General features: G+C 45.6%; 4 protein-coding genes and 2 long non-coding RNA genes across 7 annotated transcripts; 5 read left to right on the forward strand and 1 right to left on the reverse strand.

Annotated features, from left to right (window-relative positions):
• The first annotated feature begins 57,689 nt into the window (after nucleotides 1-57,689).
• GOLPH3L (golgi phosphoprotein 3 like) lies at nucleotides 57,690-212,095 on the forward strand. Its single transcript, XM_069218540.1, has 5 exons — nucleotides 57,690-58,009; nucleotides 59,777-59,942; nucleotides 113,005-113,136; nucleotides 186,823-186,937; nucleotides 208,181-212,095. The coding sequence occupies exons 2-5, from the start codon at nucleotides 59,778-59,780 to the stop codon at nucleotides 208,606-208,608; spliced, it is 840 nt and encodes a 279-aa protein (XP_069074641.1). The 5' UTR covers nucleotides 57,690-58,009; nucleotide 59,777; the 3' UTR covers nucleotides 208,609-212,095.
• LOC138268668 (uncharacterized) lies at nucleotides 168,686-724,510 on the reverse strand. Its single transcript, XR_011200054.1, has 4 exons — nucleotides 724,357-724,510; nucleotides 673,609-673,723; nucleotides 410,963-411,015; nucleotides 168,686-168,943 (listed from the first exon to the last, which is right to left on the reverse strand). It is a non-coding gene; the product is annotated as an uncharacterized lncRNA (long non-coding RNA).
• LOC138268665 (hepatocyte nuclear factor 6-like) lies at nucleotides 463,835-608,624 on the forward strand. The gene is made up of 2 exons (XM_069218539.1): nucleotides 463,835-467,154; nucleotides 599,583-608,624. The coding sequence occupies exons 1-2, from the start codon at nucleotides 466,272-466,274 to the stop codon at nucleotides 599,888-599,890; spliced, it is 1,191 nt and encodes a 396-aa protein (XP_069074640.1). The 5' UTR covers nucleotides 463,835-466,271; the 3' UTR covers nucleotides 599,891-608,624.
• A 179-nt stretch (nucleotides 724,511-724,689) lies between the features above and the next one.
• ENSA (endosulfine alpha) lies at nucleotides 724,690-753,521 on the forward strand. 2 transcript variants are annotated; one of them, XM_069218541.1, is made up of 3 exons: nucleotides 724,690-724,854; nucleotides 744,640-744,765; nucleotides 745,581-753,521. In XM_069218541.1, exons 1-3 carry the CDS (start codon nucleotides 724,786-724,788, stop codon nucleotides 745,749-745,751), a joined length of 366 nt encoding a protein of 121 aa, XP_069074642.1. In that variant the 5' UTR covers nucleotides 724,690-724,785; the 3' UTR covers nucleotides 745,752-753,521. The 2 variants fall into 2 exon arrangements, with proteins under 2 accessions (XP_069074642.1, XP_069074643.1); XM_069218542.1 differs by having other exon boundaries at nucleotides 724,694-724,854; nucleotides 745,584-753,521.
• Nucleotides 753,522-838,089: 84,568 nt separating this feature from the next.
• On the forward strand, nucleotides 838,090-848,284 carry MCL1 (MCL1 apoptosis regulator, BCL2 family member). Its single transcript, XM_069218543.1, has 3 exons — nucleotides 838,090-838,527; nucleotides 844,477-844,724; nucleotides 846,075-848,284. The coding sequence occupies exons 1-3, from the start codon at nucleotides 838,164-838,166 to the stop codon at nucleotides 846,189-846,191; spliced, it is 729 nt and encodes a 242-aa protein (XP_069074644.1). The 5' UTR covers nucleotides 838,090-838,163; the 3' UTR covers nucleotides 846,192-848,284.
• Nucleotides 848,285-862,489: 14,205 nt separating this feature from the next.
• Nucleotides 862,490-1,050,639, forward strand: LOC138267753 (uncharacterized). Its single transcript, XR_011199861.1, has 3 exons — nucleotides 862,490-862,571; nucleotides 935,777-935,820; nucleotides 1,050,141-1,050,639. It is a non-coding gene; the product is annotated as an uncharacterized lncRNA (long non-coding RNA).
• The last annotated feature ends 78,814 nt before the right edge of the window (nucleotides 1,050,640-1,129,453 follow it).

Below are 1,129,453 nucleotides of genomic sequence, written 5' to 3' on the forward strand. Positions count from 1 at the left end.
TAGCAAGAAAAATCTAGTTAGGAGTTTACCACGCTAAAAGCTGTAACTCGAGGAAATGCGAGACCCATTGCATTGCAAATGCTTGTGCTCTTATGCATTGTCACTGGTAGACAAAGATAGAGATGTGTTTTCTTTATTTTAGGTTGTTATTGATTTTCAAGCCTGTTGGTACTTTACTCATATTCTGTTGTTTCTCATTTCAGTTTTCTGACAGAAGCAATATGTTTTCCTGACTTCGTGCTCCATATGAATTTGTTGTTAATTTCCGATAGCTATCCACGTTATTAGGTGCACCCCAAATTGACATAATTCCGTAATTGCTGTCCCTGTTAGACGCACATCATACAAAGTTCAATAAGAACTTTAGATCATTCACGAAGTAGTAACACTTTTAGCTGCTAATTTTGTCATGTCCAAGACAATTCTTAGGTTTCAGGAATCCATTTGACTTCTGCATTCCTCTTCAATACAATAATGAATCAATTTTATACCGGCAATAAATAGTATAGTTTAGCTCTGACCCATAGTGTCTAAAGGAGTCTAAAAGGTGTGCGCGCATTTCCCCTCCAATCCCTGAGGTCAGCTGCAAGGTTCTCATCACTCCTAGTTTTATATTTGTGCATGTCTTCGACACCAGAGTTTAATCATGTCTGACCATAGGGCAGAACTGCAAAGTTGATGCTATCAGCTTTAACCAACTTTTAGCCACTCGTATTTTTGCCTTTAATAACCAACTTGTGACTAATTGTTCCTCCTTTAACCTGATTCACAATAAAACTGAACATATATTTTTAAGTGATAAGTGACACAAATAGTCCAACCATTTGTTTCGATCAATGTACTTGGAACCATGGCCCAAAACTGCCTTACTTTTGGGCATTCCCAAATAGTTATATTAGCACAAGCACCAATACTTACTCCAGTATTGGAACTTTCATAGATTCACATACTTGAATCATTCCCCGTCGTCGAGATGGGAGCCCCCGGTACATCAAAACAGCAATATAGAAGCTACTGCAATGAGAAAAAGCCCAAAGGCTTTCACTTTAGTAGCCTATCCTTGTCTCTATGAGTAAAAAGGACCAAAGCAAGTCCCAGCCAATCAGGCTTCCCCTCCCTCTAGAACCCTCCTGAGAGAATCTCTAATCCCTCAGATTTTCTACTGCACTTCGTGCTAGGGAGTCTCCATTGAGCTCTGCTCAGTCAAATCTCCAGAGAAGTCTATCTCTACTGTTTTTTCTTCAAAGAAAGTGGATTTCTTCAGCAAGTAAGGTGTCATCTTCTTACTTAGCCTAAAGGAATTGTATTTTGTCAAAATTCAACATGTCAGATAAGGAAAATAAAAGTATTTTTAGAGCCTGCAAAACCTGTGGGAAGAAAAGACTTCACTTTGAAGACCCACACAAGGACTGCATTTATAGCCGCTATCCTGACCATGTAGCCAAAGACTACAAGGTATGCAGAACCTTTTCTAACAAAACCCTCAAGGACAGAGAGGGTAGGCTACTGATTTGGCTCCAGAAGTTGAAATCCAGATCAAACCCAGTGTCTGGTTCTGACAGTGAGGAGTCCTCCTCCTCATCAAGAAAGTTATAAAAGAAAAGAGGCAGATCTCCTCAAGCTCACCATTCTGAGGATCCACCTAGAAAAGCTCATAAAAAGACGAAACAGGTGTCTTCTAAAGCTAGCAGTCCTTCCAGTTCTCCACACAGGAGTTCTGTTTCATCCAAAAGTCTCCTCAGAACACAGCAAAAGAGCCTTTTCCGAGCCTCCAACGCCACCTCCTGTGGTACAAAATGTCTTTGAAAAGCCATCTGGAAAACCTGCAACGACGACACCGCCGACGATGGCATCGTCGACGACAGCATCGTTGACGGCATCGTCGAAAGGTGTGTTTACACCCTTGTCGTTGACTACGACAGTGTCTACTGTCTCTACAGCTGCTTCCTCTTTAATGATGCTCATATCGATGACGTCCCCGTTGACGGCGTCTGCGGTCACTTCGTCGACGATGCTGCAGGTGAAACCGTCGACGATCGTGCTACCGTTGTCGGCCTCCTCGTCAACAAGACTTTCTTCGTTGTCAGTGCTGTCTTCGTCGGCGCTGCCGTCGATTATGTCGTTGGCGATGCCGTCGACGATGGTTAAAAGACATAAGAAGTCTGATTTACTCTTGCCACTGGTTACATCTCCAACTAGGGTATCAGCGTTGGTACCTACACATCTCTTGGAACAGGAAGATTCTGAGCACGAGGGCCCCTTTGGGATTGCGCATACCCCATCAGAACTGCATGTGAAGTGCCAGGATCTAGAGGAGGAATTCAGCATGATATGCACTCATTTTATTCCCAACCACAGCAGTATCCCTATCAGGAGCAGATGGTTTCTTTGCCAGGATCATTCATAGCTGACTCACAGCTGATGTTGGATGACTACAGAAGGCGGTTTCTGCCAGCCGGCTCGGAAGTGCAGCATCCATCTATGCCACCCTCTGTGCCTCTTCCTTCTACCCCGGTTCATTTGGGGGACCACCCGTTGCATGTACCATCACAGACGCCAGTTTCAATCCCAACACAAGATCTATCTTCATCTGATGATGACCGAGAGGAGGGGGAATTGCCAGATGCCATAACAGAGTGGGATGATTATCAGATACCTACCCCGTCCTCACCCTCCCCGGTACCAGTATATTCACCTCCTGGTGACATAGGGGGTTTTCACAATGTGTTGGAAAGGACTGCAAAGAGGTTTGAGCTGCCCATGCCCATGAAGCAGATGGACTGTTTCCTGTATGATTTCAAAGAGCCATTTCAAAAAAGTGTAAAGTCTATGCCAATTGTGGACTATATATGGGATAAGGACATTAAGGTAATGAAGAACCTGGCGACCGTCACCCCGGTTTTTCCTTGACAAGAAATATAAGGCCCCGGAAGGCTCTCCGGCCTGCATCACGGGCCATCCCACACGGACTCAATCATTGCCCAAGCGGCACAATGTAGATCCAGAAACCCTTCAGCGCCAATATCTACTCCACCGGACAAGGAGGATAGAAGGCTTGATAATATTGGGAAGCGTTTCTCTTTGATGGCTTTGCTTATGATAAGAGCTTCTAATTCTTTGGCTATCATAGGCAGATATGATAGACAGCTATGGGCGGACATTGCTCCCTACCTAGATCAGCTGCCTGAGGACTCTAAGTTGGAAGCCAAGAAAGTCTTGCAAGAGGTTGAGAGGTCTTCTGCTGAAGTGATAGACTGTGCGATGGATATCTCCACCACAGCTTTCCGGCAGATGGCAGGAGCTGCGTTTCTAAGATGGCAGAGTTGGCTCAGGGCAACTTCATTTAGGCCTGAGGTTCAAAACAAAATTCTGGACCTTCCTATTGATGGTGAAGCCCAATTCGGGAAGCACACTGATGATGCACTTCAATCATTAAAAACTGATACTGATACAGCCAGGTCCATTGGCACGCTGCAGTTTAAAAGACAGCCCTTTCGGGGAGCTAGAGGTCAGGGGTATTCATCATATAGAGGAGGCTTCCATTAATATAGGTACCCCTCTGTCTCCGCAGCTTCTCAATCCTTTCGTTCCCAGTTCCAACAGAGACTGCCTCCACAAGCGGCTTGTTCAAGACCTTCGCAGAGAGGAAAAGCAGGAAGGCAAGCGAAGGACACAGGACGCAGACAATGACTTTCTGGTGTCTCCGGCTGTGAACCTTCCCTTGGATACAAAACTAGGGGGAAGGATTTCTCTTTGCTTTCACAATTGGCAAAAGATAACATCAGACCCATGGGTCTTAAATCTCATTCAATTAGGCCATATTTTGGAATTCTTACTGTACCCTCCTACAAGACCTCCCCTCCCTCGAAGGATGAAGCACTTGCACTTACTCAAGCAGGAAGTGGAGTCGATGCTCCTCAAGGGAGCTATAGAGAGAGTTCCACATTAGGACAAAAGAAAGGGGTTCTACTTTCGGTTCTTCCTGGTTCGCAAGAAGTGGAAGAGTTGGCACCCAATCCTAGACCTCTGGGATCTCAATACTTATCTCAAGAAACAATTGTTCCATATGATCACCCTAACAGACATCCTGTCCCTTCTCAACCCAGGAAATTACATGTCCACCCTCGATTTGCAGGATGCATATTTCCATATCCCTATACACCCTTCCCACATGAAATATCGCAGATTTGTAGTAGCCGGAGACCATTTCCAGTTCAAAGTGCTACCCTTCGGTCTGAAATCAACTCCTAGGTTCTTTACCAAATGCTTGGCTCCAGTAGCAGCTTTCCTCAGAAGGCAGAACCATCAAGGATTCCCATATCTGGACGATTGGCTGGTCAAGGCCAAGTCCAGGTCTCTGGCACTGATGTCCACATGCGCCTGCATCGAGCTGTACACGAGCCTAGGCTTAACAGTCGACCGCGACTAGTCAGCCTTCCAGCCTTTAAGAAGGAGAACATTTCTAGGGGCGATATTGGACACTTTCAACAACAATGCAATTCCTACAGAGAAGAGACAGAAAAAGCTCATATCCCTTGCTAGCCGCCTACGAAAAAGAAAGTATATTTCAGTTCACCTTTTCAAGTCCCTGTTGGGGATGATGTCCTCCTGCATTCCACTGGTACCATTCTGTCGTCTCAGAATGAGGCCCCTACAGGAGCAGCTAGACCTTCAGTGGACGCAATCCAGGGGGTCTTTCGACAATGTCATCAGAATAACGTATCCCATGATATCACCTCCAGCTTGGTGGACTCAGGAGTCTCACTTAGCGAGGGGACTTTCTTTTCTTCCCCAACAAGTTCCTTGGGTGATAACTACAGACGCTTCTCTTGAGGGATGGGGTGCCTTCCTCCAGCACCTACGAGTCGGGGGCAAATGGAAACCTCATCAGAAGGTCTTTCACATCAATTACCTCGAATTGAAAGCTGTTCCACTGGCGCTTTGCGCTTTTCTTCCAAAAATAAAAGGTTCATCAGTACTCATTCGGACGGACAACACCACAACAATGAGAATCCCAGCACATTTGGGAATGGTCTATCAGCCAGCAGATAAACCTTCGAGCGGAACATGTCCCAGGCGTACAGAACATCATAACGGATTCTCTGAGCAGGTCTCGATCGTCCAACCACGAATGGGAGCTGGATCAAGGAGTGTTGGATCAAGTCTTCTCCCTATAGGGGAAAACCAAACCTGGATCTCTTTGCCACCCCACAGAATGCAGAATGCTGATTCTTTGCAAGTATGGATCACCATCGGGACTCTTGGGGAAATTGTTTTCCATGGCAGGGTCAGGAATTTATGCTTACGCTTTTCCTCCCATTTTCCTAATACTGAGGGTTTTGGCAAAGATCAAGGACAAACGCTGCAAGCTTCTGATTGCTTCGGCATGGCCTCGCCAGTTTTGTTATACAGAGCTCCTTCTCCTCTCACAGAACCACAGCAGCCCTCTACCAGTGATGCAATCCCTGCAAACAATTTCTCCACCCGGATCCGGCATCACTTCACTTGACAGCCTGGCTTCTGAACACCATGAGTTTGCGCATCTATATATACCTTCGGATTGTAGAATCATCCTTGTCAGGGCTGCAGCTGAGAGTACCAGCAAATGTTATTGTATGCGATTTCCCGCTATAGGCGTGCAGAAAACGTGCCTCTTTTGTGGCCTGCAAGGGTCATAAAGCTGTTTCTTAAGGGACTGTTCAGGTCTTTCTCTCCAGTCAGGCCTCCTCCTCCATCGTGGCAGCTTAATTTGGTCTTGTCTCAATTAATGAAAACACCATTTGAGACAATTCACAAGGCAGATTTGAAATTTCTGTCCTGGAAGGTCTCTCTCCTTCTCGCTCTTACCGCAGCCAGAAGAGTGAGCGAGATTCAAGCATTCACTGTCCAAGACCCTTTCTTGAAGTTCAAAAGAGACAAGGTAATTTAATGGACGAACCCAAAGTTTATACCTAAAGTCCCTTTGGATTTCCATATTAACCAGCCGGTGGTACTGAAGTCATATTTCCCAAATCCATCGCTGCCAGCGGAGCAAGCTCTGCATTCATTGGACGTTCAGAGGTGCCTGATGTTTTATCTCAATAGAGCTAAGCAATTTAGACAATCAAACCAACTTTTTGTGGCATTTAGTGCTCTGCGTAAAGGCCGCGCATTGTCCAAGCAGGGGAATACAAGGTGGACAGCCTCTGCGATTAACTATTGTCATACAGCAGCAGGAAAACCTTTGCAGAATCCAGCGCGTGCACATTCAACAAGGGAAATGGCTGCATCCACAGCACTTTTTGCAGGAGTGCCCATCCAGGACATCTGCAGGGCAGCCACTTGGAAGTCAATGCATACTTTTGCAAAACATTACTGTTTAGAAGAAACTCAGCAGGGTGATGTGGCAGTAGGACAAGCGGTTTTACATCTATTCCAGTAACGGTGAGCTGTTGTATTTCTTTATTCCTTTTTCCCGCCAGCCCAGTATACTTTGCGCACATCGTATAGCATTGCATCTTCCTTTGAGGTTGTGATATTCCTTATTTTTCTGGTCAAGGTGCTGTTCTTTTATCATGTTTATTGCTTATCTAGTATTGTATCTCTACTGCATGATCTTTTTTTTTCCGTGATTCTGGTAATATATGTATGTACATGTATATGTGTGGATATATACTATACAATGTGCTTCATTACTGCTTGCTATTCTGATTCAAGCATGTGAATCTATGAAAGTTCCAATACTGGAGTAATAAAATTAATCACCTACCTGTAACTGTAGTTCTCCAGTATTGTAATCTTTCATAGATTCACATGCGACCCTCCCTCCTCCCCTGGGAAGCTCACCGTTACCTGTTTTATTCAGATACTCTGGCACTGGTGCTTGGGAAACTCTGAGGGAATGGAGCTTCTCTCAGGAGGGTTCTAGAGGGAGGGGAAGCCTGATTGGCTGGGGCTTGCTTTGGTCCTTTTTACTCATAGAGACAAGGGCCCTCATCCTGACCTTGGCGGGCGGCGGAGGCCGCCCGCCAAAGTCCCGCCGTCAGGTTACCGTTCCGCGGTCGAAAGACCGCAGCGGTAATTCTGACATTCCCGCTGGGCTGGCGGGCGGCCGCCTTCAGGCCGCCCGCCAGCCCAGCGGGAAAGAGGCTTCCACGATGAAGCCGGCTCGGAATCGAGCCGGCGGAGTGGAAGCTGTGCGACGGGTGCAGTTGCACCCGTCGCGTATTTCACTGTCTGCGCAGCAGACAGTGAAATACATTTAGGGGCCCTCTTACGGGGGCCCCTGCAGTGCCCATGCCAGTGGCATGGGCACTGCAGGGGCCCCGCGACCCCCCCTACCGCCATCCGGTTCCCGGCGGGCGGACCGCCGGGAACTGGATGGCGGTAGGGGGGGTCGGAATCCCCTCGGCGGCGCAGCAAGCTGCGCCGCCTTGGAGGATTCCAAGGGGCAGCGGAAAACCGGCGGAGACCGCCGGTTTTCTTGCACTGACCGCGGCCAAAGCGGCGCGGTCAGAATGCCCTGCGGGGCACCGCCGGTCTGGGTTAGAATCACCCCCAAGGATAGGCTACTAAAGTGAAAGCCTCTGGGCTTTTTCTCATTGCAGTAGCTACTGTATTGCTGTTTTGATGTACCGGGGGCTCCCTTCTCGACAACTGGGAAGGATTCAAGCATGTGAATCTACGAAAGATTCCAATACTGGAGAACTACAGTTACAGGTAAGTAACTAATTTTCATAGATAACATCCATCCATTCTTTCAAGGATCATTGTATGCAATAAGATGAGGGTCAGTTTGGTGCAGTGTACACTGTTGAATTTCACTTACTTAAATTGGGAGTTGCTTCAGACCTTCCTACTGGGTATATAATCCACGTTCAGTTCAACTTCTGGCAAGTTTAGCCCACAATCAACACCCCAGTGCTCTTTAACATTATGTCGCGCTGCGACGTACGACACGAGCCGAACACTTGGCTCGGGCCGCGGCACGCGGCGGTGGGACCCGCCGCGCCCCCAGCCTCTCCTGTACAACTCGAGGCCCCAAATTAGGCATGGGGCCTCGCTTCTCTTCTGGCGTGGTGCGCCCCCATTGAATATTAGTGTTTCCCCCACTTACCTTCTATTGTGTTCCTTGCTCTTGCTGTCGCCCTCGTTTTTTCTCCCTTTTTTATGTTTTCCCTTTTTCCCATAATTCTCCTTTCTTCCCAGCATACCTTGGTTCCCTACTCACTATGGTGCCTTGTCTATTGCCTTCTGTGTATTGTTCACTATCCAATATGGTGTCCTTTTACTTCCTGCTGGTCGTTTCCTGTTCTATGGGTATTTAAGGGCTGTGATTCTTTTTCTTCTCTCGTAGGGGATTTCCATGTATAGTTATAAGCACTGAATAGTTCTGCACGCCTGCGGGGACCCCGGAGCACTGTTCTGAAGTATATTCTTAAGTGTAGATGCTCGCCTTTCTTGAGGAAGGCCTGAAAAGTCACTTAAGAATGTCAATGTGCAGCCTAGAAGAAAGGCTACAAAGGCCAAATTGTTCATTCTTTTGGTTGAAAAAAGGATACTGTAATAAAGATATACATTTAAAAACATGTTTATTCTAGAGATGAAGTAGAAAACATCTTTAACAAAGATTTTTACAACTTTAAAATAAGGATGAAACAATGCAGTGTAGCCCATAGGCTGCCATTATACAGAATGTAAATAGAGCTGTGCCTTTAAGAAGAGAAAGACTTCCTGTATCTCATCATGCATAGCAAAAGACAGTTGCCTCAGTTCTATTTTCCAGCTCCTTCTGACAGGACCCTGAAGCATTGAGCTCCACCTATTTATAGGTTTTTTGACTAAATTTCAACTCAAATCCTTTGGATTTCATTTTCACTCAACATTTTTCAACCAGAGTGATTGTTTTCTGTCTTCTTTTGTCAAATTCTGACAGAAATGTAAGGCTTTTTTCCACCAACATGCCTTCACTTTTTGATAAGTGCCCTAGCTGTGGCAGGAAGAAGGCCAAAACAGATCCACATCAAGTCTGTATTATTTGCCTGCCGTCATCTCATAAACCTGATGCCTGTGACATTTGTAAAACCTTCTCCAGGCGCACCCTTCGTGACAGGGAGAAAATTTGTCTTCAAGCCAAGGAGGACAGTAGATGGAGGGCACAATCCACCATAGAGTGAGGGGAAGGTCAGTCTTCCACCAGGGCTCTGACTTTGTCCTCTGGAGCAGCTTCCAGATCTGCTAAAAAATGTCACAGGTCCCCGACGACATCGAGAGCATCGACGTTGAGACAAGGAACAGCACCGACATGCTCGCCGTCGAGAACCAGCTCGCCGTCGAGGAAGAGGCATTGCTCGCCGTCGAGAGCGTTATCACCGACGAGACGGCGCAGACATTCCCTGTCGAGGAGTCCCCTGTCGAGGTCACCGTTGACGCGAAGGGGAAGATCGACGTCGAGAGACAGTGCTCGCCGTCGGAGACGATCGACGTAATCCCACCGACGTCGAGGCAGATCGCCGTCGAGGGGCTCTCAACGGCGAGAGGACTCAACGTCGAGAGGTACACGTCAGCGTTGTACTTTGACATCGAGAAGCTTGTCTGCTTCGAGAAGGCCTTCAAAGAGACCAAGGAGAGTGTACCACCTCGGAATCCTCGGCTTCTCTGATTCTCTTGCCACCTTCTCCTCAGCCATCTACTTTACCACCGACACCTCTGGCACCTACAGCTCCTCCGCCGGTACCTCTTTCTGAGGCCGCCCCGGTGACTCCTGCAGAATCCAGAATACAATCGTGTCATTCCTCGAGACGTTCCTTTGCTTCTAGACACCGTCATCGGCATGACTCGGATCACAGGTCTCCTCGCTCCCACCATAGGCACTCCTCTTCATCCACAAGAGATTACTCTCCGACGTTATCGGACTCCCCGTCTCCGAGAGTTTCGCCCATAGATGATGTGAATACTTTTCAGGAGGTTTTAATTCACGGTGCTACCAAGCTGAACATCCCCCTGGCAGTACCCACTCCAACAACTTCTGTCATATTTGAGACATTACACCAGCAATCTTCAGCTAGACCATTACTACCGCTGGTCCCAGGGTTACTTGAACCGGCAATGGACATTTTCCTTACACCGTCCACAACCAAGACTGCTCCTTCCAGACTCATAAAGAAATACCGTCCTCCTGAGCAGGACCCTTTATTTCTGAGAGCGGATCCAGTGCCCGATTCGGTGGTAATCGTGTCTGCTAAAAAGTTACATTCAACATCTCCGTCGTCCTCTTCTCCACCAGACAAGGAGAGTAGAAAGATTGATGCCGCAGGCCACAAAGTTTGCTCAACATCAGCCATCACCATGAAAGCGGCTAGTGCCACTGCCCTTCTGGGCAGGTATGATCGCGCCCTTTGGGATTCTATGCTACAATTTGCCGATTACCTTCCCAAAGACAAAAAGGAGGATTTTTGGGAAATTGTAAACGAAGGCGCCATAGTCTCCAACCAAGTGATTAGCTCAGCTGCGGACTCCTCCATATTATCTGCTCATAGTTATTGTCATGGCATATCCTTAAGAAGACATTCCTGGCTATGCCTTACTTCACTCAAGCCAGAAGCGCAACAGAGGATACAGAACCTTCCTTTTTCAGGTTCCACTTTGTTTGGGTCTCATGCTGACGATGAGGTGTCTAGGATGAAGACGGAATTAGACACTCTTAAGGCAGTGGGCATCGAGAAGCCAAGAGAACAGCGGAAAACTTTCCGTCCCTACCACCGTAGATTTTTCGCTCAAAGGCTTCAAACGCCACAGTGGGTGCCGCCTAGATCCCAGCACCAGCAACACCAGAGACCTTTTCCGACCCAGCAAAAACAAACAAGGGGTCGCTCCACACCACAAACCGCCCAAACAGGATGTCAAACATCAGCGTCTAAACCCTGAATCCTTACTTCCCCCTCTTCCGTTACCCACTCCGGTAGGGGGAAGTATTTCGCATCATCTGGAAGAGTGGCAACGCATAACTTCAGACACCTGGGTTTTGAATATTGTACAGAATGGCTATTGTCTCAGGTTCATAAACCCTCCGCCTTCTATTCCACCCAAACCGGTGAAATACCACCTCGACGATCTCAAAGTAGACGTTTTCCAAATGCATGGTGGTGGTGGCAGCCCACTTAAGGAAACATCGGATCTTCGTCTATCCCTACCTAGACGATTGGCTCATAAAAGCATCCACATACCAAGAGGCACAACAGCATTTCAATTGGACCTACCAACTACCAACTACTCCAGAGACTGGGCCTTCAGGTCAATCTCTCCAAGTCCACGACATCACCTGTACAGAGGTTGCACTACTTAGGCACCATCATCGACACCACTCAAGCAAAGTTGTTTCCTTCGGAGGAACGACGTTTATCAATCCTACAGAAGTGCCAGCTACTCGAGAAAATCCCTCAGACCACTGCAAGGACGATATCCTCTCTCCGGGGGTCTATGGCGTCTTGTATCTATCTCACTCAACGCTCGCCTCCATATGAGACCTTTACAGGAGTGCCTAGAAGACAAATGGAATCAACTAGTAGACGATTGGGAGTACAGAATCCTTCTTTCTCCCCATGCCATTCAGTCCCTCAAGTGGTGGTGTTCTCCGAGCAATCTCCTGAAAGGGATGCCATTCCACCAACAGCCTCCCACTCAGACGATAGTCACGGATGCATCGCTCGCACGGATGGGGAGCACAAATGGATCACCTTCAGATTCAAGGCTCTTGGTCGCAGAGGGAAAGACTATATCACATCAATCTCCTAGAGTTACTTGCAGTCCATCTTGCGCTCAAGGCCTTCCTCCCCGCATTGACTACGAGCACTCTGCTTCTCTAAACAGACAGCATTGCCACCATACCATGTATTACTTGAACAAACGAGGGGGCACCAGATCCAGAACTCTGTCTATGGTGGCCCAAACAATTTGGCACTGGCTTCTAGCCAGGAACTTAACAATAGTAGCAACTCACCTTCCAGGCATACAGAATGTCCAAGCGGATGCCCTCAGCCGATCAATGGACGAAAACCACGAGTGGGTTTTACACGACGACGTCGTCCACACCATCTTTTCCATGTAGGGTACCCCTTCTATTGATCTATTCGCAACCCCAGAAAACACAAAGGCCCTCATCCTGACCTTGGCGGGCGGCGGAGGCCGCCCGCCAAAGTCCCGCCGTCAGGTTACCGTTCCGCGGTCGAAAGACCGCGGCGGTAATTCTGACATTCCCGCTGGGCTGGCGGGCGGCCGCCTTCAGGCCGCCCGCCAGCCCAGCGGGAAAGAGGCTTCCACGATGAAGCCGGCTCGGAATCGAGCCGGCGGAGTGGAAGCTGTGCGACGGGTGCAGTTGCACCCGTCGCGTATTTCACTGTCTGCGCAGCAGACAGTGAAATACATTTAGGGGCCCTCTTACGGGGGCCCCTGCAGTGCCCATGCCAGTGGCATGGGCACTGCAGGGGCCCCCAGGGGCCCCGCGACCCCCCCTACTGCCATCCGGTTCCCGGCGGTAGGGGGGGTCGGAATCCCCTCGGCGGCGCAGCAAGCTGCGCCGCCTTGGAGGATTCCAAGGGGCAGCGGAAAACCGGCGGGAGACCGCCGGTTTTCCTGCACTGACCGCGGCCAAAGCGCCGCGGTCAGAATGCCCTGCGGGGCACCGCCGGTCTGTCGGCGGTGCTCCCGCCGACCCTGGCCCCGGCGGTCTAAGACCGCCGGGGTTAGAATCACCCCCAAAATGCCAAGACTTCGCCTCCAGGTACTACCATCCAGGAACATTGGGGAATGCCCTGTGGATAGACTGGTCAGGAAAATTTATTTACGCCTTTCCACCGCTTCCCCTGATACCGACAGTCCTCCTCAAGCTGTCCTACTCCAACACCAAGATGATTCTCATCGCTCCGGAGTGGCCACGCCAGTGGTGGTTTCCGGACCTTCTTCATCGGTCACTCCGTCGACATATCAGATTGCCATGCGGCCCCGACCTTCTCACGAAGTTTCGAGGCCAGATGAGACATCCCAACCTCTCGTCTTTGAATTTGGCAGCATGGCTGCTGACAGTATGGACACCTTAATCTTCCTCAGGACTGCATGGAGATTCTAAGGGAGGCAAAACGCCCTTCCTTATGCCTTCAAATGGAAAAGTTTCTGCATATGGTGTTCGGACAAGAACTTTGACCCAACGACATGCGGAGAAGAAGAGATTCTTCCATATCTATTATACCTGGCGAAGTCTGGCTTACAGTTTTCATCAATCAGAGTACACCTTGCAGCTCTAACAGCATATAGGAAAAGTCCTTCCCAAACCTTTTTCTTTAAAATCCCAGTCATTAAAGATTTCCTAGAATGTTTAAAAAAAGGTTTTTCCTCCTACTAGACGTCCATCTCCTCCATGGGAGCTTAATATAGTCCTTTCGCGTCTGATGCTACACCCCTTTGAACCCATACACAAGGCATCCCTCCAACATCTTACCTGGAAAACTGCCTTTCTTGTAGCAATCACTTCAGCTCGCAGGGTTAGTGAGATCCAGGCCCTTTGCGCTCAAGAACCTTATACTGTTTTCCATTCCTCAAAAGTGGTAATGAGAACACATCCTAAATTCCTGCCTAACGTCATTTCAGACTTTCACGTAAACCAGACCATCTCCTTACCGACTTTCTTCCAAAATCCATCTACTCCTGCTGAGAGAACACTACATTCTCTCGATGTAAAGAGAGTTTTAAAATTTTATTTAGATAGAACAAAATCATTGCGCAAGTCACAACAGCTGTTTATTAACCGTGGCCCAGTTCGAACTAGCCTGGCCACCTCCAAACAATCCTTATCCAGGTGGATTGTCTCATGTATCTTATTCTGTTACCAGTTAGCAAATAAATCCCTCGATGGCAGACCGAAGGCCCATTCCACTAGGGGCAAAGCAGCAACTGCTGCTTTGATGAGAAACATTCCGTTAGCAGAAATCTGCAAAGCGGCAACATGGAGATCTGTCCACACCTTTACTAAGCATTACTGTCTTGATTCGGATGCTAGAACAGATACTCAAGTTGGACAGGCCTCTCTTAAGAATCACTTTGTGTGATTTATTATTTCTTTATTGTTCTGTCTACTCCACCGCTGTTATTGGGATGGGCTTGCTAATCTATTCAGTGCTTATGACCATACTTGGAAATCCTCTACGAGAGAAGGAATAGTTCCTTACCTGTAACTCCAGTTCTCTCATAGGGGTATTTCCATGATAGTCATAAGCAACCCTCCCTCCTCCCCGGTGGAGTTGACATGATAATAATTATAATAATAATATTAATAATGAAAGATATTTTCAGACTTCTTCACGCCACATTACAAGCCTACAAAAAGAAATGAGGCAACTGCCTTTTGCTAATCATGATGGGATACAGGAAGTCTTTCTCTTCTTAAAGGCACAGCTCTATTTACATTCTGTATAATGGCAGCCTATGGGCTACACTGCCCTGCATTGTTTCATCCTTATTTTAAAGTTGTAAAAAGCTTTGTTAAAGATTTTTTCTATTTCATCTCTAGAATAGACATGTTTTTAAATGTATATCTTTATTACAGTATCCTTTTTTCAACCAAAAGAATGAACAATTTGGCCTTTGTAGCCTTTCTTCTAGGTTGCACATTGACATTCTTAAGTGACTTTGCAGGCCTTCCTCAAGAAAGGCGAACATCTACACTTAAGAATATACTTCAGAACAGTGCTCCGGGGTCCCCGCAGGCGTGCAGAACTATACAGTGTTTATGACTATCATGGAAATACCCCTACAAGAGAACTGGAGTTACAGGTAAGAAACTATTCCTTCTTGCGCTGCAACACTTCCTTTTGGATGGTGGTCTTCTCTCCTTCTCCTTTGCATCCGATACTGGTTCTGCTTTTTGTTCCAGTGTTTCCTGTTCATTTTTAGTCTCGTGTTCTTAAATTATTGATCTTTTTGCTCTTATTTCAGGAGGTCCATTTTTGAGGTTTTTTCCCCTTTTTAGGTTTTTTTTTTCCCCTCTGGCACTCCTTCTGAAGTACACGGACTGCCCTTGGCGTTCCCATTGCCTACAGCACAGTGGCTACCAGAAAGAGTCGCCTATATCTGGGCCAAGGCAGAACCTACAAGAACAAGAACCTCGTCACTCGTTCAGCGGACTCCAGGCACAAGCAACGAGTAAGTCGTGACAGATTGCAGCGCCAAATAAACCCGACTTTGTCGAGCAGAATGGATGATACAGTAGCGGCAGCTGCAGACCCTGACCAGTCCCTTCTGGTAACCATTCAGCAACAGGCCCAGGAACTGCTACAATTACGAAACGAGAATGCTGCCTTACGACAAGCTTTGGCCTTCCGCAGTACGGATGTTCCTACCGTTTCCACCTCAACTACTCAGTTTTCTGGTGAACCAACTAAGTTGCGATAGTTTTTTAATGCGTTTACTGTTTACTTTGCTTTTAGACCCACACAATTTTCTCACAACAAGACAAAAGTGGGTTATCTCACTAGTGCCCTATCCGGTCGTGCCTTGGCCTGGGCGACTCCGATTGTAGGCTCCAATGACCCGGTGTTGTCTGATTATCCAGCCTTTGTGAATCGTTTCAAACAAATGTTTGGCCGCCCAGGATTAGAGGCCTCCACTGAAGAAGCACTCTGTGACATTCAACAAGGCACTCAAGATGTCTTCCAATACATAACACGCTTTAGACAACTGGCTGCCCAAACAACATGGGTGGAGCGTACTTTGGTTACCCTTTTTCGTAGAGGGCTACGAGAGGAGATTAAAGACGAATTAGTGCACTCTACCTGAGTAGAAGATCTTTGCGGTCTGATGGATTTAGCTCTTTCCATCGAATATCGTCTCGAAGAACGACGATTGGAGAAAAGAAGAAGTAGAGGACCTTCCTAATCAAACACCTCACTTGTCTTTGTGCACCGTCTGGAGGAACCTTGACCTCCTTTAAGAGAAACCGAAGGTGAACCTATGCAGGTGGAAACTACTTGTGGCCCACTTTCCTTCAGTGAACGTGAAGAAAGACGGAAAAAAGGATTGTGCCTGTATTGTGGTGCTGCTGGTCATATGCTCCGTACATGCCCAGTGCGTCCTCTAAAGCCATCGGAAAACACTACTTTCCGTACTTGGTAATAAGGGAGGGGACGGGATCACCTGCAATACCTTCCATCAGTTCCTTCAAGGACAATGCCACCAATTTGTTCATGTTACCTGTGACCCTGCAGTTACCTGATGGTCGTGAAGAAAGGACACTGGCCCTACTGGATTGTGGAGCTAGTGGCATTTATATGGATATGTCCTGGGCTACAACACAACGAATACCTACACAGCCTAAGGATGTCCCGGAACAGGTACACACTGTAAATGGGTCCTTAATATCCTCTGGTCCAGTTGATACTACTACCCCGATTCTAAGTCTACAATTTGGGAACCACCAAGAACAAGTCTCCTTTGACTTAATATCTTCTCCCAATCATTCTATAATTCTAGGGATTCCTTGGTTCATAAGACATAATCCTTATGTAAATTGGGAAACCAGGACTATTTCTTTGTCCTCTCAGTTTTGTCACGATCATAATTATGCCTCAGACACTTACTGTCAACCAAGAAAATGATACTCTCTGAACCTACTTCAGGTTGTTCCATTAATAGAGTCCAGGGAGTCCCTGACCACTATTCGGACTTTCAAGATGTATTCCAAAAACCATCCAGGCCTGTTTTGCCCCCACATCGAGATTATGATTGTGCAATCCCTCTGGAACCCGGGACGATCGTTCCCTTTGGGAGAATGTATTCTGTCACGGAACCTGAAAGGGAAGTTCTCAAAGACTACCTACAAGAAAATGTTCACAGTGATCTTATTGTACCATCTTCATCTCCGGCGTGGGCTCCCCTTTTTTTTGTACCCCAGAAAACTAAAGATCTTCGCCCCTGTTTGGACTTTCGTGGTTTAAATAAAATCACTATAAAGGATCATTATCCATTACCTCTATCAAAGATATTCTGGAAGCGGTCAGAGGGGCACAACGGTTTACCAAATTAGATCTTCGTGGAGCCTACCACCTTTTGCGCATCAAGAAAGGAGATGAGCGGAAGACTTCTTTTCGAACTCCATTTGGGCATTATGAATACAGGGTTATGCCTTTTGGCCTAACTAATGCCCCCTCAATATTCCAAAGATTTATGGACTCTGTGTTCTCTGATTTGTTGAACCATACAGTTGTGATACACTTAGACAATATTCTTATATATTCTAGACGTCCTGAACTTCATTCTACACACGTTAAACAAGTTCTACAAAGACTCAGGCAACATCAACTCTGCTGTAAACCAGAGAAATGTGAGTTTGATAAAACTGAAGTCAAATATCTAGGCTATCATATCAGTCCTACTGGAATATCAATGGATCCGGAAAAGGTTCAAGCCATCCTAGACTGGCCTTCCCCTTCATTTATCAAGGAAACCCAATGTTTTCTAGGGCTGGCAAACTTCTATCATCAATTTATCTTGGACTTTGCGGAACAGACCAGTCAAATTACTCGAACACTAAAAAAGGAGAATCTACTACATGGATTTATCTGGACAGAAGCGGCTGAAGCAGCTTTCTAAAACCTAAAGAAGGCTTTCACTCAAGTACCGATACTGAGACATCCGGACACCAACAAACAATTTGTTGTGGTTACTGGCACGTCCGAAAGAGCCATTGGAGCAGTATTACTACAACAACAAGATGATGATGGTTTAGAACATCCCGTTTTTTATCTGTCCCATGTACTCTCTGTGTCTGAACAACATTATTCGGTACTGGAAAGGGAAATTTTAGCCCTTAAAACTGCCTGACAGGAGTGGAGACAATTCCTTACGATTTCCAAAGAACCTTTTGAAGTGAGAACGGACCATCGGAATCTGCAATGTTTACGTAACTTTCAATGCCAGAACAGTCGTCAGGCTCGTTGGGCCTTTTTCTTTAGTCAGTATGACTTCTATGTCACCTATATTCCCGGATCCCGAAATATTATGTAGCATTGTCATCTGGATTCCATCCCCAAACCAATGGGCAGGCCGAACGTCTCAACCAAGGACTAGAGCAGTATCTTCGTTGCTTCTGTAATTCTACTCAGAGTAACTGGAACACTTACCTTCCTATCGCAGAATTCTCATACAACAACTCCGTCCATAGTGCCTCCAAGGTTACCCCCTTTTTCTGTTCCTACGGCTATCATCCTACCTCTTTTCTGACTACTCCTTAATCTATCTCTTCTTTTCCTGCTATCACCTCATTTTCCAAACGACTTCAGAAAATCCATAGACAGATTCGATTTAATCTGCTGGACACAAAGAGATACATGAAAAGAGTGGCAGATAAGAAACGCAGTGAGACTCCAGTGTATCACATCCAGGTTAAAGTCTGGCTTCCTTCAAAATTTCTTCCTCTGCGACTCTCTCAGAATAAGTTTACACCTCGTTACTACGGTCCTTTCCATATTCTTCAGTTAATTAATCCTGTCACTGTCCGTCTCCGCTTACCTCGAACCTGGAAGATCCATCCGGTCTTTCATGTTTCTCAGTTGAAACCGTATATGCCTGATCCTTTCTCCCGGCAGTTCCCATGTCCTCCTCCCTTGTTGGTGAATGATGAACCAGAATATGAGGTCCAGGAAATTTGTGACTCTCGTTTCTTTCGAAACCGTCTTCAGTATCTGATTCATTGGAAGGGTTACCCTCTTAGCGAATGCTCTTGGGATGATGCTTCTTATGTTCACGCCCCTCTTCTGATTCGTCAATTTTACTGCTTGTTTTCACACAAACCTGGGGCTCCGGGGGTGGAGGGGGGGGGGGGTGACCTACTGTCGCGCTGCGACGCATGGCACAAGCCGAACACTTCTGTACAACTCGAGACCCCAAATTAGGCATGGGGCCTCGTTTCTCTTCTGGCGCGGCGTGCCCCGTTGAATATTAGTGTTTCCCCCACTTGCCCTCTATTGTGTTCCTTGCTCTTGCTGTCGCCCTAGTTTTTTCTCCCTTTTTAATGTTTTCCCTTTTTCCCCATCATTCTTCTTTCTTCCCAGCATACCTTGGTTCCCTACTCACTATGGTGCCTTGTCTGTTGCCTTCTGTGTATTGTTCCCTATCCAATATGGTGTCCTTTTACTTCCTGCCGGTCGTTTCCTGTTCTATGGGTATTTAAGGGCTGTGATTCTTTTTCTTCTTAATCTGCAACACTTCCTTTTGGATGGTGGTCTTCGCTCCTTCTCCTTTGCATCATATACTGGTTCCACTTTTTGTTCCAGTGCTTCCTGTTCATTTTTGGTCTTGTGTTCTGAAATTCTTGATTTTTTTGCTCTATTTTCAGGAGGCCCTTTTTTGAGGTTTTTCCCCTTTTTAGGGTTTTTTTTCCCTCTGGCACTCCTTCTGAAGGACACGGACTGCCCTTGGCGTTCCCACCGCCTGCAGCACCGTGGCTACCAGAAAGAGTCGCCAAGGCAGAACCTACAAGAACGAGAACCTCGTCACTCGTTCAGCGGACTCCAGGCACAAGCAAAGAGTAAGTCGTAACACATTAAGGTAGGGAGCTGCCTGGTGCACCCCCAGTCTGTTGTATATAGATGTGCTTTTTCCAAATCCAACTAAACAAAAATTTATTTTACAGTACAGGCATGTCTTGCAAGGCATGATGTGGAAAGCTCCTAACTCTCTCTAGCCACCCTAGTCTTCTGTATTGTAGGAATTGACCTACAATAATATCATACCTGGGCTTTTAAATATGCCAGTGGAATACAGGGTATCCACCTCAACCCATTTTAATTTATCGTGCCATTATCATGCCTTTCTAAATCTTTTGGAAGACCAGTACACCACCAGTGAAGACTTTTATTGTTTTATGAGAGGTGTAGCTCTGTCTGTCACAATTGAGTTTCGTAGGAGACCATGTTCCCAGGTGCCGTTCAGCTAATGTCATCTACTCCCTGACATAGTGCAACTCTTCTCCAGTCAATACACACCATGCTTGTGTTTTGCTAGATAGCATAGTTCAGAATTGAGGAGTTCCGCACCATCACTGAAATGACGGACCTGATCTACTTCTTTAAATATAATTTTAGCTAAAAGAGACATGCAACAAAGGAAAGCATGTAGGTGGTGTTGCTAGACCAATCCCCTGCTTTTGACTTGACTGATCTCAGCAGGTTTCCCATAACACTGGAGCACTGCGTAGCCTGCTGTGGTAAAGATTTGAGTTGGTTGAAATCCATCCTCGCCCAGAGACACTGAATGGCAAAATCTGGAGATCATAGCTCAACAACAGCGATAGTGGAATGCCATGTCCACTAGGTCTCAGTCCTACCTTTCCCTAGGTATGATTATGAAAGGCTCATCCATCAGTGTGCACCAATATGCCGATGACTCCCAGTTGTGCCATTTAACATCACCAGTAGAAGACATTACCATAATAAGAAGTGTTTATCTCAAAAGCAAACTTAGATGATGGAGAACTTGCTCGTCCCACAACCCCAGAAAACTCTGTTCTCTTCCAGGTGATCCTCATCAATAGTCATAAACATAAAATATTCTCGCCCCCGTGCGGGGACCCCGGAGCATCCATAAAATACAAACATGTAAAAGTATGAAATATGCACGAAAAATATATAGCATTTTTAGTAGACAGTTTTCATACCAAACTCATATATACGTGTGTACAACAGCAATGCAGACTATATTCATAAACAGGCTAAAATGCTTTATTTCTATGAGTTTTTTTTTTTTTTTTTTTTTTTTAAATAGTCCCTTTCAAAATTACAATAAGAGAAAAACTTTCCAAAGCCCCAAAGCTGGGCCCAGGGAAAGAAGCAGTAGCAACATCAGTGAAATAAGAGAAAAAAACTACATTGAAAACAATGGAGCATTATTAGCCAATAGGCTGCATGCAGGTTAACACAGGAGAACCATAACATTCTGGCACCCTGCCTTTAAGACCCTGAGCACCTCCAGTATCCCACCATGCCTCAGGGGTGAAGGAGAGGTGACAGTTGGTTCACAGTTAGGTCAGTTCTTTTTTACGTGACAAAGTATCTAACAGATTAGAGAGATAGTCTGTCCTGCACTTCCAGGAGACTTGCGTCCGGGGAGGAGGGTGGGTTGTTTATGACTTTGATGAGGATACCCCTGGAAGAGAACTAGGATTTACAGGTAAGTAACTTATCCTTCTCTTCCAGGGGATCCTCATCAATAGTCATAAACATTGAATAGATTAGCAAGCCCATCCCCTATCTCTGCAGACTGTCCAATAGAAGTGCAGGAAAAGATATACACTATGCAAAAAAATTCTCAGAGACGCTTGCCCAACTTGAGCATCCGCTCTGGCATCTGAGTCCAAACAGTAATGTGTAGTAAATGTATGCACAGACTTCCATGTAGCAGCCTTACAGATTTCAGAGATTGGAACATTATTAAGGAGGGCAGCCGTGGCCGCCTTTCCTCTTGTCGAATGAGCCTTAGGCCTAGCTAATAACTGTTTGTTAGCCAAATGATATGCAGTAACCATACATGAAACTATCCATCTAGATTGTTAGGTTATTATGTCGTTCCATGCGTGTCGGACTGTGGGGAAGTCCCATGTCATATGGAAGAAAGTGGCCTCTGTGGTTCCGCATCTGGGGCACATCTGTGGTGATTGGGGGAACATACGCGCTATGCGGTGGGGTGATAGATATGTTTGGTGCACATAATTGAACTGGGTGTAGCGGAAACGAGGGTTACGTGATACTTCATGAATCATTTTCATAGCTTGGTTCCATACGTGTTGTGAGAGTGGTTCTGATAGCACTTGATCCTATCTTTTTGCTTGTTCTTGCCTGCGTTCGATGTGAGTGGTTAGGATTTTATATGTTCTCAATACATTTATTGGGACAACTATGTTTTCTAACAAGTCATGGAGTGTGGGGGTCACATTTGGTTCTGAGTTTCCGCATTTCCAACGTGATCGTACTACTTGTCGTACTGCTCCAAAAGCTATAAAACTACCTTGTCCCAGGTTATATTTGTCAGCCAGTGCCTCATATGTTAGGAGCTGTCCTTCGCTATATATGTCGCTAACTGTTTGTATGCCCTTATCATGCCATGCGCTCAGGCCTACCTTGGTTGCTATTTCAGCAAGTTTCGGAATGGCCAGTAGTGGGATCTTGGGGGAATACTGCTGATTTTTATCACCAGTTAGTGCAAATCGGCCCCAGACCCAGTACGCAGTGTTCAATAAAATGTTCTGTGAATGTTTAGGGCAATCGCGGTTCATGAGGAAGTGTAATACATCAGTATTACCTAGATCCGAAAGTTTCGTCTGTGTTCATGGGGTTTCTGAGCCAATTAGATATCCATTGCAATTGGGCGGATGCATAATATAAGCTCCTAGTCCACCTAGTGTAAGTGGTTGATATATTTTGGATAACGCCACGCGGTGCCGACCACTGCGTTATATTAGGGCTGTTAGTAAGCTATTCCGGGGTTTGAAGAAGGAGGCGGGTAGTGCCAATGGAAGGGCCATAAACAAGTACAAAAGGCGCGCTAATATTATCATCTTTGCTATGGCTACTAGGCCCATGGGCAAGAGTGGGAGCGAGCACCAAAAAGGCAAGGAGCCCCTAATGGATCTGATCACTTGACCGAGGTTGCCGTCCCTGAGGTCCCAGGCATCGTGATATACATTTATTCCCAAGTATTTAAAAGTGGTGTAACACCACTTCAGGTCGTCCGGTTTGGAAGTCAACCGGTGTGTTTCAGGAACCGGACGCATAGGGAATATGCATGATTTTGACCAGTTCACCCCCAACCCGGCCACCAAGCCAAATCGATGCAACAGCCTCAGCAAGTTGGGCAAGGGACTCTGTGTGATTACGAAGGAAAATTAGTGCATCGTCTGCGTACAGAGACACTACCCGGTGCGCGCGACCGTCACGGACGCCCCACGTCGGGGCTAGTGTGTGGAGTCGAGCAGCTATTGGTTTAATGGCTAGGGCAAATAAGAGTGGGGATAATGGACATCCCTGCCTGGTTCCTCTTTCTATGTTAAACTTCTCGGATATCATGTCGCCTGTCTTGACCCTTGCCGTTGGGCTAGAATAAAGCACCTTTACCCAGTCAATATATGTCTGTCCGAAGCCCATGCGGAGCAGAGTTTCTATCAGGAAAGGCCAACCAATGGTGTCAAACGCTTTTTCTATATCTAGTGACACTGCTACCTGATGGTGGTCGCCCTCTGGGGAGTTTGTCATAAGGCATAATAAATTCTGTATGTTACTGAAGGTGTTGCGGCCAGGTATGAAGACGGACTGGTCTTGATGGCCCAGTTCCGATAACCATGGGAACAAGCGGTTGGCTAAGATTTTACCGAGTAATTTGCAGTCTGTATTCAGCAACGATAATGGCCTATAGGTGTGAACATCTAATGGATCACAGCCAGTTTTAGGCAGTACCGCTATCAGCGCCTCGCGGCAAGTATCAGGTAGTTGACCACGTTTTAGAGCCTCCGTTAACATTGCCAGATATGGGGTTAATATGTGAGCGGGAATGTGCTGTAATATTCAATGGGTATGCCATCACTACCGAGTGCTTTGCCGTGTGTTAATTGTTGTAGGGCCCGTTGTATTTCTGCGAGGTCTATCGGTCTATCTAGGTCCGCCACCTGTGTGGCAGTTAGGCGATTTAAACTGATACCGTTAAAGAACTCGCTTAGTTGTTCTGTAGAGGGAGGGGGTGGGGCCTTGTATAATGTGCAGTAATACTCTCTGAAGGCCGTATTTATTTCTACTTCGGTATTTACTATTATTCCTGTGTCAAGGCGGATGGCTCCTATGGGAGAATTCCGGCGTTCGTTCCTTAATAGCCATGCCAGGAGTTTACCTGATCTATCCCCTTCCGCATGTGTACGGGCCATGTAATGGTGATAATTGAAGTGCCTAAGCCGACTATCTACCTCGTTCCATTGAGTACGTATACTAGAGAGCTCCGCATGTGTAATTGTGCCCTCTGCAAAATTGCACTCTGAGGTGCGAACCTCTTGTTCTAACTTGAGGAGCTCTCGCGTCAGTGTTTGGCGTACTCCCACTTTCATTGATATGCATGCCCCCCTTATGACTACCTTGTGTGCATCCCACTCATTTGCTCTGGAGCTCGTTGTCCCATCATTTTGGGTAAAGTAAGAGGAGATGTGTGTGGCTATTTCTTTTCTGAACGGGGGGGGGTCTTGTAACAACCGGGTTTGGAGACCAAGGTTGGGATACAAGCCCGCGGTCTACCCCATCTAATATGAACAATGAGTGGACAATGATCCGAGATTATCCTGGCTGTGTATTCCGCGCCCGTGATTCTATGCGTTAAGTCTTACGAAGTGAGAATTAGGTCTATCCGGGTATGCAGTAGATGCACTGGGGAATGATAGGAGTATTCCCTGTCGTGTGGGTGTAAGTGTCTCCATGTATCTATCAGGCGGCGGTCTGTCATCCATGATTGTAGCATCTGAATTTTTCGTTACTGGGGCGGCCACCATGGGGGATGTGATCTGTCCATATTTATTTGCGGGACGCAGTTCATGTCCTCGCCCCAAATGCTGTGAGATCGTTTTTTGTAGGAATTTGCCCTGTTTAACATTCGGGACGTATAGCCCATTAATCACTTACGTTTCCCCATCCAGCAAACCCATTAGTTGTATAAACCTGCCATCTTTATCTGCTGTGCTGCGTTGTACTGTGTAGGGGACCCCTGGTGGTACCCAGATCAATACCCCTCTGGCGAAAGACGAAATTCCAGAGCCATAAACAAGTCCCGCCCATCTCCTTTCTAACCATGTAATATCTTCTGGTGTGATGTGTGTTTCTTGTAGAATGGCTATGTGAATGTGATGGCGTTTTAGATACGCATATATCCTATTGCGTTTAGTTATTCCCGCCATACCCTTCACATTCCAGGTTATTATATTGTATATTGGTTCCTTATGCATTGTATTGAGAGGTATTGTGGAGATCCATGTGACTTGACTTAAAGATCCCAACTCCAATTTCGACTACCACACCCAGCCACCCGCCGCGCACGAGCCCCACCCGTCCCACCCGCTCACCCGAGCCCACCCGCAAAGCAATATCGACCCTGAGGAAGGGGGATAGACCTCAAGATAGAAAAGGAAGAAAAAAAGAATCAACAAAAAAGGTTATTTCGGGCAGAGCCCGATTTTAAACAAAGTGGCACAACCAGTGCCTAAACTACAGTCCGAGCTGTTCAGTTCCATTCGGGTACCGTTCAGGTGGTGGGGGACGTGGATTAATTGAGGTCGGGCACCTAGTTGGCCCACCTCCAGGATGCTTCTTTTCCTGCGTAGTCTTGTGTGTGGCCGTGCTATCCAGCACCAGTCAACTGAGGCCCACCGGAACGACGACTGGCCGGTCCCCATTGCGGATCACCTGCGATCTGCCGTGTGCAACTACGGAGAGGGGGAAGCTCGACACCAATTATTGCAGCATCTGGGGGCTCGTCAGGGGCGCCCACACCGGGCGCCCAGAGTTCGTCTGCCAGACACGGAGTGAGGTCGGGGCGAACCAACAGGGGGGAGAGGGATGAGCTGGACTCACTTCCTGGTGAGCCGACGTCATTAATCTCTGCTTCTCTCCTAGAGTCCGTTAATGATCGGGCAAATGTGCTGGTTTCCTTTAGGATTTGCGCTTCATCCGCTGCCATCTGTGACTTTGTTGGTTGCGTCGCTGCGTTTGACTTTTTCTTCCTTCTGGAGCTGGGGGTAATCCATTCTTCATTTGCTGCAGCTTCTTTGGATGAATCGACCAGGCCCTTGGCATGAATCCATGTCCATGCATCCTCGGGTGTGGGGAACATAAGAGTTTTTTCATCTATAATTATTTGGAGGCTAGCTGGGAACATGAGTGAATAGGTGATTTTGTGTTCACGCAATAGTTGTTTGATTTTGACATATGATGCTCTTTTACGCTGCACCTCCATCGTGTAGTCTGGATAGGCTGTTACGTTGCTGTTTTCCAGACTGATTGAGTTTGAGGTTCTGAAGTGTTGGAGGACTGAGTCTCTGTCTCTATAGTTTAGGAACCGCGCTATCAGAGGCCGAGGTGATGCTCCGGGCCGCGGGGGTCTGCCAGGGATTCTGTGAGCTCTCTCTATCACTGGAGCTTTGGTGGCGTCCTGTATTTTCATTATGTCTTTCAGCCAGTTCTCTATGAATTCCTCGGCTTTGGGTGACTCTGTGCGTCCTGGGATGCAGAGAAATCTGATGTTGTAACGTCTTGAGCAAACCTCCGCGTCCTCGTCTCTGCGTTGCAATTGCGCTAGTTCCATTTCCATTTGTTGCATTTTAGTTCTCATGCCTGCCACCTCGGGTTGATCAGTTTTTAGCGCTGATTCTGTGTTGTGTACCCTGTCTGTTAGTTTGCGATGGTCAGCGCGGAGTAATGAGACTTCCAGGACTGCAGCGTTGATTTTCCCTTCTTATGAAGATTTGGTATCCATTATTGCTTGCATGATTTTGTCAACCTGTAGAGAATGTGTGCGCAGTGTTTCGCTCACCTGGAGAAGTGTTGCTGTTTGTGTATCGGGGTGACTTGCAGGTGGGGGGATCTCGCCATCCATATGGGTCCCCGGTTTGGGGTGTTTTGGCTTGACCATAGCGTCCCCAGGCGGTGGCCCCTCCCGGGCTGCGCACCGAGATTGATTTGGGTGAGGTTGCCAGAGGACACAGGCTGGCTGACTGAAGTTGCCCACGTCCAAGTGGCGCGCAGTTGTGTGTTGCCAGGGGGCTGGAGTGTGCTTCGGTGAATGTACCCACTTAGGGGCAATCAGGATCTTGTTGATTGCGGTTACAGAAATCTTACTTAGCGAGTGTCCTGGGGAGAGTCTTATTCCGCTGTTGGGTTTTGGTGTGCGCTAAGCTTGGCGTGAAGGGATGGGATAACCTTCGGCCAGTTTCACCAAGAGCCCAGGGGGTTATTACTATGAAGCGCACCGAATGGACGTCTACAACTGTTGGGAGGATAATTTATCCAAGTGAAATTGTGAAGGGGTCTGGTGGAGACCGATTGAGCTACATATCCGTTGGTTCGGCTTTGTACTGATTTCCTCTACAGCTTGTCGCCACTTTCCGGCGAGTGGGGAATGTTCAGGTAGTCTCTGGTGTAGCCCAGAGTCTCCGGTGTAGCCCCCAACCGGGGGGGGGGACCCTTCTTACAAGGTAGTCGTCGGCAGTAGACTCGGCAGGGAACAGGATTATTGCTATTTTGGTGGGCCGTGAGCGGAGCTCCTTATTCAAGCGTCCGCTCCGGCAGCCATCTTAGCCACGTTCCCATATGTCCTTTCATCCTATGAGTGACCAGAAATACCAAGAGGGTATCCTACGGACTCCTTCCACTTGGCAATTGCCATGACCTTCAATACAGAGAAAGGAACCAGATGGATCAACATAATTTGAGACCTCTCAATTTATTGGCTTTTCAGAGCTTATCCACCAGTATTGCCTCCTGCAGCCAAGCAGGAATTTGACACAGTTCGCAGTCAACTAATGAAAGCACCCTTTCAGCTAATGCGCTCAGCAACCATAAAGCATTCTTCTGGAAAGCTCCACTGTGGCTTGCCTTAAAGAGTTTACTATTATATGTCAATCAAACCGAAAAATTGAGAAAGATTGAATATGTATGCATTGCCTTTAGCCGTGCATAAAAAGGTTGTCCACTTTTTAACCAAGCCATACTCAGGATTATTGCATTGGCATTTGCTCTATAGCATTTTTAAGCTAGTCGTTTCAGTGAATATCATTGTTATCCAGTATTGGATCCTTCATAAATACACATGCTTGAGTCATCCCCGTCATCGTAGTGGGAGTCCCACAGTACATGAAAAGCAATAAGCACCCAAAAAAATTCCTATAGGCTATAATGCTAATCAAATGACTCATATAGCCTAGCTTTGCCTTTTGTGAAAGGATCCAAACTTGGCTCCTGGCCAAGCAGGCACCAGCACCCTCTAGAATACTCTCCAGAGAAGCTCTTTCCCTCAGATTTTCTACCACACATCGTGTGAAGGGAGTCTCCTTGAGCTCTGCTCAGTTTTCTACTTCTGACAGGAAGATTCTTTCTCAGAAAACTCTGAAAATGTCGGATTCTTCCAGGAAAGGCCTTTTCCGCCCTTTTAAGACCTGTGTCAAGAAAAGGCTGCATGTGGATGATCCACATAAAGACTGTTTATACTGCTTATATCCAGTACACCAGGTGAAAGACTGCAAGATATGCCGCACTTTCTCTGTGAAGACTCTGAGACAGAGAGGGTAGGCTGTTGACATGGTTACAGGCAAAATCCTGTACTTCAGGTGAGGAGAATGAGTCAGAAAGGCTGCATAAAAGGTCTAGATCTGAGGACCTGGGACAGGCTGAGAGATCCAGGAAATGTAAAGAAATGCATCATAAAGAAGGTGCTAAGGGTGTACAAGGCTCAATTTTATCTGAGCCATCCTCTCCTCGTCGAAAGAAGGAGTCATTACACTGTTCTCCTTCATCAGAGCCTTCCACCTCTAAAAAGGTATCTCTCAAACTTAAGTCAACGACGATGGTTTTCACATCTACCGTCTCCACCGCCTCATCGTCGACTGTGGTAAAAGCTCCTATTCCTTCAGTTAGACCACCGTCGACGAAGGCTCATCCAGGAAAGACTTCGCCTCTGAAGGTAACGTCAACACCATCGTCGTTGATGACATCGTCGACGAGAATACCGTCGACGAGAGTACCGTCGGTGACAACAGCGTCTACGAAATTACAGTTGACGAAGACACCGTCGGCGAGACCGTCGTTGATGGAGAAATCGTCCACGACATCAGTTCCATCGACGGGACCATCGACGATGCCAATGGTCGCTGTAAGCCAGGATGTTATTCCTATTTCTTCTGGGTCTCCTGATCTTCATGCAAGAGTTAAGATTACAGCGATGTCTAGGTCTACAGTATATCCACAGGATACTTCACCAAGTAAGGTAACAACCTTGCTGCCCAGTCATCTTCTGGACTGGGAAGAGTCAGATGAGGGCCCATTTGGTGATGCACACAGCCCATCCCATTTGCATGTTAAGTATCAGGAGGATGAGGATGAGGATGATGATGAGTACGATCAATACCAACCTTATTATTCTCATCAAAGACGCTATTACGAACCTCCGCATCAGCCAAGAGACACTGTGCAGATGCCTGCCTCCTTGATTCAGGACTTGCAGTCAGTGTTGCAGGGTTACAAGAGGAGGTTCCCAACTGCAGCGGAGGAAAAACCGCCTCTTCCAACCTCTCCTGTTACACCAAGGAGTATACCTCCACCTCCAGAAACTCCCAGACTGACTCCGCAGTCTACATTAGCCGCTTCCCCCAGAGATGATGTTTCTACGTCTGGGGATGAAGAAGGAGGAGAGATTTCAACACCACAACATCCTAGTGATGAATGGGACGATTATTTAGTCCCTGCTCCTTCTTCACCACCTCCTCGTCCTTAAGATTCTCCACCGGAGGATATAGGTGGGTTTCACAACTTGATGGATAGGGCGGCCATAAGATTTCATACGATTTCACTTGCCAACATCGGTCTCACAGTCGGAATGCTTCCTCCATGACTTCAAGGAACAAGCAAGGAAGTCTGTGAGGGCTATTTCTATTATAGACTTCATTTGGAGTGAGGGTATCAAGATCATGCAGAACCCAGCAATTGTTCCACCAGTCCCATAGAAGCTTGACAAGAAGTATAAGGCGACACAGGACTCTCAGCGTGTTTGACAGGGCAACCAAGACCAGATTCCGTCATCTCCCAAGCTGCCCAAAGGCGTTCTAAGAACCCGTCAACGCCTATATCTACCCCTCCTGATAGGGAAGGAAGACGACTGGATAATGTGGGCAAGAGATTTTTGTCCATGTCGGCTATAACTGTTCAGGCAGCCAACTCCCTGGCGATTTTGGGTCGCTGTGATCGCCAGATGTGATCTGATAAGAATGCCTTCATAGATCTCATTCATGACAACAAGCAGTCGGAGGCACGGAAAATCCTTCAGGAAGGAGAGCATACGTCTGAGGAGATAATTGACTGTGCCCTGGATATAGCTTCCATGGGTTTTTGTCAGCTGGCGGGAGCGGCTGTGTTACGCTGCCAAAGTTGGTTAAAAGCGACCTCTTTCAGACCAGAGGTACAGTCCAGAATTCTAGACATGCCGTACGACGGAGAGTCTCTCTTCGGCAAACATGTAGATGACGTATTACAGGCCATCAGGGCTGACACAGACACTGCTCGGTCCCTGGGTACTTTGCAGTACCGAAAGCAGCCTTTTCGGGGAGCAAGAGGTAGGGGTTTTTAAACATTTCGAGGCTCCTACCATAGGCAGTATCAACAGCCTCAATATAGACCGGCCTATCAGAAGCATTATAGGCAGTCATCCACAGCTTCCTACGTTAGACACGGTGGGAGTAGAAAACAGAGTTCCCAAGCCCGGGATCAACCTCGCAAGCAATGATTCTTGTCTGGCACCGGCTACGCTTCCACAGTATTCGCAGGGCCATCTGGTGGGAGCGAACATCTCCAATTACCTTCAGAATTGGAAAAGCATAACATCGGACAAATGGGTGCTGGATATAGTGGCTTGAGGTTATACGCTGGAATTTATACAAAAACCACCACACCATCCGCCAGGAAAATCCAATCCACTTCATCTTCACTTGCTTCAGCAGGAGGTTTTCCTAATGCTCGCCAAGGGAGCGATAGAAGAGGTTCCGGTGCAACACAGAGGGCTTGGATTCTGTTCCCCGTTCTTTCTAATAAGGAAGAGGTCAGGGAAATGGAGGCCAATCCTAGACCTCAGGAAGTTGAGCAACTTTCTAAGGAAGCAATCCTTTTGTATGATCACACTGTCGGATATCCTACACCTTTTGAACCCTGGAGATTACATTACATGACAACAATGGATCTCCAGGATGCTTATTTCCACATACCGATACATGTAGAGCATCGCAAATATCTCCACTTGACTGTGGCCGGTGCCCATTATCAATTCAAGGTCCTCCCATTTGGCTTGAAGTCAGCGCCATGAATTTTCACTAAATGTTGTTTTCTCGCAACACGGGTTTTCAGGTCTTCCCATACCTGGATGACTGGCTGATAGAAGCCCCTTCATCACATCTGGCGTCCAAGGCTACCAACGTCTGCCTAGAACTATTCCACAACTTAGGTCTAACGGTAAACTTCCAGAAATCAGTCACTCTTCCTACATGCAGGATAGTCTTTTTGAGTGCAGAACTAAACACCATTGAGAGCAAAGCTTATCTCACAAAAGCACTGCAGCAGAAACTAACCAACTTGGCTATCAGGATCTCAAGAAGAACGTCCATTTCAGTACGAGTGTTCAAGTCGCTTCTAGGCATGATATCCTCATCTATTGTCCTAGTTCACCTGGCAAGGCCTAAAATTAGACCATTGCAAGAAGAGTTACAGCTGCAATGGACCCAATCCCAAGGATCCTTCGAGGGTTTAATAAATGTTACACCAAGGACAGTAGAGACTTTGCGATGGTGGTCTCAGACCAACCATCTTTCTCAGGGGTTGACCTTTCTCACTCCAATGACGGACTCCATTATCACAACGGACGCTTCATTGGAGGGTTGGGGAAGTCATCTATAGGACATGCGCATTCAAGGGAGATGGTCGGATGCGCAAAGAAGAATGCACATAAATCTGTTGGAGTTAAAAGCAATTTTTCTCAAGCTCAAGGCGTTCCTTCCACGGATTGCAGGTTCGTCCGTGTTGGTCCGTACAGACAACACAACAAGCATGTTCTAGATCAACAAGCAGGGAGGAACAAGATCTCTGTCCCTCTCAAGAGAAGCTCAATCTCTCTGGGACTGGCTCACCCTGCACAAGATTTGCCTGAGAGTGGAGCACCTGGCAGGTGTCAACAACATCCTAGCGGACTCTCTCAGCAGGACAGACGACAACTGCCACGAATGGGAACTCGACCAGAAGGAACTGGACCCGCCATCCACTGCGGGCCTAACGTTTATTAGGAGTACTGCTGGCTATTCAGATTCAACCATGTGAATTTATGAAAGATCCAATACTGGATAAGAAAACAAGTTACATACTTGTAACTACAGTTATCCGGTATTGGTATCTTTCATAAATTTACATGCGACCCACCCTCCTCCCCTTAGAGGCTCGCATTTCCTTCTCAGGACATAGTCTTCACTCTTGTGCTGGAAAATCTCAGGGAAAGAGCCTCTCTGGAGAGTATTCTAGAGGGTACTGGTGCCTGATTGGCCAGGAGCCAAGTTTGGGTCCTTTCACAAAAGGACAAAGATAGGCTATATGAGTCATTTGATTAGCATTATAGCCTATGGGAAATTTTTTGGTGCTTATTGCTTTTCATGTACCGTGGGACTCCCACTTCGACGATGGGGATGATTCAAGCATGTGAATTTATGAAAGATACAGATACTGGATACCTTTAGTTACAGGTAAGTAACTTGTTTTCCTACTCACTTCACCAGTAGTATGGCTGCCATTGCGTGTTATAAGCTGGTGTTTTCCTAGTAGACATCTGCTGGGCAGCAACCTGAAAGCACAGGCACAGATATGTGAAACACTAATGTCTGAATACAAGAATGTCCATTGATTCTGCACTCGGTGCTTCCACATCTTTTCTGGTAAATTGTGAGGTTTTTCCTGCTAATTATATGTTACTTTAGTTTATCAAGGTACAATGCAACTTTATTGCATATAATTACAAGATGGTTACAGTTTGTTGTTACAGTGCAGTACTTATTACTACTCAGCTTAGGCATGTGAAAGTATTGAAGGTCCAGTTTTGGAGAACCGAAACGTACATGCCTGAAATTACAGTTGCTTTATTGTTGGTATCTTTTAAATATTCACTTGAGACACCCTCCTCCAAAGACAAATGTTTCACATTTGTTTCATTTCATACTGTGCTATGGAAAACATCAAAGTATGGTGGCCTCTGGGGCTGTGAAGTTGTGTTCTCTCACCTAATTGGTTGGACTTCAGATCTCTTCAAGTGAGGCATACGAACTACTTAAACACGTTTAAGCAGGCTCCAGGGTTTTTGTAAGAATTTTGACTGTACAGCCAATATGTGATCACTGTGGAGACTCAGCTCAAAAACTGGGAATGAATGAAGTTTGTGAATCTATGAGCGATGCAACACTGGAAAAATATAGTCACAGTCATTTTTTTTTAATCCAAGAGGGGCAAGAGGATCCAGTAAGAAGTCTGTTTTTTGGAGGACTTTATCCACAATTTTTAGAAGCATGTCACTCGGTTGTGGCACATCTGGAAGTATAAGTGACTAAAATAGTCACCTATTAGTGTGAATATATCTCCAGGTACCAAAGAAGTTCCAATTTGTTTTGTCAGTGCTTCACATGTGACAGGAGAGCTGGATAATATCAGTAGTTGCGTTGGCGCAACCAGAAGTGATGTAAGGAGACCTTTATATGTTGCCTATGTGCCTCTAAACCATTGCTGCAAGTTTGTTTTTTGACTTACTTCACCAGATGCAGGATCTGAAGCCTAACAGGATTTCCCCAATTCCTTTATCAAATTTCATCAACAATTAAATTGTTTCCATGACTTTTCCACTCGGATAGCTCTCTTGCCTTAAGCCCTTTAGACATTTTTCAAGATGTCACTAAAGGATCCTGCCATAGTCAATATGTGGGGCCCAGGGTTATACTACATCTTTGTGCCCTTAAGTGGTTTCTCTTTCAAGCATCCCAAGACACTGTGTAAGATGTAGGCTAAGATGGCTCTAGAATCTTTGAAAAGAACAGACACCCATCAGATCAAGAGCTTCTACGAGAAAATTTCTCCTGAAAAGCTCCACAGAGGTCAAAAGAAACATAAATGCTTCTCCTCGCAGCAGGCAGTACGGAACTGATTTCTCTGTAACCATTCCAGTTTTTTAGCACATACAACTGGTCAATTTGCTTGTTAACTCTGCTGCTCCTGTTACATTAATCAGGAACAAGATTTTTCCAGTCTCTTCTTCAACGCCAGTCAACTGAAGAGAAACAAGAACTGTGCCTTCCACATGCTTCCTAACTCACAAATAGAAGTGCTGTTTTCAGTCCTGTTTCGAAAAGCAAGATCTGCTCTTTCTGTTTCAATCTATTTATTGAGAGACAATAAACACATGGGGCATACTTGAAAAGGTAGGGAATAGGATGCTAGGACAAGTTTTGTGTATCTTCTCTCTTACAGCTGACAGACTCTGCTTTTGCCCTACCAGACCTCTGCCACTGTGTTCATTGTGGGTAAAATGGATTTTAGTGTTTGATGTGGGATGATATTATGATTACCATAGTACACTCCCCACACAGCTGCCCACCGCTCAATGCTCAAGTTTAGAGTGGCTGAAGACATTCCCCATGGTGCAAATGTATAATCTAGTTATGATTGGGCCCTGGAACTTTTACCACACTGGTTAGGGGGTTCCTGAGTCATTCCCACGCTCTAACTAGGCCACTTCCGAGTATTTCTTGGACCTGGGGAAGATCAGAAAAGGAATGCTCTTGCTGTCTGTGGCATGAGAGGAGCTTGAAGGATTGGACCTGCTCCATCTTGTACCCAAGACAAATAGGTGGTTTCCACGGGCAATTAGGCTGACCTCCTGCTCAAGCTATACTGACTCAACAAGCTATGAGATGCCTTTCCCTGGAAGCACCTAGCTGACCAGAGTCAACGGGACATAGACTGGACTCTGCTGTTGGTCTGGTACTCATTTCCTGTGAATCTTTAAAGGCCTACCCTGACGTCCTGTGGTGCTTTAGAAGTATACATTTGTGGTGGACTGTGACTTCCAGTGGACTTGTGCGATGAGCTGCAAGTCGAATTATTAATGAAGTTCTATCAGCTGTGTGTACAATGTCAACTTGAGTCTAAATCTGTTTAGGAATATTATTCTTCAAGACCTCCTCATTGTCCATAGAGATCCCAGTTGTTTCACTATACACCATTATCGTTACCGGAATAGGCAGTGACTCATTTGCCTTTAACTTTAGCAGTAGTAGAAATAGACACTCTTTCTCAGAACTGTTGATTAGAGAAGAAGACACTGCCTGAGGAAGAGACAAACTACCCGGTCCTTTGTTTCTCACTAACAAATACTTTGGTTATTTCCTGCTTGTTTACTAGGCCTGACAGGACATTGTCGTATTAGATGGCCACTCGCTCCACAGTGTAAACAAAGATCCTTGGCTTTATGTCTACATTTCCCTTTCACAGTCAAAGGTCCACCTGTGCAACCTTTTTGAATAGGTTCTTCTGGGTTACTACTCGGACCTTGAAATCTAAAAGATCTCACAGATGCTTAATGGCAAGAAGGACATCCACCACTTCTCTTCTTTTCTTCACTCATTTTACTTGTATTCAGTATACAAAATGGTCTTAATTGATTCAGTCAAATAAACTGGACGAGGCACATTCAACTTTTATCTCTTCATTCAAGTGATTTCTGCAGCCACTCATTTAAAATGGGTGGCCTAAGACAATACATTAAATAAACCCTTTGAATCTCAAAAGTTCTTCTTCTGCTGTGCTTTTTAAGTCGGGCCTTTCAAACATTCCGCAAAATGCAGAAACAAAGGTGGTGTAATAATTTTAACTGGGGTCAGCTGAAGTAACCAAGCGATGGCCCATTGCAAAGTTGCCGGCACAAATCATATACTCAGTCTTTGTTCTTTCTAGGGAAAACTAAATCGATGAGAAAGTGAACTGCATCATGAGAAAGTCTTAAGAACTGGTTCTGTTTATTTAGGTCTCCGTCAAAACATTTAGCTTTAGTTGGAATAGATGGTAACCCTGAGGAGGTAACTATTGTTTGCTGTTGGGCAGCATTTTCAGCACACAGAGATTCCAGTTTGCCACTTTATTGCTGAGTAGTATTTTCCAGTTCCACTGTAGAATCCTTTCAGATTTCAAAATTCGTTGTTGTCGCAACCTCTCAAGTGCCAGTCGTGGAGCTTGTTCCAGAAATGTGTTATTGTTGGTTCTGAAGATAGGATACTCTTTCTTGGAAGCCACCTGACCATCCTATGACGGTTAATACAAAATATTGTATTATCCTTGAAACAGGCACAGCCAGTAATAGTTCAGACCTTCTGGTCAAACAATTTTTTCTACTTAGCCTGGTGGTGGATAGAGGTCCCTTGGCTTGGGGCTGCAGGAAACAGTAAGAATAACTCACCAAGGACCTTGATAAGTTAATCACCACATCCTGGCCTGCTTACATGCCTGACTAAGTTAACCCTTTTTTTCACTTTTCAGTTAACCATTCTTGATTAATTTCCTTGGTTTCGGTATCTAAATGTAGTAAATTATATATTCATTTCTCTATGTTGTGCGCATATCATCAAAAGTGCAAATCCGCCATACCCCATAACATGCCACTGATGGTTTTTGCCAAATAAGATTTAAACGGACCTTTGCTAGACAATTTACAGACAATTACTAAAATGGGGTCAGAAGAGTCAGATGTTATAGTGACTCTTGGCAGCTGGGGAAATATCTAAAAAAAAATGACAGACAGGTTGAAATACATGTGTGCAGTGTGATCCTGCCACTGTTTATTTCCAGCATTTTTTAAAAATCTTCACCTCCAACTGGAGGGTACATACTAATGAGGTGCGAGTTTTTGCTATTAGAGGGCATAGCATACACATCAACAATATTGATGTTTAAGGAAAATTTATATTATTTAGCTTTCAACTGCTTTTTTTTTTTTTTTTAAACATTTTTATTAACAATTTGCTTTAATACAACTTCTTGACAATTAATGACAATCACAGTCTCAGAGTAGCTCCACGCATATCAATCAGATTAAAATTTAAGGACATTAATTTATTCTGCATACACAATATTGTGTTCTGGGTCGAAAGTGACTTCTGTATTTTTCGAGGTCCGTACGGATCTAAGTACTCTAAGCGAGTTTCCTTATATCAAAACCCATGATGCCATTAGATTGTTGCATAGCAGTTCACCTCTGACAAAGCTTTCACCTGCTTAACCCTTTTGCTGCCAGGCCTTTTCCCCTCAGGTGCCAGGCCTTTTTTTGGCTATTTGGGGTAGGTTGCGCTTGGGCCCTAATAACCTTTTGTCCACATAAGCTACTCACACCAAATTTGCGTCCCTTTTTTCCAACATCCTAGGGATTCTAGAGGTACCCAGACTTTGTGGGTTCCCCCGAAGGAGACCAAGAAAGTAGCCAAAATACAGTGAAAAATGTTTTTTTTTTTTTTTTAATGGGAAAAAATGGCTGCAGAAGAAGGCTTGTGGTTTTTTCTCTGAAATTGGCATCAACAAAGGGTTTGCAGTGAGAGAATCACCAGCTTCCCAACTTTCAGGAACAGGCACACTTGAATCAGAAAACCCATTTTTTCCAGCACAATTTTGGCATTTTACTGGGACATACCCTATTTTTACAATTTTTTTAGCTTTCAGCCTCCTTCCAGTCAGTGACAAAAATGGGTGTGAAACCAATACTGGATCCCAGAAACCTAAACATTTCTGAAAAGTAGACAACATTTTAAATTTGCAATGGGTAAATTGTGTAGATCCTACAGGGGTTCTCTACGTTTTACACAGTAACTTTTTTCTGCAATGTCAGAATTTTGAAAGCAATATACCGTTACGTCTGTTGGACTCTTCTGGTTGCGGGGATATATCGTGCTTGTAGGTTCATCAAGAACCCTAGGTACCCAGAGCCAATAAATGAGCCGCACCTTGCAGTGGGTTTTCATTCTACACCAGGTATACAGCTAGTCATTTGCTGAAATATAAAGATTGAAAAATAGTTATCAAGAAAACCTTTGTATTTCCACTATAGGCACAAAATAAGGTGTTGAGGAGCAGTGGTTATTTGCACATTTCTGAATTCCTGGGTGCCCATACTAGCATGTGAATTATAGGGCATTTCTCAAATTGACGTCTTTTTTTGGAAGGAAAAAATGTAGTGAAAGACAAGGGGCAATAACACTTGTTTGGCTATTCTATGTTCCCCCAAGTCTCCCGATAAAAATGATACCTCACTTGTGTGGGTAGGCCTAGCGCCCGCAACAGGAAATACCCCAAAACACAACATGGACACATCACATTTTCCCAAAGAAAACAGAGGTGTTTTTTGCAAAGTGCCTAACTGTGGGTTTTGGCCTTTAGCTCAGCCGGCACCTAGTGAAACATACCAAATCTGTGCATTTTTGAAAACTAGAGACCTAGGGGAATCTAAGACTTGTGGGGCTCTCACCAGGTTCTGTTACCCAGAATCCTTGGCAAACCTCAAAATCTGGCTAAAAAAACACTTTTTCCTCACATTTCGGTGACAGAAAGTCCTGGAATCTGAGAGGAGCAACAAATTTCCTTCCACCCAGCGTTCCCCCAAGTCTCCCGATAACAATGATACCTCACTTGTGTGGGTAGGCCTAGTGCCCGCGACAGGAAATGCCCCAAAACAGAACATGGACATATCACATTTTTCCAAAGAAAACAGAGGTGTTTTTTGCAAAGTTCCTACCTGTGGATTCTGACCTCTAGCTCAGCCGTCTCTTAGGGAAACCTACCAAACCTGTGCATTTTTGAAAACTAGAGACTTAGGGGAATCCAAGATGGGGTGACTTATGGGGCTCTCAACAGGTTCTGTTACCCAGAATCCTTTGCAAACCTCACAATTTTGCTAAAAAACACTTTTTCCTCACATTTTGGTGACAGAAAGTTCTAAAATCTGAGAGGAGCCACAAATTTCCTTCCACGCAGAGTTCCCCCAAGCCTCCCGATAAAAATGGTACCTCGCTTGTGTGGGTAGGCCTAGTGCTCGCAATGGGAAATGCCCCAAAACACTATCTGGACACATCAAAATTATCAAATAGAAAACTACCTGTTTTTGCTGGAGGGGGCACCTGCGATTTTGGTCCTGGGCTCAGTAGCCATCTAGGGAAACCTACCAAACCCAGAAATTTCTGAAAACCAGATAACCGAGGCAGTCAAGGGAGGTGTGACTTGCGTGGATCCCCCAATGTTTTCTTACCCAGAATCCTCAGCAAACCTCAAATTTAGCTAAATAAATCTCATTTTTCCCACATTTCTGTGATCCAGTTTCCTACCACCCAACGTTCCCCTCAGTCTCCTGGTAAAAATGATACCTCACTTGTGTAGGTGGGCCAAGTGTTTGTGACAGGGAAGAGCCAAAAACACGTCGAAATTTAGGGGAAACCAAAGTGGGTCCATAAGGGCAGTTTGAAAAAAATACATTTTAAGGCTGACAAGTGCAGCAGAAATTTTATCGGTATAGATGAGACAATGCTGGGTGGTAGGAATTTTGTGGATTCCTGCAGATTCTGGAACGTTCCATCACAAAAAAGTGGAAAAAATGTATGCTTCTCAACAAAGTTGCAGGTTTGCAGGGCATTGTGGGTAAGGAAATGGTGCGGGGTGCATGTGAAGCACACCACCCTGGAATCAACTAGATGTTTAGTTTTCAGATGTGTCTAGGTCTTGTGGATTTTTCTACATGGCAGCGTCCCAAAAAAAAAAAGTGCAGCCCTCACCATTCCAAGTGGGACGATTTTGAGAGTTACCAAGTCTCATGGCCCAAATGTAAAACAAAAACCAAAAATAATCAAATGTCCTCTTGCTGGTCATGGGATAAGATGTTTTAGTGTGCAGGGGAGAGTTGTTAGCCCCTTCAGTTCGGGTTGGGGCATAATCAGGCCCATACTGGTTGGTAGCCACCACCCCACTATTTTCTTTAATTTTTTTATTCCCTGGCATCTAGTAGACTTTCTGTCCCCCACTGGTGGGCAGAACAACTTTGGCCCCATTTATTTGGGGTGGAGGTATGGCCATTCCCCCAAACTCGTATTTTGAAAAAGAAAATCTGCCCTGGTCTCTGGTGGGCCTTCTGCCCCCGTTGGGGCAGATGGGCCTTCCAAAAATAGGCCAATCTGCCCCCAAGGGGGGCAGTTATGGCCAACAGTAATGTGCCTCCATGGGGAGCGACCCTTGCCCAAGGGGCTGCACCCCCAAACAAAACACACACATACACACACACACACCAATCCATGATGTCTAGAGGTTTCTGCCCCCTTTGGGGGCAGATTGGCCTAACAAAAATAGGCCGATCTGCCCCCAAGGGGGCACAAAAGGCCTAAATACAATTTGGCCCCCATGGGGAGCGACCCTTGCCCAAGGGACTGCCCCCCCCAAACAAAACACACACATACACAAACACCAATCCATGGTGTCTAGAGTTTTGGCCTAACAAAAATATTCTGATCTGCCCCCAAGGGGGGCAGAAATGGCCTAAATACAATTTGCACCCCAGGGGAGCGACCCTTGTCTAAGGGGTCGCTCTCCATACATAAAAACATAAAGTGAATAAAAAAATATATGTATCCCTGGTATCTAGAGGTTTCTGGCCCCCCTGGGGGCAGATCCACCTAATTATATTAGGCCAATCTGCCTCCAGCGGGGGCACAAAAGGCCTAAAAATATTTTGACATCCCCTGGGGAGTGGCGCTTGCCAAAGGGACCGCTCCCCTTATGCGTTAGCATTAAAAAAAAAAAAAACTGGTGTCTTGTGGCCTAAAAATAATTTGCCCCCTTGGGAGCGACCCTTACCTAAAGGGTCGTCCCCAAACATAAAAAAATAAAAGTAAACCAAAAAAAGATATCCCTGGTGTCTAGTGGATTTCTACCCCCCCCCCTAATATCAATATTAGGCCGATCTGCCCCAGGGGGGGGGGGGGGCAGAAATGGCCTTGAAATAATTTAATAATTTGCCCAGAGGAGCGGCCCTTGCCAAAGGGGCCACTCCCCTTATGCGTTAGTATGAACAAATAAAAAAATCCCTGGTGTCTCGGGGGCAGATTGGCCAAATAATATTAAGCTGGGCTTCCAGCGCGCTGACGTCATCAGACGCCACAGGGGAGTCGGGGGCGGGGTGGAAGGGGAAGCGATTCCCCTTCCATCTATGCCCAGGGGAGGGGGGTGCTTGGCCATCTGGGGGAGCGCTAGCCAGATGCCGAGGGCGTGACCAGCTCGTCCGGGGCACCAAAGCGGCTAAGACCTACTCCACTGTAATACATGTTAATAGGTAAATTAATGTCCTGCTATTTTTATTTGGAATCTCACTACTGGAACAGACTGAGATGCCTCAAGAGAGCCAGCACCATGCAGCCTCTTTGATTGGGAATGGGACACCTGCCATTATTACCATAAAGGTCCCGGTGGTGTGCTGACCATGGGAAGCGTGCCTATAGTGTGTTAAAGGAGACCGGGTGGAACAAATATTCTATGTTCTGGGTACTGCTTCCACTTGAATACACACTAGACGCACATACACAGCTCACCATGACAGAACATACTGCAGCTGCATTAGAGATCGCCGTCTTTGTGAAGCAAGATCCCTTTTATTTTCCTCAGCAGCCATTCCTGGCTGTAGAGGCCTATACTAGCTTCCAGCCAGCACACCACATTTTCTATTAGCTGAAAAAAAAAAAAAAATAGTGAAAACAACGATTTAGAACCTGATTTAGGTTTTGTCTGACTCCATTACAAACAAACATGTCAGATATGATGTCCTATTTATTAGATGCGCAATAGGGTATAATACATACCTAATACAACCATACAAACAACAAGATGTCTGTCACGTTCATGAGGGAGCAACCCATTCACCAAACTCTAAATCAGGACGGACGGGAGGGGCAAATACATTGTTAATTTTAATTGGTAATTGCAGTCTTTAAAACGGGCATAGGGGGAAGGCAGAAATTGTATCTTCCGTGGATTCATCACACAGCTGGCGTTCTCCTTTGCCTGATGAGTGTTGCTGATCTTTGAGAATGATAACCCTATGTTATCTGCTAAGCTAAACTCAATTGGAGTTTGAGGTCCAATAGAAGGAACCTCAAGATGGCGGCTACCAGGTGTTCTACGTGCTCGTTCTAGTTGCTCGTTTTTTTCCCTCTCCTCAGAATGTTCAGCATGCCTTAGAAAAAAATCTTAAGCATGCGCTGAGTTCATAGGTGCACTTCGCTAAAGTTTCTTCACCTGAATGCCTACCTCAAAATCGCTGTGTGTTTCCCTCAGTGGTTTTTAGTCAGGAAGTGGTGTTTGGGCTCCGGTAGTTACAGCGTTTCGTGCTACGTCGGATTAGTGTTCGGAAAAGTGACTCAGAGGTGTAGAGGCTCAAAACTCTTGAGACAACTATGTTTCTGGGACACTTCAATCTGTTCTGGTGAACAGGGTCTCACAGACACATAGGCAGAACCTATGTTGCACCGTCGCATCAACTCTTCTCTTTGAAGTAGTGTCTCGGACCTTTGAGACTGCCAGAAATAGTAGCGGTTTGAGACTCTTAAGTTCTCTTGGCTGAAGAGAGAGTAAATAAGAAGAAAAAGCAACACAAAAACCAACAACATCAAGAAATACCAAGTCTACTTAGAGAACAAATAGTTATCCAGTATTGGATCTTTCATAAATTTACATGCTTGAATCATCCCCATCGTTGAAGTGGGAGTCCCACGGTATCCTAAAAAAGCAGTAAGTAAGAATATCCATGGGCTATAATGCTAGCAAACTTAAACATATAGCCTATCTGTGTACTTTTGAAAAAATAACCAAACTTGACCTATGACCAATGACGTGCCAGCACCCTCTAGAATATTCCCAAAAGAGGCTCTTTCCCTCAGATTTTCTACCTCACGTTGTGTGACAGGACTCTCCCAGAGCTCTGCTCAGTGTTTTCCTGTCAGAACAACTTTCTTTCTCAGGAAATGTCTGATACTTTCTAGAAAGGCCTTTTTCGCCCTTGTAAGACCTGTGCCAAGAAAAAGTTCCATGTGGATGATCCACCTAAAGATTGTCTGTACTGCCTGCATTACAAACATCATGTGAAAGACTGCAAAATATGCCGCACCTTCTCTGCTAAAACTTTGAGAGACAGAGAAGGAAGACTTCTAATATGGTAACAGGCAAAATCCTGTACTTCAGGTGAGGAGAGTGACTTAGATCCAAAGCCTTATAAAAGGCCCAGATCTTCTGATCCAGGGCAAGCTGAGGAAAGCAGTAAACACCACAAAGCACACCATAAAGACCCTTTCAAAACCTTATCAGGGCCAGCCTCCTCCTAGCCTTCCTCTCCACGTCGCAAGAAGGAGCTCCGTCACCGTTCTCCTTCCTCTGGGCCATTGACGTCTAAAAAGGTATCACTTAAATGGAAGTCAATGACGACGCTACCTTCGACGATCGCGATGACGACGATTATCACAGTTACTGTCGACAACTTCTCGTTGACGACACCCTTGTTGACTATGACAACGTCGACGTTGGTTCTAAAAACTCCAATCTCATCAGCATGGGAGAGTGAGAAAAAACATTCATCAATGGAGCCATCTGTGAGATCTCCTGCACCGCCAATGACTCATTCGTCGACTAAGACAACTTCAGAATAGCCTTCATTGGCGGGGGCTTAGTTGACGAGCACATCGTCGAATGTTAGCAGTTAAATCGACGAAGACACCGTCAACGACATAACCATTGAGGAGACAGTCGACGGCGAAACCATCAAAGAGACCGACAACGGCAAAACTATCGACGAGACCGTCAACGGTAGCCCCACTGGCGAGACCTTTGTCGTCTACGCCATCAACAACACCGTTGTCGACAATACTATCATCGATGGCGGCACTAGTTCCTACCATTCAAGACAATGTGGTCCCCATCTCTGTTGGATCTCCTGACCTTCAAGCAGCAGTCGAGATCAGGACACTTTCCAGGTCTTCCTTACATCTGGCTGATACATCCCACAGTAAAATAACAACATTACTCCCTAGCCACTTACTGGACTGGAAAGAGTCTGAGAACGAAGGGCCTTTTGGGGGACGCAGACAGCCCATCACAGTTACATGTAAAATACCAAGAGGAGGAGGAGGATGATGAGTACGAACAACAATATAAATCCTGTTATCCGCATCAAAGGCGTTACTACGAGCCATTGCAGCATTAGCCGAGAGACAGTACAAATGCCTGCTTCTTTAATTCAGGACTTACAGTCCATGCTCCAAGAGGATAAAAAGATATTTCCAGCTCCAGCCGCAATAACCGTCCTTCCCGGCTACACCGTGGAATATGCCTCCACCTCCGGCTACACCCAGGATCACACCTGCATCAGCAATAGATGTTCCCCCCAGACAGGACATCTCCTCTTCGGAAGATGAAAGGGAAGAAGGAGAGATTCTTACTCCTCAACATCCTAAAGATGAATGGGATGACTATTTAGCCCCTACACCATCACCGCCACCTCCTCATCCATCAGATTCTCCTCTGGTGGATATAGGAGGTTTTCACAATCTAATGGATAGAGCCGCTACACGTTTCCACTGTGTCTCACATTAAGAATATTTCATCCATGATTTTAAAGAGCAGGCAGGAAAATCTGTGAGGGTAATCCCTATCATAGATTTCATCTGGGGTGAAGGTCTAAAGATAATGAAAAATCCAGCCACAGCCGCACCAGTGCCACCTAAACTGGTCAAAAAGTATAAGGCTACAGACGACTCTCCAGCCTGTTTAACAGGCCCCCAAAACCAGATTCTGTCATATCTCAGGCTGCCCAAAGACGTTCTAAAAATCCATCTATGCCCATTTCTGCCCCACAGGAGAAGGAGGGTAGACGTCTGGACAACGTGGGCAAGAGGTTTTCGTTGATGTCAGCCACTACTGTGCTGCGTGCTGCCAACATCCTGGCTATTTTTGGTCACTATGAGCGTCAGATGTGGTCTGACATGAATGCTTTCATCTATCTCATCCCAGAGGACAAACAACCTGAGGCCCGAAAGATACTACAGGAAGGGGAGCACACATCTGCAGAAATAATCAGCTGTGCCCTGGACATAGCCTCCACGGGCTTCTAGCGGATAGTGGGAGCAGCGGTTTTGCGCCACCAACGATGGTTAAAGTCTACCTTTTCAGTCCGGAGGTCCAATCCAGAATATTAGACATGGCCTATGATGGCAAAACCCTTTTTGGGAAACACATAGCTGATGTCTTACTAGCCATCAAGACGGATACAGAGACTGCTCATTCTCTGGGTACTCTACAGTACAAGATGCAGCCTTTTTGGGGAGTCCGAGGTAGAGGTTTCTCGTCATTTCGGGGTACCTACCATAGACAATACCAACAGTCATAGTACAGACCAGCTTATCTACAGCAGCCTACATCAGACAAGGCGGAAGAAGAAAACAGACCCCACAAGCTTGGGATCAAAGCTGTAAACAATGATCCTCATTGGGTGCCGACTGCAGTTCAGTGCTTTCCACAAATCAATCCAGTGGGCACAAACATTTCAAATTATCAGCAGAATTGGTAAAAGATAACATCAGACAAATGGGTGTTCGATATAGTGACTCACGATCGTCCACTAGAATTTGTACAGAAACCACCAAACCACCATCCAGTGAAATCACATTCACTTCATCTTCACTCACTAAAGCAAGAAGTGTTCCAAATGCTCAATAGGGACCGCTCCAAGGCTGCGATAGAAGAGGTCCCTATTCACCAGAGAGGCATGAGATTTTATTCTTGGTGCTTTCTCATAAGAAAGAAGTCAGGAGAGTGTAGGCCAACCCTAGACCTCAAACAGCTAAACAAATTTCTAAGGAAACAATCCTTCTGTATGATCACCCTGTTGGATATCCTTCACCTTCTCAACACCGGAGATTACATGACATTGTTAGATCTCCAAGATGCCTGTTTCCACATCCCCATACACTCTAGGCATCGCAAATACCTCCGCTTCACCGTAGCCAGTATCCAATATCAATTCAAGGTTCTCCCATTTGGATTAAAGTCAGCAACAAGAATTTTCACAAAGTGTCTTGTGCCTGTGGCGGTTAGGTTACCCTCTGCATCGAAGGATTTCAAATTTTCCAGCATTTGGACGATTGGTTGAGGCACAAACTCAGCAGCAGGCCTCCAAGGCCACCAATGACTGTCTAGCCTTGTTTCACAGTCTAGATTTGATGGTAAATCACAAAAAATAATCTACTCTTCCGACACTCAAGATGGTCTTTTTGGGTGCAAAACTCAACACGGACGAAAACAAGTTTAATCTTTCAATAGGAAGACAACAAAAGCTGTCCAACATGGCTTTCACGATCTCAAAAGAAAGTCAGTTTCAGTGAGAACATTCAAGTCGCTTCTAGGAATAATTTCATCATCAATCAACTTGGTCCATCTGTTGAGACTGAAAATTAGATCATTACAAGAGGAATTGCAACTCCAATGGATCCAATGGCAAGGGTCCTACAAGGACTTAATCAGTATCACACAAAGATGGTGGAGACCCTGCGGTGGTGGTCTCAAACCAGTCATATCTCTCAGGGGTTGAGCTTCCTAACTCCAATGCCAGATTTCATAATAACAACGGACGCTTCTCTGGAAGGCTGATGAGGTCATTTGCAAGACATGTGCATCCAAGGGAAATGTTCAGACTCTCAGAAGAAGATGCACATAAATTTGTTAGAATTAAATGCAATATCTCTTAATCTGAAAGCGTTCATCCCTCGCATGTCAGGATCCTCGGTGTTGATCCATACAGACAACACAACAAGCATGTATTACGTCAACAAAAAGGGAGGAACACGATCTCTGTCTCTCTCAAGAGAAGTACAAGCTGTCTGGGAATGGATCACTCTCCACAAAATGTCTCTGAGAGTGGAACACGTTCCAAGTATTAACAACGCGCTGATGGACTCTCTCAGCAGGTCGGGCGACAATTGCCATGAATGGGAGCTCCATCAGAAGGAAGTAGACAAGATCTTTCAATGCTGGGGACAGCCAACCTGAGATCTCTTTGCCACCAACGAGAACACAAAATGCCAATTTTACGCCAGTCGATTCCCACTCCTGGGGCCGTGTGGGAATGCTCTTTCGATGCAATGGTACGGGATCTTTGCATACGCTTACCCCTTCCCATAGATCCCCAGACTTCTCAAGAAGATGAAATCAGAACGTTGCATGCTCATACTCATAGCACCCAGGTGGCCCACACAGTATTGGTACACAGAGCTCATTCTCCTTTCGGTGGCCAATCCGATACGGCTTCCTAGCAAGCACAACCTACTAACGAAGAGACAAGGGCAGATATTTAATCCAGAAGCCAGCGTCTCTCCAATTGCACAAATGGCTCCTGAGTTCCATGAGTTCCAGGGCATGAACATTGATGAAGAATGCAAAGTAATTATTTCTAGAGCGTGAGCAGAGAGTACAAACAGGGCTGATAGGCTCAAGTGGCCAAGATTTTGTATCTGGTTCCAACAAAAGAATATGCAGAATTATATCATACCTCCTTGCTCTATCCAAGACTGGGCTCGGAGATGCCTCAGTTAAGGTTCACCTGGCAGCAATATCCTCATACAGACGCTCTGCAAATGCACCCTCCCTGGGTTCATCCCTGCTCATAAAACAATTTATGAAAGGTTTGTTTTGCACTTTTCCTCTGGTGCGACCACTCTCTCCTCAATGGCATCTAAACATTGTACTTTTGCAATTAATGAAAGCACCGTTTGACCCCATACACAGAGGGGATCTGAAGTATCTCACATGGAAAGTTGCAACCCTCCTTGCACTTACTTCCACTAGGAAAGTCAGTGACATGCAGGCAAATACCACCAAGGAACACTTTTCTCAGATGGCTTTGTTCTTCTTAGAACAAACCCAAGATACATTCCGAAAGTGCCTTCATCTTTTCACCTAAACAAACCAGTGATATTGAGGACTTTCTTCCCAAATCCATTGACTGTGGCTGAAAGAACTATTCACACACTGGATATCAAACAATGTTTGAAATTCTACCTTCAGCATACTAAACAATTCCGTAAGACAGGCCAACTACTAGTCTCCTACGGCCAAGGTCGTCAGGGTACAGGAGTTATTAAAGCAACGATAGCCCGATTGATTGCATCCTGTCAGGATACTTCAATTCGATTTCCTCAGAAGCAGAAGATGACTCCTCAGTCCCGACCCGAGCTACTCACAACGAATATTAATCCTTCGGGCTGAGTACCCCGGAGGGGGAAAGGGGAATGGGATGGTAGAGAGACTGCCACAGAGATGATGAACGCCAGTACTCAGTCTGCCTCTTCACATCTAAGATTGGATACAGCACCTGCAAGAGTCACAGTCGCAATTACTAGGGACATACAACATCAGTTTTTCACTTTCTACTCTCACCACTTAATTCTCTTTAGTTCTATTATTTCTTCACTCACCCTGAGTTCTCTGTAGCCTTGCTTCTCTCTATAAATGATAGCTCTTCTTAAAAAAATTCTTATTACTGATTCTGGAAGAACTTCTCAACCTTTGTTAGAGATTGGTTTTATGTTGCTATATATATATATATAGTTGGTGATAATGCGTTCTTCAAATCAGCTGATGTTATTTAATTTCTCCTGTCTTATTGTGACTTCTGTCAATACTTGTATTTGTAAATGCTTGTTTATTAAAGTTTGTTTCTCCTTTCTTACTTCGACATTTGTTGATAACTTGTTTTTGTAAATGCTTGTTTATTACAGTTAGTTTCTCCTTCCTTACTTCGACATCTGTCGATAACTTGTAGTTGTAAATGCTTGTTTATTTAAGTTCGTTTCTCTTTTAAACTCTATTTTGGTTTATTACCATTGAATTTGTAAATGCTTATTTGTTAACAGTTTGTTTCTCCTTTAAACTTGGCCTTTGTTTATAACCTTGACATTTGTAGATACTTGCTCTTTTAAAGTTCGTTTTTTCTTTGACTTTAATATCTTAAACAAGAACCTTGTAAACATAAGGTTAATTCATACATTAACTCTGTAGCCTTGCCGACTTCCACAGGAACGGTCTACTATCAAACTCTTCGAATAAACCTTGACAATATTTATCAGTTTTCTGTAATATAATCTTCAAATGTAATTTTACCTCACAGGAGTTTCTGTTCTGAAGCGCGCTCTCTCTCCACACAGCTGATTCCTGTCAGACCTCAGTTGAAGAGCAAGGCTTCCAGCTGGAGAGCTCGTAACCTAGCAACCAACCGATTGCAAGACTAGAACTGTAACTAACCTTCAGGACTCACAGCGGCCATCTTGGATCTTCTCTTCTTGATTCTTCCTTTGAAATAAGCGCAAGATTACTCTGCAAACCTTCTTCCAGTTTGGGCTTTGCTGTCTCCACTGAGGATATCTCTTTGCTTTTTTCATGCACTTCTTTGATTTGACTTGGCAAGTTTGTGTGGTCATGACACATCCACTATTCAGTTTTGTGATACAAAGAATGGGAAACCACTAACCAGCTGACCTAAAGCACACTCAACAAAAGCAGTCTCAACATTAGTTCTTCTGTTTCAAGGCATCGCCGTAGACTAGATTTGCCAAGCTGCAACGTGGAAGATTACACATTCTTACACGCAGCATTACTGTTTATAATCAACACAAAGCAATTCAGTCGGTTGACATGTGGTTCTACAACATCTATTTCATTAGGGTGAGCCTCTTTTGAATGTATGTGTTTAATTTAATATACAGTTGCTTCGAAATCCTGCGCAATTATTGTCTGACCAAGTGTTAAAAAATATATACATAAGTATTTATATATATATATATACATATGTTCGATGATATGTGTAGCTGCAGATACACATGCTGTGCACTGTTCCTGCCATCTAGTGTTGGGCTCCGAGTGTTACAAGTTGTTTTTCTTTGAAGAAGTCTTTTCAAGTCACGGGACCGAGTGACTCCCCCCCTTCGGCTCCATTGCGAATCGGCATCGACTCCATCTTAGATTGTTTTCTTTCCGCCATCGGGTTCGGATGTGTTCCTCTTCGCTCCGTAATTCGAATCGGGAAAGTATAAAAATCCTTGAAAAGCGTTGGTATTGTTTGCGATCGGGAAACATCTTCCATCGACACCGACGAGACAACCGTTTCGGTGGCCCTTCGGGGGTACCGCGCCCAGCCGACCACAGACGTCGTCAAAGCCTCATGGACCAGACCCCCTTCCGTTTCTGTCCGAAGTGCCATGTGAAGTATCCATATACAGACCAGCATCTGGTCTGTAATCTGTGTCTGTCACTGGAGCACAGAGAAGATACTTGCGAGGCCTGCAAGTCCTTTCGGTCAAAAAGGACCTTGAGGGATCGGAGGGCGAGGCGGATGCAGATGGTGTCAAAATCTTCAGAACACCTCGACGTCGAAGAGGAGGAGATGGCTATCTCCATCCAGGGATCGGACTCGGACAAGTGAGTACGCCTGCCCTGACCCAACCCCACAGTCAACCGAAGAAACATAAGGCCTCGGGGACGCCACTGCCTGAAGGCCATGGCTCGACCCATAAAAAACAAAGCGGTGACCAAGCAACACCTTTTGCACTGAAAAAGGGCAAAATCGTGCTGAAGTCTTCCGACACGAGCCGAGAACCCGGAGTCGAAAAATCTCGACATTGCCTTGTCGAATCCACTAAGCCTCGAAAGAACCTTTCGGAGCCGAGGCCATCGATCACCATCGCCATCGATCACCATGAGCATTTGGGTGCCAAGGAAACCGGCTTCGGAGCCGAAAAAGAGCTCTTACACAGAGGCTCTCTAAACAGCTAAAAGAGAGGCACAGATTTGAAGAGGAGCTTCACGTTGAAGAGTTTGACCAAACGCAGGCACGGATACAGATCCATAAGGATACTGGAAAGATCCAAACTGCCCCTCCTCTCAAATTCAAGAGAAAGCTGGCTCTTCAACCACAATCAGAGACTGAGACTGATCAGCCAAGAGCTAAAGTGGCTAGGGAGAAATCACCAGCTCGCCATTTTTCGCCAGAACTTTCTCCCCCACATTCGCCACAAAGGACAGGGTCACCAATTGGCACACCCACTGCACAGTCACCCACACATACTGTGCAATTGTAAGATGATGTAGACCCCTGGGACCTCTACGATCCCCCTGTCTTGGACAATAACCCTGAGTGTTACCCCTCAAAACTATCTCCACCGGAGGATAGCACCTCATACACCAAAGTCTTGGCCAGGGCTGCTGCATTCCATAATGTTAGTATCATTCTGAGCCATTCGAGGATGACTTCCTCTTCAATACCCTGGCCTCCACGCATGCATCATACCAGAGCCTGCCTATGCTACCAGGCATGCTTAAACATGCTCAGCAAGTTTTTCAAGAGCCGGTAAAAGGAAGAGCCATCACACCGCGGGGGGAAAAAGTACAAACCACCCCGTCGGACCCAGTGTTCATTACGCAACAGCTGCCACCGGACTCTGTAGTGGTTGGTGCTGCAAGGAAAAGAGCCAACTCACAATCATCGGGAGATGCACCACCTCCGCTGCCAGGTTTTACCATCCAGAAGTGCTGGGGAATGCTCTGTGGATAGACTGGTCCAACAAATTTCTGTATGCCTTTCCACCAATTCCACTGATCCCAGCAGTCCTTCTCAAACTCTCAATGACTTCAGCCAGAATTATCCTCATTGGACCAGAGTGGCCGAGGCAGTGGTGGTTCCCGGACCATCTTGACCGGTCACTCCGTCCACATCTCAGGCTGCCATGCAGGCTGGACCTCCTGACAAAGTTCGGAGAGCAGATGAGACACCCCAATCTCTCCTCCTTGAATTTGGCAACATGTCTCCTGAGTTAGTAGAGTATGGGCACCTGAAATGTCCATAGGATTGTATGGAAATCCTAAAAGAGGTGAAGCGGTCGTCTACCCATACGGCATATTCCTTCAAATGGAAGAGATTCTGTATCTGGTGTTCCTCTAAGAGGATAGACCCTACATCTTGCCAGGAAGATGTCATTCTTCTATATTTGTTACATTTGGCTGAACCTGGTCTGCAACTTTCTTCAATAAAGGTCCATCTGGCAGCTCTGACTGCATACAGAAAAGGTCCTTCGCAAACTTCTTTCTTTAGGATTCCAGTCATCAAAGATTTCCTAGAAGGGTTAAAGAAGGTATTTCCTTCAATTAGGCACCCTTCTCCACCATGGGAACTTAAGGTGGTCCTTTCGCAACTCATGCAAAATCCATTCAATTCCTAACTTAGAAAACTGCTTTCCTTCTGGCAATCACATCAACACGAAGGGTTAGCGAGATTCAGGCTCTCTGTGCCCACGAGCCTTCCACAGTTTTCCACTCCTCCAAGGTAGTGCTGCGAACACATCCTAAATTCCTTCCCAAGGTTATATCTGACTTTCATGTCATCCTGTTGATTTCCTTGCTAACTTTCTTTCAAAACCCATCTACTCCAGCAGAGAGGGCTCTCCATTCTTTAGACGTTAAAAGGGTGTTACAATTCTACTTGGATAAGACCAGTTCTCTTCGAAAGTCCGACAATTGTTTGTTAATTATGGTCTGGCCACCTCCAAACAATCAGTATCGAGATGGATTGTCTTCTGTATCCTATTTTGCTACCAACTAGCTAACAAAACACTAGCTGGCAGACCGAAAGCACATTCTATCAGAGGCAACTCGGCAACGACTGCCTTAATGAGGAATGATCCCTTAGTAGACATCTGTAGAGCTGCGACCTGGAGGTCTATTCACACCTTTACTAAGCATTATTGTCTTGACTCCGATGCCAGGGCAGATGCTCAAGTAGGACAGGCTTCTCTCAGGAACCTCTTTGCTTGAAAGGCTATTTCATTATTGTTCTGTCTACTCCTCCGCGGTTTAGGGGATGGGCTGCTATTCTATTCAACGCTTATGACTATACATGGAAATCCCCTACGAGAGAAGGGATAGTTTCTTACCTGTAATTCCAGTTCTCTCGTAGGGGTATTTCTATGATAGTCATAAGCAACCCTCCCTCCTCCCTGGTGGAGTAGACAGATTACTAGCTCAGGTTTATCATTACTCTCAGATAGGACTGCCTACAAAAAGAACTGAGGTGACTGCCTCTCTAGGCATGATGGGATACTGGAGGTCTGGCTACTCTTAAAGGCACAGTCTCCTTTTTCTTCATTAATAATGGCAGCCTATGGGCTACACTGTCCTGCACTCCTTCGTCATTGTTTTTCAATATAAAAAGGTTTGTGAAGGACTTGTTGTCCCTTTTTAAAGCAAGCTGGATGAAGAATTTTGGACACAGTAGCCTTTTCCTCTAGGCTGCATATTGACATTCTTAAGTGACTTGGCAGGCCTTCCTGAAGTAAGGCAAACATGGACACTTAAGAAGAGAGGAGTCATGTACATGTTGAAAAGTATGGGGCTGGGTAATGATCCCTGTAGGACGCCGCAGATAAAATTGAGTTCTGATGTGAACTGTGTGAGCCTGACTCGAGTTCTTCTGGAGAGGAAGGACGCTATCCATTTCAGTGCTGGTCCTTGCTTTTCCGCTGTGTGTAGTCTGGCAATCAGTGTGTTGTGAGAGACAGTGTTGGAAGCGAGGGAGAGGTCAAGCAGGATAAGGGCGGCAGTCTGTCCACAGTTGAGGATGGTGCGTATGTCGTATGTAGCAGCGATTATAGCTGTTTCAATGCTGTGGTTGTTTCAGAATCCTGATAGCAAGACATCCGGGAGTCTGTGGCATTATAGTTGGTCAGAGTTGTCTGTTGATGGTCTTCTCAATTACTTTGGCAGAGAAGGGGAGCAGAGAGCTGGGTCAGTAGTTGCTGAGTACTCTGAGGGTTTTTTGAGGAGGGCAGAGACTTTGGAGGGTTTCCAGCTATCTTGGAAGGTGGTTGTCTTGGTGGATGTGTTAGCGTGGGGGGTGAGTGCAGCACAGATCATGGCTCTTCCCAGGTTGTAGCTATGGTAGGGGCACAGGGCTGCATAGACTGTCTTCATTATTGCTGCAGTGGTCTCGATGGATAAAGAGTTCCATACATGTCTAATCCTTTTACTGCTGTGGTTTCAATGGCAGTATTCAAAAGTAGTGTAGCAGTTTTGCCTTTTGATTGGTCTTCTCAGATTTGTTTCTCCATTTTTATACTACTTTTGCTGGTATTTGAATACTGTCAACCATAATCACTTTGACAGTTTCACTTTTTCCCCCTGATCAATCGGACACATTTGGCAAAATGTTCTAGTGTGAGGCAAATAACATGGGTGATGGGACAAACCAGATTTGTTCTCCTATTTAAGACAATGTTTTGAGGTACCAATTTGTCAGCTCTTGTGTGCCCCACAGGGCCGTGGTTTTTAACCGATGGTATGAGGTCTGCAAGGCTCACTTAGGGTGTCTGAGACTGTTTAACAAAATGAAATAATATTAAAATTAATAAATTATATACAAATAAAGAAGCGAAATTGAAAATGGAAACTTCATATTTTATTGTGAATTAAACAAAAGATTTAAATATTTGAGAATTTGTTTGGTGTATTTGTATTTTGTGTAGTTTTGATTCTCAAATCATAGATATTGCTTAGGACAGGACTCCCTGGCTTTCAATAAAGATTCAGTATGGATCCCCGTATTTCGTGAATGATTCAGTGAGGGTCCACATAAGTTCAAAGATTAAGAACCACTGACCTGGGATTGTGGTAACGAGCTAGAAGCAACGAAATAAAAGTGTCTGAAAACTTTGGGAATCTTTTACCAAGGCCAACATATATGCTCACTTAAGGGGTCATTATGACCTCGGTGGTATAGTGGAGGTATTACTGCCAACATGCTGGCGGTGCCTGGCTCCACTGTTATGACATTGGCGGTTTGGCCAAAGCCAAACCGTCAATGTACCACACCGACCGCCACGGCGGTAATGACCGCCGGGCTGGAGACTACAGTCTCCACCCCGGTGGCCGTCACTAGGCCGCCCATGGCATTATGACCCCGCCCACCGCCATGGTTTCAGTGGTTTCTGTACCGCCACTGAAACCATAGCGATAGGCACCATCAGTGCCAGGGAATTCCTTCCCTGGCACTGATAGGGGTCTCCCCGCTCCCCTCCCCCTCCCCAGAGTCCTACCCTACCACACCCTACCGATTCCCCCCCGCACATTTACACACATACACGCACATACATACACACCCATACACACATGCATACACACATGTATACACACATTCACCCACGCATTCATACATTCATACATTCATATACACTCATGAACATACAGCGAGACGCACACAAGCACATGACACAACATGCACGTACACTCACACCCACTCATGCACGCATTGTCACCCACACACAACACCCCCCTGTCCTGTCGGAGAACCCGACTTACCTGCTTGCAGGGTTCCTCTGGCAGGAGACGGGACACGGCGCCGCTGCTAGCAGCTGCATCCGCCAGGCTTTATCATGGAACATGATACGGTATGCGGTGTTTTGGGGCTCCTTCCCATCGTCCGCCGCCATGACAGTAGACAGAATTCCGTCTACGGTCATAATGCCATGGACAGTTGGTAGCCACGGCGATGGTATGTTGGTGGCCGTCGCCGTGGCGGTAGGCGGCATTTGCCGCCTATATCATAATGAGGGACTTAATTCTGTCTAATGCTTTTATCACATACTGCGGAAGGACTGGAGTGTTTCAATTCTTGTGGGTACATTCTTCAGTATATGAAAAATGTTCTCCGTATCTTCTCTACACTGCCTCCCTAGAACAATGCCAGACGGATTGGGCGGCAATAATTATGTCATGAGTGCGCCCATTCTCCCTGCAGGTACCCCAATAAATCGTATAATGTCTAGATTCAAGAGAGTATGAGTGTATACAAACCACATTGTACGATCTTAATTCCGGTTTTGGGGTTATCAGAACAGCTGCATCCAGCATTGAGTCTGCTATGGTACATGATTTGCTGTAGGAAGTGAAAAGCTACACTTGAAGCGGATACAAGACTGTGAAAAGTATTTAAAAAGTTGATCTGTGAAAATATGAGAATCTGGTGACGTGCCAGTTTAATTTATTGATACACACAAAAACTTCCTTAAAAGTAATTGGGCGGTCTAGTGTTCGGGCTGAGTGTCTGTAATTCGTTGCCTTGTGTGTGGTTAGTTATAACGTTTCTCAGCGGTTGAAGGAGATCGGGGGCTCTGCTACAAGGAGAAAGTACCAAGAAACCTTTGCGCATCAGTCAGTGCTTTTCTCAACAGTTGCTCTTAGTTATTCCTGCTACCCTCACTTTCACTGAGAGTATTTTGGGTGACTGTACTCCATATTCACTATACTGATCCATACCAAAATGGGTTATCAGAGTCCTTAATAGAATTTAAAGCTTTTAGACATGAAAGTTAGAACTTTTGTATTTATCACTACTTACGGACCCATTTCGAGCGGCCTGGAGCGAAAAGCCCGGGGTGCCATTCTTAGTTTACCTGGGTCTCCACGCCCGGAATTATGAGGTCCACAAACTTTTGCTTGGAGGCTTTGTGTACTACTTTAGTGCCGAGCAACACGGGATGCTGCACCCAGTCCCTGCGGCAAAAACGTTAGGCGTGACAGCTCTGCCATTCCCCAACCCGGAAATCAGGCCCCGCACATATTTTCCACCTGCTCCAAACAGGAAGTAAATATGTGCAGTTTTCGTTCTGTAGTTATTCCATGAAGGGTAAAAACACATCGATTTGGAGCGGTATTCCAGGGTCCGCCTGCTATTCAGGGGGAAATAACTAATTTTTCCTGGACATAGGAGGCGGGGTGATGCCACTGGGCCAACATTCAATCTGGACCTATTGTATCAGTTCACTGCAAGTGTAGGCGTTTGGTATACTGTATTTCTTTCTTCCCGTATTTGCATTCCTACCTAATATTGTGAGAACCAGCTGCTCGTGATGTACCATTTTATGGCAAATAGCCCTCACTCAGACATTTCCAAAAACGTGAGCGTTTCGTTTGGGAAAGACACTGTTTTTCAACAAAATGTGTTGTGTTTCAGCTTTCTATCACATACATTTGGTGACAGCATTGCAATTACGCAGGAAAACGTATTTTTGAGCGGTTACCAGACACCGACGATCGGCGGGTGAGTTTACACGTATCATTCACACCCCTTCTGGAACCGGATTTTCCTGTTTTGACGTCAATTATATGTAAGCGAATGAGTGTCAATTTCACGGGCCAATTTGCTAGGAGCGCAATGATGTCAAATACGCGGCTTTCTTGGAAGCCAAGGGAAACCCACATAAACATAGAGGTAGGACTAAATGTCAGGTGAAGCTGAGGTTTTTGAAAACCCTGTCACCTCGTTAACCATCTTGGAATCGTTGGTTTTCTGACGGGCGTGTGTGTAAGGAAACCTGCGTACAAACAGAACCCGGGGTGGGCCATATTGTACATAAAACGTACTGAAAACAAGACTTAGGAATCTTCAATTGGAACTCCCATATAACAAGCACGACGCAGGGATCAAGTGCCGCTGGAGAAATGTTGAATGGGCAAAGTGCTATAATGTGTTGAGTAAGGCGGCATCGTAGAGTTTGGATTCCAGTTAATGCAATTGGGCTTTGTTAGCGGCAGGCTTAGAGGGACCAGTGGCCCAACCTGGATTCCAACCCTGTACAGTCCGGTTGTGACCGTCTAAGATGGCCGCCGCTCTTGACAGGGCTGGAAGCGCCGTTGCCGTCACGTCCCCTCTCTATGCAGCTGACTCTTTTGTACTCTTTCTATTTCAGTGTAGCAGGATGAATGTGTACCTCCCTCTTCACTCCAGGAAGTAAAGTTTGCAGTAGCTGAAGTTTGTGAGCTGTAGATCTGAGGCCCTGCGGCTGAAGATCCCCGCGAGAGTATCCACTGAGGAGCAGGAGGGCTCCCCTTCCATTCAGGAGTATCCCTTGAGGTATAGGATGATGAGGCGCCTGAGCAAGAGCAGTCCCTAAGGAGGAGGACCTCCCTGAGAAAGACTGACTGAAAGGAACCCCAGAGGAGAATACCCCCTCCCCAAGGAGAAGATTCCGAGCGATTCCCCGAAGTGCAGTCATCTCTTCAGTATTTTAGGATTCTCCCACCAGGTACGTTCCCGCTTCTCATCATAGGCTGAGGTGGCCATCCCGGATTATGGATTTAGCCTCTGGTAACTCCTTTCTCCTCTCCTCTTCTCTCTTCTTGGATGTTGCTCCCGATAATGAGATGGTGCCTGCTCCTCCTAGCCCCGTGATTTGATAATAATAATGCCCCCCACCTCGTTGGTGGATCCCCCTTTCCCATTGTTTCTCCAGACCCCACTTAATCAGGGGCTGCAGTATGTGCTGCACCGTGCCTTGTGATGATGTGTACTCAGCCCCGCTGGGCTCTGGCAGGTGTCCACTTTGCTGGGGCTGTTGTTTTTAACCCGCTGGGCTGTAGTTGTCGGTCCCGCTCCTTAGCTCGCGCATTATCTTTTGACCTCATTGGTTCTTATGCCTCTGCTTAGGTCTTGCCTACAGTCGTCCAAAAAACTCTTGTGGACTGCTTTTTTTCCTTTTAGCTCTACAGGAGAGTGCGAGCTTTCTTGCTCTCTCCCTTACGTGGAGCTTCCCCCTCAAATAACTCCTTTGCGTTCAATGTTTGCTCCCTTTTATAGTGTGTCTTTTTATTTATGTGTATTCCCCTCCGCTCCTGCGTGGCTCATCGTCTCAGCCCCTGTTGCTCCTAGCCTCCCTCCCTCCCTCCCACCCACCCACCCACCCACCTCGGTTCAGTGCTCCCCTCCTCGGTATATATTTATATTTAGAGGGCCAGGTAGCTGCCCGAACACCCCGCTTAAGCAACATGCTCTTGTGGACTTCTTTTCAGTTTATCTGTCAAAATGAACTCCAAATGCAGTGATGACCGCCTCTTGTCACAAGCGCGGGCATGCATCGTCACGCTGCATCTCCACGCTGCATCTCCATGGTGTCCCTTTCAGAGGAATTGACCCCCCCCCCCCCACACACGCACCAATCCAAATATTTGAGGTACTGGTGTGTCCTTTTCCATTACAGGTATTGGTCACCCCTCTCCTATTAGTATATAGGTCACTTCCCCCGGAGGTTGTGGTGGCTTTCATGGAGATATTGGTGTTACTTTGGTACTGGTGATCCTCCCTCCTCCAAGAAGTATGGGTTACTCGCCATTCACCTGGAGGTATTGGTGTCCTGCCTCCTCGAAGTATTGGTTTCACTGCCACCGGTGTATAGCTCTCCCCTAACCTCCTCCTCTTAGGAATTGGTGTCCCTCTGGCTCCGACATAGGTATTGGTGTCCTTCTGCATTCCAGCCCCCTGAGGTATTGGTGTTCCTCCGAGGAGGTATCAGTTAGAGGGCCAGGTATTCTCTTTCTCCAGAGATATTGATAACCATCCTCTTGAGGTAATAGTGTCCCTCCTGCCCCCCACATTGAGTATTGGTCTCTTCTCTTTCCTGTTGGTGTCTCTCAGCCGCCTTGTAGATATTGGCATCCATCTGCTCTTGTAGCCGTCGATGTCCCTCCACCTTCACATCCTAGAGGTTCTACCCACACAGTGTTATTGATCTTCCTCCTGTGCCTCCCCGGAAATACTGGTGTCCCATCGCACCACTGGGAGATATTGGTGTCCCTCTGCCCCTCCCTCCTCCTGCAGGAGGTTTTGGTGAACAACAACCTTTCCTTTATGGTGTATGCAGTGGTACTAATAAGCCTTGTTTTATTGAAATCTTGTTTTCTCAGTTTTGTGAAGTGTTTTCTTTCTATCGGGGTATGTTTTGTCAATTTCATTAGGTTCCTTGTATCGAAAACATGTTTCTTACTTCCCCTTCTTTTGATTTTCTTGGTGCTTTTAGGATGACCACACTGATCCGTCGTGGCCGGCGCACAGATGATGCCTCGGACCGGAAAGAAGATGAGGACTCGGGCCGGGACCGAGAGGATGAGGACCCCGGAGACTGTAAGGACATGCGTCTCACACTGATGGAGGAGGTGCTGCTCTTGGGCCTGAAGGATAAGGAGGTAAATGGTCGTCATTGTTGAGCTTGGGACAGTGCCATGTCATCTGCTCAGTGTTCCGGGATAGGTCCTGTTCTGCTTAGAGTATCTGCCCAGTCTCACTATGGTAGAGAACCTTTAACATAAGCTTAACCATTTTTGGAGGTGTTGTGTGTGGACAGCGTTTGTGATGCTTGCTTGGAAATGAGATGAGATATTGCCAACCATCTCTCATTCTCCTCACCGGGGTTGCTCTAATATTCCGTACTCTTTAAAACCTCATTTTAACTAGATTTTTTTTTTGCTTTGTTGTGCAGTACCAAGTTGCATGCTTATGATCTAAAAATATGTTATTTTTAAATGCAAACCTTAATAAAAAAATAACTACTTATAGAACTTGCTACAATAAATGTTCGTTTTCATAGCATTTTGATTGTGGTTAAGTTATCTGCACAGGGGATTAGACCTTAAGATAAGACGGTCATTATCCCTCAGAACTGTATTCATATGAGTGAAACCTGTTACTATCACATTATACACAGATATGTTTGCTGCAACCGCATAACCTGCTGTTCAATCTGTAGGCTTTCTATATTACAAAGAAATGGTATTTTGAATACTTAAGCCCTCATTAGAAGGCTGCTGTTGTGCTTCACTATAGTAAAAATCACTAAAACCACATTACCGGATGTTTTAACACGCTGTTGCATTTATTCATTAATGGTAATTATCATGTTGTAGAACTAGAATGAACAGCACTGATTACTGACATCTGAAGGTTGCCAGAAAACTACTTGGTGAACATGTGGGATCTATCACTGGTAACCTATCTTCCCCTATTGATTTCCAATAATTTCTTGGCTTTGCAGGTTCCATGATTGAGAGAACATCGCCTGTAAAATAATACATTTGAAAAATTTGCTCAGATTGCTGCTCTGACTGTTTTATAAAGTATTTTATAGTATGAACTGGTTATAACACTACATGGAAGGAACTTGCGCGTTCCTGTTTAAGAGCCTAAAATCAAATAGCATCCAATGGACATGGAAAAATACCAATTGACGTTTTTAGCCTTTCCTCGTCTGTGCAGGAAACTTAACTAGATAAGATGCTTGGTCGACCTTTATTTGTACCCTAATTTCATTTCTTTTACGTGCAGATAACATAATCACTTTTGCTTTTTATGCATCTTTTTATCTTGTGTCATTTAGCATCTATAAGATGGTTACACTGGTACTACAAAGTGAGAATATGTCAGGATTTGAGTCTGCTTCAGAGTTTGTCTTGTTGTAAAGAATGTATTTTTTTAATGTGTATCATGACACAGTTGTTATTTGGTTCCTTACAGTGGTGTAAGCACCAGTTTTCACTCAAATTGATGTTCCATTAACTATCCTACAACAGGATCCGCGTTTTCTGTAAACTCTGATCCAGTTTTTCCCATTCTAGTCTGTTTCCTATTTCCCACCAGTGAGTGGTCGAAGCAGATAGTGACATGCAGTCTGGTGGAGCCAGGCAGCAAATCTTCCTTTTATTAATCTGACAGACCTGTTACCTTCCTTGCTATATTCTTCCACAAGCTTGTTTCAGCTTTGGAAGAGGGTGTCCAGGACGGTTGAGTGGGTTGCAGAGAGGTGGTAGACTTTGACTGTGCGCCTTAATCCCATCTTCTGGCAGTGGGCATCTGTTTGCTTGCCCAACTTCTTTGGCCTCTTTGAGCATCTCCACTCACATTAGGGGACCTGTGTTACGTCTTAAACCTCTGTGCACAAGGAGTCCATGCTCTTGTCTCATGCCTTCTGCACAGGTAGATGCCTCCAGCCTCAGGCCCTTTGCATTGAAGAGTGCCAACAGATGATGCATATAAATAACCAAGGTCAACTTGCTACTGCTCAACTGAGGGAGAATGTTTGTGACCGCAGACTGAGTGGGGGTCAAGTAACCTGGATGTAAGGATAAGTAACCTGGATGTATGGGTTTTTCAGGAGGTATATGGCTCCCCCTAAAGCCGGGGAAGCTTCAGGTATACATAGCTTGTTAAGGGGGACATTTAACCTTCCATCGACATGGTGTATTAGGAGAAATTTGAAGTGTTGCTGTCTTATTTTGTCTGTAAGAGAAACCTGCAGTGCTTTTGTCTAAAATGTACAGGTTCTGGGTCTTTTATAGTGGCATCCACTGTTTCTGCTGTACCTCATATATGTGGAAGGGGTGTTTGTTGCCTATGCTGCACTTGTTTTGTGTTTGATTGACTCTTTCCTTATTGCTACCCATGCTGTCGTCGTGCTGTGTGTGAGATGAGCACAACCTGCTTCTCTTCGTGCTACGTGTTCTGTATGCAATAGGAGATATTACCGCACCAGCCCATGTTCTCCTTTGTTTGGTGTGAGACGGGAAAGCATGTGTTGTACTTGCTTAGTAATACCAGTACTGGATAACTGCTTTTACAGGTAAGTAACTTATTTTCTTATCCAGTATTGGATCTTTAAAGGATTCACATGCTTGAATCGGAATAGCACGCAGTATTGTAGGTAATTGAGGTACCCTTAGAGAATGGTGGGTAAAAGCAATACTCTTTCATAGTAAACCATACAACATAGTTTTGTTTTCTATATTATGTGTATTGATATAGACTGAAATAGTAAGTATTCATATCTGAAATGTTTAGGTAAATGTTAATAGGACTATCAGTCAGGAATATACAGCATTCTGAAAAACATTTGAATTTAATGTGAATAAAATACCTCTATTGAAACAGGATCATCTTATCAAAATGGATGGCGTAACACCGCCTGTCCCACGGCTGCATCACTGCGCTGTGTTGATTCAAGGCAGTAGTGCTGCGTGAACAAATGGGTGCTCTCCACATCACAGCACGGCATATCTTCTCCAGAGGAATGCCTGCAAACAGAGCAGCTGAAGTGGCTCCTGCTCTTGTAGAATGCACTTTAGCTTTTATTGTTAGGGGTTTGCCCGCCTAGGAATGGTAAAAATGAATTGTTGCCGAAAACCATTGTGCTGTTGTTGCTTTCATCACTGCAGTACCATGACGCTGTCCATAAGAGACTAGCTGTTCCTGTTTTGCAAACATGTTTAGTAATGTGGACGTAAAACTTGAGACATCGTTTAATGTCCACAGCATGGAGAGCCCTTTCTGCCGATGTGGATGGATTGGGAAAAAATGTTCAAACAGTGATAGGTTCATTTAGATGAAATTGAGAAGGGACCTTTACAATAAATTTTGGTTTTGTTCTGAGCAGTACAAACTCGTCTGTGAAACGTAGAAAAGGCTCTTGGGATATGAAAGGCTGTATCTCACTAACCCTTCTTGTAAAAGGGAGCGAGTAATAGAGCAAGTCTCCACAAGAGAAACATTGTCAGCCTCGTGAATGGGTTTGAAAGGAGGTTACATTGCTTGTGACCTGTGTCTCGACTCTGATATGGTGGTTTTCGGCATGGTCCTTGTTTTGCTGTAGATAGTTGGTGATATGTTTGCTGTTGGTATGTGGACTGATACTGGAATGAGGTGAATGATGGAACTGATATCTGATCACATCTGCCGGTCATAGTGGCCTAGAATAGCCACTGAAGGGAATTATTTAGGAAAGACATAGAAAGGCCATTAAATAATAGCTTAGTGCCATTATGGCCTATGATAGTTTTACATTCTGCTTTACCATGATATCGCAGGACTTCCCCTTCAACAATGGGGAATTATTCAAGCACGTGAATCTATGAAAGATCCAATACTGGCTAATAGTCATTTTGTATGTATATGGAATTATTAAACAACTGTGGTTGTATTCATCACAAAATTGGACAAATGGTGCCAATGTGTGGCTGGCTATCATAAGTCACGGTGTTGACAATTGAGTGTGGGTGCCGAGCACCATAAACCGCTGGCTCAAATTAAGCACTGCTGGCTTGCCTCATTCTTGCTATATCCTGTTCTAGTGTGTGTAAGCAAATGTTTTAACTGCTTATGCTTGTGCTGTACCTGACTTGTCAATGTAAACGTGTGTATTACAGCTCCCTGTAATGCACATGGAAGTATGGATTCCAGTTTCAGATGTTATACTAGCTGTATGTGTGAAGACCCCCAGCTGCCCCGTATCCCAATTACTTCTAATTTATTACAAAATGGGAGTGCTATTCAAATTTGAGCTCCTTTGGAATCCATACAAAACAAGAGTGTATTAACAGTGGTTTTTCTTAGCTATTTAATGATAAATATCCAGATTAGAATGACTGTATTTTATGTTAACATGTATTTAGCACTTACTACCCATTTTTTGGGTACTGAAGCACTTCCCTATATGGATAGCACACTACACTGTGCAGCTTGCTTGTTTGGAAGTGTGCTGTCTTTGTTTTGATCCTATGTGGGAAGTGTTTGCATGTTGTGCATGAGAACCAGCGAGGTGTGGTTATCATGTTACGGGATGCATCACTTACCAGTGTGATGGCTGAATAAGTGTGAGAGACAGACATGCGGCTTTGGTGTTAAGTAACAGACAGCTTTGAGTACCTCAGTAGGTCCCTTTTTGGTATTCATGTGCCTAGTCCACCTAGTTGGTACCTGCGCTGGGTTTTCCAGTTTGAGAAATTTTGTTTTGTGGTTTATGGTTCTGAACACAAGTCGGTTAAAGGGAGAAGTGATGTCTTTTCTACTTGGATGGACTTTATTATCATCTCATATCTGATAGTTATTGTGAGAGGTCAAGGAGTGGCCTTAGGATGTAGCTAGTGGGGACCTGTCGTGGTGGACTAGATTAGAGACTGATCTCATCAGTTATTCCACACCTGATCAGATAATCTTGGAAGGTTTATTGGTGTTGACTCTTACAGTACTTGATGATGGATATCACCCTTAGCACTTTTGTCTTTATGTGAGTGTAAGAGTATCAAGCAGGAAATGGGAACTATTGAGCAGTATGTATGAACTAGAATTGGGGCCACTGGGATTGTGTAATTCTGCGGCTACTTGTTATTTTGCATAATTATGGATTTTCCACACGAGCCATCACCTGCTGTATAATTTGAAGATTTTAACAAAAAATTGTTCTTAACTCAAATGGATCAAAAGTTACTAAAACATGGCAACACATGTTCCAGCGCAGAGGAAGGCCCTTCACAAAAGGTAATTGTCTTTCTTTCAGTTGCTTGTTTCTGTATTTAGTGGTAAAATAGTTTTTCACCTACTTCCTGCGAGACTCATGTCAGGTCAAGATAGGTGTAAGTCATGAATCGCAGTGGGATGTTGGTATTATTTTTAACATTTGCCTGTGACGATCCACAAAGTTAGGGTGAGTGTGTGTGACTGTTTGGCATATTTGCCATGAAATCCCCTGGGGAAACCCTCTGGGGTCAGAGCTTCGGGGGAAGCTGCATATGGTTAGGAGAGTTTCCAGCCCCTTGCACTTACATCTTCTTAAGCTGAAATATAGAGCCAGCCTTTGTGCTTCAAGATCAGATTTTGCGTGCCGATCGGTCCGCTTTTCATACACATATGCACAGGATATCCTTTGTGTTCAAAATGGAGGACTGGTTAGCCCAGATGGGGAACAAGACAGATTCTTCCCTCTTCTTCGTGGAGGCTGTAACACACAAGGGTTTTATATGCAACTCAGCTTGGCGGTTTAGCCTGCTTCTAAGCAGCCCTGGATTGTGTGGAGAGGGGAACTGAGACACAAACTGCACTTCTAGCTGGGGCTGGGGCCAAACTATCATCCTGCCTCTGTGTTGAGGTGCCAATGCCCAATGATTAGAGAATACTCTGCAACAGCACTCGTAACTTTCTCTATGATGGTAGCAGGACTTCAGCACCTTCCATCCTTCAGTTTCCCTGTTATTACAGCTTGCAGTTGCTTTGGTCTCTTACCTTCACCATTTCCAGATTACAGTTTGCAGTTACTGTGGTCTCTCAAAGTCACTCTTTCCAGGTTATAGTTTGCAGTTGCTGTGGTGCCTCAGCTTCACTCTCTCCACGTTACAGTTTGGAGTTGCCTTGGTGTTTCAGACTCTCACCTGCCAGGTTATAGTTTGCACATTCTTTGGTCTCTTAGCTTCGCTCTTTTCCAGTTATGGTTTGCAGTTGTTGTGGCCTCTCACCTTTGCTCTTTCCAGGTTATAGTTTGCTGTTGTTGTGGTCTCTCACCTTCACTATTTCGATGTTACAGTTTGCAGTTGCTGTGGTCTTTCACTCTCACTCTTTCCAGGTTACACTTTCCATTTTCTGTGGTCTCTCAGCTTCACTATTTCGAGGTTACTGTTTGCAGTTTCTGTGGTCTCTCAGCTTCTCGCTTTCCAGGTTATAGTTTGCAGTTGCTGTGGCCTCTCACCCTCACTCTTTCCAGGTTATAGTTTGCAGTTGTTGCGGTCTCTCACCTTCACTTTTCCCAGGCTATAGTTTGCAGTTGCTGTGGTCACTCACCTTCACTCCTACAGTTTACTTTTGCTTTGCCTCACCAGGTTAAGTCCATTTATATCCTGCACACATCTCTGATCACGTTTGGATGCATGAAGCCATAGGCTTAGTGTTGCCTTAGCCCTCTGTACAAAGGTGTCTTAGACCTACCATTGAGTTTGAGGTGTGAGAAAATGTAGTCTATAGTCGGTATCATCATAGGAGGTTGTTTTCATTAAGCAAAGTAGTGTGTAAGTTATAATAAATAGCTGAAGGTTTTGAGAAGACCTTAGTCACCTCATGCTTTCTTGTTCTTATGTGCACCTAAGACTGGTAAGGACATTGTATTCTGTTGTATTGGAGCAGTGAAGTCTCTAAGAGTGGGATCAGCTGTCCTGTAGAAGAAATTCTTTAATTGTCTTAAAGTGTATCCACGGGCCTTGGCTAGCTCTTCAAGCACAAGGGAAAGACAATCAGGGATGGCAATCCTATTGGGTCTTCTCTAGAAGTCCACCATTGCATTGACTGTTACACAGCGGAATTGTGTTGCATAAGTCCGCAACGGTGGAGCTGTGAGGTGAAGATTGCACCTCACACCTCTTCGTAACTCAGTTGTCTGTAGACACATACACTGTCAACTGCACTGTCTCCAAATGAAGATTTGAAAGGGTGATGAAAGCTAAATCAGTGTGATGTGGAAGAGAAAACTGTGGGCTAAAATTTTGATAGTGGCTGTGAAGTTTCGACCTCCTGGTCAGTTATGTGACTGGAGGTGGAAGCAGTTGGATGGTGGCATTGGATTGGACACATCAGCAGAAGCTGCTGTGCACGTTCCACTCCCACAATAGTTAACCCAGGCTTCCAAAAGTTTTTGCCTCGGGGGGCCAGCAGAGTGCTCATATAACCTCATGGAAATGACAGTACGAAGACCAGCTTATACAGTGTTGGGTCTTTCATAAATTTACATGCTTGTATTGTCCTCGAAGTGGGAGTCCCACAGTATCCTAAAAAGCAGTAAGTAAAAATGTCCATAGGCTATAAAGCTTACAAACTCTAACATATAGCCTATCCATGTCCTTTTGTAAAAGAAAATAACCAAACTTGACAAATGGTCAATCAGGCTCCCAAAGATGCTCATTCCCTCAGATTTTCTACCACATGTTGTGTGACGGGAGTCTCCCTGAGCTCTGCTCAGTTATTTTTTTTTTCTCTAAAAACAACTTTTTTACTTCAGAAGATGTCTGATACTTCCAAGAAAGGCCTTTTTCGCCCTTGTAAGACCTGTGGCAAGAAAAGGCTGCATGTGTATGATCCAAATAAGGACTGTTTATACTGCCTGCATCCTAAACATCAGGTTAAAGACTGCAAGAAATGCCGCGCCTTCTCTGCTAAGACCCTGAGAGACAGAGCAGGAAGACTGTTAATATGGTTACAGGTGAAATCCTGTTCTTCAGGTGAGGAGAGTGATCCAGAAAGGCCTCATAAAAGGTCTAGATCTGCTGACCTGAGGCAGGCCGAGGAAGGCAGAAAACACCACATGATGTACCATAAAGACTGTGCCAAAACCTTACAAGGCTCAACTTCCTCCCAGCCATCCTCTCCTTGTCGCAGGAAGAAATCCCACAACCGTTCTCCTTCCTCAGAACCATCGACTTCAAAAAAGGTTCCACTTAAATTCAGGTTGACGACAATACTACAGTTGACGATAGTAACGACGATGACAGTTACCACAGCTACTATCTCCACCATCTCGTCAAGACCGTCGTTGACTACGCCGATGTCTGTTTTAAAAGCTCCAATTCCATCAGTACAAGTCAATGAGAAGCGACAACCATTGTTGGAGCCGTCAACAAAATCTCCTCCAGAAAAGTCTTTGTCGGTAAAATGCTTGTCGACGAGGGCATAGTCGACCGAATCACTTCTCTCTATGAGAGCACCGACGAATAGGGCAGCATCGTCGATGAGAGCACCGTAGACGACAAGACCGTTGATGACACTATCGAAGAGACCAGCGACAACACCGTCGATGAGACCATTGTGGTCGATGCCATCAATAACAACACCATCGTCGACAATACTACTGTCGACGATATCACTAGTTCCTACCAGCCAAGACAGTGTGATCCCCATTTCTTCTGGATCTCCTGACCTTCAAGCCACGGTAAAGATTACAACACTATCTAGATCTACAGTATATCCCGCAAATACATCACCTAGTAAGGTAACAATCTTGCTGCATAGTCACCTGCTAGACTGGGAGGAGTCGGAGGATGAAGGGCCTTTTGGTGACGCACACAGCCTATCCCAGTTACATGTCAAATATCAAGAGGATGATGAGTACGATCAACAGTACCAGTCTTATTATCCGCATCAAAGACGTTACTATGAGCCAGTGTATTAGCGGAGAGACGCTGTACAAATGCCTGCCTCCTTAATTCGGGACTTGCAATCCATGTTTTAAGACTATAAGAGGAGATTTCCGACTGCAGCTGAGACACAGCCGCCTCTACCCTCCTATCCAGCTACACCAAGGAATATACCTCCTTCTCCAGCAACGCCCAGGCTCACACCTACGTCTGCAATGGCTGCCCCCCTCCACCAGAGAGGGCGTTTCCTCCTCAGAGGATGAAAGGGCAAGAGAGATTTTTACTCCCCAACGTCCTAACGATGAATGGGATGACTGTTTAGCTCCTACACCATCGCCGGCACCTCCTCATCCATCAGATTCTCAACCGGAGGGTATAGGAGATTTTCATAATTTAATGGATAGAGCTGCTACACGTTTTCATTTGCCAACATCTCTCTCGCACTCAGAATGCTTCCTCCATGGTTTTAAAGAACAGGCAAAAACATTGGTGAGGGCAATCCCCATCATAGACTTTATTGGGAGTGAAGGTTAAAAAAATTATGGAGAATCCAGCTACAGTTCCACCAGTCCCACTGAAACTAAATAAGAAATACAAGGTTACACAGGACTTTCCAGCCTGTTTAACAGGGCACCAAAAACCTGTTTGTCATATCTCAGGCTACCCAAAGACGTTCTAAGAATCCATTGACGCCTATTTCTACCCCACCAAACAAGGAAGGCAGATGCCTGGACAATGTAGGCAAGAGATTCTCATCCATGTCAGCTATTACCATGTGTGCTGCCAACACCCTGGCTATTTTAGGTCGCAATGACCGTCAAGTGTGGTCTCACATGAACGCTTTCATTGAGCTCATTCCGGAAGACAAACAACCTGAGGCACGTAAAATACTGCAGGAGGGAGAGCGTACTTCGGTAGAGATTATCGACTGCACCCTAGACATAGCCTCCACGGGATTCCGACCGCTAGTGGGAGCAGCGGTTTTGCGCTGCAGGGATGGTTAAAAGCAACCTCTTTCAGGCCCTAGGTCCAGTTTAGAATATTAGACATGGCCTATGATGGCGAAACTCTTTTCGGCAAAGACATAGAAGACGCCCTACAAGTCATCAAGATGGATACAGAAACTGCTCGTTCTCTGGGTATCCTACAGTACAAGAAGCAGCCCTTTTGGGGAGCCAGATGTAGAGGTTTCTCATCGTTTTGTGCTTCCTACCATAAGCACTACCAACAGCTACAGCTTATCAACAGTCTTATAGCCAGCCATCTACAGCCACCTACATCAGACAAGGTGGAAGAAGAAAACATACCTCACAAACCCAGGATCAACCTCGTAAACAATGATCCCCATCAGGCACCGGCTGCAGTTCCATGTTTCCCACAATTCCATCCAGTGGGGTCGAACATCTCCAATCATTGACAGAATTGGGAAAATATAACATCAGACAAATGGGTGCTGATATAGTGGTTCACGTTCATACGCTAGAATGTGTACAGAAACCACTAGACCGCCCTCCTGCGAAATCACATCCACTCCATATTCACGTGCTACTACAAGAAGCATTCCTAATGCTCTCCAAGGGTGCAATAGAAGAGGTCCCTGTACACCAGAAGCAACTAAGGTTCTATTCTTGTTTTTTTTCTTTCTCATAAGAAAGATGTCGGGGTAATGGAGACCGATCCTAGACCTCAGACAATTAAACAAATTTCTAAGGAAACAATCCTTCTGTATGATCACACTGTTGGATATCCTGCACCTTCTCAACAACAGAGATTACATGACATTGTTGGATCTCCAGGAATCCTATTTCCACATCCCCATATATGCAAAGCATTGCAAATACCTCCGGTTCACCGTGGCAGGTGCCCATTACCAATTCAAAGTTCTCCTGTTCGGATTAAAGTCAGCGCCAAAAATCTTCACAAAATGTCTTGCGCCGATCGCAGCTTCCCTCCGCAATGAGGGCTTTCAAACCTTCCAGTATTTGGACGACTGGCTGATAAAGGCACCAACTGCCCACTGGCGTCCAAGGCCACCATCGCCTGCCTAGCATTATTTCACAACCTAGGTCTAACAGTAAACTTCCACAAATCATCTACTCTTCGGACATGCAAAATAGTCTTTTTGGGTGCGGAACTCAACACTGTCAAAAGCAATGCTTATCTTTCAATGATACAGCAACAGAAGCTGGCCAACATAGCTACCACGATCTCAAAAAGAAAGTCAGTTTCAGTACCAAAATTCAAGTCGCTTCCAGGAATGATTTCCTCATCAATCACCTTGGTCCACTTAGCAAGGTTAAAAATGAGACCATAACAGGAGGAATTGCAACTGCAATGGACCCAATCTCAAGGATCCTTCGAGGACTTAATCAGTATTACACCAGGGATGGCAGAGACCCTGCAATGGTGGTCCCATACCAGCCATATCTCTCAGGTATTGACCTTCCTAACTCCAATGCCAGATTTTATTATCACAACAGACGCTTCTCTGGAAGACTGGGGAGGTCATTTGCAAGACGTGCATTCAGGGAAAATGGTCAGACTCGCAGAAGAACATGCACATAAGTCTGTTAGAGTTAAAGACCATATTTCTTACTCTGAAAGCGTTCCTCCCGCGGATTTCAGGATCCTCAGTGTTGGCCCGTACAGACAACACAACAAGCATGTACTAAGTCAACAAACAGGGAGGAACACGATCTCGGTCTCTCCCAAAAGAAGCACAATCTCTAGGAATGGCTCATTTTTCACAAGATTTCCCTGAGAACGAAACACGTTCCAGGTATCAACAATGCTCTGGCAGACTCTCTCAGCAGGACGGATGACAGTTGCCACGTATGGGAGCTCAATCAGAAGGAAGTAGACAAGATCTTTCAATACTGGGGAGGGCCAACCTTAGATCTCTTTGCCACCAACGAGAACACCAAATGCTAATTTTACACCAGTCGATACCCACTCCTAGGGTCATGGGGTATGCTCTTTCGATGCAATGGTCGGGGATCTTTGCATACGCTTTTCCCCCCTTCCTGTTGATCCCAAGACTTCCCAGGAAGATGAAGTCAGCGGGTTGCAAGCTCATACTCGTAGCACCCAAGTGGCCCAGACAGTATTGGCACACGGAGCTCATTCTCCTGTCGGTGGCCAATCCCTTACGAATTTCCAGCAAGTACAGCCTTCTAACGAAGAGACAATGTCAGATATTTGATCCAGAACCAGCCTCTATCCAATTGCACGCATGACTCTCGAGTTCCAGGGCATGAATATTGACAAAAATGCAAAGTAATTCTGTCCAGAGCGCGAGCTGACAGTACAAACAGGACTTACAGGCTCAAGTGGCGAAGGTTTGGTTCCTGGTGCCAACAAAACAATATACATCCGTTAAAGGTTCTACCAGAGCAAGTTATATCATACCTTCTGGCTCTATCCAAAACTGGGCTAGGACATGCCTCAGTTAAGGTTCACCTGGCAGCTATATCCTCATACAGATGCTCTACAAGTGCTCCCTCCCTTCGGTCATCCAGGCTCATAAAACAATTTATGAAAGGTCTGTTTTGCACTTTTCCTCCTGTGCGACCACCACCTCCTCCTCCTCCTCCATGGCATCTAAACATTTTCCTTTCGCAGTTAATGAAAGCTCCGTTCGAGCCCATACACAGAGCGGATCTAAAATATCTCACATGGAAGGTGGCAACTCTCCTTGCACTTACTTCCATTAGGAGAGTCAGTGACATACAGGCCTTTCCCACCAAGGAAACATACCTCACTTTCTCAGATGACTTTGTTCTTCTCAGAACAAACCAAAGATACATTCCTGAGGTGCCTTCATCTTTTCATCTAAACGAACCAATGATATTGAGAACTTTCTTCCCAAATCCATCGACTGTGGCCGAAAGGACTCCACACACTGTATATCAAACGATGCTTGAAGTTCTACCTTCAGCATACTAAACAACTCCGTAAGACAGACCAACTACTAGTCTCCTATGGCCAAGGTTGTCAGGGTACAGGATTTCCTAAAGCAACGATAGCTCGATGGATTGCATCCACCATTCAGTTTTGCATTATGAAGGCTGGAAAACCACTAACCAGCCAGCCTAAGGCACACTCTACAAGAGCAATTTCAACATCAGTTGCTCTGTTTCAGGGCATTGCATTGCCTTAGACCAGATATGTCAAGCTGCAACACGGAAGTCTACACATTCTTTCGCGCAGTATTATTGTTTGGAATCGACACAAAGAACCGATTCTGTCATAGGACAGGCGGTCCTGCGTCCTCTATTTACTTAAGGTGAGCCTTTTTTAATGTATGTTTAATTCGATATACAATTGCTTCTAACTCCTGCACAATTATTGCTTGCTAAGTATTAATGTGTGTGTGTGTATATATTATAAATGCTCGCACCCACCATCCACTGCGGGCATAACAATTATTATGAGTACTGTTGGCTGTTCAGATTCAGGCATGTGAATTTATGAAAGATCCAATACTGGATGAGAAACAAGTTAGTTACCTGTAACTACAGTTATCCTGTATTTGTTCATTTCATAAATTGATATGTGACCCACCCTCCTCCCGTTTGAGGCACTGCTTTCCTTTCCAGTACATACTCTTCACTATAGTGCTAGAAAATCTGAGGGAATGAACCTCTTTAGGGGAATATTCTAGAGGGTGCTGGCGCCTGATTGGTCATATGTTAAGTTTGGTTCTTTTTACAAAAGGACATGGATAGGCTATATGTCTGAGTTTGCTAGCATTCTAGCCTATGGAAACGTTTACTTACTGCTTTTTAGGATAGTGTGGGACTCCTACTTCGATAGTTATGATTCAATAAGTGAATTTATTAAAGATACCAATACTGGATAACTGTAGTTACAGGTAAGTAACTTGTTTTCTTAGTCAGTATGCATCATCGCAAGAAGCTTCTTTTAAAGCCTCTGATGGCAGGAAGGGTAGCCAACCTGTCGCTTCTGCCCACTGTACAACCTGCTGCTATATCCTAGCTTTCATGTGGAGTCTGAATTCTCCACTCGCCTTTTGGTTTTATTTAGACTCTGGGTATGCGCTCGTCTTTCCTCCCAGCAGCCCATGATATGTGGGTTCTCCATATTTCTTACGTTCTGTTATTGTTTTGTTCAAACTCAATGGCTGCTGTTTCCTCTCTGCATACATGCCGGTCTCTACTAGTGCCATCTGCATCTTTAGCTTTCCAGTGCAATCTGTAGTTTATTTTTTGTGTTTTTTTGTGCTGAAGTTCCCAGTTCTCCCTCATCCAGGGGTGACGACAGCTGCTTTCCTTCTCGGGACAGCAGCCCCTTTGTACCTGTCTGAGTGTTGACCTTCTCATCTATACTTTAGCTTGATACTGATACAAAGGCTACTTTCACCAGCAGAAGGCTGGTATTAAGTTGCCGGCTGGCACTGGGCCTTTGTTCTTTATTGATACAGATTAGACTTTCGTGTGCCTATTGTTTAAAAAACATGTTTTCGTTGAAGCCACAAAATACAGTGTGGAGGGTAAGTGCACAGTAGCAAATCCAGAGATGGACGTGGGGTGTGATTTTTTTTAAATAATCTCCTCAATACCTCCCTTTTGCGCATCGTTTAGCTGTTGAAGAAGCTTCAAGTCATTTAGACAAGCCACATTTTTGGTGCACGGGGGAGCCAGTTGGAAGCCTTTTGTCGTCTTCTTTTTACAACACTTTAGACCTCCCCAGCTCAGGCCATCAGTTGCTCTGACTAAGACCGATTGACTAAACCTGAGTTTTTTTTTTTTCTCACCTTAGCTGTCTCTTCCTCTTTCTCCAACCTCAAACCGTTCTTCATTCGGAATCTCTCAACCATTGTGTATGTATCATGATCATTTCTTCATCCTAATACTTAATAGGGTGATGTCCTTTGAGCAGTCCTGAAGCGAGTTTCCATGAGCACAGCTGTCTCCATACCTCCTTGATCATCATCTTCATATCTTTGTACCCAGGCTAATGCAGATCACGGATAGTCTGGTCCCTTGTACTCCTACTGTACCTCAACTTGTGTCCTCATACGGATCAGTTAGCACACTCACTTGCATTACCGACTGTACCTCAACTTGTGTCCTAATACAGATCAGCTTTAGTACAATCGCTTGCTACACCTAGTGTACCTCAACTTGTGTCCTAATACAGATCACCGTTAGTAAAGTCACTTGCTACGTACGCTCCCTGTGCCGCAGCTTGCATTCTAATACAAATCACAGTTAGTACAGACTTTTCCAACACATCTTATGCCGCATATTGCTTTCTAATACAAATCACTAATAGTACAGTCACTAGCTATGCCTCCTATACTACAGTTTGCATTCTAATGCATATCACTGATTGTAGTAATTTGCTACGTCTCCTGTACTGCCGCTTTCATCGTAATACAGATTACCAATAGTGCAGTCACTCGCTACACAAGCTGTGGTACAGAAGGCGTAGCAAGGGACTGTAGTATCAGTAGCTGCAGGACAGGAGGCGTAGCAAGTGACTGTTATAGCGATAATCCATATTAGGACACAAGTTGAGGTTCAGTAGGCGTTCATTGTAATACAGATCACCAACAATACATTCACTTGCTGCACATCCTGTGCTGCAGCTTGCATTCTAATACAGATCACGGACAGTACACTCACTTGCTACACATCCTGTGCTGACGCTTGCATAGTATTGTTACCTGATTGACACAGGCAGACCGCAGCCTGTGCTCTCACTGGAACCTCATTGCGTGCCCTGTCTCATTTGGCTAAGCGGTGCTATGTCCTGTGTTTGATTTTCATGGCCAGCACCACCATTGTTTGTTTGAGGCCGAATTTGAAGTTCATTCCCTCCGATCATGTGACCTAGGATTATAACACGCCTACATAATCTGCCACTCCAGTTATCTTTAACACTGGTTGAATCTCAGGGTGACACAATTTTCTCAGGATTGTCTCCTTCAAATGCAATTATTGTTATTTATTTCTGTCCTAAAGGAATCTCATGACATTTAGACCATCTGATATTACCCAACTGAATAATACTGTTATTATTCCTGTTAGAAATGGGGTCTTTGGTTGACAGTCAGGTTACCCCCTGTTCAAACAAGGACCCTCACTCTAGTCAGGGTAAAAGAGAATCCCCCGCAGCTAACCCCTGCTTACCCCCTTGGTAGCTTGGCAGAGCAGTAGGCTTAACTTCAGAGCGCTAGGTGTAAAGTATTTGTACCAACACACACAGTAACTTAATGAAAACACTACAAAATGACACAACACCGGTTAAGGAAAATAGGAAATATTTATCTAAACAAAACAAGACCAAAACGACAAAAATCCGACATACACAAGTCAAGTTATGAATTTTTAGAGATTAAGCTCAAAAATAGCACTTAGAAACAAAAATGCTTTGAGGAGATTTTAACACGGCGTCGTGACGGAGTCGATCCCAACAAGCCGACACCAGCGGCGCCGGACATGGAGTCGTGTAGACCCCCAAGTACAGTACCTTTGGTGAAGAGTGAAAACAAGCCGATGCGTGAAGTCGGGGATCGCGGCGTCTGTGCGAAACGTTGAATCCGTGCACTTCGAGCGGCGTCAGTCACGACGTGGTGCGGCGACTTCCAGAGTCGCGGACTTCAGCGGGGCTGCTGCGGCGTCGGGCCTGCGAAGAGCGTCGAGTTCCAGCGAAGGTCACGGCGTCAGGTGCAGGCGGCGTTTCCGGATTCAGCAGTGGCGGCGGTCCGGAGTCGTCCGAAGTCGATTTCCTTGGATTTCCACCAGCTTTCCTTTCAAGGGCCCAGGGACTGGATAGGGCACCACTTGTCAGAGCAGGAGTCTCTCCAGAGACTCCAGGTGCTGGCAGAGAGAAGTCTTTGCTGTCCCTGAGACTTCAAACAACAGGAGGCAAGCTCTAACTCAAGCCCTTGGAGATTTCTTCACAAGATGGAAGGCACACAAAGTCCAGTCTTTGCCCTCTTACTCTGGCAGAAGCAGCACTGCAGGAAACCTCCACAAAGCACAGTCACAGGCAGGGCAGCACTTCTTCCTCAGCTATCAGCTCTTCTCCAGGCAGAGGTTCCTCTTGGTTCCAGAAGTGTTTCTAAAGTCTGTAGATTTGGTGCCCTTCTTATACCCATTTTAGTCTTTGAAGTCACCTTTCTTCAAAGGGGACTCACACCTACTTGTGAAATCCTGCCTTGCCCAGGCAAGGCCTCCGACACACACCAGGGGGTTGGAGCCGGCATTGTCAGAGGCAGGCACAGTCCTTTCAGATTAGAGTGACCACTCCACCCCTCCCTCCTAGCAGAGATGGCTGATCAGGAAATGCAGGTTACACCCCAGCCCCCTTTGTGTCACTATCTAGTGCGAGGTGAAAAACAACCCAACTGTCAAACTGACCCAGACAGGGAATCCACAAACAAGGCAGAGTCACAGAATGGTTTAAGCAAGAAAATGCTCACTTTCTAAAAGTGGCATTTTCAAACGCACAATCTTAAAATCAACTTTACTAAAAGATGTATTTTTTAATTGTGAGTTCAGGGACCCCAAACTCCACATGTCCATCTACTCTCTAGGGGAATCTACACTTTAATTATATTTAAAGGTAGCCCCCATATTATCCTATGAGAGAGACAGGCCTTGCAACAGTGAAAAACGAAATTGGGGCTACCTAGGGCCTACCTTAGGGGTGCCTTACATGTAAGAAAAGGGAAGGTTTAGGCCTGGCAAGTGGGTACACTTGCCAAGTCGAATTTACAGTGTAAAAATACACTTACAGACACTGCAGTGGCAGGTCTGAGACATGATTACAGGGTTACTTGTGTGGGTGGCACAATCAGTGCTGCGGGCCCACTAGTAACATTTGATTTACACGCCCTGGGCACCTCTAGTGCACTTTACTAGGGACTTAACAGTAAAACAAATATGCCAATCATGGAGGACCAATTACGTACACATTCTAAATAGGAGCACTTGCACTTTAGCACTGGTTAGCAGTGGTAAAGTGCCCAGAGTAACAAAAACAGTAAAATCAGAGTCCAGCACACATCAACAACCTGGGGAACAGAGGCAAAAGGTTAAGGGAGACCACGCTAAGGATGAAAAGTCTAACAATACCCTTAGAATTTCCTGCTAGCTTGGGACTTTAGTGGGCTAATTAATTCACTCCTGTGATCGTGTTCAGTACCTTGGTCACAGGTTCCCATTACAGCAGGTCCACTCACCCTTCCGAGATCGATACAGCACCACCGACTTGTATAACTGTAACCGACTGCTGTCTTTCAGTAGTGGCGACAGACTTTGCAGAGATTAATATGCTTTCAACAAATATAGCTGTTATGTTATCATGATGACAAATCAAGTTTGTTCTGACCAAATTCGAGTTAAAATTCTGCTCCTTTCTTCTCCTTTGCTCCGGGGATTCTTGTTTGCAGTTTGTTAAAATCTTTTTTGTTTAATGTGACACATAAATGTTTAATCAGATCCAGGAAAAAGGCCTGCCCAGTGACATCTTTAGGCATTTGCAGTACAATCAGATCTTCAAAGTGTTAGTCTACGGGATCTCCCCACCCTCTCTGCTTTGTTTGAATCCCAGGCAGTACCTATAGATGTCTGGAAAGGTGCGGCAGCCCTGCCCTGGTAGTGAATGTATGAGCAAACACACTGCACCCCCTGCCTCTCTGCCCGAGCACCTCCTGTCTCTCTCCCAGAGCAAACTTCTGTGTAATGTTTAACCTGAGGTCTTTTCTCTTTCCTAGAGAAAGAACAGACTGCTTTGAGCAGAGTGGTGTCAGCGTAACATCTGCCAGAGTATCACGTTAAGGAGGTGTCTCTCTTGAATCCTCCTGTTAGGAGATGTCACACTAGATCCAGGCAGAGGCTCTTGCTAAATATGACGCAGTGAGATCACCCTCCAACTTGGAATGAAGCCATCTATCAAAGGGAAAAATGTTTGAGACTTAGTTTAATTGGATGAAATAGTGTGTTGTTTTTTTTTTTTTTTATTATTAGCAAGATGTCCTAGGGTGATACATATATTACTGACGAAAGAGGTGTCACTCTTTGATCAGTCAAACACAGTGGCTAAGACATGTAGTGAGATATGTAAGCTGGAGGCAGCACCATCTTTCGCAGTGAGAAGTGTTTATGACTCAATCAATCAACCACTTGTAAAGTGCCCCTTATCTGTGGGGTCTCAAGGTGCTATTGCGGGCATGCTGCTCACTTGAAAAGCCAGGTCTTGAGTTCCTTCCTGAACTGCTTCAGTGAGGTGGCCTGTCTAAGGTTGAGTGGGAGCGTGTTCCATGTCCGGGCTGCGAGATAAGAGAAGGATCTGTCTCCAGCTGTGCTGATTATGGGGTTGGCGGCGAGAGCAAGTTAGGAGTATTGTATTGAGTTGCTCCTATCCCTTTGGTTAACGAGGACAGTGAGATCAGTCTGCTCAGATAGTGAAGGCAACATCACAAAACAAAATAAAAGGATGGACGGAGTGTTGAAACTTTTTAAACACCCACCCCCAGTCACAGATCTGGGTTTAATCCATTGTTATTTTGCTCACCAAGTCACCCCAGTTTGGACCAGTTTGGGAGTGAGTGTTTGGAAAAGTTTCAACACTCCGTCCATCATCTTTTTGTGTTGCTAAGGTTCCCCTAAGGGAGAAGGGTATGCTCAGACGTGGGCCCCTTGCTCACTGTGCCACTGGATTCAAGCTAGCCTGGGTGATGAAGAGTGATGTCCTGAAACTGGTCCCAGAATGCTTGTTTCCGGTCCAGGGAGGACCTGGCCTGGGAGTTCGGGCTGGACTGTTCCTATGGGGAACAGGGTCAAGACTGATTTGCATATGGCTGGGTCCAAACTGAGGTGGCAAGATGAGCAAAAGAATGATGGATGAACCCAGATCTGTGACTGGGGGTGAGTGTTTGAAACGTTTCAACACTCCATCCATCATCCTTTTGTTTTGCATATAGTGAAGGACATGTTGACATAAGATGTTCCTGAGGTGTGGGATAATGTTGTAGATCACGGAGAGAAATGTCTGTGACTTTGTGATGTAACAGTGAGATGAGCATGAGCCTCATATTAAAAAGCTGTGACAGTGATAAGTGTCAAGCACTCGGGTTACAGAGGTGCGTACTGCAAGAGCAATCCGAGGCTCATATAGAAGGGAGATGGCACTGATGTCTGAGCATTTGGTTAAAGAAGTGCCTTTGCAAGGCTTGGGTTGGAGCTGTCCCAATGACAGCAGTGTGCAGCTCAGGTTAAATAGTAGCTGAAGTGAGATCACATCTGTCAGAGAGAGAGAGAGATATGTCCTTCCTATCCTGAGTCCATGCTGACTTGTGTCCTCTTTTTCATTCTTTTTCCAGGTGTTGTGAACTTCAGTTGTACAGGAGTTCTTCTCCAGCTTTCTAGAAATCTCCCTCAGCCTCTTACGTACATTATCCTTTTTGACATTCTTATGATTAGTGTGCCTGGTGCTTCCTCCTTTATGTTTTGGTTTCTGTATTTTCACGAAACTTCTACTATTGACTTGAGACTTTGTCAGTCCCATTTTATCTTAGTCCACAGGTGCATTTCACTCTTGCCAGTATTCTGTTAAATGGTGGATCCTTCTGCTTCCATTGATGAGGACCAACGACTAGGTTATGGGCAGCAACCAACCTGGTAGTGCTAGGCAGTCAGTGTTTTCAAGAGCATGTTGTAGGAAGTTGGCCCTGTATATACTATCTCAGAGTGAGAGATAGTGTGCACAGAGTCCAAGGGTTCCCCTTAGAGGTTGATAGTGGCAAAATTTAGATAATATCAGTGCTCTATTCTATGGTAGTGTGGTCGAGCAGTAGGCTTATCAGAGAGTAGTTTTAAGCATTTGTTGTACACACACAGGCAATAAATGAGGAACACACACTCAAAGACAATTCCAGGTCAATAGTTTTTATATAGAAAAATATATTTTCTTAATTTATTCTAGAACCACAAGATTCAAGATCTGAGATAAGTACATAAAATGCAAGGTACTTCACATAGGTAAGTATAGAACTTTGATTCAAGGCAGTAGTGCACATAGTTCTAGTTAAAATGAGAAATGCTATTTTAAAAGTGGACACTGCAAAAATCAACAGTTCCTGGGGTAGGTAAGTTTGGTTAGCTTTCTCAGGTAAGTAAAGCTCTTACACAGTCAGTCTCCTGGGCATAGGCAGCCCACCTTTGGGGGTTCAAGGCAACACTGAAGTCACTGCACCAGCAACACAGGGCCAGTCAGGTGCAGAGGTCAAAGGAGGGCCCAAAACACATAGGTGCCTATGGAGAACCGGGGTGCTCCGGTTCCGGTCTGCTGGCAGGTAAGTACCTGCATCCTCGGGGAGCAGACCAGGGGGGTTGTGTAGAGCACTGGGGGGGGACAAACAGGCACACAAAACACACCCTCAGTGGCACAGGGGCGGCCGGGTGCTGTGTGCAAAGTAGGCGTCAGGTTTGCTATTGAAAGCAGTGGAGGGACCCAGGGGTCACTTAGGAGATGCAGGCAGGGCACAGGGGGTCTTCTTGTGCCAGCCACCGACTGGGCTAGGGTGAGGGCCGTCTGCTGGTCACTCCTGCACTGGAAGGCGGTTCCTATAGGTCTTTGGGGCTGCGGGTGCAGTGCTTGGTCCAGGCGTCTGATTCCTTGTTACCAGGCAGTCGCGGTCGGGGTAGCCTCTGGATCCTCTCTGCAGGTGTCGCTGTGGGGTGCAGGGGGGTCGACTCAGGGTACTCATGTCGTCGTAGTCGCCTGGGAGTTCTCTCTGCGGTGTTGGTTCTCTAGGGCTCGAGCCAGGGGCGTTGGGTGCGGAGTGTGGAGTCTCACGCTTCCGGCGGGAAGAGAGAGTGCTTTGAAAGTTGCATTAAAGTAGCAAAGTTGTTGCAGTTTTTGAACAGTGCCGTTGTTCTCTGGAGTTTCTTGGTCCTTCGGGTTCAGGGCAATCCTCTGAGTCCTCAGAGGTCGCTGGTCCATGTTGGAATGCGTCGCTGTACATGTTCTTTGAGTCTGGAGACAGGCTGGTAGGCCTGGGGCCAAGTCAGTTGTTGTCTTCGTCGTCTGCTGGGTTTTCAGGTCAGCAGTTTCTTCTTCTTGTAGGTTGCAGGAATCTGATTTCCTGGATTCAGGGTCGCCCCTAAATAATAAATTTAGGGGTGTGTTTAGGTCTGGGGGGCATTAGCCAATGGCTACTGTCCTGGAGGGTGGCTACACCCTCTTTGTGCCTCCTCCCTGAGGGGAGGGGGGGGGGGCACATCACTATTCCTATTGGGGGAATCCTCCAATCTCAAGATGGAAGATTTCTCAAGGCAGGGGTCACCTCAGCTCAGGGCACCTTAGGGGCTGTCCTGACTGGTGGGTGACTCCTCCTTGTTTTTCTCATTATCTCCTCCAGTCTTGCTGCCTAAAGTAGGGGCAGTGGCTGGAGGGGCGGGTATCTCCACTAGCTGGGATGCCCTGGGGTGCTCTAACAAAAGACATGAGCCTTTGAGGCTCACCGCAGGTGTTACAGTTCCTGCAGGAAGAGGTGAGAAGCACCTCCACCCAGTACAGGCTTTGTTCCTGGCCACAGAGTGACAAAGGCACTCACCCAATGTGGCCAGAAACTCGTCTGGTTGTGGCAGGCTGGCAGAAACTGGTCAGCCTAGCACTAGGAGTCGAACCGGGTTCAGGGGGCAACTCTAAGTTGCCCTCTGGGTGTATCTTACAATAAATCCCACACTGGCATCAGTGTGCATTTATTGTGCTGAGAAGTTTGATACCAAACTTCCCAGATTTCAGTGTAGCCATTATGGAAATGTGGAGTTCATGTTTGACAAACTCCCAGACCATATACTCTTTATGGCTACCCTGCACTTACAATGTCTAAGGTTTTGCTTAGACACTGTAGGGGCATAGTGCTCATGCACTTATGCCCTCACCAGTGGTATAGTGCACCCTGCCGTAGGGCTGGAAGGCCTGCTAGAGGGGTGACTTATCTATGCCTATAGGCAGTGTGAGGTGGACATGGCACCCTGAGGGGAGTGCCATGTCGACTTAGTCATTTTCTCCCCACCAGCACACACAAGCTGTGAGGCAGTGTGCATGTGCTGAGTGAGGGGTCCCCAGGGTGGCATAAGACATGCTGCAGCCCTTAGAGACCTTCCCTGGCAATGGGGCCCTTGGTTCCAGGGGTTCCATTTACAAGGGACTTATCTTTGTGCCAGGGCTGTGCCAATTGTGGGAACAAAGGTACCGTTTAGGGAAAGAACACTAGTGCTAGGGCCTGGTTAGCAGGGTCCCAGCACACTTTCAATCATAACTGGCATCAACAAAAGGCAAAAGGTCAGGGGGTAACCATGCCAAGGAAGGCATTTCCTTGCACATGTGCATAATGGATGCAAAAGAAAAGCAGGCAATCCATTATTTTGAGTAATATTCATTTTATAAATGCTTTTGTCCGCGCTCGCCCCTTAGAAGACAAGCAAGCATTGTTGAAGGCAACAGCTTGCAGTATGAATGTCAAACCAGTTACTTTCATAGTGGTCGTTCCCTTTTGCTTTTCTTTGATACAGCCTATAACTAGGTTTCTAAAATACAAGATACAGGCATTTACCGTTCACAAACATATTTTATAAAAACTTCTATCTAGAAGTGGGTCCGTGATAGACTCCATGTTGTGCAGTGGGTAAGCTCCATCTTGTGCGACGTGCCTTTTTCACGCTTTCTCTAACAACTCACGCTAATGCACAGTAATGTTTGCCATTATATCGGTGGAGCACATTTTTCACCTCGCACACCTCATGAAACCCCTCATGTATAGTCCAGAGTAGACAATACAAGGTTGGGCTTCAACTGACGATGTATGTACCTGCCCACTCGTGGTATGAGTGCCCAGAGTCTTATGACCGTGAGGCAGTAGTAAGTCATTGAACGCTACTTCTGTGATGGGGAACCTTCCACTGCCACCGTCTAGCACTTGCTTTCCGCCAGATCAAAAAATGAACATTTGATGAAAGTGACGGTCTCCTAAGGATCCTCATGGCTCCAGTGGAAGTGCATAGGCTATATTCCTCCGAAGATATATTAACACAGACCTTGGCTCGTGCCAGCAGCAGGATGGTAAAGCAAAGGATTTCGTAAAAGATTGTACTTGAAAGAGAATAGGAGAGATCATATGCACGGCAGCAGCAGCTGTTGATTACTAACTAAATGAAAACCAGATGTTGACGATCTGTAGGGAGGGAAATGGCTGTGAGTTGGAGCAACAAACCTCTTTTTACGTTCGGGCACTTATTTGTGCTTTGCTGGAGTCCAGCCTCCCCGTTACACTACCTCACGGGGGAGACGTAGTTGCCTAACGCTTAACCCTACTAAGACTGGGATCAAGTCATTTCCTTCTTTGTTACCAGACACCATTTTATTTCCCACCTCTTCCCAGCTTCGTGCTGCTTATATTTTAATAGTGAAATAAGGTTCTCTCGCTTCATACGAATAATGATCACAAAATGGAATGCCGATTCCTTCTAACATTCTTTGTAGAAATGAAAACCTGTAAGAACTTTAAATCGATAGTTTGCAAATTTACTCAGGCTAAAAATCTCTACCAGATTGAGGTGTACTATTTAATGTGTTTCTCCCCTCATAAGCATGTTAAATTCTCATTGCCCCGATGTTCGAATGTAACCGGTCAGTGAACCAGAAGTGCAGTAGTTACTGCTGCCTGATTTTGTAAGACTAGCACATGGAACCGTTTTCCCTAAATATTGTGTGGACATTACGAACTGTTCCACTGCCAGACTTGGTGGGAAAGCCCTGGCGTTTTCTTGGGCTGCCTCAAGATAGCTTTGCTCCCACCACCTTGTTGTAGAGCTATTGTAGTGCACATGGTAATTGTTCAACATTCAGGTCCTGGAGAAGAAAAGTTACTTCCTGTTAATTCTCCTTCCCAGCTTTTTTTCACTACACACTTCCTGCTTTCATTGGGTCATTGCCTTCATAACAAAATCCTGACTTTAACTGGAAAAACTAAGGCGTAAGCAAAATCGGGTTCATTAGTTTGGGATATGAAGCGCTTCGCTGCAGCCTAAAATGGGTTCTTTTGTGCTTTGTTTATCCAGGCGCTCCCATGATTACATTGAGAGTTCAACTCACAACATCAAGCTTAGAGCTGAAGACTGCCAGATAATTATTTTAGCCTTTTGAGACAAACCATAACACAATAATACATTTGTGATCATTGTAAACATACTGTGGCAGTCCTAAAACTCCTAACTGCGTCTATTGGAGCACTGCTAGCTGATTAATCTGTCTACTGTTTGATTCATTTGTCCTTCCTGTAACTGACTAGAGTCTCTGCATTCCCATATTTCCCTGTAAAATTAACCCACTTTTTGCTTATTATCTGCATTTATATACTAATTCCCTTATATTTACGATTTTATCTGAGGCATTTTTTTTGTCAGTTTTGTTTATTTAGCTTTGTTATGTAGCATATCTGGCCCTCTAGTGTTAGAGCACATCTCATAAAACTATTTGTTTTGGAGACAGTGGGCCAGAGTGAGGGAAGTGCTAACTAGAGTGAACAATAAGCATGAGAAAGCAATCCGTTACAACAACGATATATTGCTGTTGTGCCTAAATGTTTCATTTAATGTTTGGAAGGACTTTGTTTTAGAATTGACAGAAGAAGTGGATTTTCAGATGCTTATTGAAGGTAGGAAAGGTGGATTTCTTCCTAGCGTTGAGATGTTGTGAGTTTCTGAGTTGTAGCAGCTGCAATGGTGAATGATCGGTTTGGACAAGTTGTCCTGAATTTGGATACCTCACATCGGAGGTTTCTGTTTTGATCTCTAAGGTCATTCAGACCACCAAATATAGATAGTGATCATGCTACTTGAATTGGATGGCCTTTTCCTACTACAGAAAGATATAAATTATCCATTCTATGCAGTTCTCTACTTGCTTTCTCAAAGACTGGGGCTAGGTTGGTTTCGACCAATAAATTCAGCTCGGGCACCATAGTAACCCCTAGATACGCAGCCTTCTCGTCTACTCTTTCATCCTCGTTCTGAGCATACCTATTAAGAACTACTTGGGTTTTACTTTGATTTAGTGGGAACCCAGAAAAGCTCTTGAAGAACCTGGCCTCCTTTTTCAATTTCCAGATGTTAGTTGGATGGCTTTGTAACATAGCAGCAGACTTTGAATTGATGTTTGTCATGATGGTGGGAAGCCAGTGGCGATCGTGCAGTATGGTGGGATGCAGTCATATCTGCCTGAGGTTGTGGCAGTCTTGGTCACATACTGAAGTAGTGCCATAAGATGAGCAGTAGGAGGCTGGTAGCGTTGGGGGCAGCACCACAACTAATCCATTCTGTCTAGAGGTAACTAGGACATGTGACAACAGTTTCCAGTTTTACTGGCTGCAATTAAATGCCGGTTGTGTTTTGTTTTTAGGAGGGCTTGAAGATAGAAACTAGGTGACTACACCACCTAGTTAATGTGTTGGAAGAGAGGCAAGAATTTGGAAAAGATCGAGTGTGAACCATCAGGATTTTACCGTGGTTGATAGTGTGAGTGAAGCCATTGGATTCCAGGGTCAGAAGAAAAAAAAGTCAGGTTAGCTCAGTGAGTGTGTGTCATAGGAATTTTACATGTGAAGTTCTGTGGCGCCCATTCTTTCGAGGTAGGTGCCTCGTAGTAATAACATAGGTTTTTGGAGCTTTTAAATATATTAAGTGCGAGCCACATTTTGTATTCACTGAAGAGTTTGTGTGACGTGCTATTTATTCACTGTTTGGATGCACAGATTGGACAGTTATGCTGGGATTTATACACTGAATGCTTTTAGTGTTGTTTCGACCTGTTACTGTCTTTCAATAGTTTTTTTGTTCTTAAAGCAGGAAGTACTTTATGGGTAGCCTTCTCAACTATCGGTTCGTTATTAATAAAGCAGCGTTTTAATTGGTGCTTCTAACTTGCTTTTATTTAGAAAAAAAAATCAATATATCTTGATGATTCCAGGAGTAACTTTTATTGCATTAATCAGAACACCTTTGTTGGAGCCAAACATTTCTCTAGTAACACAGAGACATTTTTGAAGCAAAATTAAATGAACCCAAATAGATTCTGCACAACCCCAATAGGGAATTTGCAGGGCAAACTGTGGAGGGCATAGTGGGCACAGATGGCATAGGCAAGCCCCACGGTACTGCCAAGCTCACATACCCTGGTCTGTTGCCAGGACTAGGCGTGGGATAATGACGCTTAATGCAGGGAACCAACAGTCCTTATCATAGAGTGGCGGTGCCCAGAGAACTGCTGTAGTCCCCAGAGCATCAATAACATTCACCAGCATTTGTCTTTCTTCCCTTTTTAGAGGACTGCGTCAAGCAGAGTGACCTTGTATTAGTCACTTCCCAGTAGGTAATTGTCAAATCATTCTTCTTCCAGCTTCGGTTTCTAAAACTCATTCTACGTTCGTCATTCTTCGCTCAGTTAATATTTTATAGACTGTAACTGCAGTGCGTGCATACAGGTTATTGAGACCTTTCCAGGGCTCGCGAGGCAGGATCCCTGTAGAGCTGCATCCTGTCCTTGGCACCTGCTTTGCAGACCTGTTGGATAAGTTTACAGAGTTCCCTCTTTTCTGCCCGCCGCATATGAAAAAGCTGCCACCAGCAATAGGCCCTACTAAGACACCTTTTGTTAATGATTCAGAAGCATTCCCCCACAGGTTCAAGTGTGTATTTCATTTTTCATCATGGCTGTGCCTTTGTTGACAGTGTAATAGGACTGGCTTTCAGCTGTTTTGTACTTCCGGCCTGCTGTTTTGTGCTAGCAGGTTTGAGCTGGCTAACTTCTGCTGGCCGTTTGTGCCAGCTGCTTCCTGCTGTGTGTGGGCTGGCGCTAGTTGATGTGGTGGGCTATATGTCCGTGTTGACAGGTGGGGTGTACAGCTGATTCCCAGGCGTCATCTGGTATGTTACTTAGTGCTGTGCTGTCTTCTGTTGGAAGACTGCTGGTTAGTTTTAGCTGTTGGCTCACTACTGACTTGGAAGTGTTGGCCGTTGTGTAGTAGCCATCAGTTAGTGTGTGTTTGACCTGACTTGAAATACACCTGTGTTAATTGGCCAAGGTGCACATATTAGTGCCACCAGTAATTTAAAAAGGGAGGGGGGGAGCAGTATTGCTCTAATTAACTCTGTGCCGATGATGCTTGAGACCAGTGAAGAAGAAAGTTATAGTGGCCAACAGTATATTGAAATGTGGAACGTAGAGTCCAGTGTGGTGAGGAGTTTGTAAGCACAGTTGGGGCCGAAGGTTGTTACGGAAAGATCAAGAGGGCTTTGGAAAGAGTCCTTCATTTAATGGAGCTTGATTGGGTCTTCTAGCGGCACACAGTTGCATCATTATGATGACTAGTTTTTATGTGAAGTGGAAGGAGAACAGGTTTGACACTCATCGGTCATGGTTGAGAGGTAAAGAGGCTGTAGACCTTTTGGGTAGGATCTACAGCGAAGTGTTGTTTGAATGCCTAACGGATGCATCTGTACTATTTAGCATTGGTGTCCTATGCATGAGTATCAGCGCAGTACTTGCAAGGCAAACTTCACCCGTGAAAGGTGAGGCCTGCTAGTAATTTTTTGCAGTGAGTAAGCTACAGAGGTTAAAGTGCGTTGAACAAAATCTACTGGCAGTGCCAATGGTGATATGCTGGTTGGGACATCTTGACTGCTTTATGTATCTAGTGCCAGCTGTTATCTAGTGTGATCATACTCATGAATGATGCGCCAGATGCCTGCTATTGTGGATGGGCTAGTCTGTGCTGGCTGCTGACTGTGTTGGTTGCCATGTAGTTGCTTTTGTTTTGGGTGTTTTGCCATTGCTCATTGATTTGTCCTTGGTGTAATAGGAGTGTGCTACCTGCCGCCTGGTGTGAGTTTGCTGCCGACGGGTGCACAGCAGTTTTGTGAGCTTCATCAGATTGCAGAGTTCCCTATGACCATACCATGCTTTGAGCGAACAGAACAGTAGGCTGAACAAGCAAAACATCCTCACATACATTTTGAGAGTGAAGTGAGAATGAGCTGATGGCGGTGATGCAGGATATCGGCTGGGCCGCTCGTTTCGTTGAGATACAAGGTGTACAGTCTGTGAGCATCAGGTCAGCTGGTGACCTGTTCTCAACCATTTTATTCTTTAGTTGTTTTGAGCCTGGCCAACGGGATTCTTACCTCCTTATGAATTTGAATGCTGGTGAAGACGACATGCGTTAGAAATACCTTGATATCATTAAGAACAACTTACTGCATGGATTGCATTCCTACCATGCCTCGGAAGGTGTGACATCCTTTAAATGTGAGTGACTTTGTGGCTCAGTATGTGAGAAAGAAAACCCGCAGTGCTCTTGGCTGCCTGGTCCAGCCTGTGTACACGCCAAACAAGCATCGGCGAAGCCAATTGGTTTGGTGCTGCCAGCCTTTTGACTTTGTCAATGCCTTTTGCTTTTGTCATTTTTTAAAAACGGCGTTAGTGCTGGTGGAGTTGCTGGGCTATGTCCGCTTAGAATCTTAGGTGGTGTGAAGAGGGTGTTGGGCGGAGAGCCTGGTTTTCGACCAGGCTGTATTTCCTGTCTTCCAAGATAGCTTGATTCTGTGAGTCACTCAGAGGCAAATTGAGTCTGACACAAAATAATCATTGATTCCACCTCCTAAAATATCTCGGCTCGACTCAACTCAGATTTGCAAGTCATGTGTTCAAAACAGAGGTTTTCTAAGGGTTTCTGTGGATTTTCCATGCCTCTTGATATCCTTGACCACTGCCCAGGGGTCTGCCACCTTTGGGGTTGGCTGCTTATGGCTCTGTAAAATGTGTTTTCTAGTGCAAAACTTGCAAGTCAGCTGACTCACAAGTGTCAATATGGCAGTTTAAAATAAAATAAAAAAGTCGAGCAAGTCACATTGTGTTAAAATTCTATTGACTCCGAAGTTTAAATGCCAGAGATGAAAAAAAGGTGTTAATTCATTAGAGTCCTTAAACCACTTTTTTAAATGCTACAATCTCAAAAGCTACTGAGTGGAGTTACACCAAGCGATAAAAAGCACGATAGGTAACATTATACTTTGATGCCAAGTATTGTGTGAATCCATTCACTCCTTCAGGCTGTGGACAAAAGCAAATATCCCTGTTGGAGCTCAAATGGGAAATCCTTTATTTTTCACTGCCCTTTAACTTTTTTCCCCGTGGAGGGGTCTTCACGAAACATGGCCTGGTGAACCTTAGCTGACTGAGTTTTGTGGACTGCAAAGTTTCGTTCAGATTCGTACATGAGGTCAACATTTATAGGTGACTCAAAAAAAACTCCAATTTCAATTGAAATAGTGACTCAAACATAACTACCCGATGTGGCTACTGCCACTGTGCTATCTGTAATTTTAGTATAATCAAAAGGTCTTGGGTTATGCCATACCTGAAAAGACTCAATTGATAGTGAGCAGTGTGCCCATGGTAACACTTTACATCCCTTTCTCCTACAGCGCATTCCCTGATAGAATACTTTGATGGTATTAGCTGAAGATACCCAAACAGCACTAATGTAAAGGAATGTTCTGATAGCCAGAAGAGCAGTAAGTTGCGCGTCAGGGGGTTGATATAGAATGACCTGAGCTGCTAGAGGAAAAGGAAGATTCTAGTCCTAGCCATGACTCCTCCAACCTTCCACAAGGTTATGGGTTACTTGGGTGTTGCAAATGAATATTGGAGTATTTTCACAACTCTGCTCCCTCATCTACTCATTCCATCTCTGTCTTCACCTCTGTCTCCTTATCCTCTTTCCTGTTCTCGCTCTTTCAGGTGAATTCGCAAACTCTTCTTGTTCTCAAAGTGCCACAGTTACTTTCCTGCTCATTTGCCTTAAAATGTTATTCTCTGAAAGTATCTTGAGCTAAGTTTTTGACCATGCTTCCACAAAGGAGGAGTCTGGTGTGTAATCAGAATTTTTTATTGACAAACCACATAAGAGCTGTAATCCTTGTTAAACTTCTATCAGCTGTAATTCTTCCTTCCGTAATGGAGACTTCTGGTGTTAGACATGAGTTCAATCCTTCTAGAGAACATTGATTCACCTTCTTGAATCAAACATAAAGCAGAATATTTTGTATTGTTTGCAGAAGTTATTTCATTTTGTGAATCTGTAGAACCACAATTTTCGGTTTTTGTGAAGCCTGCTTTTGCTTGGTTCCAGATAGGCAGCTGCCACACTGTGTCTAGTTTGGGCACAGAGCAGCCCCTTACCAGTCCCATATTGTATGCAGAAATCTCTCTATCAGCTCAGCAGTCTGCCAACAACCCTTCACAATGAGAGTGTTTTATTTCCACTTACATGTTAATTTGCTTGAGGTGGCAGGATCAATAATTCATATTTAGGTTCTACTTCATACATATCAAGATGTTACGTATAACTTGTATGTTGTCTTGTGATTTGTTTTTTTTATTGCTTTTGCAAGGTTAGAGTGAATATAGAAAATTTCTAAGGATTGTACTCCTCATTTGCATACTTAAACCCTCATTAATTTCTAGACCAAAATAACAATTGATAGATGAATAGCCAACTTCCAGAAAATGTAAGCTCTTCCTTGACACCTTCCTAAATTCAAGAGTAGAAACCTGTTCTATTCTGGTGGTGAAACACTTTTAACATGATGGCGGTCATACAAAAACTGTTGCAAAATGTTTTGCCCTCGATAAAGCCTCACCACTGATTTGGGCCTGAGCTCAAGTTTGGGTCAGTTGCACAACTAACTTTGAGCTGGTTGTAACAGCAAGCACAAAATGGTAAAAAAAATAAAATAATAAAGTGGCAAGGATACGCACAACTGAGAACTGCGTTTTTGATAAGTTCAGCGCCTGCGCACTATTGTAATTTTTGCATGCCACTTTGTAAATTGGGATCAATTACCTGTCACAAATGTTGATGTTTTTCCTGTCAGGCAGAGGCAATTTCAAATGTGCCACTGAAACAGCCCAAAAGTTACAAAAATCACTTGGAGCTATACTTTACCATCAGAAACGTAGCACGTATAAAGTAGATTATGTAAGCAGGAATTGTGCTTCAAGTCCTCTTGATAGTAAAAGTTTTGAAAACATTGTTAGTGACAGTAATCATTTACTATGCTTGATTTAGTTTATTTTTATTTTCTGGAGATGCGCACATTTGGAAACATGCCTCCAGTTTTCCACATTTTCGTTTGGAACCTGCCTTTTATAGTACTGAAAAATGGCACTTAACTAGAGTGTGCTATTGAGGAGACTGTGCTTTCACATAGTTACATTGTGCATACCTTCTTGGTGCATGGATAAGCCAGTGTCAGATGTCTGGGGAAAATGTGTGGCATCTTTGTTGCCCTTCAAAAAGGCAACGTGAAGGTCAATTTTATTACCTTTGCCAGTTATGAAGAAATGTTTTTTTTAAAGTAAAACTCTGTGTGGCTAACCTTTACACAAGTAGGAGTTCCAAACAAATATTGACCAGTTACTACAAAATCAAAGTGGACCATTTTGTTATAGTACGGCTGTCGTGAAACCCCTGGCTGTATTTTTACTGTCCATAACACACAAATTAACCACAATCATTAAAATTATACGCAGTAACCACATAATATTTACAATGTTTTCAATGGATGCTTAGCCTTGACAGAGTACGCTAATACATCCAAATTCCTAACACTGAGTAAAACAGTTCGTTCCTGCCTACCCAAAAGTTCGTGGTTGTGGATGAGATCATGACTGTTTGGCTAGTACCCCTAGTCCCTGCCACTCTTCCCGCTATGAGTCCGAGAGGTAGGATTTCCATAAGGGGATTTGTATCCCTTCCCAAACTGTCTTATGGCTACACAGTGAAGGGGGCCTGCCTGCCCACCAGCATACCTACCTCAGGCCCAATTAGCTTGCCATCCTTTTCCTGTAAGAAAAAGGTACATATTTGTATTCCCAGTCATGATATCACCCCACCACAGGCCCTCATAGATGACCGACTATGTGCTCTCTCCCCCCCCCCCCCCCTCACCTCCCAACCTGGCGAGTCCCACCTACCTAGTACGATAATGCAACTAAGCAAGCAAATTCTTCACAAATATTTCATAGCTAACTTGACAAAGATGTACTCCATCCTGCAGAAAAACACCTTCTCCATGAATGCAGCCATATGAGACAACAGCTAACCTTGGAGTCCGAAACAAGTTGGCCAGTTTTTTATTGATTCTTTTCACAGAGTTGTTGAGGGCCTTAACTGAGAGCCTACCCCTCCACAGCCTACGAGGAATCCTGTTCGACCAAGCCAGGACCGCCTGTGGAAATTTTTAGGACAACCAACCAAACTCAGATAGCACCAGCTCAAAGAGCCGCCTGCGCCCCAATGAGACCAAATCGTTGCCCCCAAGATGCAAAATCATGACATCCGGGGATGAGCACCCTGAGGGAAGTATTGAGTCCAGAACTGTCCATAATTGAGTGAGTCGCAGCCTGCATCAGCCAAAGGAAGAAATACGGAAACCAGCCTTCAATGCGCGTAATGCAAAGGCACTCCTTACATATAGTTCACTTGCCCGTCGGACATGAGAGTACCGGATTTGGACAGGAGAGTGGCTGATTACCCAAACATTAGTGACCCCGGCAGCTCCTGCGTGCACCGGAACCTTCGGGACCATCAACCAGTTGTCATGGGCACCTACAAAGAGTATGGAGAAACAAAGTGTAAAGGATATGAACTCACAGCATATGCAATCTCACATACCTTTTGTAACAGTCAAAGGACCACCTGCCAATTCTTCTAACCGCCGCTCCAGAAAACCCCGTTGCCACCGCCACCTTGGCTGCCCCTATCTTAAAGGAGTGATTCCCAAACTCAGAGGCGTCAAAACCTGCTGTTGACAGGGAGCGCTTGAGCACCTGTGAGAATTGGTATCTGGTGAGTGGTGTGCTGTCAGCATGCACCAAAACCGCACCTATGGACCCCGGATGGCGCTGTGCTAAGAAGACTTCCAGGTTATGTATAAGACAACACGCGCTACCCAGGGCTCTTTGCAGTAAAATGTGATTCCCCTGGTTAATTTCACTCCACAACCGAAATGTCATCTGTCCTGAAAATCCTAGACCGGTTGTGAAATCCCTCTGGCCAGATTGATAATGCAACCAGAATTGGAAATAGCTCCAGGAAACAGATATTATCTACAGGGCCATCGCTGAGCACACCAGGCCGTACCAAATATAGCCCCAAAACCTTCACTGCCTGCCGCATCTGTAAAAAGTTCCAGTTCCTCGTTAGATCTAGATGGAGTCGGCCACACTACCTTCCCATTAAAGTCACATAGAAAGGTGTCCCAAATCTCTTCTCCTGCTTGACTTCATTGGAAAGCCTGGTACGGTGGTGCTTGACCCTCACTCCTGACATGGCCTACGCAATAGACCCAGAGAATGGGTGCCCCTATGGGGATGATTCGCAGAGCAAAGTTGAGCTGCCCCACCAACAATGTAGCTGATGGAGTGTGACCTTCTGCGCCCTCAAGCATTCCTGCAACATTTGAGAGAAAGAAACGACTTTCCCCCAAGGTGGCTTAGACACTGAATCCAACTCAATCCCTAAGAATTCAGTCATAGTGCAGGGCCCCACTGTCTTGCCCTCTGCTAGCGTGACTCTGAACTCAACCATGAGCTTTCGAAAGACCTCCAATGCACCAGCACACTGATTAGGCCAAGAGGGACCAAGAATGAGGAAAAGATCCAAGTATGCAGTACCCATTGGTGTTGTGCCCTGCCCCTAAAGACACACTCCAAGAAAGTACTGCATTTCTCAAAATAAGAACATGACACAGAGCAGCCCATTGGCATACACCTATCAAAATAGTACTTCCCTCCCCACTGGAAACTCAAGAGATGGAAATCCTCAGAATGGACCAGTAACAATCGAAATGCGGAGTCAATGTCTGACTTTGCCATCAGAGCTCCAGGCCCCAGATCCAGTAGCATCCGAATTTGCATGATCTAGCGAAGCGTACCTGACAGAACATAGTGCCCCGTCAATAGCCTTGTTTATTGATTGGCCCTTTGGTGCAGACAAGTTGTGTATTAGTCTAAATTCGACAGGTTCTTTCTTAGGGACCACCCCTAACGGAGAACAGACAAAACCCTGCATGGGAACTTCCTCAAAAGGTCACCACTGCTGGCGCATTACCTGACTGTTTGGTGGATGCCCCTGTCAAAGAAGTAACCTGCTGCGCAGAGGATGTTGTAGCAGAAGTTAAGGACGGGTAGCTTGCTTTCTGCGCCCCTTCACTATTGCCCGACCCCAGTCCTTTTCCCCTGGGACCCATGGTTCCCTTTCCCGGTACCTAGATGTGAAACCAGACATCGAGCCTGCTCCATAACGTTGCATTCACTAGTACCCGCCACTGAGCCCCCTCCATCAGAGGTGCTGTTGGGTTTACAAATGTTTAATAGGTCACACCTGTATATTCTTATGTAAAAATTTAACACCCCTACTATTTTTTTTTTTCCAATGTGATAGGGTCAAAAGTCGTTACCTTGCATAAAATGCTCTATCATCCTGTTAATCTTCGTCTTTCTTCTCCCTGACCTATTTGTCATCCCAAAAATAATGGAGTAAACTTATGTTTTTTGTTTTTGTTAACAATGTTTTTTTAATGTTCATATATCGGAGCATAATGGCCTGCTGGCAGGGTGGGTACAAACATAATTTTCCATCACACCCAGTGGAGTGTGGCACAGGCTTTCTTTACTTGCGTCCCCGGTGGTGAGAAGGTTTCCAAGCCCTTCTTGTAAAATCTGTTTATTTGCTGTCAAGGTGATCACTTCCCTCTAGGTGTGAGATGTGTGTTGTTGCATAGCTGCAGTTTACACCTAGGTACTGTTACTGAAAGTGCACTCACAGTGTGAATGTTGAGCTCTAGAAGACTTGATGAAAGCTGCAGAAAATGGAGAATCGCCCTCACAATGTTTTGTGCTGTGCTAAACCTACATACTGCAAGGCTCAAAAAGTAGATGTCACACTACACATTAAAGATACATTGCCTGGGAGAGCATTCATGAGAGACCCCTGGGAGGTAGGAGGCAAACTCTTCACCCTGTTGACTGTGCTTGCAGCTCGACCTCTGTCTAGTGGATTAATTTACCTTTGTACTCAGTGTGAAGATAAGAGTTTGGGGTGAAGAACTGTTGCTACCTATTTCCTGGGTGCATCAACTGCTGGTTGCTGAAGGATGCCTCTGCTCTAGCAGTCAGCTAGTCATGTGTGGCATAGACTGAGTATTACTCCCTCAAGACCTCTTCTTTGAGTGCTTAACTGGCTACTTTGGTGTAACGTTGTGATTTTAGCCCAGCAAATGTTGGAGCTTGCTTTTATAATGCATGGGGGAAGCTGCTACAGAACCGTGCATGTTATGCTTCAGAAGACAGAATTGCAGCCTTACTGGGACTAACAATTTGCCCATTACTAAACACCCATCAATCTAGAGAAAGCACTCAAAACAAAGAATAAGTCTAGACCACTGCCCTAAAATTCTGTAAGGCCCTCAGGAAAATGGTTCATATCTGGAAACAATAGGAGGTATGATAGACCTGTAACCTTGAATCGGTGTCAGGAGTTGAAGGCCTTAAGCAAATGGAAACATTTTGGAACATGATAGGGTCTTGGCAGGCCAGTAGGGCTACTGCAATGTCCGACACTTGTAGATTTATGGGTAAAATATGTGATTTATTGCCAGGATGAACCTTGAAGTTCTGGGAAGTCAGGCACAGAATTGTACTTTGCTGTATTACATGGTTGTTTGTATGACCATTTATGGTCCAGAGATCATCTCGAAGTGCTGAGAGGGAGACTGGAGATCGATGAGAAAGAATAAGAAGGAATAAGGAGTTTTCCTTGTGGATGATTTAGTAATCGTGAAAACTAGAGTTCTCTTACCCAATAGAACAATAGTGCGTGTTTGCTATGCTATTGTGGTAGGAAGCTAGCCTTTTTGTACCACACAGTTGGAGCTAGAGATGTGAGGACGACAAATTGGGACTTCTGTTTTGTGGTAAGCTGAATCCAACCTGGATGGCCAGGAGTCCAGAGCACTCAGGAAACTGGTGACACATACTTCTTTGTGAAGGTGACATAGAACAAAATAATTAATTGATCTATCCGCTGGTAGTTATTTGGGTGGAAAGTCCAATCCATTGTTTGTTATCCACTGTTGTTTTTATCCACTGTGCCTTTCTAGTCAGTGACAAGCCATTTGCAAATCAGCATTGATCCTGCATCAGTAGGAATAGTCTACCTAAGCTGCTAGGCCTGGTTCCCCTAGGGTGGGCACACACGGAACCCCTCATTAGTTCTGCCCTATTTAGCCCACATCAATGGTGGATGGCTTGATTCTACTAGCACAGTGAGCACAGAACTATGCCTGGGTATAGTGGTCGTAGTTAGGGAGTGACACTGAGGAAAAGGAGTAGGGAATAGATTGAATGCTTGGTTTAATCTCAGTCATTGTTAATTACACAGCCTGGTTTTCCAGTTTTTCGTTTCCATCCTTCGTGATCTGCTCCAAAAGGGCAGTGCAGACTTCTGAAGGGTTCCTGGCCTGGCATCACATTTGGGCAATTTCTGGACCAAAATTGATTGGCATATAGCTGGACTCTGTCTACAGTGGCACATGAACGTGCCTGTTCAGCAACAGCAGGGAGAGCAATGGCTGGGTGCCAGTTTGGATTTTTTTTGCCAATTTGGAATTCCTTTGCACCTGTTTCTTGGTAATTCTTTAAAAGAAGCATGAGATAGAAGTAGGTACTCTGCTAGTGCAGAGACGAATGAGAGTAGAATGTTTTGCTAATACCCAGTTGACTGGAGATCATAAAACGTGTTTGAACTGATGGCCAAGAGATTTTTTTGATCATTTAGCCCAGGGATTGTTAGAGAAGTTGCATTTCTCTCTAGAGGATCTGAACTGTAGGATGTTCTGCCTTTAAATTCAGTGCAATCTGTGGGGAAACCATCAATCTCCTCATGTTTGTAGGGAACACTCACGCACAAACCCCAGCAGTGTTGAGACTTTTTGGGTTGCAGCCTACCAGACAGCACAGCAGTCTCATTTGCTAAAGACATCTTAGAGACACTCAGAAATATGACCTAGGATTGCATTCTGCCCATTGTTTGCAAATGGTTTTGCGGTTTGTAACTCACATTTTCTTGCTTTCCATTTGCTGTCTTCATTTGGTTTAGGCTTCATGTCCAGCTCCTTCCTTCCCTCGTCAAAATCGTATTTACAGTATCCTTCTGAGTGCTCCATTTATGTCAACCGCCCTGTAAATCTTGTTCTCATCTCTTCATATTTGCTGTGCATTCAAAGACCGAGGTTCTGAGGGCCCTTGTTTACTTTTCTTTCTCTGATTTTAAAGTGAGAGGATCGAGTTGACAATCTTGCTCAGTACTGGGAAGTAGGAAAGAGGTTTTTCTAGCACACAACATTTAAATGAACTGTGTAAGAAGTATCAGAATTAGGAACACCATTTGGCACATTTTTTTTTTTATTATTTCTTGAAGTGTGTTGGAAAGAAATACTTTAATATGATAAAAATAAATCATTAGACTAGGTGATGCAATTTCCATAATTTTTTTTTCTGTGCACCTTTTAGTTTTAGTAGTAAAACTGTTTGTGCAAATGTAATGGTCATTTCATTTGGAAATGTTTTGTCCATAATGGCAATATGCTACCACACCATGAATACTGACTCTGCACCACTGCACTCTACTTTGCACCACTCAACGCTTCTGCACTACTTCCCTCTACACCACTTCACCCTACGCCTTTCTACTCTACCCTGCACCACTGCACTCTGCACCACTCCAGTGTAGGCCACACCAATCTATTCAGCACAACTCCACCCTACGCTACTCGCCGACGCTGCACTCTACACCAGTGCACTTTACTTTGTAACACTCCATTCTATGCCCCTGCACTCTACGCCAATCCACTGTACTCTGCACAAATCTACTCTCACTACAGGCTACTGTACGCAAGTGTACTCCACCCTGCACCACTCCACTGTGTCCCACTTCACTCTACTCTGAAACAATCTACTCTATGCCACTGTACTCTGCCACTCTACTCTGCCACTCTACTCTGCCACTCTACTCTGCCACTCTACTTTTAACCACTGCACTTTTAACCACTGCACTCTACGCAACTGCAGTCTACCACTGCACTCTACTCTGCGCCACTGCTCTCTACGCACTCTACTCCAATCTACACCACTACACTCTGGCACTCTGCTCTGCAGAACTGCACTCTCTGCCATTGGATTCTCTTCGACCTGATGTTATGCGACTCTGCTCTATTTGACTCCGCTCTAGGGCACTACACTCTACTTGGCACCACTTTGTTACTCTACTCTGCATCACTGTACACCAGTGCACTCTATGCCACTCGAATCTACGCCACTGCTCCTAGGCCGCTGCTTTGTGCCCCACCTGCATTGTGCGCAGCTGCACTCAAAGCCACTGCGCTGTATACCATCATACTCTGTAACACTCTACACCAGTCCACTCCACTGTATGCCCCTCTAGGAGACTCCACACTTGGCCACTCCAGTACACAACACTCTTTGCCATTCCACTCTACGATCCTCGCCACTCCTCTGCGCCGCTATTTTTTAGCCACTCTGGTGTACAACCTGGCTAAAACACATTGGCAAGGCCGATAATTCTCTCCAAGATGGCCCAGTCTTGTCACATTCTTCCATGTAAGCGTAGTGTTTTATCGCCAGGCCGCATTTAAATGTGCAAATTTGCAAAGCCGTGTTGAGGGGAGGGGGCACCAGACAGGCTTCCCCAGCCTTCCTGAAATACTTCTACCTGCGACAGAGGTGTGTTCGGGTGACCTGTGCCGCGTGACTCGGCTGCCACTTCCGCATTCGCCCCACCTGCAGAGGCAAATCTCTCCTCCCTGGAGTTCAAACGATGTAAGACGATACCTGGGGACTGCGCTCTAACAGGTTTTCTTAAAATGACGCTACGTAGGATTTAACTCTTTTCTTGGTCTTCAGGTCTCTTAACAAATCTAAGAGACGACTGTCAGTTATTGACTTGGCAATGCTGCTTAATTCTCCTCGTGTCTTTAAAAGCTTTACCTTGATTCATTGGCCTGTAATTTTTTTTAAGTGCATATTCTATTTTACTTAAACAAAAAAGATGCGTTTCATCTTACAAACGCTTACATACATAATTTGCAGGTGTAAACAAAAAAAGAAAAGTCACACGTTGAATAAACAGCTTTGTGGTTCGTGTAATGTGTAAGCAGTCGATCCAGAGTAACATGATCACATCAACAGCGGAGTTAAAGCCGTTACTTATATATAACAGGATAATCACTGAATGACACACCGTGCCCTCATCACCGCTAGATTTTCCCAAACGGAAGCAGGGATCCGGGATCACGATGCTCACGTTGTTTCAAAGCACACTCCTTCCAGTGCTGTAAATAATTAATTCCAAAACACTAATGTTTATGAAAACGTAGCTTTTCGGTAAAAAATATTTCGTAGTTTTGAATATCGCCTTGCTGTTTTTGTAATACTAAAAACCTGCCCTGTAGGTGACAGGAGGTTGTCGCGTTCTCTCGAGCTCAGCACGACAGGGTGGAGGGGGATGGCTGGTCCAGGTGGGTAGGAAAGTGCAACTCCACGCCGGACCCACCTACACACGAAGTACATCACCGAAATGAATATTTTGGCTGTAGTTGTGCTTCTGGCCTTGTGAATTGAGTCAGTTGTGCGCTTCGTGTTATTAAAGGCCTGTCCTTCACTTACCAAACCTGCTCGGTCAGTTGCTGTTGGGTAGGGTTGCAGAGCTTCCAGGCTTGAAGCGGACCTCTTTCTATGCATTGTGTTACCTGCGCCGGCTCTAGGGCTCTATAAACACCCTGTTGAAGGAAAAGGGACATTGTTGCCACATCATAGATACCTTTACTCCTTCGTGCACAGAAAAGTTACACAATTTTATGTGTGGTTATTCAGATCAGGGGGCAATTTCATGTTGTGCACTCATCGCACCCCACCTGACCCTAAAGCCATCGATTTCTTCAAGTTTTGGATTGGAGCCTGGAATTCTTCCTGGAATATAGCTGCTTGCATTTCCTCCTGCTCACTGTCTCGAATTTTGTAGCAATGGTCATGATCACTTCCAGCTATCAAAGCCTTGTCTGACAGTGGAATACTCCCAAAGTCTTGGTCTTCAGACACATCGGATATCCCTATGTTATAGAATATGTAGCCAGTTGCAGTATAAACTGTATGCACATGTGTAGACTAAAATTAATTTATTTTCCAGTTGGTGTTCTGTCGTGGGCAAATAGCAATGTGTATTTAAACACTACTTGAGAGCTGTTGATGCAACTCTTTCTGCCAGCGGATCTTTCTGGTTTCACACATATTCTGACATTGTGATCTGTACTTACTGTTACCTCCCACTACCCAACTTTTTATGCTTTACAGGAAAGTCTGATAGATCTTTGCTTGATCTTCCTGTGTGCTTGCAAACCATTGTCGCAGAAATGTGATGTATGGTACTCTAGATCCTTACATAATAGTTAGTTTTTAATCCTATATTAAGGAGAGGGTACAGTTATGAAGTATGATCACCATACAACCTACTTTTTTTTTTACTTGTAGCAAAATATTTTTGGTGAACCTTCTCGCTTCCTCAATAGGCAGAACAGAAGAGGCTAAATCTCCTCAGCAGTTGGATAGAAAACCTTTTGCTTCTTTTTATCTGCATTTGGACCTTTTTTTTTTAGTAGAGATAACCATTGATAAGTAGATATCTTCACACCTACCTTTTGGATCTCCCTTTCTCCAACCCACCCTTACATGCGTTCTCAACATTCCCTCCCCTCCCACAAACATTTGTGAACTTAACATCACTGAGTAAACAAACCCCACAGCTCGCAAACTAGGCGCCACATGGGATTTTTCCCCACCTAGGACAACAATCTTTGATTCTACAGCTTTTCACATAAAGTGAATCCCTGTACCCCGCTCCTATCCATCCTTCAAACCCCCTCTTACTTTGTGTGCCTGGAAGAAGCTCCTTAGCGTACCGGTTTTAAGCTGCGTTCTTTAGGTTTTGCCTTGATTTTCCCCTTTTTTTTCCCCCCTTTTTTTAAGACCTCCTCCTTTTATCCAGGGTGGGTTTTAAGTAATACTTTTTGTGTTTTTTGTACTGTTTCCCCACTTGCCTTTTGTCCCCAAATGGCAGTTCTTCTTTGCTGACCTAGGCCCTTGTTGAAGTTTTTAAGTTTTATTTCAAACTGATTTTTCCCTGAACTATGAACGATTCATCACTTCAATGCATAATAAAACAAACAGAATAATAATAAAAAGGCCCATATAAAACAAAAAACATGTCAGTCTATTATGAATTGTATTCTCGTCAGAACATTGGTAAGAAACTCCTAGCACCTTAAAACAAACGTGTTAATTATGAGGACCCATTAGTAAATTGATCAATTCATGGTGTGGCAATATTACAATTAACAGTGAATGTGTTTACAAATCCTAGTTTAGATTTCCTTTAATGCAAGGCCATGTATATCACAGGGAACACAATCCGAGATTACAGATGTAGTAATCATGATAATTGCTCCTCGATCTCTCAGTGAGGGAATTAAGTGTGAGGTTCCCCTATACATAAGAATCATAATTAAACTCCATACCTTATGGGAAATTTGAAAATAAAATGTATTTTTTTAAACCAGTATCATGCCTTCTAATTAAATTTCTTTCTTATACCATCTGCTAACTCTCCCTGCTTTGAAAACATAAAAGGCGCCTCCCACTGTTACAGTCACCCTCTCTGAAACCCAGGACATGCGCTAAATTTCCCGAAATCTGCCAGGACAGCTGGTGAAAAACCGGGACTGACCCGGCAAATCCTGGATGCCTGGTCACCCCACTACAGTGCCAGCTACTTGATTCTTTCTGCAGAAGCGTGTCTGCTCTTTTCCGGAGCATTGCTGACAACAGGAGCGAGCAGCTCTTGGTTTCAAAAAGTGAGGAAAAAGCTCTTATTCGTGGTGTTTGTTTGTTACATGCTTTAGAAACAATGTAGAGGAAGGCTCAACCGCATCTGGTTTTCCGTATGTGTAGAATGTGTGTATGCAATTATAAGTCAGTATGAGCGAAGGTGTCTGGAAGATTCATGAAAGCAGTCACAATTGTTGAAGTATACTGGGCCAGTGTTATGTAGTGCCTTGAAAGTGTGGGTGAGGAGTTAGAATTGTTCTCGTTTTTTGGAAGTCGGAGATGGTGGGGGAAGATTGAGATAATGTTTTCTGGCTGCTGAGTTCTGAATGGTCTGCAGCTTTCTGGTGATTTATTATTTTTTTTTTTTTTTATATATTTTTTTTTAGATTCTAGCCTCTACTTGCTTCTGACAAGAATGTGCATGACTATTTTCGGGGTGCTGACTGTGAGCCATTTCAGTGTCTCCCACTTGGGTGTCTGCATTGTAGTGCCCATGATTAGACGCTCCTGTCCCTGCACCTTGCCCAGCTCAAATTCTGTGATTTCCCTTCCCAATGCTTGCATCAGTACCAGGTCTCTCTTACGTCTCCTCTCTCCTTGCACGAGGGCCTCTGCTCTCCCGTAACCTCACAGATGCATCGTAACCCTTTTTGTCTGCCCCGTGACATGCACCACTTTTTTCCTCTCACTTCAGACCTGTCCTCTAATTCTATCAGCTGTCAGAGCCAGGAGAGCAAGTAGCTTTCATGATCACTGGACCAGACTGCACTGTAGGACTTTGGGGGGGGGGGGGGAAATCTTCCAGCTCTGGCCATGCTCTTAACTTCTTTATAAACATTTGACCCACTTGGGGAAAATAAATAATTTTCAAAAGTGACATTTTAAAGCTGTCCAGATATAGGGTGGATGAAAATGCATCTGTATTGAATACATCACGTGGTAGTAAAGCAGTTAAAATAATGGTGACAGTATTCCAAAAGGTCCTGTTAAATCATTTCTGGGATATTTTGAAGATTCTGGAGGACAGGCAAGTGTAATCCTGCTCCACAGTGGTGGTCTCAGGAGTTCGGTCGCTAATTGTACGACAGTTTGGTGTGGAAATAGAATCACTTAAAAAATGTTGAATAATTGAAACAAGTGGCTTATAATGTCCATGGGAGCATGTTTTCCAAAAGTAGATGCCTTACAAAGCCTAGCTATTCACTCCATCAGAGGCCTATTTAAGAGCCCCTAGCGCCATTGTAGCTCCACATTAGGTTCATTTTTTTGTCACTAATGTGGCATTAGAAGGCCAAAAACCCTGCGCCATATTTACAAAGTAGCGTAATGCATGCACTGTGCCACTTTGTAACCCTTTGCGCTACAATATGCCTGTGCCAGGCATAATGTATGCAGAGGGGGTGTGAAAAAAAAATGGCGCTATTGCCCCCTACCCTGCGCCATGGTTCACCGTACTTTAAATACGGCACACATATAGTGGCAATGGGGAGGGGCGCAAAAGGTCGCAAGAAAAGTGGCGCTACATTCTGTGCAGTGCCACTTTTCTTAAATATGCCCCTGAGTTCCTTGGCAGATTAAATAACAGTCAAAGTGAGGGAATGTGACCTACTTGGACATTAAGAACACTTTGGCTCACACTTCAAAACCAACAGCACCATGGAACTGTATGCCCCTGAGTGTTGCATATTCTGATGGATACAACTACCTGTGGATTCCTCACCTAATGAATACTCCCATGGCGCCAGCATTCGACGGAAATCTTCTTACTAGTCTCTGCACGTCGACGAGGACGTCACTCTTGCCCACGCGACGCCGTCTGACGTCATACAGGCAATAAGAGGTCCTCGCCGACGTGCCGATGACAGTTCCCTTTTTTCCGTGCATTCGAAACGGTTATCTTCGAGGGAGCTACTGTTACCTTCGTGGTTACAGTGTATTGTCTGCTGCGTAGTCTTCTCTGCGGTAATAATGTCTCAGAGGAAGTCGGGTTTCAAGCCCTGTCGAGAGTGTGGGGGCAAGATGTCAGTTACAGATCCTCACTCCGACTGTCTATGGTGTTTGAGCTCCGACCACGACGTCTCGACTTGCGATTCATGTCAACACATGAATCCGAAGGCCCTCAAAGAGCGTGAGGCCAAGTTATTCATGGCAAAGTCAAAGAAGAAGGAGAAACATCATAAGAAGTCTTCTTCGCCAAGGTCTCACCGACGTCATCGAGACTCCCGGCGCCGTAGAGACTCACGACGTCATTCCAGCAAGGAGTCTCGTTCGAGGTCACCTTCGGCTCGGCGTCGGAAGACTTGGGAGGTCAGCCCCACGGTCACGCCGCATCCTTCGACGCCGTTGCCCTCTCCGGCGTCACCGACTTCGCCTGGTCAGGCGTCGGTGATTGAGGTGGTGCAGCCTCTTGTGTTTTCTCCGGCGTCGCAGACGTCGAGGCCGGCGTCGGGGTCGCCCCCGATCCAGGCACCCCAGTATCCGGCTTTTCCCACTCCTGGAGCCGATAGTACCGCGTTTCTTAATGCGATGTATACCATCTTTCAGCAGATGGCTCCAGGAGCTGCTCCGGCTGGTCCTTCGGGGCCCTTGACCTTTTCGTTGGGTGATCCTGCGCCTCTTCGGCCGGCACCCTTTATGCCCTTTCTCCCTTTTGGGAATGTGGGCTCGGTGCCGGTGGCCGCTCTGGTGGCTTCGGATGTTTCGGCCCCGGAGGTTGCCCTTCCGTCGAAGTCAGGATTTTGCCCTGTGACTCCGGTTGGTCCATCGGCTCCAAGTCCTCGTCCTCCGGCTCCTGCCTCGGCGCCGAAGCTGCCTGTGGTGCCGGACGCGGCGTCAGATGCTTCTGGCGATCGGCGCCGTTCTTCGACGTCGGCGGAGGCCATGTCGACTCCGCGTATCGAGGAGAGACTTCATTCGAGGAGGCGTGCTCTACGTCTTTTAGAAGAGCAGGAGTACCAGCGAGTCCTAGAGGAGGGAGAGATTGAGGACTCTGGAGAAGGACTGCATGGTCTGGATACAGCCAGTGGGCTGGACACTTCCCCTGAGTGGGACCTTTCATCTCCAGGGGAATATACGGAGGAGGCTGCTTCCTTTCATGCTGTGGTGAGGAAGGCAGCGAGCTTTTTGGACCTGCCTTTGCCGGTGGCAGAGGCGAAGCAGAATTTGCTGACAGAGGTATTGCATCCGGCCTCTGCTGCAGCTGAGCCTCTCTTGCCATTTAATGAGGCTTTGCTGGATCCGGTGTTGGAGGTGTGGAAGAAGCCGGTGTCTTCCTCGGCCGTTCATAGGGCTGTGGCCAGGAGGTATCGAGCTGCACCATCTGACCCTGGCTTTCTCTCTAGACACCCTTCGCCGGAGAGCTTGGTGGTGCAAGCCTCCTGTTCCTCAAAGTCAGCGCCTGGTTCCTTCCCGACGGTGCCTGGAGACAGAGACTCCAAGAAACTGGATGCGCAGTCCAAGAAAATATTTTCGTCATGCAGTTTGGCGTTGAAGGCCACCAACGCAACGTGCATTCTGGGGAGGTACATCCATGCTCTGATGGATGATATTTCGTCTTCATTTACGGAGCTCCCCCAGGGTCTCTTGGATGTGGTCTCGGACGCCCAGGCTGCCGCGACCCAGATTATCCAGTCTGGGCTGGACACGACCGACTCGGTGGCCAGGGCGATGGGCACGGCTGTGGTGGCAAGAAGACAGGCCTGGCTCCGAAACTCAGGGTTCTCTGCGGATGTGCAGTCGACCCTGCTGGACCTCCCGTTTGATGGGGACAGACTGTTTGGAGCCAAGGCAGATTCGGCCTTGGAACGATTTAAGGAGAGCAGAGCCACAGCCAAATCGTTAGGACTGCAAGCTCCTTCTTCCTCTGCCTCTTCTAGATTTTTCAGGAGGTTTCGGGGATTTGGGCGTGGCTCTTATTCCTCTTCCTTTCGGGGGAGGTTCCAGCAACCCGCCTCTTCCCTCCCCTATAGGTCATTTAGAGGGAGGGGGAGGGGTGGGGTCCGTACCAGAGGAGCCTCTCAACAGCACTCTGCCTCTTCCTCGTCCTCTGGAAGGGTGCAGCAGGGGAAGCAGCCTTAGGCTTCCACCGTTTCCCACTCACTCCTCTCCTGTAGGGGGAAGATTACAGCATTTTCTCCACAAGTGGAAGTCTATCACAACGGACACTTGGGTTCTCGGCATTGTGGGAAAAGGCTACGCCCTTCCCTTTCGGGAGTTCCCGCCCCTCATCCCGCCCCGCCCATCTTATTGTTCAGAAGAACACCTCCTGTTGCTAGAACAGGAGGTTCAAGTCCTCCTTTCAAAGGGCGCGGTAGAGTTGGTCCCAGAGCAGGAAAGGGGTCGAGGTTGTTACTCAAGATACTTCCTGATTCCCAAAAAGGATGGTCAATTGAGACCAATCCTGGATCTGAGGATCTTGAATTGGTTCCTCAAACAGGAAAAGTTCAAGATGCTGACCCTAGCACAGGTGCTTTTGGCGCTGAATAAGGAAGATTGGATGGTGTCTGTCGACTTGCAGGATGCTTACTTTCATATCCCGATACTCAAGTCGCACAGGAAGTATCTCCGGTTTGTGGTAGGGTCGCAGCACTATCAGTTTGCGGTCCTCCCGTTTGGTCTTACTTCAGCACCTCGAGTCTTCACAAAGGTGATGTCAGTGGTTGCGGCGGAGCTCAGAAGGAAGGGGATAGCAGTATTCCCTTACTTGGACGACTGGTTGATCAAAGCCAAGTCCCCGGAGCTTGTGTTGCATCATCTGCAGTCAACAACCCAGTTGTTGTTCGACCTGGGCTTTTCGGTGAACGTGCCCAAATCTCACCTGGAGCCCTCTCAGCGCCTCCTGTTCATAGGGGCAGTACTGGATACAACATTGAGTCGAGCCTTTCCTCCGCCTCAGCGGATTCAAGATATTCAGGAATTGGTTCCAATGTTTCGAAATGGAGCGGTAGTTCCAGTCCTCAAGGTCCTTCGTCTGCTCGGTCTGTTCGCCTCCTGCATTCTGTTGGTCACGCATGCTCGCTGGCACATGAGGGCTCTTCAGTGGTGCCTCCGAAGGCAGTGGTCTCAACACAAGGGAGATTTAGAAGGTACTGTCAAGATCTCCAGAGATGCTGCTGTGGAATTGAAGTGGTGGATTGCGGGCAACAATCTTTCACAGGGAAAGCCGTTCGCGCAGTCGCCACCAGTGGCCACGGTAATAACGGATGCTTCCACCCTAGGATGGGGAGCTCATCTGGGGGATCTGGAGATCAAAGGGCTTTGGTCTCCAGAGGAACAGGTGTTTCATATCAATCTGTTGGAGTTACGGGCTGTACGTCTGGCTCTCAAGGCCTTCCTCCCATCCCTTCGTGGTCAGTCGGTACAGGTCCTGACGGACAATACTACCACGATGTGGTACATAAACAAACAGGGAGGAGTAGGGTCGTACCTTCTCTGCAGAGAAGCTCTTCGGCTATGGTCCTGGGCAAAGGACCATCAGATTTGCTTGGTGGCAAATCATCTGGCCGGGGTCTTGAATGTACGTGCGGACAGTCTCAGTCGCCAATTCTCGGCAGACCACGAGTGGCGTCTCCATCCAGATCAAGTCTGTTTAATCTTCCAGATGTGGGGGTTTCCTCGGATAGATCTGTTTGCCACTCGGGAGAACGCGCATTGCCCGTTATTCTGCAGCCTCCAGTATCCGATGCAGGGAGCGTTTGGGGACGCGTTTCAGATAACCTGGTGCGACCAGTTGCTTTACGCGTTTCCCCCCCATACCCTTGATTCCTCGAGTGTTGAGGAAAATTCGCCAAGACCGGGCCCAAGTCATCTTAATAGCTCCGGATTGGCCAAGGAGGGTATGGTACTCCGACCTTCTCCAACTCTCACTGTGCCCTCCGCTCCGTCTCCCTCTCAGGGCAGACCTCCTCTCGCAGTCGCAGGGGCAGGTTTTACACCCCAACCTCCAGAGTCTGCTTGGAGATTGAACGGGGCAACCTGAGTTCCTTCTCTCTCCCGCCTGATGTAGTGGATGTTATCTTAGCGGCCAGGCGACACTCCACTAAATCTATCTACGCTAATAGGTGGTCTAAATTTGTTATGTGGTGTGGAGAGAGACAGATTGATCCCTTACATGCTCATCTGTCACATGTTTTGTCTTTTGCACTGTCTCTAGCGCAGAAAGGTTGTGCAGTGGCTACCATTAAGGGTTATTTGTCGGCCTTGTCAGCCTTCATTTGTCTTCCAGACCAACCGTCGTTATTTAAATCCCCTATTGTTCTCAGATTCTTGAAAGGTCTTCTGAATCAATATCCTCCGAAACCATTCGTTATGCCTCAATGGGATTTATCCTTGGTCCTGACTTTCCTTATGGGGTCCCCTTTTGAGCCTATGCATTCTTGCCCTTTAAGGTATTTGGTTATTAAAACAGTATTCCTGGTAGCTATAACATCTGCAAGGAGAGTGAGTGAGTTGCAGGCCTTATCGGTTAAACCCCCTTATATAACGTTTTATGGGGATAAGGTGGTGTTGAGGACCAAGGCTGCTTTCCTTCCGAAGGTTGTTTCACCCTTCCATTTGGCTCAGACAATCACTTTGTCCACGTTTTATCCTCCGCCTCATCCTTCAAAGGAGGAAGAAAGACTACATCGCCTGGACCCAAAAAGGGCGTTGAGCTTCTATATTGACAGAATGAAGGATATCAGGCTGGAGGATCAGCTGTTTGTCGGATACGTGGGCAAGAGGAGAGGAAAGGCAGTCCACAAGAGAACACTCTCCAGGTGGGTTGTTCTTTGCATTAAAATCTGTTACTCTTTGGCAAAGAAAGATCCGCCTGAGGGCATTAGAGCTCATTCCACCAGAGCTAAGTCGGCCTCTTCGGCCTTGGCCAGGGGTGTTCCTGTGGTCGACATCTGCAAGGCCGCAACTTGGTCGTCCCTTCACACTTTTGTGAAACATTACTGTTTGGACTCTGAGGTCAGAAGGGACGGTCATTTTGCACGGTCAGTGCTGCAGGATTTCTTGGTTTGACCATTTAGGCACCCACCGCCGGGCGTGGTACTGCTTTGGGACTCTATTCATTAGGTGAGGAATCCACAGGTAGTTGTATCCATCAGAAGAACGAGTTTCTTACCTTCAGTAACGACTTTTCTGGTGGATACATTAGCTACCTGTGGATTCCTCACGGTCCCACCCGCCTCCCCGTTGCCTTTTTGGTCTCTCCAAGCAATCCTTGAGTGTGCTCCTTTTGGTCTTCAAAGTTGCAATACATTTTGCATATATGATATTTGTATATATGTGTATATTTATATATAAATCTATATATATTGTGTATATACATGATTCGTATGTATAAATATATTTATTTGTTTAAAAAAAAAAAAAAAAAGGTTATATTAAATCTACAGCTATTTTATTGCAATGTTGTGTGATTTACAATATTAAGAGATGTTGCTTTGCTCTTTCATTGCATTGGGTTATTATTATTCTCATGCACGTAAAAAATGTTGGTACTGTCATCGGCACGTCGGCGAGGACCTCTTATTGCCTGTATGACGTCAGACGGCGTCGCGTGGGCAAGAGTGACGTCCTCGTCGACGTGCAGAGACTAGTAAGAAGATTTCCGTCGAATGCTGGCGCCATGGGAGTATTCATTAGGTGAGGAATCCACAGGTAGCTAATGTATCCACCAGAAAAGTCGTTACCGAAGGTAAGTAACTCGTTCTTCAGGTTGATGCTGGTGCTTGGTCCTCCGCTGGACTAATGTGCATTCGTAGTTTTTGATTTGTGGAGGTCTGGGGTTGCTGGTGCTGCAGCACAGTGGGCGGGGCTTGCCTGGTCGGAGGTGTTTTGAAGTGAAAGGCCCCTAGAGTTTGGTTGATTTGATTTGCTCTAGATGGGCCTGTTAATCCGATTCGAAAATAGTTGTTATGCTTTGCTGACAGCTACTGTCCAGATGTACCTGGCTGTGATGTTGGCCTGGGGGCTCGGTGATCTGTACTCAGGCGTTCGCTGGGAAGCGGGGGGTGGTTGTTGTTGGTATGCAGGATGGTAAATCCCAGCAGTCTGAGGCAGAGCCGAGTCTTTGTGGCATTGATTAGTAAAGCCCCCCTGGCTCGTTGGCATTGTGGGTCTCTCGTATGGGGGCTGCGGGGAGAAGGGTCGTGACTGAAAGTTGAGGTCATTATGAAGTACCCTAAGAGAATAAACCCGCGTGGACAGAGGTCTTTACGTAGGGTGTCTGTGGGTTTCGGTGTGATATGGATCACGTTCAAAAACTGAGACACACAAGCCTTACCACCGAGAATAGAAACGAGACCACCTGTGAGCAGGCAGGATCTCTTTTGGGTGCGCTCAGATGGTAAATATATCCCTAAACCTTTAACAAGGCAGCGTGCAGGAAGTGGAGGGCGTTGCGAGTACAATGAAAACACCGCAAACAAACTCCCGGGAGTGTCCGGGTTCCTTGTGTGTTGGTTAAATATTACATGTATCGGATTCACATTGCGACAGGCTTGGAAAACGCGTGTGCTCGTGCTGAGGGGAGTGTGGCTCGTGTATGACTTCCTTGTTTGCTGTTCCCCAGTGTGTGGTGCGCGGTGCGATGCGGTGGGGAAGGGCGGGTGCACTTTGATTTGCTTTTCACTGGGGCGGGTTAGTTGAACAGTACGCGCACAGTTTAGATGGGGAAGGGACGTTGCCACTGTTGAAGGTTGGGAGCTGGGACCCTCCGCCCCATTTCACGGCACCTGTGGCGGTCCTAAAGGCTGTGTGCCTCGCGCTCCTTCGTGGTTTCTGGTCTTGCCTTTCGGTTCTCTTATTTCTTCACAGCTGTCGGTTTGCATGCTTTTTGTGGCTAATATTATCAGTCTCCGAAAGCCCTCTTTTGTCTGTGTATGTCTTGGTCTGACTGTTTCTGTTCCAGGCCTCTGTTTCATTCTCTTCGAATCCACTGCTCCAGTGCTTGAAACGGAAGAGTAGAAGTGCATGTACTCTCCAATTGGAAGTATTACGTTTTTCTTGAGAAGTGCAGGTACTCTCCCTCTAAAAACAAAAAATTGCCAGTACTCTGTACCGGACCGGCCCGGCCCATTTAAAGCACACTGCTCCCTCTCTCGCCCACAGTGGCTGTCGGTGCTGCTTGTACTCCTACGTGTCACTATTGCTCTATCTGTCCTTAACTATTCCTCGTGCTCCCCGGACGGTGACAGAAAAAAAGTCTGGGCACTAAAACTAACATAGGCCACACAGTAACTGAAAAAAACGTGGCCAACATTTTTAAATGGGGGAAGTTGTGAATTTCTATAGATGTGACGTTGGTGTTTTTACAGGGTATAGGAGACCGCAGGGATGTGTGTGTGCTCCAGTCAGTGTTTGTGACAATGTAATGGAACTAAGTAGGAGAAACCGGCCCAACAGACAAAACGCCCACAAACAACCAAAAAATCTGCCTACACACTGGCCAGTCAGACCAGCTTTTCTGGCACTGCCAGGTTAACCCTCTACGTCAGTCCGACCCTCCTGTTCCGTCATTTATTTGTTCTTTATGTGTTCTTTATTTTATTCCATGTCTGGCACTGAGCTTTCGCAGTAGGTTTCATCAGACTTTCAAATTGTATGGCTGCTTGTTTACGTCTTTCTTTTACACTTCCTGTTCGAGTGAATACATCTGGGCTGTTCGCCTCTCTCGAGCTTGATGATCAGATATGAGCCTCTGTCAATTATCCACCCTACTTTCTCTCTCGGCTTTGTTTGTGACAAACGGCGTTATTGCTTTCTCTTTGTGTTTTCTCTCTCCGTCTGTGTGTCAGTACCTGTAGCTCTGTCTTTCTGTTGGTTTTTACATACTCTAGTACCCCTGATTGTGTGCTGGGAGTGAAGTGGGCAGCTGTGCCCACAACCGCCGTGCATTGAACGATAGGTTGCTGCTCACCTGTATGTCTGGGCGAGGCCGCATCCGGCTGTTTTCTTGATATTGCGGAATGTGGCCGTGGACCAGTCCACCCCCTTTGCCCGTCTTTTTGTCTTCTCATCTATTAAGGACAAAAAAGTAAACTGGCCACTTTCAGATGTTGAAACTCAACTACATAAAGGAGAAGCAGGGTAAATACCTAAAGAGGATGTGTTAAAATTTACATAGACCTAGACCAGCCTTCATATACCTCATTTGACAGTGGTTTCAGTGGTTCGTTGTCTCGGTGTGGCTGCATTTCTCGTACCTCTGGAGTAAGGTTTGCCATATTTGCTGATTTCATTCTGATTTTTTTCGTGTCGCTTTTAGGGCTATACTTCTTTCTGGAATGACTGCATCTCCTCTGGGCTGCGTGGAGGCATCCTCATCGAGCTGGCGATGCGGGGGCGAGTGCAGCTGGAACCTGCCACCCTGAGGAAGAAGCGGTTACTGGACAGAAAGGTACAAATCTGTAAATATGTGCACAGTGGGGCCAAGTGGCAGTGATCCCAACAGAACAAAACTCAGACACACCGTGCCAGAGGCTGCCCTCTGAATTTCCTGGTCATCGGTAGCCTTTCCAAGCCCCACTGGCTTCCCCTTCCCAATACTTTCCACATCCGGCCCTCACTTAAGTTCTAACTTTCACATGCTCTGTGTGGCTGTGAACAGCTATCGAGCCCTCTGAATAGACACAACCTCATTTGAACCCCTCTGGTATCTATAGAATGCTACAAGAAGTATGCGGCACAGAAAGATGAAAATATGTGGCATGGTTCACTAACATAAGAGACAGAAATGGCACATTATGTCGCATAAGGTGCGGCTTATTATGTCAAACTATTTCGGTAGTTGCCATTTTAACAGACACACAGTAGGCATCTGTTTACCTCATTATCACTGTTTAACACTTGAATACTGAACTGTTTACAGATGCTTGCCTGTTTAGAAACACATATCGTCTTGTGAGCTGATTCTGCACTCTGTAGTTACTGTATTTGTTCCACTGTAATCCCCACATTCATAGAACTTGTTTTGTAATTTTTAAAGATCCACCTTGTGGTTGGCCTTATGGGGTGGAAGGACGTTTTAGATTACACTTAGGTAATGGTATCTTGCATTGCTCAGGTAGCTGCCAGCGGAAGAGTGGACCTATAGGGTAAACAAGGGCGAGCTTTCTGTTTCTCCAAATGTTCCCATTCTGATTCTGGCCAGAAGTTTTTGAACCAGGATCAGACCTTTATGAGGACCTGGAACTCACATCTAATCCTTTAACTGCCATAAGAGTGTTTGTTATCTACCGAGTTTGTTGTGGGCCATGGATAGTTGGAGCAAGATAATGACGACTGGTTCATCTCAGCCACAGCTTCTAGGATGGCTTTCCTCGTCCTTCTGGGCAGACCTAACTCTGATGCAAAAACGTATGGTTTTATGCATAATTTAGAAAATGTTTATTTTAACATATGATTTTGTTTGAGCTTAGCAGGTTGAAGAGATAATGATAATTGGCCAGGTTGTTGGGGTGTCAGCCGTGCGCTGTTTTTAATGCTTACAGTGTCTGACCTGGTTCCCTGTGCTGTTTGTCTATCCATGCCAGGGATATCAGACAAGCCCCCAAAGTACCATGCCATAGTTATCAGTCCTGTATCGTGTCAGGGATATCAGACGTGCTATATCTCAAGGGTATTGGACCTGCTCCTTGCACCTCATGCCCATCACACATTCTCCTTGTACTGCGTTGTAGGCCTCAGATGCCCCCATGTTACCTCTAGATGTCAGACTTGCTCCCTGGACCATGTCATAGAGTTGGCAATGCTCTATATAAATCTCATGAGTGTCAGATATGCTCTGTCTGCTCGGCCATAGTTCTCAGCCCTGATCCTGTATTGTGCCATTGGAACCGGACCTTCTTTTGGTTTCTATCATGGGTATAGGATTTATTACCTGCATGGCGTTGTGGGTATTTACTATGCCCCTCTATAGTGCCAGTGGCATAGGATTTGCTCCCTGTATGATGGTATGACACCTGCTCCTTATATGGAGTCCTGACTCTCTGATCTGCTCCCTCTTCCGTGGGGGTGTCAGACTCATGCTGTGTTGGTGACATTAGACCAGCTCTCTGTACAATAATGTGTGTTTTGGGCCCCGTCCTTGTGCCCAGGAGTTCTGTGCAGTAGGTATCATGTCTGCTCTTTTTACCAAGTAATGTGAATAAAACCGTCTCTCTGTATTTTGCTAAGGCTCTGTGACCATGTGAAAGGCATCGTATCCCCTCTCTGTACCATTTCACATGTATGAGGCTTGCTGTCTCTACTATGCCTCTGGGTATCGGCCAGGCCAGAGTAGCATGCTGTGGTTGTAATGTCAGCTCTCTCTGCCGTAAGACCTGTTCTGTGACCGGTGTATGAGATGGGCACAGAGTAGCATGTCACGGGCGCCTGACCTGTACTATGTGAGACGTATCAGGCTGGCTGCCAGTATCGTGTTATGGTTCTCTGATCTGTTCTTTGTGCATTTCACGGGTGGAAAGCGTGCTGTCTGTAATCTTGTGACTATAAGGCCGTATCTCTGTGCTGTGATCTCTATATCGAGCCTTCTCTTTGACTATTTCTAGGTCCGACAGGTGAAGGTAGGGCCTCTTTTCTTTTTGCCCTATCTGTGTCTGGGCCCTGTCCAGAGCAGAGATTGCAGGAGAAGTCTGCTCTCCTCACTACGTTCCTGCACTTGGCCTCCATGTGCTGGGGTGATGAGCTCTGCTAGAAACCTGCTCCTTCCTGGCACATTATAACCAATAAAGGCTTTGTTTCTAAAAATTTGAATAGTTTGTGCTCGACCCCGACAGTAATACTGTGTTATAAATACTGTGCTCTGTGTGTAAAGTGATCAGTACAGTGTTGCACTAGAGGCTGTGTTTGTGCCTCCAGTTACTGTGTTTGGACCAGATTGTTTTTTCTCCACGGCACGCCTGTGCCCCCATGCCCCCTTCAAAGCCCTCCCGTGCAGTGCAGCTCTTTCTACCACGAGGGCACTAGCTGGACACTATAATCACCACACAACGAACCAGGCTGGCGCGTCCGCACCTAGGCAGACGTTTGCTGTTCAAGTTGGATTTTCCTGGTTGCCTCACCCGAACTTGAGGGTGTAGGAACTAGACACAAAAGAAATGCTTATCCCCTTGCGAGAGAAACCAGTCTTCTACAATGCTGAAAATCCAGTTCAGCAGAAGAGAAGTGGCGAGAAACGCCCAGCCATTAAAACGCTAGAAGGTTACCTGTGTAGAGGCAGAAACAGCAGTGCGTAACAAAGGCGTTCTGCTATCCAGGTTAACCATTTGCAACCTGCAGTACCAAGAGGCCTTCGAATTCCATAGGTATTAATCAAAGGAAATACTTAAACCAAGGGATAGTCCATCCCAGACTCCTGCTACCCTGTCCAGAGGCCTGCATTGATGACCCACACGGCCAGGACCTCACCACCCGTAGCATGACTCTAGGCTGACTGATACCAGAAGAGCAGGGCAGGTGCATGACCGCTTCAGTGAGGCCTAAAAGTCCACTGCCATACTACGCGCTAGTGTGGCGGGCGAGGCAATGTTCAGAGTAGGCTTGATACCCATGGCCCAACACAAGAAGCAGGTCCGTTACCCGTGACCTGGTACAAGAAGCAGGTCCAGTACGTACCCATGATACTGTACCAGGACCAGCTCAGTTATACAAGAATAATAGTATGTTACCCATGTAACATTACAAGGAACAGAATCGTTACCGATGACCTTATACTAGGTCCATTACTCCAGTAACATAACTGAAATAGATCCACTACCTGGACACAGTGTAAGAAGTGGCTTGTCACAGTACAAGGAGCAGATCAGTTACCCATGACCAGGTACAGCAATAGGTAGATTTATTACTCGTGTACCTTTACAAGGAGCAGATGTTAGCCATGTCATGGTAAAAGGAGTAGGCCAGTTATCCATGACCCGGTGTAAGAACCATGTCAATTACCCATGAGCTCATATAAAGAATGGGTCAATTTCTCAGATCTGTACAAGAAACGAGTCCATTAACCATGTTGCAGCACAAGGAGCAGGTGAGTTATCTGTGACCTAGTACAAGAGGCAGGTCCAGTATCCATGACTAGGAGCACGCCCTCTACCCATAACATAGTAATAAGAGCAAATCTGTTACCTATGACAGTAGAGTGAGCAGGTCCACTACCTACCAAGTGGTATAACAAGAAGGACACAGTTGATGGAGCAGATGTAATACTTGTGACATGGCACAGTGGTACTGTTACCAATCAAATGTTACGAGGGGAGTTGTGTGATACCAACACAACACAGTACAAGAATGAGGCCTTATGTCCAGAACACTGTACAGGGAACTTGTTCGATATCCATGACCAGGTATATAAAACAAGTTCAATGCTTACGCACGTTAAACATAACAGGTCTGATATTCAGAAACAGTCATGAGATCAACCTTATACTCTCCAGTGTAAGAGTGAGCAGGTTGAATATATATAATCACTAAAGGTGTGGGGTAGTAGGGAACCGAAAGTAAGACTGGGTCAGTCTTAAATCGGTGTTGGTTAGGTGGCTTTGGATCCTAACGCGGGGGAATCATTGTTGTAGAATATCCAGACAGGGGGGGGTGCTGTGTAGTCCCACAGGGGAAGGGGGAGTCTCCCTTACGGACTAGGTGGTCTCACACACATAATAGTGTCATGCTTCATCATATGACCACCTAGCCCCACCCAAGCAAGATGATACTGCTTGGGCGGACTCAACCTCTTGGTTAAAAGAACCGGAGGGAGTACTGAAATTAAACTTACTGGATAGTTACTTAGATCCAGCTGAGGTGAGTAATAAAATTACCAAGCATGTCACTGATAGTTGCTGCTAGTTTTAATATAGGTGCATGCTGGTAAGACTAAAAGCAAGGGGAAAAGGCTCGTTGGAGAGTAATGTCTCCTGGAGTCTAAAATAAAAAATGGATGACCAACATGTTTCTGCCCTCACTAGGTGCTGGTAGGTCAGGGGCATTCGTCAGGGTCGGAGCACACGCAATAAGTGGGGTGCTCAAAGTGGATAATGAATGGCCTACCTGAACGGGTAGTTCACGGTGGGGTAGGTCAAGGGGTAGGGGGCGATTTGCCTCTGGTCTGGCTAATGCCGGGGAGGGGTGTTCCCTTTTAGTCACACTCACTCCAAAGGGAATACCATGGGGGGTACCTACATGCCGGAGCCAGGCCGCTCTGGTTAAATACCCATAATACAGTTCAGAAAGAGATCTGATATTTGTAACCCAGTCCAAGAAGCAAGTCGCATCACCACAACACAGTATAGGTAAGCAGTATATACCCAGACATAGTAAAGGGAGAAGGTTTAATGCCTACAGCAACAATTCTGAGCAGATATGATGGCCACAAATAAAGGGACAGGCCTTAAACTTATAAAACTGTGGAGAGCACTGGCCCTTTATCACCGACCCTGTACAGCGGGCAGGTTGAATAACCACAAACATTAGAAGAGCTGGTTTGGCACACCAAACGCAGTACGAGGAACAGCTGCTGTATCTAGAAGCTGTATAGGAAGCAGATTGGTTGACCAAAATACTCTACTGGAAACATGTTCAGTACATGCAGAAAGTACACAAAGCTCTTGGAATATCAACTGCACTGTTCTCTGAATGATCTGACAGCTGTTTCAAAGCACAGGAAATGGGTACACTACCCATCAGAGTCAGGGAGCACGTCTGATACCCACACCACAGTGCAGGGAACATGTCAAGAATCCACAACACAGTTTAGCGAGCAGGTCTTATACCCACATACAACACGGGGAGCAGTCCAATATCCACATCACAGTACAGGGTGCAGGTCTGGTAACCATAACAAGCTACTGGGGCCAGGTTGAATACCCATGATGTAGTACGGGCAGCATGTTTTATCCCTTTGAGGTACAAAGAACATGTTTAATACTAACGGCACAGTGCAATAAGCACATCCCCTACTTGCAATCTAGTACAAAATACTGGTCCAGTACCAGTGACACAATGGATGGAGCAAGCATGATACCTGGTAAGCGGTACAAGATGCAGAACATGGAGCAAGTCTTTTAAACATGCGGTGGAGGTCTGATATCTTTGAAGTACAGCATTAGGTGCAATGCCAATGAGGAACGAGGAGCGTGTGCAATAGCAGTAAGGTACTGGGCTTAAGTTGGGTCTCAGATACTACTCGGGCACTGGTTAGATGATGATGAGATACAGGAGGAGTACTGACAAAAACCTGATCCAGTTAAGAAGCAGGGAAAAGTGCAACACACTAAAAGGAGTTCAGCAATACACATGTTACATATAGCATATTTCATATCCATGACGCAGTACTGGTGACCTCTCTGGGTACCCAACGCATCATACAGGTCTGACACCAATGAGGTACAGGGACGGGTAGTCTGCAGGCATAGTGAAGTGACAGGTCTGAAATGCACAGTGGCAAACCACAGGGAGCAGTTCTTAAATGCTTGGCTCAATGATGAACTGACTTGTCCAGTAGGCCTTACTGGTATGGCATCTGCCCTCTGTAACTCACTGGTATTTTACTACTTCCTGTCACCTCATAGGTATTGCAAATGCTCACTACACAATACTGTTATAAGATAAGCACCTGCTTTAGTATATCACCTGCTCCATTTGGTGACATAGCTATCACACATTCTTCTTGTTCTGGTAACTGAGCATCTTTCTGCCTCTTCCATGAAAAGTAAAACAGACCTACTCCTTGAACCGTGCAATGGAGGTCAGATTTGCATATCTCTGTATCGAGCACCGGGCATAAGACCTTCTCCCCTGTACTGTTCCATTAGTAACAATCCTGTTTTCCGAGTCAAGACATGGTTGCCAGATCACCTTTATGTACTACTCCCTGTATCATTGACTTCACCGCTCTGATGTGTCATGCATGCCAAACCTCTTTCCTGAATGGTGTCCTAGCAATTAGAGCTGCCCCATATACAGTATTGCGAGTAGTAGATCTGCTACTGAACCACTTATGTCCCACAAACCCATCTTGTGTTTAATCTGGATCAGCAGAACCTCCTCGTTTAAGCACTGTTGTGTCTGCTGGTGTATAGAAAAACGGATTTCTCTAACCTGGCTGGAAAACGGTAAGTGGTGTCTTGCTAATCATTCGATGCAAATTCATTATTCATGGCAAATTGATTTTTTTTCCCCTTTTTTTGCATTGTTTGGGACAGGTTCCTCTCCCAAGGAGCAGGGCACTTTTTGTGCTAGTTCCTGAACAGGGTAAATATAATTGTCCAGTACAGAGGGTAAAGGCCTCCATTATTGTGTGAATCCCACTTGGTTGGAGGTGGGGTGTTGGTGTGACTGGCACTTGCCATTGTGGTATAAAGTAGTGCACTGCTATCATACCAGATCATTGGGGTGGGGCGTGGTCATACGGTTGCACAATCAGTGCCCTAGAGAGAGGGCATACAAGATCAGATACCGACTTGAGATAGTGGGGGTTGATTATTTATTGTTAATGTAGCACAAGTCTGCCACAGGAGTAACCGAGTGCTGTGTTTTCACCAGTGGAGTCTGGCACAGTAATCAGGTTGGTGACATCGCTAGAAAGAGATTAGTTTCCTGTAACTCAATTTCTCCAGTGTTGCTATCTTCCATAGACTCACAAGCTTGAATCAATCTCTGTTGTGATGCTGGACGTTCCTGGTAACTTTAAACAGTGGTAAAGTGTTAAAATGTCAAAATGCCTAACAATCATGTTTGTTTGAATGACATGGATATGCTACTAAACAATCAAAACATCAACCAGTGAAGTGTCAGTGCTCATCTCTGTACTCTACATAGAGACCACCATAGCTCAGATTTCATAGACACAAGTGAGAAGGGTAGGCACAATAGGTACACTTCTGACCTGGGAAGAAGAAGGATTGCAAGTCAATCTAAGAAAGATACCAACACTGGAGAATTGGAGTGCCCGGTAACAAACTTATTTCCGTAGATTCACATACCTAAATCCAAATAGCAAACAATACATCAAATGCGAATTAAGTAGACGGCAGGCTCACTTTTATTGAAACAGGATGCTTAGGACTTCTTGACCCACTCTTGCATTGGGTGCCGCATTTATGTCCAGGCAGTAGTGCTTAGTGAAGGTATCCCTGCTTTTCCACTTAGCTGCATGGCAAATATCCGGAAGTGGTACTGTTGCATAGATAATAGTTATAGTTGCCGGTATTCTCCTGGAATGTGCCCTCACTCTGCCTGGAACTGGGTACTTTGCTTTACTGTGACACACATTAAAATAGGCTGAAAGCCATTGGGCAAATTCTGATGGATGCTTCTAACTGCTGATGCCACATCTTGTAAATATTTCTGAGGTGTAAAAAGGGATCTGGAAACTTTAAAGCCTCATGCATGCCGGGAAGCACTGTCTTGCGGCGCCTTGCCATTGTTGTTCCAGTCCAGAAATGACTAGCAGAGCCTCATATAAGCACCACCCATTCCAGCTGATGCCAATTCCTTTCTTTCTACGCCTTCAGAAATGGATATAGTGCAACTCATTGGTCTTTTCAAGGCCATTTTGGAAAATTTTACCAGTTTGCAAGAGAAAATGTCACCTCGAAAAACAACTGGGATCAAGCCATGTAGGGACTGTCGCATACAAATGTCTGCGACAGAAAAGGACTGTCACAAAGTATGTCTATGGTGCCTGGAGTGGAAGCATGGTTCTATGGCCTGTGACAACTGCACCCAGAAGAAGCTGAAGGCCATACAGACCACCAGTTGAAGCTGTATGTCGCCACGCATCAGAAGACTTCAGGCCATGACTGGTTGAAGCTGAAAAAATTGTCAATTTCCTGTGACCAATAATTTATTTTTCGACATCTTCAGATGAGTCCAAGAAAAAGGACTAGCAAAACAGGGTAGCCTCTCTGGTCCACAGCCACCCTTCAGTAGACTGGATCCATTAATTCCTTCAAGGGTGGCAGGCCATCACTTAAGACATGTGGGTCTTCCAAACTGTACGTCAGGACTGTGCCCTCATATTTCTTCCATCACTTTCCACCACAAGAGGGCAGGTGACGAAGGACCACCTGTTGTCTTGCATCTGGAAGTGTATGCAGTTTTGGGCAAATGGGCCATAGAAATAGTTCTGGCATCAGAAGAAGGAACTTTGTGTTACTCTTGCTACGTCCTGGTACTGGAGAAGGACGAAGGTCTTGGTCCTATTTTGAACCTCCATCCTCTCAATGCCTTCCTATGGAAGGACAAATTCAATATGCTCTTACTAGTCCAGGTCCTCTCTGGCCTAGACCCTGGATACTGGATGGTGGTGCTAGACCATATCATCGTCTTGTATGTTCATGGTTGCTACATGCGGTTCACTCTTGGCCAGGAGCATTTTCAGTTCACGGTGCTACCTTTCAACCTCGTTAATGACCCCAAAATGTTGCCAAAAATGATGGTGATGATTGCAGCATTCCTTCTGAAGTTGTGGGTGGCAGTCTTCCCCTACTGCAACAACTGGCTGTTCTTGGCAGGCTCAACCCAGGCAATTGTCAGCCACCTCCAGAGGACTGCAAACCTCTGCATAGCATCAGAGTTCACTACCAATTTGCCAAACTCACACCGGACTCTGAAATGCTCCCTTTCATCTGAGCCATTCTGGATATGTTGCAGGTTTGTACCTTTCCTCTGGATTGGATAGTCAATGACATTCTGCTATGAGCCCAAGGTTTCAGTCGCTGTCCTGCGGCTCCGTGCTGACGACTCTGAGACTGCTGGAATTTTTGACCTTCCTCATCTTGCTGGTGAAACATGGTGGTATATGCTGGCTTTACTGTGTAGCCAGAAGTCCCTATGGGAACAGAATTGTTGGCAGTCTTATCAGATTGTTAACCGATTTTTGGGGAAGACTGCAAAAAATCTTCTGTGGCTGTTGGGTCTCGATTGGGACTGTGGCAGACCCCTCTTCTTAACCCATGGAGACTTGACAGTGGTCACAGATGCATCGCTTCTGGGTTGGGGGGAGACCATCAGAGAAAGGTTGAGGTCAGAGGTCTCCAGCGGAAACTCGACTCCACATCAATTCGAGGGTTATTTGCGTGGCATTGGAAGCCTTCCTGCCCAACAACAGGGAAAGGCTGATACATGTGCTCATGGACAACAACTACCACCACTGTGTGGTACTGCAATAAGCAGGACTGGGTGGAGGGTCTTGGATCCAGTCCTGTGCCAGGAAGTACTACGCCTCTAGAAGTGTCTTGAATGCTAGGGAGTTTCCTTAGTGGTGGACCACCTGGCAAGATCTCTAAACATTAGTGTGAACAACTCAGCTGGTGAAGCTTAGCAGAGCATGAATGGCAGTTAAACCTGCAGTTTGAGCAGGGCATCTTCCATGTATGGGGAGAACCCAGGCTCGATCTTTGCCACTGTCTAGAACACACACTGCCAGCACTTCTGCTCATTTAAGTTCCCAATAAGGCTCTTGCTTGGAGATTATTCAGTCTAGAGTGGAGCACTAGACTCTGGTACGTCTTCCACGGTTTCCACTCCTGCCCAGACTTCTGAAGAAGATCAGGAACGGCCAGAGCAAAGTCACCCTAGAGGCACCAGATTGGACCAGGAGAGTGTTACCCAGAAGGAGCACCTGTCCTCAGAAGAGACCCGAGCTTTCTTTCTGCTAAAACTGGCCACTCCATTTAATGTTGGACAGGCTATTATCCTTCTGGCATTGTATTGCGCCATCTCATCCCTCCAATAAGGAAGAGATGCTCCATCGTTTGTGAGGGCCTAGATTAGGATTGGAATCTTAGTTGGTCTTGTCTATATAGAACCTGATTTATCTGCACACATTCAGTGAATGCAAGGATCTTTCTGCTCAAGTATATAGGTTTGGAAAAAAGGAGAGAAGAATGTCATGTTTGTTTAGGCAAAACAGTTGCCCTTAGGCATGAACCTAGGGTCCTGCTGAGGAGAGAGCTAGCAGTAATAGTTTTCCCTGGGAGGGACTTGAGATCTCCCATGATTTCAGGTCGAGGGGAAGCATCATCATCATACTGTATTCAACCCCCATGGTACTGGATGGTGTCTAACTGGTGAAAAAGCCAGAAAAATGTGCTTAATTAATTATTTAAGAATCCTCTGGGAGAATAATGACTTCATCTTTTGTCCTAGATAGTCATATTGCGGCCATGTGAACTCTGATCGAGGAGTGTTTGAGACCTTCTAGGGCTGGTTGTAAAAACTAGGATAGTATTTGATGGAGCTGCACCAAGTTGGACTTAATCCCTCTATCCATAACCTAGGCGCTTCCACTTAGTATTGTAGTTTGGTCTTGTAGAAGGTGTCTGTGCTTGTGCCAGTATTTCATGGCAGTCTGAAGGATTGTCGACTTGGGCGAGTTGAAAGTGGTCTGTGACCAAGCTGTCAGGTTTAGTGACTTCCAGTCATGGTGCAGTACTTTTCCGTTATGGCTGGAGAAGAGTGTGGAATGGTCTCAGTAGAAACAGTGACACTTAAAAAAAGGTTGCTATATCAAAACAGGTGCAACCATGCTGATGCAATCCATACTAGTGAGCAGTGATTCACTTAGACCTTTTGGCAATATCCTTGGAATGTGGGGAAACAGAAAATACATTTAAGTGAAAATGGCGCCATTGAATAGGCATTTCTATTGGAAGCTGGTTTCCTGCGCCTACTGCGGAAGTACAGCAGTGCTTAATTTGAGCCAGTGGTTTCCGGTGCCGGACACCAGCACTTATTTTCCTGCCTCAAGCATTTACTGCAAGGAAAAGACACGTGGGAAAGGAGGAGGAAGAGAAAAGCCGAAAAGCATCACAAAGGGAGAAAGCTGCAAGAGTGAGCGACAGGGAATAGCTGTAAAAGGATTAAAGAGGCCCGAAATGGCTTCTGTATTATGCTGACTCAGTATTCCGTGCTCGCACGTTTAATTGCAGCAGTCGTGTGTTTCAGAGGAGAGCTTTTGTAGGAAAGTCACTTTTTGCCATGGTTACTCCCACTTTTTGCCTGATTATCAGTGTTCTTAGGCTGTTTTCACTGAAATCCTGCTAACTAGGACCCCAGCAATTATGTTCTCTCCTCTAAATTTAGTCACTTTTGGTACCCTTTACACCCCACAATTGGCATATTGGTGTAACCCTATAATTCCCTAGTATATGGTACTTAGGGACCCAGCACATTGGTACACCAGGGGTTTTCCATGGGCTGCAGCATGTATTATTCCACCCATGGGAGCCCATGCAAACTCTGTCTGCAGGCCTGCCATTGCAGCCGGCGTGAAAAGGTGCATGCACTCTTTCACTTCTGGTCACTACACCAGGTCACTAAGTCACCCCTATGGTTGGCCCTTTCAGTCCAAAGGGTAGGGTGCAGGTTCCTGTGTGTGAGGGCACCACTGCATGAGCAGAGGTGCCCCTATGAACTCAAGTTTCAATGCACTGGACTTAGTAAGTAAGGGCTATTTAGGGACTCCCTTGCTGGTGGGTCCCCAGATTCGGCGTGCAAGACTCTACCAGGACTCCTCTGCATCAGCCTCTTCTGCTCCTGGCCATTGGGACCGCTGCTGGACGTCATAGGAACCAAACTGCTACTGCTTGAACAGCCAGGTCTTGAGAAGTCTCCTGAAGGTAAGGAGGTCCTTGGTCTGACACAGGTGGGTGGGAAGAGTGTTCCAGATCTTGGCGGCGAGGTGCGAGAATAATCTGCCACCGGTTGTAGGTCTGCGAATGCGTGGGACGGTTGCAAGGTTGGCAGAGTGGAGCTGTTGGGTCGGGGTGTAGAAGGAGAGCCGTCTGTTGAGGTATTCTGGTCCGGTGTTGTGCAGTGCTTTGTGAGTGTGGGTGAGGAGTTTGAAGGTGATTCTCTTGTTGACGGGGAGCCAGTGTTTGGTTCCACTGGACTGGTCCTGTTCTTACATAGTTACTTTTCCAAGTCCCCTTGTTAGTCTTTGGGAAGATCAGGTAACTTACCTCTGCTCTCCTGGTCACTGGGGGTCATCTGGGTACTCACCCCCCGGGGTCCCGAGTTCTCCCAGCTCCATTCTAACTATTCCACTTTCTTCGGTGGTGAACCTAACTTCGCATTCCACTATTTTAGTATATGGTTTGCTCCCCACCCCCAAATAGGGCCCTACCTGTTTTCTGCTATTTCTTGCCAAAGCTTGTTGTTTTTCTATGCTAATTCCTAATACTTATCGTGTATATATGGTGTGTACTTGCCTCCAGTTGGGGGACTGCCTATAAGTAATCTAGTTCAGTGTACCAATATAAAGAACCTTTATTTTTGCCAAACTGTGTGGTTCCTTTCATGTGAGGTAAGTTACTGTGGTACTGCAACCGCTTTACACTCCTACTAGATAAATCTTGGCTGCTCATCACAACTACCGCTAGAGAGCCCTGGCTTCCAAGACACTGCCTCACTAACTAATAGGGGTTGTCTGGACCTGGTATAAGGTGCAAACACCATAGGTGTTCAACACACACCAGGCCAACTTCCTACATTGGTGTTGCAGCGGAGGGCTAAGACACATGCAATTGCCTTGCCACTGTCACTGGTAACCTCCCCACAGGAAAGTCCACCACTAGTCTATAGGGCACACTACACTTGGTAATTAGGATCACTAGGCTTCTTGTTTAGGTAAGTTGGGGGTCTGGCATAGCCCTTTCTCTAAACTCTCAAGAAAGTCTAGTTACTTAGAGTAGGTAGGTGCACTCACACTACTCTAGGGAAATGTCTTCAGTAGAAAACACAACTCAGGCCCCAGACTGTCTGTCAGTATGAGAGCCTTACTTTTCAAGAATTGAGGGAGATGTGTGCTTCTAGGAAGCTGAAGATAGGGAGAAATTCCAACAAATCTCTCCTTCTAGGATAGGACCGCTCCTCCAGGCTGATAGCCAGAGCACTGCAAGCCAGGAAGAGCAGGAGAGAGAGACTGACCCTCCAGTCCTACATAGTAGACTTAGATTTCACTGGAGAGGGTCAAGAAGAAACTGGGGAACACACTAGTCCTGCAGGAAGCACTCATGGCAGTGAAAAGGGGAGACACACCACTAGTCCTGCTTTTTCGCCCAGGGAGTTAGTGCGAAGGGTATCCATGAGGAGGGGTAGGTCCCCCTCATCTCCTCATACTCATATCTCAGCAGTATCTGATGATACTAACCACTCTAGCTCAGAAAGGGAGTCCCTAGATGGGGAATTTAGCAAACAGAGGCTAGAGGAGTCCAAACTGAGGCTGCAACAGCAACAGTTAGGTCTAGATAAGGAGGCTTTGGCAGGGGAAAGGCAGGATTTGAGGCTAACACCCCATGGTGGCAGCAACAACTTTAGGGACACCAGTGTCAAAGTCTCCTATGACTCCAGGAACCTAAGTAAAATTGTCCCATCTTCAAGGTTGGGGGGTAACATTCACAAGTGGTTCAAAGCCTTGGAGAGGGCCTGTAAAGTACAGAGGGTCCCTCAGAGACAGTGGGCAGTCATCTTGTGGCTTTCCTTTTATGACGAAGGCAGGGACAAACTCCTCATTGTCAGGAAGGAAGATGCAGATAACTATCAAGAACTTAAAATTCACTCCTTGATGGATTTGACTTAACCACAGAGGAATGTAGAATCAAATTCATGTAGACTAGGAACAAGTCTTACCAGGATTGGGTAGATTTTGTGGACAGCCCTGTCGAGTACCGTAAGTACCTGGAAGGCTGGTTATATGGCAGCAATGTGCATGGTTTCAGGGCTTGTACAATCTTCTGTTTTGTGAGAGAGTACGTTCTTAATAATTGTACATCTGATAGACTGCATCAGTTCCTGCTGGAATCCGATCTGAGCACTCCCCAAGAATTGGGTAGGATGGAAGACAAACTTCCACATGGGGGTGACCACAAGACAAAGGATTCTTCCAAGAATTGGGACAAAGGTGAAGACAAACAAAGTCCTCATCAGGCCCTCAAAACTCTTCTGGGGTGGGTCAAAGTCCTCTTCCCTTTCCCACAAGAAACCTTGGTGGTACATCTGTAGGCAAAAAGGACACAGGGCAGGTGACAGCCTGTACCATTGTTCCACACCCCTGGCACACAGCTGGCAATGCAGCTTGTGTGGGTTGGTGTGGAGACAGAGGTAAAGTTGACATGGCATCCTCCTTAGGGTGCCATGGCCTCCAACCACTGCCTGTGGCATAGGTAAGTCACCCCTCTAGCAGGCCTTACAGCTCTAAGGCACGGTGCACTACACTACACTACTGGTGCGGGCATAGCTGCATAAGCAATATGCCCCTACAGTGTCTAAGTCCATTCTTAGACATTGTAAATGCTGTGTGGCCATATTAAGTACATGGGCTGGGGGTTTGTCATCAGAAACTCCACAGCTCCATGATGGCTACCCTAAAGTCTGGGAAGTTTGGTATCAAACTTCTCAACACATAAACCCACACGGATGCCAGTGTTGGATTTATTGAAAAATGCACACAGAGGGCTTCTTAGAGATGTATTTTACCCAATCCTTTAGTGCAGGCCTGACCAGTCTGTGCTTGTCTGCCACTATGAGACAAGGTTCTGCCACCATGGGGCGAGAGCCTTTGTTCTCTCTGATGCCAGAAACAAAGCCTGCCACTGGATGGAGGTACTTCTCCCCCCCACCCCCTCCCCCACCCAATCCACACACCCCTCTGCAAGAACTGTAACAGTTGGCAGTGAGCTGTTACGGTGCCCCAGGGCACTCCAGCTAGTGTAGATGCCTGCCCACCAGACAAAGCCTGACTTTTGGCCGCAAGCTCAGCGGGAAACTAGGAAAATCAAGGAGGGGTGACCACTTCAGTTAGGACCAATCCTACGGTGTCCAAGCTGAAATGACCCCCTCCCTGCAGAATCCTCCATCTTGGTTTGGAGGATAGGGACCAATAGAGTTAGGTCTGTGTCCCCCTCCCCAAAGGGAGTGGACACCAGAAGGTTTTAGTCACCCTTATGGACAGTAGCCATTGGCTACTGCCCTCTGACCCCTGTAATGCCTCCTAAATTCAGGATTTAAGGGCCTCCCTGAAACAAGCTCACCAGATTCCTGGCGACCTCAAGGAGAAAGAAAGACTGCTAAGCTGCCCTCAGCAGAGAAGACTGAAGATACCAACTGAAGTGGCCTCAGCCTTACAGGCCTGCCTCCAGCTTGTGAAGCCCTGCTACAAGCAGGCGACGCATCCTGCAGGACCAGAGACTTCTTAAAAGCCTGAAGAGGACTGCCTGCACCCCAGAAGACCAAGATCTCCAGTGGACAGCGGCCAGTCCAAAAAGTAACTCTAACAAAGGTCTTCAGAACCACCCCGGATCCATGAGTCTTGCACCCCCTGCACCTGACGCTTACGGCCAGCGTCCAGGTGGCCCAACAGACTAGAGCAGGTCCCCAGGTGATTCTGACCTAGTATCCACCCTGGGTTGGCCCCTCCTGTCCAACATAACGACGCCTGCAGCCTAAATCCGAAGGACCCCCCCTGACTGTGAGAGAACCAGATGAAGATCCCTGACGCCAAAAGGTACCCCTGCACCTGCAGTCTGCTGGCCTTGGGAAATCTAACCACCGATCCAGCAAAGTCCAGCAGGCGGCCCTCCTCCTTGTCCAGACTGTGGTCTTCCAGAACCAACCCCTAGACTTAGCCTACAGCAGCTTTGTGACCCCTGGGGTCCCCCTGTTGAAAAGCATTGGGAGCCCCTGCGCTGCTATGGGTGTGTGTTTTGTACCAAAGAAAGTTGTGGTTTCCACTGCCCTACCTGTAGAGTGCCTGATAGGTAATGATTTCGAAACTTGAGCTTGGGCTGAAGTGGAGTTGGATGCCCATGCAGCAATGCTGGGTATCCCTGGGTTCATCTTTGCCTTAACCAGAGCACAGGCCAAAAAGCAGGGAGAACAAAGAGCACTGGAGCCTGGAAAAATGGTCCTGGAAGCTCTAAAAAAAAAAAAAAAGAGATGCAGGTAGGGTAAGAAGTTACCCCCTGTTCAGACGTCAAAGAGGACCTCACTCTTGAGGTAGAGGAACCTGCCCATTGCGTGGAACCTGTACCAGAGGAGCTGAAAGCTGATACAGCTGAGCTCTTAGCTGCAGGATGGCCCACAAGGGAAGAACTTAGTCTAGAGCAGAAGTCCTGCCCTACTCTAGAAAATCTGAGGCTGCAAGCTGCAGCTTGGGAATTCTGAGGAAAGGGACCTCAAACCTGGTGCCACCAGGAGGTGGGTCATTCCTCAAAAGTTTAGGGAGTTTTTGTTGACCCTAGCACATGACATCCCCCTTGCAAGCAATTTGGGGCATAGCAAGACTTGGGACAGATTTTTCCCTCACTTTCACTGGCCCCACACGTCTGAGGATACAGAGGAGTTTTGTTGCTCCTGTGTAACCCGTCAAGCCAGTGGCAAGACAGGTGGCACTCCAGAGGCCCACTAATTACACTACCAGTGGCTGGGGTACTCTTTGAGAGGGTAAGGGTGGATCTTGTTGGCTCCCTAGATCCTCCAGCTGCCTCTGGGAAAAGGTTTATACTGGTGGTGGTGGACCTTGCCACCAGTTACCTAAAAGCAATTCCCCTTTAGACCACTGCAGCTCCTGCAGTGGCCAAGGTCCTCCTGAGAATCTTTTCCAGAGTGTGGTTTCCTAAGGATGTGGTGTCAGACAGAGGTGCCAACTTAATGTCTGCATACCTTCAAGCCATGTGGAAGGAGTGTGGTGTAACATAAAAAATCTGATAGAGACTTCTAGTTGCAGATTCCTTACCTTAGATTTTCCCAGAGGCGTCAGACTGGATCTGGAATTTTTCTTCGAGGAGGTGTCAGTCGACTCCACGGACGTCATTGGTGTTGTGGTCACCGTGATGACTTCACAATCGTATAGAGGCGCCATCCCAGCATGCTAACATCAGCTCTTTTCTTTCCACGCCAACCTACGTGCAGATCGGAAAGAAGAGCTACCCCTAGTCTTATGTTGAATACTTTTTGAGTTTTGGATGCGTCAAGAGATGTCCCAGAAGACCAGTTTTAAACCTTGCGAATCGTGTCACCGAAAGATGTTGGTGATGGAACTGCATCTCGTTTGCCTTTGGTGTCTGGATCCAGACCATGACCTGAAGTCGTGCTCAGAGTGTCTTGCCATGAACCCGAAATGCTTTGAGGGAGTGGTCCCTGAAGCTCATGGCAGCCCGGCATTCGAGTCCGTGTCTCTGCTGGTCTTGTTCGGGAGGAAGGTCATGATACTGCTTGCAGAGTCATCACCATTCCTCCTCGTCCCATTCCAATTCCTTGGGACGATCAGGTCACAAGAAGAGTAAGTCGAAGAAAGCCAAACGTTTTTCAACTTCACTCTGTCGCTCGGATGACGTGACGTGGAAAGAGCTTCAACGCTCTGGGCCTCCGCCTTTGGAGCCTGCGTTTGGGTCTGCTCCGCGCCTCCCCGACTTTCCTGGAGCTAGTGCCACCCCTTCCATGGTGAAAGAGTTCACTGAGGCCATGCACCACATCTTTGGTCAGACCAGCCCATCCTCGGTGGCTTCAGGCACAGGAGAGTCGGTGAGGGCCCCCTAGGGTTCCACGCAGGCGGCTTCGGCCTTGTCTCTGGAGGGGCACCTCCAGATCTGCTCTTGGATCTGTACCGACACCAGTCATGGCAATGTGATCTTCCCCAGTGTCTGGACAGATGTCGCCGCTCCTGACGTCAGTTGGGCCCGCAATTGGTGTTGATCCTATACTTATCTCCGATGACCCAGAGCCGGACCGTTTTCTATGGGCTCTCTTGGTCCCAGGGTGGCTCCTGACCCTCCTTTCTATGGGTATGGTTATGGGGATAGTGTAGAGTGGTCGCTTGACCCTTTAAAATACCAGCTTGACCCTGACATGGACAGGGTTCAGGATTTGGCTGACGTTAGCGGACTAGATACCTCTCCTGATGCTGTCATGCTTTCTCCCCCCTACTGTGGCTACGGAGGAGGGAGCGTCATACTCCATGGTGATAAGAAGGGCTGCTGAGGTTTTGGACCTCGAGCTTCCTTCTGTGGAGGTCAGGACTAACCTCCTGACTGAGGTGCTTCAGCCTGGGGCTTCCAGTTGGGAATTCCTCCTTCCCTTTAATAAACCCCTTATGGACATCTTACTGAGTACCTGGTCTAAATCCAGCACAGGGGTTCCTGTGAGTAGGACGGTTGCCCGCTGCCATCAGCCTGCGGCGACCGACCTAAAATTCCTGACCCAACATCCTATGCCTGAGAGCCTTGTGATCCAGGCTTCCTCTTCTTTGTGCGCATTCCCTTCCACTCCCCCGGGTAGGGAAATAAGACTGAATAACCTTGGGAAGAAAATGTTTTCTTCTGCCAGTCTAGCTCTGCTGTCTGTGAACACTGCATTGCTTTTGGGCTGATGCTTCCATACTCTGGGATACGGTCACGCAAGTGCCGCCTCGAGTCCTGGAGGAGATGCGGGCGGTTCTCTTCCAAGTTGCATTGACAGTGGCCCTGAGGTACCATGCCCGGTTGACTCCTGGCTTTTCAGGGGATGTCCAGTAATCTCTAATTGACCTGCCTTTGATGGCACCTGTCTCTTTGGAGGCAAAGTGGACGCAGCGCTCGAGTGCTTTAAGGATTCCTGGGCTACGGGTCGGGCACTTGGTTTCGTAGCTGCTTCTCGCCCTGCACTGCCTGATAAATATATATATATATATATATATATATATGATTTATTTTATTTTTTGCCCCATTCGAGGCTTCGGAAGGGGCACCCAGCCGCGTTCATTCCCGCATGGCCACCAACCCGCACGTGCTTCACAGCCTGTGTGTGGCCGTGGATGCAGGATCCTACATGCTTGTGGATCAGGGAGCCATCGGTCACCTCAGTCCACCCCTGTCTCCAAGCAGTTGGAAAGTCCTGGACCAGTTGGCGGCAGGGTTCGCCATCACCTGCCACACTGGGAATCCATCACCACGGACAGGTGGGTGTTGCAAATTGTACAAAGGGGCTACACCTCCCCTTTGAGACTTCCCTCCCAACCATGCTACATGTAGGAAAGTACTCTATTTGGCATGCTTACCCCCCACTTCTTGCCTGCTGTCAGTGTGTTTTGACTGTTCACTGGGATCCTGCAAACCAGGACCCCAGTGACTGTGCTCTCTACCTCTGAATTTGGTTGCTTATGACTTAGCACACCCCACAATTGGCATAATAGTGTCCCTATATGAGTCTCTAGTATATGGTACTTGGATACCCAGGGCATTGGGGCACCAGGGGTTCCCCATGAGCTGCAGCATGTATTGTGCCACCCATGGGAGCCCATGTCAAATGCGTCTGCAGGCCTGCCATTGCAGCCTGTGTGAAAAGGTGCATTGACCCTTTCACTACAGGTCACTAAATCATCCCTATGGTAGGCCCTCCTAGCCCAGAGGGCAGGGTGCAAGTACCCGTGAGGGCAATCCTGCATGAGCAGAGGTGCACCTACGAACTCCAGCTCCATTTCACTGGACTTCGTAAGTGCGGGGAAGCCGTTTTACCTGTGTGCTGGACACAGGTGCCTTTCTACATAATGGTAACTCCGAACCTGGGCATGTTTGGTATCCAGCATGTCGGAATCATACCCCAATACTGTTGACAGTATTGGTTGTTTTATTCCATGCACTCTGGGGGCTCCTTAGAAGAATGCCAGCATTGCTCCTACTAGTCTTCTGGGGTTTTCTGGGCAACCAGTACTGCTGACACCCCTCAGACAGGTGTCTGCCCTCCTGCTGCTTGACTGGCTCAGGTAGGGAACAAAGGATTTACTGTGGGAGAGGGAGGTAACTCACTCTCCCTTGGAAATAGGTGGTTCGATGGCATCTGTCGCTGTAGATACGCATGTTCTGCAATAGCTCGCCATCTGGTGTTGGGCCGGAGTGTTGCAAGTTGTTTTTCTTCGAAGAAGTCTTTCGAGTCACGGGACCGAGTGACTCCTCCTTTTGTCTCCATTGCGCATGGGCGTCGACTCCATCTTCGATTGTTTTTTTTCCGCCATCGGGTTCGGACGTGTTCCTGTCGCTCCGAGTTTCGGAACGGAAAATTAGCTAATTTCTGAAGATTTTCGTCGGTATTGTTGCGTTCGGGATCGGCGTACTTAGATTCCACACCGCATCGAAGATCGAAGAGCTCCGGTGCCCTTCGGGGTAGTTTTTCGATCCTCCGTCGGGGCCTGGTCGGCCCGACCGCGTGCTGAAGAACGCCGATGGAACGGACCCCGTTCCGTTTCTGCCCCAAATGCCACAATAAATACCCCTACACAGACCAACACTTGGTCTGCAACCTGTGCCTGTCACCTGAGCACAGCGAAGACACCTGCGAGGCCTGTCGTGCGTTCCGGTCCCGAAAAACACTCCGAGACCGTCGAGCCAGAAGACTTCAGATGGCGTCCGCACCGACAGCCCAACGAGAGTTCGAGGAACAGGAAGAGGAAGGTACCTTCTCGATCCAAGACTCAGACTCCGAAGGATTCGACGATACACAAACCGCGAGTAAGACGTCGAAATCCACTCAGAAGAACATTTACAAGGCCCAGGGGACGCCACTGCCACCAGGCCATGGCTCGACCCATAAATTCGGTGACCGACCGTCGGCACCGAAAAAGGCCCAAACAGTGCCGAGATCGTCCGACTCCGGTTGAGACACCGGCACGCAGCCTTCTCGGGACCGAGAAAGTGCTGCAGACAAGCCTCGACACCGAGATGCCGGTGTCGACACGGCTCGACGCCGAGACAGCGGCACCGAAACAGATCGACGCCGAGAGGTTTCGGCCCCGAAAAAGAAAAGAGTCACCTCGGAGCCGAAAAAACACGCAGACAGGGTTTCGATGCCGAAACAAACTGCAAGCGACCCAGCTTCAGGCTCTTATACAGAAGAGCACTCGCTAACCTCCCAAATGCAGAAGCATAGGTTTGAGGAAGAGCTGCAAGCAACTGATGTGGACCATACGCAAAAGCGTATCTTCATACAGCAGGGGACAGGAAAAATAAGCACCCTTCCCCCCATTAGGAGAAAGAGAAGGTTGGAGTTCCAGACGGAACAGACACCACAACCAAAAGTGGTGAAAAGAGTTACCCCACCACCCTCTCCTCCGCCCGTGATTAACGTCTAACAAGCACAAACTCCATCACACTCCCCAGCTCACACCACCATGAGCCAGGGTGACCAAGATCAGGACGCATGGGACCTATACAACGCCCCAGTGTCAGATAACAGTCCGGAGGCATACCCTACAAAGCCATCTCCACCAGAAGACAGCACCGCGTATTCTCAAGTGGTGGCTAGAGCAGCACAATTTCACAACGTAAGCCTCCACTCAGAACAGGTCGAGGATGATTTCTTATTCAACACTCTCTCCTCCACCCACAGCTCCTACCAAAGCCTGCCTATGCTCCCTGGTATGCTCCGGCACGCAAAAGACATCTTTAAGGAGCCGGTCAAAAGTAGGGCAATCACACCAAGGGTGGAAAAAAAGTATAAGGCGCCTCCTACAGACCCGGCTTTCATCACTACACAGCTGCCACCAGACTCTGTCGTTGTAGGAGCAGCTAGGAAAAGGGCCAACTCTCACACATCTGGAGATGCTCCACCCCCAGATAAAGAAAGCCGCAAGTTCGATGCAGCTGGTAAAAGAGTCGCAGCACAAGCTGCAAACCAGTGGCGCATCGCGAACTCACAGGCACTACTTGCGCGCTATGACAGAGCCCACTGGGACGAGATGCAACATCTCATTGAACATCTGCCCAAGGACTTACAAAATAGGGCAAAACAAGTGGTTGAGGAGGGACAGACCATTTCCAACAACCAGATCCGCTCCTCCATGGACGCTGCAGATACAGCTGCACGGACAATTAATACATCTGTAACTATCAGAAGGCATGCATGGCTCCGAACGTCTGGATTTAAACCAGAGATTCAACAAGCAGTTCTCAATATGCCTTTTAATGAAAAAGAACTGTTCGGTCCAGAAGTGGACACAGCGATTGAGAAACTCAAAAAAGATACGGACACTGCCAAAGCCATGGGCGCACTCTACTCCCCGCAGAGCAGAGGGAATTACAGCACATTCCGTAAAACGCCCTTTCGAGGGGGGTTTCGAGGTCAAAGCACACAAGCCAGCACCTCACAAGCCACACCGTCCAGTTACCAGGGACAGTATAGAGGAGGTTTTCGGGGACAATATAGAGGAGGGCAATTCCCTAGAAATAGAGGAAGATTTCAAAGCCCCAAAGCCCCTACTACTAAACAGTGACTCACAGGTCACTCACCCCCTCCACACAACACCAGTGGGGGGAAGAATAGGTCATTATTACAAAGCATGGGAGGAAATCACTACAGACACTTGGGTTCTAGCAATTATCCAACATGGTTATTGCATAGAATTTCTACAATTCCCTCCAAACATACCACCAAAAGCACAAAATTTAACAACACACCATTCCAATCTCCTGGAGATAGAAGTGCAGGCACTATTGCAAAAGAATGCAATCGAATTAGTGCCAAACACACAAATAAACACAGGAGTTTACTCACTGTACTTTCTGATACCAAAGAAGGACAAAACACTGAGACCAATCCTAGACCTCAGAGTAGTGAACACTTTCATCAAATCAGACCACTTCCACATGGTCACACTACAAGAAGTATTGCCATTGCTAAAACTACACGACTACATGGCAACTTTAGACCTCAAGGATGCTTATTTCCATATACCAATACACCCATCGCACAGGAAATACCTAAGGTTTGTATTCAAAGGAATACATTACCAATTCAAGGTACTGCCTTTCGGATTAACAACCGCACCAAGAGTCTTTACCAAATGTCTAGCGGTAGTCGCTGCACACATAAGAAGGCAGCAAATACATGTGTTCCCATATTTGGACGACTGGCTAATCAAGGCCCATTCGTTCATACAGTGCTCAAATCACACAAATCAGATCATACAAACCCTCTTCAAACTCGGGTTCACCGTCAACTTTACAAAATCCAACATTCTGCCGCGCAAGGTACAACAATACCTAGGAGCCATAATAGACACATCAAAGGGAGTAGCCACTCCAAGTCCACAAAGAATTCTAAATTTCAACACCATCATACAACGCATGTATCCAACACAAAAGATACAGGCAAAGATGGTATTACAACTCCTAGGCATGATGTCATCATGCATAGCCATTGTCCCAAACGCAAGACTGCACATGAGGCCCTTACAACAATGCCTAGCATCACAGTGGTCTCAAGCACAGGGTCACCTTCTAGATCTGGTGTTAATAGACCGCCAAACTTACCTCTCGCTTCTGTGGTGGAACAACATAAATTTAAACAAGGGGCGGCCTTTCCAAGACCCAGTGCCACAATACGTAATAACAACAGATGCTTCCATGACAGGGTGGGGAGCACACCTCGATCAACACAGCATACAAGGACAATGGAACGTACATCAAACAAAACTGCATATCAATCACCTAGAACTTCTAGCAGTTTTTCAAGCACTAAAAGCTTTCCAACCAATAATAGTTCACAAATACATTCTCGTCAAAACAGACAACATGACAACAATGTATTATCTAAACAAGCAGGGGGGGACGCACTCCACGCAGTTAAGCCTGCTAGCACAAAAAATTTGGCATTGGGCAATTCACAACCAAATTCGCCTAATTGCACAGTTTATACCAGGGATACAAAATCAACTCGCAGACAATCTCTCTCGAGATCACCAACAGGTCCACGAATGGGAAATTCACCCCCAAATTCTGAACACTTATTTCAAACTCTGGGGAACACCTCAGATAGACTTGTTTGCGACAAGGGAGAACGCAAAATGCCAAAACTTCGCATCCAGATACCCACACAAACAATCCCAAGGCAATGCCCTATGGATGAACTGGTCAGGGATATTTGCTTACGCTTTTCCTCCTCTCCCTCTCCTTCCTTACCTGGTAAACAAACTCAGTCAAAGCAAACTCAAACTCATATTGATAGCACCAACTTGGGCAAGGCAACCCTGGTACACAACGCTGCTAGACCTATCAGTGGTACCCTGCATCAAATTGCCCAACAGGCCAGATCTGTTGACACAGCACAACCAAAAGATCAGACACCCAGATCCAGCATCGCTGAATCTAGCAATCTGGCTCCTGAAATCCTAGAATTCGGGCACTTACAACTTACCCAATAATGTATGGAAGTCATAAAACAAGCCAGAAGGCCATCCACCAGGCACTGCTATGCAAGTAAATGGAAGAGGTTTGTTTGCTACTGCCATATTAATCAAATACAACCATTACACACAACTCCAGAACATGTAGTGGGTTACTTGCTTCACTTACAAAAATCTAACCTAGCTTTCTCTTCCATTAAGATTCACCTTGCAGCAATATCTGCATACCTGCAGACTACCTATTCAACTTCCCTATATAAAATACCAGTCATTAAAGCATTCATGGAGGGCCTTAGGAGAATTATACCACCAAGAACACTACCTGTTCCTTCATGGAACCTAAATGTTGTCCTAACTAGACTTATGGGTCCACCTTTTGAACCCATGCACTCCTGCGACATACAGTTCCTAACCTGGAAGGTGGCATTTCTCATCGCCATTACTTCCCTAAGAAGAGTAAGCGAGATTCAGGCGTTTACTATACAGGAACCTTTTATACAACTACACAAAAATAAAGTCGTCCTAAGGACCAATCCTACATTTTTGCCAAAGGTTATTTCACCGTTCCATCTAAATCAAACAGTGGAACTTCCAGTGTTCTTTCCACAGCCAGATACCGTAGCTGAAAGGGCACTACATACATTAGATGTCAAAAGAGCATTGATGTATTACATTGACAGAACAAAAAACATCAGAAAGACTAAACAACTCTTTATTGCATTTCAAAAACCTCATGCAGGAAACCCAATTTCAAAACAAGGTATAGCCAGATGGATAGTTAAATGCATCCAAATCTGCTACCTTAAAGCTAAACGACAGCTGCCCATTACACCAAGGGCACACTCAACCAGAAAGAAAGGTGCTACCATGGCCTTTCTAGGAAACATCCCAATGCAAGAAATATGTAAGGCAGCCACATGGTCTACGCCTCACACATTCACCAAGCACTACTGTGTAGACGTGTTATCCGCACAACAAGCCACAGTAGGTCAAGCCGTATTAAGGACATTATTTCAGACTACTTCCACTCCTACAGGCTGATCCACCGCTTTTGGGGAAATAACTGCTTTCTAGTCTATGCAGAACATGCGTATCTACAGCGACAGATGCCATCGAACTGAAAATGTCACTTACCCAGTGTACATCTGTTCGTGGCATCAGTCGCAGTAGATTCGCATGTGCCCACCCGCCTCCCCGGGAGCCTGTAGCAGTTTGGAAGTTACCTTCAATTATTTATATATGTATCATCTCAACCTTAAATAGGTGCATACTTAGTCACTCCATTGCATGGGCACTATTACTACAATTCAACTCCTACCTCACCCTCTGCGGGGAAAAACAATCGAAGATGGAGTCGACGCCCATGCGCAATGGAGACAAAAGGAGGAGTCACTCGGTCCCGTGACTCGAAAGACTTCTTCGAAGAAAAACAACTTGTAACACTCCGGCCCAACACCAGATGGCGAGCTATTGCAGAACATGCGAATCTACTGCGACTGATGCCACGAACAGATGTACACTGGGTAAGTGACATTTTCATTACATGGCTTGGGAGGGGTAGCTTCCCCAAGCTATGGGTATGCTTTGAAGGTCACATTTTGTGCTCTCTTTGCATAAACCGGTTTGCAGCAGTCCATTGACCCCCGGTCCATGCTCTGGCGCAAAACTGAACAAGGGAAAGGGGAGTGAATACTCCCCTCTTAATTCACCACCCCAGGGGTGGTGCCCAGAGCACCTCCAGGTGGCCACTTGATTCTGCCATCTTGAATCCAAGGCCCCTGGGAGTATCTGAGTTGCAAGGTCAGGCAGGTGACGTTGCAGCCCCCTCCTGATAAGTGGTTATCCTGCTAGGTGACCAATTCCCCCCTCCGGGGCCTTTAGGGTCTCCCTCTTCGGTGGGTCCTACGATTCGACGAGCAAGATTCTAGCAGGACTCCTCTGCATAGTTTACTTCATCTTCTGGCCACCAGGATTGCAACTAGACCCTCCCGGAACCTACAATCTGCAACTCCAGCAACAACTCCGCTTTGCAACATTGTTTCTCCAGCTCCTTGCAGCAACTGCAACATTTCCCTGGCTATGCATCCTCTGAGGGCAACAAGTCTTCAGCCTGCCCAAGAAGTAAGAAGGAATCTCCCTTGGAGTGAAGAAGTCACTCCCCTGCATCCGCAGGCACCAACTGCAACTACAACCGGCTGCGTGGATCCTCTCTCTTCCAGAACTAAGTGGATGCTGCATCACTGGTGGTGGTCTGTAGTGGTCCACTTGGTCTTCTCTAAAAGCTGTCCAACTTGGGATACGGTAAGCCCTTGCCTCCTTGTAGGACAGTACTCTGGTGCACTTTGACTCTTGCAGCTACCAAGGCTTGTTTGTTCCTCCTCCAAGGGATCATCAGGCTTCGTGTAGCCCCAACCCCCAGCACTCCTTTCTGCAAAGCACAGTCTCCTGCCTGCTGCTCCAGCGATGTGGGCCTCAGCATGCCTGCTGCCCATGGGTCGCCTCTGGGGGCTGCCTCCTCTTCTTGTGACTCTCTCAGGTGCTGAGGGTCACTCGGGACTCCCCTCCTTGGGTCGAGTCACCTGGACCTTGCTGCCTTGCAAAATCTTCCTCTCAGACTCGTGCATTTGCCAAGGCTTGTTGGTGGTTTTCCAGCACCACAGACCAACTGCATCTCGACTGCCTACATGGGACATCACTTACATCACTTCCGGAACTCCTTTTCTGCTCCTGTGTTGCAGTGCTGACTTTCTCCATCCACCTTCGACCTGGTCCTGCATTCACAGATGGGTCGGTAGTGGCTCCTGCCAAAACCGGACATGCCATCACGAACTGGACTTGGTCCCCTTCCTTTGCAGGTCCTCCTCTGTAAAACCTCCTCTTGGGGAAAACCATGTACTTACCTCTTCTCTCCTGGTCGCTGGGGGGCGCCCTGGTACTTACCTCTGGGGTTCCTAGTTCCTTCAGCTCCCCTCTACCGATACTACTTTGGTGGGGGACTGCCTTTCACATTCCACTTTTTTTAGTATATGGTTTGGCTCTTCCCTAGGCCTGCACTGTTTGCTATTGCTTTTGCCAATGCCTATTGCTTCCTATGCTATTAACTGATTACTAATATGTACATAATAGTGTGTTTACTTACCTTCAGTTAGGGTATTTCCTATACAGTATTTTAGTATTTGTGTTACCATAATAAAGTACCTTTATTTTTGTAACACTGTGTAGTTCTTTCATGCGTGTGAGTGATGTGTGACTATAGTGGTATTGCATAAGCTTTGCATGTCTCCTAAATAAGTCTTGGCTGCTCATCCACAGCCACCTCTATAGAGTCCTGGCTTCCTAGACACTGCCTACACATCACTAATGGGGATACCTGGGCCTGGTATAAGGTGATAACACCAAAGGTGCCTACCACACACCAGGCCAGCTTCCTACACCACCATCATTCTATCATCTGTCAGATGATCATTTGGCACTTCTCCCTGAGGAAGTCCAGGCTCTCTTGGCCAAGGGAGCCATAGAGAGGGTCCATGCACCAGAAGTAGGTTGTTGTTTTTCCCCGCTACTTTGTGGTTCCAGAGAAGGATAAGTTCAAATGCTAACTCTTGCTCAGGTCCTGTCTGCCCTGGACCCCAGAGACTGGATGGTAGCGTTGGACTTGCAGGGCGACTATTCCCATATTCATGTCCTGACGGCCTACAGACGTTACCTACGATTCGTGGTAGGTTACGAGCACTTTTAGTTCACCATGCTCCCCTTAGGCCTTACCATTGCCCTTTGGGTGTTCACAAAAGTAATGGTAGTGGTTGCAGCTCATCTGCGCAGGTTAGGGGTTTCAGTCTTCCACCACCTCGTCAACTGGCTGTTAAAGCGAACCCTCCCTAGGCTGTTGTCCCCTACTTCCAGACTACAGTGAGACTCCTGCATTTGTTTGGGTTCTCTATAAACGTGCCAAAGTCACACCTTATTCCCTCTCAGACACTCCCTTCCATCTGAGCTATTCTGGACATAGTGCAGTTTTGGGCTTATCCTTCCGAAAGCGAGGCCAGAATATTTGGGCTATGATCCCGATGTTTCAGCCTCTGTCCTGGATTTTGGTTAGAATGTCTGAGGCTGCTGAGCCTCATGCCCTCTTGCATCCTGCTGGTTCAACATGCAGGGTGGCACAGGCATAGGTGCATTTAGACTTGAGGTTTTAGTGGGCACAGTGTCAGGGGAATATCTCCAACATGGTCCAGATCTTGGAGGGGACTACAATAGATCTGCAGTGGTGGCTATCGAATCCAGATTGGGTCAGCAGCAGATCTCTCTCCCTTCCCCAACCAGATCTCACAATAGTGACAGATGCGTCACTCCTGGGATAGGGCGGCCACATGGGAGAGGGGGAGATCAGAGGCCTCTGGTCTCAGGGGAAGTCCGGGCTCCACATCAACCTTTTGAAGCTCCGGGCAATCCGACTTGCTTTGAAAGCATTCCTTCCCTCTCTCAAAGGGAAAGTGGTGCAGGTGTTCACCGACAACACCACTGCCATGTGGTACTGCAACAAGCAGGGTGGAGTGGGGTTGTGGACCCTCTGTCAAGAGGCTCTTCGCCTCTGGGCATGGCTGGAACGCCAGGGCATTTCACTGGCAGTTCAACATCGGGCGGGCTCTCTAAACACCAGAGCAGACAAACTCAGCCATCGATGCATGGTCAATCACGAATGGTTTCTCCATCCAGAGGTGGCACAAGGTCTCTTTCAGCAGTGGGGAGAGCCTTGGTTAGATCTGTTCGCCTCTGCAGAGAATGTGCAATGTCAGCTGTTTTGCAGGTCGGAGTTTCCAATGAGGCACTTGTCCGGTGACGCTTTTCGTTACAAGTAGAGCTCAGGCATTTGTAGGAGGCTGGCCTGGTTTGTAGTGTTCACCAAAGGTACTAACACCTTATGCCAGGTCTAGTTATCCCTTATTAGTGAAATGTAGTCAGTGTCTTGAAGCCAGGCTGTCTAGAGGTAGCTGTATGCAGAGCAGCCAAGGCTGAACTAGGAGGCATGGACATGCAAAGCTCTTGCATATCCATACAGTACTCACACACATGAAAGTCATGTTACCAAAAAAAGGAAGGTAATTTATTTTAGTGACACAAAGCCAAAAATACTTCAGAGACTATACTCCCTTAGAACGTAAGTAAATCACACAATATATACAATAGTAACAAAAAACAGGTAAGTACACAGTAAGAAAATAGTGCAAATTGTGAAAATCACGGTAGGTTCCAATGGGCCTGGGGGGGACATAAACCATATACTAAAATAGTAGAATGTGAAAGTGTGGTTTCCCACCTAGGCAAATGTAGTGTGTGGAGGGGTGCTGGGATTGTAAGAAAATACCAAAGGTAAGTAATAGACCCACCCCAGAGGCCAGGAAAGCAGGAGTAAAACACAGCAAGTTTCCTAAAACACACTAGAAGTTGTGATAGAAGAAAAAGCAAGAAACAGAAGAGACTGCAAGACATCAACAATGGATTCCCGGGCCTGAAGATCTTTGGAAGAAGGGGACCAAGTCCAAGAAGCACTGAAGAGTCCAGGGAGAACAGGAGCCCCTGCTAACCCGGATGAAGGTGCAAAAGAAGAACCACCCGTGAGAAGTCAGTCAGTGTTGCAGCAAAGAAGTTCGATGCGGGTTCCTGGTTGGTTCAGATGATGTCCCACGTCGGATGGATGAATGCAGTCTGGTTTGCGTTACTGGACTCTGTCAACAAGCCTTGGCACACGGAAAGCTTGCGGTTAGCAGAAAATGTCACTGCCAGGGACCAGGAGGGGCCTGCTGGCCTCTACCCAGGAGGGGGAAATAGAGCGGGCTTTCAGCAACTCAGGTAGCCCTCAGAAGACCAGGCAGCGCACACAGGAATCCCACAGCACGGGGACAAAGAAGGCGCAAATGGAGGCCCACGCAGCACAAGACAAAGGATTCCTATGCTTCTGGAGAGCCACTCGGGGAGCTGTGCGTCGCAGGATGGAGTGCTGGGGGCCTAAGCTGTGCTGTGCACGAAGAACTTCTTGGAAAGTCAGATACGAGCCTTGGCAGCTGCAAGTCACGCAGTGCACGGGGGTACTGTCTTGTGTGGGGAGGCAAGCTCTTACCTCCACCAGAGTTGGACAGATGGACGGTGGTACTGCTGGAGTCACTTTAGTCCGCCATCCGTGTTGCAGAGAGGTGCCTGCTGAAGCAGTGAAGTGACTCCGTCACTCCACGAGCGATTCCTTCAGTCCTTATGGTGCAGGCTGAAGACAGGCAGACCTCGGAGGTTGCACGACCTGGAAATTGTTGCAGTTGCTGGCAAGAGCTGAAGATACAGTGTTGCAGAAGTCATCTTAGCTTCTTTGTTGCAGTTTTGTAGAGTTCCCAGAGCAGTTAGTAGTTGATCCGTCAGTAAAAGATGAAGTAAAGGATGCAAAGGATTCATGCTGGAGTCTTGCAATCCGAATCTGAAGAAACACGCAGAGGAGAGACCCTAAATAGCCCTGAGATGGGAATGGTCACCTAACCAGGTAAGCACCTATCAGGAGAAGTTTCTGACATCATCTGCTGGCACTGGCCACTCAGATGCTCCCAGAGTGCCCTGCCAACTTGGAATCCAAGATGGCAAAACCCAGGGACACTCTGGTGGAGCTCTGAGCACCACCCTTGGGGTGCTGATGGACAGGGGAGTGGTCACTCCCCTTTCCTTTGTCCAGTTTGCACGAGACCAGGGACTGGAGGTCCCTGAACCGTGTAGACTGGATTATGCAAGGATGCACCATCTGTGCCCTTCAAAGCATTTCCAGAGGTTCTGGGAGAAGACCCCTCCCATGCCTATAACACCTATTTCCAAAGGGAGAGGGTGGAACACCCCGTTCCCAAAGGAAATGCTTTGTTCTGCCTTACTGGGATTGAGTTGCTCAAGCCCTAGGAGGGCCGAAGCCTGTCTGAGGTGGCAGCAGACGGGGCTGCCTGGAAAACCCCAGAAGGCTGGTATGGCAGTACCGGGGGTCCACTGTGGAGCCCCCAGAGTGCATGGGATTGTAAAACCAATACTGGAATCAGAATCGGGTACAATTCCTAGTTGTTAACTCTGAATATGGCCATGTAAGCTGGACATAGGTATTGACCGATGTCCAGTGCACTCTTAAAATGGCGTCCCCGCACTAACAAAATCCGGAAATATGGGTCTGGACGACGTGGGGGCACCCTGCACCTTTGCCAGTGCAGGTGTGCTCTCACACACAGGTAATTTGCACCCAACCTTCGGGGTTGGAAGACCTGATATATAGGTGACTTATACCTGACCTGGTGCAGTGAAAATGGCTGTGAAATAGTGCATGCACTATTTCACACAGGCTGCAATGGCAGTCCTGTAGAAGCCTTTGCATGGGCTCCCTATGGGGTGCAAAAGAAATGCTGCAGCCCATAGGGATCCCCTGGAACCCCAATGCCCTTGGTACCTAGGTACCCTATACTAGAGACTTATAAGGGGGGGCCAGTATGCCAATTTGGAGTGAAGTACTGAGTTACCAGTATGTAGTGACAAATTTAGAAACAGAGAGAGCATGAGCACTGGGGCCCTGATTAGCAGGACTCCAGTGACGATTTAGAAAACAGTGAAACACACTGACAAACAGGCCATAAACCATAAGCACTGGGGTCCTGACTAGCAGGATCTCAGTGACACAGTAAAAAACACACTGACATCAGGCAGAAATTGGGGGTAAAATGCCAAAAAGAGGTTACTTTCCCCCAGCTTCCTTTACGCCTTCCCACCAGTACCACTTCTGCCCAGAGTTCTGAAGATGATGAGGCACAACCGGGCCAGGTAATCCTGGTGGCTGCGGACTGGGGACGAAGAGTCTGGTATCCTGAGTTATTGAGCATGGCCATCGATCCTCCGGCTGGACTGCCCCATCAGGAGGATCTTCTGTTGCAGCAGCAGAGGAAGGTCCTTCACCCAAACCTGCCCAGTCTTGGCCTCTTTGTGTGTTATTCTGGCAGCCAAGTGTTCCTCCACCAAAATGGTATATGCCTGTTGTTGGAACAAATTTGTGGCATGGACTATCAACAAGTCTGTTGATCCCCTTTCAGCACCTCTCACCGAGGTTCTCCTCTTCATTCTTTCTCTTGCCCAGCAGGGCTCTGCTCTAGGCACCCTCAAGGGTTATTTATCTGCCATGTCTGCCTTTTTAAGGCTGCTAGACCAACCTTCTCTATTTAAATCTCCTATTGTTGGGAGGTTTCTTAAAGGACTCACCCACATGTTCCCTCCTATCCCGTTCATAATGCGCCAGTGGGATTTTAACTTGGTCCTCACATCTCATGTGTGCTCCTTTTGGGCCGCTGCACAACTGTCCCATGCGGCTCTTGACTCTTAAAACTGCCTTCTTGATTGCCATCGCCTCTGCTTGCAGAGGAGTGAGTGAGCTCCAGCCTCTCTCTTCAAAGCCACCATTTCTAGCTGTCCATCCTGACAAAGTGGTGCTTCGTACCAGGGCGTCCTTCCTTCTCAAACTGGTGACACCTTTTCATGTAGGCCAATCGATAACCCTGCCTACTTTGTACGCAACCCACATCCCTCTCACGAGGAGGAGAGACTTCACCGCCTGGATCCAAAAAGAGCATTGGCGTTCTGCCAAAATCGTACCAAAGATTTTCAGGTGGACGATCAACTCTGTGTGGTATGTGGGTACGAAGATAGGAAGGGCAGTGCAGAAGAGGACCATCTCACGATGGGAAGTTTTTTGCTTCAAGATGTGCTACGCTTTGACAAAAAAGCAACACCCCCCCTCCTCTTGTGGGTTTGCATGGTCATTCCACCGGAGCAACTGCTGCTACCACAGCGTTAGCATGCAGAGTTCTAGTCCTGGATATCTGCTAGGCAACTATGTTAGGCATCCCTGCACACGTTCACTAAACATTACTGCCTGGATAGTCAGGTCCGCAGAGATGGCTACTTCGGACCTTCGGTCCTGCACGACTTTTTGGTGTAATCTTAGTTTGCAGCCCAACACCAGGGATGGTATTGCCCGAATATGTACCCTATGACAACTAGAAGTCTCTATCAGATGAATAAGTTACTTACCTTTGGTAGCAATAAATCTGGTAGAAGCAGATTCCTTACCGACCCACCCATCTCCCCCGCTCTGCGACCTGATTTCTAGGGACAGGGACTTCCCTTTAAGGGTCCTATTATGGTCCACCATTCTCAGTGCTCTTCATGGCTCTGCACTACTGGAGTGGGAAGTCGTGACAAACGCGCCAGTGCAACAGGGTGGTGCCTATATACGACCGCTGTATCATCACGGCGACTGCAACGCCCGCAGAGTCGGCTAACACCACCTGACGGGTGCAGGGGTAGTGCTAGAAGAAAAATCTCCGGATACAGTCTGACGCCTGGGGGAAATTCTAAGGTAAGGAATCAGCTACTAGAATATGTCTCTACCAGATATATTGTTACCGAAGGTAAGTAACTTGTTCTTCGCCACCCCTTGTCGCCCACAAACAAATGGGTTAGTTGAGAGATTCTACAAAACCCTCAAAGGCATGATCATGGTACTGTCTAAGAAACTCTGGAGGAGATGTGATGTCTTATTGCCTTGCCTCCTCTTCGCCTACAGGGAAGTTCCACAGAAAATAGTGGGCTGTAGCCCTATGAGCTTCTGTTTGGACATACTGTTAGGGATCCACTTGCCCTTGTGAGGGAGGGTTGGGAGCAACCTCTCACCCCCCACAAACATGACATAGTAGATTATGTGCTAGGTCTAAGATCCAGAATGGCTAAGTACAAGAAGAACCTTGAGGCCAGCCAAGAACTGCAAAAGCAGTGGCATGACCAAAAGGCTGTGCTGACTGTTTACCAGCCAGGACAAAAGGTGTGGGTCCTGGAGCCTGTGGCTCGCAGGGCACTCCAAGATAAATGGAGTGGTCCTCACACTATTGTGGAGAAGAAAGATGAGGTCTACTTGGTGGGCCTAGGCACTTCCAGAAGCCACTTCAGGTGCTTCATTCGAATTGCCTGAAGCCTTACTACAACAGGGGTGACATAACTTTGCTCATGGCCACTGATGAAGGTCAGAAAGAAGAGTAAAAAAAACTTTGCACTTGTATAGCGCACTACTCACCCGTTAGGGTCTCAAGGCGCTGTACACATACCGCTGTGGAACCCCTCCTGGCTTTTCCCTGTGAGGCACCCACTCCTGGACAGCCCCAGGGTGAAGCCAGGCATCCAAGCGCTGTGAGGGCCGTTGTGGAGATTAAGCAAGCTATTGCCCAGAGTTACAAAGTGGGACCCATTAATTAGTTTAGGCACCGAGGCGTGAATTATCTGGTCCAAGGGAATTGAGCCCAAGACCCGCTGAGGTGGGAATTGAACCCTGGTCCCGGGCCAGAGCTCTGCATCAGGGTCTGCCGCTCTAACCATTGTGCCACACTTCTCCACTTCTCCCTCTCCCTGACTGCTTCTCCCACATCCCAGTAGATGGCTCAGTGAAGGGAGTATTTCTTGCTGACTGCCTCTTTGACTGGCAAAAGGATACCTGTAGAAATAGTCTGGGTCAGTTCTCTGAACTGTTTTCCCTGACCTCCGGCAAACCACCTCGTGTGAACACACCATTGACACAGGTGTCAGTCTGCCTGTAAAAAGCAAAATATATAGGCAGCCTGATCATGTCAGAGAATGCATCAAAGCAGAAATGCAAAAGATGCTTGACTTTAGAGGTCTTTGAGCCTTCAGGCAGTCCTTGGGCTAGTACTTTGGTCTTGGCACCCAAGCCTCACTCTCAAAATGGTAAGAGAGATGAGGTTTTGTGTTGACTACAAAGGCCTCAATACGTTCACCAGGACTGATGCTCATCTAATCCCTAGGGAAGATGATCTGATAGATACTCTGGCTGCTGCCAAGTATTTCTCTACATTTGATTTGACTGCTGGATACTGGCAGATCACATTATCAGGAGGCCAAACCTAAACGGTATTCTCAACGCGTAGTGGGCATCATCACTTTACAGTGGTACCCTTTGGTTTGAGGAATGCCCCTGCAGCATTTCAAAAGTTGGTGGACAAAGTTCTCCAAGGCCTGAAAAACTTTAATGCAGCATATCTAGATGATATTGCTGTCTTTAGCTCCACCTGGGAGGATCACCTGGTCCACCTTGGAAATGTACTTGAGGCCCAGAAAAAAGCAGGCCTCACTATCAAGGCATCAACATGCCAGAAAGGGCAGGGCAAAGTGGTTTATTTGGGCCACCTGGTAGGTGGAGGCCAAATTCAGCCGCTCAAGGGCAAAATCCAGACAGTCATGGATTGGGTTGCCCCTACTACTCAGACCCAAGTCGGAGCCTTCTTAGGTCTAACTGGGTACTACAGGAGGGTCATTAAAGGGAATGGCTCTATTGTGGCACCCTTAAATAACCTCACATCAAAAAAGATGCCAAAGAAAATCTTGTGGTCAGCTAGGTGCCAGAAAGCCTTTAATGACCTGAAACAGGTCCTGTGCTTTGCTCCCATTCTAAGAAGCTATGACTGCTCCAAACCATTTATTGTCCAGAAGAATGCTTCTGAGTTGTGGGTAGGTGCAGTCCTTTCACAAGTAAATGAAGAGGGCCAGGAACAACTTGTTGCTTATATAAGTAGGTTGACTCCCCAAAGAGAAGCGTTGGTCAGCCATTGAGAGGGAGGCCTTTTCTCTGGTCTGGGTCTTGAAAAAGCTGAGGCCATGCCTGTTTGGCACACACTTCCTTGTTTAGACAGACCACAAGCCCCTCCTATGGCTTAAACAGATGATAGGTTCAAAATCCTGAGTAAAGCACTGGCTAATAGGTTGTTGCAGCATATCCCCCACCTCATCCATGAGGACCAGAATGGTTTTGTACCCGAAGGCAGCACCTCCTTGGACCTAAGACGTCTGTTCACGCTACTACATCGGCCACTTGGGGAGCGGTGCATGGAGGCTTTGCTCCTATCTGTATACCTAGAAAAGCCATTTGACTTAGTGAGGTGGACTATCTCTGTGTAGTGATGACCAGAATGGGTCTGGGAGAGAATTGGATACAATGGGTTGAGTTCCTGTACCATTGCTCAGTGGCTTGGGTGCCTGCAGGGCGAATGGTGTCGGACTCCTACCCGATACTTAATGGCACCAGACAGGGCTGCCCCCTCTCACCCTTACTGTTCGCGATTGCTATTGAGCCCCTGGCAGCACAGTTCCGGATGGAAGGGCGGGGTAAGGGGGTGTTGTTGGGTCAGGAGAAACACATCATCTTGCTCTATGCAGATGACCTGCTGATCTATTTACGGAATGGTGAGTCCGGAATTCCCTGGGCGCTGGCGATACTTGAGGGATTCGGTGTCCGGTCGGGTCTCAGGGTTAACAGGGAAAAGACGTATGCGTTCCCGCTAACCGAGGGCGCTGGATGCCCGCATCATGCCTGGCCGATCTCCCCTGGTTGCCCCGCTCCTTCAAGTATTTGGGTATTCAGATCTACCACGAACTCAGTGACTTACGAGGCGGGAACCTTGGAGCAGCTCTCCGTTCTCTAGATCCTCCGTGAGGTTCTGGTGCTCGCTGAGACTTTCAGTGATGGCCCGGGTGGCCCTGTCTAAAATGGTCATGTTACCACGGCTCCTATATTACTTCACCAACCTACCTGTGACTATATCGAAGAGGTGGTTCAGGGAATTGAACGTGCTCCTTAGGGGGTTGCTTTGGGATGGAGGACGTCAGCGGACGTCTCTCTCGACTCTGTGCTGACCTGCTCTAGAGGGGGGGCTGGCGGTCCCAGATTTTGAATACTAGTTGTCATGCCAACTCCAGTGGGTGGCTCGATGGCTATCAGGGAAGCACCAAACGGGATTGAGTGTAACTGGTGACAAAATAAAGCCAGATCGCCTCATAGCAGGTTTGATGGGCGTGGGGAACCTCCTGTATGGGCAGTCTGGATTACTGACAGTGGCCCTCTCTTGGTGGAAAAAATGTCTGAAGCACACTGGAGTGGCAGTAGCCTACTCCCCTGAGCTACCATTGACTGGTATACCACTAGGAGTACCGGGCCGCATCTTGTCTGGAAACCAGATGGGGGCTTTGACCCAGGCTGGTGTGTTGATGTTGGGAGGCCTTTTTCAAGAGGGGTTCTACGCACTTTTGCGGGACTGACGGAAGAGGATGGGGTTTCAGGGGGACAGTTTCTGACATAACAGACACTGGTACTAGCTGTGCGACGATTATGGCCCACAGTGAATGCACAGCCAGAGACACATGCTATACTACACTTACTACTAATGGGGGGAGGGGACAACCACCTGGTCACCAAGCTCTACAAGGCCTTCACCGATACTACATTAAAGTCCCTACATATTCTGAGGTCGAAATTAGAGGAGACAGGGGGCAGAGAATTAACAGAAGCAGAGTGGCAGAGTGTGTTAGCATACCCCGAATGGTGTCCAGAAATACGCGGTTCAGATATATCCAATACAACTATGTCCACAGAACATACCTCACTACACATCGACTTAGGGTGATATACGGGGGAGAGCCCAGGGATTGCCCCAGGTGTCAGACAGCAGATCCGGACTTTGGCCATATGGTCTGGGACCGCCCCAACATACAGAGAGGCTGGATGGGAGTGTTGGAGGACTTTGGGGGGGGGGGGGATGACTTTGGGGCCACGGCTGGACCTAGACCCCCTCTTGTGCTTGGTGGGTTTGCATAAGAGACCAGCATCCAAGAGAGTGGGCAGCAGGTTTTTGGATCTTGCTCTGGTCTTGTTCAGGCGCTGCATCGCAATGGCCTGGAAGTCTCAGACGGGCCAGCGACTGGAGGATTGTAGGAAGGAGGTGTTGATATGGGCTCAGGCCTAACAGCAGGTGCTGCAGGGAGAGGAGGTGCGGGGGATACGGGCAACACCTATAGCCCCACTGTGGATAGTAATAATGGAGGCTTGGGAAGACCGGAAGCGGGGGGAGGAGGGGGAATCGGAATGTGTGGGAGAAGTGACGCCAGTGGAAGAGGTCCGAAGAGATAGATGATGGGGCGGGAGGAGAACGGGAGAGTAGGTTGAGCATCAGACATGCGCTAAAGGAGCTTCTCTACCCTGTGGTTATGGACGGACCTTGGGGCAGGAGGAGTGATGCTAATATTCACGGATAAGAGGTTTGACCATATTTGATGGGTGGAGTGACCCTAGTAGAATGGGATAGATCATACAAACGAAAAGGAGATGGGAAGACATGTAGGATGACCCTACCGGTAGAGCGACCAAGATATACTGGCAGGACCTAATCTCAGATTGCCACAATTTATTAACCTGCGCATAGTTTGTTTTGAGTAATTTCCTTATTATCATTTTGTTGTTAAATCAGTTCTAAGTTTATTTGGGGACACAGAGCGCACAGATAGAAGTTGAAAACTAGAGTAGGTGAGACATGTCAATGTTATGCACATGTGGACAGCCTAAACAGTGATTAGCAGAATAACGCAATGAAGCACTCTTTACTTGTGGTCTGTATAAAATAAGTTTGAGTGCATGGCATGTAAAGAAGAGCATACACATGTATTAATGATTACTAAATTATATAAAAAAATCAATAAACAAAGTAAAAAAAAAACAGATGAAAGGTGAAAATCCCAATTTTTTCGAGGTGGTCCATCTCCGTACAGGGACTGGACTATACCGTGGAACATAGACCTGGAAGTTACCACTCCAGTGCTGATGGACTTTCCAGATATTTACACTTAGACAATGAAGACTCAACTGGGCAAGGTTAGTCTTATTGTCCTTTGTTTGCGGGGGTGTAGGAAAGTCACTCTTTTTGTCCAGGTTAGCCCCACTTTTTCCCTGTTTATCAGTTTGCTTAAACTGTTGTCACTGGGATCCTGCTAACCAGGACCCCAGTGATTGTGCTCTGACCTCTAAATGTGGTCGCTTTTGGTACCCTTTACACTCCACAGTTGGCATACCCTTGTAAGTCCCTAGTATTGGGACTTGGGTACCCAGAGCATTAGTACACCAGGCGTCTTCCATGGGCTGCAGCAATGATTATGCCACCCATGGGAGCCCATGCAAACTGTGTTCTTGATTTGCATTGCTTTAAGACCCAGAACTGTAGATAAAAACTGCAGCAACAAACGAGATTTCAGAGGGCTTATCAGTTTTTGGATGTGTTCTAGCCAATCATATCTCTACCCTACCATTGGGACGCAACGGAAGTGGTCCCTACCCAAGTGGATGTGGCAGTGACTCCTCCGGTGCCCCCTTAACTCATTCCACTCTACCGGTATCTCTCTACCCCCGCCTCCTGGCTCGGCTGTGCTACAAATCAAGACCATCTTTTTTCGGCATTCCTTTTTTTCCCCTCACTACAATGAATCGCATGACATGAGATACAGGGTCTAAATCATGGACAATGGGAAATTTGCAAAAGGATCTAAGACCCTGACCCCACCTTCAGGAAGGCTCCGGCAAAGCTCTAGCCAACAGGACTCAATAACCCTCTCAAGGGTATCTCCTCAGACCCAGGATCTTTTATCATTCATCTCAGGTCCCACTTCCATGTCTGAGCTCAATATCCTGGAACTCGTGGGACTGCCTGACGAGTGTTCATTACGATCTATGGAGCAATTACTTCAGCTACACTCTGTCTTCCTCTACCTTCCCGGTAGGTGCAGTCATTGAATCCCCCTCAGCATCACCCAACTCAGCAACACCAGGCAATCTCCCTCCAGACCGTCTTCCAGTTCCCTCCCAACGTAATGCGAAACAATCATCGAAACCTGCATATCCCTTGTTTTCAAAATCTTAATAGCAACCTTAAAGAAGCTCTTATATCAAGTATGAGGGGTGCAAAAGAAGGAGGGATGGAGAGGAGAATTCTCTCAAGCAAAGCAATTATGTCAACCACTGGCAAATCATTTGCTTTGGCCTTCAATTCTGGGACGGAAGGACCATGTGTAGAAGTTCTCGCTTCATCTGGAGTCAATTCCAATGCAAATACCGGGTCACCCCCTGGCTCTTCTAACCTCCAGAATTCAGCTTACGTAATAAGCGGGACACAGAGTTAGTCAGCGGTAGAGGAGTTGATGGGACAGTTTCTGGTGGAACTTCGAGCCATAAAACTCTCCCAGGAAGAGACACGTAGAGAGACAAAAGACCAGTTTACTCAATTGAACACTAATTTAACTCTTCTCTCCTCTTGAGTCTCACAGGTGGAACAGAGGTTCTCCGACCTAGAAGATCGAATAGAATCAACAACGTCTTGGATCCCATCTGAATTGGAAGACCTCCAGTTAAAACTGGATGAAGCAGAGAACAGGTCCCAGCGTTCCAATCTCAGATTTGTAGGGGTCCCAGAGGGGATTGAAGCAGCCTCATTGGTGGCTGACATTGTCTCGGAGCTCATCTATAAAGTCGTCCTCCCAGATAGGGAGGAAACGGGAGGGGACCTCACTATCATGAGGGCTCATAGGGTACCCTTCACCCGTCCTGTTCACTCTTAATATCCATGCACTATTCTGGTTAACTTTGGAGATTTTCGAATTAAGGAGCAAATTCTCTCTCAAGCTAGAAAAAAGAGGGAGTTTAAGACTGATGACCAGTTTACTTTTCGAATTTTTTCAGACATGTCAGTTGCAGCTGCACATCGGCGCCATGAGTTTGTTGGTCTAATAGACAGTTTTAAAAGACTGGGGGTGCCGGTTGGTATCGTGCAACTTGCTAAACCTAAAGTTTTACATAAAGGCCAGGCAAATGTTTTCCAGAATGTTCAGGAGGCAACTAACTTTTTGGAACTCTTAAAGGTTCAGGAGGACAGTGCAGAGAAGAATGCAGCCACAACATAATCAGCCATGGAAGGGATGGGGGGGGAATAATCAGAAATGATCGGGTCCAGGTTTAGAGTAGCCTCATGTAATCTTAATGGGGCCAACAATAATACTAAATTCCAAGCAGTTCTTAATTGGTTGGCAATATCCAATGGGACACTTCTCGGCGGAATAAAACACAGAACAAACCAAGAGCTTGTCAAATGCTCCAGAGAATGTGCACTGATTTAGCACTAGTGGATGTGTGGTGGGCTGATTATCCCCAGGCAAAAGAATATACATGCTATTCTAAAAGGCATAATACTGCTTCAAGAATCGGTTACATTCTAATTTCATTTGCACTGGAGTGGCAGGGGTCAGGAATACTTAAAAATCCTTTCTCTGATCATTCGGTACCATGGGCTGATATTAATGAATTAGGAAGTCAGCAGCGCCGTCCACAATGGCGCTTTGATCTCTTTTGACAGACAAGGGTTGGGTAGCAAAGCTCAAAACATCAGTTTCTGAATTCTTGGAAGTAAATGAGATGTCAGCCTTTTTTTTCAATATTTGGGGGGGGTCACCAAAGCTCATATTTGCAGAGAGGCAATCTCTTTTAAGGCCCATCGAGGGAAAGCAGCTCGTGAAAGAAGCAACCTACTCCAAAGGGAGCTAGAACAGGCTCTAAAAAAGAAGCAAGTAATACCCAGTCCGGAGACGGAGTCTGCATTGGGTAGGGCTCAGACTAAATTAAGAGATTTTGGCATGGTCAGTTAAGAGAAGATCCAATTCCAATTTAATAAAAGCTGTTTTTGATGAGGAACGGGGTGGGGGGGGGGGGGGTAATGACTAGTCATCCTGAAGAAATAGAAAAAGCATTTCTCTTGCATTACCGCAAGCTGTATACTGAGACGAAGCAAGCAAATATCTTTCAAATCAAACAGTATTTAGCCGCAGTGACTGCCAGGTTTAGACACGGGCGTCTAGAATGTATTAGCGTCACCTATTACTTTCAATGAAGTGGTAGCGGCAATTAGGGGAGCTCCTAATGGGAAAGCACCAGGGGGAGATGGCCTCCCTGGGGAGGTTTGCAAAATATTAGAGGGTCAAATCGCCAAAATACTAGTAGAACAATTCAACAAAATATTAGAAGGAGATGCGATCCCTTTAGAATTTTCAAGAGCGGGAGTTGTTAGATTTATTAAAAAGGACAAATCACCGGAATACCCAGGCTCATATCGTCCGATTAGCCTATTAAATCAGGACTATACATTGTTTACCAAAATACTAGCGGTCTGCACAGCTCTGGTGGTGCAACGGTTGGTACACGAGGATCAATGTGGATCCTAGGCAAGTTTGGCTTCGAGATGAAGTTTATTCAAGTATTACGTAGGCTGTACGCCGGGGTTCAAGCCAAGAGTTCGGTAAATACACAAATAGCAGGCCAGGTACAGATATCATGGGGCACGCGGCAGGGCTGTCCTCTGTCCCTCGTACTGTTTGCACTTTTTATCGAGCCACTGGCTGCAGCAATTCGACAGGATCAACATATACGGGCTCCGCTCCCTCTAGCACCTAAGGTGAAGTTATTCGCCAATGATATGATTTTGTACCTTCAGGCGGACACACAACATTGATAGAGCTTTTTTCTAAGATCAAGGCTTTTTCCGATTTGGGGAAGTACAGAGTCAATAAGTCTAAATCAGAGGCTCTCTTGTACAATGCAGAAATATAATTCCTGCCTAAAGATATTCGGTAGTATCCTCGTCCCACAGTCCCATTAGATATTTAGGTATATATGTGTCCAGAGACTCGGCAGATCTGTTCCAGCTGAACTACATGAGGGTTTACAAAAAGGTTCAAGGACTACTATCGCAATGGCAGGAACTTACTATGATAATTATAGGAAGGACCACACTAATCAAAATGATGATCCTTCCATTGCTAATTTTTGTTTTCTCCAGTGTAATTATGAGAGTCCCCAAGAAGTTTTTTTCCACAAATTGGATTTACTAACCCAACAGTTTATATGGAACCACAAGCGGCCCCAGCTGCAGTTAGAAAAACTAGCCTTTTCAGTGGAAGAAAGGGGCCTGGCACTCCCCCAACTTTCTAACCTACTGTGAGGCTTCTATATTGGATTGGGTGTCAAGGGCTGCGCAAAACCCAAATCTTAATTTCTATCTTGATTAGATGATGAGAGAATCAAGCATCCAGCTTACTTGATTCCTTAAGATTCCCCGTTCACCCAAACGGGTAAGATATAAACTGCCAGTAGTGTTGCAGCTCAGTATTCTCCAAATACAGACAAAGTACTAAATCTACAAGATCCATCTGATTATCCGAGTCAGGGCTATATGGATGATAGGTTTGGAACTCAATTCACGCAGTGTCCAGGCATGGGAGGAAGTAGGTATCAAAACCCTAGCAGATTTCTACATAGGGGACCATATCAAAACATGGGTACAATGTATAAAGGGACAAAGGGATATTCCAGCTAATTTGAAATTCTCTTACTGTCAAATCCAACACTTCTTACAATCAGTGGAAAAAGCACGCAACAGCCCCATTGAAGTTATTGGTCAGGCTTTCTATAAAAAAATCAAGCAGGTATTGGCAGTTGGTATGAGACGCTGCAGGATGGGCGTTAAAACAAGGCAATTTCTCAACTTCTGGCTAGCATAGAAAGTATCACGGGGTGTAAAGTAGGGGTACAACAATGGCGCAAGCACAACGAGGTATCTCAAGAAACACTTAGAGGAGCAAATTTTTTTTAAATCGCCCTGTACTCTAAATAGCTGCTATACTACACCCCCCCAGATTCAAGGAAATGTACCCGGAGGCATTAGGTCTGTGCCCTTGTTGTCAAGAGACTCGGGTGGATTGGCTCCATATGTGCTTTGCATGTATTTACCTGGTAGGCTATTGGGGGTAAATTTTCCAAAAGATCAGTACCATGATGGATATCGTACGAGACAGCCCCTAACCCCTTAGTGGTACAATGGGGGTATTACGCAAAACACGAATTTGCCCATCGCATCGGGACAAAAAACATAGGTGTGCACTTTTATCGCCAAATCATTGATTCTGCAGGCGTGGAAATCATCAGTGCCCCCCACATATGCAGCATGGGAGGCAAAGATGGAGGCAACACGGGTGAAAGAAAAATTGTACGCTCAGCGGACCGGAGCATTACGTAGATATCAGGATATATGGAGGAAGATGAATAATTCAGTGGTGGAGTAGGTTGGTTGGTTGGGTGGGGGGTAAGGGGGGGGGAGTGAAGGGGGGGGGGGGGGGGGAAGGGGAGTTGTGGGCCAAGGTACGAGATCCTGTTTTGGGAGGGAGTGGTTTGGAATTTTTTGTGCCAAGGGTACTGGCAAGTACACAAGCTTTCAAAATAGATTTACGGATAATGTTATAAGGACAAGTGCAGCTCTACATTTCAAAATTATGCTTGTTGGATTTATGTAATATGATTACACCTGCGCAAAAATAAAAAAGTCCACTGTAAGTCACCCCTATGGTATGCCCTTTCAGCCCAAAGGGTAGGGTGCAGGTTCCTGTGCGTGAGGTCACCCCTCAGTGAGCAGAGGTGCCCCTACAAACTCAAGTTCCAATACACTGGACTTCTTAAGGGCAGGAAAGCCATTTTACCCGTGTACTGGCCCCAACTACCCGTGGTCCAGCTACATAATGGTAACTCCGAAACTAGGCATGTTTGGTATCAAACATATCTGAATCTTACCCCAATACTAATGCCAGTATTGGTGGCATAATTCCATGCACTCTGGGGGCTCCTTAGAGGACTCCCCAGTATTGCTCCTACCAGTCTTCCAGGGTTTAAGGGCAGCCCACGCTGCTGAAGCCCCTCCTACAAGTTTCTGCCCTCCAGCTGCTTGACCACCTCAAGCAGGGGAACGTAGAAAAAAGGATTTCCTGTGGGAGAGTGTAAGCAACACCCTCTCCCTTGAAAATAGGTATTACAAGGTTGGGGGGCAAGGTATCCTCCCCATGCCACCGGCTTGCTTTGAAGGGCACATTTGGTGCCCTCCTTGCATAATCTGGTTTGCACCAGTCCAGGGACCCCTGGTCCTTTCTCTGGTGCTAAACCACACAAAGGAAAGGGGAGTGACCACTCCCCTCTCCCATCAGCTCCCAACAGGTTGTACCAGAGGCTCTTCCAGGTGGCCACTTGATTCTTGAATACAAGGTTGGCAGAGGCCTCTGGGAGCATCTGATTGGTCAGAAGAGGGGACTGATGTCTGTGACCCCTTATGATAGGTGGTCACTCTGCAGAGAGACCAAGCCCCCTGTTAGGGATATTTAGGGACTCCCTTGCGGATGGGTCCCCAGATTCGGAATGCAGGACTTCTCTAAATCGACCTCTTCTGCTGCTGGACACTGAAACCGTTGCTGGGTTTCACAGGAACCAAACAAGCCTGCAACTCCTGAGACGACCTTGTCTTGCAACATTATTTCCCTGGCTCCTTCCAGCATTTCCACGTCTGTGCATCCTTTGGGGTCGGCAGACTTCAGCTGCACCAAAGAAGGAAGAAGGAATCTCCATTGAAGTGAAGGAGTCACTCCCCTGCATCCACAGGCACCTAAGGCAACATTGTCCGGCTGCTGGGATCTGCTCTCCACAGGAACTGCTTGGATCTTCCAACACTGGTGGTGGTTCTGAGTGGTTCTCTCTGCCTTCTGACTGACTTGGGAGATGGTGAGCCCTTGCCTTTCCTTGCAGGACAGAACCTCTGTGTACCGCAGCTCTTGCAGTAGCCAAGGGTTATTGACTCCTGCTCCGAGAGATCTTCAAGCTCCAAGTAGCCCGGGTCTTCAGCATATCTTGATTGCAAGGACAGTCTCTCCTCTGCTGCTCCAGCAACGTGGGGCTTTTCTCCAGATGTGCTGACTGGACGTCACTGCAACTTACTGTGCCTGCTGCCAGTGGGTTGCCTGTGGGGGTTACGACTGCTTCTGCTGGCTCTCCCGACTGCTGAGGGTTAGCCCGGACTGCCCGCCAAGGGTAGAGTCCCCTGGGCCTTGCTGGTCCCCTTCTGCTCTGCAAACCCTCTTCTGCCGAGATTTGCATTTGCCAAGGCTTGTTTGTGGTCCTCCTGACCACTGACCCAAATGAGACCCAGTGACTGGCATGGGACAGCTTCTGCATGACTTCAGGGACTCCTCTTCAGCTCCTGGGCTCCACAGCTGACCTTCATCATCCACCGTCAACCCGGATCTTCATCCACAGAAGAGTGGGTAGTGACTCCTGCCCCACCTGGACACTCCTGCGTGGACGGGACTCTGTCCCTTTGTTTTTTTAGGTCCTCTTCTACCAGCATCCACAGTTGGGTTCAATTAGACTTGTCTTTTTATTGCAAAGTTCCTTTTCCAAGTCCCCTTGTTAGTCTTTGGGAAGACCAGACAACTTACCTCTGCTCTCCTGGTTGCTGGGGATCATCTAGGTTCTCACCTCTAGGAGTCCTGAGCTCTCCCAGCTCCCTTCTAACTATTCCACGTCCTTGGGTGGGGGGGGACCTACCGTCGTATTCCACCATTTCAGTATATGGTTTGGCTTCCCTGTAGGGCCTAGCTATTTTCTGCTATTCCTTGCCAATGCTAGTTGGTTTTCTATGCTAATTCCTAATATTTAGTGTATATATAGTGTATACTTACCTCCAGTTGGAAGGCTGCCTATAAGTAATCTAGTTCAGTGTTACTATAATAAAGTACCTTCATTTTCTAGCAACACTAGGTGGTTCCTTTCATGTGAGATAAGTTACTGTGTGAGTACTGTGGTACTGCAATTACTTTACACTCCTCCTAGATACGTCTTGGCTGCTCACCACAGCTACCACTAGAGAGCCCTGGCTTCCTAGACAGTGTCTCACTAATTGGGGTTGTCTGGACCTGGTATAAGGTGCAAACACCATAGGTGTCCACCAGGCCAGCTTCCTACAATGGTTGTGCAGCAGTGGGATAAGACACTTGCAACTGCCTTACCACTCTGTCACTGGTTAGTTTCCACAAGAAAGACCATTACTAGCTGCTAGTTACACACTACACTTAGTTGTTAGGATTTCTAGTCTCCTAAATTTGGGTACGATAGGTGTCTAGTATAGCCCTTGCACTAACCTTCTCTGGGAGCCTCGTTGTTAGAATAGGTAGGTACACCTACACCACTCTAGCAAGAAATTGTCTTCAGTAGATCAAAACTGTCAGGCCCCACACTCTTAATATGAGAGTCTCACCTTCCATGAGGGAGATGTGTGCCAGTAGAAAACTGAGGACAGGGAGAAATCCCAATAAAAGTCTGCTTCTTGGATTACTTCTCCAAGCTGACTAGGACAATGCTGGCAGCCACGATTAAACACTGAAGTAGAGGCCTATAATATTCAGCAAAGTAACAGATAGAGCAGGATGAACCAATTTGCAGAAGACCTAGTCCATTTAGTACTGGTGAAGCTTCCATCCATGACAAAATAACAGTATGTGACTGTTCGTTCTATAACCTGGAAGGATGTTCTATGGACATATCCACTCTGTTCACTATAGCCCAGTCCCACAGCATCTGCAAGGACTGAGGCCTTATGCTTCCCTACTTGACGATGAGATACATATAGGTGGTTTTGTCTACTCTGACAAATACCGCTTGGCCCGCCAATGCCAGTATCTGCTGTTAAGCTTCGAGACCTAAGTTAAGGCCATCAGCTTCAGGATGCTTACTTTCTTTGTCCGCCCAGGGGGTGCTTGTGGGGCCGTTCGTGTATATAAACCTTGTTCAGCCTTCTGTTGAAGTATCTGCTGTCCTAATAAAGCTGTCCTTGGGGTTGGAAATGTAAGGCTCGCCTTAAGGTTGTCTGGGAACGTCTACAATTATGCCCTGCAGGCACGCCTTTGAAAGTGAATAAAGTTGACCTGAACCAGCCTCGCTTCCTATGCTCCACTGCCTGCAAGCTGACAATGGCCAGTAGTTTATATATCCATTGCAGCATCTATGATGAAAGCTGAAACATTAGCCCCTTTCCTCATTAAGGCCATATCCTTGTCTCTCCTGTCTTCCAAGATTGTTTTAAATCTAAAAGAGTCAAGATTTTATGCTACATTTGGATTTGGTAGTCATATCAGGCCAGGATAACTTGTGTTCACTGTTTTTTTTTGTTTTTTTTTTTAAGAACACTCCTCGCCACATAGCTCACTCGGTGGCCGAAGTACACCATCCACCTTCCATCTCCATGAGGAGAGGCCACTGTTATCGGATTTTTATTTCAAACTCCTCTGAGCACCTGCCACATTAATTCTGGCTTAGGACTCCCAAGTTTAAGATGCTTGTGTGCAGATGGAAACCCTGTATTTCTTTTCAAAGCGCTTCACTACTTCCTGTACCACGGCTGATGCCTTCATACTTTGAACCATTTTTTTCCAGATTTGCAAAAGGATCAGATGGATTTAGTGTACATTGTGGATTGCTTCTAAAGTCCAAAAGAAACACTGCTGCTTCACCGAAGACAGTGAAAGTTCAGACGTCTTCATTGCTGGTTCCAAGAGGGCATGCAACTTTACGATGTCTCCCAATGGAGAATTGTTTTTGGGGTGGAGTTTTGTCGCCTTCCTTGGAGAAGGGGAAGGCTCAATTTTTCGACGTTCTGCTGATTCCCCCTGTTAGAAATGGGGTCTCTAATTGGCAGAAGTACGCACCCTGTCCAAGTAGCAACCACCACTGTAGCCAAGGGAAAGTCAGATACACACCTTAAATTAATCTGTGCTCACACTCTAGTAGCTAGGCCCAGAGCAGTAGGGCTTAATTTAAAAGGCAATGTGTAAAGTATTTGTGCAACACTTAATACAGTAAATCCATTGAAAACACCACACAAAAATAATCCACACCAAATTAGAAAAGCAGATCGATCTTAAATTAATAAACAAAACAAGACCAAAAGGACAAAAGTCCAATAAGTAGAAGTCGAGATATGAATTTTTAAAACAATTCGGCAAATGTAGTGATAATCAATCAGTCATCATTTTTAGAACGCAACACCATCACCCCTACTGATATCTGGGCTCTGAGCTTTCTGCTTCTGCATTGAAGAGCCAGGTCTTGCGTTGCTTTCTGAAGTCTGCCAGGTAGGATGCCTTTCTGAGGTGGAGGGGGAGCTCATTCCATGCTTTGGCAGCGATGTAGGAGAATGCTAGTGAGGAGGAGCACAGGTGTCTCAAGGGAAGACTGAAGTTCAGCCGGTGGTTGATGTAGGACAGTCCCAGTTTGTGATGGGCTTTGTAGGCGTGTGCGAGCTTCTTGAACTGTCATCTTTTCTGCACAGGGAGCCAGTGGAGTTTCCTAAGGCGAGGAGTGATGTGGGTACACTTGGGGAGGTCCAGGATGAGTCTGGCTGCTGTATTGTCTGGAGTCTTCTGATGAGCTGGGAGAGAATACCAGTGTAGAGTGCATTGCCGTAGTTGAGGCAGCAGGTAATGAGAACTTGTGCGACGATCTTTCTGGTGCTTACTGGGATCCATTTGAAGATCTTGCGGAGCATGTAGTGTGTGGAAACAGGAGGAAACGACTGGGTTGACTTGTTGTTTCATGGTCAGTAGGTTGGCCAAGATTATGTTAAGGTGGCGAGAGTGGTCAGTCAGTGTGGGAGTGGGTCAGAGTTCTTCCGCCCACCAGCTGTGGTCACAAGCAGAGGTGTTCTCTTCAAAGATCAGTGCCTCGGTCTTGTGGAGTTCAATTTGAGGCAGCTGTCTCATCCAGTTGGCTACGTCTGACATGGTGTTGCAGAAGTTGGTTTTGGTGTTAGAGGGGTCTTTGGTGAGCAAGTGTATGAGCTGGGTGTCATTGGCGTGGGAGATGATGTTGAGTCTGTGAGCTCTGACTATGTCCACAAGGAGGGTCATTTAGATGTTGAACAACTTGGGGTTGAGCGTTGATCCCTGGGGCATGCTGCATATGATGTGGATGAGGGTGTGGTGGGGGACTGTGTAGAATGTTGCAGACAGGTTGAGGAGAATCCGAGCCACTGTTTCTCCTTGGTTGAGGAGGGTTCTTATGTTGTCTGTTGCGGCGATGAGCGCAGTCTCGATGCTATGGTTGGCCCCGAAACCTGATTGTGATGCGTCAAGTATGTGGTTCTGTTCTAGGTAGTTGGTGAACTCTTCGTTGATGGTCTTCTCCAGTACTTTGGCTGGGTATGCAAGCAGGGAGATTGGCCATTAGTTCTCGAGATTGCTGGGGTCGGCAGAGGGCATCTTTGGCAGGGGTCCGATGTCTGCATGCTTCCATCTATCGGGGAAAGATGCTGTGGAGAAGAAAATGTTGAAGAGGTTGGTTAGTTCAGTGCTGATTATGTTGTATCCATGGTTGAAGAGATGGTGGTGGCAGGGGTCGTGGATGCCCCGGAATGGATTGAGGACATGATGGTAGCAGTGGTCTGGACGTCGGGTGAGGACCAGATGGTTATGGCTGGGCTGGGGTTCGCTGATTGCATGGTCTGAATGAAGTGGGTTAAGGGTTGAAGTTGTTGTAGCTATTGGCAATCTTGCTGTGGAAATAGTCGGACATTGAGTCGCAGAATTGTTGAGAGGGGTGTACTGTGTTTTCGGTGGCAGTCGGATTGGAGAATTCCCGGATGATCTTGAAGAGTTCTATGGTGTGGTTAGTTGCAGCGTTGATGCGGTCAGTGATGGCTGTTCTTTTGGCCTCCTTGATGCGCGCTGGTGGTAGTCGCTGAGTGCTGTTTTGTGTGCAGCTCTGTCGGAGGGGTCTCTGGAGATGCGCCATTGCTTCTCAAGTGGAAAACCGTTACGCTTGGTGGGTCTGAGCTCATGGGTATACCAGCTGGCTTGTCTTGACATTTAGTTGACTTCTCCCAGTGTCAGAGGGGAGACTTTGTCGACGCATTTGCTGATCCAGTCGGAGAAGTTGTGGATGGCCTGGTCAAGGGTGGTTGACGTATCTGGTCGTGTGGTGCTGAGAGCCTGCATTCATGGCTCTGTTACTTTTCCCCAGCTGCGGTGGGTGGTGCTTGGTGATGGTGTGCTGGGTCTTTGAAGTGGTGAAGTGTACGATTGTGTGGTCTGTCTAGGAGAGTTCCATGGCGTGGGTGAATTTGATTCTGTTGCTAAAGGAGAAGATGGTGTTAAGGATGTGTCCAGGTCTGTGGGTGGGTTTGGATACTAGTTGGTTGGGTGAGTGTGAAGTTGTTGAAGTTCACCAGTAGGGATGTGGAGTTGGCATCCTTAGGGTCCTCAGTGTGGAATTTGAGGTCGCTGAGCAGCATATAGTGGAGGGAGTCTATAGCTAGGTGGCCAAAGATGTTGCTGATGGTGTCACAGAAAGCTGTCCGGTGTCCTGTTGGTCTGTATGCAAGGGTACTCCTTCTGGTGGTCTTCGTGCTCCATAACAGAGTCGTCATTCATGGCGGAGTATTGGATGGCTTCCTTGAAAATGATGGCGATTCCTCTGCCGTGCTTGTTGGGGCAGTCCCGGTGTATCGTCTTGTATCTGTTGGGGATGGCGGTGCTGAGGTTGGAAGAGGAGTTGATCAATGTTTCGGTGATGAAGGTGACGTCTGGGGTGAGGGTTGTGATGGTGTCCCACATTTCTGTGACATGTTTGTTGAGGGAGCGGGCATTGAGCAGGATGCAGTGTAGCGGCTCTGTGTTGGCGGTTCTGTTTGGGTAGGTGGTCCTGTGAGGCAGGAGAAGTCGCGGGCAAATGGTCCTTCGGTGAGCGCGGGGAGGCTGTGCAACAGCAGGAGTCCTGGCATCCGGTGTTTAGGAGCAGGAGCCAGTCTGCAGAGTAGTGGTGGAAGAACTGGGGGTCCTGGTGCTGGGCGCGGTCCAGGTGCAGACAGGCTTGCCTTTGGCGCACCCGCTACGCAGTCGCGCAGCGACCGCCATTAAGTAGGTCCCCAAGTGGGAGAGGTACGGGTGGGGCAGGAGGGGGGAGCAGAGCCGGAAAAAGAAAAATGTCGGGACGCGGGGGGCCTGAAGCAGCCGTTGGGTGGGGGTTGCCAAAAAAGAGCAGGAAGAACAAAGGGGAGGCGGCAGGGACCTAAAAAAATGCTAGACTGGTATAAAGCCAAAGTTCAGGCCGATCGCGATGGAGTGCAGGCTGGCTACAAGGACTAAACTTGTCCTGCCGAAAGAGTACCTTGTATGGTGGGCTGCATCGACAGCGAAGATCCAATGCGAAAGTGATGGGTTTGTTTCTTGTGCTGTCATCAAGCTATGTAGTCATCTATCCTCGAGTAGTGGTGCAGCATCTCACCCCTTCGCGATGAAAGGGATGAGTCGTCATTGAGCCACACAGACAACGATACAAATGTGATCTACCATGGCCAATGATGATGCATTGATTCCGAGCTGTGCATTCTGCAATAAGAAGTATGCAGCAGCGATTCGTGGAGGAAAGATGCAATGGTTTGAATCAACAGCAATGTGTGGATTTCCGAAGAACCAACTTCAAAGGGCCAAATACTTGATTGGCACCACTTTGCAGGATAGAAATCACAGTTGTCAGAGTCCAGAAGCTGTAGCAGAGGTGAGTGAAGTCTTTGTCCCAGCCAGCCCTTGGAGTCACTTTGGTTCTGAGGATGGAGAGATAAAGATCCGGTCCTTCTCACTACCAGGCAAGGAGGGCAGCAGGGCTAAACTCCTTAGCAATGGGGGTCCTGGGCGTAGTGGCATTGGTGGGCATTCTGCAAGTGCTTGAGGAAGTCCTTGTGGTTGATGTTACAGTGGGGCTGTAGGGAGCACCATCAGTTGACTTGGTTGTGACAAAGGTTTTTCTGGAGTAACCTGCAGAGGCTACCGTTGCCGTGGAGAAATTATTTTCAAACCGTGTTCAAGATATGGATTGTTAATTGATCACAGATCTTCAATGGTGAGTGTGAATAGAGACTGGTGGTGGCCATACGGATGGCAAGAGGTAAGGCTGCCATTGTCGACTGGGTCATCAGTGGTACTGTTAACATCAGTGGTATGGGCAGTGTCGAGGTAAGGATTGAAGAGGAGCCCTGTGTTGCGTTTGATGGGCCAATCATCAATGGGCTTCTTGCTATTGTCAGTAAGGCATGGCTTTGCTTGTAAGATGTTGTCAACAGTGATGGTACCATGAGTGATGGTTTAAGCAGGCCTACTGCTAGGATGTCAATGGGGCTAGATCTTCGCACCGTTTTCTGGGCAGGATGGCTCGGTTCTTTTTTTTTTTTTGTTGCTTCTGATAAAGGCTTAGTCTTGCTTTTTGTGAGGCACCATGTAGGCCCTTCAGTGTTTAAGAGCTGAAGGAGTTCAAGATGTCAAGAAGTCATGCAGATGTCACAGCGGGGGGTGGCTTGTGAAGTGCACAATGAGAAATGTGCAGACTGTGTGGATCATAAGTATAATCTGCCTGCTTCTAGACTTCTGACTTGGTATTCCAGTAAAATGCAGCTTACCTAAAATGTGGTGGCAACTACTGGAAAACATTCTTTTCAACAAAAAAGAAGGAAATGTACATTTTTGGTTTAAAAATAAATATATGAACGACAATTGGTTGAAGTCTGTTGTTTAAATCTAACTGCGATGTGAATAATGGAAAGGAGCAGGAAAAACATTTGCAGCTTTGAGTTGATATGTTTACGAAAACAAGAATTGTAGAAAGCAAGTCTAAGCATTCATATGGGCTAAGAGGATGCTGTAATCAAAGTAGGAATTATCAAAAGACTACAGTGCCCACTCGGGAACACATATCAATCAAGCCTTCTTGGTAAATTTATGTTTCTATTGGATGGACTTTTTTGTCCTTTTCTCCTAGAATCACGTGCACTTCATTTCTGAGCACATTTTTCTGTCCTCTGGATTTTTAAGTTTTTGATAGGGGGGTTGTGCAATTTTGTATGTGATTAATACTTTTTGTATAATAATAAAGGATGTGTTTTCTAAATTGTCTTTATCATGCTGCATAATTACAATAAGATATGTGTTCCCGAGTGGGCATTGTAGTCTTTTGATAATTCTTACCCAGCACCTCTGGGTGTTACAGGGTACCCTCTGTGGTTTTGTAATGTAATCAAAGTAGGAGCAGTAATGTTCGAGCCTTAAAAATGAAGTTGACATATAGAGATGAAGCACGTATGGTGAGGGGTAGAAGTCCTACTTCAAAATTAGATTTAAAACGGTAGAGTGAAAGCAAAGAGAAGCAAGGGGGATTGAAACTAAATTAGAACGCGTGAGGGGAGACTGAAAGATTGAAGGGCATACAATAGCACCAATAGACTTGCACTCACACTGGTAGGTTATAAGAAGAGTAAAGGAGGAAGTGACTAAGTAAAGAGAAGTTGAGGTAAGAGTAGGTCTAGGAGGATGGGTTGGTATGACGGTAGGTCAGTGTCTAGATGTTGAGGTAATGACATACGTGTCCAAACATGCATAGTATATTTTTTATGGTCAGGATGGACTTTCAAGATATCACCCTAAGATCTAGCTTTAGCGCGGGGACATGAGTTCTGCACTGACTGATGTGAATAAGGCTTCCAGTTTTCTGTTTTGACGGATTTGTACAGATAAATACTGACAGAACAACATTTTTAGTCTGTATTTATTTTTAAATATGGATGAATACGGAAAATGTTTTCTTTTAGATGATACTCCGTACTGTCAGTCAAGAGTGAGAAGCCAGTAGCTGTGTAGATTGACAGCCAGAGGAGTTAAAACATTAATAAGCATCATACTGAAGCTTAAATAACTGCAATAATACAGCTATTTAAGCTACAATAGAAATTATTTCTGATAACTGTATTGTACTTTAAATTGCTAAAACTAATTGATCATTCAAACATGAGCAATCATTTGTTGGTTAAATAAATGTGGAAATACACCTATTGCAGCTTCATTTTTTACACTAAGCACAAAATAAATGTGGAAACAGATAAAATGAGCGAAATATAAATAAATACAGGCGGAAATGTAAAAAAATAAAATACCATAAAATCGGAGCCTTAGATAAGAAACACCAATATTCTTCCTAATTTTTCCTTTAATACTGAAATTTTTTTTTCAAGTTGAACATTTTCCCTTACGCGTATTGAATTTTATATGAAAGTAAGTTCTAGAACCCCACAAAAAGACCATCGATAGTAAATAATTCGTTCATATTCTTTCTTTTTATATTCTGTACAGCAGCTTTCCATTTGCAGTATTGGCGGCTGTGTTCTTAGGCATTTCAAGCAGATAATGTGCCATTCCACAGGAGAGTATACACCATTTCATTGTGTAACTGAAAAAAAAAACAGAGAAGGAAATTATGACTCAGTTTCTAAACTCTAAAGGTTTGTAAGCATTCAACAATCCAGTATAATTATATCCCCTCTGGTAAACCTAAAGATCTTATTAGCAATATTTGTAAATAGCCAGAATGTTACCATAAGTAACTACCATCACTCAGTTGCCTTCTGCACATGAATCTCCACTCTGATAAATGCTTTAAAGTGTGTTTAAGATACACCTTAGCCTTTCGTTCCTGTTTGCAGTTTTGATAAATGTTTTTCCATTGATATTAAACAAAGAAATCCGGATCCCATCTTTCGTTTAATCTAAGTGGGTGCAATGCAAGTAAGGGATCAATCCAATATTTGTATCTTCCTAATTAAGGCATACTTAGCTCTCCACTTCTCATTTTTAATGCTCTCAATAAGTAGATATTGCAATTGGCTTAGGTTGTGACCCCCTAAAGTGGTAAGGGTACTAATAAAAACAAGCATTAGCAATGCAAATATGTCTTGGACATACGAGAGCTATTAGCTTGGCCAATGCCTTTTATGCTTTTTTTATACAGCACAGTGGCTATGCAGAATGGCTAAAAGTAAAGTTTGAGAAAAAAGCGATTTGACGCTGACTGCTACTGGAACACTTAAGTACAGCCTGCTTCATATTTTGATATATTCATTGCGAGTGACAAACTCTGGATTAAGGAAGAAATCCTAAATTGTATTATTGTGCTCTCTTCTCCTTTCTCCTAAAGGACAGGGCAACTGAATCCGTGCACAAGGGCACGCATGTTGTATACAACTGAACTGTGTTAAATTCACTGCATTTACTGTAGCTAGCAAGCAACTTATTCTGAGAGCCCCATTCTTTAGCATTGTGTAATGTAACTTGTGTGCATGTAAAGCTCTTCAGTACCTTTTGAGTCCAGTTTGCACTCCCTAAAACTATAAACCCTCCCTCCCCCCCCCCACCAAAAAAAATGCAAAAAGAATGTAAAATACGGGAATGATGATGTAGCTGTATGTGTGTGTGTGTGTGTGTATATATATATATATTTCTCTCGTAGGGGATTTCCATGATAGTCATAAGCATAGAATAATTCCCCACCCGCCTGCGGGGACCGCGGAGCACTTTTTCCAATATCACTTCTTAAGTGTCCCTGTTCGCCTTACTTTAGGAAGACTTGTCAAGACACTTAAGAATGTTCCCAAGCAGCCTATAGGAAGGGCTACAGTGTTCAAGCTTCTACATTCAGAATGTCCTTAAAATAAAAACATTAAATGCTTGACCAATAAAGCCATTTTCCAGACCAACTACTTCCAAAAACTTATTTTATTTCACAAAACTTCTAAAAAGGAGTGCAGAACAGTGTAGTCCATAGGCTGCCATTAAAGAAAAAGGATACTGTCCCTTTGAAAGCAACCAGTCCTCCAGTATCCCATCATGCCTAGAGAGAGGCTGTTACCTCAGTTCTTTTTTCCGGCACCTGCTGACAGAACCCTGGAGAATTTAACTCTACCTTTTTATGTTTTTTCCTTAAAAAATTCAGAGAAACGTTCTGAAAAAAGGTTTATTTCGACGTCTTTTGTCTTTCTTGACTACATTTTGAAGTTTTCTGACAGAAGTTTAAGGCTTTTTTCAATCAAAATGCCTTCCTTGTTTGACAAGTGCCCTAAATGTGGCAAAAAAAAGGCTAAAACAGACCCTCATGAGCTCTGTATTATTTGTCTACCCTCATCTTACATTCCTGCCTCCTGCAACATCTGCAAGACGTTCTCCAGGCGCACTTTACGTGACAGAGAGAAAATCCGTCTTCAAGGGAGAGCAAAGAGAAGATGCCAAGGAACAAGTGGGACCTCTGAGCGAGGGGAAGGTCAGTCTTCCACCAGGGCTCATACCTCAGCCTCCAGTGGTCATGGGAGGTCTGAGAGACGCTCTTCAGGGTGAAAACGACATCTGTCCCGGTCGTCGTCGAGAGGAGGTACGGCGCAGACATGTTCGCCGCCCAAGTCCGGTTCGACGTAGTACAGAAGTCACCAGTCCGGGTCGAGACCCCAAGGCGCATGACGTTGAGGAGCAGATCGGCGTCGTCTGAGTCGACTTCGAGAGGTTGACCTAGACGTCATGGCTCATCGCCTCGCACAGCGTCGGCGTCGAGACGGAAAGAGCGGTTAACATCGAGGACTCCATAGATGTTGAGAAGGCCGTTGAAGTCGAGGAGCCACAAGAGGCAGAGAATTTCTTCCTCATGGGAGCGCTCTTCCTCGGTAGTGCTGCTGCCTTACCCTCCTTCTTCCCGTCCGTCTCCGCCTAGGTCTCCTCCTCCAGAGCTTCCGGCTACGCCGCCTCAGCCAACGGGCCAAGAGGTGCCACAACCAACGCCACTCCCGGCACCTCAAGTACCGGTTAGTTTACCGCCTAGACCACGCTCTGCATCGCGCCACCGTTCACCCCATGGCCATGACTCTTCCAGATCAAGATCGCACCGCCGATCGAGGCGCAGATCAAGTTCAAGGGAGCGTGACAGAGACACTTGGACCTCCACCAGAGCCTATTCACCTACATTGTCGGACTCTCCTCCTCGGTCCTCACCGGTGGATGACATCAACACCTCCCGTGAGGTTGTAGTCCGAGGTGCGTTGAAACTCAGTATACCGATGGTTGCTCCTACGCCATCGACATTGGTAATTTTTTTAACACTTTAACAGCGGTTAACTGCCAGACCCTTGCTACCCCTAGTGCCGGGCCTCCTGGAGCCCGCTATGGAGGTCTTCCTTACACCGGCAGTAACGAGACCTGCACCATCCAGGCTGCAAAAGAAGTATCACCCTCCGGAGCAAGATCCGCTCTTCTTGCGCTCTGATCCGCCACCGGACTCAGTAGTTATTTTGGCGGCACGCAAGGCTCACGCAACTTCTTCATCCTCCACCTCTCCTCCAGATAAGGAGAGTAAGCGATTGGACTCGAGAGGTCGTAAAGTCTGTGGTTCGGCGGCGTCCTCTATGAAAACGGCGAGCACCACAGCCCATTTGGGCAGGTACGATTGATCTTTGTGGGACTCCATCTTGCAGTTCGCAGAACATCTCCCAAGAGACCACAGAGAGGACTTTGTAGAAGTAGCTAAGGAGGGCGCTATAGTCTCCAACCAAATAATAAGTGCGGCAGCGGATGAGTTGCTGCTTTCTGCTCATGTGTACTGCCATGGTGTGACGCTAAGGAGACACTCCTGGCTGCAGTTCACGTCATTAAAACCGGATGCGCAGCAAAGACTTTTGACTCTGCCATTTTCAGGATCCACGTTATTCGGATCGCACGCAGATGACAAAATGGTACGAATGAAAGAGGAGGTGGACACATTAAAGGCAGTAGGATTGGACAAACCTAAAGAGCAATGCAGGCCCTTCCGTCCTTTTCATCGCCGCTACACCACGCAGAGGGTTCAAGCCCCTCAATGGGCCACTACGAGGCCTCACCAGCAGTACCAGCGGCCCTACCAGCACCACCGTAAGGCGCAGAGGGGACGATCAGCCCATCAGTCCACTCAGAGCACCCGACAGCCTACCGCCTCAAAGTCCTGAGAATTTCCTCCCCCCAACTTTGTTAACCACTCCGGTGGGGGGAAGCGTCACCAATTGCCTGGTAGAGTGGCAAAAGATTACAACAGACGCTTGGGTCTTAGGCATGGTACAGAATGGATATGGTCTCAGATTTTCATCACCACCTCCGGCCATCCCGACAAAGCAGACAACTGCACACCTCGATCTCCTAAAGGCGGAAGTTTCCATCCTCCTTGAAAAGAAAGCAGTATAGTCGGTTCCCCTCAGCCAACAGGGGAAGGGTATCTACTCAAGATACTTTCTCATCCCAACAAAGGACAAAAACGAATTCAGACCCATTCTACAGGGAGTGCAGAATTATTAGGCAAATGAGTATTTTGACCACATCATCCTCTTTATGCATGTTGTCTTACTCCAAGCTGTATAGGCTCGAAAGCCTACTACCAATTAAGCATATTAGGTGATGTGCATCTCTGTAATGAGAAGGGGTGTGGTCTAATGACATCAACACCCTATATCAGGTGTGCATAATTATTAGGCAACTTCCTTTCCTTTGGCAAAATGGGTCAAAAGAAGGACTTGACAGGCTCAGAAAAGTCAAAAATAGAGAGATATCTTGCAGAGGGATGCAGCACTCTTAAAATTGCAAAGCTTCTGAAGCGTGATCATCGAACAATCAAGCGTTTCATTCAAAATAGTCAACAGGGTCGCAAGAAGCGTGTGGAAAAACCAAGGCGCAAAATAACTGCCCATGAACTGAGAAAAGTCAAGCGTGCAGCTGCCACGATGCCACTTGCCACCAGTTTGGCCATATTTCAGAGCTGCAACATCACTGGAGTGCCCAAAAGCACAAGGTGTGCAATACTCAGAGACATGGCCAAGGTAAGAAAGGCTGAAAGACGACCACCACTGAACAAGACACACAAGCTGAAACGTCAAGACTGGGCCAAGAAATATCTCAAGACTGATTTTTCTAAGGTTTTATGGACTGATGAAATGAGAGTGAGTCTTGATGGGCCAGATGGATGGGCCCGTGGCTGGATTGGTAAAGGGCAGAGAGCTCCAGTCCGACTCAGACGCCAGCAAGGTGGAGGTGGAGTACTGGTTTGGGCTGGTATCATCAAAGATGAGCTTGTGGGGCCTTTTCGGGTTGAGGATGGAGTCAAGCTCAACTCCCAGTCCTACTGCCAGTTCCTGGAAGACACCTTCTTCAAGCAGTGGTACAGGAAGAAGTCTGCATCCTTCAAGAAAAACATGATTCTCATGCAGGACAATGCTCCATCACACGCGTCCAAGTACTCCACAGCGTGGCTGGCAAGAAAGGGTATAAAAGAAGGAAATCTAATGACATGGCCTCCTTGTTCACCTGATCTGAACCCCATTGAGAACCTGTGGTCCATCATCAAATGTGAGATTTACAAGGAGGGAAAACAGTACACCTCTCTGAACAGTGTCTGGGAGGCTGTGGTTGCTGCTGCACGCAATGTTGATGGTGAACAGATCAAAACACTGACAGAATCCATGGATGGCAGGCTTTTGAGTGTCCTTGCAAAGAAAGGTGGCTATATTGGTCACTGATTTGTTTTTGTTTTGTTTTTGAATGTCAGAAATGTATATTTGTGAATGTTGAGATGTTATATTGGTTTCACTGGTAATAATAAATAATTGAAATGGGTATATATTTTTTTGTTGTTAAGTTGCCTAATAATTATGCACAGTAATAGTCACCTGCACACACAGATATCCCCCTAACATAGCTAAAACTAAAAACAAACTAAAAACTACTTCCAAAAATATTCAGCTTTGATATTAATGAGTTTTTTGGGTTCATTGAGAACATGGTTGTTGTTCAATAATAAAATTAATCCTCAAAAATACAACTTGCCTAATAATTCTGCACTCCCTGTAGACCTCAAAACGGCCAACAAATGGAGCCGAAAGGAGAAGTTCACGGTGCTATCCTTGCACCAGATATATCCTCAGATTCGGCAAGGAGACTGGCTTTGCTCCGTGGATCTACACAATGCGTATTTCCACATCCCCATCGCAAAGAAGCATCGGAAATTCCTGAGATTTCTGGTAGGCCAAGATCACTTCCAATACACAGTCCTACCATTTGGTCTCAAGTCTGCTTCCAGGACCTTTTCCAAGTGCATGGCGGTGGTGGCAGCAGTATCTCGACGACTGGTTAATCAAAGCGTCCTCTTATGCAGAAGCAAAAAGGCATTTCCAGATGACTTGCAACTTTCTGTACCAATTAGGTCTTCATATCAACTTTCAAAAGTCAACGTCAGTACCAGTCCAGAGGTTACATTACTTAGGAGCTACCATAGACACACTGCAGGTAAAAGTGTGTCCTTCGGAAGAACAATGCTTATCTATTCTCCGGAAGTGTTGGGATCTTCGATTAATGCGTCACCCAAAAGTGCAGACAGTCTCCTCACTTCTCGGATCCATGGCATCCTGCATTTACCTGACACCCAACGCTCGCCTCCACATGCGTCCGCTTCAGGAATGCCTGGAGGACCAGTGGTCGGGGAGCTGGGAAGATCGGATTCGCCTCTCCACTCCTGCAATCAGGTCTCTAACTTGGTGGTGCTCTCCAACCAATCTCTTAAAGGGGATGCCATTCCGGGCACAGTCTCCGACACAGACTATTGTGACAGATGCCTCTCTCCTCGGATGGGGAGCGCATATAGATCACCTGCAAATACAAGGCTGATGGACACAGAAAGAATCGTTATACCACATCAATCTCCTAGAACTACGAGCGGTGCACCTAGCGCTCAAGGCGTTCCTACCCTCAATCACAGCAGACAACTTGCTGGTGCACACAGACAATACCACCACTATGTTCTATCTGAACAAGCAGGGGGGCACCAGATCCAGAATCCTGTCTCAGGAATACCAGACAATATGGCACTGGCTCCTAGCCAGGAAATTGAACATAGTGGCTGCCCATCTGCCAGGAGTTCAGAACAGTCAAGCGGATGCCTTCAGCAGAGTTCTAGAAGAGAACCACGAGTGGGTGCTCAATGAAGACGCCACTCAAGACATTTTCCGCTTGTGGGGCACCCCTTCTATCGACCTATTCGCCACAGAAGAAAACAGGAAATGCCGCGACTTCGCCGCCAGGTTTTACCACCCACAGTCGCAGGGCAATGCTCTGTGGATAGACTGGTCCACCAAATTTCTGTACGCCTTGCCTCCGATTCCGCTGATCCCAGTGGTTTCCGGGTCTTCTTCAGCGATCACTCCAGCCCCATCTCAGGCTACCCTGCAGACCGGACCTCCTGACGAAGTTCGGTGGTCGAATGAGGCATCCCAATCTCTCATCATTGAATTTGGCGGCATGGCTTCTGAGCTAGTCCAGTATGGTCACCTCAACCTGCCACAGGATTGTATGGATATTTTAAAGGAGGCGAAGAGGCAGTCTACTCGTTCGGCCTACTCCTTCAAGTGGAAAAGATTCTGCATCTGGTGTTCCTCTTAAGGGATAGATCCTACATCTTGCAAAGAAGATGTCATTCTCCCTTACTTGTTACAATTGGCACAGTCGGGCCTGCAGCTTTCTTCCATAAAAGTGCATTTGGCAGCCTTAACTACTTATAGGAAGACTCCTTCGCAGACCTCTTTCTTTAGAATCCCAGTGATAAAAGATTTTCTAGAGGGGTGAAAGAAGGTCTTTACCCCCAATTAGACGCCCATCGCCACCTTGGGAACTTAATGTTGTCCTTTCACGTTTAATGCAGTACCCATTTGAACCCATACACAAGGCATCCCTCCAACACCTCACTTGGAAGGCAGCCTTTCTGGTAGTGATCACTTCAGCACTAAGGGTCAGCGAAATCCAGGCCCTCTGTGGTCACGAGCCTTAAACAATATTTCATTCTTCCAAAGTAGTCTTACGGACACATCCGAAGTTTCTACCTAAGGTCATATCCGACTTCCACATTAACCAGTCGATTTCCTTGCCCACGTTCTTTCTAAACCCTTCCACCCCAGCTGGGAGGGCTCTTCATTCTCTAGATGTTAAGAGAGTATTGAAATTTTACCTAGATCAGACCAATCCTCTACAGAGAACTACATAACTGTTTGTTAATTATGGATCAGTACGTACTGGTTTAGCCACCTCCAAGCAATCAATAGCGAGGTGGATAGTTTCTTGTATTATCAACTAGCTAAGAAAACCTTACCGGGTAAGCCTAGAGCCCATTCCACCAGAGGAAAAGCAGCTACCACTGCTCTATTGCGCAATGTTCCTTTAGCAGGAATTTGTAAAGCTGCGACTTGGAGATCAGTTCACACCTTTACTAATATTGTCTAGATTCGGACTCTAGAGCAGATGCTCAAGTAGGCCAGGATTCTCTTAGAAACCTTTTTGCTTGAGAACATATACACAGATTACTCTAACTGCTCCTCCACGGGTTTTGGGATGGGCTTGGTATTCTATTCTATGCTTATGACTATACATGGAAATCCCCTACGAGAGAAGGTATGGTTTCATACCTGTAACTCCAGTTCTTTCGTAGGGGTATTTCCATGATAGTCATAAGCAACCCTCCCTCCTCCCCGGGGGAGCAGTTAGATGTCATGATTACGTTTATTCTGATGGTCAGCCAGTGACTACCTGCAAAAAGAACTGAGGCAACAGCCTCTCTATAGGCATGATGGGATACTGGAGGACTGGTTGCTCTTAAAGGCACAGTATCCTTTTTCTTCATTACTAATGGCAGCCTATGGACTACACTGTTCTGCACTCCTTTTTAGAGGTTTTGTGAAATAAAATGTTTTTGGAAGTAGTTGGTCTGGAAAATGGCTTTATTGGTCAAGCATTTAATGTTTTTATTTCAAGGACATTCTGAATGTAGAAGCTTGAACACTGTAGCCCTTCCTATAGGCTGCTTGGGAACATTCTTAAGTGTCTTGACAAGTCTTCCTGAAGTAAGACGAACAGGGACACTTAAGAAGTGATATTGGAAAAAGTGCTCCGGGGTCCCCGCAGGCGGTCGGGGAATTATTCTATGCTTATGACTATCATGGAAATCCCCCTACGAGAGAACTGCTGGGTAGTTATAGTTAGGTCAGCAGTTCCACAGGAAAATCGTTTTTTCTGTCGCTAATGACTTTGGCATCGTTGGATGAATCTACATGAAACTTTCTGAAAAGATGCTACTGTTTTACTAGTTGGTGGATGGAGAGTTTTGAACTTATCCATTAACCAGAGGCTGACAAAACAGTGGGATTCCAACAAACGCTAAATCCCACGCTTTTTCCATAGACTTCTTTAAAGAAGCGCTACCGCAAGAACTGCTGAACGGAAATCCACAAAGTTTGAGAGGAAGCAAAATCTTGGTCCGCTTATTGTGCTATTTTGTTATTTGGTGTAAATCTGTTCAGTAGTTTTTGAGAAATTAAGGTTAAAATATATTTGTATATCTGGACAGCTGGATCCACAAAAGGCTTGAGACTCTTGTTAGGGAGTGCCAGTTAAAAAATAGAGCATTCTGATTGAACCAGGGAGAATTTCCCTTGGGCCAATTTGCTCCCACCAGAGTGAGACTCGTGCAAGTGCTTTAATTGGCTGCAAGCAATATCAGTGTTGCTGGCATCCGTTACAGGACTCGTAGACTGAGTCCCCTGTCCTGAAGTTTGAAAAGGGAAAACAAAGATAGAAGGGGGCTGGGTGAGGACACTGTCCCCAGTTGGGGGAACCTCTAGGGACCCCAGCCCACAGGGCCAAAACAGAAAAAAACTGTAATTTTTGCTGCAATTCTGATGCATTGTTAGAAAAAAAAAAGTCTGCCCAGGGCTGAATGGTTTAATTAAGGGGAGGGGCGAGTGTGGCTACATCCTTCAGGGCTGATTTATTTATTTCGAGGGGAGAGCCCCCCCCCCCCCCCCCCCCACACACACCCCCTTCCAGACCTATTATAGGACTTATGGAGTCCACCCTCAAGGTCGAAACTTAGAGAAAGGTGGAGGGGGGCATGCGACAGCCATTAATGGCCTCAGGGACCCTATCTCCCAGGGTCGTCTCACATGCTGTCTTCCTACTAACCCACCCCTGGGACACAGCATTTTCCCTACTGGCACGGGCAAAGAAGAACAAGTTACTTACCTTTCGGTAACGCCTTTTCTGGTGGATACACTAGCTACCTGTGGATTCCTCACTCATTGAATTTTCCCCATGCGCCAACAATTTTTCTCCTAGCTTCTGCACGTCGTCGAGGACATCATAATTGCCCGGCTCCCACGCGACGCCGTCTGACGTCATACGGGCAATAAAAGGTCCTCGCCGGCGTGCTGACGTCAGTACCAAAAAAATGTACGTGCCTTTGAGGCAAACAGGGAAATACCAACAAAATATATCTGAAACAAACACATCAAATAAAATCTTATACCATAATATTTAATTAAATTAAATAGAAAAAACATTCGTATAAATATGCAAAAATATATACATATAAATAATATACAAATATACCATAACAAAAATATATACATATATAGAATTATATATATATATATATATAAATAAACAGTGACTGTCGACGAAGAAGCTCAGTGCTCTTCTCGGGTCCAAACGATGCAGTCTTTCTTCCTCTTTCGAAGGATGAGGTGGAGGATAAAAAAGCGGAGAGTGTAATAGACTGACCCATATGGAAGGGTGAATCAACCTTCGGCCTGAAAGCAGCCTTGGTCCTCATCACCACCTTATCCCCATAAAAAGATGTGTACGGGGGGCTTAACAGAAAGAGACTGTAGCTCACTCACCCTTCTAGCTGTAGTAATGGCAACAAGGAAAACAGTCTTTAGTACCAATAGCCTTAAGGGGCAGGAATGCATCGGCTCAAACGGTGAGCCCATAAGAAATGTTAAAACTAAGTTCAAATCCCACTGAGGCATAATGAAAGGAGTGGGAGGATATCTATTAGTCAGGCCCTTTATTAACCTCAAAACTAATGGAGATTTAAATAAAGAAGGTTGGTAAGGCAGACACAGAAAGGCTGATAGAGCCGACAAGTAGCCCTTAACTGTCGCCACTGCACAACCCCTCTGTGCCAAGGACCACGCAAAAGACAAGATATCCGATAAGTGGGCTCGTAAGGGATCAATTTGCTTCTCTCCACACCAATTCACAAATTTAGCCCACCTGCTAGCGTAGATAGATTTAGTGGAGTGTCACCTGGCCGATAAAATAACATCCACCACTTCGGGTGGGAGAGAAAAGGAACTCAGGTTGCCCCGTTCAATCTCCAGGCATGAAGGTGCAGGCTCTGGAGGTGGGGGGTGTAAAACCTGTCCCTGTGATTGCGAGAGGAGGTCTGCCCGGTGAGGAAGACTGAGCGGGGGGCACAGAGAGAGTTGGAGAAGATCCGAATACCACACCCTCCTTGGCCAATCCGGAGCTATTAAGATGACTTGGGCCCAGTCTTGGTGAATTTTCCTCAGAACCCGAGGAATCAAGGGTATGGGGGGAAACGCGTAAAGCAACTGGTCGCACCAGGACATCTTAAACGCGTCCCCCAACGTTCCTTGCACTGGATACTGGAGGCTGCAGAATAACGGGCAGTGCGTCTTCTCCAGAGTGGCAAAAAGATCTACCCGAGGGAACCCCCACATCTGGAAGATGAACAGGACTAGATCTGGATGAAGACGCCACTCGTGATCGGTCGAGAAGTGCCGACTGAGACTGTCCGCATGCACGTTCAAGACTCCGGCCAGATGGTTTGCTACCAAGCAAATCCGATGGTCCCTTGCCCAGGACCATAGCTGAAGAGCTTCTCTGCAGAGAAGGTACGACCCTACTCCTCCCTGCTTGTTGATGTACCACATTGCGGTAGTGTTGTCCGTCAGGACCTGAACTGACTGACCGCGAAGGGAAGGGAGGAAGGCCTTGAGAGCCAGAAGTATCGCCCACAATTCCAACAGATTTATGTGAAACATCTGTTCCACTGGAGACCAATGACCTTTGACCTCCAGGTCCCCCAGATGAGCTCCCCACTCTAGAGAGGAAGCATCCGTTATCACTTGGCCACTGTAGGAGGCAGCGAAGAACGGCCTTTCTTGGGAAAGGTTGCCATCCTCAGCCCACCATCGAAGATCCACTGCAGCGTCTCTGGAAATCTTTACTGATCCCTCGAGATCCCCTTTGTGCTGAGACCACTGCTTTCGGAGGCACCACTGAAGAGCCCTCCTGTGCCAGCGTGCATGAGTGACCAACAGAATGCAAGAAGCAAAGGACCTTGAGGACTGGAATGACCGCTCCACTCTGAAACATTGGAACCAACGCCTGAATGTCCTGAATCCACTGGGGCGGAGGAAAGGCACAATTCAATGTTGTGTCCAGTACTGCCCCTATGAACAGGAGGTGCTGAGAGGGCTCCAGGTGAGATTTGGGCACATTCACCGAAGAGCCCAGATCAAACACAACTGGGTTGTTGACTGCAGGTGACGCAGCACGAGCTCCGGAGACTTGGCTCTGATCAACCAATCGTCTAGGTAAGGAAATACCGCTATCCCCTTCCTTCTGAGCTCTGCTGCAACCACCGCCATCACCTTCGTGAAGACTCGAGGTGCTGAGGTAAGACCAAACGGAAGGACCACAAACTGATAGTGTTGCGATCCCACCACAAACCGGAGATACTTCCTGTGCGACTTGAGTATCAGGATATGAAAGTAAGCATCCTGCAAGTCGACAGACACCATCCAATCTCCTTCGTTCAACGCCAAAAGCACCTGAGCTAGGGTCAGCATCTTGAACTTTTCCTGTTTGAGGAACCAATTCAAAATCCTCAGGTCCAGGATTGGTCTCAACCGACCATCCTTCTTGGGGATCAGGAAATTTCTTGTATAACAACCCTGACCCCTCTCCTGCTCTGGAACCAACTCCACTGCACCCTTTGAAAGGAGGACCAGAACCTCCTGTTCTAGTAACATGAGATGTTCTTCCGAACAGAAGGATGGACGGGGCGGGATGGGGTGCGGAAACTCCTGAAAGGGAAGAGCATAGCCTTTCCCCACAATACTGGTGACCCAGGAGTCCGATGTTCTTGCCTCCCACATGTGGAGAAAGTACGTTAACCTCCCCCGTACAGGAGTGGTATGCAAAGGAATTGGTGGATGACTAAGGCTGCTTCCCATGCTGCACCCCTCCAGAGGAAGAGGCAGAGTGCTGCTGGGTTGCCCCTCTGGTTCGAACCCTACCCCTCCCACTGTATGATCTATAGGGGATGGCAGTGGTGGCTTGCTGATGAAACCTGCCCTGAAAGGAGGAGCCATGACCAAACCCCCTAAATCTTCTGAACAATTGTTAAGAAACAGAAGAGGAGGCCTGCAAGCCTAAAGACTTTGCTGTGGTTCTACTTTCTTTAAATCTTTCAAGGGCAGAGTCTGCCTTTGACCCAAAAAGTTTATCCCCATCAAAGGGTAGATCCAGCAGGGCTGATTGAACATCTGATGAAAACCCTGAAGAACGAAGCCAGGCCTGTCTCCTCATAGCGACAGTGGTGCCCATAGCCCTGGCCACAGAATCAGTTGTGTCCAGCCCTGACTGGATTACTTTGGTCGCCGCAGCCTGAGCATCCGACACAAGGCCCAACACCTCCTGAGGCAATTCAGAATGAGATGACTTAATCTCCTCCATAAGTGCGTAGATGTATCTGCCCAAGATACATGTGGCATTCGTGGACTTAAGGGCCATACTACAAGAAAATGTCTTTTTTGAAGACTGGTCCCTCTTTTTTTGAGTCTCTGTCTGAAGGCACTCCCGGAAAAGAAACTGGAGCAGTACGTGATGAACATGAAGCTTGCACAACCAAGATTTCTGGAGTCGGGTGCCTCGACAAAAAGCACGGATCCGCAGGAGCCACACGATATCTGCGCGCTACTGTTCCTCAAGGAGCCAAAGAGCTAGCCTCCTAAAATGAAGCCTGGCCTTGATCCTTGGCGTCGACAAGGCGTCCGCCGACGTCGATGACCTCTCCTGACTCTGATCCATCCGACACCGGATCCATCGGCGCCGTGGGCTTTTTCGGCGCTGACCGAGGCAGAGGATGAGATGGTGAAGAACTCTCTGGCGCCGGTACAGCAGTTCTCATCGGAGTCGCAGGTCTTGTAGGCGACGCCAAAGGAACCGGCTCCGAGCCAGCACCTCCCATTGGAAGGAAGGACATGAAAGGTGTGGGTCGTAGAGGAGCCAGAGCACCCACCTTAAAGGCCAATGGCCCCGAAGGACCAGCCGGACCACCACCTGGAGCCATCTGTTGAAAAATGGCAAACATCGCATTAAGAAATGCAGAACTATCAGCACCTGGCGCTGGGAATGACGGATATTGCGGAGCCTGTGCTCGAGGTGATAACAGCGCCGGCCCCAGCATCTCTGAAGCCGGTGAAAACTCTGGTTCCTGTTGAGGTACGACATCGAAGACAGATGGCGGAGTCGTCGGAGAAGTCGGGGAAACAGTAGGCGACTGTGGCTGAGGAGTGATGGTGGGACTAACGCTCTCTACTCAAACGGCATTGAGAATCATGACGGCGCCGGGAGTCACTGTGGCGCGATGAGATTTGGGCGATGACGATCTGCGCCGATGCCGCTTCTTTTTCTTTTTGGACTTTGCCAAAAACAGCTTAGCCTCCCGTTCCTTTAACGCCTTAGGATTCATGCTTTGACAGGATTCACATTTCTCCACTTCGTGGTCGTAGCTCAGACACCACAAGCAATCCACACGTGGGTCTGTCACCGACATCTTGCCTCCGCACTCTCTACAAGGCTTAAAGCCTGACTTTTGCTGTGACATCTTGAAAGAAACAGTAACTGTAACTACGCAGCAGAAACAGTTGCTCCCTCGAAGAATAACCATCGCTTGAAGGCACGGAAAAAAGGGAACTGACCTCAGCACGCCGGCAAGGACCTCTTATTGCCTGTATGACGTCAGACGGCGTCGCGTGGGAGCCGGGCAATTATGACGTCCTCGTCGACGTGCAGAAGCTAGGAGAAAATTTCTGTTGGATGCTGGCGCATGGGGAAAATTCAATGAGTGAGGAATCCACAGGTAGTTGTATCCATCAGAAACCTGTGTTTGCTCTCACCTGGTGGGACCATTTTCAAAAACTCCTGCCAAATGGGTGCAAACACGAAGTCTGCTCCTTGTAGGCGGGAGCCTAAAAATGCTCCCCACCTGCTGGGAGCAGACGAGATCGGTTTCCCTGCCTGCCCTGTTGCAGGCAAAGCAACAGATCAAGATATTACCCCTTCTCAAAGACAGTAGCGGGTGGGAGCTGCCTGGCGGTAAAGGACTGAGTTCCCATGGCCTAAGGAGGCTCGGGATGAGGAGCCCTGTGACCCCACTCGCTTGTTAAAAAAAAAAAAAAAAAAACACTCCATGATTCGCCTTTTTAATTGCTGCTGAGCATGCAAAGGCAACAAATCGCCTACAATCTCTGCCCTTTCGCCCCACCTCTTCCAGTTAGTAGTATGCAACGGTGTTCCGGTTGTATTCAGGCTAATGTACAGTTTGTTTTTCTTTACAACTGCATGTTGTCCAAGACTAATGTGTTTTTTCTTGACGTCTCCTGGTCTGAGAGTAGAGTTCATGGCTCCCCTTTTTAATTGCTGCTTAGCATGCAAAGGTGCCAAATCACCTACAAGCTATGCCTGTTTTGGCTCCACCCCTTCCACATTAGTAGTAAGCAACGGGGCTGGCTCTGCGTTCGTTGGCTTAAGTCCGTGTGCAGTGAGGGGTTGGCTGCTTGTGGGGAGTTTGCCACAGGGCCTGGCTTCAAGCCAAGCCCTGTGGGCAACCCTCCAATGCGCACACCACCCTTTGGAGGGTTCGCTTTGCGTATAGTAATACAATATTACTTTACATAAAAAAAAAAAAAAACTAGAAATGTACTGAAAAAACGAAAGGTTAAAGTAATGTTATAGATAGGTGACTGTCAGTGACAACATTTAACGTTTTGAACTAAAAAAAAAAAAAAACACACAGAAAGTCACCAGTTATAGTTAGCAGAGTCAACAATAACTTGCTTCCCTGCCATGCACTGCTTTTGACCTTACATATTACATCTCTCATTAAATGTTGTGTGACATTATTTATGACATCAGAAACAACATCAATGGCATCACTGATGATATCATCCAATCAGTGTGCTAGTTTATATTATAGGTTACATAGTGATGGATAACAGAATAAACACTGTTTACAGTACCCACTTTTCGACTCCTGTCCACTTCATTTCTCGCTGTAGGTTCGGTGACTATGAAGGGTTTGATAAATATAAACGCTGTCCGTAGTAGGGCATTAGTTATAAAACAGAAGTTGAATATCTGAAGGAACTTGGTTTTCTCTGAACATTTGTTTACAAAATAAACACGTGCAGTAGAGATCTATTTATAGTTGATTGTTAGTGTGAACTAAGCTACCTGTTAAGTGTATGATATAGGGCCAGTGTTGTATATAACACATACTTGCTACATCTAAGGGACCTGTATCTCTGATGGCATTAATGATGCTTCGTCATATTCTGAGCAAACAGTAGCCATGGTGGGACAAGGTAACTTAATTCTGTTGTGCTACTGCACCGCGGTCTGAAAGTGTGATTGGTGCGAAACCTGGACAAAGAAATGAGTGCGGCCTTACGTTGCCTAAGGATTGATAGAAATCTATCCTGTGAATATTGGAGGAATTGGTCTTAATGCACCCATTTAAAACTTGTTGTTAAAATGGAAGAATCTCAGACATTTAGAGCAAGTGAAAAGTACATCTGGACAGTCCTTTCGGAATGCTCACTATGTTATTTGGAGACGTTATAAGCCTTGGACCTTAATGGGTGAGCAAAACTGCTCTTCCACCACTGCATTCCTTTCCTAATGGGGGAAAAAAACGAGGGGCCACTTTTTAATTTGAAATCTTACTCTTGTGAAGCATAAACAAGAAACAAAGACCATCAAAATACCCCCTTAACCTCACCTCTTCTCTCTTCCAAACGTAAGTTACCCCTCCTCTGACCAGAGATTTTCCTCATGTATACTTGAGCCAAAGTCTTCATGCTAACACCCCATGCCTGCTCGACACATAGTTGGCTGTTGGAATCCTTGACCGCAGAGATGTACAGATGTGCTCCTTGCTTAGGAATAGATCCCACACACCTCGCTTATCACATCATTGACTGTCCCTTTCGCTATTAATTGCTAGACAATAATTGCTCGCCCAGGATGTGCGCTATCCACGCTTTCACAGGAAAGTGGACACAGCAAGAGTACTAAGAAAATATTATTTCTTTCATACTGTATAGTTGTGCAGACTTTAACACCCTGGCTACTGCCTTGGTGTCAGTCATAGTTAAACACTAAATTTTCCATATATTTTCAGTTGTAAAGATTTAATTCCATTGTGCTGTAGTTTTCCACATATGACTTAATAATCCTTTCCGTCTTCAAACGTGACCTCTTATGGGGCGTGACATCCTCGACCCCAGCATTATCCCAACAAGTATAACCAAGGCATCTCCCTTCATCCCCCCCTAACAGCTGCATCTCCACCTCCGTCAAACGAGTGCCTTATTGGATCATTCATGCCTATAGTCATGGGCTGCATCTGTAACGCAGAACCATTTGCTCCTCCCGCTGCCCAGTTCGGAAGGGCATAAATCACCAGCTATATGCAGTGGCACAAGCCACCAGGCCCTTTCTACCCATCTCTCATATCTAATTAAACTGCTGTGAAGCTAAAAGCTTTCTGTAAGGCCCACACTAAGCAGCTGAATTTGTGATGTATGAAGAGTATTTTTGTTTGACATAATCGCTTTTTTGTTTATCCATGCAAAATCAGGGGTACGTTTTATAACCCTTGCTAATGCAGTTGCTATACGGACTGTAACTATGCAAGGGTGTTAAAAAGATATAGTGATCAGTCTGAACTATGTGAGGTAGCAACAGTAGAATTACTGACTTCATGTCTTTAATGCTTAAGTGAATTGCCTTAGCTTTACTTCAACCGTGTACTCAGTTAGGACAAGGGAGGTTTTGCTGAAATTTATGAAAATATTGTAGCTGACAGTGAAGTATTAGATACTGAACCACAGCTCTTATCCAAAATCAGTAGCCTCTTGTAATTTCTAATCTTATTATAGCCCTCAAATCTTTTTGCAGGACTCTTGCTGCTTCCTCTGTGTTTGTGATTATTTTTTTGATTTAGTCCAGCACCTGGCCTGTGAACTTCTAAATATTTCCTTCACTCCTAAGTTCTTGATGCATGATATTTTTGCTCAAGTACAGTCACTGTTGCACAGTATCTTTCTTACCATAATTGTGGTCTTTATGCAGGTGCTGGTGAAGTCTGACACTCCAACTGGTGATGTTTTGTTGGACGAGACCCTAAAACACATGAAGGCCACGGATCCTGCAGAGACTGTGCAGAGCTGGATAGAGCTGCTAACTGGTAAGAGAACCACAACCACTTGATCACAGCAATGGTTGCAACTAAAAAGATTGCATCTGCTAAAGACTTGTAGCCACGTATTCCTTACGGTAGAATATTCCCCAGGCATCAGACTGGATCTGGGAATTTTCAAGTAGTCCTGTGCATACCGGTAGGTGTTGTTCTGCTAAGTCCGTGGCCTCCGTGCCAGATGTAATGTGCATGGTGTTCTATAGGCACCACCCCAGCATGCTGACATCCGTTCTTTTTTCTCGGTGGCAGTCAGCGCAGATCCAGAGAGAGCTACTCAGAGTTTTTAGACTTATTTTTTTTCTCAACTTATTGCTCAAGACCTTTTATCAAGATTTCATCTCCTGGTGTGGTTGGGATGTCTCCCAAGAAGACTACAGGCTTCAAACCATGTGGTGCCTGTCACATACAGATGTGTGTGAGAGGTTTGCCTCTGGTGTTTGGTGCTGGGCCACGACTCCAAGACCAGTGAGGATTGCGATACCATAAACCGCAAGTCACTGAGTGAATGATCCCTTAAGCTCCTCGCCGCCTGATGACTCCACAACTTCATCAATCTTGGTCACAGAAAAGTTCCCGGGACTGCTCGCGAAGCCGCTCCTGACTGTCGTCATCTGATCCCGGTCATCGGGTAAGTCACATAAGAAGAAGAAGTTAAAGCGATCTTCGACTTCTACACATAGATCCAAGTCATTGGTCAGGGGCAGCAGCATCAGCACTCTAGACCTCACTCTGTGGTGTAGCCTGTACCAGGGCTGACTTTACTCCCCCCAGAGGAGTCAATCCCTTCCAACTCAAGGAGTTTTAGGAGGCTATGTACATTATATTTGGCCGGCTAAACCCCTCTGGATTGCTTTCATGCGCCACGGATTCGGGAGAGGCCCCTATTTGGTTCTCCACTAGCAGGTTCGCACTCAGTGCCAGTCGGGCCCCTTAGATCTGGTGATGGATCTGGAATGACACAGCCCTGCAAGACTGTGACCTTCCTCAGCGCCCACTCCAGTACTGTTGCTCCTGACACCCTGCGGTGGTGCAGGCCCCATTGTGATACCTGACACAGAGCAGGATGCACATTGCCCATTGCACATTCTGCGCCAACCAGTACCATGCCTTCCCAGTGGGAGCCAGAACTTTGTTCTTTTGAAAGGCCTGGAGAGAGTGATGATTGGGAGGAGTCAGATGCCCTTTTGGTTACTTTCACCCCCTGGATGATAAAGAGGGCAGCAGGTACGAGGAAATGGCGGATGCCAGTGTTCGGGCACTTCACCACACACTAGCGTTGTCTCTCCCTCTTTTGTGGCTATGGGGAGGGCGCTTCATTCACATTGGTGGTGCGGAGCGCAGCTGATGGTCCAGGACCTTCAGCTGCCCACAGTGTAATTCCAGACTATCATCCTGACAGAGGTGCTTCAGCCAGGAGTCGCCCCCTCAGAACCCTTACTCCCATTCAATGAAGCCCCTACAAATGTCCTGCTTGGGGCCTGGTCCAAGCCCTGCACAGAGACACCTGTGCACAGGAAACATTGCCTACCACCATCGCACCGCTCCTCAGGATTCCAGTTTACTTATCCAGCACCCCACCCCGGAGAGCTTGGTGGTCCAAGCCTCCACTTGTAGGATCAGTCCTGGCACATTCCCTATAACTTCACCGGCTAGGGACTCCAAAAGGCTGGATACCTTCAGTAAGAGGATTTTATCTTCTGCCAGCTTAACAGTGCAGTCGGTGAACACCTCATGCCTTCTGGGCTTATACCAACATGCAGTGGGATTCGGTTGTGCAAGTGCTTCCCCTCGTTTTGGAGGAGGCCTGTGCCAAACTCTCACAAGTAATTGCTGATGGGTAAGATGCAGCAAAGTTTACCATCGGATGCAGGCTTGACAGGACCGACTCGCTGGGCAGATCGTTTCATCGTCACTGGCACCGATACAGTATGCTTGGCTGAGGACCATTGGCTTCTCGTGGGATGTCCATGCTTTGCTCATGGACGTTCCTTTTGATGGCCTCTTTGGTGAGAAGGCAGATTCAGCACTGGAGGGTTTTAAGATAACAAAGTTATAGCCACGTTCTTATGCCTATCCTGAGCCTTTCACCATCTCCAGTATGTCTTTTTGCCCTTCCGTGACTGCAGTAGGGGTACCAACCGTATCCCTTCCTGCCCAAGACAATAGTGTTTCCAGCCCTTGTGTGGCAATGGACGTGGTTCCCCTCTGTTCATGTGGGACCACCAACCAGAGGTCCTGTCGTGAAAAAAAGGAGAAGTTCAGAATGCTCACGTTAGCTCAGGTCCTGTCTGTGGTAGACCCTGGAGCCTGGATGGTAGCATTGTACTTGCAAGACACACATTGCCACATCCCGTCCTGCCATCCTGCAGGTGGTACCTGCAGGGCACTGTGGGCCAAGAGCATTTTCAGTTTGCAGTGCTCCACCTGGGCCTTACTAAGGCCCCTCACATGTTATGAAAATCATTGCAGTGGATGCAACACATCTGAGAAGCTCTGGCGTACCATGAGGATTGGCAGTCCTCGGGCAGTCGCCTCCCACCTCTAGACTATGGCGGACCCCCTGCATTTGCTGGGGTTAACTATAAACGTGCCAAATCACTTCTGACTCCCTTTCAGATGCTCCCTTTCATTGAAGCCGTTCTGGATACAGTGCAATTTCTGGCTTATCCTCCAGAATGGTGAATCCAGGATATTCGGGCTATGATCCTGATTTCACTTTCTATCCAGGATTGTTTTGAGACTGACCATGAGACTGTCGGACCTCATGGCCTCTGGCATCCTCCTTGTGACACATGCCCATTGGCACATGAGGGCTCTGCAGTGGGACCTGAAGTTCCAGTGGGCAGAGCATCTGAGGAATCTCTCTGACCTGGTCCAGATATCGGAGGGAACTGCAAAAGTCCTGCAGTGACGGCTGAAGAACTTCAATTGGTTTAGTGGCAGACACCCCTCTCCCTTCTCCAACTACAGCGAGTGCAGAATTATTAGGCAAGTTGTATTTTTGAGGATTAATTTTATTATTGAACAACAACCATGTTCTCAATGAACCCAAAAAACTCATTAATATCAAAGCTGAATATTTTTGGAAGTAGTTTTTAGTTTGTTTTTAGTTTTAGCTATGTTAGGGGGGATATCTGTGTGTGCAGGTGACTATTACTGTGCATAATTATTAGGCAACTTAACAAAAAAAAATATATACCCATTTCAATTATTTATAATTACCAGTGAAACCAATATAACATCTCAACATTCACAAATATACATTTCTGACATTCAAAAACAAAACAAAAACAAATCAGTGACCAATATAGCCACCTTTCTTTGCAAGGACACTCAAAAGCCTGCCATCCATGGATTCTGTCAGTGTTTTGATCTGTTCACCATCAACATTGCGTGCAGCAGCAACCACAGCCTCCCAGACACTGTTCAGAGAGGTGTACTGTTTTCCCTCCTTGTAAATCTCACATTTGATGATGGACCACAGGTTCTCAATGGGGTTCAGATCAGGTGAACAAGGAGGCCATGTCATTAGATTTCCTTCTTTTATACCCTTTCTTGCCAGCCATGCTGTGGAGTACTTGGACGCGTGTGATGGAGCATTGTCCTGCATGAAAATCATGTTTTTCTTGAAGGATGCAGACTTCTTCCTGTACCACTGCTTGAAGAAGGTGTCTTCCAGGAACTGGCAGTAGGACTGGGAGTTGAGCTTGACCCCATCCTCAACCCGAAAAGGCCCCACAAGCTCATCTTTGATGATACCAGCCCAAACCAGTACTCCACCTCCACCTTGCTGGCGTCTGAGTCGGACTGGAGCTCTCTGCCCTTTACCAATCCAGCCACGGGCCCATCCATCTGGCCCATCAAGACTCACTCTCATTGCATCAGTCCATAAAACATTAGAAAAATCAGTCTTGAGATATTTCTTGGCCCAGTCTTGACGTTTCAGCTTGTGTGTCTTGTTCAGTGGTGGTCGTCTTTCAGCCTTTCTTACCTTGGCCATGTCTCTGAGTATTGCACACCTTGTGCTTTTGGGCACTCCAGTGATGTTGCAGCTCTGAAATATGGCCAAACTGGTGGCAAGTGGCATCGTGGCAGCTGCACGCTTGACTTTTCTCAGTTCATGGGCAGTTATTTTGCGCCTTGGTTTTTCCACACGCTTCTTGCGACCCTGTTGACTATTTTGAATGAAACGCTTGATTGTTCGATGATCACGCTTCAGAAGCTTTGCAATTTTAAGAGTGCTGCATCCCTCTGCAAGATATCTCACTATTTTTGACTTTTCTGAGCCTGTCAAGTCCTTCTTTTGACCCATTTTGCCAAAGGAAAGGAAGTTGCCTAATAATTATGCACACCTGATATAGGGTGTTGATGTCATTAGACCACACCCCTTCTCATTACAGAGATGCACATCACCTAATATGCTTAATTGGTAGTAGGCTTTCGAGCCTATACAGCTTGGAGGAAGACAACATGCATAAAGAGGATGATGTGGTCAAAATACTCATTTGCCTAATAATTCTGCACTCCCTGTAGAGTTGTCTGTAGTAAGACTCGTCAGTCCTAGGTTGTGGCAGCCATTTGGAAAAGGTGGAGATCCGAGGACTCTAGTCTCCGGCACAGTCCAGGTTTAACATTAACTCACTGGAGTTCCAGGCAGTCCAGTTGGCATTAAAAGCCTTTCCTCCTTTGATCAAGAGAAGGCTAGTGCAGGTGTTCGCAGACAACACCACCGCCTTATAGTACTGCAACAAACTGGGTGGGGTTGTGGGCTCTTTGTCAAGTGGCAGTGCTCCTCTCGATGTTGCTAGAGCGTCAGCATTTCCCTGGTGGTTGCACACCTGGCAGGCTCCCTGAAAGTCAGAGCAGACAAACTTGTCTATCAATGCCTAGTGGATCATTAATTGTGCATCCGCTATCCAGAGGTGGTGCAAAGTCCTTTTCACTAGTAGGGATAGACTTGCTTACATCTGTTCGCCACCGATGAGCACTCTCATTGTTAGCAGTTTTGCATGCAAGAGTTTCCAAGGCGGCTCTCGCTCAGAGAAGCTTTTCATCCTGAGTGGAACTCAGGCCTCCTGTATGCATTTCCGCCTATACCACTTGTTCCCAGAGTACTCAAGAAGATCAGGAATGAATGGACCTCTCATTCTTGTGGCTCTAGATTCGGCACGGAGAGTTTGGTATTGTATCTTGAGCTTCTGAGTATGAGCATCGGTCCTCGGATCAGGCTGCCCCTTTGATAGGCTCTTCTCTCTCTGCAACAGTAGAGGTTTCTGCACCTCAACCTGCGCACCCTCCACCTTCATGCATGGAGATAGAGCTACAACAGTTGATGGCTATCTACCATCCTAATGAGGTTTAACTTATTCTGACAGCCAGGCATCCTTGTAGGAAAACGGTAAATGCCTGCTGATAGGACAGATTTGTGGCATAGTGTGAATCCAAAAATGTTGATCCCCTTTTTGCACCCTTATCACAGGTTCTTCTCTGTGGCCCAATGGGGCGCTGTTGTGGGCACTGTTAAAGGTCATTTGGCTGCCATTTCGGCATCCTTGCAGTTGCCAGACCAACTTTTGTTTGAGTCAGCCATTGTGACTAGGTTTCTTCCCAGCCTATTGATCATTCTCCAGTCAGACTTAAACATGGTCCTTACATTCCTCATTTGAACACCCTTTGAGCATCACATAACTGCCCACTTCGCTTGCAGACTATTAAAACAGCCTTTCTAATGGCCATAACATTGGCCAGGCGAGTCAACAATCTGTAGGGCATCTCTGTAACACCTCCTTATATCCCGACAGGCCGGGTCTGAGGATCCTTCCCTCCTTCAAAGGTTATAACACCCTTTAATGCAGTGAAAACCATCACTTTGCCTACCTTGTTTGAGGTGCTTCACCCTTCTAAAGAAGAGGAGAGACTTTACCGTCTGGTCCCAAAAAAGAGCATTGTCAATCTACATTGATCGTACAAGAGTTTTTTTTTTTTGGGTGGGCAATCAAGTATTTGTCGGCTATGTTGGAGCTAACTAAGTGAAAGCAGAGCAGAAACTGACCATCTCACGATGGATAGTGATCTGCATAAAGATCTGCTTTGCACTGGCCGAAAAGCAATCCCTGAGGGCTTGCATGCTCATTCTACCAGAGGTAAGGCTGCGACCACTGCATTAGCTTGCAGAGTTCCTGTCTTGGACATCTGCTAGGCAGCAACATGGGTGTCCTTGCACACATTCACCAAGCACTACTGCCTTGATGGTCTGGTTCGTCATGAGGGGCACTTTGCCTGTTTGGTCTGCAGGACTTTTTGGTCTAACCTGTTCACAGACCCACCTGTGTAAAGGTACTGCTTGGGTATCTGTTTTAAGGTAAGGAATCTGTGGCTACAAGTCTCTATCAGATGAAGTTACTTACCTTAGATAACACCTTATCTGTTACTGTATCTAGCTACAGATTCCTCACAGACCATCCGACCCTCCCTGCTCTGCAAACTGAGCCATTAGGTCACCCTTCTGAGGACCTTAGTAATACCCACCAGTATGTTGGGGTTCTTCGTGGCTTGACACTTTTGGCTTGGAAAGCCATGAAGAGAAACTGACATCAGCGTGCTTGGGTGGTGCCTATATAGGCCTGCACACGTCCAACCCTGCATGAAGCCGAATGATGCTACCTACCGGCGGCACGCCAGGGCACTGCTCAAAACTTTTTAGATCCATTCTGAAACCTGGGAACATTCTAAGGCAAACCATATATTAAGAAAGTGATCTAAAAATGGAGGTGCCGACCAAGTTAATTGTGTTAGGATCCCAGGGACTAGGTGAGTAGGAAATTACCAGATTTAAGTACTAGAAATCCCACACGTGCCCGAGTGCAGAGTTGTTATCGAGCCGGCATCGTCGCGGTTTGATTTTTTTTTTTATGGATTCAGGACCCTTCCCAGTGGACCCTGAGGAAACCAGTTGGCACAAAGAAGGTGGGAGAGTAACTCCACCCGTGGATACCTAGAAGACCAGAGTACCTACACCAGGGAGTTTAGGTGCATAGGGGTGAAGTGGCATTGGAAACCCTCATTGAAGTCATTGAAAGCCTCGATTGTCCAGCTGCTGTCATGACTCTTGGACCAGGTCAGTGAAATCCAAGGGTGGATTCCGGACGTGAAGAACCTGAAAAAGAAGGGAACAGCGTAGAAACAACTCAGATGTCCAGGCGGTGCAGGTAGGCAATGCCCAACCTATTGGAGGTTAAGGAAGAAGTCCGGCTGCAGAGTCCAAGAGGATGCAAAAGATCAAGCATGTCCTACGTCGGTCACCGGATTGCAGGAGGGTCAGTGGCCAGCAGGAGCACCAAGCTTTGGCAAATGCAAATAGCTGAGGCAAGGAAGATTGCAGGTTTTGGAGGACCAGTAAGGTCCTAGTGACTCGACCCTTGGAGCGGAGTCAGGGCAGGTGTTCAGCAGGAAGGAAAGCCAGCCGGAGTTTGAGCCTCCACAAGTGACCCAGTGGCAGCAGACACAGGTAGACACTGAGAGGCCTCGACAGCACAACATAACAGGAGTCCCACGTCGCAAGAGCTGCAGATTGGAAGCTGATCTGAGTGGCAGAGTGCTGGAGGCTGGGGCCTCTTGGAGCTCGAAGATCTCTTGGAGTAAAAGCCAACAAGCATTGGCAAGAACAAGTGTCTCGGTGTGCAGGGTTTCCATTCCAGTGGTTGCAGCAGGCGTCCACTGTTTACCAAGTTGGTCAGAAGACATGTTGGACCTAGAGAGGACCACAGAACCACCACCTGTGAGCAGAGCCTTTTCTTTGTCTGTGGGACAGGAGGATCCACCAGTCGGTCGCTGTTGTCTCAAGGGGCCTGTGGAAGCAGCGGAGTGACTCCTTCACTCCAAGGGAGATGCCTTCATGCTTCTTGGATGCAGCTAGAGTCCTTGTGACCCTGGAGGATGTACAGCCACAGATGTTGCAGAAATCTGGCAGGAGCTGGAGAAACAATGTTGCAGAGGGAGCCCCCCAACTGGATACAGTCTTGTTTCAGTTCCTGAAGCAGACCAGCAGTCGTACACGAGGCCAGGAGCAGAAGATGTCTTGCAGAGAGTGTCTTGTAGAGTTTTAATCAACAAATCTGAGGACGCACCCTCGGGGGAGCCCTTAAGTAAACCTAAAACAGGTGTGGTCACTCTGTAGTGATCCACCTATCTAAGGGGGTCATGGACATCATATATCTGGCCTAACCAGGTGCCTCTGCCCACCTTGATTTCAAGATGGAAGAATCAACCAGTCAAGAGGTGGCAAGAGGGGTGGTCACTCCCCTGTCCTCTGTGTAGTTTTGTGCCAACTGTGTCCTTTAAAGCAGTCAGTCTGGTTGCGCTCAGAGGCCACCCCACCCTAACCCAGAGCTACCTAGTTCAAAGGTAGAGGTAGTCACACCTCTCCCTTGCAGGGAATGCTTTGCCTTCCCCTGCTTGAGTTCTGCTCATCAGCAGGAGGGCAGAACAGTGTCTGGGATCAGCAACAGCGTGGGCTGGCAGCCAGACCCCATAAGGCTGCACAGGCAGAACTGGGGAAATCGTCTAATGAACCCCCAGAGTACATGGGATCACACAACTAGCAATGAAATCGGTGTAGTTACATGATTCCAACATGTTTGATACCAAACATGCCTAAGTTCAGAGAAGCCATTATGTAGTTGGACCACTCGTGTTGACCAGTGTACACTGCATATCTTAACATGGCTTATGTAGGAAGTTGGCTCTGTATATACTATCTCAAAGTGAGAGATAGTGTGCACAGAGTCCAAGGGTTCCCCTTAGAGGTAAGATAGTGGCAAAAATTTGATAATTCTAATGCTCTATTTTGTGGTAGTGTGGTCGAGCAGTAAGTAGGCTTATCAGAGGGTAGTGTTAAGCATTTGTTGTACACCCACAGGCAATAAATGAGGAACACACACTCGAAGACTTAACTCCAGGCCAATAGTTTTTATATAGAAAAGTATTTTTTCTTAATTTTTTTTAGAACCACAAGTTTAAGGATTGAAGTAGATACATAAAATGCAAGGTACCCCACACAGGTAAGTTATGAACTTTGAATTAGAGCAATAACATACAGTTTTTGTTAAAATGGCAATAAGCTATTTTAAAAGTAGACACTGCAAAAATCAACAGTTCCTGGGGGAGGTAAGTATTGGTTAGATTGTGAGATAAGTAATACACAAGTCTCAGTTCCTGGGCATAGGTAGCCCACCGTTGGGGTTTCAAGACAATGCCAAAGTTACCACACCAGCAGCTCAGGGCCGGTCAGGTGCAGAGGTCAAAGAGGTGCCCAAAACACATAGGCACCTATGGAGAACAGGGGTGCTCCGGTTCCAGTCTGCCAGCAGCTAAGTACCTGCGTCCTCAGGGGGCAGACCAGAGGGGGTTTGTAGAGCACTGGGTAGGACACAAGTAGGCACACAAAACACACCCTCAGCGGCACGGGCGGCCGGGTGCAGTGTGCCAAGAAGGTGTTTGGTTTTGCATAGGAAACAATGGAGGGACCCGGGGCTCACTCTAGCAGTGCAGTGCAGGCAGGGTACAGGGGGGCTTCTAGGGCCAGCCACCACCTGGGCTAGGCAGAGTGTCGCCTGGGGGGTCACTCCTGCACTGAAGTTCGGTTCCATCTGGTCCTGGGGGCTGCGGGTGCAGTGCTTGGTCCAGGTGCTGTGTCCCTTGTTGCAGGCATTCGCGTCAGGGGGGAGCCTCCAGGTTCTCTCTGCAGGTGTCGCGCTGGTGGGTCCAGGGGGGTCGTTTGGCTACTCACGGGGTCGCAGTCACCGGGTAGTCCTCCCTGTGGTGTTGGTTCTCTGGATCTCAAGCCGGGGGCATCGGGTGCAGAGTGTGAAGTCTCACGCATCCAGCGGGAAGAGTGAGGTCTTTGAAGTTGTAGAAAAGTTGCAAGTTTGTTGCTGGTTGTTGAGCAAAGCCGCTGTTCAAGGGAGTTTCCTGGTCCTGGGATTCAGGGCAGTCCTCTGAGGCTTCTGAGGTCGCTGGTCCCTGTTTGATGCGTCACTGGTTGCAGGTTTTCGAGTCAGGAGACAGGCTGGTAGGGCAGGGGTCAAAGCAGTTGTCGTCGTCCGTCGTCTCTGCAGGCTTGGAGGTCAGCAGTCCTTCTTGTTTCTTCAGGTTGCAGGAATCTAGTTTCCTAGGTTCTGGGGTGCCCCTAAATACTAAATTTAGGGGTGTATTTAGGTCTGGGAGGGCAGTAGCCAATGGCTGCTGTCCTGGAGGGTGGCTACACCCTTTGTGCCTCCTCCCTGTGGAGCGGGGGCACATCCCTAATCCTATTGGGGGAATACTCCAAAACTAAGATGAAGGATTTCTAAAGGCAGGGGTCGCCTCAGCTCAGGGCACCTTAGGGGCTGTCCTGACTGGTGCGTGACTCCTCCTTGTTTTTCTAATTATCTCTTCCAGCCTTGCCGCCAAAAGTGGGGGCAGTGGCCGTAGGGGCGGGCATCTCCATTAGCTGGGATGCCCTGTGGTGCTGTAACAAAGCAGGTGAGCCTTTGAGGCTCACCGCCAGGTGTTACAGTTCCTGCAGGGGGTGGGTTGAGAAGCACCTCCACCCAGTGCAGGCTTTGTTCCTGGACACAGAGTGACAAAGGCACTCTCCCCATGTGGCCAGCAACTTGTCTGGTTGTGGCAGGCTGGCAGAAAGTGGTCAGCCTAGCACTAGGAGTCGGATTGGTATTCAGGGGTCATCTCTAAGATGCCCTCTGGGTGCATTTTACAATACATTCCACACTGGCATCAGTGTGCATTTATTGTGCTGAGACGTTTGATACCAAACTTCCCAGTTTTCAGTGTAGCCATTATGGAACTGTGGAGTTCGTGTTTGACAAACTCCCAGACCATACACTGTTATGGCTAACCTGCACTTACAATGTCTAAGGTTTTGCTTAAACACTGTAGAGGCATAGTGCTCATGCACATATGCCCTCACCTGTGGCATAGTGCACCCTGCCTTAGGGCTATGAGGCCTGCTAGAGGGGTGACTTACCTATGCCACAGGCAGAATCTGCAGTGGGACTTGATGTTTCAGTGGGCACAGCATCAGGAAAATCTGTCCGACATGGTCCAGATCTCGGAGGGAACTGGGAAAGATCTGCAGTGGTGGCTAACAAACTGCGATTGAGTCAGAGGCAGATTCCTCTCCCTTTCTTAACCAGGTCTGACAGTAGTGACAGAAGCATCACTTCTGGGATTGGGCAGCCATCTGGGAGAGGAGGAGATCAGTGGACTCTCGTCTCCGGAGGAATCTGCACTCCACTTCAATATGCTGGAGTTGCGGGCGATCCGACTAGCATCGAAGGCCTTCCTACCTTCCATCAAGGGGGGGATGATTGCAGGTGTTCACGGACAACAACACCGCCACGTGATACAGCAACAAACTGGGTGGAGTGGGGTCATGGACTCTGTCAATAGACCCTGCGTCTCTGGAAACGGCTGGAAGATCAGGTGACTAGAGGAATTCCTACATGCTATCAAAATGCCAACAGACCAGTTCGTTGCCTAGCCACTGGCTCATCAGTAGTCACTACTGCTCCCATGAGGAACGTCCTATCAAGGAGATTCAACATCAGTCCGTTCATGGTCCCGCCATGAGATCAAGCAATACATTTGTCAGACACTGGTATATATAAATAAGATAATGACTTCAGAACATATTCTCAATTGGGTTAAGCCTCTCTGTGTAACTTGTTTATCTGATTTTTTTTTTTTTCATTTTTAGGGTCGAGCCTGCGTCGCTTGCGCATGCGTTTTGCTAAGCGAGACGCGTCAGTAATTAAAAAAGGGCTCGGAGCCCTGTCCACGTCACGTCAGTGTCTGTAATTGGCTTGTGGGCTTGCCTGTTAGAATGTGCTTGATTTCATTAGATTTCCGTTGGATAGCCCTCCTCGAGCGCATCGACCAAGTACAGAAAACATGCAAGGCTCGCTGTTTTCTGTCCGGCTCGTGGACTACTTTTTCTCTATTTTACCAGCGCGATCTCGCTTGGCAGAAGTCGAGCGCTTTACATATTATCGACCCTGTTACAAGTTAATTGCACTTTTTCGGGTTACGTACATAAATGCACTTTTGCCGAAGGTTTCATTACCAGTGAAAAGTCGGGTTAGGAGTTTGCAACGCTATCAGCTCTAACACGAGCAAACGCGAGACCTGTTGCATTGCAAATGCTTGTTTTTGTTGCGTCCTGGCTTAGCATAGCTCTGTCTAGAGTATAATCTTTCTAAACTATTGCAATGTTGAATCCATGATGCAGAAGGAAATGTTACTTATATACAATATTAATCCTTGGTCTCAAGTGTCTTAGTTAAATTTATAAACAACTCATCAGAAGCCCAGTAATGGTCATGACACTAAACTTTATAGAAGTATTGGCTGCTCTGAAAGGGTCATCACGTTGAGCCTAAATCCCCTGTAAACTCCGTAAGGATCACAATGAGCTGTTCCTTATATCTACTGCTGTTTTGGGGATGTGTTCTGTCAGGGGGCGGGAGGGGGTTGTTGAAATTTGTTTTTAATTAACTAATGCTGCTTCTACCGGTCCCGTTGCCGGCCACTCCCTCTCCTCCCAGCAGTCACTGGGGCACAGGCTCCCAATCCAGATGCTGCTCTCATGTTAAAGCAAACACAGGAGTAGCGCTGGCATTAGCCTGAGCGGGCTGGTTTGACACTTACTCAGACACAGGGAGCCTGTGCCATTTCTCCAACCCAGCTGTATAACACAACTGGTCGGAGAAATGTAAGTGTGCATGTCACTGGCTTGCACGCTTTACAGTGCCCACTACTCCTCCTCCCAATGGCCCAGCCTTTCCCCGCCCCACCTCACCCCAGACTTATATGGCTCAATCAGGCAGTGACCAATAATATTGGTCACTGCCTGACCGATCAGGGGTGTGATGCTCCTCTGCCATTACAAAGGAGCTGCCTCTGTCTAGCCTAAATCCTGGCTGGACAAGGTTGCCTGCCCGCTGAGATTTCAGTAAGAGCTGGACAGTTACCAGAAGGGTGAGCATAGATTTGGCGCCTCAGCCTGATAGAATGTCTAGAAGACAGATACTATTTCATGTCAAGTTCTATTCCACGCTGCCCGATTTTTACACTATGATGATCAGGTAGTAAGGGATGCACAAAGAAGTAGGAAGCAACATTCAGTTACTGCACTAGTGTTATTTTCCACTGCGCTCCTCAACCTGTGCAGCCACTGTAAGTTTGAGTCGAACACCTTGCATCTCTCCAGCCCTGGTAAGTGTTTACAAGGGTGCCCGATCCACAGCGGGAATTGCATCACCTCAGGATCCATACAAGTATATGTTTGGGTCTCTCAAGCATGTGTGAAAGGCTCGGAGAGAAAGAGAGAGTTGTGAAATGCCCACCCAGCTAGCTGGATAATATGGAGTGATCAGGATTGTGAAATTCCTATAGCCCAACTTCTAGGACATATTGTTTGGTGGTCAAGGACAGCGAGTTTTGATGTTTATTTTGTCCTTGGGACAGGTAGGCCCAACCCCCTGCAGCACAAACACTTTGGTTTGCAGTTTACAGTACCTTATTATGGATCAGGGAAGGGCATTGTCTGCAGTAAAGGCAATATTTGTGTCCATATATTTAAGCTGTTTGAACTTGTATTTATGGTTCAGTATGTTCGATGGCATGTGTAGCTGCAGATACACATGCTATGCATATCGATTCCAACATCTAGTGTTGGAGTGTTACAAGTTGTTTTTCTTCGAAGAAGTGTTTTAGAGTCACGGGATCGAGTGACTCCTCCTCTCTGTTCCATTACGCATGGTCATCGACTCCATTGTTAGATTGTTTTCTTTCTGCCGTCGGGTTCGGACGTGTTTCCTCTCGCTCTGAAATTTCAAATCGGAAAACTTTTGAAAACCTTCTTTTGCGTCGGTATTGTATCGATCGCGTTCTTCATCTGGCATCGAAGCAGTAGTACTGTCGGAAAATCACTCTTTTCGCCCTTCAGGGCGTGCGCCCTCAACTCAGGCCGGACTCCATTCCGATTCTACACTCGGTGCCACGCTAAGTACCCATACAAAGACCTACATCTGGTTTGCAACCTCTGCCTTTCTCCAGACCATCGGGAGGAAAACTGTGAGGCCTCTCGTTCGTTCCGATTGAAAAAGACTCTTAGAGACCGGAGAGCAAAAAGGCTGGAAATGGCGTTGAAGAGCGGGGAACATTTTGACGTTACCGAAGAGGAACAGACCCAAACAGCAATCTCTATCTGAGACAGAGTCGGAGCAGAAATCCGAAGACGACAGACCCATCACAGCCAGCCAGCATTTAAGTACGTCTGCCCCTGCACCCCCACACAAAAAAACAAAAGAAGGCCTTGGGTACACCACTGCTGGAAGGCCATGGTTTGGACCAGAAAAAGACTGTCGGTGACCGATCCTCGGGTTCTGCACCGAAAAAGGCCAACCCTTCGACGACTTCGGAGTCGACAAAAAATAAATAAGGCTCCATTTCAGACTCCAGCAAAAAAAAAAAACTATTTTCGGAGTTGAAAATTAGAAAGACTGTTTAGGAGCCGAGACCTTCCTCATCATTTTCAATACCGAAAAAACATCAAACTTCGGAACCGAAAAAGACAAGTTATACAGAGGAACAAGGACTTTGCAAATGACTTTGAGAAAGCCATAAAACCTCTGAGGAAGAGTCCGAAATTGAACCAATCCTGCAAATTATGGATGAGAAACAATCTAGGATACACATCTATAAAGAAACGGGGAGAATCATTACAGCACCACCACTAAAGGCAAAGAGAAAGCTGGCATTCCAAGAGGAACTGGACACTGCACAGCCCCCAGCTAAAGTGCCAAAACAAAATGAGAAGCCAGCACCTCCTCAGTCTTCTCCTCCTCATTCTCCGCACCTACCTACCTCTCCGCACACCAGCCCTACACCAATGCATTCTGCAACACATTATTTTGATTCTCAACAAGACACTGTTGATCCATGGGATCTTTCTGACCCTGATCTCATCCCAAGCAACGACCCAGACACCTAACCCTCTAAACCATCTCCACCTGAAGATACTACAGTGTACAATCCGGTTATAGCTAGGGCTGCAGCCTATCATGGGGTAACAATGCACACAGAACCACTAGAGGAAGTCTTTTTGTTTAATACGTTATCCTCAACGCATTCTAGGTACAAATGCCTCCCAGTGATACCAGGCATTGTAAAGCACGCAGACCAAATTTTTAATGAGCCTGTGAAAGCAAGGATAATTACGCCTAGAATAGAAAAAAAGTATAAGCCTGCACCCTCTGACCCTGATTACATCACTCATCAGGTGCCTCCCGATTCAGTAGTGGTTAGTGCTGCCCGAAAGAGGGCAAATAGCCAGTCCTCAGGAGATGCACCCCCTCCTGATAAGGAGCGCAGGAAATTTGACGCTGCCGGAAAGAGTTGCGTCCCAGGTAGCAAACAATGGAGGATAGCTAATTTCCAGGCACTACTAGCCCGTTACGATAGAGCCCATTGGGATGAGATGCAGGATATCACATAGCATCTCCTAAAAGAGCACCAGAAGAGGGCACAACAGGTAGTAGAGGAAGGGCATACTATCAGTAACAACCAAATAAGGTCTTCCCTTGATGTGGTTGATACAGCTGCAAGGAGTGTGAACACAGCAGTTACGATTCGTAGACATGCATGGCTGTGCTCCTCTGGTTTTAAATCAGAAATACAACAGGCTGTGTTAAACATGCCTTTTGATAAGAAAAATCTTTTTGGACCAGAGGTAGACACAATAGAAAAATTACTAAAGGACTCGGATACAGCCAAAGCAATGGGTGCTCTCTATTCTACACCATATAGGGGGTCATTTCGTAAGTCACAATTTTGAGGAGGTTTTACACCACAATCCTTCGAGGCATCAACCTCACAGGCAAAACCAATTTATCAAACCCATTACCAGCGGGTGGGTTTAGAGGCACATATAGAGGACAATACTCTAGAAATAAAGGTAAATTCCAAACCTCTAAACAACCAGCAACACAACCAAAACAGTGACTTTCCACACTCCCTTCCACTCCACACATCTGTTGGGGGAAGACTACAACAGTTCCACGCACATTGGAAAAATATCACAACAGACAACTGGGTGATATCAATTATCTGCAATGGCTTTTGCCTAGAATTGATAAACACTCCTCCAACTATTCCACCAAGGTATTACAAATTAACCCCAGAACATACAGTTCTGTTACAACAAGAGGTTCAATCTCTACTATTCAAACAACCAATAGACTTAGTTCCACAGTCTCAACTAGGAACAGGAGTTTACTCACTGTACTTCCTAATTCCCCAAAAAGATTATACCCTCAGGCCAATATTAGACCTCAGGCCACTAAATCTCTATATCCTATCAGAACATTTCCACATGGTAACTCTGCAAGATGTTATCCCACTGCTACAAAAAAACAGACTTTATGACAGCATTAGATCTCATACCCATCCATCCAGCCCACAGAAAATACTCCAGGTTTGTTAAACAAGGAAAACACTACCAATTCAAAGTGTTACCTTTCGGCATTAACAACAGCTCCAAGGGTATTCACAAAGTGCTTAGCAGTAGTAGCAGCCTACCGAAGGAGACAACATATCCATGTATTTCCATATCTAGACGATTGGTTAATAAAATCAAGCAATCGTACACAATGCCAAAATCATATACAGTACGTGATAGAAACTCTGCACACCCTAGGATTTTCTATAAACTACCAAAAGTCACACCTTCAGCTAGCACAAATACAACTGTATTTAGGTGTTATCCTAAGTACTCAACTAGCTCTAGCGTATCCAAATACACAAAGGATACAAGCTTTTCAAAAACTAATTCCACTTATACAACCAAATCAAAAATACACTGTAGGATTTGTCATGAAAATACTAGGAATGATGGTGTCTTCCATTGCAATAGTCCCACATGCAAGATTAAACATGAGGCCCTTACAACAGTGCCTTGCACAACAATGGTCACAAGCACACAGTCAACTTCAAGATCTAGTGTTGGTAGACCGCCAAACACATATGTCCCTTCAGTGATGGAATCACAGCAACTTAATCAAGGGGCGGTCATTTCAAGACCCTGTGCCTCAGACCATAATTACAACAGATGCATCAATGATTGGTTGGGGAGCTCACCTAAACAATCACAACATTCAAGGGCAATGGGATGTCAAACAGAAACAGCTACAGATAAACCATTTAGAGTTAATAGCTGTGTTCCTTGCCCTCAAAGCTTTTCAACCTCTTCTCAAACAGAAGAATGTTCTTATAAAAACAGACAACATGACAACCATGTAATATCTCAACAAGCAGGGAGGGACACATTCATCTCAACTGTCCCTTCTAGCCCAAACAATTTGGCAATGGGCAATTCACAATCAAAATCATCTATTAGTACAGTACATTCCAGGGATAGATAATCAGTTGGCAGATTTCCTCAGCAGAAATCACCAACAAACACACAAATGGGAGATTCACCCTCAAGTACTTCAAAAGTGGGGCACATCAAACATAGATCTATTCGCAACAAGCAAAAATACAAAATGCCAACACTTTGCATCCAGATACCCACATCCACTGTCCAAGGACAATGCTCTATGGATCAATTGGTCAGGGATATTTGCTTACGCTTTTTCCCCTCTCCTGCTCCTTCCATTTCTGGTCAACAAGTTGCATCAGACTTGACTCAACGTGATACTCATAGCACCAACATGGGCACGTCAGCCATGGTGCACAACACTACTAGATTTATCTGTGGCACCTCACTCCAAACTCCCATGCAGACCAGATTTGTTAACACAAAACAAAGGTCAAATCAGACATCCAGACCCCAAGGCTCTCAATCTGGCAATTTGGCTCCTGAAGTCATAGAATTTGGATATTTAAAACTCCCATCAGTGTGCATGGAAGTTATTAAACAAGCACGTAAACCCACTACTAGGCAGTGCTACGCAAACAAATGGAAAAGGTTTCTTTATTATTGGCAATCTAAAACCATAGATCCTCTCTCAGCATCAATACAAGGCATTGTATGTTATTTACTTCATTTGCAGAAATCAAATTTAGCTTTCTCCTCAATAAAAATACACCTTACTGCAATATCTGCATATTAACAAACTATTCAACATAGCTCTTTATTTAGAGTTCCTGTTATTAAAGCTTTCATGGAAGGATTAAAACGCATCATTCCTCCAAGAACACTACCATTTCCAACATGGAATCTAAATATAGTACTTACCAGTCTTATGGGACCACCTTTTGAACCATGCACTCTTGCCAAATTCAATTTCTAACATGGAAGGTTGCCTTTCTTGTGGCAATTACTTCTTTACAAAGAGTAAGTGAAATACAAGCTTTTACTCTTGAAGAACCTTTTTTCCAAGTACACAAACACAGGGTTGTACTAAGAAGCAAATCCTAAATTTCTACCAAAAGTAGTCTCACAATTTCACATCAGTCAAGCAGTGGAAGCCAGTCTTCTTCCTCCAGCCAGATTCTGTGGCAGAAAGAGCTCTACATACCTTAGATCTCAAAAGGGCTTTAATGTACTACATAGACCGAACTAAACAATTTAGGAAAACAAAACAACTTTTTGTAGCTTTCCAACAACCACATATAGGCAAAATAACATATCAAAACAAGGTTTAGCTAGATGGATTGTTAGGTATATACAAACATGCTATATCAAAGCAAAAAGACAACCTGTAATCACTCCTAAAGCACATTCTATGAGAAAGAAAGGTGAAACAATGGCTTTTTTAGGGAACATACTAATAGCTGATATATGTAAAGCAGCTACATGGTCAACACCTCATACATTTACTAAACACTACTGTGAGGATGTGTTCTCACAACAAGAAGCCACAGTAGGACAAGTTGTCCTAAAGACATTATTTCAAACAACTTCAACAGGCTAGCCACCTCTATTTTGGGAGGACAAACTGCTTTGTAGTCTATGCATAGCATGTGTATCTGCAGATACACATGCCATTGAATGGAAAATGTCACTTACCCAGTGTACATCTGTTCGTGGCATGTTGTGCTGCAGATTCACATGAACCCTCCCTCTTCCCTGGAAGCCTGTAGTCGTTTAAGTTAATACATTTGTACATATGTATATATATTTACATTTGCATGGACATCTCTTTTCTCTTATATGCTTTATTACTCCTTTCTGCACCCTTTGCGGGGAAAACAATCTAACAATGAAGTCGATGACCATGCACAATTGAACCGAGAGGAGGAGTTACTCGATCCTGTGACTCCAAAAGACTTCTTTGAAGAAAAACAACTTGTTACAGTCCGAGCCCAACACTAGATGTCGGAATCGATATGCTGCATAGCATGTGAATCTGCAGCACAACATGCCACAAACAGATGTACACTGGCTAAGTGACATTTTCCGTATGGTTCAATAATGCAAAGTGTTTATTAATAGTGTGAGCATTCTAAGGAAATGTTTTAAGCTTGGACTGCACTGCTGACAGTGCTCCCAGCATAAAAATGCGTCCTCAAGTTTGCAAAGTTTAACAACCTGAGACTATATATAATGCTCCCAAAATATTGTCTGTTTAGATGCAAATACTTGCAGTAGCTTGAAAGCAAGATTAACAAGTCTGCTTTCAAATGAAATGTTCAGAGAAAAATGCAGCTAGGAATAAACGTTTTGCTAAACTACTGTGAAGCTTTTAAGCATCATCTACGAAAATGAGTTGATGCGTGCTAGTATTCACAAAGATATTCATAATGGAAAATCAGTGCAATCAGTTTCAACAAGATTATGAGAAACATGAACATAAATGATCACTGGCAAAGCCAATAGGTCTGACATTGGTGGTGAGCCTTTTGATTTTGTCAATGTGTGTCTTGATTTGACATGTTTTTTGTAAAATGTTATTGTGGGAGCTGCCAGGCCCTCATCATAATAACAAACATTGGCAAAAGCAATAATATTTTTTGGTCTCAAAAAGCACACAGTGCCACAGTAGTCGCTAACACTGAACAAAACTTTGTCTGCCTAAATGCTCCTTGTGAAAGAGCAGAGTGCTGTGTCTCACAGTGAAGTTACTCTACAGATAGATAGACAGAATTTAAATAAACACAAAAGGTCATGGTTAGCTCGAAACCTAATTAGTGGCACAATTCTTAAATAAAGTCACACAAGTAGATCAGGAATTGTACGCCTAGAAAATATTTGTGAACTTCATTTTAGCCCAAACACACAGGCATGTGTGAATATGTTCAGGCAAACATCTGTTTAGTGTTTAAAAGTTCACTTTCCATTCAACCATATTTTTTCCCCTCAATTGCGGAAGAAGTTTTATTTTTGTCATTTTTGGGAGTAAATTTCCAACCTCTCTCAGTATGGGAAAAGATTAGATAAGAGCAGGTGAAAACCCTAAAACATGCAAGTTAGGAAGTTTGCACAGACTCCACAGCACGTTCCAAACCCTGAAACTATTACCTAGCGCTACCTATAGCCCCAGAACTCTGTGGAAAGGTGGCAAAACACAGGAATTGCTAGAATTCAAACCCTACTATGATTCCTGGTGTAATCGGAGAGGCTATTATCAGAGCTCTTGTATGAAATTTTTACCATAATTTATCACCACACTGTGCACCAAAGGGACGAGTGGATATTTTTAAAGGACCAGAACATTTATGAAGGAATCTCTATCATGGACAAGTAGATATTTTATTAAATTAAACACCCCTGCATGATTAATGGCTAAAATACCCCATGCGTCAGACATCAGCACGATAATACTGCATGCTGTTTTCTGACTTGTCTGTCACAACCTTTAAATATGGAGTAGCGTTGTCACAAGGCATGATGAATAAACCTGAGTGGAACTTTAAAAGATGCACTAATGCCACTCAAATTTAAATGAGTCTCTAAGGCACATGTCTGCTGTTAGTAAGATTGAATTTTCAGTCTTCCTCAGTAACAGCAGACATGTGCCTTAGAAATTAGATTTAAAGATATAACTCTGGTATTTACTTGTTTTACTTGTTACTTGGTTTACGAATACATGGTGTAAAGTATAACTTTTTTTTTTTAATATAGCCAGTGTTTGGTGGAAAGTACGCTGACACTGTCGTTTGGTAGTATTGAGGACTTTATGTGCACAGATGTATCTGGTCTAAAGCAATGTCTCTTATATCCCACAGGTGAGACGTGGAACCCCTTCAAGCTTCAGTACCAGCTCCGCAATGTGCGGGAACGGATTGCCAAGAACCTAGTGGAGAAGGGGATACTCACAACTGAGAAGCAGAACTTCCTGCTCTTTGATATGACTACCCATCCAGTCACCAACACTACAGAAAAGCAACGGCTGGTCAAAAAGCTGCAAGAGAGTGTCTTGGATAAATGGGTCAATGACCCGCATCGCATGGACCGCCGGACTCTGGCACTGTTGATCCTGGCTCACTCGTCTGATGTCCTCGAGAACGTCTTCAGCTCACTTTCTGATGAGAAGTATGACATCGCCATGAACAGGTCCAAAGACCTCCTGGACCTCGACCCGGATGTGGAAGGGAGCAAAGCCAATGCTTTGGAGATGATCTGGGCTGTGCTGGCAGCATTCAATAAATCCTAGAGACATTATGTGAGTGTTACGATTGATGGGTGACAAATGGTAGAGCCATATATTATATGTGTAGGAACTGGCTGTACTCTGCTGCTTTACTTACCTCACCCATGTAGAGGTGCTGCATGTCCAGTGCACAGCCCAAGGCAGCAACCTTTAATGACAGGGGTCTGTCTATCTTGATCGTCTCCTTCTCAAGTCCTGTATTCCTCCAAAAAGGTAATTTACAGGCCTCAGTGTATAATCAGAAATTGGATTCCCTTCAAGCCATTTCTGGTGAAGTGCTAATGAAGGGGGTCTTGCTTAAGACATTGTTTTGAAGACCCCGGTTATCACACAATATGTTCTCCTATTTCTTCTATTTCAAGGAACCTGGAGGGAGTAATTGAATCCTTTTCCTAACCACGCCACAGAATCTGTATTCTCATTTTCTGCAACCTACGTTTTTGTGTATTTTTGCTTTGAGTTTTCCCAACCGTGCTGTTTTCTGTCTCTTTACAGCAAGTTTCTACACGTGAAGTCATGGGTCAGAATTTAGTGTCACATCATGCTTGCTGTAAGAGGTGGATATTTTTTGTTTTCAGGAGAATCTTCTGTAGCAAGTTCCAACAGTTCGTCTTTAGAAGGCAGTTAATGGGGAATCTTCCATAGTGCCCTCTCCTGTAGTGTTTTAGTAGTGTTATCCAGCCAGGGCCCCAGGTTTTTATGTATTATTATTTTGTATAATGCAGCATTCTTGATATTTGTTGGTGCACTTCACAGCTTGGTGGAGGACAGTAGTAAGACAGATCTCTTATATTTCAGCTCTGTTGTAGTAGAGGCTATTGCATATTTCCACAGATGTGGATAGCTTTGTAGGGGAGGTGAACACCTAGTGTGGTAGAATTGGAGCACATGGAATTTAATCAAGTTATCATAAGTGTGTTCATAATTGTGGACCGGATGTGTCCATACTGAAGCTGTGCACAGGTTGATGCCAAGAAATAAAAATATTGGTTATATTCTCGTCGTTTTAAAAGATATATTTTTATAACATTGCAACCATTGCCCCGCCCCAAGTTTGATTCCATTGGCTGTTGAGTGTTCCATTGCATGAATCTTCTCATGAAGGAGAGGATGGTAGCCGTGTCCACTTGATGATGGCTAATCCTCCTCCAGTCATTCCCCAGCTAGCCTCCCCCTGTTTGGTGTTTGCAGCAGTAACTGCGTAGAAGGGCAGGATGGAGAGTACAGGGCTACTTGATGCCTGGATTCGCTGGAGGATGCTGTTTCTGGTACTCACGGCAAGCTGTGGAGGGACTGGTTGTGTGGAGCTGGGTAGAGGTGGCCAATATACTTCATGCCTGGAGTTCACTGGATGAGGACATGAGTAAGGCCGAGCGGTAGAAAGCAGGGGACCCAATGTCGGGAATACACCGCAGGGCGCAAAGATACAGGATACATAGGGACTCGCAGAGAGGTAAAGGCTGAATGGCTGGAACTCACTGCAGGCTACAGAGCTACTCGAAGCCTGAGGCTCAGTGCAGGTTAAAGAGGGACGAGTTGTATAGCGACAACGGCTGCGTGCATAGCTCCTGATGTCCGGACCTCAGTGCACTGGATAGTGATAGGCTACCTGGAACTTGGTTGCGAAGCAGTGCTGGAGAAGATGGCGAGAGTAACATTCTGTAGGACATGAACCATACAGTCTGAAATGACACTTTCTCAACGATTTCTAGAACACTCATACAGTTATTTCCAAAACAAATTTGCACATTTGAAACTGTGCATGGCGCAGAATGACAAGATGTTTGCAGCCATTCCGTGTTCACATGATAAGCAAGTCAGATTGTCTCCAGTGCACAGTGACTAAATGTCTTGTCAGTTCAGTGATCTGTAACCCCCTAGCTTGCTTTGGATGTTTCTGCGACCCCAAAGCATCCCTGCTCGGCGATGGTCCTTAAATTGCATACATCCATTTTGAAAATGCTGTCCTGTTTGCTGTTTTGTCTTCAGACACCTCGAGTGGCTGCCGACCATATTCTGGCTCAGAAGGGGTGAGGTGGTAGTATTCCTGGACGGCAAGTAATTTGTGCCTAAAATAATCCTCTGCTAACTGTCATAGGGACCAGGCTAGATTGTGAAACCCATCACACTTTTTCCCCTCAGAAAGGCAAGTCCTAAACTTGGCCAACTATAGTAGGAAATAGGCAGCATCAGAATTCGGTGATGCATTGCGGCGGCCTCGGACAACAGCGCTGGGTTTACAGGGCTGTCATCTGTTCATGCAGCCTCGTGGCCCTCGGTCCCAAGCAGTTATCTGGGTTTTCCTGCATGCGGATTTCCTTTTTCTGTTCCTCAAGTACTTTGACTGTTTGGGTCTGTGCCCTTCCGTCTTGGTCAATGTATGCCTGTCTAGGCTGGCAGCAGTTTATTGGTTCCATACATTAGATTGAGGGCTAGGATGGCATGGAAAAGATTAGGTACAGCCAAAGCACAGAGTTGTGACACTAACTCCTTTTGTCAGGAACTTTTCTGGGCATTAAATGCTTAGCAGATGCTCCACTTAAGTGTTAGATAGTGCTTGGCAACGTCCAGGGCAATGCATGCTTAAAGGCCCCATGGAAGCACTCCCCTCAGTCAGGCAAAGCTCATGGCATGAACTGCTTCGAAGTGGCCCAACAGTGTCCCTGGTCAGAGGAGTTCCTTTTCCTCCTTTGTTCGCAGACCTCTGTGACCTGACGTTTGGGGAATCTTGAGGCTTTGATTTTTCACATATGTATGACATAGCTCTCCTGACACTGTGACCAGTGCTGTGTGGCTTCACATGGATGCCTGTGCGTTGCGTCGTAGTCCTGTATGTTGGAGTGTGCTTATGGCCTGAACACAAGGCGGCCTTTTAACTCGTGAGCAGGGTGGAATGTGATTGGGAGAGTCTACTTATTGCATGGAAAGGGGAGAAATGAGAATGGAGGAGCATGTAAAAGGTATACCATACAGAGGTGGGCAGGTAAAAAGTTAACCATGCAGAAGAGACATCTGAAGGACAAGCCACAAAGAAAGGACTCCTCAAAGGCAGACTGCACAGAGTTTGAGCACTTTATAACCCTTAAGAAGATCTTATTTTTCACCCGAGTGCCTGGCGAGGTTCCACTTTAGTAGATCTTTGAGATGGTGGTGCACATTCTCTGACACAGTGCCCCCGTATTTTAGCATGGTATACGAGGCGAGTGTTACTGTGTGCATAGTGGGACTATTATACCAACCCGACACCTGCCCCAACGTTGCTGATCCCCCCACTTACCCCCATAGTTCACAAAATTCAGTTTTGTAAAGATGTTTCATGTTTAATAGCTATTTTCTGTTGGACTTGGATGAAACATGTTGTTTTAAAATGTTACCTGAACATAAATTCTCAGACTGTTGAATGATTGGGTTATTATGTTGATCGTTCTTTAAATATTAAAATGCATAATTTTAGTATTGGTTATTAAAGAATCATATGACTCATACAAAATTATTTTGCGGTGTATTATTTTGCGCTCACGGGATAAATGGGAGTTTAAATGCCCTCGGCTTGATGCCTATAGACCATGTTCGGTGGTCACACCTCCCCATTACTTACATGCTGCTTGATAGCTACACTTGCCTTGTTACTGCGACAAACGCTTGTCCTTCTAAGTAACCTTACCCATCCCAGTACTGTGTGTTAATTCTTTTGTTTCCTTCTTGATATTTGGACTCATCCTAGTGATCATAGAGTCTGGCAAATGAATCCTTCTCAGGGATGTCGCACACAAGCACTACCCAGTCTTCTACATATTTGTCAGTGATTTACTCCACCAAAGCACTCATGAATAACTGCCAGGCCCAGCATTTTCACTGCTAATACTTGTATTTCCAGTTAAGTGACACTCCCGCTATAAGAAACTCACGCAAGTGCTGGTTTATGCTGCTGATTAACCGGTTACAGCTCAACTCACATGACCTTATTGGCTCACTGCTCCCAGACCGATCTTAGTATATACTGCTCAGTGACCTTAACATCTGCAGTACTCGCAGGTTTACCCTCAGTTACAGCTGTGTGACGTCGCCAGCCCAGGGCGTCCTGATTAAAGCAGACATTGTGTGCGGTGAACTTCCCATCCTGGACACACTGACCAAGGTTCTCTGCCGTACCCATCCCCGTACTACAGGTGTTGATGCTGGAAGATCCTACATTATCCCATCTCCCTCTCCAGTACTCATGCTATACTTATGTTAGTGAATCCTCTTTGTGCTAACACTCTCCTCAGTAATCAGTCCATGCAGCACAATGATGTTTGCTGATCCCACCACTCACAAACAGGATACTGTCCAGTCTTGCTCTGTGCCCTTACTTAACTGTGGATTAGCAGGCTAATGCCTGTGAAGCCTGTCTTTTTCATGTCTCCTGCCTCAGTACACGCATGCTTGAGAGCCTAGCTCAGTGACCCCGTCCATCCTCAACTAGTGCTGGACAGTTTATTGTTGTAGATCCTTCTCTCCGTGGTCTCATTTTGTACAATATTTATAGGGCTAGAAGATTTTGCTTTGTACCTGCATCCAAACCAGTACTCGCTGGCTGGTGGAATCAGGGGTGGTTCCTCTACAGGGACTCCAGGGCGTAGTAGCCCAAGGAGCCTCTGCTAAATTAAATAATTAGACTTAAAATAATTTAATCTAACAGTGTTCATGCAAACACGACTTTCTTGTCTACATGAACTCTGAAGGGTGTAGGTCAGGCCTCCCTACCAGGTCATTGATGATAAGAGGAGATGGTGGGGTTTGAGCGTCAATCCAGCTACAGAATATTTAAAAACACAACACTCCCTAGAGTGGGTTCCTGTATTGAACGTCTGAGGTATGTAGTTCAACCACGATGCCCTCATACAAGCACAATTCACTTCATTTAGAAGACATACTGCACATGACCCAGGCAGCACAGTATATCTGCTAAATTATGGATGTCAGGTCGCACATTAGTGCATCCTGGGGCCAATGAGGAGCCACACGAGCTTTGAGTCCTATCAAGAAGCTGGGAGAGGGCTTGAGGTGATGCTTGCTCTGAAACCTGGCCCTGCTGCTCTCTAGCTCTTCGTTGGAAATCATCGCCTGCTGGTTCCTACGCCCAGCACCCGATTCTTGCTCTGGTGCTGCCATAGAGCCTCTAATTTGGCATAAAAGTAAAAAGGCAAGTTAAAAAAATCACACTGTTTCTCTGTGTATGTGGGAGTTAAAGTGTGTTTGTAAGTGACAGAGAGAATAAGATTGAGTGGGTTAGTTTAATGTGTTTGAGAGTGTCAATGAGAATGAAAGTGAGAAACGGTGAGTATGAATAAGGGAAAGCAAGGGAGTGAGTAAACCTGAGTGAGGTGAAGGGGAGATTATAAGAGGGAGTGACAGTGAGTCAGGGGTGCCTGTCAATGGTGCAACAGGTACATTTGCACTAGGGCATAGAGGCAACTGCCGAATTATTCAACCAAAACACCTTACCCCAGGAGTTCAAATCAGAACCCCTGTACACCAGTAGTTGTGTGAGTGGGTCTCAGTGATTAGGAATGTGTGTGTGTGTGTGTGCGTGCGTGCGTGCGTGCGTGCAAGTGCGTTTGAGGGGAGAGAAAGAGTGAGTACATGGGTAAATTTTTGAGGGAGAGCACCCCAGGCGAATTTTGAAAACAATGAGGTGAACTGTGGCAAGTATTACACGCCACAATTTTTAAGGATTACCAGTCGCCACTGCTGATGGTTCCTGGTTGACACATTTTTGTGATTTAATACTCCAAGGCCAATTGAAGCAGACGCTGCTCTGTTTGTTGTAGATTCCTCGACGCCCAGTGAGGCAAGCTAATATCCTGACTCTTTAGAATTAAAAATTAAAGCCTGTGTAAGTGTCATTAAATGATGTAGACTATTTGAATTGTAGGGAAAATGGGAAGGCATGATAAGTTAACCCAATGGCTGTCTTAAGTGAGGAAATAAAAAATTATTAACTTGGCAATCATTGTGGACGTGGGAACAGTGCTGGCTAGAAGAAGTATTGTAAGTGGAACAGCAACATTACTGTAGTTGCTGTTATGATGGAAAAGGCGTAGATGGTATTTGGAGTCTTTGGCATGGGAGTTTGTCTGATATGCATAAACATAGGTCAGGACTATAAACTTTTTACAGTACAATTTTATCACATGAAAATGAACTTAAAAAAATCTTTCCAAATAGCAAAACGTGTCCAATACATTTGGCTCAAAATGTCATTGTTCGTCTCTCATAAAAAGGATAATGTAAATGTAGCCGCTACATAGACAATACACAACTCCTCTGCACATATTGTTAAACTGACACTGCATCTTTAGGGATTCTGGAGGGTGGGCTGGCTTCCTCCACTCTATGCTCCATCCAACACAGGCACGCATATTTAACTTCCCTGTCATATCATCCGCTACCCTTAAACAGTACAATAAAACAAGCCAAATAAAGACCCTGCCATGCATGTGGGATTCACATGCATTGAACGGTTTTGGGGGCTAGATTAGGCAATAGATGGAGATCGATGTTTTCAGTTTCTATTTGTCGTGAATTCCAGTGGGTTTTTCCAGTGTACGCAGAACTTGTAAAAATTAGTGGCAATCAGTGTTTACATTATCTGATAGAGACTTCTAGTTGCAGATTCCTTACCTTAGAATTTTTCCCCAGGCATCAGACTGGATCCGGAGATTTTTCTTCAAGCAATACCCTTGTGCGTCAGCAGGTGGCGTCAGTCGACTCCGCGGATGTCGTCGTCACCGCGATGACGTCGGGAGTAGTATATAGATGCCACCCTTGCGCAGTGACGTCAGTTCTTTTCTTTCCGCGCCAAGCGTTGATCCGGAGAAAAGCTACCCTGGCTATTTTTGGCCGCATTCAACCGTTTGGTCGATTTTTTTTCTGTGCAACTTTGATGCATCAAGGATGTCCCAGAAGACCGGGTTCAAGCCATGCGAGGACTGTCATCGGACGATGTTGGTGAAGGATCCTCATCGGGTGTGCCTGTGGTTTTGAGCGCGACCACAACCCGAAGTCGTGCTCCGAGTGCCGGGCCATGCACCCAAAGGCTTTGAGGGAGCGGTCCCTAAAGCTAATGGCGGCCCATCACTCGACTCTGCGTAGGTCCCGGAGGAAGGTCTCAAGATTGGCCGCGGAGTCATCACCACTCGTCTTCTTCAAAATCCTCTGGTCAAGGTAAGAAGAAGTCGAAGAAATCCCATTGCTCTCTGACTTCGCCCCGCCGCTTGCCGACGCGACGCAGGAAGAGCGTCCACGCACTAGACCTCTGTCCTCAGAGCCTGCATCTGGGTCGGCTCCGTGCTTCCCCGAATTTCCCAGAGCCGTAGCGACCCCCGCCCAACTTAGTTTTAAAAGGCCATGCGCCTCATATTTAGGCGGGCCGACCCCGATACGGTGCCTTCGGGCCCAGGGGGTTCGGCTGAGGGGCCTTCGGGTTCCGTGCCGGTAGCTTCGGCCCCGGCCACTGAGGTCACTTCTGGATCCCTGCGCGGATCTGCACCGGTGCCGTTCGCACCCTTGAGACCTTCTCCGACGTCGGTGGTGCCCACTATCGACGTCAACCCAATTCTTATCCCTGATGACTCAGAGTGGCGTTGACCGACGCTGCCTTCAGCTTCGATGGGGCTTACTTGCCCCACGTCGGATTCGGACCCTTTTTCTTATGGGTATGAATATGGGGAGGAATTGAAGGGGTCACTGGACCCTTATGAATACCAGGATGACCCTACTATGACCTGGGCTCAGGAAATGGGCAAAGCCAGTGGTCTGGATACTTCTCCTAACGCTGGCATGCTGTCTCCTCCTACTGTGGCTACAGCAGAGGGAGCAACTTATGGTATGGTGGTCAGTAGGGCAGCTGAGGTCCTTGGTCTCGAGCTTCCCACTGTTGAGGTCAGGTCTAATCTCCTGACGGAGGTGCTTCAGCCTGGGGCTTCTACTTCACAACCCCTTTTGCCCTTTAATGAAGTCCTCACTGATGTCCTTTTGGGTACATGGGCCAAACCCATCACAGGTGCTCCTGTGAATAGGACTATTGCATGCCGCCATCGGCCTGCTCCGGACGACCCTAAATTCCTGTCCCAACACCCCACACCTCAGAGTCTTGCTATCCAGGCTTCCTCTTCAGGCGCATTACCTTCCGCACCCCCGGATAGGGAATCCAAAAGGCCGGAACAGTTTGGCAATAAGTAGTTTTCTTCCTCCAGTCTCGCGCTGCGGTCTGTGAACACCGCATGCCTTTTGGGCTGTTATACCCACTCTTTGTGGGATACGGTTGCACAAGTCCTGCCGCAGATACCGGAGGAGGCCCGTGTTATCGTCTCCCAAGCTGTGAAGGATGGGATATGTAGGAAGTTGGCTCTGTATATACTATCTCAAAGTGAGAGATAGTGTGCACAGAGTCCAAGGGTTCGCCTTTGAGGTTAGATAGTGGCAAAATTACATAATTTGAATGCTCTATTTTGTGGTCGAGCAGTAGGCTTATCAGAGGGTAGTGTTAGGCATTTGTGGTACACACACCGGCAATAAATGAGGAACACACATTCAAAGACTTAACTCCAGGCCAATAGGTTTCATATAGACAAATATATTTTCTTAATTTATTTTAGAACCACAAGATTCAAGATTTGAAGTAAATACATAAAATGGGGAGGGGGAGGGCACAAACAGGCACACAAAACACCCTCAGCGGCACAGGGGTGGCCGGGTGCAGTGTGCTTAGTAAGAGTCGGGTTTTTCTTTAGAAATCAATGGAGGGACCTGTGGTCACTCTAGCGATGCAGGCAGGGCACAGGGGGGCCTCTCGGGCCAGCCACCACCTGGGCTAGGCAGAGGGTCACCTGATGGTCACTCCTGCACTGGGGTTCGGTTCCTTTCGGTCCTGGGAGCTGCAGGTGCAGTGCTTAGTCCAGGCGTCGAGTTCTTTGTTCCAGGCAGTCGCGATCAGGAGGAGCCTCTGGATCCTCTCTGCAGATGTCGATGTGGGAGTGCAGGGGGCTCCTCTCAGGTTACTCACGAGGTCGCAGTCACCTGGAAGTCTTCTCTGCAGTGTTGGTTCTCTGGCACTTGAGACTGGGGCTTCGGGTGCAGAGGGTGAAGTCTCACACTCCGGCGGGAAGAGTGAGTTCCTTAGAAGTTGTTTCAAAGTTCAAAAATGTTGCTATTGGTGAACAGTGCTGCTGTTCTCGGGAGTTTCTTGGTCCTTCGGTTCAGGGCAGTCCTCTGAGTCCTCAGAGGTCGCTGGTCCCTGTCAGATGCGCTGCTGTGCAAGTTCTTTGAGTCTGGAGACAGGCCGGTAGGGCTGGGGCCAAGTCAGTTGTCGTCTCCGTCGGCAGTCCTTCTTCTTTGTCTAGGTTGCAGGAATCTGATTTCCTGGGTTGAGGGTCGCCTCTAAATACTAAATATGGGGGTGTGTTTAGGTGAGGAGGGCAGTAGCCAATGGCTAGTGTCCTGCAGGGTGGCTACACCCTCTTTGTGCCTCCTCCCTGAGGGGAGGGGGACACATCCATAATCCTATTGGGGGGAATCACCCAATCTTAGGATAGAAGAATTCTCAAGGCAGGGGTCACCTCAGCTCAGGGCACTTTAGGGACAGTCCTGACTGGTGGGTGGCTCCTCTTTTTTTTTCCTCATTATCTCCTCCAGCCTTGCCGCCAAAAGTGGGGGCAGTGGCCGGAGGGGTGGGCATCTCCACAAGCTGGGATGCCCTGAGGTGCTGTAACAAAAGGCATGAGTCTTTGAGGCTCACCACCAGGTGTTACAGTTCCTGCAGGGGGAGGTGAGGCCAGCAGCATGTCTGGTGTGTGTCAGGCTGGCAGAAACTGGTCATCCTACACTAGAAGTCGGGTAGGTATTCAGGGGGCATCTCTAAGATGCCCTCTGGGTGCATTTTACAATCAATTCCACACAGGCATCAGTGTGCATTTATTGTGCTGAGACGTTTGATGCCAAACTTCCCAGATTTCAGTGTAGCCATTATGGAACTGTAGAGTTTGTGTTTGACAAACTCCCAGACCATGGCTACTCTGCACTTACAATGTCTAAGGTTTTGCTTAGACACTGTAGGAGCATAGTGCTCATGCACATATGCCCTTACCTGTGGTATAGTGCACCCTGCCTTAGGGCTGTAAGGCCTGCTAGAGGGGTGACTTACCTATGCCACAGGCAGTGTGAGGTGGGCATGGCCCTCTGAGCGGAGTGCCATGTCGACTTAGTCCTTTTCTCCCCACAAGCACACACAAGCTGTGAGGCAGTGTGCATGTGCTGATTGAGGGGTCCCCAGGGTGGCATAAGACATCCTTAGAGACCTTCCCAGGCATCAGGGCCCTTGGTACCAGGGGTACCATTTACAAGGGACTTATCTGGGTGCCAGGGCTGTGCCAATTGCGGGAACAAAGTTACAGTTTAGGGAAAGAACACTGGTGCTGGGGCCTGGTTAGCTGGGCCCCAGCACACTTTCAATCATAACTGGCATCAACAAAAGGCAAAATGCTAGGGGGTAACCATGCCAAGGAGGCATTTTATTACAGGAGAGATGCGGCAAAGTTCACAATCCGTTGTGGGCTGGACACGACCGACTCTCTGGGTGCCACGCCTGGTTACGTACTTCTGGTTTTTCGGGGGATGTCCAACAGTCACTCACGGACATGCCCTTCGAAGAGACGGGTGCCATCAGAGACAAAGCAGACTCCGCCTTGGAGAGATCCAAGGATTCCCAGGCTAAGGCTCGGTCTTTCCTCTGCTCCTCGCCCACCACAGTCCGCTTTTCGCCTCTTTCCTGGCCACAGAAGGGGCTCCCTGTCGCATCCTACACACAGCCACTGTGCCTGGCACGCTGGTCAGCCTATGCATTGCAGAGGACGCGGAATCCCACATGGCAGTGGGACAGGGAACCAAAGGTCCGTCCAGTCCACCTCTGCCCCTGCTGCAGCCTCCAAACCCTCCGAGTTCGTCCCCTAACTCTCGCCCAGTTGGTGGCAGGATTCGCCATCACCAGCCCCACTGGGAACATATCACCATGGACAGGTGGGTTTTGCAGATCGTTCGAAAGGGATACTCCCTCCCTTTCGAATCTGCTCCACCACCAATGCCACCATCCTTCAATCACCTTCCAGAGGAACATTTGGCACTTCTCCGGCAGGAAGTCGCAGCTCTCGTGGCCAAGGGAGCTATAGAAAAGGTCTCTGTGCCAGAAGTAGGTCGTGGTTGTTATTCCCGCTACTTTCTGATACCAAAGAACGACAAGGGCTTACGTCGTATCCTAGCCCTTAGGGACCTGAACTACTTCCCCAAGAAGGAAAGGTTCAAAATGCTCACCCTGACCCAGGTTCTGACAGCCTTGGACCCAGGAGACTGGATGGTAGCGTTGGACTTGCAGGACTCTTGTTTCCACATCCCAATCCTGCCTGCCCACAGACGTTACCTCCGATTCGTGGTAGGTCACGAGCACTTTCAGTGCTCCCATTCGGCCTTACCAGCGCCCCTCGGGTGTTCACGAAAGTGATGGCGGTGGTTGCAGCTCATCTGTGCAGGTTAGGGGTTTCAGTCTTCCCTTAACTCCACGACTGGCTGTTGAAGGCGGACTCGCCCCAGAAATTCGTCTCCCACCTTCAGACTACGACGAACCTCCTGCACATGCTGGGGTTCACTATCAACGTGCCGAAGTGACACCTGACACCCTCTCAGTCGCTCCCTTTTATTGGAGCAGTTGCGGACACAGTGCAGTTTCGGGCTTATCCTCCCGAAAAACGAGCCCAAGACATTCACGCTTATGATTCCAATTTTTTGGCCTCTGTCTTGGGTTTCGGTGAGATTGACTCTGAGGCTGCTGGGCCTCATGGCCTCCTACATCCTGCTAGTAACACATGCCAGATGGCATATGTAAGGAAATGCCTCCTTGGCATGGTTGCCCCCTGACTTTTTGCCTTTGCTGATGCTATGTTTACAATTGAAAGTGTGCTGAGGCCTGCTAACCAGGCCCCAGCACCAGTGTTCTTTCCCTAACCTGTACTTTTGTATCCACAATTGGCAGACCCTGGCATCCAGATAAGTCCCTTGTAACTGGTACTTCTAGTACCAAGGGCCCTGATGCCAAGGAAGGTCTCTAAGGGCTGCAGCATGTCTTATGCCACCCTGGAGACCTCTCACTCAGCACAGACACACTGCTTGCCAGCTTGTGTGTGCTAGTGAGGACAAAACGAGTAAGTCGACATGGCACTCCCCTCAGGGTGCCATGCCAGTCTCTCACTGCCTATGCAGTATAGGTTAGACACCCCTCTAGCAGGCCTTACAGCCCTAAGGCAGGGTGCACTATACCATAGGTGAGGGTACCAGTGCATGAGCATGGTACCCCTACAGTGTCTAAACAAAACCTTAGACATTGTAAGTGCAGGGTAGCCATAAGAGTATATGGTCTGGGAGTCTGTCAAACACGAACTCCACAGCACCATAATGGCTACACTGAAAACTGGGAAGTTTGGTATCAAACTTCTCAGCACAATAAATGCACACTGATGCCAGTGTACATTTTATTGCAAAATACACCCCAGAGGGCACCTTAGAGGTGCCCCCTGAAACTTAACCGACTATCTGTGTAGGCTGACTAGTTCCAGCAGCCTGCCACACTAGAGACATGTTGCTGGCCCCATGGGGAGAGTGCCTTTGTCACTCTGAGGCCAGTAACAAAGCCTGCACTGGGTGGAGATGCTAACACCTCCCCCAGGCAGGAGCTGTAACACCTGGCGGTGAGCCTCAAAGGCTCACCCCTTTGTCACAGCACCGCAGGACACTCCAGCTAGTGGAGTTGCCCGCCCCCTCCGGCCCGGCCCCCACTTTTGGCGGCAAGGCCGGAGAAAATAATGAGAATAACAAGGAGGAGTCACTGGCCAGTCAGGACAGCCCCTAAGGTGTCCTGAGCTGAGGTGACTCTAACTTTTAGAAATCCTCCATCTTGCAGATGGAGGATTCCCCCAATAGGGTTAGGATTGTGACCCCCTCCCCTTGGGAGGAGACACAAAGAGGGTGGACCCACCCTCAGGGCTAGTAGCCATTGGCTACTAATCCCCCAGACCTAAACACGCCCTTAAATTTAGTATTTAAGGGCTACCCTGAACCCTAGAAAATTAGATTCCTGCGACAACAAGAAGGACTGCCCAGCTGAAAACCCCTGCAGAGGAAGACCAGAAGACGACAACTGCCTTGGCTCCAGAAACTCACCGGCCTGTCTCCTGCCTTCCAAAGAACTCTGCCAAAGCGACGCCTTCCAAAGGGACCAGCGACCTCCGAATCCTCTGAGGACTGCCCTGCTTCGACGACGACAAGAAACTCCCGAGGACAGCGGACCTGCTCCAAAAAGACTGCAACTTTGTTTCAAGAAGCAGCTTTAAAGAACCCTGCAACTCCCCGCAAGAAGCGCGAGACTTGCAACACTGCACCCGGCGACCCCGACTCGGCTGGTGGAGAACCAACACCTCAGGGAGGACCCCCGGACTACTCTCCGACTGTGAGTACCAAAACCTGTCCCCCCTGAGCCCCCACAGCGCCGCCTGCAGAGGGAATCCCGAGGCTTCCCCTGACCGCGACTCTCTGAAACCTAAGTCCCGACGCCTGGAAAAGACCCTGCACCCGCAGCCCCCAGGACCTGAAGGACCGGACTTTCACTGGAGAAGTGACCCCCAGGAGTCCCTCTCCCTTGCCCAAGTGGAGGTTTCCCCGAGGAAGCCCCCCCTTGCCTGCCTGCAGCGCTGAAGAGATCCGTTGAGCTCTCATAGACTAACATTGCAAACCCGACGCTTGTTTCTACACTGCACCCGGCCGCCCCCGCGCTGCTGAGGGTGAAATTTCTGTGTGGGCTTGTGTCCCCCCCCGGTGCCCTACAAAACCCCCCTGGTCTGCCCTCCGAAGACGCGGGTACTTACCTGGAAGCAGACCGGAACCGGGGCACCCCCTTCTCTCCATTCTAGCCTATGCGTTTTGGGCACCACTTTGAACTCTGCACCTGACCGGCCCTGAGCTGCTGGTGTGGTGACTTTGGGGTTGCTCTGAACCCCCAACGGTGGGCTACCTTGGACCAAGAACTGAACCCTGTAAGTGTCTTACTTACCTGGTAAAACTAACAAAAACTTACCTCCCGCAGGAACTGTGAAAATTGCACTGTGTCCACTTTTGAAATAGCTATTTGTGAATAACTTGAAAAGTATACATGCAATTGAAATGATTCAAAGTTCCTAATGTACTTACCTGCAATACCTTTCAAACAAGATATTACATGTTAAATTTGAACCTGTGGTTCTTAAAATAAACTAAGAAAAGATATTTTTCTATAACAAAACCTATTGGCTGGATTTGTCTCTGAGTGTGTGTACCTCATTTATTGTCTATGTGTATGTACAACAAATGCTTAACACTACTCCTTGGATAAGCCTACTGCTCGACCACTCTACCACAAAATAGAGCATTAGTATTATCTATTTTTACCACTATTTTACCTCTAAGGGGAACCCTTGGACTCTGTGCATGCTATTCCTTACTTTGAAATAGCACATACAGAGCCAACTTCCTACAGCATATGCCCGCTCTGCAGTGGGACCTGCAGTTCCAGTGGGCAGAGCATCAGGGGAATCTTTCCGATCTGGTCCAGATCTCGGAAGGAACTGCAAAAGACCTGCTGTGGTGGCTTTCGAATCCAAATTGGGCTCACGGCAGATCCCTCTCCCTTTCCCAACCAGATCTCTCTATAGAGACAGATGTGTCACTTCTGGGTTGGGGTGGCCACATCGGAGAGGCAGAGATCCGAGGCCTCTGGTCTCCGGCGGAGTCAGAGCTCCATATACATCTGCTGGAGCTCCGGGCGATCAGGCTTGCGTTGAAAGCATTCCTTCCCTCTGTCAAAGGGAAAGTAGTGCAGGTGTTCACAGACAATACTACGGCCATGTGGTACTCCAACAAACAGGGTGGAGTAGGGCCCTAGACCCTTTGTCAGGAGGCACTATGCCTCTGTACATGGCTGGAACATTAGGGCAATACCCTGATGGTTCAACATCTGGCGTGCTCCCTCCACGCCAGAGCGGACAAACTCAGCCGTCGATGCACAGCCAATCACGATTGGCGCCTCCATCCGGAGGTGGCACAAGGTCTCTTTCAGCAGTGGGGAGAGCCATGGTTAGATCTTTTCGTGTCTGCAGAGAACACGCAGTGTCAGCTGTTTTGCACGTTGAAATTTCCAAGGCGAAACTCGCTCAGAGACGCTTTTCGTCTCGAGTGGAACTCCGGCCTCCTTTACGCCTTCCCGCCTATCCCGCTTCTGCCCAGAGTTCTCAAAAAAATCAGTAACGACCGGGCCCAAGTCATCTTGGTGGCTCCGGACTGGGCACACAGAGTATGGTATCCAGAGCTACTGAGCATGTCCATCGATCCTTCACTCAGAGTGCCTCTTCGGGCGGCTCTTGTGTCGCTGCAACAGGGGACGGTTCTCCACTCGAACCTGTCCGACCTCCGCCTTCATGCATGGAGATTGAGCGGCGCAAGTTGACGGATTTTGCCCTTCCACCCGAGGTCTGCAATGTTATCTTAGCAGCTAGGCGTCCATCCACCAAAACAATATACAACTATCGTTGGAATAAATTTGTTGCATGGTGTACCAGCAAATCTGTTGATGCCCTTTCCACCCCTCTATCCAAGCTTATTCTGTTAATTCTTTTTTTCAACCCAGCAGGGCTCTGCTTTGGGCACACTTAAAGGGTATTTATCTGCCATTTCAGCCTTTCTTAGGCTACCTGATCAGCCCTCACTCTTTAAATCTCCTATTGTGAGTAAATTCCTCAAAGGGCTCACCCATTTATTTTGTCCCACTCCATTGATCGTGCCTCAGTGGGACTTTAATCTTGTACTTACCTCCTTGATGTGTACCCCCTTTGTGCCAATGCATAATTGTCCCTTGCAGCTCCTCACCTTCAAAACTGTCTTTCTAGTTGCTATCACCTCTGCTCGCAGGGTGAGTGAGCTTCAGGCCCTTTCCTCAAAACCTCCATACTTGTCTGTGCACACTGACAAAGTCATGTTTCGTACTAGGGCTTCCTTCCTTCCTAAGGTGGTTACACCCTTTCATGCAGGCCAGTCCATCACTTTGCCTACTTTCTACGCATCCCTACATCCTTCCCATGAGGAGGAGAGACTCCACCGTCTGGACCCATAAAGAGCATTGGCGTTCTACCTCAATCGTACTAAAGTTTTCCGGGTGGATGTTCAACTCTTCTTCGGGTATGTGGGTGCCAAAAAAGGGAAGGCGGTGCAAAAGCGTACCATCTCTTGATGGGTGCTTCTTTGCATCAAAATGTGTTACGTTTTGGCCAAAAAGCAACATCATGAAGGCTTGCGTGCTCATTCCACCAGAGCAACTGCTGCTTCCACTGCGTTAGCACGCGGAGTTCCTGTCCTGGATATCTGCCAGGCAGCTACATGGGCATCCCTGCCCACGTTTGCTAAGCACTACTGCCTGGACAGTCGGGTCCATCGGGACCGCTATTTTGGTTGTTCAGTCCTGCAGGACTTCCTAGTATGATCTTGGTTTGCAGCCCACCACTGAGGACGCATTGCTTGTGAATCTATTCTAAGGTAAGGACTCTGCAACTAGAAGTCTCTATCAGATGTACAAGTTAATTACCGTAGGTAACAAAATATCTGGTAGAGGCATATTCTAATTGCAGATTCCTTACCGCCCACCCATCCTCCCTGCTTGCGAACTGACCTCTAGGGACAGGGATTCCCCCTTTCAGGTCTTTAGCTCTGGCGTACCAATATCAGTGTTCTTGGCGGCTCTGCGCTTTGGCGTGGAAAGTTGTTAAAAGAAACTGACGTCACTACGCGAGGGTGGCGTCTATGTACTAGTCCCGACATCATCACGGCGACCACGGCGCCCGTGGAGTCGACCAACGCCACCTGCCGACACGCATGGGTAATGATCGAAGAAAAATCTCCAGATCCAGTCTGACGCCTGGAGGAAAATTCTAAGGTTAGGAATCTGCAACTAGAACATGTCTCTACAAGATATTTCGTTACAGAAGGTAACTTGTACTTTTGTGCCGTAAAAACTGCAGGGTGATTACAGAAATTTGCTTTTGTTACCGTTTTCTTTCTGCTTCATTTTTTGAATAATATAAATGTATTCATAGGTTCGATAGCATGTGTAGCTGCAGATAGACATGCTATGCATATATTCCGCCATCTAGTGTTGGGCCCGGAGTGTTACAAGATGTTTTTCTTCGAAGAAGTCTTTTCTTGGTCACGGGATCAAGTGACTCCTCCTCTCGGTAATAGTGTGCATGGACATCAACTCTTTTGTTAGATTGTTTTCTTTCCGCTGTTGGGTTCGGATGTGTTTCCTCTCGCTCCAAGACTTTTGATTTGGAAACTTTATATTAACTTTATTCTACTATCGGAAAAAAGACACTGCGTGACCGGAGAGCAAACATACCCGAGATGGGGTCGAAGTATGAAGAGTCCACCGACACCTTAGAGGAAGAGCAGGCACAGACAGCTGTTTCAATTCAGGACACCGACTCCGAAGCAGATTCGGGTGAAGACAGCCAACTGATCACTGCGGTTCAGCTTGTGAGTACACTTGCCCTTATGCCCACTACCAAAAGACCTATTAAGTCCTTGGGTGCACCACTGCCAGAAAGCGTTGGTTCCACTCAAAATAAAATTGTTGGCGACCGACCCTCGGGTTCGGCGTCTAAAAAGGCCAAGTCACCCCATCAACAGGCCATGCCTGTGTCAGTGCCAGAGTTGAGCCGACGTCCGCACTCTTCGGAGTTGAAAATTCAACATCCAGCTTCGGAGCCAAAATCACAGATGGTATCTTCGGGTCTGAATAAAATTAGGTACCATTTCAGAGCTGATAAAATCCTTCTATACAGAAGAAACAGGACTTTTGAGCCGTTTAAAACACAGTTCAAAGAGAACCTCTGAACAATCCTCCAAATGCATAGAAACATCTGAATATCATTCTGAGGACTCTGATATCCAGCCAGTTTTAGAGGGTATGGACACTAGACAAAAAAGGACACATATCCATAGGGAGACGGGGAGAATTATTGCTTCACCTCCTCTACAGACCAAGAGGAAGCTGGCGTTTCAAGAGCATCTTGACACTGCTCCACCACCAGCAAAAATATTTAAAAGAAAGGAGAAGCCATCACATTTACAGATTTCTCCACCACATTCGCCACAGCTTTCTTTCTCTCCATCACCTACTTCCCCACCACCATTGCCCTCACCAACACATTCTCACACCTACTCACATGGAGATACAGTGGAACCCTGGGACTTATAGGACCCAGATCCTATACCATTAAATGATCCATATCTCTATCCGTTCAAACCTTCACCACCAGAGGATAGTACGGTTTACACTCAGGTCATTTCTAGGGCAGCTGCATACTATGGAGTTCAGATGCATGCTCAACCACTGGAGGAGGATTTTCTTTTTAACACATTGTCCTCCACTTACTCACGCTACCAGTGTGTGTTTACCAATGCTACCTGGTATGCTTAGACATGCTGAAGACATATTTAAGGAACCTGTCAAGGCTGTGGTTTTAACCCCAAGAATAGATTAAAAAAAATATATAAGCCTGCGCCAACTGATTCAGTTTACATCACACAACAGGTACCACCAGACTCTATTGTAGTTAGTGCTGCAAGGAAAAGGGCCAATAGCCAGTCTTCAGGGGATACTCCTCCCCCTGACAAGGAAAGTAAAAAGTTTGATGCTGCTGGTAAAAGGGTAGCTACACAAGCAGCTAACCAATTGGGTATTGCCAATTCCCAAGCCCTGTTAGCAAGGTATGACAGGGCACACTGGGATGAAATGCAAGAATTCTTGCAATATTTACCAAAAGAACATCAGAAAAGAGCACAACAAATTGTTGAAGAGGGACAAGCAATCACTAATAATCAAATTAGATCTCACCTCGATGTAGCTGACACTGCAGCTAGAAGTATCAACACTAGCATAACAATTCATAGACATGTATGGCTAAGATCCTCCGGGTTTAAACCCGAAATACAGCAGGCAGTGCTTAGCATGCCTTTTGATAAGGAACATCTATTCCGACCTGAAGTTGACACAAATATAGAAAAACTCAGAAAGGACTTGGACACTGCAGAAAGCCATGGGAGCCCTATATAACACACCTTATCGGGGTTCCTTTCGAATACCGCAGTTTAGGGGAGGTTTCAAACGCCAAACTAAAGAGGCTTCCACTTCACAGCCTAAACAAACCGAGCAGTATTATCCAAGAGGATCATTTAGAGGCTCTTACAGAGGCCAACACTTTAGAGCCCGAGTAAACTTCAATAGGCCAAAGAGTGTCACCACTCTCCCAAAACAATGACTTCCTCAACATCCCACAATCCTACACATCTCCTGTGGGAGGAAGACTGCAACAATTCCACTCTCACTGGCAAAATATATCCACAGCTCAGTGGGTACTTTCAATTATTCGCAATGGTTACTGCCTAGAACTCATTTCTACCCCACCAAACATTACCCCTCACTCTCACAGCCTCTCCCCAGAGCACAATGCTCTGCTAAAACAAGAGGTACAATCTCTATTACTAAAAGGAGCAATAGAAACCGTTCCAATATCACAACAGGGAACAGGAGTATATTCACTATATTTCCTGATAGGATGGTACTCTCAGACCCATTCTAGATTTCATACCTCTAAATCTATATATCCTGTCAGAACATTTTCACATGGTCACTCTACAGGACTTAATTCCCCTACTACAAAAACAAACTACCTGACTGCCTTGGATCTCAAAGATGCTTACTTTCATATTCCCATACATCCAGCTCTTCGCAAATACCTAAAATTTGTATTAGATGGCAAACATTACCAATTCAAGGTACTTCCCTTCGGCATAACAACAGCTCCAAGGGTTTACACAAAATGTCTAGCTCTAGTAGCAGCTCACCTCAGAAGACAACACATACATGTCTTTCCTTATCTAGATGATTGGCTAATAAAATCAAGCAATATTATACAGTGCCAACAACACACTCAATGCACAATAGATACCCTACACATATTAGGGTTCACAATCAATTACCAGAAATCTCACCTTCAACCAACACAGGTTCAACCTTACCTTTGTGCGATACTCAATACTCAAAAAGCGTTAGCCTCCCAAATCCACAAAGGATACAGGCTTTTCAAAACATCATGTCACAGATACAACCCAATCAAACTTACACAGTAAGATTTATCATGAAACTGTTGGGAATGATGGCATCATGCATAGCAGTAGTACCACGTGCACGACTAAACATGAGACCACTGCAACAGTGTCTCTCACAACAATGGTCTCAAGTACAGGGTCAATTACAGGATCTAGTGTTGTTAGACCGCCAAGCTCACAAATCTCTACAATGGTGGATCCACAACGACTTAATAAAAGGGCGGTCATTTCAAGACCCTGTGCCTCAGACCATAATAACAACCGATGCGTCAAAGACAGGTTGAAAAGCTCATCTCAACAACCTAACCATACAAGGGGAATGGAATTCAACGCAATTAACTTACCACATAAATCATTTAGAATTATTAGCTGTGTTTTTCTCCCTAAAAGCTTTTCAACCTCTCCTCAGGCACACAACAGTCTTTAATAAAGGCAGACAATATGACAACAATGTATTATCTGAAGAAACAGGGATGAACACATTCATCTCAATTGTCCCTTCTCCCCCAAACAATATGGAAATGGGCGATTCACAATCAAATTTTCCTGCTAGCGGAATACATCCCAGGGATACTCAACCAGCTAGCAGACCTACTAAGCAGGACGCAGCAACAAATACACGAATAGGAAACACCAGACATAGACCTTTTCGCAACAAGCGAAGATGCGAAATGCCAAAACTTCGCATCCAGACATCCACACCCTCTGTCCAAGAGCAATGCTCTATGGTTCAACTGGTCAGGGATATTTGCTTACGCTTTTCCCCCTCTCCCGTTAATTCCATTTCTGGTCAACAAACTGCGTCACACCTCTCTCACCATGATACTCATAGCTCCCACGTGGGCACGACAACACTGGTGCACAACACTCCTAGATCTGTCAGTAGTACCCCATCGCAAACTTCCAAACAGACCAGACCTGTTAAGACAGAACAAGGGTCAAATCAGGCATCCCAATCCCAGTGTTCTCAACTTAGCGATTTGGCTCCTGAAGTCATAGAATTTGGATATTTACACCTTCCATTAGAATATGTGGAAGTTCTAAAACAAACATGCAAACCTACAACTAGACCATGCTATGCTAACAAGTGGAAACGGTTTGTTTACTACTGTCAGCCCAAAAAATAGAGACCCCCTTAAAGCATCAATACAGGATATTGTATTCTACCTGCTTCATTTACAAAAAGCAAATTTAGCTTTTTCCTCTGTTAAACTTCATCTTACTGCTATATCAGCATACTTACAAACCATACAACATACTTCTCTCTCCAGAGTCCCTGTTATAAAAGCCTTTATGGAAGGACATAAGCGTATTATTCCACCAAGAACCCCACCAATTCTTGCTTGGAATCTCAATATTGTACTCACAGGATTAATGGGACCACCATTTGAGCACATGCATTCATGTGATATTAAATTTCTCACTTGGAAAGTTGCTTTCTTAGTAGCGATTACTTCATTAAGAAGAGTGAGTGAAATCCAAGCATTCACTCTTGAGGAACCATTTTTCCAAGTATACAAACATAAAGTTGTACTTAGGACAAATCCAAAATTCTTGCCAAAAGTAGTTTCTCCTTTTCATATTAACCAATCAGTAGAATTGCCAGTCTTCTTCCAACAGCCAGACTCAACTGCTGAAAGAGCTCTTCATACTCTTGACCTTAAAAGATCTCTAATGTACTTTGTTGATTGAACAAGAGTTTAGAAAAACAAAACAGCTTTTTGTGGCTTTCCAACAGCCACATAAAGGAAATCCTATCTCTAAACAAGGATTAGCTAGATGGATTGTACGATGTATTCAAACATGTTACATTAAAGCATAAAGACAACTTTTGATAACTCCTAAAGCACATTCCACTAGGAAAAAAGGTGCTTCCATGGCATTTTTAGGAAACATACCAATGGCAGACATATGCAAAGCTGTTACATGGCCCACGCCACATACATTCGCAAAACATTACTGTGTGGATGTATTCTCAAAGCAACAGGCTAATGTTGGTCAAGCTGTACATAAAACACTATTTCAAACTACTTCAACCCCTACAGGCATGCCACCGCATTATTGGGAGAAGGACTGCTTTTTAGTCTATGCACAGCATGTGTATCTGCAGCTACACATGCCATCGAACGGAAAATGTCACTTACCCAGTGTACATCTGTTCGTGGCATGTAGTGCTGCAGATTAAAATGCACCCTCCCTCCTCCCCGGGAGCCTGTAGTCGTTGCAGTATTTATTTGTACATACATATATATATATACATATATATATATATATATATATATATATATATACATATATATATATATATGTTCGATGGCATGTGTAGGTGCAGATACACATGCTGTGCATTATCCTGCCATCTAGTGTTGGGCTCGGAGTGTTACAAGTTGTTTTTCTTCGAAGAAGTCTTTTCGAGTCTCAAGACCGGGGGACTCCTCCCTTTCGGCTCCATTGCGCATGGGCGTCGACTCCATATTAGATTGTTTTCTTTCTGCCATCGGGTTCGGACGTGTTCCTCTTCGCTCCGTATTTCGATTTGGAAAAGTTAGTTAGTTATCAGAAAATTCAACGGTATTGTTCGCACTCGGTACCGGTTTAGTGTTAGCACATCGAGACCGAAGAAAGAAGCGCTCCGGCGGAACTTCTGGGCTTCCAATCTCCAGCGGGGCCTGGTCGGCCTGACCACGTCCATCTTCAAACCTCATGGACCGGACCCCCTTCCGCAGAAGACGCAGCAACAAACTGTGAGTAAACCAGCCCCGGCAAAGACTCACTCAAAAATAATAAAGGCCAAGGGGATGCCACTGCCAACAGGCCATGGCTTAACCCGAAAATACGATGACAAAACATCGGCACCGAACAAGGCCTCCCAGCAGCCGAAAACATCCGACTCCGATCGAGATACCGGCTCCGAACAATCTTGGCACCGAGAGTTCGGCACCCCAAAAGTCAAGAAGGTTTCCTCGGAGCCGAAAAAGACTGTACAAAAAGCTTCAGTGCCGAAACATGCAGCCTCGGAGCCGAAACAAGGCTCCTATACAGAAGAGCAAGGCCTATCAAGTAAGTTGCAAGAGCACAGATTTGAACAAGAACTGGGCATGGGAGAGCCAGACCATACCCACAGGAGGCTGCACATACAAAAGGACACGGGGAAAATCCAAACTCTTCCCCCAGTAAAGATCAAACGAAAGCTAGCTTTCCAGGAGACTGAAATGCAGCCAAAAGCGAAAGTGGCTAAAGACAAAACACCACCAAGGTTCTCGCCACAGCAATCTCCATTGCATTTGCCACACCTGTCCCCAGTAGCGACACCCCCATGATGCAATCGCCGACACACACGGGGATGACACAAGATGACCCGGATGCATGGGACTTGCATGATGCACCGGTCTCAGACAATAGTCCCGATTGCTACCCGGCAAAGCCGTCACCACCTGAGGACAGCACTGCATATATGCAGGTGGTTTCAAGGGCAGCTACATTTCATAATGTAGCAATGCATGCAGAGCCCATAGACGACGACTTTTTGTTTAACACATTGGCATCCACTCACAGCTCATACCAAAGTTTGCCAATGCTACCAGGCATGTTAAAACACGCCAAACATGTGTTCCACGACCCGGTAAAAGGCAGAGCGATCACGCCTAGGGTGGAGAAGAAATATAAACCTCCCCCAACGGACCCTGTGTTTATCACACAGCAATTAACTCCTGATTCGGTGGTAGTGGGAGCAGCCCGGAAGAGGGTGAACTCACAATCCTCAGGGGACGCACCACCGACCGGCAAGGAAAGTCGGAAATTCGATGCAGCAGGCAAGAGAGTGGCAGCACAGGCAGCCAATCAATGGTGGATCGCCAATTCCCAGGCTCTACTGGCTCGATACAACAGGGCACATTGGGATGAAATGCAACATCTTGTTCAGCACCTTCCCAAGGAGTACCAAAAACGTGCCCAACAGGTTGTTGAGGAAGGACAAACTATCTCAAACAACGAAATAAGGTCGGCTATGGACTCGGCAGACACGGCGGCAAGGACAGTGAACACTGCAGTACCATTCGTAGGCACGCATGGTTACGGAGCTCCGGTTTTAAGCCTGAAATCCAGCAGGTTGTGCTAAATATGCCGTTCAACCAAGAACAATTGTTTGGGCCGGAGGTGGACACAGCAATAGAAAAACTTAAAAAAGACACGGACACGGCCAAAGCCATGGGCGCGCTCTACTCCCCACAGAGCAGAGGCACTTTCAGAAAGCTGCACTTTAGGGGGGGTTTCGTTCCCAAACCACAGAGCCTTCCACATCACAAGCCAGACCCACATATCAGGGCCAGTATCAGAGAGGAGGTTTTAGAGGAACATATAGGGGTGGACAGTTCCCAAAGACAAGAGGGAAATTCCAGAGCCCAAAAACCCCACAAACCAAACAGTGACTTCAATGTCACAAACCTCCACCACTCAACACCAGTGGGGGGGAGACTTACCGCATATTACCACAACTGGGAAAACATAACTACGGACGCATGGGTCCTAGCCATTATCCAACATGGTTATTGCATAGAATTCCTACAACTGCCACCAGATATGCCTCCAAAAGCACACAATATGTCCAAACAACACTCAGACCTGCTACAACTAGAAGTCCAAGCATTGTTACAAAAACAAGCAATAGAACTAGTACCCAATCATCAAAAAGCAACAGGTGTCTACTCCCTGTATTTCCTAATTCCAAAGAAAGACAAAACGCTAAGACCTATATTAGACCTCAGAACACTGAATCTTTACATCAAATCAGATCACTTTCACATGGTAACACTTCAAGACATGATTCCCTTGCTCAAAAAACAGGACTATATGTCAACATTAGATCTCAAGGAAGCATATTTCCACATACCCATACATCCTTCCCACAGGAAATACTTAAGATTTGTAATCCAAGGCGTGCATTACCAATTCAAAGTGTTACCATTCGGGATAACAACAGCCCCAAGGGTATTCACAAAATGCCTTGCAGTAGTAGCCGCTCACATCAGGAGACAGCACATGCACGTATTCCCTTACTTGGACGATTGGTTAATAAAAACCAGCACTCAACAACAGTGTCTTCTACACACACAATACGTCATAGAAACTCTACACAAACTAGGGTTCTCTTTAAACTACCAAAAATCACATCTACAACCGTGTCAAATACAACAATACTTGGGAGCAACACTCGACACACAAAAAGCGATTGCCATTCCAAGTCCACAAAGAGTACAAGCATTCAAAAATGTAATATTAAACACGTACCCAAACCACCACTACCAAGTGAGGTTTGTAATGAAACTTCTAGGCATGATGTCTTCATGCATAGCCATTGTCCCAAACGCAAGATTACACATGCGGCCCTTACAACAGTGACTAGCAACACAATGGACACAAGCACAGGGTCAACTTCAGGATCTAGTGTTGATAGACCGCCAGACACACCTCTCGCTTCAATGGTGGAATCCTATAAATTTAAACCAAGGGCGGCCATTCCAAGTCCCAGTGCCTCAATACATAATCACAACAGATGCTTCCATGATGGGGTGGGGAGCACACCTCAACCAGCACAGTATACAGGGACCATGGGATGTTCAGCAAAAACAACTGCATATAAATCATTTAGAACTGTTAGCAGTGTTTCTAGCATTGAAAGCATTTCAACCACTAATAGCCCACAAACACATTCTTGTCAAAACAGACATGACAACAATGTATTACCTAAACAAACAAGGAGGGACACGCTCATCGCAACTGTGTCTCTTAGCACAAAAGATTTGGCATTGGGTGATTCACAATCACATTCGCCTAATAGCACAATACATCCCAGGGATTCAAAACCAGTTAGCCGACAATCTCAGCCGAGCTCACCAACAAACACACGAATGGGAAATTCATCCCCAGATACTACAAACTTACTTTCTACGCTGGGGAACACCAGAAATAGACCTATTCGCAACAAAAGAAAACGCAAAATGCCAAGACTTCGCATCCAAGTATCCACACCCTCAGTCCAAGGGCAATGCGTTATGGATGAGTTGGTCAGGGATATTTGCTTACGCTTTTCCCCCTCTCCCACTCCTTCCTTATCTGGTAAACAAATTAAGTCAAAACAGAATCAAACTAATACTAATAGCACCAACCTGGGCTCGCCAACCATGGTACACAACACTACTAGACCTGTCAGTAGTACCTCATATCAAACTACCAAACAGACCAGATCTGTTAACTCAGCACAAACAACAGATCAGACACCCGAATGCAGTATCGCTCAATCTAGCAATCTGGCTCCTGAAGTCTTAGAATTTGGACATTTAGACCTTACAGAAGAATGTATGGCGGTCATTAAACAAGCTAGAAAACCTACTACAAGACATTGTTACGCAAACAAATGGAAAAGATTTGTTTATTACTGCCATAATAATCAAATTCAACCACTACATGCTTCCGCAAAAAACATTGTAAGCTACTTACTACACTTACAAAAATCTAAACTAGCATTTTCTTCTATTAAAATACATCTCACAGCAATATCTTCCTATCTGCAGATTACACATTCAACATCACTTTTTAGAATCCCAGTCATCAAAGCATTTATGGAGGGTTTAAAAAGAATCATACCCCGAGAACACCACCAGTCCCCTCGTGGAACCTCAATATTGTATTAACACGACTCATGGGCCCACCATTTGAACCCATGCACTCTTGTGAGATGCAATACTTAACTTTGAAAGTAGCCTTCCTAATAGCTATCACATCTCTTAGACGAGTAAGTGAAATACAAGCATTTACTATACAAGAACCCTTTATACAATACATAAACATAAAGTGGTTCTCCGTACAAATCCCAAATTCTTACCAAAAGTTATATCACCGTTCCACCGAAACCAAACAGTGGAACTCCCAGTCTTTTTTCCACAACCAGACTCAGTAGCCGAAAGAGCCTTACATATGTTAGACATTAAAAGAGCACTGATGTATTACATTGATAGAACAAAACAGTTTCGCAAAACAAAACAATTGTTTGTAGCCTTCCAAAAATGTCACGCAGGAAATCCAATATCCAAACGAGGCATTGCCAGATAGATAGTGAAATGTATTCAGACCTGCTATATCAAAGCAAAAAGAGATCTTCCTATTACGCCAAAGGCGCACTCCACTAGGAAGGAAGGTGCCACAATGGCTTTTCTAGGAAATATACCTATTACAGAAATCTGTAAGGCAGCCACATGGTCTACGCCTCATACATTCACAAAACATTACTGTGTAGATGTGTTAACAACACAACAAGCCACAGCAGGACAAGCTGTATTACGAACATTATTTCAAACAACTTCAACTCCTACAGGCTAAGCCACCGCTTTTGGGGAGATAACTGCTTACTATTCTATGCACAGCATGTGTATCTGCAGCTACACATGCCATCGAACAGAAAATGTCACTTACCCAGTGTACACCTGTTTGTGGCATGAGACGCTGCAGATTCACATGCGCCCTCCCGCCTCCCCAGGAGCCTGTAGCCGTTTAAGTTGAATAAAACCTGTAAATTTGTAAATTTTGTGAATACTTACTAGTTTTATACACATTATGTACATACATACTGTACTTACTCCATTGCATGGGCACCTTTACTATATACACAACTCCTACCTCACCCTCTGCGGGGAAAACAATCTAAGATGGAGTCGACGCCCATGCGCAATGGAGCCGAAAGGGAGGAGTCCCTCGGACTCGTGACTCGAAAAGACTTCTTCGAAGAAAAACAACTTGTAACACTCCGAGCCCAACACTAGATGGCAGGATAATGCACAGCATGTGAATCTGCAGCGTCTCATGCCACGAACAGATGTACACTGGGTAAGTGACATTTTCTATATATATATATTTGTTATATTTGCATGGACATCTTATTTACTTATTACATTTAGTTGGACATTTACTTTATTCCACGCTATCACTCCTTCCTATACATTTCTGCGGGAAAACAATCTAACAAAGGAGTAGATGTCCATGTGCACCATTACCGAGAGGAAGAGTCACTCGATCCCGTGACTCGAGAAAAGACTTCTTCGAAGAAAAACAACTCGTAACACTCCGGGCCCAACACTAGATGGCGGAATATGCACAGCATGTGAATCTGCAGCACTACATACCACGAACAGATGTACACTGGATAAGTGACATAATCCTTATGATGTGTGCATGTTAGGCACGGAAATGTTTCAGCGATAGGATTGTTTTGGAGCATCCTGGTGTGGAGTACTTGTGTGAGCACTGGGATATCTAACTGCATGGTATATCTGTGATGTGGTAGATGCATGTCCAATGTATTGGATGTGTACTGCACTGTTGGAAGTGGTATTCTCTTTTTGTGGCTACAATGATACCCAAATCCACTGCATGTCTAAACTGTTGGATGTGACTGTAATGCTGCACAGTCCAAGGCAGTCAGAGAAGCATATTTGTGCTCTAACTCTGCCCCAAATGAATTTAGAAACAAGCATTTGCAATGCAACAGGTCTCGCATTTGCTTGAGTTAGAGCTTTTAGCGTTGTAAACTCCTAACTGGACTTTTCTTGCCGCATAAATTGAAAGAAACAAAACTGTGCGCTCAACCCTAAACAAAGAGGCAGGTTATTGAAGGTATTGCATTGCCCTTGCATCAGGCATGGTGTTGCAAGGGCAATGAATACGTCAGTTTAATTTAGCATGCAACACAATGCAACCTTGTGTGGCTGTGCATTACATGGTAAATCTGGAGTAATGTACTGCAGCGCACAACACTGCCTTGCATTACTCTGCCCTGGGAAGGCATTACATGGATGGAGCATGGGTGTGTCCACGTATGCACTCATGGAGTTTGGCGCATTCCACATATTTACCAAAACCAGTAAACCTGGGAATGCATCAAAATGCTACCCATTCTCAGGAGGCACAACAAGGAAAAATATCTTTATTTCTCTTTGTTGTTTCCTCTTTCTAAGTGTTCTGCATTCTTAATAAATATGGCACATTTCTGCCTTCTCCCTTTTGTGTTGTCTTGCTGCGAGGTGTGAAAGAACAATAAATCTGCCCCCAAGAGTATTGTAATATTTAAGCCATACTTGCTCATTTAATTGGTTATCTAATGTAATACATTTGAAGACAGCTTCTGTGAGATGCTGCCTTCATCAGACATCTGATAGAGACTTTTAGTTGCAGATTCTTTACCTGAAAAGTTCCCCCCAGGTGTCAGTCTGGATCCGGAGATTTTTCTCAAGCAGTACCCCTGCGCCCAATCAGGTGGCGTTGATCGGTTCTGTGTCTGTTGTTGGCGTAGTGCGGGCCGGACATGACATTGCGGGTCCTATATAGGCGTCACCCCGGTGCGTTTACGTCAGTTTTCTTCTTTCTGCACCAGCCAGCACTGATCCGAAGAACTCCCCCTCAGTGACTTTTTGGCTGGTCTTTTTCAAATTTTTGTGGCAGATTTTTGAGTGTCTACACTTCTGGTATGTAGAGGATGCTGTCACGAAAGACTGGATTCAAACCCTGTGGATCTTGTCATCATGCGATGTCCATGACGGATCCGCACCTCGCGTGCTTGTGGTGTTTGGCGCGTGACCACGACTCGAAGTTTTGCTCCGAGTGATGACCATAAATCTGAAAGCTTTGAGGGAGCAGTCCCTAAAGCTACTTGCGGCCCGGCACTTGGCTCCACGTTGCTCCCGATCGAGAGTAAGGTTGTGGAGCCCCCATTCTTTGTTGTCCCACTCCAAGACCTCAAGACAATCTGGTAAGAGGCATAAGAAGAAGTTGAAGAACACGCATTCTTCGACTTCACCCTGTCCACCAGCCAACGAGACGAGTGAAAGGGAATGCTATCGCCGAAGGCCTCCGTTCTTGGAGCCTGCGTCTGGGTCAGCTCCGCACGTTCCAGAGTTTTCGGGAACCGGAGCGACCCCTTCCTAACTTAGAGTTTTATGAGGGCATGCACTTCATCTTTGGGCAGCCTGACTCTGTTGGAGTGCCTTCAGGCCCCACGCAGGCGGCTTCAGCTCTAGGGGGTACCCAGGGAGCCGTTCCCAGATCCGAACTGGCATCTGTAGTACCACCTCGACCTTCCACAAGGCTGGTTCTGATGTCGCCTGTACCCCCGGGTGGCATCGAGCCCATACGTATTGCGAACAGTGAGCCGGATCGGCGACACCAACACTGACTTTGGCAGGGGCCTTGCCTCCTATGTCGGATCCTGTCCCTTCTTCCTATGAGTTTGGGTACAGTGAGGGATTGGAGGGTTTGCTGGACCCTTTTGAATCCCAGTTCCAAGACCCTTGGACTGGCGGATGGACCTGGGTGAGGACAGTGGTCTAGATAATCCCCCTGACACTGGCATGCTTCTCCCACTACTATCGCTATGGAGTAGAGGAGCATCCTCTTCAACAGTGGTGCAAGGAGCAGCCGAGGTCCTTGACCTCAAGCTACCTTCGGTGGCAGTTAAAACTAACCTGAGAGAGGTACTTCAGCCTGGGGCTTCATCCTCTGAACCCCTTTTGCCCTTCAATGAAGCCTTTACAGATGTCCTGCTGGGTACCTGGTCCAAACCCAGCACAGGTACTCCTGTGAACAGGACAATTGCCTGCCACCATAGACCTGCTCCAAATGACCCGGCAGTCCTAAAGCAACAGCCCATCCCTGAGAGCTTGGTTATCCAAGCCTCTACATCCTAGGGTAAATTCCCTTCCACACATAGGGAATCCAAGAGGCTGGACCAGATTGGGAAGAAAATGCTCTCTTCTTCCAGCCTCGCATTGCGGTCTGTAAACAGCACATGTGTTTTGGGCTGTTATACCCATAATCTATGGGACACGGTAGCGCAAGTGCTGCCACAGGTTCCGGAGGGGGCCCGGGCCATTCCCTTCCTTTTTGCTGATGGGAGAGACACAGCGAAGTCCACAATCAGATGTGGGCTGGACATGACCAACTCACTGGGCAGAGCAGTTGTATTGACGGTGGCCTTGAGGCCTCACGCATGGCTGAGGACGTCTGGCTTTGTGGGGGATGTCCAATCTACCCTTTTGGATATGCCCTTTGATGGCACGTATCTCTTTGGAGAGAAAGCAGACTCGGCGCTTGTGCGTTTCCAGGATTCTTGTGCTACATCCAGGTTCTTGGGCCTTGCAGCTGCCCCTCACCGCCTTCAGACTGCTTTTTACCCCTTTGAAGGGGCATCCCATATCGTCTATTCCCCTCCAGCCACCATGCTGTGCATGCTACCCAGCCTCTGCGTGGGCAAGGACGTGAGGTCCCCGTGGAGCCAGCTGTCCGGACAGCCCACTATTCCCCCCTCCTCCCCAACTGCCTCCAAATCTTCCTAGTCTGACGCTTACCCACCAGGGACCAGATCGAGGCAGGATTTGCCATCACCTGCTCTGCTGACAGTCCATCACATCAGACAGGTGGGTTTTGCAAATAGTCCGAAGTGGCTACTCCCCCCCCTCTCTTTAAGGGTACTCCTCCATCCATGCCACCATCCTACGATTGGATGATGAAGGATCACTTGGCACTTCTCTGCAAGGAGGTTACGGCTCTCTTGGCCAAGGTAGCCATAGAGAGGGTCCCTGTTCCAGAAGTAGGTCATAGTTGTTATTCCCACTACTTTCTGGTACTCAAAAAGGACAAGGCCCTGAGTCCTATCCTAGCCCTTCAGTCCCTCAATCTCTTCCTCAGAAAGGAGAAGTTCAAAATGCTCACTTTGGCTCAGGGTCTATCTGCCCTGGAACCAGAAAACTGGGTGGTAGAGTTGGACTTGAAGGATGCTTATTTTCCCATCCCATCCTGCCTGCCCACAGATGTTATGCGCAGTTTACGGTTGGCCACGAGCACTTTCAGTTCACTGTGCTCCCCTTTGGTCTTACCAGTGCCACTCAGGTGTTCACCAAGGTGATGGGGGTGGTAGCAGCTCACCTGTGCAGGTCAGGGGTTTGTCTTCCCCTACCTCGTTGACTGGCTGTTGAAGGCAGGCTCGTCCCAGGTTGTCATCTCCCAACTTTAGACTATGGCCAAATCCTGCATTCGCTGGGCTTCACTATAAACATGCCCAAGTCACACCTGACTCCCTTTCAGGTGCACCCTTTCATTGAAGCTATTATGGACACAGTTCAGTTTCGGGCTTCTCCTGAGCGGCGAGTCCATGATATTCAGGCAATGATACCGATGTTTCAGCCTCTATCCTGGATTTTGGTTAGAATGACTTTGAGGCTGCTTGGCCTCATGGCCTACTGCATCCTGTTGGTGAAACATGCCAGATGGCATATGCTGGCTCTGCAGTGGGATCTGAAGTTCCAGTGGGATCTGAAGTTCCAGTGGGCGCAGCATCAGGGGAATCTCTCGGAAGTGGTCCAGATCTCAGAGGGAACTGCACAAGTTCTTCAGTGGTGGCTAACGATCTGCGATTGGGACAGAGGCAGATGACTTTTCCCTTCCCCAACCAGATCCGAAACTAGTAGCAGATGCATCACTCCTGGGCTGCGCTGACCACCGGGGGAGGCGGAGATCAGAGGTGTCTGATCTCTGCCAGGAGTCCAGACTCTGCATCAACCTTTTGGATCTCTAGGTGATCAGACTAGCATTGAAAGTATTTCTTTCCTCTCTCAAAGGGAAAGTAGTGCAGTTGCTCATGGACAGCACCACAGCCATGTGGTACTGCAACAAGCAGGGCGGGGTGGGGTCATGGACCCTTTGTTAGGAGGCTCTGCACCTCTCGACATGGCTGAAACATCAGGGCATTTCCCTAGTGGTTCAACACCTGGCGGGCTCTCTGAACGCCAGTGCAGACAAACTCAGCAAACAATGCCTAGTCAATCACGAATAGGGTCTCCATCCAGAGGTGGTGCAAGGTCTCTCTCAGCAGTGTGAAGAGCCTTGGTTAGATCTCTTTGCCTCTGCAGAGAATAGGCAATGCCAGCAGTTTTGCGCATTGGAACTTTCAAGGCAGCACTCGCTCTGCAACGCTTTTCATCGTGAGTGGAGCTCAGGCCTCCTGTGCACCTTTCCGCCCATACCACTTCTGCCCAGAGTTCTCAAGAAGATCAAGAATGACCGGGCCCAAGTAATTCTTGTGGCTCTGAACTGGGCACAAAAAGTCTGGTATCGTGAGCGGGTGAGCATGGCCATCGATTCTCCAGTCTTCGTGATGGATTCCCAGCAGGGTAGGTGATGGCAGATACTGCCTCCCACTGGTCTGAGATGGGGAAGCACCAGACTAGGAAGGTTTAGAGGCTGCAGCACGGGGGCAGTAGACTGGACCAACTGCTGGATCCCTGAACCACACGGCCATTGGAACCCATGTCCCTAGTCATGCAGTGGCTGGGCAGCATACTTGGTGTGGTGGCTGAAGAGAAAGGGACGTGATTGGGCACCCCTTAGGTAGCCACAAAAGGGGCGAAATGAAGACTGAGGAGGGTGAGGGGCAGCTGCGAGGCCCAGGGACCCAGCCATAGCCCGGGACTCCTTAAAGCGCTCAAGCACCAAGTCTGCTTTGTCTCAGAAGAGATGGGTGCTATCGAAGGGCATATCCATAAGTGTAGCTAGGACATCCCCCAAAAAACCAGATGTCCTCAACCAGGCTTGGCACCTCAAGCCCACCATCGACGCCACTGATCTGTCCAGTGAGTCGGTCCTATCCTGCCCACATCATATCATAAATTTAACTTAATCCCTCCGATCAGCAACAGCTTTGGAGAGAATAGCCTGGTCTCCTCCAGGATCTGTGGCAGCACCTGCGCAACCATGTCACATAAGGCATGGGAGTAATGGCCCAAAAGGCAGGCAGTGTTCACAGACCGCAAAGCCAGATTGGTGGAAGAATACGTTTTCTTTTCAGGCTGGTCCAGTATTGTGGTTTCCCTATCCGGAGGGGCAGAAGGGAATGCGCCTAAGGGTGTAGATGCTTGGATTACTGAGCTCTTAGGGGTGGGGTGTTGGGTCAGGGCTTTTGAACCATTAGGCACAGGCCTATGACAGTGGGCAATTGTCCTATTTACAGGAGCCCCTGTGCTGAGTTTGGACCAAGTCCCCAGCAGGACATCAGTGAGGGTCTCATTGAAGCGCAGTAGGGGTTCTGAAGAAGCCGCCCCAGGCTGAAGCACCTCTGTCAGAAGGGTTGGTCCCGACATCCACAGAAGGCAGCTTGAGGCCCAGGACTTCAGATGCTCTTCTCACCCCCATTGAGCAGGACGCCCCCTCCTCTCCAGCCACGGTAAGGGGAGGGGGCATGCCAGCGTCAGGGGACATATCAAGACCACTGGCTTAGCCCAAATCCTGAGCCATGGGATCCTCATGCTGGTTCTCTAAAGGGTCCAGCTACCCCTCCATACTCTCACCGTACCCATAAGAATAAGGGTCAGGGTCCAACCAGGGGAGCAAGGTCCCTGTCCTTGTCGGAATCGGCGTTGAACAACTCCAGTCCATCTCGGTGTCAGAGTAAGCTATCAGTATGGGATCAAAGCCAACCATGGGCCCAGGCGGAGTCGGGAGCGCTGATGTCTGCACTGGTGTTGGGGAAGGTTGTAGTGGCACGACTGACGCAGGTGTGGATCCAGAAGCGTATCCATGCGTGCCCCCTGGGGCTGAAGGCACAGAACCCAAGAGGGCCCCTACCAACTCCACGGGGCCCAAAGGCGCTCCAGCACGGTTGAACTGCCCAAATATGAGGCATATGGCATCCTAGAACTCACAAAGTTGGGCAGGGGTGGCTTTAGCTCCCAGAAGCCTGGGGGGCACAGAGGAGACCCAGACGTAGGCTCAAAGGACAGATGCCTAGAGTAACAGTGCTCTTTTTCCTATGTTGCGTCATCCAACCGACTGGGTGAAGTTGAAGAACGTTTGCTCTGTTCGATTTATTCTTATGCTTACCTGAACGTCCCAACAATTTTGAATAGGCCCAGGAAGAGTTTGGGGCTCCGTGAATGGTCACGTGACCTTCCTCTCAAACGAAACATGGAAGTTGAAGAACGTTTGCTCTGTTCGATTTATTCTTATGCTTACCTGAACGTCCCAACAATTTTGAATAGGCCCAGGAAGAGTTTGGGGCTCCATGAATGGTCACGTGACCTTCCTCTCAAACGAAACATGGAGCGATGCACAGCCGAGCTCCGGGCTGCAAGAAGCTTTAGGGACTGCTCCCTCAAAGCCTTTGGGTTCAGGGTACGGCACTCTGAGCACAACTTCAGGTCGTGCTCCAAGCACCTAAGACACAAGAGGTGCAGATCCGTCTCAGACATAATCCGGTGACAGGAATCGCAGGGCTTGAAGCCGGTCTTCTGTGACAATATATTTGGCATACCAGGAGATCAAAAAGCTTTGACAAAGTTGAAAAAGCTAGCCCTTCTTCGGATCTGTGTGTAGGCTGGAGCAGAAAGAAAAGAACTGATGTCAGCTCCTGGGGTGGCTCTTATATATGACCCACAACGTCATATCTGGCGAACACGACACCAGAGCAGGGTCGAAAGACGCCACTTGATGGCACAAAGGGGTACTGCTCGAGAAAAATCTCCAGAGCCAGACCTTTCTAAAGTAAGGAATCTGCAACCAGAAGTCTCTATCAGATAGAAAGGGCTAAAGTAAAAAGTGTAGGATGGTGGCATGAAGAGGACTGCTGGCATTCGAAAACACCCAGCCAGTTTGCTTGGTTAAAAAAAAAAAAAAAAAAACTTTGGGCCTCTGCACTTATAAATAAAGCATTCACTCTTATGCTCTTTAATGCTTTGTACCACTGCTATAAAATATTGCCTCATTTTTTAGTTTTTATCCTTTTGATGAGTCGTTAGCTGGCAACAAATGCCCTCTCATGTGAAATGCGGATGCATATGAAACTTCCGATGGACTGTTAATGTGAATTTAAATCCAAGCACAGTATCCTATTCTCATATTTAAGAATGGGTTTCACAAGTGGAAACCCTTCATTTTGAAGAGATAATACAATAGCCACCTACTTATGTCTCACAAATGTGCTACAAGTCTCAATCCAGTCTTCACCTGTGCTCTCATTTTTTGCCTACACAAGAATTTCTCCTGACATCTAATGGCATAATGATGAGGTTCACAATAAATGTGCCGAAATCACACTGACTCCTTCTCAGACGCTCCCTTTCATCGGAGCTGTTCTGGACACACTGCAGTTTCTGGCTTATCCTCCCAAGTGGTGAGTCCAGGATATTCAGGCTATGACACCAATGTTCCAGCCTCTATCCTGGATTTCGGTGAGGATGACTCTGAAGCTGCATCCTGCTGGTGACACATGCCAGATGGCATATGCAGGCTCTGCAGTGGGCCCTGAAGTTCCAGTGGGACCTGCTTCAGGGAATCTCTCCAACATGGTCCAAATCTCAGAGGGGACTGCACAAGATCTGCAATGGTGGCTTTTGAACTGCAATTGGGTTACTGGCAGATCCCTTTCCCTTACCCAATCCGATCTGACAGTAGTGACAGATCTGTCACTCCTGGGATGGGGTGGCACCTTCAGAGAGGTGGAGATCGAGGCGTCTGGGCTCCATATCAATCTTTTTGGATCTCAGGGCAATAAGGCTAGCAGTGAAGGCATTCCTTCCCTTTTTCAAAAGGGAAAGTGGTGCAAGTGTTCACAGACAACACCACCGCCATGTGGTACGGCAACAAGCAGGTTGGGGTTGTGGACTCTTTGTCGGGAGGCTCTGCACCTCTGGACATGGCTGGAACATCAGGGCATTTCCCTGGTGGTTCAACATCTGGCGGGCTCTCAACGCCAAAGTAGACTAACCTAGCCGTCAATGCCTGGTCGATCACCAAAGGGATCTCCATTCGGAGGTGGCGCAAGGTCTCTTTCAGCTGTGGGGAGAGCCTTGGTTAGATGTGTTTGCCTCCACAGAGAACACACAATGTCAGCTGTTTTGTGTGTTGGATTTTCCAAGGCAGCACTCACCTGGCGACGATTTTCATCTCAAGTGGAACTCAGAACTCCTATACGCCTTTCCGCCAATACCAATTCTGCCAAGACTTCTCAAGAAGATCAAAAAAGAGCAAGCAAAGTCATTCTTATGGCTCCGGACTGGGCACAAAAGTTTGGTATCCCGAGCTCTTGAACATGCCCATCAATCCTCCAATCAGACTGACCCTTCAGGAGGATCTTCTGTGACAGGGGATGGTTCTCCACCAAACCTTTCCAGACCCACCTTCTTGCGTGGAGATTTAGTGGGCACAGTTGACAGCTTTTGACCTTCTGCCTGTAGTCTACAATGTTATCTACGCAGCCAGGCATCCCTCCATCAAAACCATATATGCCTGTAGATGGAACAAATTTGTGGCTTGGTGCACAGACAAGACTGTTGGTCCCCTCTCTGCTCCTCTATCTGAGGTCCTTCTGTTTAAAATTTATTTTGCCCAGCAGGGCTCTGCTTTGGGCACCCTCAAAGGTTATCTTGATCATACCAAAGAGTTCTGGGTGGATGATCAATTCTTTGTGGGTTATATGGGGGCGTGAAAAGATCGGGCAGTGCACAAGACGATCATCTCTAGATGGGTCATTCTCTGCAATATAATGTCACGCATTGGCAAAGATGAAACCCCTGGAGGGTTTGTGTGCTCACTCCACCAGAGCAACAGTTGCAAATATTGCATTAGCATGCGGAGTTCCAGTCCTGGACATCTGTCAGGCAGCAATGTGGGCGGCTCTTCACACGTTCACCAAACACTAGTGCCTGGACAGTCAGGTCAGTGAGGAGGGGTACTTTGCCCATTCAGTCCTGCAGGACTGCCTAGTATGATCTTGGTTCGCAGACCCACGTCTGGGGATGGTATTGCTTGGGTATCTATTCTAAGATAAGGAATCTGCAACTCAAAGTCTCTATCAGATGAACAAGTTACTTGCCTTCTGTAATAAATAATCTGGTAGAGACGTATTCTAGTTGCAGATTCCTTACCGACTCACCCATCCTCCCTGCTCTGCGAACTGATTTCTAGGGACAGGGACTTCCCAGTCAGGGCCTTGGGTTTGACGCATCAGTGGGTCCGTGCTTCTGGTGTGGAAAGTTGTGACAAGAAACTGACATCAGCGTGCTGCAGCGACGCCTATATATGACCAGCGGCCCATATACCGCTAATACGACATCAACGACTGATGCGGAGTCGACAGATTCCACCTGACGGCATGCTGGGGTACTGCTCGAGAAAGCTCCAGATCCAGACTGACGCCTGGGAGAAATTCTGAGGTAAGAATATGCAACTAGAATATGTCTCTTCCATATAATTTGTTACCAAAGGTAAGTAACTTGTTCTACAATCAATCAATCAGAGATTTGTAGAGCGTGGCTAATCACCCATAGGGTCTCAAGGCGCAAACTAGTTTATTTACGATGACGACTTTGGATACGTTCCAATAGATAAATCACTTAAGACCAGACCAAAGTAAGGTTTTCGAGGTGAACATTTTGCTATAAAAAAATACTGGATTTTTTTTTATTTTCCCTCACTGTTATTATTAAAATTGTGTATTACATGTGCATCAGTGTAGAACAAAAAATCGCACATCATACCACTGCCTGTAATTATACTTGTTGAGACGCTTGCTGTAAGAATTATTTTCGTATCCAATTCATAATGTGACATTCCTCAACTATCTTTATCTAACGAAGGCCAACACATATATAACCAGAATGTGTAATGCACTGGGTCTCGCGTTTGCTCACGTTAGAGCTATTAGCTTTGTAAATTACTAACCGGACTTTTCTTGCCACACAAACTGAAAATAAAAAATAAAACAGTTGATATAAGCGAGCCCATTCAAGGCGCCGCTGTGAGTGCAAAGAGAGAGACAAAAGGAAAAAGAAGTTTGCTCGCGGCCAAGGCGGTAACAAAACCGCCCCAAGGAGGGACAAACGTAAAGCAGTTAACAACGAAAACAAATATTTTTTTAAAGGGAAGCCCATGAACAAGTGATAATGAACGTGCGCTGGGCGTGGTTACAGATACATACCTACACGTCGGAAAAGCAGCGCTAGCGCTGCTATCCTAGACTAATAAAAAAAAACAAAAAAAAAAACAGGTCTATCGCTAAGAAAAAAATACCATTTAACTGTCTGCAGACTTTGGCCACATGAGGGCGCTCGTGTCCTACTACAGCTTCAAGAGTGCGAACACAGCGTGGTACTTGAACCGTATCAGTGCCATAAACGCTTTGGCTTTTGTGGATGGTAAGAATGCGCACCAGACGTCTTTAATACACAGTGCGGGTGCAGAATGGGTAGCGACAGTGTTATTTTCCCGAATGCTAATTTAAGATACGGTAGAGGAGCCAGAAACTTGAGCAGCAGTGTAAATTTATTTCAGCTGCATGAAGAAATATAAATGAAGTAGAAATAAGCAACACCTCAGGCTTAATGTTTCCTAATTTGAGGCCACATCTGGAATTTTGAGCCCAGTTATGGTGTGCTTGATGCCCAGCTTGAGCATTACGTCCATATGTTGTTTCGGCTCCTTAAATAATACTCAAGTCTCCGAGGACATATGTGGTACATGGTGACCTACTCTGAAGTCCACCTCTTATACTGTGTCTCGTGTTGAGGCCTCAACCGGGGACTTTTGTCCACTTCTAAGGCCGCATCTGACTTCTTACATATCAGGTCTTGGGTCAGATCGGGGTCTCGAGTTACTCACTTTTCAGAGTTACTCACCTTTCAGTCAACCCAGCATCTAAATTTGCTGCAGTGTGTTGTACAAAGAGGAGAACACGGTGCAAAGTCATATCTGCTAAGATTGGTCTGCTGCTGCCATCTTTTCGTTGCGTTCAAACAAGAGTGCCTCGTGTGATGCAGAGCCTTGCACCATTGTTCATAATAAATGGCCACATTTCCTGTTGCACAGTACTCAACTTGGCAGAAGAATTTGATGCAAAGCCTAGTGAGTCTATCTTAGTATAACATCAAAACCTGTGGGTATTTGCAATGACCTGCCACACTAACACCCTTTTAACATAAAGAGACTCAAAGTATTTCTGATAGATACTTCTAATGGCAGATTCTTCACATTTTAGAATGTCCCAGCTGCCAGGCCAGACCGGATCCGCTAGACTTTTCAGCATAGCTCCTTTGTCGGTCGGTGGCTCTGTGCAGGTCCACGTCAACACGTTCCACCACAGAAGTGACGGCTTGAGCCGCATATAAGCGACATCCAAGCGCACAGATGTTGGTTTCTTTCTTTCCTCACGTTTCCTACATGAATCCGGGGCTAGCTTCTAACTTTATTTCATCAGTAGATGAGATTTTTTTTAGATTTGTTTTTCCAGCATGCAAGGGAATATGTCCCCTTCTTCAACTAACAAGTTTAAACCTTGTAGGAGCTGTCTCAAGCAAATGCCTTTGACAGATCCTCACAATGTGCATCTCTAGTGTGTGGGTTGGGGATCACAAAGCCAAGCAGTACATCGCCAAATACCACAGAAAGTCCTGGTTGAAGTAGAGCAGAAGGCCACGTTTCCTCTCTCGAGGACGCTCTTGCAATATGTCTCCATCATGGTTCAAGTCTTCGGGTACGTTAAAGTCAGAGAAGAACCACAAGAAGGCCAAGTGGGACTTCCACTAGTCTCACTATTATCCCTCTGAGAAGTTACAAGGACATAAAGGTGTTCTAGTCAAGGTGGCCATCGACAACGTCCCAACTGAATGAGGTTTTCACAGAGGACATCTTACTGCCTTCCACTAGAGCACCTTTAGGCCCCACAGTTTTGTGAAAGCCCCTGGCTGGGTTACCGTTAATAGCTCTGTTATCAGTGCCACCTCTGCCTCCTGAACCTGTTTCAAATTCAGCTCTAATTCTGGGGCAATTCTTCTCCTGGCACCACAGTCTACGCTGGTTCCAGGCATGTCAACACCAGCCCTGACACCAGAGGACGTCGATCTTATTGTTCTGTCCAACTCCAAACTAAAACTATCTCGATCTTATTCAAGGTTGTCTCCTGGAACAGTTCTGATGGAACTAGCACCAGTTCACTCTCATTCAGACAAACCGGCACCTTTGGCTAGCAGCCACCATCTAGTGCTTTAACAGTTTTTTTGGAATGGACTCTGACCAAAGCTAACCATGATGAGGGGAATGAAAACCTCCTGTAAATATGATAATTTCTATTTGGACCCATAAGAGGCCAGTGAATTGGACACCTTCCCTGAGTTCTCCCCCTAATCCTTCAAAGGAAGTGGCAGGCTAATTTGCTGTAGTCCTCAGACATTCAGCTAAGTCCTGGACTTAAAGTTACCATCTGTTCAGGCGAATACATCTTTACTGAAGTTTAGAATGATGAGCAGACCTTGTCCGAGCCCTTGCTGCCATTCAACTTATCCCTGACTGACACTCTCGAGGGTACCTGGGCTAAATCTTGTTCAAGCCCACCCATAAATACACAGGTGGCCTGCTGCAACAGACTCGTCCCTGGTGACCCTGCTTTTTTGACACAGTACGCTGCTCCTGAAAGCTCAGCAGTTCAGACTTCTACGTGCAGGAAAAATCCCAAATCATTTGCTAGGACTGCCCTAGATAGTCAAAGAGGATCGACGCATTCTGAAAACAGAAGTTCTCCTTGACTAATCTCACCCTTGTGTTAGTAGTCAACACCGGCGGCTTGCTGTGGAGATAATCTCAAGCGTTCTGGGACACGGTTGCAGAGATCTTGCCTGAAGTCTAGGAGGAATTCCGTGCCAACCTGGCAACTATTCAAGATGGACAGAATGTGGCCAAATATGTCAAAGTCAGGAATGAACACTACCAACTGCTTAGGGTGAGCAGTCCAGACTAGGATAATGCTCTAGTGCTGCGCATGAATGAAATACATGTGCTTTTTTGGGGATGTTCACATGACACTAATTGATATGCTGTTTGACGGGTCTTGCCTATTTGGTGAGAAGGCTATTCCCCCATTACAGCGCCTCACAGGAGTGCCAAAGTGCACTCCTTCACTCTCTACAAGCATCCTTTACAGTTTTACCCCTTTAAAGATACTGCTAGTCACACAATGTTGTTTTACTGTTGCGTTTCTCAACTTAATTTAGACCAATTATGGCTACTTCTAGTGATTGTCGCGTAGGCTCTCATTATTCTAATGAGACTACTGGATTTCGAGCAGCAAGATCGTCCACAGTGTGGGAGGCTTTGCTCCTGCTAACTAGCAGTGCCTCATCTCTCTCAAACGGTAGAGACGATTGGGAAGCCGAGCGCATGACAAACGAGTACTTCTCAGGGAAGTCGTGGTCACTCAGGTCACAACCGGTTATCTCATTCACAGTGCGGTCTCATATATATATATATATATATATATATATATATATATATATATATATATATATATAACAATAGAAGCAGTATAAGTTTTAAAGATTGGTTTAATAAAACAACTGCATTTTGGATAGCAAAGCGGGAGCCTCAATAACCAGAACTACACAACACATCAATATTAAAATAGTGACGATGAGAGTGAAGCATAAGAATAATGCTATCATAGTGCCACAAGGTTAAATGGACTATTCCCTATCTAAATCATATTGTGAGCACAGCATGTTAAGTCTAATCCTGCCTTTCAGGTTCCCCGGGTGGACATCAACCCTCATACCTGAGCAAAGGCCTGTAATCTGCATCAGCATCTGCAATGGAGCATTCAGCATACAGTTGTGGTTCTCTGGTTGGAATCTCCCTCTTGACGTGTACTAAGACTAGAAAGTGTTTTTATAACTAATACAGCAGATGTTCTAAGAAAATGTCCCTACGCAAGGATGTGTATTTTCTACAAATGTTAGAGACTAAACTTCCACCACGTTTACTGGCAATGTACCAGACTGTAGCTTTGACTGAAGCACAGGGCGATCAAGAATGCATTGTTTGAGAACACAGTGCTGAACTAAGCTAAACAGTTTGATAGAAGAAATTAAAACAAGACCGTAAAACTGGTTATTGTAAAAACAACAGTGCAAAGCTGAATAAAATATATCTCGGTCAAGGTGCACAGCGGCCTAGTGTATTAAACTAACGTGCATGGAGCTATTCAAGCTTTAAAGCACTTAATGGACTAAGTTAGAAAGGGGGTCTCTGGTTGGCAACTGTCCAAGTAGAGACTCTCACTCTAGTCAGGGTAAGGGAGTCACACAGCTAAGATAACCGCTGCTCACCCCCTAAGTAGCGTGGCACGAGAGGTCCGGCTAATCTCAGAGGCAATGTGTAAAGTATTTGTATACACACTCAGTAACACAGTGAATACACCACAAAAATACTCCACACCAGTTTAGAAAAATATCCAATATTTATGGGTAAAACAAGAACAAAACAACAAAAACCCAACACAGACAAGTAAAGATACAAATTTTCAAAGATTAAATCTTAGTAAACTACTTAAAAACCCAATAGCTCCAACTGTAACACGGCATCTTGATGGAATCATTCCCAACACTCTGACGCCATTCACGAGGGAGGGAGTCGCATGGACCCCAGATACAATACTTCAGAAAACAATGCATTTGCAATGCAATGGGTTTCGCATTTGCTCAAGTTAGAGCTATTAACTTTGTAAATTCCTAACTGGACCTTTCTTGCCACATAAATTAAAAATTAAAAGTAAAACAGTTGACATAAGTGAGCCAATTCAAACCACCATAGCCGCAAGGTACATGAGTACGAAGGAGAGACACAAAAGGAAAAAGAAGTTTGCTCGCATTCAAACGTATCAGCAAAAGTGCAATTATCCTTGTAACAGGGTCGATGACTAAGTCGGTAACAAAACTGCCCCAAGGAGGGACAAATGTAAAGCATTTACCAATGATAACAAAGGATGTTTGAAAGGCAAGCCCATGAATGAGTGATAGTAATGGGTACGCAGTGGGTGTGGTTAAAACCCCACAGATAGATTACAACACGTCAGAGTGCTTGTGCGCTCAACCTAAAAAGTGGAATGGGTCCCCCACCACAGGATATGAAATGGTTAGGCAAGGGCTGGGAGAGAGTGGAACCCCAAGGAGGTAAGTATCTAGAATACCACCATCAACCAGGACAGCTGAGTTAAGTTACCTGGTCGTCCCATAGTCTAACAAGGGGATTCGCAAATGGAATATTGCAAGTGCAAGACCAGCCTAGTGGAACCCAACAGTGGATTCTTGATGAAGGGGATCTGCAAAAGAAGGGGATAGAGTCCAGTCCACGTAGGAGTATCCAGGTGGGACAGGAGGCAATGCTCACCCTTCTGTGGTTGAAGATCCGGGTCGACAGTCAATCAATCAATCAATATTTGTAAAGCGCTGCTACTCACCTGTGAGTGTCTCAAGGGGCTAGTAGTGGATGAAATCCAGCTACGGAGTCCAGGAGCTACAGAGGAGTTCCAGAAGTCACTAAGGAGCTGACCCTTGACGGTTGCCAGATTGCAGATAGGTCAGCGGTTAGGAGGACCACCAACAAGCACAAGCAAATGCAACTGGAGCTGTTGAAGATCTGCAAAGCAAATTCCTGGGGACTCGACCCTTGGAGGGGAGTTCAGGCTGACCCTCAGAAGACAGGAGAGCCAGCAGAAGCAGTCAGAGCCCCCACAAGCAACCCCCTGGCAGCAGGCACATTAAGTCGCAGGCACAGACAGCACACCTGAAGAAGAGCCCGTCGCTGGAGCAGCAGTGAGGAGACTGTCCTTGCAGAGGTGGAGTGCTGGGGGCCAGGGCTATTTGGAGCCTGAAGATCCCTCAGACCAGGAGTCAAGTCTTGGTTGTTGCAACAGTCACGGTGCACAGGGGATCTGTCTTGGAAGAAGAGGCAAAGGCTCACCATCTCCCACGTTGAACAGAAGGCAGAGAAGACCCAAAGGACCCCAGAGAACCACCAACTGTGTTGGAGAATCTTCGCTAGTTCAGAAGACAGCAGATCCCAGCAGTCAGACATTGTTGCCTTAGGTGCTTGCGGGTGCAGGGGATTGACTCCTTCACTCCAAGGGAGATTCCATCTTGCTTCTTTGGTGCAGCTGAAACCTTGCCAACCCCAGAGGATGCACAGCTGTGGAAATGTTGCAAGCTGCTGACATGAACCGCAGAAACAATGATGCAAGGAGAGTTCATCTCTGTGTTGCAGTCTTGTTCGGTTCCTATGAAGTCCAGCAGCGATTTCGGTGGCCAGGAGGAGAAGAGGTTTTTGCAGAGGAGTCCTGGTGGAATCGTGCCTGACGAATCTGGGGACCTGCCTGCAAAGGAGTCTCTAAATAGCCCAAAAATTGGCTTGGTCACTCTGCAAGCTGACCATCTATGAGAGGGGTCACCGACCTCAGCTACCTAACCTTGCCAGTCAGATGCTCCTAAGGACCTCTGCGCATCTTGATTTCAAGATGGCAGAACCAAGTGGCCACCTGGTGGAGCTTTGGGCACCACCCCTGTGGTGGTGATGGACAGGGGAGTGGTGACTGTCCTTTCCTTTGTCCAGTTTTGCGCCAGAGCACGGACCAGGTGTCCCTGGACTGGTGCAGACCGGATTATGCAAGGAGAGCACCAAATGTGCCCTTCAAAGCAAACAGGTGGCGTGAGGAGGCTACCCCTTGCCGAGGCCCAGCCAGTAACACCTATTCCAAGGGAGAGAAGGTTGCATCCCCTATCTCACAGGAAATCCTTTGTTCTGCCTTACCCTACTTGAGCTGTCAAGCAGCAGGCGGGCAGAATCCTGTCTGAGGGGCTGCAGCAGCGTGGGCTGCCCCGAGACCCTGAAAGACTGGTAGGAGCAATACTGTAGGGGGAGGGTCCCCTAAGAAGCCCCCAGAGTGCATGGAATCATGCCACCAATACTGGCATCAGTCTTGGGGTATGATTCCGACATGTTTGATGCCAAACATGCCTAGGTTCAAAGTTACCATTATGTAGCTGAACCATAGCTAGTGACCTATGGCAAGTACATAGCTAAAATGGCTTCCTTGCACTTACAAAGTCCAGTGGATTTGAACTGGAGTTCGTAGGGGCACCTCTGCTCCTGAAGGGGTGCCCACACACACATAGAACCTGCACCCTGCCCTTAGGGCTGGAAGGGCCTACCATAGGGGTGACTTACAGTGAAACGGTGTAGTGACCAGCAGTGAAGGGTGCATGCAACTTTTCACACAGGCAGAAAATGGCACAGCTGAAGACACAGTTTGCATAGGCTCCCATGGGTGGCATAATACATGCTGCAGCCCATTGGGGACCCATGGTGTACCAATGCCCTGGGTACCCAAGTACCATATAATAGGGAACTACAGGGGTACACACCAGTATGTCAATTGTGGGGTATAAAGTGTACCAAGACAACCACATTTAGAAGAAAGAGCACAATCACTGGGGTCCTGGTTAGCAGGATCCCAGTGAAAACAGTCTAAGCATACTGACAACAGGCAAAACAGTCGGAATAACCATGCCAGAAAGAGGGACTTTCCCATACACTGGCACTGCACTGGCAGGCCTGAGAGATGTTTGCAGGGCTACTCATGTGTGTGGCACAATCAGGGCTGGGTTGTATGACAAAACCACACATGGCTTAATGCTGTCGGAACCACGACTGCGTCTTTACCACGGATACCTTTACCACCAATTTCATTGTAAAAACATGCTTACTAAAGGTATATGTGGCAACGCCATGCATGGTTGTTTGATACAACGCCCCCTCGCTTCCGACCTAAATACTAAAACCCACCCTGTCCTAAAAACTACCATGAACCCTCACCCTAAACCCTAAAAGCTACCCTCCCCTGTCCTAAAAACTACCCACCCTGTCCTAAAAACTACCCGCACCCCTGCCCCAGCCCTAAATCCGATAACAAACCGTGTCCTAAAAATTACCCCAACCACCCCACCCTAAAACCTAAACTGCCCTAAAAACTTCTCCCGCCCCAAACCCTAAAACCCACACTGTCCTAAAAACTACCCCACCCTCTCCTAAAAATAACCCGACCCCTTGTCCCCACCCTAAACCCCATAAACTACCCTGTCCTAAAACCTACCCGACCCTGTCCTAAAAACAACCCCACTCTAAAACCTACCCTGTCCTAAAAACGACCCAGGCCCTCTGCCCTAAACCCAACCCTTTCCTCAAAATTATCTCACCCTGTCCTAAAAACTACCACGTCCTGCATTCTAAAACCTACCTTGTCCTAAAAACTACCCCGACCCCCCACCCTGCATCCTAAAACCTATCCTGCCCTGTACCCCAACCCCCGCTTTAAACTCTAAAACCTACCACCCCTGTCCTAAAAACTATCCCGACCCCGCCCTGAATCCTAAAAACTACTGGCTCTGTCCTAAAATCGAAACCATCCTCAACCCTAAAACCTTCCCCGCTCTGTCCTAAAAACAACCTTGACCCTGCCTTTAACCCTATAGCCTACCCCACCCTCTTAAAATCTATCCCAACACCCCATCCCCGCCCTAAGCCTCATAACCTACCCTGTCCTAAAAACTACCCAACCCTGTCCTAAAAACTACCTAGCCCTAAAACCCACCCTGTCCTAAAAACTACCCGACCCTCTGCCCCCAACCCAACCCTGTCCTAAATATTACACCACCCTGTCCTAAAAACTACCCGACCCACCCTGAATCCTAAAAACTACCCCTCCCTCAACCATTAAAACCTACCCAGACCCAGCCCTGGACCCTATAACCTACCCAACCCTGTCCTAAAAACGACCCTACCCACAACCCTAAAACCTACCCAGCCCTCAAACTTAAAACCTACCCCGACCTAAACCCTAAATCCTACCCCGCCCTAAAAACTACCCGACCCTGTCCTATAAACTACCCGACCCTGCCCTAAACCCTACCCTGTCGTAAAAACGACCCCAAACCTCTGCCCTAAACCTAACCCTGTCCTAAAAATTACTCACCGTCCGAAAAATGACCCCAACCCCCGCCCTGCACCCTAAAACCTACGCCACCCTGTCCCCTAAAACCAACCCTGCCCTTAAAAACTACCCCAACACTCCGCCCTGAACCCTAAAACCTACCCTGTCCTACAAACTACCCCAACCCACCACCTTAAACCCTGCCCTGTCCTAAAAATTACCCCATCCTGTCCTAAAAACTACCCTGACCACCTGCACTCAACCCTAAAACTTACCCTGTTCTACCCCACCCTGTCCTAAAAAAGTACCCAGAACACCTACCCTGCCCTAAAAAATACCCCGACCCCGCTCTAAAGCCCCAAAACTTACCCCACCCTGTCCTAAAAACTACCCGACCCTGCCCTGTCCTAAAAACTACCCGACCCCCCTCCCTGAACCCTAAAACCTACACTGTCCTAAAAACGACCCCACCCTGTCCTAAAAACTACTCAACCCTCAACCCTAAAACCGACCCCACCCTGTCCTAAAAACTTCCCCGACCCACCAACCTAAACCTATACCTACCCTGACCTAAAAACTACCCCGCCCGGTCCTTAAAACTACCCTGACCCCCTGAACCCTAAAACCTTCCCCACCCTGTCCAAAAAATTACCCTGACCCCCCCGGGCACGAACCCCTAAAACCCACCCTGGCCTAAAATTACACTGACCCTACCCTAAACCTTACCCCACCCTGACCTAAAAACTACCCAACCCAATCCTTAAAACTACCTTGATCCCTCAAACCCTAAACCTACCCCACCCTGTCCAAAAAACGACACGACCCCAGCATCCACCCTAAAACCCACCCTGTCCTAAAAATTCCCTCAACCCCCACCCTAAAACCCATCCTGTCCTAAAATTAACCTGACCCCGCCAGAACCTTACCCTGTCCTATAACCTACCCCGACTGCCCCACCCTGAACTCTAAAACCTATCCTGTCCTAAAAACTACCCCACCCTGTCCTAAAAACTACCATGTACTGTCCTAAATACTGCCACACCCTTAACCCTGAAACCTACCCCACCCTGCCCTAAAAACGACCTTCACCCCTGCCATAAAACCTACCCTGTCCTAAAAACTACCCCAACGCTCCTGCCCTTAAACCTATCCTGTCCTAAAAACTACCAGAACCTGTTCTAAAAACTACTCCGACTCTCTGCCCTAAACCCAACCCAGTTCTAAAAATTACCCCACCCTGTCTTAAAACTATCCCGATCTCCCACCCTGCACCCTAAAACCTATGCTGCCCTGTCCTAAAAAGTACCCGACCCCCCACTCTATACCTTAAAACCAACCCCACCCTGTCCTAAAACCTCCCCAACCCCACCCTGAACCCTATATCCAACCCCACGCTGTCCTAAAAACTACCCCGACCTCCTGTCCCCTCTTTAAACCCCATAACCTACTCTCTCCTAAAAACTACCCAACCTTGTCCTAAAAACTACCCCGCCCTAAAACCTACCCTGTCCCAAAAACTGCCCCGACCCTCTGCCCTAAACCCAACCCTGTCCTAAAAATTACCATACCCTGTCCTAAAAACGAACCCAACCCCCACCCACCCTGCATCCTTAAACCTATCCTGCCTTATCCTAAAAAGTACCCCAACCCCCGCTCTAAACCCTAAAACCTACCACCTGCTGTCCTAAAAAATACCCCGACCCCTCCCTGAATCCTAAAAACTACCTGGCTCTGTCCTAAAAACTATCCTGCCCTCAATCCTAAAACCTACCCAGCCCTGCCCTAAAAACAACATCGACCATGCCTTGATTCTTACATCCTACCCCACCCTTTCCTAAAGTCTACCCCAACTTCCTGTCCCTGTCCTAAGCCCCATAACCTACCTTGTCCTAAAAAATACCCTGCCCTAAAACCCACCCTGTCCTAAAAACTACCCGACCCTCTGCCCTAAACCCAACCCTGTCCTAGAAATTACCCCACCCTGTCCTAAAAACTACCCTGACCCTCCACCCTGCACCCTAAAACCTATCCTGCCCGAAAAAGTTCCTCGACCCCCAACCCGCTCTAAACCCTAAAACCTACCCCACTCTGTCCTAAAAACGACCCAGACCCCGCCCTGAATCCTAAAAACAACCTTGTCCTAGAAACTACGCCGCCCTCAACCCTTGACACCTACCCCGACCCCACCCTGCACCCTCTAACCTACACTGTTCTAAAAACTACCCGACCCTGTCCTAAAAACTACCCTGCCCTTAACCCTAAAACCTACCCCTCCCTCAAACCTAAACCTTACCCCGCCCTGTCCTAAAAACTACCCCGTCCCTGCCCTAAACCCTGTAACCTACCCTGTCCTAAAAACTACTCGACCCTGTCCTAAACCCTACCCTGTCCTAAAAATGACCCCAAACCTGTGCCCTAAACCCAGCCTTGTCCTAAAAATTACTCACCTTCCTAAAAACGAACCGGACCCCTGCCCTGCGCCCTAAAACCTACTCCACCATGTTTTAAAACCTACCCCGCCCTGAACCCTAAAAACTACCCGTTCCTAAAAACTACCCCACCCTGTCCTAAAAACTATCCCACCCTCAACTCTAAAGCTGACCCTGCCCTGTCCTACATACTACCCCAACCCACCACCCTAAATCCTGAACTGTCCTAAAAACTACCCGACCCTCTGCCCTAAACCCTTCCCTTTCCTAAAAACTACTGACCCTCTGCCCAACCCTGCCCTAAAAATTACCCCACCCTGTCCTAAAAACTACCCTGACCACCTGCCCTCAACCCTAAAACCTACGCTGTCCTACCCAACCCTGTCCAAAAAAACTACCCTGACCACCCGCCCTGCACCCTAAAACCTATCCTACCCTAAAAAATACCCCGACCCCAAGCTCTAAACACTAAAACGTACCCCACCCTGTCCTAAAGACTACCCTGACCCCATCCCGAATCCTAAAAACTACCCTGCCCTTTCCTAAAAACTATCCATACACCCCCACCCTAAACCCTACCCTGTCTTAAAAACTACCCCACCCTGTCCTAAAAACTACCCCACCCTCAACCCTAAACCTAAAACCTACCCTGACCCAAAGACTACCCACGCTGTCCTTAAAACTACCCGACCCCCAAACCCTAAAACGTACCCCACCCTGTCCAAAAAACTACCCTGACCCTCGCTGTAACCCCTAAAACCCACCCTGACCTAAAATGACCCTGACCCCGCCCTAAACCTTACCACACCTGTCCTAGAAACTACCCCAACCCCTCGTTTGAACCCTAAAACTTACCCCACCCTGTCCTAAAAACTACCCCCACCCCGCCCTAAACCCTAAAACCTACCCTGTCCTAAAAACTACCCCAAACCCTAAAACCTACCCCACCCTTTCCTAAAAACTACCCTAACATTGCCCTGAACCCTAAAACTTACCCAGCCCTGTCCTAAAAACTACCCCGCCCTAAACCCAAAAACCTACCTTCCTAAAAACGATCCCACCCTGTCCTAAAAACTACCCGACCCTCTACCCCACCCTAAACCCTACCCTGTCCTAAAAACGACCCCACCCTGTCCTATAAACTACCCCAACATTGCCCTGAACCCTAAAAGTTACCCATCCCTGTCCTAAAAACTACCCCGCACTACACCCAAAAACCTACCATCCTAAAAACTACCCCACCCTGTCCTAAAAACTACCTGACACTCTACCCCATCCTAGACCCTACACTGTCCTAAAAACGACCCCACCCTGTCCTAAAAACTACCCCAACCCCGGTTCTAAACTCTAAAACTACCCTGATCTACCCCACCCTGTCCTAAAAACTACTCCGACCCCCGCCCCTGCTCTGAACCCTAAAACCTACCCCGCCCTGTCCTAAAAGCTACCCCAAACCCCCTACCCAGAACCCTAAAACCTACCCCACCCTGTCCTATAATCTACCTTGACCCCCCTGCCCTGAACCCTAAAAACTACACTGTCCTAAAAACTCCCCGCCCTGTCCTATAAACTACCCGACCCCCTGCCCTAAACCCTTAAACCTACCCCACTCCTGTCCTAAAAACTACCCCCACCCGTGCCCTAAAACCTACCTTGTCCTAAAAACTAGCATAACCCTCGCCCCATGCTAAAATCTACCCGGTCCTAAAAACGACCCCGACCCCACCCTAAAACCTACCCTGCCCTGTCCTAAAACCTACCGCAATCCCATCCCATACCCTAAAACCTACCCTGTCGTAAAAACTAACCCCAACCGCTCCCTGAACCCTAAAACCTACCCCACCCTGTCCTAAAAACTACCCCAACCCCTCCCTGAACCCTAAAACCTACCCTACCGTGTCCTCAAAACTACCCCACCCTGTCCTCAAAACTACCCGACCCCACCGCCCAAAACTCTAAAACCTACCCTGTCCTAAAAATGACCCCGACCCCCCAACACGCATCCTAAAACCTACCCTGTCCTAAAAAAAATACTCCGGCCCCCCCACCCCGCATCCTAAAACCTGCCCTGTCCTAAAAAAAAAGTACCCTGACTCTCACACCCCTGCTCTACACCCTAAAACCTACCCTGACCCCCCTCGCCATGATCCTAAAACCTACTCCGCCCTGTCCTAAAAACTACCCTGACCCCACGCCCAGAGGCCTAAAACCTACCCTGACCTAAAAACTACCCCGCCCTGTACAAAAAACTACTGCACTCCATCCTGAACCCTAAAACCTACCTGTCCTGTCCCAAACACTACTACGACCCTCTGCCGTAAAACCTACCCAGTCATAAAACTACCCCACCCTGTCCTAAAAGCTACCCTGACTCGCCACCATCATCCTGAACCCTAAAACCTACCCCGACTTGTCCTAAAAACTACCCAGACCCCCGACTTTAACCCAACCCTGTCCTAAAAGCTACCCCACCCTGTCCTTTAAACTTCCCGACCCCCACTCAGAACCCTAAATCCTACCCCACCCGGTCCTAAAAACAACCCCAACCCCCGCCATAAAACCAATCCTGTCCTAAAAACCACCCCACTCTGTCCTAAAAATTATCCCGCCACCCATCAATAAACCCTAAAACCTACTCTGTCCTAAAAACTACCCTGAACCCCGCCACTACCCGTCCTAAAAACAACCCGGTCTGTCCTAAAACCTACCCCGACCCCACGCCCTCAACCCTAATACCTACTCCACTCTGTCCTAAAAACTACCTCGACCCCCCCCACCTTGAACCCTAAAACCTTCCCCACCTTGTCCTAAAAACCAACCTGAACCCCCGCTCCAAACTCTAAAACCTACCCCGCCCTGTCATTAAAAATACCCCCCACCCACCCCAGCCCCACTTACCCGGCCACCACGTTTCTTTCCCGGCTGGTCCTGCTGTGTACCTGAACCACTTATATGTATGGTGCCTTAACCACGCAGTTGTGTGATTGAGGCGAGCATGGTAACGCTTGCGTGGATACGCTATGCGTTGCTCCGGTCGCGTAAAAAAGGCAGTTTTCCTGGTACACTATACTAGGGATTTGCTAGTATATCAAATATTCCAATTATGGATAAACCAATCACCAATACATTTTAGACAGAGAACATATGCACTGGTTAGCAGTGGTAAAATACCCAGAGTTCTACAGCCAACCAAAACACATCAGAAAAAATAGGAGGAAGAAGGCAAAAAGGGCAAGGTCCAACAGACTGCTTGTCTGACATGTGGGGTACATTGATCTCTACGAAGCCAGCAGTCGAAGTGCATTAAAAAAGTATGGGAACTGTGATGCTGTACACTAAATATTCTGTAACATTGTTTGTTCTATCACCCTCACATAACTATATATAAAATAATGCACAGCTTAAATGAAAAATAAATGCAAGTTAATCAGTGGGAAATGCACTATGGTACCCTATGAAACTTCTATTAGTTAATGCACTTGCAGGTCTGTGTAATCAGAGAGCCACAGAATTGAAACCTAGTTGGTGCAGTAGAGAATGACTTGTGTATGTTTAGTCTATGACAGAAAGCACTGTGAATATGCAAGTCATTATTTTAAACTTGCATTACATGCAGTAGAAGAAAGGCTCCTACAATTTGTGCAAAAAGTTTTAAGATAAAAAAAGGCTTCAGATCTTGGTGATAATAAATGTAGTTTAGAGGCACACGCTTCACAGCTCGGCAGGTAACTCCCTTGCAATGCCACTCAAAAAGAATAAATATGTGTTACCAGGAAGCTTCAAGTGAACCCACCAATTAACGCCAGTACCGACTTCCAAGTACCCATCACATTTGCAGATTAACCAGTTGCACATATTTACATTGCTTTCAGGGAGTCAGTCAGGCACCCAGGCAAGAAGGCTTGTTTAGTTGTCTGTTCTTTTTTCAGTTTCACAGCACAGGCGACTCCCTGCCTTACACTTCAGTTGAAGCCTTTCAACTGTTGGAATTAACAGTCCTGGGAGGGACGGTTGCTTTTTCACAAAACAAGTAATGGCAAAGCCAATAGGTCTCTCCTATCCAGAGAGCTGTTGGCTTTGGCAATGTGTTTTAGCAATGATGTACACCTGTGGGGATGCTGTTCAGCATGGCTAAACATTAGTGGTGATTAGTGGTGTGAGGTTGGATGGGGTAGATTGGAGTGGGGTAAAGTGGGGAGGTGATATAATGGTGTAAAATTGAGTTGGGTGGATTGGGGTAGATTGGAGTGGAGGAGATGTGTAGATTAAAACAGATCTGAGTGGGGTAGGTTGAATTGGGGTGTAGTAGGATAGATTTCAAGTGGAGTAAATAAGGGCAGATTAGAGTGGGGTAGTTTGGAGAAGGGTAGATAGGAGTAGGGTAGACCGGGGTAGAGTGAAGTGGAATATATTAAGATAGAGTTAAGTGGGGTAGACTGGGGAAGAGTGAAGTGGGGTAGACTGGGGAAGAGTGAAGTGGGGTGGACTGGAGTAGATTAGGGTGGAGTGTGGTAGACTGGAGTGGAGGCTGGTAAATTGGAGTGGGAGTACAGTGGGGTAGATGGGGTGGATTTTAGTACACAAGAATTGGATAATGTGGGGCTAGATTGGGGTAGGTTGGAGTGAGGAAGATTGGTGTGGAGTGCAGTAATGTAGATTGGAGTGGTGTAAGGATAGGATCAGGTGTGGTAGCTGGGAGGGGGGTGTAGTGGAGTAGATTGGGATGGACTGAAGTGTGTGAGTTGGGTAAATTGAATCGGGGTAGACTGGGGTGAAGAGTACACTGGATTGGAGTGGGGTAAATTGGGGTAGAGTGGAATCAAATATATTGGGGTAGATTGGACCGGGGTAGATTCTGGAAGAGTGGGTACAGTGGTTTGTGGTAGACTGGAGTAGATTGAGGTATATTGGAGTTGGGTAGATTGGAGTGGAGAGGAGTAGATTGGTGTAGATTATGGTGGAGTGGGATGGAGTTGAGTGGGGTAGACTGGAGTGGGATAAACTGGTTGGATTATTGTAGGGTGGACTGGAGTGAGGTGGGGTAGATTGGAGTTTTGTAGATCAGGGTGGAGAGGGTAGATTGGGTTGATTAGAGTAGGGAGATTGGAGTGAGGTAGTTTGGAGTGGGGCAGATGGGAGTGTGGTAGATTGAGTGAGTATGTTGGGTAGAGAGGAGCAGATGGGTTTGACTGGAGAGAGATAGGTTGAGGGGTAGAGTGGAGTGGGGTGGATTGGGTTAGATTGGAGTGCAGAGGGGTAGATTGGGGTGACGTGAGGTAGATTTGGGTGGAGTATGGTAGAGTGGAATGTGGTAGATTGGATTCAAGTGGAGTGGGGACGATTGTGGTAAACTGGAGTAGGGTAGATTGTGGTAGATTAGAGTGTGGTGGATTGGAGCGGGTAGATAGTGGTAGATTGGGGTGGGGTGGGGTAGAGTAAAGTGGAGAGAAGCTGAATAGCTTGCAGTGGAACATGTATTGGATTGGGTAAACTGGAATGGAGGGGGTAAACTGTACCGGCGTAGATTGGAGTGGTTTGGGGTAGAGTGGAGTTGGGTTGGACTGGGATGCACTGGAGTGGGGTAGATTGTAGCAGGGTGGGGTACATTTGAATTGAGTGCTGTAGAATGGGGTAAAGTTGGGTAGATTGTAGTGGGGTTGACTGGGTTAGATTGATGGAGTGGGGTAGATTAAAGTGGATGGGGTAGATTGGATTGTAGTGGGTGGATGGAGGTAGGGTGGGGTTGACTGGGGTAGAGTGGGATAGACTGGTGTGTTAAACTGGGGTAGAGTGGAATAGATTGGGAGAAGTGTAGTGGGGTAGACTGGAGGGGAGTAGATTGAAGTGCAGTGGGGTAGATTAGGGTACACTGGAGTTGAGTGGAATGGAGGAGTGGAGTGGTAAGTTGTGTCATGGAGTAAGTGGCATAGATTGGAGTGGCATTGAGTGGTGTCTTATGTCAGACTGTCAAAGTGGAGGGGCATAGAGTAGAATCACATGTCATAGAGATACCCCATTCTCTCACTTTGAAGTCAGAGAAAGAAAAGTAAACACAAAGTTCCCTCAGAAGACAGAGCCTGAACTTTGATATCAGTCTTTGAATCCACAGCAAATGTGACATGATAACAAGATTGAATGGCCTGTTTACAGAAAGCGAGTTTGTGTAACAATACAGTAAACATGGTATGAACAACAGAAGGGACAAAATCAAGCTGGCCAGCCTACAGCAAATAAAGTCAGCTAATTGAATGCTAGAAAATGTGAGTTACAAGCCACAAAACCAATGGTAAGCAAGGGCCAGAATGCACTCCTAGATCAGTTTTCTGAATATCCCCAAGATGTATTTAGCAAATTAGCTTCAACCTAACAAAGTAGAGGAACTATATTTCATAAATTAAAAAGTATGGGCACTTTGTGTCCCTCAGATCATGCCCACTTCGACCACTGTACGAAGCAACATTGTTAGCGTAATGTATGGGTAATTTGCACCAGAAATCAGAGGTTTATGTAATATCTTTACTGGAAAAAGCAATAAAAGATATTTTAAAAAAGAAATGTTCTCTTTGACATGACACTCCCATTAGACTACAAGGGATGGACGAGGGCAACAAAAAGGAGTGAAAGAAGCACTAAAGCTCGTAACTTACACCAGTGTCTTTAACTGTGGTACACGTGTTAACTGATTAACTTGAGGCTTTGCATTTTTATTTGTTCTAATTGTATGTGTTGATTTGCTGGGTTGCATTAACTGAGCATATGTGTTCTGTTCTCTAATTGGGAATACTGTGCTAAATTGTTCTAAATACTGGTGTCAAGTGCTGAGTTAGTCTTAAAAAGCGTTTATGCGTTAGAGCCTCTAAAGCTGAGTTTGGTGTTGAGTTCTTGCAAAAGGGGCAGGAGCCCTGTGCTCTGCAAAGGAGGGTATGTGTGCTGAATTGTTTTAATTCCGGGGACTTGTCTAATGAGAAATCATGGAGTTGCATGTGGGTTAAGTTTCCCTCATGTCGTGCTGCTGTGACGTAGGGTGATCTTTTGATTGTGTCTAAATAAGGGATATTTTATGTGAGTTCACTTGCTGTATCTGTGGATATTGTATGGTTGTTCTGTTGCTGTTTATGTCGTCTAGGACAATGGGTTTACATTAGTAATTCGATTGTAGCTCCATTGGTCCACTCTGGATAGCAGTCAGACGATCTAACACTGACTTCTGAGCCCTTGTGAGTCTGAGTACCTCCTCCAGCAAGGCTTTTTCCTGTGAACACCGATATGCACTTAAGGCTCCATTACAAACCTCTAACATTACCAGGGGACATCTGTGTGACTATCTCCATTAAGGGGCATTACAGCATTTAATGATCGTCTCTCAATAAAATGCAATTTGTTATGATCCCGGAAATGACTTGAAAACGTTTAAGGAATGAAAACCGTGCTTGTGACTTCGAGTCACCCATAAAGAGGCCTGAAGGCACGTTTGGGCCTGTTAGAACTGTTTTTTTTACGATTCCTTAAACTGCTTCCATGCAGTCTGTCCAATGAATTGAAAGGAGGGTCTTTCTATGTTGCCCCAACTAATGAGTGCTCTCTAAGGCCTCATGCCAAGTGCTGCAGAAAATTTAGGAGCAAAAACCTTCCACAGAAATACAGTTGGCGCAAAACATTGGTTCGGGTTTTGCATCAGATTCGGACTTTTTTTGTTGTATCCAGCCCTAGGCCTGCATTTTCTTCCAGGCACGCTGTAAAACCTACAACACCACTGGAAAGGACAAACCGAATGAACCTGAACCAAAAACGAATCAAGTAAGGCTGGTAACGCCATATCGGGAACTAGGACCTCAGCAGACAGGAGGCAAAAATGTGCAATAAAGAAGGAATCCGAAGGAAGCTTTTTCAGTCTAGGTGCTTAAGGTATCATCCACCATCCCCACCGACTCATGAAATTTGGCAATGCTACTGTAATTCAAAAACAAGCATTTGCGCAATGCAATAGGTCTAGCATCTGTGAGAGTTAGAGCTATTGGCGTTGTAAATGACAATGTCTTTTACTTATGTTTTTGGTTTGGAGTGTAGTTGCTGTATGCCATGCGCCACAGCAACCCTCTCAGACCTGTCGCTGCAGGAAAGAGGACACAACAAGGCCACCATCTTCTGAGTGTTTTTGCCTCATTCCTACCGACGCTGTGATAACCTGGCGATGCAACCCTTTATAGTGTGGTTACTTAAACTTTTATAGCATCAAACATTCCGTTAAACCTTTAAAGGAATTATTCCTCTACACTAGCAATACCAGCCTAACATTTAAAAACATTGACTTTATATAAAGTGCAGAACGGTAGAGGCAGCTTACCTGTAAATGAATTATAGAGATTTTGTTAAGTATGGCACCTGCTGTAGGAAGGTTGCTTGGTGTGTGGCGAGTACCTATGGTATTATCACCTTATAACAGGTCCAGGTATCCCCTTATTAGTGAAGTACAGGCAGCGTCTAGAAGCCATGCTCTCTAGAGGGTAGCTGATGATGAGCAGCCAAGGCTTATATAGGAGACACGCAAAGCTCATGCAATACCACTAAAGTCAAACAGCACTTACATACATGAAATAACCACACAGTGTTACAAAATTAAAGGTACTTTATTTGAGTGACACAAGTACTAAAATACTAGATAGGAAACTCTCCAATAAGAGGTAAGTAAACTATATATATATATATATATATATATATATATATATATATATATATATATATATATATATATATATAAAATCTTCCCCTGCAGTGGTTGAATCTGACCTTCACCTACCAGGTGGCCCAGATATACAACCTTTCCCTGCCCTAGCTGCCACTTGGAGGCCTTGGTAGTGAGGACTGCTTTCTGCAGGGCATCCAAAACATTCTACAGGGGGTCCTCCCACATGGAGCTAAAGACAGCTATATCATCAAGATGAGCTTCACTATAGTCCTCCAATCCTTGGAGAACTGTATTCACCAGCCTCTGAAATGTGGCAGATGCATTTTTCAGTCCAAAGGGCATCACAGTAAAGTGATAGTGCCCTCCAATGGGTGAAAACGCTGTCTTTGGTTTTGAATCCTTTCATACTTTAATCTGCCAATATCCAGCAGTAAAGTCAAAGGTGCTTAGATACTTGGATGGTGCCAGTGTATCTATTTAGCTCATCTGCCCTAGTAATATGATGAGCATCTGTTTTAGTAACAGTGTTGAGCCCTCTATAGTCAACACAAAACCTAATTTCTCTTTTGCCATTTTGTGAGTGAGGTTTTGGGACAATAACCACAGGACTAGCCCAAGGGTTGTCTGAGTGCTGAATTACTCCCAGATCTAGCATCTTCTGAACTTCAGACTTGATGCAGTCTCTGATATGGTCAGGTTGGCTGTAAATGTTACTTTTGATTGTCAAACTGTCCCCTGTGTCAATGATGTGCTCACACCAAGTGGTTTGACCAGGTGTCAATAAGAACAGTTCTGAGAAGTGTCCCAGGAGATTCCTACAATCTTCCTTTTGTGACTCAGAGAGGCAGTCAGCAAGGACTACCCCATCAAGTGACCCATCAGCTGCAGTGAGGGAGAAGAGGCCAGGGAGAGAGTCACTTTACTCTTTCTGTCCCTCATCAGTGGCCATAAGCAGAGTCATATCAGACCTGTCATAGAAGGGTTTTAGGCAGTTCACATGAAGCACCCTGATAGGGCTTCTGGTAGTGCCCAGGTCTACCAGGTAGGTAACCTCACCCTTTTTCTCCACTATTGTGTGGGCTCCACTCCACTTGTCCTGGAGTTCCCTCAGAGTCACAGGCTCCAGGACCCACACGTTCTGTCCTGGCTGGTATGCAGTCATTACAGACTTCTGGTCATGCCATTGCTTTTGCAGCTCCTGGCTGGCCTGAAGGTTTTTAGTGGCCTTTTTCATATCCTCAGCCATCCTTGATCTGAGGCCAAGTACATAGTCTACTATGTCTTGCTTGAGAGGTTGCTTCCAGCCTTCTCTTACAAAACCAAGAGGACGCCTAAAAGTGTGCCCGAATCAGAAGCTCAATTGGGCTGTATCCCACATCCTTCTGAAGGAGGTCCCTATAGGCGAAGATGAGGCATGGCAATAAGACATCCCATCTCCTCCTAAGTTTTTCAAAGAGTCCCATGATCATGTCTTTGAGAGTTTTATTAAACCTCTCTACCAAACCATTGGTTTGGGGGTGGTGGATTTATAAGTAACACCATATTCCTTCCACATTGCTTTTTGGTATGCAGACATGAAGTGTGTGCACTTCCTTGGGAAAACCCACTCTTGAAAAGATGAAAAGAAGGGCTTTGGCCACTGCACGAGCTGTAGTGATCCTAAGAGGAATAGCTTCTGGGTACCTGGTGGCATGGTCCACCACCAGTATGAATCTGTTCCCAGAAGCTGTGGGAGGGTCCAGGGGGCCAACAATATCCACACCAACCCTTTCAACGGGTACCCCAACCACTGGAAGTGTGATTAAGGGGGACTTTCTTTGGGTACCAATTGTCTTGCCAATGGCTTGACAGGTGACCCAGGAGTGACAAAACTCCTTTGTGTCTTCTGACATATGGAGCCAGTGAAAGTGAGGGACACGTCTATCCCAAGTTTTGCTTTGTCCCAGGTGACCTGCCAGGGCAATGTCCTGTGCTAGAGTTAAAAAACATTTCTTTGTACTGCAGAAGGGCACCAGGTTTGGGGTCCCTTGGCTATGAGTACAAGAGGTTGTCTACCAAATACACCTTCAGGGTGCCACTGGCATCCCCTGCCTCTTGAGTGACAGCTTGCTGCCTCAAGCCCTCCAGTGTGGGACAAGTCTTTTTTGCTCTACTGAACTCCTCCCTAGCAGACGCCCCCCCACCCAAGAGTTCAGCTGTGTCAGCTTGTAGCTCCTCTGGGGTAGGTTCTGCCATGGGAGTGGATTCTTCCTTTTCTGGGGTTAAATCCTCACTGGAGGATGGCAAGGGGGCAGTTTCTAGCTCTTCCTATTCTTGGGTTTGGGAAGTTTGTGGGCCATTGTTCCAGGCTCCAAGTTTCCCTGATCTTTCTTTTGTTTGGCCTGTGCTCTAGTAAGGGCAAGAATATGCCCTGGGATGCTTAGCATTGCTGCATGAGCCTCCAACTCCGCTTCTGCCCAAGCTGAAGTCTCCAAGTCATTTCCTAGTAGACTTTTTTAGGACCATTAACCTCCCCCCTCCCCATCTGAAATCAATAACTGCCATGGGGTGGCTCACATTGTTGTTATGAGCATCAGTCACTTGGTGCTGGTGACCAAGTAGGTGTTGCTCAGGAGACCAGTTTTTCAGTCACCATAGTGATACTGGCACCTGTGTCCCTGTGGGCCTCAGTCTCAACATCATTTATCAGTGGATGCTGCCTCTACTTACGCATGTGTAAGGGGACAGGCAGCAAGTCAATGACCCCATCAGAGACTAACACTGTTTCAGTGGCCTTTCTAATCAACCCTGACCCCACTACAGTCCCTAAAGTGAGCCCAGCTACACCCTTAGACTGACTACTGTTAGGAGTCCCACCACTATTGCTATTGCTAGGGGCACTAGAAGTAGAAATAAGTAGGATTGGTAGTGGTGGTTGGCTTGGTGCCTTCTTAGGGCAGGAGCTGTCTCCTGGCCCATGGCCTTTGTGCTTACAGACATAACAGCAAGGCTTTTTGAAGCTGGAGAAAGAGGATTTGCCCCTACCCCCAGAGGAATTATGTGGGCCTGATGAAGACTCTTTGTATTTGTCCCCACCCTTCTCCTGGTGCTTACCTGTATCTTTCTTCTTGTGGTCACCCCCTGTGTGAGTTTTTCTACTTACCCTGGTGCGGACCCATTTGTCTGCCTTCTTTCCCAATTCTTGGGGAGAGGTCAGATCACAGTCCACCAGGTACTGATTCAACAAATCAGACACACAGTTATTCAAAATGTTCTCTCTCAAGATTAGGTTGTACACGCCCAGATAATCACTGACTTTGCTTCAATGCAACCTTCCAGAGCCTTCACAGAACAGTCTATAAAATCTACCCAATCCTGGGTGGCCTCTTTCTTGGTCTCCATGAACTTTGTCCTGTATTGTTCAGTGGTTAGACCAAGGCCATCTAACAGAGCTGTTTTGAGAACTGAGTAATTGTCTGCACCCTCTTTTCTGATGGGAGTCTGTCCTTCCCCTAGGTTGGAGAAGGAGAGACACAAAATAGCTGCCCACTGCTTTTGGGGGACCGTCTGTACCTTACAGGCCCTCTCCAAAGCTGTCATCCACCACTCTGTAAGGGGGGGGGGGGGGGGTGTCTTGTTGAAGTTCCTGGAGTCACAAGAGTCCTCCCTGACCCTAGGCACTCTGAAACTAAAACTGCTGCCACCATGGAGTGCTAAACCCATACCCTGCCCCTCTCGCTCTCTCTCTCTCTCTCTCCACTGCCGAGGTCACCCTATCTAGGGCTAGCTGTTGCACTCTCAGCCTGGCCTCCCCCAGTCTCAGTTGCCTGAGTTCCCTATCTAGGGAGTGCTCACCTGAAGTTGATACCGAGGAGACGAGAGAGTGGGAAGAGGAGGATCTGCCCCTATACATGGCCACCCTCTCAACTAACCCCATGGGCACAAAGGGGGGCCTACTCGTATGGCTTCCCCTCCCACTATCAGAATTGCTCCCAGCAGGACTGGAGGGTTTCCTAGGTGCTACCTGATCCTCCCCGGGACCCTCAACCCACCTCAGTGTCTAGATCTACTCTCTAACACTTGGGGGTTAGATTCTGGATCTCCCCCCTCTTCCTGGCTACCAGCACGTTTTGGTCATTCTGGAGGAGCAGGCTCAGAAGCAGATTCTTATTAGGGTTCCTACCTGCCTTCAGTTTTCTGTCTGAACACAATATCCTCAACTCCTGGAAAGTCAGACCCACATATGGTGAGTCCAGAGCCCGAGATGTGTTTTCTACTGAAGATATGGTGTGTGGTTAGAATGGTGTAGGTATTCCTAACTACTCTAACTTAGTCTCTGTACCCAAGATTGGAGTAAGGGCTATGCCAAACCCCTAGCTCACCCAAACATAAGAGACTAAGGCCCTCATTACGACTTCTGCGGTCTTGCAAGAAGACCGCCGAAGCCGCGGGCACCACAATACCGCCAGTGCTGGCGGTATTGTTGGCTCCCTATTTTGACATTTCTGCTAGGCCAGCGGACGGAAACAGCGTTTGTGTCCGCTGGACCAGCAGAAAAGTCACATTAACATTGCAGCTGGCTCATAATAGAGCCGGCGACAATGTTGATGTGCAGCGGGTGCAGCAGCACCCGTTGCGCATTTCACTGCCCCAATTGCACGATGGAGCTGTGCCTGGGGGCCCCTGCACTGCCCGTGCCAAGTGCATGGGCAGTGCAGCCCCCCCGACTCCCCCCTTACTGGCAGCCTTTCCATGGCGGTGTTTACCACCATGGACAGGCTGGCGGTTGGGGATTATGACCGCCTGGCGGATGCCTGGCGGTCAAGTGGAGGGGCCGGCGGCATGGCAGTGGCTAATACGCCATGGTCATAATTCACAGGCGGAACACCACCAGTGTACAGCCGGCCATCAGGGTCGAAATGACCCCCTAAATCCCTTATACTAAGTACAGTGCGTAACCCTAGGTTAGTAAATTGTCTTTCCTGTGGAAAGTAGCAAGTGACAGTGGTAAGGCAATTGCAAGTGCTTATCCCATCGCTACACCACCAAGGTAGGAAGCTGGCCTGGTGAGTAACTATGCTATTCTAACCTTATACCAGGTCCAGGTATCCCCTTATTAATGAAAGGTAGGCAGCGTCTAGAACCCAGGCTCTCTAGAGGTAAGTGTGGATGAGCAGATGCACTTTGCATGGGCTCCTCATTGGTGGCATAAAACATATTGCAGCCCATGGGGAACCCCTGGTGCCCCAATGCCCTGGGTACCATATACTAGGGACTTACACGGGGCACCAGTATGCCAATTGTGGGGTGCTTGTGGTCCAAGCATTCCAAAGCTTTCGTATCGAGTTTGCGATACATAAAACTGCAAAGAAAATAAATAAAAAAGCCCCCGCAGACATCGCAAAGAAACAGCAAGATGCGCGAGGCCAAGGAAGACGAAGAAACAACATTCCGCTATGAGTGAAGTGGCGAGGCAAAGAAAAAATAGTGCGTTGACACTAAGGTTCCTTCCCGACCGTGCAATAATTCAAGTAACAATATCTGCAAGGCAGTAACAAAACAGCCCCAAAGTGGGACAAACAAAGCATTTACCAATGACATCAAGAGATTTTTAAAAATTAGGCCCAGGAACAAAAGAAAGTGATAGGCGTGGATAAAACCCACATAATAGATTACATGTCGAGAACACAGCACTTGCGCGCTGCTATGCTCAACCTAATGAACAAGTTACTTACCTTAGGTAGCGATTTATCTGGCATACGCATTTTCTAGTTGCAGATTCCTTACCTTAGAACTTCCCCCAGGCGTCAGACTGGATCCAGAGATTTTTCTTTGAGCAGTACCCTTGCACGCCATCAGGTGGCGTCGGTCGACTCCACATTTGCCGTGGGCGTCGTGGTTGCCGTGATGATGTCTGTGTCGTATATAGGTGCCTCCTTGGCGCGGTCACATCAGTTTTTTTTCATGACTTTCTACATCAAAGCGCAAAGCCATGAAGAACACTGAAAATGGTGCACCAGAGCTAAGACTCTAAAAAGGGAATCCCTGTCCCAAGAAATCAGTTTGCAAGCAAGGAGGATGGGTGGGTCGGTAAAGAATCTGCAACTAGAATATATCTCTACCAGATAAATTATTACTGGAGGTAAGTAACCTGTTCATCTGATACAGACTTCTAGTTGCAGACTCTTTACCATTGTCAGTGGTGGGCTGCGAGCCAAGATCACACTAAAGTCCTGCAGGACTGAACAACCAAAGTAGCCATCTCTGCAGACTTGACTGTCCAGGCAGTATTGTTTTTTGAACCTGTGCAGGGATGTCCACGTTACTGCCTGGCAGATGTCCAGGACAGGAACTCCGCGTGCTAACGCTGTGGAAGTAGCAGCTGCTCTTACTGAGTGAGCGCTCTAGCCCTCTGGGGGTTGCTTCTTTGCTAAAGTGTAGATGGTACGCTTATGCACCGCCTTTCCTTTCTTCGCACCTACATACCCAACAAAGAGTTGATCATTTACCTAGAAATCTTTAGTAAGATTGAGGTAAAAAGCCAACCCTCTTTTTGGCTCCAAACGGTGTAGTCTCTCCTCCTCATGAGAAGGACGTGGGGGCGCATAAAAAGTCGGTAAAGTGATGGATTGGCCTATATGAAAAAGCGTAACAACCTTGGGAAGGAAAGAGGCCCTTGTAAGAAGAACCACTTTGTCAGGGTGAACAGAAGAAGAAAGAGCTTGAAGCTCATTCACTCTGCGAGCAAACGTGATGGCAACAAATAATACAGTTTTGAAGGTAAGAAGCCGCAAGCGGCAATGGTGTAATGGCTCAAAAGGGCACACATTTTGTAAGCGAGGACCAGATTGAGGTCCCACTGAGGCATAATAAACGGAGTGGGAGTAAACAAATGGGTGGGTCCCTTAAGAAATCTACCAACAATAGGAAATTTGAAAAAGGAAGGGTGGTCTGGCAATCTAAGAAAGGCTGAGATAGCCGATAAGTAACCATAAAGGGTGCCAAAACCGGAGCCCTGCTGGTCTAAAGAAAGGGTGAACAAAAGAACGACAGAGAGAGGAGCAGAAAGGATAACAACAGACTTGTTGGTACACCATGCCACAAATTTATGCCAATGACAGGCATATACTGTTTGGATGGAGGGACGCCTGGCTGCCAAGATAACGTCCCAGACTTTGGGCCGAAGGTCAGAAGCTGTCAATTGCTGCCACTCAATCTCCACGTATGAAGGCGAAGATTGGAAAGTTCGGTGGAAGACCATCCCCTGTTGCTGCAACAGAAGCTCCTTCTTGAGGCGCAGTCTGACTGGAGGTTCTGTGGCCATGCTCAGTAGCTCTGAATACCATGCTCTCTGTGCCCAGCTGGAGCAACAAGGATTAGTTGGGCCCGGTCGTTCTTGATCTCCTACAGAACTCTGGACAGAAGTGGTATAGGCGGCAAGGTGTAAAGGAAGACTAAGCTCCACTTGAGACAAAAAGCACCGCCAAGCGAGTTCTGCCTTGCAAACTCTAACACACAAAATAGCTGACATTGCGTGTTCTCTGCAGAGGCAAACAGATCTAACCAATGCTCTTCCCACTGCTGAAAGAGACCTTGCGCCACCTCCAGATGGAGACGCCATTTGTGACTGACTATGTATCAACAGCTGAGTTTGTCTGCTCTGGTGTTCAGAGAGCCTGCCACATGTTGAACCATCAGGTTAATGCCCTGATGCGCCAGCCACGTCCAGAGACGCAGAGCCTCTTGACAAAGGGTCCAGGACCCCATTCTGCACTGTTTGATGCAGTACCACATGGCGGTAGTGTTGTCTGTGAACACCTGTACCCCTTTCTCTTTGAGAGAGGGAAGGAATCTTTTCAACGCAAGCCTGTTTGTTCGGAGATCCAGAAGATTGATGTGGAGTTCAGACTCTGCTGGAGACCAAACACCTCTGATCTCTGCCTCTCTCATAAGGCCGCCCTTCCCAGGAGTGAGGCACCTGTCACTACTGTAAGATCTGGTTGGGGAAGGGGGAGGGATCTGCCGTTGACCCAATCCTGATTCGAAAGCCTCCACTGCAGATCTTTTGCAATCCCCTCCGAGATCTGGACCCGTCAGAGAGATTCCCCTGATCCTGCACCCACTGGACCTTCAAGTCCACTGCAGAGCCTGCATTTGCCATCTGGCATGTTTCACTCAGCAGCCTCAGGGTCATTCTCATCCAAACACAGGATAGAGGCAGAAACATCAGAATCATAGCCTGGATATCATGGAGTTACTTTTCAGGAGGATAGGCCCCAAACTGCACTATGTTCAGAACAGGCTTTGATTGAAGGGAGCGTCTGAGAGGCAGTCAGGTGTGACTTTGGCATGTTTATAGTGAACACCAGTGTGTGCAGAAGGTTTGCTATAGTCTGAAGGTGGGAGATGACTCTCTGGGGCGTGTCTGCCTTCAACAGCCAGTCCTCGAGGTAGGGAAGGACTGATCCCCTAACCTGCACAGATGAGCTGCAACCACCACCATCATTTTCGTGAACACCCGAGGGGTGTTGTTAAGGCCTAAGGGGGAAAACTGTAAACTGAAAGTGCTTGTGACCTACCATGAATCGCAAGTAGCGTCTGTGAGCAGGCAAGATGGGTATGTGGAAGTAAGAGTCCTGGAAGTCCAATGCTACCATCCAGTCTCATGGGTCCAAGACAGGCAGGACCTGAGCCAGAGTGAGCATTTTGAACCCCTTCTTCTTGAGGAAGAGATTGAGGGCCTGAAGGTCTAGGATAGGATGTAAGCCCCTGTCCCTTTTGGGCACCAGAAAGTAGTGGGAATAACAACCACACCCTACTTATGGCACAGGGACCCTCTCTATGGCTCCCTTGGCCAAGAGAACTGCGACTTCCTCATGGAGAAGGGCCAGATGATCCTTCGGTAAGCGGCCGTAGGATGGAGGCATGGCCGGAGGGGCAGTCTCGAAGGGGAGGGAGTAGCCCCTTCAAACGATCTGCAAAACCCACCTGTCCATTGTGATGGATTCCCAGTGGGGCAGATGATGGCAAATCCTGCCTCCAACTAGTCTGAGATGGGGGACTTGACTAGGGTGGCCTGGAGGCTACAAGAGGGGCAGGGGTGGACTGGGTAGACCTCTGGTTCCCTGTCCCATGAGCCCATGGGATTCAACATCTCTGGCCACACAGGGGCTGAGTAGCATGGGTGCACAGTGGGTAGGAAAGAGATGCGACAGGGAGCCCCTTCCATGGACATGAAAGGGATGAAAGGTAGAAGGGCAGTTGAAAGGTCAGAGGACCGAGCCGTAGTCCGGGACCCCTTGAAACTCTCAAGCGCCAAGTCTGCCTTGTCTCTGAAGAGACGGGTGCCATCAAAGGGCATGTCCATAAGGGTTTGTTGGACATCACCTCAAAATAAGAGATGTCCTCAACCAGGTGTGGCGCCTAAAGGCCACTGTCGACACAACCGATCTACCCAGAGAGTCGGTCATGTCCAGCCCACAGTGCAAAGTGAACCTTGCCTTGTCTCTCCCATCAGGAGAAGCTTGAGAGATGATAGCCCGGGCCTCCTCCGGAATCTGCGGCAAGATGTGCGCAACCACATCCCACAATAAGTAGGTATAGCAGCCCAAAAGGCATGCGGTGTTCACTGACTGCAAACTGGAGGAAGAAAACATCTTCTTCCCAAGTTGGTCTAGTCTCTTTGATTCTCTATCTGGGGGAGTGGATGGGAATGCGCCGGAAGAAGAGGAAGCCTGAATCACAAGACTTTCAGGTTTGGGACAGGAATTTAGGGTCGTTCGGAGCGGGACGATGGGGGTGGGTGATTGTCCTGTTCACAAGATCCCCTGTGCTGGGTCTGGACCAAGTACCTAGAAGGACATCAGTGAGGGCTTTAATGAATGGTAGTACAGGCTCCGAAGTGGAAGCCTCAGGCTGAAGCACCTCCGTCAGGAGATTAGTCCTGACCGCTACAGTGGGCAGTTCAAGGGCCTCAGCTGCCCTACCGACCAGCACTGAATAGGAGGTTCCCTCTTCCACAGCAAGGGTAGGAGGAGAAAGCATGCCAGCATCTGGAGAAGTATCTAGACCACTGGCCTCACCCAGTTCCTGTGCCCAGTCCATGTTAGGGTCATCTAGCTGGTATTCCAGTGACTCCTCCAATACCTCCTCATATTCGTACCCATAGGGAAAAAGTGTCCGAATCTGACCTGGGGTGAGTAGGCCCCATCAAAGTCGAAAGAGGCGTTGGCCGATGACGTTCCAGCTCTGGGTCATCGAGAATTAATCGCGAATTAGGATTGTGTTGCCGTTGATCGTGGGCCCAACAGGTGTTGAGAGCGATGACGACTTAGCTGGTGCCAAGGATGGTCCCAATGGCACGACCGCCGTTGGCACGGATCTGTGTGGATACGGAGGGGCCCTCAGAGGCCGAAGCCGTTGGCGCGGAACCTGAAGGGCCCCCAGCTAAACCCCCAGGCCCAGAAGGTGCCACAGTGGGTAGGACTGCTGAAATATGAGACGCATGGCCTCACAGAACTCCTTTAGTTGGGTAGGGGTTGCTGGAAACTCAGGGAGGCGCGGAGTGGACCTAGAAGTAGGCTCCGCGGACAGAGGCCTGGAGCATCAATGCGCCTCCTGCATCGCAACAGCCTTCTTCTTCTCATCCGAGTGACCAGAATACTTGGAAGAAGATGAGTGGTGGTGACTCTGCGGCGGTCTCTAGACTTTCCTCTCGAACGAGACCATGAGCGATGCAGAGTCAAGCATCAGGCCACCATGAGCTTTAAGGACCGCTTCCTCAAAGCCTTCGGATGCATGGCCCAGCACTATCAGCACAACTTTGGGTCGCAGTCGCGCTCCATACACCATAATGAGACCTGGTGCGCATCCGTCACAGACAATATACGGTGACAGTCCTTGCATGGTACACACATACAGTCAACACAGTCCAGGTGCAGGGACAGTGAACTTAGAAAACCATGAGGTACTACAGTAAGCTACTAGGCCTAATCATCAATGCTTTTATTTTGAGAGGTAATGCCAAATCCAGAAAATACTTAGACAGTTCAGTGCAGTATTTACTGTGCAATTTTACCCTCACATTTCGGGTCTGTCATCACTGAATCTGGTTTATGTGGTAATACTGCTTGTGTTCCCTCTTTCTAAATTGCAAAATTCCCAGCCTCTTTTGTTCTGTTTGCATCTGAACTGAGAATGCACTATTTTGAATCCAAATTACCGTCCCATTTCAAATGAGGACCTAATTCTCTCCAGAAGCACTTTGCACGAGGCATGCATAGCTGAGAGCAGTAGAACGTGCATTGCTGTCTGAAGATTAACTCATTTAGAGAAGGAGCTGGGACAGCTCTACAGTTCAATTGTGTTTACCCTAGAGAGCTGCCTCTTAAAAATGTATGGTATAAGTATTGTTGGAAAGTACTCTCTTTTTTGGCATGGTTACCCCCACTTTTTTGCCTGCTGTCAGTGTGTTTTTGTCTGTGTTCACTGGGATCCTGCTAACTAGGACCCCAGTGACTGTGCGCTCTCCCTTAAAATTTGGTTGCTTAGGACTTAGCACACCCAACAATTGGCATAATGGTGTCCCCATGTAAGTCCCTAGTATTTGGTACTTAGGTACTCATGGCACTGGGGTAGCAGGGGTTCCCCATGGGCTACAGCATGTATTGTGCCACCCATGGGAGCCCATGCAAAATGTGTCTGCAGGGCTGCCATTGCACCCTGTGTGAAAAGGTGCATGCACCCTTTCACTACAGGTCACTGTAAGTTACCTTATGGCAGGCCCTCCTAGCCCGGAGGGCAGGGTGCATGTACCTGTGTGTGAGGGCACCCTAGCATGGGCAGAAGTGCCCTTACAAACTCCAGCTCCATTTACCTGGACTTCATAAGTGCAGGGAAGCCATTTTACCCGTGTACTGGACACATGTTGGAATCATACCCCACAACTGTAATCAGTATTGGTGGTAGGATTCCATGCACTCTGTGTGCTCCTTAGAGGACCCCAGCATTGCTCCTACCAGTCTTCTGGGGTTTTCCGGGCAGCCCGCGCTGCTCCACCCCAAGACAGGGTTCTGCCCTCTTGCTGCTTGACAAGCTCAGGCATAGGAAGGCAGAAACAAGGATTTCCTCTGGGAGAGGGGATGCAACACCCTCGCTCTTTCGAAGTAGGTATTACATGGCTTGGGAGGGGGTAGCCTCCCAAAGCCACTAGTATGCTTTGAAGTACACATTTAGTGCCCTCCTTGCATAAACCGGTTTGCACCAATCCAGGGACCCCCGGTCCCTGCTGTGAAGCAAAACTGCACAAGGGGTGGTTCTCCAGGTGGCCATTTAATTCTGCCATCTTGAATCCAAGGTGGGCAGAGGCCCCTGGGAGCATCTGAGTGGCGAGGTCAGGCAGGTGACATCACAGCCCCCTCCTGATAGGTGGTCACCCTGCTAGGTGACCAATCCCCCTTCCTGGGCTATTTAGGGTCTCCATCCCGAGTGGGTCTTCAGATTCAACATGCAGGATTCCAGCAGGACTCCTCTGCATCGTTTACTTCACCTTCTAGCCACCGAGACTGCAACTGGACCCTCCAGAACCAACAATCTGCACCTCCAGCAATGACTCCACTCTGCAACATTGTTTCCCTGGCTATTTGAAGCAACTGCATTACTTCCCTGGCTGTGCATCCTCTGAGGGCGACAAGTCTTCAGCCTGCACAGGAAGCAAGAAGGAATCTCCCTATAGTGAAGGAGTCACTCCCCTGCATCCGCAGACACCAACTGCAACGACGACCCGCTGCGTGGATTTTCCCTCCTCCGGAGCTGTGTGGATCCTGCATCACACGTTGTGATCTAGAGCGGTACCCTTGGTCTTCTCTACCAGCTGTCCAACTTGGGAAACAGTGAGCCCTTGCCTCTCCTTGCAGGACACGACCTATGTGTATCGCAACTCTTGTAGCTATCAAGGCTTGTTTGTTCCTCCTCCAAGGGATCTTCAGGCTCTGTGTAGCCGCTGCCTCCAGCGCTCTTCAATGCAAAGCACAGTCTTCGCCTTGCTGCTCCAGAGGCGTGGGACTCCTCTTCAGGTGTGCTGTGTGGGCATCACTGAGACTCCTGTTCCTGCTGCCATGTGGGTCGCCTGTGATGGCTGCCTCCTCTTCTTGTGACCCTTGCAGCTCCTAAGGGGCACCTCGGACTCCCCTCCTTGGGTTGAGTCCCCTGGGCCTTACTGGTCCTCTTCAGCCTTGCAAAACCTTCTTCACTGACTCTTGAAATTTCCAAAGCTTGGTGGTTTTCCAGCACCAATGACGGACTGCATCACGAATGCCGATGTGGGACATCACTTGCATCACTTCTGGAACTCCTCTTCTGCTTCGGTGCTGCACTGCTGACTTTCTTCATCCACCGTCAACCTAGTCCTGCATCCACAGAAGGGTGGATAGTGGCTCCTGCCACAGACGGACACCCCAACTCAAACTGGATTTGGTCCCCCTTTGTTTGCAGGCCGTCTTCTGTCAGGATCCATCTTTGGTTCCTTCCAGTCTTGTCTGGGCCTTGCACAGTCCTTTTCCAAAGTTCCCCTGTGGGTTTGGGGAAAAAACAGGTACTTACATCTTCTCTCCTGGTTGCTGGGGGGCACCCTGGTATTTACCGTAAGGGGTTTCTAGTTCCTCCAGCTTCCCTCTACTGATTCCACTTCCTTGGATGGGGGACTACCTTTTACATTCCACTTACTTAGCATATGGTTTGGTCTCCTCCTAGGGTTTTCTCTATTTTTATCTTATTTTACTATTTGCTATTGCTTTGTATGCTAATCACTGACTTCTAACGTGTACATAATAGTGTTTACTCACCTCCTAGTGGAGTACTGCCTATACAGTATTTTAGTATATGTGTTACTATAATAAAGTACCTTCATTTTTTTTAACACTGTGTGGTTCTTTCACCTGTTTAAGTGCTGTATGACTGTAGCGGTATTTCATAAGCTTTGCATATCTCCTAGAAAAGTCTTGGCTGCTCATGCACAGCTACCTCTAGAGAGTCCTGGCTTCCTAGACACTTCTACACCTCATTAATAGGCAATACCTGAACCTGGAATAAGGTGATAACACCTTAGGTGCTCACCACACACCAGGCCAGCTTCCTACAAGTATATGCAAGACTGGCATAAGTTCCTAGTACAATGACAGTATAATTTTTTTGTTCTATGTGGTATTTCTAGAGCACAACGGTGGTTGTGTTCCTTCAAGCTGAGTGGAAACAACTGGAAAGGAACATAGCTATGCTAGGAAAAAGGTTTTTTTAAGGCCCAATTAAATTATAGTGTGGGTTTTACTTTATAGCTGACGCTGTAAAACACAACCCTAGCTCGACTGGGCAGTGAAGTTCTGTACATAGCAACAAGGGTTGTAGGCAACATACAAGGATACAAAGAAATATAATATGTTTACAAAGAGAAAAGAGGATATCATAAAAATATGGAAGAGATCAGAAGCAAGAATGGAAGGGATCAGAATCACAGGCTCACAGTGGAGTGACGGAGGGCAGGATACAGGCTGGGATGGAGGAAGATTATGAAAACGTACTGAATTCAATCTACAGTACGGAGCTAGACCTCAGTGGAAAGGGAAGTAATTCCAGGGTCTCTGTCAATAGATACAGAAAGGTGTGAGTATGGAAAATTCCCATCTTCTAGCTTAGCATTGACTGAGCTCCTGGTATGGTACGCACCACCGGTTCTGCTGAATTTAGAGGCAAGGTTATTTTACCAAAGTTCAGGTACTTATAGAGCACTGAACAAACTTTGTAGTTGACACTCCAGCAGTCCCAATCTTTGGTGGACAAAGAGCATTATTTTAATTTGAAATGATGAGCAACGTTGAACCCACAATGAAACTTATTGAACTAGTACTCTTAGTAAAATGATTCTTGTGTGAATTAAAACTAAAAGGAACATATTATATAGACAACCTTTATAATTGTTCCCTTGAAGATAAGGATGCACATTGAAAAATATTTATTACACAAACATAGAACCAAAACGTTTTTTAAAATACAGTACATGTCAGTACCACATATAGAAAATTGATTTAAAGGTCAACTAATAAGGGGGTTAAATGTTATTCCTAAGGTTGTGATTGTCATTTTTTTTCAATCTGTAAATTTTAAGATGCATAAGCAGCAAGAATTGTGCACAATTTGGTGGGTTTGCAGAAATAAGCCACCTCTACAGTAATGCTGGGGAAGAAAATAAGTTACTTACCTGTAACTGTGGTTCTCCAGTATTGGTATCTTTCATAGATTCACATGCTTGAATCATTCCCCGTCGTCGAAGTGGGAGTCCCACGGTACATAGAAAGCAATAAATAGAGAATATATATATTATTTTTTTGATTGAAGTCAATAGGAAAAAACACATTCAATTGTACAACTATCAGCCTCATTAGAAAAAGCCCAAACTTCAGCCAATCAGGCAAGACCACCCCTTTAGAATCCTCAGCACAGAGGCTCAGTCTCTCATATTTCTCCGCACTAGTGATTACAGGAAAGCAAAAGAGGTGAGCCCCTCTGGGGAGGAGGGTGGGTCGCATGTGAATCTATGAAAGATACCAATACTGGAGAACCACAGTTACAGGTAAGTAACTTATTTTCTTCTCCAGTATTGGGGTATCTTTCATAGATTCACATGCTTGAATCAGAGTAGTCAGCAGTAGGAAAGATGGTTGAGTTCTGAAACACCAGAAGCATGCCTGTGCATAATTCATCCTATATGGACTCATATAGGTAATTAACATTTGCAAATTAACCTTCTAAAAGATTATATACATGAATATATACATCTACACATAGATATATTTACATGAAAATATCATTCTGGCAATACGTAGAGGATGGAGGGTAAAAGGTTATTGGCTCACCTTATGCAAATAAATTACGTAACACTGCTTGTCCTACCGCGGCATCCATTCTGTCCTAAGCTTCCAGGCAGTAGTGCTGGGTAAAGGTGTGAGCACGTGTCCACGTTGCCGCTCTGCAGATCTGGCTCAGAGGGACTCCTGCGAATAGAGCTGCCGAAGTGGACACCGCTCTAGTGGAGTGCGCTCTGACACTGGATGATAACGGTTTCCCTGCCAACTGGTGGCATAGCTGTATGGCAGAAGAGATCCAGCGCGCTATGGTCTGCTTAGTAACGGCTTTGCCTTTATTGATCTGTCCATAACTAATAAATAGTTGCTCAGATTTACGGAAATTGCTAGTCCTTTGTATATAAAATTTTAAACATCGTTTAATGTCCAGAGAATGTAATGCGCGCTCCGCTGCAGTTTGCGGATTTGGAAAAAATGTTTTCAGAACCACCGGCTCATTTAGATGAAAAGACGATGGAACCTTAGGTATAAATTTTGGATTAGTTCTCAGAATGACCACCTCTGATTTGAATTGGAGGAAAGGTGGAGAGATTGTGAAAGCTTGGATATCGCTAACCCTCTTCGCTGATGTCAAGGCCAGAAGGAGGGCTGTTTTAAAAGAAATGAATTTGAGGTCTACCTTATGAATGGGTTCAAACGGATGCTTCATTAACTGGGAGAGCACAATATTCAAATGCCACTGAGGTGAAGGACGGTGAATCGGCGGAAACATCCTGAACAAACCCTTAAGAAATTGTTTTATTATTCTGGATGACCATAAAGAAGGTGACTGAGACGTTCGTCGGAAACAGGATATGGCAGCCAGGTGCACTCTAATAGACGAATGCGAAAGGCCGGATTTAGCTAAATGCAATAGATATGGCAGAATCTGTTCAGGAGAGGACTTTAGAGGATGAACATTGGAAGTTGAACACCATATGAAAAATCTCTTCCACTTGAACTTATATGTCCTGTTTGTAGACTGAGCCCTGGCACAGGCAAGTACCTCCCTGCAATCTGGAGGAATATCTAGGCCGTCGAATTCATAGAATTCAGGAGCCAGGCAGATAAACGAAGAGACGTCGGGTTGGGATGACGGACCTGACCCTGATTCGTTGTTAACAAATCCGGTAGTGTCTTCAGTCGAACGTGAGGCTGCTCCGAAAGTAATAGAAGTTCTGTGAACCAAAACTGGCGTGGCCATTTGGGAGCAATTAATAGAAGTCTGCATGGTTCCCTCTTCATTTTCTGCAGAAGTCTCGGGATGAGTGGAAGCGGGGGAAAAGCGTATGCATAAATCCCTGACCATCTGATCAAAAACACATTCCCCTTTGATCCCTTCTGCGGTCGCCAGCTTGCGAAGTGTTGGCATTTCTTGTTGTCTCTGGTCGTGAACAGATCCAGACTGGGTTTGCCCCAACGACGAAAGAGACGGTCGAGGACTGACTGATTGAGTTCCCACTCATGGCAGCTGGTTCGAGTCCTGCTTAAGGCATCTGCCCAGGTGTTGGTGATCCCCGGGAGATGTTCTGCTCTGATGGATATCCGATGTTGAATTACCCAATGCCACAGCTTCTGCGTTTCTAGCGATAATGCTTGCGATCTTGTGTCCCCCTGTTTGTTGAGGTAATGCATGACTGTGGTATTGTCTGTTCTTATCAAGACTGAAGAACCCTTGATGTTTGTGAGGAAGGACTTGAGTGCCAAGGAAACCGCCCTTAACTCCAATACGTTTATGTGAAGAGTCGACTCTTGAGTGGACCATTTCCCTCTCACTGAAAGATCCTGCAAATGTGCACCCCATCCCTCTAGGGATGCATCTGTTGTTATAATGTGCACTGGCTTGTCCTTCAGGAATGAAAGACCTTCTGAGATGAGGGGCGTATCCTTCCACCATTTGAGAGCTTGTTTTGCTGACGGGGTTATCCGAATTACATTGTCAAAAGAACCTTCTATTTGTTTCCATTGATTGTCTAACTGCTGTTGAAGTGTTCTCATGTGCAGACGACAGTTTTCTATCAATGGAATGCAAGAAGAAAGCATCCCCAGAAAAGACTTGTAAGTCCGCACAGAAGCGGACCTTCTTTTGATGAGACGTGCTGCTAAATCTCGAAGTTTCTTTCGTCTGTCATGTGAAGCAAAGGCTTTTGACTGGACTGTGTCCAAGACGGCTCCTAGAAAAGTGATGTTCTGGGAAGGATCTAGATGAGACTTGGGGTAATTGACTGTCAAGCCTAGTGTTCCGAAAAGAGATAGACATGTCTTCGTGTCCCTGGCAGCCTTTGACGTTGTCCGTGTCTTTATTAGCCAGTCGTCTAAATACGGGAACACTTGTATCCCTAGTTGCCTAAGGTGGGCTGCAACCGATCTCTATTGCTCCCTTCTTCATTAAGATAGTAATCTGTTCCAGAAGTTCGTTGAGATGGGCTGGCGGGGGACCTCTTGGTGGCACATGGGGGGAGCGGCTGGTTGAATTCTAGTGTATGTCCTCGGTTGACAATATCGAGTACCCATTTGTCTGAAGTAATTTTGGACCACTGGTGGAGGAACTTGGAAATTCTGCCCCCTATTAGAGTGTTGATATAGGGGCTGGTTGCAGGCATCCGATGAAGGTCAGTGCTTTCTTGCCGTCTCCTTGGCCTTGTAAGTCGACTTTCCTCTCGCTTGTTGCCTAAAATGCGTGGATGACTGTTGTCGAAAGGAATGTGGTTGTTGCTGGCCAAAGGTGGAATGAAACTGTCCCTGGTAAGAGGAGTATTGGAGATACTGATGTGCGCCTCCTCTATAAGAAAAGGTTCCTCTCCCTCTCGCTCCCCGAAAGGGCTGTCTCTTGTATTGCAATGTTGCCAGAGATCTGGCTGTCTCAGTGTCTGCTTTAATGGATTGTAACACATCATCCACATGCTTGCCAAACAAGAGGTCGCCATCATACGGCATGTCCAGGATCTTTAATTGTACTTCCTAAAAGAAGTAGCTTTCACCGACCCTTGACGCCTGAGTACGGCTGCTCCGGCTAACTGGCGAAAACCTGTAGACGGGACGTCTATGGCGCAGTCTATGATTTCAGCCGAGATCTTTTTACCCTCCTGTAGAACGTTGCACGCTTCTGCTCTACTATCTTCAGGTAACATGTCTATAAACTGCGACATATCAGACCACATCTGGCGGTCGTACCTTCCTTGGATTGCTAGGGAATTTGCTGCTCTAACTGTAGTGGCCGCCATCATTGAGAACTTTTTCCCAATCAAATCCAATCGACGTCCTTCCTTGTCTGGGGGGGCAGTCAGAGATGCAGATGGATTTCTGGACCTTCTCTGAGCTGCCTGTGATATGACCGAGTCTGGTTTAGGGTGACTAACCAGACATGCTGGAGAATTGTCTGGTGCTTTATATTTCTTCTCAAGTCCTCCCAAATGAAGTCAGCAATAGGTATAGCCCTTACAGACTTCCTAGTATCCTCTTTGAAGTCATAAAGAAAACAGTCTGACTGCTTTGATGTTATTGGCAGTTGGAATCGTTTTGCAGCTCTTTCCATCACACTATGAAAGCCACCAATATCCTGCGGTGGAGAGTCTACTGGTGGAGGCGTAGAAGGAGATGGTGTTTGAATTTGATATTCATCCCATTCTGGAATGAGTGAGTCAGTGTCCTGAATTTCAACTTCTTCCTGCTCGTCCTCAGATGAAGATTGAGCAATATCCTGTCCAGATGAAGGAGCTGTAGTAGGATCAGGAAATTCAGATGGTCTAGCAGGGGTGGACACTGGTGTATGCGGAGGTTGCACCGGGGTAGAAAAGCCAGGTGGAGGAAATCTAGAATAATAATCCTGCATCATCTGCTGTAGGTTAGCTATCAACGAGATAGGCATCTGAACTGTCTGCTCCTGCTGCTCTTGAAGTTGCAAGTGACTCTGATTCTGCTGATCCGAATAAGGCTGGATATCTTCTTCTTCATCTTCCTCCTGACACCTAATCCGTAGTTCAGATGGGCTACGTGCCACCGGGAAGAAACCATCATCAGAATATACATCATCGTCATCCTCCTCGTCAGCAAAGAGATGTTGCGGAGGTACTGGTGTGACTTTACTGGGTGATGTATGTGATGGAAGTAGGAGAGAAGACTTGCTCTTTATTGGTAGAATTCTCTGTGGCAGGTAAGGAGATGCTCCAAAATGTTTGGGTATCGGATCAGGGTATTGAGCCGTGGACGGAGCCGTCGTCAACGGATCATTCGTCGATGGTGTTCTCGTCGACGGAGCCGTAATCGGTGCTGTGAGCGTCGACGAAGTTGCCGTCGACGGTGCCAACGTCGACAAGGTTTCCGTCGACGGGGTTGCCGTCCACGGGTGTGTCGCCGTCGCTGCTTTCGTCAGTGAGATCGTCGATGAAGAACTTCTGAATTTACTCGTCGATGAGTGCGTCGACGGAAGAGATTTCATCTTCTTACCCGTCTACGGTTTCTTTGTAATCTTTAAGGTGTGAGCCGACGATGGACCGTATTTCAAGCTCACCGACGTTATAGTCGTAGATGACAGTGGAGACGAGGTAACGATCATTGGCGACGATGGAGCCGTAAACGTGGGTGTCGCTGTTGTCGTCGATGAAGGAAGGCCTGCCGTCGACGATGCGCTCGTCGACGGTGTCGTCGACGGTGTGGATCTCCTGGATGTCGACGGTGGCAGTGAACTTGAAGGTCTTTTGAGCTTCTTTGATGAGGAAGCAGGTGTAGATGGCTCTGAGCGAACCTTACCACCCATTTCTCTGGATGTTGAAGCTTGTTCCTCCGGCCTGTCCTTTAATGCATGCAGCTTCTTGGCTGACCTACTGATGTTGGGGGAGAAGCTCTCCACAGACCTCTTCCTCTTCTTTGAGGCCACTGATGTGTCACTGTCCTCCTCCTCAGAAAGAGCTTCTCTGGCCTTTCTTTTCTGAAGCCAAAGTAAGAGCCTGGCTTCTCTGTCTCTCAGAGTCTTGTTGGGAAAGGTCCTGCAGATCTTAGTCTTTGATCTTATGCTCTGGATGGAGACAGTATATGCATTCCTTGTGAGGGTCCTCACAGTGAAGTCTTAACTTTCCACAGGTCCCACAAGGTCTAAACAAACCTTTTCTTGCTGTAGACATAATGGAATAATACTACAGTAAGAACAAAGTGAAAATTGAAGATTATCTCTTAAAGAGAAAGAAAAACTGAGCAGAGCTCAGGGAGACTCCCTTACACACGACGTGCGGTAGAAAATCTGAGAGACTGAGCCTCTGTGCTGAGGATTCTAAAGGGGTGGTCTCGCCTGATTGGCTGAAGTTTGGGCTTTTTCTAATGAGGCTGATAGTTGTACAATTGAATGTGTTTTTTCCTATTGACTTCAATAAAAATAGAAAAAAAAATCTCTATTTATTGCTTTCTATGTACCGTGGGACTCCCACTTCGACGACGGGGAATGATTCAAGCATGTGAATCTATGAAAGATACCCCAATACTGGAGAAATGTAGGGCAACACTGTGCTTTTCAAGCACATCCGATCAGTAACTTAGAAAAATAGAAAGGATTTAATGACCACTTAGCAAAGGGAGATGGTGGCATCCACCAATGCTTTCTTTATAAACTTTAGTGACATATGATGATTTTCTAATTGAATTTTGTTATTAACATTGGTAAAATATGACAAAAATTCAATACTCGTATACAAGGAATGTTTGGAATTTCTCTCCCAATAATGTTTAGAAACTTTAGTGGCAAATGCTACACTTTTAGAGCAAACTTGTGGAAACTCGGTATGATTTACATGAACATACGTACTGCAGTGCAAACCTAGCTGGCTAAAAAAGAGTGCCTTTGAAATTCATCATATTACATCTTGTACTGTTACACCTAATTACATTTCATATATACTCGAAATTGTAGGCACAGGGATTTGAACTAAATTTTCCTGATTCCAAATTGTAGGAAGTTGGCTGCCACCATTGTTGGGACCTAAGCCCATCTCTTGTCTTTCCCTTTCTATGGCTAGGATCTGTCTTTCCAAAGCCAATCTTTTGGCCATTCTGGCCAACAGGAGGTCATCTTCATTGAGGCTGCCCTCAATGCGTCCAGAGTTGCTAGACTCCTGTGAGAGAAGCAGCATCTCTGACTATCACTTGTGGAGTCAGGGTTGGAGAAACCCTGGTCTCCTTATTTAGGACTGGAGGTGGGAGTTCCTCCAAATCACTAGTGTCCCCCTCTGTGAGGCCATCATCAGAGGGGTTGTTTTTAGCAAACTCTGCCAAGAGCGCCTGGAGCTGTACTTTGGTAGGGTTTGAACCAGTTTTTATCTTTTTGATTCCGCAGAGAGACCTTAACTCTGACATCCTAAGATGCAGGTAAGGGGTGAGGTTGAGTTCCATCACTATCTCTTCTGTAGTAGACATTTTGTTTCTAAAAGTTGGAATACCTTTTAAGAATCTATCTCTAGAACTTAATTCAAACTTTTACAAAACTTTTAAACTCTAAAAGAAATTCTAACAGGCACTAACACAAGGCCCTAGCATGACTTTAAAAAATTTAGAAAAATAGCTCAAATTTCAAAAATCAGTTTGTAATGACAATTTTTGGAATTTAGTCGTGTGATCAGGTATTGGCTGAGTAGTCAAGCAAATGCAGTCTTGTACCCCACTGCTGATCCACCAATATAGGAAGTTGGCTCTGTAGGTACTATTTCAAAGTAAGAAATAGCATGCACAGAGTCCAAGGATTCCCCTTAGAGGTAAGATAGTGGCAAAAAGAGATAATTCTAATGCTCTATTTTGTGGTAGTGTGGTCGAGCAGTAGGCTTATCAGAGGGTAGTGTTAAGCATTTGTTGTACACACACAGGCAATAAATGAGGAACACACACTCAAAAGACAATTCCAGGCCAATAGGTTTTTATATAGAAAAATATTTTTTCTTAGTTTATTTTAAGATCCACAGGTTCAAGATTTACAAACAATACTTTAAATGAAAGGTATTTCACTCAGGTATCTTAGGAACTTTGAATCATCACAATAGCATGTACAGTTTTAGCAAAAATGGCAAAAAGCTATTTTAAAATTGGACACAGTGCAAAATTCAACAGTGCCTGGGGGAGGTAAGTATTTGTTAGTTTTTCAGGTAAGTAAAGCACTTACAGGGTTCAAAGTTGGGTCCAAGGTAGCCCAACGTTGGGGGTTCAGGACAACCCCAAAGTTACCACACCAGCAGCTCAGGGCCGGTCAGGTGCAGAAGTCAAAGTGGTGCCCAAAACGCATAGGCTCCAATGGAGATAGGGGTGCCCCGGTTCTACTCTGCCAGCAGGTAGGTACCCGCGACTTCGGAGGGCAGACCAAGGGGGTTTTGTAGGGCACCGGGGGGGACACAAGTCAGCACAAAAAGTACAACCTCAGCGGCACAGGGGCGGCCGGGTGCAGAGTGCAAACAGGCGACGGGTTTGCAATAGATTTCAATGGGAGACCCAGGGGTCTCTTCAGCGATGCAGGCAAGGGGGAGGGGGGGGGGGGTGCTCCTCGGGGTAGCCACCACCTGGGCAAGGGAGAGGGCCACCTGGGGGTCACCTGGGGGTCGCTTCTGCACTGGAGGTCGGATCCTTCAGGCCCTGGGGGCTGCAGGTGCAGTGTGTTTCCCAGGCATAGGGTTCTTTGAAGCAGGCAGTCGCGGGTCAGGGGGAGCCTCTGGATTCCCTCTGCAGGCGTCGCTGGGGGGAGTCAGGGGGGTCAACTCTGGCTACTCACAGGCTCGCAGTCGCCGAGGAGTCCTCCCTGTAGTGTTGGTTTTCTGCAGTTCGAGCCAGGGGCGTTGGGTGCAGAATGGAAAGTCTCACGCATCCGGCGGGAAATGTGTGGTCTTTAAAAGTTGCTTCTTTGTTGCAAAGTTGCAGTCTTTGTGGAACAGGGCCGCTGTCCTCGGGAGTTCTTGGTCCTTTTAGATGCAGGGTAGTCTTCTGAGGCTTCAGAGGTCGCTGGACCCTGGGGGACGCGTCGCTGTTGCAGTTTTTCTTGAAGTGGGGAGACAGGCCGGTAGGGCTGGGGCCAAAGCAGTTGGTGTCTCCGTCGTCTCTGCAGGGCTTCAGGTCAGCAGTCCTTCTATGTCTTCAGGTTGCAGGAATCTATCTTGCTTGGTTCTGGGGGGCCCTAAATACTGAATTTAGGGGTGTGTTTAGGTTTGGGAGGTTAGTAGCCAATGGCTACTAGCCCTGAGGGTGGTTAAACCCTCTTTGTGCCTCCTCCCTAAGGGGAGGGGGGCACATCCCTAATCCTATTGGGGGAATCCTCTATCTGCAATATGGTGGATTTCTAAAAGTCAGAGTCACCTCAGCTCAGGACACCTTAGGGGTTTGTCCTGACTGGCCAGTGACTTCTCATTATCTCCTCCGGCCTTGCCGCCAAAAGTGGGGCCATGGCCGGAGAGGGCGGGCATCTCCACTATCTGGGATGCCCTGTGGCGCTGTAACAAAGGGGGTGAGCCTTTGAGGCTCACCGCCAGGTGTTACAGTTCCTGCAGGGGGAGGTGAGAAGCACCTCCACCCAGTACAGGCTTTGTTACTAGCCACAGAGTGACAAAGGCACTCTCCCCATGTGGCCAGCAACATCTCTCGAGTGTGGCAGGCTGGCAAAACTAGTCAGCCCACACTGGAAGTCAGGTATGTTTTCAGGGGGCATCTCTAAGATGCCCTCTGGATGTATTTTACAATAAAATGTACACTGGCATCAGTGTGCATTTATTGTGCTGAGAAGTTTGATACCAAACTTCCCAGTTTTCAGTGTAGCCATTATGGTGCTGTGGAGTTTGCGCATGACAGACTCCCAGACCATATACTCTTATGGCTACCCTGCACTTACAATGTCTAAGGTTTTGCTTAGACACTGTAGGGGCATAGTGCTCATGCACCTATGCCCTCATCTGAGGTATAGTGCACCCTGCCTTAGGGTTGTAAGGCTTGCTAGAGGGGTGACTTATCTATTCCATAGGCAGTGTGAGGTTGGCATGGCACCCTGAGGGGAGTGCCATGTCGACTTAGTCATTTTCTCCCCACCAGCACACACAAGCTGGCAAGCAGTGTGTCTGTGCTGAGTGAGGGGTCCCCGGGTTGGCATAAGACATGCTGCAGCGCTTAGAGACCTTCCCTGGCATCAGGGCCCTTGCTACAAGGGGCTTACCTGGATGCCAGGGTGTACCAACTGTGGAGACAAAGGTACAGTTTTAGGGAAAGAACACTGGTGCTGGGGCCTGGTTAGCAGGCCTCAGCACACTTTCAAATCATAACTTGGCATCAGCAAAGGCAAAAAGTCAGGGGGTAACCATGCCAAGGAGGCATTTCCTTATCAACCCCCCCCCCCACCAAATGAAAGAGGATGAGACTAACCTTTCCCAAGAGAGTCTTCATTTTCTAAGTGGAAGAACCTGGAAAGGCCATCTGCATTGGCAGTCCCAGGTCTGTATTCCACTATAAAGTCCATTCCCTGTAGGGAGATGGACCACCTCAACCGTTTTGGATTTTCACCTTTCATTTTCATTAGCCATCTGAGAGGTCTGTGGTCAGTTTGAACTACAAAGTGAGTACCAAAGAGGTATGGTATCAGCTTCTTCAGGGACCAAACCACAGCAAAGGCCTCCCTCTCAATGGCACTCCAACGCTGCTCCCTGGGGAGTAACCTCCTGCTAATGAAAGCAACAGGCTGGTCAAGGCCATCATCATTTGTTTGGGACAAAACTGCCCCTATCCCATGTTCAGAGGCATCAGTCTTCACAATGAACTGCTTGGAGTATTCTGGAGCTTTTAGAACTGGTGCTGTGCACATAGCTTGTTTCAGGGTGTCAAAGGCCTGTTGGCATTCTATAGTCCAGTTTACCTTCTTAGGCATTTTCTTGGAGGTAAGTTCTGTGAGGGGTGTCACTATTGATCCATATCCCTTCACAAACCTCCTGTAGTAGCCAGTCAAGCCAAGGAATGCCCTGACTTGAGCTACCCAGTCCATAATAGTCTGGATCTTGGGTTGGAGTGGCTGAACTTGGCCTCCACCTACAAGGTGTCGCAAGTAAACCACAGTTCCCTGCCCTATCTGACATTTGGATGCCTTGCTAGAGAGGCCTGCTGCTTGCAGGGCCTGCAAAACCTTATTCAGGTGATCCTGCCAGCTGGAGCTAAAGACAGCAATATCGTGAAGATAAGCTGCACTAAAGGACTCCAAGCCAGCAAGGACTTGATTCACCAACCTTTGGAAGGTGGCAGGGACATTCTTTAAGCCAAAGGGCATAACAGTAAACTGATTATGCCCATCAGGTGTTGAGAATGCTGTCTTTTCTTTTGCTCCTGGTGCCATTTTGATTTGCCAGTACCCTGCTTTCAAGTCAAAGGTACTTAAGTATCTGGCAGCACCTAGTTTGTCTATTAATTCATCTGCCCTTGGAATGGGATGGGCATCTGTCTTGGTGACAGAATTAAGTCCTCTGTAGTCCACACAAAACCTCATCTCACTCTTACCATCCTTGGTGTGAGGTTTGGGGACTAAGACCACTGGGCTAGCCCAGGGGCTGTCAAGAGTGCTCAGTGACTCCCAATTCCAGCATCTTGTGGACTTCCACTTTGATGCTCTCCTTAACTTGGTCAGACTGTCTGAATATTTTGTTTTTGACAGGCATGCTGTCTCCTGTGTCCACATCATGGGTACACAGGTGTGTCTCACCAGGGGTTAGGGAAAAGAACTCGGCAAACTGTTGTAAGACTTTCCTACAGTCAGATTGCTGTTGGCCAGAGAGGGTGTCTGAATAGATCACTCCATCTACTGAGCCATCTTTAGGGTCAGTGGAGAGGAGATCAGGGAGAGGTTCACTCTCAGCTTCCTGGTCCTCATCTGTCACCATCAACAGATTCACATCTGCCCTGTCATGAAAGAGTTTGAGGCGGTTCACATGGATCACCCTTTTGGGGGTCCTGCTAGTGCCTAGGTCTACCAGGTAGGTGACCTGACTCTTTCTCTCTAGCACTGGGTAAGGGCCACTCCATCTGTCCTGAAGTGCCCTGGGAGCCACAGGCTCCAGAACCCAGACTTTCTTCCCTGGCTGAAATTCATACATAGCAGCCTTTTGGTCATACCACATCTTCTGGAGCTGTTGGCTGGCCTCAAGGTGTTTACTTGCCTTTTCCATGTACTCTGCCATCCTGGAACGAAGGCCTAGTACATAGTCCACTATATCTTGTTTAAGCTCATGAAGAAGTCTCTCCCAGCCTTCTTTTACAAGAGCTAGTGGTCCCCTGACAGGATGGCCAAACAGAAGTTCAAAGGGGGAAAACCCTACTCCCTTCTGAGGCACCTCCCTGTAGGCGAAAAGCATACATGGCAAGATGACATCCCATCTCCTTTTGAGCTTTTCAGGGAGCCCCATGATTATGCCTTTCAATGTCTTGTTAAATCTTTCTACAAGACCATTGGTTTGTGGATGGTATGGTGTGGTGAATTTGTAAGTCACCCCACACTCATTCCACATGTGTTTCAGGTATGCTGACATGAAGTTGGTACCCCTGTCAGACACCACCTCCTTAGGAAATCCCACTCTGGTAAATATACCTATGAGTGCTTTAGCTACTCCAGGGGCAGTAGTGGACCTAAGGGGAATTGCTTCAGGGTACCTAGTGGCATGATCCACTACCACTAGGATATACCTGTTCCCTGAGGCTGTGGGAGGTTCAAGTGGACCCACTATGTCCACACCCACTCTTTCAAAGGGGACCCCCACCACTGGAAGTGGAATGAGGGGGGCCTTTGGGTGTCCACCTGTCTTACCACTGGCTTGACAGGTAGCACAGGAGAGTCAAAACTCCTTTACTTTCTGGGACATGTTGGGCCAATAGAAATGGTTGACTAACCTCTCCCAAGTCTTGGTTTGTCCCAAATGCCCAGCAAGTGGAATATCATGAGCTAAGGTCAGAGTGAACTTCCTAAACTCCTGAGGCTATACCACTCTCCTAGTGGCACCAGGTTTGGGATCTCTTGCCTCAGTGTAGAGGAGTCCATCTTCCCAATAGACTATGTGTTCCAGGGATTTTTCCTTTGGTCTCTTAAGCAGCTTGCTGCCTAAGGCCTTTAAGAGAGGGACATGTGTCTTGCCCCTTACACAACTGTTCCCTTGTGGGTCCCCCTGGGCCTAAGAGTTCAACCTGATAAGGTTCCAACTCCATGGGCTCAGTTCCCTCAGAGGGCAGAACTTCTTCCTGGGAAGAGAGGTTCCCTTTCTTTTGTTGTGTTGAAGCTGGTTCCCCAGTCTTCTTTCCTTTCCTCTTGGAGGGTTGGGCCATTATTCCAGGCTCCAACACCACTTTTTCACCCTGAGCCTTGCACTGTGCCCTTGTCTTGACACACACCAGTTCAGGGATACCCAGCATGGTTGCATGGGTTTTGAGTTCTACCTCAGCCCATGCTGAGGACTCCAGGTCATTTCCCAGCAAACAGTCTACTGGGATATTTGAGGAGACTACTACCTGTTTCAGGCCATTGACCCCTCCCCATTCTAAAGTTACCAAAGCCATGGGTTGTACTTTAGTCTGATTGTCAGCATTGGTGATTGGATACGTTTGTCCAGTCAGGTATTGTCCTGGGGAAACCAGTTTCTCTGTCACCATGGTGACACTGGCACCTGTATCCCTCAGGCCTTCTACACTAGTCCCATTAATTAAGCGTTGCTGCCTGTATTTTTGCATATTAGGGGGCCAGGCAGCCAGTGTGGCTAAGTCCACCCCACCCTCAGAAACTAATGTAGCTTCAGTGTGAACCCTGATTTGCTCTGGGCACACTGTTGATCCCACCTGGAGACTGGCTATTCCAGTGCTAACTGGAGTAGTAGTAGAAGTGGAACCTTTCTTGGGACAGGCCTTGTCTCCCGTTTGGTGTCCTTGCTGATTACAGCTACGACACCAGGCCTTTTTGGGATCAAAGTTTTTACCCTTGTACCCAAAATTGGATTGTGAAGAGGCTTTGGACCCTCCCTCCTGAGCAGGTTTTTGGGGCCCTGTAGAAGACTCTTTACTTTTACCCTTGGATGTCTCAACACTCTTCCCATGGGGAGTCTTTGTGACCCCTTTCTTTTGGTCACCCTGTGAGAAAGTAGCCTGTTTCTAGCCTTGTTACCCCCACTTTTGGCCTGTTTGTGAGTGTATGTCAGGGTGTTTTCACTGTCTCACTGGGATCCTGCCAGCCAGGGCCCAGTGCTCATAGTGAAAACCCTATGTTTTCAGTATGTTTGTTATGTGTCACTGGGACCCTGCTAGTCAGGACCCCAGTGCTCATAAGGTTGTGGCCTATATGTATGTGTTCCCTGTGTGGTGCCTAACTGTCTCACTGAGGCTCTGCTAACCAGAACCTCAGTGGTTATGCTCTCTCATTTATTTCAAATTGTCACTGACAGGCTAGTGACCAATTTTACCAATTTACATTGGCTTACTGGAACACCCTTATAATTCCCTAGTATATGGTACTGAGGTACCCAGGGTATTGGGGTTCCAGGAGATCCCTATGGGCTGCAGCATTTCTTTTGCCACCCATAGGGAGCTCTGACAATTCTTACACAGGCCTGCCACTGCAGCCTGAGTGAAATAACGTCCACGTTATTTCACAGCCATTTTACACTGCACTTAAGTAACTTATAAGTCACCTATATGTCTAACCTTTACCTGGTAAAGGTTAGGTGCAAAGTTACTTAGTGTGAGGGCACCCTGGCACTAGCCAAGGTGCCCCCACATTGTTCAGAGCCAATTCCCTGAACTTTGTGAGTGCGGGGACACCATTACACGCGTGCACTACATATAGGTCACTACCTATATGTAGCTTCACAATGGTAACTCCGAATATGGCCATGTAACATGTCTATGATCATGGAATTGCCCCATCTATGCCATCCTTGCATTGTTGGTACAATTCCATGATCCCAGTGGTCTGTAGCACAGACCCTGGTACTGCCAAACTGCCCTTCCTGGGGTTTCACTGCAGCTGCTGCTGCTGCCAACCCCTCAGACAGGCATCTGCCCTCCTGGGGTCCAGCCAGGCCTGGCCCAGGATGGCAGAACAAAGAACTTCCTCTGAGAGAGGGTGTGACACCCTCTCCCTTTGGAAAATGGTGTGAAGGCAGGGGAGGAGTAGCCTCCCCCAGCCTCTGGAAATGCTTTGTTGGGCACAGAGGTGCCCAATTCTGCATAAGCCAGTCTACACCGGTTCAGGGACCCCTTAGCCCCTGCCCTGGCGCGAAACTGGACAAAGGAAAGGGGAGGGACCACTCCCCTGACCTGCACCTCCCCTGGGAGGTGTCCAGAGCTCCTCCAGTGTGCTCCAGACCTCTGCCATCTTGGAAACAGAGGTGCTGCTGGCACACTGGACTGCTCTGAGTGGCCAGTGCCATCAGGTGACGTCAGAGACTCCTGCTGATAGGCTCCTTCAGGTGTTAGTAGCCTATCCTCTCTCCTAGGTAGCCAAACCCTCTTTTCTGGCTATTTAGGGTCTCTGTCTCTGGGGAAACTTCAGATAACGAATGCAAGAGCTCATCCGAGTTCCTCTGCATCTCTCTCTTCACCTTCTGATAAGGAATCGACTGCTGACCGCGCTGGAAGCCTGCAAACCTGCAACATAGTAGCAAAGACGACTACTGCAACTCTGTAACGCTGATCCTGCCGCCTTCTCGACTGTTTTCCTGCTTGTGCATGCTGTGGGGGTAGTCTGCCTCCTCTCTGCACCAGAAGCTCCGAAGAAATCTCCCGTGGGTCGACGGAATCTTCCCCCTGCAACCGCAGGCACCAAAAAGCTGCATTACCGGTCCCTTGGGTCTCCTCTCAGCACGACGAGCGAGGTCCCTCGAATCCAGCGACTCTGTCCAAGTGACCCCCACAGTCCAGTGACTCTTCAGTCCAAGTTTGGTGGAGGTAAGTCCTTGCCTCACCTCGCTGGGCTGCATTGCTGGGAACCGCGACTTTGCAGCTACTCCGGCCCCTGTGCACTTCCGGCGGAAATCCTTTGTGCACAGCCAAGCCTGGGTCCACGGCACTCTAACCTGCATTGCACGACTTTCTAAGTTGGTCTCCGGCGACGTGGGACTCCTTTGTGCAACTTCGGCGAGCACCGTTTCACGCATCCTCGTAGTGCCTGTTTCTGGCACTTCTCCGGGTGCTACCTGCTTCAGTGAGGGCTCTTTGTCTTGCTCGACGTCCCCTCTCTCTTCAGGTCCAATTTGCGACCTCCTGGTCCCTCCTGGGCCCCAGCAGCGTCCAAAAACGCCAAACGCACGATTTGCGACTAGCAAGGCTTGTTGGCGTCCTTTCGGCAGGAAAACACTTCTGCACGACTCTCCAAGGCGAGAGGGATCCGTCCACCAAAGGGGAAGTCTCTAGCCCTTTTCGTTCCTGCAGAAACCTCAGCTTCTTCTGTCCAGTAGAAGCTTCTTTGCACCCGCAGCTGGCATTTCCTGGGCATCTGCCCATCTCCGACTTGCTTGTGACTTTTGGACTTGGTCCCCTTGTTCCACAGGTACCCTAGATTGGAAATCCACAGTTGTTGCATTGCTGGTTTGTGTCTTTCCTGCATTATTCCTCTAACACCACTACTTTGTCCTTAGGGGAACTTTAGTGCACTTTGCACTCACTTTTCAGGGTCTTGGGGAGGGTTATTTTTCTAACTCTCACTATTTTCTAATAGTCCAGCGACCCTCTACAAGGTCACATAGGTTTGGGGTCCATTCGTGGTTCGCATTCCACTTTTGGAGTATATGGTTTGTGTTGCCCCTATCCCTATGTTTCCCCATTGCATCCTATTGTAACTATACATTGTTTGCACTGTTTTCTAAGACTATACTGCATACTTTTGCTATTGTGTATATATATCTTGTGTATATTTCCTATCCTCTCACTGAGGGTACACTCTAAGATACTTTGGCATATTGTCATAAAAAATAAAGTACCTTTATTTTTAGTATAACTGTGTATTGTGTTTTCTTATGATATTGTGCATATGACACTAGGTGGCACTGTAGTAGCTTCACACATCTCCTAGTTCAGCCTAAGCTGCTCTGCTAAGCTACCATTATCTATCAGCCTAAGCTGCTAGACACCCTATACACTAATAAGGGATAACTGGGCCTGGTGCAGGGTGCAAGTACCCCTTGGTACTCACTACAAGCCAGTCCAGCCTCCTACACACCCCCTGTGGAAGTCTTGGTCACCCTAGTCTTGACCCAATGGTCTGCCTTCTTTCCCAATTCTTGGGGAGAAATTGGTCCTAGGTCTACCAGATGCTGATGCAGTTTATCATTGAAACAATTATTTAACAGGTGTTTTTTCATAAGCAGATTGTACAGCCCATCATAATCATTTACACCACTGCCATTAATCCATTCATCCAGTGTTTTGACTGAGAAGTCAACAAAATCAACCCAGGTCTGGCTCAAGGATTTTTAAGCCCCCCTGAACCTAATCCTGTACTCCTCAGTTGAGAATCTAAAGCCCTCAATCAGGGTAGCCTTCACGAGGTCATAGGATTCTGCATCTTTTCCAGAGAGTGTGAGGAGTCTATCCCTACACTTTCCAATGAACATTTCCCAAAGGAGAGCACCCCAGTGAGATCTGTTTACTTTTCTGGTTGCACAAGCCCTCTCAAAAGCTGTGAACCATTTGGTGATGTCATCACCATCTTCATATTTAGTTACAATCCCTTTGGGGATTTTTAGCATGTCAGGAGAATCTCTGACCCTATTAAAATTGCTGCCACCATTGTTGGGACCTAAGCCCATCTCTTGTCTTTCCCTTTCTATGGCTAGGATCTGTCTTTCCAAAGCCAATCTTTTGGCCATTCTGGCCAACAGGAGGTCATCTTCATTGAGGCTGCCCTCAATGCGTCCAGAGTTGCTAGACTCCTGTGAGAGAAGCAGCATCTCTGACTATCACTTGTGGAGTCAGGGTTGGAGAAACCCTGGTCTCCTTATTTAGGAATGGAGGTGGGAGTTCCTCCAAATCACTAGTGTCCCCCTCTGTGAGGCCATCATCAGAGGGGTTGTTTTTAGCAAACTCTGCCAAGAGCGCCTGGAGCTGTACTTTGGTAGGGTTTGAACCAGTTTTTATCTTTTTGATTCTGCAGAGAGACCTTAACTCTGACATCCTAAGATGCAGGTAAGGGGTGAGGTTGAGTTCCATCACTATCTCTTCTGTAGTAGACATTTTGTTTCTAAAAGTTGGAATACCTTTTAAGAATCTATCTCTAGAACTTAATTCAAACTTTTACAAAACTTTTAAACTCTAAAATAAATGCTAACAGGGACTAACACAAGGCCCTAGCATGACTTTTAAAAATTTAGAAAAATAGCTCAAATTTCAAAAATCAGTTTCTAATGACAATTTTTGGAATTTAGTCGTGTGATCAGGTATTGGCTGAGTAGTCCAGCAAATGCAAAGTCTTGTACCCCACCGCTGATCCACCAATATAGGAAGTTGGCTCTGTAGGTACTATTTCAAAGTAAGAAATAGCATGCACAGAGTCCAAGGATTCCCCTTAGAGGTAAGATAGTGGCAAAAAGAGATAATTCGAATGCTCTATTTTGTGGTAGTGTGGTCGAGCAGTAGGCTTATCAGAGGGTAGTGTTAAGCATTTGTTGTACACACACAGGCAATAAATGAGCAACACACACTCAAAAGACAATTCCAGGCCAATAGGTTTTTACATAGAAAAATATTTTTTCTTAGTTTATTTTAAGAACCACAGGTTCAAGATTTACAAACAATACTTTAAATGAAAGGTATTTCACTCAGGTATCTGAGACAAGTCAGCACAAAAAGTACACCCTCAGCAGCACAGGGGCGGCCAGGTGCAGAGTGCAAACAGACATCAGGTTCGCAATAGATTTCAATGGGAGACCCAGGGGTCTCTTCAGCGATGCAGGCAGGCAAGGGGGGAGCTCCTCTGGGTAGCCACCACCTGGGCAAGGTAGAGGGCCACCTGGGGGTCGCTTCTGCACTGGAGGTCGGATCCTTCAGGCCCTGGGGCCTGCGGGTGCAGTGGGTTTCCCAGGCGCCGGGTTCTTTGAAGCAGGCAGTCGCGGTCAGGGGGAGCCTCTGGATTCCCTCTGCAGGCGTCGCTGGGGGGGCTCAGGGGGGTCAACTCTGGCTACTCACGGGCTCGCAGTCGCCGGGGAGTCCTCCCTGTAGTGTTGGTTTTCTGCAGCTCGAGCCAGGGGCGTCGGGTGCAGAATGGAAAGTCTCACGCTTCCGGCGGGAAACGTGTGGTCTTTAAAAGTTGCTTCTTTGTTGCAAAGTTGCAGTCTTTGTGGAACAGGGCCGCTGTCCTCGGGAGTTCTTGGTCCTTTTAGATGCAGGGTAGTCCTCTGAGGCTTCAGAGGTCGCTGGACCCTGGGGGACGCGTCGCTGTTGCAGGCAGTTTTTCTTGAAGTGGGGAGACAGGCCGGTAGGGCTGGGGCCAAAGCAGTTGGTGTCTCCGTCTTCTCTGCAGGGCTTCAGGTCAGCAGTCCTTTTTCGTCTTCAGGTTGCAGGAATCTATCTTGCTTGGTTCTGGGGGGCCCTAAATACTCAATTTAGGGGGGTGTTTAGATCTGGGAGGTTAGTAGCCAATGGCTACTAGCCCTGAGGGTGGCTACACCCTCTTTGTGCCTCCTCCCTGAGGGGAGGGGGGAAAATCCCTAATCCTATTGGGGGAATCCTCCATCTGCAAGATGGAGGATTTCTAAAAGTCAGAGTCACCTCAGCTCAGGACACCTTAGGGGTTGTCCTGACTGGCCAGTGACTCCTCCTTGTTTTTCTCATTATCTCCTCCGGCATTGCTGCCAAAAGTGGGGCCGTGGCCGGAGGGGGCGGGCATCTCCACTAGCTGGGATGCCCTGTTGTGCTGTAACAAAGGGGGTGAGCCTTTGAGGCTCAGTGCCAGGTGTTACAGTTCCTGCAGGGGGAGGTGAGAAGCACCTCCACCCAGTACAGGCTTTGTTACTAGCCACAGAGGGACAAAGGCACTCTCCCCACGTGGCCAGCAACATGTCTGGTGTGTGGCAGGCTGGCAAAACTAGTCAGCCCACACTGGAAGTCTGGTATGTTTTCAGGGGGCATCTCTAAGATGCCCTCTGTGGTGTATTTTACAATAAAATGTACACTGGCATCAGTATGCATTTATTGTGCTGAGAAGTTTGATACCAAACTTCCCAGTTTTCAGTGTAACCATTATGGTGCTGTGGAGTTCGTGTATGACAGACTCCCAGACCATATACTCTTATGGCTACCCTGCACTTACAATGTCTAACGTTTTGCTTAGACACTGTAGGGGCATAGTGCTCAAGCAGTGTGTCTGTGCTGAGTGAGGGGTCTCCAGGGTGGCATAGGACATGCTGCAGCCCTTAGAGACCTTCCCTGGCATCAGGGCCCTTGGTACCAGGGGTACCAGTTACAAGGGGCTTACCTGGATGCCAGGGTGTGCCAATTGTGGAGACAAAGGTACAGTTTTAGGGAAAGAACACTGGTGCTGGGGCCTGGTTTGCAGTCCTCAGCACACTTTCAAATCATAACTTGGCATCAGCAAAGGCAAAAAGTCAGGAGGTAACCATGCCAAAGAGGCATTTCCTTACACAATTTAACAGCAACGCTTGAAACCACGAGGGACTACTGATGGAGCACGGCTGTCACAAACTAATGTTGTTCAGTAAGTTCATAAGACGTCCAAGAAGTATAAACAATAAAAAGGTCATCGCAATGTCAGAAGTAGATCAACAGCGTCAAAGCTTTGGCAACAGGTCACTAAGTGTAACAATAGTATTGTATTCCCTATATGGAGTGAGTGCATTTTTAAGGTTCAAGCACAGACACCCTATTGTTTTGCAAATAGGCCAAGAACTTTCAAACGGTTAGTAGCCTGCAGTCTTAAACTATGGTTGGTACAAAGTTTTATAAAGCATATGTTAACATATTCTCCTTTGCAAGCTTCCATATTGCACCTTGTATGTACTGTTACAAAACCCCCTAGTATCCAGAGTAGTGCAAATAATACATTCTAATTTTATTTGCCACAGTAGCACTTCATGATTCAAAGGGCTCCTAGTAGCACATGTTATTTTCCAGAACCACTAGACTTGACTTCATATTTAAAAGCAGCAAACACATTTTGAAATCTTGAAGTTTCACAGTGTGTTAGCTATTATAGGTCACTGTTTTCAATAAAGTTGGAGGTGGGCTTGAGTAGCCTGCATTTCGTAGACATATGGAGGGAACTACACTCTGCTTCATCAGTGTACTCCTGTTACACGCCTACGCATGGGGCATACAGCAGACTGGATAGTGTTTTGCTGGCTAACATGGGTACACTATATGTTTGTCGTGTTGCCTATCAGGTGCGGTTTCTGTCAGATAACGCCCCCTTTTTTTTTTATTAGAGTGTGAGACCCAAACACCCAGACCGCCGATCCCCACGTGGAGGTTGCGGCCCGAGTAATCAGGGGAGCAAGGATATAAAGGTGACATGCGGATGGCCCTAGATGGATATTTTAGTGTGAACTGGTCTACATCTCAAACACGAGGCATAGAACCGGAGGCTCTAAAGGTAGTTATGCGGGGTGAGATCATTGGCAAATCCTGTGGCATTAGGAAAAAGCTAGAACGGGAACTTACACAACAGGCGTAAGTCCTGACTGCTCTTTAGTCCCGAGTGACCTGTGGAGATATCTCTGAGGCAGATTGTCATGTGACGCGCGCTGAAATAGGAGATATTTGGATCAGGCTAGATAGTTATGTACGTCAGGATTACAGGCAGAGGTTGTATCAGGAGGGTGACCGTTCAGGGCGCATGATGGCCTGGCTTCTTAAGCATGAAGGGCCGGTGCCAGTAATCCGATCATTGCAAGGTCCGACCGGGGAGAGGTATTTGGGACAAGTGAGTGCGTGAACCTCCTTTTGCGGGATCATCTGAAATACATATCCACTTCCCCGAAGACCAAAGACGTAGGCCAGATGCTGAGGTATTTGGACAGACTCACATTCCCCGGCTCACTGAAGATTAGACGGGGGAGCTAGATGGGAAGGTGCTGTTAGAGAGGCTACAGGAAGCTTTGGGTGCCGTGGCACGGTAGGACGCCAGGTCCAGATGGGCTCCCAACTGAGTTTTACCACGTGTATTCTGCAACGCTCCTCCCCTGATTATTAGAAACGTTCTGCAAAATCTGTGATGTAGGCACGCTCCCAACACACATGAGGGAAGCTCTGATAGTTACGATTCCGAAACTAGGGAAGGATCCACTGGATCCTGGCTCCTACAGACCATTATCTATGCTCAATGCCAATGTGAAGTTACTTGCTAAAGTACTGGCAACCCGACTGCAATGAATAGTGGCCTATTTGGTTAGAGATGATCAATGCAGATTTATCCTGGGGAGGGGAACACATATGAATCTACAGAGGCTATCGCATGTAATACATGAGATGTTCGACTCTGCAGCTCATGGCGCATTAGTGGCCCTAGACATAGAAAAGGTGTTTGATACCTTGTCCTGGGATTACCTATGGGAGGTGATACGGAGAATGGGCATTGGACCAAACTTCCTGGCATGGGTATGCCTGCTGTATACAGCAACGCAAGCAAGGGTGCGAACGGGGATGATGGTGTCGGACCTTTTTGATATTGATCAAGGTACACAGCAGGGCTGCCTGTTGTCGCCACTGCTATTCGCGTTGGCTATGGAGCCTCTAGCTATAGAACTGAGGGCAGGCTTAGAAGGGTGGGGTATCATAGTGGGGATGAGAACGCATGTCGTATCGCTGTACGCTGATGACACTCTGGTGTATGTCACTGATGCAGAGAGATCGATCCCGCTGTTGTTGCAAATGATGGCGGAATTTCGAGGGATATCTGGCCTCCAGGTCAATCGCTGAAAGACGGTATTGTTCCCCATGTCAGGGCTGGCGACAGTTGAGGCAGCGGCGTTGCCGCAGGTGGGGTTAACATGGGAGACCAAGTCTTTTCAGTACTTGGGCATGCAAATAGCCCACTCCCCTCACCTTCAATACGAATTAAACATGGGAAGAATACTGGATGGTCTCCATGCTTCTCTTCGGTCTTGGATTACCCTACCATTATCAGTAATGGCTAGAATAGCCCTCAGCAAAATGGTATTACTCCAGCGGTGTCTATATGTTATGCAAAATTCCTTCTGTGAATTGCCTTCTTTGTTGTTACAGCAGTTTGATAAACTACAGTGATCTTTAATTTGGGCAGGCAAGAGCTGCAGAGTCCGCATAGAGGTTTTGAAGTTATACTTAGTTGCCGGGGGATTGGGACTGCAAGACCTCCATTTATATTGTATGGCGAGTCTATTACAATATGCGGCCATGTGGTGTAGTGATACCCCCAATTGGGAAAAACAGTTACTACTAGGTTCTATATGTATATCCAGATTGCCAGGTCTACTCATGAGGGGAGCTGGGCTACCGCGGGATAGCCCCTTTTTGGTGCTACAGTTAGCGGAGATGTGGGAGAGAGCTGTCTCACAGGTATTGCAGAGAGCACCATATGCGCCTTCTCCCGCTCTGGTGGATTTGCCCTTTTGTAAGGGACTCCGAGTTACTGGATTTCTCTAGATAGGGAGCAGGCGGATATAACATTGCAGCGGATTTAAATCAAAATAGCACATTTGTCAGGCGAGAAGAGGCTGAGAACCTCTTTGGCATAGACTAGGGCCAATTCCTGCAATATGCCAGCTTACTACAGAGAGCTTGGGAGATCTGGACCTCTTTCCCTGCGTAACCCACTGAATCTCACCTCGCGGCAGCTATTAAAGACCCGGGATGTGATCGTGGGCTTCTTTCTGGCACCTATAAGGCCCTAAAGAGAGATAGGCAGATCAATATTACTGGGATAAGGGATAAGTGGGATGCAGACCTGGGATCTCCACTTACGGACGGGAAGGGGAATAGGGCCTGTGCATTAATGCGTGAGGGGACTAGCAATGCCAGGTTTAAACTGACACATTTTTACTATTTGCATAGAGTATATCTGACACTGCAACGCCTGCATAGGCAGTTCCCGTTGTGCTCCGATGGCTGCGCATCCACCAATTTCGAGCATGTCACATGGGCATGCAATTCTATTATACCTTTTTGAAGCTAAATAGTGCAAACGTTAAGAGGGGCAACAGCTATGAAACTGCAGGTAGCGATGAAACATTGTTTACTGTGCCTCCTCCCACTCCCTAAAAAAGGGCACAAAATGTTGTTCAAATTCATGCAGCTGGGGCTTGTTTTAGCTAAACGGCACATTGCGATCCGATGGGCGAGTCCGGCCCCTCCAGCACAGGAGACGTTGCTGAATGACCTCATTTAGTGGGCCACTGCAGAGGAGGGTCGCCTTCGTAAGACACGAACGGACGAGCATGCAGAACACGATCTTGAATTCTGGCGTGGCATGCTTGAAAGTGCACGGGGAATCTATGGGTGAGGACAGAGACCACTCAGCGGATGATCACTAAATAGTGGGATTTGGGCACTGTCATACCCTATTGGGCGGAGGTGTGGTAGTGTGTGATAAATGGTTGTGTCTGGGAGGTGATGCGCCTCCCCTCCTCCTGCCTCCCCGTCGGCTTCATTGCATATTCTGGGTCTCCTTCTTTCATTGTTCGCTCAGCTTGTGTAGTCACAATCTGGGGTTAGCTACCCATTTGGGGACTGTGGCCTGGGTGGTGTGGACTGGTCTGGTAGTGCGCGACAGCGGTTCTTTCTCCCAGTTTGTATCCAGAAAAATATATTACAGTATTGCAATTTAGTTGATATAAGTTGAATATGCTATGCAATGTATTGATGTGAGCTGGATAGCCCACCACTAAAATATGCCACTGTTATGTAGAAACGCTGGAAAACTGTATAAGTATTATTGTACTACCTGACTATATACATCATAGATGATACTCCGAACAAGTCCGAAAATGATGAACCTGCTTAGGCTAATGTTATAAGGCTTGGAACATGATATGGTGTTGGGTTGTAGTTTAAAGCTCTACATATGGCACAAATGAATGTACACTGTGATACTTGCATAAGTAAAAATGGAGAAAAAAAAATGTTAGAGGTGGGCGCACACTGCAATTGCATAATGTTGCAATTAGGGAAATGCATGGCGTGTCCATAGTTGCAAGGTGGCTCACCAGATGCTCTAATTGACCATACCCAGCGGTTAAATCAATAAGTTGTAACAAAAGGAAATAGGAAAACTAAGTCATACACCTTGAAATTTACAATCAATGTTACTCTATTGACTGCATCATTGCATAGTCTCATTCTTCTGACACAGAAACATGTTTGGGAGGTGTGTTGTTTCCTACCTAATGGATCTTCCTGACTCCATTGGAGACTTCTGCAGAAAGCTTGTGGTTGCCTTTGCGCAATCACAATGCTCCTCTACAGAGCTTGTAGCCACACTTATCCGGAGCCCACAAACCCTGGAAAAATGGTGTTACTGCCTTAATGTGTTCCACAGGAACAGTTATTAGAAAAGCTTCTGGACAGAAGAAATCTGAAAGGCTCTATATGCTTTCCTTGAGCAAAACATATTCGTGCTGTCTGATACTAGCACATTAAAACTAAGTTATGGAATCACTGTAAATAAATATTTTAGAGTGAAAAGAACGGCATGTTGTTCACGACCCACCTATTGGAGACCACTGGGATACTGCAATGGGAATGATTCTATACATTTCTTTTACTGGAGAGATGTATTTGCACTTTCTTCTGTGGGTGATCAGTAACGGTGAGCCAAATTTACATTTACAACATTTTGTTTCATTTTGGGAAAATTATGTAAAATACAAAACTGGCATTTGGTGCTACAGTTTAGTTAAGAATAAGTCCCCGTGCCTATTTTGTGCTAAAATATATTGCAACTAACACCGGCTTTGCAAATATCAGCTGCTCGTTTTTTAATGCACTTGTGCTAATTTTTTCACCTCATTGCACATAATTACCCGACGTTGCTTAGCAGCATAACTTCAGGAGTTTTGCACAGCAACCACAATGTTAAATTAATGAAAACACAAAAGATTAAGCCAACATTTTGAAAACCCGGGTCTAGTGATTAGATGAGCCACTGTGTGACGAACACCTTTCAATGGTCTCATGAGAAAAAGATTATATACTCCTTTAAAATATGTCATAAGTAAGCTCTTCATTGTATGCATATCAAACGAAAAGGATCTCCCTCCTTTTAAATGCTGCTGATAATGAGGCACACTGTCAGAATGAGTCCACTGCAACAGGGCAGATTGAAGAACAATTAACAAATTACTTACCTTTGGGAAGAAAGGCCTTCAATGCCAACTGGATCCCTTGGAGCTCCAACAGGTTGATGTCGAGTTCAGATTCCACCAGAAACAAGAGTCCTCCGATTTAGATCTCTCACAGATGGCCGCCCCATACTAGAAGTAAGACATCTGTCACTATAGTCAGCTCTGTTTGAGAAAGGGAGAGGTTTTTGCCACTGACCCATTTGTTAGCCACTATTGCAGATCTTTTGCAGTTCCTTCCGAGATCTAGACCATGTCTGAGAGATTCCTCTGATGCAGTGCCCACTGAAACTTCAGGTCCCACTGCAGAGCCGTCATATGCCAACGGGCATGTGCCAGAAGGCTGCAGAAGGCCATTCGGCCCCATTTGGTCCAACAGCCTCAGTCTCACCGAAATCCAGGACAGAGGCTGAAACATCAGTATCATAGCCTAAATATCATAGAATTGCCATTCGGGAGGATAGCCACGAAACTGCACTGGGCCCAGAACTGCTCCAATGAAAGAAAGCATCTTAGAAGGAGTTCGGTGTGACTTTGGCATGTTGATAGTGAACCCTAGCGAGTGGAGAAGGTTTGCCATAGTCTGAAGGTGAGGGTCGACTGCCTGGGAGGAGCTGGCCTTCAAAAGTCAACTGTCAAGGTAGGGAAAGACTGGAATCCCTGACCTTCTCTGATGAGCTGCAACTATCGCCATCACTTTGGTGAACACGCGAGGGGCACTGGTAAGGCCGAAGGGGAGCACAACAAACTGAAAGTGCTCTTGGCCAACCATGAACTGCAAGTAACACCTGTGGGCAGGCGGACAGGGATGTGAAAATAAGTGTCCTGTAAGTCCAGTGATAACATCCAGTCTCCTGGGTCCAGGGCAGACAGGACTTGCGCAAGCATGAGCATTTTGAATTCCTCCTTTATCAGCAAGAGATTGAGAAGGTGTAGGTCTGAAATAGGACAAAGGCCTCCATCCACCTTGGACACCAGAAAATACCTAGAATAGCAACCACCACCTACTTCCTATGCCAGCACCTTCTCTATAGTTCCCTTGGCCAGGGGATCTAACACCTCCTGATGAAGCAAGGAGAGGTGGTCCTTAGTAAGTTTGTTGCAAGTAGGTGGTATATGTGGTTAGGTGGTCGCAAAGGGGAGGTAGTAGCCCCTTTGGATTAAATAAACAACCCAACAGTTGGATATTATTGACCTCCAGTGAAGCACGTAATGGCGTATCCTGCCCCCAACTGTATGCTCATGATGGTCACAGGGCATACTAGAGGGGTTTGGAGGCTGTGGCTGTCAGGGATGGTGGACTGGCTCGACCTCTGGCTGCCTGACCCATGTGGTCTGTGAAAACTGCATCCTCAGTGTACAGACGCAGTTGGAAGCCCCTCCTGTGGCCTTGGAGGTGGAGGCCTGGACCACCAAGCTCAATGGGGTGGGGGTGTTTGGTGAAAAAATCGGAGTCCCCTTGGGTGGTGCAATGACAGCAGGCAATTGTTTTAAGTACAGGGGCCCCTGTGTAGGGCTTGGACCAGGCCCGAAGTAGGACAATGGGAGTAATGATTCTGTGTGGGCAACTCTTAATTGAAGCACCTCAATCAAGACGTTTGTCCTGACTGCCACGGAGTGTAGCATACTGTCCAGGATCTCAGCCACCCTCTGCACCACCACTGCGAAAGGGGAACTCTCCATGGTAGCCACGTTGAAGTCTAGGGATGTGTCCAGTCCAATGGCCTCTGGTAGATCCTCATACCAGTTGTCATCTCTCTCTTCTAACTGATATCCGTAAGGATCTGCAGACCCCTACCTTTCATCCCCCAATCCAGGCCTGTCATATGAATAAGGCAGTGGTTCTGTTATGGGGAGTTTTGCCCCTTGGCGCAGGACAATGCCCATCCGGCTTCATCTCAAAAGTCGGGGATGACGACGGGCATGGTGCTGCCGTGGGGCGCAGGTGAAGCCAAGCGTATCGGCACTAAAGCAGGCGCTGGGTAAGGTTGAAGTGGCTCGACTGGTGCTGCTCCTGGTCCAACATCATATCCAAGGGGCCTGACTGGCACAAGAAGTGAACCTTCCGGCAGGAGACCAGTAGAACCCCTCCTGAGCCCACAGGGCTCGAAGGAATCTAGCAGGAATGTATCGCCTAACTATGAGGTGCAAGGCCTTATAAAATTTGCGTAACTGGGTGGGGGTCGCTCTGGCTCCCGCAAACACTGGACGGTGTGGAGACGACACAGGCGCAGGCTCCACCACAGAGCTAGGCCTCGGGTGCCAAAGCTGACTTATCTTGTCAGATGACTGTAACGGACATGGTGAAGTTGAAGATCTCTTCAATTTCTTGCTCTTCTTGCACCGGTAGGAGTTAGCAATTTTCCCAACAACCTTGACTGTCACGATGAGCTGCTCCACATCTTATCTGTGGGTCTTCCTCTCGATAGAGATCATGTACGTTGCGCATCGAGGTGCGTGAGGGACCACTCCCTCAAGGCCTTGGGGTGCATGGTGTGGCAATCACTGCAGGTCTTAGTGTCGTGGTCACACTCTAGACACCAGGCACACCAAATGTGGGTCAGTCACTGACATCTGTTGGTGACAGGTGCCACAGGCTTGAAACCAGCATCCCTAGCTGACATCCTGAAGCAGCAGAAGACAAAAGCATTTGCAATGCAATAGGTATAGCATTTGCTTGAGTTAGAGTTACTGCCATTGTAACTGCATAACTGGACTATTCTTGCCACATAAACTAGCCAACCCTACCTCATAATTTCGTCTTTTCCTACAATGTAATTCCAGTGGCCCTGCATATAACTAAAGCACTTCCATTTACCTTCTTCCTCTATCTGCAGCCAAAAAGTTAATTGTTGCTGTTTAGCATCCTAATTTAGATCTGCCATGCTAATTCCAATACAATACCACTTTTTCCCATCCCACCATCAGAGTTGCTGGCTGGCTAACACAATTACCCCAAAAAAAGACACAAGACAGCCACAGAGGAGAAATAAACTAGACAGTTCATCCAAACATATCCAGAGTGTTTAAACAGTCATAGTGTAATGAGGATGTTAAAATGGCTTGAATTATGGTCATAATTGTAATAAGGAGATATTGGCCCTCATTATGAACACGGCGGTAAAAACCACTGTGTTCATGCTGGTGGTCAAAACACTGACCGACAGCGTCCCCGGATCCCCGCCGGCCGTATTAGGAACATTCCTGTGGACGGCAGGCGGAAACATTGTTTCCACCCGCCGGCCCACAGGAAGGCCTGGCCGGGAAATGCCTCTGTGCGGCGGGTGCAGCTGCACCCGTCGCGCAGATCACGGCCCGAAAATCGGGCAGTGACCTGCGTGATGGGGCACTGCACCGGGGCCCCTGCACTGCCCATGCCAAGTGCATGGACAGTGCAGGGGTCCCCAGGGGTGCCCCGGTGCACCCCTTCCGCCAGCCTTTCTCTGGCAAGGAAACCCGCCAGGGAAAGGCTGGTGGCTGAGGAAACATTATCTGAGGACCAGCACCGCTGCCCTGTCGGATAATGTTTCTGACTGTCGCCAGGCTGCCTGACGGAGGCAGCCTGGCGGTGAGTAAGGGCTGCCGATGGCGGTCCTCATGGTGCACATTATGTGGCGGTGTGGCCCACCATGCCGGCTGGCGGTTTTACCCGCCACCGCTGGCATGGCGGGCCACACCGCATTGTTCATAATGACCGCCATTATTAAAACATATACAATTATAATATAAACCTTTTTCAGCAATTAACTTTTGGCATTTGACTGTAATGCTCAAAACAGCCCCTAGAGGGCACCATAACAAAAATATCATTTGTTAGAAACATAGGCCCTCATTATAACCCTCGCGGTCGGTGTTAAAGCAGCAGTAACACCACCAACAGGCCGGCGGTAAAAAAAAAATTAGATCATAACCACGGCGGAAACCGCCAACAAAGACAGCCACTTTAACACACCGACCACCACAGCAGTAGCAACAAACACCGCGACGGTCACCGCCAACAGACAGGTGGAAGACAATGTACTGCCCAAACTATTATGAGAGGCCAATCCGCCAGCTTTTCCGGGGCCGTACCAACGACATCAAAAGCACGGCGGAAACAGTACATCGAAGGGGAACCACTCACCTTTCGACACTCCACGAAGAACCAGGACGCCATGGAGCCCTAATTGCAGATCCTCCCCATGTTGGTGTATCTTCTCATACACCAGGAAGTAGAAAGAAGGCGGCGGCGATGACGGTGAGTACTGCACCTAGCACACAGGGGAGGGGAGGAGGGAAAAGAGAGTGACACACACGGCACGCAACACCCCCACCCTCACCCACAACAGCATACACACAAACACATCCAAATACATTCCTGATACACCATGTCACCCCCCCGGAAGAATGCAATGACAATACGAAATGAGTCTAACCAGTGTTATATTGGAACATTCAGATATAGCAAGAGAAAATAATCAGTATTTACAAAAGTTCACATTATATACACAAGGCCGTACACTGTACCTTGTAAATGTCCGTGGACCAGTGGTCCCAAAAAGCATGGGCGAAGCCCACAAATGACACCAGCCTCAAAACGGACAGAACACTGCAGGGGCATCAGGTCGAAAAAAACACAGGCACCTCAGGGGGAAGGGGAGGGGGCGCACCTCACCCGGAAGATGGTACAACGCCACTGCCCCTCAAGGGGCCTCATGCCACAGCCATGTCCAGGGGAGTGCAAAGCCACAGTTTCTCAAGTGGGTGGTTTTCCCACAGCGATGTCCTAAGGAGTGCAAAGCCAAAGTCTCTCAAGTGGGTGGTTTGCCCACTGCTTGGTCATTGGGAGGTCAAAGCCACAGTCTCTCAAGTCGGTGACAGGTTCCACTGGTTCTGGAGGGGGCATTGTGCCCAGAGTGCTTGATTCTGCCAAGGATAGGGGGAGTGGATACATCTCTCCAATGGTTCTGGAGGGGGCATTGTGCCCAGAGTGCTTGATCCTGCCAAGGACAGGGGGAGTGGATGTATCTCTCCACTGGTTCTGGAGGTGGCATTGTGCCCAGAGTGCTTGATCCTGCCAAGGACAGAGGGAGTGGATGCATCTCTCCACTGGCTATGGAGGGGGCATCGTGCCCTGAGTGCTTGATCCTGCCAAGGATAGGGGGAGTGGATGCATCTCTCCACTGGTTCTGGAGGGGGCATTGTGCCCAGAGTGCTTCATCCTGCCAAGGATAGGGGGAGTGGATGCATCTCTCCACTGGTTCGGGGGGGGGCATTGTGCCCAGTGATGCTGTACCTGGTGTGTGGCAGTTAGCCTCCTGTTACCTGGGTATCTGAGCCACCAGATGTACATGAAACAGGCAGCATGATACTCCATGGAGGCAGAGCCACACTCTGTCATGCGGCGACTTAGGCTGCCAACTGCTGGTCGTGCCAGTGCTGGTGGTGGTGCCTCAAGTGACATGTCCAGGACGCCACCTGCAGCCTCAGATGGCTGCCCACTGGTGATGCTGCTGGCGTCCGATATAGTGGTACCGGCTGGGCACGTGGCAGTGCAGATGGTGGTGGCTGCAGTGGAGATGCTGCCGGTGCTGGCCGTGGTGCAGGTGTCTGTTTTGGTGTAGGGAGACACCATACCGTCTCAGGCAGCCTCGGATCGCTGATTCTTGGGGAGGATACTGCAGACTGACGTTGTGGCAGCGGTGGTGCAGGTGGCAGTCGTTGCGGCAGTGGTGACTGTGGTATAGGTCACTGGCATCCCTGAGGAAATGGTGGTCACCAGCCCCTCACCAGGAGACATCGTGCCCGGATGTGACTAGCCCTTTGTCTTGTGTCCCTTCCCCACCTTGGCAGTCGCTGCTGGGACAATGGCATTGTCCTCTCTGTGTTTGGGTGAGGCCTTGCTGGGTGGGTGGTGCAACTTTCCCCTGCTGGAAGCCGGCCCCTTTTTGACTTTGCAGGTGGGGGAATCGGGTGGTCCTTCACATTTGTAGGTGGCACACTAGCAGCTCTGACAGGTGCCCCCTTCGATCCACCCGGACTTGCACGGATCACAGCAGATGCAGATGTGGTAGCTGAGGTGCTGGGCCGGGATCTAGACATCTTGGCCCTAGGGGACAGACGTTGAGGGGAGGGGGGGGGGAAGGTGTAGGGAAGAGGTTAAAGTTAGCTAGGAAATGTTTTTTAGACACACTGGGACGGGAAAGATGGAGGGGGTGTGGGAATGGAGGAAGAGGTAGTGGTTGTAGGAGGTCTACGTCTGCCGAGTTTGGGTGAAGGTGCATGGGCTGGAGGCTGTTGTGAGGTAGATGGCTGTTGAGTGGGTGTGTGCCTGCGTTTGTGTACTTTGGGAGGAAGGCTCACAGACACACTGGGAGAGGACACAAGGGACGTGTGAATGGTAGTGGGGGTTGTGACTGCACGTGAGCGGTGTGTTGTGATGGGCGTACTGGTGATGGAGGCAGTGGCTGATGATGTAGTGCATGCAGGTGTGAGTGGAGACGAGACTGGGAGGGACTTGGAGGAGGGGGCACAGTGGAGGAAGTGGATGTTGGTATGTGTGCATGGGTATGGCACTTGTGTGAGTGCCTGTGTGATGTGTGGTGCTTATGTTTTCCTGAGCCACTTTTGTCTGTTGATGTGTGTGCATGCTGGTCTGGGGGTGTGCTTGGGATAGGCTGAGGTAGAGGGGATTGGGTCAGAGTAGTGGAAGTTGGAGGGGGAGGCTCAACACAGGGACAATGGCTGCCATCAGTGCTGAGGCCAGAGCCTGAAATGCTATCTGTTGGGCCGCCACGCGAGAATGAATGCCCTCCAGCTATGCATTTGTTTGCTGCAAATGCCTCTCGACACCCTGGATGGCATTTAGAATGGTTGACTGCTAAACAGTGAGGGATCTCAGGAGGTCAATAGCCTCCTCACTGAGGGCAGCAGGGCTGACTGGGGCAGGGCCTGATGTGCCTGGGGCGAAGGAGATGCCCACCCTCCTGGGTGAGCGGGCACGGAAACAGGCTGAGGGGCTGCTGGGAGGGCGGTGCTGGTAGGGGGACTGGCGGATGAACCTGTTGTTCGGGTGGGCACTGAGGTGTCTGCCAGGGGGTTTCCATCAGAGGAGGAGTCGCTGGTATCCCCTCCTGTCCCCGTCGTGGAGCTCCCCTCGCCCTCCCTCCCACTGGTGTCTTCACCCTTCGTGGATTCACCCTCATGGGCCATGTGGGATGCAGCTTCCTCCGTCGCCGGTGCCTCTGCTCCTCCGCCAGATGATGCTAATGCACACAAGGACAGGGTGACAAAACAAGAAGAGGGGGGAGACAGAGGACACACATGGTCAATGCCAGCAGCACCACTACCGTTGGTGGACATAACACACACTGAGCTGCCCTATGCACTAGGCCTTGCCCAACCAGTCACTATGGTAGTCACCAGCGCATGGGGTACAATGTCTAACACCAGCACATGCTCATCTGACACCCACAGGACCCTGCACACTAGTTGCTGCCCAATTGTACCATTGGAGTAGGGGTACTTCTGAGCCTGCAAACAAGGGTCATACCCTGACATGACTACCCTGGCCTAGGGGCACCCACAGCCCACACCCCCCACCCAGCTAGTTCCTAAACCGCGCAGAGTCAGCTTTATGACACTGTACTCACCCCATTGTGGCTGCTCTGATGCCCTCAAGCGCCAATCCAACTCCGGATAAGCCCACGCCAGGATGCGGAACATCAGGTGGGTCATGGTGTGACGGGCACTCCTTCCACGTTGGGAGGCCAGCCCCAACTGGGCCTCCGCCGTCTTCTTGCTCCAACGGCGCAGGTCCTCCCATCTCTTGCGGAACGGGTGCTCCGTCTGTGATAGACCCACAGGGTCCGCACTTCCTTGGCGATGATACGCCAAATACCCTTCTTCTGGTGGGTGCTGACCTAGAGGGAAAGTACAGGAGGAAATTAAAATTACTCACCCGTCCGGACTGTCATACTCACTGCCCACCAGTTCCCACCCATGCCCTGATGACCATACACTGACCATCCTCACATGCAGCACTCATCCCACCCCCCAACATGTGCCTTACAGCCACACCACTCCAAGCAGGCATTGCCCACGCATCATGCTCACAGTGTACTCACCTGTTTGTCTGGAGGACCATAGAGTAGCGTGTACTGGGGAAAGGACCCCATCCACCAGTTTGTCCAACTCCTCCGCAGTGAGGGCAGGGGCCCTTTCCCCAGACACCGTAGGCATTGTCGCTTCCAGACTCAGGTCACAGCAGCACTTGCAGTGTAGGTCCTCTCCTGTTGATGGTCAGGTATCAAGTGAGTGAACAGATAGAAAATGGTGGTCACGTCCGCAGCGGTGCGTACTGTCACTGCCGGTGTACATCGCCATTGGCTCCTGGAACCCATAGGGCCCAATGATAACCAATGCGGAGTTGCGCGGCGGTCTTCGATCGCCTACCGCGACGCTGCACAACGCCAGCGCAGTTACCTCATTTCCCCTTGTCCCTCCTCACAAGTCAGGCAGCCGCCATTTCAGGAGCGCACATGGCATGGCACCTAACTGCGTCACAGCACATATTGGAACATATACGGGCTCACGATTTCACACATGGATTCTCTAACATTACTTCAGACACAGTTGTGCTACCTATATGGTAAATGACCCTCTGCTCATCGTTCTCCTCCATAGGCTACAACCGCTGGGGCAGATAAGGAGATGGCGGCATCCTCCGGTGTACAGACCCCTGGTGGACCTGTCGACAACGGAAGACAGACACATCATAATCACATACAGACTTGATCGTGCCACAATCCAAGAACTGTGTGCCCAACTGGAGCCAGACCTGATGTTAGCTATCCGCGGGCCCACAGGTATACCCCCTCTAGTGCAAGTCCTGTCAGTGCTCCATTTCCTGGTAAGTGGCTCCTTTCAAACTACAGTGGCCATGGCATCTGGGATGTCTCAGTCAATGTTTTCTAACGTGTTGAGCAGGGTGTTGTCTGCCCTGCTGAAACACATGCGTAGCTACATTGTGTTCCCCCAGGTGGATGATTTAGCCACAGTGAAAGCTGACTTCTATGCCCTGGGACATATCCCCACTTGATGGTACACATGTGGCGTTTGTGCCCCCCCATCCACCCCCCCAGAAATGAACAAGTGTACAGAAATAGAAAAAGCTACCATTCGATGGATGTGCAAATGGTGTGTTTGGCGGACAAGTACATCTCCCATGTGAATGCCAAGTATCCTGGCTCTGTGCATGATGCCTATATCTTGAGGAATAGCAGTATCCCTTATGTGATGGGCCAACTCCAGAGGCACCGGGTGTGGCTAATAGGTGAGCCCAAGGTCCCCATACTGTATGAGTAGGGGTCTGGGTATGGGGTAGTCCCTAAGGGTTAGTGTGTGTCTAACAAGTATCCCTCGAACTTTGCAGGTGACTCTGGTTACCCCAACCTCACATGGCTACTGACCCCAGTGAGGAATGCCAGGACAAGGGCAGAGGAATGCTACAATTAGGCACATGGACGAATTAGGCGTATTATTGAGAGGACGTTCGGCCTCCTGAAGGCCATATTCCGGTGCCTCCATCTAACAGGTGGGCTCCCTGTACTACTCACCGAAGGTGTGCCAGATAATTGTGGCATGCTGTATGTTGCACAACCTGGCATTGAGACGCCAGGTGCCTTTTCTGCTGGAGGATGAGCCTGGTGATGGTCTTGTGGCAGCGGTGGAGCCTGTGGACAGTGAGGAAGTGGAGGTAGAGGAAGAAGATATTGACAACGGAACGAACATCATGATGCAGTGTTCCAGTGACACACAGGTAAGAGACTGTAACTCCTCTTCACATTTCAGTATACTTTAGGACATTGTACATGGCAGCCTCTTAACCTCTGTCTATGGACACTGACTGTTCCCTTTGGATTTCCTTTTTGCAGATCTGGGTACCCCATTCTGCCTTCTGCTGTGTGTACTGCTGCCCAACACCTGTCATACATTGGTATGAGTAAATGAACATTGACATTGCAATTTGTTGCTTATGTTGTGATAATACAGTTGTGAAAGATCAGACTGACTCCAGGTTGGTTTTTGATTAAGGGGTGTTTATTTAGTTGATAATGGGTATAGGGGTATGTGCAAGGGGCTGGGGTGATGGTGGAGGAAGGTCCATGGTAGAGTCCAGTCTGTTGGTATCACAGGTGCATTGTCAAATGTGGCATAGGAAAGGGAGCAATGGCAGTTCAAGGTGGACATGTTGACATAGTGGGACAGAAGGGTGACAATCAGGAGAGTCCTATTTCCTGGCGGGGGTCTTAGCAATGATCTCTGTCTTCTGCCTGGATCGCAGGGACCATTTGCGGGGTGGTTCTCCTTCTGCAGGAGGTGGGGTGCTGGTGGCCTGTTGGTCCTGTGGCGGGGCCTCCTGTCGACTAGGGCCGGTGGAGGTGGAAGGCTGTTCCTCTGTTTGGCTAGTGTCAAGGGCCCTTTGTTGAGCCACTGCCTCCCTCATGGTCTTGCCCATATCAGCCAGCACCCCTGCTATGGTGACCAGGATGGAGTATATTTTGGTGAGGTTCTCCCTGATCTCCATGTACTGTCCCTCCTGCAGCCGCTGGGTCTCCTGAAATTTGGCCAGTACCATGCCCATGGACTCCTGGGAATGGTGGTATGCTCCCATGATGCTGGAGAGTGCCTCGTGTAGAGTGGGTTCCCTGGGCCTGTCCTCCCCCTGTCGCACACCAGTCCTCCCAGCTTCCCTGTTGTCCTGTGCCTCTGTCCCCTGAACCGTGTGCCCACTGCCACTAACCCCAGGTCCCTGATCGTCCTGTGTTTGTTGGGTTGCCTGGGGTCCCTGTAGTGGTGGACACACTGCTGATTGACGTGTCCTGGGGACCGTGGCATGGGCCCGCTGGGTGGGTGCTGTGTTGGTGTTTCCTGAGGGGGGAGGTTATGTGGCGGTTTGGGACTGTGGCTGGAGAACTGACTGTCCAGAGGTCCCAGATGGGCCAGGCTGTTCATCGTGATCCAGGTGTGCAGAGCTGCTGTCATCACTGTAGGCCTCTTCTGTGGGGGGGACTGGATATAACTCGCACTTCCTGTCCGGTGACGTTGGGTAGGGGTCCTGTTGGGATACATATGCTGTGTGTGACATCTTGTGCAGTGGGTGTGTTTCCCTGTATAAATGTGCTTGCACTGTCTCCTTAGCCTTGTGAGATTGCTGATTAGGTGGGCTGGGTGAGTCTATCTAGTGCATGCTGTGGTGATGGGTGTCCATGCAGGTCTGTGATGGGTGTCCATGCATTGGTGTTGCAAGCAGGGCTTGGTATTGGGATGTGTGGGTTGTGATAGTGGGGTATATGTGAGGTGTTGGAGTGATGGGTGTGAGGTTAGGGGTAGGAGTTTGTAAAGATTTGACATACCAGAGTCCAGACCTCCTGCTACTCCTGTAAGGCCCTCAGGATGCATGATTGCCAAGACTTGCTCCTCCCATGTTGTTAGTTGTGGAGGAGGAGGTGGGGGCCCACCGCCAGTTCTCTGTACAGCAATCTGGTGTCTTGAAACCACGGAACGTTACTTCCCCCGTAACCCGTTACACCTCTTCCTGATGTCATCCCTGGTTCTTGGATGCTGTCCCACGGCGTTGACCCTGTCGACGATTCTCCGCCATAGCTCCATCTTCCTTGCAATGGAGGTCTTCTGCACCTGTGATCCGAATAGCTGTGGCTCTACCCGGATGATTTCCTCCACCATGAACCTTAGCTCCTCCTCAGAAAACCTGGGGTGTCTTTGAGGTGCCATGATGTGGTGTGAGGGATGTGTGAGGGGATGTGTGGGGTGCTGTGTTGAGATGTATTATGTGATGTGCGTGGATGGTGTATGTGTGATGGTGTCCTGTGCCTCTGGGTGAAGGTGTGGTCTTTGCTTTTCGCTCTCTGCTTGTTCTAATTTGTTCGCTGGAAGGGTTGTGGGTATTGTGGGTGTGTGTTTTATAGTGTTGAGGGTGTGGTGTGTGTATATGTGTCAGGTGTGTGCAGTTTGAATTATCCAATGTGGTTCTGTTTTGTATATTTATGTGTATTTTGAGCGCGGCGGTGTGTACCGCCAATGGTTTACCGTGATTGCAAGACTGCTGCAGTGATTCGTGGGTCGTGATACTGTGGGCATATTCCTGTTGGCGTGACGGTGTGGGTTTTGCTATCACCAGTATATCACTGACCTTTGGTGTGGCGGACTTGTGTGGGTGTCTGTATAGTGGCGGATTTCTCTGTGTGGGTCATAATACCCGTAGCGGAATACCGCCGCGGTCACGGCATGTTGGCGGCCGTCGGCACAGCAGTAAGCGGGATTTACCGCCAGGGTTGTAATGAGGGCCATAGTCATGTAACCATATTGTTAGCCCGTGGAGGGGAATAACTCCATGGAAAAACACAGGGGCAAGTAATACAGTGTAACCATATACTTAAGCCCTAGAGGGCGTTTTTAGGGCTAGCGGGCCTACTGCAATGATATTAGAAACAAGGCATTTAAAACAAAACTTCTCCCAGCTGTAAAACAAAAGCTCTAGCCATAAGAAAGCTTAAAAGACACTGAATGGTGGGATGTGTTGTAGGAAGCTGGCCTGGTGTGTGTTAGACAACTATGGTATTTGCACCTTATACAAGGTCCAGGCAACCCCTATTAGTGAGACAGTGTCTAGGAAGCCAGGGCTCTGTAGTGGTAGCTATGGGGAGGAGCCAAGTCTTATCTAGGAGGTGTGTAATGCACTTGCAATACCACAGTAGTCACACAGTAACATATCTCACGTGAAAGGAACCACACAGTGTGGCAAAAATAAAGGTACTTATTATATTAACACTGAACTAGGGGCCAGATGTAGCAAAGGATTTGCGCCTCGCAAACGGCGAAAATCGCCGTTTGCGAGGCGCAAATGCCTCTTTGCTATGCAGAAATGCATATTGCGAGTCGGGACCGACTCGCAATATGCATTTCAGAATCGCAAATAGGAAGGGGTGTTCCCTTCCTATTTGCGATTCTGAGTGGTATGCAATACCATTTGCGACCGCCTACGCGGTCGCAAATAGTGTCGCAGTTACCATCCACTTCAAGTGGATGGTAACCCACTCGCAAATTGGAAGGGGTCCCCATGGGACCCCTTCCACTTTGTGAATGGACCCAAAACAATTTTTTCAGGGTAGGTAGTGGTCCAAGGGACCACTACCTGCCCTGAAAAAAAAACGAAACTAAAGGTTTCTTTTTTTTTACAAGTGCAGCTCGTTTTCCTTTAAGGAAAACGGGCTACACTTTAAAAAAAAAACTGCTTTATTGAAAGCAGTCACGAACATGGAGGTCTGCTGACGACAGCAGGCCTCCATGTTTGCGAGTGCCTATACTCGCTATGGGGCCGCAATTTGCGACCCACCTCATGAATATTGATGAGGTGGGTCATTGCGACCCCATAGCGAGTCGCAGTCGGTGTCTGAGACACCGTACTGCATACCAATTTGCGAGTTGCAAATTGCGAGTCGCATGGACTCGCACTTTGCAACTCGCAAATTTTTTATTTGCTACATCTGGCCCTACATTACTTATAGGCAGTGCCCCAACTGGAGGTAAGTACACACTATAGATACAGGGTAAGTATCAGGATTAGCATAGAAAAACCAGAATTGGTATGAAATAGCAGAAATAGCTAGGGCCCTTTAGGGGGGCCAAGCCATATACTAAAATAGTAGAATCCGAAGTGAGGTCCCCACCCATGGATGTGGAATAGTTAGGACGGATCTGGGAGAACTTGGGAGCCCCGAAGGTGAGTACCTAGATGACCCCCCCGCAAACAGGAGAGCAGAGGTAAGTTATCTGGTCTTCCCAAAGGATAACAAGGGGACTTGGAAAAGGAAGATTGCAAGACCAGGACCAGTTCAGTGGAACCCAACAGTGGATTCCAGTAGAAGAGGACCTGAAAAAGAAGGGACAGAGTCCAGTCCACACATGAGTGTCCAGGTGGGGCAAGAGCCACTGCTCACCCTTCTGTGGATGAAGATCCGGGTTGATGGTGGATGATGAAGGCCAGCTGTGGAGCCTAGAAGGTGAAAAGGAGTCCCTGAAGTCATGCAGAAGATGTCCCACGCCGGTCGCTGGGTCACCATCAGTTCAGTGTTCAGGAGGATTACCAACAAGCCTTGGCAAAAGCAAATCTGGGCAGAAGAGGGTTTGCAAAGAAGAGAACCAGCAAGGTCCACAGGACTCGACCTTTGGAGAGAATCTGGGCTGACCCTGAGCAGTCAGGAAAGCCAGCAGAAGCAGTTGTAACCCCCAAAGGCAACCCACTGGCAGCAAGCACAGTAAGTTGCAGTGAGGCCCAGTCAGCACATCTGGAGAAGAGCCCCACGTCGCTGGAGCAGCAGAGGGGAGAAAGTCCTTGCAAGGATCAAGTGCTGGAGGCTGAGCTACTCTGAGCCTGAAGATCCCTTTAAGCAGGAGTCAACAAGCCTTGGTTGCTGCAAGAGTCACAGTACACAGGGATTCTGTCCTGCAAGGATAGGCGAGGGCTTACCGTCTCCCAAGAGGGACAGAAGGCAGAGAGGACCACTCAGAACCACCACCTGTGTTGGGGGATCCACGCAGTTCCTGTGGAAAGCAGATCCCAGCAACCGGACATCATTGCATTAGGTGCCTGCGGATGCAGGGGAGTGACTTCTTCACTCCAAGGGAGATTCCTTCTTGCTTCTTTGGTGCAGCTGAAGTCTTGGAGACTCCAGGGGATGCACAGCTGTGGAAATGTTGCAACTGTTGGAAGAAGCCGGAGAAACAAGGTTGCAAGGCAAGGTCTTCTCGGGAGTTGCAGACTTGTTTGGTTCCTGTGAAGTCCAGCAGCAGTTCCAGTGGCAAGGAGCAGAAGAGGTCAATGCAGAGACGTCCTGGTGGAGTCTTGCATGCTGAATCTGGGGACCCACCCACAAGGGAGTCCCTAAATAGCCCTAACAGGGGCTTGGTCACTCTGCAGGATGACCACCTATCAGAGGGGGTCATTGACGTCAGTCATCTGTCCTGACCAACCAGATGCTCCCAGGGGCCTCTGGCCATCTAGTTTTCAAGATGGCAGAATCAAGTGGCCACCTGGAGGAGCTCTGGGCACCACCGCTGTGGTGGTGATGGATAGGGGAGTGGTCACTCCCCTTTCCTTTGTGTGGTTTTGTGCCAGAGCAGGGGACAGGGGGTCCCTGGACTGGTGCAAACTGGATTATGCAAGGAGATCTCCGAAGATGCCCTTCAAAACAAGCCAGTGGCATGGAGAGGCAACCCCTCCCCAGCCTTGTAAAACCTATTTCCAAGGGAGAGGGTGTTACATCCAATCTCCCACAGGAAATTATTTGTTCTGTCTTCCCCTGCTTGAGCTGGTCAAGCAGCAGGAGGGCTGAAATCTGTCTGAAGAGCTTCAGCAGCTGGGAGACTGGGAGACTGGGAAGGGTAATCCTGGGGGGGAATGGGGGGGTTGGGGAGGGGGGGTACTCTAAAAAGCCCTCAGAATCCATGGACCTGTTGTAAGTATTGTGAGCTTTTAACCATGCCCATGTCACACCCATCACCTTCACTCATTAGTGGGCTTGCCTTTCGAAAATCACTTGATGTAAATGGTAAATGCTTTACATTTTTCCTGCCTTGAGACTGTTTTTGTTACGCCTTGCAAACTGCCCCTGTTACATGGATTATTGCACGTTTGCCGATATACTTCAGCATGGGGGAACTATTTTTTTTTTTGTCTCTCCCCTTCGTGCTGAATGGAAGCCATGGCGCTCACAGCGTGAACAGGCACAACAGCGGGAATCCGATCAGTGGTATTGGAGCGCTGGTCACATTGTTCACAGTTACCTAATCAGAGTAATTTCTTGTGACTCTCCCCTTAAAACACTTAAAATTGGTAAATCTGACACCTTGTGATTATTCTAAAATAAGGAATCTGCGACTAAAATTCTCTATCAGGATGGTTAGCAGTCCATTGAAGATCTAGACACCTTTCGAAAATGGTGCAGCAAACTTTTATTCAAATGTCACACATTGTTTGATTAGCATTGTAAAGCTCTTATGCGGTGGGGCACGTTTTAATATGAGAAAAGCCTGCCATAGCTTTCTGCATGATACACAGATGAAGCATTTATAGGAAGGTATGCAGGAAGGTATGTTCGGGTACAAAGAATGGTTATGTCATCATGAATTCGCCAAGGCATTTGTGGCTGTTTTCCATTACCCTGAAGGGAACAGGATTTTCAGTGCTACATTGTTTCTCACCACCATGACGCGTGCCTTTGAGACCTGCATTCTCCATAGAGCCTGATGAGTATACAACCTTGCTCGAAACCAAACTGGACCATCGAACGGTCAGACAAGCCTCATCCCGGAAAATATAGGACACAAGTGGCAATACAGTGGTCCAAGCAAGTAGTCTATTCGCGAGGATGTGCCACGGGCGTTAAAGAGGTATGTGAAATCCATTCTCAGACTCAGCAGTTGCCAGGCGTCAATCAGGCCATGGTCCATCATGACATCTCGCATTACTGCTTAGCTGTCCTGTTGTGCTTGTCTATTGAGCCTGTTTTAACTGGGGTGATCCAAAACTTGAAACCAGTTCCTGCGCACTTAAAGGTTTTTCGGTACCCAATTTTGCGAAGGTTCTAGAAAGCTGGATGAGGAAGGTTTCTTCTGTGTGTTGGGAGCACAGACAGAGCCCACGATCAGACTTGTGCCCGAGAGCTTTAGTTTGGCAAATACGTGTCTTATGGGTAAGTCCATGATTTAAGAACCGTTTGTATAGGGAGTTATAAGGACAACAATCTCCACCACACATTTCCAGGAGCTGCAAGATCAGCTGTGGTTGAAGTGCTTTGGGGGTGTGGGGGTTACGCCGGTGACAAGGCAAAAAAGAACAAATTATTTTGCAAATATATCGCTGGGCTTTTACATAAAGTTGACCGTGGCTTCATGATTTTCACTGGGGCAAAGATGAAATGAAAATTGTATTCATGATTTTGTTTGGATTCATGACATCACCTAGAATGAATCAAAGGATATGGATAACACTTGTCAAGTATTTACACAAATATATATATATATAAAGGACAAACAAGCATTCTGGTACCACATTGCCACAGGCTGTGCTGCGGGTGACAGTAGTTCTTGTGCATTCGCTATTTTGTAGTGGGGAGATAGTGACAGGCTGTGTCTTTGCGCTACTATAAATAAATCTGTGACTGAAAGAACTGAATATACAAATAATTGGTTTAAACTGTATTACACACATTAAAAAAATAACCTGCTGCAAAATGAGCAACTAGATTTAGGGGGTCATTACGACCCCAGCGGTCGGCGTTAATATGACGGTAAGTACCGCCAACAAGCTGGCGGTACCTACCGTCATATTATGACCAATGTACCACTCCGACCACCACAGCGGTAACAGCCATCAGTCTGGAGATATCCATCTCCAGCCTGGCGGCCATAATTGTTCCGCCTGCAGGATTATAACCCCACCTACGCCCGAAAATCATGGCGGTAGGCCATATCAGTGACAGGGAATTCCTTCCCTGTCACTGATAGGGGTCCCAGCCCTTCCATTCCAGGTAACCCCCTGACCTCCACACCTCTCCAGATCCCCCCCCCCCCACATTCACGCCCCCTTCACACACACACATCCATTCCAACATGCTTCCACGCATGCATACGTCCATTCACAACACAAAAGGATAATGGACGGAGTGCTGAACAATGCAAACACTAACCCCCAGTCACAGATCTGGGTTTAATCCATCGTTCTTTTGCTCACCATGCCACCCCAGTTTGCACATGGCTGGGTCCAAACTGGGGTGGCATGGTGAGCAAAAGAACGATGGATTAAACTCAGATCTGTGACTGGGGGTGAGTGTTTGCATTGTTCGGCACTCCGTCCATCATCCTTTGGTGTTGCTAAAGTTGCCCTATGTGGGAAGGGTATGCCCAGACGTGGGTCCCTTGCTCACTGTGCCACTGGATTCAAGCTAGCCTGGCTGATGAACGGTGATATTCTGAAACCGGTCCCAGGATCTGGCTTGGCACTTCGGGCTGGACTGTTCCCATGAGGAACAGGGTCAAGACTGATTTGCATATGGCTGGGTCCAAACCGGGATGGCATGGTGATCAAAAGAACGATGGATTAAACCCAGATCTGTGACTGAGGGTCAGTGTTTGCATTGTTCAGCACTCCGTTCATCATCCTTTTGTGTTACATCCATTCACCCGCATCCAAACAAACTTTCACACATACACGCATTCACATAACACAACATACACGCACTCCCACCTCCATACATGCACACACGCATTCAACATGAAACACACACCCGCATCCACGCACACACAAACATCCACACACACCCACACACAACCCCCCCCAACCCCCTCGGAGACCCGACTTACCTGTAGTCAGGGGGTGCTCAGGCAGAAGACGGGACGGGGCGCTGCTACCGCCAGCAGCGCCTGTTACCACCATCCGCTGGCATGGCCACAGCCGGATTTCCGCCCTTCTTGTGGCGGAAATCCGACTGTGATCATAATACGGCAGGTGGCTAGTAGCTGCGGCGACGGTCTTTTGGTGACCCCCCCTCGGCGGTAGGCGGTTTTTTAAGGCCAATGTCAAAATGAGGGCCTTCGTGTTTAAGATAAAGCAACAGTTTTGAAAATATATATTTTAAGTAATTTGCCATAAACTGTACCTAATTTAAACCTTTTTATAAGTTCCATTTCAACGCACCCCAGTACTTGTACATTGTTTCTAAAAAAGAATAACTCTGTCACCATGAAGCTTAAAATGACTAATCAATTGAAGCCAGATACTAGCTCCCAGCACCATTTAGATTTGCTGATTAACTAACTGCACACATTTCTTTCAGGCAGCAAGCATGCTGGCATGGATACTTGTTTATTTTCGCGGTCTGATCCACCCTTGGCTTCACAATACAGGACTTCCAATTCAGCCAGAGGTCGTCGTTAACCATTCAGGAATGGTTGTTTAACAAAAAGTATGGGGGCTGTTTTTGTCAAATGAAAGAAATTGTAACGTAGTTTCCAATGGATCATGCCCACTTATACATCTGGCACCACCCTGTGGAGAGAGCAATGGTTATAAGACTACTACTGACACTTCCCACTCTCTCAGTCTAAGTTTAGCCAAAATAATCGTCAACAGGTGGGTTTCTTGGATTAAAGTTATATTATTATGCTTGGCATTTCAGCAAGTCAGAAACGTATTATGTTTAATGTGGTGGGTATAATTTTTCAATATCTCATTCAAAGGATGATGTATAAGAGGCTTTGGTCATGAAAAAACAGTGGGGTTGGAAAAAGGGTTCTGAGGTATCACCTAGCTTTAGATCAATAGTATGGTAAGCAGTAGATCGGAGTGCGGCAGGGTAGAAAGAAATTAAACCCCAGCCAACATTGTTTAGAGCGAGTAACAAAAAGATATGAGGGAAAAGAGAAAAGGAAGGGAATAGAATAGAAGGATGATCTCCTCCAATGGTCGGAGATGTACTCTAACGGTGGTATTAGGGGCTGAGTCCTCATTCCTCTGGCCAGGTGTATTGGGGGCCTATAAGCGAGAGACAGGGTAAATAAATAGGGGATCTGGAGGGTTTTTGGTGTTTTAAGACAGTTCCACTTTTGTTGCGCAACAGTTGAGGATCATTTCATAAACTAGGGTGAAGCAAGTAGATAAGGGGTTAGAAGCGTTTTGAGAGGGCCGTGTGTAAATAAATAATCATCTGCGAAGGCAGGTAGGGAATAATGTCCCACCCACCATCAGTCTTTTGGGGATTTGCAGGACCACGAAGGTACATATGAAAAAGGGAAAGCTCTCAGCTATTTTGGATCAAAGCGCAACTAGCACATGAGGGCAACAAAGGACGTACAATAGATTATAGAGACAGTAAATCTAGCCTGCATAGCAACAGTGTTGTGAAAACAATAACAGTTCATATGGATACAGCCATGCTCAAAGAATGTGTGGATTTGCTCTTGGATGACTGACATGACAGCCCTATGGATGGCAGCAGCAAAAGGACAGTCCATCTCAAAGCTGACAGCCTCAGCCAGAAATACAGGAACATAGCTCAGGATGCTTTGCTCCTCAGGGCGATCTGGACTTATCTGTGTCCTTTGTTGTCAGAGTCCACTAGCTTTTGCAGACCTTCGCTATCTGAGAAGCGGCAACATTGTTCCATGTTGTTCAGTTGGGGATGAAAGATCATTAGGCGGGTGAAGATGGGTGACTGTCACATGGGTGTTAGGTGAAACGTCCATAAAAGTGAACTCAACAGCATCCAGAAATCTCCCAAGTTCTTTCAAGTCACCATATGCGATTGTGCTACCTTTCCTGGTGATGTTTAAAGTAGCAGGGTCACGAAATACATATTTTATGTGGCAGCGTTTCAGTCATGGACGCAGCACCAGAATCTGTCTTCCTCTGGTGTTGGTATCCAATGACTAATCTACTAAGATATGAAACTTGACAACCACCTAAGAGAAAAGAGTTGATCTTCTTACCTGCCTTCTGAAAGGTGGTTCTCAGTGGCAGCCCAGAAGCTAGATAATTAGAGGACATAGTACTTTGGCTCTGTTTGAGTTACTGGAATGAATATGATGGGCTGTCTAGATTACCAGGAGTTCTGGAATGTGATGTCTTGTACTTGAGAGAAGATGGCCATCACGAAGAACACCATGGTCTTCTTCAGCTTTTCAGAAATGCTGTAAAATCAAATGTTGTTAAGCCCAGATCAGTCCTCAGTGTCCATCTGTAAATGGTGATGGAGGGAGAGAGATTTTTAAAAAAATCCTGACTGAACCTTCATTATTGTGATGTGGGCTAAGAGGCTCCAAAGTCTTAATCGAGAAATCAATAATTTTCAAGATCTCAAAGCTATGCTAGAGCTTAGACTATGACTTCGAAGGAGGCTATAGGATGGTAAGGACAGTTTGGAACAGCCAAGCACACTTTGGACATGGGTTGAGGCAATCTCAGTGGAGTCCCTTGATTTGAATCGTCAAACAAAATGTGACTGAACAATATGGTAGAGCCATCCTTTGTTTTTACAGGGTGAGAATCAAACGAGTAGCCCTGTCCTTCCTCTTGGGGATAGGTTTACTCTGAACTTTACTGGGTATTATGGATTTTTTTTAAATAATACAACAGTGTTGTTTTGTCGTCCAAACTGTCTTTTTTCCTGTCCACCTTCATCCTCAGTCTCTCCTCAAGTTACATAAAGCAAAATGATTACCAGCATGAAAAAGTTGTTGAGAGGCCTGTACAGAGTAACTGTACAGCATACCCTTGCCATCCACTCCACAAAAGACCTCAACTTGGACAGTGTCAGTAATATTCAAGCTTTAGCCCAGGGTTTCTTGTCCTTCAGGTCTGATGACTTGCTGCTGATGCCTGGTGACCCAGGTTGGGGCATAGAGTAACCCATCACAAGTAGTGACTCTCGTGCAGTGCAGGGGCTGCAGTGCTGTGTCACACTACACCTTCTCTCTTGTCGCTTCATTGTTTCCATTCTTTTATCTTTCCACAACCTCTCGTCGTTTCATACTCTGTGTTTGTCTCTCCTCATCTGCCTTTTCTCTCCTCACTATCCCTCTATCCTATTTCCTTCCCCATTCTCCTTTCCACCCTCTCCTTGCCCTCCTCGTTTTCTTTTTTCTTTCCAATTCATACCTCGACTATCGCCTCCCTTTTTAGGTCGAGCCTAAGTGAGCACGCATGCGCTGCATTTGACATGTTTTAATCTACTTCTGTGGGCTTTCACCACACCCATCTCATGCCCCTCACTTTGATTCATTCCTTGGCATGCCTTTCAAAAATTCCCTTGATTTCGTAGGTAAATGCTTTATGTTTGTCCCTCTTTGAGGTGCATGAATACTGACCCTGTTACATGGATCATTGGCCATATCCCTTATCATCGGCACACTACTTTTTTTCATTTGCCTTCTCCCCTTCGCACTTCATGTCCATATGTTGTTTCTTCCTCTTCCTTATTTTTGGGCATGTCGCTGTTTCTTTGTGGTATCTGCGCCTAAAGGCTCCAAGCTGGAGTTTTTTTTATTTTTTAGTTATTTATGTATTTTTCGGAAGTTCCTATATAGTGCAAACTATATCGGAGGAGTGCTTTACATGAGTACCACTTACAAACGTGAACTCAAGTGGAGGAGCACTTTACATGAGTACCACTCCCATCCAAGTCTAGCAGTTGAAAAATATAGAACCTGGCACATTTTAAACAGAAAAAACACACAAATCCTCAACGTGGCTCTTCTGGCACAGCTGGAGAGCCGATACTACAATACTCACTGCACTCGGAAAACTCACCCAATATTGCTTTGCGAAGCATTTCTTTTACAAAACATTTTTGCCCATAACTCACAGTGTGGTGGTCCTAGGACACTGGAATCACCATCAAACCGTCCAGCACGACGTGCTCTTCCTGTCTAGGTCATCTCTGGGTCTCCACACTAGTTTGGTGGCGAACCAAAAATAAAATACCTTCCCACCATTCATTGTCTTTTTAAGCTATCTCATGGCTGGAACTTTTGTATTCATAGCTGGGAGAAGTTTGTGTTTTAAGGGTCTTGTTTGTAATATTATTCTAGTAGGCCTGAAAATGTGTAATGCATTATGTTCTGCCATTCTGTTTTTATGTGGTTATGCTCTCTAGGGGCACACTATATGGCTACATAACCATGTTTCTTACAAATGCTATTTTTATTGTGGTGCCCTCTAGGAGCTGTTCTGACCATTACAGTCAAGATACTACAATATTTGCTGCACTTGGAAACTCGCCCCACAATAATTTGGGGGGCATTCCATTTACAAAACATTTTTGCCCATAGCTCACCGTGTGGTGGCCCTAGCACAATGGGGCGTGCTCTTTCTATATAGGTCATCTCTGTGTCCCCACAGTAGGCTGGGGGGACACCAAAATAATAATATAAATAAACATAAATAATATCAATATTTTAATTTTTTGCTGCAGATAGAGGAAGAAAAGTAGATGGAAGTGCTTAGTTATATGCAGGGCCACTGGAATTTTGTGGCAGAGAGGACCAAATTATGCAACAGGGTTGACCAGTTCTGGCAACAAAAATCCAGTTATGCATTTCCAATACCAATGGCTCTAACTCAAGCAAATGCAAGTCCTAGTGCATTGCAAATGCTTGTTTCTTTGCCCTCCGAGGTTTCTTCCTACCACCAGTGCCTCCTCCCTCCATGCTCTGCACCATTCCTCTATTTCCCAAGTACCGCACCACCCCCCACTTTCTCAAATCACCTATCCGGGTGTGTAAAACATTTTAATTTTCTAAACTTATTTAGGAATGACAATCTCGAAATGCTTCTGTGCGGGAGAGAAATCCAAAGCAAAGATAGGACCTTGTTTCCTTATAATTTGCATAAATGACAAACGTTGGAAAGCGAGGAAGGCAAGTAAATGAAATAAGAAATAAAATATAACTAGAAAGAAAAACGTCCGAAATGTTATGGTTTTATTGGTGGGCGGCAGGGTATGCAGTGAAGTATCGATCGGTGTCTGTCAGGTTCCAGAGAACAATGGCGCTGCCCATGTCTGAGCCACAGCCGAGAGGATCAATAAGGACATCAATAGAAGAGGAGGTGGGGGATGGGAGGGGATGGGGAGGTGGGACACGGAGGAGGTGAGTGGACCAGTCAGACCAATTGTACAGGGATCACAGTACATTCAACTCGTTCGGTGTGCCAGAATAGAGGAAGGGCTATCTGTAGTTTGACGGGGTAGTGTGCATTAGAGCGGAATAGTTTGGGGGTAAAGGTGGGAGAATGTGCACCACGGAAGGGAGATAAAGGAGAGAAAGAAAGCATTTGTAATGAAGTGTCTAACCGTGTAAAGGGTAAACACAGCGCAATAAACTGTCTGACAAAGTGAGCAGGTCCCTGCCAGATTTCTTGCAATCTATCTTTTTGTTTGCTTTGGTAATGTTTGGCATTTTTTGAATTATCAAGCTAACAAACTATCTTTTGTTCTGTCTGAATTATAATGCTCAGTATTTTCTTATAGTGGAAAGTAGGAGAGTGGTAAAGATGGAGAGAGAGGATGTGGAAAGTGTTGAGCTAGAGTGAAGAGTGAGACCAGCGAGACTGAGTGTGTGCTGGCAGGTGGGAGACAGTGGGGATTAAAGCCATGGTACAGAACTCTGTCTATGCAGGAAGCATCCTGAGGGAGACCCTCTAGCTTCCAAGAGGCCACTGATTTTAAAACAACTGATTTTCCCAGCATTCACGAGAGACCCTGCCCACTGTTGGACTGGCACAAATGGGGAAGGGATAACCTGGAGAGGGAAGTGCACATAGAAATAACGTGATTTTCAGGAACTGTGTTGTAATAGCATTTATTGCATCTATTTAGTGCCTACTACCCCTGGCGAGGCTTTGAGGTTTTCTGTGGTAAGTAGCACACTACTTTGGAACCCAAGTTAGTGGTTAATCTAGTGATTACTGGTGTTTGTTGGTTATTGGCATTAGCCAAATGCTCTCAAGGAAACCATTCAATTCATTTTTTGATGTGGTTTAAATTACCAGGATTTAGTCATCATCATTAGTGTGGCGGTATGTGTGTGTGCATCCAGACGGTTGGTGCGATTAATAGATGGACTAGAGGAGATTACGTAATGTTAGATTGCATTGAAATGGTTTCAAGAAAGGAGGACTTCTGATCTATGACATGAGATGTGGGCAATTTCCAGAAATAGGGACTAAGGCATACAGTCTAGCAGGCCATACCCAGAAATTGAGGGCAGGCAGAGATTGGAAGGTAGGAGACAGTAGATCAAAAAATATATGAGAGGTAAACAATCTATAGTTTTAAGTAAAAGCCAATTTGATTTAGCCTTTAGCTGGCTGTTGTCAGAAGACTCACTAAACACACAACGCCCCTTTTATCTTGCAGAACTGGGGAGCAGGAAAGAGGTATTCAGTGCAGCGGTTTGTGCTCTCCCAAACTAGTACTAGCACACAAAGAACAAACGTGCCCTCACAGTCAAGAAGTCCTATTTTTGACTCCAGCACACAATTACTTGAGAAATGTGTCTACTGTAGGTGGATTTCTAACTCCTGGTGTCCCACCATTGAAAAATGCAGGGCTTTTGCTAAAAAAAAAAGTTTGGGATGGCGGCCCCCCCCACCCCCCCTTCCCCCCTTGTGTCATACTTCATCATTGGCCATTCCACACTCGCCAAGCATGCTCTAATGGCGGGCAGGCCCTCGATGTCCGACTGAGGGGAACTAGCCAGGGAAAATCAAGGAAAAGGGGGGTATCCAGATAAAAATCCCTACCACCTACCAAAGGTACACTCCAAACCAGGGGTTTCCAACCTTTTCTTTGGTAAGAGCTACTTTTGTTCAATGAAAATCATTGTGAGCTACTGTTATTAGTTTTTTTACTAGTGACAACATCAGGCAAGATTACCTTAATGGCCATCATATGCAAGATTACTAGCAGTGATTGCATGCATGCATCAGGAGGACTGCCAGTAGTAATGAGAAGAAAAAAAACGTTGTTATGTCGGAATGCCTTTACATGGGTAATATATAACACCATAGCAGCAATGCCAGAGCATCAAGGTCACTGTTAATAATAAGACTCTTGATCGCCATGTGATTTATCACTCAAATATCTGCTTTCAATATTTTTTGGAAACTCAACAGTTTTTCTTCAAATATCAGCTCATCTGTTCTGAAAATAAGCATAGTTTCCTCTCAAATATACTCTTTTTAATTTTGGTTTCCATATATTAATCCAACCAAGCACAAGCTTCACATTTAGTAGGCAGGGCTGCACTTAGGAAAGCTACTTACACATAGCTGGAGAGCTACCAGTAAGTAGCTCATGAACTAAACTTTATTCATGGTCAGAGGAGGGATGATTAAAACAAACAGCGGGGCAAAGGAAATGCAGTTATGACGACCCTGTCCCCCTTAGGTCTAGGTCGACATTTTTCAGCCCTTGAATGTTCCACCATGGAATCCAGGGCTTTCATCACGACCAAACAGAATCTATGAGACCCTATATTGTTTCCCTATTCACAATACACACACACACACATATACACCCTTTTTGTGCACATGCAGCCAATACAAGATCTCTAATCTCTGGTTATTCTTTTCAGTCAAATATTCCTTGAACGGAAGTCCTATAAAGAGAACATGAATTTACATTTATATGTCACAAGGTAACAAAAATGAGAAATAAATCAAAATTACAAAAAAAAGTATAAAACAAGACAAACGTAACACGTGGTTGCTAAGGATCAACACACATAGGGGGTCATTATGAACACGGCGGGAAACCCTGCCATGTTCATGCTGGCAGTCTTATCACAGACCGCCAGCCCCCTTGAGACCCTGCTGGCCGAAAAATATACATTTTCTGGCCCGGTGGGTGGAAACACTGTTTCCGCCCGCCGGCCCAACAGAATGCAGGGCCAGGACATTGCCGACGGCTCCACATGGAGCTGTCGTCAATGCTGCTGTGCCGCGGGTGCAGCAGCACTTGTCGCACAGATTACTGGCCGTAAATCGGGCAGTGATCTGCGCGACGGGGCACTGCACAGGGGCCCCTGCACTGCCCATGCCAAGTGCAGGGGCAGTGCAGGGGCCCCCAGAGCACCCCTTCTGCCAGCCTTTCCCTAGAGTGGGGACCCGCCAGGGAAAGGCTGGAGGAACAAGAGTTGTTTATCCGGAGGGCAGCGCTGCCCTGTCAGATAAAGTAATCCGCCATCGTCAGGCTGCCTGTCAGCGGTAGCCTGGCAGTGGCGGAGGGCCGCCTGTGGCGGCCCTCCCTTTTTCATAACATGGCAGTTCAGACCGCCATGCCGGTGGCAGTATTTTCCACCATCGGCGGCATGGCGTTCTGAACTGCCATGTTCGTAATGAGGGCCATAGTGGTTAAGTGGGGGAATCACATTGGAATCCTCCTATGTAGAGAACATATCTCTTGACCATGTACACTACACACTAAAAACGAGCTCATGCTTTTTTCATACTACTGTTTCTCACCCTAACTCAGAGATATCTACACTTCATGGAGGAGTGAAGTAGGGGAGCCTTGTAGTCACACATTTGTCAAAGGTTGCCCCCGACGGAACACCTATTTCTTATTCCTTTAGGCTGCTATGGGGCCAACCCCAAGTAGTAGGACATTTTCCATGCAGTAACTGCTCGACATGCCCCTTTACCAAACATCTGAAAGAGGTAGATATTGGGACTGATCATCCCTGGGTTCTCAAACATCATAGCAACTGCAACACTGAGAATGTGTTATGTATGATTATATGCCTCTGCAATATGAGGTATATAGGGATGACTACTCGTAAGATCCAACTGAGGATAAGTGAACATAGTAGCACGATTCAATGTAAAAAAAAAAAAAAAAAAAAAGCGACCTGTATGACTAAGCACTATCTGGAGAATTATCATTCTGATAGGGACCTCTTGTGGGTCACCTTGGAGGTCATCACACTCTACCCTGGTGCTAACACAGGCCAGATACTACTTGAAAGAGAACAACAGTGGGTTTACCACTTCAAGACTCATCTATCTGGCCTGAATGTTGACATCCCCTAGTTACAGATGTGTCTTTGAGACAACATTTAACTATGGACCATTCTGTTGTTCTCATAAGGGCTTGAGCAAATTTGGTATCTTTGTAACCACATAATTACGCTCCTTTTTCATTTACTCCTCTCATATAGCCACCTTATATATGTGTCCTGGAGTTTCAGACAGAGTTACATAATTCTGGTGAATCAGGCAGAGGAACGTAACCTGGTGATTAGACCTGACATTACCACCCCCGCATTTCCCCTTTCCCCAATCATGAATAAACCACATCCCTGCAGATCATGACTCCCACACTTGCTACACTATGATGACAGAATTTATTTCCCTGGGGCTGTACCAGATCTAGCTTCCCCAGACCAACTGATGATGCTTTGATAAGGGTATATATAGCACTCACCTACAGGTTTTGTATATTTATACCCCACAATGCACTACTAATCTGCACTTTTCACCCAGACCTTGGCGGGTGACGGAGCTTTGGAAATGTGACTCACAACCAGGAGGGGGCTCTTTTCAGGGATAAAAAATAAAATTCTGAATGTTTTAGTGTACAGGTTTATCATTAAATGCGTAGATCAGCTTAGCTCAGGTGGTCTGTGCCCAAGGCAGTGTGAATACAGCACACAGACAGGTGACTGTTCTATTTATACACTACATTACCCATGAGGCAAAGGACACCGTTTCTGCCTACGGCTTATGTACAGCGGGGTCTTTCATTGCCTTTTGACCCATATACATAATAATTTGGCACAGTAGGCCACTACCATGCAAGAGATGAAAATCCAGGTAGCCTCTACAAGGGATTGACAGTTTCTAATGCGAATGCGGCTGTGTTCAAACTACATTTACCATATGGCCATGGGGCAAAGGGCGTTACACCACCTGTCATCTAGTTTGACTGCGACCTGTGTACAAAGGGGCCTCTTAATTACTTGTTCACCCAGATGTAAGTGTAAGTGTCTGTTAGATTTGGCCAGTAGTATGCATACACAGAAATTCAGATTACCTCTGCAAGTGATTGATAGTTAATATACGAAAGTGGCTATGTTGTGACTACATTTCCCATGTGGCATAAGTGTGGCACCTCCGCTGACATCACACGCTAAGCCGACGCCTGAACTCATAATCCTGTGCTACCACCAGCAGGAGCAGAAAGGAATAACTAATAAGTGTTCCGGTCGGGTGACCTTTGACAAATGTGTGACTATAAGGCTCCCCCTGCTCCACTCCTCTATTAAGTGTGGTGGATTTCCCTGAGTTAGGGTGAGAGACAGGATGCTTCACAGCTTTCTAGCATGTTATAGGTGTCTGGGTTCAAACAAGCATGAGCCCATTTTTCGTGGGCAGTGTACACATTCAAGAGATATGTTCTCTACACAGGAAAATGTCCAATGTGATCCCCCCACTAAGCCTCTATGGGTATCGATTATGGGCAACCACATGTTACATTTATGTCTTGTATACTTTGTGTTATACAATTTTGACTTAAGTCTAATTTTTGTTACCTCATGACATATAAATGTATATTTATGTTCTCTTTATAGGACCTCTTCCCAAAAAGGAATATTCATCTGAAAAGAATAACCAGAGATTAGAGATTTGGTACTGGCTGCATGTGCACAAAAACGGTCTACAGGTGTGTGTAGTATGTTTAGGGAGACAACATAGGGTAGCATAGGGTTTGTTTGGTCGTGATGAAAGCCCTGGGTCTTGTGGTGGCCATTTAAAGGCTGAAACATGTCGACCTAGGGGGGTACAAGGACATCATATTTGCATTTCCTTTGCCCTTCTCTTTGTTTTAATCATTCCTGACTAAAGTTTAGAGTGTACTTTTGGTAGGTGGTAGCAATTTTTATCAGGATACCCCCCTACCCTTTTCTTGATTTTCCCTAACTAGTTCCCCTCAGTTGGACGACAATGGTCCCCCCACCATTAGAGTATGTTTTAGCAAGCGTGGGATTGCCGGTGATGAAGCATGACACCAGGGTGTGTTGATGCCAGCCCAAACTTTTTTAGTAAATGCCCTGCATTTTTTCAGTAGGTGGGTGTTGGACCTGGTCCTTTTTGTGGGTCATCCCCAAACCTTTTGCCTCCTTCCTCCTATTTTTTCTGACCCGTTTTTGTTGGCTTTAAGACTCTGGGCACTTTACCATTGCTAACCAGTGCTAAAGTGCATATGCTCTCTGTGTAAATTGTATGTATAATTGTCTTTTCCATGATTGGCATACTTGATTTACTAGTAAGTCCCTAGTAGAGTGCAGTAGAAATGACCAGGACCTGTAAATCAAATGCTACTAGTGGGCCTGCAGCACTGATTGTGCCACCCACAAGTACCCAGTAAACAGGACTCAGATTTGGCATGGCAGTGTCTCTGTATGCAGTTTTAAACTGCCAATTCGACCTGGCAAGTGTACCCACTTGCAAGGCCCAAAACTTCCATTATAATACATGTAATGCACCCCTAAGGTAGGCCCTAGGTTGCCCCATGGGCAGGGTGCAGTGTATGCTAAAGGTAGGACATGTGTTTTACGTGTTCTGACAGTGAAATACTGCCAAATTCGATTTTCAATGTTGCGAGGTCTATCTCTCTCATAGGTTAACATGGGGGCTTGCTTTTAAATATCTTTGAAGTGCATTTTCCCTTTGGGATCAGATGAAGATTTGAAGTTTGGGGTCTCTGAACTCACAATTTAAAAATACATCTTTTGGTAAAGTTGTTTTTTAAATATTCAGTTTGAAAATGGCACTTTAAGAAAGTGTGCATTTTCTTGCTTGAACTATTCTGCGACTCTGCCTGCTTGTGTATTTTCCTGTTTGGGACAGGCTGACAGTTGGGCTGTTTTTGAATCGCCACTAGACAGTGACACAAAGGGAGCTGGGGTGTAGTCTGCATATTCTGATGGGTCATCTGGGCTAGAGTGGAGGAAGGAGATGACACTTACACCTGAATGGGCTGTGCCTGCCCACACACACTGCAATCTCCAACCCCCCTAGTGTGTGTCTGGGCCAGGCTTGGGCAAGGCAGGATCCTGTTAACAAGAGAGACTTTTCTTTGAAGCTTGCCTACTTCAAAGGCAGAACTGGGTATAAGTAGTGGACCCAAAACCCCAAGGAGAAGAGCTGGAGGAGGAATACTGCCTCTATGCCTTTGCCGGTGACTGTGGTTCGCTGAGTTCACCTACAGTTACTGCTTCTGCCTGAAAAAGAACAAAGACTGGACTTTGTGGTATATTCCTGCTTGTGAAGTGTCTCCAATGGCTTGGACTGAGTTTGTCTCCTGTTTTGAGGTCTCAGGGCCATCAAAGACTTCCTCTGCCAGCACCCGGACTTTCTGCTAAGACTCCTACCATGGCAAGTGGTACCCTATCCAGTCCCTGGGCCCTTGAAAGGCAAAGCTGGTAGAACCAAGGTGGAAATCCATGCACATGAGCCGTGTGGGGAAAATGTTGACGCACCACCTGCAAAGCGGTTGTAAAAATGATGCACCACCAGCATCGCAGCTGAAATGGAAGCATTACTTGCATCGCAGCTGGGGAATCGATGTATCACCTGCATCACGGCTGGAGAAACGACGCAACATTCGCTTACAGCTGCTAAAATCAACGCAAGCCCCGTGCAGAGCGGATTCTCGCCCCCGTGCAGCCGGATTTCGTATGCAACATCGCTAGGCATCAAAATCAACGTGAATCTGCCTGGCCCCCAGGTGCCCATCCGGAAATCGATGCATCGCTCTCTTGCGGTAGAGAAAAACGACGCAACGTCTACACGACTGGTGAAGAACCGACGCACGGACTCACTTGTGATTAAGGAATCAACGCATCGCTGACTTTCGATGCATCGCTCACCTGTGCGGCATTATTTTTTATGCAAACATTTTTTATGTCTTTGTGCAACAAGGTTTCTATTGTTTTCTATGGAGTAAGTTTCTATTATTTTAAAAACTCATAACTTTACTTGTGTATGTTGTATTTTTGTTGTTTTGGCCTTGTTTGATTTAGATACATATTGACAATTTTTCTAAAATGGTTTGGTGTCCATTTTGTATTGTTTTCACTGTGTTACTGTGTGTTTTGGTACACATACTTTCCACATTGCCTCTGAGATAAGCCTGGCTGCTTTTGCCAAGTTACCAAGGGGGTGAGCAGGGGTTATCCTAGGTGTGCATCTCCATTGCCCTGACTAAAATGAGGGTCCCTACTTGGACAGAGTGCAAACTGACTGCCAACCATACATTTCTAACAGTGGAACACCAAGAGTTAGAAATCCACCCACAATAGACACATTTCTCAAGTAACTGGGTGCTGGAGCCAAAAACAGGGTTTCTTGGCTGTGAGAGCACGGTTGTTCTTTGTGTGTTTGTGTTGTCAAAAGACCCCTTGTGAGCCATACCAAAAATGTCTAGTGAGCTATGGGTCATCCAACTGAATAGCACTAGTCTGCTTTCTTTTCACTCTCATTTGCTTGCTTCTTATTTTTTTCTCCTTTCTCTTCTTGTGTTTGTCCTTCCCTTGGAGCAGGGTTTATTTACCATTATTTTCTTTGGTATACTTCCACCGCTTACATTAATGGAACTATTTTCTTCTTTGCATTTCAGCACTCCATATGAGTGCATGTGTTTTCTTGCTCTCTCATTTATGTGCTACTTCCCCCTGGCGAATCCTTCCTTACTTTCCATACTGCTCCCACCCCCAACTCCTCCTCATCCCTAATTTTTTTAATCTACACCTCAAAGTTTCTCGTTGCTCTCCTGAACCTTTGTGCAATTGCTCCACCACCATCCCTTATACCACCCACTGCCGTAGCTCTTCAGTGTTCACTTTTTAACCCGGCCTCTCTCCACTGTTGTTCCGGAACCCGTATTCTGCTGCTCTTCTACCCTTCCCCTCGGCTTCAGGTTTCTCTTTTTTTTTAATAGCTTTATTTCTTTTTTTCCTTCTTAGAAGTGCCTAGCAGTCGCAATCTGCAGATCAAAAAGCACTTTGCTCACATATATCCTACTTTCTTAATACTCTATCTTCAAACAGTACATTTAAACAAAATCACAGCATGATATGGTGCATGTGTGTCATTGCGTCTTTTTTCTGCTGATCCTACGTGTATAGGCAAAAACGTATTGTTCTCTCTATTTTCCAGTGCAGAACATCACTGAGAAAAGGTACCGACAAAGCCAATAGGTCTACGTTTCCAGCCAAACAAGAAGGCCTATTGGCTTTGCCAGTGCTTGCTATAGACTGGGATATGCTTGCAGCAGTGATTATCTTGCCTGTCCCTTTATTGTGTTGATATTTTTTCTTTATATTACTAATCCCATTCCTCAATACTGGTCATGACAGGTGGTCCTCCACTCTGTGATCATATCGATTTGTGGGCAGTGAACGGTGTGCAGAAGGAGTGAGGGTGTATCAGAGATCTGCCCAATAAGACTGGATTATAGTTTTCATTTATATTATTGCATTTAATCGATGTCAATTAATATTTACCAAGATGCATGCGTTTTCAATATATGGATGTTGTTTTTTACAGCATGTTCCTATTTGGAACCTGCACTGTGGACTATGTTTGAGGCCTCAGATGGCCAGCATTGTATGGCAGATCTCTCCAGTCTTCACAGACAAGTCTAGTTTTACTGAGTGGTTAGTTAGGGTGGCTGGTATACCCTGTATCTGTGTTCCCCAGTTCCAGCAAGACTGCAGAGGACCTTTCGTACTTTATATGTCTGTCCCTTTGAAGATGAGGAATCAAGTCGTGAGGTGGAATATGGTATCATATGGCGATACAGATTAAGTTGAATTGAGATGCGAAAAAAACACCAGAAATGCTAGTGTTTCTGTTCTGTCCTCTATCTTGTGAGTTCAGGTAGAGTAAATTTATAATAGTACTGCTGATGTCCCCGAGGTGACTGTCTTCTCTGTTGAGAACTAGGAATGTTTTTTCAACTGGGGCAGCTTTATGCCTAGTTTATTAATTGGTGGCTTGTACACAGGGCAATAGGCTGCTAGAACCAAATAGGTTGGCTTTAGCCAGGAATGATAATCGCTTGATCACAGTCGATGGGCTGTACTCAGGAACAATAGTCCCCCAGCGCCCAGTACTTGCAATCCTCGTCTTGTGGTTATATATGTTAATTTGTACTCAGGTGTGCAAACCACACTCAGTCCATGGCGTCTCTGTGGAGGGAAGAAATGGGGGTCTGATGGGCCTAATAGACATCCCCTGGCGGGTGCAACCAGGCCCTTCGCCGCCTTCAGGGGATCGGTCTCCCAGTGGAAGCTCAGCCGGTGCCGCACGCACAGTGAAGGACGGAGCAGCTGCTTCAAGCCGCCGGTCTGCCTTTCAATAACGGGCTGCCCTCAGGGCAAAATCACATCTGCACCTGCTCTGGGTGCAGCCTATTGATCGTAGTATGGAGTAATGTCCTGTTTGCGCACGGCGCACTCATTTAAAGGTGCATAGTGGTGTAAAAGGGAGCGTGCCCGTTATATAATAAGGGTCCTGGTGGTCTGAAGGTAGAGATACGGGGCTTCGGGCCTTAGACCCTTTCGACGCCCAAACAGACAGCGCCTTCAACAGTACCCTTTACCTTGATTCCCAGGGTGGATGCCTTATAGGATCTGGGTAAGTAGGCAGGAAAGCCCTAGTTGTCACATACCTCTTGCAGAAAGGGTATCTACCTTTGGTGTAGACAATGGTCCCAGAAAGGGCAAGTTTCAAAGGCATTCGGGTTAGGGTTTTGCAAACATGCATACGTCATACAAGTCACAGCCCAAGTACTTGTGATTTTGTGAGTTCCACTGTTAAAAAAAAGCCGTACGTTTTATGTATTTGTCAGATACCTGAAGGGTTGGTGGGAGGTTTGATTATGAAAAATAGCCTACTTCCGGAAAATAGCCTACTTCCGAAGAATAAGAAAGCAACCCTAAAGATACCTTTATCATAAAATGCTACACGCACTGGTAATTTAGTGGCACTAAAGTCCCACTCGTCACAACAATAGTGCCCTTTATTATACAGCACCTAATGGCACGACATTATTTTCACACCACACAACAAACAACGCCACATTCTACTGCCGTACATATCAACCACCCTTTATACCTGAATACCCCACTTCACGCCACACTTCATCACATTGAATTGCATCATTTTACACTTATATCACATATATCACACCGCAACACGTCAATCCAATATTTACCGCACTATAAGATCATCACACCATACTAGAGCACAGCACCTTGGTGCACAGCTCATCCAACACACCTTACTGCACCACTTCACACTAAGCCCACTGTAATATATCCCTTGTCTTATCACATTAAGGCAAGACATTTCCTTCTGCCAGCCTAACAATCATGCAAGCACATTGTGGGCATCCCTGTTTTACAAATAAGACCCCCCAATAGTGTCCTGAGGTCAAGTTGGGCACCCAAAATAAAACACTCTTTGACAGAGTGACTACTAACCACTGTCAGTCGTATAAAGCCTCGACAGACAGTGGTGGTAGTAGTGTCATTTTCTGTAAAGGGATATCCCTTCAGATGGAGTTTACTATTGGCCTTCCTCGTCTAAAATATTATGCCAGTCTCCCATAACTGAGCTATTTCAGGTCCATTATTGTGCATTAGGAGTGAAAAGTGTATGCACACTGTGCATATTGTGGATAAGCGTGGAGCCACAGTGGATGTCTGGAATAGCACAGGATCTTCCCTGTGCGTATAAGGCAATTTACAATGGTAGATTGATTTGTGAAAGTCTCCAAAGGTCTCTGTTGACCTATACACCTACCTTAAGACATTCTTTACTCTCCCAAAGTGACCTGCTGTCGAGGATTACTGTGTTCAGTGGGTGAGTGTGTTAGACTTCCAGGTCGCATTAGAGTTTTTTCAGACCCACCATGTCGTCCTGCCTGATCTGCAAGTATGCTCTGATCCAAACCTGGGCTATGCCCATTGGACAAGCCATGACCCGATTATGAAGTGGCCACGCAATAGTTAATCGGAGAGCTCCCCAAAATGTGGCTGTATGCAATAAAGCTGATTGTTCAGTTTGTGGGATAAATACTGGTCATACTGGTTACAAGAGTCCTCGTCCAATCAAGGCTGAGCTGCATATTAGTATAGCACGACACCGTGAGCAGGAGCAACACTCTAATCTTGGCTAGCTACTCTTCTTAAAGAGCTGGGCACAAGCTTGGAACCAAGAATCCTGCTGAATGTACTGCCGGACTACCTTACAGGGAGGGGTGCCCTGCCCGCTGTGAGAGAAGTTACCGAACAGAGGAGAGTCTGCCTCCAGAAGGAGTTGAGTCCAATGTACAAGCCTGAATAGCTAAGCATTAGAGAGCTGTAATCAGGTATATGTTGAGCAAGGACAAGAGGTTTCATGTATGCAGCTCAGCATGAACCACTGGCAACAAGTGTCTGCATTGGATGATAGCAAGGGGGGGTTATCACCTGCATCTTGTCAGGTGACCACCCCCTTTCTCCCTCACCCCATCAGTGCCACAGGGCAATCTGTCTGTGCCCCTTGTTTCCTTCATGAAAGCTCAGGGACACCCTTGGTTCCATCTCGAATCTGTAGCTCCAGACTACGATTGAATCCATCGAGGAGATGTAACGATACCCGTCCTGGAAGCCCTAGCCTCTATACTGAAATAGTCCCTCATCACGAAGTCCATGTCTCATGCTCAGAGAGCACATCTGGTGCAGTAATATTCAAACATGGCCAGAGATTTTCTGATATACAGTACTTGTTTTAATTATCAAAAACGCTGCATTTAGGACAGGTGACAGAATTATCTTGGCGCCCAGTAGCAAGGACTCCTGTAAACTGCCACCCAAGGCACCAGGCACTAGGCACTGGACGCTGCACACTTCACCTCCCATCTTTTTTTCGTATGATGAGCAACTTCTTCAAGTCTGGGTGAGTGCTTCTGGGCATTCTGAGATACGGCCATATGTGCCGCTTCTGTGTGAATGTACAGAAACATTGTATTACCTTCCCATCCCTTGCCAAGGTGCACAATCTCCGAGTTCAGTGAAAAACACTAGTAAAAGGCCCTAAATGAAGGAGTGAATGAAGCAGGTGCCGCCTGAACTATATCTAATGACAACTGACCTTCAACCTAGCACCTTTGACTGTCGATCCAAATAATATATTTGGAATTGGAGACACACCATTAGTGAACATTGTTGAAAACAATTGCCAAAAGACTTAAGGGGTTCTAGTTCTTAGCGCCTAAAAGCTGCAACCGCGTTTGATTCTGACCTCTGTCTCAGAAACAGCTAGAAAGTTCGGTTTTTCATTACTGATGTTCATTTTATGTACATAAAATGCACGTGCTGAAGTATTGCAAAGCAAAGCACTGACTGGACATTCACTTATAATGGGTTACTGATGGTATTTTACTCTTTTCTGAGTTTTCAGACAACATCATCTCCTTGATAAAAACCTTGATATGCTCTTCCTCTTTACTTCCGAAAATCAAATGCTAAAGGAAGTATTTGCTATTCAGTTTGATGTCAGGTATCCTGTCCCAATGATGCAGGAGTTAAACCACTCAACATTGCAAATCACCGAAGTCAAAACCACAAAAAGCAGTAAAGTATCAAACTGCTTTAGGTTACATAAAACCGAAACACACCATATATCAGCAAAAAGACAACTAATAGCTGTAGTAAAATAAAACAAACACACTACCATGTGCACAACGGCCTAAAAGACCTAAGACATGGTCAACTTGTCCACTATACATTAGCAACCATCCATAAACAATACACCTAAGAACCATTGCTTTCCTTAACCAAACACAACTACAGAATAACAACACTGTGGTCAACAAGATTCCCAAATCTAAATCCCACTAGTGGTAGTGTCTGAGCCAAGACCAAACTACAATTCAATTGCCTGGTGCTCATCCGCTTTTGGTCTTGTGGTGTGTATCCCTGGTCGAGCTTTTGGCTTCCTTCAGCCCAGCAAGAATGGGTGACATCTGGGCTTTTTGAAAATTGTGTTGTTGCTACTCACGTTGTTAGCCTTGGTTGCCCCTGCACTTCATTTTCTGCATCATGGAGAGTACTTATTCAGGAGAAAGAAGGTTTAAGAAAGTAATAAAATAATTTTGGTTGCATTTCTGACAGACATGCTCCTATATAGATTACTAGGCCTTCATAGATTATCCACCTATTTTGGAGTACATACACACAGCATCCCAGAGCTCCTACGGTCAGGCTGGTATTGTGTTGCTGCCTATAGGCTTTAGTTCTTATTACAGTGACAATCAGGGCATCTCTCACATCCCCTCACCTATCACATCATTAGGTGCTGTGTCCCAGAACATGACAACTCCAACTCAGAGGTCATCAGGCATGACAACAAATAGAACACTGTTCCAATCAACAACCCTACAAGGTGTAGCTTATTATCATAATTGATAAGCCCTTCCGAAGTCCACACGGGCGTAGTAAGCCCTATACAAAGGCTGCAATACAATACAATACTACAATTCACATCACACAACTGAACACTACACATGAGCCCACAATACTACAAGCACAGCACAACAGCAAACACTTCTTTACACCTAACACCCCTCCCTTCATCATTCCACTTCGTAGCACCTCATCATGCAATACACCACAGCACAATGTAGAAAACCGTTTCACATCACACATTTGTACCGCCACCATGCTACGCTGCATCTACTCACAAGTCTTAACACCTCATACTACACCGGTAATTTAATTCCATATCAACCAATATAAAGCCAGATCACACCGAACAATATCACATTATTCCATCCTACAACATGTCACATTAACTCAGGACCACCGAAGTCAACATGGATGCACACCGGACATCAGACATGGAAACAAACCAAACTATACCAGAAGAAACCAGATGATTGAGAGTCACATCTTCGATATCACCACACAACATCCCAGCAAATCACTTCTCACCACATCAAACTCCACGATACACACCACTGTTCAGCATTCATCACTCAACAGCACACTGCCTCAACACGCCTCACTATATCTTATAAAAACCCAATTACACCACGTCGCTCTGTATCAGCACTCGGCAGTTTGCATCACATCAATACATATCACATCACAGTGACCTACACCCCACTGAAACACCCATGTCAGCACCAAAGTAACAGCACTTCGCTACATCATAAAACGTCATTTTAACCACACCTCTGCTAATCACACTTCCACTACGCCACACTATACAATGTCAGAACTCACATTACATCACACCCACTGACAACACGAAAAAACGTGGTTTGTGCCCTACAGCAGAGGTGGGTGTGATGAATTAGGGGTTCCGGTAGAGTAGCAGCAAAGGTGAGAAGAAGGAAGGTGGAGGAACAGAGAATTGGAAAAATGAGGACAAAGGGCGAGAGCATATTAAAAGAGGAAGAGACGCGTGGTGGGGTGGTGTGTGTGTGGGGAGGGGAGGAGTGGTGTCTCCCCTGGAGCTCCCAGGCTGTATTGATCTGGGTCCACGGTTAAAGATGCTCCCAGCAGCCGGCTGGATGCAGGCCTCTTACTCTTTGATCAATAGGCCAATACATCAGGTGTTCCCATGGAAACCTAGCCATCCAAATCAGATGTTGTTTTCGAAATCCCCACACCGCGAGTCGTTGGGAGGAGCGTGTTCGCTTATAGCATCGGACCAGGAGGGTCCGGGCTCCACCTGCGGCCAGGACGGGGAGCCTCGACCCTGTAGAGCAGGAGAGTGAGAGCGCGAGTGCAAGGAGGTGGCGAGGGCGTGTGTGTAGGTGTATGGCCGCGCGTAGAAGTCACTGTGCCTGAAGAGAGGGTGGGCATGAGTGCAAATGCGCACACGCACTGGCACAGCCAGTTGTAAATAGATTATTTTTTGCGGATGATTGCAAAGAAAAGTCAAATATGTGTGTGGAAGCTTACATATTTGAGTAATGATGTGCGGGCAACTGCGTGCAAAGAAGGATATGTCTGTGTACGCAAACAGGGTGCCTATGTGCGTCTACAAAGACAGGGTGAATGTGCATACAATGTGGTGGCGGGGAATGTCAGCGTGCAAAGAGATGGTGGGTGTACGCGCAGAGAGGCGAAAACGCTCTTATAGGCAACAAGGGGATTAGTGCGTGAAAAGAGCAGATCTGGTGTAGGCATAAAAAGAAGGTGTGTGCGAGAAAAGAGAGGGTTATTACGTGTGGGTACAAAAATGCTTGCTCTTGCAACATATGGGATATATGAAAGCATGCAATTAATGTGTGCCCACACAGAAAGGGCGAGAAGCTGTATGCAAAGAGAGAATGCGGCCATTCTTTCAATAAGCGGACCGACTAGCCGTACGTCTATGGTGCGTGAGCTTGCGGGCCCAAAAAGAATGCGTCTCAGCGTTTAAGGAAAGCGTGCAAATGGTTTATTTCTTTAAGCGGTGCGTGAGTATGAACGTGCAGAGAGCGTGTGTTGAGCACTGACCGAGGGGGCCACTGTGTGTGTGATTTAAAGACTTATGCACGTGCGAAGAAGAGCGCGCGAGAGAACGCGTGAAAACCAAGAGTGAAGTGTGTACGTGCAGAAGCGATATTGGGCGTGTCCGAGTGGGCAGCACGCGCGAGAGGACTTAAGGGGCAGTATGGTTGGCAGTATAATGAATGCCCCCGTGCCGCAAAAGGAACATTGAAGCTGACCTCAATTTTAAGGTCATGCAAACATGATTTCATGATCGGACCTCTTGACCTTGGAGGCAGGTCATGCATTAGTCTCTCAATGAGGTGGGGGCCAAGAAAGGGCATTAATGACAAGAGGCTCAAGAAAAGCATAGGGGGTGGGGTGCACCCAGCTTCTGCTCCAACTACCTTTTGGGGTAAATATCAATTAAGAATTTACAAAAGTAGCCTTCCAGTACCTCGGCCATGGGAGAGGGTGTATGGGGTCTTTTTAACACAACAGGGGGCCACGAATCTCTCACACCGAGAAGCCCCAACCTGGGCAAACTACAGCTAATATATGCAACCGTGCAGCACCGAGAGAGTGGTGAAGAAGGGGTACGTTTCTGTTTTAGCGTCCCCAGGATACTTTATGCGGGCAGGACTGCAGTTTTCAGTCTCAGGCTTCCAAGTAACCAGCATTTGTTCCACTACCAGGCGTTCAAGTAGCCAATCAGTGCATTCTGTGGGTTAATGTTTTGGTTCTATTTCAGCCACATGGCCAACACTCCTGAAATAGTGTTTGTCCAGTTCCATGCCTGAGTAGCTCACTCAGTCCACACATTTTTCTTTGCATCATGGGATGTGTCGTCCCTGTTGAATTAGTTAATTATAAAATGACGAGAAGTCGGCCAGCTTCGGTGTACGTGACAACCTTCTGTTCTTTCACAAGCTGCACATCCACACACAAAGTGTATCCCTTCAGTGCCAGGAATACTTTACAAATATGAGGTTTTAGAAACGACAAATATTTTTTATTTTAGCCATGTCTTTGTATTGGCAAGGGTCAATCACGTTCCCCAAAAATAAAGCTTCACAAAAACCATGACAAAAAGAGTTACTGCAAAACTCAAAAGCTGGCAGTTGACCCCGGGCCTACGGGCTTTGTCAAGTCTTGTTTTATTCTCTCGCCATATCTCCTTTTTATCTTTATTTTGCTCTTTTTAAAACTTCCGTCCTTTTTCCCCACACTACTACCTCTTTTTTTTATCCATTATTTTTCTTTCTTTTGTTCTTTTAATCTTTCTACTCTCCCTCTCCTGTATTTTGTACCCTTCCCCTTTCTTTTGATCTTAATTTCTTTCCTTCCTCCTCGGTCCATCTTTCTCCTCTTATCACATCATGTCTATCTGTTGGCGTAAACTTCCTCCACTCAGTCTCTCGGTTTTTGTTTAAACACACACTTTAATATTAATATTCTCATCATACTTTCTAATTTCGGATCAGAGGCAATCAATAGTGCTACAGAATCAGACACATGGGTTTGGAGCTAATGAGCATCACCATCAGAGCAGAGCTACATTAGCGATGGGTCCGCCTAGAGGGGGGTGTCCGGCAGAGGAAGGACATGGCTCACTTTCTCCCCCCCTGGGAGATGGCGGGGGCGAGGTCTCCGGCTGGAAGGTCAACGTGAAAGCAGCAATTACTGTCCAACGCGAGCAGAGAATTAAACTGTGGGGGTCTCACACGGGCCAGCCTGAAATGCAGAGACCGCGTGAGAAATACATAATATGTTGTATATGAATGCGCCTATATATCTTAACTCATGTTATGCGCATTTAAGAGAGCACAAGCACATATACAGAGTACTATTTGGTGTATAGAACATTTATACTAATGAGAGAACGTGACTTCCAGTAAAGACCACGCATGCACGCTATAGCCACAGCATATATTCACCTCACAATGAGATCGTATTGACTAAAGACCACAGCTGCCTGGAAAAAACTGTCCAACCGAGGAAGGTATCGATTTTTTTTGCTCTTGCAGTTGAGTGTTTCGGTGCTTCCTGGTGCCCCTTCTTCAATGAGCCTCTTGGGCATCAGCTCCAGTGCTGTCCCAGATGAACCCTAAGCAGTTGCTTTGAGAACTTGACCCAAAAAGTAAAACCCTGAAACGTTCTTTTGGGGAATAGTCCATAAGGCACAGGTTCATGGACGCTGCGGTTGGTGACAGTGAGGAGTATAGTTTGGACCTACAGTGTTAAAGCACCACAGCTGCGAGGCCTTAACTCCCCATTTCTAGGAGAACACATAAAATTTCCCACCCAGGCAGCCCTAAACACTTGAAAGGGAAGAGACCCTGAAGGGGCTCAGAGAGAAGGCGAAAGGATTTTTTTAAAAATAGGAGTTGTCAGGTCTGTTTTGCAGTTCCTATTATAGTAATAAGACTGCATGTTTAGGGCAGCAGCACCACAGACAGTGTGAGACTGAGTCAGCCCCACACCACTTTGGATATTGTCGGCCTAACTCCTGGCTATCCCATAGTGCTTCACATGCTTGAATCTTTCCCTTGCATCCAAGTGGGAGTCCCATGATAACTTATTAAAGCAGTATATCCATCACTATCATAGGCTATCGTGATAATGAAAAGGTCAGTTTAATAGCCTATCCATGTCCTTTTTAAAAAACAAACAAACTTGAACTATAACCAATCAGGCAACAGCACCCTCTAAAACACTTCCAACAGAGGTTGAGTCCCTCAGATTTTCAAGCACAAGTGGGAATAGATAATCCCGAACTATAAGGGGAGCAGGGTGAGTCGCATGTGAATCTATGAAAGATACCAATACTGGAGAACTGCAGTTACAGGTAAGTAACTTATTTTCTTCTCCAGTATTGGATCTTTCACATAGATTCACACGCTTGAATCAGCATAGCAAGCAGTTACTGTAGTTGTAGATCTCATATTATTAGCGCAAATTGTGGATGGTGGGTAGAAAATATATACATAACATTCATATGCAATATAATAAAATGTTATTAATATATATACACACACACACACCCATATATACACATCCTACATTAAAATTTGCATAAACACATGGAACCAAAAGAGGCTCCCCTTTATTAAATAAGTGGCATAGTAAAACCAATCCAACTGCTGTATGCCTTCGCTGTGACCAATTCCAGGTAATAATGCTGCATGAATAATATGCACACTATTCCAAGTCGCATCACAACATATCCTCTCCAGAGGTACTTACGCAAACAAAGTAGTTGAAATGGAACTGCCCCAGTTGAATGCACCCTACGTTTCACAGTGAGGGGATTGCTAGTCTTTGAGTGGCAGAACTGGATTGCAGCTGAAATTCATTTAACAATGGTTGCCATTGTGACTGGAGCACCCTTACAAGTGTGATTATCTGAGTCCAACAGTTGGTCAGTTCACATGAGTTGTTTAGTGCGACGTAAGTAGAAATCTTAGATATCACTTGATACCTAGAGTATGAATAGACCTCTCAGCTGGTGATGTTGAATTCAGAAGAAAAGTCCGAAATATTAAAGGTTCATTGAGGCAAAATCTGAAAGAACCATGGGACTAAATCTGTAAATTGGTTCAGAAAATTACTAAATTGCCTGTGGGACGCAAGAAGGCTCTTGAGTTGAAAAACCTGCATCTTCTTCTCTACCCTACTTTTTGGGGTGAGCGCTAGTAACAAAACGACCGTCCATCCGAGACATATGAGGTGTGCTCTGAGAATGGGCTTGAATTAGCTCTTCATGAGTTGAAAGAGAAGTATGTTCAGGTGCCAGTCCGAGGAAGCAGCCCTTTCTGTAGGAAAACACTGAATAAATCTTTTATTTTTATGAACTGTTTGATGATTCAGCAAGAGCAGAAAGAAAAAATGTGATGAACAGCTATATCTTGATTTTGCTGTAAGCCGTACCTTAACAGACGCATGTACCAAGTGTGACTGAGCTAGTGAGAGGAGATAGGATAGTTATTTGCCATATTATGATAGTAGAGGATGTAGGTTTGATTTTCGGGTGCCACAGGCAGAAATGTTTCCATTAACTTTTACTTGTCCTCATCGTGACCTCCTCCTTGACTTGGAAAGAATACACCTGCAGTCCTGAGGAATATTGAGATCTTTGGATTGATGGAATTTAGGAGCTGTGCGCCGAAGAGGAGATAAGTCAGGTCAGGGTGAAGGGCCTGGCAGTAGTTTATCGTCAAAGGTTTACAGAATGTTGGTAGGTGAATGTGGTTGTACTCTGATAGCAGGAGAAGCTTGGTGAACCAATGCTGTGATAGCCACCTGGGGGCTATCAGGAAAAGAGAACACTGTTTTGCTTTCCTCTTGGTGAGAATCTTTGGTATTAAAGGTATGGGGGATGGGGGAGGTAGGTATAGACCTGGAGCATCAGTCGAAAGGCATTCTACCAAGAACCTGGATGTGGATGCCAACTTGCATAGAAGTGGCCTTTGCAGGTTTCGTTTGTTGCAAAGGGATGGAGAGCCGGTTTACCCAGAACGAGAAGATAATAATTAGAGCCGAATGATCACATTCCCCTTCTTGGAGGCTGCTTCCAGTTTTGTTTAGCATGTCTGCTATGAAATTTCTAATCCAGGGAATATGTTCAGACCGAAGAATTATCCTGTGTGTCATTAGCTGACTCCAAATTTCCTGGTGCTCCTTAAACAGCACCAAAGATTTTGTGCCGCTTCGTTTATTCACGTATTGCATGGTGGTGGTATTGTCCTTGCAAACTAACACCAAAGACTCTGCTACATTGGCAGGAAAAGTTGGAGACCGAACAGATGGCTCTGAGATGTAGGTGAGTGATATGTATGCTCTTTTGGAGCAGAGAACACTTTCCTCAAACTAGAGGTTCTGTAGATGACTGCACCAGCTTTCCAGGGAAGTAATTGTAGTCTGAGACTACCAGACTAGAGCTTCCATCATATCTATGTGAAAATGCACCAGGCCCTGAAATGATTTGTTTGATTGAATCTATTGGTTTTGTGGCTGCTCCTGTAAGGCATTCATTTTCAGGCATGCAAGAGGGATCATATTGATCTTTGAGGACCTGATGCCCAAAAGGTAATTGGACAGAAAGTATCTTCTTTGATGGAGGAGTTGATTATCTCTGATAATTCACAAGGAGACAGCCTGTGAAACAAATTTAGGCAAGCATCTGTGGCCTTGGACCCTTGAAATGCAGTTGGTGCTTTTATCAACGAGTTGTCGAAGTTGGGAAAACCCTTCCTGAAAAAGCTGATCTGAAGCCAAATGGAATAACTCTGATGAGCGGGAATGCAAAAATATATGAATCATGTGCTGAAGGAGATCACATAAAAGGATTGTTTCCGGAAATACTTGTTAATTTCTGGAGGTGGTTTATGAGGCAAAACCAAGAATAGAAGCCTATTCCTTGCTGTGAATGTGGGCCTTTCTCTATGGAACCTTTGGTCAACGTAGCTAGCACTTCCTTCCCAAGGAGATGGCAGAATCTGGGTGAACTGCAACATATATGTGATGAGATCCAGGACTTATTTGTCCGATGCTATTTTCTGCCATAGATGACAACATTTTTGGAACTGTTTTTCCCACTGGATGGTTTAATTAGCACCAGAATATTGTCACCGTAGGTAAAATAGCCTAAGGGCTACTGAGAGGGTTGTTAAGTCAGATACTTATCAATGGATGTGTCTTTTTTGGGTCCATCTAAAGATTGTGTCACTCAAAATTGTGATGCCCCAAAAGATCATGCAGTGTCAAGAGTCAGCCTTGACTGTTTGCAAGGAGTCGTCAACGTGCTTGGCAAACAGAGCGTCTGCATAGTACTATAAAAATATTAGATATATTTGTACCTCAAATTTTAAAGGTTGTGGCCTTGATCCATAATATCCAAGGACCACTGACCTTGCCAGTTCTGGAAATCCTTTTGAAGCTTTATCTATACCACAATCTATGCTGACATATGATGACATCTCACCCCACTAAAGAAGCATGTCCTCCCCTGTCTTCCGACAAACATTTTATTTATGTGGCCATGTCTGACCATATCGCGTGGCTATCCCTGCCCCGTATTGGCAGCCCATACAGTAGTCTGGACCTAGATGAGAACGTGTCCTTGCTGGTTGGGCGGATTTATGAGTGACAGGGTTTTCCATGATTGTAATTCCTCCTGGATATATGAGCAACTGGAATAGATTTGATAGCTTTCCTATCTAAAATCATAAAGAAAAAACAAACTAATTTCCTGCTTGCTATAGGAAGCTAGAAGTGTTTGGTCGCTCGCTCCGAAGGGTATGGAAACCACCAAAATAAATCTGGTGAGGGAGTCCACCAGTTGCAGGTGTAATATGCTCTGAAGCTCTAGTATGAGAGATACATGGACCTGACCCATGCTCTGCAGTTGGAGGCACAGTGGTGTAATTTCTCCATATATTGCCCTCAATATATTGACTGTTGAAGACATGCTCGTATTGATACCTTAATGCTTGACACTAAATTATCCCGGATTATGTGTGTTTTGTTCTTGTTGACAATTACGTGTTTTCGTCTTAATTTGTATTGTGATCAAGTTTGACGATGTAAACAACTAGGCTGATGAAGACAATAATTGTTGTTGACTAGACCTTCGCCGCAGACGAGGCCTTCGTAGAGGATGCAGTCCTAGGCATGGCTGTCATGGACAAAGCATACGGAGCCAAGGCCATCGCAGATGTGGTTCCATAGACTAGGTCATTGTAGGCAAGGCCATCGTAATAGACAACCATCAGAAGAGGCTGTTGCAGACAAACATCGTAGATGAGACTGTCACAGGTGACTATCATAGAAGAGGCTGTCGTATATGACCATTGTGGACGATCATCGTATATGAGGCTGTCGTAGACGACCATCGTAGATGAGGTTGTCATAGATGAGGTCGCCGTAGACAACCATCGTAGATGATACTGCCATCATATATGAACCTGTCGTAGACGGCCATCATAGATGAGGCTGTTGTAGACGGCCATCATAGACGTGGCTGTTGTAGACAATCATCATAGATGAGGATGTCATAGAAAACCATCATAAATGAGGCTGTTGTGAATGACTGTTGTAGATGAGCATCGTAGATGATGCCGTTGCAGCCAAACATCGTAGATGAGGCCATCGCAGATGACCATCATAGATGAGGCCTTCGTCGATGATCACCGTAGACTACCGTCGTTGATGACAACCACTGTAAATGACCGTCGTCGATGACCACTGTAGATGACCATCATCGATGACCACTGTAGATGACCGTCGTCGATGACCACTGTAGATGACCGTCGTTGATGACCACTGTAGATGACCGTCGTCGTCGACGAACACTGTAGATGACCGTCGTCGACGACCACTGTAGATGACCGTCGTCGACAACCACTGTAGATGACCGTCGTCGACAACCACTGTAGATGACCGTCGTCGACAACCACTGTAGATGACCGTCGTCGACAACCACTGTAGATGACCGTCGACCACTGTAGATGACGTTGACAACGACCACTGTAGATGACCACAGTAAACGACCACAGTAGATGACCACAGTAGACTACCACTGTAGCTGACCATCATAGACAACCACTGTAGATGACTGTCATAGATGAGGCCGTAGTAGATGACCATCGTAGATGAGGCCATTCGTAGATGAGGCCATCATAGACCACTGTAGATGACTGTTGTAGATGATCACTGTAGATGACCGTCGTAGACAACCACTGTAGATTACTGTCATGGACGACCGTTATAGATGAGGCCGTCATAGATGACCATCGTAGATGAGGCCATCATAGACATGGTCATCAACTACCTCATTGTAATTCCTATTAATGATGATTTTACAGGCAGTTTTCAGATCCCCATTGTAAGGTTATGAGGATATTTCTGATGTATTGTCGGAGTTGAAGAGAGAGTTGAGGGTCTTTTTCCATCTCTGTGAGAAGTGCCCTATGAAGACTCATGGTAAGTCTTTTTATGGCTTTTCTGCATACCTTCTGGGAAGCCTGTAACAACGTCCCCCTCTGACTTCTCCTATGAGGTGAAGGAAGCCTCACTGTCCTCAATATTAGTAACATATTTAAGACTTTGTAATCCCAATAATGTGAGAGTTTTTTAGGAAAAGATTAGACATATTTATGTAGTCTTTTACCTTGTTTTCTGCTAAACTGACATATTAGTGTCAGGGTTAGAGAAATGAAACAGGAAATATAATCTTGGATGATCCAAAAAGAAGTAAAAGCTGAAGAACTGAGCAGAGCTCAGGGAGACTCCCTTCGCATGACGTGCAGTAGAAAATCTGAGGGACTCAGCCTCTGTTGGGAGTGTTCTACAGGGTGCTGTCACCTGATTCTTTACAATTCAAGTTTGGTCCTTTTTTTAAAAAGGACATGGATAGGCTATTAAACTGAACTTTTCATTGCCATTATAGCCTATGATAGTGATATATATACTGCTTTATTAAGTTACCGTGGGACTCTCACTTCGACGACGGGGAATTATTCAAGCATGTGAATCTATGAAAGATTCAATATTGGAGAACCTCCATTTCATTTTCCTCCATCTGACATGGAAGGAAAATAGCTAATCAGGGATAGGGAAGTGACCCCGTCCCACATGAAGTGGTCACTATAGCGGGTGTAGCCACCCAAAGGTAAGTGTCCCATTGGACACTACCAGGTTCCCCCTAAAACCCCCACTAAATTCAGTATTTAGTGGGCACCCCTAGACCAGATAATCAGATTGAAGGATACAAAGAAGACCAGCACAAAGAAGATCCAACTGTGGACCTGCTGCATAAAGAAAAGCGCCAAGCCCTGCCTGCTGCACCCAGGACCTGACAATCGCCACTGAGGAGCTGCTGTACAACTGGACTTACCTCAAGAAACTCTGAGGACTTCCAGGCTTCGCCAGTTGCCCAAGAACTCCCTCCAGAGTGGAGGTACCACTCTGCAACAAAGAAGAAACCAGCAACCCAGTGAGGATCACTTCACTGACCAGCCGCTAACTCCCGAACCAGAAGTCGCAGCCAGAACCCACAACACATCAATGACCACAAGGGCAAACCCTGCAAGTGTGGCAAGTTCGGTGGCACCACTCCCTCCAGTGGCTGAACCGTACCAATACCCTGGGTACTGGTCAGCTGACGTCAGACACCAAGAAAACTAGACCTCCTGGGGCTGAAAAAGGATTAGAAGGAAGCCCCAGTTGGAGGACTTACTTCCAGATCGCAAGGGCATCTTTGCACACAGCTCCTGGCTCACCAATTAGCTCTGCGCCCGCGTGCCCTATAACAAAGAACTTGCTGTTCCCTAAGGGTCCCTCACCACTTGCGACCTCGGCACTCCAAGAGGACCCCAAGGAACCACATTTAAACTTACCTGCACAGACCTTGTCCAAGAGGTCCCCCGCAGTGGCCCTGCACCAGCTCCAGAGACATTTTACCACAGCTCCTGCCGGAACCGGGAGCCACCCGAACTCCTCCAGCTGGCACAGTATGCCCACCCACGACCTTAACCAACCTGCAAAAGAAGAACTTGGTAAAGCAATTGTGTGATTTTATATATATATCTTTAAAGGTGACCTTCCATTGATTCCTATAGTGCATAATTCTGCACAAGGACTATTTTTATTAAACTTCAAAAATCCATACCTCCAAAAGTACTTAACCAATATTGATAATCTTGGTTTTAAAAATTATATAAATATCTTAAGTATTTTTATAAATTGGTCTTGCATTATTCCTGCGAATGTGTGAGTTGCATGATTGATACTGTGGGTACAAAAAATGCTTTGCACTTCTCCAAGGATGGCCTAACTGCTCGACCAAGCTACCTAAAAAAATTAGAGCATTAGGGGATCTAGTTTTCACCCCTGCAAACCAACTTGTGGTTGCCTGGACCCCCTGCACAGTATGCCTAGCTGTGAACACTACATAGAGGGCCAGCCTTTTACAGACGCATCTGGACCTTACACTGAGACAATATGCCTCTTACAGTGAGGGCAAATATTTACCTTATAGTGAGGCTACAAGTGCACATTATATTGGGAGAAGATGTAAATCTTACATCCAGAGTGCTACGTAAATGACAACGTACACATACATTGTAAGAAAAAATACTTTTTGCAGGTTTCCCCCACTTTCAGCCCCCATTTTGACTGCTACTCCTGGTTTTCGACTCAGATAGTGGATTGGGGCCTGCTAACCAGACCTCAGTGTTCTAACCCTTTAGAAAGTTCTGTCGAACTGGCTATCCCAAATTGACAAGTACCAACTTACTTATAAGTCCTTAGTATGTGGTACCCAGGGTACCAAGGGCATGTATAGCAGAGTGTCCACCCAGGGCTGCAGCACTGATTTTGCCATCTTGTGTGTGACAAATTAGAAAATGGCTCCTAGCCTACTGCTGAATAGAAGAGAAGTGTTCATACTGCTAGGCTCACTTTGCCATTCAAACTAATAACAGAGCCACCACTTCCCTTAACCATATATGTAAGTCTGCCCTAAGACAGGCCTATGGAGCTCTAAGGCAGGGAGCTATATATTGTTAAGTAGGACATGTATTATATATATATATATATATATATATATATATATATATATATATATATATATATATATATATATATATATATATAGGTATTGTTGTTTTGCTCTGGAAGAGTTAGTAGCCCCACTGGCTAACAGAGGGTTACCAGCTGGCTACCTAACTGGGTACTGTAAGGTATCAATTAATCATGGCAGTCAACCCAATCTAATACCCAGGTCGAATTTAATGTTACTATTAAAGTGATGCAACTTTTAGAAGGTTGCCATTCTGCGACCTAGCTGGTCCAGTAGCCTCACGTGGACACTGGTCAAGGACAGCTTTCTGCCTGCCTGAGGAGTTGTGTAAATGACTCCCAGGCTTAGAACAATAGCAGCCTGCTGCTGAGCAATGTGTTATCTTCCCTTCACAGGAAGACACTTACGGTGCTAACCCAAAAGGTGAGCTTCAAAGGGGAAGCCGCCTTCGGTGGGCAAACAGCTGTCACACTCCTGAAGCGCTGCCCTTTGTTAAGGTAGATGGGCTGGTGACAGGAACAGAGAGAGGAAACTAGTGCTCAAACCAGTTTTCCTATGAGCATATAGCCCACAGGTTGCCACACCTCTAAGATGGGCTACCAGGCTCTTTAAGGGTGCCAACATCTTGGTAATGAGCAGAATAGTGCCCTCTGTGATTTGTAGGTGCCACACATTGCCAGAAAGTCGTCGCCAAGATTGAGGGGACCTGGTAGCCCAATGACTGGTGAGCGTGTTGTCCCCTCAGGTCACTTTCCTGGGATAAATATGGCACCACTGGCACTCTGAACCTCATGTCGGAACTCAAACAAGGACCAAAGAAGGACTGCCCTGCTGTCCCCTAGACCACACAAAGATGGTTGCACTGTCTGCTGGACTGCACCTGTTGCACCCGGGATGCTAAGTTGGGACTGTGCCTGTGGCTCCTGCTTCAGGGATAAGTTGAGCCCAAACTCCTGACCAAAACAGTGACTCTAAGGGTCAGCTGGCTGACCCCCACGAACCAGCTCCAGGGACAAGAGAACTGAAGTAGCCCAAACCAGCAAGTCAGTATCCACTTCAGAAGAATCACAACTGACTGCCACTGAGCGCCCCAAGAAAGTGATCCTCAAAGGCCAAAAGCTGCACTTGTCAGCCGGACCCGGGAGTATCATTAGAGTCCAGACTGGTATCCCAAGAGGGACACTAGCCTGCAACAAAGGATTTTACTGTGACCTCTGTGTTCGGAGACCGGTTGCCTAGCAGCAGCAGCTAGCTTTCTACTGTCTCAAAGAGGACTTTATGGGACCCAGACTTCTGTGGTCGCCCGTGGACCAAGAATCACCACAATGGCACCCTCGTCACATACACAGCAACCAGAGCATCATTGAGCATCTTCTCAGCCTGTATCCCCAGCATCAGGACCACTCAATTAAAGTCTATGGTGATTGTGCTTTAACGTTTGGAACTGGACTGGAAAATGTCCTAGTGGCCAGGTAACTGTCCATATCTATCCCATTACCCCCCCTCACCATTCCCCCCAGACCTCCAATCTGTCGGATTTGGTCCCCCAACCTGCGCCGCAGTAGCCAAACTAACTCTTTACAAACATTTGTTAACTTTAAATTGACCAATACTTGTTAAACGTTTGATAAAAAAGGACCAAATCTTTAAAAATCAGTATTTCCGGAACCCTCTAGCAGACCTTGATCTTGCTTTGCTCATCTTGGACACTAAAATTCTTAAAAATCGATTCTATTTTTACAAATTTGTGTTATGTTTCTTTAGCATTGTTTGGCTTTCTTATTTCATTGTTTGGTGCTGTTGAATGCTTAACACTATGGGGGCCATTATGACCCCGGCGGTCGGTGTAATAGTGGAGGTATTACCGCCAACAGGCTGGCGGTACATACCTCCACTATTATGACATTGGCGTTTTGGCCAAAGCCAAACCGCCAAGTTAACACACCGACCGCCACGGCGGTAGCAGCCGCAAGGCTGGAGACTACAATCTCCAGCCCGGCAGCCGTCACTAGGCCGCCCATGGCATTTTGACCCCGCCCACCGCCATGGTTTCTGTACCGCCACGTAAACCATGGCGGTAGGCACTATCAGTGCCAGGGAACTCATTCCCTGGCACTGATAGGGGTCTCCCCTCCTCCTCCCCCTCCCGACCCCCCCTCCCCACATATACACCCATACACACATACACACATTCACCCACGCATGCATACACACATACACACTCACAGCAAAACTCATAAACACATCCAGGCACACACGCAAGCACACGACACAACATGCACTTACACACACACACACACACTCAGGCACACCCGCATGCAAACACAGTCACACGCACACACCTCCCACCCCCCTCTCCTGTCGGAGAACCCAACTTACCTGCTTGCAGGGGATCCTCCGGCAAGAGACGAGACGCGGCGCTGCTGCCAGCAGCAGCATCCGCCAGCAAAACACCGCCAGGCCGTATTATGGAACATGATACGGTAGGTGGTGTTTTGCTGGCGTGGCACTGCTGCTGGCAGCAGCGCCACCATGACCGTCGCCGGAATTCCGGCTACGGTCATAACGGCATGGATGGTCGGTAGCCACGGCGATGGTATATTGGCGGCAGTCGCCATGGCGGTAGGCGTCATTTGCCACCAATCTCATAATGAGGGCCTAAGTTCCTTTGTGCAAGCCTTTCTGCTCAAAGCCATAGCTACCAAGAGTTGAGCTTACAGTGGTTCAAACAAGCCTGGCTGGAACAAAGACAGTTTTTGCGAGTGTATTCCATAGTAAGGCAGCACAGACATACCATATAAAATACACTCAAATCCTCACCAACATCTTATGGAAAAGGATTACAAACCCTTTACAGCAAGAGCAAATATAAGCCTCAATCCAGGACCATCTAAATACGACTAAGTGAGACAGCATACACTGTGATCGACTTTGTCCACCTCCTAGTGACAAGGTATACTGTACATACTCTGCAAAAGCATACTGTGATCTTATAACGCCTCCGCCTACACAACTTATAATAAGCGAACATATACACCTTATAGCGTGAAGGTATGAATACTTTATAATAAGAACACATGTACCTTATAGCCAGACTGTCAGCACAACTTAGTGAGAGAATATATACTTTGAGAGGACAAATGTATCTTATAAGGACATCACCTAGACACCTTATGGCCAGAGAACATGAACATCCTAAATTCCATATATGACATAGTGAGCACGCATATGCTTGTCACAATGAGATCGCACATACCTTATATTTCACATGTAAACTTAGTTATTAAAGAGCACACCTATATCTTTCGTTGACAGCATGTACACATCTTAATGTGAGGGCATGTATACTCCTCAAAGAGGAAGCCGCTTAGTGTTGGGAATGTGGGCTCATATACAGCTTTTATCCCTTCCCCACTGGCCCCACTTGAACGACGGATCATGTGGCACTTTCACAGAAATCAAAGGCCCAGGGCCCCAATTATTTGTTACTGGCCTGAGTGCTGCAGGAAGGCAGACGCGGCTGATGACCTTCGACCCCTGTGGTTTCAGCAGAGGTCACATAGTCACCCCGTCCACAAGATCAATATTTTCTTCTGACCCAGGCAGGCGGTCTTAAAGGGACAGGCGCTCTTTGTTCTTTCACAGAAGGGGTCTGGTATTGGGAATAACTGCAGCAGCCCTCCATGATCATACTGGGGTCCACTGGTACACCTTGTCAAGTCACACGCACACCCAGGCTTACTCTCTGGGTACTTGGGCACACTGCGCCCAAACTTATAATACTTGCAGTGTTCGTACAACCCTGCTACACACTTCGATCCACACTGAACAATATAACGCACAATCTGGCACAGCAAAGCACACTTTGGAAGAGGCTGGGACACAGGCGTGTATGGGAGGGGACATGTTGAGGCACTCAGTTGCCTGGCTACATGCAACAGTACCACGCAACATCGGCCACTCCAATCCCCTTTCCAAAAGGGCATTATATGACATGCTGAGCCCGCAGAACTTCTTGTTAGGAGCGAGCACAAAGTGCTCTGTCCCCTGTTGTAATCTCTCTTTGGGCTTCTAACCACGCCCACGTCACGTTAGTCACTTTCATTGGTTCGTGGGCTTACCTTTTAAAATTCGCTTGCTTTCATTTGTGAAAGGCATGCATATGTCATGCCTTTTCCGTTGTTTAGCCCTCCTCGAGCGCACCGGTAAACTACTGAAAACGTACGAGGCTCCAGGTTTTCACCATGGTTTCCGGACTACTTTATCTTTTTATTATCCACGCAGCGCGATCACGCTGGGGTTTACATAGCGTAATCGCGCTTGGTTTTTCCATTTTCAATTTCAGTGCGATCGCGCTGCATTTTACATAGCGCGATGGCGTGGCGTTTTTTTCTTTTTAATTTGTGTGGCAAGAAAAGTCCGGTTAGGAGTTTACAACGCTAATAGCTCTAACTCGAGCAAGCGCGAGACCCGTTGCATTGCAAATGCTTGTTTTTTTAATCAGCAATCTTACAATCTCAAGCTGTATTTTATTTACTAAACACCCAGATTAAGGACTGAATTCCTTCTGCATTATGGAGACATTACACCTCAAAATATTTACATGATTTTTACACAGATCCCTTGTGTTTAACATAGCTAGACATCCTGCCACCTACAGCCACTGCTTCCCAGTGCAGAACAATTATCTGGGATCATGGTTGGCCTGCAACCAGGTCATGCCTGGCACCTCTGCATCTTTAGGCAAGGAGCACTCTGAAGGGCCCACCCCACCCTAGTGCAAACTGGTTTATCGCCCTTACATAAAAGTCCTTGTGCTCCTATCTCTACCAGTGGGCAATCACCCTCAAGCAAAGTAATTTATCTAAAAAATCATGCAAAATGCCTGCTCACCCCACAACAACTCACCAGGGGCACTCTCATCATCGAAGAGCGAGTCTGGGCAACCAGGCCATGCCTTGGTCTTTTGGCGCAGACCACAACCTCTAACCCCAACAGGGCTAATTTTCCAAAAGCACCTATGCACAGTTGTAGAGATGGGTAAAGGGCCTTGAAGAGTGACTGTCCCAACTCCCGCAAATTGCAGCTTCTATAACTAATGCTGCAAGCATTCTCTTGGAGGTCCCCATGACACTGTTATTGTATTTGTAGTAGTTCTGCTAAATGCCAACAGTGATTTGAAGTGTCCCTGCCAACCATGCACTCACCCCACCCCAATACGACCAGACAGATCCTACAAGACAGAATGCACTAGGCTCCCCTACATCAGGGGAGCTTCACATATGGCGGCTCGCGCCAGGTTGGGTGCTTGGGGGACAGGAACGGGGGTGCAATACGCCACCGCCCCCTCAGTAAGGGATACAGCAATTGGTCCTTGTGCCAGCATGACACCTTGGCCCGCCCATAAATGTTGCTGTGGGGCAGTGAGCAGGCCTCTTATTCCGGCTCGCCACCTCACATACAATGCTGCCATCCCTCGAAGCACCTCCAAGGAATTTTGTCCCTTCTTTTGGCTTTTGCTCCCTTACAGATATCACTTTGCGCTCTGCATCCAGGATTGAGATCTTGGGACAACAAAGCATCAGCATCCCAGCTATCTCCTACCTGAGGGATGCACGAGTTAGAGCATTCTGCTCACCTGACCAGAGTTTTACTCAGTTGCGGCTCCGGTGGGGGACCCTGGTGCTGCAGGTTAGGGTGGCATTGTTGGGGGTAATTGTTTGAGCTGGTAGTTTTTCTCTGCTTTCCCTGTTTAAGCAGTGGGCTGATTTAGAGGCAGGGTGTTATTGTATAGCCATTTTAGTTACAGCTCCATACACGTTATTTTAGCACACCAGGCCTGTCGCTGTGCACTTTAACCTAGATATATTTTATTCAGCTCCGTTTATTATTTTAACAATAGCCACATTTGCGATCTTGTTTATTTCTCTCCATCTAGCTGTTCTTTGCCTAGGTCAGCACTGCGTTCTTAAACAAGACATTTCTTTCACTCTGTGCTTTTCTCAAGGCTGCAGTAAGATAGGTTGTCGGTAAATGTGGTAACGCTTTGTCTCTAGTGTTCGTAGAAACATACACATCCTTACGTAGGGACATTTTCTCAGAACATCAGCTGTTTTATAATAAAACACTTCTCTGTACCATACACATTAGAGGGAGATTCCAACCAGATGACCACAACTGTAAGCTGATTGCTGAACGCTTCGCTACAGCTGCTTATGCAGACTACAGGTCTCTTGCTCAGGTATGAGGGATGATGTCTTCCCAGGGGAATCTGAAGGGCAGAAACAGAGCTTAACATGCTGTGCTCTAACATAACCTAGGTAGGAACTATTTAAAATGACTAGTGACAGTATGGTAGCGTTATTTTTATGCTTTACTCTCCTTGTCACAATTTTAATCCGGTCATGCTTCGTCGTCCTGGTTATTGTAGTACATGCTTTATCTAAGATGCAGTTGCTTCATTAAAACCTTATTGAAACATATACTGCCTCTGATTGTCCTTGCATATGTGAGACTAATGTAAATGAAAGAAACGGATGCGATCTGAGTGATCACGAATTCCCTGAGGAGTCAATTGTGTTGTGCGCTCGGCTGCCCAATCATCCCTGCTCTTAGGTGGAGATGAGGCACTGCTAGTTAGCCGGAGCAAAACCCGGATAAGGCCGACAGGTGTCACCTTTAGTGGATTAGACTCAGTTCCCCACAGTACAGTTGGTTCTGCTGCTCAAATCCAGTAGTCTCATTAGAAGAATGAGAGCCTACGCAACAGTGTGTTTTGGAGGCATTTAAAGCTGGCCGCAAAGTTATTGGGCTAACATTCGGGGGCTGAATTTCAAACCCTCCTACCTCAGAGCATTGTAGAGGTTTTGGATGGCAATCAGTATTGTGCATTTTGCGGGGCGGAACCGGTCAGGGGCTTTGATGCCTGGCATTTATTGGTATCACTTGGACCGATTAGTGGGCAGCTTGCATTGTGGTTCCTTTATGGGAGAGTATTCCTACCACATTTTTTGATCTGTTTAGTTGGGCTGTATTGTATTGTTGGACAACATGCGTGAGGGTGTACGGAAGAATGGCAAGCGCTCGCAAACTGAAGCACTTCTGGAGGCCTTGGTGCTTAAGATGGATGCCATGGACCAGGCGATTGTGTCATGTCGCAGTCATGTGGGGTGCCTAGGAGGGCGGGAGTGCCTCCCAAGGAGGCATTTTCTCCGGTTCTGAAGAGGGCCTGTGCGCAGGGTAGGCGTAAGGAGGGTTTGCATGGGGAGGCAGCAGTTGACCCAGGTACTTCAGGGGGTTCAGGGCACAAGACCTTTGGTAGTGGTGCTGGTGGATCTGACCCCGGCTCTGGATAATTCGGGCCAGGCTGCAGTACAGCACAATGCCATAGCAGTAATGGGGTTGGCAGCATTGTGCAGAATGTTTGTGGGGGTTTGCCCATCGGGGTGACCTCCATGGGGAAGGGAGGTGGGGGTGGGGGGACGCCCAGTCAGATTTGGTAGCTTATTTGGCGACTGTGCTGCCTTGGCTCTCAGAGGTGGGGATGCTGCCTGCCCCCCTAGTGGGGAGTGCCTCAGTGTGGAATAATGAAGGTGATGTCTTGGAAAGGTCGAGGCGCTTAGTTGCTGTTGGAGGCAGTGTATTCTGGTTGGCTGAGGCTGGGCCCTAGCCAGGCAGAACTCACCGCTCCCGTCAGGGGTGGGTGATTACACGCACTGTCTAACCCACGCTCACCCTTGGGTAGCTTGGCACAGAGCAGTCAGGCTTATCATAGGGGCAACACAGAGCAGTCAGGCTTATCACAGGGGAAATGTGTAAAGCAATTTCAGAGCACTACCACACAAAAATTAGGCTGAGCATCACAAAAGAGACTTCACACAAGGTGTTTGTATAGGAAAGTGCCCCTTTTGGCATGATTACCCCCCCACCAACCACCACGTTTTCCCTGATATTGATGCTGAATTGACTGAGTGTGTGCTGGGATCCTGCTAACCAGGCCACAGCACCAGTGCTGTTTCCTTAAACTATGCCATTGTTTCCACAATTGGCACCCCATGCACACAAATAAGTCGCCCGTAAAAGGTACCCAGGGTACCAAGGTCTCTGTGGCCAGGGAAGGTCCCTAAGGGCTGCAGCATGTATTATGCCATCCTAGGGGACCCATCATCAAATACATGCACACTGCAATTGCAGCTTGTGTGTGCTGGTGGGGAGAAAGAGAAACATTTGACATGGCACCCCTCTCAGGGTGCCATGCCCACAAACCACTGCCTGTGGCATTGATAAGTCACCCCTCTAGTGGGCCTTACAGTCCTAAGGCAGGGTGCACTATACCACAGGTGAGGGCATAGCTTCATGAGTAATATGCCCCCTAAAGCGTCTATGTCCATTCTTACACATTGTAAGTGCAGTGTGGCTTTGTTGTGTACATGGGCTGGGAGTTTGTCATTACAAGCTATACAGCTTCATGATGGCTTCACTGAAGTCTGGGAAGTTTGGTATAAAACTTCTCAGCACAATAAACCCACACTGATGCCAGTGTTGGATTTATTGAAAAATGCACCCAGAGGGCATCTTAGAGATGCCGCCTGTATTTTAGCCAAACTCCTAGTGCAGGTCTGTCCAGCCTACTACTTCCAGACAAGTTTATGACCTCATGTGGTGAGGGCCATTGTGCTCTGCTTCACACTTACCCCCTCAAGAACTGTAACACCTGGTGGTGAGCCTCAAAGTGTCAGGCTTCCTGTTACAGTGCCCCAGGGCACTCCAGCTAGTGGAGATGCCCGCCCACTGGACAAAGTCCCACTTTTGGCATCAAGTCCAGAGGGAAAATTAGGAAAAACAAGGAGGAGTGATCACTTCAGCTACAACCACCCTTAAAGTGTCCAGAGCTGAAGTGACCCCCCACCCTGCAGAATCCTCCTTCTTGGTTTGGAGGACAAAGACCAATAGGATTAGTTCTGTCTCTCCCTCCCCAAAGGTAGTAGACAACGAAAGGGTGTAGTTACCCTCAGGGACAGTAGCTATTGGCTACTTCCCCCTGGCCTCTATAACAACCCTAAATCCAGGATTTAAGGGCTCCGCTGAACCTAGCTCACCAGATTTCCCGGCGACCTCAAGAAAGGAAGACACCAAAGCAAGAAGAAAAAAGAAGGACTGCTAAGCCGAACCCTCAGCAGAGGAGACTCCAGACACCAAATGACTTTTCCCCAGCCCTACCGGCCTCTCTGCAATTCTAAAGACTCCTGCTCCCAAAAGGTGACGCATCCTGAAGGACCAGCGACCTCTCAAAACCCCCCAGAGGACTGCCTGCCCACCAAAGGACCAAGATCTCCCGAGGCCAGCGGCCCTGTCCTAAAGAAGCACACCCCCGGCCCGAGTACAGGTGGCCCACCAGTCGAAAGCAGATCCCTGGGCCATTCTGACCTTGTGTACTCCCTGGGTTGACTCCTCCTGGCCAACACGACGATGCCTGCAGCCTAAATCTGGAGGAACCCCCTTGACCAGGAGAGAACTGGATAAAGATTCCCGAAACCTAAAGGTACCCCTGCAACCACACCCCCCTGGCCTTAAGGAATCCGACCACCGGTCCAGCAACGTTTAGCAAGTGGGCCAGCCTGTGGTTTCCCAGAACCGACCCTCTGGACCCAGCCTGCAGCATCTTCGTGACCCCGGGGTCCCCCATCTTGGAAAGCATTGGGAGCCGAACGCTGTGTTTGCTCCCTGCACCTGGCCACCCCTGTGCCGTTGAGGGTGTGTTTGGTGCTGACGTGTGGCCCCCCCATGTGCTCACCTAAACCCCCAGGTCTGCCCTCCAGAGTCACGGGTGCTTACCTGCCTGCAGATCTGTTTCTGAGTGCCCCCAGTCTCCACAGAATCCCATTCTAAATCTAACTTCAACTTTGACATCTGTACCCGGCAGGCCCTGTGTTGCTGGTGGTGTAAGTTTGGGGTCATCCTGAACCACGACCTGTGGATATCCTAACCCCCGGAGACTGGAACTGTAAATCGAATACTTACCTCAAATTTGCACTAACTCCCCCCCTCCCCAAGGACTGTTCTGAAAATTGCACTGTCAACTTTTGACATTGAAAAGTGTTACTTGCCTGTAAACCTTTTTTATTTTCCAAATCCAAACAAAGTGCTATAGATACATGTTTGAAACTTACTTGCAAATGTACTTAGCTGGTTCTAAAAATAAAGTAGCAAAATATATTTTTCCAATACAAATACATTGGCCTGGAGTTAGTCATTGATATTTATTGACTGTGTGTGTACAACAAATGCTTTGCACTATCCTCTGATAAGCCAAACTGCTCAACCATGCTACCATAAAAGAGAGCGTTAGAAATATCTACTTTAGCCTCTGTCAAGCCTCTGGGGAACCCCTGGACTCTATGCACACTACATCTCATTTTGATGTAGTTGATACAGTGCCAGCTTCCTACAGTATGTAAATACGTTTTGTAATCAACACACATTAATTAGCACAGCATGAATACCATGTAGTACTGGGTAAGAATCACAATTTGAAACAACACTAGCAGTACTAGGCCCAACTGTGTTAAAACGATATTTGCAGTATGCACACATGAGAAAAATAATACAATCTGTCCCAGCACTCACAGGAGGTGGCAAATGTTGTCAGCACGAGATCCACCCCAGCCATTACCCCAATTTAGTTATACACAGTCCTAGGGTGCATCCAGGTTCACAACAAAAGTAGCAATATGTACATATAGATCAATTCAGCACCTTAAATTAGCTCCACGGCCTGGGCCACACAGGTAAAATCTACTGTCAACCGTGTAAGTTCTCTGGCAAGAATTAACGTGTCGGGCAGCACCATGGTACGATATAACAATCTCTAGCAATCACTCCTACACACTAACTCCGCACCGCTAAGCGATGCCATGGATATCAGGAAGCTCATAAATTACGCACTCTAATACACTTGCTCTCAGCACCCTAATGCAGTGCACTGACATCCGGCAGGTTAGCTGTCACTGCGCTCCCAGACCCAACTTGGGCCCCAACCCTTCCTCCACCCTCCAACTGGCCCTACTACCCCACCTCCCACTACCCAAAGATGCAAACAGCCTTTCCCTGTTCAGGCACTCAGGGCAACATGGGGGGAGGGGAGCAGTTAACAGCCAACAAAGGAGGTTTGGCCACCAATTAGGAAGTTCACTGAGAGGTCTCAGCACAGTGCCTTTCAGCACTGGCCCAGCACATGGGGAGGGTGATGGGGGGGAGGGAGGGGGGGCACATGCTGGTCACAGTGGGGCCCAGCCGAGCCATGTACTATAATACACAATAGTTACCTTAGGAGGAGGTGCAGCGCTTAGCATGTGATGACTTTAGAAGCCCCAGATGGTCTTAGTTGCACTTGAAGAGATACCAATCCACACCACCCTAGATGGAGGCGCTACGTAGGGTGCGCGATGGCTTGAATCGCACAGACAACTTCGATCACAACCACAAAGTGCCCAGTGCCTTAACTCCCTGAAATGAGACACGTCTGGTGCGCGATGACGTGAGTCGCACCAGACAGGTTCCAATTGCACACATAAAGTGCACAATGCTGAACCTCCCTGGAATGAGGCACAACATCTGGTGCACGATGACTTGTCCGATCAAACACAATGGCCCTCATTATGACTCCGGCGGGCGGCGGAGGCCGCCAGCCAGAATTCCGCCCTCCGTAATACCGCTCCGCGGTCAGAAGACCGCGGAGGGTATTATGAGTTTTTCCCTGGGCTGGCGGGCGGTCTCCAAAAGACCGCCCGCCAGCCCAGGGAAAAACTCCCTTCCCACGAGGATGCCGGCTCGTAATAGAGCCGGCGGAGTGGGAAGGTGCGACGGGTGCTGTTGCACCCGTCGCGTATTTCACTGTCTGCAAGGCAGACAGTGAAATACATTTTGGTGTCCTCTTACGGGGGCCCCGCGACTCCCCCTCCCGCCATCCGGTTCCCGGCGGGAGAACCGCCAGGAACTGGATGGCGGGAGGGGGAGTCGGAATCCCCAAGCCGGCACAGCAAGCTGCGCCGGCTTGGAGGATTCCTTGGGGGCAGCGGGAAACCGGCGGGAGACCGCCGGTTTCCCTTCTCTGACCGCGGCTAAGCCGCCGCGGTCAGAATGCCCCGCGGGGCACCGCCGGCCTGTCGGCGGTGCATCCGCGTCCAGCGGCCCTGGCGGTTACAAACCGCCAGGGTCGTAATGAGGGCCAATGTGTTCAATGTCGTGCCTCCCTGGAATGAGACACAAAGGGCCTGATTACAACTTTGGAGGAGATGTTAATCCATCCCAAATGTGACGGATTTACCACCAGCCGTATTACGAGTTCCATAGGATATAATGGACTCGTAATACGGCTAGTGGTATATCCGTCACATTTGGGACGGATTAACACCTTCCTCCAAAGTTGTAATCAGGCCCAAAGTCTGGTCCGCGATGATTTGAGACACGCCAGACAATATCGAGCGCCAACACCAAATGTTCACTGTCGTACCTCCCTGGAATGAGGCACAACGCCTGGTACACGGTGACTTAAGCTGCACCAGACAATCCTTGAGCACGCACATAAAGGATTCCAATTCCATGCCTCCCTGGAATGAGGTAGAACATCTGGTGCGCGATGACTTGAGTTGCACCAGACGATTCGGCTACACACACAAAAGACGCAAGTTCAGCAGGGCTGCACAAGGTAGGATACAACACTCTTCGTGGGACGCCCACACATCTCAGGGTCATCACCTCTGACACAGACACCACACACGGTGAGCATGCAGTCGGGAGTTGCATGAGAGAAAAGCAACACACTCAACAAAGGCGGGCCACGGTGTCCCGCACAGATGAATCCACTTACAACAAACCATGCGGTTTGTGGCCCCATGAAGAAAGGCCACACTCCATGAAATGCGAGCAATACTTTGAAGCCACCACACCAGGCAAAAACGGGTCTCCAGACAGTGTACTTGCTTCAGCCCTCGCACCACTGCTGCCTGATGAAGTCCAGCCAACGATGCAAGTACTTACGAGGGCATCACTCTCCAGATGACACCAGTAGAAGTTGAAGGTTCCTCACGGGAGGCCTTTGATGTCCTTGAGACTGCCACAAGAGAACACGGTGCACACCATCATACCCTTCTACAGCACACTTCAGAGTGTCACACTGCAGCGATCAGTTTGTCCAGGCCAACCACAATGTTTGAAGGGTGCGCAGTCCCTTCCTGGGGGCAGTAAATACTCCTTGTGCACAACAGAGTATTCTGGCAGTGTGCATCATGTGGTCCAATGTCTCCGTCCCACGTTCCTCCAAGTGTAGCTCTGTGTTGCTGAAGTGTGGTACCAGTAGCTATACTGAAGTGTGCCTTTCCTTTGAAGTTGGGGGGCGGGTGGGTGGTTCAAAAGGTTCCACTTTGAACCACAGATGTCTCCCCTAAATGTCCGTCCTGTCTGTCATGGGGCCATCGATTATTATCTTTAGTGGGTCCATGATCTGGCTCCAGGAAGCCTAGTGCCAAAACCTCTCCCTCCAGTCTATCCAGCCAGGCCCTCAGCTGGCAGAGGCCTGTCGTTCCAGGTGCCCAAGTTTTATAGCTGTCGCTGGGGAATGCAGAGATGTGCTTTCCCCCAGCTTCCAGTGAAATGGCACTAAAAGAGAGTTTTCAGTACATAGAAATGATCACTTCTTAGAGGTGGCATTTCTAGAGCATTACTGACAAAATAACCTTTACCATGGGAAGGGGTTTGTCCTTGTGAATCCAATGACAGTAAACACCATGAGGCTGCTCCACTGCAACCCACTGTTGCAGTTCAGGATCAATTGCAACCTACCCCCATGTTAACCTATGGGCAGAGCAGCCCTCATGTGTAGTGTAAACACACATGGGTATTCTTTCACTACATGGGCACATGTGCCCTGGCGCATGCACAGACCTGCAGAGGCAGGCTGGACGCAAGTTAAAGGTGTCCCCATTCTGGCCTGCTGTGACAGGCCACATACATAGGGGCAAACCAGTGTGCATACGTGCACATACTGGTCAGCACCACTTTTCTGGCATAGGTAGGAAGGCGCACATGCTTTCATACTGTATTGACAGTGGGAAAGCACCAAGGGCCCCAGAGGCACTTTAAACCTCATTGAGCAAGTGCACACCCACTGGCCTGCTGTGTCAGGCTTAGTGTGCATTCAAACACCATTGTGCTAGTGTGAACAGACTGGTAAGCAATGGCAGACCCAGTCCCTTATTGGAAACCATGGGGTCAGTGCACACATTCTGACCCGCCGGGCCAGGTTCAGCACATGTCAGAATACCATTGCAAGTGTGCTCACTCTGGCCCACAGTGGCAGGTCCAGTACACACTGGTTTGTGGTACTTACCACCATGCATAGGAAGGGCACTGGAACTTCCACACTGCACTCACAGTGGGACAGTGCACCAGAACCTAATGCCACTACCAGGGAATCAGCGCAGTCTATGAGAAGGGCCAACACCCAGGTGAGCACTTCTGACCTGCTGGTGAATAAGTCTGAGCTGGAGGAGGCCAAGCGTTGCAATAATGTTCACACTCTAGGGACTGTGACCATTGGACATACAAGAAAAAAGGAATGGTTTCTTACTTGTAACTCCAGTTCTCTCGTAGGGGTATTTCCATGATAGTCATAAGCACTGAATAGTTCCGTGCGCCTGCAGGGACCCCGGAGCACTGTTGTGAAGTATATTCTTAAGTGCAATCATCAGCCCCTTGACAAAAAAGGTCTGTGAAAAACACTTAAGAATAACAATGTGCAGCCTATGTGAACAGCTACACAGGCCAAATTGTTAGAAGAAAAAACAGTTGTAGTGTAAATTCACGTTTAAACCTCTATTTATTCTATAAATACATAAATAAATACATTCTCATATTTTATTTACACCTATCATGAGAATAAAACAATGTAGGGCAGTGTAGCCCATAGGCTGCCATTATACAGAATGAAAATAGAGCTGTGCCTTTAAGAAAGTAAAGTCTTCCTGTTTCCCATCATGCACAGCAAAAGGCAGTTGCCTCAGTTCTTTTTTGGAGGCTAGTAACCTGACATGAAGAAACAAAAAAACATTTGTTGGAGTACCAGCCTCAATAATACTCATGTTCTATGTCAACTCCACCGGGGAGGAGGGAGGGTTGCTTATGACTATCATGGAAATACCCCTACGAGAGAACTGGAGTTACAGGTAAGAAACCATTCCTTCTCTCGTAGGGGATTTCCATGTATAGTCATAAGCACTGAATAGAGTAGCAAGCCCATCCCCATAACCGCGGTGGAGTAGACAGAAGAGTACTGAGAAAACATGAATCATGCAAATAAATTCTTGAGCAAGGCCTGTCCAACCTGCGCGTCTGCCCTAGCGTCTGTATCAAGGCAGTAATGCTTAGTAAAGGTATGGACCGACTTCCAAGTGGCAGCCTTGCATATTTCTGCCAAAGGGACATTTCTCATCAAGGCTGCAGTAGCTGCCTTCCCTCTGGTAGAGTGGGCATTTGGCCTACCACCAAGGGATTTGTTTGCTAACTGATAACATAACATTATACATGAAACAATCCACCTGGATAAAGATTGTTTAGACGTGCCCAATCCTGTTCTGATTGGGCCATAGTTAATAAAAAGCTGTTGTGATTTTCGTAAGCTTTTTGTCCTGTCCAAGTAAAATTTCAAGACTCTCTTTACATCCAGAGAGTGCAGAGTTCTCTCAGCAGGAGTAGCCGGATTCTGAAAGAAAGTCAGTAATGAAATTGTTTGGTTCACTTGGAAGTCGGAGACTACCTTAGGTAAAAATTTTGGTTGAGTTCTCATTACCACTTTCGCAGAATGAAAAACCGTGTAGGGTTCCTGAGCGCAAAGGGCCTGGATTTCGCTGACCCTACGCGCTGAAGTGATTGCCACCAGAAAAGCAGTTTTCCATGTGAGATGCTGCAGCGATGCCTTATGTATCGGCTCGAATGGAGGCAGCATCAGACGTGATAAGACAACGTTCAGTTCCCATGGAGGAGAAGGCTTTCTAATGGGGGAAAAACCTTTTTTAAACCTTCAAGGAAGTCCTTAATAATCGGAATCCGAAAAAAAGAAGTTTGTGAAGGACTCTTTCTGTATGCCGTTACGGCCGCCAAGTGAACTTTTATTGAAGACAGTTGTAAGCCCGATTTTGCCAAACTTAACAAGTATGGCAGGATCGATTGTTCTCCACAGGAAACCGGGTCAATGTTGTTGTGTAGACACCAAATGCAGAATCTCTTCCACTTGCTTGCATAGGCTGATCGTGTGGAAGGGCGCTTTGCTTCTTTCAGAATTTCCATACAGTCCTGAGGTAGGTTCAAGTGTCCATATTGCACTATCTCAGGAGCCATGCTGCCAAACTCAACGATGAGGGGTTGGGATGAGATATCTGCCCTCTGAACTTCGTGAGCAGGTCCGGACGATATGGTAGCCTGATGTGTGGTTTGAGTGACCGGTGAAGAAGGTCTGGGAACCACCACTGGCGTGGCCACTCCGGAGCAATTAGGATCATTTTGGTCTGAGCATTGGACAGCTTCTGGAGGACCGCCGGAATCAGGGGAAGCGGTGGAAAGGCGTAAAGAAATGCTCCTGACTAGCTTATCCACAGGGCATTCCCCAGTGTCCCTGGATGGTAATATCTGGAGGCGAAGTTTTGGCATTTTTTGTTTTCTGGGGTTGCGAATAGGTCTGTAGAGGGGGTACCCCAGAGTGCGAAAATGGAATGAACGACGTCGTTGTGTAGTACCCATTCGTGGTTCTCGTCCATTACCCGACTGAGGGCATCCGCTTGAACATTCTGGATGCCGGGCAGGTGTGTTGCCACTAGCAAAAGGTTCCTGGCTAGAAGCCAATGCCAGATTGTCTGAGCCTCTCTGGATAAAATTCTGGACCTGGTGCCTCCTTGTTTGTTCACATAGTACATAGTGGCCACGTTGTCTGTCAGAAGAAGGAGAGTTTCTGTTCTCAGAGAGGGAAGGAAGGCTTTGAGCGCAAGGTGGATTGCGCGAAGTTCCAGCAGGTTGATGTGATAGAGACTCTCTCTCTGTGACCACTCGCCTTGGACTCGAAGGTGTTCCATGTGCGCCCCCCATCCGAGCAGTGACGCATGTGTTACGATGGTTTGAGATGGAGGCAGTTGTTGGAACCGGACCCCCACCAAGAGATTGGTGGGTAAACACCACCACTTGAGGGATTGTAGGGTGTGAGGGGAAAGAAGGACTTTGTTCTCCCAATCGTCCCGTAGTTGACACCACTGATCCTCCAGATTTTCCTGCAATGGTCTCATATGGAGGCGAGCATTGGGAACAAGATGGATACAAGACGCCATCGAGCCCAGTAGAGAAGCTATTAGTCTTGCAGTGGCGTGAGGTCTTTCCTGCAGTTGTTTGCACTTTTGGAGAATCGATAATCGTCGTTCCTCCGAAGGAAACACCTTTCCTAGCTTGGTATCTACAATGGCCCCTAAGTAATGCAACCTCTGAACAGGTGTTGCTGTAGATTTCAGGAGATTGACTTGAAGACCAAGTTTCTGCAACAGTTGTAGAGTCCATTTGAAATGCTGTTGCGCCTCGAGATAACTGGAGGCCTTTATGAGCCAATCGTCTAGATAGGGGTAGACGAATATTCGCTGTTTCCTCAAGTGGGCGGCTACTACCGCCATGCATTTGGAAAAGGTTCTCGGCGCTGATTTTAGGCCGAAAGGTAGAACTGCAAATTGGAAATGACGTTTTCCGACGGTGAACCTTAGGAATTTTCGATGTTTCTTGGTCACCGGGATATGAAAGTAAGCGTCGCAAAGGTCTATTGCACAGAGCCAGTCGCCCTGACATAGATGTGGGTAAATTTGGTGTAAGGCTAACATCCTGAATTTTTCTTTGCGAATCCATTTGTTTGCTGTCCTCAGATCTAAAATAGGACGAAACTCTTGTTTGTCTTTTTTCGGTACAAGGAAATATCTCGAATAAATCCCCTTCCCTTGCTGGCTGATTGGAACGGGTTCTATGGCTCTTTTTTGCAATAGGATATTGACCTCTAACTGAAGAGCTTCGAGATGGCGGTTGGCTGTTTTGGGTGGGGCCGATGGTGGAGAACTGGTGAATCTGAGAGCGTAACCATGTCTCACAATATTCAATACCCAGGCGTCTGATGTGATGCGTAGCCACTCGTCCAGATGATTTGAGATACTTCCCCCTACCGGAGTGGGTAACGGAGGAGGGGGAAGCAAAGATTCAGGGCTTAGACGTGGGAGCCTGTCGAGTTGTCTGAGTTTGGGGTGTTGAACGACCCCTTGTCGATCTTCGCTGGGTGGAGAAACCCCTTTGATGTTGCTGTTGTTGCTGCTGCTGGGGGCGCGAAGACATCCAGTGTGGCGACTGATACCGGTGGGTGAAAAGTCGTCGTTGATATGGCCGGAATACCTTTCTTTGTTCTTTCGGCCTTTCCATGCCTACCGCTTTCAGGGTATCTAGTTCAGTCTTCATTCTAGCCATCTCGTCATCGGCATGAGAACCGAACAAGGTGGAGCCCGAGAAAGGTAAATTTTGTATTCTCTGCTGTGCTTCAGGTTTGAGTGATGTAAGTCTCAACCATGCATGCCTTCTGAGCGCTATCCCGTGAGCATAATTGTGTGCTGATAGCACCGAAGAGTCAGCTGCAGCACTTATAACTTGGTTAGAAACCATGGCTCCCTCACCCACGACCTCCAGGAAATCTTCCCTTTTGTCCTTAGGAAGATGTTCCGCAAACTGCATTAAAGAGTCCCAGAGGGCCCGGTCGTATCGCCCTAATAACGCAGTAGCGCTGGCTGCCTTCATCGTGACGGCTGCAGTAGAACATACTTTTCGTCCTGCAGCATCTATCTTCCTGCTCTCTTTATCTGGAGGCGAAGAAGAAGACGGTGAAGTTGAATGCAGTTTCTTTGCCGCTACTATGACCACCGAATCCGGTGCTGGGTCCGACCTCAAGAATAGAGGATCTTGTTCAGGTGGACGATATTTTTTAATAAGTCTGGAGGGAGCAGACTTCGTTGCGGCCGGTGCAAGGAAAATATCCATTGCTGGTTCAAGGAGACCTGGAACCAGTGGAAGCAAAGGTCTGGAAGATGTCCTGTGATGTAAAGTCTCGAAGATCACTGACGTCGATGGGGCAGGTACCGCCAGCGGGATGTTCAGCTTGGTCGCCCCTCGTACTAAGACCTCCTGGAACGTATTCACATCATCTATGGGGGACACTCTCGGGGACGGTGAGTCCGATAGGGTTGGAGAGTAGTCCCGTGTAGACGAAGAAGAACGCCTGTAATGTGAACGCTGAGATCTCTGCGATTCATGACGGTGGTGCCGAGAGGAAGATGAGTGTCTAGAGGAATGTCCAGAACGTCTTACAGACCGCGTTGGAGTCCTCAAAACAGACTCTGAAGGAGGAGCCGGAAGAGGCGCCGTAGGTGTTACCTGCGTCTGTGGCAATGGCGACTGTCGAGGAGAAAGTTGTGGAGACGCTGGAAGTAGAATGAGTGAGGCCGAGGATTCTGACGTTGTATAAACCCTTCTAGGCCTTTTTGATTGTCGTCTCGACGTCGACACACTCCTCGACGTCGAAGTACGGTGACGGCGAGTGCCCTTCGACGTCGATTCTTCTCGCCGTTGAGAATCTCTCGACGACGACCCTCGACGTCGCCGTGGTGACGGTGAACATCTACGACGTCGAGCACTCCCCCTCGACGTTGATCGCCCTCGCCGTGTCGACGGCGAGCCGGACTCAGATCTCCTCGACGTGGAACGTCCTCGCCGTATCGACGGCGACCCAGATCTCGACGGCGAGAGTCCACGTCTTCTCGACGGCGAAATAGTTGTCGACGGCAAGCGATGTCGCTTTCTCGCCGGCGAACCACTCCTCGACGGCGAGCATGTTGGCGCCGTTCCTTTTCTCGACGTCGACGCCCTCGATGTCGTCGGAGACCTGTGTCGTTTTTGAACAGGTCTGGTCGGAGTTATAGAGGAAACAGGGTGAGCCCTGGTAGAAGACTGACCTTCTCCTCGCTCTGTGGTAGAATGACAACTTTTCCTCCTGTCCTCTTTCGCCTGGAGTCAGATTTTCTCCCTGTCACGAAGGGTCCTTCTGGAAAAAGTTTTGCAGATGTCACACGACTCCGGTTTGTGGCTGGATGGAAGACAAATTATACAGACCCGATGTGGATCTGTTTTGGCCTTTTTTCTGCCACAAGAAGGGCATTTGTCAAACAGTGAAGGCATTTCTGAAGTAGAAAAACCTCAAAATTCTGTCAGAATCTAACAGAAAAAAGTAGAAAGTGATCACTCAATGTTAAAAACGTCGAGTGAAATTGAAATTCAAAAGATTTTAAATGAATTTCTGTCACAAAAGGATTTTGTGAGGTAGAGCTCAATGCTTCAGGGTCCTGTCAGAAAGGAGCCGGAAAAAAGAACTGAGGCAACTGCCTTTTGCTGTGCATGATGGGAAACAGGAAGACTTTACTTTCTTAAAGGCACAGCTCTATTTTCATTCTGTATAATGGCAGCCTATGGGCTACACTGCCCTACATTGTTTTATTCTCATGATAGGTGTAAATAAAATATGAGAATGTATTTATTTATGTATTTATAGAATAAATAGAGGTTTAAACGTGAATTTACACTACAACTGTTTTTTCTTCTAACAATTTGGCCTGTGTAGCTGTTCACATAGGCTGCACATTGTTATTCTTAAGTGTTTTTCACAGACCGTTTTTGTCAAGGGGCTGATGATTGCACTTAAGAATATACTTCACAACAGTGCTCCGGGGTCCCCGCAGGCGCGCAGAACTATTCAGTGCTTATGACTATACATGGAAATCCCCTACGAGAGAAGTAGAGGAAACTCTGGTGAACTGGGTTAGAAGCTTCTCAACTTATCAGGCCATTATGGCAAAGAGCTTCAATAATCTGTGAGCTTAGCCGGCATGTTATCAAAATAGGAGTGTTAATGCTCATGACGAGTATGGTGGGTCAGCCTGGAAAGACTAGGATAAGGAGTTCAGGAGGATTAAGGCCAATTGGCCCACCCTAGGATGGGACCAGATAGTTATCATCTTTTGGATGTGTTATATGAAGAGGGCTGAGGACACCAATAATCAGCCCTCTCATGCAGAGACAGGGTCCACTAGTGGTCAGACGGGGGGACAAATAAGGGGGCCTGTTGGGACTTCAACAAGCGTACCTGTACCCAACCTGCAAGAAGCTGCAGATTCAAACACTGGTGTTTGTTCTGTGGATTGGCATTCCACCTAGAATTCAAGTGGTATAAAAAGTCCAAGGAAAAGGGCACCAAAAAGCAGGATGACCAGCTTGAATTTTGCAAGGCTCCCTCACCAGTTAACTTGACGGCAATGGTTCCCCAACTCAATACTTACACAAATCATTAAGTTGCAGACACTGCATGATGGTTTTAGGGAAGGTTTCAGGATTTCAGCAGATGGTTATGTGGGCTCTCCTTACTGTAGAAATTGGCAATCTCTCAGGTCCAACCTGGGGGTGGCAAGGACAAAGATTCAAAACGAGCTGAGTCTTGGTTGGAGGGGTGGGTCTCTTCGACTTAGTCCTAGTTGATGACTTTGCTGGATCGCCTCCGGGGTGGTTCCTAAAAAAGAACCAGGAGAGTTCAGATTGATACATAACCTATCGGCTCCCAAGGTAAACTCGGCGAATTAGACTATTGATGGGGCTTTATGCTCAGTTAAGTATGCCTCCCTTGATCAGATGATCCAGATGCAATGGGAGCTGGGACCTGCGGCCCTGTTGGCCAAGTCTGATATTGAGTCTGCTTTTGGTTTTCTTCCAGTCCACCCTTAGGATTTTCACCTGCCAGGTTTCCAATCTGAGGCTGCCTTTTACTTTGATAAGTGTAGACCTAGGAGCTGCTCCATGTCTTCCTACTTTGAGACGTATAGCATAATCCTCAAATGGGTTTTCAGGTTAAAGTCAGGACACCAGTGGGTGCTGCACTACCTAGATGATTTTCTCTCCCTGGCCTGCCTGGTGCTTAGTGATGAGCTAAGGATATAGGTTTTTTTCAAGACTTAATGGGGGAAACTGGTGTCCCGCTCGGGCAGGGCAAGACACTAGGGTCTGCAACCATGATTAAGTTCTTGGGAACTGAGTTGAATTCTGTGGCAGGGGTGTCCAGACTTTCACTGGAGAAGATCAACACCTGTTCCCTAGCCCTGCAGGCATGCCTGGGAGCTAAGAAGGTAAAATTACACCAGTTGCAGATTTTGGATTGCACAGCTCAATTTCGAGTTGTGAATCATTTTCATGGAGACACCCCTTCTCACGACCCATTGACCAAGCCATGTCGGGGCTAAAGGTAAAGCATCAACACACTAGGTTGTTCAGTGAGGTCAGGCAGGATATGAGAATCTGGGAGTCATTCCTGTGTGACTTAAACTATACAGTGGTGTGGCCCGGGCATCCCAGTACCAATGAGGAACTGGGCCTCTTCACAGATGCAGTGGGTAGCAAAAGGGTTGGCACCATTTGGGGGGCAGCATGGTGTGCCAGCAGTGGCCCAAGGAATGGGTGCGCAGTCTGGGTTGGTTACTAACATTGGTTTTCTCAAGCTGTTTTCAATTCTTGTGGCATTGTCTATTTGGCCAGAGCAGTTCTGCAATCAGCCTGTAGTGTTCTGGTCTGATAATATGAGGAGGTGGACTTCATTAATCAGTAAGCTGCGAAATGGAAGATGATTCTGAGGGTTCTGAAAGAAACTAATGCTGTGTTTGAAACTGAATGTACTTTTCAAAGACAAGCATGTGCCTGGTATGTTAAACAATGCTGCTGGTGCCTGGTCTTGTTTCAAGATGCAGGTTTTCTAGTTCCATCATCCAGGAGCAGATGAGTTTCCCACTCCTTTACCGGACCATCTGTCGTGGCTTGGTGCCCAAGATCACCAGACCCTGTGGCAACCAGTTTAGCACCCAGGACTAGGCAGGCCTCGGAGGGGGCGTTCAGAGCTTAGTGCGAATTCTTGGGGCGCACAGGGACCGCAGATTTGTTTTCTTTATCTTCAGTCATGGCATTCCTAGAGACGCTTAGGTACGAGAGCTGGTCGGTTGCTTGCTCCAGGCACCACACCGCAGCCATCTCCTTTGTCGTGCAAATGCTGGGGCACACTGATGGAACCAAGTCCTTTTTGGTAAAAAGGGCCTTAAGAGGTTGGCAGCGGCTAGAAGGGACTAGACTGGATTCTAAGCGCCCCACTGATAGGGCCAAATTGGCAGCAACTCTGGAAGCTTTTAGAGACATCTGTAGGTCCCCGGGGGAGGTCAACCTATTTAGGGCAGCATTTATCGTTGCCTTTTATGGAGCACAAAGGTTGAGTGAATAGGTAACTAAGAACAACAAGAACACTGGCGGGGAGGCTCCGGTTGGTGGATTTTCAAGAGCTGAATGAGGCTAGGACTCTGGCGATTAACGTCCCCCATTCCAAGGTGGAACAGGTCGGTAGGGGTGAATACAATCTATTGCATAGGGCCCGTGTAACGTGTGCTGCTCCTTCCATAGTTATTCATGGCTTACTGGGCTCAGGGTTTTGGGGCCTCATGTGTGTCCACATTGACAGCACTCCTCTGACCAGGTACCAAGTTCTTCAGAATAATGAAGGGGGCTCTGCAGGCGTCGAGGTTTGACTCTCAAAGTTTGGAACTCACTCCTGTAGAATTGGTGTGGCCACTTCGGTGGTGGCAATGGGGTTTTCAGGTACAGCAGTTCAAAAGACTGTCAGGTGGTCCTCTGGCTGCTACAAGCGGTATGTGAGATTGTATATGTTATAAGTGTTGCGCCTGATCTATGTTTTCTCTTCTATTCCCCCCTTCTCTTTCTCCTAATGCAGGCATTATGTGCAGAGCTGAGTGAATGACTTGAAGACCTGGCGGCCCTGGAACATGCAGGGATGAGTAAGATCACAGATGTGTGGATCATCGGCCAATCTTATGTGCGGCGAGCAGGGGAACTGTATTCTACAGGAGTATTTGTGTCTAGGGCAGAGCAGGAGGGGTACTGCCCCACCTTCTATGGTTGTGGAGGCCTACAATGCTGCTAGGGAGTGCATGCCCCCTGGCATCATCTTATTGCATCTAGGCGGTAATGACTTGGCTCATACTGGTCCACTTGAATTTGTGATCTCTGAGATCGGTCGGCTAGCTAAGAGATTTCTTGAGGCAGTGCTATAGCTTGGTCAAACATCATCCCTAGGTTGCAGCAGAGGGGTGGCAAATAAGTCAGAGCCCTGAACAAGTCGGTGAAGCAAATAAACAAGATTTGTAAGCTGTTCAGACTGCCCAGGCTGTCGACTATATCCCACAGGTACATAAAGGGTGAGCACATTTTCGGGATGGGGTGCACCTGTTCAGGATGGGTACTGAGATGTTCCTGGAGAACTTGTTGGCCTGGCTGAGCACTGCCCCCAATAGGATGACAGTTTTTTGTGTGTGTGTGTGTGTGTCTGTGTGTTGCAGATAGTAGGGGAACTATGCTGCCCTGTGGCAGGTTGAACTCATGATTGGTGGGGCGATTCAGCACACCTTTCCTTACTCAAGCATAACAGCGATGTCATGGAGCCCTCCAAAGGGTGCTGGCAGGGAACCAAATCGAACATCCAGGGGCATGCAAGGTTGCAAACGATCGCTGGCATCTGGTGCTAATGGCCAACCACCAGCACATGCACAGTGGGCGCAAAGTCAGCACGGGCCCTTGGGTGAGAACTGCGGGTGCCTGAGGTAGGCATGCTGGCAGGCAGGTGGGCCCCCTATGCAAACTGTGTCCCAGGAGGGGCTGCGGGGGTAGAGTCCTCCCATAGGGAAGGACCCACGGGACCCACCCCGGTTCACATAGAAGTAAGCAATGGATGCAGGACCAGGAGCCACCACTGGGACCAATATTGATCTCTTTCGTGGTCACTGAATTGTGATACACAGGAACATGTTTACATAGAGTTAGGTAACCAGATGTATTAGTATCTCTGTTAAGGCTACACATGTAAATAGAGCTGTAACTACTAAGGGTCACTGCGTATAATATTGGAATGATGTGTGGATTTATGGGAAATGTCTTTGTCTGAAAATAAAATACGGCCGGGGTTTACGACCCCTAGCCCAAAGATGTGTGTATTATTGCCTTTTGTGAAATGGGATGTTGGAGGGGTGATGATTGTGGTATTGGGGAAAGAGGCCTTGGCGGTCCCGGACCATAAGAAAGGTAACACAAAGGAATATACAAAACACTACGTACTTCAGAGAATAGAGCAACCATATTATCCTAAAAAGAAAATACACTGCATCCAGCCCTGCCAAGTACCACACATCAGGGGTAAGACTATCACATTTTAGTGCTGATGTACGCATCACCACACTGAAATGCATTCATCACGCATCTTAGTGCTCCTGGGGCCAACGTGTGCACTCCAGTACTCCTGTAAACAGTGTGCTCCGAATTGCTCCAAAACGTCATTGTGAGCTGGAAAACCAGAAAGGGAGCACCCTGCCTCACACTCCAGCATGCAGTCAGCCCCAGTGCATCATGGTAAATGCAGTACAAGTTCGTTTTTTATCCATAAAGTAAACTAAAGTTTTTCACTTTAGAAGGTGCAGCAAGTGCTGTAGATCTCTGACACGTGTTTCTGGGTAAGCCCTTCATCAGCATTGTGAGCTGGTCAGGGTGAGTGTTGCAGGGCTACTAATAGTCAGCTTTGGCCATGTTAGTTCTTATTGAGTGAATAAACAAATTGTTCTGGCCTCCCTGTGCCCCGTGGATAATACGTTGCAGTGTGTCGTGGTTCAATGTTTAACATGGCACCTTTTTGTTCTCCACAATGTTCAGATGCTTAATGATTGTTCCAGGCAGGCAGTCTGTGTCTTTTCCTGCTCCACTGTATGCACCGCGCCCAGGCACAGTGCTGGGCAACCATGTAGTTTGTAAGGCACTGGCCTGCAGCTGGTGGTGCCTCAGTCTTGGCAGCGGGTTCAGGATGTTTTTTTGTCAATAGCCAGACATGAACACCATCCAAGGCCACCAAGAGCAGCATCCTGACAGGTGTTTCAGTCGGCAGTCAGTCTGGCACAAGTCAGTTTGCATCCCAGTGGCCAAGCACGGCCGCAAATAATTCTCTGGCTAAATGGCCTGGATAAGGGCAGGCTCTCATTGCACATCATTAACTCCCCTGTGTGAGATAATATTTATTGCACACTGCTCCGTTACATCTGGAATGGTGCACAACTGGAGGGATCTAGTCTGACCCACCACTGCGGTGAGGGAACGTTCACATTTTCAGACCTTAGAATTTACCAGCTCGCTGTCATCTTGATTTTTATTAATGCACTCTTTTACGTTATGACACCTGCAAACCGTCCCAGGGTGAATGTGTGTGTAACCAGAGAGAAACAGAATAGAACGCTGGTTGGTGCGACTTGTGTATTTATAGTGCTATGAGGTCCCAGCCAGCAACCGAAAGCACTATGAGCTTGCAACTCATTACTATAAAAATAGGGCAGTAGGTTAGGGTTTTCCAGCTGTTTTAAAATTTTTTTAGATCTCACTGCCCAAAAGAGAGCAATTTCTCATACTTATCTTTTGCCGTGGACTTCATTGCTTGGTTTTACTCATGAGAAAGTGTTATGCTAAGTGTCACATATTTGGCAGTTGGATGTCACTCATAAGTACATTGAAACCATGCAACTGGCACACATAACTAATCTGAAAATTTCCAGCTACACACATCTAAAAAAAGGGTTGGCTGAGTGAGATAAAGCCAGCAATCTCGTCCGCAGCAACTCCTGTCCTGCACTGCGAGTCTCTGGCAGCACTGGGTGGCAACACCATCTTGGAGCAAGGAGGCAAGCAAAACAAGCATATGCAATGCAATAGGTCTCGCATTTTCTTGAGCATTGTAAATTCAGAACTGGACTTTTCTTGCCACATAAATTGGTCAACCCTGTCTCGTAATTTTGTTTTTTCCTGCCATGTTTTGGTGGTCACTGGCAGCTACTGACAACAGAAATGTCTGAAAAGAAATTGGAAAATAAGGCTGGAAAAGTATTTTCTTTTTATTTTAACAGGATGAAAAGTCTTGCAAGAGTTCTTGTCTCGCATTTCAACAAAGCTCTAATGAAGTTAACAATAGCAGAGCAGCCTGAGAACATTTGTGGCCCCAATAAAGGAGATAAGTAGTGCCCTGTGAATGTCCTGGGTGCTGGCAGGGAGGGGCCCTGGAGGGGGAGACTCTGCCAGGCAAGGCAAGTTTCACATCATTGCTTCTAGGTTTGTTTAGCTACTGTAGGAAAGTACCATCTTGCCTGGCATGTTACCCCCATATTTCACTGTATATATGTTGTTTTAGTGTATGTGTCACTGGGACACTGCCAGCCAGGGCCCCAGTGCTCATAAGTGTGCCCTGTATGTGTTCCCTGTGTGATGACTAACTGTCTCACGGAGGCTCTGCTAACCAGAACCTCAATGGTTATGCTCTCTCTGCTTTCCACATTGTCACTAACAGGCTAGTGACCAATTTCACCAATTCACATTGGCATATTGGAACACCCTTATAATTCCCTAGTATATGGTACTGAGGTACCCAGGGTATTGGGGTTCCAGGAGATCCCTATGGGCTGCAGCATTTCTTTTGCCACCCATAGGGTGTTCTGACAATTCTTACACATGCCTGCCAGTGCAGCCTGAGTGAAATAATGTCCACGTTATTTCACAGCCATTTACCACTGCACTTAAGTAACTTATAAGTCACCTATATGTCTAACCTTCACCTGGTGAAGGTTGGGTGCAAAGTTACTTAGTGTGTGGGCACCCCGGCCCTAGCCAAGGTGCCCCCACATTGTTCAGGGCAAATTCCCCGGACTTTGTGAGTGCGGGGACACCATTTCGCGCGTGCACTATACATAGGTCACTACCTATATATAGCGTCACAATGGTAACTCCGAACATGGCCATGTAACATGTCTAAGATCATGGAATTGTCACCCCAATGCCATTCTGGCATTGGGGAGACAATTCCATGATCCCCCGGGTCTCTAGCACAGAACCCGGGTACTGCCAAACTGCCTTTCCGGGGTTTCCACTGCAGCTGCTGCCAACCCCTCAGACAGGTTTCTGCCCTCCTGGGGTCCAGGCAGCCCTGGCCCAGGAAGGCAGAACAAAGGATTTCCTCTGGGAGAGGGTGTAACACCCTCTCCCTTTGGAAATAGGTGTGAAGGCTGGGGAGGAGTAGCCTCCCCCAGCCTCTGGAAATGCTTTGATGGGCACAGATGCTGCCCATCTCTGCATAAGCCAGTCTACTACACCGGTTTAGGGATCCCCCACCCCTGCTCTGGCGCGAAACTGGACAAAGGAAAGGGGAGTGACCACTCCCCTGACCTGCACCTCCCAGGAGAGGTGCCCAGACCTCCTCCAGTATGCCACAGACCTCTGCCATCTTGGAAACAGAGGCGTTGCTGGCACACTGGACTGCTCTGAGTGGCCAGTGCCATCAGGTGACGTCAGAGACTCCTTCTGATAGGCTCTTACCTTTCTTACTAGCCTATCCTCCTTCCTAGGTAGCCAAACCTCCTTTTCTGGCTATTTAGGGTCTCTGCTTTGGGGAATTCTTCAGATACCGAATGCAAGAGCTCACCAGAGTTCCTCTGCATCTCCCTCTTTACCTTCTGCCAAAGGATCGACCGCTGACTGCTCAGGACGCCTGCAAAACCGCAACAAAGTAGCAAAGACGACTACTACAACCTTGAATCGCTTCATCCTGCCGGCTTTCTCGACTGTTTCCTGGTGGTGCATGCTCTGGGGGTAGCCTGCCTCCTTCTTGCGCCAGGAGCTCTGAAGAAATCTCCTGTGGGTCGACGGAATCTTCCCCCTGCAACCGCAGGCAACAAAAGACTGCATCACCGGTCCTCTGGGTCCCCTCTCAGCACGACGAGCGTGGTCCCTGGAACTCAGCAACTCTGTCCAAGTGACTCCCACAGTCCAGTGACTCTTCAGTCCAAGTTTGGTGGAGGTAAGTCCTTGCCTCCCCACGCTAGACTGCATTGCTGGGTACCGCGTGATTTGCAGCTGCTCCGGCTCCTGTGCACTCTTCCAGGATTTCCTTCGTGCACAGCCAAGCCTGGGTCCCGACACTCTAACCTGCAGTGCACAACCTTCTGAGTTGTCCTCCGGCGTCGTGGGACTCCCTTTTGTGACTTCGCGTGGACTCCGAATCACTCCTCTTCTAAGGGCCGGTTCTGGTACTTCTGCGGGTGCTACCTGCTTCTGTGAGGGCTCCCTGACTTGCTGGGCGCCCCCCTATGTCTCCTCATCCAAGTGGCGACATCCTGGTCCCTCCTGTGCCACAGCAGCATCCAAAAACCCTAACCGCGACCCTTGCAGCTAGCAAGGCTTGTTTGCGGTCTTTCTGCGTGGGAACACCTCTGCAAGCTTCTTCACGACGTGGGACATCCATCCTCCAAAGGGGAAGTTCCTAGTCCTCTTCGTTCTTGCAAAACACCAAGCTTCTTCCATCCGGTGGCAGCTTCCTTGCACCCTCAGCTGGCATTTCCTGGGCTCCTGCCCACTCTCGACACTGTCGCGACTCTTGGACTTGGTCCCCTTGTCTTACAGGTACTCAGGTCCGGAAATCCACTGTTGTTGCATTGCTGGTGTTGGTTTTCCTTGCAGAATCCTCCTATCACGACTTCTGTGTTCTCTCTGGGGGTTGTAGGTGCACTTTACACCTACCTTACAGGGTCTTGGGGTGGGCTATTTTTCTAACCCTCAATGTTTTCTTACAGTTCCAGCGACCCTCTACAAGCTCACGTAGGTTTGGGGTCCATTCGTGTCATGCCGCGACGCTCACCGCGGCGCTCGCCGCGGCCGCGGGCTCAGTTTAACTAGCCAACTTCTACCGACAGTTCATAGCAGACTTTGCCCAGAGAACCAGCTTCATAACTCAAACCCTCAAAAAGGAACACCTAAAGAAAGGTTTTTGTTGGACACCAGGCGCAGAGTCAGCTTTTCAGGACTTAAAGAAAGCTTTTATTCAAGCCCCTATTCTTCGACACCCAGACACCAGCAAACAATTCATTGTTGTCACAGACGCCTCAGAAAGAGCCATTGGGGCTGCCTTGTTACAAAAACAAGACGATGATGACCTAGAACACCCTGTATTTTATCTATCACACATTCTATCTGATTCTGAGTGAAACTATTCCGTGCTAGAACGCGAACTACTCGCCTTAAAGTTCGCGTGCACCAAATGGAGACACTTTTTGATGGGATCAAAGGAGCCTTTTGAAGCCCGAACCGATCACAGAAATCTACAGTGCTTAAGAAATTTCCAGTGCCAAAATAGCCGGCAGGCTCGATGGGCCTTCTTCTTCAGCCAATATGATTTCTATATCACCTACATCCCTGGTTCTCAGAACATCCTGGCGGATGCCCTGTCCCGACGTTATCCTGGGTGCGGTGATTCCGCGGTTCAAAACTTATTTGACAACAATAAAATCATAGGGGTAGCACAGACCTTTTTAGATCAAGTCAAGTCCGAATATGCCCGTCTACACGAAACAGAACTAAAAAAGTTACATCCTCAGCTGCACATCGATCATGACTATTATTATCGTGATAAGGCCCTGTTTTTACCCACTAAAACAGTGCAAATCGAAGCTTTACGCATGTGCCATGATTCCCCTATTGCAGGTCATCGAGGAATGAAAGCGACTCAAGATCTCTTGCTTCGCTCTTTCTGGTGGCCAACTCTCAAGACTGACACTGAGGCATATGTGTTATCCTGTCCTACATGTGCCCAAGCCAAGACACCCCGAACCAGACCTGTGGGGTTACTCCGCCCATTACCTGTTCCTCCAGGCCCATGGCATACCATATTCACCGATTTTATGTGCGCATTACCTTCCTCAATGGGAAACCGCGTCATAATGGTAACTGTGGACTCTTTCACCAAGATGGCCCACTTCACGGCCTTGAGAAAGTTACCAACGGCAAAGGAGTTAAGTCAGATCTTTACTCAAGAAATCTTCAGGCTACATGGGTTACCCCAAGTTATTATATCAGACAGGGGTCCTCAATATATCTCCCGTTTCTGGAATCAATTCTGCAAGACCTTGGGGATCCAGGTGGCCTTATCATCCGGGTTCCACCCTCAAACCAATGGACAAACGGAACGTCTCAATCAGGGTCTCGAACAGTACTTACGTAGCTTCTGTAACGCTACACAAAGTAATTGGGCTCCCTACTTACCACTTGCAGAATTCTCCTATAATAACTCGCTACACAGTGCCTCTAAAGTCTCTCCTTTCTATGGCTCTTATGGTTTCCATCCCAGGGCCTTCCCAACTCCCCTGAGAGACAACTCCAATCTTCCCGCCATCTCCTCCTTCGTTCGACAGCTACGGGGTATACAACGAATTATCCATTCCAACCTTGTGTCCACCAAGTCCCGCATGAAGAAGATAGCAGATAGAAGACGCTGTGCAGCTCCTCTATATCAGGTCCATGATAAGGTCTGGCTCTCCTCTAGATTCCTACCTCTCCGACTCACCCAAAACAAATTCAAACCCCGCTTTTATGGTCCCTTTCTAATTCTCAAAAAAATCAACCCAGTGTCTATGTGTCTTCGCCTACCTCGGACATGGAAGATCCACCCACTATTCCATGTCTCGCAACTGAAACCTTACCGTCCTGATCTTTTTCATAGGCAGTTGCCCTGTCCCCCTCCTTTGTTGGTTGACAATGTGCCTGAGTACAAAGTACAGGAGGTCTGTGACTCTCGGTTTTTCCATGGGCGCCTCCAATATCTTATTCATTGGAAGGGATACCCTATGAGTGAGTGTTCCTGGGAGGATGCCTCTTCAGTTCATGCTCCTCTCTTGATCTGCCGCTTTTTTCGGCTGTTCCCTTACAAACCCGGGGCCTCGGGGGGGGGGGGAGGATACTGTCATGCCGCGACGCTCACCGCGGCGCTCGCCGCGGCCTCAGTTTGCCGCGGTGCGGCACGCCAATCTCGCCGCGGCCGACGCCCCGGTCACGAGGAGCGCCGCGGCCGGCGCTCGTGTTGCGGCAACCACCGCGGTTGACGCTTGGGTCGCGGGGGATACCGCGGCTCAGGCGTAAACCAGGGAGGCTCCAAGGAGCCGGTTTAAGGGTCGCGGCGCTCGCCGCCTCCCTTATTATAAATTATACCATAAAGACAGACGCGGCATGGCCGCTTACAGCGCGTAATGCGCTCTTACCGCTTTCTTGCTTGTTATATACCACTTACCTATATCCTGAGAACGAAACAGAACCCTTACACATGGTGCACTTTATACTTGTTCCTTTTTCTTCCCAGCATGCTGACCACTTCCTCTCTGCCCAGCATGCATTGTTTAACGCACATACTGATTCACCATTGTTTTCTTTTCCCCAATCCAAGATGGTGATCTTCTACTTCCTGTTTTCTACTTCCTGTCTAAGGGTATATAAAGAGATCTCAACCACTTGTCCATTGCGTTGCAACACTCCTTGGTGATAGTCACGCTCCTATTTGAATTCCTTCTGCGAACCTTGCCTGTTCCTGACCTGCCTTGTTTTTCCTGCCTTCCTGATCTACGGTTCTAATATCCTGGTGTCCTCCTTTTCGTTTCAGGGAGTTCCTGTGGAGGTTTTTTACCCTACTGGGGTTTTTCCTCTGGGTCTCCTTCTGGAGGGCACGGACTGTAGTGGTTCACTCATACCAAACAGCACCGTGGCTACCGGAAGGGGTCGCCCCTACCTCGGCCAGAGCAGAACCCATCGGAACAAGGACCGTTCCCCTATACCTCTCAGCTGCGAGGGTAAGAACATTGAAAACCGCGACAGATTGCAACGCCCAAAAATCCAGTTGCCGTCCGGAACTATGGATAACCCAGTGGCAGACACGGAACCTACTAACCAGGACCTACTGGCGACGATACAACAACAGGCTCAAGAACTCTAGCAATTACGTACTGAGAATACTGTTTATCGACAAGCCTTTGCCTCCAGGACCACAGATGTCCCTGCAGTAGCCGCCTCTACACCTCGATTTTCCAGGGATCCCACCACATTAAAAGAATTCCTGGATGCCTTGACGGTGTACTTTGCCTTTCGCCCCTCGCAATTTGTACAAGATAAGACCAAGGTGGGGTATTTGATTAGTGCCTTATCAGGACCAGCCTTGGCCTGGGCCACACCTCTAGTAACCAGAAACGATCCCTGTCTATCTAATTATTCCACTTTTATCGCTACTTTTAAACAGATGTTTGAACGCCCTGGACTCGAGGCGTCAGCAGAAGAGGCTCTTTGCGAAGTCCACCAAGGGAGTCGAGATGTATTACAATACATCACCCGTTTCAGACAATTAGCTGCAGAAACAACCTGGGTGGAACGCACCTTGGTGACACTCTTCCGTAGAGGTCTCAGAGAAGACATTAAAGATGAACTAGTACATTCTGCCAGGATAGAAAACCTCAAAGGGTTGATGGACCAGGCACTAACCATAGAGTATCGGTTGAATGAACGAAGAATGGAGAAAAGGAAGAGTCGTTTGCCTTCTCACTCAGTACCATCTCGTCCCTTCGCCCATCGTTCCGAGGAAGTCCGCCCTGAATCCAAAGGTAATACCGAGGAAGAGCCCATGCAGATTGACACAGCTCGCGGACCTCTATCCGCCAGTGAAAGGGAACATAGACGAAGGAAGGGGCTTTGCCTATATTGTGGTGCAGCTGGTCACCTAATTCGCGCCTGCCCCATTCGTCCAACCAAGCCCTTGGGAAACGCCAACTCCCGTCCCCAGTAAGAAGGGTGAGGACGGGATATCGTGATATACCTTCTATTTGCTCTTCCAGGGAGGAAGGAACTGCTCTTTTTCTCTTACCAGTTACCCTCCATTTAACTGATGGCCGCGAAGTAAGAACTTTGGCTTTATTGGATTGCGGAGCCAGTGGCCTATATTTAGATGAAACCTGGGCCAAAGAACAACAGATAACACAAATACCCAAAGAAATACCAGAACAGGTACATACTGTTGATGGGTCGCTCTTGGCCTCTGGACCTGTACAATACACCACCCCTACCTTCTGTTTACAGTTCGGTAAACATCAGGAAATTCTCTTGTTTGACTTAATCTCATCACCACACCATGTCATGATCCTGGGAATTCCATGGCTTACACGGCACAATCCTTACATCAACTGGGAAACAAAAACCATTTAGTTATCCTCCCATTTTTGTCAACACCACTGCTATCCGGCCGGGGATTATTGGTCCCCAAAAAGTCTCTCAACAGCACCTTCTCAGGTGGGAGGATCCATTAATGTCCTACAGGGAGTTCCCAGACAGTATCAGGACTATATCGATGTATTCCAGAAGCCAGAAAGACCTGAATTGCCACCCCACAGAGAATACGACTGTGCCATTTCTTTAGAGCCAGACACTGTAGTTCCTTTTGGGTGGATGTACTCCCTCACTGAACCAGAGAAACAAATTTTGAAGGAGTACCTAGATGAGAATCTACAAAGTGGTTAATAACTCCCTCCTCTTCACCCGCCGGGGCTCCTCTTTTCTTCGTACCAAAGAAAACCAAAGATCTGCGTCCCTGTATCGATTTCAGAGGGTTAAACAGGATCACTATCAAAGACCGGTATCCGTTACCCCTCATCAAGGACATTTTAGAAGCAGTCAGAGGAGCCAAGAGATTCACCAAGCTGGATCTCCGAGGAGCCTATCATCTACTAAGAATCAGAGAAGGTGATGAGTGGAAGACTGCCTTTAGAACACCTTTTGGTCACTACGAATATAGAGTAATGCCCTTCGGACTCACTAATGCCCCGTCCATCTTTCAAAGATTCATGGATTCTATCTTTTCTGATCTTTTGCAACAAACAGTGGTGGTGTATCTTGACGATATCCTAATTTATTCAGTTCATCCAGAGGAACATTCCAAGCACGTTCGCCAAGTCTTAGAGAGACTCCGACAACATCATTTGTTCTGTAAGCCTGAGAAATGCGAGTTTGATCAGATAGAAGTAAAATACTTGGGATACTGTATAGACCAAACCGGAGTTGCCATGGACCCAGACAAGGTACAGGCTATATTGAATTGGCCATCTCCTTCTTCTATCAAGGAGACTCAATGCTTTCTGGGACTAGCCAACTTCTACCGACAGTTCATAGCAGACTTTGCCCAGAGAACCAGCTTCATAACTCAAACCCTCAAAAAGGAACACCTAAAGAAAGGTTTTTGTTGGACACCAGGCGCAGAGTCAGCTTTTCAGGACTTAAAGAAAGCTTTTATTCAAGCCCCTATTCTTCGACACCCAGACACCAGCAAACAATTCATTGTTGTCACAGACGCCTCAGAAAGAGCCGTTGGGGCTGCCTTGTTACAAAAACAAGACGATGATGACCTAGAACACCCTGTATTTTATCTATCACACATTCTATCTGATTCTGAGCGAAACTATTCCGTGCTAGAACGCGAACTACTCGCCTTAAAGGTCGTGTGCACCGAATGGAGACACTTTTTGATGGGATCAAAGGAGCCTTTTGAAGCCCGAACCGATCACAGAAATCTACAGTGCTTAAGAAATTTCCAGTGCCAAAATAGCCGGCAGGCTCGATGGGCCTTCTTCTTCAGCCAATATGATTTCTATATCACCTACATCCCTGGTTCTCAGAACATCCTGGCGGATGCCCTGTCCCGACGTTATCCTGGGTGCGGTGATTCCGCGGTTCAAAACTTATTTGACAACAATAAAATCATAGGGGTAGCACAGACCTTTTTAGATCAAGTCAAGTCCGAATATGCCCGTCTACACGAAACAGAACTAAAAAAGTTACATCCTCAGCTGCACATCGATCATGACTATTATTATCGTGATAAGGCCCTGTTTTTACCCACTAAAACAGTGCAAATCGAACTTTACGCATGTGCCATGATTCCCCTATTGCAGGTCATCGAGGAATGAAAGCGACTCAAGATCTCTTGCTTCGCTCTTTCTGGTGGCCAACTCTCAAGACTGACACTGAGGCATATGTGTTATCCTGTCCTACATGTGCCCAAGCCAAGACACCCCGAACCAGACCTGTGGGGTTACTCCGCCCATTACCTGTTCCTCCAGGCCCATGGCATACCATATCCACCGATTTTATGTGCGCATTACCTTCCTAAATGGGAAACCGCGTCATAATGGTAACTGTGGACTCTTTCACCAAGATGGCCCACTTCACGGCCTTGAGAAAGTTACCAACGGCAAAGGAGTTAAGTCAGATCTTTACTCAAGAAATCTTCAGGCTACATGGGTTACCCCAAGTTATTATATCAGACAGGGGTCCTCAATATATCTCCCGTTTCTGGAATCAATTCTGCAAGACCTTGGGGATCCAGGTGGCCTTATCATCCGGGTTCCACCCTCAAACCAATGGACAAACGGAACGTCTCAATCAGGGTCTCGAACAGTACTTACGTAGCTTCTGTAACGCTACACAAAGTAATTGGGCTCCCTACTTACCACTTGCAGAATTCTCCTATAATAACTCGCTACACAGTGCCTCTAAAGTCTCTCCTTTCTATGGCTCTTATGGTTTCCATCCCAGGGCCTTCCCAACTCCCCTGAGAGACAACTCCAATCTTCCCGCCATCTCCTCCTTCGTTCGACAGCTACGGGGTATACAACGAATTATCCATTCCAACCTTGTGTCCACCAAGTCCAGCATGAAGAAGATAGCAGATAGAAGACGCTGTGCAGCTCCTCTATATCAGGTCCATGATAAGGTCTGGCTCTCCTCTAGATTCCTACCTCTCCGACTCACCCAAAACAAATTCAAACCCCGCTTTTATGGTCCCTTTCTAATTCTCAAAAAAATCAACCCAGTGTCTATGTGTCTTCGCCTACCTCGGACATGGAAGATCCACCCAGTATTCCATGTCTCGCAACTGAAACCTTACCGTCCTGATCTTTTTCATAGGCAGTTGCCCTGTCCCCCTCCTTTGTTGGTTGACAATGTGCCTGAGTACGAAGTACAGGAGGTCTGTGACTCTCGGTTTTTCCATGGGCGCCTCCAATATCTTATTCATTGGAAGGGATACCCTATGAGTGAGTGTTCCTGGGAGGATGCCTCTTCAGTCCATGCTCCTCTCTTGATCTGCCGCTTTTTTCGGCTCTTCCCTCACAAACCCGGGGCCTCGGGGGGGGGGGGAGGGGGATACTGTCATGCCGCGGCTGCGGGCTCAGTTTGCCGCGGTGCGGCACGCCAATCTTGCCGCGGCCGACGCCCCGGTCACGAGGAGCGCCGCGGCCGGCGCTCGTGTTGCGGCAACCACCGCGGTTGACGCTTGGGTCGCGGGGGATACCGCGGCTCAGGCGAAAACCAGGGAGGCTCCAAGGAGCCGGTTTAAGGGTCGCGGCGCTCGCCGCCTCCCTTATTATAAATTATACCATAAAGACAGACGCGGCATGGCCGCTTACAGCGCGTAATGCGCTCTTACCGCTTTCTTGCTTGTTATATACCACTTACCTATATCCTGAGAACGAAACTGAACCCTTACACATGGTGCACTTTATACTTGTTCCTTTTTCTTCCCAGCATGCTGACCACTTCCTCTCTGCCCAGCATGCATTGTTTAACGCACATACTGATTCACCATTGTTTTCTTTTCCCCAATCCAAGATGGTGATATTCTACTTCCTGTTTTCTACTTCCTGTCTAAGGGTATATAAAGAGATCTCAACCAGTTGTCCATTGCGTTGCAACACTCCTTGGTGATAGTCACGCTCCTATTTGAATTCCTTCTGCGAACCTTGCCTGTTCCTGACCTGCCTTGTTTTTCCTGCCTTCCTGATCTACGGTTCTAATATCCTGGTGTCCTCCTTTTCATTTCAGGGAGTTCCTGTGGAGGTTTTTTACCCTACTGGGGTTTTTCCTCTGGGACTCCTTCTGGAGGGCACGGACTGCAGTGGTTCACTCATACCAAACAGCACCGTGGCTACCGGAAGGGGTCGCCCCTACCTCGGCCAGAGCAGAACCCGTCGGAACAAGGACCGTTCCCCTATACCTCTCAGCTGCGAGGGTAAGACCATTGAAAACCGCGACAATTCGTGGTTCGCATTCCCCTTTTGGAGTATATGGTTTGTGTTGCCCCTATTCCTATGTGCTCCTATTGCAATCTATTGTAACTTTACACTGCTTGCATTACTTCCTTTTGCTATTACTGCATAATTTTGGTATTGTGTACATATATCTTGTGTATATTTGTCATCCTCATACTGAGGGTACTCACTGAGATACTTTTGGCATATTGTCATAAAAATAAAGTACCTTTATTTTTAGTATATCTGTGTATTGTGTTTTCTTATGATATTGTGCATATGACACCAGTGGTATAGTAGGAGCTTTGCATGTCTGCTAGTTCAGCCTAAGCTGCTCTGCTATAGCTACCTTCTATGAGCCTAAGCTGCTAGAAACACCTCTTCTACACTAATAAGGGATAACTGGACCTGGTACAGAGTGTAAGTACCCCTTGGTACCCACTACAAGCCAGGCCAGCCTCCTACAGCTACATTCTACCAAAAAGGGCATATTGTGGCTTTTGTGAGGTGTGAGCTAAACGACCATGTTTATCTTTTGTAAAATAAGCTTATTTTAGGAGCCAGAGGTAAATGAGGAGAGCACCGGAATAAAGCCAAAACAAATGTCAGCAACATGGGAGGAGGTGGGATGAACGGAATGCTGCAATAAAACAGGCAGCTACCAGCCTAAAACACCCACATTGAAAAGGCAGTGACTAAGAAGTAACAAAAAAGATCTGTCACAGCAACAGATAAAGAAACCAAAGTAGAATAATACAGTAGTTGGTCACTGTTCTGAAACAGAAAAAGGAGGGAGAAAAAAGGCAGAACTGACCAATTGCGAGCAAGAATTTTTAAAGGACACTGCAACCAACGAATGAAATTCCTTTAAGCCATAAGAAGTATACTAAAAGTATACACGAGGTCGAACACTTATGCTCAACCTAAATACCGAGCTGCAGTCTTGCCCACCTTTTGTTAAGTCACACCTGCGTCCACTCGCATTGACACCCCACACCGTCGCAAGAATACCACATGACTAGGTGGGGGCAGGGCTTTGCAAGAGGGTGAACCACACCTCCCAAATAGGGGATGTTTAGTCAAGTGGCCTACCATCTTGCAAGATGGGCCACTGTGGCCCTCCCAGAAATGTAGGCTCCCTCAAATTGGGGGCGAGCCTCGGGACACTCACTCACTACATGACACACTCTGGCACAGGCTAACACTCTGATGCAGACTGTACATTTCCTTATATAATTCCAACTGTCTAAACACATATTATCCTGCCACTCTGGAGCACCCTGGAATTCTCCTGCCCAATACGGTAGGAAATCATTAAGAGCGCTAGGGTCAATTCCTATTTTGGTGATTTCTATAGCGCTCCTTGCCACCCTAGTTCTCCCCAGCCATTGACACGGGGAGAGAGAGATCATGAGAACGAGGCCCTATGAAAATAAAGGATGGAAAAAGACACAGGCCCTCATTATGACAGTGGCGGTAAAAACCACCTATGCCATGGCGACGGCCGCCAAAAGACCCTCGCCGAGGCTACCAGCCGACCGCCATATTATGACCGTAGCCGGAATTCCGCCAGAAGGAAGGTGGAATTCCAGCTACAGTCATGGTGGCGGACGGCGGTAACGTGGCACTACTGCCAGCAGCAGCGCCATGCTAGTAGACCGCCGCAGACTGTATCATGACCCATGATACGGCCTGGCGGTGTTCTGCTGCTATGTTTGTGGGTGTACATTGCGTGTGGTATGTGTGTGCATGTGTGGATGTGTGAGTGCGTGTTGCATGAATGCGTGTGTGCTTGTATGTATGTCAGTGTGTGTGGATATGTGTGTGAATGGATGTATGCATGCGTGGGTGAATGTGGGTATGAGTGTGTGTATGCATGTGTATGGTGGTGCGTGAATGTGCGTGTATGTCGGGGGGGGGGTCTGGAGTGGGAGGGAGAGGGTGGGGAAGGGCTATGGGGAAAATGAGGGGGGCAGGGAAGACCCCTATCAGTGACAGGGAAGGGATTCCCTGTCACTGATAGTGCCTACCACCATGGTTTTTGTAGTGGTAAGGAAGCCACGAAAACCATGGCGGTAGGCGGGGTCATAATCCAGCGGGTGGGACGGTGACGGCCGCCTGGCTAGAGACTGTAGTCTCCAGTCCGGCGGCTGTTACCGCCCTGGCAGACGGACTGGTACACTGGCGGTTTGGCTCATCATATTTTGGGGAAAGGTACCGCCAGCCTGTTGGCAGTACTTTTCTCCAAAATATCGCCCTCAGCCAGGGTCATAATGAGGGCCATGGTGTAAGAAACCAGCAATGCGCTTGAGGTAAGAAACCAGCGTTACGTTTGAGGTAAGAAACCAGCGTTGCGCCTGAGGTAAGAACCCAGCATTGTGCTTGGAGTGGTCTGCAGCAAAACACTACTATTAACATAGAAGGTAGAAAGATTAGGCTTTGGGTGTGGGGCTCATAAGACAAAAGAAGGAGTCTGGAAAACATCGGGGAAGATTTGAGAGAGCGAGCTGTGCGATTGAAAGAGAATATGGCACAACAGAATTTAAAATCATGATACGCAGTTTGAGATACGCCTGGACAGAGGGAGCATGCTCACTACACAACCTGAAAAAACACTTTCCTGTGCCACCCTTCCAGTGCAGGTCCTCCACCTGGGTGTGTGCTTAGAAGCAGCCTCTGACATCCCATTTGTGCAATGAGGGCACACTGCAGTGGGTTATACACATTATTTTTGATCTATACAATGGACTGACAAGAACTGGAATTGGTACCAGATTTATAAGTGTTCGACATGGCCAGGTCCCAACGGAAGACTCCCTCCTTCCCTACAGCCCCCGACCTCCACAGAGGAAGTCTAAGGCACCAGCCCTACGAGCAGAATCCAACCAGGTCTGCTCAGAACCAAGCTATGGGTTCCGTGTTGACTGAAGCACAAGCATGCAATGGCCGGCCAGAAAATCATGCCCATGACCAGAGGGGACCAAAGCAAGAACCTGTTTTCTAGTCCCTCCAACAGTAAAAAGCAGGTGTCTCATGGTCTGGAAGCATCAGAAAATCTAACTAACTAATGCATCCACTTCAAGGATCGTTCACCACATGCACTAGGAGGCTTGTGTTAATGGGTATTACATGGAGTTAACAGGGGTTAACTCACCTCCTTCCAGTGATAACGTCAAAAGGCTGTACCAATGACATGCATGTCCAATAAACAGTGTTGACCAAACGCTAGGTTAGGGTGAGTACTCCCTTTGGATAAAAGAAAGAGCCCCCACCAGGCAGAGGCTAGCATTCTGCTATGTAGTACTACTATAAGAGCTGGTATCTGTTTAGAACTAAATCATGAAATCGTTCAGGAGAAAGAATAAAAAAAAATTTAAAAAAGAGTCACGGGGAGTCACCAGCGATAGAGTGAAATGCACCACTGTCCACATATCCTGGAATATAGCTGGCAAAGTAGAACCCCCATTGGCACACTCGTGCTTACTCTCCACACCAAGCCACCACAAGTTACCATTCTCTTGCAAGCATCCGGAGGAGCGCGGCCACTCTTGTGGCACCCTTGGCACACTCTGCTATACTGTGACTCAGTCTCGCTCTCTTGAACTTGAAATCACGGGCGAATTACAGAACAATATAGCACACTGTCACACCAATCAACACGCTGGCAATTCCACTCTCCTTCTCCCAGTCAGAGACACTGCTGGTCCTTGTTATCCCTGGCAAAAATGAACACACTCGAACATCCATGCCTCAGATTGAATGTCTGAGTGAAGATGTAATACACTTTACTTCTAACAGGTACCTAACCCATCTAAGTATTTAACTCTGCCATCACAGTCATCCATTGTAGTTGCAGGAGGGGCCAGCGCTACAGGGGACTGGTGGTGAAACTCAAATCAAACAATTAATTGTTATAATGACACAGTGGAATTACCCTGATATTGCAAGGCCAACACATATGCACATTGCCGGAGTGATGACTGGCTGATATCACCAGTGAGGCTCTTGAAAGGCCCCAGCCCCACTGGGGTTGAGTTAGTCAATGCCATCCGGACACCTGTCTGACTCTACCACAGTCAGACTGGCGTTTCAGAAACGCCAGTCTGTAGGAAACTTCCCCCTGTAGCTCCAACATTCAATTCAACCTCTGTGACCAGGGCTAGCGTCAGCTCACCCATCTCTGTGCCTCGCCTTTTTATGGCACGACACTGTTAGGAAGTTCAAAGCGTCTCAGTATCTCGATGTCGGAAGAAGGTCCCACATTAGCGACTCTCTTAAAGGCCATCTTGAGCGGAGATGCTTTCAGAGGCTGCATTATGCCTGGTGCTTGTTAGTGGGTCTCAAGCAGCTCAAAGCACTTCCCTTGCCTTCACGCGCTGCTTCAGACTTCTAGAAGGAAAGAACACGCGGCTGGGCCTGTTCAGACAAAGGAACGACATCGCCACTGAATCTACTGCGACTCTTATTCAGGTCTCTGGGCTATTAGCGCCATCAAAAACGAAGGCCCAGCTACCTTGGAAAAACTACTACTTGAGAACCAGTGACTCGAGTGCTGTCAAAAGAAACACTGGCTCGAGCACAAACGTAACGGCAACTGACTCATTACATCACTAATGTATCGATGATTTTCACTGAGGCTAGACAGCTCTTGGAACCATTGAAGTTCACAGGGACTCGCTCAGAGCTCAATCCTTGTGACTCCATTAAAAGTCCAACGACTCTGGTTCAGGCCCAGATGCTATTGGCGTCATTAAAAGTCTCAGCCACACCGGTCTTATAGATGCTTGCATTAAATATTTCAAGACCACTTGTTCGGCCATAAATGTTCTCAGCACCATTAAGTTCCAGCGACTCCTGTACAGGCTTAGATGCTCTGGGCATCATTAAGGGTCCAAGCGATTCTCGCTTGGGCCTACATAAGCACTTACAATGCATGATCTAAGGCTCCCTTCAAGGCGCAGCAGAACACCTTAATGAAGAGGATGCTCTTTCTGCCTTGGTGGCAGCTCCTTGCCACTGAAGGGCCGATGAATAGCTCTTCAAGCTTGCTAAGAGGCAGATCCATGGCATGTTATGTCCTTCCATCACGCCTCCTGCGACTCTTGCATCCTGGAGTGGCTTTTAGCGGAGAAGCCCATTATTTCCTTTGATCTGAGGCTGGATTGCTTGGGAGAAGCCATTAATGGTCTAATGATGCCTTCCACATCTTCATTCCCAGGTAAGTGGCAAGTATTGAAGTCCTCAGTCACCAGCCCACCATGCTTTAAGAGTACCAGCTGCAAAAAGAACAGATGAGGGACGGAATGCTGAACAATGTCAAACATTCACCCCCAGTCACCGATCTGGGCCTAAATCCATTGTTTTTTTTGCTTGCTGTGCCATTCCAGTTTGGAGCCTCATCCCCATGGGTCAAAACCGGGGTAGCATAGTTGGCAAAAAAAACAATGGATTGGAATGCGGCCCTGAGCAATTGCCAGTGGCTGAGATGAATTCAAGCATTCCATCCATCACCTTGCTGTTAAGTGGGCAGGGTATGCTGAGACATGGGTCCTGGGTTCACTGTGCCACTGGATTCAAGCTAGCCTGGCTGATGAGGGGTGATACCCCGAAACCGGTCCTAGGACGCTTGTTTCTGGTCCAGGGAGGAACTGGCCTGACAGTTCGAGCTGGACTGTTCCCATGGGAAGCAGGATCAAGAATGATTTGCATATGGCTCGGTCCAAAATGCGGTAGCACGGTTGGCAAAAAAATGGTGGTTTGGGATGCGGCCCAAGCGATTGCCAGAGATTAATTCACGCATTATATCCATCTCCATGCTATCTTTGTATTGAAAGTACCAGCGACAGCAGTCACAGAGATTCTTTTCAATGTCGCAGGACTTTCTCCTCTGAGTGATTCAGAGGATCTCTGGCTTTCCAAGTGCTATAGGCTGGATTTTATATTTGGACTCAAAAGGTTAAGTGACAGACTTCCACCCTGACAGTTGGGTGTGATTAGTCTCCCTCTATTTTCTTGTAATGCATGGAAAAGGCCAACACTTGGTCCCTTGAGCAGTATTGTTGTTTCTCCCTCCTTTGACTGCTCTTCTCTATGTCCTGTAGGTGAGGTCATCACTTCTTGGCAGCTGCAGAGGCCTCCTCAGTAGCCTCGGTTTACTATGGGGTGAAAGAGATGCATGCCCTGATGGTTAAGGGTTCACCTGTAAGATTGGCGACATCCGGTGCCTATGACATACTGCATCCCTCACAGAACCTCTCTACAGAGGACAGCAGGGGCCTCGGGCATGTGTACAGAGGCACTGTGGGCCACAACACAAGGCACACTCTCCTTAAATGTGCCACGCTGCTTCCAGTATTTAGTGCGCAGTTTAGCTAGTTACCCCCATCTGGGCCTTACGTAAAAAGAAGGTTTAAAAGGGTGGGATTTTGCACCCAAACCTGCTTCATCCACAGGTCCATAATGTTGCAGCACTGCTGTTCTCTCTTATCCCTCGAGGTAACCACAGTTCTCTATAGCACATCAGAAGTGCCAAACTGCAGCCTATAGTTCTGAAGCTTTGGCCACCCAGCATGAGCATCTCACTCCTGGTTGGCGAGTTCAACCCACAGCCAGCTGGAGCAGAGGGTCTGAATCACTCATTTCCAGCTCTAACTCCTCGGGACAGTGAGGGCTCTGCGTAGGTTACCCCTTTGTTCTGGATATCGGCGCACTGACGAGTGACCAATAACAGGCGTTCACCAAAAGATGATGCTCTCTGGCCCGCAGAAAAGTGATAAAAAGCAGATCAACTGTTTCCTAAGGGCACCCGGTGCTGAAAAGTCACATCGTTTACTTCATGCAAATCTGCATCCACGCTGAGTGCTTCGAAAGCTGCCGTTCTTCCTTTTCCCAGTTCTAAAGTGGACAAGACACACGGTACAACGCAGCAGTAAATCTGCTTTCAGGAAATGCTCCAGTCCGTAATGCTGTCTAGTCTTGGGATGAGATAAAAACTAGCAAAATACTACCCAGAGGACGACGATGTTTTACTATCTAAAAATTCTCCCTGAGTGCTCTAAGGTGCGCGCTAATACTCCACAGCCTCTGCCTGTACAATGCATCTCATCTTGGTCTCAACATTCTGATCTAGGCCATTTCATTCGTATGATCTGAGCGAGTAACTATTAACCTCCATGGTCTCTTTGTACAGCCCACCTTTTTGACCCTTGCAATCAATATATCGATATAGTTCATTTCTTTTGTATGTTCACTATTAAATCTCTATGGTCTCCTTCTTGTGCAAATCACCCCTTTCACCTTGATCTCAATGTACTGACGTAGCAACTAAGACTTAAGTTCTGGGTATGTGCTAAGTCTCCATGGCCTTCTCTATGTGCGGCACATCTCTTGGCCCCTGGTTCCTATGAACTGACATAACAAATTTCCCTATGGTCTGAGTAAGTTGTTAAACTTCTATGGTCTCCTCTCGGCACCATACAAATGCTTGATCTCAGTGTACTGATGTGGCCCATTCCAAAGCGATGATGTGAGTAAGTGTTAAGTCTCTATGGCATCTTCTCTGTACAATACATCTCTCTGACCTCGCTCTCAAGGTACCGATGAGGGCTATTTAAATGGTGAGTTCTGAGTAAGTTTAAAGTCTCTGTGGTTTTCTCTCCCGCCATATATCTTGTTGACCACTGTCTCAATGATGAAGCCCATTTCACTGCTGCGATCTGAGTAGGTGTTGAGTCTCTAAGGTCTCTGACTGTAAAATACTTCTCTATGACAGCGTTTTCCATTTATTGAAGTAGCCTGTTTCACTGGTATAGTCTGAGACGGTGTTAACCCTCTAAGGTCTCCTCTCCGAACAATACAACTCTTTGCCCTTGGTCTCTATGTACTGGTGTAGCTCATTTCACTGGTGTGGTCTAATTAGGTGTTAAGCCTCCTTTCTGTAGAACAGATGGTTGTCGCCTATGCCTCTGTGCATTGAGTCTCCAATATTGTCTGTGTACACGTTCATTCTTGATAGTCTTGTCTCTGTATAATACATCTCCATTGTCTCAGCCTCTGCGAAAGGAGCCTCTGGTGTTGGCTTTCGATGCACTCAATTTATATGGTAACTGTTCTCTTTGGAACTCACATCTCCTCACCTAGATATTTATGTTTAGTCTATGGTGTTAATTATGTAGGTCAATATATTTCGATGCACTTTATTTGTATATGTAATAAGTCTCTGTAGTTTCATCTCTGTACAATATATTTCTGTTACCTATGTGTCATCGGTGTAGGTGTTAAGTCTCTATGTAATGACCTCCCTGTAGAATACATGTCTGTCCGTTAGGTCTTTATTCAGTGTCTCTCTGCGCTCGTCTGTGTGTCCCGTCTCAATAGTCTTGCCTAGCTATACAATACAATTCCCTGACTGTAGTCTATATGCATTAAGCCTTAGATGTTCTCTGTGTATGTTACAGGTCTGTGTGGGATTCTCCTACAAACCACCACTCATTATTAAATATTGTAAATGTTTTATGAATTTTGTATTGAAATGCGTGGGAATTGTCTGTTCATTGCATTCTGGGTAATACATGTTTTCTATGTAAATTATATGTATGAAATGTATTTATTTGTTGGTCTGCAAGGAGGCCAATTTCAAATCTTCAAGAAAGAAATATTTCTACTTGTTCACGTGCTCTCTGTGTATTAATCTTTGGTGTATTCTGTGAATGTTCCAGTATAAGGATTCTGCACATGGCGATTAAAATGAAAAGGAATTTATACACAAAAGACATAAAGCAGCTGTAGGAAAGGGACACCAGGGAGCAAAAGTGGTCCACGTAACCTTTATATGAATTGTAATTACATGAAACATTAAAACAGAATGGAATGCTTTACCTTGCTCTGAGCCAACAAGTACAAATATTCAATTCATTTAATAATGAGGCATCCACCTCATAATTATTCTAATTATTTTAGTGATTCTCTTGCCAGGTGTTCCAATAGCTCATCTGTTAGGGATTCAACATTTGTTAAACCCTCATGTGAATTTCCATACTTGTCATCTAGCAACACAACTTGTACTGGAACTACCATAGGCGTGTTCTTGATATTCCGATTAGACAACCTCAAGCTACTCTTCCCACCTGAAAAGTACATGGTGGATTGGAAAACTTGGGCAACCCATTCCCTACCCAACCAGGTTCTTAACTAGTACCCAATCTCCAGCCTCAAAAGTAAATTTGCTCATGACTTCCCACATCACAATGTTTTTCTCCTTAACATTTTTCCAACATGCCTCTTTACCTTAGTTTAGAGTACTATTCACACCCTTTCATCAGCGTGTACAGTGTCTCTCTTATTGTGGCATTAGGAGTTATCCTAGATAGTCAGAATTACTTCATGACTGCAAACTTCCAATTCCATCTTTCACTTAATTCCAACACAATGACATCTTTCAAAACCCAACTCCGCCTTTCCATTGCCTTTGGAGTTCTACACTCAGCCTTTGGCATAGCATCCCTTTAAAAGAGCCTTGCAATGGATTACTATTGTTATTTTCGAATTTATCAATATGCATGGGGGTGGGCAGTTAATAAAAAGGGGAGAAGACCTCTCCTGTAGGTGAGGTCATCACTTCCTGACTGATGCTAACAAGTTTGCCAAATGTGTGATGAATCAAAGGTGTGAAATGTGGCAGAAGTTAGGATGGATTAATTTTCTATTGGTATTACAAGGAAGTGGTATAGAAAGACAGTTAGTGATGTATCTAGTTTGTATAGCTGCACAACTGGAATAGTTACATAACATAAATTCTATAGGCATGCTGTTGCGCTTCGCAGGATACACAGTATACCCAGAACACACAAGTGCAAAAAATAGGTACATAATTTGTCCAATCACATAGTATAGTTAAAGAGGTGTATAGTAATACAATTGGTGATAAAGAGGGGTGGGGGTACTCTTTCCGGAAAGGGGACTAGATTCTATATGTATGTGGAAGGCGTGGTACATGTAATGTGGTTTGAATAGTTACATTGTATAGGCACAGTCTGCATACTTGGGAGCTGTGCCTGTGAGTATAGTTATGCAGTAATCGCAGGTAGGAAACTTGCATAGTTCCACAGCATAGGTAGAGAGCACTGATAAACAGTTACTGTAATTGGTCGGTAAGTACAGTTATAGAGAGGCTATCTAATCCTGTTATGTCGCCACAGTTACACACATTTAAGACGCCTCCCTTGGTCTGGAGCTCCGTCAAGGTCCGTGTGCAGTCAGTGCAGCTTCTAACCTCAAAGGGGGTCACTGTTACATCCCTGAGGTTTCCCTTAACTAGGATGTGTTTGTCAAATATGCCTTCAGAAACAATTTACTGAGAGGGAAACACTTTGAAAACGTATCGCGGTCCATTTGCAATGCATTAATAAGGCCGGCAAGAGAGAATTATCCCTAATGTAACTCCGTTAATCTGCATACGGATGAACGTGAGTCATATATAATTTTATCAGCGTGATTAACGGGCTGTGGGCACTGACAGGAGCCCAGGGAGCAGGAAGCGAGAGATGTAAGCAGCAAGATGGAATCAGAGCTTCTTGTACCTAAACACCTCTCTCTCTCTCTCGCTTAGGGCAAATCAAAGGACCTTCTGTGCTACAGAAAAAATTTCCTCCATGCTTAAAAGTCCGCAGACCGCCTTCACCCCGAACCACTTTAACCCTAGCTAAAGACTGTTATGAAGCAAAGTTTACAAATAGGGTGAGCATGCAGTGAAGTCGGGTGCCCTGGTATACGACCCCCTACTGTGCAGTGAATTCCAGTGCTAGATTACATGGCCGAACAGTGTTCTGAATAGTGCATTGACTTTCAGAGTCAGGGTATTCGGGGAGCCATAAATGTGTACAGTGCAGTGAATTACATCTTAAGTGTAAATGTCGAGCCGTTGTCACCTATGAGTAGACAGACTCATCACTGTCTTCAGGCCACCCTACTACATATCATCACCTTCTCAGCCCTTGTCATTCTCTATCAGAGTGTTCCTACTGGGTTCCTCTAGTCCCTTGCTGTTAGGGGTGTAATGGAGTAAGCATTCTTTAAGTCACCATGTTTTGATGGGGTCGTACAGCTGCAGGTCTTCTGCGTCAAAATTATTGATGAACATCATACTGGGCTATGTGACTAATTTTGGTGTCAGTCATTCTTGACATTAAAGAGAACCCTACCAACAAATGGTCCAATCTAGTATAAAATGGATGTACCGTGGAAAACAACGTAAAGTCCAGTTCAGTGGGATGAAGAACTCACCAGGCATCCATCAGATCCACGGAGGAGAATCAATGTTTGCTGTCTTCGCTGAGAGATCCTGAGATGGTCATCAGAAACATAAATCTATCTTTTACATTATCAATAAAAGTATCTGCAATGCCCCACCACCACATCTATCATGTCTTCGATCGCAATGGCTAGGATATCCAAAATTGTGGTACAAACTAACTTCTCCAGGCCTGAGTTGGGGGCATAGATGCATCATAGTGGTCCATTTCTTCTTTGTCTTCCCCACAGTTTCTCTTCTTTCAAAAACCTCAAAATGTGCTGTCTTCACATTACACTCTCACTTCTTTCCTCGGTATCCCCCAGCTTTCCCTGGCATCTTATATTTCTGCACTGGTAAGTCCAACCCTTCCCCTTCCCTCCTTTTTGCCTACCGCTGGTTCTTATCATCCAGTTCTTGCATGGTGAGTTTCTTGCCACTTTTCTACTCTTGCTTCCCACCCCTTTTTATCACCAGTGTTTTTAATCACTGTCTTTCCTTCCTCTTTTGAGAATCTGTTTCACCAACCCTCAGCTTTTCCTCCTAATGACTCCAACTACCTTGACTCATAGGCTTCCTATATCTCTGCCCTTTTTCTCTTGGTGTCTGCACTCCTGAGACTCCACTGCTGCAAGTATCTTGGCATTATCCAACCAAGAGAGGAACGTCTGACACGTTGACCCCAACCCTTAATCAGCTACCTGTCTCGGTTGACAGGTATGCAGGTCTTTTCCAGATTGTACCTCCTTCTCACCTAGTAAGCATGCACCTTCTCAGAAAGAAGATGCTTCCTTGCACAAGTGTTCCTATTTCCAATTGTGACCCACCTCAAACCCTTGTCATTGTAATTTAGGGAATTAGATGACATTGCATGCTGCTGGAAACCAACTATGAAGGTGTTGTGCCATGTAGCAGTACATACGGCCTGAAGCCTTCAATTGTACTTATTGCTCATTTTAAAAGAACTTACAATGTTGTTTTTAGTTGTATATTGCAGATGAGGCTGGCCCTCTAGGAACATTGGACTGCCGTCTTTTACCCCGGCACCACCACAGAGTTTACAACAGAGTAAAGTTGGTAGTTGAGTGCGGTTCCTAATTTAGTCTTGAAGTCTGCTCGTCATGTGATCTTGAGAGCAGTGCTACACTTACCTCAAACGAAACCACAGACCCAACCCTCCTAGGATAACCAACACTGCTTCTACTTATTGGACGAAAGCCACTGCATGGGCCCATCCCATCAGTTGTAGTCAATGTTAGAGGATCCATATGCGCTAATCCTAATCTGAAAGTGCCTTTAGAGCGAATTGCGTCCATAATCTAATTCAAATGTATCCATTGAAGGAATTAATGAAAACAATGTTAGTTTCACTTTTCTGTACATTAGAGTGTTCCATATGAAACACTCCAGAAAATTAATTGGCTAACGTGAAAGACTTGGCTACTTGAATTACTCTGCATTGACTCATTTGCTCCAAAGTTCACATTTCTTTGCATTAAATAATATTTCACTAAAATCTTGGTCTTGTTTCTTTCCAAACCATCACCTTGTTGGACTGAGCTTGAAGAGTGAAATGGTAAACAGGCCTTTGGGGATCCATTGACTGGAGGCAAAAACTGACCAGGTAAACAGATTGGCGGTTTTGTCAACCAATAGTGATTATCTTTACATATACCACGATTAATGGATAATTCAGTCAATCATATACATTTTATGAGCTAACTTACAAAACGAAAATAACAATAACAATACATTTCATTGTTAGTAACAAAACACAATGTTAAAATCCAGTAAGGTATTACAATTATAACATGTAGTTATTCAAAGGAGCACTTACCCAATGAGTAAGTCATGCGATGCACTGGCTGAAAGCAAAGTCCAGTGAAGGCCCTAAAAACGAAGAAAGACAAAGTCAGCAAAGAAAGGAAAGGGAGGAAAAACTAGAAAACAGAAGTAAGAATAAAAAAGGGGAAAGAAAGGCAGAGGATGGACTAATGAGGAGGGATTTTTGCGAGGCAGGCTGGGAGACGCCACGGAGAGCAGAAGAGAAGGAGGAGAGAATCTGGGGACAAGGATAGCAAGCAAGAAGAGAGAAGCCCTGAAAAAACACCCAAGCAGTGCAGAGGAGCGGGACGCTACAGACAATGAGAAGTTGGAAACTCTGGAGGGCTAAGATCCGCCACAGTCAAGGAACACTGTGGCTTTGCTGGGTAGGTGTCTAGGTCATACAGCAATCCATGGCTTTGGAAAGTATCATGAGAGGAGTGAGGATCTGGCAGCCTGTAATCCAAAAAGCATTGAAAGGAAGGCATGGCTGCCAGTCTTGACAGCCTAGAGGCGGGGTGGTTGAATGAAAATCTAGGTTATCGAGATCAATGCCCTAATACAACCACAAGTTTAGAGGAAGAAACCAAAGAGTGACAAGTGTTGGTAAAGGAATAATTGAACTAACAAGAACGAGAGACTTCATTTAAATTCGTTTATTTTGTGGGTGTGCGTATAACTTTAGTTCCTTTTTTACCTTTTTGGGATCTTTGCCCCTTTTTTAGGGGTCAACGACCCAGAGGATGAGGGAGAGCCATACATACAAGGAAAGACAAATAAGTGTCATTAGATTTCAAAACAATATGGTCCTATAAGATTGAAATACAAGTGGTGTTCAGAATCTGCCGATAATATCTAGAACTGGCCAATTTTGTTTATCAAACCTTACAGTCATCAAAAGTTATTATGCTAAAATCATAGGCCTCAAAAAAGAGTATAAATCATGTCAAGTCCTTCTTACAGGCATAAAAAAACAAGGCACCCAACAAAGCCTACTGAAGTTCAGTTGACTGAAGAATCTAACTCACCATATTAAGATTATTTTAAATAAATAACCGGTTTTAATTTTAATATCAGGACAGGGTAGCACCATTTGTATAAGTATGCTGGGTCTGCAATGGAAAACTGTGGCACTTAGACAACAAGTGTGCCCCAGCCTTTGAGCACTCAATAGGACCAAAATGAGCTCTCAAGGTAAATTAAGGCTTTGGGCCATTGTTAAATATATTGACATTTGCAGAATATATTTGGGTTTGTTAAAGTGTTGCAGATATATATTGTTTCTAATATATATATGATGCCTGCTTCAAATAACAGTACTCTTGCACTCTGCTTAAACAATCCACTGGTATTGATAGTGGCAGTCTATTGACAATCTGATTGTTAGAAATGGGGTTCCTGGTTGGCAGTCGGTTTACACCCTGTCCAGGTAGGGACCCTCACTCTAGTCAGGATAAGGGAGTTACCACTCAGATAGCCCCTGCTAACCCCCTTGGTAGCTTGGCACGAGCAGTCAGGCTTATCTCAGAAGCAATGTGTAAAGCATTTGCACATGACACACAGTAATAAATGAAAACACTACAAAAGGACACCACACCAGTTTTAGAAAAATAGCCAATATTTATCTATATAAAACCAGACCAAATATGATAAAATTCCAACATAAGTAATAAAAAATATGAATTCTGCAAGATTCACTAAAAAATACAGTTCCTTGAAGTCGATAGCTCCACCTGGGGCTATCACGGCATTGTGATCAACAAATCCAACTGTTCAGGCCGGCCACTGTGTCGCGGGCCAGCTACGGTGTCGGGAACACCTGCAAACTTTACCTTTGGAATTGCAGGGCCTCGTATCCTTGCGGTGAGCTCCGGAGAGTGGCGTCACTAGCGTTGCGGTGTTGGTTCCGGAGTCGGTGTGGGAGTTGTTGGGCACTTGAAGTCACACGTGTTGCAGATCGAACTCTGGGCTGATGAAGTCAGGAGCGCTGGCATGGATGGCGTCGGGCTGCGGTGTGAAGCGGGACGATGCGACGTGCGGTGCCCAAAGGTCACGGTGCAGGTAGCAGCTCGGTGATGGCATCCAGCGGCGTCGGTGAGACCAGGGCTATGGTGTGAAGCGGGGCGGGGTGATGTGCAGTGTCACCAGGTCACGGTGCAGGCAGCGCCGTTGTTGTTGCTGAAGTGCTGTAGTCGGTAGGCCCAAGCCAGCGGTGCAGGACGGTGCTTCCTGACCCTCACAAGTAGTGTCCACAGGCCACAGTGCAGGAGGGTATGCCTGGTGACGACACTGGAGTAGATGGTGCTGGCGTCGGTGAACCGGGGCTGCGGTGCGGGACGATGCTTCGTGTACCTCATGAGCGGTGTCCACAGGCCACGGTGCAGGCAGCGGTTATGGCGTCAGCAGTAGCGGTGTTGTCGGGGATGCCCAGGCTGCAGTGTGAGCAGGCGATGCCAGAGTGCAGGGCGGGGCTCACAGGTCGCAGTGGCTCGGTGAAGTCGTCCGATGACAGTTTGGGTGAGACCAGGGTCACGGTGCAGAGCGGGTTAGTGCAGCTCCGTGCGGAATTAGCAGGTCACGGTGCAGGCCAGCAGTGGTGGTTTTTCTACTTGAACAGCACAAAACACACAGTTCCCAGTGCTGGTGGAAGAGGAAACTGAAGTCTCTGATATCCCTGAGACTTCCAACAGGAAGAAAACTCTACTCCAAGCCCTTGAAGAACATTCTCAAGCAGGACACACAGCAAAGTTCACCCTTTGCACTCGTTTCAGAGAGAAGCAGCAACTGCAGGCCAGTCCAGCAAAGCAACACAGCAAATGGACAGTACTCCTTCTTCAGCTCTTCTCCTGGGCAGAGGTTCCTCTACATTCCAGAAAGATTCTAAAAGTCTGGGGCTTTGGATCTACTACTTATACTCCTTTCTGCCTTTGAAGTAGGCAAACTTCAAAGCAAGGTCTCACCTGTTTGCAAGATCCCTCCTTGTCCAGGCCAGGCCCCAGATACAAACCAGGGGGTTTGAGAGTGCACTGTGTGAGGGCAGGCAAATCGCCTCTCAATGTCGACATAAGTACAGCTACCAATTAGGACACCGATCCATGTCATCCGCCTGAGTGTCGTAAATCAAAATCACAAAAAACTGAAAAACTGAACCATATTCTGAAGAGGCCAATGCCAACCCAAATACTTTTTTTAATTGATTCAGATTAAATAATTCATCTGAGATCATCGGACTGTACCTCGTCTCCACTGCGGTAAAAGAGTACATTCACTCCTGCTTGCAGAAAGGATTAGACAAGGCAGTTTGGAGTTGCTTACTAGCAGAATGACTGAGACTTGATCTGCTGTGGAAAGTGATTGGAATACTGACCAGAACATGCAGGCATTCCTTTAAAAATATGCATGGGACCCAAAATGAGCATTGGTGTATCTTGGCAAGCATGCTAAGATAAATTATTGGACATCTCAGACACATTCACGGAAATCTTTGAATTAGCCCTTCACGCAAAAGAGATGTGCACAGTAATAGACCCTGATATTCTCGCTGGATGGACCCAACATTCTGCTAGTTGGGGAATGCTAATTGCACCCACTGCAGCGGAGTCGTGTTGTCCAGTACTAATGGGTCCTGATCCTAAAATAGATCTGGTGGCAGCAGAGCAGGCCTCATTGCAGGGGGAATCCTATTTGGGGTGGTTTTGTGAAGGGCTTGAACAAGTATGTGAACACATTTACGACCCTACAAAGGCCCAGATATCCCTAAAGTAAGTTTTCATCCTGGCCTTTTTCAGGGCAGGGCAGGGCAAAGCAGGATATGTTTGCCAGGCCGACAATATTATCAAGGTCTCCAGAGAAGCTACGGCTCCAGAAGAAGAGGTGGTGGCCAAAATGGGTCAAGAGGGGGAGCTTTCTTCCCCACCAGATTGAGAGGTTGCCATGGTAGATATCACAGAGGAGGTACCGGGGAAACTTTAAACTCAATACAGGAGCTGCAGTTACAGGTAAATATCATTACCATATCAAAGATGTTTTGGGGTGCACAGTAATATGTTTTCTGCAAACCTTGATGAAGTGAACTTAAGATGCATAGTTTACAGACAATGTTCAGTGGTTCAAATTGGAAATCTATCAAACCCCATATCAGAGGTGGATACCCAGACAGCTGTATTTTCCTCAACAAAAGACATATTTTGTAGTTTTTTAAGATTTGGAAACTGTTCCACAAATAAGCTGTAAGCTTTTCTATCCCAGACCCCAGAGGCTTTTAATGCAACATATTTCTGGTGGAAAAGAAAGTGGAGGTTACAATGTATTACTTAAAATCAAAGATTTCAACCTCTATGTACTCTACAGACATTTGAAGCTGGAGGGTAGGCATCTTTTGAAAAACTGAGACTGGACTGTCCATTTAGAACACAAAGACGTCTACATAACAATACCTTTTTTAGGGCCCCACAGGTGTTTCCAACAGTTTCAACGGATACATTGATGGAACAGATTTTTAGTACTACCTTCCGGCCTCACTTCAGCACCCAGGTGTTTCACCAAGACAATAAGGCCACTAGTAGAGAGAGCAAGGCTTTTACCTAATAGTGTACCTAAATGACCTGATTTTAATGGCAAAAGAGCAGTCACAAATGCTGCTTCATCATACATTGATGATTCCTCTGTTGTAAGAGCTTGAGTTTGTCATAAACGAGAAAAAGTCTGAGTCCAACTCAGTCTATGTAGTATCTGAGGTTTCAGATGGATTCCCATGAAGCTCAACTGAAACTAACAATACGGAAGATTAAACAACTCAGGAGAGAATTAGGGTCAGCTTTGAACAAACAGACTGTGTCTTTGAGATTAATAGCATGCATAGTGGAACTTTTGGAGTCCTCCAATCTCGGTCCTCCATCTAATATTCCCAGGTCTGCTTCATTTCAGAATTCTGCAGCAGCTAAAAATTCAACACCCAAGGAAAGGTTTAGAACACACACTTCAGATCTCGAACAAGGCCAAAGCCGACTGGTAGGGTAGATGGGAAGCATGGACACCTTGAATGACAAAGCCATCTTTGGCTCCCAATCGGAGGTAGTGATAAAATGAGACGCGAGCAGATGAGTTGGGGAGCCAGATACATCAATATATACACAAGAGGTTGATTATCTCAAACAGAGTTAGAGCTCCACATCATTTGGAACTATTTGAAAGCCATTTTGCCATAAAACTGTCACCTCAGAAGAACAATTGCTGTAAGCTGCTATGGATGGACAGTAGTTTCAGAAGTAAAATATATCAACAAGTTAAGTGGAACATGATCGCAAATGTTGGCAGAGATAGCCAAAGATTTTGCCACTTTTGTCTGTAATACAGGCTCTCAGTAGTGATAGAATACATTCCAGGACATAGAAATATAGGAGCAGATTTGAACTCCAGGTTCCTGATTGATTTCAGCTACCACAAGTTGCACTCACAAGTGTATCAAGGTACACAACAGAAACTGGGTCCAGGCAGAATAGATCTACCTGTATGAGGGTTGAACAGACAGGTGGAAAGTTTTACAGATGGAGACTGGATCCGTTGGCAAAGACAACGTATGTGTTCCTGCAAGGCTGGACTACGAGTATTCATTATGCATTTCCCCTGTTCGCCATTATGCCTTGGGTAGCAGCTCAAATAAGTAGACAAAAGAGGATCTAGTTGTAGTGACTCTACTTTGGAGAGCACAGCCATGGTTACCAGTACTACTGGAAATGTCTTGGGATTTTCCAATTACATTGCTGTGTTCCCACAAATCTTGAGGGACCCAGAGGCAACTGCATCCCTTGGTAATGAAGATCAGATGGCACTCTGGCATGGAAAATTTCAAACAACAATAGCAAGTGCCAGATATTTCAAGCAAAGCAAAATTTTACACTGAACAAGTTTGGGGATCCTCCACCCATAATAAATATTCTGCTTCATGCATACAGTGAATATGTTGGTGCTATGAACTGTATGTGGATCCAGTGAGGGAAGATTTGCTTTTGATAATCAACTTTTTATCACAGTTGGCTTTGGACGGACTGGCTAACAGGTTGGTACACAATTTTCAATCAGCCATTTCTGTAGGAGATAAGCGGATAGAAGGCAAACCAGCAGGAGGGCATCCATTAATATGGAATATAATGAGGGACAGGTTAATCAACCTGTCCAAACCAAGATCCACAATTTTGTGGGATTTAAAGATTGAGATTTTTTAGAAACATGATTGGATAATTCAGATTGATCGAGAAAATAGTTGCAGCCAAGCTATGTTATTTTGTTTGGTATTCTGTAGACAAGTTTCAAATGCCTGAAAGCAGAATATAGCAGGTATAGTATACTCTCATGAAGGAGTCTCTTTTCACATTTTAAAGTGTACAAAGGCATTTTTCAAATGTATCGCTTACCTGGCTTTCGCAGAAAATTCTAGGTTGTGTGTAGTGAAAGGTTTGAAAGCATATGAGGATCGTTCATGGGAATTTCTAAAAGACCCTAAGGGTTAATTGCTCATTGCTTTACAGAACTGATTTAAACCAGTCACTTCAGCCACAGTTTTCCGGTAGATTAAATGGATCATTTCAGAAACTGGCATAAATGTTGTTGAAGCAGATATGCTAATTAAAAAAATTATTAATGATGTTTATGTGCTTGAATAACGAAAAGTGTGCAGAGAAATTAATCGTAGAGAAAATAATGTGCATGTTTGAAAATGTGCCTTTGAGGCATGTCAGCCATGTGTACTGGATTGTATTAATATAACTGGAACTGTATGAAATAATGAAAATATGTGAAAAATGTAGTAATATGTCATATTGAAATGTATAACCTATGTTTTATTTTAAATTGTAGTGTTAACTTAGCTGAATTTAAGGCCTAGTCTCCCTAGGCCACGCACACTGAAAGCAGAAATTATAACCGCATTTGCAGAAGCTACGACCCGTCCTTGACTAACCCGATGTTAAAGTTGTTTAGCTAGAATTTTCTGCAATATACCGGCAGACAGGAGTTGATGAAGACAATTCAATACAATTATGTGTAGAGTAGGCTAAATGTACTTTCCGAGAACTTGAACAATGAAGGTACTGACTGAAGAGGAACATGCAACAATTTTGAAACCTGAAGAGTCGGATGATGAGGACACCGTATAGCTGACCAATCCGTATCTTGTGAACGGACTGTTATTGAAATTGGTTGATTTGGTAAACAAATACTATAGGTTAAAGTCATATCTGCTGACTGACTGACCAATTAGGAATTAGGGGGACGGACTGGGAGACCCTAATAAAAAGTAATGACAAGGGACTAAAACTAGAGATGCTGGAGAATTTAGGCAGATGCGAGAGAAGAATTGATGACGTCAGGAGACGCTGTCCGAGGTTCTGTCGTTGGGCTTATACTCTGTGGGCCTGATGCGTAGCTGACTAAGTGATGACCTGAAGACGAAGACTGACATGTTGCTGATCCATCTTGGATAGGTAGCTATGAAAATGTGACTGACAAATTTGTTTCTTTTCTTCCAGGTACCAACTGCGCTGATTATAGAATTCTCGCTTATATAGATCTTTTCCAAATTAATGTTTTCCTGTAAAATGTTTTTGCATGAAGGTCCACATGCTGATGCTAATCTTGGTTAGGTAGGCTGTTAAGGGTGACGTTGACAGTGACAATTGACTGACAAGCTATTTGCTGAACTCTGCTAATAATTTTTGTATTCTTGGCATATGTAGGTGCATTTAGGCGTATGGTTTTCTTCAAATTATGTTATGATGTTTTTCATGAACAAATTAATAATTGAGAGGTTTGAATAAAGATTGAGCTAACGGATGATTTTAGAACTGTAATCAATAGGGAAATAAAAATTGTTTAACTATTTACCGAGTTGTGGTTATTCATAAGAAAGATGTTTTATTAATGGTAGTTTATGCTGATTGTTGTTGTCACCAATAGTCACTGCATGACTGGGATACTCCATGCAATTCAAAAGGTTCATCGACCTATAAGCATCCCCTTGTAAGTTTACTTACTAAGGACCAGCCGCGCTTGCAATGTCAATAGGTTTGGAGCACACTCCAAGCCATTGCTTCCAAGTCCGAAACTAGAGGATATCATGAATTATGTGGCTTAGCGTTCGGACTCCACATTTAAAAAATGTTATTATAAACCAATTGTTAATGTTGCAACTGTGACCGTGGAACGCCTTTAAACAAGTATAATCAAAGGTTCTGGTCCTGCCAGTGAATAAAAAAAATAAATCAAGCTATTACATCAACAATGCTATTTCCTGTTAATGTCACACAGGCAAGGATTATCCCACCCGATAAGTCATTACTACTGTTGATAAGTTTGTCAATTTCATAAGTTGACTAGTATTTATATAAGTGCTCATAAAAGAAGCTCCTGCCCCTTTGATTGATGTAAATAGAGATGTAGCATAGAAAGAATTTCTGTTTTTTCTCTTACAAGATCTGAACAGAAGCATGATTGAGATAAAAGAAAACAGATAGTAGCTCCAAGAGGCACCTAAAGAAGTTCAGGAATCGCAGGCGAGCCAGAAAAAGTTATAAATTGTGAAAAGTTGGAGAGTTACTGAACAAGAAAATTGACTTTGTAGACCGAATTTCGTGTTACAATGAAAGACACAGCAAGATGGTGTCTTCCAGTTTTGGGGGTACTGGTACACAGGGATTGGTGGGCGGACTGGTGATGGGATATTGGTGATCATGGGACATGTAGTTTGTGCTTAGTTACTTTGCTATGGTCTACTGTTTTGAAGTCAGTTAAGAAAAATAAGTTTAATCCTCACATCTGTGTCTCATTGAATTGAAAATACTTGACAAGATAGCCTGATTTTTTTATTTGGCAGTGATATTGCTCACACTTAAGACTGGTAAATAGATGCATTAAAACACAAAAATGAGAAAGTGAAAAGGATGTTTATATTAACACACTACAAATGCAGTAAATTGAAACATCGACACTGATCTCGGTGCGTGAAATGATCAGAAGCCAGACAGGCTGAGATGCTCTCCTATCTAGTTTACAAATAATTGCACGGATTGACAAATTACCCCTTTGCATTAGTGGTTATCATTTATTTTCATTAGCTGAAGGATGATGGGGGAAGGGGAGAAAGGAGACCTTTTTTCTCTTCTGATTGAATCTATTGATTAGTATCTGTTCTCATTAACATGTTGATTAACCAGCGAGAGAGAAAACAGAGGGCTGCAGAGGACTGGGCGCACAGAGGATGGCGGGGGGGAGAGTCCCGCAGTCGCAGAGAATCCAACCGCGGAGCATTCGTCGAGGTGAGGGGAACAGATCGAGCTGGGGGAGCCCGCAGAGTCAACATCGCAGCGTTATGGATAAACAGCACATAGCGCATCGATGTAGTGGATAAACTCCGCACGAGGCGCGTCTGGAGGAGAGGAAATCCAAGCCCTTCAGATATCCAGCTGGTGGAGGAGCTGAGGGCACACAGAGGCCTGGTTGCACTCTTGGAGGACACAGGAGAGGAGACAGGCACAACTTGGCCTAAGCACAAAACACCGGAAAGTCCACAGAGAGGGGATGGGCTGCAAAGACCACAACGGCCCTGAAGACAGGAAAGACCTGCGCACGGACAGGAAGATATCCTTGGTAACGAGAGGGACAAGGCCCGGCAAAACAGCATAAGAGGGCCCTTGAACAGAGAAGAACAGAGGCCAGCAGTGGCCCGCGGCCGAGAATGAGGTTACACAGACCAGCAGGGCCCCTCAGATTCCAAGGACTGAGTCCAGAAGGGCCGTGGTACAGAAAGGAACAACACAGTCCAAAAACAGAGCTCATCACGGCGAGGAACCAAGCCAATGTTAGGAAGGCTACTGCGGCCCTGAGCACCAGACTAGAGGACACAGATTCACAGCACTGCCCAGAACAGTCTACCTGCGTCACGTGACTCAATGGAACTGGCAGGGCCCAGGACCAAAGCCCAGCACAACCCATGGATGCACAGGAAGTGTTCCGCAGGGATGCACAGGAAGTGTTCCGAAGAGTCCAGCGATAGGTGGAATGAAGTCTAGCTGGGCCTAAGTAACATTAATGAATGGAGTCGATGAACAGATAAGCAGGCACCAGGGATTTCCACAATAGAGCGCACCCCACAACCTAAGGAGAGAAGGGTCTTGGAACTGGAACAGAACACTGCAGAGCCCAGGAACAGAGCACAGCTGGGCCGGCAACAGAGCACAAGATGACACAATAACAGAGCCCAGCAGGGCATACAAACAGAGCCTGACCTGAATAGCCAAGCTAGGCAGAGCCCATGAAAAAGTCTAGCAGGGCCAAAGAACGGAGCACATCAGGATACAGAAACAGAGCACGGCATGGGCTCAGGGATAAGAGCCCAGTACGGCCCAGGGATAAGAGCCCAGTACGGACCAGGGATAAAAAAAAAAAAAACAGCCGGCCCCAGGAACAGAGCACATCAAGGGCCCTTGAATTGAGTCCAGCCGGCCCCAGGAACAGAGCACAGGGACAGAGCTCAGCAGTGTCCAGAAACACAGCCTAGCAGAGCCAAGGAGCACAGCCCAACATGGGCCCAGAAAGAGACCCCAGCATGGACCCAGAAAGAGACCCCAGCATGGTCCCAGGGATAAGAGCCCAGCATGGGCCCAGGGATAAGAGCTCAGCAATACCCAGGGATAAAACCCCAGCAGGGCCGAGGAGCAGAGTACAGGAGAACAAAGGAATAGAGCCCAGCAGGGCCCAGGAACAGAGCCCAGCAGGACTGGAGTACACAGCTTGCCAGAGCCCAGGAACACAATACAGCAGAACACTGGAAAGGAGCACAGCAGAGCCCAGGCATAAATAACAGCAGGTCCCAGAGACATGGCAAAGCAAGGTCCAGGAAAAGAGCACAGCAGAACACAGCAACAGAAAACCAAAGAGTAAGGACACTGGTGAGGCGCGGGGCTCAAAGGGCCCAGGAACAGAGGACGCCAGGGCCCAAGAGCAGAGGCGTGCGGGCCCCAGACTTTACTTTGAAAATAAATGTCCCAAAGTTGTCTGAGGTGAGTGAGTGAGGAAAGGGGGTTGCTAGTGTGATTAGGCAGCCCATGTGGGCAACGCAGTCACGCGCTGGGTGCACGAGATGTGCTGCATCAGCAGCAGAGATGAGGCGTCTTTAAGTAGGAAATATAATTAAGGAGGTGATGTGGTGTGGGCTTCGCTGTTGTCGGCTTATGCGGTGGGTTTCGGCAATGTTGGGGTGGTGGATGTGAGGTGTCTGCTTTATGTATTAGACGTTCCTTGGGAGTACAGTTTTTGTAGGTTGTCGGGAGTCAGTGTCTGAGGTGTGCTTCAGAAGCAGAATGGTGGGGAATTGAGAACGTCCGTGTGTATGAAGTGTACTTTAGGGTAAAGCGTGGTGAATGATGTAAGGCGTGCCATTATTTGTGATTTATAAGTGTTAATGTGAATTTGATTTTGTACCCCGGGTAGTCTTTGTGTATGGGAAGTGCGTTAGGGTACAGAGGTGGTGAAGGCCATAAGGGTACGTATGTTTGTGATTTGTTATGAGTGCTAATGTTAATCCGAGTTTGTACTCCTGGTACTACAGGGCAGGGGTGTGGCATGGGAACAGAATGGTGAAGTGTGTGTGATGTGCTTTCTCTGTAGAAGGGTGAATGTTTCAGCTCTGAATGCAGAATAGTAATTTACTAGGGTACTTTGAAGAGAGTGTGAGAAAGGCTGGTTGAGAGTATGAGAGCTGGTTGTGTATAAGCTATGCTTTGAGGCAGGGGATTGAAGGAAGTCGAGTGTCTGTGCGTATGCTGTCAGTGCAGAGGGTGAAGGGGTTGTGGTGGTATGCACTGGAAGCATCAAGAAAGAGTTGGTAGTGGCTGTGAAACAGCTTGGGACAAGGGTGCCATGAGTGAGCGTGTTGAAGGGTGAGAATCGTCGATGTGCATTCGGCTGTCTTTAAGAAGATGTGGGGGGAGTCTGCATGTGGGAGGCGTGGCTTGGAACAGCAACAGATGTGTTAGTAGGGATTGAGATGTTGCAGAGCTCTCAGGATTCCCAGATCCACGCAAAAGTTTTTTATCCAGATTAGGTTTTTGCTTTGCGTTCTGGGACTCGTAATTATTTATTCTGCATTGTGAAATCCGAACTAGGAGGCCCAGAGGCTGAGCTAAAATGCTGCTCTGGATGTGCTATGTCAGTGCATGACTCGGGGATCTGGAGAGCTCTGATGCTGGCTGTTTTTGAGGTTGCTTTGATTGCAGAGCGATGTAGGACATGGATGGCCCAAGTGCATGGTGCTTTACTGCTTGGGGAGCTCAGCTGTGATAGCTGTGAGGTCACTGTGAATGTAAACTAGCAGGAGCAGTGGCTTTGTGGTGCACTTTTGGAGCAGATGGTAGGGTATTTAAAATGCCTCAAAAGACTGGGCTTAATAACCTGTATCGTAATAAGAGTTATGTTAAATGGAAATCATTCAGAGCTACTATAATTATTGCTGTAATAGTTACTGTGCCAGACAAGACACCATGAGAGGCCCGTTGCAAGATTACCAGCACTAACCACCTCAGTGGACCAGTCAAGGTTGCCAGCAGTAATACAAATAATAATCAATTTGCAGTGCCTCTTAATGGGTAATACACAAAAGCCATAGCTGTAATGCCCCTGGCACCAGGGTATATAATTAGTAATATGACTATCCAATCACACTGTGTGTCTGTGTATGAGGTGTGCTATTGGGGAAGAAGGGTATCAGTTGTGGATTGTCTGTACAGGGTGCACTTTTAGAGTATAGGGCGGGCACAGGTATTGTACTGAGTTATTTAAATATTTGAAGTACAGGACTGTGTGTACTCCCCTCTCACCACCAACTCCCGCATCCTCTGTCACTAGCCAACTTTCCTTTCACTGCCTCTTCTCATTCCCTGCCCCCATCCTATTACTGACCACCTCGCCTGCTACTGTGGACCTCTTCTATCATTAACCATTTAACCTGTGACTGTCCACCTTGCAGGTCACTGCTGACCTACCCTGTCACTGCCCAGTGCCACCAATCCACTTTTCCTGTCATTCAACAAATACCTTATCGCTGTCCATCTCCTATCAGTTGCCACCATTGGGGTTCAGGTCAACTTTCTTTCTCAAGCCACCTTTTCACTGTGCACTTTTCTTTTACAGTCCATCTTGTATCAGTAGCTACTTTCTTCTAATTTCACTAGTCACCTCTCCAGCCATTGCCCCTCACATGACATTAGCCACATATCCAGTTGATGCATATATCCATTAGGTTGTAAAGCACACAATGTTCATGGAGGAATCATTTGCATACAAATATTTCAGCGATATTAAATACTATTAATGCTGTAATTAACCACAGATTAAATTCCATAAATGAATAAATCTTCAAACAGCGTGTGAATTTTTATATATTCACTAATAATATATACATCAACATAGCAAAGCAACAAATAGATTTTTTGTGTTTTTATACAAATGCACTGGTGACCCCTCTTGTCCACAATCCCTTTACATCAAAGGGACAGAAGGAGAACACCAACCCTCCTGACTCTCCAACTACAAAAGGTTTGAGTCTTATATGCAGTCTTTCAAACAATCAGAAAATCACTCTTAAAGGACTCCAGCAGCTCATGTGAAGAATTGCGTCATGGAGAGTATAAGGTCGACGTTTCGGTCTCCCAAGGCTCAAACCGTCCATGAGACCATCCTCAGGACAATGTGTCAAAGTGGATTAAATCATTAGGCAGCACCTTTCTTGCCAGTGCAAAAATCTCCAGGCACTGCCCAACTCCTATCACTAACCAGCTCTCCTGTCAGGCCACAATGTTCCTGTCACTGGCCATCGTCTATCACCTGCCATCCTCTATCTCACTGCCCACTCCTTTTGCCACCTCTCTATTCATTGGACACTGCTTGTTACTACCTACCTCCTCCGACTTCCCCTCCTGTCACTGTACGCCACATCTATAAGAGTTCTATAATAATATTGAAGATAAATATCAGCCTACACTTATATCAAAACCATAATATTGACTACCAACATATTGTAACCGTTAAGCATAACTGGAGTTGAGAATAGTACATTTAAATTTCCCAACATGTATATGTGTACATCGATGACATGCTGGTAGTCAATATTCTGAAGACAATATGTGCACATGCCAATATTCTGATCTCCATATTATGACATACCCCTTGCATCACTGCCGCCAACTGTCAATAGCATCTCCTTTTAACTGCTTGCCTCCTATCAACAGCCACCTCCCCATTTGTTACTATTCAACTTCTATCACTAGCCACCTTTTTGCTAGCTATGTTTTCTATCACTGTCCACCTACAATCGTTCTGTCAGGGTGCACTTTTCCTACACACCTACTGTCACTTGCTCTCATTGACAGCACATCACTCCTGTCCTTGTGCATGGCCAATTGGTAGCCACGTCTCTTGGCTCTAAAAATACATCTTCTACCACTCAAGAGCTCTCCTGTAACACATCTCTTGTGACTGCACACTCCTCCTGTCACTGCACAGCTCGACCACTACTGAACACCTTCCCCCACCGTCCTTGTTGCACACCTCTTCGGTGTAGGAGCTGGAATGAGATTTTCCAGCAATACCAGAGCAGGTTCCTCCTTATAAACCGCTAAACAAAATACACAAATGAGCAATCTGAGCATTTGGGAACAGGTATTGGTGCTTCCAAAAATTCAGTCTTTCTTAAACACTCCACAAGCCAAACACATATGCACATTTAAAGTTGTGCATTAAAACTGCATCAGTAATATCACATCCGGGATAACCACTATCACAGGGTACTTACTGACTGCGGTATTACAGCACCATTTCAACTTTTATATACAGGAAAGGGGAATAACAGTGGAAATCTGTGTTTTGGCACAGTTTCATGCCTTTTTTATGATCTCTTTCCATGGCTTTTTCATGCATACATTTTGTTTGCCTTTACCAGGTGGAAGTGTGGGTTTTCCAATAAAGCTTGTAATTTGGATAGTAACTGCCGTTACGACCGAACAACAGTAGAAGGGTCTCAAAATTAACACCCCTTTATCAAGTCTGCCATGAACCTCATCCAAGTCTGTATGTTGAGTTCTTACCTCAAACTAAACGCTACACATACAGACTCATCACTAATGGTACCAAATATGCAAAGGTTTGGGACTAGATTTCCAACATGAAGTTGGACAGAATCTCTGCTGAATTTTGTGTACATTCAAAATACCATGGATTCATTAGCAGCCCACATTAGCAAGATAACTTAGACAGCCTTGTACAACAGACCAAAACCATGCCTTCCTTGTGCAGACTTTGAGACCCCTGTTCAAGCGACATCAGTTCCCACCTTATTGATGACAGTACCCAAATCTCTGGTGCCTTGCAATTATCCCCGACTACACCAAAGAGTTGAAGAACTATGGGGGTTATTCTAACTTTGGAGGAGTGTTAATCCGTCCCAAAAGTGACGGTAAAGTGACGGATATACCGCCAGCCGTATTACGAGTTCCATAGGATATAATGGACTCGTAATACGGCTGGTGGTAAATCCGCCACTTTTCCGTCACTTTTGGGACGGATTAACACCTCCTCCAAAGTTAGAATAACCCCCTATGTCCTAATTACTCAAATCCCAATGCAGACCCTGCCCATGTAAACCGGCATCATCTTAACTACTAGCTTCATCACCAACAATGCAGTAACAGCTAAAACACTACCATGTCAGGTGGTGGAAAAAACACCTATTTCTGAAGGCCAGTGCAACATACCAAGCATGACACTAAGAAACTTGAAATAAAGTCCACAACACTGGCAAAGCTAATAGGTTTTACCTTTGTCTTTTTTTCTATGCAACTGGCTTACAAATATCACAGAAATGGTACAATAATGTTTGTTTTATTAAAAACAAACATTTTATAACATTTTTCTAATATTTGTAAGCCAGTTACAAAGGGAAAAAAGAAAAAAGGCAAAACGTACTGGCATATGTGTTACAAGAAAGAAGACCGAAGGCTGAGGAAGACAGAAGGCGGAGGAAGACAGAAGGCGGAAGAAGACCGAAGGCGGAAGAAGACCGAAGGCAGAAGACGTCCGAAGGCAGAAGACGTCCGAAGGCAGAAGACGTCCGAAGGCAGAAGACGTCCGAAGGCAGAAGACGTCCGAAGGCAGAAGACGTCCGAAGGCAGAAGACGTCCGAAGGCAGAAGACGTCCGAAGGCAGAAGACGACCGAAGGCAGAAGACGACCAAAGGCAGAAGACGACCAAAGGCAGAAGACGACCAAAGGCAGAAGACGACCAAAGGCAGAAGACGACCAAAGGCAGAAGACGACCAAAGGCGGAAATAAAGAGAAGACAAAAGAAGACGTGAGAAGAGTGCAGACATGAAAAGACAGAAGATGGCATGCGGTAAAGAAGACAGAAGACGGTATGCAGAAAGAAAAAAAACAGACGGACGGCAATGAAGAAAGAAGGCATTGAAGAAAGAAGACATCAGCGAAGAAACAAGGGGCCAGATGTAGCAAGCAGTTTTGCCCATTCTGTGTCTATGGGAAAACGTGTTTGTACATATGGCCCAAGATGGCATGCTGGGTGAAAAAAAAAGAAGACACCAACGAAGAAAGAGGACAGTGAAGATGGCAGCGAAGAAAGATGACGTCAGTGAAGAAAGAAGACGGCATGCAAGAAGAAACAAGCATTTGCAATGCAACGGGTATCGCATTTGCTCTAGTTAGAGCTATTAGCATTGTAAACTCCTAACCGGACTTTTCTTGACACATAAATAGAAAGAAAAAAAACAAGCGCTATGTAAAACCCAGCATGATCGCGCTGCGTGGACAATAAAAAGATAAAGTAGTACAGAAACCAGGCTGAAAACATGGAGCCTCGTATGTTTTCAGTAGTTGCCCGGTGCACTGCAGGAGGGCTAAACACCAGAAAATGCATGACATATGCATGTCTTTCACTAATGAAATCAAGCGGATTTTAAAAGGAAAGCCCACGAATCAATGAAAGTGACAGGTGTGACATGGGCATGGTTAAAAGCCCAATGAGAGATTATAACAGGGATGAAGAGTTTGTGCGCTCGACCCTAAAAAGAAGTACCTTAAGCGTTGCAGCCAGAGGATGGACACTCGCCAGTGTCCAATAGGAAGTGACCGGAAGGAGTATTTGGTCCACAAGCAAGTCGTCGGCAAGAAAGGCGACGAAGACAGGAAGTGACATGAAGACGATGTGCTGGCCAATCCAAAGCAGGTAAATCAGAGCGATGATGGAGTAAGCCAATGGTAAGTTCAAGTAAGTAAGGCAATGGTTCCAAGCCCCTTTTATTTTGCAAGCATGCGTGCAAGCAAAACCTAAAAAGAAGAAAGGATTAGTCTTGTCAAGTTACACACCAAGATCTAGAAAATAGCCCAATACAGATCAAGTGCCCTCCCATTCAGAGGATAAATCGAAACTCTCCTCTTTGTGGAACACCTCACCTGCCACTAGCAGCTCTGCTGCAAAGAGGACTCCCTAGTCACTCCTTCTTGGTCCTCTTTCTAACCCTTACGTCTGTAAATGGTCTTGAAACATATTCTATTGCATTCTAATGCACTTTCATATCTCTTGTGAAAGACCCAAAGCTTTGCAGACCAGAGGTCAATGGTTCTGATTCTGCGGTGCATGGGTGAAAGGAAGGTGTTGGTAGTAGTGTCATCTATTGCAGTAATATGTCTAGCGGGATGCCCAGATAGCGTGTTCCATACTTGACGCAACAGCACATGATTTTATTTTACGTGTGTGCAGAGCAGCAAAGGAGTTTGAGGATAGATGCGCAAGCAGCCTTAACGAACCAGTCGGGGATGTAGCCTTACACATACTAGCATTTTAGATTACATAAAGAGCTAGAAGTTTATGGCACCTATGAACTGCCAATGATTGCTGATGGATCTAATTTACTTTGCCATCACACGTGCAACACTCCGCTCCTTCCTCAGTACGAGTTCAAGGACATTATTGTTCAGCGTGCTGCTGCTGGGGCACTGTGAACTACCTGAACTCTAATGCTATGCTATTTTTCTCAGGCCCATATCTGGGTCGTGAGGCAGACGTGTGTGCCTGGCAGCAGTAACTCATTCTATTTTTCTCTCTTAGAAGCAATTAGCCTGCGTGTGATTAAGGCCGCTCCCTAAGAGACTCATTTTCTACCTTTGATAAAGACAAAGACAAGGAATCCAAGCGGATTTATCGGCTTTGACGCCTCTACCAGAGGGATGGAGGTAGATGGGCAGAGCAGGGGTAAGCAAAGGCCGCTGAGGGACCTGGGCCGTCTGTGGTAATAGTGTAGTGAAACGCCCCACGCTGAATCACTACCTGCACCGTCAGGGAAAACTGCCAAGAAATGTGAACGGTGAAGAAGCATCACCTCATGCAGGGATGGCATTTCCATGAGCTGAGTTAGGGCAGCAGCCAATGGTGTCAGAGAAGAAAGGCAGAAGTTAGGTACGCTGGAAGATAGTACATGCAGGAATTTGAAAAGTGTTTGTTTGGGTCTCCTTGTTTCAAGAGGCTTTCAAGTTTCAGTGTTCAAAGTCTTGGAAATGTTCATGTGTCGAAAGACCAAACTGTTAGCATATTTTCACCATTACTGTCTTCTTTACAGCACATACATGTTGTGCATTTCAGGGCACTTTTACACCACGGAAAGGGTCGTTTGCTGGATGCAACATTCACAGTGGTCAAACAGGAAGGCACATTGGAGGTGAATCCAGGAAGAGAGGAAATGGAATAGTTCACCCATGATTTGGTAAATCATTTTTTTTTTGTGTAGAGGGCATTACTCGGTTCCATCTTGAACAGTGGTGGTGCTCTTGGCAATTGGCTAAGACTACTAGAGAGGAAAGATGCATGGCACCATAGTGATTGGTATTATGGTTGTTACCTCTAAACTGGCTTGACAGTTTAGAAGGGGTGATTTGGCCTCAAATACCTGGTAGGTTTGGAGTGACGAGTCAGCTTATATTCGTATCCTGTTCCTTACACACAGTAGGCCTTATCCCTGAAGCACTGTGTTTTGTGAGCTGGGACTGTCTTTCTGAAAAGGTTATACGACTTGATCCAAATAACGAATAGTGAGTTGTAATGACATGTAGGTTTGTGACCTGCAGTTGTGGTCACAAACCACTGATCAGGTACAGGCCCTCAAGTAGGAATGGGATCTCGTTTGCAACTTGGGAGCTGTCCCAGCGAATTCTTTCTGGAAGACAGCCTTGTGGGGTGCAATTGGTTCCCTGGGCAACAACATGCTACCCCCAAAGTCTTCCCAAAAGGAAACCATCTTTGATAAAGGAAGTGCCTGTATCTTTAAGATAAACAGGCTTTTTTTAAGTTTTCTCTTTGGGAGTGCCAATATCTCTGTATTTGTCACCAGTCCCAGAAGTTACAAATATTAACTTGCCAAATTAATATTCTTCTGACAAACTGCGAAGCTACCTCTTTGTACACAGGCCACATCACCAGTTGCATCATTGTTCGCAAACTAGTCGGTGTGCAATTTGAACATCTTGGTTTGCGAACATTGATTAGTACATCAGGATTTTCTCCTGAGCCCCTCCTGAGCATAATGGAATCTGTAAGATGTAGAAGTTGTTTCTGCTCAGATGGTATTACTGCCCAGAAGGCCACAATCCTTTGACTTGTAGATTGGGCATAAGGAGGAGGTTTTGGAAGTGCTTTGGTAGAGCAGCAAATTTCACAGCTGGAGAGGACCTGAAACCGCTACCCACAGGAACACTGTTATTTCACTGTTATTTCAAAGGAGGAACTGGGTAGCGGAAGGAATGCCCAAAAGGTGCAGAGCGGTGTGATCTTGACAGCCTGACCCAGAACCCTTCTTTATCCAGGGCAGCGATACAAGATGCAATCCCAAAATAGATTCCAACCCACCCTGCATTCAAACAGATGTGTGCACAGTCACCTTCCATACACAAAGTAGATGCACTTGCAATTCCACACACAACTCAGGGTTCAGGGAATCTGATGGGCTGTTCTGAAAGAGGAGGTTGGTAGCCATTTGAAGATGACAGATAAAAGTATTCTTAAGGGATATTGCACAATTGGATAGTTTGGACAGGGCAAATAGGATGTGCTGCAAAAAGGGTGTAGGTTTGCCTTTGGGATGTTTTTTCTCATTGATTAGGAAGTGTGCAGAAGCCACCGCCCTCCCACTGAGTAGTAGATCCTTCACAAGTGGCACCTCGTACCCTGCTCATCAGAACATATTTGGACCTGTGGATGAACAGAAGAGGACTGGGCCAATACAACCTTATATGAGACCTAATGGGCTTAAATGACACCAAAATTGTATCCAGGCCTGAGAAGTGGATCCTAAGATCAGTTGTCGGACCTCATTTGTGGCTACAGTGTAACAAAAAGCTGCAAGACGCATTTTTCATGGTGCGATCAGCTGACAGGTATGGATTGGACCCTGCTGGTGGCTTCTGTTGAAGTAAGACCTGGCCACTAAATACGGTCTCCAAGGTCTTAAGAGCCTCAGAAGAGAACAAGAAGAACTGCTCCAGAAAACCAAAAAAGTTGGGACATTGTTGGACTTCTATGACCTCTGGAGCTTCAACGTGAAGCTCTCAGAAAAGGTGTCGATTTTGACAGCACTTTGTCCAATATAGCATTGAGGCTTGCCCAGCTGAAGGATTTTGAGCTCCAAAAAAGGAGACTAAGAGGGTCATTCTGACCCTGGCGGCCACCGACCACGGGAGCACCGCCAACAGGCTGGCGGTGCTCCAACGAGCATTCTGACCGCGGCGGTTCAGCCACGGTCAGAAGCGGAAAGTCAGCGGTCTCCCGCCGACTTTCCGCTGCTCGTGTGAATCCTCCATGGCTGCGGAGCGCGCTCCGCAGCCATGAGGATTCCGACCCCCCCTACCGCCATCCTGTTCATGGCGGGAAAGCCGCCATGAACAGGATGGCGGTAGGGCGGGTCGCGGGGCCCCCATAAGAGGGCCCCGCAAAGTATTTCAGTGTCTGCCTTGCAGACACTGAAATACGCGACGGGTGCCACTGCACCCGTCGCACCTTCCCACTCCGCCGGCTCGATTACGAGCCGGCATCCTCGTGGGAAGGTCGTTTTCCCCCTGGGCTGGCGGGCGGTTTTTCAGCAACCGCCCGCCAGCCCAGGGGAGAACTTGTAATACCCGCCGCGGTCTTTTGACCGCGGCGCGGTATTTCGGAGGGGGGATTTGTGGCGGGCGGCCTCCGCCGCCCGCCAACATTGGAATGACCCCCTGAGTCTGAAGGTAGGAAGCTTGACCAGGCGAAGGGATGAAAAGTATCTGATGGATGAGAAGCCTTCTGTGGGTAGGAAATTAGAATTATCTTGCTCATAGTTTTCCCTGCTAAATACAACAGCTTCAGTGGGACTTTGTCCAAAAGCTATCTGATTCTGAGAGAACGTCACCAGATACAGCCTGCAAACTTACCATGATTAAATATTTTTACTTGTATAAATGAAGAATGAGGAGGAAGATAAAATCTTTCCCGGGATGACCAGCGTGAGGTCTCTGACCATAGCTTTATTGCAGTTGGCCTGAAATTATACCCAGTCAGATTTTAAAAAAGAGAGAGAGTTCCTGACACCACTACCCACATCAACAGTGTATTATCTTAAAGTAGGAACTGGTGAAAAGAGGGAACATACAAGGAGTGTAGAACAGCAGTGACCTGGGCAGCCTGACTCAGAGGCCTCCTCCATCTAGTGTAGCAATATAAACATGCAATCTCAAAATCGATTCCACCCTACACTCAAACAGATGTGTATACAGTCACCAACAACGCAAAACTATATGTACTTGTGCTTCCCCACATAACCCATTTGTGTGGAAACACGGTTCAGGGAGTCTAATAAACCTTCAACAAAGAAGAGGCAGGTAGCCATTTCAATAAAACAGATAAATGTGTCCTTTCATTGTAATCTGTGCTTCCAATCTCTTTAAGCCTGGCCATGGAGGACAGTAGACTCTCTCTTAAGGAGGGGAACACTAATTTTGGGCCCACCCTTGACATTAACGCTAGGCTGCGGGTCTCAATCTATTTAATACGGAAGTCTCCCAGTGAAGTTGTATGCTTGTCAGGCTCAGTGGAAGTAAAAATCTTAAACCTGCTGCTACTTTTCTTGGGAAGAAGACTTTTCTTGGCAAGGGTGCACCCTCTACACTCTGATGGTGTACTGGCTACAGTTGTACCAAGAGAGATGTGTGTCATTGGCGTTTGGTGCTGATATCAGAAGAGAAGCCCCAGTGGCCCCATGTAAAGGTTGAAGATTACGGGTGGGTAAAAGTAAAGACCTGGGGTGGCTCTGCAGGTGTCAGAGAGCTTCTGGGACATGGAGATTTACATATTAATGAACTGGTGTCTGCTACTGTATCAGTGGCGCAGTTTCAGGAGCGGGGTATGGGGTGTTACAATGTATTCTCTAATAAATAGTTCGGTACATGCATTGTGAGGTGTCCGTCAGATTTCACCTGGGATTTTTGCATACACACACTCTTGTCTCTGTTTTGAAGGTCTTAAAACATATTGGCTATTTTACAAAATGATGGGTTTTACGAACCCTTAACCATCTGCAATGCTCCCCCTTTCCAGTGCATCTTAAGCTCCCCTCATGCGTGCTTCTCTTGCCATGTATTTTAACATTATATGCCAAGGTGATTGATTGTAAATCTAAAGCTAGATTGCCCCTGCCCTCTCCTCCCCCGAAACACCACCCCCCCTCCAAATCTTACTGACCAAGCTAAGCCCCTGGGCCCGCACTGCGACTGCTGCCCCACGATGCATGCTGCTGCATGTCTAACAAACCATGCCTTGTGCGCCGAGGATGCTATTCCGGGCTATAAATGGCTGCCGTACTGTCTGCTGCTCCAGCCTGCAGTACCAGGCCCGCAGGGCTGTACCGTGCTTGACATATTATTGGATACAGGGGAAACTGGCTTCGCCTTGTTTTCTCCCCACCCCCAGCAAAAATAGCAGCCATGCCAATTATTTTTTAAAAAGCGCTGCTCTCCTTGCGGTTAGTGAGGGTGGATGTTGGCGGGTTCTCCTGTTTTGGATTTTCATTTAATTGTTCTTCGTGTCTGGGGCCGGGCGGCTTCAGCTGAGGCGGGATCGGCTCTGAGCCTCGACAGACGTGGCTTGTGGGTTTGCCTCTTGCTCATAACAGGCCGTTGTAAAATGCAGCTTGCGCCGGGGCCGCATGTGTTGATCTCTGCTTGGAAATCGATACCTGGGCAGCCGATCGATAAGGAGCCAGAGGGGGCTCGGGGACAGAGGCAGCAGGGTGAGGCCATCCGGGGCTGGGATTCCAGACAGGCACCAGCCGCGGGCCCTCATTACAGGACCGAGGGCCCCTCCAAGCCTCTTCAGATAGAGCAGGGCTGGGCTTCCGGGAAGGCCTCACCGTGAGGCCCTGCTGTTATCCCCCCCAAAGCAGCTGCAGAGACATGGGATGAGCCCAGCCACAGCTCGGATCCAATGCAGACCACAGTCCTCATTATGAGGGATTGTGGACACCAGGAGCCCCTCAAAGCAGCTGCGGATAAAAACAGCTCGAGGAGAACCTCCCGAGCCGGGTTTCCAGGCCGTCCCGAGCCCACAGACCTCATTATGAGTTATTTCTCGTGGCAGCTGCCGAGAGAGGGGCTCCGGGTACCACACTTTATGGTCTTGGGGCCCTCAAAGCAGCTGCACACAGAAGGAGCGTGAGGAATCCTTTCAGAACTGAGGTTCCTGTCGGGTTGGAGCCCCCAGCCTTCATTGCAGTTTGGGGGACCTCAAAGCAGCTGCAGAGAGAGGAAGCCTGGGGAGAACCTCGGGAGCTGGGGTTCCAGGCAGGGGTGAACCCCAGCCCTTTCTGTACAGTATTGGGGTCCTCAAACAGCTGAAGGCAAAAGCAGCATGGGGAGACTCTCCAGAGCAGGCGTTCCAGGAAGGTGCGACCTCCAAGTCCTTATTATACGGCTACTGCACCGGCAAAGCAGTGGAGAGACCTTCTGAAGCGGGGGTCCCCATCATTTCCGAGCGCCCGCCCTCATTGTACAGTCTTTGGACCTCAAAACAGCTGCAGATAAAGGCAATATGAGGTGACCCGGGGGGGGGGGGGGGGCGGGGGGGGGGGGGAATCTTGGCTCCAGGCAGCTCCGGGACACCTCATTGTACGGTCTGGGAACACTCAAAGCAGCTGCAGAGAGAGGCAGCCTAAGGAGACCCTCTGGAACGAAGGGATCCGCGCAGGGGCGACCCTGTGACCTCATGTTCTTTTTTGTTTACCGTAAATCGCGAACACTTAAAAGGAGCCTACAACATATGCCCAAATCAGACGGCCACGTTATCACCAGGCCCCTGTCGCTGGCTGCTAGCCTCGGCCTGAATCCTTTGGTTCGAAAGACTAAACTTCATGATTATACCGGAGAGTTTGTTTAAATGTTCACTTCTTTTATTTTGTATCTGTTGCCGCGTGTAATCCATGCACAATAAATTACTGGGGTTGATGTAACGCACAATAGGCTTTTATTTCCCTAAACAAACTTGGCGCAGAAAATAGGTCCGCGCCACAGAGGGCACTACATCGCACTAGATTTTGGAAACTAACGCAGCTCAGAATGTTCTTTCTCGACCACGAAACATATGTTCGGGCAGCCGGCCTACCAAGCAGCCTTTTATTGTCATTTCTGAGGCACATATCAGCCCAGGCCACCTCCACGCTGCCAACCAGTAACACGGAACCCGGACCTATACATTATCAATGCCTTGCACGTATAGTGCTGGGCGTCCAGTTCTGTGCTGTACGTACCGCTGTGTAAGACATATTGTGTTGTTTTGTGTCAATCGTGCTCGGCTGTGTGTGCACACTGAATGTGTATTATCTGCATTTATTGTATGCACCGTAACATGTCACGCGGTGATGAATGTGTACTACGTATAAAGCATTGTAAGTGACGTTTTGCACGGTGTTAACGAGTGTACGTGGTGTGTTTCCTGGATTGCATGCGTGCATTGTATTTTAAATAATATCGGGCCAGATGTACCAAAGGATTTTACCCATTCTGTGTCTATGGGAAAAAGCTTTCGTACATATGGCCCATCATATTGTGTTGCATTGCGGTGCACTGTCTGCTCGGTGCACATTGTGTTTGTCTGCATTGCCTAACCGTGCAATGAACACCGAACTTTCAGCTGCAATACAATAAAAAACGTTGACCGTTTGCGCTGCCTTCCGTCGCCCCCACGCTTGTACCAGGTTTTTACATTTCAAGCCCCCTTCTGCCCCTTCAATACAAGGTTAAGCCCTATGAGCTTCATAGCCCCCTACATTCGAGAGTTTGGTTGTTTGCCAGACTCTGGGATAACAGCAGCATCGGGTCCCGAGATCCCCTCCTCCAATACCTGCCCACAGAGTGAGATTTCGGAAAATTGCAAAATACATAATTTTCTTTTGTTGTATACAAATAAATAATACTGATGAAAAAGCTACCCTTCCAGCTCGCATTAGGAGTTCTGCGGACGTGACCTTGTTTTCATAATCATCCATTTATTGTGGCGAGCCCCCGAGTAGATAAAAGCACGAGTGTTTGTATCTCTGCGTGGCCCCCGCTCGTGCCCTCACATTTCACTGCGGTATAAGAGTCTCGCGCAGTTCACTTAATTCACCCCACTGCAATGAGGGGGCGCACGCCCCACAGGCTGCCTTTCAACCCTCCGAGCTCGGGTGCTACCGAACAAGGCGTAAACTACCCACCGTATTCACAACATGATTTAAGACACAAGGCTGAGTCATCAAGCGCTATGTTATACACAACGAGCTGTATTAACTACGCGTCTAGTTCTATAACAAGTGGCAAATCGAGTCTTCAGAATCGTTTTTTTTTCCGCGGGATCTGAATTGTAGAGACATTTTACAGACCTTAGCCAGCCCCGCCCCCCAAAACGCCACGAATCCCCATGAAGGGGCACGAAATTAACATACCAAAAAAGCAACTTCACAACACATTATCCACAGAATAAGGACACCCAAAAAACACACTAATGTAGAGCATTCCACAGCCCAGATTCTGAAAAAATGGAGTGCGCGAAAAAGGACGATCTCTAAAACCAGACCCAGAACCCCCTGGATAACCAATTCATCTTAACCCGCAGGATGCCGTACCCGGGATGAAATAACACGGAGTCACCATCCAAACAAAAACACCCAAATACCCTCCAAGTAGAAGATCCTTTAATAAAGCACTGCACAAAGAACATCATGGCAAAATAATTTCTCCGAAAAAACTAATCCCAATTATGGGTCATACCCTGAACAGCACAGTGCAAAAAGAACTGTCCTAAATTGGTTCACCCCACACCCAGCCCCAAGGAGGTTGCCCTAAGGAAACGTTTGAGAAAGGGACATCAAACAAAGCAGTCCCAAAGACGAACCGCCAAAAAAGAAAGAAGAACAGATCACACGGAAACATAAGAATAGAAAAAACAGAACACTCTCCCTAAAAATGAAGAAAAGCCCAAAAAGGAACCTCCTAGGCAAGAAAACCCATAAACAAGACTTACTAAGAAACAGCATCAGTAAAAACAACTCACACAAACAGAAACTCAAACTGGATCATCACCAACAAAACACCTCTTAAAAGCGCATGCTAAGAAACAAATAGCAAGCGCTATATCGAGACCGCCGCCCCCCCCCACCCCCCCACTAAAAATAACTGCTAAAAACAATAATAGCTTAATAGAAATCCCTGAAAGTAATAACACCCAAAAGGAAACTGCGAAAAAAAACAGAACCCAAAAAGCGCCGTCCAAAACTCAGCCGCTCCCCAAGAAATAAATTAAATGCCCCTAAAACAGTCACCCAAAATCAAAGCATATATAGGAAACCTGGGTCCCCCTAAAACCTGGCAGAATAGGCGCCACCCCCAACAGGGATGGTGAGGTGTTCGGCCTGCACAATATTATCTGTGACTTTATTACAATATTCTGTTTATCCCATCATAGAAAATTGAAAAGCTCTGTGCCCAAACCTAATCTGGACCAATTTGGAGCGGGATAATGCAGGTTGTATTTATTAAGGAGGATAAAGGACTGGAAAGAGACGCCGCTCTCGCTTCCTCTGTCAGGAACCCGCTCCTGCGCCGGTAAATATAGGCTTTAATTCGATTTTCCCGCTGCCATTTCCTTGATGTGCGAGGTAAAGCAGTGCGGGGGTTCGACTTAAATAATGTTTATTGCGCCAAATCGGGTTAGCGTGGGCCTCAGTCGGAGCCCCTCCCAGGAAGGGCACTTTATCATATCCGTGAGATATCTCACCAGCTCGGGCTAATTCACTGGGCTTTTCATTACTGCTGATCGAGCCCCGAGCTGCACTGAGGGGAGTGACGAGCTGTGATCGGAAGAGGCAGACATGTCTGCTGCCGCACACATAAGTGGCATGCTTGGTCTATATGCATGCGATCAGGCCGCCGGTGCACACTTAAGTGGCATGCTTGGTCTGTAAGCTTGCGACCAGGCAGTGCCTGCGGCCGCCGGCTCACACGTAAGTGGCATGCTTGGTGTGTGTGCATGCGATCAGGCCGGCAGTTCACACGTAAGTGGCATGCTTGGTGAGTATGCATGCGATCAGGGAGTGCCTGCTGCCGCCGGTACACACATATATGTTATGCCGGGCTGGGGTGTAACTTGGTAACCAAGCATTTTGCAGGGGGGGTCGAGTGTGTGTGTGTACGGAAAAATGTCTTGTGAAATCTGAAAGGCAACTCACCATACCAACTTAAGCACCTGTTCCCACTATTTACCAGACAATACATTTATGAAGGGGGTGTAACACTCAACACCCCTCTGAAGCTACGCCCCTGATGCCGGGGTGTGCGTGTGAGTGATACAAGGGAAGTAGGCGGTGCCTGATGCTGCAGTACAAATATGACATTCTGGAGTGTGTGTGTGCATGTGATCAGAAGTAACAGGCACTGTCGGTGCACAAATACATGGCACGATATGGAGTGCATACTTGTGGTAAGAATCTTCTGCTGCAGTACACTAGTGACAGTCTGTGGTGTTCATGAAGTCTGCTGCAGTACACAAGTGACATTCTGTGATAAGCATGAAGTCTGCTGCTGTAATACACAAGTGACATTCTGTGGAGTGCATGAAGTCTGCAGTACACAAGTGACATCCTGTAGTGTTCTTGAAGTCTGCTGCTGCAGCAGCCTACAAGTCACATTCTGTGGTGTGCCTGAAGTCTGCTGGTGCAGTACACAAGTGACATTCTGGAGTGTGCATGAAGTCTGCTGCTGTTGTACACAAACATTCTGGGGTATGAATGAAGTCTGCTGCTGCAGTACACAAGCAACATTCTGCGGGCTGCGTGAAGTCTGCTGGTGCAGTACACAAGTGAGATTCCGGGGTGTGCATGTAGTCTGCTGGTGCAGTACACAAGTGACATTCTGTGATGTTCATGAAGTCTGCTGCTGCAGTACACAAGTGACATCCGTTGTGTGCATGAAGTCTGCTGCTGTAGTATACAAGTGACATTCTGTGGTGTGCATGAAGTCTGCTGCAGTACACCAGAGACATTCTGTGGTGTGCATGAGGTCTGCTGTGGCAGTACACAAGTGACATTCTGGAGTGTGCGTGAATTCTGCTGCAGTACACAAGTGACATTCTGCGGTGGGCATGAAGTCTGCTGCTGAACTACACCAGTGACATTCCTGGGTGTGTATGAAGTCTGCTGTTTCAGTATAGTAGTGAAATTCTTATGTGTTCATGAAGTCTGCTGATGAACTACACAAGTGACATTCTGGGGTGTGCGTGAAGCCTGCTGCTGCAGTATACAAGTGATATTCTGTAGTGTTCATTAATTCTGCTACTTTAGTACACAAGTGACATCCTAGGGTGTGCGTGAAGTCTGCGGCTGCAGTACACAAGTGACAGTCTGCGGTGTGCATGAAGTCTACTAGTACAGTACACAAGTAACATCCTCAGCGTACATGAAGTCTGCTGCTGCAGTACACAAGTGACATTCAGAGGTGTTCATCTAGTCTGCTGCTGAAGCACACAAGTGACATTATGGGGTGTGCAAGAAATCTCCTGCTGTAGTATACAAGTGACATTCCGGGCGTGCATGAAGTCTGCTACTGTAGTACACAAGAGAGATTCTGCAGTGTTAATGAAGTCTGCTGCTACAGTACACAAGTGACATTCTGTGGTGGGCATGAAATCTGCTGCTGCAGTACACCACTAACATTCTGCGGTGTGCGTGAAGTCTGCTGCTGCAGTACAGAAGTGACATTCTGTGGTGTACATGAAGTCTGCTGCTGTAGTACACAAGTGACATTCTGAGTGCATGAAGTCTGCCGCTGCAATACACGAGTGACATTCGGCAGTATTAAGTTTGCTGCTGCAGTACAGAAGTGACATTCTGTAGTGTGCGTGAAGTGTAATGCTGCAGTATACAACTGACATTCTGTGGTGTGCGTGAAGTCTGCTGCTGTAGTACACAAGTGACATTCTGAGTGCATGAAATCTGCCGCTGCAATACACAAGTGACATTCTGCAGTGATAATGAAGTCTGCTTCTGCATTACAGAAGTGACATTCTGAAGTGTGCTGCTGCAGTACACAACTGACATTCTGCGGTGTGCATGAAGTCTGCTGCTGCAGTACACAAGTGACATTCTGCAGAGTGCATGAAGCCTGCTGCTATAGTACACAAGTGACATTCTGCAGTGTTCGTGAAGACTGCTGCTGTAGTACACAAGTGATATTCTGTGTAGTTAATGACGTCTGCTGCTACAGTACAACTTTGATATTCTCTGGTGTACGTGAAGTTTGCTGCTGCAGTAAACCAGTGACATTCTGCGGTGTGGCTGAAGTCTGCTGGTGTAGTATATAAGTGACATCCTCAGTGTTCATGAAGTGTGCTGCTGCAGTACACAAGTGACATTCTGTGGTTTGCATGAAGACTGGTGGTGCAGTACATAAGTGACATCCTGTGGTGTGCATGAAGTCAGCTGCTGCACTACACAAGTGACATTTGGTGGTGTGCATGAAGACTGCTGGTTCAGTACACAAGTGACATTCTGCCATGTGCATGAAGTCTGCTGCTGTTGTACACAAACATTCTGGGGTATAAATGAAGTCTGCTGCTGCAGTACACAAGCGACATTCTGCGGGCTGCGTGAAGTCTGCTGCTGCAGTACACAAGTGACATTCTGTAGTGTGCATGTAGTCTGCTGGTGCAGTACACAAGTGACATTCTGTGATGTTCATGAAGTCTGCTGCTGCAGTACACAAGTGACATTCCGTGGTGTGCATGAAGTCTGCTGCTGTAGTATACAAGTGACATTCTGTGGTGTGCGTGAAGTCTGCTGCTGCAGTACACCACTAACATTCTGCGGTGTGCGTGAAGTCTGCTGCTGCAGTACAGAAGTGACATTCTGTGGTGTACATGAAGTCTGCTGTTGTAGTACACAAGTGACATTCTGAGTGCATGAAGTCTGCCGCTGCAATACACGAGTGACATTCAGCAGTGTTTAGTTTGCTGCTGCAGTACAGAAGTGACATTCTGAAGTGTGCTGCTGCAGTACACAACTGACATTCTACGGTGTGCATGAAGTCTGCTGCTGCAGTACACAAGTGACATTCTGCAGAGTGCATGAAGCCTGCTGCTGTAGTACACAAGTGACATTCTGTGGAGTGCATGAAGTCTGCCGCTGCAATACACAAGTGACATTCTGCAGTGTTAAGTTTGCTGCTGCAGTACAGAAGTGACGTTCTGTAGTGTGCGTGAAGTGTGATGCTGCAGTACATAACTGACATTCTGTTGTGTGCGTGAAGTCTGCTGCAGCAGTACACAAGTGACATTCTGAGTGCATGAAGTCTGCCGCTGCAATACACGAGTGACATTCTGCAGTGTTAATGAAGTCTGCTGCTGCATTACACAGCTGACATTCTGTGGTGTGCATCAAGTCTGTTGCTGACATTCTGCGGTGTGTGTGAAGTCTGCTGCTACAGTACACAAGTGACATTCTGCAGTGTTCGTGAAGTTTGCTGCTGCACTACACAAGTGATATTCCGTGGTGTGCATGAAGTCTGCTGCTGTGGTACACAAGTGACATTCTGTAGTGTTCATGAAGTCTGCTGCTGCAGTACAGCAGTGACATTCTGTGGTGTGCATGAAGTCTGCTGCTGCAGTACACAAGTGACATTCTGGGATGTGCATGAAGTCTGCTGCTGCAGTACACAAGTGACATTCTGTGGTGTTCATGAAGTCTGCTACTGTAGTACACAAGTGACATTCTGGGATGTGCATGGAGTCTGCTGCTGCAGCACGCAAGTGACATTATGGGTGTGCAAGAAATCTGCTGCTGCAGTACACAAGTGACATCCTGTAGTGTTCATGAAGTCTGCTGCTGCAGCAGCCTGCAACTCACATTCAGTGGTGTGCATGAAGTCTGCTGGTGCAGTACACAAGCGCCATTCTGTGGTGTTCATGAAGTCTGCTGCTGCAGTACACAAGTGAGACTCCGGGGTGTGCATGAAGTCTGCTGCTGTAGTATACAAGTGACATCCTGTGGTGTGCGTAAAGTCCGCTGCCATGGTACACAAATTACCTTATGAGGTGTTCATGAAGTCTGCTGCTGCAGTATACAAGTGACATTCCGGTGTGTGCATGACGTCTGCTGGTGCAGTACACAAGTGACATTCTGTGATGTTCATGAAGTCTGCTGCTGCAGTACACAAGTGACATTCCGTGGTGTGCATGAAGTCTGCTGCTGTAGTATACAAGTGACATTCTGTGGTGTGCGTGAAGTCTGCTGCTGCAGTACACCACTAACATTCTGCGGTGAACGTGAAGTCTGCTGCTGCAGTACAGAAGTGACATTCTGTGGTGTACATGAAGTCTGCTGTTGTAGTACACAAGTGACATTCTGAGTGCATGAAGTCTGCCGCTGCAATACACGAGTGACATTCAGCAGTGTTTAGTTTGCTGCTGCAGTACAGAAGTTACATTCTGAAGTGTGCTGCTGCAGTACACAACTGACATTCTACGGTGTGCATGAAGTCTGCTGCTGCAGTACACAAGTGACATTCTGCAGAGTGCATGAAGCCTGCTGCTGTAGTACACAAGTGACATTCTGTGGAGTGCATGAAGTCTGCCGCTGCAATACACAAGTGACATTCTGCAGTGTTAAGTTTGCTGCTGCAGTACAGAAGTGACGTTCTGTAGTGTGCGTGAAGTGTGATGCTGCAGTACATAACTGACATTCTGTGGTGTGCGTGAAGTCTGCTGCAGCAGTACACAAGTGACATTCTGAGTGCATGAAGTCTGCTGCTGCAATACACGAGTGACATTCTGCAGTGTTAATGAAGTCTGCTGCTGCATTACACAGCTGACATTCTGTGGTGTGCATCAAGTCTGTTGCTGACATTCTGCGGTGTGTGTGAAGTCTGCTGCTACAGTACACAAGTGACATTCTGCAGTGTTCGTGAAGTTTGCTGCTGCACTACACAAGTGATATTCCGTGGTGTGCATGAAGTCTGCTGCTGTGGTACACAAGTGACATTCTGTAGTGTTCATGAAGTCTGCTGCTGCAGTACAGCAGTGACATTCTGTGGTGTGCATGAAGTCTGCTGCTGCAGTACACAAGTGACATTCTGGGATGTGCATGAAGTCTGCTGCTGCAGTATACAAGTGACATTCTGTGGTGTTCATGAAGTCTGCTACTGTAGTACACAAGTGACATTCTGGGATGTGCATGGAGTCTGCTGCTGCAGCACGCAAGTGACATTATGGGTGTGCAAGAAATCTGCTGCTGCAGTACACAAGTGACATCCTGTAGTGTTCATGAAGTCTGCTGCTGCAGCAGCCTGCAACTCACATTCAGTGGTGTGCATGAAGTCTGCTGGTGCAGTACACAAGCGCCATTCTGTGGTGTTCATGAAGTCTGCTGCTGCAGTACACAAGTGAGACTCCGGGGTGTGCATGAAGTCTGCTGCTGTAGTATACAAGTGACATCCTGTGGTGTGCGTAAAGTCCGCTGCCATGGTACACAAATTACATTATGAGGTGTTCATGAAGTCTGCTGCTGCAGTATACAAGTGACATTCCGGTGTGTGCATGACGTCTGCTGCAGTACACCGGAGACATTCTGCGGTGTGCACGAGGTCTGCTGTGGCAGTACCCAAGTGACATTCTGCGGTGGGCATAAAGTCTGCTACTGAACTACACCAGTGACATTCCGGGGTGTGTATGAAGTCTGCTGCTTCAGTATACAAGTGAAATTCTGAGGTGATCATGAAGTCTGCTGCTGAACTACACAAGTGACACTACAGGGTGTGCGTAAAGGCTGCTGCTGAGGTACACAAGTGACATTCTGGAGTGTGCGTGAAGGCTGCGGCTGCAGTGCACAAGTGACATTCTGCGATGTGCATGAAGTCTACTGGTGCAGTACACAAGTGACATCCTCAGTGTTCTCGAAGTCTGCTGCTGTACACAAGTGACATTCAGAGGTGTTCATCTAGTCTGCTGCTGTAGCACAAAATTTACATTATGGGGTGTGAAAGAAATCTGCTGCTGCACTACACAAGTGAGATTCCAGGTGTGCATGTAGTCTGCTACTGTAGTACACAAGTGACATTCCGGGTGTGCATGAAGTCTGCTGCTTTACTACACAAGTCACATTCTGGGGTGTGCAATAAGTGTGCTGCTGCAGTACACAAGTGACATTCTGTGGTGTGCGTGAATTCTGCTGCTGTAGTACACATGTGACACGAGTGACAATCTGCAGTGTTAATGGAGTCTGCTGCTGCACTACAGCAGTGACATTCTGGGGTGTGTGTAAAGTCTGCTGGTCCAGTACACAAGTGACATAGAACTCGGAGACCACCAGCAGGCCCTCACCCCAACACCGGCTATACGCAGACCAACAAACTTATTTGTTGGAAGAAGTTTTATTTTAACTTTTAACTTGTTCATTTCATAACACATGTTTTAGCCATAAATCACTTCTAAGAAACTTCAAAACATATTTACAATAACATGACCATATTTTGTAATCATAAATCATTGTGACAGGATCCCTTCCTGTCCTGAACCTCCCTTGGACCACACAGGTGAACCGTACCTCACCTGTATCCCTGGGGGGGGCCTGACTTCACCGTTCCTTGCCCACACGCTCAGGGTTCCACCCCCTCTCCAAACACCAATCTGCCAAGGGGTGTAACTGGGCGGCCAGGAGCGGGAGCCCCATGGCCACCCCAACGATCTGATCCCTAATCTGGTGTGTACATCCGCAGGTTGGATCAGGACTTCAGGATCCTATCTCTGGTGTTATCCCGGGCCCCAACCTTGGAGACCCTTCTGTTGTTTCTGGTTACTTTAGTACTTCTTCTGCAACCTAAATTAAGGGAGAGGGTGGGGGGACAACGCCGAACCATCCGATCCGAAGCTGTGCCAACAAGAAGGCCGAGCCTTTCTGGGGGGTGGGGGGTGTGCTTAAGTAGCCCCCCACTGGACCATGGTGGCTGGAACCGGATCGGCGGTCATAGCCGCAAAGTTCTCCTCCTATGATTACTTCGGCCCCCACACCTCGCGAGGTGTGTTGGCGAAGTACCTGGCCAGCCCGACACACAACTAGTGCAAAGGGTTCGGGCCACGGCAGCCCCGATTCCTAAGGGGCCATGCTTACCCCATATTGGGGGGGCGCTTTTCCCTTCCAGGACGTGCATCAAGTCTGCTACTGTAGTACACAAGTGACATTCTGGGGTGTGCACAATGGCTTCTCATGCAGTACACAAGGGACATTGCAGGGTGTGCATGAAGTCTGCTGCTGTAGTACACGTGATATTTCGGGGTGGGCATGATGTCTACTCCTTTAGTACACAAGGTACATTCCGGAGTGTGCATGAAGTCTGTTGCAGTATGCAAATGACATTCCGGGGTGTGCGTGAAGGCTACTGCTGCAGTGCACAAGTGGCATTCCGAAGTGTGCATGAAGTCTGCTGCTAGCGTACACAAGTGACATGCTGGGGTGTGCATGTTGTCTGTTGCTGCAGTACACCAGGGACATTGTGGGGTGTGCGTGCATGAGATCAGAAGTAACAGGCAGTGTCTCCTACCGTCAGTGCACAAATAAGTGGCACGGTGTGGAGTGCATGCTTGGGATAAGAAAGAGAGTGTTTCCTGCCGTCACTGCACAGGTTTATGACAGGGTGGGGGTTCTGTGTTTGTGCTCAAAGGGAAATGGGCGTTTCTGCTGCTGTTAGTACGCAAGTAAGTGACGTGCCGGTGTGTGCACGCTTGAGACCAGAGGAAAACGGCAGCTGTCAGTACACACGTAAGTGAAACGCTCGGGTGTGCACGCTGTGTTCTCTAAATTCTGATCTCAGGCACGCACACCCCAGAATGTCATAGGTGCATCAGACCCCGCCTTTTTCCCTCTTATCGCACATATATACACGCCAAGCATGTCACTTGGCTGCGTATGCTATCAATAGAGGACACGTGATCCGCTGAGGTGTGCACATTTACCAACGGGAAACGACTGCTGTCAGTACACACACAGGTGGCACGCTAGGGTGTGCACGCCTGTGATAAAAGGGAGATGGGAAGTGCCTGCTGCAGATCCTGTCGGTAGCGAACACGTGATCAGTCGCACGTTACCAGCAGGAAACCAGCAGCGTCTGATGCCACTTTATAGAAATGAGTGACATGCTACTGCGTGCCCGCTTGTGACCAAAGGAAAACGGGCAGCGTCGGCTGCTGCATTACACACAAGTGACCTCCCGGAGTGTGCATGAGCACCGCACACCTCGGTGTGCTTTATTACCCGTGTAGCGAAAGTCACTGTGTGCTACTGTGGTGAGTACACAAAGGGTGACCGGCCTGATCGTGTGTGCTTGAAGCAAGCGGAAAACTGACGTATTCTATAAGCAGCACACTATCAGGTCAGGCCGTCGTGTGAGCACTAGTGAGTACAAACATCAGCAGCAAACTAACTTACGTCTCCGCTGCTGCTGTCGGTACAGAAATAAATAACTGCGCCTCCGTTGCTGATGTCAGTACTGAAAAAAGATACGAAGATTCGACTGATGCTGTCAGCACAGAAAAAGAGACTAAGTATTGGCTGTTGGTGTCAGCACAGAAAGAGTATCTGAGTCTCTGCAGCTTCTGTCAGCACAGAAAAAAGTAAGAGTCTCTGCTGCTCCTCTCGGCTGAGAAATAAGTAACTGAAGTCCCTGCTGCTGCTGTCAGTACAGAAAAAAGTTACTGAGCTTCGGCAAATGCTGTCAGCACAGAATAGTAACTGAGACTCTATTGCTGTCAGTTTAAAAATAAATGACTGACGGTCTGTACTGCTGCTGTCATTAGCGAAATAAGTAACCGAGTCCCGGCTGCTGCTAGTACAGAAAAAACATCACTGAGCCTCGGCTGCTGCTGTTAACACAGAACAAGTAACTGAACTCCGCTGCTTCTGTCAGTACAGAACAAAAGTAACAGCCTTGGCTGCTTCTATCAGTACAGAAGAAAGTAACTGAGTCTCTGCTTCTGCTGCTGCCAGTATAAAAAAACGTAACTAAGTCCTCGCTACTGGTCTCGGTGAAGAAACAAGTAACCGACTCTACTGCTGTCATTACAGTAACGGGGTCACTGCTGCTGCCAGTACAGAGAGCATTAACTGACAGTCTCTGTTCCTGCTGTCAATACGTAAATAAGTAACTGACATTCTGTGCTGATGCCCCTAGTCTATAGTTAGCCTGATATCAATACAAAAATAAGAAGTTAACATTCTGTACTGCTGAAGCATAAATACATGATATTCTCTGCTGCTGCTTCAGAAATAAGACCCTCTCTGCTTCTGCCAGTAGATTAAGTAATTGTCAGTCTGCTGCTGCTAGTATAGAACCAAGTAACTGACAGTCGCTGCTTCTAGTAACGAAATTAGTAACTTCCAGTCTATACTGTTGCTGTCAGTGCAGAAATAATTAACTGACAGTCTCCACCGCTGCCAGTACACACATAAGGAACTCACAGGCTCTGGTGGGGTCATTACAGAAATAAGTGGTGCGGCGGTGAGAGTATGCTTGTAGTCATTATGGCGGCGAGAGTATGCTTGTAGTCATTATGGCGGCGAGAGTATGCTTGTAGTCATTATGGTGGTGAGAGTATGCTTGTAGTCAGATAGAAAGCGATTCGAAGCGGCTGCCAGTACGCCAATAAGTTGCATGCTGCCTCACGCCCAAATGTATATGAAATGTAATGATAGCCACGTGACAATGTAAACGCAATAGGAAAAATAAACAGCCATCTCTAGTATTCTATCAGTTAATCGATTCAGCAATCCTCCATAGATGTTTCTTACCTAAATATTCATTTAAAGAACTACACAAGTGTGAATGTTTATTGATGTGCTGTAGCCAGCTATACACCAAGATAGATCGAATATTAAGGCGCTAACAGTATATTCGGTGACGAATTATGACTACTGCTCGGTTACCTAGTAATGTACACACACATGTGTACATGTGTGCATCTGCCCATACGCCGATCATAAATAGCTATCGACCTGCAGCACATAGGCACTTGCCTAGGCAAACCACGTAACATGCAGGGCCTGCTAATCGATCACATTGATCGGGTATTTCCATTGAGTTACTCAGTTTCCTCCACGCCTACTAGGGCATTGGTGGGTGCTTGTGACGCGCTGATTTGTGTCTCTGTGACCCGCATTATCGATCACGTGTGTGCGGGATATGAAGACGCGTGCATGCAGACACGCTACAGTGGAAAAAAGAGTACGTGCTAGGGAAAGACCAACAAGCGGGGGGGACAGAAACGAGCCAGACAGGTAGCGCTCGGAGAAGGAAGGGGTGGGCAGAAAGAGAAAGGGCGCGTGGCGCAGAGAGAGAGAGAAAGGGCGAGGGAGTCACAGGGAAGGACATGAACAGGCAGTACCAAAGAAGACATAGAAAAGGGGAGAGGTGGACAGGGGACATCTATAATATAGAAAGAGCGAGCCAGGGAGGCAGAGAATGGGGAGGAGGGAGAGACAGAAGGTGCGGAGGGAGGAGAAGGGGCATGGGTCGAAAGAGGGTATGTGAAGAAAGGGTGAGACAGGTGCCTGATGGGAGGAAGGACAGCGAGAAGAAAGGGCGAGAGTGAAAAGGAGAGAGTGGTCAGGGAGCGAGGCTGGGTCGATGGAGAAGGACTAGGCCTGGCGGAGTGGGTAGGAGGGAGACGTGGAGAGAAAGAGAAAACGAGAGAGAGCATAAGGCCAGCACTTGCTGTGTATGCAACGGCTGTCTTCCCCAATAGGTGCACTTGAACCCTGGCAGTGCCATCAGAATGTGGGGATGGGTTGCGGAGCAAGCTGTGCGTCGTAGTCCTCAGCGTGACAGCCTAAGGGACACTATTATACCGTGCTTATTTTGGGTCCGGTATTGTTTCCCCATGCAGTCTAGGACGCCGTCTTTAAAGGCGGTATACTCGGCAGGGTTGTATTTTTCTGCTCGGTGTTTTGCTTTACATATTACATCTCGTGTGCATACTACTGCCTTCAGTTCTTAGTTTGGTGTCGTCGATGTATCTTATTGCACTCTGTATTCTGTTGTATCCTCTGTGTGGCCCTCCACGGCACAGTGCTCTGTTCCATGTGTTGTATCTTCTATACGGCCCTCCGCGGCACAGTGCTCTGTTCCATGTGTTGTATCTTCTATACGGCCCTCCACGGCACAGTGCTCTGTTCCATGTGCTCTGTTGTATCTTCTGTACAGCCTTCCACGGCACAGTGTTCACTTACATGTGCTCCATGTGTAGTGTTGTATCCTCTGTACGGCCCTCAACGGCACAGTGTTCTGTTCCATGTGCTCTGTGCGTTCTGTTTCTGGACAGCACTCCACACCACAGTGTTCTATTCCATGTGCTCTGTGCACTGTTGCATCTTCTGTGTGGCCCTTCACGGCACAGTGTTCTGTTCCATGTGCTCTATGTGTACTGTTGTATCCTCTGTACGGCCCTCCACGGCACAGCATTCTGTTCTATGTGTACTGTTGTATCTTCTGAGGGGCCCTCCACAGCACAGTGTTCTGTTCCATGCGCTCCATGTGCACTGTTGTATCCTCTGTACGGCCCTCAACGGCACAGTGTTCTCTTCCATGTGCTCTATATATTCTGTTGTATACTCAGTATGGCCCTCCATAGCACAGTATTCTGTTCCATGCCTTCAATATGCACTGTTGTATCTTCTGTACGGCCCTCCGCGGCACAGTGTGTTGTTCTATGTGTACTGTTGTATCTTCTATACGGCCCCCGTGGCCCAGTGTTCTGTTCCACGTGCCCTATGTATTCTGTTGTATCTTCTGTGTGGCCCTCCACGGCACAGTGTGCTGCTCCATGTGCTCTGTGCATTCTGCTGTATCTTCTATGTGGCCCTCCACAGCACAGTGTTCTGCTCCACGTGCCCTATGTATTCTGTTGTATCTTCTGTGTGGCCCTCCAGGGCACAGTGTTCTGTTTCATGTGCTCTGTGCGTTCTGTTGTATCTTCTGTGTGGCCCTCCACGGCACAGTGTGCTCCTCCATGTACTCTGTGTACTCTGTAGTATCTTCTGTTCGCCCCTCCACGGTACAGTGTGCTGCTCCATGAGCACTGTTACACTCCCGTGCAGTTTGTGCCCAGTTCCGCATGTTCTGTGTTACTGCAATTTTTGCGATTCTAATGCATCCTACTTCGTGCTTTTGTAGGTATTTTATACTATTCCGCTGAACTCTAGGTTGTTGTGTCTTCAGGGGTTCCTGTTCTCAAACACGGCTTTTTTTTTGGGGGGGAGGGGCTTTTGTGTGGGTTGAGGATGCAACGAAGAGTCTGGGCATTATGCTGGCGTGTTACTATCTGCTCTATTCCTTTTGTACAAATCTTTGAATCCAACACGAGACACAAGTGTCTCGTGAAAGACTCAGAAGCCTCGCCTGTCTCGGGGGTCGCCATATGACGTCATGTCAAGCGCCTAGGGCCTGTTTCAAGCACTTTTCGCTGAGCACATCGCAAAGGCACCTTTAAAAGCTCTGTATTGACAAGTACGCATGTATGTGAAGTTTAACCGGAGCCACGGGAGAGCTGGTTGTGAGTTTGTGTGTGTTTTTGTCTCTCAGTCGATGGCAAAGTCTTCCCACCAAGATATTCTCTGGAGGCGAAAGGAAGGGATAGACAGCCATGGACATGTTCAAGGGGATTGGGGTGCGGGATTAGAGGAGCACCAAGCCTCCCCAAATCACCTTAAATTTGACCTCACGATATACAAAAAACAATACTTTTGACCCCTTCTGTTTGTAGAGGAAATTGATTGTAAGCGGGAGATCTTCACAGGCAGGCATTTCCTTATATTAGAAAACGCCATTTTATTCACATTTAAGCTGCTTTACAGTGCTGATCTGGGCGTTTTGTAAAATATGTGGCGTTCTTTTCGGAGTGTTGGGAGAGGCTGGCGGTACAGAAGGAAAGACAGATTTTGAGTGCGATTTAAATATGAGATTACATCGCGGTGCATTCTACTTTCCAAAACGAGCGTGTAAATCAGGCCGACTGGAAAAACATCGTTTCTTACAAAAAAAAAAATATGTATTAGAACAGGTTTTTACAGGTGCGTGCTCGCTTCTCTCGGCACTATGAAATTATTTTGCAATTGGCATTGATTTGTTGAAATTATGAATTGTATCCCATAGGAAAACAGTAATACATTCGATGTATATTTTTTAAACAATGAAATGTTATATAATTATAGGCCCTGAAAAGCCAACAGAAAAAAGTTCCTGCTTTTGTTGGAGAGTTTGGGGAAAAAATATTTGTTTGTTTTTTTAATCTGAGAGGGGACCCGCCCTCCCCATTTATTTTCCATTAAAAAAAAAAGTTCCCAGCAGAGGCATCAATGCAATAAATGGTATTTCAGAGAAAGCTGCGTAAAGTCCAATTACTTTAACGCAATTGCCACTTTAAATGAAATTAAAAGCTAATGTCCCATTTCCCATTCGCCTCCCATAAGATATTGGTCACACCGGATACCCCCGCCCTCCCCACGGGCACCTACAAACCCAAGGCGCCACGGTGTACTGTTTCTTTTAATGGCAGAGAAATGTATTTAAATGTATTCAGCGGAGGGACCCGTGTCGCTGCCAAACAGCAAATGAATCAATATAAAGCGATTAATCAACTAAGGGGTGTTTTAAACTCTACTCAGAAGGGGCTAAAAAGCAAATTAATGAGGGGAAATGCGTTAAGTATATTAATATGCTCATATACAGTGTCCCAATAAGCGCGGGGGGGGGGGGGGGGGGGGGGGGTTACACGAGGCAGCTTCCTTCTCTTTCCGCCTCGTGACATTTACAAATACATACATACGCATTTATTAATGGTGCATTTCTCCTAATCTTTCCCAGACATTGCAATTGGATTTTATCTTCTGGTCCCGAGGAGGAATTATGATGAATAATCAGAATACGTCCATTTCTGTCTTGCGTCCTTTTGAGGCATCTTTCATTATTATAATGTTACCGTGTCCGGGGCGGATGGGATTTGAATCGATTTCTTTTAAGCATGCGCCAAGACGCCGAACGCCTTTATGTTTCGGAATATGTCTGGGCATAGGGAACGACGTTAGCAAAGTTCGGCCGCATTTTGTGGTGTAGACAGATGCCCCCGTTCTTCCTCGGCGGCATCGGATCGCTGCACCGACGGGGAAGAGGCCCCAACAAATTGTAAAAAATAGATAAAGAAATATATATTAAAAACAGAAAGTTGACGAACCTAACCTTTTCTGCCGAGAGACTCGGGGAAATGGGACGTTCCGGCGATCTAATAAATATAAACACATTAAAACAAGATTTTTGAGCGCTTGCCAAAACAAACGCAAATTAAATAATTTATTTTGGACCTCTCCAGCGGTTGATGAGTTCACCTGTCAGTAGAAATTATTATCCTCGCTCGGAACAACTAGGACATTTTGTTTATTATTGTACCGCCCTATTAGTACTTACATACCCCGTTTTTGTGTTTTTTTTTTTTTTCTCAAGAGGAAGGTATTGTAGGGGAAAACAGTTTAATTTGGGCATGAAAATGTTTGAAGATCTTTTCAGTTCTTTTCTCTTGATGATTCTCCAAAAGTACTGTCTCTTCTGGTCAGATTTGGAGCGAAGACAACTCGTTTCACGCCGAACGACCTGTTTTTGTTCCTCTGTGCCGGTTATTTTTTAAGTCTGACATTTGAATGCACTTTTCAGCCCCTCGGCTGCGTCCTCCGCCAGCATTAGAGACTTCTGCTGAGGGCCTGGGAGTGTTTACCCGAATTGGCGGCACAAGGAAGCGCGTAAAAAAAAAAAAAAAAAAAATCATACATAGTCCTTCAGCACCATCACTGAGCGGACAGCGCCTTGCAGAGCCACGACCGACGCAGCCTCAGACATGTACAAGTGATGTTTATGACGAGAGCATAGGATGTGTTTGTTGCCCGGCATCAGTGGCGAAGCCAAGAGAAGTAAAAAAAAAAAAAAAAAAAACAGATCCCTCTTGACACCTAGGATTATAAACAGAAGCAAACCGGACAGACTGCCCTAGCATTCACTGCAATAAAAAAGGACCTGCGCCACCAGAAACTACAAGACAAACAAACGCCACCCGCCTCGGCTACATGACGAGAAACCGAGGCCAAACCCAAGACGTTATCAACCACAGCCTCGTCTCATATCCCCTGCTTACTCACTTGCTTACGTGACCTACACAACTGGTGTATTCCTGTGAAGTAGATGTGGTCCTGTGGTGGAGATGCGCTCTTGAGTTAGAGCTGTGACCTAGAGGATGAAATGCGGTCTAGCAGAGTAGATGTGATTTTGTCCTGGAGATTTGTCCTGGAGATCTGGCCTAGAGGGAGAGATGTGATCGAGGTGTTGTTTACTGGAGGAGATGTGGTTTAGCGGTGGAGGTGAGTTTGTGTAAGGGCACACCTTGGTGAGCATGTGATTTAGTGGGAAAGGGGTGGGTTAGTGGTGATGTAGACTGGTGGAGGGAGAATTCACAGGTGTAGGAAATAGGGAAAAGTGAATGAAGTGTAGTTTAGTGATGGAGATGCGGTCTGGAGAATAAGACATGATCTGGTTTTGTATGGTAAAATGTGTATAGCACTTACATTCTCTGACAGAACCCCCAAAATGAGTACATAGCGACTCTGCTGGTTATGCATTGCTGGTAGAATGTTGGTTGAGGTATAGCCAATCAGTAGTATGTTTTGGTGCCATGTTTGACGTTCATGGGATTGCTTCAGTCCTTTTGTTGCAATTGTAGAACAGCACTGTATACATGACGTGAGTGTAAGGGACAGATACACTTTGCAGATATACCACCACCTGCTGGAACCTAAACCAAGAAAATAGTGTTTTACAGAATCCCAAGGTCTTTGTTGTGTCTGGTTATGGGTGACTTCTGATTATCCCTATTCTCAGCTTCATGGAGACACACGCTTATGGTAGGAGCATTATTTATTGAAGGGGCATGGACTAATGGAATGGATATGGCGTAGGGGCGAAGACAGGGTTTAGTCATCAACGTATGGGCTAGAGGAAATGTGGTCTTGTTCCGTTCTGTCTACTGTTGAAGACGTGATCTTGTTAACGTGGTTTGACCCGTAGGTCTTTGTTGTCTTATTTACTAGGCAGGCCCTGTCCGTTTCTGTTTATGGTGCTGGACATGTCTTCTTTGAGTTCATGGTCCTAGATGTTGGGGAAAGCCTGTTTGTTTCAGTTCGTGTTACTAGGTACTGGGATGGTCCTGTTTCTTTCCCACTATGGTCCTAGCTGAACAGCTCTAGTTTGTTTCAGTTTATGGTACTAGGGGTCAGTCTTTAGTCTTTGGTGAGGGCAGGTATTTGCTTCAGTTTACTGTCCCAGGTGCCAGGACAGTCCTGTTTGTTTAATTTGTGGTCCTATGTCCTTGGCATGTCGTTTGTTTTGGTTCTGGTGGCTAAGCAGGTCTTGATTTTTGCCAACACTGGTCTTATGTGCTACAGAGCTCCTGCGTGTTGTCCAGGTTTGACCTAATTGCTGGACTGGTCCTGCTTATGCCAAGGTTGGGTCTCAATGCTGATCAGGACCAGTTTGTTACTGTTAGTCCAAGATGGTAGGAAGCTGCTGCTTGTTGCTAGTGTTGGTTCTGGGCACTCAGCAGGCCCTGTTTCCTTTGCCTGTGTTTCAGTTTGTGGCTACTGGTGCAGGGTATATCTTGTTTGTTTCACTCTATGATCCTGAGTGTTGGGCAGGTCCTCTTTGTCCCGGTTTATGGTCCTATGTGTTGTAGTCCTGTTAGTTTCAATTCATAACCCTAGGCACAGGGCCTAAGTTTGGCCAGATCCTGTTTGTTGCAGTTTATGATCCTGCATGCTGGGCAAGTCATATTTGTTTTCCACATTTGTTACTTAATGGTTTGCAGGTCCGGTTTGTTGCCCACATTGTTCCAGCTGCTGGACGTGGCATGCTTCTTCTTGTCATTGGATCGGGATGCTGGGCAGGTCTGGTTTGTTGCACACATTGGTCATAGGTGAGCAGGTCCTGCTCCTTGGCCAAGTTGGTTTTAGGAGCTGGGCAGGTTCTGATTGTTGTCCAGGTTTGTTGAAGATGCTGGGCAAGCCCTGTTTCTTTAACAGGCTGGTCCGAGGAGCTGGAACGTGTCCAACTTCTTTTAGAAGTTTGTGGTCGGTCGGGGGAAGATCCACCCGTTTCCCACCTTGATCTTAGGTAAATAGCTTGTCATGCTTGTTTGTTGGCCCTCTCTGTTTGTTTGCAATGATGGGCGTTGGTGCCTCGGCGGTGCTCTTTATTTCAGTCTATGATCTGAGGTTCTGGGGCAGCCCAAGCTTGTTTCAGAATTTGAGTAGCTTATCAATCTGAAGGTTAGCTTGCTAATGTATATCCGACAGGTGACAGAGAAGAATAGTCACACCGACAACACTGGATTCATATAGAATATACACAATACAATTATTAACCGCAAAAAAACAGAAAAATACACACACAGTCACAAATCTATAAACATCTATAAGAGCGATATAAAAATAAATGGCCAGACAGAGGCATTCGTGGCAGATGTCAAGAGAAAAAAATAGAGAAGCAGAAACATAAACATAGAAGTATTTCTAGGGCAATAGATTTGGCCTTGGCGAACTAGTGCAATTTTTAACGCAAGCGTATGCCATAACAAGAAGAAAAAAAACTAAACATGTAATTGCCTACAACTGAAGGACATACGCTTGCAAAAAGGAAAAATGTAACAGTAAACTGACCATTGATTGTAATTTTGATAGTTTGCTCAAAATATGTACAGAAACCATTTTTAGTTTTAATAAAAATTAAAAGAAATGTTATTGCAGTGGCACTAGAAAGGGTACGATTGGCTTTGAATCGCAGTAACTGGAAGGCATAGTTTAAACAGACGCGAAGGACTAAACAAAAAAAAAAAAAAGGATAAAGGATGTGCATACGTGGTTAAGAAAATGCTATCACTTTCAGCGCATGTAAGCCATTGCAGAAGAGCTGACCCATAGCCCCACGGTGTATATGGTGGAAGGAAGCAAAATGTGTGTGATAGCTGAATAGACCACCGATGAACAGGTATGTGCCAAAGCCCCTCTATGTGTTTGTAAATGTATGTATAGGGGTATGGATGCATTTTTTTTATTACTTAAGGCTAGCAAGACAGGTGTCTCTGTGCCACACCTAATAAAATACCAGCAGATGGGCATGCAGAGACAGGCTCATTGTTTGGCTATGGGAATACTGCATGGTTGGTAGCAGTTCATTAGTCTTGAGGGACAGTTTAATGCTTGAAATCCAATTAGGCCTCTATAAAAGGATCCTCCCATTTGCCCCCAATCTTCAAAAAGTATGACGAGCTGAATGGATAACTGTGTGGGGTGATGCCACTTGCGGGAATTGATATGACCTACCAAGGAGCTGTTCTTGAGATGGCTGGCATTGGGCTGGCAAACAAATCCTGCTCGTTCAAACTGTTGAAAGATAGGGTGAAAGCCTCAGAAATCTTGACTGCTATGAGAGGTGAGTGGCCATAAATTTAAACACATCACCTTGGCAGGAGGGGTTGACTCTTGTTCAATTCCTCTGGATTGAAAAAGTACTGGTCCTTTGAAGCCAGTACTTTCAAGATCCATACCATGAAGTACTGCGTTGATCCGAGGAGTAAAACTTGGACTGTTGGCGCTGCATGCTGTCAACTCCTCTACAACTGGTACAAAGTTTTGACTGCCAGAAATACTTAAATTGGAAACGGAGGCACCCATCAGCAAGAAAAGGACATCTACCCTAGTCCAGGACCAGCCTGCTTTCACAGCACATTGTGTGGCACTGCCCCAGTGAGAAACACTACTGCCACAAGAGCGGTAGGGGATATGATAGATGCTGCACAAGGCAACCATACAGGTGGTGTCAATTGTGCCGAATTCAATTTACTGGAAAATCCCATTTGCTAATCTGACATTGCTACACATTTTAAACGAACTGTGGTCTTGCTCGTGTCATATTTTCACATGACTGCATGAAACCACACACCACTCTTATGGTATCACAGGCTCATTGACTGTGCTCCTAGTAGTAATAATAGTGACTTTCTTGAAGACCTAAAGACTATCTGTGTCTAAAATGCGTAGAACTAGAGTGTTTCCAGGGCTGGACACTGCCTTTCACTGGAATAACATTGTCACAATCTACTAGCCAGAAGCCAACATCTTTGTTTGCATTATGCTATGTAAAGTATAATTTGAGTGGGGTATGTCTCATGATGAACCAATGAGATAGAGAACTCTAGTTTCCACAAGAAATTATTGTTTTTACTGGTCTATCATCTATGCATAGAACGAAGGCGCATAGTTTGTGAAAGTAATATCTCTGTGTGGAAATGACTTTTATACGCTTTTACAGTTTTGTTTAATATTGTAGTTGGCACCAACCTTCCAATCACTCCCAGTGAATTTTGTATGAATGCTCAAGCACAGCCGTCACTGGAGAGTTAAAGGAAATATTGAGTATTTTCTAACGTAACGTCTAGTAAGAGGTAGAATCTAGAGAAAAAGCTTGACTGATGGAGCCTGCTGTAAAAGGTAAGATGCACAATCATTACCAGCAACTCACAGGGCAAAAACATGGGAAAACAGGATCCATCTTTATAGTGATACAGATATACATACATGTACACAGAAACACATTTTGGGCGTATATACAAAGGCCAGTACACACACGTGCATAGACATCTGTAAAAACAGACACACAAACAGGCAAATACAATACAAATTAACACATACTTAAAAATGTATATATATATATATATATATATATATATATATATATATATATATACACACACACACTAGCTCACTTACATATAAACAGATACACAAATATGCTTAAAGAAATATACAAACACGTACACAAACATTGCAATAAATACGATAAAGTATACACAAATACAAATGTGTGCAATACCACACAATTACACATATTTAGGAATATGTAGATTAGAATCTACTCAGAAGAATTTTATGAATAATAATAACAATATTAAATGGTTATTAGAAATATATAATGTACTCTTATCTATGCATATACCCAAATTTTGAATAGATAACCCAACTATACTGTGTGTTTTGATAACATTCTTGAGATCTGATTATTGTTTTTTTTTTTTTTGTTTTTTTACAATCAATGTCAATAGATCTGGTTTTATGTAACTGTGGTATAAACCCAGCATCAAAAACAACGTTATGGACTAGCAATATTGGCATCTAAGAGAATTTCCCAAACAGACTGACAGAGTATGTGTGTGCGTGTGTGTGTAATTAATTCTCCTCAATTTTAGATTCCTTTTGTGTTTTGCTTTGGTGTAATGGGTAGTGCGATATACAAGATCCTTCTAATTAAATATACTTTGTTGTATTCTTTTCCTATCTTTAATTCTACAGTTATGAATTGTTATATGGACAAAGATGAAAGTAAATTATTTGATATTTTGATGGCCTTAATTAAATAATTTCTTCCAATTGTAAATCGTTGTCTTTTTTTTTTAATCATACTTGGTGGGAATGAGTAAACTTTATAAAAAGTGGCATGAACCTTTTCTTAACTGCTGTAAACAATACTAACTTTAGCACCTTGTCTTGGCACTAACCAATATATGATTATAACAACAATGCATTATGGTTGAGTTTGTGGTTCTGTAGTTTTTTTCCAACTACCCTGCCACCTTCATGGCTTCAGTAAGTGTGTTATTTCATACCATGTAGCAGTTAATGCCCTTCAGGTTCTCATTTAATGTAGGTTATGTTTTACTCTTAAATGATTAATTTTGTAAAATAAAATCCATGTACCTAGCATAAGATAAAGAACTGAAGACGCATTGTGTTTCAGCAGTTATACACACCTTTGAAATGCTGATGGAACTAAATACAAATGTGTATAACATTTAATGAACCTTTTTAGCCACATGCCATTGAAGAAATCCAGTCTATCCCTAATTTGTTGAAGACTCTTTTGAAGTAGCTACTTTGGCAATTTTACTGATCCAGTCATTTATGTTAGCATAACTATCCCGATTCCATTTACAGTTGATCAACTGGTCCGTTGGCATTATTACTTTTTGTTTTCATATAATTTAGTAAAAGAGTCTTCAGTGGTAGGACAGGATACATCATTAAAAACAGTAATTTTTCCTAAAATGTTTATTTACTCTCCTATAATCAACCTCCAAACTTACTGGGGGCACTCACTACTTAATACCTGCTGCTGTTCCATTAAGGGTAATCATGGACACCCATCATCCCCAATAAAGTAATGGGATTTTGTTCACCGTGTTAAGGATATATTATGAACTGTACTGATTACCTCCAGCCCCTCCTCCATCCCATGATGGGGTGGGGAGTCCACACCTTTTTAAATTTATGATGAAATTAATACCCTCACCCCAGGGTCAGTTTAGGATTATCTCGTCCTGTTTTATTGGCCCTTACTACCTCAATTATGCAAACTGTAATCTAGGGGCTTCTTGTGTTAGATTTTAGGGATTCGTACTCCTCATCTTCTTACCTCTAACATAATGTCTGAACCTACTTTACAATGTTTTGTGCTAATGTGATTCTTTACCACAGTGATAGTCTGTGACCTAATTTCCAGTGCTGCAAGTCAGGACTGGGTTTTCTTTACAACAATGATTTTCTAGTAGCTTCTTTCATAGTATTGGGAATTAGTACTTAACCCTTTGCTCCAGTGGTAACATAGGGACTCTGCTCAGACTTAGAGGCCGTATTGACACCTCCTAGGCTCTTCCTTGCCGTAGTGATGGTCAAGAGCCCTTCTTTTCAGTGCTTGGTTAAGTGTCATGCCTTCTCTATGCTGGAATTGCAGCCCAACGCCTCAATTCCAGTGTTGAAGACTAATACTGGGTTTACTTTTCCTCAACAATCCAGCAAAGCTTGCTGTCCAATGTTGGGTTCAGTATTGGGATTTTTTTTTTTTTTTACAACACTGATTGTCTGTATGCCTCTTTACCATTTATACGGCCCGTACCCCAGTGAAAAGCTGGTGACCTCTATTCCATGGCCGTGGGTTTGTGTTGGTCTTCTTTACCCCAGTGATAGTCTTGTGGCCTCTTTCTTGGGTTATTGTCAGCACCTGGGTCTTCTGAACCACCTGATATTCTTTGGGCCACCTTAATGTATTGATTGTCAGTGCTGGGTTTCATTTACCCCAGTGGTAGTCTGGTTGCTTTCTTTCCAGTGTTATGGGTCACCACTAGTCTTTTTTTATCTAAAGGCTAATTAAGTAGCTTCCTCTCCAGTACTGGGGTTCAACATCTAGTCTTATTTACTCAAATGCTGGTCTGATACTCCTTTTTCAAAATCGGATACAGCAGGGGTTCTCCTTTACCAAATGCTGATATGGTAATCCCCTTTCCAATACTAGGGTTCAGTGTCGGGTCTCCTTTACCCCAGTAATAGACATGTCACTGGTGCTCTTCAGTGTGGTAAAACAGAACTCTGTATCCCTGAGCCCAATTATCTTCTGGTGGTTTCCTTTCCAGTGCTGGAGTCAGTACTGGTCTTTTCTGCTCCAGTACTAGTACGAGTGTGTTGTTTCCAATAGCCAAAGGTTCAGTACTTGGAATTATTTATCCAAACGAATATCCAGTTGTCTCCTCTTCAGTTTTGTGGTCATTACTGATATATCTTTAACTCCATTCTAGTTTTTTTGCTTTCTTTTCAATGTTGGGGGTCAAGACTGTATCTTTAACCCAATGCTAGCATGCTGGCAACGTTTCCAAAATTGGGTTCAGTGCTGGATCATTTTATTTCAATGATAGTGTTTGTCTCCTCTTCAGTGGTGGGCCCAGTAGTGTGCCTCATTTACCTCAACATTGGTGTGACGGTCTCTTCTTTGGGGTTGGCGTTCACTGATGGCTCATTTACCCTAATGACAGTGTAGTTCCCGCTTCTTCTGTATTGAATCGGTGGTGACCCCCCCATTTGTCCCAGTGATAGTGTAGTTACCTCCTCTTCAGGGTTGGGATCCGTGCTAGCCTCCTTTACCCCAGTAGTCAGGTTGCCTCAGGTCCAGTGATGGTCTAGTAGCCTTTTTTAGAGTATGGTTGTCAGTACCAGGGCATGTTTAGCCTAAATATAGGCTTCCTTTTCAATGTTGGGGCCAGGACTGCCTCTTTAAACTAGTGCTATCAAGACAGCTTAATTGCCAATATTGTGGTTCAGTACTGGGTCTCATTTAAACCAACGGCAGTCCTTTTGTCCCCTGTCAGTGTTATAGGTATCATTGGGCTGAAGGAGTGCCAGTGTTGAACACCAATCGAATAGTTGCCATAATTAATACTCTAGTTGCTTTCTCTTTGGGGCTGTGGATCAGTTCTGGCTCTCCTTCACCTCTTTAATAGTCTAGCTGACCTCCCTTCAGGGTTTCGGTTCAACACTGGTTCTTTCTCCCAATAATACTCGAGTTGCCTCTTCTTTTTGTTTGGGGTTCCTTTCCTCCAGTTGTAGCCCGATAGCACCCTCCCTGGGTTAGGCATTCAGTACTGCCTCTTCTTTGTGTCGGTGATAGTCTGGTTGCCCCCTGTTCGGTGTTGAGGGTCAGTATGGCTCTCCTTTACATCAGTGATAGCCTAGTTGCCTACTCTTCCCGGTTTGGAAACAGTACTGTCTCTCCTTTACCTCAGTGTTACTCTAGTTGCGTCCCTTCCTTCGGGTGAGGTGGAGTACTGGCTCTCCTTTACCTCAGTGATAGCCTGGTTGCTACCCAGCGCTGTCTGCTGGTGGCTGCAGGGGTCATCCGTGTGCCGCCTTCTCCCCTGTATCTTGGGTGAAGGGCTCACAGTCACTCTGTGCAGTGTTGCCCTTTCACCCCTGTCCAGAGGGCGGAAGGAGGCGACAGCCCACAATGGCCTCTCGCATGGAAAGCGATGCACGGGGTCTCCGGCAGGGATTGCAGGTTTGCTCCGTGTTCTATTAATAGGGTAGGCTTGTCGAATTGGAAGGGCCACTTTAAACTGAATCTTACAATAAAATAAAAAAAAATTGAATGCTAATTGTGGACATTGGTTAACTTAATGCAAACGCGTGGTTCGTGAGCTCCCGAGAATTGCACATTTCTAGGATTGTGTTCCTTCCTAAACGGGTACCCAAGGCCCCTGTCGGCTCGTGCACTGCCGTGGCCTCTCTGCCCTCCTGCCTCCACTGAGGGTCCATTAGCGCTAGATGTAATTAACAGAGGGCAGGGGTCACCCCGACCCTCCGGTCTCTGCGTGTTTAAGGCACGACCGGCGGATGCGAGTCGTTGTCCGAGGCAGGACTGCACTTCCCCCAGATGTGGTAACGGTATCACAAAGGCGACAACCGATAGGGCAAAGTCCACGTGTGTGCTATAGCAAACGCCGCATAACGACACTTGTATTCAGAAGCCAAAACCGCATAATGCCGTTTATGCAGAATAACCAACACCGCATAAAGCCCTTGGCGCAAGATATAAAATGTCACAGATTGCCTGTTGTGCACGACAACCGACATCACACAAAGACGCTCATACAACTTCGCTTTTGCCGCATGATGCCTCTTGTACATAAGATAGGCACGAATAGATAAAATTAACACGCAGCATACAATGTTTTATGATCTCTAATTGAATGGAGATAATTTAGTAAACAGAATATATTACAATAAGCTGTGTTTAATTTTCTCCTACGATTTATGTGTGTTACTAAATGCCATAAACATACCATAATTATACCAAATTAAATACGTTTGTGTGTGTGCTCTAAACTAATAGCGAGCAGCGCATCCTCCACACACAACATCACACAAGTAAAAACCACCTGAAACATACCCTGCATTGACGACGATAGCAATCCCAGACACACACGTACGTGCACACGAAAGCCTGTGCAACTAATGTACATCCACATAAAAATTACAGACATTCACATGCAAAATATCATACGTTCACATATGAACACGTGTATACAAGCACAACCATTCTCACATACACATTCAGAAATATGCCAGTCTCCCTCTACTGTATATTCGATACTTAACACAGCCCGACCCCCCAGAAGCCCCCACCTGAGCTCTCCACGCACACCCTGCCCAGCCCCCGGCAGTGAAGGGGTTACTCCAGGTCGGCTCTGGCTGCACATCTGTCAGATTTTAGGCTGGTGACGTGTGAAGAGGAGAGGGGGGTGTGAGGTCCGAAAATCGATGCGCCTCGCAGAGGCTGGAAGAAGCAGGCAGCGCGGCGACAAGAGAGGAGGCAGGGCCTGCGAGGAGGCAGAAGGAAGGGCTCGGTGACAGCAGCACACGGGGCCAAGGACGAGACAGGAGGCAGGACACACAGCAGGACGCAGAAGTGCAAACAGGACAGGCGTGACCAGAACACAGGTGGATGAAGAGGCGAGATCCGGGCAGAAAGGATGGTCTTTAGGACATGAGACTGTGAAAGAGCAGGGGCCGGAGAGACGACAGGCAGAGGTAGCTGGGGACAAGCAGGCAGAGCGGCACTATCGCGGGGCACAAGGGACAGACAGATGTATGTAGAGACCCACGCGCCTCATCATCATACGACAATTCTGCCTGCGCGCCTGCCGACTACAGCCCTTTCAGGACCCTACTGCTTTTGAGCACCTCCACAGCATCCTGCCTGTAGCACCCCAGGCCAGCCAGGCTGTGAAGTCTCCCGCCTCATCGGACCGGTGAGCCCCTGCAGCCGACAGCATCCTCTGGACCACGCTGATACCCCAGCAGTCCCGGCAGCGTGTGACTGCACCATATCCAGGCGCGTCAAGCCTGCCCGCGCCTTCAGAAGCCTCCTGCCTCAGCACCCATGAACACACGGGCAGCGTCAATCGCCGAAACACTTGCGTGAGGGAACCGCTTGGCAGCGTCCGCCTCTAAGCACTACAGGCACGTCTAGCCTGGGAGCACCCGTAAGAGACGTTTGTCTACAGCACCTTTAGGAACAAGCGGCCTTCGGCGTGGGATCTCTGCCTGCGTTTACAGCACCAAAATGGGCCCTCCACTTGTGAGCACCTTACGGATCACCTTGTCTGCGTGAGCACCCAGAGTCACAAGCTCCCCGCCTGCAGCAACCCGGAGACGCTGATCACTGCCTGTGCCTCCTGAGAGTCCCCCGAAAATAGTCCTGGTCTGTCTGTACACCCCTTCTGTCAATAGCCCTGGTATGTCTCTACACCCCTTGTTCCAATAGCCTTGGTATGTCTCTACACCCCTTCCTTGCTCCAGTAGCCCGGGTCTGTCTGTACAACCCTTGATTCACACGGACACATCCTAGGTGCAGAGCAGCCGGGTGTGTGCACCATCTAGCCTCAGACAGTCGCCTGGAGATGAGCAGATACCCCTTTTGTCTGCACTCTCTATGCCCCGACACTGACCCTGTGAGAAGACCCGATCACACCTGGTATGTTCACTCTCCACCCTCAGACACAGTCCTACAAGGTCAACAGATGACCCCTTTGTGTGTAATCTCTATCCTCTGACACTGATCCCGTTAGAAGACCAGATCACACCTGGTGTGTACAATCTCCACCCCCAGACACCGTCCCAAAAAAAGAGCAGATCACCCGAGCTTCGGACAATCCCTACCTCCAGACACTGTCCTGGGAGGTGAGCACATCATCCCTTTGTGTGTACACTAGCCACCTTCATCCACTGCCCCAGGAGAAGAGCAGATCACCCTATCTTCGAACAATCCTCCCCGTCAGACACTTCCCTGGGAGCAGATCACCCCTGGTGTGCGCTCCCCACCCCCAGACACTGCGTCCCTGAGGACAGTAGATCACCCCAGCCTTTGACAATCACTTCCCTCAGACACTGTGCTGGGAGCAAATCAACACCTAGTGTCTACGCTCTCCACCGCCAGCCACTGTCCTAGATCACAGCAGCTTCGGACAATCCTCACCCTCAGACACTGCCCTGGGAGCAGATCACCCCTGGTGTGCGCACTCGCCACCTCAGGCACTGCGTCCGTGAGGAGAGCAGATCACCCCTCCTTCGAACATTTTCTATCCTCATACACTAACCCCGTGAGGAGAGCTGATAACCCCAGCTTCGGACAATCCCTGCCCTCAGGCACCTTGCATTCCTGCAGGACATATACCGCTGGCCCACCGGGCCTAGTGTAATACGGGCCATTAGATAACAGCAGAACCAAATCAGCTGGATCACATCTAGTTTGTGTACCGTGGAGGCTGCGGGTTTAACCCCCTTTGGGTTTGCAGATACAAGTGGATGTGTCTAAATGTATCTGAGCTGTACCCCCCGTGCACGCCCCACAGAAGGACCCGCTCAAGTGAGATCAGAGGCGATAGAGGCGTCAGGGCGCTAGAAATATCGATCAAGAGCTGTCAGCAGCAAGGAGTTACCCCATGTATGTACAGCCAGAGCTCCCTTCAAGCCCTACCCCTGTTTTAATCAGAAATTGAGACTTTTAGGCGTTTTCTTCAGATGCACTCCTCTGACCATAAATGACTCCCCTCCTCTGCAAATGCCCTCTCGGAAGGGGACTCTCCCAGACCCACCGCTGCCAGAGTTAACTCTCCAGAATCCAATATCAGTCTTACCTACACGCCACCCCCTCTCCATACACAGATACAGGGAGATTCAAGTCATTGGAAGTTAATGGGACCATGTTGTAGCTGAGGCCATGAACATGCACCTGGGCCTGGATGGGGCCGGCGGGGACATGTGCAGCCACGAGCAAGAACTGATGCACAGCCAGGGGCGAGGGCTGCACCGGGGTCCTCACCTGCTCGGCAGCATGGCCTCGGTGCTGGAGGCAGGGGACTATCACCGCTCTGAGCACCCCATGCACCCAAGCCTTGGCTTTGGTGGTGACTCGCCCACAGGTACCGTCAACAGCTACACAACTCTGACACCTCTACAGCCACACCAGCATCACCAGTGCCTGCCCGTCGGCAATGTCATTGGGAGTTTTACCTTAATGAGAGAAGAGAGAGGTCTGGGTCACCCCGGCAGCTTCTACAGCCCCTATCATAAGGACATAGGCTTGGGTCAGAGCCCCAACCTCAATCCTATGCACGGTTATGGACATTCTGGGGGGCACATCTCTGGGGACAAGATGTCATCCGCAGGCAGCTTCGAAGCCCACTCAGCCATGTTTGGCAGGATGGACCAGCATTACTCCAGGGACCTCTCTCCCCCGCCGAGTTCTGGTATGGGATCCCCAGGGGGTATGAGCCAGCACCCATATGGACCACCCAGGCCAGATATGGCTTGCAGGGGTATCCCTGCGGTGGCACCCCAGAGCTCAGCACTGACCGGCCCAATGGAAGAGATCAACACCAGGGAAGTCGCACAGCGCATCATTGCTGAACTCAAGAGGTATAGCATCCCTCAGGCTATCTTTGCTGAACGGGTGCTTTGTCGTTCACAAGGAACCCTATCCGACCTGCTCAGAAACCCAAAGCCCTGGAGCAAGCTCAAGTCTGGCAGAGAGACCTTCAAGCGGATGTGGAGATGGCTGCAAGAGCCCGAGTTCCAGAGGATGGCAGCTTTAAGGTTAGAAGGTAAGATACTTAGAGCATGTGGAACTGAACATGAACAACACAGGGGGATGCAGCACAGTGACACAACTTCCCCAGGCTTAAGCAACACCTGGAGTCTGCCAAATTGACCACAGCACTCCAAAAATACAGCTCCCAGTGGCTACATCACACTCAAATCACGAAACTCACAGCACGATGCGTCCAGACCACATTTAACCTGAAACCTGAACTAAAAACATTCTCCCTAAAGCTCAGAACCCAAGACATTGAACACATTTTTATATACTGGTCATTACATTGAAACTTCGGCACTGAGCTTGGGATAATGAGACCAAGGCAATGAAACTGACGCAGGTTGTAAAATAAAAAATCGAATACATTCATCCCCAATACGTTGAACCAAAAACATAGAGAAATTAAGTCCAAGACACTGAGCTATGACACGGAGCCTGAGAAACAGAGTGTAAAACACAGCTCCCAGGGTACTACATTTGCAATATTAAGCCTGACTGAATGGACCAGAGAAAAAAAAGCGGAAAAACGTAGGGCTAACATTGAGCTAAAGTAGTAATGGAACTCAAAACCCAAGTCCAAGACATTTAGCAAAACCATAGCGAACAAACAATGTTGCTGCCCTGGTCACTCAGCCAAAGACTAAAGAAACCAAGATATTGAAAAATACGAAAAGTGCAAGATATTGTACTCAGGGGTGTAGAATTTATTAAAATATCTACTTTTCCATGGGACAGATTGCTTCCTAAATCTACTTGTCCTGTAAAAAAATCTACTTGTCCCTTTGGTGCCATGTAGTGTGGTGACAAATTATGGCAGCAATCTCATTTTGTAAGAGCTCGGATAAAAGCCTCTCTGACTATGCCAGGGCTACTACTATAGTAGGGCTTGAAAACTTGCAATTTCAGTCCCTACTATAGCAATTTCCTTCTTTTTCCACCTTCCCGCAGATCTACATACTGGGGCTGGAGGAAGCAGTAAGCAATAGTTCCAGGGCTGAATGCTTGTGAGTCTGCAAACCTATTAACTTGTATGTTTTAAGGATTTTCGCCAGCTCTTCTCTAATCTTTTCCCATAATGAGAAAGGTTGTAAATGTACTCCTGACAATGGCAGAAGTAGATGTTCTTCCAGGGATGGGAAAAAAAAGCGATTGGAGGTAAAGTGAACTTGTAAACGCTCAGTAGATTTTCACATGAGCAAATCTACGCATGCATATTTGCTCGTGCTAAAATACAGTTCACACATGTTTTCTAGGAGTACGATTTCCGGGTCTCCTTCTGTAAGCTTTTGTGAATTAATGAAAGCCACTAATTCAAAGACATTTACCATGGGTGCACTTTTGTGACTTTCTTTAAGAACTGGGTCCCTAATTAGGTATGGCTTTAACAAAGACATTTTGTTTTTATTAAAGTTCTATTTCTCTCTCTATCAGCTCGCTTTACTGTGAGTGATCACATTCTGCTCTTCCACAAGGAGCATATTGGCACACAAAGTAGTTTTGTTCAGTGCCAGGAACTATTATGGCAATCAGTGACGTAACAAAACCGAAGGGGGCCCCTTTAAAAAAAACATACACCCCCCCCCCGACTCACTCACGGCAGGTGCTGACAGTGTTTGTTACAATGGTGAAGGCCTGGCAACTCCCACAGCAATAAAGTGTTACAAAAGCCATGTCAAAACAAGACATGTATTGACAAAACCAAAAGACTCACAAAAAATGTCGGATCGTTTGGCTCTGCCAGTCCTGGTTAATTTTCATGCTTCCCATAATCGTGTTGAAAATGATTCCACTGAGTTTCCATTAGGAGTATTTTTTAGAAATACGAACATGCATCAACACATTTCACTAAATGATGCTTCAAAGTAATAGCACCTAAAATTTCATAGTAGTGAAACTTGTTTTCCTACTTGCATTTTTTTCTGAACATTTTATTTTGAAAGCAAAGAATCATCACTCTTGCTTACAAGCTTCTGCAAATATTTGCATCTAATCAGAGCGCATTCTGGGAGCATTATACTTAGCCTCATATTGTTAAACTTTTCAAACATGTTTGTACACTTTTTTATTTATTAGAACCACTGTCAGTATTGCAGTGTAACCTTAAAATGTTTATTTACAGCACTCACACTAATAATGCAGGCTTTTCAATAATGAACCACAAATACAAGTTCAAACTGCATTAAAATAAGGACACAAATATTGCCTCAACTGCAGACAGTTTCCTTCTCTGTAAACTAGCAGCCAAAGGGTTTGTACTGCAGGGGGTTGAGCCTACTTGTCACAAGGACAAAATAAACATTAGCATTTCTTGCCCTTGACCCCAACCAATATGTCCCGGGGATCGGGGATAGGAATTCCACATCCTGGTATTGTACCAAAGGTACAAAATACAAGATTTTGAGGCAAATACACTGAGATCAGTGCACTGAACTCAATATCCTGAACGCAAGCCATCATGCCCCAGACAATGAGCTCAAAATACTGATCCCAAGACATTACGGAATAGATATTCAACCCAAGATACTGAGACCAAAACAACACCATAACAGTGTATCAAAGACATACACCCCAAAACTTTGAATATAGATATCAAAACTACTATGAAGAATCCAAGACTTTGAATCGAAGACACTCAGATATTGGCTCGTAGGAATTTACCCTAAGTCAGAGAGTTCAAGACAACAAAATCCTGAACGTTTACTGAAGACACTGAATCCAAGTCCCTAAAACCTTCAAAACTAGTGATAGAATTTCAACTGGTGTGATCACACCTGGTAAAAATTTTTACTGGCAAATTCTAGTGTCAGCGAGTCTGGAATTATTGAGTCTTCAAACATCAGACCCGATAATTATGGGCTTGGAACCCCTGCACCCTGCTTAATGCTGCAAGAGTAGCAGCAGTGGGCAGCCATATAGACTGACCGCCACCTTACCATTGAAACAACAAGCAAGGAGCAGCTATTGCTCCTCCCACAAAGGCTGAAGCCTGTCATAAGACCTAGCCCAACCACTGACCACCCTGTTACCACATTCCACCTGCTTATATCATTTTGAACTTGTCACTTTCCCACAAAATCAAAGAAAACCACAACCAAAAGGAACCAGTATCCATAGATCAATGTGGCTAATCTCCATTCTGGAAGAAAAGTCATAATCACTGTTTTTTGGTGCAGAGAAACCAGCCAAACCTAAAATTCCAGTGTCTTTCTCGCCACACAACAAAAAAACTGGCACACTCCTAATTGGGGTTTCAGGGGCAGCTCTACAAGGTAATGTTGCGGTCCCAGACTCTGAGATTCGCAAAATAACAGCAAAAGGGTTTTTATAATGTAAAAAAGCTTACAGTTGTAAAAGTCTTTCAGACTAAAAAAAAAATATCTGACTATTCTGAACAACAAAAAGGATAGGGTGTAAAAGAGACTTACTCATCCTATTTGCAATTCAGAAGGGTTGTATCAGTGGTTTGTAACAGTAATTGTGGTCCAAATTAATGATCAGTTAACCCCCTCTCCTCCGATTTAGTGTGGTAACTAAGGGCCTCATCACAATGGCGGTCAGGGTTGGTTAGACCGCCAGACCTCCAATACGGCAGTGGGGAGGCAGCAGCCAAGCCGGCAGCCTCCCCACCTCTGTATTACGATGTTGCTGACCAGCGGAAACAGTGTGATGGCATTGGCCTCGCCTCTCAGAGAGACCGTGGTAGACAGTGTGCATTCCGAGTGTGCTGACAGCAGGGCCCATGGTCGTGGGCAGTGCAGAGGCCCACCTATCATCCCAACTCTGACTTTCTGCCAGCCTTTTCTTGGCAGAGACCCAGCCATAAAAAGGCTGTTGAAAAAGAAAGTCAAGATCAGCATGGTGGTGCTGACCACGACTTTCACTGCGCCAACCCTGTTGAGATCTCTGATCCTGGTGATGCTGGCGTGTTGTAGCAGTCTATCCGCCAGCCTTGTAATCTGGCGGGAGGACACCACTGTGAGGATGGCGGTCCCTCATAATCAGGCCCTAAATTTTAATGAAGACAGTATCCCATGATAAGCTTTCCTTTTGGGTCACGTGTGGCAGCCCAAGGGAAAGCAGATCTCCTCAAAAAGGTAAAATCTTTTAAAGCAGCACCTGCCCCTCTAATTAAAACGTGCTGCTTTTTTTTCTTCAAAAAAATGTTGCCAGTTGGGAAGCAAATGCAGATACAGAGGTCTACCTGTGCCTTGCAGGCCTCTATTCCTGCATTACCGCCAAATATCACAGGGGATCTCAAACAGCAACTTATTAATTAAGTAGGTCACTTTCCAACTGCCTTCAAATGGATGATTTGCAACACGACCTATTAGGACATAGATTTTCAAGGATTTTACATTCCAATTCTCAAACCCGGCTGTGTGCAAATTGCACATTCATGGGTGTGCACATGGGAATAGTACATTAGGACCCATATTCAACCACTGAATCAGACATACAAGACATAGGGGGTTATTACAACTTTGGAGGAGGTGTTAATCCGTCCCAAATGTGACGGATATACCACCAGCCGTATTACGAGTTCCATAGGATATAATGGACTCGTAATACGGCTGGTGGTATATCCGTCACTTTACCGTCACTTTTGGGACGGATTAACACCTCCTCCAAAGTTGTAATAACCCCCATAGTGTTCATGACAATGATTCCAAAACCTTCTAGAGAAAACAAACAACATTAAAATTAAGACATTCCTTCTAAGCTATAAACCCAATACACTGAGCAGAATACCTTGAACCAACTACTATGATTCCAAGACACTGAACGCATGACAATGCTTCCAGGGTGAAGGGCCTGAGTTACTGTACACAATAAGCAAACCCTAGACATGCAACCCAAGACTTACAAATAAAGACATGCAGTTGAAGACATTGAATCGAAGGTATTGAACTCAAGACAAGTCAATGACCCAAAGGCTGGATCCCAAGACACGGAGCCCATAACAATCCCATGACATTTATATTTTTGCTAATATGAATTCACAGCCCCCTCTGCAGTCAGACATCCTTCACCATCTCTTCTCCCAAGAGCTGTCAAATGATGTGAAGTAGGGGCAACCCTTTACAAAAACTCCCAAAATACGAACTTCTCCTCCTGCTTGTCCCCAACTGATCTGGGTGTATTTGTGATACTGTTTTCATATTATACTGAAAATTCATGAGGTCCACGTCCATCTCCCTTCATGCGATATGCTTCTTAAGCACTCTGTATCTACTTCCTAGTCACACACATTCAGCATTTATGCACGCTCACCAGGGACACAATCACTACAAGTGCTCTCTTCCTCCCTGTATTGTTCTTGGTGAGTTTCAGACACACCGTGCACCTCTTTCGTTGTTGTGTAACATATGCTTCTGCTTCTCCAGCATCATTTTCCCCATTTCTAATGTTACATTAGATTATTTCCTCATACCTAAACCTGATCATTCCTTTTCCATGGATGTAGAGGTTGTATGAGGTTTAACTAACCAGCCCTCACACAGGCCAAGTCAGAATGAGGGGGACATAGCTCTACCTACCAGAGATGATGCTGCGTGTCTGTCATTCCAACCATAGAGCTTGGTCTCTCTCTGAGTGAATAACCTGGCTTTTGGGAATCTCTTCTCAGAAAAGAACCTTTCTTTCAAGAATCTCTCTGGGAGAAACACAAATCTCTTTGCCAACCGCTACATGCTTCAAATTAAATCAACTTTACACCGTGCACAAAACTGGGCAATGTTTCTGATTAAGTAGCAACAACTGCCAATCAAAGTTAGGTGCTGCTAAAATGCATTTGCAGATAAAGGCACCCAAGTTCTCAACCCCAAAGAAGGAATTAAGAGCTATTGAAACGAGACTTCATTAGAGTTTATAAGGGATTGATTGACAGGTCGACTAGCAAGCATGCTCATTGGAAAGCAAATTATATACGAGTTTCTGCTCTAGGACTTCCATATCACCTAAGTGGATTGAAAAGACCGGGGCTGGCCCTTTGTGGTGAAAGTCTGGAAATCTATAAAAAAAATATATCCAATTTGGACTATACCATATCTTTCCAGCCTTCCACTTGCACCTCCCCCGCCATTAAAAATCTAGTGAGGTCTTCAAACTCATAGCAACCCTCATAAAATTATTACATATTCTTGGAATGTCATCAAACTTGTGACAACTCTCATAACATCAACAAAAATATGTGACATTAAACTCATGACAAACTTCAAAACACCTTCACAATTTCTACCAATGTCTGCAATCTCATGACAAATCGCAAAACATCAAACCCCTTGTGAATGTCCTTCAACTCATGGCAAGCCTCATCTCTTCATTAATATTTATGTTTCATCTTCATGCTCACGAGAAGCTGCATCACATATCAATCTTGAGACATCTTCCATCTAATAAAAGTCTCCTCATATTATTAAAATGTCTCTGGATGTCATCAAGCGAATGATAAATGACTGCTATAATATTAGACACTCTTGTTACTGCCTCAAACTTTTGATAAGCCTAACCACATCACTACCTAATGTAGTGATGTTAACATCCTTTTGATATGTCCTTTTCATCCTGAAAAATAATTAACCTACGCAAACTCCTGACAACCCTCAGGACATTATCAAAATCTATTCGACATCTTCAAACTCAGAGTACTATGTACTGCTATCCTGAAATCAATGGGCAGCTTCATGCCATCAAAATAATTACCATGCCATCGATTTCTTGATAAATGGCATATTACTGACAATTCTAGTTACGTCCTCAAATTACAAACAATTATCAGAACATTATCAAAACGTTTTTGAGATGTTCAGACTTATGACAAATCTCATGACATTATTAAATAATCTAGAGAGATTCTTAAACCAATCAAAAGCACCATGGCATCATAACAAAATCATGCGATTTCATGAATTACAAGATAAGTTTCATAATATAAAAAATATTTTCACGTTTTCAATACCATGAAATTTTCATTCCACTATCAGAAGACTGTGTCACAGTCTGAAATTCTTGCCAAGCCTTATCACATCATCAAAATCCTTGTAATTTTCTAGAACTCCAGACACACCTGATCCCATTTTTAAAACGTTTGTGACATCCTTTAACAGAAAAGAAGTCTTATAGCATGTAGAAAACATATTTGCACATTAACGAACTAATGTAAAAACTCATAACATTGTTAAATAAATTACCACAATCGAACTCAAGAAATACATAATCACATCATCAAAATATGTTTATGCTCTCAAATGTACAACTCATATGACATAATGAAAAAAATCAACTTCAGTCATGAGACTCTTCAACTTCAAGCACACCAGTGCAAAACTGCACTTTCAATTCATTTTGTTCAACCCATTTTCTCACTGTGACAGGCTTTTGTCCCTTGCCTGGACTTGTTGCCAGAAAAATGTTTATTAGTGAACAAAGTTAGAGTTGTTGTAGAAGGGCACTAAGTATCAATAATGTGAATCTACATGAGGTGTATGGCTGCTGGTGAGAAATGCTAAAATATCTAAGTCTTTCTTCATTTTTGATTATAACATATGCACAGCTATATACTGATTTTTAGACCATTACAGCTTAATTTGTCAGTAATCTGCTGTTCATCCATCAATGACAGCAATATTTGTGGCTAGAGAAACACATTTTGTATACGCCTATATTTATCGTGCCAGTTACAAAGAAACACAATTAGGTAATCCTGGCCCACCCCTGAAATGCACATCATCCTGCCATAGCCCTGGCGCCCATTCAGACAGCCCAGCCTGTCTAGATCCCTCCTGATATTTGTACCAGATAGTACACGCGGGTACAGCGGATGCATCCAACCGGTAGCCCATTTATGAGGACACAATTATACGCCGGGATGCGTTTTGGTTTTTGATACTGTTTGCAAATTCACTCTGGGCACTGCGCGGCTACTGTTGTCATAAACGTATTATTCGTTTTTGTCATATTTCCCGTGCTATAAACTCTGGACTCTCTCGGAACGATAAGTATGGTTTAGTGCATGGATAGTATGCGGGAGGTCTCAGGCACTAAGCCAAACAGTGCACCATGCCATGCTGCCGCCCCCCGCACTAAAAAGGAATCACTCAACAGAGACGTGTTTGCCTCTTACATCTGCGGATAATGTTGGTGATTGGTATGAACAAAAATAAGGAATTTGAAAACGTGCAAATATATTCGTGGAAGGAGAGGGGAGGCTCCTGGTCTTTGCAGAAGAATAGATATAAAGGTGTTTGGAGTTATACAACACTGCCAGCCTAGGGATGAAAAAAACAGGGCGCTGACATAGGAGCTACATAAAGAGGCCGGCTGCAAAGTGGCTCGGCACCAGTAATTTATACCATTTCTGCATGCCTGTGTTTCTAAGCGTTTGCACATTGTAGCACGAACCATCGCTTGGTCAGTGTTCATTGAAACTGGATTGGATTCTTGTCACAGCCGAGTATTTCTGTATCTTTGTGCTGATCCAGGGCTTATCTATGGATATTCATGATCAACACGGTGTATTGTGCTTGGTTTGTTAGCACAAGGTCGACTCTGGGTTGCAAACCTGTCTTTTTGATTTTTTTTAAAAACATTATTAGGGAACTGTTGGGAATCAGGAGATTGTTTCATCTGGTGTATATGGTGCAAGGACAGTATTCTGAGTTTGCAGCAATTGTGTGCAAATCCATCTTCAGATCGAGCTTAGCCGCATGCAAGCGCTGCTCTTCAACCTGTTGTAATCGACTCTGTGGGCTTTGACCCGTTCCATCTCATGTACATCACTTTCATTCATTCCTGGGCCTACCTTTAAAAATTCCCTTGATTTTCGAGGTAAATGATTTACATTTGCCCCACCTTGAGGCTGCTTTGTTACGCCTTGCAGGCTGACCTTGTTACATGGATTATTGCACAATCCGTCAGATACTTTAGTGTGGCGCACTGTTTTCTTGTTTTGCTTCGCGCTGCATGGCCGTATGTTGTTTCTTCTTCTTCCTGGTTTTGGACGTGCCGCTGTTTCTTTGTGGTGTCTGCGCACAAAGGCTACAAGCTGGAGGGAGGGTTCTTTTTATTTTTTTAATTATTTTTTTTTAAAGGCTCATATAGAGGAAACTCGATCGAAGGAGCACTGAAGTTTCATACAGGGCAAACTCGATTGGAGAAGCGCTTTACATGACTACGTGAAATTTCAAAGGTAGCGAACTCGATTAGAGGAGTGGTTTACATGAGGAACGGTTTACAAGTTTAGCAGTTGGAAAATATACAAACTGGATCTTTTACAAAAGAGAAAAAACACAGAAATCCTCAAAGCAGCTCTCCTGGCACAGCGGGAGAGCTGAAACTACAATATTCACTGCACTCGGGAAACTCGCCCCATAATGCTTTGTGGGGCATTTCTTTTCCCAAACATTTTTGCCCATAACTCACTGTGTGGTGATCCTAGGACAATGGGACCACCACCAAACCGTTCAGCATGAAGCGCTCTTTCTATCTAGGACATCTCGGAGTTACCACCCTAGGTTAGGAGGAGGGCAAGATAGTAAACTCTCCTACCATTCAGTGTCTTTTTAAGCTCTCTTATAGCTGAAACTTTAATTTTACAGCTGGGAGTAGTTTGTGTTTTAAGGGCCTTGTTTGTAATAGAATTGCAGTAGTCCTGCTAGGCCTGAATATATGTAAGGCACTATGTCCTCTAGGGGCTACATTCATGGTTACACCTGCTTACTTTTTTCCATTGTTATGCCCTCTACGGGCTGACTATATGGTTACATGACCATGTTTCTTACAATTTTGTTTTTTACAGTGGTGCCCTCTAGGGGCTGTTCTGAGCATTACAGTCAAGATACTATAATACTTGCTGCACTCTCGGGTTGCGGGGCATTCCTTTTACAACATTCACCGCTTGACCTGCTCTTTCTGTCTAGGCCTTTTCTGAGGAGTTGTCCCCGCACTAGATTTGGAGTTGGCATTGTTGATAGTTCTAAAGTAGACAGCGCACTTTGGATAAAATGGAACTGTATCAACAGATGTGTGTGTGTAACAGGAACTTTGCACAATGGTCTCATATAATAATTGAGTGACTAAGAAAACACGTTCCATAGTGTTAGTGTAAAGCGGCAGAGGTAAACTAGGCAGCAATAAAATGAGGAGATTTCCTGTAGGAAGATAAGGCTGGGGTAGAGGGAGTAACATTTCTGGTTAGTCTGACATGGCGTTAACACTGTTGTAAAGTAATCGTGATGTAGTGCTTACTACCCACAAGGAGGTGTTGAAGCATGTATGTCAGGCAGCACGCAGTCCCAGAAGCAAGGATAAGTGGTTAATCCAGTGTTGCTGAGATTAGTCTTGTTTGCAGAAGTAAACCACTCCATGCGTTCACTGAAGTGTCTGGGTGATAGATTACATAAAAAGGAATGTGGTGTGATCACTGGTGGGGGCGGGGAAATATGTGAGTTCATGCAGGTGTTTGTTGTGTTTGATAGATGAGCTAGAGATTTGGTATGGTTAGGTGTGTAGGAGTATGATTGTTTTTTTTTTTAAAGGTTAGATTGAGATGTTTAAATGGGTTATCGGCAATTTGCAGAAATGTATAAACAGAGCTTAAGGCAAACATGCTTGTCCTCTGAAGAAGGTTAAACTCAGAGAAAGGAGGCATACAGAGAGGATGCAAGGAAAGGAGGGCCATTTAAAGAAAGAAATGAGTGGTTACAATCAAAAGTTCTAAATAAATGTCAGTTTTACATACTGGATTTTGGGAATGTAGAGGACAATTTTTGAGACTGCATGCAATTTGACAATACACGTCTGTAGAAAGTAATACTATTTTTGAAAGTGAAGAGAATGCTATATTAAGCACATTTAATAGGCACTATAATCATTTGAACTGTCTGTCTACTGCAAGGCTACGACTCGGCCATGACTTCAGCGACGAAAGCTAATCAGTGCAAGGGTTGGAAGTGTAAAGTAAAAGCTGGATGCAACGACTGAAAGGAGACTCTGCACATGCTGGGTCTTCTGATGATCATCCTCAAGTTTGGCTCACAGAATTATTTACAAAGCAAAGTGGTATTCCTTTTGGATGTCCCTGGTTTGGCATGGCACAAGACAGAGGGAAATTACAGTTTCTCCAGAATGTGGACATTACAGGAAATCAGTCCTTTTAACTCAAAGTGCCCCATTTAAAGCCTTGTGAATCTAGGTTCAAATCCTGGCCTCTGCAGCAAATTTCAATATTGTGTGATTATAGACAAATCACATAATCACCCTGTGCCTAAATGTTTCCTGATCTCTCATGTAATATACAGTGCTCAGTTACTTCAAAGCTAGGTTCTCACCATTTAAATGACAAAACATACATACAGTGAACGTGTATTGCCCGCAATCCTGTGGCTGGAGGGTGGTGGTCTAGACATTCGTAAGAAGGATGGTGAAATTCAATAAATATTTTATTGGCTAGGGGCTGCTGATTATACTTTCTGCAGTACTGCCCTTTTGGTAGACGGCAGGAGTGAATCTAGAAAAATCTTAAATTGGAAAGAAATAAGACATACTACTGTGATGTGACCCTGCAAAAAACACCTCAGCCCTGAAATTCAAACGTTACTTCATAGAAGCCTACAGCAAGTTATTGGTAAGATGAAGGCACCAATTCCACTTGATAAAATAACACATCTCTTTACTTCACAATGTCCCCTCGATATACAGCCTTGTACACCCAAGTTGACAGATCAGGTTTTTTTAAATCAATTCTGAATAGATCGACTGTCAGACTCCAAAGATCTTCAATCCACAATGAGTGACACTGACAAGCATCTTCAACGATGTCTCGGTGCTTTGAAATCTTGACTCCTTGGCAACTCTACTCAACTTCTAACACAGCTTTGGTAGCTTGATGTTTTGATTTCAGATATTTTGGACCATGACGTGTGACTGGCTGTATCCTACCCACATTAGCCTTTGAGTGACAAGTTTTCCTGACATGGATCTGGCTCGACACACACACACACACACACACACACACACTACCAGTTTTACAGCTGGCGGAATGCGACTTGTGACTGGCTTATTTCAAGCACTATTTGGCTTTCAGAGGATCAATTGACATGTGACTGCCTCTGCCCCAGTCCAATAGCCATACAGAAGCATTGGTATCATGTGAAACCTGCCGAGCCCAAGCAGCTACTGCCTCTAAAATGCACTAAACTATCTGCCATGCTCGAGATATCTAAGTTTATACCAGGATATAAAACTCCGGCAGCATAGATGAAGGGATTTTATACACTACTCGCAGGGATTCTGTTTTGGCCCTGATTTACCGCCCATGTGCCTGGAATGGGTGTGTCTCATTTTAGTCTCAGAACATGGTTGGTCCACAACATTATATTTCTGCAATTTCCCAGTGATGGAAGCGGCTACACTTGTGATCAGCCTTTAAATTCTTTTAACCACATATGTAAGTCCTTCGTCTATTCTCCAAGGGGCGCCACTTGGAAAAAGCAAACAGCAGAGAATTTTTTTTTTCAACAAATGACACATGAACCATTCACACAAATGTTCTTAATTAAACAAAACCCACATTGCATTAAGGCCACTAATCAGCAATGATGCAAAAAAGCTGAAAGGCCACCTAAAGCAGAGCGATGGATAATTGCTCCCCAGAAGAGCAAATCCAACAGCAACGTCCTTCAGTATATATATCTCCAGATACACAATGTTCCAAGTAGATCCATAACAAGATGCAGAGCACTCTGGAATATAATCTTTGTATTGGCTCCCAGTTGAGCAACGTATAAAATTTAAAACAATGTGTTGCATCCACAGAGCCCTCTATAACAAAGGTCCCCCGCTTTTGCAAACTCTTGCCTCTTTCCACAATCCTACTAGACATCTCCGGTCCTCCTCTGCGGCTCTTGCCGTAATCCCTTTAATAAATATGTCTAAATGGGGCGGAAGCTCCATGGCCTATCTTGGTGCTAAATTGGGGAACTCTCTGCCCTCAGGCCTACGACTAACCAGCCATGAATTGTCCTTTCGTCGTCTGCTTAAAACTTTGGGTAGCCATGCGCTCTATAAATCCTGGTAACATAATGGGACAGTTACCTTTATGTGTGTATTTACCTAATATACCTTTGTGGTCATATATCTATTACCTAGCTACAAAGCGCTTTACAATGGAATAGGGCATACAGAGACAGGGTTTGAAACTGAGTTGATGTAAGAGGGCAGGTCATAGCAAGGGTGGGAAGCGAGGACAACTGGTGGAATGACAGCAGGCGATGGCGGCATGGATGGCAAGTGTGAGGTTATGGTACGGGGTATAGCGGGGAGTTCTGAGTGTTTCCCATAGGCAGGGGGTTACACTCCAGGTGGTGTCCCTTTAAGAGCAGAGTTTCTAGTTATTTTCCAAAGCAGTGGTAAGATGGCATCTGTATGGTATCGCCAGAGGTGGAGTTCGAACACTTCGGACAGTAGCTGGAGAAGGCATGACATCCTGTCCTTTCCTTCTTTGACCTTCCTCCTTCGTACAGTATGGCACACACACAGAGCCTGGGTGCTCAGTCACTCCCCTCCTCAGCACTTATATGAACGCCATTAAAAGGGCAAAAATAAACTATACTTTTCCCTTAAACTTGATCATAAAAGTTGTAATTGTGAACTGCGCCTCAGCATCCCCTTTCTCTGCAAATATGCAAGTAGCACTGAAGAAGGATTGCGGTGTTGAAGTGGTCTCTTAAAGGAACTCATAGAGACCTTTTTCAGCAAATGTCTTCAGTTTTGTAGGTACAGATTACTTTCTAATTACCAAGGAGGTGGTGTTTCAAGGACTCGCTGAAGGTTTGTCACAGATTCAGCATATTTGAGGGCAAATTATCCAGCGTTTCTTAACGCGGGACATTTGCCTGCTAGAACTGTCCTCTTTTCATCTCAAAATAGGAAGAAAAGAAACAAGTTATTTGTTGGCCTTCTTGTGCCATAAGTGACCTCACCGTTTACGAATGTTCTGTTGCTCAGAAGGATGGCAATACTTCCACGCCAGAAGTAACATGTCTCATGTTCAAAACTATGTTTAAGGTACCCTTCTAGAGTGTGGGTGAGGAGGGAGGGGTTAGGGTTATCTGCCAGTAATCCCAGTGTGGGAGCTCCTCTCAAGATTTGAGTGAAATCTACATCTGTAAGCCATCTATCCTGGTCTAGTTGCTAAGTTGATTTAAGCATATCAAGTCCAGAAGTCTGTGTATGACTTCATGGTTACATCGAATCCCACAGTCAGATTCTCATCATTCAACTGTTGATTAGATGAGCACCACTGAATTGGATAACAATAAACATCTTTTATTTCAGTGCCAAGAAATTCAACAGTGAACGTGCTCTTTAAAAATACACTTTGCCATTTTTTAAAAATCAAACATGCTGTACTAGAGATTCCCACAGTATCAACTTCATAGTGCCTACACTAATGAACATTGCTTCCCCTTGTAACCAAATGTACTGTAACGCTTCTCTCCAGTGATTATTTAAGACAGTCTTAATAGAATGTGAAATATAAAACAATTTTCCACTTTTGCTGACTTTTGCATTTAAAATACATTTGGAAAACAATATTTTAAGACCATCCAACAAGACCTAGACATCCACTGGAAGCAAATTCATGGCTCATGGAATGACATAGTCCAAGTCACAGGGCGGATGAAATAAGCATTAAAAGGAGGACACAGGGAAGTTGAATTTTAACTTCACAACAAAAAGGGACAGAAGGCTGTTATGGTTAAGTCAGCCATGTATGCTGGACCTTTAACTAAAGGTAAGTATGCAGTTCCTGCAGAAACCAAAATCACTGCATGCAGGTCAGAACCCCACGAGTGTAGCTCCTTTCAGGAGCCCTCACACACTCCAACGGTGTCATGCTTCATCATCGGGCAGCTCCATGTTGGGCTGGCGCTGCAATGCCCAACAGGCCCCACTGGGGGGCGCTTTGCCAGAGATCTTTTCTGATTGCTGATGTGAATGGTGAGGTGCAGTAGAGGTATGGTGTTATGAAAGTGAGTAGATTGGTGCAGGAAAGGTTCATTAAAAATGACTAGGGGAGATCCAAAATAAGTTTATTGTGTAGGAGCCCCTGTCATGAATTCATACACCTTAGTCAGAAGGATCATTGTGCCGATTACTGACTTGATCCAGGGTGGCCAGGGCTAGGATTTCTTTTTTCATTATTAAATAGGCCTTCCTGCATGATGGCTTGCAGGTGTTTTGCTTGTTCTAATGTGGTGAGACCTGGCTGCAATGACCCCTCCAAGACCTTGGTGACATTTAACGTTGAAAAATGGGAATTGGTCGGCCGGCTCCTGAGTGTATTCCCCCTCCATTGTGAGCTAAACGTGCCTTATCCTGGGCCCTTGTATTTGAGAAACCAGTCTTTCACCTCAATCCATTGCAGGATTTTGAGTGAGCTCTCAATCACTAAGCTCTCATCAAAGAGACTGCCAGCGAGGCACTCTGACATTTGACAAGTCTCCTGTAAATGTCACGGTTCTGCAAGACCCATGGCTGTATCTGAGGAATAACCCCCAAACCCTTCTGCTGGACTGGGATCCATGTGAGAAGGAACAGCGCATGCTGTCAGGCAGACTCAAGTACTTCTGGAACAGGGACAGTTTAGCCTGCAATCTGTTTACATCTGTAGCCTGGTAGAACGTATTGCTGCAAAAGTTACAATTTTGGATTGTTTCGCTGTAAGAATGGCAAATATTGCATTAAACACGTTCATCCTTCCATGACTTTTTAACAGCAGAAGAGGGACATTTATTAAAAAATAAAAAAATAAAAATACTGCCACAGATGAGCGAAAAAGCATCTGAAACAGATTCTTCTGAAGACAAAATCATAACCAAATGCACCTTACCTTAACACAAAAATGTTAAAAGTAACAGAGGAAAAAAACATTGAGTGAATCAAAACACACGCGTCCAAAACCGTTTTTCTGGAATAGATAGTAAAAGGTAATCTGTCGATCAAACACTTTGGGGGTCATTTTAACCCTGGCGGTAAAAACCGCCAGGGCGAATGACCGCGGTAGCACCGCCAACAGGCTGGCGGTGCACCGCTGGGCATTCTGACCGCGGCGGTTCAGCCGCGGCCAGAAACGGAAAGTCGGCGGTGTCCCGCCGACTTTCCGCTGCCCTTGAGAATCCTCCATGGCGGCGGAGCGCGCTCCGCCGCCATGGGGATTCTGACACCCCCTACCGCCATCCTGTTCCTGGCGGGTCTCCCGCCAGGAACAGGATGGCGGTAGGGGGTGCCGCGGGGCCCCTGGGGGCCCCAAAAGGAATTTCAGTGTCTGCCTAGCAGACACTGAAATTCGCGACGGGTGCTACTGCACCCGTCGCACTCCAGCAACTCCACCGGCTCCATTCGGAGCCGGCTTCATCGTTGCTGGGTCTTTCCCGCTGTGCTGGCGGGCGGCCTTTTGGCGGTCGCCTGCCAGCACAGCGGGAAAGCCAGAATGGCCGCCGCGGTCTTGTGACCGCGGTGCGGTCATTTGGCGGTAACCGCATGGCGGGCGGTGACCGCCGCCCGCCGTGTTTAGAATCACCGCCTTTGTCTCTCGTAAGAGCCTGAATTCAACATTTGTTTTAAAAAACCTTAAGTCCTCCTTGTTTATTAGGTTGCCAGCTTTAGACGCTGAACCATCAATTCTTGAGCTCACGCTCAATCTATACAAAGGAGAACATATAGTTTTCAAAACAAATTTCTCCTAAGCCCAAAAGTTGTGAAACTCCTTTGTCAAGTGCAACTTAAATGGGACCGGGCCCATAAACCATATAACTAGGGGAGAATCTGAAGCTCGCCATTAAAAAAAATAAAATTACTTCGTCATAAGCACAGACCAAATTAATGTTAATACACACAGCATCAAGAACCCGACACTACTATCACAGAATGAAGTTAAGAGAACAGCCTGAATGCTGGAATTGCAATAATGATACACGTGACTTGGTACACATGCTCTTCAAATTCACAACCGTAACAGCCTTCTGTGGAACAATGTATACATTTAATATTAAAATCTCCCATGTTAACCTCAACTAGTTCTTCTACCTAATCACATGGGCCTTAGCGCCGAATCCTGAAAGAGATTTGGATATATTTTAGAATTTATGCTCACATTGTGTTGCAAAACTATTTAATGTAACTGGAAAAATACAAATAATGTTTCATTTCAAACAAGGATGAACTGGCTTACTTATATCAGGGGTCTGGATAGCACTGCATGACAGTAATCTCCATGGAGCTCAAACAAACGCTCCACAAAGTCTGAGGCTAGTGCAGTTTAAAACAAGCATTTGTAATGCAATAGGTCTCACGTTTGCTCGAGTTAGAGCTATTGGCGTTGTAAATTCCTAACTGGACTTATCTTCCCACATAAATTGAAAATGGGAAGTAGAAGAGTTGGCAAAAGCGAGCCAACTCAAAGCGCCACGGTTGCCGCAAGCACGAAGGAGAGACACAAAAGGAATAAGAAATTTGCTTGCAGTCAAACACATTGGAAAACGTGCAACTATCCATGTAACAGGGGTGAAGGCCAGGGCGGTCACAAAATCGCCCCTAGACGGGACAAACGTAAGGCATTTACCAATGATGATACAGGATTTTTTTAAAGTCATGCCCATGAGAGTGATAGTCAGTGGCGGCCCGTCCTTTAGGGCGGAGGGGCCACGCCCCCCCACCCCATGAAGAGTGTCTGTCAGGCTGAACAAAGGTCAGCCTGACAGACACTCTTCATGTTCAGGTCAGGCAGCCAGGAGTGAGCCATGCGCGATTTGCGCAGACTCCTGACTGCCTGAGCTGAACTTTGCTGGGCTGAGGAGATCACAGCTCCTATGGGCGTGACCTCCTCGGCCCAGCAAAGGTGCCTCAAGGCCCTCCCCTGGGTGACGAGGAAGGAATGGTTTCTTACCTGTAACTCCAGTTCTCTCGTAGGGGTATTTCCATGATAGTCATAAGCACTGAATAGTTCCGCGCGCCTGCGGGGACCCCGGAGCACTGATGTGAAGTATATTCTTAAGTGCAAATACCAGCCCTTTGAAAAAGGTCTGTGAAAAATCACTTAAGAATAACACTGTGCAGCCTATGCGAACAGCTACACAGGCCAAATTGTTGAAAAGAAAACAGTTGTAGTGTAAATTCACGTTCAAACACCTATTTATTCTAGAAATGTAATAAAAAATACATTCTCATACTTTATTTACACCTCTCATGAGAATAAAACAATGCAGGGCAGTGTAGCCCATAGGCTGCCATTATACAAAATGTAAATAGAGCTGTGCCTTTAAGAAAGTAAAGTCTTCCTGTATCCCAACATGCACAGCAAAAGGCAGTTGCCTCAGTTCTTTTTGAAGACTTGTAACCTGACATAAAGGAACAAAATATTCGTTGGAGTACCAACATCGATACTACTATGGCAACTTTTTCTATGTCAACTCCACCGGGGAGGAGGGAGGGTTGCTTATGACTATCATGGAAATACCCCTACGAGAGAACTGGAGTTACAGGTAAGAAACCATTCCTTCTCTCGTAGGGGATTTCCATGTATAGTCATAAGCACTGAATAGACTAGCAAGCCCATCCCCATAACCGCGGTGGAGTAGACAGAATAATACTGACAAAAACATGAGTTATGCAAATAAATTCTTAAGCAAGGCCTGTCCAACCTGCGCATCTGCCCTAGCGTCTGTATCAAGGCAGTAATGCTGAGTAAAGGTATGGACCGACTTCCAAGTGGCAGCCTTGCATATTTCTGCCAAAGGGATATTTCTCATCAAGGCCGCAGTAGCTGCCTTCCCTCTAGTAGAGTGGGCTTTTGGCCTACCACCAAGGAATTTGTTCGCTAACTGATAACATAACATTATACATGAAACAATCCACCTGGATAATGATTGCTTAGACGTGCCCAACCCTGTTCTAACTGGGCCATAGTTAACAAAGAGCTGCTGTGATTTACGTAAGCATTTTGTCCTCTCCAAGTAAAATTTCAAAACACTCTTTACATCCAGAGAGTGCAGAGTTCTCGCAGCAGGAGTAGTTGGATTTTGAAAGAAAGTTGGTAATGAAATGGTTTGGTTCACATAAAAGTCGGAGACGACTTTTGGTAAAAAATTTTGGATGAGTCCTCATTACCACTTTCGCAGAATGAAAAACCGTGTAGGGCTCTTGAGCGCAAAGGGCCTGGATTTCGCTGACCCTACGCGCTGAAGTGATTGCAACCAGAAAAGCAGTTTTCCATGTGAGATGTTGAAGTGATGCCTTATGTATTGGCTTGAATGGAGGTAGCATCAGACGCGATAGGACAACATTCAGTTCCCATGGAGGAGATGGCCTCCTAATGGGAGGAAAGACCTTTTTTAAACCTTCCAGGAAGTCCTTAATAATTGGAATCCGAAAAAAGGAGGTTTGTGAGGGGCTCTTTCTGTATGCTGTTAGAGCCGCCAAGTGTACCTTTATTGAAGACAATTGTAAGCCTGATTTTGCCAAACTTAGTAAGTACGGCAGGATAGATTCCTCTCCACAGGATACCGGGTCAATGTTGTCCAAACATCACACACAGAATCTTTTCCACTTGCTTGCATAAGCCGATCGTGTGGAAGGGCGCTTTGCTTCTTTTAGGATTTCCATACAGTCCTGAGGTAGGTTCAAGTGTCCATATTGCACTAGCTCAGGAGCCATGCTGCCAAACTCAACGATGAGAGGTTGGGATGAGATATCTGCCCTCTGAACTTCGTGAGCAGGTCCGGACGATGAGGCAGCCTGATGTGTGGCTTGAGTGACCGGTGAAGAAGGTCTGGAAACCACCATTGGCGTGGCCATTCCGGAGCAATTAGGATCATTTTGGACTGAGCATTGGATAACTTCTGGAGGACTGCCGGAATCAGGGGAAGCAGTGGAAAGGCGTAAAGAAATGCTCCTGACCAGCTTATCCACAGGGCATACCCCAGTGTCCCTGGATGGTAATATCTGGAGGCGAAGTTTTGGCATTTTTTGTCTGGGGTTGCGAATAGGTCTATAGAGGGGGTACCCCATAGTGCGAAAATGGAACGAACGACGTCGTCGTGTAACACCCATTTGTGGTTCTCGTCCATTACGCGGCTGAGAGCATCCGCTTGAACATTCTGGCTGCCAGGCAGGTGAGTTGCCACTAGCGACAGGTTCCTGGCTAGAAGCCAATGCCAGATTGTCTGAGCCTCTCTGGATAATATCCTGGACCTGAGCCTCCTTGTTTGTTTACGTAATACATAGTGGCCACGTTGTCCGTCTGGAGGAGGAGAGTTTCAGTTTTCAGAGAGGGAATGAAGGCTTTGAGCGCAAGGTGGACTGCGCGAAGCTCCAGGAGGTTGATATGATAGAGACTCTCTCTCTGTGACCACTTGCCTTGGACTCGAAGATGATCCATGTGCGCTCCCCATCCGAGCAGTGATGCGTCTGTTACGATGGTTTGAGCTGGAGGCTGTTGTTGGAAAGGAATCCCCACCAAGAGATTGTTGGGTGAACACCACCACTTGAGGGACTGTAGGGCGTGGGGAGAAAGGAGGACTTTGCTCTCCCAATCGTCCATCAGTTGACACCATTGATCCTCCAGGTCTTCTTGTAAGGGTCTCATATGGAGGCGAGCATTGGGAACGAGATGGATACAAGACGCCATCGAGCCCAGTAGAGAGGCTATTACTCTTGCAGTGGTCTGTGGAGTTCTCTCTAGTTGGTTGCACTTTTGGAGAATCGATAATCGTCGTTCCTCCGAAGGAAACACCTTTCCTAGATTGGTATCTATAATGGCCCCTAAGTAATGCAACCTTTGAACAGGCGTTGCTGTGGACTTCAGGAGATTGACTTGAAGACCGAGATTCTGTAACAGCTGTAGAGCCCATTTGAAATGTTGTTGGGCCTCTAGATAACTGGAGGCCTTTATGAGCCAATCGTCTAGATAGGGGTAGACAAATATTCGATGTTTCCTCAAGTGGGCGGCTACCACCGCCATGCATTTGGAAAAAGTTCTCGGCGCTGATTTGAGGCCGAAGGGTAGAACCGCAAATTGGTAATGACGTTTGCCGACGGTGAACCTTAGGAATTTTCGATGTTTCTTGCTCACCGGAATATGAAAATAAGCGTCGCAAAGGTCTATCGCACAGAGCCAGTCGCCCTGACGAAGATGTGGGTAAATTTGGTGCAAGGATAGCATCCTGAATTTCTCTTTGCGAATCCACTTGTTTGCTGTCCTTAGATCTAGAATGGGACAAAACTCTTGCTTGTCCTTTTTTGGCACAAGAAAATACCTCAAATAAATCCCTTTCCCTTGTTGGCTGATCGGGACGGGTTCTATAGCTCTTTTTTGTAATAGAATAGTGACTTCTAACTGAAGAGCTTCGAGGTGGTGGCTGGCTGGTTTGGGTGGAACAGATGGCGGAGGACTGGTGAATCTGAGATCGTAACCATGTCGCACAATATTCAATACCCAGGTGTCTGATGTGATGTGTAGCCACTCGTCCAGATGATTTGAGATACTTCCCCCTACCGGAGTGGATAACGGAGGAGGGGGAAGCAAAGATTCAGGGCTTAGACGCGGGAGCCTGGCGAGTTGCCTGAGTTTGTGGCGTTGAACGACCCCTTGTCGACTTTCGCTGTGTGGAGAAGGCCCTTTGATGTTGCTGTTGCTGCTGGGGGCGTGAAGACATCCAGTGTGGTGTCTGATACCTGTGGGTAAAAAGTCTTCGCTGATAGGGACGGAATACTTTTCGTTGTTCTTTCGGGCGTTCTATGCCTACCGCTTTTAGAGTGTCTAGCTCAGACTTCATCCTGGCCATCTCGTCATCGGCATGAGAGCAGAACAAAGTGGAGCCTGAGAAAGGTAAATTCTGAATTCTCTGCTGTGCTTCTGGTTTGAGAGATGTCAATCGCAACCATGCGTGTCGTCTTAACGCTACTCCGTGAGCGTAGGTATGTGCAGACAGCACCGAAGAATCAGCAGCAGCGCTTATTACCTGGTTAGAAACTATGGCTCCCTCACCCACGACCTCCAAGAAATCTTCCCTTTTGTCCTTAGGAAGATGCTCCGCAAACTGCAGCATAGAGTCCCAGAGGGCCCGATCGTATCTCCCTAATAAAGCAGTGGCACTGGCTGCTTTCATTGTGATGGCTGCGGTAGAGCATACTTTTCGGCCTGCAGCATCGATCTTTCTGCTCTCTTTATCCGGAGGTGAGGAGGAAGACAGTGATGTAGAGTGCAACTTCTTTGCCGCTACTATAACCACCGAGTCCGGCACTGGGTCCGACCTCAAGAATAGAGGATCTTGTTCCGGTGGACGATACTTCTTAATAAGTCTGGAAGGAGCAGATTTTGTTGCGGCCGGTGTCAGAAAAATATCCATTGCCGGTTCAATAAGACCCGGAACCAGTGGAAGCAAAGGTCTTGAAGATGTCCTCTGGTGCAACGTCTCGAAGATTACTGAGGTTGATGGAGCAGGTACCGCCAGCGGGATATTTAGTTTGGTCGCCCCTCGCACTAAGACCTCTTGGAATGTATTCCCGTCGTCTATGGGGGACACTCTCGGGGACGATGAGTCCGATAGGGTTGGAGAGTAGTCCCGTGTAGACGAAGAAGAATGTCTATGACGTGAATGTGGAGATCTCTGCAGTGACTCATGACGATGGTGCCGAGAGGAAGACGAACGTCTAGAGGAATGTCTAGAATGCCTTATGGATTGCGTTGGAGTCCTCGGAGCAGACTCTGAAGGAGGAGCCGGAAGAGGAGCCGTAGGTGTTACTGGTGTCTGCGGCAACGGCGACTGTTGAGGAGAGAGCTGTGGAGACGCTGGAAGCAGGATGAGTGAGGCAGAGGATTCTGAAGTGGTATAAACCCTTCTAGGTCTCTTTGATTGTCGCCTCGACGTCGACACACTCCTCGACGTCGAAGTACGGTGACGGCGAGTGACTCTTGACGTCGATTCCTCTCGCCGCTGAGAACCTCTCGACGAAGACCCTCAACGTCGATGTGGTGACGGCGACCGTCTCCGACGGCGAGAACTCTCTCTCGACGCCGATCGCCCTCGCCGCGTCGACGGCGAACTGGACTCAGATCTTCTCGACGTCGATCGTCCTCGCCGCGTCGACGGCGACCCAGATCCTCTCGACGGCGAGCGTCCTCGCCGTCTCGACGGCGAAAAGGCTGCTGACGTCGAATGATGTTTCTTCCTCGCCAGTGAACCAGTCCTCGACGGCGAGCATGTTGGCGCCGTTCCCGGTCTCGACGTCGATGCCCTCAACGTCGTCGGAGACCTAAGCCGTTTTTGAGCAGGTCTGGTAGGAGTTGCAGAGGAAACAGGGTGGGCCCTGGTAGAAGACTGACCTTCTCCTCGCTCTGTGGCAGAATGACCACTTTTTCTCCTGTCCTCTCTTGCCTGAAGTCGAATTTTCTCCCTATCACGAAGAGTTCTTCTGGAGAAAGTTCTACAGATGTCACATGATTCAGGTTTGTGGCTGGATGGAAGGCAAATTATACAGACTCGATGTGGGTCTGTTTTAGCCTTTTTTCTGCCACAAGAAGGGCATTTATGAAAAAGTGAAGGCATTTCTAAACTAGAAAAACCTCAAATTTCTGTCAGAATTTGACAGAAAAGAGTAGCAAATGTTCACTCAATATTAAAAACGTCGAGTGAAATTGAAATTCAAAAGATTTTAAATGAATTTCTGTCAAAAAAGGCTTTGTGAGGTAGAGCTCAGTGCTTCAGGGTCCTGTCAGAAAGGAGCTGGAAAAAAGAACTGAGGCAACTGCCTTTTGCTGTGCATGATGGGATACAGGAAGACTTTACTTTCTTAAAGGCACAGCTCTATTTACATTCTGTATAATGGCAGCCTATGGGCTACACTGCCCTGCATCGTTTTATTCTCATGAGAGGTGTAAATAAAGTATGAGAATGTATTTGTTATTACATTTCTAGAATAAATAGGTGTTTGAACGTGAATTTACACTACAACTGTTTTCTTTTCAACAATTTGGCCTGTGTAGCGGTTCGCATAGGCTGCACAGTGTTATTCTTAAGTGATTTTTCACAGACCTTTTTCAAAGGGATGGTATTTGCACTTAAGAATATACTTCACATCAGTGCTCCGGGGTCCCCGCAGGCGCGCGGAACTATTCATTGCTTATGACTATACATGGAAATCCCCTACGAGAGAAAGCGTCACCCATTGACACTCTCCCTGGGCGCTTCAGGTTTAATCCCTGAAGTGCCCAGGGCGATTGTCAATCAGTGACACTTCATCACAGAGTGGGGTGGGGTCAGCAGTCTCACTGACCCCATCCCACTCTGTGACAAGGCTGGGACTGCTGCCTTCCCTCATTGGCTGACCTAAGGTCAGCCATTGAGGGAAGGCAGCAGTCGCAACCCTCCTGGGACCTGGAGGCTAAAGGTGTGTGTGTGTGTATGTATGTGTGTTATGTTTTACATTGAGTGTTTGGTGCGCGCGTGCATGTTTGAGTGTTATTAATGGATGTGAGTGCGTGCTTGCGTGTGTGTGTGAAAGAATGAATGTGTTTGATCTTGTAAAATGAATGTTTGGTGTGTGCGTGCATGTTTGAATGGAATGAGTGTTGTTAATGGATGAGCGTGTGTGCGTGTGTTTGTGTGTGTGTGTGCCCCGCCCGCCCCCCTCCCTCCCAAAGCTGCCGGCCGCCACTGGGGATAGTGATGGGCATGCGGTGGGCGATGTTAATAGCCCACAGATAGATTACAACAGGTCAGAGCGCTTGCACGCTCCACATAAGATTAACTATAAAGGCAGCGTGACCGGCACATCAGCTTGAAACCATTCCTGCTCCTTGAAGTGCCACTTCCGCTCCCTATTCACTGCTGCCCCCTTGAAGCCTTTTGCCACAGCACGTCCTCTAATCCACCCAAATACAATCCGCGGCACGTTAGCCTTTCTCCTCTCTGTCCAGAAAATTGCCACGGCTATGCACTTCATCCCGCAAAACCCCTATCACCGGACTTCCTTCCGTGCTCAAGCCCCTGTAACAGTGCCAGTTTCATCTTTCCCACGCCTTACACTGCCTTCTCTACTGTTTCCAGCCAGCAGGCATGCTCCCCTTCACAGTTGGGACATCTTGCACCCTGGAAACCAGCCCTTTCGTGCATGGTAATCTCAATCTTCGCAAAGGTGGGCGAAGGTGATGAAACGTCTCCATCTCAACCAAGGTGCAGTGCTGGTATTAACACAAATGCATATGCGCAGGCTTTTCCTCCAGCACAAGGACATGTTTTTCAACTTTTAGGGGGAGATTTTAAAATGACTGTTCGGCCACTCGCTTTTTCAATATTTCAATTCTAACTGAACTAATTAATAAGCAGAAACGGTTTAAAATAGATATCCATCTATTCAAAACATACTTTCTTGAAATTAGATATAACAAAATGTGTCCTAAATCGCCAAACAAAGAAGATATTGTATGACTACTAATTTAATAAGAGTGCATGATGCAGAACCCGCAATCTAGCAAAAACCTCAGGTGACAGGAAACACTACTGATGTTTACTGCAACAAAGTGAAAGAGCAGGCACAAGGCAAGTTTAATGAACTTCTCATATGTCAAGGAATACACTGATGTCTCAGCATTGGCTGCTGTTTGCTCTAAGATGCTTAGAAACAGGGATCTCAGAGAACTGAAGGTTACCTCAGATCTCAAAGTTCATTAAAGACATTCAAAGTTTTGTTCTATTTTGGCACGAACTCTATCACAAACATGCCTATTCCAAACCACAACAAAAATCAGAGAGAATGTGCTTCAACTGTACAAATGGTCATAATTGAGTGGCAAACATTATTAAAGCCAATAAGTCTCGCCTACAGGTGATAATGGCTTTGCCAATTGTTTATTCATGTTGTATAGCATGCTGCTAATGTGCAGCATAGTTTACAGCTAAAACAAGCATTTGTAATGCAATAGGTCTTGCATTTGCTTGAGTTAGAGCTATTGGCATTGTAAATTCATAACTGGACTTTTCTTGTCACATGAATTGGTCAACCCTGCCTCATAATTTCATCTTTTCCTGCCATATAATTCTAGTGGCCATGCATAAAACAAATGCACTTCCATTTACATTCTTCCTCTATCTGCAGCAAAAAAATGAAAATTTTGCCATTCAACATCCTAATTTAAATCTGCTATGCCAATTCCAAAAGAATACCACTTTCACCACCCCACCATCAGAGTTGCTGGCTGTCCAACACAATTCCCCCCAAAAAGACACAAGGCAGCCACAGAGGAGAAATACACTAGAAGGGTCACCCAAACATATCAAGTGTTCAAACAGGCATACTGTAATAAGGATTTTAAGTTGGCCTCAATCATGGTCATAATTTTAATATGGAGAGATTATTAAAACATATACAGTTATCATATAAACCTTAATCCGAAATAAACTTTTGGCATTAGACTGTAATGCTCAAAACAGCCGCTAGAGGGCACGCTAACAAAAATATCAATTTAAAGAAACATGGTAATGTAACCATATTGTTAGCCCCTAGAGGGCATAACCCCATGAAAAAAACAGGAGAAACTGATACAGTGTAACCATATACTTAGCCCTTAGAGGATGTTTTTTGGGCTAGCAGGCCAACTGCAATGATAATACAAGCAAGGCGAGAGGAGGCAAAACAGAAACCAGGCAGGCAGGTGAAAAAAAAGTGCTAAGACGCTGTTAGCAGTGTCCACGTTACAGCTCTTTTTTTGTTATAGTGGTTAGGAAGGCAACACAGACAACGGAGGGAGGGTTGATGGGTGGGAGGTGCAACAAGGACAATGGAAAGAAAGAGTGGGTGAAATACAGTATGACGTGGCCAGCAGGGTCCACGTCATAGCGTTATTTCTTTGTTGCAACAGGTGGGTGGCAATACGTACAATGGAGATAGAATGGCCAGATGGAAGAGGCAACATGGACAACGCAGGTAGGGAGGCAGGAAAAAAGCCCTATCGTGCACCAATGAGTGTCTGTGTCATAGTTTTTTTTTTTTTTTAACGATGGGTGGGTGAGTCCACATGGACAAAGGGAGTTAAGGTGGAGGGGCAAGCCAACACTGACAACGGGAGGGAGGGTGAGGGCAAGTTAACACAGGCATCAGGAGGAAGGGTGGCGGAAAGCCAACACTGACAATGGCAGAGGGAGACGGGGAACCCAACACTGTCAACGGGAGGGAGAGTGGGGGAAAGCAAAAACTGACTACCAGGAGGAGGGTACGGGAGAGCCAACACTGACAACCGGAGGGAGGGTGTGGGAAAGCCAACACGGACAACCAGATGGAGGTTGTGGGAAAGCCAACACAGACAACCAGATGGAGGTTGTGGGAAAGCCAACACAGACAACCAGATGGAGGTTGTGGGAAAGCCAACACAGACAACCAGATGGAGGTTGTGGGAAAGCCAACACAGACAACCAAACGGAGGATGTGGGAAAGCCAGCACAGACAACCAAACGGAGGATGTGGGAAAGCCAACACTGACAACCAGAGGGAGGTTGTGGGAAAGCCAACACAGACGATGGGGAGGGAGGGCGAGGGCCGGCCAACACAGACAACGGGAAGGATGGGGCCAGCCAACACAGACAACGGAAGGGAGGGCGGCGGCCAGAGAACATGAACATCAGGAGGGAGGGCAGGGGCCAGTCAACAGGGACATCTGGAGGGAGGGGGCAGCCAACACGGCCATTGGGAGGGAGGGCAGAGGGGAAGCCAACACGGACATTGGGTGGGAGGGCGGGGGAAGCCAACACGGACATTGGGTGGGAGGGCGGGGGAAGCCAACACGGACATTGGGTGGGAGGGCGGGGGAAGCCAACACGGACATTGGGTGGGAGGGCGGGGGAAGCCAACACGGACATTGGGTGGGAGGGCGGGGGCAGCCAACACGGACATTGGGTGGGAGGGCGGGGGGAAGCCAACACGGACATTCGGTGGGAGGGCGGGGGAAGCCAACACGGACATTGGGTGGGAGGGCGGGGGAAGCCAACACGGACATTGGGTGGGAGGGCGGGGGGAAGCCAACACGGACATTGGGTGGGAGGGCGGGGGGAAGCCAACACGGACATTGGGTGGGAGGGTGGGGGGAAGCCAACACGTACATTGGGTGGGAGGGTGGGGGGAAGCCAACACGGACATTGGGTGGGAGGGTGGGGGGAAGCCAACACGGACATTGGGTGGGAGGGCGGGGGGCAGCCAACACGGACATTGGGTGGGAGGGCGGGGGGCAGCCAACACGGACATTGGGTGGGAGGGCGGGGGCAGCCAACACGGACATTGGGTGGGAGGGCGGGGGCAGCCAACACGGACATTGGGTGGGAGGGCGGGGGCAGCCAACACGGACATTGGGTGAGAGGGCGGGGGACAGCCAACACGGACATTGGGTGGGAGGGCGGGGACAGCCAACACGGACATTGGGTGGGAGGGCGGGGACAGCCAACACGGACATTTCTGCCTGCCATCACGGACATTGGATGGGAGGGCGGGGGCCCGCCATCACGGACATTGGGTGGGAGGGCGGGGGCCAGCCAACACAGACATGCCAGCCAACACTGACATTGGGAGGGAGAGCAGGGGCCAGCCAATTGAGACATCAGGAGGTAGGGTGGGGGCCGCCCAAATGAGACATCAGGAGGGAAGATGGGGCCCAGCCCACTGAGATATCGGGAGGAATGGTGGGAGCCAGCCAACTGAAATATCGGGAGGGAGCGTGGGGGCCACAAAACTCAGACATCAGGAGGGAGGGTGCCAACCAACTCGGTCATTAGGAGGGGGGCAGGGACCAGCCAACTCAGACATCGGGAGGGAGGGCGGGCGAGAGTGGGGACCAGCCAACTCGGACATCGGGAGGTAAAGTGGGGACCAGCCAACACAGATATTGGGAGGGAGAATGGGTGGGGGCCAGCCAACACCGTCATCAGGAGGGAGTGTGTGGGCCAGCCAACACGGATATCAGGAGGGAGGGTGGTGGGAAAACCAACACACACATCAGGAGGCAAAGTAGGTGGAAGGCCAACAAGGGGAGGGAGGGTGAGGAACCCAACGAAAGCCAACTGGGAGGGAAGATGGGGAAAGCCAACGAAAGCCAACACGGACATCCGGAGAGAGGGTGGGGAAAAGGCAACTCTGACATCGGGAGGGAGGGTGGTGGAAAGCCAATACGGACATCAGGTGGGAGAGTGAGGAAAAGTCAACATGGACATCGGGAGGGAGGGCGGGGAAAAGTCAACATGGACATCGGGTGTGAGGGCGGGGAAAAGTCAACATGGACATCGGGTGTGAGGGCGGGGAAAAGTCAACACGGACATCGGGAAGGAGGGCGGGGAAAATTCAACACGGACATCGGGAGGGAGGGCGGGGAAAATTCAACACGGACATCAAGAGGGAGGGCGGGGAAAAGCCAACACGGACATCGGGAGGGAGGGCGGGGAAAAGCCAACACGGACATCGGGAGGGAGGGCGGGGAAAAGCCAACACGGACATCGGGAGGGAGGGCGGGGAAAAGCCAACACGGACATCGGGAGGGAGGGCGGGGAAAAGCCAACACGGACATCAGGAGGGAGGGCGGGGAAAAGCCAACACGGACATCGGGAGGGAGGGCGGGGAAAAGCCAACACAGACATCGGGAGGGAGAGCGGGGAAAAGCCAACACGGACATCGGGAGGGAGGGTGGGGAAAGCTAACACGGACATCGGGAGGGAGGGTGGGGAAAGCTAACACGGACATCGGAAGGGAGGGTGGGGAAAGCTAACACGGACATCGGGAGGGAGGGTGGGGAAAGCTAACACGGACATCGGGAGGGAGGGTGGGGAAAGCTAACACGGACATCGGGAGGGAGGGTGGGGAAAGCTAACACGGACATCGGGAGGGAGGGTGGGGAAAGCTAACAAGGACATCGGGAGGGAGGGTGGGGAAAGCTAACAAGGACATCGGGAGGGAGGGTGGGGAAAGCTAACAAGGACATCGGGAGGGAGGGTGGGGAAAGCTAACAAGGACATCGGGAGGGAGGGTGGGGAAAGCTAACAAGGACATCGGGAGGTAGGGTGGGAAAAGCTAACAAGGATATCGGGAGGGAGGGTGGTAAAAGCTAACACGGACATCGGGAGGGAGGGCGGGTAAAGCTAACACGGACATCGGGAGGGAGGGCGGGTAAAGCTAACACGGACATCGGGAGGGAGGGCGGGTAAAGCTAACACGGACATCGGGAGGGAGGGCGGGTAAAGCTAACACGGACATCGGGAGGGAGGGCGGGTAAAGCTAACAAAGACATCGGGAGGGAAGGTGGGGAAAGCTAAGACGGACATCGGGAGGGAGGGTGGGCAAAGCTAAGACGGACATCAGGAGGGAGGGCGGGAAAAGCTAACACGGACATCGGGAGGGAGGGCGTGAAAAGCTAAGACGGACATCGGGAGGGAGAGCGGGAAAAGCTAAGATGGACATCGGGAGGGAGAGCGGGGAAAGCTAAGACGGACATTGGGAGGGAGGGTGGAGAAAGCTAAGACGAACATCGGGAGGGAGGGCGGGTAAAGCTAAGACGGACATAGAGAGGGAGGGTGGGGAAAGCTAAGACGGACATCGGGAGGGAGGGTAGTTCAAAAGCTAACACAGACATCGGGATGGAGGGTGGTTCAAAATCTAACACAGACATCGGGCGGGAGGGTGGGGAAAGCTAACACAGACATCGGGAGGGAGGGTGGGGAAAGCTAACACAGACATCGGGAGAGAGGATGGGGGACCTAACGAAGCCAAAGCAGACATTGGGAGGGAAGATGGGAAAAGCCAAGGAAAGCCGACATGGACATCGGGAGAGAGAGCGGGGAAAGGCAACTCTGACATCGGTGGGAGGGAACTCTGATATCAGGAGGGAGTGTGGGGAAAGCTAACACAGACATCGGGGGAGGGTGGAGGAAGCTAACAGCCATTGGGAGGCAGGGTGGGGGTAAGCTAACACAGACATTGGGAGGGAGGGCGGGGGGAAAGTCAACATGGGCACTGGGATGGAGGGCGGGGAAAAGCCAACACAGACATCAGAAGTGAGGACGGGGGAAAGCCAACACGGACATCGGGAGGGAGGAAGAGAGAAGGTCAACACAGACATCGAAAGGGAGGGCAGTGGAAAGCCAACACGGACATTGGTAGGATGGTCGGTAGAAAGGCAACACGTACATCGGAAGGGAGGTTGTGGAAAGCCAACACAGATGTCGGGGAGGGGGGACAGGGGAAACTCAGCACGGACATCGGGAGAGAGGGCGGGGGAAACTCAGCACAGACATCGGGAGGGAGGGCGGGGGACACTCAGCATGGACATCGGGAGGGACACTCAGCACGGACATCGGGAGGGAAGGCGGGCGGGGGAAACTCAGCACGGACATCAGGAGGGAGGGCGGGGGAAACTCAGCACAGACATCAGGAGGGAGGGCAGGGGAGAGCCAACACAGTCAGTCATCGGGAGGGAGGGAGGGTAGGGGAAAGCCAACACTGACATCGGAAGAGAGGACTGGGAATGGAAACATGGACATCAGGTAGAAAGACTGACTTTTATCTTCAAAAAGGGAGATGGTAAATCTTTATAAATGGCCTATGATTGCAATTATGTATAATTATATAACCCCTTCAATATTATGCCTACACACCTGCTTCAGCACCTCGTTACACTCACGGGTGATTAGTTGCGCAATATAAAATCCACATAACATTACATGTGGCATTTCTATAGCGCAAACCTCGCCAAAACACGCAGGAGAACTCTGTACAGGGTAAAAGACAAGTATAAAGTCAACCACTGATAGGAGAGATAGCTAGGTTGTACAAAGATTGGATCATTGCCAGTGAGCACATTTCATACCCCCACTTATTTATTTAAAGCATCTTGAAGCATGTGAAAACCTGAGGTGGGGTTTTTATTGGCCTGCTGCACACAAAGACTGTAGCCTTTCTGCCAAAATTTCTGTAAATACCTACCTAGGATTGATGGCAGTAGATGCTTTAGCAGATCAACGTGTAGTTTAAAAATGAGTTTACTAAAAACATGGAAGAAGCCTCAAATAAAAAGGAAAGCATGATTCCACAGGTTGGCATAAATAATTACTTAGTTTTAAACCCATCAACAACTGCCAATCCCTCTCAACCACATGGCGGTAAGTCAAGGACTTTCTGACGATGCTGAATTAATATGTTAGCCAACGGTTGTCAATGTTTGTCTGAAGGGCGATAATTGATCTTGAATTGATGACTAATTTATGACTTCTCTGGGAAGACTTCACTCCACTTCATTATTGATAGGTAAAATGGTGAAGATTGAAAGCATAGTATCTTCCTTGGAAGCAGTAATCATTAACTTTTGTGTGGAAAGAGAGGCGCTCAAGCACTGCCTAAATAGTATGTTGATAACGCAGATGTTTGTGGGCCTTAAGACGGCAGTGCTGTCATTTAGGGGCAGCCAGAGTTACAAATTGCAGACCACTATGTTGCTGCTTGACATCGCGTGATTTAACTAATCAGGCTATCATCTTTTTAAAGCAAGCGTATCTTTAGTTTTATGGTTCGTTTGTATTTGCTAAAAAAAAAAAAACCCTGGTATTAAAAAGCTTATGCTGCAATTCCTCAATATAATCAGTTTAATAAAAAAGTTCAGTGGCCATCTTCTAGGTCAGTAGTCATGTGTTGTCACTTTCTATGTCAGTAAAGTCAAAGGTTAGATTATTTAACTCTTCTACTTCTGCGAATGTGCAGCAACTGAAGATGGGGTGCTTCTATTTGAAGCCCAAGACTAAAGGTTCATCATACCCCAACCCCTTTCAAAAGGGGACCAGAAAATGTGTAATAAACACTACATGAAAAAAGGAAATATGGCCATTCAGGGGATGTCATAAGAGAAACGGAACATAAGATGTTTTATTAAGACAGATGCCTAAGCACTTTGCACGAAAGCACAAAGTGGAAGAAATGAGAACGAGAGAAGGAGAAAAAAGGATACAGAAAAAAGCCTGAATGGTAGCAGCAAAGTAACTGAAACATGAAAACAATATTAACAAGCATTTGCAATGCAACGGGTCTCGCGTTTGCTCATGTTAGAGCTGATCGCGTTGTAAACTCCTAACCCGACTTTTCATCTATCGGCAAAAGTGCTTTTATGTACGTAACCCGAGAAAAAGTGAAATTAACTGTGTAAAGCGCTCTACTTCTGCCAAGCGAAATCGCGCTAGGAAAATAGAGAAAAAGTAGTCCACGATCTGACTGAAAACAGCGAGCCTCGCATGTTTTCTGTACTTGGTCACTGCGCTCGAGGAGGGCTAATCACCGGAAAAGGCATGACGTGTACATGCCTTCTACTAATGAAAGCAAGCAGATTTTACTAGGCAAGCCCACGAACCAATGAAAAACACTGACGTGATGTCCACTGGGCCCGAGCCCTTTTCTAAGAACTAAAGCGTCTCGCTGCGATACGCATGAGCGAGTGCATGCAACGCAGGCTCGACCCTAAAAAGGAAGGTAATCAGAGGCAGATTAATAGATGTTATAGATGGGGGAAATTATACACAGTGAAAATAAGGAAGAGACGGAATGAAAAGAAGACAGACGATAACGTGTGTAAGAGGGTAAAATTAATCAAAAAGATAATCGAAATGAAACTACCCACGACTCCCTGTCACCAGAAGCTCAAACTGTAACCCCTGCACATCCGGCATTTCCATACACGCTAGGAACTGAGTTCTGATTTTTTTCTTCCATCCAAGTAAACTGGATTTTATGAAAAGTGATATCAAGGAGCAAGCCTGATTTTTTAAATGGAGATGAAAGATACTTTAAAGAGGAAGGTAAGGGAGATACTGCTATTCAGTTAATAACATTTCATTCACTTCCCTATCCTAATCTGTCTGCATTTCTACCAAAACATCTCACTCAAAGCCCTATGTCATGACTAGCAGTCAGGGCCTACGTCCCATGTCAAGTCTTTTTTGCCACCATACTTGCGGTGCCCCGCTAAAGTCCAGCATGCACTCCCAACCATAAACACAAACTTTCACCACTTACAAATGTGAGACTGTGCTGTGATTAAATGGCAGACCATATCCAAAGACAACCACACATACAGGAGTATACAACACACACACACATATGATAGATGTGTAAATAAACAATGAAGCCGTCCCCTATTACTACCTAACCACGTCCACCGGTAATAACACCTTATCAATAAGGGCCACCTCCCCCATAAGGACGTATGCATGTAGGACAGCATCAAGTCAGAGAGCGCTCCGATAGCATGCATAGCACCACATGCCAATTGGTGACATGCTCCCTATCCCTTGAGAGAAGGTATTTCAAATATTCACACCCTTTATTACAAGTTTAGAGTAAGATGTGGTACTAAGCATAATCCAAAGGCTGCCAGTTTGCCTATACTTGGAGCTTAAGGCCCCAAGCTCCATCGATCAGGGCATGGGGGCTCTGGTACCTCTCACTGAAAGGGTTGAAATGTCTTCCTGCATCTAGCGCAAATGTTAGCATCTGAGGACTACTGCACTGCTACGACCGAAGATCCTCCCAAATGAGAAGCCTGATCGGAAGATTAATGGCCATTCTCAAGAGCTAGGGATATCAGAGTATCCGTGCCCAATCCCGAGCCACTAGGATGACTTTGGCCCGGTGTTCTTGATCTTCTTGAGAATTCTGGGAAGGAGTGGTATTGACAGAAGGGCGTACAGGTGGCCTATGCTCCCATCAAGACAAAAAGCGTTTCTAAGCGAGAGCAAAACTGCTGACTTTGCGCATTCTCAGTAGAGGCAAACAGACCTTTCAAGGTTCTCCCCACTGCTGAAAGAGACCTTGTGCCACCTTCGGATGGAGACGCCATTCATGAACCGCTAGGCATCAACAGCTGAGTTTGTCCGCCCTGGCATTCAGTGAACCCACCAGATGTTGAACCACCAGTGATATGGCCTGATGTAGCCATGTCCAGAAGTGCAGGGCCTCTTGACAAAGGGCCCACAAACCACTATGCCCTGTTCGTTGCAGTACCACATGGCAGTGGTGTCTTCTGTGAACACCAGCACTAGCCTTCCCTTGATGGAGGGAAGAAAGGTCTTCATTGCCTTCATTGCCAATTGGAGCGCCCAAAGCTCCAGCAAGTTGATGTGGAGTCCAGATTCTGCCCTAGACCAGAGCCTTCCGATTGCCACCTTTCCCAAAAGGGACACCATCCAAGAAGTGATACATCTGTCACTACTGTCAGATCTGGATGGGGAAGGGAGAGGGGTCTGCAGCAGACCCAATTGTGGTTCGTTACCCACCACTGCAGAACTTTTGCAGTTCTCTCTGAGATCTGGACCATGTCAGAGTGATTCCCTTAATGCTTTGAACATTGGAACTTCAGGTCCCACTTCAGAGCCCGCATATGCCAGTGGGCATCTGCTACCAGCAGGATGCAGGAAACCATGAGACCCAGCAGCCTTAGAGTCTGTCTCACCAAAATCCAGAATAGAGGTAAAAACATCGGTATCATAGCCTGAATAGCCTGGACTTGCCATTTGGGAGGATAGGCCCGACACTGCACTATGTCCAGAACAGCTCAGATGAAAGGGAGCGTCTGAGAGGCAGTCAGGTGTGGCTTTGGCACTTTGATAGTGAACACCAGCAAATGCAAGAGATCTGCCATAGTCTGGAGGTGGGAGACAACAGCCGAGGGCGAGTCCGCCTTCAACACCAGTCAACGAGATAAGGGAAGACTGGCACCCCTGATCTCCATAGAGGAGTTACAACCACTGTCATCACCATACAGAGGCTGGGAAGCATGCTCGGTGTGGCTGGGAAGGTAAAGGCGTGGCTGGAAGTCCCTTCCATGGCCACGAAAGGAGTGAAAGGAGGACTGAGGGCGACAAGGGGCTATACAACGGCCCAAGGACCTGGCTGTAGCCAGACTGTTCTTAAAGCGCTCAGAGACAATTGACATCCCCCAAAAAGTCAGCCGTCCTCAAGCCGGCATGGCACCTCAAGACCACTGTTGATGGAACCGCTCTGCCCAGTGAGTCGGTCATGTCAAGTCCACTATGTATGGTGAACTTTGCTGCATATCTCCCGTCCCGTCAGCACCAGCCTGAGAGAGTATTGCTCAGGCCCCTTCTTGAATAGTTGGCAGCACCTACGCAACTGTGTACCACAAGGTGTGGGAGTAGTGGCCCAAAAGGCATGTGGTGTTCCTGAGACTCAATGGCAGGCTGGTGGAAGAAAACATCTTCTTCCCCAAAGCGACCAGCCTCTTGGATTCCCTGTTTGGGGGGGGGTGCGGCAGGGAACGCACCAGAATTTACACGGGACATAGAGGCTTGGATCACCAAACTTTCCGGGGCAGGGTGTTAGGTAAGGAAGTTTAGGTTCCCTGGAGCTGTGGCGGCGACAGGCAATCGCCATATTCACAGGAACCCCTGTGCTGGGTTTGGAACATGTCCCCACTAGGACCTCAGTGGGGGCTCCTTTATATAGGAGAAGCAGTTCTGAAAGGGAGTCTTTGGGTTACAGCACCTCCATCAAGATGTTAGTCTTGACTGCCACCAAGACTAAGCTAAAGTCCAGGGCCTCTGCTGCCCTCCGAACAACCAACTCAAAGGATGCTGCCTCCTGTGTAGCCACCACAGTAGGGGGAGAAAGCATATCAGTATCTGGCAAAGTATCCAGTTGACTGTCTTCACCCAGTTCCTCACACCGGTTCATGTTAGTTTCTTCATCATGCTGGAATTCTTCAGGGTCCAGCGACCCCTCCCATTCCTCCCAGAATCCTAGGGCTCAGGCTTCAGCAGCAGTGGGAGTGTCAGCATCAGGACCAGTGTCGGGGAAGGCTGAGGTGGTACGACTGGAGCCCAAGGTCCTGGCTGTTGCCCGACTGTCCTGTAGGTCCATTTCTGGATTGTGGTCATTATAATATTGTGGAAATCATTCCCATCATCTCCATTCTCATCTCAAAGTGGGGTTTGCTTTGATCTGACTCCGAGCCAAAGAGCTGATCGTGCACATGACAGCAGCTTTGAAGTAAAAACAGTGTTCTGCCAGGATCTGACTTTATGGGGACCGGGTGCACCTGGGTGAATCTGAGCCTCAACATCTGTCGATGCTTAGATGAGTTCAGCTTAGAGTTGGACACTGGTATCAGTAAAGTGTTCTCCTCCAAAACTGGTGTAATTGGGGCCTGTACTGATGTCGAAGGTACCAGCACAGATTGTAGCACTTTGGTGTGAAACCCGAGGAGGGTTCCAGAGGCACAGATGGTGGCGAAGAAGGATCCCAGGCAATAACTCAACTGGACATCTCTGCACATCCTTGGGGCCTGACGTGCAGAGAGCTCTATCCATCTGTTAGTTTTCAGTTCTCAACTTGTCTATAAGGACCAGACCCAAGATATTCAAGGTCAGCCGGTTAAAAGGCCTGGCCAAGCCACTCCTGGCAGATCTGATTATCTTTACTGTCAAGCAGCACTATGACATTCCGACCCCCGCACTGGTTACATGGTTTAAAGCCGGATTTCCTTGGCTGTGACATTGTAACCGTCGTTCGAAACTGTAGCTCCCTGTGAGCCTCGAAGAAAAACCGTTACTCGGAGGCACGGAAAAAAGGGAACTGACGTCTGCACGTCGACAAGGGCTTCTTATTGCCTAGATGACATCATGCGGCGTCGCGTGGAGTCGGGCGATTGTGACGTCATCGTCGACGTGCAGAGCTAGAAGAAATTTCCGTTGAGGCTGGCGCGAAGGGAGAATTCTTTAGGTGAGGAATCTTTAGGTGAGCAATCCACAGGTAGGTGTATCCATCAGAAATGTCGAACAGCTGAAGAATCTGCAGTTGTGGGTGGTTTTAAATGGGTGATGTGCAGTAAGCCACTTCTGGGAGCTACCAACTCCTGTGAAGCAAACACACCTTGATTGATGGGGTTCCACACAGACAGACATTAGCCTCTAGCCACTGCTGAGTGGCATGCACTTTCCAGCTAAGGATCATGGGTGTAGTCTAACCTAGGCAGTGACATTAGAGAGAACAATCCCCACACTTGCTAGGAGGATGAGTTTTGCCTCACTGTTTACTGTATTACTGTACAGAGCAGGGACATGACAATCAGTGCTTAAGTTGAGCCGGCAGTTTCCGGTGCTGGGCACCAGCAATTAATTGTCAACACCAGCAGTTATGGCAGTCTGCCACATGGTGAAGCTGTTTGTCTCATTTACAGCTGAGCTCAAAATTAGTGGTTTATTAATTCTAATAACTAATACCTGCCGCCCAAGCCATTCTTATAGGTTTGGGTCCTGGAATAGTAAGAAACGTCACACTTGCAGGAGTGTGATGATTAGTAGATTTTACAGAACTAAAACGTAAGAGACAGAATGAATGTTGATGTGCTAACTGGCTCCAGGAAACCATAGTTATTGGCTTCTTTATTTTGTGCCACACTATGTCAGGGTCTGAAAATAAGCATTCTGAGTATGCAATCCACCTAGCTTGTTTTTTTCTTGAGAATACACACACTGCGGTCTGCTAGGCCCAAAATCAGAAGTAAGGCATTTGCATAAATTATTAAACACCCCTAAGCCATAGTAAGCAGTAGGGCTATGAGGTGTGCCAGCTCCTATACAGGTCAGAGCCCAGACATGCAGCAGCACCGCCCGCGGTGTTCCTAGAGTTCCTAATGCGCCATTACAGGTTACAGACCTTATTGTCAGACAAATGTATTCGTGCACACGCACACCCCTAGCCCTCAAGGTAACATACAGAACACCACTACAACATAGACACTCACTGTGGTGAGCTTCACCGGTTTCACAATATAACATATACCCAGCAATTAAAGTATGTAAGCAAGATGGCAGTTTTTGTCACCCTATATACAATGACATTTTTCTTTTTAACCTAATTTCACAAAGTTAGCCTTGTTGGCAGGTAGAGTCACCACATCTAAGGAAACCCAATGTACATATATACGCCTCGTCAGGGGTAGTAAGCGCTATATAAATACGATTACAATACAATACAATACAATATACATGTTCCCAGGGGAGCATTTATGCTGTATATTCCACTGAAGTATGTTTATATTGCGCCATGGCATATGCTGTTCACACACTAGCATCTTAGTGAATGTGCATCTGCCGACGGTGCTTGTAATTGGCATATTTACAGGCACACACACCTTCAAGGTATGCTGATGTTAGGTTAGGATGAGTATATACTTACCTTAAAAAAACTGTCTATATTTTTCTCATAAGTATGCTGAAATCAAGCCGATGTATTGCCAGAGCCACTGGAATCATGTCATTCACTGGTTGCAGAGTTTTCTACATACTTATGGATTTACCGCAACTCTCACATAATCTATGTGCTCCATAGCTTGCACAATGAAAACACGCCATCTGGTGCAGTGCAGCGCAGACCTTTTGCAAAAGGGAACCAGACCTCTTTGCTGAATATTCGCCTTGTACGGACACTCAACTGCTACTAATGAAGTGAAACACTTGCCTATATATTTGTGTTAAAAGTCACTAGATATGGAAAGATTACTGCCACCGGAATGTGCCACATGATTTCGGAAGAACATAATTTAGAGACTCGCTCATGGGTGTCAATTCTCTAAAACGACAGGGGCAGAGGATGTGACATCACAGGAAGCTCATCATGTGACCTTTGACCCTGTATACATCGCACAAATTGACATCACTGATCTCAGGAATGCCATTGCACGTGCATGATTAAGGCAGATGCACACATCATTGAAGACTAGGCTTGAGGACTGGGTTTGTCCCTTAGGAGGTTGCAAATCTATGTGTTGGTAATTGTTTTAAAAATAGTAATAACAAATATTTAAACAAAAATACAATAAATAAAACAGTACAATAACAACAATTACTATGGTACTCCATTGCATACGAGGGGCTCAGTCGTCACCTACCCTGGTGCAGTCATTATATGCCCCAAACATTCATATGCAATTGTGACACAAAATATGCCGGCTCAAACACTGCATGCCAAGACTTACAGCAGCATTGCTCTACTATTCTTGCTAGAATTTATCTGTAAATTTATGACTTCATATGAGAAATAAAATATAAAATGTGTAATCCATGTTCTGTTTAAGCAAATTTGTCAACTTGTAACACAAATCTGTCATAAAAATTAGATCATTTAAGAAACAATATTATTAAACTCTGCATAAGGCTTTTCCAGATCCAATGCACATCCTAAAGTGTAACCTCGCTTTTCAATGTCCAATGCAACCTCCCAAGGAGGTGCAGCCTCAGGCCCTTGTACCTAGCCTTCAATGAAAGGTGCACTGGATCGCTGTACCTCACTTTGAAGTAGCATTATTTATCGACTAGAGTTTCTTTTATCTTAAATCATTTTCAAAATGATGTTGAAATCTCATCCAATAGCCAAACGTTTAACAGAATAAATGATGAAAAGTTTGGCAACGTTTTGCTTTAAAAACACTTAATCATTCATCTCGCAGTGCAAACACCACTGAATGAATGAAATGGAATTATGAGCTGCTTTTTTGCTGTTGGGCATCTGCAAAAGCTATTGGGTGTCATAAGCATACATACTCTCCTCTTCTTCAGCCGTCTGTCTATTATCCCTGTCAAGTCAGATTCTCAAAAATCATTACTTAAATTGCTATGCTTGCACGTGGATCTCAAAGTTGAGTGTGGCCTGTAGAGGTATGCTGGAAATGGGGTCTCTAGTTGGCAGAGGTATTCACCCTTGTCCACGTAGGGACCACTATCCTAGACATGGTAAGTCACAAACAATCCAAATTATCCTGTGCCCACCCTCTGGTAGCTTGGCACTGAGCAGTCAGGTTTAACTTAGAAGGCATTGTGTAAAGTATTTGTGCGATAAATCATATTGTAACACAGTGAAAACACCACAAAAATACAGCACACAGCTTTAGAAAAATATAGGATATTTATCTGGTTAAATTAAGGTCAAAACGATAAAGATTGAATAAGCACAAGTTGAGATATCACTTTTGCAAGATTAAAAGGAGTCTTAAATCTTAAAAATCAACAGTTGTCTCTTGTGTTCACAAAGTACCTGGTTTGTGTCAAAAATAACACGCAAGGAGACCGCAGAGGAGGAGATGTGTGGAAAAACAAGTTCTGTGTTGGATTTTCCGATGCAGCACAGACGATGATTCGTTTCTTTCCACGTTGCAAAGGGCTTTGCCTCAATTTCAGGCATGCAGTCTTGGTTTCTCACTGTGATGCAGGGATCTTTTGACACCCAGGGACGATGTGTGGAAATCCTGGGCGTGCGGGATGAAATCACATGAGCTGCATCGATCCAGTAGGCGATGCGTGGAATTTTCTGTTGCACGGCAGGCGCTGCATCGATTCTTCACTCAGGAAGTCGGGCTAAATCGTTTCGGCTAGGCTGTGTGTCAATCTGGTAAGGCTGTGCATCAAATTTACAGTCGCAACGCAGGCGCTGTGTCGATCTTTACTCAGGAAGTCAGAATGCGCTGTTCCGGTTCGGCTGTGTGGCGATTTTCTTGTCGCAAGGCAGGCTGTGCATCGTTTCCGGCAGGCTGCGCGTCGATTTTCAGAGCCCAGGGAATTTCCTTGAAGAGATGAAGTATTTTTGGACCTGAGACTTCAGAAAACAGGACGCACAATCCAAGGCCTTAGAGAGCACTTCTCAGCAAAGTCAGAGGCCAGCAAGGCAGCAGGGCAACAGCAGGGCACCAGTCCTATACAGCAAAGCAGTCCAGGTCAGTCCTTTGGACACCCAGGCAGTTCCTCTTGACAGGTTGCAGGTTCAGGTCCAGAAGTGTCTGAGTTGGTAATGTCAGAGACCCAGTTTATATACCCAAAAATGCCTTTGAAGTGGGGGAGACTTAAAATAGTGGTTTTGAAGTGTACAAGATCCCCTTTCAGTACAGGTCTGTCTGCCAGGGTCCCAGTAGAGGGTTTGGCAGTCCACTGTGTGAGGGCAGGCAACTAGCCTTTGAAATTTAAGTGTCAGGCCCTCCACCCTTCCAGCTCAGGAAGACCCATTCAGTATGCAGATGAATGCAGATGTGTCCGAGTGTCCTGTGTTTGTGGTTGTCTAGGTGGAATGCACAAGGGAGCTGTCAACCAACCCAGCCCAGACGTGGATTGGAGACAGTCGTAAGGCACAGATTGATTCTAGTGCAGAGACATGATCACTTTCTAAAAGTGGCATTTCTAAAATAGTGATATAAAATCCAGCCATTCAGGCCATAATAAATATGACCTGTTTATCCTTTTCTGATCAAAATCTACCACTCAAACAGCAGATGAGGGCAGACCTAATGCTAGCCCATGAAAGAAGTAGGCCTCACAATAGTAGAAAACATATTTTGGAATCTTCCACTACCAGGACATATAAAACACACGTGCATATGTCCTGTCTTTTACCTACATAGCACCCTGTACTATGGGTTACCTAAGGCCTACCTAAGGGGTGACTTATTTGTAAGTTAAGTTTCAGGCTTGGAAGTACGGGTTACTTACCTTCGGTAACAAAATATCTGGTAGAGACTTATTCTAGTTGCAGATTCCTTACCTTAGAATTTACCCCAGGCATCAGACTGGATCTGGAGATTTTTCTTTCAGCAATACCCTTGCGTGTCAGTAGGTGGCGTCGATCGACTCCGCAGGCGTCTTAGTCGCGGTGATGACATCAGGAGTAGTACATAGATGCCGCCTTCGCGCAGTGACGTCAGTTTATTTTATCGACTTTCCACGCCAAAGCTCAGAGCCGCTAAGAACACTGAGATTGGTGCGCCAGCGCTAAGTACCTGAAGGGGGAATCCCTCTCCCTAGAAATCAGTTCGCAAGCGGGGAGGATGGGTGGGCGATAAGGAATCTGCATCTTGAATATGTCTCTACCAGATGAACGAGTTACTTACCTTCGGTAACGACTTTTCTGGTGGATACATTAGCTACCTGTGGATTCCTCACCTAATGAATACTCCCATGGCGCCAGCATTCGACGGAAATCTTCTTCCTAGTCTCTGCACGTCGATGAGGACGTCACTCTAGCCCACGCGACGCCGTCTGACGTCATACAGGCAATAAGAGGTCCTCGACGACATGCCGACGTCAGTACCAACATTTTTTACGTGCATGAGAACAACCACCCAATGCAATGAAAGAGCAAGGCAACATCCCATAACCTTGTAAAATACACAATATTGCAATGAATAGCTGTAAATTTAATATAACGAACAAATATATGCAAATCATGTATGTACACAAAGATATATACATATATATATATATATATATATATATATATATATATATATACATATAATATACACACGTATCCATATATACAATGTCTATTGCAACCTTGAAGACCAAGAGGAGCGCACTCAAGGATTACTTGGTAAGACCAGAAAGGCAACGGGGAGGCGGGTGGGACTGTGAGGAATCCACAGGTAGCTAATGTATCCACCAGAAAAGTCGTTACCGAAGGTAAGTAACTCGTTCTGATGATGGATACAACTACCTGTGTATTCCTCACCTAATGAATAGAGTCCCAAAGCAGTACCACGCCCGGTGGCGGGTGCCTAAATGGTCAAACCAAGAAATCCTGCAGCACTGACCGTGCAAAATGGCCGTCCCTTCTGACCTCAGAGTCCAAACAGTAATGTTTCGCAAAAGTGTGAAGGGACGACCAAGTTGCGGCCTTGCAGATGTCAACCACAGGAACACCCCTGGCCAAGGCCGAAGTGGCCGACTTAGCTCTGGTGGAATGAGCTCTAATGCCCTCAGGAGGGTCCTTCTTTGCCAAAGAGTAACAGATTTTAATGCAAAGAACCACCCACCTGGAGAGTGTTCTCTTGTGGACTGCCTTTCCTCTCCTCTTGCCCACGTACCCGATGAACAGCTGATCCTCCAGCCTGAAATCCTTTGTTCTATCAATAAAGAAGCTCAACGCCCTCTTTGGGTCCAGACGGTGCAGTCTTTCTTCCTCTTTAGAAGGATGAGGCGGAGGATAGAACGTGGACAAAGTAATTGTCTGAGCCAAATGGAAGGGTGAAACAACCTTCGGGAGGAAAGCAGCCTTGGTCCTCAACACCACCTTATCCCCATAAAAAGTTGTATAAGGGGGCTTTACCGATAAGGCCTGCAACTCACTCACTCTCCTTGCAGATGTTATAGCTACCAGGAAAACTGTTTTTATAACCAAATACCTTAAGGGGCAAGAATGCATAGGCTCAAAAGGGGACCCCATAAGGAAAGTCAGGACCAAGGACAAATCCCATTGCGGCATAACGAATGGTTTTGGAGGATATTTATTTAGAAGACCTTTCAAGAATCTGATAACAATAGGGGATTTAAATAACGATGGTTGGTCTGGAAGACAAATGAAGGCTGACAAGGCCGACAAATAACCCTTAATGGTAGCCACTGCACAACCTTTCTGCGCTAGAGAGAGAGCAAAAGACAAAACGTCCGATAGATGAGCATGTAAGGGATCAATCTGCCTCTCTCCACACCACGCAACAAATTTAGACCACCTATTAGCGTAGATAGATTTAGTGGAGTGTCGCCTGGCCGCTAATATAACATCCACTACATCAGGCGGGAGAGAGAAGGAACTCAGGTTGCCCCGTTCAATCTCCAGGCATGTAGGTGCAGACTCTGGAGGTTGGAGTGTAAAACCTGCCCCTGCGACTGCGAGAGGAGGTCTGCCCTGAAAGGGAGACGGAGCGGAGGGCACATTGAGAGTTGGAGAAGGTCGGAGTACCACACCCTCCTTGGCCAATCCGGAGCTATTAAGATGACTAGCGCCCGGTCTTGGCGAATCTTCCTCAATACTCGAGGAATCAAGGGTATGGGAGGAAACGCATAAAGCAACTGGCCGCACCAGGTTATTTGAAACGCGTCCCCTAACGCTCCCTGCATCGGATACTGGAGGCTGCAGAATAACGGACAATGTGCGTTCTCCAGAGAGGCAAACAGATCTACCCGAGGAAACCCCCACCTTTGGAAGATCAAACGGGCTTGATCTGGATGGAGACGCCACTCGTGGTCTGCCGAGAATTGGCGACTGAGACTGTCCGCACGTACATTCAAGACCCCGGCCAGATGATTTGCTACCAAGCAAATCTGATGGTCCTTTGCCCAGGACCATAGTCGTAGAGCTTCTCTGCAGAGAAGGTACGACCCTACTCCTCCCTGTTTGTTTATGTACCACATTGTGGTAGTATTGTCCGTCAGGACCTGTACCGACTGACCACGAAGGGAAGGGAGGAAGGCCTTGAGAGCCAGACGTACAGCCCGTAACTCTAACAGATTGATATGAAACATCTGCTCCTCTGGAGACCAAAGGCCTTTGATCTCCAGATCCCCCAGATGAGCTCCCCACCCTAGAGTGGAAGCATCCGTTATGACCGTGGCCACTGGTGGCGACTGCGCGAACGGCTTTCCTTGTGAAAGATTGTTGCTCGCAATCCACCACTTCAAGTCCACAGCAGCATCTCTGGAGATCTTGACAGCACCTTCTAGATCTCCTTTGTGTTGAGACCACTGCCTTCGGAGGCACCACTGAAGAGCCCTCATGTGCCAGCGAGCATGCGTGACCAACAGAATGCAGGAGGCAAACAGACCGAGCAGACGAAGGACCTTGAGGATTGGAACTACCGCTCCATTTCAAAACATTGGAACCAATTCCTGAATATCTTGAATCCGCTGAGGTGGAGGAAAGGCTCGACTCAATGTTGTATCCAGTACTGCCCCTATGAACAGGAGGCGCTGAGAGGGCTCCAGGTGAGATTTGGGCTCGTTCACCGAAAAACCCAGGTCGAACAACAACTGAGTCGTTGACTGCAGATGATGCGACACAAGCTCCGGCGACTTGGCTTTGATCAACCAGTCGTCCAAGTAAGGGAATACTGCTATCCCCTTCCTTCTGAGCTCTGCCGCAACCACCGACATCACCTTCGTGAAGACTCGAGGTGCTGAAGTAAGACCAAACGGAAGGACCGCAAACTGATAGTGCTGCGATCCCACCATAAACCGGAGATACTTCCTGTGTGACTTGAGTATCGGGATATGAAAGTAAGCATCCTGCAAGTCGACAGACACCATCCAATCTTCCTTGTTCAACGCCAAAAGCACCTGAGCTAGGGTCAGCATCTTTAACTTTTCCTGTTTGAGGAACCAATTCAAGATCCTCAGGTCCAGGATTGGTCTCAACCGACCATCCTTCTTGGGAATCAGGAAATACCTTGAGTAACAACCTCGACCCCTTTCCTGCTCTGGGACCAACTCTACCGCGCCCTTTGAAAGGAGGACTTGTACCTCCTGTTCTAGCAACAGGAGGTGTTCTTCTGAACAATAAGATTGGCGGGGCGGGATGAGGGGCGGGAACTCCCGAAAGGGAAGGGTGTAGCCTTTTCCCACAATACTGAGAACCCAAGTGTCCGTTGTAATAGTCTTCCACTTGCGGAGAAAATGCTGTAATCTTCCCCCTACAGGAGAGGAGTGAGTGGGAAATGGTGGAAGCCTAAGGCTGCTTTCCCTGCTGCACCCCTCCAGAGGACGAGGAAGAGGCAGAGTGCTGCTGAGAGGCTCCTCTGGTGCGGGCCCTCCCTCTAAAAAATCTATAGGGATGGGAAGAGGCAGGTTGCTGGAATCTCCCCCGAAAGGAAGAGGAGGAAGAGCCACGCCCAAATCCCCGAAACCTCCTGAAAATCCTGGAAGAGGCAGAGGAAGAAGGAGCTTGGAGTCCTAGCGATTTGGCTGTGGCCCTGCTCTCCTTAAAACGTTCCAAGGCCGAATCTGCCTTGGCGCCAAACAGCTTGTCCCCATCAAAAGGGAGATCCAATAGGGTTGACTGCACATCTGCAGAAAACCCCGAATTACGGAGCCAGGCCTGTCTCCTTGCCACCACAGTCGTGCCCATTGCTCTGGCCACCGAGTCGGTCGTATCCAGCCCAGCCTGAATAATCTGGGTCGCAGCAGCCTGGGCATCTGAAACAACATCCAAAAGACCCTGGGGAAGCTCCGTAAATGAAGAGGAAATGTCATCCATAAGAGCATGAATATATCTCCCCAGGATACAAGTTGCGTTGGTGGCCTTCAACGCCAGACTGCAGGACGAAAAGATTTTCTTGGACTGCGCATCCAGTTTCTTCGAGTCTCTGTCCCCAGGCACCGTCGGGAAAGAACCAGGCGCTGATTTGGATGAACAGGAGGCCTGCACCACCAAGCTCTCCGGTGTAGGTTGCCTAGAAAGAAAGCCAGGGTCAGTTGGTGCAGCTCGATACCTCCTGGCTACGGCTCTATGAACCGCTGGGGAAGATACTGGTCTCTTCCACACCTCTAGCACCGGATCCAGCAAAGCGTCATTAAAGGGCAATAGAGGCTCTGCCGCAGCTGAGGCCGGATGAAGCACCTCTGTCAGAAGGTTCTGTTTTGTCTCTGCCACCGGCAAAGGCAGGTCCAGAAAACTAGCTGCCTTCCGTACCACTGCGTGAAAGGAAGCAGCCTCCTCCGTGTATTCCCCTGGAGACGAAAGATCCCACTCAGGGGAAGTGTCCAGCCCACTGGCTATATCTAGACCATGCAGTCCATCACCCGAGTCCTCTAGTTCTCCTTCTTCCAGGACTCGTTGGTACTCCTGCTCCTCTAATAAACGGAGAGCACGTCTCCTCGAATGAAGCCTCTGCTCGATACGCGGAGTCGACAATGCCTCCGCCGAAGCCGAAGATCGGCGCCGATCTTCAGAAGCCACCGACGCCGCGTCCGGCGCCACAGGTAACTTCGGCGCCGATGAAAGAGCACTCGGAGCGGATGGACCCACCGGAGTCACAAGACGAAATCCCGACGTCGACGGGATGGAAATCTCCGGGGCCAATCCCTCCGAAGCCACCGGAGCGGCCACCGGCGCCGACACCGGCGCCGAGCCCACGTTCCCAAAAGGGAGAAAGGGCATAAAGGGTGCCGGCCGTAGAGGCGCAGGATCACCCAATGAAAAGGCCAAAGGGCCAGCCGGAGCACCCCCTGGAGCCATCTGTTGGAAGATGGTATACATCGCATTTAGGAATGCAGTACTATCGGCTCCAGGGGTGGGAAAAGCCGGATACTGGGGTGCCTGTATCGAAGGCGACCCCGACGCCGGGGACAACACCAGAGGCTGCACCACTTCAATCACCGACGCCTGTCCAGGTGAAGTCGGTGACACCGGAGAGGGCAACGGCGTCGATGGATGCGGCGTGACCGTGGGACTGACCTCCCAAGTCCTCCGGCACCGATCCGAAGACCTGGAACGAGTCTCCTTGCTCGAATGGCGCCGTGATTCTCTACGGCGCCGGGAGTCTCGATGACGCCGATGCCTTTGCGAAGAAGACTTCTTATGATGTTTTTCTTTCTTCGACTTCGCCATAAACAACTTCGCCTCACGTTCCTTGAGGGCCTTTGGATTCATGTGCTGGCATGAATCGCAAGTCGAGACGTCGTGGTCGGAGCTTAATCACCAAAGGCAGTCGGAGTGAGGATCCGTAACTGACATCTTGCCCCCACACTCACGACAAGGCTTAAAACCCGACTTTCTCTGCGACATTATTACTGCAGCGAAGGACTACGCAGCAAAAAATACACTGTAACCACGAAAGTAACAGTTGCTCCCTCGAAGATAACCGTTTCGAATGCACAGAAAAAAGGGAACTGACGTCGGCACGTCGTCGAGGACCTCTTATTGCCTGTATGACGTCAGACGGCGTCGCGTGGGCTAGAGTGACGTCCTCGTCGACGTGCAGAGACTAGGAAGAAGATTTCCGTCGAATGCTGGCGCCATGGGAGTATTCATTAGGTGAGGAATCCACAGGTAGTTGTATCCATCAGAAATGTAGTTACCGAAGGTAAGTAACTTGTACATCTGACAGAGACTTCTAGTTGCAGCTTCCTTGCATTAGAATAGATACCAAAGCAATGCCATCCTCGGAGGTGGGCTGCAAACCAAGATCATACTAGGAAGTCATGCAGGACTGAAGAACCAAAGTTGCCATCCCGACTGACCTGACTGTCCAGGCAATAGTGTTTAGCAAACCTGTGCAGGGACGCCCACGTAGCTGCCTGGCAGATATCCAGGACAGGAACTCTGTGTGCTAACGCACTGGAAGCGGCAGTTGCTCTGGTGGAATGAGCACGCAAGCCATCAGGGGGTTGCTTCTTGGCCAAAGTGTAGCACATTTTGATGCAAAGAAGTACCCATCGAGAGTTGGTACGTTTTTGCACCACCATCCCTTTTTTCACACCCACATACCCGACAAAGAGTTGATTGTCCACCCGGAAATCTTTAGTACGATTAAGATAGAACGTCAACGCTCTTTTTGGGTCCAGACGGTGGAGTCTCTCCTCCTCATGAGAAGGATGTTGGGGTGCGTAGAAAGTAGGCAGGGTGATGGGACTGGCCTTACTGGAAGGAAGGAAGGAAGCCTTAGTGCGCAACACCACTTTGTCAGGATGCACAGACAAATATGGAGGCTTGGACGAAAGGGCCTGAAGCTCACTCACCCTGCGAACAGAGGTGATGGCAACAAGAAAGACAGTTTTGAAGGTGAGGAGCCGTAAGGGACAATTGTGCATCGGCTCAAAGGGAGTACACATTAATTAAGTAAGGACAAGATTGAGGTCCCACTGAGGCACGATAAATGGAGTGGGAGGAAATAAATGGGTGAGGCCTTTTAGGAATCTACTCACAACAGGAGATTTAAAAAGTGAGGGATGATCAGGTAACCTAAGGAAGGCCGAAATAGCATATAAATACCCTTTAAGGGTGCCCAAAGCAGAGCTCTGTTGGGCAAAAGAATGAATAAACAGAAGAACCTCAGATGGAGGGGCAGAGAGGGGATCAACAGATTTGTTGGTGCACCATGCCACAAATTAATTCCAACAACAGGCGTACACAGTTTTGGTGGAGGGACACCTGGCTGCCAAGATAACATTACAGACTTCAGGTAGAAGATCAATAGTCGTCAACTCAATCTCCGCGCATGAAGGCGGAGGTTGGACAGGTTCGGGTGAAGTATTGTCCCCTGTTGCTGCAACAGAAGATCCGCCGAAGAGGCAGTCTGAGTGGAAGATCGATGGACATGCTCAATAGCTCTGGATACAGACTCTCCGTGCCCAGTCCAGCGCCACCTAGATGACTTGGGCCAGGTCGCTCCGGATCTTCTTGAGTGGTATAGGCGGAAAGGAGGCTGCAGTTCTACTTGAGACAAAAAGCTTCTCCGAGCAAGTGCCGCCTTGGAAACTCCAACGCGCAAAACAGCTGACATTGTGCGTTCTCTGCGGAGGTGAACAGATCTAACCAAGGCTCTCCCCACTGCTGAAAAAGACCTTCGCCACTTCTGGATGGAGACACTATTTGTGATCGGCTGTGCATCAATGGCTGAGTTCGTCCGCTCTGGCATGGAGGGAACCCGCCAGATGTTGAACCACCAGGGTAATGCCCTGATGTTCCAGCCATGTCCAGAGGCGTAGTGCCTCCTGACAAAGGGTCCAGGACCCTACTCCATCCAGTTTGTTGCAGTACCACATGGCAGTAGTATTGTCCGTGAACACCTGCACTACTTTTCCTTTGAGAGAGGGAAGAAGCGCTTTCACAAGCTCCAGAAGATTGATATGGAGCCCAGACTCCGCCAGAGACCAGAGGACTCTGATCTCTGCCTTTCCGATGTGGCCGCCCCAACTTAGAAGTGACGCATCTGTCACTATAGATAGATCTGGTTGGGGAAGGGAGAGGGATCTGCCGTGGACCCAATGCGGATTCGCAAAGCCATCACTGCAGGTCTTTCACAGTCCCCTCCGAGATCTGGACAATGTCGGAGAGATTCCCCTGATGCTGCTCCCACTGGAACTTCAAGTCCCACTGCAGAGCCCGCATAGGCATGTGTTACTAGCAGGATGCAGGCGGCAATCTCACTGAAACCCATGACAGAGGCTGAAAGTTCAGAATCATAGCCTGAATGTCTTGGACTCGCTTTTTGGGAGGATAAGCCTGAAACTGCACTGTGTCCAGAACAGCTCTGATGAAGGGCAGCATCTGAGAGGGAGTCAGGTATGACTTCGGCACGTTTATAGTGAACCTCGGCGTGTGCAGGAGGTTTGCCGTAGTCTGAAGGTGGGAGATGACTTTCTGGGGGGAGTCCTCCTTTAACAGCCAGTCATCGAGGTAGGGGAGGACTGATACCCTTAGCCTGCGCATATGAGCTGCAACTACCGCGAACACCCGAGGAGCACTGGATGGCCGAAGGGGAGCACGGTAAACTGAAAGTGCTTGTGACCTACCACGAATCGTAGGTAACATCTTTGAGCAGGCAGGATGGGGATGTGGAAATAAGTGTCCTGCAAATCCAACGCTACCATCTAGTCTCCTGGGTCCAAGGCAGACAGAACCTGAGCCAGGGTGAGCATTTTGAATTTCTCCTTCTTGAGGAAGTAGTTTAGGTCCCGAAGGTCTGGGATAGGGCATAAGCCTTGGTCCTTTTTCGGCACCAGAAAGTTGCAGGAATAACAACCACTACCTACTTCGGGCACAGGGACAGGGACCTTCTCTATAGCTCCCTTGTCCAAGAGAAGTGCCAAATGATCCTCTGGAAGGTGACTAAAGGATGGAAGCATGGCTGGTGGAGCAGATTCGAAAGGGAGGGAGTAGCCCTTTCGAACGATCTGCAAAACCCACCTGTCCGTAGTAATGGATTCCCAGTGGGGCAGGTGATGGCGAATCCTGCTGCAAACTGGATGGGAGTGAGGGGGATGGACTAGGAGGGTTTGGATGCTGCAGCCGGGGCAGAGGTGGACTAGGGAGACCTCTGGTTCCCTGTCCCATGCGGGATTCCGCGTCCCCAGCCACGCAGAGGCATTGGTGGCACAGTGGCTAGGCGGAGGACGCGACAGGGAGCCCCTTCCGTGACCAAGAAAGGGACAAAAATCGGACTGCAGGGTGGGGGTGGGGTGAGGGTCAGAGGAAAGACCAAGAGACCGAGCCGTAGCCTGGGAATCCTTGAATCTTTCCAAGGCCGAGTCCGCTTTGTCTCCAAAAAGACAGGAGCCATCAAAGGGCATGTCCATGAGTGACTGTTGGACATCCCCAGAAAAACCAGAAGTAAGCAACCAGGCGTGTCGTAGCAATAGAGAGTCAGTCGTGTCCAGCCCACAACGGATTGTGAACTTCGCCGCATCTCTCCCAACGTTCACAGCTTGGGAGGTGATAGCACGGGCCTCCTCCGGTATCAGTGGCAGGACTTGCGCAACCGTATCCCACAAAGAGTGGGTATAGCATCCCAAAAGGCATGCGGTGTTCACAAACCGCAGCGCAAGACTGGAGGAAGAAAACAACTTCTTACCAAATTGTTCCAGCTTTTTTGATTTCCTATCTGGGGTGCGGAAGGGAATGCGCCTAAAGAAGAGGAAGCCTGGATGACAAGACTCTCAGGCGTGGGATGTTGGGACAGGAATTTAGGGTAGCTCAGAGCAGGCTGATGGGGGCATGCAATAGTCCTATTCACAGGAGCCCCTGTGTTGGGTTTGGACCCAAGTATCCAAAAGTATATCGGTGAGGTCTTCATTGAATGGCAAAAAAAGTTCAGATGTGGAAGCCCCTGACTGAAGCACCTCCATCAGGAGATTGGACCTGACCTCTACAGTAGGAAGCTCAAGGCCAAGGACCTCAGCTGCCCTACTGACCACCATACCATAAGTTGCTCCCTCCGCCGTAGCCACGGTAGGAGGAGGCAGCATGCCATAATCTAGAGAAGTATCCACACCACTGGTGTCGCCCAATTCCTGAGCCCAGTCCAAAGATGCGTCATCCTGGTATTCATAATGGTCCAAGGACCCCTCTAATCCTTCCCCGAATTCGTAGCCATGGGAAAGACGGTCCAAATCCGACCTGGGGCGAATAGGCCCCATCGAAGACAAAGGCGGCGTCGGCTAACGCCACTCTGACTCCGAGTCGTCTGGGATAAGGATCGGGTCGATGTTGATAGTGGGCATTACCGACGTTGTGAGCGTCGACAATCGACCCAGCGCCGGGGAAGGTCTCAATGGTGCGGATGACGCCGGTGTGGATCCGCAAGTGGATCTAGAGGGGACCTCAGTGGCCGGAGGGAAGCCGCCGGGGCGGAACCCGAAGGCCCCTCAACCGAACCCCTTGGGCCTGAAGGCGCCCCATATCAGGGTCGGTCTGGCCAAAGATGAGGCGCATGGCCTCATAGAATTCTTTAAGTTGGGCAGGGGTCACTCCGGCTCTGGGAAACTCGGGGAAGCGCGGAGTGGACAAAGACACAGGCTCCGAGGATGGAGGCCTTCAGTGTTGACGCTCCTCCCGCATTGCGTCAGCTGAGCGACAGGGCGAAGTCGGAGATCGATGGGATCTCTTTGACTTCTTATTTTTCCTACCTGCACCCGAAGACTTCGAAGACAAGGAGCGGTGATGGCTCTGCAAACGGTCTTGAGACCTTCCTCTCGATCAAGACCAGGACTTAAGTGGAGTCGAGTGCCACGCCGCCATGAGCTTGAGGGACCGATCCCTCAATGCCTTCGGGTGCATGGCCCGGCACTCGGAGCACGACTTCGGGTTATGGTCGCACTGAAGACACCACAAACAAACACGATGTGGATCCGTCACTGACATCATGCGGCGACAGTCCTTGCATGGCTTGAAACCGGTCTTCGGGGACATCCTCGACGCACCAAATAACTCACAAAAACTCTACAAAATGGTTGAAGTTGGTCAAAAAGAGACCAGGGTAGCTCTCTCCGGATCAGCGCGTGGTGCGGAAAGAAAAGAACTGTCGTCACTGTGCGAAGGCGGCATCTATGTACTACTCCCGATGTCATCACGGCGACCAAGACACCAACAACGCCCGCGGAGTTGACCAACGCGCAAGGGTGTTGCTCAAAGAAAAATCACTGAAGCCAGTCTGACGCCTGGGGGAAATTCTAAGGTTAGGAATCTGCAAATAGAAGTCTATATCAGATAGTACTTTTAAATGCCAAGTCAAAGTGGCAGTGAAACTACACACACAGGCCTTGCAATGGCAGGCCTGAGACATGGTTATAGGGCTACTTATGTGGGTGGCACAATCAGTGCTGCAGGCCCACTAGCAGCATTCAATTTACAGTGCCTGGGCATATGTAGTGCACTTTACTAGGGACTTACAAGTAAATTAAATATGCCAATTGGGTATAAGCCAATGTTACCAGGTTTTTAGGGAGAGAGCACATACGCTTTAGCACTGGTTAGCAGTGGTAAATTGTCCAGAGTCCTAAAGACAGCAAAAATGAAGTCAGACAAAGAGGAGGAGAAAGGTTAAAGGTTTGGGGGGGGGGGGTCACCCTGTAGAGAGGCCATTTCCAACAAGGTCACTTTAATATAACAGGGTGCAAAGGCAGCAACAGAAAAGATGTCCTACAGATCGGAAATGTTATGCAAGATTCACTCCATATCCACAACATGTACTGCACAGATAGCAGCATTTCAAGCTTCGTACGCGCGCACAAAAACAAATGCAACACAGAAGTGGCAAGATTTCCTCTCACAGAAGACGTACACCACCGGAAGTAGCAGTGTGAGCTTTCCTAACTCAAACATTAGATGTAGAACTCGTGGAATAGCAGTGCCACTTCCTTCACAAACACACAACATGAGCAGCAGCAGCACAAGCTTTCCTCATGCACAGACTGCAATGGCACAGTATGGATAGCAGCTATAAAGATCAACTTCACAAACAGCAGATACAGCAAAGGAATTAGTTGTGAAGTCATCCCTCACAAGACACTGGAAAGAGCTGCACAGTAAGCCTTCATCATACACATAGGATCCAGCAGTGCAAGATTTATTAACAAATTTGGTACATGGTTGGCAGGAGCTGTGCAACAACATGAAAAGCAGCAGATGTGGAAGGATCCCTCTGAAAACAGGCACAGCACTTGGAACTCACAGTATTGCAAGTCACAGTCACAAAAGAAATACAGCAAGGGCAATCACTATGCAGTCTACCTTCAGAATACAGGCACAATATGAACAGCAGTGAAGCAATCACAGAAAATAAGTAAAGTAGAAGACAAATGGTCACTTCAAACCTCCCTCAAAAAAAAAGTACATACTACAGGGAGTGCAGAATTATTAGGCAAATTAGTATTTTGACCACATCATCCTCTTTATGCATGTTGTCTTACTCCAAGCTGTATAGGCTCGAAAGCCTACTACCAATTAAGCATATTAGGTGATGTGCATCTCTGTAATGAGAAGGGGTGTGGTCTAATGACATCAACACCCTATATCAGGTGTGCATAATTATTAGACAACTTCCTTTCCTTTGGCAAAATGGGTCAAAAGAAGGACTTGACAGGCTCAGAAAAGTCAAAAATAGTGAGATATCTTGCAGAGGGATGCAGCACTCTTAAAATTGCAAAGCTTCTGAAGCGTGATCATCGAACAATCAAGCGTTTCATTCAAAATAGTCAACAGGGTCGCAAGAAGCGTGTGGAAAAACCAAGGAGCAAAAAATCTGCCCATGAACTGAGAAAAGTCAAGCGTGCAGCTGCCACGATGCCACTTGCCACCAGTTTGGCCATATTTCAGAGCTGCAACATCACTGGAGTGCCCAAAAGCACAAGGTGTGCAATACTCAGAGACATGGCCAAGGTAAGAAAGGCTGAAAGACGACCACCACTGAACAAGACACACAAGCTGAAACGTCAAGACTGGGCCAAGAAATATCTCAAGACTGATTTTTCTAAGGTTTTATGGACTGATGAAATGAGAGTGAGTCTTGATGGGCCAGATGGATGGGCCCGTGGCTGGATTGGTAAAGGGCAGAGAGCTCCAGTCCGACTCAGACGCCAGCAAGGTGGAGGTGGAGTACTGGTTTGGGCTGGTATCATCAAAGATGAGCTTGTGGGGCCTTTTCGGGTTGAGGATGGAGTCAAGCTCAACTCCCAGTCCTACTGCCAGTTTCTGGAAGACACCTTCTTCAAGCAGTGGTACAGGAAGAAGTCTGCATCCTTCAAGAAAAACATGGTTTTCATGCAGGACAATGCTCCATCACACGCGTCCAAGTACTCCACAGCGTGGCTGGCAAGAAAGGGTATAAAAGAAGGAAATCTAATGACATGGCCTCCTTGTTCACCTGATCTGAACCCCATTGAGAACCTGTGGTCCATCATCAAATGTGAGATTTACAAGGAGGGAAAACAGTACACCTCTCTGAACAGTGTCTGGGAGGCTGTGGTTGCTGCTGCACGCAATGTTGATGGTGAACAGATCAAAACACTGACAGAATCCATGGATGGCAGGCTTTTGAGTGTCCTTGCAAAGAAAGGTGGCTATATTGGTCACTGATTTGTTTTTGTTTTGTTTTTGAATGTCAGAAATGTATATTTGTGAATGTTGAGATGTTATATTGGTTTCACTGGTAATAATAAATAATTGAAATGGGTATATATTTTTTTTTGTTAAGTTGCCTAATAATTATGCACAGTAATAGTCACCTGCACACACAGATATCCCCCTAACATAGCTAAAACTAAAAACAAACTAAAAACTACTTCCAAAAATATTCAGCTTTGATATTAATGAGTTTTTTGGGTTCATTGAGAACATGGTTGTTGTTCAATAATAAAATTAATCCTCAAAAATACAACTTGCCTAATAATTCTGCACTCCCTGTATGTGCATCAGTGAAGGGGAGGTCTGCCACATTGCCAACAGGCACCATCTAATGTGTCCCACCATCAAGCAGACATTGTTTTTTATCGAACAGCAGCGTGCATGTTGTGATCTTTACTTGTATGCATATTATGATAATGACAAAACTACAAGTCCTAAATGCCAAGTGCTGTTGGATACACAATTAGGACTGTTTGACTGTGTCATATATAATAAGAGGCCCACATGTCTGAAGTGTGCCAGGGATATAACTTGACATTTGAGAAATTAATTATCATATATAGCAGAGGTACTCTTATACGGCGTGCAGTCAGATTATGATTTAAAATTCAGTCACTTCAAGCAGCAGATCTGAGAGCCTTAATATAAACTCTTTCCAATGATCTTCATGACCAAATTGTTGCATTCTGACGAGCAAGTTACTTACCTTCGGTAACGCTATTTCTGGTGGATACACTAGCTACCTGTGGATTCCTCACCTAATGATTCCTCACGTCATGAATTCTCCCCATGCATAGCATTCGACGGAAACTTTTCTCCAGCTCTGCACGTCGGCGAGGACGTCACAATTGCACGACTCCACGCGGCTCCACCTGACGTCATCGTGGCAATAAGAGGCCCTCGCCGGCGTGCTGACGTCAGTTTACACCATTTTTTACGTGCCTTTGAGATGAATAGATAAACACTGATAATCTAAACACTTCATAACTGTCTCCAATAAACCTTTATGGAAAAAGCAATCGCTAATAATAGAAACAATACCAATGCACCTTCCTGAAAGTTCTACCCCATTATGAACAAAATTCAGAACTTGCAAATAAACAAAAATACAACTATGTATGTATGTATGTATATATATATATATATATATATATATATATATATACATATACATAAATAGAATATACAAATGCACACCCTAGGAGATCTCGGCATGACCAGACAGACAACGGGGAGGCAAGAGGGACCGTGAGGAATCCACAGGTAGCTAGTGTATCCACCAGAAAAAGCATTACCGAAGGTAAGTAACTTGCTCTTCTGATGGATACAACTACCTGTGGATCCCTCACCTAATGAATAGAGTCCCAAAGCAGTACCACCTCGGAGGAGTGTGTCCATCTGGTCATACCAAGAACTCCTGCAGCACAGACCGTGCAAAATGGCCATCCCTCCTCACCTCTGAATCCAAGCAATAATGCTTTACAAAGGTGTGGAGGGAAGCCCAAGTCGCAGCCTTACAAATGTCCGCCACTGGAACACCTCTGGCCAGGGCCGATGTGGTTGACTTGGCCCTGGTGGCATGGGCTCTGATCCCCTCAGGAGGATCCTTCTTTGCCAATGAATAACATATCTTAATACAAATAACGACCCGCCTGGATAGTGTTCGTTTGTGAACGGCCTTCCCCTTCCTCTTCCCCACGTATCCAATAAAGAGTTGGTCATCCAAGCGGAACTCTCTCGTCCTGTCTATGTAAAAACTGAGAGCCCTCCTGGGGTCCAGACAATGGAGTCTTTCCTCCTCCTTAGATGGATGCGGAGGAGGGTAGAATGTCGAGAGAGTGATGGATTGTCCCAAATGAAACAGAGACACTTCCTTGGGGAGGAAAGCCGTCCTGGTCCTCAAAACCACTTTGTCTTTATGAAAGGTTGTAAAAGGTGGATGAACAGAAAGCGCATGAAGCTTACCCACACGTCTAGCCGACGTAATGGCTGTTAGAAACACAGGGGGTCATTCTGACCGGCCACCGACCACGGGAGCACCGCCAACAGGCTGGCGGTGCTCCCACGAGCATTCTGACCGCGGCGGTTCAGCCGCGGTCAGAAGCGGAATGTCGGCGGTCTCCCGCCGACTTCCCGCTGCTCGGGGGAATCCTCCATGGCGCCGGAGCGCGCTCCGCCGCCATGGGGATTCTGACACCCCCTACCGCCATCCTGTTCCTGGCGGGTCTCCCGCCAGGAACAGGATGGCGGTAGGGGGTGCCGCGGGGCCCCTGGGGGCCCCTGCAGTGCCCATGCCCATGGCATGGGCACTGCAGGGGCCCCCGTAAGAGGGCCCCACTGTGTATTTCAGTGTCTGCAATGCAGACACTGAAATACGCGACGGGTGCAAACTGCACCCGTCGCACCCCTGCAACTACGCCGGCTCAATTCTGAGCCGGCGTCCTCGTTGCAGGGGCATTTCCTCTGGGCCGGCGGGCGCTCTTTTGGAGAGCGCCCGCCGGCCCAGAGGAAATGTCTGAATGGCCGCCGCGGTCTTTTGACCGCGGTGCGGTCATTTGGCGGCGGTACCTTGGCGGACGGCCTCCGCCGTCCGCCAAGGTCATAATCACCCCCACAGTTTTTAAAACCAAGAACATTAAAGTGCAAGAATGAAGTGGCTCAAAGGGAGAGCCCATCAAAAAAGTTAACACCAGATTTAAATCCCACTGGGGCATGATAAACGGAGTGTGAAGAAATCTATTGGTAAGCCCCTTCAAAAACCTTAACACTAAAGGGGATTTGAACAAAGAGGGCTGATCAGGAAGACATAAGAAGGCCGAAAGATAGCCTTTGACAGTGGCCACAGCGCAACCACGCCGCGCTAACGACAAAGCAAACAGCAATATATCTGACAGATGGGCACTTAAGGGATTCATTTGTTGCTCTCCACACCAATGAACGAATTTAGCCCACCTGCTCGCATAGACAGATTTGGTGGAGTGTCGCCTGGCCGATAAAATAACATCCACCACCTCTGGCGGGAGAGAAAAAGCTCTCAGGTTGCCCCGTTCAATCTCCAGGCATGAAGGTGGAGGCTCTGGAGGTGGGGGTGTAGAACCTGCCTCTGCGACTGCGAGAGGAGGTCTGTCCTGAGAGGGAGACGGAGCGGAGGGCACAGTGAGAGTTGGGGAAGGTCTGTGTACCACACCCTTCGTGGCCAATCCGGAGCTATTAGAATGACTTGGGCCCGGTCTTGGCGAATCTTCCTCAGAACCCGAGGAATCAAGGGTATAGGGGGAAAACGCGTAAAGCAACTGGCCGCACCAGGACATCTGAAACGCGTCCCACAACGCTCCTTGCATCGGATACTGAAGGCTGCAGAACGACGGGCAGTGCGCATTCTCCTGAGTGGCAAAAAGGTCTATCCGGGGAAAACCCCACATCCGAAAGATGTAAAGAACCAGATCTGGAAGAAGACGCCACTCGTGATCGTCTGAGAAAAGTCGACAGACTGTCCGCAAGCACGTTTTGAACCCCGGCCAGATGGTTTGCTATTACGCAAAGCCGATGGTCCTGAGCCCAGGACCAGAGCCGTAGAGCCTCTCTACAGAGAAGGTACGACCCTACTCCTCCCTGCTTGTTGATGTACCACATCGCGGTCGTATTGTCCGTTAGGATTTGAACCGACTGACCACAAAGGGAAGGGAGAAAGGCCTTGAGGGCCAAACAAATCACCCGCAGTTCCAGCAGATTGATATGAAACATCTGCTCCACTGGAGACCAACGACCCTTGAAGTCCAGGTCCCCCAAGTGAGCTCCCCACCCCAAAGTGGAGGCATCCGTTATCACTGTGGTCACCGAAGGAGGCAGTGAATACGGCTTTCCTTGAGACAGGTTGCCGCCCGCAGCCCACCATTGGAGATCCGCCGCAGCGTCTCTGGAGATCTTTATCGACTCCTCGAGATCACCTTTGTGTTGAAACCACTGCCTGCGGAGTCACCACTGAAGAGCCCTAATGTGCCAGTGTGCATGAGTGACCAACAGAATGCAAGAAGCAAACAAACCGAGCAAACGAAGGACCTTGAGGACTGGAACAACCGCTCCTTTTTGAAATATCGGAATCAACGCCTGAATATCCTGGATCCGCTGTGGCGGAGGAAAGGCCCAATTCAATGTAGTGTCCAGTACTTCCCCAATGAACAGGAGGTGTTGAGAGGGCTCTAGGTGAGACTTGGGCACATTTATTGAAAAGCCCAGTGTACGAAGTTGGCTCTGTATGTACTATTTCAAAGTAAGAAATAGCATGCACAGAGTCCAAGGGTTCCCCTTAGAGGTAAGATAGTGGCAAAAAGAGATGATTCTAATGCTCTATTTTGTGGTAGTGTGGTCGAGCAGTAGGCTTATCAGAGGGTAGTGTTAAGCATTTGTTGTACACACACAGGCAATAAATGAGGAACACACACTCAGAGACAATTCCAGGCCAATAGGTTTTTGTATAGAAAAATATATTTTCTTAGTTTATTTTAAGAACCACAGGTTCAAGATTTACAAACAATACTTTAAATGAAAGGTATTTCACTTAGGAACTTTGAATTAGCAAAATAGCATATACAGTTTTCACACAAATGGCATATAGCTATTTTAAAACTAGACACAGTGCAATTTTCAACAGTTCCTGGGGGAGGTAAGTATTTGTTCGTTTTGCAGGTAAGTAAACCACCTACAGGGTTCAAAGGTGGGTCCAAGGTAGCCCACCGTTGGGGGTTCAGAGCAACCCCAAAGTTACCACACCAGCAGCTCAGGGCCGGTCAGGTGCAGAGGTCAAAGTGGTGCCCAAAACGCATAGGCTTCAATGGAGAAGGGGGTGCCCCGGTTCCAGTCTGCCAGCAGGTAAATACCTGCGTCTTCGGAGGGCAGACCAGGGGGTTTTGTAGGGCACCGGGGGGACACAAGTCAGCACAAAAAGTACACCCTCAGAGGCACGGGCGGCCGGGTGCAGTGTGCAAACAGGCGTTGGGTTTGCAATGTAATCCAATGGGAGACCAAGGGGTCTCTTCAGCGATGCAGGCAGGCAAGGGGGGGGGGGGGGGGGGGCTCCACGGGGTAGCCACCACCTGGGCGAGGGAGAGGGCCATCTTGGGGTCGCTCCGGAACTGGAGGTCGGATCCTTCAGGTCCTGGGGGCTGCGGGTGCAGCGTTTTTACCAGGTGTCGGGTCTTTGAAGCAGGCAGTCGCGGTAAGGGGGAGCCAGGGGCATCGGGTGCAGAGTGCAAAGTCTCATGCTTCCGGTGGGAAACGTGTGTTGTTTCAAAGTTGCTTCTTTGTTGCAAAGTTGCAGTCTTTGTGGAACAGAGCCGCTGTCCTCTGGAGTTCTTGGTCCTTCTAGATGCAGGGTAGTCCTCTGAGGCTTCAGAGGTCGCTGGACCCTGTGGAACGTGTCGCTGGAGCACTGTCTTTAGAAGTGGGGAGACAGGCCGGTAGAACTGGGGCCAAATCAGTTGGTGTCTCCGTCTCCTCTGCAGGTTTTTCAGCTCAGCAGTCCTTCTTCGTCTTAGGTTGCAGGAATCTATCTTGCTGTGTTCTGGGAGCCCCTAAATACTGAATTTAGGGGTGTTTTTAGGTCTGGGGGGATAGTAGCCAATGGCTTCTAGCCCTGAGGGTGGCTACACCCTTTTTGTGCCTCCTCCCTGAGGGGAGGGGGGCACATTCCTATCCCTATTGGGGGAATCCTCCATCTGCAAGATGGAGGATTTCTAAAAGTCAGAGTCACCTCAGCTCAGGACACCTTAGGGGTTGTCTTTACTGGCCAGTGACTCCTCCTTGTTTTTCTCATTATCTCCTCCGGCCTTGCCGCCAAAATTGGGGCCATGGCCGGAGGGGGCGGGCAACTCCACTAGCTGGAGTGCCCTGGGGTGCTGTAACAAAGGGAGTGAGCCTTTGAGGCTCACCGCCAGGTGTTACAGTTCCTGCAGGGGGAGGTGAGAGGCACCTCCACCCAGTACAGGCTTTATTACTAGCCACAGGGTGACAAAGACACTCTCCCCATGTGGCCAGCAACATATCTGGTGTGTGGCAGGCTGGTAAAACTAGTCAGCCCACACTGGTAGTCGGTTAAGGTTTCAGGGGGCACCTCTAAGGTGCCCTCTGGGGTGTATATTACAATAAAAGGTACACTGGCATCAGTGTGCATTTATTGTGCTGAGAAGTTTGATACCAAACTTCACAGTTTTCAGTGTAGCCATTATGGTGCTGTGGAGTTCGTGCATGACAGACTCCCAGACCATATACACTTATGGCTACCCTGCACTTACAATGTCTAAGGTTTTGCTTAGACACTGTAGGGGCATAGTGCTCATGCACTTATGCCCTCACCTATGGTATAGTGCACCCTGCCTTAGAGCTGTAAGGCCTGCTAGAGGGGTGACTTATATATACCTATAGGCAGTGTGAGGTTGGCATGGCACCCTGAGGGGAGTGCCATGTCGACTTAGTCTTTTTATCCCCACTAGCACACACAAGCTGGCGAGCAGTGCGTCTGTGCTGAGTGAGGGGTCTCCAGGGTGGCATAAGACATGCTGCAGCCCTTAGAGACCTTCCCTGGCATCAGGGCCCTTGGTACCAGAGGTACCAGTTACAAGGGACTTACCTGGATGCCAGGGTGTGCCAATTGTGGAAACAAAAGTACAGGTTAGGGAAAGAACACTGGTGCTGGGGCCTGATTAGCAGGCCTCAGCACACTTTCAAATCATAACTTGGCATCAGCAAAGGCAAAAAGTCAGGGGGTAACCATGCCAAGGAGGCATTTCCTTACACCCAGACTGAACAAAAACTGGGTTGTCAGCTGCAGATGATGCAACACAAGCCCCAGAGACTTGGCTTTGATCAACCAATCATCCAGGTAAGGGAATACCGCTATCCCTTTCCTTCTGAGGTATGCTGCAACAACCGCCATCAACTTCGTGAAGACCCGAGGTGCGGAAGTAAGACCAAAAGGAAGGACCGCAAACTGGTAGTGTTGCGACCCCACCACAAACCGGAGATTCTTCCTGTGTGACTTGAGATTGGGAATATGAAAATAAGCATTCTGCGAGTCAACTGACTCCATCCAAACCTCCTTGTTCAACGCCATAAGTACCTGTGCTAGAGTCAGCATTTTGAATTTCTCCTGCTTGAGGAATCAATTCAAAATCCTCAGGTCCAAGATAGGCCTCAGACGACCATCCTTTTTGGGGATCAGAAAGTACCTTGAATAACACCCCTGACCCCTCTCCTGCCCGGGAACCAACTCCACTGCACCTTTCGACAATAGGGACAGAACCTCCTGTTCTAGCAACAGGAGATGATCTTCTGAACAAAAGGAAGGACAGGGAGGGAAGGGAGGAGGAAACTCCCGAAAGGGAAGGGCATAGCCTTTTCTCACCACACTGATGACCCAGGAATCGGATGTTATGGACTCCAACATGGGAAGAAAAAGAGATAGCCTTCCCCCTACCGGAGAGGCATGGGACTCGATGGCGAGAGGACTAGGGCTGCTTTCCTTGTTGCATCCCTCCTGAGGAAGAGGAAGGGTGCTGCTGCTGGGTGGCCCCTCTAGTGAGGACCCTACCCCGCCCCCAAAATGATCGATAAGGGAGGCTCGAAGACTGCTGTCCTGCCTGCTGTGATCTCCCACGAAAGGAAGCCCCTCGTCCAAAAACTTGCAGCCGCCTAAAAGATCTAAACGGGGTCGAAACAGACTGCAGGCGCAAGGACTTAGCAGTGGCCCTACACTCCTTAAAGCGCTCTAGCGCAGAGTCCGCTTTAGATCCAAACAATTTAGCCCCATCAAAAGGCAAGTCCAAGAGCGTGGCCTGAACGTCTGATGAAAATCCAGATGTGTGCAACCAAGCATGGCGCCTGGTGGCAACAGAGGTCCCCATGGCTCTAGCAAATGAGTCCGTGGTATTCAGCCCTAACTGAATGACTTGCGTAGCCACTGCCTAAGCATCCGAAAGTAGGCCATGCAAGTCTTGGGGCATGTCCGGTAACGCTGTCTTCGCTGCATCCATTATTGCGTGTAAGTACCTGCCAAGGATGCAGGTAGCATTAGCAGATTTCAATGCCATGCTACACGAGGAGAAAACTTTCTTGGCTGACTATTCCATACGCTTGGACTCCCGGTCAGATGGTACTCCCGGAAAGGAGCCAGGAGCAGACAGTGGGGAACAGGATGCCTGTACGACAAGACTCTCAGGAGACGGATGCTTAGACAGAAATTCGAGGTCTCCAGGTGCAGACCTATACCGGCTGGCCACCGACCTGCTCACAGCCGACGAAGTGACAGGCTTCTTCCATACCTCTTCTATTGGCTCCATGAGTGCCTCATTGAATGGCAACAGAGGATCTGCAATGGCTGTGGCAGGATGAAGTACTTCTGTCAGGAGGTTGGTTTTAACCTGGGCCGTAGGCTGGGGAAGTTCCAGAAAACCTGCAGTATTCCTGATGACGGAATGAAAGGTGGCTGCTTCTTCTGTATACTCCCCTGGGGAGGCCAAATCCCATTCCGGGGAAGTATCTAGTCCATTGGCCGTATCCAACCCTGGAAACTCACTCTGGGGATCAGCAATCGCCCCTTCAAGGATCTGCTGCTGGTACTCCCTCTCCTCCAGCAACCTGGAGGGCCTTCCTTCTGGACCTCAATTTGGCCTCCAACCCCGGCGTCGACATGGAGAGCAAAGACGTCGGGGAATGGCGCAGAGAAGGCGTCATTTCAGGATCACATTACACAAGGGAGAGCGGATGGGAGCAAGGGGAAAAAAACCAAAACCGCACTCGGCTCCCACAAGAACACAATCACAAAAAAGGGGAGTGCGGGGTTGTATATAAAGTGGGGGGGTCAATAGTGTACTAATTGTGACGCTAGACCACTCGTAGTCCTCAACTAGAGGTGAAAAATGGGTGGACTGTGTAGTTATGTTAGGTCTGGGGGGAAGGAGAGGAGCTGGGGAAAAACCACGGAAAGGAAAGTTTCCTTTACGGACTAGGTGGTCTCACACACTATATAGTGTCATGCTTCATCATATGACCACCTAGCCCCACCCAGGTAGGACAGTGCCACCTGGGCGGACTCAACCTCACTGTTAAAAGAACAGGAGGGAGTGCGTAAATTAATCTTATTCCTGGAGATAGGGATCCAGCTATACTAGGGAAATAAAAACACCTACTCAGGTACCCGAGTAACTTTAATGGGGGTCCTGTGTGGTGTGGTTAAAAAGGATGGGGAACCAGTGTGAGAGCAATGACTCACAAGGTCACCTGTCTAAAATGGGGTAGCCGACATGTTTCTGCCCTTATGGTGGAGCTATGGAAAGTCTCTGGGCATTCATCAGGGCATTGGATCCCTGTAGTGATTCCTACTTAAACACTGCGAAAATAATCACAAATGGAAGGGAGGGCCTACCTTAACCAAGAAAATATCTGGGGAGGACCCTCACAGTTGAGGCTACTAGCCTCTGGTATCCTGGAGAGGGAGCGTCCCCTTATAGTAAGACTTGCATCAAAGGTGGGCGCTCCCTGTGCGCCTATACCGACCTCTCATTCAGGACCGCTTGGATCCAGATATTTTCTTGGTTAAGGTAGGCCCTCCCTTCCATTTGTGATTATTTTCGCAGTGTTTAAGTAGGAATCACTACAGGGATCCAATGCCCTGATGAATGCCCAGAGACTTTCCATAGCTCCACCATAAGGGCAGAAACATGTCGGCTACCCCATTTTAGACAGGTGACCTTGTGAGTCATTGCTCTCACACTGGTTCCCCATCCTTTTTAACCACACCACACAGGACCCCCATTAAAGTTACTCGGGTACCTGAGTAGGTGTTTTTATTTCCCTAGTATAGCTGGATCCCTATCTCCAGGAATAAGATTAATTTACGCACTCCCTCCTGTTCTTTTAACAGTGAGGTTGAGTCCGCCCAGGTGGCACTGTCCTACCTGGGTGGGGCTAGGTGGTCATATGATGAAGCATGACACTATATAGTGTGTGAGACCACCTAGTCCGTAAAGGAAACTTTCCTTTCCGTGGTTTTTCCCCAGCTCCTCTCCTTCCCCCCAGACCTAACATAACTACACAGTCCACCCATTTTTCACCTCTAGTTGAGGACTACGAGTGGTCTAGCGTCACAATTAGTACACTATTGACCCCCCCACTTTATATACAACCCCGCACTCCCCTTTTTTGTGATTGTGTCATTTCAGGATCTTCAGATCCTCCCGACACCGTAGATGGATCCATCGGCACCGTGGACAAACGCCCTGCACCCGTCTACGCCATCTGGCTTCGGGGCTATAGCTCAACAGAAAACGGCGTCGAAGGTCTCTCCCTCGACGGCTGTGTCTCCAGCACCGGCACCTGGCTAGCGTCTCCTGCCGGACAGAACGGCATGAACGGCGTCGGCCTGTATGGAGCCGGAACGCCCAAGTTGAATGCCAGGGGACCAGTGGGGCCAGCCGGTGCACCACCTCCCGGAGCCATGTTCTGGAAAATGGCAAACATGGCATTCAGAAATGCCGCCGGATCCGTACCCGGAGTCGGGAATGCAGGATAATCCTGAGGAACCGGAGCCGGCACCGGACTCGACTCCTGCGCACCTGGATGCGCTGGAGAAGCTTGTTGACCTTGAGGCTTCACAACCTCAAAGACCGACGGCGCCGGGGACCTCTGCGGAGTCACTGGCTGAGGAGACACCGTCGGGCTGACCTCCCAGGACTTACGGCATCGAGTCGACGGAGATCTCTACTCCGACCGGCTCCTGGATCGACGCCTGGAGTCACGATGACGCCGCTTCTTGTGACTTGACTTCCCCGACGATGATCAGTGGTGCTGTTTTCTCTCCTTCTAAGCCTTCGGGTTCATTTTTTGGCATGAACCACACTCCTGGACGTCGTGGTCTGAACTCAGGCACCAAAGATAGTCGTTGTGGGGGTTAGTCACCGACATCCGACCTCCGCATTCTCTGCAGGGCTTGAAACCTGACTTCTTCGGGGCCAACATGTCGACAAAAACACAAAGTATCCCTTCCGAAGATTAAACGATACAGGTAGCTGGAAAAGTAACCGTTATCGAAGGCACGGAAAAAAGGGAACTGACGTCAGCACGCCGCCAAGGGCCTCTTATTGCCATGATGACGTCAGGCGGAGCCGCGTGGAGTCGGGCAATTGTGACTTCCTCGCCGACGTGCAGAGCTGGAGAGAAGTTTCCGTCGAATGCTAAGCATGGGGAGAATTCATTAGGTGGGGAATCATTAGGTGAGGAATCCACAGGTAGTTGTATCCATCAGAAATTATTTTTAATTAATTTTCGTTTATTAATTTTAATGCTCTGACTGAGAAAACGTTGCTTCAGTGCCTCACGAAGGTAAAGTGAGCAATTTGAAAAATGTACAGTTTGTAGAGGCACTCATTGCCACGTCAATTCTGGCCTGAGTCAGGAAATCCACAAGTGTACAGAGACATTTTCTGCCTTTTGAACAGCTTGCTGTTCTGTTTGCCTTGGGTCTGAGGCCTCCAGTGTGCTGGCAAAACTCAGCATCAAAAGTTAAATAAACTGTACTTCTACGACACGTGCTCTGTGTAAATGAGCTATTACGCCCCTTTCCTCTCCCTAAAATGTCAGCCAAAGGCGAAAGGGTGCACCCGTTCAGACCCATCTTATTCAGCAGGCTGTGCATGGAGCAGCATCTACTTTGTTTCAAAAGATGTTTGCAGAATGTAGGGAAACAATGTGAACAGCAGGGACAACAGGCCTTGTTTACATTTTTAGGGTTGAGCCTGCGCATGCGTCTCCCTTGCAAGAGTCTGTTGCTAACTAGAAAGGGTCTGGTGCCTGCTGTTGCTAACCATTTGTTGCCTTGCATGGTACTCTTCTTTAAAGCCTCTAATACTGTCACTGCAGGCCAAGCATCATCTGTTCCTGCCTGTGGAGCAGGGACCAAGCACTGATGGATTCAAATTAAAATGTGCCCTCCGCTGCTCCTGACGTGATTGAGGTATTTCTTTTTAACTCCTATGGCCCTGCAAACAGAAGGCGTATTACTGGCAAAAATGTGTCCAGCACGACAAACAAAATTGCAAAGTTTTATTTTCTATAGCTAACTCTTTTCATTTATTTTGTCAAGTCTTCTTTTCTCACTTTGCACTCGGTTTTGTTTTGTTTTTGCGGGTGGGCGCTGTTCTCAAAAGATGACGATTATCTTGTTCTAAATAGTACAAAGCAGCATTGTTTCTTTCTTATGAATAATTTCAAAAATTATGCTTTAACACATAATCGTGCAATACACCCCAATCCACCCCACTCCAAACCATGCCAATCCACCATATTGCAACCCTCCCAATCCACCCCACTCCAGTCAGCCCCATGTACCCCACTCCAATTTGCTCCACTCCAAAACAATCTGCCCCATTCCAATCCAAAACAATCTGCCTCAGTCCAATCCAAACAAATCTGCCCCAGTCAAATCCAAACAAATCTTCCCCACTCCAATCTGGCCCACTCCAATCCAAAACAATCTTCCCCACGCCACTACAAACCAATCTGCCCCACTTCAATCCAAAATAATCTGCCCCAATCTAATCTTCCCCACTCCAACCTGCCTCACTCCAATCCAAAACAATCTGCCCCATTCCAATCTGTCCCACTCCAATACCAAACAATCAGCTCCACTTCAATCTGTCCAATGCCAATCCAAAACAATCTGCCCTACTCCAATCTGCAGCTGTCTGTCCCACTCCAATCTGCCCCAATCGAATCTAAAACAATCTGCCCCACTCCAATCTAAATCAATCTGCCCCACTCCGATCAAAAACAATCACCTCCACTGCAACCCAAAACAATCTGCCCCAGTTCAATCCAAAACAATCTGCCCCACTCCAATCTGCCTAATCCAATCAAAAACAATCTGTCCCACTCCAATCCGACGCACCTCATCCCAACCCAATGCACCTCTTCCCAATCCAATCCACCCCACTCCATCCCATTTCACTCCTTTCCTAGCCACCACAATCCACCCCACTCCAGTGCAACGCACACCAATCCAATCCACCCCACCTCACACCACCCCAATGCACCAGAATACACTCCTCCCCACTCCAGTCCAATCCACCCACACCAATCCAACCCACTCCAATATAGTCCAACCGAATCCACCCACTCAAATCCACTCTACTCCACCCCATTTCAATCCACCCCACTTCAATCCATTGCAACCGAATCCACTCCACTCTAATCCATCCCACTCCAATCCAATTCACCTTAATCTACCCACTCCAGTCTAATACAGTCCACCTTAATCCACCCCACTCCAATCCAATTCACCTCACTCCAATTCAACCCACTCCAAAAATACACCTGACTCTAAAAACTCCACCCCACTCAAATCCAATTCACCCCACTCCAGTCCAACACACCACAATCCACCAGTCTCAAATCCAGTCCACTCCACCCCAATCCAATCCGCCCCACTCCAGTCCAGTCCACCCTACTTCAATCCACCCAACACTCTAAAAATCAGGGCTTAATTTATGCCAGTGTTTTCCAGTGCAATGCACTTGCACTTAATTTTAAACACCTGCACTTGTTTATTAGAGTACACCACCTGGTGGCGCTTTCAGTCTATTTTTCCAGGACAGCACTAATATTTTGCAATACATAGTATGAAAAAATGATACAACTTGCACTTCATTCCCTCCCTATAGCCTGGAATGACCTGCAATAGTTCACAATGTCACACTTGTCTAAGTGTGATAGTAAGTAGGAAATGCTGGCACTGCCATTCGGTAGCAGTTGCAGAAGCTGTGGGTGGTGCAGCGGAAGCAGAATACCTTGGGCCCTGGCACTTACATTTTAACACATTAAGCTCTGCCAAAAATCCACACCACTCCAAAAATCCACATACTCCAATCCACTACACCCAATCCACCCCAACCCAATCCAATCCACTCCAATCCAATCCACCCCACTGCAGTCCAATCCACTCTACTCCAATCCACCCCACTCCAATCAAATCTACCACCTTCAATTCCACCGAGTCCAGTCCACCTCACCGCATGTAATCCACCGCACTCAAGTCAATCCACCTCACCTCAATACACTCCACACCTCCCCACGCCAATCCACCCCACCCCAATCCACCCAAATGGAACCTACCTCAATCAAAACCACTCCACCCCCCTCCAATCCATCCCCACTCCAGCCCACCCGCTGCAATCCGCCCCATTTCAATCCACCTGACCCCAATCCAATCCACCCTACCCTAGTTCAGTCCACCCTACTCCAATTCAATCCACCCAACACACCTCATACCAGTCCAATCCACCCATACTCTAATCCATCCCATTAAAATCCCCCCCGTCTAGTCCAATCCACCCACCCCACTCCAGTTCAATCTAATCCACCTAACTCCACCTCAATTCACCTGACTCCAAACCACCCCATTCCAATCCAAACCACCACACCCCAATCCAATCGAACCCACCCCAATCACTCCAATTCAGTTCACCCACCCCAATCTAATCAACCCCACTCCAATCTATTGGATTTCAATCCACCCCAATCCACCTCATCCCCTTTCAGTCCACCCCACTCCAATCCATCACACCGAGTCCACCCACTCCAATCCACCCCACTCCACCAGACTACCTTAATCTACTCCACCCACTCCATCCTATTAAACATTACTCCACTCTACGATACTGCACTCTACAAAACTCTATGCCACTGAACTCTACTCAACTCTAAGACACTCTACTCCCCCTACACAACTCTACGACACTCTACTGCAACCAGTCCACTCTACAGCTCTACTTCCTCACTCCACTAACTTTTAGTCATGCTTAACAGCAACTACTCTGGTGTACAACATGGCATAAACACATTGCCAAGCCAATAGCTCTTGTATAGGCAATACCTATTGGCCTTGCCAATGATTGTTTATTCATGGGTCTCCCAAGGGGCGCAAGAGCAATGCCAGGGGCGACAAGGGGCAAGCCAAAGGTCGTAGCTGCGATCCCTGTCAACCCCTAAATTAGGCCCATCGCTGGGTTCCCCACTGTCGCATAATGCGAATTGTACCTGTTTAGAGTGTGCCAAAAGCAAACTGGGTTTAGAAAAATGCACACACAACTGTTGGATAGGTACTCACAGCGGCGGGGAAGACACACATACAGGGTGTGAGGAAATATACACGTCGCACCGACTGAGGAAGCTATACACTATTTGACGAGAGGGATAAAGCTGTTAAGGCCAGGACAAGATGCTGCCCTCAGCTCATTTAAACGTAGCTTTGCACGGGTTGTCAAAACCGCGCCAGGTTCACTTAGAGAGGAGGTTTCCTGGTCAGAAGGGACCAGATCGATAGAAGAGCTTTAATGGGTCAGCAGAACTGAGCAGTAATCTCTGCAGGGAAATAACCAGAAGAAGGCGATGCTACTGGAAATCAGTAGGAAATATCTCAGACAGAGCAGTCGTAGACAATCAGTGGGGACAAGAATGCATGAATTAATAAATGATGAAACTTGTACAGCGAAGATCTACTACGGCCGCCGTGGGGATAAGAGAAATATGTTCATCACAACGCAATAGGCCGCATTATTAAAGTTCTTTAGGAGCGAAAACACTTTTCCTATTAAGGAAAGTTGGTTCCACACTGGTAAAAGGTGTTAGGAGCTCAGAGATTTCGGTGCAACTAAAATCTCCTCCTGTTGCCGAATTCCCTTTACATTTGTAAATTCCAACAAACACATGTTTAGGGATTGAAAAACTCACCCCCAACCGCCTTCTGGTCAGAGAACTACTATTGTAAAAAGCAGGAGTAAACCACTTCCAAAAGTGTGATGAGAATATTCGCCCAAATTTGTTGAAAAATGTTTGCTTTCAGTCTGTCGGAAAAAAACATGTTAGCAAATGCCTTTGTAGAGGCACTTCCGATTCTCTCATGCAAAAATATACACATATGTTCATTGTATGAGAACATGTAATCCACACAAGGTTTTCCAGGACTACATCTAGAGCATTTTCACAATTTCTAAGCGTTGAAAACGGATCGAAATCATTAAAAGATGACTGTTCTTTTAAAAAGCAAGGAGAGGCATGCGTCATGGCTTGACCGTTCTGATTGTACAGTTCAGTTTATTCAAAGCATCTTTGAACACTGGTTTAGAGCCACAGTGGATGTGCCCAAGTCAATCAATATATTGGAAGGAAAGTAATATGTACCCAGTGATCTCCAGTCATGCATAATCAACTAAGGGAGTTATGGCCATCAAGACAACAGAATTATCCAGAATAAGTACGGAGGGTTTTATGGAGGGCTAAGGGAGGAATAAACACCCACGCACTATAGAGTAAGTCCACTGTTACTCACAGATTGCACTTATGACATTACCACAACCAGCTCAGACCTGGAGTAAGTCCATCACCGGTATGGCCAACCAATGGTATGAAAACACCGCTCCATAGAAAAAAATGGGAACAGGAACTTAAAATACAACCCCACAGGATATGATATGATGTTAAATATATTTATTTTGACTTAAAAAAAATAATATATATACACAGACACAGTTAAAGTTAAAAACGTATATGTATGAATAAATAATATTTTATGATATAACAAATGCTTTTCAGCAATAAATGTAAAAATCTCTAAATAATTAAATCAACCTAAATTAATATTAGAGATAACTCTTTGTTAAAACATAATACATCTAAATATTTTACCATAGGTGGGATTTTTTTTGATAAAATGTAAAAAAATGTTTTTTTTAAATTTAATATACTTAAATTAATAAAATATTTAATTTAAAATAAATGTATTAATGCTTTAACTTTTAAAAAATGTATTCCATACTTAAATATATAAAATTAATGTGTGTTAATATTTAAAATAAAAATAAGTTTAATAAACTTTGACAGTGCAAATTTGACTGCTGACCTGTCATTTATAGCCTGGCCGTTGTAGTTTAAAACTGAAAATTAGACCTTTCTAAATAACCCCTTCTGAGGGGTGAAAAACATTCTTTTAAATGTTTAGATTTCACCCACACATAGGTCTTATTGCCCTAAGTTCGGGCGCATGTATTTTAAAAGTAGGACATGTAAGAGCTTAATGCTAAACATGGCCTTTCAGTGAAAAATCACAAACGCTATTTTCACAGTATTAAGTCTGAATGTTCCATAGGAAAAGGATAAGTTACTTACCTGTAAATCCTAGTTCTCTTTCAGAGGTATCCTCATCAAAGCCATAAACACTGAATATTCCCACCCATGTGCAGGGACCCCAGAGCATATACAAAAACACATGTATATGTATGAAATAACTATGAAAAATAACATTTTAGTAGGTACTTTCATTACCAATATAATATATACATGTGTAAACAGCAATGCAGTCAATGTTGAGAAACAGGCTAAAAATGCTTTATTTTCTGATGTTTTTTTTATTTTTTAAAACAAGGTAAAACCTTCAATTAAAGTTAAAACTTTCTGTATTCAAACTAGAAGGCATAGAAAATATAAGCAATGCATTTCAAAAGAGAAAAACTACACTGAAAATAAAGGAGCATTATTAGCCAATAGGCTTCATGCAGGTTAATACAGCAGAACGAAAAAATTGGCACCATGCCTTTAAGACCCTGAGCACCTCCAGTATCTCACCATGCCTCAGGGGTGAGAGTGAGGTGACAGTTGGTTCACGGTTAGGTCAGTACTTTTTTTTCGGTGATAATGAACAATCACCTAGACACCCGAGTATCGTTGCACTTCTGAAAATCGTGTCCGGAGAGAAGGGTGTGTTTATGACTTTGAGGATACCCCTGGAAGAGAACTAGGATTTACAGGTAAGTCATTTATCCTTCTCTTCCAGGGGATCCTCATCAATAGTCATAAACACTGAATAGATTAGCAAGCTGTAAGGAAATGCCTCCTTGGCATGGTTACCCCTGACTTTTTGCCTTTGCTGATGCCAAGTTATGATTTGAAAGTGTGCTGAGGCATGCTAACCAGGCCCCAGCACCAGTGTTCTTCCTTAACCTGTACCTTTGTCTCCACAATTGGCACACCCTGGCATCCAGGTAAGTCCCTTGTAACTGGTACCCCTGGTACCAAGGGCAGTGATGCCAGGGAAGGTCTCTAAGGGCTGCAGCATGTCTTATGCCACCCTGGGGACCCCTCACTCAGCACAGACACACTGCTTGCCAACTTGTGTGTGCTGGAGGGGAGAAAACGACTAAGTGGACATGGCACTCCTCTCAGGGTGCCATGCCAACCTCACACTGCCTATGGCATAGATAAGTCACCCCTCTAGCAGGCCTTACAGGTGCACTATACCACAGGTGAGGGCATAGGTGCATGAGCACTATGCCCCTACAGTGTCTTAGCAAAACATTAGACATTGTAAGTGCAGGGTAGCCATAAGAGTATATGGTCTGGGAGTCGGTCATACACGAACTCCACAGCACCATAATGGCTACACTGAAAACTGGGAAGTTTGGTATCAAACTTCTCAGCACAATAAATGCACACTGATGCCAGTGTACATTTTATTGTGAAATACACCCAGAGGGCATCTTAGAGATGCCCCCTGAAAACATACCGACTTCCAGTGTGGGCTGACTAGTTTTACCAGCCTGCCACACACCAGACATGTTGCTGGCTACATGGGGAGAGTGCCTTTGTCACTCTGTGGCCAGGAACAAAGCCTGTACTGGGTGGAGGTGCTTCTCACCTCCCCCTGCAGGAACTGTAACACCTGGCGGTGAGCCTCAAAGGCTCACCCCCTTTGTTACAGCGCCACAGGGCATCCCAGCTAGTGGAGATGCCCTCCCCTCTGGCCACAGCCCCCACTTTTGGCGGCAAGGCAGGGGGAGATAATGAGAAAAACAAGGAGGAGTCACTGGCCAGTCAGGACAACCCCTAAGGTGTCCTGAGCTGAGGTGACTCTGACTTTTAGAAACCCTCCATCTTGCAGATGGAGGATTCCCCCAATAGGATTAGGGATGTGCCCCCCTCCCCACCGGGAGGAGGCACAAAGAGGGTGTAGCCACCCTCAGGGCTAGTAGCCATTGGCTACTATCCTCCTAGACCTAAACACACCCCTAATTTGAGTATTTAGGGGCCCCCAGAACCAAGGAAGATAGATTCCTGCAACCTGAAGACGAAGAAGGACTGCTGACCTGAAGCCCTGCAGAGAAGACGGAGACACCAACTGCTTTAGCCCCAGCCCTACCGGCCTGTCGCCCCACTTTGAGAAAAACTGCAACAGCGAAGCATCCCCCAGGGTCCAGAGACCTCTGAAGTCTCAGAGGACTACCCTGCATCTAAAAGGACCAAGAACTCCTGAGGACAGCGGCCCTGTTCCAAAGAAACTGCAACTTTGCAACAAAGAAGCAACTTTTAAAGACCACACGTTTCCTGCCGGAAGCGTGAGACTTTCCACTCTGCACCCGACGCCCCCGGCTCGACCTGCGGAAAACCAACACTACAGGGAGGACTACCCGGCGACTGCGAGCCCGTGAGTAGCCAGAATTGACCCCCCTGAGCCCCCACAGCGACGCCTGCAGAGGGAATCCAGAGGCTCCCCCTGACGGCTACTGCCTGCTTCAAAGAACCCGACGCCTGGGAAACAAAGCGCACCCGCAGCCCCCAGGACCTGAAGGATCCGACCTCCAGTGCAGGAGCGACCCCCAGGTGGCCCTCTCACTAGCCCAGGTAGTGGCTACCCCGAGGAGCCCCCCTTGCCTGCCTGCATCGCTGAAGAGACCCCTGGGTCTCCCATTGAAACCTATTGCAAACCCGACACCTGTTTGCACTCCGTACTCGGCCGCCCCTGTGCCGCTGAGGGTGTACTTTCTGTGCTGACTTGTGTGTCCCCTGGTGCCCTACAAAACCCCCCTGGTCTGCCCTCCGAATTCGCGGGTACTTACCTGCTGGCAGACTAGAACCGGGGCACCCCTATCTCCATTGAAGCCTATGCGTTTTGGGCACCACTTTGACCTCTGCACCTGACTGGCCCTGAACTGCTGGTGTGGTAACTTTGGGATTGCCCTGAACCCCCAACGGTGGGCTACCTTGGACCCAACTTTGAACCCTGTAAGTGCTTTACTTACCTGAAAAACTAACAAATACTTACCTCCCCCGGGAACTGTTGAATTTTGCACTGTGTCCATTTTTAAAATAACTTATTGCCATTTGTGCCAAAACTGTACATGCTATTGTGATGATTCAAAGTTCCTAAGATACCTGAGTGAAATACCTTTCATTTAAAGTATTGTTTGTAAATCTTGAACCTGTGGTTCTTAAAATAAACTAAGAAAATATATTTTTCTATATAAAAATCTATTGGCCTGGAATTGTCTTTGAGTGTGTGCTCCTCATTTATTGCCTTATTGCTTAACACTACCCTCTGATAAGCCTACTGCTCGACCACACTATCACAAAATAGAGCACTAGAATTATCTCTTTTTGCCACTATCTTACCTCTAAGGGGAACCCTTGGACTCTGTGCATGCTATTTCTTACATTAAAATAGCACATACAGAGCCAACTTCCTACACAAGCCTATCCCCAACCTCTGCGGACAGAATGATAGAAGTGTAAGAAAAAACACTATGCTATGCAAATACATTTCTTAGAGAAGCTTGACCCCCTTGAGTGTCTGCTTTGGCATCTGAATCTATACAGTAGTGCCTGGTAAAAGTATGTACAGATCTCCATGTGGCAGCTTTCCAAATCTTGGAGATGGGTACATTCTTAAGAAGGGCTGCAGTCGCCGCCTTCCCTCTTGTTGAGTGAGCCTTACGCCTAGCCTTACGCCTAGCTGATAATTGTTTGTTAGCCAATTGATAAGTAGTCAAAATACATTAAACTATCCATCTGGAGATAGTTTGTTTTGAGGCAGTTTCTCCTGTCCTCATATGTCCATAGTTAACAAACAGACAATCAGAATGTCTAATTGACCTAGTCTTATTCAGGTAAAATTTGAGCACCCTCTTAAGGTCCAGGGAGAGCAAAGCTTTCTCTGCCAGGGTAACAGGATTAGGGAAAAATGTTGGAAGCGATATCGTCCGATTAATGTGGAAGTCCGACACCACCTTAGGCAAGAACGATGGATGTGTTCTCAGAAACTCTCTGTTATCATGGAAAACCGTGAAGGGTTCCATCGAACATAGAGCCTGAATTTTGCTGACCTTCTGGTAATGGCTACCAGAAAAGCTGTCTTCCACGTAAGGTGTTGCAAAGAAGCTTTGTGGCTGAGTTCGAACAGGGAGACCACGGATCTAGATAAGACCACATTCAATTTCCATGGGGATGAGGGTTTCCAAATTGGTGGAAAGACTTCCTTCAAACCGTCTAAGAAATCTTTAACTACTAGCATAGCAAAGAAGGATTTCTGAGAGGGCGATTTACAATAAGCTGTAATGGCAGATAAATGTACCTTAATAGAGGAGAACTTCAGTCCTGACCTCGCCAGATGTAACAGGTAAGGCAAGATAACCTCCTCCTTAGCCAAAATAGGATTGTGATCGTGCTGCCGGCACCACATGTAGAACCTCTTCCACTTGAACGCGTAGGAGCGTTGCGTAGACGGTCTTTTAGACTCCTTTCAAATGTTCATACATTCCTGCGAGAGCCCTAGATGTCCATATTTCAGAAATTCAGGAGCCATGCTGTCAAGCTCAGCATGGGAAGGTTGGGATGTAGAATTTTCCCCCTAGTCTGTAGAGGAGATCCGGTCTGCATGGCAGCCTCCTGTGCGGTTGCTCTGACAACTGGAGGAGATATGTGTACCAGTATAGTCGAGGCCATTGTAGGGCTATGAGTATCATCCTGGCTTTGGAGCTGTAAAACTTGTTGATTACAGCCGGTAACAGGGGAATCAGTGGAAAAGCGTAGAGAACTGTCCCTTACCAGTCTATCAACAGGGCATTCCCCTGCGTCCCCAGACGGTAGAACCTGGATGCGAAGTCTGGGTATTTTTTGTTGACGTCGTCTGCAAATAGATCCAATTAAGGCTGACCCCACCATTGGAAGATATCTGCTATGACTTTGTTGTGAAGAACCCATTCGTGGGAGTCTACAAGACTTCGACTTAGGAAGTCTGCTTCTGTGTTTTGCTGTCCCAGGAGGTGGACCGCTGTGAGGGACATTCCCCTCGCTATCAGCCAGTTCCAGATGGATTGAGATTCCAGAGACAGGGTACGAGACCTCGTGCCCTCCTGCTTGTTTAGATAATACATTGAAGTTGTATTGTCTGTCTGGACTAGAAGTGACATCCCTTTGATCAATGGGGCAAACAACTCGAGAGCATGGTGAACCGCTCTCAGTTCCAGTAGGTTGATGTGGTAACTCTGTTCCTTGCTGGACCATAAGCCCTGAGCTTCGAGGGGGCACAGGTGAGCCCCCCAGCCCTGTAGTGATGCATTCATTACCAGGGTGTCAGAAGGAGTGGACTGGTGAAAAGGAGCCCGACCAACAGGTGATGTCTGCGCATCCACCACTGCAATGATTGAAGAGCCCCAGTTGAAAGAGCTATTCTGTCCTCCCATTGGGCTGTGTGTTGATTCCACTGATCCTCTAGAGCCTCTTGAAGAGGCCTCATATGTAGCCTGGCATTCGGAACAATGAAAATTCAGGAGGCCATGGAGCCCAACCGAGATGCTACCTGACGGACTGTAGGTCTGAGAGTGCGGAGAAGAGTGTGACACTTCTTCGTTATTGATGGTAGTCGTTCCTCCGAAGGATACACTCTTTCTAGGTTGGTGTATAGTATTTCCCCCAGATAATGGATGGTCTGAGTTGGTATGAGAGTGGACATATGGAAATTGACCTGCAATCCTATAGAGGTGAACGTGTTCAGAACCAGGTTGAGATGTTTTACAGCCTGTTCTGCGGTGGTAGCTTTGAGCAGTTAGTCGTCTAGTTATGGATAAATAAAGATTTTCTCAAGTGCGCCGCTACCGCTTCCATACATTTGGATAATGTCTGAGGGTCTGATTTTAGGCCGAAAGGGCAGCACTTTGAAATGGTAGTGTTGAGATGGGACAACAAACCGAAGAAATTTCCAATGTTTGGGAATGATTAGAATATAAATGTACGCATCCTGTAGATCTGCAGAGCACATCCAGTCTGCTCGATGTAGCTGAGGGAAAATCTGATGAAGAGCCAGCATTCTGAATATTTGTCTTTGGATGTATTTGTTCAGATGGCTCAAATCCAGAATGGGTCTGAAGGACCGTTCTTGGCCTTTCTTCCTTACCAGAAAATAGCGAGAATACACTTATTTTCCTTGCTGAGCGAACAGAACCTTTTCTATCGCTCCTTTCTGCAAAGTATGCAAACTTCTTTTCGTAGTATCGAGTGATAAGTAGGCGGTGACCTCGTTGGCGGTAGAGAAGGTGGAGGAGATTTGAACCGAAGAGAGTAACCATTCTTTACAATATTTAGCACCCTTTTGTCTTTTGTAACGGCGTGCCACTTGTGAGCGTGATTGGAAATACTTCCCCCAGTGGTGGACAGGGTTAGGGGAAGTGAGTCCTCATTGTTTTCCCGCTGCCTTGGGAGTAGACTGATGCGGTCTACTTGGAGCGCAGTCTCTCGCAGTTCTGCGTTGCTGAAAGAAAGGCCTCCCCTGCTTCTGTTGAGGCCTCTGAGACCAGTGAGGGGCTTGAACCCTCTGCTGAAAAGGGTGCTCGTCATAGGGCCTGTAACTCCTTCTATATTCTCTTCGCCTATTGAGGCCCACCGCCTTCATAGTGTCTACCTCTGATTTCACCCTCGCAATCTCATCGTCAGTGTGAAATCCAAATAACGAGGTTCCATTGAACAGAAGGTTCAAGATTCAATCCTGTGCCTCCTGCCTCAATCCCGTAAGGCGCAGCCATGAGAATCTCCTTGCACAAATGCCATGTGCATAGCCATGAGCCGCCAAATCCGCGCCGTCTGCAGCAGCACTACTGACTTTGTTGGAAACCAAACTCCCCTCTTGCAAGATCTCCTGAAAATCTTGCCTATCTTCTCTAGGCAATTTGTCAAATCTGTTCAGGGAGTCCCACAAGGAACGGTCGTACCTTCCGAGAAGCGCAGAAGCACTGGAGACCTTCATGCATGCTGCTACAGTGCCACACATTTTCCTGCCCAATTATTCCAAATGTTTACTTTCCTTATCTGGCGGGACCGTAGATGACAACGCCACGGAATGAGTTTTCCGGGCAGCAGCTGGAATCACGGAGTCGGATCGATTCTAAGGAACAAAGGATCATGGTCTGGGGCTTTATATTTCTTCAGTATCCGAGCCGCAGCAGAACGAAGGCTAGCTGGAGTAAGAAAGGTGTCCATAGCCGGCTGTAAAAGACCAGGAACCAGCAGCAGTAACTGTCTGGAAGAGGCACGCTGATGCAGGGTCTCAAAGATCACTGATGACGACATAGTCGGTTCTGGAATATCTATGTTCCGTTTGTGGGCCCCTCTGACCAAAACCTCATTGAAGTTAATTAAGGTAGGTGAGTAGTCTCTCATGGAGGACTCAGATGCGGTAGACCATGAGGGAGATCTTCGCCGTCGTGATCTAAAGGATCGAGATCTAGACCTTCTCCTGGAACGTGATCTACTTCTTGAGGATACCCTTGTCTTGCTGCGCTGACGTCTAGGAGCGGGCTGGTGAGCAGCAGGTCTTGCTCGCTCAGATAGTGTTGTAGGAGAGGGCGTATGAGGTAAAGAAGCTGATGGTCAGTAGAGTCTCGAGTATTGATAATCTGGAGAAGCCAGTGTTTTATTCAGACTTTCTAGCCACCTTAGAGACAGATTTATAGGTGAAATATGCAATGAAGCTCTGGATGCCACTGAAGGGTCACTCTGAACCACGACTACTAGGTCTTGGTGGAGAAGGCCAGTCTCCGGAATTACATGTGACTTTTGATGGGGGCTGGTATGCAGAGAAACCCTTTGCGAGACAGATGTTACAGGAGAAGGTTGTCTCGATGTCGATCGCTGTTGTGTTGCCATCGACAGGGATCCATGGGTTTCTGCCGTCAAGCGAGGCCTTCCCGTTTTCTCAGGTCTCGACGTCAAATGCTTCGACTACGAGAGGTGATCTGCAGCAGGAATGTATCTTGACGTTGAATGCCTTGACAACGAGCGGTGAGCAGACGAAGACAAATGCCTCAATGTCGTACGATGCGGAGACCTCAACCTAGTTCTTGAGGTCGTCTTCGACGGCGGATGCCCTGACGCCATCAGATGATGTGCAGACTTTGACGGCGTATGGGTACTGATGTACCTGCGCGACGTCGATCGGTGTGCAACCGTCAACGGAGAACTACCCCGATGAGGAATTAAAGGCTTTGATGTCTTTTCTTTCGACGTCGCTTGCATTGCCGTCGACGGCGGTGTGCTCTTTGACACCGGGTGATGCGACAATGGCAGGGATGACTTCAACAGTGAACAGACAGGAAGCTTCCTACTTGCTGACATCGATCTGGCTCGCTGTTGAGAAGAGTCCTGTAAAGTTTCTTCCTTTCATGCAGACCATGAAGACAAATCCTCTCTCTGTCCTTGACAGTCCTTTTGGACAGATTTTTGCAATGTCTGCAGGTGTCAAGAGAGTGACTCTAAGGCAAACAGACTATGCACACAGAGTGTGGGTCTGACTGGGCCTTCTTCTCACAGGAAGGACATTTCACGAATAATGAAGGCATTTTTGTGAGAAAAAACTTGTCTCTCACTCAGGAGAGATGTAGAATCCTCGACTAAAACAGAGAAAAACACAGTCTAGGAAATTTGTAACCAGAAAAGTGAGCGCTCAATGCTCCAGGATCCCCACAGAAGAAGCCGGAAAAAATAACTGACCTAACTGTGAACCAACTGTCACCTTACTCTCACCCCTGAGGCATGGTGGGATCCTGGAGGTGCTCAGGGTCTTAAAGGCACAGTGCCAATTATTTTGTTCCGCTGTATTAACCTGCATGCAGCCAATTGGCTAATAATGCTCCTTTATTTTCAATGTAGTTTTTCTCTTTTGAAATGCATTGCTTATATTTTCTATGCCTTCTAGTTTGAATACAGAAAGTTTTAACTTTAATTGAAGGTTTTAGTGTATGTTTAAAAAATAAAAAAAAGGATTTTCTGCCTGTTTCTCGACATATCAGACTGCATTGTTGTTTACACATGTATATATCATATTGGTATTGAAAGTACCTACTAAAATGTTATTTTTCATAGTTATTTCATACATAAACATATTTTTGTTTATGCTTCATGGGTCCCCGCACGTGGGCGGGAATATTCAGTGTTTTTGACTATTGATGAGGATCCCCTGGAAGAGAACACTGGGTTACATTAGTACATTTAACAATGCAAAATTTAGCTGAGGAACAGCTAAAAAATAAATGTACAAAACTATTTTAATAGACATTAAAAATTAAATTCAGTGGTGAAGTCAAAGTCAACATTTTGTTAAATATTAAGGGAAAGGTACTTCTAGAAAGTACTACCTTTTCCCAGTCTAATGCCTCTGGAGGCTCATTTGTGCTCCCACTACTGCCAGTCAACAATTAGCATTTGAATAGTTTGAAAGGGTGTGGAATGCCTCCATAAAGCAAACAATAATCTGATCTGAATTAGCAGAGATGACCCCTTTGAACTAGACAGAATATCCTTGGTGGGGCTGTGAGCACCTTTTTTGACAATACATTGTCAAATCCTACTTAAATGTCAAATCCTGCTTGATAGGTCTGTTGAGGTTTTACATATAAAACCCGGGGTGCACTTCTTGGGCACACTTCAAAAGGTAGGAACAGGATGCTAAAACAACTCTTGAGTAACAAGTGTATGGTTGCTGAAAAACTCAGATTTGTTCCACCAGATCTTTGTCTCTGAGTTTATTGGTGGTACGTTGACTATCCCAATGTCAATTCTAGTGTTAGATGTGGGAGGAAACTAGGATTACTGCAGTACACATTTTACATACACCCTTTGCCCCAGAGTGCAAATATTCATGTTGCGAAGACTTTTGCCATCTTTAAAATAGTCTTTGTGGGGAGGCAGGCCCTGGCAACAATTATCTAATTGCTTAGGGTGTGCCCAGGAGTCATTACCACCCACTAGCTCGTGCTAAGCTTAAATATGGTATGTCCATGCACCACTTCAGAATACTCCTGGACTAGTGAAATATCAGGAGGGGTTCTGAACCTGCTGTCTGAGAACTAAGATGTTTCTAGAAGATTGGATCTGCTCTCCCTCTTACACCCAGGCAAAGAAGTGGATGGCCTCCTGTTCAGGTTACAGGGATACAACAAGCTACATAGGCCTTTTCTTCTACTGTCCAGCTGACCATTGGTACTAGACTTGGAATGGACCCTGCTGTTTGGCCTCTGCCTGACAGTCTGTGACTCTAAGTGCCTCTCCTGAGGTCTTGGGGATTTAGAGTGACTCTTTTGGTAAGGATTGTGGTGGATTAATGTACTAAGTTAGAAGGAAAAACTTTTGACCAGGACGAACCTGGCTGGTGTATCCGACCTGCGTTCAATCACTAATAGCGTGAAACTGCACCTAGGTCCCGGTCTACTGTGACCATTGACATCATTGGAACTTTGTGCTACTTGACGCTATCCTTACTTAAATCTTTAAAGTTCATGTCTCCACTTCTGCCTTTTGGATTTTTGTATTTTGGTGTAATTTTGCTTATTACATTTTCAGTCTATTTTCTTAATTCAGTTTGTGATTTTTATTGTTTTGCATTCCAACTTTAGTACAGTTTTGGTACTGCATAAAAACTTTACACATTGCCTTACTTTAAGCCTGTCTGCTGTGTGACACAACTACCATGCATTCAGCTCAGTTTAATTTAGTGACTTAAAGGGTTCATCCTGAGAAAAGTTGTGATTATTCCTTGAGGTTGATAGTCACACACCAAAAATAATAATCTGATTTTTTAAAGTGTAAGAGTACATTTGCACGTGTATATTTGCTTACAAGTAATTTTATCTCTCTGATAAGGGCCTCCCACTTGTAGCGTTGTGAATCATATTCTGTAGTAAATTGTACTACGGTAGTATTACTTTGAGTATAACAAAATGCAGTTTATGAATCAGGCCATGAGAGAGTATGCTTTTCAACCTTAAAGACAAATTAGCAACAGGTAAAAAATACTGGAAATTATGTATTTAATACAGTTTTAAAAAGAACACTAAGAAGTAAAAATGTTTAGCATACTTACAAAGTACAACATTTTAATACATAATTTGGATAGAAAAATAATTGCAGGTCCTCTTCATGCACTGCTTAAAAAGTACCTTGAATGGTGTATGGTAAAGAGGAGCAGGTAGAGGTCTCTTATCCATAAGCCACCATTGACTGAGGGTTTTTAAAAATCTATTTGGAAGTTTTATGTAGTTCAATCTCACCCAAGGATATATGAAACATCTACATGAGAAAAATTCTACTGTATGGAATAAGACACTTTGAAAGCCCCAAAAAACATAAGAGTTTCAGAAAAAACAATGAACAAATAATATATCCCTCCCACTGATGGTAGAAGGCTGTAAAATAAAAAATGGTGAAGCAGAAAATCAACCACTGGAATACTGGAGTAGAAAGTATACCAGCCTGTATTACTCATGAGCTGCTTCAGAATCTACAATGGAGCTCTCTACATTAAAATGTAAAAACGATAACACTATAATGATAATCCAATAAACATCTGTATGAATGCCTACAGGCTGACCTTTTCTGGGACAACAAAAGCCACTCTAAATAAATGACTTTGAAGATCCCTTACTACGGTCCGTCTTTCTTTGGCAATGTGCTTCAGTACTCCCTTAATACTATGGTTTGTATTTAAGGGCCTATAATAATAATAAGAACACATTTTTTTTTAAAGATAATTTTGCTGTGAAGTTCGCTTACTTTAAAGACTGAAAATTACTTTCAACACTAGAACACCACTATGAGCCAAATTTACATTTCTGATCAATAAGACCGATTTTGTCATTACAACGTACCTTCAAGCAATACATAGAGAATTCAGAAAAAAATAGTTTATAATACAACTGAAATAGCCTTCTAGAATGCCTACAGACTCGGTTTTTCTATAATACTAGGGACCTGATAGTTCTGGCTTTTCATAAACCATTATTCTAGCTCAATACATGGACACCGTGGGCTGCTCATTCCCTCAAAACACAGCATTAACAAATTTGAAAAATAATTATAAAGTATTCCCTGCTGTACAATATAAAGATATTGCAAGACACAGAGGAGTTCCATAACCATATAAAGGAACGAGGCCAAAGGTGCAATTCTTTTAAAAGGTAACTCCATGGTGACTTGCAATATACTTATCATGGATGCCGGGGTACTTTATCCCATACAATATATGGCCACACCATCATCTTTCCCACAAACCACTTAAAACCATGGTGCACAGCTCTTTCATATGAATGAGCAAGCACACATGCAAACATGAAGAATGAATATAAAACCTGTAGTGCAAAATTAAACACATCAAAAAACTGTAAGAAATTTGTGGCAAACAGATATTAGAAAAAGTTCAATACAAGTCAGTTCTTTTAAAGGCAGAAAAGATACAGTAGCTTGGAATGTGTAGCAACCTGCAGAAAGACTCTAGATTTTCTCTATTTAAGGAGTACAAAAAAAAAACATTTTCTATCTGCTTGTAGACTAGAAAAACAGAGTCAAAGAAAAAAGTGGAACATTCAGTTTTTGTTGCTTTAAAGGGCTGGTTCAATTATGCTCCATGGCCTGACCTGTCTTTCACCTCAGATTTTCTGGCAGCACGCATTGTGACATTATAACTCAACTGTAATAACTTATGTCAAGTTCCAGCGTCTTTTCTTTATAATCATTTAAAGAAATCTGAGGCTACTGTTTATACAGGGATTACAGAATCCCATGCATTTTATTACCAGAAAATCATACACAAACTTGAAGGTTTATACACAGCTTCTCTCGAAAGACCCTAATATTCTCTAGACACAAAAACAAATTAATCACTACTAACCCAATGGTTCAGGCCCACCCAGATGGCAGAAACACACATGCACATATATCTCTATGGGGATTCAAATTAATTGCTATCAGATGATTCTATAACACTAACACCAAAGAACATTCAGTGTATTACCAGATTTCCATTTCCTCATATGTGTGCGTCGAGTTACACCTAGCAGATGGTGGCTACTTTAACGTATACCTAGCAAGGGCAACATGCAGGGAAATCCACCACTATACCCATTAGTGGTATCCATGAGTGGAAAACGGAATTTAAGTCAAACTCACTAATTCACAATCTAGAGACTCATTTTTAGCAACACATTGCCAAATAGGAGACACCTTCAAGCTCTTGTTCTACATGCTAGATACCTTGCGTCACAATCACATGTTCAAAATGACCAACCAATCACCACAATGACAACAATCACAGGTGACTGCAAGATGGCTCAGGCCTGTGTGCACTAAATAACATGAAGCTCATTTGCAATCCGAACAGCTGGGTGGTCAGTTAAAAAAACACAATGATCCGCATCTACAACAAGCTCATCCCCTACATGTCAAAATAGAGTGCACCAGGTCTCTACATTGTATTCTGCAAGAAACTCATAACATACTATGGAAATATTGCTGCTATAACCCTGCTTTCCAGCAACTTCACACCAGTCTGAACACTGGATAAGTCCACGGTCGAGTTAACTTTAATAAAAAAGAAATAGACATCTCCACTGAAATCTGTAACACACCGGACACTACTATGGCTCTTTACTTTTCAGCAACTAGTAGGTTAAAATATGCTTTATAAGCTAATATGACAAAAAAACATGGTACTGCTCCACCTAACTAGCCTTGCATAACTAAACTTGCTCTCCACCGAAGTACCTGGAAAATGTGCTTAAAGTTAAAATGCTACAGAAAAAACACATGCAGCTCCTGATATTTTGTCAAACCACGAGCTACTTTGTGGCCATCTGTGCATATTTATATCGACGTATTTACTTCGTAGCACGTTATGCCATATTGTGCAGCTTTGCATACTGCACTCGCCTGCCAAATACTTGGCACCTAAGAGCGTTACTTTTAGACATATGTGTCATGCATGCATTTGCAGAACTAACCATTGAACTGTAACCATTAGGTTTTCTGGGGACCGACCATGCCCTATGTAGTAAGTGTGGTGTTGTGCTGCGTGTTGAGTATTCCCTGTGGTAGCCTTGGGAAGTGGTGCGGTAGTACATTGTGATCTGCACAACAAATGTGGGTGTTTGTCTGGGCAGGTTGAACCCCGGTAGACCTTTTGCTGTATGGGTTGCAAATGTATTTCTTTAGGGCTCAATTGAGTGTTCCTGGGAGTGAGTGAGTGAGGTGTATGAGAGTGACTGTATTGCTGAGCGTATTTATGTTGATTTCCATGTCAGGCTGCAGGGTTGGTGATCTGTGTATCTAAAAAACAACTACCTGCAATGTGAATATCAGTTTGGGGAGTGCCCCCCCACTGGGGTAAGGCGACCACTTTACTGAATATCTCCTCACATACGTCAAATGTACCTCCTGGTTGCATTTAACCTCTCTGCAGGATTCAAAACCATCAATGACATATGACTGCTACAGCACCTGTCCTCGACATCTGGCGCAAAAAAAACAACAAAAAAAACATCCTGAGCGTAGTTCAATTTTTTTCTGGCCAGCTGAGATAGGGAAAGCTTTAATGCCAGAGGCACAATGTTTGAACACACCCACCGGCAATTCAGTGTGGATGTGTGGGGTCTCACATTTTAACATCAACCAAAACTCAGATTACTAACAATACATACCCAAATTCAGTTGGTGTGCCAAAAACTAGCTTTTTCCTCGCCTTTCTTCTTGAGTGGGACACTTGATGTGTTTGTGTGTTTGAAGGAAGATTGCTGCTATAACTATGGTGAACGAGAGAAACTGGCCCAAAGCTAATCCTCGTTTATTAAAGAACTGTACACTCGTGTTGAGCTTACTGTGCATGGAGGAAGCTTGCTCTACTACTGCTTGCGGAGTAAGTGGAGCAAACAGTCTTCCGTTCACTGTGCTGTGAGAAAGACACCTCACATACTGCTGAATCATGGGTATGGGATCAGAGGAGCCTGGCCCTAATATCAAGGGAAGAACACATCCCTTGCTGTTACTCCTTCGGTAGCTGGAAGAATCTTCCCTACTGCTGCTAATGTTTTGTGGAGAATGCTCGCCTTTTGCTACATATCAGGTCCAGGACGAAGCTCACCACACTGCTGTGGGTGCTGTGTGCATGAGAAGCTTTCCCTTCTGCCACTCCTCTAAGCTTGGAAACCCTGGCCTTCTGAAATTCATGTTTTCCAATTATGTCGTTTTTACACGATGTGTGTTGAGGAATCATTCCCTTTTGCAAAGCATGCTCTGAGTGCAGGGCGCTCCCACCGACAGCAGCACATGCTGTGTGTCGATGAAGCTTGCTCTGTGGCTGGTCAGGGAGGACGGGAACTGGCTATAATCCCGTATCAGCAGCTGCTGTGCATGGACTGTTGTCACTTGTCAGCTTGCCCTTTAATTCTCACTGTCACGACTGTCTGACGGCCATTTTCTGTAAAGGAGCGAAAAACTGTGCACTTGTTGGCCCAGCAACAAAGACCCACTCATTAATGGTATTTGAAAGGTCCTACACGAGCACAGTGGATTCTCCTCGAGAAACTGTTCAGAAAAACAGTGAGAGAAAGCAAACTAAAGCACATGTGACCGAATTTCACTAGCTTGAAAGTATTTAAAAGCAACTTTACAGAAGAGCTATGGTTCGCTTTGCCAAATGAATTTGTAGAACAAAATTGCCAAGTAGTTCATTTCATAGCACTTCAAAAAGGAACATTACTTAAAGCTTTGTAAAGCAGGTAGCACATGGCTCATACAGGTCACTGTGGCTATCATTTGAACAGCTATGTACTGGTCCTGTAGAAGCTATTTAAAAAACAAAATCATGCGACCAAAATATAACCCATTACTCTAGTCCATTGACTGCAGCAAGGCCATGCACAGAGTTTGATAGAGAAAAGAAAGGCAACACTGTAAATGTAGTTACTTCTCGCTTTCCCAACTTCTACCTTTTCTAAGTATTGTCTATACCGTTGTGAAACTGCAGACCACAAATATATATGATCATTAGAGACAACAGATAAATGTTAAATTAAGGTTACAAAGGGAACCCGGATGGCACCACATGTAATCTAATGTGCTTGGAAGCTTAAACAGTGGCATAACAGCTACTTGGGTCCAGTCCATCAGGAGGAATCTTATCTACCTCAGTGCCCAGTATCTGATGTGCATAAGTTAATAGGTACATTACATTAATACACTATTTTCTCCATAGAGTAATGTCAAGTTTTCGTTTATTTGAGTTGATTCATTTGTTTCTATCTTTTGGAAACAATTTAAGAAAGCTTGATTGTAATTTTCTTTCAAGATCAAATGAATATTATTTTGATCCGTTGTTGTGGGGCCCCTAGGCCGGTGCCTACTTTGCCTAGTTGGTAATCCGGCACTGTAAACTATTGCCACTTTGACAATACAGGGCTTGAAGGGCAAGAAACATTTCGACCACTTTGATGGGAATTATGGGATGGTAATCTCCTGCTCCTCCTACTCTCTTTTTAAACGTCATCATGGATTTAACCGTTAATTAATAAAATACTGGTAATTCACAGATAATATTAAATTACTTTACCCAATCTAATAATCCTACAACCCCTCCTACTTTCCAAGGGGTTTCATCTGACTGGTCCTAGTGATCGTCAAATGAAAAATAAAAAGATCACCAATAAACAGATCCAGAAGGAGCGGTTGGGTATTGCACCCGATCCATCATGGGGCACAACCCTATGACGAAGCATGCCACCTTGGTGGTCGAGGGTCTGGGCATCTTAAAAAGGATTACCATTAGTACCTAACATGGCTGACTACGGCCTCTCAACGTATTTTTCTCCTGCAGAATGCCACATCATTTTGTTGGAGTACTTGAATTGAAAGAACTTGTGACAACCACTTCAACCTCTTGTTCTGTCTTTGAAGTAGAGATGCCAGTGTATACATGTCCTCTTGTGTATACACATCCCTGTATTGTCATTACAATTGTTGATTGTTGTAGGGATCAACAGTGTCCTGCAAGGCCACTGACCTTTGAATGTCTCATCTGTGTGTGGTACTTATACAAGGCTTTGCACAGTATGGCTAAGGTATTGACTGCGGGTTGTCACTGTCACACAAATCAGGAATTCCATGTTCTCTCTGTTAATTTCTTATCATTAAGGCAAGGTTAGCTGTAGCTAGGGTTACTCAGACACTGGTGTGCACTGCAGTAACGACTGGACCGGATGCAATATGCCTGGCTCGCCCTTACATCAGAATGATTAGTGTAGCACTAAATTATGGGCAGACATGCCTCGTATGTTAACAATAGAACCTTCATATGCTTTCCTAGGTGTGTGCTGCTCTCAAGTCCACCTAAGTATGTGTAAAAGCAAGTGAGAGGTTGTCTTCAAGGACTTCTGTGACCTCTACATAAATATACAAACCACATGCAAAGCTACTTTACAGAAATAATCTTAGAGTGCAACATGTTTTTTCCACCTACCTTTTACAGGCAGGTTCACAGATGTTTGTGGTGCACCTTCTGCAATAAGATGGGTACGTGGGTATCCATTTTGAGCCGGTGCATTCAGATGAAGATTAATTATTTTGGATGCAAATTAGGAATAAACCTTGCCCCGGAGTTCCTGCCTTATTGCCGCAGCGAGCGAACGGCAAACAGGCTACGGGAAGGTGCACTGAACGCGAGTCATCTAGGAAGGATGCACTCACTGGATGTCGGTGATAATGCCACTTGGAACGAGGAATGCAGTCCCAGGCAACCTCTTGAACATGGGTGAAGTCACACACTGCAGCCTTCTATAGAGGGGGCCTCTTGGACATGGGTGAAGTCATACACTGCAGTCTCCTATAGAGGGAATCCCTTCCTGGTTCTTAAGCTCCTGCTATTCCCTCTGCACTGAAAGATGGAGCACAGGTTTTTAACTGCCAGTCTGTCTTTAAAGGTGCACCGTCCCCAGTGCAGGTCTTTTTTTTCTTCTAATTTGGAACATGGTCCCTTTTTTTGTACCAGGTAGGTGCACAAAATAAAGACGTGCACCCCACAGACAGGACCATGCACGGTTTTGCAGTACTACGGCCCATGGTGAGATCTTTCCCGTTTAGACTGTATATGGGCTTGTATCATCTTTGCCCTCCATCTTGAGACTTTGTTAGGCTGGATCTTTCATGTGTAGATCCCATCTGCTGCCGCGTGCTGCCCCTCTATGCCCTAGAATAGTCCATACACATCCCCTCGTCCCTGCAGTCACAGGGGCACGGTAATGGGTAGGGCAAGGCCTCAGCTGGGGAGCATATGCTGAGTTTTTAGTTGCTACTTGCCCTTGAACAGAGATGCGCACAAAAGCTGTGTGTTGACGGTCTGGCTGCATGCTGCCTTCCCCCAGGGTACCTTATTTAAAGGAAAACATCGATTTTTGCAGTTAGTCAGGCAGACAGTCAGTGACAGTCCCACGCACACCAGCTATTGGTAAGCTACCCATAATTCCCTGCATTTGATTCCCCAAGGTCTGCTCTGTGAGGGAGCAATTGATTTTGGATTTGCCAAAATTAGCCCTTTTTTCAAAGCCTCGCTCTCCGTGCAGCATGATCATCAAGGAAACGGGTTGGATAGCTGGAACGCACCCAATCGTGAACTTTCAAGTCGAGGGAGATAGTAAAATTAAGGTCCGCTGAGAAAAACAAATCAAGGCATAGGACGAAGTTCAGAAAATTACTGGCGATATCGGGTCATACGAGCAGCTTTAGAGGTCCAATGCTGTGAGTGGCGCGCTGGAAAATCCAGAACTATGTACCCTTTGCCCTCAGACATTGTCTTGACAATGGCAGCTCGCCCCAAGCTCCTGTACATCCGTTCAACTAACTAGTGGAAAACAGCAAGTCACCTTCGTTTCAACTAGTAGGCAATATTGATCGCGGTGGTAGACTGTAGCTTCAAAAACTCAGATAAAATTACATTTTAATCATAAAGTTTTGGTGAATGCAATTTCGAAATTGGCGTTCCCATAATATCAGGGAAATAATGTCTTTAAATTGACTACACTGAAAACAAAATATATTAATTTCATAGTAATTTATTATATTTCATGTATTGTTTTCCTGCGGCGCCTACAGCGAACCCAGAGTAGTTTCAGAATACGCCAAACAACTACAAAAAACAGCAGGCGGAACAGCTCGCACGTCCCCATCCCTAGAAATATGCATAGTGCACACCCTATCAGTATGGGCTGCTCCTGGATACCTCTGCTATGCAGATAGCACCGTTTCATAAATATAGTGGTGCACCCATGGAAAAAAAGTAAGATAGTCCAATCAAGTTGTCGAAGTCTCTTGTTGCTTATTTATTTTTTATTCCAGAAATCTTTTATATTTTCATTATTTTTATCCGAATTGTTACAGCCAACTCGGTTTGTTCACAACTGTGAACTCTTTAGGGTGTTTCAATTCAAGTGCTAATAATGAATTGGTGATTTCACAAGTGCTACTGTAAGGCGTTTGTTTCTTTCTATTCTGCAAGGTGATTGCTCAATTAATAATTCCAACTGCATATCTTCTGCCCAGATTCTCATATTAAGGACTAGGCTCACCCCACCAAGGCACCCGAATCCGTGGTTCCATAGTGCAAGACCTAACCATTCAATGTTAAAACATTATACAAAGTGGTTTGGCTTAAAACACTAAATTGGTTGGCTTGTGCGGAAATTATATGCACTATGAAAGAAACAAGTAAGACAGCTTCGTAAATGACTAGGTTAGATTTAAAGTAGAGGTACTGGTAAAAATGTTAAAACGTGCCTTGTACTTTATATTAAAATTCACACACAGGTATGATAGTTAAGATAGACCAGTACTCTCGTAGGAACGCTGGGCAGGTAGAGACCCTTTGAAGCAAGGCCTCAGTTTTATTTTCAAAAAGCCTGCATTTATTATAAGTTTGTTTTGACTCCCATATCAGTAATAGGTCCAATGTAGATGCAGATACATTCAAGTTTGTAAAATTTTGGAGAGAGCTTACCTAAATATGTTTGTGGACAGAGTTCTTTGTAACTGTTGATAATAATCCAAGCTTGGTCGAAAATGCCGGTTTGTCATATTGTAATGTTAAAATGTTAGCATTTTTGTTTAGGACTCTTGTAACAAGCATATGACTGTTTTCCCCTCAATATTTTAACTGGTTCAGGGCACTGCCCCTAGATCAGCGAGAAGGATGCTGTACTGGTACAAACGTGTAACCTACTTGTAAGGTGAGAAGTCAATTTACCCAGTTGCGTCCTCCATCTCTCATCCGTCAACCCTATAGATCTAATCTGCTCCCGTCCACGATACCAGTAACAGACGAGATACAACCGCCTATATGTGGTTGTGCACCTTCTTAAGTGCTCTTCTTTTTAAATCCCATCCACTGCGCGGATAGCAGCTGAGGCGCGAGGCACAAATCACCCCCTCAATGAAGTTGTCACTGGATCAATCGAGCCCCGTGGCTTCCCCAGATCATTACTATGGCAACTCTCATTGGTCTAAAAGGCGAAGGAACGTGTGTCAGCGGCTGATTCACAACCACTTTAGCATGCAATTTGCTCTCATTATAAGCATTTGTTTCATACGCTTCGGAGCTTTAACGGCCCGCTCATTCTTTCCACAACCTACAGTGGCTCTGCTGACAACATCTCCCCATGGTGAGGACGGCGGCGGTTGCCCTCCGCTCCATGGACATAGAGGGAGCTAGCACCTTTGCTCTGAGGGCACAAAGAGGAACACTCGGTAGGGCCATTTCAGCTCTACAGATGCAAAGGAGGGCTCAGGGGAATTTCCATAAGCTTTATGTGAACAAAAGACCTGAAAAATCACTCTCGTTAATCTCTAGAGGGTACAAAAAGACAAATGAAAATGCTATCAGCTCAATGAGCATTCATTAGGGCAGTGGCCACTCTTATGGGCTCTACTGGAAGAAAAGAAGGATGAAGGTATAACTTACTGTTGGTGCTCTAAACCAAAAACAGGGCAGTGGGTACTGCCATAAGGTCCAGTGACAGTAATGGAGCATTAGGTTCTGCACTCCGCTCTCGGTACCCCAAAAGAAAGCAGCAGCTTTAAGTCTGAAGAGGTAGAGGAGGTCATTCAGATCCAGTCATCAGCCAGACTAATACAGGGAAGGGCAGTGAGCACTGCCATCAAGCGGAAAAGGCAAACAGGCAAACACTAGATGCGGTCCGCTGGGTACATACACCACGCTTCATTTAAGCACAATAGATATTACCCTCAGCATGTAGCATGGCAGGCACTGCCTCCAGCCATGCTGGCACAATGTATACGACGTTGCCCACCTCTGAGATAAGGCCGAGGCAGAGGAAAGGATGACTAACATAAGGAGAGATGATAGCAAAAACAAATGTTAAAAAGAAACAGCACGAAAATAAAATAAACAGAAGACAACAGAAAAACACTACAATAAAGAAAGACAAAGAGAAATACAAATTAAATACAAGGCAATATTTTTCCATTATTAGGAATTTGGGACTGTACCTGAAACATTATCATCAACCAGACTCATAGTAAAAGAGCTTCAATATGCTATAAGAGAACAAACACAGGCTTGTAAAATTTCACAAGCCTAAGGATAGTAAAGAAGTACCCTAACAAGTAGGATGCTAGACTGCAACCCATTCGTTTTGATGGGGTGGCTTGGTATTGCTTTTTAATGGCCAAGGACAAAATATGTTCCCAGTGCACAATTCTCAACAAAACAATACATAAGTCATGTCACACAAAAGCAAGGACTGCAGGGTGCTGCAGTATATTAGGACCACTCTTATTTTCTCCTTAAACGATAGATAGATAGATAGATAGAGACAACACCTTTTAAGGCTTAAAGAGTGCCATAAATTATGCAAAAAAGGAAGCAGGGAACTTCCCACGTTTAGGTGGAGTACAGCTCCTTTTTCAGAATCTGCTCACCTCTAATGTCTGTTTCTCTAGCAGAGTTTTTAAACAAAGGACTTGCACTGCTCCATCCACACAGCGCTACAGCATGACAAACCCTTTAGCAATTTTTACGGCAAAGTCTTTAAGTATAAGATTAGCACAATGGCATACATGCCGAGCTAACTCCAGGCATGGTATTATAGCTTTGGTTGGTGAAATGCCATCCAAGCCAACCTGGAATTAATAAAAGCAACACCTGACACAAATGTTCTGCTCTGGTTACAGTTTATCAGAGATGTATAGCTTTCTCTAGACACAAGGGAGCACCCAATATAATTTAAGACAATTCTCTTTCAAGCTTACAGTGCTGCAACATTGTGAAATGATTGGTTGTTGGCAGGGTATGAATCAAACTCTAAATATTGGCTAATGCAGCAACTGTTAAATAATGTATAACTATTGTGAATTTGTTTAATGATTACATGGTGAAAAAAGGATGAAAAATGTATAAATAAAAGATGAAACGTAAGAATGACAATATTTGACTGTTTATATCTTTGAGGGGAGGTGGGTAGTTAGTAACCGTGTGCTTCACCCACCTGTCCTGCAAAAAAATGCTTTTACACCTATTTAAAAAAAGGAAAACGTCTGCGTCATTTTGTACACCAGTGAATGCATGTTAGGAGCAGCTACAAAATGAGGCACGTGGACGAGTCATAGCACCTTTTTTGTTTACTTTTAGCCATGCTGCAAAGCATTTTGGATGTTGTACAAAAGCACAAAATTATTGGCAAAGCCAATAGTATCCGAAGGCGCGACCTACTGGCTTTGCTGTGGTTTGTTAGGACTTCAGATTAGGAAGCGAGTACAGTAATCGAGAAAGAATTTTAAAAAAGAGTGAGGAGTTAAAGGAGAATCAGCAGAGGCAAGATGTGGGCGAGGAGCAACAAGGAAAATTGGTGAGCACGAGCTAAGAGCAAAGTAAAATATGGTAACCAACAAGTGAGAGAAGAAGGAGGTGACAAGACTGTGTACACTTTTATAGTCAATGCATAAATAACGAATGTGAAAGGGAATTAATTTATTGGATTGTGAATATCCATTAGCATAGCACTCTCCACAGAAAACCTCATCTTCATTTTAGTTCAATTTGTAGTTTATTTACGATTTGTAAAACCATTTCAACTGGAAAGCATTGTTAAAAATACTGAAAAATGTCACAGAATAGCTCAACAATATTCAAACTATTTTATACATTGATTTTTGGTTGACACATTCGTGACAATATACGACTGCGCGAAGATTAATAACTTTCCTATTTGTTTACGAAAGGATAGGGTTATTGCGAGTGACTGGGTTTGGGTCGGCGAACGAGAAATTACCAGCTACCAACTAGTGTACATGCTACAATCATGCAGACGGCTCGAGTTTCAAAAGTTGCTTACAGGGATATATTTGGAATGGCATGACTACAATATAGTTTACTTAACGTGCACATTGCAAGATGCATCTGTGCAAAGTTAGAACCCTCGATTATTATACATCATTATAGGATGCTAAACATAAGAGCATGATGCAAAGCGAAAAGAAGAGTGCAAATGAAAACTTGCAGCATTAAAACAGTACCCCGAAATGAAAAAGAAAAACTAATTTCCCTTTCTCACAGTTCTACTAATTTCGAAGAATTTGCCACGGTACTTGGGACAGTCATATTCATAAATAAAAGGCAATTCAGTAACAAGATATTGAAAAACACAGAGCCGCTTTAGGCTTGGGCAAAGACCAGTGTGCCACTAACATTTGTCATTGTGCAATGGCAGACTCCTGAGTGGAGATGGTGTGTAGATCATATTGCGCTTCACACCTGGGGAGTCAGGGGCACAACCAGAAGGCTAGAAAAGAGTACTTGGGTACTGTCTTAACATACAGAGTGGAGTATGTTTATTGGCCTTAGGCCCGTCTAAGACGCAGTGACGAGCTTTGTGGGTGGCCCCCGAACAATACGATCGCCACTTAATGTGCAAAGAACTTGGAGATGTATCAAGCTGGTGCTCTTTGAGAGTGGCCAAGGCTACAGAAGGAAGCATAAACAGAAAGAGAAAGCATTTTTTATAAAGTTAGGTGATGTTATGCTTTCCGAATTTGGATAGAACTACCCTTGTTATGGCATTATAATGCATTCTATAGCTTGGTGCCCTTCCATGTGACCTCAGAAGACCATCAATTGACTAGATTTGTTTTTTTGTTGGTATCTGATTGCCTGACATATTCATCTATAGTGAACAAAATGAAGGAAGATGCCATCGCTGCATAATTTCATGCTCCTCTGCTTCCTGAAATACAATTTTTGCATCAGCAATTTGTACATTTCATACAAATAAATATTATTTTAGAACATGAGGTTTTCAAAGCGTTGATATTGTCCCATTTTCAGATGACAGGCATGCAAAAAATGGAGCACAAATATACTTGAAGGTAAATGAGCTCAGTGACAAAACAGTGCTGGTGAGATGATCCAGAACCAGGGAGAGGTTTGACTAGGCCAATATAGGTACCCTTCATTTCTTCTCGTTAGTGCTCTTGAAAGTAAATAAATTGAATTTGAAATCGTCACACCATATGGTCTCCATAGTTTGCCAAAAATTCAACTTTGCAGAAACTTAAGAGGCCAATCTCCAACCTGTGAATACCCCCAGTGGTCACCTCAGAACAGAGCACTAGTGATGATCACCCATGGACATTGCTGTATCAATGTTCTTATAACACACTTTCAAACATAGACAATTGCACATGCCATCAGTCAGTGGTCCCTGATATGTTCTCTGCGATTACACTGCCACTGTTGTCCAAATTTATAGATATTGTTTTACAACATGTAACGTTGTATAAAGTTCTTTGTTACTGTACCATGGTGCACTGTGGCCAGTAATGAATAACAAATGTATTGCTTTGTGATGTTAAAATCGTTGAATGATAATAAAGCAACCATAGAGAATAAATTAACCCTTTTTTTGGAAAAAGAAACCATTTTATTTTAAAATAAATCATGTTTTTTTATGTCTGAGGAGGCAATGATGTTGTAAGGGTAAAATGATTTCTTCTTACGGGATTCTGTAAAAGTTGTGAAATTGCATTATACAATTTTATGAAGTCAGAATCCATGGCTGTTGGTTCCTGCCTCTTTCGTCAATAGTTAAACAACTTCACTCAAAGGAGACAGTATCTCATTGGAATTTTACTTCCTTGTTAGATTTTTTTATTTGTAGACTGTCTAACAAGGGCCAGATGATACCAGGGACTCACAAAAAGAAACCACATGAAAGTGTGTCCTCCTTATAGATGGATGCTTTAATCTTCAACGGAGGAATACTCTGCCCTAGCGAGACCAATACGGTGTAAAATACACAATGAGCAATCTTATTTTTAAAGGAGCACTTGCTACCACAATTTCTGAGTGCAGTGCCATTGTAATTAACTGGTGGGTTTATTAAGCAACTCAACAGTACTCATTTCATCAACCGTAGCTATCAAAAAGTTAGTATTGCTCCTGCAAATTTATAAAGCATGACTTTTTTATAAAATCCATATCCCTGCATTAAGTACATTAATCCAAGGCAATGTTTCATCATGTTATATTCTGTTTTGGCTAGATTGTAAGACGAATCAAAGTGGCAATTAAAATAACACAAAAAAGCATGTGGGACAGTCTCACTTGTCACCCATGTTGTCAATATTTGCCATGGGCAAGGGCACAATACACTAGATTTCCTATTCCGCCTAGCTGAGCCCATGCTGCCTGACTCAACTCCAGAGCGTAAGGGGTTAAACAGAAATCTCCTGCAGTTTGCAGCCTGCACTGTTAAAATCTGATCAATATTTTCTATCAGTGCAGAGTCCCAGACAAGGCGCGTAGTGGGGGGAGGGGAGATCGCAGGCATGGGGCTGGGTGCAGAGAATGGAGGTGAGGGTGAAGGGACAAAGGGGAGAAGATTTAAGAAACCACTGCATGTCTCCACCACTAGCTTTTGTTGCATGATTTGTCGCCCCCACATTTTAAGACTTTGAGACATCTCAGTGTTCAGTGAGTGGTTGAAAATGTCAGACAACCCCAGAGCGAATGAAGAGGCTAGGTACCATGAACCATGTCTATTCCCCCTCACCGCAGACATATAATGTCTTTAACCATGAAGACTGCCACCCCTCACAATTCCCTTGGGCCCTTCGTGTCTTCTAGGCCACCTCCCGTGGTTTGTGACATCCAGTTATTTTTATTAATAGCTTTGATGACCGGAATGATCTGCCTTGGCCTGTTGTCATATGAATAATTTACAATTTCTCTCCAGCCTTCTTTAAAAATAATTCGCCCTGGTTTAATAGCTCTGGAGGGCGCCAGGAAGATTGCAGCAAAGTCGCAGACTTACAGCTAGCACTGGCTGTTGCTATGGGCACATCCCTGCTCTCGCCAGATGCTTATGATTTCTACTGGAAGCAATGGGTAAACCTGGCACTCACAACCGCCAATCCATTGAATATTCCATTGGTGGGAAGTAACAGACAGCAGAATATATTTTATTTGGGGTTTCAATACAGGGTGGTGTACCTACCCATCCAGCCAATATTAATAATACAAATGTAGAATACAGGTCCCAGAAGAACAATGGCATCACCGATCCGCCAACTTCTGTGTGTCATTAGTATTAGCAGACCAACGGCAACTACCAACACAAATGTGATAAATATATATTATGTACTGTGGAATTGTTTCCTTTTAATTTCTATTTACAGTGACAAGGATGAAGAAAGACCCATTGATTCAACCCATAAAGGAAATGAGCATACCTAATTAAACTACAAATGTTAAATAAAAAATACATTGTTGTAAAAGCACATACAAAAAAAAAGATTTATGATACAAAATACCAAAAAATTGTTGGATTAGCAGGTTTTCCAAACATATCTTGCTCATCACGTTCCTAAAGTTTTAGGAGTCAAAGATGGTACCAATGGACCATGAAGGGCTATACTAAGGTACCTATTTTCTTAAATAGCACAAATTAAATTTTGGGGTTGTAGTACATAACCAGCTAGGGAATTATACTGTCCTAAAAGGTGCACAAGTTTGCCGAGCTTTAATAAAGCAGAGCTATTTTGCATTTTTTGAATTTGCTTTTAATAAAAAAATTGTTACTGCGGGACCCGTGTGTCAATGGTATGTAGTTGCCACACAGCTGTGAAGTTAGCCTCTTCGGCATTGGAAATCTCGTAGAACACACTGGCAATACTTTGATCCACTACAGAGAACTTTCAGTGGCATAACACAGGCCGCTGAGGCAAACCCAGTATAATCTCGCGAGGAGCCCAGAGACCCCATAGCACAGATAAGTTTAGGCTTTAATTTTAATGAGGGAGCCTTTGGAAGGATGAGGTCGTCCCATACACGCCAGGACTACTGGGGCCTGCGTAATGCCGGACAACTCTCAGCCTGGGACATCTGCTAGTGTAGGTACCGCATTAAAGAGTAAGGATGCAATGGAACCAGAATACCCGATTTATATAATAACTCAATTTTATGTAGCGCACCTGCAAAATATTAGGTTCGCCATTCCACAAAATGTATGTCTGCACAGTATTTCATCAATGGACTATGCGTTTTTCAAGGCCGTCTGCATGGTTTAAGTATTTCTGCCATACAACGCAAGAGAAAATGTTGCCCTAAAACGCACTCTAACGTTGCACTCGGATACAGGTTTGAATTCGTCTTAAATTATAAATGTTACACTTTCGTAACAAGTCCAGCGTGCCACAGAAGTGCCATTCTAACAAGTTGCTGAAAGACCAGAGTCGGCCTGTGAGTGACACTATGAAAGTGTTTCTGGGATTTCCAGAGGTGCGTCTGTGGTACAATTGATTTTGCCTCAGATTTCCAGGACACTCAGTGACACTGCCCTGTCAGGCAGGATCCTTGGTTGCTGAGGAACTGTCCTGTCAAGCAGTTTCCAAGGTTTGTGAGGCACTGTCCTATGAGGTAGCCTCACAGTTTCTAGTAGGGTATTCTGCCAATGGCGCCCAGGTGCAGCAATTAAAACATGGTGTTTACCAGTCTACGTGCAGGCAGTGTTGGAGTCATGAGGCAGATGTGTGTTTGGAATCTGGTGTGTGCCACTCTGTGCATTTGACTGGGACAGTAATGCATACGTGTTATTACGATGATGTACGATTTGGTGTTGTGATAGCTTGTGTGTTTACAAGTGCAGGTGTTCATGTGCCTTCAACTCACACAATCTCAGCAGCTAGAAATAAATCAACACAATCCAGAAGCCTATCTAAAAAAACACACACACATTCGTGAACTGCTGTGGAGATTTCTGTATACCTTTTGGAGAACACACGGATGTTCTCATTTTAATATTCTCTTCTTTATACGATACGTTTTGAGGTGAACAAGAATCAAAAAAACAATGATGCCATTTGTGCCCTCTGCTGGAAGGTTGATTAATTCAACAATTAAACGCGTAAAGTAAAATACTGCTCGGGGTTTGCGTTTTCAAACAAGGGCAGAGTGAAGCATACATTGCTCCTTGTGAAGGGGCACATTTCATGATAATGCAATACTGCAATTTGACAGCATGAGAACACTACAACCACATGCTTGAGATCTATTCTAGTTCATAAGGAATTATCATGGACGGGGCTGAGGATGCGCTGCAGAGAGGCTGTGAGAAAAATAGATGAATTAAAAAAAGTAACGTGGCTGTCCCAACAGAACACCGGGAAAGATGCAACTGGGTCACTCTAGACCACTACAAAAGTTTGTAAATTGAGAAAATTTGAAAATCTGCCTCTACACGCAGGAGATCTATTAAGTGGCAGATTCATGCTTGCTTCTGAGACTCGACCACAGTTGTGTTGCTGTAATTTCTTTGCTTGCTAGGTGCTGGCCACTTACTTATTGTGAGCCACAGACTACCACTGGAACTCAGTATTGAGATTCCTTTAAAAAATATAACATGGTCAAATAAAAAAGGGCTCGTAGGGAAAAAAAGGATGTAACTCAGGAAAGTTAGCATAGGGCCATCAAGGAACAAACTCATGTTCTGTTGTTTTTGCATCTAGGAAAAGAAGTGGAGAGCATACGTTGCTATTTTTCAAATTTAAAAGCTATGTCTATCTCAAGAAGCAGAGTTACTGAACAGTACTGTGGAGTTGATGCTGATCATGTACAATGCATTACCATCACAGATCCTAGATATTCCACGAAAGCAAAGCTATCCTTGAAATCAAAATCTAGTTAAATGCTACGAAAATCTGTTAAAAATGGTGTTTGTTACAAACACTATCGGTGCCAACTGCTTTTCAATCATTGCATTAACCGATTTATCATATGTAGAGTGAGCCACTAAAGCTCTCCCCTAAGTGGGGAGCGCAGGATGATTATACCACAAACGTTAGGAAGTCACTGGAGTGCTTTAACACGGAGCTCTTCTACTGGGATTAAGAGCTTCACAAAAATACCATGAAACTGCAAGTTCTCAGGCAAGGATATGTACATGATAATTGACTGTGGCCTCCCGTTCCCCTTTGATGCAAAACATCTCAATCTGCAGCACTCGCAGATTCCTCTCTTGATTAAAGAGATGTGGTAGGTGCCAAAGTGCTGAGCAGGGAAGATGCTGAGTGCACTGTCCACGTTACTGTCGCTTCTGGCACACGGAAGTATCCTTTGCGCTGGACCAACTCGGTGATTAGTATGCTGTCCATGTCCCTCCAGGAAAAAACTATTAATGAAGAAAACTCATCACCCAATCCGGTTCACTGAAAGTGGCACAGAACGTGCCACCTCTGCAACTTTTGGGATCCCAACTTCAGCTCAAAAAGTCTTGCTCTGCCCCCTTCTTTTCAGGGAACCATACGAAGCTCAGAGAGAGGGAGAAAGACTGACATATATATATGAAGGAGGACAGAATTTAGCTTTCAAAATTTCCATCCCAACCGATCTTTAAGAATCCCAGCTGTTTTACCAATCTGCAGCCATGGTGACAGCTAGGGATGTCACCTAGTTCCCACATATTAAAGGAAGACTGTATGCCCAGTGGGCAAAATAACTGACAATCTGATGTAGCGAGAACTGGCAGACATGACTCTCGACTACTCTGGCCTAGCTTTGGAGGCATTCTGAGGAATGCAGTAGAGCCATTGGTGACAACCATCGTTAAATAGACCACACCCGTGCCAGAGACGGGGCCTATCTGGTGGCACTGGTGCCGCTGAAGAGAGTCGGGGAGTGCACAGGAGGAGGAGTGGAGTGAAATCTGGACAACAGCAGCCTGTAGAGAGTCCACCACTTGTGTGCAGCAAACGGGGTACAAACTATACCCCCATGATATATAACAACTACACCCCCTGCCCCTCCTGTTCTGATTCCCGCCACTGGGCACCTGTATGGGCCCAAGAGACAGCAATGTTCTGGGATCCTCACTCAGCGCCTCCAGGATCCTGTCTACTTAGAAATTAAGTGCTTAATAGGAGCATTATCAAACGAAGATTTAGACTTGTAAAAGACCGGCTGACACCAAGGCCCCGTCGTGTGGGAGAGGAGGCGGAACCATTAGTCCATCTTCGGCCTGCACAGGGGGACTAGGCCGCGGTGGAAGCAGTTGCTTTTCTAAGGCCCAACAGCAGGATGAACAACAGCAGAGGAAGGTTGTTGGAGGACGCTGCGGCCAAGGAGACCAAGTCAGCTTGGATCCCGAAGCGAGAGAGCAGCAGAAACCAAAGGACAGCTATACAGCGCTATCACGCCTGGCGCCCAAGGGAGTGGACCCTATGCCACGGCCCAGGAAACGAGTCATGGCCAGAGACTCTTGGTCCAGGACATTAACTGTTATACTTAGGAGACTGTGCCTTAATACACGTCGGTGTAGGGGGGCTTGGACTATTTCAAACAGGCTGCACTGGGCTCCAGGAGGCGGTCCAGCCAACACCTGTAACTCTATGAAGGGCATCTTCACTTCCACTTACACGTTTGAATTAATCCAAGCCAACGCGTATCATACGACTGAAATCAATCAGACTATTTTCTTTGAAATATCGAAAAAAATGCCGAAACTGCCAAATGTTACACAGTACCTTTTGAAGACGGACAGCAAATGAATTTCAGAAACACTAAACCCGCTAACATGGGCTCCGAAACCAGGAAAATAGGTGCAGCTCGTCGCCAGTATGTAGAAAACCATACTGCTCCACGCAAATAATCGGTATTGTGTAAAATGTTTATTTTCTAGAGTAAATTAATCGGAGCCCACGGCCAGGAATACCATCCACCGTGAAGAGTGTCCTTCAGTGAATGGCCTCCCTGCTGGCCAACAATTGAAATATTATATAAGTGTCCACAACCGGCTCGCGCTCTGGAGAAATAACAGGAGCCCGAGCCAACAAACCAATACTTAACCACATTACACCCATGGACCAGGCTACACTGGGCTCCAGGCTCCGGCTGGCCCAGCACTTACAGGACTCACCTGTGACGCTATAAGGCGCGTCTTCGCTCCCCACTGTGGGGAGCCCAAGGGCAGGCCTGTCCTGCACTAGCTGGCGCCAGGAAGAGGGGCCCTCCCCCTTGGCCCTAATCCCGGATTATGTTTGCGGGTAAGAGACATTATTATTTCATACACCATACCCTATACCTTAATTAGCCTCACCTGCTGCATTAGGATCACTCCGGAGAGAGGGCTGTTTAAGGAACTAGGGACATTTGCTTCTTCATGTTTCCTGACCGCTCCTGTTGCTCACTCCCTGCTCCCACACTGTTTGCCAGATTAACTGTAATGGCACTTTTGATTCTCTTGTTAAAATTGCGATTATTCAACAACGGGTTGGCTTTGCTGGGTTACTCTTCATTAGGTCTTGGTTTATTTGGGATACCGTTTGGTAGCACAACCCTACGTACAAATTGGGTCTGGAAAAGCCCCAAAGCCAAGCATAGTCCCTAGAGGGAATTGTCCCTACTTATAGTATTGCCTTGAACAGAATACGGGGAAGAGAAAGGCAGGCGCTGGCATGTTAAGGTTGCCACAGGGCACCGAGAAAGTTGCTACCATCAAGGGTTTTTTGACTACTCTGTGGTCTCAAAAGAAATCGAGCTGGCAGAGAGAAGGTTATCTATTTCAAGAGAGAACCCAACCTTGGCAGAGTCCTGCTTCCACAGTCCTATGGGGGCAAACACTATCAAATTAGAGCTATGCCGCCCACTCTCAGTATGCACAGGGGGGCTATTTGTAATGATCACCAGGGGGGGGGCTTTTTCTTCACAATCACGGGTGGATACATAGCAAGCAAATCTTAGGGAGGGGATCAACAACATATGCCTTGTTGTTAGCCCCATTTGCAAGCAGAGGCGACACACAGTCGCTCCAAAGCGTAAAAGTAACATGGTGACTATAGGGGTCCAGAGAGAGCCTTTGTACTCACCGGCCTGGGAAGTGAACAAAGAGATAAGTAGCAAATATGAATTAATCGCTTCTAGATTGGGCATAATTGAGGAACGGATTGCACAAATGATGGCACAGTTAAATAATTTAGAGCCAGTACAGAAGGATAAGAACCCTTCAGTTGGGATGAGGTGTAAGGAATGGTTTCTTACCTGTAACTCCAGTTCTCTCGTAGGGGTATTTCCATGATAGTCATAAGCACTGAATAGTTCCGCGCGCCTGCGGGGACCCCGGAGCACTGTTGTGTAGTATATTCTTAAGTGCAATCATCAGCTCCTTGACAAAAAAGGTCTGTGAAAAACACTTAAGAATAACCATGTGCAGCCTATGTGAACAGCTACACAGGCCAAATTGTTAGAAGAAAAAACAGTTGTAGTGTAAATTTCACGTTTAAACCTCTATTTATTCTATAAATACATAAATAAATACATTCTCATATTTTATTTACACCTCTCATGAGAATAAAACAATGTAGGGCAGTGTAGCCCATAGGCTGCCATTATACAGAATGAAAATAGAGCTGTGCCTTTAAGAAAGTAAAGTCTTCCTGTTTCCCATCATGCACAGCAAAAGGCAGTTGCCTCAGTTCTTTTTTGGAGGCTATTAACCTGACATGAAGAAAAAACAAAACATTTGTTGGAGTACCAACCTCCATAATATTCATGTTCTATGTCAACTCCACCGGGGAGGAGGGAGGGTTGCTTATGACTATCATGGAAATACCCCTACGAGAGAACTGGAGTTACAGGTAAGAAACCATTCCTTCTCTCGTAGGGGATTTCCATGTATAGTCATAAGCACTGAATAGAGTAGCAAGCCCATCCCCATAACCGTGGTGGAGTAGATATAAGAATACTGAGAAAAACATGAATCATGCAAACAAATTCTTGAGCAAAGCCTGCCCAACCTGAGCATCTGCCCTAGCGTCTGTATCAAGGCAGTAATGCTTAGTAAAGGTATGGACCGACCTCCAAGTGGCAGCCTTGCATATTTCTGCCAAAGGGACATTTCTCATCAAGGCTACAGTAGCTGCTTTCCCTCTGGTAGAGTGGGCTTTTGGCCTACCACCAAGGGATTTGTTTGCTAACTGATAACATAACATTATACATGAAACAATCCACCTGGATAACGATTGTTTAGATGTGCCCAAACCTGTTCTGATTGGGCCATAGTTAATAAAAAGCTGTTGTGATTTTTGAAAGCTTTTTGTCCTGTCCAGGTAAAATTTCAAGACTCTCTTTACATCCAGAGAGTGCAGAGTTCTCTCAGCAGGGGTAGCTGGATTCTGAAAGAAAGTCGGTAATGAAATTGTTTGGTTCACATGGAAGTCGGAGACTACCTTAGGTAAAAATTTTGGATGAGTTCTCATTACCACTTTCGCAGAATGAAAAACCGTGTAGGGTTCCTGAGCGCAAAGGGCCTGGATTTCGCTGACCCTACGCGCTGAAGTGATTGCCACCAGAAAAGCAGCTTTCCATGTGAGATGCTGCAGCGATGCCTTATGTATCGGCTCGAATGGCGGCAGCATCAGACGTGATAAGACAACGTTCAGTTCCCATGGAGGAGAAGGCTTTCTAATGGGAGGAAAAACCTTCTTTAAACCCTCTAGGAAATCCTTAATAATCGGAATCCGAAAAAAGGAAGTTTGTGAAGGACTCTTTCTGTATGCCGTTATCGCCGCCAAGTGAACTTTTATTGACGACAGTTGTAAGCCCGATTTTGCCAAACTTAACAAGTATGGCAGGATAGATTGTTCCCCACAGGAAACCGGGTCAATGTTGTTGTGTAAACACCAAATGCAGAATCTCTTCCACTTGCTTGCATAGGCTGATCGTGTGGAAGGGCGCTTTGCTTCCTTCAGAATTTCCATACAGTCCTGAGGTAGGTTCAAGTGTCCATATTGCACTAGCTCAGGAGCCATGCTGCCAAACTCATCGATGAGGGGTTGGGATGAGATATCTGCCCTCTGAACTTCGTGAGAAGGTCCGGACGATATGGTAGCCTGATGTGTGGTTTGAGTGACCGGTGAAGAAGGTCTGGGAACCACCACTGGCGTGGCCACTCCGGAGCAATTAGGATCATTTTGGTTTGAACATTGGACAGCTTCTGGAGGACCGCCGGAATCAGGGGAAGCGGTGGAAAGGCGTAAAGAAATGCTCCTGACCAGCTTATCCACAGGGCATTCCCCAGTGTCCCTGGATGGTAATATCTGGAGGCGAAGTTTTGGCATTTTTTGTTTTCTGGGGTTGCGAATAGGTCTGTAGAGGGGGTACCCCAGAGTGCGAAAATGGAATGAACGACGTCGTCGTGTAGTACCCATTCGTGGTTCTCGTCCATTACCCGACTGAGGGCATCCGCTTGAACATTCTGGATGCCGGGCAGGTGAGTTGCCACTAGTGACAGGTTCCTGGCTAGAAGCCAATGCCAGATTGTCTGAGCCTCTCTGGATAAAATTCTGGACCTGGTGCCTCCTTGTTTGTTCACGTAGTACATAGTGGCCACGTTGTCTGTCTGGAGAAGGAGAGTTTCCGTTCTCAGAGAGGGAAGGAAGGCTTTGAGCGCAAGGTGGACTGCGCGAAGTTCCAGCAGGTTGATATGATAGAGACTCTCTCTCTGTGACCACTCGCCTTGGACTCGAAGATGTTCCATGTGCGCCCCCCATCCGATCAGTGACGCATCTGTTACGATGGTTTGAGATGGGGGCCGTTGTTGGAACGGAATCCCCACCAAGAGATTGCTGGGTAAACACCACCACTTGAGGGATTGTAGGGTGTGAGGAGAAAGAAGGACTTTGTTCTCCCAATCGTCCCTCAGTTGACACCACTGATCCTCCAGGTTTTCCTGCAATGGTCTCATATGGAGGCGAGCATTGGGAACCAGATGGATACAAGACGCCATCGAGCCCAGTAGAGAAGCTATTATTCTTGCAGTGGCTTGAGGTCTTTCCTGCAGTTGTTTGCACTTCTGGAGAATCGATAACCGTCGTTCCTCCGAAGGAAACACCTTTCCTAGCCTGGTATCTACAATGGCCCCTAAGTAATGCAACCTCTGAACAGGTGTTGCTGTAGATTTCAGGAGATTGACTTGAAGACCAAGTTTTTGGAGCAGTTGTAGAGTCCATTCAAAATGTTGCTGTGTCTCGAGACAACTGGAGGCCTTTATGAGCCAATCGTCTAGATAGGGGTAGACGAATATTCGCTGTTTCCTCAAGTGGGCGGCTACTACCGCCATGCATTTGGAAAAAGTTCTCGGCGCTGATTTTAGGCCGAAAGGTAGAACTGCAAATTGGTAATGGCGTTTTCCGACGGTGAACCTTAGGAATTTTCGATGTTTCTTGGTTACTGGGATATGAAAGTAAGCGTCGCAAAGATCTATCGCACATAGCCAGTCGCCCTGACGTAGATGTGGATAAATTTGGTGTAAGGCTAACATCCTGAATTTTTCTTTGCGAATCCATTTGTTTGCTGTCCTCAGATCTAAGATGGGACGAAACTCTTGTTTGTCTTTTTTCGGTACAAGGAAATATCTCAAATAAATCCCCTTCCCTTGTTGGCTGATGGGAACGGGTTCTATGGCTCTTTTTTGCAATAGGATATTGACCTCTAACTGTAGAGCTTCGAGATGGCGGTTGGCTGTTTTGGGTGGAACAGATGGTGGAGAACTGGTGAATCTGAGAGCGTAACCATGTCTCACAATATTCAATACCCAGGCGTCTGTTGTGATGCGTAGCCACTCGTCCAGATGATTTGAGATACTTCCCCCTACCGGAGTGGATAACGGAGGAGGGGGAAGCAAAGATTCAGGGCTTAGACGTGGGAGCCTGTTGAGTTGTCTGAGTTTGAGGTGTTGAACGACCCCTTGTCGACCTTCGCTGAGTAGAGAAACCCCTTTGATACTGCTGTTGTTGCTGCTGCTGGGGGCGCGAAGACATCCAGTGTGGCGACTGATACCGGTGGGTGAAAAGTCGTCGTTGATATGGCCGGAAAACCTTTCTTTGTTCTTTCGGTCTTTCCATGCCTACCGCTTTCAAGGTATCTAGTTCAGCTTTCATTCTAGCCATCTCGTCATCGGCATGAGAACCGAACAAGGTGGAGCCCGAGAAAGGCAGGTTTTGTATTCTCTGCTGCGCTTCAGGTTTGAGTGATGTAAGTCTCAACCATGCATGCCTTCTGAGCGCTATCCCGTGTGCATAATTGTGTGCGGATAGCACCGAAGAGTCAGCTGCAGCACTTATAATTTGGTTAGACACCATGGCTCCCTCACCCACGACCTCCAGGAAATCTTCCCTTTTATCCTTAGGAAGATGTTCCGCAAACTGCATTAAAGAGTCCCAGAGGGCACGATCGTACCGCCCTAATAACGCAGTAGCGCTGGCTGCCTTCATCGTGACGGCTGCAGTAGAGCATACTTTTCGTCCTGCAGCATCTATCTTTCTGCTCTCTTTATCTGGAGGTGAAGAAGAAGATGGTGAGGTTGAATGCAGTTTCTTTGCCGCTACTATGACCACCGAATCAGGAACTGGGTCCGACCTCAAGAATAGAGGATCTTGTTCTGGTGGACGATATTTTTTAATAAGTCTGGAAGGAGCAGACTTTGTTGCGGCCGGTGCAAGGAAAATATCCATTGCTGGTTCAAGGAGACCTGGAACCAGTGGAAGCAAAGGTCTGGAAGATGTCCTGTGATGCAAGGTCTCGAAGATCACTGACGTCGATGGGGCAGGTACCGCCAGCGGGATGTTCAGCTTGGTTGCCCCTCGTACTAAGACCTCCTGGAACGTATTCACATCATCTATGGGGGACACTCTCGGGGACGGTGAGTCCGATAGGGTTGGAGAGTAGTCCCGTGTAGACGAAGAAGAACGCCTGTGATGTGAATGCTGAGATCTCTGTGGGTCATGACGGTACGAGAGGAAGAAGAGCGTCTAGAGGAATGTCCCGAACGTCTTACAGACCGCGTTGGAGTCCTCAAAACAGACTCTGAAGGCGGAGCCGGAAGAGGCGCCGTAGGTGTTACCGGCGTCTGTGGCAATGGTGATTGTCGAGGAGAGAGTTGTGGAGACGCTGGAAGGAGGATGAGTGAAGCCGAGGATTCTGAGGTTGTATAAACCCTCCTAGGTCTTTTTGATTGTCTCGACGTCGACACACTCCTCGACGTCGAAGTACGGTGACGGCGAGTGCCCTTCGCCGTCGATTCTTCTCGCCGTTGAGAATCTCTCGACGACGACCCTCGACGTCGCCGTGATGACGGTGAACGTCTACGACGTCGAGCACCCCTCGACGTTGATCGATCTCGCCGTTTCGACGGCGAACCGGATTCAGATCTCCTCGACGTGGAACGTCCTCGCCGTGTCGACGGTGACCCAGATCTCGACGGCGAAAGTCCACGCCGTCTCGACGGCGAAATCGTCGTCGACGGCGAGCGATGTCTCTTTCTCGCCGGCGAACCACTCCTCGACGGCGAGCATGTTGGCGCCGTTCCTTGCCTCGACGTCGACGCCCTCGACGTCGTCGGAGACCTGTGCCGTTTTTGAGCCGGTCTGGTCGGAGTTATAGAGGAACCAGTGTGAGCCCTGGTAGAAGACTGACCTTCTCCTCGCTCTGTGGCAGAATGACCACTTTTCCTCCTGTCCTCTTTCGCCTGGAGTCGGATCTTCTCCCTGTCACGAAGGGTCCTTCTGGAGAAGGTTTTGCAGATGTCACACGACTCCGGTTTGTGGCTGGATGGAAGGCAAATTATGCAGACCCGATGTGGATCTGTTTTGGCCTTTTTTCTGCCACAAGAAGGACATTTGTCAAACAGTGAAGGCATTTCTGAAGTAGAAAAACCTCAAAATTCTGTCAGAATCTAACAGAAAAAAGCAGAAAATTATCACTCAATGTTAAAAACGTCGAGTGAAAATGAAATTCAAAAGATTTTAAATGAATTTCTGTCACAAAAGGATTTTGTGAGGTAGAGCTCAATGCTTCAGGGTCCTGTCAGAAAGGAGCCGGAAAAAAGAACTGAGGCAACTGCCTTTTGCTGTGCATGATGGGAAACAGGAAGACTTTACTTTCTTAAAGGCACAGCTCTATTTTCATTCTGTATAATGGCAGCCTATGGGCTACACTGCCCTACATTGTTTTATTCTCATGAGAGGTGTAAATAAAATATGAGAATGTATTTATTTATGTATTTATAGAATAAATAGAGGTTTAAACGTGAAATTTACACTACAACTGTTTTTTCTTCTAACAATTTGGCCTGTGTAGCTGTTCACATAGGCTGCACATGGTTATTCTTAAGTGTTTTTCACAGACCTTTTTTGTCAAGGAGCTGATGATTGCACTTAAGAATATACTACACAACAGTGCTCCGGGGTCCCCGCAGGCGCGCGGAACTATTCAGTGCTTATGACTATACATGGAAATCCCCTACGAGAGAACAATATTAACACGAATGCTAAGTCCAATATTGACGCCAACCCAGTTGAGCCTCAAAGGGCGCAAGTCAACCACAAAAAGGCACTCCCACCCACTGTTCAACTGCCTACAAACACCTCTCTCTAAAGATGCCACTAGCTCAGATCCCCACCAGATGCCTGCAGGCCCCACGCTCAATTCACACCCATGCAGTGACCCAACCGCCAAGCAGCCAGGTAACTGATGTAGTCAATCTGTCTCCGGAATCCAATTCGTATGTAGTTGTTTTAGGGAATGTACCAGCGAATAACAACCTTGCTCGAGAATCCTTTGAAGAATTAAAAAACAAGGTGGCACACTAGTTTAGGGTAAATTCCAGTAGTCAATCATCATGGTAAGGAGGGTGGGATGGGTGGGCCCTGACTTTAAGAGGTGGCCCGGGGATAGCGTGTTAGTTAATTTTAACTCCCCTCTGATTGCTGCACGTCTCCTGTCAACTCTGGGTTTTAATAATTTAGCGAGGCCAATGGGTATCTGGGCATTTTCCTTGTGCTGCTTCTGCAGACCAGAGATTGCATGTGCAATGGCCATATGGCACATGGGTGTCTGACTTGTAGTGGCCACCGTGCCTCAAACCCAATGGCGCCTCCACGTTTGCCCCTAGGAAAAAGTTATGCCCCACTGAGCAATCTGGAGTCATGCGACTGACTCTCTTATCTGGAACTGCCTTTGTCATTGGTCATATCACCATCATATGCCTCGAGAGCGCTGAAGATTCTACTGGTAGTTACTATAACCCCCGCCAGCCCCCCAGCTCAGAAACGTATCTGGTTTCATCATTAGGGATAAGGTTCATATGTTGAAAATTATGAGCTGGAATATTGCAGGATTACAAGCTAAAATGCTCCTCCAAGATTGGCAATCCCTAATACGTGGGTACAATGTTATTATGTTTCAGGAAACCTGTACTATTTACCCCTACTGTGCTTGATAAGTATTTATGTTTCAATACGCCGGCCACTCCATCTTACTCGGGTCATGCTTCAGGGGGCTTAAATATCTGGATAAATCTTTCCTTGGGAGTACACACTAAAGCCTTAGAAACCTCAGGAAGAGACTATCACACAGTGCTTTATGAGAGGGATCCCAAAATGTATTTTGATAATTTTTATAATAATGAATTTATAAATAGCCCAAATAGAAAGTTTCCAGGTTTGTTTGGTTTCCGTGATCAAATCATAGGGATAGAGATGGGCAAGGGGTAGCATGCTTATTTGTGCTTGGCAGGGGATTTCAATGCAAAGATAGCAAGTACCATTCAGAGTAATCAGCTACGGATGGGAGGGGGTTCTGATCAGAGGGGCGAGGAGCTGGAGGTCTTTTTAGCCCCCCTGGACCCATATAATATGATGAAAGTGGAGGAAGCAGGTAACTGGCTTACCAACTTTCTGGGGCAGAAATTTCCTCTCCACCATAGATTACATTTTTGTATCCGCTAACTTGTGTGATCGACTGGTATTAGGGGCTATTGTGCCAGTAGAATTTGGTGACCATAATGCTAGAGAAATTGATGTGATCATGAAAGTGGGAGCTGCTCCTAAAATTCAACTGAAACTGAGTAACTGCAGGAATCCCACACAAGCACTGGCTGAAATAACCCATAGTAATTTAGTACTATTTCTCGGATGGTTATTAGATGAGTGGACAATGGGAAAGAGAGTATAGTAAGCCTATCTGAAGATCTTTGCCTAAACATTAAAGAGTACCTTTCCAAACCAGTAAAGTCATCATATCCCGCCCATCAAGCCCCCAGATGGATTGACCATGAGTGTTCGGTAGCCAACCGAGCTTTGTGCAAGGCATTAACTGCCCATCCAAGGGACCCAACACTGGTGATTAGACTGCAGAAAATGTACAAAACAGTATCAGAGAGGAGAAGGGAAGAGATGATTCTTGGAGAGTGGGATAATCTGGAGCATGTAGCTAGCACAAAGAATAGGAAGTCGTTCTGGAACTCAGTATAGGCCTTGAGGATGACCAACAGCAAGGGGAAGTCAACTAGTTGTCACATAAGTAGTGAGGCATAGGTGGTACATTTGCACACATTCTTTCAGCAGGTAACCAGGCTGCTTGTGCTAGTAGGGCAACTGACTTCTACCCTAGCGTTTGTATTTTTAAATGAAGTCTCTGTTGTTATACAGCAGACTGCAGGAGGAAAGGCTCCAGGCCTGGATGGTATTCCCATCGACCGGATAAAAAGTAACATTGATAAATGGGTGCCCCTGCTGACCAATTGTTTTAACAACTTAAGTTACACATCCTTGCAAATTTGTTGGCATTATCCACTATTGTACCAATCTTCAAAAAAGGTGACAGATCTTCCCCCGGGTGCTACTGGCCAGTCTCTCTCATTGATATCCCTGGTAAAACCATTGGTTTGGGAGGGTCCTATATAGTAGGATTACTGAGTGGGTGGAGGATAACAACATTTTAAACACATGCCATTATAGTTTCCGCAATTGCATACAAACAATGTTTGAATCTCAACCTGGTACTAGGTAAATACACTGTGGCAAGGCACATGCCACTGTAATTAGCATCTATGGCTCTTTCCATGGCATTCGATTGTGTGAACTGGGCTAGGCTCTGGCAAATCCTATTGGAATAGGGAACGAAGGAGTCATTGGTGCACTTACTGGTGTCTATGCATGTCAACACCAGGGTCAGAGTAAGGCTTGGTAAAAATGGGGAACTTTTCAAGGAAATTTAAAATGATCGTGGGGTGCGCCAGGGTTCCGTATTGGCGCCTCTGTTGTTCATCTTGTATATCAACAAACTTGGCATATATCTAACATCAGGCACTCCGGATTTACCTATAATTTGTGGCTACCCACTCCCAGTTCTGTTATATGCAGAGGATGCAGTGCAAAAGGCCCATACGCCTAGAGCCCTGTGATTAGTGGTCCACTCTTTTGTGGAATATAAGGGCTCCCTCGGTTTGCTAACCAACGTCTCAAAATCATTTGTTATGGCCTGTGGCCCAAAGAGCATATCCCTATCAAGAATACTGGTAAGTTCAAACTGATTACTCAGTGTTAATACCTACTCTTATCTTGGGGTGATTTTTAGGTCCACCTGCTCATTGTCTCCCAATATAGGTGATCAAAGGGCAAAGTTTTCCAGAGTTGTTGGTTACATTTTTAGTTTACCATCTCCCCAGAAGGTCGAGCATTTACGCCCATACTGCAAATGTACTCTTCCCATTGTGCCTCAGTTGCTACATATGGGGCAGGAGTTTGGGGCATTAGTGATCCCTCACCCATACAGGTCAAGGAAAATTGCTTCTGTCGGAAGCTCCTATCTGTCCCCCTTTCCACCTCTCATTTTGTCTGTCACAATGAGCTAGGGCTGAGGTATTTGGGTGATAGGATTCAAATTTACCCCTCTCTCCCCCGTTGTTATGGCTTTCCATTTGGAAAAATGAAGGGGCACTCTTAACGAGAAGCATAAATAAGGACTGCTTAGCTTGTGACAAAGGTCTAAGTACTCCATGGTTGGGATTTGCAAAAAAATATTTTAAAACGATTGGCTTAACACAGGCTTTTACTAATGTTGCATCATGTGCTACTATAGGTAGGAAACAAGTTAGAAATTTACTGCTAACTCCTGCCCAAGAGAAACGGTTAAGCACAGACGTTTTGAAGTCATCTATTGCCAGCTACTTGTCCATGAACCTTGGAAACATCCTCAGTAACTATCTACAAGGCAGGAGAGAGTGGTGGGAATGTTCTTTACTGTTTCACTTTCTGGCCGATAGGATAACATATTTACTATGTTTCCCACTAGGTTTCCAGAATAACTTGGATTTACTTGTTTGTCCCTGCAATAAACTCTCTAAACAGACAATTCTCCATTTTATTTTCTTCTGTGGTTTTCCTCAGAAATATATACAAATATTTTTAATCTTTTTTATTAAATCCCGTGGACTGACACACTGCATGCAATCATTACTCTTTTTAAGGCAGCTCAATGCTGATGAAGCTTGCTTCTATGCAAGCATTTCTACAGGCAGTACGTTCAAGACCCTCAATGCACCCTGATTAAACCTACAGAATTGTGTATTCTAGTGACACCAGCTGATGCTCCATGCACTTTAAGAAAGGTTGTGCACTTTAATGTCTTAATCGCCTTATGTACACCAAACAGATGATTTCATTAGATAATAGTGATCATATCTTGGGTGTTTTTATATATTAAAACAACTTATTTATTTTCTCTTTAATGGCTGCTTGACAGCCAACTAAAGATTGTTTGACTTTGACTATACCCCCATTGCCAGTAACGTACAGCCTTGTAACAACGAACAAGGAGAAGCCCACCGAGAAGGTATGCACTTGGCTCTGCCCTCCTTTCGGCATCTGTGTAGGCCTCTTTTGTGGTCTCTAGATCTGTGTAAGCCGAGGGTAGCCCCTCTGGCGGATTTTGGCCAGTGGACAATAAGAGCAGGGGTGTTGCTTCGCTGATTGTACCCTGCCACCCCAAGCAAATAGAGAGGGAAGGAGGAGTTTTTTGTCCTAAGAAACACAAATGGGGAGGTAAAGGCATTAGGCTTGCAGAGATCCTCAGAGGAATCCAAAATGACAGAAGTTGAACTTATACCCTATCATCGATCACAGAGTCTACTGCATTTGACTAAAGGGACTGCATTACCCGCCTCATCTCATGCACCAAATTTACCCAACAAAGTTAAAAATGTTTACAGATGCCCCACCCACTAGGACCGCCACAGGATCTTAATGTAATTTGACATATATGGGTGAAGCTTAAACATGAGTGTTTCCCGGATATACCAAAAAAGAATCAACACCGTAGCAATTTTTTTATGATTTCCGTAAGGGACGGAACCTAGGACTGATGAGGAAGACTATGGCCCTCATTACGAGTCTGGCAGTCTTAAGAACGTCAGACTCGCGATGGAGGTCGTACCGGCGCATTACAACCATGGCGGAGCCGCCACGGTCTGACCACCGACACCTGCAGGTTGCTGCCAGTTGACAGTCTGGCGGTCTCGTTGGTTGTAATCCACCAGGGTGGCGCTCTATGCAGGGCCTCCCTGGGGATTATGACCCCCCAATCTGCCAGCCTTTTCATGGCAGCTGGGCCGCCATAGAAAGGCTGGCGGAATGGGGCCATCTGGGGCCCCCTGGGGGCTCCTGCACTTGGCAAAGCAGGGCAAGGGTCCCACATGGACAGCCCTATCGCACTTTCTACTGCCCGAATTACAGGCAGTGGAAAGCGCGACAGGTGCTTCTGCACCTGCCACACTACCACCGGCTTGATTACGAGCCAGCGTCAATGTTAAGGCTCTGTTCACCGCAGGGCCGGCGGAAGGAAACGTTTCCGTCTGCTGGCCCTGCAGTGAACTCGTAACAGGGCTGGCAGTGTTCTGGCTGCACTGGCAGCCAGGTAGTGGTACGTGTTTGCAGGCGAACTCCACCGCCCGTTAAACTCGTAATGAGGGCCTATGACTCGGAGTAGTGAAGATTACTGGTAAGTAACCAAGTCATTAGCTACCTCGCCTGTATTCTTCATCCCAGTACTAGCAAAGTGAGCGCACACCCAAGCGATTTGCCAAAACATTGCTAACACAGGCAAAAGTAATGTAACACCTAGATTAATTTATTCAGTCAGAAAGTGAACACAAATACATCCTTTAATAGGCTGATGACAGAACTGGTGTCCCACAAGAGGCAGAAAATAACTGCCACATCCTAAATTAGAAATTAGGCTGTGAGGGGACAATAATGTGGCTACAGCACAAATGTCTTTTAAGAAAGCCCTCTGAAATGCTGCCCAAATTGAAGACATCCAGCTAGTAGAATGCCCTTGAATATCAGAAGGCAAGGAATCTCCTGCTTTTTGGTAGGATACTGAAACGACCAGGCTAATCTCGCAAGTAGAAGTTGTAGAACGATGGCCCTTGTTAGGAAACCCAACTGTAACAAATAAGAGATCTACTTTCCTAAAAGGATCTGTTCTCTTTGAATAGGTGGTCCGAGCTCTAAGAAAATCTAGGGTATGGCAAATGTCTTCCTGTTCCAAAGACGGTGATGGGTAGAAAGCATGAAAAAAACAGAAACTTATCCTGTAAAAACCCTAAAAAGGTCATGGCAAAGGCGAGTCTCTCCCAACCTGTGACCTGACTTTATAGCCATCAGAAAAATAAAATGAACGTCAAGAATTTTAAGGACACAGTCAGAAGAGGTTCAAACAGGGACTCTGGTAGCATATTCAGGACTAGAGGCGAATCCCAAACAGAGATAAGAGACTGAACTACTGGGCTTTTTAAATTAAAACTTCTCAACTTATAAGAAGCTAGGTCTCTCAACATACGAGAAGTTAAGTGTTTAAACTAGTATAGAGAAGGAACCTCTGATGGCTTAGATAGCTGCACACTGGCTGCACAATGTTTAATCAACCAATCCCAACAGAAACCCCAAAACCTTTCCCCAGCAGAACAGACAGAAAGAAAACCTGAAAGGATACCATTTATACAACTTCTTCCAGTGTTGCACGTAGATCTTCAAAGTGCTCTCGTTTCTGGAAAGCTGAATAGAAAAAGAATATAAGAGGGACACCCAAATGCCTCTAGTCCCTGCTTTCAATCTCCAGGCCTCCATGGAGTGCAGTCTGAGGGATTTTTTTGTTTGGCAAGAGAGGGAAGCTGGGAGGAGATGGAACTACAGGGAAGATACAAGGAGGTTGAACTGACAGATGAAATAGAAACGAGAACCAAGGCCAGTGGTAAAAGAAGAAACTACCATCTGAACCTCCGTCTATTCCTCCCTGGTCCTGCACAATACTTTGCTGATGAGAGGGCAAAAAGGAAAGACAGAGAGACCTCCTTACATGGGAGACGGGAGCAGAACCTCGAAGACCACTTTGAAGAGCTGCATGAAGATCCAGCCAAGGGGCACCAAACAGATCCACAATCTCCCAAAAAAGCTGAGGGTCTGGGAACATGGAGAGAGAGGAGAGGAATGTCTGGGTGAGAAGGTCCGTACAGCCATTCACTCTCCCTAAGATAGGTAGCTATGAGGGAAAGGAGTTTTCTCTCTGCCCAACCCCCAGTCTGCTATGCTAGAAGGGCTAACAGCATAACCATGGTACCCAGAAATGGTTGCTGTATGCCCTTAGGACCAGGTTGTTTGTTCTGATTTGAACAACTGTGTTCTAGATCAAAGATAATAGAGCTTGGTGGACAGCAGCCAGTTCTTTCCATGTCTAAAAGGTGCTGAACTCAGTGGCTGTCCAAAGACCTTGGGCTGAGAGGTCCATCATCATAGAGCCCCCAACCAAGTCTGCTTGCATCCTCTGCGTTTGTTAAAGGAAGGAGAGAGGCTAATATCTGCCCGAAACTCCTGTCCAAGTTTGAGAGAATCAGCGAAGGTGCTGGAATGGAGAATTGGTACTAGAGCCTCTCATCATCTGGGAACTCGGACTCCAGAATGACTTATTGTGGTACATCGGATGGATGTAGATGAAAGAGTGCATGCAAGCCAAAGGGAATAGGAATAAGGCAGTTGCCATGTCCCCCTGCACTCTTAACAAGTCCCTTGCTGGAGCTACTTGACAGTCCAACAGATTCAAGAGGTGCATCATCAATTTGCGATCATAAAGCATTGGTAGACTTTCCCTGGGTTATTCTTGAACAGAGCTCCAATGAACTGAAGCTCCTGAGAAGGAATCACATTTGATTTGCTGGAATTCAGAATGCAGCCATGTTCTCGCAGGCAGTTTAATACCAGCTAGATGGCCTCTTGACTTTTATAAAAAGAAAAAGTACATATTAGCCTGTCATCCAGGTAAAGCAAAATCAACAAACACAGGGAATGAAGGCTGTACACCAAAAGAGTCAATGTCTTAGTGAAAACCGTAGGTGCAGAAGAGATGCTGAAGTACAGTATAATGAACTGAAAATGCTCACCCAGGACAATAAATCTCAGATATTATTCGAAATGTGGATTCACAGAGATGCGCAAATAAGCATCCAATAGATTGATAGATGCCAATACATACCATGGGACATTACGATAAAAAAATGTTCAAGACTCGGCAACTTGAAACGTTGGTAAGGTATGTACTGATTTAGTTTTTAGATCCAGCACTGGATAATATTCTCCTGAGCTTTTTGGTATTAAACACAATCGAAAATAACATCCATCAAATCCCTTTCTCCTCCTCAGGCACTGGGATAATTGTGCTTAAAAGATCCTGGATTCCCTTCATGAGCCCTTAGCACTTAATCAGATTGGGAGTCGGATGAAGAGGTCCAAGGAAGGCGAAGAGAAGTCTATTCTATAGCCTTCCCTTAAGAGTTGTAGGACCCAGGTATCTGAGACATCCAACTCCAACAATTCCTTGATTCTTCTGTCTACTCTGTCCAGATAGTCAAGACTTGGAAATAGCTGGTGGAGCTGGAGACACCATGCTGGTGCTGAGATTTTTCAGTGAAGAAACTTCCACTGCCATGCACCGGCCAGAAAAGGGCTTATTTGTACCTCTACAGGATAATCCTTGTCTGAAGGCTGTCTGAAACCAAAAACCTCTTACTATTGTAGGAGGCTTGATTGGTACGAGCAGTGTGCGGTCCTTGTCAGACTTCTTCACAAGGTCATCAAGCTGGGGCCAAAAGGTTTCAGTTGAAAGGAAGGTGGCTTAAACGAGCCTTTTGAGAATTGTCTGCCTTCCAGGAACCTATCCAGATATAGTACCTTGTGGAGATTCTGGTGCTGGTTAACCCTACCATACTCTTGGAAGTGTACCATAGAGAACTGATAAGTGGACAAAAAGCACAGTTTTAGCAGTTGAGAAACTTGGTTAAATTTGCTGCTCTCATGCAAGTGCCAATGTCTAGCAAATCTTTCCCAGACGATTAATGCTTGCTGCTATTCTTCGCATGTCGCTGAAGAGGAATAAGTACTTATTTAGTTCTCTTATAAATTTCAGACACTACTAGTGGATAGGGTGGTGGGTTCTTTAACAGGAATAGGATGTCCTAGACTGACAAGCATCTCTCTAGAATGAAGAACTGTAATATGCCAGATTTACTAGGTGTAACAAACCGACCCACTAAGCACCTGATATGAGCACATCTTCCCCTGTAAGTGACAGGGAGAAGCATAAACTGGTTATCAAGGAACTTAAAGCAGACATGAAATTGAACTAGGTATGTTATGTGGGTTTCACTGGAAAGTCAATGGCCACTGTCACAACTGACTGCCAGGACATGGTGTGAAAGGGTAGTCCAGGGGAAAATTGAGAAAGCTGAACCTTAGGTCTGGGCAGACAGGGGAGGAGGGGATGGGGGTCTCCATCAATAATCTGAGTATCTAGCACCAGATTTTGGGTAGACTGTTTCAATATATACATCTCTAGCAGGTGTAAGGGTGTCTTGCTGGGTATCTTTAGACTATGCAAGATGTTTGGTTGACAGGTTCTTGAATAGTGTTTAAGCATTCTGGTGAGAGGTTTATATGTTCTAGGCTGGGGTTGAGGAAACCTGTCATGCAAATTAAGAAATCTGGTCTGGGTTTCAGCACTCTGGTATGTAAGTCCTTTGCATGTGGTATTATAGGACACTGTAGGAAAGTTTGACTGAATGTGCACTGGGTTCCTGCTAACCAGGTCCCCAGTGCCAGATCTCTTTCCCTGAAACTGAGCAATTGTTCCCCAATTGGACATACTTTTGGCACACCTATAAATACTTATTAAATGGTACCCCTGGTACCAAGGGCCTAGGTACCAAATTGGGTCCCAAAGGGCTACAGCATGTATTGTGCTATTCTCATGGACTCCTCACCTAGTACATGCAAGACTGCCATTGCAGGCTGCATGCCTTGGAGCAGCTAAAAGTGAAAATACACATGGCAAACAACCTGTGTCCCACGTCCCCTAACACTGCATGCAATATCTGTAAGCCACCACTACAGCAGGCTTTACAGCCCTAACGCAGGCTTTATTATATTACATGTGTAGACATATCTACAAGAGCATACATGTCCTTGTTATGTCTTTGTTGATTCTTAGACATAGTAAGTGAACAGAGAAGCCATTTCTCAGTACATGTACTGGACACTGGTCAATACGAGTTCCTCAGGTACATAATGGCTTCACTAAAAATAGGGATGTTCGGTGTCAAACATCTTGTACTAATAACCCCTAAATGATGCCAGCTATGGGTTTATTGATACATGTACCCAGAGGGCACCTTCGAGGTGCCTCCTGAAAAAACCCACCACTATCCGTATGCTGGCTGACTAGTTCTAATTAGCTTGCACTACAAGACAAACGTTTGTGACCCCTAAGGGCCTTTCCTCTTGGGCAGACAGAAAAAAGCCTACTCCAGCAGGATGACCTGCAAATCTGCATTCCAAGGCAGGGGGCTTCAAAGAAGAGGACGCTGTAAAATTAGTAGTCAGAGAGGCATGACAACCTCTTAGGTCAATAACACCCCTAAGGTGATCTACCTGATATGGACACAACTTTTGAAAGTCCAGGAACTCTGGGGCAGGATTTTGCCCACTTCCCACAGGAAGTGGTCATATAGGGGGTGTAGTGACCCTAGGGGTAAGTAACCCATTGGCTACCACCCTACACTCTCTGAAACTCCCCCTAAATTTGGTATTTGGGGGCACCCCTGGCACCAGTAAATCAGTTCCCGCTGACCTGAAGGACACTCCAGAGATGCAAAAGCACGAACTGAAGACAAGTGAATGACTCAGAGCCAACTTTGCCAGCCTGCCTGCTAACTTAAACAATCGTGCAAAAGTCATCTCTTCCTCCAGATGCTGAGGCTTCCAAACGCCTGTGAAGAATGCCAGCCTTCACCCTAGTGCAAAAGAAGTCCAGTGGAGTGGCGGAACTGCTCCCCTTCTTCCTTGCAGATACCCAAGAATGGCTGAAGAACACTCCGGAATGCGAAAACCCACTGTCAGACAGCACCACTGCACCCGGGACTCCCAGCCTGTGTTGAAGTAGGCCAACAAAGCCAGTGTGGTCCCCAGCCTCTCCAGGGACAAAGCCCATCCTGGGTTTCCCCACTTTGACCTTCACACTGAAACCTGCAGGCTCTTTGTGCAGGACCCCTCAACCACGACTGCCTTTGGTAACGGCAACCCATCGGTCTACTGCACCTCTGCACCTGGACACCCCAGAATGAGGAGAAGAGGACCACTGGTGTCTCCGCATCTCCTAGGCTCGAAAGGCTTGTGCCCACTTGTTGGTTCACCCGGACTGGTCCCCACTGCACACCTACAGCCTGTTTCTGTGGGGCCCCCTCCACTGCGACTGCCACCAGTGACGGACACCTGACAGTCCAAGAACCCTCTGCACCCAGACACCCCGGACTGAGGAGAAGAGGACCAGTTGTGCCCCTATGTCCCTGAGCATTGCAAGACCTGAGCCCACACAATGGCTCACCCTGACTGGACACCGAATCCCAACCTGCAGCCTCTTTCCAATTGGAATGATCCCCGTTGGCTAACATTGAGCACCGCGCACCATACTAAACCTCTGCACTCAGCTGTCCCATTGCCTCCTGTTGTGACCTGCTGCTGTGGCCCTGAACCTTGCCCAATACCTACTTGAGCTCCAGGAGCTTGGTCCCGTAAGTAGCAGTACTCTACCTGTTTGCCGTATATGTTTTCTCCTCCACAGGATAACATTGCAGCTTTCAAGAACTGCACCAAGTGTTGACTTTTCTACACTGTAAAGATTTCTCTTGCAAAAATTACTTACCTGACCATACTGATTCTGGTGCAAAAACATATATAAAGATACCTGGTATTTTTGTAAATTGGTGTGGATCTCCTTATTGAATTGTGTGTCTCATTTAGTGACTGTTCGTGTATTTAAAAATGTCTAAAACTCCTCTCTGATAAGAATAAGGCTGCTCGACCACACTACCCCCTAAAAGTGCACCTTGGGATTGCAAGAGCAAGCCCTGTCCACTAGTAAGGGAACCCTTGGACTCTTTGAACGGTATATCTAATTTTGCTGTATCATATAAAGAGCCAGCCTCCTACAGACACTAAGAATGTTGCGTATGCTTCGAAGGCAATATGTTTGTTCCTTGTGTGTAGTATTAGAGGACATGAAGGATCTTATATAGTCCCCGAAATTATTAAGGTAGTGTCTTGTAGTCAATAATAGAAACTAGAATGGATGCTAGGTACTCTCCACAAGTATTATGTTTGCATCTTGTATGCAGTATTAGAGGAAACTAGGCGTATTAGGTACCCTCTGAAATTACTATAGGCTCATTATGAACACGGCGGGATTCCCCGCAGTGTTCATGCTGGCGGTCTAAACATAGACCACCAGCCCCTAGAAGACCCCGTCGGCCCTATAATATACATTCCACTGGGCCGGCGGGCGAAAAACAGTGTTTCCGCCAGCCGGCCTAGCGGAATGTTGGGCCAGGACATTGTCAATGCCGCAGTGCGGCGGGTACAGCAGCACCTGTCATGCAGATCACTGCCCGATTGCGCGACAGGGCTGTGCACAGGGGCCCCTGCACTGCCCATGCCAAGTGCATGGGCAGTGCAGGGGCCCCAAAGCACCCCTTCCGCCAGCCTTTTGGCTGAAGAAACAAGGGTTCTCTATCCGGAGGGCGGCACTGCTTACAGCGCTGCCCTGTCGGATAGAGAAATCCGCCTTCGTCAGGCTGCCTGTCAGCGGAACCTGGCAGTGGCGGAGGGCTGTCTGTGGCGGTCTTCCCTTGTTCATTATATGGCAGTCCACACTGTAATGCCAGTGGCGGCCATTTCTGCCACCGCCGTCTGTTCATAGTGAGGCCCAATGTGTCCTGTATGTAGAGTTAGAGAACACCAAGAAAATTAGGCACTCTCCCAAAGTCTCACGATAGTACCTTGTATGTAGTATTAGTGGGCGCCAAAGGTACAAGTTACTTACCTTTGATAACAATATATCTGGTAGAGACATTTTCTAGTTGCAGATTCCTTACCTTTGAATTTCCCCAGGCATCAGAATGGATCCGGAGATTTTTTCTTCAAGCAGTACCACTGCATGCCGTTAGGTGGTGTTTGTCGACTCCGCGGGCGTCGTGGTCACCGTGATGACGTTGCGGTTGTATATAGGTGCCACCCCAGCGCGCTGACGTCAGTTTCTTTTCACGACTTTCCACGCCAGTAGCGCAGAGCTATGAAGAACACTGAGAATGATGCGCCAAAACTAGGATCTTTAAAGAGAAGTACCTATCCCTAGAAATCAGTTTGCAGTGCGGGGAGGATGGGCGGGTCGGTAAGGAATCTGCAACTAGAATATGTCTCTACCACATATATCGTTACCGAAGGTAAGTAACTTTTACATCTGATAGAGCCTTCTAGTTGCAGATTCCTTACCTTTGAATAGATACACGAGCAATACCATCCAAGTTGGTGGGCTGCGAACTAGGATCACACCAAAAAATCCTGCAGGACCGAACGGCCAAAATAGCCGTCCCTGCGCACCTGACTGTCCAGGTAGTAGTGCTTGGTGAACGTTTATAAGGACGCCCACGTTGCAGCCTGACAGATATCCAGGACTGGAACTCTGCATGCTAACGCTGTAGTAGCAATAGTTACTCTAGTAGAATGAGCGTGCAAACCATCAGGGGGTTGCTTTTTAGCCAAAGCTTAGCACATCTTGATGCAGAGGACTAACCATCGTGAGAAGGTCCTCTTCTGCACCGCCTTCCCTTTCTTCGCACCCGCATATCCCACAAGAGTTGATCTTCAACCCAGAAATCTTTAGTACAATCTAGATAGAATGCCAACGCTCTTTTTGGATCCAGACAGTGGAGTCTCTCCTCCTCATGTCAGGGATGTGTGTGTGAGGGGTGTAAAAAGTAGACAAGGTGATAGATTGGCCTACGTGAAAAGGTGTCAGAAAGGAAGCCCTGGTACGAAGCACCACTGTTTTAAGTGTTAAGAGCTGTAAAGGACAATTGTGGAGCAGCTCGAAAGGGGCGCACATGAGGTATGTGAGGACCAAGTTTAAATCCCACTGGGGCATGATGAATGGAACGGGAGGGAACATAAGAGTGAGGCCTTTAAGAAACCCCCAAAAATGGTAGATTTGAAAAGAGAAAGTTGGTTTGGTAGCCTTAAGAAGGCAGAGATGGCAGACAAATATTCCTTGAGGGTGCCCAGAGTGGAGCCATGCTGGGCAAGAAAGAGAATAAAGAGGAGAACCTCTGAGAGAAGTGCAGAGAGGAGGATCAACAAATTTGTTGATACACCATGCCACAAATTTCTTCCAACAACAGGCGTATACTGTTTTGGTGGAGGGGCGCCTGGCTGCCAAGATGACATTACAGACTTCGGGTGGATGGTCAAAAGATGTCAACTGTTGCCACTCAATCACCATGCATGGAGGCAGAGACTGGACAGGTTCGGGTGGATAACCGTCCCCTGCTGCTGCGACAGAAGATCTTCCCGAAGGGGCAGTTTGAACGGAGGATCGCTGGCCATGCTCAAGTGCTCGGGATACCAAACTCTTTGTGCCCAGTCCAGAGCTACCAAGATTACTTGGGCCCGATCTTGCCTGATCTTCTTCAGAAGTCTGGGCTGAAGTGGTATTGGCGGGAAGGCGTACAGGGTGCCTGAGTTCCACTCATGATGAAAAGCATTGCCAAGCGAGTGCCGCCTTGAAAACTCCAACGCGCAAAACAGCCGACACTGTGCGTTCTCTGCAGAGGCAAACAGATCTAACCAATACTCTTCCCACTGCTGAAAAAGACCTTGCGCCACCTCCGGATGGAGACGCCATTCGTTACCTACTATGCATCGACAGCTGAGTTAGTCTGCTCAGCGTTCAGAGAGCCTGCCAGATGTTGAACCACCAGGGAAATGCCCTGGCATTCCAGCCATTTCCAGAAGTGAAGAGCCTCTTGACAAAGGGTACACCACCCCACTCCACCCCGCTTGTTGCAGTACCACATGGCGGTGGTGTTGTCAGTGAACACCTGCACCACTTTTCCTTTGAGAGAGGGAAGGAATGCTTTCAATGCGAGTCATATCGCCCGGAGCTCCAAAAGGCTGAAATGGAGCCTGGACTCCGCCGGAGACCAGAGGCCTCTGATGATCTCCTCTCCCACGTGGCCGCACCATCCCAGGAGAGATGCATCTGTCAATACTGTGAGAGCTGGTTGGTGAAGGGAGAGGTATCTGCCCTTGACCCAATCTGGATTCGACAACAACCACTGCAGGTCTTTCGCAGTTCCCTCTGAGATCTGAACCATATCGGAGAGATTCCCCTGAAGCTGCGCCCACTGGAACTTCAGGTCCCACTGCATATCCAATCTGGCATGTTGGACCAGCAGGCTGCAGGAGGCCATGAGGCCAGGCAGCCTCAGAGTCATTCTCATTGAAATCCAGGATAGAGGCTGAAACATAGGTATTGCCTGAATATCATGTACTTGCTTTTCGGGAGGATAAGCATGAAACTGCACAGTGTCGAGAACAGCTCTGATGAAAAAGAGCATCTGAGAGGGAGGCAGGTTTGACTTCAGCAAGTTGATAGTGAACCCCAGCGAATGCAGGAGGTTTGCCGTAGCCTGGAGGTGAGAGACGATCTTCTGGGGCGTGTCCGCCTTCAGCAGTCAGTCGTCGAGGTGGGGGAAACTGGGACCTCTAACCTGCGCAGATGAGCTGCAACCACTACCATCGCTTTTGTGAACACTCGAGGGGCACTGGTAAGGCCAAAGGGAAGCACAGTGAACTGAAAGTGCTCGTGACCTATCACAAATTGTAGGTAACATCTGTGGGCCGGCAGGACAGGAATATGGAAATAGGCGTCCTGCAAGTCCAACGCAACCATCCAGTTTCCAGGGACCAGGGCAGAAAGGACTTAAGCCAGGGTTAACATTTTGAACTTCTTCTTGAGGAAGAGATTGAGGGACTGGAGGTCTAGGACAGGGCGAAGACCCTTGTCCTTTTTGGGCACCAGAAAGTAGTGGTAATAGCAACCACGAGCTACTTCTGGCGCAGGGACCCTCTCTGTGGATCCCTTGACCAGGAGAGCCTTAACTTCCTCGCGGAGAAGTGCCAAATGATCCTCCGACAGGTGATCAAATGATGGTGGCAATTCTGGAGGAGAAGTCTCGAAGGGGAGGCAATAGCCCCTTCGAACGATCTGTAGAACCCACCTGTCCGTGGTGATGGATTCCCTGTGGGGAAGATGATGGCGAATTCGGTCGCCAACTGGTCCCAGATGTCCCAACGGACTAGAAAGGTTCTGAGGCAGAGGAGGGGGCGGAGGTGGACTGGGTGGCCCACTGACTCCCTGATCCTCGAAGTCGGTGGATCACGCGTCCGCGCAGGGGCTGTGCAGCATGCACGGGTCAGTGGCTCGTGGAAATGGACGCTGTTGGGTGCCCCTTCTGTCGCCATAAAAAGAGCGAGAGGTGGACTGAGGGGGACGAGGAGCAGCTTGAAGCCAAGGGACTGAGCCATAGTCCGGGAATCCTTAAAGCGCTTGAGCACTGAGTCTGCCTTGTCTCCAAAGAGACGAGTGCCATCAAAAGGCATGTCCATCAAGGATTGACTGAAAAGACAGATGTCCTCAACCAGGCGTGGCATCTCAGTGCCACCATCGATGCAACCAATCTGCTCAGTGAGTCGGTCGTATCCAGTCCACAACGAATCATGAACTTGGCTGCGTCTCTCCCATCGGTCATGGCTTGGGAGAGAACATTCCGAGCCTCTTCCGGAACTTAGGGCAGCACTTGCATGACCGTATCCCAGAGTATGGGAATAGCTGCCCAAAAGGCATGTGGTGTTCACGGACAGCAGGGCTAGACTGGCAGAAGAAAACATCTTCTTCCCTAAGTTGTCCAGTCTTCTTGATTCCCTGTCCGGGGGAGTGTTAGGGAATGTGCCAGAGGATGAAAGAGCCTGGATAACAAGGCTCTCGCACATAGGGTGTTGGGTGAGGAAATTTGGGTCATTCGGCGCAGGCCGATGGCGGCGGGCAATCGTCCTATTTTCAGGAGCTCCTGTGCTGCGTTTGGACCAGGTCCCCAGTAGTACGTCTGTAAGTACTTCGTTGAAAGGAAGAAGGGGTTCCGAGTTGGAGGCCCCAGGCTGAAGCTCTTGGGTCAGGATGTTAGGCCTGACCTCCACAGAAGGAAGCTCAAGTTTCAAAACCTCAGCAGCTCTTCTACCCACCATAGAATAAGACGTTCCCTCCTCCCTAGCCACGGTACGGGGAGAGAACATTCCAGAGTCAGGGGAAGTGTCCAACCCACTGGCATCACCCAAATCCTGCACCCAGTCCAGTTCAGGTTCAAGCTGGTCCAGCGAACCCTCTACACTATCCCCATATCCATACCCATAGTAATAGGGTTCAGGATCAACCCTGGGCACAGCAGAGCCCATGGAAAACTCTATTGGCATCGGGCGACGTCATTCCGGCTCCGGGTCGTCGGGAACGAGTATAGGATCAACACTGACTGCGGGCCCAATCGGTGCCGGGAGCGTCGACGTCTGACCCAACGCCGGGTAACGTCGCGCTACATGAGCGGCATCGGGACGGATCCGGAAGTGGATCCTCAGGTGCCCTCCGGAGTCGGGAGCGAAGTCGCTGACTTTGAACACGTGGGGGCTCTCACCAACTCCCCTGGGCCTGAAGGCGCCAAGGATGGGTCAGGCTGCCCAAATATGAGGCGCATGGCCTCATAGAACTCCTTTATTTGGGCAGGGGTAGCCCCGGCTCCCGGAAATTCGGGGAGGCGCGGAGCAGACCCAGACTGAGGCTCCGAAGACTGAGGCCTACGGCGTCAACGCTCTTCCTGCATTGTGCCATGCGAGCGATGGGGTGAAGTTGAAGAACATTTTCCCTTCTTCGACTTCTTCTTACCCGAATGTCCAGATGACTTGGACAAAGAAGAATGGTGGTGACTCCTTGAGCGGTCTCCTGACCTTCCTCTCGAAAGGGACTGGGAACAACGCAGAGTAGAGTGTCGGGTCACCATGAGCTTCAAGGACAGCTCCCTCAAAGCTTTTGGGTTCATCGCCTGACACTCGGAGTACGACTTCGGGTTGTGGTCAGACTCACGCTCTAAACACCAGAGGCACACAAGGTGCGGATCCGTCACCGATATCATGTGGTGACAGGAGTCGCAGGCTTTGAATCCGGTCTTATGGGACATCCCTTGACGCATCAAAAGTCGTCAAAAAACGAATTCGACAAAATATTGCAGTTAGTCAAAAAATGACTGGGGTAGCTCTTCTCCGGATCTGCGCGTAGATTGGCGTGGAAAGAAAAGAACTGACGTTGGCGCACCAGGGTGGCGCCACGATGCCTGAGGAGTCAACTGATGCCACCTAACGGCGCGCAGGGGTACTGCTCGAAGAAAAAATCTCCAGATCCAGTCTGACGCCTGGGGAAATTCAAAGGTAAGGAATCTGCAACTAGAAGTCTCTCTCAGATATGTAAGATTTTCAGTGAACGTACTGGAGGACAAGGAAAGTTCCTGCATGCTCTCTCAACATTATAAGAGACACAAAAGATGTGGTGAATTATCCAGCAGTATCAGACTCTATGGATTTTGGATTCCCTTGTCGTGCTAGAGGACAGAATATGTTAACGGAGATGCCATCATTTTAATTACAGGATTTTACTTTGGTGACTATTACCCGTACTTTAGGAAACGCAACGTCGTAAGACATGACCCAGAGAGAAGGCAGCTAAGAGCCGAACAAAAGACTCGATGATGCAGAGATGAATAACTGTATGGCATTAAGTTATAAGTCAGCCGTTTTCAGTCGAAAGGGGCTTGTAGCGAGAACCCAGCAAAAAAGGAAATTTGTGTTGTCCAGCTCTAAAGGCCATCCCTGCCCATACATTCATTCCCTTCAGATTAATTCTTCCTTCCTTCATTTCTCTCCCTGAGCAATGTATTTTGAGGAGTACAGTGAAATGAAAATGACCTCCGAGCAGGGGGAATTAAGCAAAAATCAAGAATATGATGATTAAAAGACATTTTGTATGAGGGGGAGGGTACAAAAGAAACAGAATCTATGTTTCTGACCAGAGGGCTGGTAGGGCATCAATGGAAGACCCTGACATTACCAGACATATATCTCCCCAGCACAATTCACCCCTGGCTCACCAACAGTGTGTCCTGAAACAAGCACCTTTACCATAGCACAGACAGTCCGGTGACAGGCCATGGGACAGCTACAGTCTCCAATCCATCTTGGCTACTGGAATGGCTTGCTATGCAAGTGCTATGAAAACAGGTTCTGGGATGAGACCCTACATACAATACTTTTGATGTTAAACGTGATATTAATTGCTGAATTATTAGAGCAGATGGAAACATTGCTGCTTTATAAAGCTGTTAAAAGTGATTGCACCTTTTTAGTCAAGAATGTTACACCTAAGTAAACTAATGCAGGGATTAACTCACCTTGACATACTGGCGATAGTGCGCCGAGATGGTCTGAGAGAGCTAAAAACAAGACAGTGCAGAAGACTAAGGGCTGGCTGGACTAGATTGGCTATTTGCCATTTCTAGAGTTTCTCATTCTACTTTCTCTAATTTATGCCTGGGATTAATTCCAAGGGCTGTTCAGATCATATATCGTGCATGATTCTGTGGCGAGTTGCCTTTGGATTGTGTGCATCAGCACTTAGAGGCCGCTCTCGCCCAGCATTTAGCGCATAATAAACTACTTCCGTGAATCAATCTGAAAGTAAGGTGGGAAGCTTGATAAATGGAATATCCTTCTTCCTGTATCTCTTAAGATGTCATTTGTATTTAACTAGGCACACAGACATATGGATGGACTGATAGAAAGACAAGCAACAAATAAAGCAACCAGGTGATAGACTGAGATTCACAAAGAAATGAGTAGACTATTAATTCAGAGCCCATTAATTAATATGTGCCTGTCAATAACATTTTTCTTTTCATGTCTCTTTTGAATTTCTTCCTGCAGCTTGCAAAAGGAAAGAGCAAGAGCAAGGCAAAACCGAAAGAAATCACGTGCCGAAGCGGCACCGCCTGGTCTTCACTGACATCCAGCGCCGGACCCTGCACGCCATCTTTCATGAGAACCAGCGCCCGTCCAAGGAGCTGCAGGTCACCATCGCCCAGCAGCTTGGCCTGGAACTCTCCACGGTCAGCAACTTCTTCATGAACGCGCGGCGCCGCAGCCTGGACAAGTGGATGGACGAGGGCTCCGGCCGCCCGGCTTCATCGCACACACCCAACGTTTCGTCTGCCATTGCGTGCACCAAAGCATGAACAGTGACTTCAGAGCTAGGTACCAAAGAGATAGGCTGCTTTGCTTGGCATTTGCAGATCCTTCATTTACTACTGATTTGAAGTATATCAGCACAGGGAATCCGTAGGATGAATGCAAGAGGCGACTTGATCTACGTTAGATTAAATGCTTCACCTTCGAGGAAGACCGGTGGTACAGTTTTCAGAAGCAAGGGCATGGGAGCTCGACAGCCAAGTCCGGAAGTCATGTCTTTTGTCTCGTGCATCAGCAGGGCAGAAGGATTTGCGAGCTAGACATGTTTTCTTGGCCATGGTAGGCCTCTCTTGTGGCAATGGGCACCCCGCTCCTCAGATGCAAAATGAAATGTGAGTTAGAGAACCCAGTGGGAGGGTGTCAAGGTTTTCCATACTAGTTAATAAAGCATCCGTGCACAGATCACAAATGGGACGAGGTGAAGCAAAGGTCCACCTTCGCTCCTACACAACCAAGGGTGTGTCTTCACGTGAAAATACCCAGACAAGTAGGGTCCCCAACGCTAGGGCTCAAAGAAAAACACCAGTGTAGCATATTTCCTATTCCACTCAAAAAAGAAAAAAAAATCCGTTCTGGCTGCCCTCCTAACAGTGTTCCCCAATGACACACTGTACATTTTCAGTGCACACAGAATACATGCTTTTCAAATACAACATGAAATTATGGGGTGAAGACTTGCATATTCATTGTTTAACCGCATCTAAACAAGACTGCTGTGTTTTAAAACCTGAGTCGTGAATCACAGCCAGTAAGGTTAGAAATGGCGAAAAAAGGATGTCCTGAGGTCCGGAGAGTAATTCCAATAACCAAGAGGATCCACAAAATTAATAATCAAATCATGCTCATGGGAAAAAAACTGCTCTAATTCTATTTTGTTTCAGGTCTCTTCTAAAACATGCGTCTCTTCTGTTTTCAGTCAGTATGAAATATTCAGCCTTTGCATTACTTGAGCCAATATTTGGCTCAAGGTGACTACTCAAGCTGATAATGTCCCTAAAACAGCGGTTCTTAACCATTTGACTTCAGTGAAACCCCACTAAATCATTACTTGAATCCAGGGATACCCACTGAGTCATATTTTGCATTTGTGGATCCCCGACTTAAGCAATTTCTATGATTTGAACCTTAAAACAATACACACAAAAAGAAAAACAAGTATACACTAAACAAATGTTCAGATTTATTATTAATTCACAATCAACTATAGAAAATGTTTACAATTTATTACTTTTGCTTCTTTAATTGTATATACTTTAATACTTTTAATTTATTAATGTTAATATTATTTTTGTTAAACAGTCACAGACGCCATGAGTAGGCTTCACAGTCACCCCTTGGGTTCTTCGAACCACAGGTCAAGAACCACTGCCCTAAACATTGCTCTGTTGGTAATTCCAAACACACCAGTAAACTAAGCTGAATGATTTTTAACACACTGTGATTTCACTCAAATACATACATGTTCCTTCTTTGAGTTCTGAATACTATATTGCTCACAATGTGAGCACCTCACTCCAGGTTATTACAGACACACTCTCCAGTCCCAAACTTTCAGCAACAAATCACTGTTTTCAAGTGTATTAGCCTAAATAGTTCAATTGCAGCAACATAAGACTACGACATCAAGGATGTAGGAGGCCATCACACAAAAGAGTAAGACTGAAAAAAGTGTCCATAAGGACCTGGAGGACAGTGATCACCTTAATCTCTCAAGAGTGTGAAAGCCATGAATAGGGGATAAAATCAGCTGCTATAAGTGCAGTAAATACATCAATCTGACACTGTGAAGGGATTTTGCACACATCACGGAATAAACGCACACATTTGCTCTAGTGACATAAAACCGTTGGATGCAAACTTTCACAAGTCCAACATTTGTCTGCCACTAGCACAATAAATTACTCGCCTGCCCCTTATGGGTATTTTTAATGCAGCATTTGCTTGCTCGGCCAATGTTCTTTCTGTAGTTTTATTTGTGATGTGCATTTCATTTAAGTGGTCCATGGTGGGATGTGTTTAGGTCTGAAAGGAATGTAGTGTAGAGATCCGGATGAGATGTAGTCCTCTCAAAGTGCTAAGGTCATGTTCAATTTGGACTGATACTCTTTTAGCCTAGAACCTAGGAACTGAACAGCTGTGTATGGCTGAGAGTACTATTTATAGAATCTTTTCCCAAAAGGCTGCCATGTTCGACTAGATAATCAAAGTTCTTAAATACTTCAAAAGTTTATGAACTGGGTCAGCTCTGCCTGCAACTAAGACTGTGCAGCATAAGGTTGTTCAGTGGGTTTCAGAGTCTACCATCTTCAATACATTTATATTTCAAGGGACTCAGCTAAAAGAACACACTAAATGGTTGTTTCCCTTTGACTTTTTCCACCAAATCAAGACTTGCCTTCCAACACCTTTCCTTGCACGCCACAGCAGATGCGGGGAAATCCTCATAATGAGGAAGGGAGATAGCAGGCAAAATGTATTGCAAACGCTGGAATCGTAATCGTTACTTTATCTCCAGCTGCTTCAAATAATGGGCAAGAGACTTAGAGGTGCTCACTACATCCTAGTAACAGCACAAGAGTGTGAACTCACAAAACAAAACTGTCTCATCTTCAAAACCACTGATCCATGCTGGCTTAGTAACAGGTTTAAGAGCATTTCCTGAAACCCTTGTCATTTCCAGTTTATATTTTCAATAAAAGGAGTTAGTAATGTGGCTTGGTGGCTGCTGTCCTGTCCACTCCCCACTTTTCTAGAGGGCTTTCCCATGAGTTTTCACATACATGAATTTAGTTTTGCTGTTTGTGAAAGAAAACGTGCATTGGCCGTGCACAAAGTTCTGAACCCAAAAACAAAAACACACGATGCCAGATGTTGGGAATATCCCTATTGAGGAACTGAAGGCAAACCAGTCAATGGCTACCCAACCCTCACAGGGTCCAGGAGATATGTAAGGCACTATATGCCTTCAGGCCTTAAGGGATACAAACTGAAAACAACGTAAACTGAAATCAAGGGAAGGAAAGTGCAAACAGAATGCAGCGCAGGGAATGCTCCCATTTTCATGTGAAACATCTGCTTCCCACCTGTTTTAATAAGTAACCATGATACGCATGGTAACGAGTGGGCTTGGGCAAAAATGCTTTACAGAAATAGACATTCCCCAATTCTATCACTGTGCAAGGGCAAAGGAAGGGTTTAAACATGGGCGCACTGAAGCATGAACCATAACATGGCAATCCGAATGAGCATGTAAATGGAGTTCGAAAAAATTCACACCTGGAATTGTTTTTGATTCTCAAAAGATAAGCCAATTTTTAATGGAATACTAAAAGCAAGGGTATCTGGAAATAAAAATCCGATAGCACTGTCAGGCATCAGACAGATAACTTTAAGGGGAAACTGGGGCTCAGAAGGAGCAGACAAAGCAAGGTGCCATTTCACACAGACAAAAGCTCGCACCGCGGCAGCCACATTGCCCGGCTTCCCTCCCTTCTCCCTGACCTCTCTACTGCTACAGACCCATATCCTCTTAACTTTCCACATTAGGAGAGCAGACATCAGAGGGGAGTCAAAGGCCTGCTGGTTCTTTGAAGAACCGATGACCTTTTGTCCTTCAAAGACTAAGAGGAAAAGGCGCCCGGCCAGCTCACAGCTCGGCCTCCTGTTCCAGAGAGAGACCAGCAGACGTAAGTGGAGGTGGGCCTGAGAGGACACTGGTCCACGGACCTACATGAGGTGAGCACAATCCGTCTTGATGTTGACTCTTCTTTCAAAGTAACAGCGGGACGAGACGCTAGCAAAGAGCGCGCCTGGGAAGACGGTCTGCTCTTTGTTTCAGAGGGGGCAGCAGAATGATCTAGGTCCAGCAGATGGCACTCATCCTATGCTATAAAGAGCCCACGATTCATGGACCTCTATCAGCATGTTCTGACTGGGGCTTGGCGTGCCTTTTTCTTAGTCCACAACAGGAGAGGCAGCACGACAGTGTTATCCTCTGTCTGCATAAAAAAGCCTGTTCCTGTTGTAGAGAACCAGGCCAGAACCGCCTGGTACAGAAGCCCGTTCCTCGTCCAGAGAAACACCACAATAAATGCTCTGAGTTCATTCCACGCACAAGGACTGGACACGTTTGCACAAAGGTCAAGTTCTGCTATGAGAGCAGCAAGGGGGGATATGCCCATTCCAGTAAGAAACAAATGCCAGACAGGCTCTGGAGTCGGCCTGGCTGGGCCAGTTTCGTGTACTACAGTCTGCAGGGCATACAATGATCTTAGTCTGGACGATGGGGCTCTACATATTCGAGAGAAAATTGTGCTAGAAGTGGCATGAACTCAGCCTGGCTGGAAGGATGGGTTACTCTTAAAGAGTGAGAGGGCATATAGGAAAGTCAATTTACTCTGTGGCCTAGCCGCTGTGTTATGGCCCCTAGTGTAAGGAAGGAAATGGGTCCCTGGCTCCTGTTGGAAAGCAGCAAAAATCAGGTTTCAGTGGGCCCCACATGTCTCTGGGACCCAGAGCCACTGCTGCACCAATGTAAGCCATTCCACTGAATTTACCCACATTGCTCCCAACATGGGCCGAGCCATACTGAAAAGAGAAATGTGAATGCAGGTCTGAGACTTACGCCTGACTAAATGGGCCTATTCACTAACCAACTAATTCAGGGAAAAATGAATAGGAAACGAAGGGCTCAATTCCAGTTCCGAAATTATAGGAAACGTATGACAGACGGCTTAATAGGAGCACCATCTTTTCCTCCAGGTTGTGGTGGCATACAGAAGAGAAGCATACGAAATAAAAGCAGGAAGGGTTTACAGCATTATCGTTGTCAGAGTTTCTGTATCAAGTAACTCTGATGTATATTGCTGTTTTTAAGGAGAATGCAATGCTAAATAAGACTATCCTTTACTATGCGGAGTTAAATCGATAGTTATAACTAGGCTACGAAACACCTATAAGCCTCTGCTTAATGGTATAATACGACAACCAGCACCCGTAAGCGGGGATGTTAGTAAACAGCCCCCTAATGAGGAAAATGTGGTGTCTTACAGATGAAGCATTAACCCACTAGACTGCTTGTGTAAAAAAATTTTTGTTTCTTTTAAAGGAATGCAGGTGCTATAAACAATACGTAAACGCGAAGCCTGAAGCTAAATCTGCGAAATGGGTGGGATGGCATCTATAATACTTCTTTGCTGCTCCTTTACACATGAAAATAATATGCCAGCTGGCAGTAGATTGGGTATAATCTATCATATGTTCAAGAGATTCCGGTACATAGGCCAAGAAGATTAAGCACACATTATGAGATACAGTGTTCCTCGCAAATCTGACAAGTGCCGTGGATTTACCTGAACGGTTCACCAATCATTAAAATCAAAGTCTGTACATTAAACAAATAACGACGATTCTGTACAGGACCCATTTTCCTTCTAAGCAAGAGAAAACAGCTTTCCTCAGCTATAGAAAGTATCTTATTTCACCCTCTACACGACCCTCATTTAACCCAAACCAAAAGGTAGCTCATTAGGAGTTCCATTCCATGGTTCCTCTAGACCGGTGGTTCCCAACTTTTTGACCTCTGTGGATTCCCAGTTTATCATTTCTGGAACCTGGTGTCCCCCACTGAATCATAATTCGAATCCAGGACCCCCCACTGAGTCATTACTGAAAGTTGGGGACCTAATCTGTTAATATTATTTAATTTTCAAAGCAGTCGCGGACCCCCTGAGGAGGCTATGCTGACCCACAGGGGTCCCTGGACCACAGGTTGGAAACCACTGTTGTAGACTAACAGTCCGAACAAGCCCCAAAGTGTAGCTGCATCAGCCAGTTACAGCGCTTGATTTAATTCTTCCCTACCCATTTCCTTCTATTCTATACCTTTGTCTCCACTCTATTGTATGATTTACAAAAAATACTAGGGCTCTGTGAAAACGCAGGCTGCATCTACCTCACATTGCCTATTTACACCAAACATCAAAGATATAAAAGGCTTTGCAATTGGTTAGGCGTGTCTCTAATTTCTACATACTTTATTTTGAATGCTTGCTCAATATTTCACCAAGCAAAAATCCCTGGGGTGTGTGAAACTGGAGTTATGCACTATTTAAATGCTAAGTAAAACGTCCTGGAAGGTTGGTAACGCCACCCAAACCGAAATGACTACTAGTAAAAAGGAAGGCCTACTCCAGTGGCATGAGTTCTGGTAGCTGTCGTCCTTTCTTCTCTGACAAAAGCAAGGGTGCCAGCTCCAAGAATCCATTAGGGTGTTCAGTGAATTGTCCAACAGTTGATAAAGTCTTAAGAACGATTTAATGCTTCAACTACAAACTCATTCTTTGTAAATATTGTTTTCATACACTGCACAAAACATAGCTAAGAAAACTTTCTGCCATCAGGTTAAAACGAGGTCTATCAGTTTTATCTGAGACCCAGTAAAGGTCTCTTGCAGGCAAAGCTACACCCAGTTTTCATTTTACTTCTTTACTATGTTTTTACATTTCTCGCAAGTACAATTATCCCACTCATATTCTATGGATGGAGGTTATTCAATACAATCAAAAGCAAGGGCACATTTAAAGCTATGCTGCACACTCACCACGAGTCAGCGCTTAATATAAAGTAACAGAATCATGTTCAAGGTACTCAGTGTTTTAACTGAAGAATGCCTCTTTAAGAACGCAAACTTTTTAAAATTTGTTACATCTAACAAAGAAAAATACAACTGGAAGACCAGCCAAACCCACTGACCAGACGCTTCAAGGCAATGTAAAAAAAAAAAAACACTGAAAAACTGCATTTGTAGAATGGTTATTTACTACTTTAAAATAGTAACCTGGTGGTGTAATCTGCCTATTCTCCGTTATATACAGTTCAAAGAAGAGGCAATATATTTTGGTTTCATGAAAAACCTAAGAAACCGGTCTTAATGTTAACAGTGTAGCAATTTCCAAAATATAGTGACTGAGGACCTTTAACATGCACATTTACAGGCTGCAACTAATTGTCATTTTGATGTAACATTTAAACCTGGTGATTTATTATACCATATTACCCTTTGTTTTGGAAATATTTATTAATATTTCTTGACCCGACCAACTTTTTCAGATTGTGGCAAAGTTCTTGATGGGAACAAACGAAACTTCTGAATCTGAAGCTTTGCTATCATTCAACTAAAAAACAAAATAGTTAAGTGTGGCACCAGTGTCTGGTTCCTTGCACACACAGTTTATACCTCTGTCATGTAGACGATGAGGCCGCAGGCTCATTAGCTGACCAAGATTTTGGTCTGTTCAGATGGCAGCAGTGTTTGTGATTCCACTTGGGTTTTAACAAGTAATTTTCTAACAATTCCGTATTGGGAAACTGCTCCTTTCTTTATTAAGAAATGGAATGAAAAGGCTTTGTTTTTTATAAAATCCAGTTTGATATCTGTTTACCAGCACCCAGTGTGATCATCCTGTGACTTTTGTATTCCTGCCAACCTGAATCTTCCTAAACCAAAGAAAAACACAAATAGGCTTATGATATATTGTGCTTATGGCAAAATATATTTGGTAAATATATCAACTATTATATATTCACCATAACTCAGTCGGGGGTGGAACCCTCCAAAAAAGGAAACAGCAAATTTTGATGTAGCAGGTACATCTGAAAAGCTTTTAGAGATGCATGTACAATCCCTGACATTATCTCCCTCTACCCAGTTGCAGATGATTCTGATTTGGTCCCTGTTAATGTTTCACGTCTTGCAATAGAAATGAAACCCCACAAAATCAATTGCCGGTCAGTGTGCCAAACTGGTTGGCCTAGCCTAGATTTGGACTTATTCTATTCATAGATGTCATCATAGGAGACATTAGTCTGAGTTAGAAAAATGGGCACTTTGAGATCTTGCTTTCTTTACGTTGTTGGGCCACTAGGCAAAGACAAAAAAGCCAACTTGTTTCAGCTTCAGTATTTCAACATTTGATTCTACGTTTTGGTTGTTAATGTTAAGTCTTCAAAAACTGCACCTGCTTTAGAAATAGATGCTCTCAGAGAACACTGTGTACCGCCAGGAAGCAAGCAGACAAACTGTAGTTAATGTGCCTACCTCAGTGTCCATACAACGTCACCACATTGAGATCCAACTACTGTTTAAAACCCCCAATAGTTAAATTAAAGTTTACATTTTTATTTTGTTAATGCAAATACCAAAGAGGCATCTGTCCAGAAATGAACTGAAGCGCGGGTGCCCTAAGAGAGCAAACATCTCAAATGTATCCCAGAAAGGGGTATTTGATGGTTTTCATGTACAGATATGCTGTGTCCTGTATGATGTAAGAGGAAGTGCATTATTATAACTGGAGTGTTACTCTGTCCTTTGATTGTGCTAATTAACCAAAGTCTTTTTGCCTGTATACATTTAAGAAAGAAATGTACATTTTATACCAAAGTTTTCTCTGATACCTCATCTTGTGACTGTCTGTGGTGATGTTGTACCGAAAGTAAATGTTCTTCAGCGAAGAGAGCATCAGCTTTCACTTTCAGAAGATTTTTTTATTGTCTTCTAGCTCTTCAGTGTTTTTATTCATCTTTTTTCATAGGTACCTTAGGGGTGAGCCTACCATCACTGTGGAATCACGAGGGCAGTTTGCACTGACTGCGTGTTCTGCAGAATTATTACACCCGGGATTTGTATATATTTTGTCTAAAACGTGCAGGTAACAGTGAAAACAGTGAAACGAGCTAATAGGCTGGTGGGTTTCACTAATGTGCTTTTCTTATACCATAAAAGATCTTGTTTTCTCGAAAACTAATCACTAGCTGCATTTTTCTAACCTGCTCTTTCCTTACAGATTGTAACCTACAACATAACCTTGGGTGCGGTTAAGTCTTTCCTCCCGGGTTGGTGTATAAAGACAAGCATTTGCAATGTAATAGGTCTCACATTTCAAGAGAGTTAGAGCTATTGGCGCTGTAAATGACAATGTTTTTTGGTTTGGAGTTCAGTGGATGTATGCCAGGTGCCACAGCAACCCTTCCAGGCCTGTCGCTGCAGGATAGAGGACACACCAAGGCTGCCATCTTGGGACTGTTTTGCCTCATTCCTGCTGACTGGCTGTGATACACTAGAGCTGCAACCCTTTCTAGTGTGTTTACCTAAACTTTTTTTTAGCACCAAACAAGACACAAAGAGGCACCTTCATTTAACTGGAAGAATGAGGGGGTCAAAACAGTTAGGAGCAAAGAAAAGGGGGCAGCCATATATTTCTGTGTGTTAAACTTTTAAAGGAATTATTCCTCTACATTGATAGTAACAGCCTAACTTTTAAAAACACTGACTGTATACAAAGAAAATAACACAAGAGGCAGCTTAGCTGAACAGGAGGCTTAAAATGTGTGCAGATTGGTGAAATAGAGCTTCAGTGGTAGATGGGCCGACAGGATAGGTTCCAGAGATGTGATATCTGTGACATTGTGTCAGAGTTTTAAATGGAAATACAGAAGGGGTGGTACTTTGTATTCTTTTAAAGCACTGCCTTGCGTCAATAGTCTTTTGACAGCCCTCGGGTCAGGGCTGGACTCTGTAGAACAGATTTGTGTCCCTGAATCTCCTGGGCCTTGACAGTGCCTTTTCGGTGCAAATATCTGTGCACTGGCTGATGGTTTTGAAGTCACAATCATCTTTCTGTTGGGGTGACTACTCAAAATTTGACGTATTGGCCTTGCCATCTAGACTACTCAGAGCAGAGCGGGAAACCTGGGTTTGAACAATTTAGTGTTTTTTCACCCAAACCAGTGGTGCCCAGTGAGGCTCCTACAGAGATGATTCATTGGCATTTTTTTGGGCTTTGGAAAGGATTCAAACAAATGTTTTTTTGGGGAATCAAAGGAAGGTCCAGAACCATGTCAGAGTTTCTTGATACCCACATAAGATAAAGTATATACAAATAATTTATATGGAACTTATTTATACAGTGGTTATCCTGAAAGCCTTGCATGGATCCTGCCTGTTTGTTGTTTTATACAAAAAAATACTTCAGTCGCAACAACACATTTTGGTTATATAAGTACAAGCAGTGAATAGTCCTGGTGAACACAGTTTGTGAAACAACAGTACTCCTGTTTAAAACATCTCCTGCCCCTGAAGTCTTTACTGTTACTGTCCTGGATCGACTTTGGGATGTAGTCCTTGCGGTGTGTACCCATATTAACAAACACATGTTTATTCCTATAGACATAGGGAGGCGTGGTGAAGCACAGAAGAAAACACCAGTAGAAGCATAAGGCAGGAAAGGGCCACTTGACAGGGTCAGAAAGATATTTTATTGACATTAATTTTCCATGTATTTTGTAACCACGGCAATCAGAAATAATACATAGAGTTTACATCAAATGATGCATGGGAACTTAGTGGAGTGGTTACATGAAGCCTGGGGTTGGAATAGAGGAGAGCAGGTTAAACATTACTGGACTGTGACAGACAATGCGTGTATCATTATACACAGGAATCCAGAGGGTGATGGGAAGTGCTCTGTGCCTGTGACAGTGACTGGGGTGGGGGGTATTCGAGATAGTGCCTCTTCAAACAGGAAGCAGTGCTATTCAAGAGCTGTTTTAGACAGTATTTCCAGAAGTGCCATCTGCAAGGTCGCAGTAACTGTGAGGGGACTGCCATCAAAGCCATGACACTAGTGAATTCTGAGAGGAGGAAGGGATGGAGTTTGCTCCACTTTCGTGCCCAATGATACGCTGCACCTCTCAGTGTGGCACCGTTGTGTTAGCTTCTTTGTGCTACAGGGTCTGTAAAATGGCTGCCTCTACTAATTAAACTCTATTTGAAGAGGCCCAATTTACATCCAAAGGCTAGATGTTTTATGCTATCAAGCTTGAGGCCATGCAGTGCTTGGGTCTGGAGTCCCGACTCCTTTTCCACCATTTTGGAGACAACACCTTTTTGCCATCTTCTTGCCTAGAAAAAAACTATGTGCTTGGTCGGTGACCCTCCAGAGGTTATCAAGATCTCATGCTACTGCCTAGTGCTAAGCTCTACTCAAGTCAGTTGGTTAAATCACCCACTGCAGAGGTCTTGACAGAAGGAATGTCACAGATTACAATCCTGACATAGCTTTCTCAGCTCTTCTTCTCTGCACAATCAAGTCAAATGAACTAAAGCAATTTTGTTAAGAATGGCAGCTGCTTTGGAGTGCTATGAAATGGCAGAACATGTATTAACAAGTGCTATATAAAAAATGACAAGTTATTCCCAGACTGCCCCAACACACATCAGACAGAGACCCAAAAGGAAGAAGATGTGGCATAAGGGCCAGAGCTGCCAACTTTGGAGCTGGGTAACACGGTTCGAGTCTCAGAGCCGGCTGAGCATCCTGTGATTCTGGGAAAATCACTTAATTCCCCTTTGCTACCAATAATGAATGTGTTCTTGTGTAATGTAACCGGTACTCACGTAAAGTGCTGTAATACCTTTGTATTGAGTTCACGCTATATAAAACTGAAAAGAAAAAAAAAGAACCCGCAGACATTGCTAAGAAACAGCAAGATGCCCGAAAACAAAGAAGAAACAACATAACGCCAATAGTGCAAAGCAGAGAGTCAAAAGAAAACAATGGGATATGGGACAAGTGGTCACGGTGGCACAGGAGTTATAAGCGACAACGGGAGGAGGGTGACTGGGTGGCGGGACAAGCAAGAATAAGGCGTGGGGGAGTGCAATTTAAGTGCTGTAGACGAAGCAATAGGGTGCATGTACAGTGTCCCCTAAGGTCAGCATTGTGAGCACACTGACTGACAGGAGCAGGAAACCAAGAAAAATAAAATCCCCAAAGAACAAGTAAACATGACAAAGCGTAATTATACAGTAGTTAGTCCCTGCTTACGAAGAGAACACACATTTGCGATAGGTCTCTGTTAGACCTGACAGCTTTGTGGCGTGTCTCCCCTATTCTTTTGCCTTCTAACTTCCTGTTTTAATGGTATACTGGACTGTTTTTGCTGGTTTATCGTATGACCCTAGTAAAATGCATTAAAGGTGCCCAGGGCCTGTAAATCAAACGCTACTAGTGGGCCTGCAGCACTGATTGTGCCACCCACATAAGTAGCCCTGTAAACATGTCTCAGACCTGTCACTGCAGTGTCTGTGTGTGCAGTTTTGCACTGCCAATTCGACCTGGCAAGTGTACCCACTTGCCAGGCCCAAACTTTCCCTTTTACTACATGTAAGGCACCCCTAAGGTAGGCCCTAGGTAGCCCCAAAAGCAGGGGGCAGTGTATGTTAAAGGTGGGACATGTACTGGTATGTTTTACATGTCCTAACAGTGAAATACTGCCAAATTCGGTTTTCACTGTTGCAAGGCCTATCCCTCTCATAGGTTAACTGGGGGGCTGCCTTTAATTATCCTTAAAGTGATGTTTCCCTTTGAAAGCAGATAGAGATTTGGAGTTTGGGGTCTCTGAACTCATAATTTTAAAATACATCTTTTGGTAAAGTTGGTTTGTAAATTGCTTGTTTGAAAATGCCACTTTTAGAAATTGGCCACTTTCTTGATTACACCATTCTGTGCCTCTGCCTGCTTTGGTATTCCATGTCTGGGTCAGACTGACAGTTGGACTGTTGCAAATTCCCTCTAGACAGTGATACAAAGGGAGCTGGGGTGCAGCCTGCATATCCTGATGAGCCAGCTGAGCTAGAGTGGAGGGAGGAGTAGTCACACCTGAAAGGACTGTGCCTGCCCTCAAACAATGCAGTCTCCCACCCCCTGGTATGTGTTTGGGGCCTGGCCTGGGAAAGGCAGGATCCTGTCAACAACAGAGACTTTCCTTTGAAGTTGGACAACTTCAAAGACAGAAAGGGTTATAAGTGATGGGCCCAAAACCCCAGACTTTTAGAACCTTTCTGGATCCAGAGGAACCTCTGCCAAGGAGAAGAGCTGAAGAGCTGGAGAAGGAGTACTGCCGCTTTGCTGTGTTGCTTTGCTAGGTTGGCCTGCACTTGCTGCTTCTGCCTTAAGAGAGAGCAAAGGGTGATCTTTGCTGTGTCTCCTGCTTTAGAGAGTTCTCCAAGAGCTTGGAGTAGAGCTTGCCTCCTGTTGGAAGTCTCAGGGACACCAAATACTTCAGTTTCATCTGCCTACAGCACAGGGAACTGTGTGTTTTGTGCAGTTCAAGAAGAAAAACCACTGCAATGCCGCAAACGCTGCCATTGGTCTGCACCATGACCTGCAGACGCCGCACAGATCCGCACCTGAACCCTGGTCTCATCATCGCCACCATCGGATGCCACCACCGAGCCGCTGCTAGCACCGTGACTCGTGGGCCCCGTTCTCTGGTATCACCTAGCTCACACCGCAACTCATAACAACTACAGGGATCAGTTTAGACAGAGTAATAAGACTGATTCCCAGACCTGGTTAGAATGTGTTGATTCTTTTTGCAGAGCACTGGATAGTTGGATGAAGGGCAGTAATGTTACAGATTTTGAGGGGCTGTAGAACTTAATTGCCTGGGAGCACTTGTCTAGTCTGTGGTTTTGGAGAGCTGCGCCAGCACGTGACTGATAGTAAGCTGACTGACCCCAGGAAGCTTGCTATGGAAGCGGACCGTTGGGTAAGTACCAGGGTCCACAAGAAGGCTTATGGGGGGAGACTCCCAAAGGCCCCAATCTAGTAACCCGGGTAAGTATTTCCACCCCCCAGGAGATAAGAAACCATGGGCCTCTTCAGGAAAGCCTGCAGAGGCGGGACCCCTTAAGTGCTGTGTTTGTGACCAGGTGGGTTACATGAAGGAGGATCCCAAACGTCCCAAGTGGACACAGCCACTCACCAGTGGGCAGACCAAGGGGTTGGCCAGTGTAGCGCTTGGGGAGGAGTTGGTCCCAGCTTGGTGTGGGGAACCAACTGATATGACCCTTGTCTCACTAGGGGACGGTGAGATGGATCAGCGAAACCTAATACCTGATAACACTAAGAAATGCAGGCAGTCGGTGACCATCAATGGACAGAGGGTGGAAGCTCTCAGAGATTCTGGAGCCAGTGTGACCACGGTCCGGTATCACCTGGTGTCTAAAGAGCAGATAGTCCCTGGTGCATTCCACCAAGTAGTTGCAGTAGAGAACTCAGAGCACCAGTGTAGGGTGCCGCAGGTTTCCTTTGAGGGGGGGTTCTCAGGTTCCTCGAGGGTAGCTGAGAGTCCCACCATGCCTGTTGCCTGTCTGCTGGGCAATGACCTAGAGACCTCCGCCAGGAAGGCGGTGGAGCTCGGGTCACACTTGGGGATGTTGGGGTTGCCAGAGTGGGCATGTGTGACCACTAGGTCCATAGCAGCCAGTCAAAGTGATAAGACAGACCTGGCGCCTGAAACAGTGGCGTAGGCGACTGCCAAGAGAAAGGGCAAGGGATGCGGGAAACCCACCCCGGAAGTTCCCACGGTCCGTGAGGAGGCTGACCTCGAGGGGGACGCCCTGGCACCTGCAGGGGAAGAAGTGGCTGAACTGGGAGACTTACCCGAGGTGACCCGTTGGCAACAAAGAAGGGGGGTCAAACCAGGGAGTTCTGTGAAGAACAGAAAGTGTGCCCTACACACGTAGGTCTTAGGCAGCAGGCAGAGGATCAGGCAGCTGGCGCTGAAGCCAACAGTTACCTGATCTATTGGGAGAATGGTCTCCTGTATAGTGAGCCTAAGGCTGCTGAGACTGGGGCAGCCCATGTGCTGGTGGTACCCCAGCGCTTCAGAGTCTTCCTACTGGGTTTGGCTCATGATGTGCCTCTGGCAGGAGATTTGTGGAAAAGCAAGACCTTTGACAGGCTTGTCACCCACTTCTATTGGCCCCAAATGAGGAAAAATACAGAAGCATTCTGTAGGACCTGCCAGACTTGCCAAGCAAGTGGCAAAAGTGGAGGGAAATGTAAAGCTCCCCTCCAGCCCTTTCCTGTTGTGAGCACCCCTTTTGATCGGGTGTGCGTTGACATAGTAGGGCCTCTGGACCCCAAGACAGCCCTGGGCCATGAACCATGCCACCTGGTACCAGGAAACTATCCCTCTAAGGACAGTGACAGCCCCGTTGGGGCCCGGTCACTGATGGGGATCTTTACCCCAGTGGTTTCCCCAAGGAGGTAGTATCTGACAGGCGTACCAACTTTATGTCCATGTACATAAAGGCCATGTAGAAGGAATGTTGAGAGAACTACAAGTTCACCACTCCTTACCACCCCCAAAGTAACAGGTTGGTTGATAGATTCATCGAACCCTGAAAGGCATGAGTGGGGGTCTGTCAGACTACATGAGGTGTAAGTGGGACGTCCTCATACCATGCATTCTCCCTGCCTATCGGGAGGTATCACAGAAGGGGGCTGGCTTTAGCCCCTTTGAGCTGTTGTATAGGCACCCGGTCAGAAGACCTCAAAGTCTGGTGAAAGAGGGCTGGGAGCAAGCTACTAGGAAGTTATCCCAGGATGTATTCAGTTACATACTGGCCTTCAGAAACCAAACTGCAAGCTTCAGGAAACTCGCACAAGAGAACCTAGAGGCAAGCCAGGAGGACCTGAAACGTGGTACAACCAGAATACCACTCTGGTTGAGTTTCAGCCTGGCCAGAAAGTGTGGGTCATGACCCCGTAGAGCCTTGTGCTCTGCAGGACAGGTAGTCAGGGCCATTTGAGGTGAAGGAGCGCAAGAGTGATGTCACTTACTTGGTGGACTTGCAGACTCCAGGGTTCTACATGTGAATCGCCTCAAATCCCACTTTGAGAGGTCTGAGTTAACCATGCTTCTGGCTACAGATGATAGGGCGGAAGAGGACAGAGAACCTCTACCTGACCTGTCTGCTAAGGAGCAGGATGGGTCAGTAGACGGCGTGGTCCTCTCCCCTTCTCTGACTCTAAAGCAGCAGAGTGAGTTTTGCCAGTTACTGGGACACTTTGCAACTCTGGTCTCAATCACTCACTCCCTCCAGGGGTCACCCATCTATGCAAGCATGATGTGGACACTGTGGACAGCCTGCCTGTGAAACACAAGGTTTACAGGTTAGCTGACAAAATGATGGCCAGCATCAAGGAGGAGGTCTCCAAGACGTTGGCTTTAGGGGTGATTGAACGCTCCAGCAGCCCTTGGTCCAGCCCAGTGGTTTTGGTACCCAAGGCTGCTGCACCTGGTCCCACACCAGAACTTCGGTTCTGTGTGGACTACCCGGGGCTCAAAGCAGTCACCAAGACTGATTCCCACCTCATTCCCAGAGCTGATGAGCTCATTGATCGGTTGTGGGCAACCAAGTTCCTCAGCACGTTTGATTTAACGTCTGGATACTAGCAGACTGCCTTAACTGATGGGGCCAAGGAGAGGTCAGCATTCTCAACATCAGAGGGGCACTTCCAGTTCTGGGTCATGCCCTCTGGGTTGAAGAACGCCCCTGCCACCTTCCAGAGGTTGGTCAAGCAGGCCCTAGCTGGGCTTGAAAACTTCAGTGCCGCCTACCTTGTTGGCATTGCTGGGTTCAGTTCCAGTTGGGAGGACCACTGGCACCAATTCTGGGAAGTGTTGAAGGCGCTGCATGCCGCAGGCCTCACTATCAAGGCCAGTAAGTTCCAGATAGGGCAGGGATTAGTGGAGTTCTTGGGATACCAGGTAGGAAGCGGCTGGGCGGTGCCCCTACAAACCAAAATTGATGCCATTCGGGCTTCGGTACCCCCCAAGACCCAGACAGATGTCTGAGCCTTCTTAGGCCTCACTGGGTACTACAGGAGATTTGTCAAGGGGTACAGCAACATTCCCAACAACTTCTAAGAAGCAGCCTAGACAGGTGATCTGGACTGCGGCATTCCAAATCGCGTTTGACACCCTGATGGAGGCCATGTGCACGGCACCCGTGCTGCTGTCCCCTGACTTCTCCAAGGAGTTTGTGGTACAGACAGATGCCCGAGAGCATGGTGTGGGAGCAGTACTTTCACAGTTTAACGAAGAGGGCCTAGACCAGTCTGTGGTCTTCCTTAGCAGGAGACTACTCCTCAGGGAACAGAGGTGGAGTTCAATTGGAAGGGAAGCTTTTGCTGTGGTCTGGGCGCTGAAGAAGACCCTACTTTTGTGGGTCTCACTTTTGGGTTCAGAACGACCACCGGCCCCTCAGATGGTTAATGCAGATGAGAGGTGAGAACCCAAAACTGTTGAGGTGGTCCTTTTCCCTACAAGGGATGTACTTTATGGTGGAGCATCGTCCGTGCACAGAACACACCAACGCTGATGGTCTTTCCAGGTTCTTCTCCCTTAGTGGGAAGAACTCCCCAGTGGTTGGGTGGTTCCCCCTTCTCTCAGCTGGAGGGAACATGTGTTAGATCTGGCAGCTTTTTGGAGAGTCTCTCGTGTCTTTTTGCCTTCTGATCTCCTGTTTTTATGGTCTGTTTTTGCTGGTTTATTGTCTCTGTGCACTTTACCACTGCTAATCAGTGCTAAAGTGCAAGTACTCCATATAGAAGTTGTACTGTTGATTGGTTTATCCATGATTGGCATATTTGATTTACTGAAAGTCCCTTGTAAAGTGCACTAGAGGTGCCCCGGGCCTGTAAATCAAATGCTACTAGTGGGCCCGCACCACTGATTGTGCCACCTACATATGTAGCCCTGTAAACATGTCTCAGACCTGCCACCACAGTGTCTGTGTGTGCAGTTTTGAACTGCCAATTCGATCTGGCAAGTGTGCCCACTTGCCAGGCCAAAATTTTCCCTTTTACTACTTGTAAGGCACTCCTAAGGTAGCCCCAAGGGCGGGTGCAGTGTATGTTAAAGGTGGGACATGTACTGGTATGTTTTACATGTCTTAACAGTGAAATACTGCCAAATTCGTTTTTCACTGTTGCAAGGCCTATCTCTCTCATAGGTTAACTTGGGGGCTGCCTTTAATTATCCTTAAAGTGAAGCTACCCTTTGAGAGCGGATAGAGATTTGGAGTTTGGAGTCTCTGAACTCATAATTTAAAAATACATATTTTGTTAAAGTTGGTTTGTAAATTGTTTGTTTGAAAATGCCACTTTTAGAAAGTGGGCATTTTCTTGCTTAAGCCATTCTGTGCCTCTTCCTGCTTGTGTATTCCATGTCTGAGTCAGACTGACAGTTGGGCTGTTGTGAATTCCCTCAAGACAATGACAGAAAGGGAGCTGGGGAATAGCCTGCATATCCTGATGAGCCATCTGAGCTAGAGTGGAGGGAGGAGTGGTCACTTACACCTGAAAGGACTGTGCCTGCCCTCACACAATGCAGTCTCCCACCCCCTGGTGTGTGTCTGGGGCCTGGCCTGGGCAAGGCAGGATCTTGTCAACAACAGAGACTTTCCTTTCAGTTTAGGCAACTTCAAAGGCAGAAAGGTAGAAGTAGTGGACCAAAAACTCCAGACTTTTAGAATCTTTCTGGATCAAGAGAAACCTTTGCCAAGGAGAAGAGCTGAAGGAGGAGTACTGCCCCTTTGCTGTGTTGTTTTGCTGCGTTGGCCTGCAGTTGCTGCTTCTGCCTTAAAGGAGAGCAAAGGGTGAACCTTGCTATGTATCCTGCTTGAGAGAGTTCTCCAAGGGCTTGGAGTAGAGCTTGCCTCCTGTTGGAAGTCTCAGAGACACCAAAGACTTCAGTTTCATCTACCTACAGCACTGGGAACTGTGTGTTTTGTGCTGTGCTGTGCTGTTCGAGAAGAAAAACCACTGCAACGCCGCCAATGACGCCGCTGGCCTGCACCATGACGTGCCAACACTGCACGAAAACCGCACTGCCCCACTTTGCACTGCAACCTTGGTCTCACTGACGCCGCCATCTGACGCCGACACTGAGCTGCTGGTTGCACCGTGACCTGTGGGCCCCGAACGCCAGCAATGCCTTGCTCACACTGCAGCCTGGGCCTGCTGACTCCTGCGCCGCTGCCTGCACGGCGGCCTGTAGACACCGCTCGTGAGGTACACAAAGCACCATCCCGCATTTCAGCCCTGGCCCACCGACGCCAGAACCATCAACTCCAGTGTCATCACCAGGTGTCTCTGCCTGCACTGCGACCCTTGGACGCCGCATGGAGCCCGTTCCATGCGGCACCAATGACTTGGGCCTAATGACGATAGCGCTTCAGCAACGATGACGCCAATACCTGCACTGTAACCGGTGACACCGCACCGCAGACCGCTCCGACGCCATCCACGCCCGCGCTCCTGACTTCATCAGCCTGGAGTTCGATCTGCAACGTGTGTGACTTCACGGGCCCGAGGACCCCCACACCAATCTCCGGAACCGACACCGCGATGCAAGCGACGCAGCTCTCCGGATTCCACTGAGAGGATCACGACACCCTGCAATTCCAAAGGTACTTCCCCGACATAGTAGCTGGCCCCGCGACGCCGTGGCCAGCCTGAACTGTTGGATTTGTTGTTCACGACGCCGTGATAGACCCAGATGGAGCTATTGACTTCAAGGAACTGTCTTTTCAAGTAATTCTTACAACATTTGTATTTTATTTATTGTATGTTGGGTTTTTATTGATTTGGTCTTGTTTTATATAGATAAATATTGGCTATTTGTCTAAAACTTGTGTGGTGTCCTGTTGCAGTGTTTTCACTGTATTACAGTGTGTTAGCTGCAAATGCTTTACACATTGCTTCTGGGATAAGCATGGCTGCTTGTGGCAAGTTACCAAGGGGGTGAGCAGGGGTTATCTGAGTGGGTATCTCCCTTATCCTGACTAGAGTGAGGGTCCCTGCTTGGAAAGGATGCAAACCAACTGCCAACTAGAGACCCCATTTCTAACAGCCTCATATTTGCTTGAGTTACAGCTATTGGCGTTGTAAATGCGTAACTGGACTTTTCTTGCCACATAAATTGGTGAATCCTGCTGCATAATTTGGTCCTCTCTGCCACAAAATTCCAGTGGCCTGCATTTAATTAAAGCACTTCCGTTTACCTTCTTCCTCTATCTGCACCAAAAAATGAAAATGTTGCCATTATTTATTATATGTATTTATATTATTATTTTGCCCACCCCGGAAAGACAAAGGCAGACGAATTCCGATGCTTTCACATTCATTCGCTTTACAGTGGTAAAAGGGGCAGGGATATAGCCATTATATAATCCCTTGGCTTGATTTGGTATATAAATTCACATTTTGTTTTATATAGAAAGCAGGTTGTCAGCAAAGCAATTTATCAGAGTTCAGTGATGGCGGTTAAACAACCTGTCTGAAAATCCATGATTCACTGTGAACAAATGTTAAACTTGCCATATTTAAACGTAATATCAAAACATTAACATGATGTTAACACAATGTTAAGGTAGATGGGACCAGCTCAGCTCCTGCATAGGGTGGTGCCATGGCAAAAGGAATCTTAGATCATGTCCCTGACATGGAGAAACTGCCATCTGTTTGGGACATCGAGTGTGATCGAGTTCACGCTATGTAAAACTGCAAAGCGCCATGGCCGCCATAGAGCGAAGGACAGATGAAACAATGTGAAGTAACTGGTGGCCATGCAAATCGCTCCAATACTGTTGATCGAGTTTGCGCTGTGTAAGACTTGAAAGCACCATGGAGCGCAAAAGCTAAACAATGTGAAATAACTGGTAGTCAGTCAAATCGCTCCAATACAGCGATTGAGTTTGCGCTGTGTAGCACTGGAAACTGCCAAGGAGCGCGAGGGGGAGAGACAAAAGAAATACAAAAGTAGTCTGCTCACAGTAAAGCATATAGCCAACTGTGTAATCATCCATGTAACAGGGTCGGTCCTCAAGGGGTTAACAAAGCAGCCTCAACGCGGGACAACCGAAAAGAATTTACCAATGATATTAAGGGATTTTTGAAAGGCAAGCCCATAAACCAGTGAAAGTGATGGGCATGAGATGGCTGTAGTTAAAAGCCCACATAACTAACAGGTCAGAAGCACTTGCACGCTCAACCTAAAAAGGAGGAACAAAGTGGCATGACTGACTACTAGCAAGCAAGGAGTTTTAAATGACACTCAAACGAACAAATGAAAGGGCTTTAAGCCCACAGAAGTAAGTATACTAAAACTATACCAGGAGCTGTATGCTTACGCTCGACCTAAAGAACTGAAGCGTGCACTGAATAACTATAAAGACAGGAATGTTCAAAAACACATGAATGCACAACATCTTCCCCAGGCAAGCACTGCACAGGCACAAACGCACATCCAACCACATAAAAACACAACAGGTTTAAGAGCAAACAAAGAATTATGCTACATCCACCTAACAAATGTATTATCTAGTGATTAGTTGGGTACAGGCGCTTTCATTCGGGTACAGTGAGATGTCTTCCGGATTTCTCGATTCGGGCACACTAACAGACAAAAACACACATGCATGCACTCTTTCACTCTTTGAAGATCTTAAAAATACTGCTTATTTTGCAAAATTACTTTAAATGCCGCTAACAACTCGCACACTCCTTTCTCTCGCCCCTGTTTCTTAAGCTGCCAATGCCATGCATCTCATATATTTTAATATGATGTGCCAGCATGATTGTTGGGAAATCTGAAGCTCACACCCACCATTATTATTGACTAAACTTCGTCTGTGATAATTCCCATAGCAATTAACACAGTTTCCAACATGGATACTGCAGATTCTCATACTATCGTGTTGCTTTTTTTAGTTGGCACTTTTCTATGAAAAGGGCGGGACAGGTCACGCAGTGGAGTGAAAAAATACAGTTCCCAGACTATTCCCTCGAAACCAGTTTAGGTTAAGTGCTTAATGAGTTCAATACAAAGTAAGAGAGGTCTTGATTTTCACCTCACAGGCTCACACAGAGCACAACGAGGTGATTGACAGAAAAATAATTACTGATCAGCTGAGTCAATGGTCTTCGTGGAACGAGTCAAATGCAACCATCAAAGGTTATGTCTCAACATTCCGAAAAAAGGAGGTCTTTGAATATTAATTGCTGTTTTAAAGAATAGCCAAAAACAGCAGAGGCATGTTATTAGCTCAAAGGACATGGGGGGTCATTACAACCCTGGCGGACGGTGTTAAAGGTGCGGTAATACCGCAAACAGGCCGGCGGACAAAAAAAAGACAAGCAGCGCGGCGGTTACCGCCAACAGACAGGCGGGAGACAATGTACCGCCCACACTATTACAACCCACCAATCCGCCACCTTTTCCGGGGCGGATGCACCGCGGATAAAAACACGGCGGAAACAGCTTTTGCAATGGGAAAACGCTCACCTGAACACATCCCACGAGGAACGAGGCACCATGGAGCACGAACTCCAAATACTCCCTGCGCTTGTTTTTCTGCTCCTTTACGACCAACAGCTACGTAGGCGCAGAAGATACCGGTGAGTACTGCACCTACGACACGGGGGAGGCAAAAGTTAGGGGGACACCCACCAAACAACCCCACCCCCACCCTCGCATTATACAACATACACACCAATGCATTATCAAAAATCACAGTAACAACCCACAATCCCCCCGGAAGAATGAAAACACAAAGCCAAATTCGGGCAAACATTGTAATGTGCCAATATACATGTCATAAAAAAATATACAGATATATATATATATATATATATATATCTCAAAATCACTCTTATTTACACATACAATCCGAGAAGTCGTGCAGATATGTACACAACAATGTCCGTGCACCAACAGTCCAAAAATGCATGGGCGAGGCCCACAATAGATACCTGACCAAAATCGGAGAGAACACTGCCGGGGCATCAGATGGAAATAAAACAGGCACCTCAGGGGGAAGGGAAGGGGGGGGCACCTCAGCCAGATGAATGCGAAGCCAGATCCACGATGGGGCTCCATACCCATTGATGTATCCTGGGGAGTGCAAAGCCACAGTCTCTCAAGTCTCTACAGTGGGTGGCTTGCCCACTGTACCATCCTGGGAAGTGCAAAGCCATAGTCTCTCAAGTCTCTACAGTGGGTGGGTTGCCCACTGTGCCATCCTGGGGAGTGCAAAGCCACAGTCTCTCAAGTCTCTACAGTGGGTGGGTTGCCCACTGTACCATCCTGGGAAGTGCAAAGCCACAGTCTCTCAAGTCTCACAAGTGGGTGGCTTGCCCACTGTGCCATCCTGGGGAGTGCAAAGCCACAGTCTCTCAAGTCTCTACAGTGGGTGGCTTTCCCACTGTGCCATCCTGGGGAGTGCAAAGCCACAGTCTCTCAAGTCTCTATAGTGGGTGGCTTGCCCACTGTTCAATCCTGGGGAGTGCAAAGCCACAGTCTCTCAAGTACATGCAGGTCTCCACTGGTTCTGGAGGGGGACTGGTGCCCAGACTGGATGAGTCTCCACGTGAAAGTACCTGTCCTGTCACTGTCCCAGCTGCACATGGGATAAGGATGCCTGATGTGGCGGCCTTTTCATTCCTACACGGTGCATGCCCTGTTCAGCGGTGCTTTGCCATGGCGGTCTTTGCCCTGTTCAGCGGTGCTTTGCCATGGCGTTCTTTGCCCTGTTCAGCGGTGCTTTGACATGGCGGTCTTTGCCCTGTTCAGCGGTGCTTTGCCATGGCGGGTCTGTACTGTTCAGCGGTGCTTTGCCATGGCGGTCTTTGCCCTGTTGCTGTGCTTTGCCATGGCGGTCTTTGCCCTGTTCAGCTGTGCTTTGACATGGCGGTCTTTGCCCTGTTCAGCTGTGCTTTGACATGGCGGTCTTTGCCCTGTTCAGCTGTGCTTTGACATGGCGGGTCTGTACTGTTCAGCGATGCTTTGCCATGACGGTCTTTGCCCTGTTCAGCGGTGCTTTGACATGGCGGTATTTGCCCTGTTCAGCGGTGCTTTGCCATGGCGATTCTGGACAGTTCAGCGGTGCTTTGCCATGGCGGTCTTTGCCCTGTTCAGCGGTGCTTTGCCATGGCGGTCTTTGCCCTGTTCAGCGGTGCTTTGACATGGCGGTCTTTGCCCTGTTCAGCGGTGCTTTGACATGGCGGTCTTTGCCCTGTTCAGCGGTGCTTTGACATGGCGGGCTTTGCCCTGTTCAGCGGTGCTTTGACATGGCGGTCTTTGCCCTGTTCAGCGGTGCTTTGACATGGCGGGTCTGTACTGTTCAGCGGTGCTTTGCCATGGCGGTCTTTGCCCTGTTCAGCGGTGCTTTGACATGGCGATTCTGGACAGTTCAGCGGTGCTTTGACATGGTGGTTCAGGACTGTTTAGCGCTGCTTTGCCATGGCGGTTCTGATACGGACATTGGTGTGTGGCATGACGATCTCCACACTGGACATTGGTGCGTGGCATGACAATCTCTACACTGGGCATTGGTGGGTGGCATGACGATCTCCACACTGGACATTGGTGGGTGGCATGACGATCTCTACATTGGGCATTGGTGGGTGACATGACGATCTCGACACTGGACATTGGTGTGTGGCATGACGATCTCCACACTGGACATTGGTGTGTGGCTTGACGATCTCTACACTGGGCATTGGTGTGTGGCATGATGTTCCATCATTGCCCAGCGGGGCTGTGGCATCCTGGCCCCTCCTGGGCTGTGACTCCGGCGGTGGTTTCTGGACCAGTGACGATACTTGTGCCCTCCTGGGCTGTGACTCCGGCGGTGGTCTCCTGACCAGTGACGATACTTGTGCCCTCCTGGGCTGTGACTCCGGCGGTGGTTTCTGGACCAGTGACGATACTTGTGCCCTCCTGGGCTGTGACTCTGGAGGTGGTTTCTGGACCAGTGACGATACTTGTGCCCTCCTGGGCTGTGACTTCGGCGGTGGTCTCCTGACCAGTGACGACGGTGCTGGCGGTTGAGTCTGGACCGCCGGACATGATGGCGCACTTCTCCGCCGTGACACTCACAACAGGCTGGGCAGACTTCCTCTGGACCTTCCCCACCTTTGTTGGAGTTACAGATGACTCACCAATCCCCTTCGGTCCCATGTCACTTGTTGTCCCACCAGGGGTCTTAAGACGGTCCCGTCGTCCACTCTCCATTTTAAGAGCCTTTACAGGGGGTGGGCTGCCAGTGCCTTGGCTCCAGGTCCTACTGCCTGCCCTGGTGGACGGTGCACTCCAAAAACCTGGAACACGCACCACTGGTACTGGAGGCTTTTTGGCTGAGGCGCTACGAGGGGACTGATGAATTGGAGGGGGGGGGGGCAAAAAGGTCAATTTGACAGAGGGACAGTTTCTGACGAACACTGGGATGGGTAGCTGGAGGGGGTCTGGGAGTGGAGGAAGAGGAGGTGGTTGTAGGAGGTTTCACTTTAGCTGTTTTGGGTGCAGATGCAGGTACTGGAGGCTGTTGTGAGGTGGATGGATGTTGGGTGAGTGATTGCCGGCGTTTGTGTACTTTGGGAGGGGGTGTCACAGACACACTGGGAGAGGACACAGGGGACGTGTAAATGGCAGTGGAGGTGGTGAGTGCAGGTGAGCGGCTTGTGGTGCTGGGTGTCCTGGTGAGAGTCCTAGTGCCTGTAGATGTGGTGCATGCAGGTGTGTGTGTAGACGAGACTGGGAGGGAGGAGGGAGAAGAGGAGGAGGGGGACACAGTGGAGGCAGTGGATGTTGCTGTGTCTGTATGTGGGTGAGGCTTGCATGAGTGCCTGTGGTGCCTATGTTTGCCTGAGCTACTTGTGTGTGTTGACTTGTGTGCATGCTGGTCTGTAGGTGTGCTTGGGATGGGCTGGGGTACAGGAGATTGGGTCTGGGTGGAGGAGGTTGGAGGGGGGGAGGCTAGACACAGGGACAATGGCTGCCATCAGTGCTGAGGCCAGAGATTGCAGGGTTCGCTGAAGGACAGCCTGGCCAGAATGAATGCCCTCCAGGAATGCATTACCGTGTTGCAACTCCCTTTCTACACCCTGGATGGCATTCACAATGGTAGACTGCCCAACAGTGAGTGACCTGAGGAGGTCAATGGCCTCCTCACTGAGGGCAGCAGGGGTGACTGGGGCAGGGCCTGAGGTGCCTGGGGCGAAGGTGATGCCCACCCTCCTGGGTGAGCAGGCACGGGGCGAACGCTGAGGGGCTGCTGGGAGGGCGGTGCTGGTAGGGGGGGGGGGGGGTGGCGGCTGTACCTGTAGAAGTGGGGCGCACAGATGGTGCCGCCACCACAGGGGAGCTCCCATCGGCGGACGAGTCCGTGTCGCTGGTTGGTGATCCGGTGGCCGACGTGAAGCTCCCCTCGCCCTCCGTCCCACTGGTGCATTCAGAGTCTGTGGTGTGGCCCTCAATGGCCATGTGGGATGCAGCTCCCTCGTGCGCCGGTGCCACTGTACATCCGCCTGATGATGCTGATGTACAAAAGGACAGGGAGAGCAGGAAAAGGGGGGGAGACAGAAGAAAGAGAGTTTTAGTGCATGGCATTCCGCTACCGTTGGCGGACAAGACAGATGCAGCAGCCCCCTGCATTACGCCTTGCTCCTGACCTCTGCAGATGCAATTTCTGGGACATGGCCTACATGGCAATGGTGGAAATCTGCGCACATGGAGTCCACAGGGGCAACTATACCTCAACTTGGCACTCTGCTGAGGTGGGGTTGAGTGCCACATGGCCTACATTACGGAGGGGCCTTGCCTACCTAACTCGCCCTGGCCTAGGTACACCCACAGGCCTCCTCCCCCACCCAGACCCCTCTAATGCGCGCAAAGTCCGCAGAACGAGGTTGTACTCACCCACTTGTGTCTGCTGTGATGTCCTCAAGCGCCCATCCAACTCCGGGTAGGCCACCGCCATGATCCGGAACATCAGGGGGGTCATGGTGCGACGGGCACCCCTCCCACGTTGGGAGGCCATCCCCAGCTGAGCATCCACCGTCTTCTTGCTGCAGCGGCGAATGTCCTCCCATCTCTTACGGCAGTGGGTGCCCCGTCTCTGGTGGGCCCCCAGGGTCCGGACTCCCTTGGCGATGGCACGCCAAATGTCCCTCTTCTGGTGGGCGCTGACCTACATGACATGCACAAGGAAAGAGGAACAGTCATTACCAACTGCACCGTCAATGTGAGTGGCCCCCTCCCTACTCTGGCCATGTGGCCCATTCATTCCCATGCATTAATGTTCTATGAACTCTGCCCCCTTCCCTCTTCCACCCAGCCCTCTCCACCCAGGCCTAGCCCATACAACGTGCTCCCTGTGTACTAACCTGTTGGTCTGGAGGACCGTAGAGTAGCGTGTACTGGGGAGGACCCCATCCACAAGTTTCTCCAACTCCTGTGCAGTGAAGGCAGGGGCCCTTTCCCCAGACGCAGCAGCCATCGTCGCTTCCAGACCGAGGTCACAGCAGCACTAGCAGTGTAGGTCCTCTCCTGTCGAAGGTCAGGTATCTAGTGATTGAAGAGATAGAAAATGGCGGTGACGTCCGCGGCGGTGCGCATCATCACCGCCAGCACACCTGTTCATTGGCTCCTGGGACCCATAGGGTCCAATGTTAACCAATGCAGCATTGCGCCGCGGTCTACGACCGCCTACCGCGACGGTGTGCAACGCCAGCGCAGTTACCCCACAATCCCATTGTCCCAGTTTAGAGGTCAGGCAGCCGCCACTTCAGGGGCCCACATGGCTTCATTTACTACTGCGTCACACATAGCTAGGCCTATACTCAACACACATACAGGAAGGGGTTTTGTCTGGTGTAGTCTTGTGTGTAACTGTGGGTACATACCTGGAGGAATAGTGACTGGTTCTTCGCTGTTGTCCTTCTTAGGCACCGTCAGCTGGGACATATGAGAAGATGGCGGAATCCTCCGGTGTACCGACCGCTGGTGGACCTGTTGACAATGGAAGAAAGACATATCATCGTCACCTACAGGTTTGACCGTGCCACAATCCAGGAACTATGTACCCAGTTGGAGCCAGACCTGATGTCACCGATCCGCCATCCGACTGGAATCCCCCCTGACGTGCAGGTGCTGTCAGTGCTCCATTTCCTTGCAAGTGGGTCTTTCCAGACAACTGTGGCCATGGCATCTGGGATGTCCCAACCTATGTTTTCCATCGTGTTGTCCAGAGTGTTGTCTGCCCTGCTGAAACACGTAAGGAGATACATCATTTTCCCTGAGGTGGAGGAATGCCTTTGAACATATCCCGAACGTCATAGGTGCTATTGATGGGACCCATGTAGCTCTGGTCCCTCCCGCAGGAGTGAACAGGTGTACAGGAACAGGAAGAATTATCATTTGATGAATGTCCAGATGGTCTGTTTGGCAGACCAGTACATCTTGCAGGTAAATGCAATGTTCCCTGGCTCAGTGCATGACGCCTACATCCTGCGGAATAGCAGCATCCCTGATATGATGGGTCAACTTCACAGGCACCGTGTATGGCTATTGGGGGACTCTGGTTACCCCAACCTTTCCTGGATATTGACCCCAGTGAGGAATCCCAGGACCAGGGCAGAGGAACGGTACAATGATGCCCATGGGCGGACTAGGAGGGTTATCGAACGCACCTTCGGCCTTCTTAAGGCCAGGTTCAGGTGCCTCCATATGACAGGTGGATCCCTACTCTAATCACCGAAGGTGTGCGACATCATCATCGCCTGCTCCATGCTCCATAATTTAGCATTGCGACGCCAGGTGCCTTTTCTGCAGGAGGATGATCCAGATGACAGTGTTGTGGCAGCTGTGGAGCCTGTGGAGCGAGTGGACAGTGATGAGGATGAAGCTGAGGATGAAGAAAACGACAACAGGGAGTCAGTCATACAGCAATATTTCCAGTGACACACAGGTGAGAACATTTTCTGGTTTAACATTACATTAACTTTCACACGTCTACCTCTATCCTGTACCTACATTTCACTCACTATTTGTTAATTGAGTTGTACCCTTCCATTTCAGTTTCACAGGTGTGGTTACCTACGTGTCAACTGCTTGCATCCTTGAAGGGCTTGTGATGTGTGACATTGGTATGTTAGCCTTACAATGGGTAACCCATTATGACACTGTAATTGATAATACAAAGTTCCAAATCATAGACTGACTCCAGATTTCTTTGGCTTTCAAGGGTGTTTATTTAAGTGATAAAAAAATCAAGGAAGGTTGTAAAATGGGGATGGGTGATGGTGGAGGAATGTCTATGGCAGAGTCCAGTCTATTAGTCTCACAGGTGCACTGCCCATCTGGGCATTGGAACTGGAGCTGGGGCAGTTCCAATCTAGACAGGGTGACAAAGTGGGACAGTGGGGGGACAATCAGGGTGGTCTTATTTCCTGGCGGTGGTCTTGCCATCTTGCTCTGTCCTGGATCTCAGGGCGCACTTGCGTGGTGGTTGTCCGTCTGCAGGGGATGGGGTGCTGGTGTGTTGGTCCTGTGGCGGGGCGTCCTGTCCGCTAGCGGAGGTGGTGGGCAGTTCGTCGTCCTGGCTAGTGTCAGGGGCCCCTTGGAGTGCCACGGTGTCCCTCAAGGTCTTTTAAATGTCCGTCAGCACCCCTACGATGGTGCCCAGGGCGGAGCTGATGGTCCTGAGCTCCCCACTGAACCCCAAATACAGTTCGTCCTGCAGACGCAGGGTCTCTTGCAACTTGTCCAGGACCGTCGCCATCGTCTCCTGGGAGTGGTGGTATGCTCCCATGATGGAGGAGAGGGCCTCATGGAGAGTTGGTTCCCTTGGCCTGTCCTCCCTCTGTCGCACAGCAGCCCTCCCAGTTCCCCTATGTTCCTGTGCCTCCGTCCCCTGGACCATGTGCCCACTACCACTGCCCCCAGGTCCCTGTTGTAACCCGTATGATTTCCTCCACCATGACCCTGAGCTCCTCCTCGGAGAAGTGGGGGTGTCTTTGGCGTGACATGGGGTGGTGTGTGTGAGGTGTGGGGTGGTGTATGTGGTGATGAGTGTGGTGAGTGTAGTGGTATGTGGTGTTTAGTGCATGGATGTAGTGTGGGTGATGGTGTTGTGTGCCTCTGTGTGATGGGGTTGTCAATAGCTGTGCTGTCTCTCTGGCCTTCTCTCAGAAATTCTGGTTGTAGGGGTTTGTGGGTGATGTGGGTGGTTGTTTTAGATTGTGTTGGGTGTGTGGGAGTGTTGTTTGTATGTGTATCAGGTGTGTGTATTTTGAATAGTCCAATGTGGCGGTGTTTTGTAGATGTGTGTGTATTTTGAGCTCGGCGGTGTGTACCGGCAATGGAATACCGCAGTTGAAAGATCGCTGCGTGGATTCGTGGGTCGTAATAGCATGGGAGTGTTTCTGTTGGCGTGGAGGTGGAGGATGTGTTTCCGCCAGTTTATCGCTGACCTTTGATGTGGCGGTATTGTGTGGGTGTCTGAATTTCGGCGGATTCCGTGATGTGTGTCATAATAGCTGTGGCGGTCTACCGCAGCCGCGACGGTGTACTGGCGGTCTTCTGCACGGCGGTAAGCGCCTTATACCGCCAATGTTGTAATGAGGGCCATGGTGTTTGTCACTAAGCTCAGAGGAGTTGCTAGTTGCCACAACACTGAAACATACCTTGCAGAAAGTTCATAAACGCAGCTGGATGACAAATTATCTAGCTATGGCTCGACTCATGCAATATCCTAATACAGAGTCTAAAAAGTTGAAATAATGGGTAGAGGTGCACGATACTAATACAGGTGGGCTTTGACAAGAAAACATTCATTCAGTCACAAGTTTCAAAAGCAATTTTTTAAATATTACAGAGTAGATGCAAAGTCCTCCCTGTTCAGCTTTAAAGAGTTGTTTTAAGAACAGCAGCAAACTTACAGAAACATCTTAAACTGTGATTATGGGAATGCAGATTCCTATTTGCACCAAAAGACAAAAAGAAGAACAAATCAAGTGATGATCGAGAATTATCACAATAGATCCTAATTAGCACCTTTATAAAAGAAAAAGACCATTTATAAAAGCTACAAAACAGACATATGTAGGTCCACGCAAAGGATGCATTAATATTCATACACACAAGACAAAAACTGAGATTTAGGAAGTTCCGTCTTTCAGTTTTTTCCAGGCGTATTGGCTCAATGAGTCTAGAAACAGCATGGGAGCAGCACACAGAAATAAGGTGTCACAGCTCTGCAAACCATTAAAAAACTTGAAGTAACTTCCACGACCTCTCATTAATCCTGAAAGAATGTAGAATGTATTTTATCATATGAGAATTTTCTGTACCTTATCCCTTTTGCACAACAGACTATGGGTGCACTGTTAAAGAAAGGGACAGGAATGGAATCTTTTTACGAGCTGCAAAGAATGAACATCCTAGGCTAGTTACAATGTTCTATCCTTAGGACCGTAGTCTCACATTTATTTAGAGACCAAAGTCTTCTACAGGACACCAACCGAAATATATAATTTATACAATCTCAATCTTCAACAGTAATCAGTGGGGAAATGTTCCCTCATGTTTAAATACTTCTGAGATTGCCAACAATGAGGATTTATGAAAAGGTAACCATGTTTTGCAGCAAAATTGTTTATTTTTTGGATTTCACAAGGACATCTAAATCATTGTTCACACATTATTAAGAATTCCAGGATCATTTTTAGTTGCCAATTAAACCTAATTTCCTCTATCAAAAGTAGTTACAGCAATCGTCTATGGAATCGCAGCCATAGTACACTTACAATTTATTGAAGTCTTCTTGAACATTTTAATAAAGGTTACATTTTTTGATGGCATAGAAAATGAGCTAGAAAATTGCAAAACAGAAGGATAAAAACAAAACATAATATAAATGGAGACAAGGGCCCTCTAAGTAGTGAACAGCAAAATGAACTAATAGTGTTACATGTGTATAATTACATTTCAGAATTAGTCGCTTAACTTTGAAGCTATTGCAACATCTTTGATTCATTATTCCAGTCTGTGTCAATGGATGATAACGTAGTAAATCACATACTAGGTTTCACAGAACTGGATCAAATCATGATGTTCCTCCAACAGAGATTATTTTTCCATGTAGCAAGTGCTAAAGTACAATAAAATGACAAGCATTGCAACTACAATAGGAGCCTGAGATGTACCAAGATAATGGGCCATCTTTGCATTGTTTATCAACCAATGGTCAAATTAACGTGTTTTCGTATGAAAGTAGGTCTACAACTAAAATTATTCCATTTATATCGCATAACTGTGGAACAAACAGGAAAATTAAACCTAGAACTCAAGGTCAAGTACAACAAGCAGTATCTCATGTATAATCAATAGACAATAAATGGGGATCATACAAAAATACAATTAAAACTGATAATATCTGTATCTAAGTAAATATGCAAGAAGAATCTCACCTTTCTGGAAAAGAAGACACAAAACTGCTTCACCTGCGGCTGATGCACTAATAAAATTCACATCTAGTCAGTAATGCTTCGTTAATGAACGGAATCTCTTTTGTGATGCAGCTCTACAAATATAACACAAAGGAATTCTGGAATAGAGAGTTGCACTAGCTGCCATTTTCCTTGTAGACTGAAGTAATACAGCAGAACAGAGAGGCCAGCCAGCCTTAGAGTGGCAAAGTACAATCACAGTATCAATTCACCTTGCTATTCCTTGTTTTATGAGTGTCCAAAAGGCTACAAAAAGAGCTTGTCAAATTGGCAGAAAGTCTTGTGGTACTCAATGTAGAATGTAGAGCTTCAAAAGACATTTAAGGAATTGAGCATTCTTTCTGTGCTTGTTGTGGGATTTTGTAAGAATGCTTTGAGGACAACCAACGTATTCAAATAAAAATCAATAGGTGCTTTCGGAATTAATTTTGTGATGGACCAACTTTACGAAAGTGTATGAAGAAAATTTGATCTGCAAAAAGTGGATTTCACTAACTAGCCTAGCAGATATCAAGACCAACAGTACAGCAGTCTTCCATGACACAAATTTGATATAAGATTTCTGGATGGGTTTAAATGGTGGTTATAGTAATTCACTGCACTTGTTGCAAGACAGAAGAGGTTAATATATGATGTGGTTGAAACTAGACTGGGTACAACCATTACCCTGGCATTAAATACAGAAGTGTTCTTGTTTTCCTTAAAGTTTTGGTGGTAGCGGAAACTTTGCCCTGGGAGAGAATATGATTTCAACTACCTGCATTATCTAAGGCCCTTATTTAGAGTTTGGCTGACAATTGAATAGATGACTAGGATGGAGGTTGAGCTCAGACTATGTTAATTGACAGACCCAACTTTGTTAACAGGTTTGTGCATACTTCTCTGGACATTTTTGCTATGTGAAAAGTGTATGTCTTCACCAGTGAGTAATTCAGATACGGTTAAGGCTTGAAGACCTTGCCAATGCTACAAAGTGGACACTGGTACCAAGCACTTTGTGAATATCAGGGGCACCAACTTGAGACTAAAGGGCAGAACCTTGAACTGACAGCGGCTCCAAGCTACCTCCAACCCAGGTATTTGCAATGTTTGGGGTGATTGGCTATATACAAGTAAGTGTTTGGAAAATCCATATAAGGCATGAACTCTCCATCTTAAAGCAACAGTAACACTTCCCGCAGGGGCATCAGTCTGAATGACTGCTTCTTTGAAAATTTGTAGCATGCTAAAGAGGCATGGCGGGGCACCATTCTCCTGATTTTTCTTTATCTGGAAAACATTGCAGTAGGACCTCTTTTATTAATGGCATTTGTAGATGATTTCGAGGGCCCCTTTGAGTAGCAGACAGTATCTCTGCCTGCAAGAGTTTTAGATGATGAGAGACCTTCTAGGGTGGCATATATGTTTTTCAACAAACTCAAGTGAATGGCTGTATTTTTATGAGGTGCAAGATTCACCTGTCTGTTCTGATACCTTGGGATTGCGCAGAACAGCTCAAAATCTGACGCCCCAGTGATCTGTAAAAAAGAGACAAATGGATAGGGTAGGCGGGGCCTGTACAGAGTCACTGATGGTGTGATGAATCCTGTTGTTCACCCTGGTCAAGGTCTTTGGTGTAGATGGCTGTGTGGAGCATAAAGAGTACGTGGGAAATTCGAGTATGGCATATAATAAGACTGCTAGTTGGATAAGATATGTAGCATTTGTTTTTGCAGAGATCGGTATGGTTGGTAGCTGCATCTGAAAGATGAGGCACTGTTGCCTCTTGTTTGGCAAAAAGGTTGCAGGTGATATTGAAGGACCCCTAGCAAATGGGTTTGTCAACTGTATCCAATGCTGCCTCTTAAGAACAATGGCTCTTGCAATATGCTGGAAGCTAGGTCTGATCAAATCTATGGCTTCATTAATCATCACTAAAGAAGCCTTTTCTCTCTCCTGGAGGATTTCAAAAGACTTATTTCAATTCAGTGGTAGATCAAAGTACGGAGCTACATCCCCCATATTGGACAATTGTAACACAAATGTGTTAAAACTTGTCAATAGGTATTTTGCTCCAGGGAATCTCAACCCAGAATTTGGTGTTACTTACATTTGTGACAAACCCTCAGGTTTGAGATTTACACTTTCTAAATCCTTGTTCTGCCATTTAGGAAAGGTTTTATATTCTATTGTCAAGTGTAATTTTGCTTTTCTCCCAGGGGCTCCTTATCAATAATCATATGCACTTACAAAAAAAACAAAGGGGTTATAGGCATGTTATAGTTAGGAAATAGAATTAAAAAAAACATAGAACCTCACTTAAAAAAAACAAAGGTTACTGGGACGTTAGTTAGGCTCACACTTTAAACGTACCAAACCATACAAATTCACCTGGTATTGTTAGAGTTATCTCAAGTAACTATAAATCGTGCCCTAAGGTAACTATAACTCGCGCCCCTGCCATGCACAGTTATCTGATCAATAATTTCACTGCAGATATTATAGTGACATTATCAATGATGTTATCAAAGATGTCATGACTGCTGTAATTTGTGGGGTAACTAGCAGTGCATGGCGAGGGCGCAAGTTATAGTTACTTTAGGGCACAAGTTATAGTTATTTGGGATAACTAACTATAAAGGGTGAATTTGTATGGCCTTTGGCAGCAGATGTCGGCCGCAGGACTTGGCCGCCCCTATACCAACCAACCCCACCCGGCCTCCTCACCAGGCCAATCTTGGTCCTGGTGATCCAATCCCCTGGGGACCAGCCTAAAGGTATACTTTTTTTGTGGGGGAGGGGGGCGCGACCTGCACCTAGGCCTATCTCGGCACTGGGCATCCCATCCTGAGGCCCGGCCTAAACATTTAAATTTGTTTTTGGGGCAGGGGGCTGTGCACGCCCTTCCCCAGACTGATCTCGACCCAAGGGACCTCATCCCGAGGACTGGCCTATATATATATTTTTGGGGCCGATCTTGGCCCTGGGGACCCATCGCACAGGGTCCGGCCCAAAGATTTAATTTTTTTGAGGTGGGTGGGGGGAGGAGGGGCTTCGCAGGCCTCCTCCCCAGGCCGATCTCTGCCCTGAGGCCCGACCATGTGCCCCGGGTGCCCCCCAGGGCACCAAGTCACAACTTTGGGGAATGCGGGGAGCGCAAGAAGGCCCCTGTAGTCCCAGCCGGCTCCCTACCTCCTGTGGGAGCCGGCACTGCTGTCTCAGAGCAAACTGCCCTCACAGAGATCTCCCTCTCTGTGAGAGAAGTTTCCTCGGTTTCCCTGACTGCATCTCTGCATCAATGTGGGGCAGACCCCCCCACACTGAATGTGATGAAAGCCCCAGGGAGGTGGCGGTCCTCAGGTCTGAGTGCTCACCCCCTGCACTGCATTTGATGTAAGTCCCAGGGAGGTGGTGGTCCCTGGGGCTTTTGGGTGGGGGTGGTAACCCCCCATTGTATTTGATCAAAGCCCAGGGGAGATGGCAGTGCCCAGGACTGTGGTTTAAAGCCCCAGGGAGGTGGCAGCCCCCACAGTGTTTCGTTTCAGCAAAGCCCCAGTTAGGTGGTGGTCCAAATCAATCAATCAGTATTTGTAAAGAGCGGCTACTCACCCATGAGGGTCTCAAGGCGGTGGGGAGGGGAAGGTCCTCATCCGAAGAGCCACGCCTTTAGGTTCTTCCTGAAGATGGTGAGCGACGGGCTTTGTCAGAGGTGCAGGGGGAGGTTGTTATACCTTTTTACTGCAGCCTAGGTGAAGGATTGTCCTCTGGCGGTGGTTTTGCGAATGCGAAGGATGGTGGCCAGGGCTATCTAGGTGGAGTGGAGGGATCTGGCGGGGGTGTGGAAGGAGTTGCGGTGGTTGAGGTAGGCCGGTCCTACATTGTGTATGGCCTGCACTTGTAGGTGAGAAGCTTAAAGGTGATTCGCTTCTCGACTGGTAGCCAGTGGAGGGTCCTCAGGAGTTGGGAGATGTGTTCTCAGTGAGGGAGGTCCAGAATGAGTCAGGTGGTGGCGTTATGGATGAGTTTTAGTTTTTTGATGTTCCTGGTTGAGGTGCCGGCGTAGAGGGCCATAGAGGCGTTGCAGTAGTCGAGCTTGCTAGGGACTAAGGAGTGGGTGACTGCAGCAGTCTGCTGGGATCCATTTGAAGATCTTCCGAAGTTTGCGGAGTGTGTGTCAGCAGGAGGAGGCGACAGTTTACCTGGTGGGTCATGGAGAGGGAGGAGTCGATGATGATTCATAAGTTGCAGGGGTGCTCAGTCGGTGCAGGAGGAGGGCGCTGAGGGATGTGGGCCACCAGGAGTCGTCCGAAGCTGAGATGGTGTTTACGAAGATCATGAGCTCAGTCTTGTCGGAGTTGAGCTTGAGGCAGCTTTCTATCATCCAGGTGGCAACGGCTTCCATTCCTGAGTGGATGTTCCTTTTGGCTGTGCCCGGGTCTTCAGTGAGGGAAATGATGAGTTGCGTGTCATCAGTGTAAGACACGATGTTCTTACCGTGGCTTCTGACGATGGCAGCGAGAGGGACCATGTAAACGTTGAACAGTGTGGGACTCAGTGAGGATCCTTGGGAATCTCTGCAGTTGACTCCTGTAGGTCTGGGGGTGTAGGGTGGGAGTCTGACCCTCTGCATCCTCCCGGAGAGGAAGGAGTGGATCCATTCCAGGGCTCTTCCGCGGACTCCCATGTCGTGGAGTCTGGTGCACAGAGTGCTGTGAGAGACTGTGTCAAATGCTGCTGGGAGGTCAAGGAGTATGAATGCTGCAGTGTGGCCAAGGCCCCCCCACATTAAAATGGTAATGCCCCCAGGACTTGGCCCACCCAAGGGCTTCAGAATTATTCAGCGCAGGAGTCTGCGCTTGTTTTTTTATTTTATTTTTTTGCCAGATCTGCCTCAACTCGTGGCAAAAATTAAAAAGCAATGTTTGTTATCTTGGGGGTGGAGGGGGGGGGGGGGTGGGAGGGGTGTCCCTTTGGGACCCCTGCACCAGAGCTAATGGGTCAGGGTGTCCCTACCCTGCCCCCCCTTTTTTTTTTTTTACATCTGTTTTTCTGGGACTCAGATGAATCCGAGTCCCAAGATGACTGCTACTTCCTTCTTGAAATGTTGGCAGCCAATCAGTTCTCAGCACAAGATCGAGAGGGTTTGCAAAGCCTTCATGTTCTATATATACAAATTTGGAGTTTCTTTAATATCTCAAAAATGACTGAACGGATTTACATCAAATAACCAAAAGGAATGGTTTCTTACCTGTAACTCCAGTTCTCTCGTAGGGGTATTTCCATGATAGTCATAAGCACTGAATAGTTCAGCGCGCCTGCGGGGACCCCGGAGCACTGATGTGAAGTATATTCTTAAGTGCAGATACCAGCCCTTTGAAAAAGGTCTGTCAAAACCCACTTAAGAATAACACTGTGCAGCCTATGTGAACAGCTACACAGGCCAAATTGTTGAAAAGAAAACAGCTGTAGTGTAAATTCACGTTCAAATACCTATTCTAGAAATGTAATAAAAAATACATTCTCATACTTTATTTACACCTCTCATGAGAATAAAACGATGCAGGGCAGTATAGCCCATAGGCTGCCATTATACAGAATGTAAATAGAGCTGTGCCTTTAAGAAAGTAAAGTCTTCCTGTATCCCATCATGCACAGCAAAAGGCAGTTGCCTCAGTTCTTTTTGAAGGCTTGTAACCTGAAATGAAGGAACAAAACATTTGTTGGAGTACCAACATCGATACTACTATGGCAACCTTTTCTATGTCAACTCCACCGGGGAGGAGGGAGGGTTGCTTATGACTATCATGGAAATACCCATACGAGAGAACTGGAGTTACAGGTAAGAAACCATTCCTTCTCTCGTAGGGGATTTCCATGTATAGTCATAAGCATTGAATAGACTAGCAAGCCCATCCCCATAACCGCGGTGGAGTAGACAGAATAATACTGACAAAAAACATGAGTCATGCAAATAAATTCTTAAGCAAGGCCTGTCCAACCTGCGCATCTGCCCTAGCGTCTGAATCAAGGCAGTAATGCTGTGTAAAGGTATGGACCGATTTCCAAGTGGCTGCCTTGCATATCTCTGCCAAAGGGATATTTCTCATTAAGGCCGCAGTAGCTGCCTTCCCTCTAGTAGAATGGGCTTTTGGCCTGCCACCAAGAGATTTGTTCGCTAACTGATAACATAACAGTATACATGAAACAATCCACCTGGATAATGATTGCTTAGACGTGCCCAACCCTGTTCTAACTGGGCCATAGTTAACAAAGAGCTGCTGTGATTTACGTAAGCATTTTGTCCTGTCCAAGTAAAATTTCAAAACCCTCTTTACATCCAGAGAATGCAGAGTTCTCTCGGCAGGAGTAGTTGGATTTTGAAAGAAAGTTGGTAATGAAATGGTTTGGTTCACATGAAAGTTGGAAACGACTTTTGGTTAAAATTTTGGATGAGTCCTCATCACTACTTTTGCAGAATGAAAGACCATGTAGGGTTCTTGAGCGCAAAGGGCCTGGATTTCGCTGACCCTACGCGCTGATGTGATTGCAACCAGAAAGGCAGTTTTCCACGTGAGATGTTGAAGTGACGCTTTATGTATTGGCTCGAACGGAGGTAGCATCAGACGCGATAGGACAACATTCAGTTCCCATGGAGGAGATGGCCTCCTAATGGGAGGAAATACCTTTAAGCCCTCCAGGAAGTCCTTGATAATTGGGATCCTAAAAAAGGAGGTTTGAGAAGGGCTCTTTCTATATGCCGTTAGAGCCGCCAAGTGCACTTTTATTGAGGTCAATTGTAAACCCGATTTTGCCAAACTTAGCAAGTATGGCAGGATAGTTTCCTTTCCACAGGATACCGGGTCAACGTTGTTCTCCAAACACCACACACAGAATCTTTTCCACTTGCATGCATAAGCCGATCGTGTGGAAGGGCGTTTTGCTTCTCTTAGGATTTCCATACAGTCCTGAGGTAGGTTCAAGTGTCCATATTGCACTAACTCAGGAGCCATGCTGCCAAACTCAACGATGAGAGGTTGGGATGAGATATCTGCCCTCTGAACTTCGTGAGCAGGTCCGGACGATGAGGCAGTCTGATGTGTGGCTTGAGTGACCGGCGAAGAAGGTCTGGAAACCACCATTGGCGTGGCCATACTGGAGCAATTAGAATCATTTTGGACTGGGCATTGGATAGCTTCTGGAGGACTGCCGGTATCAGGGGAAGCGGTGGAAAGGCGTAAAGAAATGCTCCTGACCAGCTTATCCACAGGGCATTCCCCAGTGTCCTTAGATGGTAATATCTGGAGGCGAAGTTTTGGCATTTTTTGTTTTCTGGGGTTGCGAATAGGTCTATAGAGGGGGTACCCCATAGTGCGAAAATGGAACGAACGACATCGTCGTGTAATACCCATTCGTGGTTCTCGTCCATTACGCGGGTGAGAGCATCCGCTTGAACATTCTGGCTGCCCGGCAGGTGAGTTGCCACTAGCGACAGGTTCCTGGCTAGAAGCCAATGCCAGATTGTCTGAGCCTCTCTGGATAATATCATGGACCTGGTGCCTCCTTGTTTGTTTACGTAATACATGGTGGCCACGTTGTCCGTCTGGAGGAGGAGAGTTTCCGTTTTCAGAGAAGGTAGGAAGGCCTTGAGCGCAAGATGGACTGCGCGAAGCTCCAGCAGGTTGATATGATAGCGACTCTCTCTCTGTGACCACTTGCCTTGGACTCGAAGATGATCCATGTGCGCTCCCCATCCGAGCAGTGATGCGTCTGTTACGATGGTTTGAGCTGGAGGCTGTTGATGGAAAGGAATCCCCACCAAGAGATTGTTGGGTGAACACCACCACTTGAGGGACTGTAGGGCGTGGGGAGAAAGAAGGACTCTGCTCTCCCAATCGTCCATCAGTTGACACCATTGATCCTCCAGGCATTCCTGTAAGGGTCTCATATGGAGGCGAGCATTGGGAACGAGGTGGATACAAGACACCATAGAGCCCAGTAGAGAGGCTATTACTCTTGCAGTGGTCTGTGGTGTTCTCTCTAGTTGTTTGCACTTTTGGAGAATCGATAATCGTCGTTCCTCCGAAGGAAACACCTTTCCTTGATTGGTATCTATAATGGCCCCTAAGTAATGCAGCCTCTGAACAGGCGTTGCTGTGGACTTCAGAAGACTGACTTGAAGACCGAGATTCTGTAGCAGCTGTTGAGCCCATTTGAAATGTTGTTGGGCCTCTAGATAGTTGGAGGCCTTTATGAGTCAATCGTCTAGATATGGGTAGACAAATATTTGATGCTTCCTCAAATGGGCGGCTACCACCGCCATGCATTTGGAAAAAGTTCTCGGCGCTGATTTGAGGCCGAAGGGTAGAACCGCAAATTGGTAATGACTTTTGCCTACGGTGAACCTTAGGAATTTTCGATGTTTCTTGCTCACCGGAATGTGAAAATAAGTGTTGCAAAGGTCTATCGCGCAGAGCCAGTCACCCTGACGAAGATGCGGGTAAATTTGGTGCAAGGATAGCATCCTGAATTTCTCTTTTTGAATCCACTTGTTTGCTGTCCTTAGGTCTAGAATGGGACGAAACTCTTGTTTGTCCTTCTTTGGCACTAGAAAATACCTCGAATAAATCCCTTTCCCGCGTTGGCTGATCGGGACGGGTTCTATAGCTCTTTTTTGTAATAGAATAGCGACTTCTAACTGAAGAGCTTCGAGGTGGTGGCTGGCTGGTTTGGGTGGAACAGATGGAGGACTGGTGAATCTGAGAGCGTAACCATTTCGCACAATATTCAATACCCAAGCGTCTGATGTGATGCGTAGCCACTCGTCCAGATGATTTGAGATACTTCCCCCTACCGGAGTGGATAACGGAGGAGGGGGAAGTGAAGATTCAGGGCTTAGACGCGGGAGCCTGGCGAGTTGCCTGAGTTTGCGGCGTGGAACGACCCCTTGTCGACTTTCGCTGTGTCGAGAAGGCCCTTTGATGCTGCTGTTGCTGCTGGGGACGTGAGGACATCCAGTGTGGTGTCTGATACCTGTGGGTAAAAAGCCTTCGCTGGTAGGGACGGAATACTTTTCGTTGTTCTTTTGGGCATTCGATGCCTACCGCTTTTAAAGTGTCTAGCTCAGACTTCATTCTTGACATCTCGTCATCGGCATGAGAGCCGAACAAGGTGGAGCCTGAGAATGGTAAATTCTGAATTCTCTGCTGTGCCTCTGGTTTGAGAGATGTCAATCGCAACCATGCGTATCGTCTTAACGCTACTCCATGAGCGTAGCTATGTGCCGACAGCACCGAAGAATCAGCAGCAGCGCTTATCACCTGGTTGGAAACCATGGCACCCTCACCCATGACCTCCAAGAAATCTTCCCTTTTGTCCTTGGGTAGGTGCTCCGCAAACTGCAGCATAGAGTCCCAAAGGGCCCGATCATATCTTCCTAATAAAGCAGTGGCACTGGCTGCTTTCATTGTGATGGCTGCGGTAGAGCATACTTTTCGGCCTGCAGCATCGATCTTTCTGCTCTCCTTGTCCGGAGGCGAGGAGGAAGACGATGATGTAGAGTGTAATTTCTTTGCCGCTACTATAACCACCGAGTCGGGCACCGGGTCCGACCTTAGGAATAGAGGGTCTTGCTCCGGTGGGCGATACTTTTTAATAAGTCTGGAAGGAGCAGATTTCGTTGTGGCCGGTGTCAGAAAAATATCCATTGCCGGTTCAATAAGAACCGGGACCAGTGGAAGTAAAGGTCTTGAAGATGTCCTCTGGTGTAAAGTCTCGAAAATCACTGAGGTCGATGGGGCGGGTACCGCCAGCGGGATATTTAGTTTGGTAGCCCCGCGCACTAGGGCCTCTTGGAATGTATTCACGTCATCTATGGGGGACACTCTCGGGGACGGTGAGTCCGATAGGGTTGGAGAGTAGTCCCGTGTAGACGAAGAAGAATGTCTATGACGTGAATGTGGAGATCTCTGAAGTGACTCATGACGATGGTGCCGAGAGGAAGACGAACGTCTAGAGGAATGTCTGGAATGTCTTATGGATTCCGCTGGAGTCCTCGGAACAGACTCTGAAGGGGGAGCCGGAAGAGGAGCCGTAGGTGTTACTGGTGTCTGCGGCAACGGCGGCTGTTGAGAGAGCTGCGGCGAAGCTGGAAGTAGGATGAGTGAGGCTGAGGATTCTGAAGTGGTATAAACCCTTCTAGGTCTCTTTGACTGTCGCCTCAACGTCGACACACACCTCGACGTCGAAGTACGGTGACGGCGGGTGCCTCTTGACGTCGATTCCCCTCGTCGCTGAGATCCTCTCGACGACGACCTCCCTCGACGTCGATGTGATGACGGCGACCGTCTTCGACGGCGAGCACTCTCTCTCTACGCCGATCGTCCTCGTCGCGTTGACGGCGAACCGGGCCCAGATCTTCTCGACGCCAACCGTCCTCGTCGCGCCGACCCGGACCCAGATCTTCTCGGCGGCGAGCGTCCACGCCGTCTCGACGGCGAAACGGCTGCCGACGTCGAGCGATGCTTCTTTCTCGCCGGTGAACCAGTCCTCGACGGCGAGCATGTTGGCACCATTCCTGGCCTCGACGTCGATGCCCTCGACGTCGTCGGAGACCTATGCCGTTTCTGAGCAGGTCTAGCAGAAGTTGCCGAGGAAACAGGGTGAGCCCTGGTAGAAGACTGACCTTCTCCTCGCTCTGTGGCAGATTGACCACTTCTTCTCCTGTCCTCTCTTGCCTGAAGTCGAATTTTCTCCCTATCACGAAGGGTCCTTCTGGAGAAAGTTCTACAGATGTCACAGGAGTCAGGTTTGTGGCTGGATGGAAGGCAAATTATACAGACCCGGTGTGGGTCTGTTTTAGCCTTTTTTCTGCCACAAGAAGGACATTTATCAAAAAGTGAAGGCATTTCTAAAATAGAAAAACCTTACATTTCTGTCAGAATTTGACAGAAAAGGTTAGCAAATGTTCACTCAATATTAAAAACGTCGAGTGAAATTGAAATTCAAAAGGTTTTAATTGAATTTCTGTCAAAAAAAGGCTTTGTGAGGTAGAGCTCAATGCTTCAGGGTCCTGTCAGAAGGAGCCGGAAAAAAGAACTGAGGCAACTGCCTTTTGCTGGGCATGATGGGATACAGGAAGACTTTACTTTCTTAAAGGCACAGCTCTATTTACATTCTGTATAATGGCAGTCTATGGGCTACACTGCCCTGCATTGTTTTATTCTCATGAGAGGTGTAAATAAAGTATGAGAATGTATTTTTTATTACATTTCTAGAATAAATAGGTATTTGAACGTGAATTTACACTACAGCTGTTTTCTTTTCAACAAATTTGGCCTGTGAAGCTGTTCACATAGGCTGCACAGTGTTATTCTTAAGTGGGTTTTGACAGACCTTTTTCAAAGGGCTGGTATCTGCACTTAAGAATATACTTCACATCAGTGCTCCGGGGTCCCCGCAGGCGCGCGGAACTATTCAGTGCTTATGACTATACATGGAAATCCCCTACGAGAGAAGGGCTCTTTCTGGACCAAGAGCTACCTTTCTACCACATTTTGTGTAAATCCATCCAGTGGTTCGGGCACAATTGCTGTTCAAAATCCCTACAGAAAAATTAGTGGGGGAAAGCGTTTTGAGGCTCCCCACTTGATGGATCACCCCGAAACTTTACAGACAGACGCTGAAGTGAGTGTCGGCTTTTCTTGGAAAATTTTGTAAAGATTCATCAAACGGTGCCAACGTCATTAGCATAACAAAAAACGCTTTTGCTATAGAAACTAGGTCCTAGCTAGTACGAAAGCAGTATGCAAGAAACAATACCTACAAAGTTTGCTTGGAGGATGCAAAACCTATTCTCACCGGACTTTAATTATCAAAAAGGTAGCCAATTTCTTTAGAATGTTGGTGTTATCCAAGTAGAACTTTAGCACTCTTTTAATATCAAGAGAGAGTAATGACCTTTCAGCTGGAGTAGAAGGGTTGGGGAAGGAAGTAGGTAGTGAAATATTCTGGTCAATATGGAAGTCTGACACTAACTTTGGAAGAAAACTGGGATGAGTTCTCATGACCACTTTATTGGAATGAAAAACTGTGCATGGCTTTTCAGAACACAGGTCTTGAATTTCACTTACCCTACAAGCTGAAGTAATGGCAACAAGAAAAGCCGCTTTTCATGTGAGATGCTGCAAAGAGGCTTTATGCATAGATTCAATTGAAGGACCCAAGAGTTCGGAAAGCAGAATATTAAGTTCCCACAGAGAACTAATTGGGAGGAAAACCATTTTAAGTCCTTCCAATAAGCCTTTGCCCACAGGAATTTGAAAGAAAGATGTCTGTGAATTATATTTCCTACAGGCCGTAATGACAGCAAGATGTACATTAATGGAAAAAATGCAGTCCCTATTTAGCTAAATGGAGAAGATAAGCAATGATAACATCTTTGTGGCACAGAATCGGTTTGTGATCATTTTATGTACAACATAAATAAAACCTTTTCCATTTGAAAGCTTATGATCTTCTGGTGGAAGGTCTTGTAGCCTCTCTTAAAATGTCCATGCATTTTTAGGAAGGCCTTGATGTCCTTATTGGTGGAATTCAGGAGCCATGATGTCAAGCTCAGTGATGGAAGGTTGGGATGTAGTATCTGTCCTCCAAACCTGTACAGGAGATCCTGTCTGCACGTTAATCTCTTGCATGGTCTCTCTAACAGGTGTAGAAGGTCCGTGAACCACCACTGATGACACCATTCTGCTGCTATTAGTATCCTCCTAGTTGTGGACTTGTACAGTTTAATAATCACTGTTGGTATGAGAGGAAGTGGGAGAAATTAATAAAAAAAATGTCCCTGATCAGTTTATCAAAAGGACGTTGCCCTTTGACGCAGGTTCGATGAACCTGGATGTGTAATCTTGGCATTTTTGTGTTGCATGCGTCTGCAGACAAGTCTATCTGAGTGTATCCCCATTCCTGAAAAACGTGTTGCAAGACCTCACCGTTTAAGTTCCAGTCGTGATTTTCGTGGAAATTTCGACTGAGAGAATCTGTTTCGGTATTTTGAACCCCTGGGAAATAAATGGCTGTTACGGTTAAATTACTGGCTATTAACCATTTCAAAATGGCTTGGGCTTCGAGAGACAAAGGACGGGAGTGAATCTGTCCTTGCTTGTACAGGCAATGCATAGTTGTCGTGTTATGGGTTTGAACAAGGAGAGAGTTAGTTGTTAACAATATAAAAAAGGACTTTAGAGCCAGACGAACTGCTTTCAATTCCAGCATATTGACGTGACACGCCCTTTCCTTGTCTGACGAAATTCTCTGGGTCTGAAGGGAGCCCATACGAGCCCCCCATCCCTAGAGAGAAGCATATGTGATTAGTGTCTACCTTGGTACTTCCTGATAAAAAGATAACCCTACCAGCAAGTTCTTCCGTTGAGACCACCATTGAAGGGACTGACATGCAGCTTGCATTATGTTCAGCTTGCCTGTTCAGCGGTTAGAAAGCTGATTCCACTGGTCTTCTCGACAATGCTGCAGAGGCCTCATGTGCAGTCTTGCATGAGGGACTATGAAAATGCAAGAGGCCATCTACCATAGCAGAGACACAATCTGTCTCGCTTAGAGATGGTGAGTCTGTAGCAGATTGCAACACTTCAGATCAATCGATAACAGCCTCTTCTTTGAAGGATACACTTTTGTGGCCTGTGTATCCAGTGTTGCTCCCAGGTTGTGCAACCTCTGAACAGGACAAACCTGTTGAAGTTGACTTGGAGACCCTGATTGCTTACTGTTATCGAAACAAAGCTGATGATGTTCTCTTGCTTGCGAGAGTGAAGAACCTTTTATCTGCCAATTGTCTATGTAAGGATAAACAAAGATCTTCTGTTTTTTAATTATGCAGCAACCACAGCCATACACTTGGAGAACGTTCGTAGAGCTGGTTTTAGGCCAGTAGGACTTTGTACTGATAGTGTTGAGATCCGACTTTAAAACGTGAAATTTCTGATGTTTTGTGGAAATTGGGATGTGAAAGTAGGCATCTTAAAGATTTCTCAAACACATCCAGACTCCTTGATGCAATTGTGCTTAGATTTGGTGAAGCGCTAGCATTCAGAACTTCTTTTTATATCTATTTGTTCAGTACTCGCCGATCAAAAATGGATATGAACTCTTGTTTTGGTCCTTTCTTTGTTACTAGAAAATAGCAGGAAGGAATCCCCAGTCTCTTCAGTGACATGGAACCTTGTCCATAGCTTGTTTTTGTTACAGAATGCTGACTTTCTTCTGTAAGAGGTATTGTTGAAACTGTGATGTTTTTACAGATGGAACACAAGGAGGAGGGGACCTGAATGGAAGAGAGTATCCATTCTGCGCTATATTGAAGAACAATTTGTCTTTTGTTATTGAATGCCACTGTTTCAGATGATGGAGGATACTCCCCCCGCCCCCACCGGAGTGTTTAATGAAGGCGGAACCGAGGACTAATTTTTTTGCAGAAGGTTTTCCTGTAGATGCAGGCTCTTGAAAGTGACTTTCTTCCTCTAGATGACCTGTGAGGATGATAGTGCAGGGCCTGTAACTTTTGGAGAATTATTTGTTCTTTTCCAAACAAACAGCTTCAAGTGTGTCCATCTCATTCTTCATTCTGGACATGTCGTCCGCGTGAGCACCAAATACGGTATTACCAGAGAATGAGAAATGTATTATTCTGTGCTGTGCCTCTGGCTTTAAGCCAGTAAGTCATAGCCAGGAAGCCTTCCTCACACAAATGCTGTGCTGGTAACCATGTGCAGGTAGATCTGATGCATCCTCCATCGCACTTATGATCTGGATGGATACTAGGCCACCTTCATTTATAATTTTCTGGAAATCCTGCTGAACCTCCTTAGGCAATTTGTTGGCAAATCTGATGAGTCCCACAGATATCTGTCATACACCACCCCCACCCCAGTAAAGCAGTGGCACTTGCCACCTTCATCTAAGATGCAGATGTTGCCACATTTTTTTACTTGTTGAGTCTCTCTGCTTACTCTCTTTGTCTGTAGGGCCCGAAGAGGAAGAGGCCACAGAATGTGACTTATGTACAGCAGTAACTATTACGGAGTCCGGAGGTAAATCAGCTCTAAGAAACAAAGTATCATGTTCAGGAACTTTGTTTTTTAAGGAGCTGAGATGGTACAAATTTTAAGGATGCTTGAGTTCAAACAACTGAATCACAGACTCCAAAGGTCCGGGAACCAGTGGAAAAAGAGGCCATGCTACTGCCCTATGATGTAGAGTCTAAAAAATGACTGAGGAAGTAGAGGCAGTAGTTGAGATGTCAATGTTGGGTTTGTTTGCACCTCTCATAAGAATATCATTAAAAGTCAATAGATAATCTACAGGAGACACTCTAGCAGATGTGTCCGTAAGAGTAGGTGAGTATTCCTGCACTGAAGAACAAGAAGTGGTGGACCAGGAGGGTGATCTTCTCTTGTTATGCCTGGATGTAGAACCATAAGATCTCCTAGATCTTAAGGTGGGTCTGATTCTAGATGTTGTTCTAGGGTGATGACGCAGAGGACTTCTTGATCTGTGAGATCTATGCATCCTAGGGTGGTACACGCTCCTTGCAGACTGTGATGGCATCATAGGTGGCACAGATGAGGTGCCTAGTGACCAACCTAGTAGAAGGCGTCTTTTTAGACAATGGTGTATGTGGCGTGACTCTAGAAGGAGAATATGTTCTTGACTACTCAGAGTCCTAGGTATGAGGCACAAGTCTTTTTTGTAAACTCTCCAACCAACGTGCTGAGATATTCAATGGAGACTGTCTAGATGGAGAACAAAGTCTTGATTCAGCTGAATATGTAGGCAAAATTTTAACTTCTTAAATTCGGCCTATCTGTATGCTTGTCACTTGACACCGATGGGATTTTAGATGTCAGTCATTCCTTTTTTGCTGGCTTTGACGTCAACAAATGTCTCCAGGACATCGCCGGTGAAAGCAACGGTGATGCATGTTTTGACAACTGATGTTTTCTGGCCATCAAAGGTGACTGCCGGCAATGCAAGCATTGACTGCGCCTTGACATCGATTGATGAGTGGACCCTGTCTGCGACAGTGTCTTAGATGCGGACGGCAAACATAACGGCATCTTCTCAGATCTCGGAGCCATACCTCTCGACCTCCATCGCGGTCCCTTCTTCTGGTGTGTCTCATTATATCTTCCCTTGTGGGATTCTTCGGGAGGCGAGAAGGGCTCTTTGGTGGAAGATGATGTTCACCAACGCCTCTTGATAAACCAGTTGTTCCTTTCTCTTAGAGTCCGTAAAGCATGATTTTTTCTCTGTCCTTCAGAGTGTGCCTGGATAGCTTCTTGCAGGGAAGACAAATGTGTGGATGATGTGACTCAGGCAGGCAGACAATATAGATTGAGTGAGGATCAGTCTGAGTCATCTTCTCCCCACAAGAAGGGCACTCTAACAAAATTGAAGGCATTCTTGATAGAAAAAAGTAATGTTTTCTGCCAGAAAAAAAGGCTCTCAGTACAGCAGGTAGTGAGAACTATCAAATGATGGTAGTAATAACAGTTCTGAAAAAAGATTTTCTTGACAATTTGTCAAAAAAAAGGTAGAACTCAGTGCTCCAGGATCTTAACAGAAGGAGTCGAAAATATTAACTGACTCAACTGTCACCTGTGAGGCATGATGGGATACACAGGGTACTGTGAGGTTCTTAAAGGCACAGTGCTAGTTTGTCCTCTGTTACTCTTTCAATAGCAGCCTATTGGCTTATAATAGCTCACATTTCCTAACCTTTAAACTAGAGGTTTGTGAACTTTTTATATAGTTATTGGGTATTAATGACATGTTTTCTTGTGTTGGGCAGTTGTTTAAAATGAATATGCAATGTAATCTGGCCATTTTTAGCTCCTTCTGTAGGCTGTAATCTGGCCATTTTTACCTCCTTCTGTAGGCTGCATATATATATATATATATATATATATATATATATATATATATATATATATATATTTTGTGGGCGGGACTATTCAGTGCTTATGACTATTGATGAGGATCCCCTGGAAAATAAACAAAAATACAGTTGCCCTTCCTAAATGTCATTTCAAGGATTTAAAAAGTGCAAATCTTAAACCCAACAGTATATCACAAAGGTAACCAACATCAAACTCTGGGGTGAGATTTCCTGGAACAAAATATCTATTGACAAGTTTTAACACACTGTGAAGACAATCTGCTCTTAAAGGCCCACTGGCTTTTGTGCAAAGCAAAGCAGGCATGAAGCCTTGATCTATGGTCATCAACATAATCAACCCTGTCCTGCTGTTATTGAGCACAGGCCTTCCCACAAGGCAAAAAAAGTTGGAACCCAATTGCTCTTTAACATCGAAGGCACACAACCCATGCCCATTAAATTCTCTATTCAAGGGAATATGTATTTGAATGGAGTCAAAGCGAAATCTCAGTAGTCATAAAATTACAAGTATACAAAACATACATAAGTATCTCTGGCCAAATAATATACAGCTCCTAAAGTACAAGTTACTTAACTTCGGTAAAGATATAACTGGTAGAGACATATTCTAGTTGCAGATTCCTTACCATAGAATTTTCCCCCAGGCATCAGATTGGATCCGGAGATTTTTTTCTTCGAGCAATAAATACCCTTACCCCTTGGTTAGGTGGCGTTGGTCGACTCCGCGGGCGTCGTTGGCATCGTAGTCGCCGTGATGACGTCGGGAGTAGTACGTAGATGCCGCCTCAGCGCAGTTACGTCAGTTTCTTTTCACGACATCCCAAGCCAAAGCGCAGAGATGCGGAGAATACTGAAATTGATGAGCCAGAGCTAAGGCCCTGAATGGGGAAGACCTGTCCCTAGAAATCAGCTCGCAAGCGAGAAGGATGGGTGGGTCGGTAAGGAATCTGCAACTAGAATATGTCTCTATCAGATATATCGTTACTGAAGGTAAGTAACTTGAACATCTGATAGAGACTTCTAGTTGCAGATTCCTTACCTTAGAATAGATACCCAAGCAATGCCATCCTCGGAGGTGAGCTATGAACCAAGATCATTCTAGAAAGTCCTGCAGGACCGAACAACCAAAGTAGCCATCCCCATAGACCTGACTGTCCAGGCAGTAATTTTTAGTAAACGTGTGCAGGGATGCCCACGTTGCTACCTGGCAGATATCCAGGGCAGGAACTCTGCTTGTTAATGCTGTGGAAGAAGAAGTTGCTCTGGTGGAATGAGCGTGAAAGCCCTCAGAGGGTTGCTTCTTTGCGAAAGCGTAGCACATCTTGATGCAAAGAAGTACCTTTCGTGAGATGGTACATTTTTGCATCACCTTCCCTTTCTTCACACCTACATATCCAAAAAAAGAGTTGATCGTCCACCTGAAAATCTTTAGTACAATTGAGACAGAATGCCAACTCTCTTTTTGGATCTGGAGCTCCAGAAGACTGATATGGAGTCCAGACTCCACAGGAGACCAAAGGCCTCTGATCTCCGCCTCTCCCATGTGGCCGCCTCATCCCACAAGTGATGCATCAGTCACTATGGATAGATCTGGTTGGGGAAGGGAGAGGGATCTGCCGTTGACCCAATGCAGATTCGAAAGCCACCACTGCAGGGCTTTTGCAGTCCCCTCAGAAATCTGGACCATGTCAGAGAGATTTCCCTGATGCTGCGCCCACTGGAACTTCAAGTCCCACTGCACAGCACGCATATGCCATCTGGCATGAGTCACTAGCAGGATGTAGGAGGCCATGAGGCCCAGCAACCTCAAAGTCAGTCTCACCGAAACCCAAGATAGAGGCTGAAAGATCGGAATCATAGCCTGAATATCCGAGACTCGCTTTTCGGGAGGATAGGACCGAAACTGCACTGTGTCCAGATCATCTCAGATGAAAGGGAACATCTGAGAGGAAGTCAGTAGTGACTTCGACACATTTATGTAAACCCCAGCATGTGCAGGAGATTTGCCGTAGTCTGAAGGTGGAAGATCACTTTCTGGGGCGAGTCCGCCTTCAACAGCCAGTCGTCGAGGTAGGGGAAGACTGAAACCCCCAACCTGCGCAGATGAGCTGCAATCGTCGCCATCACTTTCGTGAACACCCGAGGGGCACTGGTAAAGCCGAGGGGGAGCACGGTAAATTAAAAGTGATTGTGACCTATCACGAATCGTAGGTAACGTCTGTGCTCAGGCAGGATCGGAATATGGAAATAAAGGTCCTGAAAGCCCAATGCTACCGTCCAGTCTTCTGGGTCAAAGGCAGATAGGACCTGAGCCAGGGAGAGCTTTTTTGAATTACTCCTTCTTGAGGAAGAGATTGAGGGCCCGAAGATCTAGGATAGGCCCTTGTCTTTTATGGGCACCAGAAAGTAGCGGGAATAACAACAACGACTTACTTCTGGCGCAGGGGCCCTCTCTATAGCTCCCTTGGCCAAGAGAGCCACTACGTCCTGGCGGAGAAATGCCAAATGATCCTCCAGTATACGGCTGAATGATGGAGGCATGGCTGGTGGGGAGGATTTGAAGGGGAGAGAGTAGCCCCTTCTAACAATCTGCAAAACCCACCTGTTCGTAGTGATGGATTCCCAGTGGGACAGGTGATGGTGAATCATGCCGCCAACAGGACCAGAGTGAGGGGACGGACTAGGCGGGTTTGGAAGCTGCAGCAGGGACAGGGGGGGATTCAGCAGACCTCTGGTTCCTGGTCCCACTACCACGTGGGATTCCACGTCCCCAGCCACGCAGCAGCTGAACAGCATGGGTGGCTGGGAAAGGGACGCGACAGGGAGCCCCTTCCATGGCAATGAAAGGGGCGAAAGGCAGACTGTTAGAGACAAGGGGCAGTGGAAACGCCGAGGGTCCGAGCCATAGCCCGGGAGTCCTTGAAACTCTTCATCGCGAGTCCGCCTTGTCTCCAAAGAGGCGGGCGCCATCAAAGGGCATGTCCTTAAGAGTCTGTTGGACATTGCCTGAGAAACCAGATGTATGTAGCCAGGCGTGGCGCCTCAAGGCCATCGTCGTCGCAATCGATCTACCCAGAGAGTCGGTGGTCTCCAGCCCACATCCAATAGTGAACTTTGCTTCATCTCTCCCATTGGTGACAGCTTGGGATATCTGCGGCAGAACATGCGCAACCGTATCCCACAGAGAGTGAGTATAATGGCCCAAAAGGCATGCACTGTTCACTGCCTGCAGCGTGAGACTGGAGGAAGAAAACACCTTCCCAAATTGTTCCAGCCTTTGATTCCCAATCTGGAAGTGCGGAAGGTAATGTGCCAGAGGATGAGGATGCCTGGATAACTAGACTCTCGGGCATGGGGTGTTGGGACAGGCATTTGGGGTCGTTCAGGGCGGGCCGATGGCGGCGGGCAATTGTCCTTTTCACAGGAGCCCCTGTGTTAGGTCTGGACCAAGTACCCAAAAGGACATCGGTGAGGGCTTCATTGAATGGAAGAAGAAGAGGCGTAGATGTGGAAACCCCTGGTTGAAGCACCTCCGTCAGGAGATTAGACCTGACCTTAACAGTTGGCAGCTCAAGGCTGAGGACCTCAGCTGCCCTACTGACCACCATGGAGTAAGTTGCTCCCTCCGCCATAGCCACAGTAGGTGGAGACAGCATGCCAGCGTCTGGAGAAGTATCCAGACCACTGGCCTCGCCCAGCTCCTGTGCCCAGTCCAAGTTAGGGTCATCCTGATATTCATAAGGATTCAGGGACCTCTCCAATCCTTCCCCGAATTCGAACCCATAAGAATAAGGGTCAGAATTTAACCTGAGGCGAATAGGCACCATCGAAGAAAGAGGCAGCGTCGGGATGACGCCGGTCTGACTCCGAGTCGTCGGGGATCAGGATCGGGTTGACGTCGATGGCGGGCACCACCAATGTCTGGGGCGTCGACAATCGAACCGGCGCCGGGGAAGGTCTCGATGGTAAGCACGGCATTGGTGGGGATCTGAGAGCGGTTCCGGAAGAGACTTTGGTGGCCCGGCCCGGAGCCGCCGGCAACTGAACCCCTTGGGCCCAAAGGTGCCGTATCGGGGTCTGGCTGCCCTAAAATGAGGCGCATAGCCTCATAAAATTCCTTCAATTGGGCAGGGTTTGCCCCAGCTCCCGGAAGCTCGGGGAGGCACGAAGCAGACCCAAAAGCAGGCTCCAAAGATAGATGCCTTGAGCGTCGACGCTCATCCTGCGTCACATCAGCCAAGCGACGGGGTGAAGTCGAAGGATGACAGGATTTGTTCGACTGCTTCTTCTTCTTACTTTGACCCGAAGACTCCAAAGACGACGAGTAGTGGTGGCTCCGTGACCTGTCTCAAGACCTCCCCCTCGAGCGAGACTGGGACTTATGCGGAGTCGAGCGCCAGGCCTCCATAAGCTTGAGGGACTGCTCTCTCAAGTCCTTCGGGTGCATGGCCCGGCACTCGGAGCACTACTTTGGGTCATTGTCACGCTCCAGGCACCAAACAGACCCAATGCAGCTCAGTCACCGACATCACGTGGTGACAGTCCTCGCACGGTTTGAAGCTGGTCTTCGGGGACATCCCTCGACGCACCAAAAACATCACAAAAACTCAACAAAAGAGTTGAAGTCAGTCAAAAAGGGTAGCTCTCGGCAGATCAGCACGTGGCGCGTAAAGAAAAGAACTGACGTCGCTGAGGTGGCATCTATGTACTACTCCCGATGTCAACACAGGGACTACGATGCCAACGACACCTGCGGAGTTGACTGACACCACCTATCCATGTGCAGGGTTACTGCTCGAAGAAAAAATCTCCGGATTCAGTCTAACACCTGGGAGAAAATTCTAAGGTAAGGAATCTCCAATTAGAAGGCTCTATCAAATATGCTATAATAAGGAAACTAAAAGTGCAAATATTCTAACCCGAGGGTTTGTGACAAGAAGAAACTTGTAACAGAAATATCTTTCTGCAGGCTTCAACACAGCATAATGACAAGCCACCCTTAAGAGGGTATTGGCTTTAACATATGCCCTTTAGAACATACCGGTCAGTCTTTTACATGTGTAATATCTTTTCATAATAGGCGTTTCAAGCATATAGCTTTGGTCAATAGCTTGTTACAATACTAAATTCCGTTATGCTGTGTAAGTATAAGCTTTCCCAGAAAGCAAAAAGTGCAATACAAGTAATCTTTTTCTGAAGAAAACTGCTGATCAAACAAAATATGCCCAGGAAACTCAATACATAGGCGAAGGCAAAACGCTTCTCTGAGTAATGCTTCTTAAATCCCGTTCTATTGATCACGTAAGAAAGAGCCAGCGATGCTGTTAGCCAGACTAAACATGACTATGGAAAAGAAAAGCTGCTATTCGCGAGGCAGCTTGTGAATACTCGACGTAAATATTACAGACGCATAAAAAGTCCAACACTACCATCTAGCGGAAAAGTATACATCCGCACATTGAGCGACTTTCCTGTAGTAATAGTATATGTTTTTATTTTGTTCTTTAGCCACAATTTTAGTTCAATTTCTATTTCAAGAGCACTACTCTAATGTACACATTATTTCAGCTGATAAATTAGGATTATTCAAAGAATACAAGTCAAAAAAGAGGGACTAAGCACCTAGAAATTCAATGAAAAGTAAATTGCTTTATAAATCTAAATAGCCACGAAACAAGTCACAGGTCTCAGAAATCAGATGAACACCCATAACATATTCCAAATGTCTAAAATGAATTTGAAGTAACTTTAAACACTAGTCATCGGACCTTGTGTTCAACACTCATAGATCAACATTTCCAAAAAATTCAGTAAAAAGAGAAGCCTGAACGAAAGGCTTCACAGGTTGGGCAGGAAGAGTCCAATTCATAAAATAGATTAAAAGTACAATAGTAAAAAAATTGCATTTGTTTTGGTGTTCGGACCCATGTGTCAAATACACCAGCCAAAGAATGAGTACGCCACTGTGAAAAAATCACAAATATAGGTGTTTCTATTAAACTCTTTATTTTTGTACAAAAATCTTCTCTAGTTTTACTGTCATCGCCTATATGTCACCACCTTACTTTAAGGTGAAAGAAACGTTTTACTTACCGCTAACTCAAGTTCGCCAGCGTTGGTATCGTTCTTATATTTACGCGTGACTCTTTCCCTGTCAGGAGGAATCCCTAGTACACGTGAACAGCAGTAAACAGTGTTAAAATAGCCATAGGCCTCTACAACAGTGTTTCTTTAGTAAAACATCTACCGCATTTGAAGCAACCTGAACCTCAGCCAATAGGGTGGAAGTGCCAACTTGCCCTAGAGGACACCGTAGCTCAGATTTCAAAGCACTAGTGTGAGAAGAATATATAATAAATTAGCCTCTGAACAGAGAATATAAAAAATATACTAGCACAGGAGAACTGGACTTGCAAGTAAATAACTAATTTATTTTCTAGCATTGTATTATTCATATATTCACATAATTGAATCAGATAAGTAAGCAGTATTTGACATTCATAATAAATACAAGAAAAGTGTGAAGCAGGCTCACCGTTACTGAAACAAGTTACGAAGAACTGCCTGTCCACTGCTGAGTTGGTTTCGGTGGACACATCAAAGCAGCTGTGCTTTGTGAACCTACTTATCTAGGTAGCTGCAATGCTGATGTCTTACAAAAGCACACCAGCGAAGAGTGCTGCAGTTGTAACCATGTTCCTGGTGGAAACAGACCTCACTCGTCCCTAAGTTGGATACTTGACCTGGTTGAGGCAGAAGTTGATGCAGGCCAGTAACCAACATGCCATTTCCTGTTTGAAGGAGGCTGGTCCACTCCAAAGTGGCTGATGGACACAAAAAGTTGGTAAAAAATGTGGATATCTTTTGTTCCGTCAGTGTAAAACGTTGTACCTTCCTTCGTACATCAGTGATTGCAGAGACCTCTATGCTGATGACGTGGAATTTAGGGGGAAAAAAGACTGGAGAATAATGGGTTAATTGAGCTAAACTTCAGTATGGACATTTGGAATAAACTTGGAATGGTTCATGGGAGGACTTTCTCCATAGTGAAATGAAAGTAGGGGTATTTTACAGTAAACGCATGTACTCGTGGCACTGATTAAAGGACCAAAGAATGCAAAGTCTTCCAAGAAAGGAACCTCAAAGGTGCTTTATGGATGGGTTTGAATGGAGCCAACATGAGTTGGCTCAGGACAGTATTTAGATCCTAGAATACTTGTGGGTGTCATAACGAGAAAAAGAATATGAAAAGTCCATTTATAAACTGATTTACAATTCTTTGTGAGAAAAGCATGGGCGAGTTGTCTTCTGTTGTGCGAAACCATGAGACTGCTGCCAGATGAATTTGTATTGAGGAATATTTTAAGCCAATATTTTCCAAACTTTGAGGATAAAGACGTATTTGATGAGCAGTTAATGTTATTAAAGGGAATCCCTTAGTTTTTCCACCAGACACAAAAACATTTCCATTTGGCATTGTAAGTCATTGTGATAGACGGAGCACGGGGCTGGTGTGAAAATAAGTTACTTACCTGTAACTGTAGTTCTCCAGTATTGGAATCTTTCATAGATTCACATGCTTGAATCATTCCCCATCTTCGAGACGGGAGTCCCCGGTATAATTTACACAAGTAATGTGAAGACATATTAACAAAGAAAAAAAGGCCGCAGGCCTCTTCAACTTAACAGTCTATCACAGTCATTTTGTGAGAAGGACCAAACTTGAGCCTCCACCAATCAGGCGACAGCACCCTCCAGAACCCTCCTGAGAGAAGCTCCAACACCTCAGATTTTCCAAGCACAAGTGCGTATAATATATTAAACAGAGAGAGACAGAAAGAGGTGAAGTGAGCTTCTCCGGGGAGGCGGGTGGGTCGCAGGTGAATCTATGAAAGATTCCAATACTGGAGAACTACAGTTACAGGTAAGTAACTTATTTTCTTACTCCATATTGGAACTTTCATAGATTCACATGCTTGAATCAGAGTAGAGAGCAGTAGCTATGCACATTGTAATATGATAACATCTTTGATGGAAAACACTTTGATACACGAAACATCATTATCGCCCTGCATAATATATATATATATATATATATATATATATATATATATATATACACACATACATATGCAACTATAAAAGGTATACACATATATATATATATATATATATATATATATATACACGCATACAGATACATGAAGAAATGCCAAGTCAGAGCAAAAAACCATTCTAAGACACTTATATAACATGAATATCATCATCAAAACCGACCACTTTTTTTTTTTAATATAAGAAATAGCAACAATGTGCATACCTGTTCTAGGATGGAGGGATGTACAAGAGATGGCTCACCTTCACCTGAAGAGATTCCTGAGAACCGCCTGGCCCACTGCTACCTCTCCCTGAGATAGAGATTCCAAGCAGTAGTGCTTCATGAATGTATGGCAGCTCTTCCATGTTGCTGCCCTACTAATGTCTTGTAGTGAAACTCCGGCGAACAGTGCCGCTGACGATGAGACTGCTCTCGTAGAGTGAGCATGCACAGGTAATTGCAAGGGTTTGCCCGCTGCTTGATGGCAGAAGTGAATGGCTGAGGCGATCCACCTGGAAATACTCTGCTTGGAGAGTGGATAACCTTTCCTAGGAGCACTGTATGCTACGAATAGCTGATTAGAGCGTTGAAAAGATTTAGTCCTGTCCAAATAAAATTGAACACATCTTTTAATGTCTAAGGAGTGTAATGCCCTCTCAGCCGGAGTAGATGGATGAGGAAAAAAAGATTTGAAGACTAAAGGTTTGTTGATGTGAAAGTCTGAAGGAACCTTTAGAATAAAATGCGGGTTAGCGCGCATTAGTAGTCTGTCGTGTTTAAGCTGTAGGAATGGCTCTTGGATGGAAAGAGCTTGCACCTCGCTGACTTGCCTAGCTGATGTAAGAGCTACCAATAAGGCAACCTTCCATGGCAGGAACTTGAGAGAAGCACGATGGATCGGCTCAAACGGATGTTTCATCAGTTGTGCTAAGACAATATTCAGGTTCCACGAAGGAGGTGGTGGTCTGAAGGGAGGGAAAACTCTGAAAAGCCCCTTCAAAAATCTCTTAATCAGGCGAGAAGAGTAGTGAGGGTGTATCATCTGAACGTCTGTAAGCAGCTATAGCTGCCAAGTGAACTTTAATGGACAAGTGTGGTAGGCCAGATTGAGCTAGCTGCAACAGATACGGTAATATTTCCTCTGGTGGTGAGACTAATGGGTCAATCTGTCGCTCATGACACCAGGCACAGAATCTTTTCCATTTACAATAATACGTTTTGTTAGTGCTATCCGCTCTGGCTTTTGATAAAATATCCCTGTAGTCCTGCGGGATATTCAAATGTGCGAACTCTCTGTGATGAGGAGCCAGGCTGATAAACGCATTGACTGGGGATCGGGGTGCCAAACCTGGCCGTTGTTTATTGTTAGTAATTGAGGTAACGGCTCCAGCGGAATGTGAGGCTTGATTGATAGAAGGAGAAGCTCCGCGAACCAATGTTGACGCGGCCAGTACGGAGCTATCAGTATCCGAGTGCACGGCTCTGTTTTCATCTTCATGAGGACCCGTGGAATCAACGGAATGGGAGGAAAAGCGTAAGCAAAGATGTCTGACCAGACTATCGAAAACGCATTCCCCCAAGATCCCTTCTGGTGATGTCAACTTCCGAAGAACCGGCATTTGGCGTTGTTTTTGTCCGCAAACAGGTCTACCGTTGGTGTTCCCCACAGGGAGAAAAATACGGTTCAGTACTGTCTGGTCTAGCTCCCACTCGTGGCAGTCCGATTTCTGCCTGTTGAGTGCATCTACTGTCTTGTTGTTTATTCCAGGCAAGTGTACCGCTGATAGTGTGATGTTTTGCTGCGAGGCCCAGTTCCAGATTGCTTGGGCTTCCCTGGAGAGAGTGAGAGATCTTGTGCCTCCTTATTTGTTGAGGTAATGCATCGTAGTGGTGTTGTCCGTCCTTATTACCACTTGCGATCCTGTGATCTTGGGAAGAAACGCTTGTAAGGCTAGGTGCACTGCTCTGAGCTCCAGCCAATTGATATGCATTGATGCCAGATGCAGTGGCCATTTGCCACTTATTTGCAGATCCTGTAACACAGCTCCCCAGCCTTCCAGTGATGCATCCGTCGTTATGGTCCACGGGGCTGGGTGCTGTAGAAACGAAAGGCCGATTGATAGATGATGCCTTTGAGACCACCATCTCAGAGCTCTGAGCATTATTGGAGTTATTTGTATCTGGTCCTCGAAAGCCTGATACCTGGAGCCATTGACGATTTAGTTGCTCTTGTAAGGGGCGCATCTTTAGCCGACATAGAGGGACCAGAGGTATGCATGAAGACATCATGCCCAACAGCGACTTGAACAGACGGACAGTAACCTTTCCTCTTCTCTGTATGGAACTTGCTAGAGTCAGTAATCTCTGTTGCCTCTCTAACGTGGAACATGCCATGGTGGATTCTGTGTTTAGTCTTGCTCCTAGAAAGGTAATATTGCGTGCTGGTAGAGGGTTGGACGTCTCCCAGTTGACTGTGAATCTGAGATTGGTTAGTAAGGAAACGCACTTTTTTGTTGACTTGTGCGTTCCTGCGTAAGTCTTTACCTTTATCAACCAATCGTCTAAGTATGGAAAAACTTGGTGCTTTCTCCTTCTGAGAAAGGCTGCGACTGGTGCTAGACACTTGGTAAATATTCTTGGGGCTGATTTCAGTCCGAAAGGAAGGACACGGTATTGAAAATAGCTGCAGGCTACGGTGAATCTCAAGTATTTTCTGTGGGCAGGGTGGATGGGTATGTGGAAGTATGCGTCTTTTAGGTCTAGGAAAGACATGAAATCTCCCTGATTGAGACGCAGGAGGACGTCTTGCAGGCTGATTATGCGGAACGATTGCTTTTTTAAGTAGACATTTAGTTCCCTTAAATCGAGGATCGGCCTCCAATCCTTCCACTTTTTCCGAATGAGGAAGAACCTGGAATAAAATCCTGTTCCTCGTTGGGCCCGAGGCACCTTCTCTATAGCTCCTTTGAGAAGCATTTTGTCGATCTCCTTTTTGAGTTGTTGAGGGTATCTTGAAGGAGTCCTGCGGGGGGGATTGGAGGGAGGTATCTGGATAAATTCTAAAGTATGGCCCCGTTTCACCAATTGTAGGACCCACTTGTCTGAAGTAATGGTTTGCCATTGTTTGAGGAATAGAGATATCCTCCCGCCCAGAATGACAGGAGGAGGACTGGACGTAGCCGGAGCCTCGAAAGAATCAGGTTCTACGAGCTGAATCTTTGGCCGGACGGGTTGAACGTCCCCGGCCACCAGGTCTACCATAGGCCGGTTGCGGCGTCTGCCTTTGTGAGTAGTATAGACGATATTGCTGGGAAGAGGAAGGATAGGCGGAATACCTGGGTTGCTGATATGCCCCTCTGTATGAGGGTTGGCCACGCCCTCTAGGACGAAAGGAAGATTTTCGATATTGCAGGGTCCCTAATGACCTTGCCGTGTCCGTGTCCGATTTGATGGACTGTAGGGCGTAATCAACATGTTTCCCAAATAACGTCTGGCCATCAAAAGGTAAGTCTAAGATTTTATTTTGTACTTCTGGGCGAAAAGAGGTGGCTTTAAGCCAGCCTTGCCTTCTTAGCACCGCTGCACAGGCGAGTTGTCTAAAAGCAGTGGTTGCTATATCCATTGCACAGTCTATAAGCTCTGCAGACTTGCGTTGACCCTCTTGTATCGTCTTAGTTGCCTCTGATCTCGCATCTTCCGGCAGTTGAGTAATATAAGGTGCAATGTCCGCCCAAAGCGGTCTGTCGAACCTAGGCAGAATAGCCAAAGAGTTGGCCGCTCTAACTACTAGGCTAGCCATAGAAGAAAACCTTTTCCCTATTTTATCTAGCCGTCTACCCTCCTTGTCTGGGGATGCGGAAATCGGGGCAGAAGGATTCTTAGATCTTCTTTGTGCTGCCTGAGCTACCACTGAATCCGGAGGAGGGTGTCCCGTTAAGCATGTTGGTGCATCGTCAGGTGCTTTGTATTTCTTATCCAGGAGCGGCAGCACTGCCGTAGCTGTAGCCGGATTATTCATGACCTTAAGGCCCTCTTCCCACAGGTAGTTTACAATCGGGATAGAGCGCACAGACTTCTGAAAAGGCTCCTTAAAGTCGTAAAGAAAACAGTCTGTTTGCTTAGTAGGCATAGGTAAGGCAAAACGTTTGGCTGCTCTCTCTAGAAGATTGTGAAACTCTCCAATGTCTTCTGGTGGGGATTCCACCTTCGATTGAGAAGGAGAAGGAGGAGCAAGGATGCTGTATTCGTCCCACTCTGAGTGAGTGTCTAGGAGCTCCCCTTCTTCCTGATCCCCTTCTGAGATGTCGGTGTCATGAGGAATTGTCATATCCGGAGTGGCCACATTTGTGAGATGTAAGGACGTTGGCCTCTGGTGTGGAGTAGAAACGCCAGAAATGGGCGATGGGGGAGGTTGCTCTCCTTGAGGGGGAAACCTCCTGTTGTAATCAACCAACATCGCTCTGAGGTCAGTTAGTAGGGAGGAAGGAATAAACGCTCCCTGTTGGTATTGTTGTTGTTCTGAATAAAGTAGGGGGTCATAGGCCTCTTCATAGTCCTCCTCTTCCTGGTACTTTACATTTAGTTGGGATGGACTGTGGGCTGTTCCAAATGGCCCCTCACCATCTGAGTCTTCGTCTCCCTCCAAAAGATATACTGGAACAAGGGAGAACACCTTACTAGGTGATGTATGAGTTGGCGTCAGCTTTTCCACACTTTTTTTATGTTTTTCCCTCGTCGACTGTGTCGTCGACGATGTCGTCCACGACGTATAAATAGACCGTCATGGACGGTGTCGTAGATGCTGGACGCACAGCGATTTTAATAGAAGAAAGTCTCGCCGACGAGTCTACCGTCGACGACGGTAGGGCTGACACTGACATCAACACCGTCGACGATGACGATGTATAGACGGTCATCGACGCTGATGTCATCGCTGCAGTTCTCGTCAACGGTGGTGTACCTGTCCTCGTCGACGATGTCGCCGGGGGAGCCGTCGACGGTGGAAACCCAGAAGTAGATGACGTCGTCGGAAAAGCACTCACCGACGGTACCGTAGACGGTGAATCCATCGACGAAGCTTTTTTCCCCAGTTACAGAGGATGGCTTCTTAAAAGGCACAGATGGTGGTACAGATGAAGACTTCCTGTGCCTCTCTGAACTGGAAGAATGGCTTTTCCCCTCTTTTCTGGAAACTTTCTTTGGGGAAGAAGATGGGCTGCGGCCCTTATAAGACCCTGTAGTAGTCTTTTTGAGGGCTTTCTTTGAGAGTTGTGAGGGAGATCTGGAGCCTGATCTCGCCCTTTTTGATGATCTCTTAGATGTTGAATATTCATCACTCTCAGAATCAGAAACTGGGTCCTTCCTATGTTTTAGTTTCTGCAGCCATATCAATAATCTGCCTTCCCTGTCTTTTAAAGTTTTGGAAGAAAAAGTACGACAAATCTTACAGTCTTTAGCTGAATGATCTGGGTACAGGCAGTAAATGCAGTCTTGGTGAGGGTCTTCAGAATGAAGCCTTTTCTTTCCACAAGTCTTGCAGTCTCTGAAGAGACCCTTCTTCTCCTTGTCAGACATAGTTGAAAAATAGCTGACAAATCAAGTTAGATCAGTTTCTCAGAGAGAAAATAGTTGAAAAAGGTGTGAAGACAGAGCAGAGCTCTGAAGAGACTCCCTAGCACGACGTGCGGTAGAAAATCTGAGGTGCTGGAGCTTCTCTCAGGAGGGTTCTGGAGGGTGCTGTCGCCTGATTGGTGGAGGCTCAAGTTTGGTCCTTCTCACAAAATGACTCTGATAGACTGTTAAATTGAAGAGGCCTAGGGCCTTTTTTTCTTTGTTAATATGTCTTCACATTACTTGTGTAAATTATACCGGGGACTCCCGTCTCGAAGACGGGGAATGATTCAAGCATGTGAATCTATAAAAGTTCCAAAACTGGAGTAACATGATGTTTCTACATTCTGCTTAGAGATCAAGATGACCATGATATAGGCCTTCAGGGACCATGATGTAAGGCTCAATGACCAAAGGGTGTGATACAGAATGCCTCCTTTGTGCCTGGAAAGTAGTTTGAGTAGTATCTTCAACTGTATTGAAGGGCATGTTAAGTGTTTCAGGAGCTCTATGAATCAGTACTGCCAAGGCCAGGCTGGCGCAATGGGAATCAGGGTACAATGGCCTGTCTTCGCTTTCGCCAAGATCCTGGGGAGCCGGACAAACGATGAAAAAGGAATAGGCAAAGGCGCTGGACCATCTGATCAAAAAAGACATTGTCCCGGGACACTGATTGCCAAAAACCATTAGCATAACAGTGACTTTTCTAGCTGTACCTATTTCAAGCAAATGCAGAGTCTTGGTGGAGCTCTCGTTCCTGACATGCCAATAACAGTCAACTGAGTACATCGGCTTGATCGTTGTGTTGTCCAGGGAGATGCTCTATGGCAATGGCAACGTGATGGGTGGTGACCCAGTCCACAGTGTCTGAACCTCCTTTGATAGGGGCCGGGACCTCGTTCACCCTTGTTTAGCGATGTAAAACATCAATGTTGTGTAGTCTGTTCTTATGAGGAGAATGTACAACCTGCCAGCCTTGTGAGAAACGCTGGACAACCTAGACTTATGGCTTAAAACTTCAGGATGTAGAGCCTCTTTTCTACATCTGACCATAGGCCTTTTATTGAGAGCTTATGCGTGTGTGCTTCGCAGTCTTCCATGGACGTGTCTGTGCAATGAAGGATGAAATGAAAATCCTGCATTAAGATTTGTAGGAATCTGCCACCATAATACTTGTCTTAAACATCTCGTAACATGGGCAATGTCATGTTCCATACCGTGAACTTGCCTCCATTGGCTATACAGCTCTTGTTGGATGGATCTCATTCAAAGTTTGCAATAGGGTATAATACTTCTGCATTAAGATATCAGGCCCTGCAGGGATTTAGTTTTGTCTGACTGTGACCATTTGCTTGATAGACAAGGTCTTTGCCACAAACTATAGGTTTCTTAGCCTTTCCACCAAGAAGAAAAACTCTACCCACTTGTTTGGCCAGTATCGCTCCCAAAAGCTGCAGCTTTGAGCAAAATTTTATGGATGACTTTTCAATGTTCGGTATAAGTCCTAGTTTGTGTAAGAAAGATATGCAGGAAACTGTCGAAGCATTTGATGGAGTTTGATGAACCAGCTGTATAAATACAAATATACTTGGTGACCCTGATGCCAGTGATAAGCAGCAACCAGTGCTAGGGACTTGCTGAAAATGCGAGAGCTGACTTGAGGACGAAGGTGAGAACCTTGAATTGGTAGTGCTGCAGCACCACTGCAATGCAGATGTATTTTCTGTGTTTCCTGTGTATTGGAATGTTAAAGTATGCACCATGAAGATGAAGGGATACAAAGTAGTCATTCTCTTGGAGCATCAGGAGGACTTCTTGAAGCATTATCATATGGAAGGTCTGCTTTCTGAGAAACTTGTTGAGTTCCCCGAGGTTCGGAATAGGTCTCCATTGACCTGTCTTCTTTACCAATAGGAAGAATCTGAAGTGGAATTGTTGATTCCACCGGGCCTTTTGAACTCCTTCAATTTCTCCATGGAGAAGGAGTATTTCCTGTTGCAGCTCCCTCAAATGAAACTGATATTCCTTACTGGGTGGCCAGACTGAATATTTTCAAGGAACTCTAAGGTATATCCCGATCTAACACTTTGCCTCACACAGCGGTTCATTATTATGGTCTCCCATGTGCGAGCAAAACAAGGGAAATTCGCCAACATATCTACGGATGTGGTGTAGGGGTGCCAGCTTAAAGAATTCAGACACATTTTTAGTTGTCTATGCGGCATTTGCTTCGCTCCAACAGAACCAATTGTCTCTTTCTACTAAATGATACCTAGGTTCTAGGGAATACAGGGTTACCCCCACTGTAGCTTAATGGCCCAATTGATAGTTATCATTTATTAAATGTAATAAGGAAGGCTATTATTATTCTATGGAGGAGGTAGGCCTTGCAGTAGAAAAAAACTAATTTAAGAGTTTTTCACTACCAGTACACGTAAGACTTGAAAGTACATGTCCAACTTTTTAAATACACTGCACCCTGCCCTATGGGCTATTCAGCACCTGCCCTAGTTGTAAAATATGTATTAAGAAGGAAGTTTTAGGCCTGGCAAAATGTCTATTCTCCCTGGTGGAAATGGCACACACAGGCTGCAATGACGAGCCGGAGACATATTTTATAAGGCTACTTGAGTGGGTGGCACAATCAGTGCTGCAGGTCCACTAGCAGCATTAAATATACAGGCCCTGGGTACATGGGATGCCACTTTACTAGGGGCTTACAAGTAATTTATATTTGACAATGGGGTACAAGCCAATTCTTCCATGTTTAGAGAGAGAGAGACCACAAGCACCTTAGCACTGGTTATTAGTACATGCACGGAGTCCTAAAGCCAACAAAAACAAGATCAGCAAAAATAGGAGAAGTGAAAGCAAAGACAGCTGCATCCCCCAATGGTAAGAGGTTTTCCATTTTTAACATGTTACTGTTGAGACCCTCGCCATCGTATGATGAAGGTCATCCAGATGACCACGTTGTCCAAATCATATTAGAAAGGTACCTAGCAAGGTCTAAGGTGTTGGAAGTATACACAGCTCACCATTCCTGGTCTGTTTGGAGCTGAGAAAGGTATGACAATGAGATTTGTAGCACTGAAACAGAACTCTCAACAAGACCCTAACTTGGATTCCCTGCATTCTACAGCATTGAGTAAAATATCCTTGGGCAAATTAGGAGCTCCCATCTTCATTATGTAGACAGACAATGGAAACTGCGTGGAAACCCTTCCTAGCTTCTTGATACAGCAGGATGGACACTTTTCAAAGTGTGCTAACATAGTAACAGGGAAAAATAGCTACAGAACAAGGAGAATAAAGGCCGACGACAATATTGACTTCGCAAGAAATCATTCCAAATGCTATCTTTCTCTAATAGACAATAAGTCAGAGATCCACCCTAATAAAAGACAAAAATAAACTGCGGCTAACCAACAATGCTTAGTATTGTGATGATATGCTACAGCTTGGCAGTCTTAAACCCTCCGAGTCGAAATCCCTGGTCCCTTTTATATATCGAACACTTTGAAAAAAGAAAAAAGTGAAATAAGTTTAGAGCAAAATCGTGCTGTTTGAAACGAAGAAAAATTTGAATGAAATCTAATAACGCCTACATTGACATTGTTTGTGATTTTTGGAAAGGCGTTTAATTTGATTAAAAGTGTGCCCCCAGAAATGTCGACATGTAATTGTTTATGAAGAACAATAAAGATAAAACAATTAAGAATATCCCTTCTCAATTCTAGGTTAACGTATCCAAGGAACAAAAAAAGGTTTATTAAAGGGCTGTCTGCTTTGCTTGGGGTCACTGGTTTATGTAATGTTACTTCCTTCCCTTTGATACTAGTGTTAATCAAATTTCAAACTACCTTGGTCACTTAGTTCTACAGGGGAAGCCTTAAGGAATGTGCAGAGATCAGCCAGATCGAAGTCAGGCGTATGCATTTGCCTTCTTTTTAGGTGAGCATCTTTTCGAATTTAGATTGCTAAAGAGCGCCAATAAAAAGACGACTTTGGTTCTGTGGTACAAAAACATTTTGGGAACGATATTAAACATGTTTTCGTTTTGGCTGAACGATCTTTTTCCTCTCAAATAAAAATATCCTGTTTATTAGAAAAAAATGTAATCCTTTCCTGTCTCTCACCACAAACAGCCCTCACAATAACTTTAGCTTAGAAATGTACATCACTAATGATTCACTGTCCCTATTTACATTTCTGCTTTACCACGAAGTTCTTATGTCCACAATCAATGTTCTGGATTTCCACATAAATGACTAGCTCTGGCGACGTGGATTCATATAGCAAAGCACAAACTGCAAACCAGAGCACCACCGATGTGCCAAAAAAAAGTGTTGTAACATTTCAGCAGTGAAAGCTAAGAGAATTAGCTTCCTAAATGAACTAAACGGCCACCTTTTAAGCTGCAGAGATCTACGCATCAGAAAAGGTGCGTGTTGTCCTAAGAAAATCCTCATTGTGGGTATTAGAGTTTGCAGAGAAATCATCATGCAGCCAATGAGGATCTAAGAAGAGTCTCCTTTAGGATTGTGGGCTTCACTCTCCTACGACAGAGGATATTCTATGAAAATTCCAGGCCTTTCAACATATTCTGATAGGCTGGGAGTCTTTGCCAGGTCCGGCTATCCTTTTTGTAACGAACATTTTATGTGACAAAAGAATCTTATTCCCCCCGAAGAACAAGTTACTTACCTTCGGTAATGCTTTTTCTGGTGGATACACTGACTACCTGTGGATTCCTCACCTTATGAATTCGATTCTTGCGCCAGCATCCGCCAGAAAGGCTTCTTCCTAGCTGTCTACATCGACGAGGACGTCATAATGGCATGGCTCTGCGTGACTCCGTCTGACGTCAACGTGCCAATAAGAGGTCCTCGTCGGCATACTAACGTCAGTTTCACCACATTTTTTCATGCTCTTAAAGCAAATGGGAGTAAACCGACCATGAAAATTGATAAATAATATAGAAAGATATACGCACACAAAAACCTTGACCATTTAAACTATCCATTCTTATTGAGAGTTGAAATACATGAATATACAAAAATATATAAAGAAATATCACTATATACATATTAATATATGCGCGTTCATATGCATAACAACATAAGAATAAATATTAATCTAAATACTGCAAGATAAGAGTGTAACCAGGCAGGCAACGGGGAGGCGGGAGAGACCGGGAGGAATCCACAGGTCGTCAGTGTATCCACCAGAAAAAGCGTTACCGAAGGTAAGTAACTTGTTCTTCTGATGGATACAACTACCTGTGGATTCCTCACCTTATGAGTAGAGTCCCAAGCAGTACCGCACTCGGTGGTGGATGCCCGCCTGATTACACCAAGAAATCTTGCAATACCGAGCGAGCAAAGTGACCGTCCCTCCTCATCTCAGAGTCTAAACAGTAATGTTTTACTAAAGTATGGAGGGACGCCCAAGTTGCCGCTTTACATATATCTTTCAATGGAACTCCCCTCGCCAAAGCCGAGGATGCAGATTTAGCCCTAGTAGAGTGGGCCCTGATACCTTCAGGAGGGACCTTTTTTGCCAAAGAGTAACAGATCTTGATACACAAGATGACCCACCTGGAGAGTGTCCTTTTCTGTACAGCTCTGCCCTTTTGCTGACCAGCATATCCAACAAACAGTTGCTCATCCAAACGAAAGTCTTTAGTTCTTTCGAGATAAAAACTCAGGGCCCTCTTAGGGTCCAACCTATGGAGTCTCTCTTCTTCTTTAGACAGGTGGGGAGGAGGGTAAAAAGCAGGAAGAGTGATATTCTGCCCTATATGAAAAGGGGTGACAACTTTCGGTAGAAAAGCAGCCCTGGTTTTTAGAACCACTTTATCAGGGAAGAACATTGTGAAAGGGGGCTTAACCGAAAGTGCCTGAAGCTCTCCAATCCTCCTGGCAGAAGTAATTGCGATCAAGAAAACAGTCTTGAAGGCTAAATATCTCAATGGACATGAATGCATGGGTTCGAAAGGCGAACCCATTAAGAATGTTAAAACAAGATTTAAGTCCCACTGAGGCATGTGAAAAGGAGTAGGAGGAAAGCTATTCACCAAACCCTTAAGGAACCTATGTACAATGGGAGACTTGAATAAAGACGGCTGATCCGGAAGGCAAAGAAACGCCGACAGAGCTGCCAAATAACCCTTAACTGTAGCTATAGCACAGCCTTTCTTCGCCAAACTGAGAACAAACAAAAGTACATCTGAAAGATGGGCCTTTAAAGGATCTTTTTGGTTCTCTCCACGCCACAGCACAAATTTTGCCCACCTTCCGGCATAAATAGATTTAGTGGAGTGTCGCCTGGACGATAGTATAACATCCACTACATCCGGTGGGAGAGAAAATGAACTCAGGTTGCCCCTTTCAATCTCCAGGCATGAAGTTGCAGGATCTGGAGGTGAGGGTGTAAAACCTGCCCCTGCGATTGAGAGAGGAGATCTGCCCTGAGCGGGAGACGGAGCGGAGGGCACTGAGAGAGTTGAAGTAGGTCTGTATACCATACCCTTCTCGGCCAGTCCGGTGCCACCAATATGATTTGGGCCCGGTCCTGACGAACCTTTCTCAAAACCCGAGGAATCAAGGGTATGGGGGGGAAACGCGTAAAGCAACTGGACGCTCCAGGACATCTGAAACGCGTCCCCCAACGCCCCTTGCATCAGAAACTGGAGGCTGCCGAATAACGGGCAATGCGCGTTCTCCAGAGTGGCAAATAAATCCACCTGAGGAGTACCCCACATCTCGAAGATGTGGAGGACTAGATCCGGATGGAGACGCCACTCGTGATCTAATGAGAAGTGACGGCTGAGAACATCCGCACGTACATTCAACACTCTGGCCAAATGATTCGCCATCAAGCAAATCTGATGGTCCTGACCCCAGGACCAGAGTCGTAGGGCTTCTCGGCAAAGCAGATACGACCCCACTCCTCCCTGCTTGTTTATATACCACATCGCGGTAGTGTTGTCCGTCAGGATCTGAACTGACTGACCGCGAAGGGAAGGGAGGAAGGCCTTGAGCGCCAAACGTACAGCCCGCAATTCCAACAGATGGATATGCAACATCTGCTCCGCTGGAGACCAACGACCCTTGACCTCCAGGTCCCCCAGATGAGCTCCCCACCCTAGAGTGGAAGCATCCGATATCACTGTGGCCACTGGAGGGGGCAGTGAAAACGGTTTTCCTTGGGAAAGGTTGCCGTCCTCTGTCCACCACAGGAGATCCGCTACAGCGTCCCTGGAGATCTTTATTGAATCCCTGAGATCCCCCTTGTGCTGGAACCACTGTCTGCGGAGGCACCACTGAAGAGCCCTCATATGCCAGCGAGCATGAGTGACCAACAGAATGCAAGAAGCAAACAGACCTAGCAGGCGCAAGACTTTGAGGACTGGAACTGCCGCTCCACTTTGAAACAAAGGAATCAGCGCCTGAATGTCCCGTACCCGCTGAGGCGGGGGGTAGGCCCGAAACCTTGTTGTGTCCAATACTGCCCCTATGAACAGGAGGCGTTGAGAGGGCTCCAGGTGAGATTTGGGTATGTTCACCGAAAAGCCCAGATCGAACAACAACTGCGTTGTCATTCGCAGATGAGACAACACAATCTCTGGAGACTTGGCTTTGATCAACCAATCGTCCAGGTAGGGAAAAACCACTACCTCCCTCTTTCTGAGATGTGCTGCAACAACTGCCATCACCTTTGTGAAGACCCGGGGTGCTGAAGTAAGACCAAACGGAAGGACCGCAAACTGGTAATGTTGCAATCCGACCACAAAACGGAGATACTTCCTGTGCGACTTGATTATGGGAACATGAAAGTACGCGTCCTGTAAGTCGACATACACCATCCAGTCTCCTTCGTTCAACGCCAATAGCACCTGCGCTAGGGTCAGCATTTTGAATTTTTCCTGCTTGAGGAACAAATTCAAAATCCTCAAGTCTAGGATCGGCCTTAGACGACCGTCCCCTTTGGGAATCAGGAAATATCTTGAATAACACCCCTGACCCCTTTCCTGCAATGGTACCAACTCTATAGCGCCCTTTGCCAACATGGCTACAACCTCCTGTTGCAACAACAGAAGATGGTCTTCTGAACAAAAGGAGGGACAGGGAGGGAAGGGAGGAGGAAACTCCTGAAAGGGGAGAGCATAGCCTTTTTTCACAATTCCTAGCACCCACGAGTCTGTTGTAATTGACCTCCATTGCTGTAGAAAAAGGCTCAATCTTCCCCCTGCAGGAGAAGTATGACTGATAAAGTGGGGAAAACTAGGGCTGCTTCTGCTGTTGTCCACCAGGAGGATGAAGAAGAAGAGAGCTGCTGGGCTGGACCTCTAGCCCTACCTCGCCCTCTGAAGGCACGATAGGGCGGGGTGGCAGGCTGTTGGGCATAAGATTGAGACCTACGAAAGGCAGAACCTCTAGCAAACCCTCGAAACCTACGAAAAGGTCTGTACAATGTAGCAGAAGGGGTCTTCAAACCCAGGGACTTAGCTGTAGCCCGACAGTCCTTAAACCGTTCAAGGGCAGAGTCTGCCTTGTCCCCAAACAGCTTTTCCCCATCAAATGGAAGGTCCATTAAAGTGGATTGTACATCTGACGAGAATCCCGAAGATCTTAGCCAGGCATGCCTTCTCGTAGCCACCGATGTTCCCATGGCCCTGGCAATAGAATCCGTGGTATCCAAGCCAGATTGAATAATCTGCTGTGCAGCAGCTTGCGCATCCAAGAAAAGGGACCCAAAAGATATTTGCACTTCCTGTGGCAGATCTTTTGCCATCTCCTTAGCAGAGTCCATTAGGGCATGGATGTATCTGGCTAGCACACAGGTGGAATTGGTAGCTTTTAGGGCCATGCTGCAAGAGGAGAAAATGTTCTTCGAGGATTGCTCCATCCTCTTGGATTCTCTGTCTATCGAAACACCAGGGAATGTACCGGGGGCAGACTTTGTAGAACAGGATGCCTGAACCACCAAACTCTCCGGAGTCGGGTGACGAGATAGAAAAACTGGATCTCCTGGGGCACTTCTATGCCTTCTCGCCACTGCCCTGTTCACAGCAGGAGTTGTCACCGGCTTTTTGCCATAGGTCTATAATAGGCTCAGTCAAAGCCTCATTAAAAGGCAACAAAGGGTCAGCACTGGAGGAAGATGGATGAAGAACCTCTGTGAGCAGGTTAGTCTTAACTTCTGCCGTGGACAAAGGCAAATCCAGGTAATCAGCTGCCTTTTTTCACCACAGCATGGAAGGAGGCGGCCTCCTCAGTAAACTCCCCCGGAGAAGCAATGTCCCACTTCGGGGAAGTATCCAAACCATTTGCAGTGGCAAGTCCCTGGAAATCATCAGAAGGCTCTATCTCACCTTCCTCAAGCCTTCTGTATTCCTCTTCCTCCAGAAGCCTCAACACCTTCCTTTGAGATCTTAAATGCGTCTCCAGAGCCGGCGTTGACAAGGACTCCATCGACGCCGATGATCTCAGACACCGAACCGGTTCAGGAAAGCTCCCAGATTCAACCGGCGCCGGCCCGAAGTCGGCAGATGACCTCCTCGAAGCCGAATGAACAGAAGGAGATGGAGCCGGTCTGGATGAGGCCATCAATGACGCCGGATGGCGCGGAGAAGGAGTCGGATGAGAAGCCGACGGATCCACGGTCCCAGGCGAAGGACTCCTGCCAGGGGAAATCCCCGGCGCCGGACCACCAGGCTCTGTAGGGCAGAAGGGCATGAATGGAGCAGCCCTGTATGATGCCGGCGAGCCCAAATTGAAAGCCAATGGCCCGTGGGACCCGCCGGTGCACCAGCAGGGGCCATGGATTGAAAAACAGCATACATCGCATTCAAAAATGCGGCCGGATCCGTCCCTGGAGTCGGGAAAGCCGGGTACTGCTGTGTAGATGTCTGGGGAACATCAGGATCCCTCAGCGCCGGCAAAAAGCGAGGACTACCTTGAGTGACCTCATAGACTGAAGGCGCCGGTGACAACCACGGACTCTCCGGCTTAGGCGTGACCGTAGGACTCATCTCCCACGTCTTCTGGTGCCGTAACGAACGAGATCTTGACCTCGAACGACTCCTCGATCGGCTCCGCTCCGAACGGCGCCGAGAGTCATGACGGTGCCGAGAGTCATGATGACGCCGCTTCTTATGTTTTTTGGGAGAAGCATGGGAAGAAATCTTCTTGTGTTCCTTCTTCTTTGCCTTGGCCAAGAAGAGCTTCGCTTCGTGTTCCTTCAGAGCTTTCGGATTCATGCTCTGGCACGAAGAACAACCTTCCACATCATGTTCGGAGCTTAAACACCAAATACAGTCCGGATGGGGGTCGGTCACTGACATCCGACCCCCCGCATTCCCTACACGGCTTAAACCCGGACTTCTGCGGAGGTGACATTGTAACTTCAAGAGATCGCTACAGTTGCAAACGGGCCAGGAAGAAAAAAACGTTGGTGTCGAAGCACGGAAAAAGGAAAAACTGACGTTAGTACGCCGACGAGGACCTCTTATTGGCACGTTGACGTCAGACGGAGTCACGCGGAGCCGTGCCATTATGACGTCCTCGTCGATGTAGACAGCTAGGAAGAAGACTTTCCGTCGGATGCTGGCGCAAGGATCGAATTCATAAGGTGAGGAATCCACAGGTAGTTGCATCCATCAGAAGATAGGTTTTTTAAATGAGGTGATGGCCCCTGAATCTATTATTCATTTCTCTGCCAAATTAGATATTTAACAGTGTATATTCCTTAATGCTGACCTGGCTATTTCAAAGAATGTAGAAAAAAAACGTATATCTGCAGTGGAAATACTTGAAATGTGCGGCCTCTTACCTTTTCATGATAAGCAAAGGTGGTCACAGAGCTGCACCAACTGTACCAGATGAGATTTGCATAATTATATTTCGATCTTCCATTTCACTCATGGTGGCATCCCAGTGCATACAACCTAATATATATATAAAATAAGGAGAAAAATAAAGGGACTAATGCAGAGAACTGGGTGCCATCTCAACCACCAAAATCAAACATAGAACATACTCAGATCCACGCGACCCATCACATTTTTCAACCTTCTTTAGACTAGAATAGCCTCCTTGTCCTCCTCACTGCTACCAACATAATGGATCATCCCTTTATGCTGCATCCAAGCATAAATCCCATTGTTAATTTTGTTTTTATGCTTTCAGCACTGATTTGATAGTAGTAGTCAACTGCTTCCAATGACTGCCTAATATTTGGAGGCAAATACTTTCTTGACAATTTCAATATTTGTAAGAAGGTGCCTAGAAACACGAAACTGAGATACTCATTACAAGGTTTCTGCCCAAGTACTGTCAATTTGGGCAGAAACAGAAGTTTATGCCTGACTAATTTTAGGAAGAATGCTATAAGCAGACATTCTGTGGGTTTTCCACAAACACATTTCACCAGCGAAATCTCGGCACATTAAGTCTGTGGTAAACTTCCAGGAATAAAGAAAAACACTGCAAAATAAGGGAAGAATCTGTATTTCCTCTCTAATTCCCCATTCCACAGGCTAAAACCTACAAAGGTGCAGGATTACTGCATGGGGATTACGGATCACCAAAGAGTGCCTTAATGAAGCCTTTAGCAGGCACCCACATCCTTAAAAAAGTTCAGTAATAAGATCGAGAGGCGTTTCCCATAACATCTATTGCGATAGTGGGATTATGAAGGGGAGGATCTGTGCAGATTCACCATACAAAGGAAGCATTCACACATGCACAGGTAGCGGCCATGCAGTCCTTCACTAATAATGGTTCTTTGGGAACGGGCAGGGTCTTACAGTCAACCAACTGCATAGAATATTAAAGTACAAATCTAGCTGTTTCAGTGACCACAAAGCATCTGCTTTTTCTTTTCAAATAAGTCCCTTGTGTGAACCACAAAGACAGAATTAGAGAGGGCCCTTCTGTAATACAGAATGAATAGAAACAAAGAGGGACAAGAGGCAGGGGCGAATGTGGCAGTGAACACTTCGTAAACAGATGTGGTATTGCATGAAAAAAGGCCTTCTACTGATACTCTATCAGTTCAAAAAATATGGTTAGACCGACACAAAAGCTTTTTCTCTGATTCTGCAGTTGACAGATATTATGCCATACATTAAACAGGGAAGGCAGTTGTGCTGAAAGGTGCTTAATAGACGGTCTTGCAGATGACTGCCTTTATCTCAACACAGTGTACACTGCGAACAGCGCAGTGTGTAGTACTTTTATATTGCATTTGTACTAAAACCCTTTGAATGCCCAAACACTTCCCACTTTAAGATTAAAGACGTAAGAAAAGCCATGGAACCTTCCCCCGAAGCCCTTACGGCACGTTAGATTCTCCCCTTTCCTAAAGAAACCATCCATGAACACAGTTTTAACCTCAACAGCTTCCACACTACTACCCACCTTCAGTTTATAAGAAAAATCATTAAGAAAGCAGTCCCCACCCAGCTACAGGAGCAAATAATAAAAAAGAATCTTCTACAGGACTACCACTCAGGCGTCAGAACAGTGAACAGCACTGAGACAGCCACCTCCAAGTGATCGACGATGTTCTACTCTTGAGCTTGACGTCAGACACAGAGGTTTAGGGGTTCCTGTTAAGGCTGGCGAGGGAGGAACTCAGAAACAATTATAATAAAATAATTTCCCTTGTTAACCATACATTTAATATAATTGAGACACGATTCGAGAGGGTGAAATTGCTAGTTGTGCTTTACTATGTGATCCATATTTAACATTTTCTATGCCAGATATGCCTGCTCATAAATGTTCAGTGTTACTTGTAAGTTAAATGTAATGATCAAACCTATTTTGGTGTTGGTGGTAATCTTTGATTATAATTGTTTGACCACATCCAAAAATGCCAGGACTTGACTGACCTCTCTGAAGCCTTCAACATTATCTGACCAGCCACCTCTGATCAACACAATGAAAACATGCATGGTATTTTGGGGTATTGTCATAAAATGGTTCACCTCCTACCTCATCAAACAGTGTCAGCACATACAAATATGTTGCACGTGATCACAGACACCCCGGTATCCTGTGGAGTACCCCAGAGCTTCATTTACTCTCCCATCACCTTCAACTTCTACATGTGACCCATCTCAGATTCTAGCAGACTGCAGCATCACGATCAAGCAAATTCAGATGGTTCCCAACTCTACCTAATAAAAACCTTGATTAATGACATTTAGAGGTTCAATCTGTAATTCAAACACATCCAATTGAGAAGCCATCTAAATTCCTGAAGCTAACACTAGAAAAAACTAATTTCTCATTTTGGCAACAGCACTAAACAACCCCTGATTCAAGCTTGGCTCTCCAACTCAAACCTAGCTGGCCAGCAGTTGCAGACAATGCAAAATCACTGGGATCCACCATTGACACAAACCTTTCGAGCAACACACTGCCAGATAGACCAGTACAGCTAAGTTCCAACTCTCTCTTTTGAAGAACGTGAAGTAGTTTCTCCTAGAAGGTCACTTCAGAACTATACAAGCCCCAGTCCATTCTCATTTGGTTTGAGGCAACGCCCTACTCAGTAGTGTCCCCTACGACACCCTAGCACCGCTAACAGGTATCATTCAAGCAAAGGCTTGACGAAATTCAAACATAAAATCTCCATGTTAACAGACCTACAATGTCTGTCCCTTCATCCAGTCCTTCAAAAGCCCTCAATACAATACCTCAGCTTAAAAGGCAACAAACTATTCATGTCTTGGGGATGCAGCTAGACCAGAAGCCTTGGTATCACGAAACTGGAGACAATACACTACATAAAGGAACAAAAAAACAGAAGGCGAGCCTTCTCTGTTATGGTCCAAGGATCTGGAACAGCATTCCTTTCAACACCAGATCAGTACTTGCTCTTTTATATTCAGAAAAAAAGCAGAAGACACGTCTCTTCAAAGAGCACAAACCCTGACTCAACCCTTTACTTTTCTCAAAGTATTAAATCTTCCCTTGGGTCACCCTCTGTTCAGTGCTCCACTTCTAAGTTTGCAGTCTATAATTACCAACAAAAACAGTCATACTAAACTAAGACAAGTACAGAATTGAGTTAAAGGAAGCTATTTTTTTAGGATGAGCACAGAAAGATTGAAGGGAGTATATAGAGTTTATCATAGCACATTTTTCTATGACAAACCCTCCAATAAAAGATGGACATATTTGGGCTAGGCGACACAGCCACAATAAGGGTGGCAGATGCGCTGCCCCACCACATCAGCCATACAACAACCAGGCAAGCCAAACATAAAATATGTTTTTTAGTCCTATCCTTTGACTTGAGACATCAGTAGTTTGCTAAGCCATCATAATAGAAGGGAATTCAGTAGTCATTTTGAGTGCTAGGTTTCTGGTGTCATTTGGATGCTTGCAAACATCAAGCACTGCAACTTGACCTGGTTTCTCACCTTCCAAGTTATGATTAGGCAGGAAACTTGCCAAGAAACTGTCGTACGAACTCGCTTTTGTAGTGACAATAAAGTGATGTCATTGGCTTGACAAAACGTCCAGTTGCCTGCGAGTAAACTGCTGCAATATTGATCTGACTTTAGTAAACAGGAGTGCTATTCTATTACCAATGGGAATAGTATGTTGCTTGTCACCAGAATTCCACTACATTCAATTTGAGGTGTTACATTGCAAGAGGCACCCCCAGGTACTATGGCATATTTTGGTGCAATGATTTAAGACCCAGAATCAACTTGGTGCTTGCACTGTGCTTTGTTAGGCTTCAGTATAAATGTTCTATTAGGGTACATGTTAAGTGAGGCCTTATAGTGAATCTTAGTTTGTTTTAATGGGAAACAGGTGTTAGCTTAGCCTTGCAGACTCGTGCCCCGGTCACCTCGTGACTTTTACCCTACTTAGCTTGCTCTGTTTTAGCACATTTATTTAATTGTATCTTTTAGGGTGGCTGCCTTATTTCTAGTTAGACCAATGTTTTAGTTTCACGTTATCAGTGCCACCGCGCTAAGGGACAATATCAAGTGACAAAGATAAACAAACTGTAGGTGTTCACATTAGGTACTTTCCCTCTTTCACACCTTCGAGGGAACTGTTTACATAAATTGCCGCCCCAAGCATGTCTTGTTATCTATTGTGTAGGAACATACCTACGTCAGGGGTCCGAGCAGATCTGTATAAATGCACCTCACTTAGACAGATAGTCAGATAGATTCTGACCAGAAGCCATTGCTGCTATTGATGCGGCACGTCGCCTTTACGCTGACCCAGTCTTCGTGTCCCTATGGAGTCTGAGCTAGAGACCTCATTCCAAGTTAACGAGGGTTGTGGCTCTTCTCATGGACATGGCATTGGCAGATTAGGATTTATCACACCTAGCTATCTTTTAGGTTAGGGGTTAGGTTTATCATGCTAGGGTATTAGGACATATTTTACATCTTGGGTCACTTCATGTTTGTAAGGAAATGCCTCCTTGGCATGGTTATCCCCTAACTTTTTGCCTTTTGTTGATGCTAGTTATGATTGAAAGTGTGCTGGGACCCTGCTAACCAGGCCCCAGCACCAGTGTTCTTTCCCAAAACTGTACCTTTGTCTCCACAATTGGCACAGCCCTACCACACAGATAAGTCCCTTGTAAATCGTACCCCTGGTACCAAGGGTCCTGATGCCAGGGAAGGTCTCTAAGGGCTGCAGCATGTCTTATGCCACCCTGAGGACCCCTCACTCAGCACATGCACACTGCCTCACAGCTTGTGTGTGCTGGTGGGGAGAAAATGACTAAGTCGACATGGCACTCCGCTCAGAGTCCCATGCCAACCACACACTGCCTGTGGCATAGGTAAGTCAACCCTGTAGAAGGCCTTAGAGCCCTAAGGCAGGGTGCACTATACCACAGGTGAGGGGATATGTGCCTGAGCACTATGCCCCTACAGTGTCTGAGCAAAACCTTAGACATTGTAAGTGCAGGGTAGCCATAAAGAGTATATGGTCTGGGAGTTTGTCAAATACGAACTCCACAGTTCCACAATGGCTACACTGAAATCTAGGAAGTTTGATATCAAACTTCTCAGCACAACAAATGCACACTGATGCCAGTGGGGAATTTACTGTAAAATGCACCCAGAGGGCATATTAGAGATGCCCCCTTAATACCAGTCCGACTCCTAGTGCTAGGCTGACCAGTTTCTGCCAGCCTGCCACACACCGGACGAGTTGCTGGCTACATGGGGAAAGTGCCTTTGTCACTCTGTGGCCAGGAACAAAGCCTGTACTGGGTGGTGGTGCTTCTCACCTCCCCCTGCAGGAACTGTAACACCTGGCGGTGAGCCTCAAAGGCTCATGCCTTTTGTTACAGTACCCCAGGGCATCCCAGCTAGTGGGGATGCCCGCCCCTCCGGCCACTGCCCCCACTTTTGGCGGCAAGGCTGGAGGAGATAATCAGAAAAACAAGGCGGAGTTACCCACCAGTCAGGACAGCTCCTAAGGTGTCCTGAGCTGAGGTGACCCCTGCCTTTAGAAATCCTCCATCTTGAGATTGGAGGATTCCCCCAATAGGATTAGGGATGTGCCCCCCTCCCCTAAGGGAGGAGGCACAAAGAGGGTGTAGCTACCCTCCAGTACAGTAGCCATTGGCTACTGCCCTCCTGACCTAAACACACCCCTAAATTCAGTATTTAGGGGTACCCCAGAACCCAGGAAATCAGATTCCTGCAACCTACAAGAAGAAGGACTGCTGACCTGGAAGCCCTGCAGAGACGACGGAGACAACAACTGCTTTGGCCCCAGCCCTAGCGGCCTGTCTCCTGACTAAAAGAAAACTGCACAGCGACGCATCCGACAGGGACCAGCAACCTCTGAAGTCTCAGAGGACTGCCCTGAAACCTGAAGGACCAAGAAACTCCTGAGAACAGCGGCACTGTTAACCCACAGCAACTTCCTTGCAACAAAGAAGCAACTTTTAAAGAACTCTCTCTTCCCGCAGGAAGCGTGAGACTTAACCCTCTGCACCCGACGCCCCCGGCTTGAGCTCCAGAGAACCAACACTACAGGGAGGACTCCCAGGCGACTGCAACCCCCACAGTGACGCATGCAGAGAGAATCCAGAGGCTCCCACTGACCACGACTGCCTGTAACAAGGAATCCGAAGCCTGGACCAAGCACTGCACCCCCCAGGACCAGAAGGAACCGAACTTCAGTGTAGGAGTGACCATCAAGCGACGCCCTGCCTAGCTCAGTCGGTGGCTGGCCTGAGAAGCCCCCCTGTACCCTGCCTGCACCGCTAGAGTGACTCCCGGGTCCCTCCATTGATTTCTATCACAAACCCGACGCCTGCTTTGCACACTGCACCCGGCCTCCCCTGTGCCACGGATGGTGTGTTTTGTGTGCCTACTTGTGTCCCCCCCAGTGCTCTACAAAAACCCCCTGGTCTGCCCTCTGAAGACGCAGGTACTTACCTGTAGGCAGACTGGAACCAGAGCACTCCTGTTCTTCATAGGCAGCTAAGTGTTTTGGGCCCTCCTTTGACCTCTGCACCTGACCGGCACTGTGTTGCTGGTGCGGTAACTCTGGGGTTGCCTTGAACCCCCAACGGTGGGCTGCCTATGCCCAGGAACTTGAACTTGTAAGTGCCTTACTTACCTGACAAACTAACCATTACTTACCCCCCCCCCCCCACCCTCCCCCAGGAACTGTTGATTTTTGCAGTGTCCAATTTTAAAATAGCTTATTGCCATGTTAACTAAAACTGTGTGTGTTACTGCTCTAATTCAAAGTTCCTAACTTACCTGTGTGGAGTACCTTGCATTTTATGTATTTACTTCAAATCTTGAACCTCGTGGTTCTAAAATAAATTAAGAACAAATTTTTTCTATATAAAAACTATTGGCCTGGAGTAAGTCTTTGAGTGTGTGTTCCTCATTTATTGCCTGTGTGTGTACAACAAATGCTTAACACTACTCTCTGACAAGCCTACTGCCCGACTACACTACCACAAAATAGAGCATTAAAATGATCTAATTTTGCCACTATCTTACCTGTAAGGGGAACCCTTGGACTCTGTGCACACTATCTCTTACTTTGAGATAGTATATACAGAGCCAACTTCCTACAATATTATTGCAAGATGGAGGCGGTCTTTGTGCTAATGACTCTCGTGTTCACAATTCTGTTTCTTGCACTGTCCATTATCCTGATCATTGCAGCCCATGCAACGTATCGTAGATTGCAGTATTATTACTAAAACCTATTGAAAACTTTACTGCATCTCCTTATTGCCTGTGTGTGACTGAGACATGTTGTTCATGTGAGAAAGGGGCACTCTCCGTTTAACCACAACACTTCCTGAGATGTCATACTTTTGAGTCCATGCATAAAGGCTGCCACAAATCACCTTTTACTGTTTGGGTTTTTAGTGAGATGCTGCTTTTGAGCCAGGAGGGTTGGGACGACAGTTGTGACTTGTAGGACTGGCATAGTCCCCTACAAACATAAGTTCTGTCATTCTTAAACCAGCAGTCTTGCCTAGAGCAAGAGTCAAACTACAACATGGCGCCACCAACAATGGTGTTGGGCACTGATTTACAGATACCCTGACTATCACTATCACAAATACTACAGGTACCCTAAGTACCATTATACATAGACGTCCATGGTCTTGGGGAAGATCCTCCTCAGCTGAACAGGAGCCACCTAATTAGGCTGTAGGTTGTTCGAGCTGTTTTAGGACAGACATAGTCCCCTACAAACATAAGTACTGTCATCCTTAAACCAGCAGTCTTGCCTAGAGCAAGAGTCAACCTATGACAGCCTAATAGCGCCCTAAATTATAGCTCTATGTCATTGAGCATTATTTTATTGTGCCATACTGTATCTCAATTACTAATCTACAGCCACCCTCTTTAAATAATGTTTGCATATATCTCACAAAAGAGTTAAGACCCAAGTAGGAACCTTTGAATCTTCTGAGTGGTACAACTGTTACAAATCCTGCTCCCCTTACTAACTTGGGAACAGCCCAGTGACCAGACTACTCGAGGAACTGGAGAGAAAACTGTTACTTGTTATTTTCTATCCAGAGCATATTTGTTAATTTTAGAAATTACAAAATATCGAGGTTGAAGGCCAAGTACACCTTTAAGTGGTGTTTATTTTTTCAATATGTGGCAGGAGTAACTGATGCAATCTTCACACTAATTCTTTACAGTCCACAGCATATCTCCCCTTTAGTAACTAAAAGTGATTTCATTACAATGTCTTGATGGTAAAGCATCCTGTCCCTCCAATGACAGGCTTTATGGAAATTGATTTTGAGGCTGCAGTGGTGCTGAGCCAGTACTGACTATAGAAAATGTGGAGTGTTGTTATGGCTGAAAGTGATGAAGAATGACTACAACATCACAAATGGAGAATGTTGCACAGTTAAGATAGTTTGTTCCTTCTCCCAATCTCGTGGCATATGTCCAACACACTTAGGCCCTCATTCTGACCTTGGCGGTCGGCGGAGAGGCGGCGGTCGGATCGCGAACAGACCGGCGGTCAAAAAAATGGCATTCTGACCGCGGCGGTCACCGCCGCGATCGACCGCCACTTCCCCACTCAGACAGCCACGGCGGTCATGACCGACGGGCTGGAGTCTGCGCACTCCGGTCCGGCGGTCGACCCAAGACCGCCAACGGTATCATGACCCTGCTTACCGCCGCGGTTTCTGGCGGTCGGGAACCGCCATGCGAACCATGGCGGTAGGCACTATCGGGGCCAGGGAATTCCTTCCCTGGCACTGATAGGGGTCTCCCCCACCCCCCACTGCCCCCCGAGTCCTCCCCCCACACCCTCCACCCCCCTGCCACCCACCAGAGGTGGTACGAACCCCCTCCCCACCCCCACCCCGACATGCACATACACGCACCCCGACATGCACACACCCCCGACATGCACATATACACACCCCCTACACACACACATACACAACGGGGACACATACCCGCACACATACATGCCGACATGCGCACCCGCCGAACTACACACATTGCCCATAGACACAGCAGCACTCCCCGCCCGCATGCACGCACTCACACACCCCCTCTACACACTCACACGCACCCCCCCATGCACGCACACATCACACAACACCCCCCCACCCCCTCCCCTCATGGACGATCAACTTACTATGTGCGTTGGTCCTCCGGGAGGCGACAGGAGCCATGGGGAGGTGACCGCCAACAGAAGACCGCCACACAGAAATGTGGGTCGTAATTCTGTGGGGAGTGTTCTGCTGGCGTGGCGGTGGAGGTTGACCAGTCTCCACTTTCCCGCCGACCGCCAGTGTGGCTGCTGGCGGTTTTCCGGCGGAACGCTCCCAGCGGTCGGAATGCGCACAGCGGCATACCGCCGCGGTCGGCGGTCTTCACCGCGGCGGTAACTCGGCGGTCTTGCAAAAAGACCGCCAAGGTCAGAATGACCCCCTTAATCTCTCACTGCCTATCCTGCCCATTGCCCCGGATATTCCCCAACATAATTTCCTGTTGTTGCACACTACTGTTAAGTCTCAGCCTTTCCTGGACCTAAACTCTACTTACACCTACCCACCTCACTTCACCATCTGCATAGAAGAGTTGAATAGAGAAGGTGTCCTGTCAAGGAGGATGGAGATGTTGGGTATAGTGATGTGAAACAGTCCATACCAGCTAATCCCAATAAAAGCTACAGAGAACCTGTTTAAATAAGTTGAGCTGTTTAAAGCCCGGAGCGGCTTTGATCCAGAGCCTGGTGTGCAGACAGACGAAGAATTAAGTAGTCCTGTAGGAACGTAAGGAACTTTAAATGGGCTGTGACAAGCAAAATGAAGTTTGCATAAAAATAAATACATCAATCAGACACACGCTGGATTACCAGCACTGTGGAAGTGGACTGGGAATGGAGAAAAACAATGCCAGATTGAGGAGTTCTGGTATCCAGAAGGGATATTTAATCCATTTTCCATACTCAGGTATGAGCAATCAACATATGGTTGAGAGCAAAGAAGGGCATTATCGGCTTTGATAGCCATTCATACTCACGCAAGAGCATTTCACAGAGACATTGAACCCGAGGAGTTTTCTTCACTGTGTCCAGAAGCTTACATGGTACGGTATGAGAGGCAAGAGCTGTGATTATTTTTAATGATGGCTGCAGGTAGCGCTCTGTTGAAGAAACGATGCATACAGCACAATAGGAATCTAAAGAGCCCAGATTCCTATGCAGTTCAATGTGCATGCCTCATCCTGTTTAAGGATACCAAAATAAATGTAAAACTGGACAGATGCCTATGTTTATGGCACCTGTGTTTGATCTTGGCCATATGTTCCTGATTATAACCAACTGAACTCTAGCTCTTTTTGTTTAACTGAAAAAAATATCAGGCACTCTAAACTGGGAACTGTGCAAGGAGAGCTCCACACACTAGATCTACAAACTGAATTAGAGTCTCCCGTTAATTCTTAGACAAATAAGAGTAGTTGTCAGGTAGCATCTCTGGAGAAAGATGACGGTTTGCAAAAACACACTGCAGATCAAAACAAACTACTGAATCAGAAGGCATAGTTAGTTTTCCAGTATAACTAAGGAAATGCTAGTTAGAAACTTGTGGTGGGAAAATGTTACATAAAGAAAAAGTTCGCAATGGGGGGAGTTTCACCGGAAGCAGAGGATTTATAAGGCTATGGCAGTGTTAATTTATAATATGCATTTAATGTATTGGTGCTCCATGACACTCCCATCTACATCTTGTGACATTAGGGACAGTTTCATATTTTAGAGACAGTGTTTACTTTCTGCACATCCTTATGTGGAAGGCAGCAGGCGTGCAAGCAGCATGCAGACCTGGAATATAATAAAAGTTATACAGCAACTCATGCTGTGTTGTGTCTTCCTTCCATGTGCTCAACACGACAGCTGGCGAGGAGTGGAGGACCCGCCTGCAGACCAGTTTTCCAGTCGAGATGGCCCTGTGTTGCTGTTGTTCCTGCGACACCGCAACCCTTCTCTCTAGTTGCAGAGCGCGCTCACCTGACAGCCGCAAGGGCAAACCCATTGCTACCTGTGGAACCCAAAATCCTCCACTCTGTAATGTGGCAGCAGATAACGCTGCCAATGCTGGCCCATCTTTTATGCTGCCAGTCTACACTCTTCATCAGCGCCACATCCCCACAGCATCCAGGCTTCTGCAGTCTCTTCAGGAGGCCATCTGAGGTACTACCAGCATTTTTGCAGCACCTGGTAGGGTTGGGGTCCGATCACCCAGCTGGTAGCCATCTTGGGTTGGGAAAGCCTGCCAATTGCTTCCTACCTTGAGCCAGCATCCCAATAGAAGCAGCCTTCTCAAGTGAGGGGCAAGCGTTGTGACTGTCCAGGTACTTTTCATCTACAATGAGGGTGCAAGGCACACAACGTTCCTCCATCCACCATGTCCACTTATAGATGGTCCAATGTGGAGTCGCTGCTAGACCCCAATGCGTGCTGCGCACGCCACGCTGCGGTAATGACTCAGACGGCTCTTTGAGCTTGAAGATGACTGCGAGCAGGGCTTTCATAGCGTGTTCACTCTATTCTCCGTGCCCCGCCAGCTTGCCCATCTCTATTTATTGACTATAATAGTTACTGCCTGTAATAAAAGGGGTAAAACAGGGCTAATGGGGGGAACCCGCCCTTGCGGACAGGTTCAGGTGGCAATGCCTACGCTCCAGTTCGTGTCACTGGGTGTGACATTACATTCCTCCCAAAAAATAAAAACGTAACAGAACACGAACTGGGACGGACTCAGTTCAGTCATGTTAAAGGGAGTCACACAAGGTGGGCTCACCAAATGAATGGACCTCCCCTGGTTTAAGCCACAAAGTCTTGGAGCTTGACAGATGGCAGTGGGCTGCGCCTCAGACTGTACCTTGTGCGGGCAGACCAGTCTGGGATCTAGTTAGCTTGGGGCGGAGATGGTTCTGTCTCAGCTATCTGGCGACTGGACGGCAGGACAAGCGCTTGGTTCGTAACGTCCTCAGGAATGGCAGGGAGGTTGCTAACTGTGTGGGCGCTGGATGGCTCACTCAATGGTGATGTAATTGTGGGAGTTGGCCCCGATGACTGGGCTGTGGGATGAAAACAGATGTTGCCTGTGAGTTCTTCGGTCCCTCAGCGGGCTACTAATGTGCCCTGTCGCTGCACAATGGTCAAGTGGTGAGGGTCAAATAGTAGCCTGAACTTACTACAAGGGTTTCTGTCTCTCACCAGCACTTTGCCGCCTACTTGGAGGGCCGATGTCTTGGCACCTTGGTGATGGCTAGCTTGATCATCCGTGACTCTTCGCCTCTCATAGGTCTGGTCATCATCAATGGAGCCGGTTGCCCAACTTGGGTGATGGGGGAAATAGAGTCTAGCACCAATCGCCCCATGCAAAGCTGAGCTGGGAAGCATCTAGTCGTGGCATGGGGAGTCAGGCGATAGTTCCGTAGGAATGAGTGGATGGCCAGTTCAGGGGGTTGATGAGATGCACTGGCAATTCTGACGCCTTTGCCCTCATGAACTGCTCAACTTCACTGTTCGCTTGGGGCCAGCAGGGCTCTATCTTCTTGTGGAGGATTCCCATAGACGCCAAGTAGGATGCAATCTCTCGCCCTTGAAATGGTGGCCTGCTCTCAGTTCACAACTTCTTTATGAGGCCGTGAGTAGCTATAATCTTTTCTATTTTAGGGATCACTTCGGTGGCTGCTAAGGACTGGAGGATCTCTACCTCTGGATATTTTGAGTAATCATCAATTAATACTAATTTGTGTTGACCATCTGGCAGACTTCCAAAGTCAAGACTAGCTACTTCCCACGGCTGGTTAGGTCTATGTTCTGTGGGGATGGGGGCCATAGGACGGGGGCTCCCTGCTGCCTGGCACCACTCACACGATCGGATCATGGTTTCCACCTTCTCATCCATCAGGGGAAAACACACCTTGGCCCTCAAATCAGTTCTTTGTCTTCACAATGCCCTGATGACCTGCATGGGCTAACTGAATGGCTTGATCTGTTAGACTGAAGGGGATGATGAGGTGATGTCCACGGAGGAGGCACCCTTCAGGCTCTGCTGTGAGGTCTTCTCGAACATGGTGTAAGCTCTCCATGATGTGCCTGGAGAGCATTGTGAGTTGGGACCAGTCGTTTGAGAACGTGCCACTGGCCGCTCCAGGCGTCAGCAAGCGCCTTTTGGAGAAACTTGTCTTGTAGGGTGGCTTGGCGGAGCTCTTCACTGGAGATGGGTTGAGGGCGAGATCATTCCGCAACATATCTCACGTACTCGTCTGTTTCCTGTGCCTCTTGCTCTTCTTCTTCGATAGGTGACCGCGGGTGGCGCAAAAGGTAATCCGCGAGATTATTGGAGCCGGGCCGATACTCTATTTGACAGCTGTACTCCTGGAGTTGGAGCATCCACTTCTCAATTCGAGGAGGTGGGTTAGACGCTGTCCCTTTGAAAAGGGGGAGCAAGGGCAAGGGCTTGTGATCCGTCATAACCATGAATGGATGTCCGTACACATAAAGGTGGAAGTGCCTTCTGCCCCAATGGATTGCAATAGCTTCTTTTTCTATATGCAAGTATCTCTGTTCCGTCAGGGTGAAGGACCGACTGGCGTAGGCAACTGGAGACCAGTCTTCATGATGTGTTCTTTGCAGTGAAAAGCTCCTACTCCTTCTGGGCCTGCATCTACCGCTATTGTGGTGTCCTTGAAGGGTCGAAGTACCTAAGGATGGTACCTGCAGATAGCGCATCTTTGGTAGTTTGAAATGCGGAGTCTTGGGCAGTCCCCTACTCCCATGATTTGGTGAGGTCTAGTATCGGCTGTGTTAGAAGGGTGAGGCCTTTGATGAAACGGCCACTATAGTTAACCATTCCTAGGAAGCTGCGCATTTCCGTTACCAGGAGGAGGAGGGGCGTCTTGGACTTTGGCCGGATCAGGAGCAACACCTTCTGATGAGATAACATAGCCGAAGAAGTGCAACTTCCTCTTGAGGAATTCACACTTGTTGCGATGGAGAGTCAAACCTGACTCCTGGATCCTCTGGAGAACTTTCCTTAGGCGAGCCTGGTGTTCAGACAGGGTGCGAGCGTGCACAAGAATGTCGTCATTAACGTTTCGGACGCCAAGGAGGTCAGCCAAGAGTTCATGTATTGTATTTTGGAACACCTCGGCAGCGTTAACGATTCCAAAATTGAGCCGGCGATAGCGACGGAGCCCTACGTGTGTCAAGAAAGTTGTTATGTACTGGGACTCCTCGGCGAGAACCAACTGGTGCTAACCAGACCTCAAATCCAGCTTCGAGAACCAGCAAGCTCCGCTGATTTCGCTGATCAGGTCATCTATGGTGGGGGTGAGGTGTCTTTCTCTTTGGTGGCTGCATTGGGCAGCCTCATGTTGACACAAATCCGCCCCTCTCCCGGCTGCTTGGGCTTCCTGGTGATCACGATTGGGGATACCCATGGTATGGGACCAGTTACCCTTTCGATTATGCCTGCTGCTTCGAGGTTGTCCAGTTCTCTTTTGACCTGTGGCCTTAAGTAAAATGCGATGCAGCAATGGCAAAGGGCTACTGGCTGGATGGTTTTGTTGATATGCAGTTTGATTTCTTTACTCTTCAGGCAGCCGATACTCTCAAAGATGCCAGTGAAATCTTTCAACATGTCTGCAATGGACTCTTTATTTACTCCAAATGTGAAAGACACTATGCCTAGAGCTTCGGCGGCTCCACATCCCAGCAGCATTTCATGGCCGTCCTTTTCCACATACCTGTCGTTCAATTGAGCAGGGCCTATACACAAGTGTCGCTTTTAATTTTCCCCTCATAGCAAGTGGGGAAGACTGGCCATAGGCGAATACCCTGATGGTTGTCGGAGTCAGACATGGGGGTGGTCTCATTTCCTCGTATGTGTCGGATGACATTATATTAATTGAGGCACCAGTGTCTACAACCGCTGGGGTTGAGTGCCCTCCGACTTGTATGCTACATCAGGGTAGTTGTCGTATAGTACTGGAAGCCGAGCCAATCGTGAAGATGGAATGAATGGCATGTTCTTCATCATCATCATCATCATCGTCCATGTCACTGGTCTGGCTTTGTGGATTGAAAATGGCGTTGGCCGCGGGGTTCACGGCTCTTTTCCTTAGTTGACCTGCACACCTTCAGGAAATGGTTAATTTTTCCACACCCTGCATATGCCTTGCCCCTGGCAGGGCATTCTGATGGGCAGTAAGAGGATCCCCCACAATAGTCACATGTTCTGGGTGGGATGTAGCGCTGTTTGGGCTTCGGTTTGCTGGGTATCACTGTGACTGCATTCGCAGGTTTTTCCTTCACATGTCGGTGTAGCGCTGCTTCCATGTGTGACGCTCTAGTTTTGGAGAGCTCCTTTGTCCTCCCCAGGGTGAGTATGTCAGCTAGTGTTCTTCGTGATTCTTCAAGGATTCTTTCTCGTAGTTTTGTAGACAAACACCCTTGTATTATCTGTCCTCTGATTTCCTCTCTTTCATTTGCAAACTGGCAGGTGCCGGCAAATTCTTTCGGACACATGTGGAATGAGTCTATAGATTCTTCCGCCAGCTGTCGTGCTTGACGAAATACAAAACGTTCCTAGTCCTTGTTGGTCATCAGCTCGAAGTGGGCATTGAGGGCAGCGATTAGCATGGGGTGGGTCTTTGGGGCGGCTTCCTCAATGGGCTTGAAAATTCGGTGAATGTCTTTCCCTCCAAGGTGGAGGGGCATTGCTCTTTTCTGGGCATTCTCCACTTTGGTTGCCTCAAAGAAAAGGAGGACCCTTTCCACCAGGTCTTTCCAACTGGAGGCTTGAGCGGACGGCGCGCCCTCAATGATGAATCGTTCAATTGCTGGCGGCCATGTTGCGTGAAACTGGTCTATGTACGATGATGTCCAGGGTGATCCAGACAATGCGGTAGCTGGCGCTCATCCCCAATCAGGAGTATTTTTTTTTGTTTAGCATTCCTCAGCAGAATGGCAGGCTGTGGGGCAGCAGGCTCACTGGACTATAGAAATCAGGCACCTGTTTATTTTTGGCTTTCTTTATGTTCATTTGAAGCACAATCAGTAGCAATACAGGTGAATGGGAGCAGGTGGCAGGCAGTGACAGTACACGTAGGCCTCCTCGAGGCAGAAGATGGAGTGGGGCAATACAATGCGATTCAACGCACTTACCGGTGATCACCGTGGGGTTAGGCAGTCATCGCGGCGCCCCTGGATCATCAAGGGAGCAGGTCACGCCCTCCTATGCCGCTCCAGCGAAGGAGATCAGTCGCGCGGCTCCAATCGCGGGAGGGTGCAGGGGAAAACTGTGCGGTGCTCGAGCTGCAGGCGGGGTCCAGGGGCTGTCCCTCGTCGCAAGTGTGGGGGTCGCTGCTAGACCCTAATGTGTGCTGCATGTGCTGCGCTGCGCTGCAATAATGACTCGGAGGCTGCTTTGAGTTTGAAGACGGCTGCGAACAGGGCTTTCATAGCGTGTTCACTCTATTCTTGTTTGCCCCACCTGCTCGCCCATCTCTATTTATTGACTATATTTGTCACTAACTGGACTCACTCAACTGCCCGTAATAAAAAGGAGGGAGGGGAGGGGGGGGGACACGGGGCTAATAGAGGAAACCTCCCGTTCCTGATAGGTTCAGGTGATAACGCCTGCGCTCCAGTTTGCGTCGCTGGGCACGACGACATTACAGTCCAAGTATGACACTTCCTGTTTCTAAAGGCACCGCCCCGTTAAACAACATTGGTGTGCATTGGGCTGACGGAAAAATTTGACGACTTAATTGAGCTCTGGACGACCCAATTGAGACCAAGTTAATTAGACTCCTCAAGAACCTGGCAGGCGATGGCTTGAAAGAGGCAGAAGATCCAAAAAGAGGAGACCAAAACGTATCAAAAGGTGAAAGACGAACTTGCCAAGTAGTTCAACCCAGCCACTAACATGGACTACGAACATTCCACGTTTGACAAAGCCCGCCAGCAGCCAGGAGTCAATAAATGATTCTGTAGTGTCTGGAAGGCCTCCTCCTCAAGCATTGCCGATTTAACAAATTTACTGGTGAAGAAGCCATGCTCTTGGGGATCATCAATGACTGTCAATCTGAAGCCTTCAGAAGAAGCATGCTCAGAGAAACATACTATAAATAAGATGCAGGCTTCCGCAGAAGAGAGAACTGAAAAACAAGCGGCCGCCATGGAAGCGGACGTGACCACCAAAGAGACAGTGTTGGCTATGGGAAGCAGTCACCAGATACACAAGGACAAGACCAAGCTACGGCTTTTAGAAACTGCAAGAAAGTCCTATAAGTATGGCATATCCTCACGATGGGGAGAGCACAGACATTGGACTAGAATGAAAGGGCTGTGGTAAAGAAAATCACTTCACGGCTTTCTGCTGTGCCTAGGTCACGCAAGCACCTCCTGGCCAAAGTAGACATAGAGACAAGACAAGTGGTGAGAATCTGAGCTGCCACAAGTTAGGAGACAGACCCAGACATCACAAGTGCACTATCGCCACAGCACCCAGGTGTCAACAGCCTACCTAGCCTTCCTCACAGTCTGCTATGTCCCCAGTCAGTCATAGTGAAGAAGATAGATACCTCTTGATGATGTCCACACACAGACAAGTGAACCTGCGACCTACTGTGAACTTCATGTGGAATGGGCAAGACATGAATTTCACCATCAACAGTGGTGCTTTGGTTAATATGTTCAGCAGGCAAGACCTGGCAGCCTTTCAAGATTGGGAGCAGCAGTCAGATACTCAATGGGCACTCTAAGTGTGGGCTGAAAACAAACCAATACACAGTGTAGAGAAGTTCACAGTGACTCAACCATAGGGTGTGAAGTGCCCTCACCACTTTACATCCCGTACTGCCGAGCACCAGTCTGTAGATTCCTCTGTCTGCTCACGGCCATCAGTCTGGAACTTATGCATGTACACTCAAAGACTGAGACTAATCCAGCAGGTGTAACTGCCAAACACCACATGCAACTGTCCAGTTGTTCACCTGAACTTAAATGGACAATCCACACCATCCATTATTGACAGTGGTGCATCCAACAATGTGATGCCCTTCAATCGCTTCACTAAACTTGATCCAGTCCCAAAGCTCCCGGAGTCACCCATCAAGGTCTACATGTGGGTTGCATACAAGCCACTACGCATCAGCGACTCATTCAATGCGACCCTAAAACATGGTAAGAACACTATCACAGCACCAATGCTTGTGCTGAAAGGCAAGGCCTCCTCAGCTTTCCAATAACAGGTGAAATGGGTCCCATGTCCATCAACTACCACTTCGAGACAGACCGAGGCATCACTCACAAATTCCCGGCCTTCTTCAGCTTCCTTTGTAAACTGAAGGCTGTCAGTGTCCACCTCACATTGATGAGTGTTCGCCCGGTAAAGCAAGTGGAAGCAAAGCAAAAAGTGGAGGGCTAACGATGAAGAGATCAAAGCCTTCCACAATGTCAGAGATGAGCTGGCAGTCACACGAGAGGGACTCATCCCAAGAGGATCACACATTGTGATTCCCAAAAGCATCCGCAAACAAGCCATCGGCCTGGCACATGAAGGGCACTGAGGGACAGCTGCCAACAAAAGAGCCTTTGGAGACAGACTTTGGTTCCTAGGTACCATGGTGGAGATGGAACTGTGAAAATGTCACCTGTGCATCTGTTTATCACTAGCCCGAGACAACTATCTATGCAGATTCAACAGTGAGTGAGAGTGGATAGCAGTTGACTTCTTCAGCCCACCTAAGCTGAGCAAGTATCTTTTGGTGGTAATAGACAAATACTAATTTTTCCCGCTAGTCAAGATTGTCTCATTAACCAGAGTTGCACCAGTAACACTGGATGACTTATTTACGATATGGGCATTCCCCAAATTCCTGAAGTCGAAAACGGACCGCCATTCACTATTAGGCACTGAACATCATTAAATAACCCCACTGTGGCCCCAAGCCAACAGAGTAACAGTACCCTCAAACGAACCATGCAGAGATCCAACGAAAAACGAATAGCGCTCTGTGAGGTTCTGCGGGCCTATCAAACCACCCCTCAATGACAGGGGACAGCAGTGCCACGCTCATGTTTGGTCGATCTAGCAGCACCAAAATGCCACAATGGTCAGATGAGTGCCTGGTGAACCCGGACTGTGGGAAGATGAACATGAAAGCACATCCGGACACAAAGCATCGACCGCAGGAAGCTCTCCCTGGAGCCGGTGAATGGGTAGTGGTCAAGCACAAATAAAAGAATAAAAACGTACAACCCCTTTGACACCAAACCACTCCAAATGACAGCAGAAAAAGGGAGCATGGTCATGGCGACCTGCCCCAGGAAGTTCATCATCCAGAACGCACTTCAAAAAAACACAACTTTCACACAGAACAATGATAGACGCCCTGGAAAGACAATGAACACTGAGATAGCAACAGATGACTTATGTCCTGGCAGCTAAAGAACCAACTCCGCCAGGGGTGACTACTAGATCAGGCCGTTTGATAACTAGATCTAGATGGCTTAGTGAAGAAATCTAGACTCATGAAGAAGAACCAGGGTCCATGTTTAAACCCCGGGGGAGGTGTAGAGTTGGGTTTAGGACCCTCAAGCCTGGCGCCAGATACTGAGACGTCACGGGCAACTGAAGGTAGAAGCCGGGGGGGGGGGGAATACAGAAGATCTGTTAAACTTAAGGCACAAGGCATGCAAGCAGCCTGCCGACTTGAACACAAAAATATTGCAGGTTTGTATTTGATGCAGTCTTATTTCTGTTTACATTCTTTGATGTCCAGTGATGTGTTGAAACTGTTAATATCATTCATATTAATGTAGAGCATTTTATAGACATCATCGGTGTATGTTTGAGTGATGTAAACTACAATGGTTTTAGTGTTTACCTTGGTGTACAGAGATGATCTGAATTATGTGAGCTGTAATTATCGCCTTCAGCAGGAGGCTTAAGAGGTCCAGTAAATCCTCCTTTACCATTTGAAATGGTTTTCCAATGAAGGATGAAAGTTCAGAGGAGACTCTGGGGACACCAGCTGCATTTTCAGGCTGGCAGGCGAGCTTGGTGCCTGACAAAGCTCTGCAGAAATATCTGATCAGAAGTGTTACTGAATGCACTATTGGGTCCTCTTCTTCTCAGGTGACCCATCAACAAGTGGGTATAGAATCTGCTGACCAATCGTTCAGAGAATGCCAGCTGTCTCGGTGGTCCACTCTTCCCTTTGGGGATGCTAGGAGCCCTTCTTTTACCTTGAAGAAATATTCTGTTTCAGGAAATCGGGTGATTTGGACCGTGTCTAAGAGCTGAATCTTCATGTTGTGCCTCCTGAAGCTTTTGCTCGGTCTTCTATGTCACACCAGCATCAGCTGGAGTCTGAATGGGATGGTCACCAACGCTTCTGCGCAGAACAGTGTGTCTTCCAATGAGCTGGTGAAAAAAGCTTCCAGGTTGTCAATGGTCAGGTCAAAGAAGGTATGCAAATGAGGACTGTATAATCTCCAAATTACTTGAAGCTGAAGCGTTGGTATGACTTCCACTGGAATAGAAGCATCGCACCCATCCGTATTAATTCACACAACTGTCACGCTGAAGCAAACTGTCATGCACTATTGTTCAGTGTGCAGATCAGTGGCATTCACTTCCAAAGGTTGATAAAGGGCAGTAAGAGTAAAGCACCCCAACTAGTCACATTCAAAACATTATGGCCCTCATTCTGACCTTGGCGGGCGGCGGAGGCCGCCCGCCAAAGTCCCGCCGTCAGGTTACCGTTCCGCGGTCGAAAGACCGCGGCGGTAATTCTGACTTTCCCGCTGGGCTGGCGGGCGGTCTCCTTCAGACCGCCAGCCAGCCCAGCGGGAAAGAGGCTTCCACGATGAAGCCGGCTCGGAATCGAGCCGGCGGAGTGGAAGCTGTGCGACGGGTGCAGTTGCACCCGTCGCGTATTTCACTGTCTGCGCAGCAGACAGTGAAATACATGTAGGGGCCCTCTTACGGGGGCCCCTGCAATGCCCATGCCAGTGGCATGGGCACTGCAGGGGCCCCCAGGGGCCCCGCGACCCCCCCTACCGCCATCCGGATCTCGGCGGTCCGACCGCCGGGATCTGGATGGCGGTAGGGGGGGTCAGAATCCCCGCGGCGGTGCAGCAAGCTGCGCCGCCGCTGAGGATTCAATGGGGCCGCGGTACACTGGCGGGACCCCGCCAGTGGTGCCGGTCCGACCGCGGCTTTACCGCCGCGGTCGGAATCCCCATTGGAGCACCGCCGGCTTGTCGGCGGTGCTCCCGCGGTCCTCCGCCCTGGCGGTCAAAGACCGCCAGGGTCAGAATGAGGGCCTATGTGTGTTTACAGGCAGGGTATATTTGTAAATGTTTCTCAAGGGTGGGGATTCATTAACTTTTGAGCCGTGTGCAAATAGATTGCCAGAGAAGATTTCATAGCGCTCTTACTGAGAAGTAAATACTCAGCCTTGCAATTAATATTAATTTTGGGAAATGAAGGAATAAAGTTTGAAAGTAAAGATTTTGACCTGAATGAATCTGGTTGGTGTATCCAACCTATGCACCATCACTTTCAGTATCACACTGAGCCTTGGTCACGGTCTACTGCAACCCCTGACTATCATTTGCAATTTGTGCTTTTTGGGGTTATTCCAACCTAGCATTTTAAAAAATCATAACTCCAAATCTCCTAATTTAATTGTTGTAATTGTGGTGTCATTTTGTTTATGGGTGTGCTGGCAAAAAGCCGAACTACGCTAGATAAAAGATATTCTTTTGATCCACCCACCTCTAAATCGGGCAGGGCGACAGTGAGTCAGGCGGAAAGGTTGCAACTAGTACCCTGTCTGACAAAGTCTAAATGAGCCCCAAAGTTATAGTTTAACTACAAGATAGGATGGGTCAATATACTGTATGGAAATTCTGCATGTTAGAAACCTACTTATATAACTGTGTGTATATTAAAAGCATAGTCTGATATCTACCTGGCTGTACATGTTATAATAAAATGAAAACTAAAGTTAAACAAAGTTAAAGAAATTCTTAGAGTGGTCAAGCAGGGTATCTGGAGGAGCGACAGCAGCAGGTGCCACTATTCTCTGACTGTCACAGTGAATATGCTATGGGCTAACATGGAATTGTCAGTGGCTTTGGGAAAAAAAAAAGGTAGCTTCTAGTTTAAGCCAAATATGTGCAGGATATACGAGGCACGGAAGTCTGCTTTCCACTTTGCGGTTTGCACTTACAGCTGAGCTACTAAGACATACAATGGAAGTGAAATTGAGAAATGAGATATAAAGGTGGTCACCGCAAGGACTATAGTGTCAATGTATGTACAGAACACATTGGTGTACCTGCAAGGAACAGCAGAAGTTGGTCCCGATCCTCATGTAGGAGATGAATGCATTTGAGGTGGTGCCTGGCCTTTGCATGAACTACAAGAAATTGCTTACGTTCCCAATGAGAGCTAAGTCCTCCAATGGGAGCTGGATAAACTCAATAACTTCACATACAGGTAGGTCATACCCAGAGAAACATGTGACATAATTTTCAAGAGGATAGAGTCTGGACTGGAAAATTCAGTGAAGTTCTGGAACTCAATCTCATTCTTTTTGGTAACATGCATAGCGTTGACCAAGATGTTTTTTTTTCCAGGTATCTTTTTGATGCAAAATTCAAATCCCGCCTGTACTCAAGTGGGAGAAAGGAGTAGAGTAAAACTTGACACACTCAGGTGCTTCTGGAAAACAGGTGGACTCGAATCCCACCCCTCGGAATCACATTTCGTAGGGACCAACTACATACAAGAGTAGTTTCCAACCTGTGGTCCACGGATCCCCAGGGGTCCATGACACATTCCCAGGGGGTCCGCAGGCATCTCAGGCCTGGGCTGGCACTTCTCCAGCTGGAGCCTCTCGAAACACATGAATGATTTTAGATTTTTTACTTCATTTTTGCAGCAGTTTTAAAAGCACTGCAAAGTTCCTTGTATATCCAACAGTTTTCGGGCAAAAATAAAAGTGTCAAGATAACTCTGGTGATTAGTGTCCCTGCTGGAGAGAGATGTGAGTTTGGTCCAGTTGCAGTTCTGGCTCATCTAAGGTAGCGCAGATGGTTAATATGCTTGCTGCAAAGAATGTGCTTCATATGTGTCAAAGAACAGTATTTTATGTGCATAGCAAAGTGGGTTACTGCTTATGTCACAGAGATTCTTTTGTTACTGTCCATTTCATAAGTTACAATCATAATCTAGCACAGTGAGCTATGAACTGCCATCAAACAAATCAAGAAAAGCACACGGTACAAGTTAGAAAGTTATATTTTTCCCAGTCTTTCATTATCCTGATGTGTAGAAACACATTCTTATTATTAATTTCAACGCTAACCACTGTGTTATGTTCTGAATCCTATGTTTGTGCTTCGCCAGACCAAGCACTCTTAGAAAATGCCTTCCAGTATGGATGACATGTAAATCCTACACCTTATAGTACCCTTTGCCACTTGTAACATTTTCTACACACCGACTTGCACAACTATGATTCATGGTCTCTGTATGGGTGTGATGTAAAGTGTTCAAACACCATACACTGGCATGAGAGGTGTTATAAAAACAAATGAAATACATGTGACAGAAGGGCTATGGAGAGAGGAGAGGCACTTAAGGTTTTCCTTTCTTTCCCTACCACATATTTATGTGAAAAAGTTTTCTCAGATCTTTTGTACCTAAAACATAAATACAAAAATTGTTTGAGAAATGTAGATTTTGACCTGAGGATTCAACTTTCCGAAATAAAACCAAACATTGAAAAGTTAGTCCCTGAGATGCAGAACCAACCTGCCCATTAAAGGTTTTTGATTTTTGCATATTTTTTCAACATAAAATAATTAAATCTTTAGTAATATGAGTATTTGTTTGGTGTGTACTTGTTTGTGTATTTTTTGCTAATTACTGTTCTAATGTTGAAATTTAAATCGCACAAATTGCTTGTGGATCCCGGCTTTCAGTAGTGACTCAGTGGGGGCCATCAGGAGTCAAAAGTTTGGAATCACTGACATAAAACACACAGCAAGATGACTTGAGGAAAGCACGCACTGGGAAAAATACTGGACAGGATGCATGTCACTTTGCTGCTCAGATTACTGTTAATGAGGAGGCACACAGGTCATCCTAAACTAACATACCTCAATAAACAAATAGGGGTTGTTTGGGAAAGAGATGTAAACAAGTAATAGTAGACAACCACATGCCCCAGGGATGAAGATATGGACGCTACCACCATTTAGAGATATGAGCAGTTGCATGTCACTGGGCTAGTGGAATGAAGGAGCTGTAGAGAGCTCAGATGTTTACAAGGGTGGTTGCTTTATCACATTAAATAAGCACACAAAAGCTTATGAATGGGAGAATGTTTTGGGCTAAGCGCTGCATAGCCATTCATTGGCATACACACACAGGCCCAAAGACAGAGGCTTGAGAGAAGGACTTTGTAAAGCTGGAACTGGCAGAAGAAACCCATATTAGGGACACAAGAACTCTTGAAAAGGCTAAAGAAGGCATAGAGTATATCATCGCCAGTGCCCTTGCTATGACCCACTGCATTCCTCTTGAATTCCCTCTGGAGCACTGTATTACTGCAGCTGGCCTGATGAGAAGTACATAGTGTACTATGTTTGTCATAAACAAGCCTACGCTGGCTGCCAGGACAAAAGTCTGGAATCGGCCTTGCTGCCTATGTGGTTCCTGCCATTCGCCATTCTCCTGAACAAACCCCTCATCAGCAACACCTCATCCAAGTTATTTCTGAAACTTTCCGATTCTTTTGAAATCTTTTTCTCATTTACAATATAGCACAGACCATCTATGAAGGCCAAGTTGGTGTCAAAGTCCTCAAGGAGGTAGACAACAGCACTGGGTCTCATTTTTGATCAATTAGACTGCCAAAGACTTGTCATTTACCAAAAAGAACGACTCTGGATTTTGTCCTGGCTGGTAAGGGTAGGTTCTGTACCATAGTGGACTCTGAATGTTGCACACACATCCCCAATACCTCTCTCTGGGTTCTAAGAAAATAGTCAACCTAAGAGAACATTTTAAGGAGCTAAATAAAAAATAAAACATGACTGGATTGCATAAATGGAAGTGGTATTTGGTATCTTTCGTGGAATGAGAATGAAGATTTAAGATCTGATTGTTATTCTCATTCTTCTACTACTCGCTTATGTCTTCATATGAATTTGCATGTGCATTATTTATTGTCTCAGCAGTAATAAAGGCTTGGCCCATTCCTTTCCACTGACCACTCCTGGAGACGATGATAGCAAGAGTAGTACCCATTGGAAGTGTACAGGGTAGAATGATGGGGTGGTAAGGTTCTGGTTCCCTGCATGGAACCTGAGAGTGGGGACAGTGGCAGTTGATGCCTGGAGGACGTTGTGTGTAGGTAATAAACTAAGTGTCCCTACCTTCCTGCTGTCTTCCTTTCAGTGGTGACGAGCTTCGGGATCCGACGAAGTTTAGGAAGGAGAGGCAGACGGTGCAGAGTGGAGCCTGTGTTTAGGGTGTGCAGCAAAGCGCGACACCAACAGAGTTGGGTTCGGAGCAGGGGTGTGAGGAAAACTATTGCCAGTGTTGTTATGTTCTTCCCTCAGCAAAGAGGATTCCCCTTTTACTTGTACCCACGTTGGCTGCAGCGGTGTGCTCACTTCAGGTGGCTCTTGCAGAGGCTGTTATTAGAACTAGCTTCTTCAGGTTTAACTGCCACTCAAGATGATGGCCGCAAATCTTTGTGAAGTCAGCGCCATAGCGTTTCTACCTTGGTCTCGAGCTGAAGCTTCCCTCCAGCTGTTTCTCTCTGGGAGCTGTGCACTTCAACTGTCATCCTGAGGAGAATGAGCAATGTTCCTGAGGCACTTTGTTTCATAAAGAATTCTTCCAGTTTTGAGTAATTAATTATTTTTCTTGTTACGGTGTGCACACCAGCTACTTTTTCCCTTCTGGAGAAGCTGAATTTCTTCTTTCTTCCAACAACTGGCTATCGGCTTTCTGAGGAGAATTCATTTTGGCTTAACAGAACTTCAAGCAACTGCAGTAAGGAATCCTTTTTTATGATTTCCAGACTTGCCAATATATGTATATATGTACATATATATTCAAAAACTCTTTGCCTTGCAGACTTGCCGGTCTTAGAGATAAACCTCAGTATGGTAGGGTAGGTCGCTTCCCCCGCCGCTGCAGCTCCACCTGCCCAGGCTCCTGCCACCTCCCAGCAAAACCGTAAGTACCCCCTGCGCGCCCCCCTGTCCAGCCCCTCGTTACTCACCTCTGTCCTCTGAGCTCTCTCTCTCTTCCTAAATTCCTCGTACCTCTGCTGTCCTCTCTCTGTCCATTTTCCTTCGCTTTCTGCCTTTCCTCTGGTGTCCATTTCCTTCGTGTTCTGCTCTTCTTCTCTAGCCCTTTTTCCTTTGTGTTCTGCTCTTCTTCTTCAGTCCTTTTTCCTTCGTGTTCTGCTCTTCTTCTTCAGTCCTTTTTCCTTCGTGCTCTGCTCTTCTTCTTCAGTCCTTTTCCCTTCGTGTTCTGCTCTTCTTCTTCAGTCCTTTTCCCTTCGTGTTCTGCTCTTCTTCTTCAGTCTTCTGTAACCCTTTTTCCTTCGTGTTCTGCTCTTCTTCTTCAGTCCTTTTTCCTCCGTGTTCTGCTCTTCTTCTTCAGTCCGTTTTCCTTCGTGTTCTGCTCTTCTTCTTCAGTCCTTTTCCCTTCGTGTTCGGCTCTTCTTCAGTCTTCTGTAACCCTTTTTCCTTCGTGTTCTGCTCTTCTTGTTCAGTCCTTTTCCCTTCGTGTTCTGCTCTTCTTCTTCAGTTCTTTTTCCTTCGTGTTCTGCTCTTCTTCTTCAGTCCTTTTTCCTTCGTGTTCGGCTCTTCTTCTTCACTCCTTTTTCCTTCGTGTTCGGCTCTTCTTCTTCAGTCCGTTTTCCTTCGTGTTCTGCTCTTCTTCTTCAGTCCTTTTCCCTTCGTGTTCTGCTCTTCTTCTTCAGTCCTTTTCCCTTCGTGTTCTGCTCCTCTTCTTCAGTCTTCTGTAACCCTTTTCCCTTTGTGTTCTGCTCTTCTACTTCAGTCCTTTTTCCTTCATGTTCTGCTCTTCTTCTTCAGTCCGTTTTCCTTCGTGTTCTGCTCTTCTTCAGTCCGTTTTCCTTTGTTTTCTGTTTTTCCTCTGTTGTCCATTTTTCCTCTTCCTTCTCCGCTCTCTGCCTGGTACATTCTTCTTCGCTCTTCCTCTGCTCTCCTCCTGCCCTTGCTCCTCGTTTTCCGCCTCCTTCTCCTGTGGTTTTTCCTCTTTTTCCACACTTTCCCCTTTTCTCTCCTCTTTCCCTTCTATCTGACCCCCCGACCTCTACTTTCCCGCCGCCACCACTCGTGCGGCCCCGCCCCCCCCCTACTCCCATTCGCCGCCCCCCCTCCCACCCCCAGCTGACCCCCCCCCCTCCCTCTTATGGTGGCCGCCGTGCGGCAGAGACAGCGACCCTTGATCCTAGGGTAGGTCGCTTCCCCCGCCGCTGCAGCTCCACCTGCCCAGGCTCCTGCCACCTCCCAGCAAAACCGCAAGTACCCCCCTGCGCTCCCCCCTGTCCAGCCCCTCATTACTCACCTCTGTCCTCTGAGCTCTCTCTCTTCCTAAATTCCTCGTACCTCTGCTGTCCTCTCTGTCCATTTTCCTTCGCTTTCTGCCCTTTCTCTGGTGTCCATTTCCTTCGTGTTCTGCTCTTCTTCTGTAGCCCTTTTTCCTTCGTGTTCTGCTCTTCTTCTTCAGTCCTTTTTTCCTTTGTGTTCTGCTCTTCTTCAGTCCTTTTTCCTTCGTGTTCTGCTCTTCTTCTTCAGTCCGTTTTCCTTCGTGTTCTGTTTTTCCTCTGTTGTCCATTTTTCCTCTTCCTTCTCCGCTCTCTGCCTCGTACATTCTTCTTCGCTCTTCCTCTGCTCTCCACCTGCTCTCCACCTGCCCTTGCTCCTCGTTTTCCGCCTCCTTCTCCTGTGGTTTTTCCTCTTTTTTTCACACTTTCCCTTCTCTCTCCTCTTTCCCTTCTATCTGACCCCCCGCCCTCTACTTTCCCGCCGCCACCACTCGTGCGGCCCCACCCCCCCTGCTCCCATTCATCGACCCCCCTCCCGCCCCCAGCTGACCCCTCTTCCCCCCCTCCTCCCTCTTATGGCGGCCGCTGCGCGGCAGAGACAGCGACCCTTGACCCTAGGGTAGGTCGCTTCCCCCGCCGCTGCAGCTCCACCGACCCAGGCTCCTGTCACCTCCCTGCAAAACCTTAAGTACCCCCTGCGCTCCCCCCTGTCCAGCCCCTCGTTACTCACCTCTGTCCTCTGAGCTCTCTCTCTTCCTAAATTCCTCGTTCCTCTGCTGTCCTCTCTCTGTCCATTTTCCTTCGCTTTCTGCCCTTCCTATTGTGTCCATTTCCTTCGTGTTCTGCTCTTCTTCTGTAGCCCTTTTTCCTTTGTGTTCTGCTCTTCTTCTTCAGTCCGTTTTCCTTTGTGTTCTGCTCTTCTTCTTCAGTCCGTTTTCCTTTGTGTTCTGCTCTTCTTCTTCAGTCCGTTTTCCTTCGTGTTCTGCTCTTCTTCTTCAGTCCGTTTTCCTTCGTGTTCTGCTCTTCTTCTTCAGTCCGTTTTCCTTCGTGTTCTGCTCTTCTTCTTCAGTCCTTTTCCCGTTGTGTTCTGCTCTTCTTCTTCAGTCTTCTGTAACCCTTTTTCCTTCGTGTTCTGCTCTTCTTCTTCAGTCCTTTTTCCTCCGTGTTCTGCTCTTCTTCTTCAGTCCGTTTTCCTTCGTGTTCTGCTCCTCTTCTTCAGTCTTCTGTAACCCTTTTTCCTTCGTGTTCTGCTCTTCTTCTTCAGTCCTTTTCCCTTTGTGTTCTGCTCTTCTTCTTCAGTCCTTTTTCCTGTTTTCTGCTCTTCTTCTTCAGTCCTTTTCCCTTCTTCAGTCCTTTTTCCTTTGTTTTCTGCTCTTCTTCTTCCGTGCTTTTCCCTTCGTGTTCTGCTCTTCTTCTTCAGTCCTTTTCCCTTCGTGTTCTGCTCTTCTTCCTCAGTCCTTTTCCCTTCGTGTTCTGCTCTTCTTCTTCAGTCCTTTTCCCTTCGTGTTCTACTCTTCTACTTCAGTCCTTTTCCCTTCGTGTTCTGCTCTTCTTCTTCAGTCCTTTTCCCTTCGTGTTCTGCTCTTCTTCTTCAGTCCTTTTCCCTTCGTGTTCTGCTCTTCTTCTTCAGTCCTTTTCCCTTCGTGTTCTGCTCCTCTTCTTCAGTCTTCTGTAACCCTTTTTCCTTCGCGTTCTGCTCTTCTTCTTCAGTCCTTTTCCCTTCGTGTTCTGCTCCTCTTCTTCAGTCTTCTGTAACCTTTTTCCCTTCGTGTTCTGCTCTTCTTCTTCAGTCCTTTTTCCTTCGTGTTCTGCTCTTCTTCTTCAGTCCGTTTTCCTGTTTTTCCTCTGTTGTCCATTTTTCCTCTTCCTTCTCCGCTCTCTGCCTCGTACATTCTTCTTCGCTCTTCCTCTGCTCTCCTCCTGCCCCTGCTCCTCGTTTTCCGCCTCCTTCTCCTGTGGTTTTTCCTCTTTTTTCACACTTTCCCTTCTCTCTCCTCTTTCCCTTCTATCTGACCCCCCCGACCCCCGCCCTCTACTTTCCCCCCGCCACCACTCGTGCGGCCCCACCCCCCCTGCTCCCATTCATCGCCCCCCCTCCCGCCCCCAGCTGACCCCTCTTCCCCCCCTCCTCCCTCTTATGGCGGCCGCTGCGCGGCAGAGACAGCGACCCTTGACCCTCTACTTTCCCCCCGCCACCACTCGTGCAGCCCCACCCCCCGCTCCCATTTGTCGCCACCCCTCCCGCCTCCCGCCCCCAGCTGATCCCTCCTCCCCCCTCCTCTGGCAGCTGCTGCGCGGCCACGCCGCTGGCGCGCCAAAGGCGTGCCAAAGGCTAGCCCGTCTGCGCCCGTCCACGCCTGGACCGCGCCCAGCGCCACAACCCCTGGCCCCCAGCACTCCCAAACCCCGCAGCGCCGCTACGACCCCGCCTCCCTCCACTCACTCAACCCGGGACGTTCTACAACCTGCTTCCAAGCCAACCCGAAACGCACTCATCGACCCTTCACATGCCTTACCTGCAAGCATACCTTCCACCGCGACCGCACCCTGCCCGCCAGCCCACGCGCTAATAACCACCTCAAATGCATCCTCATCAACGCACGCTCCGTCCACAAGCACGCCATTGAACTATGGGATCTCCTGGACTCTACCGCACCAGATGTCGCCTTCATCACTGAGACCTGGATGAACGCCTCCTCGGCCCCCAACATCGCCATAGCCATCCCCGACGGCTACAAGATCGCCAGAGAGACCGCACCAACCAAGTTGGAGGAGGAATCGCCATCATATTCAAGAACTCCATCAACGTCACCACCTCCACCGAAGACACCCCCTTCGCCGCCGAACACATGCACTTCCAGATCCACACCGACCCCAGGACCACCCTCAGAGGAACTCTCATCTACAGACCCCCTGGACCACGCGCCCCCTTCAGCGAATCCATCACAGACTTCATCTCCCCGCACGCCCTAGCCTCGCCGGACTACATTCTCCTCGGAGACCTCAACTTCCACCTGGAGCAGAACAACGACACAAACACCACCACCCTGCTCGTCAACCTCGGTCTCAAGCAACTGGTGAACACCCCCACCCACATCGCCGGACACACGCTCGACCCCATCTTCTCCGCCAGCAACCACGTATCCTTCAGCCACACCTCCGTAATACACTGGACTGACCACAGATGTGTCCACTTCACCTTCAGACGCAAGACTCTCCACCTTCTTACACAACCCATCCCTCGCAGACATTGGAACAAAATCTCCTCGGAACAGCTACTCTCCACTCTCAGCCACAAACAACTTACCATCACCACCGACGCCAACAACGCAGCCCTCAGCCTCACACAATGGATCACCACCTGCGCTGACAACCTCGCACCCCTCAGACGCCTCCCAAGACAGACCAACACCAGGAAACCTCAATGGTTCACAGACGCCCTCAAGGAATCCAAAAAAAACTGCCGTACCCTCGAGAAAACCTGGCGCAAAGACCACACCGTAGAAAACATGTCTGCCCTCAAAATCGCCACCCGCGAACACCATCAGCTGATCCGCGTCACCAAAAGAACATCCTTCAAAGACAGACTGGACAAGAACACTCACAACAGCAAAGAACTCTTCAACATCGTCAGAGAGCTCTCCAACCCCAAAGCCAGCTCCAACTCCATCACGCCCTCACAAGAACTCTGCAACTCCCTCGCTACCTTCTTCCATCGTAAGATCACCGACCTACACGACCGCTTCGGTCTACAGACCCAGCCAACCACCACAGAACCCACAGCCCCAGCCATCACCCTCAACGCCTGGACACACATCAGTGCGGAAGAGACCAAAACTAGTGAACACCATCCACTCCGGTGGCCCTTCAGGCCCCTGCCCCCATTTCATCTTCAACAAAGCCGACGACATCATCGCCCCCCATCTCCAGACCATCATCAACAGCTCATTTGCTTCTGCCACCTTCCCCGAGAGCTGGAAACACGCAGAAGTCAACGCTCTCCTGAAGAAACCTACGGAGGACCCCAGCGACCTGAAGAACTTCCGCCCCATCTCGCTCCTCCCCTTCCCGGCCAAAGTCATCGAGAAGACCGTCAACAAGCAACTGACCAAATTCCTCGAAGACAACAACCTGCTCGACCCCTCCCAGTCCGGATTCGAAGCCAACCACAGCACGTAAACCGCCCTCATCGCAGTCACCGATGACATCAGAACTCTGATGGACAACGGAGAAACAGCCGCCCTCATCCTCCTCGACCTCTCGGCTGCCTTCGACACTGTCTGCCACTGCACCCTAATATCCCGCCTCCGCTCCACCGGCATCCAAGGACAGGCCCTGGACTGGATCGCCTCTTTTCTCTCCAATCGCTCCCAAAGAGTCTACCTTCCGCCGTTTCGCTCGGATCCCACCAAGATCATCTGCGGCGTCCCACAGGGCTCCTCGCTCAGCCCGACTCTCTTCAATGTCTACATGAGCCCCCTCGCCGACATCGCACGCAAACACAACATCAACATCATCTCCTACGCCGACGACACCCAATTGATACTTTCCCTCACCAAGGACCCTACCACCGCCAAGACCAACCTACAGGACAGAATGAAAAACGTCGCAGAATGGATGAAACTTAGCCGTCTGAAGCTGAACTCAGACAAAACGGAAGTCCTCATCCTCGGAAACACCCCGTCCGCCTGGGACAATTCTTGGTGGCCCACGGCCCTGGGCACCACACCTTCCCCCTCAGACCACGCATGCAACCTCGGATTCATCCTGGACCCGCTTCTCACCATGACCAAACAAGTCAACGCCGTCTCATCTTCCTGCTTCCTCACTCTCCGCATGCTCCGAAAGATCTTCCGCTGGATCCCCGCCGACACCAGAAAAACTGTGACCCACGCCCTCGTCACAAGCCGCCTGGACTATGGAAACACCCTATACGCAGGAACCACCGCAAAACTCCAGAAACGTCTTCAGCGAATACAAAACGCCTCCACACGCCTCATCCTCGACATACCCCACCACAGCCACATCTCCGCCCACCTGAGACACCTGCACTGGCTACCCGTCAACAAAAGGATCACCTTCAGGCTCCTCACCCACGCACACAAAGCCCTCCACAACAAGGGACCCGAATACCTCAACCGTCGCCTCAGTTTCTACACGCCCACCCACCAACTTCGCTCCACCAGCCTCGCACTCGCTGCCGTCCCTCGCATCCGCCGCACCACGGCAGGTGGGAAATCCTTCTCCTACCTGGCGGCCAAGACATGGAACTCCCTCCCCGCCACCCTCAGGACCACCCAGGACCACCTCGCCTTCCGGAGGCAGCTCAAGACCTGGCTCTTTGAGCAGCAGTAACCCCCACCCCCAAGCGCCTTGAGACCCTCACGGGTGAGTAGCGCGCTTTATAAATATATGATTGATTGATTGAGTGCTAAGACTAATTCCTAGAGACTGTGATTGAGAAAACTGAACTTTGAGAAGGAGTTTTTGTTTCCTATAAAAGACATTAGTAGACTCTGTATACTTGTGAATCTTTGAACTGTTCTCAAGAGAACCTTGGATATCGCCGACTCCTCGAAAAAAGAAGATATTAAGTTAACATTGTTCTCTTAGAGAGAGGCTATTCCCTCTAAAGATCCAGATTAGGAGAACAATACAATTGGGTGAATGTGAATGGCTGAACAGTTGAATGCGCAGTAGGAATGTACTTATCTATGCTTTTATCACCCGACTGCAGGTTCTTCTTTTAAATAAATCCCAATAAGAAGAAAGGTGCAGGTTACATAAACACACACTGAATGTCCTATCTTCAAGTGGGAAACACAGGCTGGAACTGGATATGAAGGCGGTCTCTCTTTTTCTATTCCCATTCCCCATCCCCCTAGCGGATGCAGGGTTCAGATAATCAGTAAAGTCTGAGCACTGGAGGGAGTTGCGTAAAAGGCATCTGCCCCTGTGGAAGTTTGATTTAATGGGTAAACTCCTGACAAGGGGTCTAGTGCAGGAGTGGTACTGATTAACACCACAGGTGAGTGGTGTACAGGGGCGGAAAATCAACTTAAGTGACATCATGGCACAGTACTGATTTGGGGAGTGACGCGGTGAAAATCCCTTGGTGCATGTGCAGTCTGTGCATGTCTGGTGGCCATTTTGAAGTGGGGAAACCCGAGAGTGTGAACAAATGCACTGCGCGTGCAACTGAGCATGTCTGGTGGCCATTTTGAAAAGTTGGGAAGCAGATGCTGTTGTGCCCAACCGAATACCGAAAGAAGCTACGCGGGTGAATCAAAAGAGACTGTGGTGATCTCTGTAACCAGTTATAGTTACTAGGAAAAGGTTAGCATTATTAAATAAAGTGACAATAAAGGATTTTTTTTTTTTTTTACAGTGGAAATTACTACGTAGACTACACAGGGCACAAAATGGATAAAATACTTGCACCAGCACCATTTACGCAAGTGGCAAGAACACCAATTGAGCCAATGCAAACATGGAAGGAGACTTCTGAGGCATAGTTAGAGGCTATTGACGGAGACACGTCCACATCAAAAAAGAAAAAAACATTATTAATAAACAATTTGGGTGCAGATGGCAGAAATATCTTAAAAACAATACCTCCAGAAGTAGTCAGTGTTTATGTAGTTGGAAACGAGGAACAGGAATCAACGTCTACCATTGATGAGTATGCGTCTGTCACAAGCACATTGGATAAAAGATTAAATCCTAGAAAAAATATAGTTTTGGAAAGACACCTATTTCTTCAGTGCTCACAAATTCCAGGAGAGTCAATAGACGACTCGTGGAACAATGAGTGTACCAAATGTTTTGAAGAAATTAAGAGCGACATTGCAGAAGCACATCCCCTCAAGGCTTTTGATGTATTATTACTACTGATGCAGCAACACAGGATTAGGTGCCGTTCTTATGCATCAAAGAAGTAAAAAAAATGAAGAAACCATAGCATTTGTGTAGGAAGTTGGCTCTGTATATACTATTTCAAAGTGAGAAATAGTGTGCACAGAGTCCAAGGGTTCCCCTTAGAGGTAAGATTGTGGCAAAAAGAGATAATTCTAATGCTCTATTTTGTGGTAGTGTGGTCGAGCAGTAGGCTTATCAGAGGGCAGTGTTAAGCATTTGTTGTACACACACAAGCAATAAATGAGGAACACACACTCAAAGACAATTCCAGGCCAATAGGTTTTTCTATAGAAAAATATATTTTCTTAGTTTTTTAAGAACCACAGGTTCAAGATTTACAAACAATACTTTAAATGAAAGGTATTACACTCAGGTATCGTAGGAACTTTGAATAATCACAATAGCATGTACAGTTTTGGCAAAAATGGCAATAAGCTATTTTAAAAGTGGACCCTTAGTGCAAAAATCAACAGTTCCTGGGGGAGGTAAGTAAATGTTAAGTTCACAGGTAAGTAAAACACTTACAGGGTTCAAAGTTGGGTCCAAGGTAGCCCACCATTGGGGGTTCAAGGCAACCCCAAAGTTACCATACCAGCAGCTCAGGGCCAGTCAGGTGCAGAGGTCAAAGTGGTGCCCAAAACACATAGGCTTCAATGGAAATAGGGGTGCTCCGGTTCCAGTCTGCCAGCAGGTAAGTACCTGCGACTTCGGAGGGCAGACCAGGGGGGTTTTGTAGGACACTGGGGGGGGGGGGGGGAGACAAGCAGGCACAGAAAGTACACCCTCAAGGGCACAGGGGCGGCCGGGTGCAGAGTGCAAACAGGCGTCGGGTTTTCAATAGGTTTCAATGGGGAGACTCTGGGGTCCCTTCAGCAATGCAGGTAGGCACAGGGGGGGCTCCTCGGGGTAGCTCCTGCACTGGAGTCTGGTTCCTTCAGGTCCTGGGGGCTGCGGGTGCAGTGAGTTTTCCAGGCGTCGGGTTCCTTGAAACAGGCAGTTGCGGTCAGGGGGAGCCTCTGGATTCCCTCTGCAGGCGTCGCTGTGGGGGCTCAGGGGGGTCAACTCTGCCTACTCACGGTCTTGCAGTCGCTAGGGAGTCCTCCCTGTGGTGTTAGTTTTTTGCAGGTCGAGCTGGGGGCGTCGGGTACAGAGTGGAAAGTCTCACGCTTCCGGTGGGAAACGTGTGGTCTTTAAAAGTTGCTTCTTTGTTGCAAAGTTGCAGTTTGTTGAACAGGGCCGCTGTCCTCAGGAGTTTCTTGGTCCTTTTAGATGCAGGGTAGTCCTCTGAGGCTTCAGAGGTCGCTGGACCCTGGGGGATGCGTCGCTGTTACAGTTTTTCTTGAAGTGGGGAGACAAACCAGTAGGGCTGGGGCCAAAGCAGTTGGTGTCTCCGTCTTCTCTGCAGGGCTTCATCTTCAGGTTACAGGAATCTATCTTCCTCGGTTCTGGGAGCCCCTAAATACTCAATTTAGGGGTGTGTTTAGGTCTGGGGGGATAGTAGCCAATGGTTACTAGCCCTGAGGGTGGCTACACCCTCTTTGTGCCTCCTCCCTGTGGGGAGGGGGGCACATCCCTAATCTTATTGGGGGGATCCTCCATCTGCAAGATAGAGGATATCTAAAAGTCAGAGTCACCTCAGCTCAGGACACCTTAGGGTTGTCCTGACTGGCCAGTGACTCCTCCTTGTTTTCCTCATTATCTCCTCCAGCCTTGCCGCCAAAAGTGGGGGCAGTGGCCGGAGGGGCGGGCATCTCCACTAGCTGGGATGCCCTGGGGCACTGTAACAAAGGGGGTGAGCCTTTGAAGCTCACCGCCAGGTGTTACAGTTCCTGCAGGGGGAGGTGTGAAGCACCTCCACCCAGTACAGGCTTTGTTACTAGCCACAGAGTGACAAAGGCACTCTCCCATTGTGGCCAGCAACATGTCTGGTGTGTGGCAGGCTGGCAAAAACTAGTCAGCCAACACTGGAGTCGGATAGGTTTTCAAGGGGCATCTCCAAGATGCCCTCTGGGTGTATTTTTACAACAAAGTGCACACTGGCATCAGTGTGCATTTATTGTGCTGAGAGGTTTGATACCAAACTTCACAGTTTTCAGTGTAGCCATTATGGTGCTGTGGAGTTTGTGCTTGACAGACTCCCAGACCATATACTCTTATGGCTATCCTGCACTTACAATGTCTAAGGTTTTTATTAGACACTGTAGGGGCATAGTGCTCATGCACCTATGCCCTCACCTGTGGTATAGTGCACCCTGCCTTAGGGCTGTAAGGCCTGCTAGAGGGGTGACTTACCTATGCCATAGGCAGTGTGAGGTTGGCATGGCACCCTGAGGGGAGTGCCATGTCGACTTAGTCATTTTCTCCCCACCAGCACACACAAGCTGGCAAGCAGTGTGTCTGTGCTGGGTGAGGGGTCCTTAGGGTGGCATAAGACATGCTGCAGCACTTAGATACCTTCCCTGGCATCAGGGCCCTTGGTACCAGGGGTACCAGTTACAAGGGTCTTACCTGGGTGCCAGGGTTGTGCCAATTGTGGAGGCAAAGGTACAGTTTAGGGAAAGAACAGTGGTACTGGGGCCTGGTTAGCAGGCCTCAACACACTTTCAAATCATAACTTGGCATCAGCAAAGGCAAAAAGTCAGGGGGTAACCATGCCAAGGAGGCATTTCCTTACAATTTGCATCAATGACCTTGAGGGGAGCTGAGAACACGTTCTTCACAATAGAAAAGTAGGCCTTAGCATTGTGGTGGGGCATGCAGTATTAAAAAACTTTCTATGGGGAAGAGAGTTCATTTTGAGAATGAACCATAAGCCCTTAGTGGATTTATTCACAAAAGAAGCAGGAGGTAGAGCTACCCACCGTATTGCAAAGTGTCAATATTTGTTGCAAGAATTCCAGTACAACCTAATGTATGTACCAGTAGTGAAGAATTGGGTGGCAGATTGCCTTTCAAGGTTTCCTTTGAAAGAAAACGAGAACAGTTTGGGTGTGATGGATGACTTAGAGATGGTGTGTATAGTGAATTCTGTTACGGAGGTATCCAAAGGGGCTTTGACGGAAGTGGAGTGGTTAAATGCATTAGCCAAAGATGAGGAATTACAAAGTGTAAAAAAAAATTGTAACAAAAGGATGGCCTAATGTTAAAAAAAAAAAAAAAAATGGAGTTGTTAGAGTTGAGGAGGAATTGTCTGTGGTTGGGAACATAGCGCGAAGAGATAATCAATTGGTAGTTCCGAACTCGTTGCGTAAAAGAGTATTAGATTTAGCACACAAAGAGCATCCTGGGACTCGTGATATGAAACGCAGGGTGAAAGAGGATTTTTGGTGGCCAGGTGTGGACAAAGCCATAGAGCATTATGGCCGGTAAAACAGTTTGTGCGTGTTAAGTGACAAAACACAAGTAACATATCCCTCATCGTGAACCCAATTGATGTAAAAAATATATTGTGGTCTAAAGGTTGCATTCAATGTATTAGGGCCTTTTGGAGTAATTGGGACTTCATCAAAATATGTCTTGGTCAGGGGAGGACTACATGAGCAAGTGGCCAGAAGTAAAGTTTTGGATAATGTAAGTTCAGATTCTGTTATTAAGTTCTTTAAAGAGGGGTTTTTGAGGGAAGGTTTCCCTGAAGAAATGGTAACCAACAATGGTACACAACTGGTGTCAATAGAAATGGAGCGTTTCCTAGTAGGCGCAGGCATTAAACATGTTTTAACATCACTGTATCATCCCCGCAGCAATGGCCTGGTAGGGAAGCTCAACAGGGTCATAAAAGAAAATCTGCAACTTGCTCTCATCAATGGAATAAACTGGAAAGAATCTATTGAAGAGTTATTGTGGGGAATAAGAACTACATGACATATAAGTACAGGTATGTCCCCTTTCACTTTGCTGAGAGGTAGAGTAGCAGGTTCTAAGTTAGACAAAGAATGGATAGACATGAAGGGTGTTGATTTGGGGAAAATGTAAAGTGTGGTGGATGTTAGATCTGCAGTACAAAAGAAGTACAGGTCAAGGAAGGAAATTTGGTCAGAATCAGGAAGCAGTGTTTCTTTCCATTGTACCTGAAGATAAAGCTAAATATGTGAGTAGTAAGATGGGTGTGCAGATAAGACAGTGTTGCAGAGATGGTAGTGGGGATAGAGGAATTTCATGCATGTCAAAGTCTAGTCCTGCAAGGCTCAGAGATTACAGCATGTATTAGCTTCTATGGCCAAACCTGTTGGGTTGAACGTTCTAAAGTTCTGATAACTTCAGGTATTATCATAATGTTGTATATATGTTTTTCTTTTGTCTTTGGTGTTATTATTTCTCTGCTAATGATCTTCTTTGCTGTGATTATAAAGGGGGGGGGTGTAGGGTAGAATGTTGTGGTGGCAAGGTTCCAGTTCCCTGCGTGGAACCTGGGAGTGGGTAGAGGGGCAGTGATTATTTCAAAGCTGAAATGCAGAGACTCGTGCGAAGAGATCTGCTTTAGCTTTGCACCAAAATATGCGAAGGGGAGGAGATTATGAATACACAAATTTATGTTTAGGTATGTCGCAAATAGCTGATGACGTATTGCTTTGCCTGAAGCCATTTTGCATGTCCTTGCTACACCAGTATGTATGGGTTGTTTCACTTCGGATGTGCACAGGCCCTGTTTTCATGTATGGCTCAGCATTGCAAGAATTCTTAATGGAAAACTGCCAAGAATTTCAATTAAGGCAGTTGGCTATTGCCCTACCTGTGACTAGTTGGTGATTCGTTGATTTACATCTACAACCTATTAAACTGCTTAAAGACTTACCTGATGTGTACTTTACATCATCAATTGAACTCAACTCTAGCAACAACACCTTTGAGAGGACAAAGTAGCCACCAACACCCCAGAAACAACAGTAACCACAGAGAGGTTTGCTGTGGTACTGTGGTGTAGTCTGTTATCAACTATTATCAACTTTTACATAAGTTCATTATGGCAGCAATGGGTATGTCCTAATTTCCCTCATTTCTTTCAAAGACCAGATTCATCAATGGAATCAGTAGAAAAAACTGTTGGATTCCGAACTTATCCCCATTCAGGATGATAAATTCTCTCCAACCAGGAAACATGGGCTACTCTTGCACAATTTGGAGTTGAGGGAAGAAACATTTATGAAAGCTCAGATACACTACTTATTGGCAGGGTGCTGGAATTATGTGGCAGAAGAGAGCAAATTATGAGGCAGGATTGACTATATTATGCAGGAAGAAAAGGCAAATTATGTGGCATAGTGCTGCACATGTGATAGTATTACTTTGTCATTTGTACACTTGTTAATACTTTCTGGGTATAAGTTGCACCTCATTTGGTACCAGTTCAACATGTAAATATAGCAACAGTAAGGTGACCAGTCAACCTTTTCCAAAAGGCCTTCCACCGCACAGCAACATGTGTCACTGTATTTTTAGTAACTTTTGAACCGTTTGAGCTAGAACTTTTTTTGTATAAATATGAAGATATACAGCAGCAGATGATGGAACTGGTGAGATTTACTAGTAGTCCAAGAGTGTACAAAAAACAGCTGGAAATAAAAACCCACTCTCAATAAAGCAACAGAGATAGTTGAAGGTATGGCAAACACAACAGGATGGTTGAGAGAAATGCATGAGGGTTGTAAGGAGGATAGTACTGTAGTGAAAGAAGTGGCTTGTGGATAAATAGCTCGTGAAAATTAAAGTGATTGTGTGAGAGCTACATCTGAGAAGAGGAATTTCCAAGCTGCCAAATAATATTGAGAACAAGTGAAGGGCAACAGACATGGCCAACTAGGACCTGAATCAAGGAGCTGAGGATGTTTTGCCAACATTTCTACATGTAGGAAGTGTAGGAAGAAAGGATATTATGAGAGAATTCGAAGACATGAAACTGTCCTGGCTGCTGACAGTATATCAGGAGCAGTGAAAGTAGTTCTAAGCGTTAGATAGAAGATGGACATGTGAATAGCTATTCAGTGATTCTGTCTGAATGTGAGGATACAGGAAAACGCATGAGATAATGTGTCGCCCTCTGAGAGGTAAACAAGCATATATTAGTAGACTGCCATCCACTTGTTAACATTTCCGAAACACTAGCAATGCTGGGTGAGGCCAAGGTGTTTAGTGTTAAGGATTTGTCAGCTACATACCACTCAGTTATATTACAAAAGGTAACTAGGCACTTAACATCGTTAGTCATGCCTTTGGGAGCGTACAGATTTAACAGAATGCCCTTTGGGTTGGAATCGACTGCTGCACGCTTCCAAAAGGTGATGAAGGTTGTACTTAGGAGATACCCCATGTCTTGTTCCTATTTAGGCCACACTTTTTCAGTTTTGGGCATTAGCCATACATTGACACTAGCCGAGGGCCTTTGCGAAGGACCCTGTGTCCTTTGATGAAGACCAGGTTAAATCATTTCTTGGACTTCCAAATTTTACTTCAAATTTATAAATACCTTTGCTTGTGTAGCCCAGCTTTTAAGACTGCACTAAGGAAGGGAGCAAAATGTGAATAGTCCGGTGACTAAATAAGCGTCTTGGGTCCATTAAAAGAGAGGTTGGAAATATGCCAACACTAGGCCATTTTAATGTACTTAGAAATACTGTTTGGAATACACACCAGTTTTTAAGGGGTTGGGGGATGTATTATCTTACTTAGTGGGTGGGGCGGAGAGAGTGGCAGCTTTTGTAAAACGATCCTTTAAAGGAGCAGCAGACACTACTCCCTCACAGAGACAAAGGCTATGGCACATGCCTGGGCAATTCAACATTTTAATTTTTTTATGGGGTCTTTCTTTCATAATGGGTCTGCTCCCTGACCTCTTGTACAAGTGTTTAGATGCAGGACTGAAAGTACAACTCTGAGAATTCAAAGTGGACTTAAGGACTGAGTGAATATAATTTCCAAGTAGAATATCTCCAAGGAGTCAATGACTGACTTCTTGCTGTGGTTACACATTGAAGAGGATATAAATATCCAACAGATTTTATCAATAGGTTCAGTGAAGGAAGAACAGTCTGGTGTTGGAGTGAAGAATAACAAAGAAAACAAAGCAAGCAACTATGGCACTAGAAACCTTATGAAGGGTGTGATCTAGAAAGTGTGAGATGTAATTCTTCTGAAGAGATCAAATAAGGTAAAGAAATTACTTCCAGCTTTCTTGTACCTTACCGTTTTATGGAAGTAAAGTGAAATGTGAGGCATGCTCAGGTTGGTGATGTTAGAGTCCCCAAAATCACCACTAATACCCTCTTTAGATGTATCCAACCAGCAGGCAATGCTTGAGAGCTTTCCTATGGTTCTGTTTATTCCAATCGAACTACAGGTTCCAACCAAAGACTGAAAAATAAACCTTATTGGGGAAAAGATTTCATACTGGGCTACTCAATGTTACATAATAGTATTCACGTTGTATTACTAAAATTGTTCACTTAAAAAAAGGCAAATCCAATGGAAAGGACTCAGCTAATAGGAAAAGTGGAGACATTTAATTTCCAATAACAGACATTGGAATGGATGACATTTTAAGAGAAATGAAACAACTACATTCACACAAAAATCTGAGAACAGAAAACAGAGATATTTGGAAAATAAATTGGGAAAATTAATTTGCTCATTGACTTTTAGTAAAGAAGATATTCTAAGTAGAAAAACTCTGAAATAGTCATTCTCAGCTTAAAAAAATCCAGAACATCCTATCTAAGTTGAAGTGTTGGCATGTAGGCTAACGGGCATCTTTGCTTTGTTTATAGATTGATGGTTTTGGCATGTATATCAAATCCGTAAATCCAATGCATTAAATTCACCTGTTGATTTTCAACTCCAATCTATGCATTTTTGGTCTGGCCAGACTCACGTTTTAAAAAACATTCAGAATAAAAACCTCACACAAAAAGGGGTTTTCACTAAACCCTCTGCTTCCATTGGTCTTTGCAAATATCATTAACATTTTTCTTCCACCCACCACAGCAGACAATGGGCAGCCTTCTTCAGTCACTGGCTATGTATTTATCTGCGCACATATGCACTGCCACTTTTTGCTCTTTTTCTTTGCAAACATATGCCTGCCCCCGAAAGAACGCTTCATTTTACTACTTCTAGTTCTTCTGATCTCTACTGCATATGCTTCCAAAATAAATGTAAAAAGAGGTCACACTTCCCAAGACAAGACTGATGGTTTCACAAATACCTTTTTGGGGTGGACTTTCAAGCAGATCTATTGCTTACAATGAGGGCGCCCGTTTTTATGTTATTTTTTTGCCAATTGCGCCTGTAGTTATCCATGTTTATGTTTTGCTCATTTTATCTGTATTTATTTAGTGTTCAAAGTAGAAAATAAATGTGCAATGGGTATATTTCCATGTTTATTTAACCAGCAAAGCTTTACTCATGTTTAAATGTCAATTGAGTTTTAGCAATTCACAGTACAATAAAGTCATCTGAAATAATGTACATTGTAGAACATAAGCAGCTTTACTGCTATAGTTATTTAAGTTTCATTAGGACATCCTGTTTTTAAAATCCCCAACCTGTCATTCCGCACAGGCAGTGACTTAGAAAGCATGATTAACAGTAGTGATAACCGTCCAAAAGAAAATCTATTTTCTGTATTTTTCTATATTTACACACAGGAAAATTGACTGTTTTCTGTCTGTATTTATCTGTAAAAAAGGAAAACTGGTAGCCTTACTTGCAATATATATATATATATATATATATATATATATATATATATATATATATAAACTGGTCTATCTGTGATAAGTTTCTTTTGGGCTATGAGTTTGAGACTTTGTCAATCATATCTTTGTTTAACCTAGTTTGACCACACAGGTGCTGTTAAGCTCGAACGCTGGTCGAAGACTGGAAGGATACCAGCATTAAGGAGATCAAGCTCACTAAGGCCAATGGGGGATGATCACTTTTTTGGAGGGTGATGCAAGTTTGAAAAGCAGATGACTCCATTAACGTCTTTGGAGACATTTGGTGTGTCAAGCAGGCAACTGGAAGTACAAACATTGGCAAAGCCAATAGGTACACCCACTGGGGCCTAGTGGCAAAGCCAAAAGGTCTAACCTTTGGGTCCTATTGGCTTTGCCAATGGTTTTAGCCATGCTTTACAGCAGTGGTTCCCAAACTGTGGTCCGGGGACCCCTGGGGGTCTGCGACAGCTTAGAAAAAAAATATATTAACGGATTAATAAAGTGTATGTAAGTAAAGTAGCTAAGTGTACAGTTAAACTTTTTAAAACACATTGTAAATGTCAGGTAATTCAAAATTGGAGGCTAAAAATTAAATTTGTATCCTCAGATTGATTTGTGGAAGCAGTGCAGGTGCATCCATCAGAATATAATATGGACTATGTGTGGCTTCACTATAATTCAGAAAGGTTCCAGCCTTTCTATTAAAATTACATTTTTTTAATGTACATTTGTTTGCAAATTAAATAAAATGTGTTATCATTTGTGTTTGATGAGTGTTTGTTTCTGTATTTTTGGGGGATTGTTTTGGGTTTCAAATCATCAACAATGTTTAGCCGAGGTCTCCAGCTTCCAGTAATGACTCTCTGGGGGGAGGTGGGGTCCCCAGATTCCAATAATGATTCATTGGTGGTCCCCAGGTTCCTGGAAAGATAGTGGGGTTCCAGAGAAGTCAAAACGTTGGGAACCACTGCTCTACAGCATCCCTGATCCTGTGCAGCATGATGTTTAAAAAAAGAAAAGAATGAAAAAAGCCTAGGCGGCCAGCCTCGTCATTTTATTAGCCAAGTACTAATATTTTTTTTTTTTACTCTTTGCATGCTGATCCAAGATGGTTTTCTACACAAGAAGAAAAAAGTGTAGCACAGGTGAGGGAAGCAACAGAAGGTTGCGGAGGAGGAGGGGTCAGGCATAGGGGCACAGGTCAGGGAGGCAACAGGAAGGGTGCAGGTTTGTGAAGGAACTTGGAAGACATGGATTAGGTGGAAGCAACATGAAAAGAGATAAATGAAGGAACAAACGGGCGAGAAAGCGACATGGAATGAGATGGAAGAAGCACAGGGGAAAAAGTAACAGTGGAATAACTACTCAACGGCATCATCGAGGAAGGCTGGGAGAAGCACACAGGCAGTAGTGCTTGAAAGGGAACAGCGGAAGAACTCAAGTAATGCATCGATACTCTGGTATTACTATCCATGCGTAATTTGCACGGACTGCCTGTAATTTAGCCCTATCGTCCGTGATGAAAGGCTTAACGGACAGCATTTGCCCGTAATTTTAGCCTTTCAGCTAAAGAACAAATTTAATTAGGACAATCGAGTTTCCCCAGCTGGATTGAAAGGCAGGGAGTCTCCTGTGCTCTGATCCAAAGGGAGGGGAAGACAGATAGGAAACAGACCTTTTTGCCAGGGTGTCTCCTTCGCAAAAGAAATACAAATTTGTGCAGTTGGTAAACCTGCAAATGTGCGCAGCTGGTAAACCTGCAAATCTAAAGTGCCTTGGAAACCTGTATTGGCTTTAATCAAAGGAGTCACTTAAAGCTTTCTGTGGGCAAAGATATTTTCTTTTAGAGAGGTACTGTAAGGGTGTTCGAAGCTGAGCTATGGAGTGTTTAGTTTTGATGGACAGTTATGAAAAATATTTGCACCAGGTATAATCTGTATATTATTGAAATCTGTATTTTAGAAGACCTTTTTTAATTTAACCTAATTGTATTTGAGTATTTTGTGGCAGCCTATATTATGCTGTGTGTAATGCACGTTTAAAATAAGGACTTAAGCATCCACAGTGCTTCCAGGGACCTTGGCACCTCATAGTACTAACAAACATTGGCAAAGCCAATAGGTCTCTTCTACGCAAGAGTTATTGATTTTGACAATGTGTTTTAGCCAAGTTATACACCAGAGTGGCTGCTGTTTAACATGGCCAAACGTTAGTGACACAGAGTGTCACAGAGTTAAATGGCGAAGAGTGGAGTGGCAGAGAGTGTCGTGTTTAGGAGTGGCATATAATGGGGTGGTATGCAGTAGAGTTGTCTGGTGCAGAGTGCACTGGCATAGAGTGTTGCAGAATTTAGTAATGTCGAGTGAAGTGACTTTGAATGCAGTGGCATAGAATACAAAGGCATACAATACAGTGTCATAGAATGCAGAGGCATAGTTTAGAGTGAGGCATAGTTGAGTGCAGTGGTTCTGAGTGGAGTGTTGCAGAATAGAGTGGCACAGAGTGGCGTACAACAGAGTGGCAGAGTGTGCAGTTGTGTAGAGTGGTGTATTGTGCAGTGGCATAGAGTGCAGAGTAGACTCAAGTGGAATAGAGTGCAGTGGTGTAGAGTAGCACAGAGGTGTGCAGTGCAGAGTAGAGTATGGGGCTGCAGAGTGCAGTGGCGTAGAGTAAAGTGATGCAGAGTAGACTGGTGTAGAGTTTATTCGCGTAGAATGCAGTAGTATAGAGTAGAGTGGTATAAAGGGCAGTGGTGCAGAGTAGGGTGTCAGTGCAGTGTAGAATGGCAGAGTGCAGTGGCACAGGATACAGTGGTGTAGAGTACAGTAGTGTACAGTGCAGTTGTTTAAAGTACACAGGCATAGAGTGCAGTGATTTCAAGTGCAGTGGCATAGTGGCTTGGGGCAGAGTAGTGGCATGGAGTGGAGTAGAGTGGCATACAACAGAGTGGCGGAGAGTGCAGTGGAGTAAAGTGGTGCAGAGCAGAGTAGAGTATAGTTCTGTAGGGTGCAGTGGCGTAGAGTGGAGTTATGCAGAGTGGCATAGAGTGCAGTGGCGTAGAGTGTATTGGGGCAGAATGCAGTAGTATAGAGTAGAGTGGTGCAGAGTGCAGTGGCATAGAGGGCAGTAGCATAAAGTAGATTGTTTCAGATTAGAGTGAAGTGGAGAGTTGCAGGGTAGAGTGCAATTGCGTAGAGTGTCATATAGTGTAATGGCATAGAGTAAAATGGTGTAGAGTGCCACGGCATAGAGTGTAGTGGTGCAGAGTAGATTAGAGTGATGTACAGTGTAATAGTGTAGAGTGCAGGGGCATAGAGTTGAGTGTTACAGAGCAAAGTGTATTATCACAGAGTGTATTGGCATACAGCGCAGTGAAGTGTTGCAGAGTGGCATAGAGTGTAGTGGTGCAGAGAAGACTAGTGTGGATTAGACTGGAGTGGTGTAGCCTGCAGAATTGCAGAGCGCAGTGGTGTAGAGAAGCGTAAAGGGCATTGGAATAGAATAGAGAGGTATAGAGTACGTGGCATAGCGTGAAGTGGCACAAAGTATAGTGGCATAGAGTGGAGTGGTTAAGACTGGAGTAGAGTGCAGTGTCCTAGAGTGAAGTGGCATGGAGTGGTGCGAAGTGCATGAAATTGCATTAACTAGTGCAGTGGTCTTCAAATGTTTTATGTCACGCCCACCCCCCCCCCCCCAGTTTGGGGGGGGGGGGATCATCGGGTCACACTCTGAATTTTTCAGAATTATTCTATTAAGTTGCCAATGTTTAAATATGTCTAGGCTTATATAAACATTGCAGTTAAGTTCTGTCATCTTTTTGAAAAAACACAATCAAATACACATTAGACAAACACACTATTGTGCTCAGGCAGGCCTTACTAACATGTAAAGGTATCCACAGTGTGATTATTTGAAGTCGGGATGGGGTTTTTGAAGACCATTTGGAGTCCCTTCCCTTTTGACACATACTCCCTGCCAGGATATAAATGACAAAAGATATTAGTAATGGCCCATTACAGATCAGTTTACTGCCACCCCTTTTTCCCCACTTAAAATGAAGCCCTGTAACCAGCATAATGCTTCTGTTGGCAAGAGCCTGGTGCCCCACCTGGAATCACTTGAGGCCGCTGAAGGCGGCCCACCCCCCACTTTGAAGACCCCTGACCTAGTGTAATAACTTGTTTTAATCATATTAAGGTATTTGTTTCCAGCACAGTTCAGAATAAACAAAAATGTGATTCATTTGTGTTCACAATTCTGATATATTCTGAAATCCTTGCACGGTTCATTTAAATGTTGTTGTTTGCAAGACCTAAACTCTTTCCTACTCCCAGTATCCAGCAAGATTGTCACATAAATCCTCTCACTTTGAAGTCAATGAAAGAAAAGTAAACACCAAGCTCCCACCGAAGACAGAGTCCGACATTTTCCTTTGTTCTTTGAATGCACAGCAAATGTGATGACATAAGAAAAAGATTTACAGGCCTAGTTACAGAAAGGGAGCCCTCAGAAGGATTCCGTACAGAAGGTTTGGGCAAGGAAAGGGACAAACTCAAGCTGCACAGCCTAATACAAATAAAAGCAACAAACTGAAAGCAGTTAAATGTGAGTTACAAACCACAAAGCCAATGGCAAGCAAAGGCGGAATGCATTCCCAGGGAAGCTCTATGAACGTACTTAAAGTGCCAGCTGTAGGATACTTTGTGGGGAAAGTCCAGTATTTTAGCCCAGTCCATATCTTGCAGGAGTTTGGCCACATCTGTCTCCCGGGCAGTATGACGAGAAGCCCTGAAGTGGTCTCCATGTTGCAGGAAAGGCCTGTACACCCATCTTATCAGTTTGCCGCCAGTCCCTATGGGACCGAGCTTCTGGCACACCTCATGCAGGGTTAGTGCTAGGTGCCAGACATGAAATAGGGCATTAATGATTGTTTAAGGTGTTTGCGAGTAAGGAGTTGACCCGGGTGAAGATGGTAATCTGATGCAAGGGTTTGGAAATCTAGTAGCTCGCAGTCAAGAAACAAATCCTCCAATTTTAAAATTCCTGCAGCATGCCACTGACGGAGTTGCTCTGAGCGCAGCCGTCCTTTGGGAGTGGGAAGGACTAGCAATGGTAGTGCAGGAGCACAGGGTTTCTTCGTGACAGTGAGTTTATAGGTTCTAGTAAGGCAAGAGAAAGCTATGCAGGATACCCCCTGATGGTGTTCCATAAAACGGTCAGTAGGAAACAATGAGTGGTGCGGTAAGCCCTCCTTAAAGTCTTTAAGGACAAACCACATCACATGCAAGGGGTGGGCAGACATCCCGTGAGCCACCCGTTGGACCTGTGCAGCTAAATAACAGCGTTCTAAGGCGCCTAATCCACCTGCAGTCACAGGTAGCTTTAAAGTGGAAAGAGCTGCCCGACAGAGCCCAGCGACCAAATCTGATGTGTGGCATGTCTGAAGAAGGAATGAGGGATGATCAGGGGAAGGTTTGTAAAATAATACAACAATCGGGGAAGCACACAATCTTCACTAGTGCTACATGGCCCATTACAGAAAGCAGAACAGAAGACCAAAATGCAAATTTGTGGAACTGTGTCGCTCTGCCCAGATTTCCATCCTGCAAATCAGTGGGAAAATGGTAGATATTAATCCCTAGGTATTGAAAGGTAACTGTTCCCGGTTCAAGCTGAGGTCTAATTGTACAAAAAGGGAAAAACAGTACCATATGTTAAAGAAACACTAATATTTTTTTTTAATCTTTCTCATGTTCTTACATTTTGTTTGTGCAATTTACATCCCAAATATTTTGACAATTCTATGTGTACTTTGACACTTAGGGATAAACCAGATCACTGGTTTGGCTTTTGCTCAATTCCAAAACCATTTTTAGACATGGAAAGAGTGGGCAATTGTCTCGCACGACCTTGCAAGGGGGTCTGATTCCTGCTCACCCTTCACAAGCTTGAACAGCAGACCATTGCCCCAGAAGAGTTTGCCAGGCTGGGTTAGTGCTCCTTGTTAAACTAACTGACAGTACCTCTTCTGTTTCTTTCTTGTCTGCAGAAACAACTTCTCAGATACACAATACCTTGTGATACTCTTGGTGGACCCATCTTGGCTGATTTTAGGAACTGTCCCACCTTGTTCTTCTCTTCCTTATTTATACAGTTCTTAGAAACAACCCTTTGAATCAGTTGCTGTGGATCTCCCATCTGATATTGATTTCATTCTCCTCTTTTATTACCTTTGATTGGTGGTCCAGGCTCCCCACCAGATAAATGTAGAGTCCCAGACCTACACTCCAGTGCTTTGAGACTATAGACAGGTTGTGGGTATCTCACATCCTGGCATTAGGTGTGAGACTGTCGGCCACACCATCTGCTCTGCATCATAATTTTTTTTTTAGGTTTAAAGTCCATTGGAGGTACATGCTTTTATTCAACTTGTTTAAATTAGCACAGGAGTACTTACCTTACTGTTTCCCAACGTGTTTGCCATGGGTTTTAAAATGTTGAGCAACATAATCAAAATGTTGCTGTTGCTTTCTCTCCAAGAAAGATTGGGTATATTAGAGTAGGGGTGATTGCCTTGACACAGTGCTGAAGAACATTAATTTACTACTGAACAAGGAGGTAATGTGACACCTGAATGTGGCATACTAGGAGGCATCACCAAAAGACCACAGTGAATAAATAGTGCTATGAAAAAAAAAAAAAAGTAAATAAACCCACTGATAACGTAATGGGGTCTGGCCTCTCTTGGACATGTCTGTAAAACTGACTGTTGTTGAATTTTTGTCCTCAATTTTGACCGTTTCTCCTGAATTTTTTACAGTCTTGTCTAGAACTTGCCTCGATGCCAGGTGGTCATCTTACTCTGGTGGAGGAACAAAACAACACAAGAAAGGGAAGTAAAAAAGGATTAAGGAAAGTGCAAAAGAGTAGGTGAATGAAACCACCCAATGGCAAGCAACATGTCTCGCAACACAGAGCGCTGCCTACCAGGCTAAAAAGCAGTTGGCACCCACAAAATGCGGGAGTTGGTTGGTATGCACAAACATTCTTAAAGACTAGAAATAAATAAATGTGCTTGTGGGAAACTACAATGGGATACAAACGTGTTTCTTGAGTCGAAATTTCCAGAACAGGCCGAGTTGAGCAATAGCATATTTATGACAACCGACAAACGTGCCCTCACGACCTGAAACTTGAAATTTTACACACAGCTGCCAAAATATTTCAAACACTCTCAATTGCTACAGGACACGACGGACCGAGATTTAGAGTAAGGCAGTCGCGCTGACTTACTGCGCACCACCACTCCGCTACCGAGCGGTGTCACAGGGACCATCGGCCGTCATCCCTCTGGCACCAGTGACAAGAAACGAGATGCGTCACAGCCTAAAGTTGGACCGTCTTGACAGCGCAGCAGGCTCGAGACTGCAAAGCCCGCCAATTGGCTGCTTTGAATCTTCTGTGGCCCCGCCTTGATGTCAAACATACCCACTATTATTACATAGGACCGTCAGACACAGGTAGACAGCCCGCCTTTCCCCCTACTGCCGTTGGATAGCAATTATGTCATTCCCGTCAGTCTCTGGTCACTGATTGGTTGGCTGGTACTGTCGGTCTCGGCTGAGAAATCCTCTGAGGTGACGTCACAGTCGCCATTTTGGATGTGAGGAGAGGAGCTGATCTGTCAGTCGGAGCGTCTGAGTGAGCTTGCGAAATCTAAGGATGTCAGCGGACAAGCTGGAGAGCGCGGGGACTCACGGCGAAGAAGATGAGGCTGGGGATGAGAAGCAGGTATATACAGACCCCACCCTCTGCGTGCATTCTCACCGCAGCACGCTGCTTGCTTTTCCAGATGCTGGAAAAGGCCAATCAGGATGCGCCTTTATGCTGACAGCAAGCATGTCCAATGAGAAAGCGAGTGCCATTCGATGGGCAAGTAGGTCGTCCAATAAGGATAGAGAGTGACTCTTAGAGGGTTTAAATAATCTTTTCCGCCTCCTAGGCCCGCCTTTTTCGATCCAATATGACGCCTTGGCTGTTTTTCAGGGTCTACTCGCATCTTTTTTGCTTGACAACTTTCATTATTTGTTTGAGCCAGAGGGTAAATACAGGGTGGGTCCAGGCAAAGACCGAGCAGGATGTTTCTCCAGTCTTTTGTCTTAAAAGAGATAGGAGTTAGGGCTGGAATACGCTCTGTCCTTATCAGAACGTTCAGTTTCAAAGAGCGTTGATCAGTCATTGTGTTAGATGTAATCAGTGGCTTTTGGCACGATTGAGATCGTGTTGTTGCTGTGGAGACCTAACCTGTGCTTCCAGCCATGATTCTTTGGTATTTTAGAAAGTGGCGGTTTAGTGGCTCTTCTTATTCTTGTTGGTGCTAATCTAGAAGGTTTAACGTGCCTTGTCTGAATATCTGCCCCGCTTTGAGATTTCCCAGTGCCCGTATTATTGTCCTGTTCAGTGCTCAAAGGTTTCCCTAGATTAGCAACAGTCAAATGAAGTCTATAAATTGCTGCAACAGCCAGCAATGACCTACATGACCCAGAACCCGTGGGACAAGGTGGTGCGGATAATTGTGTGGTTTTGTATAGCGCGAACTCTGCCCAAAAGTATTGGAGCGCTTTACACGAGCACCAGTTACATTACACAAGGGCACATTCATTTTGGTAGACAGGGAGGTTAACCGATTTGCCAAGAATCACAGGATGTTGAGTCGACTCCAAAACTCAAACCTGGTTCCCCATTTCCAAAGTCGGCAACTCTGACTGTTATAACACATCCTCTCTCATATCAGAAGGCACGGCCTTTCAGGAAGAATCGAGTGTGCCTTTCTGTCTCGCATAGTGATCTGTTCCACTGTCAGGTCAAAGTGACTCTCTAAATTGGGACAATTATTTAAGGCTAACGCCAAAAGGCTGATGATCACTGTGAAATCAGTCAAGGTTGAGAGTGATGCAGAGTGAGTACATATGGTCTGCATTTAACCCTTGTCAATAACCTGATGATAGTATTTCCTTTCCTATCTAGGTGATGTTCAGACTTATGCCACAGATAAGTACTGCTGTAACAGTTCACCTTTTCTACTCTTGTGAACCCAATCTGCATATGTATGCATGTGTATATAGAAAATAATTTTTTACCGTTTTTAGGAGCTTAATATCTGTATCGTTTTTGTATGTGTCCCTAAACATAACTGGCAACTATCAGTGGTTTTGCGCATTTGAATCAAAATAACTGGCACATTTCAGTTGTTTTGTACCTTTGAATCACAACCTAACTTTCTGACCGTGGATCCCCCGGGACCCCCCACCACGCCGAAATGTCATCACCTTTTGTAAGATTTACCCAATTTTTCCATCCTGAAGGGGCTGGGCATTACTGGGGCTGGACACAGGACTTGTACACCACCTGTCACAGCTGACCAGTCTGTCTTTGAATATGTAGGCTTGTGGTCGTGCAGCACATGGCAGGGCATTCCAGCTCTGGAGCTGCCACTTACAGCCCCTTCAAGTAGATGTGCTTACATAAAAATCATGCGAGTAAATCCTGTTATTGGTGTAAAAACCAACTCTTGCGCACTAGTAAGCTATTTTCATATGTGTAAATAACTCTGAGAATAGAGCTATTGTATTTCAACTCCCAGAAGATCTTGCAGTGTTCATCAAGCTGCATAATGTAAACCAATAATTGATGTATTACTATTTTAAGTAGCAAAGCCAGCTGTTTTGCACCACTCTCAACAGAATGGACTCGGGCAGAAGGAACACAACACTTGTCCAGTAGATATTCTCCCATGTCCTCAAGACCAAGTCTGCCATTCCGGTACGTAAGCTCAAAGGAGAATCCTGGGCTGAGCCATCCCTCCATCCCCTGGAGCTTTACGGCCAGGTAGTAAGTCCGGGCTCAGAAGCTACCACTGTCAAGTGGAAGAAATGTGTCCGAATAAACTACTCTGGTGTGGTCCCCACCAGTTCTGTCAGCAACATGGGTAGCTTGTGGAAAAAGTAGCCTTTCAGTTGTAAGGGCATATTGGCGGAGAAGTACAAGAACCACAATAAGTGTACCTTTTTGGCCATTGCCACCCGGCCCATCACTAATAAAGGAGCTTTCCCCATAAGCTTATGCAGGCCTTTGCTGAGGTCCACATCCTTGCAAGGTTGACCTGCACGATGTCCTGGTGACCTCTATAGACTTGTACACCCAAGTATCATAGCATAGTGCGCTCTACTGGGAATCCTCCAAACACGAGTGCAGTCTGTACTTAGACAAATCATGTCTCTTCCTATTGACTATGTTCACACATATACAGAAGTATTTCCTGTACCAATGTAGCACGCTGAGCAGCACAAGTAGGTCAGAGATGTAATTTTGCATGGACAAGATGTCCGCATACACTGAGATAATGGTGTGTGCCGACAGATGAAGATTTCAGCTTGCAGGCCGTGCCATCGGACGTGTTGCTGTAGGACTTCCATGGTTAGGGAGAACAGTAGTGGGGAGAGAGAGCATCCTTGCTCTTCTTATGCTTCACAGGCCAGGCAACAGAGACCACATGTCCAGTCTGAATGCATATCTGAGGTGAGTAAAGCTGTACCCATTTAATTATATTGTTACCAAACCCCCTGCAACGCATTGTTGCCCAAAGAAAGCTCCACTTCAGTTGAATGCTTTTCTTCAAATCTGTAGAGGCCTACGCCCTGACACTGGAGTCAGGGTCAGTACTACTTAAAACATAAAACAATCGTCTGGCATTAAGGACAGTGCTACACCTCTGGACAAACATGTTCTGGTGGACCAGATGAGGCATAAACCCTGTTTTCGATTGATCAGTCTTGAAATGCCTTATAATACTCGAGGTAGCCCATCTCTGCTCACTGTTTAGCCAATCTGGAACTGTGATCGGGCCAATGGAAGCTCTTCTGGCTGTAGAAGATGCTCTAAATCAGTCCTCTGTTCGCTCGCCAGCTGAGTCAAACTTCCTGCTGTACATTTGAATTTCTATAGTTGATCATGATTGGAGTGTGGGCTTCTTTGGTTGTCATGTTAGAGTGGCTTGGGTTTTTTATTAGTGTGATTATTTGTTTGAAGGGAGAAGGGAGGCTGACTGGCGTGGAGGCTTAGGTTGACCAATCTTCCTATTAGGAGAGGGTGGGGCGAGGCAGGCTGCAGTGGTTAGTACATGTTATTGACATCATTGTCGAAGCTACGTTCGTAGACATTTGTTTTAGCATGGGGTTGATAAGTTTCTTTGTAGGAGCATCATAAGTATCCTTACAGATGATAGCTGGGTTGCAGTGTTTTTGAAAAGTGTCTTGTGGCACACCTATACAAGTGGAGTCAAGTCAGTGAGTGGAGTGACCTTAGTTGGAGTTTCTTGATCCTTTTGACTGTGGGCTGTATGAGTTAATAAATGTTTTAGGGGATTAGCAGTGTGCATCAACCCTCTTCACTCTGTGTTGGGGAGTCAGGCTCGGGTACAGGTGCCGTGGTTTATATTGGAATCAGTATCCTTGCAGGTGGCAGATTTGAATTGGTTTTCAGTGTTATGTATTGATATTGCTTAGTTTGTTTCGTTCTGAAGTTTTATTTTCAGATAAAGAGGAGGAGAGGAAGGTCTAAATATTGTGGCCGGTGTGTGTTGGACGTTAAAGGTCACATTAAATGAAGACTAAATGAAATAAAGACCGATTATGGTGCAGTTTGACGTCTGAGGACTGAAACATTATTTTGCCAATATTAAACTGATGTGGAGTTCACACATCAGGCTGTCACTCCTGATATTATGAAATTGAGTTTGTATCTTGTTAAATTTTGGTTTTCTTTGTCACAGTAACGAAATTTGAAAACCAAGTATCAGGTCAGGTTGTCTTTATTAAAGAAGAGTAAGGGAAATCAGTTATTCCAATTCAAAGGTCTCTGGCATTGCTGGCCCCTTCTGCTCACAAAGAATTCAGTGAGTAATGTAGGTCTTGTATGGACATCATCCGCTATAAAATATTTGCGGGTGCAAAATATGCAACAACCTTCTCCCCACTAACCGCTCTATTCAAAGGCATTAGTAAAGCTTATACAGGGAGTGCAGAATTATTAGGCAAATGAGTATTTTGACCACATCATCCTCTTTATGCATGTTGTCTTACTCCAAGCTGTATAGGCTCGAAAGCCTACTACCAATTAAGCATATTAGGTGATGTGCATCTCTGTAATGAGAAGGGGTGTGGTCTAATGACATCAACACCCTATATCAGGTGTGCATAATTATTAGGCAACTTCCTTTCCTTTGGCAAAATGGGTCAAAAGAAGGACTTGACAGGCTCAGAAAAGTCAAAAATAGTGAGATATCTTGCAGAGGGATGCAGCACTCTTAAAATTGCAAAGCTTCTGAAGCGTGATCATCGAACAATCAAGCGTTTCATTCAAAATAGTCAACAGGGTCGCAAGAAGCGTGTGGAAAAACCAAGGCGCAAAATAACTGCCCATGAACTGAGAAAAGTCAAGCGTGCAGCTGCCACGATGCCACTTGCCACCAGTTTGGCCATATTTCAGAGCTGCAACATCACTGGAGTGCCCAAAAGCACAAGGTGTGCAATACTCAGAGACATGGCCAAGGTAAGAAAGGCTGAAAGACGACCACCACTGAACAAGACACACAAGCTGAAACGTCAAGACTGGGCCAAGAAATATCTCAAGACTGATTTTTCTAAGGTTTTATGGACTGATGAAATGAGAGTGAGTCTTGATGGGCCAGATGGATGGGCCCGTGGCTGGATTGGTAAAGGGCAGAGAGCTCCAGTCCGACTCAGACGCCAGCAAGGTGGAGGTGGAGTACTGGTTTGGGCTGGTATCATCGAAGATGAGCTTGTGGGGCCTTTTCGGGTTGAGGATGGAGTCAAGCTCAACTCCCAGTCCTACTGCCAGTTCCTGGAAGACACCTTCTTCAAGCAGTGGTACAGGAAGAAGTCTGCATCCTTCAAGAAAAACATGATTTTCATGCAGGACAATGCTCCTTCACACGCGTCCAAGTACTCCACAGCGTGGCTGGCAAGAAAGGGTATAAAAGAAGGAAATCTAATGACATGGCCTCCTTGTTCACCTGATCTGAACCCCATTGAGAACCTGTGGTCCATCATCAAATGTGAGATTTACAAGGAGGGAAAACAGTACACCTCTCTGAACAGTGTCTGGGAGGCTGTGGTTGCTGCTGCACGCAATGTTGATGGTGAACAGATCAAAACACTGACAGAATCCATGGATGGCAGGCTTTTGAGTGTCCTTGCAAAGAAAGGTGGCTATATTGGTCACTGATTTGTTTTTGTTTTGTTTTTGAATGTCAGAAATGTATATTTGTGAATGTTGAGATGTTATATTGGTTTCACTGGTAATGATAAATAATTGAAATGGGTATATATTTTTTGTTTGTTAAATTGCCTAATAATTATGCACAGTGATAGTCACCTGCACACACAGATATCCCCCTAACATAGCTAAAACTAAAAACAAACTAAAAACTACTTCCAAAAATATTCAGTTTTGATATTAATGAGTTTTTTGGGTTCATTGAGAACATGGTTGTTGTTCAATAATAAAATTAATCCTCAAAAATACAACTTGCCTAATAATTCTGCACTCCCTGTACATTTCATGCTTTCCCTGGACTCCTAGCCAGTCTAAATATGAACTTCATACTACACTTGCTTTATGTTACCAAGACCTTGCCAATCATCTTCCCCCACACATACTTTGGCATATATACATGAGAAATTGCTGAAATTTGTCTGTCAGATAAGAAGGGTCAGGCAAACAGCACTGTTACGCTCCATGGTGGAGGGTGGTCTGGGTTTTCTAGAGGTGGGGGTTTATATTTAGGCTGCTTTTTTTTTTTTATTAGAATTTCAGTCAGACAAAACCCTGAATCCAAGTGAAACATTGTTCTAAGATCTCATTCACTTGTTGGTTGTGGCTTCTTTCAGCAGGGCGCACCGCTAACATACAACTTGCTTTTATCCTCTACGTTCTTACTTGACTACTGGCATAAAGTTTCGCTTAGAAAATGAGCAACCCCTCAAAATAACAGCCAGCTTTTTCCCCTGGACTTGACCGATACGAGCTTCCACACCTGGGATTTGCTCAGTCCACCTTGTCTCTGAGAACTATTTGTAAACAGCGAACTGCTGTACTTATAGTCCCTTAAGGACGATTTCCAAGATCAGAAAATTTTCATTTGCAACAGAGGCGATATTGGGCTTCAGCTGTGGCCGTTAGGGAGGAAAAGAGCAGAGATCTTATACAGGTGAAGCCCTATTTGTGAATGTACTGAGATGAAAGGGATTAACCTAGTTATACAGACACCAACAGGCCTTAAGGCAACAGCAAGACACAAGGACGTCTTACTATTGGGAAAATAACCTTGGGCTAGAAACCCCTAAGGAGACTTAGGACAAGGTTTCGAAGAGAGCCATAAAATCTATATGCACATAACATAAAGAGAATGCCTAGAAGCTTCTAAAAAGATGGTACTCGCGCCAGATAGACTTAAGGTGATCATAGGGGAATCAGATCTATGCTGGAAGGATTGCAAGAAGAAGGGTACACTCTTGCTCCTATGGTGGCAATTCATGCACCATTAAGGCTTTCTGCTGCTAAGTTGTCACAAGCTAAGGCTATTATGGGAATAGATATACCATCCCAACCCTTAATTCACCTTTTAGGCAAAACAGGGAGAGAGCAACATCGTCCATTGACCACTCCAGTGGGGAAATGAATCTCCCACCTGGTACTCGTGGATCATTTATGTGTAGCACAAACATGCAAACAACCAATGCCGCACCAATCCCTGACACGCACTCTGTCAACATGTGGTGGGCCAAGGTGTCGACAATTTTGTCAAGCAAAAACTGTTGGCCACGATTCATGACATACTCTACAAATATGATCAAATTTGTCTTCCCCTTGTTATTTTTATGAAAAGGACTCAAGTCCTAGGATAGGACCCCGCAGTGATTTCAGACACCCGTCGGTGCTCGCAACTTCGTGACCTTAACTCTCCATTGAAATCTAATGGCAACCTGACAAACAAAATTGCCCAGTGTAAGTGAAGCTGGGAATGGGTTACAACGCTGCAAGAACAATTTCAAATGGCTTTACCATTTGCTATCTTTCACATGTGAAACACGTTTTTCTGTATTGCTCCACTCAATGTGTATTGTGACTTTTACTGTCTGTACAATTGATTACAAATGCTTATTTGTGGGTATGTGATCTCCCCCCCCCCCGCCCCCCCTCACCCTAAATTGTAAAATTTTTCTTTTGCGCCTCTGAGAGTTATACAGCACCGAACAGTTGGTCAGTTCATTGTCTAGTGACTGTAGTCTTCTCTTTCACAAAGAGCATAACTGGACACAATGTAGTTCCCTTTAGTCCGGGGTCTACTGTGGCCATGTGTGCTTTTTAAGACAAAAATATTTTTGATTTTACCCAAACAGGTGTTTTTTGTGTTCTGATAGCTCGACCAGCAATAAAGTTTTACACAGACCATGACAAAAAAATACATTGACAAAGGCAAAAGGCCAAAAGATTATCCTTGAAACTCCTTCCCCCTCCGGGAAACGCACAGACCTTACAGATATTGCATCTACATGGTGCAGGCGATGAACACTACCAGGTGTAATAACAGTGAATCGGACACCATGAAGTGGACCCATTCACGACCGCCATCTTGCGAGGGTGCACACCCTAGCATTTTCCAGCAGCATCATGATGAATGCCAGTCACAGGTGTATCGCTTGTACACCTTTTTCATCCTTACTGTAGATATTCGGACCTCAGTGACACAGTTATAGGTGATTGAACTCAGGTAAGATCTTGGTGTTATAAGTACGGCATAGCTGATATTTGGGCACGAAGGAAGGTGAGATGTGCTTCACTGCTAACAGATACTTTGTAAAACAAAAAATAAAACTTACCACAGAGTGACTGCAGACTCATTTAGCCACGGGAGGATCTATGAGGTATTCTTACATGTATGTACATATCTTGTGTAGTGTTGAATATACATACTTGTTTTGTGTGTTGCTGTAGAAGATTGAGTTACTGTTTCCTCACTATTTTATTTAGAAGTGTTCACTACATACACCGTGACAATCCCATGTTTATCTCCACATGGGCAATTTACTCAACGCAGTGCTTGGACAATAGTTTTATATTTCTACTGCCTGCCTTGTGGTATGTCTAATCTCTCCCATTATATGTTAGGTGGATTGTTTTAATATAGCATGCAGAGTGTGTGCAGTGTCTACACTTTGCTGTCAATGTACTTTTTCACTTTAGGAGTGGTATCAGAGAGTTAGATCCTTGGTCTTGAAAAAAGCTACAGGGAGGAGTGACTTGAAACATGTTGACCTAACAAAAAAAAGGTGTCATTGTAACCACTAGTTTCTGGTGCATCTTCCCCTTTTAACCATATTGCCTGTAGAAATTATGAAAACTAAGGGTTTCTTTATCAGGCAGGTATTTCTAAACTTACCCAAATCCCTCCAACTCCTATAAAGACTATTGCATGGTATTACCTACCTGGTGCTCCCTTGTCTTCAGCTGGTAGCGGCACGCCCTGTTCGGGAACGGGAATGACCCTATGACGAAGCATACCACCAACTGGCAACCCTGGTGGGTGAAGGTTATACATCAAAAAGCAATTTGCTTTTGTTACCTGTAGGAGGTACTTTTCACAGAGCAGGGCTCTTTTTTTTGTTTGTTTCATAAGTAAATAAGTAGGAGGATGAGACCCTGTGGACAACCTTCTTACCTCCCCCCTCCCACCCCCTTTTTAGGTTGAGCGTAGGAGTACACAAACGTTTCTTTCCAATGTGTTGTAATCTCTTCTGTGGGCTTTAAGCACACCTACCTCACACCCATCACTTAAATTCATTCCTGGGCTTGCCTTTCAGAATCCTTGGATGTTGATGGTAAATGCTTTACATTTGTCTCGTCCGGTTTTGTTGCCGCCTTGGTGACCGATCCTGTTACATGGATAATTACACAATTGCTGATATGTTTTACTGTGGGTGAGCTACTTTTTGTTTTGTCTCTCTCCTTCGCGCTCATGGCGGACATGGCGCTTATAAGTTTCATACAGCGCAAACTCTATCTGTGGCATTGGAGCGCTTTGCATGACTACCAGGTATGTCACGTTTATTTTGTGTCTCCGTGCTCCTTGGTGGCCATGCCGCTTTGAAGTTTCATAGAGCGCAAACTTGTTTTTCTTGAGCCCTTGGCATGTTTAGGCCCGTCTCTTTAAGACAACCTGCTCTGTTAGTGGGCGGTTTGGCCATCAGACACCCTATATATTCTAAGAAAGGAAGTGCAGTTGTGCTGAGTGTGGCAGTGGCTGGTACAGAGGGACCCTCTTGCCTATGTTATTTAATTCCATTTGTGTATTTTTTTACGGTCCTTTGTCTCCTTATGCATTTTTTTTTTAAGAGTGAGGGCAGGGTCTTGCTACCGTCAACCAAACTGTGCGATAAGTAGAGCTTTTGTATTGGGTACTATGTGCCTGTCGGGCTCCCTGTCTCAGTGAGGTGCTCCCTTTCCCAGGTCACTGTGTAGTAGGTTCCCAGGAGGCCATAGATGCAGACAGGCACTCCATGTTAATCTCTCTAATACACTCGCCTGCAGAATAGAAGCTTGAAGTAAAGGTAATTGAAGAGGAAAACATAACTGCCTAATTTCCAAAAATGCTTACAGAAGGACACAGTGTTGCAAACTGAACCAGATTTTCCTCCTGTATAAAGTGTAGGAGTGGAATGGGCTGCCTGTACCGAAGGGCGAGTAAGTGGCTGTCCCTTGCATATCACGTAGTCCGTGTCAGTGACATCTGTGTTCTTTTAGAGTTTATTGTCTTAAGTTGCATCTAAGGGCACCAGAGGGTTTGATGGGCGCTGGTATGGCAACTTCAGTATTCTAACGACAGCCGTGGAATAGTTGGGGAACGTGTAACGTCTAACTTAAGCCATTGAATTTTTTGAGGAAAGTTACAAATTCGGAAGTATTAAAAAAAAAGGGGGGGGGGGTTCATTGTCTGGAAAACCTGCCATTAGGACGCTGGTCAAGGCAAAAGATTAGGAATATCGCTTCAGATCAGAGGATGCAAAGACGTGCTTATGTTTGCACTGGCTCTATAACAGCGCATATAAAATCAAAATATAGCGGAATACAATGCAGAACAGTGTGATTACCAGTGACTGAAGTTAATTCAAACATATTGCCCTACATTTTGTGCTGCTGGATGGAGAATTCGTGCCACAATCGGATCCCAGGAAGGCCCAGCTTAATGTGTATATCTTAACCAAAAATGTGCAGTTTCCTGTGAAGACATAGGATGTCTGTCTGATTGTTATGATACAATGATACATCCTCTAACTTTTTTAGAAAGCAGTGAAAACAATACCCTAATATTCCGAGGATTTGTTGTGAAGAAGCATTGAGAGTTGGCTAAAATATAAACCTGGCATAGATGACCCCTGACTCCCTTCATCTTCTGCTATGCATGTTCCTGATGCGGTTTTGAACATCTCCCTTACAGTGGGAGGCCTTAAGGGGGAGGCGCAATGCTGCATTAAGGCCTATTGTTCCTCAAGGCAGGGTGGCGCCGTGGGTTTGCCTGATATCCTGCCCTCCTGCGTAAATCTCTTCGGGCCCCTCCATCATGGCCTTTGAAATGTCCAGATAACTTGCTCTGAGAGAACTCCACCTAGTTTAAACATGTATTTTGTCATTTTGTTTTTGCAGACATGAGCCATTAATACAGTAGTTACTCCTCCCTGATGTGCCATCTAACAAAACTGAGTTCGGTGGGCGGGGTATAGCAGCCAGTTGGCGTTGCTGCATTCACACCCCTGTGTGATGTCTTTATCTTCCTGCTGGGTTTCTAATCCAGTTTGGGGACGCTCGTAGCCCGTTGTAAGAGTCTAATGACTCTCGGCAGTTGTAAGAGTCTTGAGAACCCCCAGTGCATAAATTGGGCTGTTATCATGGTGTGAACAAAGATGCTTCATATCAAACTAAAGTATTTTCATAGATCATACTGATGCAACATATTTTGCACGAACTGCTAAACAAAAAAAAAATCAACCCTTTTATCTCCCAATCCTTGCACATGCCAGGCACTTGGGCATGTATATACGAAGTGGAGGTTGTAAGTAAAGTACATAGCTGCTAAGGTTTCAGATTGCTTATGTGTGACATTTTCATAATTTCAGTGTAATTATGAATGATACTTCAACGACTATGAGTGACGCTTTCTCACTACCAAATGAAGATAAGGATGAGCACAGCTGCATTGGGAAAGGCTGACAGTGGGAGGCAGCTTATTTAAAATAAAAAAAACACGCTATAATCACTCGAGCAGTTGTACAGTCAGCCACAGTCTAGTCAGTGGCTAGTAGTAAGTTGCAACTCCAATCCAAAACGACCCGACTTGGTGCGTTAGTAGCATCTGAAAAACTGAGCAGAGGCTGAGCAGACAGACTGCATGACTCTGTCCTGGGGTGCAGGAAGCTCAGTCTAGTAGGAGCCCGATAGAAAGTTAGCACTACATATTGTGTCTCACTGACACTCAGCACACTTCATGTCCCCGCAGTCCCCAGGCAGCCTGGAAGTGATGACAAATCACAGTGGCTAGCCTTTTATTCAGTGTATATGGAACCCTCAAATATGTCTCCTTAAGATGGCACTAATTGTTTTTATTTGTGTCTGTACTTTTAGTTATGTTCAAGGTTGTATTTGCTCTCGCAGACACAGCAGCTGATTTCTTTCAGTGCATGTCATTTCAACTTTTCATGCTCGGCTGATGTTGCTAGTTGTGGAGCAGGGCTTTGCCTTATTTACTGTACTTGTTCTAGAACTTTACAGGTCTTTGTGTTTGATAAAGCCACGTTTGCCGAATCAGGGGGCTTTATCAAAAAGAAAATTAAAATGCAGAAACCCAGACATTATACCATTTATAGAGGAGTGGATTGACCTCCTCAGAGCCTTACATGTTGTCATGCCACTGGTAATTTGGGTGTAATGCATTTTCTCAGACTAACTTAACAACAAATATTGGTAAAGCCAATAAGTCTCGCCTTTGAATAAAGTTACAGGACCTTTAGGCAGACATACTAAAATACCATAGAATGTAGAAAACAACTCCACGCTACTTGCTCACAGAGCCATCCATTTTTCCTATGATTTCTGCATGCGTTGCTCACTTGAGCTATACACACCTTCAGATCTGTAAAGGTACAGGGTTAGTTCCATGTTAAGCAGGACGAAAGGATGGACCACATATACAGTATATACAAGGAAAAATACATTTTCAGCAGTTTACTTGTCTTTTGGTTGTTTTCAGAGAAATAGCAGGCTGGAACCCTCAGCCTTCTTTATTTTATTTCCACCATAAATAAAACCTGGGAAATAAATATTTATGCCATTTTGGTTCAAGGCACGGAGGCTTCTTTTATTAAAACAGCCGCCTGCAAGAGGCTTGTTAATCAAGCAGTCCGTAAAGTACAAAATAGAGAGCCCAGCTTGATCACTAAAACCGTAGAACTAATTGTAATGTGAGATTTTCACAACTGTTTCAATGGCTCTCTGTTTTCTTCTGTTTACTAGCATTTATCGGGTTCTTTAATAAGCACGTTTTTAGACACTGAACAAAAGGAGAGTTAGCTGACCTTGTTATGAAGGAAAAAGACATGAACAGCTTCACTTATCATAATCCTATATTTGATTAGAGGAATTTGTGACGATTCGCTGCCTTGCACGTTTCTCACTTGCTCCACATGATATGTCCATGTCATCAACTTTGAATAAGCAGGAAACTAGCCATGGTTGTTTTAGATTTTTGCAGTTTGCTGGACATACTCACCTCATTTAGCAGCAAGAGCTCTAATTAAATTCATGGAAAGATGGCATTGCAGTAGACATTGCCCGTGGCACCACCATTTGTTGTGGGATAGCCACCTCTTCTCCAGGGTTTGGTGTTTGGTTAGGCCTAAACCCCATGAAGATACGTTTCTGCTGGACAGAGATAAAGATAGAGGAAGTTGGTAGAGGGAAGTACTTTAGTTATATTCAGGGCCCTTGGAATTATGTGGCAGGGTTGACCAATTAATGTGGCAAGAAAAGTACAGTTATGCATTTACAACACCAATAGCTCTGACTCATGCAAATGCAAGACCTATCGCATTGCAAATGCTCGTTTGGTATAGTCCGCAGTCAACACCAGCAAGGTGTCCTCATTAGTTGACATCCACTGCTATTGGTTCTCTTTGGATTCCACGAAGGACTGGCTATTACAACTAAATCCCCCAAAAGATTTCTTTTTTTCATTTCTTCTCAGTCTTTACCTAGAGGCCACTAGTGCCTTTCTTCTTGTTTTTAGAGTCCTCCCCAGCTCTTAAGCCTGTTGCACATTCTTTGATTCTTTTTTTCTTGGATACTTCTGTCTTTTCATCCTTATATTTCAAAATTGGTTCAGGTCGGTACACTTGACTTTTTACAGAATGTACTATTATACGTTTCTAACAACTTCAAGCTGTTCCACTTTCCATCACTTGTAGTGTTGCATGCAATAAAATACAGCTACATCAAGCTTGTCGGCTAAAATTTGAGTGGTTGCTTTTACATCAGGATTCAGTTTAATGTGTTCTTTTTCCCTGCTATGGTATTAATTTTTGCATAGAAGCAGTACATTTTTGTGTTTACGTTATGTAACTAAGATTAAGGGAACTATTCATAAGTTGGCTGCGTGAATACTCAGGCGCAACACGATTGAGTATACACACCAACAACATAGGTTTGGCTGCTGCGGTGACTACTGTGTCACCGCCATAGCCGAATCCCTCAGACAGCCCTTTGGAGTAAGGTCTGTCAGAACAGTGGCTACATGTCCGCCCATCTAATTTTCTTTATCAAAATAAAACTGTTTTGTGCAGTGTTGTGCAAACAGCGATATGCATTGATAGGAACCACAGTGATAGCGATTCCTGCCAGTGCTTTATGAATGACCACCAGCTTGGTGGTCATTTAAAAATTTGGCGGTAAGTAATCTACTCTATCCCTATGGTGGAACAACGGGCCGTCCCTGAAATAATAGCCCCTAAGTGTATACCAACAATTCAGATTATCACATATTCAAGCGTATGTATTGCAAAACTTCCCAGAGTCAGCCAAGTACGAGTGCGCGTCAGTACTGCTGTTCAAACTAGGCGAAACTGACGCATGATCGCCTCTGGGGTCTAATGCGTGGAATGCGCGGGCCCTCTGATGGTCAGAAGACCACACCGCGCTCGGAGCCGCGTTATAGCAAGCCGCGAAGGAGACGGAAAACGTTCCCACGGCTGTAGGGATTGATCCCTAGAGTACAACAACAATGAAAGTACCGTTACAGAAAACAGAAATGTTACCTATCTGGCTGGGAGCAGTGATGAAAGAGGAGGGAAGACGTGGACTTGGGCTCTCCAGGCGTTGGAAGGCGGCTGTTTATTTCTTTCCTGATGTTTGCTGGGAAAAGTAGTTTTGATGATGACATACACACTTAGTTAATGCTGCTGTTCGAAATAAAAGTGAAGAAAGATAAGCCTAATCCTCACCTCCGGTCCTGACATAGAATCAGTATTAGGCTTGGAGGACCTGCCTTTCTAGTCTTAGTCTGCGTCTGTTTTTCTGGTTAATTTTGCTTTTTCATGTTGGTATTCATCGCATCCTCAATTAGATGGGGGTAATAATGGGATAGATATTCTTTCTTTTTTCTACAATTTGGAACTGGCCATCTCCTCTTACTACATTTTTGTTTTCTTAACTGTAGTTGGGATCCTATCTGACACACCCAAATCCTTTTATCACATCCTTTCTGGTCTTTGGTATTATTAAACATGGCCCACTTTCTGAAAGTCTCTTTAGTCCCATCGTGCTCCCATATTGCTAATATTTGCTTGTCTCTTCTGGATTTTTGATGCCCATACTATTAGGCATTCCAGTCCCACTTGTTTCCAAATTTCCTTTTGCCATATTTTCTTACCTGGTACTGTTGGTGACTTCTGTATTATCACAACGATGCATTTCACTAAATTTAGAGGCATCTGTGTAACTTCACACTTACTTGTTCCCACCATCAGTTCTAGTAAGCATTCCTTTGCAACTCACTGCCTGAATAATCAATGCAGACAACATGTCTTTATTGTTTGTGGTTGTACAGAAATAAACTTTGTGTTCTGCATCTTGTTCAAATTTATTTTATGTGTCCATTGTCAGAGCAAACAATGCAGCAGCATCAGACTGCCCTGCCTGGTACCTCGGTCTACTGTCAGTCTTTCCTTGGTGGCCGAGTATGTATACAGTAGTGTATTTCAGACCATCCTCTCAGCGCCAGAGTTCATATACTCTATCACCCATTATAAGATTTCCTATCAGATGGTATCATACACTTTCTTCTTCTCTAACAGTGCCACTGTTGAAGCCTTTGTGGCATCTTGCTCAGAGGATAGCAGATGGAGCGGCATTCTCAAGTTGGGTGTTGTGATCAGTCTTGTGAAGAAGGCATTCTCGCCAGTGTGTCTAGTGTTTGGAGTACTGGCATTTCCTTGTTTGTCAGTATTTTGCCTAAAAGCGTGTAATCTAATTTCAACATCAATAGGGACCTAATTGTTTTATTTTGTAGGGACCTAATTATCTTATCTTGGCCTGACTTAACACTAGGAATGCTTTTTGAGCCGTTGGAGGAAGCTCATCCTGTTTCCGAGCTGAGTCATACATTTCAAGTAACTCAGGGGTTAGGATGCCTCTGAATGTGTTTTAAAATTCTGATGGTAGCCCTTCAGTTGAAAAGTTTTGTTATTCGTTATTAGCTGTATTACATCTGCATCTCTTATTCTGTGATGGGTACTTCTTTGTTTTGCTTCTTCTTCTCATTTAATTTCCAGCTTTATGAATACAAATCTGCCAATCTTTCTTTGATCAAGCCCTGTGGGGTTGCATATAATGCCGCATAGTTGGCAAATATTTGCTTTATTTCTGAATGTGTATGGTGTAGAACCAAATCATCTCCCTTTATTCTTGGCACTGGCAGCATTGAGGCCACTGCTGTCATCAGCTGTGCCAGGCGTCTACCCAGTTGGTGCTCCCCCCCCCCCTGTGCTGCCTAGCAGCAAACTCCCAGTATTCCAACCTCTCCAATCTCTGAAGAGCCTCTCCATGTTTCTGTCTACTTTCTAAGAGCTCATCCTTATGATCTTGAGTATCCACCACTAAGCCTTCCATGCTCGGCATACTCTGATCGAGCTTGGTCACTTGAGTCATCAGTGCTCTATGGCCCCATTTCTTGTTCTGATGCATCCTCCTCCAATGGTTGCTTTGAATGCCTCACATGCTGTTTTACTAGCTACTGATCCCTCATTGTGTTTATAATAGACTGCTATGGTTTCCATGATCCCTCCTGCGAGGGATGCATCTTGTGGAGCCTATCTTTTCAGCATGTTTGGGGATGCATGTGGTTGATTTCCCTCATGTTGTTGTCATTAGTTGAGGGCTGTGGTCAGATAATGTTTTACATAAATATTCCGTCATTTGGTATCTCATGATGCAGCTGTTAATAAGAAAATATGTTTGGGTGTCCAGCTTATACAAAGGTGGTTTGAAGGAGTATTCTTGTTTATTTGGAAACATCTGTCGTTAGGCGTCACATAGTTTCCAGTGAGTCATCATTTGGGCTACTTCATTTGCCACTCTCTGGTTAGTTGCATTGTGCAGCAGTAGACATGATCTCTCCAAAGACATAGTTAGTTTCCTGTACGGTAGTAATGCCCACTCCATCAAATATTACAAGTTTGTTGAGATCTAGCAGAGTGCTTTCTATTTTATTAAGATTATTATTATTTTTTTTATCATGGAACTAGACTGGTGATAATTTCCTCTGAGCGTGCTGGGTGATATTCTGTCAACCTGCAAAAATAAAGCAAACTTTAAGACCAGATGATTGTAGGCGTCAACATTTTGTTTTTAGGTTTCGCCTGAGACATGCATGTGCTTTGTTGTGAAATTTCTTGTAAATAAAAAAAACAGCTTAAAATTGCCTTAGAGCCTGACCGTTACTTACCAATGGTTGGCGTTGTCACTTGTTTCCTTGCTTCTCATTGGTTTAGCGCCTCCCTTCTTCCATTTGATCTCTTCTGGTGTTGTCCCTGTCGTGGTGCATGGATCAACAACAGCTTTGTGCGGTCCTTACACTGTGCGCTTCTGCAGGACATTTTTTTTTCCAGGTGGCACCTTAGGAGAGTGCACGTTTGAAGTCCATCCACCTTTCACCAATGTCCGTTGTCTTGCCCCAACCTCTCTCCCCTATCTTTGTGTTGCTTGCCTGTCATTTTCACCCAATGCCAAAAATTCCCTGCTGCCACTCGCCCCCCTTCACATCCTCATCCTACTTGCTCCCTTCCACCCACTATCCGTGGTCTTGTCCTGACCCCTCCCTCCCTCATAGGTTATCTGTCCCATCTTCCTCCGACTAACCGTTTCTTCTTGCCCCATCAGATAACAAAACATTTACAAAGCCAAATAACTCTGGCTTACATGAGAGCTGGTTGGCTTTGTCATTTATTTTAGCCACGTGATACAGCTGTAAGGCTGCTGTGCCACATGGCTAAAAGTAAGGGGAAAAAGCACTCCAACGCACCAACATTTTATGTTGTGTTTTTTTTTGTTTGACCTTTCAGTCATAATGCAAAGCAACCATGCTGCTGTCAACATGGCTAAAAACATTGACCGAGGCGATGGATCTCACAATTGCGAAACCCATTGGCTTTGCCAGTGCTTGTTTTGTTGGCTGCCTTCCACTGTTGTTGGTGAGATGCCCAACAACACATTTCAGAATTACTGGTAGATCTAATCTCCCCACCACTTAAGTTGTACACCAAGCAATATCTAAGCACACTTATTACCCACGGCAGCAGGGCTTCCAGGACCTACAAATGCGGGCTTCCAGAGATGTTCGGCTAGAATATTTTTTTGTTCATTTCTTTTCTACAGTAGTTGAGGAGCTAGACTACTGAGTAAATTCTGGCTCAGGTCTGTGTGCTTTCAGTATAATGTAGGGTGCATCTGATTCACATTTTCTTTCAGTGTTTATCCCATATTTTTCTCAGTCTTGACTATTGCAGTCATTGAAAGGCTACATGCACATGTCCAGGAGCTTATCAGACCTTGCCATATAATCTCAAAGGTTTCTAGTTAGGCATTTCTTGAACTCCCGGAGGCATCCCAACCTTCCATAAATGTCAAGGGAGGACTTGCAACACTTTCAGACTTTTTATGTCTGACCTACACCTGCAGAAGAAGTCTAAGAACTGCACGAAAAAATCTTGAGAAACAAATATAGAGAGGCAAGAGCTAAGTAGTTTGTTCACTTTCCCAATATTTGTAGGCAGACCTCACACTCGAAGTGACTGGGAGAAAGGGAAAAAAGGGTAGGAAGAATAGGAAATACTTGTCTGAAACCAGAGGTGAACTTTTCGGAGATAGGAAAGACACTGGGATTGGGGATATTAGGCAATCAGTATGATAACCGAATATTGACTAGTTTAAAGCCTGGTGGCCTGGATAGTGTATCTGCTTCTATTTAGAGATTCTGTCTTGCACTTGCACGGTCTCACTTCGGCTTTGGTTAATGAAGAAACCTGCTCTGGGTTGAGGATCGTTTGTGTTGGAAAGAATAGCTTTCTGACAGTCCCAAGTTAAGTCAGTCTCTGTCTTTGGCAAGGCCACTAGGCACAATCTTTAGGTTGAGTATTAAATCATCATAAGTTAAAATCACGGAAAACTTAAACAAAATTGCTGAAGTCTTCGTTTTCTGAACAAGTCAGTAATACATGAATGTTACTATTTGTGTATCTTTAAAAGAAATAATTGTATGTTGTTTTATTTTGTATGATTTTTTTTTTTTTGTTTTTGTTTTTTAACAATCAATCCTTAATATGTTGCAAGAGTTCGACTGAACCTCTTGTTACAGCAAAAAAGGACCATCCAACATTGCATTCCTATCACAATATATGTGTAACCCTGACATTCAAGTGCATAAAATTTATAAGGGTGCAGCTAAAATATCTTGCTTCATTCTGAGTTGTAACCAAATGAGTAAAAAATAAATCTTTTATAATTTTCTTCAGTCGTGTTATTGATTATCTTATTAAAGTGTGCCTTGTTTTACAAATATGTAAAATTCTGGATTGCTCCTGTTGTGTGTTTTTAAGGTTGCCCAAAATATTTTTTTAGAGTGCTAGTCTATTTTGTACAGCACTGGCATTGATTAAAATCTCAAGTGTTACTAGGCGACAGAAATAATTGCGATGACAATTCAGTTAGTACAGACGGGTGTCTCAAGAGTCTCTAAATCATGGACTAAAGTTGGAAAATGAATTCTTGGTCGAAAGTCTTTTTAGGTTGAGTGCATTTCCCTACATCTAAAAATGCCAAGTTCCTTATCCATGTATGCTATATTTTCACATGTATGAAGACCTGTGTTTGAACTGCTTTCTTTGTTTATTTTAGGACACACAGGAGAAGGAGGCTGTCCCCCCAGAAAAGGCAGAAGAGCAGAAATTAAAAGCCAAATATCCCAGCTTAGGACAGAAGCCAGGTGGATCAGACTTTTTGATGAAAAGGCTTCAAAAAGGGGTACGTGTGGAGTAATCCGGCTGTAAGAAAGACCCAGTTTATCATGGTAGACTGTAAATGTACCTAAACCATATAACTGACGAACCCTGCTATTTGATCCATTGGTCGGCAAAAGCGGTAAGGGAGGAGGGAGGGGTTAAATGTGAAAGCTAGAAATTCATTATTTCCATTTCATATTTTCCTTTAGAAGGTTGCCTGTAAGGGTTACTTCCAGATCTAACAGGGTTGGGAGAGAATGGAGTGTAAATTTTCATGATTTTTTTTTTGGGGGGGGAGATATACCTCACGCAAATGTTATCCAACATTAAATTCCTTCACTGGCAGTAAGGTGTTATCAAATGGCATAGTCAAGAAAAAAACTTGACATTGTGGATGGAGGCAGTAAGGAATTCACAATAGTCTGTTTTGGCTGCAGCAAACCTACACATTAACCTATACAATTTCGAAGGGAGACAGGAACACAGATGCACAGTTTGATAATTGTAATGAGTTCACCTATTAAAAAATTCCACATCTGCTCTGGGAGGATGGGCAGTGGTAAAATATCAGAAGCATTGCTCGTCTTAGATAATCTTAAAACCATCTAGTTTGTGAACTATGCTTTGGAGGCTCATCTCTCCACATCACTTCTCATCTAGACTTTAGAGGTAGTGCATTAATTTTTTTTTTTTTTTAATGTTGCTCTCTCCGAATGAGGTCAGTTACCTTCCTGATCTTTTTACATTTTACTGTGCCCTATGTCTACAAGGCATGTTTGAAATAATGCATAACTTTTTATACAGTAAACTAGCCTTTCCTCTACCCATCTTTTACAGCAGAAGTATTTTGATTCTGGCGATTACAATATGGCCAAGGCGAAGATGAAGAACAAGCAGCTGCCAAGTGCCGGGCCGGACAAGAATCTGGTGACAGGAGATCATATCCCAACGCCGCAGGATCTGCCCCAGCGAAAGTCCTCTCTTGTGACCAGCAAGCTGGCTGGATAATGTGCTTTCCTGCTCGTCAGAAGAAACACCTGTCGAACTTAATTGTATCCTAGGGCTGGGATGGACGGATTTCACTTACTCCAACACTTCTCATACTTTAATGAATCAGGATGTTGTGTTAAGTCCTGGCCATATGCTCAGATTTTTACAGTTGGTGATCAATATGTTTAACAAGTCATTGTTGTTCCTGAAAGATCTGCATCTCTCGGCGTGGCTAACTCATGGATAAACTTCATTATTAAGTTGAGGCTCTTGCTAAGGCTAGCTTGAGATGAAGTTTTCAAGTCAGGACCAACATAACTGACACCTAAGGAAAGCCACCTTTAGCTGACGTGCAGTGAGGGCCAGTGTGAGCAAACACTCAACTAGGGTCAGCTTTAGCAAATTTTCATCAAGGCTCCTCTTTCCAGGGCGTACACAGATGGAAGCTTCAACTAATCACCAATGAGGGCTGCTACAGCTAACATTCACTTAGCACCAGCGTGAGCTTACATTTGTTGACGGCTAGCCTGAGTCACTCATGGCAGTCTAAGTTGTTCTCAGGTGCTGACCAGCTGGAGTTGGTGTTCAGTAATGGCTGGCTTTGGCATATACGCAATAAGAGATGGTATTAGCGGACTTATCAATAAGTCAGCTTCTGCAGATCTCCTAGCTTGGCCAGTTTTAGCTGATGCTTACTTAGAGCCGGCTCACTGAGAGCTAGCTTTAGCTAACTATCAGTAAGGACTGGTTTCTGCTAACTCTCAGCAGTGGCCAACTTCAGCTGAGATTCACTGAGGTCTGCCTTCAGCTGATCCGAGATAAGGGCCAGATTCAGCTGACTCCATGTCCAACTTCTACAGACATGAAGCGAGTTCAGACTTCAGCTCATGGTTAGTGAAGGCCCACTTCTTGGCTTCACGCTTTAGCTGACCTTCACTGATGGTCAACATGAATGTGAGCAGATGTTCAGTAAAAGCAACCATGAGCGGATGTCCTCTCATGAAGGTAGATTATCAGGAAGCTCTTCATTGAAGGTAGGCTGATAGTTTTGATGTTTGGTTTACAATCAAATCTTCATTTTAAGGCTCTTAAGTGCCTGAGGTTTTAATGGGTGGCTTATGAGTGGAGACGTGAGCAGTCTTGATCACCCTCCAGTAGCCAAGACAAACAGCTTAGGAAAATTCCTGGCTGTCCAGAGCACGGGTGGTGGATATTTCCCTGTAGAGTCCAAGCCAGAAAATGTACAAGACATAGAGGAAGTGAGGTGATGAAACAGTGCCCTGCTATGGATGTTGAACATAATTGCACATCTAACATAAAGAAATGTACCTAATTTTATTTTTGTAGCTGTGAAATAACTGATAATAGCTGGGTAACATTTTCTGCTGCAGTTTTGTTTGTATATAGATTGGTGTAATGAATTTAAGAGGCAAACTGCATTTAAGATCTTGTGAAAAGACATTTGGACGTTGCTTGTAGGTGATATATCAGCAGGATGGGGAATGTCCCCAGCTCCCTGTAGTGACCTAATGCTGCTGGTTATAGGAGAAAAGTACATAGAGTATGGGTCACCAACTGACTTTAAACAAAATATGTAAATGCTTCCTCCCCTGATTTTTTAAAATGTGTGATTTGAGGGCCTGAAAATAGATGTCTGCATTTTTGGTGGCTTGGATGCTATACAGTGAGATTGGCTCAAGGTTTCTAAAAGCAGGCTCGTTAGCATTGGTGTGGCTCTTAATCAGAAAAAAGTCAAAAACATCTACTTAACTACAGCAAGTTCTAAATTGACACTTTAAAAGAAAGTGTACTTTTCAGTTTGAGAAATTGTTTTTATTCAAGGGTGAGTCATTGGACATGATGAGAAGAGACGTCTGTGGTCACAGCCTGCTAACATTGTTCACCAATCCCTATTTTGGAGTCTCCGAGCTTTGCTGATCAGGCCTATGCAACTTTTAGTTTACATTGAGTTAGCCTGCGATGTTTGTAGTGGTGAAAAGAATACTTTATATTGTTAGTTACAGTGACGTGACAGTTCTCTGTGGTTGTAGAGTGAGTGATGTTTTTTTTTTTTTTCGTTTTTTTAATTGTGTTTTTGGTTTGGGACGACGAAATTGTTCACTTCAAGCACACAACACAATATTGAAACAGGTGATCACCAGAGTGTAAAAAAATGCCAGATGGGGGAAACATGTACAGCAAAAAGCAGTGCAATCCTTGGGAAGAAAAAAAAACAGATAGCCCTCTTGCATAGCGGTTGAGACACTTTCATAATCTGTGCTCTGCTATATGCATGCATCTCTGCTATAAAGCTCTGGCTGCTTTCACTAAGAAAGTGTGCTTTTTCTCCAGAGGTACTGCATGCAAGTAAGGTCTAGGCAGGACCAGGAAATAAAGTGCTTCATTATGATTGTCCCAGGATGTGCAGATCTCTGCCTACAAACGCTTACTGTATAGTGCTTTGCTGATGCAGAACCCAGAGACTAAAAGTTACACACCTCAGCCAATGTGAAGGGGATTCCCAATTTTCGCAGAACCAGACCGTTTTTCTGGCTGTTGTCTGCACCATGGGGAGGGTGAGCTTGTTCTTATTGGTCTAAACAATGGTGGCATTTATGTTCTACTTTACTATGGGAGTTGTGTGGGGATCTTATGCACTTGCAAATACGGCAAAGCAAATGTAAAAAGTTTTATTGTTCATTAGTGGTGTATTTGACAGTAAACACGTTTTTAATATTCCATGGTGCACCTCTAGTGCAGAGACAAACTCATCAATTAGTGTCCAATGATGGAGGCTATTCCCTTTTGGAGAATGGAGGGAACACGTTTGGACATTGTTAGATGTTCTTCACCTTTGAACTGACGTGATTAATCAAATCTAAAAAGATGAACTGTGTGTTGCTCATTGATTGAAAATTATCAAATGAATATGAGAAATGTATGTCTTTGAGGGTTAGAGTCACCCATCTCGTATATCCCTGTCCCAAAACGTTGCTAGGGGAGAGTACTTCTATGATTTGAGCCCACATAACTTTAGTTACTAGATGGAAACATGAGCGCCTTTCGTACAGTAGTCCCAATTAGAAAGTCTTCTATAGCTGCTGCCATGTGGCACATGTTTAAGTTATATTGCTGTGTGTGTTTGACTATTTAGCTATAGCTGAATTTTCACTTGACACTTAGCTGATGTCCCAGGCAGCAACAAATTCACTGGATATTTCTAAATTACTGTATGCGAAAAAATATCACCAGAGACGTCAACCTTTAATGAAGCAGTCTTGCAAATGTTTATCAATGGTTTTCAAATGACAGTGTGAAATGACCTCTGAGATAATACGGTTGATTTAAAATGTGTGTCTTTAAGCCAGTTCAGTAATTGAGACCACTTGATATTCTCTAAAAGCAGAAACGTCTCTCTCACTGGGGCCAGGAGTTATACACTTGACAGCCGTTTTAGGAGAGAAACTTCCACTTGTTATGGGAGTTCATTTTCAATGATCACAAAAATACACTGTAAGGTGACTCAGCTGACATTACTTCCTTCTCCCTTTGGAGTGAAGCTGAGTAGAATAACTGGTTTGTGTAGTCTGTTTAAAGTGTTTGGCTTTTGCATTTAGTAGCTACTTAGAACATACACAATTCTAGGTTTATCCAAAAAGTTGGAAGTAAGCATATGCACCAAGATCTAATCAGAGAAAAAAGCTAAATTAAACAAAACTTAGTATACTTGATGGGTGTGATGTTGTAGACTACCTTTCCATAGGCCAAGTGAGGCATTCTACTGCACTGAATTCTACATATCCACTGATCTGCTAGTGGTCTCTGTTTTTTCTGTTTCATAACATTCGCAAAGGATATGATTGAGGATATTGCGTTTGCTGAGCATCACAGCAAGAAAAATAGTTCTGACGACCTTAACTGTTGATAATGAAACTACATGTCATGTTGTTTGTAACACGAATGAAAGAAGCTCAAAACAAATGCTAGGCTTTGCAGTCGAGTGTGGGCGAGCTTTGCACTGCTGAACCTTAATAGTTGGAACTTCTAGCAGGTAGTGTTAAACAAGCCAACACAGAGCATGTCCTCGCTATACACATATTTACATCAAGTGATTAAATATGACTCATTCCTTGTAATTGGTTTTATACCTGAACCTTAAACTGGCATGAAAATGAATGTGAACATTTAAATGCAACTTCACCTGCAGATTTTTGTGATTTGTGCTTGAGTACATTATATGGTCTAGTGCACAAAACCTTAGCAGTGGCAATTAAATTAAAATCATTGTGCACATCTCGGGTGACATCTGCTTAAGCATAATGTGTACAAAATAAACCCTCATTGAGAATGTTCAAACTTGGGGAATGCTTCGCAGCTCACCAGTGCTTTGCTGTAAGCACATTTCTTTATGAAACAGCTTGTGATTGTTAACAAATCTGCCTATTGACAATCTATTTCACCAAATGGCGGTCAACATATTAAGATATTTGCAGTCTGGTCTGAACAAATTCCACCTACTTTCAATTGGAGGCAGTGCTTCTTATTCTGCGAGAAACCTAGGAGATAGTAGCCAGATAGCTGTCCTCATTGTATCTAACTGTACGGGATAGTGCTTGACCTGGTGCTTTAAATATGTTGTCTTATTGAAACCTGTTTTCAATTTGCAACTCTTTGGCAGTTTGATTGTTATTTGCGAATCATTAGCTCTAAACATTTTAGTACAACATAAACTAAACATTTGCATATGCATCTCTAAAACACACTGGATAACTTTAGAAGAATTCTGGATTCATTTTGTACCAGTTCCATCAAACACGTTTCCTATCAGTCTACTTTTGCCTAGTGACAGGTTTGCAGGTGGGTGAATGTCAGTTGTCCTGATACAGTCACTGACTGGAGTAGTGCTACATTGGGCTTCACAAATGTCATGACTGCAGCCTAGTGCAGTTCTTTGCAATGGGATTTGGGGAGATATAGTCACCTAGCTAAGTGATATGGGTGGAATGTCTGAGTATTATGGTTCATATTTGCAGGGAGATGGGCAACTGGAATAATTTTGCCATTTCAGAGAAATTAGCAGTCTGGGTGTGTCTTGTTCGTCCTTATTGATGGACTGAACAGTCAGCCAGAATTTGCCTTGTGTATCTGTAGAGAGGTGGGCAGACTGGATGAGCTGCTTGTCTTTATCTGCAGTGTAATTCAAATCTGAAACTTCTTTATGAGAACTGGAATAAACTTGGCAGTCCTTAAATGTAAGAGAAGTGGCAGACTAGAAACGCCCGCAAGCCTTAGACAATGGGCAACCAAAATGGCTTTGAGGATCAATATTGGCAGGGGTACGTCCAATTAAATGGAGTGCTAGATTCTTAAATGTCGGGATCTGTGTGAACTGAATGGATCTGTGGTATTAATTTGCAAGTCTCTGAGCACACTATATGTGACTGCTAACCATTGGCTGGTGGAAACGGGCAGACCAAGGGAACAGGAGTCCCAGTCTGTCCACAATATCGATCTGAAATGTACCACTGTTAGGCCTTCATGGAGGAATAGACATAGGATGGGTGTAACACCGTACTACCTAAGCCCTTTATGTAGGACACAACCTTCTGTTTTCTTACCCTGGACCTCATTGCCTGTGCCTGATAACCTTTATTCTCCAGTGCATAGATTGGATTGGTTGAAAATGTGTCTGCAAAGACACACTATAGAACACAGTCCAGTCGTCCATTTGCAATCTGTCACACAAATCAATAAAACCTCTTGTTAGTAATTTTTCTTTGTTAGTAGTTTTTCAGTGACATTGGCTTTTATGACTACTGTCTGATGACTTTCGGGATTCAACTGTGTTCCGCTACATCCACATGAATAATTATTCATGTCTTCCGAAATACAATTGACCCTTATTCAGATGTCCATAACACACCTGTCATTATTCTGTTTAGAGCACCTGATTTACAGGTAATGAGGTACAGTGTTAAATGGCTATGGGGTTAGAAACCGATGGCCAGGAGAGAAAGGCTCCAATCAGACTTTGTGTTTTGTGTCCTTCAATGATTTCTTAGATCATGTTGACCTTTTTAATCTTGACAAACATATTGTTTATTAGAGTTTCATTTCAGGAACTTATTAAAATATTACAGGTTCTTCAGGTCAGCGCTGGAACCTTTACATTAAAGGGGAAAAGTTGTTAATTTCAGGTCAGAGTGATCATTTGATGCACTGAGTACCATTTATTCGAACATTCTTATAAGTACGGTGCTGATGTGCACCTTGCCTCTGGAAAGCTAGAAATCTATACTATTCTGATTTGAATTTTCATACTTGATTACTTTACTTGTACCTTTCCAATTCAACGCAGACCCATGTGTTTTTCAGGAGATCAAATGGAAGGGTCTTTATTTTCAAGCTAGATCAAAGGAATGAATTCCTGTTTTGTCAAGTTCATGGGTCAGGTATTTGACCATGCACAGATTGTGTAAGAGCAGTACTGCGAGAAGGTCTTTCTGGATAGTGTCCATGAAAGCTATGACGTTTTCTTAGTAAAGACTATGAAGATATTATGTTGAAAATATCAGTGAATGACCCATAACAAGACTGCGCTTCACATAGATAACAAATGATGGTCTTTGTTTCTTGTCAAATGTCCTTTTACCATCAAGCCTATGTATGAGTGATGGATGATTATTGCAACAGCTAAATGTGTGAGTGCCTAAACCCACACTCTGTGCTGTTGTTTAACAGGCTACAGGAGCTTTTCGAGGAAGCTGTTCCCACCTTTGGGACACACTTCAATTAAAACACTAGCTGTGTTGATAGATAGATAGATAGATAGATAGATAGATAGATAGATAGATAGATAGATAGAGAGATAAGTATATAACGAAACGTCTGAGGTTAGGATTGGAACTGTACTCTTTGAAAATCCTAAAGCCATGTTGTAAGATTAATTTCACTCAGTGAATCACATTCAGGCACACAAATATCTTGTGTACAGAAGGCACTGCTGGGAGTAGTCTGAATTTGTATCTCATTTTCAGATTCCAGACACTGTACCCTGCTTCGGAATAACAGTCATGTGTACAGTTCATTACAGTTTCACACAGATGTCCGGACATTATAATGCTATCTTTCTAGCTAATTCACAATAGATCACATAACTTACAGGCTAAAAACATATTCTCATAATGTTGGTTCAGATGAAAGAAGACCATGTACTACTGATAAGTGGTCTGTACAGACCACTTGTGGAAGTATGTTTCCAATAATTACATGTTGCTTTAAGAATAAGACAAAACCTACGCTAGTTATTGGGCTCAGTTTTTCTGTTAGTTGGTATCGCTGAGATACATGTATAGTAATCTGCTAGTCTGTTTTACTGTAGCAACAAATCTCTATACACTGGATATTTACACAATTTTCAGGTGGTAATTACTGGGGTGAAGAAGTACTGAGCATGTAGACAGCCCAAGTACATATTCATGACCTGTATCTTGCACTGTTTGAAGCACTGGTCCTTCTTGCCAGTAGGTGGAACCATGATGAGTAACTGCTAGTTGCATAGAACAAAATAACAAATTCTCAGATTTGTGATTGCTGGAATCCTATGTGTAGGATGTACAATCTCTGCTTTGTAAATGTACAACTTCATTTTTATCCTATGTCGTGTCACGTTTGCACTTGGATTGAAATAATGTACAGTCTGATCTTTTGTTCTGTTTATCCCAGCCACACTGTAAATAGATATGACTCGTAAATACATATAAATATATATAATTTTTTACATCCTCATCTTTTAACCTCTAGTGTTCATTGACGTATATTTTGAATTTTCCTATTGTACTAACATGCCTAAATGGCGACTCTAGAAATAACCTCAAGCATTATTAGATTTCTCAGAGCCGTAAGTAAATCTACTGGTATGCACAATCACTTACATTCTGTTCACGGTAAATTAATTAAATGTAAGCAGTAAAAGCTTCCACTGAAGCATATTCAGCATACATGCCAACATACCAGATTCAGGTGGAAGACTCACGATTTTTAAAGAAACAATAGATTTATTTTATCTGTCTCCAGCCTAAAATTGGCTCTGTTTCAAAGTATGCCAATGTGGAAAATGCATTCTCCCGATTTGTTTTCAAAATCTCCCACTTGCAAGTTGTAAAATGTTGGCATGTATGAATAAGTGGTAGATAACCTACTACAGCGTTTAGTCCTGCACCGCTGGTAATCAGATACCAGAACTACCCATCATTTGCAACAGGCAGACCCTTGAACTTCGCTTGCAACAGACAGCAGGCCTCTTCTTGCCTTCTTCGGCATTATTGATAGATAGTGGACCTTGGCAAGGAAATACTGGGAGATGACTGGTGGAAGGGGGGGAAATACGGTTAATAGTAGACAAAGGTGACAGCTGGGCTCTCATAACTGAGCAACACTTGGCCGGGAAGCATGGGAATCAAACACATGAATGGTTTGCACAAGAACAACAAAAATAATGCAAGATTGAAACATACCTGTGCTGTCTACAAAAAAGATAAAGAAATAGGAAACCACACCAATAACAATATACTTCAGACGAGAAAAAGACATTCCGCATCACGATGGTAGCTTACAAAAATTCTGCAACGTTCTTTAAGACCTGAACTAACACATACAGACAGCAAACACAAATGCAGAATTTACTGTGTTCAGGTTGGAAGGCTGTAAGACACTGCTAGCCTTAAGGAATACACCTATTGGCATAATCGACACCCTTTAAACAACCTGTCCCAACACTGTTTGAAAAATATATTTTCTATTGAAGTACCTCTACTGATTAATTCACTACTTCAGTAAGTGCCATGAGGCCAAGTAACTGGCACATGCTAAAGGGTTAACTAGAAGAATCTTAATAAACCCCCACCCCATAGAGGGACAGAATGCAGCGTTTGAAAATTATTAAAAATGTGTAATTAATTTTGCTGCTAAATCAGAAGCAGTGTTAAAAATATCAGGGCCAGAAATTGGTGCCTGTTATAACGTGCTTTGTCTGTCTGTCCAGTGCTTGTTAACACCATGCTCTTCTACTATGCCTTTTGTCCCTTTTTCAAGAGGTCTTCTAGACAACAGTAAAACGTCTTGGGTTTCCTGTGACATCAAGAATATCTCAGTGAGTGATGTGCAAAAAGCAAGAATTCCTCACTGTTTGGAAAGTTGGTTTCATCCAGGGATTCCATCAGAAAAAGAGTTGTGAAATTATGGATTAAACATTGTGAACCTGAGGAGTCATTTACCATGTCCTTCTCGTTGTTGAAAGGTTTCTCAAAAGTTTATAGTCTGCAGGTTTAGGAAGACCTCAGAAAAAAATGCAAGAGTTTGTTGGGAGCCATCACATTACCCACACACCAATTTTTTCCTCTAAGGAGAGTCGTTGGTGTACAAATTAGGTGGTTATTTATTTCTATCCACAAGCACGGTTCCGGATGATGATGTCCCAACAACTCGTGGGATGGCTTACGGCAGGAATTCCAGGTGGACATAAGGTACCTTTGTGACGAATGGGTGACTACAGAAGAGGTGTTCTCTGATAAGACTGGTTGGTAACCCCTAAAAAGTAGGGTGCATTTTTACAGACTGATCCTAAAGGCCAGATGTATTCTTGCCTTCCTGCTTGCACAGGCTGCAGGGAATTCTGTATTGCCCTGATAAAAGCCCTAGACCCATTCTGGGCTAGTAGAGTGGCAGAAACATGTTGGCATTATGTGTTTTAGAAAAGGATGACAGAGACCTCCCTCAACTCCCATCCTCACAACTTTTTTACATCTGCTCTGTGCACCCTTGAAATAAAGGAACCTCATTGGGGTATACACAGAGGCATTTTTAAAGTATATTCAGGATTCGACATATATCATGCGTCATTTATTCTGCTCTCCCTGAGATCGAGACCTCTGTGGTGGGAATAGCCTACCATAGTGGGATGGACTAGCCAAAGATAAAGCATGCCACAAAGTGTGGGTGAGGCTTTTCCATCCAATTTCTTTTTCGCAATTAGGATAAGTGGTTTTTTTCCCCCCACCACAGTATTCTTTGAGGATTTGTATCTGTGTGTGTGTGTATACATAAATATATAGATATATAGATAGACAGATCGTAGTCCACTATCTGTTCTCGCAGTCCACTATCGTTTCAAGATATCTCTGGCAATATAGAAGGACATGGGAAGAGTCTCAACTTTGTATTTGAAAGCAACTGGTGGTTAGAGAGCTGACATTTTTGATGTTCAGGAAAACCATATTGTTTGTTGTGCAGTCTGTGACTGCGAAGGAATATGCAGCATAAATATTTGAATTTGCATTATACCTTCTAATGGTTTAAGTGAATTATCTGGAGTGGAAAAAGTGATATGGTCGCTAACTACATTCGTTGTTGTAATGCCAATCACATAGCTACTACATAGGATAGAAGACCAGGCCGACCTACTTTGATGAGAAAAGACATGGCCTTCAGTTTTCCTTCTTGTAATGCCTATCACTTCGGTACAAAGGTAGGAAGGTCAGGTTGGCCTATTTTGATACAAAATTCATGGTCTTCGGTCTTGGAGAGTTTTTCTGATTCCCTTGCTATTTGTTTATGGAGTACAGTTAACCATCAAACATATTGGGCCTAGCATTGGAGTCCAAGCAGCCTTGACAACACATTCCTGGCAAATAAAAATGCTGGATCTGGCTTTCTAGAAGCATGCCCAATGAGCCATTTGGTGGAGCAGCGAGCTGTGTACATACTTGAATCACAAATGGGCACAAAAGCTTGACCACAGCCAGTGAAACTAGACTGGACGTCTGGGTGCTCCATCCCAGAACTGTAATGTGACACGCATAATCCTGCATCACTACATGCAGGTGCGAGCGTCAAAGAAAATTCTTCCACATTTTATTGCATCCTAGGGTAGTAAAGCTTCACAGTTACATAACTGGGCACCAAAATGATTCATTTGCACACTGGTTGCATTTCAATTCATTAGCTGCTCTACTGAGAGTGTTTTGCATCATATTAGAGGCTGCTCTTATCTGAATGGCTAATTCTACTCCCAAGCAACATTCACATACCTATGCTCTCTAACTGCGCTGAGTAGAAATATTAATTCAAAAATAGAGTTTAACTATGCTTGGGTATCACTTCTAACCCACCGGATATGACACTGTTAATCTGAGGTCTATGGCACACTGCTACCATGCCAAGTGACTATACTGAGTTAACCGCCAACACCAAGGAAAGGTCTGCGGTGTGACCTGAGCACGTAACCGTTTTGACTAGTCAGCCAAGTAATGAATTGTCAATTAGGAAACTCGATGCACAGCTCCATTTTATTGAATATTTAGCAGATATATTGTTTTTCCCCTAAATGTAATCATAAGCGATCAACACTGAGATTTTTGATCTTGGCAGTGTCAATTATACACACCAGTCATTCAAGCCTTTGAGGTGTTCAGCAGAAGAGTAGAGTCAGTCCACTAAATCGATAGTGAAAGAGATGCCAACATGACCATGGAGAGTCTTGACATGATTTGGGATGGCATTGCTGTTGTCTTGTGCCACTTTATCACCAACTGGGAAGAAGAGTGTGGAGTTAATGACCGAACTGGTAAATAAAGGCGAATGTGACGCTGTTAATCAATTTCTCCCTTGACCTAAAGGTGACTGGTAAGTGGCTGGACCCCCTGACAGTGAGTACTTCTGACGTTAATGACAAAAATATTTTTAGCAACACACACCTTCCCGTGATAGAAGTAAACCCTTGTAAATCCATATGGGTGTGCACTAGGGTATCACCCTCTGATCTTGGGTGTAATCACTTGAACAGTAAAAGCGCTATCCAATCTTGGTAATCACGGCTCCTATGTGCACTACCACGAATGTTCCCTCCTGGGATTTTTGTCCATTTATATCAAGTGTTCAACCATTTATTCCAGAGTATTCCATTAAACAAAAATTATATTCCCATACGGTCTTTATTGTGAAAGAACTAAAAATCAGTTTCCAAACTGTGTTATGCTCTTCATGATTTCATCAAATACAAACATTGGATTCCATCATCCTATGTTGTGATATTGAATTCAAAATTATCACTCCAGATGCAATTCAGGCATAGCCCTTCTTCGGGGGATAGTAATCTAGAAAAATAAACAATGTTACACTAAACATAAATAAATTGCATCAAGTACAATGAAATACTCATACATATAGTTTGATATTCACTCTATGGTGTCATAAAGGAAAACAATAGTGCTGTGAGATTTGTAGTCAAGTAAAAAAAAAAAACTATTGCCCTAAGCGATGAATAGCTATCCAATATAACATAGTTAGTCATAATTTTTTTAAATACCTCTGAATGATAAATGCATATTGCTCATAACATTTGTGACCTAGATAACACAGAAGTGGAAATGTTTTTAAAAAACTTAAATCATGATTCACGTATGTGAATCACAGAACATGATTGCTCATAACCTGTAAACCAAAATGATACAATGACTTAACGTGTTGTGTTCGATATGAAATGACAAATTATGGTGATGTATACCATAAAAACTTAAATCCAACATAGCTCATCGGATTGTAACCCCTTTGAACTTGTGGATTTATAACACTGAACAATAATCCTGTACCAATGGTACACAATGCTAGACATTGAATGATAATGGATATCTGATCCCTCATCTGTGTTCTCAGGTAATCGGAAACAGCCTAAACGTCCACTTAAGTCGCGAAAGACTAAGAAAACAAAACGTTTCTATGCACCATCCTATCGTGCCCTGGTTGTTTAGCACAAGTAAATTAATCATAAACTCACCCTGAATCAGAGGAAACTATCTCTTGTCCCGGACAAAAAACTAGGGTGTCATCCGGTGGAGTCCTGAACAGCAGCCATATTGTTTCAAAACTACCAACCCAATTTAAAAAAAAAAAAAAAAAAACTTCTCACGTAATTCATGAAACAATCTAAATCAGGACTAAAGAGTATCCATCCTAAAATGATAAACAAACCTATCGTAGGTCTAGATATTCAATGCCTCTCCTAAACAGCAACTATAACACAATGTGTGGGGGGGATATTAAGAACAGGTCTCTCTGGCCTGTTCCTGAGGTGAGTAGGTCGCTGGTTAGGCGGACTACTTCGTAGACATGGAAAAAGCTAGTGATGTTTGAGTGTTGAGGGACGAGTGAGGAAGTTCCCTTAACGGACTAGGTCGTCCTACACACATTATAGTGCCATGCTTCATCATTTGACCACCTAGCCCCACCCAAGTAAGATGATACCCCCTGGGCGTACTCAACCTCGTTGTTTAATTAACTCTGAGGGAGTGCTGAAATGTTATCTTTCTCGATAAAACGGGGATCCAGTTTTACCTCAAAATCACCTATATGATATAATACTTTAATGAAGGTGTTTGTTGGTAAGATTAAAAGCAGTATGTGACAGGTTTGAACATAATGATTCAAGGTGTCTTACAGAAATCTATGACCAACATGTTTCTGCCCTCTCCTATAGCCAAAAAACAGTCTGCGGCATTCGTCAGGGTCTAGGCTCCCTAATGTATGTGTGGCTAGCTAAGTATGCTAGATCGTGGGCAAATGCAGTAAAGTGCACATGGGCCTACCTGTTTGAAGTGTCTGAGGGAGGACTAGAAGGGAGAACAAAGTGAATGAAAAATCAAACTGTGGTGTATATATGGTGCATGTGAGAACTCACTGCACACAAAGGTGTAAAAACCATGCCATGGGTCGCACAAACGATCATGCAAGGCTATTCTAAATCATTATACTAGGCTTATGGTAAAGCCCTCAATATATATATAATTTATATGAGTCAGAACAATTAAGACTTTTACAGTGTCTTAACGACCTGCTTTTACTAACTTTCCCTGACCTGAACACTTGTTCTTACATAGAGTGTGACTACAAGGGGCAACTCCCCACCCTGCGTTCCCAGATTTGAGGCAAATAGCCTCTATTCCACAGGGTAAGAGACCCTCGTTGAATGTATATATATATATATATATATATATATTAATTAAGAGAGAGAGATCTGTTTGATTTTTTAAAAAATAAAATAAAATAGATACACTAATAATCAAAGGGTTAAATGATCGTATGGAGTACAGCTGTTTTTTGTAAATATGAGCAGTCAGAGACATGAATATCTATTTTTACATAGCATCATGTGTTAAATGATGATTGAGTCTCTAAACCATATGATATATGCAGATGTTAATATGCTATATATTGAAATTGTGGAGGGACTGGAGCCTCCGGGCCCTTTTGAGGCTTCACCTCTCATGAGTCAAGGCCCCTCCTGCACAAAACTATGCCAATAAATACTATATTTATCTCTGCACATCTGCATATTTATTATATCTTGTGACAGAGGAACAAAAACACTTTGTACTATGTGAACAGGAAGATCTACAACTTCCAAGCAGTAGAGAAAAGGAATGTCTTTGAAGTGCTGCATTTTGGGCATATTGCCTCAGATGCTTTTGCAGGGAGATTTATGGTTATTTTAAGGAAGCAGGTGAAACACATTTCACTTTTTTTAAAAATTTCAGCTGCCATTTCCCTGCATATTTTCTGCCGTACCCCCTGCGTCACCACATACAGGAGAACTTTGCCGCAAAAGAATTACTGAACACAGCCTTGCAGACTTCTACCCACCAATAAGGTGCTACCATTGACTTAGGCTTTCTAAATACAACTACTTTATCCTTAGTCCTATACCTGTCGACTGGTTGAAAGACTCCTTTATCCTGTTTGATATTCTTGATTTTTCCCTGTCCAGCTGAGCCACATATGAGAAGGTACTAACAGTGGTGTTAATGGCATCACCCATTGCAAATTAGACTAGAGTCTGCTTTCTTACTCTGGATGGACATCCTTCTATTGACCACACTGAGCTAATCAAACCATACAATGATATAATACTGACCGTATTTAATGATCTTGCTCCAGGCAAAAGGAGTACATGTATCCCAAAAAAAGGTCAGTTCACTGGTGCATCAATGAGATTAACAGCGAGAGAAGGATTAAAAGTGCCAACAAGAGGGGATTGTGAACAGTCACCATCCTCATCCAGTCTCCAAAGCTCAGACCCATGCATAAGAAAAAATAAGGTCTAAAGGTTCCTTTTCCAAGTTAGCCTACGTTTTCAAGATCAAACTTCAGAATGCTAAACTAGGCCTAAAAAAAACCTTTTTGAAGTGATAAATGACCGTGTGTATCAAGGCACAACTCCCCTCTTAAAGTTCCATATTGCAATGGCATAGCCAAACTCATTTGACAAAACTTCAGACAGATGCCACTGATTTCCTTGCACACCAATTAGAGCCTGAACAAATTCCTCTCACCAGGAAAGCACCATCAATGTCAAACCTTTACTACCATTCTAGAGGCTGACCTTAAAAAAGGTAATTGCAAGCACTGAGGCTTTGCCCTCTTTCACTGCCATCTCTTGCCAAGGAACATGTCAGTGCCCCTTTTCTTCTAGGACGATGGAGCACAAGCTTGATACTGTGGGTGGGAGACAGATGCCAAACGATTCCAGGTGCAGCTGGCCAGCTGCAGGGAAAGGCCTCATGTAGCTTGTATCCATGTAGCTTTAACAGGCGGTCAGCCTTATGACTCCTGGAGTTCATTTCATTCTCCTGGGTAGATAAGAGACGATCCAGTCCTCCAGGGCTTTTTGAAGGTTGTAGGAAGGAGGATCAGTGTTCTTAGATTCTTCAGGTCCAGGATTCTGAAGTGGGTGCCTGGTGATGCCACATTTATGCCTGGCACGGACTAGTGGGTGGGATTGAACCCTGGTGATGCCATACCCAAGAAGGTAAAGTTTCTTGGGAGTATTACGATGACTGTTAATTTTCAAGATGAATAAAGAAGCAAAATGGAAAATATTAAAACGTTCTGTGGATGAATTTGAAACTGGATGCCTTAAATTAAGTTGGTGTTCTCAGATTGATTCGTGGGAGCATTGCAGTAGCTTCACACAAAGTATACAATAGTTGATGGATTGCCTCAATTGAATTTAGAAAAGTTCCAACCTTCCAACTATCATTTGTTTTTTTCATATTTGTTTGCGAACTAAAATAAAATATTTCATAATTGTGTATTTGTTCGACAAATGTTTGTTTCTGTATTCTTTTGCAGTTTAAATAATTTAAAATTGCTTAGGCCGGAATCTCCAGCTTCCAGTAATAACCTAGTGGAGGTCCCCAGATTCCAATAATGATTTATTTTGGGTTCCCAAATTTGAGTAATGAATAAGCAGTAGCCCACAGAAATCAAAATGTTAAGAACCACTGGCTGAGTAGACTAGCCCCTAGCATCCCACAGATGTGTGAATTTTCACCAACTAAGTGATGATACAGCTTCGGTACAAAATGAGATAGAAACTTTGGGTTAAAGCTCAAAGTATCAAGGTGAATAGGGTGACCAACCGTCTGTAATTTCCATGAACAGTCCATAATTTGGGCCTTCTGTCCGTTGTCCATGGCAATTTAATCAACAGACACCATTTGTCCCGAATTTGAATGGTTTTGGGTGGGTGCAATGATTTGGCATGTTTCCCCCTCCGGTTGTTGCCCAGGAAATTGTGTGGAAAGCCTATAAAACAACCTAGGAGTGACTTGAAAGCCGTCAGCCAATCCTAGTCCCCGCTGCTCCACTGGGGCCAATGTGAACAGCTTTAGGCCTCCCACCCTCGGGTTACTTTAGATCAGTGATACTCACACAGCGCGTGGGCCACATGCCGCCCTCCTGACATTTACTTGTAGGCCCTCAGGTCTACAGCAGCATTGTGCTGCTGTTAACACAACTCGGCACTAATACTAAAAATGTTAAATAAACGTGCAAATATTTATTTAAAGGCTATTTGAAGTTAAAGAAAGGAAGTAACTCTTAAATTTAGAAACCTTCAATATTAAATACATCTTGCAGCAAAAGTATAAAAGTATGATAAACTCTGTTTGACATTCAAAAGTGCATTTCATTAACACAAAGAACTGTTTCATCTTAGTACACAAGATTATATCAGTGCATTGAGAAGGATTTTTTTAAAGTGATAGTTTTCAAACATGAATTTAGAAAGTTTCTTCCCCTCCACCTGGACAATAATGTGAATTGTGAACTAAGAAGCAAGTCAGTTATGTGAACACTTTGGGAGGCGTGGGTTTCTCTCATACATGAACAACATTATAGTTTATTAAATCAGACACAAGGTTTTGTACAGCAGACCTCAGGAAATCGTGTATTTCAAGTTCCTTGTATGTGATAATTAAGAAAAAGGAGGTAAAGTGAAATAAAACAATTGCCTAGGATCACACAATTTGGTTAGGTGGAGAAGCTGGGATTTATAACCAAGAGTTTGGTTTCACATTCTGCAATTCAGACACTAGATGTATACGCTTAACCTTCCCTACATTCACCTTATCACTACCTCCCGCCCCTGCTCTCCAATCGACATCCTGCTGGCATCAATGCAGCCCTTGGTCACATCACGGACCAGACTGTGTGGCCCTGGAAGAATGTTTTAGATCATGGATACTCAAAGTACGGCCTGGGGGACGCATGCGGCCCAGTTGACCTTTACATGTGGCCCCCTTGACAGCAGAAGTACAGGGTTGCTCTTCACTCGATCATAAATAAAGAGGCAATTGTTTATTTCAAGGTTAACTGGTGTTAAGGAAAGAAAGTAACCAGGGAGTCCTGACCTTCACTTTAGAAGCAAGTTCATTTTTAAAGACATCTTGCAGCAATATCAAAAAAGTGTATTAAGTTGACACTCCATTTCACCTAAGTATAATTTATTGTATCAGTGCAATGAGAAGTATTAATTTAAATGTGATAGTTTTCAAACAAGAATTTAGAAACATTCATATTCACTTCTACCCTGACAAATACGCCAATAGTAAATTAAACAAGCAAGCAATTAAACAAGCAAGCCAGGTGTTATGTGCACTTTTTGAGTGGCCTGGGTTCATATTATAGATGAACAACATTATAGTTTATTAAACACAGAAGTAGATTTGTACGGTGCAGACCCTGAACCTAAAATTAAGCAATTGCCTAGGATCACACAATTTGGAAAATTGGGGAAGCTAAGATTAATCCCAGGTTTTCTAATTTCATATTGCTCAATTCAGCCGCTAGATGTATACCCTTTGCTTCACCTACCAATACTTAACCGCCAGTCCTCCCAACCCCCTCGCCCGACCGCCATTCTGCTGGCGTTGATGCGGCCCTCGGTCACATCACAGACCAAAACTTTTTGTCCCCTGGGAAAATGTTTGCGAGTACCCATGCTTTAGATCATCAGAAGCACTTATCGGTTTGCTGCACTTTTAGAAGAGCGATGAACTGTCGGTCAGCAGTTACCCAGATGTCCTCTATCACTTTGTTTCTAGAAAAAGTATTTTAATAATAGTAATTGGTACATTGATATGTCTGCTCAATGCTCTTTTTTAAGTATGTAGCAAGCAGGAAAGAGTTGCTGCTATCCTATTGTCCCTGCCATCTGCCAATTTCTTTTTTAACTGCCTGTTCTGCAATTAAGAAGATATAATCCATGGATTTAACAGCCGAGGAGGAGAGATGTGCTCCAGATTCAAAGGTAGAAACCACATCAGGGCTTTTTCACCCACTGGCCAAAACTATGTGATCTGGGCACATTACCTCCTATTGCAACTGATACTTTTATCTGCCAATATGAAAGCAGCCTGAGACAGGGATAAGGTGAATTCCATTATTACCTACCACATAAACTAACCGGACTAGTTCTTTAAATGGACAGACATTTCTAGTGGGAGAGGACCGGTACTCTCTCGTTAGAAATATCTGTATTTAAAGCACCAAACTGGGCCATATGCTTCAGGGAGGCCCTTTCAGGATTCTTGAAGTTACGGGGACCACTGCATTAATTGTAGGTAGGAGAGGATGTGTTCCTTATCGAACAAGATGCTCAATACTTGGACTCTCATAGGTTTGTCGTTCTAGCAGTCAAGGCCTAGCTCATAGGGGTTGTGATAAACATTGAGCTAGAAAAAGAAAAACGCTATAATTACTCACAAGAACTATGACTTCCAACCAGGGTTATCACTCAACTAGAGCTAACACTTAAAAAAATATATTGGAAACATTATGTGGTGTAAACAACGGTGGTAGCAGCAAGTCGCTTGCCCTAGGTGTTCCACAAACGTTGCAGACAATACCTTTAGGGTTGAAGTCCAGTCCTTCGCTTCACAGATTGGTTCTGGTTCTGTCCTACATGCATCGACACAAAGACACTTTCTTAAAGTTAGAAACTCTGCAGCTTTTGGGATTGTTAAGTACTGACTAGATAATGGTTGTGTTAATTTGAATAATTCCACCTCAAACAATAAACTTGTAATTCCTGCCACATTGGGCAGTGTTCGTAGTGTGGACCTCACAGATCTGGTGAGGGGGCTCTGAATCCCAGGATGAAGGGAAAAGCATGTAGATGAACATCTGCACAGATCAGCATGGTGGACCAATAGTGTAGATTGTGGACCCTCTTTCAGTACCAAGGCCCGGAGCTGGTTGGGTCCTAGTGTATATCATGCAGAACAAAGGCTAGAGATTACCAGTAGCAGTGAAAGATGGAATCTCATTAGTGGGTCAGGGATGAGAGCGTGCCCGCAAAGTCCCTTCTCTGAAGGTGTTAGTTAGTTTATCTCTACTTTGTCATGTTTGTTCTCCCTAGACCCACACTGCTGTGTTCAAAAATGTGGATTGGTGTTCTCTAAATTCTGTCTTTGCGGTCAAAGACAGAATAGTAAAGCGGACTAGCTGACAGACTTGTTGTTTAATTAAAGGACATCTAGAAACAAAGGTTGTAAGTGGTCCCGTTTTTTGGGGTTTTATTTGCAACATACATCTTTTAAATACCTATGAATGAAGTGTGCAAATGTTTCAAAACATCAGCAGTAAGGAAACTACAAATGGATCACTTTACTTGGTGAAGTTCAAATGATATATATTTGTTGAAACCACATTTTCACACACTGTGCACAATATAGTTTTATCGGTAAAACTGCAAGTTAGCATTTTGGTGCCATGTCAATAGAAAATGTTCTGTATGTAAAAGTCAGTTCCTCATTCTGATCTACACTAATGCCTCAACAACTTATGCAGTTTCTAGTGTGTGGCACACTTCTGTGCATCTATGAGAATCTGCAGTTCACAGCTCCCATAAATGAAACAGCCTAATCAGTGTAATATTTCCCATACACAGGTAAGATAAGGAAGGCTGATATATGGCTAGCCAGGGCATTAGATAGTAATGCCAACTCCTATCTAGCTGTTTTTGGCCCACAATAATACCATAACATTCAGCAGAATGCAGCCAGTCTTATAGCTCATGCAGGCTGGTTAATAACTCTCTTTTCCTGCTTAATGCTCTTACCCTCACACAAGACCTGTCCGCTGTGGGTCTTATCCTTCACTCACTACTGTACCGGTCCCTAAACTAGTCATCACCAGCTGACAGACATGGAATACCAGAAGCGATCTGACACATAAAGCTGGTCACTTGGAGGACTGCGCTCTCGTCCACCATAGGAAGTCCCATCAGCTACATTCTTTGGGGGCTCCTTAAAATCTTACAAATGCCAGGCAGATATGCGATGCTAGTAACAAATCTATCTGAGCAGATTTTCCCAACCACTTTTCCAAACATGCCTGCTCAGGGCCATGAACTGTAACCAGAATGTCAGCATGGACGATCAGTGCAGTAACCGTCTAAATAGATTATGATCATATGAAACGCCACAAAAAGACCTGCACAGTTGTTCAAAGGTGCGCGCATATGGAAAACCGCGAAGTGCACAGGTGTCGCTCACTCCGCTTCACCACTTTGCAAGTCGCTATGCCTCCTAACATAATATCCACATCTGAGTGGCCATCACACACGACATGGAAACACTCCCCACATAGGGTCAAAGACAACATAGTGTTACCTGCCATCACCTCTCCCAACTGCAGGCACCCCAAGCCTATGCCACCCCCTTACCACCACGATGATGCATACACACTAACTTGGACTATGGTTTTCTTTGTCCCTCTGCTTTGGTGCTGCAACTAGAGGTGTTTAGAGCTACCTGTGACAGCGTGCTTGGGAAAGAATCAGTGAGGTGTCCAATGCAGCATATGACAACTCTTCCAAGCACTGCCAGGCCTTCAATACTTATACGTTTTATGTATTCATTGAATACAGTATGCACCTACAACTCATGCATCTACAACTCAAATTTGAGTGTTTTACAGAATAATTTCAGAAAAAAAACAATTTCTGATTATGAATCGGGTGCTGCAGAGGGAACATGCACATTTAATTTTGAGGCCTATTCGGATTCAACATCTACCTCGCAGGCATGCTCCTTGCCAGAGCCACCCAAGAAGAAAGCAAATAAGTGTTTTGTGAAGTACAGTCCAGAATGGGAGCTTACACACCCCAACATCTAGAAGTCTTCAGATAATGTTGTGTCCTAGTCCAAGTGCAACATCTGTAATAAAGAATATTCTGTTGCCCTCGGAGGACAGCGGGATATCAGAACGCATGCAGCAGGATCACACCATAAAAAAATTGTCTCAGGCAGGGTGAAGACTGCAACAATTTCAGCATACCTACAACCAAGCTTCCAGACGGAAGTTGATAAAGTAAGTCATTGCTCGCTTCATCGTAATGTATCATAAGTTGCATGTACTTCATGTATATTCGTCTTGCTTTGTCACACTTTTTAAGACTCCACCCTTGATTATTCCACACATCTTGCAATATTCTGTTACTCCCTTTAGATATGCAGCAGTGTTTGCCAAGTCAGGTTGCCTTTAACATGCCTTTCTCACTCTTCATATCAAGAGTACATTTTAATAGCATATAAAAGCACTAATTCAAATTTGCAGCTCTATGCCCCATTGTGTTAACTCTTTTCTTCACCAGTGGAGACTATCTCTGTGTTGCTTATACCTTTGTAATTTCTCTTTTTCATTTTAGGTCCCAGCTGCAGCGGTGATCCAGGTGTACCATGCTGTCAAGCATCACATCTACAGCTCCCTGGATTGTGGCTTCAAGGTGTCCAAAGTAATTTATCCTGACACCTCCATTGCAATGAAAACCTCCTGTGGCCACACAAAGATATCACACATCACAGTAAATGTGCATGCACCTCTATCATTGTAGCAAGAATGTGAAGACTTTACAAGATGGATATTTCTCTGTTTGCAGTGATGCCTCAAACAAAGGAAACATTAACCTTTATCCACTTTTGATGCAGTACTTTAATTTCACTTTTGGTGGAACCTACCCGAGGCTGGATTTCTAAGATGATGCAGCTGAGACTGTTACTGCAATTGCACAGCAGATCACAACAAAATTTAAAAGGCATGGGTTGAAATTGGAACACATCCCTGAATACTGTGGAGACAACGTAAGTATGGATGACCAGACTCTGTATTTTGGCTTTTAAAGGAAGCAAACAAAGACATTCTGCCTGCAAACTATCCTGCACACATCCTACACAACTGTGTTAAATAAGCCACTAATAGACTTTCTATGGGCGTTGCATCCTTTATTCTAAAAGTCTACAACCATTTCTCTTCTTCAGCTAGGCTAACAGCGGAGTTGTAGAGAAATCAGTTTTTTCTTTTGTGGACCTAGAGTGGCAGCCTTTGTTTCGGCATGTCTCAACATGATGGCTCACTTTGTTCCCAGCCATCAATGAAGTGTTGAAGTGCTGGGCAGCACTGAAATCCTTTTTCCTTTCTCTCACACAAGAAAAGACACCCAGAGCAATATGGGGATTTCTAGCACTTGAAAGTGTGGAGGCCATGATGTCACAAAGCGAAGCTTACTTTTTCTTTTTTCATGGCATTTCGATCATTTTCAGTGAGTCTATCCTGCAGCTTGAGAAGAATGAGCTTTGTGGCCCCAAGGTACTAGGCTTCTTCAGGTTATTGAGGAGCAACTTAAAAGACAGAATGGAAAATCCGTTCTTTGGCTTCCAAGTGCACAGTCATTTAATGTCCCATGATTCAGAGTTGAGTGCTAGCATGCAGAGAGATTTTTTATTTTACTTTTGGAGTACTCCTTAAAGTATCTAGAAAAATGATTTGATTTTTTCAGAGAGCCATTATTTGTCGGAACTGGAACCGTGCTGCTTAAGAGAAATGATCGCCCTTCAGCAGCTCTGCAAAGCTGCTCATGCGGTTAACTTGACTTGTCATCTCGAACTGCAATACTTATTCAATTAATATAGTATAACTGCTCCTGCTTTGCGAGCTGTGGCAGGGACAAACCTACCATGTGCTCAGAAATGGCTGAATGTTTTGTGAACTTTGCCATGTGATGTTTCTAACATAAAAAACTAATCTCATCTATACTTAGCTTGTCAGGCAGCAATGCACCTACTGAGAAGATTTTTTCCCAATTGAAGTTCACCAGGACTGACACATGAAATAGTTGTGATGTTGAGCTTGTTCAGATGCAATTGCAGATCCAGGTGAACTTGAAACATTCATGTGAAGAGTTCTATCAGGACTTCAGAGGTCTGCGCACAGAAAAAGTAAATTTTTAAAAACAAGCACTAAAACTAATATCGCTACTGTCTGCTAGTATACGTTCTAGCAGTCATATTAAGGGGACAAAATTCTCTGATAACTGTCACTTACATCAATGGTCATAATTTGTTTGGTGCGCATTACAACATAAAAACCTAATATGAACTTATTTTGACTTGTACTTATGTTGGTTGTCTATTTATATACTCTTGCACAACCTTCTCTGATGTGTCTGCAAAACTTACCTTTTGTCCTGAATTTTGACCATCGGTTCTAAATTTTTGTCCTGAATTTTGACTTTGTCCTGATTTTTTTACACTCACCATCCTGAACTTGAACCCATGCCAGTTGGTTGTCCTAAAGGTGAAGCATCTGGTTTAAGAGACATGGAGTGACATTCAATCAATCAATCAATCATAACATTTGTAAAGCGCACTATGTACCCGTCATGGTTTCGAGGTGCTGGTGGGGGGGGGGGGGGGTTGAGCTGTTAGCGGTCGAAGAGTCAGGTCTTGAGGAGTCTCCTGAAGGCGAGGAGGTCCTGGGTCTGGCGCAGTGAGGTGGGGAGAGAGTTCCAGGTCTTGTCGGCGAGGAAGGAGAAAGATCTGCCGCCGGCGGTCTTGCGCTGGATCCTGGGGACGATGGCGAGGGCGAGATTGGCAGAGCGGAGTTGACGAGTGGGGGCGTAAAAGTTGAGTCTGGAGTTGAGGTAGGTAGGTCCGGTGTTGTGTAGAGCCTTGTGAGCGTGGGTGAGGAGTTTAAAGGTGATCCTCTTGTCCACGGGGAGCCAGTGGAGGTCCTTCAGGCGAGGGTAGATGTGACATCGGCGGGGTATGTCAAGGATCAGGCAGGCGGATGCATTTTGGATACGCTGGAGTCTTTTGATGTCTTTTGTTGGGATGCCTGTGTAGAGTGCGTTGCCGTAGTCAAGTCTGCTACTGACGAGGGCTTGGGTCACCGTCTTTCTGGTTCCTGTTGGGATCCACTTGAAAATTCTGCGGAGCATTCGAAGGGTGTTGAAGCAGGAAGAGGAGACAGCGCTGACCTGTTTGGACATGGTGAGGGCTGAGTCCAGGATGAAGCCGAGGTTTCTTGCGTGGCTGGCTGGGGTGGGTGGGGGTCCGAAACCGGTGGGCCACCAGGAGTCGTTCCAGGCCGAAGGGGTGCGCCCGAGGATGAGGACTTCCGTCTTGTCGGAGTTGAGCTTCAGGCGGCTGTCATTCATCCACTCGGCGATGGCTTTTAGTCCCTCGTGGAGGTTGGTTTTGGCGGTGAGTGGGTCTTTGGTCAGGCAGAGGACGAGCTGGGTGTCGTCGGCGTAGGAGATGATGCTGAGGTGATGTTGGCGGGCCAGTTTGGCGAGAGGGGTCATGTAGACGTTGAACAACGTAGGGCTGAGGGAGGATCCTTGGGGGACGCCGCAGATGAGGTTGGTGGCTTTGGAGCGGAAAGAGGAGAGTCGGACTCTCTGGGTTCTGTCGGTGAGGAAGGATGAGATCCAGTTGAGGGCTTTATCCTGGATGCCAGCTCCATGGAGGCGGGTCAGTAGGGTGCGGTGGCAGACTGTGTCAAAAGCGGCTGATAGGTCGAGGAGGATGAGGGCCGAGGTTTCGCCGTTGTCCATTTGGGTTCTGATGTCATCTGTGGCGGCGAGGAGAGCAGTCTCGGTGCTGTGGTTTCGTCTGAAACCGGATTGAGAGGGGTCTAGGATGGAGTTGTCTTCGAGGAAGTGGGCGAGCTGTGTGTTGACGATCTTCTCGATGACTTTTGCTGGAAAAGGGAGGAGAGAGATCGGTCGGAAGTTTTTGAGGTCGTTGGGGTCAGCCTTGGGTTTCTTGAGGAGGGGTTGGATTTCTGCGTGTTTCCAGCTGTCTGGGAAGGTGGCGGAGTCGAAGGAGAGGTTGATGATCTCACGGAGTTTGGGGGCGATGATGGCGTTGGCTTTGTTGAACACGTGATGAGGGCATGGGTCCGTGGGGGAGCCTGAGTGGATGGTGTTCATGGTTGTTATTGTTTCGGTGTCGTCCACGTGGGTCCAGGCGGTGAGGCGGCAGGCGTCTGTGGAGATGTCAGGGGTGGGGTCTGGCGGCGGAGTGGCGTTGAAGCTGTCGTGGATGGTTGTGATTTTCTGGTGGAAGAAGGTGGAGAGGTCGTCGCAGAGTTTCTGGGAGGGCGGGATGTCGTTGGAGTTGGCGTTGGGGTTTGAGAGTTCCTTCACGATGCCGAAGGGTTCTTTGCAGTTGTGGGCGTTGTTGTTGATGCGTTCAGTGAAGTGGGCGCGCTTGGCGACTCGGATCCGTTGGTGGTGTTCACGGTTGGCGTTTTTGAGGGAGACGAGGTTGTCGGGTGTGCGCTCTAAGATCCACTTCTTCTTGAGCTTCTGGCAGAGGCTTTTGGAGGCGGTCAGTTCGTCTGTGAACCAGGCTGGTTTTTTCTTTCCTTGGTTGGCGGTGGGTTTCTTGAGTGGGGCTAAGGTGTTGGCGCAGTCGAGGATCCATTGATGGAGGTTGATGGCGGCAGTGCTTGGGTCGGTTGAGCTGGGTGGAGGGTCTTTGACGAGGGTGCTGGTTAGTTGGTCTTGGGTGATTTTTCCCCAGCGGCGGTGAGGAGGTCGAGGGATGCGGTGGTGTTCGGTGATTTTCGTATAAGAGAAGTGGACGCAGTGATGGTCGGTCCAGTGGAGTTCGGAGGTGTGGCTGAAAGAGATGTGGTTGCTTGAGGTGAAGAGGGGATCAAGAGTGTGTCCGGCGATGTGGGTGGGAGTGTTGACCAGTTGACGGAGTCCGAGGTTGAGGAGGTTGGAGGTCAGAGATGCGGTGTTGACGTTGTTGTTATTTTCCAGGTGGTAGTTTAGATCTCCCAGGAGGATGTAGTCTGGGGACGCGAGGGCGTGGGTGCTCGCGAGGTCGGCGACGGTGTCGCTGAAGGGGGCTCTTGGTCCTGGAGGGCGGTATATGAGGGTTCCTCTAAGGGTCGTGTTGGGGTCCGTGTGGATCTGGAAGTGGAGGTGTTCGGCTGTCTTAAGGGTGTCGTCCGTGTGGGTGTGGATTTTGAGGGTAGATTTGTGGGCGATGGCTATTCCGCCGCCGATTCCGTTGGTTCGATCTCTTCTGGTGATTTTGTATCCCTCCGGTATGGCGATTGCGATGTCCGGGGCCGAGGAGTCGTTTCACCAGGTTTCGGTCAGGAAGGCCACGTCAGGGGCGGTGGTGTCGAGTAAGTCCCAGAGTTCGATGGCGTGTTTTCGTGCGGAGCGTGTGTTGATGAGGATGCAGTTCAGGTGGTTGGTGTTGGGAGTTCTTGTTGTTGGCTTTGCCGTTCTGTCGCAGGAGAAGTTGCAGGTGCGGCAGGAGAAAGGTCCTTTTGTGTGCTTCGGGGTTGCAAGGAAGCACTCTGCGGAGGGGCCGGGGTTGAGTGCGCGGAGTTCGTTGGTTGAGTAGCGGACGCGGGTGATGCGGGGGCGTGAGGACCAGGGGGGGTGGCACTGGGCGCGGCCCAGGCACGGACAGGCGCAGACGGGCTTGCCTCTGGCGCGCCAGCGGCGCGGACGCGCAGCGCCAGCCATTAAGAAGGGAGGGGGGAGGGAGGAGCAGCTGGGAGGCGGGAGGCGGGAGGGAGCGGCGAATGGGGGCGTGAGGGGGGCGGGGCCGCAGGGAGGCAGCGACAGGGATCGGAACGCTTGGGGGAGCGCACAAGGGGCAAAAAGCACAAAAAACGAGCAAAATTAAAGGCAATCACAATAGAAAAACACACAGTATGAAATACAGTAATGGCACAGTACACGATCGGGGAGACAGCAATCAGGGGGGCACAACGGGGGCAGAAGCGCCGGCGGCGAGGCGCAGAAAAATCGGAAAAACAATCAGCAAAACAACTTACAGGACGTCGGAAGCGGCACACGGGTCAAGTGGAGCTAGGCAGAGCCCACTAGACACCAGGGATGAGGCGCAGGAGGATGCCTGCGGGTGGAGGAGGGCCTCGAACACGCAAACAGCAGCGTGGTCGGGGGACAGAGGCAGGAGGCAGCAGGTTGGTGCTGCGGTCGTGGGGGACGAGCTCAGGACCTGAAACAGGTCAGAGGTCGCTCAATCGCGACGCGCAGTGCCAGCCATTAAGAAGGGAGGGGGGAGGGAGGAGCAGCTGGGAGGCGGGAGGCGGGAGGGAGCGGCGAATGGGGGCGTGAGGGGGCGGGGCCGCAGGGAGGCAGCGGTAGGGATCGGAACGCTTGGGGGAGCGCACAAGGGGCAAAAAGCACAAAAAACGAGCAAAGTCAAAGGCAATCACAATAGAAAAACACACAGTATGAAATACAGTAATGGCACAGTACACGATCGGGGAGACAGCAATCAGGGGGGCACAACGGGGGCAGAAGCGCCATCGGCGAGGCGCAGAAAAATCGGAAAAACAATCAGAAAAACAACTTACAGGACGTCGGAAGCGGCACACGGGTCAAGTGGAGCTAGGCAGAGCCCACTAGACACCAGGGATGAGGCGCAGGAGGATGCCTGCGGGTGGAGGAGGGCCTCGAACACGCAAACAGCAGCGTGGTCGGGGGACAGAGGCAGGAGGCAGCAGGTTGGTGCTGCGGTCGTGGGTGGCGAGCTCAGGACCTGAAACACGTCAGAGGTCGCTCACTCGCGACGCGCAGCGCCAGCCATTAAGAAGGGAGGGGGGAGGGAGGAGCAGCTGGGAGGCGGGAGGGAGCGGCGAATGGGGGCGCGAGGGGGGCGGGGCCGCAGGGAGGCAGCGGCAGGGATCGGAACGCTTGGGGGAGCGCACAAGGGGCAAAAAGCACAAAAAACGAGCAAAATTAAAGGCAATCACAATAGAAAAACACACAGTATGAAATACAGTAATGGCACAGTACACGATCGGGGAGACAGCAATCAGGGGGGCACAACGGGGGCAGAAGCGCCGGCGGCGAGGCGCAGAAAAATCGGAAAAACAATCAGAAAAACAACTTACAGGACGTCGGAAGCGGCACACGGGTCAAGTGGAGCTAGGCAGAGCCCACTAGACACCAGGGATGAGGCGCAGGAGGATGCCTGCGGGTGGAGGAGGGCCTCGAACACGCAAACAGCAGCGTGGTCGGGGGACAGAGGCAGGAGGCAGCAGGTTGGTGCTGCGGTCGTGGGGGGCGAGCTCAGGACCTGAAACAGGTCAGAGGTCGCTCACTCGCGACGCGCAGCGCCAGCCATTAAGAAGGGAGGGGGGAGCGAGGAGCAGCTGGGAGGCGGGAGGCGGGAGGGAGCGGCGAATGGGGGCGCGAGGGGGGCAGGGCCGCAGGGAGGCAGCGGCAGGGATCGGAACGCTTGGGGGAGCGCGCAAGGGGCAAAAAGCACAAAAAACGAGCAAAATTAAAGGCAATCACAATAGAAAAACACACAGTATGAAATACAGTAATGGCACAGTACACGATCGGGGAGACAGCAATCAGGGGGGCACAACGGGGGCAGAAGCGCCGGCGGCGAGGCGCAGAAAAATCGGAAAAACAATCAGAAAAACAACTTACAGGAAGTCGGAAGCGGCACACGGGTCAAGTGGAGCTAGGAAGAGCACACTAGACACCAGGGATGAGGCGCAGGAGGATGCCTGCAGGTGGAGGAGGGCCTCGAACACGCAAACAGCAGCGTGGTCGGGGGACAGAGGCAGGAGGCAGCAGGTTGGTGCTGCGGTCGTGGGGGGGAGCTCAGGACCTGAAACAGGTCAGAGGTCGCTCACTCGCGACGCGCAGCGCCAGCCATTAAGAAGGGAGGGGGGAGGGAGGAGCAGCTGGGAGGCGGGAGGGAGCGGCGAATGGGGGCGCGAGGGGGGCGGGGCCGCAGGGAGGCAGCGGCAGGGATCGGAACGCTTGGGGGAGCGCACAAGGGGCAAAAAGCACAAAAAACGAGCAAAATTAAAGGCAATCACAATAGAAAAACACACAGTATGAAATACAGTAATGGCACAGTACACGATCGGGGAGACAGCAATCAGGGGGGCACAACGGGGGCAGAAGCGCCGGCGGCGAGGCGCAGAAAAATCGGAAAAACAATCAGAAAAACAACTTACAGGACGTCGGAAGCGGCACACGGGTCAAGTGGAGCTAGGCAGAGCCCACTAGACACCAGGGATGAGGCGCAGGAGGATGCCTGCGGGTGGAGGAGGGCCTCGAACACGCAAACAGCAGCGTGGTCGGGGGACAGAGGCAGGAGGCAGCAGGTTGGTGCTGCGGTCGTGGGGGGCGAGCTCAGGACCTGAAACAGGTCAGAGGTCGCTCACTCGCGACGCGCAGCGCCAGCCATTAAGAAGGGAGGGGGGAGCGAGGAGCAGCTGGGAGGCGGGAGGCGGGAGGGAGCGGCGAATGGGGGCGCGAGGGGGGCGGGCCGCAGGGAGGCAGCGGCAGGGATCGGAACGCTTGGGGGAGCGCGCAAGGGGCAAAAAGCACAAAAAACGAGCAAAATTAAAGGCAATCACAATAGAAAAACACACAGTATGAAATACAGTAATGGCACAGTACACGATCGGGGAGACAGCAATCAGGGGGGCACAACGGGGGCAGAAGCGCCGGCGGCGAGGCGCAGAAAAATCGGAAAAACAATCAGAAAAACAACTTACAGGAAGTCGGAAGCGGCACACGGGTCAAGTGGAGCTAGGAAGAGCACACTAGACACCAGGGATGAGGCGCAGGAGGATGCCTGCAGGTGGAGGAGGGCCTCGAACACGCAAACAGCAGCGTGGTCGGGGGACAGAGGCAGGAGGCAGCAGGTTGGTGCTGCGGTCGTGGGGGGCGAGCTCAGGACCTGAAACAGGTCAGAGGTCGCTCACTCGCGACGCGCAGCGCCAGCCATTAAGAAGGGAGGGGGGAGGGAGGAGCAGCTGGGAGGCGGGAGGCGGGAGGGAGCGGCGAATGGGGGCACGAGGGGGGCGGGCCGCAGGGAGGCAGCGGCAGGGATCGGAACGCTTGGGGGAGCGCACAAGGGGCAAAAAGCACAAAAAACGAGCAAAATTAAAGGCAATCACAATAGAAAAACACACAGTATGAAATACAGTAATGGCACAGTACACGATCGGGGAGACAGCAATCAGGGGGGCACAACGGGGGCAGAAGCGCCGGCAGCGAGGCGCAGAAAAATCGGAAAAACAATCAGAAAAACAACTTACAGGACGTCGGAAGCGGCACACGGGTCAAGTGGAGCTAGGCAGAGCCCACTAGACACCAGTGGGTCATTCCCCTTTTACTTTTGAGTAATGAAAAAACAGCACCTTCAATTTTTTTTTGTTTATCATTTCTCCGTCTCGCAAATTGTGTTCTTGCAGACCCACAAGGCATACGTAATAAATAATTAGAGAGTAAAAGTAGTTGCTTCATGGGTTAGAGATTCCCCTTGTGCGTATGGTGCCCCCTTCCGGACGTTTATGTGCACATTGGATGCATTGCTTAATTTGAGCCTCTGGTTCCCGGGTGCTCGGCACCGGCACTTAATTGCTGGCACTTGACAGCTGCCACATGATGGAGCTGTTTTTTGCACTTTAAAGGCAACCAGAACAATATTTGTTTACTAATGCAATATACATTGTAAACAACTAATACCTGCCACCCAAGCAATTGCTATTGGGAGCCTCGAACAGTATGAATTGTCACTCTTGTAGCAGTGTGATGGTTAGGAGTGGTTTAGGTACTGCCATTGGCAGTATGTGGTGCATGCTGTGGTGGCCTCGTGATGAGGGCCCTGGCACTTTTTTTTTTTTTAAACAACTTAAGCACAGGTTGGATGCAACGTCACTCGTTCCCTTGTTCCCTAGTCAGTGGCAACAGACTTGTTGCCTTAGAGCATATTCCCTGCTTCAGCTTCCCCTGGGAACCTATAAACAAAGTCTATTTTTTCTTCCTGTGGCTTCTCCCTGGAGAACTTGCTCGGATTGTTTTGGAAAAATCTAATCCTCTTCAGAGTTGGATGTCGCGGACTAAATTTTAGTCTTTTTTTGCCTCCAGCAATTAGGGGTACTTTTTCGTGTTCCCATTTGGAGTTTTAAATTAATACATCAGCAAAACTAAAGGAAACTTTTTTCTAATCACCTATCGTTTTTTTCCGGTCGAATATTGCAGAAATGGTGAAAACTAAACAGTACATAAAATGAGCTCGTCTTAAACTGCCAGAGCTTCTTTGAACTATAGAACCGGTTTCGAGTCCAGGTGTTTGCTCAATATTCCGTGATTCTGCGCAAATCACTTAATTTTCTATACATGAAAAAAATTAATCTGACCTTGTGTAATCTGATGCTCCCGTAAAGCGCTCGGAAAATTTCACGCTATTAAGACTGCAACATCGGCATCCTTTCCAGGCGCACGAGCGTAGTACACTAAGCTGAACACTAGAGAGCAGTAAAACCCTTTAGCATTTTTCGCTGTTACTAAATTCCCGAAAAAAGAAAATAAGCCGAGTTTAACAGCCCTCAATTTAAAAATAATTGTTAAAAAAAACATTATTTGATGTATATCTTTAAAGTTTTATTTGTATTTATTATGTTTTGCTATACAAATAATATTTTTTTTAAAAACAATATTTCATGTATATCTTTAATATTTGATGGCGGATCATCGGCTGATCGTCTGCTCTTTTACAGTACATTTTAATAAACATACACGAAGGAAATAAAACGATGAAAAGTCCACATTCCGCCCACACCTGGGCAACCCCTTAGCACCAAACTGACAATGATTGCTCTGTTAATGAAGGGGAGTTTGTAGGCAGCCTCTGTGTTGTAGTTAATGATGCGTTATATGTAACCAATAAAAAAAAAGTGCCACATAGTGAATTTGCCTTCAAGACCACGCATGTTCCTTCTTTGAATTCTCCTGGTGCAAATAAATAGAACGGCATTAAAGGCAGAACGTTGTCGGATTTCTGCAGTTAAGCGATTTTATTTCATTTCCATTATATTGTTTTTTTTTGGTCATCCTTTGCACAAAGAGCCCTTGTGCGACGTGTAGTAATAATTGCACTATTTAAGAATTTTATGGGCTACGGGTGACTGCTTGCATCCAATCCGCAGCGCCGAATCTGTAGTCATGGGCGACTCACCTCATCTGAGGGCCTTATTTAGAGTTTGACGGTCGGGAAGCTCAGTCAACAGGTGACAGATGTTCAGTCCTCCATATTACAAGCGCCGTAGGCTATAAAGCACTTGTAAAACAGTGGCCCGAACATCCGCCACGTTTTCCCCAGTCTATTGAAATAAAACCAGAATTTCTGTTTTTCGATCCCTTCATCTGGATGGAGCTTTCCTTCATCCAGAAGTAGCTGGTTGATGTTATACTCTTCGCGGTGTCGTGGTCCCAAGTCAATTTGAGGATTTGTCAGCATGTACTTTAAATTGAAGTTGGCATTACAAGAACTGTACTCTCAAAGGCCACAAGTCTACACTTTGGTGCAGGGGTGGGTTGTGAGTCATGGACTACACCGAATTTCATGCTTCAGACTCAAGCCTCTGAAGTTCTAATTCTTACACGATTCCTGATACTGAACGTGTCAGAGTAGATGTATTTCACACCTTCCTGTCCATTTCTAAAGCTGGTCTTGGAGAGTTTATCACCCACCCGGTCAGAAGCAGGGGTGGTATAAAAGAGGATGAGATGTCTTCCCGCATCTGAATAAATCAATCAATCAAAAACAAAGTTATCAATTATTTAGAAGTAGATATGTTCAATGTAAATACAAATACACATTCATCATACACAGCCCAGCACCAAGGCGTTTATCTGTGTTCTCTTCTTCCATTCGCCGGGTATGAAATGCGCCACCGGCAAACCACATTCATGTTCTGCGCCGTCAAAATGAAGTGTCGAGAGCTGCTGTACCGGCCTTATTGTTCCCTGTTGGGAGTGCATTTGGCCTTCCTTGGAAAGGACCTCACAAAGGTTTTCTCAGAAATAAGCCAACTGCACAACTCAGCATGCACCCACACTGGAACCCGTACTACATATTGGCTGTTGGGGGGTACCCACACAAAAGCTTCAAATAGGGCACCTCCAAATCTACTGCTGAAGAAGCTGCCTCCAGGAATGTGAGTGCTCTTGTCTACCCCTTTCCTCCTGCTTCCATCCAGAGACAATCCAGCCTAATTGGTTAAATAGGGCTTACTTACTCCACGTGTACCCCTTTCAAGATGGATCTGTTCTTGAAATTTGCCCCCTGTCTATTAGTGCAGATTATACAGTATTAATGCTCAAACCCTTGTTCTCAGGGGAATATTCAGTCTCCGTTAGGCGTAATGTAAGCGCTTACCGCCTGTCTCCATACATCTCATCTTTGTGACATCTACCATTACACCCTTAACCTTAAGGCTGGTTCATTTGTTATATTAACATAATTTATGAAACGTGCTCTCCAAAGGTTTTATGTTCTTTGGATAAAGGCTAAACACCATGCACACACGGCCTAACCCACCGATCAAATCCTATCGTATAGTTATCGCCCCTGAACTTTCTGGGTAAACACACCAGACCAAGGGCTGCTTTAGAAGTGAGTGCATCCCAAAGAAGGCAGTGAGTCGCCAAGCCTAGTTCCTTGTGTTAATCTACGCATAGTAATGACAGCCCCTTCCTTCTTTCCAGCAACCTAGTCAACATCAGCTACCAATGCAAATTTCGGTGTCGCTGATATAAGGTTGTTCGATAAAAATCCCCTGATCCCTCAGTTTTAAGGTTGGAGTAGGGATGCTTTAGGGCACGAGCCAGACTTCCACTGCAGACGTCACTGCAGGCACCATGCAGAACCTGAAGCAGGTACCCTGGTGGCGCGTGGCCTCTAGAGGCCGCTATTCATAGACAGAGGCTGCAGGGATGCTCTCTGGTGTGCGACTGGATAGCACTCTCATTTATTCAAAAACAATGGTCCAATTGACTTTTACAAAGTCACAACTGGCAAATGTCTACTTGTCATGAAAACCTAAAGGAAATGCATGCAAGCTCACTCCTGCGCGGCAGACAGTTTGACAGTAGTGTGTACTAATAGGAACAGTGTACACCCGCACCCAGCGTTTCCCCCCTTAGAAAAGAAGTTAGAGAGACCCTGATACTAACAGTGAAAATCTGAAGCTGCAATGGCTTTTCCCAAACAGTGGTCCCCACCGAATTCATGGCCAGCCTGCTGATTGGCGTGCATATGATGCTCGCAGTCCAATCCTTATGCTCCTTACAACCACAGGCTCATGCTGCATGTAGATGCCGCCGCACCAGGCCTGGAGCACACTGTGTACCAGAACACTGGACCAGCTGCCTATGGACATCATCCTGGCAATTGTATTTAATAAAGTTCCAGACAATGTTCTAATGCTGTAATCAGAAATGCAGGGTTATTCATGATTTCCAAGCTTCAGGGGGATTGGGAGACAATGAGTGAGAGAGAGAGAAATTGAGTGACGGAGAGAGAGAGAGGCTGCCTCCCTACCTTTACAATATCACTGATCCCTGATTTCCTTGAACTTGTTTGGAGTTTTGCTTGTAAGATTATCGGCAAGGCTATATGTAAGCAAGGCTCCAAGGTTTCCGTTTTTACTGATTTTTGCAGATTAACATAGACAGAAAACGCTAAATTCCTGTCTGTATTTATTTTTTAAAGTGGGTAAATGCAGAAAACTGGTTGACTCTCCATGCTGTCACTAGAGAATTCCACGTCAATAGCTCTGCTTATTGACAGCAAGGGGAGTTAAAATGGTAAGAGATTTCTTTAAATAACTGCACATCGCAGCATATGTTTGTACTAAAATGCCAATATTTTCATGTGCCTTTATTTTTTTAATTATATTTGGTTGCAAAATATGCTCAACTCTGATAGGCAAAGTGTGAATGCACATTTGTCGGTTAAATAAACGTGGAAACGTGAGCTATGACTTAATTAATTCAGAAAACACCCAATAAATACAGATCAGTACCAGTAAGATGTCTTTAAAAAGCCTGGCTAAATCGAGACAGAAATGTTTAAAAAAAAAAAAAAAAACATAAAACTAGAAGCCCTATTTATAAATATACACCTGTCTTTGAAGATCTGTGTGCACTGTGTCTACGCCCCATATATGGTAAATGCTTTTTCTGTACAGCTGCCTCACACTCTTAAGGCCTGGGTCACACCACAAAACACTGTGTAGATAAATTAAAAAAAAGAATAAATATCTACAAGATTTGCGTTGTTGCTCCCTACTCCTGATGCCAGCTGGAACGCAGGGAGAGTTATGAGTCTGTCTAACTCCATGATTGTCCAAAGAGGGTCCAGGAGGGCTGAATCCATGCCAGAAGACATTCACATTAGGAAAAATGATATGAAATTAATATAGACTGACCTACTCTATATGGTCAGTGGTTAGCCAAAAACTCTGGCATGGATCCAGTACTTCGGCCAGTATTCATAATGGGAGTGTGTCTCTGGTTTTAAGGCGTAAATAGTGTAGTGTCCTTATTTGGTGACCTCTGAGTACCAGTTGAAATGTTGCCCGCTTTCCCTTACCTCGCTGAATAAGAAGCGACAAAGCAGGGGTGGCAGCAATGGAAGCGGTGCCACGGCTCAAAAACACATTTAAGCCAATAGGTTTCGCCTATGCAAATTCTGTTAACTTTGTCCATGTTTTTTTTACTTATTGAAGAGCAGATGAGCTGCTGTACAATATAACAAAGTATATTTAAAAACAAAAGCGCTATGACACAGACAATGACAATTTGCATAGGCGAAACCTATTGGCTTTGCCAATACTTGTTTCTGTTTTCCTTCTGATAATAGGCCTACATCCAGTGCTTTAAAAAGGTTTGAAGAATGTAAGCTAAGAGCAGCCGTGCACCGTGAGCACCTGGGAGAAAAGAAGACTGCCTGCACTCGTGTGGCACGCTAGGCATTTAATACAATTTAAAAAATGCAAGGGGGGGGGGAGTATTATTAAAAAACTACCATAAGAAGCTGCCAGTGGAAGGAGACGGGTACCAGAAGCAGCACTTGGACCAGAGGCCAGTCTCCATGGCATGATGACTGAGGCGAGGAGGGGGAGTTGGCCAGCAAAGAGCCATTAGGGAGCCAGCCGGAGTTAAGTAGAGGGATGTGTAGACCACATGGGAGCCAGCCAATGATTAGTCAAGGTAAGTAATAGGTGGGCTCTAAGCCCCCTTTAAGATTTTTTTGTAACATAAAAGATTTTGCAAGCACAGCGCAAGCGCTATGCAGGCGAAACCTAAAAAGGTGTATTGAGGAAATAAAACCAGGGTTTATGAAAAGTGGAATGCAGGCAGTGCTACTGTCTTTTCCTCACTGCCATCTTAATACCGTGGCATTAGTGATGTCCAGAAGTTCATTTAATGCCTAGGCTTCTAAGGCCACTCTTGCCACCCACAAAGTGCATCATGAAAACACTCTGGTCTTGAATCACCTTCGGTTGACGTGTTCTGAAGCAGAGATGTGAAAAAACTGGGAGGGACATTATTCAAGCACCAGCTCCCTGGGAAACATCAAAAGCTGGTCTGCCTTTGAAGCTCCTGTTCCTCTGATCCTCCCTTGCCATTGTATATAAAATACAGTGAATCAGAGAACATGCTGAGAATTCACCTTTATTATCAGTAGGATGGTAACAGGACACACACCTCCTAGCTGTGTGCCCCGCTCACCCAGGATGTTTGTAAAGTTTTGGATCAGCTGCCTTCGACCAACCATGGTGGTCAGCGAATGGTAGGCCAGTCAGATTAAGGTTATGGCATTTCGTTCATGCTAAATTCGTTAAAAAGCAAATGTTCATTATATAAGCTAAATTTACACCTAAACAAGTAAGTGTTTCCCTATCACAAAATGTCTAGTTTGACGTCTCATTTTGAAGATTTCATCACAGATATGAGTCTAAGTTCCATGTCTTTGTGCTGCAGCAAAAGTATTATTGGTGTCATTCACATGTAGGTTGTGGGTGTATGTTTTGAGTGCAAGTGTGTTACAGTGCCTAGTGGTGTTTAATGCATGTAGCGGAAGAGCCTTCTATTTGGGAAGACCCATATGTGCTTTACCTGACTAGGTTGTTGTGAGTATGGTGACTTGCTAAGGACGGACAGCATCTCTTTTACCACTGGGTAGTGTTGGGTATACTGTGTTCTGCATAATAAGTAAGTGGCATATTGATGTTAGAGTAGGGTTAGAGTGCTAAGATAGAGTTATTCACTTCAGGCTCTCTTCTGCCCCTCAATGGCCATTCTGCGATCACATGTCAGCCATGCTTCTGTGAAACCCATACTTCAATTGGGGAGTCAGATGCTGTTGACTGCCACAAACGTATGGTGTGGTAGGGGCAGGAGTGCCTGACTTCCACCAAACTCTGACCCAGCCCTCCCATCGTTTGGATACTCTGCTCTGTAGGAAAATGCTCTAAAACCTCTGTGTGTCACTTCTTGAGAATGGCCCTGCCCTCCCGCCTCCTAGGGCAGGCCCTTGAGCAGAGGCTGTAAATAACCTCATTATTTGGCTTTGGTGCTATTTTGTTGGCTTTGCCTGCTGATTGCTGTTTGAATTGCTCAAGGCGCGGTCTGACAGTGTGACTCGGGGCAGAAGGACACTCTTGAGGGTGCAGCACACTGCGTGGGCCACCTGACCTTCACTCCGGCTGTAAACACCCACGCCAGATGAAGAATATTGCACCAGGTCATTGGTACATGCTCGGCAATAAGAAAATTAATTCTGCAGGAAGTCCTTTCAGCAATCTGGACACATAAGTAAAAAACTGAATGCAGGAGTTTGCTCATAAGTCCACTTGGGTGCTACAAGAGCGAGAAGGGAAGTCATGCTCCGGCTGCCTTTCCAAACCCAGCTGGAAAGCCACTGGCCTGGTCTTGAAGGATGTATACTTTTTCAAATGCATCACAGAGTGATTGGTATTAAGGTGGCTGCTGGAAATGGCCCTTTCTGCAGGTTCTCCTCCGTCTTTTTGGCTTCTATCCTCCTGTTTTGATCCTGTACTGAATGTTGTTTTTGCTAGCTTTAGGACTCTGGGCACTTTACCACTGTTAACCAGTGTTAAAGAGCATATGCTCTCTGTCTAACTTGGTTTGGTGATTGGTTTATCCATGATTGGCATATTTTATTTACTAGAAAGTCCCTAGGCTAGTGCACAGTGTGAGCCCAGGGCCTGTAAATGCTACTAGTATGTCTGCAGCACTGATTGTACAACCCACATGAGTAGCCCTGTAAACATGTCTCAGGCCTGCCACTGCAGTGTCTGTGTAGGCAGTTTTGCACTGCCAATTCAACCTGGCAAGTGCACCCACTTGCCAGGCCAAACCCTTCCCTTTTACTACATGTAAGTCACCCCTAAGGTAGGTCCTCCAAGGCAGCCCCATGGGCAGGGTGCAGTGTTTTTAAAAGTTAGGACATGTACTGGAGTGGTCCTGATAGTGAAATACCGTTAAATGGGGTTTTCACTATGGGAAGGCCTATCTCTCCCATTGATTGACATGGGGATTGCCTTGAAATATATTTTAAGTGTAATTTCCCCTTGGTAGCAGATAGAGATGTAGAGTTTGGGGTCTCAAACACACAATTTAAAAATACATCTTTTGTGAAGTTGTTTTTTATATTGTAAGTTAAAACATGCCACTTTTAGAAAGTGGGCATTTTCTTGCTTAACCATTCTGTGCCTCTCTCTGGCTGTGGACTACATGTCTGGGTTAGAACGACAGTTGTGCGTTTTATGCATTCACTCTAGACAGTCACACAAAGGGAAATAAAGTGTGCACTGCACATCCTGATGGGTCTTCCTGTGCTAAAGTGGTGGGAGGGGCTGACACTTGCACCTGAATAGGTCTGTGCCTGTCCTTACACAAGTAGTATCCAACCCCCTGGGGTGTACCTGGGGCAGGGCTGGGAAAGGAAGGATCTTGTGCACTACAAATACTTCTCTTTGAAGTTTACCTACTTCAAAGACAGAAATGGGTATAAGTACTGGACCTCCGATACAACAAAGTTAGAATTCTTCGCGACTGAGAAAATCTGCCAGAAAGAAGAGCTGGATGCTGTAGGAGGGACTTCCTCTCTGCCTGTTGCTTTGCTGCACTGGCCTGCTGCTTTTGTCCTGGGAATGGACTTTACTTTCTACATCCTGCTACCAAAGGTTCTCCAAGGGTTTAGACTGAGCTTGCCTACTGTTAACAGTCTCAGGGACATCAAAGACTTCATCTGCCAGCACCTGGGCTCTCTTGCTGAGAGTCCTGACTCGTCATGTGGTGACAAATCCAGTTCCTGGGCCCTTGGGAGTGAGTTCTGGTGAAACTAATAAGAAACCAAGTACATTGGCTCCAGAGCGATTTCGGAACTGGCGCCACTGTCTGACTCCGTGCCGCTGCTTGCATCAGAGCCGTGGTCTTTGCTGAGTGCAACGACTGCGACCAACGCAGTGAAGGGTAATTACTTCCTTCTGTAACAGATGATCACAAAGGCCCATTGAAACACTTTCTTCAAGTTAAATTAGCCAATTTAAACAGAAATTGAGTGTGGAGCTATAACATAAGGGACCAATTTGAAGGACACTCTACATTCCTCAATGTCCTAGTGGGCGTTTGATGAACTCTCTTTTTTGAGGTACTCCAGGGATTAAGTCAATGGTTAGTTTATATGGATAAAACACGGACACGACTCTAACCTTTGTCTATGCACTAGAAAATGGTCATGTATATGTTGTAATTTTTTGTTTGATCAATGTAATTATTTTCTCTTTTGTATGTAGTGTTGAGTAAAACTTACATGTGTGGTTTTCGGGGTTTTTGTGTGATCTATTCACTTGCAAACGTTTGATATGAGGTGATGGTGTATAAAGCAATAACGGAAATGATATAACATTATTAAATAAGAAATAGATTTATGTACAGACAGAATTGATGTACTATGGTGTATTAAACAGACTAATCAATAGCCAGTGGGGTCCCCCCTTGTTGTTGTTTTTTCAGGCTGGAAATGGAGGCAAAGAAACAGGCCACAGAAGAAGGAAAAATTATCTTGGCTCATGAGCGGAGCTTAAAGGAGCTGGACTTGAAAGGTAAGGCTAGCACAGATGGTGGCAACATTTCATCAATGCAGTCTGAGAGAACGGTGCACTTACCCAAGAATCTAAGGATACAGTAGGTTAAGGAGGATGACATACAGTGGTGGTTTCAGGGCTATGAAGCAGCTCTCCACATGCACAGGGTCTCTGAGAGACCGCGCCTGAGAGAGATTGGAGAGCAGGTCTGTGGAACTACTTCACAGTGGAGGGGAGGGATACATTGGCTCTGATATAAGCCTCACTTCTCATGCCAAGCTACCAAGGGGGTGAGCAGGGGTTATCTTGGCTGTGTGGCTCCCTTACCCTGACTGGAGTGAGGGTCCCTATTTGGACAGGGTGCAAACCACTGCCAACTAGAGCCCCCCATTTCTAATAGTGGCCACCACCTAACATGTCGCCCTAGCACTCTACTTGGAAACATTATTATGAGGTGAATTAGTCTAATTGGTTTAGCATATGCAAATTGAGACTACAACTAAGTGTGATGGGTGGAATGGTTAATCTCAGCTACTGTAATTAACTGAGCATGCATGCCAATCAATTCACTTTTCCCACTAGGCCACCCTAGACAGACACAGTCATATGCAAATCACCCTTGGCCTGCTCCAATGGGACAGGGCAACCCAAACTGCCTGGCTAGGTCCTCTACCTGAAGGGTATATAGGCAACCCCAGGCGAGTTGGCGAGTTTTGGCCTATTTAGGCCTCATCGGTGAGACATAGGATGATTTCTTTAACAGGAATGAGGGTTGTCGAGGTTATTAAATGAAAGACTAGTACTGGAAATTGAGTGTTTTTATGGCAGGTCTAGCTCCTAGTGGCTCTAGATATTTGATTAGGTGGATTCCTTTTTGGTGTCCATGGCTATGGACCCCCACGGGGAAAGGTGTCTGCATTTCTAGTGGACATCTTTGCAGGGTACTCTCTTCATGTCAATCAGATGGTGGCTTGGGCTTATCGCTCACTGCAGAGATCTGTCTGTATAACTTGTGGTGCAAATGCAACAGCAACTCAATGCTGTATGGTGCTCTCCGAGACCATCAACCCGTATGATGCACATGTGCTTTATAGGTTTCCTTAACATAAAATAACATCAATGCATTTGTGCTCTGAGTGAAAGCTACATTACTGTTGAGCATTTTTACGCATACGCCACAAATTCAGACCTGCTTATGATGGGATTCTGGAGTCTCTGATGTCTCTGAAGTATCTGAACATTTAAACGAGGGTAGTGACATGAATGGTTCATTTATTCACTTAGGTGTTTTCTACAGCCCGACACATCACTTTACAGCTACTTCAGGTCACCCATAAGAAGTGCTTTGAAAAAAAAGATTACAAATACTACAGGCAATTTCCAAATCGAGAAAATAGTGAGTCGAAGGAGACAAAGCAAGGACCAGCATCAACGTGGAGTCAGCCTTGTGGCACTCCAGCCTCACACAGAATTGTGCAAGTGAGAACACAAATAGACCATCCTTCTTGTGTACTTTTCCACAGTCCCTTTTGTTACTTCAGACATTACAGGTGTTTGCAGGTTTGCGGTTTCCTTACTCCTCAGTAAGCAGAGGTGTCCCAAGGTTTAAGCAAGAAAAACGTTCTCACTGCCTGCTTTTTTTGTAGTTAAATACATCAATAATCAGGATTCAGTGGGCCCTCAGCCCACTGGGCACCTCTGCTACTGCATCAGCTGCACTCACCTATATCTATGTCTCTGGCACACATTATATTGTAACACTAAAGATCTTGATTTCAACACCTGCCCCTGTTAGATCCAGGAAGGATTTACTACCTTCCAATCACTTTTAATATAAGTTTAAAACAGCCCAGACTTGCAAACATGAGCCACTTTTTTACTGGCTTTCTAATTCATTAAACAGGGCTACTTTTATTTGATGCCCAGGCGTACTTACTGTCCCAGTCTGATCTCTATTGTTCCCCTCCACCCACCAAATCCCCAAGTATTTATAAATCCAGATAAGTTCAACGCGGGCAGACACAACAAAGTTGCATAAGTGCCAACATTCTGTGTAAAAAAAAGAGAGCAATATTTTAGGTTTCAAAACCAGCATTTAGCACATTAATATCATCATCGGAAATGACTTACGAAGACCTTAGGAACAGTAATGAGGTCACATGGCACTATATGGCCTGTGACTTCTGACCCACTTCACCCCTTGAGAGACAGGTGGAGGGACACACATTAGGGACCTCTGCAGCTCTTATCCAATGGCACATTGTTCAGTTTGTCTCTTTCGGCTGCAGAAGCTAGAATTGACTTTGATTTCTTTATAGGTTTGGTCTTGGCTCCCCAAAAAGCAGAAGGACAAATGAAATACATATGGAGGCTGTAGGACTGCAGAAAAAAGCAGCCAATGGCCTCTATCTAGTGAGTTTCCAAATGTAAAGGGGAACTGCAGCCATCTTTAGAGCTCTCCTTACTCTGCCAATGAGCGCAGAACAGCATCATCCTGTAGTGACTACGTACCAGCGGCTGCTCCTCTGCTATGGCGGAGGAGTGTTGCCTCCCTGCCCCTCCGGCAGCAGCCACTGCAAACCTTTAACTACAAAAGGATAATACACTAAGTTGAGGGTGGCGGGGAGGAGTGCACTCTACACTCCCCTCAGTGTGCATGAGTGTTTGGCCGGCCAAACACACATGCGCACTGTGCTCTCTCCAGCCCGGCACTGTGTTGCCGGGCTGGAGAGAGCACGCACAGGCTATCAGTCTGCCTGGGAGCGCACTGGCTGAGTGCTCCAGCCAATCCTAACAGTGCTCCGAGTAGTGTCGGGACTGGCCACAGGGCAGGCTGTGAGCCTGTGCTGCCTGCAAAGGAGACGATGGAGCGGCGTGCGGCATGCAAGTACGTTTTCTTCCTATTTTTATAATATTAATATTCCCCCTGCACCACCCCACCCCTTGTAACCCCCACGAGAGACAACTGCTACATACATGCCAATCCACCTCACTGACGGACGGAGTGCCACTCATCACAGACGTGGCGGACCTTAGCTTTGAGGAACACACAAAGGTGATGGCTGGAATGCCTGCAAAAATCTCCAGCACTGGTAATCTGAGACTGTATTTTAGTCCACTATGTTTGCCCACCTTGCCACTTCAGGCAGGTGCCTGCCATATACAAATCAGCCTTGGTCTAGCTCCAATAGGCACCGTCCAATCAGAACTGCCAGGCACTATCCCCTTTAAAAGGGATACGAGAAGCTGCAGGTCATTTTCAGCCTTATTGGGCTTTCTCGGTGGAGATGGGTGGACTGTTTGCAAAGTTCTCAGCTAGGGACAATCGGGGGCTGTGTCGAAGTCCCTATTTTTGCCCACCTTGCCACTACAGACAGAGTCTTGACATATGCAAATCAAACTTGGTCTTTTTTCCAAAAGGAACTGTTCAGCCCAAACTGCCGGCCAGGAGTCCTATCCTTTGCTTTTTTCTTCAGGCCAGATACAAAACAAGTATTTGTCCTAGGCCTTCCCTTTTATACACTGGGAAGCTGCATAAAATTGTCAATTTGAAGCATTCCTTGGATTGCTCCATTTAACTTCGGTTTCCTTTATTTTTCTTGATGTTCTTGGGGATTCTACTGATGCAAGTTGCACCTTTCCTCTTCCAAGGGGAATAGCGAAACGGCTCAGTCTCAGCCAGACAGTTCCAGTGAAAGGATTTACGGAGCTCCAGGCAAAACAAATTTTGACATTTGGGTGCTCACTTTACAGTAGTGAAAGGGACCTTTTTGAGGCTACCTATTGCAATTTGGTACTCTGTCATGGCCGCTTGGAATTGAGTGGTAAAGCAGTTTCCGACGATGCCCATATTGATTCATCAAGACTGGGACTAAAAAGGATTGCCGCAACATTCTGTGTGAGGCCTTGCCATCATGCCTGAATCCTGGCTGCAGGTCTTACAAAACATAATTGATTTTTAGACCTCAGAAGTGTCCCTTTATTACAAGGGTTTCTATAAAATTTAATTTGTTGTCATTTCCACAGAGAAGTGCCCTTTTCAGAGGGTGGGTAGGAAGAAATAAGAAAGTACAATTGGTGCCCCAAAAACAGGCCTACATGAAAGCAGGAAAGGTCTCAGATTAGCCAGTGAGAGGTCTTTTTTGATACTGTTTCATTTAGAGTTGCCACGTAGACTTTGTTTTACCATCATGAGTAGTATTTTAATGTCCCAGCTGGTCCAAAAATGCAGAGAATGACTCAAAGACAGTTTTCCTCTTACCAGTACATCCTTTAATAAGTAAATAGAAAGGTGCTTTAATGATCACTGATAGATAATTTTAATAAACAAAGACAGAACTGAATACATACAATTTTCTTTCAAATCCATTTCTGTATCATGTCCAGGCCTTTGCTAAACCCTAAAACTTGAACAAGTGACCAGATTGGGAAATCTGGGAAATCTGTCAACCCTGCCCATTATATAATGAGATGTGTATTATTTAGAAGGGCTTTGGTGCAGATCTCGTCATGTTTTATGTTGCAGAGGTAAGGCATAGCTGCCAAGTATTCAAGGTCCATGTGTGACTATTTAGACCTGTCCCATTTTTCACGGACGTCCCGGAATTTAGGTGAGTTTAAATGAGTTAAATAAGACTACAAGTCCCAGAATTCTAGGGAAAAAACAGATTGGTCTCAGTAATCACACATGGACCCGGGAGATGTAGCAGCTATGTTGAGAGCAAGGCAACAAGCCACTCTGCAGAAGACCATCCGCAGCATGAATGTCACTGGAACCTGTGAAAGAGCATGGTTCGACCAGTTGACCCATAAACATAGAGGCATCCACTGTATGTAACTCAACCTTTAAGGTAGTGTAAAAGTGCCCAGGTGCATTAGACGAAAACTGTATGTATTGCAACTGCATTTATGTAGCGCTGACTACCACTGACGAGGTGTTGGAGCATTTACCGCAGGGTGCCTGCGACTCCAGAAACCCAAGGTAATGGTTAATCTAGTGGTTATTGGTTATTTTTGGGTAATGAAATTAGATTTGTGCCCTCAAATAAACTATTCCATGGACTTACTCCAGTCTTTTCATGGTAGATTAAGTTAACAGGAGTAAAGTGGGAACTTTAGTATGTGTTAAAGCCGGGATTGGGGAGATAAGTATGGTATGTCAAAGGCTTTCTAGGCTTGCAGACACTCAGTTACTATTTGTTAATGTTGTTACTGAGCAGGTTTTTGAAAGTACCACTGACTGCCAAAGAGAGAGCATGTTTGATAATGGAGCATCCATTTCTGCTGCATTCGGAGGAGGCTCTGCTTTATAACTTTGTCTTTTGTCATGGCTCAGATTAGTCCATGCTTATCGTATGATGCTTCTCATTGGCTGGTGGCCGCCTGCCTACAATATTTAGTATTCCTCAAGACCTCTGCGTGGAATACAATACATTTTTGCATATCATTAACGATTCGACCAAGTTAGAAACTGTGCTCTTCTATGCAGGAATAGCCCTCAAAGGGATTTGGACTCCAAAATGAGTGAGAACAACCCCTCTTGAGAATGTCAAACCAGTCAATTTGTTATCGGACATTGGGGTATTTTTATTATTCAAACTGGAGTTAAATTGACTTTCAGACTTTCATTAAAATTACACATTATAAATACTCCTTTTTTCATTAAAGTAAGTATTTGACCGGATAATCATTCACTGCTACTATTGAACGTATTTTGAGTTGTGAGTTTCATGTTCACCCACTGCATCTACCTACCCATGACAAGCCTCGGGCTGCATGACCCGCACTGCCACCGAAAGTCAAGTGCAGAAGGGGTACTTGGCCCAGATGCTCAGGACCCAAAGTAATTCCAGCTCTGGGACATTGGGAGTAAAAAGTGTCAACCACCAGAGTTGGGTCCAGTAGCTCTTGCTTGCCCCGTGGTCCACTGAAGTAGGTTCTCACAGACTCCTCTCTCATTGCAACTGGATGGTCCTGTTTGTCACGTGAATTGGGCTCCTAGTTTTCCATTTTTACTGCTTTTTTACGATAAATAAAGATAGAAAACAATAAAGAAACAAGCATTTGCAATGCAATGGGTCTTGCGTTTGCTGGAGTTAGAGCTATTAGCATTGTGAACTCGTAACTGGACTTTTCTTGTCACATAAACTGAAAATGAAAAGTAAAACAGTTTCATATAAGCGAGCCGACGGCTGCCAAGATTGCTAAGCAGACACACAAAAGGAAACAGAAGTTAGCTCACAGTGAAACGTATTAGTAAAAGTGCAATTATCCATGTAATCGGCAAAAGTGCACTTCTCCATGTAACAGGGTCTATGTCGTGTAAAACGCTTGACTACTGCCCAGTGAGATCGCGCTGCCTACGAAATAAAGAGAAAAAGTAGTCTAGAAATCATACGGAAAACATGGAGCCCGTATGTTTTCAGTAGTTGGCTGGTGAGCTTGAGGAGGGCGAAACACTAGAAAAGGCATGACGTATGCATGCCTTTCACTAATCAAATCAAGCAAATTTTAAAAGGCAAGCCCACAAACCAATAAAATTGATGGGCGTGACATGGGCGAGGTTACAAGCCCATAGAGAGACTACAACAGGGACAAGCGCTTTGCGCTCTCGACCATAATAAATTATGAAAGTGACAGAAAACATCAGAAAAGTGAACTGGCTCTGTTTGTTACTATCAAAATGTGAGTTGCAATATTCAGTATATAATCTGAAGGTTACTGGTTCAAATCCTTGTGAGGCAGAAGAGTTGATTAATATAGTGACTGCAGAAATAAATGTTTAACCTTCAGTCTCTAAACCAGGGCCAAAGAAATTATTTGGCTGGCGAGGACTAAGTTATGTGGCAGGGTTGGCTAAATTACTTGTCAAGGAAAGGCAAATTATGCTATGTAAGGCAACACATTTTGTGATAGTATTGTTTAATTTATCATTTTTACACATGGTAACGCTGTCTGAGCAACTATATCACCTTATCACTGTCAGTGTTACACTCAAATACAGCAATAAGCAATCAAAAGATGACCAGTCAGTCTTTGAGAAGGGCCCTGCACTGCGCCGGACATGCGTCAACCACGGTTTTAGTAACTTTTGATCTAATTGAGCTAGAAGCAATTTTTTGGGTAAAATCTGCCAATTATGCAGCAGGCGGTGGATAATGTTGAAAGATGGATTATGTTGAAAAATCAGGGAAATCCATAATTATGAGGCAAACGCAATAACCAAAGAATTTCATGATTCCAGGGGCCCGCTATAAACCCATGCGGAGATGTATGAGCATCATATCAGTCACAAGTTCAAAGCACAGGGATGTGATCAATGTGTTGTGAGGACCACCTTCAGCGCTGACTCCATTAAGCTCCACCCCTTCACCATCACCTGTGCACACCTGGGGTCCTCTGGCGGTGTTGCCTTAAAGAACCCGTCCAGTTAAAGGAACAAAGAGAGAGTTCTATTTAGCTGCTCCTGTATCATCAACAGTTAGCGATGATGGGAATTCTAGAAAGTTCCTCTCCTCCATATCTACCATGAAGTCTAGAACTCAATTCCTTCCAGGTAAGATACATCACCAAAAGCTTCTAGCTCTAAGAAAAAGCAGTCAGATTTTTTTGTGTTTTTTAAGAAAAACATAACAAGGACGATTGAACAGCGAAAGGGCTTCAACTGAACTTCGGATGCACATTTATAATCCTGATTATGGGTGCAGGATAGAGAGTAAACTGTCTCACATCTCAAGATGTATTTATTCGATAGGCGCCCTGTTTCTCTCTGTCCGTACCCCCCTCAGCAGTGAACAGGGGACTGGGCAGGGCTTAAGGTGGACAAGAGGCCACGGTTGGGAGGTCAGGCAGAGGGAGTGAAAAACCACGAATGATGTCACTTCCCGGGTATTTTGGTGCGTCGTCGCCAGTGGTTTGGCCCGGTTATAAAGAGACTCAAACTCAACGTCGAGACCTGTTCAAAGAGGGCCGGTTAAGCCTTCAGAGCCCCTCTGAAGGTGCATTATTCCAGTCGCCTCCTTCGCGGGCGGCCTTGTTTATCTGCTGGCCGAGGCTGCATCCATTATTCAACGCTGCACCTGCCGCCCGCTTGTGTGTCTCCCGTTGCTTTGGAAACCTTCTTCAAGGGCTCTCCAGAACTCATCGCAGGAGGCCAAGCGGGGCCTGGTGATGCTCAGCGCGCGCAGCGCCTTATAAAGCTTTGATGTGTTAGGTGTGCTATAAATAGCCCATTAGTGCTCATATTCGGGCGCATGAAAAAGGTCATCTGGCGTCTCCGGCCATGGGCCTCGAGCCACAAAACTGTCGGGAGAACCGGAAGTGACGTCGAGCACCCCTTTAACTCCGAAAACGTTACTAGGTTCGCCACCTCTTCAGAATAAAGAAAAAGGTATGTTATGAACAGGACAGTTAGAATTATGCGGCAGGAGGGTCGAAGTAATGCTGCAGGGTTGAATAAATTATGTGGCAGGGAAAGGCAATGTATTGCGGCATATTTTCTGCTCCTTTAGTCATTGTTTTGTCATTCTTACACATGTTAACACTATCTGGGCAAACGTTTCACCTGAGGTGTACCAGTTCGGCACCCAAATACATCAATAAACCAGAGAAAGATGCTAAATCAATCTTTACATAGGGCCGGCACTGCGAGGCAACAGTTGTTGCATTTTTAGTAATCCGTTTGAGGTAGAAGCACCATTTTTGTTAAAATCTGCATCGTATGCAGCAGAAAATGGGTTATGTGGCAAATGCTGCAAATCCATAATCAGGCAGGAAATGCTACAGGAAAATCGGATAATTTCTGTGGTTCAGGTTGTAATCGGAGATAACTCAGTTAGTAGGCAGGAGTGTGGCAGCCCGATGACGTAGGTTAACTGACGGGTGGTTTATTGTATATGGTAGGCTTCAGGACAGAACATCATCATTCTCTCCTTAGCCCACTCTCTCTAGCTGCCTACCCAGCCCTACAGTGACACCCAACATGCTGTGACGTCACAGCTAAGCAGGGAAGACATAACCACGACAGAAGGTAATGCATTTCCTCTAAGAAAATAAAAACAAATATTAGAACTATGTTGTATGCTAAATTGGATGCGTCAGCAAACTGTCCAGACAATGACTACAGGCAACAGCAATCACAAAAATCTGAACAAGCACTGGCAAAGCCAATAGGTCTCTCCTGTGCAGGATCTTTTTAAATTAACACTACATTTGCCCAGACGTATCATTTTATCAATAAAACTGTACAGTGCACAGATGAGATGAAAATGCGTGGAAATTGCATCACCTAGTGTATTGATCTGTCCTGATCATAATAAAGTATTTGTTTCCAACACACTTCAGAAACAACAACACAGTGTGCTTCATTTGTGTTCCTAATTCTACTATATTATGAAATACAGTTCATTTAAATGTTAATAAAACCACACATTCAAAACACTGCCACCACACAAAGGACCACAGGAAGACCTCATTGTCACTAACAGTTCACAGAAACATCAACGACACATAGATTCTCAATTGTAAAACCTTGCAGGACCAGGAACAAGTGCCTTTATCCTCAGCCTCTACGGAACTCAATCATAGGACCAGGATTGCACACTGCACATATCTTATACTTCAAAAATTCACAGGACTATGGAAATATGATAATCTCGCATCCTCTGCTGCACTCATTCAAAAGACCAGAGACACACCCTGGAATTGCCCTCCAATGCGCAGACTTGCAGGACCTTGCTTCCATTCTTCTTAAATTGCCGGGATATCACTTTCATGCACCAGGACTACTTGGCATTCGCCCCATCTTGTTTGGTATTCTGAATAGACAATCTGCAACCACATTTCCTTGTACATTTACTACATGGTATGCATAATCCTGCAAGCACTACAAGACCGTTGTAATTCTCGGTGATGTGCTCACCATACTTTGTGGTCAAACATCTGGACAGGTGTTCATAGTTACTAAGAATGGGAAACTGATTTCTGCACATGGATGCTGAAAAGGGCTGCAAAGCCCAAGTACATCCTAAGGCTTCCCGAACCACGGGTATTTCCCCACATTAGGAGACAGGGACTGTGATGAAAAATCTAGGACTCTCTCGCTGTCCTAGATTTTGTATTGTCTCAAGACAGCATCTAAACCCTAGTGACTTGCATCTTTTGTAACATTATTGTGGGCGTTCAGCTCAAACCCTTAAGGGGGGGCTTTAACTACATCATTTTTAATTTGTACAAAATGATGATGGCATTATTCGGCCCATTCAAATTTGATGTTGCTCTTCAGCTGTTGTCTTAACTAAAACATTCTGACAGCAAATTTTGACAAATTCTTAGCATAAAATTCTGCTAATCCCTAAAAAAATCCTTTAGATTCCAGTGCTAGCACATTGCTAATTCTATCCACCTGGCTCACTTTAGGTTCCACACTTTGCCCACTGATTTCAGGGCAAAAATTACTCACACTATTCTCAGTTCATGTACATTCCGCGGGCTCCACACTCAACCCATTTTTCAAAGATTCTAAGAATATTAATCAGTATCAAATCACATTATTTTTTTATCCCTTCCCGTAGACAAAATATGTCTGATAAAGAAATGTTTCCATGCCAAAAAGTTGGAACCCTGATCTCTGGAAAACAGCCGCAACAGATGCCAATTCAAAATGCATATCTATAGATTGAAAAATCCATTGGGTAGAGTAATCAAAGCATACCTTCAAGTTTCTTGTTGTGGAATCTGGTGATAAGTGGCAAAAAGTTCAACAGTAGTAAACTAATTATCTCCTTTATTGTGGCTAAAACTTCTCCCATCTCAAGTGATGGAAACCTCTCCACTATCATGCTGTTAACTATATAGCGAACATGTACACATAACCAATTGTTCTGGTGGCCTACCGAGCCACCACCCAGAAAAGCCATCTATGGGTTCAATTGCAGCTGCTTCAACAAGTTTGCCTAGCTCTTTAGATACATACTTCCCTTTTAGCAACAGACACTTTGCTTATGGTTTTCCTATTTTTGAATTTGAAAAGTAAAGTTATGTAACACAATATCCCTTTCTTCCCACCATATCCTTCTCCCTACTCTCAGAATCCAATGACCTACTACCTACCTTCTTCACAAACCTTTTCCTTCCAAACATGCTCTACGACAGCTGTGTAGGTGAACCAGAATCACCTACTTTCTGAATACTAACTCCACTAATTGGTATGTGACACACTAGTTTGTTTTTCCTCTTGTTATAATTATTTATATTTAAAATACAATCATCCTTCAAACTCAAAACATTTTCACCACCAGATAACTGTTTCTCACTACACGGCTCCACCTCTGCTTCTAAACACTTGGCCATGTCACCATTATTCCAGCAGCTTTGAAAAGTGACCAACCATGCACACTTAATTTACCTTTGGTTAATAGCAGTGCAAGGTTTACTGTATGGCAAAAGTTGCTGCTCTTGCATCTGTAACACTGTGGACTATTAATGTTCCACTTCTATCCGTCCTGCCCATCACTTCTTTTGGTGGAATACCCATATCCCATTCTCTTAGTATTTATCCAACAGCATCACCTTCAGCAGTAATCTTGTGAGACTTAACTATCTTTCACAACTTCCTGACAAATCAGCATTGCAATCTAAGGCAAATACATCTTTTAACTCAGAGTCACAATTTACCCATAACCATTCTTGTATGAGTGGACTATAAGCATGAATTCATCATCCATATTTGAAATCAATGGCTATTTATTTAAAATGCAGGAACAAAGGGTCGTCTGGGCAGAGCTGTGGGTTGGGGATGGGAGCCGACAGAAGACCTTAGGTTTTAGGCAGAGAGAATTTGTTCCTCAGATCAGCCCTTTATTTTGATTTCTAAGTTTTCTTAAACTTAGCAATTGGTGCAGTGGCATAGCAAGGGCGGCATGGCCGACAATGCAGTGAAGACGGCTGGAGCCCCTTTTCCAAGCTTGGAAGTCAAAAACAGACACTAATTTGCGTTTGTGTCCCACACAGTCGGGTCCCTTGTGCCACTGCACCTTCTGCACTGTTGACAGATGTATCTCTGACACATCTGAGCTGGTAATGATGAGTTTGTTCTCTTGAGAACAGGTTTCCAGTATACATACTAATCTACATTTATAGAGTTTTGTGTTTTACAGCGAGTAGTGATTCTTAAAACGCGGATCTTGGATGGTAGAGTAACATCAAAGCTCTCATTACAAACTTAAATTACATTAGCCTAGATTGAGGTATTTACCATATGTGCTACATACCTCCTGTTCTGACCTTTCACTTTAAAAATAGACTTAAAATGCAGAATATGTTTTTAACACACCAAATTTTTTCATGATTTGTTTTTTTTCTGAGTATTTTCACTCCAATAAATCTCGACCGGTCAGCCCTATCTGAATCTATAAGGGAAAAACTCTACAGGAGTGAAATTTATCACACAACTCATAATTCCCCTCCCTATGCAAACAGCAATTTGGATTCAGAATTTATCCCGTAACATGTAATGATGGCCTATATGTTTCAAGGCCACATAGCTTCCGCTGTCCAACACAGACACAGCTCTTTCCCGTCTCTCCCAGATTTTGTCTCTTTGACCTTTCAATTCCAACAGCTTCTCCTCAGCCTCACTCACAAGGAGATCATTCATGGGCGAGCAGATGCACATGGCCCACAAACAGGGCTCAAAACACCTGAACCTAGGAGTTTGTGTTAGAGGAACCGCGTAGTTCCTATGGTCTCGGTGTGGCTGAAAATACTGTGTGGTTGCTCATGATTGGCTGCTAGGTCGCTTGCAGACCCGTCAACCTCCTCCAGCATCCGCTGAATCTGGGTTGTAATTTTCCCTCAATTTGAGCACGAAAGAAGATGACGAGGGCGCTAGAAGTGCTAGAGTTGCTTACCTTAGAACTTGGAAACCAGGGGCCTGATGTACTAACAGTTTGTGAGTCGGTAAACAGATGCAAAGCGGTTGGCAACAGCTAAATAGGCTGTTTGCGATGCAAAAAGACTCTCTAAGTTATGATTTCTTAAAACTGCACACAGCAACTGATAGTGATTTCTGATTTTTATCAATACCAATTACAGAGTTGCTAAAAGCCGCTTCCAAATAGAAAGACGCTGTGTTGATTTATTAAGTGTTAACAATTAGGAAATTCATTTAAAAAAAAAACTGTTTTGTATGTGGCAAACACCATGGATTTCTAACTGGTGGTGCAAGACCCGACATCCTTGGTGTAGTATTCCGCCAAACATTTTTGCTTTCACCCCTCCTGTTTGCTGAATTCGTTTTTGCTGGCTTTAGGACTCTGAGCACTTTACTACTGCCAACCTGTGTTAAAGTGCTTGTGCTCTCTCCTTCAAACATGGTAAAAATGGCCTACACATAATTGGAACATTTAATTTACTTCTAGGTCCCCAATAACCAGTACTACATATACCCAAGGCCTGTAAATTAAAGGTTAGTAGTGGGCCTATTCGTGCTGATACTCTGCTGCCCACAACCCCGCCAACTCAAAGCTCCATGACCAGTGCTTTAAATTAGCCGGGGCTGTCCGGTACTGAGTACCGGCACTTTTTTTTTGAGAGGGAGAGTACCTGCACTTCTCAAGAAAAAACGCAACACTTTTAATTGGAGAGTACAGGCACTTCTCGGAAACAAGCAGGTACTCTGGCACAGAGTACCTGCACTTCTGTTTTTCCATTACGAGCACTGTCCATGACGCCTGCTCTTCACCTCGACAGCGACAGGCTGAGAGGAGCAGCAATGCGAGACCTACACTTGGCGCTACAGCAACAGCCCGCAATGACCTCCAGTGCTAAGCTCCAGCGACAACCGAATCTTCAAGTTGCAGCAATGACTGAGTGCAAAACTCAACCTGCTCTTAGCACCGGAAGCCTCGTCCTGGTGGCCTCCTCCTTGGCAGATATGGAAGTTTTGCAGTCTCTCCTTTTGGTGCAAGGGAGCACAGTAACTTTGGTTGCTGCGCCGTGTCAAAACGTAGTAAATCTGCTCAACAGTTTCTCCAGACAAAGCACTCTTTTACGCATGATCCTATCAGCATGGAATGCATGTGAATACCATAGCTTGTCGTCATCATTGTCTTAAGTAACATTTCCTATATAAAGACTGACACTTGTACGACTCATTGCTTTTGTATATGTTCAGGATTTAAAACGCTCTGACATTGGGACTCGTAGCGCTATAAAATAAATGAATGTGAGCGAGGGGCTAAGGAGCGACGGCGGGACCATTGAGGCGGTGGCAGTAAGGGAAGGTCGATTGCGACACAGGGCGCCATCAAAGCCTGTCCAGTTAATAATAAACGTTAAACAATTAGGCCGACAGTACAAGGTCCCTGGCCAAGAAAGTCAACACGATAGAGAGCAAAGCATCTTCGTCTAATTGTCAATTGGCCTTGGGTGAGCCACGGGGCGACCTTGGGTGGAGGGGGGGGGGATGCCTGGTCCACTCACCACCCAAGAACGCTGCCCGGCTTTAACTGCTCTACACTAGGTTGCTTCGCAGGTATGAATGTTTATGTAGCGCCTACAATCCTAACCCCCACGAAGAGCTGAAGTGTTTTGTGTCACCCAGGAACGCGCGTGCATATGGATTACCCACTAGTCTGCTGCTCCTTAAAATGCCTAGAGCGCTCCTCACCTGATGAGAGAACCGGGTACTTATGCAGCGCCTGAAGGTGTGAACACATGCCTAGAGGCACCCATTGTCCCGGACACGGATTCAAGCGGCGTGACACATCCGGATGTGTTCTGACGCAAGTCGGGGCCCAAAGGTCTGCGCGAGACAGCTCAGGAAGTGACGAATGCACGACCTCCGAACCTGATCACCAGGCCCAAGAATGGCCCCATGCTGTCTCACGACACACGCGCTGCACACTCATGCCGGCCAATGTGACAACGCGCTGGTCCTACTCACCCGGAGCAAAGGTCGAATAAAAAAAGGAGACAGTAGTTTTCAAACCGATGCATAGTTATCTACGTGTTAAATTGCATTTAAAATTACACCTGTGAGAAGAAATATGTCAAATATATGCTAGTTTAAAACCAAAGTAAGCAGAGAACATGTGGGTCGCCATAAGTTTTTAGGCCTTGCCTAGAGAAAGACCTACAAATACCCACTGTGGGGTTTGAGTCAGCACATTGCTTACCATTAGCAGCTTTCTTGTCAGTCTCATTTGCGGCTTCCTCCCTCTGCTTGTGTTTGCCCCTTCCCTGGAGAGTAGTTTACTCACCAACCTTTTTTTGTACCCTTGCACTTCTTGCATCCAGGGGGCTACTTTTTAGATCTGGCATTATTAGCCAAGATCTTTTGAGCTTACCAAAGCTTATACATATAAAACACTTCCTTTAAGGGGCATTCTGCCCACTACAGCACACCAGGACCGCAGCTTCAGGGGGTTGTTTGGCGTGTTACACCCCCCCCCCCTAATAAATGTATATTCAGGTAAATAGTTGGGTACTGGTGCTTTCAGCGGGGTATGGTGAGGTGTCTGTCGGATTTCACCAGGAATATTTACATACACACAAACACACACACGCCCTCTCTCTGTTATGAAAGTCTTCAAAAATGTTTATTTTACAAAATATTGTGGTTTCTCTTAGGACCCATACCAATCTGCTTTACTTTCCCTTTCCACTGCCTTTTAAGCCCCTCTCATGCAGCCTGCTTCTCGTAGAATTTACTTTCGCATTATATGACTGTTGGAAATTCTGAAGCGGACCCCCCCCCAATCTTACTGACCAAGCTACATCCCTGAGCACAAATACCATACAGGATGGGGAAGTGGGCTGGCCAAATTCAGCCACTGGCTGAATTCAGTTTGAGTGACGGCATTGTGCTCTTTCACTAGGAATACATCCGGCCAACAAAGTAGTTCCATTCTGGGCCAAGAACCTCTATGCAATGTGTGCCTTTTGAGACGAAAAAATAATTTTGCTTTTCACCAGTTTTGTTTTATTTTGGTGAGGGACTGGTAGCTGCCACTATAATAACGTTTTGCAAAACCATGTGAAAACAAGCACTGACAAAGCCAACATGTTAGCTGACAGCTATAGACCTATTAGAAGTGCCAATAGTTGCTTTTTTTTGTTGCTTTCAGCACTTATAGTAGTGCATGTCTTTTGTTGCTCTCTTCATCGGTCCCCTATGTGCTACTTCCCCTGCACATCACTTTTACCCCACACTGTGTTCCTTTTCAATCTCCTATCTGTTGCTTCCCACACCACTCCCACCCCTCATGTCTCATCTATTGCTCCAATGCCCGCCTCTGTTCACTGATGTTTTTGGCACCTTGGCTTGCTAGTCCTCACGGCTCATAAGTTGCCCCCCATACCTCCTGTTGCTTTTTGTCGGGAGGACCTTATATCTGCAATTTGCCTTTGGACAGATCCTTTCTCAAAATGTATTTTCAGACCACTTTTACTTTTTTTTAAATATACCACTACAATTTAGGAGACTGTTATCTTGTAATAGCAATTTATAAAATGGCCAAAGCATCATGACACATGCACGCCCCCACGGAGATGCATGCATACGTCATCAAAATACTTCCAAAAGAATACGTGGGTTCTCTGTAATGAGGTATGTGCATGTATGCGTTGTGACACATACATGATGCACCTGTATACTTAATCACGGCGGAGTCGCATTTTGGATTTTTTGTTTAACTTGCCAATGCTATTTAAACAAGTATTTTATTTCATCTTTGCCAGTGATGTTCAGCGTCATCTGTAAAGACTGGCAAAGCCACTAGGGTAGCTAATGCCTTTCAAAGTCAAGACATACTGGCTGTGTCAGTGTTTGTTTAAAGAGGGACCTCCAATTCCTTGCAGCCCATTAAGACATACATTTTTATGACAGCATTACTACAGCTACATAGGAGAATGTTATCTCCTATGTTTACAACAGAAGGTAGGAGCAAACAATGTATCCTTTTGTGCTTTCAATACAGTGTTTATATCTTCCAGGTCACTAACAAATCACTAACTTATTTCGACCAATTAATAGGGTTCAAAGGTATGGCATAATTTTTCCTTACGTGTAGATGTTCCTTCTTTATTTTCTGATATCACTGAGCGCACAGACAACCTCCACATATCCTCCACTCAAATTAACTCATACTAATACTGTACTCATATTTCCCTATACTAATCCACCACTAATCCTTTTGGGTTCCGGAGTAACATGCTACTCGGCGGTAAGTGCTTTGATGCCTCGTCAGGGGTAGTAAGCGCTATATAAATCCAATTACAATTACATGAACAGGTATAACGTATTATGAAAAAGCACAACTTCGTACAACCATGAAGTGTCCAAACATGCATCATGTTCCTAGTTAAACCTCAAATTAACCCTTTCAAGTTAACAACATTTTCTGGGATTGGCTACAAAATAAAAATACCATGTGATTGCAGATTGTGCCCTTGGGAGCCACAGCATGCTCATAAGATGTCAATGATGTGGCAGTTTTATCACCTTGACATATTATTTAATTGCACCACTACACCCAAAAAAATATCAGTTTGAAATAACCTATAAATTCAGTGTTTCGATCCAAAATGCCCTCTTACAAGATTCAGTAAATCCAACAAGTTTGGACTAAACAGCATGATTAACTATACTGTAAACGCACAGATTTTTCTGCCACAAAGAGGGATTTGACATACAGGGAATGCACTTATTTAGTCCAGATGAATACTGAAGATGGGAGTTCAATAAATTAATGGAGTTGTCTGCAAAGTCTTTATGTGCTGGGAAAATACAGTCAATTGTAATCATGTTAAAAATCAGATCATTAGCTGAGGAAGGAAGGGTCACATACCTCCATGGGTGAAGCAGACATCACACACAAACCCGGGAAAGCTGCCAAGTTTTGCTCGTCATATAGGACCATATCGTTAATGAACATTGATGCAGAATCTATCACAAAGATACCAGGGACGAGATTGCTTCAAGTTCTCCCTACCCTAATATTACTCAACCTATTGGGGTTTATAATTGGGTCTGCTCCCCCACAACAATAGAAGAAGTGTCATGCATTTGGTCGAGGAGGCCAAAAAAAAATGGATCCCTGCAATATTGGTCTCTGTTGAGGAAGAGAAGACTTTTGATCTGGAAGACTTACTCACAAAGATCTTATATAGGCTGGGGCTGGGCCAGGGTTCAAATTACAAATCTCAGAAGAATTTAAATACATTTTCATCTCATACAATTTCCCTTCAGAGGGGAAACAGATTAGGTTGCTCCTTCTCTCCCTTTCTATTCACTCTAAGAAGTTGATCTCTAGCAATTTAAATTAGGAAAGACACAGAGATCGAAAGGGATCAATTCAGATTTGAAGCCCACAAGCTCTCATTACTGGACAATGATATTGTCTTAACCATGAGCACCATTGACAGGTACCCCAACCAATGGCACACTTGCAAAGATTCAAAAGAAAGGCAGGGTTTCAAAGTCAACTTACCCAAATCAGAAATACTTAACTTGAACATAAGAAATTTGTTGAGGGAATTGGTATTGGTTAGTTGTTCAGAAAAGTCAATTTAATGCACGCTATTCACAGAATTCTATCAGTGAAGGATCTGTGCCTGAAAGTTCTGAAGACACTTTGAAATGACTAAAGAAAAAGGTAACTCTTTACCCTTCTTGGTTAGGATAAATTAATGCTATAAAAATTAATGTCATGCTGCGGTGTTGCACCTCTTTGAGGATCTTCCCATAATAGAACAATTTGTTTTTTTGAGGACTTGAAGCAAACTCTTCTTTTATTTATTTGTCATGGAACCAAACACCAGCTGACACTTGCCATAAAAAGTGCTTCAAAGATTTAGGGCAAAGAGAGGACTAGGTCTCCCGCACTTCTCCCCGGCACACATACTTCAGGGGGCTGGTGGACTGGTCCCTTCATGAAACAGATAAGTTGTGACTGCACCTGGAACGAGCTGTTGTCGGGTAACACTATGCACATGTCCTCAAAACCAAACACTGACCACACAAAATATATCTTAGTAACCCAGCAACTACATTACTGGAGATTTTGGACACCGCTACAAACACCATAGACAACTGCTTTTATCTCTCATTAGACTCTGATTCATCGTATCTTCTTATCCATCTTTCTCCCTAGTGCTCAAACCTGGCCCCTTCAACTGATGAAAACAAGGGAAAGTATCACGAATTAAGATATATTAAAAGTCAGTCTGATTCAATTGTTTACACTGCTTTACAGCAGAATTTAAACTAGGACAGAGGGATCGGTCTCATTACACCCACTTAAGACACCCAACGATGTACTTGTAGTGAAAGCAGCAGTGATCAGATAACGCATACTCTTCGAAAACTTTATAGCATCAGCTGGAAACTAATGCTCCCATCTCATATTTATATTATCTAACTAAAAGCATCCCTTGCTAGGAATGGATCTATATGAAAAGGTGGTCAGACATTGGGAAAAGAGATAGATGATTTCATGATGCCCATGTTTGGAGTGAAATGGTCTCTTGTTTGGAGCGATATTGGACAAGGCATCACTGGTATCCAAGGAAGCTCAATTAAAGGTTCTCTATGACTGTACAATCACTCAGCAATGTTCCACTATTTCAACCTTCACACAAATCCTTATGGCCTCTTAAAAAACTTTCTTCATATTATATAGTGTCAGTCTGCACATTCGACTCTTCTGGGAAGAAATCCAGGCAGCAATGAGTTGCTCTCTAGATATTGTCTGCCGGATGATAGGACTCACTCCAGCTGTGCCTGGTCCCCCAATTTTAAAATGGGGAACAAAAGTAGAAAGGATCGTAATGTGTACTTCTGCTAGCTCTCTAATGGAAATGTACAATCATCTATTGCGCAATGGCAGCTCTCGAATATTATGGCCATGAAACAAGTGCATTTGGCAATGTCTGATTGATCTCACCAGTTTGAGAATGTTTGAGTCCACTTCTAACAGATCTCTAATTTGGTCACCCAAATGTCTCCAACCCACCTATATTAAAGGCATTGAATTTTTAGTCTTAATAGGAGAGGTAAAGTGAGAGCAGGTAATGGTGGAGTACGGGCAAATGTTATGGACATACACATAAAACTCAGTGGTGGCTGGCTTAGTTGCATGACATTAACACACATGCACTTACAACGCATGCCTTTACCTTGAATCAATTACAACACAATGTCTTTTTGTCTTTTCCATGCATTGCTTATATCATGAAAACCTTTACCACACATGCCTTTAGAAAGCAAGGTAAGTGTATATAAGGTAAACAAATCCCTAATTATTTTCATATATATATATATATATATATTTTTTTTTTTAAATTGGGGAAACTCTCCAAAGCCCTCCCCCATTTTTGTACATTATATAAGTTATTTTATTTTGGGGGAAATCCCCCAAATGCCCACCCCCTTTTTTGTGACCTTACCACCCAATTCCCTTACCCTCCCCTACACACTGAAACACCCTACCACCCAATTCTCTTAGCCACTCCTAAAATCTAAAAACACCCTTATCACCCAATTCCCTAACACACCCTTAAGCCTAAAAACCCACTTACCACCCTAAACTGCTAGCCACCCCTAAAAACACCACTAACACCCAATTTCCTTAACGATGCCTAAACACTAAAATCACCCTTACCAACCAATTCCGTTACCAACACCAAAACATCCTTACCACCCTATTCCCTTACCCACCATTAAACCCTTGAACACTCTTTCCACCCTTTTCCTTTACTCACCCCTAAACCCTAACAACACCCTTGCCACCCAATTCCCTTATCCACCCAAACCATAAAAACACCCGTACCTCCCTATACTCTTACCCACCGCCAAACCCTAAAAGCACCCTTACCACCCAATTCCCTCACCCCCAAACTCTAAAAACACCCTTACCAACCTATTTCCCTATCCACTACTAAACCCTAAAATCACCCTTACCACCCTATATCCGTACCCACCTCATAACCCTAAAAATACTCTTATCCTAATTCCTATTTCGTTATAAAGGCATCCGTGGTAAAGGCATGTGTGGTAAAAAGATGTGTGGTTGGTAAAAGCATCTTATTGTAATGCCTGTGTGGTAAAGGCTGTTTCCCGGCTCACTTTTATAGACGGCGGTGCTATTCTATTCTTGAGTTCTTTCCTTTTCTTTACTATACTAATAGCAAACAATAAACTACTACTTTTGATATAAAAATTCAGTCTCTCGCTGTGAGTGAGGTTTGAGCAGGCTGGGAATTTGATGATGCACCACATAGGTGGCCATCCAATCTGTAACGCGCTGCAGGATCACCAGTGTGCTTTATAATTGTGCTGAGGATGGACTGGGTGGATGAGAATGAATGAGTCAAAATGAATGTGATGGAGTGTGAGTGAACTCGAGTGAGGATGAATGTAGTGAAAATAAAGGACTGGGAAGAAATGAGAATCAGTGTGAGCGAGAATGACTAAGTGAGGAATGAGAGTATTCAGTGTGACTGAGTGTAAGAATGTGTGCGTTAGTATGAACGAATGAATACAAATTAGTGTGAGGGAATATAAGAGAGAGAATGAGAGAGTGTGAATGAGAGTGACTGAAATGTAAGTGAGAATGAGTGAAGGAGAGAGAATGTGTGAATGTGTTCTGCTTGCACGTCTGTTCCTAGCCCTGTCGGTGGATGTAGTCCTTCGACTATTGGGCACATGCGGCAAAATGCTGTCACAGACATACTATAGGTTCTACTTACCTTAATGCAGGTGACACCACACTGTAGACTAGGGCAAATCTTGTAATATGGCGTCTCCTAGGCAAAACTCTTGCAGTGCTACACTATACCTGGCATGTGGGCACCTTTGGCAAAAGTCTGGCACTGGTATATTGAAGGTAGCTTGGCATAAGTAGCATCCATGAGAAAATGCTGGTTGTGGCATCCAAGAGGCAATTCTTGGCATAAGTCGTACACATGACAAAACGTCAGTGCAGGCATACTGAGGTAATTCTGGGGATAAATGGCATCTATGGCTAAATCCTGGTGCTGGAATAGTAGAGGTAATTCTTGGCATATAAAACACCTAATGCAAAATGTATGCGCTAGGACATTGGAAGTAATTATTGGCAGAATGGTGAACACCATGGAATTTGGCAGGGGCGTTGGGCAACCATAACAAATGCTTCCACTGATGTAGTTTGGATATTTTTTGTAATGTATTTTATTGTTTTTGTTTGCCAACAAAGATAAACCTGACACTTTGAGAACCATGGGCCTGATTTAGAACTCGGTGGACGGGTTACTCTGTCACAACGGATATCCTGTCCATCAAAATCTAAATCCTATTATAGCCTATGGGATTTAGATTTTGGCGGACAAGATATTTGTCACCATTGTGACGGAGTAACCCATCTGCCAAGTTCTAAATTAGGCCTCATATGTCACAGATCAACTTGGCTGTTATACCCCTACCCTTCCCGCTCCCCTTTAATAATCCAGACTTATACATTCACCAAAGACAGCATTAGTTGATCTTTCAAATTCTCAGGTGTTCCAGAAATTCTAATCCAATGTTAGCATCCTCCAGATAACCTCCTGTGCTACTGCCCCCGTCCGCCATTGACCAATGCAGGCGCAGCGCTCTGAGATGATGGGCCCTAGCAGCAGCAGATTCCCCTCGCATAAATAGTCAAAAAGTGGCTGCTATGTCACCTCAAATTTACATTTCTCATCTCTCAGGTCATACATTAACATCTCCACAGCTAGCAGGAACCACAATCTTCATCCCCATGATGCTATGTCTGGAGTTTTTTCTTTTTTCCAGTGTGCTGCTACCTCCTGTTTGGCTGCTAGCAGCATATGAGATATAACTGTCCACTCTCCCCTTCACAGTCCTTCTCATCCACTTGGCCACACCCCCAAGATCACTACCATCAGGTTGTGTGGGAGTGGTAGAATGTTGCCTTTTTGATATGACTAAGGACTTATTTCCAAAATGTTTTAAGGTTTACACAGCTCCAGGAGATATGAAGTGCAGTTCTCTCCTCCCCGCACCCCCTCCAACATTTGCAGCAGAATTGGGGAACATGTGCTTCAGTTTGGATGGGTACTATACCAATCATATACAATTTCACACATACTTTCCTTGCCATGAATATTTCTAGCAATTTCTGCTATATCCCTCCCTAGCCTTGACCTCTACCCAGATGATGTTGCTCATCCCAGCCATTTCTCCCATTTACACATATGTGGCGATTTATGTCTCTCCAGTGTTTTTTTTTTCTTTTTATTGTAGCATAAGTTACTTAGATGAAGGACCTATTGATGTTGTTGTTGGGGAACAGTTTTACAAAATTCGTTAGTTCCCTTGTCCCCCTCCCCTCTTTGTTAGCCGGGTTTGATGCACTGTCACTCCCAGTGATTTTGAACTCCATTTTGCCCTGGGTGAAAGAAGTTGGGATAATTTGTGACACATAGTTAGCGATCAGCATATGGACATGGGCCACAGTAAAATTCAGGCATAATTCTATATTATTCTTCGCATAAGGTGCAGACCCATTGCATATGAAGGACATCTATGACGTGGCCTTGGCATAATGGAGGTAGTTAATAAAATATTGATAGGTCAACCATTGCACATTTTGGCAAATATTGTGTCAGTTTCTAAGTACTTTCCGGCTTCATTGGTCTTATGTACCATAAAAGTATTTCAATATTTAATGAGTGACTTAAACATGTATTGCTTTTAAGCAAATTTAAGTGAAAATGTGCTGTACAATGCAGTTTAACTCACTGTTTTCATAATTTTCTCGAGGGGAGAACTACCAACTCGCACTTTGCTTTATTAGCTAGTTTGCTTGAAGTTCTGACACCTATGAGGCCACACCACTTTCAAAGACCACCAGCCAACAGAGGTGATAGTGCTTCTGTCAGTTGCTGCCTAAATGCAGTATTAAACACTGAGTCTGAATGTTGCAAAACTGTAAAAAAAAAAATAGGCCCTGGAACATAACAAATCAGACCGTCGTTTTTCATACCAGATCACCGAGTGTTTATTCTTTTTAAGATGCAATAGATATTTTCCTTTGTTTCGGCGAGTACTTGGAGGAGAGAGACAGATCAGCGACAGCAAATGTAACATGACATTCTGCCTGTGCCCCTGTGAAAGCAAACTGTTCTTTTTACAGACAGAGCAAAGGCCTCTCCACTAAACTACGTAATACATCGGAGAACGAGGAAGAGGAGGACACTATTTTTGAAAAACTGGGTAAAAACAAGCACAATCTGTACTTAGAATGCTTCATGGTGTAAACCTTCGGGTGCCTTTGAGAACAAGATCACCAGGCATCTCGGGTATGCCAGGGCAGTTTTTATTTCTTACCTTCAGTTTCCACAAATGTCACTGAATTTAGCTCATGTCCCGTTTTCAGAGTGTCGACTTAAGGAAGAGAAAGGCACAGTATTTGTACGTATAGTGCAGAATAAGTTGTCAGTGCGAAGCAGAAGGCACTTTAGATAACCCAGGCCTTACTGTAAAAGTTGTATTTAATTTATTTTAATGCCTCCTTGTGTTTCCTACACTAGTGAGCTCTGTCAATTAGGTCATTCTGTGCCTCTCTGTGGAATCACATTTCTAGTCCTACTTCTATGTTTGTGAAATGTCTCAGTTTTAGTTTTCAAGACCTGGTAATCCCAGGGTTGGAAGAAAAAAATTAAGGCATTACACTTGATGGTGCTTGATAGAATTAGTTACAATTTTATGGACCGGAAGGTGGATCAGGGTTGGGCGATCTCCAAAGAATAGCTCCCAAATTGTGCTCTTAAAATATAGGCCTCTGCTCCCACCCCCGAGGGGGTTTTCCTGTAGATTCTTTTTTTTTTTTGCCCACTAACGATTTCGTCTGAAAATGTCGCTCTGAATCGTTTTCACTTTTATTATGTGCAATCTTCTGCAGTATAAAAAGTGAAACTAAATTCTGCGTAGGAGCCCTCTGTGTGGGGTGAGATAATGAAGAGTTCCCTCAGCACACAATGGCCCTCATTATGAACTGGGCAGACCAGAATTCCACTCCACTGGGTCATGACTGGCCTAGTGTTTTTACACTTGGTTCCCGGGGGTGCAGGAACGCAGATTCGATTTTACTGGCCGGAAAAATAAAGCTGGTAAGATCCCTTCAGGCTTTACCCACTACAGCAGCCAGGACTGGTTCCCTGGTACCACTTACCTTCCTGCTAGGAACTACCTCCACTTTTACCCCAAACAGAAGCCCCGCTCCCACACACTGCCAGTGGTTTTTAGAACCCGGATGCCTCCAGTCGGCCACAGCCCCAACACACGCCCCACGTAAGCCGACAAAGTCTGACTGTCTTGCATTGGAAGAAGTTTACTAACAAATGGCATTAAAAAACACACAGTTAGTTTTTAATTGAAATCATACCATAAAAAATCATATCATGTCGATCAAAAATTCAATCAGGCCATAAATCTTGATAACTCCCAGACATCTAAGAGATCCTTCTGCGTCCGAACTTCCGTTGGACCACACAGGTGAGCCGTACCTCACCTGTATCCATGGGGGGAGGTCGGTTCCCCACACCTCACCATCCCTTGTCCTCATGCTCCAGGTTCCTCCCCAAAACACTAATCGGCCACAGGGGTGCAACGGGGTGGCCAGGAGTGGGAGCCCCATGCCCACCCAAGCAATCTGGGCTCCCTAACCCCCAAGCTGGTGTGTACATTTGCCGGTTGGTTCAGGACTGTAGGATCCTACCTTCGGTGTTATCCAGGGGACCCTGCCTTGGGGACCCCTCTGTTGCTTAGGGTGAATTTAGTATCTCCTCTCCTGCCACAATTGCGGCCAGGGGCCCAGAGGTCCTTCGTCCTCCCCACCCCCAAACAAACTGTGGGAAAAGGCCCAAATGTCCGCAATGAAACAGTCTGTGCCCGCATCGGATAAATGCACCCCATCTTTGTGAAACATGTCTGCGCCTTTTAACAGTCTGTGCGGGATATTCCACAAGCGGCATGAACCAGGACACAGCCTTGCCATTTCCATGTTGAGACGTCGCACGGACACTTTCATAATTCCAGATTTAGCATCCAGACCCTAGTTGCGACAGGGTACCATGTGTGACCATGCAATGGTACTGTTCGGGAATTCCTTGGATAACAGGGTTATTTCTGCTGAAATTGCTTCTCTGGGCACTTTGCGCCCCAGTCGAACCATGTCTTTTCCTCCTATATGTATGACAATGAGGTCCGGTGTAGGAAGTTGGCTCTGTATGCACTATTTCAAAGTAAGGAATAGTATGCACAGAGTCCAAGGGTTCCCCCTAGAGGTAAGATAGTGGCAAAAAGAGATAATACTAATGCTCTATTTTGTGGCAGTGTGGTCGAGCAGTAGGCTTATCAAAGGAGTAGTGTTAAGCATAAGTTGTACGCACACAGGCAATAAATGAGGAACACACACTCAGAGACAATTCCAGGCCAATAGGTTTTTGTATAGAAAAATATATATTCTTAGTTTATTTTAAGAACCACAGGTTCAAATTTTACATGTAATACTTTAAATGAAAGGTATTGCAGGTAGGTACTTTAGGAACTTTGAATAATCAAAATAGCATACACAGTCTTTAAATAAATCACATATAGCTATTTTAAAACTAGACACAGTGCAATTTTCACAGTTCCTAGGGGGAGTAAGAGTTGGTTAGTTCTTGCAGGTAAGTAAACCACCTACGGGGTTCAAGTTTGGGTCCAAGGTAGCCCACCGTTGGGGGTTCAGAGCTTCCCCAAAGTTACCACACCAGCAGCTCAGGGCCGGTCAGGTGCAGAGGTCAAAGTGGTGCCCAAAACGCATAGGCTTCAATGGAGAAGGGGGTGCCCCGGTTCCAGTCTGCCAGCAGGTAAGTACCCGCGTCTTCGGAGGGCAGACCAGGGGGGTTTTGTAGGGCACCGGGGGGGGGACACAAGTCAGCACAGAAAGTACACCCTCAGCAGCACGGGGCGGCCGGGTGCAGTGTGCAAACACGCGTCGGGTTTCCAATGTAAATCAATGGGAGACCAAGGGGTCTCTTCAGCGATGCAGGCAGGCAAGGGGGGGGCTCCTCGGGGTAGCCACCACCTGGGCAAGGGAGAGGGCCTCCTGGGGGTCACTCCTGCACTGGAGTTCCGATCTTTCAGGTCCTGGGGGCTGCGGGTGCAGAGTCTTTAGGGTCGGGATCTGGGAGTCAGGCAGTTGCGGTCAGGGGGAGCCTCGGGATTCCCTCTGCAGGCGTCGCTGTGGGGGCTCAGGGGGGGCAACTCTGGCTACTCACGGTCTCGTAGTCGCTGGGGAGTCCTCCCTGAAGTGTTGTTTCTCCACAAGTCGAGCCGGGGGCGTCGGGTGCAGAGTAGCAAGTCTCACGCTTCCGGCGGGAAACGCAGTTGTTTTAAAGTTGCTCCTTTGAAACAAAGTTGCAGTCTTGGGTGAACAGGGCCGCTGTCCTCAGGAGTTTCTTGGTCCTTCTAGAGCAGGGCAGTCCTCTGAGGATTCAGAGGTCGCTTGTCCCTGGGGAAAGCGTCGCTGGAGCAGTGTCTTTAGAAGTGGGGAGACAGGCCGGTAGAGCTGGGGCCAAAGCAGTTGGTGTCTCCGTCTTCTCTGCAAGGTTTTTCAGCTTAGCAGTCCTCTTCTTCTTAGGTTGCAGGAATCTGAGTTCCTAGGTTCAGGGGAGCCCTTTAATACTAAATTTAAGGGCGTGTTTAGGTCTGGGGGGTTAGTAGCCAATGGCTACTAGCCCTCAGGGTGGGTACACCCTCTTTGTGCCTCCTCCCAAGGGGAGGGGGTCACATTCCTATCCCTATTGGGGGAATCCTCCATCTGCAAGATGGGGGATTTTTCAAAGTCAGAGTCACCTCAGCTCAGGTTGCCTTAGGGGCTGTCCTGACTGGCCAGTGACTCCTTGTTTTTCTCATTATCTCCTCCGGCCTTGCCGCCAAAAGTGGGGCCGTGGCCAGAGGGGGCGGGCAACTCCACTAGCTGGAGTGCCCTGTGGTGCTGTAACAAAGGGGGTGAGCCTTTGAGGCTCACCGCCAGGTGTTACAGTCCTGCAAGGGGGAGGTGATAAGCATCTCCACCCAGTACAGGCTTTGTCACTAGCCACAGAGTGACAAAGGCACTCTCCCCATGTGGCCAGCAACATGTCTCGAGTGTGGCAGGCTGCTAAAACCAGTCAGCCTACACGGGTAGTTGGTTAAGGTTTCAGGGGTCACCTCTAAGGTGCCCTCTGGGGTGTATGTTACAATAAAATGTACACTGGCATCAGTGTGCACTTATTGTGCTGAGAAGTTTGATACCAAACTTCCCAGTTTTCAGTGTAGCCATTATGGTGCTGTGGAGTCCGTGTATGACAGACTCCCAGACCATATACTCTTACGGCTACCCTGCACTTACAATGTCTAAGGTTTTGCTTAGACACTGTAGGGGCACAGTGCTCATGCACTGGTGCCCTCACCTATGGTATAGTGCACCCTGCCTTAGGGCTGTAAGGCCTGCTAGAGGGGTGACTTACCTATACTGCATAGGCAGTGTGAGATTGGCATGGCACCCTGAGGGGAGTGCCATGTCGACTTACTCGTTTTGTCCTCACCAGCACACACAAGCTGGCAAGTAGTGTGTCTGTGCTGAGTGAGGGGTCCCCAGGGTGGCATAAGACATGCTGCATCCCTTAGAGACCTTCCCTGGCATCAGGGCCCTTGGTACCAGGGGTACCAGTTACAAGGGACTTACCTGGATGCCAGGGTGTGCCAATTGTGTAAACAAAAGTACAGGTTAGGGAAAGAACACTGGTGCTGGGGCCTGGTTAGCAGGCCTCAGCACACTTTCAAATCAAAACTTAGCATCAGCAAAGGCAAAAAGTCAGGGGGTAACCATGCCAAGGAGGCATTTCCTTACATCCGGGAACTGGAGTTCCTCGCAACCTTTCGCCATCTTCACCAGTTGCTGCAGCCGAGTAACTCTTAGACCACCGACCCCACACCATCGAAAGGATACGTCACAAAGAGATGTCGGCTTAGGTTTACGGAGCAATTGCAATCTGTACGCCGCAAGCTGGACATAGGAGTGACCGAGCACCCAAACCACATGAGACGGCATACTACTGAAATGAAAGAAACCAGCATGAGTATACTGCACATAAAGAACAAAAATCAGGCATACATATCATTTGTGTTTGCAACTCAGGACGAATGTAATGTTTATAGCAGTTGGAAGACCATCTGCCAATCGTTTTCACTTCCTCAGGTGACTTCTCTGGACTTGCCGGTACAGTAACTGCCCCAATCCAAAATGAATGTGGTGAGTAACCATTTGGATCTACCCCAGCAGCCTCTAATACCGCTGCCATTACTGCAGAGAACTGATACTGAGATAAGCACTTTGGCCTCTAACGAAGGAACAACGCTGAGGCCCCCGTAGCTCGACAAACCACTAGGTAGGACCCCAAGCGATCTACCGGGCACAAGGGGGAACCGTGCGCCGCCTTAAGTTTAATGGAAGACTCTCTCCCCTGTTGTTCTGTCTTGGATGTTCATAACCAAATCATTAAGCAACCTGAGCCCATATGTACATCGGCATACTGGAGACCCCCTGTAAAATCAGTCTTGGACAGTCCCACCAGTTCGCCCACGCAGAATGCGCCATAAAAGGCTTTCGAGAATACTGCCGCAAACAGTGTCACCTCAAATGGGGAAGAACAAACCTTATCAAGGCTGGAAAGGAGGACCCCCAAGACGTGAACCATTAGGGGGCGCGTGGCGTCTTTCTTTGCACCATCTAGGCGAGCCCAGCTGGCCACCGCTCTCTTAATGACTAAGGCATTTAGGTGGGTCTCCTTATTATGTAATTTTGTGAAGAAACGAATAGCAACAAGGTGAGCCCTCGCACAAGAAACTGGATACTGTCTTCCAGGGGATAGGACTCACTCCAGTTGTGTCTGTTCCCCCATTTTTTAAATGAGGATCAAAAGTAGATAGGATCCTAATGTGTACTTCTGCTAGCTTTCAATTGGAAATGTGCCATCATCTATTGCACAATGGCTGCTCTTGAACGTTATGGCCATGAAATGAGTACATTTGGCAATGTCTGATGGATGTCACCAGTTTGCGAATGCTTTCAGTCCCCTTTTAACACATCTCTAATTTGGTCTCACAAATGTCTTTAACCCACCTAGATTAAAGGCATTGCATTTGTAGTCTTACTAGGAGCTGTGAAATGAAAGCAGGTAAAGGTGGAGCACAGGCAATTGTTTTAGCCCTTTTTTGGACATACAGGTAAAACTCAGTGATGGCTCCCTTGCAGACTCGTTGCACATGAAGGGCACCCATGACAAAATGCTGGCTTTGGCATAATGGAGGTAGTTAGTAAAATATTGATAGGCTAACAATTGCACATTCTGGAAAAGATTGTGCCAGTTTCTAAGTACTCTCGGGCTTCATTGGCCTTATGCATGTATTTCAGTAATATAGGGCCAGATGTAGCAACTGACGAATTTGCGAGTTGCAAAGTGCGAGTCCATGCGACTCGCAATTTGCAACTCGCAAATTCGTATGCAGTACGGTGTCTCAGACACCGACTGCAACTCGCTATGGGGTCGCAATGACCCACCTCATGAATATTCATGAGGTGGATCGCAAATTGTGGCCCCATAGCGAGTATAGGCACTCGCTAACATGGAGGCCTGCTGACGTCAGCAGACCTCCATGTTCGTGACCTGCTTTTAAATAAAGCAGTTTTGTTTTTTTAAGTGTAGCCCGTTTTCCTTACAGGAAAACGAGCTGCACTTAAAAAAAAAAACGAAACCTTTAGTTTCGGTATTTTTTCAGGGCAGGGAGTGGTCCCTTGGACCACTCCCTGCCCTGAAAAAATATTTTTGGGTCCAGTCACAAACTGGAAGGGGTCCCATGGGGACCCCTTCCAATTTGCGAGTGGGTTACCATCCACTTGAAGTGGATGGTAACTGCGATGCCATTTGCGACCGCGTACGCGGTCGCAAATGGTATTGCATCCCACTGCGACTCGCAAATAGGAAGGGAACACCCCTTCCTATTTGCGAGTTGGAAATGTATATTGCGAGTCGGTAACGACTTGCAATATGCATTTCTGCATAGCAAACCCACGTTTGCGAGTCGCAAATGGTTTGCTACATCTGGCCCTAAGTGACTTAATCATGTATAGCTTTTAAGCAAATGTAAGTGAAAATGTGCTGTGAAATGTAGTTTAACTCATTTTTTCATAATTTTCACGAGGGGAGAACCACCAACTTGCACTCTGCTTTGCTAGCTAGTTTTTTTGAAGTTCTACACTTATGAGGCCACACCACTTTCAAAGACCACCAGCCAACAGAGGTAAACGCGCTTCTGTCAATTGCTACTTTAAGATGCAATAGATATTTTCCTCTATTTCGGCGACTAACTTGAGGAAAGAGCCAGATGAGCGACAGCAAATGCAACCTAAAATTCTGGCTGTGTCCATGTGAAAGCAAACTGTTCTTTTTGCAGTCAGAGCCAGTGCCTCTCCACTAAACTACATAATACATCAGAGAACGAGGAAGAAGAGGAAACTGTTTTTGATAAACTGGGTAGAAACAACCACAGTCTGTACTTAGAATGCTTCATGGTGTAAACCTTCAGGTGCCTTTGAGAACAGGATCACCAGGCATCTCGGATATGCCAAGGCAGTCCTGATTTCTTACCATCAGTTTCCTTAAATGTCAGTGAATTTAGCTCATGTCCCGTTTTCAGTGTCGACTTCAGACAGAGAAAGGCACAGTATTTGTAGGTATAGTGCAGAATAAGTTGTCAGTCCGAAGCAGAAGCACTTTAATTAACCCAGACCTTACTGTAAAGGTTACATTTAATTCCCTTTAGTGCCGCCATGTGTTTTCTACACTAATGAGCTTTGTCAATTAAAGCATTCTGTGCCTCTCTGTGGATTCACATTTCTAGTCCTACTTCTATGTTTGTGGAATGTTCCAGTTTTACTTTTCAAGACCTGGTAATCCCAAGGTTGGAAGAAAATAAATGAAGACATTACTTTTGATGGTGCTTGATAGAATTAGTTAAAATGTTATGGGGCTGAAGGTGGCTCAGGGCTGGGTGATTTTCTCCAAACAATAGCTTGCAAATTGTGTTCTCAAAATATAGCACTCTGACCCCCTCTTCCACCTCCCCCGAGGCGGTTTATCTGCAGATGTTTTTATTTTTCCTATAAATGAATTTCGTCAGCGTTCTGAAAAGGTCGCTGTCGCTCTGAATCGTTTTCACTTTTATTATGTGCAATGTTCTGCAATGTTAAAAGTGAAACTAAATTCTGTGTAGGCGTCCTCTGAGTGGGATGAGATAATGCAGTGTTCTCTCAGCCTCAGCACACAATGGCCCTCGTTATAAACTGGGCAGATCATAATTCCACTCCACCAGATCACCAATGGCCTGTTGTTTTTACAGGCGTTACCCACTTGGGCATCCAGGACTGGGTCCCTGGCACCACTCACCTTCCTGCTAGGGACTACCTCACCTCCCTACCCAAACAGAAGCCCGCCCCCACACACTGCCAGCACACAGTGGTTTTAAATGTCACTGCTAAATCCCACAGAAGTGGGAATTTTGAGTGGTTTTACATTCTTCAAAACCTGGCCAACACAGTTGATTCCCATTTCTCGTGATTTCATTCATCTTTGCCCTGTATTGGCGGGTGTTACTGCACCGTACCAGCAATGAGGGTTGTGAAGTTCCCACCTTGCTAGTACTATGCTACTTGTAATGTGGGCCACAGCCAGACAGCAGAATGCAGTAACTCAGAAGGTACCCAAGGAAGTCAGTAGCTGCCTGCCAAATCAATTCTCCTTTTGACATAGCAAACATTCTCACATTCTCAAGTCAAGAGAGAGAGTTCCAAAAAGATTAAGCTTCCCCTTTGACTCAAGTTTCGTGCTTGGGACAATGAAACTTCAGGTTTCCCAGGTAAAGTGAGTTTCTGCTTCACAGAACCAGTTGGCTTCCTCAGATGGTGAACAGCTTAGTTAAGAATGCAGTGGTTTTTAACAGAATTGCAGGGTAGGGCAGGCACCGCCTATTGGTTTTAATATGATTTCCAGGTTTTGGCAGTGCAGGCCTCTCAGTATGGGTGAGATGTGGTCATTTTTATTTCAGAGTGAAGTGTCTACTATTCTTCGATTTTGCTTCTTCTCCATCAACCACTCCTCCAGTGCTTTAGCGGCAAACGAAAAGGCTGCTGAGGGGCCGGCCAAGAAACAAGGCATGGAAACCATACAAAGTAAAATGGGATCTTTCAAAATCCTTTTTGCCTTTTGTTCGCAGAGCCGTCCTGTGATCCCTAACCCAACTGTGGCAGGAGCGGGATCAAAGGTTGCACCAAGAAGCCAGGGCTAGACACTTCTAGTTTGGTTGACCAATAAATGGCATGCAGGTTCCATTCAAAGAGAATGAGTTGCTTGGTGACACCCTAGTAAACATGCACCTGTTGTGCTTTGTGGTGCTGGGAGAATTGGGTTCGAGCAGCAGTATCGGTGGTGTGTTCATGTCTTCAGCTTGTGTTGCATGCGTTAATTTGTCCTGTTCGAGTTTAATGCTGCTACAGCTGGGTAGATTGATATCTGGGAGACTGTTCACACTGAACATTTCGATGAAAGGGTGATGTTGGTTCATTGAGCTGGTTCTGTCATATTGATGTGTTCGGCTGTAGTACGGAGCCCTTTCTTAGTGCTGATCTGTCTGAATGTGTTTTGTACTGGAGGTGTTGCACAGGCTTCTCATCAAGTAGCTTCAGTTTCTCGACTATGTCTTTACTCCACCTAGCATGAGGGCACTCTTACTTTTCTGCAGTCCCAACATCAGTGATTACTTCTTAGGAACACCCAGGGCGAGAAAGGGATTGTAGGAACAGGAGATGAGGAAGGCGGTGGAGGGGGAAGCGAGAGGCTGTGCAGTTAAATAGTTTACATGTGTAAACCCAGTAGCCCCCAAAACACCCAGATATGCTGATACAATTAAACTCACTAGCCTTCGAAGGCCACACAGCAAAAATGTATATTCAAGCAACTTAATAAACCCAACTAGCTGATGTTACTATGAATATACATATATACACCCCTGCAAACCACTATTACCTACACCTGACTCAACAACGGAAACAACTGCATGGGAATGTGTGTTTATATAGCTGATGGTCAACTGTGCTCTGCTTTATTCATAAAAGGATGCTGGTAAGACTCACCAGTTATTTACAGTGCAGCATTATGAATCCTTGTGCCCATGGATATGCCCATGCTAATCACCTATCTGTTTACCAGATTTATATCTCTGCCTTAAAAGATTGTTTGATTGGCTGTGCACAAAAGAGAGGAAGTCCATTTGCTGACTGCAAACCAAATGGAAGACATTTAGTTCCTCTCCATACATTCTGTCGTGGATTACATACATGTATGCACTTTTAGCCACTTTTAACCAAATAGTGAAGATTCCTTAACTTTCACACCAAATGCTTCCTCCAAAGCGAGGCTAAGCCCCGAGACATATTAGACATTATCAGGCGAGGACCAGATGATGAAGCATGCCAAGAATCTATGTGAAAGATAGCCCTTTGAAACGATAAAACATCTACCTCATGAAGAGATAGGGAGCATTATCTTTTGGTCAGTAGGCGTCTCCTTAGTATGAATATACAGACAGATAATCCCAAGGTTCCAGCTGTTCTTTATCAAATCATTTTTTTATGTGCTGTGGTAATTCAATAAGCTATTTAGGGAAGGCAATAGGGCTGTTACTCCTGTCCTAAATACCACATTATTACCATGAAAACACAGCCTAGTATTGGAGTTTGGATACCAACGTGAAGAATCCCCTGTCCACAGCCTGTAGATAATACTGAAGGTGGCAGGCTCAGAACTATTGCTCCTTTTTTATAGGTTTCCTCAGGCTACAAGTGAATAGAGTAGCCCCCCCGGCCAAAAAGAAACAAGTGTGTCCATACAACTCAAACTTTATGCCAACTTGTGGTGATATGTTACGGGCTGGAAGGCTCTCAGGTCACAGGTATCACTTCATGACTTGATTCTCTGTGACCACAAGATGTCCTCCCTGGTGCTAGGCTGCTTTCCAAGGCTCTGATGACAACCACTAAGGAAGGATAAAACTTGTGGTGTGACTACATTGGTTAAAGAAGGGATGGCTTAAGTGTAGATATTGTTCCACAAATATGCATTTCCGTGTGTTTTTATATTTGAGGACCACAAAGGAAAGATGACGTAGAACAGGACCACATTTGTATGTGAAGAGAAAGACCCAGTTGTTCTGATTAGAATTTGATGTTATATACACCGGTCATTTAGAGAAAGCCTTGATAAAGTCCACTCAGGTTGAAACAGATGTTCAGTGTGCTCTTAATAATGTCTAGTACATGTCAAAAAGAAATTGAGAAATTATGATTGAACTAATAAGGAACGATTAAAGATAACAGAAGGAAAATTTACAGGCACAGATATCCCTTGCTTGTCTATATTTTGCATCTGGTGCACTTCTTGTTTACTGAAAATTATCAATGCTGTTTGGTCTAGCCCCATTTGGCATCCTGGCCTTCCACATTTAGCACTGAACCTCAACTTATGATTGACATGTTTATTTAAAAACAACTAGGGCACAAAAGATGTGCATGATGGGTTTCTAATGATGTCCAAATCTTGTTAGTACTCAAGACAAACAGGGCCGAGACAGTATATGTGTGACCGAACTCCAATGCAAGGCCATGATGCCCAGTGGCGAGTGTGGTCAGGATCCCAAATTATTGGATACAAGTGCCCAGGATATAAAATATCTCCTGTTTTATGTAAAAGCAACTCCCAAAGACCACAAAACCAAAACCCACAAGCCATAAGTTGCCCAATCAAACAAACAATAACACATACTTCACATACCCAGACGAAAAATACAGCAACCAGAATCCACAACATGGTAAACTTCAAACACAATATATCAACCCACAAACAACTCTGTAGCAGAAATATTATTTACAACATGACATACGTTCTGGCTATGTTAAACTCAGTGAGCAATATTGGTCCTTGTATAAAGGTAAGACTAAGCAATCTAAAATATCACAGACAATTTAGACCCTGAATCAGAGTTTGTCGAATCCAGTTGCATTGTATCATACCAGATAAATAGCAATATTGTGTGGTACATTATTTATGGGATTCAATAAATAACATCTATCAGAGTTTCTTTAGAATAACGTGAATATTTTGGTGCTAACCACACCAAAATCTGCCTGATATGGTACACCTTTCCCAAGATAAATTCTGGCAGGTGTAACTTTCTGAAACTTAACAAACAGTGAGATTTTTAACGTATCTAGTAATTAACGGTTGCAGTAAAGACCATACGTTTGCAAACAGGGGTTTACCCGTGTCCAAAAATACTGGCCCACTTCTAATCAAGGGTAAAGTTTTGCTGCTGCAACTAGACTGAATCTACAAAGGTCCTGATTATGAGGGAGTCGTGATGTCTCCCCTCTATGTAAACCCATGTTTGTGCAGGGGTCAGAATTCCAAGTTGGGTGGTATTTACCACATCTAGTAATCACCAGGTGTGTTTAATATCTCACAGTTCTTTAAATTACAGCGGTTCAAACCTGCTGCAATTTTACAGAGAAGAAGTTTATGATATTTACAATGCTCTGTGCCTTTTGCTGCATTCAGCACCAATATCACAAAAAAACTCGCTGTAGGTGCTATTTATTGCGCCCAATAAATAGGGTACCTCGACGCATCATAATTTATCTGAGGTGACAAAAAAGCACTGAGAGTCCGACATGCTTGAAATCAGTGCCTTGACTCCTAATCCAGCCAAAAAATAATTTCTCGTGAACAATTTTTAATTATTAATATTAAAAAAGAATCAATTTTTTCTGGCCAGGAATTAAATTCTCCTGAGATAGTAATAATTCTGTATATCTGCATGTTAAGGAATTGGGATCACCAGCTATCCGACATGAGGGGTAATGGCGTCCTAAATGATTGAAAGAGGTTTATGGCGAATTATAGGGGAAGCTTTAACGTCTGTAAACAACAAAATCAGTCTCATTCTCTTCTATTCTTAAGGCAACTAACCTGAACCCAGCTCTATTGGTCAAGCCAAGGCAAATGTTTCAGATATTGGGCGTTAAGCTTTAAGCCCTGATTTAAAGTTTGGCAGACAGGGCACATCACCACACACGTGGCAGAGTACCCCATCTGCAAATCAAGGGGCTGCATCCTCTATTTAGAGCCGAGTAGACTATCATGTTTCCGCCGATGACGCCACAGGCGGTTTTGCCAGTGGAAACCTTTTATTGAGGACTCAGCGGACTTAAGGATGTTGGTGCCAGAGTAGAAGACGACCTGCCCCATTTAGTACAGATGATCTGATGCATGTTTTCCTCTTCTGTTTTGCCAGGAAAAGATTGGTAATCTGGAGGAGAAAAAAGGAAAACTACCTCCATACCCTGTGAGAAACTTCCCAGAGCTTCACGGTCATTTATTCTATCACAAAAACAAATTCCTGCTTTGGGAATTTGTTATTGTAAAACAAATCATTTGCTGCATAGCCACATGAAACATGAAGTTTTAAATGTTTTTAGAGGAGCCAACGTGTTGATAGCTTCTCTAGGGCATAGAGATCTCCGCCAGGCAGGCACAGATTTCTAAACAGAATTGGAAAGTCCACCAGGGCACAAAAGGGCATCAACCTGGTTCACCTGAAGGACTGTGGGCCAGCAGGGATGCTCACATGTGAGCAAGAAAGAACAATGTTCAGTGAGATCTGGCATTTTACCAATACTGGGAAATAGGTATCAAGCCATAGAAGGTCACAAGTTGCCAAGAAACGACTCCTGTCAAAATAAACAAGAGATCTAACCTGGTAGAAACCAGCTACTGTTGGCTTGCTGAAAAAAAAGAATTTGTCTGGGACTGCATGCAAAGTAATCCTTCCACCGGCATTTGCATTCCTGTTGGCAAGAATACTTCCGCCACCATTTGCCAAACCTGAATTCCTGCTCTAGGGTCCATCCATGCGTGAACACGTGACATCCACTTCAGTGCCTCAGTGAGGTTGCCTTCTTCCTTTCACACTGTGACTGTGTAGCCTTCAGTGGCAGTGGCTGGCCGCAGTGAAAACACTGGCCAATGTGACATGTGCAGTCCAGTTTAAATAACCTCAGCTGGTCCTGGACGTCCAAGAGCACGCGAGCCCTGTAGCCCCACACCTAGAGGAAAAACAACACAAGTGACTGTACTATTACTTTGTCATAAGGGAAAGTATTTTAATAATGAGTCTCTCGGCCTGTGGGGGCTCCCAGTAGGAGGTCAATGCCCCCACGCTCATAGAGGCACTGCTCCTGTTCCGTGGATACCAGCAGAGTGATACTGAAGGGAGGCAGAGGCAGAAAGTGAGGAGACCTAGAGAGACCAGCAGGAGTGACTCACTGGTCCTTGGTTGAGCGGTGATTGGTGCCGAACCTGGGAGGAGAAATTTAGTGCCGGAGTGAAGGGAAGTGACATTTTTCCTTTGTAGTTTTTGCCAGGGACAGCACATTTGCTGTCACTTGCAAGACATTTTGTTTACTTCCAAGGGGGTTTCAGCCTGCCACTTGCTTACCACTGGTTGGCTTCATTGTCAATCTGATTTCCTTGCTTCTCTTTCGCCAGCATGTTCTAGCCTCACTTCCTCTTCATGTGTTTGGCCCAAGTACTGCTTTCTTTCCCAGTGTCCTTTTACTGCTTCCACTTTGGTAGCTACTTTTTTTTTTACTTGCAGCACAACTTAAGAGTGCATCTCCACCCACGCCCCCTCCATGTGGTTGCTTGCCCGCATCCTGTGTTGTTGCTTGCTCCGCTCCACATTGTTGATAGCTTGCCCTATTCCACCTGCCCCGCCTCCCATGTTGTTGCTTGTTTGCCCAGTACTACCCACCACCCGCCTGCATTGTTACTTGCTTGCTCCAACCCTCTTACCCCACCCAAGATCATGCTGTTTTACAGTTCCTCCCCCAAGCCCCCCAGCATTATTGCTGCTTGGCCCATCCCTACCGCACATCATAGTTTTATTGTTTTCTAACTCTCAGCTGTGCTGCACAGCAACCCTACCGCTGTACAACATAGCTAAAAGACATTGACAAAGCCAATATCTCTTGCATGGGTGAGACCTATTGGCTTTCCCAATGCCTGTTTTCAGAATAAGGAGGCAATTCTGGTTGATGGAAGATCTGTAAAGTGCAGTCTGGTCAGCTCATTGACCAATAGCACCATTCCTGTTCACAGTGATTTGCATTATGCAAGTATCAGAAAGCAAAGAAACACATGGCAAAGGGGTGGATTTGTACATAAGACATGGGACAACCTGCTCTGTCTTCTCACATCTAGAGCCAGTGATGCCTCTTCAGCTCACTCCATTTTGCATTTCTTTACCACACATAAAAATAGCTACAACTTTCCAAACTGATATTGTAATTGATGAAAGTGCCGGATTTCTCACCACAGACTAGAGGATGCTTCAGATCTCTGTTTGATGATGAGATGACCACAAAATCTCACCTATAGCTCATAGAATTACAGGAAAACATGTTACCCAAAGAGTAAACCAACATAAAATAATTTGAGCACTGTACGAGCCATGAGCTGAGAAGTGTACTAAATTCACTGAAAATACCCCAACAATCATAAATATGTATAGTAAAATTTCATATGGCCTACATCACAAATTAATTGCCTGTTGGCACTTTGACCATAGGTGTTTTCACAAATTACCTAATCCAGTGATGCTCAGGGATTGGAAGTGAATTATTCTGACCGTAAGCATTGAGTAATGTAGGTGAGGAAACAGCTTGCTCGCAATAAACCCCTGTGTAGTTTGTCACTACACCCGTAATCATCTTTCACACACTGATCCAACCTGCCCCAAACGCCTCCACAGACTTCAACGGCATCAGTTTCTCAGTAAACCTGCACCACCCTCTCAACAGTGGTGCAACCACAAATTTTACTTAATTTCATTAGAATCACATTTCTATTGCCTGCAGAGACATGAAATTATCAACAGCGGGTCATGCCCACTGACTTCAAGTACATCAGTCTCCAAACAATGGATCATCCCCACTGATTTTAGATGCATTACCCCTCAATGGGCCAGTATAGCCCTCTGCACTATGGTTCCAGTACCTCAACGAGATCAACCTTATCGTTCAACCTTCAAACAATAGTTGAGCTTGTGATTTCAATGACCCCCTAGGGCAGCATCACAGTGATAAGCTTCCATTGACTTCAAAAGCATCACTCAGTCACAAACATTCATCACACAAAACAACTGTGGTTCACCTCCATGAAATTAATTGAGAACAAATTAACCTGCACACTTCCACTGGCGTCAATACCATCACCTAGTTACAAACCTTCACCACCCAAACCAACAATGCCTCCACTGAGTTGAATTCAGAGGCATCAAACTGCCCTGGTAGCCTAATAATGGATAATCTCCATTGACTTCAATAGCATCACCCAGTCTAAAATCTTTCATCACCTGACCCAACAATGCTTCGCCTCCACTGAACTCAAAGGCATCAAACTATTGCTCTGTACGCACAACGAAAAATCCTCCCACTGGAACTGCACAAAAAAAGAATGCCTGTGCCAATCTTTGCACTCTGTATTGGCACTAGAGATAATCCATCCACGAGCATAGGCAGTCGCCAGCTCTGGCCTTGTGCTTGTAGTGGACAGCTCAGTTTATATCAAAGTAATTTTTAGGTCGAGCGTGCAAGTGCTCCAACCTATTATAATCTATATGTGGGCTTTAAACCACACGCACTACACGCCCATCACTAGTTCATAGGCTTGCCTTTCAAAAAATCCTTTGTTATCATTGGAAAATGATTTACGTTTGTCCTTCCTTGGTGCTGTTTGGTTACCGCGTTGGACATCGACCCTGTTACATGGATAATTGCATGATTGATGATACATTTGACTGCAAGCGAACTTCTTTTTCTTTTTGTGTCTCTCCTTTGTGCTCTTGGTGGCTGTGGTGCTTTGAATCCGCTCGCTTATGTCAACTGTTTTACTTTTCATTTCCAATTTATGTGGCACGAAAAGTCCAGTTGCGAATTTACAATGTTAACAGCTCTAAATCGAGCGAGACCCATTGTATTGCAAATGCTTGTTTTGTACTGTAACCCCTCCGTCTCAGTGAAGGTGTGTTTCGTGAAGCATTACAAGTTCTTTTGCATTTTGTGCCATTTGCCTCATTCTTAATCACCTCTGCTCCCTTCTACAAATCAAATACCAATCATGTGTCTCCCTGAAGACTCCCCCGATCTATAGACCAAGCCCAGTTTATATATTAATGCTTGATGAAAATCCACCTTCTTACAATCGAAACTCATGTAATGCAGACAACAAGAGAATGAGCGGTCGGAAAGGTGGCATGTTCGCATGATAGAAAAAACCCACAAACAATTTTGCTTGGAATAGATGTAAGACATGTGTGACAGCTCTAAGGGCCATATGTACCAACGCATTTTCCCATAGACACAGAATGGGTAAAACCCCTTGATACATCTGGCCCTAAATTACTACCAGAGGGTCCCCCGCCTCTGCTTTTTGTTTTACATTATTGTTTCAAACGGTGGACATAATGACGTTTACTTGAGTTGGGTAATATTAAACATCCGTTAATCGGCACCAAGATATCCCAAGCAGAGAATGTGCATTTTGTTTTACAAATATGCGCTATGTTAAATAATTAAATAAAGCCAAAGTTACAGTGCACAACACAGATTTTACTTGAGTGAATTGACTTCCTTAATATTCACACTAGCGAGTTTGCTAACCCAACCCCCACTTCTTTGGAAACAGGTGTCTCTCCTAAAACATCCTGCTTCCCTTCTCTGCTCCCTCGTATCTTAGTCAAAATGTCTCACAAATTATTACACTAAGCCTCATCTGCCCAGGCCATTATCATACATGCCAACATTTTAGAAGAGGAGAGTAGGAGATTACAAAAAATAATTGGGAGAATGTATTTCCACCATTCACATCTATGGAAGCAGAGGCAATTTCAGACGGGAGACAAGCAAAATAAAGCCATTTGTGGCTTTTAAAAGATTGAGTGTCCCACCTGAATCGGGTTCATTGGCATGCAGTGCCAGAATAAACCCTGCGGAGGCCTCTAGGAAGACGTGATTTCGGGATCCCCCTCACAAATTATCCCCTAATACGTTTTTAATTTTCCCAACCAACAATTTAAATAAACCAATTTTATTACACAAAACTAACATTACACATACCTAGTTTGCACCGATTGTTTTTTACAAACTGACAGCTGACAGATGATGAGCTTTTAAGAGACAAACTGTTAAGTGAATCTGATGTCCATGGTTCATGCACTTTAAGTTGTTAATGAGTATATTACATGAATACAGTATGTTCTCTATAGAATCTTCAATGTAAAGTTTTGGTTCTTTAAGTTGATTCATCCTTTTCTATCTTTTGGAAACAATTTAAGAAAGCTTGATTGTAATTTTCATTCAAGATCAAATCAATATTATTTTGATCCGTTGTCGTAGGGCCCCTAAAAGTAAAGGGGCCCCTAGATCGGTGCCTACTTTGCCAAAATAAATAAGGCACAGAGTCTGCATACAGTTTCAGAGCCATGGTTTTGTATTTACTAGGGATTTTCTACCAGGGTCGAAGGGCTAAAGCACTTTAAAGACAGCTAGCAGGCAAGTCCATGGTGATGTTACACAACAGCCACAAGAGAACCCTTAAAGGACAACATGAAGCCACACAGAAAACCCCATCTTAAGAAATGGCCTAGCTTTGGAGGCTAAGCAGGTATCCAGTTGTGATGCTGGAGTCACAGATCTGTGCATTTTTTCTTTCGCTGAGGCAGAGTCCGTGATTGCTAGGTTTCATGAAAACACCCTTGAAGGGGCCTCAAGGCTGGGATATGGGCATGTACGGACTGCAACGCCTTGAGTGACCAGACAGGGAGCCTTGTGTGGCCTTGCACATGCACACTCAGACCAGGAGCTGTAAGCGGACCACACTTTTGTTGGCAATGGGAGACTGAGCAGGAGGAGCTGGACTACAGAAGTGTGGTTCAAAAATCACCAATAGAAACTGGAGACTAATCTAGTTAAGATAAACCTATCGAGCAAAGAGGCCAAGCTTTCATAAAATGTACTGATCTCACTGACCTGAGTAAAAGAGGGAAAATTAATTAGATCAGATTTGAAGGGAAAAAGTGCAAAAAAGAAAAGTAGTAGAGGATTGGGTAGCAGGGGGAATTGGAAAAGTTACATTCCACTGGGTACGATGGTGCATTCAATGAAGAAACCAAATTATTTAAAATAAAGGCTAAAACAAATTCTAGCTTACGCAATAAGATTTTTCAGTTCTATTAAGGACACGGAGGTGAGGATTACGTTTATCTATACTGCATGTTTTAACAGCAGCCAGTTACACAATCAAGAAACACTCAGACTTCATTTCCCATGAACAGTATAATCACGTCAACAGTCATTTGCTCCAATCACCATGAAGCCAGTTCTTTAACAGTTGTCGCCATCATTTTGGATCCTTTTTCTTTACCAACGTATTTAAAAAAATAAACATTTCAGAATGAAGAACCATAATACTTTGTAACTGCACGAAGTCCGAAATCCCAAAAGGAGGGCCCGCCAATAACAAACATCGATAAAGCCAACTTCTAAGTGGCACCTGACAGAACATCTCCTCCCGAGAGCGGACTGCGACCCGTCAGATAGGACCTGACCTACACCCTGTACATCTTCATCAACAGGCAAAAGCCTGCAACCGTCCTGCTTAAGGTATGCTTCTGCTCGTTTCCCACAGGAGTAGAATAACAAGCCATAAACTCTGTCCCCTCAGAGTAATTATACAAACAAATCAAAATACAGGGTGGGCAAACATAACAATGCAATCACATTATGCAATTGTACAGTGCTTATAATTACAGTGAATAAATATTCATATGTTAACATGCCAGGGTAGGATCATCCTTGTCTCTGTGTCCTTAATAGAATTGAAAATTCGTATTGCATAAGCTAGAAACTTTTGTAACTTATGCTAAGACCAGATGCTCAGATTATGCTTGTTTGAAGCTGTGCCACTACCTCTGACAGAACATCTACAATGGCTTACAATAAAAAGTCTTGAGTTGATTCGGAGGACCAGTCGGCCGCCATCATAATGTCATCTAAACAGGAGCACAAGGCATATTACTTAGGCACCATCGCTCCCTTGGCTGAGTGAGCTCTGAAAACAGAGATATCTATACTTGCTTCCGGCATGAGCAAACACATCCATCTGGCTATGTTGGCCTCCACCAAAGGTTTATATGGTTTTTGTAAAGCAATAAGCAGTTGAACTCTAGTATCCAATTTAAATTTGCTGCTACAAGCTTTGTACGGTTTGAGACATTGTACAACACACAATTTTGCATTATTTGAAACAGCCGGATACAAGACAAATCTGGAATTCGATTTTGTTTGTCTAGTAACTGAAAAAGATATCCCCTCTGGAGAGAAAACTCTACCAGATAGGTCAAGAGTTCGGACATCAGAAACCCTTTTGCATGAAATCAAGCAGAGTAACATAGTGAGCTTTGCCAAAAGCTGTTTGCGAGAAATATATTTATTATCCGGCCAATTGTCAAGAAAATTGAGAACTATATTTACATCCAATAAAACTGAATACCTTGGTTGTGGGGGTTTGGACATCCTAATACCTGGCACGGGTTTGCATACCATCGGATGTTCGCCAACAGGCTTCCTGTCAACCAGGAGATGCCCAACTGAGATCAGACCTGAAGTTATTAATCAATCTGTAAGCCAAGCCATATTTTGCTAATTAAGATAAGAAACTGATTACTGGAAAAGCACACGACAATTCCAGAACCACCGGAAACCATGGTTGTGCTTTCCACAGTGGTGTCACAAAAATGACCTTCACTTTTTGATGTTGCAGTTGCGATAAAACCATGAGGATCATTGCAAAACGCGGAAATGCATAGTTAGGTATGGAGACCAATCCTGGAGAAAAGCATATGTTGATTGCGTCCCTGTATCCAAGCGCCGATGGAAGAAGAGTGAAACCTGACACTTGAGGCAGGAGGCAAGCAAGTCCACTCTGCATGTACCTCACATTCGGTTGAGAGTGTAGACAACCTTCAGATGAAGTCTCCAATCGCTGTAATTTGTGAGATATCGTATTTTTTTTGACCTGGGAGATATTCTGCGTGATTGAAATTTGGTGGTGGGGGCAAAAGTGTCAGAAGCCCTTGGCAATCTCTGCCAATAACCAGGATTTCACCCCACCCAACTTGTTGAGATATTGCACCGCTGAGATGTTGTCCATCATTAGCAGAATGCAATAATCCGTCTTCAAGGGGGGAAGACTCATGATAACAAAGGAATCACCTAGAAATTCTAGGCAGGTGATATGGAGGTTAAGTCTGACTCCAACCATTGGCCCCCTGTGGAGATTTGGCCGCACCTCCCTCCCCAGCCTCATCTGCTGGCATCCAACTCTATAATGACCTCTGAGGAATTGCCAAAGATGGCCTTGTCATTCCAGGACTCCATGTGCTTGAGCCAGCATGCCATCTCTGCCCTGGCCTCCTCTGACAAGCGGACTTGGTCTGACTATGTTTGACTCTTTCGCAGATGTTGAATTTTGAGTCTCTGGAAAGCCCTGTAATGAAGGGTACCAGGAACAATGTTGTGAATCATGGAGTCCAAAAGACCCACAATTCTGGCTACAGATCTCAACGATATTGTTGGACTGCTCATAGCAGACTTCAACTCTTTCTTGGCTGCCCATATCTTCTGTGGAGGGAGAATTAACTGAGTCAGAACAGAGTCTATCTGGAAGCCCAACAACTCCAGATGCTGAAGGGGATCAGGAACGACTTCTGTTTGTTTATGATAAAACTCAAGTCTTGCAAGAGTTTTATGGTCCAAGTCAGGTGACAAAACACCATCTGTCGATGTTGAGCCATCATGATAACATCCTTGGGATAAATTATCAGATGCATTGGCCTCATCAGCTTGGTGGTGCACTGGGGGGCTGATGAAAGGCTGAAGGGAAGGACTTTGGATTTGAAGCAGTGGCCTTATCCCATGAATTGCAGGAACCGCCTGTGAGGAGGGAAAATGAGAATCGTAAATAAGCATCTTTCACATTCAAACGGACCGTTCTGTTGCCCTTTTAAAGAATGTCTCAGAGAAGATGGATCCATTCCATTTTGAAATGCCTGTAGATAATCAAGGCGAGCCACCAGTTTTCTTCTCTACCCAGAAGATGGTACTTATGAACCAGTTGGGAGGTGGGGTCGGAAATGCATACTGCATCTTTCCGCAAAAGTACCTGAATTTCTGAGGAGATTAAATTCTCTTTGGTTTGGGAAAAATACATCTCTTGGGGTGGACAGAGCTGGCGATGGGTTTCACATAGCTCTAGTTTGTATCCCTGAACAGGCTCGAAAACCCATGGATTCTGCTTCCAAAGCTGCCAGAAATAAGCAAATTCTGCCACCCAAAACAAACTCGGAAAGGGGAATATTTCTCACCTGCAACTCCAGATTATTGGTTGGCTCCCTTTGCTCCTCTCTGATATCCTCTCTGTGAACTATTTCTGCCTTCTACATGCTCAAGAGGGGAAGAAAGTGGTGCCAGCGGCGGGGTCATACTATCCTTCCCAACCATGGGTGAATAATCTCAATGGAAGCCTTGACAAGACGCGAGGCCTGATGAGCGCTTCCAGACAAAAAGGGGCTGCCTGAAGACCTTCTTATGGGTCAACTGCTTTTTATCCAGTTTGCTGTAGATGAACACAAACTGCGTGAGGTGTTTTTGGAATGGGCCTGTGACGGGTCGTTGCGAGCAGCAACTGACCCGCCCGATGTCTTGGCCCTGACTGAACCTGCTGCTCATAACCCGGAAGGGGAAGGTGTGTCAACCAATCCCCTAAACATCCAGGAGCCGAAGGGCAGAGCCAGCGGCTTCACCCCCTTCCATGGTTAAATCCGGAGGCGGAGACAGAGAGGGGGAATTGCGTCGAAGGAAGCCCAGGAGATGCAGCAGGGAGGACGACGAGGGAGAGTACACCGGAGAGACCCACTGGGAGCCGAGGAGACACCACGGGGATCCGCAGACCAGCACCAGCGGAGCGGGAGGTGCCCGGCGAGAATTTTGGCCACGCTTAGGGAAAAGCGTGGCCTTTCCAGGTGCGTGGCAACACTAAGTAGGGGAAAGGAAGGGGTGGACGGGAGGGGACTACAAAAACTACAGCACTTGTTTGTTTTTCTGTTAACCTTTTGGATTGTATTTAGGGATATTCAGAGTGAAGGGGTGTGTGGTGGAGGGGACGGCAGAGAGAAGGAGGCAACAAACAGGGATTGGGGTGAGGGGACAGTACAAAACTAAAGAAACCACAGGAAGAAAGAAGAAGGGAGGAAACAAGACCCCGAGAACAGAGACAGAAGTAGAAAGAGACACCGGAGGCAAGCAGTAGTAATAAGAAAAGAAAACGGAAAATACAGGAAAGCAGAAAGACCCTAGCAGGGGAAAAAAAGGAGTGACAAGGATACAGGAGACAGTGAAAGGGGACCCAAGAGAAGAGAAAGAAATCACCAACATCTTGAAGAAAAGAAAACCAAAAAAGAGATAGAAAGGCAAAGAGGAGATAGAAAGGGGAAAGGGGAAAGAAGGACAGGAAATAAGAAGAAAATATAAAACCCATAACTAAGGAAAGCCTACTTACCGGTTCTGTATCTTGTGTTTTCCCACATGTGCCTCCCGGGAGCCCTGGAATGAGAAGTCAAGAAGAGGAAGGACTGAAACAGACATCATAGATACAGGACACATAACACTACTTGACTCATATATTGCATGAAAAATAAAACTGACCCTAACAGTCGACCACTGACTACATGTCCTCATTACGCCGCCTGACCACAGGGCCCCCTAAGAGGAGACCATGGGCTGCGGGGCCAGCTTCTGAAGAGGCCAAATTGTTCAATTTAGGGTCAATACTCATCAGAATAGATCATCTGCGCTTTGTTGAAATAGCACAATTAGCATTCCCCACTTGACATACGGCACCATGGGCCCAACCCACTAAGATATCTCGGTTTATATGAGAAGCAGAATCCTCCGCTTGATAGTCAAGCTTGGGTATTTTTGTCAGGGACTCAACATATCCAGAAGTTTGTCTTGGCAGCTACACCAAACTCTGGCTATACCCTGCTTGGGGTGTTTAGAATACTTATTCATAGAAGTGACCTTAGTAGGACCCACCTTTAGGGTATGAGTAGCTTTGCCAGGGAGGACCGGTCTAGGACATTCAGCACAAAGTTGAGCTCTGACCGCTTTCTCGAAATTCTGTGTAATCTACGTGTACACGTAATCCACCACTTCTTGAGGGGGAATCCAACTAGACGACCTGGAATGGACAATGTCAGTGGGCTCAAAATCTTACACTTTCAGGATTCAGAGGTCATTGGGGGTTCACTCAGGAAATCAGACCATTTATTTTTGCTTGGCCCAGGCTCATCTCCTTGGGCAATATAATTGGATTGTGTGGAGGCTGAGGTCTTTGTCCACAAAGGAATCAGCCTTGGAGAGAAGGCTAGAGAGTGAGGAAACACTCAATGGAGGTGCTCCGTAGCCATGATCGCCAACTAAGGTGCCTGACAGCTTCTCAAAAACTTCGGAGTGCGGCCATCTAGTAGTCCTGGGTTTAGCCCTGGCTGGATTTGGGATGGGGGAGTGCGTTATCCTCTGATGTGGGGATTTGAGGCACCCACCACTGCTGTGAAGTGAAGCCTCATAATTGTTGAGTAAAAGGCTCCAAAACCCTAGCCAGGGCTCTATTCACAGAGTGTTGGACACTACCATCTAAGGCGTCCACTGGGTCTTGTTCTAAGTTGCCCTCAGGATCATCAAGGTAGGGTTCCATGTCAGCCTCATATGGGTCATACTGAGCCTTAATGTCAATCACTAAGTAGAAAAAAGCTCGGCCCCAGTAAACAGGGGGAGTATATCAGCTCCACACAGGTCAAGTGCACACAGATTGAGAGTGGGGGGAGCCACCCACAAACGACACGCTAGACAGAACCTGATAAATTTCACAACCCTGACCAGACTCTGCTGCACCAGGGTGTCACCCAGGGAGCAAAGCAGGCCAAAATTGTAGAAGCAATAGGTGTATCACTACAATGCATCTGAAACTCAAAATCACGCATGTCAGCACGCATGCACGCATGCATATGGTCCCTTATGGACAATGAAAAGGAACTACACCCGTCAAAGGACGGGCATGTTCCACCCACTGCTCCCACTCCACAACAGAACACCAGTGTCAAAGACAGCTGTTATTCTGGAGGCTAAACACGCACCCTGAAAAGGAAAAGTTAATCAAAGGCATCAATGTGCGCTAAGAATGCATGAATGACGGGCACAGCAACAAAGTCAAAAAACACATATAGATGCTTCAAGAGGGGCACAGCATGAGCAACTGCCCCATAAGACTAGCAACATTACAATAATAATAAAATGCTACAGCCCGAACAATTCACACGTATCTCTTATTTTGGAAAACAACTCTGAGAACTCTGCTTCTTTTGTTACCCCACCACTACACAGATGTACTGCTTTTAACTTAATTTTGGCCCATCTGTTAGCTACATAATTATGTTGATATTCACAAGCTCCAATGTACACTATATAGAGTTCTGCGGGCATACAGATGATTGACAATCTATTCCCTGTTGCTACTGAAACTGTTGAGTTCTATGGTTGTATCTGCCACAGTAACATACCATCAATTTATAAATTATGTGTTTGCCCCTGAGTCTCTTGGTGCTGAAATAATAGATGTTTATTGTTAACCAGCTCAATGATATTAATTGTATCAACCCTGAAAGAATACTATGCAGAGTGGCTCTGTCAGGATTCGAATTTCTGACACTTAGGTCAAACACAGATTTGTGGAGTGGAAATATTAGTCCACTGACCCACCAGGCCCAGTCAGATTTAATAAAGTACATTCCAATCATTTTGAAAGAATACTTTTGAAATAATTTTGAAAGAATAGGCAAGATGAAAAATGTGATTGAATGTGAAGTAGTAACCAGTTCTAAAATTGTACTGAGGGATAGGCCGATCTTAAACGGCGAGCATTAAAGGTACTGTCAATGGACAGACCCCGCCTCTGTAGATCAAATGTCACGTTTCCCCTAAGCATCTGTAAAATTTGCATATTTTGTTTTGTATAACTATGTGAAGTTTTAAGAAAATAACATGCAGCATGCATATCCAGCATTTAGCAATATATTTAATGCGAAATGCATCTGTATAAAAAAGTGACAAAAACACAAGTACTGCAAACAATAATGGCTAATAGGCTGGTTGTGTGCATTGCCCTCCACCGCCGATCTATAATTTGGCCATGAATGCAACATAATTATATGACATGGTGTAATGGTCCCATTTCAGGAATTCCGTGTAACAAGAGTAACTTAAAATTCCATAAATTAGCTAGCGTTTTTTAAATGTCATCTGGCCTTCTCAACCTTTTAAGTAGCCAAGTAAAGATGAGATTGATGGTTCTGATCGTGAGCCCACTGAAATCATTGGAGTAGAAAAACAAACATAATGGTGAAGAATGTTTTGAGGTAGAGTGATTCCACAGAAGTGAATTGAAGTAATTTAGCTTGATTGGAGGTGAAGGCAAGTGCAAGGAGGATAGAAACATCTAAGAGGGTGAGTTGAAGGTATGGCATGTGCATATTCATTCACCTGAGGCGACGAGACCCCTAGCCAAATACAGCCTCTGTTGCCTGGGATTATTATAGAATTTGTGTCTCATCTATGACAGACCTGATTGGGGTGGAAGACTACCGATTTTTAATACAAAAATGCTATCATTTTGGAAATGACCAGCCTAAAATTGGCTTTGGTGCGATGTACTTCAAAGGGGAACCCCACGATTTCTTTTCAAAATCTCCCTTTTTGTAGTTTTAAAATGTTGTGAAGTATTATCAGTCAGAACATAGGGTTGTCACCTGCCAGATTTTTACTGGCAGGACCAGTATTTTCATTTCACTAAAATTAGTAAAACCTTCCAAATATTTCTTTTTTCTTTTTTAACGGTGCATTTATTTACCAATAAACGCAAGCAGAAATCCCCAGCGTTCTACTGTTGTGTGAATGATTTCTAACTCATAATTAAGAAAAGCAAGGTTAAAAATGAATGCAGATATTTTATAAAAAATTATTTTTAAATATCATGCGCGGATAAGAGAATTTGGAAATGAGAACAAATTGTCCGTTTTTCCCCTGGGGAAGGTGGCGATCCTAGGCAGTGGTACGAAGTTAAAATGCCGTCATGACTGTTCCATCCCGGATGACCAATTTCCAAACTTTCCAGCCTAAAACGTTACGTCCGGTACCGACTAGAAGCAGCTGCTCATCATGTTCTTTCAAAGGTGTCGTTACCCTTCAGTCATCGGAGGCCCGCCTCCAACCGCACGTGCCTTTTAACAATGAAGCCCCGAAATATCCGGAGGATGTTCCGTATGTGGTAGGTGCTGCGTGCGTTCGACGTCATTACGCGTACCGAGGTGATATAAAGTGCGCCTGCGTCAGCCCTGTCGCCAGTCTAGTTTGTTTAGTCTGTAAGCGAGTTAGTCAGGCCTCTCTAACCGACGCCGCCATGTTGAACCGCAGCTGCCTTCTTGGAGGAGCGAAGAGGAGCGCCGTGCTGCAGCTGAACGTGTGCTGCGGAGGGCCTCGCCCCCCGCTCGGGGAAGCGGACAGCGGGTGTAGCGACGGCTACAACTCGGACTCCTCTTCCAGCCCCTGCAGCCCGTCCGCGGAGTCCACGCGCTTTCTGGTACCGGAAGCCTCCCCGCCTGCCACCGTGGACAAACTGTATCGCCGCACCCAGGGACTGCTCCGGGACTACTTCCGCGAGTTCGCCGAGGGGAAGCCGTCCAAGGGAGCCACCGACCCCGCCCTTAGCACTTTGCGGAGGGTAGGGGGATCCGTCATGGAGAAGCACCAGATAGCCTTCGACGGTGAGAAAACGGGGAGGGTTTGAACAAAGGTACAGCGACCGGGTCAAATGTAAAGGTCAAGATCTTATTTTTTGGGGCTATGGAAAATGGCAACAACCGGGGGGCAAGTATTGAACCATAGAAAGGTTTGCATTATTTTGCTGGCGGCAGTGGCCGTGAAAAGCAGGTTGGGCCGTTAAAAGGCTTGTCAGATCACCACCGTACTGAATGCTTCTTAGCCATGAATATCTCTGGTTATCTTGTAGGCGTCAGATTTCTGCCCCTAGTGGGTCAATGCGGAGCTACAGTTTTGACAAGCAAATCACACGCCCCTTTTCGTCCGCAGAGATCCTTCTGCGTCTCTCTGGTAACAGATGGCCTGCACAGAGCTAAATGTGAGGTTTCCTGGTAGTTGCCCAGAGTGGTATTTCTTAATATATTGTTTACTGTTAATTCAATGAATCACTCCTTATGTGGTCTCTGATCTTCAATTAACACTGCTTCTTATCTTTTTCCAATGTTGATCTCCCATAAGCTTTTTTCGTTGTTCGAGTTCCCACCTTACTGGCGTTTGTGCTTCAATCAATTAGGTCAGTCACCTTTAGGAGTGATCTTTGAGGGACTGCAGTAAATTGCCACCGTACTGGGCACGTTCGGGTCCTAAGCTCCTTGTATTTTATGCTCCCTCTCTGGGCAAGAGTACGTTTTCACCTACTTCACGCTTTGCCCCCTTCTCATGTAAAGGATATGATTCTCGATGATTTGCATATGAGAATTATATTATATTTGCCGGGGAAGCTGTCACTGAGCTACACACAAAGTACATTTTGAATTTACTAAATGCTCTCGCCCATGTGATTTGTAGTTAAGTGTTCTGTTATAATCGAAAACCGGGTCTTTACACGGTGCTCACGTTTGGGATCGCGACTGTAGCAATACTAGTGTCTGTCACTTTAATCGGCATCTTCATACCTGTGCTGAATGTTTTTTTTTTACTTTGTTGATGGCATTGTTACCGTATTCTACTTAAATGTTTTGACTGTAAAGCCTCTACTCAAGACTAAATGTCTTAATGAGAATCGAGTGTGCTGCTTTAGTGTGCGTAGAACAGGTGGGAGTGTATGTGCTGTGCTGTGCTTGCACAATCGATGCCTTTCCTGTTTTGGAGTTCAGTCCGACCAAGTCTTATTCGGAAGTTCAGTGGAGGTTTCAGACTTAGCATTGTGCGCTTGACAATGTGCATGTAGTTCCTGTTTTGAGGCTTTTGGGCTTGTTTAAGTAATTTACTACCGTTTCTTTATCATGAAGTACCCTACTCACCCGAGTTTATATAAGACTCGGACTTTAATTTCAGTGTGGCTACGAAAATACGAATCAATACAAATGGTAACTATTTCTCCCCTGTACCAAACCACTGCTTGGAATCGCCTCTAAATGTAAATGCGAGTCACTAATGTAAAAGCTTCATTCAGCTATTGTTTCACTAAATAACGTATTTGTTTAATTAGAACGTTATTGAAAAGTTTTCCTGCTGTAAAACACTGTCACTGAATTGTTTGGTACCTCGTGTAACTAGTGTTAGGCCGATGCGATCAGTTCGTCGGCCTCCTCTCTTGGCCTGTCATAGATCACTGCAAGGCTCTACCTCCTCTAGTGAACAGTTTGGTGTGCTGTCCTCCTTTCTTACTCTGTGATCGCGGTGGAAATTTAGCTCCTCTCTGGGTCAGTCTGGTGACCTAAGAGTTCATGTAGTGTAATGGCCCCTTTTCGGCCGGCTAGCGAGCACAAGGGTATTCATCGCCCACATGGCCGACCGGATCCTGAGCAGAAGCCGTGAGAAGCAGTGTGTGTACGGCAGCGAGGGCCCCCCCACCCCTAGCCCCCTCCTTCGTATGAGTCCCAACCCATAGTTTCCATCTCGGCACTTCCTCATTCACCATTTATCGTTCCGGAGAATCCGGCCTGCTATAAATAGCCGAGCCCCGTATTTCCGGCCATTAATAATTCTTTACTGTTCTAAGCGCTCAGTGTGAAGCTCTGTTCCTAGGGTCTATATTCATTTTTGTAATATCATTCGGGGTGTTCTGGTGTCTGATAATTCTTTGCTGTGGGGATTATCCCATTTATCCTATTTTAATGATGGAACTGGTGGTTTCTCACTGTAACGCCATATGTTTGGGTTGTGTATTGTGCGAGAGACAACCAACGGACTGGGTGTGTTTCTAGTTCGTGATCTTTGTATATTATCTCTGATGCCTGCTCGGCAGTCTTGGATGTTAGAGCTGTATTGTGTTGGCTGAAGGCCCCTGGCCTGGGACATGGCACTAGATGCCGCCGTGTATTGTGGTGATTGGAGCTCCCTTAATACCTGCATGTGTTCACTCATCACTCTGAACGGGTTATTCAGGGTGTAATTAGCCCGGAGGTTTCTAGTTTTCTCTGCACAGTTTGAGGGTCTGTTGTTTAAAGGTTGCCTAACCATGTTACTTGGTAAAGCTTTCTGTACTTTGGATACATGACAGTGGCTGAAACGTTTCGGACAGGAGGATTAGACGAGTACAGTTCTGTTTAGTGCCTGGAACTCGGGCTTTATTAGGACATCAGAAACTTCGTAGTTGTTGGAACCACCCCATACTCGCTCCTTGCATGACGCTACACCTCACATTACCATAGGATAAGATCGTGTTGAGATTTAGAGTGATTCTGATAATCATCCTCGATATTGACCTGTGGCACTCATTGGCCATTAATTGCTGCAGTACCCTGTATGTGAGATGGTGAAGCTTGGAGTGTCCATGTTTTCCCTGGTTATTTGTGCAGTCCCATCTGATAGCTCCTCTCAGAGTTTGGATCTCCTTAATGGTTTTGAGTCTTTTCCTTGGAGTGTATCATGGTCTCTACATCCCCCTTGGCTTGGGGCTCCCTTAAATATTACTGCTTTGGGTGTTCGTGCTGTTCATTGATGGTGTCTGAAGCTTAGTTGGATCAGTGTCCTTGGTGTGGTCTTTGAATAGTGTCCTGTTGAAGCAAATGGGATCTCCTAGTTCATTAATATGTAATGCTATCTGCGTTCTGTGATAATCTCCCTCACTCTAGGTAATCTTTTCTGTTTTGCAAGATTGTCCTCATAGTTAAAATCTCCCTGGACCGTATTCTTTGAATAATTGATGTACGTAGTGTGTTTCATTGTTCCTGAGAGTTGGTGCCTCCATTGTCATCAATTGGTTTGTAGCTGTTTGGTGTCTACTATAGTATAATTATTTGTTTAAGGCCCCGGTTGTCTTGGTTTATGAGGACCTTGCATATCATTGCTCTAGAAAGTACATATTATTGAGGGCAGGAGAGAGTGCTAGAGATTACTTTGAAGAAAGCCCAAAGCATCCAAGTGGGCAAACCCAAGGACGTGCCCCTATCGTACCTGTAGGACATAATTCCCAAAATCAGCTTCAGTGTAGAAAGGCTGCCCTCGTTTCTGAGGGTAGACACTGAACATATAATGATTAAATGCAGGTGTGGTGAATTCTTAAGCAGCAATATTAAAGGGAAAAAAACAGACTTGATAGTGAACCTCCCTGTGTTCTTGATTTGGCCTGTTCAGGCTTCATAGACTATTTTGATGTGGCTGAAATATTTTCTTAGCCCAAATCATTGATATGCCACATCCAGCTGGACTAATTTCTGGAAGGGTGAATACTTTCAATGCTTCCTCTGACTCAGCAAGTTTTCTTAAGTTTGCGTAGTTAGTTTGCAATAGGATTGGTCCAGGTGAGTGAATATTGTTGTCTACCGAAGTGTAATAGGAAGTTCCAAGTAATTGATCTTGGCTTTGAGCGGGTTCAGAAACCCGAAGTTTGATTTGGTTCTCGTGTTTGGTGTATTCCACAGTGTAGGGTCTCTGACGTTCTTGGACTCTACCACATATTGCAGCTGTTTCAGTTATGCACTGTGCATATTTCTGCTTAGATTGTAGGAGAGCTCGTGAACCATTACAACAATAGGCTTTGTGGACAGGTTGCAGGACCCATTCAGAGGTATGACTGAGGGCTTTCTAGTGCTGTTTGATATGGTCATCATTCCAAAGGTTGAGGCACGTTCTGGCTAATTAGTTTTGCAACCTCTCATACGTGTCCCAAATTTGTTTGCACGTCTTCCCTAGATGAAGCTACACACATGCAAAAATGTAACCATGTCAAGGTTGATGCTCTTGTGTCCGCCTCTGTGATTAGTGTAGTCATATCATTTTTGGAAACACATTATTGCATATTGATCCTTCAGCCAGTGACTGACCTCTAGTGCAAACAAGTTAGGCATTAAAGTTGATCCAGTTCCTTCCTTAAGACTTTTTTGGAAGATGGAGTTTCTGCATTACTGTGGCTGAAATATCATGGTATTTAGTGTTTTCCTTATTGGCAAGCGTCCTATTGCCTTCTAAAGTGGCTAAACTTTAATGCTCATGTTAATTTACAAGTACATTTTTTAAATAGTAAGAAATATATTTTATCTAATGGTTTCCGCAGGTCATGCAGCAACATGTACATATTTTTTCCTTGTAGGACCACCCTGTTGTCATGTTGATGGATAAATAAGTCCTACTGGGTATGAAACCCATGTTCATTCTCTCTACATTTCGTTTGAAACCTGTTTCTTAGCAAAGCAGCTACATTTTCTGAGGTTACATCTTTACATAAAATCATCCCCATACATCTAATCTTGAGCTCGTCCTTTTGGATTCCATGGAAATAGGGAACTCTTACCACTGTTCCTTCAAACACATGCCTCAATAAAACTTATGAGCGATTACACACAGGTGTGCTTCAGCCCCCCTTATTAGGAGTATAATAACCAGGATGTTGGTTTCTTTGTTTTACTTAAAAGCACTATTTCCTGCTAATAGCCCTGTCTAACAATTGAGGCTCTTGGACGGTTAAATCTCATCAAGTGACATTGAAAAGAGTCTTTGTTAAAGTGTCAGTTTGTGGATTGCTGTATTTAGAAAACTGACCTATCAAGAAAGGGTTTTAACCTGTATGTAAAGTACAGGAAGTTTTTACAAAGCCCTTTATCTCCACATGTAGGAGACACCCATGCAGATTTTCATGTATCTTATGGTGTAGCCCGCTTAACCTCCGCTGATAGTTGGTGTTCCTAAACCTACCTTTCTTAAATTGATATTGCCACTGGCCTTCTGAGCCATATTGCCTTCTGAGTTACTTCCGTACTTGGAACACAGGAGTAATGCGCCTCTTACCACACCTGGTTCTTCTAATGTTCACGTTTTGTTCGTGGAAGGTTCAGCTTAGGGAAAAGGGTGGCTTTCAAATTGTTAGGACTTCCTCTCCAAACAAGGTTTCCTCGAGCTCTTTGAGCAAGTCCTCATTTTATCATTGGGAATACCCAATGCCTTTTGTATTTTTCAATATGTTGTCTGCATTGAGTGGGTGGGGTGTCCTTTTGGCGGGGGCAGGGGTGGGGTTGCTTCCTTTTGGCTTTCAAGAATGGCGTTTCAATTAGCTTTAGTCTTTGGTCCTGCAAACCTAAAGCACTTGTTCAGTGCCTGCCAACTGTCCCTTGAATCCATAATGGTTGAGAAATATGCCCTGTTTTTCCTTCAAGTTGATTGAGTTACAAATGGGTAACACCTGCTCTAGGTTGAGATGCCGAGATTGTTCAAGACTGCTAGAAACTTGTTTCTGCTGCAAGCTTGAAGCACCTGCAAAATGCCTTATTTGAAGGTGGGAGAGTTGCCTTATACCTGATGCCTTAGGACATCAATCATGTGGATTTTAAATAGATATTGCATTCGAGACACTCTTGGTTGGGGGCAGCAGTACACGTGGAAATGCATGCATTAGTAGATCCGTGAATGTCTTTAATACTTTGAAGCAGTTTATCGTTTGGTCAGGGCATTTGTGCCTATTTTAGCCTGTAAGACTTTGAACGTGTTTGTTGATGCTATCTTTTTCTACACAGGAATGCTGAGGAAACTTGACATCAAAGGGCCAGAAGATCTAAAACCTGTGATGTCAGTTTCACCTTATATGTTTGAGGATGGCGTGACAAACTGGGGGAGAATAGTTGCACTTATTAGCTTTGGTGCACATATCGCAAAGCACCTGAAAAACATACATCTGGAGAACAGTATTGATACCTTGGCAGAGAATTTCACCAACTTCCTAATGACCAGTAAACGAGACTGGATAGTTGAACACCATGAATGGGTGAGTTTAACCACTTGTTCAGTGTAAGTTTTGTAGACGACTGTTGAACATGCACTGTCTGTGTATTTCGTGAACAAGAACTTGTAGGAAACTGGTTCCTTTCTGCTGATCTTTTGTTTCCTTCAAATTCTTGAGTTTCTGGATTAATGGGTAGCTGGAGAACTAGATGAGGAGCATGGCTGCTTATTTACTTGCATCAGGAGTTTGTACATAACTCATCCAGTGATTCCACATATGGCTGCCTGATGCCGTCCTTGACTGCCTACAAAGAGCGCATTTTCAAGCATCATGTTTGCTTACATTAGCATTGTCTGGCCTTGTGGCAGTCAGATACCTTGTCACTGTATGAAGCAATTATAAGTTCAGAAATGGCCGCCATGCCTCCAACATCTAGCATATCCTCCTAGGGAACTCAAACCGCTGGAGGCGGCGAGAGCAGGGGGTATAATTTGTTAGGTTTTTGCATAATATAAAGAGTTACAGCAACATAGTGCCCGGTAGTGCTGCATACAATGAAATGGAGTACATAATCCACAAGTATAGATATCAAAACTGTACAGTTTAAGAGACCCAACGCCAGTTAGACCCGGTCCTCTAAGACTCCTCTGAGACGAATAGCAGAATATGCAGTTAAGGCCCCCCCCCCCCCCCCCCAAATGTTCTTGGGCGTAGACAGCATCGCTAACTCCCCTGCTTACAGTTAGAATTGTTCCCTGCAGTAGACCAAATCTGAGAGCCACTGCGATTGTGGGGTAAGTTTTTTCGGGGCGGAGGGGTAAACTTTTTTTGCATAATGGTCTTTATGCAACGAATTGTCTGAATTGTTCTGTGAGCTAAAACAAGCACACACATCCTTGCACACATTGCTCACACTGAGAGGTTATTTCTGAGAGAGGGGGGAAATTGAGAGAGGAAATTGTATACCATAAGTACATTTGAGAGTTTTCTGTTACGGGAATGCTAAGGCCACAAACTGCAGGTGAAACAATGGATTTAGAATGGGGATGTCAGCTAGAGTTATGGGTGCTTTACTACTTTGAATGGATGGTGGGGGACTTCTTGATGTGTCTGTGTCCTTTTCAGTTTATTCCTGTAACTGAGTTAGTTGTGTTAATCTATTTGATCCCTTTTTTTTTTTTTCGAACTATATTAGAGTTTTAAGGATTTCCTCCAGATATGATAAATTCAGTGTCTCATCTTTTCCCGGAACTGATTGTGTTGCTGATCTGTATATGTATTCGACTTAAACAGTGAAATGTAATGACCTGATCTTGTTGGTTCGCCTTCGTGGAAACCTAATGGTGTTCAACGGTACGATTTATAGTTATTAATGTGTGATCTCTTCTCTAGGATGGGTTTGTGGAGTTCTTTCATGTCGAAGATGTGGAAGGAGGCATCAGAAATGTTCTCATAACATTGGCAGGTGTTGCCGGTTTTGGAGCAAGCTTGGCTTACATGATAAGATGAAGCACCTTAAAAGAAAGGACAATTCCCCTCCCAGTTGGTTTTCCAAACTGTTGGTAGTATTTGCTGCTCTAACATTGATGCTGCAATCGCCACAAGGACAACGTCTGTACATCCCACTAATGGAGAAAGGTTAGGCCAAGCAAGTGGAGAACATGCAAGCGGCCAAGCGGAAGCAGCCAGTGGGCAGACAAAAGTAAGAACTACACTTGTATTCCAGGGACAACAGAGACATTGCATATCCCCTCATGAAAGTCCACTCGACTCTCACGAGTCTTTCGTTACTGACTTTGTACAGTGTAATTATAAAAATATATATTTTTACAAAGAATCCTTTGGTTTCCCGTGGCATCTGTTTACCTGCGTGAGAGTCTGGGAGGGGAAGGATGCAAGTCCTGCCATTTCATGCATTGCAAGTTTGGGGATATGTATGTTTGGAACATTAATTGCTGTGCGGTCGTGTTTCGGGGCAAACAAATGCAATATATTTTTGTATTAACGAGACTAGAGCTGACGTTCTAACCACCTCCTTTGCATATGTAAGCAATTCGCAGCCCCAGATTCCATTCGAGTTTTAACGATGACGTCAAAATTCAGTTTCCCAAAGTTACATGCGATAAGTGCTAGTGCATTCCTAGATGCGGCCGTTCTAATGCTGCATACACCCGTCACCGTGGACTCTTTCGTATGGAGATTGCATACCAAGCACATCCTAGGGTGCAGGCATTCTGCAGCAAGTTGTTTGGTGTTGCGATGTTTTTAAGGCCAGACACATGAGTAATATATTCGGTCTCCGAAAATGTTTCACATTTAACACGTTGTTTATTTTTCTGTAAATTTTCTACCAGAGAACGTTTTAGCCCACTTATGTATTGAGAATACTATCGTGCGATGTAGTTAACTTTAATGGTGAAATTGTATTTCAGAATTCTTGTCCGTCCAGTGGTTATGTTTGAGCCGCCTGTTCTGCCCTGTGGTGCCCACCAACAAGCAGTCTTTAGTCACCTCTGTGAAATGAGCTAATTGTAATCCTTTGTCACAGCACAACTAAATCATATTGAGCTAGCCACCTAGTGCAGATACTGTGTAAACGCCCTCAATGGTTCACAGCCTATTAGGCTTTAGTTTATTTCACTTAAAACTTTTGAATTTTGGGATGAGCAGTGGGTATAATTCAACATTCCATTTGTTTGTTGCAAGTGTTCAATAAAATACTTGACTAAAAAATAAGCTATTTCTTTTTCATAATAAACCTCAAGGGGCCTATTGTGCAGAGTGAGAACCCTCTGCAGACAGCGCGTTGTACCCACATACTATTAATGCTTAAGAGTGAGGCTTTATTGCTAGACAGGGTAGATCATCTAGTGGAACGAGTGAGCCTCAATTCTATTTTAAATGGTAAGTTCACTGTTCAACACATGACCGATATTTCGTGGAATGCAGGTTTGTGAACACTTGAGTTTTTCAATAGTCTTGTTCTTTTCATTTGTCTTTAACTAGTGACTTCATGAACATTTTACCTCTCTATAAAGCTGTACTTCTTGTAATAGCCTGGTGTCTGGCCCAGTGACTGGAACCATCTTCACTTTGTAGTTATGGTCACCCTCTAGGGTGTTTTAGGGTATTCAACATTTGCCCGGTGAACAAGAGCTGCCTGGCTCCTGCAAGCGAACCTTCAGTGAGAATAGGGTATTTCTTTAGTTATAAAAGCACTATTATAAGCCTGTTTTATGTGAGATCATACACTTTAAGTTACATAGGGATATAAGAACTGCAAGGCGCTAAACCGGACCTAATTGTCACAGATCATTGATCAGTGTATCAGAGTGACCCAGATGATGCTGTGGGACTGGGGTAAGTGTGTGGAATCTAGAGAGATGAATGTTAGTTGTTATCTAGTATTGGAGAATGACATATTCCTCGTTTATATTTTTCTGTATAAATGTTCAGCTGTCCCAAAATGGGCTACACCTTTTTTGTTTAGCAAATATAATTGCTTTATCAGTTTAATGAGAACTAAAAACGTGGTGCTACTGTCAAATTTGCTTACCAACGGAGATCACCCATTGTCAATAAACAATTTGTTTCACTGTGAATGGTTTCTCTCCACTGCTGTGTTCAACGAGTCACCTGTGTTCATTTAGGAATATGTTGTGACTTTGGTTTTATTGTCCTTAACCTCCATGTTAAAGAGCTTTCTGCCTGAACGCCCATTAGTTCTGAGTCTACACTCGTTCTACAGACAGGTCAACAATTTAGTTGCGCAACCCCCTGCCCTGTCCTATTTATATTATATTTGGACTATAATAAATGCTGCTACAACATAAATCTTCATTCTACAGGTTACTGATGCCCTAGAAGTAGCCTCCAATTAACATATACCACCCAGGAGCTCCATGTTGATGATCTCCACTATCTGAGGCTCTTCTGTCACTGGGGGACATTTCCTGAGCGAAACACGTGCAGCGGGATTCTGAACCTGCTTCATACACCCAGCACATCGGTCCACAACACACCTTCCCTTAAAGCCAGACCAACTCAACGTTATAGCTGGAAGAAATCTGACCACGCCTGCAACTCCAACCACTTACCCCGGAGTACCACTGATCAACATTCGATTAAACATGAACATTAGTTTAAAAAGATTAACAGGGATGATGACCTGCAAAATTTACCCCCAACTGGAGATCAGGCTAACTCTCCCAGCCACTACGTGGCGAGGATCAGTAGGCAGAGCAACAATATTTCAGTAAATCACACTCATCCAATGTCCCCAAGGGATTTTAACCTCCGAGCAGCTAGTTCCCAGGGCGAGTCTTTCTGCTTGATGTCTATCAAGTTTTGTGAAGAAATTCTGTTTCTCTGAGAAAAAGGATTTAAACGGATATTCAGGAAACTAACAATCCGCACCTCAATCCTGTCCAAGGGATGACATCTGAGATTATCAGCTTCCTACAGTGCCTCCAAAAGATAACATCTAGGCAGGACTCTGTAAACACCCATGGTCTGGTTCCCTTAGTGGCCCTTGTTTTACCCCGCAGGGTTCCAGTGCAGGCCTTCTCTTCCAAGTGATGACATGATGTACCTACTCAACAGCTCCCTTAAAACGGCACTATTTCCCGCGGCCTGGAAATCTGCTTTGGTGAAACCTCACGTAAAATGGCATCCCTAAGAATTTTTTTTATGATAAGTATTGGAGTGATGGTTGTAGCATAATTAGTTGTTGCCAAATTATCTTATCATATGCCATGCCTCCTTTACAATCGGCACAGCACGGAGACCTACCTGCTGACAGTCATCGCCGTTCTGCTTAGTATATTGGCTAATGTAGACTTCGAACACCATTTTCCTGGGTGATACAGGAAAGATCCTACCTACCTTATGGCTTTTTGCCTGGAAATTCTAGCTAGTGTACCCTTCAGGGGTGGTGGATATCAGGATTCTAAAATCAATGCAAAACACACGTTAGAGAAAAAAAGCATACATCTCTTTAACGGAGAGCCAGCTGCTGGTATTGCAAAAAGACACGTAGGTTCCAGTGTGACTTCCAAGTGCTTCTCTCCAATAAACTAAGGATGTTAGCTATTGGTAAAAACGCAGCGCAATTTAACTTTAATATAATGCAGGGCCACACACTTAGCACGTAACTGTGCACTATATCTATTTTTTCTTAATTGTAGCTAGGGCGTATCCCTGACTTTTCGTTGCCATCTTTCTTCCTTTATCCAACACGTCAAGGTGTCTTCTGCAAGCTAATGGAGTAATTTAGCAGCAAATATAGAGGTCTCTACCATGTCCGCAGTGCATTTTTGCTGAAAATGCATGAATAGTTTAGGTGCTTTCCAAACGAGGCAACACCTGTGACGATAATACTGAAACCAGATGAAATCCGAAATGGGGTACAGAAGAGCAAACGAAACTGTCTTCTGCTGATCTTCGACGACATCCATGCAAAATGCCTTCAGGTGGAATCTGAAGGACACTAGGCCTGAGTGCACCTGTTTTAGCTCTACACAGCTCCCTAGATACATGCGACTGTGGAGTGATATGGATCCTAATAGCACAGAATACAATTATGGGATTGAAGCCTTGATACAGTCGACTGGTAAAGGTCACTGACGAAACATGCTGGTTAGACGGAATTGCATTATTCGAAGGTACGAATAAACAGAAGAAATGAATCAAACACTACTGCAACACTAATTCCTTTGAGGATTGGAGTGCCAACAACCTGAGACTGTCTCAGACCTGGAATGCAAGCGGTTGGGTGCTTTTCCTGTCTGCTAAGCACCAATACCAGCTGCAAATCTTTAGTGACGCTCAGTATTATAGTTTTTCCCTAAAACTGAAGTGCAGATGTTTTCCCTTTCTGCTCAAACTGTTGCCTTTTCTAATAACTGGCAATGGCATCTTCCCAACGCTGGCCTAGAAGACATTACTTTAGGCAAGCGCAAGGAGATACACTTCTGTACATACAAATAACTTGGGGTTACCAAGTAACAGTAGTGAAATGTGGAACAAGTGCCACATGAGAGGAAGTATGGCCAACAACGGGCTTTCCAACTAAAATTAAGCAACATACTTGTGACCACTGTATGACTAAAGACGTTAATCAATTTAGCAAGTTCTTGATATCTGGCACGTAGCAGATATGTGCCTATTTCTGTGAGTGGATGGTGAAATCTGTTTTTAATATATTCCGGGCATTCAACTTGGTTTGAAGGAATGCTGTGTGACTGGATGTAGCTAAGAGGTGGGTGCTGCCCAAGGGTTGGTTAAAAGTCAGTATATTGTAATGTTTGCAGTAGTTTCTGGGCAAGAACCAGACACCACTGGATAAGTCAAGGACATTGATAATCTCTTCAGAGCACACTGTGCACATTGAGTTGATGGCCTCTGAGATTCACCAAGGTTAAATTAAACGCGTTCCTACTATACAAAACCTTCATAGACTTTAGATAAACTTTGTAGGATCCTTTTGCTTTGAAAATGGCAGATGTTTACAAAGAGCTGCTATACAAAGATGTTTGCTGACAGAAGTAAATTGCTTGTTTTCAACTGGTTTTCTTCAAATATTTGCATCATATGATAATAGGCTGCAAAAACGTTTTCCAGAACATACAGTCCAAACCAGACTCTCAATCTCTTCCTTACTTGAAATAGTTCCCTCTACAAAAAAGGTCGACATGTAGCTAAATCCCATGTCCAGTATTTTGCCGCAGATATTCTCGGACCATGTTTAGAATAGTACATTTATGTGGTCCTAAAGTGTGAGCGAAACTCCTGCATCGGAAATTTATATCCTTTAAGTATTCAAAAGAATTCTAACTTGAATTCCATTAATTCGTATAGGTGGTTTCAGCAAGAGCAAATCGTCTGTTGGACAAGTAAATTGCTGGTTTCAGGAAAACAAGGGAGGACATACGTTTTTTCCCCCAAAAGCGAATATGACAGGAAATGAATCCTTTTAAATGAAAGACGTGGCAAAGCTATGAGGACAAAGGGGTCAGGGACAGATGGAACGCAAGCCAACCAGGAAAGGAGAGTTCTTCCCAAAGTTGGAAAGTTGTTGAAAGTGAACGGGCGTGATACGCTTTAAGAGGAAGTGAGCACACCTCTTAGCGCCAAAGAGGAGTGTGGGTGTTCGCCCACACTAAAAAGCTCATATCGGAAAAACCGTGAAGTTGATAAAAGTACAGATAGGGGTGCTTTCCGTGGGTGATAAAATGTTTTTCATTTCCTTATCAAGGAAGCCAATAGTTACCTTCTCAGTAGACTGCTGTATATCTTTTGTATTTGAAAGGAAAAGTCAAACTGCAGTGCTCCCTTTTGGTAGCCAAGCAGGCACTGGTATATGGGAGAAAAAAAAATTCTAACAGCAAAGAATTGTCTTTATAAAATCTGGAATCTCTTGTCTGTGAAACATACCAGGGTCATGTGAAATATGGGCACTGAGATTCGATACTTATTGATAAACAATATTAAGCTTTCTGGTAGCAAGATTAAGAGCACTTCCGTGACCATGTTATCCCAAATGTAAGGCACAGATGAAGATAACTTTATATCCTAACACAAATGCTCTTTGGAAATACTTTAGCTCTTTGGGATGAAGCATTGGGGTACTCTGAAATTTGACCTTGGCTACGTGAGAAATGATAAGGAAAGGGTGGAGTTGAAAGAGAAGAATGGGATCAGTGAATAAATGTATGTCCATGAGTTTGTAGGAATCTCCCAGTTTCACCTTATTGGGCCTTTGGTTGGTGTTCTAGTCCACTTACACTGGAAAAAAAACATTGATCTATGGAAAAGGCCTTGTTAAATTATTGCACCTTGGATTTGAACAGGGCTTGCCAGAAGTGCAACCAGGAGTTTTGTTAGAAAGTGGGGGTCTGTGGGGAGATGACAGAAAAGTGCATCTTGTATATTCTTATAATAATGCAACTAAAGCACATTATGGTGCAATTAAAAGGGGGAAACCATGCTGCCACCCTTTCCCGGGCAACCAGTGAACAAAACAATGGAAACTCTAGGAAAGCTTCATCTTTCTCAGGCATTCCTCTTCGGTGTGTATATATAGAAGTTGATTGTGCCATAAGGGAACTGGAAAAAGACAAATTAGGAATGTACTCTGCTGTGAACAAATGTGGTAAACCTTTGGTGGAAGGCTGCAGGAAGAAACTTGTCCATCAGCAAAACATAAAGGAACCAGTGTTTCAAAAAGTACAACCTTGTGAAATATCTTCAACAAGCATTTACAGGTGCACTCGTATGCACATATAGATATGAGATTATGGCTTTGGTTAGGGCAGGCTTCTTGCCGCTGATTAAACGCCCTAATTGTGGAACTGAAGACCCCAACCATTGTCTTTTTTTGTAGGTTTCAGGTGTAAACATTTAAGAATTGAACAAGTGATGTGAATGAGGACATCTGTAAATGACAATGAAATACTTACCTATCTGCTGGCTGATCAAGATTCAGGAGAAACGAGGCATCAGATGAGTGATCAGAATATGAGGTACTCCTGCCAACAAAAGAGTAGAATCTGCAGTAACCAAGTGAAACTGACCTTAAACAAGAACTTTCAAGGGTGAATGGACCTAGTAACCAAGAAAAAACTTTGTTTGACCAGACTGTAAAATTGCTTTCTAACCTAACACCACCATATTTCTTTTTTTTAGCCCAAACATTTCCTTTTTCATAGTAACGTTTTAAATCTATTGCCAGATTCATGTTTACCCACAATGGCCATGACACTTGCAGAATGCCAATACAAACTTGACCTTGGAGGTAGCAGGATATGGAAGTGAGACCAGTTGCGTGTGAAGTTTTTTGTGATGGGAAAGTATCATGCAGGGAGTTTTGTGGTAGAACCGAGGCAAGCCTAGGGAGAAATGATTTTCAGTCCTTGGCTTAGTTCTGTTATCAGCACCACTCTACATTGGATTATGCTGTTAAGATATGCAACTGGTGAACTATTAGAATAATGATGCTTGGGTTCAAGATAGCTTTTTTATGAAAAAGGGTGCATCTGAACAAACTTTTTTTAAGTATCAAAAAGGACTTCCCCACTTCTAATACCCCTGTTGTAACATACAGCTTACCATACTATGTGAACATAAAAAATAAAGTTAAGGCTGACACCCTGCCTATTATAAAGAGAACTTGTAGATAATTCAAGAGGTTTACCAGATGCTATTTGAAAAAAAAAAATATTACACATGCACTAATCAGTGCATGTGAAACTTCTGCATAGCGAGGGAAGAAATGTGTGGAAATGGTTGAATTACCCTCTGCCAGTAGTAATTGCCTGAGGCTGTTTTCCGGTCTGTTTCTATTTTCTTTATTTTTTTCTGTCCACTATTCCACTGTAGTCCAAGATAAAGAACGTACAAAGCTGTCTGAGAACAGCTCCAGAAGAAACAGTCCAGCCCGAACTGCCAGATCCCCTTTACATGGGAACACAAGCAAGCCCAAACCTGTTTCCGCCTATTTAGGCACCATCAGTGAAGTCTAACTGGATTCCTGTGGGATGATGAGCTCAGGATCTACTGCCTGCATCGATTCCTCAGGGCCAAGACAACACTATAAATACAAATAAAAATAAGAGACTTGTCGTCCAATCGGTCACATACAGAAAACATGTATTGTGATGTCGTTTCTCAGTGTGTTTGATGTATTGCCAAATCATGGACTTGCCAAGAATGGTGTGTTCGCCACTTCCCTAAGGACCATGAAATCTTCTCTAGAGCGGTGGGTCTTAACCTTTTGAATACTGTGGACTCTTCATTGTTGGAACCCCAACTGTATTGTTATTGGAATCGGGGAACACGCACTGAGTAGTTCAAATCTTCTCTAGAGCGGTGGGTCTTTACCTTTTGAATACTGTGGACTTTCTCTTCATTGCTGGAACCCCAACTGATTCATTATTGGAATCGGGGAACACGCACTGAGTTTTCACTAGGAAATGTGGACCCCAGCCTAAGGACTTTTGATGGGTCCACTCCAAAACAAGCATTTGCAATGCAACTGGTCTCGTGTTTGCTCGGGTTAGAGTTAGTAGCGTTGTAAACTCCGAACCAGACTTTTCTTGCCACATACACTAATAATGAAAAGTAAAACAGTTTCACATAAGCGATCTGATGGTCGCAATGAGTGTGAAGGAGACAAAAAAGGAAACCGAAGTTAGCTTGCAGTGAAACCTATCGGCAAATGTGCAACTATCCATGTTACCGGCAAAGTGCAATTATTCATTTAACAGGTTCGATGCCATGCAAAACGCTCGACTTCTGCCCAGCGAGATCGCGCTGCGCAGCAAATCAAAAGATAAAGTAGTACAGGAACCAGCTAAAAATACAGAGCCTTGTATGTTTTCAGTAGTTTACCGGTGCGTTCGAGGAGGGCTAAACACCTGAAAAAGCTTGACGTATGCATACCTTTTACAAATGGAAATAATCGATTTTTAAAAGGCAAGCCCAGAAAATAATGAAAGGGAGGGGCGTGGTTAGAAGCCCGCAGAGAGATTACAACTTGGTCCAGAGCGCTTGCCCCTAAACACAAACATTAATCAAATACACAAATTATGAAATATATTTCACAAATATTAAAACCATTTAATCCGTAGGAAAGAACGTTTCTAAATTCAATTGAGGCCACTCATCACCCATACTATATTCTGTTTGCACTTGCACTGTTCCCATGAATGAATCCGATACTAATTTATTTTTCAGCCCCCAGTTTCTAATGTCTTCACGTTTACAGAGCGTTTTAAAATACTCAATTTATACACTTAATAGCATTCACAGACCCCCTGAGAAGGCTTTGCAGATCCCTAGGCTGGTTCCTGGACACGAGTTAAGAACCACTGCTCTGGACAACAGAGCTGGTCTGTATATTAAGTGTTAAGGAGGAGGAGGATGTATGTGGTCTGTGAGCGGGGCACAAGCTTCTAGTCATTTACATTCCAAGCCCTTGGCCATGGTGTGGCTATGCTGCCCGAGGTGGCACATTGTCTTTAAAGGTTCCATTTGCATTAAGAGATGGTTTCCTAATAATCTGTTTTCGATATTCGTTATAACATGGGAAAGCATTACTCTTCACGAAGGCACATGCTGCCCACACTTTATACTTTTTGGCTTTCTTCAATGGACCATTCTAGAGTTGATGGACATTGCAGTTCTTAACGTCTGCCCCAGCTCCTTCTGTTGGCTGGCATATTTTACTGCTCACAGCCCACAAATGGGGAAAGACAAACTCTGAAGTCCATCCCCCCCAAACGTCATGCCAAGCTGAACAGGACTAAGCGGAACCTATATATTCCCCCCCCCACACATCACCCCCCCCCTTTACAGGATGAACGAGCGTCTTGATAGTATTAATAGTAATGGGTCCCTTAAATTTACTAGAATTGCCAACTGTACTGAAACCACCACTGGTTTCGGCCACAAATTATTTTAAATCCGTGTACGTGGAGTTGTTTCATTCATTGGAATAAACATCAGTAAGTGGTAAAACAAAGTACACAGTCCTGCTGCTAGTAATATAAGCCCCAGTGCTTTTGTCACCCACGATGGGAGGACTTTATTCAGATGGAGGGCTGCCTATCTCACAGTGGTGTCATAAGTCTTTTATTTCTACTAATTATTATTGTATTTTCCTTCCTGTGCCATTTTTAGGTTGAGCATAGCAGCGTGCAAGCGCTGCTTTTCAGACGTGTTGGTATGTATCTGGGCTCTTAAAAACCCATCCCACGCCCATCAATGTAACTCGTTCATGGGCTTCAAAATGCTTTTCGTTTGTCCCTCCTTGGGGAGGTTTATTTACCGTTTGGACTACGCCTCTCTTACATGGCTGATTGCACTTTTGCTGATACGTTTGAGTGCGAGTGAACTTTTTCCTTTTGTGTCTCTCCTTCACGCTCATGCCGTGGCGCTTTAAATCGGCTCGCTTATGTGAAACGACAACACGTTTCATTTTCAATTTGTGGCAAGATAAGTCAGGTTAGCAGCTTGCAACGCTAACAGCTCTAACTCCAGCAAATGCGACACCCATTGCATTGCAAATGCTTGTGTAATTCTAGTGGAGCCACACCTGTACGTATTTGTCCCCTTTCCATAAATATATCTTTATTATTTACCCACACATATTTTTTTTTTGGTTTACCAGGTTATGTTGAGTTTTGGCGCAGTTGAGTCGTGATAAATATAAAACCGTGTTTTAGGCCTCTTGTTACACAACTCTCTCTCTAAATGCACACCAGGGATAGTTGAGAGCTGCTCGTGTCCGCGGAGAAGGCCTCTCGGCGCTGCTGGGGCCTATGCAAATCTCTGTTTGCGTGTCCAACAATAGCACCGCGGAGACTGCCAGGAGCCGGTGTGCTTTGACTGCAAACTGGGCCTGCACTGGAGGCGACAATCGAGACCGCGCATTTGGGAGCTCCACCTGCCCTTCATTTGCATGCAAATATGATTCTGTTGGCGAAACTGCCACTAAACTACTTTGCAATTAGTCTTCTCAGCGATCCCCACCAGGCTGCCCGTGGGTGGCGCCAAGTGTCTGGGTGGGGATTTTCTGACCTTGTGTGACCCTCTGCAGAAGGAGTGCCTACGCATGATAGAGGTTTCGGGGCTGCCCTGCGCACACTGATAAACCCCAACCGCAGGAGAGGGAAGTCGAACGATTGTCGGGCAACACCCATGTTTACAGAGTTCATTTGTTTAAAAAATTGTACAGTCTTTATTAGGACCCCAACGTCGACGCTGCAGAGGTGCTACGGTTGTAAATTACCAGGGAAATTCGTTTTTCACCTCATGCCTCTTCCTCCAACCCCACACTTCCTTTCCAACTTGCAGGTGCTATTACGTCCTTTCTCCCCCCTTGCCAGTGTTTTCTTTTCTTAATCTTTTCCAAACTTGCCTTTCCCCATGCCAGTGTTTTCCTATCTTTTTGTCCTTCCTTTCTCCCTGTCTGTTTTCCTACTTTTTTTGTTCTTCATTGTCTCTCTAATTTTTCTGCTTTTCTTTGATTACTCTGGGGCAAATTTTGAAGATGAAAAATGAGTCCTGGTCCCCTTAGATTAGCACCGGTGCCCACCACGTGCAGTCCCTGGCACAAATCAAGCACTGATTTAGTGCTGTAAATCTGGAACGCTGTGATCCTATGGAGAAATCTCACATACCTTTCTAACGTTGCGTTGGCGTGAACGTCAGGCTAGCATCATGGTGGCCTTACACGAGGTCAAGTGGACTTATGCGAACCTACCCCAAAGTATCTCATGCCCACGCTATGTATTCTTCATTCTTTGCTCCTCGGGTTGCAGCAGGCACCCTGTGCCACCTGGCCTTGTTCTTCAAAGACCAAGCCAGCTGGCACTTGAAAGACCTATGTTGTTGAGATGTTTACCTTGTGTACAGAACCAAGCAGGAGAAGCTTTCTCAGGAATGACATAGTTCCCTCGTTGCCACATCCGCAGTTAGGTGAAGCCCTTATGCTGGAATGAGACCTTTTAAGTCTTCTGATGGATTGGATACAACGGTTTCCAAGAGCTTTCTATTTGTTTTAAGTGAGGTAAAATAATTTGAGGTGGGGGTGCTGGGTTACACCAGAAAAAAATATTAATTTCGAAACATGACCCGAGACAAAACTGACTAAGGAGCAACTGACCTTTGCAGCTGAAATTGTGGCCAAGCATAGTTGAGTGAATACTATGTGTCATTAGAATAAATCCAAGTGATATAGAACCATTTTGCACAGAGAGCCATTGCCACAAGAAAACACAATGATTTAACATTATTAATTCATGCATGGCCAGGGCCACTAGCCATAATACATTTGGCAAGGGGCAAGGAAAATACACATATATATTTTATGAACAACTAAGCGTATCTCAGAGGAATGGTCAACCAACACACTCATGCCTCTGAAAACATTCAAAGATAATGAGTGATGTGTCCACTCATTAAGGCGCTTGTTGTGTTACAACTTTCCATAGGAACGCACTGGAATGAAGGTAATAATCATTAGGTCTAGCTTGACATAACTGATTTCCGCGTGACTTTTTTTTTGATTCTTTAAAGTATACATAGTGCGGTTTGTTCCCCGATTAGACTTCATTCTTCATGCAGTGTATCATTCCGCCATCTATTGAAGGAGGGCATTGCAATTTGAGGGGCTATTTTACATCTAAAAAGTACTTTGATCACTTGTTAAAATATTTAGCGTTTAGATGCATTTTCTATAGAAAACAATCTTTTTTTTTTTTTTTTTTTTTTTTTTTTTACTACAGCATTTTTTCCAATGCCTGACTCGGAGTTCAATGTGCAAAGCTGAGCAATTAGCCTTACCAATGCTTGTTTTTAATTTCACATCATTTTAAAATGCTGGCCATACCCAGCAGCTGTATTCGTGAAAAAAGCAATCATCTGTCCTTCGTTTACTTTGGTAGGCTGGTTCTTCCTGAACCATCCATGCTGCACTGCAACAGTTCACCACCATCACAAGCCTCATTCCCCTAACAGTTGACCCAGCTAAAGAGAAGATTAGACTGGGGGTGGGGCGCTCGGCCTGTGATGGCCTGTTGGGAGAGTTAAAAACGTTGTTTCAAGCATAGTATATTCTGAGGGCCTGATGCACTATTAGAACATTGGAATGTTGGTAGCTCCATTGAAAACAATGGAGTGCTGCGGGCTTTTACTGGCCGGTAAAAGCCCGCAGCGCCAACATTCCAATGTTCGCTTTGTTCACAGCAACAGGTGTGAACTAAGCCTCACGGAGCCCGAGGGGATTTTAATCCCCTCTGGCTCCGTGAATTTTTTTTTTTTTAATAGAACATTCTGCCCTGAGTGGCAGAATGTTCTAATAGCCTTAGAACCGGCCGTAGCAGGCTCTACCGGCTATTAAAGTCCCTCTCCCTTGTTAAATGCCCTCGCCTTCGGCTCGGGCATTTAACACGGGGAGAGGGCCTTTAATAGCAGGTAGAGCCCGCTATGGCGGGTTGTAAGGCTATATTGGATTTTGTTGCTGCAAAGCATGTGATTCACAAAATCACAATCCCGAGTCCTAAAGTGTCAACGCTTCATTGTGCAAGCGTCATTGCAACTTGCAAGGTTTCCTTAGTGACCCAGTACAAATTTTCACAAAGAGTGGTGTAAAATGGGCGTTCCCTCTTTATATCATTTCACAACATAATAAAGGTTTGCAAGTGCAACTTCAGTGACAAACCTGCGACCAGGGTCCAAAACACAAATTGGGATGTATCAACTGACAAAGTGAAAAGCTGTTCTTGGGGAACAGCTTCCACTTTTAAAAAAAGTGGGCTCTTACATCTGGGGAACACATGGTGGTCCAAGGAGCCTCTGCATGCCCAGTGTCCTTCACATTGCTCCCTTATTTTGTATAGTGGCAGCCCCACAACCTTCAGAGATCAGGGGCTGCATTAAAATTAGGCAGCCATTTTTGTGATACTGGATTCATTGGTGTAAGTTTGCTGTCCATCGTAGGTGACCATCGTTGCACTCCTTACGCTAGGATTTGAACATAGAATCTTGCCTCCACCATACAAAGGGAGCAGGAGACCATTTTTGGATTTCAACAGATCAGGACATTCATAGAGGCCCAGGAACTTAACCACATTCTGTGGGAAAAACAACCTAGTTTCGTCTAAGGCTTTGTGCATCTGCCTTAAATTTCACTCATTTCCCCGTGGTTCATACATTTATAAATGCATTTAATGCACCTTTCTTTTCATTGCACTTGTTGCCTGGCTAAAGTTATTGCTCTATGCAGGTCATATTATTGACCCACTCAGCAATTACATTTCTCAACCCTAGAAGGATGTAAACCTGAATTGGGTATAGGACAATACGAGTTAAAAGCCTTTTCCACTGTCTACAGAGACTTCTGTTCATCCAACAAATCGCAGCTTTCAGTGCTGGTAAGAAGTCCCAGACGGGTAATGACTGTTGCAGAGCACAGTGGTACTCTTTGGGCTACAAGTTTTAATTCTATCACGGTCACTCAGTAGATTACAGAGATCTAGGTGAAATCTGCAATGTTACAAGCTTTGATCCTAATAAGACAGTTTGGAGGGGTATGTACCAATTGTAAATACTTTGTAGGACAAAGCCACTCCGTCTCTGGATGCAGGGATGTAGTGAACGTGGTAAATTGCATCGGGATATGCCAATAACTGTGCGACATGATGAGATGTTACTAATACTTTGGCTAAATCCTCAGCCCAAACAGTCTGCCTTGTGTTTTACAGAAATACTTGTGTCTTCAAAGGTCTTCGACTTACTCCATGCATTTTATTTTGTTTCTGCTTGCCCATGTATTGTGTAGTAGCTTCTGTATGCCCTAACAGTTCTTTACCACTTACATGCCTTCAAGCACTCTTTAATGACCTTTGAGTGTGTCTGTTCCCACATGCAGTTGTGTAGGAAATCATTGTATCAGCCTTCATCTAGAGATAACTTAAAGTAGTCTCACGATTACCCATGGTGTATTCAAGCACTGTGGTTAATGGTCACATATCTATATGGCTCTACTGCACCCATACTCAATTCTCCACCAACACCTATTTTGCCATCCCTTATCTGTTCCTTGGTCGTAAGTCCCTGCGCTCAGTTTCTTCACGCTGTTCGAAATGAATTTGATAATTTGCTATCCCTTCCACAGCATGCTTTCATGTAATGCATCTTGAGTTGCTTTTGAGGCAATTGTCTTTTTGGTATGATTTCAAATCTCTTATACATTACTCCGTTTAAACTTCATGCCTGAACCGCGAAACTGTCTGCCTTCCACACCTGGATGGTCTCTATCCCTGATCATTTTTGAGTGATCTCTAAATTTAGTTACAGATTTAAAATTAAAAAATTGAAGTGATAACCTCATCTCAAAGTGAAAATGATTCATCATCTTGTGTCTAATGGTGTCTGCCTTGGATCCTCTCCACTGCTCTAAAGCCTTTTACAATGTTGACTGTCAGGTCTACTGGATAGACTGGAGGTGATGTCTATTGTCTTTGGCTTTAGTTTCCATTACATGTCATCCTTCTTAGAAGGCACAAATCAATATTTGACATCATCCCTGAACACTTGCATAAGGAGTACCATGTCTTGATAATGTTCGTCCTATATCGTGCCACTGGCCTACACTCTAAAAATTCATTGTTACCCAGCCTTGTGGCTTTATCAAACAACTATCGTGATACATACTTTTAGTGTATTCTATAGGTAAAAGTTCAGTGAAAACTAGAAAGACACTTTTTTTTTTTTAGGAAGCATTTGGAATGAGTCGGATGCCTGATATCACCAAAAATTGTCAGATTTTCTGTCCACTCTATTTAGAGCATATGACCATTTAAAATAAGTATGACTGGGCTTACGCCAAACTTTTAAAAAAAACGTAGGCCTCAATTAGGGGTGCTGCTTCTTCCAACACCCAGCAAATCAAAGTTTGTATAGGTGTCAGAATGCGAAGTATGTTGCAAAAATCTGACATTTGAATTATTTACAATTATTCAAAAATGTACAAATGTGTAAATAGACACACTAAATAATTGGAGATCTGGATTTTAGTACAGTAAGCAACCAAATTCAGTATTTTATGTCCTGTTTTGATTTTTAAAAAACTGGTTATTGGCATTACTGATCCCATGGAATAAATACCAAATCTTAGGGAATCAGTATTTATTGGATTGAAATAAATTGCCATACAGTTATAAACACTTATAATTCAGTTAATTGCCTTCCTCTTGATGTAATTCCAATTCCATTTGCTTTCTGTGTCCTCTTTTCCAGTCGGCCTCTGCTCAATTTCCAGAGAAACACAGCGTTCCAATGTTCTTCGCTATTTCCTTTGACCGAAATGTTTGTTCCTACCAGAAGGTAATTCTGATATGTTCCATGTTTACTTTACTGGACTTTTCACACTCACTGATATCAGAAAACCTTTAGAATCCAGCCTGTTGGGCACGTGTGTAGTCAAAGAGTATGTAATAATTTAAACTAGGATCATTTTTAATAGCCATTTTTAGGAGTGCACACATTTTAAAAAATTGTACAAACTCAGTTATTTGGTATTACACATAACAATTGTATGCAAAAGTATACCTCGCAGACAGAAGACCCGAGTTTCTGGTGGGAGACTTTTTCAAGCATAAAATGCCACGCCATCCTGGCACATCAGTTTTATCCTTCCTGTGAGATACTTTCTACTTGAACCAGTTTCGTGTCGTAGACAAATTATGCACAAAGGTGTAACAGCTGAAAATAAAAATTAAGTGAAATATGCGAAATCGTATATTCTGGAATTACACACCCTTTTTCGTAGCAACATTTCACCTGGGCCTAATTTTAAAGCCTTTTCATGCTTACTAGACAGTACGCTAAGCAAGAGGCTTAGTTATATTGCTTTGCTTCCAATAAAGACGACTCACGTTTTTCAATATGCCACTTTTGAGCAACATTTCAAATACAAAGTTTGGCTTATGGTCTGCAGGAATATTCTTTTTGTGAACCGATCTCTGCTGTTGATAGGTCTACAATATGTTTGTTACTCGTGAGCATTGTTTTCCAAAACTTTTCTGTTGTAATTTAGAACACTGTACATGTGCAGTAGATTAGCCAATGACTTAACTTCACTGATATAGGGGTCATTTTGAGGCTCCAAAAGAAGGGGAGCCTGGTGAAACGTCTTATTTGACTTTCTTTACATGACTCCTAGTTGGGTGTTAGACCTTAAAGGTATCCTATAAGGAGTGATAGCATAACCTTCAAAACCTACAGCTATATTTGGTTCTTCAACCCAGTTTGGTGTATCCTGCTTTTACAAGGCCTCTTGTTGTATCGAGATCCCCCTACCTTCTCTGTTAGCTTGTAGTATTAAGACACTATGTCCTGCTAATATTCCCTCACTGATTATTCCCGTTTTTGGCTTGGCTACTGCAAATGTCTTCTAAGTCCTATTGGCACGGAAACAAATGTTTTCTGCCTTCTGACCTAAAATGTAAGCTAAAATTAACTCGACTCATTTTCAAGACCAGACCCCCAAGGCCATCAGGCACTTCACTAAGTACTTGGCCTCGAAACTGACCACCTGGGGTGTATGTACAGTGGAGCGACAGGAGCCCCAACATCACCAGATTGAAGATAAAAAGGTGAAATAAAAAACAAAACAAAATCAGGCATTTTCCACCTACACCCCAAGGATCTGGTAAATCATTGCCGACGACATTAGAACTTCTACAGCCTTCCAACAGTTCAGAAAACCAAAACTGGAAATACATCTCTCAAAGTAATATCACCCCACCACCTCCATACACTAATGACCTGTTGCCTGCCTCCTTGTAATCGTGTTCTTGGGTTTTGTTTAATTGCTCAGAGCTTCGTTCCTCCACAGATTCATGCTATAGAAGTACTACTGCATACGTACATATGTAAATATACATTGTATCACACGCCAGCAACTATGTGTCAAATGTAAAACATTGTATTTTAGCTTTAGTTTATTGTGATTTTTTTTTTTTTTTTGCTCGAATGTATTGTACTATGTACTCTGGAATGTGTGAGCCTTCTCTCGCATTCACTCTTGTTTCTGCCTGACAGGCAGAGCTGGTACATTTTTCTGGTTGATGTGTTAATCCTGAAAAGTCTATTCTCTTTCCCCCTTGTTTTGTAAAAACAAAGACCACTATCCGTTATGAAAACTTGATCATTTCTATTAAATGACAGGCATTGTTGATCTTTGACTCCATGCCCAATTCAACAAAATATTTGACATCTTGTCCTGAATGTTATGTACATACACATTTGCGCCTTCTAAAGCCATCTAACTGCAAAACACAGCAGAACATGCATGGAGAAGGCCAACAGAAGACTTTCCCACGGTTGAACAAGTGATATTCCGCCCTTTATAATTACCACACCCATCAGGGAAAAACACAGAAGTAAAAATAGAACTGGAAGCTGCGAACTTGCACCATGGCTGCATTCTGGAATTTTTCATACTTGCAGCTATTTCCTTCTGCCCCGAAACCTAGCTGTGGGGCGTTCAACTAGGAGTAGAATACGGGAGGTGCGCCTATTTAAAGGAATGTTACTAGGTATAGGTGAGTTTTGAGCCATGTGTCTTTGTAGTTCTCTTTCACCAACAAATACTTGGACTCCTGTATGCTCTTTCTAGAACTTCTGCCAGACATGCCAAGGTATTAATTACAGTACTTCTTAAAGTGCATCCTCACTTAAAACAAAGGCAACTCCTACCTTCACAAAAAACAGCTATTTTTCACTTAACTCCCCATACTTAAATACATGCTTTTATTACTCACATAGTAACTCATTGTATTGGTCAGTGCATTATTTGTTATATGGTACAGGGTATAGCATGGGACTCTCAAATGTAAAGTGTGACCAAAGGGGTGGAGCCAGCCATCATGCCCTGAGGACGCGAGCGACAGAGCTCCCCGTCTCTTGCGATCTCCCCAACCTCGCATGGCAACCACTGCTGTGGGCTGTGAATCCCAGCTGTGGGCTGCTGAGACGTCCTGGCTGTAAAACTCAATCCTCAAAATGGCGGCTTTGTCCACGGTGGCAGCGCTGTTTTTGGCCGCATAGTGACTCCTTGCAGGTAGGAGGTTTCCCCCTGCTTCTTTGGACACTTGGGACTGGTGGACCTTGAAGCCCCCTAGGACACCTTCCTGCAATCTACAGTGGCCCACACCAGGACACAGACATGCTGCCCCACCCAGGTTCTCTAGGCCGTTCTCTGGGCCACAGGCTGCAACGAAGTGTGTTGTGGGGCTGGTGCACTGTGCTATTTCTGCTGGGTGAGGCCTGTGGCCTAGCTGCCCCTCACCTCACCGCCCCAAGAACCCCAGAGTTCCTTGGACGCTAGCCCCCTCCCCATGTGCCATAGGTGGAGAGCTGAACTGGGACCGATGAAGCCCTATGCTGTTCTCTTGGAGTAGGGCCAGCGCATGTTGCGTAGTATATAGTGGAGGAATCTGCAAGTGTCTGGAGACACACTTTGCCTGCCGCTGTTGCTCCACTTGGAGGTGTGTGAATGGTATGCCCTCTCTTTGGGCATCAGCCTCACTTGATTGATTCTTGGTTCTCCTGCCCTCTTTTTCGATAACTTAGAATTTTGTTGATTTGTTCCCCTTTTTTTGCTGCCAGAGGAATTGGTGACTCTTCCTCTGTGCCTCTGCTTGTTGTGCTCTCTGGGGGCCTGTGCCCTGGTGCCAACATGTGGCACACCCAACGCTCCAAAGACTATGCAGCTGCAAGCACTTCCCAGCAGGGGATCAAGAAGGGTGCTGGTGGCGGAGACAAGGCATATATAGATGATTAGTTTGATAAACTTAAGGCCACATTTGACGCTTTTGCGGAACGCTTAGTGGGCAAAATTGGTGTAGTTATGCAAGCATGATTCTGAGTGTCTGTTCCAAGTGGGGCCTCCTAGTGTTTCTTTTTGTTCTTGGTTTGTTACTCATAGCTACACAATTTAGGTTACTTACATGGAATGTGCAGACCCTCTCTTCTCCCTCTAAGTGTTATAATGTGTTGTCCTATGTTCAAACGTCGAGGAGTCCATGTTCATTTTTTCAGGAGACCTCGTGTTGAGGATTTAAGTCTGGATCGTTCACATCCACCCCTGCGTGGTGCTTCTGTGGGAAGGCTGGCAGCAGTTGCCCGCTTGCGGTCTGGGCAGTGGGATCTAGTTGATTGTTGGCAGGTCACCTAAAAGATCATGTGTACTTCTACCGTTCTGGACTACATGATCTTGAGGTTCACCTTGACAGCCTTTATACATGTAGGGCGCTTTGTGTCCGAGTGGTGGGACTGGAACACCCGGCCAAAACGTATTGTGACTACACTCCCGTGCTGGGCACATTCCAATGGTCCTCCTCTAGGCCTAGTGTGCCTACCTGCTGCTTCGATGCAGCTCTTTTGGATGATCACGCCTTACCGGTTTTACTGAAGGACTGCATTTTTTGGTGCTGGGCTGATAACGCTGGTTTGGCCTCATCAGTGAGGATGGAGTGTGAGGCTAAACTAGGGGTTGCACTCAGCTCCTTTCTGATTTCAGCGGCAGGAGGAGGTATTGGATGGTCTTCTGGGTGGGCTGGAGAGAACCCCGGATGGTAAGGGACGTCTGCTGGAGAAGCTAGGGCACATGCAGAGCAGGATAAGTCGGGCAGGATGTTGACTTAGCTGTTGCAGGATGTCGGGGGCAACCCCTCTATACTTAGTTACATGATCCTTCAGGGTGTGATGTCATCACGCAGGAGGAGATTAATGAGGTGTTTCTGAAGCACTCTTGGGAGCTATACTCCTCAGAAGGTGGCGAAGTTGAGAGGGAAATGTTGGGCTATATTGCGGAAGCTTCTCCAGTGTCCTTTGAGCCGGCAGTGGTGGCTCAACTGGGTGTGGATATTACCAAGCAGGAGGTACAGGGAACAGTTCAGGAGATGGTGAGGGGTAAGGTGCCTGGGCTTGATGGGTTTTCAATAGAATATTACACAGCTTTATTGTACGATCTTGTTCCTAGACTGGTGGTGCTTTTCAGTGACTCGCAGCAGTGTGGTCAGCTCTCGCCCTCACTGCGAGAAGTAGCCATTTTACCACTCCTTAAAAAAGATAAGGACCCCCTTTTTCTTTACTCTTATCGCCTCCTCTCTATGGTTAATGGAGATTACAAAATTTTAAGTAAAATTCTGGCGACTCGATTAGTTCCCCATATGTGCTCCTTAGTTCACCTGGATCAAATAGCCATCATCCCCACACGCAGCACTATGCCTTTAATCCGGCCTTAGACCGCCGGGAGCACCTCCCACCAGAGATTCTGGTGATCTTGTTCAACATTAGAAAGGCATTTGACTCGCTCTGCTGGGACATCCTGTATGCTACGATGCTTAGTGTGGGGTTGGTTGTGCCCTTCATCAAATGGATAATGTTTCTTTATTCTGGTCCCATGGCCAGGGTCCATATTGGTCCCTAGGTATCAGAGGCCTTTGTGGTGGAGTGCGGAGTACTCCGCATGGTTGCCCCTGTCACCTATATTATTAGCATTGGCTATGGAGCCCTTTGCCTGCACGGTTCGCGAGGATTACACTTTTGGGATCTAAGCATTGCCTCTAACTGTATTTTCCTCTTTGTGTATGCCAATGTCATGTTGTATCTTAGGGGGAGAGTTGTCGACCTCCTAGCGGTGGTGGCGGCGTTGTGGGACTACAGGGCTCACTCAGGATTTGAGGTCCATTGGGCCAAGTCATGTGTTTATCCCTTGAGGGAGGATTCTCCTGACCATGGTCCCATCCCTATGGCACCAGTGTTAAAATGGGAGCGAGATACGGTTTGGTACTTTGGAGTGGCTGTTTACCACTCCCAGGGTCTGTTGTGTGAGGGAAATTTTGGGCATGTGATGACTGGGCTGTGTTGCTCTGTTGGCTTCTGGACTACATTACCTCTTTCGGTCAGTGGCCACATGGCCATTTCCAAAATGGGTATATTGCAGCAAATTCTTTACTTGTTTGCAGCACTCTCGATTGAGCTGCCCTCACAATTGTTTTGGGAGCTCGATAGTTTGCTTCTCTCGCTTTACTGGGGCACTTTGTGTTGCCGTGTGGCCCTCTGAAAATTGAGGTTGCCCATGGCCATACTGTACCCGACTTGGACTTGTAATACCTGGCAGTGCAGCTCCAGTGGGTGGCATGTTGGCGGGCTTTTTTCTGGGGTGGCGTGGGAACTGCTGAGTGTGGCTCTCCTTCTAGGGATTGCCTGTTGGTTTTCCTTCTGAACCCAACTCCTGATTCCAGAATGCAGAACTTGTATATCCTGGTTAAGACTGCGTGCTATGCTTGGGCTTGTGCCTTACGGCGGGTTCGTGCGCTGACCCCGTACTTAGTGAGCTCCCTCTTTTGGTAAACCAGCAGTGAGGTTGCCTGGTAGATTGGTCAGGTCTCTGAGTGGTCGGCGGCAGGGAAAGATGTCCTGGGAGAGATCTTGTGGGGGAGAATTGTGTCCTTTTTCAGACCTATAGTAGTCCTCTGCTATACCGGTGGGCCATTTAATTCTCCGTGGTGCTTTGGCGCACAAGATATTAGAGTGGTGGGGGTACTGGTTTTGTGAAGCCTCCGGAACATGATTACCAGAGTCATCTTTTCCTTATTACGAGTCGAATGAATGCGGCCACATTAATTTATAATGCTTTGTTGGAGGTGGCACGTCCAGCTCTTGCGGCTCTCCAATCACATTGGGAGGCAGAACCAGGGTCGCCTCTCACTGATTCCTTATGGAGGAGGATCCTGGAAACTATTTCTAAAGTATCTGGAAATTCCTGCTTCAAACTCATCCAGTTCTTTTATCCTGCATCTGACCTATTTGACTCTCTGTCATATACATGCTATGTTCCCTACTGCGGCCTCAGGGTGTCCGCAGTGCAACATTGAGTACTCCGATTTCTTCCATATGGTCTGGTCTTGCCCTTTTTTTACTACCCTTTGCGACAGTGGTCGTCCAGGTGGTTCGCGGGACCATGGACATAGAATTTCCTCTAAGTTCCTCTTTATGCTTGCTAGGCCTCCATGAACGGGCGGCAGCTAGAAGTTACTGATAGGTTTTTGGTCCTTGCCTGCAGGCATTTGCCTATGTGTCGGAAGTCTGTCCACGGTCCTGATGTTTACTGCTGGTGGTTACAGTTGACAAAGTGGGCGGACTGTGAAAGGGAGGTGAATTGCAGGGAGGAGGCTCTGGGGTGGGTGGGTTAAAAAGTTCCAGTCTTGCCTGCATGGGATGCTATCTTGTTAGCTGGTTTGTGAATGGATCGCGGGGTCCACGTGCTTGTTAATGGTTCTCCTTCTGGTGGATCCGCAATGCCTTGGAAGATGGAGCACAGAGCCTGGCCCTGGCTGAACCTCCTTAATGGCCTTTTCCTCTCTTTCATTACTTTTCTTCTCCCCCATTACTTTTCTTCTCCCCCATGTTCTGAATGGGGAAAGCAGTGGGTCTTGCATGTGTGGTGCATCGGGAGGGCGATTTTGCTTATGTACTTTTCTGATTTGTACTTTTTATTCACGTAGGCTTCCTTGCCTTTGTCTTTTAACTGTGATGCTGCTCTTCGTCTGCTGGGCTTGATGAGGTTAACATCGCTACTATCTGCACCTGTGTTATGTTATCTGTTTACTGCTGTTTTGTCTCGGTGTCAAGCCTGCTGGCTGATTTTTATTGGTTTGTTGTGAAAACATATGTTTAAAAAAAAAAAAAAGTGAGACCAAAGGGATGACCTTGAAGTGGAGGCAACCTTATCTGCATAGACACCTATCTCTGTACTTCCTCATATAGGAACGTTTTTAGACTCAGAGCTGAGCTGTCTAGGTTCATCTGCTATAAACCACTTCAATAAAAAGCTAAATCTGGACAGCAAGAATTTAAAGGGGCATACATGCTTGTGAGTAGGAAATCTTTAATTGTTTGTGTGACGACTGCAAACCTGATACATGCAAATGTACTCAGATATAGTATCCAAAGGAGTGTGCTATTTATATATTTCAATACCAATATGAAGCCCAAGACATCTTTTCTGGGGCAGACAGCCACCCAGGTTGGTTCTACCAACTCTAAATGAGGTGGGCTAGCAGAGTTTAGCGGGGCTGTATCCCACTAACTGATGGCAGTGCTCATGCTCCGCCAAACTATGAAGTAGACCTTGCCTTTTGTTATAGGTTTCGAAATTTAGCTAATGTAGTTACATCTAAAACCCAAATTTTCTAGAACAAAGGATATAGAACTACTCTGGTCTTGGTCAAAAACCTTCTCAGCATCGACTTATATGTTATGTTATATTGATTGATAAAGCGCATGGCTACCCGTAGGCCTCCCAGCGGTGATATCGAGACAACCTAGACCACCATGAGAGTTATGCTTTGAACAACCATGTTTTGAGAGCCTTCCGGAAGGCTAGTTCATTGCTGGTAAGACGAATGCCGAGACATGACGAAAGCCGAGAATATGACAGCAAATGGAAAATGTTTGTGAGTTGTAGTACTCGCAAGATTCACCAATCCAATGTCATCAGGTGCTCATTTCTATTTAATAAAATGTTGCTCATCAGCGTTGGAAGTCTTGAATCTTGCCACTGGGCTAGTATTTTAGAATACTTCTTTTAGCATCTCAGTTTAATAAGCTTATTGCCGTACGTGATGTTCATTCTTTTATTTTATTTTTTCATTTACTGAGCTCTTCCTTGGTGTACCTGTGCTGGTGTTTTGTGTCTGCCAACGTCTATGGAGCATTTGAGACAGTAGATCATGGCTTTTCTGTTGAATAGACAGAAAATGTTAGTTAGTGCCTTAAGCTCGGTTCTGGAATAGGCGGGCTTTTCATAGACACTCTACTCTGTTTGCATCTCTGGGCACCCTCCTGCCATAGGACTGCCATACAATCTCCTGTCTCTCAAACACATCCAGCTTTCACCTTTTCCCATCCCATGAATTTTACTCTTTGTTGGTTTCAACTTTTTACACTCAGGAAGATGATTTTAAGGCTAGACAAACGCATGGACCCTACAAACTGCGACCTGTCCTTAACAATTAAAATAATTCAGACATAACTGTAACAGTTATTTGTAACAGCCACAAAGTGCTTGTCTTACGTACAATTCCCAAAATTTCACAGTACACATTTTTGAGGCTTTTTTTGCTTTCCAAGACCCATTTTGTGCACAAATAGTCTCCAGCGGGTGCTTAGCAAGGCAATTGTATCTGGAGTGTGCCCTAGCTGGAAAACGTCTTGTGATATATTGGCAATCCCCATTTCTAGTCATTCAGTTAATTTCAATGAACTTTGTAAATTTTTAATGGAAGGTCATAAAATATTGTGAGAACAAATTATGCGATTTTGCTCTTCAGTTATAATCCTGAACCATGGCTTTGGTTGTATGAAGTCTATGGTTCGTTATTTTCTGAAGAAGGTAGGAACTGCTTCCAACTATGCGCCTTTACGTTCTCCCTCTTTCCGCTCTTTTACAACAGGGCTACAGGAACTGCTCTACGCTAAAGCCAGCTCATCTTTTGCAGCAGCTTTGGTTTTGGCAGATCTGTCCTTCAACTGAGTCAGCATTAGCAATTCCTACATGTAGCAACTAGTTCATTTGCTTACAGGCAACATGACATTACCCCTTTTGAAACGCCATGCATTCCTCGTCAGTGACGAAGAGTACAATTTAATGATCTTTGTATTATCCATCTTTTCACATTTACAACTTTGAGTCGTCCATCAAGAATTATGCCCCTCTCCCCTCACCTTTAAAACTCTTTGAATTATCCATCCAGAATATTACAGGTAGTGTTTTGCAGTTCACACATTTAAAGCTCTTTGAGTTATCCATCCAGAATTTTGCAGGCTGTGGGACCCTAAGTTCTCTGTGATACTCTCCCTTGTACTATCCTTTCCTGATGATGTATTTTTTGTGGGCTCTTGTTTTCATAAGGTGGATGCTGGAGGTCAACTTTTCTCATTCTTGTGGACATTTATGAAAATGATCAAAAACCCTGTTATTGAACCTTGCTGCAATATCTCTGGTGGTTATGATGCCTGTAACGGGTGTGTCCCTGAATATCAAACCACCCTATTGATGGAATAGAATATCAAGGACAGAATACTGAAAATAAAATTTGAACGGGTACGTCTAGATTTTCTATACCTAACTCCACATTATATGCCTTTGTGGTACATATATCTTCAAGGTACATAGTTGTGGAGTTAGGAGTTAGATCTATACTTAACCTATAGGCACTTACATTTCGACATTCTGTCCCACAATATTCAGTCCTCAATATTCTTCTACCACGATAGTTATTGGTGTTAATATTCCGTAGTACAACCCTGCAATGCCATGTTTGTACTTAAAAAAAACTCGTATATATAAAACACATACATATACACACCAAAACTAAGATGTAGCAGAGTGCAAACGGAAAAGGCCAGGACAAGATGTTTCCGGAACTTGACAGTTACTCATGGTTCCTTTCGGTATTCCAGCACCAACTGGAAATGAACCAAGATCTGTGAGCTTAGGCAAGCAGTGGCTGTACTGCAGAAACTTTCCTTGTTGAACCAATGTCCCTCCACCTTCTTTTGGGCGCACACAAAAATTAGGTAGAAATAATCTCTGGGAGAAAGTGAAATTAAGTGATGGAAGATGTTTTGGTAAATATTTGGCTGCGTTGAAGTTGAGAATCCTTTTGCTTCCATCAATCCTGAGACTATCATGTTCTGTATGTGTAGAGAGTCTCTCCAGACTGGTCCACCTATCACTCAGTGTGTGGTAGGACATCTTAACTTACACCAAGAAATGCAGCAGTTTATACTTCTGTGTCTACCTCTTCTGACTTTTAAATGCCCACTGCATACGTTCACACACATGTAAATGCAAGAGCTCCCCTCCTTAAACGAGTTTACCTACATACCCCAATCTCACATACACATAAGGCCTTCTACTCAGAATTTAGCTCCGCTACTCACACAAGCCCACCCTTCCACAAATTTGCTTGTTATGCACACCAAGAGCCTCCAGCTACGCGCACAAGAGTGTCTACTCACACTTGCTCCATGGGACCTATCCAACTGGATGTTCGGTCAGTTGGCTAAAACATATGACAAAGGCTGCCCAGAAAAATAACTGGGCACCACAGGGCCATGCCAAGTGGTTCTTATGTACTTCCTCATGGTCTAGGACTTTGAACTACTAGGCGGGTCAAAGAGAGGATTGGGAAAGTGTATTTTGAGACCACTTATGGACTCCCTATCTAATCTTGTTAGGTAAAATTAGATTTACTGTGTGCTATAAAATGATCAGAATGGCAGAGTAAATCTATAAAGCGTATGTGAGCACAAGGAAATATTCCTAGGATATTGTTTTTATTTTTACGTGCAGCCAAACTATAGCACGAAGGTTAATGCTAAGAAGCGACACAGTGTGACCCCCCTATCTCATGCTTCACCAAAGCACCTGTTGTAAGTTGAGTGTTTGTTGTTTATTTGTGTGTGTATATGCATGCATGTGCGGAGTGTGTTCTCTAGTAAGCCAAAGAACGCAGAGGTAAAGTTGACATTTTTGTAGCTTTTGACAACTCACTTAATAACAAAATACTGGTAAAGCTTGCTGCTGATATTACAAAACCTTGATTTCAAGCTCTTTCGTTCAGTGAAAAGGGGGCGAATTTTGAAGTGAATGCACCAAACAGTAGTGTCTAGATTGCATCAAAAGTGACCGCTGTATTTGTACAGAAGGTTGGTCTCACGTGTGACGGAGTAGCACTGGCCCCAACCCGCTAGGCTTGTAGAGAGGATTGATGATGGACAATATTCAACTCCTGGACTTCCTTGCGCGAGAAAGCTGGAAAAATAATTTGGGTTATAGGGTGGCTCCTCACTTATTAAAGGGACATCACCTTTTGAGTCACTGAAAGGTATGCAGCCAGGCACCAAAAGAATCTTATAAGTGCAAGTGACACAAAATCCGGTATGGGTGGATAGACGAGAAGAATGGAGGTCAGTAACAAGCAGAGGGAAGATCACTACAACTAGGCCATCGGGAAAGGAGTGAAATGTTCAGTTTACTGTTGCTGATTGGCTGGTTGTCTGGAAGGGCGGAATGGTCAGGAATGGGGAAATAAAGTTTTCTGGGCACACAAGTTGAAAGATGTGAAAAATAGTGGTGTGCATTCTGAGAATTGAGGAGCCTTAGCTGCATTTGCCAGGTTCCACATCGAACCAGTCGGCGGAGGGGGCTGTTAGCCATTTTCAGAAACTGCATTCATGTGATTTAGAGTGTCATTATCAGTTGTTGTTGGTGATCTACTTTTATTGCATAGAACTTCATGGGTCAAAGACCAGCACTTTGAACTAGTAACACTCTGCTAGGTGAGTACTTTCCTTATCAATGTGGATAGTGAAACTGTGCAGGCTAACTAAATGACCTAAATTAACCTACACAGTGTTATAGAGTACAGCATTTTGAGTTTTTGCAAATTAGATTAGTTATGGCTTAATAGAGGGAACCACAGTAGTTCAGTTTGGACACAATGAGCCCAGGTCTCACTGGTTTAGTTTTGTACAGCAGGACACGTATTTTCATTAACCCCACTATCCCCACTTGCTGCTACCCCTTACATTGCTCTCCCAAAAAGCTCTTGCACCCCCAATTAAGATAAATTTGTTATGCACTCATCCACCCAGTTCAACCAATGTTAGTTTGGTTTACTCCCCTACCCCAGACAGTGGTTCATGACCTCTCACTTCGTACCCAGAGAAGAATTTTCCCCTATTGCCTGCATCTTTGTAGGAATGTGTATTATGGGAAAATACACCAAATAAAGGGATTTAACATTTGATTATTAATACATAATTTGAATACACGTGGTGAAAGCATTTTGTTAATTTCAAATGCACATTCTTCTGTAGGTACTATTCAGGGCACATTGTGAAACATCATAGTGTTTCAATCAGAATTAATGTGGTCAGGTTTGCTTCAGGTGCAACATTTTTAAGTTCTCTGGATTGTTTGGTAAATATATAGAAGAATGAAAAATAGTTTGCTATAAAAATGTTTCCCAGTTCAGTTTGGAATGTCTTTTCAACTACTACCAATATCACTTCAAGTAATTATTGGTTGTTGACAGTTTAATCTCTGGACTCTTTGTCTATGATTCAGTGGATTTTGTTCATGGGATATATATGTTTTTGTAATTTGAGACTACCTGATATACACCCAAGGCAAAATGCAGAATATCTAGCACCAACCTCACCCAAAAGAACTCAAAGAAATTCCCATTGCTCACCCTGCCACTATCAATTCTTGGGCTCTGCATCTGGCATTATGAACATTGAAGATCCTTACCCTCTGCATCAGATGGTGTTGCCTTTTGGCAAGGCCTTAGTTTGACATAATACAATGTGGATGCTCCTTGATGCATATGTACAGCATCAAACAGAACTGCCATCCGGTGAGGCCGAGGTGTTGCTATAACAAATATGACTGCTTCACAATGCTAGTGCTGTGGTATAAACTGTACAGCTGTTTCAAGAGGCTGGTCTCTGCAACAAATAGCATATAAACTCTATAAGGTTTGAGCTCCACACACAGCCATAAGGACATCCTATAAGGCTTTGGCTGTGCACCGGAGCATATGGCCTTCATGTGAGGATGGCCTTTGCTCCAGCCAGTACCGATGTTCCTCAACTCATGTTCTTCACTCATCACTAGGCCTTCCCATGAGATGAATTCTGCGCCGGATGGTAACAGCATCCATTGAGGCTTGCTGCAGTACCAGATATTATAATGTTCCATTTGGCTTGGTCTATGCACTAGACAGTACGATCACTCCATGAGGCTGGGGCTTTGTAACACACTTTTGCAGTATCAAGTGATCAGGAGACAAAAAGACCATAACTGAGGCTTGGGATGTACCATATAAAGTATGAGTAACATTTGATGTTTGGGATCTACCTTCTACAGCATGAATCCTGAGCTCTGCACTGGACTTTATTCCAACTTATGGGGCGTGGGTGCTGCATAAGACAAAATAGCTGTGCCACATGGCCGTCACTCTGCTTCAGGCTTTATAGCTTTTTCTTGAGATCTTCACTCTGCGTCAGACAATATGGCCACCATGTGGGGCCTGGACTTTGTAACCAACAATATCACCGTCCCTTTAGGCCTTGACTCAGAATTAGACACAGTGGACATCCAGTGTTGCCCGGACTTCGTAACAAACACTATGATACTCTCAGCTATAATCAACGTGCTCTTCCAATTCAAGGAACACTTGTGTGGGATTGAGACATTCATCTGAGGGAAGGATCCAACTTATTAGAGGGTCAATGGGAGAGGGATCCTTACTTTCTTCACCATCGCAGTGTCCTCCAATTGACACGAAATAAATAAATAGGGACTGTGTTAAATAAGTGTCCTCCGCTTAGATTGAACTCAATGATCCTCAGTAGATAGGTGGCTTATACTGTCCTTAACCAGGCACACAAGAGGTACATAAGCTCTTTCCCACTGGTCATAAGATGCAAGCCCATCATTCATAAGCATCTCTGGCTGCCCTCCTCCAGACATGCCGGAGGTGAGGAAGCTGCTGTCTAACTGGCAATACAAGTCAAGCCGGGCACCATGGGTGGCACCACAGGGCGGGTGTTTTTGTTTGTGCTGTTCGGCCAACAACTGACACTGTGAATCACCACTGGGGTTCTGTGACGTAATGCTCAATTTCAGAACATTGCTTGTGCTAGTTTTGGAACACTGTGTGCTTGTTTTTGCTACCCATGTTGACGTTGCAATGGGAAAAGCCCCCGAAGGAGGAAAGAGGTAGTAATCATGCTTTGTTTCTTCAACTGTGCTTTAAGACCTTCTCCACCCTTGAAGCAAAGCACATTACAGCGAATCCACACAAAACATATACAACACTTCCCTGATTCCCAGCCAAGACTCAAATATTAAAAAACACAAATCAGCCAACTAACGTGGTCGTGTAGAAAACGCTTCAAGCACCCTGTACAGAATGAACCTAGAACAAAATCAAAGTATTTCTCACAGAGCCTGGGCAAATCTGTTTCTTTTCAAAGAACAAATTCAGTTTGATTTATGACAATCACATGAGTTGGATGTTCAAGAAATACTTTCTTAAATGAAGACCCATTTAGCTAGGCAGCAGTAAAATTTATCACTCAAGTAACAAGCCTCATAAAAGGCCAATCTTCAATGCCTCATTGCAATTAATTTGCTGTTCTCCTCAACGTGTCTCACTCAGTTCCCCAAGGATAAAATTGTCTTCAAATTCCCAACATTTTTCTTCTATAAAACATAAATGAGGTTTGCTACATTTATGTGAGTGTGATAGTACAGCGGAAACTGCAATAACTAACCCAATGGGGCATAGACTGAAAACGCCCTTATGTGTAACTATGATAAAAAATATACTAGAACATGAGTTTGAGATATAGTGCAGCTAACTTCAAATCAACATACAGCTGTAAGAAAAGACTTTGCAACATTGCAACACCTCCATTGCTAATGCATATGGTGGAGCTCAAACTTCTAAAATATGCTCCACGCCATGCAACTTTCTGGCCTGGCTGAAAAGGTAAATTGCAAATGGGTGTATACGTTGAAAACAGTAAAATAAAATGTATGTCTGATAAGGCAAGATAGGCATATTCTGACAGATATTTCTAACTGCAGATTCCTCACCTTTTGAATATCCCATGTGCTGGTGGGTGACCAGTGCACTTCCACAGTGACTCTGTTCCACCTCGGAAGTGCATTTAAGTGATACACCTTCTTTATATTCGGTCTCGTCTGATTTTTTTATTGTGCTAAAAGTTTTTTAAAAAAACTTGAATGCAAGGGAACAATGTCCCCTCCCAAAACCTCAGGTTTTAAATTGTGTTGTGACTATCAAAATAAAAATGTTGGTGACAGGCCCACACCAAGTGTGTTTTCAATGTTTATGCTTGGGACACAGCTCCAGCTGGTGTGAGGAATGTGCCCTAATGAATCCGAAGGCATTACGCTGCCAAGAAGTTACAGAATGGCTGTGCCATAAGTCCTTGACTCTGGTTTGGGCTATCTAGCCCGTCCTTGAAGTCTTCATTCTGCATCAGACAAAATGGCCATTCAGTGGGTCCAGGACTTTTTAACAAGGCCTTGACTCTGAATTAGAGACTGTGGACTTCATAACAAACATTAAGGAAGTCACTGCTTGAGACAGAATGCTTTTCCAATTCTGGTACCAATGCCGACATAAAGAGAGACTATTCAGAAGGAAGGATCTCACTTGTAGGGGTCTTTGGAAGACGGTCTTTTGTTTTTTCACAATCTCCACATTCAAAAATTGACTGAAAAGAAATAAATAGAAACTGTTTTGAATAAAAATGGCCTTCAGTTGGATTGTCCTCAGCTGCCTCAGTTGACGGGTAGCTCATACCATCCTTGAACAAGCACTGAAAAGATAAATATTTTACTGAACTTTGGAAGAAACCACATTGTGGTGCTCGAGACCGTGTGCTGGACTCGTTCCCGCTCTTGAGGCAGCTTCCACGATAGATCCTCTTCATGGCCAAAGTCTTCTGATAAGTCAAAGTTCAAGTCGAAACTGAAGCGTAAGCAGGCCAAGCAGGACTTGTCCATATCTAGCCACTCTCTTTTGTCAGAAAAGTCACAAGGTGTCATATAGTCTTGCTTGTGATCTTCTGTTGAGAGGCCAATTCCACAATTGGTCCTGATGCACCCTGTATTTCTTGGGTCATTGGCAATACATCAAAGCAGACTGAGAACGTTAGGGAAGCCATGTTTTGAGTCTTGGTCACTCTTTCTGTGCTCTCAGGTGCTGCTTCAGGCCCCAAGGATCAATAGGGACGTTCAGTCGAGTAATCACCTGGGATCCATCCTCCCCGCCATCTGTGCCTCTAAAACCCTCCTAGGGTTCTGCACCAAACTGCAAAAATCTGTGCTGGTCCTTTTGACATCAATACCAGCCCCGATTCCACTTGTGTTGGAAGAGAACACTTTACTGATACAAGTGTCCAACTCCAAGCTGAGTTCATCTCGGCCTCAACAGTCTCATATACAACCATATGCACCCGATCCCCATATTGTCAAATCCAGACAGAACACTGTTTTTATCTCAAAGCTGCGATCGGGTGTATTATCAGCTCTTTGACTTGGATAAAAGCAAACCCCACTTCGGGATGAGAATGGAAACGAAGGGGATAGTTTTACACCACATTAAAATGACCACAACCTACAGGAGGCCAGTGGCCTTGATACTTCCTCTGATACTGGATTGATTTCACCACCAGGGACAACAATAGGAAAAAGTGCTTCCTTTGCTGTGGTGATTATCCATGCAGTTGAGATCTTGGATTTAGTCTCCGAAGTACTCTCTCTGTAAGGTACTTACAGAAGTTCTGCAGTCTGAAAATGCAACATCAGAGCTCTTAGTATACGTATTAGCATTAATTTAAGGCATAACAGACACATTAATGGGTACCTGCTCTAATCCAAGTTATCACCCGCTTGTGAATAGGCAGGTAGCCTTATGCCACTAACCTACATCGGGCAACCCTGATTTTTTTTAACTCAATTTCCTAAGCATAGTGAACCCCAGTTAATTCTCCAAAATCCCTGAGGACCGAGAATCAGAGGATAGAGGCATTTGAGAAACAAATGTTCTCATCTGCCAAGCTAGCCTTAAGGTTGGACAATGCCAGTTGCCTATCGGTACATTACACATTTGTCCTCGGAGACATGGTCTGCCAACCGTTCCTGTGGCATTTTGAGCCTCCCTGACTCAAACCACTTAGGATGGTCAACATGCAGGCAGATACGTAATTTGTTCTGGCCTGGACACCAATGATTACTTAGCATGAGCAGTCAGCACTAGTGTTTTTCTCTGCCGCAATGCACTGATGAGGTCTATGGGCTTTTCTGGAAATGTCCAGGCAGTCCTTATGGACAAGCATTTTTGAGGATCTCGACTGTTTGTTGAGGAGGCTGATTATGCAATGGAAAACTTCAAGGGGAGCCAGGCCACAACATCATCTTTGGGTTTTGACCGCTGCCAGACTGTTTTCTCATTGATTTTGACCCTTGGGAGCTATCGAGAGATTTAGGGAGAAACAGCACCAGGGATCGCTGCCTGGCAACAGTCAACCCTGTCCTGTCTGAGATGGGGTTCACACAGGCATAATGCAGGTCCCAAGGGGCACAGATCTTTCCAATCACCCTCCCACCACAGTAGCAGTATCCAAACTGCTTTCCTTTGGTCTTAGTCTCCCTACCCACCCAGAGCTGATGGTGGGAAGGGGAAGTCATTTGGCAGAGGTGGAGATCAGAGAACTCTGGTATCTGGTGGACACCAACCCCACATCAATCTGTTGTAGTTGTGATTCATTCGTCTAGCATTTGTGGTTTTTCTGCAGTTCACAAGGGGAAGCTGGTACAGGCTCTCATGGACAACACCATGTGGTACTAGAGCAAGCAGGGTGGAGTTGGGTCCAGGGTCTTGTGTGAGGTGGCTCTACGCCTCCAGATTTGGCTGGAGCATCAGGGCATCTTCCACGATCTTCAAACTCTGAGGTCAAAGAGCTCAAGTGGTGGTGCCTGGTGAATCACAAATGGCTATTCCATTGTAAATACTATCTTGTTTAATGGGAAGCAGGAGTTAGCTTAGCCTTCTGGCTTGCAGACCTGTGCCCCCGTCACCCAGTGACTTTTACCTTACTTCGCTTGCTCTGTTTTAGCTCAATTAGTTAATTCTAGGTTTCCAAGGTGGCCTCATTGTTTCTAGTTAGGACAATGTTTTTGTTTCTTGCTGTCAGTGCCACTTTGCTAAGGTGTCACTATCAGCGCCAGTAGATAGATAAGATGTAGGTATTCACATTAAGTTCTTTCCCACTTTTTGCTTTAGAGGAATTCTTTATGTAATTGCTGCCCCAAGCACGTCTTGTTATCTCGCAGATGATGACCTCAACATTCATCTTGCCAGTCAATCGGATTGTTTTAGGGTTCGCAGCCCTTGGCTACAAATTTAATTTTAGGATAACTAAAATAGCCTTTGTCAGCGTATAGTTCCTGGGAAACGAGCTATCAAACGAGTGCAAGAGCCAGGTCCCACACTTTCTAGAAAAATTTGCTCAACTCCTGCCATGAAATACAATCAAGAAACTACAGTCTTTACTTGGTTTCTTTAATTTTGGAAGAACTTACATTCCCGACTATGCACAACGTATCAAGCCACTCTATGACTTAATACGCCTGATTTTTCTAGCAGACACTAGAGAGTTGAACACACATGCATCCTTAGGGAATTGCAACAGGACCTGCTAGAAGCAAAACATTTGCACACCAGTGACAACAAAACAAATTTGGTCATCAGAATAATTTCAGGTGCCATTGGGTTCACTTATGTCCCCTTTAATGAGGGTAACACGGTGCCCATAGCATATAAATCACATTTATACTCCAATGCAGAACAACGTTTTGCACCCACAGAAAAAATTCTGACTGCAATTTAGATGGCTATTATTAAGGAGAGGCCACTTGCCCAAGGGAAACGCATTATTGTCTTTACTCCGGTGCCAGCATTAAAGGCCATGACCAAAGCGAGCGTTCCTAATGCTAAAGCATTACATCCACGTTGGATTCAGTGGGCAACCTCCCTGACTGCCAACAATGTAGACTACATCTTTGATCCTAAACTTCAGACACAAGAATATCTCCAATACAAACAGGTGTACCCCGCTCCTCTAGATATTTTGCCACTTGACAGATACCATGCTGTCATCTACACTGATGGTTCAGCACAACCAGCTGTAGGTACCAAACATCAATACTCCGCTGCTTGCGCAGCTGTGAGCGGAATGATGAAGGATGGTGTATTCCACCCTCACAATACTTACACGCAGACCCTAGGGGACTGCACAGCTCAGCTGGACGAACTCAAAGCCCTTATTTTAGCGCTAGAACACACAGAGCCAGGATTACTGACTTTAATTGTCTGTGAATCATACTACTACGTCTAGTCCTACAATGATTATCTTAATCATTGGTGACTGAACAAGTTTAGAGACTCCAACAGGAACACAATAAAACACAGAACTCTGTGGGGGAGGGTGGCCGATCTTAAGGATAAGCTACCTTGTGTCCATGTAGTACATACATTGGGCCACCAACGTTTATGAGTACACTTTATCGGCAATAACTGGCCGATGAAGGGGCCAAATCTGCAGTAGCTAGGGCTTCTGTGGCTGCAGTGACTCATTCTCAGACGAGATTGGATAATGCAATATTGGCTACCATGAAAGCTTTGGCTGAAGGCAAGCCTCTTCTAAAAGCATACCCTAAAAAATACTCTTACCAGATCAGGTCACAGAATGTTGCCTATGCACCAATTCCTGGGGTTGGCGATCGAGTGATCCCCAACCAAGTCCAGAGATTAGACCTGATAAAAGCAGCGTATCACGGTGTCGCTTCTGCACATGATGGTATTTCGGCCACAGTAACACTCTTACAGAAACGCTTCTGGTGGACAAGTCTATACAAACAGACAAAACAATATGTCCTTTGTTGTGACATTTGCCAGCAGATTAAGGCTCCAACATCAAACGCCCACCACAGACATCCCTCTTAGTGTCCAACAGGCCACTACAATGTGTGTACCTGGACCATTCAACCTGATGGTGCATACAAATACATCTCAGTTGCTGTAGTTTGTTGTTCTAGTTTCCTGTGGGTATGGCCTCAGCGGTCAGCTGACGCTCAAACTTTTACAAAAGACTTGCTGATCTTTATCGGTACATATGCACTTGCAGCTTTACATTCGGACCAGGGCCCTGCTTTTTCCTCTAAGGCATTCAGGGATACCATGGGGACGATGGGTGTTGAACTCCATTACTCCTCACCATACCATCCCGAGGGAAATTCAGTCATGGAGAGGAGAAATTGTGAACTAAAGCAGTCCTTACCAGCTAGATTATTAGGTTCTGGCAGAAGTTGGCTTCAACACCTATATGGGGCCCATAGAGCACTGAATAATCTGCCAAGAAGGTCTTTGGGGGTACGCACTCCCTATGAGGTTCTCTTTGGGATACCTATGTATGTCCCAGATCTTGATGGCCCTGGTATGGTGGCAGCAGATACACCTTTTGACATAAACATCTCACTGTCTTACAGGAGCTTCAGCAATTTTGTGATGAAAAATCATCTGCCAGTGCTGCCACCTTAGGAATAAGGGATTTACCAACAACTTCTACTGGCTAGATTCCTAAAGGTTGGGATCTGGTTTGTGAGAAGATCACTGTGAAGGAATTTGGTCCATTCTACAGTACACCTGTCCCAGTCCTGGGAATACAAGGTACCAGAACTGTCATCTTACCACCAGGCCAGGCTCCAAAGCTAACAGATTTATTTCCATTGATGACGTCAAACTTCACCTTGTGGCCGATCCTGCACAATAGACCCAGAGCGTTGGGTAGTTCCCGGTCCCTCTCTCAGTACCTAACAGGACATACCTCTTCAAAGCAGAACTAACAATACTTCTGACTACACAAGCATGTCCAACGATGCTACAAATACCTCCTCGACCGTGGGGAGGGCAGAAAACGAGGTCTTGCTGATTCCAGCTACCACTTCAACAACAACACCTGTCCAAGATGTCTATTATGAGCCTCCACATGACGTGGATCCATGCACCGGTAATGCACCTGCTCCCGCGTTTGCAGAGACTGGTTCTGGTTACTTCATCGACATTGATGATTTTTTGCATTGTATCATTGGATTGGTTTTGTGACTATTTTCTTTTTACTTATAAATGCTCATTACCTTCCTGAACGCTCCTCAGTTGAGCCTGTGGATGAAGTTTTAACTCCATGTCATTCCTCGCATAAGGTCCAAAGAGACTTGTCCCTTGTGAACATTTCAGCTGTGCCAATTCCTGATAGAACTGTGTGGGACAAAGTTCCATGTGATATATACAGGCCTACTGAGGTCATTCAAATTCCATATGTCTTCAACATTTCTTTGACTGATGTAATTACACCTGGTGTTGCATCTGATGATTGGGATGCCAGACAGTTGATTCAATGTTAACTGAAATGAAGGACTATTCAGTGTTTGAAAGTGATGATGTATACACTAATACAAAGAATTATGGGGAAATGTTCTGCTATAACATCTGGGGACATTACTACCTGCGCTGTGCAACTAGACATAGATCAGTATTTAACTACACACAGTGGGAACATTGTTCAACTCCACTTGTGGGGAGCCCAAAACATTATTCGGATAAATTCACTTATTTTTCTGGGCATGACATAAAAAATCCAGAGTCATATTCTTTCAAGTTACCTCCTTCAAAAATTAGAAACATTTTGCTGACACAAAACTGATTTATTCAGATTCCTTTGTTTTCCGTCTTGCATTTGACAGTTACGAATACTGGAAGAGCACTATTGATTTAAAGAATGTATGGGTGACACAAGATTGGCAAATACAGGGTAGGCAAGCTTTATTTAGAGCGTACCTTTTCCCTGTGCAAATGATCTTTTTAAATTACACCATTCAGCAGACATCCTGTCTGGGGTTAGCGAAAATGAAAGAAATGAATACGCCCAGTATCCCCACACCGGCAAAGTTTAATAATTGGCAGTCCTTCCTGAATGTCACAGAGGAAGAATTAGATACAAAGGCTCAGGCTAGTACCTATAACTCTTCACTTTCCAGTCCCGGGGAGTGGTTACTATGGCCAATGGACACAAATGGGTGTCCGGCACATTTTGTGAATTCCTCAGGGGGTTTCAAGATTATCCGTCCAGACCCTTACTTTGTCTCAGGCCAACACATGGGTATAGTTACAACATACAGTATGGGTAGACTGTGCCAACAGTGTGTACAGACTAACATGTTAGCCGCAGTTAAGGAACATCTTAACACTCTTTCTGAAGATATAGACTTGCAGGACTTCTTGTTAGGTCCTAGAAAGCCACGCTCTAAAAGATTAATCTGTGTCATATATAATGAGATCTGGAAGCTTTCCCAGACAGAAGCTGCTGCACGTTTAAAGCAAATAGATAAGGAAAACTTAGAAAATACTTTAGCTGTTGTCGACAACGGCATGAACACTCTGTCCAAGAGGATTTATTCCCTAACAAACATAGTATCGTCTGCGATAGATATCATTCAGACAGACGTCCCTTTTATATCATGGGCAAAGTCAGCTGCGTTCAATCATGCAGTTAGGTCGGACATTCCAAACTTTGAAAAATGGCCACGTTCAATGGAAGTACATTAACGATAGTGACTTGTTTGCTGCTTTTAATTCATCCAAGGAACAACAGACAATGGCTAAAAGGGAAGCGACTTTCACCGTGCTTCATATAGAAAAGTTAGAGAAGTTGCAGAAAGTCCATCAACGGTATGGCTTTAACATGGCATTATTAACTTGCCCATTTACACTTTTCGTTTTTCGAAATGCCTGAAACATCTTGCTGTGGGCAGGTACGAGTGGTTAGGCAATAGCTATATTAAAGAAGAGTGGGAGTTGCCCTTTGAATACAAGTGTCTGAACGGCGAAACAGAAGTCTTTCTCAGCGGAAGCAAATGTGAGGCTACTGTTAGTCATTCAATGATCTGCAAACAGGTGTCCCTTTACGGCCTTTGCAATGCGGGGGTTGCAAATTTGGCCTGTTTTTTTAAGGGTACTCCCGTCCTTTTGATTCGACCAGCATTTCATGTACTTTCAAATGGAGGTTATGTGGTGCTGAGCGATCAAAGCTGTAGTGGTATGCGACCAGGAATTGCTCATGCAATTTCAGTCTCTAAGTTCGTAACATGTTGCGGACATATTCCCCCACCCCCAACACACAAGGGATAAAAGTATCAGAAATGTGGACTCACATTGATACTGCTAATGTAAATTATGACAAGCTTAGCAGACTAAAGGTGCTACTGTACCAAAAACAAGTTGCGTTGACATCAGCTAGAGAGACATATGCTCTCCAGATAGCAATATCCTCAGCTGAGATACAATCCCTATTAAATACCAACTTCCCCAAGCACTTTAGAGAGCTGGTATCCAAAATTTTCAACGCTTTGAGCACTACGGGGATTGTCCATTTCTTTAAAGCTGTTGGGTCTGGATTTGTGTCCATCTTCCAGACCGTCTTCAGAGTCATTCTTTTAGCCATCCATTCAGTCTTTTCAAGTGCGTTTGACGGCTTTCCTATAATTTTGGCATTAATAGGCAGAATACTACTAATATTGCTTCTGATTCACAGTAGTTGTGCCTTTCCAGCTAAGCGGAGTGATGGAGCCACTGCCACCAGCTCAACTGTGCTGTGAACGCATGGTTCAGTTCTTTAATGCTCCATTGCTGGAAGAGTTGGAGTGTGATTGGTCATTGTCATTGCGACCAGTCCTGTGGTGTGTGCAGCCAGTCTTTCGCTGCATGTGGTGCCTCTTTGAACACTTGCCTACAGTGTGTCTTGCTGTTCCGCCAGTGCTTCCTGTGGACCAAGAACTGCTGATATTCCTGATGAGGGTTCATTCACAGTTGTGCCTCTTGAGACTAAGTCTGATTTGCGAGGTCACTTATGAGCCGCCCTTGGTGAACAATCTGGCTCTTTTTGGCGCTGTGAAGAGTGCCACTCCTGCAGGTGGACCTGCACACACTACTGCTCCGTGGATCCATCTGCCTATCCTGTCATCGATCTAGCATCTGACGATGTGGCCTCTTCCCTGAGGTCCTTCCCATTCAATGGCTTTGAAGATGCTCTTCAAAATCATGACTACTGTTAAATGGATTTGATGATTGGCTTATCTTACCAAATTCAAAGTTTGCATTTATTGCCCTTTCTTTGGCCTGCTGTGCTTTTCATGGTCGGCATTATGGCTCATTGTATGTTTTTAGCTGTTTTGCAACATATTTTTAAACACAATACTTTAGCTAGTTTTTATGATTTTAGCTTTTTTAGTCCAGAGCATTTTAGCTTGGGTTCATTCGCCTTCGGTGGCGTCATCCTGTGTTGTCATACTTGTTCCGGCAATGGGAAGGGTGTAGTGAATCATATCTTGTTTTAATGGGAAGCAGGAGTTAGCTTAGCCTTCTGGCTTGCAGACCTGTACCCACGTCACCCAGTGACTTTTACCATACTTAGCTTTCTCTGTTTTAGCACAATTATTTTATTATACTGTATGTTTCCAAGATGGCTGCCTTGTTTCTAGTTAGGACAATGTTTTAGTTTCTCGCTATCAGTGCCACTCTGCTAAGGCATGACTATCAGCGCCAGTAGATAGATAAGATGTAGGTATTCACATTAGGTACTTTCCCACTTTTTGCTTTTGAGGAATTGTTAATGTAATTGCCGCCCCAAGTATGTCTTGTTTTCTATTGTTTGGGAACAGACCTACGTCAGGGGTCCGAGCAGATCTGCATAAAAGCACATCACTTAGACAGATAATCAGAGGGATTCCAACCAAATGCCATAGCTGCTATTGATGCTGCACATCGCCTTTACGTCCCTACCGAGTCTGAGCTAGAGACCTCACTCCAAGGTAACGAGGGTTGGGGGGACTCTTCTCATGGATATGGCATTGGCAGATTAGGTTCACCACAGCGGGCTCTCTTTAGGTTAGAGATTAGGTTCATCATGCTAGGGTAATAGGACATATTTCATATCTCATGTCATTTTATGTTACTGCAAGATGGTGTGGGTCTTTGTATTAATGACTCTCGTGTTCACAATTCTGTTTCTTGCATTATTCATTATTCTTATCATCGCAGCCCATGCAACTTATAGTAGATTGCAGTTTTGTTAATAAAACTTATTGAAAACTTTACTGCCTCTCCTTCATTGCCTGTGTTTGATTGAGACATGTTGTTCATGTGAGAAATGCGTAATCTCCGTTTAACCACAACACACCCTGAGATGTCACATTCTTGAGTCCATGCGTGAAGGCTGCCACAAATCATCTTTTACTGTTTGGGTTTTTGGTGAGGTGCTGCTTGTGAGCCGGGAGGGTTGGGATGACAGTTGCGACTTGTTGTAGGACTGACATAGTCGCCTACAAACAAAAGTACTGTCATCCTTAAACCAGCAGTCTTGCCTAGATCAAGAGTCAAACTACGACAACACCCTGTGGTGGCACTGAGCATCTTTCAAAAATGGGTGGAACCCTGCCTAGATCTTTTTGCCACCATTGATAATGTGCATTGTTTCTCTAGGAGTGGAGAGCCAGGACTCAATATCCCTTTCTACCTCTGCCTCTCCTACCTCGTGTTCTGAAAAAGACCAGGAACAACCAGATCCAGGTCATCTAGTATCCCCAGATTGGGCCAGATAATTGTGATACTCTGAACTTCAGGGCATGAACCTCTGTCCTCTGATAAGGCTTCTTCTTAGGGAAGATCTTGTGTTGCAGCAGCAGGGCAGGGTTCTGAACCCGGGCCTGCACCATGCGCCACTTCCATGCACTAAAATTAAGCTGTGGTAGTTGACAGCGTTTGATCTACCTCCTGAGATTGTCAATGTAATCCTTGCTGCAGTGTCCTTCTACAAAGTCCATTTATGCTAGTTGCTGGGACAGATTTGTGGCCTCATGTGGAACCCGCAATAACAGACCGATTGGAGGGCAAGCTGTCTGATAGTTTGTTTGTTTTGTCTTTGGCCCTGGAAGGTCTTGCTGTGGGCACCATTAAAGGTTATTTTATTGCCCTTGTGGCTTTTTTTTATTTGCTGGACCTTATCGTCCTTGTTTAAATAACCTGTTGTGATGAGGTTTCTAAAAGGTTTAACCTGCATTTTTCCTCCAAACATTTGTGATGCTGTGGTGGGATCTCAATTAGGTCCTGATTTTTCTCATGTGTGCTTGCTACAAGCCAAAGCACAGCTCCTTCTTATGTCTTCTGACTATAAAGACGGGCTCCTTGTTGCAATTACTTCAGCTCGTTGGGTGAGTGAGCTCCAAGCTTTCTTGGTGCAGATGCCTCACACCACGTTTTACCAATTAAACTGGATTTTAGGACCAGGGCAGCCTGTTTGTCAAAAAGTATGACTCCTTTTCACTTTAGGCAATCCGTCATTGTCCTAACAGTCTTTGCTCCACCTCACCCCTTGAAAAAAGGAAGAGGGACTCGATTAGTGGGACCCCACAAGGGCCTTGAGTTTTTACATAAGTTGCCTAAAGACCATGTGGTGGACAATTAGGTTTTTGTGGGTGTCTCTGGGACAAAGAAGGATAAGGAGTGCAGAAAAGGACTTTGTCAAGGTGGACAGTCCTCTGCATTAAGGACTGGATACAAAGCAGCTTCCAGAAGGACAGATGGCTCTTTCCCCTAGGGTCAAGCTGCTAACAATACATTGGTATGCAAAGTGCCTATTTATGACATCTGTCAGAGAGTGACATGGGCATCAGTACACATCTTCATGAAGTACTTCTGCTTTAATAGCCTGATCCGATGAAAAGACATTTCACCCGTTCGGTCCTGCTGGACCTTTTGGTCTGCGCCCGTTCCACTTTAGTATCTATTCTAAGGGTGGAAAATCTGTGGTTAGAAGTATTCCTCAAAAGAACAAGTTACTTACATTTGGTAATGGTCTTTCTGATCAATACTCTAAAATCATATTCCTCACTGCCCTCCATTACATTTGTATGGAATGGTCTCTTTTTTCCAGGTAAAAAGTCCCAAATAATGGATTTGCTCATTGGTACTTCTAACTGGTTTTGTACTCCTGTGTCCGAAGCAGGCCTCAAAAAATCATTAAAATGTTACTAGACCTGCAGGTCGAGTAGCTTGAATAATCTACTCGACCTAACAGTAATATACTTGGCTCAGAAACGGGTCTCAAATTGTGTGATCTAGGCAAATATTGTCTTTTACAGTCACCTTTTTCTTCATTCTCACATGAGTGCCCCTTCAAATTGCAAGTTCAGCATTTCTGCTGTAAAAATATTCTCTTTTGTTTGATTAAATACGCTAAACGTTTGCTCCATGTATAATAAATCTAGCCCACACAAAGGGTATACATGATCCATGCATGGCTTGCCGCTTAGTTTACTAATATCTTTGCCATCAGGACAGGAGTGTTTCTCAGTTTATGTTTAAACACTCACTTTTAATAAATATATTACTAAAGCATGATGTGGTAGAGCACTGTCATTTACAGACAGTAAATTTCCAAGACATGTCCAAAAACCTTCCCACTTACTTGCAGCTTTACTGATAAAACTATATGGTGTATTAACAACCATCTGTGAAAATTGGGTTTCAGAAAACATTTATAATTTGCACATCACTAAGTAAAGTGTTCTGACTTTTTTTCATCCTATTAAAATATTTTTTCATCAAGTACAAAAATGGTCTTTCACAGCTACTGAAATATATTTTGAAATGTTTGTAAATTTGACTTAGTTATATAAATGTTGTGTTAGGAAATACCTGATACCAACAGCCTTTCATTTCACATAGGTCAGACAGTTCACCTTACAAAATCCTGAAACTCTGCAGTCACAAGGAAAAGTATTTGCATTGAAAGAAGACAAACTGACTTTTGACCTCTGTCTCTGAATACAGAGTAAATGTGACAAGAATAAGATTTAAAGGCATCTTAATTGCTAATTCAGTTTCTGACTGAACAGAACACCTGTTCTTTGTCCACTCGCCAAAAGGGGCGAGTAGAATCTAAAAATAGCTCGATCTCATAAAATAAAATTCATCATAGCGAGTGGTTGAATACTTTGTCGAGCCCTGCGAAGGTACGGACAGAGTCAATGAAGAAACTGATGTCCGCACAGAGCTGATACTTATATGCGTCTCCCCTCTGTTACTTCCGCAGTAGAACGGCTTTGTAAGGAACTGCTGTGTAGGATTTATGGATCCAGTCTGGCAAGTGGGGATGTTTTAAGGGTGAATAATCAGCAATTGGATAGATTATCTGCCGTAAAGAGTGTTTCTGAAGCTATATAACTTGTTCATTATGCCCTTTGGTTCCACTGCAGAATGTACACTCAGCCCAACAGCTAGATGCACTTTAAACCCATTGTTACATTAAAGGCCAGTTTAAAGGTTATTTTGTTATTCATCCATTAATTCAACTTTCATGATTTATATGAGATATAGGATGTTACAGTTATGATTCAGGGTACAACAAATAGGTTACAGTCTTCTCAGTTTCCGTGCAGATATCTGCAGACCACGTATAAGAGGATCTAGAGTGTCAGCAAATGAAGATTAATTTGGTGTTTCAGGTACACTCAAGTGGATGGTTAAGATAAAGAGGGAAAAAAGAATGGTCTTCAGTTCCTTATGGATTTTAGGTAGCATCTTTGAGTTTCTATGTTTGGAGGAGAGAGTGTTCCACGTGCTCATTGTTGGGTGTGCCAGACTGTCATGCTGCAGTAACTATATTCAAGATATATAAGCAGCTCAGGTTTGAAGTGAGGGCAGTCCAGGTTCTCACATTTGACTAGAGCTGCAAGCTCTTAAATGTGAAGTAAGGCTACTGCTGGTGTTTAAAATGTAAATCACCCTCAACACAAACTAGAGAGACACAGCTTCCCGGAGTATTAGGTCTTTCAGCCGGCAGAGTTTCCCTTGCATTGGCTTTTGATGTTGGTTTTGTGGAGACATTGGGCCTGATTACAACTTTGGAGGAGGTGTTAATCCGTCCCAAAAGTGACGGTAAAGTGACGGATATACCACCAGCCGAATTATATCCTATGGAACTCGTAATACGGCTGGTGGTATATCCGTCACATTTGGGACGGATTAACACCTCCTCCAAAGTTGTAATCAGGCCCATTATTTGTTGAGATTGCTTGCGCCTCAGGACCAGAACATTTATGCACCATGGGAGGCCTGTGCTCTACACAGAAAGTAGATCATGAAGTGCCAATTTTTTAGATTCATATGGTTGACTTTCTTAGGCCTAGGATTTACTTTGCACTCCGTCTAGACCAGTTTTTTTGTTGCATTATTTGGAGTTTTTTGTATTGCAAACCTTGCCCAGGGCTCTAGTGGGCTTCACAACAGAACCAGGCTACGTCAAACATTTGGGTCTTTTTAGGCACAGGAAGATTATGGGTCTTATTTAGAGTCTAGTGGAAGTCACAGACTTGGCAATGTCCCCTCCGCTGCATTACAAATTCCTCATAGTCTATGGACCTTGTAGTATGGCAGAAGGATTATCCTCTGTTTCAACAAGGCATCCCACCAGCAGACACTAAATACGGCCCTACGTGATTTTCCCAGAGAGACAGGATGCTGAGCAGAGGCTAGGATTAGCCTCTGGCTCGCCTGTTCCAAAGCTTTGCCCCCCAGTCCACATCTTTTTCCATTGAAATATGTACATTTGTATTTTACCATAGGCTGCATAAATTCCAATTCTATAGTGACGTTTCTTCATAATAGTAGATGCGTTTTAGGAATTAAATAATAGGCGAATAGTACAGACTCCTGGGGTACTCTGAGTGAGATAGTAACATAGCATCCCAGTAATACCCCGACGGGAGGTTCAACAATAACTATGAACAAGGAAGTTAAATACATGTAGTATTTACAGAGCACAGGAAATGACAAACACACAAGGATCCAGGATAACGAGATTTCAGGAGTCCAAGATAATAATTAATGAGACACCAGAGTCTGGGAATAGTCATAGGTGTCGCAGGACCTGCTAAACCAGACTGATCTGTAGTCATGTCCCAGGCATTCTCATGGTTCCTCAAGCAGTTTTCCCATTCACTGATATCAGCAGAGAGAGAAACTCTACCTTGGTAGAAAACTGCATTTAAGTCAGGTGGTATTCTTCGGATGTTGAACCAAGAAATATTGCGAAGGTTTGGTTTAATTAGCCATTAAATACACTTATAACTTAAAGGTGCATTATAAATAAGATTCCCAGTTACATTGCACTTATATATATCTTACATATTTGCCTTTTTTACCCATATTATTGATTTTTCCTACCTTATTGGTATTGATCCATATTTATGTTTGCTTCCGTGGTAAAAAAAAAAGGTGTGACTGGTAATTTTAACTTATTCATATAACCAATAAAGATACACTCACACTTGGATAGCTGCAAACATTTTAGGTTTTCATAATTTTGATAATTTCCCTTTGATCCCGAGAGGCTAGTGCGTCTTTCCTACAAGCCGCCATTAGGAAGGCAATCATCTGAAATTTCAAGCCAATGATGTTGGCTACAGGTCTTTCCCTTACTAGAAAGAGACAATAAGAGATGCCAAGAGAAGGAGAGGAAGATAACCACACACAAAGGGGAAACCAGAACAATATATTCTAATGAACAAAAGAGGAAAAAAACTCCCAGAATCACAAACTGAACCTCCGTCCACTTAGGCTGATACTGGAGTAGTGTCTCATAGTAACCAAACAAGACGTCATCCAATTTAACCTCCGAAACAACCCCGAATGAGGTGCCTTTCGCGAAAGGTAATCTGTAGTCTAGAATTTAATCTAGGAATATAACTTTCCTTTCACTATTCTTCATTATCTTTTGCAACTCAAGGAGAAGGGCTTCCAAAATATGTTCGTCCCGTGGCTGTGGTTCAGGCTCTTCAACTCCACCAGCAACATCAACCCCATATACCTCTAATCTTCGGGGCAAAAACATCCGTGGCTGTCAGCGGCATCTTCTCGAGGCCATAGAATGCAGCCCTCCAGGTTCACTCGCGAGTTAATGAAGCCACTTGGGCATAGAGCTCATAGACTCCCACATTGCACAAACAATAGCCAAACAACTCGTCGAGAGCAGACCTGTGCTTTCCAGAGGCCAGCAGCCCTCCCACCCCAACTTAAAAAGATTTTGGTGCTAAAATTAACTCTGTATACTGCAATAATGAATTTAGCTGACAATAATAGTTGTTGCAGTCAATTCACATGTCAACTTTGCAGATATTTTTGCTTTACTAGACAATGTTGTCCCTTTTTAAACTCTCCTTTCATGCTGTCATTTTCCCACAAGTATTGACCAGGCAGTAGTTATTGGCAGTCACTCAAAAGAAAATCTACATTCTATTGTCTGTCTTTACAAATATATAAGGACCGGAAACGACATTGTTCCAGTCTGTATTTATCAGTGAAAATAAAAAAAGAAAACTGGAAGCCTTAATTATAAACTAAAAAACCCTTACTAAATAAAATAGGGACACTATACATCCAGTGTCTTTTTTAAAAAGCTGGAGTTTCACCCTTGTAGGTCTGGCTTGACAACATCTTGTCTGCATACCTGTTATCATCAGTGGGCACTGACTCCACCAAGAGGTGTATCACTCTCTCACCACATTCGCATTTGCCGTTTGGTGTATTATTCCGCTTTCTATGGGGTGCCTGCGTTGATATCTGTTAGGGACTCTACTACATCTCCACAGCACACTGAATCATCACACATTTAATTCTTTACGTCGTGGATGTAGTGTTTACAGAAGCAACCATTTTTTGTTTATTCACTGCTGAAAGCTTTTTAAAGTTGTCTTAGTCAAAACATTTAATGAAAGTCAGACCTATTGGCTTTGTCAGCGTTTGTTTGCTTTCGAGATTCACCCTCTTCCCCCCTCAAGGATTCTGGATTAGTTTCTGATCTTTGTGCTACAATGGAAAATAATGCAACAATAATTTGTGCATTCACTACACAATACTTTAATTTCTAGACATGTAGCTTCACATACAAAATAAAAAATGTTTTTTGCTTTCCTGACATCCAAGAGGGGAGGGAGCTGAGGCTGCATCCACAGGACTTAAACCTGCTGCCAGGAGATTCTTGTGTTCTGACTGCTGAACATTTAATTGTTTGTGCTGCTTCTAACCGAGTTTTGAGTCTAGATACATTTAGCCAAACGTCCAGCCACAATACCACATTCACATTCGCGAACTAACACAGTCCACAATTACAAGTGCTATATAGGATTTGGTGCAATTATCACACCCTGTGAAATCCAATTACATTTCAGTATCATAAATCCCATTCCAAAGAAAAATATGTGTGCATTACAACAAACTTTTCATCCACTAACGTTTCCTTCTTTTTGTTTAATACACTTGAATATCCATAGATATGTAATTTCCATCCTTAGCGTGGAGTGTTAAGATCTACTTTCTTGATTGCTCTGTGATACCCCCAGCATAGGTGGTCACCCGCAAGATATATATCTTTCTTCATTCATAAGCATTTCTGTAAATCCTATTGGAGGGCTTCAGTTTCTAGTACATCAACACAAAAGGATGATGGACGGGTGCTGAAACTTTTCAAACAATCTCCCCCAGTCACAGATCTGGGTTTAATCCATCGTTCTTTTGTTCACCATGCCACCCAGTTTGGCTTATTAGCACACTGAGGTAGTAAATAGAATTTTGAATATTTTAAAACAGCATTTCTCTTCTTTCAAAAACTCCCATCCCATTTGATTAGTATCACCTTATATTTATACAAGGCATCATTATCTCGTTTTCTTTAAATTATTATGGTGGGCAATTCCATATTGACGCACTGTGTTTTAGCAACACCAGCTCTTCGTCTTATCGCGGGCCCTTCCCATTTAGGAACTGTGCTTAATCATCAAACATTGCTCACCGTAGTTAGTCCATGACTGTGACTTGCCAGGTGTAGAAAGAAAATTTGCCAAAGGTGGTATTCTATTTATGTTTCCACCTGTGCAATTGTACAGGCCGTACCCATTGTGTAGCAATCATCGAATGAACTTACCAACCTCTCTAGATCAACAGAATCTCAACAGAGGTACCAATCCCTGTAATCAATGTCCTACAAAAACATGACTTAAATATCCACCTGTTCATAATCAACTCAACACTATTGATTTGCAAGGTATATGGCTTGGTAATTAGATGTGGCGTTGAAATAGTAAATTTTCCTTATGCATGCCATATATTGACGACATCGGGATACTCAATATTTTGTAAGTCACTATTTCTGTGATCAGTATTTTGGTACACAAACCTTATGACGTGCCAAAAAGTGCTCAATTGTACAAAATTCCACCGCAGTTTTTATGGCACAAATTTACCTACATTTGTTTTCTGTATCCCACTTTTTGAGAATACTTCCATGAGCAAATTTAGTTAGTACTTTTAACTCACAAAGTACTGAGATGTTTCATTATTTTCCCCTACTTGTGAGGTACCAAAAGGTACTTCCTTGTACAAATTTCACCATCACATGTTATGTCACAAAGTTGCTTAAATACCTCATTGTATTCCACTGCTTGTAAGGTATCAAAAGGTACTTCCTTGTTCAAATTTCCACATTATTTGTTATGTCACAAAGTTCCATACATGTTTTGTTCCTCCTGACCTTGTCAGATATCAAATATGCTTCCTTATCCAAAATTGCACAGTAACTATTATGTCACAAAGTTGCAATATGTTCCCCTTATTGTGAAGTAACCGAGAGTCAAAGTATATTGCAGTGTTACTCTTCACTTAGTCATGATATACTGGATATAAAATTTTGAAAATAGATCCCTCCCAAAGCTTAGAATTTTGTTTGGAGATTGTGGTGTATTCCCGTAACTTTATGAATCATTCCTGAACTCAATTTCCATGCTTCCATTTTTTTCGTGGACGTTCATGCAATGGTTACAAATGTTGAGCCGGCATTTTGTGGCGTCACCTAACTTAAAAAGGTAAAAGAAGGCTTTCTTTTACATCAAGCTCATTAATTTATTCAAGTATCCCACATGCTCCTCAGTCACTATAACACTTATTTGTAATTTGTATATATGCGTTGAGTACCTTGAAGTTTTCAAAGGATCTGAGGAGATTCTGCTTCCAAATTATAGCAGTGTCCTAATTCACCATTCAGAAGTGCAGCTGAATAAATATGCAAGCACTCGCATGGCATAACAATGCGAAGTTTGAGATTCCTCACAGCAGACGAAGGTGTACTTCTACCAAGATCATACAACAAAATACATTCTTACATCAAAATATCTTCTTGAATCACAAATGAGCATCTTAACAAGCAGGCATATACTTGGTCATCTTTTCAGCCATACACTGACTAGTACCAGAAGGTCCTAGATCACAAAAACAAGGGGTCATTCTCACAACATGCAGCTTCTACTACACAAAGTCACTTGATCATCCTCTAAGCCATGAACCTAATTGTATGAGATGGTGCAGGTTCAGTATCCCAATTTATCAGTATTGCATAGATCAGTGGTTCCCAACTTTTTGACCTCTGTGGACCCCCACTTTATCAGTACTGGAACCCGGGGACCCCAATAAATCATTATTGGAATCCAGGGTCCCCCCCCCCACCCAAATGAGTCATTACTGAAAGCTTGGGGCTTAATCTGTTAATATCATTACATTTTCTAAGCAGTCTTGGACCCCCTGAGGAGGCTCTGCAGACCCCCCACGGGTTCGGACCACAGGTTGGAAACCACTGCCCTAGATCACTATATCACATGATCATCTTCACAGCCAATTTGCCTACTCATATTAAGTGATCATCCTGTAATAGAGGCATCTACTAGTAGCAGATGATCAGCTTAGTTGTCATGCACCTACTTGTGCAAGAAGATGTTAGATCACTTTACCATGAGATCAAGGTCAAATAATTTTCCATGAAATTGCATTGGGGCGCTTGTAGCAGAAATACATTAGAAATGAATCCTTATCAACTGCTTTAGATGGGCCTTTTTCTGGATCCTCGCCAGCACATTGCTGAGAACATACAAATCAATGTGTTGATATTTGAAGCAGGGAGGATCAGAAGAGATTTTTGTGAAAGACCTCTTTAGCCCACCTTCACACGCCCACTGCGGACAATTCTTTGCTTAAAACATTGGTTCAGTTCTACAATCCACCAAGGTCCGTCCCATTTGTGCTCCCCCATGTGATAGCTGGCCTGCCCCTTTAAATGCCAACCATTCTGTCAGTCCTAAATTAAGCCACTCACTTTTTAGTTCTAGCTTGACAGTGCAGCTGTCACCAGACATGTGATTTTAAAAAATTGCTTCAGGAGTAATCAGAAAGGGACTATGGCTGTGCCCAAATATTGGTTCATTTGATTACAGCTTCTGATTTGGCCAAAACTTTGTGCTTCCACAGAAAGATTTCATAGTCTTGAAAACACCTGTGACTATTGTTTTATCAAGTTGCTTGAGCATGGCTCTTTGTCAGGTCAAGCTATTGTGTGAGGATGAAACTTGATCCATAGGGCACAAACATGACACTTAGGGCCAGATGTAGGAAGGCTTTTGTGCCTCGCAAACGGCGAAAAACGCCGTTTGCGAGGCGCAAAAGCCCTTACGCGATGCAGAAACACATTTTGCGAGTCGGTACCGACTCGCAAAATGTGTTTCCGACTCGCAAATAGGAAGGGGTGTTCCCTTCCTATTTGCGATTCGCACCGCGATGTAGAGTTGATTTGTGAACGCGAAAGCGGTCGCAAATCAACTCGCAGTTACCATCCACTTGAAGTGGATGGTAACTCATTCGCAAACGGGAAGGGGTCCCCATGGGGCCCCTTCACCTTTGTGAATGCTCACAAAAATTATTTTTTCAGAGCAGGCAGTGGTCCTATGGACCACTGCCTACTCTGAAAAAAACCGAAACAAAAAGGTTTCGGTATTTTTTCTATTTGCAGCTTGTTTTCCTTTAAGGAAAACGGGCTGCAAAGAGAAAAAAAAAAACTGCTTTATTTAAAAGCAGTCACGGACATGGTGGTCTGCTGTCTCCAGCAGGCCACCATCCCCGTGAGTGCCTAGACTCGCTATGGGGTCGCAAACTGCGACCCACCTCATAAATATTTATGAGGTGGGTCTTTGCGACCCCATAGCGAGTCGCAGAAGGTGTCTGAGACACCTTTCTGCATTTCCTTTTGCGAGTCGCTGGGACTCGCAATTTGCAACTCGCAAAAGGAAATCTACCTACATCTGGCCCTAAAAGCTATACGTCTCCTTGATAATTGGATAACTATATTATTGATTATTTTCTGGCAGCCAAGAAGAGGGCAATCAGGAAGAATGTATTGCTGTAGGTCCCACCCATTTCCACCTTTTCTTTACACCATCAATATTTGAGGTTCCCTCTTGAAAAAAGTGTTTTTCTTTCAGATTCCATGTTTAACGTTTTATAGACTTGTGAGATGTGGATACAGAGGGTTTTTTTTTAATTCCCTTGCACCCGTTTGCTTATTCTCTTTCTATATTCCTGCCCAGAGTCCTGTTAGATGTTACTTGATCAACTGCTACTAGGGATGCATTAAATCAAAGTAACTACTTTAACATCTGAGGTGCATTGACTTCACAGTCTGAAAGTATTACATCCAGCGTTCTATATCTCCATTCCAAAAAAGTTAATGTAATTATTAATTTTAGTTTATTATTTAATTTAAAATAATGTAAATACTAACGTGTAATTTACTTCAAATGTAATATGCCTATGTGTTAAATTACATGTATTTGTGTATGTACTGTAATTTAAAATTACCCTTCCTGAGCCATGAAAACTCCTTAATATTCCTTAACACTACCCTCCCATGGCCCCTACAAACTAACTCCTTAGTAGTTTTTAGCACAACCATTTCCTGAAACCTATAAAATCATTACTACTGCTTAATGCTACCCCATGAACCCTTAACCCGAACTAGCCCTCAACACTACCCGTCCCTGAACCTTAAAACCCCCTCACTACCCTTTAGCCTTAACCCTTCCTTGAAACCTAACACTCCTTTTTGCCTCATAATGCTGGCCTTCCCTGAACCCTACAAACCCCTTACTACCCTTTAACGCTGGAGTTCCCTGAACCCTAGAAACACCTTACTGCCTGACCCCTCACACCTTACTAATGCCTTGGGTATCCATCCTTGAACCTTACAAACAACATCCCACCCCTTAACAAAATTCCCTGAAGCAGAAAACCGTGCTACCCCTTAATGCTACCAGTCTTTAAACCCTACTAAAATCCTTACTACTCAACGCTACCCTTCCCGAAACCCTAAAAGCACATTGGTACCATTATACGCTACCTTTTCTTGAACACTAAACCCCCTTACTACTCCTTACCACTACCATCCCCGAACCCGAAAAATCCTTGTTATGCTTTAATGTTACGTATCCCTAAACCATAAAAACCTTTACTAACCCGTTAACACTACCCTTGCCTGAACCTTAAAAACTCCTTACTATCCCCTAACACTACACTACCCTAAACACCCCTTACCCGCTTTAATGTTGCACTTTGCTGAACCCTGCCATCTTCCTACTAGCTGTTAATGTTCACTCAGGGACTCAGCCTGCTGAAAGCAGTGGAGCCTAAAGGTGAAACCCTGGGAAACATTAGGAAGTGACATGGGCATCCGCAGAATTTTTTTCAGGGGAGGGGCACTAGCTGTGACCCGCCCTCCGTGGTCTGTGACGTCCTGGACTGTTTCTGGCAGGGGCCGGGGCCATAATAGTGCAGGCGATGTAACTCTATGGCAGCCGTACTGATACGCTGTACAGTGAGCCTGCGCACCAGGTTGAACTGAGCTTCTGCCTATACTGGTAACTCCTCATTCCTAAGGGTTCCCTTAGGGTTCCACGTGTGATCTCTATTCTTTCTGTCACCACCTCCCTCCCCACTAATTCCAAGGGTGTCAGTAGCTATGCTGTGATTTCAAGGACGTAGTTATATGTCCCTTAGTGGTGTTGACCAACATGAATAAGCTCACATCTCTCAAGAGTAGTAGATGAACTTTTTTAGGGCATAAGTGGAAGCTCTTTCAGGACTCTGAGGGAACACATTCTCCTGTATCTAAAGTGTTGTTCTGCTGCATTGCTGTTTGAAACAATGACAACCACACCACTAAGGGAGTCATTCACATAATGATGGGTTTCTTGCTGTTACACCACGATTCGATAATAGCGTTACCACGGCCCCCAATCAAGACAGTACAGCAAATAAAGAGAGAAATGTGAAAACATTGTTTCTGTTCGTTTTTCTGGTACCTATAGGCAAGGAATGAAGTACTTGTTCCTAAATGCAAAAATAGTTTTCAATGCCCTGAAAACTGCTTTGCCACACATTTGACTGGATTTTTATATCTTGCCACATACTCTATATAAATGTATGTTGTAGTATGTCAGTGAATGAAAAGTACATAAAATATTACTCCTAAGGGAATCAGCCCTTTTAACGCTGACTTGACAGTGCAGATGTTTGTATGACACGTTTACCAATTCGTTGTGATATGTAAAGAGTGGCCATTGTTTTGTCCCACCCAAAGGACTATTACTGTGCCAGCACATGCTATCAGCTGATGAGGTATCATTCCACCTTCAAGGAAGTGCTTCCATTAGAATTCATGAGAGACTATTCTGAATCTAAAGAATAAACCCAACTATGCTGTTTGTCAAAGCCGTTCTTTTTCTGCTACACAGAAAGCACTATTTCTATATAGAACGCAATATTTTTCGCTAGTTTTTCCTAGCTTTGGCAAAGCCAGTAGGGCAGGCTTTAATGAGGTGCACCGCATTGTTGCATGCAATGCATGCAAACAGCATTTCTGATTGCCTGTGCTTACAACTGTTCATACACTAAAGGCAGAACTGTTGGCTTTGCCAAAGCTTGTTACAATACGAACCCCCTACTCTCACCATCTCGAAATGTTGCAAGTTTGGTCTCTGATTGTCCCTCTTCAGACGTGGTCTGGCATTACCTTGGCTGCAGGAATAAATATTCTTCCTTAGCTTGGAAGTATCACTTACGCCTCCCACTGAATCGTAGTCCTGCATTGCCATCGCTGTAAGAATGCACTACCTTACAAGACACTCTGTCACCTGTAGTCTTCTTGGAACATGCTATGGTCTAAAGACCTGTAGGGAAACCTTAGCTGTAGGGTTAGCATTTGCAGTCACAGAACCAGCTTTAATGTGGCCCTTAATCTCAATCCCAAGCCACCTTGTACTTTCTCCCACAAGCTTTGACTTTAGTTTAATCATGCTTCATGCTCAGACGACCCATATCCCTGAACATCAGTTTACTACCACAAACACTGTGGTCCTTGGCCATCATTTCTCCAGCTGGCAGAGATTCCATACACGTCCTCTAGTAATAGTAGGATGTAGGTATAAGTATCAAATTTGGTGCAGTAACCTTTCAGAACTTTAGCCTAGAAGTGTCTGCCACCCGGCTATATTGAGAAAACAAATAAACTAGTTAGAAGTGAGGAGTAACTTCCAGTACGTAGCCCAAACATAGGTAAAAGTAGATAATCGTGGAAGAGGATCCTTGCAGACAGACATAAAGGCCCTACACATGCCCTTCTGCTCAACCCATGGCTGTGTGACCCTCCATGCCCTCCACTGCAGTGTTGCGGGTGCGTACAGTTTCAATGATGGAATGCTCCAGCACAGTAACAATGCCTGGAGCGCTTTCTGTGGTGAGCCTTACCAGGTTGAGGACTTTTTGCCTCCAGACAACAACAGGGAGGCTATGTTGTCCTTCTTATAGATAGATTATTTTTACTCTTCACCATCTTGTTTTTATTTTCCCTTCTCTGCCCATTTCCAAGGTCGATAGGTGCTCACAATTGAAGCTGCAACTCCAGAACCATCTTTCCCACAGCCACATCCGAGTTGCTCCTTGCAAGGTTGGCAAATCCCTTTCCGTGTACCACGCCTTGAGTTTCTGCTGTATGACCTCACCAAGATGCTGGTGACAAGAGACCCTTCTCACAAACAGTCCCTAAGTCAGGAAATGTACATTTCCACTACTGGCTTTGAGTTGGCTCCACATCCGGCCTCCTCTGACTTTCTTTTGGTCACGGAAGCCTTCAGGTAGTTTTGAGGGACACCAAAACAATCCATGTTCTAAATACCAGAACCTAGATACCTTTTCTTCATCTGGAACCAAGTCAATAATTTCACCACAAAACCAACAATAAAGTTGGTTTCCTTATATTTATGTAAGTGTATACTTTTAACAGAGAAACCCCCAAATTCTCCGATCTCTATGACATTTTTATTTGCAGAGCACACATTTACCATTTGCAGCTTCAAGGCACCATATAGCACATGTTTCTAGTTACTTAACTGAGCCGCACTCATTTTGTCAAACATAGATGTGAGAAAGGCTGAGTGTACTTTACTAGGCTATATATAAGACTAGACTGACCAGATCGACTAGGATTTGAACCTCTGGCTATTTGTCTAACACAGATCCCCAGAGTGCGTGCATTTCTTCACGGAGCCATCAAACCCAGCTACATGTAAGAATTGTTTTACAAAAGTTTACAGTGCAAGATGCAGTAATTAAATGCATTCCTTGGGGTTGTTTTCTAGTTCCTTCTGTAGCAGTATAAGACTTGGTATCTTGGCAAAGGGGGACTTAGTCCCGAAAATGCATGCTTAGCAACCTTAACTCTCAGGGTCGGAGCCCTACTTACTATAGTGACATGAAAGTAAACCCCATTAAAAGAATTAGAATCCAGCAAACTCCCTGTTCAGTGCCACTCTGTGGTCAATCACCTGTGGAAAGAGTCCCACTGTGGGAACTCAGGATTCCGTGAGGAAAATAGAGTGGGCTGCAGATGGATGTTTTTTATAAGATTCAGGGGCCTTCCCTGTCCCAAACTTAGATGACTTGTGACCCAATGGATGACTGCTGTCCCCTAAGCTCTTAGATAGGATTTGGTCTGCCCGTTCATGAAGTTGACATTTGTTTTGTCATCCCCTGATAGGGAATAGTATCTAAGATAGATCTGTTTCTCATTGCATCAAGTCTAATCCCATGGACCATAAAGGGATAGCGCTTTATGTCTACACATGCTTGATTTCAGGACTTTATGCCTATTGCCAGAGGAAGTTTCATTCTAGCACAAACTAGCAACCTTACTAACCTACTGCTGCCTTAGCCACCGACCAGATGGCTGTGGTGAGCTATCCCATAGGGTCTTGGTCTTTATCTAGCAAGATACCAGCAAAATCTGGTGGCACATCATTCTGTTCTGAAGGCACTTCCTGTTTAGGTTTCCTTCTTTTACCTGGCTACACAGAAGACATGTTTGTGAAGTGCAGGATTTTACTGAAGCCTTACCTCTTCCAAGAGGTCCCGCATCCACGGCAGGAGCAGCTTCCGGGGATAAAACCTTAAAGGACGGAAGACCTTGTTGTTTCTCAAGACACACCTGAAGACCCCATGCTGTCAAACTTTTGGACATTTCTAGGTGTTTTGTGTCTGTGACGGCTACAACCCGGGCAGCAGGATAGATACCACTGGGAATGGAGGCCTTAGTCCCTACACCACCATTTCCGTCAATGTTAGATCCACAGCATTGGCTGTTCTGATGGTCAAGCCTGTGGCGTTGCCACCATTTTTAAAACACAATACCCATACATTTTGTTCGAAGTAGGGGGCCAGATGGGACTGCTGGATGTCCCCTTACCATCTTTTTCTTAGCGAAAGCCATAGATACCTCCCTTGTAAACTTGCTTGTTATTTTTCTCTTTTTTCACAAAACAACTTGAAATATTGTGCACCTACTGTTGCACAGTCAATGAACTGGCCACTGAAAATGTTGACATTTTTACAAACTTTTTGAAAGTTGAGAAGCCCAGAGTTAAAGGGAAGCTTTGAAAAGGTAAGCCTCTACTACAGCCAGTCAACAGGAAGTGTGCAGCTACTTATGCTTGCAGAATTTGAGTTTTGCTTCCTCCGAGCTCGCACATGCCTGTGGTGCAGTTTCTTGTTGTTCATGGTTTCCAGTGTTGCTGACCCAGCTTTAAAGAAAGCAGCGAGAAGCTCATAATTGGGACATCACAGGCAGAGATCAAATGTCTGAGTACAGAGTTCCTTAGGCCGGAATTTCCTAACTGGTCTGAACTTGTGGTGCAATGTGTATAGCCAGATTTAACTCTCAAGCCAACAACACAGTGACATCTCAGGGATTTTGGGGGCCCTGTTCAGAACAACACTGAAGTGTATTACGCATTTTCTGCAAATGCAATCTTGCCTAATCCCAAACTATCCTAAATTATATGTTAAACGTTCAGTAACTGGGTCACATAGAAATAATTGAAATGTATCTAGCCCGGGACCACAACAAAATTCTTGAGGTGACACTGGGTGCTCAATAGTGCAGCAATGTAGGTTTGTCTATGTTTTAACAGGAGGTGCTATCCTCGAGGAGAGGAGGGTTTACCCTAGCTCTCTAAAAGTGAGTGTTTATGCTTCTAGGAACTTGATTAACTGGTTTGTACCATAAACAGTGTCAGAATGCAGGGCTGCTGGATCCTCACTGATCAAAGCCTTGGAACCAAACTGTGTTTTTTTCTGCGGAGATGATGGTTTTGCTCATGGCCAAATTGGACACGTGAGGTTTTACTTGTGCCAGTTGTACTACAAAGGGCCAGAATAGAGATGAAAGGAAGCAATAAATGAATGCATGCACCACTGGCCAAAAGAGCTCCAAATCGTTGAACAGTTGGCCTTGCCTTATACTGTTGACTTTCTCCTTATGAGAAACAGGGGCCCGAGTAAATCTAAAGCAGTAATTAATGCATGTCATCTGGCCAGATGTCTTTTAGCTTTTCTTCTAGGTGTTTAGTTGGCTGATGTTGTGGAGAGAGGACCAAGGGAGAGCGAGAGAGAGTGGATGGTGGCAGATGGAAAGAGAAAGACAATTTCGTTTATGAGACACTGGTGTTTTTCTTAGGAAATCTATTGCTTTTATGTGTCGTATTACACTTTTTTTCAAGGAGTCTTTCTGCTAGTTGGAATGTGCATACATCTGTTCAAGAACAAGCATTTGGGAAGCGCAATGTTCACCCTATGGGCATCTTGGCGCTAACAAATAAATAAGCCAAGCTCAGATCACAAGCAGCTGCAAGCATTCGGCAGTCATCTACAAAATGAGAAGGACTTCAGGTTCCTCCAAATGCCCGTATACTATTCTGTAGCTTTATTGTGTAGCGGGAGGTTGTTCCATAAACGAGGGCTCAGATAAGTTAAGGCTCCACCTCCCATCAACCCTTTCTTGACTGGTGATACAAATATGTGGACTTAAATACAATTAACCTTGACTAGATTCCTCTCCTCAAGGCATTCTTGCATCTGATTTTCCTCACTGGCATTACAGCTGTTGCCTTTGGGGTCCTAATTTCGCAAGTAACACACAGTAGTCTTCAATCTGCCTGTTTATAAAGTTAGTTGATTAATGCATTGTCAGTTCCCAGGTGGAGAGCAGTTAATATACACTTGTGGAGGCTCGTACAGAGACCTCTGCAGACAACCTTCCATGGATGGCTGTCAAAGGCCACCCTCGACTGGCCGTTGAAAGACCATGTCTTCGACATCTGTGAATAATGGGCATCAAATGTTTGTGGGTTTATGGAAATTTGATAGACCTCATACTTGGTCATCTTCCTAGAACTGTAATTAGAGCCCATGTTTCCTTTATTTGATAGTCAAGGACAGCATCCAAAGAATGGTGACCTGGCCAACGTTTATGGATCTATCTGATGCCATATTCTTGGACAGTCTTCATGGCAGGGGGGGAAGAGATAAGTGTTTGACTACTTGATAGACTAGATCAGGGATCTCCAACCTTTTCTGTAGCAAGAGCTACTTCTGATCAATGAAAATCATTGTGAACTCCTGAACTCTAAGCAACTTGTGCATTGTTACCAGACACGCCCAGCTTCATTGACTTTTAAGACATAGAGCCAGATACTATGGTTTGAACAAATTATTTTGACCAGGGGCACATTGATAGGACTGCCATGTGCATCAGTGAGAGCGTGGTCTTTGGGGATGAATGAGCATGTGTGCAAATGAACGGGATATTTATATGTATGAGTGACTGAAAGCCTGTGGCATCATACTGGTGGCACAGGACATACCTTTCGCCATGATGTGGCACCATTACATGTATAACACAAACTTACAACCATTTTTTAAATGGGAGAAATTTAAAGTGCAAAAATGTTCATAACATTGAACATGACTATTCATCAATTATACCTATGGCACAGTGTTCTATTTGCCACTGGGAGCAGGAGGCCTGCTGTTTGTAAATGCAACACTTTGGTGAAAAAATGAGAAAATTAAAATGATGTTAACTTAATCATTAAGGTAACTTTTCATGTTAATCTTCTCTGATTTAAAACAACTGAGAAACATCATTTTGTTCTCACCTCCAATATTCAGAGTATAAGGCATTTCATGTAAGAGTAAAATACCTTAGTGCTTCAATTCTTCACCTCTGTGTCTGACCATGGGTCGTAAATCTGGCTCCAGCACTGCTCTTTATCAGGCCCTGCTATCTGCAGCCTCATGATAACCTTCCCTTAACTTCAAAAAGAAAAATGTGACAATGTGCTTATTATAAGTGAACTGAATGCTGTGAGCTACTCTGAAGGTGGCTGGGAGCTACTGGTAGCTCATGATCGATTGGTTGGATACACTTGAACACTTGAACTAGGTCCTCAGACAGCCTTCAAAGGAGGGTAATCAATTTCCATGTTTTTTGGGGTTTTAACAAACCGGGTCCTCTGACACTCTGGCAGCCTTCCTTGGAGGATCATTGACACTAAGTGCTTTGGGTCTTTGATAGACAAGATTCATTGACAGACTTTGTAGGAGAGTCCTTAAAGATTTATATTATATGGATCTTTTGACAAATGTAGTCCTTTGACAGCCTCTGTAGGCGGCACATAACATCCCATGTGATTTTGTATTTGGTAAACAATGGTCAGCATAACATTCTGACAGGTGACACTAAGATTCACATGTCTATGACTTTTTGCAGGCCATATCCTCGGGCAGCATGTATTGGAGGGGGCAAGTTTTTAGAGCTTCTTAGACAGCTTTGTTAGAACAACCATAGGAGTCAATGTTATTGAAGCCTTTGACGACCAGGTCTTCTGCTTGCCTTCATAGGATGTCCTTCTAACATGTACTTTTCTGATCTTATAAGTGACCATATTTTAGGGCAGCCTATGTAAAGGGGCCATCAGAGGTCTATGTTTTAGGCGCCTCTCTACACCACCAATTATAAACGTCTTGCCAATGTAAGTAAGTAGATGTGCAGTTAAGAATAATAGATTTATAATTCCCTAAATATGCTTATCTTAACAATACACGTTGGTAGATGATATTGTCGAGCTCATTTCTGTGCAGGTTTATCTTACTGATTAATATCATTATGAACCTCGAATCACCTTAATGCCAGGAGTAGCGGAAGTGACATCATACACTTGTTTTGATCTCAGTGACATTACAGGAAGTGACATCCTATGACATTTCACCTTGAATCCCAAAATATGATGTCACAAGACCTTTATCCTGATGAAACTACTGAAATTGTAATTATTAATATACGTCACAGAAGATAAGTGCATACCTCAAAGAGAAACAGTATAGATAAGTTACAGGGAATTGCACAAAGAGATTTTTTTTAAAACATAGTTGTCAGACCTACTAATAATAAATACGGACCATAAACTGCATACGAACTGTGTTATTGGCTTTATTTACTCCCTTGTATTAATTCGTTTTGAGATCCACACTCGTAAGAAACTATCACACTTGCAGAGCACAGACATGGCGGTTATGCTCAAAACCATTTTTTCCACAAATTCACAATAATGGGCTGTGTAAACATTTTTAAAAGTTGTGTATTTATTGCTTGTTTACATTTATTTTGTATTTTAAAGAGTGAGAATTCCACTTCTGAATGTATTTATTTTTTTAACATGTGTAATCTCTCAGTAGGATCTGCAGGAAGTAAACCTTGTTCATAAGAACAATGTTTAGCTTTTGGACTTGGTACTGTTTTTGCCACCTCCGTGGCCAGGGATTGCAAAAGCAGTGCTGGGAGTCCCAAGGGTCAAGCCAGAAGGTAGCTGAGACCCCTACATGATGTCCCTGAATACCATCACAGACCAACATGCTTCTCTAGGCCACTATCCGCAGGAGAGCCATACAGGTTGCTATGTTGGTGGCCCTTGTTAATTAGTTTTACGGACAACCATTCTCCTAATCAATCAATCTGTTAACGATCAAACCTATTGGGCAATAAGAATCATATTGAATAGAATGGAAATCAAAGATGTCCTGATAGATATATATGCACTTCCTATAGTGCTCTACTCTTCTTCCTAGGCTACCCACATTGATATTACTTTCATAAGTACCTATCTTCCCCGAGCAGAGGAGGAAGGCGAGAGAACCAGTGGAACATTTTCAGACACTCAGAACATTCTTATCTAATTCATAATTGGACCTCCCACTCCATAGCTTGAACGTGTGGTATATCAGAAAATTGGGAAATTGTGACAAATCTGGTATTACTCTGAGGAAATTCTGGTTTCTATTGGATAACAAATATGTTATATTTTACCTGATACGATTTGATAAAGTATGGTCTTTGCTAACTTTGCAAATTTAACAAAATGTACTGAGCTGTAGTAGCATCAGTCCTCAGCACGTATTCAAGTATTCAATCTGCACAAGTATTTGCCGTTTAGCTGTTGAAAGATAGCATGCTGAAGTTTGGAAAAAAGACAATTTTTGTGTAATTTTCCCTTTTTAAAACTAGATACTCACAGGGTCCCTTAACTATTATTCATAAGGACCTAAGAAGCACTGGCAGAAGGATTGGTAAAATCCACCTGCTTTGATCCTTTGACAGACCAGCTCATTGGTCATCATTCATGTGTGGTCCATCAACATCTATTTTTATTGACCAATGACATAGTATATTCTCAGATGGCCATAGTACGAAGGCAGAGTCCATGTAAAGTGAGCCTCCGATAGCCAAAACGTTGGCTGGATAGCCATTGAACTCGAGTTTATAGGACTGTGATACACCAAAACCTTGAGCAGTATTTAGTGGAAGGCCATCATGATCCATGTATTTGTGAGCCTTTGACTGACTACGTCCATATGTAGCATTCATTGGAGTGCCATTGTCTTATTGGGTGATACCAACATAGGACCTGAGACAAATTATATAGGCAAGCCACTGAGGTCCACTTTTGGTGCCCTTTGATGACCAGGTCGTGGACATCTCTTGTAAGATGACCATTCAAGTCTGGGTTCTCTCAGAGTATAGTAGACCAACACTTTGTGCAGTATTTGTAGGATGGCCATCGAGGTTGATGTGTTTCGGTCCTTGGATAGACTAGGTCACTGGACGGACTTCCGAAGGGCATCAGTGGATTGCTCAAGGACACGGAGCAAAGAACCTTTCAATATGATCAGTTACAATTTTAGCCCAAAAGCGAGAACTTGTTTTATGTTCACGAATAAGGGCTGGTATTAGCTTTCTAAAACTGCTCTTTAATTGCAATTGTATTTCTATAGCACTTGCTACCTCTGAAGAAGCGTTGAAGCGCTTTTTGGCGAGTAGCACGCTACTCAGGGTCCAATAAAAATTAGTGGTGGATTAGTATAGGGAAATATGAGGTAATCTGAGCGGTGGACATGCGAGTCTGTTAGTTGGATTGAATAGAATAATGGAGCGATAGAGGGAAGAAATTAGAAAGTGTTAATTGGAAGATCATAGTAGGAAGATAAGGTTTGGGATAAGTAAAAGGAGAAATGGAAGTTAAACCATTGTCTATCTCGGAAACGGGCACCATCCGGCTACTCACGGGCGCAAAAAGATGAGTCCTCATTCCCTCTGTAGCTGCCCTGCGACACCATGGAACCTGTCTCGTCACATACCCCTTACACCAGTGCCAAGAAGCTGTCCTTCTCTCCGCCTCTAACGCTACAGCGGGGCTGAGGAGGCTAGATTCTTACCAAATAAGGAACTTTTCGTAGAAAAGCTGTTTTTTAGCTCGCTCCCATGAGCTGGCCTTGGATATGAATTCCACCCTTAAGGTGACATCATTGTTTTCAGACTCCTCGCAGTCGGAAATATTGAAACCAGTCTGTTGGCCATGGGGAGCGGAGGGCGGTCGGCTGTCTGAGGCCTCCGAGCCAGTCGCTGTTACTCAGACACCGTCTGCTCCCCTCCTGGTGCAAGTCAAGTTCCAACAGGAGTTTGTAATGTCTGTGAGCCATAGGTTGTGAGGGGGCGGCGTCCCAGACTCCTGCATCTGTGGACATTTTAAATATGTTTATATATCTTTGACCGACGTGCCTAGAGCGGCACGTAACAAAACGTGAAGGCCCCCCTGTAAGATATGTTGAAGGGCATACAAATACTCGCATCAATAGGGGGCTCCTCCAGTATGGGAAGGCCAGCCCCCCCCTCCACCCACCCCCGGACGCGGTGACCCATTTCTCCCGCCCAGCTGACTGGCAGCGAGACATAAGTAACTCTGCGGTCACGGGTTCGAATCCCAGCAGCACTGACACCACCATTTCAACCATCTAGCAGGAGAAATTAACAAAATGTGTATAAGAGTTTAAATGTTACCACAATGGCTGAGTTATCATTGTACTAGGCTACGGTTGCTGCTGGTTGCAGTACTGCACTGATAGGCCACCGACGATGCATTGGTGACAACTGTTGCACTAATAGGTGGTGGGGGTGCCCTGGTGTCTGTGGTGCAGCACTGCTGGGCTCGCGCCTCGAGCTGCACCGGTGCCTGTGGTGATGGCCCACTAGGCTGCAGTGGCTGCACTGGTAGTGATGCCTCTGGGGCTGGCCACAATAGCTGGATTGTGTCTTCAGTGAGAAGTCTGTAAGGTTTTCACTAGTGTCTAAGATGTTGCACGGCCCTGGTGCCTGTGGTTTCACACTGATATACCCACACTACAAAAGCTACAGGGCTGTCTGTGAAGGTGCGTGACTAGGCCGCAGCAGCTGCCCTGGTGTATGTGGTGCAGTGACAACAGACTCGGGCTACAAGCACTGCACTCTATCGATTGATGCACTTTTAGGCCACAGGAGCTAGACCGGATAGTAGTGTTGCGCTGCGGGGGCTGCACAGGTCTTAGTGTCTCATGACTACAAAAGCGGGACTGGAGTGTCTAGCGCCACGAGGCGAGAACAGCTGGACTCACCTCTGTGGTCCTACACTACTGGCATCAAGAGCTGCAGTTGTGTGTGCCGTGCAGCACTGCTAGGCTCAGGGTGCAGGGGCTGCGGCACGACCGTGTTGCTCGGGCTGCACAGGAGTTGGTGGTACCACATGGTGTCTAGTACCACACCTCTCCCCCACAGAACTCTATTCAATCCGAGCAAGGTTTGGTTCCGTACTTTGTTAGTCTCTATCCTGGGGGAGGGAGCTGCCCCCGACCTGAAACCCCCCTCGAATGTTTGTTTGAATGAATGCCGAAGGGATGGGCTCGGCCTAGCACAGTCTGAAGCGAAGGGAACTCCGTCTGTTTCCCCCCCCCCCCCCAGGCTGTGGACACTGAAAACAAGATCTGATGTGTCAACAAGCACAAAAGGTACATCAAACACCAGAGCTGGCATCAGATGGAAGCAGATCAGCTTTCAGAGAGGAGAGTCAAAGTCAAAACGAAACCATAAGGGGGGCAGCAGTGAGACAGGGCCGGTGATGGGTAACGAGAGAGCAACCTCACCAAGGCCACAACAAAGACAGGAGGATCCTGACTGGAGCCCAAGACTGAAAAGAGCATCTCTCTCTCAGGGATCTCACTCCGAAGGGAGCGGGCTGGACTCCAACGACAACCAGAGCAACCTTAGAAGAGACAACACTGGGTGAGAAGCACGAAAAGCGCAACATCACCGACACTGAAGAAACATCAACAGATAGGACAACAGAAGAGAGGAAGAACGAAAAAGCAACCACGACGGGGTGAGCTTTGCAGAGTCCAATGGCAAAAACATTGGCATGTCTCGGTGATCTGATAACAAAGAAGCACAGCAACATTGCCAAGGAAAGCATAACAAAGGATCAACCTCACCAAGGCCACAATATAAGGACAAGAGCATCCTACAGCAAAACCAGGAGTCTGTCTCAAGGAACTGACTTTGAAGGGAGCAGACTGCCCATGGAGTCCAACCACAAAAAACAACCTTAGAAGAACCAACAACGATGAAAGAAGCCTGACCAATGGCAGAAAAATAAAAAGAGCAACATCACTGAAACCGAAGAAACAGCAATGAACAGAACAGCCCAAACGAGAGAAGAAGATTAGAGCTACATTCCCAAGGCCACAGCCACGTAGGGATGCGCTTGGCAGAGAGTCCTGTGGTAAAAACAAGTTTGTCTCAGGGAACAGTAATAACAAACAGAGCATTGCGATGAGACCGTGGCTAGCATAACAAGACAGCAGCCTCACCGAAGACCCAACAGCCTAGAGAGGAGCTTGGTGGAAAATCCAATAACAAAAAGAGCAGTGTATCTCAATGATACGACAACAGAAAAGAAGCATTGACAAAGACAAAAGGTCTGGGCTATGCGAGAACTGTTGGCTTTGTCAGTGCCTTTTTAGCCATGGCTGTGCAGCATGGCTAAAATTAAAGTTATCAAAAAAGGGCTATAACGTGGCCCGCGCTGGTGCCAAGTCATAGCGCCTTTTATTTTCAGGTGGAAGAGTGGGAGGGACAAGCAAGGTCTGGGGTAGGGGGATTTAGGCAACAAGAACGGAGGGGGGGTACGAAGTGGACAGCAACATGGAGAAGTGATGGGTGGAAGGGGAAAGCAGCAACATAAAAAAAAAATAGCACAGCAATCTCAATGCGCGATTAGTGAACGGGCACCAATTAAATGCACTTAATCTGTGCTTGGTCCATGCTCTAGAAAAGGAACAAAAGTGAGGCATGGCCTCTGCTGGCCATTTCGGATGCAGGAAAGCAGACTGACAGAGACTCTAACAAATGGTAAGCCTTGGGCAGGTTGCAAGCCCTATATTGTCTCCCATAGAGTCTCGCTAGCAAAAGCGCTGATTAATGTGCAGCCGCACTCCTTACCCTAAAAACCATCCCATCCGAGAGGCCAAAGTCAAAAAGTGCAAGCTGAAAAGAGCCACATTTGAAGATATAACCTTTACCAAGAGTAGAAGCATGAAAAGAGCAAAATCGCCAAAGGAATAACAATGATGAGAGCAGCCTGACCGATGGTGGAAGAACGTCAAGAGCAACATCCGAGAAGAAACAACAAGAAAAAGATCTGCGAGACAATGAAAAAAGGAGTGCGGTAGTAATGTGAGATAGCACAACCAAACAGTAAGGTCAGAGCAACGTAGAGAAAAAAACTAACCCTAGAGTCCAGAAAGAAAAAGAGCAACCTTAGAGGAACCAACGATGAAGAACAAAAAGTCCGATTGTATAAAAACGAAAACAGCAACATAACAATGAAGAGGGCTGCCCAAGCAAGGGTAGAAGAACCAGAAGAACAACATCATGGAAGCAACAGCCTGAGTGAGGGTAGAAGATTGAAAAAGCATCCTTTCCAAGGAAGCAACAATGATGATTTAGCCGGAACGACTGAAAATAATAACAGCAACCTCGCCAGGACCCACGAGGATCCTCACGGATGAGGCGAAGATGAAAGACATTCAAATCACAAATAAAACTCCTCAGCTGTCTCAAGGAACTGTCAACCAATAAAGAAAGTTTGCTAAAGATCCAGCAAAGAAGCACAGACAACAGAATAATGAACATTACAGCCTCAGAGGAACGAGCAGCGAAGAAGCAGCCGGACCAAGAATCTAAAAGGAGAGAAAACAGCAGGTCTGAGGGATCTAACAACGAAGACCGTAACCTCAGAGACTATTTAGCCACAAAGAGAGAAGCTTGTCCAGTGGATTTAACAGCAAAATGAGCAACTCAATAAAGGAAGAGAACAACGATTAAAAGAGAAACCTAACTGAGGCAGTGAAAATAATTAAAAGAACAGTTTGACTAAAATTAGAATAAAAGAGAGAAGCCTCCCTGAAGATAGGATAAAAGAGAGAAGAAGCTGACCAAGTAGTCAACATTAAAAATCTCATCCTCACAAAGGATCCAAAAATGTGGAAAGCAACCTCAGCGAGGACACGCCAACGAAAAGAAAAACCTGTCTGAAGATTCAATAATGTAGAGACAAGCCTAATCGAGGTTAGAATAACAAAGTGAACAGCTTCGGAGAGAATAATGAAGAAAAGAGAATCACCAAAAATCATGTTTTATGCTTTTACAGAAGGGCCTGTTCAGGCACCCACCTAACACAGAAGGAGGTACTGAAACATTGTGAGGAAAAAATACATCTCGGTCATTCTAACCACCCAGTTCTGCTGTCTTGATCGCCTTCAGGCAAGCAGTAGGTTGGGGATCTTCATAGGTAGCTGGCAGAAAAACTTAGAATTTAGAAGTTTTCTAAAGTGCTGTGTGTTCCTTACAGTAGTAGAAGTCTACCTCAGTATGTAGCATGGCCGATGTTATTCCGCGCTCACGACAACGAAATGTAGACTTTAGTCAAAGTACTGATGTCCAGGTGGTTGGATTCTGCCCTCAAAGTCTGAGTCAGTGCATTCCACATCTTTGGTCTTTGAACTTCTAGAGGCCAGCTTCTGTGTTTTAGTTTCTTGAAAGATTGCTAAGTAATGTGCTGACCTAGCTGTATTGCTAAATGCTCTCACTTCAGCGGTGAAGAACGCAAACCGGATATGCCACCTTCTTGCAGGAGGAAGGGGCAGGAATACCAAGCACCGAGATACAGAAGCAACCGTGTCCTCCCAGCTCTGTACTTCCAAACACCACTAGTCGTTGCACTCCCCTTCAAACCATTGGCTTTGCTTGACAAGCCTCTATCAGCAGTGGGCTGGAGTCTTTGTCAATCAAGTCTTGGCTCAGCCCCTTGGATTAGTTATCTTTCATCTAATGCAATTGGCTCCTGTGGTGTATCATGCTGCATTGAACTGCATCAGGGACTGCTTTACAGTCGTCGCCCCTCCGTCTGCTTGTGCTGGTTCTCCCTCGAGTGTCTCGCTCTAATGCACGTGTCAGCACATTTGGCTCTGCCAATGCTTGCTTTTCAAGGAGACACTTCCTGACTCAACCTTCGGCTACCGAATTGGGACGTATTTAACCACCAAAAGGCTAGCTCTTTTTACCTCCTGGCAGTCTGCAAAAGCCCTTTATCTCACATTCCCAGGCGAAAGTCAGTTGGCACATATTTTTAAACAGCTAGAAAAGCTGTTTCATATCCTGTAAACAAAAGTGTTGTGCCCCACCCTGCACATTAATCCCTCACAAAATCCCAAACAACTTTCGGGTGAGTATTTTCCAGGTATGAGCTCTCAGGAGAGGTGAGGTGAGGTAACTTTTTATTGCTTGATTAATTAAAACCATTGCATTGCATATTTACATTTCAACACATAAAATACACTACGGTTACTTCTTATCACAAATACCATATAAAACCAGCCAATTCTGCATTGAATAAAATAAAACATGTGTACCTTAGCGCCCCTATGATAATTCAAACGAGGCAAAAGCAAGTCAAACCGTCAAGACATGGCCGACTGTCGCCCTATAACTTTGTACAAGGTGTTGAAACCGACTACCCTTAAAATAATAAAAGGAGATGATTTGGGTAGTACAAGCACAATATTTTACCTAACAGCAAAAGTATCATAATTGATTACAAAAAAAAGTTGAGAGCGTAAATATACTCCCTGTTATATAAAGGGTTAAACCAGTGAGTACCACAGTTTCAAGACTTACCGAGGTGAGCAACTAGTCACTGTGTCAAAAATACAAGCTATTAACTGAACCCCTGGATTTGCGAGGCAGAAACCAGTGGTGCAGATACCCCTCACTTGAGGACAGTCATAGTTGCACAGAGCAGCCAATGCCTTCTGGATTTTAAGGACTTTTGCCTAAGCTGGTAGAAAACTGGTGTTCTTACAGCTCAACGGCTTTACCCTCTGGAGGTTAGAATTGAAATATGAATTATCTCTGGAGGTTAGCTCCTTCCTGATTCAGTGCCACTAGATTTTAAGTTCCCATGAGGTAGCCCAAGTCATTTTATGCCTCAGCTGCTACGTCCTGATACTTGGCCAGAAGACCTTTTTCAATCCTCTAAAAAAATGTAAATATTGTGCAGTTCAATTGGGGTTGGACGGGTTGAAGCAGGCTACCACCGCCTCGCTGTATGTCCATATGCATCAACTCCTTAAATTTCCTGCGCAGGAGTACATGACGGTCATTCAGAGTAGATTTGCACAGACACAGAGCTTGAAGGATGTCTTCAGGCCCTTGCCCATAAAGCCTGCAGGTTCCATGGCTTTTACATCGTTTTCAATGTGGACAATACTTCTTTCTCCGGAGAGGCATATCCGCGAACCTCCCCCATGATTGCTCACGTGAAGATACGTTGTCCCATTAAATTTCCACTCGTCTCTTACTCTTCTGTAGTTCTGCCTGGGTACACGGAGAAGCTTCCAGTTGCACGCACCCAAAATCTGGGTCATGGGAGCCTGCTATTGCATTTGTATTTCACTTCTAGGTGCAAAGAAAGGGGAAGCCGGATGTCGCAGGCTGTGATCATGGTCCACACACCATCGACCTATTATCTCAGGGAAGATTCAATAAACCTCTGTGTAACCCTCCTCCTTCTCAATGTCTGAGAACTGCAGGAAACATTGCAATTCTGGTCTGCAACTTAGCAAGATGGAAGTAAGGTCTAAAGCTCTAGAGTGGTCTGCATAGTAAAATAAAAGAAATACTATGGATAGCAGAAAGACTCATACATATGGAAGACAGACTATGATCAGCCATAGTGGGCATAACACTAGCGCACTGGATGACCGATTGCCAAAGTCAACATGTGATCATTCTTGGTTGACATGTTATCATTGTTGTGTGTCATAATTAGGCTTTTGCTGGCATATCATCCTTTCTTTTATCAAGTCCCAAATCTTGCATTTTAGTTACATATCTACAATGCCTTCTAATGGTGAAATGCATTGAGTGAAAGTCAGCTATTTTTGGTGAAATACTGTCCATCCCATCAGCTGAAATCAAACGTTTTAGTAACTTATTGACAGCGCTAAGCTATTGCCAGATGAGGATGAAATATCACAATATGTTCCTGGGATCACGCGCTGTATGACATAGCCCATGCTAACTCTGCGTGAGCCATCTGATCTCAGAAAGCTTTTGCTGACAGTGCAGAGAGCATTGTTAGTTTGCTAACACTCCTATTGTGCAATAGACTGCAGCCTGCGCTTGCAGTGTTTACAGTGTGCTGAAGGTGTTGTCTCTGCACGCAGACAGAGCTCACCCACAGGTTATTGGAGTATACTTGACTGTACAAATGGATAAATCTGGGTCGCCATTGTTGTAGAATACCAAGCCCAAGCAGGCTGTATGCTTGCTCAAGACACTTCTTCTGTATGCTTTGCATGGTCAGATTGAAAAGAGAATAGGGAAAAAAAGATAAACATTCTTAGTGCAGGTCAGACAGTCTTGGAGTCCCAGTGAATGAACATTAGTGGACACAGTTTCAAACCCTGAATAGCTTGAAGTGATGGTGCTCTGTCTGACCCCGAGAAGGCCCTGCAGGGTGTAGAATTTAAGAGCATTCATCAGTGCAGCAATATACCTTGCAGGGCTTTAGCAGAGGAGCATTCAATGATGCAGCGTCCAGGAGCGTAGCTATCAGTGGTGCAGCAAGAGGAGTGGGACCAGCACCCAGAAGTTATGACTCTCTTTTATTACCTATCCTGGAAAGAGGACCAATTCACCTTGCTTTCGCTAGAGTCCATGATTCCCTTGCCACGCTGCTAGCAGCGTTGTACCGTCAATTCTTCCGTGGAGGAACATTCGCTATCACTGTCAGCCATAGTGATTCCTAAGGAGGGGGCTTTATTGATACAACAGAAAATCCTGCTGGATACAGTGTAGGAGGATGTATTGAGGCACCATCATATTCTACAGTTCTTCCAGTGGAGGAGCAGGTATTGATGCATCATCACACTCTGCTGTGCTTCCAGTGGAGGAGCATGTGTTGGTGCTGCATTCTACTATGCAATACTCCAGTGGAGGTGCACACTTTGATGTATCATCAGATATTGCAGTGCTCCCAGAGGAGAAGCATGTGTTGGTGCATCATCAGACACTGCATTGCCTCCAAGAAAGAAGCATGTTTTGATGCATCATCCGACACTGCACTGCTTACACAGGAGAAGCATTTGTTGATGCATCATCAAACGCTGCAGTGCTTCCAATGGAGGAGCACATGTTAATGCATCATCAGACGCTGCAGTGCTTCCAATGGAGGAGCACGTGTGATGCATCATCTGATGCTGCAGTGCTTCCAACGGAGGAGCATATGTTGATGCATCATCTGACACTGTATTGCTTCCAAGGGAGAAGCGCATTTTGTTGCATCATCGGACGCTGCAGTGCTTCCAAAGGAGAAGCATGAGTTGATGCGTCATCAGACGCTGCAGTGTTTCCAACGAAGGAGCATATGTTGATGCATCATCTGACACTGTATTGCTTGCAAGGGAGAAGTGCATGTTGTTGCATCATCAAATGCTGCAGTGCTTCCAAAGGAGAAGCATGAGTTGATGCATCATCAGACGCTGCAGTGTTTCCAATGGAGGAGCAAATGTTGATGCATCATCAGGCACTGTAGTGCTTCCAAGAGATGCACATAATGATGCATCATCAGACGCTGAAGTGCTTCCAAGAAAGAAGCACATGTTAATGCATCATCAAACACTGCAGTGTTTTCAACGGAGGAGCATGTGTAGATGCATCAGCTGACGCAGCAGTGCTTCCAAGGGAGAAGCACGTGTTGATGAATTATCTGACGCTGTATTTCTTCCAAGGGAGAAGTGCATGTTGCTGCATCATCGGACGTTGCATTGCTTCCAAAGGAGAAGCATGAGTTGATGCATCATCAAACGCTGCAGTGTTTACAACGGAGGAGCATATGTTGATGCATCATCTGACAGTGTATTGCTTCCAAGGGAGAAGCGCATGTTGTTGCATCATCGGACGCTGCAGTGCTTCCAAAGGAGAGGCATGAGTTGATGCTACATCAGGCGCTGCAGTGTTTCCAACGAAGGAGCATATGTTGATGCATCATCAGGCACTGTAGTGCTTCCAAGAGATGCACATAATGATGCATCATCAGACACTGCAGTGCTTCCAAAGGAGGAGGAGCACATGTTGATGTATCATCAGGCACTGAAGTGCTTCCAAGAAAGAAGCACATGCTAATGCATCATCAGACACTGCAGTGCTTTCAACGGAGGAGCATGTGTCGATGCATCAGCTGACGCAGCAGTGCTTCCAAGGGAGAAGCACGTTTTGGTGCATCATCTGGCACTGCAGTGCTTCCAAGGGAGAAGCGTGTGTTGATGCATTATTTGACGCTGGCGTGCTTCCAATGTAGGAGCATGAATTGATGCAGTAGTATATTCTGTAGAACTTCTAATGGTGGAGCATGCATTGATTAGTCCTCTGGGTAATTTTTACTACATAAGCATAATTTGTCATAGAGCCTGATTATTTAGCTTCCTGCAGTCTGATTTCCGGTTTTCCTTATGTTTATACAAACTACAGACTTTTGTATTACAATAAAATTGGTTTGAGCAGAAATACGTCTTGGAAACTGTGAAACCAGGTGTGTGCCAAATACACTGTGCTACCAACATTCACTGTACAACTAATAGAAGTGTATAGCGAGCAGGTTTGAGAAAAGTTACGCAAGAGTATTTATTTGTGCAAACAGATGAGGAAAAGAATTGCAAAAGTCACTATTTCACATAAATGGCTGCAATAACGTACTAAGCGTACCACCGATAGTTCCAGGAGAACTACGAATGTTACATGAGAAAAATGCTCCACGACTTCCCTCATTGTTCAGGCAGCATCAGGCTCTGTTCGTTGATGCAGCTTCAGACTCTACAGAGCTTCCGACAGAGGAGTGAACATATTCTGCAGTAGTACAGTGGTGTGGAATCAGTACCATGGTCTGCAGTATTTCCTTGGGTGATGCATGCACCGAACTCTGCATCTGCTCACTTATGTCTTTCAATACAGAACCATAGGACATGCAGAGCTTAGCTGGACATGGCTGGTTTTCAGTAGAGATCAACATCTTATTCAGCACAAGGCACATAGAGCATCGAATATAAAAATCATCCATTGTTGCTACATTAGAGTTTCCTGGTGAGGAGCATATATTGATGCAGCCTCAGACCCTACAAGGATTCCCAATGGAGGAAAACTCATTGATCCAGAATTGGACCATGCAGAGAAGTTCACTACTGATGCAGCAACAGAGCGCTTAGACTAAGAAATGAGGTTGCATTTATTGATTCGGCTGCAGATTGTACAAGACATTTGTAGAAGAACCTCCTGAATGCAGTGTTAGATCCTACAGAGTTTGCAGCAAAGGAGAATTATTGATGCAGAGCCCTGGAGAGACTTTGAATAGAATAGCTTTGGGTCCACCCCCCACAACCATTGCCTTTATTCAACCAGCCACTTCCAGTCATTGGCTTGAGACTTTGTCAGTTACACTTTGTGGCTCAGCCCAGAGGAGTATTTATCTCTCACTTCAGGTGTTTGGTTGTTTGGGTGTATCCTTCTGCCCACCACAAGTGCCTGCATTGAACTGCATGAGGGACTCCTCTATAACAACAGCCCGCTCCGCTTGCACCTGCTGATTCACTCCCATCAGATTTGCTTTCATGTGCTAGCTCTTCATGTGGTTGCTCATTAAAACCATAACTACTGGCTTTTGAACTTTTTTTTTTTACCTGTAACCACTTAATTGCGGATCTGCTGTGCCATCATATGTCAGGGCCCATGGAAAAGGGTCCCAGCTCCTCTTCCCTTGTGACGGCTCAGGATTTATGACAAGAGTAGCACTAAGGTAATGCGGCTGGCCCAGTTACCACATATAGGCCAGGCTACAAAACTACTCTTCTAACTGAGAACAGCCTGGTACCTAGCCACCAAACTACGGTGGCACTTTGTAAGGAGTTATGGAGTACTGCATTAATGCAACTACAATGCATTACAAACAGGGGCCTACCTTGAGGGTGGGGGGGGAGGGGGCAGGGTTCTTACAACCCCATTTGTATTTTCTGATGAATAGCCGGGTGCGGTAGCTTTCAGTCGGGCATGGTGATGTCTGTTGAATTTCACCTAGGATTTATGCACATACTAACAACAAAAACACACACACTTATCTCTGTTTTTAGAGCCCTAAAATGTTTTCATTACTTTACAAAATATTGCGTTTCTTCTAACCAATCTGCATTTGTCTCTCTTTCCACTGCCATTTAGGCCCCTCTCATGCGCCCGCCTGTTAGGTTGAGTATAACAGCGCGCAAGTGCTGCTTTTCTGACGTGTTGGTATCTATGTGGGCTTTTAATCACACCCACCTCACGCCCATTATTTTCACTCGTTCGTGGGCTGGCCTTTCAAAAATCCTTTGATGCCATTGGTAAATGCTTTACATTTGACCCTCCTTGGGGCGGTTTTGTTACCGCCTTGGCCATTGCCCGTGTTTCATGGATAATTGCATGTTTGCCGATATTTGCGAGCAAACTTTTTTCCATTCGTGTTTATCCTTTGCGCTACCGCATATGGCAGCCTTGGCACTTTGGATTGACTTGCTTATGTCAACTGTTTTACTTTTCATTTTTCATTTATTTGGCAAAAAACGTCCAGTTAGGAATTTACAACCCTGATAGCTCTAACTCGAGCAAAGGCGAGACGCATTGCATTGCAAATGCTTGTCATATAATGTGTTTAAACATTATATGCCAGCCTGATTGTTGGAAAATCTGACGCTCACAGCCCAACCCCCAGTATTACTACCCAAGCCACTCCCCTGAGTACAAAGTAATGATTTTATGGCGGTGCACCGATGTGTCCCTGCACTGTGATGTGGTTCTCTAGTGTGCACACACTGCCCAGCGAGCACAGGTGGTGGCATAAGCTGGACTTTGTGGCAATAATACCTCCTGTGGACGTGGAGCTGGGCAGCTTTTGGGGTTACTCTGTGTCATGTCCTCAGGCAGTCAGGAGGCCTCGCCTGATCTGGCTGGGCTTTGACCAAAATTTCAAGCCTCGAGTTGTGTTCCGGCTTGGATCCGCGTCAGCGCTGCATTCCCAGGGAGCCCAAGTCAGTGCGCATCATTCGCCGCCCTCCCCTTCAGTTCTACTTATATCTGCACATTGCTGCGGTGGCCACTTTTCTGCTGTTACAAGAGGCACATTTATTTGCACACCGTAGTCAAGAAATGAAGTTTCCGTTAATATAAATTTCAAAGCACATCCACCACCGGCGAACTCCGTGTTTTTTGGGCGGTGTGCAAACTGTAACTCAGCCAAGTTCGTCTCGACAGATAAACATGTTTTCCGCAGCTCGCCCGGCGTGAGACGTCACCACGTGCCATTAAAACAGTAATATTTCCAACATTGTCTTCCCACGCTCTACTGTACTTGCTTTCCCACGCTCGCCTTATTTATGAGGGTTAACCCCTTGACGGAGAGCTGCATCGGTCTGCGAAGGCAGATTTCCACAAACACTTGTGTGATCCTCGGCAGATTACTTATTGTCCTAGCTCGTCTGCCAGCAGTGGAAAATTGTTTTATTTTTTGTAGCTATAGAGTGAGGCTGGAATGTCCCTGGACGACCCACTCGTAGGTGGTAAGTGCCAAGTTTACACCTCATACTCCGACCAGAATGGCTGTGACGTAGGGATTTTTTTTCCTGTAGGCGTGTTTTGTGCCCAGGTCAGCTCTCACTGCTGCCTTCCCACTTACTGAGGTCTGTTCTGCACTCCAGGGACGGCCCCTTTACTGGGCTAGGGTCAGGCATCCCACTCACCAACTTTCACTTTCACTGACGTCTTATCTATGACTCTATGGCAGCCTGTGGCGCGAGAGGGGCACCCCCTTCAATAAGGCACATTTGAATGTTTCATGCGTCCTTCACCTCTTCATCTCAGTGCCAGCTTCTGCGTCCGGGGATTTCAGGCCTCGAGAGAAGAGACACAAGCGAGACGGAGTTTCAGTTCTCTGCATTTGAAGAGAGAAATGAAAAAAAATCTCATCTCTGGTGCACAGAGAGGATGTGGGCCCACACTCTTTTTGTCGTATGAGCATTTTATAGCCCTGCCGAGAAACCTCACGTCTTTACAGATGCTGGAAGGGTGACACGTGCTGACTAGAGGCCTGGCCTAAGGTTTAGCGGACGGAACATTCAGCCACAAGCGGATAGTCCATCCGGATAGGGTACTCCATCACAAATTGGAGTTCCACTTGCCTTATTTAGAATAATGTGCCCGATCAATTGACAGCACGAAGGACTTTGGGCCATCGGTGTAAGTACACCAGACCATTCCCTCTATTTAGGTCGACCACCCTGATCAGTTTTTCTCTGGACAGCCAAGAAGAGCCCGGCTGTCCCAAACAAATAGAAGGAAAACAAACATTTGCAATGCAATAGGTCTCAGGTTTGCTCAAGTTATAGCTATTAGCGCTGTAAATTCCTAACTGGACTTTTCTTGCCAAATGAAAGGTAAAATATTTGACATAAGCAAGCCGACTCAAAGTGCCAAGGCTGCCATGAGCGCGAAGGAGAAACACTAAAGGGAAAAGAAGTTCGCTTGCAGTCAAACGTATCAGCAACTTGCTATTATCCATGTAACAGGGTCGATGGCCAAGACGGTAACAAAACTGACCCAAGGAGGGCCAAACATAAAGCATTTACCAATGATAACAAAGTATTTTTGAAAGACAAGCCCATGAACGAATGATAGTGGTGGGCATGCGGTGGGTGTGGTTAAAAGCTCACAGATAGATTACAGCAGGCCGGAGCGCCGGCGCGCTCGACCTAAACAAAGTCCCCAGACTGGGGGAGACACCTCCCAGAGTCTGACTGATTAGTTTTTTGTTTTATTAAACATTCCCTTCTTGTGAAAGAAAACAGTTTACCAATCTGCCTAATATAACACGCTGACCGCTCAGCAAACTTCGAATTCCTTCAGAGGGAACTGTCATGGCGACGGCTCCTCTGAAGGCATAGATATCTCTGCCAGGCAGGTGGAAATATCTAAATGTGGAGGGCTGTATTTCTGCCAGGCAGTATAGTAAATCCCTGCTGACCTAATGGAACACAATACAGTCCACCAGGGTTTAAATGGCACCCCCAGTCTCACTGAAAACTATCAAAGTCATTAATGATTTAGTCCCAAAAAGAAAGTTTTCCCACACCGCTCAGCTCAGCCTCATTTGGAGGGTGTCGGCCTCCTTGGAGCCCTCCTTACACTTCAAAATGGCAAAATGCCTCTCTTAGACTCCAGTGAGTACCCCAGACTTACACATTTCTACTGCTGCCAAAAAAACATTGATTTCAATGGGTTCACCCACCAAATTGTCTGAATCTTACTCTCCTTGGAGATTCAGAAGGTTGAGAAATATGATAATCTTTTTTTTTAGTCGTTCCTTGAAGTGGCGCTTTTTAAAGGGTAATTGAACACTTGCAATAGAGTTTTGAGCTCTCTCTCTGTATTCAGCTTCTGATGGAAGCCATTCATTTGCTGAGACCCTATGCCTCAGAAGAATGGTTGCCTCACGTTGCACCTGTTGCCGTCAGTACCACTGCACCCTGGGTAGCAATAGTGTTTTGGATTGTGTGCAGTTTTCCAGCACTGGATCTTTTTTTTCCTTTTTTCTTCTTTTTGTCCTCATAGTGATTCCACCCGGGCTATGAGGGCAGCAGGATTGTAGCACAGAAGGGAAACCTCAGCCATAAGGAGGACACCCCCTATGCCACTCCGTCCGCCCATAAGCCGCACAAGACTAGAGCAGTTTCTGCCATTGTCCTCTAGCCATGGGCAGGGTAGTCACCTAGCCCGGCACACTCGTGCTAGAGGAGGATTTGTGGAAGCTCTAAATCATTGGGCGCTTCGCCAGTCAATAGTCCGGCCAAGTTGACCTATCCCTTTAGATTGTACCCATTTGTCCCACAGTAACCAAAACGTATTTCTCTTGCTGGGGCGGCCACTATGTTTTAGACTATACAAGTTATTGACCACTGTCAGCCGTTCGTGCATGGTTGGAATCAGAGGGAGGACCCACTTTAAACAAATCTGGGCCAGGAGCATTAGCACAAACAAAAAGTATGTTTGATGTCTGTTAAATTTCTGACCTTGTGCTTCCCCTTTAGTCACCCCAAATATTACCAGCAAGAGGTTTACCTTAACTTCTGGGCTAATCACACCTATGAGCAGCTTACCCACATCTTGCCAGAACTGACCAAGCCTGGGGCACTGCCAAAACATATGGAAATAGTTCGCCCTCTCTTCATTGCAGCAGGGGCCGTTCTTGGTCTCCCCCAGGGCTGTTAACTTCTCAGGTGACCAATAGGCCCTATGCAATGTGAACAGGTGTTTTTTCTTTTAGGAGGCAGATTTAACTGTGATCCAAAGTGTGGACATTGATACTTGCCAGAGATTGATGACATCTAACAATGGCAGATCCTTTTCCACCTTTTTTTCCGGCAAGAGCGGGGGCTCTTCCCCTGCCTCTATTAACATCCAATACCATAAGGCAACCTCTTTATGATGAGTGTGTCTTTGTAGCCATTTCTTCTCCCAAAAGCTCTTCCCTTGCCCTTCCTTCGGAAGGGTACTCGGCCAACTCGCCAACTGATAATATTTGAACTTAGGAACCGTGCCCCCCACTATCACAGTGAATATGGACCATGACAGCAAAGCGTGACCCTCTGTATTTTGGCCCCACTTAACCAACCCCCTCTCCCATAAGGGAATAAATAACTTATCTTGGAGGCATTCCGAGGTGCCTGGCGAGACCCAGATGGGAGCCGAGCTCCTGTAATATGATATCCCTAGTACTCCCCGAAACTGGAACCAAGTCTTGCAAGCCGCCATCAGAGTCTTAAGCCTGACCCTCTTAAAGTACTTCAGATGGCCAACTTTGAATAAAACGTGATCCCCTGTCTCTGGGAGGTATCTAGTCATTGCCCTGAATGCAGGGGTGAAACTGGGGCTATCATTCAGTAACCTTCCTATGTTTTGTTTTTAGCTGAAATGCCAAATAATATTTATAGAAATCAGGACTTACAATCCCCCTGTGCTCTTTCTTCTTGCACAGTTTATTCCAAGCGATACGAACTCCCCCTTGATGCCCACACAAAAGAAGTCAAATTCCCCTGTAGCTTTTTGAAACACAGCGGCTTAAACTCTAAAGGGATTGTATTGAACAAGAAGGTAAACTTTGGTAAAATAATCATCTTCAAAACATTCGATCTACCAATGAGGGAGAGTGGAAGACCAGCCCATATTTTTAATAACTTCTTTGTGGCTGCCGATATATTGTAAACATTGACCTGTGCAACCTCAGCTGTAATCTGCACCCCCAGATATCTTATCTCCTGTTTGACCAGAGGGCTATTGGAGGTGGTATTCCAACACATAATTTCAGTCTTCTGCTGGTTTACAGAATAACCCGACACCCTCCCAAACTCCTTTAAAGTGTGTAGAATATCTGAGAGGGACCCAGCCAAACCTCTAGTATAAATCATTAAATCATCCGCATACATTTCTACTTTCTTATCCCATCCTCACATTGAAATGGCGCAATGTTTTGGTTCCTTCTAATCATTATAGCCACAGGCTCAATATAGAGGTTGAAAGGAAGGGGGGAAGTGGGCATCATTGACGAGTCCCTTGCCCAATTTTAAATTGCTGTGACGGGTTGCCATTAATCAGTATTCTGGCCAGAGGGTTTTTATATAGGACCCTGATCTGCCTGGAGAAAACATCCCTGAACTTATAGACCCCCATGACCATCTTTAGAAATGTCCAGTTGACCCAATCAAATTCTTTAGCAGCATCGAAAGTAAGGACCGCTAAGGGAGAATCATCATGAAATGCCAGATCTATAGCGCCCAGTAAGTCATATGTTAATTCAAAAAGTTGTCTCCCCTTAATAAAGCCCTTCTGATCATCATGGACCAATGTGCTGACCACCCCTTCAAGCCTCTTTAATAGAATTTGTGTATAGATTTTATAGTCTGAATCCAGTAATGAAATGGGTCTATGGGACTTACAATGTGCCAGTTTTGTATTAGGTTTCAAGATTAAGCTAATAATAGCCTCATCCCATGATTTCAGCATCTATAAACCCTCTGAGAAAACTTAATTAGTTAATTCCAACATGATGGGGGCCAGTTCATCCTGAAGTATTTTATAAAATTCATTTGGTAGGCTATCAGGGCCAGGTGCTTTCCCCCTTTTTAAGCTCTTTATTGATTTTTGTAACTCTTCCATGCCTATCTCTACTTCCAACTCATGCCTTGATGTTTCCTCTAGCCCAAAGAGAGGAATGTCACACAGAAACCCCCTAATCTGTTCCTCTGTGGCCCATGAGTCCTCTGAATATAATTTCAGAAAAAAAGAGATAAAATCCTCTTCTATCTCAGCCTCCTCTGTGAAGTAACAACCTGTATCTTTATTATTAATGGATGTAATACTAATTCTTGTCTGTTCAACTTTTGTTTTCCATGCCAAAAGTTTGCTGCACCCTCCCCATACTCATAATGTATAAACCTACTGCTTTCCCATCTTCATCTATTCTTAGTTTCTAAAAAGCCTCAAGGTCTGCGCTGGCCCTCTTCATCTGAGCGTCCAAAGTAGTTGATTGATGCTTGTCCAAAAGCGCGTGGGCCTTGAGCTGCAGCTCTTGTATAGCAAATTCAAGCTCTCCTATTTGTTTCTTCTCTTCTCTATGTCTATAGGCAGCAATGTTAATTAGTCTCCCTCTTATATAGGCCTTATAAGCATCCCAAACCACTTGTAGAGTAGTGGACCCATAATTTACAGCAAACAATTAGTTAGTGTCCCTATTTAAGCCCTCAATAATCAATTCATCCAGAAACAAGACCCGGTTTTCCGTCCATCTAGAACGAGTGATTGGCTTATCAAAATTAAAATTAAGTTTCACCGCTGAGTGATCAGAAAAATGCCCCGGAGCCCAACATACTTAACTTTCCCACACAAACTTCAATGTACTAAAAAGAAATCAGTCCTGGAACGATGGACGTATTTCTTATTATAAAAGGTAAATCTTGTACCGATGCCACCCTTCCAACACCAAATGTCTACCAGGCCCAAATCTTCCATTGCCTGTTTCACCCAGGCTCTTGTTTTAGGTGAATTCACAATACCCCTAGAGGTAAACTTATCCAAAGCTGAATCCAACAGTATGTTGAAATCCCCTCTAACAGGATTGGGTGTTTTGAAGTTAATATTTGGTTATATAAGGCTTGAAAGGGTGCCAGATCGTCTACATTGGGACCATAATATCCTACTATTGTAAGCCAGAACCTGTACACTTTCGCTTCAACAACCAACCATTGCCCTTTGGGGTCAGCAGAGACTTTGCCCAGAGTTGCCCTTATAGATTTTTTAAATAAGATTGCGATTCCTTTAACCACACATCATTGAGTAGTAGTCACACATTTATCTACCCATTTCATATGCTTTAGTATGTCTCCCTACTCCTCCTGTAGCAGATTGGTCTCCTGAAGGATGATCACCTATTCGTCTACCACTCTCAAGAACTCAAGACTCTTCTGCCTTCTTCCCTAACCCTAAGGCAGTTTACATTCCAAGATAAAACCTTCAGCTAGGCAGACTTGATTCCATGTATTACAGGAAAGGGGTGCCCTGACATTCCAACCTAACCCAAATATAATCTAATCTTCAGTATTACACTCCATGAGGACACATTTTTTTTTTTTCCCCATAAGCTCCCACACTCTGTGATAAAGACTGACCTAAGTTTTGGTAGTGACCCAAATTCCCTACCCAACCCCGCAACCCTCACTTCTTTTACTGGGGGAATCAGAAAAATTACCCCCGGCTAAGCTCTCTTAGTGCTGGGCAACTTAAATCACATACTTTAGCGAGATGCCTTAATCTGCTCCAGAAAAGTGCAAACTTCAGTTGAATCCCTAATATTATGCATCTTATTATTCAACATAATTCTAAGTGCTTCTGGAAATCGCACCTGGACAGTTGCCCCCAGAGACCTGAGTTCCTGGTTATATTTCCCCAGCTCTCATTGCCTGTCCTGCGGAGCCCTGGAAACATCAGATATTGTACAGAAGGCCCAGTCCCCCTTAGAGAAACTATTGACTTTGAGAGCTTCTGACAAAATCCTCTCTTTAATGGAGTAAGATCCAAAATTAACCAATATTTTCCTGTTTTTTTTTCTGGGTACGTTTTTCTTAAAGGAGTCTCGATGTACTCTTTAAATATCCTCCTCCAAGTTAAGGTATCATACTGCAGCGATGGAATCTCTAATTAAAGATATCACATAGACTTTCATTTCATCACCTTCCATCCTCTCTGGGACATTCAGCAACCTGATGTTATTTCTTCTCATATTATTTTTCAAGATTTCTAATTTATCTTGGAGGACCCTGTCTTCAGGCTTTGATTGTTGAATCTCTTGTCTATTTGAGACCACCTCCTTGTCGAGGTCCTCAAGGGCAACTTCCATTTTACTCATCCTTTCCATCAGTATCTTTATCTTATTCTCCATAGGCTGACAGGTCTCTTTAATCTTTTCTAGATTACACTCAAAGATCTCAAGTTTTCCTCTAATCTCTTCCATTAAATAGAGTAAAAGATTCTGAAAGTCCAACTGGGCTCCTGGGCTAGGAGAATGAGGAGACATGGGCTGAGGTGTGGGCCATGGGACCTAGGGTGAAGATGGAGTCTGTGAGGGTTTCATAAGCCCATTTGGGGTGGTCTAATAGTGCTGAGCAGACTGCTTGTGGCAATGTGAGCCTCTTGTCTGATTTCTCCAAACCCTGCATCCTTAAAATTGTGCCCTCTGTGATTATGGGGAGAGCGATATCATACGTGCCCTCAACACCCCAAGGAAGAGTCTTAAAAGAGAAGTGCAATGATGGTGCGATCCTAGAGTCTTCTAAAGGGATAATTCCCTTACTCCTATGTACAGCAGGAATACCTTTAGCCACCCTCTTAGTTCTTTGTGATTGGTCCCCGACCACTAGGGGCTCAGTGGGGGCAACCCCCCTCAATGACTCCAAGAAAGAATTGAGGGGAGCCCCCTTACCTTTTTACAGCTTATGAGCTTGAAAGGACAAGATCGGAGGGACTCCCTTAGCACATGCCCGCGTCCGGGTACGGGGTGGCGTCATGTGTCAGGAGCTTCCAACTCACAGCCCACAATGCCCCCAAACCTCTGGCGCCCGACGCCATCTCTCCCGAAATGGGAACAATGCTTCCAGCACCTCTTGTGCCCCAGAAGTTGAAACGGACCAAGAAGCGTCTCCCCTGGCCCAGACTGCAGGGTGCCTCTGCCCACAAACCGGCACCGCGGCCACCCGCCTTTCGCGGTGGTGCTGCCGTAGCTCCGTCCAGCTTGATCTCCAATGCTCGCATGCACAGAGCACCGCAAGCTTTAGTGAGAAAAAAGGAATCCACTTCAAGTAAGATTATTTTCGATTTTCACTTGCGTGGCATTTAAAAAAGAGAATTCACAATGGCTTGGTTAATCAAGGTACAGTGTTGTGTGAATTCTCGGCCTGGTGAAGTGGAATAAATTACGTATGTGAATCTATGAAAGATCCAATGCTATCATTGACTGGCACAGGGGAACATGGCGGCCAGCTGAACAAGTGCGGTCGGTAGCTCTCTGAAGCCTGGGCAACTCTTTCTCTTTTTTAAATAAAATAAAAAAAGTAGAATAGGTGTGTCACTATGTAGTCTTACTGGATTAAATTAACGTGAAATAAAAGCAGATAATTAAAGCATAACGAAAATGGTAATTGAGACAACAGTACAATGCATGTGTCTCTGACATTCTAATAGTTTTCATCCAGGCCGCACCATAAAATCAAATACATTTCTGTGGAAGTCCTCCATGTTTGACATGGCAGATATGTTTGACTGAGTGAACTTCTTTTTCCTTTTGTGTGTCTCCTTCGCGCTAATGCTCATGGCAGTTGTGGCGCTTTGAATTGGCTCGCTTATGTCAACTGTTTTACTTTTCATTTTCAATTAATGCTGCAAGAAAAGTCAAGTTAGGAATTTTCAACACTAATAGAACTAACTTGAGTAAACGCGAGACCCACTACATTGCAAATACTTGTTTCATGGTCTCTGATCTTGGCAGGTGGTACATTGAGGCACAACATTTGGGTGTAGGCCTGGAGAACATCCTTATTACTAATAAACTCTTCATTTTCTGTGAACTTCAATTATTACAATTTTCATGTGGATACTGCCAGGTGTTCCACTGGAGCTACATTTCCAGTGTCCACATGGAGTGGAGAAGCAGTTTCAGCTTGATGGAATAGACACCACATGGTCCCACCAACCAGGGTAACCCATCGCCTTGACGGCCACCTAAAGTTAAGGCAAGCCTTCCATTGCTGGTGTAGCAAAGGCTAGTAGCATTTTTTTCTGTTTTGCGGAACACCTTATGTGAAATAGACGTAGAAATGATGCATGCAGGTTTTGTGAAACAGATGAAAAACAATGCCAAACGTAAATCACGAAGCACACATTTCTAAAATGTTTTATTATTTTCTGGTTGTTTGTGAACCATGTAAATCATCACGAAACATCAAAACATTTGCATATATATTACACACTTATAAAATTACCCCAAAAGAGTGACATTTTGTGGAATTTCCTGAGGCAGAATGACAATTAAGGAAATACAACGATTGACTTTCGATCAAATTACAGTATGTTCATGTGAGTGAGAGTAAATCACAGGGCCTCTTCTTCCTGCTCAAAAACAGGAATCGTTCCAAAGAGGAAATTGATCAGTGAAATTCCAAAGAGGAAGGTAGGCAAGAATTGCAATGTTGTCATCACTGAAGATGCAGAAGTGAGTGCATGTCCTAATATCAGTCTCTCAGGGATTTAATCAGCAGGACCTGATAAAGTGTGGAGAACTTCTCTTTTTGTGCCCTTGTTAGATGCGCCGTTTGATGACACCCATGTTTGCTGCTTCCAGACTCAGCTGTAAAGAAAGTGGATGCCAGAAGGAACCAACTTTGTACTAAGCTTTGAGTCTTTTATTCTACAATTCAGTCAGCCATTAGGCAAGTGAGATGCAACATGTCATATTGCCTGGAGTCCCATAACACAATTTCTGTGTGGGAATTGGGAATCTGCACTTATCGCAAACTAAGGTTCAATCAATGATGACCTCACACAATATGAAAGGCAGGTTACAAAGTGTGTCATTGTGGAGGAGGTCTTTTAATCTATGTCTCTGGACTACAACCTCTGGGTGCTATATTGCTTGAGGTGACTCGATTAGCCCCTGTGAGATGTGAACATTACAGGGCTTTTGGGCCACATGCACAAGTCGGGGGGCATTGGTGTACTGTCTATTAAAGCCACATCCCTATTTCATGGGTCTGTCTCCTTCAGTTCTAGACTGAGCCACAAAGCTTCCATTTTGGGTTGGTGCTCTGGTGCATGAAAGCAGCATGACTCACTATTAGTCTATGTAAACGTCCTTGTTCTGTCTCATGGATGGACAGTGCACAACTCTTCTTTGAAGCCGCTTCCATTCCAAGTAAAGGGTTGGAGCTTTGGGTCGAAGTAATGAGGCAATGACGTCATTCTTGAATAGATTCTAGAATATGGGTCGATTCTGCAGCTGACCCGTGCTTTTACCACCCTATGAAAGGGGTATGTGGCATGCAACCGAATGGAGGATACTCAGAGATGGCAAGGCCAATGCTGCTAAGGAGTGAATACTGAGAGACGGATATTGCTGATTGGTCCAATCAGAGGAGGCAGGTAGATACCTATGATGGAGGATGTTAACTGGCCGGTATTTGTGTTTTTTTCTTTGGTAAAAGATTAAAAAAAGCATATGCATGTTTACCTATAATTATGTTAGGGGCCCTGAAGCACCCATGCAGATGTAGCTGGGTGGTGGTGGAAAGCTCAGTCAACAGCTTGGAAGTTCTTTTTATGAGCTCAAATACACTTTCATTTATGTCAAATGAAAAGCATTCTTCACCGGTTAGTATGTCTCTGGGTTCTCGATAAACCTCCACTATAATTGTCACCTTTGGCACTAATTTGGTTTTTAGGTCGAGCGGACAAGAGTTCTGAGTGTGTTGTAATCTATCTGTGGGCTTTTAACCACCCCCACTGCATGCCTATCACTATCACTTGTTCGTGGGCTTTCAACAATCCTTTGTTATTATTGGTAAATGCTTTACATTTGTCCCTCCTTGGGGCAGTTTTGTTACCGCCTTGGCCATCTACCCTGTTACATGGATACTTGCATGTTTGCTGATACGTTTGACTGCAAGCGCACTTCTTTTTTCTTTTGTGTCTCTCCGCGCTCATGCTCATGGCGGTCGTGGAGCTTTAGATTGGTGTGCTTATGTCAACTGTTTTACTTTTCATTTTCAATTCATGTGGCAAGAAAAGTCCAGTTAGGAATTTACAACACTAATAGCTCGAACTCGAGCAAACGCGATACCCATTGCAAATGCTTGTTTTATATTTTGTAAAGTTCTCGGTCCAGCTAAAGAGGATGACGCTTGATTCCCTGGGGCTTCCGGTCTTTATGACTTTCTGTTTTTGAGAGGGAATGTGGGCATCTTCTAAGCCAATCCCAAGATCAAACACTTGGGGTTCTAATAGGTTGTCGTCCGGTTCAGGAACGAAAAATTGGAAGTCCACATCAACCACTCGGACCCAGTGCGAAGGCTTGACATGGAACTCCAGATGTGCGAGCATGATTTCTATGGAAAAAGGGAGAGTGAAAGACTCCTGTTGGTGACACAAGTGACTTTTGCAGCCTGGCATAGTCAAATAACTACTAAGGATTAAAGGATAAGATCACACGGGGAGCCATGTTATGGGTCCGAAACAATCCCAGACAGTACTTAATTTGTGAAAGAAAAATTGCTGGTACCCCAAGCTCTGCCCAGAAGCCTGCCGGTACGGTCAGTGCAATTGAACGCTGGCATGTTGAACACTGCGCTAGTGGTCTCAAATCCAACTCATCTATCTTTAATCCACTACCAGACACTCACTGTCCATTCATCTCACTCTTGTAGGTTCCTGCTTTCTCCCTTTGAGACAGTTTTGCCATCTTTTTCTTCCTCCTTCTTTCTGATCTGTATGTTGTTACGTCTCAAGCACTTGGTAAATATCTGCTGAGGAAAAATAACTGCTGGTCCTCAAAAATAAGTGCTGGTTTCCTCCACCAGCACCTACTGGTTCAAATTAATCACTGCAGAGACCTTACTGTATGAGATGTGTAGTGAAAGAACGCACCTTTTTACATACAATGTGCGTGGGTGGGATAAGGTACAGATTTTTGGAGGAAAGTTATAAGTGATTAGGAAAAGGAGGTGAAATGTGAAATATCTCAATCTCCCAAATTTGTAAATCTAGGTTTGACCGAGATAGGTCAATGACGACACGAAGATAAAGGTTTTGTGAGATCAGGTGAGTTTTTTAAAGTTAGGAATATCTGGCGTGACATACAAGTGCCTTTTGCTATGCTGTTTCCTCTTCGTCTGTCTTCCACTGGGCTTTCACTTCTTCTTTGGTTTCCTCTTTTTCAGGGCTGCCAGGAGGCGCGTGTGGGAAAGAACGAGATAAGATATTGGTAAGTTCCTTTCTTTTTATACTTTTGTTCTTCCTTTTTCTACTCTTCTCTCTTTCTTCTCTCTGCTCTGAAGGGGGGTTTTCTCTCCTTCTTCTCTAATGCTTTTCTTGTTACTTATCGTCTACTTGCAACTTGTCTGTCATTTGTTGTAGGCTTCTGTTTTCTGTCTTACTCCCTATATACACTTCCTGTTGTACTGTATTTTTTCCTTCTTCTCCCTTACCCTTCTTGGGTTATTTTTTTCCTCTCTGTCTTTTAGGCTCTTGGTTCTTTTCTCTTTATTGCCTTTGCACCTTTTGCCCTTTATGCCTGTCTTGTTTTGGCTAGAGGTATTTCTGTGTATTATCTACTGCCCTCGTGTTTCTTGCCCCTTGTCTTTTATTTGGACTCCCTCCTTCCCTTCCTCCACTTTGCTGCCTTCCCACTCCTCCCCTGTTTGTCCTCCCCACTCCCCCTTAGTCTTATGTCTCCTTCTCACTTGTGTTTTTCCCTTCTCCCCACCCAACCACCCTGGTTTCCATTAAGCCGGTCCCAGGACGCACCGGAGTATGCCACGCTTCTCCTGAAGCGTGGCTGGAAGTTTCGCTGTGCGCCTCCTGTGCCACTGACGTTACTGCAATGATGTTTGGACACTCTCCTCCTGGTTTCGGTCTTCCTTCGAAGTTCCGTTCTCCCGTACTGCTGCTGGTTACGCCGCCGTCAGTCTCCTCTCTGCCGTACGCTTTTTCATCCGTTCTCTTCTCCGCGCGCAAACCTCCCGGCTCCTCCTTTGACGCCGGGAGTTCCTGGGGATTCGCTGTCACCTCCTTTAGAGCCGGGTTAGTCCCGGCAGCGCCAGCACAAGTCGTATTTACGGACAGGCCGCACCGCGCCTGCCCGTCACACTAGGCTTTGCATCTGCCGAGAAAAATGCTTACGTTTTCTACATTTGTTTTTGTTGTATCTAAGTGAGGCATAGTGCAAGGATGACAGAGCTCAAGGGTCACTGTGAAGGAAAAATGGCAAGAAGGAATGGACATGTGCATAGAGGTTGAAAGAGTAGTCTATGAGGGAGGAGATTGTCCTCAGACGTTCGAAAAAGCATGCTGGAAATACAGAAACTACTGAGGTCCGGGCAAGGCAGGAGATCAGTATGGCCAGGCACCAGTGAGGGATACAATGTCATGTAATGATCAGAACGGAGGAGATGGCTAGGTATGGAAATAGAACCATGCTTCAACTCACCCCTTATAAATGTCCTGCAGTGGAAATACAAGAGGTATGATCGCCATACACAACTGTACTGTTGACTAATAAGGAGAGGGGTATAGTGTAAGTGTTGAAAAACAATTAAAAAAAAATAAACACCTGGTTGCTCATTCCTAGAGTTGACTTTAGCTTCCTAAAGCTTGACTTTTGCTCTCCTGATGCCTGTGCTGAGTCTGCCTTCCAATATTCAACCGGCTGGATATGCCAGAGCTGTTTGATTTCCTAGTTTGAGTTGTGGCCACTAATACTCATTTTAACCTTGCCTTCCTGGGTTCAGCTGTATCTGCTGGTCCATGTTGACTCCATCATCCTCTGTTAAATTATGGAGATTGCTTATTCCAGTATCAATGTATGCATTTTTGCCTCACCTATAGGATTGATAGGTGTGCTAGGCTACTTGCTTGCCAAAATTTGTGCTTGTTGTGCTGACTTCCATATTTACTGTGCTAAGTTTGCATTCCTATGTTTTGCCGTAGATGCTTTTACTTGCGCTAATCTCACTTTCTTTTCAATCAATCAATTTTTGTAAAGCGCAGCTACTCACCCTTGAGGGTCTCAAGGCGCTGGGGAGGAGGAGAGGGTCCTCATCCGAAGAGCTACGTCTTGAGGTTCTTCCTGAAGATCGTGAGCGATGGGCTTTGTCTGAGGTGCAAGGGAAGGTTGTTCCAGCCCTTTGCTGCAGTGTAGATCAAGGTGAGAAGCTTGAAGGTGATTCGCTTCTTGACTGGTAGCCATTGGAGGTTCCTCAGGTGCTGGGAGATGTGGTCTCGGCAGGGAAGGTCCAGAATGAGTCTGGTGGCAGCGTTCTGGATGAGTTGTAGTTTTTTGATGTTTCTAGTTGAGGTGTCAGCATAGAGGGTGTTGCTGTAGTCGAGCTTGCTAGTGACTAAGGCATGGGTGACTGTCCGGCGACAGTCTGCTGGGATCCATCTGAAGATCTTCCGAAGTTTGCAGTGTGTGTGCCAGCAGGAGGAGGTGACAGAGTTTACCTGGTGGGTCATGGATAGGGAGGAGTCGAGGATGATTCCTAAGCTGCGGGTGTGCTCAGTCGGTGCAGGGGGCGCTGAGGGATGTGGGCCACCAGGAGTCGTCCCAAGCTGAGGTGGCGTTTCTGAAGATGATGAGCTCAGTCTTGTCGGAATTTAGCTTGAGGCAGCTTTCTCTCATCCAGGTGGCGAAGGCTTCCATTCCTGAGTGGAAGTTCCTTTTCGCCATGTCCGGGTTTTCGGTGAGGGAAATTGTAAGTTGTGTGTCATCGGCATATGAAACGATGCTCATACCGTGGCTTCTGCTGATGGCAGTGAGAGGGGCCATGTATACGTTGAACAGTGTGGGACTCAGTGACGATCCTTGGGGGACTCCACAGTTGACTCCTGTGGGTGTGGAAGTGTAGGGCAGGAGTCTGACCCTCTGCATCCTCTGACATTTGTGGTTTCCAATCCTCTTACATCCATGGCTACTGGGGCCATTCTGGCTCTTGCTTCATTCTTCATCTCTGATTGCTGGTGCCTGCAATGAGTCTACCTGCAAGTGCCGTGTTTAAGTGCTGTGTTTTGATGCTTGCCTACTGCTCAGTGACTGCCAAGATCATTGCTTGTTTTTTCTATGTTTGCTGGTGTGTTTGCGTTTTGGGTACTAACTAAATTATATCGGGTAGTTTCTTTACTCTCAGTCCATTATTTTTTGTACTAGTTGTAAAACTCTGAAGGCAAACCTGCCCTCACCAATAGACTATCCCTTTGTCCAGTTTCTTTATCAAAACAAAACTGACACCTCCTTGGACATGGATAGCCGGATCACCCACCTAGAGTTCATCCTGTGATGTAAGGTCAGCCAAGCTGCATCACAACCAGGGTTGATGGTGGGAACTATGAATGGAATGAGGATTAATGGACTGATAGTGATGGAATTCCCTTATTAATTTAGTCATTGTCCCCCATTCCGACCCTGGTGGTTTCAAACCGCCAGGGTGGAGGGCAGAGGAAGGACCGCCAACAGGCTGGCGGTGCTTCCCGGGCCATTCTGACCGCGGCGGTAAAGCCACGGTCAGAAAAGGGGAACCGGCGGTTTCCCGCCGGTTTTCCCCTGGCCCAGGGAATCCTCCATGCTGCCATGGGGATTCCGACCCCCTTCCCGCCAGCAGGTTCCTGACGGTTTACACCGCCAGGAAGAGGCTGGCGGGAATGGGTGCCACTGGCATGGGCAGTGCAGGGGCCCCCTAACAGGGCCCCACAAAGATTTTCACTGTCTGCTTAGCAGACAGTGAAAATCGCGACGGGTGCCACTGCACCCGTCGCACCCCTGCAAATCCGCCTGCTCCATTCGGAGCCGACTTCCTCTTTGCAGGGGCTTTCCCGCTGGGCCGGCGGGCGATCTTTTGGAAATCGCCCGCCGGCCCAGCGGGAAAGTTGAAATGACCCCCGTGGTCATTTGACCGCGGTGCGGTCTTTGGGCGGTTTCCACCCGGCGGGCGGCACCCGCCGCCCGCCGGGGTCGGAATGACCCCCATTATCTTTTTTTTTCCTCTGGGTTCTTTATTCAGGCTTTACGTGTGACATGATACATACTGTTATGTGATAGGTGCAAAAGAAAACTGTCAGGATAACTTCCAGATGTGAACAAGACTTTTTGAACAATAACAAACTTTTAGCTCAGTGTAGAATCACATCTCCTGAATGAGGAAAGGGCAGGCGTGAGAGAGATGTCGCCCGGCACAGGAGGAGGAGGGGTGAGTGCAGGCCCGTTCTACCAAGGAAGTGGGGTGGGGGTGCCGGGGGCATTCTCACATGCAAAGGATGGAAGATTGCCATTCTCACACAAAACTGTGATCCCTGGCTTACCCATGTTAGACATCCTGTTGTTTGCATAAGTCACTGGAGAAGAGGAGAGAAGAGCGCTGAGTCAGGGGAGGCACATCCGCGGGCCTCCACAACATAATTTGCTCCATACATTTAACTGTCCTTGACCCGTACATGCATAACAATCATTGTACTCACTCATCCATCCATTTCAGGCCATCAGGGAGCTCCCAGGAAAGCCCGGATGTCACAGGGTCAGCGAGGGGGCCGCGGCGATCCCTCACCAGTGGGGTCTAGCGCACTTGTAGTTGGCGGAGAGTGTGGGTCTACAGTCCCAGCCGCCCCATCTCTCTCAAGACCCAGGTGGTCTATCAAGTCACCCCAAAGTTCTATGTCCTGTTCCGCATTCTTGTTTCTGCGGGCTCAACAAAGTCGGCACTTCTCAGCCACCACCCACTCCAGTATGTCCGCCCTCCACTTGTGTTTCGATAGAGGAGCTGGGCTCTCCCAATGGATAACAATGCACCACCTGGCTAGACGCAGTCACAACTGAGAAAACCTGTACTTCATTTTGGTCCTTGCCCTCAGGAGTAGCAGCAGTCCTAACAGGCAATATGGCACTGTGAAGGTAGCATTCACACCTGTCACTCTCTGTATTTGCCCCACTACTTCCTCCCAAAACGGACCTATTATCCTACATGCCCATGTAACATGTGCAAAGTCTGTGGGTGAGGCTCTGCATCTCGTACACCCACCGGAGCACACTGGGTACACCCTGTGCAATTGGGAGGTGTTAAATTGGCCCTGTGCAGGTAATAGAAGTGTGAAAGCTTGAACCTGGTGTTACCAAACACCATCTCCAAAGGCAGAATTTGCCTCCATTCTCTGTCTAAGAGAGGGTCTTCTACGTCCCCGTCCTTGTTGGCTCGCAAGGTGGTCAAATCTACCTATCATTCTTTAGACCCGTATATAATTGGGAGATGATAGCCTTAGTGGAGCCAGGATCCAACATTACCCTCAGGACGTTTGATTCATTAGGTTCGCCTTGGAAAGTTGTTCATAGGTCCCTGGTTCTGTGTGATATGCTGGAGTATTGCAGAAACCGCCCGGGCCTATGCCTCTTCTAATGTCACAAATGCAGTGTTCAGAAATAAGTCTCCTGCTCTCTGACAATCACTCTCCAGCCACAGTGTAACATTCATAGATGCTCGTATGTGTGTGTATGGGTGTAGCCACCATATGGGAAGTAGTTTTGCATGAGGTGCCCGCCGTATGATGTGGGTGACTGTCCTTTCCCAAGCTTATGATACCTGTCAGACTATCATGGGGGTTCCCACTGGCTGTCAATGGCCTCTCGTAAGCAATCTGGGGAGGTCCTCTATAATGGTTGAGCCCCTCAGCAGTATTTTTTCTCAGTTGGAGTTGTCAACACACCACTTTACTGAGTATTGGAGCATCCCGGCCAGGTAGTATAACATTGTAGGTCTGGGAGACCCAAGCCTCCCTTCGTCATGTCCAGTTTTAGGGTTGCTAGCCGTACCCTACTCTGCCTCCCTGCCTACACCAAGGACACCAACAGGGCCTCCAGTCTTTTGAAAAGGGAGGTTGGTAGGATGCAGAACACATTTTGCATGGAGTAGAGGCACCTGGGCAATAGCACCATTTTACTTAGTGCTACCCTACCTATGACCGACAGCGGCAGCGTGCTCCAAAATCTTACAGAGTTTTCAAGGCCATCCAACACTCTCCCCATATTAAGGTCAAAGTATAGTCACGGGTCATGTGTCACCTGCATCCCCAGGTAATGAAATTGTTGTGTTTCCCAAGGTGGACCAAGCGCAGGAAGATGAGCCTCCTCTGTCTCAGCCAATGCTGCCAGGGGGAATATTGCTGTCTTGTCTGTTAATGTAGAGTCCCTGCTCCTACTCTGAACCTGGCCATCAGGTGGCCATAAGGTACAGGAGCTGAGGTCCTGACTGTTACGGGTCTATTACGTATAGCAGAGTGTTGCCCACGTACATTAAAATATTATGGGGGTCTTTTCGCAAGACCGCCGAGGTACCGCCGTGCTGAAGACCGCCAGTGGTGGCGGTCTTCCGTGCCGCTTATTATGACCGCTGGCAGGCCGCCATCCTTTTTTGTATGGAAAGCTGCCAGCAGCCATAGAGGCGGATGGCAGAAAAGTGGAGGTTGCTTAACCTCCACCGCCACATCAACAGTACACCGCCCACTGAATCACGTCCCATGATTCGGTGTGGCGGTGTTCTGTGACGGTGTTCTGGTGGCGGAGCTGCCCCCATGGATCCCGTCCCCTCCCAGAGGATCAACGGACAAGGTAAGTTGATAGTCCGTTAGGGAAGGGGGTGGGGGGATGTTGTGTGTTGTGTGCGTGCATGGGGGTGTGCGTGTAAAAGTGTAGAGGGGGTGAGTGAGTGAGTGTATGTATGCAGGGGGGTGCTGTGTGTATGTGAAATGTGTGCGGGTCGGACGGTGTGCATGTCTGTTTATATGTGTGCGGGTATGTTTTGTCGGGGTGTATGTGTGCGTGTAGGGGTGTGTATATGTGCATGTTGGGGGTGTGTGCGTGTAGGGGTGTGTATATGTGCATGTTCGGGGTCGGGGTAGGGAGGGGGGTTGTGCCACCTTTGGGGGTGGCAGGGGTGTGGGGGGAGGATTCGTGGAGGGTAGCGTGGGGTGGGGGAGACCCCTATCAGTGCCAGGGAAGGAATTCCCTGGCACTGATAGTGCCTACCGCCATGGATCTCATGGCGGTTCCCAACCACCCGAGATCCATGGCGGTATGCAGGGTCCTGATACCGTCGGCGGTCTAGTGAGGACCGCCGGGCTGGAGACCGCAATCTCCAGCCCAGCGGTCTTCACCGCCATGGCGGTCGGAATGGTGAAGTGGCGGATGACCGCAGCGTCATAATTCAATTTTTTTTCCGCCGGCCTGTTTGCGGTCTTACCGCCGCTTTACCACCGACCGCCAGGGTCGTAATGACCCCCTATGTGTAGTCACCCGCCCGCATGCCCCAACTCTCCAGCGCGGACCTCGGGTGTATCCCTAATGGCTCCTTTGGGAGCATGAATAGGATCGGAGACAGCAGGCACCACTGCTTAGTTCCTCTTTCAATGTTGAAGGCTTCAGACGCTACATGCCTGGTATGCACCCTGGCTCTTGGTGAGTGGTATAGAAGGTACGCTCATCCCCATCCGTTCAAGCAGCTTCCACAGACAGTCCAAGGCTAAGGTGTCAAATGCCTTTTCAATGTCCAAGGCAGCCAATGCTGCTTCCATCGCTTCTCCCCTGGACTCATGCATTACATGTGAGAGAATCTATAGATTCATGTGGGTACCTGTGCCCAGCATAAAACCACACTGGTCACTATGTACCAAGTGTGTAATCACCACCGCACCCAAGCGCAATGCCAAGACCTTTGCAGGTAGCTTGACTTCTACATTAAACAAGGACAGCACTCCAGATGAATTCGGATCTGCAGGGTTCTTGCTGGGTTTCAGAAGCATAATTATGTGTGCCTCCGGCATATGGGTCAGCGGGATACCCTTTGTCTGGGACTCACCCAGGATCTCCAGCAGGGCCGGCAGCAGAGTGGTGGAGTACGCCTGATAGTACTGAACCGGAAGACCATCAGAATCCTGGCATTTACCATGGGCTATGTCTCAAAGAGCCTCTTGAAACTCCTCTAATTGAATATCCTCACCCAAACTTACCGCCTGTGCCTGTGTTAGGTGGGGCACCTGGACCTGGTACAGGAAACCTGTTACCTCACATGGCCCCATGCTTGTCTGCCCTGCATATATCTCAGCTGAATGGTCTCTAAGTAGTGAGTTAATCGCTGCCTGCCCCATTGGCACCCCACCTCCTGATCGGTTAAGGTAAAGGATTGATGGTGGGTGTCGTTCCCGCCTGAGGAACCAGGCCAGCATGCACCCTGAAGTATTCCCATCCCTATGCAATCTCTGTCTATAGTCTTTACACAAATGATAGTCCAATCTGTCCCACACAACAGCCATGCGTCTCTGCACCTCTATCAAGGCAGCTCCCCCGCCGCCCATCCCGGCGATTGCTGTTACAGTCTGGTAAGGAAATCTTCCCCCTCCTGCAACTCACGCTCCAGCTTACGAATGGTGCCATAGGTCTTACTGAGGCTCCCGCCTCTGGTTACCACTTTCAGTGATCACCACTCCTCCCATGTGACCCTGCCCAGTTCCAGTTGGTGTCAAAATAACCTTTCAGCACTTGTTGTATGTCAGTCCTATATTCGGAGTCGCCCTGGGACACCGGCTGCAATCACCATAGTGGAATGTATAGCCTATTACCTCTCAAGCTACACATTAGCAGCAAGGGGGCATAGTCTGACTGGAAAGAGACTTGATATTGTACTGCCTGAAATTTAAAGACCCGTCGTTCATTAGTCAAAAATGGCCTAGGCGACTATAGGTCCTGTGAGTTGGTGTGTAACAAGAATATTCTCTGGTATATATCCAACAGTTGCAACCTAGCCATTGTCTTGTGTAATCTCGTGACCATGTGGGGGTTCATACCCAACCTGGGGGGTGTCTGTCAAACCTGCCATCAAGGTTACAGTTGAAGCAGTGGTCTCCAAACTTTTTAATGCCGAGCCCCCCCCAGTTGAAAAATTAAAATCATTGGGCCCCCCTCCGAATTTTTCTCAATTATTTTATAAAGATGGCAATGCTTAAATATGTCTAGCCGTATTTAAACATTGCAGTTAAGTACTGTTGCCTTTTTAAAAATGCAATAACATATTTCTACTTAAAACAAACCACTGTTATCTGTGTAATGTTTTTAGCCAGAGCCTGGCGCCCCCCTGGGATCACTTGAGGACTCGTAGGGGGGCCCGCCCCCCAGTTTGAAGACCCCTGAGTTAAAGTCTCCCGCCCACACTATGGGCATTCCGACATAAGGTATTTGTTCTGCCGCCAATTGCCCAAACATTTCACTATCATCAGTGTTGGAGGTGTACAAATTAAGAAGGCAGATCTCTCTGCCATCCAACATGCCATGTACGTGCACATAGCGCCATGCCACATCCACAATGTGGCTGCGCAACTGAAATGGGGCTTGAGGTGCCACCCATATAAAGAGACCCCTCTGGCGTAGGAGGCATATGTCAACAAGAAGAGCTGTCCCCTCCACCTCCTCTGCAGTTTTTGGGCTTTGCTGTCTGACAGATGTGTTTCCTGTAACAGTGCAATTTGGGCCCCCACTCTTCTAAGGTATGAGTGCGTCCTATATCTTTTAACAAACGAATTCAGGCCTCTCACGTTCCAAATGAGAAACCAAATATTCTCATCCATCTGAGGTGATTTTTTAAATGACGCCCACATCCCCTCCACAAACACACCAGAGAGAGACACTCCCCACCAAACTAGAGCCACATTGTGCTACTTGTAATGAACCATAAACCCTCAACTGCCCACTCAACACCCACCCTGGGTAAACACATTGGAACCAAACAAGTGTCTCCCCACCCCAGCAATCATCGCCCCCCTTATAACCTAACCCAGTATCAGAACTATGTGTGCAGGGACTGATCCTTGTCCAACCATAGCAAAGATCAATCAAGAAGTGTGGTGTGGCCAGGCTATCCCTAAGGTGCCCCATCACAAAGTCCATCCCTATGGTAACCCTAGTAATAGGCACACACAACTGTGCCCTAAAAAACACTCTCAAGGAGGTGACGTGACTAGAACAGGGGAAGACGGGGTGTGAGGATAAGGGTTAGAAGGGGACAAGGCTCCAGCATATCTATGGTCCCAATTGATGAAGCAGCCCCAGCAGGCCCTGCAGGCCCTGCGAGTCACTTTTCTCAGAGTGCTGGTCTCCATCGGACCAAAGTCAAATGTTACCCCCTTGGTGGGACCAGAGGAGAGAAACAAGTAAAGATTATAGCAATACCTTATGGGGCACGACATCCGCCCCCGTCTGTTCACGCTACCCGATCCACCCAGTACTCTCAATTGTCACCTGAAGCAGCATCAACCTCCGACCACAGCCTCCATCAGTTCACGGTGGTCTCTTACAACGTGAGCTGCATGTCCTCCACCACATCCGAGCCAGCCCCTGCGGGAGAAGTAACTGACTAAACCAGTACCCTGGCTGCCTATCTCCCTCTCCTATCACTGCTGTTTCAGGTCCAGAGTTCCACCTCGCAGGACCCTCATCTTTGTCCCTGATGCAGATCGTCATCTGTGCCTACTTTTTCTGGTCGATGCAGAAACTGGTTTCTAGCCCCTTCGGGCACCTCCAGCAGAAGTCCCCGACGTTGTTGCCAGAATTCGGTCAGCGTGTCGGATCTCTAACTAGTCCCAGGCTTCCTCCAGGGACGAGAAGAAATTAGAACAGACACCATGCAGCACTTTTCATTTTGCCGGGTAAAGCCGCATGTAGGTGAGATCCACAGTTTTGAGTTTTTGCTTAATTCCACTAAAGGACTGCCTCGGTGTTTGGACAGCTCTTATGTAGTCTGGAAAAATAGATATAGGGGGTCATTCTGACCTTGCCAAGGTACCGCCGTCAAAAGACCGCGGCGGTGATTCTGAGATTTGCCCTGGGCTGGCGGGCGGCCGCCAAAAGACCGCCCGCCAGCCCAGGGCAAATCAACCTTCCCACTAGGATGCCGGCTCAGAATTGAGCCGGCGGAGTGGGAAGGTGCGACGGGTGCAGTTGTACCCGTCGCGTATTTCAGTGTCTGCTAGGCAGACACTGAAATACTTTGTGGGGCCCTCTTACAGGGGCCCCTGCCGTGCCCATGCCATTGGCATGGGCACGGCAGGGGCCCCCAGGGGCCCCGCGGCACCCCCTACCGCCATCCTGTTCCTGGCGGGAGAACCACCATGAACAGGATGGCGGTAGGGGGTGTCAGAATCCCCATTGCGGAGCGCGGAGGATTCTGACGGGCAGCGGAAAGTCGGCGGTACACCGCCGGCTTTCCGCTTCTGGCCGCGGCTGTACCGCCGCGGTCAGAATGCCCGGCGGAGCACCGCCGGCCTGTTGGCGGTGCTACCGCCAACCTCCGCCATGGCGGTAATTACCGCCGGGGTCAGAATGACCCCCATAGTGTCATTCTCGGAGGGGGGGGGGGCCCTATACAGTGCACCGCCTGTAGGATTGAGTCCCGGTCGCTGTAGTTTAGGATCTTTGATATTACCATGTGCCATGGGCTCACGGGAGCTGCAGAGGGTCCAGCAACCAGTGTGCTCTTTTTAGTGTAAAGAGTTACGACCGCTTCACAGATGGTAAAGCTATTTTGATCCAGTCCTCCAGGAACATCTCTGGGGCACTCCCTTCACCTCCTCGGGGACCCCATAAAATGCAAATTGCATCTGCCAGATAGGCCTTCTACGTCCTCTTCTTGCACCTCCAGTGCCTGTGACCAGGACTCGAGTGCAGTCATCCTGGCCTTCAACTCAGTGAATTCCTTTTGCATCCGGGACACCTGCTGCTCTGTTTGACTGATCTCTCTGCTACCTTGCGCAGGTCCATATGCAGCAGGTTGACATCTGTTGCCGTGGTCTCAATCTTTGCCTGCACTTCTCTGCTGGATCTCTCAATGGCTACCAATATCTGGGATCCCATTGGCCTCCAATGGTCCCACGGCTGGTCAGAGTCCTCCATTTGCAGGCCTGCTGCCATTCTGTGGGGCGTGTACTGGTCTTTTTTTTGTGTGCCAAGGGTGCTCAGTCCTTGCCCCATGTGTACTATGAGTAATGGGTTATAGCGTTCCGCAGAAGGGAGCCAAGGCAGTGGTCACTGCAGTCAGTGTCATCCTTCCCGAAGGGGCGCCGGGACCAGCTCACCAACACTGACCTCCAACCTCCTCACTCGAGTCGGCCCCCACATGGCACTGAGGGGTGTCTCTCAAGCAGGGCCCGGCTGACCACCCAAATATCAGGTCCCTCAGGGAACAGAGGCGCAACTTGTGCAGTGAGCACAATTGGCACTCCCAGACTCACACCTCGAGGGGTCCCTTGGAGGGGGAGGAGGAACCCTGCTGCTCCTGCCTTCACTGGGGTCCCCGAGCAGGGCTCAGCTCATTTTGGGCTCACATTCCTGGAGTTTCAAGTGCCAGCCTGTGGGCCATGGGCAAGGCAGCCTCTGCAAGAACTGTCAGAATGCAGGCCCAACTCACACAAATGAAAGTCTCCCATAGGTTCAGGCCTCGCTGTGCGGGGGCCTCCCTACAGGCGTTTCAGACCGTTGCCACAGGCCAGTGTACGTTCGAAATCAGCAGCACTACGCAGATGCACCGGGGCGCGGGATGCAGCTCAGCAACTGCAAAGCAATTCTCTCAGCACAGACCGGGGGAGGTGAACATTAGGCACAGCCACCTTGCCGCCTCGATCTCTGCTCCCAATTTATAGCCATCTGAGTTGGGAGTTGAGACCAGTATTTTTCTGGGGGAGCCGATACCCCATCCATTGATCGGCTACCACAGACACCGCCAATTCCCGCCTAGGGAACGATTCACTGCTGCTGGAGGTGCCGATCCTCATGAGGGCTGCGCCTGCCTCTGCAACGCCGGAGGTGTGCAGCCAGATCCAACGTCACTAGGAGCAACAGGGAGGCCCTCGATGGAGTACCCGCGTTGAGCAGAAGTCGGGATCTGAGCTCTACAGGGCCCCCGGGACAACAGGATGTCACAGGATGTAGGAGGCTGGACTGGCTTGTAGTGAGTACCAAGGGGTACTTGCACCTTGCACCAGGCCCAGTTATCCCTTATTAGTGTATAGGGTGTCTAGCAGCTTAGGCTGATAGATAATGGTAGCTTAGCAGAGCAGCTTAGGCTGAACTAGGAGACGTGTGAAGCTACTACAGTACCACCTAGTGTCATATGCACAATATCATAAGAAAACACAATACACAGTTATACTAAAAATAAAGGTACTTTATTTTTATGACAATATGCCAAAGTATCTTAGAGTGTACCCTCAGTGAGAGGATAGGAAATATACACAAGATATATATACACAATAGCAAAAATATGCAGTATAGTCTTAGAAAACAGTGCAAACAATGTATAGTTACAATAGGATGCAATGGGGAAACATAGGGATAGGGGCAACACAAACCATATACTCCAAAAGTGGAATGTGAACCACGAATGGACCCCAAACCTATGTGACCTTGTAGAGGGTCGCTGGGACTATTAGAAAATAGTGAGAGTTAGAAAAATAACCCTCCCCAAGACCCTGAAAAGTGAGTGCAAAGTGCACTAAAGTTCCCCTAAGGACAAAGAAGTCGTGTTAGAGGAATAATGCAGGAAAGACACAAACCAACAATGCAACAACTGTGGATTTCCAATCTGGGGTACCTGTGGAACAAGGGGACCAAGTCCAAAAGTCACAAGCAAGTCGGAGATGGGCAGATGCCCAGGAAATGCCAGCTGCGGGTGCAAAGAAGCTTCTACTGGACAGAAGAAGCTGCGGTTTCTGCAGGAACGAAAAGGGCTAGAGACTTCCCCTTTGGTGGACGGATCCCTCTCGCCGTGGAGAGTCGTGCAGAAGTGTTTTCCCGCCGAAAGAACGCCAACAAGCCTTGCTAGCTGCAAATCGTGCGGTTAGCGTTTTTGGACGCTGCTGTGGCCCTGGAGGAACCAGGAGGTCGCAAATTGGACCAGGAGAGAGAGGGGACGTCGAGCAAGACAAGGAGCCCTCTCAGCAGCAGGTAGCACCCGGAGAAGTGCCAGAAACAGGCACTACGAGGATGCGTGAAACGGTGCTCACCCGAAGTCGCACAAAGAAGTCCCACGTCGCCGGAGAACAACTTAGGAGGTCGTGCAATGCAGGTTAGAGTGCCGTGGACCCAGGCTGGACTGTGCACAAAGGATTTCCGCCGGAAGTGCACGGAGGCTGGAGTAGCTGCAAAAGTTGCGGTTCCCAGCAATGCAGCCCAGCGAGGTGAGGCAAGGACTTACCTCCACCAAACTTGGACTGAAGAGTCACTGGACTGTGGGGGTCACTTGGACAGAGTTGCTGGATTCGAGGGACCTCGCTCGTCGTGCTGAGAGGAGACCCAAGGGACCGGTAATGCAGCTTTTTGGTGCCTGCGGTTGCAGGAGGAAGATTCCGTCGACCCACTGGAGATTTCTTCGGAGCTTCTGGTGCAGAGAGGAGGCAGACTACCCCCACAGCATGCACAAGCAGGAAAACAGTCGAGAAGGCGGCAGGATCAGCGTTACAGAGTTGCAGTAGTCGTCTTTGCTACTATGTTGCAGGTTTGCAGGCTTCCAGCGCGGTCAGCAGTCGATTCCTTGGCAGAAGGTGAAGAGAGAGATGCAGAGGAACTCGGATGAGCTCTTGCATTCGTTATCTAAAGTTTCCCCAGAGACAGAGACCCTAAATAGCCAGAAAAGAGGGTTTGGCTACCTAGGAGAGAGGATAGGCTAGCAACACCTGAAGGAGCCTATCACAAGGAGTCTCTGACGTCACCTGGTGGCACTGGCCACTCAGAGCAGTCCAGTGTGCCAGCAGCACCTCTGTTTCCAAGATGGCAGAGGTCTGGAGCACACTGGAGGAGCTCTGGACACCTCCCAGGGGAGGTGCAGGTCAGGGGAGTGGTCACTCCCCTTTCCTTTGTCCAGTTTCGCGCCAGAGCAGGGCTAAGGGGTCCCCTGAACCGGTGTAGACTGGCTTATGCAGAATTGGGCACATCTGTGCCCAACAAAGCATTTCCAGAGGCTGGGGGAGGCTACTCCTCCCCTGCCTTCACACCATTTTCCAAAGGGAGAGGGTGTCACACCCTCTCTCAGAGGAAGTTCTTTGTTCTGCCATCCTGGTCCAGGCCTGGCTGGGCCCCAGGAGGGCAGATGCCTGTCTGAGGGGTTGGCAGCAGCAGCAGCTGCAGTGAAACCCCAGGAAGGGCAGATTGGCAGTACCAGGGTCTGTGCTACAGACCACTGGGATCATGGGATTGTGCCAACTATGCCAGGATGGCATAGAGGGGGCAATTCCATGATCATAGACATGTCACATGGCCATATTCGGAGTTACCATTGTGAAGCCACATATAGGTAGTGACCTATATGTAGTGCACGCGTGTAATGGTGTCCCCGCACTCACAAAGTTCAGGGAATTGGCTCTGAACAATGTGGGGGCACCTTGGCTAGTGCCAGGGTGCCCTCACACTAAGTAACTTTGCACCTAACCTTTACCAGGTAAAGGTTAGACATATAGGTGACTTATAAGTTACTTAAGTGCAGTGTAAAATGGCTGTGAAATAACGTGGACGTTATTTCACTCAGGCTGCAGTGGCAGGCCTGTGTAAGAATTGTCAGAGCTCCCTATGGGTGTCAAAAGAAATGCTGCAGCCCATAGGGATCTCCTGGAACCCCAATACCCTGGGTACCTCAGTACCATATACTAGGGAATTATAAGGGTGTTCCAGTAAGCCAATGTAAATTGGTAAAATTGGTCATTAGCCTGTTAGTGACAATTTGTAAGAAATGAGAGAGCATAACCACTGAGGTTCTGATTAGCAGAGCCTCAGTGAGACAGTTAGGCACTACACAGGGAACACATACATATAGGCCACAAACTTATGAGCACTGGGGTCCTGACTAGCAGGGTCCCAGTGACACATAACAAACATACTGAAAACATAGGGTTTTCACTATGAGCACTGGGCCCTGGCTAGCAGGATCCCAGTGAGACAGTGAAAACACCCTGACATACACTCACAAACAGGCCAAATGTGGGGGTAACAAGGCTAGAAAGAGGCTACTTTCTCACACAACCCCCCCCAAACGAAGGACAATAAGGCTAACCTTGGCCAGTTGAGACTTTATTGTCTAAGTGGTGATAAGTAGAGAGTAGCTCTGCAATAGACTGGTTACTCCCTTTATCATCCACTATATGGTTACTTCCCTGTGGGGATGTAAACCACCCTGTTTGAAGTTTTTTAGCTAAGCAACAATGTGAAGATGTATTTTCAGAGTTTCTATCAGTAAGTTTTAGTTTAGAGCAGTGGGAATTATCCACTGAACCTATTTGTAATGATCGAAATGCCAGACAGGGATGCTGTCTCAGTAAAGCCATAGCTGGGCAAAAACTTTGTCCATATGGCTGGAAGAGAGAACATGGATGCTGTTTCTCTTGAGTTGGAGCAGGGCAGGGATGCTGTCCTATCAGCTCCACACTAGGGCAGGTATGCTGTCCTAAGTGTTGTGAGGCAGTGCAGGGTTTCTGCACTAAAGTTTCTCTGGGAGGGTTGGAAGGATGCTCCATGTTAACTAAAATGGTGCTCTTTTTCTCACCAATGTTAGTTATCCCACAGAGAGGTACTTCTACCTCAGGGAGTACAGTTTTGCCAACTGATGATTCCCTTGGAACAGGTGCCACCCTAGGAGAGGTTTCTCCCACCACAGGAATGGTATCCTGAATGGTAGGGTGGTTAGGGGATACTGTGATACCCTTTTTACCTGTTGATGGAGAGGGATCCTGAGTTTTCAGGCCTTCTCTCCTTTGCTTTTTCATTTCAGTAGAAATGAGAGGGAACAATTCCTCAGGGATGCCCAGCATGGCTGCATGGGCATAAAACTCTACATCAGCCCAACCTGAGGCCTCTAGGTCATTACCTAAGAGACAGTCTACAGGTAAGCTAGGTGATACCACCACCTGCTTAGGGCCAGTAACTCCACCCCAACTAAACTGAATTATAGCTAAGGGAAGAAACTTAGTGGAGTTATGGACATCAATAATCTTATACTGTTGTCCAATGATGTGTTGATCAGGGTGCACTAGGTTTTCAGTCACCAAAGTGATACTGGCACCTGTGTCCCTGTAGGCCAAGGCCTCAACACCATTTATTGAAACTGTCTGCCTGTACTTATCCATTGTAAGGGGACAAGCAGCCAGTGTGGCAAGGCCAATGCCACTAGGTGTGACAGAAACTGTCTTGGGACTGACTACCACAGTTTCTATGATGGACCCATAAGTGAACCCAACTACACCCTTTGCTTGACTGTTGCCAGCAGTCCCACCACTAGTACCACTACTGCTAGGGGCACTAGAGCTTGATGTATTAGTGGTGGTAGGCTCAGGGGGTTTACCTGGACAGGACTTATCCCCTGGCCTATGGCCTCTGTTTTTACACACAAAGCACCAAGGCTTTTTAATGTGTGTGGGTTGAGAAGAAGAGGAAGAATTTGTTTTATCCCCACCCTCTGAAGAGTGTTTAAGATTTGAAGTGGGATCTTTGGTTTTACCCTTATCCCCATGCTTATCTTGAGATTTTTCACCATCTTTCTTCTTATTGCCATCTTTGTCACCCCCTGTATGAACTTTTCTGTTCACCCTTGTTCTGACCCATTAGTCTGCCTTCTTTCCCAATTCTTGGGGAGAGGTCAGATCAGAGTCTACCAGGTACTGGTGCAACAAATCAGACACACAATTATTAAGAATATGCTCTCTCAGGATTGTGTTATACAGGCTTTCATAATCAGTAACTTTACTGCCATGTAACCACCCCTCCAAGGCCTTCACTGAATGGTCAATGAAATCAACCCAGTCTTGTGAAGACTCCTTTTTGGTCTCTCTGAACTTTATCCTGTATTGTTCAGTGGTTAAGCCATAACCATCCAGGAGTGCATTCTTAAGAACTTGGAAATTATTAGCATCATTTTCTTTCACAGTAAGGAGCCTATCCCTACCTTTTCCACTAAATGATAGCCATAGGATAGCAGGCCACTGCCTTTGAGGGACATCCTGTACAACACAGGCCCTCTCAAGTGCAGCAAACCACTTGTTAATGTCATCCCCCTCCTTATAAGGGGGAACTATCTTATGCAGATTCCTGGAATCATGCTCTTTTGCAGGATGACTATGGGGAATACTGCTGCTGCCACCATGGGTATCTAAACCCAACTTCTGTCTTTCTTTCTCTAGTTCAAAAGACTGTCTATCCAAATCCAGCTGTTGCTTTTTGAGCTTCAGTCTGGTTTGTTCCACTCTCAATTTATTGAGTTCCCTCTCTAACATTCTGTCATCGGGGTTGGTGGGAGGGACATTCTTAGACACAGAAGAATGAACAGAAGGAGACCTGTCCCTTACAGAAGCCACCCTAACAGCTTGGCTAACAGAAACATCACTACCAGTATGGTGAGAATAAATGCTTTTGCTATGATGTGAGACAACACTATTTGTATGGTGAGGCTCTCCATCATTACCAACTATGCTAGACTGTCTAGTAATGGGCAGGCTAGGAAGTTTCTTTCCTGAATCTTTTCCTGGGGGAGTCCCTGGATCAGATTGGGAACCATTTGCTACTTTTTCAACAGATGTGGCCCCTATGGCCTTATCTTGTTCTCTAAGCATGTTAAGCAATAATTCCAAAGAAGGATTCTTCCCTACACTCAAACCTCTCTCTATGCAGAGACTCCTTGCTCCTTTCCAGCTAAGGTGATCATATGCAAGTTTGGACAGATCAACATTTTGGCCTGTGCCAGACATTTTTAGAGAGAGTTAAAGTTATAGAAAAAGAGAAAAAAGTTTTCAGAACTTTTTAGAAAGACAGAAAAAAAACTTTTTAAACGTTTTAGTACTTTTTAGAAAGTTTAGAAGTACTTTTCAGCACTTAGAAAAGAGTGAAAAGAGGAAATGCAAAACTTTTTGGCTATGTGTATATACACTGACCTTGTTTTGTATATTTTTCTCTTATGAAAAGTACAATGACAAGAGTGGTAAGTAGTCTCAAAGCACTTATCCCACCGCTGCACAACCAATGTAGGAGGCTGGACTGGCTTGTAGTGAGTACCAAGGGGTACTTGCACCTTCCACCAGGCCCAGTTATCCCTTATTAGTGTATAGGGTGTCTAGCAGCTTAGGCTGATAGATAATGGTAGCTTAGCAGAGCAGCTTAGGCTGAACTAGGAGACGTGTGAAGCTACTACAGTACCACCTAGTGTCATATGCACAATATCATAAGAAAACACAATACACAGTTATACTAAAAATAAAGGTACTTTATTTTTATGACAATATGCCAAAGTATCTTAGAGTGTACCCTCAGTGAGAGGATAGGAAATATACACAAGATATATATACACAATAGCAAAAATATGCAGTATAGTCTTAGAAAACAGTGCAAACAATGTATAGTTACAATAGGATGCAATGGGGAAACATAGGGATAGGGGCAACACAAACCATATACTCCAAAAGTGGAATGTGAACCACGAATGGACCCCAAACCTATGTGACCTTGTAGAGGGTCGCTGGGACTATTAGAAAATAGTGAGAGTTAGAAAAATAACCTTCCCCAAGACCCTGAAAAGTGAGTGCAAAGTGCACTAAAGTTCCCCTAAGGACAAAGAAGTCGTGTTAGAGGAATAATGCAGGAAAGACACAAACCAACAATGCAACAACTGTGGATTTCCAATCTGGGGTACCTGTGGAACAAGGGAACCAAGTCCAAAAGTCACAAGCAAGTCGGAGATGGGCAAATGCCCAGGAAATGCCAGCTGCGGGTGCAAAGAAGCTTCTACTGGACAAAAGAAGCTGCGGTTTCTGCAGGAACGAAAAGGGCTAGAGACTTCCCCTTTGGTGGACGGGTCCCTCTCGCCGTGGAGAGTCGTGCAGAAGTGTTTTCCCGCCGAAAGAACGCCAACAAGCCTTGCTAGCTGCAAATCGTGCGGTTAGCGTTTTTGGACGCTGCTGTGGCCCTGGAGGGACCAGGAGGTCGCAAATTGGACCAGGAGAGAGAGGGGATGTCGAGCAAGACAAGGAGCCCTCTCAGCAGCAGGTAGCACCCGGAGAAGTGCCAGAAACAGGCACTACGAGGATGCGTGAAACGGTGCTCACCCGAAGTCGCACAAAGAAGTCCCACGTCGCCGGAGAACAACTTAGGAGGTCGTGCAATGCAGGTTAGAGTGCCGTGGACCCAGGCTGGACTGTGCACAAAGGATTTCCGCCGGAAGTGCACGGAGGCCCGAGTAGCTGCAAAAGTCACGGTTCCCAGCAATGCAGCCCAGCGAGGTGAGGCAAGGACTTACCTCCACCAAACTTGGACTGAAGAGTCACTGGACTGTGGGGGTCACTTGGACAGAGTTGCTGGATTCGAGGGACCTCGCTCGTCATGCTGAGAGGAGACCCAAGGGACCGGTAATGCAGCTTTTTGGTGCCTGCGGTTGCAGGGGGAAGATTCCGTCGACCCAGGGGAGATTTCTTCGGAGCTTCTGGTGCAGAGAGGAGGCAGACTACCCCCACAGCATGCACAAGCAGGAAAACAGTCGAGAAGGCGGCAGGATCAGCATTACAGAGTTGCAGTAGTCGTCTTTGCTACTATGTTGCAGGTTTGCAGGCTTCCAGCGCGGTCAGCAGTCGATTCCTTGGCAGAAGGTGAAGAGAGAGATGCAGAGGAACTCGGATGAGCTCTTGCATTCGTTATCTAAAGTTTCCCCAGAGACAGAGACCCTAAATAGCCAGAAAAGAGGGTTTGGCTACCTAGGAGAGAGGATAGGCTAGCAACACCTGAAGGAGCCTATCACAAGGAGTCTCTGACGTCACCTGGTGGCACTGGCCACTCAGAGCAGTCCAGTGTGCCAGCAGCACCTCTGTTTCCAAGATGGCAGAGGTCTGGAGCACACTGGAGGAGCTCTGGACACCTCCCAGGGGAGGTGCAGGTCAGGGGAGTGGTCACTCCCCTTTCCTTTGTCCAGTTTCGCGCCAGAGCAGGGCTAAGGGGTCCCCTGAACCGGTGTAGACTGGCTTATGCAGAATTGGGCACATCTGTGCCCAACAAAGCATTTCCAGAGGCTGGGGGAGGCTACTCCTCTCCTGCCTTCACACCATTTTCCAAAGGGAGAGGGTGTCACACCCTCTCTCAGAGGAAGTTCTTTGTTCTGCCATCCTGGGCCAGGCCTGGCTGGGCCCCAGGAGGGCAGATGCCTGTCTGAGGGGTTGGCAGCAGCAGCAGCTGCAGTGAAACCCCAGGAAGGGCAGTTTGGCAGTACCAGGGTCTGTGCTACAGACCACTGGGATCATGGGATTGTGCCAACTATGCCAGGATGGCATAGAGGGGGCAATTCCATGATCATAGACATGTTACATGGCCATATTCGGAGTTACCATTGTGAAGCCACATATAGGTAGTGACCTATATGTAGTGCACGCGTGTAATGGTGTCCCCGCACTCACAAAGTTCAGGGAATTGGCTCTGAACAATGTGGGGGCACCTTGGCTAGTGCCAGGGTGCCCTCACACTAAGTAACTTTGCACCTAACCTTTACCAGGTAAAGGTTAGACATATAGGTGACTTATAAGTTACTTAAGTGCAGTGTAAAATGGCTGTGAAATAACGTGGACGTTATTTCACTCAGGCTGCAGTGGCAGGCCTGTGTAAGAATTGTCAGAGCTCCCTATGGGTGTCAAAAGAAATGCTGCAGCCCATAGGGATCTCCTGGAACCCCAATACCCTGGGTACCTCAGTACCATATACTAGGGAATTATAAGGGTGTTCCAGTAAGCCAATGTAAATTGGTAAAATTGGTCCCTAGCCTGTTAGTGACAATTTGTAAGAAATGAGAGAGCATAACCACTGAGGTTCTGATTAGCAGAGCCTCAGTGAGACAGTTAGGCACTACACAGGGAACACATACATATAGGCCACAAACTTATGAGCACTGGGGTCCTGACTAGCAGGGTCCCAGTGACACATAACAAACATACTGAAAACATAGGGTTTTCACTATGAGCACTGGGCCCTGGCTAGCAGGATCCCAGTGAGACAGTGAAAACACCCTGACATACACTCACAAACAGGCCAAATGTGGGGGTAACAAGGCTAGAAAGAGGCTACTTTCTCACACAGGATAAAAGATCAGGCTGGGAGCACTCACTTACTGCTGATGATCGGCCATCTTTGCCGCAACCCACCCCAATTCAGTCATTATCTTTAGCACTATTTCTTGTTCCTTTCGTAACACTGTAGAGAAATTCCGCTCTAAAAAGTTTAGATTGGCTGAACTTTTATATAGTCATCATTGAGAACAGGCCCCAGATCAATATAGCTCTTGAAAAAAAGAAGGAAACGTTTATTAAGGAAATACCCATAGATCTTAATCACCCTTGTCACAGTCATTAACCTGGGCACAAAAATGCTTTATAAAAATTGTGGGCGATGCCCAGGTAGCTGTTCTACGTATGCCTTTCAAAGGATGCTCTTTAAGAAATGGTCGAAGAAGAACAACCCTTTTATTTGCCTTCTCAACCTCTCTCCCTCCTGGACTATAACCAGAGGCAAACTAGGACCTCCTGTGATAGGTGAGGTCATCTCAGAGGAGAAGGATATAGTGAAAATACCCATTCTGGTCAAGTCATTTAGCAAAGGAGAAGTAAGAAATAAGAGCAGGGACATAACAGGAGAATCACTATTCCTATGACTTTTTTTCTCTTGATCATACTAATACCTTCTAAATGATAAGAAACAGTGGAAAAAGCACACAAAAAGCCCAGCCGCCTCTAGCTCGAAAGAGCATCACTATCCAAGACCCTATCAATGGAACAAGAATAGAATTCAAGGCATTATCATGATTTGCAACCAGATGCAACTTTTGGCCACCAAATTTTCTCATAGAAGAGTGAACAGATGAGACTCTAGACTATATTTTCGGGAAGATGGTGGACACCTGCACAGTCTGGCAACCTCCACATTTTCTACCCCCAAATGGAATTAATAACATCCTGGTAGCTGACAACCACATTAACGGGAGAACAAATAACTGGATCTTCTACAGCATAACCAAGGTGTGTTTGGTGTTTCTGATGAAGTGGCACACGAAGATGTGTGCCTTGCTCATCTAGAGTGACCAGACATTCTTCTTGCTGAATTAAAGGAATTATCCTTTGAAGGTAACCCATTTTGAAGTGTGTTGTTCTAAGGCATTTCTTGCCACACTTTAAATACAAAACAGGTCAAAAACCTCCTGCCACCTTTTTTACAAGGAGAAAATTGAACAAACACCCTTCCCTTGTTCTTCATTTGGAATCAGAAGCATCGTCCTTTTTTGTGATAATGACAGTATACCTTCCTTTGTGCCTGAGATTTGGTATTGTTTCTGGGTATGGGCAGATAGGGATACGCCTAACTCTGTAGATGTGGAGACAAAATCCATCACATAACCATTTTAACTTACTGATTTGGGACATTTGTCTTTCATGTTGAAAGAAAGCCTTTAATACTTCCCCGTGTTGATGCTGCATCTCCCACTACATCCCAATAGTCAGAAACACTGTTGTTTATCTGTGATTTCTTGATCACTAGTGATTTATTTACCATCCTTACATTGGACAGTTGTCATACTTTTGTTTTCGAATCCCAGCCTTCGTAAGCTGTGGGAGGTTTCATTTGTAGAGCAGTGTATACATTCTATTTCTTAAATTTGCTAATGATCTTCTGCTCCAGTTGGTCACCAAACAACTTTCTTCTAGCATTCTGGATCTATATCTATAACAAAGTTGTACTTTCTGCTGTTTCAGCTTTCTAGTCTCTCACCCTCATATTGCTTTGTGCCAGTAATAATACTCCTGATGCAATTTCAAGCGCTTAGATCCTATTGCATGCAGTGTTGGAAGGGAAAGGTCCATTTTGACCAGTAGATTTGGGAAATTTGAAATCTTTATCTAAAGAATGTGTTGTATAAAACCAGGTTTGTCCTGTTTTCACAGTTTTAGAGATGGAACAGAATAGGACACTGAGGTTGCGTGTTTTACTTCTGTTTTGTTGTCATCTCTGCTTGCACACAGTCTTCCTTGTGTTCCATTCTTGCTATGCACTGTTCTGTGTGCAGTTGCAGTAGATTGTGATGTGGGTCTTCATGAACTGGGTTGTGTTTGCAGTAGGCTATGCTTGCTCTGTATTCTGTTTGCTTCGCACAGTGCTTCATTTTGTTTCTGCATTTTCTTGTGGATATGTTTGCTCAACCCATTTGCTGTGTTTGGCGACTGTTGTACTCTCTGCTTGTTCTGCAGCCTCGTGCTTGTTCTGTCTATGCTTCTTTTACAGATGCATATGTTGAGCTTTCTGTGCACTCTGTACTCTGTGTCATGCCAACGTGCTTTCTCCTGCACTGTGATCACTGTTCTCACATCCTGTTGTTGCCGGAGCTGAGATCAGCTGATGTTTTCCAGCTGTTTCCTTTTAGCTCATTCAGGATTTTTCCAGCTCATGTTCACTGATTATATCACAGCCATGGAGCTTATGAAGGGCGCTTCACGGACACCCTGGGGCGCTGGTGAGGGCAGCCCTCGTATATAATTTTGTCCACGTGAGGGCACATTGCAGATACTTCATCGGCCAGTGTGGGGGTCAGTTTTCTGACACTTTGGGGTGCAGCAAGGCAGGTTATAGATACTCTAAGGGGCAGTTATATCATACTAAAAACCCGACTGGGTGGTTAGCCGCGCTGTATAAGAATCCTGATTGATTGATTGAGTGAGCTGTGAGGGCAACATAAAGAGACAATCCAGTGAATGATGTCACAATATGTCTCAAGTTCCAAGAAGGAAGTCATCAATGGACCATTCACAAATGCTTATTGTTCGTGATTGTTAGTAATGTAGAACTGCATAAAGAGAACAGCCTTTTTTTTCTTTGTTAGAGGGCCCTTTACAAACACTGAGATATCTTCGATGGGAAGCCTGTCTCCATGTCAATTACTGTAGTGTACATAGACCTTGAAAAGACGGTGAACCCTGCTAATAGACATCCCAGTTGAAAGTGAGACCTACTCAGAGACATACTAATGTACAGTAAAGGCAGCTTCCAGAAACTATAGAGGGTCAGGAACAAATACTTGGCAGAACACAAAGCTCTCTAATTTACAGCTTCCATTCAGTCCTCCAGTCCTGCTTTTTAGGATCAAGCGCAAAAGCGCTCTGGTCCCTTTTGTAATATCTCTGTGGGCTTTTAACCATGCCCATCAGTTTGGTTGGTTTGTGGGCTTGCCTTTTAAAATTTGCTTGATTTCATTAGTGAAAGGCATGCATATGTCATGCCTTTTCAAGTGTTTAACCCTCCTCTAGAGCACTGCTAAACTACTGAAAACATACGAGGTTCTGTGTTTTCTGCATGGCTTCTGGACTACTTTTTCTTTTTATTTCCCATGTAGCGCAATCTTGCTGGGCAGTAGTCGAGCGCTTTGCATGACATCGACCCTGTTAGATGTATAATTGCACGTTTGTCCGTTACATGTATAATTGCACTTTTGCTGACACGTTTGACTACGAACGAACTTGTTTCCTTTTGTGTGTCTACTTCACGCTCATGGCGGCTGTAGGCTCGCTTATGTGAAACTGTTTATTTTTTTCATTTTCAGTTTATGTGGCAAGAAAAGTTGGTTAGGACTTTACGACCCTAATAGCTCTAACGCAAGCAAACGTGAGACCCATTGCATTGCAAATGCTTGGTTTTTTTGCTTTTGGGCACTTCTTATTTGACATTTGTAGAGCGCACAATCTGCATGCATATCACATATTTGTGTTTTGCAGTGAGCTGGGGTGACTGTCCAGATTAGAGTGGCCACTCAGTGTCATCAAGGGCAGTATATATTGTCCTGGATATTCGTATTTGCGTGATGACCAAAGGCATTCTGTGTGTTGTAGTCTTGGAGCGCTTCCCTTGAAGTAATTAGAATAACATATCTGATGGCAATGATTTGTGCTGAGGCATTGCCCTTAGTGACAAGGAGTAAGGTGACACCCTAGACCTGGTGGTTCAGGATGTCAAACAAAGTTAGGAGTTATTTCGTTTTGTGGAGATGTGCAGTTAGTTGAGGGAATTATATATATGTATTACTTGTTTATCATCAGTTTGTAAGGTGCTAGACATGCCAACAAAATCCGCTTCAGAGAGGCACAATAAGATAAGAAAGAACTACGGGGCAGGGGCATTCCTAACTCACACGGGTACCGTTCAATTTTCTGAAGAAAAGAGACATTGTAAGCCAGAAAGGAATCTGGAAAATAGCTCTCGCCTACCATACATCGAAAGCAGACAATTCTGCATTTCTGCCTCGTCTAAATCCTGATTGACCGTCGTGTAGAAGCACAATACAATAGTTGTGATATCAATGGTATCCCTGCCAACCCCAAAAGAAATGCAGAGCCACAAGTTTGACAACCTTTGCTGGTAACCCTGACACTCAAGGAATCCGGAAACTTGAGAACTTCGTCAGAATAGGAGACGAGAGGGAAACCTACAGATACCGTAAAACACAGGCCAAGGCAGCTAAAAGTCACTATCTGGTAACTTAAAGTTACAAACACAGCAAGTGTATAGTTTAAAGATACTCTTTCTTATGTACCCGTCTTGACTTTTCTTTTTAAACTAATGGTCTGCAGCTTTGGGCCGCTTTAGGGAAAGAAAGTACTCGACATAACAATTGCCCCAAAAGCAGTGAATTGCGCCATATATCCCAGAATATATTTATTTGCTTGTTAAATTAAGTGCCCCTCTTAGCCACCATGGGATTACACGGACACACCTGTTCACTTAAAGCACTGGCCTCTCCACTGCAGGCGAAGACAGGCTTTTGAGGGAGTGATCCCATTAAAGTGAGTGGACATATCCATTTTTAGGGCGCGTATGCTTGAAAAGAAGGTGGCCACAAGGAGGAAGTCTACGGAAACAGTTTTTTTTTTTTTCTGAGGGTGAATGTGGGGAAATACATGAGGGTGACTACCGCCAACTAAGGGTGCGTTTAATTGCATGCATTTATGGGAATTTACAAACAGCCTGAAATGCCACAGAGGGCAGCCCACAGATACAATGTTTCGGTGAACTATGCGGCGCCACGGAAGGAAACCTCACAAGTGGCTTCAGAGTTCACAGACCCACAAGAGGTGCCGAGTAGGCTGGTTAGCGACCCGTCGTATGTCGAGAGTGCTAGGTCTGTGCGCAGAAAAGCACGTCGCACTGATGGGGACCGTGTCAAGCCGGGCACGGGGCCGCACTCGCCCACGCGCTGCCCTCTGATTGGCCGCCGCGATTACCTCTCTACCCGGCAACAGCACGGGCTTTTTATAGACAAAGGAGAGGCGTTCGGGGAAGTCACGTGACGCGTTCCAGGAATGCGCGCGGGTGCGCGCGGCGGAGGCGGGGAAGCCTGAGGAATGCGCGCGCGGGCGCGCCAGAGAGCACAGACGCCTTCGCGGGCGCCCCCACACACACCAGAGCTCCCCGCACCAGACCCCCTTCACTGCTCGCGAGGGATTAGTAGGGCCTAGTTTACAAAAATTCATTTAGGACGGAGAGGGTGTTAGGGCAGGAAGCTTCGTGATTGCAAACCTGGGGGTAAATGGAAATAGAAGACTTTCTACATAGCCATAAAAAAAAAAAAATAGCGAAAATACCCTGTAGGCATAAGGAGAGCATTAGAAATCACCTGAATTTCCCTACTAAGACCTTTTGCAGGAGTCGGTGACGGAAGCAGCTGGCTCCTCCTCGGTGTACAGCGATAACCAAATTGAACTATAATACAATGCTCTTAACAGAACAGGGAAAGAATTAAAAGTATCCTGTCCACCACTGTCCGGTACTGAGTACCGGCACTTTTTTATTTTTAGAGGGAGAGTACCTGCACTCAGGAAAAACGTAATACTTTTAATTAGAGAGTGCCGGCACTTCTAAGAAACAAGCAGGTACTCTTGGAGAGAGTACCTGCCCTTCTATTTTTCTATTTCAAGCAATGCCAATAGGTCTAACTTTCAAGGAATGTTGCACGGTGATGTCAGGCATTATAAGTAGATAGCACGGGAATGGATATGTAGTGGTGTGGGAACAATGAACTGCAGAATAATATTGTTGTAGGTGGTTAAAAGGTGATGTGACAGGCCTAAAAATCCATGTAGGTTAATGACTTTTCCTTCCACCCGTGCTGCTGCCAGAAGAAAAACCTCAATAATTTATCTAGTTATCTAAAATACTTCAATAGCATTAAAATGTCACACATGTGCATCTGGAAGTCCCAAAAGATGAAACTGAGGAAGCTGGCTAAATAAACAAAATTATTTCATCTGTTTGGAGCGAAAGCACTTTTTTTTGTGAAAGCACACATTTATACCCAATCAAAATATGTGCTCCTGCATCCCCATCATGTGGGTGGCGCACAAACACCCTTTTCTGGTGATTCTCGCATAATTGACTTTTAACAGCTGCTCTGTCCATCTAGACCATAAAATGAGAAGGCAGTGGAAGCGGCTGTACTTTCCCTCCCATTGTGAGGAAGTTAAAGCATTTAGTAAGATTAAAAGACGTTTCCATATTACCCCTACTCAGAGAAGATGATAGAAGGCAGATTAGGTTTTCAAGGTTGATTTCTAGTTCTACTGGACAGTCCTTAGGACTTTTCAGTCATTACCACAGTATCTAAGAATTCTTTATGGGTATCTCATTTCCATGTGCAATTGGCTCTCGAGATGAATGTATGGAAGATTTCAGGGGCTGCTGGCAATCAACCCTCTATCAGAGAAAGCATTCTTCTGTAATTACAAGCATGGTTGAGAGTACCAACAAGAGGTAGCGTTTAACTTACAAATGACAGGCCAGTGGTATACCCTCGTGTTCTGTTTGGCACAGTAAAAAAACGATAGCATTTCTAGTGTATGTAAATCTGTTCAATTTGTAAAAAAAAAACAATTTTGAAAATTAAGTACCTTCACACTGATGCAGGGCATCAGAAAGCCATTTTTTTGCTATCTTCATTGATGAGGCTCACTACGAGGTCTCAGAATGCACATGGATCTGAAGCATGACCACTGCCAGTTCTGGAAACTTCAATTTTAATTTTTGCAAATATGAACAGCTGTGTTTCTTCCTGTGGGACTTACAAAACTTTTTCATTTAATATCTTTTGTCATAATGTTGGCTGCAGAGGGGTAAAAAAGATTCTGAGGCGCTAGAAAGATTTATTCCACTCCAATGTAGTATGTTGATCAAAGACCAGCAGGTGACACACATGGCTTGCACCTGTAGAATGCATGCAGCCCTACCTAGCACCACAGCTGCCAAATTTATGTGTAGGCAAGGTCCCTGTGAGACGCTGGAACAGGTGTTGGGCTCTCTGGTTAGGCTGACAGTTGGGGTTGTGAAGATCAGCCGACCTGCCAGATTGCAGCGTCTTGGGGTACAGTACTTCTCGCAGTACTGCTTGCTGTCTCTGGGAACTGTCCACAATTTTGCCTCCTTATCGCCAGTATTAAGGTGATATGCTCTAATGAGTCATGGAAATTCTATCTGTTCCGGAGACATCACTACAAGCCATCCTTCTGTTCCTTGTTTAAGTCAGAGTGGTAGAAGCCATTTTACTCCCCCCTGCAGAGTAGATTATTTTTTTCAGCCTTCCTAACTCCGAAGTAATGGGAACACTAAGGACTTTAATGGAGGCATATAGGTCTAACTTATTTCGCTGTTGACTTCCTATATAATCTTTGCTATGTTTTAGCCACAGATGCAAATTATTGCATGTGCACGTTTTCTCCAGTGACACAACCTCTTTAAAAAAGAACAGATAGTAAAATAACCATACTAGTGCCTCACTTGGTGGTCACTCTATTGATTCCACAGTACAAATCATTCACTGAAGATTTGTTTAAATTGCTCAACTCTTAAGTTATCAACTTCATGTCCAACACAACTTGCCCTCAAAGTAGTTCCACTTGCCATAACACATTGCCGTTTGCCCATTTCAGAGCAATAAAGGACTCTCCCGCATATCACAAGTGCTGTCTCTCATTGTTCAAAATTACCGATTGTGATTGTTTGCAAATATTAGATCACAAACCTATTGTCAATCAACAATAACAAGCTATCTAGGCATCTCCAAAACCTGGTTCAGAACTAATTAATTGATTAACTCAGAAACCTTAGTGGCAGCAGACTCTTAAAGCCAACAAAAACACAGATCCAATTAGTTGATGTCTGGCCCTTATTTACTCTGAGGATCTAAAATGTTTCTTATCCTGCATTCCTCACCTGGTTTCCTTTGAACTCTTGCTGGCAAAATGCCTAGTGTGATGCAGTGTATTCATAATAGCTGTTATTCACCACCAACCCAGTTCATACTTTGCTTTCTTGATTGAAGTCAACAACTGCATCAGCAACCTGCTGCAATCACCCATACACCTCTTAATGAAAACAACTTAAATTTATACCTAGAAAGCAACGTGACGAATGCACAAGAGGTGACAAATCCAGGCTTTGCATATAACATTACTAAAGTGACTAATGAATATGGCCATTCCTTGGAGGGTGGGATTGATACAGACCTTGCTTTAAACAATATGCTTTAGTTCCCGTTCTTTTTGTACGATAGGGTTCATTTTGATTTCAGACCAGTAATCTTAAAATAGTTTTAAAAAAAAGGTTACCTCGCTTTATTTAGCTACTGCTAAATTTTAGAACCTCCGAATGCTGGGTCCCAAGTATTTTGGGATGCTTAAACCTGTGGCTCAACCTTCATTTTTAACACTTTTATTCATCCATCGTATCCACTGTGTGTTGATTGCCTATAATCCACAATCTCAACCAATTTTGTTGTGAAGTATTAATATTGCTGCCCTTTGTTCTGTCTCTGTGGATAACAACCCCTGGCCTTAAAATACTGTGCACCCTCTAGCCTTTTTCTAACTTCCCATTTCTCAGCACAATTATAGAAATGGAAGTAACAAGACAACTCAATATATATATATATATATATATATATATATATATATCACATAATCACTTGTTTTATATGCACTTTGAGGCAAAAATGGCATAAAATACACCAGCCATCAGGAAGGGGAAAGAAATTTGACCAGTCGGTTAGTAATGAGACCTTAAAACAGGAATCTGATTTTAAGTCTACTTGTGCGCAGTTGACTTTATGTGACACAGCAAATGTGAATTAATACAGGAAGCAGCAAGGCAATTTAACATATAGCAGTTAAGGACTTTAGACTAATAAGTTAGGGATTTGTGATGAACAATGTTCATGGTATAGTCGTTTTCACTTTGGTCTTATTTTCATTCAGAGATTTTCATTTTTGTGATAATAATTCATAGTCATATGATTTTCAGAAGAATATTTCAATAAGAGGGCTGGATTTTCCAAGTCCTTTAAACATGCACTAGTTTGTGTATATTTTCACACTATTAATGCATTACTGTAAAATATTTATTCTTGGAATTTTACTCTCAAAATAGTTCACACTTTATATCTAATTGATATTTTTCCTTTCCTGGATTCCCCAATGCATTACAAGATATAATTTCTTTTTCAGGGAGACATATCTAATATTAACCTTACTTTTAAACAATCTGGAAAAGCAAAACAAATCAAACTAGTCGTGGCATTCTGTTACTTCAATTCACATAGTTGTTTAATTGTGATAAGTACTCTCAGTAATTTATTTCAGACCTGTCCTCTATTCACATTTCTTCTTAGTAGTCATGGTCCTTCATACATTATTCTTTTTGCATTTCTCTCTTCAACATTCAACTATGTAGTTTGATGTTTTCTGTCCTCTACATGCTACTTGGCCTCTTTGTCTGACTTAGCTCTTCGATAAATTACATATTGTGCTTCTTTCAGTACTTTGGTTGTAGACCATGGTTCCTAATTTTTTTAATTCTTTTTTATACTGTAATTTCTATTTCTGTGGTTAATTTGTACTTTTATCATTTTCATTCTTGATGATTAATTTCTTATTGTTCAGTTGACATTGTAACACAGAAATAGACCTATATATATATATATATATTTTTCGATCAACTAAAACCTTAATAGCATTACAGTTACATTTTAGGTATAAAGATACTCTACCTATTTTAAAGAAAACAACTCAAATTTGTTTGTAATTTAATCCTTAAGGTTCAAGTGTTTCCAACGTATCCATCCAAAATATTTCTCTTTGGAGTAGTTTGCAGAGGAAGCACAAATGTAATTTAGCATAAAATAACAGTCTTAGTGCTCATCTGATTTTGGAAGTTCATGCTATGCCTTCACAACATCAGCTTTTAATCCAAGAAATGCTCTTAAAGGTTTTGCTCTTAAACTCCCTTGGTTCTTTAAAGCACAACTCAGTGGCAGTGGTGAAAAACACCAGCCAGTTTTCCTACCCTTTGGAAAAGTAATAGTTTCCTTTAGGTACTTGAGAAATCTACTGAATGTGACCCCCAACTTATTGGGGTTCTCACAACCATGCATCTGCTATTGTCGCGTAGGCTCCTATTATTCTAATGAGACTCCTGGATTTTGAGCGGCAGAATCGCCTGTGGTGTGGGAGACTGAGTCTGACCCACTACAGGTGACACCTGTCGCTCCAATCCATGTTTCGCTCTGGCTAACTAGCAGTGCCTTATCTCCACCGAAGGGCAGGATGTTTGGGCAGCCGAGCGCAAGACATAGTTGATTTCTCAGGGAAACCGTGGTTATTCAGGCCTCATCCGTTTTGTCTCAGTTACATTAGTCTCACATACACAATTACAAACAGGCAGTATATGTTTCAATAATGTTTTAATGAAGCGACTGCATCTTAGATAGCAAAGCATGGGCTGCAATAACCAGGACGATACAGCATGACAAGATTAAAATTGTGACAAGGAGAGTAAAGCACAGCAATAACGCTACCATATTGTCACTAGGGTCAATAGACTTAATTGCTACCTAGGCTAAAATAGAGCACAGAGTGTTAAGCTCTAATTCTGCCCTTCAGGTTCCCCTGGGAAGACATCATCCCCCACATCTGAGCTAAGGCCTGAAGTCTGCATAAGCAGCTGTAGCGAAGGATTCAGCAATCAGCATACAGTCGTTGTTCTCTGGCTGGAATCTCCCTCTAACCTGTAAGGGACAGGGAAATGTTTTTATAATAAAACCGCTGATGTTCTGAGAAAATGCCCCTACGTAAGGATGTGTGTTTTTCTATGAATGTCAGAGACAAAACTTGTACCACGTTCACCGGCAACCTATCTTACTGCAGCCTTGGAAGAAGCACAGAGTGAGCAAGAATGTCTTGTTTGAGAACAGAGTGGGGGCCTAGGCAAAAACAGTTGGATAGAAATAAATAAAACAAGACCGTAAAAGTGGCTATTGTAACAATAATAAAACAAAGCCGAATAAAATATATCTAGGTTAAAAGTGCACAGCGGCAGGCCTAGTATGCTAAAATAACGTGCATGGAGCTATAACTAAAATGGCTACACAACACTATAACCAAACCTCATCAGCTGCGACCAAAAAGTGAGACAATTGATATGTCTTCCCACCTAGAAATGCAGAGGTTTTCTCATAATTTGCCATCTTGTGCTTCATCCCCAACATCTACCTTTGACCCCTTGGCTGACCTTTGAGAGCAATACGAGGTGAACTTCCCATTAGGCCCTCTCAAGCTCAGCTGTCCCTTGTATCTTGGGCACAGCTTTATGTCACTGGTGGAGTTGTTGGTTATGGTCTCAACTTGGTGGTAGATTTCTTAGCCATGGCTTGAGCTCAAGGCTAGAATCTGGGGTTATGTTTTAGATTTCAGCTTATGTTTTCATTGCCACAGCTTAGAAGTAGATTTTTTAGTTATGGCTGTAGGTCAGTGATGGAGTCCGTAGTTACAGATTCAGCGTACTTGTTGTGTTCTTGGTTATGGTCTTAGCTTAATAGTAGAGGTCTTAGTTACGACTTGAGCTCGATTGTAGAGTTCTTTCCTTTGACCTCCATTCAGTGGTAGAGGTCTTAATTACATCATTATCTCTCTAGAAGAGTACTTCACAGCTTTAGCATGTTACCATACTAATTGGTTACAGATTCTTGAAAATTACTTTAACTTAGTTGTAACATTCTTAATTTAGGTGTTAGCTTGGAAATTGAGTTATTTGGTATGGCCTTAGCTCAGCAATAGAGTTATTGAGTAAGACATTAGTTTAGCAATAATTTCCTTGGTTAAGGTGTTAGTGCAATTATATAATCAAAAACAGACAATGAGGACGTCAGGGTACTGCCAGACGATGTGCCTGAGTAAGAGCGCACAACAATGTCTCATTTGTGGTAAGGATTTCTAAACATTTAAGGCAAACCCTCACCCACCAACCAGGGTGGCATGCTTCATAATTGGGATTGCCTTAGCCATCCAACATTCTTGAGTGGACGGATGGGCTCCTGAGTTTACTAATGAGTACTTTTTTTTTTTTTTAAAGCTGAATGTTGCATCCTTTTGTTTTTAGAGGGGGATCCAATGTTTAAGGTCCCTATAGATGATCAAAAATAATTTTTATTAGGGGATTCAAAAGGGATATTAAAAACAGCATGAATATAGGGATTAGGGATGTTAGGGAGAAGTAGTGTTCATGTTTCCCACTGATCGACATGCTTTAGCTGTGTTACTGTCCCTGTCTGGGTTTCCCAGCTTTCTTCACAAACTGATCCCAATTTATAATATGGACAGCGAAGGTAATAGATCCTGTGGTGTTCAAGAGAGTTAGTAACTCATGCACAACATAATCTGTCCATTGTACTGATACGCAGACACTGTGCCTGAAAATAATACAGTGTTTCTTCAGTTAACAAATGTTTCTTTCTTTTCTGCTTTTGTAATACCTAACATAACTAATAGTGAATAAACCCAGTTAGACTTTGATGAAGACACAACAAACATCCTCACGGCCTCATCACTATTTGCGCTCCTAAACATTTCACAGTCACTTTTACATTTTGTCAGCTGGGTATCATTATCCCGACTAATATTAGGAAGCCCATCTGTCCAAAAGAAAATCTTGGATGGAAGACGCACACCAGATGGTGAAACATGCCACCTAGTTTGGTGGGTGAGGATTTGTTTTAAATTTGTATAAATCCACATGAGCGAGACATTAGGGTACCGTCTTACTCAGGCACATCCTATCTCAGTACTCTTATGTCCTGTTTGCTTGTTTTTTATATTTTAATGCATAACAGGGAAGAAGCAATCATGGGTGGTCCACTCCTCTCTTTCCAGCTTTTTGATGTTAGCTCAACTATAGCCTACATGGTTGAGGTGTTAACTCAGCAACAAAGGTCTTGGTGTCATCCTTGGCTCAATGACATATATCAGTTAAGGCCTTAGTTGTCATTAAAGTTCTTAGTTAAAATGTTAGCTCAGCTATAGTCTTCTTCATTGGGGTGTTAACCCAGCAACAAAGTTCTAGGTTTCAACCTTGTTGAGTGAGAGGGGGTTCCCGGTTAAAGCATTACTTAACCAGTAAGTTATAGCTTAGAATCTTGAGCTTGGGTGCCTAGACCTCAGAAGGGTGCACAGACTCTTTTAACCCTGTCAGTAATTTGTTGCTATTCACTGGCATGGGTAGATGTGATGTTCCTGCTGGTAAGCATGCCAAGATACAGGACATTAATTGGTGCACTGACTGGCTAGTCACTGATTTGAAGCTGAGGTGTGCCTGCCTTCACCTGGTTTCTTTTCAGTGATTTCCACTCCACTCATGAGGTATCCTCAGGGTATAGGATACTTGAGACCTCTGAAGGTTCTCTTTGTGACTCCCAGTAGTGTCGATAACGGTGCGGGAGAAAGGAGCCTCTAGGGCCGGGTGCTGTTAGAAACACATTGCTTTGTGCATTCATTGATGCCTGTAAAACCTCCAGGGTCACATTGAGGGAGAAGTTGCAACAAGAGAGAAGGGTAAAATAATAGAAGGGTAAAATAATCTGCATGATTTTGTATTCACTACAAAGAGTCTTTTGAAAGCAGTAGTGGGAGAGTGTTTGAGTGAGAGAGTTGATAAAACAAAGTGATGGATTTGTGAAGGTTGAAACAGAGGTGGAAACTGATGGAAGTGGAAAAGTGATGGTGAAGGAGAAAGAAATTGAGGTGGGGGTAGATAGAAAGAGAGAGAGGAATGGATAGTGGGGAAGGGAGGATAGAGACTGGAGTGTGGGAAAATATCAAGACAGAGAGAAAAAGGAAGCGAGGTGGAGAAGAGGAAAGGGAGAGACATAAAGTCAGATGGGGAAAACAGGACACAGAGCTTTAGTGACATTGGATGAAAAAATAACTGTATAAATACAAAGTAAGATTATGGGAGATGTGAAAATAGTGGTTTTACAAGAGAGAGATGTCAAAGATGTTAATGAAGTGGAAAGGAGAGTATGGAAGTGAGAAAGATTTAGATGAAGTAAAGTAATGAGGGATGTCAAGCAAGAGGTGAGCCGTAGAAAATTAAAAGAAGTGGGAGAGAGTGAGGGGAGAAAGACACCAATAGTTGCAGGGAGGGAAGCAGAGACCAAAGGAGAGACAAGTACACGAAGAGGTGATGAGAAGGGTAAACATGCCAATATGGTGAGAGAGACGTCCACATGAAGTAGCAAGAGAGATACAAACATGAAACACATGAAGGGGGAGAAGACTCACTGTGTAAGCACTTAGTGAGTTAACCCAGGCATGAAATATTTGGAGTTTAAGAGGAAGAGATAAAAATACAAATACAAATGCATATGTGGTCTCCAGCTGGGAAGTCTTGTTAATTAAGTGCATGAAAGGACTGGAGAGGGCAACTCATAAACTTGAGTAGACTTCTAGCTGTTAGGAAATACTTTTAACAACTTGATTTAAGTTAGTTTCTCGTGCAAAATAAATGAGCTTTCATATTAGTTTTAGTTTCTGTATGAAGTGTGCTATGAGTCTACAATGCCTACTTAATTTTATTTCTATATTGTTCATATACAAAACACCAAAGTCCATAAGAAGACAGATGCACGCACTCTCAGAGTGTAGAATACTGCTTTATTTCAACGAAACCAGCCCCTGCAATGCGTTAACACTAAGCCTTGTTCACGCACATGGTGGGGTTGTTTGACAAACCTATTTGAATCTCCCAACTAGGTGAATAAACAAACATAAATGAAGGACTAGTAAATTAGGCAGTGTTGGTTGGAAATATAGGTACCATCTTAGTCTGTGAATACATTTTATATTCTGTTAGAACATACATCCATAAATCTTACTAAACATGCTACACAGTCAGACTCTCACTGTATTATGGATATTAGGACCATCTCTTTATGATCAATTATTATATAGGGTTTACGCTAATCAAAATAATTAACAAAATCATTCCAATAAATCGTCCTAAATTTGACTCACGTTATGATATGATTTTACAAGATTTCTAGCAGAAGATATTATATAATATCCAAACGATCAAGCACTGGTGTGATATAATACCATTGTAGTGTCGGGCTGAATAAAAAACCCAGCATAACTGAATTAGGTCTCTGCCCTAATAACCAAACATAGGCTGTGGAGGCATCATCTATGACTGAAATAGGTGATATTCTCAAGCATAAAGTTACAGCCAGGCAAATTGAAAAAAATGCATTTCAGCAAAATCAAAACAAGTTATTATCATAAATACTTTGAAAGGATAATTAAGAAAATAATAGTGCACAAAGGAAATACCTGATAGGTACTCTATTACCACTAAGGATAGGAAATAATACCCAAGTGGGCTGTCTCAACACTAAAAAAAGGGGGGGGGGGTGGGCCTGGCATCTGTACTGTTAATATTAAGCCCAAGTGGACGTATGATACACCCTAATAAAACAGGGAAATACAAGACTGCTGAACTTTTACCCAAGTGGGCCATTATCATACTCCTTAACCATAAGTATAGAAAATATAATATTATACTACTTTCTTGATGCCAATGTCACCTCCATAAAGTTATATGTACAATCTGTACAACAGGTCCACCAAGAATAAGGAATAAACAAAATATAAAATAAACAAAATATCACCCAAGTGCTCCAAAAGGTACTGGAAGAAAAGGGTAGGGTGCCCCAGCTGGGGTTTCATCTCATACCCAGTGGACCGGGAGAGAGTTCCTTCTTCTCCCCCCCTGTAAAGTAAAACATACATAGGTTACACACTGAACAGAGGGGAAGCTCTGTTAAAACTTTAGAACTTAGCAAAATACTTAATTTACATGTGTATTTGTGCCAGGGGAAATATATGCAAAATCAATTAAAACATATGGCAGATGAGCAATCCTATTCCAAAGCAAAGTATTGTCTTCTTTATATGTTGCAGAATCTCAGGTATTGCCTCATTATCCCAAATGAAAATGTAATTCTTAATCAGAATTTAAACGATAAGAGGCCTTGGTGTTGAGTTGTATAATGCATGTGGATTCTTGTCTTCTAAGCATGGTAACCCGGTCACCACCCAGTGGATCCCCTGCAACGTGTTCTATTCCAATATATTTAAGGAAATTCCTGTTTCTCGAATGGTGTGTCTTGTAATGTCTCGCTACAGGATAATGCTCATCCTGATTGGTAGTTGACCTGGTGTGTTCAAGAATTCTTTTACGTACTGGATGAATAGTACTCCCCACATACCAAAGGCCGCAAGGGCATTCCAAAATGTATACAACAAAAGATGTACTACAAGCGATGAAATCAATGATGGACTTTTCTCTGTATGTACCAGGGATGATGATCTCTCTACAGTTCACTGATTGTGCACATGCTTTACACTTCCCACAAATGTGGAAGTCAGGTAGGGTCCTACGGAAAGTGTCATTGATATTTTCTCCCATTTGGATATCAGTTTTCACAAGTAAGTCTCTGAGGGATTTAGTTTTTTGATATGTTATCTTTGGTCTCTCCCCCATCTTGCCCCCTATCACTGTTCACAACAGAGGGGATCCCAGTTTTTGTGTAAAATTACCAAAACATCTTGGGATCTCGCATTGCATTTCAAAATCAATCTGGTGTCACTGCTCCCTGTATCTGTGTGTGTTCCCTCCTTCTTATTTGTACCATACAGAATCTAATTTCTGGAGGAAGTATCAACTTTGCTATTCGCTCTATCCAATACCCACTTGGGGCAACCCTTCGAGAAAACCGTTCCAGCATAGTAGCTTTCTCTACCTGCAAGTTAGTATCCTCACTACAATTCCTTTTGCCCGCAGCAGTTCTCCATGTGGAATACTCCATTTCAAAAGATCTGGATGACTGCTGTGGGCATGCAGCACACTATTACCTGCTGTTGCTTTGCGGTGCAGTTTAGTTGTAATCTTTTTGTCTATTATGTTTATTTCCACATCCAGAAAGATTATGCTCCTCCTACTGATGTTTGCTGCAAATGACAAATTCAAGTTATTGCTGTTAAATCTTTTTACAAAGTTACAAGCTGTCTCTTCACTGCCACATCAAATTAGGAAGAGATCATCAGTAAATCGTAGCCACAGCATGGCCCTCTCCATATCCTCACTAATTTCAGGTGCAGTGGACACCTGCTCCTCACACCAGTCTATGAAAAGATTTGCATAGCTGGGAGTGAAGCAGGTGCCCATCACAGTCCCTTGCTGTTGTCTGAACATTGTGACATTAAAGGAAATTTTTTTATTAGTAAGACAGAAAGTAATAATAAAAAAAAAAAACATACAGTTATGTGACAGGAGATTCACTGGCCTGGTTCTCAGAAAAGGTTCACAAGCATTGATACCATCTTGTTGAGGAATACTGGTGGAAAACGCTTTGAAATCTAAAGTCACTAACAAGAGTCAGACTCACTGTGTATACCATTTATTCTCTTAAGAAAATCTTTGATGTTAGCAATATGTGATGGCTGGGCATTAACAAAAGGAATAAGAAAATGATCAATATACTTGGAGGTGTTTTTCAGTAGACTCCCAATAGAGGAGACAATGGGTCTACCCGGTGGATTAGTGGCAGATGTATTTACTTTAGGGAGTAGATATAATATTGGTACCTTGAGATTCTTTAAAATGATATTCGCCAGTCTCAAAGATACCCCTATCCTTCCAGCCATTGAGTTTATCTTGTGAAGGTGTACTTGAAATAGCTCCAACTATGTCTGATGAATTTCTATGGTTCTGTACTAGTAAATTCAGAACCTAACTATAACATCCCTGCAACCTTTGGTTTTCTCAGTGAATTTCTATGTGTTTTTTAACATATAGTAATTTCAATTAATATATTTTAATCCAACCACTGCCACACACGGCTGCAGGGCCTAGTCTGCGGCCAGACCCTGCACCCAAGCCCTTATATGCACCCAACCCTGTGCACAGACTTTGGCTGTGTGCAGTGAGGTTTGGCCACATGGCCTGTCTCTGTCAGCGGATCTCTGAGTGAATGCCTGAGTGGGTGTGAAAGGGTGTGTGTGAGTCTATGCAGGCCTTGAAAAACCATAAAATGTTACTAGACCCGCAGGTCGAGTAACTTGAATAATCTACTTGACCATAACTGCAATTTACTTGACCCGTAAACGGGTCTCAAATTTTGTGATCCTAGTCAAATGTTTTAGTTTAAGTGTTACCTTTTTCTTCATTGTCACATATGAGTGCACCTTCAAATATGTGAGATCAGCATTTCTGCTGTATAAAAAAACATCTTTGATTAAACAGAGTAAATGTTTGCTCCATGTATCAAAAGAATCAAGCCCACATACAGGGAACACCTGATCCATTACTTGCGTCTTAGTTTACTAATAGCATTGCTATCAGGGCAGGAGTGTTTCTCAGTTTATGTATAACACTCACTTTTAATAAATACATTACTAAAACATGATGTGATTGCACACTGTCATTTGAAGACAGAACATTTTCAAGAAATGTCCAAAAACCTACCCATTAACTTGCAGCGTTCTTGATAAAACTATATAATGTATTAACAATCCGTGAAAATCGCATTTTAGAAAATATACTTATTCTCTATGCATAACCAAGTAAAGTGTTCTCATTTGTTTTCATCCTATTAAAATATTTTTCTCATCACATAGTAGTACAAACAATGGACTTTCACAGCTACTGAAATATATTTTGGAAATGTTTGTACATTTGACTTAGCTATTTAAATGTTGTGTGTTAGGAAAAACCTGACAAAACGCTGGAACTCTGCAATGAGAAGGAATATTAATTTTAAGACAAACTAACTTTGGACCTCTGCCTCTGAACACAGAGCAAATGTGTCAAGAAGAAGATTTAAAGGATTCTTTATTGCTCCTCCACTTCCTGACTGAACAGAACACCTCTGAAAAAAACAGGATATCTGAATTAGGTCCTGCTGTAATAACCAAACATAGGGGTCAGAGTGCCGTGGAGGCATCATCTATGACTGAAATAGGTGATATTCTCAAGCATAAAGTTACAGCCAGGCAAATTGAAAAAAATGCATTTCAGCAAAATCAAAACAAGTTATTATCATAAATACTTTGAAAGGGTCATTAAGAAAATTAAGAAAATAATAGTGCACGAATGAAATACCTGATAGGTACTCTATTACCACTAAGAATAGGAAATAATATCCAAGTGGGCTGTCTCAACACTAAAAAAAGGGGGGGGGCTTGGCATCTGTACTGTTAATATTAAGCCCAAGTGGACGTATGATACACCCTAATAAAATGGGGAAATACAAGACTGCTGAACTTTTACCCAAGTGGGCCATTATCATACACCTTAACCATAAGTATAGAAAATATAATATTATACTACTTTCTTGATGGTAATGTCACCTCCATAAAGTTCTATGTACAATCTGTACAACAGGTCCACCAAGAATAAGGAATAAACAAAATATCAAATAAACACAATATCACCCGAGTGCTCCAAAAAGTACTGGAAGAAAAGGGTAGGGTGCCCCAGCTGGGGTTTCATCTCGTACCCAGTGGAATGGGAGAGAGTTCCTTCTTCTCCCCCCTGTAAAGTAAAACATACATAGGTTACACACTGAACAGAGGGGAAGCTCTGTTAAAACTTTACAACTTAGCAAAATACTTAATTTACATATGTATTTGTGCCAGGGGAAATACATGCAAAATCAATTAAAACATATGGCAGATGAGCAATCCTATTCCAAAGCAAAGTATTGTCTTCTTTTATGTTGCAGAATCTCAGGTATTGCCTCATTATCCCAAATGAAAATGTAATTCTTCATCAGAATTTAAACGATAAGAGGCCTGGGTGTTGAGTTGTATAATGCATGTGGATTCTTGCCTTCTAAACATGGCAACCCGGTCACCACCCAGTGGATCCCCTGCAATGTGTTCTATTCCAATATATTTAAGGAAATTCCTATTTCTCGAAGGGTGTGTCTTGAAATGTCTCGCTACAGGATAATGCTCATCCTGAATGTTAGTTGCCCTGATGTGTTCAACAATTCTTTTACGTACCGGATGAATAGTACTCTCCACATACCAAAGGCCACAAGGGCATTCCAAAATGTATACAACAAAAGATGTACTACAAGCGATGAAATCAATGATGGGCTTTTCTCTGTTTGTACCAGGGATGATGATCTCCCTACAGTTCACTGATTGTCACATGCTTTACACTTCCCACAAATGTGGACATCAGGAAGGGTCCTACGGAAAGTGTTATTGATATTTCTCCCACTTGGATATCAGTTTTCACAAGTAAGTCTCTGGGGGATTTAGTGTTTTGATATATTATCTTTGGTTTCTCCCCCATCTTGCCCTCTATCACTGTTCACAACAGAGGGTATCCCAGTTTTTTTTGTAAAATCCCCCAAACATATTTGGATCTCGCATTGCATGTCAAAATCAATCTGGTATCACTGCTCCCTGTATCTGTGTGTGTTCCCTCCTTCTTATTTGTACCATACAGAATCTAATTTCTGGAGGAAGTATCAACTTTGCAATTCTCTCTATCCAATACCCACTTGGGGTAACCCTTCGAGAAAACCGTTCCAGCATAGTAGCTTTCTCTACCTGAAAGTTAGTATCCTCACTACAATTCCTTTTGCCCGCAGCAGTTCTCCATATGGAATACTCCATTACAAAAGATCCGGATGACTGCTGCGGGCATGCAGCACACTATTACCTGCTGTTGCTTTGCAGTTTAGTTGTAATCTATTTGTCTATTATATTTATTTCCACATCCAGAAAGATTATGCTCCTCCTACTGATGTGTGCTGCAAATGACAAATTCAAGTTATTGCTTGTAAATCTTTTTACAAAGTTACTAGCTGTCTCTTCACTGCCACGTCAAATCAGGAAAAGATCATCAGTAAATCTTAGCCACAGCATGGCCCTCTCCATATCCTCACTAATTTCAGGTGCAGTGGACACCTGCTCCTCACCCCAGTCCATGAAAAGATTTGCATAGCTGGGAGTGAAGCAGGTGCCCATCACAGTCCCTTGCTGTTGTCTGAACATTGTGCCATTAAAGGAAAATATATTATTAGTAAGACAGAAAGTAATCATTTCAGTAAACATACAGTTATGTGACAGGAGATTCACCGGTCTGATTCTCAAATAATATCCACAAGCATTGACACCATCTTGTTGACGAATGCTGGTGGAAAACGCTTTGATATCTAAAGTTGCTAACAAGAGTCAGACTCACTGTGTATACCATTTATTCCCTTAAGAAAATCTTTGATGTTAGCAATATGTGATGGCAGGGCATTAACAAAAGGAATAAGAAAATGATCAATATACTTGGAGGTGTTTTTCAGTAGACTCCCAATAGAGGAGACAATGGGTCTACCCTGTGGATTAGTGGCAGATGTATTTACTTTAGGGAGTAGATATAATATTGGTACCTTGGGATTCTTTACAAATTATATTCTTCAGTCTCAAAGAGACCCCTATCCTTCCAGCCTCTGAGTTTATCTTGTGAAGGTGTACTTCAAATAGCTCCAACTATATCTGATGAATTTCTATGGTTCTGTACTAGTAAATTCAGAACCTAACTATAACATCCCTGTAATCTTTGGTTTTCTCAGTGAATTTCGATGTGTTTTTTAACATAAAGTAAGTTTAATGACTATATTTTAATCCAACCACTGCCACGCACGGCTGCAGGGCCTAGTCTGCAGCAATACCGTGCACCCAAGCCCTTGTAACCACCCAACCCCGTGCACGGCCTTTGGCTGTGTGCAATGGGGTTTGGCCACATGGCCTGTCTCTCTCAGCGGATCTCTGAGTGAATGCCTGAGTGGGTGTGAAAGGGTGTGTGTGAGTCTATGCAGGCCTTGAAAAACCATAAAATGTTACTAGACCCGCAGGTCGAGTAACTTGAATAATCTACTCAACCAAAACTGCAATGTACTTGAACCGTAAACAGGTCTCAAATTTTGTGATCCTAGTCAAATATTTTACTTTAAGTGTTGCCTTTTTCTTCATTGTCACATATGAGTGCACCTTCACATATGTGAGATCAGCATTTCTGCTGTACAAGAAACATCTTTGATTAAACAGACTAAATGTTTGCTCCATGTATCAAAAGAATCAAGCCCACATACAGGGAACACCTGATCCATTACTTGCGTCTTAGTTTACTAATAGCATTGCTATCAGGGCAGGAGTGTTTCTCAGTTTATGTATAACACTCACTTTTAATAAATACATTACTAAAACAGCTTTACTGATAAAACTATATAATGTATTAACAATCTGTGAAAATCGGGTTTCAGAAAATATATTTATTCTCTATGCATAACCAAGTAAAGTGTTCTGATTTGTTTTCATCCTATTAAAATATTTTTCTCATCACATAGTAGTACAAACAATGGACTTTCACAGCTACTGAAATGTATTTTGGAAATGTTTGTACAGTTGACTTAGCTATTTAAATGTTGTGTGTTAGGAAAAACCTGACAAAATCCTGGAACTCTGCAGTGAGAAGGAAAGTTAATTTTAAGACAAACTAACTTTTGACCTTTGCCTCTGAACACAGAGCAAATGAGTCAAGAAGAGAAGAAGATTTAAAGGATTGTTTATTGCTCCTCTACTTCCTGACTGAACAGAACACCTTTTTTTTTATCAACTAGCCAGATGCGGTGACAAAAAATAGCTCCACCTGATAAACTATGACTGCCATAGCCAGTGGTTAAGTGGATTTTTCGAGACCTGCTATGAGTGGGTCTGGCTGGGTGCATGAGTGTCTGAGTGGGTGTGTGAATTGGGGCATGAGTCTCTCAGTTAAGGTATGAGTGAATGAATTAGTGTATGAATGAGACAGAATGTTTTTTTAAACTTTTTTTTTGCATATTCTCAAATATTTGAGAATATTCAATGATATTCCTTAATATTCGTGAAAATCGCGCATGTTGAAACAAATCATTTGAATCCCATTATTTTACCCGCAAACACTCCTATATCACACCCTGGGCTCAGGGTAACTCCACCGTGACCCCTTATACCACTTAACATTTCTATTTTCAGCTCCGGGGACCCTCTCCTTTAACATAAAATGGCAGCCAAAACTTTCTAGTCAGGTTGTGGCCAGCCAATTACAGCACTTCTTTTCACGTATGCATTCACAAATATTCGGGAATGTTCGCAATTTATTTGTGGCCAGAGATATACAGATTTGGATTTTCCTTAATTTCTCGTAAACTACTGAATGGATTTACACTAAGGGGGTCATTCTGACCATGGCGGTAATTACCGCCATGGCGGAGGTCGGCGGTAGCACCGCCAACAGGCTGGCGGTGCACCGCTGGGCATTCTGACCGCGGCGGTTCAGCCGCGGCCATAAACGGAAAGTCGGCGGTGTACCGCCGACTTTCCGCTGCCCGTCTGAATCCTCCATGGCGGCGGAGCGCGCTCCGCCGCCATGGGGATTCTGACACCCCCTACCGCCATCCTGTTCATGGCGGCTCTCCCGCCATGAACAGGATGGCGGTAGGGGGTGCCGCGGGGCCCCTGGGGGCCCCTGCCGTGCCCATGCCAATGGCATGGGCACGGCAGGGGCCCCCGTAAGAGGGCCCCAAAAAGTATTTCAGTGTCTGCCCAGCAGACACTGAAATACGCGACGGGTGCAACTGCACCCGTCACACCTTCCCACTCCGCCGGCTCAATTCTGAGCCGGCATCCTAGTGGGAAGGTTGATTTGCCCTGGGCTGGCGGGCGGTCTTTTGGCGGCCGCCCGCCAGCCCAGGGCAAATGTCAGAATCACCGCCGCGGTCTTTCGACCGCGGTGCGGTGTTCTGACGGCGGTACCTTGGCGGACGGTCAGAATGACCCCCTAAATATCCAAAAGCATAATATGCCTACCGAAAATGCCTTTCTGACATATTTGGTGTAGGTAATGATACATATATGTTGTATGCATATATATATATATATATATATATATATATATATGTGTGTGTGTATGTGTATGTGTTTGCTTTGAGTAATGATTTTTATTAATCAACAAGTAAACTGATACAACATAATATATTACAAGCCGCAAACATTAAGTGTTGCACTGGTGCAACATACATACATAGATAGCGAGAGACGTACGTTTAGAGATGATGAAAAAAAAGCTAGGAGTAGAAACAAAATAGAAATAACACTTGGGATGATCTGGAAGGACAGATGCCTATCATGAATTGATAGGGAGCAAAAGAATCAGACCAAAAAGAATAGTATAACTATTTGTGTGGATTTAATACCACAGGGTATCTAGCCATCCTAAATACAGCGTTATGAAAAAAGGTGCATTTCTGGATCAAATCCAATACACGGCCTGTTTTTAGTGTGATTTCGAACCAGTCATATCAACCTTATCATGGGTTTAGGAAATTATTATATTGAAAGCTGTAATTGGAATGCATATAGATTTTGGTACCGCTATTGTTATTTTAGAATGTATTTTGGGTCAAATGATCACTTGTGTAGAAAGTGGGTGTTTGTTCCATAGAAGATGGAATATCTGCTCTTTGAGATATATGACTACCCGTACATGGGGGTACAGAGCATTACGTTTCATTTGAAAATAAAGCATGAAAGTGACTTGAATGCTGGAACCCAATAATTACTAAAGACAGTGCAGATAAACTGCTACCTGGAAACCTTTTGAGTTCTTATGTGGATCATATTGGTGACAATTTTGTAATTAAATAGTGCTGCTTTTCTGACTAGTTGCCATAAAAAAGCGATGGGTGTCACGAAACACATGTTGGCAGTGTTTTTTATCTGTTCATTTAATGAGCTATGTGCAATATTGTTTCTTTCTCAATCAGACTAATACATTTAATGCTACTCAAAGTATAATGATAAGTGGGATTCAAATATCTATTACATATTGATGATGAGGCAAACATTGTTTGGTAATGTAGTCAGAGAATATTGATAAATGTGATTCAACTATTTAACATATGTTGGTGATTACGCAAACATTGGTTTGCTCTGAGTAAGATTGACATATTATAACTTATAAAAGGAATTTTGAGAATTTGGTATTGCACTGTCGAATTTCCTAGGTGCCTCTTGCGAGATTTTTATAATATTTAGACTGGTTTTTGAGTCAGCCTATTTGAAATTATTGGCTTTTTCTATTGTCTTCCTGCAGATATTGACACGTTTTATTATCAATCTCATCTTATATCAGCCCACAGGCTTTCACCTCATTGTATTGTCCATTTGAAAGCGGTACTTTTGTCCACGTACTGTGGGACCGCCCAAAACTGAAACGCCCTGCAAGTCCTATGTGGCGAATTTGACTTAACAGAAGCAATAACGTTACATTTATCAGCACCCAAGGTTCTTTAGAGGTAAAGAAGCCCACACACCTATCCATGTACCAAAAACTGTGAACTGACACCTTGTGAAGCAAAAAGAGACTGCAAGGCAATGAGGAATCCCATATCAACAACGATCAAGCAATAGACGAACAGCAAAGGACTGCCCCTGGAAGCTGAAAGGAAGGTCTACGTACATGCCAACATTTCAGAACAGGGGAGATTTTTTAAAATAGTTGGTGGAACGTATATTCTCCATCAACTTATGTTGAAGTAGAGGACATTCTAGGCCGGAGAGAGCTTAAATGATGCTATTTTTGGCTTAAAAATCATGTCTACTTCTGAATTGGGTCTGCTGTTATGTATGGATCTATCAAACAGTAGCATCCAAACAAAGTTTCCAAAATGTGGGGGTGTGGCGCGTAATACAATGACATTGCTAAACTAGAGAAAATGAGGAAATGTGGGTAGAAGTAACTGTTTCTTTTAAACTCTAAATGGCTAAGAAATGGAGCCAAAAAGTGTAACCCTTTCATCTGACACCCTGTGTTCTAATTCATCCTTATTCATTACTCTGCACTTCTAATGTCAGAATATAGAACTGGTGTGCCGCTCCACTGGTCTGAACCCCCCACTCCAAATAACCGCCCCGCAGAATAACCTCGCCTATGCAGATGTCACCCGGTAGTCGCAGTGCTTAATTTGTAAAAGGTTAAGTGCCACAGCCCTTGTCAGGAGGCCACCGCAGCTTGCACGACCCATTGCCAGCTCTGCCAGTGACTGTACCTACACAACTACGAACGGCCACACTCCCACTCCTCCAGGTGTGGCAGTTCAGACTGTTCGAGGCCCCTAAAGCTATAAGAATGGCTTGGGTGGCAGGTATTAGTGGTTTGTAAAGTATTTTGAATTAATAAACATCTGTTGTTCTACACATCTCTAAATGACACAATCAGCACCATTCTGTGGCAGCTCTCATAAATTGCCAGTATTGACAATTAAGTGCTGGTGCTGAGCACCAGAAACCACTGGCACAAATTAAGCAGTGGATAGTCTATTTCAGGCAGTGTTGCTGAAAAAAATAATAATTGCAACATAATGAATTTCATCCATTTGTGCATATGGAATTATTTTTGCAGACAACCTAAATGAAGAGGTAGAGAGAGAGGAACACCCACCCATATATACGCAAGCGCGCTCTTCTACCCATGCACGCACATGTCCTCACACATGCACGAGCAAATTGTTTCAGTTTTCATCAATTATAATTAGAATCATCCTTTAAATAACCTACAATGGGCTTGTTAGTGGTGAAATCACAAACCATGGGAGAACAAGCGGCCTTTATGCCCCGTGGAACACGAGCTTTTCTGCACAAAGGAGCTCTCTGTGCTCTGCTTGTTTACGTGAAATTCGACTCACTTTAATAGTCCCAAAAAATGCAAGTGTGGGATGGGAGCATTAGAGTCACACATTACTCATGGGCTGAACTGAAAGTTTAAGTCGATGACTATTTGATAAATTGCTGTCCTGCTTCATTTTCTCTTTCCTGCTGTTTGACTGCAGATGGGACAGTGTATGGCTTTCAGGGGAGCGTGGCAAAATGTGACTAAAAAAACAGGCATTGGCAAGTCAAGTAAGTCTGGCATTGGCTGACAGGAGTTTCTGCTTTACCAATGCTTGTTTTCTTTTGTCATGCTGTTTAATGCTTTTGAGAGCTGCTGTGCAATAACAAGTATAACAGAAAACACTGGCTACAAGCAAAAATATATATTTTTATTTTTTCTGGCCTTGAAGGGCACACTTTGCCACAATAGTCCCTGGTTCTAGGAAGAAAAGACTTGAGGGAGGATATATTCCTTCTGAAATGACAGAATGCCGTCACTCACTGGGAAGATAGCCAATGGTGAGAGTGAGCTGGCCCACTGCCCATTCTTTAGTGGGCAAAAGAAAAACTTGAATGACAACAACAGGAAGCCCCAGTGACTATATTATATATAAATAATTTTATTGGCTAACAGCGGACCTAACGAATTGGCACTTATGATTTTGATTATGCTGAAAATTGTTCTATTCTTTAAAAACCGATCTGGATTTCAGGCAGCCTAGTATAGACTACAATAGATTCGTCCTTATGGGAGAACCCTAGGGTCGAGGCATTCTGAATTGCGAAGTCCTATCAGTCCAAGAAAAGTTGTTGAAAAAAAACAGGATACAAGCATAGAACAGGATAAAAGCATAGCTCTTATTCCCTAAAGTGCCATTGAAACAATACACACAAAGACAACAAGACAGGCCAACACACTCATATAGATAGCACACCCACGGAGTAGCTTGATGTACTTCTCCAAATGTCATATCTACTTGTCATGGGTATGAAACGGTCTATAAATCCACCAAACTTCAGCATTATTAAATGCAACCTCTCCATCTGCAAGTCTGGATAGAGGGTTTCCTGCAACATGTCTGATGGGGTGAACTGGAATGCACAGCTGTCACTCTTGAAGTCATGGAAGGTTCTTCACATCCGGTTTGGATGACTCCGACTTCAAGTTTGCACTCCATTTGTGGGTGAATGGGTTTTCACCTCTATTTCTAGGAGGATATTACCTGCATGTCTCTGGCCATGAGCCATAGGGTCCTCTCTCTGGGGTTCTTCCTTTTCTACCCCATCATCCTTTTTAGTTATTGGGTCAGAGGTCAGATGTAACACCTGGTTTGTTCCAGCTCTTCTTGCTCATGCTATGTTTTTCATTAACAGTTTCTATGGCGTCTCCTTGATTGGAGCTACACTTTCTCCAGTGGATGGAAACAAGATGGGACCTCAATCATGTATTCCAATGCGTAAGGTTCCTGCTCATCTTGAATGGGTCCCTGCCCACCTCTTGGATAGCTGTGCACCGAAGAATCCCCCTGGTGTGAGAGATGGGGACTGAGCGCTCTCTCTTCTTTGAGTGGTCATTGCCCGAATTGTCTATGAAAATTGGGGACCAGGCCTGAGGAAGCACAGGCATGGAAGTGAATTGGAGACTCAGCGTGTTTTGGACAGTCATAAACCAGCCTCATTTTAACACCTCTGTGCAGAGTAAACACGGGGTTTGCAGGCCTCAGCATCTCATGAGTTTGGGTCTACTAATAAAGAGTCACTGAGCTGAAGAACAGTGGCTGTTACTGCCAGTAACCCGATGGGGCAGCATGCGTAGCAGTGGGTGGATTGGAGGGATGGAAGGGATAGTAAAACAATAAAATAAAAAGGATTACCTACTGCTGCCCGGCGCCGCTGCGGGTTTCGTCTGCTTCCGTTGCTTCAGTGCTTCTCTGCTTGCTCCCCTCCCCCACCCAATCCAAATGCTTCTCTCATGCTATTACCCAGCTTAAGAGAAGCGCCGGGATTGGTCTGAGCAGGCTGAAATGCCAATCAGTTAGGGACTGGGAGCCTGTGCTAGTTCTTCAGCAGGCTGTGCAACACAGCTCGGGTGGAGAGTTCTAAGTGTGTATGTCGGTTTGGCCAGCCTAAGATGGCTGGCCAGACCGACATGCACACTTACAGTGCACCTACCACTCCTCCCTGCTAGTGACACAGAGGATGGCCCCGCCCCATCCTACAGTCAGCAGACTGGCTGAGGAAGCGAAAAATAAAATTATGATAAAATAGTTGTATTATCATTTGATGTTTCTGCTGCCCGTCTACAGTGGGGTGACACTCCTCCGCCATAATAGTGGTGCCACCTTTGATGAAGAACTTGCAGTTTGATTTAATAATATTTGAATTTGCGCAGGAAATTAATTTTCACGATCATGAACAGGGCAACAGTCTTCCAAGGTATCTACAGAAAGCTACACCATTCACCACAGAAGATTAATTGTGCATAGCGTGCTTTTTCAAAAGTTATTGGTCTTGAATATATATATGCTATTCAAGCCTTACTATGCATAGCACGTCTATATGTGATAGCTTGTGAATGGCCGATTTACCTCAGACTTTCGTGGAGAAGTGCATAGCTGGGCTATTGCAGTTCACTTATGCCTATTAGAGGCCCCTCGGAGTGTTGTGTAGCCAGGTATGGGGGATGATGTCTTCCCAGGGGAACCTGAAGGGCAGAACTAGAGCATAACATGCTGTGCTCTAATATAGCCTAGGTAGGAATTAGTCTACTTGACTCTAGTGACAACATGGTAGTGTTATTTCTATGCTTTACTCTCCTTGTCACAATTCTAATTCTGTCAAGCTTTATCGTCCTGGTTATTGCAATACATGCTTTATTGTCTAAGATGCAGTCGCTTCATTAAAACTTTATTGAAACATATACTGCCTGTTTGTCCTTTGTATATGTGAGGCTAATGTAACTGAGAGAAACGGATGAGACCTGAGTAGCCACGGTTTCCCTGAGGAATCAATTGTGTCATGTGCTCGGCTGCCCAATCATCCCTATTCTTGGGTGGAGATGAGTTAGCCGAAGCAAAACATAGATTGGGGCAACAGGTGTCACGTGTAGTGGGTTAGACTTAGTCTCCCATACCGCAGGCGATTCTGCTGTTCAAATCCAGTAGTATCATTAGAGTAATGAAAGCCTATGCGACATGGCGCCGCCAACGTTTGGTCAGGCTCTAATTTTTGGGTACTCCTGAGTATCTCTGTCTCACTATATACAAAGACACTTCAGTACTATATATGGAGATGTCCATGGTATTGAGGATTTCCTCCTCAGCTAGGTAGGCAATACCTAACTAACGCTGTAGGTTGTTCGAGCTTGAACTCTAAAAAGATAATCCCCATTGGGTGTGCCTTCTCTGAACAAATTGTCCATTTATTATGGTGAATCCACAACAGGTAGAAATGTCAGTCAATATGAGACAACCCCTTACTGCACACTTATTGGCACATGGCCTAACGCCCCGGGGGGTCCAGTCACATTTGTTGTTGCCGCACACACAGCTTATAGAACAGAACTTTTCTATTCTTGGGTCACATTTCTAGCAGTTGATGGGAACACAAATACATTTCATTACTATACAGCTGCAAATGTACCTGCACAATATAGAGCATATGCATATTTAGAAATACCTCTATCTTATCAAGAACATAATAATTGGCTTGATGGTGCCCTTCCCCACACAACTTTACATGCTAGGTTATGTCCTCTAAGTAATGATGGTCCTACCTGGCCTTTATTGGCCACATATACACCTCACCCTGCTGCAGCAAACCTAACAGCAGCTGAAGTCTGTCGCCTATATGCTGAGCTAACGTCAATATACAGACGATTAGTACAGTTTGTAATGCAAACATTAAACACAAACCCAGCACATGCTGCACCAGCACAACCACATGCAGTGATGCCAGGCATTAACCCTGTAATTGCACATTTGATCATGGGTAAGGTAACCGTCTAATGAGAAGAAATTCCATTTTGGTTAGCTCAAAAAATAAATGTGCTCAAGCAGTATTTCCCCATACGGGACCTCAGGATAAACACAGAATACTCACTATATGCTTGCTATTTGGGATGGTTCCCACAGAAGACACCTGTAATACATGGAGCACGGTATTTGCCACGCTCTATACTACTGCACATGGTACACCGACACTTGGCAATTTACCGAAAGTGTTGAAACAAATTCAAAATGAATACGGGGCTGCCCTGGCCCTGGACTTGGGGATGCAATTAATGGTCAACTTTGCCACAGTATACTCAGTTATTTTAAGTAACCTTAAAGGGGAAGCAGTAGCACTAGCAGTGAGTATGCGGCTCCGGGACGTTCCTCCACAGGATCAAGAATGCGAGCTGCCAAAGATTATCGCGGAGACCTACTCTAGCATTAGTCGAGCTAGTCTGGAGGCCAGACCTACAAAACCACAAATTCAAGGTCAATCCAATAAAGATTTTACTAAGCAAGCTCCTGAGAGTAATAAGAAGAGCTGGGATAAAAAACAACAAACTCCTAAAAAAGAAAGGGGAGAATCTCTCAGAATAGATATAATCTCAGAAATAGAGATAATATAAAAAAGCCTGACAGATACCAATATACTGGTACACGTCAATCTTGTTCCTTTCAGGACTCATCAGAAAAACGCAGTGAGAGAGGAGGGCGGTCAGAGCGAAGAACTGAGTATGTGAAACCGAGACAGGAATCACAACGCTCAACAAAGGTTTCTGTTAAAAAGGAAGAGAAACTTCCCCAACAAAAACCCCAATTTAAAAAGAAAAAGGTGTCAGCAGTTGCAGTTCGACGTGCCACTCAAGAAGAGGGCTCTCTGGAAGAACAAGGAGTGGGCATTAGCGCTACTAGACGGTGTGGCAGAGGTCACAATAGTTCGCCGGAATCTTCTAGAGCATCTGGAGGTGAAAGGAACTGATAACTTCCTACAAGTAGAAACTGCGGGCATGCATGTCTCAATGCCTGACAGGGTGTACAAAGTAACGTTACAGTTAGAAGGAGACATTGAACACGCAATAGACGCAATCTTTTGGGACCGCATCGTAAACATATATGATATTTTGCTGGCCGAACACGATTGGCCACCTGAATTTGTATGTACATGCCCATATGGGGAAGATGTTATCAAACCTTCTTTCTCGCCCTTTGTTCCTGAGAGCTCGCAGAATCCTACATCATCGATTGGGCATTGGCGCAGGCACCTGCATTATATTGCAACCACGTAGGATGGGACAAAGATTCCCCCTACCATGTAATACCTATTAAAAATCAACCCCAACCTCAACCCCAAAATCCAATAAAACAATGATGCCAAAGCAGCCTTAAGGGAAATCCTTTCACAATTGGAGTACCAGGGTGTAATTGAACCCTGTGTCTCACCTATGAATAATCCCTTATTCCCAGTAGCTAAACCGGACCATTCATACAGAATAGTCTTAGACTACAGACATTTAAACAGTCATACATGCACACATGCTATACAAAACTCACATAGCACAGCACTTATGAACAACAGTGCGTAAAAAATACAAAACAACACTGGACATTTCGAATGGCTTCTTCTGCCAAAATATAGTGCCTGAGAGTAGAGACTTAACCAGTTTCAGTGCACTAGGCTTCCAGAAAAAATTCAGTTGTTTTCCCCTGAGGTACAAGAACAGTTCAGGATTGTTCGCGGCTTGTGTGACTTCAATATTGCACGACATTGACCCTGAAGTATTGTTCTATGTAGATGATACCTATCTCACGGATGATGAACTACTGCAACATCTAAGACGGGTAGCCCGCATCGTCGTACGGTTTACCGAGTTTGGCTACAAATTAAATTTACAAAAAAACAAAAATAGCCTTCCTCAGCGTCCTGTTTTTGGGATATGAGCTATCAAGTGAAAGAAATTGCCTAGCACCACAATTCTTGGAAAAATGCGCACAGCTACTACCTCCAAATACCATTAAAAAATTCCAATCTCTATTGGGTTTCCTACATTTTGAGGAACTTACATTCCTGATTATGCATCACGCATAAAACCTTTATATGACTTAATACATCCTGACTTTTCAAGTACATTTTGGACAGTCGAACACACACGCATTCTCAGAGCTATGCAAACAGACATGCTTGCAGTGCAAAATTTACACACAAAGGGCAACAAACCACATTTGGTCATCAGAGTAATTACTGGTGCCATTGGTTTCACCTATGTAACTTTCAATGAGGGTGAGACAGTCCCGATTGCATACAAATCACATTTGTACTCAGCAGCAGAACAACGCTTTGCTCCCACTGAGAAAATTCTCACTGCTGTTCAGATGGCTGTCATTAAAGAAAGACCACTAGCTCAAGGCAAACACATTATTTTTGGTTTCCCAATTCCAGCCCTTGAGGCTGTTACCAAAGCCAGCGTTCCAAATGCTAAAGCATTATATCCACGTTGGATTCAATGGGAAACGTCTTTGACAGCCACTGATGTAGACTACATTTTTGACCCAAAATTACAAACTTAAGAATTTTTCCAATATGAACTAGAATACTCAGTTCCAGCAAATGCACTGCCTATTGATCAGTATCAAAGAGTCTTGTACACCGATGGCTCAGCGCAACCTGCAATTTGCACAAAGCATCAATACTCCGCTGCTTGCACAGTCGTAAGCGGCTATATGGAGGATAATACATTTTGGCCCTAACGTACGTTCACAGAAACCCTAGGGGATTGCACAGCACAACTAGCAGAGCTAAAGGCTCTGGTGATGGCACTGGAACATACGGATCCTGCACAGTTGACACTGTGCCCAGTCCTTCAATGAATACCTGCATTACTGGCGCCAGAATGGGTTCAGAGATTCTAAAGGCAATACCATTAAACACAGACTTCTGTGGGGGGAGGTAGCGGATCTGAAGGAAACACTACCAAATGTCCATGTTGTACATACACTTGGACATCAGAGAATTGGAATACATGTTGCTGGAAATACACTGGCTGATGAAGCTGCAAAGTCAGCAGTGGCTATGGCCACTGTTGCTGCAGTAACCCGCTCAGGTGCGAAACCGGACGATGAAATATGGGCTGCCGTGAAAGCTATGGCTGAAGGTACGCCCAATCCAAAAGCATTTCCTTCTAAATATTCCTACCGAATGGGAGGCTGCCTAAACGCTGAGGTAAAGATACCAGGCATAGGGGTTCGATCTATTCCCAACAAAGATACAAGATCAGAGTTCATTAAAGCAGCGCATGAGGGGGCAGCATCTGCCCATGCTGGTGTGGCGGCTACAATATCATTGTTGCAAGCACGTTATTGGTGGCCAGGTCTGTACAAAGAGGCCAAGTAGTATGTCCTTTGCTGTGAAATGTGCCAACGAATTAAGGTTTCCACTGCCAAACGCCCACCGCAGACACCCCTCCTAATTTCCAACAAACCATTACAATGTGTGTACTTGAACCATTGTGGTCCCCTAACACCGGACAGTGCATACAAATACATTTTAGTCGTTGTTGACTCCTGCTCAAGATTTCTATGGGCGTGGCCACAGCGCTCGGCTGACACTCGGACTGTTATTAAAGATTTGCGAGTCTTTATTGGTACATATGCAGTTGCGGCTTTCCACTCAGACCAGGGCCCTGCTTTAGCCTCAAGGGCATTCTGGGATGCCATGGCTTCGTTAGGGATCCAACTCCATTACTAGTCTCCATTTCATCCCAAGAGAAATAGTGTTGTGGAGCAACTAAACCGTGATTTAAAGCAGTCATTGACAGCCAGAGTCTTAGGTACGGGTCATAGTTGGCTTAATCACCTGTATGGAGTCCAGAGAGCACTTAACAATCTGCCTAGAAGGTCCCTGGGGTGTTGTACTTCATATGAGTGCCTGTTTGGAACTCAAATGTATGTTCTAGATCTTGATGGTCCTGGCGTGGAGGCGGCAGAAACACCCTTTGACATAAATGAATGTGTCACTATCTTACAGGAATTACAACAGTTCCGTGACGACAATGCTTCTGCCAGTGCTGCCTCCACAGGAATTAAGGATGTGCCAGTAACACCTACAGATTGGATTCCTAAAGTTGGGGATCTAGTACGTGAAAAGGTTACTGTGAAAAAGGAGTTTGGTCCTTCTTATCGTGTGCCGGTCCCAGTCTTGGGAATACACGGTACCAGAACTGTCATTCTAACCACCGTTGGCTGGTGCTAAAAAAAACGCTTTTTATCTATCAGCAATGTCAAGTTACAACATGTGGCCGATCCTGCACAGCAGACCAAGAGGAGCAGCTAGTAGTTCCCGGATCCCTCTCACTACTGGTCAAGAAGTCCCTCTACAAGTTGTGAGCAGCAACACTGACACCTCTCTGAGCTTGGGGAGGGTGGAAAATGATCTTGCATTTGTTCCACTGACATCTGTTTCAACAAACAATACAGAAATAATTGATTGATTTGACACAACTTCAACACAGACGGATGGCGTAATTTATTCTGAACCACCATGGGAGACACCCACCGGTTCTCCACCTACAAACACGGCTCCAGCTTTTGCACAAACTGCTTCTGGATACTATGCCGACATCAACGACACTGTTTCGGACTCATTCGCCTCTTCTACATCTGAACTGTCAAAAACACGTAAGCTGATAAACAGGCTTAAAGCAACTTAATTTATTCTCCAATGGAACTATCTGTGGCTTTCCTTGACTGTATTGGCTTTCCTACTTTGGACTGGTTTTGTTATAACATTCTTTTTATTAATACATGGTCAATTTCTTTCTGAAAGATTAACTGTTGAACTGGTGGATGAGGTCCTAAAAACACATTTTTCTTCTCACAAGGTCCACAGAGACTTGTCTTTTGTGAACATTTACGCTATACCAATTCCTGATGGGATTGTTTGGGATACAGTAACATTTGATATATACGGCCCCACAGGGGTCATTCAAATACCATATGTGTTTAAACTTTCAATGAACAATGTGATAATACCCAGAGTTGTTTCTGATGATTGGGATGTGAAAACAGTTGATTCTATGATGACTGAATTGCAGTGTTATACTTTATTTGAAACTGAGAGATAGTTACATCCATGAGGTGTGGGAGCTGCCTTTCTCGTACAAATGTCTCAGTGGCATGAAAGAGGTCTTTCTTAGCGGTAGTGAATGCAAGACTTCTGTCAGCCATTCGATGGTTTGTAAACAGTTGTCCGTGCACGGGGCGTGTAACCTGTAGTGGGTTAGACTTAGTCTCCCACACCTCAGTCGATTCTGCTGCTCAAATCCTGTAGTCTCATTATAATAAAGAGAGCCTACGCGACAAGAGTCTAGTTTCCTGTGCACAAGAGAAGCTTCTCAGATTTAACGCTCCTAATGGATATCTCAGGCTTCTGCATAGAATGGTATCTCATACTTCTTTTGCTCGACTTGCTGCTCTGTGCTCAGATTACTTGTGCACAGCGGGGCTGCCTCTTTCTCTTATACCAAGACAGCTACCTGAGAGCCTACCTCCTTCTGCATGACACAAGCATCTCACACCCTATGGTGCTGATGGGTTGTAGAGTGGTTGTAGGTTTGACATATAGAATTGTTGAAAGCACTCAGCCTTAGCACAGACATCTTTGGCATGGTTTGGCTAGCTCAGTACTCACATTTGTGATGCACAGCTGGACTATCCCCATCTCTTACACCCATTAAGTCTATAGCTGAACGTAACTCCCAGCTCCTGAAACAGTAATCTTAGAGCCACATGCTAATATATGGTTGGTTGTTCCCAGACTATTGTATGCAAACCTATCTTAGACTTTTGTCCCCCTTGGCAAGATAAATGCTCAGATTTCTTCTGCATAGTGGGCTATATCCAGCTGCTATATGCCTTAGGCTTATCTCATAGCCAGCATCGCCAAACATAAAACAATCATCTCAAAATCAATGCTTCTATGGGAGGGTAAGGTTATCACAGACTTGTGCACACTGTCCCTTTTCAGACTTTTTTTGCTCGGCTTGGCAGTTCTGTTCTCAGCCTCCTTGTTCACAACAGAGCTATTTCTGGCTCTTAAACTGAATAGGGCCACCTCAGTTCCTCACTCGCTGTGCATGATAGAGGCAACTAAGAGCCAACACTGATGGTGGATGTCTAGTCTGTCCCACACTTGTGCATTCAGTCCTACCTCAGACTTCTGCAGATCTTAGCTATCTCAGTGCCACACTCCTTGTGTACAGTGGGACTTTCTCCAGCTCTTGCACCCATTAGGGTTATCGCGGAGCCTAACTCCCAGAGCGTGAAACAAGCCCAACTTTCCCGGAGCTTGGTAGGGCTGTTGCAGATGTGTGCATGCATTCCTGTTGTAAACTTTTCCATGGCTTAGGTATGGAGGTGCTCAGACCCTTGTACACAGATGGACTATCTCCGACTCTTATGATGGGTAAGGTCACCTCGGTTTCTCACTCACTATGTATGAGACATATCTCTGAGCCAACACTGTTGGTGGATGGTTGAAGCTGTCCTAAACTTGTGCATTCAGTCCTGTCACGGCATAGATATCTGGGTGCTCAGACTTGTGCATAGCTCTTGCACTCATTAGGCTTAGCTATCTCAGTGCTCAGACTTCTTGTGCAGAATGGGACAGTTGCCAGCCCTTACACCTATTAAGGCTGTTTCAGAGCTCTTTTCCCTCAGCATGACTTCATGGTGGATGGTAGGTCTGTCCCAGACGTGTGCATGCACTCTATCTCAGACTTTTTGTTCAGCTTAGCTATCTCATCGCTCATACGTGTGCACAGCGGGCTGTCACCAGCTCTTGCACCCATGTGGGTTATCAAAGAGTCCTACTCTTAGAGTATGAAACAGACATCTCTGAGCCAACACCTCTGGTGGATGGTAGGTCTGTCCCAGACATGTGCATGCAATTCTATCTCAGACTTTTGAAGGGCTTAGCTAGCTCTGTGTTCATATTAATTGTGAATGGAAATTTACCTCAGAGCTAAGAGTGCATGCACATTGCAAGGATATCTCAGAACGCCCTATGAAAGCTAAACTGATCTCAAGAGTCAGACTCCATGGGCACTAAAGGGCTGTATGAGATTAGTTTGACATAGCAAGCTTACCCTCTTTGGCACAGCGGGGCTTTCTCGGGCTGGCAGGGTGGCGCCTGATAAATCCTATCAGGGCGTCTCTAATTATATTTCAGCACAACATCAACACAGCACATTCCTCACAGAGTATAAATGATTTAATCAGGCGCCCAGCGGCTGCTCACTCGTGCCAACAAGGGGTGGGTGGTTTTATATATGTGTGTTTGTGTATACCAGGGCATACATGCACTAAGGGCGCTGGGCAGTGCAGGGTGATAGTGCCAGGCAGTTCATGTGGTGCCAAGGATAAGATATGTATCCGGTTGGACTGAACTAGTGCATGCACAGCTATGCACAGGATCTGGTCCCGTGAGTGCATACGGTGTGGGTACAGGCTCTGGAGGCCGATAACTCATGGAGGGGGCACCTGGCTAAGCACAAAGTGTTGGTACAGTATTACCGCGATTGCATTCTACATATGTGGTGTCAAGGCATGCTGAAGGTGTTATCGCAAGGTTGTGTGCCTTGTTGGTGCCATGTTGTGAATTAGCGGTGAGAGCATGGCCATGCCTTGTAGGTTTCATGCAAGTCACAAATGTGGGTACTAAACAATGCAAGAGATCAGGGTCTAAGGCTTGTGCAGGATTTGCTACTGAGCATTTTAAGTGGTGTCGGTGCCAGGGTGTGCAAAGGGATCTCAGTGCTAGGCGGCAGAGTGTGAGTAACAGAATATACATTCAGTTTACCTTTGCTAGGCCATGTATTGGCTGTTTGTGCCAGTCTGTGTTGGCGAGTCTGTGCTAGACTGCGTAGACGGTGCAAGTCCATGGAAGAAGACTAGGTGCCATGTTGTGTGTACAGAGTGAATGTGCAGAGCTGTGCACTCACTGTGTATGTTAAACAGAGCGTTGTGTGGGTTCGTGCTAGATGGCTTGCCGGGTTTCTCTGCCAGGTCCTGTACAGACTGTCGTGCAACACTTTATAAAAGAATGTTGATGCCCGGGTGTCCCTGGGGTATGGATGGCACTCTGGGCTAGGTGGTGTATGCCAGTCTGAGCGCAGAGTCTGGATGTCAGACCTGGCTATTCACACGGATGATTGACTGGATGTGTGGATGGTGTGGGTACCGAGCTCCACAGACAATATGCAGGGTGCGCAACCCGTTCCAATTACTGGTGTAAATAGGGTCAGGGTTGGACTGGAGAAGAAATTAGCCAAAATACCAAAATAAAAGTGGCTCACATTTATGAACTGGGTAGTAAAGCATGTGACCCACATATGTAAATTGCGAAACTCCAGTCTTCTTAAGACATACTGTCTGGGTGGTCCCTGAGTGGTGGGGGACCATAGGTACTTATGCTCTCTGCAAGCAAATTGAGCGATAATATTAAATAAACGTGGTAATGGAATTCTTAATGTTCCTTCCATATCAAAAAGATGAAATGATTGACAGATTCCACACGCAAAATATCATTGGTCCATTCATGTTGCTTGCAGTGTGATAACAGCATCCTCAGCCTGCGCAGTGCTGTTTGCTGTTGTCTCCTAGTCTTTATTGAAAGATGTTTACAGCATGAGCCTTCACACAGGCACATAACTGGCCCACCACACAACAAAACCAGCTCAGACATAGCCACAAACTAGCCCACACACTGGCCGGCCAGACTGGCCCATCGGCCACTGCGAGATCCCCCTATAGGTTAGGGCGACACTATGGGCTGTATATGGAGAATGTGGATGTCCTGCTGCCCACAAGGTGTAGGCATGTTTTGATGCCAGGCCACACAAGGGATTTGTGCTGCAGACTATACAAAGGAGTGTATGTGCTAGGCCATGTACATGGTGTGCTCTTAATGGTGGTTATAGGTACGGTACAATGTTTGAGTGCCAGGGAATTCACCAATGGTGGAGTGCCAAGCACATGGGGTATGTAGCAATCTCCGAATAAAGAGTGTGTGTACTGGCAGTTTGCAGTGTGACATTCCAGACCATGTGGGAATGGGCGAAAGCAGTAAATAGGGCTTTTAAGCAAAAGTGTGCACCACCTTTGTGGGCACGTTTGGTGCCAAGCAGAATGCTTGATATAGCAGACAACCCAGAGTCTCACACCAGGTCCTGTATGGACTGTGCCTGCCACACTGGGAAGGTAAAGACCTTGCACTGTGTGTGGGTGCCAGATGTATGCTGGGATGTGTGTGCCACTGTGTGTGCAAGAGCTAAGTTTCACACTAGCCGCTTGGAGTATGTGCTCAGATACTGTGTATGAGGACATATACTTGGTAGATCAGGTGGGTATCCAAGTCATTTGGGATCTGTTATTAACTTTGTTGAAGTGTTTGTTCTGAACACCAAAATACGCTGTAGGGTAGTGGAGTGTGCTTAACCGCATTGCACCTACAGTTTTCTATCTAATACGCCACATTCATACTGTCACCACATATGGGAAGTGCAGCTTACTTGCCACCACTACCTGGCTTGCTTTGTATATATCATTTGGGATATGTGCCAGGATGCATCTGAAGTGTGGGTGCCGTTAGGCACATGGTTTTTATGTCAGTCTTTGTATCTGTAGTGGAATGCTGAGGCGTTGCACTGACTACTTGGTGTGGCCTGTAGGTCACTGTGTGCACGTGGCAGGCTGTTTCTGTTGTGTGCATGCCAAGGTGTGCATATAACGTCGGTTCTATGCCTTGCACTGTCTGTGGGTAGCTGTAGATGCCCAGGGCTGGCCTATTTTGTGTATTCAGGCCCCGCATAATGCTCTGATGTGAAGAAGTGCACGTTGTGTGGTGAAAGCCGTACAGCGTGTGTTCTTCCATTACCTCATCTGTTATCTTCCCCCCTCTAAGCTGGGTTACCTCACTGCACTGATGTGTTCCCGAAGAAGTACGGGCAGCTGCCTCTCCCCTCTGGCTCTGTTCCAGAACATTCGCTCTTTGGGTGTCCAGGCATGCAGTGGAAATAGCCTTGGCCCAGAATCAAGCATTTTTGGGGAAGGAAATAGCTTCCAAAAACAAAAAAGGCGGCAGCTTTCAAAAGTAGCACAAACATTCCCAGAAGGCCTTGTACCGACGCCAGGGCTTGGGTTACGTGTAACCGATGCTCTTCTAGGATGGCTGCCCTGGCGTTCAGAGTATTATCGCGGCCCGCGCAAGGCTGGACTGAATTCAGACAGCAGACCTGACAAATTGTTCAAACCAGCCCCACGCAGCAGGAGGCCGGAAATAGAATGAAGCCATGACTTGGCCAGCCTCCGCCTGCTCTGAGAGCAGCCCTCTTACCTGCAGTCTACCAGCATGCTTAAGTGAAGGAAGAACACTCCTTATTGCAGTTGAAAAGCCATGGAAACAAAACACACTGAAATCTAATCAACACATAACTGTTTTCTCACACTGGCGGATGAGAAATAATGCAGCAATCTATTCTTCTTGGTCAGATAAAATTACTTTATTGAGGAGAAACATCATTGTTAAAATTGTTGTCAGCCCAGCCAACACGTTTCGTTCCTTTCTTAGAACTTCGTCAGGGAAGCAATAGTCAAAATAGAGCATCTAAGCAATCTTTTGTAGCCAGATGAAGTGATGCACTCCTAATATGTTCCAAAGTAGATCACAAACACAGAACTCTCTGCTTAATAAGACGACAACAAGATCTTTGGTGACTTCCAAGTATTGGTTAAAAAGGCGATTGTATTGGTGTCTTGCTGGATTGTTACCGGCCTTACTTATCATCCATGGTGGGTCACCCACATGATGCTAACAGTGAACTGGTAGGGTGACAGTAGAGGTGAAAGCTACTTGTAGTGGCTGGCAAGATGATTAGTTGGGAGAGACAAAAAAACCTGCCTGTAAGGGGGAAATGGGATGGGAATAAAGTGTCATCGAAGAGACAATATGGAAAAAATATATATGTTATAAACCTAATATAAGTGCATTGAACTGTGTGGGATGCCTCTCTAAGGGTGGCTATGCCCAGTTGTTGGGGAAAAAAGTTAATAAAATGTTTATTAAAAACACTCCTTCGTATGATCTCAGCCTGGGCAGCTTCTTGTATTTTGTTTGAAAGACTCAGTCAAATGACTATACTTGAAGTTTACAGTATTAGTGTACGACATTTCATGTGCATGTATTTCATCTGGAAATCTCCCTAACAGGCTTCCTAATCACGGGGGAGTCTTCTTTAAAGTCCTTTGTATCTCTATCTCTGGATCCTCTCCAAGTTTCTTTTCAGCTTGCCTTAATAGATATTTTTGGACTAGACTTCCCCACTCTCTAAAGCATCTTTTACTTTCTATTGTAAAATACCACAAAATCATGAAAGGAGACCGATCTTTTTCGGTTTGGCCCCATCTATCTGGCCCGCCTTCCTTATATCTTTAAGATTCAATACTCCTTTGCTTTTTATGGTTGTGATGTGGCTGTTGGAGATTCTGAAGAGATGATTTTGTTATTCACAGACTATTTTTTAAATTACCTCTTTGAGATCACAATTGGTGAGTGAAGAGATTTTCTTTCATAAAACACAATTGATGTAAACATCATATATGGATTATTAGAAAATGCAGTTGTGCACAAACATCAAATATAGAACAACTATTAATCAAAATGAAGAATGTTATTGGCCCTTAGGTAAAAAAGGGTTGACAGTGTATAGCTATTGCACCCAAAGTTGCCTCTGAAGATTATAATGCACCCTGGATCTAGAACAACATTTTCCAAATTCATCAGGCCCCTGCCCCACAATGCTACTCAGATTTATGAAATAGTTGAAGACATAACTGTTTAAAGAGCACAACATTACAGTGCATTAAAAGTCTCGAAACCCTCCACGTCTCCTATCACTCTTTGACTTCATGCTTGTCTTGGTCCCTGTATACCCCTCCAAACCCCTTTTGCTGTATTTGGCCTCGAGAAACACCACATACATACATGCACACGTCTAAGTAATGCTGTCCCTGGTACTTCATTCCGGTGCCTAGCCTAAGAAATTTACATAGTGCTCTATTGTGGTGTATGTATTGCTGCCCATGATGAGGCCCTAAAGGACTTCTGGGTAGGTAAGAGCCTACTCTGTGTGTGGTTGGTAGAATAAGGGTCTATAGGGCAGCCTCTGTGGGGAGATTTGGAGACGTGTAAGATACGGTGTGCTGATCTAAGCATCACAATGAAGTTGGAGTTGCCCTTAACCCTTAATTGAGTAAAGCAACGAAGATTATGAGTAATGGAGACGCATTTTGCCTACACGTGTCAGCCTTTAACAAGCAGCAACGTCATCCCTACCTCATTCACTGCCATTAGAATTATGTGATTCTGTGGCTGCATCGTTTTCACATAATTGTGGGTATGCAACATTTTCCACATAATGCACGATGAGCTGCATAATATGCAGATTTTAAGAGCAAAATAGTTTCTAGCTAAACCAGATCGAAAGTTACTAAAATTGTAGAGACTTGTATTGCAGAACAATGGAAGGCCATGTGCAAAGGTTAACTGGCCATCTTTCAATTGCACAGTACTGCAATTGGATGTTAGACTGGTACTAATGAAGGGTGTAAAACGAGTTGTTGTGAACTGGCTGGTGCACTTAGGCATGGGAGGTGAAAAAGACCTGTAGTTGTTCTGTGTGTATACTTATGGGAGGAGTAGAGTCTGTAGAAATACTGAACGTAAATGGGCTACAGTGGAATCTAATAAACTGAAGCACTAGCAGAAAACTGACACTGTGTCCTGGTTGTAGAAAGTTTAGCAACATACCCTCAGCTTTGGAAGGTGAGGAAAGGCAAACATTGTCACAAGGCGTCCCGTATGGCAAAGGGGAAAACTAGATAGGCTGGTAGTGACCAGAACCCAGGAAGTGAAATAAATCACTCTTCAGAGATGAAACTGAGACTGAGTGATAAAGGCCGATAAGGAAAGAACCAAGCAGCTTTTATTTATCACACCCAGTAAATACACTTATCTCTGGGTGATGTATTAACCGAGTGAGTTAAACATCTTCTAATCTGAGTATTCACGCATGGATTCAATATTTAAAACACCATTTTTTGGGCTCAGTCGTAGAAGATCTTGATAACAAAACAGGCTCTTGGTAGGTTGACTGGGGAACAATGCTGGACACTGCAGATATTCCACATGGTTCTCAAACTTGAACAAGCAGCATAGGAATATCACTGGCATCTTCAGAAAAGGCTTACCAGCTTACTTGAGACTGGGTCACGTGTTATCTTTTTCTTGCTGTCGGGCCTCATAAGGCTTCCAGGATGAGTCATGCGCATCTTTCCTGGCTGTCGCTGTCAAGTACAGGAATTTGTTTTTTCATCCCGTAGCCTGGTTGTCTAACAGGTTTTGGGTAAGTCCCTTTTCATGTTCTCTCATCCCATGGATATGCGAAGTCTGTGGGATGTAAAATTTGATTTTGTTGCATAGTTAGTCAGAATTCTTTGGTACGAATGGCCTTAAAATGATGACATGGGTGACAGTCATCTCCCAGGTCTCAATTGTGCTCTATGTTTTCTCTTTTTATCCAGGATTGCAGCCCAGTTTGGGTTCTTCGTCTCACTAATGTATTCATCCTCTTTCAATCTAGCGAAGTCAGTGTCAGTGGGTTGTCAATGACACCATCACTGCAGGGGATCATCTGGAGGGACACTCTGGCTACCCATATGTGTTGTTTTTAACATTATTGGGACGTTAGCACGGCCATCAAATTTTAATGCTAGTTCATGATGTGCAAAGTGCTCACACAAAAGCACCTAAAGTAGGACATAAGGTTAGCCCTGAAGAGGTGAGCATATAATACTAGCAATCCATGAGTGCAGTATGTAACTTGCACTTAATCACATGGCATACCGACAAACAAGAATCATAATGGCCCTTCCCTCCAGGAATATAAACACATTGGAGACTGAGTGTCCTTGGATAAGTGGCTGGAAGAACTGCTTTGGATGGCGGACAAATGGATTTTTCCAAGTCACTCCTCCCTGTAAACTTACACAATTATTGACAGTGGGTGTTTCCAAATCTTTAGATCCAGTTGGAGCAGGATTGCAGCTAGAAACCTCAAGCACTGGCTGGATGACGCCCTACCACAGAATCAACTGTTAAGGGTCGCCATGCCACAATATTGTATCCAGAATATCAACAAACACAACATTATGAAGCTAAGTTTATATGTTTAAATATACAAGTAATTGAATACTTAAATCCACAGTTGAAAGCCTTGATATATATATATGCACACACATACATACATTACCTACTGGCGGTCACCAGTAGGTAGTTATAGTTAGGCAACACAGAAGAGGGTGTCCTGAAAAATCAATAACGGAGCGTGACAGGGACAAAACCAAACTAAAAAGAGAAAACAACTCACCTCCAATCTAGGTTCCAGTCATGGAATCCCTATACGGGGAGACAGCATGTCATTCTGCGGAGAGATTTGTGAGCTGGACTCCACTTAGTAAGGGAAGTTCCCCAACATGGGATTATCATGAGACTATTTTACAAATCTCTGTCTTGTTACAACCAGAAGCCCGAATTCATGGCAGGAAGTATTGTTTACCACCATTGACGAGATCCTAACTGCAAGGGAGCAGTAGATTTGTTGAAGATAGGACCAGATTCTTCTTCGTGTGCTTTTTAACCAGCTACAGTGGATATATTACATGCCCTGAAGAAGGTGTGTGACTGGCTGGTTACGTGTTACCGAAACATGCGTCGGCACGAACTTTGGCTGGACAAAATGATCTTTTGTTTCTCTTTTTGGATCCCACACAATATGTACTAAATAGATTAATGGATTTGTAGGACGATTTATTTAAGGATGGAATTAGTACACTACAATTTACTCTTACGAATGCAACAAAAACTTGAATAAGTAAAAATTGTCAACGGTCGAATTTAGAAAACTACTTCTGTGCAACACATTTATCAAATTAAGTTATTGTTCTCCCTAATGGTGGGGGACCTTTTGAGGGATATTTTTTAGGCCATTTGTAATTTTATAGTTTTTAGCCTTTGAGTATGATGTAAGAGTGTTGGTATGAGTGATTTATACAGAGAATATGAATTCAGGACCTAATATTCATGAAATAGGATGTAAGATATTGAATATACATTTGTATATGAATAAATAAAAACAATCATGTTTGTCATTGTTCTTGTAGGTATAATATTCATGCTTGAAGCCTAGATAATTATTATAGGGATTCCATGATTGGAACCTGGATTGGAGGCGGGTTGTTTTCTCTTTTTAGTTCGGTAGTTATAGTTAGGACCTAGTTTCCATAGGAAAAGAGTTTTTTGACTTGCCTATAACTTTGGTGCCATTTAACCCATCTCCACAAAATTTTCCCAAAAAAGTGCCCTCCTGTGTATTATTGTGCATGGTAAGTTTCAAGGTGATTCATCAAGCAGGGGCTGAATAAAAGGTGGGGTCAAAAAAAGTGTGTTTCCCACGTTAATTCCCATAGGATTTTTGAACACGACTACAGCCCGAATCGCTGGACAGAATTACACCAAATTTGGCAGAAAGCTAGCTCTTGGTCCAGAAAATGTGCATTTTGTGATTTTGTGTACACTTTTTCAGTAGTTTTTGAGATATAAAAGGACAAATAAATATAGATCTCTGGGCGAAGCCTAAGCACAGATTTCATGGTGATATTGATTGGCTGACAGCTCTTCAAACAGAAAGTGCTGTAACCCATCTTGGGACCAATATACATAATAGCACCCCATTGAAATGCATTGTAGTCAATGACAGGTTTTGAAGGTCACAAAAAGGAGAATGCATAAAGGGTGATAGCAGAATTTAGTTACAATATAAATCATTTGTGGCTAATATTATTTTACTCTGTGAAAAAGCCTTCTACTGGGATTTCATGAATCATGTTTTAGAGAAAACTGCTTTCTCATTTCCAATAGAGGTTATGGTAGGTGCTCGCAATAGGAGCATCTTGTCAGTTGATTCCCTTGTGTTCTGCTGCAGCCTCCCAGAGTGTTCTAAAGAATAGTTAGAACTCAATCAAACCGGTAAAACTTAAAAAGTTTAATTTAGAAAGGAACTAAATGAGGAGGTTCATTTTGTCATAGAAAATATGATTCGCACTGCAGAAAAACAAATTAGGACACATTTTAAGTGAGTTCTCAAATATCTTCCTCTTCTATTCAAGTACGCTGAAACATGCACTTTTAACACCAGCTCAGAATGCTAGTTGACTCCCTGGTGTTCAGCAGTTTACTACAGTGTTCTAATCAGCAACTACAGTGCTAACATTCTGAATTTTTGCCAAGAGAGTGGCACATCTAACCGCCACCTTGATAGAACTAAAGTGAAAAACTGAAAGCATTTCCTACTGAGGATACTGCAGTAAATGACGAGATTAGGGAGCTTCATAACAAAGAAGTCTCCCATGATAGCAAGCAGAGACAAAAGAGCCCAAATGTAGCATAAATATCACTCGTAGCCCACATATAACCTAATGACAGAAGTGTGCAAAACACGTATTTTTTGTTTTTTAGCAGTTTTATAAAGAGCAGACTTGACCCAAAGGTATTGGGGTGCTTTACATGAGCATCAGTTACATTACACAAGGACACATTGCTTTTGAGCTTTAGGCATGGGGAGATTACGTGTTTTGCAGAAGATCACAGGATGTCGAGCTGACTCAGAAACTCAACCCTGGTTCCCTAGTTGCAAAGTCTTGAGCTCTGGGCATACCGCCACATTTTCTCCCTTAGGTGCAACATATAATCAAGTGATCAACTGGATAAAAAAACACCAAGATAGCAAATCATTTAAAAGTGCTTTGTGACTATTTAAGAACTCATAAAATATGTCCTCATTTTAGTTTTTTAGTACACTAACCATCATTTCTTTGGTAATAAGACTCTCTCATTTTTCATTTCTAAAGAAAATGATTTAGGTTTTTTCAGTTTTGATTATATCAAGATGACATCAGGCATGCTACACTTTTGTAGTAAATATAGAATGTTAGCAATATAGTTGTTCATTAGAATACTGTGGGGAGGCACAGGCTCAGATAATTGAGGGCAGGGAGGAGGGTGCAGCAGCAACAAGTTGACCAAGCTGGGCAGATGGGAGGGGCAGTGGCATCGAAACGGACCATGGGGGACAGGAGGAATGGGTGCAGTGGCAATAAATCAACCATGCAGGACAGGCAAGAGAGGCTGTGGCAATAGAATAGACCATTGAGATCAGAAGGAAGAGGCAGTGGTAGTACACCCATACATGACAACAGACACAATTCCTCTTTTTCAATGTAATTCAATTGGGAAAATCTATTCCCCAGGCTTTTTTTTTCCCAAAATCTTCCTCTTACCAAGTTCAAAATGTTGGCAAGTTTGTTACTTTGGATCACTAATGGCAGGATGAATGGGGTAGGGACATGGACTCGGATAACAAAGAGCAGGGGCACCAAACTGACCTTACAGGGGTTGCAGGAGCAAAGTACACCACACAGGGCAAGGGGGACGACAGTGCAGTACACCGGACCAAGGACAACAACAGGGAGGGGACAGGGCCATGCACATGGACACAGAGCAGAGGGAAAGAGGCAAGGGCAGCAAGTTGACCATACAGGACAGACAGGAGGGACAGGTGCAGCATAGCGGACCATTAAGGGCGGGAGGGAGGAGGCTGGTGCCTCACAACAGACCAGACCAGACAAGACAGGAGGGAGGGGTAAGGGGCTTGCACATGGAAAATGAAGGGCAGGGGGCAAAGGGGCAGGGCTGGAGCAGCATGCTAACCATGGAGGGCAGGCGGGATAGCCACTGGAAGCACAACACAGCATGGAGGACAACATTGAGATTAAAATGGCATGCACACAGACAGCAGAGGGAAGGTGGGGGCATCAGGGGCAGCAAGCTGTCCACACAGGGCAGGTGGGAAGGGCTGCGGCAGCACAGAAGGCCATGAATGGCAAGCGGGAGGGTTGGTGGCAGCACAACAGGCATGATGGGCAAGAGGGAGGGGACAGGGCATGCACAAAGGACCGTGGAGGACAGATGGGATGGGTAAGGGTGGACACAGACAAGAAAGGGCAGGGGAAGGGACTTCACAACAGACCACGCGGAGTAGGCAAGAGGAGCAGTTGCAGCCCAACAGAGCACGGAGGGCAGAGGGGAGTGGCAGCAGACTGGACCATGGAGGACTGGAGGGAATAGGGGCATGGAACTCGGACAGGCGGGGTGGAGGTGGCAGGGACTGGCGGCAGTCATCTGACCATGCCAGGCCGGTAGAAGGGGCAATGGCACCTCAGCAGGACACTCAGAGTAGATAAGAGGGGCAGTGGCAAAACCAAGGAACATGGTGGGCAAAAAGGAGGGAAAAGGGGCAAGCACACAGACATAAGAAGGCAGGGGGAAGGAGGGTAGGGGGACAAAAATAAGCACAGGGTTAAGCAGGACAATGATGGGGCATTGGATTGGGCGTTGGAGGCCAGGCGGAGTGGGCAGAGACATCAAGCTAAATGGAGGGCAGTGGCCGCACATCAGACCATTCAGGCAGTAGGAAGGGCGCTGGTGCATGGACTCAGACAACAGAGGGCAGGGAGGAGGTGGATGGGGCACCAAGCTAAATGTTCAGGGCAGGCGGGAAGGGCAGTGGCAGAACAATGGCCACACAGGGCTGTAAAGAGGGAGCAGGGGCAGGGACTTGGCCATGGATGGCAAGGATGAGGGGATCAGGGGAAGCAATCTTGGGTGGGATTAGCACAATGCCAGGCCATACCCTGCGTCCAACTCCCCCTCCACTGTGCATTGTGATGGGTATTTTACTTTATTTTAAAAACAAACATAGAATTGTACTAAAAAAAACAAAGGTTACCGGGACGTTATAGTTAGAAAATAAATTTTTTTTAAACCTTTGAATTTCACACAAAAAAACAAATGTTACAGGGACATTATAGTTAGGTTCAGATTTTACACGCACAAAACCATAGAAATTCGGCTTTTACAGTTAGGATTATTTTAGGTAACTATAACTTGTGCCCTAAGGTAACTATAACCCTTGCCATGCACTGCTAATTACCCCAGATATTGCATTGCTAATGACATCTTCTATGACATCATGATGAAAAAACTGTGCATGGCGAGGGCCCTTGCCGTATTCCTCAGCCGTCCCTTCAAAGCTTGGAAACTGTGAAGAATGTTGCTGAGTATGCAGCTCTTATGTAGACCTCTAATAAGGTGTGATTATGGGCACTGCAAGTATGAAAGAAAGCAAGAATTGGTTGCTGGTTTCTTAAATGGGGTTGTTTTATGGATGTCATCTACAGAAGACCTACTGTCCTGCTGAAAGCAGTTTGCAGATTTCTTTTGATTTTGTTACTGAAATAAGGTGCTGGTTTTTAACCTGTAGACCGAGGACCCCTGGGGTCTGCAAAGCCTTCTTAATGGGTCTACAACTGCTTAGAAAATGAAAGAATAATAACAAATTATTAAAGTGGATATAAATAAAGATGCAAAATAAAAAATTTAAAAATTTTAAACACTGTAAATGTGGAAAAAATAAATAAATTGCAGTCTAAAAATTAAGTTGATATGCTCAAATTGATTGGGGGAGCAGTCAGTACAAGTGCATCAAACAAAATATAATATGGGTGATGGGTGGCCTCATTTGAGTCTCATTAAACTAAAATTTCAAATGTATTTATTTGTTAGTGAATTTAATAAAATATTTAATCATTTGTGTATTTCTTTGGTGAATGATTGTGTCTGTATTTTTGTGTATTTTTTTGTTGTTCAAACCATCTACTTTGTTTAGTCCAGGGTCCCCGGTTTCCAGTAATGCCTTGTTGGGTATCTCGGGATTCCATTAATGATTCAGTGGGTGACCCAGGATTCTAGTAATGATTAACTGGGGGTCCACAGAAGTCAAAAGTTTAAGAACCACTGAAATATAGTATATTTCCAGAGTTGCTGGGGTTTGTTAGCAGTTGGTCTAGTGTGGCAGGTACAGGCACTGAAAGATCATCTTGACTTGGTAGCAGGAATTTTTTGTCACAAGGCTGAGTTTGGAAACGAAAAGGCTTTGTGTTTGAGTGGCGAAACCTGTCTTTGTGGCTCATTTTTCAGATTGTTTTGTGTTGCGAAAGGTTAGGTTGGTGACCATCTCAAGGCCATTTTAGTCCTACCTTTCTGCTTGAGGGCTCTCAGGGAGTCGTTACATACAGCAGCTGTTGTTTTTCTGTCTGCTGGTTACTGTGCAGCAGTGGGCGACCGGGTCAGTGGATTGTGGCATGGAGGTGTTGACAAAGCGTGGTGAAGCCTCTGGAGACCGGTTGCGTGGCGATGATGAGACGTTGTTGTTGACAACGGTTTGGAAGTGGTGTTACTGTCTTGAGGGACTTGGTCCTGTGTGCGTTACCTGCAGGTGTGCTTGCTTGTTGTAGATGGAGGGGAGTGGGATCAGCAGCTTAATGCCACAGCGGTCTAAGGCAGTGGTTCCCAACCTTTTGATTTATGTGGACCCCCATTTTAACATTAATGGAACCCAGGGAGCCCCACTGAATCATCATTGGAATCCGGGGACCCCTGCCTCAGTCATTACTGGAAGCTGGGGACCTAATTTGTCAATATTTGTTAATTTTCTAAGCAGCCCCTGAGAAGGCTTTGCGGACCCCCAGGGGTCCCCGGACCACAGGTTGGGAACCACTGGTCTAAGGGGCTAGTAATTCCCTAACATTAACAGTAACTTTAATATTGAGACTGTAGTAATATATGTTGTGTACATCCACATTTTTTTTGTATCCATCTGATCAAAGGACGCATATGCACTGCTCATAGGGTTGGACCGGACATTGATTTCTCTGTTTATTTTCCTGGAGGATGGGATGCTCGCTCCATTGGACATGTTTTTTTATGCCATAGGGCCGTTACTGGCACCTCACTCCCCCCTGCTGCACAATGATAATTGCAGCGCGCGCAACTGGTGGCCTCGGGGGTAGGTGAGAAAAACAGAGGTCACAGCGGGAGAAGAGAGAGGGAGAGAGGCAAAGAATGGATGGAGAGGATGAGAGAGGCGAGGAAGGGAGCAGGGCTGGTGTGCATATATTTGCCAAGGCTGCTTTTGGATCTCATTCCAGCCCTGACCGCTCCTTTATAATGATAGACCTAACCAGGAAGGACATGACACTTCAGCGTTCTCCGCTCTCCTCACCTGTATTTATCATAATTACACCAAATTATATTCAGGGCCTAGTTTAGAGTGAAATTCCCAGTATGTTAATCTGCATGGCTCCCTCCTCCGCCAGCTGCCTCAGCTTTGAGTCACGGTTGCAGAGCGGGTTAAGCGCCTAGAATCCTAAACGTGCGCAAGCTAAGACTCATTAAACACAAATTATAAATCTAGCTTCCTGTGATTTAGTCATCCCTATATAAACAGCACATGGTGGAGGGTGAAAAGACTTATTCATCCATAAGGTCTTTGCAGGATGGACGGTTTAAACAGCATGCGGAGCTCGCTGAGAAGACCTACTGATTCATGAGGCATTAGCACGATTCATGCATTAAGCAGCGCTCGGCTGAGGAGGAGAAGCCATATTCATTCATAAAGACTGCACTCGATTCATGCATTTACAGCGCGGATGCACGTGGCGGAGGATGAGGAGGCACGCGCCGGAGTCTGCACGTGGCCTCGGCCTGCAGTCCTTCCCGGGCCCCAAGGCGCAGATGCAGAACCTAAACGGGTGCAGGGCCTGCTCGCTCCCCCGGGGCCTCTGTGCCGCACATGTTCAGCTGTCACAGCGGCAGCTCCTTCCCATGGGAAGGTGCTGTCGCTGCACGGTGCTTCCTGGTGTCAGGGGAAGGGCACTATTGCACTTTTTGTAGATGCACCACCCCCCAGCAGCTCCTTGGCTGCTTCCCATGCGAACGCATTGCTTCATACTGTTGGCCTAAGATAAAACCAGGCCCAATGGGATACATTTCTCTGTAATATTTTAACCTCACATGAAAAGTTATGTCCCTCATTTAGAGTTCAGCAGCGCGCGAGAACCACAGTAAATCAGTGATGCTGTCACTGCAACAAGTTCGCAGTCGCCTCCTCTATTTAGAGCCGGGGGCAGCGCAGTGTTTACGCCAACAACGCCTCTGCTGTATCTGTTTTTAGTTCTAGTTGGGAATATGTTTTTCTCAGGGCGATGACGATGTGGTAAATCATCTTTTTTTTTCTAATTTAGGACTACAGACCTTCTGCAGCTGGTTCTTCACTTGGCTCTGTCTTTGCATGTTGTAGTCAAAACATAAAGACCCATCTGTCCGGTGTGCTGTTCTGAGACTGCATCAACTGGTGTTTTGATAAAGGTCCTTCTGTATCAAAACCCCAGTCGATGCCTTCAGTCAGCTTGTCCTACAGAGTTTCCAGTGGTCGGAGCAGCTCCTCTCTTCGGAGGGCAGTTCATCCAGTTTCATCCCACAGGTCACAGCCCAAGGGCCTATGGGAATCTGACTAGATCACAGCCCGAAGAGGATAAGCACAGATACTGTCAATAGAAATGCATCTGTCCTTGAGCAATGCACAGTCTCCTTGAAGGCCAGGCAATGTACACCGCCACTGCATCACGGAGTGCAGTAATCTCCTTCGGGGGCTGCTGCGAACATCCCCAACCAACCAAAGGGCGGCTTATTTCAAAGTTCAAAGTCTTCTCCCAATAAGGAAAGAAAACATTGTCCTTCTTTGTGTCCAGGTTTCATATATTTCTGGAGCAGCTAGGTCAAGATCAGAACAGTTTGCCATGATCCAGGTGTTTTTATTGATTCAAACAAGCCAGGGCTCTGACGCAAGGCCATTGCTGCTTGGCAGCAGCTAGCAATACAGAAAGAGGGTGGGGGGCAGAATCTCTCTAGCTTGTGAAGCCTATATTAACCAAAAAAAGGGGATGGGAGGCCCCCACGTACACAATACGTAAAACTGTTTTCGGGAGTGTGGACGAGCACAGGAACATGCAGGCAGTAACTCTCCCTTCGTCAATGGACAGCCGGTAGGGATACCACTATCTTGTTCATTCATGAAAATGGTGCTCAAACGAACATCACCATTCACTCAGTTGATGTGAAACTTGAACAAAGACTTTATGCATATATCACACCTCCCTCACACATGAGGAAGAAAACCCAACAAGGAGAGCCAGGAAACAGTTTGCCTGCAAAGATACTGCTGAAAAGGTGTTTGCTCCTGATCATGCTGCCACCAGCCGCACCAGTCACCTCATAGTCTAAAGTCTGAAGCTGTCATTCAAAATGTTGATGTTTGGGCTTCACTGTAGATGTCCCTCTTCCAGCACTGCAAATATCTGCCATTGATTAGCACAGTAAAATGTGGATCAGATTGCATGAGCTCACAAATATGGGTTCATTGGGAGAAATAACTGCCCAGGCCATAAAAACTTGCCAGGCTCGGTACAGCTTTTCCAAGCCAGGCTGAGAACTTGAATCCCTCTACAAGCTTCTTCTTCTTAAAATTTCAAACAAAACTGCTTTCTGTTTTGGATCTGTACTCTTGTTCCATCGTCTGAACTTGATATGTCCTTGCAGCCAATACCCTGAAGGAAGAGTAACATTGAGATGCATGTGTGGATTTAAGAGCGACTACCTGGATGTAGAATCGTGTGCTGCCCATTAATACTAGACGGTTTTGGATTAACCGAAAAAAAAAAACTCTGGGGATATGGACTTCAGGGCGTCCCTAAATGTTTTGCCTGTCATCAAGGGGAAGGTCACAGGATATAGGCATAATCTGAAGAATCTCTTATGATCAAGGAGCTGTCCCAATACCAACAGGAGCCAGTGCTTAATTTGTGCTTGCTGTTTTCGGTGCTGAGCACCGGCACTTATTTTTGAGGGCCGGCACTTATTTTTCTGCCTCAAGCATTTACTGCAAGCAAAAGACACATATGGGAAAGACGGACGAAGAGAAAAACAAAAACCCATCACTAAGGGAAAAAGCAGAAAGCTGCATGAGTGAGCTGAAGGGGCAGGGAGAGGCTGTAAATGGTTTGAAGAGGCCCGAGATGGCTTCTGGATTTGGCCGCCTTAGTATTCCGTGTTTGCACATTTAATTGCAGCAGCTGAGTATTTAATAGGAGGGCTTTGGGCACCAGCACATTTTTTGTTACAAATTAAGCACTGACAGGAGCAAGACACTGGAAGGACTGACCAGACTGATAAAGACAACAAAGTGCACCTGAGCAGCCCCAGGCTAGGTCAGACCTGGTAGAAGTACTTATTCTGCACCAACTATCTTCTAGACCCAGTGGCTGAAGCACAGATCCCGGACCTTTGTGTTGTCGAGGAGGAGACTGGCAAACCTAATCACCAGTGTCCTGAAAGAACGTGTTAATACACACTTAGGAAGCCTGCTTTGACCTCCCCTGGGTTTGTTCAATGGCCAAAAGTCCCTGTCCTGAAGCATGAAAGGCAACAAGGTCTGAGAAATACCTCACTAAGGATGCAGCCTCAATAAATTCCTCTAAGCTTGAACATCAGGGGCCATGACCCAGTTTTTGGGGTCCATGGCTCTAACTCTCCATATATGTTGCCAGAGTTGTGAGGCATCCAGGGGACACCAGAAAACCAAAATGGAAGACACAGGATAACATCAACTATCTAGTTTTTCAACCTATTACTGTGTAATATTTGAATTATTTGGATCTCTCAGTGTGCCAAATAACTGCAATCACTGCTGTTCACCAGTGCAATGTGAGACTGCCCTGTTGACAGGAATAAGACCCTGATTAGGAGTTAGCAACACGGTATCCCAGGTAGAATACCAATCTGCCTGTTAACTACCCCAGATTTTCCAGGTGCGGGAACTCCAGGCCCGATTTTACAAGTCAGTAATATTGCTGGTGGATTGGGCTGGGGGCATGGCACAAATCAGGGGTACATGAGGGTGGACTGTGTCTACCCACTATTTTCTCAGGGTGGACACTGTCCACCTGCCAAGAAGAAGCTGGGCCCTCCTGTAAAATGCTGAACGTGTCTTGGTGTCATTTTCAGACACTGGGACACATTCAGCAGCGCCTGCACATTGTCTGTTTTCGATCTGAGCAACAACTTGAAGGCGGGAGGGGGCTTTTATAATTCAAACTCTGGCTGGTTCCATCACAAAGGCCAAATGTAAGGGGCCTTCAGGCCTGCTTTTGTTGGAGTATCCTGCTTCACACCTATCTGGAGCCTAACACCTAGATGTAAATACAGTAGTGGGAAAACAAAGGCTCACAGCTTGTAGGCATTTCACAAGTACTTAAGAGAGGCACACTTTGACTTTGTGCAGTTCCTGTATACAAGCAATATGCTTGCACTCCTGCAAGAATGTCAGATGTGTTGGTCTGTTCTGGTATTTACACAAAATAACAATTTAAATATGGCTATTTTTTATTTCGGTTATAGCACTACTCCTCAAAACGCAAGGGTGTCAGAGCACTTTAAATAAAAAACACTTATTACATTGACATTCATTCACGCTAGTACATCAATGTTCAGGATATGTTAGATAAGACAGTAAGGGTTGCAAGGTGTATGAGTCACATATCGTCCTTCATAGTTCACTGCGCTATATTAGAAGGAATACAATTTCTGAACTGCAAGTAACAAAACTGTGTGTTAAAAGCAGTAATCCACGTAGCTATTTACATTAAATAAAAATCTGTCCTCTGCATGTTACATGATGTGTTTTGTAAGAGACGAATTAACCATCTATGCTACTTTGAGTTAAAAGGGGCACCAGACAAAACACAGATTTTTCCAGCAAATGCGTTAACCACCAGTTATCTTACTATTATTATTCTTTCATATTTACTAGGACCCAAAAGATCTCTGCAGCAGGTGCCTTAACCCCATAAGATATTTTAAAATTCTATCTTTGCAACCAATTAAGAAGAACAGATTTACTGTCCTGTTTCCCATTGTTGCCAATTTCTTTGTGGCAGAGTTTTTAAATTTAAAAACAAATGTATACGTTGAGGCGCAGATTTTACGTTAGGGTTGCATCAGTTTTCTGGTGCAACCATGAGACAAAAACTATTTTTAGATTTATAGTGCCACACAAATCCTGGTTGATCTGATTTGTTAAAAAATAAATAAAAACATGTACGCAAGGCAGCACATTGCCCGGCATTGCTTTACCTTGGGCCAGGTAGGCGTTACATGCAAGGAGTGTTTGTATGTATACTTACAATGCTCTCAAATGTACTCATGATAGGCCTACTAAACGTGTGTGAGGGCTTTAGATCTAATGTCACTTCTTATGATGTCACTTCCTGTAAAGTCATAGGGTTGTGATGTCACTTCCTGTAATGCCACAGGTGATGTGTCGCACCGTGATGTCACTTGCATACTACCTAACTTGGTAATCCCCCCACTTCTTTTTTAGGACTTGTGTCCTGGCAGGGAGTGTGGGCACAAATGAAACCTGGCTCATGCATGACCCACTACTACTGGAATCGGGACCATGGATGGCTCCATCCTCCATTAATCCAACCTCCCCTGACCGGACACCATCTGGGCCCCTGCTCGCTATTCCCTGACCCTCGCTCACATTTAACACCTGCTCCATGCAGGCGGTAAATGGGGACAGATAGCTATCCAGTTATTCTGGCTGGAATAGGGACCCACATGACGATTTTTACCTGGCAAAACCTGGTGTGCATGTTATTTCCCATTAAAGAGCGAAATGTAGGTGTTGGGATACCAGTCAGAAACAGTCCTTCTAGAAACAGATTATACCCCACTTAAGTCCAACTCAAATGTAATATGTCCCTAAAAGTGCAAGTCAGGACGGGTTGCAATAGATAACATTTCCATATTACATATGGGAAGAAAAATACAGACAGCGTTAATGTGATCAGTGATGCATCTCATGGCGCTTTTGCTCCATCTCTTGTAACATTTACTGGTAATTTGTGCCCCAGTCTTGCCTTGTTAGGAAAAGTACTAGATTAAATTAGTAATTTTTGTGTGTATGGGCTTGGTTGTTTTCTACAGTCGGCTGATCCTTTAGTTTAATTTGAGACATTAAACATTGTTTTGTCAAGTCAGTTATTCTGAGCTGTGGTAAATGACAAAGACTCGATTCGCAAAGCCGTTTCCTGTGTTAAAATGACACTTATGGTCTAAAATGCTATATTTGTGCCTGTTGGGATCTCACAAAAGAAACTACTGCAGATTTCCCTGTCACGGTGTTTAGAAATTGACAGTAGTAAATCCCATGCAAGGGAGGGAAGTGGGAGACCCAAGCCATGGTAACCTGTAAATTAGGAAAGGACCACAAACATTTGCCAGGATGTTGTAAATGGTGAGAGATTTAAAGGGCAAAGGGAATGGATCCCACTCATTGGTGGGGCCTAGGTGAAGAGTTTTTTTCAAGGGTTAACATGTGAGTGGATGATTTGTGCATTCATTTGCCCTTCCTACTTTGAGGAATTGTACTCTGTATATGTAATGTGTAATCCTGCACAGGCAAACAGGCTGCAAACATGTCCCATGACAGGTGCAGTAGTAAGCCTACAATGTTACTCCTAATGCAACTTTTGTGACATACTAGTACACCCATTGTGTACATTCGCGAAAAGTGTCAATGTTCTTTCAAGCCAAATTGCAGAACTCTGCTGGTACTTTTACAGTTTTCTTTTTGAACTGTCTCCATGGAGTTCCACCTTTGCAATGTAGTACTAAATAAGCGAAAGTACATTTACACTTGGGTTTATTTTGACTGCCTTGGGATAAGCACAATTGCAACTTCTATGATCAGCAGAAAGAGGAGAAGGTCCAACATTAATGGCACTTGTTATAATCCTGGTTAGTGTTTTATTGCGATGCTCATTGATAGAGTTGCAAACGATACTATCAAAGAAAGTTGATAGATGGACTTTTGAACACCCCTGGCTTTTGGTCCCAACCATCCTGAAATTCCATCCTTCTTTTATCTCCTCAGAGGTGAATTTGATCAAAACAACTCTATTGCATAGGTAAAGGCCGCGTGTCGACGCCTGCCTGGTCTTTGGCAGCATACACTGCTTATCACTAGCCACTGTGTACCCTCAGCCAAGACTAATAATGGCTCTTTGATCTGTGCCTGGCGAGAGCTGTGTGACCTGCTGTCAGTTGCCAGGTTTTCAGAGCGTCAAGGACACTGGCACAGCCATGGTCACAACACCCAGCACCCTCCTCAAACCCTGAGAAGCTGCCCAGTGTTGTTTGTTTCGAGTGGTGCCCGATGCAGGTTGCGGTCCTTGTAGAGGCAGAATGGTACACTCCATGGCTGAACTGAAGCCAGAATCAGCCTTAGCCGAGGTGTGAAAATAAACTCAACATTGCAGGAGACAGTGACTAGAATGGCTGCAGGAGACAATGTCTAGAATGGGGCCTTCACAGCTTTCCTGGTTATGTCACAGCCGGCTACCCACCACAGAAAGGTGCCCACCCCAACTGGCAGCCAATCTGGAAAATGCCAGAGGCAGGTCTAGCATCAGGCATGATGGTGACCGATAAGGCTAACTGATAACCAAAATCAACCAAGGCTACTTTACTTAGCGACGCATAGTACTCAAAGAGCCAATGAAATGGGCTTAATCCACCCCCTTCAGTGAGATTGTGCTCCTTAATAGTTCATTTACAGCACTATATTTCCAACAGATTGTCTAACAGCCATCGAATTACAAACAGATCTCAAAGAAAAGCTGAATAAATATTTCTTCACTTACTGGTATACCAGAGTACCAGGGCAAGCATTACTTCCACAAAGCAGAAACCCATGATTGTGCCTATGAAGTAATGAGCTGCCACATACAAACATCCAAGGCAAAATCCTACACCGAGAAAAAATACCAGCTGGTTTACGATCTGTACCAGGACATGGTGCCCATCACTTTTCTTGCTCCAGTGAGGAGTCCAGTAACATTGTTGTGTTCCTAATGATAACACAGTAGGTATGCCAGCCGGCCTCGGTTGCCTGTCATGACCACTCAGGCACGTCAGACTGCATCTCACATGCCTACTAGTCGAGGGTGATCGCTGATGCCCAATAAGGTTAATGATGGTCATTGTGGCAGGAGATTGTTCACCAACTCTCTAATGCTGCTCATTGTGCCAGGGCAGCTGTTCAGGGCGTTAGTAGAGTAGGGTACTTCCTACGGCTGCTAATAGACATTGGGATACGTCGGCAGTGCCATTGTCGACATTGCCCCAGTATGAAACCTGCACAGTCATTGAGGTTTCTATATTGTGAAGTTTTTAATCACACTGCTCAGACATAAAAACATTATCAGAGTATGTAATGTTCCACACTGGTGGTAAAACCCACATTGAACTGGTGTGCAAAGAACCCTCGTCATGTCAGATTCCACATTGCCTAAGTATGTATATGAGCACGGTCATACCAGGAACCAAATTCCACGATATGTAAAGAACTGTTGTAGCAATTAAGATGGAATTCACGTTGAGGAGATATGCACAGTGCCTTTGGCATGTCAGACTACATATCACTCAGATATTTTTAACATACCAGTTTGAAACCGAATTTACATTTATGTAGAGCCCCCATATCAGTGTGATCACGCTTGCCAACAAGCTATACCAAACCCAACTCCCATCACCTATCTGTTCCTCTCGTCTGCTCACCGTCCTACTCACAGGGACATTTTCTGTAGCAAGGTGGAGCAACACGCGCTTGGATTGTCCTCAGTCCACGCACAACTGACCCAAGTCAAATTGTTGGCTAAAAATTAAGTTGGTATCATTAGCTTGATTTGTGGGGGCAGCACAAGTATGAATCTAGCATGGACGAATGGCTGCTTCAATTGAAGCACCACTATGTGCTGACAAAGAGGGACCATGCATTGGGGGGAAAAAACAAAGTGATGTGCTAAACTCTAGCCCATTACTTCAACTTTTAGGAAATAAGACCAAATTTTGTAAAGGTCCAACCTTCCCATTAAAAAAATTACGATTTTTGTATTTTTTTGTTGTGAGCTAAATGCAATATTTTAGAATTGGTCTGTATACTTGCTTCTGTATTTTTGTGTATTTTTTCAGGTTCTAATCTTTGTAGTGATTAAGTTTGGGCCCACAGAAGTCAAAAAGTTAAGAGCCACTTATGTATATATATTACATTTTTGCCCTCTGTATTATTCTTTCTCATAGTCCTGTCTGTGTCATTGTCTATGCTACTGATGAGTTCTCACACTATCCCACATGCGTGTGTATTCTCAGCTCTGGAGCAATGCAGTTGGAGCTATTGATCTCAGGAGCCACCACCAACAACAGTACTTCTATTAGTAGCAAAGTGTAACTTCACACTACCTTTTACTCCAGGTCATGCCAGTCACAGGCATGCAGGCTACATGCATTTCGCTGAAGGAGCAGCCAATCCTTTCACTTGAGACTTCTGCGAAACAAAGAATTTGGGCTTGCAGCAAGAAACAAGCCTTGGGCAGGATGCAAAAAATACATGCATGTGGCCTTAGTGAAACTTCTTAATTCACTAAGTTTGTATTTATTAACTGTGCTTCAGTATGCCGCTGTTGTCTACTGCACGTGGAGTGAGCAGACTACGCAGAAACAATGTATGATGAAAACCACTCTATATGGAATTGCAACTTCTGTTACATTTGTTGCTATACGTCTGAGGGAACATACCTCCATCAACGCTGTCCCTGTTCTATCTTGCCCTGGAATGCCCTCCTCCTCCTTCCTACTCTTCCTGTACAGTCTCTGGGGCAGGAAGTAGTGACCAATATCTTGGCTGTGGACCAAGGAGGACTTCCTTAGAAGAAAAGACTAATCTCTGACATGACATGACATGACATGACATCCATTCATTTGTGAAGCATGGTAACACAAGCCGAGGGGAAAACCCCTTAGTGTCTCTCCCAGCATCTGCTCTCGCTAACTGTTGAGTTCCTGAAATCAGTAGAGTTGCTCCTGTTGCTGCAGATGGTGCAGTGTTTATGTTGCAGCTCCAGCTGACTTGTTGATTTGTGAAGTTGGTAGCTGTGCTGAACGGTTAATAGTGAACTGTGCATTATTGCATGAATATAAGATGGATGTTCTTCTGTTTCCAATATGGTGGCCACTTGACGTCAAGATACTCTGTTTCTTGTGCGATCTCCTTCTCCCTCCTTGAAATCTTGCACCTTCTGGCCTCTTTCTACGTATGCGCCACTTCACGCTTACTTGTTCGGGTAATTACTCTCGCTCCACTCCAGCTTTGGGCATGGCCCCCTCATCCCTGGTTGAGGCGCAGTCTGCACTAGGACTGTCGCCTGGTGATGAATAGCTATTGAACCTAAATATTGACTACAATAGTATCATGAGCAAAAATATCAAATGTAAGTACCTCTTTTTTTTACAGTTTCATAATATCATGGAAGTTAAAAATATTGTTTAGTACATGATTGGTTTTATTACTGTTTTTATACTACCTATCATAAATTCCTGAACCTAAGCATCTCTCTCGTTCTCTTTCTCACCCACTCACACCTAAACTTATTCTGTAGAGTCCATACACACTAATACACTGAGCTTCTGGCATGACACACTCTTCTCTTATCCCTACTTTGAACCTTCTTGGACTTTCTTTTCCAACATTGCAACCTAGACCCGTTACCACTGGTTTGAGACCATCTCTATGTCGGGGGAGGGGGGAAAGGTGTTTACAAGTACTCAACGTTAAATAAACAATCATCCTCCCTCACCATGATTTTGGTGTCCCATCTTTGTAACACATGTGGACAAATATTTGTTCTATCTTGAAGGGGTTCTGTTATAGAACATTGGGTGTGCAATGAAGCTTCTAGGACAGTAGAGGGCGTAGCTCCACTGACTCAAAGTTCCCAGACAAAAGAGTCTAGTGTCTGAGTGTTCATGACTAGTGGTGGAATGTTGGGTTACATGGTGTAATCTGACTGTGGTTTTGTACGAAGTCTATCATTTGGAAGGAGAATGTCCATAACTTCATGTCTCTTCCCCACTGCTCCTTTTTTGTCTAAATCCGGACTCAATAAACTTCTACCTGTAAATGTATTTCTGTTTACCACAGTTATTTGCTTTGGAAGCCCGCCCATGAGAATGTGAGCTTTCAGACCTGGCCTGACATGACAAAGTTTGAGTCTGAGATCACTGGTGGAGATTGTTTACCCCAAATGTTTGACACTGTTGGAAATGTATATGCATTTATCATGGTGCAATTTTAGACCTATTTCATAAAAGTGCCTGAAGAACTCTTTCAAGCATTATGTGATTACATCATGTTGTTCGTGATCCAAACGAAATAGAAGTATGTCACCTTGAAAGGTGACTCCTCCATCGATCGCCTCCATTGTCTCTTTCATGATATGTTGACTCACTCTGGTAGTGCTGGCAAGGCCGAAACAGAATCATTTTATACTAAACCATAACTTCTAAATTGGCTAATCCTATCAGATATTTCAACCCATCCTCCACGCCATTCAACATAACGATCTATCCAAATTATGTTGTTTAAACTACAGAGATCAATGCAAAGGTTAGATCACCTGATCTTTTCAGATAAATAATTACCAGAGCGATCAAGGAGGTGATTCAGTAGCAACAAATGACACCCTTTAGGCTCTCCTTTGATTTTCCTCTGTAGCTCAGGGTGTATTTCTTATGTGATGTCTCACCGGAATCACCCCTTCTTTCAGTACTATTTAATGCTCAAAATTCTTGTAGCTTCAAGAGTCACTAAAAAAAATCACCAAATGTTTTCTTTACCTTTAGTACATACTTGCTCTTTACGCCTTCCATAAGGGTTTTCTGTTTGGAGATATTCCTGTCTCTGGAGTCTATCAGGTAAACTTTGGAGTTAAGGACCTAACCTGATCCCCATTTTTTTCCTTCTGTGAAAAACCCATGGTAGGGTTTGCTTTTCTCTATCTTGTAAACCTGCAGTAGGTTCTATATTCTTTGAAGTTCATCCACCCAGCCAAATATCATTGAGTGCTAATATTTGGTTAACTGCATACTTCTAACTAGTGTCATTCTAAAAAAAAAAAGTAGTAGATGTAGATTGAATTCCCAAGTCTTCACTACATAAACAGGACAATTTTTTTGCTGAGGTACAATCACCTTCTAACACCTCTACATAGACTATGGACTTTTTGGGACAACAGTCCTCAGTTCATTAGTTCACAATTGTCTATTAATCTGGCCGTATAGGATACCCTGCTTAGCATACTATCATCCTGAAGCTAAAAGCCAAGCTAAGTGTTTCAACTGTGTTATCAAGTAGGCCATTCAGTTGGTAGACCTTACGGTGTTTCACTGGTGTAAAGGTGTGCAATCCACAATAATTTATCACAGAACAACTACGAATTCTGAAACTGACCAGTTTAAACTTGAGAGGACATGAATGCCATGATTTCTATGTCTATGGTAGCTGAAAGGGAGAGTAAGTGCCGCTGGAGTCTCCAGAGGTGCTGGAGGAATGGTTTACGAGAGTTTATTAAGACAGGTTTATGCCTAAAAAAATGTGGTAATACATGTCAAAGAGGAGGAGTAAGATTCTCATAGGTTCCCAAGTGAAAGGCTGTTACCCTGTATCAAATTGTCTTAGGAGATGTAGGAAGTGACACTAAAAGTTGCCTGACACTGTTAGGATGACTGAAATCTTGAATGGTGTTGTTCAAGTTGAGGGTGGATCTATTTGAGATCTGAACATTGTATTGATATTTAATGGGTCGGTTGAGCAACACCCTAGAGACAATGAAATGAAAGATAATTTTATGAATTTTGATGCTTTCAAATGCTCAGAGTACCCTGCGTTTATGGTAATTGTATTTGTAAATTGTAGTTACATATCGCTTACTACTCCTGACATGCATGCTACTCTGGAACAGGTACTAGATGTCAATTGGTAATGAAGAAGGGGTATTGATTTCGTGCATCTAACTCTTAGCACTTAGTTCTCCAAGATATAATTACACTTAAGTGCACTGTCAGGGCTAGAGTGTTTCCTGGAAAGTTGGACATTGTGTACTCTCACAATCAGTCCTTAATTTGTAAAATTATAAATGTTGGTGCCCAAACTCTTTCTAAAAGCCCGCGGCCAGCCTGCCGGATGGTGGAGTTGCCAAATAGAAGGCTGTTTAGTCTGGATTCTGCCTCATGTCTCTTTCATCCACCACGCCAAACTCACTGCCACTTTATCTCAATCTTGGAGGTACTTTTTCATCATTGACTTCATCCTTTGTAACTGTTTTTCGCTTACAGTCTTATTCTTTGTCTCTCCTTTTCCGCCATTCTCTCATTTGTTTAGGGTCAAAGTTTAAAGATGAGTAAATAAGTTCTGGTCCCCAAATAAGGCAGCCGGTGGGCACCACCTGCAACCACTGGCTCAAATTAACCACTGGTCATGATGTTTGTCCTAACCCAGGAGGTGTCATTCTCTGTAGAAAATGGGGAGAAAGAGAGAGAGAGAGAGATATTATGAATGCGTGTTCATCTGTCAGTTCAGCTAATGTTCTATTTGCTTTCCTTCCCATTTTACAGTTCTGGGTCCACTTGTCCCTTGGTCGTTTTTTGGTGGGAATGTGTGTGGCGTGTCTTCTTGACTAGCGTAATGCCTTACGGAATGGTGAGTGGTAGAAATGTTGTGGTTTAAGGTGGAATCTGAGGAGGGCTTTGTACGAAGCTCTCCTCACTTGAGACAGCTTCCTCGCTTCTTCTTTTGTGCAAAAATTGATACTCAATTAATTCTTCGTTGGGACTTATTTCTGTTGATCGCTAATATTTGCGGTGGAACAGACGGTAGGGAATTTTTACAGAAAGTCCTCCCGCAGATGCAGGAGCATTTTTGACTAAAAAGTAATGCCACCTGCGCAATGTTGTGTTTTCACAGAAGCAACACCAAAACTTGTGTGTTTTTTCTGTGAAACAAATTATAATGTCCCGGACAGGCATGTGAGATACAACTCATGTGCTTCGCAAGGCACACCCTTGCTTGAAAATGAGTGTCAAATGTCGGCCAACATAGAGAAGAATTCCAACATTCTGAAGCCACCGGTATTGGGCTGCTGGGGTTGATGACTTCTAGCTTTCAAGGAAGGAGCCAACGGAGGCTCAGAAGTTGGAAAGAAGATGGTGCTCCTCCTGCCTCTAAACTGGGCAATGTATTGGTGTAACTGAGCTGGAGATGTGCCATTTTATAAATTTGCGCCAAACTTTTCACAATAGTTGATCTACTTTTGCAGTGGTTTTTGTATTAAGCAGCTTTTTGATCTGGGGTTTCCTATACTCAATCTTTGTGACTGTGGGATGAGGAAAAGTCAGGCCTTATGCCTTTACCCGTTGCTGGTCACACATTATGGACCTCATCGCTCTTTACAAGCTAAGGCAATATGCCTGAAGACACCTTCAGTTTCTTTAACTAAAGCCAAATGCTAAGGTGCACAGTCATTCTTAGTGCAAGAATACAAAGTGAGATCATGTGTTCTGTTTATGCCTCATGTAAACACAGAATTACTGGGAGTATTTTCAGCTCCTTGCCTTGTTCTAAGTAAATGACATGGAAGGCAGTATGTCTGGTACCAGAGATGAAAAACACTATCATGTTGAAAGTTTCAAGTGGGCATATGCATTATGTAAAAATGTACTTGAACAGTTGTACATCAAGGAGACGTGCTTTTAACTTATCATACGCAACAACTGTACTTGTATGTCACACATTCTTTTTATACCCATGTTTGTAAGAGCTAACTTGTATGTCTTGCACCGGGCCGTGGTAACCTAAAAAGGTTTACTCCTATAATACTGTTGATGAAAGTGGGAATGGCTAACCAGTCCTTATCCATTGATCTCAGTGGCCAACTTGGGTCCTTGAGTTCCGATGACACAGGCTTCTGTTATGTACAATTTGGAAAATTACAGCAAGAATTCAGAATTTAATCTGTTCATCTATCACCTCAACCACTTCCCTAGTAACATTTAAAAACAGCAGTCAACAGAATTAACAAGCAGGCATGGCAACTCAGTGTTTATTTTGTAGCACATTCATATCATTGCAAAACGCCAAACCTCCAACCAGTGAGGTACATGTGCACTGAATCACAGTCACCCTGAGATTCAGGTTTACAGTGAATCCACCCAGAAATGTGGTCGCCCTTGCTGCCAACTTTCATGGTCTTACCGCCAAATGAGAAGATGCAAATTTCTGATCTTTCAGGAATATAAAATTGGTTCATGGGGTTGTTGCATGGCTTCCATTACACATTGACAATGATTACAGTTTATTGTGCTGAGAACAAGTTGTTTTGTGTTGTCTTTTTAGAGCTTAATGCAGTAAAGTAGTTGCATTCTACATCTGTTTATCCATGCATGTGCTTGTTGGAGTGATGTTCTGTGAGATGCTGTGGCCATTAATTCCACCTCAAAAAGTTTCTTGAAATGAGAAAACAATATTTTTAGTGAGACATTTGGTTGTAGTCAATGATGTTACATTGCAGGAAGAAGGGAAGTGGACATAGCTACGCAAAAACAGCAGGGGTGAGTGAAATAGTTAGAGTCCTCCCACCTGTCTGCATTCCTAAGCTGTCTTGTTTTGAACAGTAGCAGAATAGAGAAAAACATTTTTTTAAAGCATTTTTTTCTTTACGCACCAGTCAGCCAAAAGATCATTTCCATAAGTGTACTACTTTTGCACTGGGATACTTTTTGTGTTGATGTGGTTTATCAGAGTAATACTGAGTTGGGTAACAGTGAACATGTTATCTTGTAGTGCCAAGATACCTCCCTTCAGTGAACAAAAGCTCTACCAATAACACTCTTATGCTATCAGCTTAGTTATTTGTCTCTCTGTGGGAAGTTTTGCAAAGATAAAAAGAATCTGAAGGAGAAACAAAAAAATCCCTGTACACATGCCTACTTGGTTTTGAAAGATTTAGTCCATGGTCTTCAAATTTCACATTCAGAACTGTTCTCTTCACTGCGTTTGTCAGGTTCTCTGGTTTGTAAAGCTTTGAACGTGAAGTAGAGGGCCTGGAGACTCTCCTGGCTTCAAGCAAGAGTAGAATGACTGGTTATCTTTTTTAGTGCGGAGAGTAACTTCTAAATTTGTTTAATGTCAGATTGTCATTGGCAAAATATAGACCTACAAAAACATGGTAGCCTATATATTGACAGCCAAAATATTATGAAGGTAAGTACATACATACTGGGAAGTGTAGGCTTACTGCCCTTAATTCACCTATATGTATCTTGATGATGTATAAATATATGTTAAAAGAATGTGGAGTTAAAAAGTGCAGCATCCAGGATTGCTTTATAATCAAGCACTTGCACCATTCCATCACGTTGAGTCTTCTGCAAAACCTTAACAATTTTCTCTTTCATAAACAGCACAGTTGCGGAGAAAACTATTGCCCTATTTGAGAGTTTTCTAACCTCCACTTTTCATAACTGTCATTGTTTATTGTATGATCACTTTACGAGGTACGCACTCCTTGTAGGAGTACTGATAATGCTTTCTGGTATGATTAGCCTGTAGTACTACTTAAACCCTATAAACAAAAAAAGAAATATCCACGTCTGTGGGGAAAAAAACATTGGAGGAGATGCTGGTAGTTTGAATTATATAGTATGAGAATATCATTGGCAAAATATCAATATGCAAAAATACTGTAGCCTAAATATCGAGGATCTACATATTGTGAAAGTAACTATATTTCAGTTAGTATATGTTTACTATATGAGCTCCAAGTATGCGTGTCGACTGCGACTGTTAATGTGGAATTAAGAATAGTGAAACTATGCTTACCTACATATACTTTGCTTGACAATATTTTGGTAGTATATATTTAGACTATGACATTTTGGTATGTAGAAATGTTCGCCCACAATGCTCTGCCAAATAACCTCTATTTCCTGTGTGGTTGTGGTGTGGTTTGTCTGAGGGTCATTGTTGATTTTGGCCGATCTCCTAGTAAAGTGCTTCCTAAACTTTTTAGAACCACAACCCAATTTTTAGAACAGTAAATGTTTGCAATACACCTAGCTTTGGTGTGCAATTTATTTTAATGTACGGAAAGCATTGTGTGGTAGCGCACTGTCATTTATAGACAGCACATTGTCCATTAAAATGGTCTCTAAATTTCCACAAACATGCAATTTACTGATAAACTATATTGCACATAAATGATAATTTGTGGAAATTGAGTTTCAGTGACTATCATTTGTGCATCACCAAGTAAAGTGTCAAGATTTGTTTTAAACCTATTAAAATCTTTGTTTCCATCACATTTCAGAATTATTAAACAAAATGTGCTTCATTTTTGCTTTCCTAACCACTGAATGTGTACAGTTCATTTAGAGGTATTTACATTTTTTTTTGTATTACAAAAAAATGGCATCATACAGCCTTTCCTTTCACGCTTCCTGTACCCCAGCAAGGTTGTCACATGATTCACTTTACTATTTCTTCTCTGACTGCAAAGAGAGAAGAGTTTATAGTGAGAGGATTTTGTAAACATCAATCCCCATGTTAAAAAATAAGAAGCAATTTGTCAGAAAACATAGCCTGATATTTGACCACTGTCTTTGAAGCGCAGAAAATGTGACAAGATAAATACAGAATTTAAAGGCATTTTTGTTTATTGCTTGGATTTTTACGACCGTTCAAAAAATCTGCTTGAGTCCCACAATTTGGTAAACGCTGTCCTTGTAGATTTTTTTCTTTCAAATACTGAAATTAATATTGCTTCTAGGTTTATATAGCACTACAGACTAATCACAGTGCTTTGCGTGAGGTAAAACAGGCACAGCCTACATGGGGAAGTGTTCTTACAATAAACAACAGTAAAAGAGTTGCGAGAACCTAGAGGTAAGAAAAGCAGAACTGTTTGCAAAAGAAGCAACAGGTGCTTGTGAAAGAGAAAATTGTTGAGGTTCTTGCAGAAAGACTATAGGGACAGCAATGTGCTAATGGTTGCCTGAAGCATTCCAAATTCTGACTGCTATGCTTAGAAAGGACTGATCTCAAGCTGGTCTAGTTCTGTATTTAGGAGTAGTTTTTAACCTTAACAAAGCTTTATTTCTAACAGTGATTTGAATTAGTGTCTGCTGACTTACTGTATTAATAGCTTCTTGGCATCCTCTAGGATGAGGAAGCAAGCATCCTTGTTTTCTGACTACTAGGTTGCCATTTTAGTAGTCTAGGCAGGGCAAGACTCCAAGGGAGGCCTTTGAATTTAGCCAGACTTGAGGTCCTGTTTGAACCCTCTCATTTTGGTACCTTGTTCTGTTAATGGCATATGTCTATTTTTTTTTTTATTAAACATGCTGATGAGGTATGTTGTTTTTTAGGTAGGTTAGGCTCATGAAAATTCTTATGTCTCTGATGCACGCTTTATATTGCATAGACACATCTATACTTCTAACTTTTAGAACAGTTTTGCTTTTATACCACAACATGCAGTGCACAAAAACAATATTTCACAGGCAGAGGATTCCTTTTCAGATATACCAGTGAAAACAGGAATTTCTTCCAATTAAATGCCTAGATATAGTCTGATTTTATTGACTGCAGTTAAGTAGTCCCTGGATAGTAACAGCTCCAAACTACTCCTCAAAGCCGTACCCTTGCCCATTGTTGTATTAGTAATTTCTTTTTGAAAGGTACTAAAAAACAGAACACTTCTAATGCAACCAGAGCAGAACGTTGAAATAGCAGCTTCAACAATCTCTGTGCTTAAACTTTGCTTATGAAAGTTGAACATTTTAACTGCAATCAGTTCCCATTCTTAGGTCTACTTTGCTGTCAAAAGCTTCAAATATCTCTGAAGTCTACAGACAGATTGAATATGCGTTGTAACGAAGCAAAGAATAATGGGCCATATGTACTAAAGCATTTTCCCATAGACACAGAATGGGTAAAATCCTTTGGTACATCTGGCCCAATGTCCCTTCAACTTTGTTTTCTTAAATCCATAAGGAAATAGTTTTCTTTTCTCTTTACTAAAAACAGTTAAATAGTGTAGCCCACTCTTTTACTTATTGTTTTCAATAAACATTTCCCGTTACAAAAAACACAGTTTCCTTGATAAATTCTCTAAAAACAATCTAACGTAAAAAAATGAATAAGAGATGAGTGTAGATGTACCTCTATTGATCTCAGTGTTCTGTTGACAGTCACATATTATGTTTTATGATGTCATTGCAATCCACCTTATGGGCAGAGGACCAATTCAAAAAGTAAAATATGCATTCTTCGAATGGCAGCTGGGAGGAACATGGAGAGGGCGATCAGACTGTTTCTACCACTCCCCCGCCTGAATCGACAGTTGAGTATCGTCAGCCTACATCTGAAGGACCACCTGATGTTTTGTCAATACATCAAATAGCGGTTGAATGGAAACATTCTACAAAGGTGCTCAGAGAAGTTATTCTTGTGGTATGCCTTAGTTCATCTTTCTTGTTTAAGAAAACTTGGCACACAGCAGATCATCTGAAGCCGTGAGAATTCGTTGAATTGCCAACAATCCCTGCACACCCCTCCAACCTCTCCTGAAAGGCTTGATCCACTGCACCGAATGAGAAAAGCAGAGATGGATTCGAAGTCGACTGACAGATTTAACAATGTCAGAATGACAAGCAAACTTTCATCTTTAGCTCCCAATAGTATCAGAAAATGATGTTTCTGATCCATTCATGGGGCGTTAGCAAGATTGCTCGATATCCAGACCTGCATTCTGAAGGTGTTTTTGCAGCTGCATGAAGGCCACAGCCATCATGAGCTCTGTATTCTAAGGCAGGTGGGAAAGATGACAATGGCTTATGCCAGTGACCAAGAGGACCACGTTAAGAGGATCACCACTGATAACTGCATGATTGAAGCCGCATTTCCTGGGTCAAGAAACTGGTTTATCAAATCCAGTCTAGGTGGGCTTCCTGACTACAGCCCTTCCTTTCTGAGACAAGGCTGGACAGAAATCCAGGAATGGGTTAAGATCTCAATTTCTCAGCCAGTGGCTCAGATTCTCATGCGCCAACATTTCCCATTTCAGCAAAGTAGCTGGGTAGACGACGTCGGCAGCTTTAAGGTGGAGCCAGAATGAATCCTTATATCAGCTATATTATGTTTGAAAGTGAGACCAGCCTCTCATCGTCGTAAGAGAAGATAGGGTTACCACTGATGCGCCAACTTACCTGCCAGGTTTTTCAACTAATGCGCTGAGAGGTATGCACTTTCCTTTGGCATGCAATATGTGATCTGATGATTCCATGCCACATCACTGCCTTTGAGTCCTATCACAGACGTCATTGAAGTCTTTTGAGACCCAGGAGGACCTTTGAGGTCCCCTCCACTACCCAGAAGAGGATGTCCCCCTGTGATCTCTGGGGTGAATGATACGGTGTTGCGGGGTGCCTCTGATTTTGCACTGGCCAGGAGGTAAAGGACATGAAGCACAAAGATTTGCAGAGGATCACACAGTTTGGTAAACTGTGGAAGTCTGTGCTTATTTATCAGTGATAAGAGAAAAGGAAAATGATGCCGAGGAAAGGGACAGAAGAGAGAAAACGGGAGGGATAATAACTCGAAAAAACACCTTTCCAACTTGTCAGCGTTTTTATTGATTTTTTAGAGAAATGTGGGCATTTTTTAGTACATTTCAGTGCGTTTTTAAAGATCTGAAAAAAATCGTAGGAAGCTTTGTAATGAATATTAGAATCAAGGCTCCTGTTAGATCTGGAAGGCTCGAGCTGTATGTAAACACCGACAGGCGGAGGCGGAAACAAGAATGGGACATTCTTTCCTTCATAGTTGAACAATTACAAGGTCTTTGAAACTTTGAAACCACTGCCTAGCAACTTTAGAGCCGGGATTACCATCAGGCCACAGTGAGGTAGGCACCTCAAGGGCCTGGCATAGCAACAATTCTCTCAGTGCAGGCCAAGGCACGCCAGGAATGTTCCCCCTCGGTGCGCATGAATGGAGGTACACAGGGCTTTCATTAGCCACACAATGAACGTCCATCTGGGGGGTCACTAGAAAATGGCGGGGTCTTGCACGCGCTGACGTGAATTGCCCGTGTTGCACTGTCCTGGTGTGACACTGGTCCTCAATGACAGCCTGGGCTCTAGACACATCCCTTTGGGGGTGGAAATCACCAAGGGGAGGACACCTTATCGTTGTATACAAGGCTGCTACATTCATGTATGATCTGCGAGCTCAGACTACCAACTTTCGGCTGACTGCTGCACACACCAAGGCCAAGGCCCTGATTTAGACATTGGCAGACGTGTTAGTCCATTGCGGATACCCCGTACGCAGAAATCTAAATCCCATTATTTCCGATGCGATTTAGCTTTCAGCGGACAGGATATCTGTCACCTTGTGATGGAGTAACCCATCCGCCAATTTCTAAATCAGGCCTAAAAGCCTTATAGCACTCTAAGAAATAGTAACTATGCCCTCCCATGCTCTTAAAATATCCTCTACCCCCCCCTTTAACAATTTCTTCGCTAACTTCAACTTGACAATTTCCGTTTGGTTTTTTGATGGGGCCCGTCTGTCATTTCTCCAATTTCTTTCGGCATAACCGGCCTGCCAAGCTTACCATCTTCTCATTTTCCCTTTGTTTCCTTACTTTCTGTTGTTCTATTTCCTGTTACGCCTAATCTTGTTTTTAGCATCCTTGGATCTCCCACCAAAAGGAAACCTCACCAGAGGTGTTGCTTCTGTCCCACTTCCAAACCCCTCACTCTTTCCAAATCCTTTCTCAATATTTTTAAGGGTTCCAACCCTGTTGACTGCACTGTCATTCTCCCCTAAGTGCAAGCCGGGGTGTAGCTTGGTCAATATGATTGTGGGGGAGGGGCGTAAGATTCAGATTTCCCACTAATCACGCTCGGACAGCTTGTTAAAACCCATTATATGAGAAGCAGGACATGAGGTGAGCTTAAGGAGCAGTGCAAAGAGAAGAGGGTGGATTATTGGAGGTAGTTAACACACAATATTTCTCAAACTGATGAACATCTTTAAGGCCATCAAAAGACAGACAAGAGAAACAGGGGGGAGGTTGTCAATGTGGACATATAACAATTCCAGGTGAAATCCGACAGACACTTCACTTTACCCGACTGAAAACACTTATACCCATCTATTTACTAAAGGATACAATTTTCAGGGTGGTGTAACACCCCAAACATCCTCCTGGAGCTATGTCCCTGACTGCAAGATCAGTGTGTCTGTGAAAGGCCATTTCTCCTGATTTTCCCATAATGTCAGCATCAATTGCCCCCAACCTCTTCCTCCTATCCCGTATCATGGCACCACTTTTGTGAATTTGTTGAATGAATCACATCCAGCATTCCTTTTTGCTTACTGCATGCTCCTAAAGATCCTGTAACACTAACCAAGTTATGTATAGGCATTTGATACTCCATTGTCCCCGAGTCAAGTTCTGTGGCTAAGAGCATCGAGCATGTGGTGGACCCCTTCGTCTTCTCTTCAGCAAAGGAATGCCCTTGTAGCTTGTCAATTCTTTGAGAGTTGCCAGCGGTATCGCACATTCTCTCACCCTCTCTCCTCCCATGGGAAAGTGGTTGAGGTAAAGCAGCACATGTTCAGACCTCGCCACTTCCCGCAGCATCCATTCCACAAACGTGCTGATCTTTTCAAACTCATCACACACTACTGCACAGCCCATTGGCATTGCTCTGTCAGTTTATGTTCTACTGTGAAATTGTATGCCACACAGCTCCATGTCGTTCGGTGGACCAGTGACACTTGGAAGTGTTACCTTACCTTCACACTTGGCGATTCTACTTCAATCTCATGCTCTATTTTACCTCTTTGGAAATAATGAAAGGCTTCTGGGAAAATGGCTGTCAGTGTATGTTCCTTTATTGTCCATGCCATGTACATCAGACACTCCCTCTGATCCATCTTTAGACTATTTCCTCTGTCCCCACCTCCGCCGGGGCAGTCAGGGACAGAGGTACGTCAACAGAGATGTTATGCCCACAACTTCTTCCCCAGCAAGTAGGGTAGCACAAATAAACTTTAGCAACAGCAGTGAGTACAGCCCTCCCTCTCCTGGGTTATCTGGGACTGGTGCTTTCTCAGGTGGGCTCAGAATCAACTTCGACCCATTTGGGTTTGGCTTGTATTTTGTAACCCACATTTAGTAAAATGTTCTCAGCACAATGCTGATCTTTATAGCTGCGTGAAGTGTAAAACAGTGTACCGCAATGAATATATAAAGGATATCACGCTAATGATGTCATCGCCACAAAGCAAAATATGAGGCTTTGACCCACAGGAACGGTCCAAGCAGTTAGGATCCCTCCTGTAAGCAATATCCATGAGAGAGATTCCTGTTGGATTTATGGAATTTCAGATGTATGTTTACGTAGCAAAAAACTTAGGCAATTGTTAAAAATTCTAATTGTCTTCTTTTTGTTAAGAAAACATAATTACAGATCTGGCTGAAGCATGACACATAGTAAAAGAAAAGCATACATTAGATTGCCTTTGAAAGAGAAAGAACTGTAATATAAGTGTGTACGTAGAACCGTCACGCCTTATTTTTTTAATTAAAAGAAATATAAAAACTTAATAAGTAATGCAATCGCCTGGTGAGACCTTAGTGAATTGCAAAATGAGTTTTGAAATGCATTACGAATTGCAATTTGGTAAAGGCGTGATTAGGGTGTCCCTTCTAAACCTTGACTCTCAATGTTGTAAACTGGGGTGGACTGGGAGGGAAACTAGGCCCTGACATCATAACAAAAGTATCCCCCATTAATGAGTCAGAAAGGTGAACAGCTGGCCCACATTTGCATATCAGTGAAGTTTTGAACTTAAGACATTCTGTGTGTGTATTTTGCAAGGTATTGAAGATTGTATGCATTTTTGCTCAGTGCATTCAAGGAAATCAACAGTACGAGTCTGCCTACCAGTCTATAAAACAGTCCGTCAAACAACCAAAAAAGAACCACACACTGACCTATCAGACCAGCCCTTCTGGCACTGCCAGATTGCCGTATATATCTGTCCGACACTGCAATATTGGGTCCAAACTCATCAATGGAGGTGATAACCCATTCACAAAGGGGAGGCATGCTTGAGAATGAGCATTAGTCCACGGAAAAAGTTCTTATTCTTAAACTTTTTTTTAAAGTACACTTTTCTTAAATTAAAACCCATTTCCTGCAAGGATATTGAGCTGTATTTAAAAAGAAAGTACTTTATTTGAATGCAATCACAGACCTGATCATGCCCATCTGTGTGGTGCCATATAATGGGAGTGAGTTGCAATTTGTGACCCTTCTTAGGAATAGTGATGTAGTAGGTCGAACTGTGACCGATCATGAATGGTAACTTTTGAATCCGTTCTATTAGTACATAGGTCAGTTTGCAAAATCAAAATTGATTTGAGAAAAGTTGGTCCACCGTTTGAACCTTTGCATTAGTAGAGGTACTAACAAACATGCCAATGTGTTGCTCCATTCTGCAACCGTGCCCACAATCATCCATCACAACCAACCAGTGTGAGCTGGATTTTAGTATAGTCCTTGACCTAAGCTCTCTGAAGCAATTAAGACTCCAAACTCCAGATAATGGTCTAGGAGTTAAAGTTTACTTGCATTGTTTAAAGCATCTTTTTTCCATAAATCAGAAAGATACTTGTTCATTATAGAGAAAGACAGAATGTCTGCTTTCTATTGCATCAGGGAAGAGGGTGGCTTTCGATACCATTCCCTTTGCTGGCTGGAAATGCACATATAGAATAGACAATTCCACTCAGCATTGCTCTTCTAGCAGTTCACATTGTGTGAAATTGAACAGTCAGTTTAAAACATGAAATGCAATAAAGGTTTATTGTGAGCTTGCCAAAGTGTTTCTCACCACCCACAAGCTTTTTCAAGGCTTCCTCACAATAGAAATATTTTGTTAGCGGCAATAGTTTGCAATCTTTGCTATCCATCAATTTTTAACTCACAAGGAGATCTGCCCTAAGTGACAAGAGTGATATCCAGAGTTGTTGTAACACAAGGACTTTGGATTCTTTTCACCAGTGAGGTTGAATGTAATTTGGGACCGTGCGCATTCGGTGGGACATGGGCCACCACTTTAGACTGGACTGATCCTTTTTGCCTGGTGTCAAGACTCATTTGCATAGGCTTGGTTCCCTTCTGCAAAAGCCTAGAAAAACTAAAAACAATTAAATGGAATAAAATCAAGAGGACTTCCCAGTGTTTATGGTTCATTGCACCATTAATACAATACCAAGCACCGTTCTTTCACTTTCTAACACAGTTTTAATAACAAAAGATGCAAAACATGCAGTGCTGCCCTGGAGTTTGCGTAACAACGAAACCAGCTGGTATGCATTCACAGATGTCAATTCCCCATGTCAGAAGGGTGACTCTCAGCTAGTCCTGTTTTTCAGTAAACAGCGTAAGGCATGGGTGCTGGGTGGTATGAACTGGAATGTCCGGAACAAGCCTAGTTATTTGGTGTGGTTGGGTGAATAAACAGATCTTGCTGAAAGTCATCCTTTGGCCATTCCTAATAAGTACTGAGGATAACCAGCCATTTGCAAAGTCAATAGGTCTGGCCTGCATTTTTCAGTTACAAACCATACATGCTGGCTGTGCCGAAAACAAAAGTGGCGAGAATTTGTATTTCAACAGCAGCCGGATCAAGCGAGCTGTTGAATCTGCTGAAACTTGTGAGCAACATGTTAGCTGAATGTACTTCTTAGAGACACACAGGTTCCTCTAATTGAAATCGCTAGAAGACCAACCTTGGGTTATTTGTTTTTTTGCCGTAAAGTAAACTGGTATATCTTGTAGCTTAAAATAAGATAACAAAAAAGGTCTGCTGTTTATACAATGCATGCATAAGACTAATAATTGAATGTGGCAAAAATTCAGTGTAATTCAGTGTACTTTTCAGATGGAAAATAGTCTTCGAGGCTTTTCAATGCATGCACCTCCTACATCCAAATAGACAATGCTTTTCCTTCAGAATAAGTACTCCTTTGGCAGATCCAAGATATACTTGATCCAGTCATAGGCCAATGTCTGAAGGGGGGGAACCCAAGCAATCCACTAGATCAGGGATCCCAAGCTGTGGTCCGTGGACCCCCAGGGGTCCGTGACACATTCCCAGGGGGTCCGTAGGCCTGGGCTGACAGGAAGGCACTACTCCAGCTTTGGCCTCTATTGCCCTATTTTTATATTTATTACTTCTTTTGTGAAACAGCTTTAAAGGCACTGCAAAGTTCCTTATTCATCCAGCAGTCCTCAGGCAAAAACAAAAGTGTCAGGATAACTCTGCTGGTTAATGTACCCGTTGGTGAGGGATGGAGTTTTGTCTAGTGGCAGTTTTGAAACATCTAAGTTAGCACAGATGGTTAATATGCCTGCTGCAAAAAGCGTGCATCATGCAAGGAACAGTATTATATGTGCACAGCACAGTGGGTTAATGCTGTCACAGGGATTGTTTTGTTACTGTGCAGTTCATATGTTACAATTGTGATCTAGCACAGTGAGCTATGAACTGCCATTAAAGAGCTGCATGCAGATTGCATGGCGCAAATTAGAAAGTTATGTTTTTCTCAGTCTTTCGTTATCCTTATGCTGCTAAAAAAGGTTTGCTTGCGTAGAATACATTCTTATTATTAAAGTCAACGTTAACTACTGTGTTATGTTCTGAAACCTGAGTTTGTGCTTCTCCAGACCAAGCACTCTTAGAAAATGCCTACCAGTGTGGACGGCATGTGAATCCTACACCTTGTAATGCTCCAACACCCTAACTGTTATGAGAGGTGCTATGAAACAAATGAAATACATGTGACAGAGATGCTGTGGAGAGATGAGAGGCCCTTATGGTTTTATTCCTTTCCCTGCCACATATTTATGTGAAAAAGCTTCTCAGAACTTTTGTACCTAAAAAATAAAAACAGCAATCACTTGGGACATGAAGAATCTGACCACCTGAGAATTCAGCTTTCCTAAATAACACCGAATATCGCTGAGATGCAGCACCAACCTTAAAATTAATGTTTCAATTTTTGCCTATTTTTTCATTGTAAAATAATTATATCTTTAGTAATTTGAGTACTTGTTTGGTATGTACTTGTTAGTTTATTTTTTGCAAATTACTGTTTTCATATTTAAAACTTATTTTTTGCACAAATTGCTTGGGAGTCCCCGGCTTTCAGTAGTGATTCACTGGGGGTCCTCAGGAGTCAAAAGGTTGGGAACCACTGCACTAGATATAGGAGCCTGACTTTCAGCTCACTCTCTTTGTACTGATGGAAGAGGTTGGCTGAACCAGATGGAAAAATAGGGAAACACGCCAATGTTGATTCTAGCAGCCCTTCATTTATAAAGAGAAAGCCAACAGCAGGGAGGGGCTGTGGCCTTGAGGGCACATGTGACTTTGAAACTGAGGAACCAGGCTCAAATTCTGGTGTTGGCTCTTTATACTACGATTCTGGGCAAATCACTCAATCTACCTGTCTCCAAAAAATAAAAATGTGGATTATATTCTGATGCTCCTGTAAAGCACTCTAATGCTCTCTGGCTAGGTTGAAGCTATATGAAAAGGCAACTAAAGCTGTAGCATAAACTCACGACTGAAAAGCCATCTCATACCTTTCGGAAGATGCTGAATCTTCCAGTGTAAGCAGAAAATTCTGCAGTCTTCTACTGAAGCTTGTAGTCAAGGTCCCTTTAAATCTATCTTTCCTTACCAGCAAGTAGGTTTTGTGTCCTGGGAATACATTTCAGTGCACAAAACAAACGTATTACCTATCCAGTGGCATATTGCCACGTGGTATCAATGCACTTTGAAAACATTGGGTTAGTTTAGGCCTCTGACGTCCTGTGCATGCATAAGCTGTCAAATTTTGACCAGCCGCTCCACTGCAGGAATTTCGTTGCATTTTAAGACTTGTGGTCCTAATTTTATAATATGATCAACAGGGCTACGAGTCCCAGATTGCAAAAAAAAAAAAATGGAATGGAGCAACTAATACCTGGAATGGAGCAACTTGTCACACATGGACCTGGAAAGCCTGGTATGGCCCCACCTGTTCTTGCCAGTGAGCTGGTGAACATGCTCTGGAGACCAATCGCCTGTAGTTGTGAAAGGTGTATATGCTGCAAGTAACACATGGCTTTTGAGTCACTCCAAGTTTTGGGTAACAAATTTTCCTCGTCCTTGCTTTTCGGCCAAAGGCACCCTGCATTCTGGGATTTGTAGTTTCATTTTTATTTTTAACATTGTAAGAATGAGCTAAAAACCCCCAGTGTAGAAGTGATGTCTTGAGCTGTCACGTGTGCCAGGGGCTTTCTCTTGTTAGCTAGTTAGACACCATATTTTAACTTACTTGCAGCAATGACAAAGCATTTCATCTTTTGAGAATCTACAGAATAAATTTAACTGGTTGGAGCCAAACGTGAAATGATGCAAAAAAAGGCAAGGTGCTCCTAGGAAGCTGTTTGAAACGATGTTGTTGCACTGGTCGCTGCTTGTGGACCTACCCTTTCAGAGTCCAACACGCCCTAGCACTCCAGACAATAGGCGTCAGACCGCTGTGTGAGAAAGAACTTTGTCTTACCACATTCCAGTCCAGCGCCTTCTGGCAGATGTGATGCGAGTCCGCACGTACTCTCGGGGCCACCACCAGGCCATCCTGAGTTCTTCGTGAACCACCTGTGTTCATTCTAATCCGGGGCTCTGGAATTATGCGATTCTGCAGACGCGGCATTTTCCACATAACTATGTATTTGCTGCATAATTTTCCAAATAAGCCAACATCTGCTGTATAATTTGAAGATTTCATAGGAAAAAAGTGTTTCAAGGTCAAACGGATCAAAAGTTACTGAAAACGCAGCGATAACGCTTTACCACTGGCAGGCCCTTCACAAAAATGACTGGTCACATTGCCATTGCCTTTTGCTGTATTTTAGTGTTAAACTATTTCTAGTGAGGTGGACCTTTTCCCAGACAGTGTTAACACGTTTAAAAAAATCTAAATAAAGCAGTAATACATTAAAAAAAAGTCATAAATTTGCCTTTTCTTGCCACATAATTCATTCAACCTGCTACATAATTTGGTCCTCCTCCTCCTCTCACATAATTCCAGGATCCCTGATTATAATGGGAGCTTCACATAGGAAAACCAGATTTTAAGTGACAAATGCAGGATAATGGTGTTTGTGTTTTCAAGTTTGCAAGGTCCAGACCCCGGTTGTACTGGAATAAGAATGAAAAGCTACTAGCTTATTTATGAATAAAATCTTTAAAGCGCTGCTTGCCAAGAGAGCATGGCTTCAGAGCGCTATGAGAAGGTTGCACCAATGAAGACGGTGAACCCGCAGTGGCACGCCTCGTAAGCAGGACGGTGGACCAAGCAGATTGGCAATAAATTTACAAGACAGTCTAGAGTAAATGGGTCTTTAACAGTTTCTAGAAGGAGGCCATGGTAGGAATTTGGTGAAGGAAAAGGTGTATCAAGGCATTCTGTCCTTGCTTGTCACAGAATAAATTAGAAATAGCTGAGGTGTCTTGTAATACTTGAGTGCAGGACCAAGAGACCTTCTATAAATCCTCTATACTAGGCTTCGTTCTACAGGCCAAGTGGGCCAGGCCCGCCCAAGGATTACCCTGGCCCTCCCAAGGTCATTTAGAACTGAAAAACTAAAGGTTTTCACCTAGTGCATCCCCATGAGCTCTCCCTTATCGTTTATTGTAATGATTAACACAATTGACATTGGACGTTTTCAGGCCTGGCGAGAGGTGTGATGTCAGCAGAATTTAGTAGCTGCTACGATGCACAAATCACCAGCACGGGATATCCTGAAAACTGAATTAAGAATCTCTGTTTATTTCATCGTATTTTTAAACGTCAATGCTTTGCAATGTAAAAAGCTGGCAACATTTTTTAAAAACATGAAAAGTTTTAAACTGGCCCTGTATGGCAACAGGGACATTTCTGCTGCTGCATATGACCAGGAGAAGCATCCTGCAGTCAATGTTCTGCATCTTAAAGATCTGACAAGGAGCTTCCCTTCCCCAAACCTAAAGCACATGAGAGAAAGCAAAATATGTAGCTCTTTGGGTGCTGATTATTGTGTTAAAAAATGTCAAAAGCGGACAGATGCCAATACCTATAGTATCAGATCATTAAATAGATCATTTTTGGCCAGTACTCCTTTATTTTCATGGCCCACCCACGCTTTGTTACGACCCTCCCAAACAAAAAAATCCCAGAGCCGTGCCTGGTCTCGCCTCCTGCACCGCCGAACTTTCTTTGGTTCTGCCCTGGCACAGATATTGAGGATGGGCCTTCTTCCACTGACGTGCAGGGTCACCGGAAGCAAGACTCCACGGACCAATGGCTGTCAATCAACAATGACCTCCTTATGCAGAGAGAAAATACACTGTGCATCATCGCCATTGTATCTTTGTTTCTCTGGAACAAAACCCACTTTGAAAGGCAAAAAAAATAAAGCGCTGTGGGCTGCAACAAAATGGCGGCTCAAATTGGCATTTAGCTTTGAAAGTGCTTTCCGCAGCAATGGCATTAGCACTTTTGGCAAAATTATCCTAGTAGATGGTTCGTTGCTGGCAGGGCATAAGCTGGAAGTCCATAGATCTCACCGACAAAGAAAGCTGTCGACCCTGCACGCTTCAAATGATTTTCTTTATAGTCTGGTTGGACAGCGCAGGTGTCGCCAAACAATTATGAGAGCATCACTAGAGAGTGGATTTATCTCCGCTCACATATTGGGAGGCAGGAGTACATGTTTTGATTGGGCAGAAGTGGTGTGCTTCCATTAAAAGGGTGCTTGCCCTCCACACAGCTGGGATCATTTTGTTTATTTATCCAGCTGCCTAAGCATGAACTTTAAGGGGCACATACATAAGCCATAGATAGCAAGACAATTTATGTAGTTTTTCTCTGGCAGCAGCAGATGGGAGGAGGGCAGTCTTTAACCTACATGGATTTTTAGGTCTGACTTGCCAGTACAACTGTGACCTGACCTTTAACCTACACCAAAATTATTCACCAGTTTTTTGCTTCCATACAAATACATATCCATTCCCAAGCTATTTTCTAGAAATGCTTCACATCACCATACAGCATTCCTTTAAAGCCAGCTCGACTGCATTGCCAATGGTGGTTTTATTTTCATCATAATTTCCAAAAGTATCCCTTTGCATTGGCAGCCTCTTTATGCTACTGGTGCGGTTCAGTGGTAGTCGCACATGTATAGTGCACTCTTAAATTTTTTCGAAGATCAGTTTTATTCTTGGCCGGTTTTAAAGTGCATCATTAACTTTACACAGCCTTCGACCATGTTGTGAATCTTCACTTGACCATTGATGAACTTTTGGTCCAAACAACCACAGTCTTTTAGAACATGTTGGTGCTTAAGATGCCTGATTCACAGATTATTTTGTGCACCAACATCACTTCCTTATCAGTGCTCCTTGCTCCATTCATCACGTTTGGCTTTCCACATGCATTTCAGAAATGAGTTAGTCCTAATCCTATTTCGGACATCCCATGTAGCCCTCTTCATTCCACTAGCACAAGGTGCTTGTTCCTGTTGCAGCACCCAAACCTGTCCATTATGGAGTTTAAGGAAGGAAATAAGATGTTTTTACTTATTATCTCACAGGGTTGAGTGAACGTGCCTAAGCAAAAGATAAAGTACCTTGCGAAGAGGAACCCAGCTTGCTCCCCGTTCATGTGCTGTACTGGGGATCGGAAATTTGCGCTGTATAAGAGCTACATCCATAACAGTTTCCCAATCTCTGCATGCTGTTCCGAATGAAGTTGCGTGTTGACTAAGGTAACAGCTGGGGAGTGGATGTGCAATTTAAAGTGCTCAAAGCTTGCAAGAGCATTTTTGCGTTGTGATTACATCCATATTTAAATATGGCAACAAGCTGTAGCTCATCTTGCAAATTGTGGCCTTGGCAGTAACCGGCAGCTCCTCCATATTAATAGCAGAAATGATTGTCGATCCATCAACAGTTTGGAGCCTAAGAAGAGCTGACACAAAAATCTTCCAGTTCTAGCAGCAGATTCAGAGCTGGAAGAAGTGGTTTATCTAACAAGCTTATGGTCTTTTATCAAGGAAACAGCAAATATAACATTGGTGGAAACGCAAGACAAAAGATAAAAGGGTAGGTACAGATGAACATATGGATGAGGACCCCAAATAAAAATACATCCAATATTGGCTGATATATGTTGATATATATGTGCATATAGGAGATATGTTGATTATCCAAGAAAAACCCCAACAAGACTAGAAGGGTTTTTTGCACTGTACGCTTCCCCTCAGTCAGATTCCCTACCCTTTCAAGAAGTAGTGAAGAGCAGGGAGCTTAAAGAATTGATGTCTTTGGAGAAGATATAATTTCCTAGATTTCTTACAAAGAGATATCCTTTGAGACAGTTTAGCAATTTTCCTTCAGGTTTAAATATTAATATTTTTTTAGTAAGTATGGTATCAGCAAACGTCTTGGCATCAGAGGAATCATCTCTTTTAGGTGGACAAAAAGGTGGCGAGTGCTTTTAAAATACTCTATTTGGCACATTTTCTGGTTGAGAACTAACACTTTGGCCTCAAATGTTGTGCAGGCAATGTTAAGAGACTTCCAGGCATTATTATACTGTTTTCAGGAGTATAAAAACCCCACAGAAGTTCTGATCAAGATGGAATGTCTGGCCCAATTTCTTTCGGATATAGATTGGCAGTGAGGGTGTAGGCTGTGTTTGATAATAGCTTCAGTCCCAAAGCGAGGAGAAAAGTACAGACCAGTACTTGACCTAAAGTGCCTCAACAACTTTGTCCAGTACACACCCATCAAGATATTGACTTTACAAATGGTGATTAACAATGTTATTTAAACAAGACTTTCTGGCAACCTGAGATTTACAGGACACATATTTTCATATCTTGATAAAGAAAAAGAGCTGACAATATCTAAGGTTTGTGATGGGGTAGCAGCATTTTAACTTCAAAACAATCTCCTTCAGTCTAACTTTATTACCAAGAGTTTTTACAAAAGTATTAGGTCCAGTCTTTCCTACCCACAATTGCAATGTATTCTATTATTTCCATACCTGGATGACTGTCTTATATCTTACTGTTTCTTTATAAATGTGGAGATTCATCATAAATGGTCAGAAATCCAGTCTTCTTCCAACGTTGAACAAAACATTCTTTTGATCATTTATAGACACTCAGAAAGGGCAGTTGTTCCTTCCGGATAACCAGATACAGTCTTTGCAGAATCAGCTGTTACAAATGTTATCCTTGTGGATGGCAACAGCCACATTTTGGTTGAGGATCCAAGGATCTGGTGTAGGCAGCCACCTCAGTGATTCCTTGTGCATGTTTCCACCGAAACGTATAATGTATCACCCATTGGAACATTGGTCACCATTGACGCAGGAGCACAAACTAGGAGTGACACTAGGGAGTCAACTCTGGTCCTGAAGAGGAGCCTAGGGGAAAGGCTCCGAAACATGTAGACCAGGAAGTAGGGTACATAACACACCCCACTTCCGATGCCCACTTTTTAATCACACTGCCTCTGAGAGCTTTATTAAATCATCAAAATCATTTGGAGGCAGGTATTTTAAACTCACCGAGACCCCACCACTCCTATCCCTCTTATGATCCACATTGGTGAAACTACAACAGTGCTCCCACGTAATTCGTTGGTCGTAGCACGCCCTGCTCCGCAGCTGAACAGGAAGAAACCCAGTGACGAAGCATGCCACCAATGGATAACCCTTTTGGGTTAGGGGTTTTCTAACAAAGAAAAATATCCTTCTTTCTCTGTCCATCCTGTGACTTTTCTTTGTGCTGGTCTCTAGTTTGTAATATTGCATAGACTATAAAGAGGACAGACGTAGCCCAATTACCTCCTTCTCTCCTTTGTTTGTGTTCTTGTTAGGGTGTCCACCTCTCCACTGTGAGCCCAATCAGCAGCTCTTAGAGGTTTCATAGAAGCACCCATGGATGCCTCTCTGGTAATTCCACTAGTTTTGAAATAGATGAAAATCTTCAGGTTAAAAAAGGCCAGCAGTGCAAACTCCAACCAGCTTCTAGCTGGGACTTATTAGTAGTGCTTAAGGGTTTGCAGAGAAACTGTTTGGATACTGTAGGTATGTTGTGCTTATAGGTGTAAGTGTCTTGTTTATAGCCATAACGATGAGTTAAAGGTTAGATGAACTGTGTTCTTTAATGATCAAATATCACTATCTAAAATTTCTGTTGGAGAAATTGTAATGAGATGTAATCCTTAGTTTAGCCCTAAACTCCAAAAGGAGTTTCTTTGCTCATTAGTGGTCCCTACAATGATCTAAAATGATTCAGAAATTAACTTGAAACTTTAGACCTTAAAGAGCATTATTGATGTACTTTGAAAAGAACTAAAGAGTTTTGTTAATCTAATGCTTTATTACAGTGTTGCAAAGAAAGGAAAGAAGGTGACAACTGCGACCCTGAGTAGGTGGGTAAAACAAGCCATTGCACAAGCACATACCTCAGCAGGAGGCATGTATCAAAGAAATTACAGTCTGGCTCCACCAGATCAGATCAGTATTCACCTAATGGGTCAATTTAACTGGGTTTCCCACAGGAGAAACGTAGGGCAGCCATTTGGTCGACACCTAACATTTTGCGTCACACTATAAGTTAGAGTTTAATTCAATTTAGCTGCACTACTGGTGTAAGCTGCAAAGAAGTAATTTTATGCATGTAAAAATAAAAAATGAAAAGAAATGGATGGGTGGATGGATGCAAGGCTATGAAAAACATAATCAGTGCCTCAGAGGCATTTTTCTATCTTCAAATGTCATGATTGAGATGAGCAGTGCTGATGAGGAGTTAACAAACTTATTGCCATGAACGGACCTATCTTGGGGGTACAGTGTAAAATTTAATGACTCTGATGAGGAGGCCTTGATTTGGTGCAATAAAAAGAGTACCTGTAAGTAATAAAATATTTTTTTCGATCGTTACTTTACCAATCTTGATTCCTAGAGGCACAGTTGGATTTATTTTATGGTAAGACAGTTTACCTAGAAACGCAGCTCTCCACCAGTTTGGCAGAATTTCTGCTTTTTCATATTTTAGGGTTGTCTGTGGAATTTTAGGGGCTTCTCCATGGGAAGCACACAAGAAAGTATGCAGACACCCGCAAACCTATAACTTAGTTTATATTTGCATACCAGTTGCAGGCCCTTTCCTACTGTGGAAACAAGAGCAAATTTGCTTTTGTCGTATGTAGACCATTTCCATGATAGGTCTGGGTGTGGAATACACCTGTTTTCCGTTAGAGGATGTTTGGGGGTAGGGAGTTCTCCATAACGAAAATATTTTCAGTGGAGAAAAAGAAACATTCTTGGGCAAAAGCACATTCAAGTCACATTTCCACACGTAGAATAGTTCACATGTTTGAAAAACTGTAAAAAGTAAATTTTATATTTTGAGCACTCCAGGAACACTAAAACAATTAGAGACTTCTGCAGGACCGCTTGGGTCCACGGTGAATCTATATAAATTAGAAAATTGTCAAAAAGTTGAACTGTTAGTTAGATTTGTGAATCTGCTTTCATGATTAGTCACAAAAATTTGCAATAGAAACTAAACTTCTCTAGCGCCATCCGTGCCTGTACGGCAGAACTACCCCAGTACATCCTCGCCTATTTCATGATGACATTCACCAGTAAAGTGATACACAAAAGCAGAAGCTCATAGCTGGCAAATTTTCCAGGTCCATGCGTGATGAACTGCTCTAGTCAAGAATTCTTCTTTGAATTCTGGGATGTGTATCAGGGATTTATAAAGGAATAAACACACTACAATTCCCAGAAACCTGGGCTGGGGCCCTTATCACGCATGAATCTAGAAACTTGGCAGAGCTCAAGGCTGGATGATTGAATTTCTCTCCTTTGAGATGACACGGGCCAGACTCTCATCTCATTCCAGAAGAGTGCACGGCTCCGGGAGAGTGCACAGGATTTTCACTCCTGGGGGAGGAATACCCTGATTACCAGTAATCTTCAGGACATATCGATGATGAATGCAATTATATAGTCTTGACATTATCTAAAGAGGAACTTGCAAAGGGACTAGTGAATTTGGATAAGGGCACCTATCCCAAGGGTTCCAAGAATTAAATTAAGTACAATCCTCCTCAGAATGAAAGTATACCTGGTATAAGGATCGAGATCAAGTTATCCGGCAGTAAACTACAGCGCTGGGAGGAAATAGAGGAGGAATGGCTGCTGCGGTTGGGTTAAGAAGGCTGGATTGACAAACAAAGGGATCACCATTGCCAAACCGGAGGTCCTGCCCTGGGGAGACTGTTCCTACTATTACCTCACCAGAGTTATCAGGGGTACAAATAGACAATGGTGAGCTCAGGGGAGAAGGGAGACAATCTCAATTGCTACAAATATCCAGAGCAGGCTTTTATAGTGAGTAGCTCGTGAGCTACTGGTAGCTTTCTCCAGCTAACTATAAGTTGCTCTCCTGAGTGGAGCCCTGCCTAGTAAATAAGAAGCTTTTGCTTGCCTGAATTAATATATGTAAACCAAAATTGAAAACATGAATTTAAAATGAAAATCTGTGTATTTCAGAATTGATGAGCTGATGTTTGGACAAAAATGGTTGAATTTATAAAATGTATTTAAGGCTGATATTTGAGTGATAAATCATGAGGCCTAATTGATAATCGTATTACTTTGGTGCCAGGGACATTTCAGATGTGATTAGTATGTTTTACCCATGTTAAACACATTCCACATTGACAAAGCCTTTTTCACATTTTTGCTGGTAACTGTGCCTGATGCACTGAAGTGATCTCTGTTTGTAATCTTGCATATGGTGGCTACTGATGTCATGTCATCATGGGGTCTCTTTTACAATACTAACAATATTAGTAGATCAAGATGATTTTCATTGAACATATGTAGCTCTTATTACAAAAAAACATTGGAGACCCCTGGCCAGAGTAATAGATGTCCCCGCAAGACTCAAAATACTCTCATAGAGGGATTGAGGTCAGAAGTGAACGACACGGAGTGGGGACTTTTTATATATTGTTTCCACATCTGTGTCTTGCAGAAAACTTGGCCGTTACACCCAGCTCATAGAGTGGGTTTCATGAATTATAGTATAGAAGCTATCCCCTTACCAGTTGGTCGGCCGTCAGGTGGGTTGATAATATGGATAAATATGTAATATTGATATGGATAATATGTAATGTAAGTAGGCTTAATATCAAGTCTATTAATGTGTTGGATTTCAATATCCACTGACCAAGTGGAGGATTAAACTTTATTTTGGACGATTATTTAGAGCTGTCCAACAGCAACAGTCACCTCGTTCTGGCTGATGGTTTACATGTAACATTCGAACCATTGGATGTGATGCCACTGATTATGGAGGAAGAAGATGAAGAGAGAGGCATCCATAGACTGATGATCTTGTGTACCATCTGACAAAGGTGCTAGTCACACTTTTAAGAGCGCTCCTAGTAGAAACAGAATTGATTGTATCCTTTTAGATTTATCTCTTTGTCCCAATTTAGAAGATATGAGAGTTATTGAATGACATGATAGTGACCATAGCGCCTTAGCACTAGATTTGGTATATATTCCTATTCTCCCTCGCTGCCACTCTCCCCAGCAGATAGAAGTGCCAATTTTTTTCCCTAACAGTACAAAGTGGGTAAAATGGCCTACTCTAGAATCTATTTAGGATACATTATCCTGAGTCTACACTTTGGTAATCCATGTTCTAATTCAGTTTAACAACCAAGCACAGAATGACCGTACTGTTATGTGTATTTTTAATAGACTAAAGGAAAATATTAAAAAGTATTTTTAGTAGAGGTTAAGGGAAAGGTGGCTAACTCCAACAGTGCCTTGTGGTGTGATTCACATTGCAGGGTGGCCAGAGAAAAGCTGATGATTTGCTATTAAAAGTGGAAACAGACACCTTGGGTTGAGGGAAGGACGCAGTATAAAAATACTCACCTAAGGGCCAGAAAAAACTGGGGTGATAAGCTGTGGTGTGAGTTGGTTAGAGCAGCCACATTGAAATACAGTAAGTCATTTTGGCACCTGATAACTAATGCCACTCCACAAATGGGAAAGGAGGAAGATTTTTATTTCCATCCACAAACATGGGTATAACACTTCCATATGCTATACTCAAAGCAGAATGACATGGCGAGTTTTGATGGAGCTAAGATTATTCGATTAGTGATAGTGCAGAGGAAGATGATACCTTGACTATCTTCACTTTGGATGAGAAAATGTCAGCAATAGACAACATGAAAAAAGGAAAATCCCAAGGCCTTGATAGAGTACCAGGAGGTCTCTTTCCTTCAAACCAGTTCTCTGGGGTTACATTCTGTATGAGATATCCAATGATATAACGAAAGGGACAGCAATACCCGATACCTGGAAGGGTGCTGAAATAGTGCTGATTTATAAGAAAGGAGAAAAGGGGGATCCAGCCAATTATCGGCCTATTAGCTTGACTGACAATTCTGCAGAAGCTATGTGGCAGGCAGTTACTGACGATGACTTAAATCGAGATGGAGGTGGAACAGGTTTTGTTACAACTTCTGGAATGTTTCAGATCAAACACAAGCACTATTGACCAGGTGTTCTGCTTTATTCTAATACTTAGGAAATTTGTGGTCTTACATAAGGACTACACATGTGTAGTATTTGTGTACCTCTGTGCAGTGTTTGATTTAGTTCCTCAAGAGAAACTTTGGATAGCGTTTAAAGACATGGGAATGCAGATTCATTTTTTTGCACATTGTAATAGATTATACAATGACAATTATGCCCGTGTAAGATGGGGAAGGAAAGTTACGCTAACAGAGCGCGCAAATGTCAAAGATGGATACTAGCTCCGACTCTGTTTACCCTACGAATTAATGGACTACTTGAGATACTATATGATGGTAATGGTGAGTTAGCAGATCAAAGGGTACCAGCCCTGCTTTTTGCAGACGGTAGGCTATTGATTTTCAAAACTCCTATGGCTCTGCAGAATGTATTTAATCAGTTCGCATCCTCCTGCGAAAAACATGGCTTGGAAACGAATGCATCCATTAACTACCTGTGTGTAAGAATTACGAACACGCTAACATGGGCGCGCAGATAGCTAGCAGTCAGTTGATGCTGCACACGCAGGGTCAACGATAGTGGAAAAAGTGAAAAGGGTCAATAACTCAAATTATAGAACAATATCACTTGCCATAGAAATTTAGCGTGCAAGAGGGCTAGGTGCAGCCCTATGTGGAGCAGAGATTTGGGGTACAGATCAAATATATATATATATATATATATATATATATATATATATATATATATATATATATATATATATATATATATACACAGTATACACACACACACACTCACACACACACTTACTTTTGTTATTCGGGATAAGTGTCTTTTTTTAAAACACAGAGAAGGGAAAATATGGACAAAAGAGCCAGAGCTAGCTCCCACATTACGGGGTTGACAATATCACTTTGATTGTTTAAGCCTTCTGTTTGGTGCTGGGGCTTTTAGCATCAAGGCCGGACAAACTGTAAAAGAAGATGGCTATTGCAAGCAGGATTGAGCAGGCAGTAGCAGTGAAGTACTTCAGCCGGGCAATTATATTACAAGCCTGCTACACCCAGACCACCTTTCTGGACAAGGAAAATGGTATTCGTACAAATCACATATCCCCTCCATTTAGAGGAGCTAGATGTGCACATAATGAATTGCCCGTTTTTTTTTATAGATGTTAAGATATTTATAATGGCTGAAGCAAAATTCCTGTTTCGCTTGCGTAATTTCACTCAGTTCCATGAATTCCATGTTATTCAGAATTCCTGCAGTTACGCCATAATTCCATGTGGCGTAATTCTGTTTTTTTGCCAAAATTTCAGTGTGCGAGCACGGTAAGAACGCCAGGACCTGAACGTGAACAGCAGCTGCTTGTGGCACTTGTATTTTTGAGTAATCTTTTAGCATTAAATGTGTCCTTATAATAGAGTTATTACTGTAAAAACATCTTCTTATTTTCATGTTTAAGCTATCTTGTTCCCTGCAAAAGAAAATATAAACTTTTTTCAGTCACCAACACAGTGTCATTTTTTTATGTATAATTATAGTTTTTAAAAATTAACATGGGTTGAAAATAACTATTCCTGACATCTTTGCGTCATGCCCTTTCTTTCAGCTGGTCTAGCGGCATCAGGACCTGTATTGAGGCGACAAACTGGTACAACTTCACCATCGGAGTCTTCTTCACCTGTGTCAACTGGTAGCCCTCTCCCTGTTGCTATATATTGTGCAGTAAAGCACAAGTTACTCCTGGAGACTCCTGAAATGCGCCTCAACCTTTATGCAACATCTGATGTGTCCCTTTCATTAATCCAAATATGTGCTTCACAATTGAGCATCTCATTCTGTTGGGTGTGTTTTATCTTCTCTCTTTTGATGTTGGTGGATGTATGGAAGGTGTTAATATCCACAGACGCCTTGTATTTGAACAAATAGTGGGTGCTGCTATGTGCTCTTTAAAATGTAAATTACATGTATACTTATGAAGATAAGTAGATTTTTTGTACTTGCCTAACAAGGAACCATCACACAGATCTCCTCTCGATAGACGAGTATACAATATTTTTTTTAAATATATGAGTCATGGCTGCGGCCAGGATAGCGTGGCACTAAGGGGGTCATTCTGACCCTGGCGGCCGGTGGCCGCCAGGGCCACCGACCACGGGAGCACCGCCAACAGGCTGGCGGTGCTCCAACGAGCATTCTGACCGCGGCGGTTCAGCCGCGGTCAGAAGCGGAAAGTCAGCGGTCTCCCGCTGACTTTCCGCTGCTCGTTTGAATCCTCCATGGCTGCGGAGCGCGCTCCGCAGCCATGAGGATTCTGACCCCCCCTACCGCCATCCTGTTCATGGCGGGAAAGCCGCCATGAACAGGATGGCGGTAGGGGGGGTCGCGGGGCCCCTGGGGGCCCCTGCCGTGCCCATGCCAATGGCATGGGCACGGCAGGGGCCCCCGTAAGAGGGCCCCGCAAGGTATTTCAGTGTCTGCCTTGCAGACACTGAAATACGCGACGGGTGCCACTGCACCCGTCGCACCTTCCCACTCCGCTGGCTCGATTACGAGCCGGCATCCTCCTGGGAAGGGAGTTTTTCCCTGGGCTGGCGGGCGGTCTTTTGGAGACCGCCCGCCAGCCCAGGGAAAAACTCATAATACCCTCCGCGGTCTTCTGACCGCGGAGCGGTATAATGGGGGCGGAATTCTGGCGAGCGGCCTCCGCCGCCCGCCAGAATTAGAATCACCCCCTAAGTCTGTTATAACATTTTCAGAATTGTACACTATTTGGCTATTTGAAGAATGATGAGATTTTGTATTCCTACACAAATGGTCTGTTTTTGAATGAGGACAAATTAAGACATGCTTACTTATTTACCTTATTTATTTGCATGATTAATTAATATTTTTGAAAGAAATAATTAGAAACAAACAAGAATAAAACTTCTCTAAAAATCTATTGTCATAAAATCCTAGTAAGTCAAAAAGTGCATATAAAAAGTGCTACAAAGGTTATGTATCAATTAAATTGTAGTGAAGTGCCTTTTGACCTTTAGAACATATTTTAAGCATAAAGTGCATTAAATATAAGTCAAAGCTTTTCCTTAAACTTAGACAGAATCTTAACCAGCTTACTGTTCAAGTGGGCATTGGCAGGGTTCAACACCTCCATAATTGCCTGTCTGCATGTCGGCATTTTAAGACTGTTAAAAATTCTACGCAAAAAGAGCCTGTGTTCTCTATAGAGCGCAATACACAGACATATTGCCATGCATGAAGATTTATTTTCCAATGTTGCAAAGTCTGCAGGTAGTGTCTATATGTACCTCTTTGGCTGGAAATCTCAAGTTGGTAGAGCCCCAGGTCAGTACAGCATAAACATGTGTTTGGTGTACTTTGAGTAATTTGTACCCAGTTACGCCAGGTGTCGTTTCATATTACATGTGTTTATCACCATCCAGTCATGGCTTTGCTGCACTAACATGTTTTTATCCTCTAATCGGCTTACCTTGTGATCACTTATGGGAATAGACGTTTTACACACTGCATGAGTGACCTGCTGCCTCCATAGCTCCCTTCACTGGAGTGTGTCTAAATTATTTTCCAGTAAGCTAGGATATAATGAATTGCAGAGGTTACTTGTGATTTCTTGCCAGTTGAGATTGTCCGGGTTGCCAGGCATTGAGACGTGGGTTCCATCCACACAACCAATGACTTGTGAAAAGTTAGCTGTGAGATGAAACCGCAACCTTGTTGTTGCACTCTGGCTTTATGTGTGTAAATGCTATGCGTGAATTCATTTTTGTTATAAGAGCAACTAAAATGCCCAAAAATTTCTACAAAGTGCATTTTGTGATATTCCTCCAGTAGCAGCTACAATGCCCTGGTAACTTCCGGATGCTAAAATGTATTGCCAGCACAGTCCCTGCAAATAAGTTGGAATCAAATGACTATGCTGACTTGTTCTTCCTATAGCTGGGTCCAATTCATCAATGATGTCTAATTAGGGCCTCCTGCTCACCCTCTACTTAGTATCTCTCCCTCTTCTTGTTCAAACAGTGTAATTCGCTGTCTTAAAATGAGCACTTCTCTCTTTGTTCCCCTGTCTTTTCTGTTGGACTGCCAAAAACCTAATTCTCCTCACCATCAAAAACTGAGAATTCATTTTGAAATGATGTAGGGATTTCAAGGCCTCTTTTTCTAGGCTGCACTCGATTGCCACCCACTTTCAACTGGTGGTAACCTGCATTTCAAAAAGGCCATTCTTTGAACATTCGCAATTTTGCGAATGTTTTATGCATAAGAATATTGAATCGTTAATAGATATCCTCTTTTACAGAGTTGCAATTCGAATTGTGATTTGGTTTGCTGTACAAAACTACTGATTTCATTTTTGGGATGTTCAATACATCCCAAAACAAACTTTTGCATTTGCAGACCATTCTTAAAATAGTTTGCGATTCTCAAATCATTAGCACCTCAGACCCTAAATACTGGTTTTACATTTATCGGAAATTAGATAATTTTTGATGATTTCACATAATTACAGGAACTAAATTATGCACATGTTTCACACCCTTAGTATTAATACACAAGAGGAGGTCGTTATCAAAGCATTTCGCTGTGGGCCCTAAAGTGAGTGTGTTCCTTTGAATAGCTCAGAAGGGACAAGAACTGCTTCCAGGCACCGATATGTGCCATCTCAGCCTGTGTTCATATTTAATTTGAAGAGGATAGCTATCAGGTGTTTGTGGACACTTATTTTCTAACCGTGCCCCAGAAAAATAGGTGGTCTATCCAAAATGGCAGTTCTGCAAAGGATAAATCCTTGTGCATGTGACACTAAGGCCCTTATGTGTCAATGCATTTCTCTATAGACACAGAATGCACCCCTTTAATACATCAGACTGTAGATGGGGGATTTTATATTGAGGGCATCTCCTGAGGAGTGAAGCCAGTATGATTCTAGGGGCCAGATGTAGCAAAGGTTTTTACCCAGTCTGTGTCTATGGGAAAAAGTGTTCGTACATATGGCCCTAGGTCACGTTATAGCCATTTTTCCCTCTCCACTCAGTGATGCAGAATTGTTGCAGTATTGTGTGAATATTTGTGAATCTGAGCCCCTATATCAGAGACTGGGTGCTTAGAGGCCTTCGGGAGGTTGTACAAGTGCAGCATGTTAACAGTTTACAAACTGAGTAAGTAGGTGTGGCAAAGAAGGGTTCAGTGTGACAGGTAAGGGACAGCTGATCTGGGAGGGGCTGATAGTGACATCACGGAATATGTGACAGGGGCCTGCAGATTGCAAAAAGTTGACAACACCTCAGAATGGGTGTCAGGGAATGGCCCAGGTGACCAGGGATGGAGTTGAAGGTATGTTGTGAAAGGCCTCAGGAGATCTTGAAAGAATGGCTGGAGAGATTTGAAAAAGACCCACCTAGGATGCTGCAAATTGACTTCGGAGCCACAAATGAGTACGATATAGGATCCAGTGATGGCTAACAATTGATTGAAGTGACCTGGGAGGGAAGCAGGAGAATTACATGGGAGTGGTAGCTATGAGTGACCAGGGAGCCAGGGGATTATTATATTTTAGTTAAAGGAGTGCTTGAAATGGAAATATAAGGGAGATGGTAACTCACTTTCCCAGGGCATGGGCATAGGTACCTTTTGTAAAGCAGGTGCAGTAGCACCAGGGCCCCGAGACAGGTTAATTGATTCCTAATAATTGTTGTATTTTACTACCACAACTGCAGTGAGAGTGGCCATTTTCCTTGCTTGCACCGGGACTCATGGCATCCTTGCTAGGCTACAGCTCCGGCATCCTTTAGCCACTGAGAAGTGCTAGCATTCTCCCTTTTCTAATTTAGAAGCACAGTCAGTACTTGGCAGTATCTGCCAATTTAAAACAAACACCAAAGGAAACTGCAGAGCAGAATGGAAGAAAGTGACCTGGATGACTCTGCTGGCAAATGGCCCAGGCTGACCTGCTGAGGCATGGCTGAGAAGAGCAGTCAGTGATAGGGGGGGCACAGCTCAAATGGTCCCGGGCTCACTGATGTATGGCTGAGAAGGGAAGGCCCACTCAGAATAGCTTACAATGACCAGGGTGGGTTGCACTGCTATTCTGGACCTGGGCAGGAAAAGGATAAGGTCAGATATTGTCCAAGCTATATTATCGTCCGCTGGGCTTGAGCCTTGGCTCCTGGGACAATGGAGGGAAGTGGGAAGAGAGGAGTGACGAAGGCTTTAGGCATTCTGGGAGGGGCTTTCTTGGGAGGGCAACTGATAAGGAGGTTCCAAGTGGACGAAGCCCAAGTTCGTTCCCCATGTGCCAGTCTTACAGATATAAGCAGAATACGCTAGCAGAAAAGACCCCGAGCCTATCTAATTTGCATATCACTTACCTGTACTTGTAAATAAATCCTGCATGGTAACCGGCGTTATCACTGTTTTATCATCACTGTTGATCTTGTGCCTCTGCTTACACCTTTCTCAATTCATCTATGATGCTCTTTTTCATGTCTCTCCAACATTGCAAACACTGCAGGTTTTGCGCTAATGAGGCATCCTTAAAGGGACCATTCCATGAATAGCCTCACAGTCGGTCTCAATTCAAAATCACAAACTTTGATGGGAGGAATGCTTGCAAATAGCCTAAGCCACTGTTAATGTCTTCAGGTAGTATTCCAACCCATCGTTTATCACCCACGATGCCACTGTAGGCAGACATTTTGTCTGCTACAAGTTGTTGGATGTAGGTAAATTAATTGAAACTCAATCTGAGTAAAACTGAAGTTCTCTTAAATTCCCTGAAAATCAAGATAATTGATGCCCACTAGCATATAACACTATGTCCAACCTTAATGCTGCTGCTGGGGTGCACAGTCTGGGTAGTCATGTCAAATGTAATGAATCATGTCTCCTACATAACTACGACCTGTTTTTTTCACCCTTTGAAACTAATGCTGTTAATTGATTCTAAATTAAGGATCCCAGTGGTCAATGCTTTAATTTGATCCAGGATAGACCTTTGGAATGCTATTCACTATCTTCCCCCAAACAACTAATTTCACCGGGTGCAAATTGCGTAAAATGCGTTTGCCCTTCTCTTCACTGTATCTCCTCACCATGCCTCGTCCACCCCGTCCCATGCATATGGAAAGTCTTTTGGGGTATTTTTAGTTCCCAGACTCTGAAATGAACCGCCAGTCAATATCATATCAGCCTCCCCAATGGCTAACATTATAAAACTGTTGGGAAACATCTCGTCATAGTGCAACCTGGTTTGAGCCTTACCCTGTCTGTTCTATCAGAATGCCAGATGGCAGAGGAAGAGAACCAAAGCATGGAAAGTGTATGGTGCCACTTACACACAGTAATGACCTTGTATATTTTACATATGCATTATTCAGAGACAGCATGCAGGAGGAGCCATCTGGGTTTATTAGTAAAGTATTCTTTATGAACTGCCACATCTAGGCACTAGTGAAGCACGTGGTCAGTACTTTTCAATGAGTGGGTACTGTAGGCAGGGGCAGCTTAAGGATTTTGGGGGCCCTGGGCCAAATGTATTTGGGGGCCTCAGAATAGTTTTGAATTTATGATCCAGTTCCGCTGTTTCGTGTGCTCTAAATATGTTTACATCTAATAATCAGGGACAATGGCTTGTGTTTTTAATACTGTAACACATCAGCAGTTCACTAATTTTACTGCAAATAATCTCTGCGACATCCTGTTTTGACCTAAAAAAGTGTTTTTTTTACTGATGTTGCATTAAACATAAATACAGCATTTCTCAGCAAAATGTCTGTAATAACCTCTCACACACTGCCCAGAGCAAAAATAAATGATAAAGGAAACAGCATTTAAATCAATCTGTTTAAGAATTATTCAAGGTCATCAGTGAAAGACTCTCTGCAGAACAGAACTAGCTCTATCAGGGCCCCCCTGAAAGGCTGGGACACCTTGGCCAGAATCCACTTTGCCCATGCCTTAAAACATCTCCGACTGTGGGGTACAGAGTACATGCACTTCTCAGCAGAGGTTCAGTACATTTAATAATAGAGTACCTGCCCCTCCCAGTAGGATAAAGGTACTCTGGGACAGTGATTACCCACACTTCTATTTTTCCATTTCAAGCACTTGACCAGTAGTGGAAGGGAAGCGAGACACCAGTCCTTTTTAAGTAGTCCCTTCAGTGATCTTTTCAGCTGATGTTTTCAGGCCAGCTTTAGATTCTGTACTTAAAAAAACATAGAACTGGACACCTGCCCGACGCTTTGACGTCTTTGCCGGGAAAGGTGAGTTTCATGTCGGAACATGTCCAGGGTGAGCCTGCGTTGGGATAAAGAGAGCCCCGGATAGCCAGGCGATGACGCCCAGTATCGGAATGCCAACTTGGCTGTACATGGTGTGCTATTTCAGACCAGCGGCTCGCGATCGGAAGTGCTGTTATGTAACAGGGGCCGTACAGCGTGATGACGCACTGTGAGCGGAAGGACTTATGTAAGCAAAAATATTGCAAGCCTTGGCATACAATCGAGCATTGTTCATTGTGCTTAAAGTTTTGTGTTTATTTTTCTGCAGCAATATTTTCAACTGATTATGACAAGGGTCCGGCTGGCAAAAATATTTGCGCCTATAAATTGAATTTAGGTGCACAAATAGTTTCATTTATGATTGTAAGCACGTCTGATAGCAGCGTGGATGTATCCTCATACACTGTTTTGCATATATGTATTTTTCCACACGTGTGGTAGGGAGAAAAAATGATGAAATCACTGGCAATTACATCACTTTAGGCAAGATCATGCAATCAATTCATATGAAAGTCAGTATACTCATATCAGAGCTAAGCCAGATGCGCCTAGGCTTGTGAGAGTCAAGTTAAGTGAGTAATGTTGTGCTCCAAAGTTTGAGACTCAGGTTCACTCAGGTTCACTCAGTAATGTTGTGCTCCAACGTGGGAGGCCCCACAATATTTGTTGAACAGACTGTCTCCATATACCCAAGAGAGAGTACTTCCATCCAACTACAGTCGCTTCCTACCGATCCCTAAATTCCTGAAGCCTCATTGTGAAGACAGTTCTTTTACTGCTCTCACTGCTAAATTATGGAATAGTCTCCCACCTAACCTGCATAGAGTTGATTCTCTGACAGTCTTTAAAAAGCAACTCAAAACCTGGCTATTTGACAACGCTTAGCTTTAAGTTCTTCAACTGGCCCTTCTATTTGAAGCAGCTGTGCGCTTTATCAAATGCTGGATAACTGATTGTTAAAAAGTGACCTTGAGCTTCATAGTGTGAAGTTCCTTCTCTAATAAGTGGGATTGAGTTCACACCGTGAGACTCACAAACAAGGAGAGTAGCCATCTCAGCCTAAGATGTGAGACTAGGGTTGTCATCGACATAATTGGAATTTTAACATCACTACCGGTACAAAAATTAGAAAAATCACTTAAAGCAGGTATTTTTTTTCATCTTATCAGTGAATACTTTAAACAGTAAATGTTAGAAGAAAACACTTTAAAAAGTGTTCTAAAGCTGCCCTAATGACCACGATTGATAAAGTAAACAAACACAGGAAGGCCATGTTCAAAATGAATACAGACAAGTTCCAATTAAGTTCTACTTAAGAAAAATGTTTCTTTGCAGAATCTTAAATGGCCGGTATTTTTATCTGGGAAAGGTGGCAATCTTATGTGAGACACATTTAGCAAGTGACGTTGCGCTCCACAGTCAGGCTAACAATATGTAAGATGTGTGTTCACTGTGTAAACTTTAAGGCACCCTGAGAGAGACTGCCCTCAAATGTGTCAGACTCACTTACAGAGGCAAAGAAACTCACGCGGGGTGATACTCAATATTGTCAAATGATGCTGTGCTCTTCCATAACCCATGCATATGTTTTTGTGTGAATGTAGCGAAGCGGGAATCCAGATGCACCTAGATGGTTCCTCACCAGAGTGTCCTCACCATCCCTTGCTGCACGGCCTAGGTGTATCCAGCGGCATGGACCTGGCTATTAGTCCTCAATCTGGGATGGTTATCATGGCTCTCACCTCTGGGTGAAGAGACCCTGGAGGCCCACGCTGCATCTAGACATGTAGGTGAATGAAACGTGGAAGGTGGAGAGATAAGGGTTTACATTTAGTAATAAAAAGCATTAACCGGAAACAAATATATATTCATCAATAACCCAACCTATGGATTGGAAAGGCTGAACTTTTGGCTTTGCCAGTGCTTTTTTATGGGTCTTATGATGACTCATGACTCCTGTCAAGAGAAGGAGTAAATCTATCTAAGGTGTGGGTCATAAGGAATGCGGGGGAATTACAGTTTTCCAGTAAGAATAACTCTTTTTCTTGTGTAAAAAAACACGTGCAATGATGCATAAATGCACTTTTGTGGCATATATACTTATATGCAAAATGTGCAAATGTACCAAACAATAAATACATTTTTTTTTTTGTTTGTGTTTTTTCAGCCCACACAGTCTTAGCGGCTGTGCTCAAACTATTATGTAATTCTGTGCATACATGAAACTTCCTGTGTGCTTTCTGGGTGAAAGGTGGGTGCACAGATTACAGACCTGTGTGGAGGTCAAGAGAGTGACTCAGGCAGGAATGTACCAAGAATGTGAACTGAATGTACAGAAGCAGAGGAAGGCCACGTCAGCACCCGCCTGCTGTCTTATCTGACCCTCTAGCTCTCAAGGGCAATGCACAGCGAATGCCAGGGACAAGCAAGCGGCAGAAACCGCTCTAGGCCTCCGAACTAAGCAGCAATCTGACTGCACAGGAGACTGGCTGCTGAGTGCTTGGACAAGGACACAGAGTTTAAACTGCAGGCAGTAATCAAAGCACGTAGATCTGTACTTGCTCTCCTATCCTTGCCTTTCTTTCATGAGCTGTAAGAACAGTGGTAGCAAGGGATTGCCATGGAGTAGCCAGGAAATTAAAATACCCCCAACTTTGATCCATACCTCAAATGCCATTGGGTGAGAGCCCTACCCACTCTTGATGAGGTCCATTCATCCCTTCTTCCTTCCATGTATCTCTCCATCCTTTAAGTCTTTCATGCATCCATGTATCTATCCATCTATCCACCCTTTCACCATTCCACCCTTACTATAGTAGTCTTACCCATCTCTCCATCCATTCTGTTTCATCCATCCACAAATTTACCCTCCTTTTTATTAATCTACCAATCCATCCTTTCATCTCTCCATCTCGATATCCATTCATCCATTCACCCATTCATCCAGCCTTGAATCATTCCAGCCACTTTCCTTCACCGATCCACGAGAATGTCGTTTTGCACTTCTGTCCATCAGTTCTTTCATCCTTGCATCCATTATTTCATCCTTTTCACCCTTCCCTTTTCACATAGTTTCTTCCTTTTTTATACATCCTTCCTTTCACCTTTCATTCCAGCCCTCTCTCTCCCTCTCTTTTTCTCTTCGCTGCAGACAGGAAGGGCTCATAAGTAACTATGTCAACACCACCTCCGCCTAAGCTGCGAACGCAGGTTGAGGCCTCTGGACACCATTAAGCCAGGGACAGTCGTCTCCACCCACAGCTACACCTATTTTACAACCATGTGCATGATTGTGATTTGCTCCGGGAGCACAGGTGTCCCGCTTCCTCTGTAAACCTCTGTATGCGGGAATTACAATATAGTCCATTATGCATATCCAGCATTGCAGCTTTTCCGGAGTTTGATAGAACTCTTAAGTCAGGAGTGGTACCAATAGCGCTTAATTTGAGTCGGTGGTTGCAGGTGGGGCCAACCAACACTAATTTTTGGAGACCAGCACTTACTTTATTTCATCAGAATTTGATCCTGAGCAGGAGAAAAAATAATGCAAAAGGAGGAAAAAAAAGATGGAAAAACAGTGACAAAGGGAGAAAGCAGGGCTGAAGGAGAACCTGCAAGGGTAAAAATAAACCAGCATGGAGTTTAAGGAGGTGGAAAAAAAGAAGCATGAGATTGAATCCTAACTACGGAGCCTTGGCATTCAGCAATCCCAACCTTCGTCAATGCCGGCTGCATGCTTCTGAGAAAAACTTTGGGCACAGACACCTATTATTTTAAAAACTAGGGACTGCATGCAGGATTCTCCAAAGAGTGGGGTTTGGCTAGTACTGCGGCTCACAGAATGTTTAAATTGATTGGGAAAATGGAGAAGAGCTACAAATGTTCAAGTAAATTATGAGGGTGACAGCTTCACGAGAGTGGATTCTAGTACTTGCTTGTGTGCTTTGATGGTGCCCTTGCAATTGGAAAGGGAGGTTGGGGAGACTGGAGATTTCACAAGGAATCGAGTTCCAGGGAAGAGAGAGAATAATCAGAAAGGAGCTAAGAGACAAAACTTTTGGGTATGATCTGGAGATAGAGGTAAGGGGTGTGCACCCAACAGAAGAGGGTTAAGAGATATTCATATTCTGGTTGAGTGCCCCAAAAGTCCATAAACAAAAAGACCAGAAAAGGGTATTTATAACCAGAAATAATCTTTGTGCCCAGATAACCACTCTTATCTTCAATATCACAGAAAAAGCAGGTTTTTCAAAGACCGAGGTAGTCATGATATATTTTAGCATATGGAGTGAGAACCCAAATAATGTAACTCAATACCTATAATGCACTCCAGTTTTCCAAACCATTCATGTGGATGGGCAGAGCTCAAGTGGATTGAGAGGAGACTCTAGACCAACATCACTGTGGTGGGCAAGAAGGGTACGGCTACCGGGCACATACTTAAAGGAGCAATAAGGCTACTACAACACTGGCATTGGACTTGGAAACAAACAATGCACACTTGCACAAGTGACACTGTGAGTAATCCATACAGTAGCCATGAAGGATCACACTTCTAAAAGCAGGCGCAAGAAGACTGTCTATGGATCACCTTTCAGGGACCTGCTTCATCGAGGTGAGAATATTTGGTTTCATCCTACCATGCACTCAGGCACCAGGTCTAGTGGTGGATTAAAGAAGAATGAGGTGGAATCAAGACTACATGGTCATGGTATTTGACAGTCCCACCCCAATGACTTAAAGTAAGTTTGATGCCATACAGAGCAAGAGTCTACCAAATTTTGTGAAGTTTCCTCAAAAAGACTGAAAGAAACAATAAGTTCAAGTCCTATGGTACTGGAACGATTTTCATAGTGAAAGTGCTGCCATCAGTGTTACAACACTGGATTCTTTGGTATTGTGAAAAATTCAACCATCACACAAAGAATAAATGTAGTAAATAAGCTATGCCCACTAAGCAGAAAAGTGGTAAAGGCGTAGAATCTACATGTGGTATCCCTACCTCAAATGCTAACATATTACCAAAACATGGTGTTGTAGTGCACTGTCATTTTCAGACAACACATTTCCATGGAAATTGCCTCTACATTTGAACTGGCCACTACATTTGAACAGGCATGTCGTTTTACTAAAACACTACACAGCACACAAATGATAATGTGTGGAAATCGGGTTTCTGTGAATATTTATCATTTCGCATCTCCAAGTAAAGTGTCTTGATTTGCTTTAATCCTACTAAAACATGTGTTCCCATGTCACTTCAGAATTACAAAACTGCTTTATTTATGCTTTCTTAACTGCTGATGTATTTTCAGTGGCGTAGCGTGGGTTGTCAGCACCCGGGGCAAGGCAAGTAATTTACGCCCCCTAACCCGGGGCAAGGCAAGTAATTTGCACCCCCTAACCCGTGGATTTTAGCACTCGAGTCTCTTCCAAGATGTTGCGCCCGGTGCGGCCGGCCCCCCATTCAACCCCCACGCTACGCCACTGTGTATTTTGAAATATTTGTACAGTTTTAATTTTGTTGTGTTGGACAGAAATTAGCACCCTAGAGCCTTTCCTTTCGTAGCAAGACTGTTACATGGATCACATTTCAAAATCCTGTCACTTTGCAGCCAAGGAGAGACACACAAACACCGATATCCATGTTAAAAGAATAAGCAGCAATTTGTCAGAAGACAGAACCTGGTATTTGAGCTCTATGACAAGATAAAATTTAAAGGCAACTTTATTGCTCATCACACACACACTAAATTAATTGTTTCAGACTGTCTTTGAGGCAGGTGCTCAAACCATTATGTAATCTTAAGGATATCTCATCACCTATGAAACGTCCTGCCTGGTTTCTGGGTAAAAGGTGAGTGCACCTGCTATAGACCTGTGTGGAGGTCAAGGATCAGAGTGACTCAGGCAGGAATGTTCAAAGAAGGTACTGAATGTACAGAAAGCGAGGAAGGGCCAGTACTAATCGCTTTGTGTCCACGTCAGCACCCTACACTAGCCTTTGAGGGCAATGTGCAGAATAGGCCAAAGAACAGGGTGCTGGCAGAAAGTGCCTCGAGGCCACGGAACTAAGCAGACTTCTCACACCACATAGGAACCTGGCAGCTTCTAGAGAATCGTGGAATCTGCCAGAACCTTCCAAGGCATTCTACAGACCAGTGCTTTACATGTCCCGTACTGAGTACCACCACTTCTTTAGTTTGAAGAGGGGACTACCTACACTTCTCAGCACTGCTGCATTACATTTAATGGGAGAGTACCAGCTCTTAGCAGGAGCAGTAAAATACACCCTGCAGTAGAGCTACCTAGTGGACAAAGAAGGTGATAGGCCATCATTAAGGGACACCAAAATAAACGCTACTATACAGTTTCAGAAATTCTGAACTCGGTCGTGGGTACAATGAAGTGACTTAAGAGATGCAAATCCATTGATTGGTCTCTTGAAGACAACAGCCATGTCAGGAAGCCACCAGAAAGAAACACAGGAGTGCGGAATGTCTTGATAGGGCCCTGAGGTGACCTAATGGAGTTAGCAGAAGACCAAGTGATAGGATCCTGGACTCCTCACCACTCATGGGGATTGTTGTCATGTCCACATGTTTCATAGATAAACACATGCACTGATCTGCTGACTACGAGTGTGCTCTTGCGCATGCCTAGACTGTCACTGCACAGCATGGCTAATCTATTCATAATGGAGTCATACGCCAGCCAGATGGATTCAAATTAGGAAGATATCTACTGGTGAGAGAGACAAGAAATGTGGCAACCCCAATCACAGCACTCATTTAGCACACAGGATACGTCATCGCCTCAGACAGAGTGGGAAAAAGTTACATATTTGAGACTCCTTACAAGGCTTGTTTCTTTAGGTCAGGCCTTGGTGTATACATAACAGACAGTGGCCGGAACAACTCCGCTGCTTTTTGAGTAGTGATGTCCTCTAGCAGTGTGGGTGTCTCTCTGGCTGTGCCAGGGCAGAAGGCATACCTTACAGGGCCCTGCCCTGGCACTCGGTGCCCTACCTCTATTAGACTCGAATGAATGAATCCTCGCAACTTCACTTTTTGTGCTGTTGGGCATTGTTTGTGCAGGACATGAAGAGAACATCTTGTGCCGGTTCACACGTTATACACGCGCCACTGCACAAGACAAAACTCACCTGGCCATACAAGTATCCCAGCAGCCTTGCACTCAGAATAGAAAAACTTCACAAACACCAATAGCGTCTTGATAGCATCCTGGCCATGAAGCACTGTTGTCATTTCTTGGTCACAAAACAGCCCTACAATAGAGTCCTTCAGCTACTCATCAGCATGACCAGGGTGCTGTGTGGCCAGCGCACAGGGACCATGGTTCTGCCTGGTGGCCTCTGGATATCCAGACAGCACCACCATGATGATATGTTATCAGCACACATCACTACCATTGGGCTTTATGGCCACCATGTCACAATTATGGAGCCTTGTATCTACTTTACAACACAAGAAGGGAGCATCACACCTACCAAGCAGCACAGGCATTGGATCTTGCAGTCACCACGTTCGAGGTGTGTGACCTCTGTACAACACAGTCACTGTCATTGAGCCTTTGGGCCACAGTGGAGCTTAACCGTGGAGCTTTGCTGACACCATGCAGCAATCATGGAGTTAGGATGCTACCACAAAACACAACTTTTGATCTGTGTACCCATCACAACACAACCATGATGCCTTGTTTCCATCATGCACCACACCCTTGGAGACTTGTGGTTCCTTCACAACACAATCTCAAGCTAGAGCCTTGTTGCAAACTGGTGGTACAATCATAGAAACTTTTGACCACAATCACCACTCTGATAGTACGCAGACCCATGATCAATGTGCAATGCCAGTATCATAGCAAAGTACCACTAGGAACCTGGGCCTCCATGACACATGGCACCAAAGCAGTCCCATTAAGCCCAGAGTGTTCAGATTACAACGCTATCACTGTGGAATATAGACCTCAAAGGATAACTCCAGCCACGCCACCGCCCAACCATTAAGTCATGCGTCCCGCAGAAGTTTATTATACTTTATCACTTTGGGGTTATATAGGGGGTCATTCTGACCCTGGCGGTAATTACCACCATGGCGGAGGTTGGCGGTAGCACCGCCAACAGGCTGGCGGTGCTCCGCCGGGCATTCTGACCGCGGCGGTACAGCCGCGGCCAGAAGCGGAAAGCCGGCGGTGTACCGCCGACTTTCCGCTGCCCATGGGAATCCGCCATGGCGGCGCAGCTTGCTGCGCCGCCATGGGGATTCTGACAGCCCATACCGCCATCCTGTTCCTGGCGGTTCGCCCGCCGTGAACAGGATGGCGGTATGGGGTGTCGTGGGGCCCCCGTAAGAGGGCCCCACAAAGAATTTCAGTGTCTGCTTTGCAGATACTGAAATTCGCGACGGGTGCAACTGCACCCGTCGCACCTTCCCACTCCGCCGGCTCCATTCTGAGCCGGCTTCCTCGTGGGAAGGGTGTTTCCCGCTGGGCTGGCGGGCGGACTTTCGGCGGTCGCCCGCCAGCCCAGTGGGAAAGCCAGAATGACCGCAGCGGTCTTTTGACCGCGGAGCGGTGTTTCGGCGGGAACCGCTTGGCGGGCGGCGACCGCCGTCCGCGGCAGTCAGAATCACCCCCATAGTCTTTTCCATGCCCCTTAGTCTTAGAGCGCTTTCTGTGTGGTCCGTTGCATTACACCACGTCATACTCCTGGTGATGTTGTGAACCGCCCCTATTTGTGACAGTGGAGTCTGCTCATATATGGCACCATGTGGCGTCATACGGCTCTGTATGATCCGTGGTGGTCCTATGTGTCATTGTAGAGATCGTTAATTGTATGTGTCATACATAGTAACACTGCAGATGTAAGCATAGGCGGAACAGAAATTATTCAGCACACCTGACCCCGAAGATGTATTGTGCAAGAGGCATAGTCTCCGATAATATGAGACCGTTCAGAAGTAGCTTGTAAGCAAAATCTTTCCTGAAATATGTGCATTTGTTTGGTTTAGGCAAATGTATAAAGCCTCCATTGTGAATTTTGATGAGAGTGGACTGTTTACCGGCTGTCACCCACATGCAGTTCTAGAGGGAAATGTGGTTCTGGGCCTGTGGCTGCTCTGGGCTGCTGCCTCTGTGTTTACAAGTTGTCCGGGGCTGTTACATAACACAGACTTCTCATCTACATAAGGACTACTCTGCCTGAGTTAAACTGGTATATTATTGATGAGTTCGGTTGCTAATGCAGCCTTCAGTTGCAGTGGTGTGCATATAAATAGCATCCTTGCAGTGGAGAGCAGTGAGGGGGGTGGGTGGCTGCTTTTGAATTTCTGTTAAATGATGGGGGTCTTTGTTAATATTTGCATCGACTCAGCAAATGGCTCTGTGAGTAGCCTGCAGGGCTGCTTTGAAACATCAGTTAGTCTGTGGGGAGACTATGGGCCTGATTACAACTTTGGAGGAGGTGTTAATCCGTCCCAAATGTGACGGATATACCACCAGCCGTATTACGAGTTCCATAGGATATAATGGACTCGTAATACGGCTGGTGGTATATCCGTCACTTTACCGTCACTTTTGGGACGGATTAACACCTCCTCCAAAGTCGTAATCAGGCCCTATGAGTTTTATTTACAATCAGTTCTTGTGACTTTGACTTTAATGGAATTTCTGATAGTTTTCAGAGTACAGTCCTGCCAGGTTTTCCAGATCCGTTTGTGATATGTTGCTCCGGTCTAGGTTTGTTTTCTTTTAATTCTGAGTCTTGCAGTCATGTTTATTTCATTATAAAACCAGACTACTACAAGATCCAACTTTCAGAGAAAAAAAACCTGCAGTGGAGCAACACTTTACGCCTGAACCTGGAAATCTTGGCAGCTGTAAGAACAGAACTGAGGGTGCCATTAAGTTATTACATATGTAATGAGTAATATATACATGTGTTGTAGGAGATTATTAACAATAATACATTTCAATGCACATAGAAAAGTGTATAAATTTGGGCAGCGTCCTACGCAGTTTAACAATTTTTGGATAATCACAACTGTTTTAATAGTATACATCGAAAGCCTCGTCAGCTGCAGGTTTGCAGGTGGATACTGCATCAATTTGTGGCTTTTTACAGTTCCCTTTCCCCCTGTGCAGCGTATACGTATCGTATAATTCGGTACAGTGGAAAGGGCAGCCAAACATGGAAACCCCCTTTTTTTTTTGTCCATGGGGAAATATTCTTCCCTATAGAGCATGGGTACTCGCAAACATTTTCCCAGGGGCCAAAAAGTTTGGTCTGTGATGTGCCCGGGGGCCGCATTACTGCCAGGGCAGTGGCGGTCGGGTGGGGTGCCTGGGGGGATTGGTGGCAAGATAGGTGTAGGAGAAGTGAAGGATATACATCTAGTGGCTATAATAAACAATAGGAAACCAGAAAACCTGGAATGAATCCTAGCTTATTCACTTTTCTAAACTGTGTGAGCCTAGGCAATTGTTTAATATCACTTCCCCTCCTTTTTCTGCATTTTCACATAGGAGAGGACCTCGAATTACATGATTTCATGGTGTGTGCTGCTTCTAACCTGCTTCTATGTTTCATTTGCTGCTTCTAACCTGCTTCTATGTTTCATTTAATAAACTATAATGTTGTTCATGTATGATAGGAACCCAGCCCACCCATAAAGTGCACATACCAAGTGACTTGTCTCTTTAATTTACTATTGGTGCTGTTATCAGGGTAAGGGGAAGAATTAATGTTTCCAAATTTATGTTTGAAAACTATCACTTTTAAATGAATACATCTCAATGCACTGATAAAATAAATTGTTCTAAGGTGAAAAGGTTTTACACTTTTTTAATTTTGAAGAGACTGTCTTAGTTTCTGACAATTATGCTGCAAGCTGTCTTTAAAAATGAAGGTGTTTCTAAAGTTAAGTGCAGAAGTCCCTAGTTATGTCCTTTCTTTTAAGATTGAAATAAATGATTGTGTGTCTATTTCATATTTTTATTGTTAGTGTGGGGTCGAGCAAACAGCTGCCCAGTGCTCCTGTGGCCCTAGGGGCCGCATGTAAAGGTCAGAGGGGCCGCATGAGGCCCGTGGGCCATACTTTGAGTATCCATGCTATAGAGGGAACTCTAAGTCATATGGGGGTGATATGTTCATTTTCTCATCTGGAAGGGGTATTAATCCAGCTCTTTTCTAGATTAACCATCCAGACATTTCCAGGGTGGGAAAGGGTTGGATTTCAGTTTGTCAGTCGACACAAGCGTGTGTTTGCGGTTGTTTGCTGGTGTTCACAAACTTATAAGGCAAACTATGCCTTGTGACGCCCACTTCCTGTCCCTTCGGTCGGACGCCTTCCAGCTCACACTTGTGTCCCCGCTTTTATTGTCTGGGCCTAGGGCTTGCAGTTTGAGCATTCTTCTACAGTGTTGTGTAAAGGATTTTGGGAGAAAAGGGCAAGAAATAGTCTGGACTCCGCTCTGGAAAAACTTTAAATTTCCTTACCGATTTTCTGCCTGTTGACGGCAAACAAAATTGAATTGTATGTTAAGGGATGAGACAAAGAAACACATAAAAATGAAATAAAAGTTCACTTTCTCAGGGGTGTGGGGCATTTGAAAGATGGAGGTCCGGGGCACTATCACACTTTGCTCTTGCCTTAAAACATCTCTCTGTCAGTAAAGCTCCAGCTCTGGAGAAGCAGGGCCAGAGAGTTGTAAAAGTTTGCTGAATCCCAGACATCAGATGGACTTTCTAAGGCACCATGTAAATGGATTGCCTGGGGCAGAGAAGATCAACTGACTAGACTGTGTGTAAGCATTGACACTAGTCTCAAAAGAATCACTTGTTCTACATGTGCCTGGTGTGAAGCTTGAAGCACTATACACAGGGCCGCTGGAATTATGTGGCAGGGGAGTGCCAAATTATGTCACAGGATTGATTAAATTATGCAGCATGGAAAGGCAAATTATACAGTATAATGCGGCACGTTTTTTAATAGTATTACTTCATTATTTTGTGATTTTTACACAAACTGATACTGTCTGGACAAAGATTTCACATCAGTTGTACCAGTTTAACAACCAAATACAGAAATACGCAACTGAGTGATGACCGGTTAACCATTGTGTTCACTACACAGGAAGACGTCACCAATTTTGTAGTACCTTTTGAGCCGTTTGAGCTAGAAAAAAAATTGTTGTTGTTAAAATCTGCAGACTATGCAGCAGATGGTTGATTACGTGGCAAATGCTGCATATCGATAATTATGCAAAAAAAAAAAAAAGCAGCGGCCACGGAATCACATAATTTTAGTGACCCTAACTATACAGTCAATACTGGAAGCCTACACAAAAACTATCTTCAAAGCTTCGGACCCTATGATTGTCTGAAGTCAGATTGAATGTATCTGAAGAGTGGACTTCATTGCCAATGGGGTGACCAAATGAGACACTCCTGAGTAGTCCTGTATAGGACTCATCTTACTAGGTCAGACGACGTTCCCCTTCTGTTGCATAAAAGGTGCCAGCCACGCTACAGAAAGCATAGTGTCCCACCACTGAAGAGAAATCAATTTCCTTCCAAGCCACTGACTGTCACAGATTATTGTGGATATGGAGGGCCTGGTGGTAACATACCTAGCAGCTGTGTCAGGTTTTTGGGAATGCCCAATGAAAACCTTGGCCATGGCCACAGGCCTGTGGTAGCACAAGGATGACGGAAATATCAAAGACAGTTCCATTAGGTGTACAGCATTGCCATCAACCTCCCTGGAATTTCTGGAAATGTTTGCAATGCTCCAGAGTCGGGGAAAAATCCAAGTAACCTGGTTAACGAATATGTATCCTCTCTCCCTGTTCTTAAAATGAACAACCAAAATCACTTTGTTTGAACTTGATAACTAAAATATGTATTATGTGACTTCCAGTTTTTTATAAACCTTTATGAGCATTTAGTTTGGATTGTACCTATAAAGGTTGCTATTTTCTTAAATCTAAGGATTTTAATCACACTTTCCCTCACCCGGGGTCAGGCAGTATCAAGACAGGTCATGCTTGTTCTTGTCATGGATGCTAGGAGCTACCAGAAACATTTTCATTTGTTTCTTATTCATAAAAACATCACTTGTTTAACTGCTGTGCACTGTGTCCTATTATTCACAGTTCTCCATGCCCTGCTGATGAAAGCCCTCCTCTAGCTCCAGCTGCCTGAGTGGTCATGGCAGGGACGATTAAAGAAGTCCAAGCCTTACCGTGGAGGTGTGATCATACCTTCCTTGTGTAAACACCATCCACGTCTCTAGCCCGGATGGCGCTTCGTTGCTTCGTTGCTAGGTATGCGCTATAAATACTAATACGTATCTATGTAAACCAATGTGTGCAAAAAAAACAACCAAAAAAAACACTGTTTTCCGCCACTATAACAGGCGGACATTTCCTTCCAAAACACCAATGTCGAATGCACCAATAAAGGATTTATCGTATATGAACATCACCAACAGACATTAATGCAATATTTTTAAAACGCCCGGCGATTTTGGGTGAATAATCAGTGGTAACATTGTTACCGCTGGCCATTACAGCCATAACGCTGCCAAGTTTCCCAGGTCCATCTGTGATGTGCTGGTCCAGGCCAGGTATTTGCACTCCTTTTAATGATGGAACAAGTAAGACTGCAGGTCCCAGAATTCAACGCAAAAAAATTCGACCTTGAGCAGTACATCAGCATAGACCAGGGAAGCTGACAGGGCCGTACCTCAGCTCTCTCGTTGGAGCACAGGCATATTTGAGACGCCAGAGACACTTGGAGAAACCAGCGGGAGTTTTTGGGTATTATATTGTAGTATTATAGTCACAATTTGGTTTAGAGCAGAACGTGGCTGAAGTGGAGTTCCATACCCCTAGGCCACGCCCAAAGGTGAAGTAACTTATTACAGTGCTTTCCAGTTCTTGGTTTACCTTATATCACAGGTGAAAACGTGTTGTGACGCAGGATGGCATCACAACACGTTTTCAACCGTGACGTATCGTAAAATGGCGCCCTCCACCCAGCAGAATGTGAAGAGGGCCCCTGAGTCTCCCAGACATTCATTGACCTTTGTCGAAATGAAGCCACCTGAAGGGTTCTGGCCCGCCTTACACCCCTGACTGACATCCATCAACCAAGAACTCAGCATTATGTAATCCACCGAATTAGGGTAAGAACTACTAATCACACCGGAACGCTCTGTTCCCAAGCAGAAGCCACAACTATGTGCAGCATGTCATATTTTTGATGTTTGTTATAGTAACTACTACAGGCGTTTCTTAGAGTTCAACTGGTTTCTGTTCCCTTTGCCAACATGAAAGCCAAGCCTAGTTTCGTTAGTACTGAAATTCTGCCCCTGGGGCACCCGAAACAATGTAGGGGCCTGAAGTAGCCGGGCAGAGACCTTTTAAGGTTCGGGCAGGGGCGAGCAGGGTGGCAGTGGGAACTACACCAGGCCACAGGGAAAACTGGGTGACTTATAAAAACGCAGCCCTGTAAAATTTTCCTGGCCTGCTTAAGTCCAAGTTTTTTTTCCATTGAATTCTGGGGTTTGTAGTCTTATTCATTCCATTACAAAGAGGAATGCAAGAAACCGGTTGGTCTGTCAAAGGTACTCTGCATACGGATAGGGTAGAGGTGGGGTGTTTCTCCCTGTTTCCCATACAGACAAGGCTACTGACACCAGGGGTCAGATGAGTACATTTTCCAGATGAGAATGACGAGGTGTGCCCTAAGTTTCCCTGCACATTTCGTGGGGCCAGTACTGATTAGTGCTGAGTATCTATGTTACACCCTATAAGCAGTGCTTAATTTGTAAATAGAAACGTGCCGGTGTCCAAAGCCCTCCTCTTAAATACGCGGCTGCTGCAATTAAATGTGCGAACAGAGAATACTGAGACAGCGTAATCCTGAAGCCATTTCGGGCCAATTCAATCGATTTAATGCCACTCCCTACTCCTTCAGCTCACTCTTGCAGCTTTCTGCTATTGTGACGCTTTTTCGTTTTTCTCTTCCTCCGTCTTTCCCATATGTGTCTTTCGCGTACAGCAAATGTTTGAAGCCGAATAAGCGCCGGCCCTCAAAAATAAGTGCCGGTGCTCAGCACTGGAAACAACAAGCACAAATTAAGCACTGCCTAAAAGGCAGGCACATCTCACCCTCAAAATGTAATCACATAGCTGCCAAGTTTTCAGGTCCAAATGTGATGAGGTGTTTTCTGTGGATTCTGGGTCTTGTAGACCCTATTTTTTAAAGACATAAACAAGACTACAAGTCCCAGAATTAAAAAAAATAAAAAATAATAAGTTGGGCTGGAGCAGCTAGTCATCCATGAACCTGGTGAAATTTGGCATGGGTGGAATCACATTCAGGCAGGTTTTGTGGAAATGTTTTCCATGCTAGAGTTAAGACTGTTTCACTTGAGGTAAAACTTTTACATACAATAATGCGAATATTATGAGCATTTATTGGTTGTTAATGCCTAGAGTCCAACACCATTCCTTACTCTCCTTTTTGTCGTAGGCTATGGTCAGGGCCACTGGAATTATGCAATTGTGTGCTGATTTTCACATAATTACAGATTTGCCACACACAATCCGTCATCTGCTGCATATTATGCAGATTTTAATTTAAAAAAATCTGTTTTCTGCTCAAATGGTTCAAAAGTTAAAAAAAATTGCAGCATGTGCATTGTCGCACAGTGGCAGACCCTTTGCAAAGTTACATTTTTGTTGTTAAATTACTTTTTGGGGTGTTAAACTAGTATTAATGAGGTTCAACAATGTTTACAAGTTTGAAAATGACAAAATATTGAAGTAATACTATCACAAAATGTGCAACATTATGCTGCATAATTAGCCTTTTCTTGTTGCATAATTTACTCAACCCTGCCGCATCATTTAGCCTTCTCATGCCACATAATTCCAGTGGCCCTGACTATGGTTATTCCCTGTTGCCAGGAGAGATACCTGCAATAAGGTACCTGCTGCTTCTGTAAGGAAAGCGTTAACTACCATTACCCCCAACGTCCCTTGTCCTCACCCCAGTCATTATTAGCATGGTGCCTGACACCTCACAACAGAAAACCAATCAGGAGGAACAACATTTAAGTCCCGCCCACCCTTCCTAGGTCCCAAAAGCGGTCTGGCTCCTCCTGTTTCCTTTTTCCTGTTGCCCGGCTGAGGAATGGCAGAGGTCTGTGACGGGTGTAGGTCTTGGATGGGGCCTTGTTACCTCATTTGCTAGGCCTGGCAGTGTTAAAGGGCTCCTTCATGGGACAGCATGGTACAGGAGCTGAGTGTGGCATTGTTCCGGTGCTTTAAGCTGCTGATCTTTTGCTTCACCGGCTATGGATAGGGATGTCAGCCGGCATGTTTTCTCCCTTGGCCACGTCTCCTGGGATGCTGTTGGAGGCGAGAAGTGTTCATTCTCTGTGCATCTGTGTTGCAGAGCAAGCTTTAGGGTGGTGCAACCGGTACAGCCACACCTTGGGGGTGCAGTGTTTAGAAATAACATGGATTTTAAAGCACCTGCTGCAGAGTTCCTTGTGTGTCCAGCAGTTTACAAGCAACAATGAAAATGTCACTATAACTCTGGTGATTAACCTGCTGGAGAGAGATCAGAATTTAGTCTCATGGCACTTCTGATTTATCATAAAGTAGCTCAGAGGGTTAATATACCTGCTGCAAAGAATGTGTATCCTTCAAATCACATAACTGTATTTTATGTGGATAGCTTGGTGGGTTACTGCTTTTGTCACAGATACTTTTGTTACTTGCAATTAATAAGTTAAAAACCTAATTTAGCATAGTGACATATGACCTGTCTTCAAAGAGCTGTATGCAAACTACTCGGCATAAGTTAAAACGTTATGTTTTCCCCCCAGTCTTTCATTGTCTTAATGTTTATCGAAGGGACTTGTTTGGGGAGAAATACATTCTTATTGGTAAACACAACCACTGTTGTGCATTTTTAATCCTGTGTCTGAGTTTCTCGTGAACAAACACTCTGAAAAATATACTGTCTACTAGTACGGATGACGAGACTCCTACACATTGCATTCCTAATTGTTTGATGCCACATTTCTTATAGATTGATTTACATATGTGTAATGTATTGTCTCTGTATAATGTGTATGTGTGATGTAAAGTGCTCTTACACACTACATTGTTATGAGTAGCGCTATAAAACAAATAAAATACATGGGAGAGAGGGGCTATGGAGAGATGAGTGGCACGGGCGGAGCATGGTAGTGAGGGAATTGGTAAAGAAGGTCATGGGGCTGTGGCCAAAAAAGATTGTGGCACCGAGCGAGACCACTGCTAAAGGCAGCCCTGGCATGGTATATTGGTTCACGCATACGCAAGATGGCCTCTGTTAACCGCACATGCATGTCCTTTCATTGTGGACAATCTTGGATGAGGCGTGCGTCGAGGGCATATATAGACAGCCAGGTAAGCATTTTTATTTGGTTATGTGGAATTTTGCTGCCAGGATTTTGTGGTGCAGATAAATTCCACTTTATTGCATTAAGATGGCCAAAAATTCCAGTATACGGATACATGTTCCTCCTTCATCTGCCTTTTATCGCTCCCTGGATAGATCTCCCCCTCTAAAGCACACCAGATATGGTAGAGCGGAGGAAGAGCAGAGAATCCGGAGAATTGTTTTACAGACTTCTTCTGCTCTTAAGAGGGAGGAGGTCCCCAGTAACAAACGGCCAGATGTACAAAGCATTTTTCCAGACAAGAAAAATGCTTTTTCCAATTTGCAAAATGCCCTTTGGTAACTTGTTACCGAATAACATTTTATTTTTGCAGTTCTGTATTTGGAAGGGGCGTGTTTAGGGTGTCCCTTTCAAATACGGAATTGGTATGGTATGTATTACTGTTTCACAACCAAATTTTGCTCTCAAAACAGTAATATTTTACCACGAGTTTCAACTGGTGGTAACCCATTCACAAAGAGGAATAAGTCCCCAAGGAACCTCTTCCCCTTTGAAAATGTAAGTAATGTTTTTTTAAGAGCAGGCAATGTTCCCACGAACCACTGACTTACAAAGTGAAACTGCAAAGTTCAATTTTTTTCTTTTTAAACTTATCCTGTTTTCTTTTAAGGAAAATGGGCTGCATTTAAAAAGTAAAAAAAGATTGCTTCATTAATAAGCAATCAAAGACATGGTGGTCTGCTGAGTCCAGCAGGCCACCATCACTGTGATGGCTGAGGTTTCTAATGGGTCGCAAATTGAGACCTACCTCGTTAATATGCATGAAATAGGTCTAGTTGCATCCCATTTGGAATCACTACTGAAACTCAAAGGAGTTTCATACATTAGAAATGCAGATTTCCTAATGGTAGTACATCTAGCCCAAAAAGCTGGTGGTTCCCTCGGGCCATGAGGACTCTGATAGTGGCAAAGAGCTGCCGGCCACTATTGAGCAGAAAGGCAAATATATTTCAAAAGATGCTTTACCGGATTTGTTGACCCACATCCATTAACATGGGCTTCTCTTCTGTTGAAAGACTAAGAACATTGAATGACTGTCTTATCACGCACTCCCAGGAGCCACCTAATATGGGATTGGCAGTACACCAACTTGTGTTGGTTGGGGTCAGAAGGATCATCCTCCCTAGATTCATGGCCAAACTTTATCCTTTGGTGGATGTGGACAGTGGGTTGCCAGAAAAGGTTCTTGTGGACTTTGTTGTGGCCAGTTTGGTGGGGCTCTTTTTAGTGGCAAAAGAGAACATTTTGAAGGATCTTTCAGATAAGAAGGTGCATTCTGTGCATAGAAAGGTATTTCAGGGATCCCATGTAGCATTGAGAGCTGGAATCTATGGAGCATATACTACTAAATACTTGATTTCGGATATTAAAATTTTATTTTTGGTCATTTAGGAAGAATCGGATTGAATTTCTCTTAGACATTTCTTTTGATGTGGTTAGGCCGGCCACATTATCAGGAGGTGCATTCATTGCAGCTAGAAGAAAACTATCCCCTAAGTATAGCAATATTGATGCTGTGCAGAGGGTAATAGCGAAAACAATGCCTTTTTTAGGGTTCAAGGCTATTTGGCCTCATCGCATCTTTAACAAGAAGAAATATTCTTCTTCCTTTCAGCGCCAATCGTCGAGGGGATTACGTTTTTTTTAATGTCAAGTTCTTTCTTTCGTCAGCCATTAAGAAGGCAACATTTCGAGGTCAATCCTCTAAAGTCTCAGGGGAAGCCCCTTTCTTTCTGATATTACAAGAAGCAGAAGCAGGACTCCGGTGCCAATAGCCTGCGTTCCTGACTATGCCGGGATCTAACGATCTTGGTTAAAGATCAAATTCAGCAGTTCATTTCCTTGTGGCAAAACATCACAATGGATGTTGGGTTCTCCAGGTAGTCAGCAGAGGCTGCTCAATAAAATTTCGGTCCAGTCCATTACAAAGTAAGGCCATTCCTACCCCGCTTGCGCAAAACCAGTTCAAGAGGGAAGCTCTCCTAAAGGGGGTGTCAGCTCTTCAGGAGAAGGGAGCAATTGTTCCAATGCCAGGGAGGGGTCTGGTGTGTACTCCATTGTCTTTCTGGTTCCAAAGGCATCTGGACAGTTTTCTTTTGATTGAATTGACATTCCTAAACTCTTTTATTTCGCAACTTCAGGTTCAAAATGGAAACCCTGTACAAGATTACTCTGTGGCTTCCATCCGACCATTTTTTCTGACATTGGATTTTGTGGATGCGTATCTTCATATTTCAACTGTTGATCACCATCACAAGTTTTTAGGATTGCAGTAAACAACTAGCATTGGCTGTTCAAGGACCTTCCTTTCCGGATGAAATTGGCGCCAAGGGTTTTTCCAACAATGATGGCTTCAGTGGTTGCTCAACTTCGTCTGCAAGGGATTCCGGTTGTCGCGTTACCTGGGTGACTAGTTTAATCATGCCTTGTCAGTGGATAACCCAGGCTCATGTGGGATCAAACTCAGACAATCATGTGTCGTCTAGGTCCTCATATCACTTGACAAAATGTCAGCTGTCTCCGTCCAAGGATCTAGTGTTTATTGACACTCGATTCAGGATGGATCAGTGAAGGGACATATGGCAGTGACTGTAGGCATAGTTCAGTGGTCAAGATTACATCCTATCTTGTGCCCTCTCAACAGCCATTGGTCTTGAACTCTTCATCCTTCGGACACAGTAGGGGCAATGTCCTCAGATGTGAGGGAATCCCTTCTGTAATGGTTGAATATCCAGCATGTGATGAAGAGGTGAGCATGCATCAGCATCCTCCACTGGTCCTCACACCCGATCCCAGGAAGATGTGATGGAGAGTAACAGGCTTGAGCAAGTCTTGCCAGTTTAAGTGGTCATTCCTGGGGAGGCAGAGATTGTTGAATTGGAAAGAGATGATGGCTGTGTTTCGGGCTCTAACATCCTTTCATACTCTCCTGTGTCAAAAGATTTTTTTGTGAAGATGGTCAACACTTTCACATTCTTTTACATAAACCACTAGGGAAGCACTTGGTCCAATAGCCTAAATGCGGTGGCGGTTCAGTTGAGCTCCTGGGCAAAAAAGAACTTGTTAAACCTTTCATCAGTGCACACCAGAGGGATCAACAACGTGACTGTGGACTCTGAGCATGAAGTTTATTTTGTCACAGGATATCACTGTTTCCAGAATGACTTTCAGGAAAATTTGGGGTTTGGGTTCTGGATCTCTTAGCAAAAAACGACAATGCTCGTCTCTCGAGATTTTACACCAGGTTTCTCTAAGGAGTTGAATCAAATCAACCATTATGATTACAGGACAATACATTGTGGGTTATTTTCCAGTCCAAGGAGGATCCGCAAGGGGCATGACTGCCTCCTGGGCAGGATTCCAAAGAGTATCTATCCAGGAAACTTGTAGAGCAGCCGCCTGGTCATCGGAACATACCTTTGTCACACATTGTCATCTTGATTCTGTTTCAGACTGTCATTGGAATCTGGGAACAGGGCTCTTCTATTCTGCAAAATAGTTTGAAATTTGCACTAGGGTTTCCATGATTGTGCACAATTAAATAGGGTGTTGCATATTTTGTGTGCTCTAATGAGTTTTTTTTTTTCCCCTTTGGTATTTATTGTGGGCAGGTAAGCCGTGCTTTTATTAAATATACATAAGTGCAGTACTTGCTACTGAGTTCCTGTTTGCTCCTGAGACGTCCCGGTACTCTCCCATTAAAAGCACGGGCAGAGCTGAGAAGTGCAGTTACTCTCCTTCCCAAATTAAAGAAGTGCAGGTACTCCGTACCGGACAGTACCTGCCCATTTAAAGCACTGATGGTAAAGTAATCGGGGCATTCACAGCCATGAGCGGAGCCAGAGTGGAAACCACGCCAGCCCGCAAAAATGTTCAAACCAATCCCAAAGTATCCCACTGGGAAAGTGGCCACAAGACTCAAAGATGTCCATAAGGAAAATGGCGGCCGTCGGATATAGTCCTTTCTTCCTGCTGAGAATATAAGGGTGTCATGGAGAGCAGGGCTGAGAGGAGGCTTTCTTTCTGGTCTCTTTTCACTCCCCGCTGCTCTGGGCGGTTCGTGCTGGGAAACTACAGCGCTTTGAAATCGATACAGTTAAGAAACGTGAGAATGTGTATTCAAAGCACCTGCTGCGTGTCTGTGGCCGACACACGAGCAGCTGCTGGCACGGGAAGGGGTTGGCAGGCGCGGGAGAGAGACGTGTGAAGGGGCATGGGGGGGCTTTATGTGAAGGGATGACGCCAGGGTGCAAGTCGGGCCCCTGGAGGGGGTGTATCTTGCGGAGAGGCTTGGCAAGGGGCGGTGTGTGGAGAACAGGCCTGTGCGTGGCAGTCAGGGTCGGTGGCGCTCCATCAGTGGTGCCACCGGCGAGGTGGCCCCCCTACCCAAGGGTCTGAGGGGACTTCTGCACCTCAATTATGGCTTTCTTTTAGCTCCCAGCAGGGACAGAGGGGCTCAATATATCCTTGTTTACATTAAGGCCAGGACATCCTGGTGAGGGTGACGGGCTCGCTCACGGCGAAGCCTGGATGAGGGAACAGTGAGGAATGTAGGGTGGATTAGAGGAGAGAGCGCTTAGTGACTGGATGCGAGGCCTGTGAGAGGGTGCAGGTTGGCTGCGAGGCGTGTGAGATGGTTGCTGGATGAGAGGCACGTGAGAGGGCACAGGATGGCTCTTTTAGCAGTAGCCCCCCCCCCCCCCCCCCCCCCCCAGCGCCTTGAGACCCAACCGGGTGAGTAGCGCGCTTAACAAATTATTGATTGATTGATTGAGGGATGGTGTACCGTGGGGCTGCAGGCCAGATACGAGGCATGTGAGAGGGCGCAGGCCGGTTGCGTGGCTTGTGGGAAGCAGGCCCGATTCCAGAAATGTATGTCTGAATGGGCCAACAGTGTGTTTGATTGGCCCAATGTGTGCCCAATTTTCGACAGTTCTGGAGGTAGCCTACAACCTTGGCTCTGGTGCCACTGCACCTGCTGCATCCTTGGCAGGTAAATCCCTGTCTCCTCTTCCCCAACACACACCTCCCCACTGCAGCTTGCCTCAGAGATGAGCACAGGACACCACCGGGCTGTTTTCTTTTCACGGGCATGCCAAGAGTTTTGTCTCAGACAGTAGAAACATAGGGGAAATCATCTCAAGGTAGTATTTTTCTTACGATCAGTACACAAGTAAAACAGCTATAATTAAAACAATACACTATAAAATGCATCCTAGAGATTTCTCGTTCACCCCTAACTGATAAAGTAAACAAAAGAGGGGAAAAAAATCACAGTTGCCGACATGGAGGAAGCAGGTACAGGTGCTTTCTCTGTGGCCTCTTTTGCTGTTACTTGGGGAGGGCCAAAGATAATGTTTGGTGGGCCTGGTCCACGCTCTAGAACCGGGCATGGTCGAAGGTGCAGGCAGGATGGAGGTCGGTGAGAGGGCGCAGGCTAGCTGAGAGGCATGTAAAGTGGGAGTCCTGATGAGAGGTCGGGGAAGGGGTGTGGGGTGGGTTTGAGGCCATTGGAGAGATGGAGGCTGTGAGGTGTTGAAAATTACTGGGGCCCTCTGAGGTGATGAAGGATGGACGTGAGAGCGCAGACTGAATGAGATGTTAGTGCGTGGTGAGTGGGTCGTAGGCCTATGAGATGGTGAGGTTTATGGGGGTGAGTGAATGAAAGACCCCTGAGGGACGGCGGCTGGATGAGATGTGGGAGGCGGCGAAGGCAGGGTTGAGGCCTTTGAAGGGGCCGTAGCATGCACGAGAGATCTGCCAATGGGTGAAGCCGGGATGAGGGTCCTCACGGGGTGTTGACACTGGGTGAGGAGCGCTGGTTGAGAGTCATGTGAGGTGGAGATCTGGAAAATCACAGAGCCCATATAACATGGTCAAACCAGTGCTTAATTTGTGCTTGTTGTTTCTGGTGCTGAGCACCTGCACTTTTTTTTAGGGCCGGCGCTTCTTTTTCTGCCTCAAGCATTTACTGCAGGCAAAGGACACATATGGGAAAGACAGAGGAAGAGAAAAATGAAAAAGCGTCACAATGGGAGAAAGCTGCAAGAGTGAGCTGAAGGGGCAGGGAGTGGTTTTAAATGGATTGAAGAGGCCCGAAACGGCTTCAGGATTACGCTGCCTCAGTATACCATGTTTGCCCAATTAATTTCAGCAGCCGCATGTTTAAAAGGAGGCCTTTGGACACCAGCAGGTTTTTATTTACAAATTAAGCACTGGGTGAAACCCAAAGCTAATCTGACTGGAGGCCGCAGCGAGGCAATTACTGTTTACATGGAGTTTTTCATGAGGTGCGTGGGTGGCGGGGGCACATTATTCCTGGTGTAGATGCTTTGGCAGCTCATTTGCTTGCCTCGGTGGCTTCAAAGGGGCCTCTGCAGCCTGACATCAAGAGAACCAGAGCCGCACACCGGCCTCTCAGAAACTTCAGACATCTCACCCCCCCCCCCTTCCCTACCCGCCAACTCCGTTATCCCGGGCTCTCCATTCGTAGGAAGCCGCAGGTAGGCCCGGTCACCTCTGTGATGCAAGGGCCCTGTAACCTCGAGGCACTTTTTATATCACCGAGCACATGCTGGCACTCATGTGATTCGTTGGTATCTCTGGACCAATATTTACAGTCGGCGCTGTGTACATCTGGCATCCCTGAGCACAGGTAGTTCAGGGCACTGCTGATGCACCAGAGGCCAGAATCTCACGGTGCCCAGGGCACATCAGGACTTCAGAGCCCAGTAATCTTAGGAGCCCGGGGCAACCTGGTAGACAGATATACAGATAGGTAGCTAGGCAGGCAGGTGGATGAATGGATAGATAGAAGGAAAGATGGACATGGCTTGATAGAGATAAATAGACATAGATGGATAGACAGGTCCGTCCATTTTGAGTGTAAGGGCAGCCACTTCACAACGTGTGAATACACGGTGGTGAGACAACGCTTCTTGCAACCACCCCCTGGTCTCTCTTTAAGTGGGTCCGCCTCAACCATACTGGGCCTCAAACAGGTACATGCAGCATGAGAGAGTAACCAACTTAACAAGCATTGGTAAAGCCTGTCACAAGCGTTTCATATGTTTTATGATCTACTGCTGAGAGAAGGACGACCGAGCATGCAGGCACGTTAAAAAGGTGCCCAAAGGAAACCTTTCTACATGGCATGTGGTGGAGAGGTCCTAGTGGGACAGTGGATTGTTGCATGGCTGGCTTTAGCGCTCGTGGCACCCAGTGCAACGGTCTTTGTTGGATCCCCCATCTCAAGACACCTCCACGAACTCCCTCACTACCACACTCCACGAGTGCCCCTCATCTCACCATAGTCTCATTCTCACAGGCATTACATTTGTTTTATAGCGCTACCACACCAGTGTAGTGTCAGAACGCTTTACAGCACACACATTATATAGAGCCAACCTATCATAAGTGTGTAAATTCCATGGAAATGGTACATAAGAGAATGAGGATTGCTAGGTGCAGGATTCACATATCACTGGTACTAGTAGGCAGTTTGTGTTAAGAATGTTTGGTCTGGAGAAGCCCAAACTCAGGATTTACAATGTCACACAATCAGTGGTCAAAGTAGGCAGAATCGGAAGGACACGATGTGCCCATACTTTTATTATTCATGAAACAATGTTGCCATATTTTTTGCAAAAACACAACCGTCCCGGGGCAGAACGCCTCAGATGAACTGTCATTCACTGAGTCTCCTGTCACGGAGTCTCCTGTGTGAAGGAAGCAGAGCCCGCCAGCCAGCTCGGGCAAACAAGACTTGCTACCAGAGTGCTTGCTTGCCTGAAAGAAATGCAAATGTGCGCTACGAGTTAATCTGCAGATGTAAGGGATGCTTGGGGGCCGGTACTGGCTTTAATTGACCTAATCCCTTGAAGCTTTGTGATGAAAAAGATTTATTCTTTTTGAGTTGCAGTGTTGAAGGGACAGTAATGTAAAAACAAATGCATTAGTACTCTGGGTATTACTAAAACATCTGTTTTAGAAGCTGCATTTTATTTTAAACATTTTGCACTATTTAAGTTTATTACATATTCACAGTGCTTTCTGCCACAGGCTGTGACCTTGTAGCACCTGAAATACACTTAACATTTCTCCACCTGAACCAACCAAGACTTAATTCTGTGGCTCTCTGGTAACACACAGACCTCTGCTGTGCATGCACTTATAGAGGTTTCCTAATGCACTATAGTGCATTTCTCAATGAGTAACGGCTTTTAAAAATGTATTTTACATTTAAGCTGCATGTTATGTTACATGTAAGCTACTTGAAGGTGAAAGACCAAACAAACTTACAGAATATTTTATTTTTATAGCCACACTCTAACCCCGCCCCCACACTCACTGACTCCGCGACGACTGCATGCAGCATAACATTTCCCATTCTTTATTTTTAATGCACTGCGACCGCTGAAGACACTTGTTTGCTTTACTAATAAGAATGTACTTCTACCCAAATGAACCCTTTTTATCAACATTAGGATAATGAAACACTGGGGTAAAAAACATAAGTATTGAAGTATTTGGCAGGGTGGTAACCTACGCTATGCAGTTTACCTGCAGCTCTTAGATACCAGCTCATGGCTCACTGTGCTATATTAGGATTGTAATTTATGAACTGCAAGTAACAAAAGGATCTCTGTGATAAAAGCTGCAGCCGACTGAGCTACCCTCATAAAATTACAGTTTGTGAGTTGCGAGGTACACGTTCTATGCAAAATGTACCTTAGAATGTGTGGAAACTGCCACAAGACAAATCTCCCATGTCTCTTTAGCACAAATATTAGTCACCAGAGTTATCTTGACATTTTTATTGTTGCCTGAAAACCGTGGGAAGCACAATGAACTCAGCAGCAGGTGCTTCTAAACCCCTGTTAGTTCTAAACGCAGCGCCCACCTTGCCCGCTCCTCCCGAGGACGGCGCCAGGTGCAGTTGCACCGGTAGCACCTCCCTAGTACCCACCCTGGATTAGTGCATCCACTGCAGGGCCCTGTGTGCTGCAAGAAAAGTTGTCACAATGAAACTGCTGAAGGGACCAGGCCTTCACTTGGAAATGTAGGAAAAACCCACACCTGGTGATTGTAAAGTGCTTGTACCTAATATGCATCATCTGTGACCTGATCTGATGGCATCTTTATGAAGTGTGACGATGCCCGTAACATTTCCACAGGCAGTACTGTCGTATGGTACGACAATATGTGCCAAAGCGAACAAAAAGTGAGACTTCTTTTTTTTAAGTAAACTCTATTTTGATTATGCTCGTTCATGCCATCTATATTAAAATTATTAAAACACAGTGACAGAGGTAAGCTGTAAGAGCCAGTGCCATGAAGCCCAAGAAACCAAACTTGGGACGTGAAACATTGTATATTGTTAATAAGATACTGAGCGTTAAAGACATTATATAAACATTCAAAATAATTGGTTTATTCAATCTGTGGCTGAGATCCTATGAAGAGTAGCTGAAAAATTAAACTTTCAAAAAATCACAAGGCCTAGCTGACACAAAAGTATGTGGAAGAATTTTTAATGCAAGTTTGATGAAGGCTGTACAGCTTAAACTGGAGCAATTGAAGTGGCAGCTAGGACCAAAAAATGTACATTGACACAGAGGATGGAGACCTTCCGCTCTAAAAGAAGAAGTGTTAAGGTTGAAAGGCGTGGTAAACACTGCTGAAATGAAAAACTTTACTTTCACCATGAAGTTAATTTAATAACTGGGTCTGTAGGGTTGCATCCAGATGGCTGAAATGAACCAGCCCAGAAACAGGAGTTACTGAAATAAGTTATCAAAAGGTCGTCACTAGCTAGTTATGGTTAGGATCTAGTTTCTTTAGTTAAAGCTGTTTTTTACTTGCCTATAACTTTGGTGCCGCTTGATGAATCTTCACAAAATTTTCCAAAAAACAAAAGTCACATGAGCTGCCGTCTGGAAGGTTTTTTGAGGTGATCCGTCAAGCGGAGTTGAGATAAAGGGGGATTAAAATTAGAGTGTTTCCTATGTTAATTCCCATAGAAACTTTAGAACAGCGATAGCGCCAAAACCACTGGACAGAATTACACCAAATTTGGTAGAAAGGTAGCTCTTGGTTGAGAAAGGGCCCTTTTTAGGTCGCTTGCGCAAGCGCTTTGACCTGTTGTGAGTATTGTGGGTTTTTAACCACGCCCATCACTTTCACTCGTTCCTGGGCTTGCCTTTCAAAAAATCCCTTGTTATCACTGGTAAATGCTTTACGTTTGTCCCTCTTTGGGGCGGTTTTGTTACTGCCTTGCAGACTGCCCCTGTTACATGGATAATTGCACAATTGCCGATACGTTTTACTGCGAGTGAACTTCTTTTTCTTTTTGTAACTCCTTCGCGCCCATGGTGCTTTTATTTTACTTGCTTATGTTAACTGTTTTACTTTTCATTTTCAATTTAAGTGCAAGAAAAGTCTAGTTAGGATTTTACAACGTTAATAGTTCTAACTTGAGCGAACGCAAGACCCATTGCATTGCAAATGGTGGTGGTTGTTTGGTGTAAATCCTTTAAGTAGTTCTTGAGATATTAAAGAAAATCCAGATTTGTATACGTAGGGAAAAGGGGCCAGGGCATAGGCACCCTAACCCCTTAGCTCTGATGATGTCATGAGTACTATCATTTGTGGGTAGTTAGCAGTGCATAGCAGGGCACAAGTTATAGTTACCTTACGGCACCAGTTATAGTTACTTTAGATAACTCTAACTGGTGAATTTCTATGGTTTTGTACATTAAAAATGGGAGCCTAACTATAATGTACTTGTAACCTCTGTTTTTTTAAGCCAATGTCTATGTTTTTTTTAAACTTATAGTAATTTTGATTACTAAACGTTAATCCAACCACTGTCATGCACAGCCTTTGGTTGTGCGCAGCTGGGGTTGGCCGCAGGGCCTGGCCTGTGGCCACTCCCTGCGGCCAACCCCTATAACCACCCAAAGCTTGCTCTGCCCTGGGCAAGAGTTGGCCACAGGGCCTGGCCTGCGGCAAGTCACTGAAGCCAACCCCCATAGCCCCCCAACCCTGTGCTACGCATGGGCTTTGGCTGTGAGCAGTGGCGGTTGTCCGCAGGGCCTAGCCTGTGGCCAACCCCTATAACCACCCAATCCCGGGCTGCACACGGCCTTCAGCTGGGTGTCCCCCTACATTAAAAGAACAATGCCCCTGGGATCTCTCCCACCCGGGAGCTTAATAAAAATTATAAGGGAAGCGCTTGTTTTTTTATTTTTTAAATCTGTGAATCCACCACAACTTCCACCAATTTTTTTTGCCCTGGGGGTTGGGTGTGGCATGGGGGTATCCCGTTGGGACCCCAGTACCAGAGCTAAGGGGTCAGGGTGTCCATACCCTGGCCCCTTTTTTCTTATTTAAAATTTCCCAACATGGCTGCCAACACTTTCTTGATGAAGTGTTAGCAGCTAATCAGATTTCTGCACAAGATCGGAAGGGTTCACGAATCCTTTGCGTCCCTACATATACAAATTTAGATTTTCTTTAATATCTCAAACTACTGAACAGATGTACACCAAACAACAAAAAGGACTCTTTATGGACCAAGAACTACCTTTCTGCCAAATTTAGTGTAATTTGGACCAGTGATTTTGGTGCTATCGCTGTTCAAAATTTCCTATGGGAATTAACATAAAACGCTCTAATTTTGACCCCCCCTTTATCTCGGCCCCTGCTTGATGGATCACCCCAAAACGTTCCAGACAGCAACTCACATGACTGTCAAATTTCTGGGGAAAATTTCATGAAGATTCATCAAGCGGCGTCAAAGATATAGGCAAGTAAAAAAAACAAAAAAAACATATTTTTCCATAGAATTTAGGTCCTAACTATAACTTACTAGGTAATATATATCCATTCCAAGTGATATAACAGCATTTTCCAATGCAGCATTAAAAACCTGTCCGATGTGGCTTGAACAGTACTTTCAACCATGGTAAAATATATAGAACACTTTAGGGATGATTGTGGGCACTGCAGAATTGCATTCAGGAGTAAGAAATGGAAGCTTGAGTACTGTGAGGTCCTAGTCAAGGATGGAGCACATCTCTGAAGCTCGGAGAAACAGCAACGTGCATGGTGGGCATGTTAAAAGGGCACCCAAAACATTTATTCAACACACAGCAAAGATGTCAAGTAATGCAGTAAGAGCAGAAACAATGAGACTGGCATGAAGGTGTGTATTTAAATGAAAAGGCAATGATGCTTCCACTAAAAATATTAAATGACGTTCATGCAAGTTAAAAACAGCACATGCTAAACAAAAACATGAAAGGAGGGCATATTCCTGGCATCTGGTGAAGTATTACCTAAAAAAAACTGTTTATGTAACACCTCTGCCACCTAGTTCAAAGCCTGCTGATGAAATTAAAAGACATTACCTAAAGGCCCCTGAAAATACTTAACCAGCTGATCAAACAAACATTTGCAATGCAATGGGTCTTGCTTTTGGTTGAGTTAGAGCTATTAGCGTTTTAAATTCCTAACTGGACTTTTCTTGCCACATAAATTGAAAATCAAAATGAAAACAGTTGACATTAGTGAGCGGATTCAAAGTGCCACGGCCGCCATGAGCATGAGTGCAAAGGAGAGATACAAAAATAAAAAGAAGTTCACTCGCAGTCAAACGTATTGGCAATCATGCAATTATCCATGTAACAGGGGTAGTCTGCAAGGCGGTAACAAAACCGCCCCAAGGAGCGACACACGTAGGGGGCTTGGGCAAGATGGCGACTGCGCTGGTCGCCTCAGATTAGAGCTCCTGGTGGGCCCCGCAATTATCCTGCAATTTAAGCTGGTGTCCGTAACCCGAAGCTCCCCTGAATGTTGTCGCCAACCACTGGGACCTTGGTAGAGCTAAGTGGGCCGGTTTCGGCCAACGAGAAGCTGAGCCCCTGCTGCACCCCTGAGAGCGTAGCGGGATCTCGGCCCTGATCCTGTGGTTCTGGGGAGGCTCTCTGATCGGCTGAGACCTAGCTGAGGGGTGTGGTCAGGGAGACGCTGAGCCTGCCGGACCCAACGGAGAAGGACGAGGGAGTGCGGAGTGGTACCACCAACTATCGGAGCCCCGGGGGAGAGCATGGTTGCATGGGCAGATGGAGGCAGGCGGACAGAGAATGTGAGCTCCTGATACATCCCTCCTGACACATCGGACCTCGGTTCTGGCCCCCAGTGCTTTGGAAATGGCGCTTGGATTACCCTGGGCCTAGCTGAAGAGAGAGATCCGGAGTCGCTAGGCCCATAGGACCCAGTATGGGGAAAATGAGGGGAGACTGACCCCCCCACCCCCAACCTCGAGACACTTCACTTGGACGCTGTGCGTGCAATATCAACAGCAGTGGCCCTGGTAGCGAGAGGGGAATAGTGTGCACAGCGGTAGACTGCACTCCGGGAGGTTGGATGAGTGATTCAGAATCTGCTAACTACCACCAGCGTGTGTGCTGCGCCTTGGGCCCATTCCTGCATGGTAGTGAATGTACATTATCTTATTATGGATGATAACGCCCTGTGAATGACATTGAGACAGTACTTTGTCACCCTGCTTTGCTCTGGATGGATGTCTACCACAATGGGGACATCTAAGCCACTTAAACCATTAGCGGCAGGACCAGATGAGGGTCAGCACTCTACTAACTTACCAAACTCCACATTGGATACACTCCACCATCTTGAAACTACATTGCAGTCCCACTCTGTGCAATTTGACAAAGTACTACAAGCTATCCTAGATACTAAAACTTCTCTTGAGTCTCGGATTGATGCAATTACTACAGAAGTGAATCTACTTCCCGCAAATCACCGTAAATTGGTAGACTGTGTGGAGGAAGCAGAATCCACCCTTGCCATGGTGCGACCTATGGTGCAGGATGTCCACTCCCGGCTGCAACAAATGGAGAATGACATGGTTGCATTACAGCGAAGACCTGAGGATACGGAAGGGCACATACGCATATTGTGTTTCCCGGAGCGAGCTGAGTGTCCCAGTGTAGAACGTTTCCTGGAAACCTGGCTTACAAAGACGGTCTTGGAGGGCAAGCCACTGAAATTCTTTTCTATTGAAAGAGCGCGCCGTATGCCAGGTCGCCCTCCGGTGCCTGGTGCACCACCGCAACCAATAATCCCACGGCTACTTAATTACATAGAACGCAACTTGATCCTGCAGCGATTCCAAACCAAAGGACCCTGGCCCTATGACAATGCTCTGGTTACAGCATACCCGGACTTCACTATGGCAGTGCAAAGGCTGCGTAATTCTTACGTCAAAGTGAAACAACGCTTAAGAGAGGAAAACTTTAAATATGCCCTCTTGTTTCCAGCTAAGCTTCGAGTGGTAGACGGCAAAGTAAACCACATCTTCCATTTGCTAGAAGACGTTTGGACCTGGCTACATGCCAAAAATATAGTGAGCACATTATCGGAGACTCAGGAACCCGGAAATTGGCTGTCTCCCACGCCTAAGACTCCAAAGAGAAGGTCAGCCAGGGCCAAACCTACTAGAGACCAGGTGGCCGCAGAGCATGCGGTCTCGGAGGCCTCTCTCTGCAACCTGAATCCTTATGCGGCTCCCGAACTGAATGAACGACTGTGTCTGGCTCTAACATAAGTGGCTCACCGTCACCTAGTTCTCCAACCCACGAGGGGCCACGGTTCATTCCGAGATATGCAGATGACCTGTGCAACTGTTCTTCCAGCATGCGATGCCCACGCAAGAAGATCCCAAATCGGCTCAACCTCACAGCCATTGATAATATATACAGCTAAGGACCCAGCAGCTGTCTCTTGTACTTTAACACGGGCCCACACTGGGCATCTGTGGTCCCTTTCTTGGCCTTACCCCCAGAGAACTGTTCCATAAGGACCTGTTTGCCATAAGGCGCTGTTTTGATATTTGCTGTTTTTCTTTATCAAGGGTGGCCTGGTGTCGTTAAGCACTCAGGCCTGGGAATGGGAGTTGTTTGTGATGTTTGCATTCTAGTGGTTTATATTACCGTCTGGTTCATGAGGTGTTGGCACGCGAGAATTGGGAGAATGATTGAGAGGGGAGTCAAAAATACTCAATTGCTTTTGCATAATGATCCACGGTCCACCTGACAGCAATGTATAATGTTCTTACGTGAAATGTCAGGGGTATATCAACACCACACCGTAGACATAAAATATATACGTATCTCCGCCGCTGTCATATCAATCAATCAATCAATCCGTGTATTTGTAAAGCGCAGTACCCAACCGTAAGGGTCTCAAGGCGCTTTGCTTGGATTCAGGAAACTCACCTTACCAAAAGTGAACTGGCCAAAGTTTGTATGACGGGGGGGGGAATAAACTTACAGAATGGGCTATTCATCTTATGCCCGTGGTGTTTTAATTTGGGTGGTGCCAGAGTTTCCATTTATGACCAATAGGATATTGTTGGACCCTGAAGGTAGATATATAATGGCAGAAGGTACACTGGATGGCCGTCATATATATTTGGTCTCCTTATATGCTCCCAACACACCACCTAGGCCACCTTCCTGGACACCCTAACTCCCTCTAGGCTTACAAGGCCGCAGGTCCCAGGGCTATGGTGGGGAGACTTTAATTGTATACATAATACAGAGTGGGATAGATCGTTGCCCCTCCCATGCCGGGCACAGCGGGACGCTCAATAACTAAACATTCCCAACAATGGACTAAGAGCCCAGACCTACATGATGTTTGGAGACTAGGGCACCCCGTCGAAATGGAATACTCGCACTATGCTCCAGGCCACCAGGTACACACTTGCCTTGACTATATCCTATGTAATTCTGAGAGCTGGCCTTTGATACATAGTTCTGAATACCTAGGCAGAACATTATCGGATCATAATCCACTTAAGGTTAGTTTCATTGGGGAAGGCCAAGACCAGCAATCCCCTAATGGCTCCTGCGGGTTGAAGCTTCACAGGACACGGTATACCCAATCACATTAGTCACAGCCATTTTTGCTTACTTTAAGGAAAACTCAGGAGCAGGGACATCCAGGGGAGTGGAATGAGAAGCCCTGAAAGTGGTTATGCGGGGACATTGTGGCCCTCATTATGAACATTGGTGGCTGAGACCGCCATGCTGGTGGCAGCAGTAATGACCACCACCGGCATAGCGGTCTCAGCCACCAAATAATGAAGGCTGTGGGGACCGCCACAGGCGGCCTTCCACCACCACCAGGCTACCGCCGACAGGCAGCCTGACGATGGCGGAAATCATTATCTGACAGGGCCATTTTCCTACAGCCTTTCCCCGGGGGCCCATGCGCTTGGTTGCGCGACTTATGGGCAGTGATCTGCACTATGTGTGCTGCTGCACCCGCCGCACTGCCGGCAATGTCCCGGCCCAGCAGAATATTGTTTATGCGCCCGGCGAGGTATCAAGGGGGCTGGCAGTCAGTGAAATGACCGCTAGCATGAACACTGCGGTAAACACCGCTGTGTTCATAATTACCCCCTGTATCTCTACAACATGGGGGCTCACTCCATACATATGCACAAAGTACTGGAATTAGAGCAACTTTTGCGTTTTTTAGAGATGGAGATAGCCACTACCCCGAGTGCGTATCTGAAACTGGTGGCCTGATGCTGCCACTATTGGGTGGAACTCAACGGACTAGACGACCTAGATTACAAATCCTACGTGGCCAGTCAGCACGCAGACAGTGACAAGCCAGGGCATATACTAGCCTGGCTGCTGAGAATGGAGACCACTAGCCCCATGACAGGAGCCATACGTGACCACACGGGGGCTATCCAAAACACTCAGGTAGACATTAATGATGTATTCACTAAATGCTACAAACAATTATATACTGCCCCAGAGGCTCCCACTCCTTCTGCACTGGCTGTTTGGCTTGGCGCTGGGTTGCTTCCCACCCTGTCCTCGGAACAACAGGAGCTGGAGCGGCCCCTCAAAAGGGAGGAAGTCACTTTGGCAATCAAGCAAATGGTGAGGGGTGAAACACCAGGCACTGATGGGTTTTCTGTTGAATATTATGCGACCTTTGAGGTCCTCTTTAGTCCCTCGTCTCCTTGAAGTCTATAATGAGGCACATAAGGGTGGTACTCTGCCTGATTCACTCGGGGAAGCCTTGATCGTTGTCCTGGCAAAGCCTGGTAAGGACCCCTTAGAGGTGAGCTCCTATAGGTCTCTGTCAATCCTAAACCTGGATTAAAGGATTTTAAGCAAAATCCTTATAAACCGGTTTCTCCGTACAATGACTACACTTATTCACGTTGACCAGAGTGGTTTTGTCTCGGGAAGGGCCACGTATTCCAACATCAGACGGCTATGTCATATTGTGGATGCCCTATCTGAAGAAGAGGGTTTACCAGTGGCGGTATCATTAGATTTTGAGAAAGCGTTCGATACGCTAGGTTGGGAATATCTGCTACAAAGTCTCTGAGCTTTCACTATAGGACCCAATTTTATTAACTGGGTTAAGCTTCTATATACAGATCCCAGAGCGCGCTTTCGCACTGGCCACAATATTTCACATTCCTTCTCCATAGGACGGGGCACCCGACAGGCTGCTCCCGGTCCTGTTTGCAATGGCCATGGAACCACTGACTATAGCACTACGCTCTTGAGGCCCAGACTGGGGCATTGCGATGGGGCCCATATGGCACATTGTCTCACTGTATGCTGATGACGTACTTATATACTTATGGGAACATGTTCTCACATTGCTTCATTTATATGACTTACTTAGGCGTTTTGAGGAGGTTGCTGGCTTAAAGATAAATTGTGGCAAATCATGTATATTCCCACTGCGGAATGTGGCAATAGATAATCATGACCAATTACAGAGAGGACGCCTCCCCTGGGCCTCTGACACTTTCTGTTATTTGGGAGTCAATGTTTTTCATGAGCAGACACTGTCATCCCACCGACCCCACTTGCTTGTATTCCCAGAGTACTACCTTGACCAAAACGCAATAAACACTACTTGAAATTCACTGATCTTGTGACAGTGCTTTATAAGTGCCTAATAGCCATGCCCTGGAAGGCACCCCAGCCTTCCAAAATAGATTAATGTCTATGAGTTGGGTTTTAGCTGAAGCCAAAGCAATGGCTGCTGACTGTCGGCAAAATGGCTGTGATACCACCGTCACAACATGGGATCTCTATACTATCCGTCTACATAATAAGTCCCACCCCCCAGAAGAAGATTGACATTTTGACATTCCGACGCGATTGACACTGCTCGCATTTTGGTGATTATGTATGTTCCCCTCGAAGAGGGTTCGCAGAATGACCATTAACATAGGTATGCACATCTCCCAGATAGAAGTAAATCTCTTGCCAGGAATACTCCCCTAACCCTGAGGCTCCCCCTCGGCAAATAAAACCACCTCTCTCTCTCACTTGGTTTTTCTCCATCTGTGTCCTGCTACATTTATTAGGTAAATGTTATAACGCACTACCCAGATGGTTTCTTAAGTTTTATGTCATAGTAATTTGACGTTATGTTATAATCTTTTATTATGAGTTGAGTCTTATTGGTTTATCCTGCAACAATACGGATATGTAAGAGTTACGTATTACCCTGTATATGAAATCCCTTGATGATGTACGGTGCCTTTACATGGCTTCTATGTGTAAGTTGAAGTATGATTGCAGACAAAATGCCAAGGAAGCCAACTAATGTTAAGCAATGGGCAGGCTCCAAGCCCCTTGTTGTAGTCAAAATATCACATGAGCGAGAGTGCACACACTGTTTCAGGCAAGACCTAAAAATCTGCTACACCTAGACCCAGAGCCTCCAGCCTTCTTAAGTTGGCTATGAAAAGAATGAGTTTGCACTATACGCTCCGTCTCGGTGAGGTACCTACTCAATATTGTCTAAATGTTTGGCAGACATATTAAGGCTCGCTGTATTAAGTATTTCAATATGTAGGATTACTGCCTAAAGCAGTCTTTTGAACACTGAGACTATGGTGCAATGTTTTAATGATCGCCAAACCTTCTGTTTCTAAATCTGTTTTAAAAGTGTAAGGACCATTCTGAAATCTTGGGAAAGAAAACTCCTTTTCTTCCTTGCAACTTGGCTTTTTTGTACACCACGCTGAGATAATCTGTTTTGCCCCAAAATACATTGTTTGTACCAATAGGTTTAATAAATTTGTCCCAGAGGCCCCAAGCATAGGTGACACAGTGATTGGGACAAAGCTGAGTTAATTGCAGACCATCTAAAGTTGCAGGACCTTGTTAGGTATGGTGCCTTGATTAATTTATCAGAGTAAAGGTAATAGAGTCTATTTTGGAGATGTGATGAACAATCTACAGAAGTAGATCCCATATTTATGTTGTCATCTGATTGATTGCTTTTGTATTTATGCAGCATGGCATACAATCAAGGACGTCTTGGCACCAAACACTCAAAACACGAGAATTTGACAGATGACGAGATATAAAACAATCCATTACCACTGAAACAGAGATTTAACAGAATAAAAACAAATGTCAGGGCTTTTTTTAAATGTGAGATGAATTTGGATTTACTGCAGTTACCCCGTATTAGGTTTGGATCAAGAAGACGGATACCGCACCCATCACCCTGTGTATTGCTTTGACTTCATTTGAAGAATGTTCTATGAAAGGCGAACCTTTGAGCATAAGGGTCTAGAAGTCTTTTGCTGGGAAGAGCACTCACCAAAAAATTTATACCAAAACCATCAGGGGCTTTGTAGCTTGCAAACTAATAAAGAGGACTTTGGCAGACAGGGAGCGAGTGCTAGCTTGTTTCAGAAAATTTCTTGAATTTTCTGAACTGCACTAAAGTCTAGGTAGTGGAATTAGGGACCTGTTATTTAACTAGGGCATAGTGAGAAAGGCAGAGATAGAAACTTAAAATAGTTAAGATAGGACTATTGCATAAGTCTATTGCACCAAAATGTACCTTTCAATTCCGTCATAAAATATTTCCACACATTCACTAGCCAAATTCTAGATTCTATGGGCCGCCTTCAAGCTAACCATCTGCACACCGTTAAGAAGTAACAAGTAGTACTACAGGTGTATTCTTTTACATTCCTGAAACATCCATTTTGACTAAATGTTTATGAATAATTCCTGATAATTCCTAATTGATTCCGATTTTTGGTCCCAGATTTACGAAAAATTCACTCGTTGCAGAATCAACCTGAAGGAAAAGAGCAGAACAGCACCGCATCCATTAAGATATTCCTCTCACCCTGTACAGGCACACTTTGGGCTGCCATGCACCAATGGACACACCCTTGCACCATAGTGCAAGAGGGTGTCTGCCTTCTATAAGGCATTATTTTTGTACTGGAAGGGGTCCATTTGAGTGCAAACACTTTCCTTTAACACTTTTCCTGAATTGTATGTGTATGCTCTCTTGTTAACGCTGGAGCGGGCCTTTAATGGCCGGTATAACCTGCTACGGTGGGCTAAAGGCTATATTATGCTGTTTGTTAATGTTCTATTTTATTACCCCTTAATACCTTATCCAGTAATCAATCCCACATCCATTTGTCAGATTTCTGGTGTATATTTGAATTTGGAAACTTTAAATTGTGTATTTTCTGAGGAGTTTAATAAACCCCTCTTTGATATTCCTTCCTGCAGTTACATTAGTTACAAATCAGTAAGTATGTTAGTTTGAAGTCTTTCATGTTTTAATGGTCTTTTTGCCTTTGTCTCATTTTTCTCTCCCAGATCTAAACGTGTTTTCAGACTGGGAATCGCGTGTGATTCAGTCCTCACCAGTTCACCCATTTTGTAAATACGTTTACTCAGTGTTTTGTCTTTGCTTGAACTGTTTTTGTTCTTCCTCTGTTATTTTATTCTTTTTATGTGTGGAATGTGCCAAACAAATACCTCTGATGTGGGCTTTTAGTACTTTCCAGACAGTGTTTGGAGATCAGTATTTAGCTTTTCTTTGAGGAAGAGTGTGATCGCAGTTCTGATCTTTCAGAACTTTGTGACCCCCTTTAGGTTAGAAGATGAAGTTACAAGTTTCGGTTTTATTTTTTTTGTTGCATGCTATCTCTGACATAACTCGACTGGTATGCGCCTGAAGATGTTAATGGTTCAATCTCTGTTGCTTTCATCTTCGATTGTTTTATTTCATAAGAAAATAAAGTAAATAATCTGTCCTACAAATGGAACTGCTGAGGCCGTTTCGTCTTGTGCTCTTTACTGTTTTATCTGTAATACTAATAATTATAGGTTGTACCTCGTTTCTTCAAATATGTTTGCTTCCCAAAACCATGACTTCGAATATTTGTATTCCTCTTATTTACTTGTTTTTATTCATCACTTTTTGGTTGTGCTACTAACTTTTTGCGGATGTTGAACTCTTTACCTGCACTTACTTTTTCAGTGTATTTTCCTTTCCCCTTTTCCCTTTTGTAGGCACATTTTTTTTTTTGCCCTCCCTTTTATTAGTTTTGTCTTACTGTTCCCCGTCGCCTCTTCGAATTTTTTTCTTTTATTTTCTTTTATCAGCATCTTGGGCAAGAGACTTGAGGTGGAGTGAAAACTAGGCACCCCTGACATACAGCGGCTAAGGTTCTAGGTTCTTGGAAAACATTAAATAGGTGCCTAAAGTTTTTTCTAAGAAAGTAAGCACTTTCTTGCCTCCCACTCCATCTGTGAAATTGAACGAAGGTCACCCAGTGTGGCTGGAGCTAGGCCTAACTCCTAGGCTGGACTGTAGTGACTCACTCTTAGCTGCCCTCCCTCAAAGACTTATACTTCCTCTTCGAAACTCCAAAATAAAACAAAGAAATAAAGGCCATTTTTAGGTTTTGTACCTTGTTCCTGAGTCCACTTCAGTATGGATGAAGTTATTCTTCTCTTGCAAACCTCTTGCACAATGTGCACTAGAAAAAAGTCGTTCCCTATGGGGCAGGGGAGGGCTGGCCGAATGCGTGCATCATGATGAAACAAAAATGGACAAGACTGTTTGGGGAAACAAAAAATGTGTTTTTGTTATAAAGTTTGACAACAAAAACTGCAAAACAAAATAAGCACTGGCAAAACCAAAAGGTTAGTAGTCAGCGTCTGGCAGATTGCCTTTGACAGTGGTTTTTTCCTGTTATGATCTCCTACTTAGTGCCCCTGGAGTTTGGCTTCATATGTTGCATTTAAGGAACCCAATCGCCGATTTCAATTGATCCCTGGAAGGCTGCTTTAATGGTTCTCACTGGGTCTCCAATAAATACACTTCGTATTTTCCTCTCAAATCCTAATTTCTTCAACAAACCACGAAATGCCTGACCAGCCTCCGGTTTGGGTGGATGACCAACCTCACCCTTCGGAACAAAAAACCTAACAACCTACAAATCATCTAGTAATGCCGCTGATACACATCAGAGAACTTCACTGTTTGACGTGACACACCCTCAATCTTACAAACAGCCAACATTGACATCAATATGTAGCAGATTATTTAATTGCCTAATATGTCACACCTCTCATTTAGAAAAAAAGTTGTTAAGCCATCAACAAGAACCAGAAATCTTCACTATAGTATTATACAGAAGGTAAGGACCTCAGAACTCAATGACGCTCTTTGTGCCCTAATTATTAGGATACACAAGTGATGGTGAAAGATGCACAGTGTGGGCAGGTCCTACTGTGTTCTATTGTTTAAATTTGTTTGTATAGATAGTTTTTTTTTTTTACTAACTTAAATTGTTTGATATTCCACAATTTCAAAATAGTTCATTGGGCAGCTATGACATTATATTAGACTCTTATATTGATATCCATAATCACAGTTCTGAATAGTTGTGATTGCAGGGGGAATCTTCCCTATTGTAGTTATTTCACAAAAGCCACAAATGCTTGGTTGTTGGTAAATCCCCTCATTTGGGTTTATTAATTACGTCATTTTTGCTTGTAGGTTCACAGCCTTTGAAGATTATTTTGTATATGACTGTAAAGCCAACACGTATTTCACCCACTGCGACTGGCGGGCCTTTGGTTTTTGCCAGTGCGGAAAAACAGAGCACATGTTTATATAAACCATGCACAAGTCACTCTAATATAGAGAGTTCCACTCTGTGTATACATTGCACTTTTAAACCCTTGCATCAGTTCTTCCTAACCTGGTAAATTGCAAATGTCCAATGAAATGGAGTAACCAGACTTACTGAAAGATTCTACTAACCTTTTAATAATGGCCTTCTCGTGGAATGTGGGTGGACTCTTCTCTGACACTCGTTAAAAATAATTATATTGAAGAATATTAGTGAAGGTATAATTTATCCACAAGCCGCGTCGGCCACTGATTAATTCTGCTTAGATCAATATTACGTCCTTAGTTGTTAAACAGACCGCATAAAGAGGACGCGCTTGACGAGGAATTGCCATACCGTTGTCTGAAAGCCACACGTGGCCTTTTAAAATTCTTAATGACCCAAGTAATCCAGTACAATGCCCAAAACTCAGCTGTAACTCTTTAACTGTTCCACATGCCCAGTTTTCGTTACTTTTTAACACAAATTTAATCCTGGGTTCACAGTACATTGCTCTTTTGTTTTTGGTACAAGAGTTTATTACCCAGGTTTGAGCGGGAACAACCTTGGTATGTACTATCTCAGTGAGTAGTACAGAACTGGGCTGCATAATCATCGGCTGGAAAGTGACATTCAAGCAAGTCCGATGCATGCGTGTGGCAGCGGCCACACTACAATCGATTACGTGATATCTTCATACGGGGCTTTCTAATTTCTTTCAGATTTCAATATTCAGGATAATGAACTAAGCGAACATCATATCTATCTTTTGAAGTAACTCTTTCTCTGGAAAATGTTGACGGACGGAAACTAAATGATGCTGATACTTTAATTGAGAAGTCCCATGGTTGAATACATTTGAGTCCTAGAAAAACACCATCCTTACAGGTTTATGTATTAATTGCAGCTGAAAAGCCTACACATTTTAGAATAATATTATTGAAGGTTTTGTAACTTATATGGAATCATTTGCTACAATGTCTTTGACTCAACAAAATAACTAGATAGAAGAACGGCAGGAGCAAGACGAGAGATCAGAAAATGTCTGATAAAAAAACGGCTTAACACGCAGGCAGAACATCCAGTATTCAACGAGTTGGGCGAGACGCAAAGAAACATTGCGTATAAGAAGATCCAGACACCGCACTGCGCTAAACTACAAGCAGATCAGTTGTGGGTTGATTTATGTGCAACCATGGTATCCAGGAATGCAAGACAGTTTGGTCATGACAGCCCAAAAATATGGAAATAAGAAAACTTTACAATGTATATCCATCTGGAATTATGAATTGATTGACTGTTTTACGGATCTTTTTAGTTCAGAATATGAGAAACATAGTTTCTGCAAATGTAGCCCAGGAGCCCACCCAGATCATGTCTAATATAGTCTTTCAATATGAATTTAATAATGGAGTGCAATAAAAAAAGCTCTGTATTACGGAGCTCTGGACCCTAATCTGATTCCCATATCAAAAATAAAAAAAGATCTTGCGTTATGGCTAAATACATTTTCTCCCTTATTCCAGGATTTCTGTGGTTCTGGGAAAATTCCTGATTCATGAGCCGGCAGGTTTGTAATTCCTCTCCGTAAAAAGGGATCCTGGAAATCGCCTAGTAACCGTTGTCAGATAGCATCGATTGACTCGCCACCGACCTTGTCCTAGTACACTTCTAAATTTAGGTTTTAGACAAAGAAAAATTCATAGATAGCAGTCTGGCTTTGAAGTATATTGCTCGACCTTATATAATGTCGTTGTTAAAGTCATGTTAAATAAACATGTAAACTGGCTAGGAGAATCTGTGTCCTTGACATTTCGTGATTTGCCTAAGGCAGATAGTCAAGCTATTTGCTCCTAAAATCCCATCTACACTACTGACCGGTTCTTGTACCCCCACACCTCCACCTGGTGTCAGGTTATTGGGAGGGGACTGTGACCCTCTCTTAAAAAATGCAGACCAAGAATTGCCTGAAGCAAGGTTGCCTGTTATATGCATATCATCTGAAAGTCTAATCTGGGAATGGGGTATTATACAGTAATTTCATATGGTTCCCCCCCCCCCCCCCCTAATACTGAAGCATGTAGACTGAGGTTCCACACACTTACGCGCAGAAGTTGCAGCTGAGTTTACCTGAGGGAAGTCACCACAGAGCCATAACCACAACCACGGTTTCGGGTGCAAACTCCTCCGGTGTGCGGGTGAGTTGGGATTAGCACAGGCCAGTAAAGAACCCTTAAGAGTCATGCTTAATTTGTGGGGTTCCCACTCGATGTCCTTTCTTTTGCCCGTCATGAGAAAGCAGGGCCCTGCATAAGACCTCACTGGTGGGTCAAGGGGTCAACCCATTGGGAACAGTGGGTTTGTGACGTCACACAGCTATGCCATCGGTGTCCAGACGAGTAGTTATACAAACAAGTTTATATCAATCAATTGGCGGCATCGAATGGGATTTCCACACACACTCTAGTGAGGTACCTTATCGATAACAGGGATTTAACCGTGCTTTACGTACTGCAGCCAGGGTGAATTCTGGGGATTGCAGTTTATCATTGTAGTCCTGCAGGCAGTCCGTTCCCATGACCTATATATCTCGGCTTTGTTATGTTCTTGTTTCATTCTAACAACACAATGGGCTCTGTTACTCACCCCACGCTGGAACATACCAGGCAAGGCTGTCTGTGCTTTCAGAGGGTGTGGGGACACGTCACGCACACGCCCTCGGAGTGTCACGCAAGGCAGCGTGAGAAAGAGACCGACTTTCGCCACCGCGGTCTGTCTGAGTCAACCACGAAGTTTAGACCCAATTAGCGTTCCTTGGAGACACAGGCCAGTGAAAGACCGTGAACACCAGTTCACCAAAATAAAACTGGTTTGCCGAAGTGAGAAATCATGTACTATTTGCCCCCATCATGTCATCAGAGGGTCCCCCTTTTCGCTTAGCTCCATACACAGCTTTCCTTTAGATGCTGTGACTGAGGTACAGAGGGACAGCTACTGAAAGTGAAACTGACCTCAAAGGCCATCTATGATTCCCATACTGATGCGCAATTACCCCATGCCAGGATTAGGAGTAATACATGACAGATTGAGGAATATGATTGGTGCTTCCGCATTGACTTCCGCATGTGAATCCCTTGTTTCGGGCCATTGCCTGTGGGCAAAATTCCTGCATGTATGAACTCGCAGAATTTGTTGGCGGAAACTTCTGCGGTAATTACACATGTTTCCTACGCGAAATTACAGAATTCCTCGCAGATTTCGATGTTATGATGAGAGCCACAGTTACCACCTGAATCGGGAATTATGATTTTATAGGGTCCAGCCTGTGAGTGCATTCGCTAGCACGTGTGCCTCGCTTGCGAGATGCTGTTGTCTTCAGTAAAGGGCATTGGAGCCCACCCGTTACTTAGCACCCTAATGCAAACTGCACCACCCTAATCCAATCCACCCCACTCCAATCCAGTCAATCCTACTCCAGCCCACTCCACCTGAATCCAATTCATCCCACCCCATTTCAGTCCACTCCAGTCCAATCCACTCCAGTCCAGTCCACCCCACTCCAATACACTCTACTACAGTCCACCCAATTCCACCCCTATCCAGTCAACCCCATTCCAGTCCTATCCACCCAACTCCAGTCTACCCAACCCCACTCCAATCTATTCCACTCCAATCTAATCCACTCCAATCCACCCCACTCAAATACACACCATTCCAATCCACACCACTATACTCCAGTACAATCAACTCCACTACTTCAATCTTCTGCAAACCACTCCACCCATTTACACCCCACTGCATTCTGACAGTCTCTGCCACTGAACTCGCTTCCCCTCTACAACAGGCTAGCCCCCTACTCCACTCTGCCACACTTCAACAAATCCACTGTACGACACTCTACTCCCCCACTCCGATACTCTACGCCACTAACGTTTAGCCATGCTGAACAGCACCTACACTGGTGTACAACACAGCAACATTAATAGCCAAAAGCCAATAGCTCTTATGTTAAAGAGACCTATTGGCTATTGCCAATGCTTGTTTTTTTCCTCCTGCCACTGTCTTGATGAGCCCTGGTGTTAATGCTAGCAACTGCTGCGCCAGGGCCCCAGCTAGAATCCCTGGCTACGCCTACTTTCTGTCAGTGAAAAAGGAAATTGTGGGCGTGTTGATGTGAAAACACTATGCGCTATGAATATATATGTGTAAAATATTCCTTAAGTAACGGTCTAGACAAGAGTCAGCCCCAGGGCCGCTTCCCCAGTCCTTGTCTCGTCTATGGCCACTGTAGGAAGTTGGCTCTGTATGTGCTATTTCAAAGTAAGGAATAGCATGCACAGAGTCCAAGGGTTCCCCTTAGAGGTAAAATAGTGGTAAAAATAGATAATACTAATGCTCTATTTTGTGGTAGTGTGGTCGAGCAGTAGGCTTATCCAAGGAGTAGTGTTAAGCATTTGTTGTACATACACATAGACAATAAATGAGGTACACACACTCAGAGACAAATCCAGCCAATAGGTTTTTATATGGAAAAATATCTTTTCTTAGTTTATTTTAAGAACCACAGGTTCAAATTCTACATGTAATAGCTCATTCGAAAGGTATTGCAGGTAAGTACTTTAGGAACTTCAAATCATCAAAATTGCATGTATACTTTTCAAGTTATTCACAAATAGCTGTTTTAAAAGTGGACACAGTGCAATTTTCACAGTTCCTAGGGGAGGTAAGTATTTGTTAGTTTTATCAGGTAAGTAAGACACTTACAGGGTTCAGTTCTTGGTCCAAGGTAGCCCACCGTTGGGGGTTCAGAGCAACCCCAAAGTCACCACACCAGCAGCTCAGGGCCGGTCAGGTGCAGAGTTCAAAGTGGTGCCCAAAACACATAGGCTAGAATGGAGAGAAGGGGGTGCCCCGGTTCCGGTCTGCTTGCAGGTAAGTACCCGCGTCTTCGGAGGGCAGACCAGGGGGGTTTTGTAGGGCACCGGGGGGGACACAAGTCCACACAGAAATTTCACCCTCAGCGGCGCGGGGGCGGCCGGGTGCAGTGTAGAAACAAGCGTCGGGTTCGCAATGTTAGTCTATGAGAGATCTCGGGATCTCTTCAGCGCTGCAGGCAGGCAAGGGGGGGGTTCCTCGGGGAAACCTCCACTTGGGCAAGGGAGAGGGACTCCTGGGGGTCACTTCTCCAGTGAAAGTCCGGTCCTTCAGGTCCTGGGGGCTGCGGGTGCAGGGTCTCTCCCAGGCGTCGGGACTTTAGGTTCAAAGAGTCGCGGTCAGGGGAAGCCTCGGGATTCCCTCTGCAGGCGGCGCTGTGGGGGCTCAGGGGGGACAGGTTTTGGTACTCACAGTATCAGAGTAGTCCTGGGGTCCCTCCTGAGGCGTCGGATCTCCACCAGCCGAGTCGGGGTCGCCGGGTGCAGTGTTGCAAGTCTCACGCTTCTTGCGGGGAGCTTGCAGGGTTCTTTAAAGCTGCTGGAAACAAAGTTGCAGCTTTTCTTGGAGCAGGTCCGCTGTCCTCGGGAGTTTCTTGTCTTTTCGAAGCAGGGGCAGTCCTCAGAGGATGTCGAGGTCGCTGGTCCCTTTGGAAGGCGTCGCTGGAGCAGGATCTTTGGAAGGCAGGAGACAGGCCGGTGAGTTTCTGGAGCCAAGGCAGTTGTCGTCTTCTGGTCTTCCGCTGCAGGGGTTTTCAGCTGGGCAGTCCTTCTTCTTGTAGTTGCAGGAATCTAATTTTCTAGGGTTCAGGGTAGCCCTTAAATACTAAATTTAAGGGCGTGTTTAGGTCTGGGGGGTTAGTAGCCAATGGCTACTAGCCCTGAGGGTGGGTACACCCTCTTTGTGCCTCCTCCCAAGGGGAGGGGGTCACAATCCTAACCCTATTGGGGGAATCCTCCATCTGCAAGATGGAGGATTTCTAAAAGTTAGAGTCACCTCAGCTCAGGACACCTTAGGGGCTGTCCTGACTGGCCAGTGACTCCTCCTTGTTATTCTCATTATTTTCTCCGGCCTTGCCGCCAAAAGTGGGGCCTGGCCGGAGGGGGCGGGCAACTCCACTAGCTGGAGTGTCCTGCTGGGTTGGCACAAAGGAGGTGAGCCTTTGAGGCTCACTGCCAGGTGTGACAATTCCTGCCTGGGGGAGGTGTTAGCATCTCCACCCAGTGCAGGCTTTGTTACTGGCCTCAGAGTGACAAAGGCACTCTCCCCATGGGGCCAGCAACATGTCTCGGTTTGTGGCAGGCTGCTAGAACTAGTCAGCCTACACAGATAGTCGGTTAAGTTTCAGGGGGCACCTCTAAGGTGCCCTCTGGGGTGTATTTTACAATAAAATGTACACTGGCATCAGTGTGCATTTATTGTGCTGAGAAGTTTGATACCAAACTTCCCAGTTTTCAGTGTAGCCATTATGGTGCTGTGGAGTTCGTGTTTGACAGACTCCCAGACCATATACTCTTATGGCTACCCTGCACTTACAATGTCTAAGGTTTTGTTTAGACACTGTAGGGGTACCATGCTCATGCACTGGTACCCTCACCTATGGTATAGTGCACCCTGCCTTAGGGCTGTAAGGCCTGCTAGAGGGGTGTCTTACCTATACTGCATAGGCAGTGAGAGGCTGGCATGGCACCCTGAGGGGAGTGCCATGTCGACTTACTCATTTTGTTCTCACTAGCACACACAGGCTTGTAAGCAGTGTGTCTGTGCTGAGTGAGGGGTCTCTAGGGTGGCATAAGACATGCTGCAGCCCTTAGAGACCTTCCTTGGCATCAGGGCCCTTGGTACTAGAAGTACCAGTTACAAGGGACTTATCTGAATGCCAGGGTGTGCCAATTGTGGATACAATGGTACATTTTAGGTGAAGGAACACTGGTGCTGGGGCCTGGTTAGCAGGGTCCCAGCACTCTTCTCAGTCAAGTCAGCATCAGTATCAGGCAAAAAGTGGGGGGGGTAACTGCAACAGGGAGCCATTTCTTTACACAAGCCCCCCCCAGCCCACAGGCCAGGAGACTCAGCCCAAGCTGGGAGAGTCTTCCTAGTCTGTCAGGCGAGGAAGAGTAGGAGAAATAGGCTGGTTAGTTGCAGGGCCTACTCTGCCTTACATCCTTCTGTTCAGGTCATTCCATTTGGGGAACTGACCCACTTCCACAGTGATAGGACCTAGTCTGAATTGCCTCTTGTCTGCCTCTTCAATGTCTCCACCCATTCTTTTTATTTTGGGTTTAGAGGTATCCACCTCTGCTAATCTTATCTTAGCCAGGGTCATCCCTAGCTTACCCAAAGAGGTTACCCAGAGCTGGAGTAGCCCCACCATGACCAACAGGGTCAGGGGGCCTAACTTGCTATTTGGCATGGGGTCTGACCACCATGCCAAGGATAGTGCAGCCATAAAGGCTAACACCCAGCAGAGGCCACTGACAGCTGTCAGTGCCCAGAACCACACCTTTAGCTCTTCACCTATAAGGGAAGGGGCTAAGTTACAGGCTTCTTTGGGTTCAGGGTGCCTGTCTGCTGTATTAGAGTGGGGGGTTACCACATTTTGTAGTAAACACCCTTCTTCCACTCTTTCTTCTGTTAGCTGAGGAGCCACCCACTCAGGTTTAACAGTTGCCTGACTAGCCAGGACTTCTGGTGGGTCAGGTTGGACTTTATCAGGGCCATTTTTGGAGTTCTCCCCTACTGGAGCAGAATCTCCCTGGCTTGCTGTAACCTTGGCTAAAGGTTGTCCACCCTTCCTACTCTGTTTTCTTTTCTTCTTCTTCTGGGGCCTGCTTGCATTTACTGCAGAGGCAGGACTTCCAGAATCCTTGGGAGAGGACTGGCACTGGACCAGTTCCTCTCTTGGGCTCTGACTAACCTCTGGGTAGTCATTTCCAAGGAGACAATCAAGGGGGAGGTCTGTACTGACTACTACCCTTCTCCAGCTAAGAGTGCCACCCACTTCTATGGGCACTAAAGCCACAGGCCTCTTAGTGACCCTGTCTAGGCTAACTCTTACCCTGGCAGTCTCACCTGGGATGTACTGGTTTGAGAGCACCAGCCTGTCATGCACAATAGTGTGACTGGCACAAGTGTCTCTCAGGGCAGTGGTTGGGATTCCATTCACCAGTAGGTGGTGGAAGTGTCTACTTCCCTCTGGAATCTCCAACTCACCTGTTGGGCCCTGTTTCCAGTTGAAGGCTAGGAAGACCTCCTCATCTGAGGAGTCATCTCCCATGGCTACACTGGTTACCCCTGGAATTTTATTCTGGGGTCTGTTTTTGGGACAAGAAGTGTCCTTGGTGTGGTGCCCAGACTGTTTACAGTTGTGGCACCAGGCCTTAGTGGCATCCCAGTTCTTACCCTGGTACCCACCTTTGTTTTGGGTTGTGTCTTGGGGCCCACCCACCTGTTCTGGTTTTTGGGGGCCTACAGAGGACTCTTTTTCTTTGTTTCTAGGGTCACCCACTTTCTCCTGGGGAGTTTTTGTAACCCCTTTCTTTTGGTCACCCCCAGTGGAAGTTTTGGTTACCCTAGTCTTGACCCAGTGGTCTGCCTTCTTTCCCAATTCTTGGGGAGAAATTGGACCTAGGTCTACCAGATACTGATGCAACTTTTCATTGAAGCAGTTACTTAAAATGTGTTCTTTCATAAACAAATTATAAAGCCCAACATAGTCACACACTTCATTTCCAGTTAACCAACCATCCAGTGTTTTTACTGAGTAGTCTACAAAATCAACCCAGGTCTGGCTCGAGGATTTTTGAGCCCCCCTGAATCTAATTCTATACTCCTCAGTGGAGAATCCAAAGCCCTCAATCAGGGTACCCTTCATGAGGTCATAAGATTCTGCATCTTTTCCAGAGAGTGTGAGGAGTCTATCCCTACACTTTCCAGTGAACATTTCCCAAAGGAGAGCACCCCAGTGAGATCTGTTCACTTTTCTGGTTACACAAGCCCTCTCAAAAGCTGTGAACCATTTGGTGATGTCATCACCATCTTCATATTTTGTTACAATCCCTTTGGGGATTTTTAGGATGTCAGGAGAATCTCTGACCCTATTTAAGTTGCTGCCACCATTGATGGGTCCTAGGCCCATCTCTTGTCTTTCCCTCTCTATGGCTAGGATCTGTCTTTCCAAAGCCAATCTTTTGGCCATCCTGGCTAACTGGATGTCCTCTTCACTGGGGCTATCCTCAGTGATTTCAGAGGTGTTGGTCTCTCCTGTGAGGGAACCAGCATCTCTGACTATTATTTTTGGAGTCAGGGTTTGAGGGACCCTGTTCTCCCTAGATAGGACTGGTAGGGGGGAATTGTCCTCCAAGTCACTATCCTCTTCCTCTGAGTTGCCACCCTCAGAGGGGTTGGCCTTTTCAAACTCTGCCAAAAGCTCCTGGAGCTGTATTTTGGTAGGTTTGGGGCCCATTGTTATTTTCTTTATTTTACAGAGTGACCTTAGCTCCCTCATCTTAAGATGGAGGTAAGGTGTGGTGTCGAGTTCCACCACAGTCACATCTGTGCTAGACATTTTGCTTCTAAAAGTTGGAATACTTTTTAAGAATCTACAACTGGTTCTAGAATCTAATTCAAACTTTTACAAACTTTTAAACTCTAAAAAGAAATGCTAAACAGGATCTAACACAAGGCCCTAGCAGGTCTTTTAAGAATTTAGAAAACTTTTCAAATTGCAAAAATCAATTTCTAATGACAATTTTGGAATTTGTCGTGTGATCAGGTATTGGCTGAGTAGTCCAGCAAATGCAAAGTCTTGTACCCCACCGCTGATCCACCAATGTAGGAAGTTGGCTCTGTATGTGCTATTTCAAAGTAAGGAATAGCATGCACAGAGTCCAAGGGTTCCCCTTAGAGGTAAAATAGTGGTAAAAATAGATAATACTAATGCTCTATTTTGTGGTAGTGTGGTCGAGCAGTAGGCTTATCCAAGGAGTAGTGTTAAGCATTTGTTGTACATACACATAGACAATAAATGAGGTACACACACTCAGAGACAAATCCAGCCAATAGGTTTTTATATGGAAAAATATCTTTTCTTAGTTTATTTTAAGAACCACAGGTTCAAATTCTACATGTAATAGCTCATTCGAAAGGTATTGCAGGTAAGTACTTTAGGAACTTCAAATCATCAAAATTGCATGTATACTTTTCAAGTTATTCACAAATAGCTGTTTTAAAAGTGGACACAGTGCAATTTTCACAGTTCCTAGGGGAGGTAAGTATTTGTTAGTTTTATCAGGTAAGTAAGACACTTACAGGGTTCAGTTCTTGGTCCAAGGTAGCCCACCGTTGGGGGTTCAGAGCAACCCCAAAGTCACCACACCAGCAGCTCAGGGCCGGTCAGGTGCAGAGTTCAAAGTGGTGCCCAAAACACATAGGCTAGAATGGAGAGAAGGGGGTGCCCCGGTTCCGGTCTGCTTGCAGGTAAGTACCCGCGTCTTCGGAGGGCAGACCAGGGGGGTTTTGTAGGGCACCGGGGGGGACACAAGTCCACACAGAAATTTCACCCTCAGCGGCGCGGGGGCGGCCGGGTGCAGTGTAGAAACAAGCGTCGGGTTCGCAATGTTAGTCTATGAGAGATCTCGGGATCTCTTCAGCGCTGCAGGCAGGCAAGGGGGGGGTTCCTCGGGGAAACCTCCACTTGGGCAAGGGAGAGGGACTCCTGGGGGTCACTTCTCCAGTGAAAGTCCGGTCCTTCAGGTCCTGGGGGCTGCGGGTGCAGGGTCTCTCCCAGGCGTCGGGACTTTAGGTTCAAAGAGTCGCGGTCAGGGGAAGCCTCGGGATTCCCTCTGCAGGCGGCGCTGTGGGGGCTCAGGGGGGACAGGTTTTGGTACTCACAGTATCAGAGTAGTCCTGGGGTCCCTCCTGAGGCGTCGGATCTCCACCAGCCGAGTCGGGGTCGCCGGGTGCAGTGTTGCAAGTCTCACGCTTCTTGCGGGGAGCTTGCAGGGTTCTTTAAAGCTGCTGGAAACAAAGTTGCAGCTTTTCTTGGAGCAGGTCCGCTGTCCTCGGGAGTTTCTTGTCTTTTCGAAGCAGGGGCAGTCCTCAGAGGATGTCGAGGTCGCTGGTCCCTTTGGAAGGCGTCGCTGGAGCAGGATCTTTGGAAGGCAGGAGACAGGCCGGTGAGTTTCTGGAGCCAAGGCAGTTGTCGTCTTCTGGTCTTCCGCTGCAGGGGTTTTCAGCTGGGCAGTCCTTCTTCTTGTAGTTGCAGGAATCTAATTTTCTAGGGTTCAGGGTAGCCCTTAAATACTAAATTTAAGGGCGTGTTTAGGTCTGGGGGGTTAGTAGCCAATGGCTACTAGCCCTGAGGGTGGGTACACCCTCTTTGTGCCTCCTCCCAAGGGGAGGGGGTCACAATCCTAACCCTATTGGGGGAATCCTCCATCTGCAAGATGGAGGATTTCTAAAAGTTAGAGTCACCTCAGCTCAGGACACCTTAGGGGCTGTCCTGACTGGCCAGTGACTCCTCCTTGTTATTCTCATTATTTTCTCCGGCCTTGCCGCCAAAAGTGGGGCCTGGCCGGAGGGGGCGGGCAACTCCACTAGCTGGAGTGTCCTGCTGGGTTGGCACAAAGGAGGTGAGCCTTTGAGGCTCACTGCCAGGTGTGACAATTCCTGCCTGGGGGAGGTGTTAGCATCTCCACCCAGTGCAGGCTTTGTTACTGGCCTCAGAGTGACAAAGGCACTCTCCCCATGGGGCCAGCAACATGTCTCGGTTTGTGGCAGGCTGCTAGAACTAGTCAGCCTACACAGATAGTCGGTTAAGTTTCAGGGGGCACCTCTAAGGTGCCCTCTGGGGTGTATTTTACAATAAAATGTACACTGGCATCAGTGTGCATTTATTGTGCTGAGAAGTTTGATACCAAACTTCCCAGTTTTCAGTGTAGCCATTATGGTGCTGTGGAGTTCGTGTTTGACAGACTCCCAGACCATATACTCTTATGGCTACCCTGCACTTACAATGTCTAAGGTTTTGTTTAGACACTGTAGGGGTACCATGCTCATGCACTGGTACCCTCACCTATGGTATAGTGCACCCTGCCTTAGGGCTGTAAGGCCTGCTAGAGGGGTGTCTTACCTATACTGCATAGGCAGTGAGAGGCTGGCATGGCACCCTGAGGGGAGTGCCATGTCGACTTACTCATTTTGTTCTCACTAGCACACACAGGCTTGTAAGCAGTGTGTCTGTGCTGAGTGAGGGGTCTCTAGGGTGGCATAAGACATGCTGCAGCCCTTAGAGACCTTCCTTGGCATCAGGGCCCTTGGTACTAGAAGTACCAGTTACAAGGGACTTATCTGAATGCCAGGGTGTGCCAATTGTGGATACAATGGTACATTTTAGGTGAAGGAACACTGGTGCTGGGGCCTGGTTAGCAGGGTCCCAGCACTCTTCTCAGTCAAGTCAGCATCAGTATCAGGCAAAAAGTGGGGGGGTAACTGCAACAGGGAGCCATTTCTTTACAGCCACCATTCCCTCGGCAAGACAGTTTCATTTCTGCTCCTGCCCTCTGAATTTCCTTGCAGTGCGCTATGCCCCAGAGACTCCTGCCAGGGCCAGGCGCCAGCCAGCGCCAAGGTTTATTTATGTTATACTAAAGGGACTTTTATCTCACTTCTGGGAAACAAAGTGAGTGAAGGGACTCACCCAGCACCACAAACAGTAAAATGTCAGTTGAAAGAACGAAAGTGGCTAGAGAAGGCCTCTCAGGAAACTGTTGTTATTCCTTTTAAAGTTTTCGAACAGGCCCACACTTCAGGAGGCCGTGGCTAGAATAGGTACACAGGTGTTCTCGTGGTTGGTTCATCTCAGTCAGTCCTGCTTTTAAAGCAGCTCACAAGCTTGTAGGGAATGCCACACTGGCAGGACACAAAGTACGCCAAGGTCCCGACAAAAAGCTTCCACAGGTGAATCCCCTTTGGGTTCACCATGTGCTGTGACCCACAAGGTGACCACCTGAAGCCTCCCCATGGTCGCCAAGGGCAGCTGTCCGGGTGACATCACATGCTGCCATCTATAGGCTCACCGCGGTCAGCCAGCTATCCCAAGTTCACCATGCTCTGGCATCTCATTGTCAACAGGGACCGCCACCTCCTTGGGCATCACAAGAAACCAAAAGGCCCCATGGTTACCAAAGTCAGCCATCCCATGGTCAAAACGGTCACCCATCCCAGGGTAAGAAAGGTCAGCCATTCCAGAGTCTCTAAAGGCATCCACGCCCAACCTCACCAATGGCAGCCATCCCAATATTACTTCTGGCAGCCATTGCACATGGTCACCAGAGGCAGAGTTACCGCCTGGTCACCCTGGCTGGTCATTCCCCATCAGGAGCAGCTGACCACAGGGTCATTGAAGACAACTACCTCTAAGATCACCAGGGGCATCTATCCCTAAGTTCACCATGGCTACTGCCCACTACAGACAGCCATCACTAGGGTCACCAGGGGCACCCATCCAAGAGCTACTATGGGCCTCCATCGCTGAGGGTAGTTACGGACCGCAGTCTTTCAGTCACCCCAGGTAACTATAGGTCATGGTTACCACAGTCATCCATGGCCTCTTATCCCTGGGCAGCTATTCCACAGCTCAACATGATCTATTATCTCCATGGTCACCAGGGGCATCTGTCCTTTGGATCATCATGGACTGTCATACCTGGGGCCACTAGAGGAAGCCATCCCTCAGGGACGCTACAGACAGCCGTTCTTCAGTTCAACACAAGCAGCCATCTAGAAGGTCACCAGGGGCAGCCCCTGCCAAGGTCAGCACAGCTAGCCATCCAAGGGATTACCAAAAGCAGCCATCCGCAGGGTCATCAAGGGCGGCCACCACTTGGGTCACCATAGACAGCACCCCTCAGGATCACTGCTGGCAGCCCTCACCACGGTCTCCATGGGCACGCGTCCAAGAGGAATGTGGGCAGGCATTGCACAGGGTAAGGTGGGCCACACACTCCAGGGTCACAACATACAGCCATTGCACGGTGTCACCAGGGGCAGCCCTAACCACTTCAGCATCACCAAAAAGTACCCTGCTCTGGTCAGCATGGGGAGCTACCACCAAGGGGTCGAATTGTGCATAACATGGGTGTTTACACCCAGGTTCACACCAGGGAACTAGCCTTCCACGTTGCCTCTGGCAGCTACATACACAAGCCATCCCGGGTAGGCACCCCAAGTGTCACAAGACGCCTATCAAGGAAAACCAGACATTCAGATTTTCTGTAAAAAACATGTCTAGGAAAAACAAGCACTGCAAAACGAATAGGTCTGAAGTTGGCATCCTTTTGCATTTGCTGTTGCTTTCTTGGAACCAAGGTGTATGTGTGTGTGCTCCTTGTGAAAGGGCAGAATGACGTTAGTCAGTGGCTGATGTGGGCTGACCCACTGCCCCATGTGGCATGCTGTAGCAGGCAGAACAAAACGAAAATGTGAATCACATAGCAACAGACCACTTAGGGGGCGGGGGGAGAGAGAATATGAATTTTCTCTCTCTCTTTTATATATATTACAGCTGGGTAAACACTTATACAGATTACCTGGGCACAGGCTGTACAAAATTAGGTAGAAAAATAATATAGTACTTACCCGCCACTGGATGATGTCAGCAGTGATGCCATCAATTATGTCATGTGTGATGTCATAAGCAGTGCATGATGGAGACACAAGTTACAGTGACTGCAAGTTACAGTTAGCTCTGCTAACTATATAACTGGGGAATTTCTGTACTTTTTAAAGTTCGAAACAATATTATCACTGACAAATTCACCCAACCATAACATTACTTAAACTTTCGTTTTTTCAGTAAGGCTTTAAAAAATAAATAAAAACAGATCTTTTTTATCACCCCTAACTTTAACACTCATTTAACCTTTGTTTTTTTCAGTGAATTTATAGGATTTGCAACGTCAAGTAATATTTAATAAGTATGTCAAATTACGATATGTAAATCCAACCTCCCTCCAAACATGGCCAAAGCCCATGCGCGGCGGGAGGTTGGCCAGGGCCTGTGGCCAACCCCGTAAAGGCAGCCATCCCCACACTAGGCAGGGCATTTAGTCATACACAGTGGGGGTTTGGCCACAGGGCCGGGCCTGTGGCCAATCCCCCACATGCAGCTAACTCCATGCTGGAGAGGGTGGCGGCCCGTCTCCTCTCCCTGAACCGTTATTGGCTCCGGACCACTTATTTAAATAAAGGCAAAAGGAGGCCACATGGTCCAACCTCCCTGAGTCTTGTTAGGCCTGGGGACCCCATCCCCCGCGGGCCATTTCTCAAAATAAAGGGGAGGGGGGCTTCATAACCCCCCTCCTCAAGCCTTTTTAGGTCCTGGGAGCATTCAGCCCCCTTTCTAGGCCTATTTCAGCCCCAGTGCCTCCATTCCCTAGGGACCACATTTGTAAAAAAGTGGGTGCACTGATGCCCACCCAGGGCATCCACACAAACTCTTGTTGGGGCCACGGAGGGAGCCCCAGGGCCCCCATGGACCTAGCTGGCTTCCCAAAAGCTGCTAAAGCCCCTGGAGCAGCTCCTAATACAGCTCCCTGTGGTCAGAAGCAATGTTTTGACGTGTTTCCCTGCCTTAAACTCTGCATGCAGGGAAGCCATCTTGTCCCAGGGGTTGGCTCCCCGGGACATAGCATCTGAGCCAGCCCCCTCCCCGGGAGCTTATAATTCTTAAATGCGGCCCAGCTGCCATTTTCTTTTTTCGATCCAGCAAGAAGAGTCTTGCGGGATCGTGCCATTTTTTGCAGATTTTTTTCCCTTTTTCCCCCATGGGATGTCCCCCTGGGTCCCCCCCTGCCATGGGGGTTAGGGGGTCAGGGTACCACTACCCTGACCCTTTATACAATTTTTTTTCTTCAGGAAAGTGGACTTAGTCTCCAAGTCCTGTAATAGCTGCCAGCAACATTTTTCTCACGTTGCTAGTGGAAAGTCAAAGCGCTTGCAGGAGTGAGATGGCCCAGGGGCAATAAAGGTCCCTTGGCAAATCAGAATGCTCTATTTTTAAAGTGACTCTCCTGCAAGAGTCTCAAGAGACTCTTGTGGACCCCACCGCCCAGATATATAATTATTTATCAGCCTTTATTTCTCAAAAACAACTGGACTGATTTACACAAAATCACAAAAATCTGCAGACCAAGATCTAGCTCCCTACTGAATTTGGTTTAATTCCAGTTAGCAGTTTTTGCTGTGGCCCTGCCTACCAAAGTCTATGGAAAATGCATGGGGATTTTGTGTTTTAATATCCCCCTTTTTAGCAACAATTCTTGTAGACCAACGTGCTTCCCAGCCAAACCTAAAAAAATCTTCAGTGGCATACACCGATTTTCTAATTTGCTCCAAAATGTTCTTTAAAGGGAAGGTTTAACCTGGATAGTGCTTCCAATTTTGTTTTTACCTGCATCCTATGCTTCGTGACACACAGGCGGACTCCATTTGGCATCCTTGCAGATACATCACTTATAGGGTCGGGATTTATTTTTCATCATCAAACTTTAACCCAGAGCAAGACAGAGTATGAAGGAGGAAATTAAGAGACAGGAAAACAGTCAAAAGGGTGACAGTAGGGATGAAAAATAACCTGCAAAAGTGAGATGGAGAGACTGGGATTGTAGGGTGGTGGAAGAAAGAGACATGAGATAAAATCTAAACTATGCAGCATTAGTATTTAGCAACCAAGGCATTCGGAGACTCAGCTGTGGCCTTACAAGAAGCACTTTGAGTCTCAGCACCTATTTTTTTTTTTAAACCAAGCAATTAGGGTCACCCTTCAAATCCATGATAGCCTCAATCGGTCTTCTGACCACCTCCTTCGACCGTGAGGATTTTACTCATTCTTTCATCCCTCTCTTTGTGAGATGTAACTTTTGAGAATCCAATATGATCTAACTTACATCACTGCCTTCCTTTTGCTGTGGTAATTTGCATTTCTCTTTCCCTATCGGGTTTTCTCGTCCCAGTGCTCAGCACTTTGAAAGTACTCTCCAGCATTTAATGCTTTTTCTAATCCCCTAAGTGAACATGGCACTGCAGTGTCTTTGTCCATAGCACCAGAGATGATGGTCCGCTTTAATGGCTTGCTCTTTTCTCTCATCCAACTCAACGTGTCTGCTATTTTTGATACTGTCTCTTGACTTGCTAATCCACTGATTTAAAGAATCAGACCTTCATATTAGAGATCACACGAGTCATTTCATTCCATCCTCCCTTGACACAAAAGTGTGTTAAACTTGGGTCCCTCCCTCCAGCCCAGACTGCAGTGGTCTGGTGTCCCTCAGAGGTCCCCTCTACCCTAGTCTTTAACATTTTTATGAAACTTTTTCAGGTTAACACTTTCTAGGGGATTTAACTTTAATACCTAAGCTGATGACGCATATCTCCAGAGGGCTGGCCTACAGGATGATATCCAAGAACTGACGTAAGGCCTCCGGGAAGAGGCCTAACTTAAAGGGTACTAAGTCCAAAGTGTTGCAGCTGGGTCCACTTCTATTGGTGTGGGTAAGAGAAATCATTCCTTCTGCTCCTGATCCATTGAAGATCCCCCTTGTCCTTCGCTACTCAAGCTTGCAACTTAGGAGTTACGTTGCAGTTCATAACTAGCCTTGATGGACATATTGGCGACATAGTGGAATCTGGTAGGACAGACCAAACAAGCATTACCTTTCATCAACAGAGCCCAACACTGTAGGCCTACTGCTCAGCCTCAAGGTTGATTTTTGTCAAGCTCCTGCTAGGATGTCTCACTTCATAGCAAACCGTCTATTTTCAGCAGATCCAGAATACGCCATTGAGTCTAGTGCTGAATATTAATGCATGTGCCTATACTTCTTGGGCTTGGTTCCCTTGTTAAATGGGGTCTATTTAAACTTCTTAACTGGTAATTTAAGTGCATCCACGCAGTAGCACATTTCAAGACTGAGCAGAAATTCTCCACCCAAATTCTGGTACGAACTTGCAAATCAGGCAGTCTCGATTTTGTATTTGTCCAAAACAAATTGCAATCTTGTCTGTGTGTATATTTTTTTTATCTGTCCTGGCACTTAAAGGCAATTGATTTTTATTATTAAATGCACACTATATAACTAACTAAATCACAAACCGTTGTCTAACCTCGCTTCTAATTAACCGTTGGTAGTTAGCATTCTAAGAATAAGTTACAATAGTCCTTCTTTTATTCCTATGTCCTACACTTTCTTTCAGGCCACGCCAATTAGGCTTTCTCCAGGTACTAGTCCAGGACAGGTTTCAGTTAAAAATTCCAAAGTCATTCTTGGCCTCTAACACACTAACCAAACGCAGCGTTTGATTGAGAAGTCAACAACACAATAATAATGAGTAATGCTTCCACCACCCAATTTGGTGAAAATTTGAGGGGCAGGAGTCAAGTCATGGGGGAGCACTTTGTATTGGTAATGGAATTTCCCAGCCATGTATCTGATATATTTAATCTCAGACTTATAACAGATGTGATGTAATGCATTCCTTGGCTCTTGAACAATGAGCCAACCATACAGTGACCTGACTTACCTTTTGGGAAGCTCTCATTGGGCAGAAACTGTTTGAAGATTCATAGGTCTTTGCCTGGCCAAAGAAGCCTTGTCCATTTGCCCATGATTGGGCTATTTGTGGAGCATCAGCTCTAGACCTCGCACTTCCAAAAGTTTCTGATCTTCAAGGAAACATCACGCAGGATTTGTGTGCCAGAGAAGGTGGAGTGGAAGGTGCCTGGTCTCATGTCCTACCATTTACTTATAGAACCAGAGTCCTAGTGTGCCTTTGAGTATAGACATTCTCCCTCAAACCCACAAAGAGGATTACCTCCTGAATGTGAGATGGAAAGTACCCAATTGCGTTTACTTTCTTCTGACTAATTGTAATACCTTTTATTCACTTTAGAAGCTGTAGCTCTGTTGTGTTACTGCATCTTTCAGAATGTGACATTAAGAGACTAGAATTGAAGTGCCTCAAACTCTCAAATCATGATTACGTGGAAACTTTTATTAGGTCGCAAGTAAGTAACCATGGCCTTCCACCAAACTTAGCAGCTACAACCCCCGAAATGAGTTCCAGTGCCATGCAAACCATCCGGAGCATCGCTGTAACACTCGTACTTGATCTCCCACACTGCACCTAAGGAAGCTTCACTTGCTCCTCATCCACAAGCACAACCAATTCAAGCTTCTCACATACACAGTCAGAGCCCTACACAACACTATACTGTAATGCCTGAACAGCTGCATACACTTTCACCAACCCTCCAGATACCTGTGCTCTGCCTTACTCTCACTTGCACACATGGAACGACCTCCCTCCACACAGAGAGCCTCCACCTCACTTCTTGAGTTCCGCAAGAAGATGAAGACTTGGCTTTTCGTATAAGCACCCTGGGGACCACAAAACTACACACCTCCCCAAGTGACTGGATATCTTCTCGGATGATTAGCATACTATACAAATCAATATTCCATAACTATTGTAATCTGCCTAGTTTCCTTTATACACCGAGTTTGTGTGTTTGTTACCATGTGGGGAAATGAGTTTGTACTTTTGAAAAAGGAGTCTTTCAGAAAAAAAACATTTCACTCAACCAGAGAGGACGGAAGAGCGTTTCCCACCAAAACCTTAATGGCAGCTGCTGCGACTTCCAGAATCCTTTTGCTTCTTGCTGTTTGCTGTCCACTTCCGAAGCTGAATGCCACCATGTACAAAGGAAGAAGGAAGGCAGTGGCACAGGGTGACTGGCATCATTTAGGTACAGTGGGCTCTCACACCCATTGGCATGTTCTCAATGCATTTGCGGCATTAGTGACAGCCACACCACTGAAGTAAGGCGCGGATAAACCCCTTGAGGGAGGGCTTTGCTTCCTTTCAAGCATGGACATTACAAGAGGGGGCGTGCCAGCCTGGGCTCTTTTCATTGCACTGTCCGAACCCAATGATTGTCCCAGAAAATGTACTTGTAGTCTGGCCTTTTCAATCAATGGAAGAAGCACAGTGTCCAGATCACTAAGTTTCAGCAAATGCCAGAGCTATCTGTTACAATGACTGTTTCTTCCAAAATCATGATCTGTGTAGGATAAGGAATGTATTGTGTGTAAACCCAATCCCCAATTTGGAGTCCAGTGAAGGGGAGTTACCTCGTAGAATTTTACTCCGTCTGATTCAAAGTGAATGCTTTTTCCAAACTCTGGGCCTGATTTATGAAGTTAGCGCCGCCTTTACGTCTTTTTTTTTTTAATGCAAAAGTTGCGCAATCTTACCAAATATAATAATATTTTGTAAGTTTGCACTGCTTTTGTGTCAGAAAATGACATAAAGGTGGCGCTAACTTTTGATAAATCAGACCCTCTGTTTTTCTGGTTGTGGGAGAACTCAACCTGACTTTACAGTGTGGGAATAACTCACAGTAACATTGCTTGACACTTTACCAGTAGTAGTAGCTAAGTTGTGATCCTCGTTTTTCCAGAAACAGTAGAGAATACAATTCTCTCTGTGCCAGAAAACACTTTCCCCTTCCCTGGTGCTCCCTCACTGACCCCAAACTCCACCTAACCCAGGGGTCCTGCTCTGAATAGGTGGTAAATCATTTTTTAAACCCTATGGTTTTCTTAATTGCGTGGGGTTTTACAAAAATCAGTCCATTGGATCACTTCACTATGAACCAACCCACCTTGTGAGCCCATACATTCTGATGAATGGCTGCGAGACAGTCAATAACCCTGAGCATTGTTTTGGAGTTCCACTTTAACGAAAGGTGCAGGAATGCTTCCCTGAATCAGAGCCAGAATTCTGCCACAAAGAGATTTATTTTATGCTTTTACATACTAGAGCTCCATTGAAGCTAGTTTATCTGTAAACAAACCATAGAAACCAATGGGTTTCACTACTTAGTTGTAGTGCAGGCGCATGTGTGGCACAAAGCATAGGGGCAATCTCCTTACTATTAAAAAAGTCTCTGGTTGCAGTTCATAATTGCGCAGAAGGGCGTGAGCTTCTGCAGAACCAATGGAATTTCTAAGCCCAAGAAGGCATTTTTACAATCTGACAAGAGATCAGAAGGACTTTGATGCCTCTTGTGTACCTTCATACTGTTGCTAGGTGTATCCTGCTCTAAACCTGCTCAGTCAAGATATCTTGGGTGTCACTCAAGCCACCTCATGTTATTGAAGCTCGTTTGCTCACCAGACTGTCACGGAGAGGCTAAACCCTTGTGAAAGTACCAGCTGGTGGTGATGTGACAGCAGACGACCAGAGAACCTGAGCAGATTAGTGAGTTCTCCTTGTCAGAAGAGGAGGAGATGTTGCCTAAGAGTTGTCACCGTCAACTTTGGAACTGGGGAACCAAGTTTGAGACCCATCTCGACTCAAAATCCTGAGGTTCTGGGCAAATCACTTAGTATCCTCGTGCTTAAAAATTAGTAACATGATTCGGTGCTCATGTAAAGCTCTCTAGTGCCCTCAGGCCAAGTTCACACTTTATAAAACTGCAAAAAAAAAAAAAAAGATGGGAGTGATTGTTTGTACTAAGGGCTATTTGTGAGCCTTCGCAGTATCGGAAACACATCGTGCTGTAGTGATAGACCCCTCTGAATCCTAAATGGTGAGGATTGTCAGCCCCACAGACAATATTGCATTTCTATTAGTGGCAAACCAATCGCTCCGTCAAGCGAAGGCACTGTATTTGGAGATCCCACTTGCAAAAAAGCACTCTTTACTGTCGCCTGCTGTTGGTATTGTTACCTCACCTAAAAAAAAAAAGTACAAAAAATGCAGACCCTGGCCAGGCTACTAATATCTCGACTGCCTGCTCTAAGGTCTGCCCGTTGCCCCTAAATGGCAATCATTAGAAGTGTTGTAGTGCTTTGAGTACCAGTATGTCAACAGATAGTTGTCCCTTCTATAGAAAGGATTAGCTCTGCTTAGTATCTTAGTCTTTGGGTGCAGTACTAGCTTAGGTTGTACAGCTCCACCTCACATAATGGAGCTTCAGTGTGATAGCTCTGTGTCTGGTTAGACTTCTCTCTCTCTTTAGCCCTTAATTTGTTAAAAAAATAAAAAAAACGTGCCGGGCTAAAGTTTCCCCAGAGAACTGTGGCAGTCAGTGTCGAAGACCGGTGTGCTGACTACCAAGGCTGTGTAGTTTTGATTCCATCTCATGCGTCTTTAATCCACCCCCGGCACCCCATGTAGTTAGAAGTATTTTATTGTAGCAAGAAAATACATAAACATAAAATGGCTCTAAAATTACCTTATGTAATTGTCCTCCAAAAACAAAAGCCTCCAAATCGTCATACTTGCCATTAAATTCTTAGGTTTGGTTGTCCTAGAATCAACAAAAAGCACACCAAAATATAATTTATCAAATAATTTCCAAAAGAGTTATTCTTATGTTACTTTTTTTTTTTATTTAAAGGCACATTCTCCGGTTTTCAGTGGTAACCTTAGTGCTGTTACACATTTGGAAACTACCAGGAGTTCTTCTTTGTGTGCTTTCTGTACTGTTTATGCATTCTGGTTTTCCATGTTCTTCCAGTGCTTAATTTGTGCTTGATGTTTCCGGTGCTGAGCACTGCACTTATTTTTGAGACCTGGCGCTTATTCTTCTGCCTCAAGCATTTTCTGCAAGCAAAAGACACATGGGAAAGACCGAGGAAGAGAAAAAATGAAAAAGCATCACAATGGGAGAAAGCAGAAAACTGCAGGAGTGAGCTGAAGGGGCAGGGAGTCTCTTTCAATGGATTGAGGAGGCCCAAGATGGCTTAAGGATTACGCAGCCTCAGTATTCTGTGCTCGCGCTTTTAATTGCAGCAGCCATGTGTTTAAGAGGAGGGCTTTGGGCACCAGCACATATTTTTTTTTTTTTTTACAAATTAAGCTCTGTGTTCTTCTGACTGTCATGATCTAGGTGTGGGTTTTCCCTCTAGTATCTAAATATCGTGAGCCATTCTTGCAACTTAAGACCAGCCCATTCTAGCTACAGAGAAAGTGATGCATGTTTTTCAGGTGGCTTTGTCGTTGGCGTGCATGTTAACATCCTCAAGTTCTTTAGTGGCACTTTCACTGATGTTGTGTGGTGCTGAGATTAGGGTGGGCTAGTCACCTCTTGGGGTCATGAAGGAGCTGCACCCAATAGGGTAGGAAAAGTCTCTCTCGGCTGCGGCAAAGGCAGCACAAGGAGCAGCATGCAATGTGGCATAGTACCCATCCTTTTGAAGGACAGTGGCATAGCCGTTTGGTAAACCAGCTCTTGTATCACACGTCGGTCCCTAGAGATTCCAATGACAAACATTACCAGATCTATCTAGACTACGTGACTTCTGTTTAAAGTCTAAAAACAGTTCACAAACTCTCAATAATTACCCTTCCTCAATTAGTAGCATTGAATATGACCAATGTTCAATCAAAATAACATCTAATGAAAAGATCTTAAAACATTGCCGTCAGACATTTCCAAATTCACATAATGTCTACATATGACCACCAAACCGACATCTAAGAACCAATATAAATGGCACAAACATCAGCATGAAATGTCCCAGTTTACTGTGAAATGACACCACAATTTCAGAATGAAATGTTCTATCGCAGTAAAGCGTCCTCATTTTTGCAGAAAGAAATAAAAGTTGTAAAATAAAACATTTATATAGAACAACTATACTAATAAGCACACATTCACATGCCAATAATTACAGTGCAAAGGTCAAACACAAGCTTATTACCACAATTCCGCAAAATTAATAGGAGAAAGTCATATTAGTGCCTCATAGACATACATGCCACGAGACCAGATTAAAACTGGACTCTCCAGAGTATTGAAGTTGAAAATGTCTTTATTTTTGCTGTCTCCCGCCATAGGCGCTGAGAGTAGAGGTGCAGGGGTGCTGAAGCATCCCCAAAACAACCACGATGGAGTTCACTCAGTTAATGAGTAATAAAGATAACTTTAAATTTAGTTTATATCTCGTCACAGAGCTCAAATGTTAGGCTCTGTCTAATGACAAACACGGGGATTTGTGTTTATTTTTCTGTCTCTGATTGCAAAGTGAGAGGATTTTGTAGTGTGAACTACAGGACAATCTTGCTGAATGTGAAAAGAAAGACCTTATCAAGTTAATTTTTGTTTAACAGAGAACAAAACTTGAACGGTACAAATCTTTCAAAATATATCAGCAGTTAGGAAAGCACAAATGAAGCATTTTGGAAGTCTGAATTGAGAGGGGAAACATTTTACTAAGACCACAATCAAATCAAGACAATTTACTTGGTGATGTGCTATTGTGAATATGCGCTGAATTAGATTTCCACATATTATTCTTTGTGGGTTTGTAGTTTTGTCAGTTAAACTCCACGTCTTTGCAAATTTAGTGGCCATTTCAATAGAAAATGCACTCTCTGTAAGTGTTAGCTTTAGCACTACGGCCCATATTTATACTTTTTTAGCGCCGCATTTGCACCGCTTTTGCGTCAAAAAATGACGCAAATGAGGCGCTAAAAAGTATAAATATGGGCCAATATGTGTCAGTGTGCTGCAAAATGTATCACCTACCACATGCTTACCACTCTCCGGCCGGAAATGCATGGTTCATTTGCTGCAGTTGTACTTTGTGTGACGCTTGTGTTTTTCACAATCCCTATGACTTCACTGACGGCAGCACCTTCGCTCTGAAAACTGTTCCAGCACCACAGCCTCCCGCCTGAAATTGCTTCTGCTTCAATAGAAGCCAATGGGGAATATCCCACCCCCGTTTTTTTGTTCAGAATCTCACACTTTCCTGCTATAAAATGGTGCAATGCATGCCAACAGGTTGCATGTAACACTGTATATACTCGGGGAAACAACTCACCTAATAAAGTATTTCTCGTGATTTTAGCATGCTGCACAAATTAACCCCTGGCATCCTAGTTTTAGTTAAATATCTTTCGTTTAAACAAATACACACGAAATAATGTAATGGCATAATTAACCATATATATATTCTGATGTAGAGTTGAATGTGCCTTTAATTTTATTATAATTTTTGAAGGAGTAGGGACATCATGACGCACTTGAGGCTTCGCCTCTCGTTCTTCAGGCCGCTCCCTACACTCATAATATATACACAGTATCTCCATGGAAATAGTTGTCACATATGTGCCTTCCTGCCTGTAGGAAATTCAGGGCAAACTAATGGAAACTGCAAAGAATAATGGTAGAAATAGTGTTTTAGAAGCTGCAACTAGTCAGCGCTGCCATCTAGTGGCCAATCGTGGGAGCACAGCAGCTCTCTTACCGGTTTATTTAGAGACTATAACGGGATTTTTGAGTCTGCGCCATGTCACGGATAATAGTTATTTAATCTCACAGAAATATGTCAGAATATGATGTTCGACTGGAAGAAAAAAAAAAACACTGCGCAAGCAATCAACGTTAATTTCTGTTTGCATTTGTAGCGATTTTCTTGGAAGTCCCCTTCACTAATGCAGGTGGCAAAATTCCCTACAGAATGCCAGGTTACCTGGCCAACCTTAAACTAACGCACTTCGGCAGTCAAGGGCCTAAGATCAAGGTCTACATGGGGAAATTCCAAAGTAGCCCAGGGAATGGTTGAGCAGCTTGTTCTAAACCCCCAGACATCACATTTGGGAACTACCATCAATTTCAGATCTGTGGGCAGTTACACATACGTGCCAACAGACCCCATTCAGACATGAGATTCCCAATTTTTGATGCAAAAATGGCTTTATTTTAGCTATCACCCGCCTGAAATTGCCTCTGCTTCAATAGAAGTCAATGGGGAAAAATGCATTCCTTGATATTATTTTTTTTGGCATAATCTTCTACTTCCCTGTTCCAAAATATGGGCATGTACCATTACATGTCAAGGCCAACCACGTGCACACAGACCCAGTTATTTCCCAATGGAGCAGTTTTGCTTGAACAGCTAGGCCAGCAAGCAAGCTGACACGTTTCAGCGTTTTACTTCATCAGCTGGGGGTGGAGCAGAGACCACAGACGATGAGTTAGGAAGGAACGAAAACGGCTCCCTGTGACCTGGCATTAAATAATGTGCCGTATCTTGTGGAAAAGAAGAGGAGCTCGACACCAGCTGCAGTTTAGATAACATCGCAGTACAGGGATCAGAAGAAAATTGGAGTCCTACCTTAATTGCAAACTAGAAAATCGGAGGCGAAAAGAGAAACAAAGCCTGGCCTTGTGCAAGATGAAGATGGCCACCCCCGATTAGGCCAACCGATATTCTGTGCAGGGAGTTCAATCTATAATGCAGCAGCAGTGAGAGAAAGCTGGGAAACCACTAGACTCTCACTATCCTTGATGGACATGAGCAGTCTCCATAGTCTACGGAACCCACCATGAAGGAGTGGAAGCACATGGTGAGGCTTCCATACCTGAAAAAGTACATGTGACTGGCATGGACATGGATTCACCAAAACACCAGAGGGAGAGACTTCACATGCCCTTTGACCCCTGTGTGACATCACTTGACCTCTAATCTGGTGACATCATAGGAATTGACATCATGTAACCTTTGACATGTAATGTTGCAGAAAGTGACATTACATGACCTTTGACGTGATAACATCACACATAATGGCACCATGTGACCTTTGATAACCTAGCCAATTTACTGTTGGCCAACTCTGATCTCATTGTCATCAGGTGGGCTCACAGACATTCCGGCCTATGGTAGCTGCATGACAGCGAGTGCTGTTACCATGCTCCCATCCATTGACTTCCTTCTGATACGGTCACTATATGCCGATCTCTCTTCCCTTATGCTGTTCCCTCACCATGAACCCATTTCTCAAGCTCTAAAGCCTCTAGCCCCTGTAATGTGTGCCTATTTTTGAACCAAGCTCTTCCAGGCTCTGGCACCAATAACTCTTTTGTTAGTGTTATATAGTGCTACTCATCCCAAAGTAACATGTCAGAGCGCTTTTAATCACAAACATATTATACACAGACAGTGATTCATACAAGTCTGCAAGCCAATGTATAGGAAATGTTATTTAAGACTGTTGAGTACTAGAAGGTGTAGGAACCATACTGGCAGGTATCATACGTTAAGAACACTTGATCTGGAGATACAAAGAGGCGATATAGTACGTTTTCATGCAGTGCACTTCACTGTGTTGCGTGAAATAGATAGAGCACAACAGCACTATATCTATTAAGATACAGTGCTTTTGTTCTCTCCTCTGGTGTTAAAGTACCATAGGCTTCCTCTCACCAAAGCACATATTTGTGCAGCCTAGTCCAAGGGTGTGTGCTTGATGTCAAGCATAGGTTTTATACCGGAAGGGTACCATTCCAGCACAACATTTTCTGCCTTGACAAAGTTTAACACTTTACCGCTATGTATGTGTGCTGTATGGTACAGCACACAAAAGTCGTAAAGGTTTGGAGAGAATAAATCTGTTCTCCATCTTTATGCTCTCCTCGAGGAGGCGTGATATTTTTATGCAAATCCCTTTCTACCAAAGTTAGGAGATGGAGATTAGCGTTAAAATCATGGATGGGTGCATGGGAATGTACATATACTAACAATGGCACACCTCCATGAAGCAAAGTAAAGTATAGTGCTAATTTCTGTTCCTTTAGGGCTATGACCAATGCAATTTAGTGTTTGCACTGGAAATTAAATCTTAAAACTACACTTTGCAACAGGTTTGCATCACTTTTGCGATGAAAACTAAGCACAAGTGTTTGTAAATCTGTACCATAAACGGAGGTCTATAGTTATACTTTTTAGCGCCTCATTTGCGTCGTTTTTTGATGCACAATCGGCAAAACGTCCAAAATACTATTGCATTTTGGAAGTTTGCGCTGCTTTTGCGTCAAAAAATGACGCAAATACGGCACAAAAAAAGTATAAATATGGGCCTGAATGTGAAATGTAACACCATGATTATGGGTATCATACTAAGAAAGGTTTGTTAATACTTTTAGCAAACTTAGAATTAATCAAAGATTGAGGAAAAATAGCAATGAGTTTCTAAACCTATGCCTTGCGATTTGTATGCAGAGCCTTGATGCCAGTTGATACCGAAGTGCTATATTGGAAGGACTGAATTTATGAACTCCAAGTAACAAAAGGATGTCTCTGTTAAAGCAGTAACCCACTGAGCTATCTATATAAAATACAAATCTGTGCCATGCATGTTACACGTAGCACTTTACAGGGGGACCATTAACTCTCTATGCCACTTTACCATGAGTCAAAACTGTGGCTACAAAATCACAGATCTCTCCAAGTGTGTTAACCACGAGTGAAATCATGTCATTGTTATTATCCACATAAAATGCCATTATCACAAAAATCCCTAAGTTGCTCTTGTATCACTTTATTCTGTATGACACATTTAGACAAGGCGTGCATTGTAGTATGTTGTTGACAGGAACTTTGTTTCACCCTCAGTAACGTAAGCTTAGTTGTAAAAATGCCATCTGCAAAATGCAATTGGCTAAAAAGACTCACATGCCTGATGATCTCACCCATTGCATGGGGCTACTTGTAAACTCTTTGGGCATGCTTAAATGCACTGATGTAATGCTTCAATGTACCTATGCACGTCAGTTGTGAAGATCTTTGGCTGCTCAACTCGGCAGCTAATAAATAACAAACAATGTCACTCCTACCTGCTGCTTGCCTTTCATTCCCCTTTGACCTTGCTGCTGGTCTTTAGGCCACACTGGATAGTGCATGTCATTCCACTCAGCTCATGTGCACTGAGGGTGGAATGTTTTTCAATATCATGTCCTCTGGACCATCAAGACATTTAGCTGTGCCTCTGGAGTTTGAAGCTCTTGCACCTCCTCCCCTCCTCCTCAATAAAAAACAATGTGCACACGTGAATTCCAGCCTGATAATTGTCTTGTGCCGTATTGCACCAGTACTGTGAGCTACAGAGTAGTTCCCGCCCCCGTGGCTGATGGTGGTTGGGGTCAGAGGGGCTTCTCAGCTATTTACCAGGAAGCACCCCTGCGGGTCCTTAGGAATGGCAACACTTTGACGTTTTCAGTTAAAACTGTTCACTGTTTCCATCAAGGCCAGTTGCTCCCAAAAACAACAAATCCCTGAGACTTGAGTGGAAAATAAAAAGTTACTATTTTTCACAGTACCACTGCCTTTGAAACTTTCTAATGCCAGGGATCACAAGGGCAGTGGCAGGGGTGGCAAGACTGAAGCCAGGGGTCACACTTGTGACTCCTAGCAATCTCTAAATGACGTCCATGGTGACTTGTCGGAATTGTCACACAACTCGGCTGGAGAAGCTGGCCTCACAGAGGAGTGGTTCATCCTGCCTAATACTAATTGGAGGAGTGGCAGAGATGAGAAGACGACGCAGTGAGCAACCAACACGCCTCTTACTTCTCCCCGCATAAGACCGTGAAATCCACTGGCTGAGAGGGATAGAAGGTGCTGTGCATGCGAGGCTGGTGGCCATGTTGGAACAGGTTAACCCACAATTGAAGAAGTCACCTGTTTGCATGAAGGGCCCAGCGTTTGTGGAAACTAAATGCAGTATCCCAGAAATAGCAAGCAGCTGAGACATGATTGGTGTACTCCACACCTGGTGGCATAGGCCAGTAATTGCATGAATTTAAGAATAAGATAACCAGCAGAATGCAAGGGTGTAAACAATTTGTAGCACTAACAATTGCCACATGAAATCAACAAGTGCTAAATTAGAAGCTGGTTGTGGTAAATGGCCCTTGAAAAGGAGCCCGGTTATGTGGCCATGTCGATAGTAAAGTTTTGTGCATGTAAACAAGCTGCATTTGTGTTACTTACCTTCCAAAAGACCCCACTAAACAACTGTGGAACAGTGAGGTAACGCACATAACAGTGGGTAAACCTAAAGCAAATAAAATGGCTTGTAATGTAGTAGAAGATCCATAATGGGCTCTAGACTCGGACATTCTAGAACACAAAGCTCTAACATCTCCCAAAGGGGAGGCATCCTCCAATACCACAGAAGCTAAAGTTTACAAAAATCTAGCAGCGATAGCTATCACTAAAACCATCATTGAGCAACAAAAAAAAAATGATACTTTTGTCATAGACATAGGATTGCTGCATGGTGATCTGAAAAGATTAGCACAGAGTGCCGCATACTGGGCCCTCCTTGCAAACACATACGTTTTCAATGGCAGAAATGCAACTCAATGTAGTCACATAAAGAATAAGGTTTTTGGAGGGGCATTCCAAAGCTTCTGAAGGGTGTTCACACTGTAGTAATATCCGAATGATAGGGCTACCTAAAGAGGCCGAAGGAAAATAAAGTGTTGTTTATCTTGTCAAAGGCACACACAAACAGCCTCCTTGAAGGGCTGACACAATTCTTTATATTAGAAACGGCCCATGAGTCCCAACCATAGACCACTTCCTGGTTCCTCCCAAAGCCAGTTATTTCCCAAGTTGTTCCACTACAATGATAGAGATATAATCTTGCAGGCAACCAGGAATCCATGCCACAACATGCTGGACTATTATTTATGGACTTTACCTTAGCTGTCCAGTAACACATGCCACGTTTCAGTCAGTCAAGAAACAACTACATGAGATTGACCTAAAGTATCATCTGATGTTTCCAACACAAAATTCTTAGCAGGGAAGTGCTTATTCCTTCATGGAAACTGAGGCAGCTTGAGAATGGATTGAGAACTACCAAGGTTCACCTGGACCACAACCCTAAAAGAATGCCAAACAATGGCATAAACATCATCGGAGGAAAGGTGTTTGGACTACCGAACCAATGTGTGGAACCGTTCATGCACAAACAGACCAAAGCTGAAAAAAAGCAGTGCTGGCCAGCCCATCAGCTGTAGAGATCAACAGCACCTCATCACCTAAGATCATAGGCCACTAATGGCATGGGCAAAGATACTAGAGCAGAGTCACATGAAAGCGACAATGACTCACTGACTGTTTTGAGAACTTTGGGTACAGGTATACGAGTCAGGCCCAGAAGTATATAGCCGAGACTAACAGTAAATGCCAGAAAGATGGGCAGGAAATAAGAACCGTCAAGGATCCTGTGCTAGTCCCACACCATGGTAGCAAAAAAGGCAGAGGTTGCACTGAATGTTGATTGATATTCATCCCATTCAACTCATCACTAACTAACTAGGGTTCTGCTACTTTTAATAAAAAAGAAGATACAGAACTAGGTGAAGTTACTAAAGGCTTTATTGAAGTTTTACAATCAGCTGACACATGGGAGCAATTTAACCAGAAAAAAGGCAACACCTATGGAAAAATTATGCTGCATGAAGCGGAAGGCAAGACATAAGATGTCCAGGGAGAGTGTCAAAATGAAACAACACTATTTAGAAACATGGTTAATAACAGAAAATATCCTGTACTGACAGCGAACATTAGGGGTATAAAAACAGGAGATCCAAGTTATTTGCTTATATACGGTAGAAGGACCCAAATTCCTCTACCTCCATAAGAGGGTGAAAGACACTGTAAAAGATGGAGACCTCAGATTTTTCATATGGGGTGGTCTTGTTTGTGCTTGAGGAGTACTGAAATGGTTGAAACCTGGGATCTCTTTCCAGGCAAGTGGGGTGGTGCTAAACAAGCAGGGCAGATCTGTATTTGTGTTGCGTAAGCAAGGAGGAGCCCTTGTGTTGCTTGGAGGAATATATGGTGCAAATGTGGACCAATCGGAATTGTAGTATTCCTCGATAACAAACTGGTGAATACACAGTGGGCGTTAGGAGGTGACTTTAATAAAGTGATCAACGCTAACCTAGATTTCCCACGTCCTCTTCTTCCACACTCCCCAGTTGTCTTGATAGATGGCGTTGACAGCGAGTATAAATAGATGTCCGGAGCTGCTCCAATTCTACAGTAAGCGAGCACTCTTACTATTCCCTGTCGTGCGACCTTCCACACCAGACTGCTTAACGTTTCTGTTCGCATGGCACAAGTTGTAATATAATTAGGGCAGTGTATTTGAGGATACATTTCGCTAATCATAACACCTACTAGTATAGTGTGAATGTTGCAGGCACCTATCCCAGTATCCACATGGCGCC

This window comes from Pleurodeles waltl, chromosome 12 (assembly GCF_031143425.1).
Source record: "Pleurodeles waltl isolate 20211129_DDA chromosome 12, aPleWal1.hap1.20221129, whole genome shotgun sequence".
In the NCBI taxonomy this organism is placed as follows: Eukaryota; Metazoa; Chordata; class Amphibia; order Caudata; family Salamandridae; genus Pleurodeles; species Pleurodeles waltl.

Bases quoted from the DNA above. Each gene is read 5' to 3' on its own strand.
- GOLPH3L (XM_069218540.1), top strand. From the start codon at position 59,778: ATGACCACACTGATCCGTCGTGGCCGGCGCACAGATGATGCCTCGGAC. The intron at 113,137-186,822 runs GTACAAATCTGT...GTCTTTATGCAG, and splicing joins AGCGGTTACTGGACAGAAAG to GTGCTGGTGAAGTCTGACAC. The intron at 186,938-208,180 runs GTAAGAGAACCA...TATATCCCACAG, and splicing joins CTGGATAGAGCTGCTAACTG to GTGAGACGTGGAACCCCTTC.
- LOC138268665 (XM_069218539.1), top strand. From the start codon at position 466,272: ATGAACATGCACCTGGGCCTGGATGGGGCCGGCGGGGACATGTGCAGC. The intron at 467,155-599,582 runs GTAAGATACTTA...TTCTTCCTGCAG, and splicing joins GGCAGCTTTAAGGTTAGAAG to CTTGCAAAAGGAAAGAGCAA.
- ENSA (XM_069218541.1), top strand. From the start codon at position 724,786: ATGTCAGCGGACAAGCTGGAGAGCGCGGGGACTCACGGCGAAGAAGAT. The intron at 724,855-744,639 runs GTATATACAGAC...TGTTTATTTTAG, and splicing joins AGGCTGGGGATGAGAAGCAG to GACACACAGGAGAAGGAGGC. The intron at 744,766-745,580 runs GTACGTGTGGAG...CATCTTTTACAG, and splicing joins TGAAAAGGCTTCAAAAAGGG to CAGAAGTATTTTGATTCTGG.
- MCL1 (XM_069218543.1), top strand. From the start codon at position 838,164: ATGTTGAACCGCAGCTGCCTTCTTGGAGGAGCGAAGAGGAGCGCCGTG. The intron at 838,528-844,476 runs GTGAGAAAACGG...TTTTCTACACAG, and splicing joins GCACCAGATAGCCTTCGACG to GAATGCTGAGGAAACTTGAC. The intron at 844,725-846,074 runs GTGAGTTTAACC...TCTCTTCTCTAG, and splicing joins TAGTTGAACACCATGAATGG to GATGGGTTTGTGGAGTTCTT.